General features: G+C 38.9%; 6 protein-coding genes and 1 long non-coding RNA gene across 13 annotated transcripts; 4 read left to right on the top strand and 3 right to left on the bottom strand.

The window, feature by feature from the left end:
- Positions 1 to 52,566: 52,566 nt before the first annotated feature.
- On the bottom strand, positions 52,567 to 87,067 carry DYNC2I1 (dynein 2 intermediate chain 1). Of its 2 annotated transcripts, XM_055709218.1 has the most exons (25): positions 86,939 to 86,954; positions 84,486 to 84,582; positions 82,570 to 82,623; positions 80,561 to 80,993; positions 79,971 to 80,023; positions 79,052 to 79,378; positions 77,291 to 77,349; positions 75,462 to 75,519; positions 72,265 to 72,342; positions 70,911 to 71,106; positions 69,302 to 69,404; positions 66,396 to 66,525; positions 65,716 to 65,827; positions 65,258 to 65,352; positions 64,803 to 64,932; positions 63,751 to 63,923; positions 63,043 to 63,205; positions 60,209 to 60,322; positions 59,085 to 59,146; positions 57,957 to 58,008; positions 56,607 to 56,667; positions 56,258 to 56,354; positions 55,871 to 56,002; positions 54,150 to 54,373; positions 52,567 to 53,022 (listed from the first exon to the last, which is right to left on the bottom strand). In XM_055709218.1, the coding sequence occupies exons 2-25, from the start codon at positions 84,513 to 84,515 to the stop codon at positions 52,851 to 52,853; spliced, it is 3,108 nt and encodes a 1,035-aa protein (XP_055565193.1). In that variant the 5' UTR covers positions 84,516 to 84,582; positions 86,939 to 86,954; the 3' UTR covers positions 52,567 to 52,850. The 2 variants fall into 2 exon arrangements, with proteins under 2 accessions (XP_055565193.1, XP_055565194.1); XM_055709219.1 differs by lacking the exon at positions 84,486 to 84,582 and having other exon boundaries at positions 86,939 to 87,067.
- Positions 87,068 to 93,633: 6,566 nt separating this feature from the next.
- Positions 93,634 to 178,053, top strand: ESYT2 (extended synaptotagmin 2). 2 transcript variants are annotated; one of them, XM_055707746.1, is made up of 23 exons: positions 93,634 to 94,168; positions 122,944 to 122,985; positions 123,934 to 124,068; positions 125,908 to 125,984; positions 131,782 to 131,854; positions 132,675 to 132,764; positions 146,370 to 146,425; positions 151,257 to 151,377; positions 151,983 to 152,159; positions 152,570 to 152,652; positions 154,003 to 154,051; positions 154,713 to 154,802; positions 155,337 to 155,432; positions 162,843 to 162,905; positions 164,901 to 164,975; positions 166,371 to 166,457; positions 167,239 to 167,388; positions 168,203 to 168,591; positions 170,806 to 170,904; positions 171,511 to 171,642; positions 173,618 to 173,723; positions 174,696 to 174,745; positions 174,873 to 178,053. In XM_055707746.1, the coding sequence occupies exons 1-23, from the start codon at positions 93,812 to 93,814 to the stop codon at positions 174,916 to 174,918; spliced, it is 2,643 nt and encodes an 880-aa protein (XP_055563721.1). In that variant the 5' UTR covers positions 93,634 to 93,811; the 3' UTR covers positions 174,919 to 178,053. The 2 variants fall into 2 exon arrangements, with proteins under 2 accessions (XP_055563721.1, XP_055563722.1); XM_055707747.1 differs by lacking the exon at positions 162,843 to 162,905.
- A 10,249-nt stretch (positions 178,054 to 188,302) lies between these two features.
- On the top strand, positions 188,303 to 236,777 carry NCAPG2 (non-SMC condensin II complex subunit G2). Of its 3 annotated transcripts, none has more exons than XM_055708732.1 (28): positions 188,303 to 188,447; positions 189,089 to 189,183; positions 192,442 to 192,633; positions 193,614 to 193,728; positions 194,200 to 194,357; positions 195,201 to 195,335; positions 201,038 to 201,132; positions 201,957 to 202,026; positions 202,721 to 202,807; positions 205,304 to 205,399; positions 210,232 to 210,357; positions 211,319 to 211,498; positions 212,563 to 212,715; positions 216,953 to 217,175; positions 218,392 to 218,501; positions 218,978 to 219,151; positions 220,942 to 221,012; positions 221,286 to 221,439; positions 221,616 to 221,789; positions 222,317 to 222,433; positions 222,557 to 222,700; positions 225,339 to 225,438; positions 225,922 to 226,106; positions 226,854 to 226,997; positions 228,916 to 229,019; positions 232,128 to 232,225; positions 232,576 to 232,678; positions 236,549 to 236,777. In XM_055708732.1, exons 2-28 carry the CDS (start codon positions 189,109 to 189,111, stop codon positions 236,598 to 236,600), a joined length of 3,435 nt encoding a protein of 1,144 aa, XP_055564707.1. In that variant the 5' UTR covers positions 188,303 to 188,447; positions 189,089 to 189,108; the 3' UTR covers positions 236,601 to 236,777. The 3 variants fall into 3 exon arrangements, 2 of the variants coding, with proteins under 2 accessions (XP_055564707.1, XP_014137912.1); XR_003561324.2 differs by lacking the exon at positions 236,549 to 236,777 and adding an exon at positions 230,568 to 230,640 and having other exon boundaries at positions 188,317 to 188,762; positions 232,576 to 232,598; XM_014282437.3 differs by having other exon boundaries at positions 188,319 to 188,762.
- A 792-nt stretch (positions 236,778 to 237,569) lies between these two features.
- On the top strand, positions 237,570 to 241,319 carry LOC114016733 (uncharacterized). Its single transcript, XR_003561384.2, has 2 exons — positions 237,570 to 238,903; positions 240,059 to 241,319. It is a non-coding gene; the product is annotated as an uncharacterized LOC114016733 (long non-coding RNA).
- Positions 241,320 to 253,394: 12,075 nt separating this feature from the next.
- Positions 253,395 to 916,970, top strand: PTPRN2 (protein tyrosine phosphatase receptor type N2). The gene is made up of 23 exons (XM_055709440.1): positions 253,395 to 253,658; positions 324,152 to 324,202; positions 425,095 to 425,208; positions 489,001 to 489,118; positions 493,941 to 494,103; positions 507,717 to 508,191; positions 514,340 to 514,591; positions 515,923 to 515,963; positions 517,780 to 518,153; positions 539,054 to 539,140; positions 554,776 to 554,855; positions 676,945 to 677,009; positions 809,006 to 809,218; positions 829,831 to 830,025; positions 853,236 to 853,383; positions 860,836 to 860,909; positions 869,127 to 869,204; positions 881,393 to 881,512; positions 882,669 to 882,835; positions 888,424 to 888,477; positions 890,559 to 890,623; positions 906,792 to 906,865; positions 912,246 to 916,970. The coding sequence occupies exons 1-23, from the start codon at positions 253,541 to 253,543 to the stop codon at positions 912,315 to 912,317; spliced, it is 3,198 nt and encodes a 1,065-aa protein (XP_055565415.1). The 5' UTR covers positions 253,395 to 253,540; the 3' UTR covers positions 912,318 to 916,970.
- A 96,668-nt stretch (positions 916,971 to 1,013,638) lies between these two features.
- On the bottom strand, positions 1,013,639 to 1,073,061 carry DNAJB6 (DnaJ heat shock protein family (Hsp40) member B6). Of its 3 annotated transcripts, XM_055707292.1 has the most exons (10): positions 1,072,861 to 1,072,967; positions 1,062,702 to 1,062,809; positions 1,061,624 to 1,061,733; positions 1,058,924 to 1,058,983; positions 1,058,452 to 1,058,562; positions 1,049,846 to 1,049,977; positions 1,048,802 to 1,048,943; positions 1,046,614 to 1,046,684; positions 1,023,156 to 1,023,362; positions 1,013,639 to 1,015,239 (listed from the first exon to the last, which is right to left on the bottom strand). In XM_055707292.1, exons 2-10 carry the CDS (start codon positions 1,062,764 to 1,062,766, stop codon positions 1,015,157 to 1,015,159), a joined length of 981 nt encoding a protein of 326 aa, XP_055563267.1. In that variant the 5' UTR covers positions 1,062,767 to 1,062,809; positions 1,072,861 to 1,072,967; the 3' UTR covers positions 1,013,639 to 1,015,156. The 3 variants fall into 3 exon arrangements, with proteins under 3 accessions (XP_055563267.1, XP_055563266.1, XP_055563265.1); XM_055707291.1 differs by having other exon boundaries at positions 1,013,639 to 1,023,362; positions 1,072,938 to 1,073,061; XM_055707290.1 differs by having other exon boundaries at positions 1,013,639 to 1,023,362; positions 1,072,861 to 1,072,968.
- Positions 1,072,974 to 1,079,582, bottom strand: LOC129735864 (uncharacterized). Its single transcript, XM_055707293.1, has 2 exons — positions 1,079,345 to 1,079,582; positions 1,072,974 to 1,073,361 (listed from the first exon to the last, which is right to left on the bottom strand). Exons 1-2 carry the CDS (start codon positions 1,079,374 to 1,079,376, stop codon positions 1,072,974 to 1,072,976), a joined length of 420 nt encoding a protein of 139 aa, XP_055563268.1. The 5' UTR covers positions 1,079,377 to 1,079,582.
- Positions 1,079,583 to 1,080,541: the final 959 nt, after the last annotated feature.

Raw genomic sequence — 1,080,541 nt, 5'->3', positions numbered from 1 at the left:
CCCAGAATAAAAGCATTAGGGATGGGAGATTGTAAGGGAGCCCGCACTGAAGAAGCGGCTTCAAGAAGCAAACGCTTCTATAACTTCTGCATCATTGTGCTAGGTGTAGCATAGGCTGCAGGAGTCTCAGCTCTGTACTTGTAACCACTGGCCCACAGGCAGGCTTGACCACAGCAAAGCTGCCGGTTTTCTCTAATTGTACCAAGAAGCCTCCGAGACATTTGAAAAGGTAAATGAGATCAGCGACTGGGATGGCTAGAGTCAGAAAGACTGGCTGCCTTCCCCTCCTCTCTGTCAGAGAGCTGAACCAAAGAACTACAGCAGACAGCAAAAGAAAATGTATTGCAAACTGTGTGCGTGTGTTTATATATGTGTGCACGCAAGTTTGGGTGTGGGCTGTAGAACGAGGCTGCTGTTATAGGACATCTTGTTTTCCCTTGGCAGTGCGTACAGACCAGGAGGACAAACTGGGCTCCCAGTGGGAGGCCTAAGAGCCTGCCATAGGGAAAAGCAGCAGCCTACACCACAAACTGCAGCCTGCTGGATAAAGGCAGGGTCTGTGTGTACCCTCCCCACAACACTGCCTTGTCCGTGGAGTTTGAGGGGGTGACTTCTGCTGTGGAGGCTCCGTGTCAGGATAAAGATTGTTCCAGTTTGCAAGGGGGATTCCTTGGACTGCACGATGCTATTGAGTTAATACAAAGTTCCAAATAATCAGATCCTTTGTGTCCAACTGAATAAAATAAAATGCTTTCTATTAATTAAGTTCTATTATTTATGATTGACTATATTTGAATATCTCATCTTTCCTTAACAACATAGGTTGTGATATATTGTGAACTAGCTGACATGCAATTTAGATTGATCTATTGCTTCAAACCATTAAGTAAATGTATGTTGCATCAAACCATTTGATAAGCATATGTTGCATCAAACTAGTCACAGATTTTTCACATAGGGAAAATAAATATTTTTTTTCTAGTGATATCCTACAGGATATGGTCAGTGCCCTAGGGTATTCAATTAAATATGAGTATCAAATTTGGAAGAAAAAAGAAATCAAAATTAAGAGCTGTGCTTTATGTTGAAGCCCGTCTTTATTTCTGAGCTGGTGCCTTTGTAATTGAGACTGCTTCTCAACACAATCCTGTTAAGCTGTGAAATCCTCTGTTTGGAAAGGCTTTATTTAGCAATAGCCCTCAGCCACTGCTTATCCCTGGTTTCCTGCTTACATTCTTCACCTGCTCTTAATTAATGCCTCAGGCTTTGGCTGCCTCTCTTTGTAGGATATGAAAAAAATACTCTGCAAATAATGAGGGAATCAGTAAGCAAGTTTATAACAATATAATTAATAACGGATCCTGACTACTAGGGGACATTTTGTTATACAGAGCTGTATTTGTGAGAAGCAATTTGAAAATTAAAATATAATCTGAGTAATACATAAAATTGTGCTGTAAAGGATGGTTGTGTCTTAGCCAGGTGACAAATTGGACAATGTAATCATTGCTGCATATTTTAGCTTGTTATTTAGATAAGTACCCAAACCATATAGCCTGATTTTAAAAACACTTAACTTGACCTTATTACTCAACAGTAAAAACATGAAGAAAAACAGTTTTTCCTCAAACACACAACATCTTTAAAGAATCATCTTAATTTTGCCTGTGAAGACCACAACATCCTGTTTCTTGCATTAGGATAATGATTTATCAATTTAGATGCTTGAAAGTACCATTTTGTCTTGTAACATATGGAATTAAAACTGTTACTAAGTTTTTTAAAAATCCTTTAAAATCCCAGCATATCCCTTGCTTCGGTTATAGCTCTGGTTACTTGTCCTGGTGCCCCAAATATGAGCTGACTCAAGCTTGGAAGTTACAGGCAATACTGGGGTTTTGTCATTTAGACCTTTTTTACTTCTATCTAACTTTAAACATCTCAGTGAATTGTTCTATTTATAAATCCCCTTTTTGGCTGAATGCAAAGCCAAAAATCCAGCCCAAGCACAGATTCTGCCTCTGGGATCTCTCACATCCTGCCCCAGCCGAGGCTCCAGTAAGGACCTGCCTGAAGCCTGCGAGGGGCTGCAGGGGGGTGGCCCGTGTCCCTGCAGTGGGGTCAGCAGCCCTGACAGTGCTGCTGCTCCTCACGCACACATTTCGCTCACGTTGGCAGTCTGACAGGGCTGTGCTACAGATACGTTGGGGTTTTCCCATTCTTTCAGCTGCTTATGAAATCTGAATCTTAATTTAAACAGGGTTATCATTATTATTATTGTCCCACTCCCACGACATTCAGTAGGAAGACATTTACTCTACAACCTTCTCTAGCTTCAGTGCAGTGAAATACCAAATTTATAGCTTTGAAACAGCCTAATGAGGGGGAGGGTTTTATTTAAAAGGATTAATGTTGAGTAGCAACTGTCCTTGGATGCACAAATGTTAGCAGAAGGAGTTTTTTATGGTTCTGCTACCTATGCAAATTTCCATACCAAAATCAAATATTGACTGGTATCACAAACTGAGGCTGGAAGCTACAAAGTTGTTTGTAATCACCAGAGGAGTGAGGTTTTGAAAAAGCCTCATGGCATCTAGGGAGAAATCCACTTTTAGATTCCTGTTTACATGGCTTAGAGGGAGCAATATGGTATGAGTCTAAAAGAGCAGAAGGTCAGACCTCCTGACCATGTGCTTATACTTCCTACACTCCCATAAAACTAAGGGATCTTGGGGGGAGGCAGGGTATTAACTGCATTAATATTCCCAAAGTTTTGGGAAGAAATAGGAAAAGATGAAAAAAAATTGATAAACTTTTCCAAATCTGAGAGTCTAAACACGTAAATGAATCACAGAAATCATTAGGTTTTGATCTGTTGTCAATTGCTATCATAAAACTCCCTATTAATGCTATTTCAGTCATTTGTTTCAGCTGTAGATTCAGTCTGAATTTGTTTCAGCTATAGATTTAGTCTGACACAGCTCCATTGTGCCTGGATGAACAGCAACTGCTGTTGACGTAGATACTTTGGAAGAAAATGTGAGTACTATAAAGAGATTTTTAGTCTAAGTTCATCTTCTCCCTCTATTGTGCTGTGTATTCATTCCTAGCCTAGAAAAGTTCTTCCAATTACCTATTCAAATACCAATCCATGAATAGTACAACTGTACTTCTATATATGTTCTCCAAATGTCTGGGCTGAATAGTTTATTTTCTGAGTTGTAATTATTCATCTCAGCATTTGGCAATGCTTTTGAGTAGTTTTAACTTTCCTCACACAATGTGCCATCAGGTTTAAAAAATAGTGGGTTTTTTGGACAATTGGGATACTGAAGTATTAGATTGCCTTATGGGTGGAAAGGGGCTTCTGACCTTCACAACTAGCTTGCAGTTGACTGCTTTAGTACATTTTAAAAATTCAGATTAATCACAAATGTTAAATTACAGAAAAAGGATGTGAGATTGGGGAAGAAAATGGGATCAAAGCAAGAATCTTACTTTGAAGAAATAATATACTCTGGGAAGATGTAGGGGCAAAGGGATGCTTGTTTTTTTGGGGGGGCACATGTAGTATGAGGTGGGTGGAAAAAGGGTTGTCACAGAAAAATCAAGAGCTTTGCTGAATATCCCATTTGGGTCAATCACTACTTGGGGACCATATACATCAGGAAATGCAAATAGTCCTCCAAAAAATTCCCAGCGTGTATGAATGAAACTAAACTAGAAACATGCACTGCATATAAAACCTGAGCAGTTTTTCTCCAGTTCACAGCTAAGTTACACAGGCTGAAAAGTTTAGGTGAATGTACCTATCAGCTGGTGGTCTACATTTCTGTCCTCCTAAACAGAAGCCTTACATATTTTTGGTGACATGAAGGCCTTTTTTTTTTGCTCTCTACATGCAGCAAAACGAAAACTTCTGAGTAAAGAATAGGATTGGGAAACACCGATTCATCTGCAAAGACAGAAAAGCCAAAAGTCTCTCACACCAGACCAAGACAGCATTTTTACACCAATAAGCATATAAGGTAATACATTTCAGAGGCGTTTAATATAAATCATGATTCTTGGTCTCATTACCAAACTTAGTTACTGTGGCGTTAACTATGCCAGCTGATGGATTGTTTGCTGTGATTCCCAAAGCCAAAATCAATAACAGAAAAATAAAATTCTTTAGACTTCCATATGGCTTGAAGTATTTCCACTGTTTCAGAGATTATTTTCTGGACCCGGCATGACATTCTTCCATTTTCCCAAACCAAAACACAGTGATCTTGGCTTTCACTATGTCCATTTTGTACCCATTTAATTGCAAATGGTTCAGTAATGGTACAATCCCAGTAGCCAGCAGGCTGTTAACCATTGTCGCAGCACTCTCCAGACTATCAAGCTGCAACAAGGTCTTTCACCACCTCATACCAGCACACTCTTCATACAGTCCCTCTGCTGCCTTCTCCTTGTCTCACCTCATCCAGGGCACGTGTTCTCTCTCCTCCTGCTTCTTCCTCCAGAAGTCAGACCACACTGCCACCACTCCTCCTCCATCTGACACACACACCACCCCCTCTCCCACTGCCTCATTGCTATTTAACCACTTAGCAGGAACGAGCTACAGCTGCACATCATCCATGTCAATCAACCCACTGCCTCTGAGGCAAGGCCACAGCTGCATGTTATCGATGCTGATCAACCCACTGCCTTCATCCCTCTACAAATCATCAAAGTATAGATCAAAACCAGCTAAACAGAATACCAGTTTTTGATGATTCATTAATTTGCCCTTCAGTTTTCTACTTGCAAATAGTTAACATTTTGTTTCTTCATTAATACAGCATGAAGTTTGTCATTTACCTCTGAAAAGCCATACATTTCAGGCAGGCAGAATCAAATTCCTGCAATGTAATTTATTGCCCATCCCAACCTCAACTATGTCTCTGCTGTTCCTGACATTCATTCAATCTGTTCTTCATGTCCCTCTGCAGCAGGGACTAAACATCCTTCCCAGGGCAGAAATCCCATCAGGGAATATTTTTGTCATAAGCTGTGGCTGGTGAAGGACCTATGCTTTGCGTACAGCCTTTCTTCAAGTGGGATCCACAGATGTTCTCATATCATGTTAGTTCTTTGGAGAAAAATAGTTGCTGCTCTAAAATAAGACTTCTGCAATGTGTTTTACTTCAGCTTCTACAATGAACAAAACAACAAAACCTAAAAGCAACAAAAAACATCCGGTTATCTGTTGACCATAAAGTTTTATTGCTTTAGGTATTCATATTTTCAGCTACTGCTCTACTGTATCTGCTGGGGGTGTACAAGTGATGGTATGGTAACAGCTAGCAATATGTGCCCATCTCCTTCAAATGAACATTCTCTCACGCCCATTCAAATACCTAACGGAGTACATTTAGACCTTTAAACCTATATTTAAGTCCTAAAATATCAGTGGATCTTAAGGAGATGTTCTGGCGTTTTACTGATCATAAACACAGTTTAAAGGAACAGTGCTTGTTCTTCCCCTGCTTATGCTTCATGGTTTCAACATAAATTATACATGATCTTGAGAATCCCTTACCAACATTTACCCATCTTACAGCATCAGTTAGTAAGTCATCTTCTGCATTTCCTCAGGATGCAGTTTCTTCTTTTGCAATACTGTGAATACTTCATGATGTTTTACATATTTCCCTTTGATCTATATAGACACTTCTTCTCTGGGTTGGTCCGCACCTTATTATTGTCTCTGGATACATTTTTAGAATCGTTACGGCAGGGGGAAAACAAGATCAGAGATACAGCTGGGATGAGACCAACATGAGACCCCTCAGGGCAGGAAACTGAAACTGGTACATTAAACTAAAAGGGCAAGTGCCAAGGCAGGGAGCTGGAAGACCAGAACACGTCAACATGCTGCAGGAAAGGGCCTTGAGCACCCACACTGCCATGGGCAGAGCCAAGGAGATACAACCAGAGCCTCCCACGGAGGGCTCTGAAACCTTTTCCTAGTGATCTCAGTGTTGACATAAATTGACACCCTAATAAAAGAGCATGAGGGGAGGGCTTGGATCAGCTGCAGCAGTGCTTAGGGGGCTCTTTTGAAGGCTTTAGTTTACATATTTTAGTAGGGACAGCAATCTTATCTAGGGCCATTGGACAGCAGGGCAGATAACTCCAGACTTGCAGTATGACCTCCCAGCTGTGGGTTCCAGCAGGATCTCTGGCTTATACATCAGAAAGTCTTGCTATCGTTGCTCTAGATTTCTGTTTATTATTTCAGATATCTTCTTGTAAATATCAGTTTTAACTCCTGACATGGTGTTTCAAGTACTGAGGTGACTGTTAATTATGGATCTGATGTATGGCTTGAGAATATCATGGGAGTTACTTAAATCAAGATGGCTTTTATCATAGTTAATTACTAAGACTTGAGTGACCTGATGTAGCGCTACATGGAATGGATTCTAGCAGGCCTATAACTATAACAGTGGAAGGAGAGAGCTTGAGTAAATTAAAAACAGTTTCAGATTTTGAAGATAGAGGATACACTGTGCTGTTCACAAGACATAAGAATGACCAGCCAAGATGCAGAGGGCCATTAGGCCACATTTTGTTTCTTCTTTTCTTGGTGAATAATAACTCAGAGATAGCTTCTAAGTGAATTTCAACTGACATTAAACAAGTAAACACATATACAAGTCCATCTAGGTCCCAGTATCACTTAATATTCTTTAAAAATCAGCCATTGTAATGTAGATGAGGAATCCAAACAAGTAGAGAGATGAACCCACTTATTTTCCTTCTAACCTTCAATGCAATCCTATTTTTAAAACTGTGGAATGTTATGGTAGCATAATAAGAGTAGTAGTCTGTATCACTACCTGTACAGCTGAATAATTCTGCATGATGTTTACAGTAATTCCTGCTTCTTCCTATAGCCTTGTTTCTCATATATAGTTCCTTTCGTCTTTTCTCCCCCACATAGTGATACTGTTTGTGATTTATCAGATGCTGGTTTAGTACCCAATTAACACACCACAGAGCTGATCACTGGACACTGAAAAAAATAAGATATAAATCACTGAAACAGGACACAATAGGTGCAGAAGTTACTGTGCCATGAATGATTGTAGTTGAGAATGGTACAGTGTATTTAAAGTACTTCAGGTTCTCCAGTAAGTCTCACACCATCCAAATTAGATAATTGTCGTTAAAGTAATGTCTTTATGACATGATGGGGAAGAGTAAGTAAGCTAGAACTTGTGACTTTCCCAGGTCATCAATTATTGAAAAACAGAGATTTGCCTACAGATAAAATTAGTGTTCCAGGAATAGACAACTATGTGGACTTAGAAGTGAGGGCTGACTTTCTGTCTTCATAGTGTCAGAGTCTCATAAATTTATTTCAAATACCATCTTACTCCAAGAGTCATTCAACAGAATTCTATGTTCCTGCAAAGGGAAATAATTGCAGTAAATCAATGATAAAGACTGCAACTATCTGTTATAAACTGAATACTGTGTATATGTCTGCTAGTTTGCAAGAGGTGGGTTTTTTTTGTTTACCTATTTAGAAACATTTCTGAATGCATTGCTATATCATAGATAGTACAGCTTAGCATACTAGATAAATCAATGATCTTACAGTCACCTATACCAAATGCTTCAGGAAAAACACATCTAAACATTGTTACTGAACAACCTCTGCTTGGTTCCTTACCAACCCAGAGATCATGGTTTTCACGAAGACACATGCCAACACTCGGCTCCCCCTATTGCATTTTAACTATTCCATAACACTCCCTCCGGACTGATCTTTTTTTTCCACTCCTACCCCACTGCAGACTGTCCTTTCTAAAGGGTAACTTTCTTTTCAGCTATGGCTGTTGAGCTGATGAGTCCATTTTCAAAGTGCAATGTTTCTCTGCTATGTAATACAATACTTGCATAGTCAAAAGTTTCCAAACTAAGACGTTGCATTTTCTTATTAACTTCTAGCCTCTGGGCTCAAGCATTGCTCTGTGTTTCTCCATTCTGCTTTGCTGCACACCAAGAGGTTTTCATGTTATTCCTGGTGACTGGAAGATGTTCCTTCCCCTTCCCCAGCCCTCAAGTTAGCAATTTCCAAGCTGCTTATGCAGACGAAAACACTGGGATGTACCAATGATTTTTTTCAGGATTTCCACTTGCAAAAGAATGGAAAGCTTCATCACACGTGAAATTTCTCAGACTCTACTGCTTCATAAACCTTGCAGGTTTACAAGAACAGACAAAATTGCAAAACATCAGTAGACTGCCTTTAATAATAAAAACCTTCCTAGGTTGCTTTCATCCTAGTTTCAGTGAAGGTGGGATTAAATCTGTGATGTTAAGATGGAGTTTTAAGATTGTCCAAAGCAGCAACTTATTCCTGCCTTCCCTTGCTTTTCTCCCTCTGTAAGGACAGCACCCAAAAGCCAGAATTTTCATGTGCTCATGTAAGCTAGAAAGCCTTGTTGTGCCCATTTGTCTGTTATCAAACTTGGCTGCTTTGTTTCTTGCTCTTGCAAGAGAACACCTTATGAGACTTCTTTTTCCAATAAAGAAATTTTTCTCCTTGAAATTGTGTAATATTACCCATTTTATAATTTTATTCACATATCTCTGCTTTCATCCGTCATGTCCTTTTGAAAATGCTCTAGTAAAATCTTTTGTATCACCATATGAATAATTTTCAAAGCATATTTTTTGCCAGATTCAAAGCTATTTTCTCCCTGTGAGACTGTAAAAAGATCTAAAGATGATACCACAGGTGGTAAAACTGGAACAAAGCTACTTAATTTGACTAATATCCCTTTCCCTAATACATAGTGTTTAGGACCACACTGCATTCATATCCTATTCCATTCATGAATAAATCATGGGCCTACTGGCAGTGTTTGTGGGTTTCAGCTCACAGTATTTATTTCTGAGAGTGACATCCAGATTTAAATAATGCAGCATACCCCATGTACTGCCAGCCCTGAGTGGTTTTGTGGAAGGAACAGCTTCCTTCTGTATGGAGCTGGAAAGGGCAATTGAACTGGTTTTGCTGGAAAGGAGCAAGGCTGTGATCAGGCAGTTAATTAAGCAATCAAACTGTTTTGTTTATGATACTGCAGGGGCTGTCAACGCAAATTATTTGTTAGATTCGTTTCACTGGAGATGAGTTGAGACCTAAGGGTTGGTTTCTGTTTCTCTCCTGGAAATCAGCAGCAGATAGCTGGTGCAGAGCAGTCTTCTTTTCAGGCTCCTGGTCCAGAAGGCAAGGGAAGGGAATTGCAGTGTTTTAGCACTGACGCAAGGTGTGCTGCTCATCAGTCTAAGCTTTTCTCTCTCTGATACCTTGGCAAAGGCATGGTTCTGTTTCTGTGCATATCTATCCCAAAAGAACCGCCCCCTGCAAAATGTGATTATTTTTAGCTTAGAGCAGTTCCCAGCTCTGTTCCACCATACTGCCCTGGCAAATGGTTAATTTGGCACACTGAGAGTTGGTGTAGATAAAGGAATGGGGGTGAGAAAAAGGGGTCAGAGGCTGCTTAAACCAGCAAGAAAGACTTGTCACTCTGTGCCCATGTGTGGGGATAATATAAAATCCTACCTGTGGCCTTTTAGAGGAACTACAAGTTGAGTTTTCTTAGAACAGGAGCAATCTCTGAAGTATGAGATACAGAAATTTTAGTAGCTTCAAGAGAAAGGACCGAAGAATGAGTGAAGAGAGAAATAAAAGAAAATTAATTTTAAAAAGTGAAAGATAAGATTATACCGATATTTCATGTTAAAAATCTGCAGTGCATGAATAATTTAGATTCCTACCAAGTAATAGAATAAGTTTTAGGTGCAGAGACACCCTGCTATGAAGAGTGATGAAATATAATCTACATTAATCTTTTGCAGCACTATACTGTCTCTCAAACAAGCTTGTCACAGTGCTTGAAAAATATCAGTTAATAAATTCTCCCAGTTTATTAGCCTGATAGAACTAATCACATTTTTCCTAGGAGGAAAACTGAATATTTCAGATATGCTTAGGTCATACAGGAAGTCTGTGGCAGTACAGGATACAAACCAGACCTTCTGAATCCCAGCCCTGCTATTTAGCTATGAATTCAGCTTTCCTATGACTTGACTTGGTCTCAGTCACCCATACTCACCCCACCACCAAAAGAAAAAAAATATTTGTAATTCAAAAAAGGATTAAGGGTATGATTTTTTGTGGATTTAGGAGCTTTTGGTGAAAATATGCATGGAGGCAAGCCTCAAATTTACCAGCAGACCAGCTGGCTTGGCGTTGATAAAGGAAGAGAGAAACAGAAACTTCAAGAAAAGACATTTTTGAAAGTTTTAAATTGCATGTGAAGTGTACTAAGATGAAGCATGCTGTCATTAACACCGTCTGTTCCCTTTCTGGATGACAACAAGGTCAAATTAGCCATTTGTCTGCCAATTTTCTCCTTTTCAAGAAATATGTACAAGTTTACTAGAACCTTTGGAGACAGCCCTGGTCTATTCTTGTGAAATCATTCTGGAGGGAATAATCTGCAACATGATTTTCTTGAGAGATGAAAATTCTTAATCTCCATTCCTTCCTTAACTGCTATCAGAGTATCAGCATGATGAAGTCTCTCAAATCGTACATTACTCAGACCTCTGGAAAAAACATAAGACCATAACATTGCACTGTATCCTTCAGTACAGATGGCAGCAATCCCAGAATCTCCTCTACATTAGATTTCTTGATCTTTTACTTCTCATCTATCTTACTTATTTTTTTAAATGTTAATTGATCTAGATTATTTTCCACTAAAGCTTGATTTTGTTTAAAAACCTCACAAATGTTTTGTATTTTATGGCACACTTAAAATTAAAAGGTCTAGGCAGATGCATCCCAATTCCTGTCTGACTCAGAGTCCTATCCAGCTCTTTCAGCATCTCTTTAAGTCAAAATTAATCTTTCCTGAGCACAGGCTACCACAGCTATACAAAGTGTCCCATTTGGAAACCCACATTTTCTCAAATAGCTTCTTATTTCTACAGGAAATACCTTACCAAACACCTTCTGGGACCACAAGTTCTTCCTCATAGTAGCAATGGCAGTTCATAGTCAGTGATGTGACTAATAAACGACCCTCATTCTTTCATTCATTCTCATAGAAACATAGAAATGTGGTTGGAAAAGATCTCTGGATCCCTGGTCCAGTCCTTTCAGAGGGAAACTGTTGCCACCCTGGTTGATGACAGCTCTAGCTTTGTCTAGCCAAGCCTTGGAACCTCCAAAGATGTCACTTTGGTTCACAGCCAAAGTTTATAGTAGCAGCCCTTTGCTCAATGGGCTTCCATCTCATGTTATGTTTAATCCCATTTCTAATAGCTTGATCCTCAAATGCCATGTAACTATATTTTCTTTAAACAACAGAACCCTCTATAAGGGTAATTTTTCGTGACTTTGTGTCATCAGCAGTTTTCATAAATAAACTCCTACATTTCTGGACTAAGGCCTTATGAATTTAGTTCATGATTACTGTTAAATAAGATTAGTCTCAAGACTCAAGGATTCCTGAGAATTCCTCTGATATCTCCCCCACCCTGAATAGGATTGCCTGCCATTTCAGCTTTTTTCTACACTGCTTATACTAAGCCTCATTTTCACTGCCTAACACATTTTTAGGCAGTCACATACCAAACATTTTGCACTAATTCAGGTACATGTAGCACTCTCTTTGCCTAAGGGATCAGCTGTTATCAAACATGGATATTGGATTTTTCAGCACAGATAGCTTCTTTTTGATTTCCTCCTGTATTCTATTTATTCTATCCCTTAAGTTACTTCTTCCTTTAAAATAATAATAAAAAGGGTGTTTTAAAGCTTTGCACCCTATTCAAGTCACACTACTCCTGTAGCTGTCTGATATCCTTTCCTTCCATATATATAGTTACTAAGTCTGCTGTTCTCTAGATGTGATGTAAGTTTGGTGCTTTGGACTATAAACTTTTTACTAGAGGACTTACAGTTTTGTGTGACAGCTTGTGATACGAGTTTGTAGTCGGCACTGTCAATGGCAAGTGACACTGACCTTGGGCTGAGTCCTGTGTTGATGAACTAGTTCAGTCAATTTAATGCAGTTATTCAAATCTGTTTCCCAGAAACATCTATGGCTACATACTGGTAACTATTTAAATTACTAGAAATGCATTTGTGCTTCTTTTCTGGCCATAAAAGGGTCATTTTTTAAGTCTCTAGCTCCATATTCTTTTTTATAGAAACCAATGGAGATTTCCCTGAAATGTGTACTATTGTAAATGAGGAGAGTTGGTTTACCAGTTCCTATGCAGCTATGGCAATGGGAGCATTTTGCTGGAATACTTGAAGTGTGGCAATGCTTCTGGCCCTTTCATGTGGTCAAGAGCCATGAGTAACATTCCACATACTCTAGATAACTAAAAATAAGGAGGTCTCAAAGACGATGTGAATGGGTGACATAGTTTCCATGGCTTCCCCTGTTTCCATCCAGTCTGAGGCTTTTCAGGGTCCTATGACAACATCATGGCTGGTCCCACTGGCTGTGACTGGCTCATTTCCACTCAAAACCCACTCAGTTTATCTGCCAGGCCTCCTGGCAGTACCATGGGGCTGTCCTGCCATGCCAGCACACTCAAATGATTTGCTGGCTATAGGCAGCTTGAAAACAAACCTCATCATTTTTGAAAGTTCCGGTTAGAATTTTAAAAGTTAATTGAAATAGTATTTGAATGTCAACTTGTCCTCCTTTTCTGCTTGCTTCAGCTGGAAAATATACAGAGCTCTACCTGTCTCCAAAAGAAGCAAAGTCAAAGGCATGTATGACTGGTATGCACCTAGCACAATTCTCCATGACAGTGCAGCCCTGCAAAGCAAAGTGGGGGAAACTGCAGGGCATCACAACATCAGCTAGTGGCTGAGCTCATCAGGGTACCTTTCCTGCATCTTTCAGAACCTCCTTGACTTCTACTCTCAGTGGCTTTTCTCTGCTGGTCATAGTTGACCTTCACAATTATGCTGGACCGGAGGCACGGTGTGGCTGACTTGGCAAGCTGTCTGTGAAAGGGACACATTCCAGCCTGGAGAAAGCAGGAGTTCATTATTGAAGGCTTGATAAATAATGACTTCCTCATAAATAACAAAAATGGAAGTAGAATAGCTTGGAAATTTATGAGCATTTTGAAATGGCAGGAGCCATGTTACCCAGCACCTAAAATACATTTAAATTACTATAAATGTTGCAGATCAATGATTACTAAACTGCATATTGGAAGGAAACTAGTGTTGTAGAAGGGAATGAGAAAAGCCAGAACTGAACATTAGTAATTTTCTTCATAAAAAGCAGTTTTCCATGACTCATCATATACATGAATTACATGTGTTTAGAGGCTGAATTTTAAGATTAAAATAGTCAACTAAATTTAACTGTGCCATTATCTTTAAGTTCTTGCAGAATTGTTTTGCCTTGGCAATTGCAGAGAACAGCAAGGTATTCTGTGAGCATCAGTTATGGTAGCATCTGCCCATAAACTGCATTTACTGCTTATAAAAATGTGTGGATAACATTGAGGGGTTTTTCCATTCTTCTAAATATTTGCTTGCCAAGGTGACACTGTTTAATTCCCATCTCCAAAGAGTTTTATTTTTACACATGCATTATTAGTCTTTTCATAAAGATGTTAGTTATGTGCCAAGCAAACTGAACCTCCTAATGTCCTGGACTGTGATGTTTAGAGATGGCTGCAGCCAGGTCGGCTCATGCTAGGCATCATGGTTTTCACTTCCTCAGTCTTGGTTCATGTTCACCTATGAAGAACTTCTTGGAGAATAAGAACATAAATGCTGTACTATATCAACTCAGAGATCAGGTGATCAATCTGTCTCTGGCACAAATTTGTAACGGATGAAGGGGGGAAAGTGATGGGAAGAAAACAATGGATAAAATTATTCTTTCCGCTGTGTTTTCTCCTAGTTTTCAGATGGGATATTAGGAAAAACGTCTTCACCAAAAGGGCTGTCAAGCACTGGAACAGGATACTCAAGGAAGTGATTGAGTCACGATCCCTGGTGGTATTTAAATATGGCACTCAGGGACATGGTTTAGCAGTGGTCTTGGCAGTCATAAGTTTACAGTTGGACTTGATTTTAAAGATCTTTTCCAATCTAAACAATTCTATGATTCTATGAGTCAAAGTTGCATCCAGCAGCTGCTTACTACTTAATACTCACTCTTAAATTTGCTCTCCCTAAATTAGATTGGACACAATTACACCTTTTTGACTGCCACAGCATCCTCAAAGTCCGAGTACTACAATTTCACTATGCATTTTATGAAAAAGTAGTATTATGAGAAGGTGTGAATAATGTTTCCCTTATTCCCCATTTGTGAGTTGACTCTAGGGTACCTCTCTGTGGTCATCATCCTTCAAAACCAGAAAGCACTAGGATATTGTCCTGGATTTGGCAGAGGTAGAGGTAATTTTCTTCATAGCAGCCTGTAGAGTGCTGGTTTGGATTTGTGACTGAAACAGTGTAGATAATACAGGAATGTTTTCGCTATCGCTGAGCAGTGCTTACACAGTATCAAGGCCTGTTCTCCTCACCCTGCCCTGCCAGTGAGTAGGCTGGGGTGCACAAGAAGCTGGGAGGGGACACAGCTGGGATAACTGACCCCAACTGACTAAAAGGATATCCCACACCATATGGCATCATGCTCAGCGATAACAGCTGGGGGAAGAAGGAGTAAGGGGGGATGTTCAGAGTTACGACATTTGTCTTCCCAAGTCACCGTTACGTGTGATGGAGCCCTGCCTTCCTGGAGGTGGCTGAACACCTGCCTGCTAGTGGAGAGCAGTGAATCAATTCCTTGTTTTGCTTTGCGTGTGCATGCAGCTTTGGCTTTACCTATGAAACTGTCTTTATCTGAACCCATGAGTTTTCTCACTTCCACACTTCTGTTTCTCTCCCCCTTCCCACTGAGGGAGAGTAAGCAAGCAGCTGTGTGGGTTGGGTCTGAGCTGCCTGTCGGGGTTAACCCACAACAGCTATTTAATCTGTCTCAATATGGTAGATGCTCTGTCCCTCTGATCGTGTTCTTCTTCCCTCTTTGTATCATCTCTAGCTTTGCTACATCCCTTTTACAATAGGAATCAGAGCTGTACAGCGTGATAAAAAAAAGTGGGTGTACCATTGATTTGAACAACTTGGTGATGATTTCTGTTTGTTAAGAAATACATATTAAAGGATCTTAACTAATGATGATTATTTAATATTCTCTTTGACTTTTGATCACCCCTGAGCACCAAGACAGAATTTTCATGAGATTATCTAAAGGCAGCTTCCTGAGTGGCTATGTCTCATGTATGTGTGGCTATAGCCATATATACATGCAGTTAAGGGTTTGATTCCCCATCCTCAGTCTTCTCTCAGTGGCAGTATCCAGAATAAAAAAGAATGAAAGCAAAACAAACCTCAGAAAAGAATACATCAGAAATCTGTGAACCCTGTCGATAAAATTCAGTTTCTTCTTCTTAGAACGCCCTACCTTGAAAGCCTTACAGCACAGAAGTCCTATGGATTTACATGAAATATTTGAGCAAATAAGAATTGTTGAACATGAATCTGAACCCTGCTATCAATCAGCACTATATTCTCTTCTGAAACATTTGGTCTCTCTTTTCATTACATGGCATAGCAAGAGTATTTTCAGTTGATTGAAAAGTAATTTATAATCAGTGGAAAACAGAACATAAAAAGCTGAATATCCATTTCTTTTCACATTCATCTCCCGATGAGCTCTCACTTTTTTCTCACATGATTTTGCTCCATCTTAGGAAATACTGCAATTACTGTCAAGTAAAATCAGTGCAGCCCTTAATTAGAATAAGTTGATTCCTAAGGAAATGGGGGAAAAAAATACCACCAATGCCAATAAGTGAAACCAGTTACTCCTGCTACGGATTTTTGGTATGGCTGTATTTGGACAGCTTGTAACAGAACGCCTTTTCCTTCAATAGAAATTGTTTTATCTAAATAAATTAAAAAAACCCAAAAATCCTAATTTTCAAATATTATCCATTAGTCCTTTTACTAACGGTCATGCTCAGAAATGGCTGAGAGATGGTGAGAGGAATTTCAGTTGAAAGGAAGTAATTTCTGTTAGTTTATCATGGATTATCAGAACAGTTGATAAAATGGGAAAATATGAACAGGTGAATAATCACATGGAATTTATTTTAATTAAACAAGGTGAATAAAAATAACCTAATGAAGGACTTCTCTGGACACACATAGGGTAAATGGTGTTAGGTCTTTTAAACCTAACAGAAATCCTACTGATTTTCTCTTTACAAATATGTAGCCATTTACAGTAAATAATAAGGCTATGCCTTATCTTCAGGAACATCTGAGAGCCTAAAGTAAGGCTTTCTAAGCTCAGTTTGACTGAATGACATGATCAGCTTGTAAAATATTATGGTACATGAGTGTCTGTGGTTGCTTCCTTTCTCTGCCAAGTCCTGATGCGTCAGGAGCAACAGATACCTTTGGAGACACTGAACTGCAAAAGCCAGCACTGACGTGGATGAGGAGATACCTCTTTAATCATTTTTATTTTGACTAGCCAGGATCCATCTTGCCAAGTCCTCCCAAAGACTGGTTTAATAATGAAAATAGTGGGTTTCCCATTCTGTTTCTGTCTTCCCCTTTTCTTCCACATTACAAATTCTTTCCTTGCTCTTTCTTTTTTCCTTTATCTAGTACTGATTTGATGATCATTCCAAGATGAAATTCCTATAGCTATTCTGACTTCGGCTTTTTCATAATTGCCATGCATGTACAATTATGATACTTCATAATTTCAGAACTTGTGAAGAACAAACCCACAATGATGGAAAGGTCATTTTCTGCAGGAGCACTGAGGGGGATGAATACAGACTTTATTTTCACCTCTTTATATAGTTGTTTTGACAGTTCAGGTAATATTATTTGGGGACACTTCAGTCATTTGTGGCTGTTATTTCACTGTTTGTTGCGTATTTTGCCATTGTACCTACAATTCAACTTCTAACAAGACAAGATTTTAGTACCATATACCCAAGTGACTCTAAATTCTCTGGTTGTGATTTTCCCCACACCAGATGATTTTATACTGTCTTTGGCATTGTGATAAAAATCCTCAAAGCAACTTTATACTGGCAGTTTTGATTTATCTTTTAGTCACTTGACTCTCTGTGGTACTTCTTTTGTTTCTCTGGGGTTTAGCAGTGGCTGTGGTATTTGTGGAACAAATCTGAATGCTATACTGATGCCTTAAATAAAATGGAATTCCTCTGGTGTACTTAAGTCTTTTTCATGCCTAATTATTAAATAAAGTCTTTAAACCTCGAAAAAACATAACCAAAAAACCACTGTTTCTTCCAACATGTCCCTGCAGGCCTGGTCTGCAGGCAGAGGGTCAGGGCCCTGCAGTTTGGCAGCTCCCTGTGGAGGGCATTTGGGGGCCACAGGGCAGGCAGGGCCTTGCAGGGCCCACGGGGCAGGCAGGGCCTGACAGGCAGAGCAGGCAGGGCTAGCAGGGCAGGCAGGGCTCATCCAGCAGAGCTGGGCAGCACCCATGGGCAGCCCCAGCCCCAGGCATCAGGCACCTCCCTGAGGCCAGGGACAGCCAAGACCCCACCCCCCCCACCCCCCCGAAAGCCCAGGGACAGGGACACTGGCAGCCCCAGGCAGCAGCAGCAAAACCCCTAACACAGGGCCCCTTTCAGAGCCATGACAGCTCATTTTTTTCTGGATTTAAGTAAGGATTATTCTTGAACAATGCCAGATAATAAATTTCTCTCTTAATATAAATTATTTGTAACATTCTTCATTAAGAACCACTCACAGCATTCAAGGCCCATTCTCAGTTGCCCATTAATCATGTATTACGCACATAGCAAGAGTTCCCCTGTGTGGGTTTGCTTGATGAAGATTTCCATCAAAATGCAACGTGTTTGTGAACGTATTCTCAGCAGACATTTATCTATGAATATTAGCAGGTCGTTACTCCAAAAGTAATCTATGAAATATCTCATCTGCTGAGTACTTCAATGAACTAAGTCAAGGCATAAATTGTCAAAGTAAATAAATCCATTCAGATAAATCCAAATCTGCCTGCTCTGATAGTTTTGAAACAAAGCCTGTATTTGCAGTGTCTTGCTGTCTGCAGTTGTGTTTGTTGCATGCCATTTGCAGAGCAAGTAATTAAATTGCTTCATGGATAGTCTCAAAATTTGCTCAGTGAGTTTAAAACAAAGCTTGGGCTTATGATCATTTCATACCTCAGCATTAATAAGATTACTGTGAGATCAAACACCAAGGGAAGAAAAACCATGCATAATTTTTTTTAAATTTATTTAATTAGCTGCCCAAAGCAAGCAGAATATATGGATTGTTAATTTCACATTCAGTAGCTCATATGTAAACTGATGCATCCCAGCAATAAAAGTCCTAGTAAAACACACTAGTTTGTAGGGACACCAGGGATAACTGACGATGAAGACCTATGCAATGCCAGCTTAGCTGCTGCTGGGTTGCTACAAAGCTATTTAAGTTAATTTAATGGCACAATATCCCTGGTTTAGTGTATTCGGTGAATTAGTATTGAATTAGTTCAAGTTACAAGGAAGTGCCTCAGAAGCCAAGCAGCATAAGATAATTACCATTATGTGCTGACAGGATAATCTCTGTTTTTTCATAGACCTTGACTGAGCAAATCACTCATGTGCCTGCTTGCCTGGCAAAACATTTATAGTTGATTAAGAATCCCATATACATGAAGCATGTTCCTGAGATACAGTATTGACCAGTCATCACCTGTTTTTCAAGAGATTTAAATAGACTTTGGATCAAGTCCCAGACTGCAGTGGTCTAGCTCCTTACAACACTCTATTAACTGATAGAAACCTCAAAAGGTCCTGAAATTTTCTTTTATAAGAGCAACATAACTCAACAGAGTGAAGAGAGGGCATACAACACTCCATAAGGTTAAGCATTAACATGCTACTTCCTGGTCCTGCAAATTATTATTATGTATTGCTAAAAATATTATCTTCCATCGGTTCTGTTTTCCAATTCTTTGTGCTCATGGTTTGGTACTAAAAGTAATACTCAAGAAGAGGCTTAAGTGTTCTTTGGGCACAAATATTCAGCAGTGTATGTGTCACTCAAGCTGGGATGTTTTCAGGCTGACCAGGGAAGTCAGTTCATAGTTATAATACATGTTTTTGTGTGTGCTACTGCACAGTTTACATGTGCAAATAGCCACTTGCATAGTTTACATGACTCAAGGTTGAAGGTCTTTGAAACTGACCTTCATAGAGCCTAAAATGAAAGAAAAATCAGAGTCGCAGAATGGCATCAAGAGGTTTTCACTAATAAGAACTGTGGTATCGGCTTTCTACTACAGTGAAATAGCAAATGCAAGAGTTATTTCCTTTGTTATCCTTCATTTGAGATATATTGCTAACACAATACTGAGGATATGTGTGAAACAAATCATTTCACACACAGCAGTCACTGAAGTGTCCATTTATTTTATCTTGGTAAGAAGTACAACCCATATCCTTATGCTGTTGAATTAAATTAATTTTGTTTGTCTCTTCATCTTGCTGCTTTTATGTTTGAGATTTTTGACATCCACAGGGGTGGATATCTTTAGGCAAGATGCATCATTTAGTGTTCTATAATGAAACAGCACTGACCGACATACATGCCATCAATAGCATAAGGAACGCTATACAAAGTGTATCAGAAGTTAATTTCCTCCAAATATTACTTAATGAGTTGTTTGAAAATGTTTGATATATTGTTGGTAGAGGCTTATATGTATGTGAAATGTTTCATAATTTACAGGGAGAACAGACCTTTGACATTTGTTTCTGCAGAATGTACTATAACCAAATAAGAGGGGCAGTACTGCTTAATGCAATATAGTTATACTCAGTATTAAATGCCTTTTGGTTAATATACTAACAAGCACTCCACACAGCCTTAGAACAGTGACAGAGATAAGAAATTTGTATCCGTAGCAGCAATTCACAGTAACCAGTCTGTTTCTACTTACTGTCTCTTGTAAGGAAACTGCATAAAATGTTCTGCTCAGCAGGGAGGAAAGAAACTAGCATCCCACTTGCTGATTTTGTTAATAGGAACATGGAGTGATTAATCATTAGAGAACAAAATGTAATATATTTTGTGGGAACAATGATGCTATCAGTAAGAGCAACACAAAGGGCACGTACACAAGTAACAAATCCATGCTAAACAATGCTGGGGGTTTTGGCATTTGGGATAAAAATCAAGACTGAATTCCTAACCATTTTCAAATCTGTTAACGTTTTCCATTTTTTTAAGTTCTGTGAAAGTGCCTTGAGGTACAAAGAACATCTTCTACCACCTCTGAAACCAAACTCTCAAACATGTTTTGTGATATTGATTCCCTCTTTAGAAGAGAGGTTTTACCCTGCAAAGTAATAATGTTCAAATGATCTTATTCAGCTCGCCACTTTACTCAGCTGTTCAGTCCAAGAAGAATATTTCAATTCCATACTGTTAATGTGTCTTTTGGTTTTGTCTTTTCATTACTTCTTTCAATTAGATAGAGTGTTCTATGATTATTCCTGCAACAGCAGACCAAACAGACAAAACCCACAGGCACTTAGAGAAGAAGTGGAAGATATACCAAGACAGTAACTTTTAGTGCAAGTACCCAGGTTGTTAAATTAGTTTTTTAGGTTGGAATCATGAAGATAGACCAATGGTCCCTTTTTCTTTAACCTAAACTAGAGACTGGGATGTGAATCACTTTCTGAAAAGCTGCTTTCAAATATCCATGTAGAGAGAGGGAGAGGCTTTTTTTCTCGTTCTCTGCAAGAGAATTCTCTCATTCCCTTTTGCAAGGCACAAAGAAAGGCTAATAGAGAAAATAAGATGGAGACATATGTTTTAGAAGTTATCAGGGCTCCAGTCCTGACTCCCACTGCTGCTCATGTCTTTTGTGCTGAAGATCATTGACTAAAAGACATAGGTGATTAAGTGTCACCATACCCCAAGTCTCTTCTCCCAGAAAGACTACTCATCCACAAGCAGCACTTTGGTTCCTGTTTTGTGACTCTCCCTTTCCATTTCAGTCTAATGGCTTAGCTTCACTAGTAGGGATGAAGGGCTGACACATTTTATAATCTGATGTTAGTCTTAAGAGAATGATAGCACTTATGCATGTGACTGAATTGTCTAAATGATTGTTTAATTAAAATCGAGACAGTGCTGTACAAAACAGCTTCCAAGTGTTGCACAGTTATAGCTCCTTCTGTAGCTGGCCTGGGACAGAAATGACAGGAAGACTGTGACTCTAGGACTATCTCCTTTCTGTTGTCCTCACGAAACCAGGAATCCATGGGCCCCTCTTTTTCTTCATGGGACATTACAGATCTTCAAAGAAAGTCTGTGTTTATTAACATGCATTGCACTCATTTCCATCCTCCAATTATACTGAATTCTTTTGCACCCAGGACCACCATTTCCTTGAGCAATGACATCTACAGTTGGATAGAACAAGTCACAGGGTTTAAAGCAAGTACTAGCTTGACACGTTTTCTTCCTTTCCTAGAAAACTTTGGCTTTGGAGTCTCCAAAGCATGGGAAGACATCAGGGATACCTATTCACTATACTGATCTGGTGCATGCTTAAGAGACTTGTTTAAATTCTAGCAGCCTGGGAACTGGTTGTGCTATGTATCTGAAAAGATAGAGTAGGGTCATTAAGTTTACAATGGAACAGACGTATCTTAGTTGTAATATTCTCTGGAAAAGCGCTTCAAAGAGCTAATTCCTGGAAAAAGTGCATGAAGTCACAGGCGATAAATACAGCTAATGTTTATAAAATCTGTAGAGTTTTGAAACTACTGAATAAAATATGCTCACAGAAAATCAGACAGAAAGAAGACCTTTTGTTCTTGGCCTTACAGTTTGTTTGGAAGTTCAAATGAAATGTGAGGTGAGGGACACTCCCACTGTGCCAAGGGCAGGAGGTAAAAAATTCACTACTGTAGGCGTGGGCTGTCCAGCGTCATGTCTAGGGCATAGAGTAAGAAGATGAGGGAGTTAATAATTGTTTTTTTCTGAGGCCCATAGCCCTTCTCATTGGTCTCAAGTAGTTCATTCTGTTCCAGGTCCTTTCTGAAGAGGTACAAATTCCTGAAGTTTTTCTGTTAATGAAAGGTCAGAGAAAAATTTTGCTCATTGTGTCCTTCTGAGGTCTGAGAGGTCACTCTCTGCCCATACTCAATTTCAGCAGACTGAGACATGGCAGGTCCAAAAGGAGTGAGAGATCACCAAAAAGTGCTGCCCAATGAGCCAAGGCTTACTGTAGACCAGAGGAATGGCAAAACAGGGTTTTCTCCATTTTGTCTAGAACAGTCCTGTACTGGATGTATGGGACCAAAACCACTGTGGCCATAACTGTAAGATACTGGCCATGGGAATGTTTTTCATTTCAGCCTTTCATAGGGATCTTCTTTTTGAAGGACTTTTAGCTGTTCCTGACCCTGAGGTTGTCTAGCAATGGTCAGCTTTTGAAATCGCTGTTTCATTGTGGTCTTTCGGTGTGTTTTTGTTGTCTTTTAACTATAAAAATCTTTTTTCTTCTTAATAACCTGAAAATAAAAAATTATTTTGGTCACTACCAGGCAAGTCCTGTCTCCTGGTGCGAAGTTGTGGCTTCTTAGCAACTTTGTTGATCGAGCCATTTGGCATGAACCTGTAGAGACATAAATATGTTATCAGATGCCAGTAGATGACTGGGACCACAGAGAAAAGACTCATCCTTCCAGATACATAGGTACCACTGAGGACAGGAAGATGCTTTAGAGAAAACTGCAGCTTCAAATCACAAAAATAGTTCTGATGGAATGTTAAAATTGCAACATATCATCAATGAACACATTGCAGGGGACTCCAACCTGATCCACGTCAAACCCTGCCATCTCTTTTCCCCAGAACACCCAACAGTTAAGCCTTGTACTCTACCTGAATCAGGACACCCCACACTTAGCAAGGACATTGTAGTACATACCCCATGGGGACAAGATAAAGTCTATTATCCATCAAGACCATGCAAATTTCTGTGCATTTAAATAAAATATTATTATCTCAAATATAATTTCCATAGACAGCTACAGAAACACCATCCTTTAAGCTCCTGATGAAAAGTACTCTTCTACTTCTATTTATACATACATATATATTACTGTGTATTCACATTGTGCACACATACATGGAAAAACACCACCTACATGCAACAGATGGTTTCTTAATTCCTTTTTGTTTAGTAAAATGTCTATTCAAATAAATAGTAAAGCCTATTGAGTCATAATCTCCAAGACTTAAAAAAGGTGGCATCATAGTCTCTATTAATTAATAGAAATCTTAATAAAATAATGCAGCATCTTTAACAGCAGAAAAAGAATTGAACCTAATAATCAGTTGTAATTAAATTGAGGGCCACATAGGAGATTTTGATTTGGAAATAACTTTTATATAGAAAACAGAGTAAGTCAAGAAATCAAAAGAAAGAGAAACTTAGTACATAGCTCACAGTTCAAGAATGTTTTCTGCAGTGATCAGTGGTAAATGTTTGTTCAGAGATATATCTCTCTGCAGGAGGGAAAAACATCTAATGGAATATATGCTGCTGTACAGAAAATTAGCAAGTAAGTAACATGACATATATAAAAATTAATCAGCATATTGATACATCAACACCATGATATTAGCATTAGCATATATATGTAAGAAAAGAAAGAAAATTTCTTAATTATATTCACACTGAACTCTAAAAAAAAATCCCAGAAAGATTATTAGAAAATTTGTTCTAGTCCTAGAGAGTTCTACCTTGTAATTTTTAATTCTTAACTTTTCCTGCTTAATTCGACTGGTTTTTTAAATAGATCATAGAATCATGGAACCCCCAACTTTTTGTAAGAAACCAAGAAATCAATTTGCAACTTCTGTTGTCAAGGATCAGCTGAGTCTAAACCATTACTTCAGCATCATTGTGGCATCAAGATTGACCAGGACCTGTCCTGATAAACCTTGCTAAACAATTTCTGAAGCACATTGTCTCATCTGTACTCAAACTTTTCCATTAACAGAAATTCAGAGCCACAGGGTAACTGCTAAGCAGCCTTTTTCTTTTTATTCTGAAGTGTTCGATATCTTTCAGGCTATCAGTCTCCTTATAAACTATTTTCTGCTGTAATAGACATAGCAGTTTACAGACATGACTTTACAATTAAATTACATTTAGGGAGTCCAGTGTACAGCTCATTTATACTTCATTCTGATTTTTTACAGAAATACCATGTGGCAACTGCAATAGAGGAGATGGAAACCCCTTCTTAAACGATGCCATATTGTCACCCCATAATATTTCCCAGGACTTCATAGTCCTGCTTGCTTTAAAAAGCTCAATAGAAGAGGGAAAAAAGGAACAAATGATATCTTAAATTCTCACTGCTTAATTACTTTCACTGACATTTACATGGCAGTACTTTTCATATATTTCAGTTTCCTAAATAGAGGACTTTGAGAAAATCACTTAAATAATCATTAGATCGTTATTACCATTCAGAGAGAAAGCATTCAAAATGTCATTGCACCGCTTATCCCATAAATAAAGCACTCAAAAGCTGAGTACAGTTTTATGAGGCCCAAGCAGTATTTTGCAGTTAGCATGCTTTCCTGACAATGAAATATAAGAGGACAGCCCTATTACAATCAGAGGTAGCCTCATTTTTTATAGGAATATGTTCTGTATCACTGCCATAGCTTGACTATTCTCTAATTTAAACTCAACTCAACAGTGCTTTCTTAATGACTGTTCTCTATTTGTTATACTTTACAGTTTGCTCTTGGATGTAACAAACATGCCATATATCTTGCACAGCACTTGAAGAAATACTACACTTCCCATGCCGTCTTCCAGACTACACAGCTCTGTAGCCATGAGCTGAATACGTTTTGTCTTTCTGCTTGCTTCACTTAGTTTTGAAGTTTTCCCTTCAGAGTTAGAGCTCAGCTAGTCAGTACCACCAATTCACCCACTCGCTTGTCCTCTGTGCCAGAGATGCTCCATCCATTTGCTGTCTCATGCTCATGTAGAGGTTGTTTGCATTTCACAGTTATTAGCAAGTCAGCAGGTTGTGCTGTGAAAAATTGCTCCATTGGGTATCATTTACTATCATTTCAAGTAATATCAAATACTAATTTCTGCCTTGTGCTCTGCCTCTGTTTTTCTGTCACATACTTATTTAAAGACGTGATACAAGAAATAAAACTCATGTTGGAGATGACAGCTTCCAACATTTTTCATGGCTGATAGTAGTAGAAAGCAAAGAGAAATTTACATTTATGTATTTTGCCTACCAGAAAGAGCACAAAGATGCCTCTTCATCACTGGTGAGAGCAGAGCTGATTTCAGCTGGCTCTGCCTCCAGCTCCTGACTGCCCATGCTGCTGTTGTCTCTGACACAGGGTCTGGGCTGGGGTTACCGTGCCCCATGCTCAGGGTCACTCTCTGTGGTTGGGGTAAACTCAGCTGTGGGTATTTCCTTCCAGCTTTGAGTGCAAAAGCCCAAGCCCAACCGGACAACCTTAGCACATGCAGAAGTATCCCTGTGAGTGCCCCTAGTCTCAAACTAAATCTGGACCTGAGTGCATTTGCACGTTAATGGTGTGGATGGTAAAGGAGGCTGGGCTTTAGACCAGGCTTGGACATTCGTTTAATGAATGGTGTAAGTATATGGGAGAGGAAGATGAGCAGAGAGTCTGGTCTAAGAAAGTTTGAACATGAGGTCAATAAGATAAGTGCAGTTTGGAACAAAGAAACAGTAAAGAAATCTTTTCCAGAGATGGAGTTATCCTCATTTTCCCCACAAGTTTGAAATTTTATTTCCCCTTCACCTACTGAGGTGATAATTACTTGGGATGGCTATCAGAAGTTGAGCACTGATTTTTCTAGATAGTGCTCCTTTCTCAGGAAAGTAGCTGCACCCATTCTGACAGCACGCTCCAGTGTCATTAAGGACAATCAGCTCAGCAAGAAATAACTGTTCTGCCTAGTAACAAATCTTCCATTTCCTTTGTTATCCAGACAGCTTCTTTCCACTGTGGCCAAGGACTGTGTGTTCAGCCATGAACAGAGAGCACAGGCCTGCAGGAAGGGGAAGATGCATAATTTACGCTGCAAGCCAGCAGTGTCTCACACACTTTAAAACAAGCACTTCCTATTTCATGACTTCAGCCAACTCCACAGCTGGAGAGGGTTTCTGTCCCATTGCACGTAAGCCTCTGTTCCATATTTCAGTGTCTTAGTCCTACAGCAGAATTTCTTTACTTAAAAGGAAACGAAAATTTTCTTCATTCTGCCAGCAGTCTCAAGATAAATGTCTTGTCTTTTTCAGGCAGCTGCAGAGAATGAGCGCTAGCCCAGAAAGGGAAGGATATACCTCTGTTATGGGCACAAATTCTAGTAACTGGAGAAATTATGCCCTCATCTTTGACAGCAATTAATCTGTGGGAGGACATAAGTGTTTTATTTTCCTCATTGTTCTGTTATATCGGACGTCATTTCAGCCCCCAGCCGTGGTACATGTAACCCCTCTTGCTGCCCAGTGAAGCCAGTAAAGATGTGAGCCTGGTCAGTCATTCAGATACTGAAATGCAGACATGTTGCATTTCAATCTGCCTTTGCAAGTCTATGCTACTTGAAAGACGCTGTCAGTACTTAGGGAAGAAAACAAACCAGGATTAAATGGTAGCCAGCATACCTGAAAGACTGGTCCTTTTTCCTCAACAGGATCCAAATAACACCACACAGACTGATGCCATGGAAGGTTCTTGCTGGACAGGAACAGTAAGAAGGCAAAGAAAACCCAGGATAATTATTTTATGAATTGTCTTTTCATTAATAATATATTAAGTGGTGCTATATTACTGGCAGTGGATCAGTCCATGACAGATTTCCTTTGCTCTGTACTCAGTGAGAATTGTGATGGGAATAGTTAACAGCATTTTGAAATAATTTTATTTTCAGTGCAAGTCATTCCACATTTTCATTCCCTTTATACAGCTTAATTTATTTAATGGAGAGTTGTTGCTGTAGTACAGCATTTTGCTTTGGACATTTCACTTAATGTTCTAGACAAATGAGAAAATTTAGAGGAGAGAAAAAAAAAACCAAAACTTCTAAAACCTTCAGCCTCTTAGAAAAATTTGGAAGAATTATCTTTATTCATTTTAGACCAAAGAAGTGTCACAGAAACGTAATAGTCTTCATACATATGCAACATTGTTACAGAGTAAGATAACCCATGTTTTTCCATCTCCACCAACGCAAAATAAGATTGAATCAACTACATTTGCAGTCAGAGGAGTCCGGGTTATGAAAGCATTTGTGCTGTAAGAACTGATAGATCTTACTGTAGATCACCAAGGGGGATGAAAGAATCTCCAACATGTAAATATACACTAAGATTGATGGATTATACGTTGTGTGTGCATGTCTTAGACATATACCTGCTAAAGATGTCCTGGTCTTACAGATGCAGAATGGGGTAATGAAATTACAGGCCTTTCCCAGTCCTCCTTTCCTAATCTATTTGAATTTATAACAGGGAAACTCAAAACAGAATCCAGCCCACTCAGCAGTTAGAAAGGCACATAAATTACAATAAATCTTCTAGAGGAGATTTAGAGCTTTCACTCTTTAACCTATCAATGCCTAGACAGATACTGAGTGATCAAGAAATCAGCTTGCTGATTTTTTAAGCAACATAAAGACATGAAAAGGTTGTCTGTGCTGCAGCTCCTACAACATTTACTCTAATCTGATTACTCTACTTAGGGCTGATGGAAAGGTTGAGAAGGGTGGGTTGCTTTTCCTAAGCTGAAGGGACTGACTCATGCCTTGGTTTCCCATCTATCAACTGCAACAGCAATGGGCATGTCATAGAGTAGAAGATGAGCCCCTGAGTAACACCTTCTCTCTAAACTGTTCCAGGTTATCTCAGAAAGTTCAAATTGAAATCTTATGACCATTGAATTTGATGGGAAGTTTTCCATTAACTTCACCAGAATCAAAGTTTTCCTCTCACATCTGGGTTGAATACCTTCCAGAACAGAGGATGTTTAGCTGTGAACTGTCTCCAATAACTCCATCACTTTCAGCTGTGGGAACACAATCTTGCTTTAAACTAAATGAATAATCTGAATCTGTGGAGTCTGTAAAGGCTCATCAGATCAGACACGACAGCTGTGAAGTACTTTCACTGCTCGAGATAGGGAATACCAAGCCTGTACACTGTACCATCAGGTTCTTGTTTTGAATGTAACCAAGCTGCCAACTTTTGTAGGTAGTGGCTGCATTTGGAATAACTTCAGAAAGTCAGCGGGAACTAAAAATCCCTGGAGATCCTCCTTAGCTCCCTTACTGGCCTCTAACATGCTCATTATATAACACAGCAGCTCCATGCAGGTTTATATACTTCTTTCATCCCCTCTCAGTTCCTGGTACCTGCAGCTCTCCACTATGGGATCACCTCTGCCAAATGACCCGGCCTGGGTTTCATCCGCCCCATATACAGCAACGATGCAACTACTAAAACAGCAATGCAATGTACTACACCTACCACTAAAAGACATCTATCTTCCTTATATGTGTGAACTAATGATTCATGCATGAGACAATGGTACTTTCCTTCACTGGATATAAATTTACTCGCTTAATCTTCAATGCAAAACGTGCTGCCTGGCACTAAGTATGCCACTGGCCTTTAATTCCTTGCCTGGCATTCTTTTCAGGATTTCACCCAGCATTTTCTTTTCTTATCAATTCCAGATATCCCAGAGCTTGGAAACAAGTGTGATTGCCAAAATGTGCAGTTTAATCAAACCGCTTTTGAAGCTAGAGCTATACCATGGTATTCACCTCACTGACTTTCTGACTTTCTTAAACGTTCCTAAGAATCTGCTAACAGAATATATGTATTCCCTTCAGCTGCATTCAGTCAGTCAGTAATTGGTGTCAGACCCAGTAGGTACCTACGAACAATTCTTCTACAGTCCTCCCAGCATGTTATAGAAGGGAACATTTGAAAAGATTATTCCTTACTTTAAGACTCCCCAAGATGCTGTGAGGTGCTCAGAAAGCAGACTAACATTGTAGTTTGTTTATGAGTTTCTCAGGAATATTTTACTGACTCATTTTCACATGTAAGCTTTCTATGGAGTATACCTATCCTAATCATAATCTCCTCTATGTTGTTTGAGCTCTTGACTTCTGCCTAAACTGGTATGCCTGCATGCAGTGATGTAAACTTTAATCACCCTTTCCTTTTCCATTACTTACCATTGTGTATTGAGATGTTCATAGCCATTGCATTATTCTCTTGAGTAACTCTCCTTAAAGTCTACCTGCACTATGATTACTAAAGACAGTTTAACAAGAGTTTCATAGATGGAGTCACCATATGTTATTTATAAATTGCTGTTCTAATAACTTCAGGTACTGACATTGTTTATGAGGTATGAGATACTATTTTTATAATGAAATATAATAAATCTTCAAAGGTCAGCTCGGCAAAATAGTGTCTCAACAATGGAAATCACTAAAAAGAAATACATGAAATCAAGCGAAGCAAGATAAAACTGTAAACAGCATTTTGACAAATAAAAATAACCATCCAGGGCTCTAGTAGATATGCCAGTGGTAGAACAAAGTAGGAGGAGCAGAAACCAAGCCACGTTAATAGGAGAGTATTGCTGCTGATACTGGTTAGCAACAATGGATGTAAGAAACCTTCATAAAGGTATTTTGAAAATAGCCAGACGCAATAGAATAGTATAGAACAGATTTTTCATTTTAAAAGTTGTTACTGCACTTTTGACTTATAAAAGAATGAAAAAGAAGTCCTAAAGAAGTATCTTGCAGGACACATATGAGTTATGAGTTCACTTGGTTCCTATTCAAAAACTGAGAAGCCCAGAAAAGCTGCAAACCCACACAACAAAATTTAAGCTAGCCTTCCCATCCCTTTGCTGTAACAAGAAAAAAAGAATTGCATCAGTAAGAGGAAAGAATTTGCACACCCCACTGTTTCATATTTCTTTGTTTGACCTTACTGCATTTTCCTCTGGGATGTCCTGTCATCATCAGAAACTGAGCTACTATTCCCCGGTGCTGCACTTGCTTTTTGCTTACCTTAACTGCAAAGTTAGCTTAAACCACCCGACTTCTCTCAGCACCTTTGGGACAGTCCAAAAGTCAGTAAACAATCAGTTACAGCAGCTGAAATCTGCTTTGCTGCTTGCAGCTGAGGGTGTAATGTGAATAGTTCTTCTGATGCAAGGACTGTCCAGATGCTCAGCATTTATGACTTCTCATACTTGTTTGAAAAAAGGCATATGCTTAGACTATTTTTCGTATGTGAGCTCCCTTGTTTTTAACCCTGAGTACAGCCCATCTACGAGAGTTGAGCAGTGTTGTTTCTCCTGCGAACAGTCCACACAAACTGCCACCATGGCTACCAACAATAAGTAACAAGAGGAAGCTTATCATAACACTTTAGCATGGGCACAATTACACAGAGTTAACTGCTTTGTTCCATCATGCTGAAAGACAACCAGCTTTGCACCAAAACCGTGGCCTCTTTGCTGTCCATGTATATGCTGGTTCACACTCAGGCTCTTCTCTGACACAGGTCAGATAGCTTGAGGCAAGGAAATACAGCTGGGACTGGAGGCTGGACCTTTCAGAGATTTCTGCTCTACATGTAGCATGGGTGTGACCAGTGACCAGTGTACAAAATCAGCTATACTCAAGGAAAGGACCAAAGCCACCTGGCACAGATTCAAAGATCTAGCAGAGATTTAGTTCTTAAATAGTGGAGAACAAGCAATGCTTCAGCCACGCACTGCAGCACATACTTGCTTTCAAGTGAATGCTTAAAGCCAACCTTAGCCAAAAAAAGTTTAAGTTTACCTATGGTTTGGTGAATCTTTACCTGAATCAATGTCAAAGAAAGCCAACTCGCCTCTAAGGTCTCAGAAGGAGTTGGAGAAAAATGTGTTCTCCCTTCCTTCTATCCAAACCAATTTTTGTGCACACTAATAATGCACTGCACTTTAAAAAAGTGATTGATGTGTTACACAGAGCAATCCTATCCAGGCATTGATTGTGACAATCTAACACTAATATGCAGACATTCAGATTTAGCTATTTTTCAATTTGTAACAATGATCAATAACTGTTACCAACCACTGAAACCCCCACGTCTGAAGGGGTATTTATGCCCTGCTGGGCATTTACACAATGAACATCACTGTGTATATGTGTGTGTGTGTTGTGTGCAAACTCCACAGAACTGACAGCCAAATCAAACAGAGCTTAACTTCACTCCCTGACTCTGCAATGATTTCATCCTTAATAGCTCGTGCTGAGCTTTTTTAGTTTTTCATTCTGCTCTGATATCATCAGCCTCCAGAGGCAGCTGATGGGACTATGAACTTTGTTTGTGTATTTGGGTTATTTCTGTTCTGCCACAGGAGCACCCAACATTGCATGCCAGTTACCTGCTCCTGGGAGTGTGTGGGCTGGAGGAAGAAGACGGACAGAAGTTCAGACACCAGCAAGAATCAGGAGCACCATGCTGTGCTCTTAATAGCAAGTGTCAAAAGACATTTCAAAGGATACTTCATTCCAGCTTGTACCGTGAGGTGGTGAAAAGCACTGAGCTGAAAATGAGTGGGATGACCTATGTGTTGTTTTTTGCAGAGGAAAGAATTTCAGCACTCAGCGGCATGTCATGCAGTGGTTCTGCATGATCGGTGGGTACAGCACAATCAAGGCCAAGAGGGATGGTGATGACATGGGCAAAATAATTTCATTTATTACTTCAGTATATCAGCAAGTGCTGTTCCCAGAGATGAGCAAACGGCACACTCGCTAGCAGCAAATCATGTACACGCAAGCAGAAGTTACTAATTCCACTTAACCCCACTTCCCCAAAGGAAAAAACATTTCTGAGTTTCATTGGACCTGAAATCAGAGCCACACATGAGTAGCCTGGATGACTAGGGTTTGGATGAGAAGTGAGATTAGCTGAGTGTAGCCACCACACTCCAATGGTGACTTCCTTTGCTGTGCTCAGCTCCAGAGTTACTCCCCCATGACCAGTCATCAAGTCAGGTCCTGCCTCTCATCATCCTCTGTCCCTTGGGCAGAAGTTTCAGAGAAATAAATCAAATCACAGTCTCGCTGATGGAAATCTTAGACGCTGATGGAAATCTCTGGAATTGGCTTCAGATTGTACCTACAGATTTCAGAGGTCTTTCCAACACTGCTTACCATCACCTGGCTTGCTGCATTTGTAGAAAAACTGAAAAAAAGAATCCTCTCTTTCTGGCCATTTCTCAGAAATCGTTTGCCCAAATTGGTCTGAATTTTGGGTGACTCCTACTTGCTGTAAGCTTTGTGAAATAGAGGGTACATTAACCTCAGTACAATAACCGCGCATTAGCCCTAACCTTTAGTTTTTATCCATGTTGATGTTCACTTAGTGAGACTATTATCTGCTCCATTTTCCAGCCTGTCCAAAGCTGTTAAGTAGCATTCTAGCAATTTAGGGTCACATCTTCATTCTTGTTTGTGTTATCTTGGCATTTTGGTTTCCATGAAGGTATTGAAAAATGAAATAAATGCAATTTGTAATTAAAAGGTTGCCCATACTTAGAGCTTCACAAATGCAACCTGGCCTGTGGAGGGGGGACTCTGATCTTACACATCTGAGACAGAAGGTGAACAAGCTTTTGATTGTCAGTGGGGAGATGTGAGAGGACAGTTTGTCCCGTCTTAAAAGAATTATTGAAGATAGCCCCTCCCTTCCTCACTCCACTTAATAGGATCCGTATTTGTGTGCTGTTAAGGGTTTTTTTGCAGCGCTTTGTTCCACCTGACAGTGGAGTTGCTCCAAGTGGCATGGTTCCACCCACACACAAGTGAGACAAATCAAGGAAATTGTGTTATGTGACTCTGATATTACCAAAAAATAAGCTGCCTGCAGACAGATGAGGTTAGATGACAGCAGTTGTCTTCTCTGTAGCTGTATTTTTTAAAGGGAGAGTTCTGTAGAACTAGTAACACAACACTTCAAATTTTATTGCATATATATAAGAATTTACTTTACTCTCTTGTAAAATTTAGGAAAACTGTGAGCTGATTTTGGCCTTGCAAGTGGCCAAGGTGAAAGAATAGCAGAATAACTTTCTCCTGTGTGCACAAAGATGAGCTGCAGCCCCAGCACAGTGCTATCCCTTGGGCCCAGGAGCCTTGGGCTGCTCTCCTGATCACTCACTCCAAAATGAGCCCTTCACTTCCCAAATCCAACAGAGACACCAGAGACTACAAGGATCATAAGCTAAAAAAGACTATTTCAGACAATCTAAGTATAGCTGCTACTGCCTTTCACCCTGCAGACCCATCTGGAAATCTGCACATAGCCGTAAATAATGCCTTTGCTGCTGGAGAGTCAGTGCTGGAGAAATCACCATCACTCAGGCACAATATGCAGTAGCCTGGCAGACGTCCAGAACCCTCATCTGGGACTCACACCTTACACAAACTGAGAACAAGGCAGTTTTCTGGCTTACACATGGCATGGTTCGCATGAACACATTTATTTTTAGAAACAGCCATAAAAAGACTGGCTCGTTATTAAAAATAAAATAAATAAATAATGAATAGCTAGAGCATTTCAATTTCAAAAATAATTGAAATAGCATTTTCCAAACAGCTAAAATTCTCCTTCTAAGTCCTGACCCCTTCCTGTTCTATCCTAGGTGTCAGACAAATGGTATTTAATTTGCTCTATTTGTTTATTTGGAGGAGCAGTGCATTACAAAGTGTATGATTTATAAGTGAATGGCAATTTTTTACTTATCAAAATATGAGTAACATATATTTTTGAATATTATTATTTATTCAAGACTATTACCACTTATGTATGCCTTTTTCTCCCTTATTTATAGTGATATCTTCAGACATAGCACATATAATAGGCATTAATCTCTGGGATTGAGTTCAACCTTGTCATACTATGTCCCCTCTGGTTATGGTGCTCAGAGGAAAGTCCTGTACACCTCACCCTTTGCCATATAAGTACAAAGGTCTGGTGCAGGGATGATGTAGGTAAAGATCTCAAAATTCAGCTTTCCTAAATGATACCATAAATCAAATATCTTTTTTTCATATTTTAGCACTGCTTGTGTTTGCAGGAGGGTGAGGAATGTGTGATGTCCCCCACCACACATTGGCTTTGGGCCAACATGACTGCAGCCACTGGTGTTTTGCTGATGCCAGTGGACACCACAATTGCTGTGATTCCTTCTCTTAGCAAACCTCAAGCTATAAACTCCTTGTTTCAAATGCCAGACAACTTTCATCGTGAGATAGGTGCAGCCAAGACATGACACAGCAGCATTCTAGGTGCAAAACTAAGTTTAAAAGTTTTGAAAGTGACACTTGAAGAGAGAGTGGTTTGTACAGGTGCAGTAGAACATACTGTTAGGTGACTGTTGGTATCTTGACAGGTCTGCACACATCTTGCAATTTTCTGAGCACCAGTGGCACTTTTAAAATGGCACAAAAATCACTGCAATGTTTTTGAAATTTCTACCTACTTTCCCCTGCCCACCTCTTGTGATTTCCTGTGCTCAATGAAAATGCTTTCGTTGCCTCTCTCCAATTTATCTTTTTTTTTTTTTCCCAGTCCCAAGGTCATTAAATGATAGTTGTCCTAAATATTGAATTATAAACCTGTTCTGCTGACTCTGTTGTCAGCTGCTACTCCAGAGTGGCACTCAGTGCTCTTGCTAAAACAGAAATAGATGGCAATAACCCAACTGCAGGCACCGCAGGAGGCACTGCAGGAGCTGGCACCCACCCCCTCCCAGGGCATGGCCTGCCAGCAGGCATCACGGTGGCCTCTCCACCCCCTGGAAACACCTCCATTCTCAAGCATTTGAAAAATACGTAAGAAGCGTTATTGTGTACTGTTCACCAGCTTCCTTCTTCCTCCAAATCAGCTTGTATTTTTGAGGTAATTTCATCACAACAACACATTTAATTATTTCAGCCATTTTGGTGTGTCACTTTCAGCACAATTAATTGCTCTCCATTATTCGTTATTCATGACAGTGACACAATTTTTGGAGATAAAAGGTTTTCAATCACAGTTTATTAGGTAGGCAAGTGCAATCAAAGAGCAGCTGTCATCAGAAAAAATGAAGCACAAAGGCCGCCCGGCTGGGAATGCAAATGAAGCAAGCCACACGTATGAAATGCAGGCGCCATCATATCAGACCACGAAACAGCCCCTCCCCACCCACACGTGCTGCTTCTCCCTCAGTGCTCAGCCCGCAGAGGCTGGGAGGAGGAAGACACCCATCCATCCGAGGGGAGTTTTCCTGCACGTGGCTCTTTCCCTCTGCGTGGCTCTTTCCCTCTGCGTTCGCTGACGACGGAACCATTGCTGGCCCCAGAAGCTCAGGACGGGTTTGCTGGGAGAGCAGATAAGGGATAAAAGCATTCTGTAATGATTTTGAAGTTAAAAGCAGGTCGTGACTACCAGGATAATCCAGACCTGAAGCACAGCATAGATCATGTCCATGTCTTTGCTGAACTCTCCCTCCTGACCCTGCCATGTGTGTGCAGGGAAGCACTGCTCTTCAGCATCCCCTGAGCTGCCTCCCGTTGTCCCTTGTCTCCTTCCTAGGCACCCGCTGGGCACAGACTGTCCCTGACACCTTTGCAATAGCTGAGCCTGGGAAACTGCCCTCCCCCCTTAAGGACACACTTACACACCATGGTACACGCTTTTCCCACAACTCCAGCTTTCCCCACACCGCACACTTACAATTCATCTTCCCGGGAACCTTAATAGCTGGGACATACAAGCACAAACTTCTTTTGTGAAGGACTTTTAATTAGTCTTTCTTTACTTTTGATATCACAAGAAATGAATTGGATCCAAGCACACACCCATGCGCCAGTTTTGATTTTAATTTATTTAGTGCCTGATAGGACCCGTGTTTTCCTGTGGAGTTTAACGTTCTCCCCCCACCCCATCCCCACCCCACTGAACTTGTTTCTTGTGTTTTTTACTGGAATATTTATCTTCCCCAACTCATGTCAGTTTTCTTTGGCTGGGCCTATCATCGACAAGTGTCCATCTCCTCCTAAAGGCTGTGCATTTGAGATTATAACTTTTCCCCTTTCTTACAGATGGAAAGCTGAAGTGATTACCTCATTTGGGCTGCTTTCTTTCTCCAAATAAACCTTGTCAAGGAAAATGAAATGAAAATGCCTGTGACTGACTTTTGTCCCTGAAAATCCTGCAGGGTTGGTGTATTAGGAAGCGTGGCATGATGTAAATGGTATAGAATAAGGGATGGATGCCATCCTGGTTTCAGCTGGGATAGAGTTAGTTTTCTTCTTAGTGGATAGCTGGGGTTAAACCAGACAAGAAGAAAGGCTGGCAATGGAAATGGGGTGTAGTTACATACAAAAGGTATTCCCATCCGCTCCTCAGAAAGGGCACAACCCCGCAAAGCCTCACATCCTTTCCAGCAGCACAGACGTGCGGGCAAAGCTAGCGTGGTCCGTCATCCAAGGATGCCCAGGTGGGTATTGCAATCCCAGCAGGTACTTCTATGTAAATTGAGTGGAAAAAGGTCAGTAATATCTGCAATACTGATAAGCCATTGGATTGTGGCACTTCATTACACTTTCACAGCTATCCCAAAGCCTTTAATATTTTATTAGCATTTTAATAAATGGAAATGATGCAAACACAGGCAAATTCACAGGTGTTAGGCAGGAGGGTTTTTTTTCTGCACACTTTTATAGAACTAGCCCTTAATCATGATGATATATATGTGATATCCATGATGTGCTTATCTCCTGAGGTTGTAAGGCTGAGCTGGCAATAGCCAGTTTTTTGCATGAGGTACCTATCACTTACTATTTCCATTCAAGCTCAAAGTGTCACAGCAGGAGCTTTCCTGTGGCAGAGCAAGCAGCAGTCCTTGCCAGCCTTCACTCAGTGCTGCTGGGCATTATTTCTGAGAAAATTACCAGGAGTATATTGTGAACTTCAAACAAAAGTCGTGTTCAAGCTTTCTTCAATGGCCCAGATGCAAAAGACTACTGCCATTGCTAGCTGAAGTTTCAGGCATAAGGCACAGCTAAATCATAGCAGATCTGAGGTGGGACATAGATTTCACTCCAGAGCTGGGTGTTGTGAGCTTGTGTGGATGCCTAAATGTTAGCTACCTGTAACCTCAAGGCAAAGCAAAAAGGTACTCAGGGACCTTTTTAGGTCAGCAGGGACTATGTGATATCAAGCCCCAGGTGGGATGAAGGTGGGACTCACATTCCAAACCTTTTTTCTCTTAACATTTAGTAGGACTGACTGTCTCTGGTTCCTAATTCATTGCAAAGTAAATCAGTGTGACAGATAAAACTCAGAGAAATGAAACACCATGTGTGCTTTGCACAGCAAAAAAAGCTCCCAGTTTCTGCTCCAACCTGCCTGCTTTCCACACCAGCCCGCTACATGAGGATTGCACCATTATCCTTCCATCGTCACCACTTATTTCAAGATAAACAAGTGCCACTTTGGTGAATGACACAATCCCTATCCTCATTACTTTTCTAATCAGATAGACTGTCACCATGCTATCATTTATGGTATTATTACTCTCAGACTTTTTTTCAGCACCCTCATCATAAATCTTTGTAGCCAACGCTTTTGGACAGCTCTAATAAAATGCTGGAGATTTCCGGGTTTTGCAAACACTGCCTCTGCCAGAGGTTTGGGTTCTTTTAGGAAATTATTCTCTTTAGGAATAAAAATGTATTTTACCACCTAATTTCAGGCAGATGTGAGCATCTACCACCCTCTTCTTACTGGAATAAAGGCTGTTGTGCTAGAGCGTGTCTTGTAGTAATTGCTAATGTCTCCATGACTGCATGTATTTTATCAGTGCTAACAAGATTGCGAGATACTGTGTTTGGGGATGAGAAAGTGGCAGAAAACTGAAAATCTCGAAGACTTATTAGGCATCAACACTCTAACATTTAGAAAATTCTGGGTTTCCTAGTGATTCATAGTGAGGCGTGGATGTTTTATCTTTACAGTTGTGTATTGAAAAATACTGATTCCCTGTTACGCATTTCAGCAGCAGGATGAAAGCACCGGCTTTTCATCGGGGTGAAAAAAACAGAAATTGTGCATATGCCATTTGCAAATCAGAATGGCAAGTTCAGAAAGGGATTGCTTTATTTCTCCCTTTTTATAACGTCAGAAAGTATTTACCTCACAAATGCTGCATCATCCAGCACTCAGGAACACTTTTCCTTTTTGCCCTATTTAATTTACTCATCCATTTGTTGTTATTGAGGTCAAAGTAATGGGAATTGAAATAACCAAGATCCAAAACAGTGGGAGGATATTGTCACTGTAGGTGTATGGAAGAAGAGGACAGACCATATCTTAGAGGACTGTAGCCCTCATTTAGACAGACTGATTGTGAGGATGCTTGGAGGATGCTGTGGAAAGATGACTGCCAGGTCTGGGGCCAGCCAGACAGGTGGGACAGCGGTACATAACATGCTGCTGTAAGGAGGTGGCCAAGGAGAGTGAAAGGTGGGAAGCTTAAAAGGAAGGCAAATTAATGAGTGTGAACACAAAAAAAAGTGCTGTCCAGTTGAAAAAATAATAGGTTCCAGCCCATAACGATATACTGAGGAATTAGACAGAAGAGCTGAATCCTGCCAAGCCCAGCACCCAGCCCCTCTCAGGGCTCGTGTCCTTCCAAGGCCACCAACAATAGGTCCCAATCTGTCAGCTCCTCACACCTTGTCTGGTTCCTTTGAATGCATGCAGAACTAGAGGAAGAGAGGCTGCTAGAATTTTATGCTTATTTTCTTATTTCTTATTTGTAGGTATTTATAGGTAGATATTTATTATTATATCTTACTTACAGGTATATATGTTCTTATTTGTAGGTATTTTATGTTCATTTTCCATGGTGCAATACTTAAATTTCTGCTGTACATCATTGCAGCAGCATAGCAGTATTGCTCTAACACCTGTGCTGAATTGTTTTCACAGGGTAACAACTGGATGGTCATCCTGGGAAACTGGATTAAATCAGCAAGGATGACTGCACTGTTCTATATAAAGTCTTTTAAGGCAGTAGTTTCCATGGTGTTTAAGCATTTAATGCAGCAAGTGAGATTCCCACAGCTCCTTGCAAGGCTGCTGGGCCGTCACTGCAGTTAAAGGTTGAAAACACATAAAGACTTTCATTCACATGGTGCTCAAAACTTGATAAGGCAAATGGAAAACAAATGGTAGTAAATCCGTGATGTTTTTATGCGTGATCCAGCATGACAGTCTGTTCAGTCTATGAATGTGTCAAGACATATTTCACTAAACTTCAAAATTCCCTGTGGGCATCTTTTTACTTTTGGATATATCTACCTACCCTTTAAGCAAGCTGCGTATAGTATCTCCCCTTTCTTTCCTTCCTTCTGTTGATGATTTTATTCTATCTTAGAAGCATTTTTTAACAAAATGTGAAGTGATGTTGTTGCTACTATTGCAAATTGATATATGTGCTATAATGCCAACAGCCCATGGGACAGTCACTGCTCTTTTGACTACATTTTGAAGGCATCACAGTGATTGTTAAGTAGGCCATTATGGATGTTTGTCTTTTTAAAATGTATTGATTTAATTTATGTATGTTAATGCACCTATCAACATTATAAATGTAGTTTGAAGCAACCTACTTATAATATATGAATGATAAGCCATAAATAATAACTATGGCTGTAAATTAAATTACGTGGTTATGCTGCAAAGATGCACTCTAATTTGGAATGGAGAATTACTTTGAAGTGATTTCGGCAGCTGATAATGCTTTTAGAGCAGCAGAGCTATAAGCCTCAGTCTTCAAGTCAAGTATCAAACTTTCGGATGGTTGTTGCCTACTAACCTGGTTTGTTGGGTATTGTCATGCCCTGAATGCAATGGATGTGACAGACTGACAGACTGATGAGTGAAGGCATTTATTAGCCAATGGAAGTGCTTTAAATCAAAAACATGAATGCTTTTCTGTTAGAAAGCAAACAACCCTGGGTCAGGTATCAGTGAGAGCTACCCTCTGAGAAGGGCCTTAATTTTGAGAGGCAACAGAGACCCATTGTCTCTAAAGGAGTTACAGATACCTTGGAATTTTTGAATATGCACAAAGAAATAATAGTATTATAAAAAAAACGATAGCAGAATTTAATATGAGGCTCTGAAACACAAGCTGAGCAGAAATGCAACGCTTCAGCACTGCTTCACTACCTCTATCATGTTTTACAGATTCTGGATGAATTTCAATAGATAGAATAACCAAAATTAACTTACCAAACATGGACCTCTGTACTCAAAAGCTGCTTTGGTAGTTTGCATGTACCTAAATGGAAAGGGATGAGGTAGCAGGAAAGTACTGGAAAGCTTGTAGTCAAGGAGCAGCAAGCCTCTTCTGTATATCCCAGGTGAAGTACTGCAGCTGCCTTAAAATCAGAGGGGAAAAACCTGGGATTATTAAGGCACATGGTAACTGCTCAGAGTTTATGTGGAGTTCAGGACAGTGGTAGAACTGCTCTACACCCATAAGGACACTCCTTTTCAAACCTTCTTGGTACTAAGGACTCCCTAGACACTTGCTGGGGCACATATCTACGTGCCTTGGGGATTGATACGCAGTGTGATAGTGGGTTTTGTGATTTGTGAGCTTCTCCTTCGGAGTCACCACTAAGACGCATTAGGCAAGGGCAAAACAGCAATGATTCATCTGTGCTGGACGAGCAACCAGATTTCTCGTTACAAAGTGACAACAACTAATAAACAGAATACAAAACAATTCCACTTTAAGCCTAAGAATTGTGGGTATCTCTAGTTGTTTAGTGCATATATTTTTTTTCTAATCCAGTATCTCTGAATGTCCCAGCTATTAAAATTAGGGTTTGGGGTCCACATCTTCCTTCTGAAATCTGCCACTACATCTGAACCTGGACACCTTTTACTCTGAAGCCAATTACTAAGCACTTTGGGTGCGGGTTGGTTTTTTCCCCTTTAATAAATGCAAATGCTGGAAGATGGTGTGATCATACATCACAAGATGTTGAAGCATTCAACAGTGTTTAAAGTAAATGGGAGTCATTTGTTTGATCTCTCAGCCTGATGTTATAAGACATTCAACAGCAAGATTTGGTTTTTTAATTATATTTTGATTTCTCCTCTGCATGATCTGGTTGAGCAACATCGGTTCTACAAAGGAACAAATCAGAAATTTGGAAAGCTTCATCAGTTAACCATTTGTGGGTTCTAGTTTGGGCAGTTAAGAGCATATGGGCAAGATGTGGAAACGTCTGGTGTGAGAGAAGAGAATGTGCAGCACAAATATATCCTCTCCATATAGCACTGGCTTGCCTTCCTGCCCCTTCCTCCTCACCAGCTCCCCAGCTTCATGCCGTTCTTCATCAGTAGCAGCTCCCCAGGGTTCCTCTATCCCATGGAGAGGGTAAGGAGGAGAAAGTCCCTATGATCCTGATCCCCTTTGACAGCAACAGGGGCACCTTTCCTCTCACTACCTCCTGCCATGCCATGTGGAAGCTTTGGCCTTCATCTTTACCATGGGATGAAAGAAGTTAAGGAGGCAGAACAGATGCTTTAGGCTACACCCTCTAGATGCACCCCTGTCACACCCTTGGGCCTTCAGCCGCTTTCTCAGCAGCCACTGCAACTGTATCACTGACACCGGTGGCCCCAGCAGCCAACCCCGCATCCTGAGATTCCCCTCAACAAGCAGCAGTACTTCAGGCAGCACTTTCAGAGGACCACTTTGCCAGCTGTCTGAACAGAGGTGCTCAGTCTCAGAGCTCCCAAGGCGCAGTCCACAGGTCACTGGCTGAAGTGTTTTCCAGTGGGATTCTAATGCAAATGCCCTGAATCTGTGCTCATGTTTTATTCCACTTCTGGGACACAGTAGCACCACTTCCCTCCTCTGTCATGCCCTGCAAAACCCATGTTTTTTAATGCAGCCTGTTAGACTAGTCATGGGGGTGATGAAAATACAGATTTCAAATCCAAATTCACACAAAGGAAGACATTTATGAAATGTACGTACCTAATTTTGACTCACTGTTTCATTTAATTTGAATCATGTCACTTTTACTAGAAATTTTTCACGACCATTCTTGGAGATCAGACATTGAGATCCCCTGGGAGGGTGTGTTCCAGGTCTCACTCAGCTGCTGAATGATGCAAGTTATAGAAATGTTGCAAATTAATACCAACAGCCAGATCTGCATAAGCCTGACGTGGCAGATTTTCCTTTTGTTAGCTGTCAGCCTTTTAGATGCCCTCCAGCCTATTTGCTATATGTACCTAGAGTCCCTGCCCATGGGGACAGTATCAGCTTCAGCCCAAGCTGGCTAAAAGGCAGAGCAGCGAGCAGCTGCGTAGCGCTTTTTAAGGCAGTGTCCATTGCTCTGCACCTCAGTATTATGTGTTTTATCTCTATGAAATGTGTTACAGAGAAACTACAAAAATCATGTTTCAGAAACTGGTTTCAGCACCTTTCCGTGATTGAATTTTTATTGTGGAACTGCTGTCTTGTCTCTGTTGTTTGAGATCTGGAGGTAAATTATATCGTTATAATGAATTCCCTACTCTGTCAGACTGACAATGGGTTGGGGAGAGTAGATTCCAGATCCGCACTGACATTGATAGAGACATTTATAAGATTTACAGTGACTGATATTGCCTCAGTCTCTCCTCATTTCGTTTGAATCATGTCAATTGTACCGTGCCACTAAAAGCTCCAAGAAATGTCACAGAGTAACATTTTTCTCCCTTTTTGAAATATATCACCCAAAAGTCCATTACCTTGGGAGATTCCAGGAACATAAGAGACGGGTAAATCCTAAATCTGGCTTGTTTTGCTGGTATTATTTTGCATAAGTGGCACCTCTTGCCTGGCAGAGACACCAGTAGTGCCTGTCCCTAACTCGGAGCTGAGGTCCCTTGAGTAAGGAGAAGCTTGACCGTGACCGAAGGTAATGGCCATACAGCATGTGATGCCTGTGTTTACAAAGCATTTTTTAAATTTGAATCTAAGCAGGTTTATAATCTAATCTAGATATCAGGTGTCTAAGTTTTTCATACAGAAAAATGTATACATATACATATATATATTATTTAATTAGCATTCATATTTAAAACTTCCATTGATTGATTTTTCCCATGTTCCTTTCTCATGTCAATATTCTACTAGTGTATTTGAAATTGTGTTTTAAAACCAAGATGAGTATACTTTGTCTTTGGTTCTTTCTTAGGAATTGAATGATGCCTGTGTTCTCCATGACCTTTTGACTTCAAAGACCAATATTGATCAATACAGACCAACAAATTGTGGGGTTTTTTCCTACAATTTCCTACAAACTGTTTAAGAGCCAAGAAAAGGAGAATTGCTGTCTTCTATAAAGTCAAAGATAATCTGTTTCTTTCTAAATAATCACAGCTTTTCCAGTGCATTATGCAGAGGACTCCTTCTCCCCACAGACTCTAGCAAGCCTCCTATAACTAGCTCAGTCTTGGATATCCATTTAGTTTTATTTTTGCACTTTGAAATGGAATGTCTCTCTCGAGACATTGAAAACCAAAACGCTATAAGTACACACACATTTATAGTTGTCAAAATAAATCTTTCTAACAGTCAGTCAAGCAGTCGGCACCTGAGACAAAGTTAGTCCATCCTTTAACAGATGAGCCCTACTGGATACACGTACAGCTATGCCGACAGACCATCAGGAGTCACAAGAACCTGGAGTTTGTCTGTCCCTGAGGTGTGTGCAGATTTGGATCCTGCCACTTAAGAGTTCACAAGCCCAAAGTTTCCACTGGATCACAGGGCATTTGTTCTTTGCCAGGTTCTTTGTCTAAGGATGGTAACCTCTCCACTCACTTCAGCGGTCACTTGTCCTGCCCCAGCTGCGATGTTCCCTCCCTTCTGCTCTGCTTTGGAAATCTTCAATCTCTAAATGAAAGCTAGCTTTCTCGTTTCTCTGGGGGGATCAAATGGTTGACCTACCACATCACTAGCCTTACTCAATGCCAAAATATGGATTCCTTATTTTAAAAAGTGACCACTTTTAAAATAATGACGTATTCTGTTACTGACCTTTACTGGAGTCAAATAAGCTACATCTACATTGTGCACAGGCTGAAGCTCCCAGGCTTCGCTTGTGGCTGGTTTCAACACACACCTACTTTCCTTATCTAAACAAGTGTCTTTGAAGCAGGGTCTGACACAATTTACTGGTATATCCAAGTGTTACTGTTACTAAAAACACCTTTGTATTTGAAAGTGAGAGAACATTTGAGCCTAAATTGTGCTTTAAATGCAACCCACCTCAACACAGAGATGAATGATGAATATTTGGAAGAGTTTCTCTATGTGGAGTCATTAATAGAGATAGTATGGGAAATAACAATTTCCCTATTTATATCCGAGCTAAAGTTTCCCTTTTCAGATAATACAAGATCTAGGGCGTAGTTAATGAACTGATCAGCTGGTAGGCTTAAACCAGAAGCATTTATTTACACAATGTAATTATTTGGTGGAGTATATTGCTACACAATTTTTGGAGGCCAAAATAAAAATAGTTTTTAAAAGCTATTGGATGAATTAATGGGAAAAAATGCCTGTCTTTCTCTTAAGCGCTGTGATCTGCTACCATCTGAGTCAGAAAATTCCTATGCCATAGATTGCCAGAAGCCTGGAAGACAGACCATACTTGGAAGCAAAGTGTCATTGCATGCTTCCTGTGTTATTATCTATTTCTTTCTTCAGCATTTGCTGTTGGCCTATGTGGATGGGATGAGATTGGCCTGCTGTCTGAATATGGGTATTTTCATGTATGGAGAGATTATTTTAGACAGACCTTAAACTTCAGGGATCAGTAAAGACACTAAAGTGCAGGTTTTTGTTTTTGAAGACATGGGTGTAAGGACATGTAATGTCGTATATGGTGAAATCCTTATCTTTGTAAAATATGAAAAGAATGCAAACTGGAGTTTAGACAAATGTAAACTACTCAATGTCTTTGAAGATTGTGGAGAGGTAGTTTTCAGATGTATCTGTACAGCATGGACCCCATGCAGCCACAACATAATTTGTAGTATATTTGCTTAATTAATTGACCTTGCTGAACTGCCAGAATGCCAAGTATTGAGCAAGTCAACTAAAAGCCTAGGAAACTTAGGGAATCTACAGTAATGGACAGTCTTTATGTAACCTAGGTCCTGCATTCCAACCCCAACAACCCCAGCAAAGGAAATTCATTATACTCACTGTGAATTTCATCATTTTGGATAAATTAATCTTTAAATGAGGCCCTTTGACACGGTCTTATAATGTGAAAAATAGTTGGATATCTAAAGTAACCTCAGTATTCATTAATTTTCTAAATGAAGGTTAGAAAGGCAGTTTCAGATCCATTTTTTCTTGATCCTACTTTTCAGTATTAGTCTGTTCTTTGACTCAACTGCATAGGCATTAAGAGTATTGTCTTATCATTGCAAATAAATGCAGCAATCAAAAAAAAATATCTTTTCCGCCTATATCATATATGCTCTGTGAGACAAATACTCTTTTCTTGGTCACCTCAGTATAATAGAACTTGACTCCCAAATGGTTGTCAAAACTTTTGTAGATGAAGGAAATTTATTAAAATTTTCTCTGAATTCTTTGGTCAGAAAATACAGCATTTGAAATCTGCAGTACTGAGTGCAGCCATGGTAATTCACATCTATATGTAACTCATTGTAAGGGTTCACTGTTTGACTCTTCTATTTCAAAATGACAGCAAATATCTGATTATGGACTATCCATCCTCTAAGCCTCTAGAGGATGTCTCTAAACAACTCTATTTTACACAGCTCTCTGTTTCTCCGTCTCCAGAAGAACCAACTGAATTAAAAATGTGGCTTTTAAATTATGTGTCTAACCAGCTTCTGTGCTATGTCTTTTTTCTACAATAGAGAGAAAAAACATTTCAGTTTGAGATAAGAGGCAAGTTATGAAATCCCTAATGTGCCATAAATGCGGTCTAGATGAGTTGACCAGTTGCCTGGTCACAAGACAGACAACATAAAAGAGGAATAGCAGTGAAATTATCGGCTGGTAAAGCAGAACTTCTGGCTAAGAGGAAAGACTTCTTAAAGAACACTGTAGCTGCCTCAAGGCTTGACTAAAAAACCTAATAATATATTCCAACTGCTTTTTATTTATTGTATTAAATCTACTCAGCAGCAACAGATTGACTGACCTGTGCATGGGATTAGTTTCCAATGAAGCTGTCATATTTCAGATTCCTAAAAGCAAAAACCACTTGACATTGGGAGAAAAGGGCAACAAATATATTAAAAAATGTAATGAATCCAGTAGAAGCAAGGGTTCAACTAAAGGTGAAAAATAATCATGTTATAAATATCAATGGGTAGTATAGGCTATTACAGTATTACTTTACTCCTGCTTTTACTAGGGTATCATCGCTGTTTTCAATTGGGTTGCACCAGCGTAAAACTGAAAAACTGAGTGTGGTTTTTTTTTAATTTATTTTTTTTATGTATTTTAATTTATAATAGGAGATAAATTATCTGGAGCTGAAATTCCATCAGTTTAATGGCACAGTGTCGAAAAGTTTAAGTCACATCCATGAAAAATAGAGATTTTTCTAACTATGTTAAAGCATTACTTCTTTTATTTATGTCTGACACAGTGTCAATAACCGATACAAAGAAAAAAAGCCATGTGCTCAAAATCAAGCTCCTCAATGCGAACGCAGTCGGGCTGTAGTCTATATCCCTAGTCTGGTCTGATGCCCTCAGGCAGTCTGAGGCCAGTTTAACTAACTCAGGCCCACACTGCACCAAGCCACTGAGACTGATAACCCGTATTTTGTGAAGAAGGTGTGTTTCTGATTAGAAATGGCAAATGCGTACACAACACGGCTCCTGGAGTGCCTGAACTAGCATTGTCACAGAAGACACAATTAAACCTGTATTTTGCATGTTCTCGTCCCCAAAGCAGATTGGAAGGAAAGCAGGATGCTCTCAGCTGGCCTTGTGCTGCGAGTGCTCAGGGGCACCAGGGTCACACTGCAGGGCAGCGGGGCAGGAGCAGCGGGGGACAACCTCTGCCTGCCTGACCAGGGGCAGCCTGTGCTCCCGGTAGCACGGGCACCTTTGAGAGGGATGGAAACTGAATTCAGATCTCATAGACCACTAGACTTCCTCATGCCTCATACTAAGTATCCTAACAGCACGGGTAGGCGACAGTTTTCAGGACTCGGTGTAAATCACCATTGCATCCAGGAGAGAGAAGGACCTCGAGTGCAGAGCTGGCACCTCAGGAAGGCGGCAGGGTGGCCAGGGCTGGCTGCTGTTAGCAGCTGGAAATCGATTACACACACACACCTGAATTCTCCTCATTACATGCCACTCAGTTCGTTCTGAGCACTTTACCGGGTTTACAAATTACTTTCTTCAACACTTACTTCAGATAATTTTTTTCCACTTAAACCACCTTAAACCACTGACAACAGATTTGAGTACCTTTACCTCTCTCAAAAGGCAGTTGTGGGCATCAAACCAATATTAATGTTGATCATCCAAAATAAAACAATAGTTTCTGAAAGCAAACTGAAAAGTGTGTGTGTTTGGGGGGTGGGGGCAGCAGGGGACGATCAGTGCCTATAAATACATGCATGTAAATACAGGAAAAATAAAGACCCACAGCAAGAAATTTACTTTCTCTTCCTTTTCAGGGTCTGTATAGGAGAAACAGGATATACATGGAAACGTTTCAGTTTATTTCAGTTGGCTTCAATTTGGTCCACGAGGTATAAAGAAATTACTTCATTATGGACTGGTTCACTACTGAAAGCTGTCAGAGACAGAGGAAGCCTGCATCGCTACTGCCAATGCAGGATCTGCTGTGGATGTAAACTTCCCCAGCTTCCAATGCCAGCCATCAACGCACTCTAAACTGCTCAAAAGCTCAAGGGATCTGATTAAGGGACATCTTTTCATCCCCAGTATAGTGGGCTTGGTACCAGTGGCTGCAGAACATAAAAAGGAAAGGCTGAATGAATCACTGAGCTTGAAGGGAAAGGCTAAGGAAAATACTGCAGGGAGCGAAGAAAGCACCTCCTTCCTCCCAGCCATAGTTAACAGCTACCTGCATAACCGCTTTTGCTGACTTCTTCAAAAATAGCTAATGCTGGGCATGGCTGATCTAAATAAGAAAATATTTTTACCACTAAGAGTATATGTAAACACTTCCCCTTTCATGCTAAGCTTTTGCAAAACATAATCAGAAGTATAATTCTGATAATTTATATGATTGTATTTTGCTTGGATTGGTTTGTTGGCACTCTTACTTCCACCTGTAAAACACTGTGGGATCTAACAATAACCATGTTAAGTGAACTTCGCTTTCGTTTTAACAGCTTAAAGAATGGCAGATGCTGTGAACTACACTGCAAATGCTGAGGCATCAGACATCAACCATGTATCTTTCCCTTCATAAAGGGGATGTGGTTGGTAACTGCAAGGACTGGGTAACCCTGTAAGAGTGAGTGTCTTCAGTTTCCCTCCACAGCAGCAAGCAGACACCTTCTGTATTCATTTCAGTACAGTCTGAACATCCAGCTTCCAGCACGGGACAGCCCACACCTCTTCTTCACTATTCATGAGTATCACGAGAGGCGAGCGGTAAAACTCCGTCATCATGCTAAGAGGCTCTGGGTAAAACAAGAGTCTAAAATACAATCTGTATTTAAATAATTCCAGTGGGATATTTCATGTAGCGTTAAAAAAAAGAAAAGGATAACTATTTCCACATGCTGCTCAGTTTTCACAGAGCAGCGCCTAAATCACCACTTCCTACATTGTAGCATCAAGACATAGCCCCCCTATAGCAGTTTGAACAATGCAAGAAGAGGCCTACACCAGGAATTAGAGTAAGAGATTTTATATCAATATACGTTCTGAAATCTTCAGGAACTGCTAGTAAAAGATAAGTTAGCTGATTTTTTTAAGGGGAGCTGTAAATATAATCACTGTCTTCCTTCTCACAGGTGAGGAGGCTCAGAAACACATGGACAAATGAGCATTTGTCTATAAATATAATTCTGGTAATCCTGATTGAAAATTAAGCTAGCAATGAAAATACGGCTCATTAACCATGTTCCTGTCCCAGTATCTTCACACCTTTTCCTGGTTTGCATGCCACCAAGCATGCCACTGATGGCCAAATTCTGGTTACTTCCTAAGTAATTTTACATAGGCCTATTCCAACAGCCGGTGTAATTCAATGGCATTTCAGTATTTGCTTTAATCCAACCAACTTCTACACCTAGAACAGACCTAGATGGACTTTCCAACTCATCAGGGAAAAAAAAAAAAAGCCTGCCTCTAAAAAGAATAACTATTTTTATGCTTTATACGTGTTCAGCTAAAAATATTGCAGCTAGTAGAATATTCCCTCATTGCTATGGAAGCTACAATGCTTCTGTATCCTTCAACACGTCTTAACTACATGACAGTGATGATTAATTAAGGCAAAGTTGCATTGGGTAGGACGGTCACCTTCAGTACAATTAAAAAGAAATGTTCTGGTACGAAAGAAGAGTCATGCTATTCCTATGCTCCCAAGCTCTACTGCAAATATAGGCTGACAGGTTGATAAAAGCATTTCTTAACAGTTGTAAGAAATCAGCCATCTGATTCAAGAATTCTGTTCCTCAGTTAACTTATTATCCAGCTACTGAAAACTTCATTTTCACATCTGTGATGACAAAGTCCAATGAAAACAATATTAATATTTATGTTCTAAATAGAAAAAGCTTTCAAAGCATGTTCAGAAAGTGGAAAATAAAAGCAGTAGTTTATCCAAAACCTTCTGGCATTTTGCATATTTAAAATTTTTAAGCCTTGCTGCCAGGATTTGCTGGCTTAAGAGCAAGCGCTTATATTTTATAATAGTTACTAATATGGGTGGACAGTGAATCAAATTTACCATTTGAATGGTAAGTCTCTGTTTTATGGGTCAGTTAATTTTAACTACAGTTCATATTGTTAAGAATATGTGTTCCAAAATTTCCCAGAAGTGGGAAAAAATGTATTTATTTGGGCTATTTTAAATGTTTCATGAGGGCATTTATGTTCTATACAAAGATCATTCAATAGAACGTGTGTGTGTATGCACACATATCAGAGCTACCGGTAGAAATTATATGGATATGAAAATCATTTGGAATTAACAGTGAACTTTTTTTCTTTCATATACAGGGTCTGATTTTTAATAAATCATGTTGTTGCTTTCTTATGAAATGTGTAAAATCCAATACCTTAAGTTAACAATATAAAGTTGACAATTATTAGAAGTAGCTGATGGAAAATCAGCTATGTTGTTTGAAACAATCTGTAAGTCCTTACGCACGGAATGCTTTCGTTGTATTGCAGCCTACCAATACTTCTCACTTCTCTGGTCAGATACATGCTCAAAAATACACCCAACTGCTAAGCTTATATGGAGCATCACTCTTAATGGTCTGCATTTACCCAGTAATGCAAAAGAGCAGCAACTTCCACACGTCTTTGCCTCACATTCTCGTAACAGCAACCGTCAGCACAGGATACATTTATATTATTACATTAGTTCGCAGTTCAAGAGAGAAAACTCATCGTTTAGGCAAGAAACATAGGCCCAGTGCAGGAACTGGGAACACTCAGGTCTCCAGGAAGTATAAGCAGAACTGGCATAAAATATTTGAATCTTTGAATTCAATCATACCTACCAACAGCAGCTCAAAATTAGCAGATACTTCTGTGTGCAGGTTGACACCATTTTTTCCTTTTTGCATACTGGAAAAGCCCCACCACCACTGAAGACGGCGCAAGGCAGAAAAACCCCCAACCCTCTGCTTCCATGCACAGAAGTGGGTGCAGAAAGAAAATTCAGGATGGTAAATTGTGAAAGTGATGACATGTTAATAAGAGAGAGATTTCTTCCAGAAGACTACTATAATTGCAAAGCTTAATTTTGATATTAAACTAGGGGGAGGGAGTGGTAGAGCGTGTGTCTCTGAGAAGGAAAGAGAGAGAGATTTGCATTTGGTTTTTTACTATGGGTTTCAGTAGCGATACTCTGCCAACTCACTGCAAAAAGTACCTGTCATTTCTAACCTGATTACTAAAGCTACTCTAATTTACCTTACAGTGTACATTATTACCATATATACCCAACAATGAATATAAGAACAGTCATTTGTGTTTATGCACGTAAAAAAAAAACCAATATATGGCTGACCAGGGAACTAGGATAGTAAAAATTGTCTCTGAAATATGCACCCCTCTGACAGTTCATCGGGCTCTCTCGATTGCAGCCGCTGGTTTTGAGGAAAGGGGAATGTGCAATGGACTACAACAGGTTCACTCTCAAAGTGGTTTACATTGTTTACATCAGGCACTCATTTTTTACTGCTGTGACTTGGCACCATCATGTGGCGACTCTGAGTTTGCTCAATTTCAGTAACAATTTACAAAGAAAAACGTCTGCAATGACTTAATTAGAATTTATAAATTATTTCAGTCTATTTTAGAAAGAGATGGTACATATCTTAAATATAGGTTCACTAAATTCTGAACACAGTCTTCCAGTTGCTTTTTTTCCCCCTGAATCTGTGCTTGTTTCAGGATGGTTTTCCTCATGATCTTTAAATCAGAAGTTGTTAAGCCATGAAAGTTAAAGACGTTTTCAGTGCTTGGTCTTGGTCCAAACTTTACGAAGAATGTACAAAAATTAGTATCATATTATAGACAACTATCCTCTTCCTCACTACAAGAGCTTTAGAAATTATTTGCAGAATTAAACAGGTGAGTATTTACTGTTTTTCATGAGAAATCTCAAAGGATCCAGAATTTCAGTAAATCTCACGAGCATATTGTTTACATAGTTTGATGCAAACAGGTAGTGTACATATCAGGACAACTGGAGTTAGTTAGGTATTCCTTTTACAACGTTTAAGAGTCAAAATCAGAAATGATGTAATTTTCACGTGATGTAAATTTGTATTCTGGTATGTTTGCATAATATTTTTAGGTAGATATAAGAAAGTTTTACCAAGAGTGTGTAAAAGGCCCAGTGCCAGAAATCTCCATATATTCAGGCTGCTTATACAGAGACACGACTTTATGCTCACCAAAGGACTGCTATCATTTACTTCAGAGCAGAATAATGAGAAACAGCAGTGTAATTGATAGGAATATATTTTCAGTATTTTTTAAAAAAATCTATACATCTAGAGTACTTTCAATAACAAAAACAGTTCATCATATTCTTTAATACAATAATGCTAAATTTGGTTCTGTCATTTTTACAATAAAATATATCATTTCAGCTGAAATACTGTATTGATTTTCTTTAAAATATATACAAGTTACATACAAATAGAAAATTACAAATCTTTTAATTGCAGTCAAAAATAACCTAAATATTTTGCAATAATTTGTACACCCAAATAGGTGTACTGTTTCTAAAAAGACTGCGATAAAATCAAATGTAGTTTTTCAGATTCCTGAGGCTGAGGTAATGCCCACTTCTTCTTTACAAACTGAATGTCTATCTGTCCAGATTCTTTAGCCAGTGCAATGCCCAACAATCCATTTGTTTTTTCTGGTTCTCCCAGAAGAGCCATAGTTACAACACTGAAATCAAAAGAACAGGGGAGGTTTTTTTAATGGAAGCATAATTAATATAACAAAAATAATATAAATTGGTGTTTCCAAATGTGTTTTTAGCAGGTTACTTATAGTTAACTAAATTATTCCTTTTTTCTGCTCATCACAGTGTAGTATTCCTCACTATTTCAAGTCCCAGCATGTTCAGCTTTTCACCAGTTGCAATCATTTAATGCAAATGTAACAGGCAATTCTTCCCCTGTTCATAGATTCCATCATCAATTTCTAATCATGACTAAAAGATAGTTTCAAGCCTGTAAAAATGAACTAAGTTTCCTGGCATTTTCCAGTACAGTATAACAACTTTAAAAATTATATTACTTTCTCCCCAAACTAGCAACACTTTGCTATTGTTTACAAGGCTACAAGGAAAACTTTTAGTTAGAGGGATAATCACCAAGACTAACTTAAGCCTAGGGAAGACAGAGTTTCCCGGTAGGACTCCCACATGAGAGGAAAGGGAATCCTCAAGACTATAATTCAGAAAAGCTAAATTAAACTGCACTGCTGCATCAATCTGCAGGATTCACAGGTCTCTCCTGACTACAGGAACAGTATCGTGAGACCCTGATGTTAGTCTTGGTGATATGTGCTAGCCAAAAATACCCTTCTTTACTTTGTGACAATGAACACGATCTATTTCTTTATATTGGTAACAATACTTTATACAGGCATTTTAAAATGTTGTCCAACACCTTGACTATTTTAGGGGTCAATCCTGATCCAGCAGAGCGAACTTTGAACTTAAACAGTCCAAATGATTTCAGGGGGAACAAAAATTTTTCTCTTCATATAAACAGCAACTGCTCCATGTACAAATATCTGCCCCACGTGATAACATTATTATCAGATTTTGACTTATACTTCTTGATTATTTGATTATTACTTCTCCTTTATCAGACTGTATAAATAAGTAAATAAGGATAAATTATAGTCTCTTTCCACACCTCCAACAGTTTATAAAATACAGTGAGAAAAGCAAATTCTAATGAACAGTTAATGCCAAGCAAAAAAACCCCACCCAAACTCTAATCAAAGTGTAGAACGATAATAATATCAATATTTTGTTAAGAAGAGTAATGTAATGTACTTACTTCTCTGTTGGAATAGTCTGCTTTGCAACAGGCAACAAATCACTTTCCAGAAGATCCCAAATGTAAATATTAGATGATGCATCCAGGACAAAAAACACAGCGGGTCTTGTTAAAGCCCACTGCAGAGCAATAACTGGCCGGCCGTTTGTGCTGTCATTCCACTGCATGAGGGGATACTCTGATGTCATTTGGTGTAACCTAATGCTTCCATCTGAACAGCCAACCTATATCATAGTCAAAAAGAAAATATTTCCTGGGAATAAAATAAACTAGGCAAGATAAAAACTGCAATTCAATTCTTCAGAATATCAAGCATATAAAGTAAGTTCTCTGACTGAAATGGCACAGATCTCTCATATCTCACTCTGTGGACTACCTGGATTTTCACTTTTAGTGCAATTTTGAGTTCAAAGCAGTAACTCGGTACTAATGCATACTAGATAATCTAATCTGCTAATCCTGCGTTGAAGTCCTAATTTCCCATTTTACAAAAACTCTCAGACCATCACCTTCACTAATATTATGATCCAGCACAACTTTGAACTGGGGTGAGGCCAGAGCCTGGAGACCAATTCAGACGGCTACTTAGGGACATGTGATCTGTAAAAGCAAGAGTAGCTTTTGATAGCACAGGCTGCGCCTAAGATTATAACAAATTAAACTGATTCATAATGAACAACTAAATCCAAAGACAGGCAGGTATCACTCCTTCCAGGTATTTTCTTAGAACTTCTGTCCTGCCTAGCGTAACATTTACTAGTTTCCTCTAGTCCAGATAAAAAAAGAAACTTTTCTATGAAAACAGAAAATAACTTACTACCCTGCGCCGCTCCACATCAGGAAGACTTCCTAGAATTTTCAAATTATGATAACTTTTTACAGTGCCTCTGCAAATTGTGCTTACATGTAAAGACGTTATACAGACACAATCATATAGAAGTTTGTATCGCTCTAAATAAATGCATTTGGGGAAAAGGTAAGAACACGCACACTGGTAAAAGTTCTGACTGTGCAGAGGCAACACAAAATACATACACTGTAGCCAAACACGTTTGTTTTATACCTTAGGCAATCCCAATGAAGTTATGTAAATCATGGCGAATTTAGGAAAACAGCATTTTAAAGAAAGGATCAAGCACAAATATATGCAAAGATAAGCAGATGGAAAATCCTACCAAAGTTAGATTCAACTTCCTTTGAATAAACTTTCACAAGGAAGACAGGTAAAAACAGCGGGTGTGCCAATATGAACTGCGGAGGGCAGATCTGAACACACCTGACTACAGGGCACACTGCCACGCATCCCCCAGGGGTACGCCTGACGTGGAGAGGAAAGCAGAGAATACCCAGAGCTGCTCCACAGACCTTTATTTCACAGCAATACAGACATTTTGTCTCCAAAATGACTGTGTCACTGTATGGTAAGAATGAGAAACAACCGCGGCTTCATTAACAGCAGAAGACCTGCTCTCAATGCTGAATTTCAGTAACAAAGAGAAAGTTACAACGCTGAAGTGAGATTGCCCTTTGTTTCTGTGAGCCAGATGGTCCACCTTTCACATAAGCAAAGCCTGAACACCAGGACACAGGATTTGTTGTCACCCTTCACGGCAGATTTGAATTAGCGAGGAAATCAACCATCACATCTAGTTAAATAAATCAAATTAGAAATCCTTCTTCAGCAAGTAATTAAAAAATGAAGCTTGTATTATATTACATACCAAAAATAGCTGCTTTCCAAAAGGGAAGAAATCAATTGCATTAATGCTTATAGCTCTCAGTCCACTCTCCCGGGGTCTGAATAACTTTGGAAAAACTTTTAAATCATGTCTTGTACCATGACCTACCAGCCCCTAGGAACAAAATAAACTAATTAAACAAAAAAACCCAAAATTTGTATTCTCAGTATTACAAGAAAAAGTTAAAAAAATTCACAGAACTGCTACCTTACAAGATCTTTAATAGATAAAAAGTTTAATAGCTAAAAGATATTAATTACAGTCTCAAATTATAGATTTTATACACAGTCTACTGGTAAAATTCCAAGTAAATGGAGCAGCTTTCAAAACAAAAACTAACAATGACATGAATTTCAGCACATTACTCACAATGTTTGTTCCAACAATGAAATGATTAGGATTAGAAGACAGATATTTAATAGTCAGTGTCTGGGGTATTCTCTGGCGCACATCCTTTGGGAAAAGGCTAGGAAAAATGTAAAGGTAAAAGATGACATAAACACAGGAAGTTATCTCCTAAACTACTCAAGCACATACAGAAACTCTTGATCTAAAATGTCTATGACTAGCTCCAGGAAGAAGTGTATATTAAAAGAAACCCAAACGACTAATGAAAATATTGTTAAATATATCTTACATAACAGCAAATTAATAAAATATAGGAAAAATTAGCTTTGTGAGATACACGTGTAAAATCTAAATGCCCCTGTTTTCTCACCTGTTATTCAATTCCATAGTGGAGCTATGTACTAACTTCACTTTCCCTCCAGGTATTAAACCTAAAATTATATAAAATAATTATATAGACTGATTTAAGCACTTTACATTAAGAAAGGGCTATTTTCAAAGTACAATCTAAGCTAGTAAGTAAAAGGATATTTCATAAATAAATTGTCTATAGTAGATATGGCTTTTGATATGTAAGAATCTTACATCACTGAGAAGTATTTACTTCAGAATTCAAATCTGAAGAGTTGTAATCTGACAGAAATCAAAGAAAAAGGACAAAGGGAAGAGTGATCATACATTTCTTATATATATATAAGAATATATATATATATATGTATATATACAGTATGCATATAACGTCCTGTAATATCACTCCATAAACTCCAAATCTGTCAATGGTGAAAATGCACACTTAATTGTCAAAGATCGAAGTGACATAAATGTAATAATGAGAGACTGTAATAATGCTTCCTTAAAGCTGGCTTATGTTACTTGTTAGTAGAGAATCAAATCCTTCAAACACAAGAATTTTTTGAAGAGGAGAGAAATGAATGCTGCTGGCAGTCAAAATGTGTCAACACAGGACTGTAGCTTTAAAATGTACCTCTCCACAGATATGTTAAGCTTCTAAAGCTGTGTATTATAGACAGACATTACACACAACATTATAAATTTGAAAATTGATCAAAAATTCTGGTTTGTTAGCATTACTTCATTTTTTATATATGTGTTTTAAAATGTACCAGGATTTTAATCACAGTCTTATCCAGTTAGGTAAGTATGTAAGTCTACATTTGTTTAAAGAACAAAAAAATTAATTTTCTTCACTCACATAACTCAGTAAGGGCTGAATGAACTTTGTTCTTTTATTTTTTTCATAGAAACTTTTTTTCTCACACTAAATTAAGTACCGTACCCAAATGAGAAATTTCAGGACAATTATCAAAATGAAGATACAGGCAGCAACAAAAGCATTATAACAGATTTTGTTAGAACTAAAGGAAGGAGGAACAAGGACATAGAACCTCATACTCTTTGAAAAAAAGCTGTTGAAGACACAGAAACCTGCCTTGACATTATAAGAAATGTGTCTGTCCGGTGGCAATTGCCAATACAGAACTAGCAGATGAGACTCAGATAGCAATGAAAATAATTCTCATGATACCTAACCAATAACCCCAAATATCAGATATATGTCCTATTCAGAATGAATTTTTTCCTTGGTAATTTTTCTGCCTTCTCAGCTATTTTTTTGTCATCATTGACTCTTCCTCTCTCTTCTAACTTCATAATCTCAAAACTCAAGCACTTTATTCTACCTCTAATGTACAGTACTCACCTAAATCAGTTTGTGAACCAGCTAAATCCACTTTTTGTAATTCAACAACTACCTGAAAAGTCAATATTTAACATTAATAAGCAATATTTACCAGACTTTAAAGGTTTTTTTAACTAGCTCTAACAATGTATGACATATCTCTAAAGGAACATTTAGATAGGCAGATCTAACATTACAACGATTAAGGTAGATCTCTACCCTGTCAATGTCTGCAGGGCTAAAAAAAGCTTCACATGGCTGCTGGGTGTTCCCTGCTGGAAAACAAGGTGTGGAAAAATACATTCTACACTTACTAGCCAGTTGGCATCTTGTTGGTTTGGTGGGTCACAAAAAAACACCCTAAAACCCCCACATAAGGAATTGTAACACATTCTCTGTGCTTTTCACTATTCATGAGATAGAAGGGTTAGATCATTTGGCCTGAATCCGTTGCTACTAAAGTTAATTAGAGCTTTAAGGGACTTAGCTAGCAATACAGAAGGGAAATAATGCTTTTATCCCCTTATTATTCACTGAGCCATTCAGTTCCTCAAGCAAGACCAATTCAGATGCAGACCACAGGTTCAGCAGCTGGGCTAAAGCTGCATCAGAAAAAGACAGAACACCTGACAGAAAAAGAGTTCCAAGGACAGTAATTAAAAGAAACAGACATGGTGTTTATCTGACTGTCATATTTTAGGCAGGGTGGTAGCATTATCCACAGATTTTCACATTTTGACTCTCGAACATTTATTTTATATAAATTATGAATGTCACTTCTCACATACATTCAGTACAGTTTCTGACACCACTATGATACAAATAAAATAAAGTAGGAGGGTGAAAGAGGACCAAGTTGTAATATTCAATTAATATAAATATGTGAGCATATTCCTATGAAGCAGAACTACTGATTGCCTGTTTTCATTAATTCATGTACCTGTTTATAGTTTTGCCTAATGGTAACATCATGGCACTAGGGATCAGGTCAAAAATTTTGAAGAGAATTTTAACAGAATGGCTAGTGTTGCTGTACTTTTCAGGGAGGAAATTCTCATCAGAAATCCTGGATTTAGGTTGCTATATTTGAAGAAGTATTTTCTTATTCCAAGACACAAAACTCTTGCTTTTCATACATGTAATACTCACCCACATATTGAGGATTCCATTTTCATCCATTGAAGCTATGTGGAATGGAGGGCTTGACATGTCTATGGAAAAAATAGTAACAATTTATATTCATACACTGATCATCATCCTGAACAATATCAAAAGGATTTGAAACATTGCCTAGGTTAACATTCTCCAAAACTTCTATGATCCTCTCAGCTGCATAAAAAGGGAAACTGCTCTAATTCTACCGAAGAAGAAAAAGGCATGAAACTTTCTTTACCAAGAGGGTGGTCAAACAGTGGAACAGGCTTCCTAGAGAAGTGCTCAATGCTCCAAGCCTGTCAGTGTTTGAGAGACATTTGGACAATGCCCTTAACAACATGCTTTAACTTTTGGTCAGCCCTGAACAGGTCAGGTGGTTGGACTAGATATTGTTGTAGGTCCCTTACAAGCAAAATACCTTATTCTATATCTCTGTCTATTCTAGTGTGTTTAGTTTGTCCTACCAAAGAGGCAGATGATCTCTGCATCTTTTAAAATGTCTGGATTCTGCATGGACTTTGGAATAGAACATAAAGTGCAACAGATGAAATCTCATAAAGTCTGCGATATGCAGCACATTTCTTTGGACTATTATGAATTCCAAACTGAAAAGCTGCAATGGAATAATGTCTCCTCTAGCACACTGCCTGAGAATTTGGGGGCACAAGATTAAGGTTCCTTTGCAAATGTTGGTCAAAAAAATTATGCAAAAGGCACAGAAAGAGCCATCAAAGTACAGTCACACATTTTAAGTGTTTTCAGACATAAGTAAGTTGTTCCACCGATTTAGACAGGGCTTTTCGGACAGTTTAGAAGCAATAAGACTTCTCTAAAGGCAGTTTTTGAGTGGTAATTTAAATCATCACAGAAGAACGAAATATTGTCTTGAAAACACATTATAACAAGCATGCACCCACATCCAACGTGAAGCTGCACTGAATGAATACATAAAAATGACAGCAAAAAATAAACATGAATGTTGCATGCAATTGATACTACAGACAATTAGAGAGGAAGAATAGAATTATAAACCGGATTTTGACTAAGATATATTTGTTTCACTATATACGTAAAGAAAGACTCAGATGTATTGATGCTTTGAAGAGCAGTTTACATACCCTCCTGATAAGGGAGGCTTGAGAACCCATAATTCTGATCAGTGTAGAGAGAGGTTGAGACGGGTTCCACTGCTAGTATAGGAGAGGTATGGTTGACTGAGTTTAGAATGCCATCTGTAATTAAGGATAATGAAAGTTAAACACTCTTGTTATTTTGAACAAAAACAACAACAGAACCCTAATCACTTTTCAGCTTATGGGAGAATGATGATGACAAAGAATGAATGTCAAATAATGAACTTGATGAAGAATTACTAAGTCTCAAATACAATACTGCAAACTGTTTCCTAATTTAACAAAATACTATTAGAAAAATTGGTGTTTCACTATTTGTATTTACTTCTCATTTTCCAAATGACTGCTGCACCATTTATGACACTGTACCAGACACTTCATTAAAATCTGCCATTCCAGGGTTACCATGAAAAGAATTATGTTGAGTTCAGGCTCCATAAACAAGAGAGATAGAAATAAATCACTGCTTATGACACAAAAGACAAAACTGGAGAAAAATTACTATCAACAGAAAGTAACTACCTTGAAACAAAAAATTCACCACAATATGTATTTACCCTTTAATAACAGTTTAAAACAAAAGTATATTTAGAACAATTTCAATATGCATTCTTTGTCAGATACTCTTGATTTCTGGACTTGCCCTGTGCACTGAACTTAATCTCATTTAAGACTAAAGACATAAAGCTTCCTAAGTATACAGCATTAAAACCTGCTTGCTCCATGAAACCGTATACATACATTTGAGTACTAGCCCATTGTGCAACACGAGACCAAGCATCTGATCTACTAAAGAAATTAAAGCCTATCAACAATCAATTAATGTTTACTTTTACGTGGCTACTGCAATCAGACACACTTGTGAACAAAACAGGATTCTGTGCATGCGTGTGGTGGATTTCTGTAGAAAAATAGTATGTCAATATAAGTTAAATGGTAGCACCCAGACACAAAAAAAAAGGAAAAATACATAAAGGAGGACTTATTTTGCAATAATAAAATTATTTATAAAAATACCGCTATGTGTTGTTTTTCACTTCAGGGTACAATACAGTGCCAAGAAAAATGGCACCAATTTATAACTAAAATTGAGAAAATGGTGGTATGTAGACCTTGTTCCCAGTTTCTCAGCATACAACTACATACAATCAAAGCTTTAATGACTTGTTCCTCTACAACCCTATTTAGATTTGCAATGACAAACATCAGTTATGGGCATAAAGATCTATTCATTTCCATCAGATTCATAAAATGTTAAGGCTCTTGTACACCAATTCAAATGCAGAGTGCAGTACTTCAGATTGTGTCTTCCAGCATGTCAGTTAGATGCCTTAAATAAACTTTAACTGTTAAATTTGTCATACACGAGTTTTAAGAAAATTTACAAATTTACAAAAAACTGTTGATCATACATCACGATCAAAAGAGATCTTTTGATCTCTTTTGAGAAAAAAGAGAAATCCAATGACAAGAAAATGTGAGAGGATGAAAGCAGGTCACCCACAAGCACTTCTGAAAAGTAAACTTTCTTCTGGCTTCCCAGTATATATGCAACACTATCTAAATATCTAAACAAGGCAACAAATTAATTCCACGTTATTTTTTGTTGCTGTGCTTCTCCGTGTGGAAGGACCATGCTATAGCTCCCACCTGGCCCCAATGCCAGTGATTTTGCTCATGTGACAAGCTAGATGACAGAAAAATGTATGTCCAGTTTTTGCTCCAAGATGCAATTGATACATTTCTAGAGATACCCAGCCAGAGAGCTTTTGGGACCCAAAGTTCAGTCACAGCTTCCCAATTTCTTCAACAAAAGGCTAAAAGTAACTGACCGATGACTGTGAGTTAGCATTCAACTTAATTTTATATAGATCGCCTCTGACATTTAACTTTCATACACTACTTGTTTCCAATGATGTGATCCCCATATATGCTGTACCAATAGTATCATAAAAAGGCAGGTGTATATGTAATGAAAATATGAGAATTTCCTAGATCTTAATTTGCTACAATAATTGATAAACTGGCAATAAAAAAACCCACAATCCTGACTCAACTTTCAGTGTATCTAGATAGAATCCAGAAGTGATAAAGTTACATAAGTGGATAAATGCATAAGGTAAGATTCAGACCAAAGATGAAGACACTTAAAATGGTATCTACATGTAAGACAGCTGTACAATATCCGTAAATGAACTAAAGCAAACCAATACGATCAGTCCAGCTAACCATATACAGATATTAGGATGAGAAGAATAGCTCTCTAGATCCCATGGAGTAGCACTGCACTAACAGAGGTTATACATGTATACTCATGGATACATATCTTGCATGCAACCTTATAAAAACATCAAGACTTAGGTGACAATTTGTACAGACTACAACCTCTAAACGACATCTGAAACCCTGTTTTTTACAGTCTTAAATGACTTTGATTTTTTTAAAAAATACATCTTAATATATGTGTTCAGATGTAGATAAAAAAGAAATGTAGGTTACATTAAGGGAGATAACATGATTAAAATTGACTAACCGAATGATTTCAGGTTAGGTAGCAGCTGAGTAGTCTGGTTTAATATTACAATTACCCTTAGGTTCTACATCTGGTCCACCTCTATTCTCATCACTTCATGCATACTGAGCTGGCATACATTTCTTTACAGATACTACTAACTGGCAATTTTTACTAGACTAAATATCATCTCTGAACTGGCTAAACTAGGCTACTGAGAAAGCATGTTCTAAGTAAGAAAGAAGAGTTAGTAGTGGAATTGTTTCACTGCCCTCAAAATGGCTAATCAGAATGCATAGTTACTAACCAGTGGAAAATGTTGGAACTCTTAATGTCCAGTCAGTTTCACCGATCATCATACAAGGGTGCATTCTTGAGTCTTCTCGAAGATCCCACACCAACAATGAACCATCTATTGTTCCAGCAAAAACTAATGTTGTTTTATTGGGACTAAAGCAGCAACATAACACCTGTTAAGCAGTAAAAATATGCATGGTTGATATTATGATAAAGGCCAATGATTCAATAAGCCTGAAATATGTTTGTTTTTCCTAGGCATGCAAATCCAGAATAAGACTGATTACAGTGTTTGTGGCAGAAGGCCAGCTTATTTAAAAGAGAAGTAAGACACAAGACTTTCAGTAGGCCTTCCCTTTTCAAGACAATTGTTGTGTAAGCTGCATCTACTACCACAAAGCTGAAGGGGGTGATTCAGCTGCAGCATAGTGACGGGTAGAGAGAAGCCCTGACAACATCTGAACCAGCTGTTTTACTTCCATTCATTCTTTAATCATGAAACAGAGTCAAAATATAAAAAAAAAAACCAAACCAAAACACCATGACCATCCCTTCATCCTAGTACTGGAACACAAAACAGAAGAGAATAGTGTTCTGCTCACTAGGCTTAAATGTGTTTTTCAAAAGATGACATACCTTGCAACAAGACAAGAAAACACAATACACATAATAAAGCCTTTTATTCCATGGGCAAATATACAATGTTATTAAAACATACCTCTGAGTCACATATTAAAACTTTCTGCGGACTGGAGGGCTGCCAGATGTTCCAAACACATATGAGGCTCTTTCTGTTCAGTAAACCAACACCTGCCTTTTCAGGTAATCCATGAGCAGAAAGTAGTATCTGCCTCTGAACTTGAGAGACATATAGGCAGGATATTTTTCGGTCTAAGCCATTTAACAAAAAATCAAGAAAGAAAAATAAATAAAAAAGTAAACTCACTGCAGATGAAAAAACATATTTAGCTGCTATAGCAACAACCAAAGAAGCTAAGACGTAATTATGAAGAATATTTCTATTAACAGCGAGTTGCTTTTGACGTTACACAAGAAAAAAGGAGGGAGTAGAGAAAGAATACAAAAAAATAGAAGTAAGTAGAAAGCAAAAAGGAAGAAAGCCAGGAAGTTAGTACAATAATTACTCTGGGCATAAGCAAGCCAATCTGATCTGACGTCAGTATATATACTGAAAATTAGGCTGTCTCAAGAGGAAACAGCACAGGCCAGGCTTTTTCTGGTTCATCACATGTTCATGTTAGAATACGTATGGTTTTGTGTTATAATAGATCTTCCTAACATAATTACAAATGCTTTGTTTTTCTTTTCATCTGAACATCCAGTGTTTATATGGGGAATATACAATGCAGTTCAGTTATATCAGGCTATATTCTCCCTGTTCAACAACCTGGCTTTATCTGCAACTTCAGCCCTACCTGTCAGCATAAAGAGCCTATATAAAATTACACCCCTTGGGATGGCCCTTCAACAACAGGGGCAAGAAAATACATCCAGGGCACCCCTATATCATGCTAATTGCTGGCTATATTTCTCGTTTCACAGCAGCTAGGATGCTCTGATGTTCCCTGTGCAAAACCAATCTGCACAGAGTTACAGCAAAAATAGCACAGTTAAAAAGCAGGCTTTACATCACCTATATGTCCTGATATGTGCTGTTTGCACTTCAGTCATGACAAAGAACATGGTATTCTGCATAAGGAAGAAGAGTTCACACTGTATACTAAAAGGTGTAGAATAATGTTCCCTTACCATGGAGGAATGGTTGGTTAGTATTTAACTGGAAACAGCTATCACTAATAGACAGACTGGTTTGTCGAGATCTTAGTTTCCACCCAGGTTGTGTTGCGACTTGATCTTCCTCTAGCAAAACAGCAATCACCTTTCAAACATAATTACATTTATAGAAATAAAAGGGTCGTCTTATCTTTCAGCTTTGCTATTTGCAGCTTTATAAAGTATATGGATTAATTTAATAAATCTTTATCAACTCTCTTTTTAGTTTTATATCTTTGCAAGTACAGCTTTACAGACATAAAAATGTTGCACAGCTCTGGTTCCATTCCTTTGCAGAGAGATGAATCTCAATGATAATGCATATTATTTAAGTAATTTACTTAAATTAGTCAGAACAAGTACTGTAAGTGATCTATCACACTGTATATTTATGCACACAACTCATAAGGGATACTAAGTACTTAAGTTACCTGGCAAGCAGACCGGAGGAAATTTGCTAATCTTTGTGAATCAACTTTAGGTGTTACAGCTCCATTCACTGACATATCATGGCTGTTTATGGGACCTAAGAAAAAACAAAAACCAGACCCAAACTTGACACTTCAAAAGGGAAACAATCAAGAAAACCGTAAGAACAATGTAATTATTAAGCATAAAGAAAGTGGTAGGAATCAGCTTCTCTTCAGCAGAAATAAAAGTACCGAACAAGAAGATCTGTGGGAGAATCATATCTGCTGCCAACAGAACCAGCAATCCAGAAAGAAGAAACTATTTCTGCCACTTATTCTCCCTCTCCGCAAGGGGATTCAGGATGCATACAGCAGTTTGCTACCAATCCAGCCTGCCACAATCCTGACAATTAACGGGTACAAAAGAGAAAGTTTACATGCATACATCCATATATGGATAAGATCAGAATGTTCTTCACCTCCAGATACAAGGGCACTTTCTCCTGGATGTTGTGTCCATTTCTCCAGTGTCTCAACTTCCTCAGTCTGAACGTCTCTCTCAAGATTGTCCTCGTTACACTGAACATATGCCTTAAGTAGAAAGATAAAGTGGTCAATATATGGGTGACACAGCTAAGAATGACAGCACATAACTGAATAAAACGTAGTCATTTTAAAATTGATGTTCCCTATGTGAAACCAATCTGCACAGAGCTGCAGCAAGAATAGCACAATTGAAAGAAAAGTGGGCTTTACATTTTGTAGATTTTTGAATTTTGTAAAAATTCAGACCTAAGCATGCTTACACAGGGTCATTATTTTGTACATGCATGTTTTACTACATTTCACACAAAAGTGCTAAACCTACTGCAAAACTATGGAATGTCTTACATGCCGTGAACACTAAACCCAGCATACTCGGGACAGTGAGCCACAGAGAGTGTTCTCTTCTAAAATGGAAGGCCATGGAAATGGCCTTTCTGGCCAAAAATTTTTATATCATTGCTTTATGGTAATTAAGGCTTAGAGATGAAAATTATTAATTTATTACTTCAGTGCCCTATCAGCTTTAGTAACTTTCTTTTATAAGAAAAACTATTTTCCAGAACAAGAATCAGCACTTCGAGGACTTCAACATTATCTTGTATTTGTTACCCACCTGCTTAGTGTTCATTTTGCCAAAATTCCTGATATACATGTCGTACTCATTTACAGGAGGCAAGTCCAATAAAGAAAAACTAACTGAGAAGTCCAGATCAATTAGTCGGAGAAGTTCTGAACTCCGTTTTCTTTAGAATGAATTACAAGAGAGAAACAAAAAATAGTTAAGACCAAGTATTTGGTATTCCAAAAGAAACACAACCTTATTTTGTACAATACCAGAGATCTAACAGTCCATTGATCTATGTGAATTGAGGCTGTACCAAAATTAATTGGCAAATAAAAATAGAAAATACATAGTTATGTGTTCTCATTTAATGTTATGCTGAGATAATTACCATATTTAAAAATAGAATACAGATTGCAAATGGAAAACTTATCTCGTTTATTATTAAACCAAAACTGTCAAAGTCTGGCACGATCATCTTTCCTAAGTATTTAAAAGCTGTTCTGAGGTAACAGATGAATGCCTCTTCCTATAGTTAGGATGGTGGGTAATTCTCCTAAACTAGTTTTATTAACCTTTATCACCTATATGTGCCCATGCTTTTATGAAGATCATCTAGATTACCCTGGGTTTGTTAGACTTATGCAAATGTATTTTGAATGACCTCCACTGGTAACAGGCTGACTGAATTGGTACCTCTCCACATCACTAGGGAAACAAATAACAATAGCAGTAATCCTAAAATATATTCTAACTAATATACATGAAATTAATTTATTGCTGATTCATAACCTGTGGACATGAATACTGGCCTCTTCCCCAAAAAGAAGGCCTCCAAACCCCATCAGTTACTGGACTACTGGAGTTGATTCACATTTTATGAAAACAATTACTTGAGATTGAGGTAGAGTATGTATTCTTCCACTTGTATTTTTTGTTCTGTGTAAGATTAGCACATTGTACAGTATTTGAGATACCTGGATCTCTTTGTCCTATGAAATGCCAAATCTTTCCATCTTCCAAAAACCCCTTGCTGGAATGATAAAAAATACCCTCAACTTCCTTATCCAGCTCAATTCTTTTACCTTCTGCCTATTTAAATTCTTAATTTTTTCATCTTTGCTCACAAATAAAATGATCCTTTGATTACTAATTCAAAAACAAATCTACCTTCATATACTGTACCTTTCTCTGGCAGGTAAGAAACATTTATGTGATACTACTAATTATCACCAACTACAAAGACATTCCTACCACTCCACTTGTATGGATGTGTGGATAATGAAAAGTCAGTCAGTCTTTGTCACAATTCACAGAACTATCTATCTACTTAATGTCATAAACCCGTTAAGATATTTTAAGAGTTAACCACTTGAATTATATGCAGATGTCTGTTTACAAGTTAATTTCACACTCTTGCTATAGTACAGATTCCCTGACAAGGAGAAATTTTTTGTAGTTTCCCTTTCTCTCTCTTGCCGTTTCAGATTTTTAAAATATATTTAATATAAATACAACCCAGGTACAATTATGGGTCTGTATCAATTCCATATCTAAATAGTCTTACGGATGCATATTATAGTTGCAGTTTCTTCTCCAGTAAGATAGTGTTTGAAAAGGGTGAAGACCAGAGCAACATGAGCTGGAATTTCTCCTCTGATATTTTAGGCTGGATTTTTCTTCATGCATAGGGACAATTTTCACACCTCCTTTTTGCTATTTTATATTATTATTGCATTTTCTTGCCCACATTTTATTTGTACTTCTATTTTCTAATACACCACCTCTTCACAAACATTGTGGGCACAGATTGCTGAGATCTAATTCAAATATATGAAAGTTGCTTCCTAGTTACAAATCTTAATGATACATGCAGACAGATCCTTAAAATTATAACTAATAAGACTCATACTAATACAGCTCCAAAGTACCACAGCTCATTTATGGGATGCTTTCAGACTATTTATTGGTAGCCTGTATTACCACAGCATTAAATTCCACAAACCCTTTCTCTAGCCATGAAAATGCTAGTTATCTCCACAGGCTACATATGTTAGCATGTACACAATGTCATATACACAGTCATAGTCAGTCATGGTACAAAATCAGGAGAGGCCGACAAACATTTCAGAAGGCAATTCTTCAGGGATGCCTTCCTGAATTTCCTCATCTGTCTCCACTGTCTAGAGAGGAAGCCTCGACAATGAACTCACATAAAATTTGGGCAAATTAAATTTAGGCAAGGTGAGTTAGCCTAGACAATAAACATTTCCCATATGTGATGATTAGCCACTTATGTAGAGTCACAAAGCACTGCAAATCCAGTATTATCAATAATATTTAATATTCTTGCTTTATGTGTCCAATTGATGCAACAAAACATAGGAGATATATACACTGTTTCAGATAAATCTGGATCTCCTTGCAAGTTTCACAAGAAACAGGCATCAATTTGTTTCTTTAATACAGAGTTGTCCTAGATATCTCAAATCTAGATCAATTTCAGATCAGTAATAACATGTTTTTACACCAACTGGTGTTATCCCTGAAAGGGAACATGCTATTTTGGCAACAGTATGTAACATATAGAGTCTTGATTATTTCAAGAAAGTACAGTTCAGCAGAGCCCTGAGAGCAGCTAAAAGGCTTGCTCCTCAGTACTATAAGTCAATATCTAATTAAGTGACTGAATAATCATACAAAGAAATTACAATCCTCGCAACTCATTCTGTAATGATACACACAAACTGGTATATATATAAATTTGCTTCAAAATGACATGTAGTAAAGCCTGTAAATTATATTTACTTAAGAACTAATTAGTGTTAGATTACAAAAATAATATTTGACTCTAAAAAGCATCAAGTTTATAAACTTCATATATTTCAAATATAATGAAAAAAATACAGTCACACAGTGGGTTGCCATTTTGTGTGGGTTATTTAAAATACACTTACTTCTGCTTACTAGCCATACTTCGGCTAGTTTGTCGTTGGTTTGCCATTTGAAAATCCATGAATATTCCACAAAAAGAGTTTCTGACAGAAGGGTATTGCTTTTCTGTGATATTATAAAACATTGTTAGTGTTATAATTCACACCTTACGGTGCATTTAAATGTAAAGCAGTAAGTCTAAAAGCAACAGATTTATTATGACACAGCTATTAGAAGTCACTGGTCTGCACATAACACAACATGCTCTAGCACAGTTATCAGTACAATAAGCTTCTTAACTTCAGCAGCAGGCCAGCATTTTTCCCTTACTGTGGTCCTTCACCAATAAATTCAAAATTACTGATCATTGTTAATTTTTATTTTAGAAGACTATGATCAGAAAGTATCTCTTTCTTTCTGCTGCCATTGGCAGCTCCCTTGTTCCCCTGGGTACAGTAAAATGCTCTATGAGCAATTATAAAAATCATATCAAATTCACACAGACTACGCCACATGCATGCTACACCACTGAATCAGAATTCACCACTACATCTAGTGGAGAAGCTCATCAACACAAGCTTAACTGATGCCTTTGGATGGATAAGCAAAACATTGAAAACTGTTGCTTTAAAAATCACAGTTAATGGAACAGCTATAATATCTGATGTCATGTCAATGTTACTCCCTTTTACCAAACGATCAAGAACATTTTTAATCAAATGAGATCAAAACTTCTTCAAAATAGTGTTGTGTAATTTACCATAAAGCACTAAGTGCTACAATTTGGAATTTAAAAATCGGATTCTATATTAGAATTCTATCCTGTTCATTAGATCTATACTATTAATGGAATTCTTTTATTGATTCCATATTGTTTATCAGGAATACAATAATAAATGCATAAATCTTTTGCAAGAAGAAATTCATATTACAGCATACTGGTTCTGACTTGCAATGACTCTTAATCAAAAATTTGTTGGTACTGTAAGGACTTACAGAAACTCTATGCTATTCTCCCGTGACTGTACTAACTTTGCATGAACCAGAGTAAAAAGCTGTTTAAGGTTCTTTTGCACAATTATTCTACACTGCTATTCACATGAGTGAAGAGTGCAAAGAGGAATCACAACTGTAGTTACTTAAATAAGTAGACCTGACACAGGTATCAGGTCAACTGGACAGTCACATTTCAGAAAAAAACGCATTTTAAAAGTGATACAGAACGGTATATTTAAGTAGTATCTGTATTTCTCACCTTCCCACCCAGAGCAGTGGCTTCAACTTTGTTTAAAAGAAAAAGGCAAATGAATGTCACCAGAAACCTCAAACTGTTCTAGCACTTCTCCAGGTTTCAAAACCCAGACTCTCATATCCTCCTCTTACCCAAATTAAGACATATTAAATGTCAGTCTGTAAATTTTTATACTTCACATTTTAAACGATTAGTAATGACTCTGAATCATGCTTTAGCAACGTGAAAGTTACAGTACTTACCCACAAACCTAAGTGATTCATCCAGAGGACCAGATTTCTGCCTTTAGGCAGACTTCTAGAAAAAGTGGCTTGTTTACTTGTACGTTGTATGTGTTATTCATACATTTAATAAAAAGAGACTGATATCTAGTCACATACCCATGATCAGTTCCTTTTGTTCAGTTTCAATTTTCTTTGGCAGTAAAGTACAAATTCTATCATTTTCTGCACTAATTGCTCTTTGAATTTCTTCAATTTCTGATGTTCTGGAAAATGGAATCTCTCCTGGGTCTTCTTTTGCATCTCTTTCTTCACTACTTTTGTCTTCATCATCATCAAAATCATCTTCATAATCCTTTAAAAGTAATAGGACTTTCAATAACTAGTAAACATGGATTATAGAAGTATTTTTCAAGATCTTTTTAAGAAGTTATAAAATGCTATCAAAAATAAAAATTCTCATACAGACGTCTACAAATCCTCTGACTGAAAGAAATTTTAAAATAAAGAAAATGGCATGTCTTGATTGTGATGTAATTCTAATCCAGAAAAGACAACCCTACATTGTTCTCCAGTGTCCAAAATAGATATCTTCTTTTTTTTTTAATATCCTAAAGTAGAAACTAATGTTTAGGTGAATTATGTGTTCTTTAAAGAAGTAACATGACAGTGTTCAGTGGCATAAATGCTTCATAAATGTATGAAGTTGTTTATTTGGTAGTTTTAATCAAAGATGTCCTTCAACAGCAGGCTCAAATTTACTAAACTACCATACTACCTGTTTGCAAGTCCATGCATGAGGCTCATACTTTAGCAGTTCTCTTAACTAAGATAATTCATCTCATGCTAAAATAATGACCCTAACACAAATGATATGAACAAGTCTTAAAAGCGCCCGTTTCTCTCCACTGAATGGCAAGGACTACTATAGCGAACAGCTCAACAACGGACATCACTCCTAACGTTAAGTGGAGGTGAATTTGTGCTTTGCTGAACAAAGGTGTAGCTGGCTCAGCCAGCAATGAAAGTCCATTCAACACACTCTTCTATCTTAACTTCAAAGCGAACAAAAGAGAGCTAAAAGACAGTTCAATTAAACAAATTAATAAAGGGACTGCTGTGTGTCAATTCTTTTTTCCTACAGCATTTTTGTAATTAAAAACAATAAGGCTTTTTTTTTTCTCCTGAAATTGATTATTCACTCCCATTATTTAAAAAAATCAGCATTTTTCACAGAAAATCATTAAAATAATTGAAATCCAGGAAGACAGAAGGAGCATCTCGTGAAGATTTCAACTCAAACCCAAAAGTTGGTTCCCAACCCCTGATGAAAACTGATTAAATATACAGTAGAGTTTCTAAATAACATTTTAACTTATTATTATCTACTGTTAGCCAAGTTAAGGTCACTGTCACCAAAAAAAAAAAAAAAAAAAAGAGTAGGTAAAAACCATGTAACATCCTTTGATACTTCAGAATTACTTCAAATGGACAATTGTATGTTTTTACTTACTTCAAAATCATCTTCGTAATTTGCTGAAAAGTTATCAAATCCCATGTCTGAATTATAGATGTGTGTATCTTTCATTTCCTAAATAAGAAAACAAATGAAATTGTTAAATAATCTTACAAAATATCTTTATCTGCCAAATCTCAGCATAAAGATAGGTGAATAGCTGTCCTCCAATATTTCTACATTTTCAAGCAAACATACTACAAATTCAGTTTAGAAATATAAATAAAAGTGTATTAACAAGTGATAATTATTGACTTAAAATAATAATACAGGAAGGCAGAACAGAACTCAACCCTACCTTGGGACGACAACTGTTTTCCCACCAGTCTGTTACTGCGAAAGACAAAAACTTCTGTGCTGCCTATAATTTCAATAGCTCTTACAATGGTGTAACAACAAAATAAGACTGTTCTACTTTTTTGAGGATTAGACAAAACTACCCCTATACCTAAGGCATACTGGGGGACTCAATCTGTTAATGAAATACTGCACATGTTGAAAATCCTGCACATGTTGGAACCAGGAAAACAGAGGCATGGATACAACAGGAAAATAAGGTATTTTTATACATAAATAATTTTGTTAACATTGCATCTTCTACTGTATTAACATGGAATAAGATTTACGGCATTCCTGAAATATTCAGAAAGAAACTACCTTTCTCTAGCTTATTGAACTTGATTAAAATAATGCCATTTAATTGCCCCAACATGTACCCTGAACAAACATTAAGCTTAAAATGACACACACCAATCTACTCAGTCTTTAGCCAGCCTTTTCCCTCAACAGACTCCTCAGAGTCACACACTAAATTATACACGTGCAAGGGATTTCAACAGATTTCAAAATGGAAATAAATGTTAGGTTTTATGAAAAATATCCAGCGTAACAGCGCACCTATTAACTGCTTCTACCTTTACAAGCTGGTTGTCGAACACCAAGTGAGACACACTTTTGATCCTTTCACAACTTGTTAAGAGCTAGAGCCACTTAGTTTTCACAGAATGTAGTACTGTCAAAAGTATTACAGACATTATATAGCAGTTAACAGCTTCTACAGATACCTCACTTTTCAGTCATCAGACTCCTAGAACTAGGACTATAGTACTTCAGTCTTTCCGGCCGCTGCTTTTTGTCACTCCTCAGATCAATCTTTGGATCAAGAATATATTATATTAGTCAGGTTGTCATCTGAGCAAAACTGGCCAAAATTGGGCAAAATTTCCCCAATTTGTTCTTCCTGCAAGGTTGCAGGTACCCAGCAGTAACTAATTCATAGAGAATTTTTTAAAATCCTTATTCCATTTAGTCAAAGACACATGTAGCAATACACCCGTGAAGATGGTTATAGTCCTTATTAGCTTACTGTAATCATCTCTGAATACACTTAAAGATCTGCCATTTTTATTAATAACACACAAATGTTTTTAACATTACATCTGTTACACATGTAGTTTTTACACACTAAACCCCTCCACTTGTCAGTAGTTGTCAAAATCATACCATCCTTGTAAGAACCTCCTACATTCCCACAGGAAATCAGAATCACCCTATCACTGGTATTTTCCTACTTTAAAGGTTATATGGAAAATATATTGTCCATACAAAGCAGGATTAGAAGTCATGTTGGAATATCTGGATAACTGTGGCATTTGGAGTAACAAATCGATGATGAAATCCAACAGCATAAAGTGCAAACCCATGGAATTTGATTTAATTAGTCCTGTTGAGTCAGGTCTTAAGTGGGGATCTCACCTTCCTTGGTTGCTGCCTATAGCTAACGAAGACAGAGAAGATACTGGAAAAGGAGGTCAAATATAAAAGGACTGAACTGCCTACTTCTCTCCAAAATCTACAAAGGAAATTTAGGTCCTCACCACAGACAATTCACACCTACAGGTGGGCTCAATCTGGGCTTTACAGATTAGCATCAATGCCAGCTGCTACCTGGAACCTCAGCTGTTAGAAACAATAGAGGAAGAGAACAGTTTGAACATGTTAATTGATCCAGGATGACTGCTGGCCACAGTGGTAAGAGCTGTGCAGACTAAATCTAAGAGTATGTCAGGAAGCTACTTCGCTCAGGAACATATAAATATTTATGTCATGAGGTGCTGATGAAAATTCGCATTCAGTACTGTGTTCAACTCTGGTCATCCATATAAAAAAAATAAAAATTAATGCCAATTGAAACAGAGAAAGAGAGAGCTGCTAGAATGATGACAGGAATAAAGAATGTGGCTTGTATAGGTCAGCAAAACTAAGCCAGAGAAGAGACAAACGTGCTTTGCATAAGCTCATTAGGGGAAGAAAACCCTAAAAAAGTATTTGAGCTAAATGCTAGCACTAAAGCAAGAATAATGGAAGCATACTGGAAATTAAAATTAAAAGTTGAAAGAGAAGTACTTCTGGTATGAAAACAGCCAGGTTTTAAAAGAAGTTAGTATGGTTTTGAAAGATACATATGTGAAAGGTATGTGGCTGCTCATAACATGAGGCTATGGAAAAGGATGTCTTCGTAGGTATTACTGCTTTTTCCTAGATCAGGACCATAATCCTACAACATTCCAAAACAGAATTTGGATTTTGGGGGATGGTTATGAACAGCTGAAAATATGACAAAATATTTTAAAAGTTTTTATGGTAAAGTTAGACTGTATCTGCACCGACTGGTCCACATCAACCCAAGTCTATATAGCCTGCACTTCAGACTTGCTGAAAACTTGGTTCTGTCTGCATCTGTCCATTTAAACATACTACAATACTTCCCTCTTTCTTACAGCAGCTGTTTTAAGAGACATATATGAACTACATTGCTAGCTGCATTTACTCAGCTTACACTACATATTATTTGCCTATATCAGATGTTTATATAAAGAAATAATATACTTTAGGTATGTGTAGTTTATTTGCATTACATTTATAAACTCTTCCCACTTACTGAGAATTATTTTTTCAAGCACAGACAATATTGAAGTACAGTTGAATAGATGGCTACCTTCAATTCTTAGCGAATTTATAGAGAATAAATCCATTTTCTAATGCTGTATCCAGAAAAAGAGGTCAGGAGATACCTGAAGACCAATACACGTACATCTTATTTTATCTTAGAATGCATTATATTGAAATACATATTGTAATTAATCCCAAGAAATTAACACAACATTCCAAGTTCCAAAACCAAATAGTTTTACCTCTTGTTTTGTGTCCCTTTCCTCTTTTTCAATGAGTTTTCCTTTATCTTTTGCAGTCCTGTTGAAGAAGAGAACATCAACTTTATTGGTTAACTCAGAAGGAAGCATTAGTTTTGGTTTGGTTTTGTTTTCTGGGGGGGTTGTTTGTTTTTTTTAAAAAAACAGCTCTTTTTTCCTGAAAAGGAAAAAATAGTTGAAAATTTCCAATAAACAGAAATATTTCTACAAATACTTTTATAGATCTACATTTATGATACAAAATGATAATGAAACAGCCAAGTGATTAATCAGCTAAGAACTGCAAAAAAACTTGTCCAAATTTAATGCCTATAATTGCATCAAAACAGAAGAAAAAGGAAAATGGAAAAAAAAACTATTTAACCCACATACCCATTAGTTGTATTAATATCTACAGCAAACTGGAGGTCAAGATCAGGCTGGTGTAATGCGCTCTAAAGCTATAAATCACAGACTGACATTCAAACCTGTTTTTTCATTCAGGGGTTTTATTTATGAGGACAATAAATCAGGGTCAGACAGCAGGAGAAAATAAAAAACCTCTGCTCCTTAACAATCTACTTAATTATTTTCTAAGTAGAGTATCAGACTTCAAGAAGAGAATGTTCTACTTTTCAGGTAAGAGGGTATTCATTTATACTGCCGTTGGGACTGATGAACATAAGAAAAGGCAACAATAAAAGCAAAAATATGGCTGCATCCTCTCATAACAAATCAGAATGATTCAACATTGACAGTGCTTGATGCTGAACCAGTTTTGTGATATCCCAATAACCCATATTGCCTTCCTTGCCATTGAGAAATGGCTAATTCCTTTTTCCCAGCTATGTACAAGCAATGACTCCCCCACAACACCCCATCAACAACAGCTTCAAAATATAACCTGTGTATTTGGCACTGCTTGACACAGTTAAATGCAGCTGCTAGAAAGAATCTCAACATACATATTCTGAAATATTTTTTTTCCTTTGTACAGAAATACACTTCCACGAAGACCAAATCACTATGACTAAAGTGATCTGTCCCATGCTTAAGAAACAGTAGTAATATTTCGCCAATAGTGGTAGTGACTTTATCTCTGCCAGTGTGCCCAGTAGCCAGCATGCCAGTCTTCTATTTAGCTTTAGCTAGGAAGCTAAATGAGGGTTTACAAATAAGAATCATGACTGACAACATACTCTGAGAGTTACACTTCAGAAAGCTGCATAGGAATTTCACATAGCTAAAGCACTGAAGAATGGAAAAAGAACTATAATATATGGAGATCTTCTGTAAGATTTTATATTTGCTAGTAATAAAACTTAGAAATATAATCCTTAAATTTTACTGATCCTACTGAGAATTAGCTGGACCTTTCACTTTGACATATAACAGTAAACTTGCTATATATATCTAATGTTTTAAAGACCATCCAGGGTAGAAACTAAGTAGAGGTACTAAAATTAAAATAAGCAATATAAGAGAGTCCTATGTAGCTCATCATGAACCTTACGTGTGTCCACATGACTGCTTAGTGAATTTCCAGGTGGTACATACAGCATTTCTGCATCCCAAACTATATATCCAGATTAATATATATGTAGTTTGCAAGGACTGCAAAGTATCTTATTATCCTGACATAGAAAAACAAATGAATACCAACACATAATTTTCATATGAATCCTCTTAGAGACAAAACACAAAGGGCCTATGAAAAAAAACATATTCACCCTAGATATTTGAGATCAACAATTCATGCTTATTGTTTTGGTGGTGACTGAATCTTAGTAACTACCATACAGTATATACTTATTTTAAAGCTCTGAATTTACCTTACATGCTGATGGCTCACTACTTCTTGAATCCCCTCCTCTTTTTTGTATTCACTGTTCTGTAAAAGAAGTCATGACAGTCATGTGTCAGAAATTCTGGGAGGAAATATGTATATGAACCTGTATTAGCAGCAATATTAAACAGTAAGAAAGGTTTCTAATCAATTATTTCAATGACATACTATTTTTGTATCAGTCATTCCTTGTAAGAAGTTCTCTGTATGAACTAAAATGAGAATAATCTCCTCCTTACAAATATAATAAGCAAAGAAAATAAACACCCATAAAAGATACATAGTGTATCTTTTATGGGTGTTTATTTTCTTCTGAAAATATTAAATACCCGGGAGTGAAGTTTGGCTACAATCCCCTTCTGCAGTGCATTTCAGAAAGGAAACAAGAAGGGATCTTGAGACTTCTCCTTTGCTCACAAAATCTTACAATGCTTTACCAGAGTAAATTCCAGCTTTTTTATAGGATACCTTCACATTACCATATTAGTAAAAAAGGTTAAAAAATGCTTTGGGCCCAGTGTATACTGCATAAATTGTGAGCACAGAGTACTTTCCTAAAAAAACCCTAGGTATGGCTGAAAAAATGATTGTAACTAAGGGCTGACCTCAGTAGGCTGTGGCCAGCCTGTTTCAAAGAATGGTATTTTCACAGTATGGACTGTAACAGTTTATACCAGTTGGACCTAGGGAGAGAGAACATTGTCAGGTGCTTTTAGTCTCCAGTATAGGGACTTGACTCTTAAATTCTGTAGTATGAAGGTTTGGCTAAGTCTGGAAATGTATTCAATAGATTGTTTAAGAAAAAGGTGCTTTTCTTTATCCATGAACATCAGAAAAACAAACGTAACTCTGAGACAGAAGTATCAGCATCAGTGCGTATGCTCTGTAACAGCTACTTCAGTTAATTTCCAAGGAAGTCAAACCTTGAGTAAGCTCCTGAAAGACTTTTGAATTCTGCTGCACAAAATCAGTTACAGCAATCACTTGCAGTGGACTTCTACACTGAAGGTGCCCAGTATTTTCACTGAAAAAGTATTTCTGAACTTTTATTTGAGAAACATGTAGATCTTCACTCCTTAGGCAGCAGAAGAAACTACCCCAGACCATCTGAATGGCTCTATGTTCCATAAAACTTACCTGATTTTAAGAGTTACAAATTACATTTCTTCTCTCATTCTGGTAGAATGAGTACTTGCATTATAAAAACCAGTTAAAAATTCAAAGTTCTAATCAAGTCTCTAGGATGGAACATCATGCTCTGTGTTAGGAACATGGCTTCAGAAGTACAGCCAAAACCCATAAATATAAGGGAACTACACTCACATGCCTGCTTCTCAGTTAGATATCCATGCTCTCTTTGTAGGCGACACCCAAACCAGCTTCTATTAAAATAATATTTTTTTCCAATAAAGGCAACCAATACATTTTAATAGACCTCCAGCCTAATGTCATCTCCACTTCAAAGTGTTAGTCAAAATTTCAAAAGTCATAGCAATAAAGAATTGTATGAATAAAAGACATTTCTAACATATAGACAAGTTTCTAGTTTAAATTTCACGGAAGGAATCAGCTGTGGGTTACGATACTTAAATGCAGGTGTAGTATTTTAATCTACCACTTTACCCTCAAATTTAAGAAAGTGTTGTCTTAAAATCCTAGTATTTTTATTATTCACCTTATTAATGACTATGTATCAATAAATAAAGTAAGTTATAAGGTAATGTTTTGAAGACTTAACAAAACTAACCATTAGATCACGCTTCTTTCTTTCATTTTCTCTACTTTTTACTCTTTCATTAGCTTCTGCTGGTTGCCCTTCTCTGTCTCCAAGGGAAGATCGCTCTTTAGATCTCTTTGTTATTAGTTTTTCTTCCTCTTCCTTTTCGTAACGTTTATGACTTCTGTCTTTTGAAAGCCTCTCTTTTCCTGGTCTAACAGAATGTTCTTTTTTTTCTCTGTGTCTTCTTTCTCCCTCTTTATCCAACTCTCGATCTTTCTGTAACTTGTGTACACGTTCAGCTTCTTCAGCTTTGTAGGCTAAAATTTTGTCAATGCTCTTTTTGGTATCATTATCCTAGAAAGAGAAAAATAACATTAAAGAGTTAAAGAGTTCTCCAAGACTGTTTTATCTTCACAGATTTATCCATTGTTGGCCATAAGTACCTAATCTCTTTCTGCCACGTGGATCTTTCAGGTATTTTTTAAAAACTCTCCTACAATGGCAACTTTCAAATTATCCTATCAGTTGAGATTCTGATATTTCTTCTGGGACATCGCATACTTTGCTAGAGAAAAGTCTTTGGATCATGTATTCTTCACACAAAAATTTAGTTCTTTGTTTACCAGGTGGTCTAACATAAAATAGGACGTATACTTGCCAATATCCTTGTAATAATGGCATAAATGGAAAACTTTTATGTAGCTGTACAAAAATAAAGCACTATATGTTATGTAAATATGATTTTACCTCTTACTTTAAAAAAAAAAATGAAGTATCTCCTTAAAATAGAATGGTTGGATATATTTTGTTGTGTTTTGTATACTTGTTATGACCTTACTATATACGCATCTTGTTTTCTTGGGAATAGGAGACTGATCCAGTTTCTTCATTACACAATTTTATCTTATTCCATTATGAAACACTTCCTTCCTTGCCCTTCCTTTACCTTCTTTTCTGTATGTCTTCTTTCTTGATCTTCACTTCTTGTTTTCTCTTCCTCTAGAAAACATACGTATAAATTAATGAACAAGTTTTATTATACTCAAACTCTGTACATAATTAACACTAGCATGTAGAAAATACGGGTTTTCTAAAATAAGAGCTTTCTAAAAAGAACTTAATATTCTGTTGAAATTCTCTCTCCAACGCTGGTTGCACCTTTTTCTTTCCTAATGAATCCCTCTGTTCTCAATTGTTTGTGTAATGGTAAGAGTAATGACACATGCTAAGTTCAGCCATTACCCTACAACTTGGAAATTCAAGTGCATCGCGCAGTAGAGAATGTCTAGGCAGGAAGGTATTTACTCTCTTCAAGATGACTGACCAGCAAAACCAGTGACATTCACCCTCTCTTCAGAGGAACGGAAACAAGCACCAAAGCAAAACTAGGTTACCAGAAGATTTCATGAAGATATATATTTCAGTAGTTACTCACACCTGCCTGTCTTTATTTTCTCTGTACAGATGGGGTATGGTTTCAGAGTATTTCTAAATATCAAATATATCAAAGTACAACAGCAACCCAAAGTAACCTACCCAAATGATGCCTGCTTTCTCTTCTTCTGTGATGTTCTTTACCTCTTCCTTCAAATGATTTTAGATTATTTTGTGTATCTAGTTGCTTTATCTCATGTCTTTTATGCTTTTTGTCTCGTTCTCTATCCCTTTCCCTGTCTTTGTCTTTTGATACGCTGTATCTTTCCTTCTCCAAACTTGACTCTTGAAGCTTATCTTTGTACCCCTCTTGGTCTCCTCCTCTCTGGTGCTCTTTCCCCCTTTGTCTCTCTCTCATTTTGTCCCTGTCTCTTTCACCAGATTTAAATACATCTCTCTCTCGCTTTCTTTCCTTGCTCTTCCCTCTGTCTTTGTGCTCGTGTTTATGAGTGTCTGTGCCATGAATAGAGTTCTCTTTCTGTAGTTTCTTTTCTCTGTGTTTTTGGTCTTCATTTTGACTATCTGGTTGTGATGCCTGAAATAAACATTTAAAAAAAATTAACACCTTATAATTCAGCAATCTATTTTGATACAGTATATTCATATAAAAAAAAAGTTAATGGCTTGCTAACTGTGAATTTAATTTCCCAAACTGTATTAAAATGCTTATATATTTCTAGGCTTACTTTGTAAAATTATGAACATTATGTCTGTACTTATTTTTTAAAAAAATAATAAATGAAATAAATAACAAAGTGTATTTTCTATGTATTTGAAGATAATTTGGTAAAAAAAGAAAATTTACTGTGGAACTGTGCATTCTGCTTAGAGCTATGTTGAAAAATTAACTAAGCATCTTAAAGATGTTAACTCATGTAGACAGAAACTTTGCCATCTTGTAAAATACATTGCAGATATAAACAACATGATAGATAACTGGGCATCCTGCAGCTGCCTTTAGAATAGAAGATGAGCTTTTACTTCAACAGAAAGTAGCATATAAAAACTGTGCAAGAAAGTTTTTGGCCTAGATCCCTCAACAATGCAACTATTGATATATTTTTCTAAAGTCATAAAAATTCATATTTTAACCTTCCTGAAGCAAGTAGCACAACTCCCACTGATTTCACTACATCCATGATTTCAGCTATTTTCTCAATGCAGAACAAACAGAACTTGTTTTGATTAGTCAGTGAGTAAAGTGAATTAAACTTTATCCATCTGTTTCACTGCCACAGAAATGAAAGTCCAACTTCACCAGTTCTGTTGGAACTAAAGCATTTCAACTCAAATTTGTTTGCTTTAGTCTACATGGAAGTAGTGGAAATGTTACTGAATGTCTACAAAATACAAAGTACTTATACTGGCACTGAAATAATGGGGAGCTTTGAAATGTAATTGATAGAAAGCCATGTAACAGATTAACAAGTAGGATGTTTCAGCTTACCAAAGGACTAATGAAGATCTGCACAATACATAGAAAAGAAGATATGTATTGGAAAACAGCATTTTAAAAAATATAGCACAAAACTAGTATGAATATCAATGGTGTAACTGACTGGAGCCTGAACGTCTATTTGACCAGCAGATAAAGTAATTAACCAGTAGAAAAGCACATGACAATCATGATAAGATGATGATAACAAATACAATACATAATATTCATGTAGGAAAGTGGGTAAGCATAGATAAAGCAAAGCTGCAACTTGGATTTGGGCAGCCAGCAAATCAGACCCCATTGCGTGCTGTGTTATTACCATAACAATGGCATTTTTTTCATTTACCTAACTAAGAAATCTGTTGAGTAATCTTATATGATTTGTATAGCTAGGAACAGTTGAGCAGGCCAGCCTCTCAACACCTTTGGACTAGACAGATTCCAGAGCTGTGGCAACAAAGTTAGCAGGTAGACATTAAAGATCTGTACTGTTTATATTCAACGATGCAGATTTAAAGTGTCTGGTGTACCAAAAAGCCTTAAAGAGCTACTGTAGATCCCACAAGGCAGAGTTGCTAGTAGAACAAACAGCCCTGTATGTCTAGACCATCAATAAATACCACTGCTATAATGTAACTTAACATTAAAACTAGCAGAAATAACGTAAAGTCACCCTAAGATGTTTCCTAAGTTCTTCTGACTTCCAAGTATCTTCTTTGGTTCTTCTCTAGAACAGAAAAAAACAGAGTAATCAATTTGCAGAGAAGCAAATAATTTAAAAACAAATAGTTTTCCAAAGGAAAGCATCAAGGTGTGTATATATGGCAAGTACCACTGGATTTTGCAATGTAAACATGAATTTGATTTTGCCCTAATATGCTTACAGCATACCTGATCTGACTGGACCTGAAGGAGGCCTGAAGCTCAGACTTCTGCTGGGTTATCCAGCTCTGTACACACATGGCAAGCAATTTTGAGGTCAGTGCCTCCGGTAGATAACAATGTGTTCCTTCAAGAAAGACTTAAAATTGGTCTTCCAGTGACAGAACAAATGGGTACACAGAGTCAGGCCACTTTTGGAAAGTAATCAATGTATCAATGTCATTAGGTTCAGCCTCCTGGCTCTATTAGATTCAGCTCCAAAGTTCTGGTCCAAGACTTACATAGGTGAGGTTTTTAGTATCTCTGAGGTTGGAGGTTTTCTGGCCAACCTGGTTCCTGGGTTTGACCACTCCCAATGAATTAAAAACACTTTCCTTATACTAACTCATCATCTCACTTGCTGATAGGGCCGCTACCTTCTGTACTTTCACTGTACTTCTCAAGGAGTGTGGCTCCACCTTTTCCACACGTCCTCTTTAGATGCTGGAAGTCAGCAGTTCGATCCCCTCTGTTTTCTCTAGCCTGAACAGCTCCTTAGCCTTCCTCCCAATACATCAGGGCACCAGCCCCACAGCCATCTCAGGGCCTCAATCCAGAATCTTTTTAGTACTTGGGGGCCTTAACACCAGACATAGTACTGCAGACAAGGCCTCACAAGTGCTGAGGAAAGGAGAACAGTCTTCCCTACGCCTGCAGCTACGGTCTTCATGATACATGTAAGCGGTATGTGGTTAGCCATAACCACCTGAAGAGCACACTGATGTTTCTGTCCACCAGGACCCCTAGATCCTTTTTCTGCAGAACCACTCCCAGAACCCATCCACACGGCAAACAGGAAATACAGTATTTTCCCCGTAGACACGTCATTTGAGTCACATCAGACTCATCCGTAAGAACAATTTCAAGGGATAAATAACACTGGCAGTGAATCTAAAAATACCATGACAAATGTAGTATTTTTTTTTTAAGCAGTACGGATCTGACATAGCCACAGCACAATTTTGTTAGGCTACAGCACAATTCTGTTAGGGTTTTAAACACTAAAAGTTAAAAATAGATTACTGTGCATTTCAAGTGAACTAAGGAAGCTTCTGGCTTAGTAATTGCATGCATCTCAAAAGATGCTGGCACTATTTTTCAATCAGCTGTCAGTTAATATTCTACAATGGTTCAGACAACATGTGTAAGCTGACTGCTATATGAAATATTTGTATGTAGCACTGAAGAAAAAAGTTAAAAGATAATGAAAATATCTTTTTGGGTATGAAAAAATGGAGATTGTTTCACTAGACTTCTCCCTAGTTAAATAGGTTATATTTCTGCTTTCGCATGTGCAGAGTTATTGCCCTTAACTGCTTGGCTGCTGCCAAAAGATTAGACTAAAAAAAATTGTATTTTTTGAGATCACTAAAGTAAATGAGGAATTTTAATCTATGGAACATTTTTAACTAGTTCACTGAAGGATGATGACTATATTCAAAGTGACATGACCAGGCTATACTTATTTGCAAATTTAGACTTGATGACTAAAGATTAACAACATAATCACCCATAAATAATTGAACGATGAGCTGCACTGGTGGAAGAAAATAAAACATATGGTGCCCATATTTTTTTTTTAATTCATTCTATGGAAGCAGCATTTTAGCAGCATATTTTCTTAATTATTCTACATGAAAAAATTGTCTTTTCAAAATTAGATCTTACAGAAGATTGTAGTGGACTGGTAAACTTCATCCAAAGTCAATCAGAAGTACCAAGAAGGCAGCTTTTGCAACAAAAATGAAGTGCCCTTTCTTCTCATCTTTAAGTAAGACAAAAAAGCACAAATATTTACTGCTGTAGAATGCCAGATGAGAAAGTAAAATCAAAGATCATTTTCTTGCGTAAAGCTTTAACACAGCCTAAGAAACTCAGCAGAACTTGTGTGAGGGTAAGATGGAAGGATAGATACGGATGGGAAAAGAACAGAATGCTGTATTATAGTCTCAAATAGAAACCTATTTAATATTCCTAATAGATATATGATTATGTTTTGGTTTTAGACAGTATTTAGGTACATATCAGCAAAGACAGACAGAATATTAATTATATTAATAGCCTAAATCCAGCATAACCAATAGACAGTACTAGCTACGGTAGTCTGAGATCTATTTCAAAACTGAGGCAAAAAGCATGCAGCCAACATGTAGAGATGATTCTCTGGTGCCCAAAAAGGTGCACCTGCCAGTTTTCTGGGGTCTGCGGTTTTCACCTCACTAGAATCTGCTGGTTTTATACATGATGTTTTTCCACTTAAGTCTCTGCTTTTGCAGGAGATTAACAAACTAACAAATTAAAAAAAGAGAGATCTTTTATAAAGCTTAAACAAACTCAATACCTTAAGACCACCGTCCCTCTGTAAGAAATCACTGTCCACACAAAAAATGCTTAAACAAACTTAAAAAATTTTATTGAAGTTTCTCACCTGTCTGCTAATTTAGAACTCCTAACAAATTTATTGAAGTTTCTCACCTGTCTGCTAATTTAGAAGTCCTTACATACTCACTTAAATCCAGATTAAGATTAGTTATTTAAACCACACTGGGGTTTAACTTAATTCATCCACTCAAGAGCATGGGGAGCTTATCAGCTGACACAAAATGCCACAGATTTACTAAACTCAAAAAGTGCTATGAAAATTTTTAACATTTAGGAATCTGTCCTTTAAACTAAACAGTAAGTATGCTGTTTTATTAAGTTAGTGGAACAAAAGATCTTCAGATAAACTCTTCATGACAGATCAAAAGGGGTTTATTCACTCACAACTAGAAAGATTGGAGGTTTTCAGAACTTAATGTTTTGGGTTTAACCAAGTTAAGAACTTGGTTAACTATGATTCTAAAGAAACAGATGTAGAAAAACAGTAAGAGAAGTTTCTGTAGTTTTTAAGCCAAAGTACTTTATTGTTTACATATAAATATTTGTCTTTTTTTATTTCCAGTAAGAGTTGCCTGTTTGGAAGCCCTCAAACAGGTAAGCAGCACAAGTGATAGACTTGGTTTAAGAGAATTAGAAACAGCAAAAGGAGGCCTCTCATACAGTGTGGCTGTTAGTATGACTGCCTTTGGGTCTTTGGCAGTCTTATATCAACGCACCTGAAAAATTTTAGATCAAAGCCCCATCACAATTCACTAACTCACCTCTTTTCAGTGAAGAGTTTATTCATGTACCACAGTTAGTGAAATGGTATCTGAATTAAAAATTTTTAGAGTGGTCCTAACATACTCCTTCACATATCCTGCCCAACCACTCTATTTCCTACTCCATGTTCTATTCAACAAGACCACAAATTGATTAGCTGTGAAAACCAGATCCACACAACAGTAATAAAAGTGATCCAATACTTCTGCTTGTCCAAATGAATATGTAACACAATAATTGATGTTAGCATGTCTATGTGGTTCCGTTTCCTTTATTTTGGAGCTCTAGAAGCTTTAGGTCTTTAGGAACCCACGTAACTATTGTGTAATGGTTCTTTTTCATAATTTAAAACCATTACACAATAGTTACGTGGGTTCCCAAAGACCTAAAGCCCAACAATTAGCGGTTACAGGAGTATCAATTAGTAAATATATTTCACCTACAGTCTGAAATATTAACAGCTTTGGCTATTTTCATAAATCACCTATCATCTTCTGCAGAAAGACCTGTGGCTGGTGCAGCCTCATCCTTCTGCTGTAGAGACATGAGGACTGACTTCCTTACAGCCGCTACTCGGTGGGTTTCACCGGCGCCCTGACAGAACAAGGGGCCTGGGATTGCCCAGGGGGGCCCCCGGGCCGGCAGAAGGCACCCCCGGGCCGGCAGAAGGAACCCCGGGCCGCTCCCCGCCTTGCCCCCGCATATGGGCTGGGTAAACGCCAAGGAACACGGGCGGCGGGCGGGTGAGGGGACGGCTCTGGCAGGCGCCCAGGAACCCAGGGCGTCAGGGGAGGCCTCGCAGAGCAGCCCGGGCCGGGCGGCGGTCGTGCCCCACTGCCACCGCCCCCCGTGCCGCCTCAGGGCCCTCCCGACGCGGCGGGGCAGGGACGCGGCCCCCGGCGCGATGTCCGCAGGCGTCAGGCCCGGGCGGCGCTGCCAAGCTCGCCCGGTTCCCCTTCAGCGCAGCGGCCCCTCACCTTGTCACCCTCCATGGCGGGGACGGGCAGGATGCCGCGTCCCGCCGCCACCGGCCGCCTCCAAGCGGGCAGGAAACCACGGCAGCAGCGTGCGGGCCCGCCTAGCAACAGGCGGCGAGGGGGAAGCAGCCGAGCGGCCGAGCGATGGATGAGCGGGGGGGCCCGCCGGGCCGGCAGGCGGCTGCTGCCGCGCGGGGTTGTGGGAAGGGGAGAGGCTGCCCGCGGTGGCGGGGGGGGTTGTATCGTGGCGCAGCGGCATGGACCCCGGCCAGCTCCAGTGGGTGCCCGTATGGCAGCGGGAGGGTTTTCCTCCTCGAGGTGGTGTCCGGCTGAGTTTCCTCAGGTGGCGGGGCGCTGGGGAGGGCCCGCGGCCGCCGGGCGCCATCCTGTGAGGCGCGGACAGGGCGCTCCCCAGGCTTCCCTTAGAGCAGTGTTGTCTCCTGAGCACTGCTGACCTTTGTAGGTTTAACTGTGTCATGAAACCATTCTTAATCATAGTTGGTTCCCTTCTAGTGAAGGCATGCACAATTACTCTGGGGAAAAAAATGGTAAGGATAAAGATGATGATGCGTAACCTAGTCTGCCAGATTACCCAGATGCGAGGAAGGTATGAAGAGTAGCTGTGGAAATAAAAACGTTAATAATATTACCGCAGTAACAAATACCGGAGCTGTTAACACCCGTGAAACGACGTAAGCGATGATTGCCTGCAGGAAAGGTGTGTGCTGTTTTCACAACAAAAACAACCTATTAACGTGCAATTTAAAAGACTGGGTGAAGATTCCTCTTGGCAGTTTTAACTTTGTTGCCTATTTTTTCAAGAGTTGTTTGGGTTTTTTTGTTTGTTTTTTTTTAAAGTATGTAACTGTTACTACTAATGTTTTGGTAAAACGCAGAGGCATTTTTGCATTTGAGGAACGTTCCTCCTGCCTTAGTTCAACGGGAATTTGTGCCACTGACTTCAAAGAGATAAAGTTTAACCCCTTACACTTAGCCTTAAATAGTCAGTTGCCAAATACATACAAAGCCTTCATACAGTTGCTTCTTACTCAAGTTTCCAGAATAAACTAAAAATGCTGTGAAGTTGCTTCACTGTCTGGACTGTGAAGTATTTCCCTTCTTAACAGAGCAGAAAAGCAAAGGCAAATTAAGCATGCAATCAGGAGGGAAAAAGAAACCCTCGATATTTTGTTTTGAAAAACCAATATACTGACAAACCAGCCTTAACTGTAAGTATGACCTTTAAGGACTAAATTGCATCCACTAAATACAAGCATCTATGAATATTTATTTATAAGTATTCTTATGAATTATTTAGCTGCCTTTGGCAGAGCAATAATAATCTATAAGCATTTTATATCTTCTTCCCTGAAGAAATAAAAATGCACTTACAAGCCATCACGGATTAACTCAAAGAGCTCTTTAGGCAAGGGGATGATGGCATTATAAACACATGGAACTAGGCATCTGCTTAGTAAAGGATACTCTGCAGAAATGCTGTCCTACATATAGAGGCGGAAGGACAAAAACTACCTTCAAGTACTCTAATCCAATTTTGGTTTTAATGACAATATAGCAAATGCATATAACTAAAACTAGCAAATGTGACAGTGATACCAAAGATCAGACAGGAGAGAAAGGTTTTTTTCAAGTGCTGGCCCTACCATCTACTCTTTAGAACATGCGTATGTATTAGTTACCAAAAATCCCGCAAAACCAATTTTGGCTGCCAATAGCTTTTTCTTACACCTATGAAGAGTCAGGTAGCCTTATGGCAAGAGGAAGTATTACAGATCTGGGAAGGCACCACTAGAGGGTCTGGAAAGAATTTTTCAAACCTTAAAGCCAGGGATCAAACTGAAGTTTAACTGCTGCATGAGAACACAAGCTGGAATAACACCTTTGGAATAGCAGAACTGAAATTTGTGCATGTTTAAGTATTCCCACCATGTATTAAAATAAACTACCGTTTCTCACCAATGTAGGGGAAAAAGATCATCAGTTTTACTGTTTTTCTAAAAATGGGTGTTAGAATCATATGAACATAGACAATAAAATGGCACATATCTGTTGTATTACTAGCATAAAAGGATGCCCTAGCTTTTCTTGTAAAGAAAAGTATTGTAAACAAGGCTTTTGGTAGCCCTGGGAATTTTAATACCATTTTAGCTTCTACATGCTTTTCTCTTCTCTGGCTTGGTATACGTACCTTCTTCTTCTTCACCTGTACTGTTATCTGAAAAACAAGAATATAAAATCACTCAGCTTTTTACATTCTGTAGTAATAAGCTATTTTTTGTCTTTGGATGTTCCTCTAAACCCTGTGAAGCAATACTGCGTTTTTCTTCGCCCCTGTATGGAATGACTCACCACAGCATTACACCAAAAAATTACTGGAAAATATCAGCCCTCATAGGGACAATATGACAACCCTCCACTATACTTAAAAATTATGATTCTTTTATTATTATTAAAAAAAAAAAAGAAAATAATGCTTTTCTTGTATGAAGGAAGAGGCTTGTTAGGATCTACACTTTGTAGCTATATTCCCTTTTTTTAACCAATTCCTGCTGAGGCCTTATGAAGATGAGATGCATAAATGACCACTTGCAAAGTGTTCAAAATCCTTATGTTGGTCAGTCCTCCAGGTTCGTAAATAGAAACTGCAAAACTGTGGATCTCAAGTAAACTATGCCTTTAGTTTTGAACTATAACTTGTAAGAATCTCATTAGGGGGGAAAAAAGGAGATGATTATGATTATTGTGAAAACTTACTGAGAAACACATTTTAGTGGAAAGTATTTCAGGAACAATAAATATTTGAGGATCTTGTCATTTGAGTACAATTTATGCATTCAGTGAAGCTGAACCCAGATTGGGTGATACCAAGGATAAGACACATACGGTTTTGTTCCAAGCAACAGAAGCTCTGTATACTGAACAGGTATGGTAGTCTTCTGACTCCTCTTTTGCTATATATTAGATAGTTTGAAGCAGGCAGAAAATATTTGTGCTATATAGTAGACAATCTGAAGTGGGTCAAGACAGCTGGATAAAATCAAACACAGAAATAGTGAGTATTCCATCATGAGGATTTACTAGAATGAAACTTGATGTAAACTATGTTTCCATTAATAATTCAAACATTTTTAGGAAAAAAATCCTGAGTAAACATTCTCAGACTTGTGTTCAATAAAGATTTCTATTCAGTAGTTAAAAACCTGTAGAGAGAAGCATCAGTCTGAAATAGTGCTGTTGGGTAAAAATAAGGTATATTATCAAATACTGTTCTTCAGGAAGATTAATTGTTACTGAAAATGGTCAAGAAGCGACAATTGAAATTTCTTCCAAAATATGTTTTCTTGTGTGAAACCCAAAGAAGTTGTAGAAACTTTAGATTTTCTGCTTCACCGTGTAAACTGAATTTTGTGAATTTTTCTCATCCTTAAAACACAAGATGTATAAGTAAGATCTTTTGGGAAGTTATTCTGAAGAATAGTAATGATACTGGAAAGAAATCATCATGGCAAACTGTTGTGATGCAAAGATAAACATAGGACAGCACTATGATTCCAGTGGAAGCTATTGATTTTGAAAAAACAAAAAATGAATCCAATAAAAAGGAGGAACAAACACATACGGCTAAGAATGGATATAAAGCAATACTGCAAACAACAAGTATTAATTAAAATTCTAAGAAGGCAACAGACCTACAAAGCAAGATATGAAAAGAATAATTATTGTGTAAATGAGATAAATATTATCAGCTCTGTAGTTGATACAATTCACTACAGGATATTTAAGGAAAAGCCAGAGTAATCTCAGTGCCATAAGTGACTTTCCAAGACTTCCTGATGCATTGAAGACTGCTATCTTAAGTATTGAAAAATAGGATCAGGGAACACATGAATTAACAATTCCAAGATTCTTGAGCAAATTGTTAAACAATTTATCAGTACCAATAAGTTTAGAATAAACAAATTACTTGTGTTTATCTAGAACATTTTATGAAAACCTTTATAATACAGAAACTGACCGTAGTTTATCCCCTAGCAGCAGAGTTTATGTCTTGACACTTTAACAACTCTTTTATCCCTATTATAATAATGGATATGATAACTTCATACCACCCAGTTTCTTTATCAAAATACTGTGTGGGGCCAAGTCAGTTATCTACAGAAGTTCTAAGAAGTCAGTGGTAACATTATTATCAGAACTTTCTATTGATGTTACGGATAAATGTTACTGAATTAATGCTACAAGATCTTGCTTCTCTTCTCCTGTTTGATTGGCACAGTACTACTGACCTTTAGTTCTGATTCATCAAACTTCTTTATGAACTAATAAATTACTTTGCCCAGGATCAATGCTAGGCTGTCAGGCCTACAATTACATGTTTGTCATCCTAAATGCTACTACAAGATTAATTTTTTTCTCATGTGCTTCTCCAGTGTATTAATACTGACTGTATTGGGTACTCCTCTACAAATTCTATATCCAGTTCATTTGCAGAATACACACTGAGACATAAAGGAGAATAAGGTGCAGCATATGGTAAAGTGTTGGTTGGCAAACATCATGTTAATTCAATCACTTTGTTTTTGTGGGGTTTTTTGTCTTCTTGTTTTGAATTTTCATTTTGGTTTGTGATACAGTTGTATTCTGCTTCAGATACTGTGAAGACAGGTAGGGAATTAAGATGGGAATAATGGAGTCCGACACTGAGGATATCAGGCTGAATTCAAAAAATGAGAAAATGTTAATAGCATTGGTTGTAATAGAGGGAGCCAATGTACAATATGGCCATTTGTGCATCCTGAAACTCAGGAGTGAATTCACGAGGCAGTCTATATAAGCAAACAAAGTAATTAGGAGTACAATAAATACAAAAAACCACCCACATCTACTGTAGTTTGATATTATTGGTATCCAAAGGGGTCACAGTCACACTTGACGGTCCTTGTTTAACGGAAGAAGTGTATATAGGGTCTTATGCTGCCCTTCAGTCCCCTCACTGTTACAGCCTGTATATGTTGTGAGTTCTCTAGAAGTAAAGACCCTAAGTAAACTGGCATTTCAAAGGTTGGATTACCATGCAGTTGTCAATTGTTGATTGTTACTTCTATTTGGTCATTCTGAATTTTCAGCCTAACTAACCTAATTATACAGGTGCAGAATGCACACTGTCAGTAGTAAACGGGGAGTAAAGAAAAGCAGCATGAGCCTATGGCCAGAAATTGGTTTTGTTTAGAGTGGTTCATTTGATTGCACGCTTGGAGGGGATCTGGAAAGATGATAAAACAGAACATGACAGTCAGTTGTCAAAATACAGATTCTTTTTCCAATTCTGCTGTGCAGCACTGAGCACACAGTTTCCTTTTGTGCTGTTGTCTTTCAGATCCTTCCATTTCTCTGGATAATCGAGGTGAGCTTGCTCTCACTCCTCAAGTAAATAAAGCTTATGCAGGTTTCCCATTTGTCTGTTTATATGCATTTTCATAACTTTTCAGCCTATTGGCTAAAACCATTCTCCCCTCTTCCCTGCCTGCAAATACTAGTCTGACACAGTCCCACAAATTGACAGCTGAAAAAGAGGAGAATGGACTCTCACTCCCACTAAGCAAAAGGTTAGCTATTTAAAGCCAGGAGAAAAAAAGAACTGGTAAATGCTGAGTTTAATCAGAAAGCACATACCAGCAAAGTGATTAGCATGGAGCCAAGGACAAGCAACAGCTGCCCCTTACAAAACTGGTGGTTCCGTTAAAGTTATTGAAAAGAGAAAGGAATGGTTGGAGGAATGATGTAGGAACCAGGTGTTAATCTAGTAAAGGGATACAGGACACAAAGCCTGTAGAAAATCAACTTTTTTAGTTCCACAGATGAGGGCTCATGTAATTCCAAGAGCATGGGTGCCACCCTAGGTACTCCTGTGTGCCAGCAAAATGAGAAGCCAGCTGTATCTGAGGATGTGTGAGCAAAGCTTCAGGAAACACCTGTTGTAACTAAGGAGTAGCATGACCAGCCTCGGGTTCCTCTGAGCTGCTGATGAGCTGCTCCTTTAATAATATCCCTCAATGGAGAACAAAGAAAATACGAAGCTTGTGACCGAAGGACGTAACAGGCAGAAACCATTCAGCCGCGCACAGGCCTGAAGAGCCTGGGGAGATGGTGTGGTTCGCCCGTGAGGGGAGCGCAGGCCAGCACGGTCGCGGTCCGTGGCACCTTGGCAAGCAGGTTCTGCTCCGGGCCACCACCAGCAGCCGCTTCCTCGCCACAGCCCCGGCCCCGCACTCCCGCCTCTCCCCGCCTCGTCGCTGCCAGGCCAAGCAGCCATGGCCGGCGGGCGGCTGGGCGGGATGGGGTGCTGAGGCGACGGAGGTCCCAGCGGCTGCGAAGGGAGCCTGGCGAGAAGCGACGACGATCTTCTCTTGGCCCGGATCCCGTCGTGCAGAGCGAACCGGCGGTTCCTCGAGCAGGCCTGGAACGGAAGGCTGAGCGACACTAACGGCGGCGCAGCCGGTGCTGGTGGCTGCCCGGGGCGGGGGCAGAGCGCGGCGGGCGGGCGCGTGGCGCGGCGGGCGCCAATGGCACTGCTGGGGCCGAGGCGCCTCCTCGCGGCAGCACAACCGCGCCCCACCCGCCCCGCGGCGGCGGTTTGGGCCGGGCCGCCCCGATCCCGGAAGCGGGCGGCGGTTGGTGTCGGTGCGCGGTGAGCGGGGCCGGGCGCAGGATGCGAGGCGCTGCCGCCCTGCCCCCCTGCCCGCTCGCAGCTAGAGCCCGAGGAGGAGGAGCAGCAGCAGCAGCAGCAGCAGCGGGAGGAGCCGCAGCAATAGTAGGAGCCGCAGCAATAGTAGGAGCCGCCGCTGCGAGAGCATGAGCGGGGCCGCGGCTCGGCAGTCCCCCGGCGCGGGGGCCGCCACGGATCCCGCCGCCGCGGAGAAGGCCGCGGCTGGGGACTCGGTACCGGAGCCCCCGCCGCCGCTGCTGAGCGTGGACGTGACGGGTCTGGTGTCACAGTTTGCGAGGAGCTTCGTGCTGATCTTCCCCGTGTATGTGCTGGGCTACCTGGGGCTGAGCTTCAGCTGGGTCCTCATCGCTCTCTGCGGGCTCTTCTGGATCCGCAGGCACCGCGGCGGCAAAACCTCCCGCCTGGGCCGGGCGCTCGCCTTCCTGGAGGACGAGGAGGAGGCGGTGCGGCTCAGCGTCTCCTCCGCGGATCTGCCCGCGTGGGTGAGTAGCCAACACCCTTCGGCGCTGCCGACGGAGCACCCGCGCCCGGCGGGCAGCGGGCTGGGGGCCTGTCACCTCGCCGGGACCTGCGCGACGCCCGCACCCGGGGCGGCCCCCTCCTCCCCGGGTGCGGGAGAAGAGGCTCGCTACAGGCCGGAGGCCGGAGCCCCGGAGGCGGCCTGGTGGGAGGGAGCGGGTGAGGAGATGGCATCTCCCGCGCCCCAGGCTACTCGTCGCGCTGTGCCGGCCTCTTTCGAGACTCGGTGTCCAGTGGCGGGAGCGGCGTTGCCGAACGCGGGCAGGCGGTGTGACCCTCCCTCCGCCGGGGTGGCCTGTCCCCGCGTCCCGCCCGCCCGCCCCGGCGCGGCCACCTGGCTGGGTGGCACCCGCGGCCGCCGTGTGGTGACAGCCCCGCGGCGCTGCGAACCTGTCATGGCCGGGGTTTCCCTCAGAAATAAACTTTACCTCAGACTTTGGGTTTTCTTTCCCCTCGGATGCTGGTGACGCACACCTCTGGGATGTAGCGAGGTCTCCATGGCGCGCAGATCTCACGACTTGGGCGCGAACCTTTTCTTAAAAAGTTGAGATCAGAGGCAGACAAAATCGCTCTCTGAATGGTTTTACGGTTTTCAGTAAAGCATTACTTAATACGGAGCGACATAAAAATGAGGTAGTGTCCTGGCTGGTTTCAGGGCTGTGGTGTGAGGGCTGAGGTAAAGGGGCAGTGGTGGCTTGATTTGTGCATTGCTGTTGGTTTTAAAGGCTTTCTTTGCAAGTGGAGTCTTCCTTTGAAAGTTTTAAATAAGTCTTTAGAACTACCTTTTTTATTTCTGAAACTCAGTTTCAAAGTTGAATGCTGTTTCTTCCTTATTTTTATTTTGGAAGGTTAACAATTTTTTAAACACAGCTGATAGCGAGCCACCCGACAGGGTCAGTGCTCATCCAAGCCTCCCTATGTCCTGCTCTGCCCTGGTGACCTGCTGTGCAGAGCTCACTGCTCTCTTAGTCTCCATACGTGAAGTCCTGCGGGTTTCATGCTACACCTTTCCATGTCATTTCTTTGTTCACTACTCTGCTTCTCGGTAACAGCCACCCACATCTCTGCTAGGTAGGCATTGCAGTGGCCCTGCGTTGGGCAGTGTTGTAAAGTATTCAAGTAGCTGTTTTCATGTGATCAAATTGCAGTACCTGATGTGACCTGTCCTATCTCTGCTAAGGAAGTTATAGGAGTTCCAGACATCTGGAGAGAATATAGTCTGTAGGTGTGGGATGGGAGTCTTTTTTACTCCTGGTTTTTCATGTCTTTTACCCAAGTTCTAGTGGAAGATCAGGGTAATAATGAGGACAGTATTTTAAAAGAGATGAAGTGGTTTTACTGCTTAAACAGGTGTGACTCTTAAATGATGCGGTTAATAGCTCTTATGTTAGTTCTCCATTGGGTTTGGTTTTTTTCTTGTAATCGTGCAGCAATATGATGGAAGTTTTCTGATTTGATGCATTTGAAATTAATTAATTGGAGCTAGGTTTGTTGTGGAGGGTTGTGTATAGTAACCATCTGCTGTTAACTAAGCAGTAGATAATCAATCTTAGTGCTGTGTGTAAATTTTATTTTAAATCACAATTTGTTTACCATTGATGAAATGGCAGTTAATATCTGAGTGGAGTTCTCCAATAACAGAAGGTTTAGAAAGGGGCCTCTTGACCCAAGTTGTGGCGCGAAATAACTGCTGGCTGCAGGCACCTGCATATCCTATAGTATTATGAGAAAACAACTGATCAATATGCAGGGTTTCCCCAAAAGCGTGACCTTCTGATACTCTGGTTGACAGAAGTATTGTAAATTGCTGTTGGGTTTTTTTGTGGGTTTGAAAACAAACATTGTTTGTTTTCCCTTATAATAATGTTTTCAAATTTTGACGGTCTTGGCTCTTTCTCCTGAAATATGTTATATTCTGGGAGTATCATTTTTCCAAATGAATGTAAATATAAGCTTTATATTGGTCTTCTTGCTGCTTCCATAGTGTTTCTTGGAAAACTGCTATTCTTCCTTTTGCTTTATGTGTGTTGTCTTAGAGATTAATGGATTGCAATCATATTTCAAATAAGAGCTACTGGATGGTATGTGGAGTCTGACGTGTCTTTAATAGGTATCAAGTTTAACCATCTTATTGTGAACTTCACACTGGAGTATGTTCCCTTGGTTTCTGGTCAGGGAAATAAACTTTAAATCACTTGAGTAGGACAGTGCCATGTTTTAAATGTAGGAAACCTTTACTCTTTTGGGACTGAAACTGAGGTGTAATAAACCATTTTTCAATTAAAATTATGTAAACATTTACTTGGCATGTTGTATCTTTCTGGGCTCTTGATTGGAAAAGAATTTCAGCTGTGTATGCAAGGTGTGATTTCCTTCCCCACCACCACCTACCTTGGACTGATAGCTGCTTTAGCAATTCATTTTAAGTATTCAGTAGTACTGCCCTGAGTTATATATGTTTTAGAAAGTGGCTATTGCAGGAGAAGATTTTTCTGCTGGCAATATGCTCAGTTATGATTTGAAAGTGATACTGTTGTGCTACCACACTAGAGTTCATAATGTTAATTATTAGTTTCCTAAATTACCTCTTCCGTAAGTAGTTATACAATAGGAATATTCTGTGCTGTGCATGAAAAATGAATTAATTCAACATGGATACAAGTTATGTTATTTAGAATATCAACACTGAATTATTTAAAAGAAATACGTATGTGCTAAACAATATTTCATTTACTGTCTGAAAAGAATAAGATCTGTACTTACAGAGTTGGTAACATGTCGTTATAGCTCTGCTGGGTGTTTGGAAGATGTCACTGATTATATGGGGTGGGAGGGAGCAGAGGTGGGTGCTTTTCCAAGTAATTTAGAACTGTGCAGCAGAATTTACAATGAGAAAGGATTGGAGATCAAAATGGTCTTCAAATAAAATCGACGTTTCCCCTTTGTTAGCAACATTTTTATACACTATATGTATTTTTATGCTGGAATTAATGCAGTTAAATTGCAAACATATATAAGGAAAGTGGTAATTTTAAGTATCACTGCTTAGAAGACAGAAAGTATGAACCTAGCTAGGACTTTCAATTTTTAAAGGCCAGGTATCATGTTGCCTTTTATTTTTAAAACAGTAATGGGATTTCATAATCGTAAGTGGCATAACAAATATACTTCTTTCTCAGAACAACCAAAAAAGTTAATCTAATTTTGCCATTGTAGGGGTTTTTGGTTGTTTAATGTGATTTTTATAACATGCCAACATACCATGTACAGCATCTTTTTTGATAAGTGAAACTGTGACTCCTGTTTTCTTCAACATAGAGATAAAAAGCCATGCTGATATTTTTTCTCTGGATTAGTTGTAAACTTGGTCTGTTACCAGGAGCTGTATCTGCATGAAGTCTGTCAGCCATCAGCAGGAGACCGAAATAGGAACAAATCTTGGCATTTTAAAATAATTGATTCTTTGTATCCCTAACTGTGTATTATACAGAAACTGAAATACTGCACATAATTGTCATATAAGTAGTGCCGTATGAAAACATTAATTACAAATCTGCTGTAGCATTTGGGGTCCTGCAGACTTGCTTGAGTTTTTGGTCTAGTTTAGAGTGACTTTTAGGGTTTTGTTGTTGTCTCATCTACTCAAGGTCAAAGGAAGAACCTGCCTGAACCTGCTGTCTAGCCACCTTTTTAACTAAACTGATTTACAGTCCTATTATAAAGAAATCTGGTAGATCTTCTTTCCTTGGGAAGCTGTATGAAATTCTTGCAGACTGTGAATTACCTATACCACCACTACATCCTATAGGGAGGAGATAATGTCAGCATGTACCCGTTTTGCTAGATGTAGTATATGTATGTGTAGTAGATGTGGTATAGCTACAATAATCAATAAAATAGTTATCAGCCCGTGTTCAGTTGAGTGTTTTTGCAGTGGTGATGTTCAGAAAAGCTTGATTTCAGTGGTAGTTGCATATTTCTTAATTGAACGTTATGATGAATGTTGAACAAACTGCTAGTGTTTAACGGATGAAGAACCGTTCTGAGTAAAAGCAGAGTTCAGAACACATGTCTGAAAAAGGACATTGTGATTCATAACTATGAAATTATTTGTATTTAGTCTCCTGTGTTAGAATAAAACATGCATACATGCTTCCCCCTGCGCCCTTTCCTCCCAAGCCCTTGCATGAGCTTGTCAAATACTTCAGTTATATGGCTAGAGCAGCAAAGACTTTGGTTTTGACTGATATTGGGAGGGCAGACCCAGTGTTTGTGGAAGAAGAACGGTTATGTAAGTCTAACGACAGGGTCATATCCTGTACTGAGTGGCATCTGTAGAGAAGGTTGAGGGGGGTTACACTCTTTGGGGTATTTGGTACAAGGACTTCTTCATGGTGAACAAACTTGCTAGCTGGGTCTTAGATTGGTAGTTCAGGACAGGAATCTCCAAAGAATCCCTGCTGATGGGTGTTAAGTATGTACTCAGTAAACCTAATGAATAAGTGGTCTTCTGCAATACAGTGTATGTTTTTAATTGCCACAAAACAAAAAGCTTTTTCTCTTTAACTTATACCTTTGGTTAATACTGTTATTACTGTAGCTGTAGGAATCGTGGGTGAAGGTTTTATACAACATATTAAAATATGAAAAGGAAGATTGTGAGGCATTGTGACACATTCTTCTGATCCTTTCTCCAAATGTTAGTTGAGCATGTTAGATTGAATTTACCGAGTGACTTATAAGAAAAATTACTTCCGTATATGGCTACTTAATGCTAAACTGGATCTAATCAGTTTATACGGCCATACTGCAGATGGCCATATACTCTAGGCTGCCAGCCTGCATCTGGAAAGCATGAAGAGGTGTGAGTAAGAATAGAATAATAACTTGCAAGTATTTAACAACTGATGTCCACATCCTTCTTCTGCCTACTCTTTTAAAAAACTGCCTTCTGTTCTAGGAGCCTCTAGTGTATGTGTACATACATACGTTTATTGAGGGTTGTGTGTTGTCTTGTGGTTAGGTTTTCTTTTTTAAAGAAGAAATCTAGTTTGGTTCAGTATTACTTATCGTAGTTAAGGTGACCTGGGTGACTTTATGAGTACCCCATAGCTCAGACACATGTGAATAATGGTTTTAGAGTTGGAGAACCAATTAATCATATCTTCCTGTTTCTGAAAGTTTTCAAATTTAGTAAGTTAAAACTATGCTGAGATGATGTCTGTCCAATAACATATTCTCTCACATAGTAACGTGGTAACTGTCACTATGGAAAAGGATCTTTACATATGAATCCCAGAATATTTATGGTAGAAAGCCATGTGATGAACTGATGTTTATGAACATGATACCAAACTGCTGAAGAAAAAATACTGAACTGAAAGTATTAGTATGACAGGCCTTCTTAATATGTATGTGTAGTACTTTTTTTTGTTTGTTTTTTTTTCTTCCATATAATGAATGATATTACATAACGGTTATTACTGACTTCTGGGACTACTGCAAATGTGTTCTTGAAATATGCTGTTTTTTTGAATAAGGAAGATATGTACAAAATTTTTTTTCTTCCTTTTTTTTTTTTTTTCATTTACATTTCAGTTTGCTAGTGTTGTTTCCATGCCTAAATAGTTTTGCATATAAGGGCTGGCCCAGCTTTAGCCATATCTGAAAATTTGGGAGTCATAAAGACCTTGTCAGCGAAGAATGAAGTTTTATGGAAGGAAAAAAAAGTCTAGAGCAGCAGTCGACCTTTCCTGCCTCTTTTACAAGATCCTTCTCACTTTAAATTACTGTTTGAGATTGTTGGCACATCAGAGTATATTTGGAGATGCATTCTATATATATATTTTTTTTAATATGACAGCCTGCTGGGAAATAGGAAGATGAATGAAGGTTATTGTCAAAACATTTTCATTGTAGCTTATAGTAATGAAAGCCTTTTTTAGGAATTGTAAGTATTCAAAACAATTCTTTGGAGTCCTGTGCTTGTTTTTTAAAATGAAAGAAGAGGCAGCATTTTGTTTCTGGTAAGATAAAAATCTTTGACTTAAACTGCAATATAAATAAAATTTTTTATCACCCGTTTATCAAATAATCACTGATTATAGTACTGAAAAGATTCTCTGATCGCTGAAATTGCCTTTAGCATAATTTCTTTTGACCTTTGCAACAATTTTATGCTGACCATATGCCTGTAGTGAATCTAAGGTATGGATTTGTGGAAGCCGTTTTTAAAACTTATTTTAAAATACGAAGTTTTAAAAGAATGCTAATTTTTAAATATACTCTGTAGTGCCTGAAATTAACATATGCCATGGATTTGGTATGTTTCAACATGTAGATAGAAGGGCATCAATAAAAGAGTATGGTCATTCTGGAAGGTTTATAGAAATAAGAGGTTTAGATAGATTTTTTTGACCTGTGAAATCTCATCTTTCTCTTTGTTTTTCCTAATCGTTGGACAATATAAAATAAACCTGATACTACGCTTGCCTAAGGAAGTTTAGGATGGACACCCCACCAGCAGCTTTGGAGATTTCCTGTGGCCTAGCAGGGGTCAGCTTCTAAGTTTTTTGTATCAAGCTTGAAAGGCCAGCAGAATTTCACATGCAGTATATGTAGAGCTGCTTTTGCATATTCAGGAAAAATACTGTACCACTTCAACGAGGAAAATTAAGTCCTTATCTTTGGCTGGTATTTGTGAGCACTTAATAAAAATAAAGGATATACAGAGATGGAGTATTCAGTGTAGAATCAAATGTGAATAAGAACAGTGGGGAAGCAGTATTTTTATAAGAGGGGAGAGTGTTTTTGTTCTAAACAGTTGTTAGAATTAAATTATGAAACAATTATTTAGAGAGATCTGGCATTTTATCATTTGTATAACTTCTGGATCATGTGGTACTTTTTTGTTTCTGAGTAAGATTTGTTTCAGTTGAATGAGAGAGTTGTGTAAAGTTTAGAAAGAAAATGTTGGATGGGGAATAAGAGGGAAGAATCAAATCAAGAATTTGCTAAAAGTGACCGTGTGTGAAATGGTGGAAGCCAGTTGCCAGTTTGATGTGAGTTTGTAGTTGGCCAAGACGTTGAGGACCCTTCTTCAGTCGCATCTGCCATGCACTAAATGCTTTTCTCATTTTGCGCCAGAAGAAAGAGGATCTGGACGGCACTTGCATTTCTTAGACAGTCTTAATATGTTTGTTGAGGAAGGCTTAACTTCTCACTGGATGAGACCAAGGTTCTGTTGGGGCAAATAGGAAAAGACCGTAGTGTAATTAAAGATGTGCGTGTCTTTTTTGAAAATGAAGAACCAACTTAGATTTGTTTTCTTTCTGGTACTTGCCACCTACTCTGTGTTTTGATTTAACAGATGTTGTTCATTCCATTATGTTTTTAATATAAGTTTTGTGACTTTTCTTATCTGGCAATAATGGATCATTGTAAAGCCTGGAAAGTTAGGTTATACAAACTTGCCAAGTCAGCTAGTGGAGTATTTAATGAGTTTCTTCTCTATTGACAAATTTAGGCCAGATTAAACTTGTTTTATAAGGAAGTTTGATTACAGAAGTGAGGTTTGAAAATCCTGAAGCCTTTCCTGACTTTGAGGGCATGTGTTCAACAAGTATGCTGGCCTTGCTAAGTCCATTCCCTTTACCTCAGCTTCTCAAGACACTTTGTTTTGATCCCTTTTTCCTTAACATAGTCCTGTATAGTCTCTGTCTTTATGTCAGGGTTCAGGTGAGGAGCTGTGTCCCATCCATCCCATTGCCTCTTGAATCCCATTGATATGGTGCCTGGGACAGGGAGGAAGAGAGGTGTTCCTCATCCTTCTTGCAGAGTCATTTGATCCTCATCCCCAGCCTACTTCTAGGTTTTTTTATTCCCAGTAGCTTCTACCAAGCTTCACGTACCAGTCTTCGTTAGACTGGTTCAGTTCTTATTTTCATTGCAGTTTAGATGATGCAGCCCTTTTTTTGCTTTTTGGTTTGATTTTGTACCCTCTATGTGCTTCCTCTGATACTGTTAAAGTTATTAGAGGAACAGTTAGAATTTTAAAGGTTCTTCCTACTAACGGCTCCTTAATCATGAGAATATATATACATTTTGTTTCTAGGCTTTTCTCTGCATTCAAATACGCTTATTGCAGAGAGGATCAGGGGGTTTTGTAGTTAGAGACTGATTCTGCAGTTTCAAAACAAAGTAAATGTGCACTCCTGACAAAATGAATGTTTTGCATCCAGTTGCATTTTCCCACTGCTTTCTTGTGCCAGCTTAGAATTTACTTGGCCATCTAATTCTAAGTTTTTTGCCAGGTTTGGTGTTCAGCTGGATCAGTTCCTTGAGTTAGTTTACTGTACAACCACAGAAGTGCTAGTGCCTACAAAAAGGAGGTTATGAAAGCCTGCGGACAGGTTTAAAGTGATATGAAACAATAGCTTGCATGAAGAGGACTTTAGAAAGATGTGGCAAATAACACTGCTGAGGTGTCTTTTTGGGGAAAGCAGAGCTTGAACTTGAACAGTTTATAATGTCAAGTTGCACATGTAACTTAATTTATACTGTTTCAACCTGTGTTAACATACTTAATCGTCAAACATACAAACACTCAGTACTTTGATCCAGCTTAAAAGGTGGCCCTGTTTTTAGTGTGTGTTGGATCAGAGGTCCCTTTCAACCTGAGTTATTCTATTGGTTTTGTTTTGAGCTGTCATTTAAACTAGGTTTCAGTCTCCAGTTTTGGCTTACAAATGGTAAGAAGCCTTTTCTGCATAAAATACCAGTATTTGCTTGACTATTAAGTCTACTAGCAAAAAAAAGGGGGGGGGGGGGGGGAATTGATGGCTATCTTTAGAGAGGTGTTTTGTGGGAGGTAGTGAGACTTCTTAACACATTCAGATGCCTGTCGGCTATATAGCTAGTATTAAAATTTTGTGCAGCACGTTGCTAAAACATACAGTTTTTCAAATGGAACTCCTGTTACATAAATAACCTTTGGAAGACGCATTCCCATATAATGAGTCATTGCACAAAGTTTTGTCTGCTACACCCTGATGTGACTGTAAAATTCTCCTTAGGAGTTGAACATCTGAAACGGGGCTAATGGTTTTCAGCCAAAGCAGTCTAGAATTATGTACCCTGAAGTTGTTACTAGAAATACGAAACTAGTTTTACTTGGCTGAAAATAACTGTCATATGACAGACAAGCATTACATTGTCATCTGGCTGTCCTTATCATATAGCAGCATGGGTCAAGTTTACATTAGTTCAATTGCAAGCACTTTCACCTGAGGGATTTATATTTGCAATGTAAATTGCATATCTTTTTGCATCTGTTTTAATGAAGACTTTAATTGAGAGAGTCTAAGTACAGACTGTGGCACTGTTGTTTTTATAACCTTTGTTTGCATTCCTTTGGTTAGATACTGGCGCATATGGATTATCCAAACCAGCTGAAATAATTTCCTTCAGGAAAATTTTGCAAGATGTAACACAATATGCAAAATTAAATGTATTGATAGTCCATTGTCTGGTATTCTATCACTGTCTACCTTAAAAGGAAGGTGGGAAGAAAGCAGGTGAATCTCTAAAATTGCAGTGTCGTCTTCATATTTAAAAGTAACCACGAGATATGTTGAAGCATGAAGGTAGCTATAAAACCTTAATTGTTCTGCTTTGAATGAATTGTGCAGTGTTATGATCCACACATCTGCTCTTAAAGTTTGTGTTCATTTTTAAAATAGTGTGGGGAGGAAAACATTGGGGGGCAGGAACTCAAGTGGAACTTAAAAGCTCTGGAAGCTTGTAGTTTGCTTTATATTTAAGCATGATTACTGCTTTTTTGTAATATATGGTTCTTCATGCCTTATTTCAGGTTAGCATAGCTTGATATAAAAACCGTGTACCTATAGTTTCTCAGATGCCCTTCTTCACATAGCATATTCCATAGACTGTTAACTTAATCAGCTTTGGAAAACAATAGTGAATAAGTTTACAACTTTATATCAAAAAACTCTACAAGAACTCTTGTGGCATTCTTCTGCAGGGAAGAATATTATTATAAGACATGCTGTGAGTTTTTGTGCAGGCTTATAGAGTAAGCTCTCAGGACTTGTTGATAGTTAGCAAGTTTGATCTGTCTGCATGTTTCAAGCAGACTGTTAATGTAATGAATGTATGATACCTCAAATGAGGAAATGTCTTTTCTTAAATTGTTAATATTTCCTATTACAGTAAACTCGCTGGTCTAGAATTTTGAAAAATTGTAATTTGTGTTGAGGCAAGTCTCTTCTCTCCTCCCCCAGTTGATTGATTCATCTTGTTAATTGTTAGACTAGAGTGCTAAATTCTCTTGTATGTGTGGCTAGGAAGTTGTCTTAGTCTAGTAATCAATATGATGCAGACAAAATTTATATTTTAAACTGCTGTGTTCCTCACCCGATGACTTTCTCCTAAAATACGTGAACTAGAAAAAGAATGCTTTTGCACCCACCCACCCTCTGCCAGTTAAATGTTAAATAGCAGCCAGGAAATAAGAGAATGGGGAACAAAAAACTCAGTGTACAGTCATTGTACTTGTATGTGTTTTAAGAATATTCAACAGTGATTGATACATTAGCTTAAATAGTAGTAATTTCTTGTTCTCTAGTTGTTCATGGTAGTCTTTATTTTTGTTTATATTTTAGGGAAAATATTTGAGCTTTTGAATGTGTGTGGGGTGGGGTTTTTTTGGTTGGTTTGTTTTTTTTTTTTTTGGGTGTGTTAGGTATGAGTACTGTGTTGATATAAATGTGCCTAAACTGTTCATGTTCCTTCGATAAAATAAGTTTCTTATTTCTGTCTTGGTCATGTCTACTAAATTTGGATATGTAGAAAGCTTTTTAAACAGTTGCATTAAATACTGCATGTTTTATTTTCTGGTCTTAACATAGATGTATGATAACAGAAAACATACTTGCCAAGAATTTTTTATTTCAGTTCCTTTGTGTTCTGAAAGTTTTGCAATTATGCTGTGAAGTTTCTGTTCCATTTGTGTCCTATCCTTCATGAGCTCTCTAAAGTGAGTATCAAAAGCATTACCAATCCATTCACTTTGTTACTTTGATTTACCAAAAAAAAATCCGATGAAGTTTGGGTCGTTTTTTTCCATTTTAGTTCATTAGAGTTATCAATTACACATAGAGCCATAGTAACAACCTGAAAATAGATTTGATTTGGAAATCGCTTTTTTTACAAATCAATTTCTCAAGAGAATAAAAGCTTTAATTCTACTATATGAGAGATGAAGAACTACAAAAGTGTTCTTTTAAAACAGTAATTCAAGGTTAAGTGGTTTTCTTCCAGCACGCACATGGTGTTACTGGTGTACCTGGTCCTTTATGCTGAATTTTTTGGTTTTTCTGGCACAGCTAGGAAGGAAGTCCGTTGTACTGGTACGGCCATAACAATGCCTCTGACAAAGCTGTCAATGGAAGTACAAGTGTGTATATGTGAAATCAGGTATTTTTCCTCTTGTGTTAAAATTTGTTGGTTGGGTTTTTTGTTTTTGTTTTGGTTTTTTTAATTTGTTTTTTGTTTTTGCTAGTGTTTGAAACTGTTGGGTTTGGGGAGAGGGTCTACATAGTGTTGTTCTGGATATTATGCAGAGGAGTGGTAGGCAATTGTAGTTGGCAGTTCCTGTCTCAGAGTGCAGACAAGGACCATTAAGGCTTGATGAACAATTTTTGCAGTTGTTCAAACATTTACTTGAGAAATGGGTAATAGAAGAACTCTATGAGATACCAAGAGACAAGGAGTATTGGTTCTGGCTGAAGGCATCTGAACTTTCATCTTCACTTCAAGTGTGTTTGGTATTTGGGGTGTGGAGTATTTGGTAGATATTTTGTAAAACTTCTTTTGGGTAAGAAGTTGAGGTGTTTGTGCTTGATGTGCAACTCTGCTAAAGGGGTAAAAGTGATTGTAGCTTTGATTCCAGTTGTTTCAAAGCATTTATGCTTGGCTGTAATAATGTTGATTCACATCTGTGTCCTTGGGGCGCAAGCTGAAATACTGTAGAGTATCATTTAAGTTTCATTCTATTGAAAAGTAATAGAAATGTATCCGCTTGCCAGAGAGAGCAGACAAGTTCATCAGGGTTCCTAGAATTAATGGGTTTTAAGCTCTGACAAATCACTTTGGAATTTCTTCTACTGTAAAGTTCTGATTCTTAATTCCCATGAAACACATAAGCTTCTAGTTTAGATGTAACCTGTAAGAACTTACAAGGTCATTTACTTTCTTGCTTGAGACTTGCAGTGCTTGGGGAAATGGTTTTTCTTTTTATCAACCCCAGTTGTTCTGTGGGTTTTCATTTGTTCTAGTTTTTTCTTTCAACCATCAGAGTGATGAACTCCAGCTCTGCTTTCTGCTGCTGTGATTGTTTGCATTGCCAGGCACATGGAAATAACATTCTGTCTGTCATACTGTAGTGCAGAACACAATGTATAAGTAAAGCTGTTACATTGCGAACTCCCACTAAGTGGAAGAAAGCCTCTGATTTGGAGCAGGTCAGATTAGGCAATGACGTGGGATTTGAGATGTCACTATTTTAACAGAAAGTAACTATATGATCTCCTGAGGAGAAAAGAGAACATTGAGAATAAGCCATTGAAATTCATATCTCAAAGAATGTTCTAATTTTTTCCAACATAGTTTACAAGTTACTTTTTGATTGCAGACATCTCCATAGGCAAACAGATCTTCAACTGTTTAGTTAAAACAAAAGTGTTCAGTTTATTTGATTAAAAAAGTGTTGTAGATGAATGTTAAACCTGCTGAATATTTGATGTCTTAAAAATTTTTCAAATACATGGAGCAGTCAGGACTGTATCAGATGCAGCAAATCATAGATGGCAACAAGAGTGGTGGATTTGATTTTAACATCCCTTTGATGTTGGAAAAAAATAAGTCTTCTGTGGTTTTTTTTTTTCTTTAGAGGCTAGTTGTACGTGGAAAAGCCTTTATCAAATTCTTGAAAGTACTTCAGCTGGAATGATGCAGTTGCAGATTAACTGCTATTTATGCAGATCTCTGAAAATAACTGTGGCATTTTACTCAAGGGGTTTGATTTTGCTTTAACTGTCATCACTGCATTCTTCTAAACTCAAGTGACATTTTTTGCAAGAAAGCTGTTACATGTGATTAAAAGCTGTGTACAGATCTTAGACTGCTGAAAATATCTGGTAGTTGTACTGGGCTGGGATTCAGGCCTAAAACAACACAACAGTAAAAGCCATAAAAAAATCTATTGCCAATTAGCGCACACAATGAAGTTTGCTGTAGCAAACTGAAATGTAGATACATCCTACTCAGCTTGGGCACCTCATTTCAGAGATGTCTCTGCCATCTGTCTTTAGTCAGTGGGAAGGAATGAGCCGAATTTTTTGCAGGAGATCCCTTTTCTCTGTATTATAGGAACATAGAGTAATGAGGTCATAACTTCATTGCTACTTTTTACATGCTAAATTTAGCAAGGAATAAGGGGGCCATAGCTGTTAGATTTTAATTAATACATGTAGTAAATATTCTATTGTAGAACTTGTAAAACAATTATTAGCACCGTGCAGCAGCATTTGCTGTAATATCTGCTGAGAGTTTAGGGGCTAACAGTGACTTGGCTGCATATGGTACTCCCTGCATGTGCACAGACATTAACCTTTCCTTCAGGAGAAGTGAAAGCCAAGGAAGGTTCTGCTTAGGAGCAATCAAAAAAAGTGGCATAGTTATTCTGGCATGGCCTTGGGCAAAATTTATTGAAGCTGGATTTTAGGGAACTGAGCAATGAGGTGATTGACTATTCACAGTTCAGGCAGTAGTCTTATAATTGACAGAAATTTCTTCTCACTCATAGCAGATTGGTTTCAGGCACAAGATGTTTGTTTTCCATTCAGAGCTAGAATTTGCTGAACTAAATAGAGACATAGAAGTCCAAATTCATTGGAGATTTTCTTTATGATCAAATATGGGCATCTCCAGAGGACTGTATCTGGCCATAGAAGAAATATTTCAAGATGTCAGATGTATCTCTCCAGAGGCCCTTATTTCTCTCTACTAACAATAAAGCAGGTGTAGAGTGACTACATTATTCTTGGACATGTAAAAGATAGAAGTTTAAAAATTAAAGAAGAATAATTCAGCAATTGCAATTGCCTACTGATCATCAATATTTGAATCTTTAAAATTGGAAACTTTTGAAATTGCTGTGAAGCCATATGTAGGTAAAAACCATTGCTGACATGCAAAAAGAGTCGTCTTGTTGTTATTAACTGCAACCAGGATCTAGTGGGTATGATCTGATTGTCTCTGTTCCAGCTATACACTGTGCAAATATCCAGAGTGGCACAGTAGGTGTGGATTAAAATGCAGAAATGGTGGGCTTACATGTCAGTTACAAGCAACTTCGTCTTTTAAGACTCTATTGTGTGCCTTATGTTAGGATTCAATTGTAGGCAGTATGTTTATAAAGTGACTTACTACTTGTCATTAATTAAAGTAGCATTGATTTATGATGGCTGTTTTTACTGCTATGTTGGGAAGTGGAAAAACATAACTTGTTTGTAATGGTTGAGTTTGGTGTAAAGAATATTCAAGACATCCCTGAATGCTACTTGGGTTATCTTCAACATTGATGGTAATCAGTAATAAGAGAGGAGAGGTGACAATTCTTGCTACATTTATAGAAGCAAAAGTGTTATCCAACTTTTCTTTCTTCACTCTTGCTGCCTCTCCATCCTGTCTATCAAACACTCAACAATTCCAGCAGTCTAATGCTGGAGGAGGAGGAACTGGAGGAACATGCCCCCTCTGTGTCCAAGAAAATACTGAATCTTGATCACTCAGCTACTTGCTATCCATCATTTGTTTGAAGGGCAGTAACTGCCTTTATACAAGGGCTAGTTTCAATTGGGGGTAAATATCTTCGTGCAGGCACTTGTTGAGCGTAAGTAATGGCTGTGTAAATAGAAATAAATTGTTGTCCTTCCGTCAGCAACTATGTACACTTGGGCATGCTACTAGAAGTAAATTGACGGTATTACTGAAAATCTTTAGATATACTTGATAGCAGTTTTCCCTACAGTTTATAGTTCCACTGAAGAGCTGGTTTTCTAGCTGTTTGTGTAAAACCTGGTGTATATTCTTTCGAAAAAATACAGGAACTCCTCTCTGAAGATATGCAAATAAGTGAATTTACATTAAAGGCAGAGAAATTAATTTAAGATGCATATGGCCATCACCAAACATTAAACTTCCCAAAAAAGAGGAACGCAGATGCTTTAGTTTCCAGTATTGCTTTAAAACATAGTTTAGCTTAGAAAGTGATCAATGGAATCAGTGATGGTTTGCGGTCATAACATGAGAGAAAGTGTCTCTGTCTGCATGAAGCTGGAATCTCAGGGGATGTTTCCTGGAACCAGGACCTGCAGGAATTTTGGTAGGGTGAAGGGGAGCATTGCAAGCTGATAACTGGGCTTTTTATTTCCATTTAGTCATTTGTATTTTTGTATTTACTACTGGTATCTTAAAAGACATCATCTTCTTGAAACCTGGTCGCCAATTTAAAGCAAACAACTCTAAATGTTGGTTTTAAATTCCAGATTTCCTACTTCCTCTTTGCTTTGCTGATTTGTAGATACTTGCATGGAAGGACAAGTGTCTGAACAAATGTTGTTGTGTACACGAGTGAGAGGATCAGCAGGACTGTCAAATATCCAGGTGTTTTTTAACTAAAATGTACAGAACGTAGTAGTAAGTTAGAGAAAAGGTACTGCAGGCCCATTGGTAGTAATTTACTCATTTGCTTCAATTGCACTTGAGGGGCTTCATCTTACTTTGTGCTAAGTGTGGACTTAATGTTGCAAACTTGGAGGTGCCTGCCAGGCAGTATTCATGTGTTTGTGGATGATTGTGAATCTTGTAGTTCTGTAGATGGTGTATTTTGGTATAGATTCACTTTCTGATGAAGATTATTGTGCAGTTCAAGAGAGATGCTGCAAGCACAGTGTGTCCTCCTACTTGTTCTGTGTGTAGTTTAGAACAGCAGATTCTGTAAGGGTGAAATTCTGTTTACTTCAAATTTTAATATTTTTAATAAAAATTGAGTTCATCAGTGTCAATGTTAAGTCTCAGTGCTGGGATGTCAATCGGTTTTTAATGTTGTATTTGTATTAGGCACTGTATCCATGTTCCAGAGCAAAATTGTGTATGTTGTACCCACTTGCTTAAGGATTATTCCTCTGAGCCTACTGAAGTCATAGGAGTTTGGGAGCTGACTTTACTTGGACCAGGATTTTACCCACTTTTCGAATTCCAGAATGAAAAATTATAACTCTGCATTTGTATGTGAAAAGCTACTGCTTCTGACTGTCACAGAAGATTTTTCTGTTGGTGACTGGCTGGCTGACAGAAAGTATTGGGCTTATAGAAGATCAGTGCCTTGCTGGATGTTACACTGTACAAATGTGTCAATCCAGTAGCATAAGCATGCATGGTTTCCTCAGAGGATACAGTTACAGTAGTATCTGTTCCTTCTGTAGGTTTGATATAAGTACGCTTCCTCTGCTTTTTCTAAAATAGCTTCTTGGATAAGAGGTCCTAAGCTCAGTCATTGGACAGATGTTCCAGCTGAAATGACAATTTGTATGAATACAGGAATTACAAGCTCTGGGCGCAGGTTGAAAACATGCTTGTAAAACCTTTTCGATATATAATGAAAATACCTTTTCTACTTCAAAACCAAGTGATACTACTGGTTGGGGATTCGGTGTTTTTTTTTTATTTATGTTGAACATTATGTTCTGTCATTTGGTGAAGACTTTTTCCGTTAAAGTATCCTTTGTTGATGACATGTAGAGTCAAAATAGTAAGACTGGTATTTAAGGATGAGTATAATAGTTAATTTAGTTGGGAGTCTGTCTGGGTTTTGGTTCCACCTTATAACTCAAACATATGATGTAGCATACCCAAGTTTAGAAATGTGGTTTAGCAGGGAGTGCTTCAGTGTCTTTCCTTAGCAACCCAGCCTACCAAAAACACACTAGAGCTGCCCTTCCTGGGCTGCACTGAGGAATGGTAGGAAACTGCATGGTTTTAAGGTGGAGTTTATAAACAGAAATAGGATAACGATGCCTGCAGTCACAGGGATTGGAGTTCAGTGGTCAGAGTGTTTTCCAGTTATGTATTTCATTTGTCTTGCATTTTCAGGATAGTCGTGCATGAGGATAAGGGCTGCCCTAAAAATCTAGAGCATCAACTTTGCCTTAAGTAAACTTATCTGATACAAGGGAATTTGTAAAATGGAACTGGGTTTTTTGTTTGTTTTGGTTTGATTTTGGTTTGTTTGTTTTTTTGCAAGGGGCTGAGCATTTTTGAGTTAGAAAGAGTGATGGAGGATAACAACAGCTGCTAAGGGGTTAGAGCCAGCCTTTGCAGAAGCTGAGAGGATATTCAGGGAAGGATAACTCCATAGTACTACTTTGTTTTTTCTTTTTCCTTAGACATCGCTTCTGGTTGCTGTGTTAGTTGGACCTTTGATCTTGCCTAGTGCAGAAGTTCCTATATTATGTGTTGCTGATGAAATATGTGATATATTTTGCATATCATTTTCTAATAACACCATACTGTATTCTGTGCTGAAGTACAGTCCGTCCGGGGGGATGACGGAGACGTTTTAGAGAAAATAGAGAAAAAATGTTATAAATACTAGAAATTTTAGTGTGCACATGATTATTAGAAATACTGAGCTTTGTATAAGAACCTGGTGTAGGAATCTGGTTAAATGCTTGAATGGAAGAACCAGGAAGGGTTACACATATACGCTGTTTGTCATCAGATATCTGATGCTATCAGGTGAACTAGGGCTTTCCTCCCCACCGTTCCTTGTCACTATGTTAACTGAGACCCAAATTAAACATTACCACTCTTTTTGGTTTCACATCATTAGGATGTTCTGCATTCTGTTACTTTCTTAGCAGAGTTTTATAGTTTCAGAGAGAGTATATCGCTGAATATTTACAGGTTCACCAAAACTGCCAGTCTGTCTATACCCTTTATAGTCTCTGGATTTTATATAATAAATTTCCAGTGTTTCAGCTAGAAATGATACAGGGGGATTTTAAAATTTTAAACTCAATGATTTCTGATTGAGTTTAAAAAATGTTTTAATATTAAGAATAAACTCTGGCTGGATGGTACTGGATGCAGTGCAGTTTGTAGAAGTTACACACTTTTGCTGTTGTTGGGAGTCAGATTCAGTTGAAACATCAATGTGCATATATTTTCTTTTTGTGCAGAACTAAATAATAAGCATATAAGAGCTAACTAATGAGCATATTCTACAGACTTGTTTGACGACTTAGGATGCAGATTAACCCAGCTTGAGTTTGCATGCTCTGATACTGTATTTTAGCTTGAATACCAGCTTGGATTGGAGAATAAAAGGGTAAAGTTGATAACATGTCAAAAAGTAGTACTGTATGGGATTTTTTTCAAGTGTTAAAATTCAGTGAGTCCATGCAGCTGTGGTTCATGCTATGTCTTTCAGCAGTTTAAACATTTACAATCTGGTTCTCTGATTTCAGTAATGATTACAATGCTTGTGGGAATTTGGAGATGTGCTAATATGGGCAGTCATTTAAACTTTGGTTACACCATGTCTAAAACCTGGTGTGACAGCAAGACTGTAATCAGTATAAATCCAGATCTTGATATTTTGCTTGTGTAGAGTGTTACACTGTTCAGTTTTTGATTATTTTTTTTTAACTCTACTTGTCCTTGCCTTTCATTGGACATCAGCATTTAAAATGTAATTGTTATTGATGTGAATACCCACTGAAGGTGAGATTGGAAAAGGGCATCCTGCTGTCATAACAGTTGATAATGAATTCTGGCCTTCTGAATAAGGATGTTGTGTAGATGAAATCACCATGTAAACGTGGGTAGTAACCTATCCAAATGTTAAGCCTAAGTTCTTATGTTGCCTCGCTTTAAGAAGCTCTCAATATCACTTCTGTTCCAGTTCCAGCTGACAATTGAGGAGAATGGGAAACCATTAGATGAAGAATGCCTTGAAGTATTTTTGTTAGGAGTCTTCCACTCCCTGTAAACTTGAAGATTGCTGTCTTTCAGTGAGTGTTTATTTTTGATGGGTTCTGAATGATGGATATGAACTTCAGTGGTGTAGTTGAAGGACTGGCTTTTGCCAAGTCTGCCAGGCAGCAGACACTAGTCAGATGTTGGGAACATGTTCATATAGGTGACTTGTTAGGTCTTGGTGGACCTGCATGCTGAACATAATCGTGGTTTTAGTCCTTGCATTGCTAGTATATCAGTGATTTCATGAGTGCTTTTAAATTTAAATCCCTTTATAGGAAATATATAGGTTATTTTATTATTAAAGAGGTTGTCAAAATTAAAATGAAAAGCCTAGCTATCAAATTGTGAGAAACATAACTTCATTTCCTCAGCCTATGCATCTATCATGATTTTTTTTTTCTTGTAGAGAAAGATTAAGGCAAGATTAATCCTTTTATCTAACTAAATTAGGTTCTAAAGTCTCTGTTGGTTGTTTGCAATAACTTGTTTTGAGTCTTGGGAACACTTCCTGCCAAAATTGACATGCTGTGCCACATTGCTCAAGTTACTTGTTGGAAGTCTCCCACCCTGGGAAGCAAAGGTATTCTTTTAGACATGATCCAGAGACCTTCATTATATTCTAGAGGAAAAATACTGGCTAGGTGTGAAAAAGATGTCTCTTTATGTGTCAGGATATCAAACTTATGTCAGAGGTTCTTCATGTGGATCCTTCAGAAAGTGGAAACCATTAAAAGGTTCCTGCAACTTAAGGCCCTGTATACCTTCTATATTTTTCTTTTTTTTTTTTTTACGGTCCTGTCCCAGTCCTGATCACTGAAAATTTACAATACTTTTCCAGCAGGAAAGTGGAAGTGTGAACAGAGTGATTCAGGAAAAATTACAAGATCTTCTTACACTGCAGTGAAAATGAAGCTGTTTGGTTAGAGTTGACTTTATCTCTAGATAGAAGCCTGAATTACGGTATTTAGTACTAGTATACTAGTACTTGAAGATAATTTTAGGCTGCACTAGAAGATGAAGCTGGTGGTAGGGGACTGAAGGCTAAAAGTTTTGTGTTTAGAAAGAAGCAACAGATGAGCAAAGGAAAGCTATGTGGTTCCCTCCAGCAGACACAGTGGGGCTAAATTAGGGTGGATTCTGCATCCAGATATGACAGAAATCCATGCCAGTGTATTTCCAGATGTTTGGAAGGAAATTGTGTAATCCCTAGTGTTAAAGCAAGGAATTTTCGTTTTATGTGGTGCCTCAGATGATTAAGCCAGGATGCTTCTGGAAGTTAATGATGCTTAGTGTTTAATTTCTAGGCTGAACAGCTTTCCTCGACTTGGGGTTGCAAAGGCTGAATGTCAAGCTAGAAGCAGGATTTCCCCATTCCTTTACTAGCAGACTACTGTTCTGTCATTCTTCCAGAGCAGCTGCTTATAATGTGTATCCCGGAGGATTTTATTACAGCAAGCTGCAGCTAAGTAGGAGGTTTCTGGGTAACTTCGTATTGCAGCATGCTTGCTCTATCTCTGCAAAAATAGCAGCACTTAGGCAAATTTTTATTTAGTTTTTGTACTGGTGAGTCAAATTGCTGAAAAGGAATGTAGTCTTGACAAGCCTCGCTGCCATTATGAGTGAAGCCTATTTAATAGATGTTGAAGTGAAAGGCATGCATGGAGAAAATGAAAGTGTTGTGCTTTGTAAGGTCTCGGGATCCTTCAGTTCTGAATTGCATGACTCGCTTCTGGGCTGCCCTTTCAGTCGCAGAGCTCTGAAGCCTCTTTAGCCAGGGCTTTTCTGTTGCAAATAAGCGTGTTTTGCATTGCCAAAGACATTGTTTGCCTTTGAAGTTGGGGGTGTGTGTCCAGGTGAGAATGTTCTGGTGGTATTGCAGGGTTGCAGAGGGATGGATTCTGAGCAGACAGCTGTCAAAACTTGAAGCTGATGAGGTTTTTTGCTAGGCTGCTAGCAAAAACTGGAGTATTGTTAATTTTCCAAATGCTGTTACAGTGAATTCTGCAATGAGACGGAAAACAGAGGGACAACTTTTGAAGTCTCTTTTTATAATATATATATCTTTGTATTATTTAAATGAGAAGCATAAAGACAATTATGGTCATTGGTAAAATGAAGTATTAAAGAAGTATTAAATATTTTTAATTTAGTTCTATGTTTTAATTCTGGCACAGCAGAAAGGGTGGATGTGAGATCCTTCTTGTGTAGTTTGAGCTTTAGTTGAGTTCAACAGTGTGTCTATGGATAGTTGTGGCTCTTTTTACAGTGCTGCTACCATTTGCAGCATTTTATGAAGACCTAATTTATGCTAGTTTTGCCTGACTTTACAAAAAACGGCCTATGTGCTGCTAGTCATTTTCTTGTCTTCCAGATATATTGTCTGTGGCCTTTAGGGCATACCAGAATGCTGAAGTATCCTGAGTATGTGAGCTACTGTTTATTCGAAGTTTGAACTGGTCAGTATATTAGACCTTTCTTTAGACCTTTAGGAAGAAGAGAGGAACAGAGGTAACAGAAGGCTGCAATGAAATAAAACTTTGTGTCATATAAAGAATCTCAGTTTTATTACTTGAGGTATATTAATTTTATTATAGATGCTTTCCTGTGTTCGTATTGAAACCCAGAGGTGTTGAAAAGCCATTTGTTTCAGACTTGCTACAAGTGCCAACTTGTTTTGTGTTTAATTGCTGTGTTGTTGAAAGAATTATTTTTCACCTTGATGCTCACAGTGACTGAAGCACATAGCTTGTGGGGCAGTAGAAAATACATAGAGATCACATTGGAAAACGTGTGCCGAATAGCTGTCTATAATTTGTTGTGGCAGCTCTTAGGACTTGCTGAACTGATAATGGTGGTTCACGTGGGATGACAGTGTTTGTGCTGGTGGAATGTTTTTAGGAACATTTGGTGGGATACCAAGTATGTGTTTCTAATACCACTCTTGTCTCATAGGTGCAAATCTGACTCAAAGGGCATGTAATTACTTTTTTTTTTTAAAAGGCTTATTTTGTTTTCCAGTGTGTTGTCCAAGTGGCTTATGTTCCAGTTTATAAATACATACAGTCCTTAACCTTGCTTGGCATTACAGCTGCTTCTTCCACTTAGATATATTTCCACTTTTTCCAATATTTCCGTTTTACTTTCGGGTTATATAGTGATGGGAGAGCTATGGCAATAGCTCTAGGGCCCTTCCCCACCTCCTTTCTCTCTGTATCTTACTCTGTGTGTGTGTGTGTGTGTGTATGTGTATGGGTTTAGGGTTGTTTGTTTTGTTTTGTTCTTTGCCCTGGCCTTAATTTTCTAATGTTTGATTTATTTATTTATCTATTTTTATGTGTTTATGGGCATTTATTATCAAAGCCTGTATAGCTTATTTTATATAGCTTTTAATTTTAGGTTAATCATACTGATATATGTGGGTCCTTCTAACTGCCATTTTGTGAAGTACTTTGTGGGCTTTCATAGTGTGTTTGACAAAAGTGATTATCTGTATTCAGCCTTGCTTCTGGATCTTCCAGATGTTTCTGTTGAAAGACATTACATACATAACACGCCCCGATGATTCTCAGTGAAACTGTTTCAAGAGTGCTTGCTTAATCCCCATACTGAAAACATACAGCATTTGTAATACTGAATACAAATTTTGCTGTGCAAATCATTTAAATATATTTAAGACTGCAAACACAACATGCATGCCAAAGTGTGCTAAACAGAAACAGATTACCAAAGAATAATGGAAATAGCAGTTGTTTGCTAATTTAGTGGCAAGGGCGTGCGGTTAATTGCAGCATTTTTGAGGAACCCTCATTAACAATGTAATGTTCTCTTTCAGGAATACTGAACCCTGCAGTTCTGCAACGGTAGATATGTACTGTGTTTTCCCTTGTAATCCAGAAGATATGGGAGCTACGGTATTTCTGGGGTTGGTAGTTGGGAAGATTGCTAGGATAACCCTGGGGGTAGATTATTGGAGTAACAGAAGACAGCCTGGCTGCTTTGCTTTCCCTTCCATCCCCTTTCCTTCCTGTTAGGAACAGTTGTTCCCCCAGTCTGTGTTTGAGGTTAAGGCTCTTTCAGGTTGTGTTGAGTAGCAGAAGAGTGCGCCGATTCCTTTGTGGAAAGGAACAAATACTTGACCTACTGCTGCCCCTTGTTTCTCCAGGGAGAAGGCATTGTTGGCTGGAATACATGGGATCAAGCCATGAGCCCTGCTTGCCTCTGTTTTACTTAATATGTTGTTAGGCCAGCCTGCTTTACTGACTGGAAAACACTGAAGTGAATAGCTTGAATATCACTGCACAACACTCTTTAGTCATGCTAGGATTCCTCCTTAATTCTTCTACTAAATTTCTCTGGCCTTTTTGAGTTACAAGTGCAGTGAGTTTAGAGTGGGTTTTTTTTTTGCCACACCACCTAGCTTTAGGTTTAGTAGTTAAATAACTGCTTATGCATTGTGCTAAATCACAGAAGGTGATTTAAAGCACCCAAGTTGGGCTTCTGTTCTGAATTCCTTCTATGGGATGCTGTCACTCTCCACTGATGAGACTATGGAGACTAATTGCACTACCCTTTTATATTTTTACATTTAAGGTAGGCAAATATGATTTTGGTAGAGAGGAGAATTTTGTATGTAACTAGCTTTCCAAAGTAAGCAGAAGGGATCAATATCCAATACGAGATATTTGGGAAATAATTGGAAAACTGTTCTCCAAGAATGCTTAATTATATTGTAACTACACCAAGAAACTTAGTTATATTGTGTGACCTTATAATTAATCAAGAAGTTACTGATATAGTGTAAGATTTCTATCTAGAGCAACAAGTAAACAGTGCAAATGGAAGGGACTAGACATAAGCTAAGTAATGCTGACTCAAGTATCTGTTAAACATAACTATTGTAACACATTATTTTTAATGTAGTCTGAAATTGTATTCTTACCTTTAATCCTTGGAGGGGGATAGATGGGGAAAAAAAGCCCATACATAGTGGTGGTGGTGGTGAGGGTGGTTGGTTTTTTTAAGCTAACTGCTTTTATTGCTTCCTTTACTGTAATACACAACTAATGAGAAAGTGATTAGTTTGCAGCGAAAAAAGTTTTCACTTCATGGAATACTCTGGTCAATAGCAGTAGTTGTGTACTTTGAATATAGGTGCGATTTTTGATGTTTCAGTTTATGTAAATGATGATTAGGACCTATGTATTAATCATAATCATTAAACAGAAGTTAAATATAACAAGGGCTGACTGATAAATAGCTTTGAGGGTGGAGAAGGCTACAAAGATAAGTGTTTTAAAGTGAGGGGATCAGTGAATAACAACTGCAATTTATATTTTGTAGTAGATTATTAACACCTGTAACTTGTGATGAAAGCAATTCACTTATTTCCAGAAGGGTGTTGTAACTTCATTCTTTCTGATTTTCTTGTCAATACTTGCTTTTAGTGACATTTTGTATATATGTAAAACCTCCCTTGTGTGAACAAAAAATTATATTTAAGGCAGCAATTTTATTATTATTACTTACACTTTGAAAATCCTTTGATATCATTTGCTGATTACTGTTTGACTTTTCAAAATTTCCCACCAATCCTTAGTCCCTGGGGTTTGAGTTTGAGGATTATTACATTTTGTCTAGCCTTGTCCTTAGAAAGATGCAGATAATCATCTGGGCAGAGAACTGACTTAATTTAGCCAATATGAAGAGCGTATATAGAGAAGCTGAATAATAAAATCATTCTGGGTAAGAAACATTCTGCTGTTACTACAAAAATAGGAGCTTGTTAGTGGCTTTCTCTTTTTTTCCTTTTTTTTTTTTTTTCTTTTTCTTTTTTTCTGGGTTTTTTTATTGTCTTCCAGGACAGAACAAGGAACTGCATTCCTTGGGCTCTTTTGGGTATCTTATTGATCATTACAAAACATATGTTCTGAATTGAGGTTTTGACAGTGCAGGATATAAGCACACCAGAAATAGAAAGTAAACGTGAGAGCTGTTTAGGGCTGAGCACAAGCAGTTGTGTGAGAAAGCTAAATTATGTATTTTTAATGTGCATAAATGCATCTTTTGAGTACTTCCAAGTATTTTGCAATGTAATGTTTAATACTAGAGTATTCCTGAAACATGTAATATTATAATGTTTTTGGTGTTGAACATGTTTGTTAGGGTATTTCTTGCAGTAGTTCTCTCTAGTTGTACTTTCCTTTGAATAATAAATAACTACACCAAGCAGTCGAAATGAGACAGTACTTGCCAAACCTGCATGAGCAATTTAATAACAGAAGCAAAGTGGAAAATGCTTTAGTCTTTCGCTGTCTTTGCTGAAGTCTTGACTCTTTGTCTTTTTCTGTCATACTTGTCTAATACATTTTGTACAGGAATTAACAGATACTACACATCGGTTGGTCTGATTTCAACTTCTGTTTCTGGCCATAAAATGTTTGTGCAGTTGCCTCAGTGCTCTTATGTCTGTCCTGACTGATTTAGAGTACCAGCTTCCATCCTTCAGGCTTTCCCCAGTTTTTTTTGTGTAAGACTGTGTTTGATATCAAGAATTCTTAAAGCAAAATACGATTTTGCCATTAATATCGCAGTCTCATGCAGCAGGCTAAAAATGTATGGAATTGGTAGATTGATACATGTGTATGTCTTGTTTTCAGCCTGTCTGGTTGTGGAGCATCTGAAGTTTAAATAAAGCTCAACTTTTGATTCAAGATTAACTGGATTAAAAATTTCAGAGTCTTGAAGATGGAAGGTTGTGTTCTGTCTGTTTGAGGTATCAGAATAGATGCTGAATGCAATGGAATTATGTTACAAGTGGACGGGGTGGAAAAGCAAGGATGGAAAAGGGATGAGGAACAGGAATGCAATATGTAATTAATTGTATTATTTTTTTTGCCTATTAATGTGTGCAGCTGTAGAAGTAAACTAGGCTGATATAACTAAGGAGTTGCTCTAGTACTAACTCAGGTAATGGTAGGTGTGGCACACGGAAGGACAAGTAATTATTAAATCTGTGGGAAAATTAAGAACCATGTCCTGTTAGGCAAGGTCTTAATAAAGACTGTATAGTAGATAAAACTAAAAATCAATAAATTAGTGTATATGAGTAGATATTAGTGTATGGTAACCTCTTGCAAATTGCCCAGCCTATCTCAAGTGATTCTGCATAATTTGGGACGAATGGGTACATAATTTGGGTGCTAAATGGGTACAAGAGACATGCTACCTGTTTTATTTGGGAAACGTATTGAATGTCAGGCATGTGCATAGTGTAGGGAATGTGGCCTGTGCCTTGGGGAGTTTATACCCTGGGTCTGGGAAGTCCGATCATGCAGTGGAGGAAGATGAATTTCATCTCGACTGAGGCTGTATTTAGAATGGGAAGTCTTTCTCAGTCTAGTGTGGCTCTTCAGTTGATGTCAACTGCATACTTATACAAAAGACTAAAAATCAATTGTGAACATAACTGCTACATCTTGCATGACTTGCAGCAGACAGGTTTGCTTTTGGTATTTCCGTGAATTTTCTTTTCCTTTCCTCATCTATGTATTTAATTTGTTGTTTCTTTTCAATGTATTTTGTTGCCATTCATTACAATAGCTGTAGTTCGTATTCTTCCTTGTGTGGAACAGCTCTTGAGTTCCCACCCTGTGAACATCACTGACCACTCTCCTAAGCAAATGACAATATTCATGTTGATCCATCATCATGCTTAAGAGATAATTAATTATTGAAAATTGGCACATGGTCCGCCTGCAGATTCAGAAGTCAAGTATTTTATGAGAAAGATTAAAATATTCCTTATTATAATTAGGGTTAACATAGTGTTCATTCTTTTTGTTTCTTTAACTTTTTACCAGTGGAAGCAACTTGAGAACCCTGCAAGGCAAAAATTGAGTGTAAGCTCTGTTCAGCTATGTAAATTCATAGCATACAGTAATTGCCTGTATTGCAAATGCAAAAAAAAAAAAAAAAAAAAAAAGTATTTTTGTTTCTAAGAAAGAAAAAAAACCACTCACCCAACCCTCTAAATACAGACCTCAGACATTCTACCCACCATAATTTTCTAGGAAATTAGTTATAAATAAATATAATATGGTTCAAAAACTGCTCCATCTATTATTAATAATTCTATTGTTTGAACTCACAAAGTAAAATAAATGCCATTGAATGTTTTTGTTACAGTCAAGCAGATCACTGGTCATTTTTGTGCCACTTGTAATGGGTTTGATAGATGTGTGATATATATTTAAAAAGTATTTTAAAAAGGCTTCTAAAAGCCTCTCTTGACAGTGGAAGATGGCAGTGTTTTTAATTCTTTAAGAATCTGTAAAAATGTGTAGTTTACTTTAGTTTTGAACCCTGGAATATTGAGGAAGAAATAGACCAGAGAAATAACTAACAATACAGATTTTGCTGTAGGGGCCAATCCTCCAGCATAGCTAAAACATGGATGCTCAAATGAAATTTTTAAGGACTTCTCTGAATCTAACTTGAGCATATTCAAGGATATATTAGTGCTGATTGTTAATGCATAACTTTAATAAAAAATAAATAAAGAAATCATTAGTGGAGTTTGCTTTCAAATCCAACCTGTTGAAAGTAAAGTTTTAAAGTACATATTTAACTGACTTTTCACATTTAGGATATGTGTAGAATAAAAATAACCAGTGGGCACTGTTGTTAAAACCAGTGGTACAATCTGTTATGCTATGAAGAGATTAAGACTTCGCAATTCAGTTGAGACATTGCTTCATGAAAGTCAGTATATGTAGGTCACAGTTTTTTAGTGTGTTCCAAAGCTCTTTGTGTTTCAGAAGTGTGATCTGCATCTTGTTGTAGAAGCTGTTAGTTTCTAAAGAAATGTTTAACTCTGCTTCTGCTGCAGTGCTTCAGGTTTTTATCTTTTTGTGTGTGTAAGATGTAAAGCTACTAACTGTGTTCTCCTTCTGTGTCTGGAAAACTGCATCTGTTCTTCCAGCATTTGATTGGTGTTTTCCTGCTGTGATAGGTACTTCCCATACCATGTATATACCATTAAACTTCTGTCTCATTGATTTCTGCAGTTGCCTGAGAAAAGGAATCGCTAAAAATGTTAAGGACTTTTGTCAGAAGTTAAATCCGTATTCCTGAGTTCAGCTTCACTGATTAAATATTTCTAGCCATGATTTGTTGATATTGCAGAAGTTCTGACGTGAATGAAAGGAAGTAAAAGTACAGTCAGGACTCTGGCAGTCACGTGTATCATGTTAAAAGCCCCAGAAACACAAGAGTTAAATTCAGTTGACATTAGCTGTGTCAGCTATGCTTTTTTTTTTTTTTTTAATGGTGTTAAAGCAATACTTTATTTCAGGTGCCACTATTAAATCTATTAAATGTATGCTTGGATTTACGTATTTATGTAATTTAGAAATGATTTCATATTTTACCTGCTTGAATTCTAATATTCTTGTCAAGAATGTTAACTGCTTAGTATGTTGTTCACTGTATGCATTGCTTGTAGGGCAATCCTTAAGCTTTCCTGTTTCAGCAATGACTGGACATGATTAAGTAAAAAGCATTTTGTATTTCTATTAATTTTTTTGTTTGGGTTTTTTGTTTGGTTTTTTTTTAGGTTCACTTTCCAGACACAGAGAGGGCAGAATGGCTGAACAAGGTAAGAGTAGTGATTAACATTGCTCCTAAATGTGAAGGGAGGGGAGGGTGATCTGAGGTGAAAAAAAGAAAAAATGGTGAGGCAGGAATCTGAGATCAGAGGAGTTTCAACTTTCTTTGCACTTTATACACTTGAACTTCTGGTCGTTGATCCATTTAGTCATAAGAAAGATTAAATCTGTTTTCATGGTCTTGAAATTGTGAGTTTTGAAGAATGACTTGAAGTGACATTAAAATAAGGACAGCTGTAATTGTGTGGAAGTCATAGCAGCTCTAAACACAGTCTTTTATGTTCTGCTTGTCTGGGATACTTTCCGGTTACTGTAGGTTCCTGACCTACAATCTAAAAATAAATAAATTTTGCAGTTTTGATTTGTATGTGTGATAATCTAAGGTATAGATCTAAGTAGCCTGGGATTTTTTAAAGTATCTTGTATTCAAAGAGCATAGAAGAACATGAGTTAATTAAAGAATAGTGAGAAAAAAAAATAGAATATAGAATTTTCAGATATGACAGTAAAATACTGTATTTTTTACTTTTATAAACTTTATGTATGTATTTAAGAAATGCCTTTGAGCCATTTTTTCTTACCTCTCTTTACATGCAAATAAACTTAACCCTCTTCACCCTTGTCCCCAACATTCAGCATCAGTGCTGAATGCATGGGCATTTGTGGGATAAAAGAAAATTCTTCATACTGTTTTTGTCCTCCTCCAGTGCTTTAAATCTATGCAAATGTGCAAAACACACAAATTGAGAATTCCAGAAAGCTTTCCTGTATGTAAAAAGGGGAGCCGGTCCTTCTTATGTCTGTAATGAAATGTATAGAAAACTTGTATGTTTAAAATTTTGTACAAAAAAATCTTACGTATGCCTTAAAGAATGGGTTTTAGTTGTGTGCAAAGTTGTGTTCCAAGTAGATTGATTATTTATTTATTTTTTCCTTAGACTGTAAAACAGATGTGGCCTTTTATTTGCCAATTTATTGAGAAACTCTTCCGAGAGACCATAGAACCAGCAGTAAGAGGAGCAAACAACCACCTCAGTACCTTCAGTTTTACAAAGATTGATATTGGTCATCAGGTCAGTGTCTGGTGAGGGTTTTCTAAGAGCCTCTGTCTTACTTGCCATTCTCATGTAGCCTGTTTAAATCTACACAAAAACATTTCTCCGCGACACTTGATGGTAAGCCTTATTCTGGTTTCTGTTGTAACATTAAAATAAAAATGTGTGGCTTTTTTAGCAGAGTGTGCATTATTATTTTTTTTTAATGTTTTTCCTGGGGTCTCTGCTTTGGAAATTTGCCTGAGAACTGAGAAGTCTCAAAGTATTGTAACTCTAGTCATGTGGAGAGCTCATAGCAATATGATTTTAATACCGTGTATGTAATGCTGTACATTAAGTGAGCAGGGACCATTATACCTTTCTTGCCAGATGATGCAAGTGCAATTACCTTTCTTGTAACAGATGAACTTTTAATCGCCTTATGTACGGAGTCCAATGACAAAGCTGCTGGCTCAGCTTTCCAAAGGACTGCACATAACACAGTATCAAGGAGCAGATAGGTGTCTATCTTCTATTAGGTCCCCTGAAAGAAGGGGTCATAAAGTATAACTCTTTCATAGCTGCAGAAGAGCCTGTTTGACCAGTCCGAGCTAAGCATGTTACCTCTGCTTGCAATAAGTTTGGCACTGATTACTGTTACCAGTATCAGCCAGAACTTGTCTGTTGAGATACGGCTTAACTGTTTTTTTGTAAAGTTGTCTTTTGTGTTCCTCTTGCTTGTCATAAATGAGATTTAAAGTAAGGATTTAAAAATCAGTGCCCCCCACCCCCTTCCCCATATGTTAGAAAAACTGAAATTAAGTTTCGGGTGAGATGAAGGTGAATGATTTTTCTCTTTGTGACTCTTATTTCATGTATATAAGAGTTCATTACACTTTACAGAACCTTTTGTGTGATTGTTTTTTTTGGTTTTGTTTTGTTTTAAAGTTGTAAGTCCTTTTACACAGGGGTCTGCCCTGCCCTAATACACCTAATACACAGGCTGTAGAACTGCATTCCTTTTAAGCCATACTAATTTTAAGTAGGTTTTAAATTAGCTTCCACAGCTCTTTATGCTTCTGCGGGTGAACTGTGTTATCTCAGACATGAGAAATAGCTATTCTTACTTTGTATTGCAGCCTTGATTGAGTTGCATCCTGTGAGGTGCACAGCCACACACACAATGGGAATCTGACAGCAATGAGGTTTCCATTTTACTTAAATTACTACAAGATATAAACAGAAGTATGGCAATTTTTCCAGAAAATAAAACCTCAAAATGTCACAGGAGGTGATGCTAAGTAAGGTCATCCTTCTCCCATCTGGTGTTTGATGAGTGTTTGATTGATATCTGTTGTTTCTGTGTGAGAGGGAGAGGAAAGGAGAGAGAGAGAGAGGGAAAGTACAAGTACAACAGTTTAGATAAAGAGCACAGTGGTTGAAACAACTTTTTGGGGGGATTATGAGTACTTTTCCATCCGTTCTGACTAAATTCCACTTAATTTTTGTGAATTAAATTTAGCTTGTTGTTTTAGTTGTCTGGGGGTATTAGGCATATACTAGTACAGAGAAATGAGATGTTTACATTCATACAGATGGGGGAGAGAGAAAGCTTGATACTAAATTTTTGTAAATCTTGAAATCTAGTGGCCTAAACACAGGGTAATTGTCAGAAGCATGGTTGAGTGAATCCTAGCAAGGTGATTTTTAACTTTGAGCTAAATTGGTAGCCTTGCTTCACACCTTTTAATAATGCTTATAGTAAATTCTTAACTTCAGGCATGAATGTGTGTATTTTCACCTTTATTTCAAAGTTAAGAGTTTAATATGATATAGTTCAGTAGAAAGATGCAACTTTTACTTGCTGCTTTGTTTCAGCCTCTGCGGATAAATGGTGTGAAAGTGTACACCGAAAATGTGGACAAAAGGCAGATCATTTTGGATCTTCAAATCAGGTAAGTTTATTTCTATATTATGATGATGTCCATGCCTTATAATATATGCTTTGCTTGATTCAGCATTATGTTGTCCTGAAAGGAGAATAATTGCTTCATTAATGCAAATGTAGTTAGTTCCAATTGTGTATGAATGGAGGAAGGAACTGCATGCTGTAAATAGCATTTATCTGAGGGAAATAGCATATTGACTCAGTATGACTGCATCATTAATGTTGGTTAATAAAAAAGTACTTTCTAAAGCCTAAAGCACTATTTTTTTCTCATGTATTAAAACTTTTCCTTGCAGTTTAGTCTAAAATTTAAGGTACAGTAAGATGCTTGGGATTTTTTTATTTTTCTCCGTTACTTAAATATTTTTTTGTTTATAAACACAGTGTTAGAAAAAGAGAATGATAGCTACCAAAGGACTTGTGCTCATATGTAACCAAATTAAATTTGTTTTTTATAATGCAAGAGCGACTGCAGTCTGCTGCTTCAGTTTTCTTTGCCCCTTTCATTATGACCCTGTTGGTATAGGTTTATGAATAGATCTACCCAACATTTGCCAAAGTCTGCACAGTCTGCAGTTACAGAGTTTTGAAAGTACAGTCAGTGAACCCAGCAAAGGTTTTGTATTTGGCCTTAATTGATATGTGTTCAAGTGACTACTTTCACTTGTTTGTAGGTTGTGGAAAGGCCAGATTTGTCAGTCACTGATGATCCAGCAAACCACAGCCTTCTGTGTTTCTTGCTGCTACCCTGCTGGTTACTGCCAGGGAAATCAGGCCTCTCAACTTCTCTTTTTCAGAGTTACTTCCAAAGTTTGAACTTGGTTATTCTTAATTTTGAATTATTTATGTAAATCTCAGCTATGTTGAAGACTGCTTTTTTTTTGTCAGAGCTGGGTGCCAGAGTGAGAAGATGCTGCTGCTGCATTCTTTCCTGGGTTTCAGGGGGGCTACACCTGTGAGCAGGGACCAATCTTTATTAAATCAAATCACTTTATTTCTATAGGAAAAAGACAGCTATCCAAACCAGGGATTGGTGTTGCTGGACAGAATACAGCAGCATTGTGTCTTGAAAGTGTGTTTCACTGGGGTGGATGCTGTTAGCCCTAATGGAGAAATTTCCTTCTGTTTTCTCCTTGTTGCTGCTTTGGAGAGCAGCTGTGAGAACAGCCTCACCTTTTCAGACTTAAGCCCTCAGGAAAACAGACTTGTCTGACCGCTATGGACACAGTAAAAGACTTGTTTTTGAGAAGCTGGTTTTTTCAGGCGTTTGAGAGGCCAAGTCTCACAGGACCACTTCTTCTCTTTAAAGCAGGATTACTCCCACAGGAGGAGAGGGTAAATCTAGTGTTTCTTTTTTTTTTGGTTTTTTTTTGTTTTTACTCCTGCTCATTTTCATGAACTGGGTTGGGACAGATAAACGTAAAAAGGACAGAAGATTTGCACAAAAATTTCAGGATTAATGTCCTGTTACTTAGACTGGAAGTAAATCTTGGCCCATATGTCTCAATGCATTACATTGCAACCTACTTGAGAAGTGGTAACAGCTAGAGTCCAGTCTAAAAGACTGAAATAAATTCCTTGAAGTGGTTTAAATAAAGATGATAGTGCTGAGTCAGTTAGGTGCCCATTTACCCCAACAGTCTGCCCCTGCTGTCAGTGGCATAAGCTTGCAGGAGGAGCATGGAAACAAGAGTGCTAGAGAGTGACTGTCATAGCTTCTAGCAATTAAGGCTTAAACAAAACCACCATCAAAAGAAGTCCCATTTCATATTTAAGACTTGTCCTTGACACCTTCTCATTGGGTAAGGGCTCTTTTTCAAAGGCTTTTATTTCTACAAGTTTTAAATAGATGGCACTCCAGTATCATGTGTGACTCTGTGATTATTTTTTTTGTTGTTGTTTTGTTGTTTATGTTCCTGAGGGGTCCATTGCTAGGATATTTTAGTTCAGTTTTGTAAGATTATCAAGAACAGGTCAGTATTAGAGAAAAGTCTGTCCTTTGGAGTATTTACCCCTATAGATTTAAATCTCCAGTTAAATTAGATTGTTTTAATTTTAATTTATTTTTAATTTCAAAGTTAGGAGCTTTCTATAAACCCTTAATTCCCTAAACACATTTGAGAAGGAAAACAGTCTCTCTCTAAGCATTCATAAGAATAGCTGTATGAAGTCAAATCCTTGGGGGGGGTGGCAGGGGGAAAAGAAGGAAAGATTTTATTTTATTTATATTTTCAAATTTTTAGTACATCCATTCTTGTAATAATCTCCTTCTGTCCTGCTGTTTCACTAGTGTGGCATCCTTTAGCCCTTTCTACTGTCAGTTGTTTGTGATTGGGTATATGTATTGGCTTTGGACCTTCCTTACAGTACATTTAAGTAGTTCCAATGTGTCTCCAAAACACTTCTTTAGCATTTCTTATATTTTTTTTTTCTATTTTTTTAGCTTTGGGGGTTTTTTTTAGTATCTCTTCTTTGAGTTTTTTTGGGGGTTTGCTTTTAATTGCAAAAGGAGTGTGTTTTGGTTTAGTTTCTATTGTTTCTGCAGGGGTATCAAGTGCATTCTGATCATTGCTTGAGAGTGTTTTTCAGAACCTTTTGAAACAGGTCCTATGCATTGCTCAGGATACAGTGAGGAACTTTACTCTTGTAAGCCGCTTGACTAGATAATCCACAAAGCATTCATTGGAAAGTGTATTTAAAGATTCAATTTCAGGACCATGTTTGCAAAGGGAACACTTTACCTTTCTCTTACTTACTGTGAACTTTATGTTAAAAAATTGTCAAAACTCATGTTACAATTTAGAAGTTACTTTCTGCTGACAAAGATGTGTGAGGGAAAACTTTTAACTACTTGGGCCAATTAAGATAGTCTAAATAAATTGATAATAAATATAAATCTTACATTTGCTAAAATGCATGAATGTAGTAAACACTTGAGGAAAATTTAAAGTTATGGATCAACAGAAACCAAGATAAACTGTCAAATTAAATGTGAACTGTAGTAAAGAAAGCCAAAAAAGACTGAGAGATTGAGGAAATACTTGTTAATAGCATACAACTGAGTTGTTTTTCACAGTCTCATGACACACAAAAAAAGAAAATTTTAGGCTGCAGATTTAAACTCGTGGAAGTATTTTTTTTTTTTTCATGTGGCATACTTGAATGGAGAAAAATCACTACCATTGTACTGGCAGATGACAGTTGTAAAAATGCAGTCAAAATATCTTGTAAAAATAATGAAGGTAGCCCAGAGTACAGTATCACAGATCGTTGTAATCTGGGAAATGTTTGTCCTATTTTTGTTTGTTTGTTTTGCTTCTGGGCATCTTTTATGGTCGTACAGTGACCCCATCCACAGTATACTGTGCTTTTTATCTGATTGAGTACATCTGCTATTATATTCTTACGGGACTGCCCCCATTAAAATGTAATCTATCTTAGTGTTCTGTACATTACAGGGGTCATAAATATTTCTGGGATATTATGATCTGAATGTACAGAATTTACTTACTAAATGAGCCTTCAAGTTGTATGTTATGTTACAGTGGAATTCTGTAGCACTGACTGTTAATGGACCCAGCCAAATATCTTGGGATAAAACCATGTTTAACTTTATTAAAAGGTTAAAAGCAGTTGACTTGTTACCCTCAAATGCAGTTTGTTACTATTTTTACTTCAGTTTGTCATCATGTTATTACGGATTTTCAAACAAGCATATTGCTTCCCAGTCTTCATAACACAAATAGTTCTGATGCTACGAAGTGCCAAGATTGAGGTTTGAGTTACAGGTTTTAATTGACCTTGCTTCCCTGTGTCATGTTGTTACACAATTACATATGTGTGTGTATATTTATATCTACTATCTCTCTATATATAGTTAGATAGGTAAAAATAGAACTTACATAGTTTGAAATGATGCATTAAAAAAAAATATTCCTATTTTTAAACTGTACAATCACACTACATTCATTCCGGAGAAAGCAGTGGTCGCTTTCCTTTCACATAAACCCTTGTCATGTTGCTGTCTTCCAGTTCCCCAAACTGGTCATTGTACCAAAATGAGTCTGTGTATTGTTATCTTTTGAATAGTTGAAAATACATTCCAGTGTTGGATGTTTACAAGAATGTCTCAGCACTATTGTTCATTCAAGGGATTGATAAGATTTGTGTTTTCTTGAAATCCCATAGGTAGCACTATCACACAGAGTACAGGTGGCTACAAATGATTTGAATAGTGGATATTCTGAATGCAGCAACCATCAGCTTTGCTTTCTTTTGAAAGTACCTTGTGGCCATCAGTTGTCAGAGGAGAGGCGGCAGGAGTCCTGCTGTTCTGCTTTTACTATTACAGTTATTTATTCTACCTTGACTTGATCCTAAAATGGACCTGTGAGGAGAGCCAACTCCATTTTCTCCATAACTTTCCAGACATTTCTGTAATAAAATTCCATCAAACTCCTAAACTTGGCTGAACAGTTTTTCATGGTACAGGTTAGGTCTGAGGAACCTAATCTGAGGAAGCCTGAGCTCTACTGCGGAATTTGGAATGGGATGCCTTGTAAAGGAGAAAATTTCCCCTGCTCGCAGCAGTATCTGGCATAGTCTGAGCTGCCCCTTATCTCCTCCCCACTTAGTTCTTTTTTTTCCATATTTTTTTAATTATTTTTTTTTAGCTGGTAGTTTGTTCAGAAAGCTCTTCAGATTTCATTTGTCCTTTTGTTATAACCTGTATCTTCTCAGCCAGGTTCCTTGTCTAGCCACTCTCTCCCTAGCTGTAGCTTGAAAGTCAGTCTGTTGGTTTTTGGTTTTAGCTCTTACTCTGTAGAATCATTGACCTGTTCCCTTGCTAGTCACAAGCTTTCTTTCTAGATTCCTTTTTGAGTCTCAGAATTAGTTTGTTTTCAGACTTAACGTGGCTTGCAGCAGCAGCAGTTCTTAGAAAAGATCTCTTCAACTCTGCTGGTACATGCTTGACCTGCATGGAGCTTTGGGAAAAGCAGCTGCTAAAATCTGAGTCTTGAGTTGCATTCAAATAATCTTTTAGCCTTGTAGCATGGGCAAAACAAATGGGCCTTTTTTTACAGTCTAGTGCAAATCTCTCTCTGGGATACAGAGCAGCATCTGCAAAATTTCAAGCCCTTGACCTTGCATCCCCCAAAATGGGATGCAAGACCTGTTCAGGGAAAATATTGCATTGTTTTAAATGTATTATTTTCTAATTTACTCACTACCTCCTCTCTCCCTTCCCCTTGGAAGGGGCTTGACTGTTTTTGGCATAACCCTTGGTTAGTGGATCATCCATCTCGGCCCATTCAGCTTACGGAATTTCTAAATATGACTGGCTTTGCAAGTCTCTGAATATTTCAGACAACTTTGATTTCTAGTGAAATAACCATCTCTGTCTAATGCTTCTCATGATTATATTAGATGAACATGGGTTTGGGTTCATGTACTGTCAATGATACCAACGTAGAGCTTTCCTGAAGGTGGGGTATGAATAGTGTCTGTTATTTCCTAATAGTAAGGGTACTTGCATGTTTTATCTCATGTATGCTTCTGGAGATGATAACATACCTATGTATGTATTGGAGTGATTTTAATGACAGTGGTGATGTTTTGAAGTGGATGTAATTTTTTTTAACAATCTTGACTTTGTTATATGCTTCAATGTTTTAACATTCATTTTTTGTTTATAAGCTGTGATGTATGAGTGAAATCACTGTCATGATAGTGGTATATTGTACTAATGGTATATTGTGGTTTAGTCCATAAAATTAAATATATACTTTCCTTTTTTGTCTTAGTTTTGTTGGAAACTGTGAAATTGATTTGGAGATCAAGAGATACTTTTGCAGAGCTGGTGTGAAAAGCATACAGGTGAAATTAATTTTTTTTATTTTGATATTGAGTTATCACTGAGACATTATTTTCTAATGAAATAATTTATAAGAAGGAACCAGTAATGGTGTAGTTTTATTGGTTACTATTTTTTTCTCAGTTGCATTATATTGATACTGCATGATAATTTCAGTAACATGACTTAGCTGAAAGGGTAAATTCCTTTTAGATTTAGAGCTGTTTTAAATATGTATGAAAAAAGATGGAGATAATTGCACATCAGTCCAGTGTTCATGTGGTTTGTAAAGGGACCATGGAGCTTAAAATTTTGTTTTATTGAATATTTTACTGTGAGATGCAATTACTAGTTCAGGTGCAGTTACTATTAGTAGCCTTGCCTTCTGATACTGTCTCTCAAAATTCCTTAATTTTCTGGTAACAGATCTCTCTCTCTCATGAGGAAAAACAGTACGCTTTTTTGTGTGTGTGTGTGGTGTATCTTGACATACCTATAAGCATTTGCCTACTTTTGTTCTAGTGTCTGTGGATGCCATTGCATTGTTTTGTGCCACACTGGTTTACATTGAGCTGTATAGATGATCTGCTTCATATTTTGGCAAAATTACCACTAACATGACAGAGCATCATGTAGAAGAATATAATGAATTTTTAAGCCCAGCTGTTTAGTGCCTGTGTTAAATATTTTGGGTTTGGGCGACAGGTAAAGCTATATATGTGAAATTCTTCCATAATCAAAAATTTAATGAACTAGGAAGTGTAAGCATTGCCAGTGAATGTGTATTTATTTAATACTTGAACTAAAGTAAATTAATTGCCTTTTTTTCCTCCCCTTCCACAGATCCATGGCACTATGAGGGTTATTTTGGAACCACTGATTGGAGACATGCCCCTAATTGGAGCACTATCTCTTTTTTTCCTTAGGAAACCTGTAAGTACTTTTATCTCTGTTTCTGCTCTTTCTAGAGTGCTGATGACAGTAGTCAGAAAATGATAGAGGAAGAATTAAGCAGCAAAAGGAAAGAATTTGCGAAATCACTTCCATTTGGTTGAGCTTTCCTGGAAAAATAGTGGACAAATTTTATGAATACTAGAAGAAACCAAGATGAATAATAATTACTTTGGAATTCTGAAGTGTATTTTGTCAAAGCTGTCAAATTTTTCTTGAGTCTTCTGGATAAAGGAAGATCAATAGATACCATCTAGGTTGTTTGTAAACTTGTTACTGATTCTTCATGACAGTCTGTAGGTGAGCATGGTGTAAGTTAAAATTCCACAAGATCTATGCAAAGTTGTTTTGAAAACCATGCTGATGTTACCACAAATTAAAATCAGAATGGGTGTTCTGAGATCACCTGCTAAGATGATTGAAATTTTTATCCTAAACAGCAGGTAGGCGATTTCCATTATATTTACCAATGACCCAAGGATGAAAATGGATGAAGCACAGTGTGAGATGGAATTGGGAGTCAAAATTATCATGACAGTAGCAGAAGTTGGCGGGAGAGAGGGTGTCATGTAATTCAACTGTAATATGTGCTAGGGCAAAGTAGACATTTGGACAGGAATACTAGTGAAACGTAGCTAAGCCAACAAGGCCTTGCTGGGATGAAACTGAAACAGCCAGACTGACATGTGTAAACAAGAAAATAACCCACAAATGCTTTCAGTTTTAGGCACAGCCCTTCAAAAAAGATACTGACCAGCTGGAAAGTGTGCAAAGTAGGGAGATAAGAATAAATTTGACCCTCGAGAACAGACCAAAAGAATGGGAATTGTTTAGTTTAGAGTGAGGAGAAAATGTCTTAAAAAATGTGAGAGGCTCTTGCGGAAGAGAAACATGCAATCTATTCTGTATATCAATGGCAGATAGGATAACAAAGAGTCACAGCAAGGAAGATTCAGGCTAGACAAGAGGGATGAGGGAAAGCCTGTATGGTAGTGGTAGTGAAGCACTGCAATAGGCTGCCTTGAGACACTGAATCTCTGTCTCTGCTGGCTCTTAAGAACAGATTGGACCTGCATCATCTGTTAGTATTGATGTAAGTACAGCTTTTCCAGAACCATTCGCTCAGGTGGGCTCTTGAGATTGTATCCAACCTAGTGAGTCTTGTAGAAGGTGAGATTCTGGGCATGCTCTAACTGGAAAGGTTGATGTTGACTTAATAAGAGTTAAAATACTAATTAATAATTAAAAAATGTTTTAATTTTAAATAATATAACTATGTACAAACTGAAATTAGTTTCAAGGTATTATAGCATTTGTATGGGATTCTGCTGCGTTTTACCACCTTTTTTGTTGAAGTAACTGATTCATTTATCTAAATGAAACTGTGATGTACTTTAGAAGTCTTTCGTAGGGTTCCCCTGTTCTTTACTACCCAAACAACAAGGAAAGTGCCTGGGGATTATTTGGGTTAGCCAATATTAATTTGTATCATGGAGACTGGCACCAAAGTTATGTGCATTTTTGCAGGATTCAATAGTGTTGCAGTTGTTACAGACTTATTTAAGTACTCTTGAATTAGGAGAATGGTTCTTAGCTCACTGAAGAGGAAGAAAACTTCTGCATCTGAGTAATTTGTAGAAAATGAGTTAAGGAAAGTTTTCTAAGGCCAAAAATTTTTCTGAATTCTGGCCTATCACAAATCACCCGATAGTTACTTTTTATGAGCACCTGTTTTATGTGCCTGTCTTGCCTTTTCATGTTGAACTTACTATATTTTAAAAAGTTCATATTTAAGTGCAATGTTTGAAAGTAACACAGGTTTTGAAACCTGGGAACGTGGGTGGTGTAGTGATACAATTTCAGTTCAACCGTTTCCTCTGTGTTAAAATGATAATGTATGTAATTGAAGTTTGCACTATAGATGGTGGATTGTTGCACCTTGGGGTGATTGTTTCACTTCAAAAGCTGTAGTCTGAATCTCGCAGGTAAGATTGGCTGACAAGCACCAGTATGTCTGTTAACTTGGTACAGCACTGATAGAACAGGATAGATAGCAAATGTAATTTTCACTGTCTGAAAATGAGTAATAAATAACCTATTGAACTAAATATTATCAAATATGACAGAAATTCTACTCTAGATTTTACTACTTGCAGGAAATTTCTGGTTTAATCTGCAGATGCATCAGGAAATGCTCACAGATGTTGCAAACAACCTTATTTTAGACAAATATAAAGGAGAACATAATACAAATTGCACACTTCACGTTGGAAAATATTTTGATGTTGTGTGTGTGTAAGGCAGTTTCAGTGATTTGAAGTTTGTTTGTAGTAAGTATCAGTGAGAGAGCTTAAAAAATGAGAACATCATGGAAATCTGTGCTGCACAGACTTCTTTGAAGAAATTGATTCTGTCTCTTACTTGGAAGTATATTTTCCGTTGGAGGCTTTTGTTTCTTGGATATGTTCTAATTAAACAGTAAAACTTGTGATGTTAAGATGTACAGTTTCAGATTATGCTAGATCATAAATTACAAGTGCATGGGTTTAGGCACTTTGAAACAGTCTCAGATTGATCGTTGTGGTTTCCTCAGCAATCTGCTGAGTTGATCTAGTTTTCAAGGTTTGGGAGGTGGGAGTGAATTCTTTACTTCAACAGCTTTAGAAGGTATGTTGTTGTTTTCTTCAATGACATCACATTCTTGTAACAATTCTTTTGAACAAATGTCCTAAGATAAATTTTTGTGAACTTGCTGAAAAGGTAGGTTTGTATGGGTGTTTGTGTGGCCTAGGAAAAACTTAAGGTGTCATTTATGTGTCTTGTTTCATCTCTCTAGAGAAACCATGTGTTTTTGTGTAAAGCAAATGTGAACTTAAATCTTGGTAAAACGTGCAAGAATTTGGAAATGTTTTGTGGATAGTTTAGTCACTTTTTTTCTAAAAGTGAAATAATTCGTGCAAACTGATAAAACATCATTGGTCTTATTTGGGAAGGGTTGGGGAGGTACATTGAGATGAACCAAATTTGGATTTCCACTTACTACTTTGAAGCGAGTCTAAATATTAGGAGATCTCTGGTTGTCTCCTTTTTACCCACTGGCTGAGCAGCATGAGTCTAGGACATAATGTTTGTATTTATACTAACAAATGAAGCAGGGCTGTGACAGGCTGGACACTGCCTTATGGTGGTCTGTGCTATGTAATTGTTAGCTTACTCTGATGTTATTTTGCTATTTAGTGCTCTTCCAAACAATTTCCAGACTCAGTACTGCACCCAGCTCATTACAGGGACCACCTAGTAAACAAGTTAAGTGCAAACACTATTTTAGAGGCGCAGGGAGAAGGGTTTAGTTGTGTGGACACAGGCCTTACTTCTTTCGCCCACCCCCCACCCCCAGGCATGATCTTTGTGTTGTAGATGTGGTTTGTGTTCTGTCTCTCAGTTCTGTTTTGTATTCACTGAGAAAGAAACCTGTGTATTGTCCCTCTGCAGAAGCTATTCTGCTGGAGCTATGACCCAGTGCAGCACATATGGGCTGCTTTCCTGGGGTTCCTCCTGCAGCCACAGCTTCTTTGGTGCTTTCTGAGGGAGAGGTAGGAAAGCTGGTAGGGGATAGCAGGGGAGAGATCAGCAGCAGGCATGCTTGTAAGCTGATCCTGACACGTCCTCTGTTTCCCAGCATTGTGCTCTGGTAGGATTTGTTTGAACCTTTTATTTCTGGTAGTTCCAGATACCTCTCCAGACACCTTTTAGCTCTGGTAGCTGTGGCCAGTCCTTTCTGTCCCAGATCCATGCTAAGTGCCATGCATTTGTGAATTGGTTAACTCAGTCAATCTGCACCTGAGATCGTAAACTGGAAGTATATCAAATGAAACACCTCTCATTTGTGGTCATAGCTTTCTGAACTTTGGGAGAGACTTTGTCCAGAGTAATGTTGTCTTTACTTCTATCCCCATGCCACTTTATTAGGGGTCTGGTTGACTTCGTGGGACAAAAAATGACAGGAAGTAAACTGGAGAATGAAAACTAAAAAGTCAAACCCTTCCCAAAAGTATTCAGTTACAAAAATATTAAAAGTGTTTTTCACCCTCCTTTCATTTAAAAGCTAGTGGTCAAGGTCCAAGCAAACTTAAGGGTTGATTGTCCACAAAATATCTTTGAGTCAAATTATTCCATAATTCCATAATTAATTCATATTTTTTTCCAAGCAGACTTTTCTCCCCACTGCAGTGTGTCTTGGTGTTTTTCTAACCTCTGTAGAAAAATGTAAAATAAAGCTTATTATAGCAATAACCAAATTCTGTCCACTTACTAGAGAGCAAGTGGCTGCAGCCAAGGAAAGCTTTTCTTCAATATTTTTGTTAGAAGGGAAGAGGAATTAGTTGGCAGCTAGCATTAGGTTTTGTTCTCATACTTTCCAGTCCAAAGTAACTGGCAACAATTCCTCTTGCTCTGTATCGTCTGTTTGCTGGCTTTAATGACTATATAAGGCAACGCTGCCTAAATTGATAGTTCTGAACATACTTGTTTAATGAGTTTACCAGTCTCCAGTTTCTGAGTAATGCATGAAGTTTTTGATACTGCAAGAGTTCTTATGTTATATGAAACTTTTTAAATACTGTATTTTGTTGTTACTATTGTGAAGAAGGTGCTGAAAGTTTCATCAGCTTAAAAAATATGTCTGAATATGTAAGAGACTTCAAGGGAGAAATATGTGCGTTCTAATGTTTTGAAGTAGTCTTTTAGATCTCTGAGCTTCAGTGCTGGAAAGGTTAGCACTGTGTAAATAGGATGTGTAGGTTTTTTTGTATTACTTCTCACTATGTTAACATTATGTATATTTACCATATATATTCTGTTTCTCTAAGTGAAGTTATCTTTTCCTTTTAGAACAAAACACCACATAGTTAATGATTTTGATTTTTGATTAGTTACAGAAGTGTATATGGCTTACAGCTGTACTGCAGATTAGTAATTTTCAAAAGCTTGTTTAGTGGCATACTTAATATTGAAGGCGTTTCTTAACCCAACCCTTTTCTCTTGTTTAAAACAAAAACAACAAAATAGACATATGAAAATGCCTATACTATTCTAAAAAAACCATGGCTGGAAAACAGGATGCCTTCCAGGAAAAGTGGGCAACTCTTGCAAAGCTGCAATTTCTATATTCACAGTTTTGTCCTCTACTCACTTTACAGATTTGTTCTGTTCTGTAGTTTTGCTTTATTTGATACTGATTTAGTTTCATTTAATATTGGCTGCCTTTGGAAAATTCAGCGCTGAATGTGACTTTAAAAATTATGAGTACTGATGAAAATTAGACTCAAAAGGAGCACTTGCACCAAGAATGAGTCCTAGTGAAATGGCTGGGGGAAAAAAAAAAGTCATTATGTGGAATGCAGAAGAATGTTGTTTTGGTTTGCTTTTAGTTGGTCAAAAATGCGTCAGAATGTGTGAGACTGTTGCTATGTTTGCTTCAATTTTTTTTAATCTCTTTTAAAGGGGTTTGTGGAACATGTGGATAAATTCTGAATTTACGGTTATGTTTGTTAAGAATTAGTGTTATTGCTTACAAGATGAGTGATTTGCACTGTTACTTTGTGTACTTATAATTTTCTATAACTTAAAATTTTTATAATTTAATTTTGATAGCTTATGGGATGTTTTTAGGGCCATTACAGTTGATGCTTCCACTGTACCATATTCTTCTCTCCCTGTGCCCTCCCATTCAGTGTTATTGTCTCTTTCATACCAGTGTTGAAGCTTCTCCTCCTAAAGGAAACCGGTTTTGGGACCTAAGCTGGCAAAATATTAAACACATCAAGAAGTGACTAATTTCCTGTCCTTCAGATGTATTTCAGCATCTTGGGCTGGCTCGCTAAGGAGGCAGGAGAGTGTCAGTACTCATATGAGGGTGCGAACCAAAATGTGGAACTGGTAGAAGGGTAGAAAGTAGAGAGAATTGGCTTGAAATGAAACTTTGAATAGTTGACACTGTGGAGAATAGTGAGGTGCACAGGATTTTTACAAGACTAACTGTGGTCCTTCTTCTGGTCACCTTAACTCAAAAACTTGCCTGTTCTGTCTCTTACCTCCACAACTATACATCTTCCATCTTCAGCATTTGTCATTTAAATCTTTGGACAGTTACAGCGGAAAAACAGCACTGTTAAACATGGCTCCCATGCAGAGATATGGTGTGTTTCCTTCAGGAATGATGAAAAACAGTGTCATTGCTACCTTCTATGGTATTGTATAGTCAAGCCTTGCTTGAGAAGCTGAGTTTATTATATGTTTACTGGGGAAATACACTCGATAATGTTATTTATTAAATAATTACAGTAATGTTAGCACTTTAGCATTGCAGTGGTAATGGGTTGTGCTCTACTAACAGGTTGTACTGTTTCTGCATGACCGTTCAGGAGTAAGGAGAAGAGGGCATGTTAGTCCCCTTCTTATAAAAAAATTCTGAGAAGAAACACAACTTATCCCATGGAATTGTATCATCATGCCCTGTAGTGGGTCTTGCAGAAGACTCATACTTCCATAACTTGATTAGCAGGAAGTTGTTCGTTAGCATTTTAAAATACTTTGTGGCTTCGCTTCTGAGAATTAGTAGTGTTTATGGCAGCCAAATGAAGCCACAAGACTGGCAGTGTTTAGAGGCTGCCTTTTGTGCTGCTGTGAACTTCAGTTGTGGCCTGTGTGTTCTGTGTCCCAGTACATTCTTTTCCCTTTTGCATCCTAACACATCTAGGGTATGGAGAACACCAAATGCGTAAAAACGCTCATCAGTTTTTAGCCTACCTTTTCTTACAGGCCGCAGGGAGATATATATATATATTTTAAAACTCAGTGTAAGTGTTCATTCGTTCTCAGTACAGAGCCTTGAGAAGACACACATTTCTTGGTTTTCAGGGAGGAAACGTAATCTGTTTTCACTACTGTGAGCAGAGGAAGAATTGAAAGAGCTTTGAGTAACTTGACACACATACTACTTCATTGGAAAGTCTCACTGGTGTCTGAAATCCCGCCCACTCCAGGCCAGTGAGCTGGCTGGTAAGAAGTCTCTGCAAGGCATATCACCTCTCTCAGTTGCACTGTGTTGTATAAAGAGACCACATTGTTTTTGGCTCTTGGCAGAGTTTCACTTGGTGACAAATACTGAACACAATCTTTCCAGTGCCCTGTTAGTTCTGCTGTAGAGAACCAGTTGGCATTCCCTGAATTTAGCTGAACTAAGAGAATTTTGCATTGCTCAAAGCTGTGATGAAGAAGGAAATAATATTGTTAAGCTATTTTGGAGATTTATAGGCCAAAACTTTCCTTAAAGTATGGAAATTTTTTCTATTCAGTACTTCATAAAATGATTCATCAGCTGGCAGTCTTTTGCTTGCTCCCTTTTTCTCCATAGGCCTTTTGAGTTTTTTAGGATGGTGACGTTGCTTTAACTTACTGAGAGAACTACCTGTTGCGGGGGTGGGGTGCTTGCAAATCATGGCATGGTAATGCACAAAATGTAGAATGAAAATCTGTGTTTGGCTGGACTATGAAGAAAAAAAAAAACCCAACATAAAAAGAAAAAAGCATTTGTCATTATATCTGTAGGCTAAGATTAGAGTGTGTATTCCTGCAGTGATACCAATATCAATGCTTCATTACTGTTGGGCTCTTCTGGTAGAACTGGAAAGGAAGCACAATGGTGGGTGAACATAGCAAAACTTGTTATGTGAGGAGAGCTTACCTTCAAAGTGCAAACAGCAAAAGCTTGATTTATGCCAGGAGTATGAAGGCTTGTATTCCTTCCAAAACGTTTCATGGCTTAAGGTTTATTTGCAAAGCTTTTCTAATAATCCGGTAACATGCTTAGCCTTGGTAATGATTTTTAATTTCTTAACTCCAACTTTGAATTGAAAAGGATTTGTCTTTAGCACTTCTGAAATTGACCTCTGTATTTGTGTTTATTCCTGTACAATAAATAGATGAATAAAGTTTCTGATGTTATATGTACTAATTGCATACTAATTGCGTTTCTTGTCTAAATGGGCCACTCTTAGTAACACTATTTTTTTTCAGTAACTTTGTGTGATTATTTTTTACATGCCTCATGGTCTGAGGACTGATGACAGAATGAATCAATGTAGCCTTGTTTTTGAGAAGAGGTGTGTAATAATCAAAGTATTGATAGTGAGTGGTCACAAGCAGTGTATGTGGTCTATATGCTGTGCTGCAACCTTCTGAAATGCTTTTTGGTCACATAAATAGAAAAACCTTGCAGCTCTCTGTGCTATCTCATAGGTTGTTCTTTGTTTTGTTTTGGGTTGTAGCAGTTAATATAGAAACCACTACAATACATGTTTCAGTCTAGTGTAGATGGTGTTTTTTCATGCTGAATTTTAATGTGCATTATGTTGCCCGATTCATTTAATGTGGTTAAATCTATTTAGGAGGCAGTACAGGACTCTGCCATGTTAATTGCTGTATGCAATATACTAAACAACAAAGAATGAAAAAATCAAAAGGAAATGCAAATATTTTCTCATTTTCTGTTTACTCTGAAAACATTAGCATGTAAAAATGTTAAATATGGGATGCAGGTATGAACACCTTAGGATAAGGACCAATTTTTTGAGGTATTTGTGGGGTGTATTTGCCTTCTAATTCACCTATGAATAAGGAAAAAGGGAATAAATCATCCAATAAAATGGATTCTTTGTCTTAAAACACTATAAAATTACTTATTCCAGAGCCTCAGTAGTCTGCATAGATTTTTGAAGTGTCATATAATATAATGCCAAAACTTGTGATTAGAACATGACAACCAGTGTGAAAACACAAGTTGTCATTAATTTTATCAGCTGCTACCAAGCTATTTGTATGTTACATTACTTAAACATTTGTGGGTTTGCAGGATTGAGGAAGTAGTACAAAACTGAAGTTACTTGTGCTAAATTGGACTTTTCATCCTGGTTCAGTTATTTATTTCTTAACTTTTTTTCAGAGTTAAGATGAGCATGAGATTTGAAGAACGTATAATTTGCACCGTTAATTTTCAAAGAAGAATACACTGAAATTACCTTCAGCTTTCTTATATATTTGTTCTGTGTTTTCTAGCTCATCGTTTGTTATTGTAGAACTAAGTGTACAAGTAAAGCTTACATACCAATGTAAAATAACCCATTTTACAACAAATAATTTCTAACAGTTTGCATTTGCTAATTAAAAACCTGATAGCTTTAAATTTACATTCATGTAGAAAAGAAATCATAACACTTTAAAAAAACCCCAAAAATAGGAAGAAGAAAAAGGCTGTTCAGTGTTCAGACTGTATGAGTTTTTAGTAAGATCTCATCCACTTCTGGAAGGTCTTACTGCTACTTAGCCTTGCTAGCATTCCATAAATAGATGTGCCTTAGCAAACTGAGCCTCCCACCTACCTGAAGATCTTTTCCAATCCAGTTGTTAACTGTGCGTTCCTTTGCTGAAAATGCTAATTACAAAACTGTTTTCCTAATGTGTGTTCATCTCTTGTGCACAACTTCTTGTAAGTGCTTGGCTGACAGCCTGATCTATAGTTGATAGAGGCCTTGTATGCTAATGGAAGATAAATTTGAAGGAAGAAAGGCAGAATTTTTGTGTAAACACTGACTAGAGCAAACTAAATGAGTGGGTTTAACCTTCTTTTTGTCCGTTTGAAAATGAGTCTGATAACCTAAGTCTTTCAAAAGCATTTTCTAAAAATTAGTGTTTTCAGAAGTATAGGAAAGTTTCACATGTACTAGTTGAATCTTCAATGTGTTTGTTAGAATCTGAATGCATAGTCAGATAACAGCGTGGTAAGTGATGATGCAAATTCCACAGCTTTTGGTTCCTCCATATGATTTGCTCAAATACATACTTTTTCTTGTGTAAGGTAGGTTAGCCTTTTCTCACTAAAAATAATCCTGCTAGTACTGTAACAGAAAGTGGGCAAAACTAGTTTATAGTGAGATATCTTTAGAAAGACATTGAATACAAGATGGTACTGGACCAACAATATCTTCACACTTTCATGTGAAGAATGATGAAAGTCAGCAGTCTCTGTACTGGGCTCTGTATAGCTGCTAATGATAGGATGTTTCACTTTAGATTCTGATAGTCTGTTTCAGATGTGACTAATGTATATGAACAAGTAGTGGCTTAGGCTGAATTTAGTTACCCTCACATATGCATCTAGTGTGATTCTCTGTAGACGGGACATCTGAAACAGGACCTCTGACCTTCTGGAGACACCACTGGAGCCACAGCAAGTTTACTTGCTTGAAACTGGAAGAAGTGGTTGATGCAGCAGATAGTTGTGCTACTATTCAGAGGGACCTTGACAAGCCGGAAAAATGTGCCAATAGGAATCTCATGAAGTTCAGCAAAGGAATATGTAAAGGAAAATGGGAAGGAAAATATGATTTTGGAAACCTCTTAAAAATCAGCCTGTGTTTTTACAGTAGCGTCAGTTCTGCAGTATCTTGTCAGAAAGCTCTTGTTATTTCTAAAGCTGCAGAATTAAGCTTACAGGAATCATATTACTCATAGTTCAGTGAAGGGTCTAAAGCTTTACATTCCAGTTCTCTGTACTGCTACCGCTTTATTGGGGATACTTTGGGGAAAGTGCTTTTTAAGGGTTAGAGCAGAACAATAAAAATGTTGATTGATTATTTTTTTTTTTTCCCTGCTATCATAATGTCATCATTATTGTATCTGTTGAGATATTGAATATAATTCCTGGACAAAAATGAGTACATGAAATGGATGGATGAAGGAAGTACTCTGTAATTGGCGAGGGGAAAAGTGTGCATGCAAAGGTATAATTAAATATAGTAAAATACATACAACTGGCAGAAATTTGTTTACTGCATTTTAACCCACACAGTATAAAATTATGTGAAGTAAGAAAATGAATTTAACTAAATCATGATGTTTAACTTATTCTGAGAGTTATTGTTGTCTTCCTTATGCTGTAATGACAGAACGAAAAATTGTTTTGACTTTCATTCATTCTTTCAGAGTCTGGGAAACATGAATATCCTGAAGGGTTTAGGAAATTGCATTTAGGAGAAGCAAATGGATAGACTATAATGATCTGTATGAATTTATAATTCTTTTGTTCTAAGTGTGTTGGGGTTTCTTAATGTTGAAACATAGCAGATCTCTGTTGGGCTCCTTTTGGTTGATGGAGTTAGAAAGCAAGCTTCTTTCAGTCGTCCACCAGAGTTTGTTAGATTGCCTTATTAGAGGAGTCTCTGTGTCTGCTGCTCTCCTGACTATACAAAGGCATAGGAGTGTAATACAGTAAAAGGAGGTGAAGAAAAATCCTGTAGCAATTTGCTGAATGGGTATCAGCAGGGAAAGTGCTAAATTTTAAGCATTCTCTTGAAGTCTGTAGGTTTAATCACCCTTCTGAATAGTATAGTTAGGAAGACGCTAATCTTACTCACTGGGTAGGACCAAATGTTTGTTTTCTGTTCCAGTATGTTCACAGACTCATAGAATAGCTGAAGTTGGTAGGGACCTCTGGAAGTCATCTAGTCTAACCCCTTCCTCAAGCAGGCCCATCTAGGGCAGGTTGCCTAGGCCCATATCCAGATGGCTTTTTTAATGTCTCCAAAGGCAGAGACTCCACAACCTCTCTGGGCAGCCTGTGCCAATGCTCTATCATCTTCACAGGAAATAAATGTTTCCTGCTGTTAAGAACCTCCTGTTTTTCAGTTTGTGCCCTTTGCCTCTGGTCTTGTCACTGGGCACCACTGAGAAGAACCCGGCTTAGTTTTCTTTGCACCTTCCCTTCAGGCATTTATGGACATGTATCCCCCCCGAGCCTTCTGTTCTGTGGGGTAAACAGCCCCAGCTCTTTGAGCCTTTCCTCATAGGAGAGATGCTCCTGTCCCTTAGTCATCCTTATGGCCCTTTTTTGGACCTCTGTCCAGTATGTCCATGTACTGAGGAGCCCAAACTGGACAGAGCACTCAGGTGTGGCCTCCCCGCTGGTCAGTGGAGGGAAAGGATCACCTCCCTCATCCCATTGGCAATGGTTTTCTTAATGCAGCCCAGGATAGTGTTAGCCTTCTTTGTGGCAAGGGCCATGTTGCTGGCTTATGTAGATTCTTGCAGTATGTCCCATGATACGTCTTGCCTTTTGTTTTGGAATATTTAGTTATTAAATCTTGCTACCTTTTCCATTGAAAGGATAATGATTTTTTTTTCTGCTTGATTGTTTGTTACAGATAGGCTAGGTGCTTCACAGGTAACGTTGAAATAGTTTGCCACTATTACAAAAGTATATTAAGTAATAGTGCTCCTTATGTAAGTAAATGTAGTGTGTGTTATCTTTAGTCAAAAGTATTCACAAAGGAAATCACTAACTAAACTATTAATAGATCCTTTTAAAAAGAATGGTATTTGCTAGGGTTGTTTCTTTTAATAGCAAATGTATGTAGGGTGATCATTCTTGCCTGTTTGTGGAAAGATGCAACATGGGTTCTTGTAAAGATTTGTTGGTTTGTTTCAGCATTTAACTGAACCACCACGATTAGTTTATTATCTGAGGGATCTCAATATCTCTAACTTTTTCATGCAGCTATTCTTAGGTGGATTAGGTTAGGTGGATTTGGAAGCGTGGTGGTAGTTGGATGGGTTTGAATTTGTTTGCTACTTATATTCAGTTTACTTCTATGCAGTTAATAAAAAGTTTTCAGTGAGAAGGGAGATAAGGAAACTTAGGGTTTTTTTGTTAGTTTTGTTATCTAGAATAATATTATATGATTGAAAAGAATATGGGGAATTAGTTATTAATGCCGGCAGCCCTGAAACAGCACTTGTACATCTAACATTCTGTAAAAAATTTCAGTGAAGGAAGTACATATGATCTAGTAATGAATTATCCCTATTAATTATTTCTGAGGATTTTTCTAACTTTGATACTTAATCCTGTTGATACCTTTCTTCTTTACTGCATCCATGGTGGAGTTAATTTCTCTTTGTCATTAAAAACAGCCTCCTCTGTTTGCAAGCTGTTGTCGTGTCCTCCTTCCACCTTCTTAATCCCAGTCTTTTTTTCTTTCTGTAGTCATGCCTTCTAGATCTCTTATTTTCCTGGTCTCAGATGGGATTCTTCATCAGTTTATTATACTCTGCAAATTCATGTAGGTTAGTTGTCCATCTATAACAGGTCAATGGTGAATATGAATATATTCCTCCAGAAAATAGGATCACATATCATTACTTGATACTGGTTGTATGTAGTAGATACTATGTACACATGTAGATTGGGGCGTGCATGTGTGTATTTGTATGTACATGTGGAAGGGTAGGTAAGAAGATGGTGAGTTGTTTTTATAACTTTAAAAGTTATAATTGGATAAAAATTATTTAGAATGGAAGAAGTTTGGGTTTCTGTTTAAGAAAATCCTGGAAACTGGTTATTAACCCTCCACTGATCAGAATTTATAGTGATCAGGTTTATTTCTTCAGTGTTGTGAATTCTAAGTTGCTTTTCTCTCCCCCCCCCCCCCCCCCCCCCCCTCCCCCCCCCAACCCCTTCTCTGTAATTCACAGCTTTTGGAAATTAACTGGACAGGACTGACCAATCTTCTGGATGTTCCGGGACTGAAGTGAGTATATGTAAAGCAGTGTTTGATATTCTTCCACCCAAGTACACCCCAGAAAATCTGAAGACCATCAGCTAAATAATTTTAGGTTAAATTATTCCGAGTAGTTATCTCATGATTTAGAATTACATTAAATTGCTCAACGTGCAGAAGGTAGTGATTTCACTACAAGTAAAAATGCACAAACTTACAGCTATGGAACTTGTTAAAAACATTTCGAAAAAAAATTTTAATCTGCTTTTTTTAGTGTTCTCAGCCTTTCCAGATTTCCAGAATCTTGTGAATTTCCTATCTGCTATCTCATATGGCAGCAGAAAGACAGAGAGCCTTATTTTTCATGTCAGTGGGTTCACAACATCTTGGCTCATGGCTTTGTATGCTGATATTTCTCTAGTTGCTTGCATAAAGGTAGTTAGAAATACTTAAGACACTAATTAAATTAAACTTCCTAATCTCTTCAAGTACTTACTTTTTAAAGCTTTCAGTTTATTATGTGAAGATCAAATGGAGTAGCAAAAATATTGACCATATATAGCTAGAAAAAATGCTTGGTTTATGCAGAGCTTGTCAAAATAGTACATGATAAAACCCCAAAGAAAAAAGCAGTAGTAGAGGTAAAAACGAAGCTGCTTTGAATCATTGCAATCCTGATGAGGTTAAATCCATTAGTATATTCATAATTATCTAGTTGTAATAGTTACCCAGGGTCTTTTTAATATTGAAACTATGGCTAAGGGAGTAAGGGTGGATCTGATACACACTTGGATTTTGTGACTAGTCCTTTTATTGGATCCCGTACTCTCAAGAGCTGGCTGACTCCAGAATTACTTTTTTATTGTTTAAAAATGAGTTTGAATTTAGGTATTAATCCTTTACTGCTCACTTGCGTGACTGAAACAGATCTTGCTTTGCTTAGACATGTGAAACCATTGCACGGAATCCCAGTTGAACAGTTCAAAATTAGAACTTGCATTAAGTAGGTTAATGGCTGCAAGAATTGCTTATCTTTCAAGCCTGCTTAAGGCTGCCTCCAAGGAAAGAGATTTTCTTGATGAGTGAGAAAAGGGCTTCCAAAATACAAGTACCGAGTAATAATTTGCTTTTTTGACATAACACTAATAAACTCACATTTAGTACCTAAGCTTACTAGGCTCCTGAGATTTATACCACACTACATGTTTGGCTGACTGCAAACACAAAACCTCAGATGTAAACAAATTCTAGCTAAGTATCTCAATTTTATGGTTTCCAGAGCAACCAAGCTTGGCCACACATGCATAAAATCATGCCATCTAGATGTGGTATAGTTTCTATAGAAACTGTAACCGAGGTGACTCATGTTCTGTTTTGCCAAGACATTTCTTCAGTGCTGAATTTGTTTTTCTTATCTATATAGATAGATTGTATGGTTTGGTAGGGTAACTTGACATATTGTAGTAAACAGTGCTGAACAATGAAGAGATTGTTGCTGCCACAGGTACCTTTTTTATCTTACTGCTGTTGCCTGCACGCAAAAATACTTGCTTGTACTCTGTTTGCAAATGCCTTCTATTAAATGAAATTCTGCATTTGCTGCTAGAAGCTTCCCTGTGAGCTGTTAACAACTTCTGTTGCTCTTAGTATATGACTCCACAAGGAGAAGGACATACAAGTAATTCATGTTCCATCATTAGTATAGCTTACAGTGGAGTGGAATTAAAATCTCTGTGTAAGGAGGAGCCAGGCTGTGAGAATACTAAAGTGCTGTCAGGAAGGTATGTGGATGATGGGAAGATGAATTATATTATAGTTGCTTGAGATACAGTAAAAACACTTTATGTAGTCTGAGATGTGCTGTCTCTGCAGTGTAAATAAAGACGATGCAAGAAAAATACATAGCTGCTTATTCTGTCACTAAAAAATAAGTAGAACTAAATAGCAAAGAGTAGGTACCTGACAGTTATTTTCCTACAATGAAATTGAGCTCTTGAAGACATGTAAAATACGTGAAACATTTTGCACTTGTCATTTCTGTGAACTGAGAAAATAATTGTGCTTATCATCAATGACTTAAGAGTTTTACAGTCTTAAGAAACTGTTTATTGGTGATGCATCAATGTAAGGGTTTAAATTGATACATCTTTCTCTGTAGCTTGATCGGTGATTTGTCTCTGTTTTCCATAGATCAGACCTCTTAGTTTAATAACATAATGGCAAAAGGTTGTTACTTTTGCCGCGTATTCCTGAAGAATACTTTCCACCTGGGAGCATCCCAGTTGGCTAATATTTGGTTCGATACATTTTAAACAGCTTGAAAGTGTCATGTTGTTTTTAGAATTAATTTAATTCATCACTTAGCGAGGGAGTATCTGCTGCCTCCTATGAGTCCAGTTTCTTTGTGTGAAATTCCATTAATGCTAGCTCATTCTTCATATTAATTTCTCGGATATTTTAGTGACATTCAAGCATTTATATTGATGTAAAATTGTGAGGCTGACCTTTGGAATCACAGAGTTGGGGTTTCATCTTAACAGAGAGGATTGTGAATCCTCCCAGTGACTGGACTGTGTAGTGCTTCAGGCTCTTTCTTTTATTTAAGGAAATCTGCTCTAGCACCATTTGAACATTAGTCAATCTCTGAACCTTTTGCTACTCCAGGATAGGTTTGTTTATGCCTGTAGCTTATTTCATAATGTATGTGATCTTAACTAAGAGCACGATAACCTTTCTTTCAAGGCAGCTCTGGTACCATTGCCTGTCCTGCATTGCTCATATGCTTTCTCTGACCTAGGTCAGTTAGTTTTTTCCATTAATCATCTGTTCTTAAGGCATGTGCTGTATTGAGCATAACGGCAAAGCTTTCTCTTCTTGCCAGGTAGGGACACTTAACAAAAGCAGGAACAAAGCAAACTTACCTACTGGAGATTTGTTGTCAGATTTGTATTTTGAAAAGTGTGGTTGTTGCTTGTGTAGTTACTATCACCTCAGCTTTTTATTATTTTCCTTGTAATGTTAGACTGGTGGAGACGTTTATTTTAAAATTTTAAGTCAATTCTAACAAAACAATGGGGTCTATTTTCTTGGCTAATTTTAGAGAAACTTTTAGTATACACAAGTTGAAAACTATGATTACCAACGTGGAACTGAAAAAGTTTGAAAAACATGTTACAGTGATGACTAAAGGAAGCTACTTATTTTCAAACAACATGATTATCTTCTTATAGTAGTTGTCTTAATTACTGAAACTACATTTGTAGGGTTCAGTGTTCATTTAGAATGAAAATCTTTGTTAATATGATTGGATGAGCTCTGCAAGCAAGGACGGGGAATGAAGACTCCTCCTTAGGACAGATGTGAATTAATTCACAGAAGTGGAGAGGAAATTTTTCCCCTGAGCAGTATCTTAACATTGTCCACTGTTGCTTCTTTCAGAGAATAGAGGGGTTTGCACAGACCTGTCCATTGATCTTGATGCAGCCTTGAGTTTCTTCTGTTCTATCTTACTGGATGACGTTAAAAAGTCAACCATGTTCTGTCGTGAATTGTAGTTCATCTATATTTTCTGTGGAAGTGGGCAGCCAAGGGGTTGCAGGCTGTACTGGCACGAAATATTGGTGTGAATCAGTGGGCCAGATTGTATTTAATTCTGTTACCCATCTCCACCATAATACCTTCATTGCTCACTGTGAAATTTTCTCCCCAAATGAAAGTGTGTGTGTGTGTGTATATACACATATATATAGTATATATATTTATTACATTTCATTGCAGCTTTTGTGTTTTTATAAATATGCTAACTGCTGAGTCAGAGCTACTTGCAACTACTTATCCAGTCTTAGAAAAACTTCTCAAGGTGATTACACACATGTGCTTCCTCTGAAAAATGTTCTAAGTAATCAAATATTATTTGCATTTTAATTTCATAACTGTAAATGGAGAATCATAAAGTGTATTTAGGAGGAGAAATCGTTCATCCCTGAAGCAGCTCCACCAGCTTTAGCAAGAGTGCACAAGCAGTTCAAGTATTTTTGTAATTTTCTTTCTGAACCTTTGTGCATAACCCTAAAATCTTCCTGGATACTTGTATCCTATAGCGAATTGTATCGCTGCAGCTCAGCCTTTTTGCCAGTGTAGGCAATATGTGTAACTGTTGTATTGGTCTGACAGCGTACTGCTTTGTTGTCAGTTCAGACCCAACTGGGTGAACTCGTTGCTTAGGAAATCTTTCTCTCTTCTGTGTTTCTGGAGGACTGTGGGGTTGGGTTTTTTAAATGATTCATTACCAGTGTGATTGTACTGCCACTCCCTTTTTGCCAGAACAAAACCTGTTTTGCTTCCCTAGGCTATATTTTATTCGGAGCATGTTTTCTTTTGTTTTTCTGTTTTAAATGGTGGTCCTCCCAGCTCAAGAGGACAACTTGTTTCATAACAATACAGGAATGGTTAGCCAGACTTTCAGAGACAGTTAAATCATTATTGAAATACAAAAGTAGATTAACAGTTAACATCTGCTTGGTTATATGCAATGCAGGCAAGAAAACTTATGCAATAGCCTTTTGCCCTGGGTGGCTTTAAAAGGCGAGGGTGAGGGGAGAACTTGGTGGTGGCAAGGAAATGAGAACTTTATAGTCATCTCTGTGGTTTCTGCTATTCTGTGTCAGCTGCTTCCACCTGGTGGCCATTTTGCAAGAATCCGTTATTTTAAAAGAAGTGTTCAAAAAACAGATGTGTCTTTACCCCCCTAAAACGACAAATATATTCTCCATTTAGGTTGTTAAGCAGCAAAAGGAGTATATTAGTGTGATGTAACATGGTTAATTCTTATGAAGTAACTGAGGGTTATTTTCTCCAACAGTGGTTTATCAGATACAATAATATTGGATATAATATCCAACTACTTGGTCCTTCCAAATAGAATTACAGTCCCACTTGTCAGTGAAGTGCAGATTGCTCAACTGCGGTTTCCTATACCAAAGGTAAGCATGTTTCATTTAATACTAAGAATTTCACATTTAGCTTTTTGTGTAGTAGTAACCGCTAAAGATATGTACATCTGTGTGAATTTCTAGAGTTACTGCAGTAGTACAAGTTATCATGAATCCAGTCACTTAAAATAATTAATTTATAAATAATTTCTGTTGAGTTAATGTTTCATAATAACGCCAAGAAGGATTTTTTTTAGTTTGTTAGAATCTTAAACATATTACTTGCTAAAATCTAGTTCAACTGTATAAACTAAAAAATAAGTAGCATAAGTTTTATTTTATCGCTGTAAATCATTGTTAGTGCTTTTCACTTGACAGTTGTTACTATTTATTGTTACTCACTTCGGGTAGCATGGCATTTCTTGATATAACTGGCATGTTTCTGCTTGTTGATGAAATCTTGTTTTCAGGAATATCTTGCATGCTAGGTCTGCTGTGTATGTGGATCATCATTGATATCTCTCCATTTACAGTGTATCCAAACTAATTTTCATGTTAAGGAAATCACAATGGAAATGATAAGACACATATTGCATAAATTGTGATGACACGGAAGCTTTCAAATTGCTACCTAAACTTACCTTTTCCTTTTTCAGGGTGTTCTAAGGATACACTTTATAGAAGCTCAGGACCTGGAGGGGAAAGATACTTACCTAAAAGGGATTGTCAAGGGAAAGTCAGATCCTTATGGAATCATCCGTGTGGGCAACCAGATTTTCCAAAGCAAAGTCATAAAAGAAAATCTGAATCCAAAATGGAATGAAGTTTATGAGGTATAACCAATAAAAATATCTTTTTTTGCATTCTGTAAAGTTGTCTTCTAGAGTTTCTTTTGTTGAAGGTGATACTCTGGGGACTTCCTCGAGGAGCTTCATATTTCCCTCTAAAAGCCCAAAGTTCTGTAACAAAACAGAAATTCTCCATTGATGTATACGCGCTTTTGTCTAGACTAAGCATCAGTAATTCTGAAGAGCAGTCTAGTCTATTAAAGCCAACATTAGCAAATCACATCAAAAAAGCTCTTATGCTTGCTCTACTCATTAATTGCATCTTTTTAAAGCATTTGCTCATTGATAAGTTTTAATACACAAGTACACTGCAGTTCGATGTTTTACTGTTACTATGCCATTTAACAAAGCTGATTAGTTTTACTGTTGACAGTGCCATCTTACTGTACTTCCAGGCCTTAGTATATGAACATCCAGGACAGGAGCTGGAGATTGAGCTCTTTGATGAAGACCCAGATAAAGATGACTTCCTGGGAAGGTAATGGATATTTGTTACATAACATAAAGGAATGTCATGGATAATTTGTTTGTAGGTATTAAAAGAGGTGGAATATTTTCATCTAGTCTTTATTATCGCAGTTGCAGTTCTGCTAAATTACTGTATTATCAAAATTATGGCAGTAAGTAGTTCCCTAATTGCTTCATATATGTAGATAAAAATGTGCTTGTGTGTATATATACACATCTGTATGTTCACATATTTTTTTAAAAATATGGTAAGTATTGTGGGTACCCAGAAAAAAAAAAGATTGTTTTTTTTGTTTTGTTTTGTTTGGGTTTAGGGGGATTTTTTTTTTCGTTAGGGATTGTGCCCTACCTGCTTTGATGTTTGTAAGCTAACACTAAGTCTTAATTATTTCTTCAGGCAGAGTTGTAAATTGTAAAACTGTGTATCTTCCTCATCTTCATAGTTTTTAAATAGCTATCTTGCAGTTTATTTTTCTCTAAAAGCTGATGTTAACTATTAGATTAAAGAAAAAAATTTACTGTAATGCTTTTGCAAACATTACTCACTCTTAAATTCCATAGGCCTACCTTAAAGGTAGTAAACTTAGTTGGTAAACTAAGTGTTTACCCATAAACGTTTCAGGGTTTTAGTCAGCTTCTTTCTCCAGTAATTTGTCACCTTTATTTCTTGCAGAGTTTTGGAGCTTCTCATTGTTGCTTTCCATACAGAGTAGAACTCCCTTATCTTTCCAGCTCCTTCTCTCTTAACAGGAGCAACAGTACCTACTTCTCTTCTCATTAAAATAAAGAAGTAGGTAGTACAAAGGCTTCTTTTCTTTGCACTTCTGTAATCTTACACTGAAGTGGTTGGGGGGAGGAAGTGGCATAGCGTGTACATCAGTACTGATAAAATAAAAAGCCACGACAAATGTTCATGCTGTGGCATGCAGTTGTCTGCCTTGTTTAATTTTTAGCAGATTCCCTGATACATTTTTAGCTTGTGTGAACAAGCTCTCTCCCAGACAATGCCAAGGCATGAATTTGGTCACAGCATACGTCCAGGGGCTATTTCCAGTGGGTAGTTTGGATGTAGTCGCCATTTTGAGAGTTTGGCCAGGTGTATGGGAGCCGTACTGTGCCAGTTGCCCTCGTAGCTACAAAATGTTCTCTAGTATAGGCATATTTTCTGTTACCCTGCATTCATCTTTGTTCAGCCATTTCATTCCCTACTTATTCCTCTCTTAGGAGCTAAAAGAATAGTATTCTGCTCTTTTGATCTCAGTGGAAGCCTGGAGACTCAGCAAGCACAGGGTGGGGTTTGAGTTCTGTGTTAGGTTTTTTGCTTCTTGGCTAAAATACGTATTCTTTTTTTTTTTTCTAGTTTGATGATCGATTTAATTGAAGTTGAAAAGGAGCGTCTTCTAGATGAGGTAAGTGTTCAGTAAGCTTTGGTTTTAAAAAACCCATATGTTGTATATGTAGTTATTGTACTATTTTCCGGGGATAGTTCCTGTATATACGTGAATAACCTTAATGCTATAGAAATAGATTTGCTGATGATCGGTACAGTGGTTTAAGAGATACCTGAATTGGTGAAATCTGAAGAATAATGCCATTATTCTGTCTTCGGATTTTAAGATTACTAGTTGATAAATGCAAAAACCAGTAATCTATGTATTTGGTGAGAGCTCTTTCTTGCAGGAGATAGTTAATTGTTTGGTTTAATTATTATCGGACTTAACAGACTAATTTTCATCCTGTATGTAAGGGAAGAGAGATTTTATAGTAACGTTATGCAGGGTTTGTATTTCCAGAACATGTTTACAGAACTTTAAGAATTCTCTCCATAGTTAAAAAAAAACATTTTACAATATAACATAGAGGTTTGCATGGCAGTTTTTGTTATTCTGTGTTGTTATATTTAGTGTGAAATAGGACAGTTTAAACAATCAGATCTTTTCAGGTTATGCAGACTTCAGCTCTATGCGATTTCTAGTGGAGTTAGCATTTCCTTAAATGTTCTGAGCTGCAATTGCAGTTGTGTATCTGTCTGGTTTCAGTTTATTTCACATTACTTTGCTTAACTTTCAGTGGTTTACTTTGGATGAAGTGTCCAAAGGAAAATTGCACTTAAAACTGGAATGGCTCACATTGATGCCAACTGCTGAAAATCTAGACAAGGTATTAAAGGAACACATTACTTTTATCCTAATCTTAATTGTTGTGGGGTGTTTTTTGTTGTGTGGGGGTTTTGTTTTGTTTGGTGTTGGGTCTTTTTTTGTTATTGTTGTTAACTAGTATAATTCTTTAGTTGTGAATTTGTATAAACCTGTAAATTTATTCCAAGCTATTTATCTTTAGAAATCTCAAACCAGTCATGACTGCCAATGTACTCTTGTGGCCAAGGGATTTTAAAATGCTTTTGTCGTCCTCTTCTCTTAATGTTAGGTTTGAGAGTATTAGCTAATAGCTCATTAGCCTGAGAGATGAAGTGAAATATCATATCATAATCTGTCCAGTCTAAAAAAAATAATTAGGAATTGGGTTTGAAATACATATATATGAATTTTGAAAACTTTGGTTGTATGCTTCATAGTGTGCATTTGTGAATGTTTGCATTTTGGGAGATGTTTTAAAAATATTTTTCAGGAATGGGAAAGAAATAATAACATTATTTGATTTTTCAGAAAGGCTTACAGTATGTTTTTGGTTTAGGTGCTAACAAGCATTAGAGCTGATAAAGACCAAGCCAATGATGGGCTTTCTTCTGCATTGCTTATTCTCTATTTGGACTCAGCAAGAAACCTGCCTGTAAGTTATATTCTGCTAGATACTCTTTTGCCATGGGTCTCTCTTGTGTACTTCCAGCATGTCTTGCTTGGTAGTATGGCACGCTGCTCTACTAACACACATTATGTCATGTTTTTTATACTTTCTCTTATTTCAAAACGTGTAATGTAAGGTCCACATTTTTAGTAGTATAGTATTACAGAGGTATCTTTAATAAAACATTACCCTTTAATCAGTGTGGTTTTTCTTAAAAGAATGCTCCTTTCCTGGACTTGAAAGGCTGCATGGTTTTATTACACAGTGTTTTCCATAAATAGTATGGGACTAGCATGAGCATTTTTAAGGAACTAACTGGGAAAAGGCCCACTTCCTTGAGTTAAGGTAAACCTGCTTGCTTTGGTTTAGGGTATCTGTGGTAGGTAGACTTGAAGGTACTGAAGTTCTCATCATGAAATCAATACTGTGCAGTTGGTGTTATCAGTGGCAGAATACTTGTCAGAGATTTCTGTGAAGTTGTCGTTTGGAGTATTGTTTATTTGCTTGTGCAAAATACAAAACAACAAAAAAAAGATGGTTCTGTCATTATATGGATTCTATTATGGGACTGTGAAATAGCTTGTTTATGACAAGCACAGACTGTTTTGTAGTTTATTTCAGGTTAGTACTGTTCCTGGTTGTAAATGGTAACAGTAATAAATTAAACCCTACCACAAATAGATATTTGAAGCATAACACTGAGTTTTGCTGTTTTTCGGCATTGCTATTAGATGAGAAATTCTGGAAGTGATGACTAAAATACACATCATAGAATAAAGTTTTCAAGCCTCAAATTTTTTTGCATGCATTTTGCAAATTTGTCCCCTCATCTTAAATGTCAGTTAAAACACTGCATCAGAGTGGTAACAAATGAAACTTTAATAGCCTAAACAATTTACATCACTGATTAGTGATTTCATGTCTGTTCCAGGGTGTACAGAACAGTGTTTGAGTGTTTGGAAGTAATATTTATAGGTTATCTTAAAAGCTAAAAAGATGCAGCTCATTTGGAATAGTCCTGCATCATCTTTTTAACTTCACTGTACTGAATTCAGTAGAAGTCTGTAACTTGGCAGAAAAAGAGTAGAATTACTGTAGTACAGAGTAAGCAGATAGAGAATAGAATTATGGTGTGCTTAACATCAGTTTCAGAATACTGCAACACACAGGAAAAGTCTGTCTGCCATCTGTTTTGTGAACTAGATTAATTTGAACCCATTTCTGTATTTTCTTGTTCAACTACTGGATTTTATGCAAACTGTTACAAGTTGAATATATCAGTTAAAATACACTAAAGTATCCTACTTAACATGGATAATTTAAAGTTCTGTCATCCACAGTTTCCAATTTTTTTCCATACAACTCTGCTTCTTTGTATTAGATTAGCTTTTGCAACAAATAGAGGCTTTGTCATAAGAGTAGGTTTTTCCATTCGAGTTTTAAACAAACATTCTGTAACATTGTCTCCCTCCTTCAGAAAGGTTAGGCTGCAAGTCTTGAGTTACGCCTACTTTTGGGGACAGTATTTTAATTTCACTGTCTTAATCAGTACTCTGATCAGTAGATCTCTAAACTCTAGGGCACAGAAAGGGGAAGTTCCTTGCACAAAGCTGACCAGTTAAGAAATTTGGGAACAGGATCCCGAATTTCTTATTGCTGTGTCAGCTGTTCTCTCTACAGTACAAGATTGCCGGAGTGGATTGAAAATAAGGATGGTCATAGTGCAGGACTTATTTAACCCTCTTTTTTTTTTTTTTTTTTTTCCCTCCTTGCTCTAAAAGCCCAGAAAAGCAGTTGCTGCAAATGACTCAGTATTTAACTGCAAGTCATTTTCTTTCCAGAAGCGTGTTGTCAAGAATATGATAGACAGTAACACTGAACAATTGAAAATTCCATTTACAAATTTACAACAGTAAAATAATACAGTACTGTGTTAAATTCAGGTTGTCCAAAACCAGATACAAAAAAGCTTCACAGTTAGGTGGGGGGGGGAAATATCACAGGAAGACTTCTTCATGCAGGAGGACTGAAGAGATTCCTATAGATTCTACAAAGACAACGCTTAGATAATGTCATGGAGCTGCTAGACAAACTGCAGTGAATTATAGCAAGTACAACTTTGTCCATTTGATTCTAATATGGAACAACATTCACAGGACTAAACATGAAAGTCATCTGGCTTCTCATGTTGTGTCATATTCACTGCTGGGGTCATGTAGCATAACAGCAAAAGTAATTGCTCTTCAAGATTGCTTGTGTTTATGGGGAACAAAAAGTTCAAAGAGAATGAAATATTAAAATTACACTGACCTTTATTAATAGTTTTGAAGACTTTTGTCTACAACTTTTAATGTTACAGCTGAAATATTTCCTAGATGAATAAGTACTTTTTATTACCTTCAAAATGGATTTCTTAAGTTAATGCTTATCACTGGTACACTGTAGATCTTGTCATCAGCCTTGTTTTGTTTGAGTTATAGTGGATAATCCCCAGCACAGGGATTTCTTTCGCACAGATGTATCCTATTTGTGGGTTTCTGAGACACTAGGATGATTTATCTGACATGTATTTCAAGTGAAGTAGAAACAGTGTAGAAGGCTGGTCTCTAAATCTGCTTAGTTGGATCTGCCATATAAATCTTAACTACCAAGAGTAAACTTGGAAAGTGGGTAAATATCTTTGAATATAAATAAAAACAAAAAACCCCTTTTCACCTTGCTGCACTACTGAAAGTAATTTAACAGATAAAACTATTTGAAATGGCAAATATTTACTTACTTTTTGTTATCTGCTGTTTTCTCTGGAATCTTTTGACTGTTTTCCTTAACTTTTTTGTGTAGTAAAGCTGCTTATGCATTCATTCTGCCACAATCCCATCACTCTGCTTTCTCCTTCCATTTCCATCTTCCTAAGAGTATCTACGAGGGAAACTTTGGGTGTGGATACTTAAAAGAGAGGAGAGCATCGGGACTAGTCTTTTGTGAAAACACTACCTCACTCTATAGAGCACTATTTGTGAGTTCTCTGGTATTATTTGTATTGTACCTTTTATCTGCCAGAGTGTGGATTAGCGCTACTAAAGCCACTCACTCTAGTGGAATGAGAGCATGCAATTTGTTTTGCTGCATGGTTTCAACAAGTGTGCATTGTTTTTGTGCTATTTTTATTGCATTTTAAAGGCTACTTAAGTTTCATTGATCAGCATATCATTGGGTAAGTAAATAATGATAAATATGATAAAAACCCAAGATGACTTTGTTGCAAAAGCTTTTACATTTAACCTAAATTGCTGATTCATTGAGAAATGAAATGCATACTATCAAATGCATATTATATTAGCACACTGTATGCTGGTGAATTGTTGGCTTTTATTGCAAAGAAATGAAAATAATAAATCTTACAACCAACATCCTTGTAGTTGCTTTAAAAGGTGATGCACTCAATGTTTGTAAGAACTTGCAACCCCTCCACAGTGGTTCAAGTACTGCTTTAAAAATGGGTGTGGTTCTTTGTGCTCCCCAAACTATAAATTCCCTTGTAAATTCTGTTTCACTCCATGGTGCTCCTTGTTTTGCAAATTCCCAAGCTCCTTTTCTTTTTTTCAAATTAGTCTGTAGTTAAGAAAATCCAGGCTAGGCAGAACCATCAATTAATATATTTTGCTTGAATTTAATGTTACAAGATTATTACAAGCTAATGAGCATCTGAATGTCTTCAATCTGTAAACACAACCTTGGTATCCTCAATAAGGATGAGAATTTGTTCAGAATGAGAACTCCTTTGCCACAGAGACATGGGTATGCCGTTGTAGATTGTGCAGATAAATTTGTTGCTGGCTAGCTACTTTTGGCTGATAACATAAACCTGGATTTAAAAAAACCTTCCCCTCTGCCTCCCTCCCAAATCTCTTTTCTGTGGTTCTTTCAGTTGTTTCTGTGTAGAAGTTAAAGTATGGAAAAGTTACATCCATTACCAAAATTTGTTAAAATTTAGTAAATAGTGCAGTTCACAAACTATAGTTCAGTTATCTTGGTATTATACTGATATGTAGTTGCTGTTTCTTTAAGTTGTAAAAATACTAGATACATCCTAAAAATAATAATAATTAAAAAAAATTCTTGTTAAAGAGTGTAGCCCTGATGTTTTTGTTGGTCTTTAGGGTCTTTGCATTAGTGCATGTCATCTGCATATAATAACATCTATTTATACATTGAACAAAACTTTCAAAATCCCTGAAGCGATCTGCGAGTCAGAGTGGAACAGCAACCATTTCAGGATAGCCAGGTAACAGCACTCTTAACTGCCTTGCTCTGCAGTTGCATGGGTGCTAGTCCTGCAACAAGCAAGAGGATGAGATTTGGCTGGAGGCCAGGAGTGAGGAGAGAAGCGTAGTAGCCCAGAGGTAACTTCAGCAGTTATAAAACTCCATCTTGTTTTCAGGGCATCTTTAAACATGAGGTATTAAGCAAACATTCACACCTGCAAGTTCAGATATCTACTGAGACTGTGACATGAGTTACTTGAGGGGGGTGGGAAGTATTTAAAAGAGGGTTCACTTTATATGGAGAGAGGAAAATCCAGTGCCCTGAGTGCTCTCTTCCTTTCTAGACAGTTTTATTGACTCCTGGGAACCTAGGTTCATGACACCTAATTCAGACATTTACCCATCTAAATTGATTTATCTGCAGTTAAGGAGTATGAATAGTGTTCTTAGTATAATTTCTGAAAGTGAGTAGCACTAGTTTTATTATGTGTTATGTTTAATCATACATTTTGATGTATTCATAACATTTTTTCTTCTAATTTGTTGTCTATATAATATATAAATTATCCAAATTTTAAATCAGCTCTTACAGATAAGTGATTGTCTTCTGGTTATCAATTGAGGGCACGCTCACAGATTTAGAAACTTCTAAAGCCCCATTTCAATCCCAAGCAAGACTTAGTGAGTCAACAGAAGTAATGAGTTGTACTCCAAAGCATATTGAATTAGGACCTAGCTTAATAAGGAAACAGCTTGTTTGTTGGTATAATTTATTGGTTTGTTACTAGTGTTCACTGCAAATGTCACTGGCTGTTACAGAATGCTAACCTGAAATCTGGTTTATTCCACTGTGTCAGCTATCAGTGTAGTTCTTGGATACCTATTCCCTTTTCCTGTGACTGTAGACACACACAAAACCATAGGAAGACAATTCTGTCACCCAGGGGAAGACCTTTTCTTGGCTTTTTATATTGAATACTCCCTTTTCTTCTCCTAGTCTCCTCCTGCCCAGCCTTTCAGCCACCATCCTCATGGACCTGAAGCTCCTTCCCTTGAAACCTCAAGTCTGGCTTAAACATATTTGCCCCAGCTGATGTCCCTCTTGGCCTATCCTTGCTATGATTCCAGAGGAACTGAGACATGTTCATTATCCAGGAATCATTGGTTGTCTGCCTTTGTAATTGATCACATAGGTTTGTTTTTGACTTTTAAAATTATTTGAAATAATAATATAGGGGGGGAAAACCGTGTACTGAATATACAGGTGCAGACATGAAGGAAAGATGGCCAGTAAGTTAAGGGGCAGTTTAGGATTCAAAATTATCTTGATGAATTACAGATATGATCTAGAAAAATAAGGTACTTTTCCATAGAGTACAGTCATTGCATCCATATAAATATGGGATGGAAATAGTTGTCCGATGGATAGCCCAACAGCAACAGATCATGCTGTATCATATTGCTATGAAAGACAAACACCCTCCTGTATATAGAAGAGAGGAATGCAGCCTCTAAGATGTATGGACTCATCCTTCTGGTCTACTTAGCCGTTACTAGGCCCCGATTTTGGCTGCAGCAATTTAAGGTATGGCGGACAGCCGTAATGATAGTAAGAAAGCCAGAAAATGTGACTAGCAGAGGAAGAGAATTTAGCATTATGAGGTAACGATGGGGATGGAAATGATACAAGGCTGCTGCAAACAAAGTGGCTTTTTCATGTTTGTCAGAAAACAAGAAACAGTGCTTAAACTCCAGCAAGGAACAAACCCATTGGGCATTAAAAATGTTTCTAATGAGAAGGATATTTAAACATTAGGATTGATCTGTCTAGGGATATTGTCCAGTCTCCATCTTGGAAGGTCTTTAAGTACAATACAGGTAAATAGCTGTGGAATATTCCTTAATTTTATTTTAAGACAAATAATTATTTAAAAAATCCCATAAAACCAGCCAAAACTTATTTCTGATTTTTATCAGTTTCACCATGAAGTATTTGTCCTGAGACAGAAATTTTTAAGCTAAATGCTGGGAATCTTGCCATGTATATTGGACAACTTGAGGATATGGACATTCCAAAAGAAAACATAAAAAAGTATTTCTGCATAAAGGTTACATCTCTCTTCAAATTATAGTCGCTTTTGGATTTGAATTTCAGAAAGGTATTTCTTTTGGCAGAGCACTGATAATACCAGTTCCTGTTCATAAACCAGCATATTTTAAAAGGCCATTATGCAATTTTTTCTGTTGCCACATGCTACAGCTTTTAAAGTAGAATTCTCCCTTGAAACAAAACTTTGTGCTTAAAGAAAAAAACAGCTATAAGTATAGTAACTTGAAATCTGTTTTATTTCAAAATTCTGTTCTCTGAAATTATTTCTTACGACTTGAATGAAAATTTTATGTAACATTTTCGTACTTTATATGTATCACTTGAAGAACAATGTGTTATTCTTAAGCAGTTTTTTCTATTTTATTTTAATGGAAAGTAGTCAGGAGTTCTGTCCTGCTAAATCAGTTCAAATTTCTGTTGTTAGTTTATTTGCTTGTCTTCATTCAAGTAAAGCAGTAGACCTTCATTCTAGTTAGCGTGCTGTTTGTATCACTCATCTGCTGAAGAGGCTCGAATGACTTTGACTTTTATAATGATCTAAGTCCTGTCAGTACTTTCAGCATTGTAATTTCTCCCATAAGAGGACTCCTTCGCATAATTACTTGACTTACCATCAGAGAAGCTTCTATGTTGCGAAAATAGACCAAATTTTATAAAGGTTCATTCAGAGGGCAGTCCATAGGACATCAGGCATTCAATAAAACCAGTTTTGTGAATTTTCTTTATTATGGTTAAAAAAACACTGGTAAGGGAAATATAAGTGGACTGAAAGTGAGTATATGAGTTTTAAAGCAGAATACAAACATTCAGAGATGACGAGGAAGAAAAAGAAAGCTCTGTCAGACTTTTTTTTGTTGTTGTGGTTCCTTCATTGTTTTGTTTTAAAGATTTTTGGGGGTTTTTAGGTTGATTTTTTTTCCTGCTTTGCCCTATATTGTCATGTCATAATTAACCTAGTGAGATTTCTTCATTGCATGACTTATTAACCCTGCCTATGTTCATTCTTTCCTGACTTAAAAGCATAATCCATTAGAATTTAACCCTGATGGCTTGAAGAAGGCTGCTGTTCAGAAAGCCCTGAAGGTAAAACTAATATAGTTGTCCATTTAAGGTCACAAAAGTAATGGAAATGCACAAATGCCTGCAACACTTCTCTTACAACAGTGGATGGAATTTCTGTTGCCAGGTATCTATTTAGTGCAATTCCGTTTTACTTAAATTTGGTTTCAAGAAGCAATCGGGACATTGGTAAAATACTGTGGTGACTTCAGTTGTAGATCAGCTGAGTGGAGTATAGACTGTTTTTGAAGACTGGGGGGAAAAAATAGTCCTGAGAGTTAATTTGAAGTAGTGACTTAAAGAACAAGGCTGACATGAAAGCTAAGACATCTTTACATACTGAGTGATACTTTATTAGTCAACTCTGAATGACTAACCAATAAAATAAATCTTTGACATGTTTTGAAATAATCTTATTTCTGTTAGATGTTTCCAGAAGGATTTACATCTTTTATATAGATGCTAAATAAATTTAGTCCAGCTTTTTGATATGGAAGACGTAGAGTTGGGAGGCAAACTTGGAAGGCATAAGCCAAGTTCTCAGCTGGAAGAACTTGGACAAGAGGCAGTCTCTAATAGACTGTCAACAGCAAATCTGTCAGCAGCAGGTGTTAAGAGGTGCGTTGTGTGTGTAAATATTGCTGCCTATTTAGCATGAATTAGAATTACTTATATTTATGTATCAGCATAGGCAACAGAGTCTTTTTGTCAACTTCTGTGGTTTCATCATTTTATGAAGAAAAGGGAGTTTTGGGCACCTTTTTATGGACAAAATAAAACATATGTCACCTAGCATTTTTAAACACCATCAGCTGGAGTGTAATCTCACTTTCTCTTCCCTAAACGTTTGTATTCTGTTGTCTTTGATGAAAGCTAAATATTTTGGATTAGAAATAATGAAAAAAATGCGGCATTCATCCAAGAAAGGAGTGCTTTCTTAACAGTGTTTTTTCTAAAGTAAATTATGGTTATAAGCAGTGTGTCACATAAAAGTCAGGTAATATTAGTGAAAGTATGATGTCCAAAATATAAGTTCAGATCCAAAACTATCTAAAATATGCACATTCTTAATTTAAAAATGTAAAATATTTGAATCACTTGGTTGTAATTGTGACCTTACATGCATTAAGTAGATTTTAACTAACTTCCTGTTTACATACCTGATCTGTACAATTTCCTACATGGTAGAATTCAAAGTATATTATTAACCATGTATACGATATTTTCTAGGCCTTTTAAACTGCATTAACACTTGCTTGAGATGATTAACTTTCATGTCTATCTTTTCTTTCAGACTTAAATTATTGTTAGGTTAGTTTAACATTTGTGAAAGAAACATGTCGTTGGGAATGTTCCTTTTGTGTATATAATGTGTTTCTAAACTGATGTTTATTTTCACAGTTTGATGTAATGATATACAGTTGGTGAGCAAGGCTCAGATATGGCAGATGGTTGATTCTCTAATAAAGAGAATTTGGTAAACTGTAGAAATACACATCAGGTACATTATAGTGCATCTTCTTTTTCCCCAAACTGAAAAGTGGGGAATATCAATGTTCTGATATTACATGCAGTTTAATAATACTACTGCAATGTAAATAAAGTAAGCTTCCTGAGTTTGTGCTTTCTCCATATCTCCCATCTGCATGCAATATTCATTTTGCACTTTTAACTATGCTTCATTAGCTTTGGGGGTTGTAATGCTCATTGAAGGCTAAGAATTTGCACCTCAGCAATTTAATTCAAAGAAGATGGAAAGGACTCTAAAACTCATGCCTCTTTATAGCATTTTGCTTCAGCATATTTAGGGTAGTTGGATGCCTTCATGTTAAATGTGTTCACCAGTTACTAGCCAGTCTGCTATTGAAGTCTGAATGAAAATGAATAAAATACTGAGGATAATATAAGCACATAGTAGAATGCATATGATTTGTATTTTTAAGATGCAGACACTTAAATTTCAGCAGAGAGAGGTTTTGCTTTATTCTGAAGGCAAAGTTTTTGCTTTTTCTTCATCAGTCAGGAAAGAAAATAAACAGCAATCCCAACCCACTTGTTTTGCTGTCAGTTGGACACAAGGCGCAGGAAAGTAAGGTAAGTTCCTACTCTTTATACTCTGTTTACAAACATTTGGTGGTTCTGTGGCTTGGCATTGGCTTTCAAGCCTTTGAGTGTATACACTGCACTAAAAGTTACCACCAGAACTGAAATTGCCAACAAGAAGCCAAGGATCAAATGGGTGCTTAATCAGTCTAAACTGTGAGTAGAGATCAAGTTTTAACTATTTGTAGATGTTCTGATCTGCAGCTGGGATTCCTACAGTGGTGATTATACAAATAATAGTGTGGGCAAACAGCAGGCTTCAAATCTTGATCAGTATTTTGAAAACTTACAGAATCACAGTGTTAGAGAAATGCCCAGGTTGAAAAGGGCTGCTGAAGATCATCTGCTTGAACCTTCCACTTAAAGCAGGGCATTAGATTAGCCAGTGCTGTATAGCTCTCAGAACTTGAGATCCAAGTTCCTCACAGACTCCTGAATTGCTTGTGCACCGTTGTGCTGCTTTCCTAGAAAACATTAGCGTAGTTGAAGCTCTTGGTGAGAACCTGGTTCTGCAGGCCTGAAAACAGCTTTGAGTTGTCAGTCATCTCTCTCCTAATCGGGTGGTCTGTAACAGATGCTTGTCAGGAGGTCGATCTTGATGGTGTTCCCTCTGATTCTGATGTAAGGCATTCAACATGCCTGTCATCTTGTCCATTACTAGCCTCTGTGCATTCAAACAGCTCTTTAAAATAAAATAGCTATAGTGAAGCGATACCTATATAGGTAGATATATACAATATGGGTGTTTTGTTTGTTTGTTTTTTAAGTAAAAGTGTCAGTGAGCGAAAAGGAGAGGACATCTAATTTTACTTTTTCGTACATTGTCAAAAGTTGTCAAAAAGCCTAAACCAGATGATACAGTCTTAATTTTGATACCTATTAGAGAACGGAGATAGAAATTCAAGTCCTTTGTTCCTGGAGGTAGTGCTTTTCTTCTCTCTCCCCCCACCTTCCCCTCCATTAATGGCTTGCTGAAAGTAGTGAATTTGGCATGGCTATTTGGAGATTAGAGGGGAAAATACGAGTTTCTAGGACTTTTATTGATTTAGTTGAGCCCTTTGGAAAAGTACGAGAAGAGAGAATGTGCCAGTCTGAAGACACTGTGTTTGTTCATAGACTGGTGTGAAGTAACAGTTCTTTAGGAGGCGTTTTACTTTACATACAGCAACTTCAATGCAAAACATACCCTATTACATGTCCTGGGTATAGTTTTATATGTCATATTATATATGCCTCGGGTAGATCCCACTTGGCCTTTGTTTAAATATGTCAGGCTTCAGACATAAATTTTGCAAAGCCAAAATGAAAAATGTACTCAACTTTTGATACTGTCTTTATTAGACAAAACTGTTTTATAATTGTATGCTTCCTGTTTTCAAACTTTAGATTCGATACAAGACCAATGAACCAGTATGGGAGGAAAACTTTACTTTCTTTGTACACAATCCCAAAAGGCAGGATCTGGAAGTTGAGGTATGTTGTCTCACTCTCTTTAGATACCTTTATTTTCTAAGACGCTGCAGTATTAACATTCAAACATTACAGGCTGTTACAAAATGAGACTGAATATGTTGTGAACACCATAAAATTATGCTTAGTGTTTTTTAAGATGAGGCTATGAAATGTTCATTTGCATTGACGTCTAAAAGGAAGAAAGACTATAACCAATCAGTCACCAGAAGAATATAGTTGATTGTTGTCTTAAAAGATAAAAAAAGTATGTTTTGATACCTGTTTCAAACCTTAACAGTCTTAACTGATAGCAGAAAATACTGTTATGTATGGCTGGTTTGTTTCCTTTCTCATCCCAAGGAAGTCTTTGCTTTGCCCAGATACTGTATCCCTTTACACTGATGACATGTATTTACCTAGTTCAGACAGACTGAAGTGTAAATGAGGACTGTTCTAGTTACTATTCCTCTAACAGTTGTGGGAATTCATTTTTAACACAGACCGTTTGGAAACTGTGTAGTTATTTTGATCAAGGGTCAGGTAGATGTAGATGTGATGGTTAGTTTCCTGTCTTGCTTATGCTGTAGAAGATAGGGATGAAGAAACTCGGCATTCCATATACTTACTGTTTCCTTCTTCAACGTAAAGTTGTCTTATGATCAGGGAAATTTTGTTGAAGAACAAACTACAATCAATATTGTTTTGTTTTTTTGTTCTCAAATAAAACTGTAATCTCCTTTTCTTTCTCTGAATTCTTACAAAGCAGATGATATAAAATGACTTAGCTTCTGTGTTCCTTCAGGTGAGGGATGAGCAACACCAGTGTTCTTTGGGGAACTTCAAACTGCCTCTAAGCCAGTTGCTAGAGAGTGAAGATTTAACTATGCATCAACGGTTCCACCTGAGCAACTCCGGTCCGAACAGCACTATAAACATGAAGATTGCACTCAGGGTACTCTAAAGCTTTTCCCATTGTAAATATCTGAAAGCATACTTAAGACTGTTGTGACTCCTGGTCTTCTAGCTTTATGAAAAAGATAGTACATTCCCTTGGGTTCACAAGGCTAGTGATCTGAAATCACCTTTATCTTTTCTAGAAATGGAACTGAGTCCTGATGGTTTAAAAAGAATAAAGTTTATAGGGAAAGAAAGTACCGTCCTAGTAGTAGAAAAATTCGGTCCAACTTTCAAGCAAATTGGAGATTTGAAGACAAAAATTGATACCTGAAAGTTGGTTTGTCTTTTTCCCCAGCAAAATAATTTGGGTTAAGATAGTATATCTCTTTGCAGACACTGTCAAACATATGTTAACTTTGTTATTTGTTCTTTTCTACAGCACTTTCTTGCTTACTTGTTGTTAATAAATCAAAGTAAAGTATAAAAGAGAAAGTAAGGATAATGAGTAAAAACATGTGATGTAAGATTAAATTTCAAAAAATTAGAAGAAAAAGATCATAGCATAGCTTTCCAGGTGGCTAGAGCTGTAAAATAAATAGCACTTGCACCAGAAATGTGTAGAGTGTGGAAAGGGAATAATGAGGAGACTAATTCTGAATGGAGAATTTCACATTTTTTTTATAGTTAACTGCAGTTGCCACAAAAAAGATGGGGCTATGTTTTGCTGTGCAGAAGGTTTCCTGTTATAGAGTGAATGATAGTGTCTGAACTTAATTTGTCACCAACCAGTACTCTTGTAGAAACAATTTTTTTCCTGTTTTATTATACTGGAAAATAGTTAATACTATATGTATTTTTATGGTATCTAGGTCCTTTCTCTTGAAAAGCAAGCAAGATCTCCAGATCATCAACACTCAGCCCAAGTAAAAAGGCCATCTCTTTCCAAAGATGCAAGAAAATCATCTTTTAAGCCTCAGGTTCCTGTCTCACCACCACCTGATTCAAACAAACCTGTTCCAGCTTCCCCAGTGACTGATAGTGACAAAAAGACTGATACAGCTGAAAAAAGTCAGCCTCCCAATGCCAGCCCTCACTGGCCAACAGATCTCAGCCGAAGTTCCTCCAGTCTTCACGCCTCTAACTTTTCTTATTCTCCCAGCCACCTCTCAGTCAAAGAACCCACTCCTAGCATAGCCTCAGACATATCTCTGCCTATCGCCACACAGGAGCTACGGCAAAGACTACGACAGCTTGAAAAGTATGGTGTACATTGCTTCGTTTTGTAATACATCTAAGTTAATTTATAAAAAATGCCATCAGTGCAGCCAAAGAGTGCTTAGTTTGCATTTCAGTAATATTTTTTACTACTGCAGTTTGAGCCTAGCATTTGAAAATCAGTCGTGATTTTCTGTTTCCTCACGGTACCTCAGTTAGATAGATCTTGCAATAAGAAGTTACTTTACCATTGCAATAATCTGCAAGATTTAGTCCACCTTGTTTTCGTAACTAAACTGCTGTAGTGCTAAAAAGAGTGGGATGGTAAGAGGGAAGGATATTTTTCGATACAATATTAATAACTTTCATGGCAATAGTTGCCTGTTTCACCACTGAATCCTGTTAGCATTAATAATAAGCCAATTGAGCTGAATACAGCTGGTCTTTTTAAATTAGAGGTATAGTTGACTATAAAGAATGTTAAATGAAAGTCAGTTACTACTTAATAAGGATTGCTGCAGCTATGCTTTCTTAAATTCTCTATTAATTTTTGGTCTTTACTTGCCTCAGTGGGCAGCTATACTCACCAGTAAAGATAGCTGAGTAGCCAGTCTGCTCTGAATAGGAGAATGGTAACCATTAATTCCCTATTCATGTAGTTCTCTGTGAATCTAAGTAGAAAGATTTCAATTTTTTATTTGTGAGGGACTGAAGTGATTCATCTCTTTCTCTGTCAGAGTTCATAGAATCAATAGTGTCATACAGCTTGGAAGGAACTTCTGGAGGTCAGTCAGCCCTCTGCTCAAAGCAAATCCTACCTCAATGTTAGATCAGGTTTCCTGGGCCTTGTCCATAAAAGTTTTGAATATCTCTAAGGGTACTAGATTCTATAAACTTTCTCAGCAATTCCACTGCTTAACCACTCCACCATGACAATATTTCCTTATTTCCGACTGGAATTTATCTTGCTACAACTTGACTGCAGCCTCTTGTTCTTTTACTGTGCACATACACGAGGTGTCTGTCTCAGTCTTCTCAATAATGTCTGTTTTAAGTAGTGAATCACTGCAACTGAATCTGCTCTTGGCAGTCTCTTCAATTTGTACAAACCCATTTCCTTTACCATCTGCTTATGTGCTCCAATCTCCCATGTCTCTCTTCCAGCCCAAAACTGTGTTAGATTGATAATTTTGATAAACGTTGAAATACTGCTCCTTATTTAAACCACAAAATTTCATACTTTCTCATTTGGTTAGAATGGTAAAGCTACAGCTAAGGAGATCCTTTATTGCAGCCCCATGTTTTTGGGTGCTCTTGATTTTTTTAGATATTTTTATTTTAACCAAGAAAATACTGGACGTGAAGCACTTCATTCTAGTTTTTAAAGTGAATGACTTGAGAATTTTAATGGAGCAATCACTTTTTAGTAGCTGTTCACAAAAGATGCCCACACTCCCTTGAAGTAAAGATATCCTTCAGGTATCTGAGAAATGCTAAACTTCCATATACTGTCTTGTATGGAATGGAAAACACTTGCAGTCAGTATACACAAACTAAAACAAGCATTTCCTAGAGATGAGGGAACTCTGCAAATATTGGCCATTCTTTAAAACAGAAATTCTTAAACACAGTGCTTGCTTTTTATTTAAGCATGGCCTGTATTTATAAGTGTAAATTGATTCTACTCTTCTTTTTGATGTGGCATGCGCTACAGAAAAGTGAAATGGCTGTGTTTATACCGTGATTTGAGCTTTTAAGACAGTAAGTGCGTTTAAATATCACTATTTTAATCCCAAGAATATCTATATTTCTACATTAGGGGATTTAGAAAAGAATGAGCTGGCCTTCTAATTGGTTCCTAGCCATAAGTAAGAGTGGTCCGTGTCTGAGTTTTTCATTGCAGTTTGCATGATTATTCTTTCCAGTCTCCTAGATACTGCTTTAAAGTTTATTTTGGAGTAAGCAAGTTCTTTAATAGTAGTGGTTTTCAAAGTACTGAAGAACAGATGATCTCTAAGCTGATAAGAACACCTAGCTTATTTTGGAGAGTAGAGGTGTTGCACAAGGAACTGAAGTACCAGAAACTGGTGAAGATACGCTCATACACTGATGTGTGCTCTCTTCCATGTTGGTCTAGTAAAAACTTAAATGGATAATACATGATTTCTGGAAAAACTTTTTGGCATGTATTTCAGTTAGGTCTTACTTCAAATCTGCATTGTAAATACTAAGCGTAACATTCTACTTTTTCCTGCAGTGGAACAACTCTGGGGCAGTCTCCACTAGGACAGATTCAGCTAACAATTCGTCATAGTTCACAAAGAAACAAACTGATTGTGGTAGTGCATTCCTGCAGGTAAGCAGAAAATAACAAATTTCATTTCTGTGCATATTTCTTTGTAAACTTTGTGATATCTTGACTTACCTTCCTGAATTCGTTGTCTGGATGATCTTTGTCATTTTTAAAACAACATAGAGATTGTAAGTATGTGTAAATACAAAAATATACAGAGCTATGCTCAGAATCAGTAAAAACTTCATTGAAGATTTTACTGTGATTTTTGTCTGAATACCCTGTCAGATTTTAAATGAAAAAGGCATGTGGATTTTTATCAGTAGTGTCTAAAACATCGTGAACAGGCTGAATTTTTCCTGGGATGACAGCAGAATTTTTGGAAAGCTCAATCTAGATTTGAGTTGGAATTTAAGAAATCATGGGCAGACAGCAGAGCTAGGAATACAACGTTTATTTGATTTTGTACAAGTCACTGCTTGGCACTTTTTCCAATTTTTCTTTTCCACTGCTGTTTATCTGTGTGCTCTGTCCTGTGCATCATACTTTGTGCAGGATATCCCATAATTGATTCGTGTACTAAATTAAATGATAGTAATGTAGACGCTTATATTCAGCGATGTCTCATTCATTTTCTAAGTGGTTCTCCTTGTTTTTTGCTGGTCACAGAAATCTAATAGCGTTTTCAGAAGAAGGATCCGATCCATATGTGCGAATGTATTTATTGCCTGATAAGCGACGATCAGGAAGAAGAAAAACACATGTATCAAAGAAGACATTAAACCCAGTGTTTGATCAAATGTATGTTTTAAACTATGGGTAGTAGGTTTATATTATGTAATTGCAATGCTGCTGAATTAACGCTTCTGTTTACCTGAACGGATGAGCTGTTGAAACCTCTAGTTGTCACCAGACTTGTCATACCTTTCTCTCCTGCTGTAATAGCTCTTCCCATCCTTCTATTCCCTGTTATGACTGTAGACCTTCTCACTCTTTCACCAGTTCTTTCTTCTTTTTTGCCTTATCCTATGTCAGTTGCATCCCCTTTGGGCTGGTAGCTAAAAAGCAGTGTGCACCTTCTGGCAGGTGGTCAGAACATCAGTGCTTGCAGCTGGCGGGTGCCGTTGGTATCCCTTACTGACAGAAAGCATGTTGTCTGACTGGCTGATTGCCTGGCTGATAGATGCTGCCTCCTTGGCAGGACTGGCCAGCCAGTGTCTGTTTGTGATTGAATTGTTCAGTTGATCAACCCAGTAGCACCTCTCAGCACCCAGGGACTCAGGAATTTTCTTTGTAGGTTAGATATAACCTATAGAAATATAACTTGCCCACAGGTTGGAAGTTGTGCAAGATTGTGCTGCATAAAAAATCCTTATCTTTGTAGTCAGCTTTTTCATGGTAGTTTCCCCTCACACTTGTACCCATCACTTTTCAATAAAGGTGACCTTTCTCTACAGACAGTTAAACTGGGGAAAACACGCTTCAGTCCATTCTGTCCAGGGGGAATCTGTAAATCATTGGTTAGAGGCTCTGGGAGGTTTTCCTGATGGTACAGCGCTTTCCTGTTTATTACAGATAATAGACTTGGTTTTGTCATGGTTTAACCCCAGCCAGTAACTTAAGTACCATGCAGCCACTTGCTCACCCCCACGCCCTGCCCAAGGGATGGGGAGGAGAATCGGGGAAGTAATGTAAAACTCAAGGGTTGAGATAAGAACAATTTAATAATTAAAATAGGAAAAAAAACCCCTAATAATAATAGTAACAGTTATAATGAAAAGGAGGGAGAAGGGGAGAGGAATAAAATCCATAGGGAAGGGATTAAAAACCCAGTGATGCACAATGCCATTGCTCACCACCTGCTGAGTAGTGCCCAGCCAGTCCCTGAGCAGCAATAGGCAGGCCCTGCCAGCTCCCCCCAGGTTTTATACTAAGCGTGGCATTCTGTGGCATGGAACAGCCCTTTGGCTAGCTCAGGTCAGCTGTCCTGGCTCTGCTCCTTGCCTGTGCTCCTCCAGCCTTCTCACTGACAGGGCCTGAGACACTGAAAAGTCTTCGACTTAGTATAAACATTAGTTACCAACAACTAAAAATATCTATTATCAGTCTTATTCTCACACCAAATCCAAAACACAGCCCTGCACCAGCTACTAAGAAGAAAATTAACTCTATCCCAGCTGAAAGCCAGTCAGTTTTACTGTGCCTTTCCAAGTAAAATGTACTGCAAAGCAATAAAGCTGCTGGAGAACTGTAATGACAAATAGATGTAGATTGTGGTATGGTCTTGCCCTCACTTTCTGTAAGTTTCTGACCTAGAAACAAAATGCATTCTTCCTTAAAAGCTGATGGGTTTCCTTGGTGTGCCAGGAAAGAAAATGAGCTCTGGTTATCAAGGACTGAGGATCAGTAAGACTAACCAGCCTTTCCATTTTGGAGACTAGCAATACTGAGCTGGCAGTATAGTAGGATTCCTCATTCTGCACTCTGTAGAGTCAGTGGCTGACTCTTTGTTTAGTTTTGTGTTGTTTGCTTTTACCAGTGGCTTCTAGCGACTAAAGGTAACAAAGTCTCAAACATTGGATGTTGGTACTGATCAATATCATTGAAGAAAAATTTTAGTCAAAAACATTGGGATCTTTTTCTCCATTATCTCAGACCTTCTTTTTTGTTTTGGGAGGGGGGTGGTTGGTTATGATTTGAATTGTTATTTAGCTGTAGGAACTGAACTTGCACTTCAGGTACAAAATTTTCTCTAAAGCATCACTTTGCCTGTCAGATTTGATTTCAGTGTTTCCCTGCCTGAAGTACAGAGAAGAACACTAGATGTAGCAGTGAAGAACAGTGGTGGCTTCTTGTCCAAAGATAAAGGGCTGCTTGGCAAAGTAAGTTGACAACAAGCAAATTCTGTTAATGCAGCATGTTATTATTATATTAAGACTAAAACCCTCTTGTGATATGAGCTTGTTAGTGTTGACTGAAGCACCTGATTCACGTGCAAAGCTTTTAAAAATTATAGATTGGTTAGATGTTAAGCTTCAGTAAGAAAGGAACAAACTGCAGAGACAGGTATAAAAACATGAGGCATCTTCCAGAGAACTGTAAGTTCTGAGGCTTGCAGTAACAAAACAAACCTGCATGTCAGACTTAGTAGTCATACAGTCAGAGAAACAAAATAACCAGTAGAAAACAGGTGGTATCTCAGAAAATGTTCAAACAAAACTGGAAAGGCAAGCAAGAGTACTTAGAGAAACACACGGAACAAATGTGTGTTTAGTAGTTGTAATTCCAGATTGTAGAATCCAGGAGAAAGAACTGCTACTAGAGATGTACCCAATGCCAAAACCAGCTATTGAATTCACTTCTCTGCTCTGTAGGCACTCATTAAATCATTCTATTTCCTACACATATGATTTGGAGCATGCAAAAAGGAACAGTAAATTCCTGCATCCTTGCAAATTGATGTGTTTGAGCTCTGTAAAGCATGAGAGATACCAGAATCATGGTCAGTCCATGGTGAGCGGTGTTCTTAATTTTCCTGTTTATTAGGAAGGCTGTTAGCATAAACACATCAGCTGACTGCCATTGCTGAGATAAGCCACGTTCAGAATTTAAGGCTGTGAGGTGCTCTGGGACTGTATCGCTAAAGGGTATATAGATTTTTAGGTCAAAACCAACAACTTGAAACTTTACTACAAGTCAAACAGCAGATAGCTGTGATGTCAAGGATGTAAAATAAATTGTTTACTAAGGGCATTACTTGTACTGTAGTTTACAGGATTGTGAGATTTGATCTTTAAAAGACATAGAATGAAAGACACACACAGTGCATTGATTGCTCATTTAACTTTCCACAGTTATTAATACCTCTGGCATCTGAAGAACTTGCTAAAGGCTGGACCCAGTGGTAAGTATATTATTTCCTTTATTAATAATACTACTGCATACTAATAATAACACATACTGTGTTAATAACAGTTTTAATAATACATGCTAAATGTAAAAAACATTTCCTTTGTTTTTTTCATTTTCAGGTATGATTTAACAGAAGATGGTACAAGGCCACATGGTGCAAGTTAGGCCCATGGATACCAGGAATTCCCCATGCATAATTTTGCCAACCTTTATATATTTTTTGAAGCGTTCTTCTCACAGATGTACCAATATTATTTTTATAGCTTTACTGATTTAGTTCTTAGACACATCCCTAATAAATTTATAACACTTGGTCATTTTATGTAGACATAGCCTTTCCCATTGTCAAACTTTGTATTTTAATTTGCTAAACGATTGTATGTGTTACTGTAATGTGCAATAGTACAGTAAAGTAACTTTTGTGTTTAAATTGATCTTTATGACGACTGTACCTATTAGAAAGTGAAAAGGTTATGTTCTGCTGTTTTCCTGCCTCGTTTTATATCTCACCAAGGTATAGTGTACCATGTAAATATATACTATTTTTTTATAATTCTTTCATGCTGGCTTGAATTCAGAAGAAAATTAGATAAAGGATATAGATATTTTCTTCTTAAATGCATGTTATTTCTTCAGATGAATCTCTTTCGTCTTTGCAGCACAATGGTCTTAATCATGTTGTGATATTCTTCAAAAACAACTGCAGAAAAACATTTTTACTGTATTGTGTTTCTGGCCCAGTGTGGCTAGCTTAAAATGTACAAAACATTAACATTTTAATATTTATATATAAATGTATTATTCAAAAGACAAGCTATAGAATATTATAAATAAAAATGAGAATTCTATACATTCTGTATACATAGAGGATGAGGTCCATGAATCACAGTTTCTAAATCTGAGTTTTCATTTAATGGAATAAACATAACAAACAGTACAGTTTTATTTTACAGATTTTTTTTTTATTCCTGTACTCTATAGTACTAGACATGTGACCTTCTGAAGGTATGAGAACATGGATTTTTCTGTATTATTAAAAAAACCAATAGTATCTATAACCACATAAAACTGTCCTTACTGCCATTTTCACTGATTTATAAGGTATCCAAATCAGCTTGCAATGTAAGTTCATATAGTAGGCATATGTACAAGACATATGTTATTTTTATTATACAATACTGTGCTTAAATAGTGTGATATGCTATACCTTCTGTAATACTAAAATGGAACACCAAATAAGGAAGTGTGGAACTGAGTTGAAACTGACTGTCTTTGCAGTTGCTTCATTGCAACTTGGTGTGCTTGGTGCATGAAAGAAATGCACTGCAGTGGTCCACACAGCTTTCTTGAGAAATAATGGCATTCTACTGAAGCATTGCCATAGTCTACTGCAAGACTACAGCAGTGATACACTTAGCACAAACTGATAAAAGTAGGCAGTTGAGAGCTGAAGGGAGAGTATCAGCCTGAACAGCTGAGCTCGTAACTCTTAATTTTATGAATTTGGAGGAATACTTTTTTGTATTCAGAGCTGATTTTTCCTTTTCTGGTAAGTTTTCTCAGACTGTTATAAAAACGTGCGTTAAGTATCCAAGAGAACAGTTCAGCTCTTTCAGAGCCAACGCCCTCATTCTTGGATAAGTATGCAATTAGACAAAGTATATTATTTAGCTAAGATTCTGGCACGATGTCTCAGCCAAGAAAGAATTTTAAAGCAGAAGAATAAACTCCTAAAATTAGCTTTATTGTAAATTACTGACAGAACCTTAATTCTAGATGTAGAATATGCCTACATTACTAGATGTACCAAAGTGCCTACCATAGATGTAGCTTTTTGTCTTTTTCAAGTTTAAGAATTGACTCATTTCAGTTTGTCTAAATTCAGTTTAACATGAACATTTGTCACGGATGTGTGTGACATGCATGCATACACCTCTGTACAGTGATGGCCTTCTTATTGCCACATTTATTCAAGACAATTTTAACAAACAAACTTTTGCATTGTAAATTTTGCTGCTGTAACTTTCTGATGGACTGGGCAATAGAGAGGTTCTTTGTAAGAAAATATTTCCATTTGAAGGCTTTGCTCTATATTGGAATGTATTAGTATCTATATATATATATACACTCATCTATTCATATAAAATGTAATATATTATGAAATACATATTTCCTTTACTAGTTCTTCATTAAAATGTTAAGAATGGAAAGGCAGAGAATTACTGTTAATGCAATGAAAATGCAGAAGGTGAAAGCTGATATAAATCAAGTCTAAGAGCAGCAGTTTAGCATAATTTTATTTTGCCTTGGTTCAGCCTGAGGTTGAAGGGCTTTTTGCTGTACATCTCAGCTAGTGACTCCCCAGAGTTTGATCTGTAGCTAACAAATGGGCTGTTAAACTGATACGGTGTTTCAAGTCTTAAGATTTTAGAAGACTTTGCACTTAAAAGTGCATATTCTGTCATCTGAAGTCTCAAGGGGGAAAATAATGCTGTGTTTGGGTAAATGTGAGACAATAACATGAAGTGAATAAATGAATAAAGTATATAGGACAGGTTTCCAAAGTAGCTCACAACCTAAAATTAAGGATAGATTCTTAAAAGAGCCTGGTTCCCATCTAGGAATCTAAAATGAAGAAACTGAATTACTATAATTCAGCAACAGTAATTCCTGTTGACTGTAATTGGTCCTGGATGCCAAACTCTTTAGAAACATTCTCCTGAGTTTGGATCAGAATATGACTGCCTAGATGAGACTGATTCTTTTTATAACGGAAACAAACCTCTGTATCATAGTTAACAAATTCTGATTGTTCTGTTCATATGGAAGTAGGAAGGCCGAACATCATTTTTCCTCTGGACAAAAATTGCACCTCATTATGAAGTCAATATATTCAATATCAACTGATAGCTTTTTATGTAGTTCTTGTTTATTCTGTGCCTTAAAATATGAACAAATGTTTAAGAAATGGCTAAACCCAAGCTTTGTTACCTGTATGTACCAACACATGTTCTCTACTGTTGAAACTGTTTTTAGAATTACTCTGCTTCACTGACAAGAAAACCAGCTTTCTTAATTATAGCAGTATTATAACCCAAACTCAAATCCGCATGCATCTCACGTGGATTGGGATTAAAAGAGTTTTAATTTTCTGTCTTGAATCCTTTATCAGAGCTGCAGCAAATGGTGAGAGTTGAAATGAGAACAAAGGGTAATCAATTTTGTACAGATTGCCTTTTTTTGCTCATGTAATTCTACATTATGATGCATGTATTTATTCAATAAATGGTTCATATGGAAGTCAGTGTGTTGCTTCCCTCTACACACACACTCCCTTTTCCTCTCCTTTGCATATCCCTGTCCTAATTGGTAATACGATGAGGTGAATTTTAAAAATAGTCATGTATGTTGACTACTCTAGCCTAGGTAGCCTTGCTGTAAGGTGTGTAGGCAGATTTTTGCATTTTACATGAGAAGTGCAGTCACTTCACTGGGGAGTTCCATGGCTGTGCATCTGTTCCGTCTGGAACAGATTCACGTGTAAGAATGAGTAGGTCCTTTGTTCAACTTAAGTATCTAGGTGGTTTTTTTCCTCTTAAAATGATCAGTTGAACAAATTGCCACCAATCAAGCACTGACTAATCAATTGTCATTAATTATGTTTTCAAAAGGACCTAGAACTGCATGTAATTGCCTTTTAGATTTAGAACCAGTGGATTTCTGCATGTGGCGTTCTTTCCTGTACTTCCACCTGCTTGGCAAGGCAGATACTGATAGAACATACAACTGCGTACTGCGTAAATAAGAAAAGGGGTATTGGGTTCTCTATTACAGAAAAACAGCCATAGAAATTACGCTGTTTGCATTAAACACTAATTTATAATTAATTATAACATAATTAATTATGATACATCTTCCCTTAAACAGCTACAGCTTGTCTGAATTATTAATACTTAGCTTTCATCAGCTATAAATAAAAGCTGCAGAAGTTCATCACCCAGTTGCTATCATGTTTAGAAGGAACCCCACTGGATAATCTTTATTGATGTTAACTACAAAATTATGTTCAGTTGGTTGGTTGTTTTTTTTCCTAGGGGAGATATCTGCCTTTTTTAATGGACTAAAGGGCTTCTGCTAATCAATGGGAAGGCAGCTAAAGCCAAGTAGAACGCGTGCCCGCCTAACTCCCTCATGGCAGGGTGTTTCGGGATGGCACACTTTCTGGCAGTGCCGGTGCTGATCAGGTGTTTGCATTTTTCAGACTTGGATCAAAATCAAACCTCCCATTCAGTCCTGTAAGGCAGGTGGTAACTGGATCAGCACCTGCAAAAAAAATGCTGCTTATATATTCACAAGATCTTGTTAGAGAGCAGGAAGAATTGTGCAAGACACTCCTCCAGATGGATTTGGTATTAATTCCATAGGCTCAGCCAAGCCTAGACTTTCTTAATGTTTGCTGTACTGTTTAAACAGTTTAAACATTTAAACTGTTTAAATGGGCCGTCACTTAGTTCATCCAGTCTCCGCTGAAGAGCAGTTTGCCAACACAGTTACCAGTAGGGTTAATTTAGGTAATTTCTCAGCTAAGAGCTAAATATAAAAATTGGTTTCCTATGAGGTTTCTGGTTTAATCAGTTTATATTTGCCCCCAAACAAACTCCGATTGTTGGACGGTACCTTTGGTATTTGGTAAAATGAACCAAAACTTCAGACAGTCCCAGACCTATTTGTGGCTGTTGCTGCAGGAGTCAGGCGATTTAATCACAAATAGTGGTTTTATATATCTTAACAAAGTGTCTAACTTTGTCATTGCATGCTCTTCTAAGGCCATCAGGCTCAACATTCTCAGCCACCTTTTGAAATACATTATTTGAAAAAGGCAAAGCAGCTAAAGTAAAAAAAATCTGCTTGTATTCCTTTCAGTGTAACGCAGTGTATTTAGCGGCTAGGTAAGGTGGCAGCTCTGGGAGGCAAGTTCTCTAACCTGTGTTCACGTGACGGGGGTGATGCTCTCTGTTCTCGCTGCCTGCAGGGGCTATTGCTTGCCTGTCACCTACAGTAGAATCCATTGAGCTGACTACCCCGTATCTGTTCCCTCAGATGCTACCGAAGCGAAGCCAGCCTGTCTTCCCCTGTTTCTTTGAGTCCTCGGTAGGTGTAAACTTGATTGCAAAGGAATTAAGGGCTAATGGCGATCACTCTTCCCTTTAAGATCCGCACAGGTTCGGGGACAGAGGAAGCTAGGCAAGATTCCAACCTTTCACGCTCAGGCTGTGGTAGGGCTGGTTCGTGGCTTGGGGACCGCGGGGTCTGTTCCTGCCAGGACTGGATAATCCAGCTGCCCTCAGAGCCGGGCATGCAGCATCTCAGCCTCCGTGCAAGGGATGACACGCAGAAAAAAGCTGTGATGTCCCAGCACCCCGACTGGGCTGTGACTTCATCCATCAGCTGTCTGGCAAGAATCCCATGTGTGACTGACGATCGATTTTACTTATTTTCTAAGCAATGTAGTTCCTTTCAGCAGGAGGTTGGACTAGACGACGTGCTGAGGTTCCTTCTTACCGGAATTATTCTGTGAGTCTCAAGTATATTTTTCTAAAGGTTAAAGTAAAATCAGTAAATCTCCTGAAACTCTTGGCCCGTGCAGTAGGTCCTGCTGGGCATTTTGCTGCCTGACCCCAAGCTGTCAGGGCTGGACACGTGGCAGCTCTGGCTGGGCGAAACCAGGGAGGCATAGAGCAGGAAGTTGCAAGCTTTGTTAAGTCAGGATGCAAAAATTGTGTAGCGATTAAAAATACATTAATCTATGCAAAGAACTTGAGTAGCCATGTAGATAATGCTAGCAAAGCAATAATTATCTGTAGGTGCTGAATGAAGGTCATTAATTTCACCAGATCGCTGTGATGAGATCACTAAAACAAAAAACAGTGCACGCATTTAATGGCAGTTCTTTCCAGCATGGAATTTCAAATAAGGTTTTTTAATCCTCAGTTGGATTTGCAAGCCAGTGTGGTGTTCTGCAAACTCTCAGAGACTGCCAAGTGGAGCTTACTGAGCATTTCACAAATATTAATGATTTAATAAAGAGTATTCTGCAAGACAGTTCCAAGCAGACTTCAACATGGGAGAAACACTTCAACTCATAGGCTGAAATCCCTGGCATATTTTGCATGGGGTTTTGTTGCTATCTGGAAGTTCAGTTGAGGTTACTGTGTTGAATTTTTTCAATCCTAGAATTTATAGGAACCTTTATCTGGTTTTGCATGAATCATGGAACGTTCTCAGAGCTAAAGGTAATATGCTAACCACTGAGTAGGTGCTCTGTTAGTAACCTTCAGCTTTGAGCACAGTTGGATAAATTTGACAAACTGTGACAACAGCATCCAAAGAACTGGGATTGTCCCTAGACCTGCCATGCGTACAGGTGATGGAAATGAAATGAAAGCTAATGAAAATGAGTTAATGGAAATGGCTGTTTGGGACTTGTAGAAGGGTGTTTGTAGCAATGCCAGTTCTTTGTGTTTTATTTGGTAAATCATTATTTTGCATGTAAAATAAGTTGGAATTGAAGGTTTAAAATACTAAGATCAGCTTGCTAAAAAGAGGTGTAAATCTTAGTTTTAGTCATTTGTTCTAGGTCATTTTTTTATTTAATATGCTTTTTCAAATTCAGATTATTGGAAGTGTAAAAAAATGCTTCATTTGTAACGTTTTTTTATAAAGTGTTTTTGCTTCTCATATCTTTTGCAATGAGACTTTAAAGTTTTAGCATTTGTATTCATTACTGCACAATTTTTGTTTTCTGAATACACCATTACATGCCACTAGATGGTAGTGCAGACTATTGTGAAGCCTTTTTTGCTGCCTGTGCACATTTTTTTCTTGTACAATAATGAAGCGATCTGGATTCTAGGCATCTTTGGGAGTGGAGCTGGAAGTCATCCTAGCTTAAAAGAAGTGAAAAACAGGCATGGTCCCCCGGGCACTCCACTCTCCCCCTTTGCTCTGAGGCACAGGTGATACTAAAAGAATGGAGTTTCATAATGGAGGTTAAGAATATCTGGATTCAATTTACCAAAATGTTTTTGTGAAAGCATTTAGTCATGAGGCAGCAGGAAATACACAGCTGGTCCATGATTCAAGGAAACATGAAACTTCTGGAAGATTAAGGTTCTAAGTTCATTTGAAACATCATCATGCTTTAAGTATTTATTTCTACTGTTGGCTCAAGCATGAGGCTGGAAACTTGGGATATCTAGCAACAGTGAAATACATCATGGAGCAGCACAATAAACACAGGGTGGGGAAAAGGAGCAAAGATCAAATTCTACTAGAAAAAATACCTCACACAACAATTTCCTTCGTTAAGAACACGATCAGAAATTGTCTGCCAAATCACACTGTTGCAAGGTCTTGTGATAGTCAAACTGATGCACAGAACAGTAATAATTGACAGGTATGTCTAAACTAGTGAATGTGTGAGAACTTTCAAGTGCCTGAGTCCAGATGTATCCCCCCACTCTGACACTGCGCGGAGCAAGCACTGCGCTCGCTCGGTTCCCGATGTGTTAGTTTTGCATGAGGGAAGCTGGACATGCAGCCCTTAAGAAAAGCATGATGGGCTTAGGTTAGGTTCCTGGTCCGGATCGGCAACAGGGGGAACACCCACGTCTCAGCCTTGACAAAGCCAACACTGATGTGAGAAACAAGTAAATGGTGGTACATTCTCCAGGCAATGTAGTTTGTTGTGTGTTTCTGTACAGATGTACATGTACACCCCCACCCCCACCCCCTATATATATAAACTAATATGGATAAGCCAATCATGTCCATTCTGATATTTATACAGTATTTGCATGTTTCATATTAGATGGAACAGAGATGGTGTCATGTCTAGACGATGCATGTCTATCGTAATTAAACCTTTAAGAGCACTTGTAAAATTAATAACAGTATTTTTGTACTTTAGAAACAATTCTTCTCTTTGTCCATAAAGAGTAAGATAGTGTGAGATCTGAGAGGAGGCAGAACACTTACAAGAGCTGTAAATCTCTAATAATTCAGAATGTTAAATTGAACAGGGTTACAGTAATCTGGACATGGCAGATATAACTGGAGTGTTTATGTCTGAAACAAATTAAATTACAAACTAGTACTATAGATCTACTCATTGATACATAGTATTCTAAAAGATGTCAATAACTTTATACTAGAAAATGTTTGCTGTAGTGATGCTTCTTTTATTTACAGTGGGATGGATTTAGCTATGCAAATATTGTTATTGTAATTTCTTTTTGTAGGCATTTTATAGCATTTCAGACATCTTTCAATTTTCATGGTACTACCAGTGAGCAGAGAAAAATTACTGTGATTTATAACAACACTGCCTGTAAGGAAACACCGATAACAGTAAGAGCATAATGATAAAGCAAATAATAGAGTTACAGAATGGTTTGGGTTGGAGGATTCCTTAAAGATCACCTAGTTCCAACCCCCCTGCCATGGGCAGGGACACCTGCCACCAGCCCAGGTTGCCCCAAGCCCCGTCCAGCCTGGCCTTGGGCACTGCCAGGGATGGGGCATCCACAGCTTCCCTGGGCAGCCTGGGCCAGTGTCTCACTGCCCTCAGAGAGAAGAATTTCTTCCTTGTATCTAATCTAAACCTGCCCTCTTTCAGTTTAAAGCCACCCCCACCTTGTCCTATTGCTACTTGTCCTTGTAAAACGTCCCTCTCCAGCTTTCTTGCAGACCCCTTTAGGTACTGGAAGGTCTCCCTGGAGCCTTCTCTCTTCCCCAGGCTGAACAAGCCCAACTCTCTCAGCCTGTCCTCACATGGGAGAGGTGCTTCAGCCCTCTGGTCATCTTCATGATAGAATAAGTGAATATTTTATAATAAAGCATAATAATAAACCAAAATGAATAAAGTTGCACTGTTCCCATGCCTTCCATCAGTGTGCCCAGCATGCGAGGCACCCAGCAGTACTGGTGAGCGCCCACGCAGCGGCACTTCAGGACTTCACCAGCATCCGCAGCCCCTCTGGGCAGTGCCCCTTCAGAAAAGCTTTTGCATTCCCTCTGCACATTTTATTTCCTTATTTTTTTTCCGACTTAACAAGGATAATTTTTTTTCTTCTGTGGTGAATGGGGTTTTTTTCCTACTTAATCTCTTAAACTCTGAAATTGTTTCGTGTTAATATTAATAATTTAAGGGAAATAAGCAGTTTCACAGTCTAATCACACCACCACTGAAAACTGACAGTTGCCTCTGAATAAAGGCTGGCATGATTGGCAGTATTACCTTCAGGCAAGGGGGGATCTGGAGAAGTGGAATAGTGTGAAACTTCATCTTTCTCCCATGCTGTTCGGATTATTTATCAAAGTATGTGAGGATCAAAAAAAAAAAAAAAAATCAAGGGAAATTAATGCATGTAAATTATTAACAGCCTGCCTCAGAGGATGAGCAGATTTCGTGGATCCCGTATTAACTATAACAAATTTTATTACATATTCAAATGAAAAGAAATGGGAGTAACAATTCTAACATGTTGGTAGATAATGCATACAATGATCTCATCAGAAATGATTATCTAGAAAATATCATTGTAAATATGAAAAAAATGTGTCAAGAAAACATCTGATGTTCAGGGAATTACTTGTTTATTTTTTACAGTATTTATAATGTTGTATCATATAGGTTAAAACAGAGGACTTGCCGTTGTCCAAACTACAATATTCTTGTGGGAGACGTTTGCAATTGAGATCTCTTATACAGGCCACCAACAAGAATAAAGACTAGTTTATGAAGCGGTAGCACGAAAGCAAATCTTTATTTGCTGTTGCTCAGCAACCATGTGTGGAAGGCCCATTTTTCATTTTTGCCTTAACGTGACTTGACAGGAAAATGATAATAAATATGAGATTATTATCACAGGGTATAGATTATTTTGAGCAGATGAACAGATATGTCAAAAAGAGGCATGTAATTGGGTACTTTTGAAAGGGAGAACATTGGAGAAACTGAAAATAGAGTTGTAGCTTCATTACTAGCTTGCAGTTCATGCACAATTCCTGAAAAAACCTGCAAAACACTATTCTACCTCTCTGGTTTCTCGATGTGGTCCTTTAAAATGAATCATTTGGCATTATTCAGTCTGTTGTTATCTGTGTCAACTCGTAGTTTCAATACTATGAAAAAATCATTCTGTGGTTGCTATGCAACATAAATCATGAGCTAAAATATGTTTTAGTATGTTTGCTAAATGGGTATGTGCCCGACTAAATAAACAGTAACCAGGTGACTAATGTAGTATCTAATTAAAAGACTAATCAACATATTAATGAAATAGTCCACACAGGACATGAAAAATAAATCCATCAGTTTGGACCTAAAATGTCAAAGATTTTTGATATATGCAGAAAGGGAAGATGTTAGCACAATGTATTAAAGTCAGTTTTCATATTTTTTTCTTTGATTTTACTCTTTTATGAGCGTGATGATTGCTCACACAACTTACTTCAAGCAAACTGTTTCACAGGCTTCTTGCACTTAGCTGATCATCTAACTTTAGAAATTAAAAAGGTCCATGGGATCGGAAACAACCCTAATTCTTCATCCTTCTTTAGTGTAAAGCAGCAAAATGCTCCCTCCTTTGGGCAGTCTGCTTCTGGAAGTCGATGCCTGCCGGCTGTCACAGTGTGGGGGTTAGGGCTGGAGGACAGATGCTGTTTCAAGCGATTGTCCAGGGGTGCATCTCTCCTGGGACCTTCCTCCATGGTTGCTGGTAGGTGGATGCTGGTAACTGCTGGATTACCTGTTTCACGCTTCAGAGGAGACAGGCCTTATTCTAGGTGAAAATACGACGTGAGGTATGTGTGTGTGTGGGGGGGGGGGGGGGGGGGGGGGGCGCGGCTTCAGGTAGGGCCAAGGAGTGACACTGAACTACCGGTACCTCGTTATGTTGCCCAGCAAGATGAGTTTATGGCTTCTGACTCCTGCTATAATGCCCCTGCCTTGGGTATGCGACTATCTCTATTACAACTTGTAAGTAATGGAACCCATTCTCCTGCTGTGCCTGTGGTACTTTCTATGTGGCACATGTTTTAAAATCCAGTTATTTCAGAAGTTTCATGTGGCCTCTGTTGATGATGCAGGAATTGAAAGTTTTTATTTTTGTTTTCAGTAACATTAGTCATCTGTTATGTACATTATTAAAGCAATACAGAATAGCATTATTTATATAGGATAAGCATATAATAAACTATTTTTCATCCTATAGTCTTCAAACCGTGTAAGAAAAGAGGTAAACAGAACAGTTTACTCAAGAACTTCAACAATAAACCAGGAAAAGTCTGTAAGTCAAATATATATCTGGCAGAAAATGAGACAAGTTTTAATTTTGAATATAAACCACCACTGTGAGAGGTCAGGTGATTAGAGTCTATGTTAAAAATTAAAATATTAGCAGAAGACATAAATACTACTTTAAAAAGTAGTGAATTTTTACATATAATATTAAACAAAATCTGAATTACATCGTGTTGTTAAAAATTGCAATCCACAAAAGTCCAATCAGATATGAGAACTTTATGGAAATTATTGTTGGTCTTCTGTTTGTTTGCATAGTAAACTAGCAAATGCTGTACTGCTATCACGGACCGAAAGTAAACTATTTCAGTCAAGCACCTACCTCTTCTGAACAGCCAACAGCGCTGAGAAATACTGAGAAATATGCTACCGCAGATGCAAAATCAAAAGATATAAATAAAGCCCTTCACAAGACATACTGACTGGTTTTGGTTTGCAGAAGAGCTCAGACAAATGGAATGGGGAATAGTACAGAATTTGAAAGCTGATTATGCTTCATTCAAGGAACTGAGTCCAGCTATTTCCGAACACTGCAAATTAAGGATTGAGAAGAAACAGAAAGCAGCATTTCCTGATATATTAAGAAGTCCTTAGTTATCAAAGTGTAAGTATCATCAGGCTCACATAGTCTCCTATTACACAATCTCCTATAAAATCTGGTGAGCAGCCTGTTGAGCTCTCATCATTTTGAATGAAGAGCGCATAACGTAGCATTCACCATGGCTGAGGTTAAATGCGCAGCTGTCAAACGCTAGCAACAAAAGCATTCTTGGAGAAAGAAAGTCACTGGTGTAATGCAATGTATGATGCAGGCTCTGTGAGCTAGCATAAATGCTTTGTAAGAATATGTCCTGGTTTCAGCTGGGATAGAATTCATTTTCTTCTTAGTAGCTGGTGCAGGGCTGTTTTGTATTAGGTGTGAGGGCGAAGTTGATAGCACATTGATGGTTTTAGGTGTTGATAGGTAGTGTTTATACCAAGTCAAGGACTTTTCAGTTTCTCAGGCCCTGCTAGTGAGAAGACTGGAGGGGCACAACAGACTGGAAGAGGACACAACTAGGACAGCTGACCTGAACTATCCAAAGGGATATTCCATACCGTATGACGTCATGCTGAGTATAAAAGCCGGGGGAAGAAGGAAGGGGGGGAACATTCAGCATTATGGCATTTGTCTTCCCAAGTAGCTGTTATGTATGATGGGGCCCAGCTTTCCTGGGATGAACACCTGCCTGCCCATGGGAAGCGGTGAATGAATGCCTGGTTTTGCTTTGCTTGCATGTGTGGCTTTTGCTCCACCTATTAAACTGTCTTTACCTTGACCCACAAGTTTTCTCACTTTTACTCTTCTGACCCTCTTCCCCCATCCTGTGATGGGGGGACTGAGCCAGTGGTTGCGTGGGGCTTGACTGCTGGCCGGGGTCAAACCACAGCAGAAGAGTGTGTCCACCTTCCCCGAGATCCATGGAAGGCAGCACACTGTTCCTTAAGCCTGTACATGAATTTAACTAAAACCGTCTTATCCCTGTTTGAAGTCACCGAGACTTCAGAAGTAGCCACAGAAAGGTAACAGTAACTGGTACGCAGGTTTACTCCCTGTCAGCAGCACCTGGATGCTCCTCCACGGAATGCCGTGCAGGCCAGCCAGCCTTCACTGCTGAGGGGAAGCGGTGGAGAAGCGCTTCAGGGCTCCCAAATCCCAAACAGAGCAGCACAGCCTGCACCGCACTGCACCGCGGCCCACGCCCGGGCTGTGGATGCCCAGGCCTGCCCGCAGCTGGGTCTGCACCCCAGGCAGCCGGCACCCCCGGCAGCCAGGCCCCCCGCAAGGCAGCCGGGCCCCGGCTCCTCAGTCCTTCGGCCGCCTGCCCTGCAGTCCCCCCCGCCAGAGCAGGTGCCCCGCGGGACGGGACCAACGCCGGCCCCGGCGGGAGGCGGCTCCGCAGCTCCCACCCGGGCGGGGGCGGGAAGGCCCGGCCCGTTCCTGGGACGCGGCCCCGGCCCCGCTCTAACGGCCGCGACCGCGCGCGCCCCGCCCTCCCCTCGGTGGCGCCGCAGCCCAGCTCTCGCGAGACGCGCGCTCGACGGATCCCGCCCGCGCCCAACGGCCGCCGCGCGAGGATTTGAAAGCGTCAGCGCGGGCAGCGGCGCGTGGGGTTGGGCGGGCTGCGGCGCGGCCCTGGGTGCACCCGCGGCTCCTCCTGGGCGGGCTACAGCCCTGCCGCGTCCCGTCCGCGCCGCCGCCGCTCGGTGTCCTCCGGTGCGGGCAGCCCCGGCCGCTGAGAAACGGGGCCCGCAGCTCCGCGGGGGTTCCCTCCTGAGGCAGCGCCAGGTAAGCGGCCCGCCCGGCCTCAGCCTCCTGCCGCTTCGGGCGCACCCGGCGGGCTGTGGGGCCCTGCCCGGCGGCGGGGCAGTAGCCAGCGCCCGGCTGCTCCGGGACGGGCCCCCCAGCCGGCCTGTCTCTGCTGCCGCCCCGCACGCAGCGGAGGCCGGGTGCGGCGGGCTCCTGGGTGGCAGGTGCGGGAAGGGCCTGGCTGGAAGGAGTGCTTGGGGACATAGTCAGCGCTCGGTGCCGGAAAGCGGCCTTGCCCGTCTGTCAGAGCCCTCCTTGGCAAGAGGGAAAAGGACCGAGTGTTTTGCTTTTCGTGTAAGTAAATGCTGTCACTGGGAGTGATGGCTAGCTAAATGGGCGGTGTGTGCTGGATACACTGTTAGTTTTAAAAATCGAAGTAACCATTAGAAGTTCTTGTTTTAAGACTTGGAAAGTGAACTAAAACCAAAATGTCCCAGTACTGCAGCCTAGTGCTGTTACAAATCTAAGTGCTGATTCAAAAGTATTTTGGAGGGGAAACATCATTTATTTGTAACCATGTAGATGAATCTAAGCTCATATGCTCTTCATTGAGGCCAATTGTGATCTTGTTTTGAGAGACAGTACTTTCTCTAACATTTTGTCTTATTTCATTCACAAAGCAAGGAAAAACAAGACCACCATGAAACGTGAAGCATTTTTACAAGTTGTGTCTAAAGAGTCAATTGAAGACTTCTTGTGTTATACTCAGAATTCTGTAAGTAAGACAAGATACATGTGTAACTAATGAAATTGTAAGTCTGTTATTAGAGCAGAAATTTTGTGGTGTAGAGACAGAACTATTTCTCTGGTACCTGCAGATGTGCTAGAATAATTGCTGTAGAAAACAAGTTAAGGGAACACAGTCGACAAAGTTGTAGAATCTGAAATGTTGCTATTTATAAACCAACTAATTTTTTAACATTTGGTTGTTGTATATACAGCTTATGTCTTTTAAGAACAAATGGTAGTACCATGGTAATACTGGGGAAAAAAAAGTATTAATGTAATGTCAAAGTATTGGGTTTTTTTTAATATTTCAACTTATGAAAGAGTTATTGCTGTGTAATTGAATACACAAACATAGCAGAAGGATGTTTCACTAGTATTTGTTAATTCTTTTAAATCGTTTAGGCTGTCCACTTATTCTTTAGTCCTTGTGTAATTGTAGTTGATAGTTCTTTTATCACTGAATGTTTTAGGGATGGGGATAGCGTGCTCTCTCTAAATTTAGTGTGGAGAGAAGCAGGAGGAACAAAACAAATCCATCAAAATCTACTAATGCAAAGTTCATTCTCATGTTGTATATATGATATTGCACGGTAATCGGATATAATAATTTAGATTGTTGTTTTTTCTACTAAGTTTCAGTCTATGTGGTATTAAGATATACGCAGTTTCTCCTCAACATCCTCTGATAGCCTCAATAAATGGTATTGTCGGGTTAGTTTCTTAAGCTTTCTAATCAGTATTATCCTAATATTACCTGTATCAGGATAAAAGAAGTGGATCAGTTGACTTCTTATGTCTACAGAGGCATAACTTAATTTTCTAAAGTAACAAAAGTATTAAACCTATAATTTCTGTGACAGGGATCATGTTCTGTGTAGTAAGCTTCGAAATGTTTGTTTCATAAACGTCACTGAATCTCTTTATCCCAATAAATTTGCTAGGTTTTTCGTTTGCACTCCTGTATGTAATTATAGATGACAACTTTATTACCAAATTGCCTTTGCTTGAAGTCTTTGTCCCATTTTCACCCAAATATAAACACTTTAACAAAAAGCTATTCTGTTTAGGATAACATACAGTACTTGCAGCATTTCCTTTTCAATTAATTTGGTCATGTTGTTTCTGCCATCTTCATCTAAGTAGTCTGTTTTAACATATCTTGGTCTATTTGGATTAAAAATGGGGTTTTCATCACCAGTTCACATGACTTGTCTTAAAACAGTTTTCAGCTGTTGCCAATACCTCTGGAAACAGTATGTTACCCGCTATAATGAGTATATTGATTAAAACTGTCTTCATGCCTTCATAGGAAGGGATCTTGAATATCCAAATTACTTTTTGATTGTCTGAGAGACCTGAGTTATTTTATTCATTTCCTTTTAAACCCTCCCTGATAGGTCTTATCTTAGGATGAAGATCCTCATTTTAAGATCTCCTTTGAGTAATTCTTGATTGTTTTTCTGGAGGAGACTGTGGTATTGTATTCCTGTCCTTTAGAAGTAGATACATAAATGTAGAAAGAAGAGGAAAGTGTGGTTACAGCCTCACTGCTTTCCTTAGTTCTCATATTCTATTTATGCCCTACTTTTTCTACCTATTTTGTGCTCTGGCCACAGAATTTTCCATTTTAACTTTTCTTAAAGTTCTGTTCTTAGCTCTGCTACTTCTTTGAATGTCTCTCATTTCCACCTCTCCACGCCCCATTAATTTTCCTTTTCTCTCAATGTTTTGCTTCATTTATATCTAGGGGTTTTGCTAGTTTTCCTTCAAGATTTGCCTTGGACTTTTCACCTTTCTTTGTAATCTTTTAAAAATGTTACAGTATTGTGGTGTTGCTCTTTGAGGTCTTTATCAGGTGGTGTTACATTTTTCCACTAAATCCATTCCAATTCAAGAAAATACATTATTTCATAGGAAAACAGAAATCGCAGATACAACTATCATTCAGTGACATCCTTATCTCTCATAGGTTTTGGAATAATTCTATACCATATCATGCCAAAGGAAGATCAGAAAGCTCTAGTCTTATTATGAATTCATTCTTTTTGTTCAAAACCATACAATCTTAATATCCTGTCTTTTGGGTTTGTTTGAAGTAGAGGTCTGCAGTACTCCCTGTGTGGCCTTTGGTTTATTATATTTGTTTCTAGCTGTAGAATAGGATAGAAGTTCTGTTATAAATATGTAACAGGATCTTTCTTCTCATGCCCTTCTGTGAGCCTTCTAATACTTAGTGCTGCTTCTTTCATTATTTTTCTATTTTTATTTTTCCCTTCAACTTTCTTTTTCTTTTTGGTTCCTGTTTTTGAGTGTATCTGCAAACTAAAAATATTTTTATTTCAAGATCATGGACATTCTCCCTCTTTCCTCCAAAGTGGTTTTGATCAAGTAAGTCTTCAGTATTGCAAATTAAACCTCAAAAATTATCTGTACTTCCTCTTGGCTGTGTCTGTTTTTCCTTCTGTTCTTTTCTCTGCACATTCCCTTTCCTAGCAGGTTGCCAACCCTTCTTTGATGCTAACAGGCTCTTTGTGTCTCTGAGGTAAATTTTTCTGGTAAGGTTCTTCTGAGGAAATGGTTCAGATCTGTCTTTTAGTGAAGTCTGTTACAGAGACTAACAGTGGCTTCCCATTCAGTAAAGCATAAGAGGGAAGCGTGGGCTTAATGTAACCCCCTCATCACACCTAAGTCCGGAGTACAATAGTGCCATATACAGAGCACTGTTCTGTGCAGATTGTATGCCAAAATCTGTAGTGCTGCCCCTAGGGCTGTACTGACTTGCATTTCTAGTCCTTGTGTAAAGATTTTCTTTTAACAGCCGTCATCAATCTATATTTAAGATAGCAAAGATATGATCAGGGACTTTAATTCTGTGCAGTTCTGAACTTCTTAGCTAAGGGTATGGAATTGTCTCTGTTGGGAATGAAGTATTTGGAACACGTGAGAGACAGAAGTTGATGTTATGGGGATGTGATTTATATTCAGTGGTATTGCTGGCAAGGGCTACCGACTTTAGTCTTAAGAGAAGCACTCTTGTTTCACAATGAAGAGTTAAGCAGCAGGATTTTTTCATGCTATTTTTGAAAGAAACACAATTTCCAGAAGGTATTTTATCTCTATCGCTGCAGAGGAATGGAAGTCGATTCTTAATGCAAAAAAAAGCTTTAATCTTGGGAAGTATGATGATGAAATATAAGCTACCTCACTGATGTGGAATTGTGCGATATCTTCTGACCATTCACAGAAAAATAAATTTGATCGTTTTGACTTGAATGAACTACTTCAAGAATTATCAAGAAAGCAAAAAGTAGTGCTATGGGAGAGACTGACGCAGCTGTTGACAGACAGCTTGATGGAGAACCCAGTGGAAAGATGGCAGAAGCGTGAAGATAATGAAAGTGATGATGACATGGAAGTTGAGTTAGTTCCAGAAATGGTAAACATTTTGTAAAATAAAAATGTGATGAGTATTTCATATTTTCTGGGAAGTGGAATGTTTTCATAGCATCTGAAAACATGCAAGGGTTATCAAACAACATCAATTCTAAACTTCACCTCCCTGCACCAGTCTTAACTGACCTTGTAACTGTCCTGCTTGGGTTAAGGTGAACTCATTACTGGTCTATACTATAAAATATTACCTCTGCTGAAATTTTAATTATGAAAGATCAGATTTAGTTTTTTCACTAGTTGAGTGGGCTTCTCATATGTCTTATTTCAGTAAATAAATCTTGATATCTCAGATGTTCCTTAGTTATCTGGCATATACTATAAGAAATTCACTACCTGTTTTATTATATCATTTTATTGAATGAAGATCATGAAGTCTAGATTTGATCGCCCCTCCCACAAATTTAGCTTAACACAGAATTTCTCTGACTCAGACCCTTACATACTGCCTTCTGCACTGTAGTCTACATAGTCTTGAGACTGTTGGGGGAAAAGATTATTTCATTTTGGAAGAAAGAAAGAAATGCAGTGGGGAATTCATTGGGGACACCTAGAGGTTTGTAGAAAATCAGTCATACATACAGAGGCCTATAGTATCACATACCTGGCTCTAAAGTGACCAATCTATGTGTTTTTGAGTTGCACAAACCCTGCTCATTAGGGTCTTTTTGAGTGGTTTTGTTGCGGATGAAGTTTTTAATGGAGGGATGGATACACTTGTACAGTCACAGAGTTAGCTGGAGCTGAAAACCCATTCCAAACCTTTTGAAACAGATGTACTTTAAAAATATATGCTTTTGGCTCTTATTTCATGGGTTTTGGGTGCCTGTATACCCTTTCTTCAGAATGGAAGCGTAATAGCGATTCAGCTTTGGTGTCTGTTGCTAATGTTTATTTCTTGTCATAATTATCTTCTGAACATAAAATAAACTGCAGAATTGTTTCCTAAACATTGCTTTCTTTCAGAAACAAACTGTAGCTGTGATCCAGGGAGTGACAGCTGTAGTTACTGCTTCCATACCTGCAGTGGATGAAACCGTAAACTACGAAGCTCTTCTAGAATGTGTTTTTATATTAAACGGTGTGTATTTACCTCTTGCAGAATATAGAATTATACTGCTTCTTTTTAGCAGATGAGTATACTAGGCTTTTTGTTGACCTGACTGGCCTGTGGAACAGAATCTACAGGAGAGAAGTTGGTATTGATGTGAGTTTTTCTTTATGACACGAAATTAAGGGAGCATTTATTTAAAAATCACTTAATCTAGAAGCTGGATAGATTTCTTTCTCCCAGCTGTTCACCCAATGATAGATAACCTTCCTTATGCTGTGGATTATATTATTTTTAAGGCAAAACTTAAGATTCTGTTATTACTGATCCAAAAACTTGGCTAGACCCTTAGGTATTTAGGTAGCTTTGTTAACTCTATAGTGAGAATAACCTATTAAGATGTGTAAACATTGTGAAGTGTAAATAGTGTACTAGCAGAGTGGTGTTCTATAGGAATAACTTGGTTCATTGCAGTAAATAATTATTTTATTACTGTTATAGGTATTCTTCCTGCATTACCTGAATCTGAAAAAACCCTACAGGGTGCTATCCAACGTGTGTTTGAAATGTGGTGGGAGAAAGGACTGGAAGGGAAGGAGCAGCTAGGGAAGACACTATTTATCATTCTTCTAAGAAAAAGCCTGAATAAAGCAGCTACGGTATGCTGAAGCTATATGAACTTTTAGATTATTACTGAATATTCCAAGATTATCCCTCAAAAATACCTTTTATTTCGAGTTAGCTTGTTTTCAATGTCCTAATGCTTCTCAGTTAATGAAACCTAGCATATGTGTTTACAAAGTCTTTTTTTTGGTGTTATTGTTTGCATAAGCAACATGTTACAATGTTGCCTTCTCTAGAATAAACTAAAGATTTTTGGAGTCAATTTCAGGAGTCAGTTGGGGTTTTTTTTGCCTCTGTTTTCCTTCACCCATTTGAAAAGTTCAGTGACCAATGCTTCAATAGCAACTCTTTTGATTAATTTGGGTTTTAAGCACTATGTTCAGGTACTCATAGAGACTTTTTATGTGGGAAGCTTAATTTTATGTTACTCTGTATCTGTCTACAAATAACTTATGTCTCTATTAATGGACTGAAATTCTTTTCTTAAATGTGTAAGTTAGCTTCTTGCATACTACTTTTGCACTAACCCAATAAATTTCTCCTTTACTTATTGTTTTCTTTTATTTTTCCCTGTTAACTGCTTTCATTGTATAATGTTTCAGGTAATACAGTTTTCATCTATTTTGCATGAATATACTTGAGCATGTCTTCAGATGTTGGAAATTAGTATTTCTGCAGTTACTCATATTTTTGTAATTTTTCCCAATGCTGTGGTGAAAGTAAAATAATGTTCAGAATTTTAAAATCTGAAAATCTTCTGTCTGACAGTGCATTCCAAATTCATTATTTAAAATCTCTTAAATAATGATTTGCATTAAAAGCTATACCTACTTCACTGTAGTGTGGGCTTTTTTTTTTTTTTTTTTTCTTCCTGTCAGGGTGCGGATGTAGTTCGTCTATGGAATTTACATCAGACGTTACTTTGTTTTGATTATGATTCAGAGGAGAGTAATGAAGTCAAGGACTTGTTGCTTCAGTGTTTTATGAGTGTAAAACACATTAAAAAAGAAGAGGTAAGCAAACTTTTACTGTGATTTCATTTGAGTGGTCTTTGTTTATGTTTAATGGTTTTACATTAAGCCTTTTTTTCACAGTATGGTAGGTAGCAATATGAGACAAATCAGCTCTGACTCATGCTATAAATGGCTGATATTCTGTTTCATCTGGAAAACCCTTTATTCCTATTCCAGACTGAAGTGTAAAACTATATGTCAAAATAATCATTCAAGTTCTTGTATCCTGAGGTAATAAGAACTAAGTGCTTTGCTCCATTGCATGTACCTCAATACTTAAAACCATTCCCTGGTATAATTCTATTCTTTTATAGCGGTTTTTCTTTTACTGGAGACAGAAATTTGTAGCAAAATAATTTCCCTTCTAAGTGATTCCATTTAGAAGATTGCATTTCCATAGTCAATTTTAAAAGTAGCATAAGAAGAATGCAACTTTACAGCAAAATAGGAATTATTTTGACTAGCTACATTTCTCAGTGAAGAATTGCTGTATTGTAGCTTCTAATTTGTGCCTCTGCACCAAGATAGTAGTATCCAAGCTTTTTTTTACTGAGTAGTTGACAAGACAACCTGACATTGGCTCTGAAGTTCTAACTTCTTGCCTGTTTAACTATATATATTCTTTTTCTTGTAGTATATGAACTTTTATCATAAAATGAGCTCTGAGATTGCTGTATGCTTATGGTGGCATGGAGATACAGCATTTTAAAAATGGTGGTAGCAAACAAATCAGGTGAAATGTTTCATAGACCAGGCTTTGGATACTTGACACTAAGTTTTGGGGGTTTTTTTTGTTACTTATGCATTGTATCTTAAGATGTTTTAGTTTTGACTAAAATTGGGATGTACTAAGGCAATGTGAGAGTTGGGAAGGGAACTTTTGTTTGTACCTGTGTGCGTTCATTGGTACAGCACTTGAAATGTCTTGCTGTATTTCATTCTGTATTAATTATTTTCTTCTGTTTTATTTGAATCTACTGCATTGCTTTAATATTTCATAATCCTATAGACACAGTAAATATTTGGGAACTATATATGTTAAAGGAAACTGCTGCTAGGCTTCAGAAAAAACTTCTTGTAGTTATCTTTTTCTTCCATGTCTTGTGAGATTTTTAATACATCACATAGTAATTACCCCGCTGATTTTTCTAAAGAGAGTTTGTACTCCTTTGGCTTTTTGTTTCTTTGGTTGGTTTTTTTCCCTTTTTTTGGGGGGGGAAAAAGCAGTAATAATAGGACTTGGTACTGAATCTTTCTCCTGGCATATCAAAACACATCCCCTTTGCCCCACAAGTATATGCAGATTTGGTCACAATTTGCACATTTACTTTTCTGCCTAAGCTTTTGTTCTTCCTTCCTCCCGGTGACTTCTGGTCTCTTGACATTTTGTCACATTTTCAGTTTTGTATGCCTGTCTCTTTCTAGGCAGATACAGAGAGTGCCTTACTACACTCTTTGCTCTGGCATGTGATCATTAGTGGTTTAAATCCTTAATCTTGAATCCTTAGCTTTGTAGCTAGAAGAATTGACTGAAAGTAACAGCTCCTGGCTGGGAGTTGAATTTGCATTCTGTTAGTCCATCCATTCCTTTCTGATAATAGTGAAAGATCTAGACCACTGTTTGTAAGTATAGGCTCTCATTTATTATGTCCAGTCTTATCCATTTTTTACATTTAACTACTGTTCTGGTTTCAGCTGGGGTGGAGTTAATAAAACACCTTCTTGCCACTCCTCCCTTCTGCCCAGGCTCAACTTCACTCAGGGGTTCTCTATCTCCTTCTCCCCTGAGCAGTGCAGGGGATGGGGAATGGGGGTTTATGGTCAGTTTATTACATATTCTCTTCAGTTCCTCCCTCCTCACACTCTTCCACTGCTCCAGTGTGGGGTTCCACCCATGGAAGACAGTCCTTCACAAACTTTTCCAACATGAGTCTTTCCCACGGGCTGCAGTTCTTCACACACTGCTCCAGCGTGTATCCTTTCCACGGGGTGCAGCCCTACAGGAACAGACTGGTCTGGCATGGGTCCTCTGGGGGGCCAAAGGTCCTGCCAGCAAATCTGCTCCACTCAGGGCTCCTCTGTCTCCACAGGTCCTGCCAGGAGCCTGCTCTAGTCCAGGCTTTCTGTGGGGTCATAGCAACCTTGAGGTGCATCCCCCTCCTCCAGGGTGGTGTCTTAAGGTGGATATCTGTTCCACTGTGAACCTCTTTGGGCTGCAGGGGCACAGCCTGCCTCACCATGGGCTTTACCACAGGCTGCTGGCTGCTGGGAATCTCTGCTCCAGTGCCTGGAGCCGAGCTCCTCCTGCACTGGCCTGCATGGCTGCAGAGTTGTCTCACAGGCTCTCGCTTCTCTCTCCAGCTGCTGTTGCACAGCAGTTTTCCCCTTTTCTTAAATACATTACCCCAGAGGCCCAGCCAGCAGCAGGTCTCTCTTGGAGCCAGCTGGCATTGGCTGTCAGACATGGGGGACACTTCTAGCAGCTTCTCACAGAAGCCACCCCTGTAGTTCCCCCCCTACCAAAACCTTCCTACGCAAACTGAATACACAAGTCGCTTTACATCTTTGAGGAAACTAGTTCAAAATAAAAGGGGAACCACAACCCATTCTGGAAAGACCCCAGGATAGGATTCAGTTACATTAGGTGTCTGAAACCAATTTATCCATCTACGCAGGAGCCTAATCAGTACAGGTCCTGGGAAAGCTTTAATTGCTTAAGTATAAGTGAACGACCTAAGTTGCTTCAGACATCCACATGGGGCTGGCACATAAAACACAGGATCTATTGCAATCTCTGCCTTCTGGAAAACATTCTAGGGACTTAAATATCCAAATTTAGATGTCTCAGTTTGTGAGGTGAAATCCAGCTTCGATATGTGAATTGCCAGTACAGATCCAGAATGGTAACTGCCTGGGATGTTTCTAGCTCTGCAGATAGGAGCTTGTGCCTTGAAATTCAAAGTATTCAAACGATTTTCCTGTTGCTATAAGACCATTGCACTTCTGTTGCAAGTCCTGCATGGGATTTTGCATTTTGAGGGAGTTTAGTTTTTGTGACAACCTACCTTGTGTGTTGTCTAGTTTCCCTGCCTGGCTCATTTCACTTATGGTAGATTTCTTGTAGCAATGTGTCTGACATGCCCCCAGTATTTCTGCTGGACCTTTTTTTCACATTCTGTGTCTATTTCTAAAATGCTAATAGCTGTACCAATTGTTAACGTGATGTATGAATTGCCTTGAGATGAAAACAAACTCCTATATATCAGGGCTAATATTCCCTTTAATGCCTGCAGGTTTGTTCTACAGTTCCTAAGAAAAGCATACATAATTATTTTCAGAGTACACATTTCGGAGTGTAGCTCCATAGCAGCTTAAGCTGATGTAACTCCGGGTTGCAGTGATCCTGTGTTGCCAAGGGCTAGCATTCCTATTTTCCTTTCTGCAGTATGAATGCTCAAGCAGCTGTGTCATGGATTGATTAAAGGAGGTAGCTGACCAAGTGTTTTTCATAGTAAGATTATTTTTCAGCCAGATTAACTGCCTGGGCTGGTTCATTGTATACAAGGATGAAGGGAAGGGAGGAATGTGGTTTTCTGGTTCTAGATCAGATTAAACTGGTACAGAATTTCACATTGAAGTCTCATTGCAAGTTCAGGGAGTTCAGGTTTTCTGCCTTCCCAGATGATGCCATTCAACACAGAGTAATATTTCTCAGAGGCTTATTTTCAGGGCGCATTAGCAGAGTGATCCTCTGAATTTATGTGTCTCTGTGATTTATGGAAACATTCTTGTTCAGATGGGGTTTCCAATCAAACAGCTGGAGAGCCCTGCAAAGCATATCTTATTGTGTTTTAGAGGTAAGCCTGTTCTCTCTTCTTCCTTGCTAATGTCAGAGTGTGTGTACAGCTGACAGTCACAGGTCCTATGTCCACAGCACAGCAGTACTGGATAATAAACACTGTTAATGCATTAACCCTAAAGATGACAAGTTTGTAATCTTATTCACTTGTCGCCAGTTTACCTTTCATGATACTGAGAATGTTGATAACTAATCATTTCAGATCCAGTGATTATAAGCAGCTGATTAAATCGGAGGCACTTACTATAATTTTCAGGGTCAATCTGCTGAAATCTAGCTTTCATGAATTCTTTTTTGCCTAAATTTGTGACTTTTCTTCATCTGCCTTGCTGTTGGGACTGTAGAAGAGATGAGTTTGCATTTGTTCTCATCTTTACTTTGCTGAGGGAGGGGCTGTAGTTCAAGACTCCATTGACCTTTTGGTTTGTTAGGGATGTTGATGGAAGAGTGCACCACTGGCACTCCAACGTACATATTATGCCACCAAAGTTGGAGATAACTGACTGCATTCAATTTTTTCTTTCTTGATAGAAGAAGCTCTCATTGACAACAGGAAGGATTCCATCACACCTGTAGACAAGGATCTTGACGTTGTATTTTGCCTTTAGGTCTTGATTTTTTTCAGATCTTCTGAATTTCTTCTTGACATGAAGGCATTAAAGCTATCAGTTCCATTAAAGGGCAGTGTCTACCTGTATATGCTTCCTTCCCTCTACCCCTGCTCTATGATATCCTAGCTCAAAGTGTCTGGTGTTCTTAGCCGTATTTTCTCTATTTTGTCATAGGTGCAGCTCTTGATGGAAGTGCCTTTGAAGCTCTGCTAGTTGTTCAGTGCACCTTTTGAACTTCTGCCAATGTGTTCTTTATTATTGCAGTTCCTTATTAATTTTCCTGACTTATTTTTGGCTAGAAAGCTAACGGGTACAAAGGACCCTTACAATTGACTGACTTATCCTTGTGTGATCAAACTTTTCAAAGTCTCAGAAGGTGGATGCCTTTACTTCATCTGTAAGATGAGCCAGAGTGAGGCTGTCTGTACAGATACTGCGTAAGGCTCTAATTCCATGGGCAGATCTTGCTGATTCCAGAAGAGCAATGGTTTATTTCTTCCATCCACAACCTTCCCCTGCCTTTTCTTGCAAAAAAATCTGTTGCTTATCAGATTTGTCATCTCTATTTCTGGCTTGCTAAAATGGAAGAAAACTGATTCAGGAAAACTTTTTTTTTTTTTTTTTCCTCTGTTTTCATGAACTGGAGCAGCTCCCTCCAGGAGGTTTGCAATATTACCTTTCATAAGGCAGTAGGAAAGGAATTGTCCTTGCTAATCAGAATATTTATTGTACTTGGTGGCCCAGCTGTTTTCTGTGGCTTTGTTCAAAAATGTTTCCATAGCCAATGCTGGCAGAGTTGTCATGCTATTTTATTTGTACCATCACCATTAATACAGTGTCATCCTGGAATGATATTGTACCTTCACAGAGCTCTGATGATGCAGCCTTGATGAGGGTCCTGAGTTGCACAGTCCCATGTCATTATGGAATGCTACTTAAAGTCACACCAAAGCAGAATGGATGTTGAAAAAAATGCAGGCAGATATATAATCCACATGTTCATTTGTTTTGCGTTTTCTCTACAGTATAAATAACAGTAATGCTTGAATTCTGTTTAAAAATTGAGAATCTCTTTTTTTTCTGCAACAATTTTATCTATGCTTTTTAAAATTAAAGGTGTAATTTCTTTTAATCTTTAAGCTCTGTATTTACTGATTTTTGAGGTGGCTTTTAAATTGTGTATTCTACTGGAGTTTGACTTTTTTATTATTCCTTTTTTCCCCTTCTAACAGGGAAGAAGATTCTTGAGCTTTTTATTTAGCTGGAATATAAACTTCATTAAAATGATACATGGAACTGTTAAAAACCAATTACAGTTCTTTCCAAGGTATGCATCATAGCTAAAGTTCTTAATGATCGTTAAGAGCTTGGCTAAAATCTTGTTTATCTCGCACTCTAAAGTACCTAGTATATGATAAAATATATCAGAATCCACAGACCTTCAAATCTGCTGAATGTAACTACTGAATTGTTTCAGCAACTTCATTTAATAGTTGCTCTGCACATGCCTATGTGTACAATTATAGGTGTATCAAAATGCTTATTTAGCATTAACTAAAGCCAATGAATTTCATATGAACTGTGCTGCCTTACTTGCAGTGTTTGTATGAGAATTGCATGTCCATTTCTCCTTCTCTAAGGTGTTGTTATTTTTTCCTATGAGCAACCTCTAATTTAATTCAGTAAGATTCTAGAGACATTCTAAATAACAAGTGACTTGCAGGATCATAGCCTAAGAACTTGACTGACAGATGAAAAATATGCTTATAACAGAAGTAATTCTTCATATTAAAAACAGGTTTTCTAAATGCTTTCAGTTAGAATAATGTATACTTGTACATCATTATAATTATAAAGGCATTCATTATGAGAATAATGATAAAATATCTGTGCTGATATTTTGACTTTCCCACCATAAGAGATATTAACTTTTTTTTTAATAGTGCTTGGGTTCATTAACTAACAGTTAACTTTGTCTATAATAATCAGTGTAGACTTTAAAGATAATTTCTTCTAAAAATAATGTTGACGCACAGAATTAATAATAATAATATTGGTACTTACAAAAAATGTCATGTTGTTAACCCTATCTACATACAATTCATAAAGTTAGGATGCTTGCTTGAAAATGTTTCCCATATGTTAATACAGATACTTGACGGAATACATTTCAGAAGTTTACTTCAGGGCCTGGAAGAAGGTGTCAGGAGAATTCATAGAGGTAATACTGTGCTTGAAATTTCATTTGGATTGTTTTGAATTTCAAGGTGGAGAAGATACATGACTTTTCAACCTCAGAAATGTTCGTAAGCAAGCATCAAGGAATGATTTTCCTAAGAAAGGGCCTCTTCAGTGCCGTCAAAGAATAACAGCATGTCATACTTTGAAAGTTTGCCCACTGTGATCAGCTTTGCTGCATTTAAACACCTCTAATTCTGCTGCTGAAATATTGGTTTGCACAACTATGCATATAAACAATGTTTTTTGTAAACACTAGTTATCTGACTTACTGAAGCTTTCATTCAGTATGTGCAAGTCTATATAATTGATAGCTTATGTATTTATCTAGGTTTTGTGGATTTCCATGGAGGTGATTAAAAGCATAATTACAGCATCATAACAATACTACAGCTAAATTTCAGATACCAAGTAACTCTTATTTATCACACAGAGTTGCTGTTGAATTCCAAACTTGGTTCTGAGAATTGGATTAATTGCGTATTGTGAAACTTTGAAAATAAATTTAAGCAGACAGAGGCCCCTAGCATGGAGAAATTGGGCCAAGCAGAAGCCAAGTAAGAAATAGTATAAAAAACTATTTTCAGTTGTTTGTTTTAGGGAAAAATGTAAGATGTTGCCCAGTCTCCTGTACTTACTATTGTTTTCACAGTAGCATGTGTGTGTTTGTACTGCAGGAACTTGAACATAACTGCATTCAAGATTTCATGCATCATGGTATTCATCTTCCCAAAAGTTCTTCTGTTCATTCTAAAGTTAGAGAGGTAAGCTCCTGTAAAGCATGATGTGAACTAGTAGCATCAAAATCAGATCAGTTACTATAAAGAGGAAAACTTCCATTTCATACTAAAATACTATACTAGATCTGCCTGGAATGGAATTATTTTCTTCAAAGCAGCCTGTATGGTGCAGTGGTTTGGATTTGTTGACTAAAACAGTGTAGGTAGCACACCAATGTTTTGGCTATTGGTCAGCAGTACTTCCATGATTTTCTCTTCTCCACTCTGTTTCCATAGGGAATAGGCTGGGGATGAGCAAGAAGTTGGGAGGGTCGGAGACAGCTGACCCAAACTGACTAAAGGCTTATTACATGCCATATAACATCATGCTCAGCAATAAAAACTGAGAAGTGGATTTTGGGGAGGTAGTCATTGCTTGGAGACTGGCTGGGCATTGGTGTACTTGTCGGAGGTGCGGAGTGATTGCATTTGCATCACTTGTTTTGGTTTTATTTACTTATTAAACTATCCATCCTAAACCCATGAGTTTTCTTGTTTTCTTCAGCTTCTCTCCCCTACTCCACCAGGAGGGGAATTGGTGAGTGGCTGCGTGGTGCTTAGCTGGTGACTAGGGCCAACTCACCACAAATACTGAAAAACAGCATATTCAGAGAAACAGTATTAGAACAAATTTAAGGAGGAACCTGCTTATAGTTTTGCACCAATTTTAGCTTTGGTGCTCAAAAGTAGAAATAAAAGGGGATTTTTCCAGAGTGCTGGAAATAGCTTTTGCAGTCCGTTGCTAAGCTTTTTTTTACCTAGAGAACTGACCTTTCCATAGCTGATCACAGGGATGAAAAGTCTTAAGCTCCTTAAGGCAAATTTAATAGATGGGTCTGGAACTAAACGTGTTTTTTTCTTTTTGTTATATATGGGTGGGTTGTATATATGTTTATAGGGACAAGCTTTGATTCAGTTACGGATTCTAGTTTTCTATCTGTGGCTTTTATTCATGAGCAGAATGTGAAGCAGAGTAAGTGCATAAACCTTTTTTAAGACAAGGCATTTGTATTTGATCTATGCCCCTTCACCTCCGGTGCTTTCTCCCAAATGTAGATGCTGGAGTGTATAGTATATGAAAGGTATACCTCATTATATCAGTATACGATCCGTGATTGGTTTTATTTTAGTTTGGTTTTTTAGGTTTTGGTTTGTTTTTAATCAAATGTAAATAGATTCTCATACCTGTAGTGTTCCCTTGTCATGTGATTCCTGATTGATGGAGTAGGCTTCTGACACAGCATTTCATCTTTTTCAGGTTCAGAAGCTCATGATCTTGAAAGAGGACAGTGATAGAAATAAATCTGTCTTTGAGTTGTGAAGAGAATGACTCTCAGAATAAATTTGAATGATGCATTGTTTTTCAGTATGCAAGAATTTGATTTTAAATGGTCCTTTAGAATTGAGAAGTTCCTATAGCACTTAGAGTAACCAACCCCAGTCACCTGAGCAAAGTTTGAGATATTTTATTGAAAGAGTGGGGAGAGAGGGGAAAGCAACACATATACCTCTCCCTTCTGAATTCAGAGTTCTGATTATAAAACCTTTGTCCATTTTGCCAGTATCTGATACTCGCTGTTCTAATATCATCTATTACAAAACAGTGATGGATCTAACCCGCAGTTAACGACAAATCAGTATTTTCATGTAGAAATAAGAGCTACATAGTCTCTTACAAATAATACAATGTCTTTACTTCAGTATATTTCAAAAAGAGAAAAGGGATTCTTCCACTATAGCATTGCTTCCTTAGATGCTATTCACAGGCTTCCCTGTCTAGCTGTAGTTGTGAATATCTGAAGTATTGATTACTAGAGGGTCAACTTCTTTGCAAAGATCAGTGTTTTGGGTGGAGGAATTACTTCTTAAGAAGTTACATGATGTCCTTTCTTATGGTCTTCTACTTTCCTTTTTCATCTGCTTAATTCAGAAACAAAAGTAAAAGGGACTTTATCTAACTAAGCACGGTTCTGAGTCACAAACAGTGCTGATACTTGCTTTTCATCAATGCATACAAAATATATTAAATTTGTAGATTTTTATTTGGATAACTCCAGTTACCAAATAATGTTTCTTTGTTTGTAACAGAGCAATGGCTTATTTACCTGTAGTTCATAATTACATGGTTTTGAAATATTTCTGCCAGGTACATTGAGTAGGTTTTTACTGTAACAAAAATGAGTGTGTGCTGTGAAACTCACTCTATAGCCATGACTTCATTTCTAAGTTGAAGAACTATATATAGATTTATTGAATCCATAAAGGTATAAAATGTGATATTTATTAGATCTATTTTATGATTTTTGAGAATTAAATAAATTACAGGGTCTATTAATACATCTAGTTTGGGGTTTTTTTTGTGTAGTATGGGAATGGCTTTGGTCTTTTATAAATGATAAAATGATGCAACTATGACATTTCTTGAATGTAGAAAGTACTGTTAAAAACGGGTTTTGAGATTGGTTGGTTTGTTTTTCTCAGATGCTGAGTTATTTTCATAAACAAAGTAAAGTTCGTGAAGGAGTTGAAGAAATGCTCTACAGATTGTATCAACCTATCCTCTGGAGAGCACTGAAGGTAATTATACTTTTCAGAAAATAGGACTGTCTTTCTCAAACTACTACATCTTGAGGTCCTGCCACAAGTTCTGTTTTTAATAATTGCTTTTACAACAAAATGGCTATGGCAAAAAAAATCTGTGTGTTTAGCATCTCGGCTGTAGCAGAGTAACGTCGCAAATTGTAATTAGGCATAGCTTGCAGAAAAATATTCTAATTTGTTAATATAATTTACTTCTGAAATTCAGTTCTGTTTATAGGTACACAGTGTACTTTCCAGGACTGCAGTAGATAGCGGCACTAACACTAAGTCTGGTATTCTGGTCGTCTTCGCAATTCAGGAATTTGGCGTAATATTGTATTCTGTTTTCCAAGATCTTTGGGTCTTGGAAATGGAGTGATGAGTGCTTTACTCCATCAAAGCCAGAAACGTTCAGAGAATGGTTCAGTCTCAACTTCTGGTTAATTACTGGCCTTGGAATACAGCTCAATTAATTTATTAGAGTAGTATTTTAGAAAACATTTTATTCTAGTTTAATAGTATGTACAGACATTCATGCTATGGATGTGCTTTTAATCAAGCATTCAGAATGAAATTTCTGACTTCTAGTACTTTTAAGGTAAGTGTGTATGTCTTCCTGTGGATTGCATGCACAGATGAAAGGGTACCTGCTGCAATTTACCTGCTCAGTTACACTCTGTGATTAAGATAGGCCAAGCTTCTTTCTTTGTGAACAGCTTTTATTTTGTCTGAAGTTATGAAATTCCTTTAGTTAGAACATACACATACATTTTTTTTTTACAGCCAAATTAAGTGCTTTTGAAACATTCATTCAATTTTCTTTGTTTAAAATGAATTTTGAGTTACGGGAAAGAGTTGAGAGCTGTTTGGTTTCAAACAAGTAGAAGTGAGAGGGTGGAAAGACTCATTGGTAGACCAATATCTTGTTTGGCCTTACATTAAAGGTTGGATCCTATCCCTTTAGAATTAATATAAACAACTATCATTCTGGATGAGATATATATATATATATATATACATTCTCAGTGCAAGAGAGTAAGAGCTACAAAGCATGGCTTGTTTTAATTTCTACATTTCTGTCTCTAAAAAGAATATGGTTTTAAACTGATTTTTTGATAGCATAGCAAAATTCCAGACTAGCATCTCAGAAACAATTTCAGGGTGTTTAGCAAAACATGGTATTCCATTCTTAAGGGAGCTGCTATTTGTAAATGAAGGCTAGTTTTCACTTTCCAAAGCCCAGGACTCAACTCAAATACAAGATTAGAGTACTTTGGAGGAACATTCTGTCAAACCTTACTAAATCTGCATAGGCTTGTTTGGAGAGATGTAACAGAATGGTTTGACTTGAGGAAAAAAGATTAATTATTGATTTGCAGCAAGACAGTGGGAGAAATTCCCAGTTCCAGAAGTGGTTCAAGTTTTTAACTGCAGCTATTCATAATTTGCACATCACTAATTGTTACATTGCTAGAACAAATTTGAATTTTAGGGATGTTTTGGTGGTGTTTGGTTGGATGGAGGTTTTTTCTTGGGTTTGGAATTTTTTTGTTTTTTTATCTTGACAGTTTCTACATATGTAGTTAAGCACTTCAAGCTTAGATGTTAACAGGCGTTATCAAATAGGTCATGGAGAATTTGTTTTAATACAGCAAAGCAGTCCAACTGTTGTGAACATAGATTTCAGAATGGTAAAGGAAGAATTGTAAAAAAAAGTAATGCAGCAGTAATATGAATCCTCTAATGATTCAGTGCAAGGAAAGATTCTGAATTCCAAATGATTTAGTACCATATTTGTTATTGATGAAAGGAAATATGTGACTGAACATCAAAATTTGGCAATTTATTTTTGGGTAGGCCACTGTCTTGCTGTGTGGCTTTTGTATAGATAATTTTTCTTTTTCGTAGAGTACTGCTAAGTATCTGGCATTAAGATAACTGTTGCTGTGACTCTGAATCACCAGTAGTTTAAGACACAAAACTAAGAAGGGAAGCTTATAATTGTCCTTAGTGGTATGGATTCTGCTCCAAAGCTTGAAATACCAGTTTAATTTCAGATAACCCGTTTGGTGCTCCTGTTTTAGCCACTGTACAAATCAGTAATTTAATAGTGAAGAATAAATCTTGTTCTAGAACACTGGTTACAAAAGAGAAAGGGAATTCATAGAAGGACCTCTTTAGCCCTCCTTCTTGCAGAAAGGAAAAACACTTCAGTTGTAAGAATACAAAGGATTCCAGAATTGTTCATGTTGAAGCGACTTGATTTCACCTCTGAAATCCTTAAACTAAGAATGCATATTGGTAATGCATAGCTCTCTCTCTCTTCTTAAATTGCTTGTTCTGCAAATACCATGATCACACAAGATTCCTTTGTGGCTTTTACCTACATGTCTTTTATAAGCCTTTATGCAAGTTTAGGTTTTTATAATATAGGCCATTGTATAACTTCTTGATCTTTTTTTCATGTCTTCAGTATGAAAAGTAAGTTTCCTGCAAACATAGCAGAGATATTTGTGCAGCTATTGGTTATTAGTATAAAAAGCTGTATCAAGACAAATATATGGATATTTATTGTGAGATAAATAGTGATTAAGGTATTTCTTTTCAAGCTCAAAAAGTCAAGAACCACTCCTCCAGGAATTCAAGCTGCTGAAGGAAGTGATTCCTTTAAAGTGGTGTGTTTGGTTGGGTTTTTTTTTTAACATCTCCCACTTTTAAACTAACTTTTACTTGGGGGAAAAGTGTTTTAAATAATTGGAGGTGAATTTCAGGATTGTAAGACTAGATAAAACTTCAAAGAAAGCTCTGAAAATTAACTGAACTAAAATAATATTGTTTAAAAAGGTTGTGAAACTTCCTCAGGTTTTTTTTAAGTACAAGTTTAAAGAAACAAAGTCATTTAAATAACTGTAGGCCCCTCTTGCAGGGATAAGTCAATGTGGAATGAAATAGGATATGAATTTGAAGTCTTACGTTCTGCGTCTGTGAAGACATTTACTCTATTACAAGCTTGAATATGCAAATAATTTGGGATAAATTCCAATTAATTAAAGGCAGGAATTTAAACTGTGGGTACTCAGTTCAGAATTATAGTGATCCTAATGGAATTCATATAAGGCACTTAAAGTTTATGAAAATTAACTTTCTGGAATAGCAGTGGTAGGGGGGGTCTAAGTTATTGCAAAAAACCCACACTTGAATTAATTTTCACATGAAGTATTACCACAGAAGCGTTTATTTCACCCTGTATTTACATATTGACTTGTTATGCATTAATTCTTCAATATAAACAAGCTCAAAGTTAAAGGATTTTCTGTAGCTTTATAGGATTGAATTAATAATTATAATCTCTTCACTTTTAGACTTTTTGCATTATCCATGATAAATAAAGTAGAACACAAGTCCCGAACTAAAGAATGGATATATGGGCTGTGTTTGCCTTCATAGCATTAAATTTAGATTTACTATTAATCTTGTTAGCTTGAAGAATTTAGAATTTTTTGGTTGTACTCAGAGATGGGACCCACCGTATGAGGATCAGCCAAAAAGGGAAATACAAAACAAATCGTAAATGAAATAATTGTTGCTCCTTTGCATTTTTCTGGTTTTACTTGCCCTTAGTTTACTTAGTTCTAAATTTTACTTGATTATCCTAACTTTTCTTTTCCCTGCCTTTGATGTGAATGTCTCATGATAAGGGAAGAAGAAAATTGGAATTTGGAAATTAAAATAATCAGGAGATTCCCTGAACTGTCTCTTATCTTGCTGGTAAAATTAAGCCTACTTTACTTGTTTTATTACACTGTACATACACAATCTCATAAACACACACATATATATTTACTTGTTTTAGCTTGGACCCAAAATCTGAACAATTCTTCCTTCCCTGTTCCTTCCAAGAGAAGTCAGCACAGGTTCTTATAATTTCACTGCTGGCTTTGATAGATAAAATGTAGTCTGATGGATAGATTTCAGATTTCTCCCAGAGATACCTTGAATTTCATTTTTTCTTCATTTCGTTGCCTGCTCTCTCTTTCCATCTTTTATGAGTCCACAGGGCCAATCTATTTTTCACTGACCGAGTGTCTAAATATATGCTTCTTTCATTTTTCTTTATATTTCTTTATATTCCTTATATTTGCAAAGAGTATAATGTGTAGTGTAACACACTGAAAACTATTGCAAATGGTAAAATGTCTGAGGGTTATGAGGCTTGCCTTAGATTTTTGATGAGCAGCCTGGAGCTCAGAACATGGTCCTATTACTTATGTGCCTAAATGCAGAACTGAGTATGTTTATGTTGGATAGGTTAGTCTCCAGGCTTGATGGTACTTAGTTTCTAAATACTGTTTTCCTGAAGAAAGAGGCTTGAGCTTTTCATTTAAATCATGTCTCTTGACAGGCAATTTAATTAATTCAATCTCCTTGCATTGAAGATTCATGTATTCTGAAGAGGAGCTTTAAGGTGACCAAGAGAAATCCCAACTGCTTTTGATTTATTCTCCATTACAGAAAGCAGAAGGGCTCTGACTATGACTCTTCAGGGTCATTGAAGTTGCTATGCTTTGAAAGCTGATTGTACTAATAACTTGGGGTTTACTGAATGGGCAGAAATGTAAGGTAAAAAAAAATTAAATCATATGTTACTATAAGTTCTTCCATTATGTTACCGTAAGCTCTTCCAGGCATTTAAAAATCAATGTTTTCAATCTACTTAATCAAAAACACTTGCTAAAAGTGTTTGGAGATTAGCATTTGACAGGTTATGCCTTTTGATATTAACAGTCTGTACTTTACTGAAAAAATATTTTTTTCCTTCATTGGAACAGGCCAGGAACTCGGAAGTTCGATCAAATGCAGCATTTTTGTTTGTTGATGCTTTTCCTGTTCGTAATCCCAGTTTTAACACTGAAGAGATGGACAATGAAATTCAGAAGCAGTTCGAAGAACTCTTTGTAAGTTTTTATGAAACTAAAATGTTAGAAATGAAACTTCCACCAAAGTTAACTCAAAAATAAGCTGTTGATGCAATCAAAATGTATGGAATTTCTGGATAGTACTCATAGGGAAATACAGGGCTGTGATGCAAAAAATATATAAATATAGAAAATATAAAAATAAACTAATATTTTAAATTCCTGTAGTATGTTGACAACAGATGACATGCACCATTTTCAGCTTTGAAAATGAAATATTTGGTATTGTTATCCATTAATCTGTGAATGAAAGAAGCTTTTGAAAGACTAGATGCATAATGAATCTTGGTCCTTACTTAACCTAGGACTGGTGAAGAGAGCTTTACATTTAATGTGTGAGCATTCCATGGAAGTTTAGTATTTAATGTGTAAGCATTCAATGGAAGTTTAGTACCGTATTACTAAATACTTCTGAAATAAAGTATAATGGAGAAAAACTAAAAAAACTCCTTACTGGTCTCTAGATGAGTAAAAATGGGCATAGTATTTTCATTAAGAAAATGTTTGGGAAATCCTGAGTATGGCCTTAAAATGTAAATACTGGGTAATTGAATGAATTTCAAAATTTTTATATTGTTGCATAGGAACAGTGGCCAATGTAAACTCATATGTAAATAGAAGTCTGAATATTTTTAATTAAGCCACAGATGCGGGACTTAATGTGAGCTATTTAAAAAACCCAAACCTTATTTCAAAAGTCCAATTAAAAAAAAATGTCCAGTGTTTTTCTTAATTTTGCTTCTGATTTAACTTTTCTAGTTTGCTTTATAATAAAATGACTTGAGGAACTATTAATATTACAGTTCTTTCATAGTATGATAATTTGCATAATGATTGAAATGTAATGGAATGCTATTTGTTCATGATAGGTTAATGTCAAACAGCAACAGGGCCACAATAATGCATATACTCACATTGTTGTTATTCTGGTTTTTTTTAGAGTCTCTTAGAAGATCCTCACCCAGTTGTCCGCTCTACGGGGGTACTTGGAGTTACTCAGATAACATCCAGATACTGGGAGATGATTCCTGCAGCAATTCTTGCCGATCTTTTAAAAAAACTAACTGGAGAGCTGGCATATGATACAACATCTGCTGATGTCCGATGCTCTGTTTTTAAAGTAAATCCTTTTTTCTAAATTTAAAAATTATTAATGTCATTTTTATATTTTACTGGATGCACAGGTTTCTAGTATAGGCCACTTTAAGTCAAGGAGATGACTTATTCTGCAAAATGACTTAGGCAGTAAATTTCCTAATACACCCGAGTCTTACACATATTTTAGAACAGCCGCACATTTGGAATGAATAAATGCCTTTTAGAATAGTGACTCGCTTTGTGACTCTCAACCACTTTGTATTTCCAGTCTAATATACATTGTTTGGACCTGATGCAAGTTATTTTAGCTGTTAGAAATTATGTTTAGACTTGAAAATGTATGCAGGCAGGTTCCAGGCTGTTTCTATGTCACTGGTTTTAAGCCATGCCAAGACATGCCCATCCCAAGACGGTTATAATATAATGTCGTACCCCACTTTGTGTTTCTGAGGTTTGGGTGAATATAACTACATACTGTTTCTCTGGGATTGTCAGCCTTCCATGCATTGTTCAATATGGTAGGATTAGTTCACCTACATCTTTCTGGCATCTGGTAAATAACTAATAGCTTGGACAGAAAAATGAACTCCCTAAGTAGTATTTTCACTTAAAGATTTTGGGTTTGTGTCAATTCAGCCTTAAACTGGAGCTGTTTTCATGTTAATCCTCACTTGTCCTACTGTAGCTGCATGGGGGTCTATACTGGGTAAGCAGACATTTTAAAAATGTTTTAAATTGCTGGTTTAAAAATAACTTAGCAAAGAAAGACGTATTTTTTTTTAATCTGAAATTAACAGAGTGTAGGGAGCTGGTGGTGTTACCACAAAAAGTACACTGTACCATCAGGTAGAAGGCAAGACCATGGCCTCAGTGTAGATCTGAAGCTGATTAACTGAAAAGAGTTTACTGAATACACTTGACTGGCAATTTGAAATAACAGCAATTTTTACTAAGAGTATTATAAGAAAAATACGCATGCACGGTGTCTGTCCCTACTTAATTTAACCTCAGAGGTTTCATGGTCCATCTTTTTTAAAATCTACTCTTTAATTACATTTTTTTAAGCATAATTTTGTTATTTTGCAGTGCCTACCGATAATTTTGGACAACAAGCTAAGTCATCCATTACTGGAACAGCTCCTGCCAGCAGTCAAACACAGTCTTCATGACACTTCAGAGAAAGTACGAGTGGCATTTGTTGATACACTGCTGAAAATTAAGGCTACCAAGACTGCTAAGGTAGGATGACTGACACCTGATAAGTGACACTATAAATATCAAGAAGGAGATAAAATCAAGGCATTTATTTAAAAAAAAAAAAAGTGCTTTTTGAGACTACTGCAGTATTCCTAAAGGCAAAAATTACATGCTTTGATGTAGTAATACTTGTAATTTCAGTACATTTTCTCTGTACATTTAAGTGTGTAACTGAGTTTATTTCCAAGACTTGTGGATTCTGTTGCTGTTAGTCACTTCTGTCCATTTAAAAGATTTTGATCCAAATGTAGATAGTAGTATAGAAAAATCACTGGAAAAAAAAAGTACTTCATGAATTCTACTGAAATCATGGTATCCATGAAAAACCTTTTGGAATAAATAAATAAATTGTGATCAGTCCTGGTGAGCTTTCAGCCTTTCCTTAGCTGTTCTTCACGGAGAAATTAACCACAGGAGAGAGCACTGTGTCTGGATACTACTACAGCAGTGATTTTATAGGCATGCTGGAAAGTTTGCTTTTTCGTTGAGCCAAGTACACTCTTCTCCTTTTCCACTCTTCCACTTTTGACTAGTTTGGGACTATTGGCAGTCCAGTAGCATCCTGGTGCTTGCCAGCTTTTTTTCTGTGCCTGCTGGTATCAAGCCCTCAGCAGACCTTTTTCCCAGCATGTTTTTGCCTTCTGCTCTCGTGGCCATGTCCAGGCAGAGCAGGACGTACAGCCACACTTCCAGCTGACTAGCTCAACTCTGGCCTCTCTTACCTTCTAAATGCTTAATGCCTTTGCAGAGTTGTTTTTTTACTTTTATTTACCTAATTTTCTAATTTCTATTTGTCTTTTGTTGGCATATCCTTTGGGATTTTGGCATCTTTTCATAGGATTTTGAACACACTTTGTGTTCTGCTGTGGGCTCTTGTTTAGGGGGTGTCACGGTCCACTCAGTGGACTCGTGATGCTTCGTTTACTATGATCTTGAAGCACAAAAATCAAGGTGACCACGCCAAGGGGTTATGCTTTGATAAAACTGCACAATTTTATCGTTTGCCCATAAAGCAGCAAGTGATAGTGACAGGGAGAGAAGGAAAGGTAAAGTAAAAAGAAAAGGAAAGAGGATGATAGCTACCACCATGGGTCCAAGGCATCCCTATGGTCCCAGGTCCAGGCAGCGTCCCGCTCATCTTTCTGATTGTCATGATCCTTGGTGGGGAAGATCTCCAGAGTTCAGTTGCTAAGGAGCCATCTTTTATGCCAGGCAACACACCTTGCTTCTCCTCTGGCCCATGGATTGTCACCAATCTCTGCTTTCTCGAGCAAGGTTACAATGCATGTCCACAAAGGGGTGCCCGAGGCTTGGTTTGCCTTAGGGGTGGGTAGCTTCAGACCAGGAGGTGTGTTTTTGTATTATAATGACATTAAAATGAAGAAAAGTTCACCTGAAGTTCAAGTTTTCTGGTTCGTTGCTATGCCAGTGGTTGTGATCCATCTTCTGGACAGTGGTTATGTGGCCTTAGCGAAATCATTCCTTTCAATCCCAGGTGGCAGGGCATGGCACAGTACTCCTCGTGCCATGCAGTTCTTTCCCAGGGTCTTTGTGTCTTGGTGTCCATGCAGACTGTGTTCCATCTCCAGGTTTCTGTTGGCAATACTGAGACAATATTGTTCTCTTTGGACCGACTCTTACAGGGGGATACTGTCCAGCTTTAGGCATCATAGCATCTTTGAGCTCTTTCTTCGCTTTCTGCTGTTAATTGTTTCCTAATTTCAATTTTATACTTTGTTTTAATCTTGGTTTTGTCTCTTGCTAAGCCTAATTATTAGGACATGCTTATCTTGTGCTAGGCACATATACTGTGTGAAGTCAGAGGTATATATCTCTGTTGTTCAGGAAAGAATTAAATAAATGTTTGATTTCTCAGATGTTTAAGGCTTCATTCCCCAAGGAGCACCTCTAACCCTAACAGGAGAGTTACCTACTTGCCAAATGTGTGCATTCTAGCTTAGATGACAGGACCTCAAAGATATTGGTTGAGATTAGACTAGCTCAGGACCTTCCAAATTCCCCAAAATATGCTCAGAAGACAAGATAAATGGGAGGCAATTTCTGAACTGAGAGCTTTTGGTTTCTTGCACACAGGTTCAGGATAAGAATTACATAAAATCAGGATAATAATACAGCAGCAAATTTAGTGCTTCCATAATACATACCTTAATGTGTTGATTAGGCAAGTCCACAAAAAATGTGAAATGGAGACAAACAATGCAAGTACAAGATATCATTCAGACTGTTGGTACAAAAAGTTTCCAGCAGGGTCCTAGTAGTGTTTGCACATCTCTTTGTTAATTTCAAGTGCAGCTGTACCTTTACTTAGACAATGGGTTCTGGTTGTTAAGATTATTGGAGATAGTTGGAGGAAGCAATTCAGAATTATAAATAAGTGGTAGTACTCTAAAAGGCAGCTTTTTTTTTCCCCTGAAGTTTCTGCTTCAGCGGGTTTTAAAGCCAGGCTTTACCAGGTAAATCTGAGGTAGAATGGCAGAAGCAAAGTATCACTGACACTGGACCTCACACTGATGGTGCCTGTGTGTTAGGAGATGCATCACTTGGTTCACAGAATTAGCAGAAACAACAGAACTATTCTGCAAGTGTTGGAAGCTAGAATCTGAATCATGATTTCTATCGTTTTCTTGTGGTGTTTATTATTTTAAAAATACTCAACAAGCATGTTCTCCTAATAATCAGATTGTGTCACTTTCATAATCTTCCTGTGTATTTTTTAGTATTAATTTCTACATCACTTTGTAACCTCACAGCCACTCAGCACTTCTTGTACTGAGTTCTTACTCTTCATAAGATACAACACCTATACTTTAAAGGATTGGCACCTACAGTCATGATTTGATCTGTCAGTATCAGTTATCTGTATAGTGAAATATAACCCAGGTTTTTTTAGCTTGTATTCAATATCATCAATGCTTCAAATTGATTTTGTAACATTGTTATTTTGTGTACAGTCTTTTAAAAAAAGTATTCATGCTGCTGTTAAATGTATAAAAAATTCTTGTTTGAAAGTTATTTGTTATTCAGTATGAAAGTTCAAGCAAACTATCTTTTCAGCTTTCCTGAATTACTCTGAATTTCTGCCATTAAAGACAGAGGAAAGAGATAATTCTCAACTGCAGGGATTGTTTTTTAGGTATTAATTAATTTTTTAGGCATAATGGGTATCTTCAATCTACTGTGAGCTTTATTTTTATGTAGAAAAAGATTCAGATCTCGCAAACAAAGGATCAGATTTACATAAAAGGAAAAAAAAATACTAAAAGTGTTAAATGTTTTGTCAGTAACTTCTCTTTATTTAAATGTCGCAATATAGATCTCTCTGGTAAGTCCTGGGAATACTTTAATGCTTTGCTCCAAGGACCTTCTTTTTATGATAATTGTAGTAGGAATGCCCATGGTTTGAAATCACAGGATAATTAGCTGCTCCAGCCGTTTCTACTCAATAATGAAATTTTCATATTTTCAAATATATCAATATTCAAATATATAATTCAATATTTTTCAATGCCATGAAACTTTATTTTTTGGTGGTGTGTCTTTTGTGTGTTTTGGTTTTTTATTACCTGAAAGTACACAGTATAATTCAAGATCTCACAAAAATTACAGATGTGAGTATCACTCAGCATACCATAACAAGCTATTTATTCTTTCTGATTTTCTTAGCTTTCAGTAACTGTTATGAATAAGCTAGAGCTCTGCTAATGATGGTATGCACTTATGGTTTGGGATGGTTTTGGAAAGGGTCTTGTTCTATACAGGTTTTTAGGGTGTATATCATACTTGTAGGTAGTTTGGTCCTACTTTGTCCTATCATGAGAATATGAAACATGACACATAATGACAAAAAATTATATTTTGTAGTGATATGCTTATAGAGTAAATAATTTTCCCCTGTACCTATGGAATTGCATTAGCATTGCAGGAATATTGAGCTGGAATTGCTTGAAACAGAATTTTACCAGTCTATCAGAGATACTGGGAGACTTAGAGGTGTGTCAGAACAGTAAAGTAGTATTGTTGCAGGAATATTTGACCTCAAGTGAGTGCTGGTGTTCTGATAAAAATTAAAAATGTGTATTCTTTTTTTAAAATGTTGTTTATATTTATTGACACTTTTGATGTGGACGACACAATAAGGGTGACTTGGTTTTGTTCTGTTTTTTTAACTCCTTTGATATCTTTTTTTCATTCTTAAAAGTTCTGGGAAATCTGTCCCATGGAGCATCTTCTGACTCGTCTTGAAGTTGATTCACAGCCTGTGTCACGACGCTTAGTGAATCTCTTATTCAACTCTTTCTTTCCCATTAACCAACCTGAAGATGTGTGGTGTGAGCGCTGTGTTACTCTAATCCAGATGAATTCAGCAGCAGCTAGAAAGTTCTATCAATATGCTTATGAATATACTGCCCCCACCAATATAGGTAAAGCACAAAACCTTGTAAGTCTTTGGATATACTAATATCATAGCATGTCACTGTTTTTTATACTTTTTCTCTATCATGTTGTTGCTAGATCTGTTGGTTTTAGTATAATAATAGTTTGTAGTTTTTGAAATTCTTGACAGCAGCAATGAACCCTGATGACAACAGACATAAGCTTTTTCAACAATGAAGAGACCAAAGCTTTTCATTTCTGCTCTCAGGTGCTGTACTCTGTAACCAGTGTTGCTATCTGATCTCTTTTCCCCTTTCTCCTCACATGTATGTACCCTAAAAGTATTAGTTATTTATAATGCAGAAATAGTGAAATGAAATACCCTGGTTCCTCAAGTGATTTGAGATCTTTACCTGGAACATTTTATAGCAGGTGAAAAATATTGTAATATTTTTTAAGTTGCTCAGAGAAAATCTAAAAAGCCCTCCTTCCTGTTAAAAACTACAGAAACCTTCAGCAGAAGGGGTATGTACTACACAGAGTATAGCTGCTTTTTGTAAAAGTGCTATTGAACCAGGAAAAATTGGGAAATTTTTTTTCAGAGGCGTTCTGATACTATAAAAACAAAGTAGTCAGGATGGAGTGACCTGGGTAAAACACCCAAGTCCTTGCCCTTTTGCTGATTAACTGGATAAGGTAGTTTTGAAATATGTGCTAGTGTACCTCTAGTCATACCTTCACTAGAGTGGACATAACCCTTTGCCTTTTATCCAGAGATGAGCTCTTCATTACGGACTACGATGGTTAGGCTACTACATCTTTTATAAAAAATTGGAGTTGACATCAGAGGGGATGTATGATTAAACACAGGTCATTAAATTAATAGCTATGCTAGATGAATGTAGGAGTTGAGAGCTCCCTCTGATCCTGGTTTGGTAAGATGGTGGTTGGTTGGTTTTTTTTTAGTAGATTTCTTTTTTAACAATAAAATTATAGGACCTGATTATGATGTTGCCATTTCTTCTTCATGCTTGCTGGGAAAACGTGAAAGTATTTTATATAATTTCCTTTTACTAGGAAATGTTTTCTTTTTTTCTCTATAATTTAATTTTTATAAGTAATAATAATAAAAAAATAAGTGTTTCTGGTTCTATTGCCTGCTTTTTCATACTGACTTTCCAGCATTACACTTAGATGAATTTACTATCAACATTCTTAACAAATAGTGAATGTCTAATTTATTCTTATTATATTTAAATGTAGCTAAATTGATGCTTACTATTCGGCGCTGCTTGAATGCCTGCATCCAGAAAGCAATGAAAGAGAGTCTTCGTGATAGTGATGATGATGATGATGAAAAGGAGAATACAAGCGTAAGAAAGTCCACTTCATGATAAATTCTGGTGACTTTATTCCTGTGGTGCTTGATTTGAGACATGGGCAGTTAATGATATGACAGAAATGTAAAGGAAAAGTCCTTGGGCATCTGTGGAATTAGAAGGGGAGAACTGCCATTATGGTGGTTTCCTGCCCTGCAACAGCAGAAATTTGGTGAAGTAGCTAGAATTAGATATATGAAATTAGTGTGAAGCTTATTTTAAATGAATGCTTCCCAAATTCCAGTACTAATTATAAATTGGTTTGGTTTTGCAATTAAATTAATTAAAAAAAAATAACATATCAAGATGACTCAAGCTATATATATAAGACTGAATTATGGGGTTCATGTTCTACAACAAACATAATACCTTTGTGAAATGAAGTTTCATGTTTTTTTCAAACTTTATTATATTCTCAAATGCAAATTTAGATTAAAATAGGTAGTATCATCTAAATGTTTGTATTTCAGGTGTTGAATAATGTGTTGTCAATAAATGATGTGGCCAGCATGGCAAGTTTATTGGAGGTTACTGTAATTCTCTGGAGAAGTATCCAGAAAGCACTAGATCACAATGAAGGTGCCAAATCTTATGCTGTCAGAAAATTTGCTTCTGTACTTCCTGAATATTTTAAAGTATTTAAGGTAAAGAAAACCTAATTTTTCCTGTAAGTGCTTTGTATTTTCTTCACATGCTTTCATGTATTGTGTCTTTTATCTGTCTTCATGGCATTAGGAATTCTTTTTCATTGTTGCTGTAAGTTATAAACAATAGCAAGTCTTTTGGAATTGGATAGAAGCTATTCTCCAATTGCAGTATCTGACTGATGAACCATTATCTAAATAGTCAACACTGAAATACTTACGCAATAAATTGCTCCCCTTTTAATGTTTTTATAGGATTCTATTCTTTTGAATGTTTTTGAAACTTTTAGGAATCGGTAACTGAAAATTGCGCCATAAATAGCACAATAAATTTAGCAGAATTAATACTCAATGTATATGACAGTCCTCATGTGTTTTCTACTCACTCCCCCCCCAAACTCATCTAGCACCACCACTTACTATGATCTGGCTGCTGGAACAGACAGCTGAAGCAGCTGAGGCTCCTTTTTTGCTTCCTTGTGATTGATTTCCACTAATTTGATTCTACTCCAATGATTTTTTGATGCACGCACTTATTGTTTGGGCTTGATATAAGCAATTAATTAAAGCCAGTCATTTTGTATTTTCAGTCTCCTTGATCTGTTTAGTTTCAGTGTTATTCTTCAGGATGCTATCTTTTAATAGTGGTTAATAGTATCTGCCACACCCTGTAGAGCATTTGGAAGGCTTATCTACTGGACACCATTTATGTTTATGGCTCTTGTACTGAAGTATACTGAGTTACGCTGGCTGTTATACTTAACATTCAAGTTTTCTTTAGATAATCAGGGACTGGAAAGCAATTTGCTACTACATAAGATTCTGCAGCAGATACACCACATACTGTCTCTACCCTGAAAGCATTTGGAAGTTGTCAAAAGACATTCTGAATCTTTTTGGTAGAGGATGTAGCATCCCTCTTGAGAGTTTCTGGTGAGCATATGAGATATTCAGCTTTAGCAAGCAACCTCTTTGACTTTGATATTCTTACAGTGAGTAATCAGCTTGGATCTAAAAAGACCTGTCATCAGAGGCTTAGTTTCTAAAAGCTGCAGACTGAAGCAGCATGTCTCTTTCCTGAAAAGCTGCAAATATATTTTTTTAATGTTCTTCAAAAATCATCTTTAAAAGGTTTTAGATCTTGAAATACCCATGTAGGTAGTAATTTCATTTGATTGTATTTGTGAAGCTTGGACATACAGATACACTATTTTTGGAGTCTTTCACGTAGATTGGTTTCTATATAATCCAAGTGAGACTATGTTGTGGTCCAGACCTTGTATTATGATGTGTTGTAGTGACTTACACTGTATTTTGCATTACCATTGTTATATAAACACCCTTTCCTTCAGAGTATTTTTTATAAATTTCTGATGTGAATGAATATTCATTTAAGGCACTAGTTACTTGAGAGGCGTTAGATGGTGTTGTGATTGTGCAATTGAGTATTAGCCACTACCAGAAAAAATATGAAGCTAGAGCTGTTATTTCTTTTGCAATGGTTATTAATCTAATGGAACCAAAATTAGTCATGGTGGTGTTTCTGACAGTTTGTCAGAAAGCTGAATGATAAGATAATTGATAATTGATCTCTAAGAAAAAGAATCAGAGGCTTCATATTGCAAGCCACATGTTGTTAGGAGCTTCTTTCAGTTCCATTTCTAGGGAAAAAAGGAAGTCCTTAAGGTGAGATAATTTAATCATACTGAAAAAGTACTTTCTTTAGTTTTGTGTGCGTGTGTGTACCTGTATGTGTGCATCATATAGTATACTTTTTTTTTTAATCCTAGGATGAGCGTTGTGTGACTCCATTGGTTGTTCTGGCATCCTTTATGCCCCCTGCTGCTATTCCTACATTCAGGTACTATTCCCAAATCCAAAATACGAATGACAAGAAATTTCTTGTTGACTGTAACTATTAATTTTTCACAGCTTGATGTATTAAATCCCATTTTTATAAATTAATCCACTAAACAAATTTGATAAGTTAGTAAAACTTACGAGCTGCAAGTATGTCTTTGAGCCATTGGTGAATCTTTTGGTACTATGCTAGTTGATTTTTCTTTGAATTATTTCTTCACTTATGGATGTAAAGCTAATGCATCTCTGTTTGTTTGTTTGTTTGATTTTTAAGCTGCGGTGTGATCTCCAGACTCAGAAATATTGACATTGGAGCTGACAAAAGCAAATATTCTACCCTGATAGACTGCATGTGTCGCTGGGGTCAAGTGGGACATGTTATGGAATTAGCCTGTGACTGGTTGTCTGACAGGCTAACCCCAAGAAAGGTGTGCATATACATACATCAAAGAATTAAGGAATTGCTAGATTACATAAAGGCATCATGCTTTTTTGTTTTTTTTCTTTAGTAAAGAAGCCTCTTTAATGCCATATTATTCTGCTTTGGAATTAGTTGTAAGATACTAACAGTGTTCTACTGGTTTTGTGCCTTCTTCTCATTTAGAGTATTAAAACATCTGAACGACGAGTGCGTATCCATGTAACACAGGAATCAAAGCCAGAATTAGCAGTTGATTACATTGAATATTTATTGACTCATCCTGTTAATCGTGGTTACCTGCTCTCTGTTCCTAAAAAGAAACTGAAACAGCTTTTGAAAATTCTCAGTGCTGCAAAGGTAGTATTCTCCTTACCATAAACAGTGCTTATAAAAGAGTGCCTAATATCATATATTGCCTAAGTCAAACTAAAGGCCCACAGGAATAAATATTTAAGATTCATGATCCTAGTTTCTCTTCTATAGAAAGAGATCCTCGTTTCTCTTCTATAGAAGATTTTCTTTTTGAATTGTACTTCAAACCAATATTCTAAACTAGAAGTATATTAGTTCAGAATTGTTTGTAGAAGGTAGATTTTAACCAGCTTGTCATTTTTAGGTGTCTCAAAATTGATGTGATCTAGTGTTGAGAGCATTAAGGGACCTGACTTTATGAACATACATATAAGAAATAGTCTCAAAACCAGTTATGGCATTGCAAAATGAAATGAATTGAAAGTATGCTTATTGGTTTGGGGGGGTTAGGGATTTTTTTGTGGGTTTTTTTTTTGTTTTTGTTTTTTAAAATCTCTTGTTTAAAGCTGCTGAGAAAAGAAACATTTGAAAGGATTTTCTGGGAAATATAAATATAGATTTTGATATTTCAGGAGGTTCTTGGCTCAATTCTGAAAGGAACTGATGCAGGTTCTCGTAGCTGGATTCAAGCAACTGCCCTAAGAGCCTTCAGCCTCTTTTGCAGGTTGAGTATTCATCTTCAGAACAAGGTATGGTTATACCTTTCTGTATAAGCTGGAGTTGCAGCTGAAAGTATAAGGAAATTCCAAAAGAATTGGAAAGACAGTTATTAAACAACTTCTGTTTGTTTGGGTTTTTTTTTCCCCTCACAGTTTTCTGAAGAAGGAAAAGATTACCTCCCACTTCTGAAGGAGACAGGTGCTTGGGTGGAAAGTCAAGTTGTTCCTTTTGTACTAGCAAGGGATCAAGAAGATGGCATTTCAAAACACAGTAACGTTTCTGAATTAATTATCCAGGTTAGAGGTCTCATAACATAAATTAAACAGCTGCCAATCTGAAAAACCACACATATATATATTTATTTATTTATTTATTTATTTATTTCAATCGTATACTGACAGAGTGCACTGGCATTTTTGGAGCCCAGCAAGTGAATGAACTAATGAAACAGGCCTGATTATTCTGAGGTTACAGTTTTGTACTTTTGCTATTCCTTTGATTGCTTAAAGTCACACTTTTTTCTAAATTGCTTTTGATTTTGTTTGAACCTTCATATTTTTTAAATATAAGAATATGTAAGTATAACTGTGTGTACCCTAGCAATTAAATCAAGTATTTGGCATCAACAATACCTTTTTCTTATCTAGACTTTTTCCACCCACCAGTGCATAATATATATTGTCGTCATATCTGTTGAAGTGAGGATGGAATATGTTTAATGTTTCACACTTGTGAAAATGCCCACTCAAGAAACTTGTGGCACAGCAGGTGATGTAACCTGGGTGTCTAAAATCTTAGGCTTCTAACAAGTAATTCTTGTCCTCGTTCTCTCATCCCCCATACTAAATGAAGGTAATACTTAACGCTGTTTTATGAAAAAAGCATTAACATAGAGTTAAGATTGTCACTGAATCTCAATTCTGAAAAGGAGAAGAAAATTAGTGGCTGAAAACAAAGCTATAGTTGCGTGGTATACTAGCACTTAATAGCCTGCTCTTCTGTGGTATAGAAGGTCCTGGAAATGACAGAATCACTGCAGCTGCATACATTGTGTTGAATAACACAACAGAGGATGACTTAAAGGACCAGGAAGGTGGTGTGATTATAAAAGAGGATTTAGATCTAATTGCTTGCTTGCTTCCTTTCTTTCTTTCTTTCTTTCTTTCCTTCCTGCTTTCGCAAAAGAAATGGGTAAAATTATACCCTGGGGAATTTGCTATGGGACTCAGCACTAGAATGAAGCATAGAACATATCTTTGGAAGTCAGCAGAGAGGTAGGGTGTGAATTACCTGGCAATTTAATAATGAGGTCAGTCTTGTACTCTAATTGTGCTGCAGCAGCCAAACGGCTTCTGGAAAAGTATAAAGAGATAGTAAACTCAAACAGGTGTTGCAGCTGTGCCCGGTACAGGTAGCTTGTGTGTTCTATATGCTACTGTCTGTTCTCTATGAATGAAATATTTAGTATGCATACCAAAGCTCTTCTGTTTATCAAAATTTTAGATGCACAGAACTCAACTTTCTATAATAGAAAGACAAGACACAAAACAGGGACACTTTACCAGCATTATCAGAATGTTTATGATCAAGTTCCTATGTTTGAAAATGAAATGAACACAAACTTTATTGATAAGCAATAAGATAGGCAGCTGTCGCCTGTAAACTCATCTGACATATTACTTGGACTTTAAGATCTACTAGTAAAGATCATTGTGTTTCATTATTGGCTATTCATTTTCATCATTATTTCCAGAGGAGAAACTGAGGTGTAAAAGACTGATGTGACTTGTCTGGAAGTCAAGAAGAGAATCCAGGCTTCTTGCATCTCCTGTAATAAGCCACATGCTTGTTAAGCAGCTCCTATTTGTTTCTCACCTTTTATACTGTTTTTTGTTGGAATGAGGTATTGATTGTGCTTTTTAATTGTTTGTAGTGTATATTTGGTAATAATGTTGGCATTAAAAGCAGACCTAGTTTATCTCAAAATATCCATATATCTAAAAATTAGTTGCTTCTTTAATACTGTTGTATATGAAAGGGGACTAGAGTCTCTCTACTTTTTCAACTTACATTTCTCTGTCAGTTTCTCCACGACTTATCCCATTCTTTCCCATTTCACCCTTCCTCTGCTTGGCCTGTTACTCAGTTTAGCGCTTACTGTTACAGGCAGAGCTTTACAGGGGGGCTGTTCTCATTAGGCCACTGCTCTGCTGTGTGAGGCTGATGGGCCCTCTGACACAAACCCCAGTGTCATCACTGACAGTGTCCCTTACCCCTTACCTTCATCTGCTCTTCACAGAAAGCATTTGATTATATAATGTGTTTGGTTGGTTTTTTAAGTGTAGTTCTGAATTGTTTCCTCTTAAGTGTCCCTGACATACCACTTAACCCAGGGGAGATTTTAATGTTGATCTATGGGTCCTTTCAGATTTTGGTCAAGGGAAAGATTTGGCCTAACTTTAGTCACAGTCAGTGCCTTGAACAACCCAGCTCATGTATACATAATAGGATGGTTAAAAATTCTCTACTCTGTCTATACATTAGTACTGTAATCTCTTTAGTATGTAGCATTTGTGTGTCTGTAGCGAAAAGCTCTTTTTGGATGCGGTTTTTAATTTTGCTACTCAAGATAGATAAAGACTTCATATTCTGTTTTGGTAAATGTTAAGTATCAATGCTTCTGATCTGAGCCTGAGTAAAAAAGATGGAGGATTTACTGCCTTTTGAGAAACTGTGTTTGCTGGAGGAAAGAGCTACGGAGAAGTGTTTGGAACTTCTGCTTTTCAAAGGTTGTAAACTGAGTAACTCCAAGTAGATGCATCAGCTTTCAGGACAACTTTGCTAAGATTTCATGGTTTTATTATTTTTAGATTTTACTGAACAGTTCCTTTATATCAATTTTCTTTCTCACATGCTTTTGCATCTGTTTCCTAGGCCTACCTGACAGTGTGTAAAGATGTCATAATGATTGGCCTTGGAAATCTCACGTTTCAAGCACATGTTTTAGGTATCGCTCTTTCAGTTATACAAACAGGTACAATATTTTGCACTAACATAAACATCTCCACGTATACTTAGCTGACTTACACTAGCAGAACTATTGCTCTTAGCATTTTGGAATCTGTTTGTCAAAAAATGTCTACTGCTTATGCTAGCTAATACCAACAATACAGTCAGAAGTCACGGCAGCTTTTCAGAGGATTGAAAACAAGCAGAGAACTGGCCCAGAACCATGTTGTGTTGATAACTAGTGTTTCTTCTTTGCTCTTAGATTCCAGTTATTACTATATAATTCAGGGGGTTATATGTATGTGTATATATGCAAATTGGTTTTAATATATGTATAAAAATATATATATATGAGTTACATGTATATCGGCGTGCCTTGGAAGGCGTCATTGTAGCACTATTTAAATTTGGCTATTTATGGTATATAACTGAGTTCCATTCTAAGCTTGTACCCAAAGAATATCTCATTACAGTTTTTTTATATTGTGGTATTTATCTGTTTCTCTAGAGAGAGGTGACTTTTGTGCCCCAGTGTTACTGATGGCTCTAAAAGAAATTATTGAAGCTTCTTTAACTCAGAATACTGAGACAGATGAAGTGGCAAATCTTTTTCACAATGTACAGGCAGTCTTCCAGAAAGTTTTAGAATGTGTGGCACGCAAACTCAACAAACAGCCAGAAGAAGGGATTCAGGTATCAAATTACAATTGAAATGTCTACCTAATGTGTAGGTCAATCCATACTTTTTATGCAAATGTGTTATAATTAGACACTTTGTGGTGGTAATTTAATCAGATGTTGACTCAAATATTCAGGTAAAATTTCTAAGTTTCCTAGTTACCAATGTTTGGATTTTTTTTTCCATTGTTGGTTTCATCATGACAGAAAAACTGTTAAATTGGCGAACAATGCGTTCTGTTACCAATGATCCTAAGCTATGCTAGTACTCATAGGTTATTAATCTTACCTGCAATTAAATGAACTTTCTCAATCTAGAACAAAAAGTTTGATTATATAAATTATGGTCTTGGGAGGGAGGAGGAATTGTCTTATTTTCTTTGTCTGAATTATATCCAGTTCAAAATAATTAAGATGTACTAAAGTTCTTCAAAACCTCTCTTCACAAAAAAGTTAGCTTCTTTTATAGCGGAGCCTAGATAGTAGTGAGAGGGGTGGATCACTGGAAAATTTTATGGCCTGCTTTTCAGGACTTCTGAAAAACATTCTGTTCTATTTTTCATTACAAGAATTGTTTTTGTTTCTCTCAAATTTGAGTAGACTTCCCAAACATGTTGCTGATTCCCTATCTGATCCCAGGTGGCTTAAATACCTCAATAGCTTTCAGGTGTGATCTGCATTTCTTCACAGAGAAACTTGTTGAAGTATTTAAATTATACTCAAGCAATGTGAAAAAGCTGAACTGTTTTTCTTTGGTTTTAGTTGATTCAGTCTGTTCAAGTGCCTCTTGGAGAATTCATACAGGCAGTCCAGTGCTGGCATTCATCTTGGCCAGCAGTTCACCAGGGTGTGCTTTCTACTCTCCTAGCTGCAATAGTAGCAGAGATAAATCATGTGCTACAGAAGGTAAAGTTAGTTTTTTGGGTGGTTTTTTTATGAGTTTATTTTATGTTATTTTTTACACTTAACTGCTTTTAAAGTTATGTTGGAACAACAGAGCAATGATCAGAAAGTGTGATGTTTGTACTGCAGATGAAGACTTTGTGTGTGTTGGTATGGAACAAACAGGAAATTTTACTTGTAATTTTGTATTATGGTGCATCGCTCAGATTTATGAATACAGCTGTGTAAGAGCAGAGTTATCGCGGTGCCTAGTTCGCTATTTGCCTCTGACAGAAGAATTTAGAAATTAGGCAGTGTTGGAGACTAATGACATTTTTTGAGATCTTCTGTCTATGTGGTTTTGTACTGGGTCTGGCTGGGAAGGAGTTAACGTTCTTCACAGCAGTCTCGATGGTGCCACAGTTTGCATTTGTGGCTAAAATGCTGTTGAGGACACATCACTTAGTTTGGCTGTTGCTGAACAGTACTTGCAGACTGAATGCTTGTATCGTCTCTTCCCTTAACCCCTTGCCCTAAAAAAAAAAAAAAAAAAAAAAAAAGGCAAGCAGGCTGTAGGGGACACAGCTGAGGCAGACAACTCAAGCTGACCAAAGGCATATTCCATCCCATACAATGTTCTGCTCAGCAATAAAAGCTCAGGGAGAGAGGAGGAAGGGAGGTTGTGCTAAACCTACCTCACCTTGTCTCACTCAATGTTAGGGAACTTAGGAAATGAACCACTGATCTCTGACAGATTCCAGTTCCCTATCCTTGGAACTGTCTCTTAGGGTTCTGTAATCCTGTTCCAAAATGGGCTGGTGTCGTGCTTGGCACTGATCACTTACACATTCTCTGCTTCAATACAGATCCATTTCTCGTACTGCATCTTTTTTTGGTTTCTCTGCTTTTTGTCTAGAGGATTTCCAAATAACTGATTTGAGTTTCTTTGTAAAGAAAGAAGCTCTGATTACTGTATATGCTAAAAGCCCCGGCTTGGCTTTTTTTTTTATTGTCCTTGAAGGGGGTAACAGTCCCAATGCATAGTCCTCATGCATGTAGTGTTAGGAGCAAATATGACAGGTAAGACTGGAAGCTTTGAGAACTAACAAGGAGGAGCAGAGTTTCTGTGGCAGAGGCTGTACTTACTGTGGTTGCTAGATATGTCGGAGAAAGAGCAATAAACGGTTGCCAGAAAGTACTGAGTACAACAGAGCTGCTTCTAAGATATTCTGTGTTATGGAAGGAACTGAAACAATACCAGAGATTTGCCTGCAAATATTAGTAATCAGCTGAGGGGCTGTAGAATGACAGCATGCTTTTTACAGATGCTGCGGGGTAAAGGTTTATGGTCTTGAATGATACTGCAGATTCGTACTCACAGATTATGAATGTTCATTACACTAAATCATCTGAGCTGGGGTTTTCCCAGCCCCTAGGTTACTGTACTAGTAAATCCAAATTCGGTTCTAACTAAATACTTGCCATGCTATTCAGAACTTGATACCAAGAAGAACAGATAAAGGGAATCAGGAAATCACTGTCACCTACATTATTTTATTAGAAATTATGCAAGCACACTTAAACTTGGAGACACAAAGGGTACTCATTTGTACTTAATACGCTGTGCCTTTATAAATAGTGACCAACAATGTAGTTTCATGTAACTTCTGTTCAGAACAACAGAGGAGAATATTTGCCTTGATACAAATACTGTTTATTTGGTTTAGTTTTAGCCTTTCTAATTTAAATTTGTTTTGTTTATTTGGATGCAACACAATTGGATTAAGGCTAGTCAAAGAATACATTGTGAATATTTCTTCTCTTTTAATTATTTAAGGGATAGGTTTTGGTTAGTATAATTATTGAAATACAAATTTGCTTTGATATTTTCTGCATAGGTGTATTTCTTGATCTACTACAGTTGTGGACTTCTCTTTTTTAGGCTTCCAATGAGAAAGACTTAACTATACCAAGGACTATTTCAGGCCTTCCTCCTCTTTCAAGCAGTCTAATGGCCATAATTATGAAGTCAGTTAATCTTGTCAGGTAAATGTTTCTACATTAATTTGTCCAAGGTTGTGGTTAATGTAGAAATCTTGTCAAGTGTTTTAATTTCTAAATTCAAATAAATTTTGAGGAGCTAGATACAAAATTTACCTGCACTCCTTCATAATCCCTTTCTCCTGCCGTAATGCATGTCGCTATTGACTGGGGGTGGTGGTGGTTCCATTTTTTTGTACTGCTTTTTAACTGCTTCTAAGAGGGCTGCTTATTTACAGGACTGCTCATCTAAATGAGTTCTTTAATCTTGCATCTTGGCTTGCTTCTTTCAGAAGATACTTAAACATCAGTCCCCTCAATATAGAAATCTTGAAATGAGATAAAATATTTACCAGAAATAGCATTAATCTTTTAATTGAACATCCTCAATGAGGTGACAAATGTACTGTAGCTTTATTAAAATCACAAAATTCAAATTAGCTTTAAAATATCTGAGTTCTAAAAGCCCCCCAAAGTAGGGTTACATCATTATTTTTTGTAAGATTTAAACTTTTTTTTAATTTCCTCTATTTAGTGGCTACTCTGAATATCTTCTAAAATTGTCATAAGTTAATTTCATTTTGCTTAGTTTGTTCATACTCAGTTTTTATTTACATGGCTATACACATCAGACTTATTTTAAATGATCAAGGGTCTAATATGTATTCCTTAGAAGTCCTGTTATTCTCCACGACTTGTCACAAGTAATGCCTATCCTTAACTTCCTCATCTTACAGGCATTGAATATCGCTGTCTCTGCTGTCATAAGGGTTTTTTCTTCTCAATCCTTCTCTACTAGCTGAACTTACACAGCAAAGGAGTCCAGAGAGTCCAGCAATAGGTTTCCTAACCCAGATCTTGTTCTGTGAGGCAGCAGCTGTCCATTGAGGTTCTGTCTTTTAGTGAAAATTATTTTACACACATCTTTTGAGAAGAGATGCAGAAATTCAATGAATTCTTCTGAAACTTTTTCTTACAATGCTCAAGGAGGATCTTGTCCAATCTTGAGAGAGAAAACTGCTAGCTTGGACCAGATTGTTTCTATGAATACTTTAATAAACATGTGTCTTCTAGTATTTATCTTTTTGGTGCAAAGATCTAAGTCAGGAGATGATTTTCATCTGGTTTCACTGGTGCCTCAGGGCTGAGACTGCTTTTAAGGGTGTTTTCTTTTATTAATCTGTAATGATAGGGCCATAATCAGTCCATTAGCAAATCATTCAATATCTCAAATTATCATCATTCCCCACCAATACAAAAGTCTATGGCATTACAGAATCTGATGTGAGCTTCCATGCTGTGAACACACAATCAGCTTGCACCAGGTTCTGCAGCATCTATTATGTTTTGAGTTACTAATTGGTCATTCTCTAGCACCAAGTTTCAGTCCCTATACCACTGATAATGCTGAGTGATTTGGCAATATCTGACCAATTGTGTGAGTATCCTGCCCTTTAGTAGGGAACTATCTGTACAGGAACCAACTAGTTATCTCTTATTTATCTGTATTTGTAAGTAGCTTACTGTTCAGTTCTGTTTTATCTTTGCATGCAGGCTCATGTGACCCTAGTTGAGAGGGAGGTGGGGAAAGGCAGCTGTTTTAAGTCTGCAGTGAGTCTCATTACAGGTTAGTAAAATTACAATATTCCTTCATGGAACTAAAGAGTATGCTTACTAACCTAAGCAGTGGTAAACAATAAAGTCAAAACTCTGAATGGAATACTGTCAGTCAGCAATTTAAGAGCAGTATGAAATGGAATCAACACTTAGTCAGTTGGTCCACAATGATACAACAAAACTAATGCAATGCAAGAGCGACTTCATAATACTTATTTCAGACCCTAAGGAGGTTTCATCTTTCTCAGCACTCTGAAGCAATATTTGAGCTACTACAAAGCTTATTTACTGAGTCGCTAGTGGAGGTTAGTTCTTGTCTTAACAGCGTATTTCATTTTGATGTCTTGCCACCTGAAAAGGCCTGAAGAACAGTTAAAGACAGAACTGGGTATTTATGGTGTTTGGTTTTGGTAACAGATAATATTATTATCAAAGGTATTTTGAAATGTTTTGGAGAAAGTTACTGTAACATCTACTGCTCTGTTTCCCCTTTTACTTTTTACACAGCATTTAGTTTTGTGCTCTGAGTATGTGGGTTACAGATCTTGTCCATCTCCTGCTTTATCCCTCTTGTTCTTTTATTTTTCTCTTGTTTTTGAGAATTGCTTCTGAGATAAATTTGTTATTTTTACCATAAATACTATAATGATCAATTAGTGATTTCATTCTGTAGTATTGCCTTATTCCCTACTGCAGTTTAGTATGGTTGCTAGACCTCTTTCTTCACTCTCGTTTCGTTTTTCTTAACTCAATATATGTCTCAAAACACAGCTAAAGTTTGCTGACAATACTATAATCTCTTGCTAAAAGTGAGTCTCTTAAGGTACATATTGAGTTAGTATTTATCTTAGACTTTAAATGAATAGTTGTTTTGGTTCTGTTAGTCTCTCCATACTTTCAGTATCTACAATTTAGTTTGGAGGTGTTTTGGGGCTATGTTTATTTTATAAACGTTCTTCACTGTTTTGTGGTTGGAAAGCAATCTCTTTTAATTATTGAGATTCTCATTTTAGACCAAAAAGTTAATCAAACTCCAGTTTCTGATCAGGCTACAAGTAGTAATAGTTGTAAGAGCATGAGTAGTTACTAACAAACCGTTGGTGTTGTATAACATATTTCTTTTTAAACTTCAGTAGAAATTTAAATTAGAAATTTCAGTACAAATTATGTGACTTGCATTCCAGTAGAACCAGTATTTTTTTCATGGATTGACTTTCCCGAAATAGTTCACAAGCTATTCATTTCTCTTAACAGCTACTTACTCTGTGTACAAACTTTTTTATTTTCTTCCCAAGCAATTTACCATTCTGCTAACTCAGATATTCTCAGTTCCAGAAGCAGCATGTAGTCTTCAATTACCCAATAACCATTGCTTTGTCATGCATGGTATCTCTGAAGCTATGGTGGCAGGGTAGCATAATCACAAACTTGTTCTGTTCAGTCCTATTTTGAAAAAAACATGGTTCATAATGTATTCTTGCTTTATTTTTTCCTTAGGTCATTTTTAAATGAATTAATGGAATGCATTCTCTCTGAAGAGATTGAAGGGATTTTTAATATAACAGCTGTTGTCTGCATTATGATCATAATTAAAGGTCAGTCAAACTATTTTTTTTCTTTTTTTCATATGCTGTTTTGAAAGTGGAGTTCTTGTGCAATTCAACAAGCACTGTTAAGTTACCATTTTCCTACAGGATTTAAGCTTATATCACTCAAATTATGTTAAGCTTGGACATTCAATCTTTGTATAGTGAGTTCAAAAACACAACTGTCTGCTAATTTGTATGGTTCATCTCTGTATTCTGTTTTTCTGGAATAAAAGGTAATATCTAATATTTCATTAAACTATCTGTTACGTTAAATACTTATGGAAATAGGCAGGAAGTTTTTTTTGATAAATCATTATTTTTTGTCCAGCTTTTCTGCATAATCTTATTTCAAATAGGTAAGCACAAAACTTCACTTCTAAAGGATATTGCACCTGCCATTCAAAGGAAACTGATAACATGCAAGGATGCTGCCACAGAAGAATCTAGCAGCACTGGAAGGTAAATGTGCTGTTGGAAATGAACACTAACCTCTTCTATACCCTCTCTGCAATAAATGGCTGCGTTTTGTATTTACGTAATATGGTTAGAGTGTTCTGAATGATTGCAAGGTTTGAAATAGTGGGTGAACAAAATTGTGAGGTGTTGAGCCCAGCACAGTATTATATTTCCTGCCTGTACATTTGCTGTGATTGCAATCTTTACATATATAGTTTGGTTTTCTGCATTTAATTTGAATGTGTTATGACTTGATGCTGTATATTGCACGATTCAGTTCTGTTCCAGGAGGGGGAAAAAAAAAAAGCCTGATATCCAGAGCAATACAATAGAGTAGCTGTATTGTTGATAACGAAATATGTATTCATTCATTTAAATCTGCTATTATATCAAAGCCAAAACAGTATTGTGTAACTCTCTTTAAAGAGATATATAATCTTAAGATCTAGACCAGAAAGTGTTATGATATATACGTACCACTTCAGTTGTGTACCATGAAAAATTATATTTAAAAAACAAACAAAAAAAAGGGGGGGGGGGGAGGTGGGTAGTCAAAACTAGTGTGCCCTTCACTTCCATTTCCTGTCTGGCACAAGTAAATACAACACAGAAATTTTGCTGTCAAGACTGAGTGGTTTCCACAGAGGACACTGTGGTCATGTAACATAAAATTGAAAAAGAACCAAAAAAAAATCTTATTTTTAAAAATCACTACATAATTGGACTTCTAAAACTAAACTAGGACTCTGCTTCCTAGATAGACTTTTAATTAGTTGCTTGGCTGTGAACAAATTTCTTTTACTTGGGACCTAGCTTAAAAACAAAATCAAACAAAGATTTTTTTTTTTTTTTAATTTGCCATGAAATCATTTAATGTTGGGTTGCTAGGTGTTCTACTAAAACATTTTAAAAAATAATAATAATAATCTGGAAAAGAAGGGTGAGCAGTAGAGTCTCATGGTTTGGTTTGTATTTCTTTTAATCAAGACAGTAGAAAGGCTGAGAAATTAAAGCAAATCTTAACATGATTAAATAAATGGGCACATTAAATTGAATAATTGTTGCCACCTGAGTGCACTACTGACTATAAATTTCAGTAAAGAACACAGGTAATTGCTCTATGAATCCATATGATCATCTCTGCCCAGTGAACAGGGACAAAGCAGCCTAGAAGTTGGGGCAGTGAAGAGCATAAGAACCTATACAGTGTTTTAATTTCATGATACATGAATGGCCACCTTTTGTGTAATACAAAACCAAGAGGTAGTTGCAGATAAAGTTAAAAGATCATGAATATGAGCATGGTGATAGAAAGTTGGTTTTTTCAAACATTAATCAGAATTGTAATATGATAACAAAATTCAGAAGCTCTCTCACAGCTTTGCAGAATTTGGGAGTATTTGTATTTGTACAGGTATGTTGGGGATTTTTTTCTTCCTAGAAGGGTAAAAGAATTCATGCTGAAAAAAAGGTTAGGAGGAAGTTCTTCAGTGATTAAGTTTTGCTTGACTAATTTAAAGTGTGTTTGCATTTTCTCAGATAGACATAGTGTTGGACCAGGCTGAGCCTCTAGTGTCTTCTGACAGGCTGTTTGCTCTGGTACAAGTGTGCGAATATATAACCAATATGTGATTATATACAGTCTAAAATGTACCCTGCTGTTTGTGGACTATTTTATCATCCTATTCTACTTGCCAAACACTGAAATTTTAGTTATGCTATGCTGCAAGCTAGATCTTTGATCATTACTTTGAGCACAACCTTATAATACAGTGCTGCACTGATGCTTGCTAAAATAGATTACTGTTTTTTTAACTCATACTTAATAGTATTATTACTTTTTGCTTCTGAATGCATTATCTTATAACAACTCCGTGATGGATTAATTTATTTAATACCCAGGTATACCAGGAAATAGTGGCATTCTTTAATTTCCCAAGAGGCTTGGCATTCTGTGCCAGCATCTTAAATTTAGACTTAGAAGTAAACTATTACATATTAGCAAAGAAAGAAAAAAATAAAAATGCTGTCTGGTGTAGTAATTAAAGTGCTGCCCTTAAACAAGGAATTATTGCACTAATTCAGAAGCAAAACTTTTCATCGTAATTTAGTCTTCCCTCTTCAGCTGAGTTAGCACTTTAAGATGGCCCTGTGGGTCTATTATTTTTAAAATGCTGTTCAGTGCACTTAAAAATTCTGGACAACATGTTGTATGTAGAGAGAATTTCCTCAAGTGTAATGGCACACACATTAGTTTATAAAATGCAAATATTTATGTCTAGACAAAAAATGCGAATAAAGCTGTCAATGTAGTGATTTGGAGGCTAGAGAAAAATGTTGCATGCTCTATAAAACCAAATGTGCTATAGAATAATACCTTTTACTTAATATTTTGTATTCGATTAGTATTCTGATTCATGAGTATTAGAATTCAGATTTAGCTGATAGCTGTGCGGGAAGATATTTCATTAGTATAATCATCTAGCTTCCCAAACTCTTTATTACACTCTCATTGCCTCTGTAAATAATGATTCTTGAATTGTTTTGTGATCTAACTTTGTGTATGACTTGTCTGCCACCTGTCTAGAAATTCACTAGAAAGGTACCTGGTAAAACTGACTTCAATTTGCCTGTTTGGGGAGGCATGCAGTTGTTCTGAATGACGGTTTGTTGTGTGTGGCAGGTACCTGGTCCAGCATTGCAGATCTATTGGTTTATTAGCCATAAATTGTAACAAAATAAAATTTATAAAAAGTAGCATTGTGTCTAAAACCACAGTGCTTACCTAATTAGACTAATTTTATAGTATAATACTAGCTTATTTTGGGTTCCATCATGGCTTAAAGGATGTAGCTCTATAAAGAGGAGCATGTGACGCAGCCATGGCAGTCTGAATTCAGGGAGCCCTAATGTTCAATGCACTGCTGTGAAATTGCAGCGTTGCCTCTTGTATTTCAGGTCTGGGTGACTCATGATGAATGCCCAAACTTAGCGTCATTAATGGCTGTCTAACCCTGCTTCCTTGGGGCCATCAGTCTAGGACTATAATAATAAAAATATGGAGGAAAAAAATGCTTGAGAAATACAGGTGACAGAATCTGTTACTGAAGTTACATGAAGGATAAAGTTTATAGTGGTTAACAGTGAAATAATGTTTTGACAGAAGACCAAAGTGTCCATTTTTGTCTTCTGAGGATATTTTAGAGCAGTGTTAGAAGTTGTTGCATGAGAATGCAACTAGGAAGGCTGGGTGAGTGACTATGTCAGGGAGTGCAAGAGAATGAAAAGGGCCTGCCAAATGGAAATTTCAGGGCTGACCCTGGAGATTGTTTAGGGAGTAATGTGAGACAAAAGAGAGTCACAAAGGGACTGAGATGGGCATACCTGCAGCTGAAGAAGGCAGCTGCTTAATAAGGATAAGTTAGAAAGCTCGGGCTTGTTAAAAAATTGCCACAGGTAAGGAGACAAATTATGAAGACTGAAGAAAGTGAAAGAATGAAAACTGACCTTTGTATGAATTCTTGGTAAAGGATTTGACTATTTTTTTGAAAAAAAGAGTAAAAATGCTGTGAAGAAAAGTGGCTTCTTTAAATAGGTGATGAAATATTAGAAAATGTGCTTGAATTGACATAGTAATTTAAACTGGCTTGCTGTAGATTATGCTCTAGCTAGAGATGATTAGCAGAAAAATGGAAAAGTTGAAAGAAAAAAATGGCTATTTCAAAACTAATTTGTAAAGGCATATTTAATATTTAAACTAATATGGAATAACGGATCAAAGAAATCATGTGGTAGCTGTACTCTGAGAATCAAATAGTAAATGATTGATTTAGCATATCTAATCCTGTTATGCGTTGTTTTATGCCATTTCAGAATCCTGTATGAATCATCTTTGAAAATTTTGGATGAATTTTTGAAACCTTGACCATGTGGAAGCTTTTGTCATGAAAATTACAGGAAGACATACCGGTTTTAAAAGAAAGATTATATTTTAAACTTATAGCTAAAGTTTATTTTCTTTTATTTGTATATATTTAAAGCAGATAAAATGTATAAAAGTGTGTATAGAAATAATGTAATAGTAAAGATTTTTTCAAACGGATGTGAAGGGGTTATTCTGTATAAAAACACCTTAGGGGCAGGGGGTATGTAAAATCAGTATCTTCGTTTTTATAAAATAATAGTTGTATCTGATACACTTTGAAGTGGCATGTGATCTCAGTCCCTCGAAAGGCTGCATAACCTTTAGGAATACGCTTTGGAAATTTATTTCATTTTGAGACACGTGAAGAACAACATGGAGATTGAGAATAGCTATCACAACTTTACCCAGGGCAAACTACCTAACCAACCTGATTTCCCTCCCTTTTGTGGAAGAAGAGAGAGCAGAGAATGTCATCTTTCTTGTCCTTGGCAAAGAGACAGGCTTATACAGTGTCCTTATAGCCCAACTGGAGAGAGGTGGGCTTAGAAGGTGGGTGGGAAACTGACTGGGCCATCAGGCTTGAAGAATAATGATGCTACACAGTCGCATTGAAAGCCAGTTACTAGCGGCATTCCTCAGGGCAGATACTGTTGCCAATGCTATTTAATATTTTTATTAAAAGTTTGAGTGGTGGGATGAAATAAGTGGTGGGATGATGCCACCCTGGGAGCAGTGGTTGATTGATACACCAAGGGATAGGGGTGTCCCATTCAGTGGCGTCCTGAGAAGCGGCCATAAGGCTCAACTCACAAACCCCACCCCTTCATGGGGCAGGGAAAAAGTGTAAGGGTAAAAGTAAATTTGCCGGTTGAGATAAAAAGTTTAATAATGAAAAAAAAAATATTTAAAAATTATAAGGAAAAAGAGGAAAAAATTTCAGAGAGGAAAATAAAACTCCAGAAAAAACAATTGCTCACCACTGCCCAGCCCGTCCCCAGGCAGCAGCCCTCCACCACCGCCCCCCTTCCCCTAGGTTATATACTAAGTGTGACATCCTATGGTATATAATGGTATGGAATGTCCCTTGGGTCAGTCGGGGTCAGCTGTCCTGGCTGTGCCCCCCCCGTAGCCTCCTCACTGGTGGGGAGGGGTGAGGAGCAGAGGGGGCCGTGACGCTGTGTAAGCACTGCTCAGCGCTAGCTAAAGCATCCCCAAATTATCAACGTTTTCCAGCACTAATCCAAAACACGGCCCCGTGCTAGCTACCATGGAGAAAATGAACTATCCCAGCCAAAACCTGTACCGTTCATAATGACATATTTTTGTCTGTTTTAGGAGATCTAACAGGAATCCCCAGAAAATTATTCAGCCACAGACTAAAGGTAGCATATGGTGACCAGCTAAGACCTGGACATCTAACAGTTGTCTACAATGAGGTGACGTGACTCTCACTATGTGCTTGTGCAAATGGCTTATTGAGGTCCGCAGTGTTACTGAGTGGCACTGAAATGGAAACTAACAAATGAGTGAAATTAGCTCAGACTCTTTGTTCTCGATGAAGATTTCTGCACAGTGCTGTACCCCTATCTATCTAAACAGGCATCTACTGTGCTGGTTTTCTTTCTGTGGTAAGAGATTGTGAGATTTTTTCCCATTATCTGCTCTGTTAAGCGCAATGCACTACCTTCATCCTGCTTTACAGCAAACATACTTGACCTTAGTGTATAAATCTTCCCCACTGGATAAAAGCTTATTTAGCTTGAATGTTTATATTTAAAAGCAATCAAATTCTTTAAATACAACTGTCAGGCTTTGCAACAGGGAAGTCAGTATGTGTATGGATTTGTGAATTCCAGATTTACCTTACCCACAACAGCAGCCTGACCAAAAAGACTAATGCTGCCACAGCAGGTTTCTGTAAGTCTGCCAACTGTTTATCGACATCTTTATAAAAATTGTGTTGTTTGGCCTTCATTCTTCTACATCTGTTAACAGGCAGGTGTTCCAGTAATGACCTTTTAAATCTTCTGGTTATACAAATTACTTAATGAATATGTAAATGACAGTTTCTTTTTCCTGCTTCTCAGTCTTTCAGTATTTGCTGATGTTATTAATTAGAAAAGAATCCAAATTTACTGCCACGTTTTCCCTCTGTGTATAATATTGCTTTTTCAGTTTTCACTTTTCATGGAATACTTGTTGCAGATGTAATATCCCTGAGCCTGAAAGAAATTAAGGTAATACCAACATCAGAAATCTGCAGATTTCTTCAGAAGAACTCAGAGGTGGTGTTGCTAGGAAGGGTAAGAAAATTTAAAGATAAACCTTTGTCCTCCTGGTGGCTGGTACTCAAGTGGTTCTCAAGCATGTTGAAATCATTTTGAGTTAGTTGTGCAGCTGGTATATAGATTTCAGCTCAATTTCTAGTCCAGCTTTACTGAACTGCTTTGACAGATGAAAAAATGTTGGCTTTCTGCAACACAGATAATTATGTTCTTAGGGTTCCTTGAGCCAAGGTCTGTCAGTGCTTTCTTTTTGGGTCTTTGTAACAAATTTCACAAAAATATCATGAGTCCCAGGTTTTATTTGCTGTTTTCATTGCAAACTAAGGTTGCCAAAATGCTAAATCCTAACATTTTCATTCTGTTTTGAAGATAAAGAAATAGAAATTTAGTAGGGCCTGTAGTGATAGAACAAAGGGGAATGGTTTTAAACTGAAAGAAGGTAGATTTAGATTAGATATTAGGAGTAAGTTCTTAACTGTGAGGTTGGTGAGACACTGGCCCAGGCTGCCCAGGGAAGCTGTGGATGCCCCATCCCTGGCAGTGCTCAAGGCCAGGCTGGACGGGGCTTGGGGCAACCTGGGCTGGGGCAGGTGTCCCTGCCCGTGGCAGGGGGGTGGGAACTAGGTGATCTTTACTGTCCCTTCCAACCCAAACCATTCCATGATTCTATGAAATAGTATGTTTCGTAAGCTGAGTTATCTTTTGGAAACCTGTAAAACAGACTTGTTTCATTTTAATAATTGGAAGTGCTGTTAAAGTTCTATTTGGGGAGAGGGGTTAGTCTTCGGGTTTTGTTACAGAATATTCAGTGGAATAATAACTCAGCCAACTGCAGTATCCTAACTGTATATCTGAGAACTTCCCAAAATTTTAAAACAGACCCTTTGAGATCTGTTTCGCTTTTTCAAGAAGTTGAACTTGGCTTTGATTAATAAATTTGCTTGAAATATGAGCAAGGTAACACCATTATAAGATATGCTTTTGAGCAACTTGCACTGGCAGTCACTTAATGTACAACTGCTTCGTAAATAAATTTCTGAGTCACAGTTGTACCTGTAAGCGGCATGTCTATAGCTCTCCCCTTCATGCATATATATTCAGTATAATTATTACTGAAGAAAGCCATAGCTTTGAATTATTTGCAGTAATCTTCTGTTTTAATTTTATTTGTAGGGTCTTGGTCCCTTTTTGATGACAATATTAATTTGCTTTGTTGTCTGGCTGGGAAACAAAGTCCAGCAGTCTTCCATCTATCACAGCTTCAAATTATAAGCTAAAGAAAACCCAGAAGCTCTCAAGTTTCTTCCGTAGCAAATAAATGTCTTCAGGTATGGATTCAAGCACACAAACTTTCAGACCTGCCAAGGAAAAAGCAGCACACTTTGCACCTGCTGTTTACTCCCATGATAGCTGCAACTCACCTTGCATTTAAACTCATGCGTACTGCTGCTGTCAAGTGCTTTGGGGTCTTCTGACTCACAAAAGGAAATCGGCGAGACCAATTTTCATAAAATCTTTCACCCCACTTGATAAATGCTTATTGAAGAATACTTATGATAATGACTGCAATGCGAAATCACGAGACACACCATCTGCCCTGTAGTATTATTTGCTGATTTGCTTTGATGTCTTGTGAACCAAGCCCGTTGTACAGTGTCCTGCTGTGTCTGCATCAGGAGTACCTAGAGTGGGAGCTGCCCATTTCGGACAGAAGCACGTGGCTTAGCACTTACATCTTGACAATTAGCTGACCAAGGGCAGATTTCAGGAACAGCTGCAAAACTTTCTGCAGCCAGCCAGCAGTTCTTCAGTTTCATTAAGCCATTGCAGATGGGCAGAAATCTTGCCTAATCTACTTCAGATAAGACTCTAGTCCTGGGCTCTGTGTAGCCGTACTGCTGCTTGTCTAAGCATGACCCTGGCTTCAAAATGCTATGTAATTTTAGCTTTAATTTACTTGGCAATCGTTGGCATTTTTTTCACTGGGTTAGGTTGCTCAGCATAGATGTGTCCTTAGTCTTCTCTAATAACAGTGGGTCATTTATCTCTGTCCAGTTCCACATCATGGTTCTATAAAAGCTGCAGAAATTATATACGTTAGTACTGAGGAAACTTTAGAAATGGAAATTCACTTTGTTATATCTGTTAGCATTTTTTTAAAACAGTATCATGGTAGGAGATCTGTTACTATTATCTCCTTATTGCTTATGACTCTAGGAAGTAGAGACTCTTACCAACTTTTTTCTCCTGTGTGTTTTTTTTTTTAACCAGAGGACCATCTTGTTTTCAGCAAAATAACTTTCTCCTCAAAAACATGACTTCACACTTCTTTCACGTTTCTTCACATTACTAAATTCTTCCTATGTAAAATTCTACACCTTTGCTTGATACTGCTGTCAACTTTGTCCCAGTTTCAAATATACTTTCAAATTTATTAGTTCATGCTTATTTTTGTACTGTCATTAATGAAAATATTAAATAAGGTGCCATTCCAGAACATCACTAGTAATTCCTTTTCAGCCTAATCTGTTTCCCTCTTCTGTTCAATTAGCTCCTTATCTGTCTAACTATTCCAATAATAATCTTTGCCTTGGGTTAATAATTTTTTTGTATGCTGCAGTAATGGATGCTTTGCTGTAAAACCTTACATTTTAAGTAGGTACCATTTAGCAGTTCTTGCTGGAAAGGTACGTGGATCCTGTACAGCCATTTGCCTGCATCAAAAAATAGAGGCTAGAGCCAGCCCAGCCTCCTCTTGGGTTCTTTGCAATGTGTAATGACACATGCTTCCTGCCTTTTAAGGATAATTATTAAACTGTTTGTGCTAAACTTTCATGGTAATAAAGAATATCCATTTGACATTTTTTTTTCTTTTGTTTCTTAATGTAACAATCCTGACTTAACAACTGCCTCCAATTGTACCTGAGTACCAGCTTAATAGCAAGAAATGTAGGCTTCATGCACTGACCTTTCTGAGATCTTGCCGTGATTATTAAAAAAAGGCAAATATTTGAAACCTTATTTTCTCAGAATATCATCTAATGGAAAAATACAGCATCTATAAGAGGCTACAAACCCAAACAGACCAATCCAAGAGAATCCTTAAAAAACCTCAACCCAAACCAAACAAAAAAGAGTGAATCTAGTTCCTGCTCTAGGCTATTGAGTGACGGTGTGACTGAACGTCTCCCACTGCTCCACTGAAGGAAAAGCTCCTTTCACTGAGGGAGCTCATTTTACTGATCAGAATGGCAAAAGCTGTGTCCTTTCTTACACTGTTCTCTAAGACTGGACACTACTTAATACAAAGAAAAAGATTTTACTCTCAGTGTTTTTTCAGTTCCGCACAAAGAATTTTAAGGCTTGTCCTTTAAGTGTTCTTTTACTAAAAGTGACCATCCTTCATGACAAAAATAGTTACCTTTCTCTCATCCTCTGTGCCCAGATTCCTTCTCATGGACCGCTGCTCTTGATCTGCAGGATGGCTGTTTTCATCTGGCTGTCCACCCACTATGTGTAAAATACCAGTTTTACAGTGAAAGCTGTTTCTATTAAGTGCCTCAGCCAGACACCAGGCTTAGCAGGTGAATTTGCCCATACAGGAGCTGCTAGGGGAATGTGCAGTTTGATTCCACAATAGCCTATATAGTCAAGCTCAAGGACAGTAGCAAAAATGTGAGACTTATACTGCATGGAGACTTACATTACATCTATGACACAAGAATCTGATTTTTAAATTAAAAAAATTAAAGGTGGTGTTACTAACTTGCAGTATTTGTCAGATTATTTTACATTTTGAGGTGTCTGCTATTGTCAGAATTCTAAAAATTAGGACTGAAAAAGAAGAAATGTAAAACTAGTCCATCTGCAATTAAATTAAGAATTGTTTGATGCAAGAAAATGAGAGAACTTATCAAGGGATCTGATTACAGCTTCCTGATTCCCTGATTTGATCTACATTGGAATCGACAGCAGTATTTGGGTCCTGGGCCATCCATCACAGGTCAGCCAGCCTCTGGGGAATTCTTATCTTCCCAATTAAGATCATAGAGCCTTAAACTGCCTGAGCAGCATATATAGATCAGGGAATCTAGCTTGCAGTTTTTAATTTATCCGTGTATCATGATCCATTGATTGAATGCTTAAAAGCAGACTTGTTTCAATGTGATCTAATATTAGAAAGCACTCTGTGCTATCTGGTGAAAGACTCTCCTGTGCAGTTAGCACATCTGAACAGGTGTGATGCTTTTGGCTCTGGAATTACATTGACTTTGTGGAAAAAATTATATATGGAAACAGTTTTATTTTTGTGAAATTATAGGGAGGGGGAAGAGGAGAATTCTTTTTTCATTAATCTGTTGTGAAGACCATCTTTGTCCCTTTAGCTCTCAACCTTCCTGTTGCAGTTCCAGTTTAGGACAGCTCTTTTACCTCTAATTTCATTCAACTGCTAATGAAAGAAAATGCCAGTTACAAGTTTATTTTTGCCTTAGTATTCTTTCTGTGTTTAATGTAATTTTTGCGAGTAGAATTTTGTACCTTTGCCACTTTTTCACTGTGATATTCCTTTTTTCATTGGTAATGTAGGAGAATTAATGATAGAAGACTAAATATCCATCATAAACCTCATAGTAGGAACCCTGTTCATCTATCTTATGAATCACCTGGAGAAATTCCCCTTCAGAAGGTGGAACTTCCACACCTGTCCGTGGATTTCTTTTGATCACAGTGGGGCTTAGGCCAGGTCCAGGCGCTAGATAGTTCCCCAGTGAAGCACACAGGAGGGCTGTGTGGGAACTCACTCACCCTGACAATCCCAGTCTGACTTGCCTCCCCAGCCCTTGCTAAGCCACTTCTTTGTGACGGCTATTGCGCAGCCACCCACATCCCTTCAGTCAGCGGGTGGGACCCCAGCACGGTATCTTTGCTTTCACCTGTTCCCTTTGCTTTATTTTTTACGGGCGAGGGGCTGCCAACCTCTTCTTGATGTTCTCATGCTAAAGAGGTTAGCTGTAGATTAGGATGGCATAAGGAGATACAATTTTTTAAATAGTAAGATTTTGGCAATAGTGGCCTGCTTTTTCAAAGTTGGTAGTCACTTCTTGGCTTTACCAAGAGCAGCGCATTCACGTTTATTAAAGCCATTGCATAAAAAAAATAAATATCTGTATGACTCAACCCACTTAGTCATATACAGTAGAAGCTCTATTATACAAAGCAGAAAAGCTCATGGAACACGTTCAGCCTAGGAGGAATATTCCCTTGAGAAGTCAAGTAACTGTTTTTGTTCGGTCTTTGATGCTCTGTTGGAACACTGTGAACTACAACAGGGAGCAAAGGCAAGGTTTTTTAAAGTAGTGATTCAGAACAGAAAAAGAGCATCCTGTCTCTTCTATTACTCAATTTCTAATACTTTCACCAGAACCTAGGACTATTCTTAGCATAATCTTGTACTTACAAAGACACATAATGTAATTTCAATGTAGTCCAAGCAATGTTCCTTTCCCCAGCTGTCATTACCATGAACTTTCCCTACTTTTTTTTTGTTGTTGTTGTTTTTTGTTTTACGGTCACAGCATGCCCTCAGTGACCTTCCTTTAAAAGAAACACATCATAGGCAGTGGTCCAAGCAGCCTTGTATGCTGAGATATCAGAATGCCTTGAGGAAGATTTTATAATTTTTCACACTAGAAATTATGTACTTAATTTTTTTTTTCCTATTCAAATTAACCCATGTCAATAAGCATTAAGCTGTAAAACTGAAGTGAAAATGATCTGAGCTCAGTGGCTGTTGGTCCATTCTGCATTGCTATCAAACATATTGTTCAATTCTAGTTTTCATCCCAGTATATTTCTCAATGATACTCCAAGTTATAGTCATAAACCAGCTATAGCAAATATTCTAGCCTTGAGGTCACCACCAGGTTTGCTTTTGTCTATTGCAGTAAGCAGAACAGCAGTGTTTTCTGGGCAGAACATACAAAGAGGATGAGCTTAACCCAAAAGCATATTATGTCTTCAGTAGCCAAAGGAAAAGAGATGCTGGAGAAAAAATGGAGAGGAGCACAAGCAGCTTCTTGACTGTTTGCTGTCCTGCACTTCCTCTCACCACCACAGCAGCTGGAAAATGCAAGAGTCTGCACTTTGGGGCTTTGTGAAACCAGACCCTCCCTCATATGTAGCACATGAAACCATGGTGTAAGAACACCGCTAGAGCTGAAAATTAAGGCACTCAAAAGTCAGGGGGTATCAAAATGAAGATGTGTTAAAGAAGCAGTTTTAAACCTCCCCTTTGATTATGTGTCGAGTGACATGATATCTTTAATTACATTAAGAAAAGTTACTTATTCCACACAAACTGTTCCCTACTCAGTGCTGTCTGTATCTGCTCTCTGGATGATTCAAAACCCTTGCTGTTGATGACAGCAAATACTCAGTGCTTTTTCTCCACTTGTTCAATATACAGCTCTACACTTAATCTGCTGCATGCTATTCATACCCAGCTCTGAGGACAAACCTGTTAACTTCCACCATGGCGTTACTATGGTACTATTCTGCAGTCCCAGAATTTCACAGTGAGTCATGTATCTTTCCAACTCCCTGTAGATTTACTTATCACCATTTTACAAATGTACAGTGAGACCAAGTTAAAAAAATTCTCTGAATTTTGGGAACTCGGTGTGAGATGTCACATTGTATAACACTTGTCACCTCAAAGCACCCATCTCCAGCTGCAGTTGTGGGTGCTTAGTACTTGAATTAGACTTCAGGTTCCCAGGTCAGACACAGAAAGTGAGGGACATGTAACCAGAGCTCCCCAGCAGCTTTAATCAACTACAGGCCTATTATTTCAGAATGACAAAATGTGGTAATCTCATTCATCCTTTAATTTAGCACAAGAGGAATGGATATCTCAGGGAATTAGTTATTAGTTGCAAAATCCATTCAGCAAGTATCAAATCTTACAGATTAGCAAAGATGGATAAAAATAGAATGTTGTACCTGTTTCTGAGCTCCCTCCTATTGAAAAAAAGCACCTAATTAATTTAAAAATTTGGTTCCCTATTGGCATTTCAAAACAATTTTTATCAATGGCAACCAAATATAATTATTCATTGCACACCTAGGTGTTTCAACCTGGTTTTTGAAGACCAAGAACCCATTTGCTGAAATCATTTAGTAATGTCTAATTGTTTAATCTGGATATACCATCTTGCTATGCTCAGAAGGTAAGTTTTTCAGCTGTGCTGATATCTCTAAACACTCATGAAAATCAGTAGAAATTCAGGTGGTTTTGATTTTGAAATCTGTCTCCAGTGACTTCAACATAGGCAAGTCACGGTTTAGTCTCTGTTGATCTAAGATGCTGGCAGGCATTAGCAAGAAATCGAGACTTTCTCAGTTAAAAGGGGCCAACTCCAGTGCAGGTCAGTGACCTGTGCTTGTTCTCAAAGAGGCCATCCGTCTCCCAGTGAAGCCCAAATTCCTCTTCACAGCCTGACGCTAGATATAAAGATGTCAGAAGTGGCCTCAGAATTGGGATTCATCAGTTATTGTATCCCCATCTTGAGACACTGAAGATCTGTTCTGCACAGGTTCTGAACATCCATACATTGTTGCTTGCAAGTTGCTTCACGCCACCTTTTCTTTCTCTTCAACCAATTTTAAATCAAACATCAGCACCCTGTTTAATGTAGGTATCACCGTAAGTGGTATTTGAACAAGTTGGTTAGAATTTTAAATGAATCTCAAACTGATTTGGGTTCAAACCAGACCTGCATATGCCTACATTTACAGAAGTTGATCTCTCCAACATCCCTAGCAAACCAGCAGAAGGGATATGGAAATTTCCCCCACAAGCCCCAGCTACCATGCACACTGAAGTGGCTGGTCTGGCACCAAGGGTTTCTACAGCCTTGGAATTCAACTCAAAACATGCTGCCCTAAGCACTTGTATACGCGGATGTTTAGGTCTTCAGTTAAGGTAAGTCACATGTATAGTTTTCAGTTAATCTAAGTCACATCTGCTATTCTCACAGGTAGTTTTCTCTGGCTGCATTTCATCTCTTAGGCCCTGAACACTCCATTTTAGGCTCCTTTCCAACTGCTTTTTTCCAGCAACACGTAAAAACCATTATCATTCAGTTACAGCATAGGGAATAAAAGACCAGCTCACAGCTTACGAGACATAACTAAAATCAACCTACTTTTATTTCCCTTTTTTAAACTCTATCAGTCATGCAGTTGCACAGTTCTCAAGGATTTTTTCTTCTGGCTCCGTGTTGAACTCCTGTTCCTCAGTGATGCAGAAATATCCAGAGTAAAACTTTCAGCATGATCCAGAGTAAAGACATTTTCTAATAGACTTTGGAAACAAGAAGAAAAGCTGTAAAATTGCTGAAATCAACTGTACATTAAAACATTATTCCTAGATACAACACAAACATAAAATTAATCCTACCACAGTCTCCATCAAGTAATGTGACATCTTCTAGACCCTGCAAATGTTTATTTTCATGCTAAACTGAATTCAGCGTGAAATAGTTTTAAAATATCAAAGGCTCTGCTAGTTTTGTAGATATGAAGTAACTAATACTGAAAATCAGTAATTTCTTTATTGAATGCTAGAATGCTTTCAAGTACTTCTAGTTATACTATGAAATGTGCAATAATTGAGAAAGACCACAACCACTGCTGATATGACCTGGAGCTACACTTTTTTACACCAGTTAAATACTTCTCCCATTAGGAACTTTCTATTCCTTTAATAAGTCTAGTCCCTGAATGTAGGCTACAACCACCAAACCAAAATTTAAGTGAGTATTTGTACTGCTATGGAGAGAGTTATATGACTTAGCTCTCCGTAATCCTGGCTTTTCTATAGCTTCACATCCTCTAAACACTCTTGGTGTCGCAGGCACTGGATGGCTTTCTAGACATATTGCTTATCACTATGGCAGGATAAAGTCCTTCATTCTTAACTGCTTTAAAATATTAACTACTTTAATTCTGTATTTTAAAAAATGTGTGCATGGAATAAGTCACGTGTTTTCTCTTAATGAAAGGGTTGAATATACAGAGCTACCTAACTATGCATGTACTTTTTTCAAAATACATAAGTAAAAGAAACTAGTTGTAAGTGCAGTGTAAAATTTCTGTTAACTGTTTTGATCATTTTTCATCCCAGACCTATTGCAGCCTCTGCAATACAGCTGAAATAACCCTGGCCCTGTAATTTAAAAAGAAATGTTGTCACTTTAAACTTTCCATCAACAATAGTGAATAAATAGAATCAAAATATTCCAAAATATGCATGTGTGAACAGTTCTGCAGTCACTGAAGAGTGTCTTTGCCAGATCATCCTGAAGAGGGTCCAGTGCTCATCAGCCTCCTGAAACAGAGTTTATGACTGCTCACAGCAGCAATATACAAAGTGGTAACTGGTACTGTTCCTCTTGTGACCATGGGACTCCAAGATGTGGCTCTAGAGATGGTTTTTCTGGCCTTATTTTTCACAGAAAGAAGTCCTCAGGTCACAAGCAGGGTGCAGGAGGATTACTGCTGCTCAGCCAGCTCTTTCTGCCCTCAGAAAAGCGTGGTGGAGGTTACATGTGCAGTGCTGAGCCTCCAAGAGACTCATTTTCTGTCTGTATATACAACTACAGGCTTTGAATATTTTACCAATGATGTCCTCTAGAGCCAGAAAATGTAAATAATAAAACAGTCTAATTTCTGTCTTGTCTGGGCACAGATATAGCACAAAACTCTCTATCTCTTTCTCTCCTCTTTCGCCCCTACCCCCCCCCAACCCCATACATCTTAAAGCTCTGCCAAGATATCTGGGTTACTGAATCTTAGATAAACTGCCTGATAGATATTGTTCCCTGTGGATTTTGGACCCATTAACAGGACAAATGAACTGCAATTAACATGCTCAGAAGCCATGATTTGGAGAAGGGGGGGGATGAGATGAAGAAAGAAAATGAAGAAGGTAATTTTAATGCTCTTTTTGTTTGTTTTTCTTCATGGTGTATTTGCCTATGCAGGTAGACTGCATTTAGCATAGCTGGAACTGACCTTTTGTTCAGGCTCTTCTTTATACTTGGCTAAAACGACAAATAGGTCTGTGATCCTTAGATGAAACATGCAGTTCTATCCTGTACAAGTAAAGTATACATACATAATTTCTACAGTCACGCAGGTGTACCTATGCTTGTATATATAATTCCCATTTGTAATTAAAAAACAGATCTGCAAAGGCTTATACACATGACCTCAGTAGCAAAGTACACAGTAAAACTCAGATGCTACCTTTGTGTTTTATAGACCTTAATATTTAGCTTTTAACTATCATGTCGTATTTTAATCTTGTTATAAACATTTTAATCATATCACTTATTTACTTATAAGTATATAACTATTAAGAGTATTTTCTCTTTGTGTATTTCCATGCCTAAATTATTCTCTGGCAATGTTCTACTTTAACTGAATCCTGTGTTTATCTTCTTTTTCATCCCCACCCAATTTTTGGTTCATGTAATTTAGGCACCTTTTCTTCTGGCATCTCTGAAAATTCTATCATTAACTCAATTCCCAGCTTATTAATTCATTACTCTTATTATTTCATTCTAAGCAGTATTAAATCAACAAAATAAATCCTATACTCATCTTCTTGCTTCTTCCATGGTGAAGTACTTCTGCCTACCAATGTCTTTTCTAGCAGGGCTGTTTGCTTTTACTATAATCTTGAATGACCCAGTGAAACAGAGAGAGAGAGAGAGAGAGAGGCTGACTTTATTGTCCAATGGCCAGATCTTGTCTTTGAATCAATCAGAGAAAAATTTGAACATTTAAAATCTCAGGCCATGCATGTGTCATGGCTACTGGGCAATCAGCCTTTCTGGAATAATATCTGGCTCTTTCTGGATCTTTTTCTGGTCCTTGCTAATGGATTTTGGATAAAACATGTATGTTTCTCATGAAAAACCTTAGAGAACACAGCATTTTCAAACAGAAAAGCATTTCCTTGAAAAACTCCTTTCAGCTGTCGTTACCATGGATAAGGATGCAAATCTTTCATAGATAAAAAATCATAGATTATCCAGCTCTTCTTTCACTTTGCCTAGCATGTTTTTCACACCTATAAGGCTATCATAAAAAGACTCAACTTCAGCAATTAAGGACAATTAATTACTTTTTACAAGGGCATGTAGTGACAGGACAAGGAATAATGGTTTAAACTAGAAGAGGGTAGATTTAGATTAGATATTAAGATAGAAAATAAGATATTAAGAAGAAATTTACTGTGAGTAAGGCACTGGCACAGCTTGCCCAGAGAAGCTGTGGCCATGGGGGTTGGAGTAGTTGGTCTTTAAGGTCCCTTCCAACCCAAACCATTCTATGATCCTACGATTCTATGACATACTAAACTTGGGTATGTTATTCACTGTGCTGAAATGTTCGGATCTGCATTTTCCAGTGTCATTCTTTCATATAGCCTCACATTCACCACCAGACACATTGACAATGGAGACCTGATACTCTACCCTCTCAGCCACCATTCCGTATTGTTACTAGTTTAGATTCCCTTACCAAAAAGATTTAAATATGCCCTTACAGAAACAACTGATACCCTCTTCTATTCCTTTTTCGAAACTATCAAATCCTACAGTTTTGTTTGAGCCTCACAACATCCCTGACTTCAAAAATGGAGTCATTTTTTCTGATCTTTCTAGTAATTTTCACAAATTACTTATACCCTTTAGGATTTTTTCTCCCGCAGTTCAGAAACCTATTGAAAACTTTATAATAAAACCCACAATCAAAACAACCTCACAAGGCTGGTAGACCTAAAGATGGATGCTTAATTTATTGCAAAAACTATTAAAAACCTTGGCACTGAGAAATGTCTTGAGAAAATGACTGTGAACCAGCAAGTAACCTGCATGTGTCAGAACATGTTATTTACACTGTGATACTGTTATTCATCTAATTTACACACAGACTCAAGTCTTGCAGTTTTTACACGTCATTAACAAAATTCATTATATGCAATACCACTGACTTCAATCTGTCTGTTCCTGGAGCTTTAAGACATATCTGTTTATTTTTGCTAGGTGCAGCCTAATATAAAACTAAAATACGACCAGGTAGGGAATGCTTTATACTTTCCAGTCCTGAGGATTGCTGCTTGAGTTCTTTCCAAATGCCCAATTCACCTACCAATTGACTCTTTACTCTTTCCTTGACACTGTACTCCTGTCTTTACTAACCTTGTGTAGTCAAGGTTCTCTTCCTGTCTTCTGTGAATGCCTTTCTTGATTTTTCACACACATTTGAACAAATGTCATTATTTTGCTAATCCTCTGCATGGAGTGGCTATGAGAATTTTAATTTCCTTTTAAAATCTACATAGTATTTGATCATAAATTCACAGGAGCTATGCAAATCACTCGTTGCAAAGCTGCAATGACTTCCAGTAATATCAGTGCTATTTTGTGTTTTGACGAACAACTTGTTCTCTTGCTGTGCCTGCCATTTGCTCCTTTCTTACCTTCAGTTGTTTTGCAGTTCTCTGCTAATTCAGATGACCTTTTTCCTTGTTCCTACTACTAGCTCTTAAAACCAGATGGTTTGCATAACCCATGAGAATATACTAATTTGTTTCAGCACTTTCATTTCTCATCTTGTCCTTTCCATAGAATGCTTTTCCCTCCTTTTTTTCTTTTCCCGCTTTCAGTGCTTAGATTTCTTTCAGAGTTGTCAAATTGATTTACCTGAGTTAAAGGGACCTTTTGGGTTAGTGAAATCACTCCCCTGCAAGATGTAAAAAAACATGTAACAGAACTCAAGTACAAAAATGCTTGAAAAGACCATCCTACCCTTTTGCAAACCCTGGGCCAACGAACACTTCCCAGTACCTATATTTTTTTTAAAAATTCTGTTTTCTGAATCAAATATTGCCCTTTTTTTTTTGGTATCTGAGTCACCAACCTTAACCACAAAGGAAAGGAAGTGACTTTGCACCAGTTCTAGAAACTAGGACTCCTTTTCCCCAGTGCAGAGGCTGACACTTTTCCCACAGAGCAAAAATGAGAGAGTAAGAGGAGTCTGCAACCGTCTGTCGGGGCACCAGGGGCCATAAGTGCTTGGTGTGCCCCGCACGAGCTCCTGTGCAGCCCCTCTGCCCAGAGCCTGGGACAAAGCTCCAACCCGGGCCCCCAGGCTGGTCTGACCACCCCATGGCAGGTCCCAGCTGGTCCCAACATGGTGGCTGGACATTTTGCATCCACCCTGGTCTGGACGTGTTGCAATTGTATTCTCTGCCACCTTTGAGGTGAGCGAGGAATGGCTGTGCGCTTCCAGGGTTAGTTTGTTCTGTGAACTTTTGTTATTTAGTTTGCTGGCCCGCGGCAAAGCCTCTTCACATATTGCAATTTTTACTCCTTTTAAATACCTTGAATGTGAGCCTGTCATGATTGTACCTGGTTAAAGCCAGGGATGAAGCATGTCAGGGAGTACAGTTATAGCTATATATATTTTATATATTTTTTTTTTTTCAAGTATGAAGAAGATTGGGAGAATCTGAAACTTCAGAGAGGAGTAAAGCAGATGTTGGGGTGACAGAGGGGCAGGTACCAGCCATCACTCGCTGTGGCATGGAGCTGGCTGTCCCAGTTAAAAACGCATCCCATGCTGGGAGGCACAGCAGCTGCGCTGTTTCACCTTGGTGACTGTGACTGCCGAGTTAAAGGCTGATTTACACCGAGTTGTGGGAAAATGAGACCTGTGAACACGGACGGAGTCCATGGGTTGGTGCCTGAGACTCCCGCTCTACCTGGCAGCCCAGGCCAAGGGCTCACGCTTACGGGCAGTGGATCTGGGACAGGAGGTGGAGGGCAGACATGTCACCTTGCGGACGCTTCCCAGGCCAACACCACACCTACGTGAGGTGTTCACCTGAGGGCTTGTAAGATCCTTCAGGACAGCAAGTAATTTTCTGCAGAAAAACTGGCGGGAAATAAACTGCCAGTGAGGAGGCCGCAGGGACAACCCACCGAGCTAGCGCATTTTTCAGGGCAAAACGTTGACAGGCGCTGAATTGGTTTTACACACAGGTGTGTGGAACAAGCACGTTTATTAAGTCCCTTCCCATTCTCAGCCATCTTTACGGGGGATTCCAGCGAACAGGCTCTCTGGCCGGCAGGGTCCCCCCTGCCCCTCGCCCGGCGGCAAAAGGGGTCGGGCCGTGCCCGCAGGCTCGCTGCCCGCCTGAGGCGGAGCCTCGTCAGGGCCGGCGGCGGCGAGGCCGAGGGACATCCCCAGCCCTCACCTTGCGGGAGCGGGGGGCCGCCACCCCGCCATGGGGGGCCGGGCAGGCGGGGCGGGAAGCGCGGCGCGGGAAGCGCGGAGCGGGCGCGGGCTGCCCCCCTGCGGCTGCCGGGCGGGCGGGCCGGGCCGGGCCGGGGCGGGGCGGGGCCGGCTCGGGGGCGGGCAGGCGGCGCTGGTCGCTGTCCTGGGTGTTGAATCTGCTGCGGCTGCCGCTCGCCGGAGCCGGGGAGCGGCTGCGGGGAGCCAGGGGCGGGCGGGCGGTATGGAGTGAGGGCTGGCGGCGGCGGGCAGGGGAGCGGGACAGCCGCCTGCGATGGGCCAGGCATGATGGGGGCGCTCAGCTCCGTCCTCCCGTTGCTGCTGCCGCCGCTGCTGCAGGTCCTCGCCGCCTCCCCGCGCACCCAATCGCCCTCCGCCGGAGCCACCGCCGAGGCGCGGATCGGTGAGTGGGGCGATGGGCGGGGGGCGGGGGGCTGAGGGGAGGGGGAGAGGGGCCGCGCCGTCCCCTCGCTCCCTCCGCTGCTGCCCGAGAGCCTCCTCAGAGGCAGCTCGACAGGCCCCCGGCGGCCGTGCCTGCACGGCTACCGGCGAGGGGCCCGTCCTCCGGTCCCTCACGGCCGGTTCCCGCGGAGCGGCTCCCTTCTCCGGTCCTTCGCGATCAGCTCCCGCTGAGGGGCCCCCTTCTCTGGTCCCTCAAAACCCCGCTGAGGGGCTCCGTCATCCGGCTTCTTATGGGGCGGCTGCCCGCTGAGGGTCCCTGTCCCCGGCCCCTCGCACCTCCCGGGTCCCGCCGGTCCCTCCGATCCCCGGTGAGCCCGAGGCCGGCCCAGGGCCTCAGCGGCGTCTCCCCTGGGGGTCTGTGGGGACGCCTCTGAGGAGCCGATCTCACCGGCTGTCCCCACCTGCTGAAAACTTCCACCGAGACAATCACGAGCCCCCTAAAGCCGAGGTACACCAGCGGCGAGTCACCCAAAATACATCCAGCCCCCGCGTATGCAACCCTCCTCCCAGCTGCATGGATTTAGCCCACTAAGCTGTCCTCATATTTGAAAAACACAGGAAATTCCCAGGCTACGAGCCCCTGGGCGCAGCTGGTGCCCACCCCTAACTCTTTCTGCTGGAGGTGGCAGGCAGCACTGGCTCCTGCAGGGTTAAAGCTGTTCTAGACCTGCAGAAAAATACCCAGTGCTGCCCAGCGAAGACCATTAAGCAGCCTTTCTCTTGAGACATTCTCCAACCAACACCTTCCTCTTTTAGAAGATATCATCTGCAGTAAACATCCCCACCTGCTGAAATGACCCCCGCTAACATGAAGGGATCCTGAAAACAAACTCTGTGTTTAAGATCAATGCCATTCACCTGTGCCGCTGTCCCTGGCAGTCCTTTCCTTGCACGGAGACAGTCATGACTGTGCTCACCAGAAGTACCCCCAACAGTATGTACTAATACAGTCATTCTCATTTCAGTTACAGTATCTTTCTGAAACTCACTTTAAGTCAAGAAGGTCATAACTTGGAGAATTTTGTATTTCCCGCCCCCCCCCAGTGTAATACCTACCTAGACCAGTTCTGGACATCAGAGAGTAAAAGCTAAACTAGCTGTCCCCAAGAAATCCTTTTCTAAGACAAAAAATAAAATGACCTTAAGAAACAAAGGAAGCCTCCCACAGAAGTATCAGTGCAGTATTCCTCATGTACCCTCTGTTTATTAAGGAATTAATATCATCTGACCATGTTTTTAATGGAGCTTCAGTCAAGTGGCAATCAAAATGAGCTATTAAATGCTTGCTACATTGAAGGTAGTGATGCAAGGTTTTAAGGAGAAATGGTTTGGACTGGATATATCCCTCCATCCTCTCTCCTGGTTGCTATAGATATAGACTGTTTCTACTAATCTGCTAAGGAGAAAGCTTGCATAAAAATATTGCAAGTAATAGCTGTAATTTTTACCTTTAATAGTGCATTATACATCGTGCTTTCAAACTAGTCAGATTTTGATTCTTTCTCCCAAAACATAAGCTGCAAATCAGCCTGGCTCACTAAATATTTTTCAGCACTGCTGTAGCTGAAAAAACATGTTTGTGTGTCAGTTTCCTCTGGCTTCACTGTGCCTCTGCCTCGGTGAGGATGTCTGCCTGACAGTTAAATCTGTCCTTGCATGGAAGGGAATGGGGGAAGAGCAGGCTTGATTTTATAAAGCAAATCCACTCGTCTGGGGTGTATAATTCAGAGACATTTCAATAGCGGTATAAGAAGTTGAGCCTTTCTGCTTCTTGCTTGGATAGAGAACTGATATCTCACTGATATCTCACAGATCTCTCTGAAAGGTGGGAAAGAATTTATTGTGTTTGACAAGATGCAGGCAAATGTTTGCATTGCTGGAAGTGAAACAGTTTTAGCTGTCTCTTCCCTTTAGAGTTCCTTTATTTCTTTTGAAACAATGTTTCAGATCTCATTAATCTCGAGCTCAAACTATTATAATAGATAGTGTTCAATTTTAGACTACAATTTTTAGACACAATCAGGAGATGCAACTGTAATTTTACAAGATATCTGAGTTTTGGGATTATTTGTGGTTATAGGTGGAAGATACTCATTTGGTTTCTTCTTGAGCACAGTCTCATCTTCTGTAATTGAAGATTGAACACAAATGCATTATGAAACTTCTATAATATGTGCTAGAAAACTGCCTTAAAAGCCATGTAATTATAGAAACAGGTTTTTGTATTAATTTTTTCCGATTAAGTATTTCAGAAATTCTTCCTAAAAGCTGATTCAGAAGTAGAAGTTCATAACCTTTACCGTTTCATACATGTTTTCATCCAATTTCATTCCTCTTTTTTTGGTCAACTTTTGTCTATGCTTTCCAATATAGTAATGACCTCCAAATGGTGACCTATTTATTTTGTAACATGCTTACAAACTTGTTTAAGAAATTGGAAGTTTTAACGTTACAGTTAAATAAGATGCAAGATTTTGATTTGTGCTTCTCCTGCCTATTTAATTCATAAGGCTTTGTAGATTGTTCCTGTGGGAAGGTGTTTTTGTAAGATGTTATTATCAACGAAGGCACATATTCTTCCATTTCCTGACATTTATAGTAGCATTTAAATGTGAACAATGAAGAAAAGTATAGCTTTTCCCCTCTCTCCACCTTTTGCCCAGATTTAGCCCAGGAGAGAGGCTCTTATCTTTTCCACAGAAAAAAATCAGCTGAGTACATAGTAGGATGCATTAGCTGTTGGTGAAACACTGGGGCTGGGAATTTAGTATGTTAAATAAATCTTTAATTGTTTGTTTATAAGACACAGTCCATTTAAGATTATGGAACTTCATTGCAAGTGTTTTACAAAGTAATCATCTGTGAACAATGTATCCTGATCATGTATGGTAAATTCCACAGATTTGGGTTATACTGCTCCTGTAGTGTAGGTTATATGGAATTTGATTTCAGTGAAACATTTTCTTATTAGAAAATAATTATACTGAGGAAGAAGTTAAACTTAAAAAGCTTTCCAATAACACTAAGCATTTACTTCATTAAAAATTGCAGGTCTAACAAGTAAAGTATTTTCATGCAGTTGAACAGGTTTTTGAGTAGACTAATCATAGAATCATAGAATTATTTAGGTTGGAAAAGACCTTTGAGATCATCAAGTCCAAGTGTTAACCCAGGACTGCCAAGTCCATCACTAAACCATGTCCCTAAGCACTGCGTCTACATGTTTTTTAAACATCTCCAGGGATGGTGATTCCACCACCTACCTGGGCAGCCTGTTCCAATGCTTGACCACCCTTTCAGTGAAGAAATTTTTCCTAACATCCAATCTCAGCCTCCCCTGGCACAACTTGAGGTTATTTCCTCTTGTCCTGTCGCCAGTTATCTGGGAGAAGAGACCGACCCTCACCTTGGTACAATCTCCTTTCAGGTAGTTGTAGAGAGCAGTAAGATCTCCCCTGAGCTTCCTTTTCTCCAGGCTAAACCGCTCCCCCCTCCTGCCCCACCCCCAGTTCCCTCAGCTCAGCTGCTCCTCATAAAACTTGTGCTCCAGATCCTCCACTAGCCTCATTGTCCTTCGCTGGACACCCTCCAGCACCTCTGCGTCCCTCTTGCAGTGAGGGGGCCAAAACTGAACACAGGATTTGAGGTGCAGCCCCACCAGTGCTGAGTGCAGGGGGACAATCACTTCCCCAGTCCTGCTGGCCACACTGTTTCAGGTACAAGCCAGGATGCTACTGGCCTCCTTGGCCACCTGGGCACACTGCTGGCTCATGTTCAGCTGGCTGTCAACCAGCACCCCCAGTTCCTTTTCCACCAGGCAGCTTTCCATCCCTCTTCCCCAAGCCTGTAGCCACTCTTCCCCAAGCATGGGGCTGTTGTGGTCCAAGTGCAGGACCTCGCAATTCTTGTTGAAGCTCATACAGGTGTCCTCAATCAATTGGTCCTGCCTGTCCAGATCCAGCTGGAGAGCCTCCCTACCCTCAAGGAGATCAAAATTCCCTCCCCCAGCTTGGTGTCATCTGCAAATTTACTGAGGGTGCACTCAATGCCATCATCCAGATCATTAATAAAGATATTAAACAGAACAGGCCCCAATACTGAGCCCTGGGGTACACCACCTGTGACCAGTACACCACCTGTGACTGGTAAATCTGTTAAGAAATACTGGTAATCTATTCAGATTATTCTGATTATATTCAGATTATTCTAATTATATTAATATTCTATTGTCTACCAATAATCTATTCATACAGTTGCAGTGGGATTTTATTTTTATGTTAGGTAGTCTGGGGGAGGTAGAGGACTTGGGGACAAAGTAAACTGTGAACATTTTTAATCACATTATTTTATTACTCCTAAAATGCCGATACTTTACAGCAGAAGTAATCCTCATCTCTTTGAAAAGAGTGTGCTTGCTGCAGTGCCTTCACATTGCCCTCTAATGTGTAACCTGATGCTTATAACCTTCAGGGAATATGAGTATAATTTTTGCAATATAATTTGATCTTTTGTGCTTCATGCAATCCCATTCTTCAGTATGCATTTTTTTCTTAAATGGGTACAGTAATATGCTGTGGAAATTTCTAGAAACAGTTGTTCTATACACCATGTAAAAGTTCCTTCAAAGCTGTATTCAAATCATCATATGCAGAATTTTGCAAGTCAAATGACTGTGAATTTAGTATTTAACTAACTAACAAAAAGACAAGTTGGTCACATTTCAGCTTATAAACAATAAATACTCTTCTAAACCTGTAGCTGTGAGTACCTGACACATACGGTGAGCAAAGGTGGTGTCTTACATTTCACTAGGGTTAAAATGTAATTGAGGATAGAAACTTTATTTAAAGACTTTTTAAAAATGTTGCATGTTAATTGTAGGACTTTCATGAAGTATGGTGTGCATATTTAACAGCTTAAAAAATATTTTAGGAGTTTCAAGTGATTAAAGTTGATCAGAAGTAAGAAATTATAAAAGCAGGGACTTCCTTTACCATTGGTGGAAAGCATTTTTCCAGTGTTGATTCTTAAGTTGCAAGAGAATGAAATAAAGGGTAGGACAGATGAAAAAACCCACAAATTTTTTGGCTTTTTGGTCAGTGCTTAAAATACAATCCAAAGGAAGTAGTGACAGAGAGCTTTTGTCTGAGTGTTTCAAGGGGAACAGCAAAAAAAAGTCTGTCTTGGTTTAGTTCTTGTTGGAGATATACTACCATAAAAAAATCAGCATAAGTGTTCTTCTCAGCCTTCATTTTCAATGGCCTTGAAAATCCATGAGGATTGAAATTTTGCTTCTTGCAGCAATTCTGAGCTGAGCTGAAGCTCACTAGAGTCAACGTAACTTTTCCATTGACTTCGGTAGTATTTGGATCAAAATGCTGATTGAGGCTGGTAACAGACTGCCTGAAAAAGTGGGGGAATTACAGTGTTATCGTCTGTTTAGTAGATAATATTGCCTGACTTTCCAGTTACATGATTTTGGAACTTCCCATAGGCACTCGGGTATTTTGATACCTTGTTGATTTGATGTTATTATTGATGATGGAGTGTAATTTATGATATAATGCTAGTAAATAAAAATATCAACACAGTAATTTAATTAAGACAATGCTATGTGGTCAGAACATGAAGGATTCAGTGTAGGAAACTGCATGTTTCCCTTCATCAAAAATATTTTTGTATATTCTAGAAATGTTTCTTAAGTAATTAGTTATGTTAGAAAACAACTTGAAAGTAGCTCAATATCAAGGCATGTCTGTTAGTTCCATTGAATTGAAGGTAAGAATATGCATTAATGTTTTTGGCATCATTGCATGACTGTTCTACAATATTCTTTTACTATCTAGCTTGTTTTTGTTCAAAGTTTCAAATGGACAGGAAGTGAATTATTTCTCTATCAGTAAAAGAAAGCGTGTAGTGTACTCTAAAGGATGTTCATAGGATGGGATTTCTGGGGAGACTTTTTTTTCTATTTGTTTAGTTTACTAATTGAGAGAAAACAGACAAGTTTTTGAAAATATAAGTTTGTTTCTGCTTCCTACCTGAGTGTACCCCAACATTTAACTGTATTTAGTGAAATTTAAAAAAAATATTTCTACTTGTCTTTGAATAATACCAGTCCCCAAAACTTCATCATACCATACCATCATCATAGCATGCTATCAGTCCTATCAGTCAGCCCTCTGAGAGGAAGTTAGGTTGCCCCTGGTCCTTAGATCCTGGAATATTCAGGCAGTTCTGCTAAACTACCAAAGGGTAGTTAATGTTGATACACTAATGTTAAGCAGGCAGTTGCTTGTGTACTTTGTGACAGTGAACAGCAAGGCTTATAAACATCAGTGTGCCATTAGTGAGAAGAGGGCAGCTGCAGTCCCAGGAGGTGCTGGAGCCCAGTGATAAGAGGGAGCCGTTGGTCAGATTTCCATCGGCTGGAAAGAGAGCGTAAGAACACAAGCTCAGCCGTAGGTGATGATTACTGTCGATCATATGTATCCAAATCTGTAAGAAGACCTGTGAAAGACAAACAGCAGTGTATATTCCAGCTTCCTGAAAATAATATATATTTTGTCCTCATCCCACTTACACTGTAGCCTAAAATGTAGATAAAGTCTCTGAAGTTATTCTTACAAAATCAGTATATATAATGTCTTGCTAAGATCTGTGTTGGTGTTTACAGTCTGATTTAGGAGGGCATTCAATAAAGATTGGAGGAAAGATGAATTTGGTTTTGATGATAAAATGGGCAAAGGAGGGAAAATATCCAGAGGCAAAGTCCACTCCTAGTCTCCGTCAAAGACAGGATGCTGAGCTGGATGGATATTCGGTTAGGCTCAGCATGGCCATTATTAATAAATATAGGACGGCAGTAAGTAATATTGTTTCTGATCAAACAATTTTGTGTTTGCAAATGATAAATGAGATGGAGATGCATACAAAGAGCACATTTGCAGGGCAACAATCAGTTGTCAAGGAATAGAGGCATGTTGGGAATGTGGATGTTTGAAAGAGGGATTGAGAAATTAAATGTTTAGACAAGTAAAATTACTGGAATTGGAGATCAGGAGTGGAGATTAGTGAGTTGTATATGATCTGTAAAGATGTAAACTTTGGGTGGAGTTACTTTTTCTCATGGAAGAGACCAGTCAAATGCAGCAGCAAAACTGAGATGTTCAATGGACCAGTTTGAGGCGTGAGAAAATGAGGCAAGTTGACAAGAAGGAAAAGGGGTTCACAAAACAGAAATGTTAATTCATTCATTTAGACCAAAGCTGTGGCAAAAATGGAGTTACAAAATGCATGTAGACTATGAGGAACTGTTCTGGGAGCAGAAAGGATTTATATTTCTCTTAATGTAAGGGGTGGGATTCATCTAACTAAATGTAATTATTTGAGCTAATCACTCAAGGCTCCTTTTAAACTTTATCTAATTTATGAATTTAAATTAATTTTACCCAACTGTACATATCTAACATAGGTCGGGTAAACGTCTCCCTGAATGCAGCTTTTGCTTTCAACTTAGAATTGTCTTAATACATTTCCTGGGCTAGGGTGAGTATCTCGTGGTGGTAGGTACTGCACCTTAGCTATTTAAAAATCAGATGCTCAGGCTAAACCTGGGGATAGGTAAGCACGTTTGGGGAGTGATTCACCTGCCTCGTGAGACTAATGAAGTAGCTTAAACTAAGGTTAGGTTGGCTGAGGATCACCTACTACTTCAAATTACTTCAAAACCACTGGCATGACTTTGAGATATAAAGGTCTTGAAAGTAAACTGTTTAGGAAGGTCCTGTGAGTAGTCAGGCAGGTTTGTCACATGAGGGACTGAAACAAGTGAGATAGCTGAAGGATATTAGCAGTCCTGGAAAGAACTTTCTCTGAGAAAATCACACTCTGGTATTCACAAACAAATGAAGGTGACCTTTGAATGAGACAGAGAAGAAACGGGCACAACGGAATGAGCAAGCAAAGGGGAAAAAGCAGGTAAATTAGCAGGAGGTCTGCAGGAAGGATAGGCAAATGGTAAGGGAGTCTGGTATTGGAAAGCTGAAGGAAGGGAACCATGAAGACTAACTAGTTTTGGACAGTCAAGAGAAAGCATGAAGGGCATGGAGGTTAATGTGTACATAGGATTACTGAGTATTCTTATGTAGTTTTAGGGGCTTTACTTGTGAGGGGGAGCCGAAGTCTCTATTTTTATCTCAACCATTTCATAGCATAAATGCACTATAGCATTCCCAATAACAATATGCCATTGAGGACAGTTGTGCTCATCAAAAGCTAGGGAACTTTTTTTTCAGAAAGTATTAGAGGGCTTAACTTTATAAAATGTATTCCTTTTGAGAAAGATATTTTTTAGAAGTAGCTTAGTAAATTACTGCATCTTACTATGGTGTTTTTTCCTATAATTTCTTTCAGTGAAACACACTTAAATACTAAACGTAGTTTGTTGATGCACAGCCTCTTTGAACAGAGAGTTAGCAATTCACATTGCATACCTATTTTGTTTCAAACTAATGCACTGATAAAACAAGCTATTTCAATGTATAAAATCAGTACTAGAAGTTTTATGGGAAGTACAGCTGGTTGTAGTGGGTGTAAGGTCTTTTCTTTCAGTCATAGCTTAAGAACATGCAATGATGTTACATAAGGTTGAAATCATAGCCAACAGGTATAAGGTAATCTGCAAAGATATATGTACCTCTCAAAATGTAACATACTTCCAGAAGTCCTCATAGAAAACAATGCAACTGAGACCAAATACACACTACATATTATAATAAACTTTATAAGTTCAACAAAAGTCAGGTAATATCTGTACATATGTAAAACCCTTATTCCCCGCCCTCCCCCCACCCCCCATTAATCTTTGATCTCTCAAGTTTGAATCTCAACAAATTCTACAAAATACCTTATGAAAATAAATCTTGCATGCTGAAAATTGGATAGATATTCTGGATTTCTGGCACATAGAAATCTGCTGTCATTATTCTGCAGGAGATAATTACCTGTCTGTCTGTTGCTGTCCTAAAAAGGGTAAAGATATAACCTCTTCTCTTGTTAATATTCTGCTCTACACTAGGAGGGCTATCTTTTTTCTACAACTTTTTTAGTTGGTTAATAAAGTTCAGTTAAACTCAGAGCAGTTGTTTCAGACAACTACTTTACTTCACCTAGAAGGTCATGCCTCATCTTCAGGTTTGAGGAAGTTTTTCTGTTGAAAAACTGTGTTTTTTCAACTAGTATCAGGCTGCACCTTTGCAGTACAGAATGTTTGACAATAACAAAAGTTTATGGTGTTCCTGCCAATGACTGCTTGATCTTGCCTTTGTGGAAAGGGTGTTGGTTTGACTGAAAGAAACAAGATATGGATCTAAATCGCAGCCTTGCTCACAAGCAGTGAAAACAGTGCTGGTATTTGTGTTGGTATCCATGAAACAGCAACAGGGAGATGGGTTTGGGGACAGGAGTAGTTTATGCCACTATTGCCCCTGAGCTTTCCGTGGCATGATACTTTGACTTGTGTCTTTATGAAAGATAGTCTCCTATTAACCTGACCTCTCTTACAGAATTGTTTTGTAAGTTAGACATTAAATTCTATTTACTCATCAGTGCTGAATTAAAAATGTGGCATCAAAGATTACAACCCTTGATTAATGCAGGTAAGTCACCACCAAAGAATGTGAATATCTATTCTATTTTCTAAAGAATGTATACATTATGGTGTACTTTTCTTGGCAAAATGATTTGTTATAATTTTAGTTAAGATTCTGGAATACTTTTTATACTTGCTGTTTATATTTCAGCTTTATTTGATATCTGATATGATAGGTGTTAGCTATCAAATACCTTCAGTGGGCTATTACTCATAAAATCTTTCTTTTCTAGGTTTTAGCACAGCTCAGTATTCTCAGTATGTAGTCAGTGCAATGCCTTACTTATACTAGCAAAACATTATACCAAACTTCTGTGACCTGGTCTCACCTCTCATCTCAGCTTCTTGGCAAAACACTGTTTCCTACTTTCATGGTATCACCCTGTAGATTACAGCAACTTCCATTTGTTGGAGAAGGCTGTAGTCACTGGTGATTATCCCATTTTTTACTTTTTATGTTCTAAAGGAAGAAAAAAGGAGGGGAAAAGAGAAATTTGGGAATTATACATCATGACTTTCTGGAAATAGCTGAATAGTAATGAAAGTGAGAGACAAACGTGAATATCACCAAGCATATAGGTAGGAGAACATATCTTGGAGTTAGCAACACAGCTGGCAGACATTAAGCCCCCCAAAATCGTTTGGCACAGGGTATTACTTTTAATTTTTTTATTTTTGTTTGATATATTTTTAAGAAATGTTTGAGTTGGTTTTTTACCCTTGAAGTCTGGAGTCAGATTCTGTAATATTCCTTTTCTTCAATTATGAAGTGAAATCTCAAAATTGTTAAAATATTCTTGTTAGTACTACCTATCTGGAGGTTTATTTTGGTTAACTAGGTCAGCTCATAATTACAATTTACCAACATACATTACAAGCAGGGGATGTTTTCCAAGGACAAATGGGACCTATAAAAATTGCATAGTCAGATTAAATGCAACAATAATGGAAACAGGAATTTGGAAGGAAAAATTAAACTTAACTGATGCTATCTGGTGAATTTCCATCTTAAGAGCTGCAGAAAAGTAAAGCAATCATGTTCTTTGGGAGCAATCACTCATGCTTTTAGACAGTATAAATTTTATAATGCTGTAATTAAATAGCATTTAAAAAGCAGAATGGGAAGGTTGTTTTAATACTGTATATGTTTGTCTTTATGCCGCCCAACAAGCCAAAGATTTACTGTTGAGGGCTTTTTTTTTTTTTTCCTGTCCATTTGCTTTTGTTTCTCTGAGTAACACCTGCTCTAACAAGTTTGTAATCTGAAAGTAAATAACTGAGAAGGGAGGAGGAAACAGACATAGCACACAGGCTTGTGAATAAACATCTGTCAAATGGCTGACATTTTAGAAAGTAGAACACACAGCTTTTATGAAGGATCTGAATTGGCTTGAACAAGAGAGCTGATCACACCGGGTTGTCAAACTTTCCTAATTGAAGAATTACTTGAGAGCATTTTAGAATAATACTTTATTATCCTCAGATTATGGAACTATTTTCATAGTCTAGCAGACAGGGAAGACCTCTGACATCATCAGCTACCCAGAGACGGAGTGACTTTGCAGGTTGTTAAAAGCAGCACGGTTGTGCTTCTTTCTCTAAACTTGCAGTTTAGGGAGGTTCACGCCAGAGAGACTGAATTAAATAGTTGTGCATGTAAAGGGGGCATAAGCCTCACCTAAGCCTCTGCATGAAGAATCTGAATGTGGGTGTATGTATGTCTGGCCACCTAAGACTCTTTTACCAGTGTGGGCTTGTAAATAATTATCTTTTGCCCAGCTAGTATTAGAATAATACTAACTTGGTTACAAATGAAAGTTCATCAACACACGAGGAGACTCTGCTGTCAACAGAAGTATACAAAATGCAACCTTTCACGAAGAAGTTTACCAGTTTTCCTGAAGTTTTCGTATTCGGTGTAAATAAGAACAGTTCCGGGTTCATTTCCTTCTGATGTGACTGATATCAGCCCAGGGATCCTGGATTTAAGGTGATTTAAGGCATCAAATACTTGAATGGAGCTTGCCTAGAGCTGATTTTATAGAATATTTTCAGGTCTATTTAAGACGGAGTATTAGCATCTAAGTATTTGAACATTTTCTTTCTAGTCAGTTTTCCCTTGTCTCTGTTGCAGTCTGGAAGATAGCCTTGGCTCAGGAGCCCCCACGTTTTCCTGCTATTTGACAAAGATACTCTTCTTAACTCTTCTCAGTTGAGAGAATTCTTTTTGCCAAAGAATGGGTTTTGGTTGTTTCGTGGTGCGTAACTCTGATCCTGTGGAATGGTGTGTGAGTTACTTTATTTGGGACTGCCACTCTCTGGAGAACAGAGGGATAGTGTTCTGTAATTTGCCAGGCACAGCTAAGTCACTTCTCAGTGTCTGACAATGTTCACGTACAAATGAAAAGAAAGCAAGTATTCCACTCTTTGCGGTAAAACTTTTTAAAAAACTATTAAAACACACTTTTTTTCAGTAAAACAACTATTACACCAAGAAAGACGTGGAGAAAAAGATCACATAACATTCTTATACCTGTAATCCTGGTTTGGCTTCACCAGACTGTCAGATTAACCTCATTTTCACAATGCTTGATGAAATTTCCCAGGGACAGATTATTTTTGGTCAGCTTTCATCCTCCAAAATGAGTACTGACTTGAGTTGAAGAATCTACCTTTCTACTGTGGTTTCTGTTGAGTAAAGACTCTTTCATGCCTGGGATTTTTTTCCACCTTTCAGTCCCTTTAGCTTGTCAGCCGTGCTAACAGAACTCTGACCAGCCTGACCATTGCCATGTAACCTTTGGAGAGTCCTTCCCAGTTGTGCAGATGTCAACTAAATACCAGTTTGTAAAAAAAACAACCACCCCACCCCCCAACATTTACGGACTACAAATACAATTCCTGAATACATTAGATAAAATACATAACCTTCTTAAAAAGTAGAGCTTCAGAAATTAATTACAGAAATGTTTATAAATCAAAGCAATGAATACTGATAGAGACCAGACACGATGGGAATACAAAAACAGAAAAAAGGGGGAGAGAGAGTGCTGGGAACAAATAGCCTTTAAATGTGGCAAGATGGAAGCTTGCATACCATAATAATCTCTGTTATGCTGGAGTCAGTATTCATCTTTTTTTCCTAGTCTTTGTAAATAAAAAAAATCAGTGAACTGGCAGCTCTGTTGGAAATAGGTTAATTTCATTATGTAGTTTCTTAACGTTAGTTCATTCCACAGTATCTTACAATATATTTATTCATAATCTATTTTTAGTCACATTTCATTGGGGAATAACGTTATGTCAGCTATTATGATGACTTTGTTTTCATGTCATAAATCACAGGAGAGCTGTTTCTGTAACATTTTATTAGCTGAAAGCTATACTTAAGCCTGTCTGTTTAATTTTGGTTCTGATTACCAATGCAAATACTTAAGCATGAGCTTAACTATAGGTAGGTGCTGTTGTCGCTTAGTAAACGGGACTGTTTACCCTCTTTGCTTTCAGCATGGGGAAAAATAGGTCACAGCAGTTTTGATTATACCTTGAATTTTTGTAGAATCAGGACTTTTATTTCACTCATATCCTTGGTAACTGAGCACTTCAATGACATCAAAATTTCACACAGTAGATAAGTGTGTAATAACTGTATAGTGCTGTCACCTGTGTCTGGTTTTAGGGTTAGTTAAATAATTTGTCACATTTCCAAACAAGATAATTAAAAGAGAGTTTTTAAAAATGAAACTAGATAGGAATTTCTAAAATCACTTTGAATCTGCTATTTTGAGTGCCTTCTGCAATAACAATACTGTGTGTGTTTGCTTTTCAAAAATTTATAGGGCACACCACTCTAGTATGAGTTAAAAGATTTGGTTTTCATTCTTCTCCAGTGAGTAGGTATCTGGTGACATCTGGGAAGGACTGTAAAAACCTGCATTTGAGAAGATGCAAATTAACTGAATATTTCTCTGAAAATGGATTGGTGCCAAAAATCCACTAACTTATTCTTTACAACTGCATGAAAATTGAAAAAGGTTGTTCCTCCTTTTCCAGAGATGATCCTCAGTATGTATATTGCGAACTCTCCCCAAGAATGACTTTAACTTTGGACCTTAAAGATCAGTGAGAGAACACCAAATACTATGTAGTTATAGAGGAAATAAATATAAATTCCTGTTATAATCCCCAGGTGCCTCATGAATGAATTTTGTATTCACTCTGCAGTTTCTCAGTTCATATATTATCTATGTGTAGTTATTCTCCATATGTGACAAATTGGAAATAGCTTTTCATTCTTGGTCCCATCTCAGGAGGTGCAAACATAGCTGCAAATGTATCTTTTTGAAAATCTAAGTTGTTTTTTTTTTTTTTTGTTTGTTTGTTTGTTTGTTTTTTTAATTAAGATGATACTTTTCTATAGGATAAAAAATTATTAGGAGTTTTCCCTTAGAGGCAATTGAAAATTCTCTCTTCAGAAGAGAGACTACTGGGTGGCTAAGGGGAAAGAAAGTAGGACAGACCACAGCAAGTGAGAAGTCATTATGGAAATAACTAAAAACTTTAGTTCACCTTTTCTAATGCATTCTTACCCATGCTGAATATAAACTTGATTCCTCTGAAGAGCTTGTCTGTGCTTTTTAACTTGACCTAGAACTCTCTTAAGACGGTGTGTAAATTTAAAGGGCTTATTAGGAAGATGTTACTGTAGCAACAGTAAAGTAATATTTTTCAATTTGATAAAAAGCTTTAGTGTCCTTCTTGACTGAATCTTTTCCAGATTTCACAGTAATAATTTTTTCCAGAAGTCATATATGGTATTTGTGGAATGTTTTATCAAAAAATAGTCAAGCAGTGCAAAGATGAATAGGATGATTTCAGATAGTGAATTTTATTTTTAAAGATCATACCTACAGTAATATTTTGCCATTCCATTACCTGAGCCTTTAAAAAAAATAGAATGATGATTCCCTTTTTCTGTGTGTCTGCTGAGGGGCCCATCTCTGTTTGGGGATCTGCGCTCCAGGCTGATATGAGGTCTGATGGATCTGAGGGTTGTCTGACAGTGGCAGACAGCTGGCAAATGGGAAGGTCATACCAAGGTGAGTGTCATGGTGTATTGCCCATAAAAATTGCTGTATCAGCTTAGACCAAAACCTGTCTCTTGACACTGATCACTAACAGTTGCTGAGGGAAAAAGGGTAAGAAACTTTTGACTAGGGAAAACAAAGTAAGCACAAATAGCATCCCCCTGAATAATGCTTGTGTTCCCCTGTAGAGCGATGGGGATGAGAGACTTGCAGTGCTAAAGATATTCTGACAAATGATACAACAATTCTGAAGCAGACAAATCTTCTAGATGCAGATACACACGAACTGTCCTTAAAAGAAAAATAATGTATAGTCACAGTAATAGTGAATCAAAAATTATGCTAGTATTTGCTTAGGCCTTCAATAACTAATATTTTGTAAGAAACAAAATTAAGTGGATTTTTGCTAGTAAACTGCTAATACAGTGCTAAGAATTTCTTGCCGGTGTGGGCAGGAAAAAACACTAGGTTAAATGTGTTTTTTTAGAACTGTGTTCCAGCCAGGAGTGTCTATATGAAGTGCTCCTGATGGGTTCCGATAGCTGTGGAAAGTATGTAACTAACTTTGGTAGCAGAAAAATCCCATGCCTGTGCATTATACTTTGGATTTCAGTACAGATGAGAAAGTGTGAATGGAAAGATATTACATCAAAGCAGAAAGCGCATTTCAAGTATTATGGGCTGTTGAGCTGGAACATTCTACCCACCTCTGCACTACTAACACTTCAGCCTTCTGCCTGTTGCAGAAGGCAGTGATTTAAGCCTGCGTGGCAGTTCTGTATGGAAGCATGTGCAAGCTATTGAAATCAAGTTACATGGACTTTTGAGCAAGCGAATGTAAGTGGGATTTGGGTATGCTCTTCAGCTAATTTCTTTGCTCTTAGAATTAGGAAGGAAAAGGATTTGTTTTACTTCTTGTTTTTTTTAAGACTTGTTTTTCAATAATCACTTATTCTTCGGTCTCATTTTGGAACAACAGTCCAGTACTGTTCTAGAAGGATGTGTGTCATTTGTAGAATTATGATTTCTGCAACCTGTGTAATGTGGAGGTTTTATGTGAGTGCTGGTGAGATCCATCCCTATTCAGTTTATGAGAATTGTTGAGCTCCTGATTGAGGGTACTGTATTTTGCCCATAGAGAAATATATATATATGTAATTAAAAGAAGAAAATTATTTTATTTTTTCTTCAAATGGGTGTGAAATAATAAAAGTGCACCTTTGTGCATGGCATGCGCGTGAGAGGGAAGATTAAATTGCAAGCTAGCTGAATTTAAAGAGAAAATAGCTCTATACTGCACTCAGAAAATATGTGATTGAATAAAGTAGAAAGAGGTACAGTAGGTATGTATTTTACTGATTTATCACGATCTTATACCAGATTGGTGGATATTATAATCTCAGCTGAACCCATTTTTTCATTGCCTTGGTTTACTTTTACAAATGAGCAGTCTTAAAAAATAGTCGGGTGTGGAGACAAGCAAAAAAAAGATGATAATATTGATGACAAAGACAATACAGCTTTGGGAAGATTCATTAATATTTTGTAACCTTAAAGTCACACGGTTTAAAGAACCGTAACTTTTGAAGGCTTCTTTAAAGTAAGGTGAGAGATTTTAACTAAAATGAAGCATCTTTGTTCCTTCTATTAGAACTTCTAGTTATCTGAATATGCAGTTTAAAACAGAACAATTCCTTGAATCTTCCAGCTATCAGAATAGGTTTGTTCTTCTAAAATAAGCCTATAACTATATATTTTCACTTTCTTCAAAATAAAGATAATGCAGGAGAATAAATATATTCAAGTCTTCACCAAAAATTACTACAGTGACAAAATGTGGCTGTTGTTTTTCTCATCTTTGGCTGTTGTATTTTTTTTGATTATTTGAGCAATGATTATGAGTTTTTGCTTGAAGAGCAAGAGATATCAAATTGCTCCCAAGTTCTGTATGGCTGTTAGATACCTTATAGCTCCTATTTTTAACTTCTTGAGCCATTAGTTTTGTGTGATCATTGGATTAAAACTCTAAGTGCAGCACAGTACTAAAGCTATGTTTTACAGAAGCCTACAGAACAAGGAAATAAATGATATTTTGGGATGGTTCTGCCTCTATACTTTTTTTTTCTTCATTATTTCACTCCTTAATTGCAGCAGAGAGTGTTCCTTGAATCCTTGTAGAGATTTTAATTATAACTGTTCAACATTTGGAATTTTTTTCTTATGGGAGCTTCTCATATTTCAACATTTGTTTTTGCTTTGTATCAGGACAAAAATGAAAAATTAGGATGTTCTAATGGAATAAAACATTTTTTACAGAAATATATTTGGAGAAGGAAAAATACTGAAACATGAAAAAAAAATAAAAATTAAGGTAACACTGGACTTTATCAGCCTGAACTGCCAGGTGCTTCAGCCTGAGGGCAGAGAGAAAGTTTTGCTACTCCTGGTGCTAGAAATTACATCTTCAGACCCTCATATGCTCATGATGGGCAGGAGGGAAGTCGCTGAGCTCCTGCTGTGTGGCAGAGGCCTCAGTCTTGTCACTGGATCAGGCTTCCTTGTTCAACTCATCCATGAGGCATTGCCACATTTTAGAAGGAGAATTTGAACCACCATTCATATCTGGCATATCAGATACATTGCAGTGTTAAATTGACCTCAAATTAAATATTTTTATTCAATTCACTGGAATATTTTGTTACAGTTTATCCAGTGAAGTGTTTGATTAGAAGCATCCTGTAGAACCTTGATTTTCTGAAAACTACATTTTTAATTGAATGACCCGTTGACAGTGTCCAAACAACTTAAGTTTAAGCAAGGACTGGAATGTTCAGAGAAGTTAGTTTTGGTTTGTTGTTTTTTTTAAAAAAAAAACCCAAAATAAACCAATCTTTTAATATTGCTTACATAAGAGCATAAGTGATATTTCTAAGCTTTTAGTTCTTCTTGAGGTATCAGCTGCCTGGTCTTTTTTCTTATAGCAGGAAAACCCCATTTTCCAACTGTCTTCAAAAGATATGCTGCTTTCAAGAAAATTGGTGTGTTTTTACATACTTTCAAAAGCTAAAGCTTTTTCAAAAGATCACAAAATGTGTAGATTTCGGTCTTCTAGAGGGAACCACAGCCAAAATGGGTTCTGCTCAATTTTTCAATTATTTCCTAATCCCAGACAGACTCGAAATTATACCTATTGACAAACACTATGAGAAACAACAACATGCAACAAATTCGTTTTCAGGTCTAGCAATTTAGGACTTTCTCCAAAATTAGACTGTATTAAATTATATATTTAAAATACTGTCTTGGCTTTCTTTTGTTTAAATATCCTTTGTGTAAGTGTATGGTTAAATGTGGAAGAGTGGTGAGTAGGTAGGTGATGGAGGTCAGTACAGCTATAACCCAGATTCCTCATAATGAAGCCCTTTATGCTTTGTTAAGGCCGTAGGGATCATTATTCTACATTGTGATATATTTTTACTTACGTTGTCCTTGGTTAAGTTTTCCCAAACATGTTAAGTATCAAGCATCTCCCATAGCTAGCCATGCGCTTTTTGCATGATCACTTGCAAGGATGCTTAGGTAATGATATAACACTTAACGCTCATGCAACTCACATAAAAGCTTCAAAACCTCCCACCCATTCTTCTCCACATGGACCGGTGTTCCGTAGCACCAGGGACCTCCCCACTTGCTGCTTACTTTGCTTGGGAAACTACTGGGGACCCCCTGGTGGGATGCTGAGCTAATAAGCACCTTCTGACCATCTTTGCATGTATTGTGTTTGTGTATCTGGCCCTGCCTGAGTCTGGATTGGCATCGCTGCTGATGGAGGCCAGTCCAGTGCTGCCACCTGGACTGAAACAGTAACAAACATTTCAACATTATTTTATTGAGAAAACTTTTGCAGGACAGTTAGTCTTGGGGTGTGGGATTCATCTCACTTCAGAAGTCTGCAGTTGAGTCAGACACACTGTGGCCCATTTATAGTCCTTGAAGAGAAAGAGATACTTACGGGACAGAATTAATCTGACCTATTTTATGTGTCTGCCTCAGGAGGAGAAGAATGGTACTCGAGGAACATTTGGCTAAACTGACCAGATTTCCACCAACTACAGAAGCAGCATGATAGAAACAGAGGCTGCATTTTAGACAGAGGAGTGCAGAGGACTATAAACTCCGGTCCAAACTTTGTAATATATCTCCATGAAATTTTTAAACTTGAGAACTGCATCTTACCTTCAAATGGTATGGTCTGCAAATACTGACTTAAGAGTACTTTTTAATGCTAAAAGTTGTTATCTTTAGCAGTGCCTTTGTTGTACCTAGAAACCATATCGCACAAAAGGCAAATATAATCTCTTGCAAGTTTTTAAATCTTAGAGAATGATAGTAATAGGAACTTTGTAGAATGATAACATGATCTTCCTTCTCTTGAAGTACATTGTAGCTCTACAGCAAAGGAGTATATTATAGTTTGGGATTAATTTTTATTTTTGAAAAAGTAATTATTTTCAATTTTTAAAATAATCTTCTATTTTTGTTTGTAGATTAATTCTTTGTTTGAAATAGGCAATTAAAATGTAAGAATTTCCCAAGTAAATTCTAAGCATTAACTCTAAACCGAAAAGATGCAGTTAAATTCCAGTTTGTTTCTAATCTCAAAAAAATTATTTGCCTTGAAATATAATCGTGCAAAGGTACTAGCACAGATATACTTGGCTGAAAATACATCCCTTCCTTCTTGTTCTACAGTGTAACAGGATCCCTGATTTTTGATGATTAGTTGCTTCATGATGCTTTGCTCATACTCAGCATAGTCTTATTTTCTGAGTACTAACTTGATACTGTGAGAAGTGCAGAGATACTTTTAAGGGATTTTTCTTTCACCTGTGTTCATTAGAAAACAAACCTTGTCATCACATCTGATGTAGACTATATATACAAATACAGCTGTTTTTTCAAATTTCTATAATGAACTATATAGTGCTTATTTATTTTTTGCTGCCACCTAATGCTTTGGGAATTTCAAAGGCCTTTGAAAAGATGCATTTCCAGCCTGAAGGGGTTGATGAATTAGGTAGACAATGTAATAAATATAAGGATTTAGGAGTTGCATAAATGAACAGTAATATAAAAATGGTTAACAATATGCTGTTTACATTAACTTATTTTGACAATGAGTGCTTTTCTGTAGTAAGAAGAAATTGTTTTTAGCTCATTGGAGTGAGAGCAATATGTAGTTTCTGTGTGCTGGCAACCCAATTGCACTAGGCTAGAGGGGGTGGAAAGTTGTCTGTAAATATGGGTAAGGACCAAGAATTGGTTACACACATCTTCTGTGATGGTGCATGACAGCCATGAAGGACTGTGTTTTAAGCTGAGCATTAATAAATACAGGAGAATTTGTGTCTTGGTTCAGAAAGGGAACTCCAAATGTATTAGCAGCATGAAAGGAAACAGTGAAGAAGAATACAAGAAGTTGGAGGACTCAAGTGTTGAAAGAGGAGACGGTGATAGGAGAGGAGAGAAATATTAGGAAGCAAATTATGAAGGGCTTTGAATGTCAAGTGGTCATATAAAAGGATTTGATTTCTGTATTCTGCTATGTGATATTAGGCAAATCCTGACATTTCTCTATTTTTTATGAGCAGAAAATGTGGATAATGCTTGCATACCAAGTAGAGAACTGTGGTGACAGCTCAGGTCTTGGTGCAATGTAAACAAAGTATCTATACTGATTTTAAAAATTCTTGAATAGATATGGTGATGTAAAAGCGTTAGATTTACAGTTAGTTTCCTTGACCTTACACTATATATTTCAGTAGTACTCATTAACATATTTTGCTGCAATCAAGATTTCTGCAGAGCTTCATTTCTGTATACAAAGCTTTTTATTTATGACAAGCATGTTTCTCGAAGGTGATTTTCTTCTAATCTGTAGCCATATTGAATAGTTAATGAGAAAGAGTCCTTCTTTTTGGACTTCGTGATCCTAAGCTTTTACTTAAAATACATAATAAAAGATTATATTGTATCACTAACAAATTTAGTGTCCCTATTCATTACGTAAGAAGAACATGTGAAATAATATTGTCAGCTGCAGGAGCAATCCTTGCATCAATGATTTTATGATCTTGCCACATAAGACATGTTTATAGTGGTACATTTTGTAAAAGCAAAATACAGTACAGAGGAGAAACTACATCATTCTAAAGGGAACACTTAGACCATTTTTATGTCAAATGAGGAATTTGTAATGGTTCAGGTTTGCCAAAGGCAGGAGAAAAATCAACTGTTTTCTTGATAAATTGCATAAACCCAATAGTTTATGTATGGTTGGTCAGCCTCCAGAATACAGCACTGAAAGAGGAAAATATTCAAACAGTTTAGGAAAACAATGAATTCTACTGATGCTTTTGTCTGTTTCTCATGTGCCATTTTGCAGTGCTCTTAAGTATACTTTTTGAATTTATTTGGAAGATATGCTCACAGTTACACAAAATTCTAATTTGTACCACAGATAGAGCTCAGAAATTGAAGATGCATTTAAGAGTTTCAGCAAGAGATTGCTGTTCCTTCTGTTGAAGGTGAAAAATTGCAAAGAATTAAATCTGTCTGAAGTTCAAGAATGGTTGTGAGCTCTGTGATGATTTCACACAGTACTGTCTCTAAGGATTCCTGTTTACCACATCCAGCTGGCTAAAGTACTGTGTCTCATGCTGGGGGATGATGACCAGACCTGGATTTTACACATTTTCACTGCTTCTCATCTGGATTTCAGTGGGGTAATACACTGTGGTTTAAAATTACTGTTTCTTGATAAAGAACATAGCGGTGATGTATTCAGCAACGCAGTCAGAGGTAAATACATTTGACTTGTTTTCTGCTCTGAACACTAGTCATCTACAGATTGAGCTCAAAACCTATACTCTTGTTTACTAGACACTCACTAGCTATATTCCTGATCCTCTAATAGTAAACTACTTGCTGTTAATACTCCTGGCACTTTTATTAAAATGATACTTAATATGATTATAAGCCAAAACCTATTTATGAGATCCAATGCAATAAAAGTTCCCTCTATACTTGCACAAAAAGTAGATTTTGATACATGGAGGTTTCAACAAGGAGAACTTAGAGAGTTTCCTTAATGGCAGCTGATGAATGGTGGAAAATGAAACCTGAAGCTGAACAAATTCATGCTAAAAGATGAGTATTTTTTAATCACTGGGATGATAACCCACTGAACTGATTCAAAGGGGGCATATGATGCAATACTTTTACTCAGGTAGAAATTGTGAACTGATTGCAGTGACCACCTGATGATACTTGATTACATGCTCTAATGTTTTTAATGTAGAATGTGGTCACCATGGTCTTTCCTGACCTTGAAATCTATCAGTCACACTTCTGTTTATCTCATATGTTAGAGTGCATTACATGACTGTGAAATATATTCTGTATAGATTTGTCCTTCTTCACTACTCCTGTACTATTCACGCAATATGAATGGTGGTACCTATTACAGAAAGAAATGATTTTATGGTGGTTTTATGATTAAAACAAAACAACTTTTACTTATTCTAAATAATGGGGATCTAAGAAAATCTAGCCAATCTTACCAGCATACCAAGACAAAAGTGCTTATTAGCTTCAGTTAAGTTAAAATCTTATTTAATTGAAAAATGTTGTTTTATTTTAATGTATTTTGAAATGGGTTCACGGAAGTTGGTGTGGATGGATGACTGTTATGTATTCATAATTTTTATATTGACTCCTTTTAGTCATATAACTAAGCATATCTAAATGTCACTCCCCATTTCTGTACAAATTGCAGAAGAAAAGGATGGGGGTCCTCATTCTATATTAATGAGTGCTAAACAGATTTTTTTTTTATCCCCTTTGTACTAATTTTCAATTAGTGTTTGAGGGCTTCCTCATGGAACACCCAAGTCAATAGGAACAAGATCAAATCTTGAAGTAATAAAACATAGATTTTTATTATTTTTTTTTTTTAATAAACTCATCAGACTACTTCCTCTTTCTTTCTTTTTGTCTGGACAAGTCTTGGAGAAGAGTGGATTCTTCCAAGCACAGCTTTTCTCTTGAGAACAATGTTTTTCATCTTTACCAGGACCTTATACACTTTGCTAAAATATTTCATTGTTCTGTCTTAGTAACATAGGATTTCAAGCAGAGTTTCAACAAAACAAAACCAGTATGAGTTATTTACTACCAAGATAGTACTAAGTTGAGAGCATCTGGCTGGTTTATGTTGAAAACCAGAAAAAATGAACATTACCATGTAGCACTTTCTCACATGTCACTCAGTGCTCAGTCTAAGTTGCTGCATTTTGGGATAGACAGTGAAATTCTCAATGTGTAACAATTTTCCATGTATTTGTGTACATGTATATATGTATATGATATTCATACTGAAATCAAGGCCAGAGTTCTTATGCATTCATGTACTGGTTCAGTAGCAGTCACTGCTACTCACTGTTTTCTTAAATACTCACTGCCTTACAGATACATGCACACTGACCACCGGTATTAGAAAGCATTACAACCACCACCGGGTTCTTCTGCACTTGCCTGTTTAGTTCCCTCTGCAGTGTTTGCAGTCAGATAATCCAAATATGGCTGGGTGATTTTATGCTAACTGGGAATTAAGTTACACATACTAAAACCTGACTAATCTGAATTTAAAATATAGCAATAATAGCTTTTGACCCCAAAGCACTGAATGAATTTTTATTCTTTTGATGGAAAAGGGATCATCATTCTTTTCGGCCTGGTACTTTGCTGCAGTGCAGCTTTCTATGCCTTCTTTTGCAGCTTTTTCTGGTGTGTTCTCACTGAAGAAATCGACTGAATCCTGTGACTTCAGGTCAGTACAGGATCATGCCCCAGTGGGCACTGTATCACTGGCTCATATAGACTTGTAGCCTTCTTATGTATTGCCAAAATCTACATCAAAGAAAAGGAAGCCAGCAGGTGTTCTGCATATAGCGTGGAGAGAAACATATCTGAGCTTCTGTCTCCTAACATTCTGCAACTGCTGCAGAGACTTTTTAGGGAAGAAGCAGAGGCTGAAATACGGTCATCTTTCAAAAATGAACAGAAAGTTTTCTAGACGCTACTTTGTCCATTACCACTCCACTACACTTTATGATTAAACAATAGAAATTTTTTAGTTTTAGAAATGACTTTTAATTGCTCACCACTGCTGTTGTGTTTAAGTTTCATGCAATTGACAGGAAAAGTAACTGGCAGACAATACAGTAATATTAAAAAAAAATAATCTGTGACCATAGAAACATGACAGGATCCCACTTGCCCTTAGTTTTTTTGAATTAAAATCTTAGATGTAAGAACAAAAGTCTACCTGGGAAAAAAAAAATGTGTGTTTTTAAAGATATTTTCCTTGAAACTATCTGTGCTGTCAAGACAAACGGGATATGAGTCATTAGGAGGCGTGGTCTAATTTACATGCCACTCATGTCATGTTTTGCAAGACTAGATTAAATGCTTTTCAGTAGCACTAAACTTTTCTTGTTGACAGCAGGAGCAATTGTGGTTTGCATAATAAAACTGGAAACATAAAATAATTTCACCATATTTCGCTTCCATTTTACAATGCAGGAATTTGTGTAACTGAAAATGTCAATAAGGAGCTAAATTACTGGCTTTCACAGTGAAAAAATAATAGTATGATTTTCTCATGGCAAAAGATACAGCAGGTATCTGTAAAAAAGTAAGACAACAGCTATTTTTGAAGCAGCAGAGGTTTCTTTTATTCTGTGTTCTTGCACATATGTTTTCTAGCTATTGAAATGTTACAAATATTTTTCTAGCTGTTGAGGTAATGAAGCTACTGAAATACTTCTGTCCTTTCCAAATTATTAAGCTGTGATAGTTAGGAGGTACTTCAAAATTGTGTGCTGTTCTAGTGTTTTGTCCTAAGGAAAGGTGTGTCCTTATAGACTGGGAGTCTTAATGTATAGCCAGCTTCAGCTTATGTAAGATAATGGTGCCTGAGTGTCACAGCTGTTTTGCTAAATGACAAAAATGTTGTAAGCGAGCCAGAAAATGTTTAGACAGTGAAAGCAGCAAAGAAACAGTACATTCAATGATCACTGAAGAAGGTTGCTATCTGCTATCTGTAAGTGCTTGACTGAAGCTACAGAGAATGCTATTGTATGTATGTCTGGAGACATATAGTATTGGTGATGACCCACTTTGTCATTCAAGTACTGACCTACCTCTGTTACTCTTGGTCAGACAACTTGCTTGTTCTTTTCTGAGAATTTTTTATTTCAGCTAGTAAGACTGATTCTTTCATTTCTTTTGAAATATTTCTTTCATTAAATTTTACCAGCCGCATAAGAAATGTCAATATTTAGAAATGATTGCATGCCTTTTAGAAGGTCTTCTGTTTTAGGAACTTGATGGACACACCTCAGTGCATCACACACCTGAGTACTTTGTGCGACACAGACTTATGAAGCCAGCTATGTTGATTCTGGATTTGAGAATTACTGAAATAGTGAGGGAATTGTTTTGCTAGGAATGAGGTGATTGAATAGTTGGGAGATTTCCCCTCAGAATAATGGGGTAGTTTTACTGAAATTTTATCTGACACTCTACTGTCACGGCTTAGCAAATGAAAGCTAGAAACATGATATAGGGTAGCTTAGGAAAAAAGAGAGAACATGAATGTTTTTTTAATCTGATATATGGAACACTAAATTATGGATCATATGTGTACAGTTCTATCTGTGTAGTTATGGACATTTGAAAACTTCCCCTATCTAGCAGTTCTAGTCGACACTAGTGAATTAAATCCAAATTCTTACAAGACGTGTTTACCTATATCCAGAATAGAACTGCCCTGGCAGTGCATCTACCTGTGATGGAAAGTTCACATTCTTGGCAGGGGTGCCACTAATTTCTAAAAGGTTTCTGGTTCTGGTAGACAAGAATTGGAGTAACATTCAAGGTTATATCAGTTTATGTAGGACACAAGATCACTGGAGATGCAAAACTAAGATTTAAAGGTGGGACCTTGTTTGACTAGAATCCTCTACATAAATTTGGGATATAGAACTGCTTCATCTGAGCCATAATAAAAGGCAGTGTAGCTAGACTAACGGGAATTATTGGTGATTGAATTGTGACAAATTTATGTTGACCTGAAATAAAATTGTTTGATTTTTAAAGATCCTTTTTTAGATTCATTTTTAGGAATAAACACAAACATTTCATCAGTAAGAACAAAAGAAAGGTAGAAATGAAGAGCTGGACTACAAAGGGCCTTTAAGCATAATGTCTAAAATGGTAGAGATGGTGCCTTCTGCCTCTCTCATCAGGCTACTCAGCTGATCCATTTTATTCTGAGCTCTAAAAATGAGACTGTTGAAGCTGTCCCATTCTGTATAAAAGTAATTAGGTATTAAGCAGGCTGTAGGAACAGTTTGGGTTGTCCATGGAAACTGGGGTGCAGGTCTTTTGTCTCAACGAGACTGCAAGGATATTTTTGCTCAAATTCCTTACATTGTCTTTGATAGACCTAACTGCTAAGGTGCAGCATAGCAGAAAATACCAACCACATTATGCTTTCTCCATCAGGATTATTAGCAAAATTCTGCGCAGATACTGAACTAGGTTTAGATTTATGTAGTCGAGATTGCCTTGAGGTTATATCTTTGGTGAATTAATCTTCAGTCAAACAATTCACTAGATCTAGTATTTAAAAACAACTTTATTGTTGTTTTTGGCTTTATTTTATTTTAAATCAAGTAAGAAACCCATGCTTTTCATACAGATCATATTTCTGCTGTGCAGCACTAGGATGAGAGTCTAGGAGTACTACTCAGATAAGACAGTAACAGTTCATTTTGTCCAGGAGGGAGAATGACAAGCATCTATCATTACTAGAGGCAGATATTTTCATTTTTCACAGTGGTTGTAACTATTTTTAATTGCTGACAGTTAACAATTCCCTGGAAAATGGAAACACCTATAGCCAGTAATTACAGCCTCTTCTTACTCTTCAGCCCTGGAGGATTCTAGCCCCTGCTAACAATTATGAAATCTGGCACTCCTGGACCGTGCTGTGTATTAGGTTAAACCTAAGTAGCTGTCAGGGAAGGGAGATACCATGCCCAAGACAAGCAACCAAAGTAGGGTTACATTTCCAAAAAGTTTGAGAATTGCTGCTTTACACAGTCCTAGAGGCATAGATTGGAATGAGCTGTCAAATACAATTTTTTCACAGACTATTATTGAATTTATATAATGAGGTGGAACCTACCTGCAGAACAGGGTGAAGAAAGAGAAAATTAAAAGAGACATTGAGCTTCACTGGCTGAACTCTACAACAGCAAGAAAAAAGGCGAATGAGATTTTTATACACTTAGCTGAAAACTCTATATCTAGTTATTTTACAGGTAATAATAATAAATGTCTGAGGTTTTGTTTTGTTTTCTCCTTTTTCCAAAGCTTTATATGATAAAGGCAGAAACCCAATAATGGATTATTTGAGGTGGCCTTACAGAACAATTCCATCTTCTGCAGATTACACACAATTCTTTGATGAGCTGGTAGCATGGACATAACTAATTTGAGTGTGATGTCCAAGCCTGATGTCTAAGTAGATTTGCTTTATACTAAAGACCAAGAGTTTAATTGTATGAAAGTAGTACATGCATTTTTTTACCAATAGTTATGGCTCTTTTAGCTTCCAGGCAAGATTTTGTTACTCTTACAGATCTACACTCATAATTTCTTGTGATACTAATAGTGATTTACCATCCTTGGAAAACAGATGTCCGTTTTGCAAGTGTAAAGCACAGAAAGAGATACAAAAGAAAGAGGCAAATAGAGATACAGTGCCTGGCTGGAGGAGTTATATTGGGTTGACCGATTCATGAACATACACTGAACGAATTTAATATGTGGCAGTCTGAACCATTGATTTGTAAGATAACAGATGTAGCAAGAAACACCTTACTGGTTGAGAACTGAACATAGTGTTTCTGACCATCTGAAAGTGTTGTTATAAATGTCTACTACAGAATATGTTTTCCTTTGCTCAGACAGTATGTGCGTGTCAATTATTCTGATTTGGTTAAAATTGCAAGAATCCATGTACAACGTGGCTTCCTCCACCTTCCTCTTCCTGCAGGAAACATGCTCTTCATTCAAATATTTCCTGTCTTCTTGGAGTGAGGGACAGTGAGAAGATGTAGAAAGCCAGAACTAGCAGTTTGGACTATCCATTCTCTTTTGCTCAAGGAAGACATTTATCAGATGGATTTTGATATAGATTTCTGGGGGGTGTTGGTGGGATTTTTTGTTGTTGCTTTTTTAAGAGTAGAAAAAATGCAAAATACAGTCTGTCAAGCTGTGAGAGCTAATACAAAAGAATGTGAGACAGACTGTTTTGCATAGATTTTGGATTCTTACTTGACTGGCTAAAATCCCAAAAAAGTCTCCTGTGATTTAGTTTTAACTAGTTGGCAGATGTTGAATGATCTCAGCAAGTGTCTTTGTTGCTGTTCCATAGTAAATACATAGCAGACTGACTTTATAATCTCTGTAATATGGGATTTGTCAGTCTTTCTTTATTACCTGTAAACCATTTTACAGGATTAGGAAAATAGCAAGATTGCACTGGTTCTCTTAGGAACCTAAGAGAGCTAAATGCCCGTCCTTATAGGGGATTTTAATAAAAAATATGTCTTCAGTGATTATATTAAAAGCATCAAGACTACTGGCTCTGGTTCAGCCTTCTCTATTTTTCCTCATCCAACTAGATCATAGTACTCTCACAGTTCCCACCCTTTCTAAAATTACTAGGAAATTGCATTCATCTTTGGACAGAAAGTGCTGAGCATCTTACTAGAGCCAATTTATGATTTAAAGCCTGTTTTCGGTGATGTAGTAGTAATGAAGATGCAGATCTGGCTGGGCAGATATAAAAGATTTATTTTTCCACAGATTTATGTTTTTCCATCTCTTATCTTCACATGTTTTTTCTTTGCAGGCTTTACTAGAAATGAATTGAAAAGATCAACATTGACACATGTGATGTCTCTCTGATTCTAAACTGGAAACCATTTCTAGCTTCCTTGCTGTGGAAGCACATTACTGTTCAGCTCAAAAAAACCTTCAGATAACTGCAGTCAAATATAAAGCAGTTGCATGAGAAAATGTACATTTTAATGAATTGATTTTAAAACATAACATAGCAACTGGGAAAACCCACACAATTTAAAATGAACAACTAAACCACAAATAGCCATTAGGCATATCTGATCAGTTAAAAGGTACATGTTGTGTTGGACCTAAAGTAAATACATGTAAAAAAAGCGTATACAGGAAAAATAAAGAACCTGGTAGACCAGTCTGGATAAATCACATCGTTAACAGTAAAAGAGACACTCAAGATTCAGGTTTTCATTTCATCAATGTGAACGAATCATCCTGTGGTTCTCCTTTGGAATCTAAAACAGTTTGTCTTTCTTACCCCCTGCTACTAATAAGAAAAAACTGTGCATGAGTTCATTTATATGGTATAGTAAGAGAACAGAAGACAATCAAAATAATTTATTAGAATGAATATAGTCTCCTTTTCTCAGAAAATAGCTCAAAGTGAAACACCAGAGTAAAACCAATGCTAAGACTACCTTGTGAGTAAGGACACTGATTAACTGTTTATCTGAAGAGACAGTCACAGTTTCATCTCCTCCAAAGTAGCAGCTAAATATTATTGCTGATACATTGAATCAGTGTTGTCTGGGCACATAGAAAATGGCTGTCAGCCAGTATGAAGTAGAAAATAACACTGCTTTATTTACTGAGGTAGTAAGCAAACTTCAGCAATCATTGTTAATGCTTTGGATAATATCCAAGGCAGAACACAGGACTCCTGTTGGCTCAGGAGTCCAAGGAAGCTTACTGGAAAACACGAAGGTTAATTAAAAGACTTCTTATCATCCATACCAAGACTTGAGCAAAAGGATAGAACGTCAGATAGAAGTTCAACAGCTTTTTTTTGAGATGTTCTTTTTTTTCAGGGAGGTTCTGACTTCTTTTGGAGTAAGGTGGCATAGGATTTCGCTCATACCTATATATTTATTCTTTAAAAATAGATGAGAACTTTTAAGTATGTTTGAATGGTTGTAAAAAAATCAATTTGAAATATACCTACAAGACAAATATATCACAGTCATATCCTGAACTTGGTCAACATGTTTATAATAGTCCAAGGTAAATAAGACTTGAGGAAAGGCAGATAAAGATTGTATCTGGAATAAAATGTGAGTGCTTGGAGGGTTTTGTTAGTAAGTTTCCACTTAAAAATGCCCAAAAAACCCAACTGCAAAAGTAATCACGTTAGTAACCAAAACTCATGTGAAAATTTGGGAATCCTATACCTTTTCTGGGCAGCCTGGAATGCTTAGAGACTTTGTGGAAAAAGGTAAGATTTATAGCATTTTTAAGCCCTAAAGTTGAACAGGTCATTTAAATGATTTGTGCAAAATGGTTATGTGTGAATGCTGGGTAGAAGGCAGCTCATGAAAACAATTTTATTGCTAGTTGTCTTGATGTATACTTCTCTGAAATGCTTCTGTACCACAGGGAGATATACTACTAATTTAGCTCATAGATGGTTCAAAGGGGATGAAATGAGCCCCATCCCTCCAGTAAAACTTGATTGGTTTAAAGTTTCATTTGGTTTTGCCCAGCTGCCCCAGAAATCCCTGGAATATATTTATATTCCATTTAAATTAGTTGCCATCCACTTCAATCAACAGAACGTTACAAAATTTCTTTAGCTTACAGACGTTCACAACAAATACATGCTACATGGTAAATTCTGAGATATTTACAAAATAAATGTGTGTAAGGATTATACTGGTACCAGCACAGTAATACCAAAACTACAAATTCCCAAAGGAACTTTCATCATACTCCTTTATTATTTTAAAAAGCATTTTTACTTGCTTTCCAGGTGTCATTCTGTTGCTTTATTATATTACATTTTTTTTTCTGTTCAGGATTTTAGCAATGCTATCAGGTGCAGATTTACATGAAGGGCTGAAAGAGTCTATACCCACTACTAAATCCAGCCACCTCCACGTGATACCCATGTGCAGATATGCAGCTTCCTCATGCAGATGGGCTGCATTTGTTCCTGAAGCTGAAAGGAATATTGTTCTCATGTGTTGCTCTATTTCCTTTCAAAGTTTAATTTACACTAAAGGGAAAAAAAAAGTTTTTAGCTGCAGTTCTAATGTGGATATTATCTGTGATTTAGACTAATCTCCATATTTAAAGATAGTAGAAGGTTAACTGGCAACTTTCTGCTAAGTTGCATGATGTAGTTGCATACTATGGGCCGTTGGACTAGATGATCATTGTTGGTCTCTTACAACTGAAACATTCTATCCTATTCTATTTATTCTACTATTATAAATTGCTGAATGTCTATTTCCAATATGCTATCAACTTTAAGTAATGCAAATTTTGGAAGAACTGGTCAGAAAATGACAAGAGAGGGCAAGCTCGGAATAGCAACAATACAATGAGGAGTGTGAATGTAGAGAGAGAATAGAAGGATTGAAAAGAATCTAGTAAAATTGAAAATATGAAGATTGTAACAATATTGGAAAACGAGTAGAAAAATCTACAATTATTTCAGAAGAGAAATGTTTGTGTCATTAAAATTGATAAGGAATATTTTTTAATATATGTTACTTCCTTGAAAAAGTTTTCCTTCTTTTTTAACAGTAATGGTATTACTGACACATTTCCTTCAGCTAAATGAGATGCTGTTTATTCTTAGCTGGAGGACATAGTCATTTATTTTCTTTGACCATACTGCTCTATAGGCAAGCTATCCCCTGAGCAAAATATACTATTCTTAATCCACTAAAAATTAGCTAGGTATTTAATATTAAAACAGTTGTGGAAGTGAAGTAGGTATAAAAACAAGTGCCTTTCTATAACTGCAGAGAGAACAGAGGATCAGCAAATGAGGGTTAGTGGTAATTATCTGCTAATGATGAAATCCTGTGCAAAACCTGCAAGTGAATGGGGTTACAGATTCATCAATACCCATGAAAGGTCTTCTGTAGCTCATTAAATAAAAAACTAAAAATGAACTGAGAAATGGGTTCTCAAATATGCAGCAAAAACATAGTGATTATGGTCTGCACTAATAAACCAAATGTCTGACCCATTGTCTGACCCATAGTGACAGACTATAGACAATTAAAACAGAATTTATTAATTTCTGTATTTCACACAAACTGCCATTCTCATTTTTGAAAGTAGAACAGATTGATCACTGCACTGTGGAACAAATCCAATACAAAATCAAACTCTGAATAATTTATGACAATGCTTGTAAGCCTATATTAAAAAACTCCTCAAATATATAAGTCCTCCAAAGGCCAAGGAAAAATAATGAGTTTATATTTGTCTTATTTCTGCCATGTAGACTGGTTCTTCAGTGTATAGTGAGAGACTATTCATGACTTGAAATCACAGAAATTACTTTTTAAAATAGAAAATTGCTGAAACCCTATCTTTCTTACATCATTCTTTAGAATTTTTTCCTGATTTTATCATAATGCTTGACTAAGACCAATGGTATTCCAGGTGGTTTCCTATTGTTATTGGCATATGTAGATTGAAAAGGACTGTTTAAATGAAAACATCACCAAACCTTAAAAAAAAACCCCAATGTAAGTAGAAGTACCTCCCCCTCCTACTAAATTTAGGGCACTAGATCTCATTCTAGAATGGGGTGTCTAGCTATATGATAAGTTTCTAGTTATCATGCCACCAAAATACAAACAGCGTAATGAAAAAAGGACATAATACCAATTGTACTGGTCAGTTTGGCAGTACAGTTGTGAATCAGGATATATTTCACCTGTGATTTTGCCAGAAATGCATATATGCTATTACACTAATGAAATACATCTATGTGAAGATGGCAGCATAAACCATAATTCCTTTAATGATTGTCACCATCTGGTTTGCAGGTGAGATCTGTGGCTATTTATTTAAGACTTACTGAAAATATCAAAATTTTACCAATAGGTTTTATCATTTTCTCCACCCTTGGAAGGAAATTACTCGTTGTTTTGTCTTCTATTCTCTCCCCCATGCCCCACCCAGAGTCAGTACAATTCTTCCATATTAAAAAAATTGAGACTAATACATATTAGTGATAAGGCCACTAATATTCATTATGAACTTGCTTTGCTGTGAATTATTGACAAAATCAGGGGAAATTAGGAATGCTGCCTAGTTTTGCCCTGCTGAATTCTGAAGAACACAAAAAGCTATAAGAATATTAATAGTAAGCCTGTTCCACTCCCTCAGGCCTGCTCCTGCTAATAAGACCCTCAAATTTTGCCACTGATCTATCAAAATTTCTGCTGGCTCCTTCTCCCTTTATTCTATTTGGAAAACAATATATAATTTCTGCTTGGAGCTGAGAAAGACAAGGAAATCCTTTGGGTAGTGATATTAAGGGTTGCCCTTTCTTGCCTTCTTTTGGCCTATATTTAATATGCAGAACGTGGTACAAAGTTGATATATCAGAAGGAAGAAGGATAGAAGTTGAAAAGAAGATAGTGCATCCTCTGTTACTTTTGCTCATCAAGAAAAACTAATTTATCACCAGGTTTATTCATTACTCTGAGAGATAGATGAAGGCTTTCAATTGACATCCTCTTTTAAACGTAGTAATAATTCTGGTGTTAAAATTCGATTTCTGTGGTCATAAGACTAACTTTTTCTAAACTGGATCCCAACTGACTTTGGAAACTCAAGAAAATTCTCATGTCATGTGTCACCTTATTGTTGAGTTCTGGAAGTTTGCTGCACTGTGCATATATATTTAATGTCTATTTTATGGTAATACATCTTATGAGCCCAAATGTAATATAGATGTCTTAAATCCATTATTCAAAACTTTGATTTCTGTCACTGCAGTAGATTTGTGGTGAGTAATTCCAGTATTTTGGAAAGTAGCCATCAGCTGAATGACTCGGAGCAAAGGGTTTTACACAAACACAGATCATAACAGTATAAATTCTTTCATAAAAAGCTTGAATCATTGACAGTAAATGTTCTCCATAAAGACATATTCCAAGGGCCCAATTAAAAGGGTCTTTTTTTATGCAACCTTTGTGTTGTGAAAGGAAGAACTTGTATTAAAAAACAAAATTACCTGTACTTTCTAATTTAATCTAATTTTTGCAAAAGTATTCTGCATTCTCCGTAATAAACTTATGGAGAAGAATAACGTGTTATTGTACGTGAAAGGACAGGATGTCTTTAGAGAACCATTGAAGCTTTCCAGGTGAAGTAAACTATTAGATGCTTGTATCTGATGTTTCCATTTTATTTGTAACATCTTTGATAAAAAATTAGTTAAGAACAACAGAAAGGTTGACAGTGAAATGAATTTTTGGATTGGAAGACAATGAAATAATTTTTGCAACAAAACAAATTAGTGACTGTACAGTCTTTTGAAGGGATGTTGAAATAGGAGATGTTGAAATAGAGCTGAAACAGCAAAAATATGGAAAAATGTAGATAGTAAGAGACAAAACAGTATTTCTGAAAGTATTAGACTGAGCTGTTCATGAAGTTCAGATCTCAGTATATCTTCACATTTTAATTATGAGGAGTGCAAGTGGATAGAAAGTAACTTGTAAGTAGTAGGAAATAAAGGTGGCAACTGAAGAAGACTAAGATTTTCCTAGTTTATATTTGTGTTCCATTATTTGTCTCCATGGTGTCAATAGAACTAAACCAGGAAGAAGTAGTAAAGATACTGAAGAAAAACTGGAAAGGCATGTTTTCAATTTAAGAATAGAGACTGTCGCTTTGAAGAAAGTCTCTTTAGAAAATGCATGTGAAAGAAGGAAAGCACTAGAAAGTGCTAAAAAGGAAATTGTTAGACTCTTGGGAGATGCTTATTAATAAAGGAAAGCGATTATACTCTCCATATTTCCTGAAAGGTTGCTAAGAGAGAAAAGAGAAAAAAAATATTTGATTGTATGATTACAAAACCCAAACCTGCTTCTATCATAAAAGGTAGGATTGATACACGCTATCTAAATAAAGAAGTTAAGTCAAGGACAATAATGAAAGAAGCAAGAGCTTTGTGAATGTGGTTGTTTCTCAGATGTTAAAAGCCAAGTGCTCCTTCAGCGGAAGTAAAAGTCTGAATGAAAAATGGCTCGAAAAGAACCTGCCAGGGAAGAGCAAAGGAAAGTGAGCCTGAAGCTGAGGATGGAAGTAGCCTCACCAGCAAGGACCTCATCCCACTCTACCTGAGCAAAGCAAGCAAGGCAGATCTGGTGACCTTAGCCAGGTTTAGCTGAGAGTAAAAGGCTCTCAGGAGCAAGGCCATGGAGCAAGCCAATGATGGGAAAGACCTGACATAATGCTGGGATATTAAGTTTGAAAGTCTGGATCAACAAGGCAAATGCCCAAGCATCAATGTGGTGGCAGCACAGCTGCAGTGCAGTTTGACCTGGGGCCTGGGGTCTCAGCTTAACAGCGGCTCCCAGGAGACAGAGGTGGGCAGCCCTACTTCCACCTCTTTTTCCATAACAGCTCCTATCAGCGGGAGGGCCTTAAGCTGCCTTGCTTCTAGGAGGAGAGGAGCCCTGGGAACATCACAGTAAAATGGTGGTTTGCATAAGGAAGAACTCATAAAATACATGATCTGGGTATATGGAAGAGGATTAGGTGAAGGATAAAATCAGAATGTAGGACAACAGGTGATTTTTTTAATGTGTGGCAGAAGAGACAGATAATAGAGCTAAGACAAGGAAGACCTTTCCCCCAGAAAAGTTACAGAAGAAAGAAAAGAGGTGAAAGGGAGGACATGAGATAATGCAGCATGTTGTTTAAGGAACAACTGATGTTTTCAAAATGAGAGAATGGAAACCAGAGAAATATGAAGGGACTGAGAATGAGAATGGCATAGGAGAAGTGGAAATGGTATCTGAATTAGGCAAGAAAAGGTGGCAAAGATGTTGAGGACCAGATCCAAAGAACTTGGTCACTGACCGCTTGTGCCAGCAATGGATATAAATTAAGTGTTTGGCTAAGAAATTTTGGTTTAGGCAACAGAGCTTTCCGAACAAGAAACAGGAAGAGTTAGGCATCTGATAGAAACGGAACTCTTAAGAGCATGCAAGGCACCAGGACTGGAAATACACAGCAGTAACTGGGAATGGAGAAGAAGCAACAGTCTAAACTCTCTCTCGTCTGGATTTGGCACCTGTCTCAAAGTTGTAGTTAAACTTCCATGTAGTTGAGACTGCAGGTCTTCACCTTTTAACTTTGACACTTATACTGAAGGTGAATTGAATAGATACCTCTGAAAACACTTTTTTAGGGGGGTTGTTAAGGTTGTCTTCTGAAACTCACACTGTCAACCCTTGGCAAAGAGAGCCCACCACACTAAAGAGATGACTAAGTGATTTTTGAATTATTTCTCTGTTTTCAGAGAATGTCATCACATCTTCAGGCTAGGAAAGGACAGAGAAAGCTACATCCCCAGGGAAGAATATAACTGCTTTGGGAAAAAAAAAGTCTTCAGTGAAACGTATGTGTCAAGAGATCTATTTCCTCTTACAGTTCCAGACTAAAAAAATCCAACTGACACCCAAACTGCATCATATTTTAGGAGCATGAGGTTATGTCTTTGTTAATAAACTAATAACAGAGAGAATTTGGGCCTAAGCACAGGTAAATGATCATCCAAACTTCTGAACTGCTAGCATGGTCATGACCATGGCAGAGTTTGGAGTGTTAAGCACTTTTCCAGACAATACCCAGGCAAGGTCTGGGGAAATATTATGGGCCAAAGACCACTGCAAAGAGACAGGTAGGGTGCAGCTGTTCTGTTTTGGAGGGCAAGGGGATAGGAGTAAAGTGAGAGAAGTCAGCCAAGTGGATGTGAGCCATGCTGTGCTAATCAATAAAAGGGTCAGAGAACTGTTGCTGGCCCATTTGATTTCTTTTTAGAAGCAGACTGAAAGAACATGTTCCAGCATCCCAGAGTTATCTTGACATTTGAAGTTATGTGGTGAGGAATCCTTAGACTGGCTAGCAAGCTTGTAATGGTACAGACATCAACTTTGGTTATGGTCAGGTAGCTTCTTGATTTAAAAACAGTCCTTTAAACCATGCTTCGTGTCAGTGATTACCTGCTGTCTGTATTGAGTCAGAGTTGCAGAATCTGAAAGCTTATACGAGTAAGATAAGGAGTTTCAAAGAGTTAAAAGCCCAGTTCCTAGTGATTGCTAATGAGAGCTGAGAAGTCTAATCCTTTAGGTCTGTTTGAAAATCCTATCTGAAAATAAAAATTGGATGAAGTGTGGGATTTGTTGGTTCTGACTATAAAAATGAATAGTAGCAGCAAGTTTTCAGACAACCTGCAGACTAGAATAACAGAAGTAATATGAATTTTCTAATAAGATGTGTCAGTTTTCCTGTTCTTATTAAGAAGAACAGAACATCTGCAAATGGGGCAGACATGATCTTGAAAATAAGCCCTATATCAATCAATTCAGCAAAGAACAATCTGTACACATGATTTTGGTTTTGGCAAATCATCAAACACCTATTAACTGGAAAGCTAAATGAGGTCAGCAGTCAAAGCCCGGCTGGAAGATAATAACATCATAAAAGCATTATAATATGCATTACTTAAATATGAATAGTCAAGGCACATTTGAATTAAATGTGGCAGGATTCAACCACAGATTAAGACACCTGTGTTTAGACGTCCCCATGCAGGTGTCTATAGATGAATTAGTTATCTAAGCTCCCATTCTAGTCAGTATAATCTGTCATGTCCAGAGAGTTTTTTAGTTGATCAAATGTAGGTACATTTGTTGTTACAGTGAACAGTATAGCTATTGGGTTTTGTGCCTATGGGTTACCTGTCACAGCTCTTTCATTTTTGTGAAGAACATGCCTTTAGTAAATCAAATGAATCACAGGAAACTTCTGCAATGCTTGCAGAACAAAGAATTTAGGATTATTTCCAAAATATCTTGGTCACCCTACTGCCTATTTCTTCAAATTAGACTATATGTCCCTTCAGTGCAGTGTCTGTATCCAGCTGAACATCCATAACCATATGCTACAGAGAAATAATACCTGGAACTGAATATCACGTGGGACTTCTCTATCTATTTTTGGCTTCTATTTACTTCTGTGTAACCTTGGTCCTACTTTTAACTGTGGAACATCACTGCCTGACAGTGAACCTGATAAGAGTTGTTCTAGGCCACGCTCAGGGTCCATACAGCCCCATACTCTCTCTTTGCCCATTGCCTATAGTCACGTTTCTCTGGTGTACTTTGCCAGCCTTCAGAAATTTTCAGCTCAGGGGGTCCTAAATCAAAGATTACATAACATTCTTGGGCACTAACTTCTAGAGTTTTATAAGAGTAATTATTTTTAAAAAGTGTGCTTATTGTGGTTAAAGGGATGTTGAACTTGGTTCTTCCTATTTACTTTTTTTCATGCTACTTACAAATTTTTAAGCTTTCTGTCTTATCCCCTCCCTCTACTCAGGAAGAAGCTGAATCCTTTCACTGTTTTTTCTGGGTTTATTTATTTGACCATGACTGAGGACAGAGATGATGTTTTCATGGAACCTTGTATGATAGGTCTAAGATCTGTTCCCTAGTCATAATAGTTAGTTAGAAGGAGAAATGAGTCCCTATTCATTTAACCTCTATGGTGGGAAACACCATTTCCACCCCAAGTGCTGTTAATCTAATCTTAGTTTGCACTAATGTCAAATGAACTTAATAGGAAGCAGGTTAATAAAAGCAATTCTTCACAATAGTTGTGGTTCTGCCTTTTGGACTTTGCTAAAATCAAGAACTATTTTGTATTCATACCTTGTCAAGGGGGAAGAAAATTAAAGATAACAAAAGTTTTCAAAATCAATAGGAAACAGATGTGGTTCCCTGGAAAACTCTTGCATTCAAGCTTCTTTACTATTTTGTCTGTAACGTTACAGTGAATCAGCTCAAAAAGGAATAGTACTGTAGGGCAGAGGATACCGATAGACTACTTGAGTTTGGAGGACAGTACTAGTCAAGTATCATTTTGTAGGCAACAGGAGGAGTGGAAAGTTTCAACTTGTTTCAATAGCAGCAAGAAATCTGCGGTTTATTTGTCCTGTAGCAATATATACTCTACCATGTAGTTTCGTTTTTAAAACTATTTATATAACTGGAGAATATTACTTTATAGTTTAGTTTTGGATTTTGCTTAATTTCTCTATTAAAGTAATAACAAAAGAGCAGTCGTTCCTGAGATTACCCATAGATACTAATTGTAACTAAAAAGTGATGAATGTGATACACTTTGAAAAATTAAATTAGAAGTTAATGAAATGAGAAGACACTTGCCTGAACTAGTGTGGTTCTAAATCTCCAAATTATGCTGATAATTGGGAAAGTTAGGAAACAGTAAGTGTGTGCTATTTGCATAGAATTATATTAATTTCTGTAGCTTGGAAAAGCCTGACACAGACAGCACGGTTGAAGTAAAAAAGCTCATATAAGTTGTGAGGCCTTTGGGTGGAAGTGAATGGGAATATAGAGCTGACAAAATTTTCATCACAACTAAGCCAGCTTTGTAAGTGTAAGGAAACAATATCAGCATGACAGTTATATTTACTAATTCTCTTTGTTTAATTGTGCTTATAGTTATGAATAAAAATTGTCAACAATATTAACTGAAACTCAATTAGAATTTTATGCTTCTATTTTTAAAATGTGACAAAATCTAGAAATATTTTAGACAAAAAATGTCAATTTTTTTTTTTTTTTAAAGAATTTTTTACTTCTTTCCATTGTCTGTTAGGCTTAGTTTTTTTGTCTGTGGTTTTTTTTTTGGTTTTTTTTTTTTTTTTGCCTAAGCAGCCAATTTTGCACATAGCCTGGAGAAGGGCTGGCAGCTTTGAAAATAAAAGTTTTAATTGTGGTGATATACACTAGTTGTTTCTGAACTGAGGTCTTCTGGGAATTTTTACCTTTCATTTTGAGCCTTGATGAAGTTTGATCACCCCAGAGAGCATCACTATGGCAGGATACCAGATGCTCTCTGTCCTCCTTACCTGTCCCATCCCATCAGATCCCACTTTCCACCTGTTGCAGCACAAACAAACTAGTAGGCTGCAACAAGGCTTTACCATAGGCCAGATTCTATTGTCTGTGCCATTTCTCCTTCCTCCAGAGGTCAGACCACACTACTCATCTTCCTCATGCCTCATTGCTATTTAACCACTTAGCGGGAACGAGCTACAGCTGCACATTGTCCATGTCAATCAACCCACTGCCTCTGAGGCAAGGCTACAGCTGCATGTTGTACATGTACAATGCTAATCAACCCACTGCCTTCATTCCTCTACAGTTACCCTTCATCATCACAGGGCCTGAGTGACTGCTTTGATTTTCATTCTGCATGAAGTATGTTGTGATAGAATTTGGCCAATAATTTGTTTCCACTGAGAAATAGTAGAACTCTGCATTAGAACTTAAGACAAAAATTGCATTAATTATGAAGTGGTATAAATGTTATATTTAGAGATTTTTTTTTCAAAGTGGAGATGCATCACAGCGGCAAGAGCAGCTGCGATGTAGTGGTGTGGAATAACTGATTACTTATTGGCAGACAGAGCAGTGATTTACTGGTGAGAAAAATTCCTCCTCTGTTCCTCTGACAATCACCGATAAATTACTGTGTCTTTTCCCTAACTTTAAATATTTACATGGAGCCCAGGAGAAAAATGTATTCTTCATTCTTTGTACATATTTCCTGAGTCTTGTATTATCACTTGTTAAAAATATTGTGACATGGTGCTGTTTAGTACCTCTCAGAATCCACAGCTTTAAGACATCTCTGCTTTATGTTCAGCTGTATCATAAATAAGGTGACACGATTATATTTCCTTTTAAATATTTCCTGTGGATGTGTTAAATTTAGTTGTAGTTAATGGAAACCCAGAGTTGAGTTAAACCACTGATCTCCTGCAGCAAGCAGTTACCATTCATCTTGCAGTTTTGTGAATACCATGTTTGGTTACCGAACTGCTTTTAAAGCAAACTGCTCTGGATTTCTGCTATTTACACTCTGGAATTTTAAAGGTTTATAAATTTGCTAATCTGCCACTCTGACTTGATTATTTGAGTTTCTAGATTTGGAATAATGTTTAATTTTGACAGAAACTGTGTGGCCATTTAAAAATTTAATTTAGCATTTTAGTAAAATTTGAGGCCTAGGCTGTAATTCATTCTGTCATTCTGTTTCAAACAATGCTTGTTCCTGTAATCTGAGTCCTTTTTACGTTGCTGCAGTTTTCCCACATCCAGTTACTTTTCCTGTGGCTCATGCATCTTTTAGTCTTTACATTTTAGAATGCCACACAGTTTTTAAAACATTATCTACTTTTCTGTGAAATAATTTTTAATAATAGTTTCCAAAAATAATTGGAGATAGAGACTTGCCATGGTATGTTAGGAATTTAGAAATGTCATTCTAATAAATACAAAAGTAGAAATGTTGCAGAATCTTAGAAGATTTGAATAGGCATAGCAACTCAGTATTGCAAAACCAGAAAATAATGAGATGCTTTCTAAATTCACGATCCACTTTTTTGTACTCTAGATCATGTTTTATAGCTTTCTTCCATAATCTGGAATAGTGCAAGTTGATTGTCAAGTTTGTTTTATTTTCTTAATTTTTATTTATTTCATTGTGAGTAATAAAATCTGATGGGTTGGCTGCACTAGTAACCATTAGTTTGTCTTGATTCAACCTAAACTGCCTTAGATAACTGTGATTTTTGCCTGATTTCTATAATGTATATAGCTGTTTCCAGAAACTGAAAGATGGCATAGATCACATTCTATAGTTTAAGAAAAAAAACACTAGAGAGAAAGCTTTTAATGTTTTGGAACAGATGTCTATTTTACATCAAATTCACATTCATGCAGGAGGGCTACAAGCTAGTTTAACTTTTAAGAATTTTATCTCTCAAAAAGTTTTCTAGAGTGAAACTTTTGACAAGTTACTGTTTGAGCCAGGGAGTGGGCAGGGAGTGCTAGACAATTTTTAAGAAACTGGAGAGCAGATTTGCCCTCAGTTATTTAAAACAGCAAAATTAATATTACTTTCCAGAGTATACATATGTTCCCTTTAAAGTGAATGCCTGTGTTCTTTATATTTAGTAGAAAATTTCAGAGAACTACGCAGAATAATGAAAATTCTCAGGATTAGGATTGTTTGTTGATCCTTTTGGACTGTCACTGTCTTGAAAGAGTAACAATGGCAGCTAAACTTATTCTAGACAAAGATATCTGCTGCAAAGAATGACCTTGATTTGGAAACGATAGTTATTCAGCACTGCACAAGGGCTGGTCTGCAGTAAGGGGTCTTTCCGCGGGAGCCTCTGGCAAGCAGCAGGAAGCCACAGGGCTTTCAGGAGAGATAATTTGGAAGGAATACAGGTGCTGAGTTGTGCTTCAGTTTAGGTTTGACCACAACCTCCAGTCAAGGACTTGGAACACTCTTTCTGCAGAATTCCAAGGTTTTTATAGGAAGCGGACTACAGAACAAAACAGTACTTTTCACTTCTGGCAGCCATATAAGTATTAACAGTGTAGTTCCATGCTCATGTTAAGCTAGCACAAAGTTACCCTGCTGCCAAACAAGCTGTCCTGCTCATCTGCCGTCTACTGAGCTGGCAACCATACCCTGCTCCCTCTATGCTGCCCTCACACTGCCCCTTTCCTCTGCAGGCTGGGAGAACGCATCCTAGCTAGAACCAGCCGGAGGTGAAAGAGGCAGGAATGAATAGTCAGGGCTGTGATCATGCCGCTGTATGCCAGTATTAAGCGTTCATGGAATTGCTATTTTCCAGAGTTTCTTTCCTTCTATCTCAGCAGTTAATTATGTCCTCTTCTTCCCAAGACGGAGCCGCAGTAAAATCTCCTCAAGGCTACTCATCATCAACGAGCTGCTATATTCTAGTGTCATAGCAAGATTTGCTCCAGGACAGGTATTTTTTCTTAGAAAATGAAAGTAGCTGGAGTTGGTAATGGGTTGCAAATGACTCAATTAACTTGTCAGGTGTCAGAAGTTCAGGATGGTTGTCAGGTCTAGTCAGAATGAAATTTCTACCAGCTATAAGGATTTTCTGCCAACGGTGTATTTTTAAAGTTCTTAACAGCATATTTTTATTGTATAAACCTATCAGGATTATTTTTATTTTGCCCTCTGTCCTTTTATCTCTTTTTACTGCTTTATCACGCTTAGGTTGCTGTGGTTTCTCACATCTACAAGGCTGTTTTCAGTTACTTGTCAGATCAACATATTGTCAGGCTTTGTTACAATTAATGCATAAAATTAGTAAAACTAATTTAAATACTGGTTTTAACTACAAGAAGGCAGAATGAAGACAAAAATCAAGCATGCAGCACTAAGATTTTAGCAAAGGCTTATTTACTTTAGCCCAGTGCCTACACCTATGGAATGGGCTTTAACAACGTGCTAGTTGGCTTCAGAAGCAGGGATGCAGGCAAAATGGCAACACTACTCTGACATGAGAAAACTAAGAAAACCATTGTTAAAACAGCCTCCTAGTGAGAAACACTGAGTCAATGAACTTGGGTATCTTCTAAAAGCATTTTTGTGTTGAAAGTGGAGCCGTATACTCCTGATGAATCATGCTGCATCTGTAGTATATGCACGTCTCAATGTGTCACATCAATAGGGGATTCAAAGAGAATGACAAGTAAAAGCGCAGAGTAACAGTGTGATGGAATGTAAGTAATGTTAGAGCGTCTTTTTTTTTTTTTTTTTCTCCCCAACATGCTATTTAAGAGGTCTATGCTTTGATGTATAATACAAAAGGGCACTAGTGGAGTGAAATGTGAAGGATGGGTAGGCGCTAGTGATGTGCAAAATAGCAAACTCACTTTTAAATGGATTGGCAAAGACCTAGTTGTGAAAAATAAGGCACTGTTGACAACTTGGAATCCCCCTAAGTGTGATGTCCCTTCCCTTAATATAGTGATATGCTTTTAGTTATGTGCATTTGCCTTCTTGTTATTGAAAATAAGTTAGGAAAAATTCTATGAACTTATGTAAGGAAAAGCTGAAAGGATGCTTGCAACTTGAAAATTATGTTTCCGTTTTAAAATAATGAAGGTATTTTATTTACATGTATACCCATTTTAAACAATAGAGGACAGCAATTGCAAGAATTTACTGTGATTTTGTTTTATTGTTGCAACGTTTTATGACAAAAATTAGCTGACAAACTCTTGCACTTCTTGGCACATGCCTTTCATGTTGCTTTAGCTTAAATTCTTGTATGTAGCTTATAACTTCAGGTAGAAAATGTTTTTAAGAAATAACATGCAATCATGCTACTCAGTATTTTTTAAAATTAAAGTACTAAACTGATCTGCTGCCCCAATTTGTCCCCCATATTCCAATGTTAGTAATCTAATTAAACTTTTAGAGAGAAGGAAATGTTATATTTTGATCTGAAAGTGTTCTTCACTTTTATCTCCAAACTGGAATAACACAATGAACCACCCAAGTATAACTGCACACCGCCTTTGTAAAAATGACAGTCCTTGCAGAAAAAAAGCCTGAAATCTGTTAAAGCAGTATGAGGGGAAAGAGTGGACTCCTGGAAATAAATTCCCAGTTCAATGTCAGCTTGATACAGTGCCAGTCTCGCAATCTTCTACTGCTTTTAGCAAAAGGTATAGTGCTATAGGTTAAGCAGTAAAGACCTCTTCCACAGAGCAGACAGCTGCTGATGCACAGTTGCAGATAATTAGATTTTTTTCCTTTAAAACAAAAGAGTAAAGAAAACACATCCACAAAATATGAAAATACTGCTTCTTAGAGTTTTCCTGCATATGCACACACAAACAAGATAACCTGAATTATTAAAACTGTGAATTTAAAGGGGATTTGCTGTCCCACCTTTGTTACACACCCACTCTGTGTGGGCACTCAGAAGTAAAGTGATTTTCTTTGAATTCAGCTTAACTGGTGAGTTAGCATTTTTCACAGAATCACAGGATGGTAGAGGTTGGCAGGGACCTCTGGAGGTCATCATGCCCAATCCACCTGCTCAAGCAGGGTCACCTAGAGTCCAGGACCGTGTCCAGATGGCTTTTGAGTCATTGTCACAGTAAAAAAGTGCTTCCTGATGTTCAGAGAAAATCTCCTGTGTTTATGCCCATTGCCTCTGGTCCTGTCACTGGGCACCACTGAGAAGGCCTGGCTCTGTCTCGTTTGCACTCTGCCTACACATATTTGTAAATATTAATGAGATGTCCTCCTGAGCTGTCTCCTTTAGGATAAATGGCCCCAGCTCTTTCAGATTTCCTTATAGGACAGATGTTCCAGTCCCTTAATCATCTTCATGACCCTTTGTTGGACTCTCTGATATGTCCATGAGCTGAGGGGCTTGGCACTGGACCCAGTACTCCAGGTGTGGCTTCAGCAGTGTTGAGTAGAGGGGAAGGATCACCTCTTCAACCTACTGGCAGCACTCCTTGCACGTAGCTCAGGACACCGTTAGCCTTCTTTGTGGCAAGGTTATTATATGTGGCCAAGCCTTTGACTATAGCATTTGCACTTTAAGCATTTGCACTGGAAAACACCTGTTTTAGATTGCTCCCTTTGCACATATGCACTGTGATAGTTTTATAATTATGTACTCAGAGACAATTTTCCCGCAGATCTCTCTCAATCGTTCTCTGTTCAGCAAATAAGTCTGTAAGGTTATGTGGTCACATCCACCACTCTTTAGCTTTCAAAAGTTTGATTTAATGAATACCTGGAACTTAAATTTACAGAAATCCTAATGTATAATTAAGGTATATATTTCTCTGAGGCATGCTTGGAAGGGGCTTACTGTTATTGGGTTCTTCCCTGTATTGGAACTCCTACATGTTACTTTAATGGAAATAATGACATGTTCTTCAAAAGGCTTCCTCGTTCTTTTCTGGCTTGGGGATTAGCCATCTGGTCTTCAGTCAAGTGCTGACTTCAGCCAGCCTGTGAGAACAGTAGGAGAATATGGCATTTGTGTCCGAACCGAAACAATTAAGGTTACCTCCATTGCTGATAATTCAGTGCAATTTACCTCTCTGGCCTTCCCGGGTTGGTGTTCAGTAGTGTAATCTGAGGGCTGAGACCTGTGGGCTCTGTAGGGCCTGTGGTGATCCTTTGGGCTCATTCTGAGAGGAAGCACCATCTCGGGCACTTGTATTTATCCTTGTAACCATTAATGTCTGAGGAGACTACCCTTTCCTGTACAGCAGAGTAGCTCAATGGGATGAGCCTGGATGCATTTTCCTTGTTAGTGCAGCAGCGGAGGTCATTTGTCAGAGCCATGGATGCTGTCTCAGAACTGCCCTGCTCTGAAGCCCGGTGCTTACAGGATTGTGGCAGCTGACTAGGAGACAGCGCTTTTTTTGGTTAATGTCTTAATGACTTGTCTTTTCTGTAAAAGAGTCACTAAAGCTGAGCTGTTGTTCATGAGGTCCTTATTACTGAAGAAAATTGTCCTTACTGATGACTTGTACATATTTATACAAATTTAGATGTTTTCTCTCCTAAAAGAAGAGGGGCTAGTCTGTGCAGAAGACATTGGTATACAGTCTATCATCCTGTTAGCGTCCAAGAAACACAAGCGTAGGAGTTGCAGGTGATTGTTTTGGGTATTTTGAATGGTGCCATGACGACTCTGGGGCTTGCTGGTAGACAAAATGTCTTCCCTAAGGCAACCAGACTGTCTATAATGTGTTCGTATGCCTACTCCATTTCCCTTGTGCTCCATCTTTTGGGGAGTTAACCTTCTGTGGTAATTCAAATATTTTGAATATCATTCTCCACTCTTTGCAGTGAGCAGAGTGGGAACAGGAAATTCAGTTTAAGCATATTGCAGCTGGGGGCTCAGAAGGTCTCTCAAACTCTTGGATGTTCTGTTAGATATGTCTTTCAGATGACATGTTGACTCTTCTCTTTATGGATAAAGAGTACTATAATCAAATGCAGAAATTATTGGCCAGCTTGGGATTTGGGAGCAGTCCACCTACATGCTAACAAAGTGCACGGGCTGAGGTAATTTATCAAGCTTCCAATACACAATCTAGCACCAAAGAACCCGTAAAGACATTCCTGGCAAATTAAGGTGGTTGTGTTAAATGGCATATGGCAAACAGGCCCTCTATATCCTTTTCCCTAGAGGAAAAGATGTGTGCAGCCAGATGCATTGCCACCTGACAATTTAAGAACCTACAAGGGTGACTGGTGAAGGTTTATTTAGGGTGCAAATATTTTAAATACCTTGGATTGATTAAGCATTTCTTTCTCTAGCAGAGCAGAGAACTTATCTCTATATTTAGGTATTAAGTTTCGCTCTTGGCATGAAAAAGTAATTGAATATATGGTATCTAACTTCTTGCACACTAGAAAACTATATAGATTAATTAAATTAAGGTGAGCTTTCAACATTTTGTTTACAAAAAAGTTAACACTAGGAACTTCTTTCAAAAGTCTCCTTTCATGCCAGGACGACTGGAAAATGTATAGTGCATATTCAGTTTAAACATAGAAGCCTACGATAAGACACTTTCTGACTAGTGCTCCAAGTATGTGTATTATTTATCATCCTCAGTGTTTTGTTTCTGCTATTCTTAGCATGTGGCTTTGTTTCATTGAAGTAGTATATTGTCTGAGAGGACTAGTTAGGAGAAAACTGTACAAGGTAATGAAAATATTTAAATTTTTATTTTAGAAATCAACACTTACATGAAAAAAAATATAAGGTGTAAGAATGTCCAGTCCAAAATTTCTGCATTTTGGTTATGTATTTATGAAGAAAAGAAATATGCTAGAAATATGAGTTCATAAAATCTTACATTTTTCTGTTGCCTGTTTGCCTCTGTTTGCATAGATGAGGTGTGCCATGCAATGCAACCAGTGTGCAGGAAAGTGAAGGTAATATAGCTGTAGGATGGAGAAAAGATCTTCAGTACAGCTTTCTAACTAATAGTAAACTGAGTTTTGTCTGTTGGGTTGGTTTCCTTTTCATTCACTAAATATAAAAGCACATTAGTTTTTTAAGCTTTTCTTAAAAACTGTAACTGCTGCAGCACTTAGGATTCTTACACAATGAGTTTGATTATTGGTTTCAAATTTCTGGGTGCTTATGCTTTCTTCCGAAGCACAGAATAATACACTTGCTTAAATTTAACACTCCTCCAGACTCCTTTTTTTTTGATTTGCTAATTTTTACTTCATTACAATCTTATCTACTTTGGCTTCTGATCACTTGTATACAGTTATTACAGGGAAATTAACATCAAAAGTTTGTATTCTGCTCTTTCTGTAAAGCAAGGTCCTCTCATGGTCTGTTTTGTTTTCTGTATTATGGCTGTCACCTTTAGTGGGTTCATGCTGTTTCTCCTGTTCCATTTCTTGTTTGTTGAGTGTCAGGAATTTGGTCTTGTTATCCTAGTGGGGATCTGTGCTGCTGATTAGCACAAGTGGCTAAAAATAGGTGGAGTTCAAGTAGGCTTCATTTGCTGATAATATTGTTTTATGCCTTTTATGCCTTCTGTTCTCAAATGTAATTCTAGTCAGGTCACAAAATGACCACTAATACTCACAAAATGAATGAACTGTTTTATCATTTTCTTAGTCATCCCCTGCAGAATGAAAATTTCTTGTGTAATGGGGAAGACACAAACATGTTAATCAGTTTAAATGTTATCTGCTGGTTTTTTTCTGCCATTGGTGAGAGGCTCCTGCTGAGGGAGGCTGTTGTGAGTGTTGTGGAGAGCACCAGTTGTGAACATCTCTTATTCCTTTTTCAAAGTGTGAGACTTGCCTGCTTGTCTCATAAAATATAATGAGTTTTGGTTTCATTTGCAATTCTGAACTTTATTGAGCAAATGTATGTGTAATGAAGACACCAGTCGTTACTTTGTTGCTTAGCTGGAAATACACTTTCTGATACTTATTTATGTTTTTTCTAAATCCATATGTAAGTTGTAATTATTCTTGCAATGAAGTTTACAGTTATGGTTGTCATTAACCATCATGTGGAAAGCTGAATACATACAACTGCAGGCAGCTATCATATCCCTTGGCATTTTTCTTCAGTACTACTACAGTTAGGTGCACTGTGCGGTTTTGTAGGATAAATTGTCTTTCCAAAAAGTGATAGACCTCTAGCGCACTATTATAAATATTACATATTATGCTTTAGACATAAACTGGAAGTATTAATTAATCCTCGGATGTATTGAAAAGATTCTACTCACATAAAACTTGTGAAGCAATGCAGAAGAAAACTGAGAACTTTTACAGGAGAGCAGGTGGCACAGGTTATGTAGCGAGTATAAAAAGTTTCTGATCTTGCCCCCTTTTATCACATGCTAAAACATTTCCAAAAGTTTCATCTCTAGAGCTTAAATTTGCAAGTCTCATTCTTCCCAGAAGATTCATGTGCTTAGGAAAACTGTGGCAAGTCCTTTCAAATGTTTTAATTAGATGTCTATGTTCATGTATTTGCCCACTAGAAAGGAAAATTCAGAAATTTTACAGTAGCTCAAAGAGCAGTAAAACTCTAATATATGAACCATAGATTTTGTGTTTTCCTTTGGATACACATTACTGCTTGGATAAATGAAACAATAAAATTCTTCTTTTTTTAAACACTCAAGATAAAAATATTGTTTGGTGCATAAACAAAGAAAAATTCATTTGCATGAAAAATGCTCTTAGTTGAATATAATCTCTGCGTGTTTGCATAACTTTCCTCATAAACACAGAATAACATATCCTGCCTAAATCTCCTTGGCATTTAGATCCCAGAAGTCTACCTCTGAATTTATTGAATGTAAAAATTGCTGTTCAAAGGTAGAAAGATTAAATACACTGAAACCTGATTTCCAGCCTAGCCTAAATTCTAGTATTTGAATCTTTTATACCTTAGAACTTATTTTATGACTGAAGAACAGGAAAGTAATATTATCTTCACTTTACTGATGATTTAATTGGACTATAATGAAAATGGTCATGCTTGATGGCCTGTAAATTAGTTTATTTTCTGCTGATGGCTTAAAAAAAATGTTGAACTATTGCATGTGGGAAAGGTAATGTACTGAAAAAGTAAAAAGAAAAACAGGTAAGCATTGTGGTGTAACAGCGTAGTACCAGATATTAGGAACCAGAAAGCCTAATTCATTAAAAAAGAAAAAAAGTCACCCACTCCCATATTTAATAAAAATAATAACCACCACCACAACAACAACTTTACAAAGTGTCAGGCTAGACACTTCTTCTGTTCTGCTGTAGTCTTTTATGCCATCTGTCTAGACTGCAAGATCTTTTAAGGCAAAAACAGATACACAAGTGGCACATAGACCACTGCTAGGACTGTTAATTGCTTACTTTTCACATCTGGCACACATTATATAACACATTTTCTTCTGCCTGTTAAAAGTAGATAATATTTATTTACCTGCCTGTCACTAGGGCTTTGAAGAGCCTCATGGAAGCCAAAAAAAATAAATGAGCTCTGAAGGGAAATTGATACTTCTCAGACATCACAGTTCAGATACAGCCTCTAACTACGTTTTTAAACAGTGTGTTCTCTCTCACTGGAAAGGTTTTCTGATGCTCTCTCCCTGAACATCTGCTGATGGCCACTTTCAGAGCCAGAATCCAGGTCCAGACAGAGCTTCCCTGATGCAAATGGGCAGCCTGATGTTCTTAAAATTTGCATGCTATTGTGGGACGCATTAAGTTTCACGCTGGTGATTTTATTGTGCTATTGGTGCCACCTCAGTTGACCAAATGGCAGCTGTCATAAAAGGGGAAGAACAACATTCCATCTTCTGTTGCCTGTGTTTCCTTCTGCTGAGCTGAGGAGATATAAAAGACCCCTTGGAGTACGGACATTGAAAAGGTCTTGACTGGAAATGGTCGACCGTGCTGCCTTCTATGGAGCAGAAAAACAGGAAACAAAATGGGAGCAAAAAGTTCACTGCGCAGGAATAGCATGTGGAGAGTTGAGCTTCAACTGGGTCATGTAACAGGAATTTATTCTTTTTTCCTTTCTCATTATTTCTCCTGGCTTTGAATTATTTCCATTAAAAATGGAACTTCTTAAGTTAGTCATCATAAATTAGTCATCCACCAGTGTTTCAGGTATTGGCCCCAGGTGAACTAGCCTACTACAGTAAAGGACAATTCAGATCCTGTGTAGCCTTTCTTTGTGAACTGGGCAAATGAGCTTGGATGCAGTCCGTTTCTTTGTGCTTGGATTCCAGCTGCTGTAACTAGTTATGGAGGGCTCACACGTTGCTGTTCTCTCTAAGAACCGTACTGTGGAAAGTAACCTGCTGGTGCTGTTCCTTACATCTTTCTGACTGCATGAAACATCCTGATCCTATCTACCCGTATTTATATGCATGAAGCTACAGAAGCTATAAAGTCATCCCACGGTGTTTTAGCATATGTTGAAAAATGAAATACTGTCAAACTCCTACAGTGCTTGAAATAGACCTGAAATAGCCTTACATTTTTGCTTCTTCACACTTTTTCTGTAGAGATCATTCAGGGTTTCAGATGCAGTGGGGCACAGAAATAGAGAATGAATCTCTCGCTTGTCAAACTAAAAATTAACCTGCTGAACTAAGATAGTTATAGATAACTAGAATCTCTAGTTTCTTGCCTACTTTCTGTGTCACACAGTATTAGAAATTCTTATTGTTCTGTGCAGAATGCATAATTCAGTAAGTGATTCCCAAGTTTATGTTTTGAAAAGAGAAAGGTCTAGAAATCCTGTATGAATGAGATCTCGTAATTTCTTTAAGCTTGATTACTACCAGCATAGATGATGGTCTAAAATTATGCTATTTTCTATTCTATCGTACCTATTCAGTGTGTCCAGCAATGAATTTTTTGCTCTGACCAGTAGTATAGATCTGCAAAATAACATGCTCGGAGCCAGCTGCAACAAGTGGGAGTTTGCCATTAATTTTAAGGTGGCAAAATTTCACTGCTATGTGTGCAGTTAAAACAACTTTAGAGATTGGAGAAATACTGAATATCAATGCCTTATCATAAACAGTTATGAAGCCGTCCATCCTGGCTTGAGGGTGGTGGGTGCTGTCCTGCTTGAATTTTGTAGTTTATCTTGTGTGTGCGCATGTGGTGACGGTCTTCTCTACAGACTGGTTTCATTACTCCATTATTTTACGGTGATGAAATAGTAATGCAAGGAAGATTGAATCGTTAATTTCCTTTATCCTACCGTTCTTTCAGCAGCCAGAATAAAGTTGGGTGAACTCCATTAAAACAATTTCAGCTTTAATATTAACTGCAGAAGTACAGAATGGAGTTTTACCTTACTGTTCAGTTGAAAGGAGAAAAAATACAAGCTGAAGTTTCTAAATCATTGCCTTACTTCCTCGGATGAACATTTTTAACTTGGCAGATGTTTCTAGAAAAATCTTAGTGCTTCTAGAGGTGTTGCATTTTTTTTTTTTTTTAGTTTTCTAAACTGCCTTTTAAATACTGCTTAAGCATACATGACACACACAATTAAAAAATTATAATCACACATAGGCTAGAATGTTCTGGATTTTTTCATGTATGCAATGATTATTTGAAACCATTCCTGGATGTGTCAGTGGATGATTTTTGGGCTGCAGCTGTCTTGCTGAATATTCATTATGAAATGCTTGTATTTAAAAATAAACCCATTAGATTTGTTTTCATCACACAGACTTGTCTTTCACTATGTGCCAGTGACCTGGCATTGTGTCTGCATCTCTGAGCCTTAGGTCTTCATGGAAAATCTTCACGTTTTAGACTTTTTTTCCCCAAAATATTCAACAGTATTTAGACACTTTCAAGTATTTTTAGAAATGGATCCTAAAAATACAATGCAAAGTTACTTAGCTGTTGCTACCTTCTCCTTTAAAAGCCAAGGTGGGCCTACTTTCTCTTGTGCTAGGCCTCCGTCTCCACCATAATACTTCCAGGCAAAATGGTGTGCTTTTCAGTGTGGAGTTATTTCTGATTCAGAGTTGATTATAAATAACAGAAGACATTCTGTGCAACTAAAGCAAAATACAGGGAAGGGGGCGCATATCTCTCCTTATTCAAGTAGAAAGAAAGGTTAATTCACTTTTCTGTTCCTAGTTTAGTGGAGGAACAATATCTCTTCTGTAATGCAGCAAGAGCAATTTTCCAGTCTGCTTTAACTCCTATTCCTGCCTTGAGCATTTAGGTTCCAGACTTGTTATTTCAAAAATCAGTGAAGGCTTGTCAGTGCCTGTACCGGGAACAAGATATTCCCCTGGTGACTGTTGCACTCTATATTGTGGAAAATGACCACCTGCAACACTGGAAAATGAGGCACATAGGAGCGGGCAAGCCAAGGTTACAATGCCAACAGAGCTAGTATCAAGTAGAGATTTTCAACAAACCTTGACACCGCATGAAGAAGTTAAATATAATGTACAGTGCCTCCTTTTCACTTCTTCCTTGCTATTGAGACCTTGTATCCTCTAAATCTGTATCTTTCAAAGGTTTTCAGATGACTGAGTTTCAATACCAGTTTTGAAGAACTAGACTTCTGGTTTTTGACATCTCAAAGGAGACAGTGGAAGAGGGGTCTTATCTCAGGCAATTGTAGTACTTGGAAAGCTGACATTTACCTCTAAGACCACTACAGAGAAACCTGCAAGACAAATCGACAGAAATAGTAATTTTATGGCATGGCTCACCTAAATTATTTTAGAAAGCAAGGCTGAATTCAGTGCCTAAAGAAGGGTGCCTTGTGTTGGTTCAAGTCCTGTGGGTAGTCTGCTAACCTTCCTAACACTCCAGAAAAGACTACATCTCCCACAAGTCCTATACTGTATCTCTCAGTGCTGTGTGGGTATCTTAGTCTGTGGTATCCCAGATGGCACTAGATGCCAATGTTGTGGCAATGAATTTCATCCCTCTTTTAGCATAGTAATAGTAATAGTAAAAAATTTCCTACGTATATATAATATATACATGTTTAAGATATGTATATTCATACATGTGTGGTACAGATTTGTACCTGTAGTTTTCAAGGAGAAACATTGATTCTGTTTTGCAAAGTGCTTGGGACTGACTGAAAGTGGGAGAACTAACAATTAGCAGTTAGTAAGATTAGCAGTCATCTTTGATCTGTAATTGCAGCTGCGTGGTTAGTGTTTTATATCTGCCATGCCCCTGCTGATACAGGTGGTGCACATTCAGCAGCGTCTTACGTAAAGACGCAATGTACATTATTATACTTACAAAAAGAGAAGGTAGAAACTAAGGAAAAAATAATTGGAAACAAAAGCAAAGTACTTTTAGCTTCCCCTCATCATAAAGAAAAAAAATACACAGGAGAAAAATAGCTTCCATATTTTTAGGCAGTTGTGAGTCACCTTAAATCTCTTAGGATATTTTAGTAAAAATTCTATTGAAAAAGCTTCTATGTAGTACTGAACTAATAAGTTTTTCCTTCTGATATATTTCACTTTTTTTTTTTTTTTTTAACTTATTCAGGGTATAGAAGCAGTTATCCATCTGGGAATGCAAATGTTGTGAAATGAGCTGTATGGATTGTAAGAGGAAAGAAGACTGGGTAATCTTTTCTGAGGCTGGCTGTTAGCATTCTATAATTATACACTACACTAGTAGTAGCAATAGAGTTGTCCATACATCTGGAAAGGTAGTGGTTGGAGGGGATAATCTAGGGCCTAAACTCACTGTCCTGACTATAAGGTCCTTATTAGTAAACTGTATGGTCCATGAGATTAGGCAGGCTGTGTGGAGGTGTGGTGGAGATCTCAGAAGAGAACCAATTGAGCAAAGTTATAGTATTGTCAAAGAACAATGACAAGGGAATGACATCCATAGAGAAGGTTATATTGACAGTGCAGGTAAAGGGTTGGGAATTCTGGAGTGACAAAAGGCTTTAGTACCCAGCTGTAATTTTGAAAGTGTGCAGACACTTTCATATCTCTTTGTAAATACAGCATTACAACTAAACGCAAGAGTAAATGTGTAGTAATTATACTTCACATGTGTGTTGTACCTTTAACCCAGAATTACATAAATTGCATGCTATTATATCATCAGATGTCAATGGACAGAGCTGCTGAGTATAAGGAAAGCAAGTTTTTTCTGGGAGGTAGAGAGGATGCAGGTATGTTCACATACTGTCAGACACAAGCAACCTTCTCCTATTCCATCAGAGTTGTGCCCTGTCCTCATAGTCTGTTTAAATTGGGAAGATGAAGAGCTGGGTCACTGATGTAATATTCCAGCAGACTTGGGCCAGTCTGAGGACTGCTTTTTCATTGAACCTACACATGTTAACTACATGTTTTTAGCTATGTGAAATTGTTAAAACTGTTTGTGGAGATTACAATAGAAAGTGGTGCAAAGTATGTTTTGTTTTAGTTGTTTTGACATTACATTAATAGCTAAAGGGAAGTTGAATTGATAGACAAAACCTCCTAGCTGTAAAAATCCCGAGGCTATCCTGAACCAAGTTCCAGCCAAGAGTCTGCCAGTGCATGTTTTTCAACAGAAGAACAACAATGCATCTCATATTCTGTGAACATCATTTTTCTTTCCATGTGCCCCTCAGTGAAAACATTGCAGGAAATAATACAAAAGGAAAAGAACTGTAGATACAGTGATTGTTGTTCTGGTCCTTGACCTGATACTCCTCAACTGCCTGCAGGAAACTGAAGCCACCTTCTTGAAAAGACTAGTACTTGATGTGAATTTGATAGTTAAGTTTTCTTCTCAGCAAAGCTAAATGAAGAGATGTAGCCGTATATTGGTTTCCTTGTACAGAACAGTATGTAATAATAACAACACATCACTCTTCCATGTTTTGCATTTTTTGACATATCTTTAATGAAATAATTTCAGAGCTTTCAGACATTCCTGTCACAATCTCTTGGTTTGAAAGGACACTTCAAATGAGGTTACACTGTAAGAAAATATTAATTTACTCATTTAGGCATATTTTTAATATTCTTGTTCCTATACTTCTGCTGCATAATGTATAATTTGTAGAACAGAGGATAAAGGTCACAGAGCTTTGTGTTGTTTGGGTGATTTATTTGTTGTTTTTTTGGTGGTTTTCCTTGAGTCTTATAATTAGGATTTTTTGTAAACACTATATTGATGTACAAAATATTGCATACACGTTGCTCTTTGCTGTCTGCACTGTATTAAATTCTGAGACAATGGAAGATTAGATTTGTAAGATTTTCATCAAATAGAAACTCTCCAAGTATACTTTTAAAGATCATGGTTTAATGGTTTGGCTGAATTTCAAATCCTGAAAGAAAAAAAAATATTTGAATAATACTGGTTCATTAAAATAATTTAAGAATTCTTAAGAAGGCTCCCATATGAGGTGCCAGACTGACTCTAAACCTCATTGATTATCATGTCTCACAGGATTATGCAAATGCCAGTCAATTTACAGTCAACTGTAGACTGAAGACTCATGTCTGGAACTTCCTGAAATATTATCACCAAGCATTTTTTGAGGGAAAAAAAAAAAAATCCAGTCTTGAATTAATGAAACTTTGTAACAGGCTTGCAAACTATCAATGAGATTATTGTAAACCAAATTCTGTTCTCAGCATGCCTGCAAGAAATGCCTGCAACCCCCTTCTGCTAAACTCTCTGCAATCCTAAGGCAGTACTCCAGTAAAGTTGGTGTAACATACTCAGGAAATCTCAGGTCTGTTCTTATCGCTGCCACTGGCTTATGTCTGTACTTTGGACTTTTTATCACTTTTAACTTATGCATTACAGACATTTCTGTGAAGGTTATTCTCCTTCACTTCCTTTCTCAGACTCATATATTCTCTCATTTCCTCTTTTCTTGTACATTTTCTTTCTCCACTGACTGCATAGCGAAGTGTTTACTACTTCCTCTGTAAAATCATGGTTCTCCAATGTTTTCTTCTAAATTTCTACCTCTTACTGTTTCCAGGTTCCTAAGTTTCCTCATCCATCTTCATTTGCTTTATTAAAAAACAAAACAAAACAAAACACAAAACCAGTCCATTGGTGAATAGTGATGTGAAAATCTCCATTCCCTTCCCTTTTCTGTTATATGCCTTCTACCTGATAACTCCCAGGAACAAAGGACATCCACAGCAGGATAGGGAATGACCACAGAGGAGGCTGTAATGATGGAAGTAGAGACTGCTGTGTAAATGCAAGTAGTAAAAAGTATTTGGCTCTTTATAAGACATGCTGTTATGATGAAATGTGTAGAAATTCAGTGGAGTGTCTACACAGTTTTGTGGGATATATTGCCTTCTATATGGAATTTATTTTCAGCAAACATGATTTAGAGACTTTGAGTGATGCCAAAGAAATGCAAACACCCTTGACTTCAGTCTTCAACTTAAATTTAGATAGGAAAATGAAAAATACACAACACTGGCATTCACTTGTTCTCAGAAGTGGATTGTTGTCCTCAGGTGGAACATGAAACTGTACAATGCAGTGCGCTACACATAATATGCATAGTACAGGTTTTAAGGATTGTAACTGCAGTGTAATCACACTGACTGCAGTTCCTGTTCATCGAAAAGGAGTATGATAAAGGATGGACACAAGATTCAGACATACTTTTTCGTTACTTTATATATATGCCTTACTTTCCCTTTCATTAAAATCAAATGGTTAGGTAAGTCAAACAGTAGAAAGACGTAGTCTGAGCTGAGACTTGAAGAACAATCTGTTACTTCATTAGAAGTCTCTGTATAACAAGTCAGGAAAGAACGACAGATAGTGCTCCTGAATTCATACAGATATTTGTACAACTTTTCACCTGAGGCTTGGAGGTCTCTTTGCCTGTCTGATACTTGGCCACTTCAGGGCCCTAACTAGAATTCATGTCCCCTGCATAATTTTGAGTCCCCTGCCATCACCTTGTCCTGCTTCTCCAGGAATATAAACTCAAAAGCTCATGTACTGTAGAGTTCAGTGACAGGCAAGGAGCTGTTTCACAGTCTCTGTTGAAATCCCTGCAATTTTTGAAAAGTTAGAGGGCATTGGTCTTACTTAAATCACCATTACAAAACATACTGTCAGGAAATGCTTGTTTCCATTGTCCTGATACTTCCCAGTACCTTTATGCAGCTGCTTCTTTTTCTTTAAGGTTGAAAACATTTCTGTGAGATGTGGAGAAGTTAGATAAAGGCATACAAAGGTTATTATTTGTATTACAATGATCATTAGCACTCCACACTTGACCAGATCTCCGTTTTGGCAACCACTTGTAAACACATGATTACAATCATTATGCTTGAGTATTTAACATGACAAGACACACAAAATACAGAGGGAAAATTGTGCTGAAATGATTTCTCCAGGCCAGCAGCAAAAATCAGGGCCAAGTCTGCATTCCAGTCTGCTAATCTTGCTATAGGTCTGGTTTACAAGCAGCTTGGTATCTCCTATGATATTCAGGTATTCAGGGGACATGCAACATCAACGGTTTGTTAGCATCTTTTTCTTATCTGTTCAATAAAAGTTCTAAAACTTTTCTTCCTACTGCACAAGTTTTGGACAGACACTTTGGAGGTTATTATTTACAAAGGAAAAATAACAAAGATAATAAACACAAACAAAAAAAAGTAAGCATTTGGGCCCTAATTCACAAGGCTGTTCAGACACTTCAGTTCCATGTAAATCAATACACATTAGAAGCTAAGCTAATGAGAACTGGTGACTATATGGCTATAATATAGTAATGGATTTTGGCTACTCTTAATGGTGAAACGCACCTACATAAACTCCTGAATGCATCCAGGCCTCAGATTGTTTTTCCTAAAGAAATGGATTTTCTCAAGGGCAGTTTTCCCTCATTGTTCCTCATTGTTTATAGCAGTCTAACAGTTAGATGAACTTTTAGAATCTGGGAGGTTTACTCTTCTAATAATCTTTTTTTTTTTTTTTTTTTTTTTGAGAGAGAGAGAAAAATTGTCTTTTTGTGTACTTTTTAGGAAGGAACCAGAATATGAATTCTGGTGTTACTCTGCATGCATCATATTTGTCATGTTTCAGCATTATCTCTGATTTTCTTGGCTTCCTCCCCGAATTGCTTTAATCATTAGCCTTTTTCTTAACTACTTCTCTGATATGTGTCATTATGGTGGCTGCCTCTCAACAGCTAGCCTGGGGAAAAAAACATCTTATTGATATCACGGGGTAGATAGAGCTACTTCACAGAGACAACAGCATAATGTATTCTGGGACAGCTGGCTCTAATGCCAGCCCCAGATACATCAGGGTGAGTCAGGAGTAATTAGAGCACAATTACTGGTCAAAATCAGGACCATTCTCTGAGTTCCAGATTTTCTTAGAAATTGGTGTAATTTCACAAAAGTAAGTAGAAGCGGATCATTTTACTCTGTGATGAATTTAAACTACTGTCTGGAATGAATTTTGAATCAATACAGGATAGATTTGATTCTTTATCAGCATAACATAGTACTGTCCTAAGTCTACCCCTTGCCATCATGATGACCATGTATGCAGTTACATACGCTACAAGTCCTATAGGACTTGAGCAAACCACAAGGTGCTGCCCATTGATTATATGTCAAGAGTTAATTTGTATTGATTGGAACAGCTGAGTTCTTGGTAGATTTAAAAAAATGTTGAGTACATAAACATTTCTAAGATTCTTTCATTTTTCTGTGGAAAGGGAAAAGTTTTAGGCATCTTCACTAAGTACTGTTAACTTTGATGTGCTACCAGTATCCTTGTATGACCTGTTTCTCATAACTTTGTCCCATACTAGAGAATGCTGCAGCCTCATTTGCAATTCAAATTCTCAGGGTAAATTACATAGATAAATCTTGGTGCCACAGTCCATTGAATTTTACCTAATATTATTCTTTTTCCTTCAAGAACTTTAAGAGACTATGACTTTCAGCATTGACTTTCATTATTTTTCTCCAACACATGAATAATTAATGTGGATTACTGTGGACTGTTTAAACTCTTTATTAAAGAAATTACCAAGTGTATATAATAGTGTCTTTTTCATGAGATGAACTCAGGTGATTTCAGCACTCTAAATAAGCATTATAATGTGATTCAAAATTGCATGGTAAAGGTGTGAAGCTGTTTTTTCAAACACAGACCCAATAATAGCAATTTAAAGTGTTTTCATATCCAGCAGGGCTCAATGTGGATACACAGAAATAGAGAGACTTAGAGTACTGGCTGGGTCCTGTCTCCCTGTTTGGAGCTCATCTGTTAAGCGTAGCTCCAAAACCCATGTGTGCTGTTGTCCAGATTAGAATTACTTTCCTGCAGTAAATGACTGTGGACCTTCCCCTTGCACTTCAGACTCCACTGAGCTATATGATTCCTTTTTTTCCTTCCCAAGTTGTTTTTGCCAAGTTCACATTATAATTTACCCAGCTCAAATTAACTGTGAAATAGAGATGGAACAAAAAGGAGAGTGATTTTCTAAGAAGAATGAGGAAGGGAAAAAGAAGGGATTGTATGTGACAGGCACTGGCCGCACTGCAGCTGTTGATACAGACGTCGTCAATTAAAAGATGCTGCACTCTTTTCTAAATGAAACAGAACACAAAAGCCAATCATTCCAAAGAGGTTCTCTGCAAAAAATTGTTTCTTCCTTTGAAGTCTGCTCAAGACAGTGTTGGGAGAGGCGCATTACCCCTAAGTATCGGGTAATTACTTACTTTTAGAGGCAATATAACTGGGTAAGAATTACTGTGAATTCCACTTATGCTTTTTAAGCACCAAGGAGATACTCATTAAGAATCTTTGACAAATAATGAAAAGAAAATTTTGGTGCTTGTTAGAGGAAAATGATAAACATATCTCTTTTCCTTCCTTTGATTATGCAAATAATGGGAGTTTTCCCAAAACATAAGGCACAACATTAAAGAACTTTTTTTTTAAAAAAAACCAAGCTGTCACAACGTGGCTCTTGGAGACTGATCAGCTTCAGTTGATGGGACATAAGGTTCTTTACCATGTAAGTGTTTTGAAGTATTTTGTCTGAAAGGACTACCTTCCAAAGCACACAACCCCCAGACATAGTTCCTATTTCCTCTAGCTAATGGTTCATTACTTCTCTGACCCAGCTTGTCTTAACCCTGACTGTGGGAGAAGGGTAGAATTAAGTCATGATTAGGACATAGAACTCACTCTTTTTCTGTAGTTTTGTAAAATTAGTATACAGGAATAGATGGACAGTTACTGATGGGTAAATGAGGTTGACAGACATAATGATGACAGTAGTTCTTTCACAGGATATGTATGACAGAGGCCACTGAACTGCAATGCTTGCTGGCCTACGTGCAATAATATTGAGGAAGGCTTTGCTGGTAACATCATACTCTTCTGTAGTAAGCCTCAGTTTAAGTTTTTAATATGGCTATGAATAATACTAGAAGGCTTTGCTGCCCACAGATTTTGTGGGGAACGATACTGTACAGGCAATAGTAGGTAAAAAATTGAGGCTGGCTGTTGATATATTTAAACAGCAATGTGGAATTATTAATTTAGAGTCATGGTATTCATCCCCCAAAGTCTCTGCTAAGTCCAAAAAAAGTTTTGCTGAGTCACAGTTGTGATTTCAGTGGGTGTCAGGTGATTTCAGTTTACTGCTCAGTAAGGAAATTAATTTTAACAACTGTCAACCAGAAGGCGGCATTGAACAGCAGTTACTGAAGGCCTGGTCTGGGTATTTGTGACATTTTGTATACAGCTTGTGAGCATTTCAATTAACATTTTCTAATTTTGAGGGAACAGGTAATTTTGTCCCAAAATGGGCTACTAACATGGCAAAGATTTTTCATTTGGGGCTGCGTTACTTGAGCAAAAGCCCATTTGACCCCTCCTGCAACTGTTAATGGGCGTGGGCAGAAGATTTCAGTTTTGACCCTAAGAAGTAATAATTATAATGTTAGCTTTTAAATGATCTTCTATTTGTTCCCCAATAATGGGTTTATCTGCAAATTTTTTATTTAAATGGAGAGTGGTTTAGTGTTCAATGTAACTGTTAGTAGAGCTAATTGTCAGATTTAATCTGTGCTCCCCATTTACTGTGAGAGCTAGTGGTGGTCTCTGCTAGAGAAACACAGTTGGAAAATCTAGCATTGAGAGAATTGTAATTTTTCTGGGGAGACAATGTGAGTTCTTTTAATATTTACTGTGCAAAAATGACAAAAAAGCACACCAAAACACACTTGTCCTGTATCAGCCACCTTCTTCCTGAGCCCTGGGCAAAGGCAAATGCTGTTCTGGAGCTTTCCCAGTGATAGCCTTTCCCTGTCTTTTCGCCTTGTGGACTATTACTGCTCACATCTTCAATTATTCTTAGTAGTGACCTTTCCTCAGTGCTCCCCAGAAGAAAAGCCCTACATCATCGCAATCATGGCATTAGTAATCAGATAAGTTAATGTAATTTCACCACAAAGCAATTGCTTTCTTCAGTGGTGGACAGACTCAGGACTAATTACATGCAAAACAAAAGATGCAATATTTTTTTTCCCTAAATGAGGAAAGGACAAAGTACAGGTCTTACATAGTGAGAAACAGTATGATACATCACAGCACTTTTGTACTATTTTGCCTATTTGGTGCGTCAGTCCACATATGTTGAAGAGCAAGTGATACAAAGAAGGTAATTGAAGCACTAACATGTACTGTCACTGAGGCTTCGGGGAAAATCTTGCCTATGAATTTAGTACTGACATTTTCCCTTTTTGAATGAAAACTCTATTGCATGGTGAAATATTCTGGCTAGGGTCGTATTGCAATATACAAAATCAGTGTGTATGAAAAATGATTGAAAGAAGGAGTAATTCTGAGATGAGGAAGTGTTAACACCATATGGTAACACTCATGGGAAATCTTTCCTTGCTTTACTCTGGAAACTTTTCATGTAAGAGATTGCACAGTCCTCCAGTTAACCGCTGTAGGGATTTCTTTTGCCATCTTTAGGACTATTAATTTGGATTACAGTAAGGCCTGGATTCCTCACAAGAGATCAGTGCTTCACTGTACTAGGCTTTGTACATGCACACATTTTTATTTCTTTTTTAAATAATCTGCTTTCAAGAGTTTACAGTACTACAAAAACATCAGACACCTATTACACTCAAAAACATAAAAGGCGGAGTAAGGGAGAAAGATCAAAGCTCAGTACTTACTAAGCTGTCTCACTCCCTTGTGAGAAAGAGCCCCTTCAGTGTTATGTGCTCCTTTAACGTTATTTTTGACCACATCGATTTACTTTTCTTTCATAGTTAAGCTACTCCACGTGGTTGTTGATAAACCATCACAGGTTCAGATGTCTTGGTAAAATACCTTTCTCAATGAAGAATATTCTGGATGTCCTAGGAACCTGAGGAGAAAGAGAGAATATGGCTGAACCTACTCCGCTCCTGAAAAGCTCTGAATGGAGGGGAGCAAGAAAAGCAAATTCTGTCCCTCTGTTACCTCCTGTCTCTTTACCTCTCTCCTAATCAACACACCAGAAGGGAGATAGGTGAGGAAGGGCTGAGTGTGCTGGAAGAATGGAAGTGGAGGGCACCCGTGGAAAAGGGTGAGAGTGGAGATCTAGAAACTGCCAGTATTGAGTAGTGATAACAAGGGGACAGACTTGCTGTTTACCTGCATGAGAGAAAGGAGAGGGCACAGGTGGGAAGGGTAATGCCTGAGTATGGCATGCATGTGCCTCGGAGGTACTGAAAGGGGCGACTGCATTCTGGTGGTGGAACAATGCTTTCTTGGAGAGTAGAGGAGAATGGGTAGAGTTCGAAAAGATACTCCTCTGAAAGAGAATGGAGGAGTTTGGAACAGGAAAAAAAGAAGCAAAGAAAAAATGGATAAAAATGAAAATTTAAAAAATAGGGCCAGGGAATATTCAAATTTATTATCAAAGTGAATGCCAAAATAAAACTAATGAAACAGTAGTTGATTTTTCACATGCAATTGATAGGTTTTGAGTAAAAAGTAATGCTTATGTTACACTTGTACATACACCTGTGGTACCTGTATAACCACAGGGTTCGGGAAACCAAGAGGAACTCTGCTTAAAACTCATGATCAGCTTAAAGTACATTTTTCTTAACCATTCTTGCAATTTTGTGTAATTCTAGACTTGCCAGGCATACTTGCATGGCAGACGGATGAGAATGTGTTGGATGGATCACAGCTTTGGCACCCTGAGCAAAGTTTTCTCTCACCTCTATTAGTGAGAGGAATATGTCTCTCTCAGTCAGATGATTTCTCCATTCAGCTTTCTGCACGAAAAACCTGTTGACCCTTCCTACCAGTCAGTTCATGTTATCATTCCTTATTGCTGTGTACTAGCTTGATTTTTTTTTCAGTCAGAGCTATCCCAGTTGTGTGAGCTGAACACTTTTTAAAATATTCTTAACCCCACTATAGGAAAATAAACTTATGCTCTCCACTTAGAATTGCTCACAGTGGGTGTTAAAGACCCAGTGAGGCCCATCAGGCATGCCCAGTTTGGCATACCCAGGTGTTTCCTCTTTTGTTTCATTAGCAGTGTTTAGCAGTACTTACTCTTCAAGGTCTTCTTAGAGGATAGCAACTAAATTTGAAAGAAGCAGGTAAATGTGGAGTGAGCTTGTGTTCTAGACTATTAAAAATCCTATTGAGCATCAGCATATTTTGGTTAATGAAATATACTTGCTAAAACTTTGTGATGAGGTGAGTTTGTTACAGTCTGAGAACGTGAAGAGATGCGAGGTGCTCACATGGAAAAAGGTGAAAGAAAGAGGAGGAGAACCCTCAAAAATGGAAAGGATTTTGGAGGTTTATGTTTTCGCGGTTTCTGATTGATATGTATAGAAGAAAATTAGCTGTTCTTGCCTATTGTTTGTTTTCTTATTTCGATAATTCTAAGACAATTTTTGATGAAGAGGGGCTATGGCTTATCTATTGTTGTAGTTAACAAAAATGCATATAGGTTTTGGGCATTCTTGGAAGAGATTTTTAATGGAAAATCATTGTAAACTGTTGGTTAACTGCGGTAAAGGATAGAGAGATAAATGTAATCTATTTTATCAATGGATTTTTAAAAATAGTTTATCTGATAAATGAATTATTACAGCTTTTTCTTAATGTTTGAGTGATTTCAGCTGGTGCCTTGACTGTTGTTACCTTCAGAGGCACCTCTTATAAATCCGAATAAAAGGTGTGTTCAAGTGTGGTTAAAACTTCCATATTTTGTCTTTAGAGAGGCAGGACTGCTGTTGATGAATGGAGAAAAAGAATAGTTTTATTAGTGTTTCATGAGAAAAAATATCATCACAAAGAGTTTTAAACTTCTAGGTCCTGTACTTGCAGTGGTATTTTGTGACTATGTTGTGCTGACTTTCTGAGAAACAGTATTGGAGATCTAGGGGGGAGGGAAAGAAAGGGAGGCAGAAGATTTTGTGAGGCCCTGTGGAATCTCTTTTCCTGGCTAGTTAACAAAGAATGCACCATGTACATGTATTGTAATACACAGCATAGATCCCTACCCTTGTTTTAAGTAGCCATAAAGTTAAAAAACATTGAGGAAATGTCTGTATATTTAAGTGGGTTCAATACAGATGGTCCTTGTGCCCGATGCAACTTAGTAGAATTGCAGGCTACAAAAATCTGTGTTTGGAATAAAGGATAAAGTTAAGTATTTATTTATTATTCTTGACTTCTTTCTGAGAGATGCTTACCTTGGTGTATGAAAGGTCACTATATTGGCTTATATTACACAGTCAGCCTGGGCTTTTCTGACCTGTATTGAGCTTCACTCATGTAAACTCTTCTGGAATTCACTGTAGTAAACTATCAAGAAGATAGTGTTTATAAATGCATGATTTATGTCAGTAGAAGGGTGGCCATATACCACAGCTTACATTTAAGAATGTGAAAAAAACCATATAGTTAGCCAAGTATACAGGATGATCCTTACTGCTGTGCTAACTGCATTTTAACTAGCTCCAGTGTGTCGGGGAACTACTCTCACGATGTTCGGAGCTGCACAGCACAGACCTGCGGCTTTCGTTACATGGGTGGAGGAAGAGATGAATTTAGATAAAATAATAAAAAAATTATTATGAACTGTTAATAGATGAATTTAGTTTGATGAAGCGAAATGAAGCTGTAGCCTAATACTAGAGGCTAAAACCTGAGAATAATGACTCGGAAAGGAGGCAGTAAAATATAAGAGCTGTTTGAAGCCATACTAGACATATGAAGACAGTGAGTGATTCTTAGTTAAGGTTTCAACAAAAGTTTATTTTTGACAAGACCTGAAGGTTAACTGCTGCCTGAACAGAAACATAATAAATATAAGTTCATAATAAATATGATAAAACAGTTTATCAGTGGAACTGCTTGTGGCCACTGGTGCACCTGTGCGCAAGTTGTTGCTCCAGCCTTCTTTGTCACCAAGATGTGGGGACTGTACAAGTGTTAATAAAGAGGTGAATCTTTCATGCAAGTTAAGAAAGCTGTGTTTAAATTCTAGGTTAAGCAAAGCAATACATGCATACCTGTGCAGTTTTAGTCTGTCAGCTGGTTGAATACTAAATGGAGAATTCATTATTTCAGGGCTGCTGTATGAAGTAAGATTGGGGTTTTGTTCTTTTGAGGTCTCTTTCTGTGGGATTTGAAGGTATTTCAGCAACCGTTCATGTGTTTTAGGAGATGAACTCTGGTAAAGAGATTGTTTCATAGGAAATGAAATGTAATTTTGATCCCATAAGGCCTGAAATGTATTAAGTGCTTTTCGGAGACGATACCACTTCACTCTTCAATGGTGACTTATTACCACCATTACTATTAGTAGGTAGATGGTATTTAAAATGAAATATGATGCTTCTTAATGTCACAGCAAGTAACAACAAAAGATAAATTAGTAGTTAAATTAGCATATTGACTGGTTGGGTGAAATACGCATAACAGTCAACTCTAGCAATAAATAACTTGAAACAAAATATTCTTCAAGGAGTTCTGGAGGTCCTTGTCTGTTTTAAAGTATAGATGCATATACTTTGCCATATATTGACTTTATTAACTTGCTCTCCAAAACATAAGCTTCCAAGGCTAATTGCATCAGATGCCTTGCTGCAGTGAGCATCAAATAACCAACTATTATTAAAAGAGAAACTTAACCATGATAAAATCAGTTTTATTTTGTTTTTTTTATGGAAAATATATTAGGTGACAAAGCAAAATGTATCAGGCAAAATCAGAGTGTGTCTCAGTTCTGTAGAGAGGTAACCTGGCTGTTTGTACCTGAACATATAAATTTTGTTCATTTTGTATCTGGATTTTTCTCCTTCTCAGAATATCTGCATATAATAGAATGGTCTGCCTCTAGCAGGTGGCCATGGGCAGCAGGTGATCCCATCTCCCAGGTGCTTTTGAAACTAGCAGGGTCTTGGTGAACCAGTATCGTGGTTTAACCCCAGCCAGCAACCAAGCCCCATGCAGCCACTCACTCACTCGGCCTCACCCAGAGGGATGGGGAGGAAAATTGGAAAGGAATGTAAAAATTGAGGGCTGAGATAAGAACAATTTAATAGGTAAAGCAAAGCAAGGAATTCATTCCCCACTTCCCATGGGCAGGCAGGTGTCCAGCTATCCCCATGAAAGCCACGCTCTGTCATGTGTAACAGTTACTTGGGAAGACAAGTGCCATAATGCTGGATGTCCCCCCATTCCTTCTTCTTCCCCCAGTTTATGTACTCAGCATGACACCATATGGTATGGAATACCTCTTTGGCTAGCTTGGGTCACCTGTCCTGGCTGTGCCCCCTCCCAGTTTCGCGTGCCCCTCCAGCCCTTCTGCTGGCAGGGCCCAAGAAACCGAAAAGTCCTTGATTCAGTATAAACATCACCCAGCAACAACTGAAACATCGGTGTCCTGTCAACATTGTTCTCACATCAGAGCCAAAACACAGCACTGCACTAAGAAAATTAACTCCATCCCAGCTGAAACCAGGACAACCAGTCACTGTTTTGTTGTGCGACTCCACTAAAGCATTGCTGCTTGAAACATCTTGCCTGGCACCTTTTGGATCTACAGCATAGCTGCTGCACAATGTGAAATCAACTACAAAACTGCTGGCCTTCCCTCCATCACTGGACGCCTTCTGCAGCCCTTCCCTGGATGCACGTATTTCAGGCTTCTGGTTTTAACTCTTTTGTGATGTGTCATGAAAACAAGACAAAGAGATTTGATCAGGGATTTTTCATAACAAGGGAACATTTTCTTTTAGAAGAGATAACTTCAGATTTCTGAAAACAGGCATATTGAACTATACTTTTGTCTAGTTTATATTAGCACTTGAAGTCTTTCACTTTTTTATTATTTTTCCCTGCAAGCATTCTTTTTCTTTTTTTTTTTTTTTTTTAAGTGATCACTGCTATGCTTTTAATTATGGCTCTTCTTGTGCTGTATGTTCTGTGCTGATGTGTTTTGGTCACTGCCTGTCATTGTTCTTATGTTCTTTACAAGTCAATTTATAGTTAAGGCATCCTTCTGCTTTGCTGGGTCAGTACCAAGGCTGCAATCAGATATCCTCGGTGAGTTTTCAGACAATGTTTCAGGTCAAATGGCTGCTAGAGCAGACTTGTCTGGAGCAAAATTATATGCATCTCAAAAATATGCCACAAATCACAGTTTGTGGATCGTGTAGATGCATTTTGTTCTACTATACTCTGCTTGCAGAAGCTTTCCTGGTATGAAACTTCCTCAGCCTTCCAAAATCTTCTGAGTGTATACCTACAGTTTGTTGGTGCATAGGTAAAGGATGAGGGAGCGCTTTTATCGGTGTGCATACTGTAGGCTTTTGTTATCTGCTTAAGGTTATGTATGTGTGGTCTTTGCAGGCAGTTGTGGGCTAGATGTAAGGGATGGTACTTGTTCTTCAATATGGCTCAAATTCGCGTAGATTTGCTTGCCTAGCTGACACCTAGCACTGTGCTAATAAATCCTGCTGAGGGACACAGTGTATTAGTTCAGGCTTAATGATGTGTTAATACAGTTACCTGCTGAAAGGCTATGCAGGCATGCATAAGTCACTCTATCCCCCTGAATTTTTCTTTTAGCAGGGTTAGGGCTCAGGTAATTTATAGGCAGAGAGTCTTGAGCCTTTCAGTCTCTTTTATGAGAACAGCCTACTTAATCCATTTGACAAATACAGATGCTTGTACTCTGTGCTTCTGTGGAGACAGGCACAGCTGGGGGGAGAGGATTTGCTGCTGTATTTAGACATGGTGAGGTTCCTGGCATTTTTTTTGATGCATAGTGTGAAACTGTTCAAGAACTCTTAATGTTTATAACACCCTGTGTCATTTTTAAACTTAAGGTACTTCCTAGAGAAGTTAAAAGGCTTAATTGTAAAAATGTGTTCTCTAGGGCAGTTTCAGTGTTCAAAATACAGCCTCATTCCTTGGATTTTATCCAGTCCTAGCTCTTTATCTTTTTCAGAAAACAAAGAAACTGCTGCTTGGGTTAACAGAGTGCATGCCCTTAACAGTACCCCAACATTCCATACTGCTTCTGTACTTGTTCCTTCTCCCAGTCCCCCAGTGTGGAGTGACCAGAGCAGAGGCACATCTTGCCTGCTTCTTTGCTGTCCTTACAAATATCAGCATAAGTTTTTTGAATTTGAAGATAAAGGGGATAATAACTAGTGTCTCATTACCTGGTTAGGTGATACTAGCAACAGGGAACAGAATACTTAATCTGTGAACAAGTGGATGAGCTGGGATTGCCAGCCTGGATGCAGTTTCTAGAGTGAGGTATGGAGCTGGTGTAACAGGGGCCCATAAGGCAGCATGTTTTGGGACAAATTTCCTGCATTAAGTGGAATAAAACCCTAGGATATTTTTCGTAGACCTGTACTGATTTTCCAGCTGTCTGTGGAGGTATCACAGTGTTGGTATGGATGGTTTAAAAATTAACACTTTCTCCAAAGAGTTGGTGTTCCTGAGGATCTATGGCTGCAGTTACTAAATCCAAGCCTGATTTGAGCAATTTATACCTGATTTCTAGGCTTGTGTCACTGCAGTAAACGTATCTTTAGGAAACTCCTGATTTCTTGATATATGTTTTTGTCGTGTATTGCAATGTTAATGTGCTGTGGTGTAATAACATACTCAAAACTGAGAGAACATAAAGTTCCTCAAATTGCTGAATAAGAGAGATGCATAGCAAAACCTGAACCGTCACTAGTTGAATGATGGGAAAGAAAAACGTCAAAGGTTATTCTGGACATAACCAGGTAGCAAGATGTGCTCTCTAACCAGACCTGTTTCCACATTCTTGATTTTCTGTACTGCCTAGTTTAGACTCCTAAGGCCAACTAAATGCCTGACTCTTGCTGAGCATTTAATAGCCTGAGAGGTCTTCAGCCTGCACTAATTATCCACAGTTTGAAACCTGTATTAATTTTTACTGTTCTATTGTGTTTTTAGGCTGCCTGTTTGAGGATGACCTTTGCAAATCTTTTGAGATCTGTGTAAATGGTAAGTCTTCAATATTTTGTTTGCTGACTACTTTGTCCTCTGCTGTGTAATTGCTATGTGGTCGATTCAATAAGCCAAATCTATATATGAAGGAGAGGAAAGAAAGGACGGTGTGGGGAAGTACCAGGTATGACTATTGTAGTGAACAGTTAGGGGAAATGCAATAGATTAAAAATAATAATAATAAAAAAAATTATCTCAACCTTGAACAACATCATCTCCTTTTATGAGAAATAGATTGCAATTAAATTAAACACAGTGAAATATGCTGACATTTAATTTGTCTTAATACAGGCTGAAAATAATGGGTTTGTTATTTTCAGGTTGTTCATCATTTTAGTGGATGATATTGAGTAATTATCGGTCTCCTTTTCTTCAAAAGGTTGATATTTATTACAGTAAGTAAGAAGCAAGTCTCAAAGCAAGACTTAAATTGATCTTGATTATGCTGCTTCCTTTTTCTGTTATTTTACTTGAACTATGCAGAAGCAGCTTGCTTCTGCTCTCCTTCACAATTTCTTTTCAGTAAGTCAAAAAAGCCAATGCAAATATATGAATGAGTCTCATGAGTCTCATGGAATAACAGGAAAGAATTTTTCTGGCAAGAGTTGAAGATTGGCAATGTGCTACATGAAATCATTTAAGTCCTGATGAAGGGCAGACCATGTTTAAAGAACTTCTAAAGACGTTACTTTTGTGAAAAATATGGATCTGTAATTAGGGATTTTTATTTTTAAAGTATTATATATAAATTTCTCTTTGTGAATGTATGGCACAAGGAAGTAGATTTGTTTTCCATCAAACAGAGGAGTCAATAATATGGGTCTGCTAATAGATGAAGCTTATTAATATCCTAATTTAACAAATATTTAAGATGAAATAAGATTAAATGTCCAGTATTGTTGAATGACAGACAAATGCACGCAGGAGAGGGAATAAAAGACAGAAATATGGTTGAGGAGCTGGGAGGAATTAAAATAGGTAGGTTAGAAACAGTGCATTCATTAACATCTCCAAAGATAATTCTTGTGTAAATGTGTCACTTGAAGTTGTTCCAATAACGTGCAAACATTCTGCATTGACAATTTCCATGATTGACACCAGGAAGGGTAGCACCAGTTTTCTACAGTGGTGCATTTTGCTGACTACCCATGATATTCAGTGCCTAGCTGTAGTCTTTCCTTCCCATCACAAGTATTTTTAATCAGATTGTATGATAGGCCACTGTTATATCTGGCAGACAGTGTATAATGAGGAATTTATGCAACAGATGATAGTAAAGAAATGTACGTACTTTAACTGATAGCAAAAAGTTTTCAATAGAGATGCTCCTGTAAAGGTTACTTCATAGCTTCATGCTGTAGGTGTTGCCTTAATTGAAGATGTGCTTTCTAAAAACTTAACGTGACTTTTATTAGCATGCAGAATTAAACTATGAAAATGGTATCTTAGAATTTAAAATGGATTTATTCTGTAGATCTATTCTTACTTTGGCATAACTAAGTTAAAGGTCACTAATGATTAAGCCAGTTGATCAATGACATTGCCTAATGGCTGATCTTAATTAAAAAAAAAAATACGTTCAGAGATTCTGTCAATGTGTTTAAGGTCACTACATAGTATTTAATTTTTTTTGCCCTAACTGGGCAAATGTTACCCAGAGTAGATATTAAGTGCTATCCTTGATGCAAGTAAAAATACACCATTCTTGAAATTAACAAAACCTTTGGAAGGTCATACTTTGAAGTACTAAAATACCATCAGAATTTACTTTTTATACATAGAAGAAAAGAATAGGGCCACTTGCTTCTGAGTAGTCATTTCCATTTTTCCTGTCCAAACTGCTTCTGGTTCAACAGTATCTCTGAAGTTCTTCAGAAATCCTGATATATTAAAATGTAAGGGCTTTGGTGGACTGATAGCTCAGGAACTTAAGTCTGTGGAGGTCACTATGCTCAGGAGCAGAGCTTTGTGTACTGCAAGGTCATGGAAACGTTTGTCTCCTTTGCTGTCACACAAGTGCATGTTTCTAAAGTACAGTGTGAAAGTGGGTAAGAAACAGCAGCTGCTTTTGGGTAGCATCTTTGAAGCATCTGTGATCTGCAGATCTGAGCCTGACTCCTGCAGGAAGGCTGATAATTTTGATCTTTCTCTCAGCCTCTAGCAAAGTAACTGAACTGACCGCATTTTCAAAAATGAAACTGGGTTTGCCTATTGAAGTCATAAGTCACAGTATTTGCCATCTCATGTCATTACCTGGAAACTTCAAGTACTTTCATGTATCAGACTTGTAAAAGGATAACCAAACCCACCAATAACTGAGCTGTTTCATAACTTTAGAAAAATACTATTCCTTCTCATTTATTTGGAAGAAGAGATTGGCCGAAATATTTTGAGAAACGTTCATTTGTACAAAGAAAAAAAGGTCAGTTAAAAGCAATTTCTTTTATTGTTAAAAGCAGTGTAATCCAGTTGTAAGATCTGATATAACCAGCATAACTGTATCGGTTGCAACGCTTATATTTGTTTAGGTCTGCCATTTTTGCAGGGCAAAGAACCTGCTGTAATAATGATTGAATTTTCTGCCACTTTCCCTCATGATATAAAGGTCTCTTTTGGCTTCAGTGACAGCTTCTCGTTTATGTTTGTTTAATAGCTCCAGCAGCAGTCATGCAATATTAATTTATTTCCATAAACCTTTTATCAGTTTCCTGAGCTGCACTGACTCATCAAGTGGTTAAAAAGGAACATATTGTTTCATGTTTATTTTAGTGGCATAAGGATAAGCCAGGCAAAAAGACTGAGTTAGTTTTCCTGAACTCTTCCTTTACGAAGGTAGACTGTTGCGGTGTGAAGTTGCTTAGGTGTCATTTATTTAACTTCTGGTACACCATTACCTCTATTATACAGTTAGAAGAAATGATATTTTTACCCACCTAAAATGCTTGAAGCTTGAAAGGCTGCAGCTAAAAAACTTGGTACAAAAGGTGGATATGTATATGAGCTGCAGACCTTAATAGAAAATGATCTGGCATGCTATAAGCTTGGCAATGCTTGCTCCCCAATAAGTGCTGATAAGCTGCTATAGACACCAAAGGAAGCAAATAACAATATCTTAATTAAACAAGATATACAGAAGGGAAAAGAATAATATAAGGAATAGGATTTGAAATGAGGGTATGTGTAGTGACATAGCTGTGGGTAAAGAGGGGTATGGCATTCAAATGTTCACGTATGTTTTGCTGCCTGGGTTAGAAGTTTAAGCAAATGAGTTTGCCTGTATGTGTATTTTCTTTTTTTCTTAACTGTTATGCCTAGAAGGTGTTTGTATGAAAAAGAAAGAAAAAGAAGCATCAAGAAGGAATTTTTAGATTGCCTCTGAGGCAGAGATCTACTTACCCTTGAATGGTCCTTGTAATTATATATTAAACCTAGTACAGTTGGATAAGTGGGAATAGGTCACATTTTGCTTTGCATTTTAAGTGATAAGTAAAGCAGTTCAACATCAGCTCACATACCTTCCTCTTTGGAAGGTTTAAACAAAGTAGCTCCTGAAGATAGCAAAGCAAAGACTGGTTCTTATCCTTTCTCATGAAATCATGCTATTGAATTCTGGTAGTGCCACTGGGAAAGACGCCATGTGGTATAGATAAAAGCATTCATTTTGAAATAACCATCCCTTATTATCCTCATTCCTCCCTTTATTAAACTGTTTGAACTGCTCATTTAGAAGGATGGCATTCTTTCCTTTAGGTTTAATCTCCAGATATTTTGCTTCAGAAAGAAGCTTTGTGCTGTGTTTTATCCATGCGTGGATACCATGATATCTTTACTCCTTATCATCGGAGCCTTTATAAATCAGGGCAGTTCTATTTATGAAAGATGTTGCTGCAAGCCCACTTCCTGCATGAAATTGTAACAGGGTTCATGCAGAAAAGATCAGATTGTGGAAAACAGCTCTGTGAGGCCAACTGAAAAAGTTAATTAAATACTGTTGTTGGCGCAGTGTGCATCATTAAGTCAAGCCTCACTGACAAACACTAAACTTCTCTTAGGAAGGCACGGTCTAATGTCTGCAGTACTGTTTGAAGATGCCCGGCTTCTGAAAGGCTGTATAAACAGCTATGCACAGCTGAATCAATATTGCTTTATGTGTGCAAGCTGCACTTGTTAGGAGAGACTTAGGTTAGCATGGTGTGTCAAAGGCGTCCAAGTATTGCAGTACAAAGTCATGAGATTTTCCAAGTTTGGATGTCTCCAGACAGTTCAGAATATTAACGTGCTTTCTTCCTCAGCTACAGAGCTCCTCAAACAGTTGGAATATAAGTGATTGCATGTGCTGGTGATGAACCATAAATGGTAAACATGTGCCACAGACGATAAGGGAGAGGAGTCAGGATCCCTGAAATGGTTTCTTGAACTTAATGTGTTACGCTTTGAGGTTTTCCAGATCATTGCCTAGTAGGATGGAATTAGAGGGAGATGCACCTCAGCATTGTTTAGCTAACAGATGTCTGCAGCTACATCTGCGTTTGCAAGGCACTGCTCTTACAGAAGCTATTGAATTTTTGTGAAATGATGCTATAAATCTCTGCCTAAGCTTCCTGAAGCTTTTCAATAAGCATCCGTGCTTGTTATAACTAAATTCAGCCTTCTAAGGAGTAACGCTAAGTGGTACCTCTACATAATGTTGCTTTATTGGGTGAAGAGAGAATTTATGTGCTTTCCAAGGATGTGGGAATTCTTCACAAATAACTGAAGTCCTAGTACAACCCTATGAGGTAAACCTGGTGTATCATTTCTAATCTGAATTCTGAGGTTAATGGGGATATGTGTATGTTTGGAGTAGAAACCCAACCAATTATTTAAATACAAGGATTAACTTTCAGTGGTCCTTCCATACCAGTTCAAGGAGATCAGAGGGTTAGTTTTTAAAAACATCCTTTGAATAAATATGTCAGATGAATGTAAAAATCCAGTGTGATATTCAAGGAGTAAACTTTAAAATCTACCATTGTATAATGGTATTCTGAAAGCTGACATCTTCAGAAGTATTTACACACTTCATTCAACTGAAATCTAGGGTGAGTTAACACCTAAATATTCCTGAAGATCTGTGGTTATAACGATACTGCCTTAGTTTTTAGGAATATTTTACATTTCTTAAAAAGCTCATACATATCTTTTGAAATAATTATGTGGAAATAAAGATTAAAATTTGCTCTCTTTTTCCCACACTTGTTCTCTATTAGGTTATGTGACACTCCTGTAATAGGAGAAAAAAAATGATACAGAGTTTGGGAGGAAGACTCTGGTTTCCCATTAGTCTGTGTAGTCCCTCGTGTTGGCTTCTCCTTCCCCTTGTCTTATGAAGCTCTAAAGACACGTGTATTAATGAGGGTGTCAGAGCTCCTCAGGATTAATGAGCAGAAGAGACATTGCAACACAACTTCTGCTATGATTAGCGATAACACAACAAAAGGGAGCAGGAGATGATGACTGGAGGAATTTGAGGGTTTCTCAGCTCTGCTCCACCCTGCCATGCTACTGCTTTGCAAAGAAATTGTACCAGCTCAGTTTCCAAACTAGGGGGGTCTTGTTTGCTGCTGAGTATACGCAGTTTTGACCAACAAGAACACTTTCAACATTGATGCTGAGTGTGTATGAGCTAATTGAGGTAAAAGAAATAGTGATCAAAGGTGAAGTTATGATCTCCTCATTAGGAAAAGATGCTTAGCACGATAATGCAACTATGGTTTAACCACTATCCCAGCTTTCATTAAAAGCTTTATTATGGGGATTTTTTTGTAGAGAATCTTAAGTTGTAGCACCTGCAGGGCACAAAACCATCACTCAGCCTTCACTGACAGCCTGCTGTTCAGCACCAAGTGAGAAGAACGTATGTACAACAGTAAATCTACCATCAGCCATAGGTAATCCTCTGTATTCCCGTGGCCTGTGCTAGTAAATAAGTCTTGGAGCTGCTGAGTGTTGCACAGTGTTATTTCATGTGAGCAGACATTTTTCTAACAGCTCAGGCAAGAAAGCTGCTGTGTTGTCATACAGAAACTTTCATTTCTGTCTTAGTGCTGTGACTTGTGGTAGTGTCTTTTCTTGCTCCAAACACCAGCACTGAGTTTCACAGAACCAGGCAAGCACTGCAAGTAGAATTGCTTAACGAGTGTATGTTTGAGTGATTTTGGGGAGATTTTGGTGTTTGGTTAAAAGATTCCACTCCCGACCATAGCGTAGATGGGGGCTGCTGGAGGAGCCTAGATCATTGGAGCGTAATTATATAGTATCTATCTCTCTTAACCAAATTGTATATTTGTGGTGATAAGGTGGATGAGTCTACAAAAAATTAATGTAACAATCTGATATTAAGTAAATTGAAGTTCTGGAATGTTTGGATTAGCTTTTTTGCCCGCCTTTAAATATTGAGTATTTCTCCATGCAATATTTGAGTTGATCCAAAGTCCACACACTTAGAAGATATTTGTGTGTGTTTATTAGAACGAAAAACTAAATCCTATTTGTCTGCTGCTTTTTGGAACTGGTACTAGGTGGTTTACACACATTGTAGAGTAACTTTGACAATGTATGTTACACTAGCATATTAAGTGTTTCATGAAAATATGTTTGGGTATTTGAGAGATTGTACCATGTATCTTATTAGTGTGTTGTGGGCCTCTTCATTAACTCTTTTTGGGTAAAGTATGTAGCAGCTGTTGGCACAGGTGTTGGACAAGTTCAGAGATGTTCGCTATTTCATTATTTTATTACACTCAAAAAAAAAAAAAAGAGTAATTGTAAACAGTTGGGAGGTCATGGAAAAGTACAGTATCTGAAAAAAGGCATTAGGGAGTCTTACTAAAACTTGTGCCTGATGAATCGTGAAACACAGGAGCCTGAAAAGGACAGCATGGTCTGTAAAGGAAAGAACACCAAGGGATATTATTCTGGAAATGAGGTGGAAAGTAAATGAATCCTCGTTTGGAGTAACACTGCAACAGTGTGCCTCCGCTGAAAATCCATCATACTTTGTCCCCTTCTTGTGTCAAGTGGCATTCCGAAGTGTTATGGTTTACTTCATGATTAAGATGTTTTGGTTTTGGCTTTTGAAAAAGTAAAATAATAGGCAGGGTTTTTTCTTTAGATTTTATACCTCTATTAAAAAAAACCCCACACAAACAAACAAACAAAAAATACAACCCCAAACCAGACCCCCCCAAAAAACTGCATAAACATATTTATGAACAGAGTAGTAATAAAATTGCCAAAACTAGGAGAGGTGAAATTGGTGAGTTTTCAGGGCAGTGACAGCTACACAGCCATATTGCAATTATATGGCAACTCCAGATTTGAATGAGAGAGTTTTGGGGTTTTTTTGTGGTGTTAAAAGGGTACTTAGCATGTTGATTACTTACAAATGTGTAACTGCAAAAATGAGGTGCATAACTTTGGATCTACTTGCTTATTTTGGACTTCACCTACTCTGTTAGATATATAACTGTGATATTTGCCTTTGTCTCCCTGAATATCAATAAATGAGTATTGTCTCAGTGCAGCAGTGGTTAATTGGGTCAATCAGATTAATTATTATTGTTAATTATCAAGTTACTTTGATGATTAACAGAGGCATTGACAGGACTGTCTAGAAGAGGATCAGCTAGAAAGGTTTGCTCAAGAAAATTGTATTTTTTTTAATAATCATAATGCTTTTATATTTCTTTTTGAAAAATTCAGTAATCCCATCTAATAGTACATATGCTTAAAATATGGAATCATGAATCGGACTACAAATTTTCAAAATATACCAGTTTTCCAAGGCCGCTATTTACTGTGTATTTTCTTGAAGATGTGGGAGGCAAATCTGTAGACTTCTTAATGAATTTCTCCTGAAAAACATCCTTTTGGATGTTTCTTTATAGTTACAAGTTTCTCTGTGCTTAAGATGCCATACATATATATTTATTTTTTTTTCCTTCAAAAGTTCTGTCAAAAATCCTTTTCCAAGTTTGCTGGCCAGACTGTGCATCAGTTTACTGCTGTTGTATTGCAATGATCACTTAATGAACACCTTTTTGTTGTTGATTTCATAGCATTTGACAAGCACTAAAAGCTTTTTGACTCTTGCCTGCTTTTAGACAGTAAATATAATAGGAAAAAAATAATTTATGGTTGGCAGTGGGGAATGTTGTCATCCTGGGTAAGTAACTTCTCGAAGAATATGAGAGAATTGAGCAGCAAAACCTTATGACCTGGATCACCTGAAAGCGTATCTGCCTCAGCAGAGCAAAACTCTGCCTACTGTTTTTGCAAGACATAGTGACTTTCTTGTCAGAACGTAGCTTGTATGTGAAAATATATTCAATAACATTTAACCTTCACGATGTCATGTAAGAAGGTAAGAAACAGGCAATCACTTTAGAATAATCTAAATATGAGATGCAAGTTCACATGCATATATTAAATATTTTTTTCCATATATGAAAATAACTTTCAGTGACTGTGGTTGTTCTGAGCTAATGAACTACACAGAGACAATTTTTCTTTTCCTTTTTTTTTTTTTTTTTTTTTTTTAATAAAGAATGTAGAAGCTTTATCCCAAGTTGTGTACCTATTTCTAGAAGTCCTTATTTTTGACTGGTGGGGGTCCAAAGTAGAACATTCAGCCAAAGTGAGCTAGAAAAGATATACTTTTTCTTTATTCTAGTGCTTGGAATAAATGCTCTGTAATAAAGAGCAATGGGAGGCTTTTTTTTGTTCTATGTCCTCATTAAATAAATGAGAACAATCTGAAACCGAACTAATCATAGTACTACTGATTAACAGGTAGACCTGTTAATGAACAGTTATTCCCCATTACAAGCCATTTGAATCCTTTAATTGAAACAGAGGGGTTTTTTTGTGCCCTACAACCTCCATGGCAACAGCAACAACAGTTGCTGTAGAGGTAGACAGAACAACAAATATATTTTATTGTCCCAAACTATTGTAATTTAGTCCTTTACTTAAATATCTTTCACTGCTCCTCTGCATAAATTGAGAAACGTTTGGTTGCTTTTGCTGCTGTGTCAGCGTGTTCCTCTATTGGCCCTAAGGTAGGGTCAGCATGATTTAAGAAGGTTGGTAAGAGCACTGGATATTAAGGAAGAGTAAGGAAATACAACATTTAATGCCTGGACTCTAAACTCTTCAAGGAAAGATGTCTTTTAAAAGGAAAAGGTTTTGGTTTTTTAATATAATGCAGCAAATTTTTGTGTTAATGTTGACTTTACAGTATTATGATAAGGCTGAAGAAGTATACCTAATTTATTCTATTTAGTCTTAGCTCTTTAAAAATTGTATTCATCTTTCAACTGAGTTATCTCACTGATTCTTTCAGATATTTGACTATAACACCACATTTTTTTCCTGGAAGTAACAGGACAGGTATAATTGAGCAGTTACACCCTATGCAGTTTTTCAATGGCAAGATTGTCTTTTGTTAGGTTTCTTTATCTGTTATTGAGCTGTAGTTGATTCTTTCTTTATGGTGAACATCTATAATAGATAAGAAAGAGGTGTATTATCTAGCCAGAAACTATATAATGTGCTGGTGGTGGTGGGGGGAAATTGAAGGTAGAGTTGAAAACTAATGAGACCTTCCCTCAGAATTTTTTTTTCCTCTGTCCCGTAGTCCCCTCTCTTGATTATACATCATGCTGCTCTATCTTTATTCCTGTGAAATTCAGATAAAAAGGGTATTAGGAGTAGATTGGCAATAAGATGGATGGAAATTTGTAGGGCATAATTGCCAATAGTTTCATAGTCTATTGGACACTTATAGAAGACAACCTGCGCTGTGCAATCACAGTGGAAGCAGTTTAAATGAATTGTGGCTTTCCAAAATAAAATCAATTCATTTCCTTTGGAGGTGGAGAGGTTTTTGAGGTGGCGGTGGGGTGCTGGTGTTTGGTTTTGTTTTTAAATTTCAATTCATTTTCTAACTTCAAGTAATAAACTTGAATGCTTCTTGTGTTTATTTTAACTTAAATGCCCCCAAAACCTTTCTAAATTATAATAGTCTCCTGGTACTCTTATGATTTAATTTATCTTTTTAGGATGTTGTTTTATTTCCCTTAAATGTTTCACTTCTGAGTTCAAGTTGTAGAAGTCTAGTAAGTCTTTACAATAATTACGAGTTCCTACTTTACTGACAGCCTGCTTTCATTTTAATGGAATTTTGCTGATGGCTTATGCCAGGCAACTTAATGGAACAAACTTTTTTCACTAACAGGAGCTATTAAAAAGTTTCTTCCTGAAATTTTACCTATAATTTTGATTGTTTACAAGTGTTTAGTGAATGATTGTGTTCTGAATATTTGATTCTTCAGTGAGGTAATCTCTCTTTTCTTAAATGTTTTCACTTATTTTTTACTTACGTCAAAAATTCCTGTGCATAATGGTTGCATGCAAATGGACCAGTATGTTCAACAAAACATAAGATAATGTAATGCTGATACACAGTCCTATTCCATGTCCGTTCTCTTTTATTCACTTCAATTTTGTTATGGTAAATCTAACTTTAGATGCCAAAGTTCCACTCAAAGTTTTTGCTAAAAATGTTTGAAATTGAGTCTAATACTAAGATTACCTTTTGTTTTAGTAGGTCAGTCACTGTTTTAAATTGGGTCGCTGCTTTTGCTTTGAAAGCCAAAGGGATAGTCTTTCTGCTCCTCCAGTAGTTAAACTCACCCATACGAACACTTGAGTCAGAAACTGTTATAACTGAGGAAACAGAAACCTCTGAAAGAAGTTTGGGCAGAAAAGATTCCCTGTTTCAGCTCTGTATCAGTAGAGTTCTCGGTGGCAAAGGGTTGATGGACATGTTTAACATTGCAGTACAAATTACAAATCGATGTTCACTACAAAGGTAATCAGCCAGTTAGTGCCCATTTCATCTCTCTAGATCTATGCATTGCCAATTAAAAGTCACATCTTCTTGCTGGGCTTTATTTCAAATTATCTGAAAAGAGATTTATCCTAGCCCCCAAAAATTTTTCTTTGTTTATTCCCCTCGCCCCATCCCCCAAGGAATTAGGTCACTGGGCAAAATTATTTTGTTATTTCATGAAATAGTACCTTCCACAAATTATGCCAAAAAAGATTTACAGGTTTCAATGTATTTTGTTAGCATGTTTTGAAAATAAGTTATGACTGGAATGGAGTTTAATGGCATATTTTAGAATGGAAGACAGCTGAAACTTCAAAAAAGATTATTCCACTTCAAAAATTGGTAGAAAAAAATCAGTCTACCACTAAGCATATTTTTTTCCTTCCTTTCTTTTTTATGTAATCCCTAGGCATCTCTTGTCAAACACATTAACTAAACCTCTTAAGTTCTGGAGATGCCATACTGTGTTGGTTTCAGCTGGGGTGGAATTAATTTTCTCCATGGTAGCTAGCACGGGGCCGTGTTTTGGATTAGTGCTGGAAAACGTTGATAATTTGGGGATGCTTTAGCTAGCGCTGAGCAGTGCTTACACAGCGTCACGGCCCCCTCTGCTCCTCACCCCTCCCCACCAGCGAGGAGGCTACGGGGGGGGGGGGCACAAGGAGTTGGGAGGGGGCACAGCCAGGACAGCTGACCCCGACTGACCCAAGGGACATTCCATACCATTATATACCATAGGATGTCACGCTCAGTATATAACCTAGGGGGAAGGGGGGCGGTGGTGGAGGGCTGCTGCCTGGGGACTGGCTGGGCGCTGGTTGGGTGGTGGTGAGCAATTGTTTGCATTTGCATCACTTTCATTGGGTTTTATTTCTTTCTCTTTGTTAGCATAGAATGGGTTACTTTCCTTTTCATTGCAGTTTATTATTATTTTATTTCAACCATTAAACTGTTTTTATCTCAAGCCATAAGTTTTTTCACTTTCACTCTTCCAATTCTTTTTCCCTCATCCTGCGATGGGGGCTGTGAGTGCGTGGCTGTGTGGTGCTTAGCTGCTGGCTGGGGTTAATCCACGACACGTACTTTCTCAGGGCTGCAGTGGCTTGTGAAGATAATGTAGTGGTTCCTGCTTTGCTTAAACAAATATCCCACAAATGCAGATCAGCTTCCTCAAATAGTACCTTACGATTTCTCCCCAGTTATGGGGAGATGACCATGTTAGTTTATGAAAGGAAAAGAATTCAGAATTCTAGGGCTAAGGGTTTTTCATGGTACACTTCATTCATGTACAGTAGTACATGGGTAAATATTTCCCTATTTTTAATGTGAATGTCTCTACATTCAGTATAAATGGGAAATGGGCGTTTGTTAAATATGCCGCAGTAAGTGCAAATTGCAATGCCATTGCAAGCTGCTTTTTAGGAACCATGACAATGACGTTAAGCATTTGCTAAACAAAATCTGCTCCTGTATGTCATGCCATTTGCATCCTGTTTGCTATTAAGAAGTTGTTGGCACAGTCAGAAGACATTTTGTTAAAAACTATAAACAAACAGAACTTTCTTGGTCTGAAATGAGCAAGTATTTCAGAAGTATAGTTTTAGACTGGAAAAGGAGGCATAAATAGTTTTCTTCCTACTTTTTTGTACCTTTTTTTATGAGCTGGCACTTGTACATCAGGTGCTATAATTTTATAGAGCTGCCACCTTTCTTATTTCTGTGGTTGAAGATACAAGTTCACATAATACTTTCTAACCACATGAAAGTACAAATCTGTTCCATCCTCACAAGGCAGGGTTTACAAGAAGCAATATACAGAGGTCTCCTGCAGGACACTGGGGACCGTGGCTTTGGGTTCCTGTCTGCCTCTGAGGTGGAAATGTTTGCTCTTACCCCCAAAGCAGCGACCTGGGATGATCTCTGCCCTCCCTGTGCAGTAATGTGGGGACATATCATGCAGCCAGGAGAAGAGCTGCAGGGAGTTTAATCCTGTTGCATGGAGTTTGGGATGCTCACCTGGATGTCAGTACATATACTACAGAGAAAGATTTTAGCTTAAAAAAAAAAAAAATCAAGAGATAATACCAAATCCCCTGAGGTGGAAAACTGTACATAAGTTATTGGCTGTGTACTGCCTGTTTTTCCAAAGTGCTGCAAAACTTAGTCCCATCCTCAGTTCATATCTCCTAGACTGTTCTTTATGTTGTTTCAGCTATGGAGGAATTGCTTTGCAGCCTGTGAACTCCAAGCTAACGCTTTTGCTGTAAAAAAAATCACACAGTAATGGCTATAGAATCAATGACATAGTCTAAAACCATTCCATTAAAGGAGAAAAAAATGCAAACAATGTGAGAATGCTCATTTGTCTGTTGTATAGAAAGATGATTATAATGATATGTGAGGTTTTCCTGGTGGAAAATACAAATTAATGCAGGTCATTGATTTTAAAAAGCATTATCCTTTGCTAGACAAGGAGATTTTGTAGGCAGCCTAACATACTTGCAGAGGAGCAGAGCCATATGTCACTGCAGCAGGGTTGTCCTTTGGCTTCAATAAAATGAGAATGTGAAAGATTTTATTGCTTTGGGTGTTAATACTGGTTGTAATCAAGATGAAACAGAGTTATCCACAATATCAGCGTGGGAGATGCTGCAGTTCAAGTGGCAACAATTTTATGGGGGAACAGATTGATTTATTTCTACTTGTTTACTGTCTGTGCCCGTGAACCGTGCTGTCTGCACGGCTGGCTCTGTGCTCTGCAGAGGTCTGTGAGCTCGTGTGCCAAGTGGCTGACTCTTCCCCCTGTGAGCATCTTGGAAACATCTTACACAATTGCGCTTGAAGAAACTCTGAAGAGTATTGATTAGTGGCCAGTTTTACCGAAAGTGGAAGAGAATCTGAGTGGGGCTTTAACAATTCATAATTTTGTCTTTTGCTGTAAACAAGATCTGAATCAATTTCAGACTCAACTGAAGAATGTTGTTGTCAAAGCTGAGAAGATGATGATGATGAGATAGTCTGCCTTCAACTGCTCCTTTCAGCAGCTTTGGTGTGGGGGACAGGGTCAGCAAAAGCAGAGGTTTGCTCTTCTTTCAGCTGGGCCACAATAAACTTTGTTTTCCATAGCTTCTCAGCTCCGTTTTGTTTTTCCATGTCTGGCCATGCTGTCCTTATCATACTGGAGCAGAGTATGGTGGTGACCTGACACCTTTGTTCCTTGCCGTAGCCTGGGATGCCCTATATGAGCAGCATTTGCTGCTTGGGGGAAGGGAAGCTGATGTTTTTTGTTTGTTTGTTTGTTTTGGCAAATCAGGTGTGGGGATGCTGAAATGATGCTGAGTGGTGGGTGAGAGATGCTTCAGGGTGGAGGGAGGCTGGAGGCATGTAAGAGTAGGAGGAAGAAGTGAAGAAATCCCAAAGGTGGTAAAGGGCTTGGGGACACCTTGGTTGTCCCCCAACCCCATCCATGACTGAGGGATCTCCTAAGTAATGGAAGGAGCTGTAGAGTTGGGTGAGCAGAAGGCGTGACTCTGGGTGCTTTTCTGAGAAGGACACCTATGGAGAAAGCATGATTGTGCAAAGCTATGGAGCTAAACCAAATAACTTTTATTTTTGATTTGTCAGGACTGGTATAAAGAAGCCATTTCTGTTGGGCCAGGCTCAAGTTTAACTGGCCTGTTGTCTTCTGCAGCAGACAGCTGGGTCAAAATCACAGAAATTGTTTAGCCTACCAGATCTCTACAGAGAAACCGTGTTTCTGTCAGCACTCCCTTATACCTCCACTTCTATCCCCAAATCTGTTACTAACCCAAATTAATATTAATCTTAAATAATTCTTTAGAATCAAAAGAGTCCTCCACGTATTTCACTGTGCTAGGTCTTTAGTTCCGAGTCAAGTGTCACGGTGTGTTGGTAGCTTAGGGGCTTCAAATAGCATATATGAACCCAGGAGATGCGTAATGTTTTGGTAAAGCTACACCTCATGAGCAATTTTGAAGAGAAACAGTAAAAAATAGTACTTAATGAGGGTTATCGTATATATTCAGAAATAACATGTAAATGCTGTTTGCTGTCGGTATGTTTTGACTTTTATATGTTTGAATCAATCCATAATTCAGTATAGTTTAAAAATACAGTAAATATTTTTTTAAGAATATTTACTTTAAAAATGGAAAACTATCTTTTTTTATTAGGGGGAAACATACAATGCTCTTGGGGAAAAATAATTTATAGAGTTGGTCCCTAATTTTGTTCTATGAGTCACTTGTTCATTTGCTTTAAGAGTCCTTGTGTGAGGAAAGGGCTGAAAGTCATGGTTTGCTTGAGTGCCAGAGGTCTAGAAGATCATAGCCAAGATGGGGACATATAATGATATATGGGGTAGGATTTTGTCTCCCGAGTCTTCCATATCATTTTTCAGTCCTTACTCACAGAAAAGAGAAAGTGGGGGGGGGGGGGGGGGGGAAGTAAATTAAATATTTTGTGTAAAGTGAGAGCTTATGAAAGTACATGTCAGAAAAGGCTGTAAGACGCAGCACTTGTATGGCGATCTCTTTTGTTCTGTAGGTGTTGTGAGAGTTCAGGTTTTTGGGTATTTTTTGTTTGTTTTCCCAAGTCAGACAATAAAGGAAAAACTCTGTGATGGACTGATGTGATTGTTTGTATTTTAATAACTCTTACCTGATATTCCTGAGCAGCCGAGAGTCCATTTGTCACTACTGCTGAATAAAGCCAGTAGGCAGGCATAGCAGGTTAAGATGTCTGGCTGTTTCTATGGAACACTACACCTGACTAAGCAGGTTCAGTCTGTTAATCATTGTCTTGCCCTAACCAACAGTAGGTCGACAGTAACAGGATGAATTAGCTAATCTCTAAAGCCCGTTAATATTTGTTTTGCCTGCTACATTTGCTAGGATGCTGGGTTAGGATGAAATGTGCTAGCAGTGTAGAGCTGTTAGCTGGACAGGCTCGGCTGACAGCCCCACAATATCAGGGTCGTGGTTGAAACTGCTGCAGAAAGAACCATAACTGGAGCAGCGTAATCTGTGATTCTGCAAAAAAAATACCATTACTTAGAGTAGTAATGTGATCTGTCAGGGGTTTGTGCCAGTGTGGTATATGGGGAGTTGTGGATGGGTGCCATAAAGTCAGATCAATGTTACGGAAGATTCTGAATGAATGGATAAAGCCAGATGCCAAGTTCTACTCCAGAATTACCTAATAGACCTCTTTGTGTGTCCGTCATTATTTCAATGGCAGACAATGTGAAACTGGTAAGCAAGGACATTACAGAGATGAATTCACTACTCTAACAGGTTTTAGTCTCTTAAAAATACTTGCTTTCTCTGATGCGAGCTTGAGAAACAATAATGTGGCTTAGAAAGTATGTTTTAGTACCGGATTTCAAATACTTGATGCACGTTCTCTTTTTGTTCCTGTGAGATAATTCAATTATCAGATATAGTGGTATTATGCATCATAGAAAGAAAATCCAAAGAAATTGTTTTGCCTGAGATTAAGTCTGAGAGCTCTAGAAATACTAGTTGATTTGCTGTATATTCATCCACGTACCTTTTCCTGTTAAAATTAGTTGTCAGAGAATGGAAGAGAATCGGTGAAACTGGTGCGCAATAACAGAGAGTAACAACGTCATGGAGTGCAGAAAGCTGATGGATTCAGGACTGGTTTTGGTAATAGGCAGTAAAGGTAGCAAAAAAATCCATAACTGCAGAAGGTTCAGGGAATTTGATAGAGCTGGCAGATACCAAAGAAAAGGAAGAACGAAGATATCAAAGCTTAAAGGAAGTATTTCAAGATAGAAAAGTTTTTCAGTATTGATGTGAGTGCTTGCAACTTTGCAAATCTTTGCTGTTCAGAATGATCCCCCATCAGCCACGAGTGGCAGCAACTGATACTTTATCACTTGTTTAAAAGTTTTAGGGTGCTCTTAGTAAAGCCAGTGTTATGTCAGGAAATAGTTTATAAGTTTTCTGATGTCTTAAAGTAACTTGTTGAAATGTTGTTTGGTTTTTTTCTTTGTGGCATGCAACCTTACAGTAGCGTTTATGTGTACCTGTAAGCAACACAAATATGGTCAAATGTGATGTGCAAAAGGTCTGAAAGAAAATTGATATTGAGATGTTCTCCTACTATACAAAAGTTAATTATTTTTTTTGTATTATCCATACCTGTGATATAGTTTCTACAGGTTTTGAAAACTCACATGCTTAAAAGAAGCTGCCACCTAAATAATAGTAAGGTGTTATGGTCTTGGGCATGGCCTCAGCAGATATGTCTTTCAAGTCTGCCTTGTTTGTGCTGTTGTGACAAGGATGCCCCTTCCAAATCCATTTCAGACTTTCTGGAATTTCTCCCCCTCCACTGGCTCTCTCCAGCTTCCAGATGCTCCTTCCCCATCCTCCCAGCATCTGCACAAACAAAAAGCAGCCAGCCTGGCTGTTCTGAGTTTTTGCCTTTTCCTTTCCCTTCTGTGGTCAGAAATACTGCTAATGTGTCTTTTCTGTTCCCTGACTGTTGTTACTGGATCGTCTGGCTCAGTGTCTGTGGCTGGTGCTGGCAGGGATGATGTGCGTTCCCCTTTCTCTCTGGTATCCCACAAGGGTCATGTCCTGTGTGGGCTCTGTAGTCCAGTGGGCATTAGGATGGAGAGGGTTGCCTGTTGGGCTGGAGTTGTGTGGAGACACAGAATCACGGAGCAGTCAGGGTTGGAAGGGAGCTCTGGAGGCCATCTAGCCCGAGCCCTTGCTAAAGCAGGGTCTCCTAGAGCTGGTTGCACAGAGCCATGTCCAGGTGGGTTTTGAATGTCCCCAGAGGAGACCCCACAGCCTCTCTGGGCAGCCTGTGCCAGGGCTCTGGCACCCTCAAGGTAAAGAATTATTTCCTTACATTCAGACGGAGCTCCCTGTGTTGCAGTTTGTCCCCGTTGCCCGTTGTCCTGTCGCTGGGCACCACTGAGAAGAGCCTGGCCCCAGCATCTTGACATTTGCCCTGAAGATAGTTGCAGACATTGCTAAGATCCCCTCTCAGTCTTCTCTTCTGCAGGCTAAACAGGCCCAGCTCTCTTGGCCTTTCCTCATAAGGGACATGCTCCGGTTCTGTCATCTTCATAGCCTTCTGCTGGACCCTCTCCAGCAGCTCCCTGTTCCTCTTGAACTGGGATCCCAGATCTTATAAAAACCTGTCTGGCCTTTGGCATGTGCATCTTACTTTCATCCCAGGAATACCCTGAGTTCAGCTGAAGAAATGTTTTAGGTGCATTAGGGAAGACATGGGTATATGCCAGAAACAGTGTTCTCTCTGCCACTCTAAACAGGCAGGTGGCAGGAGGGACACAAATGTTCCCCAAGGCTTTCATCCCTTGGTTTGTACAGAGAGAAGGTGGAGAAAGATTGATTATTTAACTGGGTCGTGTCTTCTGCGTGGCCAGAGGCGCGTTAATCTTGGCCAGATGTAGTCTGCATGTGACCTTTGTGCAAACAGAAAGTGGTCTGCCGGAGGCTGTGGTGCAACGCCCTGCATGCTAAGCTCAAAAATCCATAAAGCACAGAGCTAAGGTGATACTGGGATTTAAACCCAGCTTAAGGAGTGTGCCCTGTCCTTCACACAGCTCCATACCCCACTAAGGATCTCTTCCCGGATAATCAGAAAATCCATAAGCAGAAACACAATCCCCATTTTTGCTCTGCGAAAGGTCCTTCTGACCCAGCAAGGACCCAGGCTCAGCCTATCACCGGGCACAGCAGTCTGACTGCTGCGTGGGATAGAATTTGTGCTGGGGGTCTTGTGGCTGGAGGTATGGAATTGGCTGGCCAAGTTCCTCTGGGTTGTGCCAAGGCTGTGCTGCTGGTGGGAGGTGTCTCATGGCCCGGCGTGATCTCTGACGGGCTGGTGATGTGGCTTTGTGAGATCCTTCTGTGTCTGGAGATGAGCCCACAGCATGAGGCCATGATAGCTGCATAGATATTTCTCCAGGCCCTTTCAGTTAAGAACAGAGCAGAAGTGGCAATTTTTATTTATTTATTTAATTTTAAAAAACTGAAGATGAAAACCTCCAAAAAAGACTTTTGCTGAAATTGCTTTGGGAGCGTAATTTGGACCACGACTCTACCTAGTGATAGTCAGTCAGTCATTGTGTCCCTTCTGGGGAACAGTTGGGATCCTTCTTCCCTTCTCCCATATGTACACGGGTTTATTTTTCTGTAATAATCACAGATGCAGAAATCAGGAAAGTTCCATTTTCAGACTGTCCAGGGATAGGCAGTGTTCAAATTCGAGGGTATGGCTGTAACAAACTAATTTATTTTTAAAGGAGAAATAATAGCAGTACTCACTATCTGGAAAACGTACAGCTGAAAAGATGTATTTTATAATGAATATATATATCTCATAATATATATCTTGTATGTGATGAGAATATTGTCTGGGGAATAGTTGCAGCAGCAGAGCTACTGTTTGCTTTGCAGTTCTCTGACCTGCTTATTAGATTTCATTCTTATTAAACATTAATTTATATGAAGGGTGTTTAGGGGGACTGTTGTTGTTATAGGTCAGTCAGCACTTTTGTTTTAAACACTTTATGAATATACACAGATTTTAAACAGCTGCTTATTTTGCAATTTTATATGAGAAATAGCTTCAAATAAAAGTAGGAAAAAACCTTAAAAGTGCTGAAATACATCATTTTTATCTAAAATTAAAAGATTGTACATTTCAATTATGCATTGTTTTGCAGTTTCTAATATTTTTCTGGGTAGTAGTAAAGGGGAAATAAAATGTTCCATTAAAATGAAATGTTTTGCCTTATGACATAAGTATTTAGTGGGGGTTTATTTTATATGTTTTATTATAAGAGGGCTACTTTTGTTGAAAGGGAATAGGTGTTGCAGTACTATTGCATTGGGGGAAAAAATAACAATTAAGGGAAAATTCTCAAAGTCCCATGAAATTTCAGATAGCAGTCTGTTCTTCCCCAGAACGAATCGCTTTCTTCTCCCGTTCCCTTTCATTAGTCCCTCCTCGAGTTCTGACCTTTTATTTTCCTGCATTAATGCAGTTCTCTCTCTTGACTCCTCATCAACCTCTCCTTCTTGTACCCTGCTGAGACAGGCATCCCTCAGAAGCAAGTGCAAGTGTACAGGAGCCATAGCTAAGGATCCAAATATGCCCTGTGAATGTCATTGAAGGGTGCTGACAGGTAGGGCTGATCAGAAAGCAGAATTCATATTCTTGGTCATTGTGGTAAATCCTGAAATTTCACGAGGAAAGCAAATTTTGAAACTCAAGTTTTCAAAACATAATAAATCAGCCCCTTTTCCTCACAACTAATACAGCATCTTGGTTCAGTTTTTCAAGAGAAGACTGACGACAACTCTTTTTTTAATAGAAAGCAACCTGTTTGAAGACTCTGGAGCTGAGTTCTTAAAACTAGGATTGCTGCAGCATAATAACTGTAACTAGCCTAAAATGTTATGCTTCAGTGCCAGCTGGAGCAAATGGTAGCTGGTAAATCCTTTTATTATATGATGTGGTTGGCATTTACACGTGCAGTATAGCTAGGGAAGCCTCTCAGTGATACTTCTACACTTTAGGAAGTCTGTAGATAGTTTCATCTTAGTACTGATGTATTATTTATTGGTAAGTTGGAATGAATAGGTGTAAATTACTTTGATGTAACATTGTGCTGACCCTGCTTATATCATAGATGAGCAGATGGTGCAGAAAACATTTTGTACTTAAGCCAGAGAAAGGCTATGAGACTGAGAAGTAAACCTTAGGCTGAAAGTCTTGGGAATGATGAGCTCACTGTTAACGTCTCTGGACGAGCTGTCTGGAGAACAGTCCGGGCATCGTGACTGTACAGCACCTATCCTCAGGAGCAGCAAATCCTGCAGAAGGCACCAGCCTATGGGCAAGGAACTGCCTTGCCAAAAGAGTTGGAAAAACCATTGGTGAGCTGTGGCTGGTATGTAATAGTGTGAGGAGGCTGTTAATCACCTCCCCATCAGTTAGTCACAAGTGCAAAAGGAGGAGTGGATTCAAGAGGGTTACAGGTCATTTTGGGCTTGCCCTTTTTTCCCACTATTTTTGTTTTGTCTGCATACAGTTGGGTTTGGGAAAGCCAGGGAATGTGCTGCTGAGTGAGGATGGTTTATTCGTCTTGATGCCCTGATGCAGTAATTGGGTTTTCAGGTTTTGAGGTGAAGATTCAAGCTGGTGCTTTTTGTTAGTAGTGTGCAGTGCTAGAGATTGAAATGCAGTTCTCTGACTAGCAGTCAGTTGCTAGGAGAGCACAACTATAATACAGAAATTAGTAATTCAATTCATACTAGCACAAGTGTGTAATGGGACAGGTTTCTGGAGTGCCTGTATATTTTTATAAAAAAATTATTCAGGCGTATGTCAGCAGAAAGTTATACCAAGTATATGTCATATAAATCAGTGCAAATGTAGTGTGTCATAATCATTAGAGACCCAACTCAAATCACATATAGAACCGCAGGAGAATATTTACTGCTAAGGCTATGGGAATTGTAACCCCTGGTTATACATACTCATTTATGGCTGCATCTCACACTTTATCTTAGATGCTATAGCAGAAAACCACAAGGAAACAATACTTTTGAATTCACAACAGTTTTTATTGAACAAGAAATCTTTTCATGCCTTCTATAGCCACAGATCGAGATGGGTAATGATGAGCCTTCAACCATGCTATGAATAGGGAAAGAGTTCTATAGGGGTAAAATACTCTCTGTCATAACACATAGGTACAATGGAATGGCTTAAGGAGTGTAACCTATATAAATTTTATTCTTTTTTATTCTTTGCACATAGAATTTTTAGGCACAATGTTGTGTTTCTGAGAGATGCCTTGAAAAGCAACAGCAGTCATATTACCATCTATACAGTAAATGCTTTAATCTGCAATGCCTGTTCTTTTAGCAGAATAACACTTTTGAACTGAATGTAAATGCCTCACAGGTGTTTGATCTTCCAGCTTCCTGACTTGCTTCATAAATGTCCATACCTCTGAGGATTATAAATCAGTTAATCACCCACATATATGGCTTCTGTGTTCTGGAGAGGATGGGAAAAAACGTATTAATAAATGAAAACAGCTGTGCAGACCTCAAAATTCCTTAGATTGCTGCTGAAAGCACCTGTTGGAAAGGCAATTGCCACAGCTGCATAGTGTGTCTAAAATTGGAGATGTTTTAAATATTAGTTTGATTTGTAGCTGTTATGTTTCACAATAAAAAAGTGATACAGTAGCTGTGGAAATACGACTTTCATGTGTATGAAGTTGTAGATTTGTACTATCCAGTGCCACTGATGATGTAGTTTGAAAGATTTCCATGCAAGTATCTTTCAGGCGATCTCATGTAATGAAATGAAGTGGATCCATGTGCACAAAAATACAACATGACCTGTGGTATGTGGCACAGTCTCCAACAGGTGAACATAGATCTGTATATATTAAATGTTTTACTTTTATTTGGGCTTCCTCATATTCAACTAGTGATACAGTTTCCTTTCTGAAACTCAAATCTCCTTGACAGTATAGGGGCTGTTCTGACATGGATCAAATCTACACTAGTAATTGTAAAAATTAGTCCTCTTCTGCAGTGATTTGGCAATGTCTGTCTTCTCATTGTTCTCTTACCATTTAGACTGTAATGAGAAGTATGATACTTATGATTGCTGAATACTTCTCTGAATGTCCAGAAAGGTTCATAACATGAAGCAAAAACAGCTTCAAAAGCATGTCCTGTTTTAAATTTTTGATGAAAAATAGTGTACAACGTTGGAAGTTGATGTGGCATGGGATTATTGTATTGCATATGAACAAGAAAACTGTAGAGCCAAAGTGAGGATGTGGCTTGCACTTTTAGCATGAATAGCATACATTTATAAAGTCTGGTAAATACCTTAACTGAAATAAATATCTTGGATCGATCCATCTGAATTCATTCTTCTTAATTTGAAATGGAGAAATGAATTGTGCTAAGGATACAGCAGACAAATTTAGATGTTCACTCTTTTTTTTTTTTTTTTTCTTTAATGGGAAAGTGAGAGTAATGATTTCCATAGAAGCATGTAAGTGATTAATTCCCTGTCCATTTTATTTTATAAGTGGCATAAAAATTGACTCGAGGAAATACACAGTGCACATATGAGGACAAAATTCTTTTGTGAAAGAAATTTCAGCAAAGAATCAGATTAAGCACTTTGCCAGAATTCTGGGAATACTGTGCTACATCCACTAATTTCAGACTGTCCTTTAAATTTACTGTTTATCTTTGCAAAGTAAAGACACTAATTTAAGTCTGCAACACACAAAACTTCTTAATTTGTTTTATAACAGAATGAAGCTCACCATACAGGTCTTGAAACCTGTGCAGCTGCATAGTGTTGTACTTGGTCTCAGAGGTGAATTTTGGGGTGCAGTTTGTTATAGTTAAGCCAAACAGATCACCACTGGGGTGATTCCTGTCTCTTCTCCCTCCCTAGCCACAAGAACCTGCTTCTTTCCTTGTGTCAGATCCGGGGGTTTCAGATCCGTTTGGGTTTCAGTAAATCTGGAGGATAAGTAACATGCCTGTACAATTATGTGAGGGAAGGAGATGGGGAGAGAGGACTACTGTGTTTGCTGTTGGCAATTTTGCCTTACCTGTGATGCAAAGCAGCTGCCTTTATTAGCTCAGTTCCAGAACTAGAATTATTTTTTCCATGCTTTGTGGGCACGTCAGTTTGTCTGGCCCTCGCTGCAGGGGTCTCTGTGCCACAGCCTCTACCCCTGTGAATCTGCCACCTAATCTGAAATAATGGAGTTTAATCAACTTGTCATGTCCATTGTGGTTCACCTGTTGCTAGGGGAGGTACGGTTTTTGAAATGGTCTATTTATTATTTTTTTTTTACTTTAGAAACTAAATAGTATAAATGAATAGTGTCAAAATGAAGTTAGTTCTGTGTTTTTTCAGAGGGCGTGATCAAGAGAGACTTGAGCAACAAATCAAATCTTTATGATCTTTTATTAAATGGGTTTGAGCCAGTCACCTGAAACACAGTTTTAGTTGGGAACATGTGGAAGAGCTCACCCTTATCTGTAATAATGATGTATTTTAACTGGATTGCATTCTTCACGGAGTAAGCTTGTCCTTTTAATGATAGCATTAGCTAATAAGTGGTTGTACTTTTAAAAAATATCTAGATATTTCCAGTACAAAGTGACTTCTTCTAAAACTGATTTTATAAATTGAAGCAGAAATCATGCATAAAAATAACCAAGAGCTGAACTTTTTTGTTTAGAAACAAGGTATGGGGTTAAACTTTCTCTATTTTGAGAAGATGTTGTCATTTAATAGTCACTAAAAATAGATTCTTGGTGGTTTGGGTTTTTTTTGTTGGGTGTTTGGTTTTTTTATTTGTTTTGGGGTTTTTAAGATTTGGACTTAGGTATGCAAAATGGAAGATACCTGAAATTCTTTTGAAATTCTTCACCTCATAAATCTTAGTCTTAGAAGACAAACCAATGTGTGCTATCTACATAACAAGTGTTGGAATTGTGGCACTGCTCTGAAGGGCACTATGAGGCTTCCAATCTCTAAAAGCCCATCCTGACCTTAAAGAGATTATCAATGGTGTAATTGAATTAATAAGCATTGTGATGTGGTTGACTCGCTGTAAGGTGTGCTGTGTAGAAGGTATGCAGCTGCTTAGCTGAATACTTTTATCTTGTAACGAATAAGGCTTGTAAAGTTGCAAGTTCTAGTTCAGAATTGGAATTCATGCGAGCTGCAGCATGTCCAGAGTTTGGGCAACAAAATGGCCCTGAAACTTTGGCCACATTTCAAGTAAAACTTCAGTAGTGTTGCAATAGGTAATTAGGTATATATTTTTAAACTGGATTTTATGGCTTCATTTGAATTCCTAAGAATTTTTCCAGGACAGCTGAAAAAGGGTTCAGGCTACTTTGTTGAGTTGGGTTCAGCTGAGTGTCTCATATTGGGAATGAAAAGATAAACGAGTTTCCATCCAGGCTTTTGCTGACCTCACTGCTACCCACCCACAATTCTATCCTAGTTGGGATTTTTACATGCCATATGAGGGGCTCATTGTTTCTGTCCCTTAAAGGCCAGACAGGGCTCATCAGATCACTTTGCCATAAAGGAGAACTCTTAATGTTAAAGCTCTGTAAGTGCCAATACAATGATCTGATCAAAACCTCAAAATCCAGGTGTCTCAGCATTGGGAGTGCCCAGCTGTGCAATTTCTTTAAACTCTTGATGCTTTCAGTAGACTCAATCATTTCACAATAGTACAAGACACCACTGCCAAATATAAATATTAAACCTTGACAAGTATTTACAGGCTGGTAGTCTTTAGGCTTCTTTGGAATTGTGCTTTTCTGAAATTAACCTGTAATAATTTAGTAAATAAATAAAAATCTTGTTTAGTAATGCAGGGGGCAGCAATGCCAAGGCACAACCTTTCTGGAGTAAAGGGTCAGCTTTTCCTCTCCTTGATTTTTTTTTTTTTTTTTTTTTTTTTGAGGGGGGAGATGACTTCTGGCAACAGAAGGAAGTATAGGTGTACAATATCATATTTACATTTAGCAGGTTTTGCATATTGAATGACCAGGTGTGAGAAACAAAAACCCCAAACTCTACCTAAAACTCCAAATCTATGTATAAATACATACATATGTGTATATAAAAAGGAAGAAATTTTCATTATGGTATGGAAACTCAAATTAAAAAAAATCTCCTTAACTTCTTAATTTGTCCTTTCATTTTCAGTGAATTAAGCTTCCATATTGGAGCTTTTTTTTTTTTTTTTCTTCCCAAACATACAGCAAAAAGCTCAGGTTCATGCATAACTCAGAAGGACAGGGATGACACTGAGCCAGAGCTTAGTTCTGCTTTATTGATAATAGAGCTGGCAGTTAAGAACAAATCTACAGAATGTAATTGCAAATCCTTTAACCAAGCAGCGTGCTGAACATCTGCAATGGAATTAGCACCTAAATTAAAGTTAAGCATTAGTTTAAGTTCTCAGAAAGCAAATTAGGAAGCTAACTAGATCTGTAATTGCAACAGAGATTGTAATGAACACAAAGCTGGACTTGGGGATTCATTTGTTTATTTAATTCAACAGTAAGCGATTGTAAACATACTAATTTGCAGGTATGGTATGTGTTTATGTAAATGAATAATCAACATATTTTGTACGTCTTGCACACTTGCATGTTTTCACTGTTTATATAGCTACAGTAGCAAGGAGCTCCAGTCATGTAGTAGCTGCAATACAAGCAGAAGAGAAATGAGCTTCCTTGCCCGCTTCCAATGGACACAGAAACCAAAAAGAGACAGATGGGGACTGTGAGGATGTGGAAAATACAAACAAAACCAAACAGTGATAATCTAATATCCAGAATACTGAATACATTGATCTAAGTGTACAATTGTTAAAACCAGAATGCAGTTATATAGAGATTTTGTTGAATTTTTTTTCTCTTAAGTTCTGCTTCTTTAATATATTAAAATATGTTAATTAAATTAGCTTAAATTAAAATACTAATTACATTAATTAAATATATTAATGAAGTTAAATATATTTTTCCAGTTATGCAGAATGTAATTATCCTCTTGTGCTCTGTGTTCTCTCTTGCCCTCCAAGATCTCTTCTGAAGGGAGAAAAACCCCATCTATAATGTCACTGTTGTTATTAAGGGAATAATAATTCCTTAAGAGATTTAAGGCCATGAATCTGGTATAACTATCAGGGGGAAAATTCTAGCCGTGGTATAGGTTCATTTAACAGGCGCATATGTATATCTATTTTTTTAAATACTGTCAGAAAGCCAAAGGATGTTGAAATAGAGCCAGCAAAGAAAGCAGGAATACAGCATGGTTGATTTGGCCTTGTTCTCAGCCAGAGTCAGACCAATGTCAAACTCGTCATGAACTGGATTTTAAAGTAGGGTTCAGTTTTACAAATTATTAGGGAAAAATGTGTAATTTCTTTCCCAAGATAAATAATTGCAAATGACACAAGGAGTGGGAAGAATATTTTTTGATGAGTGCATGGCTGCTTTTGTGCTTTCAAGCACAAACAGTTTTGGTACACCCAAACATAAAGACGTACTTCTAGAAGGGGTGAATACATGCTCTGCAAAACAGGGGAGGATGGTCTCCCAGACAGTTTCTCAGTAATGAATATAGGTGGAAAGCAACTTGATATAGGTTTTTCCTCTGGTATTACAGCAAAAAAAGTTAATATAATTCATGATGTGATAACATAAAGTAACTTGGGTATGTGGAGGATTGGCTTTGATTTAACCTTCATCAAGTCTAATGGTAAGGCCACTATGAGAATGCTGCAAAAAACTGTCATGCCAGTGTTTAAAATTATTGTCAAAAATTGGAATGGAGACAGAAGAGAATAGCTGAAATGATTTTAGGTCTGAGAAAATATTAAGGCACATGAGACTCAATTTGTTCATTTTCTCAAAGAATATTGTGAGATTGCATGACTGCAGTGTGCTAGTATTTTAATGCTCAGCAAATACCATGCACTAGGAACCTTCAAAGCAAGGAGGCAGTCTTAATATGAACTGGTAGGCAAAACCTGGAAGTAGGTAAATGGATTTGTCACTTCAAATAAGACAGTTTGTGTTTTTTTTAAAATTTATTTTTAGTTGAATTTGTTTTTCTGTAGTAGTGGGTAGTTGATATGAACAGAGGAATGAAGCTGAAGGCTGAGGGGCATGAACAGTTTGGTTAAATGGCCAAATGATCTCTTCTGGCCTGGACTCTGCCTGTTTAACATTCATAAAGCCACAGATCAGTTTAGGTCACTTGCTGTATCAGTGCATAGGAGCACACAGACTACAATTCAGGAATAAGATTTCTGTAAATGCACTAAAAGACATTTGGTTTATAATTTGGGAACCAGACAAATCATGCTTTGCACTGTTTCTGGCTTGTTTCTGAAATTCCTGCTACTGTGGGAACACAGCTTGTCATGATGGAGTTTGAACCATCGCTAAATTTTTAACACTGCCTTAATCGGATCTGACCATCTCAGATCTAAATAACCCAATTCCTAGGGCAGGTACTGCTGCATTAATCATAGCCTTGCCATTACTTGCAGAGCTGCACTTTATAATAATGGCAGTGGAGGAGGATTTTCATTAAAATGCTCTGAGCAGGGAAGGTTTGAGAAAGACAGAGAATTCGATCATGGGTCACTTTCTAAATTAATTCTTAGTTCACTGCTTGCTTTGTAGGGAACATTTCTTTTATGGCCCACAGTTTAGTGCTTCACTTTTGGAGGCATTCTAGTCAGGTTTCTTAATTAATCTTTTCTGTTTTAATTTTGTCTCAGAATAATTTAGGGATTTATTTCAGCTTTCTTAGACCTTTTACCATGTATGTTATCTATGACAGCCATTCCTAGCCTTGTCCATCCAATTATACTTCTTTTTGAAAAGAAATTGGCCCTGAAGAGAATGTTCTTCCAGAACATTGATGGTATCAGCAAGGTACAATCTGACATTTACATTTGAAAAACATCTTCTCAAAGTAGGTGTCTGCATGCTTAATTTCCTTTGCAAAACTAATGATTGGCTTTTGGAAAGTTTTTGTTACATCTGATGGGTGAGCCATGCTCTCTTCCCACCCCACCCCCTTTGGGTAGTAGTTGTGGATTTAAGTTTATGGTTGTACTGAAAATTTGTGATAAGTACTTGGACCCTTCTGATGATGAGTTACTTTAATTTACTATTTAAATGAGTGAGAGTTTAATAGGGACTGAGGTATGGAAAGAGAACCTCTAAGTTCTCATAAGGTTTGATCTAATGCTTACTAAAGTTGAAACCTACCCAAAGCGCTATGAAATAACCGAGTGCGTTCTGGGGATTGGCTGCTCTGCTCCTTTAGCCCAAAGCAGGATCGTGATCAGTATGTTCACGTCAGCATGTGGGAAGCCAAAGGCTGAAGTCAGAGGAAGCTCTGTTTCAGAGACATGTGGAGCGGGATTCATCAGGCTTAACCTTGGGTATTTGCAGTTGGATGTCAGTCTGAGCTGGTTGCCCAAAGTTTGTTCCTCTATGGTTGAGAGTAAACCAGACATTTTTAGGTGATGACTGATCTTACATGCTTTAGATCTTTTCTGTAAGAAGAGATAAATTGCTCCCTTGACTACAGCTCTGCAAAAGCAGTGGATAGGTTGACTACATGTGCTCTATACATGAGGTCGACTCTAACCACGTGAATCCCATCCATGCTGACTTGGATAATGGCCAGTTTCTGGTACTGGCAGGAAAAACAAAAGAACTGGCAGGTACAAGGTACCTAATGCAGTCAGTGCTCCCCAGGATAACCGCTGTCCCCTTTCTTTGATTGTCTGAAAGGGAAATCGAAAACCCACCCCCTGGGAAGGAAGCTTGCTCTAATTAGGTAAAGCAAGTACCAGTCGTGTTGGGCAGGTGAAACACAATGTATCTTTGGCTCAGGAATGTGATGCCACAAGAAGCCAGAGAGGATACAACTTTGCTGGCACTAGTAGCTGTTGTCTTGCACCTTTCCCTTCTAAAACCATGGTTGATTAGACATGTCATCTGTTTAAAAATGTCAGCAGGAACATCCACAAGTACAGCCTAAGATCTTACTAACTCCTAGGGGCAGCATGATAATTGCTAAGCTACAGACTGTGTGGAGCAAAGACAGACTTTCCTTTTTGCTAAAGCCATTGTATAGAAAAGACTACAAGATTTGCAGAGCTGGAAAAGGGGACAGGGGAGCAGGATTGTACCTTTGTGGTTATGCTGTGATTGAGTCCTGTTCCCAAGACTATGTCAAAATTTTCACAGAATAGCTACTTAACGCACAATGCATTAACAATCTTGGGAGCAGAAGCTGGAAATAATAATTGCACTCTCTCCAGTCAAATATCCTATTAGGGTGCAGAGTCATGCTTTTCCTTTTGCTCTTTTTCTGGCTTCATGCAGCTTTTCAATTCTTTGGCATGGCTTCAGAAAAAAAAGAAGAGTTTGTCCCGGCCCCTCTTAAAGACTAATAGCTAGGGACTAGCCTGTGATATGGCAGATAAGGGAGTGAACAATCTTCAGACTGAAGAACTGAGATTTCTCATTTCCTGAGCAGAAGTGCTAGTCAGTAGATTATATATGAGTGTATATTTTTATATATATGCATAAATGTAATTCCTTCACAGTTCCTACTAGCCAAGAGCTGCTTTTTAGAAAGATACTGAGTATACCTTTGAGTACTTGGATCCAGCTGGTGCTCTCAACACACTGAGTACACTGGGGTTCTGGCTTGTTCAGAGGCAGTTCCAGTTTGTTACCAAGAATGACGGGACTGGGGTTCATATTTTTTAAAGCAGAAAAGTACAGGGCTTTACTGGTATCTTCTGGGCATCGGCTGGACTTTCACTTGCAGTCTGGCTCCTGGTGACTTAGTATTGAGGATTAATGCTAGCACACAGAAGCAGAACTGCAAGCACTCATAGACTCTCAGGTCAATCAGGGCGATGCTTGTGCCCCAGCTGCATAAGGATGTATGTTGTGGTTTTGGTTATCTGGTTATTCCTGTGATTCCCTCCCTACCAAGATACAGAAAAGCAATGTTACGCCTTTTTCTGAGTGTGCCCATGGGATGTGAGTGTTTGGTTTGAGCATTGCTTGTACACTGCAACTTACTGTTGTGTTTTGGGATTTTAAGCTTTCTGCAGCCTTTTGCAAGGTTTGGTTTTGTATCATACATTTGGACTGGAATGCATGATTTCAGATCCGTAGTGAGGGTATTGTGAATAGACTGGTAGTCTTATGTGTAATTCTGATTTTTGTACTGAATGCAGGTTAAGAACAATTTAACAATTAAAGTGTTTAAATTAAAATCTAATCAATTAAAATTCCTTTAAGAAGGAATGGCTTAGACTGTGTGGCAGTAGGCTTTATTTATTCTGAGGTTATCAATATCTTTTTGCAATGCATTTTATGTTTTAATATAAATACAGCTAGATTATTATTTTTTTGCTTCTCTGTCCTGCTTCCCACACAAGTACACAACGCACCAGGTGACACTCTTTAAATGAACTATGTAAAGCTAGTAAAGGAAATACATTTTCCTTTTAGTGACAACACACAATGGTTCTGTGATGAAGTTTTCATTTGTGCGCAGGTGACTGTCACTGATCTAAAGTGATTAAGTCTGAGGACATTTGATGATGGAGCAAGGAACTGTCTTCCACATATCATATTAAAATTTATTCCTTAGCAGAGCGGTGCCTTATTTTGGGATTGCTCAGCAGACTGATTTGGATATTGGTGAATGTACATAGCTGATTCAAAAGCCTTCTCTTAGTTTTAAAGAGCAGCAGTTACAACACCTAGTAGCACACTTGTTTATGAATTATTGGACTTTATCATCACTAAATACTCTGGCGTTGCTGTTGTGGGAATTGTAGCTAATGGTAAGTGGGTTTGTTGAAAAAATGTTGTGCAAATACTGAAGCATTTTGTGGAAACCTGATATTTCTGGGTAACCTAAATTATTTTGTATTTTGAAAGTGGCTGGATTTAACCTTAAGTACTGCAACAATTATCTGTAGAACTTGTCATAACTCTCCATAAGATTTTATAACATAGCGTTAACCAAAGCTTCTGTTTAATTTTTGTATTTTCCTTCCCTCAACTACAATCTCCCATCATTTTTCAAAGGCTATAAAGTACTATTTCTGATACTGTTGCCACGGTTCACAAAATGCTACTTTATAAAATATTTCCTTTTGCCTTACCAGCAGTAATTAATAGAACATCAGACTCCATTAAGTTCTGTGTTTATTGATTTAAATGAATGAGATCTACTTTCTATTTTAACGTGTGACTTCCATTTCAGTTTGACTTTTTCACAATACTTTGTACATTAGTAGTGCTCGTCCATCAGTGGTCTGAAAACACCTAAGAAACTGTATTATGTGAAGGTCTGAATTATTGCCAGCCACTCCCATAGAAGTTCAGCAAGCTTTCGGGGGTAACTCCAAGCAGGAGAAGACTGAGCTCTGTCTTCTACCAAGAATCTGCTTCTCTGCCACATAAACACAAGAATTATCCTGCCTATGAGAAGTAAAGCAAAAATAGCCTTCACAATGAGAAAAACCTAAACTCTGTTCTGTTACTGGAACAGTTCCATTAAAACTTGGTTGGCACTGTACTAGGTTCTGTTCAGAAACCTCTGCCATATCATTTTTTTTTTAAAAAAAAATCACTTCCAATGAATCTTTAGGCATTGCATTTCCTTCTTTGTTTGCTGTAGGTGATAATGCTTTGGCTTGTAAACCACTTGAGGGGGTGGCTTCTTTGAAGCCACTGAACACCACATTAGCCTTTTGCTTGGGACTTGAGTACAAGGATGACTGAAGCCACAAAAGCTGGAACTGTACCAAGCTAAGACAGGGCCAGCTTTTGTATCTCAGGGGCTGCAGGTGGCAGTATCCCTATGCCCCTTAGGAAGGTGGGTGTAAGTAGTCATGGGTTATATACATCTCGTAATTGAAGATAAATGGAAATGAAAGCACCTGCAGTTTGGTGACAGTTTTCACCTTAGCCAACATTAGAACTGGGAGCTGGATGTGTGACACCCTGCAGCTGGGATTGCCAAGCCAGCGTATGTGGCTGGCTGTAATAAATTTACATCCTTTTGCAGATATTTTACATAAGAAATTATGGGAATCTTCTTTTAGTTTAATAAATTAGAGTAATGAATTTGTGTGCTCAATAGCAGGTAACATACAAGGCTCTATTTCTATGTACTGTGGGAAGGTCTCAGATCTTGAGCTATATTAATTCAATTTCTTGCTCTTTAAATTTTACATGAGCTTAATGTACTCTATGAGTTAATTGAAAATGTATTGCCAAGTTATATTAAGTTACACTGGGGGCAGTTAAATTACAAGTTCAGTTCTTCTTGTTAAAGTTGATCAGAACATCTTTTCTGACACCCCCTGCTCCCTGTATTTTCAACTAGATTAGTTATATTACAGAGAACCTGTTTTCTACAGAAGGGTGCTCCATTAAAAAAACAACTGGCTAGGTTGTCAGAAAACAGAATAGGTTTCAGTTAAAAGAAAAATAAAGGAAAAAATCCAACCCACCCAGAGGTGGCTGCTGATGATTGATTGATATGCTTGTATTAAAATGATAAATAGGAATATAATACTTCTGATGGAAAAAATGTAGTTAGAAGGTGGTTCAGTATAGTGTGCTTATATTTATGAGAACTTTTATGCAGCTAGCTGAAAAAAAAAAAGTCAAGATCCATGTGAAAGAACAAAAAAAAAATCTAGGCCCACTGATGTAACCTCTCAGATGTGGGACATTTCTTGAAAACGTTTAATTTAGCATCACCTGAATTTAGCATCCTGCAGTCAGGCTTTGCTTAATCTGGTTGTCATCAGAAGAGTAATGGACCACTGCAATTTGGATGCTTCCTGGCTGCAACAGTAGGAACTCTGTTAAGAGCTTTTTTGTTTTGCTATCATTCTTGTTGGCAAGCTGGGCTTTTCTGTTGCGATAACATCTCTCATGCTCAGCACAGCCAGTGTTTCACATGAAGCAGTCTTTTTCATCAGGAACGGATGTCATGGGCACTACTATTCAGGTACCAAAAAGCAGCAATTTGAACATTTGAAGTTTGTGGGTATGTCAGATATCTTTAAGATTCTGTTGGAGAAAAGTACTTATTTACCGATGAATATTACGTATATTTTTTTCTACATATTTCACCTTGGAGAATGAATGGCGTTAAATGTAGTCATTCAAACATTGCTGACCAGGTTACTTCCCTGAGAAAAGGGCTGGTTGCACAGCAGAGCATGTGAAGTACTCTTATCCAAAGAGCCTTTATAAACTCTATATACTTATTTGTAATTAGCTAAACAACCTGATATCAACCAGCAACTAACTTGGCTTGAAAGTCCTAAACCAGAAATATTAAGCTTTTTTCAGATACGGAATTTCTGCACAAAGATTTTATTACTCCTGTTCTGCTGTATGTTGTATTTTATCTTGTATATCAAGCTTTCATTTTATATGTTTACTTCTTAGAACTTGGACTTCTGTTTTGTTTTGGTTTTTTTTCACTTGTGATTTATTTTCCTTAGCTGGAATATCAATAAATGCACAAATGAGTTATTACTTGGTATTATACTTAATATCCCAGAAAGCTTGTATCTATCTTTTGTGATATTATTAACTTGTCAAATGTGCAAGGACTGCCTGATATGATTACTGTTATTAGTAATGACCATAATGTGAAACTGCATGGACAAACACACAAAGTTTCCAAAAGGAAACCATTTAAGTTGACGTTCAACATCCAGTACTTCAGTAACACTATGTATTTGCTGATAGCTAGCTTTTACATGTTGACATACATTTTTATTTAACTTTACCTGGAAATGTAAGAAGAGCTCAGGGAAAACAGAAGAGAGATTTTTAATTAATATTACTCATGGTGGGACACAAGCATTGTTTTGGTTTCAAATTAGAGTGGTGCTCGCTCAGGCGTGTGCTGCTAATATGTTATAATTAAGGAGTTGTAGAGCAAGGAGAAATTAATGGACAGCATCTCTAATAATGATGCCGTACTTCACTCCTGAGTTGCGTTACAGCAGAGGGAATCAATAGTGCCTCGTGGTTCATCTATCATTTGCCTTTGCTTCAGATTCCTCTGTGTGTGTGGGTGTGTGGCTAGTATATATATATGTGCATGATTAAAACTCACCAAAGGCCAGAAGGTATGAAAGGTATAGAGATTTCCTATATATGTATGTTCATTAAATGATCAAAACGTGCTTTTAAAAGTCTAGCTGCATGCTTGCATTTGATATTCTGCAGTAATAGCAAATTTAGCACACTTGTAAAGCTTTTGTCATCTTACATCCCCAGGTTTAATAACAGATTAAAATATTCCCTACAAAATCTTTACTATTCTAAAGAATCCTGTGTGTTTCAATTTTATAGGTAGGCAGCTAGGAGGAATATTGGTTGTGGAAACTACTGATATGAGAGCTAATTTTATCACTTTTGCTACTCTCCTTGGTCTATCATTAAGTCAAGATTAAACTGGTACTTCACAGATACATATGTAAAACTGTAATCATTAGCTGCTATACAGAAACAATAAAAATTTACTGTGGAGAAAATTCCGGTTAAAGGAAGCTTCATGGAAGTCACAGAAATGTATTTATAAGCATGGTAATCGTAACAAGAAGGATCCGATTTGACTTACTTGTCATAAGGAAGATTATTTAAATCTTTGATCTCTTGGGTTGTTAAAAATTTTGAAATAATAGCTAACCAACTGGAAGCATTTCTTCTCATTTAAAAATCTTCTTGCAAGAAGTATGCTCATGTTGTGTTTGTGTTATGGACCTGAAGATGGCATTGCTGCTGTGAAGGTGGGAAACTAAGTTTTGCATTTGGTTTGAGTTATCAACTTAGTATATGAAATTGCTGCGTCCAGATGGCTAGTAGCTTCTTTTCCATCTACTTGTGAAAAGAGATTATCAGACCTTGTTTTGGTGATGATTCATCCCTGACTGATAGTTTTACATAAGTATATGAATCTCTGCCTGACATGAACCTGGTATTTTTCTGTTGTGGAATAAATACATCTTTTGTGAAAAAAATATAGTTATTATAAAATTGCAATTTAATTTCCACCCAAGGATTTCCAAATATTTTGCAAACTTAAACACATTAGGATTTAAAACAATATCTCTTTTAAGGAGAAAAAAAAAAAAAAGACCTTAGATAAGACCTCTAAGGCTGATAAGAGTCTGAATCAACCATACAGACTGAATTTTGAAAACTTGTTGATTCCCGATAATAATTGTACATCAGTTCACAGAAAATGTAGCATTAAAAATCCACCCCACCCCCGAAAACTAATGGTCAAAATAAATTTGCTAAGAAGTGAATTTATAGAACTTTCACTTCTAATGATCAGTTTCATGTATATATATATATATAAAAGAGGGTTAAAAGTTTGTTTGCCTGGCATTCTTACACCAATATAGACTTAAAATAGTAAGTGGACCTACCCGAGTTCCAATTACTAGATTCAACTAGCACATGAGGCCTAAAAGCACATGACACTTTTCTGGAAATAATATGAGCTGTGCATATAGTTATTTTCATTTCAAGATACCAAGTTCTCAGTTATTCTGAGAGAGCTGTCATAGTGCAAACCCAATCCAAGTATCTGCGACATTTACTGTTCCACCTCACCCTCCACAAAAGACACACCATGGTAAAGCTGCCTCTCAAGAACGTGTATTACACAAAACCAGAGTTTTGGCAGTACCTACCAAATCTTAGCACAGAAGTAAATCTGGAGTGAAATCCTCAACTGGCACAAATTAAAATGAACAGAACTTGTACTAAGTATTGTTCAATTCACATACGTGTTGTGGAAACTCAATAGTCTCCTGCGGTTTTAGGCTTCACTTGAAGTGTTCGATCCTGTCTTGCAATTGGAATAAAACTTTGATTCATACCAACTTTGACTTTCATATTTACCTCATTTATTTGTTTATTTCATTGCCCACATAAATGTGATGATGTGAGGCTCGTAGGAGACTTCTAACAATCTTGAATAATATAGTGCACCAGCATTTCCTTGTGCAACTTCTTTGATTCATGAAATATACTCATATTTTTGTTAGCGATCATTTTGAGGTAAGAGAACTCCCAGATGTTTGTATGACTTTAGTAGATAATGCCTATTATCTTCCCAGTAAAAAAAAAAGGTGTGGTTTTAGATGCATAACTTAGTCACCCAAGTTTGCAGACAATTATCCTTAAATCTATTCTAAAGCCCAAGAAGGCCTAAATACAAATGTTGCATTTAATAAGCATTTGCTGGTTCCATTGTCTAAATGACTAATGAAATTATTGAATAGATACTACTAGACCCAGGACAGACCCTCTGCAAAATCCTACTTGATACATCCTTTCCTGACATCGTGTTCTGACAGTTATCCATTGATAGGTCTGAATAGGGTTTTCAAAAGAGTTTTACCCATTTTAAAGAGGGTTCAACTAGAATTGCTAATGAAAATATCACGTGAGTCAGTACCAAAAGCCCTGCTAAGGAGAACGTTAAGATACCTACTGACCTCTGCCTTCACACAAGGACTTTCATCCTGTCATGGAGAAAATCAACTCAATTCATTAGTCAGTTCCCTAAAAATCCATGTTGACAGTACTTATGTAACCTGTCCTGTCTTCTAGGTGATTTTTATTTGCTCCAGTGTTTTTCTGGAACTTCAGTTTAAACAGAGTAATCCACATTTCCTAAACCTTTCAATTTTCTTTCATTCTGAGGATAGGTATTTGGGTTTACTTTTTCTAACCTTCTAGAGCCATGCTTCTTTCCCATGAGTCCTCTTAAGTACTAAGTGCTCTAAATTTCCTCTGGTGTGCTTTCTAAGAATTAATTTCATCAGTTCTGTGATTTAAAAATGTAGAATTTGGTTAAATGCTCACTTATCACATTTTAGCTTCCATTTTCTTCTTTTTCCTAGTGTGTTGTGATTAATTGCCTGATCAGAGTTCTCTTTCTAATGAAAAATGAAGCTAAAGTAATTTGAATGTTTTCTCATGGTCATCTATTGACAATTCTCCCGAGTAACATGCAGTTCTTATTTTCAGCATATACTTATTTTTGTGGGGGAAAAAACCCCAGAGAAATCCATGCACATTGCCTAACATTTTAAAACAATCAATATTTTTTTCATACAATGTAACTGTGATGGGGTTTACTTGTGAACCAGCTGGAGGATTTTACTACCTTTTCTTTACTCCCTTGTTTCCTAATAAGTCCTGCAGAAAGCTGTACAATTGTTTTCAAAGTGTATGTGGGTCTTTTTTGTCAAGAATCACAAAATGGTGTGGGTTGGAAGGGACCTTTAAAGGCCATCTAGTCCACCCCCCCCGTAATGAGCAGGGACATCTTCAACTAGATCAGGTTGCTCAAAGCCCCGTCCAGCCTGGCCTTGAATGTTTCCAGGGATGGGGCATCTATCACCTCTCTGGACAGTCTGTTCTGGTGTTTCACCACACATAAAAATTTTCTTCCTTACGTCTAGTCTAAATCTCCCCTCTCTTAGTTTAAACCGTTACCTCTTGTCACTTTTATCTACTGTTATATTTGAACCATCTTCTGAGACCACAGGTGATCTACCAACCATAGATGGAGAAACTGGGGAGGATTTTACCATCTATTTTCTGACTCTTTTCATACTATTTCGGTGTCTTTATAACATGTCCCTTTTACCTTTTCCTTTATGTTATATACTATACTTTGATCTTTCTGACTGACTTTTGTCCTGCTGTGCTCTTGCTATTTTTATATTCCTACTTACTAACTTGACTTCCAAAGTGGTTTATTTTGAAGAGCTTGTGATTTATCTACCTACCAGATTTCTAGGCACAGTGAACCTGGTCTTTCTGGAATTTAGTCTTCACTTCGTCCTTTTTCTCTTAGGAAGGATCCATGACCATTGCCATTTTACCATCTTTTTGCACCCATGGCTCCTTTGGCAGGTTCTGCTGCATTCTGCTTCCAGTGAGCATTTGGTAGTTCTACTTTGTACTTAGTGCTGTCGTCTTTTTTTTTTGTTTGTGTGTGTGTAGTTGATGATAAAACATATTAGACATCTATAAAATGCTGTTCAGTAGTGTACACAATCATATAAGTATATTCATATACTTATACATATAAGTATATATAGATAAATATATATACTGAAATGTATATGTCTATACAAAGTACAGACAAACTGCAATGAGAATGTTGATTTAGTTTTTGTTTTGCACTCAGAATTGGCAAAGGTTGGTACCTGCTTGGCAACACTAATAGTGTTACTTGAAGACTGTGTTATTTTCATAATGTCTAGCCAAGTTTTATAGAGTTAAACACTAAGCCCCTGTAATTTTAAAAATCTTTTGTGGTACCAAAAGTTGTATGCTGACAGTTTGCCTTCCTCTAAATGTTTTGGGTTGCTTTTTCAATACGATTTCTATACAGCTGAGTGAGGTCTAAACTCATCTTTTCACAGTAAAAACTGAGATTTTGGTCTTGAAATATAACAAGACTTCAGGTTTTGACAGCACCAAAACATTTTGGGAATTTCTGGTAAAAATCACAGTTTTCAAAGAACTTTCTAAACTGGGCAAACTCATGTAACAGTAATTTTATAATGAAAACCAGTAACTCCTCCAGGTCACATTACACAGAAAAATTTTACCTTTGTCTCCAGAATCACCCTGTGCTGCTTCCGTGTTTCTACCCCAACCAGATACAGTAGCAACACTCTTTTTCTTCTATTTTGACATCATCTGTTACTGGCTTTTGTGGCAAGAATAACAGAATTTCAGTTGTTGACTAGTGCAGATAACTGGGGGAAAAAATAATTGAAACCATTAGTATTTAAAAAATCATTAATGTAGGGAAATTGGATAGTTATAACTCTCTTGCAGCTATCATGAAACCTCTAAGAAATAGTGGATTGAATATCAGGCAAAAATGATACTATTGCAAAGAGGATTCCTAGTTGTTGGTTTTCAAAATCTAAGCTTCCAGATGTATGGTCAGCATTTGAAATAGTAAATTATGTCTAAACCTAATGATCTTTAGGAAAGAGATATTTCCCCCCCCAGAAGTCATATGACCTTCCACATGTATACTTTTTAATTTTGGGGGGTTTGTGACCCAAAGTGCATACCCCATCAAGGCTATCAACAGTGGACAAATCAGTTCCGTGCACACAGGGTGTCTGTTAACTTGTAGAGGAATTAGCATTTACTGTGTAGAAATGCTGGAAAGCTCATCCTTAAGTAATTTGCTCTTTTAGACAGATTTATGCCAGAAGATCTTACAGCTTCATGGAAAACACAGCTCAGAGTTTTTTTCCTCTATGCATCCTTCAGGTGGCAAAAAGGGAGGGATTAAGAGAAGCGTAGGAGTTTCCTGGAAGCTGTAAAAAGCCTTCTCCAGTTTGCTTTCTTCCTGCAACATGATCACCACCTTTCTCTATAGATAAGCCCGTTCGCCTGTACCTGTCTTAAGGCTTTTCTTCAAAATAGAATGACACCCTTTTTTAGCACTGCAGTTGTTTAGTTGCTAATTAGAAATTCTACCTATTATGCATATGTTTCTCCAAAGACATCTAGCAAGTGTTGCTGAGGATGTTGAAGTTGCTAAACATTACTACATTTTTTGCTTTTTCTTCTTTACATGAAGGGAAACACCTTAAGTATTCAGTTTTTCTTCCCAGATTTTTAGTGACATACAGAAGACAAAATTAGAAAAAAATCATGTCAGGGACCCAGAATTTATTCTTCTTTCCATTGATACTGCTTACCTACAGTATTTCCATTCAGGTAAACCCTGCGTATTAACATTTGGATTTATGTGTATATCCTCTGCATCAGCTGCCAGTTGTCCTGTTTGTATAGAACAAATGCATTTTTGCTGCAGCAGAGCCTGTTTTGGCTCCCTCATTTTATTTTCTTGCTGTTTTGAAGTTGAACGCATTTCTGAGGTACCAGATGGCCAGGTATTAAATGCATAAAGTACGTTATTTCCTCCTTCCCTCCCCTGCAGCAGTCTGTTTCTGTTTAGCTACACAAATAGGAGTGGTTGAGATTAAAAGCAGGAGTTGCAGCTGATATAAACTCCAATAAAATCAGGTGGTGCTGAATATGTCTGAAAAGTAAGCAACTTTTTAGCATTCTTAAGCTGCTTAGAATAGTGTTAAATAAAATTGTTGGCTGAAGAAACTATTCATTGTGTTTCATGCTGACTGCAGGGAGCGGGGAGTCTGGAGGAAGAGGTCTTCTTATAGTTGGTAATAACACCTGTTACAAACAAGCTGGAGTGGTTCAAAGTCAGTGTGATAGATTGTGTGATAGAAGTCATTTTCGACTGTTAATGAGCTGAGGTGAATTCTAGTGTGACACTGAAGAGCATGCAGGGAGTTCAAATAGTTAACCAAGCTGTTGTGGACTTGGTAAGCCTACAGTAAGAAACTGTTATTCCTTTATGCTGATTTAAAGACCTGGTGAAATGCGAATAAAATTAAACTCCTCACAGCTCATCTTATCTAATATCCAGAGTTAAGCCTTGTATAAATAGGATGTGTCTGAATGATAGGTAGGTATACGTAACATGGGTTTCTGGTGTTCTATAACTTAGTTCTCAAATAGTAGTAGACATTTTTGCAGACACACTTTGATGAAGCTTGTCTCGGTAGGCAAAGTTGCATAATGTTCCAGCTTTGCCAGATAGTCTGTATCCTCAGACCCTTTTGCTTCATTGGGTTACAGCTGTAGACTGCCTTTTAGCTCTTAAGATTTTTGCAAGTAAGACAATGTCACATATAGAGAAAAATGAGTATAATAACTTTAAGATTTTTAAGATATCTCGATCTTTCATAAGAAAATATGAGGTATATATTTTTTTTTAGTATCTGATGTAAATTTCACAACTTTATGTATATTATTACTATTTCCAAAGTATTTTAGCTCATCTCAGGGAAATGCTCCTGTAAAATATGGGGCTTGCTTTTATAGCCACGGAGGCTGTAGTATACAGGACTACTGACATTACTTGTGACCTTGCCCGTTATTTGTTAGTGAATGCAGCAGACGCATTAATCAAAATATACTCATTGGAGAATTTCCATCTATAGCATACTGCTCCCATAACTCTTCCTAGTGTTTTTCCTAGTGTCAGCAAGATCTGATGTTTTTAGAGCAGATGTGTAATTTCTGCAAATATTTGTAATTCCCTTTACAGGACATACATCACATAATAGATGCTATGATATTTAGGCTTTAACATGTACAACATTTTATGGTTCTTGTGAGCTTGACCTCAATTTATTTGCAAAATATTTTTTTCGCATACCAGCACAGAAGTATTATAATACAAGGTACATAAGTCTCCCATACTAAGCTGGGTTAGTGGTCTGCCATAAAATAGCAAACAATACATTTTAATCCGTGAAAATTACTCTGTGGAAGTTCTGGAGCACAGCAATTTGAATCTAATTGATGCATAAATCCTACTAATTTCAATGAAGTCAAAATATCACCTGATATCTTTTTCACCCTAGTGACTGTCATGCTTGGCTGTGAGACCTCAAGTCTTTTGAATCCTGGTTCTGATAATGTGACCAGGCTGATGGGTTTTTGCTTCTCATCCTTTGTGTTTGTTCCAGCACCTCTCCTCTGTACACTGAAGTATGTGACAGCATTTCATTCTTATTTTCTAACAAAAGTAGGTCAAGAGTAGGTACATGTCACCTGCAGTCCACACTGGTGGAAGGAAATCTCTTAGCATCTCTCTAATTAATATCTCGCTATTCTTACTTTTACCTCTTGCTCTCTGTTTGCAAAGAATGAAGTCTTAAATTTCTAATGTAGGGCTGCGTTTAGCAGGAATGTTAAAAATTTGCTTCTTTGGGAGTTTATTCAGGAAAATAGGTGCATTTTCTACTCTACAAGAAATCCTTGTGATGGCAGCCTTGTGATAAGAATGGTAAGAAATGCGAATGGAAAGCTGTCTGGTCCATGCCACTGCCCCTGAGGGATACATCTGTGCAGATGGGAGTGACTGTTGTGGAAACAGTGTGTTTGTAGCTGTTGTGCTGGGTTGTTCTTCCATGTATCCTACCTGTTCCTTGATTGTAAGCCAGATGCCCTGACGTCAGACAGTGCTGAGCATGTTACATCTTGGTGGTCGTACTGCTGGTTAGTTCCTTTGATGAAATGTGAACAAACAAAAATTACCGTAATGCTTAGTTTACTGTTCTCTGCAGTCATGTATGTACATACTGCATCGTACATTGTAAAAAGGGGTTTTAAATTCAAATATTATCTTGCATTCTCTTTTGTAACCTCAATTCTTCTCCCACAAGAGGGAGACATAAAATACGATCGAATCAAAGGAAGAAAGCATCTGGTATGAAGAGACCCTAATTAGCAAGCAACTTTACCATTCCTGAGAGAACGAAACTCACAGAACAAGTAAATATCAATAGTCTGGGAACATTTGGTATGACAGAATGTTTTCTTGTAAAGGAGAGAGAAAGAGACTGTGTAAATGTGATTATAGATTTTGAAGGAAGGCAAAATGTTTCTCAGCTAGATTCTGGCTGTGTTTATGTTCGAACATAATGTGGTGCAATTGGAGCAGACCTACTAAGCAAAACATTTGATTTGAAAACCTGACATCCAGGCTTTCACAGATATCAGGAGGTGTTTTCCCTTGGAAGACCTCTAGTCCCATCCTGGGACTCAAAGGCCACTAGTGCTCATTTCCATCAAGAGTCAACATGTGTGCTCCACTATGGGAACCAAAGGGTGTTCAGTGAGGGCGAAGCAGAGATTTGCTGCAAAAACACATGACTCCTGAAATAAAGCACTACTGTAAATACACCTTCCTCCTTCCATTTTTGTAAGTCTTCATGCCAAAGATGGTGTTTGACATGTGAAATTTCATATGGAAACCCTGTCCAAAATGAAGTTTTGTCTGAAATATGTTTCTTAGTATGAAATCAAAAGATTTTCCTAGAGAAAAAAGCAATGAAGCTGGTAGTGTTATACTAACACCACCTTCTGTTACTGAAAAGCTTACCGAACTCTGAAACATATAAATGAATATAAGACCATTTTGTAGAAAATGAAGGCGGAAGAGATGAAGTCTAGTTTGTTTGTTTGGGTATTATTTTTTTTTGTGATGATACATAGATAGCAATGCTGACAATCTCCCCTAAAAACAAGCAGTCCTATCTATCCATTCACCTGCAGAGGTGCTTTCAAAACCAAGTTATTACTGATGGTCACTGCTACATTCCTTGGTTCCTGGGTTTTTTTTTGTTGTGACCGATATATTTTTCAGCGGTATTCCTCCTTCTCAGGATTATTGATTGGTTCCTGCAATCTGAACAGCACTGCTTTCTGCAGCGCCGTCTTCAGCTTCTGATTCTGACTGCTTTTTTTTTCTGCAGGTTTCTACATGAACAGCCTGATTTCACTTTAACCTTTATGTTCTGTTGTGAACAGCCTGCACAGGCACTGCAGTAGCAGGGACCTGAGATTGTGGTAGATCATCCAGAGCTGCTTTTTTTTTTTTCTTTTTTTTTTTTTCCCCTCCAACTTGCTTAAGGGCACTCTTTCTCATTAGGATTAAAACCAAAACTAAACAAACTCTTAATTGTAATAAAATTATGAATTATATGAGAAAAATGAGATTAAATGAGAATATTTATTTCCTTTTCTTGCTGCATCTATTGCTGCGTGGACTAATGAAAAAGTTGTTTCACTACCCAATGGATAGATAACAATGGACTATTACTGGGAGGGCAAAAGTCTTTTGTGTTTTATTCTCCCTCCTTTGATGCTATGTCTGTAAAAAAGATTAGCTCTGCATAGCTGACACAAGCAGCAGAGGAGTTACAACTGCTGGAACAGGGAAGAAGCAAAATTCACAAACCATTTAAGTGAGGTGGTTTGAGATCACCTCACCCTATTTCCAGCTTCTTTGCATTGAAATTTATTCAATCCAGTCTTAGACCAGCAACCTTAGAGAAGTCATGGAGAGGATCTGTTGTTATGGGAAAAAAGAAGTGTGACATAGAGCTAACTCAAAAAAGGAAGATGCGAGACAGGAAGAGGATGTATTCTCAGTTTAACTTAAATTTCTGGAAAAATGCTTCACATGCCTGTTTACAAACCTCTATCTGCTAAAAAAAAAAACCAAACCCAAAAAACCAAAAGAAGTGGTAAGTAACAAACAAACAACATAGATTTCTCAAAAAAATCACCCCAAAAGGATTTCATATGAACTAATTTAATCCTTTGATGAGGTAACAGGCCACAGGGCTAAGCATACATAGTAAACGTGATTAAATCAGGACTTTAAGGAGGCCTTTGGCACTTGCATTCTCACATGTAAGTTGTATAGACACTATCCATATGAAAGTCCCTAACCTGCTGCATGCATCACTAATGGTGCAGAACCCACTCCAGGATGGGACCTGGTACTGGTGGAGACACCATGGGCAGCAGGTTTGCCTGGTTTTGCCTGCACTGAGTCCTTTCACCCTGTGACTCTGGTAAACACCTCCATGGGGACAGTTCCTGACCATCCACAGCTGCTTGTTTGGGATGCTTATTGGTGCTTTTCAATGTTTTCCCAATGATTTACATGATACAGCTGAGAGCACGCTTATGAAATCTGCTGGTGATATGCAAGCCAGGAGAGCCTGTCATGTTGAAGTACAAGCTTGAAATCAGTAATGACTCAGGAAAGAAAAATAATAGGGAAATGGCCTGAAATAAATGCAGTGCAATCCAGTGAAATGTAAAGTACCACATTTATCCGTAGTGCACCACATGTGGAAGGGGCAAGGACAGCTAAGAAGCAAAAATTGCTCTGGGATATAAAGCACGTTGCAAAGTCTGCTCAAGTCAGTCCCATCACCATATTGCACAAATACCCAAGTATCCTACTGGTATGTTTAAGGGGGAATGTTATGTTATAGGTATGGGAGATAATCCTTCTACTCCTGTTAGCATTTTTGTGAGGCTTGTTATGGTGAAATGCCTAGTTTTGGTGCTGGAAGGGGTCTGTTTGGAGCAATATAAGAATTACATGAAGAACGACTGATGAAAGAATCTATGTTCTCAATAAGAAAAGCATGAGAGCAAAGAAAAAAGGTTTCCCTGTACCGAGAACAAAACCTTATAGTTTAAGCTACATCATGGGATATCAAAACAAAGCGTGAGGAAAAATGTCCAAACCCTATAGACAGTGAATACATAAATAGATTCTTAGCAAGATTTAGCCTATAGGAATGGTTTAGGGATTTTTGCTTCTGCCTGGAGGTGGGTGATGGGCTGTCTGATCTCATAAGGTCTGAATGCACATCCTATTTTTCCTGAGATGCCAGCTTGCCTGGGTGGAGACCTCAGACAATCAAGAGCCAGAGGGACCGTGTGGAAGAGAAAAAAAATGGAAGCAAAATATGTTCAGCTTCCCAGGACTTTAATCTTTGAGTAGAGAAAGACACAGGTGCAACCAAATGATAGGCAGTAACTGAAATGTGCCAGAATACAAGGGTATGCTGCGCTCTACCATCTGTTATATTAGTTACGATTCCCATTGCAGCATCCTTCAGGCCTTGCTCTTGCAAAGGTTTTTGCCTGCCTACACGCTCGTCTCGTATGCCAGCCTCAAGCTTTAAATTGTCTTTAAACTTTGAGACATGAAAGTTTTTTGTCACTTTGGTCTTTTATATTGCAAATCATTTGAGGTATCATATGGCTTGTGGGGGAAGTATTTGGATGGTATAGAAGCCTTCCGGATAAAATGGTGCTTGTTAGGATGCCTGTTGCTGTCGCAGTGTCTTCCTTGTCCGTTCTAAACTGATGTCTCAAGTAAGTACCGTACATCTAATTTTCTAGGCACTGGCATTCTTGTTCGCTAGTCACCACAGATCCTATTCAGTTGGATGCTCCAACTTTAAATATAGGGTTAATTTTGCCTAATTTCAGCAATTTAGAGGCTTAGGTATTTAACCTAAACAACTCTAGGCTTCCCTAGGCGGTGAATGGCAATAGGTACCTTCGGACAGGGATTTAGTGGTTAATGTTGAAGGAAAAGACTTTGTGTATGCAAAGAAAGGGGAGTAAAAGCCTTTATTAAAAAAAAAAATGGGAAAGCATGACTTTTCTTTGATGTGGAAAGTGTCTTATTTTTTTTATTAACTAGTCATTAGGGTGATAAATTTTGTGCTGTATGGGTTTTTTAGTTTTGGAATATGTTTTGTTTAAAAAGACGAAAACCACTAAGGAGCTTTTGTAATATAATTCTGTTTTGACTTAGTCGTACATGTGTTTTAAAGATATTATGACTTAGTAAGACTTAATTAAGTCACTATTACTCCTGTGATGTGAATGCAAATGGGACTGCATTGAACTTGTATTTTGTTGTGGGGTCAGGTATGCAACCTGCAATTGAGTCATTAATGTGTAAATAAGCCAGATGGAGGTTAAAGTGGAGTCAAAAAGTAGCTTTTTAGGTTCTCTTTCCCCCAGGTTTCCTTATGACATCTCTAGTTTAATCTTTTTCTCTGCTACGTGAGAGTCTGGAAGAGCTTTTCTGACTTTGGTAGGTAGGAGTTACAGAACATGAAGTCCATTCACAGTTACGTTTCTATTTGCGTGCAAACATTTTGCATATTATTTAAGGAGGAAAGTAAACTGACTAGACCTTTACTTTGCATAGTCTCAGGTACTCAGCAACGTCAAAAAAACTTTACTGGGGCTTAGTATGACCAGATTTGTAACTGAGATCTGGATTGTAGCTGCTCCCTGTAAATTGCAATATAGCCATACATGTATAAAATCTGGCCATTTATGGGAAGAAACACTTGTTTCATTCATTTTTGCATGGTAAAGATGTGACTGGTTCTTGGGTGATCTCATATATATGTATTGGTAAGTTTTACTTGTAAATCTTGGTTGTGGAATGGTAATCTGCATTTTTGCCTTTGGAAGCAAAGCCTTTTGAGAAGTCTAGATGGAAATATACAAAATATTTCCCACAAGCTCCTTTTAATATGCTTTTCTCTTAATGAAACATGTTTTTAGTTTCATATTTACTTTTTTGCTATTATTCATGATGTCTGTGGTTAATCCATATAAAAAGGTTGGTAAAGTTTGGACTCTTGCAGTCCAAGATTTAATGTGACTATGATAAGGTCCCTAACCGTTGGAGGTGATTTGGGAACTTCCTATTCCCTTTTGGAGGCTGCCATCTTGTGTTCTGAAATCAAAATTTCCATTACTATTCTCTCTCTCACTAGCCACTGCTGTTACAAAAATGGCTTTTAAATTGTGACCACAGTGCAGATAAATGCTTCAGTATTTATCTTGATGTGTAGATAGTTAGCTATATATAATCATTCGTTTCTCTTAAAACTATGTGATCCTAATAATCTTTGAAGGATGTTTACTCTGAAACCATTGCTGGTGGTTGAGATGACAACTGATATGAAGAGCATTGCAGCAGGATGTTGGATTTGTACTAAAAGATTGTTTTCTTGTAGACTTTACATGAGAATGCTAGCAATATTTTTCCTGTAAAGTTCTTAGTTGGAGATAAGCTAAGAGGGCCATATGCAGGTTTTAATATTAAAGAACACGTTTTTGGGCTACCTGTTCCAACTTGCTCCATGAAATTTTCTTTTTTTTTTTTTTTTAATTAAAAGTAAAAATTCAAATGCAGATTTAAATTTCACTAAGCTTCTTCTATTGTATTCTTTTTTTTTTTTTGCTGTTGTTGTTGTTTTAGACTTGCTTCTAGTTTCAGGTTAATTTTGTCTTCTGCAATGTTTTTTGAAAAACTGAATGAGCAAATACAAAAGTTCTCTCATGTTTACTAGTAGATTATCAAATTAGGGTCTTCCAGAGCTTTGGGCATTGGGGGGACCTGAAGTGAGGTCCCACAGGTAAGAATGAAGTAGGTTTGTATCCTCTGCCATTTAGTGGTAAAGGTGATGAGCAACGTTCTGTAATTTATAGCATGAACTGAGTTACATTCGGAACAAATTCAACTCAGGAAAAATGTTTTGGGAAGTTTCAGTGTATCATATACACAAAAATGAAAGCTAGAGCTTGACTTTATTTAAAGTTGAGGTGAATAGGAAAGTTTTGGTTTTCTAGTCACATCAAAATTAATTGGCCTTGTGCTTCTTTGTAATAGTGGTGTATTTTCCCAGTATCTTTACAGAGTGAGTTAACCATTTTTTTTGGTGTGTATATATACACATATATATATATATATATATAAAAATAACTTTGCTGAAATATCTACTGCCTATATTTCTGAAATGAAACTCAAAGGGATATCTGGAAATTCACTTCAAAGTGCTATTTTCCCCACCTGTCAAGATGTAAAGACTCTGAATTATTTTTGATTCACATACAAGGAAAAAAGAAAGTATATATGATACACTCAGCAAAGAGGTGTTGCAATTGATCTTGATTCATCTATGCTCACAATACAGTTATAATTTTAATATAGCTGCTCCAGTGTATGATGTACCCTTATGATGCTTTGCTTATCATGTAAAGCCTTTCATGTTTATTTTTAGCACAAATTTACATTGGGCTGAACATGAAAACATATCTAATATTATGGTCTGTATTCTCAATCATTAAGTAAATTAAACCCCCTTGAAGCAATCAACAGCAGGTAACAGAAACACAAGGCATTTCAATTGTGAAACCATTAGAAAGCATGTAAGACTGCTCGAATGCAAATTTAAACCGATCGCTGGAATATGAATAAAACATAACTAAAAAGCAGTTAGAAAAGATGCTGTTTCTAGAGTTAGTATACAGACTCTACAGCTACTTTTAGGCTAATCTGTGCAATTGCTAAGATTTGCTGAAGGAAAGAAGAAAAAACAGTTCATAGTGCCGGTTAGTGTACATCCCTAATCCAGCAAAGCAGAACAGGCTTGTTGAGAAAGTAAAATGCAGTATCATTTATTAACAACAAGAGGAGGGGGGAAAAAAAAAGCCAAAACAAAAAACCCCAAATAAATAAAACCCAACCCCCCCCCCCCCCCCCCCCCCCCCCCGAGAGATTAATATCCCGTGTGGTTTGTGTCCTAGAAACGACTGGGCCATTGGAGGTCTGCATGTTATTGTGTAGCTGCAGATCCCCAAGGGCCAGCTGAAAGCCAGGATGCATTTGTTTATCCAAATGCAGCAACTTTCAAGCCTAGTTAGATAGGAAAACAAGGGCTCACAGTGTTGAAAATATCAGTAGCTTGTCAATGGTGCTGCATAAAATGAAGACACAACCACAGACACAAATACAGAACAGGTTGAAATTGGGTACTTTCCCACCACACGGTCAAATATTGCTGTATGTGTTAAAGGTGCAAATCTGTTATCAACAAAAGTACCAGCAAAACCAAGAAGTGCCCAGCTTGCTGTTATGCTGGAAGTTCAAGCAGATGGAAGAAAATTGCAATCATGTATCACGCTTAAAGACAATGCTAAAGGAGAAGCTGCCACAAGGTGTCATCTTCAGATGTCAGGGGAAGGGATGGATGACACTGTAATTAATTTAAGACTACTGTTGGGCTGCTTCAAATTGGTTAAGCCTGTACCTTATTAAAACAGAGAGTAATGGATGGTGCTTTTCAAGGAAGAAATGAGTAGTAGTCTGGAAAAAGAAAAGGTGGTCGAGAGGCTGTTGGCTTCCATTGATTCCATTTGGATAAATCCAGAAATGGATTTTCTGCTAGAAAAAATGTTTCTTGCTACCAGCTGAATGTAGCTACCAAGTCTGTTACTAAAGGACTAGAAATATGTTATGTTACCCATACTGCAGAAAGGAAGGACTGGACCAGGGCTATCATTAGCCTATTTTTTTTCTCAAGTTCAGTGGTAGAAACAGCATTTTCATTTCTTTGGATTAGATAAAATACAGGAATTGTTCAAGTGGCTGAGCTCGTTGAACCCTTATCCTTGTCCAAAACCTAGGAAAAAAGCAATTCTTTGTTTTTATCATGATTCTGAAACTAATGCAAGTTCTTTCATTCGGTGAGTAGCAATTTTTTTTCTCAGCCAAAGCAAAGAGATCTTGTCTGCAATATCAGACAGCAGGATAGAGATATAGTAATTTTAATGTGAAAAGTCTTCAGTTTCATAGGTAGAGAACAAGGGAAAAAGGTTGAAATTAAACCAAATTCAGGCTATTAATTGATGCAGCAAGAAAGACGTGTCTCCCCACTGGCCTAATAAAAAAAATAGACTTCATGATTTCAGTGAGGATCAAAAGCATCAAGATGGAGTCTTGTAATATTCCCTTCCTGGGGGAAAGAACCTGTATAAAATCTCTGGTAGGCTCTGCGAAGAAGACTCCTTGTGGTGTTATGCCAGAAAGATTTATGTATGATCCAGTAATCTTTGCTTGAAGAAACAAAGTTGATGACTTTTTCTGAACTTTAGAAGTTCAGAAATTTCCCACATTTTCCCCAAACTTCTGCCCTGTAGTGCCTGTGGCCAGGAGCAAAAGGAAAGGGATGGAGATGCAAGCTGCAGCATCCTGGAGTCTCCCCATCACACTGTTGTAAATAAGCAGAAGGGTGCTATAAGTAACCTGGGTAAAATGGCGATTCGGCTCATTCTGAAGCTGTTGCTAATCCTGTGACTGCAGGAGTAAACACACACAGGAAGGGCTATGGGACCAAAGATGGCAAACATCCATGGAAACAAGCTTTTCTTTTAGGGCCCATGTTGCCTCAGTTCAATTGTTTATCAAGTCACTGTTTCCAAGTTACTCTGTATCTCTTGAATACCTGTTAGCTTGAAAAGAAAAGGAAAAATAAAATACCTCCTGAGATGACTTTCTGCCTGAGGGCAAGAAGTGCTCTTTGATGCAAGTGTGCTGCCGGTTTGTTTCTGGTAGCATCCTGCTTTTCGTTTGCCTTGTGTACAGACAACTTGTTCCTTGAGCAGGAGGCCTGAAGATCTGTCTGACAGAGCTTTCCGTCTGTGGGGTTGTGTGCTTGGAGGCGCATCACGCTGCAATTTTCCTATAAGACTGGCACAGGCAGTGTCCTACCTGCCACGAACTGACTGATGATATGGTTTAAAAATTCAGCCAATTCTTCTTTTCCAACAAGGTATAAACTGCAACTTTTTTTTGGTAGCTCTTAAAGAGATTATAACGTGGAAATGAGTAGCACTAAAGCTACTCATTTTTATAGCGTTTAAGGCTTTTCACAATGTTGTGTAAGCTTCTGCCACTGGGACCCTGCATGTAATTGGCACTTGGTCTGCAAACGCAACAGAATGCTGGCAGCTAAGGATTCAGCTGCTTACAGGCTTCCACCAGCATCTTGGGAATTTTAAAGCCACTGAAATTATCAGGTGTTCTTTCTGCCATCCTGTGGCAGTATTGATATACTGCAAAGGAGCGGTCATGCCAAGTTTTGCTCAAGCATGGCCTATAGTGTGATGCTGGGGCTGTAGTGAATCGTGCCCTGATCCTTGTTTGGAATGGAGTTATTGTTACTCCTGGTGTATATTCATATGATGCGCACTCAAAGGTGTAAGATGAACGATATAGAATTCTTTCCCCCCCTCCGTATACGCAATTTAGCATATACTGCAGCTAGCTGCAATTGTTACTTGCTAGTGAGCAAACATTTACTGTGTTTCTACGAGAAAAATGCAAAGGGCATTTCTTCTGAATACTGCTTTTCAGATAACTATATTCTTGACATATTTCTGAAATAGAAAGGAGTTATATCAACTATATATAAATAAAAACCCACAAGTGATTACTACTTAATAAGCTTAGAAATAATTACTCTTTAGCTTTTACTTTGAAAAGAATAATTTTAATGGAATTTCTGGGAAGAAATTCTCTTTGGTTTTGTGTTCTCAGATAAGCCAGCATTATTGTTATTACAGTGTCTTCATCTTTCTGCCCTGGAATGGCTAATTTCTGTAAATTATCTTAATGACAGCTAGATAAAATTTGAATTTTTAATGGCATTTAACACATAAGGACAATATGACTTAAATCAGAACTTAAATTTCTTAACAATTTGGTGGAATAAAACCAAAATATGTAATGAAATCATGAGATGCAGATGATTTTGTTCCTCAATTACTGTTTTCTTAAACACATTTCTATCAGTTGAAATTGTATGAGTTGGAAGAGTCTGAAGCAGAGAGAAAGTGTTTGTGTCAGTCCCTACTAATACAAATTGAAGTAGATTAGAGGGATTTTTGCATTCAAATAGTTCACTAATATCCATCCTTAAGAACTAATTTTAACTTTTTTAAAAGCTGAAAATTGTACGTCTGTTTATGGATAATGATGTTTTGTTCTGTGGTTATGCATGGGCTTTGGTGCTCTCTTAGGAGAAGTGTTCAGCTTTCTGGGGGAGAGGGAGAGATTGTGCGCACTAAATATTTAAACAGATTTTTGATATAAACTTGGAGAGGTCTTTCCATGTTCTTTGGCACAGACAGTCTGTGACACATGTGCTGCATGGATGCTGCCTCAGGAGTTGATGTACTGCAGGCTGGTCTGGCTTTGTGGCGTGAACAGGTCTTCATTCTGGGGTACTTGGCACAACCGTTTCAGCTTGTTCAAGGTGTGGTCTCCTGAATGCCTTTGGTTTTCCAAGTCTCTTTAGGTAACTTGGATTGCATAATTTCTAAATGAAAACTTTATCTTGAAAGATTTTTCCAGCCCAAAAGAAATGTTAAGCTTCCCAGTCCTGTTAACCACCTTACTATTTGCTATAGAGACATGGTGAAATCGATGCATGATGAAAATGAGAGCCATTTTGGATCAAGACAAATTCTTGGTATATAATAGAAATAGTAAAATACAGTCAGAACAAAACTATGGCTGAATTTGTTCATTCATTCTGTTATCCTTATATTCAGATATTTGTATTTTGACCCGTCTATGCCTCATCTGGGCATTTGACCCTTTATTTTCTAATGTTCACTACAAACCTAAATAATTTAGGATTATTATTGTCTTTGAGGCCTAGGCACCTATATATGTTTGTACCTTAGTGTATACATACTGTTCGTTTGACCTAAGCCACGAGTAACTTTCCGTTTGGTGGATACAAATGATATTTCTATTTTCAGCAAGGCCATTCTGGAAAAGTGAATTATTTCTCTGGTTTATGAAACCTACCTATACCCATGACCTGTTCATAGTTTAAATATGTATATATGTGCATTGGGCTTTATGTAACAGTGTGTATTGTACAGCAGAGGGAGTATTTTGTCAGGATTCGAGAAAGCTATTTGTCACTGTGTACTTGGCACATCACAGCTTTAGCAAGATATAGTTGTTTGGGTTTTTTTAATCAGAAACAATCAGGCATTAGCATGTTAAACAGTTTACAAGTGCAGAGGTTGGATGGGATAAGCTTTGAGTTAGTAAAACCTTTCATTTTGTCGGCTTGTACAGAATAGTTATTGATATTTCTGAAAATGGAGTGGAAAATGGATATGCATATTAAAGATTAAATGTTCAGTTGCTATCAGTATATCTTTTCTATAGGCTGGTATTTTTAAATGTTCTTTATGAATTAATTCATTTTGAACAAGATTTCTCCTCTTTCTGTTCCCTAAAATGGTATTTCCTAATGTCTAAGGTTTTATGCTCTTTATGACTTTTATGCCTCTGTGTGTAAATTTGCAGTAGTCCAATACCTAGTGGGCTTCATGACATTTGCCACTTTTCTGCTGGAGCTAAAATGTGGTATTTTAAGCACTGGTAGGGGGTCCAACCTGTACAGGGAGAGATGTGGGCAATGGTCTGAGTGTTCTTTCTTTCGTGGTTATAAACAAAATTAAAAAATGCTTTGCAATGAACAGGTAGAGCAGCAATAAGGAGTGAGACCAAATTAATCCCGATATTCTCGTGACTTTTATTACCATTTTGCCCAGGATTTAATATTTTGGACTAGTATATTTTGAACAAGGCAGGTAAGAACTCCTCTTTGGCTGTGCTGTTACAGAAGAGGTGTTCATTTACAGCCTAGTAACCACAAAGGTAAATTGACTTTAAATTGATGATGTCTTTCTGCCTTGTCCCTGTGCTCCCCTCATCAAAACTGATTGTTTAATTCTATTGGAATTCTAGGGAACAAGCTGTCATTGCAGCTCTGGTTTTTTTTTTTTTTTCCCTTTCATTTTCATTAGAAGCTATTATGTGTACTTTCAAATCTTTATACTGATAACAACTGCCAGTTAGAAAAGGAAGTGGATACAGTACGCTAATGGCTTAAAATGTTACTCACATTTCTGTTATTTCACATTTCCTATTAGAGTGTCTTTTGAAAACTAGATTTATTGTTACCCAACATCACAACAAGACCTGGACGAAAACACTGTCCTTAATGGAAGGCTCTTGGCAATTCAGTCTTATCACAGAAATGTGTGTCAGCGATGCAGGGCTCAAATCCTGGCGGAGTTTATTAAGTCTTCATTCCTGTGCTTTACTCTGCTTGTTAGAGCTATGTCAAAACAAGATGCATTCAGTTCTGTGGTGATGTGAGAGACCTCGCCTTGCCTTTTAATTTCAAAGATTTTTTTTTTGTTGTGTTTTCATAAGAGGATAGCTGAATTAAAGATACAAAGAAAACTTTCCTACTGGGCAAAGGGGAAGCTTTCTGGCTGCCTCACACAAAAATTTTGTTGACTCCTCTATGTATATTTTATGTAAAAGCACTGGTTTTACTTTTATACTAAATGTCAAGTAGTTTCTTCTTCCCTATCTGATGAAGATCATGCTGTTGCTTGTTTCAACCCTCCTGGTGCACAAGCCTTGTCTGCAATGCAGCCAGACTTGGGACCTAGAGTGCTTCCAGGGCAGCTGGCTCCAGTCCCAGCCAGCTTGTCATTTCTGGTTTGGGCTCTGTAAGGCCTCTCGTTGACACAGATTTGCTATCAGCTTTTGCATCTGAAACAACAAACTCTCCTAAACTTTGAAACTTGCAGTAAGACATCCCAAGGAAGGTTTCTCAGTTAACTGTGCTCCATGCTCCATCGCGGTACCGGTACTCGGGTTTACACTTTCATTGTGAGACCTGCCTGGCCAACAGAATAAGAAACCTTCTGTTTTGCTCTAGCTTTTACTCAAAGCTGGTCTTTTAAGAAAACCAGCAGAAGTCTAGACCTTCTCTCTAGCCTTTACTTACCTTTTTTTGTTTCTTAGGGCCTACTGAGGGTGGCATGCACCTAGTGAGATGATTGTAGCCACTCTGGACACAGTCCTGGGATATTTGTTCCCTTCAGTCCAACTTTTCTCTGTGGCGCAACTGTTGGCCTGGTAGTGGAATTTCCCATTTAAACAAAGATCTCAGTGCATAGACATGTTAATCCTTCATTTTGATATCCTTGATAGATGAAGCGAGACAGTGCAGTGCATCATGCTGCTATCTCAGAACAATACATCCATTTCTCATGATTCTGTTTACAATTTTGAATGCAGCGTGGGGCAGAGATCCCTGAGCTACTGCTGAATAATCTAGCTCCAGAACCTAGAAGCAGCAGAGTGATATCAGTATGGTGCTGTACTGGGAATAATTAGCCTTGCTTGAGAGGCAGGCCTAATTAGCCCATGCACAATGTTGCTCTAACGAGGTTATATTCTCTCTGAGACCTTAGCTAATATCCCTGCATGGTGCTGTATAAATGTGCTAGTTTGGGTAGCTCTGACATGGTGTTGCATTGCGTTGGGTAAATATGCATTTGAAAGGGTAAATGGGAGTCCAGAAAGAACTTTTTATTTTTCTTTCTTTTTTTTTTCTTTTTTTCTTTTGTTGTTGTTGTTGCTTATCATTTGAAGGATATTGTATATATATCTGCAGGGTACTGTTCTGTCATCCTTGCTCACTAGGAGCATCCTACCGAAATCAGTGGAGCCACTTGCTTATAATTCACTTAGAAAAGAGCTGTGTCATTCAAGATCTTAGAGTTGTAGCCTTATGAAAATGTTACTTCTCTTGAAAACATTTATAAAAATGACTGGCTTCTAATCATGCAAGTTATCAGATCTCTATTAACATGCCTCAGTGGCAGCAACAGACTTCTTTTTGTTAATTCTGTCAAAATGTTAGACAGATGTGATTTAGCCAATTAAGAAACTTCCATTAATTTTTCTTGTGCCAAGTTGAAAAGTATTGCTGATGACCTAGTCTCGGTGCAGCCTGTCTTTCATTGTTTTCAGTTTTTAGTCCTGTGGAGTCCTCCTTTCTCCAAAACGTTCTGGCACAGACTTTTAGGAAATAAGTCTTAAATGCTTATTGATTATCAGATTAATTTGTGCTTCTTTTTCAGCATTGTTGAGGCCGATTCGATTTTAACTTTGATTTTGTAATTCTTTTCCCTCTGTTGCTGATACATGTGTCTAAAACATTTAAAACTAGTCCCAAAGCATGTGATATGATGTGCCCTGAAAGATGTGATGACCCAAGAAATCCCCAGATATTTACCTTGTGAATTTCTAAAGCTTTAATTGGACAGTGTGAGACATTTGATACTAGAATGGTGCTGTGTCCTAAGGCTGGAAGCTTCCCGTGCAACGAACAGCACAAGCATGGCACCAGCCTGAGCACTGGGCACCATCCAGGTTGTGGGTGCCCAGCTTTCTACCAAGCTGTCCAACGACTGCTACACAGAGAAGCGACTCTAAGAATAATGTTGGCAAAATTATTTCAGAAAGGTAGGGAGGAAGATAATACTTCTTGGTACTTTTGTCAAGATCTGTGTCCACTTCATGGACAATTTCAGAAGGGTAGGGAGGAAGGTAATACTTCTTCGTACTTTTTTCAAGATCTGTATCCACTTCATGGACAATTTCATAAAACTTATGACTTCCACTGAAGTGCTGATTGCACTGGACCGGTCCTGTCCCCTCCTCTCACCCATGTGGAAGCGATGCTGCTGGTCCTAGCACTAGGAGAACTGGGGGTCTCTTTTGATTCCTCTAAAAAAATATGTCCTTTCACATGTGCACAGAGTGGTTGCAACCTTACAAAAGTTGGTCTTTTATAAAGAATTTAAAAAGAATGAACTTGGATTTTATGGGAGGTGAACAGCTAGGGCCATTAAGAAAAGAGGGTGACAATGCCATAGCATGACAGTGTCTGAGATGTGGGGGCTGACTTTGTTTGTTATAGTAGGAACTGCAAGTGAAATTACGCAGTATTTGCAATGAAGACTTGATGAATGGTGGGAAGGCAAAACACAAACTGGAAGTGATAATGAAATAAGCCTCACCCTAACTTTGTGGCTCTGCTTGGGAACTCTGAGTTTATCAATTTGGAACGTAGTAGTTTGTCAAATGGAATGTTTTTTTCCTCAAATAATGTTTAGTGAGGTCATCTGAGAAGGATGTTCTGAACTAAAGTTTTAGACAGTAAAATGGAAACTCACCATGGCTGCGTATTCCGTGACTGAGATACAAACACTGAAGGCAGACACTCTGTGAGAGTGGTTTTTAAAGAACATAGAACTCTGATATACAGTACTACTTATGCTGCTGAATGCTATGATCTCTTTGGTGATATATGAAAATGTTTACTTACTATTAAACTATTAGTAGAAAAATTGATTCCATGTTTAAACTGTAATTTTTGCTTTAATGTTGAAGGAATTTTATAAAATACCAGTATAAAATATCCTTTCTTTCTAGTTATAATAGAAAGGTATGAAATACCTTATCACATAGTGAGCATAGTTATGATCTTTGGGTTCCTCCTATTGCATTCATTGCATATTTTGATGTTGTTCTTCCAGTGAATATTTGTATAAATTATTACTGGTTTCGCTGGGGATCACTGAAAGGAAGAAACGTGGACTCTGAAGCATAAAAATATTGTGCCTGTTCAATGTTTCTCTCTATTCTTATTCAAGTGTGGTTTTGGGTTTTTCCCCCGCTACATCCAAAGTTGTTTCATATGTCTTTTATCTCAAATACTTAAACCCTTCTGAGATGTTCTTTCATTCTTTTCTTGGTCTATTTGATTATGTTTTATGTCTGTTTTCAAGGATAATTTTAATCTAAAAAAAGCCATGGTGTCTTACTGTGAAACATGATTTATTTATTTTATTGTTGATAATATCATTTGTGAATTCAGTCACACACTGAGTGCACCTTGCCAGAATATTAATTTCCTACAAACATGAGGGCAAATAGTGAGATGTACTGTACATTTTGATCATGAGGTTAAGTGAATTCAGCTTATTACAGAATGGAATATCGCTCCACAATTGTAATTTTGTTTCTTCCTGTCAATTACCATATTTAGATGTAGAAGGAAGCTTTTCACAGGAAAAAAGCTGGAGAAGGTATCAGAGAGAGATTTCAGGGTTGGGGGGAAAGGGGAGAATTGCACAGTAATTTTCTTACACAGGAACTAAGCGTGTTAAATATTTCAATATTCACTTTTTAAAAAAATAGATCAAACAAATGGCTGTACTTTTGATCTGTTTCAAAGGCTTCAGACCCTTTTGTCGTAGTATTTTTGTTGTTTCTGGTGTTGTTGATGCCTCGACTTTTAACAGAAACAAAACAGCCCCCGAAACATTTCTATTTCTAAGCCGGAAGACTTAAACGTAACTCAAGACCATGGCTGTATTGACACCTATCCTATGGAACAAACACATTTACTTTTTAAATAGAAGAAAGCTAATTGATCCACAATGTCACTGCGTCTGCATTGCAAGGTTAATGTAGACTTTTATTCACTGAGTGCCCCATCATGTTCATTGTCCAGATACTAAAACCTTTGTATTGAGTTTGAAGGTTTTAAAATTTAAAATTTATCCTTGCTGGAGGATGCAGGCTAGCGTTCACATGACAGGTAAATGGATTAGGTTGCAGTGTACAATATATAGTGAGTCTGCACATAACCACATTCCCACTGTATCTCCCAGCACCTGAAGAGAAATGTTATATTGCAAATCATTTCAATATCCTACCAGATGATGGAAGGTTTGATGCTGGATTTCCATGACAGCTCAGTGAGAACAGTAACAGGGAATGGCCTGGGTGTGTATCAGTGAACTGGGAAAAGAAATTTACCCAGCAGAGAACCATGCAAGGAACTGTCTTTAGCAAAACAAGGATCTACTGAGCTGTAGAAACATGAGGTGGGTAAGTTCCAGATAAAAACGTAATAACAAATTGTGGGTGACCTGATTGTGCTCATCCGTAACTCTGTCACCAAGAAGCAGGAACAGGCTCCTCATACAAAAACCTGTAGGTCACTTTGCTTACAGAGGTTTTCAATCCACTGCAGGTGGTTGTGCTCCAAAACTTCCAGGCTATACAGGGCGTTATTCTTCTACAGGTCTGCTCTGTCAAATCAGCATGGGTTATTCTTAGCAGAGTATACTGTCCCATCCTCAGAGAGGAAATAACGCTGTGCTATTGCCACATGCTCCTTGTGTCTTGAGCCCTAGAGTGGCAAGGGATGCTTGCATTAACATAATTTTCTGCCATAATATTTATAATTCTTGGTGACGAGGTAAAATTCAGCTTGAGAAACACAGTAGCCAGAGTCTGTTTCTAGACCATTTTAAGGCAGAAGTTGTTAACTGAATTGGTCAGTAAAACTTTCAAATTGTAGTGAAGAAGATGAAAAAGGATTTCCAGTAGCCGAGTTATGTAGCTGGTGCCAGTAGCCTCAGGATAATTCACTGGAGCCTTTGCATATTGGACAGTTGGGTGTGGAACTGGAGTGGATATGAGCTGAGTGTAGATGTGTCTTGGGGGTATTTTCACTAAGCTAAGACTAAACTGGATGTAGCTCTAAAGTTAGCTCTACAATGAAAGCTATACTTAAAAAATCACATACGAATTTAGTAATTGGAAGAGGAAAGAGAGTCAGCAGCATGTCAGAATCAGGGAACTAGATTGAGAACTCGAGGGTCCAACTTTGAAGCTCAACTAAATTATTATAGTTTGATCTCCCCTGCTTTCTCCTTTGTCTTTTCTCATTTTGCTTGTGCTTTTTGCTTTTGGAACAGACTCAAAGGAAAGGTGTCAAACTCATGGCAACACTAGTTTGGAGTTGCCAACTGAAGGGAAGCGGTTCCCCAGAACTCGCATCTTGCTATACATTTTAAACTGCTTCTGTTTTGGACATAGAAAAAAAAAAAAAACTTCAGAAAGCTAGAAAACACCTGCCAGCCACATCTTTTGAGTCTTGCTTAGTGGTTACCCTTTGGTTTTTGAATCGAGCTAATGATTTTTTTACAATGTATGTATCTTTTTACACAGGAAACTTTTGTAAATAAGTAGTAAAAACAGAAGGGTAATCATATGGAGAAAGCCCATTCTATGTGTCAGTCAGTGTATGTTGCAATTTGTTAATAATGAAATTGTAAATGGTAATCTAAGTCAGTCTTCTAGATGTTCAGTAGTTCTAGTATCTAGTCTTAAGCCTCAGCTAAAGTAGTTGAAAAAAACTAGCACAGGCTCTTTCAGGAACACTTGTAGCATTGCATATTCTTATTTTGATTTGTTCTACAGGAATGCTTTGATAAACAATATATGCATTACATAGATCTAAAAATAAATAATTTTATAAAGTATAATAGCTAGGAGGGTGGTCTCATGGTGGGATGAAGGAATGTCTCATAATTCAGCTCAAAGTTGTGACCTGTCATATTAATTAATATCTTAAAAATTTAAAAAGTTCCACAGTCTGGTGTTCTCCATTTTTCAACCAGAATTAATTGAACTGACAAGGTATGAAGAAAGCATTATAAATCTTTTTCTAACGAACTTACGTGTCTGAAGCTTAGACCAAAAGCTATAGGCAGTTTTAATCCAAGTTATGTTTGACTTCATCTTGGCAATGAATTCACTAGTATTCTGCTGCAGCTATTTCTTTTAAATTTGATATTTTGTATGTAGTATCATATACTTTTCACATCACAAGAATAACTATACCATGCCAATCATTGTACTCTGTATAGGAGAACATAAAAAAAGTGCAAGGAGGTACAGTAAATCTTTGGCAGAATGGTTGGCTAGTAGAATTCCAACAAGAGTTAATTTCCTTTCTTCTGCTAATGGTATTTTATGTACAATCAGCACAAATATTCGGTCTTGGTTGTTTTTGGTTTATCCCCCCCACCCCACCCCAGAAACTGGTGGTTCTAGCATTTTTACCTGTGAAGTTTAGAGATGTTTGAAATAAAGCATCCCAGGCAGACATGATCAGTAGGGTTTTTTCTTCTTTTCTGGGAATAGCAGATGCCATAAATTACTGGCCATCCTTGAGTCAGTTGTCATCGGTTTGACTAACACTGTGTAGTTATATGAAAATGTTTGGAGCTGCTGAATGAAACCAGCTCATTTTCTTACTGTAAGGATTTTGAGGAAAACAGAAATGATAACTGTATCACTAGTGAGCTTTTGGCTTTGTATGGAATTAATGACTGTTTTTTAAATATAAAATATGGCACTTTTATGCCAAAGTCCTTTTTATGACAACAGTAAAAAATTTCCATTTATGGTTCAAAACCTATGGTGATTCACTGCTGATGCCTTCAAATCTACTGGAAGCTATATTCCCACTGGAACTTAAGTCGTGAAATGGCAAATTTAATTTGTGCAAAAAAGTAAGTAGATGCATTAGATTTTACACTTGTGTCCTCAAAGTTGTTTTGTTTGCTTTTAATGGCATTATGTGAAATTAATAAAATTATGCTGAATATAGTCTTTTATTTGGGAAAGAGGAGGATGAGAGAAAAGTGGTGGAAATCTATTAGATATTCAGCAACACTATTCAGGTGTATGCTAAATTCTCAGTGAACTCTTGATGGTGGAAATCCATAGCTGTACAGCTGTATTTGGTTTCAGGATTTTTCCTGAACATTTAGTGTCCATAAAGGAATGAGCATCCTGATTTTCATCCTGAATCTTGATACAGATTTAGAGTTTTGGGAGCATATCATGCTCAGTCCTGCTCACATTCCCTCAGTGGAAGTACTCTTCAAGACTGCATAAGGTGCAACTTCACCATGTTGTTTGCTCTGAGTGGCTGAAGAAATGCAGATGTTACCCCATATGCTTTGTGAGTCCATTAACAGCTACGAAGCCCCCAACCTCAACACGCTTTATAAATAGCAATTTAAAGAATAGTCAGAGGGGAATAAAAGAATTAATTCCAGTGAACATTCATATCTAGTATTGCAGAAAATACAGGGTTATTTTCAGGGGGAAAAAGAGGAAATCTCAGTAGTACCACAGCAGTTTACTATCAGTAAAAATAAGTCAAAAGCGAGATGTAACTTTATGGGCAAGAAAAGTCAAGGGCAGAAAAGTCAAGACCAAAATATAAAACTTATGCTCAGATCTTTTCTCTTATGATTTTCATATTTTATTTTTTTTTTTACCTTAGAAAAGTTTTCAGGTCACTGAAGCTATTTCTTCTATTTTTTTCATGATTCCTGAACTGGGTTGTCTCAAGGTAGTCAGGTTGGTGTGATGAGAAGTGCTGCTTCTGTTTGGAAATATTTCATTCTTTTGTGCATGTTAATCTTAAAGTGTCTGTGCATACCATTCCTCACTCTTTTAATTTTTGTTCTGTTTGTCTTCCCATTTATTTTTCCCACCCTAACTGCTCACTGGGGAAAAAAACAGCAATTACAAAACCCTGTGCCCTTGTTTATTTTCTAGCTTATGAAATTATTTAATCATTGGAAATTGACAGTTGCCCAACATTGCCTATTGGAAAGTGAAGCGATTCATTCACCGACAATGTAGTAAACCCTTTCTGAGCAAGAATACACAGGAAAAGAGGTTTGGTAGCATTTAGATTAATTTATGTTGAGTTACAATACTGACACTTTTTTAATAGCTGCCATGCCTTTCATTAAGAGTGGTTTAAATTTAAGAGAACTGTTTTGATTGTCAGAGAGGTCTCCTAATTACCAGAGATTAATTCTGATAATTAGGGTCAAACTTATTAACCAAAAAAAAAAAAATAATCCAAACAACAAAAGCCATGGGGGGGAAAAAATGCAACCGAATACTCTGCGGCTTAAACTCCAAAATCTTGAATTTCCCCAAATCTTCTATTTCATACCTATATGCAATATCATGAAAGTTGATCACACTTCCTCTGTGTTTTCTCCTTGCTGATATAGTTTGGGGTGAACAGGACAATTTCTTTATTCAACTAAGTAAAAAGCCAGTCTCTATCAAAGCGATCTTTGTATGCTGTGCTACTCTGTGACTGTTTAGTGTCAAGACCAAAACCCAGAAGCATTTCAGTACTGAGTATTGTTAGACTCTCACTCGAATCCCACAGTCACATCGAACGTGAACACTACTCTTTTGTGAGTGAGTTTGGTTTGAGGGCTGGTACTATAACTTTTAGTTGTCAAGGTCTAAGATTCTCAGGAGAGGAAATTGCAATAAACAATGTAAAGTCAAATAGATGTGCCCTGGGTGCTTTGCTGTAATGAATATTGAGAAGAAACACAGTTAAACAGTTCCCAAATCCACTTTATGCACTGGTGACCTGCTTTTTTTTTTCCTTGGAGATGTTTACTTACTAGGCATACACCATAGTCTGGATCTATTTCCCTGCCAACATACATAAAGCTGCAATATCTATTTAAATTAAATAGGTAGCAATAATGTTTCTTTGTTTCAAAACCACAGAGGGTTTTATAAATTGAATTTTTATATTTCTGGCTTCCAAACCAGTTTAGTAGATCTATAATTTTAAATTTTAAAACCACTTTTTTTTTTACTTTTTTTTTTTTTTTTTTGGCTTTCAAGTATTTATATGCTGTTGATGAAACCAAGGCATTTGCCCTTTTTTTAAAGATGATCAGGTGTGTAAATCTAGTAACTCAAAACAAATGTTAGCGGATGAGTATGTTGATACTGGTTGGGATGCAAGAAAATATCTTCGAGAGGAAGTTTTTCTGCTAATATTAGTGTTCTGGTTTTCACATGAAGACATTTAACATATTCCCATAGGTCATATTTGTCCTCCATGTCTATTCATATAAATATAAATCGCTTCTTACCCTTTAGGATGATGTCACAAGTGATATTTATGATCTAACATTCAGAAGTGACTTATGTTGGGCATGAGTGGGAGAGAGAATTGCAGTCTTCTGCCCTGTGGCTTCATACCTGAAAGAGGCTGAGAACCAGAGGACCAAATCCCCAAAAGCACTTATTAATGTGACCAGACCTGTGCTTATGCAAGTTCACATTTAAACAGCTATTTGAACATAAGCATCTCAGGGTGTCTCATTGCGCTCAATGAATAGGACCTATTCCATATTTATTTTTATTTTCATCAGTGTGTGTATATTGCACAGCATATCCACACCCTATGCTAAATACATAATTATTAATTTACTCTTAAGTGTTTCAGTGTCAGTCACTACTATACTATTTACATTTCTCAACCAGATTAATGAGTTTACTCAATGGGGAAAAGTGGTATTTCACCAGTTGGGAAATTAGAGACGAGGGAGAATAAGGCTGAAACTGTCAACACTGAGCACGTACAAATGTATTTTTTTTTTCAACTCTGCAGCTTATAGGTACATTACATGAAAGTGGATTTCCACAAAAACAATTCTTGGATTTGCGAATGCTCATCTACTTTATTCTCATCTCTCTCAAAAGTGTAGAATTGTTGTATTTGGGTTTTTAATCTTTTAAAAAGTATTTACATATGAGAAGGCACAGGGAACTGAACTGCTAAATCAGCTGCTTGTGGGACAGTTTCCCAGTGAGGAGCTGAAAATGGACCTGGTAGTACCTGCTGAAGATGACATTGGACTGTGCAGCAATAACGGTGATGTGCCCCAGGGTGCATTCCCCAGCATGTGCTGGACCAGCCACCCTGTCACATCAGAAGGGAGCTCCAGATAGAGGATTTGGCCATCCAGCTCTCAGGATGTCTGCCTAGTGGCTCTGTCGGGGCTGAGGCTGACAATGATGTTGGCCTTACCGGTGAGAGATGTGCTCTGCTTGAGGCACTGAGTTGCATAGCTGCAATGCACAGGAGCTATAGGGGACAGTGTGCAGCCTATGGAGATGAGCAGGGGTTTTGCAGAGACTGTGCAGGGCAAAAGCCCAAACCCTACACTGCAGGGAAGGAGGATTGGCTGCACCTTGATGAGTGGAGGCTGGAGACTCCTGAGATGGGGGAGGCTGGAATTTTTTTATTTCCAGGAGGAGGAACGATCTTTATCTATTTGCAGAGGTACCCTACAGAATAGATACTGGTAACAGGTGAAGGGGAACCAGTTCCCTCTGGAAAGATGTCATGTGAGCCTGAACTGCTTGAAAGCACTGGTAGGAAATGAATCCTTTCTTGTCATCTCCAGGATCTTCAAAGGGTGGTTTGGCGAGTGTGGTGCTCAGACACACAGACAGGCTGTGCACAGTCTGCAGGGGGCTGATGGTGTATCTTCACTTGGGTTCGAAACCTCACCTGCTTGCTCCTGCCTTGCTGGTGAGGACCATGTTAGAGCAGAAATGCTGCTTTAGCAAGGGGAAAAGGTGTGGCCAAGACTCATCCTTGGACAGGTCACTTGGCAGATCTGCTTCATACAGTGTCTCTGTTTGCTCCCTCTCTGTATATAACCTTGACCTCTATGTTATCAGACTTTCGAAAACAAAGTCCACATTTCTTCCTTACTAGTAAACTTTTCAGTTTGAACTGTACATGCTTATGACACAAAATATGTAACAGAAAATTTGAAATGCATGCAACTAACCTTGTGACTGAGCTTTGCAATTATGTTGAGGCCCTTTCTTTCCCTGTTTATTGCTTTTTGAGCTGTCTTTGAGGTATCAAGAGTTTGTTTATCCATTTGCACTGACGTGCATCATCATTTTCATCTTTCTTATCTTATTATTGATACTTATCTGAGATGTTTTCAGGCAAAATAACAGATTCTGTATCCTTTATCCAGAAGAATAGATGGTTTTTTCTCCAATGGTTGCATGTATTCATAAAATATACTATCACTAGAAGACCAAAGGGCATCCTTTTAGACAGTAATTTGTGGCAAATGACTATTTTATTTTTATTATACATGCATGTTTTCTCAGTTTCTGGAAGTTTTGATAATTCCTAGGTCCTGAAAACATTTTCCTTCTGTTTTGTCTTACACATCTATATTTTGCTAGCTCTTCTGACATTAGTTACTGCAAGCACTCTTTCTCATTTTTTGTTGTTGAATAAAATGTCACTGGGTGGTGAATCCATGCTTAATTCAGACTGTTATAACTTAATAGCACTATTATGAACTAAAGCCCAACTCTAAAAGCTTTCTCATTGTGATATTAATTCTTACTAATTTGTTTTTGAGGGCTAACGGTTATATGTCTAGCCATAAACATTGCTGCAATCTGGTTCAACTCAAACATTGAACTTTGGCTTATTTATTGCATCTCCTGTCCTATGTCCAGAAAAAATAGGTTTATTCTGTATAAACATCTATTGGTAATGCTTACAGGGGAGTCAGCATGGCTCCTTCTCAGTAACATGGCCTGGGTGGCAATGGGGAGGAATGCAAAAGCAAACAGTGTGCGTGAATGGAATACCCAAAACTACCTCAGAGAATGTTTACCCAAACCCTGGTAGTGCTAAAGCAAAAATTAAAATGAAAAAAGTTTGCATAACAAGACTGTCAGCTGGTTTAAATGGTAACCAGAGAGTTACCCAGAGACTTTTGGGAGCTTATAAAAAAACCCCAAAAAACAAAACAAAACAAAAAAACCCACACAACAAAAAAAACCCCAAAACAAACAGAAAACCACCAAACAAACAAAAGAAGAAAAAAGAAAGAAGTAGCTTGCAAAGAGCTGCAAAAGAACCATGAAAACTTGCTACAGCAGGGAGAAATGGGAACAGGACAGTACCGAAATGGGGTTTGCCAGTGCTGGAGGCTGCACCACCACCATTACAGCCTGTGTCCAGGATGGTGCATTCTCCCTGCCAGAGGATGGGTTTATCCAGCACTGCTGGGACCCACCTTGGGCATTCGTACCTGGCTCTGGGAGATCTAGTTCACTGCCTGCAAATTATTCAACCAAGGGAAGCAGAATAGGTATGCACAGAGCTGAAGCCCTCGCATTCTACAAAGGAGGTGCTTATAAATGGGAACCTGCACCCCAGAAGAGGGAGATCCTTGTACACGGCCTGTGAGCAGGTTGTGATGTGCAGGTGACTGTGAGAACATGGCCATGGGGATTAGAAGGTTTTGGGGCTAGTGGCAGAAGGCTGTTTAGAAAATTGTAAGCATTTGCTCTCATTTTGTAAATGCCTGGTATTGTGGTTTATCTGTTCTTTTGCTGATATTGATCCTGAATATATAGCTCACTGATTGCCAGTTAATTACATACCATTAATAAATCAATAAACCACTTCAACCCTGATTTCATTTAAACCACGTGACTTGGCCAATTTTTTCCTGTGACAACAATGTATGTAAAATAGAGGTAAAGGAAGAGAATATCTCCAGAAAATACATAAATAAATACTGAATGCTTACTTTATTTCGCACGTCACTTTAGGTCGTGTGGGTTTTTAGCATGGTGGCTCAGGCTAGCATGTTGTGAGAGCCACATGGGCTTTGTTCCTCAACTGATCCTGTTATTTTGGTATATGTGGTTGGCTCCAATAACTCCCTCAGTGTGGCTATTTTCATAAAACCAATATAAAATAGCCATAATCTTTCTTTCCATTTAGTTTTGATCTTTAATCAGAAGTATACTCTTTCATAGTATTTTAGCATTTGTTGTCTTGTGCTTCAATCAAATTCCCATTAAAACTTCAAGTGCCTCTTTGGATTGGAAAGCACACCTGGGAACATGCTATTCTGATCATAGCATAATCACAGCTAGCCATAATCACTTTCTGCAATATCTCAGTCTAAGCCATAGCTCTGGCAATCACTGCCTATGTTTTGTCTGAATGTGGCTGATTTAAAAAAAAAATAATAAAATCTTACTGATATTTATAGTACCTGATGATAGACTTTGCACTTTTACCAGATCAATTGCAGTGCTTCACCCATCATGTCTGTCTCTGTATCTAGCTTGCATAGCGTACGTTAATAAAATTGAAAAGTGTTTCGTCAGTCAAGGTTATATATAAAGGCCAAAGAATGAGGAAAGCATTCAAAAAGTACTTACTCTCTAAGTATATATGCTATTTTCAAATACCCAGATTTAAAATTACAGAATTAATGGCTATTTTCAACTCTTACTGCTGTTACTGGCATTATGCTTTGTGTTTCAGCTATGTAACTCGTTTGTGCTGTGAACTTTTTCTCCAGTGGGGTGATGTTCAGAGATATCTATGAGACAGCATTGTGTAGAGAACTGCTTCATTAAGTTTGTCAGTTCTGGCTCTAAATGAGTGCCTTGCAAATGAATTCCACTCTAGGATAAGAAAATGCTTTTCAGTATATAGTTCATAAGGACTGTTTCGGCAGGTGTGCGAAGCTGAAGTCATCAACACGCATGTTTTGCTGTCTCTAACTAATGACTTGTAAAGGACGTGAATACGGGAATTCTAACTTTCATTGCTAGTGATAAATTATACTCATTAAATAATTTCAATAAAATTTTTCAATTTATGTAAAATCTCTCCCAGAGAATACCAGAATAATTTTTGGTTGACAAAAAGCTCATGTTGCTCATTTGCAGGCTGTGACTTCAAAATAAACTAATAAGTTAGAGGGGCAAGATCTAGAAGGAGAGGCAAGGTTCAAGTCTTGTTAGAAGTATACGTGAAAAAAAACCATGATATGCAGGCTTTGGGATGGTTGTTGAAACATTTTTATAGAAAAAACACCCATTTAGAGTTAAAATATTGCTCAGAGGTAAGTTGGAATTGTACCAATATAGATGCTGTCATTTTGCTTAACATTTGTGTTTTAGCTAGTGGAAGCTAATTTCCTACAAAAGCTGCAGATTATTTTGAAAGTGGAGAACAGTATATGCAGGTGAAATTTTTGTCAGCATGGTGCTTTTGCTGTTGCAAACCTTCAGACTTGATTTAGCAGTACTCTGCCTGGAAAATCAGTGTCACTCTGGATGGTGTAACATTGGCATGTTCTAAGAGAAAAGTCTGCTGTGTTTAATTTTATGACCTCTACAGGCTATTTCTTGTGCATCAGCAGATTAATCTATAATCAGGCGCACTTAGAAGTTCTTTCTGCTGTTGTGTGTTTTGTGACTGCTCCGTTCTTACACCCCACATCACAAATTCAGCACAACCTTGTGCAAATGATTCAGAGCTTCACAGTTTATGGAAGCAGAACTGCCCTTCAGTGACACTGGGAATAAATTCAAGCTTGAGGCAGGCTGTTGATAGTTGTAGAAAGAGGGCTTTCTTCAGCTCTGTGGAAAGCCGAAAGTTTGTAGTCAGGTCTGCCTGATAATTTCTGAAGCACTTCACAAAGCTGCAGCTTGAGCACGCTGCCATGCAGGCTTGGAAGGTGGTTTGTGGGGACTGCGCAGGGAAGTCTGTGTGTTGATAGATGTTGTATTCATCTTGGCAGGAGCTCTTCAAGCTCAGTTATTTGTATAAACTATAAGAATTTTCTACAAAGTTAATAAATGGTTGTTATGGCTCAATGCAGATGGCATCAGTACCTGGTTTTGCACTTATGAAATGCATATATGTATTTCCATAGATAACATTTCTCAGAGTTTAACAAACTATTAGGAAGAGCATTACGGAGGATTTGTATGCCGTGTACGTATTTCTGAGACCTGAATTCTGCCCTTGGGGAATTGACACTGCTACTGCTCAAAGGAGAAGCTATCAAGGGAAAAAATATTGAAAATCCAAACATGAGCAAATAAGAGATGTTTTATTTCCCCTTTTCCATTTGCAAAAGATTGGAAAATAACTGATATTGCAACCCTAGTGGCAGAAGCCACTGAAAAGAAAGAAGGATCTGAGAAAAAGCAAATAATATTAGTGCTTTGCTTTGTATTATATCTTCATCCTAATCTGCTGGAATTACAGTTGTATCATGGCTCTGACAATGCCACGGTTGGTTTTTTCCTAGATTAATGTGATTTTTCTTTCAATTGTTACAAGCTATAAATTGTGTATCTGCAAATTTTCTGTAAGGTGCTGCCAAAATGACTGAAAATGTATTGTTACATTGCATGTAATTGCTGTTACTTTGGATTTCCTCACCCTATAAGATGAGTAGATCCTGGATCCCATATATGAATATTTCTTATTTTTAGAGATTAATTCTCACCATGTCCCTAGAAGATAGAAAAAGAACATGCAAAAGAAGAATCATTTACTCCATATTCAATTAAGTGAGAACTTTGAATTTTCATGAGAATATTTCTCCCCATTTCAAACATTACACCAAAAGGCCTTGGTCCTGCACATTTGTCATTTTGTCAATACAGATTATTTCTTTTTCTGAATCTTTGTGTGTTGAGCAGTCATACCTTTGTGTAACAAAATGCACAGGTTGTTTTGATCATAATTACTTGGTGGTTTGCAATATCTAAGCATTGCAGTCGAGGTATTTATTTTCCTGCTGCAAAAGGTGTACAGTAAATGGATTTTTTGGCAGGACCTTGGCATTTCTTGCCATACGTAGCGATATTCCTTATTGTCAGCCCTTAGTTACGGTTTGCTGCTCACCAATTTGCAATTAGTCAGCGCCTCATCGAAAGCCTTGATTCAGCAATTGCAAATGGGAATCTGTATGATGTTTTGTTGGCTTTAAAGGGCCTTTGCTCAAATACAGGAGTTCAGTAGCACAATTGGATTAGAAGGTTTAGGATGGAAGAAGAAAAGTCAGATGACTGACATAGAAAGGAAATACCCCAAAAAAGGAACTATGGTTGTGGTGATTTTAAGCACAATTCTTACTGGTTTAGTTACTGAAAAGAAAACTTTTTTTTTTTTTTTTTGCCAGCAGCCTTGTCAGCTTCCACGTTAAATAGCCCTCCAGTACCCTGTTCCTGTGGCACCTTGTAGATTGAAACCCATGTGAATAAATAAATGGCAAGTCAGATGGTATCTGGTTTAATCCAGGGTGCTGGAAATAAAGACATGACTTTTAATGCAGGCACAGGCACGGCCCCTGGCCATAAAGGCTATATCAACTCCTGCTGCTTTCTTTTTCTCTCCCTGGCCCTCTTTCCCATGAATAAAGTCATGATGGAAATTGTGCCACAGCTACATCTTCACTTCGGTGATTTGTTCTCTTTTGGCTGCTACTGTAATTCTGGGATGCAGACAGAAAGCTCATCCCAAGTGAATGTTGCTAACCCATGTGTTGCACCACAAGCTCAGAAAATGCGTTACAGAATGTTGCTGAAGAATTCATTATCATTGTGGGCCTTAAAGTTATTAAAAATCTAATGATAAATATTTAGTTACTGTATATTTTACAATCACAGGCTCAGAATCATTAAAATTTTCAAAAGTGCACTTTTAAAAAATATACACTGTAAAGATTTGACATCTGTCATCTACATAGGTCAGTATGTCTTTTAGATTCTGGATATCTGTGGTGTCCAGCTTAGCAGGCCCACTAAGAAACTGATTTAAGTTTTTCATTTTCACATGTAGATAGTAGCTGCTGATGCTGAACTGTTATTTCCAAAAGTGCTATCATTTGAATGTTAGCTTGCATTATGATAAAGGTACATAGAATGGCATAGCTACAAATACTGTATATATGCAATACGTAACGTACGTTTGTATAGACAATATCATATGTCATTAATATGTACATAAAACACTGTATGTGAACATTACTGTGGCAGATGTGTTTGAAAGGTTAAGCCTGCTTATAAGGCTTACATACAAATATTTTGATTCCGAATATATCTCAGTGTTATAGGGAGAGCATACAGGGGATCCAATGAGAGTGGGGACCATGGCAGTATCCTTGCTAAAGTATAAAATTGTTTCTTGAGATTTCTGGAACTGAAATAAACCAGCCAGTATTTCTGAATGCCAAACAACTAGACAGGAAACATCCAGAAGGCCAGACATTACAAAATCCCTTTTATCCAAGAAAGCAACCTTCACTTCTTGTAAGTCTTAGCTCACTGATGTTACTGCTAGTAGAAGCAGAGATGGAGCTAGACAGCTGCTGAAAAACAGATTTAAAGGACTCTAACAAGAAAACAATAACATGCTTATCCTCCGGGGGGTGGGTGGGTGGGGAGGGTGGAGGTTTTTTTCTTTTGCTGTTGCCCCTTTCCATTTCATTTGTAGGTATGGAAATAGATGGTAGCTAAGATGAGTGCATGTCTTGCTGTGCAAGGCACTGACTGTACTTGTGATCTGGCCTTGAGTCACAGCCAGTTTTTCAAGACCTTTCCTTTCCAAGGGCAATGGAGTCGGAATTCCCCACAGCACTGCCATTCCACTTTTGCTGGCAGCAATGCAGCGTACATCATGAATTCAGGGTCAAACTGCAAACGTCTTGTTAAACTTACATTGCACTGCATTGCGAGTAGTTACCTGGAGAAAAAAGTTTTTATGAGTTCTTGCTTTAGTATTTTCCTTTCTTGGTATGAGGTCCAAATCTTCACCCCAACTGCCAGTTTTCAGGTCCCAGTCTTTTTCTGCATTTTGGGATCTAAATCTGAGGAGCACACATAGAAACATATACAGTATATTCATACACGTATCCGATGAAAATAGATTTTTAAGTTAATTAGTAGATGCCTTTTCAGTTTGTCTGGAGTGCCCTGATTTAGCAACTTTGCACTCATGTGAGTGACCTCTTCGACTTCAGTGGGAGTCTATGAAAGCTGTATGGTCAGGAGCCTTTTGCCAGCAGCTGGCATAACTTAGAAGGGAATTTCCTTCAGTCTTCTCTGGCAGAACTTGCAGAACTTAGAAGGAAATTTCCTTCAGTCTTTTCTGGACATATGAGAGTGAAAAACCATCTGTATCTATGAGGCAGTGCCCTGGAAACCTCTACACCTTCCTGAGCTCAGTCTCTCTGTCAGCCTAGTTAATAATAAGGCTGCTGGCATTAGAGAAGCACAAAAAAGCAGCCTCACACTTGTGGGCTCTACTAGTGGTAGACCAGTGAATTTGGGCAGGATATGAATTCTGATATCTGTTTCTTTTTCTTCTTTAGAGGCCTCAGGCCCCCTTTAGGAGCTCTGTCTACATGCTATTAAGCAGTAAAAGTACATGTTAATAGAATCATAGAATTATTTAGGTTGGAAAAGACCTTTGAGAGATCATAGAGTCCAACCGTTAATCCAGGACTGCCAAGTCCATTGCTAAACCATGTCCCAAAGCAGCGCATCTACATGTCTTTTAAACACCTTCAGGGATGGTGACTCCAACACCTCCCTGGGCAGCCTGTTCCAATGCTTGACCACCCTTGCAGTGAAGAAATGTCTGCTAACAGCCAATCTAAACCTCCCCTGGCGCAACTTGAGGCTGTTTCCTCTTGTCCTGTTACTTGTTACTTGGGAGAAGGGACTGATCCCACCTCACTACACTCTCCTTTCAGGTAGTCTTAGGGAGTGGTAAGGTCTTCCCTGAGCCTCCTTTTCTCCAGGCTACGCCCCCTTCCCCCACCCCAGTTCCCTCAGCTGCTTCTCATCAGACTTGTGCCCCAGACCCTTCACCAGCTCCGTTGCCCGTCTCTGGACACGCTCCAGCACCTCTGCGTCCCTCTTGCAGTGAGGGGCCCAGAACTGAACACAGGGTTCAAGGTGCGGCCTCACCAGTGCTGAGTGCAGGGGGACAATCACTTCCCCAGTCCTGCTGGCCACACTGTTTCAGGTACAAGCCAGGATGCTACCGACCTTCTTGTCCACCCGGGCACACTGCTGGCTCATGTTCAGCCACCTGTCGACCTGCCCCCCCAGGGCCTTTTCTACCAGGCAGCTTTCCAGGTACTCTTCCCTAAGCCATCCCTGAAGGCGTTTAAAAGACATGTAGATGCGGTGCTGAGGGACATGGTTTAGTGGTGGACTTGGCAGTGCTGCGTTAATGGTTGCTCATGATCTCAGAAGGTCTTTTCCAACCTAAGTGATTCTATAATTCTGTCTTACTTTTTGATCCTCAGTGAGATTGACAAGTTCCATCTGGCATACGTAGAAGTGCTGTAGTGTGGGAGAAATTAGAAATAAAAAGGGAGGGGTAAGGGAACAACTTCTTTAGAGTTGCAGTCCTTGCATCCCAAGACCTGCCAAAGTGGCCATCTTGTTCTTTGTGGGCTCCAGCCGGAGAAGCGTCTGCCCAAAATTACAGAATCACTCCTCTCTTTCAGCATCACAGATGTGATACTGCCTGTGTCAGAGCCAGAGGCAAACTTAAATAGCTGTAGATATATAAAGGAACAAAGTGAAGGAGTCTTTTGAAGCCCAGAAACCACTTTGAATAATTTAGGGATCTTCCTTATCCTACTGTTTTTGTTGGCAGTTCAGATGTACAGATTCAGTGGCTTAGTTTGTCAGAAAGAAGGCAGAGGTTAGGTGAATGAAAAAGATCAGGTTTGTAGTTCATTATTCCCAGCCTCTTTCTCTCTCTGTTGGAAATAACTAGCTTTTTCTGAAGATTTTAGGTATTTCTGAATTAGGAAGAGCGCTTAACATAAAGGTAGTTTTTTTTTTCCTGAATATCTTTATTGTAATGGTGCTGAGCTATTGGCAAGGAAGTTTATGACTATAGATTTGCATTTTGCAGTTTCATGCAAATGTCTCATTTCTTGGAAAATACCTTTACTTACAGTCTGTATTTTGTACTTAAAATTAATAATTTTTTTTTACCAAAGTGAGAATGCTTTTGGAAAAAAGGTGCATAGAGGTTTGAAACATTCATGAAGGTCAAAAAATTACTACTGACTTTTCTTTACTATGGATTGCATTGTCTTTTGTGGAGACGGGAATTGGCTTTTAAAGAGAAACCCAAATCCCTCGAACATTTTGTTTTGGGAAGGAGGGGGAGAACCGACACTGTCTGATGATTTGTTTTCATGAGATGTCTGCATTAGCTCTCAAATTACAGAGCTGATTCGATGGAAAATTGCAAGAGGCTGCTCATTTGTGACTGACCCTGCCATCTAACAAGAAGATAGACCTTAGGCATAATTGGGTTGATGCTGATTTGATCGCACACAAAAAAAAGCTTAAAATAAGTCTTAGATCTGCAGAAGCAGGCAATGCTCCATCCTTAAATTGCCCCTTTTGTTGGTTGTCACAGGATTTTGCTACACTGGATGACTATTTATTAGAAATCGTATGCTTGTTCAGTGGATTGAGGATAAAGTTATTTTTATTGGTGTTTTGTGCAGCTATATTTTGTGTATATGTTTGGAGAACGATATATTTGCCCAATAACCTAACCCAAGAAATGCTACGCACCTTACACTGTGTAACTTAAGTGGAAGCAATAAATCTAGTAGGTTAGATTCCATGAAAACTTCTTACCCACATGTTTTGAGTAGCCTTGCTTTAAGAACTGGTAAAGTACCAGATTTGGCTAATGAAGGTAATGTGAGTCTTGAATAATTTATGGAGAATTGATATTACTGGTTTATTTCCTTTTTCACTGGAAATCCAAGAAAGCATGAGACCACCCAAAGGGACAGTTTTGTTGGTTTTAAAGGGCCTCTGCTCAAATACAGGAGTTTTGTAGCACAATCTGATTAGAAGATTTAGAGTGGAAGAAGAAAAGTCAGATGACTGACATAGAAAGGAAATATTCCCAAAAAGGAACTATGGTTGGGGTGATTTTAAGCACAATTCTTACTGGTTTAGTTACTGAAAAGAAAACTTTTTTTTTTTTTTTTTTTTCCTGCCAGCAGCCTTGTCAGCTTGCACGTTAAATAGCCCTCCAGTACCCTGTTCCTGTTGCACCTTGCAGATTAAAACCCGTGTGAATAAATAAATGGCAAGTCAGATGGTATCTGTTTTAATCCAGGGTGCTAGAAATAGTGACATGACTTATAATGCACACACAGGGAGTTTGTCTGGGAAGGAAATACAGCGCAGGAAAGACCGTGTGTCTGTATACACCTTGGAAGGTAGATCTGGATATTCTGTGCTACCCTATATACATGAAGGTGGCCAGCATAATCTAGAGTGTCTGGAAAACTTGTGGAGGCAGGGCTGGTTTTATAAAGCAGAGAATAAGTAAGAACTGCGAAATCTGTGAGATGTGTTAATTCGGCACCTCTCCAAGCGAGCCGTACCTGCCCATGCGGAGCACGGCCAGCCAATTAAACTGCCTCCACTTGGCCACCAGGTCTTGCTCAGATGCCCATGTAGATGCAGAGGATTGTAATTTGCAACTGCCTATACAGGTGAAAATTTTATCCAAACACCCTGCTGCTAAAGAACTTAGATTTCAGGCTTCCAAAAAGGTTCTTAGTTATTTAGGAAGCACACTACTTGTGCTTATAATGGGCTTGCAGAAAGATATTTTGCATGAAGCTGAGTATTTTGCTCAGAGATCTGGTTCAAGATATATATATATATAAAAATCCCTCTAAATGTAAAAAATGATATTTTAAATAGCTGTTATTCTGAGGCCTTATATATTGCAATGCAAAGGATTTTTTTAGGCTCATTCTGACATCCCAAACGATGCTGCAAATAAGTTCCAACTATATTTTAGCATAGTTGCAGCAAGTGTTGCTGTGTTTGTGATGGTCTTCTTCCTTTGATAAGGGAGTAAATTTTCATGGCTGAGTTAAGCCCTCTGACAATGAGGGCTTACAATGAATAAAACACCAATGTACTGTACCCCTTTAATTATCATAGTTCTAAGACAGCATAGTTATAACATGTAATTAAATTTCATTGTATAAATGGAACATGGGCTGTAGTAGACACATCTTTCATCTTTTGATGTATAATGACATTCAAAATATTCTCTAGTACTCAGTTGATAAACAACTTGAAGAGTCAGGGTCTACAGAGTAGCTTGTTTGATTTTAAATTTGTAAAATTGGCACGTGGTCTCTTTTGACGATACTGCATTCTGATGTGATCCATTTATCTAATGTCATTAACAGTACATGCTGAATGTACAATTAAGCTTGAAACTGTCAATGTCAGTGGCTGTTAAAAAAGGGTTGATAAAAATGAGAAGAGGAACCGCTGTTTTGTAATAAGCATCTGTGTTGCTTTTAAGTCAAGAAAAAAAATCAATGAATTTCAATATATTGCTGTCTTCATTGCCAATGTAATTCAATAAATATGTTAATTCACTTTTCTGAACACTGAAGAGAGTTGAGAGCTTTTTGTGTTATTTATTTTTGTCAGTTCTGTTTTTCATGGTTTTTTTTTTGTTTTAGTTAGACTTCAAGCTTAAGTCTAGTAATAAAAATGCTATTAAATTGAAGTAGAGGAAATAATCTGTATTTCACGTTTTTAACAAACTGTGGGATTTTTTCTTTATTTGTTTTTTATCTTTGAAATAGCAAGCCGGAAAAGAATGAATGTATGCTTTTATCATTAACAATTCTCTTCCTGCTAGAACAAAAAGGAGCACTTTGAGGTTCAGCAAACAATACAACTGTCAGTGCAGAAATTTGTTCCCAACCACATTGCTGGTCTTTACTATGAAACATGATAGATAGACTTCATATATTTTAATCCTGTTTAGGAATTTACACATTCTGTACTTGCATGAATAAAATCTGAAGCATGTAATTAAGAACTATGTGATGTAATACCATTATTTGGTAGTGAATTATATGAATCAATGTGAGAAATACCTGTATTTATATCTCTCTACAAGTGTTCCCTTGTTTTATACTTGTTACATCTGTTTTCTAAAGAAAGGATTAAAATATTGTGAAGTGCAACTATATAGGAAAGACAAAGAAATCATGCTAAATATTATAATAATTTTTGCCATTGTGGTTTCCAGAAAAGGTTGTATGTGTGCAAATACTGGAAAGGAGATGCCTACTTATGAGTGTGCTGAGCAGCAAACTCCTGTGTATCTTCCTATCAGCTCAGCTGCTGTATCTTGGAAAAGACTGAGAGGTGACTGCTGAATGAGTAGGAAAGAGAGTTTGCATTTCAGAAGCACAGAATGCTCCTAGGGGCATCTATATATTAGTTTTCTTTTAGCATGTCAAATCTGTTGAAAGGCACCGTTGTTACTGCCTCAGACCTCTTCTGATTCTTTTCTCTTAATGCTTTTCTGATTAATGTTCTAAATAAGAGCCAAGAAACTTAATATAATTTAAAAAAACCCCAATCTATATATTTTTATATATATATCTATATCTATCTATCTATATATATCTTTTCTTTTTACCAGTTAACAGCTGTGGATGCTTGAACCATGTGTTACTAAAATACTCATCTGAAAGTAACTGTTCAATATGTGGTCTTGTAAATGTACAGATGATATACAAACAAAGCTTCAGTTCATAGAATTACCCCTCACTGGTTAATATTCCAGGTAATAAAGTAGCAACAGATTAGCCAGCCAAACTGCTTTAATGCCAGTGAAGATTTTCAAAGGAGACAATCCTATGATTTTGTTAATATTTTGCCTTGATTTTTATAAGATTGATGTTAAGTGAGATGAGTAATTATTAACAAAAATGGAAATTACTATAACTAAAGTAAAACCCATTTAAGAAATTTGATGCTGAATAATGTCCATCCCAGTTTCTTGAAAGAACTGGCACATCAAGAGGTGGGTCTGGCAGCAAGTATTGTAAACGCAGCAACAGAGAGTGGAGAAAAGATAGTATTGCTTGTGTTTAAGGCGGCAGAGAGTGCGAAGCAGGCAAATTCAAGCCTGTGAATCTGATCTGAGTTAAACAGAAGACAATAGTATAAATCCACCCAAGATGCATCGTACCAGTGGCCTAAAAAGGTTTGCTTTGCGTTGTCCTGGTTTTATTTTTGAAGGAGAACTAACTTTCTAGACGGGAAATGGAGGCAATAGAGTCAATCAGACATCAGTAAAGCACTTGGTTGGCCTCTTAAATAAAATATTTTTTTTATTTAAATTTCAGAGTAAAAAGTCTATGAAAGCTCTTGTAAAATGAATGCAATGCCTTAATACAGTATGGCAATGGGTAGTATTGGTGAGAGAAGTACTTGGACTGAGCTTTGTAAAAGAATTTATGAAAAATTGATTTTGTAAAATTTCACTTTTTATTTTTATCAGCAACTTTAAGACAAATTTTATGATAGTGCTGACAGAAAACTGAGCTACTTTCTTGATAAAACGAGAAGAGATTTATTATGTTAAAAAGAATGTGCAGATCTGGGACATACAATGATAGAGTCATGTGAATAGTATAAAGTGAAAGGTCAAGGACTAAAAGCTCAACTATTAGAACATTCACAGTTGGAAATGGCAGAGGCAGAGAAGGGCTTGAATGTTTTTTGCAGCTGTGGGATAATTGTGCATCCTTACCATGACGTTACCGTGATAGACCACAGGCAATTTTAGTAGGCATCTATCTAGGACATGGAGGAAGAGATGGACAAGTAGTGGTGTACATAGCCTTTGACAAGTCATTGCCTGGAATACTCATATGGGGATTTGCTTTTAAATGTGTTGAAGAAGGTTTAGTTGAAACTGGAGGGTGTGAGAAAAGGTTGATAATAAGATCAGTGAATGAAGTCTCTCATCAGTGAGGAAACTAGAGGAGGCCATCCTATTTAGCCTTGCAGATTAAACCAGAGAGATGATACCTGATATACATATGATACCTGCTGATGCCACTGATATCTGTAAGTATGTTATTGAGAAAATAACTTGAGGGAGAGAAAAGGGCTATTTAAGTTAAAGGCCAGTATTAGCATGAGAATGGATGGGTACTAATGACTCATGGGTAGGTTCAGAATCAGACTTAGAGGATCCTTCTGAGACTTTGGGCTCTGAAGCTGCTTTCCAGATAGGAACTTTGAAGGAAAAAGTGAGAAATGTCTTGAAGGTAAAGTCTGATGTATTTTTATCAGAGGAATTTTGTGACGTGCAATGCAACACATATTAAAGGAAGTTCCTGTCATTCTTCTCATCCTATACTTGGCTTTAAACTCAATTGCTGTGCTGCCCACTACACAAAATTGCACTTCTGTTAATGGTGTCAGATACTTGTGATATGCAGAGGTGTTTCAAGGAGGAAAATAAAAAAAAGGAGATCATCAATATCCACTGCTGTTTATGCTGTTTTCTTAAAAATATGTGGCTATGTGGGCAGAGCCCACTGTCTGGCCTACACCTGAGCCACATAGAGTGGTCCATCTCTGGGTGACAGCCAGCCAAATGCACACTGCCTCCTGTAAGGGGGCCTTGAAATGTTCTAAGCTCATGAACTATCCATATGGTTATTCTGGAAGCGTATTAGTTGGGACAAAACCACATGCCAAAGACCTTTCTAACATGTTACTTATGCAGCTGATATGCCAGCACCCAGGAGGATTCTGTAGTGTGGCTTAGTTTACCAGTGTGTACGGAGCTGTTGGGCTCTCCCTTAGACTGGTACTGTGGCTTCATAATCACAAGAAATATAAATTGCATTACTTTATGTTTCTCTGATGTAAAGCAATAAATAAAATATTAATTTACTGTAGAATGAAACAAGGAAAAGTTTTTATTCTAAAAAGTCTGGTAAGATGCTACTGAATAATATTGTCTTTGGAATCATAAATTCCTGGAAGGTTTTCACTGTTTGTCTTTGATTCCACTTTACTAAGCAAAAGAAAATAATGTACTGAACAGCAAGGTTGTATAAGAGTTTGCTAATTTGAAAAAATACGATTCTTAAATTTTGAAATTTGGTAAAATACATAGCAAATTCAGAATCTCTGCATTTAGACATGCAATCTGAGAATTTTTCTCATCTTGGATACAGGCTTAGAATGCATTAGGCTTATTTCTTATAAATAATGCAGGTTTTAATTCCTGTTTCTGTTTTACCAGTTACCTCAGGATTTATCTTCTTTGTGTTCATTTTCAGATAAGCACCTTTGCCCTTCTCTCTTATATCCCCATGTTTGACAGAAGCTGTTTGTAACCATTCATAAGCCAACTTAAAGCTGTCCTTCAGATTCCTTCTTGAAATTCTCTTCCATGAAGCATACAAAGTACGTTCAGGGAACTGGACTGTGTTTAGTATTGCTTGTCATTCTGCCTGGTATACCCAAGCTCTTACTTTGCCTATTCATATCTGAATGCCATAAATACTCATTTATAAATATAATCTCCTTGGAGGAGTGTTTTTTAAATATCCAGTTATGTGTATATAATATTAAAATATATGTGTAAATAATATTAAAATAATATATATGCACATACAAAGGATATTTATATGTAAATATATAGAGATGGATTTTTTCGTTGTATGTTTGCATTTCAAACATAATCCCTGAACAATTATTGAGGATGCTAGGCACTGCTATAATAGCAGTAATTAAAACTACTGCTGTAAAAGACATGCTGAAAGTCTTGTGGATCTTGTAGCACGTTCCTTTCCTTTGGTTCTTGGTGCTATTTAAGATGTGCCTACTGCCTTCAAGAACAGTACTGTATGCAAATTTTTGACATTGCATATAGTATTATCTGTCTGTGACTTCTACTTTGTTTTGATTTATTTCAGTTCTGACTTTAACCATCATATTATGACATTTGCCCATCCCCTGTAAGGGATGGACTGACGGCCATTATTAAATAAGTCTTACGTGAAACAAAACTATGAAGCTCCTATTTTTAGCTGTTATTTTTTCTATAACAGATTATAATATTTTTATCATTATTTGAAAGCGGTATGATTATTTGAAGGAGTGTCCTCAATTTCTGTATTTCGTGTTCCCTTATAGTATCAAATGCTCAGACCAATGGATCTTATTAAATCAAGAATAAACACTTGATACACAAGTATAGCGCATCCAACTGATTCAGCTGTAGCACGTACTTCTCTGAAGTGATTTAAAAATTAATGGTTAGAAATCGACTATGATACAAATCACAAAAAAACAGTTCTAGTTTTCTAAAAATAAAAATAAGACTTGAAAATGTATTTAAATACACTTAAATAACTATATTTAAGAACATCCTGCTTAATGCTAGGAAATTAACCGTCGTTTTATTCATTTAGAATAGAAATGCCTTCAACCTTTTAGGGAAAGCAAGAGCAAATTACAGCCAAATTTTCATTTCACAAGTCATCTTCATCCAGGATAAGCCAGGGCCCCAAGGTCAATTCTTCAATTTGGTATCCTATTTCCATAATGTTATTCTGCAGTGTACTTTCATTATTACTGGAGCAGTGCTCGCTTTCCTATTAGTTTTATAAATGGCTATGTTAATGCGTTTTTGCAGACAAAACCACCTTTTGTTAATATCCCAGTGGATTTCTTAGAATTAAAATATATTTTTAAGCAGGCATTGGTTCTATTTATATTTTTTTCATTGATGATTAGCCCTTGTCACCTACCCAAAAGTGGCATTGTTCAAACAGATATCAAAGCAGTTTTTAAGAAGATGTGTTGAATGATTGGCTTGATGGACAGAAAAGAAATAATTAGAAGCTGAAAATTCTAAGAATCTTTGTGAAATTTAGTAATAGCTAAAGCAATGTAACAGTAGGGGGAAGCGGGGGTGGGGAATGTATTCTGGCCAAAGAGTAGCCTTTTGTTAAGATGTGAAGTTTTGCAGATAAAACTGTTTGCTTTGTCTTTCCCGTGCCGTTAGTGGTGAAAAGATAACAGTTCAGCTCAGCTGGGGTACAGCTGTTACCCATAAAAACTTGCCAGTTTTGTTTTAGCTAATTAGATGTTTACTTCTACAGTTGTAATATACACATAAATTATTATATCTAATATCTTATCCACATCATCCACCCATTTCTGTCTGCAGTGTTCAATAGTGTGCATTCTGGCTAGGAGGATTTGTGTCTACTGTGCAGCCAAGTATTGAGTAAGAGCTTCTCCTCAGACCTTAGATACAACGGGAAGTACTGGTTCTTGGGTGCCATATTGACTAAATTTGTTTTTCTGGGGTGTCTTTTGAAAAGGAGATAAGTGATTTATGTACATAAAATATAAATTTATTCAAGAAAGTATGATGAAAAAATCTGTTGATGGGTTACTCTGATTTCCTACATATCTTGTAAATACTGTACAAACATTTTAGTAAATGTACAACAAAATCCTGTTAAAGAAGGATAGTATTCTGTTTTGCTTAAAAGCTGAACCTTAGAATAGTATATTTCTGTTGGAAAGGGACTTGCAATGACCATCTAGTCCAACTGCCTGACCAGTTCAGGACGGACCAAAAGTTAAAGGATGTTGTTAAGGGCATTGTCCAAATACCTCAAACACTGACAGGCTTGGGACATCAACTGCCTCTCAAGCCTGTTCCAGTGTTTGCCCACCCTCTCGGTAAAGAAATGCTTCCTAATGTCCAGCCTAAACCTCCCCTGGTGCAGCTTTGAACCATTCCATGCATCCCATCACTGGATACCAGGGAGAAGAGCTCACTCAGCACCTCACTCCACTTCCCCTCCTCGAGAAGCTGTAGAGAGCAATGGGGTTGCCCCTCAGCCTCCTTCTCTCCAAACTAGACAAGCCCAAAGTCCTTGGCTGCTCCTCGTAGGCCATGCCTTACAGACCTTTCACCAGCTTTGTTGCCCTCCTCCAGATGCATTCAAGGACCTCCATGTCCTTCGTAAGCTGTGGGGCCCAGAACTGCACACAGTGCTCGAGGTGAGGACACACCAATACTGAATACAGTGGGATAATGACCTCTTTTGACAAGCCTGTTATGCTGTGTTAGGTCCAAGTTATTACGTCTTTAAAGTGGGTTTTTGTAACAAAAGATATGTCTTAACAGGAACTTTGTATCCCTAAGAACAGCTATCCAAATGGCTGTGTTTAATTTCTGAAATCAGATTGATAAATGTAAAATGCCTGATCCTGACCTGCTGCAGCTGGAACAAAACCAGTAGGCTTAGTACCATCAAGACAAAGCAGTCCTTGCTTTGTTCAGCATAGCTCCCTCCTGTGTTTTAATCCTTTGGTGTTGGTTTTTTTTTAAAAAAGAGAAAGCTTTCTCAGTGACTTTTTGTACATCCTGACATATTTGTAGGTCTTGAAGTTGTATGGTCTAGTAATTTGTCATGGAGCTGAAGCACCTCTAACATATTGCTTCTGATAAAGTTATTTAGGTTGAAATGTTCAAACTTGAATGTTTAAATATGAGTATATATGACAACTTAATAGCAGTCAGCTGAGTATGGTTTGCTGTTGTGTCAATGGCAACTTGAGATAAGCAGACACTTCAAAAACAATACAAAGACCATTTTTATTTTAGTACCTAACACTGATTCAGGTTTTCAAGGTATGCTGTACTCTGATTTGGAGCAAAGTTCAGAGGTTCTTGAAGTGTTGGAGGCTTGAACATCCTACACTGTACAGATGGGGCCAGTTTAGATCCTAAACATATTTGCATAGTCTCAGAAAGGCTTATTAACACATGTGAAGGAGAACGCTATTCTAGTTAAATTGCTTCAAGACCTCTGCATACACTTAGCAAACTCCAGTGCATCTGTTTTTTTGGATCTCCTCAAGTGTCCTGTTCCTAATTAGGTGCTGGTGTGAGCACCTGCTCTTGGAAATAGGCTCTAGGTTCACCTGACCTCAGTTTAGGCACTCCGCTGAGTGTGAGTGAAAAACTGACAGTCTCTCCAGAGTCAATGTAGAGAGGCACTTCTGCAGAGTGTAATTCATCCTACCCAAAATTTGAAACATCTTCTAAATGTATTCCCCTCTCTCTTTCTCTCCTGGAGAGTGTCCTTTTGGAGGCTTTCCCTGCAGTGTTCTTCATTTCTTCTAAAAATCTCCATAGATCTTTTGGCTTCCAGTATATATGTGCTGTCTATTAAGATACTTTATATTAAAAACTGTCAAAGAAAGGAAGGCAATTTCATACGGTTCCCAAATTAATGACAGTCTGCTCGCACATTGGTTGCTTTCTGTTGGCATCTGGGCCCTAGTACAGACTGCCATTCTTAATCATATTTTAATTTTCAAATAAATTGCTTTCATTATCCTTTCATTTACAATACCATGTGTGCATTACTGCTCATTAATGTTTGTCATCTACTTTGCTGAGACTAGGTTTTCAAATAGCCGTGGTTGCAATGCAGTAATTAAAGATGATCCATGTTGGTTTTGTAGAAATTATTCTGAAGCCTTCTTACAAAAAAAAATTAAACCAACAAAACCACCACCAAAAAATCCAAACAGAAACCCAAACCCAGAGTGCTGTTGAAATCAATTCCCTACATGTATGGAAGAAGCTTAGCGTAAGACTTTGCCCCTAGGTAAAGAGAGGGTACTTCTAATGGTTCTACTAGAATGATGCCTAATGATGGATCTGTATGAAAGCTGTATTTCTCTGTAATTACTGACAGGCCTGTTGTTTTGAGTGTAAGATATTATACTCAATATAAAGTAAGACTTCTTTCATTTTGCTTTGACAATTTTTATTCCAGTGTCTGTTTAGCTTCTATTCAACCAATTCCTTCTTCCTTTTCTCCACTCCAGATATCAAAAACATGAAGGGACAGAAACAACATGAGAGGGACTTTAAAATTACAGTTTTGGAACAGAATCCTCACGGGACAGAAGTCAAAATGAGAGCAGTAACCTCTGCCCTTATTTTGTCCTAGCCATCTTCCATAGGCTGTACATCATAATATGGGAAAGCTTCCTGTGTCTGCACTTGCAGTTAGTAGCTGTTTGCATATGACACAGCCTGTGCCACTGATTTTATGCACATCCAAAATTATGGATCTCCATACCTGAGCCTATCTGATATTTTTATTCCTCTGCTCTTTAAGTGTATGTGCTCAGCTTTGAAAATCTGGCCCTTAGGGATCCCGATGTGAATGTTCAAAAGTAATGTCACTACTGATATGGCACAGGAGTAAAGGAACAATTATAAATTATTCAGAGAAATTTAAATGGATTTTTGAGATATGTTCCTCTTTATGAACTGCCAGAGAATTAGTTGTTTTTCTTGTACTAATATTTTAAGAAGCAACTTCACTTAGTGGATACATCTTAACATAACAGTGCTTGGCCCCAAGAGTTGGTGCACTCTTCTTGATGGGACTTGAAATTTGAGTCCTGCAATCACCTTCAGTTCCCTGTGTTGCACTACATGGATGTGGCTGAAGAGGCCTTGCATTTGTATCAGGCTGCATTGGCTTCTGGGACGAAAAGATGAAATACATTCTGCTTCTTTTAGTCTGTGCCATCAGTTTGATCCTTATGAACCTTGTCACTTCTCCATGACTAAGATCTCAGCACTATTTCCCTGTCTACGAGCAAAAAGCAAAAGTCTTAAGAACCAAAATTATTGATGTTCCCAGTAGTGAAAGCAATATAATTGCAAATACAATTTTTTTTGTGGTGTTTTCGCACTCTGGTGAAAATAATGTTCCATAAATTATTATAATAATAATAATTTCAGATAGATTCAATTAATGATAAATCAATAAATTCAAGTTAGTAATACATTTGTAAAGTTAATTATCTGAGCACTAGAAGAAGACTCAGTATGTTTCTATTTAAACCTTTTCTTCACTTCATTATTGTACTCAAACAAGTTGAAATAGGTGTAATGCCTCCTCTTAAGTGTCCATTAGCTGAAAAGCCAACTTGGGTGAAAATTGATAGTAGCACATCAGCTAGGACTGAATCCACAGATTATTTTACAGTTTGTTCTTTTACTAAGGCTAATCCATTCGTCAAAGCCTTATGACTTTATTTGTATTCAGATACGCATCTGTGCAGTTTAATGACTTAGATTTTAGTTTAGCCAAATCACCTTTAGCATGTGCCCTCTTCGGTAGCTCTGGAGGAAACCTATCACGACTACACTCCTAACTTACCTCTCCAATCTGATACGCATGGTTTGCTGAGCTGAATCAGATCTAAAACCCCTTTTTCCTAAAACTCACGCCATTTAGTATGAAAAGGAAACATTGCCTTTATTTGTTGTTAGAGATTATACTTTCTCTTATTTGAAATTTTTCTGTTCTCATTAATGGTGAAAAATGGAAGGGGATGAGTAGATGGAGAAGTTGATAACCCTGCTCTGGGTCATCTAAATATATTATCTAGATAAAACTGCAGGTTTACTAGTGAGCGTGTGGCGAGCTTTGGGAGCATAGCTCAGAAATTATTTTTCACTGAAAGAAAGAAGACAATTATGCTTTTGTGAAATGAATTAATCAATCCTATTCTAAATGTAAGAGGGCCCATAGCCGTATCACACTGTATCATGATCACATAAGACATTTCAACCAAAATGAAGTGCAGTCATATGAGACTGTCTGAGACACACAGGCATAGGAAACTTCAGTGCCAGAGAAAGGTGTGTTTCTGCTTCAGTAGATGATCATCCTATAGACTCCATATTACAGCTAAGCTTTAAAATTTCCTGAAGGGTATGATACGATACCTGCAGAATTTTGCAACTGCTTTGAATTTTTTCAGCTTTTCCTAAAATCGTGGAAAATCAAGACAGCCCTGGAAGACTGAGGCTGCAGTAAGGACAATTGCTTAAGCAAATAGTTATTTTTAAACATGGAAAAATTCCCAGTAGCATCTGGAGACTTGCAATGAATGTAAATTTAGGCATGTCCTTAACAGTAACTGAATGCATTGGAGTTTGTGCAGAAAGAGACTGGGTAACACGACATCCCTCAGAAGTACTTGCAGCCTCAAATGTGTATAAATTTTTGCCTTAAATCCATACCTGAACTTTGTGTGAAAGACAGAGTTCTATGAGTATAAAATTTGTTGCAGGATATTCCTTCCATTTTCTGAGCATGTGTAAATATATCAAAGACAAAACTTTGATGGGTCGTAGCTTTCTGGATATAGTGGCTTGGGGATGGTTAGTCATTCTTTGGGGTGGAACAAAGGTAAAAACATTTATTTACCAATTTGTGAAGTATATCATTAGGTTCTCTGATACGGTGAATGTGTCTAAGCATGTTCTTTTATTTACTGCTTTTTCTTATGGTAGGTAATGATATAATTCTGTAACAATGGCAGTTACAATTCATCATGATTCTGGATGGCCCCCAGATTTAAATTTTAGTAAATTCAGATATGCAGAAAAGGTGATTATACTAAAAAAATCATAATCAGAAGAGGTGCAATAAGGCTTTGCTCTTCCTGTTCCAGTACACTAACAGTATCAGTATTCAAACTGAAAATCAGAATCTGTGCAGAGACGAAGACAGGAGAGAGAAGTAGTAATACTGTTAAAGATACGTAATGTTATCAGTTTTGCATAGATTGTCTTATTCTGGTCATAGTTATCAAGGTTTGAGGAATATCCTACCTACCGTGAGAAGACATCCCTCAACGCATTAAAGCAGCTGCAATAGCTTTAGAATAAGCAGCAAATGCTTGCTTTTCAGTAATGTGATAAGGATCTATGCAACCCTTGTCTTTCTGTATAAGAGGTATCAGTAATGTCAGTGAATTGCTGAGGACCTGACAACAATGTTTAAAAAAAATCTTGTTTATGTAGATATATTTTTCTGTTTGTTTTGTGATATTAAAATAAGCAGAGCAGAAAATGATAGATGATTTTTTTTTTTTTTTTGAGTAACAGTCACTGTCCAGATAAGGTGAGGGCTAAAAGATTTCTCTTCTTCATACCACATAATATGCCATTTTCATTTTGTGCTGCTTATAACCCTGAGTGTCACAGCTTTCTATTCTAGTCTGAATAGTCAATGAAACATTATGAAGCCGATAAGAAAAGCTGGTCCCTGTTACTTGGCAACGGCTGTTAAGCAGAGCTGAGTGCTGTTGATTGAGGAGATTAGCTGCCATAGATAAACCTCCTCTTTTTGCTGCCCTGCTGCTTATCTTTCCACCCGTAACAAGTTGCACCAAATATGACAGCAGTCAGTGGTCTAGACAGAATATGAACTTTGCAGCAAATGAAGTTTGCGCAAAAGACTTAGGGTGCTGACTTTAGAATCTTGAATGTATTAAAATTTGCAGGTTGTTTTCTGGACTGTCCTTTCTTGACTTTGGGGTGAACATTTTTATTTGAAAGGTTGATGCTCCAGTTGAAGAGGGATGTCCTGTTCCTAAACTGTCCATTCATGAACACTGAAAACAGCAGCAAACAGTTTTAACAGTTGTCTCTGGCTCCTGCTTTTAGTCTCTGGCTAAGAGTCTCTGGCTCCTGAAGAAATAAATGAAACATACTGTAAAATTACTGCAGCTACTATGTATGCAGAAGTTGGATTACAAGATAAAAATTGACTATTTTGATTGATGCCTTTGAGAGAAAATGCTATAGTGGATTAAACAGAAACGTCTGGATGCATCAAAAAAGGTTTATGTCTGTACATGGCTTGGAAATCTATCTAGTTTTGGTATATCCAAATTACTTTTCATCACAGAAGCATTTTATTGACTGGAAAATTAGAGCTGAAATATGGCTAAAGGATAGAAGCTGGTGGCTTTTTCCCTTCTTCAGTTTTCATGTTTCTTTTTCCTCTAACATTTAAACAGTACTGGTTTATCTCTTTGCTTTCATTAGTGAGTGTGCATTTCTGTTTATGGTTTTGTTTCGGAGAGGCCTCCAGTGATGTCCATACCAGCACCCTGGAACTGGTCTCCTTTTGCAAACCTTTCTGTTGGCCAGAACAGGAGTGTAGGCTGGGCTGGTTGAGTATCTGGGGAGTAGCAAAGCACTGGCAAAACAGTGAAACTTTGAGGTGATATGTTTAAGAAAAGTAGTCTTTGTGTAGAGAACCAGGTGATATTATCTGTCTAGTAAGTGTCATAAATTCAGCAATATTATTTAAATGTGTGTTGTTATTTTCAGTAATCCAGAAGAATCTTCAGAATATATTATTTTAAGTAGAGGCATTTTTCTCCACTCAGGATTGAAATCTTTTTTGTTAGTTCTATCAAAACATATTAAGAAAAAATGGTGTCCACCTGTAAGAGCATTCAGCTGGAATATAAGAAGAGATAAGTGTACGTACTATTTTCTGTGTAGTTTTGTTATCCCCAGCAAGAACCTGGCCTTTCATAAGCAATATAGTTTGAGGGAGAAATTTAGAAAGATACAGTATGGTGCTCATTGGTAAACTATTATTTCAGTGGGTATTTTTGCTGATCTTGTAGTCCTGGCTTTCAAGTTTTTTAATTTTGCATCTTTGATGAACTGTTATTTCCTCCTTTTGTGGCATGAATACTTCGTTCAAAATTATTCTTATTTATTCTGTCTTCTTTTAAGAAGTATATATGCTAAGTATACAACTTCTGCACTTAACCACTCAAATTATAGCTTACATTCAGCTCCCAAACTCCTGTTAAATAATGACTTTTAATTGTACACAGTATTTTAAAAAGCAGATTACAATTTATCAGTGTGCTCAAATGTTAAATATTTTCTGTAAGTTGTATCTATTCTGTGAATAAAATAGTAAGCAATTTGGGGCTGCACATTTCACATGCGTTGAGGGGTCTCCGCCCCCATTGCAAAAGCAGAAAAATCTTGCTTTCCAGGACCATTCTTCTCGTAATTTCAGACTTTACAAACCATAAAAGTTGCTATGAACTATAACAGACAAAACCAGGAAGAATTAAATACTTCTGAAACTGCTCCCAGTCCTGTTCCAGATCTCTGTTCCCATATCATTTCATATCTCTGCGTGCTTACTTAGAAAGACACAAGATCATCCTGTATTCTGGACTTCTGTGCTGGAAAAGGCATTTCTCCATAGGGCTTTTTCCAGCCTGTAAATAATCTCTTTTGCTTCTCTCAATGTCCTTTCCAAAATTTATCATTAATTTTAAAATGTGGACACCAGAACGCTATATTCCCATACTGACATCATCAGTGCTGCAAACTGAATGATGTCACCTCCTTATTCAAACTTATTGCTGTCATGTTCCTATATCCACAAACCTTATTAAAGCTTTTGCCCTGCTATTGTCTCAGACTGAATGCTGGGGTCTGAACCAAGCAAGGAGGACTGTAATGTCTCATGCCCTTCACTTATTGCCATTAGCAAAGCTGCGGGCAGTGCTCAGGCTCTGTCACATGGGGGGGATGACAGCTATGTCCAGAACTCTAATTCATTTTGATAGGAAGAAATTTTCTGGATGCAGCTCCTGATGGGTGGTCCCAGGTATGTAACATCATATTTAGCTATTTTAAAGCACAGTTTGCTTGAAAACTGTCAGATTGTTCATGCTTTCCAGACTCTTCAGCAGAAACTGTTAGCATCCCTCTTTCAGTTTGAGGTGAGATTCTTGGCTGTTCCAGTGCCCGTGCGTAAGCTGCCAGAGGCTTGATGTACTGTGGCTTCTATAGGCATGCCTATATTTCATACCTGAGCAAGGTGCAGAGATTTCTGAGATATCTCCAAACAGTCTCAATCAGTCTACAGGGTGCATCACTCTGTGAAGTTATCCTAGTTTATAAGTTTCCGCTCCCCTTCATAATGGAATGCATTTAAAATTTCTGCTGATGTGTTCAGCTTGGCATAACATAATTTTTCATAATTTCTGTAATACTTTGCAGCTAGGGAACGTGATAGAGAACTTTATTACTATAATTTCATGTATGTCTGAAGTAAATTCCATTAGGAATAAATTCAGTAGCTCAGATTACAAAAGTAATCTGCTGTCTCAATATATATTGTCCTGGAAAGATCTAGAAAGCTGCAAGTTTGGCAAAGGTCAGAAATAAACCAAGTTTTCTCTGTTAGACACTGCACCTGATGAATATGAATGGAATGGTCATTAGTCATGTTTTCACAAGAATACTGTCTCCTGCAAACCTGTAATAACTAACTCTTAAAATATAAGCTCTTGACACTTAGCACAAGTTAAAACTTTCATTCCTTTGTTTTTAACACAAAATTAAAATTAATGCAGAAATCCATTTTGCTGAACATGTTTCCTTGTAGAATTATTTTTACCTTGGGAATACAGATGCAGGAGCAGCTACAGCCTGATCACACAGTGAAGACACTGCCAGCACCAGAGTGATTCTTGGCACCAACCGAAAATGTAATGGGGATCCTCGAAGTGACTGAAGTACATCTCGGCGATACTTGGAAAATTAGTGTGCATAAATAAGCATTAGTATATTTGCATCTCATTGCTTCCATAAATAAATTCCTAGTCCCTTCAGTAACCTCTGTTCATAAATGCATATTGAGTAAAAAAAAAAAAAAAAAGAAAAAAAGAATTGTTCATGTTTCATCATTCCTCATTGCTCTGGCTTAATTTTAAACAGTGCAAGCAAATAGGAGCTCCATTACTCTTCCAGGAGGGAGTTGAACAGCTTCAGAATAGTTTCTCCCTGCTTGAAACTTGTTCGGATTCACAGTGTTCATTTTTGTCTTTTCACTCCATTTCTCCCAATAATGTCATAAATAATTAATCAACCAGGTTGCATAAACTTTTCGTCTTCTCCCATAAAGAACCAGAGTTCAATGCTTAAGGATCTATGTGGCTACCTCCTTTCTTTCCCTTTTCTCTAAATTTCTGTAGTTTATTTGTATCTTTCCAGTAATGTTGTGATCAGAATTTGGTGCAGTATTCTGTCTTTTGGAAATATTTTTTTTTTCGGGGTGTGTGTGTGTGTGTGTGGTGTGTGTACATGGCTCAGATTTCTCACTGATGAGATAGCACTGTAAAGTATAAATTTACATGTTAATCTTAAAGTCCAGTGACTAAATGAGCTAAAGAAAAGGAGATAGCTTCATTGTAAGCCTACTAATACTTGACTTACACTTCAATTTAAAGTATTTCTCCTCTTGGAGGAGGATTTATATGTTTAAGCCTTTCCTTCCTTTTCTTTTTAGTAGCAGTATTGACAAAAAAAGGAGCTGCCGTTCAGATGATTTTGATTGCAAGCTCTTTTTTCTTAGAGACATCATAGTTAATATTGAATATGCAGTTTTTCTTAGAAAAGCCCTCTTTAATATATTGCAGTTAGTTTCTGGGGGTTTTTGTCAAAGTTTTTCTCAAGTCTGGATCGGTCTCTGTGACCAGAATTACAGGCAGATGATTTCTGTGTATTACAGACTATAGCAGTCATCTGGATGTGGAAGATGTTGGTTCACTCGTTGCTTTGTCATCCTTTGTTGTCCTCATGATGGAGACAAAAACATAGCCTTCATTCCACATAGTTACCTAGGCTGTGGAAAATTGAAATCTGGTTCTCTGAGAAGTACCAAGTTATTCAAGCATTATTCAACTTGAACATTGGCTCTAGCAGTAAAAATTTGAGACTTGCTTTCTTTTCATCTCTACTTTTTCCTTTCCTTAAACTCCCTCCCGCCCTTTCCTCCCAAGGCATGGCCATTATTTCTGTGGTTGGGAGGCTGACGTACGACCTGTTGAGACTGAGGTTCATTTCTGTGCTCTGAATCGCGGAAAGGAGGCGTTGAAATCTGAACCTCTCATTCGCTCAGCTGAATAACAGGGGCGCTTTGGAAAGTGGGCAGCACTTCTTTTCATGGAGAGCCTGCTCTCCTCTTGCTTTGTTAAGCTGTAGCTAGTTTTTTTCACAGTCCTTTTCTTCCCTCCTTTTGCTGTATTCAAGAGAGAGCAGGACTTTTTAGTTAGTTTCTCTACACTTTGCATATTTCTGCTGTAATGTAAAAAAAACCTCTCAAGTGAAAGTGTGTGTAATATTTTGGGACTGTACAATGCACCACTTAAATTAGCAGGTTAGTACAGAAATAGTTCCTGAAATGATATTTCCCCTCTGTTGAAGGCTGTTATCTTTTTTTTTTTTTTTTTTTTTTTTTTTTTAATGAAGGAAGAAGGCAGTCCTCTAGAACTTGCTCCCAGAATTACTCCTTGAGACAAGGGGACCGTAAATCCCCAGAAGAGCTATTTGCTCTCAGGCATGCCTTGGGATGATACGAAGTTTTGCAAATCCCAGTCCTATCACAATGTTTGCACAACAGCTGACCAATGCTGCTGTTAATGTGAACATTTATCTTTTAATATAAGCACTTTTGTAATTACTAACATGCTATCCAGTTCTTTCAGTCAGCAGAAATATTCTGGTGGTTTAGGTTTTGGGTTTTTTTTGGTTGAAAACAGGCTGTCCATCCACTTTTTTCCTTAAATGTGTTTCCAGATAGGTGAGGAGGGGCATTAAACCTTGTCAGAGGTCTTCTATAGGACTGTGAGGTGGTCTGGCTTTCAGCAGAACTTAAAAAGTTGCCTTTGCCTTCCAGGGAGCAGTTTATTTAGTAGCTGAGGAAGAGTGTATTTACTGCACTGTTAGTAAGAGCGTCCATGGCATGGTATTTTCTTGTGGGATTAATTTTTTCTTCCCCCAAGGTTAGTGTATTTTACATTCTTGCTGTTTTCTTCTTCTGGTGTTTCTACTAAATCTACCACATAAATCGACAAAAAAACGTGTTTTGTGTTTTACTTACGGTTGAGAATGTATTTTTGTTGCATAATGTGCTGTGCCTTACACGCCAGCAGCAGCAAATGCCACCACTGACTCTGTTTCAAGCAATCCACACGCTACTTTGTTCACTTGTAATAACGCATCCCTTCTAAAAACAAACATCCTGGCCTTTTATAAATTTTATTTTCGTGTGGTATTTCTTAATTCTAAACAACTGCCTCACAAACTCCCAGGCACGTAGCAGCCGCCCGGGGCCGGTAAGGGCAGGGTGGCCGGGGGGCCCACGGCAGGGCGCGGCGGCGGTGACCGCTAGGTGGCGTCATTACCGCTCACAGGCGGCTGCCCGGGCGTGGGCGGGAAAAAAAGGCGCCAAAGTGCTGGGAGCTCGCGGCGGAGCGGCCGCGGTGCGTGAGGCTGGTCTGTGAGCGTTTGCTGCCTGAAAGCGCTGAGGTAACGTCTGCAGAACACGGCAGGAGAAACGGCGCTGCGGAAGCCGCAGTTGCACGCTTTCTCTCTCTGTGGTCTCTGTAAAGAGAATTTGAAAGTAGATGCATAAATTATGAACAAATCTTTTTAAATAAATGGAATATGAAAAATATGCTGTTTGCTGAAGAGCTTACTTGTAAATGTTGAATGTGGGTCTGTGGACTGTATCTTTGGAAATAAGCCTGCCGGTATGCAGCTCGATGTCCTCTTCAAGGAACTGCAACACTTAATTTTTAATTTTAAAATTTTTAAAAGGGATTTTGAAAACAAGCACCATACTGGAGGGGAGTAGCAGGGAGAGAAGAGTAAAATACTTCAATAACCTGCTTCGTACTTCTTAAAACATTTAACATCTGTGGACCTTGAAGTCCAGTATCATGAGACTTTTGAGATGCAAATATTGCGTTTCCCATTGGAAAATGATTCAGGCTTCCTGGTAGGCAACTGGGGCTCTAACTGTGGCTTACGAGACCTCAAGTACTGGCCTTTTCATTAGTCCTAAACTACTCTTGGACCTTACAGCACCTTAAACTAGAAGCTGGGGGAAGGAGTGTGAAGCAATGCCCATACTCAGTGAGAAGAAAGAATCCTTTTGTTCCAGGAGGTTAAACTGCTGCAGAATGGTGCCCACTGCAAACTGCAGAAACATGAGAGGAAGCTCCCTGATTAACTGCAGGAGCACAAACGATACAGTCAAAGGTGGCAGCAGGTGCTGTTTGACACACCGCTGGGTCCGTGGACTTTCTGGTTTACAACACAGGAACATAGCACAACACCTGCAGTATGGGGCAAAACTTTATTTTATACAAAGCTCTACTTTATGTTATTTCAACAGTTGTCAGGTTGTTAGGGCAAGGAAGATGAAGTGTTGGTTGACCCACCTATGCGCGTACCACCATCCAGAGAGCCACTGCCTTTCTGGCTGCTGCAGGAAGTTTGAAGAGCAGAACCAGGTGCTTCAAAGCATCTCTTGAAGGCTCCTTTCAAAGGTCACTTGTCAGCGCCATGTGAAAATTTCACTGCATGTAGGTCTAAATAATTAATTACTGCAGAACACAGTCTTTTAATTTACATCTATCAAGTTTTCATCAGCCTGCAGACAAACTCCAGTGTCTCTACCAGTCCTCATAGCTTTGCCCAGTAGCAAAATACTCAACACAAAATCATTCTTTTTTTTTAGCTGGTGTTATCCAAAACACCTTAGTTTCTGTTGTTGGATTAGCCATACTTAGTGATTCCAGGATGGGATATTTTTCTGTAGCCAAGGATAGCTTAGTATACGCTGGGGTGGGGTTTTTTTTGTTTGGTTGGTTGGGTTTGGGGTTTTGGGTTGGTTTTTGGGGTTGGTTTTTTTGTTGTTTTTTTTAATTAGGAAACACTATTTTAAAATAATTGAATATATCAGCTGCCCACAAATAGTCCCTTCAAGGTCCCTTCAGTGCAAATTTCCATAGACTTTTCAGTATCCGTCAAGCATGTGATGTCTGTCTAACTTAGCAAGTGAACCTGCTGGTGCAATCAACTCTTCAAAACTGTTTTAAACTGCAGTTTGTTGTGTTCTCCTTTTAATCAATTCAGTACCTAGATGTCATGAATGCAACATGATGCTTCCTTCCTCAGTAGGTAATAGAGGTCATAAATATCTACTAATTCATGGCAAGTAGGCAAAAATAATGAATGAAGATGGGACTTCTCTGTTTGCTTCTAAACCTCTCTCAAAAATCACCCTTCTAGAACTTGTATTTTGACTTGTTCATGGTTTAATCTATCAGTTGTAATTTTTTCACTAGAAGTTGATAAATATTCAGTGTAAATAGATGTTCTGTGCTCCGGGGTGTTGTCTTTAATAAAAGAGGTTCATCTGCCATTATTTGAGATCTTACTGGGCACCTTGGTTAAGTTAAATTTCTGTCTTTTAATCTTGGCATCTAACTTTGCAATATATATTTGTCAAAATTCAAGATTTTAAATAGCAGCTTGGACAAATTTATGCTTGTATTCTTTCTCTAATATTAAACCTATTAGCAAAACGGCCAAATAGAAGCATCTTGCTGTCTCCTTGGGTATATTATTCTTCTGTTTTAGTCTCTTCTATGGAAACAAATGTAGAAGCCATCTAAAAGTCAACATCACCATGCTGTTAACGCAGATGTTTCCAGGTCTAAGTATAACTTTTAAGATATTACTATGGAAATTTCAGATACTCCTTTTTGCTAACGGTTAGCAAATGATAGCACTTTAATAGCAACCATATGTGTATATTGATCGGTTGTCTCAACCTTCCCTCATTCTGTGCATGTGTAAAGAGCAGATGTCTTTTGCATATTACGTTCCTTCTCCGAATACAATTTTAATCAAAGTTCAGTATGAACACACTCTTAACAGCTATAGGCAGTGGATGGCAGTTATTAAAGCATCACTCATGCTTTGAACTTCCTCTGCCATATGACATTTACTGTAGAATCTGGGTGGCTTTTCCATTTTCCATTTTCCTTTTTGCTTCCTGACAAATTTGGGCAATTTGCTTGTTGGAGGCTATTAGAGATCAAATGGGTGCATGACAGGGTGCTGAGACACCGACTGATACACTGCAACAGCCACACATTGCCCTGTGCTGAAGGTGGGTGCACCTGGTCTGGAAAGGTATGCCGTGTATTTACTCACTGTAAAGATCACAGTGGTTCTGGATAGTTCATGGCAGACTAAGCTGGACAGCTTTTAAACATCAGCTGTACCTTAAGTGAAAATTATGTTTATGCTGGACTAAAGCCATTTCTGAATTAGGGCTACATCTGCTAAATAAATTTATTGGTAAGAAAAACTAGGGGAACTTTTGCAAATGTATTTTTTGTACAATGGCTCCTCCTTGCCTGTTTTTTTTCCATGATCTATGTAACTTGAAGTTTAATTAAAAGGTACTCTGAAAATTGAATGCTTAACCTAAATTTAATTTTTTATGTTTTAAATCTTGCCACAGAAACCTTGCAATAAAAAACAAAACAAAAGAAAACAAAAACCAAAAAAAACCCCCCAAACCAAACCAAAACCCATAACCAAACTAACCAACTCTAACCAAACAAACCCCGGCATCTCCAGAAATAGAAAAACCTAGGAAAATTCCTACTTTTTAAAAAAATGCTACTGAACCGAGCTATGAAATCTACTGTTTGCACAACTCCAGTCCAGCTATAATCCCCACTATAAAGATCCTCTGTACTTTAGAGATGGCATTTGCCAACCACTCCTTGGGGCATACTACTCCTTCTCCACTCTCCTAGTACTGCATTTAGCAAAGCAGAGCACTATTTGTGATTGCAGACTCTTCAAAGCTTATTATGCCCATATTTCAAATACAAAAGCCAAAGTAACTTGCAGTTTCTCCCTAAGCAGTCCCAGTGTTTTTGGATAGATTGTGTAATGCAGCTTGAACTCATGTGCTAATTGTTAATTTTAGGCTTTAAATAGGTTTTGTTCTATTGAAAGGCGGTAGGCTAAAGGTTTCTGTGAACTCTGGTTTTAGAAAAAAAGTTTAGGGCTCTTTTAGAGTTTGTTAGTGAATCAACTTTTGCATCTGTGGTGATATCTTTAAATGATACCTAATACAAAATACTTTAAAGTATGCCAAATGTGTATGCTTTTCTGAACTCTAAATGCAGTATTAGTTGCTTATATAATTTTGTCCTAATTATTTGTAGCCACTAATGGTGGTATTCTGAAATGGATCTGGCGAGTTCAAATTATGCTTCATTTTGAATGGTCTTGCTCTTAAACACTGAAATGTTCTTCTGTTCCTTTCTGAATCAAGACCTTATTTATTCCTGTTATCCATCCATTTACAAGTGACTGCTATTAATATACCTTGCTTGTTTCCAACTGCAACAGGTTTTTAAATGGAGATAAATATTTTAATCTGCTGTTAGGCTGCTTTATACATTATTCGGCAGAAAACCAAACCAATTCTGTGTCTGTGGTTTCTAAATTAAACCTAGTTTCCAATAACAGAATTAGACTCAGAGGTAAGTTTTTAATTTGGATTAATTTAATTTGGCAGTTGTAAGTGACAGGAGGATTGGAAAGCCAAAGAAAGAAAAAGTTGCCTAATTTCAATGAGGTATTTGTGTTTAAGACTGAAGGCTAATAATACCCTTTTTTTCTGCATCCTAGATTGGTTTATTTTCTTTTATGCCATTATTTGTGTTTAGTGAACAGCTGGGCCAGTAGTTCCCATTTGTAATCTTTTAGGTCTGTGAAGTAGCAGAGAAAGTAATGGACATTTGCAAATTAATACGTACTGTTATTTTCTGCTAATCTGATGTAGCTATCCTTTTTGAGCGCAGAGGTAATATCAGAGCAGACGTAATTACCGTGTTAAATCTAGTACTGCAGTAGAATATTTTGCTAATTAAACTTGTTGCATTTAAATTGCTTCCTTTGGATCACTATATAGAAGAGAACTGTTTTGAACAATAAATGAAACCACGTTCTTTCTCAGAGGCCTAGGATTGCAGATGGTCAGATTGCATGTGAAGCACCTAGGCTCTGAATTAGTCTTTTGTATGAAAGAGAGAAAGGTAATTTGAAAGTTTGAACTCCCTGTTCCTCCCACACATACACAGGAAGCTTGTCTCAAAATGAACAATTTTCTAAATAAAGACTAATAAGAAGCTAAATTAATTAGAAGGTGTGATTTGAAAAGACATTGATGAGAAGAGTCTGTCATTTTAGACAAATGGAATGGAGCTAAATAAATTAGGCCACATTAATATCTCATTGTTCTGTGAGCAGCTTTCTTTTATTGCATTCATTAGAGGGTACTTCTTGAAATGAGCTTTTACTAGCCATTACGGATTCAGTTCTCATTTACCAATGCCTAACACACAGTGCCTGCATTAAAAATGTTTCAGCAAATCCTCATAGTTTCTGAAAATTAATATTTATATTTCTGGATGCTGCACTTTTCATCTGCAACATAGTAGGCACCGAACATTAAGACTTTTCCCACTGAATTGTCAGTAAAGAAGTCTTACATTAAAAGACTTGGGAGGCAGAAATCAGAAATTTATAAAATAAACTGTATGCATAACTTGTACAGTAGAATCTTCCTCCAACTAATATTCTTTCCAGTATTTATTTATTTTGATAGAAAATACACTGTCTCATGACTTCAGTAGTCCTTTGATAGCTTTTTAAAATGTCTTTTAAAAGATTCCCTCAGTATATAATTAGCATATATTGGAAATGCGCATCTTATCACGCATTTCTTCCTCTCAAAAAACAAAGTCTATATTTTTCCTTTTCTTCTTCTCTCTCCTGCAGATGGAATATTTGGGCGATGTCAGCGAGTGCCAGTAGTAGACATATATAAATATGACATTTCACCTCCTGTTCTTCAGCGCCTAAGGATCATCCTGGAGAAGCTCTCACACAGAGGTATAGTAAAAACTGGAGTAGGGTTAGTTGTGCTGCGTTACAATTATCTTGTGCTCCCTCTGAGGTGATGTCTTCAGAAGTTTCCAAACACGGTGCCTTTCAGGCCCAGTAGTGCAGACTTTATACAAGTATAAAGCCGCCTGACTCACTGAATCTGCGACAAGGACTTGGTGAAGCAATTTCAGGAGACGTGCTTCTTCCCTTTGTAGTGCATGTCTGTGACTGACACTCTGTACAATGAAAGTTTAGTGTCTATGAATGCTGGTGTCATATAAATAAATCGGCAGGAAAGGAAAATAATTTACCACGTATACTTTTGCACCAGAGCATAGTTTAGGGTGCACGGGCAGAAAACACACAACTTACAGTTAGGTAGAAACAGTTCTTAACTTTCAAATTAATTCAGATAAGCAGAACTGCTCTGATTTCATTACAAGCTGCATCTACTCTGTTTCTTTTAATTTTTATTTGGTTTTCTGAAGTTAATTTTTGTGCTTTTTCTAAAGCCAGAAAGGATGTTAGAGCTTCTGAATGGCATAACTTGAACTAACAAACCAAAACTTGCATAAAGTGAAAGCCAAAAAAGGTGAATGAACTTTCTAGGTACTTACACATGAAATAAAGCTGTTAGAATAGCTGCTGGACCAGGAGATCTTTGTAATCTAAATTGTTCCAAGAGGACTTTTGGAATGGTTAATTTTGCATTTGCGTCATTTGTGTGGAGGTTTGTTCCTAAATATTTTCCACTTCCAATTTCAATTACAAACTAGTAATGTTATATTAGCATGATGCTAGTTTAATTACTAGAAAAAATTGATTACTTGTGAGTTCATGTCTATACTTAGGGGCTGGACTTCTAGTTTGGAAACCACTTATTTAGAGGATCAACAAAATTTTCAGAGATTTATTTCCTTTCCAGCAGCCCATCCACATGAAGCAAACTCATAAAAACTTGATTGTAGTAACTCCTGACTGATTTAGTTACATGTGAATAGTACTTGTGGCTCTTTAACTTGTCATTTTCTAAAGGCTAAGTTATGCAAGCAAATTTATGAAAATACTATTTCATCAGGGTAACATTGTACAAGCAGAAAAGCTAGTATCTGCTTTATGTTTGAATGTAGTAAAGAAGGGGGGCAGATTCATCGCAATAAGACAGCTAAATTGATATCTAAATTGATCATATCATAAATTGATCATGGACGGTCAGCACTCATTTACATTGCCTGAATATCAGTGGTGAGTCCTATACATGTAAAGCTTCCTCCATGGGGATGTCAGAGGTGAGAGACGTGCAGGAGACCCATGCCCTGCTGGAGGGGCACATTCAGAGGCTGGTATGATACCCCAGGTCATCTCAAAAGATGCTTACCTGTCTCCATTTCCCTGACTACCATAAGTTTTTAGTTAATTCCACACAACTGATGTGACTTCCCCCTACTAAATGCTTCTCTGATCAATAAACCAACCCTTCCTAGGATCTGTCATGAGCAACCCACCTCCCTGGATGTGCCTGTTGCAATAAACTGCAGTATTCCGTCTTTGAAGGAAACTTAGGCCTTGAAACTTGGACTTGTCTCCTACTTTTTCATAGCAAGACAATGACAAAGAACACAGAGAATGAAACTGTGGTGGAGAATGAAAACACTTTAGCTTTTATCGTTTCTTAGACATGACATTTAGAGGTGCATACACAAATGTGTATATGCTTTGAACTGATATAAAACTTTTGTAAGCATTTTTTGTGGCCTGTGGGTATCCCAGTGAAGGGAATCCTAAATATGTCTGTAAAAGATAACAGAATGTTTGAATGCTCTCGTTCAAGTGATTGATGTGATAAAATCACTTTTTTTTTTTTTTCCCCTCAGTATCCTTAAATTCTGAACTGTTTAGGGAGGACAGAAATATGGAAGGAGTAGAATCAATACAGTCTATCAGATTAATGGATTACTGACATCAGATTGCTAAAAGAAGACTCTGCTCTTTGCTAGTGCTATCAGATGTAATACACCTAGACCTTAGGTCATGTTTTTTGGCTGTGGTGGTCACTTGCACAGTTTCCTCCTGTAAATTGTGTGCAAACCACTATGACCACTTCTGCAGTGTGGATAAGCAAGATGTCAAGACCACACAAATGTTTCAGGTAACCTCAAGAAAGGGCTTAATTTTTTCAGAAGTCTTATTTCCTTTGTAGTATTCCATTCTTGTCTGCTCCACAAGATACTGACTAACTCCACATGGTGATACTCACCTTCCCTGGAAAGGATAGGGGACAGCATCTCATCTCTCCTTTTTGTAAACTGCAGGACAATTTTCTTTTGAAAGACTATATAGTAGGTCCTATAATAAGCAAAACTTTATTAGTAAAGTCTATATTGAATACTTTCTATTTTTATTAGATGCATATACAGTTAAGGACCAGATATTTTGGAGGTTATTGACTTGTTAACTAGGTTCTTATTTATTTATTTTTCTAATGTGACTTGTTTTTTCTTTTTTGTTTCCTTTCTGATGTTGTCTTGTAGTATTACTAATCACCTCTTTCTTTCTAGCAATAGTCTGTTGACATCTATTTCCACAGAATTAAAAATAATAATCCATAGAAAGCCTCATAAAATTTACATCCTCTTTCTTTCCTGTTTGCTGATCACTTCTAAGTGATGCTTATGTTTGAATCATGGTCTAAATGGAGGTTTGTATGGTCAGGTGCTGTAAAACAAAGGACAACATGATATGTATGGCAAATATAATTTGTGATTCTGCCAGCTTGAAATGTTTACTACAATAGGGAAGCATACGACAGAGGCTTAGATGAGTGACACAACTGATGGTAATCTGTTTAATAAAGGACTTTGACTAAAATTGAATTCAGGTTTCATAATGATATAGTTATTATGTCTTCTTTACACATTGAGTCTATCTTTGTCTACATTATCTACTAGTAGGTGATAGAAATGAATGCCTTGGAACATTAGATAGTTTCCTACAAAGAAATGATCTGTTAGCATTCAAATACCCTTGTTAACGGCATTTTCACTCACACTGTCCTTGAGTCAATCAAATCTTTCTAAATACTCTTCACGAAGATTTTCTGAAGATTCACTTTATAAATGTGACCATATGGGAAAAGCACTTCCCATAGTTGCTGAAACATGATGAATCACTTTCTGAAGTTGGTAGTGCTATAATTCATAATTTATGAGGGCTTGAAACATTTCTCATTGATAAACAGGACAATAAAAAGGATGCTGTTTAGATAGGACTAAATCAGTGGAAAAAGGAAATGAAGTATCAGGATGGAGGGGTGAATAAGCAGTGCCTGAAGGAAATGGAAATACTTATCCCTACGGCTGGTCTTCTACGTCCTCTTGTCCAGCTTGGGAGAAGACACTTCTTGGAATATACCAACAATGATAAATCATCTATGCACTTTCCTGTTTGACCTGAAATGCACAATTATTATTTTTTTTTTACTTAAATGGATTAAATAGATTATAAAATGTTTTCTTTTCTTCTTGTCCCAACAATATTACTGTGAAGACAAAATGATCGCATCACTAAGATTCTTAGCAAGCCTGTGGAAACAGTTTCACACTGATTATTTACCTATAAGACTAGAAGTACAGAAATTGGGATAGAAGGACTAATCATGGTACATTATAACTCAAGCAGTAATGCATAAATGATACTTGAAATAGTAGCATAAGCAATCATAAAAGAGAACAGTAGTATTTCTCAACTTGTTTACTCCAAGAAGGACTTATGTTAGTTTTATAGAATAGTTTCCAACTAGTAATTCAGACTAGGTGATAACATGGTACTAAGTCTGTGAAAGCGCAGCTGCCATAGCAGTGAGCGTTATTGACAAAAGAGCTCAGAGATGGAGCCTGGAGGACACACTTCTTAAAGGTATCAGAAGAAGTGTGTTCGCTCAGAGTCACAAGAAATGCCCATCTGACTTAGAATTCTGCCTCTGGGCGTGGCCACTGTGCCTGTTTAGGGAAAAAATATAAAGAAAGTTCAAGCATACAGAAACATTTTACAGCGTTCATACTTTCTCAGTGTTACGTGCTTGGCGGCATATGGTTGTCTTGAACTGGAAGTCATGTTCTTGTGTTTGCTATATGCCCTGTGGACACTATTTCTAGCACAGTTTGACATAACACTGTGTATTAGAAACAAAGCATGTTAGCTAATAATCAGTAGTTTAGCTTCTGTCTCATGGTTCACTTAAATATTAACAAAGTTGCAGCTGTTGACACTTTACTGCAGGAACCATGCAGCATGAGTATGACAAAAAAAAAATCAGATAGATGTTTTTTTGTTTTTAGTAAGTTGGAGTCATTACTAAAAGATTCTTGAGTATGTTTGTTGCTACTTAATTTTTGCTGTAACACTTTCTTGTTCAAAACTTTACTTTCAAAGAAAGTTTCACATTATTATGAAGAAAGTCCCGCTTAAAGACATTTAAATATCGACAGTGTTATTAAAAGAACCGAAAAGAATAGGATATAGGATAGACTTTTTAAATTCATGTAGCTCAGGTCAGCAAGATGTTCAGGAGAGGCTCATGGGCTGTGAAAATAGGCAACAGATTTACAGACTATTTGAAAAAAAATAGCACCTTTTTCCTCTTGTTTGTTTTCTTTGCAACCCAGGAAGCTCTTGACAGGGAGGAAAAAAATACTTGTGCTAAATTAATTCTAAGCAGTTAAGTGTAAGGTGATTAATATAACTTTGCTAAAAATAATTTTATACTCTTACAGCAAATTTGTTTTAAAAAATAAAATTATTTACAATCAGTTAACTTGAAAATTGAAATGGATGTGACTTGTCACATGCAGCATGAATTACGAAAGGGTTGCTAAATATTTCAGTCAGGACTATTTTTCAAGGAAAAGTATCATTTGTTACTACAACAAAGGTAACGGACTTGAAAGTAAACCTTTATAAGCTCAGTTTTGAAATAAACTTAAAAGGAATAATGCAGTTCTTGCACATATTTGCAAGGTGATTATCACATCATTATGGAAGTATATAGAAAGCTGAAACCAGGAGAGGTGGGAAACAGCAGGTTTTTCTTTGAATTCAAATATTGATATAAAGGAAGGCGAACTCTTTTTTTGGCCTTTAGGAAAAAAAAGTATATTTGAAAAGAGCAGTGCATTTACATCAAATTTCCTGGGTATCAGCTGGGTCCAGACATCTGTGTATGGAGCAAATTCTTCTCCTAGACGGTGCTGAAGCCAGGAATTGAAGCATAAACCCCATGACATGCTACACTGGAGGAACTCAGCCGGGACTGGACATACTTACCTTCTGCTGGTATCACTGTCATGCTGCCTTAACTTTGTGGCTCAATGGACAGTAATGCACTGAAAAGAAATTCTTGCCTGTATTAAGTGCTAAAGCACCACTGAAATTTTTTGGTCCTTAAAGACCTAAATAGAACTTCAGAAAACTAAGAATGAGTTTCAGCAAAACCAAAAAGATTTATTTATAAAGCAGAAAGAATACATTTTGAAATAATTTTTGAACACCTGTGTGTTGCACAGCACAGAACAAAAAAATACAGTTGTTTTTTTTTTCTGTTTGGTTTCTTGTATGGATGCTTTGCTTACCAGACATAATCTGGCATGATGTTGCCTTCCTCTTTGCCATATAAGACATTTGTGAAAAATGTTCTTTTCAGGAAATTGGTATTTATGAAAAATGTGTTTTCATTACAAAAATTTATTATAGGAGCAAAGCAGATCCTATGTATTTGGGGAAAGATATTAGAAATTATAGAAGAAAACTTTTAAAATATATATTTAATTTTATCTGCATCCATAACTGTTGTGTAAAGCTTTTTGATCTTGTATCATTTCAGTATTGCTTTTCTGGAAGATATGTATGTCATCCCAATAGCATCATATTCCTTTTGTTTAAAAAGAATGATCAATCAGAGCTTTTACTTGTGTTTTTGATAAGATAACACATTAACTAGTATGCTTGATAGAAAGCAGAAATGGTCTGCATGTCTCCTTTGTGTCATGTTTCTGTCAAACAGCAGTGACGATTGCTGACTAAGACCAGGAAATATTAAATTCTTTGTGGCCCAGATAACTTTAAAGTTCTTCCAAAGGAAGCGAAGAAAATAGTGATAATATAATGCAAATACCAAAGGCTGTCGATCAATTCCTGCCTTGCCTCCTTTGTTTTGAAGATCTCTGTGGCACCTCATGGATCTTAACCTGTGCATTAATGCTTAGTCTTTTCCATGAAGTTTTCTGTGCTGGTTCTTCCACAGTTTGTTCTTTTTCTTGTCTTTGAAATTTGGAGACTGCCTCTGTTTCCTCCCTCTCTGGAAAAAAACTAAAGAAGTCTTTTCTTGTTCCTGTTGGACAGCACTGAGCAAGGTCACCAGGCTTCCCTGGATGGCCTTGTTCTCAGCATTAAACTGAGCAACAGCTCAACAACAAAAAGTCTTTGGATTTGGGTTATTCATTAACTTGTTGCTCTAATAATGTCACATGTGGCTTGGAACATCATTCTTACTCTCTTAGGTCATTCTTTAAAAAAATTAACACGTTCCACAGGACCTTGGTCTGGGAATACACTAAGCTTCAAGTGGTGTGGGTACACAATATGTTTTTAAAACACACTCGAACACACAACAATCAAATTGCAGTTCATTGACAGTTGTTCCTATACTTGGAATGTCAGCAAATGTCAGCTCAAGCATGAGATTACTTCTTTAGCTGCTGTGTTCTCCAATAATGCTACTCTTGGAAATTGTGAGTAACAGTATAGCATATCCAACCTAATTATGCTGTTTTGTGTCCTTAATTATAATATATTTACATATTCAACATAAGACTATTTTTTTATCATTGCACTACTAGTGTTTTCTTCCTTACTTGTTTATTACTAGGGAATTTGTTTTCCTTTTCTATTTCTGTATTCATTACATTTGTCTGTCTGCAGCTTTTATCTCTATCTACATGGCCTCACATTCTTTTAATATATCAACACTTAATGACACCTAATGCTTGACGTATTTTTAGTTTTATAAAAGGACATTAAATTCTGAAACATTTAGGCTTACTTTTTGAAAATCATGATTTTAATTTTATTCATACAGAACCTCAATAGGGAGATCAGGTCCCTCACAGTACACCATGGTATGATTTGAAGCTTTAATTTGTTTTAGTAATCAGTATGAATTCCTACAATTTTTTTTCTCCTTTGCTCTACAGAATATATACACACACACACACACACACACACGCACACTTTTCGCTTAAGATGTTTTCATTCCTTATCTTATGGCTTTGTCAGAATGCTTCTGATAAATGTAGCAGTTTCTGCCAAAGGCTGGCTGATATTAAATCTCTTTTTCAGTTCCACTTGTGTTTTCTTTCATGCTGATTCTTAGCATATACTCACTGTATTTCACAGGTTCTCCTGTTTTGTTTTGCTTATATATGTGTATGGTCATGGATCAACAGTGCAGTTCATGATAATAAAATCATACCATCCCCCAAACACTTGTCAATTGCTCAGTTTCTCTTTTGAAGCTTCTCATAGTCTTAAAATGGCAAAAAGGACTTTCCCCTAATTTTTAATCTTTTATTCCCATTGCCGTTTGGTTTCTAATTAAGCATTGCACAGCATATTTAACTGAAGTGTCTCAGATCTTTTAGGAAGACTTTAAATAATCTTCCTCTGACTTAGCGTATGTCAAACAGCTATCAAACGACTTTCTTATTCTTGGCCCCATTTTGGGGTTTCTGTGGGGTTTTTTGAATGCAGTATTTTCACATTTCTTTAGCATGGTCAAAAAATTGACATTCTTTTCCTTATTTTACCTGTGAGCTACCCAACAACACAAAATATCTGACTCAGTAAGTATAAGGTTGCTGAGTCTGCAACATTTTAGAAACTGACCTGTTCCTTCCTTTTAGGTTTTTATAGCTCCACTTGCTTTTGTGAAGAGGAAAAATTCCTGTCTGAGCATCCTCTAGTCTGATACATTCCGAGAAAGCTGGTTTATCTTCAGGTGCTCCTTCACGTTTGCTGTTCTATTACTTTTTTCTCGTCTGATAAAAAAATGCTGTTAGAGATGGTAACACTCTCTGTGCATCTATCACTTTCCCTTCTAGTAGTTTTTCATCTGTCCCCAGTTTAAACAGTATTTGACCAGACTTGAGCTTTTCTTGTGTAATAAATATCATGAAATGCTTTTCTAGAAAATCACTAGCTATGTAGAGGAGCAAAAGAGCATTAGTGTCACTGCTGGGCTAAAATCAGCTGTTACCCATTTGTTCAGAAGCAGCTGGCTCTTGCATACACATTACAGCCAATGCGTTATTTTTGTGTTTTGGAGCTGGTCAGACTCAACCTGCATTTTACCCAGCTGATAGGCCAAAAAAGGTATCTAAGATGCATGGAGAGGGGACACAGATACTGCAGAAAAGTGCAGGGAGTGTGATATCAGGCAGGGGGAGAGCATGCAATACAAGGGAATAGCATAGCTGCTCTTCTGAGCTTGAGAGGGTTGGTCCAGAAACTTGGGCTCAGGGTGCTAAGAAACTTTTTTGTAATGAAAGGAGTTGACTAAAAAGGCAATAGGTGGGGGAAGAGGGACTGTAGATTTTTTTTCTCTGTCAGGCTCCAGCTAGCTGACAAGCAGCAACTGATCTGAGTCAGTGTCCCAAATCTGGCCCTTGAGGGAGCTACTTACCCTTAGAGATACCATCACACTGATTGACTTAATTGATGGCACAATGAACATGGTAAAAATATAGAACAATCTACAAATGATAAAGATATGTTAACCTTACCCAAGAATTTAATTCCATAATCACTGAGTTTTATTTAATCATGTTTTGTATTAATTTTTTTCTCACAGTAAGTGCCTGGTTTATAACACATTGGAATGTCTTTGCTGTGCTCAAATGTTAAGAAATAACCATGGTGAAAAAAAGTCTCTGTTAGTTGTAGGAGTAAAGGAATGGAAGGAAGGTCACACTTAGTCACAGATGTGACCCACGGTTGTTTCTGTACAAGCACAATTGCACAACTTGAAACTGACTGCAACTTGTATGATGTCTTGGGTATTAAGCTTTGTGAGTTTCCAGGCAGTTTGCATTTGCTGAGATATTCCAATGAATACATGTTTTGCGAAAAGATCCCCTCCGCGCCTCCCCCCCCCCCCCCCCCCCCAATTTTTCAAGGAGCTATTATGTTGCCATTTATTGCTATATTTGCAAGATGACATCTTTTGATGGAGTATTTTTTGCAAACTTTAAATTCCACATTGGTCCTCATTAGGAGCTGCTGGTTGATTTCCTTCATGGCAAATGACCAATATGCAATATTACATATCTGTCCATAGTGAAAAAGACTTTCTGAGAAATTGTTAGGGTATATTACAAATTTCAAATTTACAATTTCCTTTGGTGTTGTCCTTATGTGAAAAATTTAACAACTACAGGTCAAATAATTAATGTTAAATACATAGAAATGCTTAGAGGAATCATGGAAGTGCTGATTAGGTGGACATCTGGGAGTTATCTAGTTCAGTCTCTGTCTAAAAGCAGGATAACTGGAAACTGTATCAGATTGCCTGCTTGAGTCTTGAAAACTTCCAGGGAATGGAATTTTAAAATCTTTGTGTTTTACCCGAAGTTTGACCTGTTTGGCTAGCCCCTGAGAGAAGGTTCTTGCCATGTGCAACATAATCCTCCCACACTACATCTTGTGGCTTTTGTTCCTTGTTTTATTATCAGTCAAAAGTAAGATGAATTTGACTCTGTTGTGTTTTAAACTACCCTCTATGCTGCTGTAGGCTGCATTGCTGCTGGCTAAGGTCCACTCGTAGTCGCTTCTTCACAACACAAAAGTAGCCCCTGTGCCATCTCTTCTTGCTGGTCGTATGACACAACCAGCTTGGTAACCCTCTGGTGGACTTTCTACAGTGTCAGTTTCTTTACTGAACCCCTGTTCAAGAAATTGTGTCAAAAAATGGACACAGTAATCTAGATGTGCCCACACTGCTGCTGAGTAGAGAAGGGTAATACTCTCCTTTAAGTGCTGTCTATTCTCCTAATGTAGCCCAATATAGGCTAATAAAATCACTTCTATTTTATTATTTTTTAGTATGCCAGGAAAGCAAACCAAAAGGCACTCCTTGGACCACATCACCTCTTTCATAAACTATTCTTTGAATTTAAGTACTGAGTTTGGAGCATTACTTTTCTTCATTGCTCAGAGTTGCTTATGCATTTTGTACAGATGCTTTCTTTCCCACTCTACCCCTTCCTCAGTAGCAGGAGAGTAAGCAAATAAAAAGACTTAAGCATTCCAGCTCAGCTTTTTTGAATAGTTTGATGAGTTTAAGGTCTTTCCAGGTAGACTGTAACCAAGCTATGTTCGCTTCTGATAATGTTACAGTTAGTGACATTCAATAGTGTCAAACATTGAGGTTTTCATTCTGTTTGTAGTTACTAGGTTTTAGCAGCCATCCAGCTAATAGTCACATTCAAGATGTTAGAGGGATTTAATACTAGCTGCAAAACAATGTAAAAAAATCCCTCCTTATTCAAAACTCTACATGATCAAAAGGTCAGTTATTTTGTTCAGTTGCATACCTTTTCTCTTTGCAACTCCCCATGAGATAGGTCTGTTCTCTGTAAAATTCCTAATTTCCCATTTAAGCAGCAGTAGAAATATATAAGCAAGATATAATTCCAAAAGAAAAAGACACTTTCTTTCATCTCCCACTTTTTCTGCCCCCAAAATATTAGCTGGAATTGCTGCATCCCTGCCTCCGTGGGGCCACCCTGCTGTTGCCCACTTGCCCTTGCCTCTCCACAGAAGCAGCTGGCTGTTTGTTCCTGTGGAGACCTCAGCCGGTTACTCAGCACACAGAGACCTGCTGAATCTTTGTTTCACTTTTCTCTGGGGTAGTTGCTAGACAGCAATCCTCACTGTCAGGCCCGTGACCCCACCATCTCCTCCAGGTTGCTTGCAGCTCCTACCGGCTTTTCCATCAACCTCTTCTTATCTGGGAGGAGAGTTAGTGCAAAGTACTTGTGCTAAGTGGCCCCTTGGGCCTCTTCCCCTCAATCTCCTCCTGGTGTCTCTTGTAGGTTTTCTTCTAAAAAAGGCAAAATTTTAAAGGTTTGGACTTTTCCTCTGTAAAGAATAATATTTAGGCTCTTCAAACAATATTTGATATTCATCACCAATAAATTTCTAACCTAAGAGGTTTATGACTTTATAATAAAACTGTACATATACTAACTTTAATGAGTATCACCATGCACTGAAAGTATTTGCTAAGGTCAGTTCTATGTGACTTGGGCCAGTCACTCCAAGTGGAAAAAGAAACAGAGATTAAAAAATTCATTAGGTTTAAAATTGTTCACCTAAACACTTCATAAAATATTTATGAATAATGAATACTTTTACAGAAGTCAGAAATTAATTGGAAACATAGAAGAAGGGTTGAACTCACCATCTAATGAAATCATGATGAATAAGTCAATCAGCCCTACAATAGGAAGAAAGATGCATTATCTTATGTTCTGAGTTATAGCTCCAACATTACCACCAGTCTTCATTGGAAACTCTCTACAAGATCGAGCATTAGCATTTTTTTGCATTTATGTGGGAGAGACAATTTTAGAATATTCTTCCCTTCCATCAAAGTGAACTTTGTTCAGACACTGCCTGTAGGCTTGAGCAGAGGGCAGTGAATGCTTAGAGAGCCATACACTGAATTTAAATTTAAAATTGAAATGTTCATCAACACTGAAAACTTCTTACTACCATCTTATTAACTTGTGAGGTAATTCCACCAGTCAATAAATAAAAAAGGAATGTGGCCCTCAGTGTGGGTTGCTTAAAATGGGAGTATTTTCTTTAAGCTGAGAATAACACTAGAAAGACTGGATACAAAATTCAATTCAGAAATGAGAAAAATACACTTCAATGCATCGCGCTGGAACACAGCTTTTTCTCCCTTGTGGGCAGTGCAAAACCTGTCTGCTTTTAAATTTTAATTAAAACTTAGATTAGTTATGACCATCTAATCCTTCCTTTGCACTGCAGTGTCTGATCACTATGTATAAGTATCCAAAGTTTAATCTACTTCTGGTCCTCCTAGATTTGACAGTCTAATTAAATGCTCAACTTTAGCACTTAGTATATAAGAAATCCCACTTCACGTTTCGGTAAGATTTTAGATAAAATTGGTCACTTAACTGTTCTGCTGGAATCTTTCTGAATAATTTTATTGTTTCATCTTTACTACTGCATTCTTCTGCTTTAGGAACCAACAGATAACCTTCCTGCGTTATGCTAAAAATTTTATTTGAAGGCTTAGCTAAGCATTAATAGTAAAGTGTTACTGACATCTTACTGGGTTGTCTTAAAAACATACCTTCAGTATCAAAATTAGTATATAAAAATCTGTGAACATACAAACACTGGTTCTAAAACTAATGGCTCATTTTTTTTTTTTTTATAAAATCCACCCTATTTTTCTCTGTGGGGAGTGATGACCTAAGGAGATGTACAAATATCTGTCTCAAATATTTCTTGCACATGACCTTGCCCTTCTCTCTGCTGTTCTGTTCACTTTTCTTCTGTCTGGGATTCTGCCCTTCGCCTCATCCCAGGTTCCTTATGACTAATTCCTCTCCTTTGAACTTAAAGAAGAGATGATGTTCATCTCTCATTCTTAGGCCAGCAGCTAATCATTAAAAAAAAAAAAAAGCAGCAAGCTCTAGCACAAGTCTACTGTCTCCTCTTAAGTAGATCTTTTCCCTTATGCAGGTTTGCTCAATGGGTAAGCAGGTGAACCATGTTCTGGTAATGCCAGCACATGTATGGATGGAGATGTTATTTCAGTTGTTCTTAGGAAGTTTGTTGACAGCAGGTTTAAATTTGCTCTATGGGGGGCCATATTGACTAAAAAAATATATTTAAAGGGTTGCAACGTTGCAAAACTATTAATCCCCTCCCCCCCCATTCCCCCCCTCTATTCCATCCCATTCTTAATGACAGTGAGTCCCAAGATGGTGCTTCAAGCGCTTTGCCACCTCGCCTTGACTCTGCTGTTGCTGAACTGAAAACATGTGCTCTGGTTGTGTGGATGGCATCTGTCTCACACAGCTGTGACTCCACAACCTCCATATGCTGGGGCTGTCTTTGTAAATAAAAGACCAACAGGCACTTTTAGGGTGTGATTTATCTGTGTAACTTAGACAACTGTAGGATAAAGTGAATTGTATCCTAGATTTCACTGACCATGTTACTTAGCTCTCCATTGACTAGGGAGTCTGTGGCTGATTGCCTCTGCTCTTCCATTTAGTCACGTGAGTTTTGTCTTTTGTGTCTCACTAAATACAATATTAAGTTCAACCAAGTTCCAGGCCCTGCAGAGAGGTGTTTAGAGGAGTTCAGTTGTACTTTAAGGGTAAGTAAGTAGCTTCTGGTACAGCTTTAATATCATACATACTGAACAGAACCTGAGAAACAATTTCAAATTCCCAGTGCCAAGGTCACTGAAACAAAATAGCCTTTGCTGCAGTTTCTCTGGCCCATACTCTTGCAACATTTTAATTATTTTTCTGATATCCTCTGGGTACCCATCAGCTATCCATGAAGCAGCATAAACTAATCAGTGCTCAAATTCTGACCTTTGTTGAATAGCAAGCACTCAGGCAATTTCTAATCCTGCTGTGTTATTTTGGCATAAACTTTTTAATGTAACTCATACTAGAATAGGTCCTGGTTTTATCTTGAACTTTAGTTTGACAGGTCATGGTACAGGCCCTTGCCTGACAACTGATAGTATGAACTCATCTTCATTGGAAGTTACTCAACCTTTAGCCTTGAGAATATTCTTGTGATCTTAAAGTTTCTGTTGTTTTATACTTCACCACTTCTCTTTAGGGCAAGACAAACCTATTTACATGTCTTTTATTTTCTGGTAACTCCATCATGTAGTATTATTTTCCATTTTCTTTAAACAATAGTTTAAATGCAGTAGATTGACCTGTGTCTTTCAGAACATTTGTCTTTTCGGGGGGGAAGCTATTGTACCTTTATAAATGTCACAAATGCTGTGGTAAGATATCTGTTGAAATAGTCAAACTGCAATATTTTCCCTCTTACAACAGAAGTAGGTCTGGAATGTCCTTATTTGAAACTATTTCATTAATTTCAAAATGCAGCATCCATCTTGATTTCTATGTTAGTCACTCTTTGCTAAAGTTACTGAAAGCATCAATTTTTATAATAAAACCTGCCATTTTAGAGGCTTTCACTTCCCTGCTGTTTTACTGAGCAAGTTACAGTTGAGGGTGGGTGGTGCTGCGAAGGAAATGGGATTGTTTTTTCTACATTTTGTCATACAGGAGTATTCTGAGATGTTTCTTTTTGTTTTCATTTTTCTGTTTCAAGGATTAAGAAAATAGAAGAAAAGTACTCAGAAGTACAAGCCTAGGACTGTGAAATCAAAGCATGCCTGAAAAAAACAAAACCCAAATGTACTGATTTTCTGGAGGATTTGTGCTAACACATTGAAAGGCTTGGGCGAACTAGGTTTTCCAGACTGAATTTTATGATGGTACAACTACCTAGGACTTGAGAGATCAAAGGACGATAATTAAGTCTCTTGTTTTCCCACATGGATGACTGAGCAATAGGCCAACAAACTCTTCCTTTAAAATGAAACTTCTTGCAGAAGTGTAACAATATTCGTTCTGGGAAGCAGCTTATTATTAAATCAATAATGACTGTTTGTTATTGTGCTACTGAGGACTAGTGGTATTAAGGACAGTGTTTGCATTAAGAACAAGGTATAAGTGTAATAGCTTTCCTTTATTTATTTTCACTGATATTATTTTATCTATTTTAAAAGCTTTTTTTAAAATCTGATTTCTTTTTTAAGTGTTTTATCTGCATAAATAATTTGACAAATGTAAAGATCTGATGAGCTGACTACATCCTTGACAGTGTACTTAGGTAAGTTAGTGAGTTGCTTTTACAAGTAATTCTAGGTATGAAAATCAGGCACGATGTCAGAAACCAAGGTGAAACTTTTTATAAGAGTCAGAACATTTATAACCTCTTATAAGAGTTTCCAAAACATCCATCATCACCCTGCACAGATGCTGCAACTTTAGCAATGCAATAAAGACCAAGCAGCAGGTAGAGCATGCATATTGATTTTTGCACTGCAGGACACTGAATCCCACAAAGGAGAATTTAACCAAAATACAGGAACCCTGAGAGTAGTGTCACCAGTTCTGAGATGGGAGAAAACATCCTCAGGCTATTATCCCTGTTATAAATGATAGTGCAAACTTAGAATTTTCTTTGTGGTGGTGCTTGCTGTATTACTCAGTACTCTGACTAATCTTAGATTTTCCATGTGCTCTTTCAATTTTTGGAGGATTCATCAGGTGTCTGTGTCTACTTGTGAAAGAAAAATTATCAGTCTGGGGTTGAATCACAGATACATAGAGAAAAATCAACCATCAGTGTCATTACCTACTTTGCTGGGATGCTGATTAATGGATTTAAGTTCAGTGTTTCTAGGTTTAGTTCTTATATTGAGTACAGTCCATTGTTGCACAAGTGTTGCTTACATTCTTTAAGATTTGTGAAATGCCTACTAGAGCTCCTGTAAGTAAGAGATTTAAGGAACTTTAGATCAAATTAAAGAGGATCCTTCATCTCCAGGCTGCAGAATTGCTCAACTTTCTCTCACCAAGTTAATTAGGCAATAAAAAGTCAATCATTGCAGAGTGTGTATATGTTCATAGGCTGCGGTGTTGGAAGGACGCTAATTTTTATCAGTGGGTTTACTGTAATTGGACCACATACCATGAGTGAACCGTATTCACTCCATCTGGATTGGTCTTATACACCACAAGTTTGGGTTACATGGCTCTTTGTGCTAGTCAATATTTTGTAACTTGTAGCTTTAGAATTGTGAAAATTACATTCTCAACCTCAGTAATAATTGTCATTAATCTCTGTATCTATTTGCTTTGTTTGCAAGTTAAAGATGAAGGGTCATTGGGACTTTGGCTATTTGCTTCAATTGTCCACCATTACATCCAGTGTTTCTCATATTGAGCATTGTGAACTTGAACTGTAGTAGGGCTATTCAAAGAGAGTCTTTGAGCTGTTTGGATGACTCATTTCTCTTTTGCTTCCCTACTTCACATGGGGTGCAAAACAGAATCCCACTTGTTTTCACATATTGGCAAAGTGAGGTGAATACTTTGTCAGGTGATACCTGGAAGACATAAAAAGCACAGTCCCATCATGTAACTAGCTTTTTTGGTTACAAGCTGAGCTTTGTCTAAAGTAAGCTTTTATTTTTATTACACCATGGCAGCAAAACACTGTTTTGACTTTTTACATTTGTTCCTGCCCTTCCCTTCAAGCCATTCGTTTTGCTAGCATATTTCTGCAGACTGAAAGAAAAAAATCCAGAAACAATTGTCTGCTTTAACCAACTAGCAAGTCTGGATAGGTGTAAAAACCCAGTGTTCTGGGCTGATAAATGATGAAGTGCAGTATTAGCTCACTCAGATGATTCATCTAGCTGAACATCCTGCTCTGACAGTGATTGGTAGCAGATGTTTAAGGATATAGGGAAGAAGTGTAAGATACTGAGAAAGTACAATGTAAGTTTTCCCCTTGTACAACTTCTGATTCTGTGGTTTAGGGACTTCACAGTTCTTGTATATAATTAAGGAAAAACTATTTGTAATACATGCAACAAGTAAATACTAATGTTACAGTGAAGAAGCCATGGTCTATGATGAAATAGAAGGGAAGATGAGGAATAATTGCAGCTTTTCAGGGCAGGCATTGCTCCCTTAAAGGTCCTTTGTAGATCAGTAAGATTCAGTCTCTTTCTGAAATTCAGTCCATGAATATTAGAAACTTTTTTTTGGAATATTGTCTTTCCTCAAGCAAAAAATCCTTATTAGTCATAATGACTCAAGTTCTCTCAAGAAAATGATACAGCAGATTTCTGGGATGGCTGTCCTGTTTTTCCTTAAAATAACTTCTGCAATAGTTAATAGTTTCTTCTTTTGGCCAGGGCTTCCAAAGCTGGCTGAGAACACCCCTTGGCATGCTTTAAAGGAGCCTGAGTTATTTTGAAGTAGAGCCACAATTGGAAAAAGTTCTTGCATTTGCAAGGACAAACGTTGCACTGGTGCCAGAGCCCAGGGAGAGCATGCTACTACTTTGCCACCTCCATCAGAGGACACTTTCTCCTTAATTGTAATTCCTGGAGTATGGTATAAATGAAACCTGGATCTAGTATTTTTATCCTAATGGGAGTAGAGATTAGTTTTCTAATAAATGAAGCTAACTGGTTTCTTGATGTCATATTTGTAAGTGACGATATGCACGCTATGATACGTTTTATAGGAGGCCTGCTTTAGGTTTTCACAGTAAAAGGCCATTGGGCTACTGTCCTGTCCTCGCTTTTTGGGATATCGTATAGATACTTCCATCGTATCTTCTGTTTTCTTACTTTGGCTGTATCGCCACCAATTCTCATGATGAATTTTTCATACATCATGCGTTTGTGCCTTTAATGGAAAAGGAAAACATCAGCACCCTCTGGTTTGAGTAGGGAAACAAAAGAAAGGATTTTGCTGAAATGATGTTGCAGAAATGTACAGGAAAGTTTAAGAGCAAAGCCGAATCTGCCATGGATCCATTTAGAATCCTGTCTTGGCACCCCAAGATTAACTGTGATCCAGCTGTGGAAGGGACCCAGTTATTTGCCCCTTAATCTTTTGCAAACTGAGTTCCTGGAAGCTATGTTCCATCTGCCTTGAAATCTGTGTCTTGGCTGATTTTTCACTAAGAAACGCTACAGCTTCTGAAGATGGACAGCTTTGGGATTCAGAGTGACTACGCCATATGATACATCATTTGACTGTTAGACAAGCTGTTTCTTTATGGACAGTATACTTAGTAGATCATCTAATAGGTCCATTTACCCTTTAATTTCTTACATTGCTGTTAATTAGTATCAAATTCTGGCTGCACTGAAACACTGCTGTTGGCCCAATCTCCCTTTTCTATCTGTGGGATCATGTTTCATTTTTAACATTCTATGGTGAATTTTTATTACTATAGAATAAAAAAAAAGGATTTTTTACTACACAAAAAAAGTTGGATTATTTTTTCGTTTTCTGTATGCTTTTTTTTCTTTCTATACAGAAGCAGTGTCAAGGCTGGTGCTCAGCAAGAATTATGTTGAAAGTCTAATATTAACAGAGAAGTAGTGTTGTGATCCTGCCAGAAAAGTGTGCCAGTGTACACGAGATGCTGCCTCAAAACAGTTTAGCAGGATCTGGGCTTGCTGCTTCTTCCTTACATATATTCTGTTTGTGGTCGTTGCTATGGGGTGTTATTTTGGACAAGATGCTTTTTTAAGATACTTTTGGTTATCCAGTAACTCTCTAGAAACCTGGATACATGTAGTATGCATAAATTGTATCAGGTACTTTTGTAGAAGTATTTTCATCTGAGTTTTGCTGTATGAATTTTTGAAGCTGAGCCAGCTAAAGAACAGGACTTGCTGCTGGCATACTCTACCTCAGCTCTGCGGAGAGAAATGATGGAGAAGGTGGCATCAATGCCCTTGATGCTGTCCACAGCAGAGCATACACATCTTGATGGAAGATGCCCGGGTATCTATTTGGCCTGAGGAGGATTGTTAAGCATCTCTCCCTTATTCTCACAGACCTCAAAAACATTCCAGGATCTCCTAAAAACATGTTGCCAGGCAAATAATGCAAAATAGAATTAGGTTGACTGTTTTGCTTCTGTGTTCCTGTTGAAGAAGCAGGTTCATCTAAATGAGGCAGCATAAACATGAAACAGAGTGGTTGGGCTTAATGTTACAATTTATGAAAAAATCATAACTGTCAGAAACTTAAAAGGTTCAGCATCTGCAGTATCATATACTGCCTGCCTCTGCAGGGGGATTCAGGGCAGCATATTCCAGAAATGCAGCAATAAGTTAAAGGCACTATTGAAGTTAGAATCCTTCCTTTGCATCTTCGAAGGTTTACGCTTAAGACTAACACACGAGCACACCACTGAGTCCATCTGTGTTTCCCTCCCTCCTTTGATTTAAGGCTTTCTCCCATTTAAACTTTGGGTTTGTTTGGTTTTCTGTTACAGTGAAATCTGAACACCTTTTCATTGTCGGTATTTGTGTTCTCTATCTTTGGTAGATACAGAATTAATGTTAACCTCATTTTACAGATAGGACATGGAAGGATTAAAGGGTCAGGTTCACAGATATGTAAATGTTTATATATTCATTGATTTCAGTGGCAAGTCTCCTACTTATATAAGATGCTTAAATATATTTTTGGTCATGGACCTTAGTGATTAGCTGAAATTTTACAGGAAACCAGTAGTGACACAGGGATCTGAACACTTTAGTGTTCTTTCAGTTCATCAATTTTGTTGTGTGCTTGCTGAGACTGTGAAGTCTAAGCCTTCCATTTTCACCAAGCTGGTTTTAGCATAATGGCACAGAGGTAGAGAATGCTGCTTTGATAACAGTTTCCCTTGGGCATTATAAAACAGGACTGACTTTAAAAAGGCCTTTACAAATGGCCTAATGCTTGCTGGGAAATGTCCACTGCTGTTGGATCAAAAGCTAGAGGAGATACAGCTTCAGGACAGAAGTAAAATCTCTCTGTACTGTTAAAAGAACCAGTATCAGAAGAATTGGGTGGTGGTCGTGGTGGTGTGAAGCACAGAGTAGGTCAAAGCAATAATTTCTGAATATTTATAAACTCTTTTGTGCTACTGCACAACTGAAAACAAAGGAGGTGGAGCCTGTGTTCATAATTAAACTCTAATTCTCCAGGTCAGAGGGTAAGGTGATCTGTTTGTGCTATCTGCTTTTCCGGACAACATATGGTGTGATTGATATTGGCTCTAAAAAGCAGCTCTCATACAGCTGTAATGTTGGCGATGTGAATATGATATCAGTCCTCTAGGGAAAACTATAAATTTAACATTGGGGTATAAAGTGAATACAGTATCAATAAAAAGATATTGCTGCTATTTTTGTCACTTGTGCGCTGACACTGGCAGTATTGGCAATAACATGCAGGTCAAAACACCTTCCAAAATGTGATGAAGAACTGTTACTCTGTTCCTCAGTTTTACCAACTGGGAGCACAGATCTGATTTAAAAATAAATAAATAAGGTCTCTTGCTTCCACTTTGATGTGAGGGCTGTTGATACGGTAACAAAGGTTACTTGAATTAATTCTGGAGAGGAATGTAAATACCAAAAGTAGGATAACAGGTTAATTATATTGATTGTTACAGTAAGGGTATTTTCTTCCTCTGCATGAAACAGTATAGTCTTTTCTGTGTTAAATATAAAAAGAAAGAATAAAGGAAAGGTTGTTTCAAAAACAGTATAGAAAAAACAAAAAAAGAAATACGAAAAGCTGTCTGGCATCAAATATATGATCTCTGAGTTCAGGAAGGTAATACGTGATGTAGGGCTGCTGATTTAGATTGAGGAAAGCTTGCCTCTAAGAACAACATTTTTATAGTCCTTTTTCTCTTAAAGGATACAGTTAAAGATAGTTACTTATTCAGTATATATATCTTTATAGTACTTCCATTTCTGTGGTGAAAACAATTGTGAAAAATAAAGCAGCTTTCTGTACCTACAGATTAGGCAGATTTTTTATTTTTTATTTTTTTTTTTTTTTTTTTTATGTTAAAGGTGAGCACAAAATGAACAATCAAGTTCCAAAACACTGAATTCTGATTCTTTTAACCAAACTCTACGGTATTAGGCCAGTACTTAGAAGCTCTGCTTGTGGACTTTGTTTTGGTTACTATACTATAGAATCAGTACAGACAGCTTCTAGAGAACCTGTGAGTTAAGAGACAACAGATGGACCCTTAAAGAGCACAGTACAGCATACGGAAACTATGAAACAGTATGAGTCAGTATATAGACAGTAATTTTGCTGTGGCAGGAGCCCTGCGGAACTGAGGGAAGGGTGGTACGTCTTTGCATGAACAATTCACTCTGTCAAGACTTGAGAATACAGCTTTAGGCAAGAATGTTAGATACCTGAAGTCTGATACATATGAAGGCACTTTTCCCAGTTCAGTCACTTCTGTACTTTCCAAATGATTGGTGAAAGGAAATCATTAGGATATACCTGGAGTTTTAGGCTAATTCTTCCCTCCATTGAAAGTCCAGGAGAAAACTGAGGACTTACCTGGGTATTTTAATGGTGAAAATTCAATACTGCAGCCGCATTATCATTCTGTTATGGATTCCCTTCACCCAGTATCTTGATATTATCACTTACAGTAGTAACATTGTTTCAGTTTATTAAGCTAAGTGTTTAATAATGTTGAGTTGGAGAAAATCAAAAGTGCATGCTAATGTCACTGTATTGACAACCCTTCACTGTCACCACTGAACTGCATCTATTTATGTTACCGTTCAATGGGAGGTTCTCTAAATTATTGAGGCCAAAGTGGTAGTGAAGACATTTCTGTCAGGTCACTGCTGTTTAATTAGACAATGTTGCTTTCAACAATTCTGCCCAATAGTTGTACTCTTTAAATAACAGACTTTACAAATGACTTGTGTACATTATGCCTTGTGGAACATGGTCTCCAGTCTGAGTATTTCTAAAAGTTCAGTATATAAATATTCAGAATGATTTGAGAAGTCTCCTTTTCAGTTAGAAAACTGGCAGTATAAAGAGTTTTCATTTGCCTAATTTTGTAACATGTTTGCACATGTTTTTTTAGAAATAAGATTTATATGTTGCTAACTAATTGGCTGAGGATTGATTCACAGACCAAAATATTTTTAGCTGCAAATACTAAATCTAATTTAAATCTCATTTCATCTCTTCTAAAGACTGATTAAAGGCATTTAATTTCATTGCCATGCAATGGAAATGATCTTAGTGCCACCTTTTTTTAGCTGGCTTTTCAAGGCCAGCAGTGGAAGTGAAGCCTGTAGCTCTGAAGAGAGACAGAGAGTTACAGTATTCTGAGTACAAAACTTCAGTGTCTCATCCACAAATATCCATGACTTTAAAAAGTTGAATAAGGCAGCTCTAGTGCTGGTCTCCTTTAAAAATACACCTTGAAACTAACTAAATAAAAGTTATCATCATCATAAGGGTGAGTGTCAAGATAACATCTGTTAGAAGAACAGATGTTTTAGAGTGATGATGGCAAGAATGCAACTCTTTAATCTCTGGACAAAACAGCTTAGATTTACTGCAGGTTATCTGAAGTTACTTATTGTCATATGGTTTGGGCAGTATGAAAGAAGTTAAGTTAATACCAGTTTGAGTGATGCATGCTTCAGAGGGGGAGGTAATCTGATTTTTGTAGTAGCTGATGTACTTGTAGAAAAATGGTTTCTTGTAGAAAAACTAAGTTTCTGATGTGTCAGCCTTTCTTCTAAAGTATAAAGGACAGGGGTTGAACAGGCATAGGAGCTGAACTGATTTGTCCATAGATGGAGGCATTTTGTCAAGGCCTTTAAGGATTTATGCTTTACTATTTCCCATGCATTAATTGTTTTGTGAGTGAGGTCTTAGCCTCTAATGTTGATAGTCTGTTAGAAATCACATGAAACTTTCTATGGAGGAAGGAATGGCTCTGTGAAAGTGTTAGGAAAAAAATTTTCTCTACATGGGATAAGAACGCAGATTGCACATGGAGCAGAGAAATTGACTGGTTTGCATAAATCTGTGTACTTTCATTGTCCAAGAAGGTGGGAAAATTCCTGTTCCTTATCGGTTTATCTAAGTCTGTATCTTATTTCTGTCAGTGCCAGGACAAGATACATGAAGGAGACATTGGACGTTCTGTAGACTCTATAATTAGGACATTTTCCCCCTCCTGTGTTAACTAGTAGTGGAACAGTGCTGCAGGATAGCGCTCTTGTATGTTACAAGGGAAGTCTGTTGCTCCTGTCTGATAGAACTTTGGATATTTTTGTGTTTACTCAATCAAATACCTAATATTAGGCTCCTACCAGGTTCTCCATGAAGTCAGGTGTCAGTGAGTCTCTTTCATTTATTTATTTACCTGATGTGAGTTTTTTGTTGGGCTTTTTAATTTGTTTTTTTTTTGTTGTTGTTGTTGTTTTGTTTTGTTGTTGTTGTGCTTGTTTGTTTGTTTGTTTGTTTTTTAATGAAACATTGTAAGGATGGGCACTGCCTGCCCATTGCATTAATTCAGTTCAGTCTTTCAATAATTTCTGATTTTTTTGGCTAATTTGACGGAAAGGCAAGGTCTCAAATACATTCAGTATCTATGAACTTTGTAGAAATATGTGGCTCGCTCAAGGAGAGATTTCCAAGTGAATACCCCTACAGAGGGAGAGACCATTCAGTGGTTTGGGTGATATGCAGGTATTTTGAAACCAGCCACAAGATGCAGGGAGGCAGCTGAAAGAGGATGAATATAATTTTAAAAGAATGAAAAGAATAAGTAAAAGTGAGAAATATAGATACTGGGGTATTACCTCTGGTGACATAAGGAGAATGGGACAGAATTTCAGGAGAAAGCAGCAAAGAATATTTGAAGAGAGTTGCTATTTCTGTAAAGGTGGGACATGTACCTGAAGGAATGAAGGCTCCAGGCGTAAAGGAATAGATGCTTCCAGTGTGAAGGCATACATGGCTAAGAAAAGCTATTCCAATCTTTCTTCATAAACAAGCTTTCTATTTCTTTAATCATTCTCATTGTCTGGTGTTCTTCCTTTGGTTTTTGACAAGCAGGGCAAAACTGCTCAGAGCATTTCAGTGAGTGCATTCAGACAGTTTAATGTTTTAGGACTAGTAACCGCTTTCCTGTGCTCCTCAGCATTTGTTTTTTGTCTGCAGCTGCATGTAGAGAAGCTTCCCATTTATTTCCTTCCCTAAATGAAGAGAATTAAATTGGTTCCCATCAAAGTATAGACATAGATTATTTTGACCAATCTATACAAATCGGCATTTCTCAGCAGTTGACTTTCTGTTTTCTCAGATTCCAACATGTTGTCAACAACCTGATTCTTCACAATGTTGTCAAATTTTCCCTAATCTGAGGGTATATATTATCGTACGAGTATGTCCATACCACCTGTCACACTTCCTTTATAGACCATTACTGTGTAATCCAAAGATCCTAAGGGACCTTATATGTAAGCAAGAACACTGAAATAGTATCATTATTTATATTGTTGTAATTGCAAGGTGAAAGGGGAATTCTCCTTACTGCTATTTTATGTTAAATATCCACATTTTGCATAATATAAGTGCTTATTGGTAGCAAGTGAAAAAATTGTTGATGGATATGTTTAAGGTAAACAGCAGGGACGAAATGCTTGCATGTGACTAAATGTAATTAGAATATTTTTGGTCAATCATTTCTTGAATTTATTCTCTGAAAATCAGTGTTGTCACTGCCTACAGTCCAAGGAAAAAGAGAGGCGGCAAGTGGGTGGCAGTCATAACTGAGAGCTTGTGAGAGTCAGTGGACACTCCTCCTGCTCCCCAAGCTGCCCAGTTCACCTTTTATTGCCTTTGCTAAAATTGCCCTGCACGAGGAAACCTGCTGGAAATGGATACTGGTAGGAGTTTCCCGACCTGTATGACTGCAGCAGACATATGCTGTGCCAGCAGGAGAGAAGAATTTAACCCCTATTCGTATAGCTCCTTTCTTACTAAATGAAGATGTGCTTTGAGGAATAGAATACATTTGACACTGTATTTACCATTCATGTCTACTATGAACAGAATTATTTTATAGACAGACACATTGTTCTCTCACGTATTAATTTTTTTAAATGCATTTCACTTCTGCTGACAAGCCATTAAAATTCAACATTTAAATGTCACGCTTTGGCATGTAATTTGCTGTCATGAAAACAACTATGGATTTATTTTCTGGTGAGATTCTTGTTAAGTATTGAGCAGTATGTCAAAACCAAAATGTGTTGTGATTTCTTAAAGGGGGGAAAAGAAAAAATCCAAAAATGCTATGGAATATTAAAAATAGCTTGCACTGACAGGAAAAGATTTAACAGCATTGGCTCTTTTTTTCCAATATGGAAAAGGCAACATAATTGTTCTGGTGGGTTGGAGTTTTGATATAATTCTGAATAGGTCAGACCAATAAAAATGTAAAAGTTAATTATTGAAGCTGAGTTCAGTCAATTCTTGAATGGGAGACCATCAGTGATAAACTGAGATGATATACAAAGGAGTTGTTTTGTTGCTGTTGCTTTTTATCTTTTCCTTCTTTCTGAGTCTGTTTAACGTTAAACCAATAATCCAGCATGGCTCTAAAGAGGAGTGCGCTGTTTCAGGCACAGATGTCACTGTGGAGTACAATGCCTTGATCCCCTCTGGATTTTAAAGATGATAGACACCTTTCGCAAGAAGAAGAATATAGATTTCAGTGACTGACACAAACTTAATTTGGACAGTTTTCCTTCCTAAATTCCTCCCACACCCGTATAAAATCCATTATACTTATTTAATCATTGTCCTTATCAGCTGTTCAGTTTGCTTTATGCTATCAGACAGGCACTGTATTCCAGCCCACATAGGGCAACATATTAATCACAGATGAAAAAAAAAAAAAAAAGGCTATAATTTTCCAGTGCTTTCATGATAAAAGTTGTTGCTAGCAGTAATAAAAATTATTTTATGCTTGATACTTTTTGATTTAGTGATATTTTGAAAGTCCATCTAACAGCTTATTTTTCATTCCCACATTATCCATAGAAATTGCTTTATTCCTTTCATTTTCTTAACACTAAAATATACATGAAGTGAAACCGCATAATGTATTTTTTATTTCAAAATATTTTCAATGTAAACTATTTTCCATGATGTGCAATAACATATTTAATAATAGAGAATGTGATTACTTTCTTAGATAAATGTTATATTATCTTCCAGGCTTCTGTAAACTTCCCCCCCCCCCCCCCCCCCAACTGATTTATCTTTTCTTTCTCTTCTGTTTTTCATTTTTACTGGAAGCTATAACAGTATGCGTAGATTCAGTGTGGCTACACAACAGATTTTCACATGAAGAGTACTTTGAAAGATTTTTAGTAACATTTTCTTTCTGTCATGTTACCCTTTCTTTCAAGCAGCCCTTTTAGAAATTCTGTTAAAATGTGCGTGTCTCGTGTCAAGAGCATCAGATACAGGCAGGCAGGGATGGGCAAGCGTTCAAAATGACCTGTCATTGTGAGAGGGAAGTGGTAAAGAACATTATGCTGCTTTGAAGGAAACCTATCTGTGCTAAAGACTATAAGAGCTCCTGTCTGGAAAAACAGGGGGAAAAATTGCACGTCTATAAAATTTGTAAATGCAATTGTGAATTTTATCTTGAATATAGAATAATTTTTAGAAATAAAATTAATACTATGGCCATGGTTGTTACAGAAAGCTCCCAACCTGGATTTTGCTTTTAGAAGTCCTTCCACACTCTGTTACAGAAATCAAATATTAAACAGAGAACAAAACCTGTCTCGTGTAAGGAAAGATGCCTGCATTATACAGGCACGTCAGCTGTCGGTTGAGATGGGGCCCAGGGATTCAGCACCAAGGGCACTAACCTCGTTACAGTAGGCAAAGAGGTAATAATGTAGCTCTACAAAGAAGTTATAATTGTAAATGGATTTAATGAAGAAAGCTTCTTCCCAAGGCCTCAGTGGCATCCTGGTTGCTTTTACAACAAAATTGCTTTGCAGTTCTAGCAAAGCCTATGTTCTTTGAGAGCCAAGACTGGTACTGGCTGAATGGAGACAGAGATCCATGAAGGCGAAAAAGTGTCATACTCTGCTTTTAACAAGGGAAGGCAAATATGATAGACTGAAGATGACAGCTGGAAAGCACCCGATCTCCTTCTTAATTAAAGCTCAGGTTGAGGCAGGCTTACCTGGACAGGATGCTCTGCCTGGAGCGGCAAGTAGGAAGGGCAGGGTGGGAAGCAGCAGCAGGCTGTATGGAATCTCACCATGACTGCAATAGGCTATTGTGCCGCAAGGTTTATGGGATAAATTCTGCTGTTGCACTTACCTGGTTATCCTGCCCACAAAAAGATTAGCGTGCTAGCTTAAATCTGGAACACTTCATGGAAAACTGACTGGAGTGTTGTCCTCCATTTAGAGACTTCAGAGATCAAACCACACTATGACTGGGCTAGCATTGGGTGCTTTCCTGTGAATGCCCTTCAAATGGGAAATGAGGGGTAAATTAGCCTTATATCACCCTTTGCACAAGGAGGAATTTTAACTAGTAGATTTAGGAGGAATTATACTGAGACCAAAAGATAAAGTGGTGTTGGTGTGTGTGTGGGCGGTGTTGGTGTTTTTTTTTTTAGAAAAGTGATGAAAAAGTTTTGCAACTGGTAAGTGTTCTTCTGTCCATATCTCCAAGGATTATAATGTTATTACTAGATAATTGATCCAAGCCTTTGCACTGCCCATAGTGGATCTGAAGTGCTCACCAGGGAGATGCTCTGATTAGAGGCATAGCCCTTTTACTTCTCACAGAACGTTCTGCATCCCAAAACACAACCTCTTTCCTCCCATTTACATGGCATAGACTGATCATTAGTGCTGTCTAAATGCTGCAAATGAGCTTCTTGCTACACTAACAGTTTCTAGGAGTCATAGATTATATTCCCAGGCCTAAAGCTGTTTACTGCATCCATCATCAATACCATTAAATGGTAGCTCATCTAATCTGCCTTAAGGGACACAAGTGAATTTTGTCAAGGTACTCTCAGACAAATGATTGTACAATATACATTATTTCTCCACAGCTATTTATAAATACATTTTAAGGAAAAAAAACCCAACACCTGTGGGAAAACTGACTGGCTTCACAAGAAGTAACAAATGAACATCACATTAGCTGCAAAACATCACATTCATTCAACAACTGTGCAAGCAACAAGTAATCGGGCACTGCCAATGTGGATGTCGCATTCAAATTTTCCTTCTACACCCATGTATGTCTAAGTGCATGCATGATAATATCTAACTGCATGAAAACACAAACATAAGATTTTACTAGTTTACAATCTTAATTCAGAACTAGACATCTATTTCCTCAGCTGAGAAGTTATGGCCAATTCAGATGACTGGAACTGAACAAGACCTTGTTTCTGAAAGGTACAGGGTAACAGAGTGAAGAGTGCCAGCTCCTTTCAGAAGTAGCATGCCATTTTGCAGGAGGGAGCTTCAATGCCTTACACTGAATTATAGAAAACTGTGTCAGGAAAAAAGGTTCTTTTCTCCCACGGGCATAGCAAGAAAGTAAATTTATCTAAACAAGTTCTTTGAAACATTCCACAGACTTTTCTGCAAGATTGTACATTGTTAGATGAAAGAACTGCTCAATGCCAAATTTTTTTCAAAGATTTACTAGTAAGATCAAATTCAAAACAAAATTGCTTTCCATACAAGAGTGCAATGGATCATTCTTATTTCCTATTTTCAGACCTCAATTTTTGTAGCTTTAGTACTGTTCCAAAGAGCAAAGCATGCATATAAAAGTAAAGGTGGGATTTTGAATTTTTCTTGAAATGCCAATTAGGGTACTGAAATTCTTTTTAAGGAAGAAAACCACAATAATCTTAGAACCCTAAACCTAGAAAACATTATTCCAAAAGGAATTGGTATCTTGTGATATGAGGACAGGGTAAAAGCCCAGAATAGAAATTATTATGTAAGAGAAATGGGCCTATATTGTGCTGTTTCCTACTAACTTTTTCTAAATTAGGTGAATTTTTGAGGGTTAAGCACATGGGAAGAAAGGGAAGAAATACAGAGAAATGTAAGAATCTGATAGGGATTTAAGCTTCGCACTGGTCATTGTTTAAAATTGTCTTTGAAAATATTTTCCCTGAAATAGATTGTGTGACAAAATGTGCCACTTTTTTATCTTAACTTGGAATAAATTAAAGAATGTCATAATATAAAAGTATTGGGCCAGAGCCAATAGCAGGACAATAAATTTAGAGTAGAACTATTCAAATATCAGAAATTCTCATCTGTGAGAAATTCTAACATTCGAAAGGTGTTGTCTTGGGGGATATGGATTGATGTATAGAGGGAAATTTTGGTCATTCCTAAATAAATTGTATATAACTCGTTATTTTAGAATTCCCAGAGGCTTAAGAAGCACCATCTACTGGAAGTCCTTGGTTTCAGTTCCTGTGGATTGAATAATTGCTGGGAGGGACTGCTTGGTGCTCTGCTGGCAGTCTGGAGCTCCCAGGGTTTCTCATATAGCTTTTCTTAGGCGAATGGATAGGAAAACAGTTTGCTGTAAAATATTTTCCAGAATGTTTGCTAAGCAGAGCCCCTGTCTCCAAAAAGTTCTAAGGTGACACTAGATTCAAATTATGCTTCCTTTTGAGTAGTCACTGTTGCCCACTCAAAGCTAACAGCAGTACCATAAAGTGTGGGCTTTACTTTTCCAATATTTGGTTTTTTCTCAGTATGTGGAATTGTCTCATTAGGTGTCTTACAGATCTAATGCTGAAATATGCTCCAGTAGCACTGAGGAATTACCCCAGGTATGTTATACCTCTCTGATAGAAAATCACTGCTTCAAATGAGATGGAAAGAAGAGATTGTTGATTGTTGGAGTGGGGACAGAAAGCATTTGGATGAGGGAGCATTAAACTCTAAATTGCATTAATATTGATTAAACTATTGTGTCTGGAAATTGAGCAAAACAGATAATGTCCTGTATGGCTTGGGGATGTCATTAGAAAGAATGATCATACTCTAGTATGGCCAGTGATCACCTGGTGATTGCCCTTGTGATTTTCTGGTAAATTTGATGCAGTACAATTAGATTTTCAGTGACCTGGGTGTGGGTCATGTGGTCATGTGTCTGTGGTTATTTGCATAGTCAGTTACTCTTGCATGGCAGTATTTGACAACAGTTAAACTAGTGAACCACTATGATTACTCTCTGGCTTTGATTAACAGGAGGAATGTCTTCCTGTGACAATATTCAAATATCTACCTGAAGTTTACCATTTTATGGTGATACCATTCACCAGTAAAAAGATTTCATAGTCCCCACTGAAACAATACTGATTTCAAAGTTTTGTTTCAGAATCTAAGATAATTAAAATGAAAAAATGAAAAATCAGTTGTCATTATTCATTATGTAAAGTCATGCAGGCACATGAATGGAAAATAGGTGATTGTGAATATTTTTTTTTTTGAAGTCAAGAGAACAACAAGGCTAAATAAGATTAAAACCCCACCATTATTTACAGTGAATTTTACCACTTTTATCTGTTTTCCTATTGAGATGGATAGGATAATGTTCATAACTTTGCAAAGAATAAGAAAAAATAAGCTTATAAATGCTGGAGGAAATGGTAGGTTACAGTTTTGCTGCTACTGTAAATAGTTAATTTTTGCATGAAGATGGGACCCTCTTGGGTTGAAAATTGTTTAAACACATAACAACAGATTGTTCCTCCCCATTGCCTGAATCTAAGAGAACCGTATAACAAATAATGGTAGAAGGCATAACAGTAAAGTTCCAAAAGCCCACAGATACTCACTGGTGCTATCAGACACACTACCCAGGTCACTAATACCTGGGTATTATTCAGTGAACAGCATTCCCTCCTGTTGGTACCTATTTGAGATCTCAATCAGATGTTTCATAATGAAACAGCCTGATGACAATCCTGGTTTTGTACTTTCTGCAAGGTTATGTTCCCAGCTAATAATAAGATGTTCTTCTGATTCCCCAAAGGATAATTGTCAGGGAGTTCAAGTTGTCAAAACGTATTATTAGTATCATTGGAGGAAGAATATAAAGCTTTGAATAATCATTAGGTGAAGCTGGCAAAGATATGTACATGGAGACACCTGTTCTAGTGCAGAAGGTGAGAGATGATGGAGAACAGTAAGATACAACACTTGAGTAAGGCTGTTTGCTACATGCCCTTTTCTAAGGATGCTCTGAATCATCTTAGCACATAATGACCTGTGATCTTGTAACTCCTCTCAGCTCTTGCTGTGTGCTGTTGGTGACTTCAGTGCAGTGGAGAGCCAGGCTGGATTACTGTGAGCAACTGAGTTATAGAGGGAACTATGTGGTTTGGGCCAAGAATAATAAAAACCATAGGAAGACAAAGCTTCTGACCTGCAACTGGGACTTGGAGAGAAACACTGTTTTTGAATTGTCCAGTTGCAAGAATTAGGATTATGGTGGGTTGAATCACTGTGAGTTTGCCATTTACGTGACTAAGGTGGATTGCATTGTGCTGTTGATGTGCAGAAGATGCTGCTGAATGTGAGGCTGGCTGGGTGTTGTTTGACAGTTTACCTTTTTGCAATCGCTCTGGAATCAATGGACTCTTCAAGTATTGCTACATGAGTTTCAGCCAAACGTTGGTAATTATTACAGCCTCTATTCTAATAATCAGTAGTTTTCTTCTGTTGTCTGTTTCCTTATTGAATGAGCTTCTTTGTAGCCATTGTGCCAATCAATACTGTGGAGACTTAAAAAAGGGGAAGAGGAACTGAACGTAATGCCAGTAATCAGAAGGGTGGCTGTATACAAAGGGGATGAAAACCAGGTCTTTCTCCATGATCCCTGTGACAGAATCCTCCTTTGTGTTCCTGTGCTTTGTTCTTACTATGAACTGGAGAGTTGGAGGTGAGAAGTTAGTGACAAACCAAACATGCCGAGCTACCACACACTGTCTATTACCTTGGTGAGGAAAAAAAAGCCAAAAAGACTTTGACCCCAAACTGTAAGATACATTTTCAGACCTACCAGGCTTTTCTGTTTTGTATTGTTGGGATCATTTCCTACTGAGGCAGATACAGCCAGAGAAAAGAACAAATGTTTTCAAGTATGTTACGCTGTCTTTATTGCTTCTGCTATGCATTGAGGTAAATGCTTGGAGTAAATTGTTGATAAGTTGAGAAACTTCTACTGGTCTCTTGCTGGGACACTGTATTGGGTCTGGCTGAGCCCCACAGCAGCCCTCACAGCGCTGTGCTTGTACTGCTGGCTAGAAGGGTGGTGATCACACAACAGTTTTGGCTGCTACTGAGCAGCGCTCGCGCAGCATCAGGGCTGTCTCTCCAACCTTCCCCCACACACACACCAGTAGGCTGCGGGTGGGCAAGATCCTGGGAGGGGACACAGCCAGGACAGTTGACCCAAACTGACCAAAGGGATATTCCATACCGTATGATGTCTGCTCAGATAGAAAAGCTAAGAGAAAGGCAGAGGAAGAGGGGACATTACCTATTTGTGACGTTTGTTTTCTGGAGCAACTGCTGCATGTACTGAAGCACTTTAGGGAAGTGGCCTAACATTGCCCACTGTTTGGAAGTAGAGGGTAACATCTTTGGTTTTCCTTTACTTGTGTACATGCGACTTTTGCTATTTCTTCATTAACCTGCCTTTATCTTGACCCACAAGTTTGTTCTTACTTTATTTTCTCCAGTACCACCATCAGCTCTGCAGAGGAGGGGAGTGATAGAGTGGCTTGGTGGGCACCTGGCATCCAGCCAAGGTCAACCCACCACAGGCACATAAGATTCAGCTCCCTTGAACTCCCTGGTTCAAGGCAGTCAGGAAAATAATGCAGAAATACAGAGCTATTCAAAGGCACAGAGGAGTGACAGCTTCAGAAAAGTAACTGAATTAAACAAGACTATAGTCTAGATTTCATAGTGATGTCCTTATAGTATAAACAGTTTAGTATGTGCACATGAGGCAGTTACATAAAGGCCATAAGATTCATTCTGCAGGATAAGCACTGTTTATCAAGAGAAAATCTGAGCTACCTAGCACAGAAAAGTCACTGAGAATCAGGGAAATGGAGAAACAAAACAGGATCTAAAAGCTGTAACACTGTGATTTGGAGCAAGACGGCTCTTTTGAGCAGAGTTGCACCATAAGCAGAGAAGCAAGCAGGGTCTGAGGACAGCACTCTCTTGCACATCTATAGGAAGGAGCCTGCAAGATGGGGTGAGGAGAAGACAATAAAATTGCCTTTGACACGTGTATTGTGATAGGCATTTGGGGCTGAAGGTGTGGGGGAAGGGGGAGGACAGAAGTTTATTTCTTGGGAAATGCTTATTTAACTGGGAGTTGAATGGGAGTCTCATACAGAACCAACATCCCAATCAACCAAATTAAAGGCAATCTGTACATTAAAGAAGTCAAGAATATAAACAGGGGGGAGGGAGAGATAAGATATTTCAAACACTTTAACAATTACCCTGAAACTAGATTAGAGTAGAATCCAAAGAGAGATCTTTTATCCTCTGTGGAGCAGTATGAGTAATTCTTGTTTTCATTAAAAGTTTTCATTTTTTTAATGATGTTACATTTGCATTTTTTTCCCCTAAAAGATAAGAGTTGATTAACAGTGCAGTGAGTTCTACTTCTGTCGTCTTGTGAGTTTTTTATGCAAGTTTTATGAACTTGACTCTTCAGCCATGTTTGGCTGTTCCAAAGACCAGGTGCTGTGTTCAGATTGAAACAACAGGGAGAAGGGCAAAGTGCTGAAGGTAGATCCATGTCCTTATGTCTGGGCCAGCTGTGCTGTCTGTGGTGTAGCTTAGAGGATCTTCAGAGCTGCCCTTGTTTGCGTTCAGGAGATGACATTTCCCAAAGAGTCATAATGCAGAAAAGGGTTTGCCAGAGAGTCTTGGGTAGTTTTGCATCAGATTGGATAAACCATCCAGTCTGTGCTTTTATTATTGTGTTAACCTACTATTAATTTACTAAGCTGGGAAGTAAGAAGGAATCAAACAGTTTTGATCTCCACCTTGCTTTCTTTCACCCTTTTTGACCTGATAGAAACCATTTAGATTTTGAGAACACACTGGATAACCTTGCTTGCAGCATTAGCAAGTTGTTGTGACATTATGTACTTTACTGTCCCTTCAGAAAATAAGTTCAAGTGAAACAAATGTTGGAAAAAGACATATGGCTTATGGGGACAGGTTTACTCTCTAGTGAAGAGTAAAGTTATTAAATGAGCAGTGCCTGCCAATTGCAGAAGAGCTGGCAGGGAGATGTTGGCACTGTATTTTTTTATTTATTCTTTAAAAGGCCTCATGCAGGACTTCTGAATATGGCCTTAAAATGCTACGCAGTGTACAAACATACAGGGTCGAAGCACAAATTATGTGTTGTGTTCTGAGCAGGAAGAATATACTAAAAAAAAAGTCTCAGAAAAATGGGTAGATATAGTAATGAAAAGATCTCACCTAGATCTCACCTACAAAACCATTTTTTAAAGTTTCAAATGATGTACTAGGAAAGAACTACTTGTCTAACCTTTTCTGAAGCCAAAGCAGAGAACATTCCTTATTTTCCATGGTAGTTACTGCATAAGTTAGTTGATTAGCAGCAGAAAAAAACCCAAGTCAATTGATTTTTTTAAAATTTCTTAGAAACAGTTGTCCTAAAAATCCAGAATAATTAAGTTAATTTTGGAATAGTTTTAAGAATCTTAGATTGGTAAAGAAATCCATCACACTTCCAAAGTTTGATCTGGTTGCTAATGCAAAGGTATCCTGACATACATTACAGCAGGTACTTCAACTGAGAATTCAGTTTATTTTTAATAAGAGTGGGATTATGCAATTATCCCAGGGAGCTCTTACTTACTAAGATCCAAAACACTTTTGGGCTGACAGACTTAAGTAATGCTTGATTCTTCTGAATCTCTGAATAAATCCAACAGAACCAAATATTCTTTCAAAAAATTAAATGGTTCTGTAGAGATATACTCTCTACAATATTAATGGTATAATAAGTTTAATGTTTTTGACACTGAAACTACTGTGTTTTCCTGGAAAGCAATTTTTAAGCGTGCAACAACTGTAAGTAAAAGCATGTGGAGGCAACTTCGCATAAGGAAGTTGCAACTGGTATCCCATGCAGAAGCTTTCATGGGTTTGTATCTACAAGATCTTAGTCAATGTTCAGTACTGCTGAATGATCAGAAGCTTTGCCTGTGATCAGCTGCATCCAGAATCACTCTGTTGGCATGAGGCCACAGGAGCTGAGGTGATAAATACAGTAATCTGTATATGGCCGTCACCCTCTTTGAAAATGTTGCACTTTGTCTTTTTTTCATTTTGTTGCAAATGCTCAAACCTATATTTTTTTCCCTCATATTCATTTGACTTCATTTTAACCTCAGATAAGCTGTTCCCTGATGGTTTTGTACCTTGTGAAATATTTATTTATCATATTTTTATGCTAAAAGATTTCTGGAAAAAAAATAATTCTAATGCTGAGCTTCTGTGTAAAAATAACACAATAATATCATTTGTAGTTTACTTTTAAACTTTTGGAAAGGGTTGCCTTTGTACAGAGGAAGCTTCAGCTCTTTTGCAAAGCCAGAGCCTTCACTTTCAGTGGAACAAAATGTATCAACATTGGAAAAAACTGAGTCCTATTTAAAGCTGAAAGCCTACTAGATGGGACAAAACCCTGCATTTTTAAAGGGGGAAGGAGGGGGGAGAAAACCATTCATGAGAAGTATAAAATGTAATTTTGTTTTAAAGCTCACTAAAAGCTATATAGGTCATGAGGAAAATCAGTCTTTTATTCTTTGAAATAATTCACATTACAGCCCTATGGATTACCACCCTTATCACAGAAAAGCCTTTAGATTTGTGTTGGCAGATAATTACAAATTGATTTCTGGACCCTCATTTTGACAATGGTTTTGAAAACGTTTTCTTCCCCTCCCCCCCCCCCCCCCCCCAATCCCTTTTTAAAAGCCTCTTATGATATCTACTGCATCATACTAGAGAAGTACTGTCATGATGAGCTGGCCAGGAGTACTAACCATTTATACAAAAGAGCCATAGAGTACAAGACCCAAAATATTCTGGAAATGAACTGTGAAATGCTGCAGGTAACTGCAGTATACTTATGTCTATCTTCATCTTTCATATCATTCAAACTTTAAATAATTTTACAAATAGATGGTAATTTAACAAGTGGCTAACCTAAAATTTTACAATCTGCAGCTTGCTCCTTTCTCAACATCACCTAAATGTGTTTTTCAGCGTTTAGCACTGTCAAAAAGTCTTCAGGAACCAAAAAGCTTAACCCCTTATTGCTCATATTTAACCTTGTCGGGTCAAGTCTGTCTCCAAAGATGCCATTGAGTGATTACTAAAGTCTTAGGCTGGAATTTAGCTTGCAGTCTAAGACCTTTTCCACAGGTAGTAACCAAGTTTAGAGTGATAATACCTGCCTTTAAGAGTCTACAGTGTAAAACTCAACATGTTACAGCTGAAAAACACATTTAGGTAAAGTTGATGAGTAGGAAGGGAGAAGATGAGTAACAAAAATAACTAGATATCTTGGCATAGATTTGCTGTATGCACAATCTGCAGTCAATCGGTGACAGCAAGCACAGTAATCACTACTCACCACCTGCTTAGCTGTGCTATTTTTAAGTATAACTGAATGACAGCAGTAGTGGGTTTTTTTTTAATTGTTTATTATTCCAGAGAATTAAATAGCGTTATCTCAGCATTTGGGATACATCTAAAGGATTCACAGCCCTAAGAATATCCTAGGCAAGCAGGTATGTGAAGTAGTCTGTACAACATGCAGTAAACACTGACATAGAGTAACTGGAGGGTAAACTGAAATTGTTTAGTATTACAGACTTTATTGATTTGGTTTTGAGTTGTTTTCCTTTCTAACTCAGACTTTATGTATTATTAAAATGTTTGCAGAACATCAAATATGATACCATTTTTTTTAGTTTTATTTTTCTTTCAGGGGAAAAAATAATCTTTCAGATATGTGGGAATGGTGGCCATTAGCTTTAGCTAATAACCCACGTGCATGCCTTTGAAGTACAATTTTTATTTCTGCAACTCCCGGAAGGATGTAATTTGTAAACAGTATTAAGAAAAGCATATGGAAGTGCCACTGTCTTCAGTAATCTGTAACTATCAAGGGATGATACATTTTGATCATGCTTCTTTTTGAGCTTGAACCTGAATCTGAATACTATAAAATTTATTTTTCTTTTGCTGTTCTTTATTTTTTCCCTATGTATTTATAAGTCATTTCTTGCATTAACCATTTCACCTTCCTTTTACATTTCCACATTCTGTTTCTCTAGCCTCATTTGGATAAAGAAAGTGTTTCACTTTAAAACAAATTTAAAAAAATAATTATTTAGAATGACCAGTGGAATACATAAAATTATGTGAAATAAAAATAATAGATCACCTAAATTTTTGTGTAATTAAAACAATTCAGGAAAGCAGGATATGAGCAGGCTGAGAGTGGTTTTCATTTCTCAGAAACAAATCCTTAACAGAAATTAATTATCAGAGTTCCATGTATGTCAGTGGGCATTTAACAATTCACACAGCTTGGAATCTCTCTCCTCATTTCCTCCCTTTTTTAAGATTATCTGTCACTTTTGTCTGTTCTCCGTTCTTTCCTGTGCCAGAATGTGTGTGTTCCTGTGTATATTTATATGTGTATGAATGATACTTGCTATAAGCAGTCTTTATTTTTTCTAGACAAGACGGTTTCGGATTCTTTTGGAGTATCTCTAATTTGTCTCCATGACAATGTTGCTGTCCTGTTGCTGACATAAGCTGCTGCTATAGACGTTCCAGCAAAGGGCAAGAATTTATGCCTGCATTTGAAGTATTTTAAATCAGGGGAAAATATATGAGAGAATGATTGAGGAATGAGGGAAAAGGCAATTAGGAGTATATTCTTCCATTATTCCTTCAAATAAGATCAGAAAAGAGATGTTGCAAGTGACATGGCTTTTTTTCAGTCGAAGAATACCATTTGAAATGAACAGGAATCACGTTTTCTGAATTCAATTGTGTGTGTTCTGCTGTGGACATGTATCAATAGAGTAGGGATTGTATATACTGCCTAATCCTGCTCAAGTCTCTCTGTCTCTCAATCAGAGGGAAGAGAGCAGTATAGCTCGGGCTGCGCAGAGTGATATTCTCTTGGACCAGTTTCTGCACTCTGGTAATGCAAATGCAAAGACTCATTTCTTCCCTGAAAAGCCAATGCTCAGACAATATTGCAGAACAAACCTTTCCTTACACAAAGGTTATTTTCTCTCTGGAGCATTCCCTTTTTTACTGAGAGGCATTGTAGACTAGAAATTCTCTGAGAGTTCATGACACCCTGAGAGCTTTCCTTTCAGAGACAAGCTGTATAATAATAATGCAGTGACAGAAAAATCGAGGAGAGGTGGCTTTCTCTGATAGAGAATTTGCCTTTAATTCTACCCTGAAGAGATTGCAATGGAGCACCAACCTTTGTTCTTACTGTAGTGCTTCACTGCTATATCAACCATTTGTTAAATGAGAAGTAATTGAGGTTGAAAAAGAATTGAATGAATAAAGCTTTTGGCAGGGAAGGGGAGGAGGCAAAGTATGGGTTAAAGGTTATTCCTTGCAGAAATTTTGTAAAATGAGAGGTAATGCAGCTTTTGAGCTACAATTGTTTGTGCCTCTGGAGGGGGGTTGTGGAAAAGAGGGAGGAGTGCAGGCTGGGGGGGAGGGAGACCGAACCTGCAGAAGCACAATGAGAATAATAAACTAGCATCAAATATGCAGCTTTGTGGCATCTTACTGATTATATTACAAATTCCACCAAGACGTGCTGCCTTGGCCATCTCTCTTGGTGAGCAAAGAGCAAAGGAGGAGGAACTGAGGAGGAGTCCGGAGTAGTAATGCAGATGTCCCTTTAGAAGCTTTCCTATCCAAGAAATATTTTAGCATTGCTCTAAGTTGTATTTGTTGCTTCCAGAAAGATGAATGGGCTTCACATTTCAGTGTTTTCCTGAATTCTGGTGTTATGGTAATTTAAAAATATTTGAAAAGATACTTATTTTTTTTCTATTATGAACTTGCATCTGCTTTCAGACTTCTTCCTTCACAGCGAAAAAACATTTTTCCTCTGCCTTCCTCCTCACCCTGAAGACAAAAACTCTGTCATGAAAGTTAATCTTATGTTATTTTGGGCCTGGACACTCTGGGGACAGGCAGAAAGGATTTATATCCTTGACAGAGCCCATGTTGAATAAAATATTACCATTATGGAAGTCTTAGTGTAGTTCCATCTAGTGTGCTTTTCATACTGTATTGCAGTTATTTGTTGTTTTTTTTTTTAATTCCTGTCTTTGTGGTCCAAATGTGTATAAACGTGTGCATTCTTTATTTTGTACAGTAGTATTCTGTGTTCTTCTAATGCACATTGAAATCTGCAAAACACAAGGTCTAAGGATTTTTGTTCAAAAGAAAATTATTTTTAAGGACCACTGTTTTTGATAAGTGCATGTTATTTTCATATGTGTCCTTTACATTTCTACATAATAAAGTCCATCATTTGCTATGCCTTGGAAAATCTAGCTTTCCATATCTTTTAATATATGAATACTGCTTCTTATTTGGATGAAAGGGTGCTTTACACTCCCAAAATAATAATAAGATTTAAGTAAGATTGTTCCTAGTGAAATTCCTTAGGGATAGATGCTGGCTCAATTCTTATCCACAACTTTTTGAGTAAGTTAGAGAGACACATTTACTAGCTGCCAGTAACAAAAGTTCCAGATGACTTACAAACTATTGGAACTGTGACCAGTAATTAAGTCCTATCAGGGAATTTAGGATGATTGCCAAGATGGGCCATTAAAAAAAAAAAATTATAAAGAGAATGCAGGCTGGGGGCTGCAGTGAGGATCTCTGTTCTGTTGAGGACTTGTACTTGAGAAAGGTGTTTGGATCATACCAGACAAGCAGCTCACTGGGGCTTTATGTGAGAGCTGGGGCAAAGAAAGCTAATGTAGACCATGGATATACAGATTACAATAGTGACTTGGGAGAGGGAAGTGATTTTCTCTCTATATATATTGCATTAGTCAGGCAGCTACTAGAGTATCTTGTTTAGTTGTGTGTCCGTATTTATTTAAATTATGTTGGCAAATTGAAGAAGGCAAACGAATGGGTCAGAAAAATAATTTTGAGAGAATGCCTTATAGTGAGAAGCTTACAGCTCCATCTGTTCTGCTTTCCTCAAAGACAGACAATTTGTTTACAGTGCAGAAGGGCCTTACTGTGTCAAAAATATTGGTTACCTCTATAATCTAGCAGAGAAAAACAAGATTTGGCTGAAGTAGACTGAATTCAAATGGGAAAGCAGAAACAAACAAATAACAAAAGAAGCAACCTTAATTACGAAGTAATACTTCATAAAAGATGAAAGTCAAGATACTAATTTTTTCCAGTTCAAACAAGGCAGCCCTCGACATGTATCACTACTGCCAGACCAGGTAAATAAATGGAGAACAGTGCAAGGGATTATCCTGTGTTGGCAGAATACCACCACCAGTAAATTGTTGAGTCACCAATCACCAGAAGTTAACTCTGTCCCAGCTGAAACCAGGACAATTGTGAGAAGATCTAGACTCAAATTTTGAATCTCACAGTAATCACTGATAATACCAGACCAGCGGCTGCTAGCACCAATAAATATGATACTTTACCATTTTGAACAAGCAGTATGATAACAACCCAGCTTACTCCATACTATTGGAGCTCTGCTGTTCCCTTAAGCAGGAGATGGCCTTTGGATTTAACTGCTTGGGACTGTTTGGAAAGGCTTGTATTGTCCAGGAAAGGTGTCTGTAATCTTGCAGTGGAGCTAGTGCTCCAGCTTGTATCCAACACTACAGCTTCACCCAGGTAAACAGTTACTGCAGTACCTGCTAGATACTGAATTGAAAGTTACATTAGTGCAACTTGGACTGTCAATTTAATAGGAACATTTCTTAACGTGTAGTGTTCAGGAGTCCCTACATCACGTCACAGTCAGCAGGTCAGGATATGAACCTTAGCATGAGTCCAGATAGCTGGGCTTATGTTAAGTTACGTGCCCACTTGAAAGTGCTCCATGCAGGGGCTTGAGCAGCCAAAGCCTGTCATTGCTTCCTGCTGCTTCTAGGAAGGCTGCACTCAGAGAAACTATTATTAAAAGAAAAACAACTCACGAATCACTTGCAGCCGAAATAACTTTTTAAAAGTGGGGTTAGCAGATAGATACAAAAAGTGTTAATTCTGTAAGTAATGTGTTACAATTAGAAACCATCATTAATTAATCACACTCATTGACAGAATGAGGTATTTTCTTTGTGTCACATCCGGGTGTTCTCTTACTTATATTTTTATAACATGCAATTACAATTTATTACTTTCCATAAAAATTATGATTTTCAGGCATCCTAAGTTAAATGAATGATTCAATAATTTAAAACTGAGTATGTTATCTTTGAGGACTGTGAAAATGAATTGCACATTGTTGAATTTATAATGCCACTCTTGTGGATAACTCGGTCCCTGGGGAAGCTGTGAGCAGCACTGTCGCAAAGAGAGGAGAGGAGAGGTTGCAGGGTACAGGTATTTACTTCTCTTATATTTATGGCCTGATAGTCAGGGAGGCTGAGTGTTTGAAGGTTCAGCTGAAGTGGATCGAGTTGAAGGTGCTTCCCCAAAATCAAATCTTCATATATATGTTCACAGTTGACTAGAGGTAAAGAAAAGTTAAAGCAGAGAAATACGGGCAGGGAAAAGACTCAGGCATGAGAGGAGTCTTGAGTTGTGTGAAGTTAAATGTGGTCTGGCTTTTTGTATCCTGATTGATCAGAGAGATTCCCTTTTTCTCTGAGTGGAAAATTTAATGCAGGTTTTGGAGAGAAATGACCTGCTGTCCTAGACCAAAGTCAATGCCAGGGGGGTACTGTGTGACAGCTTGGATTTAATCTGTTTGTCTGACTTTTACTCCTTATGCAGGAGGTTTAGATGCTTTAGCATCCTTGGGGTGACAGGCAATGTATAGATGTAGGGTACTGTGTTATTAGCAGTAGTATTGCTTCTATTACTCATTTGCAGGGATTGTTCTGCCATTCTTGACCACTTTCTGATGATTTTAGGAGGTGAGTTAAATGGAGTGCATATAGCATATGGAGCAGTTTCACTGAATTTGGCGGAAACAGGACCAGTTTCTGTGTAATTTCTGCAAATTCATTTTGTTGTCCCTGATTTTTTTTCTCAAACCCTTCAACTAACCCAAAACATTAAAAATCAGATGCTTTGTCATTATGCTTCATGTAAAAATCAACAATTATGTGTCAAATAGGCAAGTATGAAGATGTTGTAGCATGATGACACACGAGCTATTAATTTTTGGTGATCGAAACACGTGTGCCCATACATATGTATTTAATCTCCATGTTGTTTCTCAGTTCATGATCACATATTCAGGATTTTTTCTTTGTTCTTTAAGAGAAAGGGAAAGCTGAGGCTTTTGGCAAGGGCTGGGAAGGTAGCAAAACTAATAATTGAGGGGCTTGAATATGAAAACTACCCTTGTGTCTCCTCCTTTGTCTAAAAGAGGAAGTGAGAAGATTTTTATCACACATGGATACTGTCACCTCCTTTGTTGAAAAGAGAATAAATATCCTGCCTAAATTCTTTTTTTTTTTTTAAAAAAAATTACTTCAGCTGAAAAATATACTTTATTCCCTTTTCAAATTAGTAATTTCTGCTACGCATGGCATCTCCTGCTTTTCAGTACCTTAATTGAAACTCTAATAATTGATGCCACCTTTACATATTTATTTCCTGTAGAAATAGTTTACACAGAGTCACTGATTCGGTAGATAAAAATAGCATTCTGGTCATGGGCTTCTCTCCTCGACTCGTTGCGATGATAAAAGTGATTTCCTGTTAAACAGGCAGCCCGGGACTGCAGTCACATGTGCATGAAGCTTCTGATTTACAGGGGTGCTTAGCACCCTGAACTCTGGTTTAATTCAGTGGGAGCTTTAGCACCAATAAATTAAAGTCAAGTATGTGTTTGAACATATTTTATATACTGTATGACAGGTTCTGATTACTTTCATTGTTGGATAAACTCAAGCCTGCATTTTTTTCCCCTTACTAAGTACTTTGTGATGTTTCTCATGCGTATATAAAGTAAGGAAAAAACACAAAAGCAATTCCCCTTCCCTAAAGCTCCTGCCCTTCTTATTCTATATAGGTGATTTAGCCTTTGCTTTAATGCAAACAATAGCATAAGGTACAGAATGTTTTTGATAGGTTCAGCAGTGTTTATCAATGCATTTAACTTAGCGAAGTGGCACTGGTTTACTGAATTGTAACCAAGCACAGAAATTGCTTAGAGAGTTATGCCTATTTTTGATAGTGCAGATCTTGGAGCCACAGAAAATTCTTGAGACATCAGTGTTTGTGATAATTAGGTTAAACAGGGTATGTGAGGCAATCAAATGGTCATATGCATGAGTGAGCTGATATACAGAAGATATAATATCATTAACCACCGGAATATCCATGTCCAAGTAAGAAAAATACCAGGACAATTAATGAGCAGGAGCTGCACACAAGAAGTCTCATTATTACCCAGTACTGTATCATATTCTGTGTGTGTGTTATAGACAATAGTTATGATTAAGAAAAATAATAATAATAATAAAAAAACCTTCTGAGGACTGCAAATCAAACGTTCAGAAGGCAGACAAATGTAATTCTGGCATTTCCTGCACTGCCTTCATTCAGCAGCTTTGTGCTTGTGTGTTACAGTCCAGAGTCTGATTATATGATCGCATACGATTTTTTTTCCACATAATCCCTGCATCGTTTAGTGCACAAGGAGAACCTATTCTTTGGATCACCTGGGATCTGAAATAGCTCCATTTGCAAGCTGATAGTTTAAACTCCTAGCAACCCAGACATGCCTACATAACCACCAAGCTTATCTAAGGTCTTCTGTCTCAGGAAATAAATTAACCCCTTCAATCCGAATAGCTACCCATGAAAAAGAAGAGAAATCAAGTCACACATTATTTTTATTTAAAAACATTGCAGTTATTTACTGTTTTTCTACAATTTGAAGTCTCATTAATCTCTTACATATTTATTGGCAGTAGAGTGTGAGCATGAATGAGTGAGATGTCATAAATGGATTGCTGTCTATTTTGTTTCCTTTGAAAACTGTAGGTTTTATTTATTGTTATGAAAAAGAAGTGATTCCATGTCAAACTTGGACTGCCACATGGAATACATGAGCACAACTGCCTTTCTGGGAACGTGTTAAACCAAAGCAGTGTATATTCCTGAATTGAGATTTTTAATAGGAAATTTAAGTGGTTTTGAAACCCTAGTTACTGTGAATGCTGGAGGGAAGGAATGTGTTACTGTATCTACTTCTGAGCTGGATTTTGAGAGAGAGTCTGCATGAGTCGTCAAAGGTGCCTGTGTAAGATGTGACCTTTTCAGTTCGTATTTATTATGTCTTCCCAAATACACACCGTAGCTGTACAGTGCCTGTCAACATTACATTTGGTGAAACTGGCTCTTTGAAGGGAAAAGTTCTCTTTTAATCCTTAAATACTATCCTTCTGAAGCTGCCCCCCCCCCCAAAAAAAAACCAACAACAACAAAAAAAAACAAAACCCACACCGTGAAGAAAATTGTAAGAAGGAGGGGAAAAATATGTTGGAACCTTCTTTCCCCTCCTTTCTTTTCCAAAATCCTTCCTCCTATTACCTCATACTTCTCCTTGTGATCTATTCTTTTTTATTTCAGTTTGTTCTTTTGAGGGCTTTTTTAATAAATGAAGTGCAAGTATCCCATCTCCAATAAAATACAGTGCATTTATCCAGTGTTGTACCAACACTGTGTAGTGCATCTCCCTTCCCAGAAGTGTCTTAGCTATAGCATCTGGTTGCTGCTGCCCATGCTGATTGTGAAAGAAGGTATCAAAACATTTTCAGTTGTTCAATACTTTTGGTGTCTCCCTCTAACTTCCAAGGCTCTAATTATAGCCCTTAAGCTGTCACTGGGCTTGGGTGTCTACAGCAGGATGAACATAAAGGGATCAGAACCATGGACAAGAAATCATGAAATGTGTATTAAACCCATGGAAAACATGGAAAATAACCTGTGGTATAACCCTAAGTACCTGATCAGCATGCCACCCTATTCCAACTAGTGACATACACTTGTTTGGTGAAGACTTGTCTCAAAGCTGAATTCAATGGCTTTATCCCTTCTGAATTGAATGGGGCATTCCCTTCTCTCTCTGCAATTTAAAAAAGTAAGCAGTAAGTGTAAATACAGGATATGACATTCTGTGAAGTGAGTAGTCAGGATTGGCTAGGTTTCGATTCTGAACAGGAACATTATGGAAACTAGCTTTTAACAAATGCTGGTAGGGAGTGTGAAAACTTACTACATTTATCTGAATGCTTGAAAGGAAATAATATCAGATGGTCTGACTTGTGTCATTGCAGTTTCTCAAATCATTCATTTACATCAGGCTATTGACATCTTCACAACGGTGCAGTTGGTGTTTATGGTAGTGTGTCCTTCCTAAATCCCCACTGCAAAAATAGTTGTCCCCAGGTGGGCTGGATCTCATCTTGTCTTGAGCAACCTCATCTATCTTACTGTCTTGCACTGCTGCAGACAGGGTGGAACAGCTCTGAGCACGACTGGACTCTGATCAAGGCCTTTGGGCAATCCCATAATGTTTCCAATAAATCAAAATAAACTGGCTGGCTGCTCTTTCATGTCCTCTCATTGTGCTGTATGTCCTGCTTGAAATGTGAGAAAATCTTTTATGGATTGAGTATTTTGGCAGGGAAACAAAAATAGCCTCCAGACCCCTCAGGTAGCAAGTCTGAGTGATGGGACAACAGCTGGAAGGGATTAAGCTTGTGGATGGCTAGGGAAGCTACACAAATGCTGGGGGAAGAAGGAACCATAAAGGAACACAAGTTCTTGATCTTGTGACTACAGAGCACATCCTCTAGTGTATGGTTCCAACAGGAGTGCTAGAGCCACCTTTTCTGTTAAAGAACCCTTTTTGCTCTCCACAAACATCACCAGAGAGTGGGGAGACCAATGCGCTGGCTACAGCCTATGTGACTTTGGTCTTCATCTTTTATTCATCTATGAAAGAGTGACAACTGGCCACCTGAAACATCCTCCGTAGTCCTTCTGGGCATACTTCAAATGGGATGTTAGTGCAGATAAGTAAGCAGCAGCATCTGTACATTAAATGCTCTGTGAACCTCATCGTTCTTTGCTTTGCATGGGCTTCACACTGTTGTGGCTATATGGGGTGGAAATTAGACTGCTCTTATTTTCTCATGTATGAATCAGCAGATAGTCCTATTTTTCATCTCTCATGGAGCAACTGGAAAGAATAAATAAGTTCTCAAGTAAACATTCCCAAACTTCTTTTTTGTGTTCTCACTTTCTGCAAAAATTTCTGCAGGTCTAACAGCTGTATAATGTATAAATCATTATAAAAAAAGGCTTGAAAGGAACTTCACTGTTTATACTATAGCTTCCCTGCCCTTTAGCAGTGATGAAAACTGAAAATACCAGTGCATCTTGAATTCAAAGGAGAAAAAAAATAGATGAGAGATCATAAAGGGGTAACGTGGTTCAGCTAGACTCAACGTTTGGAATATTAAGCAGATTTGACCCATGCTGAGAAGGGTCTGAAGAGCAAATTCTTCTCAGCACCATCTCTTATGTCAGGACCCTGATTAACAAAGACATTTAAATAATGTCACCGCACTTCATACAGTTTGAGCCTATTTTCTCTTTTGTATAGCTTGTGAATGTAATTTTTTTTTCTTGCCATATTTGACCCCTGTCTACTAATAGTGGCAGGCAATGATACTTTGAATTATTATGCCGAATATGAATGTAAGCTTCAAACTAACAAAGCTTTTGCTCCTTTCCTGATGAAAGCACAATTTTGCAGTTGCTTTAAATATTATAGTTCTAAGTCTTCCATTGCTACTTCTACTAGGGATTTCTCAGTGAATTCATTAGGAGTGTCTGTTTTCATAGCCTGGCTTGTACAAATAAGAAGCAGGGATTTGAAAGTTCAGGGTATATCTTGCTGTGCTTAAGCTGCAGCAGTGTTACATATGCTGAACCTGTTTTTATGTTACTAGTGAGGAATAATGCAAGCTGAACTCTGAATTTCCTCTTTAGAGGTTTAAGTCTCTAAGGCTAAAACTAAGGCTAAGTTTTGATATTTGTTAACAGAATCCTGTGTGAATTAATATTTTCCAGGGGGCACACAGAATTTTGAAAGAACAATTCTAGAAAGATAAAGGTAAGGAAAAGCCACATGTGTTTTCCAGGCATGTGAAAATAATTTCAAGGGTCAGTGGCTTCACAGTTGGAATTAACGACATGGTAACAGAAAGAGGAAGAGGAGAAAGAGACTACAATTTTTTTGTGTGTAATGCGGAGAACAGTGATGTTGAGGGAATGTCCCTAATGAAATAATGATGTTTCTAGAAACACTGGCTTTTCCTCTTCATTACAGGGTGTTTTGGTATTTGGGGGGTTTTTTGTTTGTTTGTTGGATTTTTTTGTTGTTGTTTTGTTTTTTCCTTGCAAACCTACTTAATTTGATCTGTCTCTAGATGGAGAAGAGGTAGAGGAGAAATGAATGGACTAAACCCGTCAGGTCTATTTCAAACCATATCTAGAGATTCAGGGCACAACAAACTTCCTATGATGATAATTTCATCTTTAAAGTGGTTTTCTACCTCTCTGTTTTTGGAAGAATGGAAATGAAACTACTGTTCATTTGATTGATACATCTGAAAATGGAAGTGATTTTAGCAAGAACTTGTTCTTCCCTTACTGAGTATCTAAATCAGAGTTCGCCCAAAGCCTCTGTGCTACATTTCGAGGTAGTCTGAACTGTAGTGAGTGACTGCCAACTGTCCAGACGGAAACTCTAAATCAGGCAGCAGATGAATGTGGGATTGCCTCTGCAAAAAATAACATTTTTCAATTGTTTTGCAGATTAGGAACCTGTCATACTTCATCTCTGTCACACAGCCCTAAACATGTTGTAAGGAGTTACGGGAAGGAGACTGAAGAATTTAAGATGACTAAACACAATATGTAATAGGAAATTGCTCCTTATTTAGGTTTTGTTGCAATTCATACTACAAACAGGTTGTGGTTTTTCCCTCAAGCCTTATTCTAACCCCTTAATTCATTGCACTTAGGGAACATTAAAAAATTCCCCAAATTATTTCAAATAAAGGCTGTCAGATATAGTTGTATGGAACCAGAGCCACAAAGTCTGAGAAGATGCATACAGAGAATCATTTCTTCTAACAGGTTCTCACTTCATTGTCACCTAGCGAGAGAAAGTGGGTGAAAGGGCAGGTTTCCAGCATCTTGACACCTGCCTTTCAGTAGTTTTCAGACTGGGGGGCTGGAATCTTCCCTTTTATCAGTTGACCTGTCTTCCGAGTTGGTGGATGAAAAGAAAGACTCTTTGCATTACACATTTGGAAACTTTTTTACAATGTGTGATGCTTTTGCCAATATTTAGTGGCTGCCTATAGTCCACCTCTCCTGCAAAGATCCAAAATATCCTGCTATTGTTGCATTAAGATAGCTATTTAACAAAGTGTACAGGAATTAGAGAGAAAGAAGTGGTATGTGTTTAAGTATTTTTTATAAGCTTTCCAAATCACTACTACAAATGCAGACATTAAACCCAAATCTAAATTGTGAGAGTGGTGGGTTTATCCTTTATTTAGAATAAAACAATGCTGTAATGTAACATTCACATTTTCTAAAGTCTCCTAGAGCACAATAAATCTCTTCATACCAACTACAACATACTGTCCCCAGGGATGTTACTAAATAGAGTAAATTTGCTGACTTAGATTATTCATCCTACCTGTATGTCTAACAAATACTGCTATAAAGAATGGGGAAAGCATTAGAACTGCTTTTTGTTTGGGTTTTTTTGTTTGGTTTTTGGTGGGTTTTTTATTCGTTTTGGTGGTGGGTTTTTTGGTTTTTTTTTTTGTTTTTGGGGTTTTTTTGTGAATGTTTTGTTTAACTTGAAAATAAAAAGTAGCAAAGAATCTTATAATCTTTTTGTCCTCCATTTTCCTGGATGTGTGCTTGAGAAGTCCTTTTTTGCTCATCATCACCATTTGGGCTGTGGAGTGGGGGTTTTTTTGCTTTTGAACTATTTCCATTTCAAAGCCAGTTTTCCATTTTGAGACAATTTGGCAGCCATCAATAGACAGAGAGTAATTTTTGTTATTTTTTTTTTACTGTGATGACTTTAGCAATAAGCAGAAGGTCTTGATATGAATCAATTTTTTTTCCATTTCACTTTGTATTTTATCAATGAATATTGCCTCAAGATTTCATCTACCATTAAAATGTCATCTCTGTGACAAACTCTGCCAATTATTTTATGTTTAATTAACATGTTCAGCACCATTTGAGAGTGAAACAAGTGTAGATATTGCTAAAAAGAAAAGAAGTGCTGGTTAGAGAGGGAGGTGCATGGAACATAGGTGTGGATCAAGTCAGGAGAACCACGTGCCCAGTTTCTGCCCAGAAAAGATCCTTATAGAAGTGAGCGGAGGTTGCGGCAACCCTGACTGTCTGTGGCTGGTAGGGTGTAAGGTGCTGTGGGGATTAGAGCTCTGAAGGAGAGACATTCTCCGTTCTCGGTCTCCATGGATTCTCTTTATCTGGTCTTTTTCCTTGCACTGTGCTGACAGCACTTCTCCTTAGGGAAATTCCTCTGACTGAGAAATCCACCATGGGCAAAAAGATGATATACCTGTGGTTCTGCCATAGAAATGTGTCATTGTACTAGGCCAGTTGATATGCTCTTGAAGAATACTGTTCGCTCTATAATTCAGAACACTGAATAGACTACCCCATACTCTTTTAAACCACGGCTGTTACAAAACCAGCTGGAAAATGAGGACATTGCAATGCTTTCCTTGGAAAAGCATTTGAGTCGTGTCATGTCAGGCATGACAGCAAATCTGGACTGTGCTGGTTAGCAGAGCAACTCTGCTCTTTGGAGATGGGCATCCCACTGACACTGAGCAGACTGTTCCACAATTCACTGGTGGCATTCAAGAAGTTAAAGTAGATATAATTTTTTTTACTGTATTGCTCAGTTTTTGTATTTCAGTTCTCTTTGAACTCAAAGATATAATAAAAAAAAAAATCAGAATTATCATCCAGAAAATGAAGAGTGCGTACTTAGGAAACACAAACAAAAACACAGCAGACAGTTTTGCCTGATGTTATGCCAGATTAATGTCTAAAATTTTTTTAATTAGGTATTGTAAATGTATATTTTGATTTTTTAATTTATTTTATATTGATACTTATTTCAAAAGGTGCCTAATGTAATACTGGAACCATGTCAAAATCAACTGACAGCTTTTAGGTAAGATACGGAAGACAACTGCAAAATATTCCAATGCAGAATAGAAGTAAGTTAATGGGCTTTGAAGTACTGTATTTGACACAGCTTACAATCAAAGTCTAAAACAACAATAGACAGGCTTTCCTGTTTGTATTTAGCTTTTGACTTCAGAGTAACTTTTCCTTTCTTTCCTTGGTGCTCCTGGTAGATTGCATGTGTGCTTTACACCACATGTGTTTCTGAACAGGTTTTTAGAATTTGGACTCAGATCTAAACACGTAAATTCTTCAAGGGCAAAGGCAGCATCACTTGTCATTGATTCTGCTGAGCATTTAAGAAGAAGTGACATTTACCAGGGCTTGTTTTGAAGATTTATAAATGCAATATAGATTTGGCAAGAATAGCTGCTTCAATAAATGTTGTGCTGTAGCATGTATGCATGGGCTTTACCACCAGCGGGTTCACTAGCACTTTGTCATCCAAGTAAAAATAAATATTCAATAAACAATTTATTAGGGATGTGAGTTCACTTCTGCTTCATTCCACTTGGAAAGACTTGACATCTGTTGCCTACATAGTGTTATTAAGGACACAATGAAATGAAGACAAATTAATTGTGGAATTGTCAAAACTATGTCAGGGAAACTTTTCCCTGGCTACAAAAATAATGCAAAGAATAATAGAAGAAGGGGTATGTCTACGCTGTATATATATGAGGGTGTTTGGCATAATAGATAGGGGTAACCAAGTCATAATACATGAGTGGAAGGTATTCTTTCATGAGCCTGACTTCTGTTTTGACAAAAGTGCTTTGCATTTCTTAGGTGGCATTTGAAGAACTTACAATAAAAGTAAATAGGATTTACAACCATTACAATCCTCATTTGGACTACCAGATTTGTGTGACATGGCATTAACGTGAATGATAACAGGAGTAATGAAAAAATTATGTACTGCTTCCTATTTCTGTTAGCAGCACAAGTCCAGGTAGTGTGAGGAGAGTGGGAAGGGATCTGTTTTACCTTTGGCAGTGCAACAGTTACTTGAGTTCCCATGCAGGAGTGTTTCCTTCCACCCGTCCATCCAACCACAGCTTGCAAAGCCCCATGCCATCAAAGGCTACACAAAGAACTGGAGCAAAACCTGTTCTGGGCAACTGTCTAGCTAAACTTCAGTGGTACTGATGGAGAGGGAGCTTATTGTAACATGTTTATCTACACAGAATAACCGAACAAAATAAACTGCTCAGTCTCTAGGAGAGCCATGGAAAATAAGGGGCCTTGCTTCTGTGTCGGGTACCCTCATGGGATTCTGGGTGACATTTGAATGTGTAGGAGAGGTGCTTTGGCAGCTGGGATGCCGGGCAACTGCAGCACACCTTGCAGCCTTGCTGCTCGGGCAGCTGAAATCTGGTGTGTTGAGACAATCTTATTTAGCCTCAGCTGTAATGTGGGATCACAGATAAACACACACACACACACCACACCACCCCCCCACACACACCCTCCCACCCCACCCCCAGTCAACAAGACAGATTTTTTCCTAAATACAGAATGGATGTGGAAAGAGAGACTTATTTGGTTTTGATGACATATCAATGTGGTATAGGACTATCTTTGTGGCAACCTTGGAAATCTTGACCAATTCTAATGTACTTTCAAGCAAACAGGGTGATCAAAAACTATCTGAGAAACACCGGATACCTTTAGCTTTTAAAGCTATAAAAGCTTCAGGGGCATACCTTGGTACTGCATATAGCGAAATGAATCAAACCTGACTGACTGCTGAATATAATGTAAAGTGCAAAACTAGTCTTATTTGTCTGTCAGAACAGACGACTTCAGTTTATATGTTTGAACCTTTGGCATTTAGTAAAGAAGTAATTGACGGAAGAAAATACTTTCATGTCTCATATAATGTAAGTAAAGTAAAATCTATATCTATAAACATAGTTTATCTTATATAGAGGCCTAGGAGTAAATGGTTACTAGGAATAGCAAATTAACAATAAATCATTGACTTTTCAATGCCCCATATTTCTGTTTTATTTGTTGTAGTACATAAACCAAGTTAATCCTAGCTTCTACTCTACTCCTTGCAACCAAACCAATAGTCCTGAAGTATAAAATAAAATGATTGTTTTTCTAGAAAAAAGATATAATTTTTTTTTCTATTTGAAAGTGCTAACACTGTGTGAGTTACTATGAATAAGGAATGCCAGATTAAGGTCAGATCTGTAGCATGTAAATGGGTGAAGCAGGCCATTTTCAGTAGTTTATTCTCTCATTCCTTTCCAAGATTTGTGCCTTTTGGGGCCATCAAATCAAACATTTTCTAAATAGATTGCCTTGCTGAGCTACAGATTTGGGGAACTGAACAATGAGAATTTTGGAGTGAGAAAAGTGCAATTCTTCTCATTTTCATTCTGATATTAGGAACATCTAAAGAGGTGTGTATAGAGCTCTTGGATACCTTAGCTGTTGGATACACTTACAGGGACATTTGCTCATAATTTCATGACTAAGAAGCAGAAATCTGGTCAATGGAACAGAGATCTTGCATTAAATAACAACATACTTGTAAAACACATGGATAGCTTGGCTTTTTAAACTCTGTGTCTTTTGTTGAGCATTAGGTTAAACTGCTATGAAAGCAATCAGGTTGGTTGCTGAGATTTCATTTATCATGACTGTTATAAACAGAGGGATAACACTGCTGATAATTAAGGCTGCATTACTTTTACCAGTATTATTTATATGTCTATTAGAGTAGTTTATAGATGAAGAGAATAACCAATGTTCCTTTCTTACTTATGCATCTCTTAAAAAGAATTAATATGCAGGTTTTGTTTTCTTAACATGGGAGAAAAATGCATGTGACATTTAACCAGGATACCCTGAGGAAGTGGAAAATAAGGCACATGAATGTTCCACCACATCAAAAGTATGGTAATAGGTAGCAGTTGATTATCTAGAAATATATCAATATTTCTTAAAGCTGGAAGCCACTGATCAGGAGACTTATCTTCTGTAATAATACTAAGTGAAAGAAATATGAGCTATACCACCAATGTTTTTGAAATGCTTTTTATTGCTGGTTCACTTCAGTGTTTGCTCTAAAGGAGGTTTGCTGCTTTGTATGCTGTTCAGAACTGCTGATGGACAAATTTCTGGAATGAATGGTATTTTTGAAAATATTTTTAGTTCCTTGATATTAGTTGCTGATCCTTAAATAGTAGAAATACACTGAAGTTAAGAAAAAAAGCACCTCCCTGCCACTTAGGTAATGACACATTGCTGTAGCTCTTGGTGAACTCTATTCTTGTCACTGCTTGCTGTTTATGCTGGCCAAATTCTACAACATTCAAATGCTTCACAAAATGCAGTACAACTTTAACCCTTGAAACTGGGTTTTGTTGTGTCTGTGTTGCAGGTAGAGTCAGTTTGTGTCCCATTACAAGTTGAAGGGAAGATTCAAAAGAAGGAAAACATGCTTTTGGTCCTCCCTCCTGGTGCTTGCTCCTCTGTGGCTCAGCCTGCAGGTCCAGGCTACACATCAAACTGTGGTCTTTGCCCCGAGGAAGTTCACTGTGGTTCATATGGAGCACAGTGGGCATAGCAGTTCTGCACAGTTAACGTCAGACCTTGGTGGCACGAAGTTAGTGGAGCTATTTAGTGGAACTATTTCAGAACATTCAGGTTTTAGCTGAACATAGAACATAGAAAGGTAAAGTTGCTCCCAAGAACAGTTGGAAACTTATATTCCCTCTGTATGTTTTATTTCACTGTTATGTCATCATTGCATGTTTTGAGGCATTTTGTTAATGACAGTTTTTAGTAAATGACATTTAAACCTAGCATCTCTTGATGGTGATGAGCAAAAAGTGATGAAGCTTTTTGAAGTGATTTGTTATGAATGGGCATCAGCTGGAACCCTGCTCACAAAGACTCGAATTTTAGGGGCTCTAAGTTCATATCTGATTGTTCCAGATCTTTCAGTGTCAGTATTTTAATTCATCAATGGTCTTGTTCAAAAACTAATTCAGAGATTTTAAAAAAATCTGCTTTTTAGTAGCATTGTGATACATCGTGGTAAAACTGAATCACAGCTCATAGCATGGCATTTTTTAAGTATTCAGAGACATCAACCCCAGAAGGCAGTAAAGAAGCTAGAAAGAACTAGAAATCAGAGTGCATGTAGCTGACAAATCATCAATGTGACTTCGTGAATCAGCATTATATGAATTGTCCAAAGATGTTATTAAAGCTTAGTGAGGTATTATCTCCATGAAACAAGGGAGGGAAATGAACACCAGGTAGGAAATCATTTCAGTCAGAGCTTATCTAACTAAATCATTTCTATTATTGGCTAAAATAAGTTAAATTGCCTCATTTTTACCCACGGACACCAGCTAAGTACATGGGCAGACACTGTACCTTAGCTGACGAGTGGTGCAGTAATTTGTTAATTGTAATCAGCTTGTAAATCAGAGCCCTGAAATGCAAAGACTAAAAATGCTTAAATGAAAAAAATATCTGTCATGCAATGTAAAGTGCCTTGCTGTTGCAGTTGTTGGAAGGTCAAAACTCAAAAAGTTTATGTGCACAAGAGAATAAAAAAAAGATAATTCAAATACTCCTCTGGCTGAAAATGCCTTTCAGGGCTGCACAAATTCACGGTGTATTTTCTGTACATGGGGGGAATTAAAACTGAAACCTGAGGAGCACTAATCAGGTTTTTGGGAGAGAAGTGTGACCTGCAGATTGTTCATCATTGCTTCAGGCAAACAGGCTTGGCTAATGTACTTCCCTGGAAAACTCCTGGCTTTCAGCCACCAAGATCTTTACAAGATTCCAAAGGGAACCCTAACTTCTGCAACTGCTGTGCTTTTATTAATAGTAATAGCAACAATAACAATAATTGTTATTGTTGTTACTGCTTTAGAAAGAGACTGTACAAATGTATGTGATATATGGCCTTTTCCTGGAGGAATTTACAGTCCAAGAGAAGTGGCTTAAAAGTGGAAAATGAAGGCTATGGTTCCAAACAAACTATATAGAGGCTTTCTGCTTATCATCTAAAATAAAAAAGTATTACCTTTTTCCTGCTTTAATTTGTATTGCTTTTCATGCAGAACAGAGCATGGTGAGTAGGAGACCAAAGGCCCTCGCTAGGGAAAGTGTTTCAAGTATGTCAGATTTCCCTGCGTGATACGCTGTGAAAATCCTGCAGAAGGCTTTGCTCTGACTCATTCTAACGTTCCCTCTGTACTGCTGGTACAGTGGTCTGTACATCAGTCTTAAAGACTTATATTCAGAACCAAATGTGGAGATGCATTTGCATCTGCAGCCTTTGCTGTGCTGCCCAGTTTGGCACTCCCCTATATTGACTTCACTTGTGCAATTGAAAGCACTCCTCTGACAGCTGAAAATTGATTTTTCACAAACATCAATGAGAGTTCAGCAGTTACACAAAATGGGGGTGAGAACCAATACGTGGAGCTGAAAGAACACTTCTGCTTGTAGACATTTAAAAATACATGAAGAACTGTAGATCTGAGATGAATTTGCTAGAATATGTGTAACCTGTATATCCACTTAATTTTCTATACTTACTGAAGTGCCAGGACGTTTCTGACCAATTCTACCTTGTTACAGGTGATGTTTTAATTCCCAGACTGAAGGCACTTCAGAATTCCTTTCCCAGAAACTATATTTTTCATGAAAATAAGGCTGTCATCCTACTGTTAGCATGAAATGAAATGGATAAAATAAAATGAGAAGGAAGACCTGCTGATTTTATATGCATTGTTAACTACTATTTGGACAATATCTCCATTCTTAGCATTGTACAGTCTAGCATTACAACCAATTTCTGCATACTAAAGAGATCCTGCATTATGAGATGAATGAATGATAGTTTAGAGTGGTGTACAACATCTCAGAAAGGAATAATAAGGTAGAAAAGGAAGGAGAAGGGAATAGAAAAAAATGAAAGATATTTCAACAGAAAATGAAACCTCACCACTTCTTATTCTAAAAGGAGATTTCAGAGCATTAATGTAGTAAAAAGAGCTGTCTTGCAGTGTAGAACTAACGTCAGGCTTTTGGAGTTAAATCTGAAATAGTCACATGCACTTGGATGTGATTGTCGGCTAACACAGGTGGGTTCAAAGCTCAGTGAAACAAGCAAAGCAGTCTCATCTTTATTTTAGTATCACTATTTTGGGTGCATGTGAATATTTCCTCATGTTCATGAAAACTCCTTGGGCTGAAAGCGCTGAGGAAATGTCTGTGCATAGTCCAGGGTCAGAAGGAAATTGAGAAATAGAAGCTGCACCTTTATTGCTCACCATGTATTACATTTGATTGGGGTTTTTTTATAAATATTTCACAGCCTAGACATCACAGAGAGCCGTTCAAGTTAAAGATGCAACTGAACCTGAGTTAAATTAAAGTTGAACAATAATATAAAGTAACTACTCAAGAAGCCCCCTTTTTGCATATCTTCATTCCTAAAAAGCATTTCTGTGAATGGAACCATCTGCTTTCAGGTTGAGGGTCATCAATTTGTGAAAAGGATTATATAACATGGTGAATAGCATGGGATTTATCTCAATGATTTGGGAAGTATTTTCTGCGTATCCATTCTGTTCTAGTCTTTGGAAAGTAGCCTATTCTAGTTGGTAGTTAGATGATATGTTTTGCATTATCATATTATTCTTTTATTACTATCAGCTCCAGTGGCAGAAAAATCTTATGTAACACTTAGAAAATTTCTCTTGTATAAACCAATTATTTGTAGCTGCCTACAAGAGCTGAAATAAAGGTAAGAAAACATTGCATACTGAGTCCTGTGAGAGCATTTTATAATCTCCTTGGCAAATGAAGCACTCATTTGGCTTTTTCAAATAATAGAAATTCCAAAAAAACTGAAGAGAAAAGCCTTCCCTACACCTTCTGGGATAGTTACTTAGAGTAAATTAAAATCAGAGCTGTAAGCAGATCATGCTGGTAATTTAATTCTATGGAGATTATCACTTTTATGTATAATAAAACAATATATGAAAATTTGAAACTGTAATCCTTAGGCAGCCCTTTCATCTGTTCATTCAAATGGAAGCTATTTGCCTGTGAGTGTGAGTGAATCGCTGCTGAATGCAGCGACTAAAATTCTTGCATATTATAAAAATCTCACTAGAAGCTCCAAAAGATGGCAACAAACTCACCGATGCAAATCTGGTACTCAGAACTGCTGCTGGGGAATGCAGTGGAAAAGGGAAGGAAAAAACAAAAGCTCCTGAGGATTTCCAGGAGAGAGTGACCACAGTTCCTGCTGAAATGGATTGAACAAGAGTGGTGAAGACTGCTTATAATTCTCAGTTGTTCTTCAAATACAGTCTATACCAGATTTTCTTTTCATCTAGAAGACAATACAGTGTTTAACCAGAGCAAACACATTTAATTAGAGTAAGTTTTCGTGTAAGTGTAGTGCAAAACTGTCTTGACAGATTTTTTTCCAATTTTGTAGAAACCATCCTTAGTCTCACTTTTCAGAACAAACGAATATTCCAAGCCAAAGTTCCAGGGGAATAAAAGGTTGTGGTTTAAGAGGTGGGTTTAACTTCTCTCTTACTATTTTTTCCATAACCTGCCATTGCAAATTGTATTGCAAAATTGCTTTGGGAAGAAGTTATGGTTTTCTTTTCTTGTAAGAGGAAATGTCAGGATTTTATCTTTTGGCTGCATTTTTAGGTAGAAAATATAGCAGTTGAAAGAATTAATTTTGTTATACACAGAGCAAACTCAGCATTAAAGCTGCAATTTCTACTTAGCCAGTGCTGAAACATGTGAACCTTATTGGGTATGTCCTTGAGCTCTGAAAATGGAGGTCCGGGATGAGAACAAGTGCAGCTCCTCTGGAGAATGTGGAAAGGCAGCTTGCAGAAAGGCATGTCTGTATGTTGACCTGTCTGTTGTGAAAATAGGGAAGAAAGCAAATCATTCCCAATTCTGCAGCCGTTCTGACAGCTAAAGTAGGCATTAACAATTTGCAACACATGGCATGGGGAATGAAAGTCTCTGAGCTCTACAACTGAGAGTTTCCTAGCTGAAATGAAGTAGCAGTTGAAGGTAGTTCAGTGAAAAAACTATTGTATCATCCACCGTGTAGGGACAAAATAATGTTACCAAAATTGGGGGAAAAAATAATGTCACAACTCAAAAATAGTACATGTTCTGGCTTCAAGTCTGAAAACTTCTGAGGTTTTTTGGCCTTTATACAGTGATTTTCCTGACAAAGGCAGATCAAGTTTTAATATATAGGTTTCTGCCAATATATAATAATCTCCTGCCACTTTGAATGGCCTTGGTACAATAAAATAACTTTGTTGCTAATATATTGATGCAGAAAAATAATGTTGGATTTCAGTCTTATAGTGTTAGCCTGTCAGACACAGGTTTTGCTAGATTTGCCTGCAGAGCCCTATGCAGCCTCAGCCAGGAGAGTCAGGAAAAGGGTCGACAGCACAAGCAGGAAGATTTGCACAGCCAAATATTTGGGCAGTGAGAACTGTTGTTTCTGTAAATTGGGCTCTACTGATTTATACCAGAACTCCTTTGCAGAGTTAAAGAGCTGATGTTTTTCTTGCTTAGCCTTCAGAGGGGGTGAAGATTATTTGTATGAATAATTCCAAACTAAAATAAGTTGAGAGAGAAAAGCAGCAGATTAGTGTTTTCAACAGTTGGTAATACAATTTACATGCATGAAAGATGTGGTCAGGTACATTTGAAGAGACATCGAGTTTCTCTAAGATGAAAAACAGTCAAAATCAAAGGAAAGAATGCCATTACTTAGAAAAATTGAACAGCCAAGAGAAGGAAATACATATTTGAATTCTGATTATCTTTCAATAATTCTGTGTAATTGGTAGAGCAGCAAAGCTAATTAAGCAAGTTAAAAGTGAAATTGTATGATAAATGTGAAAACAATTTTGACTTTCATTTTGGAGAAAGAAACTAATATCACCTTCACCAGTGTGAATCTGTGAAAAATATTTTCTTCACTATTTACACTGCTTGCTTTTGATTTGATATCAATTAATAAAATAATTCCTATAGTCTGTGTTGGCATAGTCATTGCTAAGTGTTGAACATAATGGGGACCTAAACAATAATAATTTCATTATTATTTTTGTAGTCATGGGTAATAATAATAATTAATTTTGCTGTAGAAAGAAAAGATCCCAGGAGATACATGATGATAATAAGGAAAGACTGCGTTGTATCTGGAGCACCTCATTGGTTTTGATGTGCAGGTTGGGTTTACTAAAGGTCTTAACGACTTGTCTTCACTGTCTCTACATCAGTATTCCCTTTCTACATACGTTTAGATTATGGAATATCAATTACAATTAAATTAGAATTAAACCTTGGGCTCTGACACCACTGAAAAGTGCTACTTTTTTTGTGGAAAATTTGTATCAATGGCAATTTTTGTGGAGTCCACTCCTATCAATGCTCTTCAACTGAGAGCAATTTTATATCTGCTGCTGTTGTTGTCGTAGTATTTGCGTCACTCCCATGTCTCCTGGACTCCTCTTTTTCCCTGGAATTGCCTGTCTGTGGGAATTCACGGTTGGGAGACACAGGTCCAGGGCAGACCTGCAGCAGGAGGGATGGTTAATCAGGGGTTGGACATCCCCCCATACCGTTCCCCGTTAGTGACATGGAAGTAATGCGTGTACAGGAGCACTGCTGTGATCCTGCTCAGCCGGTGGAGATAAATTGTAATAATTGGGTCGTGAGCCAGGAGCTGGCGCTAGGTGTGACGGCAGAGACAAAGGGAACAGGAAATCGCCATACGGCGTCATATGCTCCTTCTCAACCTTAATTCTGATTGCAGCTGTCAGTGTGGCATTATGGTTCCTGAATGTGCTGTTTTATTGAGCTCAGTGTGTGGGAGAGATTTTTTTGAAGCTGGAACAATGCTGGAAAATGATTGGCATAAGGTTAGCTTTAGATACATTGTCGTTCCTGAGATAGCTGCTTAAGAAACAGGAATATTAATTTATTGACAAGAGGATTTTTGAATTAGTTAAAATTTGCATTTTTCATCCATGTCTTGTTCTAATTCTTATGTGAGTTAGAAGTGCTAGCAGATACAGTTGAGAGGGCATATTCCCTTAACTCTAGTTTCTTAAGCTCTGTAGCAAGTATTCTGTTTCAATTTCACCTTTTTTACTCTCTTTTAATGCAACAGTTGTGTTCTTTTACAGTATTAAGGATGGTATACTTGCACTGGTTTCAAATACATTAGGAGAAAATGTTAAAGTAGTGCTGCAGGAGACAGAAAATACACCAAAGTTAACAAAAGGTACACCATCATCACGACCATTGAGAACTGGGATTGCAGTGGTTTCTTATGTCTTTTTACCAAAAGCTTTGTTTTGTGGAGGCATGAAAACCTAAGCATTGAACCCTCTGTCTGCAGCCAGTTATATTGCTCAGGACTCAGAGAAGTGAGCATCCTGCCTGTACACAGGTACCTCACATAACTCTTCTTGCTTTAATTTGTACAAAACTATTCAGAGTAATCCTGTGTATTTTTCTTCAAAGTTTATGTTATGTATTGTGTACTTTTTAGCCTTTAATAGTGCTAGCATTGGCTTAGAGTTACAAAGTAAAATGGTAGTGATTTTGGACACATAGTTAATAAATTAGTAGCTTTATGGCTATGCTAATTATTTAAATATATATGTATTTTGGCTGAACATCTTTTGTTGCACATTCTTCTAAACTTGAATGTTATCTTAGTTTCTCCTCCCACATGAATTTATAAAAAAAAAACCAGAAATGTGTAGTGCTAGGCAGCAGAGAAGTAAACTTGAACATAAACTTTCATGTAAAAATAATTTTAATACACTACAACAAAACAGTCATAGGTACATGTTGACTCATTTTTGGGTATTCATGTAAGAACATACTATGAGCATCCTTAGATTAAGATTTGTAAAATTATTTGAATCCATCTACTACATGGGACATTTGAAAAGGTAAAATTTGCATTTGGAAAGGATGAATCCGGTCTAAAAATAGCTTAGATAAAGATTCTTCCACCTCCCTAGGGTCTGAAGTAATTTACTGTAGCCATTAACATCTAGCATGATTTCAGGTGAAGCGTTTCATCAATAAACTTGAGTAACATTTTTATTTAAGAAAAGGAGAAAGGAGGAGCAAAAGCAGAGTGTCAGAGAGGTGTCAGAGGGCTTTTTTGTTTGTTAAAGCCATTCTAGACTGTTTATTAGTAGTATTTTCATTAATTTAAAACAAAAATAATCTGAGATGCAGTCCACCTAAATCCTGCCCAAATGGGAACTTTATTTCCTAAAACTTGTCTAAATCTCAAAGAACAGCACAGTTTGAATTCTTCCTAGGCCTGTCTAAATCTTATACCCAACTTATTTAAGTATCTACTCCTTAGGCTTAAAATTTGGTAAATATTTATTAAATAAAGTTTTATTTCTGCATTCTCAGAACTGTCTGCTTTGGCAGAATGGACAAATGTCATGCTTATAATTCTTTTTTACTTCTGGGATTAAGTAAACAGGCAATAAACTCCACCTCAATAGGGTGAAATAAACTGAACACATTCCTTTTTTTTAATAGCCCACTGAATACAGCACTCATCCAAGGAGCGAGGTGGCCAAGTTCTGGGTTCTGCTGAGACTGACTCATGATGCTTTAGCTGCATCTGAAGAGACTGCTCTATACCAACAGATCTGACGTTGGCTGCCAATGGTGATTAAATTTATAACATATGTATGAAATAGGGACTGAACCAAAAATCCCCTTTCTGAGGCTGATTCTGGCAGTGAGATACATCCCCTTTCATCTGGTGCTAGAGAGGATTTTGCTTTAAGTGGTTTCTTACAGGAAGATAGAGATGGCAGGGTAGCCATCTCTAGAACTTTTACTGAATCGAGTGTTTTTTGGTGTTTTACTGTGCATGGCATAGAAGCAGAATTTCTCTTCAATTATGTAATATTTAGTTTTTCGATAATTACAGATAATTGCATGGGAAAGTTCTATGAACTGAAGTGTTACCGTAACATCTAAAATCTACAAATTGGGTAACAATTATGTTTGGAGTTACACCATTATTTCAAGTATAATTACTATGAGATTGGCAGTGCATGTAATTAATAAGTAATCACTGGAATTTGTCCTCACAGTTGCACTTCCCCCTTGTTGTAAAGTTCTTTGTCACATTATAGTATAAAGATAACATCAGTTGACCTCCACATGTGTTATACTAAAACTCAAAATAGTATTTCCATTGCAGTACTAGCTCCTTAATGTTATAAAAGCATTGTTTCATGGAGAAAACAGAGAAGGTACAGTGTGCTGTGTATGGGGAAGAAGCAAAGCAACCTTTCAACAGATACCAGCTAGTGAGATAACTTTTCCATAGCTATCCAAAGTAACCCTTTTTATCTACTGAAGCTGGTTTGTAACTTGCTAAAATTCTATTGAAAGTTTTTCAGAACCTCCTCACATCATCTACTGCCTGCCTTCCATTGTAGGGAAAGTTTGATTAACATAATTTCACACAGAAGAGAAGAATTTGTAGTTCATTCTTGGGTTCCACTTTGTCCTGATTTCAGCTGGGATGGAGTTAATTATTTTCTTAGGAGCTGGTACAGTGCTGTGTTCTGGCTTTGATGTGAGACTTTTCAGTTCTTCAGGCCTTGCTAGGGAAAAGACTGGAGGGGCACAAGGAGCTGGGAGGGGACACAGCCAGGTCTGCTGACCCAAACTAGCCAAAGAGGTGTTCCACACCATGGGACGCCATGCTGGGTGTATATACCTGGGGGTTGGCCGGGGGGGCAGGTCATGGCTCAGGGACTGGCCGGGCATCGGTGGGTGGGTGCTGAGCAGCTGCCCCGTGCACTACGTGTTCCTTTCTTCCTTTCCCTCTGGATTTTATTCTTTCCCTTCCACTTTTCATTATAACCGTTACTGTCATCAGTACTTTCATCATCAGTACATCAGTACTGTCATCAATTGTTATTATTGTTCTTTCATTTATTTTTCCTTTTTCAATTATTAAATTGTTCTTATCTCAACCCTCAAGTTTTACATTCCTCTCCAACTTTCCTCCCCACCCCTCTGGGTGAGGGGGGAGTGAGCGAGTGGCTGTGTGGTACTAAATTGCCAGCCAGGGTTAAACCACGACACACTTGGACAAAGCTTCTTTTTTCTTTTTTCTTTCTTTTAATATTATTTATATAAGATACATTTTTGCCAAACTTTAATAGTTTTGATTCTGTTTGATTGTTTGTTTCATTATTTATCAGGTTTTACCTGGCGAGACGATTATACGCAGCATGTGATTGGTCAGGAACTCTCAACCATTCACAAAATACACACCAGGCACCCTGATATATTTGCATCTGAAGGCTCTGACATGGGAAGGTAAGTCTTCAATGGTGGTTTTGCCTGGTAGGTTTTTGGGAGGATTTGTGAATGATAAGAAATAGATAGGCACTGAAGCTGAATTAAACACATCACCAAAACCACTATCTATATGAGAAAGGAAAACCAGTTGTACAACAGCACAGAAAACACCAGACAGAATGAATGAAAACCCTCAACCCTGTTCTTCTGATTATCAGCAAATCAGGAAAACACACCTTCTGTTAATTTAGGTGTCAGAATTCAAAATATCAGGTCTTTTATCCCGTTTATGCAGTGTCTAGTGTCAGTTCAGCCTACTTATGAGCTCTACTTATGACTGGCTTAAAAAGGCAGACTTGTATAGTAGCTCGACCACAGGAGACATTTTATTCTGGAAAAAAGCCAACAAAAAGAAACAAGAAGCATTGAATGACATTCTGGGCAAGTAATTATATTTTCAAACTCATAGTCTTCCAAAACATAGCTGTAATTGATTTGAAGTCCATAGACTCTAAGCTTAGTTGCAAAGTTTGTCCAGGAAGGAGAGATTCATGCAAGTTCCCATGACAGAAAACAGTGTTGGGACATTTTTATCTATTCTTTGCATTATAGAAGCTATTTTCCTCATGGCTTGAAAGATATTGAGGCGTGACTTAGCAGTTACTGGTGGCAAGAGGCACGTCTATAATTCTGTAGAATGTTATGGCTATAGGACCTGCAATTATATCAACTTGATACACAGATACACATATGTATTTTGTTATGTCTGGTTTTTCCTGCAGGCTTTTAAGTGCAACTCAATCACACATACCCAGAAGAAAATTTTAAAATGCATAAAATTTTAGGAACATTAAAAATGGTAAATTTTACTTTCTCCTGCATGATTTTAAGAAAAGCAATCTCAAAATTCATGAAATTAAAAGAAAGTGTTTTTTGTTAGAAAACTTTCTTCATAGTGGATCAAAGCTGGAACTTCTGGCTTTGATGGGCAAGATAAATGTTGGACTTTAGATATTCCGATACTGCAGTATGTATTTTGCATATACCGCAAAAAATTTCCTTTTCTAGATTTCTATTCTATGGAAATAAAAATGCTGTTTAATTGATACTTCAGTGGCTTCAGCTGTGTTTGCCTCTTTTGTTTAAATTCATAGAATCTGACGCCATATTTCACATTTTTGCTGATTCAAAAGCATTCCTTAAAATTACAGCACTATACATTTCAGGAGTACAGTAGAATAGAAACTTAACTTCTACAGAAGATACTGATCTATAGATTATCATAAAGGTGACAACAACATGCGGTTGAATCCATAAACATGTTTCTGCTGCTTAGATACACAAAATCTTAGGTACACAAAATGCTGTTACTGTATGGATTACTCTCTGTACATGGTATCAGAAATGATTCTTAATATCTTCTGGGGGATTTTTTTTAGAATAAGTGTATCTGAAACTTTTATTCATGAGAGTAAGATAAAATAGGCCAGATTTCCATGAGATCAAGCCTGTATTCTGCAGTGTTCCAGATTCATAGTTACACAAAAATAAAAAGTACAAGAAGATATAAGAAATAATTTAGTTTTTAGACTGAGAACAAACAGATGATCGCTTTTAGGACTTCCTGTTGTGATCAGGTTTGAGCTGTTTTGCATTTTAGCTAGAACTATATGTTAAAAAAATAACCCATTTTGTTTATTGACACTTTAGGAACATCAGAATTTCAAATGTGTTCCACTTATAGCCATTCCTATTGTGGATAGATTTTCTGAAGTTACCAAGCTGTGCTTCTGAAAGCATTATCTTATGTGCCAACAGTTTAAAGCATTAATTGATTTTTCTTGTTGCCATTTACAATATATTCTGTAGGTCAGGGAACAGTAGGAACTTTTCCTCTGGCACCTTGTAGATTCTCATCAAGTTTGCTATATGCTCGGTGTGCTCAATGCACTTGCTAAAATGTTATCAGATAATAATTAAATAATTAAAAAAAGCAACTTGGTGTAGGTATCTAATTATCAAAGAAACATTATGGCAGGAAGACCTTTTATTAAGGGTAACCGTGTGTAATAAGACAATATGAAGTCATACTAATGAGTCATTAATCCCCACAGAGCTAGTGAGAGCGAGAAAATAGACTCAGACACTTGAAAGGTAAATTGACTTAGGCTAAATTAGTGCGTATGAAATCTGATGAAACAGAAGACATGGATTTCATCTTAACAAAATGCTAAAACTGGGAGCTTGATTTCAAGATGAAAGTTCTTTCTTTGGTGGCTAACTGGAGTGTACACGGTATTTCCTGGGCCCTTATTAAATTTCAAAAAACCCCCACTCTTGAAAGAGGATCCAAGATAAAGGAAAAGAGTCCATTCTGCACACAGGGAATAAATGTCAGTTGTGTTCATTGGTGCAATTAGGCAAAACCACAAATGTTTCCAGCAAACTTCAATGTATGAAATGGTGTATAGCATTATTTCCATAATATAACCATCATTAAGTCAGTAATAAGATTCTCACAGCATTTTAAAGGGAGAAACATTATTCTAAAAAGTTTGGTATTTATTGACAACATTCTAGAAATATCTGAGGTGCAGTGATTTAGATATTTCCGCACAAAAGCTCCTAAAGTATTGGGGTTTTGTAGCAAATATAGAATTATTTCTGTGGCTAAATAATTATATATGTTATTGTCTTTATACCCTAAAGTTCATTGTATGCAAAGTCCTTTTTCAGAACAAATTTAAACTGAAAATGCTTCCAAATAAGTGCACAGGAAGAACTCATTTCTTCTGTTCATTCATTTTCCAATATCACTTTATCAAATTTAAAAGAAATGTTTTAATTTGGTTGCAATAATAGCTCACTTAATGTGTTTTTGTGTTAATAAGGTGAACAACAGTGATATACTAGTGAACTACAAATTTTTTTTACAATCTTTCAGATGTGTTAATAGGATTTCATGAAAGTTGTCATCAAATTAAATGTAATGCTTTGCTAGACTTTTACTTTTTAAATGTCTAAAAGTTTACAGTATAAAATACTACAACTGATGTGGAATTTAGACACAATTTGAGTGTAATTACTGTCTCCATAAGAAAAATGAGAAGTCTTTGACCCCAAACTTTGCTTCTATCACCGGTGTGATTATACACTGTAAATAAGGGCTTGAAAATCTAACCTGAATACTGACTTTTATCTGTGCATTCATTTCCCATTAGCTCCAGTGGAAATCCTCAGGGCAGAATTTGGTCTGGTATTTCCATTCTCCTTTTCTTTTCAAAGTTAGCAAAGAACGGAGAAGATAGGTGTTGGAATTAATTGATGAATGAAAGATGAGGTTTTGAAACTGGGAAACTTTCACCTCTTTGGATTAGTTCATCTCTATTGAAGCAGAAAGCACACTGTCCAGCTCTTTCTAAAACTGTAGAACAGTTTTCCTCTGGCTTTAAGTTGAAAAGGAGGTGAACAGTGTTACCTGCCTGTCCACAGTTCGTCATAAGGCAGAATTTAAAGCTCTGGAATAAGAGTAAAAAGTATGAAGAGCACGAGGACTAAGCAAGACTGATGGTGAATTATATCAAGATCACTATAGTCCTCTTTGCAGTAAACCTTTGTTTTCTTGGCGTTTGGTTACTTGATGGGTTGTTTTACACTGGGGAGAGGTGCAGGTTTTTTCTGGTACGTCAAAGTAAGCAACCCTCTAAGCACTATTGGTTGCAATGCTACCACTGTAAATTAGATTATTAATTACATTTATTGGTATTAAATTAGTCAGGACACGCATTTGATAAATCTGTAAGCATGGAAGGAAGGACATAAGAGCACTCTCAAGCTGTGCCCCTACATAAGCACCATGACATGGGCTGGTAGAATAAAACTTTGCTTACAGTGGCATGGACATGTTGAAAGTCAAATGATGACTTGTGTCCCTGAGCTGGAAGGCTCTTCCACCTGGAGCTGTTCATCACTGAGGAAGTATGTAGGTGTGTGGGTAGGAAACGGTGACACAAAAAAGGTGACTTCCCTCAAAACAATGTGTCACAGGGAAGAAAGCAGACTTGGAACCCTCTCTGCTTTCTTGCACAAGGAATGAAATAGTTACTGGTGTTGACATTCAAATTATCATCATCATTGACATGTTGTTGAGATAGATGAGGAGAGCCAGTAATAATTCAGATTCATTGCAGACACTGCTCTGAATCCCATATAACCATCTCTACACTGCTGTTGTTTAATCACATTTTTAGCTTTTCCTTGCAAACGTCACCAAGATCTGTCTAAACCACTCAGGAAACACTGCCATCCTGTGAATCGAGGGCACCTGAGGAGAGCAAAAGAGATACTTGTTCAATCTCATTATTCCCTTTTTAAGCTGTTTGCTGGAGCTGACTTGCTCAGTTATTTCTGCACATCCAGTATTCTCACTGTATTCCATAAATTGGTGCAGGGCCAAATTGTTGTTGAATCTCATCATCATTCAGCAATTTTTTTAAATCTTAGAACCATCTCATATTTCTTTGGGGTGCAATTTAATGATCCATATTTTCTTTTTACAAGCATTCTCTTTTCTTCTGAATATGGCTTTGCCTTGATGTAAGCATTATATTTGACTTCCTGTTGGATCATTAACTTTGATTCATGGAATAAATTGCTAATAGTGCAAGTTTTTTTTTACTTTTGCTGAAACATTGAATTTTCTATACTTTTGTGGTTGCTAAGCTTTTGAGCGACTGTTGTGTATGGAACTAACTTAAGCGGTTTGCAGTGCCTTTTTAGTTGGGCACTTTGTTATGTTGTACAGGCTGGTAACTTTTTTTTCCTTGCTTTTTCTGTGCAGGACTGTGGGGCTGAATGCAGATAATGGAAGAAATTATGATCTGGAAAATGATGTTGACTTGGCCAATTCTCTTCAGCAATATCTTAAATATCTCGGTATTCTCTCCCAGTCTGCAACTACAAATTTATACCCAAGGAAGACAAATGACAAAGCTTCTATGAAGGTAGTGTTTCTAATGTGGTTACCACATTATGTCATTTTGGCTTCCCTCTCTGAATTCTCCTTATTTTTCAGTTTTCCCTTCTGTCTCAAGAGCAGACATTGTTTCTTACTGCCTCCTCCAACTGATTATCGTAACTGCACTAATCAAGTTCTCTCTGAATGACCTGAGTCATCTTCACCCTTGTAAACAATACAGCTTTTCTGAACTGGAGTATTTAATCTCAATTAGAGATGGATTGTATGTGAGGAAGGAGGAAGAGTGGGATAAAGGTGGTAACATCTTCACTGACTGATCTGAAACCATTCTTGCAGCATCTGAGTGGCTCCTCTCCAAAAAGCTGGCTGAACTACCCTTTGAATTCTTGCTGGAGTTGATGGTGCTCAGAGTACAATTAACATAATCTTTGAGCAGATTTTGAGATGAATTGTGCCTCAACATTTCCTCCTTATTGATTATAAAGAAAGCCTATCATGACCAATTACGGTTCATATGTATACATTAGAAATATGCGGATAGCTAGGAAGATAAATCACAACCATTAAATCTTGAGTATTGGCTATTTTTTAAAAAAACACACAAATGCCTGTTTGAGAACTAAAACACTTTTTTTTCTTTCCTAGAGAAAATCTGTCTTGCTCGAAGATGGAGCTTGATAAATTTATAAAACTGATTGGGTGGAGGGGTTGCTTATGACAGACCGTTACAGGCCTGTATCTTTTGCTCGAAAATTGTGTTTAGCCAAAATACTCTATTAATTTAAAGAAATAAGCTGTTATTATAGCAATCCTTTAAAAAGAAATTGTATGTGCTGTTTGCATGAATAAAGTGCAAATGCAACCACCTTAGCTAAAAAACATACTGAAGTTTTAGGAAAAAATCAGGTAAAGAAAACATAGTGTTAAAGCCAAACTTTTTTTTTCTAGGCGCTAACTCAGAGACACAGAACTACTGCAGTGTATCTGCAACACCAGTTCCCAACAACAGTATCAGTTGTATCAACTATATAGTGATGGCATAACTTGAAATGTTACTATCCTTGTCAGAAGCTGCAGGTTTCCCATTTCACTGATTGGCATATATAGAGCTTATGATTTATGGCGTGTGTCATTAGGTGTTCATCAAGGGTAAGGAACCTATAGGCAGTGGCAAGGCAGCTTTTGGGATGGATGAGTGACCGCTTTCATGGTACTTTTTCTGCACTCTCTATTCATGGGCACTGACTGCAGTGAGGATGCCCGGCTTTGAATCACTGGCTTTCAGAGACAAGAAAACTTGCTCAAGAAGTATTTCAGTGGGTCTGGTGCTGTCATGCAAGTTCATAAATAATCCATATGGTTGAGACCTTCTGTGGGGAAGCCTGCTGTGATAACACCACCCACCAACCTTATCGAGTGTTGCCATGGAGATGGGTACTCTGAAGCCTGGGGGAGTGGGATAAAGAGGAGAAAATCTGGAAATGAAGCATGTATAGGAGCAAACTGTACACTTCTGTTTACTGAAAAGCGTTTTAAAACAACAGACACTGAATCAGATGTGTTACCTGTAATATAAAAAATATATATTTACAAATGAAAATTATTTTAAAAATTAGCACTCAGTCATGAATTTTAAATAATCCTGGAGACATTTCTCTGTCCTCTGCAAATCAAATGCAACTGCTGTTCTTTAAAAAGAAAGAAGACGGCCACTGTATTTGTGCCTTGATTCATTGGATCATTAATGAAATAATATTTAAACAAAAGAGAAAACAGGATTTTTGCTACTCCAGAAAGCAGAAAAAAAATATTAAATTTAACAGTTTGAAAAGAGTAGGAAGGAAAGTAAGTGTAAGAGCTGCATTTGATATGGTCATATCACTTGAAATTGAAAATGGCTCTTTGGCACTTTAATTGCATGCTTCAAAAAATCTTAGTAGCTTTGTTTGTGTTTAGATTAGTTATGACCCTACATTAAATAACTGAAGCAAGATCTTATCTTTTTAACTTTCTTGCACTTTGCTGATTAAAAATAAGGGTAGGATAGAGGTACTTTACCCTACTTAAACCTAAAATTGCAGCTTTAGAGCCTTTGTCCTTCTTAAAAATAATTTTCTTTCAAGTATATGTTTATCTCTGTCACTTCATTTTTGTTATTGGGGAGCAGGAGATGTAACACTGTTGGCTTTGATACCTTACTTGCTATGAAGCACAGCTGAATCTTGCAGAAATTTAGTGCTTCTAGGCAGGCTTCCTGAGTGGATTCTGATTTATTCCAAAACAGTCATCAGAGGACTCTGGCCAAGAATAAAACAAAGGAAGAATAAAGGCAAAGATTTAAAAATATTTGTTATACTCCAAAAGTGTTATTTAGTATCTGAACATGAATATTATTAATCAAAGTGTTTTACAAACTTTTGGTCTTTAGTTTTGGTACTATCTTCCACATGTATTATTGGAATAAAATTACAGAGCTTCAACATTACCAAGTAGACAGAATACATACAGTTATACATAAAGCTGTAAAATAAGACACAGCAAAACCTAAAACAAGTAACTTTTTCCTATTTCCTTTGTTCAAAGAACTATCAGCTTGAGGCTTGATACAACAGTGGCAGAAATAACACTAATTAACTTAAATCATGTGATGGATCAAAATTCCTATAATGCCTACCATTTATTGCAAGAGCTTCTCTGAGTGATTTTTGAAGCACTTGAAGTTCACCACCAACTTAAAAATTTTTCTCGGTATTTAGACGGTATCTACGGCAGGCTGTAATCTAGCCAGTTGATAATGACTCTGCCAGTGGATAAATAGCAGTAAATCAGAAGATTTGGTGGGTCTGTTTCCCGAGGATTACAGCTGTAAAGAGCATTTCACTTTAGTTAAGCTGAAAAGAGTTGTTCAGAAAATGGGCACTTGGGGGCATTTGTTACTTAAGCATTAGCTAGTGGGTTTTTGTTTGGTGTTTTTCCCCTCCACTTGGGCTTAATGAAGGTTTTACCATTCACAAAATGCTGCATTATCAGTCTTTTTGATTCCTTTCTGCCAAACCTGGACTTAGTATGGGAAATGACATATAGCCAGGCACAAACACATAATGAGATAGCTTGGTTTATCTTATCTACTGAGGCAAGAAATGCAGAGGCTTCAAATCATGTGGGAATTCCCCTGCTCTTCTACCCTCTGGTTAGGAAAAACTCCTCTCATAGAAAAATACCCAAACCCAACCCCCTGAAAAAAATACTGTACTATTGACATTCGTACAGAAACTGAGAAGCAGGGTTTTGTTGGGTTTGAAGGGATAGCATGCAAATGGTATTGCTAAAGCTAGTCAGCTGTAAAAGGAGAGCTTGCTTGCTTTGCTGCTGATGGTAGCCCTGCTGGTGAGCTCTGTGTGTTTGCATAGCAGGGGCATGTGGGAAGCCTGGAGGAAATCTTTAAATAAAGGAGATGGAAAAAGGGAAAAATAGCTATGTCCACAGTGGCTGCTAAACAAAGCAAAAAAGAGAGGCAGCAAAAGTGATCAGTATGGCAGCAAATACTCCTTTTGTCTACCATCACCAGCTGTTAGACAAGGCAGTGAAGAATGATCTTATATTTTTTAAAAAAAGTCCAAATGCCTGCAGTTGAATAGTTACAGGAGATTTCAATTATGCTGCCTTCATCTGACCAAGAATAATTTTTTAGCCATCACAGAAAGAGAAGATTTGAAATGTGATACAAATGTACTTAGAAGTCTCAAAATCAGAAGGAGAAAAAAAAAACCCAAACCAAACAAAAAACCCTGTCACCTGGAACTGTTTGTTTTTTCCTTGAACTAGCTATCAGTTTAACATAATCTCTTGCCTTCTGGTAGCCTGACTTGTGAATTTTTTAATGCCTCATGCCGGCAAAAGTGCACTGCTTTGGTTAACAGCGCTGTGCTGGGCTCATTTCAGACACAGGGGCTATAGCACACAGCAATCGTGTCCACCACACTGCATGACCAGTGCCCAGTCACGCTTCTGGTCTCCCAGCTCCACTCTGGGGTTGGATGCTCCTTTGGCTCCTCCAGGAAACCTTCTGGACAGGCTGTAGGAATAAGGAAGTTGCCTGCTGTACTTGTGCTAGTGCTGCATTTCTTGTTGCAGGGGTCTTTTATGGTTTAGGTTTTAGGGCTAGAAGATTCGTGTAACTGCTCTATATACCTTCCTCCTGAGTTAGCCTCTGAGGTCTTCAGACATGGTCCTACCTGCTGCTAAGGTCTTCCTTAGGCTCATGTGCCATTCAGGCCCTTATATGTAGTATAGGGAGGAAGAGAAAATTGCCTCCGAGTCCTCAGGGAGTTTCATCTATTTTCTGCTGTTTCTGTTTCTTTGGTTTTTAATTACTTACGTTCATTTCAAGGTATACTTTATGTATAAATATTGTGATTGCAGAAATCTCCAAGTCTGAGATATTATAAATTTTAAACCAACGAGTCTGGGAAAAAACAGAACGCTTACATCAAAGAAGTAATTAATAAAGGTAAAGCTCTTCATAGATTTCATGAAGGGGAACCGCATGAAGTGACTGGTTAGCGACAGAGAGGTATGGCTGGCTGTTAGACCAGCAGTACAATGGCGCTGAAAGGGAACAAGGTGCAAACAAAAACTGTTGTGGCAGAGTCAGTTTGCTGGAATCTAGAAGGGTACAAAGGTTAGACAAAGCATTTGGTAAAGCTTATATTTTAGTCCTTACTGCAAGAGGGAACCTTCCACCTGTTTTCCTCCTTCACATTCAGGGAAGATGACTCATATCTTTGCTGGGTTGAAAATCAATTGTTTTATGCTTTGTAATTGATCTCCTGAAAGAATTAGGATATGTGGTAATTTTTAAAAAGGATTATTATTTATTTTAGAAAATCTGAGTGCACAGGTGCTCAAAGATGTACTCTGAACTTATCTGCAAATAATAATTACTGTGATTAACTAGTAAGAAATTACGCAGTCATTGCTCATTTTAATCTGGAGCTTTGATGCAAAAAAGCAGGACCTTTATTTAGCTAACACTGATTAAAATACAGTACTGAATGAAGTTCATCAGAAATTGATTTGAAGGCTGACTGCTGAAAAGTCAAAAAACTTTCTGTAAAGTATACATTTAAACTCTGCTTATATAAATGTTAAGTTCATATTTCATTTATGTGGAATTATGTATACATAAGAAAAATATAATTAACCCTATGCATAAACACTTCCATACAAATATCAGGAATAATTGATAAAGGAGTCTCCCTGAAACTACAGAATTGTCCATCTATTGGCATATCTGTACAATGACCATTAGAATAGTATCTGAATGTCTCACAAGTTTTGATATATTTATTTACCTTATGCCATTACAGAGTACGGAAGAACTAATACTCTGACATAGACAGATTGTATAGCTTTTCTGAGGTAGTGCATAATTTTTTGGTACAGTGTACACTAAAAGTTAAGCCTCAAATCCCAGAAAAGTATTTTGTCTTTTGGATCATTCTCCTCTCCATTGTTCTTTTCAGTAAAATGAAAACATGACAGTCCTTTAAAAAAAACCAACAACACAAAAACAAAGAAAAAAAAACCCCAAACCCAGCAAACAAAGAAAACTCTGTAATTACCAGAGTAGAACTCATTTGACCAAATACAGTTTTTTGTATTGGTGTGAGTGAAACTAAACTCTTTATGATCAGTGGAGTGAAAAAAGGAATTTCCAAGTTGTGAATCATCTATTCTAATACATATATATAAAATAAGACATTGTAAAATCTGTCTTGCTGGCCATCCTGCATGAATCTGGTGTAGATAGCAATTTTTTTCTGGGAGGACTAGTACCTCTACGTTTGAAGATCTAGCAGACTCATGGCTACAAAGCCTAGTAAAATTATAGTTGTGGCATAAATACACAGTCTGGTGATCTAATGTGAACTGTGATTTAATTTTTTAATTAATAATTTGGTAAGTGAAGATTCTAGTGCCAATATCATGCTTTTCAAGTCTTAGACCTGACACCTACCTTTACCTACCACCTATCAGTTGTGACAGAATTTCCACATCTAACATAGAAATCATAATTTCCCTTATTGCACAGCTGTCTTCTAAAGATTAATTATTTTAACACTGATTTGAAGATACATGTACTGTAGAAATTATATTATAAATGATGTGTGTCAAGTCTGGAGGCTTATTTAAAAGGGCAGTTAATTAATTGCTGGTAATTCCCAGATGAAACATAGATTGTTTTAAAACCTCAAATACAGACTGAACAATAAGCTTTGCTTTTTTTTTAGATCCCTCCCCACCCCTTCAAAATCAGCTCTTTTTTTTTTGCAAAATACCATGTGTCTTCCAAAATACCGTGTGTTTAGAGGGTTTGCTTCTGTCATTTCTCCTGCAAGTTTGCTATTTGTCTTGCAAATATTTACTCACTGTTCTTTGGTACACTGAGCTCAGTAAATAGAAGACAATGGAGCTGGTACAAATTTTAGCGTATATTCCGTATTTATTTTTAGATCATACTCATCAAATGAGAGGGTAGAGTTCACAAAAATTTAAACTTATTTTATCTAACCTCTGTGTGACTGTGCTGGTGTATACATTTCAGGACAGTGCAACAACAATTATATTTTTTTTTTAATGAGGGGAAAAAACCTCACCTTACCTGAAGCAGTTGTCCAGCAAATAGTTGGTTGCTTTCAATGGAGTTGTAAAACAGTGTTGTAGGTGTGGATCCTGAAGATCTCTAATCGTTTGCATTTCTTTGGGTAAAAGTGTTCTCTAGATTCATATGTTAGAATTATAAGTATATTGAAATGGTGCTAATGTGCTCAACTCTTGGCAGATGAAGATCTTCATGTTTCTATGTAAATCATCTTTAGATAGTGAGATAGCTCAATATACCAGCATATGCCTACAGAAAATGTGTTTAAACATCATTCACTGAAGCCTTAAGTAACAGACTTAACTGACATATGAGCAAACTGTTCTTAAACAAGGGAAGCTGGTACACCCTGGTATATCTATCGGCACTGATTGCCATGCTGCACAATTTCTACCTTTCACTGGGGGCTGACTGTGACTTTTTGGTTCCTACTGGTAATGTTAAAGAGCTTCTGAACGTGGTAGCCTGATAGTCTGTGTCCCCATGTCTAACCAGTAGCCAAGTGGAGCAGGTACTGCCAATAGGCACCATGGGACCCATGGTCTGACTCTGGATATTGGCACTCAGACCACCATACAGACATGCACACATAATAGAGCTTCTCACCCAGAAGAATAGTTAGAAATAGAGTTTATTGAGAAGATGGGATAGACTGTGGTGATCAGAGACAACGTATGGTCAGACTTGTGTACTAGCCAACCTGCTTACATGTTACTGGTTCCCTTTTACTGCCTTTTCCTGCTGTTACACCACAGCTGTTCCCCAACCCGCCCTGATTTCTGGTCCTTTCTCTAAACATCCTATTATATGCTTTGTACAATGACAAGATGTTTTTCCTGGCATCCTGTAAGGAGTCCCACAACCCTGTAGGCAGTAACTCCTTCAATCCGCAGGGTGATCCAGACAAGAGTCCTGGACATCATGGCTGATGGCTTGCTGTGGTGGCCCAGGGAGGAGCTGGGGGAGGGGCCTCTTGGCATTGATCAGGTTATTGGGGTTCATTCACCTGTCATTTTTTTCTCCACACATTTCACCCTTTATATGTAAAGACAAACCAGGTTATTGCATAACCCAATGTGTAAAACTAACATTTTTTGTTTGATGAGCTGATGATGAATGTCAGAGAGACCATCCAGCACTTCTATGCCCAAGGGAACTCTGGTTTAGCCCATAGGATGGAGATTTGTCAGAAACAGAGAGAACAACCAGCAGTTAGTTATGAGAACTAAAGGTAGTGAGTTCCTCAGCAACACAAGAAATGGTGACTAAAGATAAAAATTATTCATGCAAGAGAGTCTGTTGGAGAAGGTTGAAGGGTAGGCATGCAGGTAAGATCATCCCAAAAGAGATCAAGAATGGCTGGGAACATTTGGACTTAAAAGTGAATTTCTTAAATAGTAACATACATGAAAGAAGCCAATGTATTTATCCTCTCTCTTTTTTCATCCAGTTTTGGATGATTTTTTTTTTTTTAAGAGGAGTAGAATATGCTGCTCACAATCAAATCTCTGTCAACTGAAATTACAGCGGTGTAGATTATTGGATGGTATACAGTCAGACTCCAGAAAATCCTGTTAACACTGCAATTTCACATTAGGAAGCAAAGTCATCACTAGTTTTGATCAAAGGAGACTCTGAGGACCCCTTTTGCTTGATCAAGCTTTTGACATTGCAAACTACGGGGTGTTAATTAACAAACTTTGCCATTTTTACTTCTCTGATGTAGTTCTTAAATGGTTTCAAAGCTGTTGTAATTCTCAGAAAGAAAATAGGAGATAGTTACAGAAAATTATTAGTTGAAATAGTAGGTCAGATGAGATGACTGTGATGGTGCCTGTTGCTTTAAGCCTATGAATCTGTCAAAAGACCATGGCCTGATGCTATCTCATCACTGCAGGAGACACTGGTTTGACCTCTTTTTCAGTTTCTGGATTCTTACTTAGTCTTCCAGGTTCTTGGGGTTTATGCAGTGTTTTCTTGCCATGGTATAATGTCATTATACATAGTAAAAAAAGGCTGGTAGAGAAGGTTTTTGCTCCACTATTGCTCAAAAAATTGAATCTTTCTTTGCCTTTACCTATTATTTTCAGACAAACGTAACACTGAATTTGGTGCAGAGTGTGTAACATCATGTCTACAGCACGCAGTGGCTTTTAGGACTTCCCCTCTTTCAGTGAGCTAGAACCTAGCTGTAAACCTGCTAAGATATCCTCCTGACAGTGCAGCACTGTATGAAAGCAGCAGCTCACCAGCTGAAAGAATTGAAACTTTTTTAGCACAGGCCTGGCTACTTTAGTTGTGGTACCCAAAGGACACAGCTCCATCCCAGGGACTTCTGGGCCCTCAGGTTTCAGTGCTGGCTGGATTTCTCTCCAAGTAAAGGTAAATTGAGGTGTACAAATTCACAGCCCAGACTTCGATCTTGCAGTCAGGCAGTGCCACTTGTGCTCCTGTTAAGTTACATGTTCACATGAGTGCATGTGTTTCCCACATCAGGAGTTTATATGAGGCAAGTGCCTGAGTGTCACAAAATATCCAGACTGCTTCTGGTAGAAAAAGTTACGCTTCTTTCACTCCTCACAGTGAGTTAAAGTATGAGATGATTTCATTTTTGGTAGCCTTTGGAAACTTTTATGTTATCACACCATTGTTGAGGGAGAGCCTGGTTCCAGTCTTTGTTGTGATTTTATTTTCTAATTTCAGTAAGCATACTGCCCCTATCTCAAATAAGAACAACAAATGAAGTATTGTAGGTGTAATCATGACCCAACCAAATTTAGGTGGTAGCAAACATAAATTAATCTGTGAAAATGCATCAAACAGAAAAAGCTAAATAAAATTGTGGGAGGAAGATTTCTCCTTTTTGCATTCCTAAGGGATTTTTTGTTAGCTTTATATGACTTCAAGATTTAACAAATGTATCCTCAAGAAAGTAACTATTTTGTCATAAATTTAATTCCATTCTTTCTGCACTTGGGTGAAACATTTACATCAATCTACCCCTTTGTGGATAAATTGAACAGCATTTACCTGTGCCTTGGGTTGCATGCATCTAATCCAGTCCCCTTTTTAATATATTTAAAAAAAAAAAAAAAGAAAAAAAGAAAATGTGTAGTCCGTAGACTATTGCACAGTGCATCTGCACAGTGTAATTTATTGTGCCCTTCTGTGAACTTTCATGCAGAAAATGTCAGTTACTTACACACCTAAACCATACAAGACATTGCCCTAACAATTTCAACTTCAGAAAGGTTAGTGTGTGGGCTTTTTTGATAATGTGTGAATTATTGAGATAGCTTATTTGAAAGGTGGTGAAGAAGAGGAAAATCCTGTGCAGATGGAGAAATAAGATTTTTTTAACTGATTTTTTAAGCAATTTGGAGCATTTTTTAAAAGGTGTTGTATCAGTGACATGAGATAATTGAGCAGTATCTTACCTATTTTTTTTAAAAAAGAAAAAAGTTCCTGATAGTAATAGGGACTTGTATTCTAACCCTATTCAGTATAAATAATCTATAAGGTAGCTATGGTATTCTTTGTTAGTTCTACATATTGCATTAAATGTTTGTCTTTTTTTTTTCTTTTATTATTGTTGGCAGTTCTTTATATTAAACCAGTTTAATCATTTTCTCTTTAAAATTTCCTTACTCCCTGTTTCCTTCTGCTTCTCCGTAATGTTAGCAGCTTCTCCAAAGGCACCAACAAGGAAATTTGCAGATTCTTTTCACTGACCATGGATTATGCCATTTAACTTTGAAGTAAGTCAAACTAGCAATGTCCATGCTCAGGAGGTTTGATTGCAAAACCACTGCAAATAAGATTATCACATTGCTCTACAATTGTTACTAGTAACTTAAGATTTAAATCATCACTGGATTCCAAACTACATATAACAGATCTTTCTCATATCTTTTTCTGTAAAAAATAGATGTTTTTTCCCATGGCACTTAGACAAACCCATAATCTAGTGTTATGTTTATCTGTACTGCAATTTTACTTGGGTTTCACCTTGCATATTTCATTTGGCACATGTACTTCAGGTGCTGTGTTTTGTTTGAGATGGGGGTGGCAAGGTAGGGTTTTTTTCTCCTCCAAGTTGAGGATTGCCATGCAGCTGTGAGATCCCTTTAATTAAGTCAGACTAAGCTACATCAGATGGGCTGGTATCTGAGTGTACTGTGCAGACAGCTGAGCTGTTGGTGCTATACTTTAATTAGAACTTTTAATATTTCATCCCTTACTGCCCAAAGTGTGACCTGTCAAGCTGCTGAGAGGCTGCCCCTTCTTGATAGAGGTGCAGCTCTGAGCTCAGGACTGGCACTTACTTATATCCAATTTGTGAACAATCACCTGGTGGTTTTGTTGTGTTTTCTTTCTTGATGCCTGTTGTCTGCAGGAGCAGGAAATCACAGATCTGTTAATGTTAAAGGGTATTTGGACTTGTTAAATATCTCATCAAAAGCCAGCCCACATCTCCTGAACCTAATCTTTCACACGTGGCTTGATGTCTAGCAGTTTTGCTCCCCCGAAGACTTGATTTATTAGTAAAGCTTCAAAGGCTAAAGAGGCAGCTGGATATGGGACAGAAATCGAAATCGTGGTATAGTCACATAAACTGGATTGAGCTGACAATGTGTTTCCATGGCTGAATGGGGAATGTCCTTTCCCCCCAGTCATGTTACTCCCTTTCCCAACTCCCTGTTCTTCCTTCCCTTGTCCCCAGAAGGTCATCCAAAAGGTGGCAAGGTTGAGAGTACAGGGGCTGGATAGACAGACAGCAGTTTACGTGAATTCTCTATAAACTACTTGGTGTGTCTGGGACTGCTTTGCATCAGCCTCTGCAGTTCCTTCTAGGAATCTAAGTGTCATTAAAGAATTAATTACCCCATGCAAAGATCTGTTGAAATTAAGAAATAAAAACATACAACTAGTAGTTTTCACATCTAGGATTTGCTATTAAGTATGTAAACAGTGTTGAACTTGTATTTTTACAACTGGCTCCCCTCTTGGTGTTGATCAGAGCAGTGCACACCCTGCAGCTGGTGCACCAAACCAGTTATATTGCTGTTGTTTGATACAGTTCCCAGGGGACATCAAAATATTTCATACAAAAAGCGGCTTGATCTCTAGCTCTGTATTCTTTGACACTGTCTTACTCTAGCCCAATTTCTTGACATTAACAAAACATGTTTCTATGTTAAAGACCACCTGCAGAAGTCAAAAGCCTTGCACTGGTGGATCACAAACCAAAGAAGCCAAAGTGCATTTTTTTCTGTAATAAAGTTGCATAAGCCATAAGTCTACAAATCATCATATGGAATCATGGAATGAACCTCTTCAATAATTTCTCAGGGGAGGATGACCCTCTTGGAAAGCAAGGGTTATGAATATATATTATAAAATCAACTGACTTATCAGAAGAAATAAAATTGTTCAGAAGGAGAGCAAAATTATTGTCTATAAAAAAAGAACAGGATAAAATCTAAAGTTTTTTATTCATTTCTGGAATAGTTTATCAGCCTTACTTATTTTGCCTTTACAAATTTCAGTAGAAAATATATAAATAATGATTTTTCTGGCCTAATTCTACTAATTGCTCTCCTCTGGGGTATATAGTCTCTGTGCTTTATGTATTTTGCAGCTCTTTCTGTCCTAAACCATTATGCTATCAGTGCACAGGGACACTAGTGTTCCATTATAATTTATAGCAGTGAGAGTTGAAATAATCCCTGCCCTAAGTTTCCCACATTGTAATGTAGTTTGTTTGACAGTTTAACCAAGAAACCACAGCTGAGAAGCAGGACTCATTCTTCAACATACATACAGTATGGGATGCAACTTAGCAAAGTGTCCTGAAGGATTTAGAAACAAAGAATCTAATTGGAATCATTCTGAATATAAGTAAACGTCTTGGTTTATATTTGTATTTAGCAGAGAATGAAGGAAAATGTTTTTTGAAATTGTTTAGGAGGGTGGAACTGGTTTGTTAAAACCAAAAACCAAAAATGTCTCTACAATTAAATTATAGTAAATGTAATACTAATTAATGAGTCTATTGTTTCATATACTGAGGTAAAGGATTAAAGGACTTAAAGGCAATTTAAAATTTGTCCTCAAATCTAAATTTTGTCATCAACAAAAAGAAAAAAAATCAATGAAAGCTATGGATGTTGTCTTGCAGTTCTAGATTCCCATCTGGTGCATCCTTGAAAATCTGAAACTGAAAATAGAAAACTCTAGTGCCAGCCCACCTTTCCACTTTTTACCCAGCTCTTTTTCAATGAAAACATGGTTTTAGCTTGATTAAAACATTTTTTACATTCTTGCTTAGTTTGCTGAGTTATTTTACCTGAAAAAAACTAAACCAAAACAAAATCAAAACCCAAATGGAAACCCATTTTAAAGGCTGCTTTTATTTTTCTTTATACTGTCAGAGGGCATTTTGGTTAGAGGTTTAATTTAGGGAAAAAGCAAAACTATTTCCTTTAAAAGAGAACAAAGTATTTAATATATACAAAATATTTTTTTTTGCTTCCTTGGTGTTCTTTAAAAAATGACATTGTTTATTTGACTTGCTAGGTTTTGGTAAGTAACCTAACAAAACAAGTTACTCTCTCAAGTCTAGTAAAAACCAAAGGGAAAGTGGCTTTACTAACTTCCCTGTGTCTGACTGAATGCAGATAGTGCATAGATAATTAATATCAAGTTGAAGTTGCATCATTCTCTCTCTGATCTCTTTCTTTTGCTTTTTGATAATTTAATAATCTGGTTTACAAAATTTGTACCTAAGCGATAGTGCCTCTTTAAAGCAAACTTACCGGTTTGAGGTTTGCTACCTACATATGCATTACAGATTCTAATTATTGTTTTCCTGGTCGGTAAAACACTAAGGATTATGTCTGTGATCCTTGTGTAACAATAATCATTACAAAGCAATGATGACCCAGTCCTTTTTTCACCCTTTTACTCTCTAGAGCTACATCTATAATGATCCTATCAGGTACTACATGATGCAAAAACCCAAAGAAAGATCATCTCCTTTGGCCCATACATCAATATCCCATCAACAGCATGCTGAAAATCTCCATGGGAGGTCCTTCAGCCAGCCTCAGCCAGATAAATTCTCGCCAGAGTCAGAAACGGCGCTTGACCAAAAATCTCTGATGGCTGCACTGCATACGTACATCACTCAGAACTTGTCAGCACAAAACAATGATAAAAGCTCTCACAGCAGGACTAAGGGGCCTCACATATATGCTGATAGATTCTACTCTTCGCAAGTCAGTCCTTTTGATGGAACTTTTGCCAAAGGAAAAGCAGAAGATTTTAAACTGAAGAAACTGTTCAAGCCAAGACCTGCATCTGGAGTGCTGGGGCCGACCCCTGAGATGCTGAATCATAAATCCGCTTCCCAAGATGATCCAAAGGACCCTCTGAGTGTAGTGGATGGTAAAGCTGATATTTACTTATTTTAACTTATTGGAAGTTTTCCTTGTATTCACTGAGTATTTTTGCAAAAAAAACGGGGGGAAAAAAAAGTAGACATTCTGATATATCTCCTACTATTGGCATATTTATATCTGCCATAATACAGTAAAAATGTTCATCATCCTAACTACTTTCTCTGCAAACATCTACCCACATTCTTCAACCCACCTTCCATATGCATGCAGAAATATATGGCACTCAATAAGTTGTAGCATTTATGTAACTTGTTATATTTTTCAAAGCATTTTACAAACAACATGTGATTATGGGTATATCTTTCCTATCAAATCTGGTTTTATGTATACATCCCACACTATATATAGGTAATATAGAAATGCCTGGTTTTGTTCCATTTCTCTGTATTTAGCTAGAAATTCAAGGACCATGGATAAAATTCAAAGTTAGACACAGAAGTTAACATTGAGATAAATTCTGGTACAGAACAGAGAGGAGAGGCATCCGTCAATTGTGTGGCTAGGTGGACACAGTATAAATCAAGAAGGTGAGGTTACATCTAGTTTTGGATAGACATTTTATAAGAAACAACCCATTTGCTGGATTTCCATCTTTTTTTGCTAATGCTGTTTAACAGTGGCCAAATTCTGATTTCCTTTGTATGTGATAGTTTGACTAATATTTAAATGAAGATGGAGTGTAACTTCTCATGGGATGCTGTGATACACTTTATGTGCTGCTTTGTGAGACATGATGGGTCTCCACATCATGGCCAGGGATCAGCTACAGTTGAGGAAATAACTCTCATTGACTTTATTGTTTCTTTAAACTCATCTAACTATTGATGTTATTCCAGTGGTTCAGAATGCCTGAAAAATGAAAGAATTGTTCCTCAGCCATCGCCAAACAGTTACATCTGTTAACACCACAGTCACCACTATCCCAATGGATTTTGGTGATATGTAAGAGGGTTCCTTTGAATCCTTTCTGTAGTTACTATAATCCATAAAGTTTTACATTCTTTGATTTATATGGTTGGGTTTTTTTAAAAAACAGAATACACAGAAATGTCAAAGTTGCAACAGAGGAAAGATAATGCTTGCAATCAAGGGATGCTCAGAAGTGAAAGCATTCTTGGTATGGTGCCCAGAGATAACAGGTTTCAAGGAACGAACTATAATGTAAAATCAAATCCAGGTGGCACTGTAAGTCTCTTGCACAGGTTAGACAATTTTGTTACTAGACTCAAAACAAACTAGGCACATGCTGGTTTCATTATCCTCCAGCTGTTCCACTTCACCTTTCCTGGTAGGAGCCAACCGGGAAAAAAAATGCTTAACACTTAGAGGGAATAACATGTTTCACAATTCATTGGGTTGTACTACTATGACTTCACATACATAATGTGCCCTGTGGGAACTTCTTCCATTGCATTAGCTTTTAAATGTTGCATAGACTAAAATTATGAATCATTTAAGTAGGAAATAATATGGTTTCCTTTGTATTTTTGAGCCACTTAATAGTCTCATAAGGAAGTGGTGAAGACAAATCCCAACATATTCGTTGTTTAAAATGATGTCCATTGGAATGATGATGGTTTGGATTCAGATTTTCCAGGCTGACTGCATCATCTCTTTCTGCTTTTAACCTTTCTCCACTCTCTCTGGTGCTTCAGGATTTTTGTACACTTGTGGGTTGTTTCTCTCTTGCACCCTAAAGCACAGAATGTTTGAAAAACTGGAAAGCATGGGGTGCAGTCACATAAGCTCAGTTCTCTACTACATCTTATACAGAATTAGACAAAGGAACTAGACTGGGAGAACAATCGAGAAGGTACTGAGCAGATTAGCACTGAGAATTGCTGCAAAACAGTGGCAGGTAAATTAGCTAACAAGGCACCCTGAGGAAAAAATACAAGAGAAGGAAATGTGGAGCTATTTTCCTATCAGATTTGGAAACTACTACCTCTAGGAGTAGCATGATGTGTGTGGGTACTGCCTTTGTAGTCACTGTGCAATAGCAGAATCATTAATCTGTCTTCTGCACCAGCCATATTTAGAATTTGGCTCAGTTTTAAGTGATTTTTTTCTAGTTACTCATTTTTGGTGTATTAAATATTATAGACTACATCTCTCCCAGTTTTAAGTGATTTTTTTCTAGTTACTCATTTTTGGTGTATTAAATATTATAGAATACATCTCTCTGTTGCTTTGGAAAGGTCACAAAATTGATAATTCAGATATTTTTATTTTATTTTTCCCAAAATAAAACAAACTCCCATGTTTATAGAGCAAAGATATTTTTGTACATCCTTTGTCTGCAAAGCTGTGGTCACCAATCTGTATGGTGCTTAGCTGCTGACTACAGCTAAGTGTGGTCAGTAGGGTGATCATGTAGAAGATGACAGACCACCCTGTGAGAGTGCGAGCAAAGTTCCTGCTGCCATACACCGCGGTCGGTTCTCAGGCAAGCTGGCTTTGGCAGTTGTGTCAGTGGAGTTTGGGGCATGATTTATACGCTGTACAATAAACAGCTGTTTTCCCTTGCTAAGCTGCTATTGTTACCTACTAGGGAATTCTACTGGTGAAGCTGATATTAAAAATTACATGATCTAACATATATGTGCCTTTACTGTTCAGGGCTGCAAGGTAACTATGAAAAGAAATTTGCTGCCTTCATTGCAGAAGCTGGAGCTGAGGGAGAAATCTGGTTTGCAGTACAAGCCCTCTGAAACACGGCTGAGCATTGCCGATTCTATTTAGAAGGCATCAGTGGGAGAGTATAAAAGCTCTGCAGAGGTCCATGCATGTTCGAGTACACATGCTGCTTAAGCGATATGCCATTGCAGTATCCATCTGGGTTTTGGTCTTTCTCCAGCAATATTTTGTGATTTCAATAATTTCATCATAATTTCCTTAAATTACCCAAAGGTGTTTGTAAATAGATGCACTAATATCTATTTGTGTATCAGCCTTATCCAATGACATGCAAATTATATACAAACATGGACAAGTGCCATAACAAGTGGAAACATCCATATTTAACATGGACATTATATTAACATCGTATCAGTAACCTCATGAAGTTAGGAAGACTCTATTTAGACCTTCATTTCACCAGGCTGTTACAGACATTTTGGCGACTGTTCCTCCTAGTATACCGAAAACATGATGTTCCTCATGCTAGCTTTGGTCCTTGACATTTTAAGTGACACTTGTAGCTGTTCAGTAAAAGTAGCATATAATGACTAAGTTGTACTCACATTCACACAAGTGTTTAGGAGTTTGATAAACTGTGCCCAGGTGACACTGACCAGGGCAGGAATAGCAGCGTCAGAGGGGCAGGAGGCAGCTCCGTAACAGGTCTATTAAATGACCTGCAGTGAGCCAGTTAGTGTTATCTGGAATACGGCCTGTGGCCATTCATTTCCTTGTGTGGCTCCCTGCCCTGTTCCCCCATTTCCATTTTGTTTGAGACTGAGACTGCTTTGTTATTGACTATGAGCCTGTGGAAGTGGACTAGAGAGATAAGACTTGGCTAAGGTGATAGGTACAGAGAGAAGTTAGTTAGGAAAAACATAATGGAATAGAGATGACAGGGCTATATTGACTGTGTGTAGTTGAATAGCTCAGTAGTTGGCCTTGACAGCTGGCTGTGAAACAACCGAAATAAACAAAAATCTAGTAGTGCTACATTAATATAGCTCTTTTAATTATATATGTTCTGAAATATAATTCTCTTTTAAGATTTCTTTTCAAATATTGATGTTTTAGTTGAAAAGTTTTAGTTTTGATTTGGAACTGACACATATTCTGTCTTTTCTTTGCTGACTTTATTAGCTCTGCTTCAATAATTTAGATTTTTCTGTCAGGTTTTTGTCCGATAGTTCTATAAAACACAAGAACAAAAATGATACCTAAGCAGACACAAGACTTCTAAGGTAATCTGGCAGTGCTGGTGTTTCCTAGTTTAATTTCCTGCATTGCTGCTATGTGTAACATCTTCTCCAAATGGCCATCTTCCAGGTAGCTGTTGTGCTTCTTGAAAAAGTTTCTTGAACTAAGTTTGCTCAAACCTAGTGAAAACGTTTATTGCAGTTTGGATCAACTTGCTCTTGTAGATTACCTTCCTAAACAAAAATATTTGGTTATTATTTTTTTACTGTATTATTAAATTTGTAACGAGGATGGATACAATACAATGAAATGTGGAAATGAAAATATTCAAAGTTTTCTGTGAAGTGTTGCTCAGCTTCCATCAAATGCCAGTCCTAATTTTGCTGCCTCCAAATATCTTGGCCCAGAGAGTTTGGCATAGATTGTGAGATTAAGTCTTTGATTCTTGTAACTGAACATTGGCTTTCCTGTACAAAGCACCCTGCTGTTTCATTGTGGTACCATAATCTTTGCTGGCTGCTACAGTTTGAACATCATAGATTTAACTATCTTTTTTATTGTTAGTCACACTCAAGTATGTTTAAAACTAAGCTTTTTAAAGTAAATTTCAAAAGTTCACAGCATACACCCTCAGCTGAATTTTATAATGAAATCAGTAGAATTTTGTATTATCATCAGGGTGGATTATTGGAAACATGTATCTTTTTAACCTGGCAAAGAAAGTACATCAACAAACCACCTTCCCCATGTGTCAAAACCCTCTTTGACTCACAGTAAACCTACTATTTAAGCTGCTTAACTTATCTTGGTCTATATTGACTAATTAGTTTGGGGAAAACTGCATTAGTTTATTTGGTCAAGTTAGAGGACATTAATCTCTCTCTTGAGATGGCATTGAGAAGTTGATGGTCAGCTGCAAGCTTTAACCTCTTCAGCTAACACTGTGTGGTCCAAAAAATGACAGATGTTTCTCAGGTCTTGGCCTCTTTTTTCTGATGAGAAATAATCCTTGCTTCTTGTCTCCCTGCAAAACCACAGATGTTCTGCTGCCTTTTCCCAGGAGCAGAAGAGTTTCTACTTCTTCTTTCCTAGTCTCTAACTACTTCTTCCTTTGCTGTGAAAAGTAAAACCTCCTCTTTAGCCCTTTTTCCTGTAGTGTTTTCCCCTTTGCACATCTACTTTTTAATTCACTTTTATGTAACTGACAGCATGGTCCCAAAGTCAGTCTTGTTTACAGATGATGACAAAAATGTCCAACCACAGGCCTTAACAGGGAGAATGTTACTATAAGATAAAAGACTGGATGTTGCTGTCAAACTGCTTATACATAAATTCATACATTCAAAAGAGATTTAAAAGTGGACCATATCTTCCTTTTCTTGCACAATACTACCTATGTGACAGTTTTCTGGCATGCATATGCATATGTATGCTAAATTCCTGATCAGCATGAATAAGCAGAACAGAAGCATGATTGAAAATTACTTTGGTATGCTAGAGTAAGCCCTACATTTAGTGTCTCATACTCCAAGGGACATTAGGCTGAGTTTTGCAGAATAGTACTGAAGGATATATGCAATATATGCAGTCAGTACCTTCCCTGAAGAGCTGTTATGCTATATCTTCTAACTCACCTTGAATTTCCACTGTCCTTGAATTTCCTCATCTTCAAAACTTTTTTCACATCAAGGTTGTTTTGTGGTTTTGTTTGGTTTCTGTTGTTTTGTTTTGGGTTTTTTTTCCCCCTGCTAAATGTAAATCCATTTGCTTTTCCTGGCCTGGAATGTCATCTAAACATGTCTTTACTCAATGTGACTGGTAAAACATTCACAGCTGACAGACCAAAACAGTGAAGTTCATTTTTGACAAAAGATATTTTTGACAAGAGAAATCAATAAGATTTAAGCTACCTTAACACTTGTTTTCAGTATTTTGAGTCATTTTAGACTAGGAAACAATGTTCTTCAGGTAAAGAAAAAGTAACAATTTTATACACCTTTCTCTAGGACAACTTGCAGGGTTGTAGCGGCATACATCCCCCAGCGTCTGATATAGATTCACCTTGACATAAACCCTAACATTCATTTATAATACTGTGGGTTTTGTAAAAATGGCAGCATGAATGTATACACAGTCCTTCGGAAAACAGACATTCTCTATGAAGGAACATATCTTTTAGGGAAAATGAAAGATATTGATATAAGCACATGTACTTTGTGTATGCAGCTAAATCTTGTGCTTGTCATTTTGTGATCTAGAGACACTTATTAAAGATGTATTGAAGGACCTAAAGAAACATCAAGTGAACGTGGAGAATCTCAGCTCAACAGAACTGGATGAGATCGCTGATACTATCGCCAATGCAATTCAAACTGTTGGCATTCAGAAAGAGACAGAAGAGGGTGCTGGAAAAACTAAAAACAAAACAGAAGCGCAAATGAAGAAAGGAGAAGCTCAAGGAAGGGCAGAGGTTCAGACTGGGTTAATGGAAAACAGTGTTAATATACCAGGTATAAAACCTAAAAGTTAAGCACATGAAAAGATAGCTACCCTTCTTTTCCTTTATTGTTTCACATTAGTGCTAGACTTTTCAAATTCAGTTTTAAAGACAGGAGGGGAAGCTTCTGCATTTTTTTGCTGAAGGCTGCAGGATTTTACCTTTGTGACTTTCTTTTACAGCAGATACTTTATTTACCAAAAATGCATCTGTTTGTGAACCCTTGGTCTTCAAGCTTCACAAGCATGATAAACCTACACACCCAATTATGTTGAAATACAAATAGTTGTATGCCGTGGGGTCTTAATTTCCCTTTCTTGAAAATGAGATGTTTAAACAAAATGATAATGAAAAATCATTATATTCCAAGAATTTATTTCAAAATATGTGGGGAAAAAATGTTTTACATATAATCATTCTTTAATGTACCGCAATTACTTGCAGAAGAAAGTCTTAGACAGACAGGTACAGGTAGAAAACTACTTCCCTTTCCTGCTTTGAGAAATAAAAGAGTAATTTGCTTCTATCTGGACACATATTTTCCTGGTGATGCAGATTCAGGAGCTACAGTAATTGCCATTAATAAGTTGACAACACAGTGGGACAGAAGTTACCACTCATCCATTCTCTATTTTAGGAATATTACATTATGTAAGACATTAAAATCATATGCTGTAAGTCATAAGCATAATTTACTGTCCTTTTTCATGGTGAGATACTGAAATCCTTACTAGTTAGGGATATTCTGGTTATTTTAATTGCCAATTCTTTTTTGTAAATTAGAATGAGCAGGCTTGAGGGTTTGTCCTGAATCATGCTGGAAGACATGAATAAAACTCAGTTCATAAATGAAAAAACAAGCATTATTTGACTGAGGTTAATGATGTGACTGCATATCATCACTGTAGTTAAACTGTAACATGGTTTTGGTAGATGATACCTATTGAAATAAGTCATCTTCTTCCAGCAAAACATGTATGTGGGATGTATATGTTTGCTTTTTCTTTAATGTAAATATCTATTCAGCTAGTTAGAGCCATTATATTGGGGGGTTCTTAGATATTGATAAACAGATATGAAGATTGGACACTTAATTAGCAAAATAACACTATTACATTGGCTCTTGAAGTAGTCTGTCCATTGATCTTGCGTTGATTTGCTATTGAAGTTGGGTTAGAATAACCATACTGAATTATACAGTGCTCTTTACTTTGCCCTTTCAGCTTTGATGTCTTAATGTTTAAATTGCATGAAAAGGCCACTCAGCAGCCTATAAGCGGTGTGCGTTTCATGTATGATATTTTCCCTTCCTAACTATGTATTTGTGCTTTTCATATCCTACAGACAATGGAGTGCGCGAAGGCAGTGTGAGAACTGATAAAAAGGTAGAGTACCAGTATTTTAACAAAACAAGTATTCAGTCTCAGAATATCAGGTTTATATGCAGTGAAGGTCAGAGGCACACTTTGAAATATAAGACTTGTTTTGTGTCTTGTGTGAATATAATTCAATATCACAGCATAGGCATGTTGTGTTGATGCATTGAAATGTTAAAGGAACATTTATTTAAACCTTAACCAAAATGAGTTTTGCAGTTCAAAAAACAAAATCAAGTCCTATTTCGCCTTTCATTTGTAAATATGAATTCATATTTACATAACAGAATTCATAACAGATCCCAAACTTCAGACTAATTCAGGCTTTTCCTGAAGTTGGTAAATTTTAAGTATTGAGGTATTCTTGAAAACACCATTCCTTCACCTGTCATTTGGCTCTTAGTTCTGGGGAATGCAAGCATCCTTCCTCAGACAGTATCTAAGTTTCAGAAGCAGATGGGTAAACATATTCCCTCTGAAAGCATGTGTTTGTGAGAAGGTTCAAAATTCCCTTTTCTTCCATGGGATTCGTCATTCTTCACTTTTTTACTTTACCATTAGTTCTTCAAAATCTTTGAATATCAGAGGTATTTCAAAAGCTCTAGGCACTAGGGGATAACATAAAATTTGGGATTTTAATCCAGATTACTTTTACAATATTCCTTATGAGCTTTGAATCACATCCTCTAGACTTTTGTCCAATATTCAGCCATTTTTCAGGTATATCAGTCTTTCTTTTCCTGGGTTACATGGAGCAAAGAAAAAAAATCTCAAAGAAATATTTTTTAAAACTACCGTGAAACTTATCCTACTATATACTCTATCAAAAGCTAACACTACAAGACTCACACATGAGCAACCCTCCTTTTGTTCACAGCAAAATCTCTTTAGTAGCTACCCTTCAGCCAAGCAAAGAAAACACAAAAGTGGGCAATGTGGCAGGAGCTTTAACCACCCACATGAAATTCTTCCAGGAATGAAGCACTGCATTTAAAATAGACTTACAGAGGATACCATGTATAGATTTCTTATTGACAGTTTGAATAGGGGATGTCATAGAAAAGAATATATTGTGGCACAGAGTACAAAGTGCCTATTAGCCATCATTTCCTTCCAAATGCTTGGGTGCAGTAAACTCGTATAATGAAACTAGCTAATGAATTGTTCCAGGCATGTGTTTTGACTTTGGTCATTTGCTTACCGTTTCAACATATGAAACAGATTTTTTTACGTGATCATAGGTTTAGCTTAGTGGATCATTCACAAACAGTTTATCAGAATTTCTGGACATGAAATATAATTCATCACATAATATCTCTTCCCTTTCCTGTGTTATGACTTGTAAGACCCAAGAGGTATGCACGTTTCCAGTCCCAACACTTAGAGTACTGATGAATATTTCTATTCTTTCTCCTTTTCTTTAACTTATTTGATAACAAAATTTTATTCTCACTAATACTTAAACACATAGACACATGAAAATAAACTCCATCAAAATCTCATCACCATTTTCTTCTAGCTTTTCAAAACAGAGATAAGGCTGTCTAGTTTCTGTGATAATTGAAAAAAGAAAGTAATTGTTAACTATAGAATTTCTTTGCCCTTATTTGAAAAATACAGTGGCGTAATTTAATGCTGTTTTATTATTACTGGATGAACATGTTCTTATATAGTCTGGCAGCATATAGAAATTAAGAAAATGACCATGTGACATTTCTATGAATAGGCTTTACCATATCAATAACAGTCTGAAAGATTATATCCAGGTTTGGTTCAGTACAACATTCCTGTGTTTAGTTTTTAAAATAACATTCTTTTAATACAGGAGAGCACTGCAAAGCTAGTAAATTTCTTGAATGAGAATGCATTACCTGAAAATACACCTAAAGACCTTATACCTGAAGAATCTACTAAGACAGAAACCAAGAAATCTGAAGACACTGACTCTTCTTCCTCAGAAGAGATAAATGCTGGTGTGGAAAATGTAAAAAGTGAGACTTTTTCAAGGGAACTGACAGCTGCAAAGAACAGTGAATCTGACTCCAAAGACCCAAGCGAGGCTCACTACGGGATTAAGAATGCTCTAATGCAGGATGGAAACTCCTATGAAGAGCCTCAGAAAAATATGGGACAAGGCTTACAACTTGAAGTGAAGTCTTCCGAGCAGAAAGAATACGGCTATATTGTGACAGTGAAAGAGTAAGTATAGCAGCCAATTTGAATGGTGTTTTTAACTTGAGAAAAGATAAAGTCATTGCACCTTATGAAATATGAATGTACAAGAGGAAAATGCCACAGGCCTGATTTTTAATACATCTGAAACTATTTGGAACCTGTTCAGTACTTTGATGAAAATACACGAAAACAGTTCAATTTTCTCACAGTTGCCTTTCCTCCAGTGCAGAAGATACTTAGTTTGTAGGTCTTTTATGTAGATGTCTCTCTGTCTTCTCATGTTCCAGTGACCTTCCGATATGTCAGTAAGTGTGCTTATGGTTAGAATGTGGGCTTTAAATATTTGACTTGAAAGTAGCCTAAATATCAATGCCTGAGTCATTCTTTAAAAAAATGACACACTGAAAAAGCACAATATTTTCTCTGTGGTTTCATTTTGATCTGAAAATAACACATAGAGGAATCCAAACATCACATATGCAGCTAGTTTAGCAAGAAAGACCTAATGATTTCAGGTCATGTCACTAATGAATTTCACATTTAATACCATATTTTCAAAAGACAGCTTTTTTCCCCTAGTGAAACACAGTTTATTACAGGAACATTTGGGAGTTTAGAACAATGTGGGCAGTTTTACATACTTTCCCCCACTGCAAGAATGAGAACAATTTGGTTAGGAATCCAAACCATTCTTCTGTGATAAATTAGGGATTTCTAAAATGGGCTTACAAATCTCTGCCCAGCACTATAGAGAAACTGAAACTTTTGTAGCACGGATTGATTTTTTTTACTATCTCAAACTTATTAATGGGATCGAAGGCAATAGAATTGTGGAGGATTCTTTTTTTTATCACACTGTGTTGCTTTGAAATGCATGTGGCTGCATTTCAGAGACAGCTTCTTTTTTGCCTTCTCCCAGGGGCCACACTTGAGAAAGATGTGATCATGAAGAAAGGATGCCATTTGGGGGGAAGAGATTTTATACAGTGCATGGAGGGACAGAGAGTGAAAGCTGAGGCTCAGCAGCCTGCAAACACTAGAGAAAGACAGAGACTTCCCAAAAAGTAGGGGACAAGCACCCACTCCTCAGAGATTATGGAAGGAATATATTTCATAAGGACTCAGAGGTTACCCTGCAGAAAACAAAAGTTACTTAGTTACTGGAATGAGAAGCTGAAGGAAAAGGGCTGACTTTATGAGGACATAGCAGGAATAAGAGTTAACAGATCCTTGCATTGCTATCGTGTCCCATCCTAAGTTTTATTTTTACCATTTTAGTGTTACATTTTATTCATTTTCTAAAGAAACCCAGCTCTATAGTTTAGAAAAGACCTTTTGGGAGCTTGGGGGTACTTGCTTTAAGGCAAGTCCCAAATGATTTGAGGTCCTCGTACTTCTGTTAACTTGTCTGTGTATCAATAACAATTAATGTTATTGATATATATAAATATATTGTTAATTAACAATAATGTTAATCATTATTTAATGAATGAGTGCTTTGGATTTGATTAACCAGTTTTAAACTACTTTTGCAATTACACTTTTCATTTGTTTTCCTGTAACGTTCATTTTTGTCGACTGGTTCTTTTAACAGGCTCACTACTCTCAACCAGGAGAAAGCCAGTTATTACAGAGTATCTTACAGTTTTTTTTCTAGATCATACCATAGTCCTTCAAGTAGGTTACATTTCTGTTCATTTTTTTGCCAAGGAACACTCAGGAGTCTCCTCTGTTTTTGAAACCAGTCTACCAAAAACTGGTGGGATAACCTAGCTCAGCCACACCTCTTGGCTTCTTCCTATGAATGCTAGGTGAAACTATAGAAGCTGTTTTTTCCCCAGCTCAGTGCTACTTCCCCAGACTTTTTCAAACATCAGTTTGGAAGGCACCTTTATATCCAACAGTATCTTAATGACGCTATCTCCCTTGACCATCCAGTATTATTTGGCCCATAAATTCTCTAAAAGCTTAGAGCTTTCACAGCTCTGTGTAATGGGAGACATTCTGGCTTTCAGTCTTCAAAGCACATAGATTCTTCACTGTGTCGTCTTACCCAGTTTTCTTCCTAGCTAGTCCTCCACTGATGGGTTTTCCAGGAATTATGCCTATTATTAATAATTCAATGAAACTTGCTGAAGAAGATAATTTGTCCAAAGGTTCTTGGTCCTAGAGGACTCCACATACACAAATATTATTTAGCATAGATTTTTTCATCTTCTTTATCATTTTCAATACCAGAAAGACAAAAAGTACTTTTCTTATATACAAGATTATCACAATTTTAGTAACTTTTGGACAAAATGTTTTTACATAAACATTGGAATGTTGTTAAAAATGCTCAGAAACAATGAGAAAAAATCTGCAATTAGTTAGATGAAACTACTTCAAATGGTTTAAATTAAAAAATATAGTTTTATCAAAAAAATTTTAGTTTTTAATAGTAACCAGCTCATTACAGAAAGCACGTACTGTCAGTATTCAGAAAAGTTAACTGACAACTTCTCACTTAGCACTTCGAGTGCAGCTAGATGTCATCTTCTCCAAAGTCACCACAGAGAAAAAGAGAATAAGCTTTCATGGGGTTTTTTTCGGTTCCTCATCTAGAATGAGTTAATTATTAAAGAGAATTAGCTGATTGAGTTGAACTAAAGAAAAATTCCTTTTGTATCATGATTATGTTGCATTTGATCTTCAGTAAACAGATATTTGTCTCAAGGTTCTTAGCCAGTGACTTATAACTGTTCAGTGATTTGGCCCTCCTCAGCATTTCAACTCCAAAATATACTGGTTTGGTTTTTGTTGTTGTTAAACTTGTTTGTTTTGAATAGGTCTATCTGAAATGTGAGAGTAAAATGAAACCCCTGTATTTCACAAAACAAAATTTGTATATTCTGGAATTCTATAGGAATAACAAAACCTGTTCAGGAAATTCCACATGCTAAAAATGGACTTGTCCACTCTGCAGGAGCGGTGAAATACTTTCTACAGCAGCTGAGGGATCTGTAACATACTAGTATGTCCCACAACCTTTTCTTTAGTACATAAAGTGGCCTTAGAGAGCAATTGCATCAGTGTAGCTGAGTTTCAGTAAGGACTTGTTTTCATGAATTTTGCGCAATTGTATTTTTTCTTGGGGGAAGAAGCATAGACAAAGGAATATTTGTTAACTATCGCTGCACAGAAGGTAAATATTAATGTCCTTTTAAGGAACATATCTTTAGTAAACTTCGTGTATCATTATGGGTTTGTACTGAAGATCTTACTGGCTGTTTGCAGTAAATAAATAGTATTGATAAATGGTTTAGGTATATGCTACATATTGATATATAACTGTACATGCACGATATTTTCATACAGTGAAGGGGCTGGAATTATTCCTAGTCATATCTTTAATCCATGATAGTCTAAAATCACTCCTGTTTGAGAGGTGGTTGTAGTCTCTAATTACTCATGAAATTGATTTCCCAACTGATCTTTGATATTTTACACTTAGACTCGATGATCTTGTAGATCTTTTCCAACCTAAATGATTCTGTGATTTTGTGTTTAAATATTTATTCTTTTCTAAAGTTCTCAATTTGAAATAGGGAGAAAGCTGAAGCTAAAGGTAGGCATGAAATAAACCTTCCTAAGACCTTGAGCATCACACAGATTCATAAGTGAGGTATCTTTCTTGCAGCAATTATCACATTGAAGATTACAAACCAAAAATTATGATCTTGGTGTTTTTTTTCAATCCACCCTTAACTTGTGCACACAAAATGAAATGCCAAAATATAATATGAGAACCACTTATTTATTTTCCAGTACTACATCTTTGTATGGTTTTCTTCTTCCTCCATAAAGCAAAAGGTCATAGTTTCAATCCATCAGTTTTCATTGGCCATGAGCTTTTTGAGCAGTGAAGCTTCATTTCTACAGCTGAAACAGTGGTCTTTTGGTGAGAAAGGGAAGTAGTCCAACATATTTGTACACTGGGGATAATAGCTGGAGTTCTTTTCACCTTCTGATCTGAAAATGGAACTGAAAAGAATGTACCCAGTGGTAAAGTTGACAGATGTCAGGGGTGATCCATTCAATATTAGATTCTCAGGCTTCCATGGCTTTGCAAGTGTGATCCAAGGAGATATTAGGACTGCTTCAGTGAACTCCTAAGATGCCAGCTTTTAATTGTGCCACAAAGCAAAGATAAACATTTCCGTGTAATACTTGAAGAAAAGATTTGTGATAGTTTAAAGACTTGTCAAAATGGCAGTCCGATTGTCAATGGCAAGAACAATAGGTCACTCCTGCTGTGTTTGTTGAGTGACCTTTCAGATGGTTGGAGCAGTGCAATCCATACCAATCCATAATATCCATCAGCACTAAGCTTCGGAATGAATTGACAGTTTCAGTGTAGAAAATTGTCCAGCAAATCCTCCACTGTGCTGCTTCAGCACTTTATTATGCTGAGAAACCAATCAAATTGGGTGATTTGCTTTGTTTACTCTTTTCTCCTTCAAAAAATTGGTATTCTACCACTGTAGGATTTGTGTCAAAGAGGTTTCTTTCGTTCTCAGTGTAACTGCTTTGAACTGTTTCTACTAATTTTAGCTCTGAAATTCTAAAGTAATCTTACAAAACAGTTAACTACAAGATGTTTGGGGTTTTTTTTGTATGCTACTTTGGCCATAGTTATAAAATACCCCTCCATTATAGCGAGGGTACAGCAGTGTGAATTCCCAAATCAGAGAAGTCTTTGACTTTGGACAAAAGAATTCTTCCTATTTTCTTAAATTCTAGCTCTTCATGTACAGAAAACTTTTCCTGAGGGTTGGAAAAAAATGCCAACGCTCCCATTTGTCTAGCAGGATATGCTCAAAGCCGAGGACCAAGATCCCACAATAAAAACATTTAAACAATGTCTAGCCTCTCGTGAGGAAACCCAAAGCCTGACTTTCCAGAACATGTAGTTCTTACCACCTCCAGTAAAACTAAATGCAAGCTGCTGCATGCTCAGCAGTTTAAATAGTCAAGCTGGTGTGCGATTTCTTATATGAGATTGAGAAGACTTAAATGTGTTCAGAAAAATCCCAGTTTGAGAGTAGAAAGTTCATCTCTTTTCACTGCTTATCGCAGTCTTTCAAGCTTCAAAGTCAAGTCATGCTTTTCTGAAGTCCTTGGACGCCCAATGCAGAGAAACCTGTCCTGTTTTGTGATTTTTCAGAATGCATGTGCTTGAAGTTCTTCCTATAAATCCAAGATCACAGACAGCTCATGGCAGCTCTGTTAGCTTGTGAGCCAACATCTGGCATTGTTGTATTAGTCAATTCCTGGGTATCTCATGTTTTGTCATATGTTAACTCTCAATTCAAGACTGTCTATGTAAAACTCTTTAGGCTGTAAATCTGTTCACAACGTTAACTTTATCGGCTCGTACATGCATTTCTGTGCATTTAATTTGAGGTAGCTGGTATTCTGATCAGATGCTGTGGAGAAGCTGAAAATGGATCTTGTGTTCATAATATAAAATTGCTATTGAATATGATTAAGCTGACCCGTTCAACGTGCTGAAGGGTTAGGTTAATTCCAGATGCTTGATATTTTTTCTCCACCTTTACAAAGGTGATAAATGATGCTGCTTTGCGTATAATGATTACTTTCCACAGTAGGGTGTTCAAGTTAGGACCCTGAAGCTGGGTTGTACAGAACTCTTGGTTTATTCCCCAAATTTTCTGTTTTCCTAGACAAGTCATTAAAGAATTGCATTTTTATGATCTTCATCATTTTCCCCTACCAGGTTAAAATATTTAGTGCATTTTAATTACATTAAAAAATGAAATTAAAAATAAACAGGAGAAAATGTATCACAACATCTACAGCAATGAAACAGGGCTGATAGGTTTTATTGTTCTTTCCTTGGAAAGAACCTGGAAGGTCTTGATGTTTCTTAGAAGCTGAGCTTTTCTATTCCATGAGGCTTTTCAGCTCTTTTTTAAGAAATAATAACAAAATATTCTTGTCCATTAATAGACATATACAAACAGAAAAGCTGATTGGACCTTCTCTCCATATCTCAGTGTACTCTTTGAAGTTGTTATTCTACCTGCAAGTGCAGTTTATCAAGGGAAAAAGATTCGTGCGTATTCTTCACTTACCTTCTACAACTAGCTTTAAAAATTATAAGAAATTATAAACTTATATAAAACAGAAAAGCTTTTGTTACTAAGGTCTGTTATATCAGTGAGGGATAGCATTGCTTATATTAAGAAATTAAAGGTAAAATTTTTATCTGCATTTTGTCACTTTCTCTAGCAGTCTTTACCCTTGTATAAATAAGTTCCATAAATGTCCATCACTGGTTTTAAAGCCAAAAGTTTAGCTTCTGATAACATACTTTGACCCCCTACCTAAATAATAAAGATGGAAAATACTTGCCTATGAATTTATCCAGTAGAGACAATTATGTCATTTTGTCTCAGCACCATAACTGGTAGAGAGACATAAATCTAGAATCTTCCTTGGCTAACTCTTCACATGTAATATTTATACTCCCTAGAGTTTTCTAGACATAAAATAATCTTCCTTTCTTTAATCCTCCAGTTTCCTTGTGATACTTAGAAAGTGACAGAGATCATATCCCCCACATTACTGCTTCACTGCCTTAATTCTGATATTGTATATTCCCATAGGAAAATGATAATTCCTCCTTCTTATTCATGCACAAGAAAATAACAGGAAAACAGTAGTTACAGTAGCTTTGCCATAGAGAACAATAAATACTGGCAGGGCTTTTTTTCAGTACAAGAGTTCAGTTTTGAATTTGTCTGTTGTATGTGCAGTGTTAACATGATCATCTGTTCTACTTCTGTTGCCCTTAGCTTTTGTGCTTCCCGATATATTATCCCACAATATGAGTCCCACCTCCTAATGTAGATCACTTTACAAAAGAAGAGCCCTTCCAAGGGTACATCTTTCCCTCCTCTTAGGGCTTCACTTCCCCAGGTGTTTTCCTCTATTTTCTGTTGGGACCAGCTGGGCATTTTTGCCTCTAGAGGAGCATCCAGAACAAAATTTTGAATTGATGTAGCTGGTGACCAGCTGATCATCACAATAGCAACAGTACTGACAAGGAATCACTCTGGTCCCTTGATGAAAGGCAACTGGTAATTGTAAGAACATGCCTGGAGTCCCCAGAAGTGCCACAAGGACTAGCTCACATTTACATCTCTCCACTTAGCTGAACAGATATGGCTGTCAGCCTAGTTTCCTGGAACAGGCATTCCCAGACACTCATTTCTGTCTTTCCATGCCTCTATGTCATGTTAGCATCCTGTGTTCAGGTCTCACACTCCATTTCTTTCAGAAGAGCAGCTGGTGCAAGTACTCCACAACCCCTTTGCGAGCAGGTTCAAGTTACTCTGCTGACTGCAGGCTATAGACCTTTAATCGCTGAGGCTGCACTTTACATCCCCCCAAACCAGGAAAGGGGCTGGTAGCTGTGCTTTGTTTTTGTAAACAGTGATAGTCATTAAAACCCCAAGATGCTGCAATATCTCACAATACCATATGGTCAATACTTTTACTATGTCAGTGTTTTGGGGGTAATTACCATGTAGTTCATTATAAAAGAGTGATGAATCTTAAGCTTTTGAAATGAGAAAGGAGGAGAAAGCCAAAGATTGGGATTCCTGGGAAGGAAGCACACTGGATCATGACACAGTCTATTACCTACCAGTACTTTTTCACCAGTGCTGTTCTGCCCCGTCCTGGGAAGTTCAGGTATTAAAACGTCATAATTTAATTTTCACACCAGAATTTTTTTTTTATTTCCTAACTTGGATAACGTACACAGTGTAAATGCCTGACCACTAAAAATTAGAATGAAGTAATTTTAATCACACTTTAAATAATTTTTATTTCAATCAAATATAATTTCATAAGTAGAAAATCAGTGAGGACTAATTCAGAACACAGAGAATAAATCAGAACAGAGAAAATATTTTAATTTTTATTTCAAGTAGATATTCTGGTTTTCCACTGGCATTTGTTTAAAGAAGGTATGCCACAATCTCAAGACTAGACATATCTACTATAGAAATAAATGTAGAGTTAATTTCTTAATAGTGTGGAGAATGATACAAAAAGTCAGGTTTTAAATCTTTGAAGCTTAGATTTCTTATGGAAATATTTTTTTTCTTTAACTTCTTTTCTTTAACACTAAGTTGTTGGATATTCTTTGTCATTCTTAAATTATACCATTTGCATTATAAATTTTTCTGGGCTTTAAGCTGCCTTGAAGGAAGAAGGAAGATATGAAGGAAGGGAAAGAATGAAAAGTTGGAAGTGGGTATCATCAGTTGTCCTCAATCTCATTTATTACTTCCTTGTATAAAAGAGTAATTTGATACGAAAGAACAATTTTGCATTTTCAAGGCTTTTTTTTCATCAGAGGTTCCGGGTTCACGACAAGAGGACTGCAAGTGCTGTTTCTAACATTCAGTTTAAAACACACGAGCGAGTGCTTTGGTAAGGTCCATTTCAGCCTCAGAAAGGAGGATGTCACAATTGTGGCACTGATTATTGTCACTATTTCTGTGCTTCTGCTTATGACAAAGCATCTGTACGAATTTGTTGCTGTTAACCCAGCTGGAGGTAGTGCATGTTTGAAGTAATGCAAGTACAGGCTGGCACAGTGTCACACTTCCATTATAACTCTGGAGAGCTCTTCCCTCTCGACTTCTCTATCACTCTCATGTTTCCATGATGCCGTTATCTCCTCTGACCTTCATAGCCTGACCACTGCCATTGATTTTTAGGAAGTGTCATTTGTGTTACAGATTGGTCTGGACTTGAATCTGTCTGTATTAAGAGGTTTAAATTCACACTTACTGGTGGTGGGAAAAGAGGGAAAAAAATGACAGAAAGTGGGAATTTGCTGAGCTGTCAAAACAGAAGTAAGCTTAAAAAGGTTTTATGGCTAATAAAGCCTTTGAGAAAACAAGCATAGAAAAATGAAACTGCAGCCCAATGCAATAAAAGTGCTGTGAAGTCAGGCAGCTCTCAAACAATCCGGTGAGCAGCTCTGTGCTCGGAAGCTATTTGGTTGCTTTCATTAATCCATAATAAATGTGAACCATTTACAAAACTGATCATTATTTAACTAAATTTAAGGCACACATGCATTCAAATAAAAATAAATCCATCTAGTGCTGACACACATTCCTCCTCAAAGTCTTTACTGGAGAAGTGTGCTTCAAGGTGTATGAAACTACACTGAAACACGGACAAAAGGCTCAAACTTGGACAGACAAGGCAGGCTGTTGTAACTCCATGGACTTGAAGCATCAGTGCCCAGGACTTTCATTATAGGTTATCGGATGAGTTAATCTCAGGGGCACTTCCAGACAAGAGAAATAAATACAATTTCAGTGTCTAAATGTTTTTTTAGGCTTTGTGGGCTCAGAAAGAATTTAATGGCAACACTATAAATTGCTTTGATGTTAAAATGTTCCCAGTAGTCCTTGCTATTTCACTTACCTCCTTTGTGACCTGGAGAAAACCACTCTAATGTCTCCATTTCTTCTCCATTGTATGGTTAATATGCGCCTTCTGATGAGTAAGAGACATCATTTGTGTCTAGAAAAAGAGAAGTAGGAGCTGAAGAAAACTGGATGCAATAGCTTTGTACTGGTGGTTGCCACCCTGATGAGAATGGAAGAGGCATGTCACTGTGTTGCCATGTCTTCTTTGACATGCCATGTGCTATCTAAGGTGGCAGGATCGCTCACTCCTCCCATGGGCATGCATAGATGACACCATACACCATTTATTCCCTCCTCAGGATGCGACATCTTTCCTCTGGATTGCAGGGCATGTGGCTCAGATGTTGGTAGCTAGCAGCTAAATCAGCCAGGTTTGGTAAGTGACCTTTCAGGTCAGAGAGTAGTGGTGGTGGTGTGCTAGAAAGTGCTATGCAGCCAATTCCCAGAAGACAGGAGTCAGTGGGAAGAGGGGAGTGAAAATCTCTTGAGGAATCTTGGTAAAGCTGTGTCTGTTCTTTATGATGGCATCAGCAGCTCTTCCATATTTCAGTTACTACTGAAATTTGCACACAAAGAGGTTTACAACCTTCTATTTCATACTTCAGTAGCTGAGTTTCCCATTATGTTGCTTGTTAAAATATTTACTAATCTTAGCAGAATAAAAAAGAAAGAAGAATACGAAGAAAAAAGGGAAGAGAAAAACAAAAAAAAAATTAAACTGTGTCCTTAAAATAAAAGCTTTCCTAGTATTGTTTTCAGCTTCCCTGAGGTGGAAAAGTGCTGTGATCACCAACTCCAGGACCACACTCATGATAAGCTACTATTCACATTTTACATCTTGGCTATTTATATCTGAAGGCTACCGAGCCTGGGCCTCCAGGAGGCAGTGCCAGGGACCCTCTCTTCTCCTTTGGGGCAATACCATGCCTGGAAGACCCTCAGGAGTGAAGCAGCTACGGATGAGATACATCATACTCTCCTGGGAGAAAAGCTGCTGTTGCAGCGAAACCACAAGTTGTACCTACCCTTCAAATCAACAGGAGATAAACGGGATGCTCTTCATACTGACTTTAAGGAGAGTGAGTCACAGAGCAAGGGCCAGGGTGTCACTGCGGATTAAGAACTGGTTATGAGATAGGAGAGAAAGATTTGTTATGAACTGATGCTTCTCAGCATGTAGAGAGATTAGTGGTACCCCATGGGCAAATTGTCTCTGTTAGGAAGAACTATGGAGGATTTAGAAAAATTCCAGATGGATTTAAATACATTGAGGGATTAAAGAGCACAATGGTAGATGAAATTCAGCTGCAATAAGTGTGACAGAATAATAGACATTAGCAAAAATAGTCCTTTTTTAAAAAAAGAAAAAAGAAAAGGAAAAGGTATTCTTAGAACTCCTTATAGTCTGGGCTCTGAGGCTGTGGAAAATTTTGAAGAAAAGGTTTGCTGTGTTGATACATGAATCCTGCCCTTGGTATGGTAGCACATATTTCAGAGTTGAAAATTTAAAAGGCATGCAAATCCTGAAGTTGGTGGCCCAGTTCTCTGCCATGTATTTCTAAAACACAAACTAGTCTAATATGTATCACTGAGATCAAGAGTTCAGCAGGGGATTTTTTAAAAAGAATTTTTGTGAGTAATGGCAATATACATAATCACATTAACTGTTTGTAGAATTATACCATAATCTTATTTATTTATTTTCAGAAGGAAGGGGGACTGATTTCTAATCTCTGTCTGTTCTTTGCCTAGGCTGCAGTGCAGTGGGTGCACGTGGAAACAGTGCATGAGAGATTATCATTCCAATCTGGAAACATGAGGTTCATGTGCTTCATGTAAGGATAAAATGGCACCATTCTTCTGTCTGACCACTGGAGCCAGATACTGAATCAGTTGGAATCTGGTCTTCTCATGTATAATATTGTAATTTATTATGGTCTGGTATCCCTAGTACTCCTGGGATAGAATATATGTGGCTTGCTACATTTTGACTGGGCTTTAGGCAACTGCCTGAATACTGGCAATTTCATAACAACCCTCACACCTTTTAAGTTTTTCCTCAGGAAATTGAGGGCAATGTTGAATATTGTTACTGGACAACTTTTTTTAACGTCTGTCTTTCTCGCTTTTCAGCAGCGTGAGCACAGCACTGCCCAAGACAAAAAAATTAAAAGTACCTGTGGTTTCTGTCTGTCACAGCCATGTTTCTCTCAGGGTAGACTCCTCCTTAGGTAGTCCTTACAGAGGTGTATCTCAGCTGACCACTTCTCTCACCCTCCTTCATAACTTTTCCAGAATTATCTTGGACTTCATTTTATTTCTTAGGTCTTATTTTTGGACTCTTCTGTATTTACTGCTGGCTTAAGTAAACCAAAGGTGTTTTAAAATAACCTCCAGTCTTGTGCTGGTGGTTGATGCTGAGAATTGACTCAAGGTGTAGGGTTACTGTGTACTGCTGGGGATGTGCACCCTTCAGCAGTTGCTCTTCTTGCTCCTTCTTGATCCCAGCAGCAGGAAATGGAAATTGCTTTCCCCCTCTTTACCCTTTTCTCTTGACTGCTCTTAGCAGACAAAGCAGCCATAGCTGGTATGCACCAGCCCCTTGCCCATGGTGAGGCAGCTCTCTAGACCTGGTATTCTGGCTCTTCCACTTCTCCTGTCCAAGCAATGCGCTGAGAGTGGAGATATGGTGTGAAAGGAATAAGGCCTGATACTGGCCCATGAAGGTGGGTGGTAAAAAGTGCTGAAGCTACTGTCACCTATTCAAAGAGACCCTCTCTGCTGGGTTAATCTTTTGTATTTGTTAGAACAAATAGTAAGCAGCCAGTCCCTAGCATATTTGTAAGACATTTTAAAGAAGCTCTGAAATACCTCCACACACCTCAGAGTCTCACCGCTCAGCCTGAGCCCTGTGACAAACATACCTGCTCTTTTCCAGGTATGGAGGGAGGCTGGCAGCTTGTGTTGGAGCTGGCCGGGATACCTCTCCCAGCTTCCCGTCAGCAGGCAGTTTGCCTGCAGCCTAGCCAATGTCCATGCTGCTGCCAAATGGTTTTAGCAGCCACAGAAAACTCAACATTAGTCATCTTAAAGGTGGCCTCTTTATTTGACTTTCTGCAGCATTCCTTATGGTATTCCAGACTCACATTTCTGAACTTTGTGGTTTTGGGGTTTTTTAAGTTTAGCTTTTTATCTGTAGTACTAAGGAGACTGTGCTGCATATTAAGAACGTGATGCTGTTATATACTGTTGCCCTGTCAGTGAGAGGAAGCCAATTTGATGTCAATGCACAGAGACATTGTTGAAAAATGGCCAGGTGGATCTTTCTTAAATAATTATTTTAAGCTATGGAATGCATCTTTCTTAAAATTAAGTATTTAAAAAGACGAGAGAAAAAAAATGTATCTAAGATTAGTACTAAAAAGTAAAATCTTCAACATGGAAGAATCTCCTGCATGTGCCTACTAGGTGAATGACGGGTAAAAAAATCTTTGATATAAACACTCAAAATAAATACAGAGGTAGGCAGGACCAAGAAAATTATGTTTGTCAGCTCAAGACTCAGATTAGCTTCTACACTAAAGTACCACCACTAAAAGACACTGATCTTTGATGAACATATCCAGGTGATTGTCAGACTACGTCTTCTGGTAGATTATTCTTGCTAACATGAATGTGTGGGTTAAAGACCCAACTGAGAAAGAAACTTACAGTTCTAACCCAATGCTTTCATCTGCAAGGCATAATCTGCATGTACCTCTCATTGTTTAGTAAAAATTGATTACTGAAATTAAATTCTTCAACAGATTTAGTCAATTCAGCTCCTATTTTCAAGAGCATTGGGTGTCCGTCTTGTTATCCATGTGGTTAATACCTTTTCCCTTTAAGGCATATTTCTAGGTTTAAAGATTATTTCAGAATTTAGAGTGAAAGCCAAACTGCCTCATTTAGGTGCCAAACTTAGAGCTGCTGGACGCTGCACATCTTCCCCAAGGATGACAAGGATGACCCACTTCATTTGACATCGAGCTCCCTGAGAGACAAGTGAAGACATACCCACGCAGGGGAGTTAGGGACCTCCTTTCCTCCATTGATTAGAAGGGACTTTTTGGAGACTCCAGAAGACAGCCCAGACTGCAAGGTATCTCCTTGTTTCACTAAGACATGCCAAACAAGTAGGATATTCTAGGATACAGTGTGTCCAGTGCTTCTCTGCTGAAAGGCACCATGTGTACTGTCCTCTGCTTATTACTGCAGGGGTTAGAAAGTGAAGCAGGAGATGGAAGAGATCTTACCAAAGCTAGTCCAAGACGTGTTGCCTCCCACATCCTAGGAGAGTGCTCTATGTACTGTCCTGAGTGATAGCACGGTTCATCATCCTCTTGATGGCCCAGTAGTTCATCTTCAGGAATAAAAGCAACAGAACATAGAAAACATGCAAGAGTGGCTCTTAATTTGCAGGAGGAAGGAAGACTGCTGGTCCAAAGTTACTTTTTGAGCATCTGTGCGTTTCACATTAGCAAATATTGAAAGTGTTTTTAAAGTAAACAGTCTAAAAAAGGTCTTCTTCCCAAAGGACCTAGGTGGCACGTTCTCAGGTTCTGCCTTCCTCTGGCTGAGATGCAGATTCAGTACTATTCAGGCTGAACACAGGTGTAGCCAAACTTTTGAACCTTCTGCAGGGGAAATAAGTAATAGATAGAGTGGACATGTCACTGTGCTTGAGTTTGGATAACAAAGAAAGCCTGGATGTGAGAGACTGGCATTTACCTCTCCAGAAAATACGCTTTCTGATACTTCTGGGAGGACTGCAGTTAAGCACTCAGGCAACTTTCAGGCTGTAGACAAATGCCTTGCAATTTTAATGCAGTGCTTAGCACTCTTAAAAATGGGCAAACTGGCCTTCATTGCCTTTGGCCCAATTTAAACAAATTTTAGGTGGATTGAACTCTACCTTACTTAAGATTTCACTGAAAATTAGACTGACATTTAGGTTTAAGGAGTGCAATTCCCAATGTCATGCCTATTTCTGTACTGTAGATTATTCTTCATTTTTGCAGAAAATGATTCAATTGAACTAATCTGACAGGGCTGACTGGATGTCCATTATAGTGCTGCATTACAATTGCTAAACAGAGTATTGGAAGGACACTAGGTACAGGCTGGTAAAGACAATACATAATTTGAATGACGGTGCTAAGGGAGTATTTCAGAGTTCAGTAAGTGGGTTTCCGAAGACACTTGGCAACTGGGAGGAGGAAAAGCAAATGAGAGCAACTGCTTACGAGACTGACATAACCTCAGCGTAACATTGAGCTACATGTTGCTCTCCTTGGACTGGGAGCAGGCTTGGCAAAGAGTCGCAATCAAGCCATCTGTATAACTGGATCAGATTTTTCACTGCAAAAATGGATCAATTTATGGGATTGTTTTGACAGGCATGTTGGGAAATACAGAACATATAGTTTTCATAATTGTTTGCTTCTGTTTTTCCTCTTGTTCCCTTTGACATTGCCCACTGGCTTTTATTAGAGTTTAATCTCCATTTAGCTCAGCATGCAGAGCCGGCCATGCTGCCAGTGTCACTCCCTGCAGAACTCCCCCTGTTCCTTCATTTACATCTTTCCTTCTTGTTCTTTAACCAGAAGGGGAAGCTTTGAGCCTTGAATGCATAAATCATTAGGTCCAGGTCAAAAATAGACAGTCCATTATTCAAAGTGGTTGTTCTCACTCATTAGATTTGTAGTTTATCTTGGGAATTTCTTGGAAACGTGGCATCCATTTGTAGCATTGTTTGAATAATTGCAGCATGGAGCTGAGCTGGTCTTGAAATCAGCACTACTCTTTTTTTAGTGGTCTAACTGGCTATTCCTAAGGAACATCTGTTCCATAAGACCCTTGCCTCCTACTCTGTTTGCCCCCAACAGGCATTTAGCAAGGCTACTAAGTGACCAGTGAGGGAGAAGTTACCTTCACCTGGATCTGAGTACACTAAATATGCTCTAAAATCAGACAGATGTGCTCTAAAACCAGTCAGAGCCCCTTTGCTTAAAAAGTTTGAAACAAAAATTTTGGTAGTGGAATGAGGAAAGTTTTTATTATGACTAAAAGATAACACTCGGGTCACATGGTATTCACTACTACAGTTTCTCCATATCCGGTAGGAAGAAATATATCTATATATCTATATCTATCTATCTATCTATAGATATATATATAAAACCTTTAGGGACAGCCAGTAGTGCTGCTTTTTCTATTCTTAGCTCCAGAAGGGAAGCAAGTCAAATAATAACAGTCTTTTATATAACAATACTAGGCATCTGACAAAGAAAGTTGGTATCATTGCCTTCATTTTATGGAGAGTGAAACTGAGGGTCAGGAAGATGTCTTGACCAGGGTAACCTGATAGGCCTCTTCCATATGAAGACATATTCTGTTCCTCATTGGTAATTCATTGAGCAAGAGATACTCTTTCACTTATATATGAAACCATTGAAGGCAGTGGGATCGTATAGGCAGATTAAAAAAATGGCTAGCAAATTCTATACATTTTGTAGCAGTGATTGAAAAGAAAATCACTTAGTGGTATTCTAAGTTGTCCCAACTTTCTGCGACCAGATTTTAGAAATGACTCTTCATAATGGATTTTTCTTGCAAATTGAGTGAGTGAAAAGTGAAATCATTAATAGACGATAGCAGAGGAAGGTTATAATCCAATGTTCTATTTTTTAAATTACCTTTGTAAGTGGATTGTTCCTTAAAATATTTCTGTTTTCAGCTCCTTCACTGAGAGGGATTTACATACTGGAAGGCACAGAATATTATTTTTCACCAGGCAAGCTAATTTTCTTGTATGCAATGTCCAGTACACTTTGTGAAAACGTTTTAACAAACAATTACATAAAGTTGGGTTCCCAAATCCACTCCTGAGGATTTAAATGGATTACACTAATTTCCAGAAGGGCTTAGGAGCTCACATTAAAGTTAAGAGATATTAATTCCTGTATTTTCATTTCAGATTAATCTCTAAATAAAATAGCTTTATAGACTAGATCTGTTTTGGGTTTTTTTTTTAGACAAAATTGATGACTTTATAGGCAGCTGATTGGCTCATGATTATTTCAGCTCAGACAAGTAGATACAGATTGGATTATTTATTTTTACATGGTTAAAATGGGTAGGGAAGTTTTCATGTTGTTAAATCATGGCATCAGAGTCTTGCACTGAGCTGGGGAGCCATTTCATCTGAAAGGATAATGTAGTACTACCATATAACATTGGCTATTTTTAGCAGAGATATAAGCCATATGCTCCAGCAGGTATAACTAGTTTAGTGCAAGAGCTGTGCCCTGAAAAGTGAAATTAAACAAAAGCAGCAGTGAAATATTTTGCAGATGATACTCTGCCAGACTTTAAAACTATATATATATCTACATAAGCCCCAAAGGAAATACAGGTATTTCATTCCCCATTTATTTCTTCATTGTCATTAACCTGTCAAACAAAGTATATTCTACAAATAATATGAGATAGAGATTGGCATCTGAGTGAGACAGAGTTCTGCTTCTGGTTCAGTAGGGCCTGAATCTGTGAAATGAAAAATAATATTTAGGCTAGCACTCACTAGTGAGTGATGAGATGGCATTAGAAGATAAAGCAATAAGTTGGTTATACATGAATTTTCTATACTTTCTGACTCTCTTTTCCTCTTCCAAGTTGTAGAGAACTGGAGATGGAAACCTAAAAAGGACCTAAACCCAATTATTTTTAAACTGTGAGATGCATCACACTTTGTTTTAGCTACAGTTGTGGTATTTTAACACAGGTAGCTTGAAAGAAGATGCAAAAAAAGAAATCTACAGCAAGTGAAATGAGAGCAAAGGTAGGAAACCCAGTGACCACTGTCTCAGGATCTCAGCTGGCAACAGCTATGTCATCTGGAAAAAAGGTGCTGTGCCATCCCACAGTTTCTTCTTCTAACACCAAGATCTGGATCAAAGCTAATCAAAAACCTTCAGGGCAATGAAAAAATGTAGTGATAAAATAAAGAAGGACTGTTAAAGACACTGCAGGAGCCATTAATTTTCTTTGGCATAAGCAGGGTTAGCCAGCCTCAAGAAAATTTGCAAAGCCTAAATAGCACCCATGGGTAGGCATTTTTCTGCTGATGTTTTTTCTAGTACATGCTTTGTATCTTTGAGGCCTATGTAGGCTGTGATTTCTCTTTTAAGGGTTCACCGTTACTGGTGTGCTGCAATGTGTTATCACAGGCTCCTGAAACAGAATGTATATGGGTTGGGTCTGTGTTGTAGCATGGGAACCGAGGGGCCATAGCCCAGTGACTCGCTGTGTGCCGTGCTGCTCTGAGCGCCAGCAAAGCCCATCACAAAGAGACTTCCCTCTCTCCTCCCCCACTATAGGGAACCAAAATGAATGTCTTGGCAGTTCAGACAAAGCAGTGTGAACCTTACCCCCACCCTTAGCTTCCCTCCAAGTCTTTGGCCTTGATAAAATAGTTTCATTGTCAAGATTGTCTGAAGACAATTCATCCTATGATTACAATTTCTGCGTGGAGTATCTCACTATTTGTTCCTTATCTGAACAACTAATTTTTGTCTGTCTTTCCTGGTTTACATAACACTTTAAATTAATTCCATAGTTGTTGAACCCTCACAATCAATAGATGAATCATATTCATAAGAAAAAGCCCGCTCCATAATACAGAAACTTCCCATACAGGACTGAACCCAGCAAGCTGAAAACCAGGCATACTACATGAAAGCTCACAAAGAGCTGTTCCACAAGTACTGTGTGCTTGCAATGGGGACACGTGGGAGGACCACGGGCAGGAGGATAGGTGGTGTTTGCAAGTTGTCTTCTGGCAACAGTCCCTGTGTAAACCTGAAATCAGATGGGTGATGTCAGTGTACGGTGCTGTTGCAAGGCAAGCTACTTTGCTTGACACTGTGCTGGTGGGAGCAGTGTATTCTCTCTGCGTAAACAAAGCTAAAGGCAATCACTGAACAAACCGTACAACACTAAACTAAAGAAAAGCAGAAACAAGGTATGGAGAATGCAAGCTTTTGAATATTCAGCTCCCCTAAAATACACGCATCACAAAACTGCAATGAACAGTAACAGTACGTAACAATGCTACAAAACTGGAAAAAGTGCTTTGGAGAATATCATGATATAAACTAATCATTCTTCATTTAAAACCTCAAATGTGGCAGTGGGATCAATAATAGCACAGGTACCAGAGTACTGGTGCTGCAGCTTTCCTGTGCTGTTATGAATGATCATTTCTTGGTCTAACTGCATCTGAGTTTGTGAATAGCTTGGTATTGGATGAGAGTTACTAAGACTACTCCTGGATGCTCAGGCTTGTAAGAGAATGGTCTTCCAGCACCATTTTCTTTCCCATTTTCTCACCAGCACTCTTGCTGGGGTTTAGCATTTGAATGCTCTGATTATGCCCCATTACTGTTGTTGCATTGACTTGTAGCAGCATACCTTGTTTTTGAAGCTGAGGAATGCTTTTTCAGAGGAGGAGGAGTAAGCAGAGAGTAGGAGGTTGAGCTTTTACAAATGAGACTCCATTGGACACCAATGTATGCAGCAGCCTTTGCCTGCACTGCTGCGTAGACTTGCTATTACACTAAAAGCCCACTTGCTGACACCAATCATTTCCATAAAATTTAAGCCAACATCTTTGGGAGAAAAGATTTAATTAACACATAAGCCCCTGAGTCACTATGACAATCTGCTTTCATAGCAATAGGAATAATCACATTTCTGCCCGTTGTCAGTCCTTGAAATATAGGGGTTTTATGAATAATCTATAGTGCATTTTTTTTCCTTACAGAAACAATCAAATTCTTTTGTTACTTTCACACAAGAATATTTCTGTCAGACATCTAGAAAAACTCCAAATTTATCTGGTGCCTTGAGGGGCTACCTCTGCTTGTGTGACAGGAGGTCTCTTGAGCATTTTGGGTTAGTGGCATGAAGGAAGGCTGAGCAATTCCATCCTAACCGAGATCCACATGAGACATCCCATTATTTAAATAGAGGTGCCCATAGGGCAGTGTATGCAGAAAGCAGCGCAATAAATAAATAAATAAATAAACAAACAGTGCTCATTGCAGACAATAAATAAAATTGCAGCAATGATTACCGTGATATAAAATTAGATTTAAAAACTTTCACTGTGAAGCAGAAGTAATAACCTAGGTACAGAGCTTTGAAAAAAAAAAAAAAATCTTTTTTCCCCTTAATCCAGTTGAAAAGATCATGTCTAATAGTACATAAATTTTTTGACACCTCCTTCTCCTACTTGTTATAAATCTTTGAAGGAAAAAGTACAGAACCTTTTTTCCCCAGGGTTAATCTCATCAAAGTTGTTTCTGATTTGCCATGGCATAAGTTAGATAAGTATCAAGCTTGTAAGGTTTAATTTTATGATCTTTGGGGCTTTAACAATGTTGAGGATTATTTAGAGAGAGAATGTTCTGTTGTTCTCACTGGACACTGTTATATTGTTTCCTTATATTTTTGCTTAATACTTTTGTGTTTGGTTCCACAGTACCAAAGAACAACTAAACAAAGTATAATCTGTTTATTAGGGACAGAATGTTCTTAATGCATCTTGAGAGTCGTAACAGCTCTAATAACCTGAAATTCTTGCAAATACTAATTTTGCATGTAGGTAAGCGCTTTAAAAAATGATAGTGGTTGTCTTCTGTTAGCCTTGATTGCAACCTGTTTTCTAAATTAAAAAATGTAAATGTGGCATTGGCAAAGGTTAAAAAGATTTAAAGCAGGTTCTGTCAGCAGACCATGCACACACCAAACTAAATTCTATGTATCTAATCAGTGTCCTCTGGACTATGTGCCTTGCTCCATTGTTTACTTTCGAATCCATAATAATTTTGTATCCCTTTACTGGGTGAAGATTCATTTTAAAAACTAATGAATTTAAAAGTACGCTTTTCCCTTGTCCATTTGATGCCGAGCCTGCAATTTGACTTTCATTGTTTGTTTCTCCTCCTTGTCTTGTCAATCCTTTTCTCTCTTTCTGTCCTTTTACTTTATTACATTTTTTATTGAGGACTGAGATGAACTGGTTGCTGCATCATGGGCCCATTACACTTCCTAACAATTCCATTTACACCTTATTGTTTGTCTTATTGCTGGAAAATTCAGGTGATTCATCATGCCTGGAGAAGCACCTGATCCCAATTCCCTTGATATCACGATCACTATGTGACAGGAATACAGTTAGTGGTGGCTTTCAGACTCTAAGAGGCCAAGGTGATAACTCTTTTGGGACTTTTAGCCTCTCAAGTATTGATGAGTTCCATTTTCGTAATGTTCTGTTTTCTTGCTCCCTTTCAACAGCCCCCTGAGTGTGGAAAAGGGCTTGGAGTTAATAAAGGAAGTGGCAGATCTCCTGAAGCTGCAGATGAGTGTCTTCGATGATGTCAAGTACGTACCTGGAATTTGCCGCTTTTTATTTTATGGGATATCTCATGGGTTTTGAGTAGTTTGTCTTACAAGGAAATATCTAATTTTTAATGCCAAAATTAACGAGAGTGTGCAAGGCAAAGAATATAGTGATGATCTATATAATGTCCCATATACACAGGAATAAATTATTTTGAGAAAAAAAAGATGATGACTGAAATTTTCCTACCCTTCAGTAGGGAAAAATAGTTTGCTTAAAGTGCTGTAAAAATATTACCAACCTTATTTAGCAGTTTCTAGGTAAGGAAAGTCTTGTGAAGGGTCATTACACCCAGCATTGCTGAAACGGAAAATGATGTCAGAGATGAATAAGAACTTGGGTCCCTGGCATTGAGTCTGGCACGTGGTACACTGGGTCGTGCTGTTTGGTCAGCTACTCATTTAACAAGTCACAGGGAGTTCAGCTATGATGAGGTACTGTTTTTCTTCATATGATTCATACTGATGAATGCTCTTCATATTCATCTCCTGAACTAGGAGGTTACGATTTGCCATATCTGGTAAAAAAAATTAAGTTGGGGATTTTCTGAAATTATTTTGGTAGGAACATTTACTTCACAAAACTTAATTCTTCCTTTATAAAACAGAAAATAAAAATAGTTTGATAGAAAAGTAGTGGAAAAAAAGGGTCAACTGTGGGAGGGTTTTGACAGTTTGCTGTAAAGAAGTCACATCTTGGCACACAGAAAATAGCTGAAGTCTGGGTAGCATCCAGTTCCTGCCTATGTTTCAGAGGGTTTGGGGCTGGTTATTTTGGCCCATGAGTCAGGTTACTGAAGTGCAGCATCTTTCTCTGCCTTGCCTGTGCTGCCGTCAGCTTTTCTTTAACCTTCAGTTCTAGTGAATGCAATTCATCATTTAATACTGTGTTTTAAGCTGTAGTCTGAAAATGTTCCATCTTTAGTGGAAGTATTTATTATTATTTAGAATAAAAAAATCTACCCCTTCCATTACTGTATGTGTAGGGAGAAACAGACTACTGGTGAGAAAATCTTTTTTGGGAAACTGACAGATACCAGTCATATTGGCTTTAGTTTTTTTTAAAATGAAAATATTCCTATATTTTGTTTACTAGAAAATTCTTTGTATTGATGAATGTCTTTTTGGTTGTATTTTACGAAATGCATTTTTTATGAAAACTTGAGTTTTGAAATTTTAAGAAATTTACAATATTACATGGTCTTCCTTGTAAAAAGAATTTGCATCCTTGATTTTGAATACTAGCAGATAAAGTCTGCTGCACACTTAAAGCAGTAATCCCATGGAACAATTTCTCTGCTGGAATCAGCAGGTTGTGCTTCATTAACTGCGTTCATTTACAGTACAAGAGCACTTTCACCTACCTTTCTAATAGTTAGCATAAAGCCTTTTGGTTACTTCTTACCATTTGATAAAACACAACAACGTTGCAATTGGCAGGCTGTAGATTCATTCTGTAATGAAAAGTATCCCTCCAGTGATAAAGCTAACTATGAACAACCTTTTTTTTTAATGTGTGACTTTAGGGAGGCTGGTTATTTTGCATCTATTAATATGCAGTCATATGGCTGTACTGAAAGTACTCATGTGGTCAGTACTTTAAAAGTGTGTTATGAGTTATAGTAACTCCAAACAGGATTGAACATTGTCTAATACAACATTTTTATCAGTCTTTGCCTTTTAAAAAGATGTATAGATCTGTGAAAGGTTAGCCCAAATCTCAAGTTAGTGAAGAATTCATCCAGAATAAATTTTCTTTATTCAAGAAAATGAGATTCTTTCAATCACATTAAACCCATGAAATGCTAAAGAAAGGTAGAGCTGGCCGGTAGATACACCAGTAGTAGAAGCTTTAGAAAGAGGCCTCACCAAGCAAAGAATTAATGGTTTTTACGTTTGTTCTTTTGTCATCACTGCACAATTATCAGCAGAAAGCTATATGAGTTTGAAGGCTCTGGTTAGCTTCTGAATGGCCTCATGGAGAAGAGGTTCAGGAAAAACTTGATGTAATGGTTATTCCTAATCTACTGTTGACATATCAGTGTGAGAGTGAGGCCTCTCAGGAAATATGCTTTTTTACTTGGCCTAAGGCATCTTGGGTAATTGAGATCATTTCACTGGCAACTAAAAGTAGTCTTTTTTCTTAAGAATTCAGGTGGTGTTTTTTTAAAAAAGGGGGAAATTAGATAGAAAAAACTACTCATAAACTGGAGCCCAAGGATTTATATAAGGTGTGGGAATATGACACCCTATTCTACTTCGAACTCTGACCTGAGAATTAGCTTGGTGTAAAATTCTCAATTCTCTCTTTTCCCTCCAAGAATTCTGAGTGGTAAGAAAGTAACAGTGTAGGCCTAAGGGTTTTTTTTTATTATTTTTTGCAAAGATTTCAGAGTAAAGGAATGTTAATGAGACTCACTGGGTTAATTTCACAGTATAGACAAAACCATTGCATTAAATAGGAACAGTGTAAAAACAGAGGAGAGAGGGTGAGTGGTGTGTTCTCCTAAAATTCATAAATTCTCAGTTAAGAGTTTCTTGTCCTTTTCTCTGAAAAAATAATTTTAAAGGGACTGCTTCACAAATATATTGCTACCTTTAGTTAGTTTTGTCTACAAATATATTTTGTTCTTCCCTATATTTTTAGTGTTATTCTTGTACTTTGCCGTTGTGTAAGTGAGCAATTGCTTTTGCTATGGATTCCTACCAATTCGTGACTCCCCTGTTAGTTCTTGATTAGGTGATGCATGGTAGTAATCAGTTTATCTTCTCTCTTTCACAACCCTGCCAACTTTAACAGATAGCCTGCAATTCACAGTGTAGCCTCAGGCTTGGCTCCCAGAGCTTCAGTCCACTTCTACAGTTGGTTTGTTGTCAAGTTTGCATTGACATAAACTTTGCTCACCCTGTGAAGCAGATGAGTGGGAATAGATTTTGGGAATTCGTAATTAGAAATATTTCAACACTGAAGAAAAGATCCAACATGTTAGCTGTCACTTTTGGATACACCCTGAATCTTTATGGAAGTAATAGTTATGCTTAATATGTTTTGTTAATGGTTATGTATCTGTCAAATAAATTCCATTATTTCTTATTACATCATTAGAGACCATTAAAAGGATATTAGCATGCTGATGTAATTATGCAAGCAGACGTAAAATGACTATAGTTATGATTTTATAATCTAATTATGGGTGTCCAATGCCCCTGGTGATTGATTATTGGACTGTTATCATGGATTGAAGTCAGATGTGTGGTAGTGTTAGGAGTGTTTGTATTTATTTTTAAAGAAATAATTTTACCACTCTGCAATCTGCAACATTGGCCGCCTTCATGTAATTACAGTTCTTCACACATTATAGAGTAAAATTGCAAACACAAGATGTTATTAAGAAACATCCAAATATAATAAAAATATGAAAATCTGTAAACTCAGCAGTAACGTCAGTGGAAAGGAGACTCAGAATCCATGGTCAAAACCATTGATTAGAAGATAAATGAGTTATTTGTTTTCTGATGAGAATACAAATGATTTCTGAATTTTTAATGTTCTCATACTTGGGGTATTTACTAAGAACCTTGCTAAGGGAACTTCTCAGGTCTAAGCTTAGCTAAATACCTTTGTATGGAAAGAAAACAGATTATTCTGTTTTCATAGCATTTCAGACTGCATATCCTACCATTCTCAGCCTCCAGTTAAGAGTGAGATTTTCAGCTGAATATTAGATTCTCTGATGGATGCTGCACTAGTGCTGATTTTTTCTCTTCCTTCTTATTTCTTGTGTCTAATTTTTCAATGGAAAATGTGTAGCAGAGCACTCTATATTCATGCTATAAAATAACATTAATCTCTGCTGCTCTTGTTTTGAAGTGTAACAATAATTTCCTATATAAGCATATAATATATACATATATATATATATATAACATTGGGGATGAACAGGATACTCATGCTAAATTTCAAATGCTAATATGAATAGATTTTTTCCAGTTGAAAAAACTGATTCTGGTTGTCTAATATAATGTCCCTCATTGCAAAGCCATAAAATTGAACCAGTATTCCCCTATCATGTATGGTTGCTTGCATCTATATGTTATGTCTAAAGCTAAGTTAAAAGACAAAATCACTGATCTTTCAGAGTCTGAATCTCAAACTTCCAGGCCTCAGGTTGGTTGTTCAGCTTTCACCTGACTGCTCTCCCTACCCACGCTGAGACTAGAGGTGAATTCAGTGTTTTACTTGAATAGTTTATTATACGAAAAACTGAAAATTCAGGATAACTGAAGGTATGTATGGAAATTGTATGGAGGCTGCAGCTGAAAAATGCCTTTCCAAATTTGTAGTAGCCCAGCAGTTGGTTTGACATTTTGAAAATAAAATGCTATAATTTTTAAATTCGAAGTAATAACTATTTTAAAAATTTAACCAAATTTGACTTATAAGGAAAATGCTTTTATTTTGGTGATAATTATAAACAAAAAATATTTTGGACTAAACTCAAGCCATTATTTTTTTTAATTTGTTCAGCTGACCAAAAATATCAATCTTTCAATAAAGGTTAATTATCATATAATCTTGAAATATTTGATCATATCTATGTCTTTTTCTGCATCCCTCTGTCTTATTCCATATGCAGGAAATAAAATGCTCAGTTAATAAGCAGGTCTTCAATGTTTCATTTTATTTTCGTTGTTCAGTGTGTGGCTGCAGGTTTTATTTACTGCACATTATTCAAACCCTGTTTTGAGGTCAGAAACCCCATCTCCTCTTATTTTGGTTTGGGTTTTTGTTTTTGTTTTTCCCTGTGTTGCTCTTCACTGCACTATCAATATGCTTGACAAACTCACATGAGATGTGGCATATTATTAGGATCATACAGAGCTGGAGGTATGCATGAAGAGATTAATGTCAAAGCATTTGCTAGTATGAGGTGTCCAGTCTGATGTCACAGAGTATAGCTTATTCAGCTTCTTCTGTGAAAAACTTCACTTATTGAGACAGATCTTACTGGCTTCAATTACCATTCTGAGTGTTCAACAGTCCCAGAAGTCAGCTCTCAGTGCTACTGGGGGGAAAAAAAAAAAAAGAAAATAAAAGAAAAAGAAAAAGCAAAAAAAATGCCTGAAATGACTTGGCTTCAATCGAGCTGAGTGAATCTGAATCCAAGGCAGAACTGGATGGTACCCGCAGAATTCAAAGTAACGGTAGGACCTTTACATCTTTATAGGTCCATACCTTATTTGCAAGATACTTCCTGAAGTCTAATAAAAATTCAGGCCCCTGAAAATATTAGTCTTCTCTATTACTTGACCATCATTCATCCTTGGATGTCAGGGATCCTACTGAAAAAATATTTTGAAAAGAAAAACTGCGTATCTAGATACAAAGTAAGTCAAGATTGATTTTTCCTACTATACTGTAGTATGTCCTTAGTGTCAACTATGGTATTTTACATATTTTTGTGTAAAGACTGGTCTAACAAAAGCTTGAATTTGGAAGGCTTATCATGAGGACAGCTACAAGGTTACATTCTTACTCTACTTCAAATCTCTGTTTTCAAGCAGTGGGATTAGAGACACTTTCCACCTCCTTTTCAAAGAAAAGGCCGTACACAACAAAGCTATACCTGCAATTATTCTTGTTTTTAGGAAAGGCTGAAACGGTTGGGCTGGAATAAATACAATTTGAAAAGCCAGCCAACCATCCCAGTGAAAAGAACGTGAAGTGAAGAAGATGTCTGAAAATCAAACCAAAGTGGTGAAAGTTTGGAAAAGCTTTAAATGCGTTCAAATCGGAAGTGTCGGGCAGGCACACTGATGAGCGGAGCTCACAGCCTCACCTATTATGAACACGTGCATTGACTGCAGTGTCCTCATCATGCTGTATAGGTTTTATTCATTGTTTGTCATGTTATTTTTCTAACACCTGAAAAACTCAATCAGCCAGTTAATCATTCAGTCATCCAGAACCTAAACACTCGAACAGTACTTGGTATTTTCACTTCATCATGCTGATGGATTATGACATGTGGTATATGTATGCTCTAAATGTGAACATCTCAGGAAATTATCAGTAGCTTGAGAGACAGGATAGTGTGAGGGAGGATTATTTAACCACTGAGCAGTAGTGGGACAGGTAGCACAGTGTCTTGTCAGGTTTGTATCTGCAAACTTCCTTCTGCTGTACAGATTCTCCATGATTCCTTTCTCCTTGATTCGGTGTAATTAATCTTCTCTTGCATTGTATGTTAAACATCTGTGGACTGATATTCTTGCAAAGTTTTTTCTAGGCTGGCAGATTCCAGATTCAGCCATCTATGCCATTTAGATTTACTAAGATAAATATTTTAATATTGTGCTTATGAAAAAACATATAGTCCTCCTCCTCTCCTTAAGGTGCTGTAGTATAAACTAGCAATAGATCGATTTTTTTATTTCCATTCCATTTATTGTCCAGAAATTAAGCAACATTTTTATCCCAGTCTGAACTGTGCTGTGCTTCATCTCAAAAGATACGCCTTTCAGAAAAGTTGAGCAATATTTGTCATCTGTTCTTTGATTTTAAATAGCAAACCAACAGGCTAAGGCTATTTGGCATAATCTTGTTTAAAATGTTATAAAAGCATAACTCAGAAATAATGGAACCACTTTTATTCAAACTTGACTTCTTCCACAGATTTAATGAGTCTGGAAAACAAATTGTCTGAAAAATGTACTGCTGTAACTCATCGCATGCAGGCTTTTATAAGAAATTACACTGTGTTTTCTGGTACATAATGTCTTATTTGACAACTAATTTATAATATAAATATACATCATTTTTTTAAAGGAATGAGGATAAGGAAAACAAAAATAAGGTGGAAGTTTCAACCATGAATTTCTTTACTTAAAAATGAGTGATTTCTCAACCTTAGCATTACATTAGTCTTGTGGCTTTTTCCCCTGAGGTACAATATATTTTGTGTGCTTTTCTTTAATAAATGTGCATATAACCAAGATCATTTTGCCTTCTCCACTGTAACTTTCCTGCTGGAAAAATATAAAAATACATTAAAATAACAAGAAGGATTTTAGCCTGCAGCATTTTATGAATTCTAGGTGACAAAACAGAAAGACCATAAAAATCTAGGGAGAGTCTTATAAATAAAAATGTACAAAGTTTGGCTTTCCATTACAATATTTCATCTCATTAAATCAGAGGATTTGTACCTTTGTAATCAAAAGCAGAATGAAATCCAGTGTTATAGATACATCTCCATGTACTCACAGGTCCCTGCTCAAGAGGTTTATACAGATGTGTGGGCTTCTGAAGTTTATCTATCTTTTTTTAAACTTCATATTTCTCTACTACTCATCCCTCTATATGACTAAGAATGCCATCATATTCCTTTTTAAATAAAATTAAATTTTATAACATTATAAGGTAGGCAGGCTATACTTTGTTTCAAGGAAGTTCTGAATATGTGCCATTGCATTTAATTTATATAACATTGTACATATTATTAACAGGTAATCATTTCCATTCTACAGATGGGTAAATTGAAACTCAAGATGGTTTGCTTGATTTTCCCTAAGATGGTACAGAATTTGGTGACAGATATGAGAATAGAAACAGAGAACTCTGATTACTAGTCTTGAACTAAAGCTTGGTCCACAAATAGAGTAACTAGTGTTAGAAACAGAAAAAGATTATCACATAGAGATTTGTTTAAAAGAATAGTCCCTTATAGGAGTATATCTTACATCTATGTCTTGATGCTCCTGCCCTTGGCTACCTGGTTCTCCTACATACACAAACACACACTTTTTTTTCTCACTTTTTGTCACCTGGATGGATGGGTGGATTCAAGGAACATTACAGACCTGCTGGCCTGGCTGAAAAAGTTAAATAATTATTCTGCACATACTTTTTTACACTCTAGCCAGTAAATACTGCATGTCCAGGCGTATGAGCTGCACCACAGCCTGCCTATGGAAGGGTTTGTATTTCCTTAGGAGCCATAAAGGCAGTCAGAGTAAATTTGCATCTGTAGGTGGGACTGAAAGAGCTCAATGAATTCCACTTGTAGTGACTCCTTTGCAAAGCAAATGCCTCTGCTTCACAGCTGGCAGGGGAAGCTCCAGAACAAATCTTCTGGTTGGTCTCCTGAGAACTAAAGGACAAGGCAACAAGTTCTTAAGAGTGAAAACAGGAGGGCTCTGGCTGTAGCACTCAGAGATTTGCAGCTTTTTTAATTGAGGCTGCAGCAAAGTCTGGGTTTTTTTGGTATTTGGTTGTGCTGCCTAATCTTCATCAAAGAAATCTGTGACCTATCTGGCTCCTATCAAAGGTGTGAGTACTCTGAACCTTTACCTCTGCAAAAGCCCTAACACATGAGTCATGCTCTTCATTAATTATTAAATGATTTGTGCAAATTGAGCATAAGGTGGCTATCATCCCAGTAGACTAATTTTACATGGGATTTCAACAGACTCCATTAACAACACAGGTGTGCAGGGGGTAAATAGACCTGAAGTCAGTAAAATGCATTGAATGCTTACTGGCTAAAATTAAAACTGTCTGTTCTTTATGTACCAAGCAGACTACTACAAGGTATAAAGAACAGAAATGTAAATAGAATACAATTATATATTTTTAATGACATAACTTTTTTATCCTTTACCTTAATCTTTGAGGAGTGAAAGAAAAATCACTGTACATTTAAGCAGAATTTTGAGACCATTTTCCCACTCTCTCAGTGTCCAAGCACTCTTTTGCTGTAAAAAATTATAGCACTTGTAGGGTTTGTTCTTTTAAATACTGTAATTAAGAACCTTATTTTCATGGCAGACAAAGCTGGCAGCTTTCATGTACTCAGCATGGTGAAAATGTCAAGCTCCATGGTTTGTGACAGATTAATAGAAAAATTATTTTAAAACTCTGCAAATTATTCATAGATATTGAGTAATCATCAGAAGTTGCATTTCGTGAAGAATAAAAATAGGACAAACTGAGTGTAGCATCATTCTCTAAATTGAGCGTTGTCTCTTTTTAAAATCATTTAAATTGTAGGCTTAGCAAAATAATCTTTACCTGAGATGAAGCGAGTTGTAAAATCTTTAAAATACTCTTTCATCGTCTTTTGCACGGTAAATTAGTATCAGTGTACTTAGCAAAATTTTGATGCATATAGATTAAATGATTAATAAAAAATTAATGACTAATGTAAAATAATTAAAAGTCCATCATTTAGTATATTGGGTGGTACCAGAGACCCACCAAACATGGACTGCTGTTGTTGGAAAGCTTCTCTTTTTGCACCAGTCCTCCCTTTTCTGTGACTTGGCTCTTGAAATTCTTTCTAACGACAGTAGTGTGTCAGTCAGAATACATTTCATTATTTGCACACCTTGTCGTGCCCTTTTCTTTCCCCCTGAAATGGTGTTCCGTGTAGTCGCTCTGCAGCCCTGATGGTTTCAGGGAGAGAGAAGAGGGCGGTACAAGGTGGCCAAATAATGACCTGATTTATGAAGACTGTAGATGTAGCTTGCAGAGGTTAGTCTGAGCTGCAACCATCAAATCCAGACCTAACTTTTGTTTCCATGTAGTTACATTTGCAAGATGTGATTGCTCTGAAACTGTCAATCTCTCTAATCTTTGTGGTCTATCTGTTACACCTCACCCAGCTGCATGGTGTAAACCACTCTAATGAAATGCGAGTGGTGACAGAAAATCAACCACTAACTGGTGAGCACTGCAATTAACGTCCTTCCCTTAGCAGGGATTTTGCTTTTTCATCTTTATTACTTGGTCATTGTCAGACATAAGGTGTGATGTTAATACAACCAATGTTTGACTTTCTCCGTGCTAGCTCTGTGTTCAGTACAGGACCACATTTCCATAGAGAGTGTTGCAAACAGACAGTTCCTGCTTAGTGTATATAAAGGATATACATATAAATAGATAATGTATTTTTGGCTGTATTGCAGCATGTTGTGGAACGCTGTGTGTCCTTCTGCAGTTTAAGAAGCATGTTAAGGATTTCCAGAGAAGGGCTCAAGAAGCTCAGTTTACTAAAACTGGGAAAGATTTTTAAATTGATCACTGGCTTTAAGTACATACGTGTCAATAGTAATGTGAGAATATATTCAGCTGTACATTGACATTTGTTTTGTTCAGGTGCAAAACAAAGAAAGTCTTTGAAGAGAAAAGAAGTTAGAGAGTAAAATGTGTGCCTTTTTTGTATTAAGTTTGGGAGATAATCAGTATTCTCTACTCACCAGTTCAGGGAAGTTATTTTATAGTAGGTCAGCACAATACATCCTTCTCAGATTTCCTGACTCTTTGAACTTTAGTCAGGTACCTGCTTTTGTAATATAAACAGAGTATGATGCAATGCTTCACAAAATAAATTTTGGTCAAAATTTCTGGTTAAAAATGTTGGTGAAACTTGAACCAAGTGGTCAATGGATTTATACTTGGTCTGAGTAACAGAAGGAGAGCAAAACAGCCAGTGTACACTTCTTAATCCCTTTATGTTATAGGACAATGACCAGCTGCAATTTTCTGCCTTTGCTTTGCTCTGTAAATCACATCATATAAACATACTGTATTACAAAAATGCCTCTTTTCATCATGTGCTTTTCCTTATTAATTTGATTTGACATAAGTATGTTTATATAGCTATGTATATAATGGATAACCCATTTACAGCAGTATGAGCATTTTATTTTTTCCAAAATTGAGGTGAAAAGACTTCAATGCAATATAAACAATGGGCATAAGCTTCAAATTCCTAAACACAGTAAGCACAGAAATGTGTACACATTGCAAGTCATTAGTTCAAGCCCACCAAACATTTCCTGAGACAATTACCTTCACTGCTATAAAATTACTTCGCACAATCCTCTGGAGCGTTACTAATTGCTTTTCTTAACCTCCAGAGATTAAAGGATTTTGAAATGAACATATACGCAAGTGGTGACTCTAATTTCAAATCTAAGCTTTATTAAGGCAAGCTCTGTTTTACAAAATAGGGTCATTAAGAAAACGTTTAATGTTGGAAATATCCAATCCTAACCTCCTCATCTTCCTCAAATCTTGAGAAATTGCACTCTGTCTGTCTGTTTTTTAAAAATGCAGTACAACCTCAACTCATTTCCATCTGGCATCAGCTCTATGTGTCATCTTCAAGAGTACACGTAACCACATTGGCACTTGTTTCTCAAATCCTTTTCCACTAGGGGGTATGATAGACTGTGACTGTATTTCACAGTAAACCTTCTGTATGATACTGTAATACTAAAGTATATACACTTGAGGGAGAAGAACAGGCATGCAAAGCTTGGTACATAATTTATGGAGATTTAAATCCTGTCATTCATAAACATAATTATAACCTACGGCTTGAAAGTGATATGGACCTTGCCATATTGATCATGCTCCAGCTCTGTTTATTCAGATGATTCATTTGTTGACAGGCAAAAAAATAATAAGAATGTTGTTAGTCAGTAAAAGAAAGGAAATACTTATATTTTACACGAAGAATATTGTTTGTTTCTGTGCATGTTGTACACCCTCACACTTTCAGATGGGAAGTATAAACCCAAGGGGAGGGGATATTATTAAATCAGCAATCAACCTTCAAGTCATTTTGGTATAAACACTGTAATTATTTCATCTCTAGTAAACAGAATATAAGACAACAGCACATAAGGGTGACAATTTGCAATATGCTTTGAATGTCTTTGTTAAAAAAAACTATTATGGCTGAAAGCAACATTATTGAAATTAAAAAAAAAGCAGAAGTTGTGACAGCTGACAGAGGGGGTAATTACTCAGTAAATTTTGAGTAATAAATTTAGCAGGTCATTGCAAAAGACATTACATTTTGCATGGGGAGAAGTCACTGTTTATTAGCCTTGAAGCCAGACCTGCTTACCTTTATTCAAAAAAACTGTCATAGCAAAGTATTAGAAAAGAATGATAAGTGCAATTATAATAATATAGTCCAGATGCCTCCTGAAACTCACAATCTTCTCTTATTTGGGTGGAAGTTCATGTCAGAAGAGTCAACTACAAATTTTCAAAGGTATAGCTGTATCGGCATTGATGGGGATGGGGGGGGGAGAGTGGGGAACAGTCAAAAAATCTGATATAAAATACTGTCTTTCTAGATTAAAAGTGTTACTACCTAACATTTTTAATCTCAGGTGCAGCAGATGCATGTCTTAGATGCAGGCTATGTTTCAGCCTGGGTGTTGCGCTTTAAGCATTTTGGTGGGAACATTTCTGATGGTTTTCACCGGCACACCTGGCTGAGTGCTGGTGTGATGTAACCTGCCAGCCAGGAGGGATGCCTCTGCTAACAGGCAGCACCCTCCCTCATCTGTGGGAATGGTTTGTTTGCAATTCATCAGGTCATAAACAATCGCGTGCACTTCAGTGAGCCTCCGTATTTAGAGTGATGTAAAGACAATTGCCATTAATATTAGCTAGGCTTCAGAGGGTTTGACAGCCGCATGAAAAAGCAGTCTCATCTATCTAATTTAAAGTTCCTGGTTAGGTAGTATCAGGGGTGCATTTTATACATCTTAGAACCTTTTCTCAGGCTGGTTGCCCTCTTATTAAAAAGTCTTTTTAAAAAAACTTTGCAGTCATATAATTACTGGTTTTGTTTAAATGCTCTTGTCCAACACATAATGAACAGCGAGGAATTCCCCAAAGGGCATCTATTGTTATTGAAATGTTTATTTATTGAGTGCTTTTGCCAGAAGCCCCCATGAGAAAAATCTCATTTTATGAGCTCCTGAAGCAGTCAGTTCCCAAAACATCAAGCAGAAATGCAATTTTGACCAAGTAATCTCAAGGTCTTTTGTTTGCTTTTAAATAAACAGCAGAATAACAATGTGCATGAAGTTGTGACAAGAGCTGCTTTATTTTCTGTGTTTTGTAAACATTCCTAGTGAAGCTGTGTTTATGTAGTGCTCAGGTGATTCCTTACATTCAAGCACTCAGTTGTTACAGTAGAGAAAAGCAATACCTCTCACAGAAATATATGAGTGGGTATTTTAAACGATTCTGAGATCTCTTCTTTCTTGCAAAAGAATGCTGTTAACCCAATATCGTCCCACTTGCATAGGAACTTCTTTCCCATCCTGCATTTTGCTCTTTATTTCCCTAAATTGTCTCATCAGTGACAAGAAGTGGCAGTGCTTGTGGCGATGCCTACATGGGCACAGCTCAAATCCTGTCCTGTTCCTGGATTATCCAGGTGGAGTCACTAGAGAATAGTGCGATGGTCCCTGCCAGGCTCCACTTTGAAATTCTGGCCTCTCACTGCCTGGGCTGGATCACTGAAGTGATCCAGGTTTAATCTATATGTTTATAATGATGCCATGAAGTGCATAGCTGCATGGAGTGGGGCAGGAGGACAGCTGAGGGGGGAGTGAGCCCTGGGGCAGAGAGAGAAGCAAAAAACCCAGGCAAGGGGAGAAACATTTTATGTCTTTGCTGGTAAAGCAAAAGTATAACTAAGTTGTGCTTGAAAGTGTGTATTGGTTCCAGGTTCTCAGCTATAATGGACTACGCAGTGTAGATTTGTGGGGGAATACCTAAAGTTATTTTCTTCACCCTGTCTTTGTCATGGGACAGCTATATACTGGATTGGTGCCTGCTTTTATTTAAAGCAGACTGCTAATTACACTGTAAAGGTCCCAGCAGCTAGGAAGGAATCATCGTGTCTCTCAGGCTGGCAATGCAGAAAGGACAGTGCAAGATTGGTTATGTTCAGGGTATGGTATGATGAAACTCCCAGGTGACTTTTATGGTTGATTATCTCAGCGTTAGCGACAGAATTGGGGAATGGTGTGAGTTTTTCTAAAGCAGTTATCTCAAATAAAGTACACTTCGCAACTCTTGAGTATGATAACCTAGAATATTATTTAAATGATGCTGATAAATACTTTATAATTACTTAACAATATTAAAATACATTTCTTATACATTAATGACTTGGCATCTGAAGTGTCCTTTAGCAATAAAATATCTCTGTTTTCTTTTTCTCCTCCCCCACTGAAGAGTATTTAGAAAAAAATGATTGATTAATGACAGTTCCTATTAACTCCAGAATAAAATGTGCACAGTGCATACTTTGCTAGTACAAGACTGAAAGGATGCATCTTAGTCTTTCTCTGTTTCCCTTTGTAGAGCTTGAAGCAAAGTCTTATGGTTAATAACATTTTTTTTCTTCCTGAAGTGGAAATAGTGTAAAGGTATTCCTGTCTAGGATATATGTAATGCAATTAAGCACACTTCATTAAGTGATCTTTGTTGTTCGAATGCAAAATATTAACTTGTTAGTAAAAGAATAATTTAATATTTCATTTCAAGCTCTGCAACAAAAATATTTTTCAAGTTATTTCTTTTATGCAGCAATTTTTCAGACTTCATTCTTTCATAAGTCGCAACTGTTACATGTACAGTTCCAGCCAGTGTATTTCACCTTTTAAGTAGGGTTGTTTTAGTATAAATGTAATTCTTTTCACTGATTATATGAATAATGAAAACTAAGGAACTCACATAATACGTAGTATGTAAGTAAACTTTTTTAATAGTGACAACTTTTGTCTTTGCTAACCCTTTGCACTCTTCTTTGTAAATTATTATTTTATAGTTTCTATAGTCTCATGTTACCTGGATATTTATTTATTTTTTCAAAAGGCATTTACTGTATCTGTGTGTGTGTATTTGTTTCATATATGTATGTACTTCAGTATAGTTTTAAGGATATCAGAACAGAAATTTCTTTATTCCTTTCATCAGATGTGTGTGTAAGTTGGATATGATTGGGATGGGTGGAGAATGAATGCAACATTACATATATGGATTTATTTTTCTTTAAAAATGCACAATTAATTTTTTTGGTGAAACCCTGAATAATTTACTCTGTTGTTCTTCATCTGGCTGATCAGTAGCTTTCTCTGTAAATGCCTTACAGATTTTAATGCCATAAAGGACCATGAAGCTACACCCCAAAAGGTCACCACAGAGTCAAATCATTCCCCCTCATAAGTTATTCAAAGAAGTGATTACCTCTCTTGTTAAAAGATAAATACTTTGTGGTATCTTTCTAGTCAAAATCACCCATTGGATCAAATATGTCCAAAATCTTTTCCCCACACATTGTCTTGCAGATCGAGATAAATATAAGGAGGTTCTTCATTGTCCCTCTGGCTTTCAGTTGTACCAGCAGGGCTAAGCTTGTACTGATGTCAATCATATAAAATTTGAAACTACTTGTAATCTTCTTTGGATGCTAAATTCCAGTGATGATCTATGCTGTACTTGTGTGAATAACAATTTTAGTGCCTTCATTTTGCTGTCTCCATAATAAGAATAGTATTTACAGGAGTGCTCTGAAGTTTAGTTAATGTCATCGAAATCCTTTCAGATAGGCAGAAGATACGCACAAGAAACCACAAGAGGTATAAAAATGTATGCAAATGTAGCTAATGAAGCAAAAGGAAGAGGGCTAAATGGTGTCTTAATAGGTTCTCTTTAAAAACCTATTTTGATAAGGAATATTATGCCATGTCTCTTGATTATGAATCTTACATTTTTTAATAATCTCTTCCAGCGTGCTGGGACCAGCTGTGACCTTCAGAGTGCATTCAAACCTCCAAAATATTTCAACTGAAGATGTTGCTGAAGCAGCAGGTAAGTCCTTGTCCTCCATGCCCAAACCATGACTTCCTCCATGCCTGTGCAGTGGGCAGTAACACTGCCAACAGTGCAGAGACACCCTCTTCTCCCAGGAGGATGACATTTAAAGAGGGAGACAATTGAGAGGTGAGTGGCACATATGGGAAATTGAAGTGCAACATCTCTGAGTCAATTGAAACTGCCTGAGAATTCCTTGCTTAAGGATTTCTTAAGGATAAGGGTTAAATAGACACTTGCAGTCAAGGTCTAGCATGGTGAAAAACTCTTCAGTGTTGACATGAACTTGCAAGAACCAATTGGCCATTTGTAAACTTTCACTTTTCTGATACTTTGTTTCAGGGATCAAAAATGTTATTACATCTTTGCCTTAATTTCTGGATCAAAAGATAGTAGAAATATACCTGTGTTGTTGTACTGTTTAGGCAATTTCAACGACAAGTTAATCTTGGGAGTAGATGTATTCCTGGAGCTAAACTGCTTCCAAATAACTACCACTGTTCTAAGGACTTCTGTTGGCTTCTTGTCAATTTGGCTACTAATTGTATTATGGAGCTGTTGACTGCGAGAAATAATCTCTGCAAAGTAACTGAGTTGGTAACTGGTTTGCTTCCAAATTACCCAATTGATAGGTTTTAAAAAATTATGAGTAAACAAGTTGCAATGTTGCTTGAAAATAGAAACAAAAAAAAAAGTTTATTTAAATAAACACTGGGACCCCAAATGTGTTTGCTTCACCGTGGATGAATTTAGTTGTAGAAAGAGCTGGGGTAGTTCCTATGCCAGAACTTTCCTTTGCAGGACCCCTTGGAGAAGGGTCTTGCTAACTGGTGGTGAGAGAGTAGCAGATGGGATACTGTATTTCTTATAAGGGTTTAACATGCCAAAAAGCTGTGGATGTCTACTGTCAAAACTAGGAAATTACAATTAAGTAATTATTGAATTATAGGACACCTGAATGTGCATGATATACCTGTGAAGAATTCACATGGCTTTTTATATCAATGCCCTGCCTTGGAAACCTGTTGAATCCCCCTGAAGGGGCTGACAGATATGATGCAGCTGGCAGAGCCTGCCTGGATTGCCAAAGACTTTTGCCAAGGTCTTTCACTACACATTTCTAAGGAAACTGTTTCTTAGAATGTGGAATACGGAACACACAAATGGTGGATCAGTAATTGGTTAAAAGGCAAGAAAGAGAGATTAGGAATAAATTACTAGTTTTCTAAAAGGCTCGAGATGGCAGAAAAGTGGAAGGATGTCTGCTGGGACTGTTGCATTCAACCTACTTAAAAATGTGTTGGCAAAGAGAGTGAGCAGTGTGATGAGAAATCCTGCTAATAATACTAAATTACTCACGGTATTAAAGGTGAAGGTTTATCTTAGAAATGTATAAAAACCTTACCAGACTCAGTGACTGGACTCAAAATGGCAAATGAAATTCACTGTAAATTAGTGTAAAAGAAAGAGAAATATAAGGAGAAAAAACAGCTTTACATGTGAAGTTATGGGTCTAAATAGACTATGAGTGCTCTGGAGTAAGATCTTAGTGTAGTAATAGGTAATTTAATGAAAATAGCAATTCAGCCTCCGTTATCAGTCAAACAAGGAAAGTGTTTTAAAGAATTATTTTGAAAGGAATAAAAAACAGAATTATATCATTTGTTTTTGCATAAATCTATAACTTGCCTATATTTAAATATGACATACAGTTCTGCTTCTCATACCTCAGAGAGGTTGGAAACTCCAGTTGAAATGGAAAGATTCAGAGAAAGGCAGAAGGTATGACTGTAAGTATGGAATATCTTCCATATAACAAATGGGAAAATGAGGCAGGGGGTTTTATTTTAGAAAAAAAAGATGAATACAGTATGAGAAAGTTCTGTCAAGTCCCGAGTGGCACAGTGAATGTGGACAAGGTTGTGCAGTGGCTTTTGCAATGGAAGAACAGATTAAACTGGTAGAAAGCAGTAAAATAGATCAGAATGCAGTTTGTAGCTTTGCCTGTTGTGAGTAATGAAGCTTACATGTGTTCAAAAATTTACATGTAAACAAGTTCATGGAATAGACATCCCCTGAGAATTAAAAAGTCCACAGAAACCTTTCCAGGTCTGGGAGGTGGCTGATGTGCCTTGGCCTGTTCCTAGCAAGCTACTCTGAAAAGTATAAATGTTGTGACTAGTTTATTTCAGCAAAATTCAAGCAGTAACAGTAGTTTTTTTCTTACCACTAGGATCAAAGTAATTGTTCTCAACTTCCTTGAATATTGCTGACAAAGTTGGGAGGTTTTGGGGACCAAAAAAAGTCACCCCAGAGGAAGTTGTGCAGATTCACCAACTTAAATTATTGTTTTACATAGTCATTTTATCTGATCTATATATTCTTACCCAAAGTATTTCCTACTTTCTGTTTGTTTAGTACATTAAAATTTTCAGGGTCTGATGGTTGCAGAAAGTGGCTTGTAGGAGTTTTACATCAGCTCTTCTCAGTACATCACCAGGTTATAACTAAACCTTGTGTTTGCCTTTAAAAATAAATATGCTCACAATTCTATCCAGCCATCAAATATTTTAAATTTAAAATGTATCTCATTTTTCTTTCCTAAATGATAAATATGGTTGCAGTAGCTTGTCAATGTACTTTGGAATCAGTTCATTTATTTTAAGAAAACTTCTTACCTGCAGATCTCTAAAGCCAAAAATAAATTCAAGTAAAAGATCAACAGCAGCATACACTTACATAAAAGGTTTTCTCAGGCTTTAGTTGTAATTAAAAATTTTAAAAGCCAACAGTTGTCTAGCACAAAAGCATTCCAAAAACTTAATTTACCAAAGGAAACCAAAGCAGAATAAATCAATGCAATCTTCCAGGGTAGGCACAGGTAAGTGCGTTGCTCGAGGCTGTATGCTATTAGGTAACTTGACATCTAGCCAGGAACTTTGAGAGCATATCTCGTTTACAGAAAATAGATAGACAAAAATGACAGAATTTCACTGTCCATCACATCCTTAGAAATGAAAATAATTTAGAACTGGAGGTAATCAGCTGCTGTAATAATTATGGGAATGTAAATTATGCAGATTTGCAAAAAGGAATCTATTTGTGCAGATGTTATGTACATGCACGTCTCACCGATATCCTCAGGAACTGTCTCTGCTGCAGTTTGATCTTATTATTCACGTGGCATATATTTTGTAACCAAAATAGATAAACTTCATATTTTCCTTGCATTATTTAGGTTTAAATATAGGGAACTGTTTAAAGTTTTCCATCCTCTCCTGTGGAATTTGACAAATGTGCAGGTTAGAAAAGGCATGGGACTCTAGCAATTAACTATACAAACAGATGAATGACTTAGAATATCTACTAAAAAATACAGATTTGAAAGTATGACAATAAAAATGGTTTCCTATGTTTTCTTGGAGTTTGAAATCCATTCTTCTTGGTGTACATGAGACCTGGCCTGTGGAAACATAAAATTCTTTGAAATCCTTCAGCCGTGTTCCTGCTGATAAAACTTTTTCCTAGTAATCCAGAGTTCCAATTCTGTGTGAATGTTTTGGTTACTTGTTTTTGCAGTTTCTAGGGCTACATAAGTATATAGGAAAGCTGACAACAGAGTAATTTAAAATTGTGAATAGCTTGCTTTCTCACATTAGCAATACCTTTATTTGTTCTTTGACTGCAGAGCAGGACAGCCAATGTTTTGCCAGCGCCACATACTTTGACATTCATAATATAGAACATATCTTAGATCAAGTAGCTGTCCTCTGGCCTATTTCTGTTTAATAAGTCAGGCTCAATGGTGCAGTGCAATTTCATCTCAATATTTCGAAGAAATAAACTTTCTCTAGACATAGATGCCCTGCTCTAGAAGTAATTACACTTGGCACATGACATCGTTTAGACAAATGAATGTGGATTTCTCTTCTCTTCAGTTTAAAGGTTAGGAGAAGTCTAGCAGAGAACAATTATCAGTAAGATAACTCTATATAAAATTGCAGTATAGTCAGTATGGTAATGAACAATGAGTTTGCTTTATAGGTACTCTTGAATCCCACTGTTTATGCAAATACATGGATAGTAGCAGTGATAATTAGAAAACAGGAATCTTCAGAAGTTTCAAAGCATAGGTTTTTAGCATCAGGTGGCTGTAACAGTCATATATATGCTGCACACATGAAAAAGAGATGTGGGAGAAAGTCTTGTGCACAGATCCTCAGTATTGCCAAAATGAATTAAAAGAATTTACTTATGTGTGGCTACAGGCTTTTACTAGTTAGAATCATGCTTATGTTTTTTTGGTGTTGTATTAAAATGCAACATTTTAGGTGTTATAAAAAATGGAGATTGAAGGGGCAAAGGGATGTATGCATAGTGTAGGCACATTAGTGGTAGGGGACAGATAGCACAGCAAAAGGCAATGCATAACCAAATACTAGGGTGTTGGTCTTGTGTGCAGATCCTCGTGTGTAAAATATATTGTGATATACACCATGATGAAAAGCCAGAAACCTTGATATAACTTTAAATATATATATATATATATAATTTTTTTTTAATTCCCTAAACTTTTAACGAAGCTATTGAATTTGTTTGGGTTTGGGGTTTGGATTTTGTCTGTTGAGAGGGGTTTTTTTACATTTCTGTTGCCCTGCTGGTAAAACCTGCATTTTCACATGTATGGTTTGATACCAACCATTAATCCTGACTTCGGGAGTAGGGTGTTGAATCATATAACTTTCTTGTCTAAAATCTTTTCCTCTGCCAGCTTTCTTCTTCTGAAAAAAATGCACTGCCGAATTAATTCCCCTGAAGAAAAACTACAAATGAAAAAGTACTATCTTATCATTAGAATGTAAGAGTATAAGAAGATAATTTGAGTAAAGATACTGCCTCAAAAGTATTGGAATAGATAAAAAAAATCATCTACAATTTCTTAGCAGTTTTAAACAACTGCAAATGTTTAAATTTCTAAACTTTCAGATTTTGAGATTTGACACCTACAAATTTTGGTCATGTTCCAGCTGTGGTGAAATATCCATGGCAACAAATATTGCAATAGAACTTTTGACATCTAAACTGAGTATTTTTGCTAAAATTGGCAGCTTTAAACAGACAAAACGTGATACTTAGCTTTTGGCATTAAACAGTCCTTTTGAGATTAAAACTATTTCAAAACCCTTAGAGTTAATTTACACTGCCTAGTGATTTAAGCTGATTGTATATTATCGGCGTGGAGTGGTCCAAGATGTCATAGTTTTAATCTTAATTACGATGACTAAATGGCCGGTCATATTAGTGGCCCTGGGTTCAATTGGTGAAGAAGTTATTTATGCTTTATTCTGTCTCCAATATTTTTCATTTGCTTGGTAGGTCTCAGGTGTATTTATAGGCATCAAAACTTAATCTTCTAAATATGTAGGCTTAAGTACATAAATTAGTGGTCTAATTTCAAAGGCTTTTAGTTTCTATCACATCCTACAAACAAAATGTCCTTGGATAGCAGGACTGAAATACAGAATTTTCTGATGATGAAGAAATTTAAAAATTCAAAGCTATGTCAGATAGTGAAGCAGCCCACCTGCACTAAAAGATGATTCCAGATTCCTCTTCAGCTTGAAAATACTGGTGAGGAACCTGCCTTAAACAGTCAATGAAGAAAACCATTATTGCTCCCTTTTCTTAAGCACAGTCAGCAGGATTGCAGTTTTGTCACACATCCAATCTTAGCCCACTTAAAAAGAGCTGAGACTCTGACATGTACACATTTTGATTTCCTGATAAATTCAGTGCTATAGATATATTTTAAAAGACTTAGCTATGAAATTACAAATAATCAGTTAAAGCTATAATGTTTAGATGCATTTTTTTTTGCTGTTTGCAGCAATTGTTTGTATTAACTTTTGGTATAATTGAAATACATTTCAACTTTTAGCAAATCAGATGAAAGTCTAAAATGTTGCAAGTTATTTATATGGCTGCTCTCTTGTATTCGTTCTAGCCATGATATGTCTTCTGTTGGCCAAAGGGGTTATCTTTACACTTTACTGCATAATAAAAATGTAATAAAAACACATTTATGGAATACCTCTGTAAAGGGTGCACACCTCTTAATTTCATGGTTTGCATTTTGACAAAACAAGGCCCAGAGGGAAGATAATTTACTCAGCATTAGAGAGTCAGCTGATGAGGAACTGGTACGCAACTTAAACTGACTGTTTCTAGGAATGCTGCAGAGGCTCACTCTGCTTTCTAGCCAGTAAGTATTGACCATACCAGCACTGTTGACAGAAACATGGTAGTTCTATACTATTATCCATTATTAGGAAGAAAAGTTTTCTAGGAGGTTCTCAGGAGAACAAAAGAGAGAGAACTGTCCTCAGATTTATCTTCATGTAACTTTGGATCTTAATAAAATAAAGCTACTTGTAATATGCATATGTAAAGAATGTATAAATGTAGATAAGGGAGACTAGGAGAAAGAAAGACACAACGAGGAACAAATTGTCAACACAACAGTAAGTTTATTAAAGTTTTATTTAGCTATCCAGGTACTTAGTTAAAAGCATATTTAGAATAGATACTACTGATTCACATCTTAAAAATGTCATAGTCTCACAGAGGAATTGGAACAAAACCTGGAAAATATCATTTAATGCAGTGAGTTTGGAATATTGCGCTTTTATCTCTTTTGGAATATTGTGCGTTTATCTCTCTGGTTATTTCAGCTTGTGGTTAAACTGTCTGGCCTTTGATGCTTTTTAGATCATTGTTGGTTAATTGTTAGAAGTTCTTTGCATAATATATATTTCACTTAACTGAGTGTAATCTAGAAATTTATTATTCTTCATACTGCTTCTGTTGCTGACATAATGAAACTTGGCAATGTCCATTGTATTGTTTCAGGAAAGGCAACATCCATCTTCTTTTTCATGGTGACCGTCAATGCAGGAGATATGAATTGTTTATCATCAAAAGCAGGACACTTCAATTTCTAGATAAAAAGACTTCCTCTTCTCTAAATCCTTGTTCTTTCTAAATGGCTATAACCAGCCTTGGTTGTCTTGTTGATTTTTGTCATAAGCCTTGTGTGTATCCTGAGAAGTCTCAGAAAGATGAACTCTGTTGCTTCAGCCACAAATGTTATTGCCTTGGTTTCCTTTTTCTAACCCCCAACCATGAGCAATAGTGGTTGTTTTGAAAGTATTCATTGGCCAGTCATTCTAAGATTCATAATTCAGATGAAGTGAACAGAGTCTATGGCTGAATTCCTTCCCTCTATCTAGATTTTTGTAGACCACGCGATTAGATGTCTTGCTTTCTGAGATGGTAACAAGGAATGTGTCTATGAATAATTTGAAGTTCATTTTTGAAGTGTACTGACAGCTTCTGTGTCAGAAACTTTGAACAATATAGCCAGGAGGCTCTGAGGTCCATCTGCTTTCACTTGCCATTGCCCTGTTTAAGGAGGATTACAGTTCTTTGGTCTATAATGTGAAATGTAGAAGTTTGACAGCTCTTTTTCTGTTGCTGGCTCTCTTAAGTCTTTTGGTGCGAATCCTGGTTTCTTCTGCTCAAGCCTCCTTAGTTCACATTGTCATTTTTCACTTCTTGAGCCCTCTGTAGTGGATCAATTCCCTTTCACCTACTGTAAAGTCAAGTCTATCTGAAGTATTTTCCTCAAATCCATCCATTGCTGAATAAGGGAATCATTATATTTTTCTAATATTATTCAGAATCTGAACTGTCTCCTGCACTACTGAATGTCTGATACAATGATTAATGAGTTTTTGAGATGGCATTTCCTTCCCACCTTATTTGTCTGTTGAAAATGGAATGAGTTTTAGCAGTTGTGGTGGGTGCTACCATTAGGTAAATGTGCCTCAGTCCTGAAGAATAGCAAGTATCTTTGGTTATGACTCCTCTCTGGTGACTTCTAATTATGATATTAACTGTTGTGGTTAGTAAGGATGGACTTTTTTAACATACACCTCTTTCCCCTGAGAATATCTGTGAGGTATCTAATTTTACAAGAAATCTTTTTGCTTTAAAACCACTTTCTGTTGTAAAGAAAACTTCAGAATTTCCTCCTGTTCACTTTATAAAGTGATGTAATCTATTCCAGCATAAAGCCCTGAATCAAGCTTCTTAATTATTGGGAACTTTGGCTAGTTAATAATTCTGTAGAACTGAGGAGAAAAACAAAAGCTAAGCAGCATTATGTAGCCGATGTACTTTAATTAAAGTAATGATGGTTCATGTCATTACAGTCTGACGCCTCTTATTAAACACCCATTCATAGAAAACCACCAGATTGGTATTAAACTGAAATAAAGTGTAGTATATATAGTAGTATTTTAGAATACAATAGCTGATACCTGAACCAGAAAGTTCTATCAAAGGTTCAATGGAAAGACCCAAACTGAACCTTAGGTTGATTTGCAGCTCCTCTTACATTTCTGTTAGTTCCTTTTTCTGAAATCTATGGGCAGGCCTATGAAGACACATGAAAATAAGTCCTCTATTAAAGTAATTTACGTCATGATTTAATGGTTAATAGTGATTTTAAAATTGACTTTTTAAAAGAGCTTTCTGGTAATATAACCGAATGCATTGTAATAGTGAGGGCAGAATTCATCCAACCTGGTTGCAGCTGCCTAGATGTTAGGCATTTATCCAAAACTAGTTGTCTAGATTGCCTTTACGTTCAAAGTAAAAAAAAAAAACATTGTGTGAACTAGCACTTATGATAGGTGGCTAAAGGTAGGTGAGAGAAAACCATCGCTAATATCCACAGAAATGTATAGATATTGTTGATGATAGGACTGCCATATATAAATACTGCAGATAAATCAAGGGAGATTGACTGAAGTCAGGACTGTAGAATTTAGTACAGTGGAAAAGCTTTCAAGATCTTCCTGTAGTCCCTGCTTGGTATTATGTTCAAAAATATTTTTTATGTTGCTGTATCTCCTAAAATGTTCTGGTGCAAATCCTCATTTCTTCTACTTAAGCCTCCTTCATTCACTTTGTCCTTTGGTAACACATTCAAAGATCTTTAAGAATTCAAAATTAATTTAAGACTGAGTAAATTTACAAAGATTTCAAATTTGATAAATATTACCATGTGTAATATTATTAAACATCCAAATTCGTTCAGTCGGTTTGTTCACAACGGAAGCTGGTAATGCAAGATGAAACTGTCATTTAGTTGAAGTGCAAAGTGTTTTTCTTTCAAGTCCAAGAAATCTCCCAGTACATTTTTGACTATGGACAAGTCTTTATCCATATTAAAATTGCTACATATTTCCTTACATAGATGCTTCAAACTGACTTGTACATTTTAAAAGGACTATTTTCAGTTTATGTAAATAATAAAAAAAAGCTGCACTGAAGTCCCTGCGTGTGACTGGAAGAGAACAGCATTATTTTTTGTATAGCAGCAATACTATGGGGTCCCACTCTGAACATGGTATCAAAATGTCCCTATACTAAAATATTGCAGAACTAAATTTCATTCTAATTTAAAGCAAAGCAAGCAGAAATCCCCTAACCCAAGACAACCTGCTTAATGTCATATTTCATCATATTATTTAGCAAAATTGTTTCTGTTTTGCGTTTTTATGATAAGCAACACATTTTCCAGGATAATGGAAACATAAGCAATATGTTTCCTTTTTCAACAATAATACTTAAAATTCCAGACATATTTAAATGTTATATTCTTTTAATAAATTTTTATGTATTTTTGTGCAGTACACTTAAGAGACTCTGTTTACAGCAGATCCTAAGCATATTAAAGCAAATTATTTAGGAATGCTACAGTTAGAAGAAATCGAGTAAGGCAGTTAATAGAATGCAACTTTTATGTAAATAATAGGTAGGCTGATCTAATATTTTCTGGTGAATGTGTAACTTTTTAGGTCAGCATAAATAAGGGAATTAAAGAAGCCTTAATTTCAGTCCGATAGTATTGTAACCTAACCTTTACCTAGAAAATGTCAGTACATTTTTCTCCACCCGTTAGACAGACTGATTACAACTTTTCCAAAGGCAGCATAGCAAGACAAAACCTAACAATTCCGAACTAAGCATGCAAATAAACACTAGGCACCATGTGGAACAAGGGGTAATGTTTTATTTTAGTTGGTACAAACAGGGAAATGTTCTTTATCTGATGTAAATAAATAACCTATTTTTAATATATTAAATGGGATGATTAGCAATCTTGTGATTTTAAGTGACAGCTTTCATAGACAAATAATAAAAAATTGTGAGGGAGAGAGGTGCTGCTTCAGGGCTCTATGAAAAATAGTTGTTATTTAAAGCACAAGAGAAAACACAAAATCAATTACGCACAGAATCATTTTAGAATCAGGCTGTCATCCCTTTTTGCTGGAGAAAAGTAATAACACGAAAAGGCACTTCTCCAGAAGTGTGGTGTTTTGGTAACAATGTGTAGGGGCAGCTGACCTGAACCGAGTAGCAATCTGTTTACTTGGTAGAACACGATTTATGGGATGACAGCTTGGGAAGGAGGCACAAACATGACCTGGGATGAAAGGGCAGGCGGAGGGTTTCTGGCTGAAAAAGGCTTAGTGAGGAGGTCCGGAGGATTCCTGTATCATCCGTCTTGAGAATAGTCACTTTCATGACCTTTTACTGCTGATGGCTTATGGAGGGATGTATCTGAGAGGGGAAATAATGAGCTCTTGACAGTGGAACAAGGAATTATTTGAGAGCTTTGGGAGACTTTTTGAAGATAAGAGAAGTTTGTTGGCAGTACTCACAAGGACACACTTGTCAGCAGTATGCAGTCCTGTATTTTAACATTGCCTTCATTTTTAGCGGTCTTTCTCCTACGGATTGAAGGCTACTTCAGCAGCTGCTGATGCTGCCTGGTAGCCTGCACAGTTGTTAGGGAATGTTGTGACTACAGGGCAAATGATGTGATTTTCAAAAATTGTTTGTTTTCTGGACTATCTATGGTCAAAGAAGGTTTTTCTGGTTTCTTTTTGGTTTGGTTTGGCTGGGGTTTTTTATCCTGAGCTTTCTCGAACCCCAGATATCCATTCTAACATGCAAAGTAAGATGGAGTCCGGTTTATAGATCTTTGATCTTGTTCCTATTTGGAGATGGTGTTTTCCATTGTCTGACAAAAATTGTATGCAGGATTTAGACATGAATGATCATTGCAATAATCTGCAAATACTTAGTCTTTCTAGTATTATCTAGTCTTCAGGAAAACATATCAAATCCCTTTGTTCTCTTTAGGAAGTATTTTCTATAAATTTGAACATTCCGGATTAAAAGAAATTGTATGGCTTTATGTTGGCTGCAGTCAAAAGACATGCTAGATTTAATCTAGCCATAAATTTTCAAGAAGTACTTGGAAATTATTGGTGCCTCTGTTTTCTTATTTGTAAATCTGAAATATGAATAGGAAAAAGGCTTTTTTATGAAAAGAAAAAAAAAACCAGCTACAACATAATGTTTTTTAAAGATAATACAGAGGATTGACAGTATGGTGTTCTATAGTGTAATTATGACCATTTGTTCCTGTGCTGCTTCTGCTGCTTTTTTTTTTTGTTTTTTTTTCCTGGTTGCATCAGTGCAAGAAAATCAGGATGACAGCAGTCATAAAATCATTTTGCTTGAAAGATCCATCTAGTAGGTTATTTAGCCTGTCCCCTGGAATTGTGATGGGATTGGCTGGCAGGAGATCATATAGCTAATATTTCATAGTCTGTAAAAAAAAAAAAGGCAGATGAGAAAAAAAATGTGTATGCCAAAATCCAGAGGGTGCCTCTTGGCAAAGTTTTATAGACATTTTAGATCAGTAACAAGAAAAGGTAGGTAGCTACACCCCATTACTCCTTCCTAAACAGCAAGGTAATTACTTCTGGCATTTTGACAAGTGTTTGCTGGAGTGAAGGTCAAAGCTGTCAGCAGAGAAGATCTATGCTAATCTGCTCAGCTGGAGAAGACTCAGGTAGCTAATGTTTTGTAATTAGAAGTTGTGGAAACTGGTTTTCACTGTAGTTTTGTGCTGAGCATAAGTGAACTAATAATATGGAGTAATTCCATTTATCATAGTTTACAAAATTGGCTAAACAGACGTTTAGGAGTAAGCATATAATGTGAAATTGGAGAAGTATGGGAAAAATTATATTGTGGTACAAATGAATTATATATTTATATGCACATATATGTAGGTGTTGTATTATACATACATGCATGTATGTTATATGTGTATGTTATGTATGTATTGGGCTGTACATATACACAGAGATGCATAATGTTAATACTTTTAATTTACATTAAAATATTAATCATAAAAAGAAAATAAAAGAAAGAAATAAATGTACTTATTGTATTTGATAAGTCTGCAGAATTTTGCTGGAAATTTCACATGCAAAAATTCAAGGCATTCAAAAAACTCCCATTTTTCTTGTGGGAGTTATCAATATCCCTTCATCCAGCAATAGTCTATGAGTGAATTCCTATAACAGATTTTCAATTGATAAAATACTTTAGCAAAAGATGAGAAAATAAGGAAAAAGCCCAACCAAGTAAATACATGAAAACATGATGAAGATTTTTATAAAAGGTATATTTAAAAAAAAAAATGTTGACTACCTTTTCATGGTATTTATTCCTGTTTTTATCAGACTACACTAAAAATTACTTTTCTCACTTACTGTACTGTTCTTTGTGCTACAGAAAGTGTGTGCTTGTGGATATAGATAAAAGACAGAGACATAAATGGAATTTTTCAGAGGACCTCAAGGTGTTCAGCTATGTTCCTAAACCCCAGCTAGGACCTCAAGTCTGCAGTGGTTTTACACATATGTAACTGTTTGTTCCCTCTGATTTTTCTTCTTGAACTGAAATACCTAATATAGGTATATGGTGACCATGACATTCTTACTGTGCATGGAGAAAGAATGCAGACCTTCAAAAAGTAATGGTTTGGGGTAAACTGGTACATACCATAGAAATGCAGGTTGGGATTTGATGGCCTAACCCTAGACCTAAACCTAATAAGATAAAGTTCAGTGTTTCAGTGGTTGCAGTTGGAGCTGGACTGGAACAGTTAAAAATGACAGGTTTTTTACGGAGTCGTTTTTAACCTTGATCAGCACTGTCAGACAAACTGGTGAACTCCCACCATCAAAAAGCCACAGAGATGCAGCTCTGATGAAAATACTGCTCTAATTCTTTTTGACTTTACATGTAATCTAGAGCATGTATATAAATTGGTGGGGGGAGGGGGGGAGGGAAGAGAGATAAAGCTTTAAATCTAGGTCTAAGGAGCAGAAGGTCTGTCTGAAACAAAGACCTCCACTGAGAAAAAGATGCTTTTTCCTTCTGGATTTCATGATTGTGGTTTTACAGGAGACTGTTAAGTCTTTCTCAATTGTTGTATCCTTTCAGGGAACCCAGAAAACATCTGATTTTGGAAAGAGACCGGGACGTGGTTTGTTTTTTGGGTTTTTTTTTCTTTTTTCCTCCCCATCCTTCCTTCTCTGAATGAATTTTGTGTATTATATTATTCTTTCTGACATTTCTTTCTTTGGCATTTTTCCTCTTCAGGGGAATCACCACATATGCATTCTCTTCTTTCGTTGCCATTTAACAACTTGAGGGTATATTCTCTACCCATGTGCAGCAATATAGCTGTGAAACTCACATTAACATTAATGGGAAATGTGCAGCTAAAATCAACCACACTGGGTGTAGTTACTACCCTTGGCTGTAAAATGGATTTGCATGTTCAAACAGGAATTATTTCCACTTAAAAACTGAGAATTCAACCGGGTTATTACATTATTTTATGTTAAAGTATTTTAACATTAATTTTTTAATGTGTTTCAAATTGAGAAATCCACCTGCTGTGGAACCTGTTATTTTTATGTTACAATATAATGTTTTCAAAGTTAGGTGACATTTTAAGCAAGTAGGCTATCTTTCTCTTGGCAGCTTCCAGTGCTCTGCTTTCTATAAGCCTTAGGAAAATATGTTAACAATTATTATTTGATGGTGAGTTAATATTTTGTTAACTTAACTGTGAAGAACCAGATGCCCCCTCAAGTTTTCTGATTTAAACATGGATGAATTCAAGCATTTGCAATGCCAGTTCTCCAGTGATTCTGCTTTTCCATTCTGGTCCCTTTTCATCTCATACTCTATCCATAGCTCCTTTTTTCTACTGGCAGCGGAGGTCTCATGGCATAATTAAACATCTGAAATCAGCAGAGTGGACAAAATATTGCTGAAAGCTGGGAGATGTGGGGAGCCTAGAATATCAAAGGTACTATCAAAGTAGCTGTTTCCAGAAGTGACGGCATGGATGAGGAAGCTGATCCTCTTCTGTTGTTATTAAACTGGTGATGAGGCAGAGTTTGCATATTCATCACATTTTTTTCTACATATTGCTTCAGTTCTCTGATACTCTTTGCCAGTGTGAATAAGCTTATCCATCTTTCACATTATATTAGTGTCTTGGTACGTTGCTTGTAGGTAAAGAGTGTCAGAGAGTTTAAGAACTCTAAACTTGTGTCTTCTGTTATACTGTTATACTGATAACCTGTTATAAACTGATATCTGTTACAGTGCAAGTGATCATAAATGTTAGAATTGGCATATATTTATGTGTAGAGGCGTATGTATTAAAATGAATTATAACTTGCCCTTAAGCGCTTTAAACAAACTTAGTGGAATATTGCCATACAGTTAAATAACTTTGCTTTAGACAGAAGGCAATAAGTATCTAAGACTCCTCATTCAAAAATATGTTTAAATCTCAGATTTCTTCACACGAAAAAAAAGAAAAAAGTGTAAATGGAAACTCTCAAGACTGGATGGTTAGTAACAAAGTTCACAGTCCACAGCATGTTTGCACTATCACATGTGTACTTTCAAGTTCAAATTCTGGTACCCCTAGGAATAAGTTCAATTTGGTTCTTAGTGTGTGTCTAGTAATGGCTATCAGCTTTTCACAGAATGTACTGTTACTGCTGGTGAGCATCCTTCATCCCCCTAGCTCCTCTTCTGTACAGATGCAATTCACACATGTTCATCTAACCACTGTTAGTGGTGGGTAATCACAAGAGCTAAACCTGAGTTTGAGGTAGCTCCCTGCAGAGATGTGAAAGCTATTGCTGGTCAAGCCCTACCCTTATCCAGGCAGTTACATGGGAGAGGATGTCTGTGTTGATAAACACGCTAAGGCTAGATAGTACATTAATACCTTTTATATTTAAAGATACTCTGGACTCTTTTGACACCTTTATATCATTAAAGAGGTAATACCTAGAAGGCAATGTACATATTTTTTCAAAAAGTGAAGCCAGTTATATCTGATCTCTGTAGTCTTTTCCTTTTGAACACTGATGGAGATACAATACATGACTAAAAGGAACCAGATATGGCCATTCATATAGAAAAAAGCTCCAGGAAAACTTCACCTTCTACAGCTTTTAAATGTACTATGACTTTCTCTGTATAGATCTCACATTCTTTTTCTCATGCCTGAACTTCTGCCATAAGAAAATACAAGGAATTCCATTAGATTTCTATTCTTCACTATTTTATTCAGAGATAGTTGTACCTGATAGAAATCACACTGAAATGGTATGATATTCAATGTTTTTATATTTCTAACAACTTTGTGCATTCTGCACTTTTTATGCATTGTCTATTCAAAAAACTGAAAGAGTTCTTGAAGTGTTCCAAGATGCAGGCGGGTTCTGCTCTTACACTAAGGGGGATGGAGTCACAGGTCTCCACCAGTGTGCCATTGTGCCTAAGCTATTGTAGTGACTCTTTCAGCACTTTTGAGAGGCTGGTATTTGTCATGATAAATCAAAGTATCAATGATTTATGGTGAAATAGTTATTTTTCATTCTGAAAGTTGTCCAAATTGCCTAAAATATTGGCAGACAGGACCTCTAACAGTAAATGGGGTAGCACACAGAGGCAAATCATGCCTGCTTCAAGAATCTTCAATGTTTTATTTCCAAGGATGTTTAAACTTTCAAAATGCCATGTATCTATGGGGCTGGCAGTTATCTTTTCTCTAGGAAGATTTCTGCAAAGTTTATATGAACAAAAAATCACTTTAATATTTTAGATTTCTTAAAAATCCTGAGTGAGTATTACCAAACTTAGATATGACATTTACTTTGATTGTTAGCTTAATTCCTATGACAGGAATTTTGTGTACAGAAGTGAAAGATTTTCTCTGCACTTGACATGTCATAAACCAATCAAACTTCTTATAAGTATGCTTGGCTAGTTCATCTTTTATTCTAACCCTGAAATATTTCTTTTGAAAACATTGCAAGAAAAAACGTGACATTCTAATTTCCTTTTTTCATGTATGGTATAATTTTAGTTTATGAACATCCTTTACTGCTTTCCAACATCTGCTCCATTTTTAATTTTTAGGGCATAATTTCCCACATTTTAATAGAAGATATTTCTTTTTATCTGTAATTAAATCCATAACTTGTTATTCTCAGAAGGTTATTATGGATTGTGACTTGACTGTTACAAAAAATTAATGACTTAAAGAGGCTCCTAATATCAATTTAGTGTAAGGATTTAATTTATTATTCATTAATTTTGTATTCATTGTAATAGCAGTAATCATTATGAACTCATTGGGTAGGTATGGGAATGTCCAACATGCAATTCCATAGGAATTCAGTTTTTAGTCATCTTTAGCAAAACATGAAATGCTGTTCATGCATTAATGCAGTCACTTGTTTCTCTTTACAATTTTATGCCTGTTATTTTACATAAATATCTTCATATGCATAAACTATACTGGAATTTAAAAGTTTCAATACATGTAAAAACTCCCCTGTCTGTCCTTATGGCAACAGAAATGTTGCTGTTTTAAATCAAGATAGCTTCACTCAACTTATGACCGTATACAGGCTAATTTCCACACCTTATTTTAAAGAAATCTTTTCAAATATTGTCAGTTTATTTTGGGAAAATGTGTCAATTTTTTAATTCATACAGTCCTGCTTTTTTAAAAAAACATTCAGTTTAGCAGTGCTGAATTCTCATTTTTATTTCAACACTTAATTCATGTGTTCACCAGAACATATGTAATGTCCCTTTTAAAAATGGGAAATAATATTTTATATTAATTAATACTGCATATTTTAACGTGTCCAGAATAGAATCGCAGGGTTTTTTTCCCCATAAATCCCTCAGGTGCATCATTCTTAACTGTCCTATGTTTCTGAGACTGCATCCTTTGACTGGTAAATGATTCTGCTCATGTTAAAAATGAGTTGACTGAACGCCTTGAAAAAAAACAAGTTGTGTTTAGCACCATGCCGACTAATTACAGTAGCTGCCTTGCAGCTTAGTGTTGAATTGTAGTTGTCCTACTGTGCACAGACCCAATCAGTCATGGTCAGTATTGTGTCAGCTAACTCAATTCTTTGTAATCAAATTTAAACGTAAGAGTGAATTTCATCTCCTCTAACTCAGGTGTCCGTCTTCTAGGTACTTTAAGTGTAAGCTAGTCAACCTCGGCTCCCTCTACAATCAGTTGAATGTAATAAGTGCTTCCAGAGGGTAATTCATTTCATCCCATGAGAGGTGTCTGCCTCATCTGTATCTCCTATCTCTCATCTATCTCATACATGTCTATCACACATATGATTGGTGTCTAAGATAGGTCGAGTATATCTCATTCCCTTGAGGATCCTGTTATTCTCCATTAACTACAACAGGCATCTTGCTTAAATTTAAGGCCAACCAAAATCTCCCAATGAAAGCAAAAACCTTAGATCTCTCTGGAACACCTTTAGAGCACATTTCAGAATGAATATGGACAGAGAGATATCTTGTTGAGGGATAGTCAGCATTTTTTGGAGCAGAGTATTCCCTTGTGCGCAGAAGATGGGATGTAGCTCACTGAACAGCGTGGTCTGGTAGTGGTTTGGGCACTGAGCAGCACTTGGTGTGGCTGCCAAAGGCTGCTTCAGAAAAGTGCTGGTTTCTCATGGCCCTGTGTCACCTCTGTCCACCCCATGCTGATATCTTAGGTGCTTGGATCTTCTCAAAGGGTGTGTGCTGCTGTATTTACTCAACAGAATAAATAAGTGGGGGAAAAGGGGGAAGGATAACATTATTGGCAGTGGCTTTTTTTTAAAGTTATACCTGCTTCACATATCCTTCTGTCTATGCATATGACATGAAGTCAAAGATGACTGTGAGGCAGTGAAAATGTTCTTCAGTAGCTGCGTAGCCCTATCTACGATGTCAAATTCCTTAACATATGGAAGGGCTTGATTTCAGCATGCTTGAATCTGAGGAGACTTCCAGCCCTACAGAGCTGAGCTGTGGCTCTTTCCTTTCAACTAGGATGTTACTGAATTGTTAATGAAGTTCATAACTGCAAATTCCCTGGAAGACATTGACATTCTAAGCACCACAACTGTGACATATATTTTGAATTTTAAACATAGTTTTTATTTATGAAAGCCCATACTCTTTATTAAGAAAATTGTTCCAGTCCTTTAAAAATTAAAGAAAACAGTCTGAGGGTAAAAATTACAGCCATAAGTACACATCTGGAGATGACTGTTGGTGGTTAGGTAGGTCACAGAGTTCATCTGCATACATTTGCTTTTATGTTACATCATTACAGTGTTCCATAGTTTTAATGGCTTTCTAATTCTAAGCACCCTGCATGTTCAATAGGAGATGCAAGTTATTTTGTAATGGTTCATTCTATTTCAGTACATATCTAGCTTCTGCTAACAGCAAACTCCATTCACTTAAAAACAACTGAGTAGCACACTTAACATTCTTCCTATCAGATTCTGAGAACAGCCCAAACGAAAACAAGTTGTCCTTTCCGAAATGATTGCTGCCATTTCAGTCCTCCTGTGGCAGCCATTGGCGTTAACTCTGCTCCAAGGAGGTTGCCATTTTTTGGCAAGAAGTGGCAATGTGTGGTGAAAATAGAGTCACCGGTTTGCACATCAATTCATGAGAAGAGCAGGCCTTTTTGAAAGATGTTTTCTGTTAGGCTGCAATTGATATTGAAATTTATTTCTTTTAAAGGTTAGATTGGCTCTAATATAAACTGTCGCTTCTTTTTACTTTCTCCACCACGCTGTCTTCCTCTCCACCTCTGCATTATTGTGGCCTGGAGCATCTCTGAGTGATCTTCTAGAAGCCACTGGTTTTATAAAATTGTCTAATATAGATAAATAATGCTGTTTCCTACACAAACTGCATATGTATAACTAAATCTCTAGCTTGCTGGCAAGAACAACAAAAAATAGCAATGAAACTCAAAACCAAAACCATATACATTCCTAAAATTTTCCTCTCAACTTGCCCTTGGTTGCTGGTAAAAGCTCCTGTGGTTTTCAAACAGGAAAAATCCTTATCTTGTCCTTTCCTGACAATATTTATATCAATAAGGCAAGGACACCCTTTCAGGGATTAACTAGACTGTGATTTGAGTCTCTGCTCATCATTACATCATAGCCTCCCCATCATGCTTGTTTGCCCTTTTAGGAGAAATTTTAGTTTCCCTATCCCCTATCCTGGATATTGGAGAAAGTCTGGGCACAAGGCGTGCCGCCAAACAAACCTGTTCTTAGTTCATTATGAACCTGCTAGTGTCTACGCCAGCCTTTGTTAGGGAGACCTTCTGGAGGTCTCATTAGGCACATGATGGTTAAAAAACCCCTTGGAGGCATAGGTGCTTCAACATTGCCTGCACACAGCCCGGTCCATTTCATCTTGTCTTATTAGATAGTAGTCAAATGCGTTTTGGCACAAAATGAGGGGAACCATTTGCTGAGGCAACAAAGAAACTTCTAACATGTCTAGATATAACAGAATTGTAGTCTTCATTACAAGAGATTCAGGATGTGTAGCAGTGGAGCTGTTTGAAACAATGATTGTTATTCCCTCGTAATTAATTAATTTATTTATTCCATGGGAAGTGTATATCCCTCCAACATTCATCTCTGTTAAAGGATTACCAACATGTTTTAGCCTTGCCCTGGCTTTTTTTGAAACCATTATCTCACTGCAGTTTGGACTTGGTAAAAAGAAGAAAAAAAAAAAAAAAAAAAAAAAGGAAAGAAAAAAATGTTACATTTGGGGAGTGAGGGATAGTGATGTTCTGCTTGGAAGAGAATACTTCAGCATATGTAATTCTACCAGCAATTAAACTTACACCAATAGCCTCCTCAAGCATGCAATCAATGTCTTCTCCCTTTTATTTGTGCCACTTCCTAATCAAATAACCTACTGTGTTATTAAACAATCTTTTCTTATTTTAAGAATAATTTCAGTTTTAGTTGTGTTATTAATAAAGAATTCAAGAAATCCCATTTTGGACATATCTTAGCAGCTTTAAATGTCATTGCCATATGCTCCTAAATCACAGATACGTTTTTTGTCACTTTTACTCAATGTGATTTTCAATTTTTCAGTATTTTCCTGTGATTTTTCTCAGCTCTAATAGGGAGAATATTACATGCGTTGTTGGTTGAATTGTGACTTAATCGTTTCTCTGTTACAGAGTCTGAAAGTCACCGACTTTTATAGCACTGATGTTAAGAGAAACAAATTATACAGCTTTATTAACAAGTGAAAGATGTTTTTCTCTAATGAAGTGGGTTTTTTTTGGACATTCCCTTTTACATACAGTAAGCTAAGTCTTGATAAGTAGAGAAACTGAAATGATATATTTTAAGGCACAGAATATGCAATTTCACACTACTTTGAAAAAAAATCACTCTAGAAAATTGTCTGTTTGCTTCTTTTTTGTAGCATATCTATACATTCTTTTAGTCTTTATAATAGTGGGGTTTTTTTCTCTCAATAAACCAATGCAAAATCTTTTTTCATGAAGTATAATTGGATTTATTCCACCATTGTTACAATATCTGATGATACAATCTTAGAGAATATCATATAACCTTTCTCTCAAGCAGCTTGCATGGGACAAGTTACTTTATTTCCTCAGAATTTTCCACGTAATCACATATTCTGTAGTTTATCATGTACGTGAATGGTCTCTGAAGCACAATTTGGCTATCATTAGATGAAGGAAGTGTTTAGGTGTAACAGGGTTTTTTTTTGTATGATACAATCTGAATGACTAGTTGTACTCAAAGCAACCGTCAATCAAAATGCTAATGATTTGAGAATGTTCTCCTGCCTTTAGACTTCTGTCTTTTCTTTCCACGGGCTTGATCCTGAAGTATCTTATGGGAAGAGAGGAGGGGGCATTTCACATGATACTTGGCTGAGAAAGATACATATTTAGGTGTGGAGTTTAAGTGCCTCCATTTGACCTATGTGAGTAACCATTCAGTATAGGAATGGTGGGATTAATTTGCCTGATGGAGACATCTGGCACTACTGGAAGTGCTGTAGCTGTCTAAGCTACTTGCCTGGGACCTCACTTATGGGGGGTCCACATCTTTCCGGACTCCAGGCAGGATAACCAACAGCACTGACAAGGGCACTAGACATTTTGACACCTAACTCTTGCTCCAGGTTCCTCATCCATGTGCAGTCAGCAGAGCCAAGGGAGCGGTTTAGGGAGGTCTGAATAACCCTCCTAACTGTATTAGCATTGACCTTTATGAGCTACATTGGGAGCATAGGCAACCAACCGACATGTAGGCATGTCAGTGCAGGCACTTAAGTTTAGGGGTCTTAATCTGAGAGCTGAATTCCACCCATAGATTCCACTGAATTTTATGGCCTAGCAGTCGTAATACTCCTCTAGTTCTAAGTACCAAAAGAGCTATTAAGTATAGGTTTTGCTTGACTTTTCTGCAGAAAAGGTGTGAGACACCCTTCAGATTGCAAGTTGGTCTTAAGCAAAACTTGGGGAAAGAAAATCATTATTTTTGTTAAAAGAAGAACTTGTCTATAGCTTTCTATTAATAATAATTAATAAATATATATTAATATAATAATATTAATAATTAATAAAAATCATAGTTACTTGGTGTTACTAGTGATAGATTTTCATAAAGGGATATGATTCTTTTTTAGGAACAAAAAAGAAGCAAAAAGTTTCCTACAGGTGATTTTTTTCTGTGATTGTCCAGTAACATTTTTTTTGTACTTTTATTAAGCATCTGTACCTGGTTTCCAGCAAAGATAAAATAAATGGGTAGGCAGTCAATTTGAATTCTCTAAAATAACAGTTTTCTCCTTGCTGTAGCATTTGAAAATTTTACATCACTTTTCACTGTCAGTATTACAACGTCATCCCTTTGGCAGCAATTAGAGCTATAACAATAAATTTCTGTTTTCGATTTCTTTTAGAACATTCACAATTCATATTGCTATTAATATAGACTGAAGGTTGTGATGTAGATTCAAGCTTTTTAAAAATATTTCTTCGCTTTTGGGATAAAAATTAAACTGCATTTAATTCTGTCAATAGTAATTCTGGCAAAGAACAATCTAAACTGCTGATTTTAGATACTGGGAAATGCAGAAATCTGTTCTAAACTTTTTATATAGTAAATGAAGTAGCAGTATATGGATTTAATAACAACCACAGACACATATCAATTATTTTAGATTAAATGAGTCCTGTGTTTTTGGTAATGTCAGTAACAAAATGCCATTTCATTGTCCTGATATTTCTATTATTTCATTATTTCAACATCCTAAATTTATTTTTAAATGCCCCTCAATCATTTCTTATTTCAGACTCTTACTTGAGTGGTGTAGTTCATCTTTCTGTACTAGAATATACAGAAGATAGAGGCACCACAATGGTGATGAACATATGCAATCTGATAGATTATCTCATGCTTAGAAGACACAACATTGCTCTGCAGAAAATACCTCCATGCTGTGTATTGTTCCTGCCATTGCTCTTCTGGTTTGTGTGAAATCAGAAGCAGATGATATGGATGTTTATTTACATGTGGGACAACTTTAAAGTCAAGGCTGTGGTGGCCTATTGTTTTTCAGCCATGCTCAGTGGTAACCTAATCCAATTTTTCATTGAAGTCATTCAAAAGATTTGACTTCACCTAGAATTGTTTGCAACTTTCAAACATATCTAGTCATACACAGGGGGTTTTGTCATTTGTTCTATGACTTGCTGCTTTCGTAATGTGTTGATACTCTCTGGTCTGTCCCGTAAATGACAATGCAAATCTGTATAATCAGTCTTGCTGATTAGCTTCCATAGATGAAATCTCAGTCTCCTCTCAGAAATGCCCTTGATAAGGATGAAGATCTGAGTTCACTGTTTTCCTCTGACTTAGGGAGTTTGAACCCATCTCCTTAATCACGATGCTAGTAAAGAATTGGGAGGCGGTTCTCAGCCTTTCCTGCACAAGCTGCTACACTTTGCATGGAATAATTGAATGTTCTCTGACCTAGGGAGCACGAAACCAAAGGGGACAGTGCACTGTCGCCTAGTACATGACTGCTTCTCAGGAGTTTGATGACTCATCTCCAAGTCCTTCCTTCATCGTGTATTTAATGTAAATTATTGAATTATTCACTGGAGAAAGAACTGAAACTGGGGTATTTGTGGTTAAGAACAGTAGCTACAACATCCACTTAGTGAGTACAGTCCTTTATGATTGACCTCAATAATTTTTCCACTTAGGGGGAATTAATTTGATCTATCTGGCAACAGTGTAATTTCTTTTACTGTTTCATGATGTGTGCTTGCATGAATGAGTCTTCAGAGGTTTTGGTTGAAAGCACATCATCCATGCTTCATAGGGGGTGCGTGTCACTTGTTTGTTTTTCAGTTGCAAGGAAGGTCAAAAAGTAATGAATAAATGTCAAGAAAGATCACGGATGAGAACTGGATGCTCTGCATAATAAACATTAGCACGTTTAACAAAAAATTTCCTTCAGTAGAAGTCATTCCCATATTAATTTAATCCTGCTGTCTAAGATAATACAATCTCTTTGAAACAGTCTCGATTCTTAGTGCATAGGGACCTTTTCTGGATCAGAGGCCAAATTTCCATTACCTGATGAGCTAATCTGACGTGACAGCCTCATATGCAGATGGGGAATCTCTTGTCAATAGTTTTCTTCAGAGACAAAGAGAGACAAATGTCTATATTCATTCTCTCACTTCATGCATGAGTAACATTACCTTTCTGTCTCCCTTTCACTCTATTCAGGTAGTCATTGAGAATTTAAATATAAGCTTTTGTGTTTCTGAGTTAGTTTATGCATGCAAAGCTGTTTACAGAAGACTGGCATCCTTGTCTGTTTGTTTAAGTACAGTATGTATTTTGACATGTAAATTTACGTGAGGCATATTTAATCAGTCACAATGATATGCTAATTGGATTCCTGTATGAACTGCATAAAAACAACATTTGAAAAAAAATTATGAAGGGGACTTATTACCAGATGAGACACTTTCTAATCAGTATTATGCGTCATCAAAATGCACAAAGATAAATGTGATAGATTTTCAGGACTTTTGTAACCAATAAAGAAAATATGGACTAATGAAAAAAATATGTCTTTCTCTGAAGGAGCACGCTGAAAGTTAGAAAACAGCAGCTGAAATCCATAAATTAGAATGCCAAAAATCTCTGAAATGCCTCTGCAGGTTTTGGATGTTGTTCAGTGACATAATTCGTGTTCTGATAAGGTTATAGGTTGATCTTGTCTCTAAAAGAGCAGTGACATTTAGACTTCAGCTCTGTCTGCCCTGGGGATTTGCTCAAGTATTTTAAATATAGGTTTTTTTAATACATATATTTTATAGGCAAATCTCTAACTTGTTCAGGTGCAAGTGGCTCACTCTCAAGCAAAAACAAACCATGCCAGTGTAAACCAGCTCCTATATATGCATATGTATAAACCTACAATACTACCCTGTTCATTTTCTGGCCATTTGCCACTGATGCCTGAAGTTCCCTGTTAATGAAAGTTTCAAAACTGTTAGTCCTTATATATTATTTTTTTAAAATGTACTCTGGGATCCATTCTATGGTAATCACGTCAGACTACTTCTCATTCTAACTTCTCTTCTGTGGATGGCTATACTTAGGTATTTTCTATCATACCACAATGCATAAGTTTAGTGTATTTAGGTTCCATGGCTGGTTCACTAATCATTTCAGGGCTTTATTGAAAGTAATATCAGTTTCTAATATTTTACTTAGATTTTGACTGCACAAGAAACAGACAATTGCAAACATAGGTTAAGGCCATAGGATCTCCAAATGAAATTATTTATTCTGAAGGGAAAGGTAAGCCTTTCCCCTAAATTTAGTCAAAGCAGGGAATGGGAAAGCAGTGGAAATGATGAAAAACATTTAAACGGTGAGCTGGAAGGCATCTATAGCTAGCCAATGGGAAAAAATGGACAAACAGAGTATGTCAGTTTTCTTGTCTTGGTAGAGTTTAGTCACCTGGATAGAGCTGAAAATTAGGTTTACCGAGGATCCAGGGATCTGAGGAGGGTACTCGGCATTTACAGGTGAAAAGAAGGGGAAAGGAAAGGGTCTTTCCTATCTCTGCTGTAGAAACCTGCCCCATGTGTCTGAGAGCTGAGCAGCACTGACTGCAGAAGTGACCAGCCTGGTGGCAGCCAGACGCTGGCCTGGTGGTTGGGGCTCTGAGGGTAGAATAGGAAAGACTTCAGAAATTTGATTATATGTCTATTTTTGCACCTTTCAGTGATGATGGAGTGGGAAGGGACCTTTTTTCTCTGTTGTTGGGTGTCCTAACTGATAAACTGGGAGGGAACAGGAGATTTCAATGTACTTGTTCCTCCCACATCCCGTCTTACATTCATATTGCAAGTAATTTATGTATGTGTATGTTTGATCAGAGTTTAATATATATTTTAATCCAGGTGAACGTATGTGCAGCCTTCATAGTAATGACCCAGTTATAATTAGAGGAATGTTTTTACTTTATATACTACTAAGAGAGAAGAAGGAGAAGAGTTGATAATTCTGTCCTTTTGTGGTTCAGAGAACCACACTTAGTGTTTTCTGGCAATACCACTGATATCTTGTGCTGATACAGGAATGAATATTTATGTATACGTTGTAATTGTTCATCATAAAATTTTAATTTTCTTTGGTTGCCTTAATTTACTCTTTATCCATACATTCGTTAGGAGAGTAAAAGCCTGCCTAAAATATGAAATATGGAAGTAATCAGTTTAATTCATATTCATACTAAAATATATATTTGTATATATATTTGTATTAAGTATTTTTAAAGTTACCTAGTTAAGCTGATGTGAATTTCACTGTAGACACTACTAGTTTGTTTACAGTAGCTCATTTGTTTCCTTTTTTTTGACTGAGGTCAGAGGAACTGAGAGGACAGTAAGTGTATAGTGGTCTACTCACAATCTTCTACAGATTAAACTCAATCAGTTTGAAACACACCTATAATTTAACCAATGCCATTTGTGTGACCTTAGTGAAGTCCCTCAGATCTTCTTTTAAGTGGGAAAAAAACCAAAAGGCCTACCACTGAAATTGTTCTGAGCTTTGATAAAGTTTGCAAAGACCTGTGCGATCCTCAGAGGAGAAAAGTTCTGAAGCAGAAACCACCTAACACGTGGGGTGATGAAAAACACCTCTGGTTGCACAGTTGCTTAATATCCACCCACAACTGGCTTTTATTCTACATTCCTTACTGTCTGTGAGCTCTGTTAGTAAATGGTTACCTTTCCTTACTCACAGTAGTCTACATGATGCTCCTGTTCCCTGTGTATCAGCCACCTTAGGAGGCAGTATGCAATTCTTTGCATGCCACAGAGTGTGGGGAAGGTTTACTGCACAATTTAGTGTTTTGAGGTGAAGATTCTGGATCTCCTTCAGCATAGGCAAAAACAGAACATGTGTGCATTCTTTCCCTTGAAATGTGAGGCTACTTAAAGGATGGAAAATTGAACATCCTGTGTGCATATATAATCTATGGGAAATATATTTTACCATTTGGATCTTACTAAGAGTTCCACAGCATGGTAATAGCACAAAATTGCTCAGCCTTCTATGTATTCGACACCTCTGCTTTGGCTTCTGCATATTTGTTGCCTGCCTGCAATCTTATTAAAGTCTCTGTGTATCGCGCTATCGTTCTCTGAACTGTAAATAGTATTTTAAATGTTTCCATTGATGGATTAAGTCTAGATAAATGGCACTGATATGTAACATAATCTTTTAATGATGTTTGATGTTCTTCTCATTCTGTAAATCAAATATTACGTTATCCATAAATGTTTCTCTGTAGAGTCTGCAGTGTCCTTTTACCAAAGGTAATGATTCCCAATAGCTACACCTCCATGCTAGGTCATAGAGTTCACGTAGTATGCTTTGAATTGCAGGCTGCCCCAAAAATGCATCATCAGTTCCCTTCCCTCTTCCTACAGGAGGTCTGTAGTTGGCTTGCGCTCAGGTTCCCTGCAAATTTGTATTTGCCCAGATAAAAAGCTAGGAAAACTTTGGGTCACCTCGTCTGGGCTGTGTGCAAGAGCAATGTGCATAGACGGAATCCCAAGAGTCTTCCTTGATTTAAGTACAAGCCACAGAACCTAACTATTGACATAAGAAATATATTGCATATTTGGAAAGAAAGCACCTGTATCAGGATACAAAATGTGGAAAGGACAGTGTGTGTCCCTTTATGAATCTTATGGAATTTTAGTTTCAAGGTTTTATATGTTAAAGAATGCTGACAGATCAGATTAGCACATCATGCAAAACCACTTTGGTGAGTTATGATTGAAATTCCAGTTCCACACAGGGAAAGGAATACAGAGTACTGAATAAAAACACCACCACCAAAAAAAGAATTCGATACAGTAGGGGGAACATGGTAGACTTACAGTGGATGCAGTGGCATGCTGAGTGAGATTAGAAAGGCCATGTCCTGTCTGGATGAATTGCCACAAACTATGTTTTTTGACCCCGTTAAGACGTGTTTGATGGAACCAGGCAGTCAGGGAAACTGTGGGAAGTAGCACCTTGATCCTGAGCACTGGTGAAAGACTTGACTGAAAATGTTTCTCTCGGTAGACTGCTTTGTAACAGAAACCACATTTTGCTTAGATCCAATGTGCCAGCAAATGCACAAAAATCCACTATTTCTGTGCTTTATTTTAAAAACAGAAAATACATTAAGTGGGAATAAATACAGTTAAAAAAATACAAAAGGGGCTTTGAAAAATGTTATGTATGTTCAATTTTTATGGAGATCATTTAAAGACATCATATTAGGAACTCCATCCAGATTCGTGCCATGTAGTACAAAAACTTGAGGAAGACCAAAATCAAGCCAACATGGCAAAACAGAATAAAAATGGAAGTTACTAGAAGATATGTCAAGATATCTGAGGTATGTTCAAGACAGAAAAATACAAAGAAAGGTAATGGCAAGTAAAGTATAAAAATGTAGTAAAGTAGGCCAAAAAGACTGGACAAGCAACCTGCAAAATTCTTTAAAACTAATAATAAATGATTTTCAAATTAATTGGGGGCAGGAAGCCTTTCGCAAAGTCCATAGAATCAAAGATACTGAAAAATAGCTTTGAGAAAAAGACATAATAAGTGAAAAAAAAAAATTCATAAAGGTATGCTCACTATTCAAGAATTTAGCAAGGTTTCTATGAAAGAATCCTTCATTATGGGAAAATCATCAGATGATATCTGAAATTGAATCTATGGAACAAATACACAAAATTAAGAGTAAGAAGTCAGATGATACTTAGTCAAGATCATTGAAACAACTCTCCAGAATGAAACAGCTGAGGCAGCAGGTGTGATGGGAAAGCCTCATCCTAACAGATCGGAAGATAGTAAATATAAAACTAGTTTGTAGAAAAGGCCACAGTGAAGATTGACAGAAATGAAAAATCACTAAACCTGATGTCTATATTATATAAATTAGTATAAATTATTCTAGGTACAGAATTGGTGGACGCATACTAGGAATGGCTCAACTTTTGAAAGTCCTGCCTCTCAACTTCAGACCCTTGAATTCAGTAACAAGCATGCGTAGGAGGGAGATGCTGTTAATATGGGTCCCATGGAATCCAAAAGACTTTTGACAGCATCTCTCAACAAAGCAGCTAAGTTGCTCTGGGATAATAGGGAGGTCTTCACGTGGATAAATAGTCAGTAAAAAGAAAGGCAGCAGAGGGTAAGAATAACTGTTCCATTTTCACAATGCAGACATGTCGCCAGCTGAATTCCACAGAGGTTTGTGCTCTTCAACAGATTCATAAATGATTTGTAAAAAGGACAGAATAGCTTGCTAAGGGTTTTGAGATATTCAAGATATTCAAGACAAGAGCTGACTGTATAACATTGAAGAAGGACATATGAGTGACTGGGCAATAAATTAGCAGATGAAATTCAATTTTTATAAACGTTATGTGATACTTAAGGGTGAAAAAACCCTGAGTCCTAACATTACATATACAGTGATGGACACTGAGCTAACTGTAAGTACTCAGGAATGACATTTGAGGTTATAATATATAGTTCTGTGAAAATGCCAGTTCAGTGCTCAATAGCAGCAATGAAAGCAAATTAGATGTTAGGGAAGCAAAGAGAGAAAATCCCCAGAAAATACCATTATGTCATTGTTAGAAAACCATGTTGTGCCTGTGTCCCTAAACACGTGAAGCTCTGCTCCCCTCCTCTCTGAAAGGTATATTATTATGGGTAAAGATATAGAGAGGCGTGACAAGGGAGATCAAAGGTAGGGAACATCTGGTGTACAGGGAAAGATTAAATAGAATAAGAGTCTGTTTAAAGTGATATGACTGATGCAAAGATATGATGGAGGTCTGTAAAATCAGACTGGCATGGAGAAGTTGTGTAGGATTTGAATTTTTTCTCTGTCTTCAGAAGAGGAACTAAAGGCCATCAATTTTGTTATGTTTTATGTAACAGTCCTTCTAACACTGCATATAGAATGTTCTCATTGCTGACTACTGGGAAACAAGCTGACAACAAGAAGAAAGAAGTGGCTTTGCAAACAATGCAGTACCAGGCGGACAAAGTCCTTGTCAAAGTTTGTTTTGAACACTAAAGTTTATGGGGATTTAAAAAATCTGATACACAGATTAGTGTAAGAAAAAAAACATTAATTTCTTCAACACAAAATACCACTTCAACCTCAGAAATGTCCTGACTTATTTTGCAGTACTGATCTCTAAAATATTTCTACCAATCTCCCTTTCTGCATAGGCTTCCATGACTATTTAGGATTAGTCATTGTTGGAGACAAGGTTTAAAGTAAATTATTTTTGGCATCAATTGTGCCATCAGGTGGCCTTTTTTTAGCTTTTTACCACTGTATTCTTGCATTTAGGGCTCTGTATTTAAGGGATGTTTGCATTTGCAGCTTGATGTCATAATAACAATTTAGAACTAATTACTAAATTCTTAAGTGCTTCTAACAGAATAATGTGATCTTTAATGCTATTGGTCCAGATTTATCTCTAGTTGAAATTTTCTGAAATCAATGAAGTAACAAAGGTAATAAAGTCTGCTTTAGGAAATTTTTCTCCCTCCATTGGTTTCAAAGACTAAGGTGTTACAGACATGTGAATGTCAAAACTACATCAAACAAAGTAGCCACAAGGCAGTTATATATTTCCAAATCATCTGACAAGCATATGTAGCAGAGAAGGAGTATGTGCAGAGAGCACATCGGAGGATAAACAGCAGTGAGAAATGTAGAGGAAGGAAATTTGGAGCCTCTCAGTTTGTGCTGGCAGATGGGGCAGAACATTTGTCTTAGGAGTCTTAATACAAAAATAGACATTAAAATTATGCTGCTTTTCCTACTTAAGACAAATCATATGCTACCTTTTTTCCAGGGAAAGTATCACATGTTGAAGAAATAGTGGAATAAATTTGGATATATGTTTTTTGTATGTGTGTTTCCTGGGTGTGAAGATTTAATATGCTCTTCTTTAAAAGCATGATAAGGCTTCCTGAGTTCACCAGCCCTGGTCTCCATAAATCAAAACTTCTTTTGGGCTATATGAAATATTCAGTTTAGTTGGACCATCAACCAAGGTATTCAGAGAGATCACAACTGAAAACATTTGGACACTAGTCAAAGGGAGTAATAAAATGCCCAAGAGTGTAGCTAGGGTTCTGTGACTCCAAAACTGTGAATATTAATTGCTGCAATTTTATTTAAAAATAATATTTAAATTTATAATAGATTTATAAATTTATGAACTATAATTATAGTTTTGTTACGGATAGCACTTGATCTAGTCTGTTGTAAATGTGTCAAAATACTTGTTTGATGCATATAGCTACTACAAATGAGAAAATACGGGTGAAAAGCATTTTTTCTAAGGACTTAATCTAAAAAGTATAGAAAGACCACTGAAGGTCCTTTTACACTGGAAATAAAAGGTTTGTCGTGAAATCATTGGTGGAATACTCACTTTTTCTGGACTATGCTCTGTTGTCTGAGTGGTGGACAAAGAGATCACATCTGTCCTTGACACTAAAAATTATAACTTACAAAGAATTTCTGTTCTTTGGCACTGACATAAGGGTGCAGAGCACAGTTGTCACAGGCAGTGAAAAGATTACCTTAAAGCTATTGAAGAAAAGCCACCGAGGCTTCAAGGTAATGCAAAGTTACATGCTATTTTAGCTTACTGAAAGAAGTCACAAACACAGAAAATCTTCCATAAAATAATGAGTGCCAGAGCCCATGTCTTGGGACTTCTTGTAATGAAAAGTGACTACTTCTTTAGACTCTAGAGATGTGTGATTTGTGTTTGCATGAATGAATGTACTAGCCATAATTATTAATAATATTTAGTATTCAGGCTTGAAGTGGAGTACACATGGATGTAAGACAGAGTTTAATTAAGTATGATAAATATTAATTTTAGAGAGAGAAGATAACAGTGAGCATCCTTGTATAGTAAATACTTTAAATCTTAGTTTGGTTTCTGGTTTTAAATGTAGAACATTTAGGTTTTATTAACTTTCAGATGGCTGATTATTTTTTTTTTCTTATCTTTGGTGAAATACAAACTAAATACCCATTTTTTGTGTTTGAGACATAGAAAACATTGCTTTTGGAGGGACAGCGGGAGCAAGGCATCATCCCTCAGCAGTCACATCCATACACGAAGCGACAGCTCTGCAGTGCTGACTAATGCAAGGGGCCAGGCCTGGACTCCCTTGCTCCCCTGAGAAAGGGCAAGCCAAGTCATTGAGGTTTCATTCTTGAGTCTTACCACAAGCAGAATTGTCCTGTCTAACCTGACCTTCACATTTAATTCCTCTGTTGCTTCATTTGGTATGTTGGTTCCTGTCCTGATGGGGATAGGGCTCTTGGGAAGGTGTTCAAGACCCCAGAATTCAGGCCACCTAGTTCATATGGCTAAATAAGGAGGAAAATCTCCTTATGTAGATCTCAGACTGAAGGAAGATTCCCCAGAGGACAATTCAGAGCATCTAAGTTAAGATGCAGCTCTGAATCACCCTGTGTAGGAGGTTCTTTCTTTCCATTCTCTTACAAAGGTCTTTGGAAAATTAGCCTCTTTGTACAGGCACCACAGGTTAGATGCCTAAACTTAAGGAGTTGTCCAGTGGTAAAATGCAGGCTGGTGAGACATGAAGCAGCTGTTACCTTCTTCTTTTGAACGTGCTTTTTACTAATGGACACTCAAAACTGTTAGTATCTGTTGGCTAATTTTATAGAAGAAAATCTGAAGTCTTCGTATTATTTCCAACAGATGTGTCCGCATCCCTGTAGCCGTTAATACAAAGCTGGCACTGCCAGCAAAGTTAGAGCAGTTAACCTCAGTGTGCTTTTTTTGAGCTCATATATGAGGGTTTCAGGAGTACCTCAGCAGGACAACACAGAATTTTGTACTGCCCCTGCCTGGATTTCACCTCTCTGTGGTATTTTGTTCCTAAGTCTTTGTAAAAGCAATCAATGAATAGGCTTGTAAAACTTTTATTTTTTTCCCCCCTTCCTTTTTAGCATAAAGCTTCTCTGACCGCATTAATGCAGTGTTTCCTGAGTGCTAAAACTGGAAGCCTGCACATTCCCAGTGGTATTGTGTTGTGGCTGGGAACCTGACATTCCTTCCTTTCATTTAATACTAAATTAGAGGCAATGTGAGCCAGTTTATGTAAAAATGTTTTAATTAACAGGACTCAGATGAAGCATCAGAACTTCTAGTGGAATTTAAAAAAATATACCTAGGATTTAGTCCTCTAAATGGTAGGTGGTTTAGAGCTATCTAAATTCCTCTAGTGTAATGCAGGCTAGTCCTGTGGTTTCTGCCTTGTTGCCTTTTTTTTTTTTTTACAGTAAGTTATGCTGGGCCATGATAAAAGGATGCCAGCGTTTCAATTTGAAACCATGGAAACTAGAAGTGGTGATTTGCATGTTTGCATGACAATGTGATCGTGTTATCTCTGGAGATAATGCACATAATATACACAGTGGAACTGCTCTACCTAAATCTATGAAGTGGGAATGGAGGAAGGGGAGGAGGATCACCTCTGTTGCTGCAGGAATCATCTGTAAGAAATGAAGTTATTTTTTTTTCCCTTGGGTGATTTTGAAGGTTGAGAAACCTATGAATGTGCGTGAGATCACCTTTTGATTCAATAAATTCAAATACTGAACTCAACAGCAGCTTCCAGGGACACTATCGGGAAGTCAAAATCTCCCCAAACTCTTCTTTTTCTCTGGATTCCTCTTCCCCACACACAAAGAAGGTACCACTAGAAAATGTTTCCTACTATTGATATAACTTTTGCTAAAAGGATTGTCCGAGGCTATCTGGAGAGGAAATCAAGTAATAGGATATGAAACTGAAATTTTTAGTTTCAGTTTTAAGAGCAGATTTGAAACCAGCCCTGACTCCGGCATTGCTGCCTTTGCCTCCATAGTATAACGGAAGCTGAACTAGGTGACTGCTCGATTAATTTATGCTAAAGTCTGGCATATATTTGGCACAACTGACTGCAGGGTAACCTTCAATAGATTAAATCAGCCTTCCCAAATAGGAACCAGAAACTCTCCCAGCATCAGCGAGTCTCTCTGCCATGAATTCTAAAGACGAATAGCAAGAGCAGGGTATGATTATTTTTTTTTTCTCTCATTAATGGTGGAACAAACAGAAAAAGGTCCCTTGAAAGTTAAAGCTTAGCTACTGCAGAGTGTCCTCATGTATTATGAGTGAGAAACAAAGGAAACTGAGAAACTTCAAAGCTTCCTGTGGCATTCAGAGCTTTCCATCTTCAAAGCACCTCTCTCTTTTGTAGTTCTGCTCTGGGTTTAATTAATACATTTTAAATATTGTTACTGTAAACAGCGTCATCTTTGTTTTCTACTCAGTTCTTTTTCAGAGAATTTAAATTATTTTATGAAGCTATCTGTCATCTTTATTTAGTGCCTCTTAACCTCTTTTCTTTTACAAATGAGTAGTCACCTCCAGTTGAGATTAAAACGACACTGGGAAGGGGTGTATGTGCATGTGAAGTAGTCCAGAAAAAAAAAAAAAAAAAAAGCGCCTGCCTTTTATCTACATTCGCTAATGTAAAAATAGACAAAACCCTCTCAGTTCATGTATTAGCAATATTTTAATATTTTAAGATGGAAAACAGATATTTAGAAGTCATAATGTATTTTTTCCCTTTAGAAAGCAAAATCTAGACATCTGCATGAGAAAAAAAAGTGTGAAAATTACACATCTGCATACTTGGAGTCTTACTTTTTTGTTCATGCTGTCATTAAATTTTTTCACATGTGTTTTGGGTATTTGGAGATGGGAGAGAAAGAGAAAAGAGGTAGACTAGAGAAAGCCTAACATTTTGTGTCTTATTAAGCTCTTTTTGTCGGTGGAGAATTTAGAAGTTTTACCTATTAAAATCATATATTTCTTCCCTTACAATATCTTTCTAGTTCTTTCTTTGAAATATTCATTGATGAGAAAAGGTTGAATGTAATATTGAGGAAATGTCATTTTGCCAATTAGTTGAAATACCACCTGGTAGTTGACATTGCTTAGTTGCATCAGTCTAAATGGAAAGATAGTTTTACAGAAGTATCACAATACTAGGCAGTTTAATATTTTTTTCTCTGCTTAGTTCACTAACAATAGAATGAAGAGGGGCAAAAAAAGCTAGCAAGGTAACGAGGAAAAACATAATATTTTTCAAATCTGGTAAGTGATGTGAATGCAATTGTGCTCTTGGGACTGGGAGTCTCAGTTTCCAGCCTTATTCCTACCCCCAGTCACACGACTGAGGCCATGCCACACTTGAGGCCGAGAAGAGGCATTTTTTAATGCCTGTGTAGCATGATTTCAGTCTCTCAGCTTTCCAAAACATAATCCTTCCTGCCTTCCAGAATGTAAAAGAACTCGAGTCAGAGGGCACTGAAGCTAATGAAAGCTTTCCTTTTGACGTCCCTGGCCCTCAGTTCAGGCTTAAAGCACACAATGATTGCTGTTACCCTTAATTCCTTTTTAAGTCCTCTTTTCAAATCATGACTCATCTATTCCATCTCATATCTGAATATCCACCATTATGGCCCCAATGCATGTAAATGGAAGGTTCCCCAGTGCCTGGAAAGGAGTAGGATCAAATTTTAAATGCAATTTAAGGGTCAGTAGTACTCCTGTTGCTGATACAGGCTCACTGTTGCTTCCCCATGGCAATAATTTATGTAATATTAATATTTGTAGAGTTAGAAGGGTTTTGTGTTATACAAAAAAGCAAACATTTTTGCATCTTGGCTGTCTGTGTTTGTATGTGCATGCAGATAGTGAATTTTAACTTTATGTCAGCATTACTGCAAAGAATGGAAGAAACACATACCAAAAATGTAATATATAAATATACAAAATTCAGTCATTGTTTACCAGACTTGTGCAGGCAAGCTTTTATTAGTCCTACCTGCTCCTGCAATGTTTTAGGGAAGATATAAATGAATACTAAAAACTCAACACATGTTTCTATTACTAATGGAAAAAAAAATAACACAAGTATTCTGAGCTGGGCTTGACTGTGAATGTCATTTATTCACAATTTATTCTGTCTTTCTAGTTACATAGCATCTGGTTTGTATTCATCTCTTGTGTGTAACTTGAAGTTTCATGCAGGCTTTATTCAGACCTTCCATTTTAATTCTGCTAAGTTAAGGTTCTTTTTCTTTCTTTTTTTTTTTTTCCTTGTTTTAAGATATTCCGTATTTGTGATGGATGCTCTATTTTCCATTTTCCTTTCTCTTCTCTTAAAAACTTCTTTCCTTTAAATCTTTTTCACCTAATTTCTATTTTTGTCTAATTTTCTGGTTCCCCAACTCACTATTTTGCTGATGTATTCTGATCCTTCCTTTTTCATAGTCCATTTTTCCTTATCTTTCTTTCTACTTCCCTATCTCTTTACGACCCCTATCCTCACTCTTTCCTCTCTTTGGATCTTGTTCTTGTTGTTTTTGCTGTCTGACTGTCATTCAAAATACTGCAGTAACATAACAAGAAGATCCCCTGAGACTCCATGAAAAATCCTGTGAAAGCAGATGTTCTTGTGATGTTTTCAGCAGGGAAAGTGCACAGAAAAGACCGGCTAGACCTGGGCCTCGTATTATGATGCTGGTGAGATGTTCCTCCAGGGTCTAAGGATGGAACGGGATTTTCTTCAGTCCTGACTTGCCCATCTCCCCAGCTGTTACTTAGAGCACTATGTTCAAGATTTTGGCTTGCTATCAGAAACGTTCTCCCAGTAAATTTTTGCAAAGTTCTGATCTGTGTTTATCTGTGTGTGTGTGGCAGGATTGGGAGGGTGTTTGGTTTGGTATTTTTTTAGACAAAACGTGGTTTAAATTATATTTAATAATAAAACATAGCTTATTTAAAATTTTAAATGCCATTTTGAAATTTTGCTTGATATCAATTCATTAATTTAGCTAAGGCCTTCAAGGGATTTCTAAATTAAAAAATGGATAATTGAAAAGAAGCCACTATAGCAACATTTTTTTGCATGCAGTTCCCCAGTAAAATGTATGCTTTCTGTCTATTTGTGCACTTCTATGTTAGGTTATAAATAAAAACATCTCTAATAAAAAGAGAATCCTAACATGCTTTTAACATTCTACTAAACATAGATAATCTTTACATTTTTGCCTGTATATATAGTTGTATATACAACTATAGATATGTAGTTGTTTACATGTTATATCGGTGGTGATGATGCTTGTGACAGGTGTAGTTGATTGTTTTTACTTGAAAGAACTTGTCAGGTGAACCATACCTAATTTTTAAAGTCTACTAAATCCTTACTTAATATTTGGTAGAAAGATTCAACAGGAGACATTTAATTTGTTTTTTTGAAAAGGGCTCATTCTGAGAAGGTTTCAGCTCTCATAGGCTAGTGTACAAGAATCATCCGCTCATGTGTGTTGGACTGGAAGTCGATGTTTCTGCGCTACTAAGTCAAATAAGTGTTTCCATATGAATACATTTATTTGCCAGCTTGTTATCTGACATTGTGCAGTGTTTCAATTTGGTCTGCGAGCTCTTACTCACACAGTAATCCTTTTGATACTAATCCTGTTAATTAAGAATGTTTCTGTACAAACGGCTGGTAGTTCAGAATCAGAAGGAACAGATGAACAGAAGGGTAACGGCTATCTTCTGAAACTTTAGCATTTGTCAGCCGTTTCCACATGGCCTTGTAACATTCCACAGGTTTGGTAAGAATCGCAAAATATGGTACTCTAAACAGCAAACTATATTCAAAATATTTTTCAGTGGCATCTGAAGGTCTCAGCTTTTTCTCATGTTCATTTCTGCACATATGAAGTCACTCATAAAATACTGCATAAATTTTTGTGATTTCATTTTCAAGTTCAAGATCCAGCCCCAAAAGAACATTATCTGTATCATTTATAGTATTTTTCAAAGGAAGTAGGACTATGCAGAACAAATACATTCATTCCAGTTAAGTTTTGAGTCTAGGAACCTCTCTGTCTCTCTCCATTAAAGACATGTTAGGAAAGTGTAGAAATAAAAGCAAAACATTGGGACTTTAATCCAAGCTACTAAAGTAAACATTATGATCTCTTGTGACCTTTCCATTCTTTCCTACCTTTGTGTTCTTCTTTTGCATTTGCCTGCCTTACTCTGTGAATTTTACTGTGTTTGAATATTAGAGAAATTCCCGATTAGTTGTCTCCAATCATTTGACATTCCTAGGTATTAGAATCAGTGGAATTTTTGTGACAGATTTCTCTAGTGTACGTGTTTGGGATCCAAGCATATAAGACTATTTTTCTTTGTTTTTTGCAACATGGTACTTTTTCCAGGTATATTTTTCAAGTTGAAAAAAATAGATCATCACTAAAAACCATTTTCTTGGTAGCTACAAGAACAAATAAGTCGTATCATCTATATCTCTTTGCTTCAGAAGTAATTTGATGTACCTGTACTGAATGCAGTGATACAGATTCTATAATTTTATCTAAATAGGCACTAACTTCAGATGAAACTATGAAAGCTAAATAATGCATACACATCAGAAAGCACACTGTGCCCTTTCTATCTTCCCCAGCCCTCTGTTTCTATCTAAATCAATATCTGTGTACTGCTGTGATGGCTCACAGCACGACGTGCATTTGGCATACTGAAACTGTTACATGCTTTAAAGCAACACAGGATCTTTTGGAAAGGCACTTTTTCCCTTAAAATGCCAGTGCCAATGAAGCCCCATGCAAATGGTCATTTATTTGTAGGGGGGCAACAACCAATTGCCTCTGTTACAAAAGTCACTGAAATGGAGAAGTAACCCATGCAACAGAAAACAAACTGAAAGGAAATTTTTAGTCTGGATCCATAGGAGGTTTTCTTTTTCACTAATCCAGAAAGCTTAACTTTGGTAATATACGCTTCTCTCTTTATTTGCATTTCTTTCCCGTCTTTCCCTTTATAATATGATTTTTTTTTTCCACAGCATACTGCATCTCTACTAGAAATAAATGGATTTGGTCTGCTGAATTATTTTAGTCCTTGGCTTTTGTTTTGGGTTTTTGGGGGGTTTTGTTTGGTTGGTGTTTTTTTCCTTTTCTGGCAATGTATTGAAGAAATACCCATATCCACAGCAGCAATTTAATTTTGAGCCAACATTAAAGGTATAGTTACAGATCTATTCCTTTACCCAACAGCAATCCTGGAAATACAAGTGAGAAAATTTGAATTATGATATTTAATACTAGAAATGAAAACTGGGATATAAAATGTAATGTCTGGTGACAGTCTTACAAGATGCTGCAACAGATTTATTAGCCAGTCTGACATTCAGGGATTGATGAGGGCTTCCTAATTGATAAGTGACTATGTTTATTTCAGCCAGGGCTGAAAATGTATGGGAGACAAAACAAGCTTGAAAATGGCCCCTCTGGCAAAATATGATCATTATATCATATCACCGTGATATGCAGTACTTTCCAGGTAGCAGCTTTGTAAAAGGTGAAATAGGTTAGTTTCCTCTTTTTTAAGTCTTCCTGGGGTAGATTAACCTGGGGTAGCTATTATATCTCGAAGTACTTCTCAAATAATGACTCAACTGTTGTGATATTTCTCTGCTTTTACAGGACTTGTTTTTTGTGTATAACTTCAGGTTCCAAGTACAAACTTGTGAATTAGAACAACTTGTTTTCTGCAATCCAGATTTTGAATAACCTGTCCTGACTATTCAAAAAGTATTCTGTTCTGTGTCAGAGGACATGTTTCATCTTTCAACCTTGAGCACAGCTGATGTGCAGCTCCAGTGCTCTGGGAACATACAATTTTCTTCTGCTCTAATTTCCCCGGGGAGGGCTGTGATCCCCACTTCTACCCAGGCTGGGATATAGTGGAACATGTTGGAGGTGAAAACACTTTTGTCAGTATGTGTTTCTTCCCAAATTCTGGGAAGCCCTAGGAAACATCAAACTTCAGCCAATTTGTGCTTACACTAGAGTAGTGGAACTGTAGCTTAGTCTTTATTATAGTCTTGAAAAGCAAATTGAGGTCTGTGAGTCCAAAGGTAAAAATGCTGCCTTAAACTTTCGTCTGTAATTTGTGCTCACAAAGTGATGGTATTTTTTTGTCATATACAAAGGTCAATCAATACACGAAATGTACCATACACCTCTTTTGTTTCTGCTTCTAAAATCTCAGGACCACTGTTAGAAATGCATTTGCAACTTTTGAGCAACGACTCTGGCAATCATGACTATATACTGTGCTGTTATTTGAGAAGGTATCTTTAAAAAGAATGAGAAAAAAAGGAAAGAAAATTGTGAAAGGGAATTGTTTGTCCTTTTGGCTTTCTTTTTAGCTTCTACATCTATCTGTTTTCTGTATGCTATTTGAACATTATGCATTTCCATTCTTTCATTGCACTGACATTACTCATCTTTCATTAGTAACATTGGGAGACTAGAACAAAAAATATTGGGGTTTTGTATATTTAGCATTACAGATTACTAACTAGAGTAGTTCTGAATCTACACTAAGGATTCCCACTTTATATGTCATACATTTCACTCTTCTAAGTTACGTTATGATACATAAGGTATGTGCAGATTCAATAGCTACAATTCTATTTAACCAATGTATTTTAACTGAATCTATTATAAATTAGTTTAAAATATCTAACAATACTCTCTAAAATTAGGTCAAAGCTTTTCAGTGCAAATGTAAGCCTTCAACACTAACTCCTGAACAAATATGTTTCCAACTTAATTATTGAGGTTATCTGTGGTTTCCATTGTGAAGCTTGGGGGGTTTTGCCTTTGTTTTCTTACCTGGTTGTTTCAGCACAGTGAATCCACACAACCAAATCACCAGGCTTGTCACATGTGCTGGCAGACCCCAGCAGCGACACTCAGGTTGGACTTCGTGTTTCCACTCTTCTCCAAGTTTGTTTGCTCCTAAATCTTCATGTTCGCAGGAATATCTGAGCTAGCTACCCCTCTCCCCTCAGTCAGTCATACCATGACTGCAGGTCAGCGCTGTATCGCTTTGTATATGTTTTTATGTTCCTAGAGTGGGAAATTAACATCACACACTAAAATGTTTCTGCCTTTCAGATTCTTGATAAATGACATAGTCTTCACATATCATGTGCATATCAGCTTATTTTTGACTTGATAACCATAACGTTTGGAGTAATGAAAGGCGTAATAGTAATACAGGTCTAGGAACACAGATTAAGGGATGTTCTTGCATCCTCTTTTCATTTACTTTTAATCATTTTAATCCACAAGTGAAAAATAAAGCTCTTCTATCCAGTGGGTGAATGTTGCAAACTCAGCTTGTGGAAGCATTGCAGGAATAAACCAGGGCTTTATTTTCCTCTGTTACTTCACATCACTATAGATTATTTTGGAAATCAAAAGAATACTTTACTGCTTTGTATTGTAAATTATACTGTTCAGACTCATCCTGGACTTTGATTTTACTCTCTGTGGAGGCCTCAATGTCCCATAGAGAAAGAACTGTTCCATTTCACAGAAGGATTATGAGAACTTTTTAGAGATAGTAGTAGTAGTAGTACTACATGCATATACACAATAACATAGGTCAGACTAAAAATCCAAACTTTCCAATTCAAAAAATATTTTTCAAGGTATACAGTCTTCAGCTCTTCTTTACAATTTGATGTCCAGCAGTTCTTTGAAGGAATTACATACCTTATCAAATGAATTGCTCTGACACATTTTGGACATAATCTTATAATTCAGAAAATGCAAATGTTACTCCATGTAAATCAGAATTCAGGAGAAGCAGAAGCAACATGGCAATGGGATTTGTCTTGGGCCAGCAGAGTGTCTAGGTATTTTACTTACCAGGTTTATCATGATTATATTGTGCTATATTTTGTAACCTTAAGAGACTAGAACCCCTACAGCTACCATAGCGTCTGGACTTTGAGTCCAGAGCAATTATGTCAACTGTGTATAGAAATCTGTTGAAACTGTCTCAGTTAGTAGAAGGACAGGTACGATACTACTGACTCATGCTGATGTGCTCCAGCTCTGTGATACTTGCATTTCAAATGCTTGTTGGCAAAATGACAGTGAGTTTTCTTTCCCTACCATTTCCATCCAAATTTTAGTGATTTTATTGGCTGTGGCTTGCAGAATGCCGTGTTCATATCTTCATTCATCTCTCTGTAGACAGGGCTTATCTTATTTTTAGTGCTGCAGTCGCCATGGTGCCTGGGAGGAAGAAAACATTTCTGTATAATAATAACTTGGAGAAGTTCCCTGTTAACATAGTAAAGATTGTCATCTGTGATATCACATCTTAAAAGTAGCAATGCTGAGAAGAAAATATTAAAAAAAAAAAACAACCACAGATTTCCAGTACACTCAGAATGCTTTTCTACTACCAGTTGTGTGTGAACCTACTTTGTTATGGTGGGATTGCAAATGCTGGAGCAAGATGAAACATCAGAGTTCCAGCAATAGAAAAAAATAGTGTTGATTTATTCATGTCCTAGATATTATTGTAGCCATACCTTTCTCAGACTTCTTTAGGAGGATGGGATGTCTCTTCCTAAGTTGGGTCACTAAGGAGATTTTTTTTTCTGGGTTTGAATCCTTTCTGACACCTGTAAAAGCCTGGCTAACTCATATCAAGAATGAGGAGCAGTACATCTCCAGCCAGGTGGAAAAGCCAAGTGTGTTCAAGGATAGTCAACAGTGTCACAAAACTGCCCAGTTATCCTTTTAATGATTTTTGTGTTTTCAGTCTCACCCTTTTCCTTCTTTCTTGTCTTTTTAATATCAATCAGCCTTCAAGGAAGAGACCATCCATCCTTCTGTGTGTTTGTTGAGCACAAGTATATTCTGAATGTGGTGGTAACTTTATTTTTACATTATAATTTTAAATGGCTGGATTTCTATGGGTCTTGTGTGATGTGCAGAACAGCATTTTCATATTTGAAAAAAAAAAAACAAAACAAAAGCAAAAAGCAACAAAACATGTTTGAAAAAGGAACTCTGAAAGATTATGGTTTTAATCTCAGTGATCTTCTGGCCTATATTGTTTCCTTCAGTTTATTACCCTGAGCATATCAGTTCTTCTCAGCTGATGAATTGAGCCTTGGGAAATGTCCTGCATCTTGCTTATTATAACTGTAAAATGATAATTTGCAATACTTGCTTTATGTTCTAACCCTCATAGTTGCCTTCTGTTGCCAAGTAGTCTTATTCAAAAGTGATGAGTTTCCTTATACCATGATACTGGACTGCTGTTCATGAAATAATTTTAAAATTATATTTCTTTCTCAAGACACAGGGGGTTTGTTGCTCAACTATCTACAACTTCAGGGATACAAGGCAGATCATAATTTTGCTATTCATTGCAAAACTATCTTTTTTCCTAATAGCTCTGCATTTCCAACAATTTCCAGCAATCTGATAGCTTCTTTGCAGAGATAATCAGTCAGATTTTTTAGGGCTTTGTAATCTTCACTAACAATTGTGTTTTGTTATCCTTTGATCGTTATCTCAATTACTTTAATTTTTCTCTTTCTCTTTAAGCCCATGATCCAAGGTCTTCAAATTTGTACTTTGCAACAATTGAAATCGAAATGATTTCTGGTCACTTTTGAATAGCTACTAAGTTCTTGCAAAACAAATTTTACAAATCTGTACCTTTTAACATTACGGACAATGGAAGTGAACAGACCTGCAGTAAATGCCTGATTAGAAGAAAACTCTGAAGAGAATTCTAATCTTTAGCTCTCGGAGGTGTATATGGCAGCGTTGTTGGATGTCTTTAGCATCCTGTGAATCAACCGAAGAATATGAAAAGCCGAAGTAAATAAATACACAAAAGAATGGAGAGAAGCATGTTGTTTAGATGCAGTTCATTTCTGACATGACCCATCTGTCTTCCAAAGTGCATAAAACCTCATCCCTTCTTATAAGCATTTTATCAAGTCTGACAGAGTTTCTCTTGCTGTCTTAATGCAGTACCGATCAGGGCTAAGCACACTCTGGCAGCGGTTGCGATTCAAATTTGTATTTTGTCTTTTGCTGGAAAATAGATGATTGATTGCCAGTGCAGTTCAGAAACACATGGGCCATTCATTCCTGGCTAGTTTTCTTCATGCACTTTCTGCAATTGTCACTGTTTCACTCAGTTCTTATTATAGAGCAAATCATTCCCTTGCCCCTCATCCTGCTGTGCATTCAAGGTTCCCAGCTGTCCTCATTTTCTCTATTCTTTTAGGAAAATCTCTTCAAGAATCTGCTCTTCAATGCCTTTTCCTAATTTTCAGTGGGTTTAGGATCTCTTGTAGTACAAACCCACATGGGATATGGTCATTTGCATTATTCAACCCTATTATCTTGTTACTTGAAGCCATGCCACTTTCAATTGAAGTTGTCTAGTGTATTACTCTAGTTATGGTTATTCTTTGCAGCATTTACTTTGATCATCTTCTCTAAATGCAACATTTGAAAACCCTCTCTGCCTGATGCTTTTCTTCTTTATCTAAGTGTCATGTATATGTGATTGCTGACCACAAAATACATTAGTTTAGCAAATATTTGTGTTCTGCAAATATTTGTGGTGCTGCATAATTTGTCTTCTAAAAGACAAAGGTACTGTCATAGAGATAATTTTATGACAAACTAATTGATGACAGGAGATTTCATATCTCTTTCTAATTCTACATAACTGACACAATTAAGGAGAGGCACAGAAATGATCTACAGAATGGTAAAAAATGTACTTCTTTTTCTCATAAAGATTCAACGAAGAATTGATTAAAGTTTGTAGAGCACTTAGGGACACATGGCCCCTAAAGTACTGTGGTCTTCATCACACCTGAAGACAACTGTACCCACTTACTCAAATGCCTTTAGGACCTTGTTTTGATTTGCCATCACTGTTTAATTTAATTAGTCACAGGAAACAACTAACTAAATACTCAAGGTACTCTGTACTTCCAAGTGGATGAGATAGTGGTAGTGGCAGTGTCTGTGGTTTAGTGACAGTTACTGGCAAAGTTTTTAGGGGTTCTTTCTGTTCAAATATTCTTCAGGCATGTATCAGAAAAGTGATCTCATAGTTTTATGTAACAATTAAACTTCAATGTCTCATTTGCAGGAGAAAAAGGTAGAATATTGATTTATTTTTTCTTTTTCCATACTGAAAAATCTTTAAGGAAAAAATAAAGTTCAAATAAAATTTCTCTCTCACTAGATACTGCAATCAAAATGACATCAAAAACTTAATTGAAGGATTTAATCTATCTACTTTTTTCTAAATATTTCATCGTTAAGTGCTCCCCTAACTGAGTTTTATGCTTGGAGAAATAAGGCTTACATTATGGGGAGGTCTAGATACAAAACCCATTTTCCTGCCCTCTCGTATACAGAATTATAATACCTGAAAATAGATAATATTTTAATTATTTTTTAAAAATGATACTGCATGCTTGGACCAGCTAGATATAACGTCCTACTTATAAGCCTCTCTTCAGGCTAAAGTATTCCCAAATCCTCTCAGCAATCTGCGGTTTTATATATTTGACTGTCCTGCTGTTTGTAAATTATCTAGTAAACCTCTCCATAAATATATATTATCCAATTTTCTTTAGGACTTTTGATCCAAGCATTTTCCATCCTCATCCCTTTGGATCCCTTCCATCCATTCCCTTTGGACTGATTCACTCAGAAAACTTCCTACTCATTAACATCTTTACCAGTCTGTTTTACCGGGACGATTTTCATTCGAATTTAATAGATTGTACTTCTCTTTGTTTTGTAGCAAACGTATATTTTCTTTAAAAAACAAAAAAATCAGGAAAATCACTGTTTGGTTTTTACTAAAATAATGTGATTGCTTTCCTTGTTGCCCATATCTAATTTCCCTGATTCCTTATGTCCCCCAAAATTCAGAAGGGTGTACTAAGATCTGCATTTTCTTTGGCTGTAAAAATTTATGGGCTATTTTAATACAGATTAGTGAAAGTGCAATACCAAAGCACTGTAGGTGGTAAAACCCAGTTATCATTTGTATGATTAGTTTCACCTTGTAGCCGTGTCTCTGAAAAATGCAATTAACAGTTTCATATTCAGCATAGCTGGCTTTTATTCCTGCTGCATGGTGTGCAACATTTGCATCATAAAAAAAACCCTAATTGGTAAACACAGCCTTGCCAGATTCTCTGCAATTCACCCAATTCTCGTAACGTTAATTGGCTCAGCTTCAACACACGTTGGATGGGTTTTCAAAGGCAGCCACAGATTAGAGAGCTTGCAAGCACTTGTGTTTCACAGTACTGACTCCAAGGAGACTGAGGGAGGAAAAAAAAATATTTTAAATTAATGCTGAATGCAGGCGAGCTCTCTTGTCCAATGGTTGCCATGGAAACTGTTTTGTCTGCTAATCTGATAGCAGAGTGTATGTTTATTGGTACACATCTCTAATGACCTTCAGAGACTAAACTCAGCTGGAAAGTAGTATTCTGCCGCTGTGGTCAGAGACAGCAGCTAAGTGATTACATCCTAAACTCTATTACTGTAGATTATACTGTTGTGGGGATTTTTTCCCTTCATTATTGTTGTTCCCTGCTACGCATTGCCCCAAAAATGACAATTTGCAGTGCTAGATGCATATCTTTGGTAACAGATACAGTGTCAGATACAGTATGTTAAGTTTTTATGGTGAGGTCTTTAAACTGCAAATTCTTCTATTGCTGAGCTGAGGGAATTTGTCACTTTCTCTAATAGTGGGTCGATTCAAAATAGCTGTGATTCTTTAAAAAAAGGAAAAAAATAAAGAGAAATTTAATAGGATGTGTTGTCCTGGAAAAATAGAGGTAAACCCAGTATTCTTCTTGACGAACAAACCCATTTATACTCAATCTTTTAAACCTGAGCAATGTTTTTTCTCATACCATTAGAAAAGATAATTCTCAAAATTCAGGAGTTAGGCCTTTAAGTCAGAAACATTAATTATAACTGCTTTGCTAACAGTTTTTAATTTTGTAATAATGGTACACAAACTTATTATTGGAACAATTTCTAGAAGCGTACAAAACCAAATTGTATCCTAATTAACCAAGCAATCTTTCTTTAAATCTGGGGGTGTATGAGTGTTGACTCTGCCTTAATTACCAGCTCTGCATGCATGAATGCCATACGATAGCAAACTAATACAAGAACTGTCAGACTCATACAGGGAAGGATTGTGGGTTTTCAAATCCTACAAACCGAATGGCACCTCGTCCTTCCGCAGATTGTTCGTATCAACCTCCACTAGGTATAATTTTGGCCTTTACAAAATAAGCGTTGACTAGTAAAAAGCCTTGGCTTTCAGGTATAATGAATGGGAAGGTGCTGCGTGGGCATCACCGAGGCAGTGCATCTCCTACCTCCTGGGTGCGAGGGCTGCACAGTGTGGAGGACATGGCACAGTGCGGAATGCAGAAGAGGAGCTGGCTGCTGCCTTGGGCCATTGCTGGTCCTTGAGGTTTGCTGCTTTCTGCCTAGAGGAGAAGTGGAAATGATGCTGCTATGCTTGCCCTCCTGCCCTGCAAGTGGTCCACAGGCAGGAGCTACTCGGAGCTGGCTCCTTGACAGCTCCCAGGCTTCCCATGGTGGGAGACGGAGGGTCCAAAGGTAGAAAGACCTTACAAAGAAACACCTGAGGAGTAAAAGCACAGTAAAAAGTGAGAGTTAAGGGACAGGAAAGAAGATGAAAACAGGCAAGGAAAAGAAGCTGAGCCAGGAAACAAGAAATTACTTTGCCATAATTTGGAAGTGATTTAGCTACCTAGATCCACCTCCAGCATTCAAGTGAGAGAACAGTGAAGGCAACCAAAAAGAATGAAAAAAGATCTTGAAACAGGGGAAAAAGTATAGGAGAGACTAAAAGGGAACTGTTATTAAATAAGGGAACTATCTGAATTATTTTGCCTACCAGGATTTTTGAAATTTTATTTCCTTGCTTTGAAATCTTTGATTTCAAAGTTTTGAACCTCGTCGTTAATGAGGAAACAAGAACATTATCATACTGGGGGCTATGCCCCTGTTACCATGATCCCTTCTGTTCTTTTATTATTGTTGTCAGAGCTTAGGACACATCAGAAACACTATAGATCTGCAAACCTTCCTAGAGGCTAGGTGTTGAAATCTGCAAATCTTACCAAGTGGCACCAGCCTAAGCCTATGGTCCTGCAGGCTCTCGTCTCCTGCTGCACCTCTCCCACAGGGCCACAGCACCAGCTTCCTGGGGAAAAGGGATGAAACTTGTCCACGTGCTAAGATACCAGGTGTCTCCTTAGCTGGGCTGCAGACATGTTTATGTCAGATCTTCAAACTGTGTTAGTGCAGAGAATGTAATTTTAAACCTTTCCAGGAATGAGCTTTCAGTCCCTCCTTGTCATTCCCTTCCTATTCTCCCTTGCCAAAATCTGGTCATTTGGAATTGTGTGAAATCACCTGGTCCTCAGATTTCATTTCGGAACCTTCATTTCTAGGCTTGACCCTCTCTCCGTTCCAAGCTTCGATCTTTAAAATTAAATAAATTGGAGATTAATATAAACCCTTCTTTTATTTTCATCTATATTAGCTGTTATTTTCTTTTGAAAATATCAATCCCTGCATTTTATGAATTTGATTTGAACCGTTGGCTGCAGCTGCTTCAGCCTGACCGAGCGGTGTGCTAACTTAGCAGCGGCTGCAATTCCAAGCTGTTTATTTTTGCAAGGGCTTCAGGAACAGACCCTGTGATGTGTTATTGGAACAAAACAGGCATTTTCATGCAGGAGTTTGATTCTTCTCTTGATGAGATAGAAAAATGCATAAAGTAGAGGGTAGCGTTTTGGGGGGGGTTATCCTTTTGAGGTTCTGCTGATCTTTACAAGAGTTGACTTACGTTCACAAAACCCAAAAATCTTCCAATCACTCTCAGGTACTTCTCTTTCACCAATTAGGTTATTTATCCTCATATATATTTCAAAAAATAATGACAATACTTTCTGTTCTTCTGTGTGAAGAGTATTTGAGACCCTTGGTTTATCCAGAAATTGATTTTCTTTTTTTTTTTTCCTTTTTTCTTTCAACAGGAAGAAAGGCAGTTGCAATCTTATTCCTTCATTTCTGTCATTATTCCTTGTATGCACTCCTCCAGTCTGGTTCTGAAAGGTGCTTGAGAACCCTGATTTTTTTGCCCTAAATTACCAGGTTATTAATGATCAGCTTTGTATCTGAGTAAGAAGTGCAGATAGGGCTACTTACTTAGTAGGCTGTTCAAAGCTAATTTCTACATCTCCTTTAGGGCCCCAATCCCAATGCAAGTAAAGTCAATTGAAAATCTTCAGTGAGGAAGGACAAAGTTCTAAATTGTCCTGTTTCTCTTAGTTATGGTTTGCTCTGAAAAGACTCCTTTTTCAAAAACAATCCATTGGCTGGTTTCTGCTTGAAAAGCATGGTTATGGGAAATGTATTATTTGCACTTTCAAAGAGATAAGGGAGCAGAAATGGAAAGCTGAGTTTTGTCCCCTGAACTAGAAAAGATACATGTGAATTATTAGTGCTTTTTATAGTTTGCAAGTGTATTGTGTCTCAGTAACAAAATCTTTCCTTAATATCTGACTCTAAAATATGTGGGTACTATGTATTGCTGTGCATATTTGTGCTAATGTTAATTGAACAGACCACAACTGAACCATTTTTTAAATATAAGGATGCACCAAAAAATATTGAAGTCTCAGCCTTAGATCTTTATAGAAGATAAAGTAGATCAGAACAAGAGCATAATTAACTCTTTCATTTGATAAAAAGTATTTTATTAAAGTCACTTTACACGGCATTCCAAACATTTTCAGTTTTCAGGCATTAAAAAAAAAAAAAAGCCATGTTTCAAATTTCAGAATTCTTTTTCTTCCTTTTTCATGTCTGATCTACAGAAATAATGAACCATTTTTGTAGAAGAATTTATGTCAAATTTGTCATTTATTATTCTTGTGCACGTATGTGTTGACACAACGGATTTCACTCTTCCAGCAGTCTGGGTTTTTAATAAAATTCCATAATAACTGGGGAGGGAAAGAAAAAAGACTTTTTCTAGTCCGTCTGAATAGTCTGTGCTGGATACTTCTTATCGTCTTAAAGGTATATAAAGAATTTGACCTATTTTTGCTTATGTTTGTAGATTGATACCCATCATTGAAACTGAGTCATCTGTTTGATTTGTCTTTCGCTTTGGTTAGTGATTGTAATTATTTCTAGAAATCTACTTAGTGTAACCTTTCTGTATCTAACTTTCAATCCAGTTTATCTATGGAGACAAAAAAATAATCTGTAAAAGGTCATTTGGTCTTTTTTATATTTTATACATTGTGGGGTTTTTTTCAGAAGACCCAAAATAACATATCTTTTTTTTTATTTTACCCATATTGAGTTAAAAGACATTATGACTTCTTCCTTCCAGGAGTACTTGAATATTGTTTTCATCCCTTGCTATCTTGATAACTATTTCTGTGGTAGTGAATCACTGTGGAGTCATTATTATTGTCAGTTAAAGAGTGCTTTACTGATTTTGTCCAACTAATGCATGGGGGTTCTGCTGCCTTTCTGTGCAAGGGTGAGTTAGCTGATCATTACAACACCCTCAGAGCAGGTAAATACCACAGGTATCAACCTTGTAATTGTTTCAGGAAAAAGTGAGATGTCCTGTAGTGATTTGAGAGACATGCAGAAGTTAAATTGAAGAGAATCTGTCTTAAGAATGTGTCTGACCTCCAGCTGGGTTCTAACATGTCTGTTTAGTCTTCTACATACATACCCAATTTTTTGCAAATACCTTGCCAAAAATAATGGCTTGTGAAATAAATACACTAATAAATAAATAAAAATATTATCTGATTCCAGTATTTTAGGATACTATTCAATGATGTGGAGGGCTAAATTTCCCCAAAATCACATTCTTAAGCATGTGCCTAACTTCAGACCATTGCTAAACACACGTGGGCTTTTGGACAATCCAATTATAGAAAAAAATGGACAAATAATTATCTTATTTCACTTTTTTCAATATTCACTTCTATGCTCGGTACCTTCTCCATTACTCTGTAACAGTTTGTGTCAGACTCTGTCGTGTTGTCCAGTTTGTACTGATTCCTCTTTGCAATAAAAAGAGTAATTAAGGCTGTATCAGTGTAGGATGCCTCTTCCAACAATTAAACTGTATTTTCAGGACTTGAATTGTCTGCTGTAGAGAATTTCCAAATAATTCCTTGTTTTACAAAAAATACTTAAGATAAAAAGAAAATCGTTGTGTTTTCTTCATCTATACAAGGCAAAACTTTTGACGTACACACTGAAATGAACTGAAATTCTATTCTTCTTACTACAGTCCATCTGGAAATAATATCATGTGTGATTTCAACACAAAATTTGTTTGAGAAACAAATTCTGGCTCAAACCTTTGCCTATCTATACATACTTAAAAGTGTAAGCTCAGCATGAGAAAATGGTCCAAATGTTTTAAAAAATTATTTAAATTTTCTTTTATAAAAGATGTCATTCTCTGTAATAGAAAATTGATAAATTAGTAGTATTTATTATTTCCAGTGCAACGTGGGTAATTACGTCCCTTAATTCTGTATTTTAAAAATATGAACAAATGATCACATAAGTCCAGCAGCAAGAGCAACTCCATTGCTTTATGACTTCAGAATTTCTAAAATAGATTAACCTATCCCCTAACAGTAAAAGGTCTGTTTCATGAAAATACTTCCATATTGTCCTTTGCTCAAAACTTATTCTACCAAACAGATCAATTCAACAGTATCACTGTTTGCACAGTTACCTTCAAAGCTGATCCTCCACTCAAACAACAAGCCTATTTTGAACTTAAAGTATAAAATATTCACATTAAAATTCATGGAATTTGGCTTATCTATATGGTTGTGAACATTTGGCATTTTAAATAATACAGTAACATCCACAAAAGGCAAGACAGACAAAGAGTAATGCCAAAATGTCAAGATTATGCTGGTGCTTCCACTTTGTCATCACACAACACAAATACTGTAGGCAAGATACTGTAAAGCTAAAGGGCCACACAACATGAGAAAATCACAGCAAAATAAATATATGCAATGATTCAGAATCTATGACATGCATATTCTGTTGACATATATATGGAAATATCCATATAGAAACACAGTTTCTTACTGATTTTTCTTATTAAATTTTTACCTTTTATTCATGCTATTTCAGATAGCCCCTGACATGCATCTCAGAGTGCATTTCTGGTTCTCTGTCCCCAGCTCTGTGTATTGAAATCAAAATATAAGTTTATCCTTCCCTCAGATCTTCTCCACAGCCTGAGATAGTGGAGACACTGGCAGCAACCAAATAATGACTTGAAAACCATTTAGAATTTGTTTAGGACAAAAGCATGTCAGGGGAAAGAGATATAGTTTTAAATTTAGGCTGTGTCTAAGTTTTCCCCAGCCTGGACCCAAGAATGAGCAGTGCCTTTGGACACACTTTGCAGAGTTCTAGTTCGTTTGTCCCTTTGCAAATTTGCCGATCCAGATTGCCTTCAACAGGGCTTCTGTCCTCTCAAAGTTCCTCTAACTGGAACACTTTCACTATCCAGTGCAAGTTTGTATCCTCCTTGGATAGCACTCAATTGGTAATTTAGTACATCACGCTAGAGTCTCTTCTTGCCATCGAATCGTCACCCTGCTTGCTTTTTCAATCACTTCCAGTATAGGCTTGGTCTACAAAACGCAACATACAGTAGCTTCTTTCACTGATCTGGACAAGTACAATTTTCATAAAATTGTTGCATATAGCATTCATTACAGTACTAGATGTCAGCTCCACTGTCACAGATGTATTCCTCAATGACGTGTTATAGTGCTCCAGCCTTGTACTTTAAAAAGCTTTATTCGGTTTGTAAATATTTATTTAGTGATCAAAGTCTGAAAGTAGCTTTCTTTTCTGAATTTGGGGTTATTTTTTCTCTGTCTAAAGAAGGTTTCACAGTGAAATGCCACTTCTAATCTGATTTTCTGTGTCTAGAGTATATTTTATTAACCCTTTTTTATTTTCTTCAGTGATGGATTAGTAAATTCCAAAGTAGCTTAGAAACATTGCTTAGTGACCTTTTTGTTCTTTGCATTTTTTGAGGAGAAATCAACAAAAGACAACAATAGTAACCTTTCCATATTCATTACCATAAGCTGTGCTGACCTTAAGGAGCAGTCTTACGATTCCACACTTGTATACAGGGTACAGCTGCTGTGCTGATTTCAAGGACTTGACAATTTTTCTCTTCTTAGGGCTGTGAGGGACAAAGAAATTAGGTATGTTATGGAATCATAGAATAGACTTATAGAAACATTTAGGTTGGAAAAGACCTTTAAGATCATCAAGTCTAACCATTAACACAGCACTGCCAGGTCCATCACTAAACCATGTCCCTAAGCACCACATCTACACATCTTTTACATACCTCCAGGGATGGTGACTCCAACACTTCCCAGGGCATCCCATTCCAATGCTTGACAACCCTTCTGGTGAAGAAATTGTTCCTAATATCCAGTCTAAACCTCCCCTGGCACAACTTGAGGCCATTCACTCTTGTCCTGTCGCTTGTTACTTGGAAGAAGGGACTAACCCCTACCTGCCTACAGCCTTGCATGATATCTATGCATCTGCACAGGATGGAATGACAGGCGAATCTCCCAAACCTCACTTTGCAAAGAGTAACCTTTTGTGAATATTTCCTCAAAAATGAACTTCTATAAAAGTGTAAAGGTATCTTAGATATCTCGTAAGAACAGGATCATTTTCATTCTTTGTTTTAATTTATTTAAAAAGAAGCTTATTATTATTTGTATTTAATTTTTGAGAGAATGAAAATTAATTTAAAAAAATACTTTTTTCTGTCTGTTCCCTGGAGAGAAGGATAGGCCAGATGAGGAGTATTGCTATTTAAAAGACAAAAAAAAGATAGAATGTGTAAGATCAGCAGTGATGAACCTACATTATTGGGTTAAGCTTGATTTCTGGAGTTTCTTGATATTTGATCTTATTAGCTTAGAGCTGCTGCTAAACTCCACATTGTTTTCTGGGAGATTTTCCAAAAATAAAAAAAGGAGAACAGAAAATAAAAAATAATATGCTTAACTTGTGGGCTTATCTGGTGAAATCAAAAGAATTTCTAGCTCATAAATAATCACATGATGATAAAACAATTGTATTCTATATTGAGCAGCCCTGTGGTTGTAAGAATATGCTAGTTGGTGATAACTCTAAGACAAAATTGTCAAAAAAAGACAAACCTATATTCTGGCAAAACTGTGAACTCAGTGTTCTCTATGTCCTGAATAGCCTGAAAAATTACTATGTGCCTGTTTTGCTGCCTACCTGCACACCATCCCTTTCTAGATTATTAATGAATCTATTAAATAACCAGTGACCTAGAAAGTAACCACGAGGTGCCCTGTCATTAACCTTTCACCATGATAAAAATGCACCATTTAATCATATTCTTCGGGTTTTTTTCTCTCCTAGCAATTTCTTGGCCTGGGACAGCATTTTCATACTCATCTCCTATAAGGGACCTTGAAAAATCATTTTGGTGATCTGAATAAAGTATGTCAAAAGGTTCTTCTTTATTCACTGTTTTATCAACATATCACAAGGTTTCTTTGATTGTAGCTCTAAGACTTATCTTCTTCAGCACTAAACCAAACTTAAAGAATATCTTGCTTGTTTTTTCTGTTATGCCACTATCGGTGCCTCCTTTGTAGTAAACACTATAGGAACTGGCTTATACAATCTTATTTTTAAATATATTATATAATTCTTAAGCAAATTTATTGTACTTGTAATTTAATGTATAGAATAATTCTCAAACAATTATAGTGGCACAATTATTCTAAGGGAGTTAGAAAATATGCAAGAGGAGAGGTAATCGGGGTTTGGGGGCATTGATGATGGCTTTTCAAGACAATAACACATAGACCTACAGTCTTGAGAGACAAGACATGGTGTTTCTTCACAGAAATAGCACTGATTAGCCCCCTTGTTATCATCATCTTCTTCCAAGTGTTTTGTTTTTCTGATTTGAACTGTCATTTACATCCACTGGTCAGTAATTCCCTGGAGTGATTCTGTAGTTCTGGATTGATTTTAAATACAGCTGCAGTGTGCTGTGCACATCAGAAGCAGCAGTGAATGTGTATTTTATAAACAATTCAGATAACTTGTAGGTGAACTTTTGCAGAAGCTTTGGATGCTTGCTATTTGTTCCAGAAGGCCTGCCACCACCATTTTGATAGTATTTCATCTTAATTAGTGGAAAGGAGCTAATTAGGAGCTAATTCCTTAACTGCTTCATTAACCTTTCATGGTCTTGAGCAAATTTTTCTCATTTTCCTCATTCTGATGTCCTCAAAATATTTCTTATTCGGTTTTCACTTCAAAATAGTTTTAGACTCTCCAATTTTCCTCTTTCAGAGGGAAATGGCTGTGGCTTATACTACCATTGGGCCTCTACCAAACACTTTAGTTCCAAATGTTAATTAATTTCCATCTAAATTAACTGACCTCTTGGATCTTGCCATTAAGAATTTATTCTTGTCTTCCTGTTTTCCTCATCATGCATTTTGATACCATCTTAATTTTTCTCTAAGTAGAACCATTCCTTCCTGGGGATTTAATTTCATTTCTGTTTTTCAAATTCTTATTAGCATTTGGGCTATCATTCCTCCAAATTTTTTCCTTTGAAAGTTTAACACTTCTGGCACTTTTTTTTTTTTTTTTTTTTTTTTGCTAAAAATACCCTACAGATTGTATCTGGCATGGGAATGTCTGTGGTAGGACCATAGGAGCAGCAAAACATTATAATCAGCATCGCTACATCTTCAATTTCTCAGACTTAATGAAATAAACTCTCCTTTGCTTTTTATGGTTTTTGAAGGGTGAAAAGAAAACAAAACTCTGTCAGAGAAGTAATTGCAGTTTTACAAGATTATTTTCTATTAAGAAGCAAAAGGTCAGAACAATAATGCTAAACCTTGGCTTCTGTTTGTTCAAGGAAATCCTGGGTCCTACACCAATTCCACTAAAATGCGATCTCTTCTGCATACTGGAGCAATATAAACAGCCCCTCGTCACCAGAGGGTGTAATAATAGTGTCATCCCTCGAGGTGCAGTTCAACAGAGTGAACTCTAGTTAGAAATTAGCAGTCCCTCTGTAGTCAAAGCAATGAACGTACCTTCAAAGAATAATTAATAAATTCTGCTTTACAATTCATGTATTCTGCTTTAGACATTTATTTTAAGCAGCACTTCTGGAGCTGCCTGTCTGCCTCTGTCAGCTAGATAGAGACTCCAAATGGCAGGCACGTAGGTGGCAAGGTTAGGTGTCATCAGTCCCACCCTTACGGTCATTTTGGGATTGAGTGAAACCTGCAACTTCCAGTACCACCACCGGCCCCCTGGGCAGTTCCTGCTGTGTCCATGGCTTCTGTGGCAGAAGGGAAGAGCGGCAGGATTTTCCCCTTAGATGTTTTATGCTATGTATCTAAAAAGGTCATGGTGTTATATCTGTTTCTTAAATGTTTTTTTCCTAGATATATATATAAAGGTCATCTTTCACCACAGCCTGAGGTGTCTGTCCTAACCAGGAAACTGTGTTAGCCTGTTTCTATTCCCAATCTGTCATTCGATACTTGCTACAGCATAAATTGTGTACTTAGTTATATTAATGTAAACTCTGTTGTTTCAAAAACCTTAATGCATCCAACTGTTTCCAAAATGTTGGTAGGTATTCTGCATTCATAAAGCATGGCTAGTGGCTTTCACTGTTTTGGGTTTTCTCTCTTGAAATCTTGTGACTATGTGATAATTTCAGGGTGGGGTTTTTTTCTGTAAAATGTCTCCAGTCATTGAGGTTGCAATGCAATGCAATGTATTCTGCTTGCATGGATTTTAGATGCTGAGCTATCAGCTATGCCAGGAGTTTTTTCAAGGTTCTGGGTTTAGGAAGGATAAAACTAAAATCTCTAGCTGGGGACTGGGTCTCATTTTTCTGCTTTTCATAAAAACATCTAATGAATCCACATTAATAACACTTTTGGAAAGGCACCTGTAAGGCCTCATGACTGCTCACGTTCTGGTTCTTGAGAGGTCGCCTCATGATATGTCTACACAAGATGTGAGAAAACTGCTATTTTCTTGTTATCATTGCCATTACGGAGATATATGGCTTTTGCTCTATCACAGTTCAAATTTCCCTTCTGTTTGGGTTTCTGTGTATGATGGGAATGGGAATGTAACCATAACTTCTCAGTTATTCAACCTGGCTTCATCTTGAGAGGAAAACCCCCGCTGTAATTACCCCCTAGTAATATTCTATCCCATTTCGTGGCATTGAGAATATACTTGTAAAGCCTGACAAACATTCACTGTAAAGGGCCAGTGCTGTAGTTCCACTAGCTGGATTTTAACAAATGCAAGGAGAATCAGCAGCAAGCTCTGAGAAAGTAATTGCAAACAGTAGATCTTTCCTTTGATTTGATAGTATGGATTGGATAATTTTCCAAATCACTAATTCCTCAGTACAGCATACGGCACAGGTGGCTGCTGATAACTCAAGCCTGCAAAGAGTCACAAAGCTGACTTGTTCGTGGCATTGCTGCTGCTGCATGTCTTGTTATAAAATACACAACAATGCTCCTAAGGAGGAAAAAGAATGAGAAATGATAACATTAAATCAATAATCTTTATTTGACTCCTTTTATCTTTGTTCAGCTCAGTAGCACAAGAAAATGAAAGCAATGGGTTTTGTGAGAAATTTGGATAGCAGAGAGCGCTCAGCCACCATGAAAGTAATTTCATATCTGGAGATGAGCTGTGAAAGCAGCTTTTCTGTTTATTCAAGGGATAGAGCAGAGAGGCCCAATATGACCAGGAGCAGCCTGAAAACAGCAGAAAGGAGTAGCTGCGTGTTTCTAAGTGTCTTAAATCTCTTTCAGATTAGGAAAGCGATCTCATGAGGTGGCAATAAATATGGCACATTTCAACCTGCTAAATGGTGGTAGCACTGCCATCATTAGCTTTGAGTTTATTTTGGTAGCATGCAGAGATCAGATTGTATAATTACTACACTGGCTCTTGCAATATGTTATTGGCTCAAACCTTGGCAGACACACAGTAACTGAGCAGACTGATCAGGTTCAGCCCCAAATAGTCTGATTTTTCAGGATAGGCAAGACATATGACATACAAAAAGCAAGGGGTTTAAAACTTTTTACAAATATCAGATACGAAAGGAAAGACCTTTTTTTCTCTCTCCGCCCACCACAGCATCCTTCTCTTGTTTTTTATTGTAGACCCAATACCTGAGTATCGCCACCCCCAGAACAAGCATATTTCATAATAGAATTTGGAGCTCACAGTCCAGCCATATTATTGTCATTATCTCTGTGGTCATTGTTAAATGGATGACAGCACTTCACAGGCTGGATAGGGAAATATCTGTACATGGATAAGGAATGAATGCCTGTCTTACTTTTTGACCACTACTTCAAATCTTCCTGTTGCAGTACGGTCATGTCTAAAGGGAAGTGGAAAAGGCCAAAGCAAAAAATCCTACCAGCTGAGACTATTTAACCTACCATCTGTTTCTGAACTGCCAACTAGCCTCCAGTTACCGAGAAAGCTGCCATCCAGTTAACCTTACTGAGCAACGCATGCCTGGACTTTGCCTAATGGAGGCAACATAGGAAGAAATGCATAGGGTTTAACTGCTGTGCTTCTTTTCACCAGGAGCTTGTAGTCTGGAGTGCCCTTATGAAAGTAAAATCACAGCAGCAGTATTTCTGAGGTTTTCTCATGGTGCTGCGTATTGCAGCTTCTGTGCAAGTAGTAAATGTGCCATATTACGATGTCACACACGTTGGAGGACTGTACATCCAAAGCAGGCTTGTTCTGAGCTGGGGAGATTATTTCTTATAGCTGTAGTCTTAGTAAATTTTTCAAACATCTCTTTTGTTTAGCAGCTTTGCTCTTACATTACTTTTCGTTCCAGTTAATTTCTTGGCTCTGAGAGCGCTGCAGCTTGGATTTGATCTCACCAGACTGTGCTAACTAAACATCATCATAGATGGTCTACAAATGGAAAGGGGACCTAATGTGTTGAAGTAAATATTCCTAGCAATTCTGTAGGTGGCACTCTTTGCTCTGCATCAATCTTCAATCCAGGCCTTTACACAGTGCTGGTTGTTTTCTATGCAAGACGCTGGGACTGGTATCTTTGTTTACATGCAATTTCAGTAGGCAGACTCTATGCAAATGATACTTTTCGAGTCAACTGTATAATCTCTGTTTGCTGTTCTAGATTATCACATTGTATTTCTGTGTGCTCCTAAACCCTTAATGGCTTGTGGTGGTGGTGATATTTGTTGCTGTGTTGTATCTTTTGTGATAATGGGTACACACACAGTTTTACTGAATGAAAAATTGGAGGGTTAATTATTACTCTTGATGTGATCATTAATAGGAGCTCTGGGTTGAGTTCTGCTATTTTGGCTCACACCAAGTGCTACCTGTAGCTGAAATAATCCCATTGACATCAATGAGGTAATTCAGAAAAGGTGGTTCAGCCTGGTCGGGAGCAAGGATGACTGACTCTGCTCCAGTGCTAGGAGGCTGTCAGCTCAGAGAAGTTAAATCTTGGACTGTTTTCACAGACTTGAGCAGTTTCCGAGGCTGAACAAGGAGTGGGATGTCTTTCCTCACAACCGAGCATTGTTAGACTATATATGACAGAGGAACACTGTATCATGCTTGATGTTTCCAAGAAAGAATAATCTTTAAAAGAAGTCTTACCTTTTCATCAACATCTTGCTCAGATTATAGGTAGAAAGAGGTTGCCATTTCCTCTATTAAGAAAAAAAAAAAAAAAGTAGGTTGGGAAGGAGACAGTTTCTCCCTCTGCTGATGGCTCAGTTCTTGCAACACAAAGCCCCTTGTTTGTGAAGTTCCTGAGGAGTGAATTCTGCCATTGCAGCCCACTTACCACATCTGAGATACAAGACCTTAACTATCTGGCCTTAGTTGAAGGGAATGCCTGAAAAAAGAAACCATGGGTGTGAGTCTTCTTGAACTAGTAACAATTTTATCAACTCACTGACATCAAGAAATATGAGACACTGATGCCACCTTAAAGGCTTCCAGCTTGTTAGCCTTTTAGGTAACCTATAAGGATGCTCCTAGTCTAGCTCATTGGGTAAATTCAGTAATTGTCTTTAAGAGACGTATAGAAATCTGAAAGGTGTCTGTCAGCAGAGCATTAGAAGCTGCAGGCTGGTTAGTAAAAGGAGCAGAGAGAAGCTGAACAAAGTGAAACCTTTACGTGCAGCCACAAACTTTTTAAAATGCCTCCTCTGTTTTGGGCAGTTTTTAAAACATTTACTGCCATAATTATGTATACAAATTAACATAAAAGAACTTTCAGAATAGTTATTTCAACCGTAGATGCAACAGAGATCTTTGGGTGAATATGGTAACTAAAGTTAGATTGTCTATTTCTAAAGAGATAGGTGAGAAAAAACATAAAGGCACCCAAATTATATGTTCATGGCATTGCATTGTGGAGTGAAATAGTCTTATCAAGTGCCTCTCCTGAGGTGAAGCAAATTAATAAGAAAGTAGAGAATTATTTTTTTTTTAAATTAAGCATCCAAATGAGTAGCAAATTTAAAAATTCATAATGAAGATGTAAAAGATACTTGTACAGATCTAACTGGGGGAAATCTGCTTTTCTGGAAGAATTTAGAAGGTAGGAATTTCCTTTTTATCTTCACTAAGTAAAGTTTTCCTTGTTATGTTTTCTGCGAAGATGAAAATTAATGTATCAAAGAGTCTTGTATCTTCTAGTTTGCTGGCTTAAAGCTGTTCTGCAGTTTGTAGGGTTTTATTATATTTCAAATATAATAAAAGCAGAAGGCTTAGAACAATTTTACTTAATTGATTTTCTCTTCCTTAAATAAAGATAAATCAAAAAGCTCTAAAATAAAACACCTGTCATTTTGTAGGTTTTGCTTAATACTGCCTACTGGCCTGATTCAGCTGGTTCCTTCCACTTTTGTTGACATTACGTAGTATATTGCTGCTTAAAGAAATTGTACTGAAATAGCTTCTACATCTAGAACTATTCCTGCAGAGGCAGGTTTTGGCCCCTAGTATTAAGTCTCAGCTAACAGAGGCTGCAGACGTGGATTACTGGCTATATGACATCATTTATTTGATTGCTGATCATAGGTCTACTTGTATAATGCAAATTCAGCTTCTTAAATGAGCCTGAGTATGAGCTACTGAATACAGGCTTCTGAATACACGCACCGAGATCACTGAATGCCCCACTCCTCATCAGTGTGTGTCCACTTTTTGCATGGTGTGGTGTTGCCTTATAACATGAGATAGCTGGTTGCACTCGCAGTGCTGAGAAAATAACGCTCCAGGGAGCATAGAGATAATTTCAGAAAATTTCTCCTGAGGGTCTGGAGAGCCTAGTCTATCTTTTATTCACAGGATTAAAGAGCAAGATTATAGTTAGACCAAATAAAAACTAATGCAAAAGGTTTAGCTTGATATTGCTGGATGATCTTCTCACCCTCTGTTCCCTCTGGACCTTTGCAGGAAGTTTCTGAGTGGAATGTGGGTGACTGTCCTCATCTGTCCCCAGTCTCCTTTGAGCCAGGCTTTGGAGGGAAGGGTGGCCAGGCTGCTTTTCTTCCAGGAGACAGCGGCTCCACATGGCCCCCGCGGGGGAGTTATTGTCAGCCTTCACAGCCGTATGAACCACAGGCAACCTTTTTTCTCAGAATGGTTCTCCTTTTCCCTCCCAAGTGCTCAGGACCCCACCAGTATGCCAGCCAAGACCCACCTGCGTGGGGTTTTGGCTTCACTGTCTGCAACCCAGCTAAGCTGATTAAAATTAAGACTCACAGCAAAAATTCATGCATTCCTCTTCATGCTGACTTCATACCATGATCAGGCATAAAAGCTGTTCCCTTGAGTCTGCAAACTGATTCTGGATATCACATCTCCATCAGTCTTTCTGTCTCCTCAATGCCATTACTAAAAGTATTTTGGGATGAGTCGAGAGGCAGAAGTTTGCTGGACTGTTTTCCCTGGCCAAACAAGGAAACAGTGCAACACATGCAATTTGTTTTCAAGAGGAGTTTAACACTTCTGAACCAAAAGAAAGACCTATTAAAGTCTGGCTGACAACACTCATATCCTTACAGTATTCAAATCAGTTTGTTCATCTGGAGAAAGACATCTGTTAGGACTTGTGCACTGAGAAAATCTGAGCTTATCAGGCATGAAAAATAACATACAATTGGAAGGAAAACCAGATTTATGAAGTTGATAGGTTTTGTTTACCAAACTACCGTGTTACATACAAAGAAAATTTTTTAACTTGGTTCTGTGTGCTGTGTAATATAACATGACATTTCTGTATATGACAGCAGAAGATTCAGTACTCGAACTTCTCACAGCATGACTCAACACCTCCTGACAACTCAGCAAATAACACCAACAAAAAAATCTTTAATCAATTACCCAGTAATCTCAGTTGCAATCAGATAGAATTACCCATTAGTCTCTACTGGGATCACACAAAATCACTCCAAGTCTTTCATGACTTCATATTCAGCTTTTTCCACCAGAACAAAAAATATATGCAGCTAATGAAAAGGTAAACTCCTTGCACACACATTGACATAAATGTCAAATTTTAATGATTACCCTCTTTGAACTTCGGACAACTCATACATACTGTGGGATCCTGCATAGGAAACAGTAAATGTCATCAAGACAGTGCATGGGATGTAATATATTATAATAAAAGGCCAAATGACTTGAAAGTCAGGTTTTCTTGCATTTTTTATGAAAGAAAAATTGACCCATTTTTGTGAAAGATGTCACTAAGTCATAGTATAATTTTTGTTGCAAAATTGAAGTCAGTGACCGAGACTTGTGTTCCTAGAGACAGCTAGACACTTTTGGAAATGCTTCTTCTAATTAAAAGATACTGGCTGATTCAACCAAAAATGCTTTCATCTTTCATCCTGTAGAAATTGGTACATGGCCATGAAAACTGATTTTTTTTCCTTCTCTTTCTCTCTGAGCTTTTCTTCAGCTGCAGTATGGAAACAGACTATATTTTTGGCTGAGCAGAGACCCTTCTGTTGAAAATAGCTTTGATGTCTAGGAAAGGATAGTGGATGCGTCTCCGTGTTTGACATTTTTCTTGAAATTAAATCAAAGAAAATCTTTATTTCACTGCCACTGTGTGTGTGTGTATATATATATATATATAAAGGTATGTATGTACTTGGCAAAGAATGAGGAACTAAAAGACAAAGAGATTCCATTGAATTTTAACTTTTTCCTACCTTAAATGGCTATCATTAATGCTCTCTAGCAAAGCACCTCACTCCAAGAAAATACGTGGTAATACTTAGTGTAAGCCAAGAAACTAATCTAACATGCCATTTATTTTACATTACCAAAAAGATTGAAAAGTTAAAATGAGAATGAGGCATAAATTCTCAATAAATTCAATAAATTCTGCATTAGATAAATCCCTGGACATGACTAAATTCACTAATTGATGTTGTAGTAGTATCAGTTATCCTCCTAAAATAGTATTTTTGTCTTGAAGTCAGCATTTTCATGAAGTCGGAGTTAATTTAATTTATGTAAAAATGCACAAGTAGTAAGATTTTGGAACTTGAAGACACACACACACACACACCCCTTTGTTTCACGTACTGTGAGTACACAAGCATCAGTGGGATACAAGGGAAAAAGGAGGAGGGATCAAATGCAATATTAATACTTTCTGAATTCCTTGTCATGAAATTCACAGCAGAACACAGCAAATTGGCCATGAACATTGGAAAATTGTGTGCAGGATGCTCATTTTTAGAGTTTGCCCTCTGTTTTAGAACATAATATATATGAAATTGCTGTGGAAGGAGAAGAAGAAAGAATGTGACACAAAACAGCAGGGAGCCTGTTTAAAAACACAGTTCAAGCCTCCCACGGTGGTGCAGTTTAGTTGTGCAGGGAGAGGAAGCGTTCCTCGTGAATCCAAGCAACAAAAAGGGCATGACAGAACTGCAGGCTTGATTTCAGTGCCAAGGGCTCAGCAGAAGCAGATCTCTTGGCTTGGCACCCTTCTCCTTGACAGGAGCAAATCGAGTTATCCTGACTTCCCTGCGGGGAAGACAAGCTCCAGAAGCGTACAGGCTGGTCTTGCAGCAGCAGCTGAGCACTTGAAGCAAATTAGGATGTCGAGTCGTACCAGTGACTTCCCAGCCCTGGTGGGGGAGGGTGCCCAAAGGCAGGATGCTGGAAGAGAGAAAGTGGGCACAGAGCTTTTGAGGACCACACGGGCATGAAAGCAAAGTAGGGAAGCCAAGAGTTCCTCAAGGATGTCTTAACATGATATTAATTTCTTCAGTCTCTTGACCCGTTCCTTAAATGTAGTTATTCTTCATCTGCCATTCTTTGACTGTTATTTGCTGCTATTGGTAGCATATGTGGAACCAGCAGTGTATGCGGGACTGGACACGTGGGCAAACCAGAGATAGCTGTGCAGCATATACAATTCTCATAGGCATATACTGATACCCTGTATCATAGGCTCTGCTAATGTGCAAGCCAAACTTCACACTAAATAACAGTAAATGATTTTGACAGGAGTGGGAAAACAGATGCTGGTTTCAGGACAAGCCCCTCTGACTCATTTCTTTATCATTTCATATTGCTGAAAACTTTGCCACAGAAAAAACCAAACTCATGTGGAAAGTAATGCTTGCAAAATTAAGGCAATTCTCATATTTTTGTTTATTAAAGTCCTGTGGTAATAATTGCCTGTCCATATTATCTGGAAGTAAATTATCTATCATCAGGCTTGACAAAGTTCTGTGGATTATCTGTAGGTTCATTCTGTTCATGTTCCTGTTCAGGGTCAGTCCAGTTCAGATGGTCTATACAGATGGTACCGTTTACTTTTTAAGGAACAGCCAACACAAAAGGAGAATGTTAAACAAACTCCAAAATTAAAAATCCTTGCACACTTTTTTGTATGAGACTAGTCTCTTCATATTCAGTTTGATAGTCTTACAGTTCATTTACTGAAATTAAAAGCTTACATTTTGAATAGCTTTTGTTTCAGAAAAACTTTTCCTCCCCAAAATATAAGAAATATACTTAAGCAAACAGAAATGTAGGCAGAGAACTTCCTACAGTGAGGGTAAAACATATTTAGGAAGATACCATTGCCATTCCAGAACAGTTTAGCAGTTTAGGGGATAAATTAGGTGTGCAGAATGCAATTAAACCAAAGTGATTCAGCAGAAATTCAGGGGCCAAGGTCTCCAGTGTTAGCAAAACATACCCAGAGTCACTCATGACTGCATAATGATCGGGAGCTTTCATACCCTGTGTGAAAGATGGCACTTCTATTGATGTGCTCTTCATTAGCATCTTCCTGAGGCATTGACTTCAGGGACAGTTATCTGCTATTTCGAGCAACACTTCATGTTTTTCTTTAAGTTATACCACTCAAGTCCCACTTCAGCACCTCCTTATCGGAAGAAATCTATTTTCAGTTTCTTTTTATAGAGAAGTAAACTGCTTACCTTGGTGTTAATTTCATAGTACTAAAAGTTATTGTACATTTAAGATAAATTGCAAATTAAATCATTCTGCATTTATATTAAAGTTCCATAGTAAGAATTTCTATTTTTTCCTAATATTTTACCACTTTAATTGTAGGTAAATGGCTTGGCCTAATGCATCTCAGTAAAGTATAGCCTTATTTTCAGTTTGGTTAAATATTAATGATTAAAAGTACACAAAAGCTATTACAAAATAATAAATAGAAAATTCTTCCTTTAACTTCACTTTGTAACACTGAGCTTTTAAAAATATTTCAGTACGTTCACACTATCCTCCACATTAAGAATAGCTGCTTAATGTTCCTATGTAAACTTGAAGTAAAAAAAGGAAATCTGCTGTCATTTTGCACTGAGTATCAGCTTTGGTATTAAAAGATGTGAAGAGCTGAACTTTCTGATTGTCATGCAGGCTTAATTCATGCATGAAATGACTGTGCTTACTCATATTGTAGGACGATATTCATACCGAGATCCTCCTAATGCTGTCTACACCTGCACCTTGACACACAACACAACATTGGTTTTTGTATTCCAGTGGACAAGGGCCACAGCCGTGATGGGGCCAAGAGATGCAGGTAACATGGGATGATGGTAGTCCTTGGATTCAGGAGCTTTCACATCTGACTAGAAGAGAGCAACTGGAAGTGGGCAAAGAAAAAAGAAGCCCTCGCTGTGCTGCTAGGACGCAGAGTGTTTTCAGAGGCTGTGCCCAGACTTCAAAGTAGTGCAGGCTGCTCCCGTTCTCCAGTTTTTCATATCTGAGTTGTAGCCTGAACATGCGATAGCTCTTTTCTGCACCGATTTTGTGGGTTACCTTCCCCTGGAAACCAAAGCATCCTTGTGGGCTGATGAATACCCAGGGTTCATTTTATCAAATGAAGTCAGATCTCCCCGGTGCAGTGTTTTTTCTTCACATGTATCTAAAATAATGTGACCGGTTGTGTTAAGGAGCTTGGGCACTTGCACATCAGGACTTTTTATATGTCACTCCAGATGTTTATCAGATTATAACACTATTCTAGGAAACATATCTTAAGAAATTTCTATAGTGAAAACAAAAATTAGTTGCTGTACTGAGGTAGATTTGCTATGTCTGCACGGTTTCACAAGTCAAGAAGTAGCCTAAAAGAATTATACATATACACACACACATCCCTGGAATTTTGTACGTGCTCATTGCAAATACTACCTCATTCCTTGTTGACTGGAGTAGAAGTTTCCCAAATGGTGTCTCTCCTGCTGGTGTTAAGACTGAAGTAACAGGCAGATGTGAGGGCCTTCAGCCTACTCACCTGTGGGGGAATGCCAGTTTCCCCTCCTTCCTCCACAAGAATAGGTAGCTCCTGTTGAAAGCAGTGGTGATGGAAGCAGCAAAAGCAAAGGCTTGGGAGCTCTGGCTCCACCACTGTTACCTATTTGTGTTGCAGCAGTGCACAGGTGTCAAGGCTCCGCTGTGCAATGCATAAACATGACACAGCAATGGCTCTCTTGAGTTGTATGGAAATGCTCTCTCTTTTTTAAAACAAATTCAGTACAGGGTTGTGGATCTTGCCCACACTAAAAGCTGCTCTTTGTCCACAAAGCATTTGGTGGTAGAAGGTGATGTTTTTTTCATGCTATCTTTACCTGCTATATCTGTGATGGACCATACAATATTATTCATCTGCATTAAAACTGCTTTTGCTGTGCATTTATTGCCATAAGTAACCGTAACATTTTCTCAGATTACCCTCTGCTTTATTCCTTTTCTGCCTTGCATTTTCTTAAAATCTTCCTGTTGTGCCATGTGTTTTGTGTTTGCCAAATCATCATCATCATCATTCCTCCCCTACTCTATCAGGTGCTTCAGGAAGAATCCTGGCTGTATTGTGCAAAGAAATCTTGAACTTTTCCATATTCCTACAACAATTACCAAAATGTAATCATAATGCTTGTTGGGGACTGTTGTCACAAACAAGTGACAGAAAACAAAAAAGGATTTAAATAAGTGAGTCTTTTTGGTCTGGTTAGAACAAAAAAAAAATAGGTATTAGAATCCTATATCTAAATATATTTATACTCTGTCCAGGAGTTTAAAATCGCTTTGTTCTATCCCCAGACAAAAATTTTTGGATGAAAGAAGCCTCCTGATGCTTGTATCAAAATCAAAGAAATCTATTTATCTGTATCTCACACTGTTAGTTAAATACCTGGTTAAAATCCTGGAAGGAATTGTAGTTCTTCATGGATCTTTCATTGCTTGCAAGGTGATCGGCCAAATTAGCAAGAATAGCCCATGTGCTTCTGATTTCCTGATACTCAGACAGAATTGAGTGAGGAGGTTCTTTGAAATGTTTATTTGTAATCAAAATATTATTAACTATGTAGTTGCTTTACATATTAACCTGCTGAATATTTAAAAACAGTTGTTTCCAAAATATGTCACTAGGGCTGCAATATAGAAGGTGCCTAGTCGTTGTTCACGTCCCTTACCATGTTTTGCTTTGCTCAAAGATGTGCACGTACGTAAGAAGAGAAAGAGCATTTACTTTTAAAGTGGGAATTGTATTTTCTTCCTAATATTAGTAAGATGCCAGGTGAAATACATACATTATATGTTGAGATACATACTTGGCTGAAAGATTGCAGTTGACTGTTACGCTGTTCACGTGAGTTTGTTGTCATACAGCCTCACTATGAAAACGCTGTTTTCATCGATGCTTGAACATTGAAGGGCTTGGATACGGGTAGCAGAACAAAGACCCATTAAAGTATTTTTTTTCCTCTCAATATTTAATTGATCTATGTAATGTCTTCCTGATACTCTAGGAGTATCATGTCTACATTTACTCACTGCTTATTTAATGTATATCTTTTGGTTTCATGTGATCCAAAATAAGTGCAGTCATAAACTACTATACAGAGTCAAGTAATGTGGGGCTGAATCTTCACATGGTATATACTACCACAACTCAGATGACTTCAGTGAGTCCGTGACAATTCGTGCCATCTGGAGTTTGGAATGAGAAATTTGCACCACTGCTTGGTCCTAAGGTCTAAGGTACAATTTTTATTCTGCTCTGATCGGGAAAGCATAGAATAATGATGTGAAAGATAGGGATGTTTAATTTATTCAGCATGTAGACTTAGGGTTGGTAATTTTTATGAATAAATTCTTAAATATTTTTTCCCTCTTCTGGCTAATCTTCTCTCTGCCAAACAATGGAATTCATCAAGAGAGGATACTTTTAATCTCGTTTGCTTTTCTTTTCTTCTCGTGCTCTAAGTAAAAGTTACTTTTATTTCCCTTAGTGATTGAAATAATTTTCTTCGCTGTACTAAACTGGGTTTGTATTTCATAATTTGCATGCAAATCTAGTGGAAATACTTTGACAAATTATAAACCTCATGAATGAAACTGCTTCAAGCTTTAGAAAGCAGGCATGTTGGTCTGAAATTTTGAAGTTACATATTTGTGTTCTCTCAGGCAATCAAATTTAAAATGTACCTTAAAGCCTATCTTCTCTCCCAGTATAACACCTGAACTTAATGCTGAAATGGACTTGCTCAGTTCATTATAGGAAACTTGCATTTTAACTTGATTCCATTATTTGCTGATATATGATCTTCCATGTGGCCTATAATATATTTTGGCAAAGCGAGTGTCAGCTATAGCAGGTATCAGAAAATAGAAGGCTGCAAACCAGGGTGAACAGTAAAACAAGGAATTCAGCAGTAATCTTTCCCACAACTTAATATGCAGGGTTTATAAGCAGTCATGGCCTAGTCACAATATTAATTTCTTTCATATAATAGCAAAGTTAGTAACAAGATAGGACTTCCCTGTACTGTGATTTCCTTATCACAACACCAAGATGTAGTGAATTGCCAAAGTACCCCCAGTCTCTTTCTTCCTCCAGCTGAATCTGTATTAACAGGAAGGATCGATCCTCCCCCTGGTTTCCAGTCTGTGTGAGTAGAGGTGGACAGCCTCAGTGCAGATACAAGTCAGCCAGGTCCTACCTCAGGTTCACCTGCTCACACCTCCTGCCCTGGACATGGCAGACATGGTGGGGATAAGCAGTGAGGTAAAAGCCAAGCTCCAGGGCAGACCTCAGCCTGCCCAGCCCATCTCATGGACCAGCCAAGGTGTAACAGCCTCTGAGCTTGTGGGCTGAGAAGCAGAGCTACACTGGTGTCCTCGGGCATCGACTGCTCAGCCATGCTCTTCCTGAATGAACGACTGAGGCAATGGGGTCCTGTCCAGATACCAAAGTGGGTATTTTCTCCCCGCAGGAACATCTAGTCTTTATAGAGATAGGTGAGGCAGGTCTGTTTCCGAGGACAAGATTGAACGCAGCCTTTCCAGACAGCCAAACTACATCCATCTGGATGTTCATTCCAAGCCACATCAATCTGGACATCCATTCCCAAATCCAAGACATTAGCCTGTATCAGATTCTACCTCTTCTACACCTGTATAAAACATGGGGTTAGATTCAAACTCCCTTTCATCTGTCTTAGAAATGGGAGAGGTGATAGATGACTGGATTCTTCTCTTCTTCACGTAAAACTACCATATACATTCAAGTGCTTCTTAGAAGCAGATGACGCCAAATCTACATGAAAACAAAACCAAGCCCACATAGAAATTACATAATTCCAGGGCTGAGGTTGCTTCTGCCAAACTTAATTTGGCCCCTCTGGGTGCAGGCACTCTGACATTCTTTTAAAAATGAATACTGGTTTTTTTCCACATGACCCTGCTTCACTGGCAGTTAGCTTGTGTTCCCTTCCATCCTCTTCATGTAGCATGTGGCCCCAGAGCTTTCCTTACCACCACATCATTCAAAACCTGCACTGAATACAAAATTATTTGTTGCTTCATTGTTCTCACGGCTATCATAACTGAATGCTTCACACAGTAATGAAATTACCTGCTTAATACCCTAGCCATCCATGGGTTTGTTATCCCTACTTCACAGGTGATGGACAGAGGCACAGAGAGAAAAAGAACGAAATAGCTGACAATGTATCAGCTAATTTATAAATCTTTTTTTCCATAGCCTCTATAATTTTAACCTATATTTATGTGTATATAAATACAGTTTTAATCTACATCATTTGCAGATATAAGTGTTCAGTAGCTCAGCTCAATTGTCTCATATAGAGGCCAGAAAACAAGGAACATCAAATACTGGTCATCTGTAGGAAATGTGATTTGTCCTACATCACATAGGAACTCTGTGGCAGATCCAGAAATGGAATTCACTTCTTCAGTGGCAGCTGCCTTAACCATTAAATCTTATTTTCACATTCTGTAGTCCCTTGCTGGTTCATTATATACCTTCCAGTTCCTGAAACAAATGAGGCAGAGAGAAATGAAAACCTCATTCACTACATAAACCTGTTTCATTTCAAGACTACCATTCCTCAGAATACCATCCACAGTCCACACAAAAAGAGCTGCAGCTATGCCATGGAAAAATAGTCTGTGATCACATAATTGAAGATGGTTTCTTAGCAGATATGTTCAAGAGGTCTGAATTGAGTTGCATAAGCAATTTTAATCTGGCATTTCCTACCTTTTGAATTCTTCTATTTAAATGGGGTCCTTAGTAATTGTTTCAGATACTTTGAAAAGAAATAGTAAAACAGAATTTCTGCTCTGTTGAACAATACTGACCTTGAGCTTAGATGATCAGAATTTATATCTTCATCTTTATAGAAGAGACAACTAGCACCTGAGCTTGTAAAGTAAACTTTATTCATAGATGGCTACTTAACTGTTATGAGAATCAATCGCTAAAGTGAAAACAAAGTGCACATCCTTTTCACAAAAAAAAACAAAAACAAACCATAAAGTACTATATCTCTTCCTTCACATAGACATCTAGAGGGGACTTTGATGTATGCAAGGAAGATTTACCAATCCCTGTATGTCTAGGCTCTCTTTCCTTCTTCGTGTACCCGTTTGTCCCTTCACATGTTCTACACCTTCTCCTCTTTTGCCATCACACACTTCAGAACAGACTATTTTTCTGCAGCTGGGTGTGTTTATGGGTTAGCAGGCTGAAAGAACTGACAAAGGGAGAGATGGTAAAAGGAATGCCCTGAGTAGACACTACAAGTGATAGCCATGTTTGGAGAAGAGGAAGAGCAGTGACTTGACCTGAAGTGCTTTTAGGCTGTTGAGGACCTTCAGAAGGCTGGAATGCAAAGGGGACGAGATGAAATTGATCAGGTTGTGGCTCCCACTGTTATTTCTGACAAAGGGGTGCAGGGTCCCTTATTTCTTGACCAGAAAATCAAAGATACTCACTAGGAAAATATCCCAGACTACCTCAGTGTATTTTGAAGTTCAATGCAAGGCAGTAGTTGCAGGTGAAATACGCAGCAGCCTGTTGCAAGCCTGCACTCCCCATGGCACAGTGCTTCCTTCCATGCTTTGGCTCTTGGCTTTCTGGGGCCAGATGACATGTACATTTGCAGTTGTTTACCAGTGGGACAGAGCATACTGTTGGGTCAAATTTCTCTATGAATGTGTTGTTCTTAAGTGAATCACACCTAAGTGACGAAGCATACCCTTTCAGACACAGATTTGTCTGTCTTTTTCCACGGTGTTGTATGAGCAGTTCTAATGCTACTATGCAGAGGCTAAAAGTCAACGAGGACTCAGGCTTGGGTATGGATAAAGCTATTACTTTCCTAAAGAATTTTGGCTTAGCTTTCTCACTTCACTTGTTAGTACATTTTTCACCTTCTGCTTTCTTGGTCAGGAGCCAAAATTTCCCCTCCTGTTGTATGCTGCCATAGGGGAAGGGTAATCCCTGCAGCTTTGGTAGGTGCCGATAATTTCTGAAGGGAAGTAGCTTTTGCAAAGATGTATTGTGACAGCAAGCATTGCTCTATAATTCATTCCTATCCCATTTGCCTATCATCATTCAGCTGTGCAGGACCAGTTCATTTGAAAGAGCCTCTCATTTGTTAGCTATTACTGCATGTCAGATGGCAAAAGAAGCCATGGCTTGTTTGCATATTGTATATTTTCCCTCAAACTTACCCAGATTTCTCAATTTGACTACTGCAGCTGTAGCTCCAATGCAAAGAGGATTTCTTTTACATTTTCTGGTAATTCTTAATAACCTTATTGGCTTTTTTAAACAGAATTTCTCCTGATTTATGCTCAGGGATTAAAACCACAGGGGTTTTGATTTCTACTGTGCTTTTGACACCTGTTTCATTGGTTGTAATCCACCCACAATACATTTTTAGAATGTAAATTTTGCAAAAAATTATTTTAAACTTTAGTTTTAAAAAATACCATCACTTCAGACCTCTTTTAGGGCTTGGTTCTGGTCAAATTAGAAATATATCTTTTTTTCATTTTGGGATATGTACTATAAATGCCTTATAAATCATCAGGAAAATGAATGGTTTGCATAGAAATTCCCTGTCCCCAGGGAAGAGGTAGCACAGATATGAGAATAAGCCCCTGGCAAGCCCCCAACACTTGTGTCCCATTAAGTACTATTTTGAAGATGCTGTGAAAAGAGGCAGATGATGTTCTGGTTGATTTTTCAGTAATAAAGTTCATCTTATCTAGGAGTAGGGTTTATCCATTTGAAGTCCACAGATTGCAAAGCACACATTTTCTTACATGTAAGTAAATAAAAAGTTAGAATAACTACAGATTCAGACTTTTACCTATTTTCAGTTTGTTTTTAAATGAAAACCATTGTGATGATTCTGTACAGGGTGAAACAAGATACTTTCTTTAGAAATGGTTTGAATAATTTCTTAATTTACTTGTATTTTAATTTCAAAAGATTATGAAATACAAGACTAGGGACAGCAGTTGGCCAGACAGGTCATGCAGACATGTTATCATTAGATCCGCAGGAGCCCGTGCCGTTGACAACAAAGCCATACAGACAGCCTATTCCCTCCAGATCAGAATCTGGCCCTGAAAGGTCAACCACAGAATTCAGATTCATCAGGTCCAAAATAATGAGTCTTCCCCTGGTTTTGATATTCTGCCTTTGTCCAGCTGTTATCCATGGTAAAAGCTTTCCACCTTTACTGTAATGGTCACCTCAGATCCTGGTTCTTCTGCAAACTTCATGCTAGTGTACTGTGCTCTTTTTTATAAAGCTTGTAATCTTTCCCATTGGATTATTGCAGGTTCTAGCCACTGGTTCTCTGGAGGTTTGGTTAGTTTAGTCTGTCAGCATGTTCAAAGCTGTGGGGAGCACACTGTCATGCAGAAGGTATATTGCTCAAGGCCAAATGCAAATGTTCTGGTTTGCATACATTCCCAAAGGTTTTAATTGCTGGAGCAAGGCCTTGCTCTTAATAAACAAGTATTGGCAAAGCTCACATCTGGAATAGCTAGTTATGTTACTCCTTGTGAAAAGAAAAAAAAGCCAGTTTTTTTGGTTTTATTTTCAAACTCTGTAGGAATTTCTTTGGTTGTTTGGAGCAATATACTTATTTATTTAGTCCCAAAGTAATCATCGCGATTCTCTGTTGTATGCCACACATCTTGAAAGATTTTATAGGATGTTTTGTTTCACATGCCATTAAAAAACTGTGGGAAACATTTCTTATGGACTAAGTTTTTTAAATAATTCAATATTCATGAGGACGAGAGTAAGAAATTTTTATAAAAATTAGTAGTATTCTGGGCTGTCCAAGGCTCTGTGCAGATCCATGCCTGATGCTACCACTGCTTGTCTTGAGCTTGTGTTGTCAAGAGACTGCGGATGAGAATTAATATTATTCAATGTTGCAGGTAGAGATACTGAGCTGTTAGCTCCAGGTTATGTGGTTCAATCTGGGGCAGAGCAGGGAATGAGACTCCTGAGAGCTTCTGAATCCAGGTCCACTTTTTAACCACCACAGCACCCTGATATGATGCCATGTTTGTCTAGATACATTTTGTCCTGCCACCAAAATAAAAGAATAATTGCTCATTTAGAGACTGTTTCCTACAATGACAAACTGAATGAAATCAAAGAGGAGACATACAAAAATCCTTAATCCACATCCTGGGTTTAAGGAACTATTTATTCAAGCCACAATGACTTATGAAAATTAATTGGAAAGCTAATGATTCTTTTTTTTTTTTTAGATGAAAACCCAGAAGTAAATTTTGAGTGTTGCTTAGATGTGGTGTTCTGTTTATAGCCTTGGAAATTTCTTACCAATTAAAGGCGAGCCCAGAAGTGCACAGAGAAGCAAGACCTTCATTCTCAGCATTCCATTAGGTTGTTAATTAGCCATAATGTTTATGGCTTTCTAAAGTAAGTTGCTGGAACGGGCTTATGGTAACATCCACATTCTTTTGTGTCCTGGCAGTTTATAAATTGCAGCTTACTGTAAGGTATATCAAAGTGTAAAACTTCACAGAAGAATGTAATGAATATAATTTGTTAAGGAAAAATTCCTGTTCTAATACATGTATTTCTTCGGTTAAATATACTTGTGCCAAATAAATTTTTCTGCTTGCAATTGAGTGGGAAGTGACGGATTTCTGTTTCAATCTATGCAGGGACAGCTTCAGCCTATTGATGGTATTTATGAAAAGTTTTTATCCTAGCTAACTCTGTATGTTGGGGTATACTTTTTTAACTTCTCTTGAGACGTCTCCATATTTCTTAAATTACCCTTTTTTCTAGTTTAAGAAATACATGTAGGGAGGAGGAGGAGTGTGTGATTTTTTTATGAAGAGCAAAGCAGTTCTTAGTCCCAAATGATTCTGTGATTCTATGATTCTAAAGACACATACAGTTGCAAAAATGATCATAGTAATCTGATAGCTCGGAAGAAATATGTCATTTGGTTCTATGTAATACATTTTAAATTTTTGAAAGTAAATCTAATTTTTAAAATATTGAAGTGAAACAGATTTTTTTATTTGCACAGATTGCTCAAAAATTCTAACTTACAAACATTGTTAAAAATACCTGGTTTAGTTTTTTGCAATGTAAGACTTGGAAAAAACCTCATAGCACAGATTTTATTTAATAAATAAAGCAAGAGCTCCTAGAACAGCTATGTAGCTATTTTTGGTGACGTTTAGTGAAAGGGTGACAGCACTGACCTTTAGAGTGTTTGTTGAGTACGAGTGATGTGCTTGAACCATTCACTCCAGTGATGTAAAGCTGCCAAGAATATAACCTATGAGAATAGGTGCAAGTACAATAATAAATCTTTATAGACCTAAGGTTTTTTCCTAACATTTTAAATACTGTGTGTGGTTTTCCTTTCTTTTCCTATCACACGTCTACCGATGGTAGGGTTAATGTATAAGCTGCATTGTAGTATGTCAAAATAAAAGCTGAACTGCATGGCAGTACACTAATATACAGCATGGAGTTAGTCTCATGTAATTTAAATTACGGCCAGAGGTAATAAAAATTCCTATTTCTAGTTTATAAGGGAACAACATGAACCCTAACAGCTGTAGAACAGTTCACAAGAGACAATTTACCCACAGATGTGCTGAGGATGGTTTATAATGTATGATGAGCTGTCACAGGCTGGACTTCTCATTTTTAGATTGTCCTATTTTTTTTGTTGGGAAAGTTAATAGTTGAATAGGACTGCACTATTTCAGATAGGACTAATAAATGTATTAGATAATAATCTGAAAATATATGGATAAAAAATATACATCTTGAGAAAAAAATAACCTATCAACATTATAGTTGAATGGAATATACCTATTTTCACATTCTGAGGTACTGTTAGCACTGACAGGGATTTTAGTGAAAGGGCAAATTTCTAACATATGAGAAGCTAAAGAGAGATTGTATTTAGACTTGACTGAAAATCAAATACTGGTCCTTCTGAAGGCAAAGATGAAAAAATATTGTCTTAGACTTCAGAAAGAAGGGGTTCACCATAAATGCATTTGTTTCAAGAAAACATGCAACTGGCACAGATGTCTGAATGGCAAAAAGAAGAACTAGAATACTTTCGAGAGAACAAAAAAGCAAAAATTTTAATCACTGTAGGGAGATAGTAACTCAGACTTCCATGGTCCTGCTTCACTATAGAGTGAGTTAGCAAAGTGCAAAGTGCATTGGGAAGAAATTAAGAATCCAACAGGGCATAAGTGGGAAGCATAATCGAAAATAGTTAAATATAGATATGGGGCATGAAATATCAAACTTTTACAAGTGAGCTTTATGTTTGAGTAATTGAGATGAAATTTTTATTTGTTTGTTTTTTTGTTTCCTGGTCGGTCTCATCTGTTTTAACCGTTTCATAAAAACCTTATAAGATCCCCTCTTCCTCCTCCCTCATGTAGGTCAATATAAAAATGAATCATTTTCAGCAGCAAAACAGCTGCAAAAGTCTGTAAAGAAAAAAGGAACAATAACTTCTTTCTTTCATGTAACACCTTTCATCCTGTAGACCCCATATCTTTTTATGTTCAGATAAGCTGTTTGTGATTCTAAGATGTGTTTTGACTCACCAGCTCTCAGGTGGAAAGCTATGGGGTTAAAGTGCATAGTAACAACTGTCCAAAAGTCCAGGCCAGAAAGAGAAACCAAATCCCTTTCTTTTTGCTTAGCAGTGAGAATTTTGGTAAGCAGAGTGTAATTGGCCAGACTAGAATTTTGCCATAACATTTGGGATGATCCCCAATAATTTTGTTCTTATTCTGGGGCACTATTGCAAAATGCATCTTGAGATATTTGACAATGATAAATAGTGAGCACTTGGCTTTAAGGACTTTTTTCTTCACTGAAAGCAAATCAGCTAAGCCTTAGTATGATGCAAAATCTCATTCAAATTACTGTGCTTCAGGAGATGTGTCCTGAAGCTGCTGAAGGACTTTGAGTCTGTGGGGACTCATGGCAGGAGAGTATTTATCAAGGGTAGGAGTGCATCCTTTGGGCAGGAGGTCCCAAAAACTGGATGGACCCAGATCTTTGGTTACCAAGTCTGGAAAAGCTGGGAGTGGGAACTGGCAGTTGGCTGGACAGTTTAATTCCTCTCACTAGGGTCTTTGCCAGCCATGCTTTGCTTCTGGCTAGGAAGATGCCATCTTCTGAATTGCTGGTATCGTTCCTTGCAGCTTCTGGACTTACAAGGAGCTCAGGCTTTTGGCCTGATCTAACCAAAACTTACGTTTGTGCAGAATGAAGCCATGTCTACAGTCAGGCAGTGACAAGAGTCTGCACTGATAAACACACACACACACACAAAAAGCAGTTGTCCAAGTTGGTCTGCTGCGAGTACAGTAAATATCTTTACACAACATGAGGGCATCACTACCAAAAAATCAGTGATATTTTGTGCAAGGTAGCTGGCTGGTAAAGATCAGCCTCTGAAATATTTTTCAAGAAAAGGTGCTGTCCCTTATGAAGAAGAATTAACAAGTAGAGAAAGAATAAAGCCATAAAGGTGGTAGTGACAGATCAGGGGGGCGAATGAATCTGAAACACTATACATATTTCTTCTCCACCAAGGGATTCTTATGGTGTAACAGTATTTTTCATCTCTAATCACTGGTGCTGCGTGTCAGTATCTCTTATTCCTTTCCCGATTTGAGTGACACAGTGTGATATGTCTAATGACAACTAGAACAAATTTCAGTAATGAGGTCACCTTGGGCCTGTATTACTGTCTGACTGCTGTTTTCCATAGAAATTATTTGTGAAAGCAGACCACATGCTCTGCATAACTTCCTCTGCTATACTGAGAGTGACGAAAGGGAGATATGTTAAAACTTGCAAGGTGCAGATGGCTTGCATTGATCTATTCCTGATTTTGAGCTGTAAATTGATATGTAATGAGAAAGCTGCCACTTTGGTCCCTCAAAAAAAAAAGTTTATGCGTTTGGTTGAATTGCTTAACTTTTGTTTATAAATATAAAATCATGCAGATTCTAACTGACGATGGGCAAACATATGCCAGCAAGGGAAATAATGAGTGTTTGAAAGATGAGCCCAAATGAAAATCAAAAGTCAAAATCCTAACTTTGCCTCCAGCTCAAGTTGGACTGAGGTTTTGGAAAACAGTGCAGTAAAGTAAAGATTCTGAGAGACTGTGAAATAACAAGAGTCCAGTTAGAACTTCTCTAATTACATTAAAATTCCACTATTTGCTACAATGCAATTTGAAGCTTATTAAAAAAAAGGAAAGTATTTCTGCTTCTGGTGTGTCGCAGAAAAGGGATCGTTCAGAAATTTTGCTCAGTGTTCCCAAAAGGGAAGAAAGAACTACTGTCAAATCTGCAGAGTCTGTGGTGGTCTCAGGACATTATTATGTTGTCCAGCAGGCAGAAGTGAATCAGGAACACTTGGACAGCAATATCATCTAGTTTAGATTGAATTAATTACAAAGACTACAAGGAATTTGAATTACAGCAATGTAAGGGAAGTCAGACTAAATCCACAGGGTATGCACTAGTTTTCATCTTATAGACATCAGCTGAGGAACTTTATTCACCCTAAAAATAGGATTTCTGTGGGACTAGTCATAAAAATACTCTCTTGTGTGCAAGATCAGACTTTGATTAAGTTTTTTAGCTAGATTCACAGGGAGGTAAGGAATCATGAGTGGATACAAATATGGATTGAGTGCTTCAAAATAGAACTTTATTGAGGACAGGTCTAATGAAGAGAGAATATGTCTTTGAAAATATTTTTTTTGTATTGATAGAATATTTTGGTGTGTACTTAGAGTCCAGTACAAAAGCCCAATTTCAGCTTTCCTTTTGCCTTTGACAGGAATCCCCTCCAACCCTATTTTCTTCCAGAGGTAGTGATAAATAGCAAACTCCTGTCCTTTACAATGCCACTGTTCTCTCATTATTAAATAAGATGGTGCTGAAATAACAGACCATGTAATGTTTGTGCAAGAATCCCCACCAGAAAACTAGCCATTTATCTTTAAAATCTGCACCATTTTTCATGAATTGACTGATCATTGTTTTATTAGTTAATGGATTTCATTACATATTCGTGTGCACTTCACATTCACAGTACACTTACAGAGCTACATAAAGATGATCACCAAGGCAGGAATCAAATTATAACTAAATCAATACATTGATCAGAAAGAACATTTTTAAATTAGCTCAATTAAGGTGTTTTTACTAGTACATGGGCTTATAAAAATCTATGCAAAGCCTATGCTGACGGCTTAGTGCCTTCCACAGAGAGGTATAAAATATTCCCTAGATTGAAAGCTTTTTCCCGACAGCTAATCCTGAGAGTTTTGCTGGCTCCTTGCAACACTTATGCTCATTGAGGCTAATTGGTCCTGATTCTGTTCTCTGGTTTATAGTTAATCAGAAGGTTAAATTAATTGAAATCAATGGAGCTATACCAGTACGAGATGTTCTGATCTCATATTAAATGCTATGAAGGTAAAATCAAGTCTGGTGTTTTCTCATCTGTAATTCCATTAATTCAGAAAAGCAGTGTTATTTGAAATTACTTACTGTTTTTACTAGTAATGAGACATTGAAGGGAAAAGACATGCCATACAGTGTCACTATACTCTTTCACTGTCTGTTTTCTCATTCTTGTATTGTAATGTCAGTCACTGCTTTGATTTGGAAAGATCTGTCAGATCTATTAACTCAGAGCCTCGCCTGGTGTAAACAGTGTCCTGCTGACAGTTGGTATGGCCTTAGATTTCACTTGAACTATGTTATGCACTCTTTCCAAGGGATTCCATCTCAGTATTTGTTGGAAAATTTGTGACTCAATCATCCTATTTAATTTACACAAACTGTATCCCAGAGATGAGTTAATAATTGAATAGCAAAATTAAAAATTTATTGAACTTTTTTTTTCTCTTGGATGTTGGACTGTAACTTGTAGAGACTAAACATATGTAGCTAAGACATATTGCTGAGGACATCTTCCCCATCAGCCTGGGTGCCGTTTTCTTTTCCCTTGTTCTTTTTTCATTGATAGGTTGTGCACAAGTTTTGCTGACTCTCCAACATTCTCCCTTTGCACCTGCTCTCAGTTCTGGCCAACTCAAACATAACTGTGACACATACCAAGCGTAGCTGTTAGGTTTATTTTTGTAGCTTGTGATTTGACCATTTCAATCCTCTCTTTAAGTATCCCTACAGGCTTCCTTTGTTCCATTAGAGATTTATCATTCTTGATCATGTCTTCCCTATTTACCCAATTGTAATATTTTTTCCCGCATATGGTAATGTTATGTCATATTCCTTACAACATTCCTGATGTGGCTTTCTCTGGACTGTAAGCAGTCTTGCTTCTTACTTCTTTACTTTAGTAATCTACCAAGATTTCTAGTCTTTTTACTGTAAAGCTAAATGTCTAAAATTAAGCTTTCAAATCCACATTTAGGTCCACAACTAAAAAAAATCTTTCTTTTCTGAAGAGCTGTGTATTTGTAGTGCCAAAAAGAACCAAGGCTACAGAAGGCAGGTGAACAATTTTCTTTCTTCTTGCTGATTAGAAATAAAATATTTCATTACAGTAAAATTTACTTTCTTGAGAGTTAATTTTGCAGCAGAATGCTAGATTAAGAATTGTTGGCAATATGACTCGTAAACAGTGATTTGACTGCAGTGTTCTCAGAATCCCAGACATTATATGCCGTATAATCTACATTTGGATGGTATAATCATTCTTTCCAGGCTCTAGTTTCTGTGGGAGAGAATTGGTGCAAAGAAATTTCAGCTAAAGCTCTTACACTATGGAAATTGTCATCAGAGTATCTTTAACTTCAGTGACATTAGACTGGATTTCAGACTGCATCCCTTAGTTCATGTATTTTCAGTTCTCTAATGATATATGCAGCCTATCTTGGATCCTCCACCCCTTGCAGAAAGGTATGTGGAATGGAGGTAATGGAAGTAGTTTATGTAGGTTATGTGGGCTCCTTATTTGGGGACTCATGCCATCCTACTCCTATCAAATACTAAAAATCTGATTTAAATGCTCATTGTATTCCTGCTATTGCAGGAATGACTAAACTTCCCTCTGGAGCTGTCTCTCTCACTGACAGAGTCCAGACAGCTCAGACTTAATTCCTCTGCCCAGCCATTGATGGTTTTTGAATTGGTACTTGATACTTGCACATGAATTGTCAGGTGTGACACAGGATATAGAGAAGATCTGTGCCTTTCTGCGGTGACTGCAGCAGGCCAGACAAGGTGCCCAAGGGCATCTCAGATCGCACTAGACATCAATGAATAAGCAATCTAAACTATAGTTTAGACTGGAGATGGGATTCACCCTAGACATGCCTACACATGAGATTGTTATTTGCATTCCTGCTACAGTCCATACAGTCACTTGTATTAGCTGAACATAGTGTGGGCATCTACCTTACATAAATGCAATAGCTCTTTTGCCTCCCTTGGCCTTGTTGGGTGGATCAATGTGTAAGTAAAAGATAGACACCTATTTTTAGTTGTCTTAATCCGAGATTCGACACCTATGCTGAAAGTAAACTTTTAGATTCTATCTTTGATGTTTAGTTACCCAAAGAATTAAATATTTCATTATGAGTTTACTTGCCCTATAGATTATCTAATTTCTAACTGCCTTTACCACACCAGAAACTAATATGTTTATCTGTACTGCCAGGTATATTTTTTTCCTACTAAATAAGACATGGACAGAGAGCAGTCTTGACCAGTGGATTACTGACTATTGGGGTCACTGTATTGTGTATCTGCTAACATGATCCAGAACATAGTTCTGGCCCATCCCAACTAGGAATTTTCCTCCCTGAGGATGGCTCACAGAACAGAGCACTCCAAGGTCCGTTGCCTGCAGGTAACAAGACTGCATGAGATTTTGCTTTATTTATAACACTTCAGCACTTTTCCTGAAGGCTTTATGGCATCAAATACCCTGTATGTGCACTCATTACCTACTCCAGGTGAATCAGCATACATGATTTTCATGCAATAGAAATATTTCTCTAGTGAGCTACAACACACTGTCCAGGAGGCTCCTGCAGAGCATCAGTGATAACTTTCTGACACAGGTCATGAAGGAGCCAGTGGGGTGAAGTGTGCTTCTAGACCTAGACAAATAAAGGACTGTTTGGGGTTGTAAAGGTTGGGGGCAGCCTTGGCTACAGTGATCATGAGATGGTGGAGTTCACGATCCTGCGTGGAGGAGCAGGACAATAAGTAGGACTGCAGCCCTGGCCTTCAGAAGAGCTAAGTTTGGGCCTTCAAGGACCTACATGGAAGAATCCCATGTGTTAGGTTGCTAGAAGGTAGGGGTTCCAGGAGAGCTGGCTAATATTCAAGCATCACTTCCTCCAAGCTCAAGATCAGTGCATCCCTATGAGTAAGAAATCAAGCAAATGGGGCAGGAGACCTGCATGGATGAGCAAGGAGCTTCTGGCAAAACTCAAAGAGAAGAAGTAAGTTTACAAGGTATGGACACTTGGCCACTTGGGAGGAATATAGTGATGTTGTCAGAACATGCAGGGAGGTGATAAGGAAGGCTAGGGTCCGTTTGGAATTAAATCTAGTAAGGGAGGTCAAAGACAACAAGAAGGGCTTCTTCAAGTGCATTAGTAGGAAAAGGATGACCAGGGAAAATGTGGGCCCTCTGCTGAATGAGGTGGGTGCCATGGTGAAAAAGGACACATAGAAGGTGGAGTTACCGAATGTCTTCTTTGCTTCAGTTTTTCCTGCCAAGTGCAGCCCTCAGGTTTCCCAGACCCTGGAAGCAAGAGAGGAAGAAGACTTTCCCCTGGTTGATGAGGATCAAGTTAGAGATCACTTAAGCAAACCTGACACCCACAAATCCATGGGCCCTGATGGCATGCACCCAGGAGTGCTGAGGGAGCTGGCAGATGTTACTGCTAAGCCACTCTCCATCATCTTTGAAAGATCATGGAGGTTCCTGAGGACTGGAGGAAAGCCAGTGTCACTCGAGTCTTCAAAAATGGCAAGAACAAGGACCCAGGACACTACAGACCAGTCAGCCTCACCTCCATCCCTGGAAAGGTGATGGAACAGCTCATCCTGGAGGTCATCTCTAAGCATGGGGAGGAATAGAAGGTTATCAGGAGTAGTCAACATGGATTCAGCAAGGGGAAATCATGCCTGACCAGTCTGGTAGCCTTCTACGATGGAATGACTGGCTGGGTAGACAAGAGGAGAGCAGTGGATGTTGTCTACCTTGACCTCAGCAAGGATTTTGATTGTGTCTGCCATAACACCCTCATAGGCAAGCTCAGGCAGTGTGGTTTAGATGAGCAGACAGTGAAGCAGATTGAGAACTGGCTGAACGGAAAAGCTCAGGGTTGTGATCAACAGTGCAGAGTCTAGCTGGAGACCTGCAGCTAGTGGTGTCCCCAGGGGTCACTCCTGGGTCCAGTCTTGTTCAACTCATCCATCAGTGACTTGGATGAAGTGACAGAGCGTAAATCTGCTGATGATACAGAACTGGGAGGAGTGGCTGATACACCAGAAGACTTCACTGCAATTCATCCAGACCTGGATAGGCTAGAGAGTTGAGTGAAGAAGAACCTCATGAAGTTCAATGAAGGTAAGTTAAGACCCTGCACCCGGTGAGGAACAACCCATGCACCAGTACAGGCAGGGGGATGACCTGCTGGAAGGCAGATCTGTAGAGAAGGTCCTGGGAGTTCTGGTGGACACCAAGTTCCCCACAGGCCAGTAGTGTGCCCTTGTGGCCAAGGAGGTCAATGACACCCTGGGTTGCATTAGGAGGAACATAGCCAGCGGGTCAAAGGAGGTGATCCTTGCCCTCTGCTCTGGCCTGGTGAGGCCACATCTGGAGTGCTGGGTCCAGTTCTGGGCTCCCCAATTCAAGAGAGACAGGGAGCTACTGGAGAGGGTCCAGCAGAGGGCTATGAAGATGATTAGGGGGCTGGAGCATGTCCCTGATGAGGAAAGGCTGAGCGAGCTGGCCCTGTTTAGCCTGGATAAGAGAAGACTCAGAGGGGATCTTAGCAATGTCTGCAACTATCTTCAGGGTGAGTGTCAAGATGCTGGGGCCAGGCTCTTCTCAGTGGTGCCCAGTGCCAGGACAAGGGGCAACAGGGACAAACTGCAATGCAGGAAGTTCCATCTGAATATGAGGAAAAATGTATTTACTCTGACGGTGCCAGAGCCCTGGCACAGGCTGCCCAGAGAGGCTGTGGGGTCTCTTTCTCCGGGGACATTCAAAACCCACCTGGACATGGCTCTGTGCAACCAGCTCTAAGAGAACCTGCTTCAGCAGGAGGTTGGGCTAGATGGTCTCCAGGGCTCCCTTCCAACCCTGACTGCTCCGTGATTCTGTTATTCTGTGAACAGAGCCCTTATTTCAGACACCTTCAATGCCTCCCTGCAAACATTTACTAATTATACCTTATGGTCACAGAGTAGTGCAAAGGGCCAGAGAAAGACCATGGCCAAGTGTGGGATAGAGTAGAAGGGGCAGCAACACTAAACCTGAGCCACTGGCTGTGTTTTATTTATCACTATTGGAGTAGCCATAGATTACAAAAACTGAAGGATCAGGATTCTTAGGATTTATAAGAGTATTGTTGTTTGAAAAGAAATTTGATGAACAAAAGGTGGTAAATAGTAAGTTTGAGTTATAGACCATAGATGTTAAAGTAGTAGATGATACTGGGTGGGGAGCTGGTAAATTACAAATAAATAAATAAAAATTTTAAGTGAGTCCGTGTCAAAAATTGACAAAGTGTGGATTGCAGGACAAAAAAAAAAAAAAAACCATGCAAAGGAGATTTTTTTTACTGCAGAAGATTGGGATAGAAAGCTTTACTTTGTGAAGAAAAAAGTGGGAAGTTATGAACTGTTTTCCCGGCACAGTGAGGGTGGTCAGAACGGTGGCAAATGTTGGCTGTTTTTACATTTTGATCTTGATGGAAGTGGAACAGTTAGGGTCCCAGGAGGTCCATGCTAGTGCTGAAGAGTCCCAGTAAAAATCAGAAGGCTAAAGAACATTGCTGAGTCACTGAATCCCCAAACTTGACTTCCCTTAGTAAAGTTATAGTCACACAGCTGAAGAAGTGAATGATTCTTCTATTTTCTCCTGATCAGTGAATACAACCAAGGAACACAGGGGGCAATTATCTCTGATTTTTTGTCTAAGGCAGTAAAAATGAAAGCTCTCTGTCCTATATATTAAGACAAAAAGCAGACAAGCACAGATCCCTCTATTGGAACATGAAAATTCAGTGTCATTAGGCTATTCCTAGACTATCAAAGAAAATTATGATACAGTTGTTGAGAAATTTGTTCATAGATACCAAAGCCATGAATGATTAAAACCAAATTGGAGCTAAAGGGAACAAACAAAAAAAATTCATTTTATTCCTTAGTGAGAAAAAATGTTACAGACAGTTTGAATAGCCACAAATGTTAAGAAATTATTTGAATATCAAGGGCAATTACAAACACTAACATATAATGCTATGCTGCATTCCTAGTGATCTTAAAATATACTTACTCTCCTTAGGCTCAACGGGAATTTTGCTTGCTGTTGTGTTCACAGGGGCTTATACTGTTCTATAATGATTGAATAATCTTTGCTTGAAGTTCAGGATTGGTTTTGGCTCTTTTTATTTTTCAGTGGAATTCAAAACATTTCTTGAGTTTCTGACTGTTCCTGTATGCAGGGAATAACTGAGGCCACAATATCTGAACCGGCAGCACCCACAGTTTATATTGTTGGGTGTTTCACAATTCACTAATCAACAGTGAAATTCTAAGCTCCTTAGCACACTGATCAGGAGCAGGGGTTGCATGACATGTCCACATCTCATATCCTTCAAACCTAAAAAGGAATGGTCAGGGAGATCTAATTATAAATGTGTCATTCTGTATTTACTTTAAAAGAAAAGCTCATTGAAGGACTCTTAATGTAGATGACAAGTGAACAAACTGAAACGTACACCAAGCTGATTGCTACCAGAGAGATTACAGGATTAAAAGAGCTGTGTTGCTTTTCTCATTGTCTCTTAAAAAAAAAAATAATTAAAAAAATCCACCACGCAGTATATTTCTTTAGCCTTTCACATTGTATTTCTAATCATAGAAAGGTACTTAATATTTAAGGGAAGCATTATAGTTTGGATGAATGAACACAGATAACATAGATCTTCCTCCTTTGCTTTATTATTTTGCTATTGTTATATTGTTAGCATTATTCATTTTGAGGGAAGCATAACTAGGCACTAACTGCAGGATACTTGTTCCCATGCGTAGTGCATCTCCTCTGAGTAGTTCAGTCTGGTGTGAGGAAGTAATTTTTGTCCAGTTACTCTGCAGTGCAGGTCTCTTTTTATTTTCTTAATGTAGGTCCTGGCTTTCTCCCAGGGGGTGAATTCCGAATATTTTTTCCATCCTTGTTAAAGGTCTAAAAATATTACTCCTCCTTTCCCCCTCTGATTTGACCCTTGCACAAAAAAATGATAAGGCTTAATCAAAGACACCATCTTCTTTTCAGCTAGAGGCACTGGCTTGGTTTCTCTCTGGAGCCAGACAGGCTATTTCTGAACTGGCTGAAAGTAGCACTGGGGGGGCACGTGTGGCAGAACAGCCCCTGCGTCGGGCTTTGCCTCTGTTTGTGCATCATACCCCTTCTGCAGCGTTAAACACCCTGTAAGGCCTGAGCTCCTCTGACATGGTTTCCTTCTTTCCGTGCTGCCCTCCGCTGCACATTATCCCTCTGGGAATACTCAAGCCCTGTTTATTTGCATTTTCATGTCCTTGAATACCGGTCAGCAGTGCGGTGTCTCGCACATTGATTCTGGCTTTCATCTTTTCCAGTGTGGGTGTTATTTGTTACATTTCAGATGCCGGTATGAGTGATTGTCATCCACAGACAGATGTGCTTTTGAGGTAGCAAAAAAAAAAAAGATTGACATGACTTCTGACATGATTTTTGTCAAGACTTTAGCATGCCATTTGCTGGAATACCTAGTCTAATGAATACCTTTTACTCCTCCGAGATGTGCAATCTAATGTATGCTATCTTTTTTCCTCTTTGATATCTAAATGTCAATCATCAGTGGGAAAATTATGTTAGTGAATAGGTAGCATGCAATTTATCCCATAGAAATTAAATATCTATCTGGGTTAGTGAAAAGAGTCTTTTCCACACCCAAATGTGATTTCTGCATATAATTTTGTGCTTGCCAGAATCTCATTTGCACATATGGAACATTGTTTTTATAAGTCATCTTGGAGTGAGTGTTTAATACATGTGGTGTTATTTTTAAAATAATTTTGTACATGTGCTGCTAACAAAGGGAAAATTACTGCCAGCAGTGGAATTAAGGCTTCTTGTTTCCCCAGGGAGTGCTCTGACCATTGAGTTAAACTAGTAGCTATTGTAGCTTGAGGCAAGAAAAGCCTTTCTGTTTCACTGTAGACTTTCTTACAATAATGCAGCGCATTTTTTTTTTTAATTCATTTGGGGGTTGTGTCTTAATGCAGTTGTGAAACGTACAGTCTTTCAGCTGATGCTAAAAATTCTGATACTTTACAGTCACTTAATGCTGAACTATGGTGGAAATACTATAGAGGTACTCATAAGGAACTCCTTGTTTACCATAAATGATTTCAGCATCACAAATGCTATCGTAAGAAACTCCAGAGAGCTAATAACAATTTTAACAACTTCAAAGCACTATAAAAAAATAAATATTAATTGTTATTACTTTCTATATATGCTTTAAAAACTCAAGAAACATTTATTCTATGTTATGCAGCATTTTGTCTTTTGAGAGAAAGAGACAGTGAAGCTTTTCAAATTAAATCTCTGCTCAGTTTGGAGAGCTTGAATAGTCACCAGCTTTACCTGAGAAGATAAACTTTTTAGATTCCTGGCTAGATATATGTTGAGGGTGAATGATCCTTCCTTTTTTTTTTTTTTTTTTTAGAGTGGGGGGAAGGGTGTGTGTGCCCTTTTCCTTTTTTGTTTAATTCCTAAGGATAAGAACATGAAATTTGGTTGAATAAAGGCAGAAGAAAAATTGCTGCTCTGAAGGATGGGAGGGTTTGGCTTAATACGTGTGGAGTTTTACGTTTCAAAGGCAAAGAAAATGAGGTGACAGAGCTGTCTCTGTGTGTGTTGTACCAACTGAGCCAGGTCAGTGTGTATGAACCTTGGCAAAAGCATGTGTGAAATGTGCAGCTTTCTCCAAACATTATCGGTGTTTGCTACCTAAAATAAAACAAGAATCTGCTGAGGGATTTAGTATTTCCAGGCAAATGGTGAGGTCTCATCCATTCATCATCTTGCCTGCTCAACAACTTTTCACCTCTTCTGACCAGGGAATCAATCACTTTATAATTAGGCTATTTGACACTGTTATTGCAATATAAGCAGTGCCTAAGACTACCATAACATTGCATATTAATGCAGAGATCACAAGAGACAAACTACCTCTGTTATTCAGTAAATGTAGCTGCTTTAGCTATAGCAGATCAATAATACTGGAAAAAATTTGGCTCCAGCATCTAAAATATTGCTTAGAGAGTCAAACTGGGAGGCTTTCTACAATGGATTTACCCAAAGTTTGCTTAAGGTGTCACACTTCACAACTCATTACAGGAGGTATAAAATTGGGAAGGAAACATTTAGGCTAGCAAGTAAATGTATAGTGAAAACCTCTGTTAACAATAGTGCTTGGGATGGGTGTGACTACAGAGATGTACACACCAATGCAAATATATGTGTGATAGCTATAAAAAATTTATTACAACCAGATACAAATAGTTTCATTAAAAAATCCTTTAAGCAAGAAAACCAGTGTACAGACTGAGGGTAATTCATATTGGAACCTGTGTATGTGGAAGTTTTCATGTGTGTATGCATTTCAGAAGACATTGAACTACCTGTATAGCAAGAGAGACACTATATATAAAACTTTCTACATGAATTTTACTACTTATCTAGTTATTAGACATTTGATCAAAAAAATAATATTTCTTCTTCATGAAAATACCAATATTTTAACTCCCTTTCAATCAGCATTGAATTGAAAAATTTCAATTTAAAGTAGAAATTCTGATAATAAGTTTTTAATTAAATGTATTTCTAAACATCTAGACCATTGTTATGAAAAATTTCATTTCAGCAACGTCAAATCAGTTCAGCCTGACAATCTCAGCACATTAGAATATAATATTGAATTATAGGAAACAATATTACATTATTTAGAAATTAAGTATTAAAACAAGTGCAAAATGAAATAGAACAAGATTGTACCATGGGGACAAAATCAAGTAAGAAAGCCCAATGTTCACTTTTTATTTGAAGCATTTAAATTTTTCTGTCAAATACCATCAAAATCAACATGTTCACTTAAAACTTTCAATTCCAGTGAAACAGTATGACCTGATGGAGGATGGTTCTTTGGAAAAATGCTACCAGCTCTATCAGATAAATGCCTTGAGATAGGCACTCTTCTCTGAAAGGACCATTAATTTTGAAGGTGACAATTTCTGCAGCAAAGGTATAAGGTAGACAAGGATTGACGTTACTTCATCAAGAGGGAATCCAGATAACTTTTTCCTTTTAAAAGAGAAACAGACTATGCATTTGTTTGCTTCACTGAACTGTTTGCTGCCGCTTCATTTTGGGCTGGAGCAAAGAGAAAATTGGATCGAGTGAATGCACGTGAGAGACGGGGGTGGGGGGTGCATAACCATCTCTGTTTGTGTCTCTCAGTGGTCATAACAGTGTTAGGGCAAGAGGGGAGTTGTGTGGTTTTCCACTGTCGTGCTATTGTCTTCATGTTGTATCAAAACAGGGGAGCAGGTTTTGAATGCCCAACGCTTGGAGACACCGCTGCCAGGCAAACGCAGACACCTGGCAACTGCAAACTTGGTCCCTCTCTGAATGAAGCTGATCTCTTGCATATAAATTTTCCATCTCCTGTCCTATCCTGATGAGGTAACTTCTGTAACTTTTCCCTGAACCTAGAAAAGAAAAGCATTCTGCATCTTTGTCTTTTACCTCAGTCACAAAAGGCAAGAAACTCACTGTTCCTCCATTCATAAAAGCCCATACCCCTGTAGCTGGACAGATCTTTTCATTCATGCACACGTGGAAGAGGGGAAAGTACTTTGAAGAGAAAAACTAATATGCATAAAAGTGGTCTCCAGAGTATTTTTTTGAAGAAGTGCTCAAATTCACGCACAACTTTGGTTAATGGAATTTCTGCACCTATCCCCCCTGGAGGGCTTTCGAAATGTATTCCGTTTATGAGCAGCTAATTAAATGTGCTTTCTGGTATGCAGGTAATTAGTTGTTTTTAACAATTATTCAGGTCCTGTAAGTAAAAAGAAACGATGAATTTTAATTTTAAAATGTTGATTCTTTTCCCACACTGAAATATGTTTGCTGTATGCTAAAAGGCAGGTGACACCATCTTTCCAATTTCGCAGTCAAATAACAAAAAAAAAAAAAGAAAAAGAAAAAGAAAAATGCATTTCTATTTTTCGGAACTGTCAACCTTAAGATCATATCCAATCCATAATCCAGTGGATTTAGCAGACCTGGGTTTAGATCAGTAATTTTGTTGTCATAATTGTACACAGTCAATCTAAAAAATATGCATATATACATATAGCGTGTGCATACACGCACACACTCTCGGCTTGAACTTAATCAAGAAAAATGTTCTTTCGTTTATGAGGTCAGATTGCACGATCATAGTAGTCCTGTCTGGCTTTACCATCCATGGGGTTAATTTATTGATACAACTGAAAAATAATGTATAACTGTGCAAAATTAAATTTGATATATGAAGACTGATAGCTGCTAAATAGAAAAGGTAAATGAAATTTCATTAATAGTGACAGGAAGTCAGAGTTGTTTGTTCTTTTAAATTTTATTTTCCTTATCACCAGAAAGAGTGTATTCTCATGGTGATGGTTTGAGGCATTTTTTTGTTTTTTACCTTCTATTTGCTTCATTTTCATAATTGTCGCTCTTGTTACTTCAGCAAAGCAACTCTTCATATTTTTCAGTCTTTACAAGGTCAGCAGGTACTCCAATAATTGTGAGGAATTTTGACAAATAGAGAAAAAAAAATCTTTCGCCTAATTTATGTTGTCATCTCACGTATCTTAAAAAAGAATTAATACCATCTACACTGCATAAATTAACATGTAAAATAAGCATTTGTGTTTCTGTAAGGGCTGCTGCACTACAGTGTTCTGTGGAAGGCAAACTCGGTTTACCTTGTGGCATCAAAAGGCACCAATGGATGCTTTGTTTCACCTTCACAGTGCAAAGTAATCAGCATTTCTTGGTGATTCCATCCTATTACTCCAATTAGTGCTTTATGTCCTGTAATTACTCTCTATTTAGAATAATATTATATAAGCTGATCTGTGTTTGAATGCTTTTCTAATTCTCAAAGAGCAGTGTGGTATCCTCACATTCCATTTCAGACCTAGTAAATCAAAATAGCCAAGACTAGAGGTGGTTAACACAAATGGCTTGTATATACGACCAATACCTTGTTTAGGATGAAGTGAAAATCCTTGAAGGCTATAAATGATTAAAAAATATGTTTCAGACAATCCAAATTAAATTTTGGAAAGTGATGAAGTAAAACCCAAAGTTTTTCCCAGCCCAGGGAAACGGAGTACAGCTGAACACATCCCTAGATCTTCAGAGCTGCTCTTTATCCATAAGCAGAGCGTTGCTGATTTTTATTGGCATTCTGGTGTTATTATGGTGATAGCTTGTGAAGACAAAATTCGGAATTGGCAGCAACACCAGCTAGTTCTTTACCTTATATCTTTTCTCTGTTGGGAACAGAGGAGACAAAATTCCTAAAGATGAGGACTTTTGGTGAAGGAAATGCAGCCCTGGAGAGCTCGTTCAGTTCTGGTGGAAAGGAACAATTGGAGCCCCAACAGTCTAGGGCCATTAACAGTTATGTGGTCAGGTATCTTGGATCTAACCTCTTCAAAGCCTTTGCTAGGAGTGCTGGGTCCTACATTACACTGCTTAACTCAATATAAGAGTTCCTCAACACTAGTGGTTATGAAAGGAAAAATGGAAATAGGATTTTGTGTTTCAGAATGAAGTGTAATTTTGTTCAATAGCATGATACTGCTGACTTACATTCAAGTTTTTGATGCATTTTTTACTACACTTGTGCCATGAAGCAGGGCTTCTTGCTACTGTGTCTCACGGATGCTGAAATTTGAAGGTGTATCGTGGCCAACCATTTGAAGATACCTGTTATTTCCAAGTGTCTTCTCTTTACTGGTGATACTGCACTTAAAAGGGAGAAACACATTTTTACACATCCACAAATCCATTTGTTTTGTAGTAGAGGCAGTGAGGTTGATCAGGCATGTTTTACCTTTGGTGAATTCCTCCTGATTGTTCCCAGTTGTCTTCTTCTCCTTCATATGCCCAAAAAAGTGTTCTAAGAAGACTATTAAAGTGACAGTGTAGTACTTTTCATATCAGAAGACTAACTCCCCTTTACTTAATACAAATATTTTGAGTATTTTTAACTTCCAAAGACTGAATAAACATTTTTACATTGTACTTACCTGTGAGAAATGTCATAAACTTCAGAACATCTCACTCCAACATTGCTGTCTGAACCTTTCATTGCTATTCTCTCCATCTTTCCCGACCTCATTCTGTTAGATCACAAATATTTTTTTTAATTAATCTGATGGCATAAAATTAAAAAACAAACAAAAAAAACCCAAAACAAACAAAAAAAACCCTGACCAAAACTGCTTCCCCAGTTTGGGTTTCCATATTTGTTTGTTTTCTTCTTCTTTTGCATGGCTGGTTGTTGCTATAATGTTTGTTACCTCTGGTTTTGTGGCAGACTTTGCAAAGTGACTGATTCCTCTGATGATTACATATTTTATAGAGCCACTTCCAACAGCCAGAAGTTCTTATTCACTGTTTGGTTAACTAAACCAAATATTTATGGGAGGAGAGCATCCCTGAGAAGGTTTTGCAGGGTATTGGAGAAATGACATATCGTGTTTAATCTGTGAGGTCAGCTGAGCCTTGATGCCTCACACATTTTCAAATTGATCCAAAGCACCTGTAAGTAGATCTGTAAACCTATTCCTTTGAAGTATATTGCCATGAGAAAGAGCTATATTACTGTGACTTTGGGAGCACCTTTACTCCCACTGCAGTGCAAAAGATATCCACATGAATACTAAAGTGGGAGGTTGAAATTGGAATTGTATGGTTCACAGCATTTCAGTTTAGAGGGACTAAAAAGCATCCTTCTCTCTGTACAGTTTTTTTAATTTTCTTCTGCTGAGTATCACTTGGCCTTTAGTTAACTGAAGGCTTTTTAGGCTGCTAGAATTAAAATATCAACTTAGGTTCAAATAGCTGCCTTTTTATCCCAGCAGCTGCAGCTGGCTTCCTCTCACCTGGAACCTCTTTTAACTTGACACTAAGAGGGAAAAATCTCTCCCCCCAGACCTCATATAATAACTTTTTCCACCTTTATCTGCTTTTGTGTTCTGTGAGAGATGTCATCCCTAGGATGTGAGGTCAGGGGATGAAGCATGAACACGTACACCCTATTGGGGAGCGCGGAAAGTGCTGCTCCTCAGCACCGCTCCCTGCAAGCCGCTGAAAAAGAGGTAGATGGCAGCCAGGTGTTGGTGATGGGGGTGTCCCATGGGCCACCAGCAACTGGCAGGGCACAGCCACCGCTGCTGCTTGTGGTCACTGGAAGCGATTCCCACACCACCACTGATCACTGCTCTTCCAGGCTGCTGATTTTGCTCTCTGTCCAGAAAATGCTGAAGAACCTTTTTGTTGTCCTCTCCATTTTGCACAAACATTTTTCCATTCTCAAACAGATGGATTTATCCTCTATCTTTTCTTCAGATTCCACTGGGAGCCAAAAAAGGCTACAAGCCAGTATCTTCCACTTAAAGTGGGTTTAGAGAGTTCGTTCTGAATGTCACTATTTTGGGGTTTGTGCTCTTGTTTTTCTTACATATTAGATTTCTCGCTGAAGTCCCAGCTGATTTCTCTTATCCTTTCTCTATGGTTTTACAATAAAGAAGCTGATGATAAAGCACAATCCTATCAGACATGTGGCAATCAGCGCACAAGAACTGAAGTGCTGGTTCTCCAGCGTGCTTTACTGGCAAAGCCATTTCTTTCGCTTTAATCAGTATTTTTATTGGCTTTTTCATCTGCACTGAAGCTTATTGGACTCTGCAGTTCTAACAAATGCAGGTTGTTACAAGGGCATGCAGAAGTGCATTTTTTCTTGTATCCCATAGGAAGAAATACAGAAGGGATTGCTCAGTTGATTGCAGAGATAGGGAAGTGGTGCATGACTGTTTGGAGTGGATGTTATGATTTGTCTGGTTAACTCTGATGCCAGCTGAGATTGCCATGATGACTAGAGGTGCAACTCCCAGAAGGTCAACCTTCACTTGAGCCATTCCTGTAATGGACTTACAATATATTTTTGTGTTAAGACTTGGCTCAGTTTGAACTCTACACTGATTGAATACTTGATGAGGATCAGCAAACGCAATGATTCCTCATAGGAGTGTGTGTTTGCTAGCACCCTAGTCTCTAATTTACTGTGTGCATGTGCTAGAATGCAAATCATTCTCACAGGGTTGTATAATCACTGTTTATCCTGACCTGTTATTTGAATAAGTACATTATGTAATTACTCTGATTTTATAATATCTTTTTTTCTGAAAATAATAGTTCTTTTCCTTAGCTAAATGGAGACTTGGGGCTTCTAGAACTGACCTGATAGCCAATCTTTTCTTCTTCAAATGACTTTTTAAAACCTGCCTTTGCCATCACACGTCTTCTCTGTGTGGTAATATTCTTATACTTCTCATCCTTAAGGATGTGAGAGAAGGAAGGACTTTAACGATGAAAATACTTTTTTTGGATCTGCTGTTATAGCTGGGAAAAGCAAGTAAAATGTATGATCCATTGAATAGAAGCTCTTGCATTCTTTTACAAATCTTGTCTCATAATATGTATCAACATAAATCACTTACCAGTGGGCAGGTTTGGGACAGATGAATATAGATGGTGTTTACAATTCTTCTTTTATAATAATAAAAAATAATGATGCGTATATTTGATTGTACTCTGCTCCATCCTTCTAAGTCACTTTTTCTTCTCACAGTATGGAGCAGATTTATCTGTCATAACCTAAACATCAAAAGTTAGCCATGTAAGTCTGAGGTAGTCACTTTATATTCCCTTGTAGTCAGTACAGAGAGGCAGATACCTCCGTTTGCCTTGTTTTCAGATAGGTATCCAGGTTATGTCAGCGCTTTTCCTTCTAGATCTACATATGTCTTTATACAGCTTATAAAGCGGGGCTTGAACATCTAACTTTTGAACATTGATTTGTCAGGAAGCCATAATGCAGATTTTCTAGTTAGGGATTTTTTTTTTATTTTTTTTTTTTGTCTTTGCATAACTTAGCACAACAGGGCGTTGAATCTGAATGCAATAGAAATAGATGATGGAGGCAATATTTTTTCTCTGTGAAATAAAACAGTTAGTAGAAAACATTTAAGTAAGTTTAAAATGTCAGCCAGGTGATTATCAATTAGGGCCAGTGTTCACATGTGGTCTTTTTATGTCTTGCTCCTTGGCATGAGACACAACCTGCACATAAATGCGCTTGCCTTGATCACTGCTAGCTTTCCTCTTCTGCCACTCCACATATCCTCTGTTTGGTGCCAGAGTAGTGCCAAACATGCTCATAACTCATGCAAAAGCTTGAATCAAAGGCGATCCATGGAAAGCAAAGAGACAGAACCCTATGCTGTCATGATACAAAGTTTTCTTTGCATCTTCTGAGTTTGGAAAGCACAATACTTTGCTACTAATAAATGTGTGTTCATGGTAATATTAATAAGTGAAAGCATGCAACCTTATTGTTTGAGGTGTAAAGCTTGATCTTTGGGGAAGCATTTAGAAATCCATAGCATTTATATTTTGATACTACAATGCCCTTTGAAGCAAGGAATTACATACTGTGACAGATACAGATTAAATACTACTGTTCCAGTGTTGCACTTTGAGTTGAACTGTAGTAGTAAAATTATAAAAGCATTTAGGAAGTGTTGGACAATCTGTGCATGATATGTTTCATCCACATAACTGAAAAATATGGACAAATAAGCAGACTAGTGAGATCCCTAAAATAATGAACAGATACCAAAATAACCAATAAGAAATAGGTCCAGATTTTGTCATGTGGTGTCACCCTGTTCTGACAAAATGCTCAGCAACCCATTGTTTTGAGCTAATGATTTTCTGTGACTGTGAAAGTGGTTAACATTAATTTAAATCACACAATCTTACAAGCCCCAACACTTTATTAAAGAAATAAATAATGAGTATGCCAAATGCAGAAAGAAAGTGAAGAATTCCTGAGCTAATTTAACATAAGATCAGAACAGGACAACTTTACCACACACAGCTATCTCCAATACTTTGTGTTTCCCTCACACCAGTATCACACAGGATGCTTACATTTTAGATGGCTGTGGTTATGTTCTAGAAACACCCTTTTAGTACCTCTTCCTTTCACCTGTCTCTTTAGAACTAGAGATAGTATTCACTTTATTAACTGTATTTTTTAAGTTTAAGGTGGTATTATTCCGAGCTAATGATATCTTTTCTTTTATGTATGTTCATCATTTACCCCACTGTAACTTCAAAAACATTTACATCCAGCCTATTTTCTTTTAATGCAATTAAATAACATTGCTAGAAGGCGTATTAGCTAAAAGATATTTGAATTTTTTATTCCATTTCTAGAATATTTTTCTCCGTTTGTTGGCCAGCTTTCTGTGTAAATTTGAAAAAGCAGCATCGTAAGCCAAGAAAAACTAACAGTAGTGCTAAGGCCAGAGTCATATACCTGAAAACATAGGACCTATGGCTATTTTTAAAATAACTCTAGTGATTTTCTGGGATAAATAATTTACATGCCCATGAAATGTATTCATAGAGCTTCTTGCACTGCTTTACCTTCATATACCTCTAAGACTTGAAAATAGCTTTGTTCTGTCAAGAGGTTCATCCTCATTTTCTATTCAAAGTGAATGATATTTTTGAAAGACTAAACACAATAGAAAATTAAGTTTCTACTTCGTTCTGTCCATTCCCATTAGCTCACTTCCTTTGCCTTTTGGTCTGTGTGCAGATTACTTGGGATACATCACTAAGTAATATCTCACAATTGCAGCACCTGAACAGATACCTAAGATAGCATTTAGCAAGTCTGCTCAGGTACTAGAAGCAGGTTGGTTACATTATGATGTTTTGAACTGATTTACCCATCTTCTGTGCAGGGCCAATTAGCCCAGGCAAAGTGCCAGGTTAAATGGTTCTGCTACCCAGTGTAGCCTGTTAGAAGATACCTCACGTACCTCTGCCTGCTGCCAGATTTGCTATGAGAAGTCATCTGGGCTACCAGCTCCCACCAAAGTCGTGTTGGGGCCCTTGAGCTGCCACGGGGAGCCAGGCTTACAGAGCGAGCTGAGCTACGCTGAGATGCTTGGCTATAGCACACTCACAGTGGACCAAAAGCCTCTCAGCTACCTCGAGGTTGCATACTGGGTAATGTTACATTCCCTGTTCAAACAGATATGTGCTTTAAAGTGGCTACTGATATTCAGCCCAATTTTACATAAAGTATCCTTTCATATATGGATATAGGCTTTTTTTCCCTTCAAAATTATGCTACTAAAGTGTAGACACCAGTATGCAGCAATGATAAATATCTGTGTTTCTATTTGTGTGTATTTTAGTAGAATAAAAATTGTCTGTATGGGATACTCTTGTGGTTAGTAAAGGATATGAAGTGTTTGAAATACTAGTGCAGCAAAACAGCCATATCGGGGCAAGACACAGCAGTCACAACCCTATAGCAGATCTGTAATTTCTGTTGTCATTAGCAGCAGTTACATATCTGCCATAAGAGGAGAACAGTTCCTTGAGAAATATATTTCCTGCTTATTCTGCACCAAATTACATCTCAGCACTTCAGGTGTTGTCCATTCAGGAAAAATGAAACATACAAATTGCTGAAGACAATTTCATTCTGATCTTTGCTCTCTGAAGGAAGGAAAAAAACTCCAAACTTCTATAACATAAAAACTATGCATTTTCCAATTCTTCTCTTTGCCATCTGTACAAATAACAAAAAAAAAAAAAAAAAAAGCAATAAAACTGTTCCCACTGGTAAGCAAAATAATAAGAAACATAGGGTGGGTGATAAAGCGAATATTATCTTTTGCTTCTCTAAGCGTAGACTGCTTGACACGCACGTATAGCAGCAATTTTTTGAAATGGAAATGCTTGCTGTTGACAGTGTAAATATAATTCCATGTGAAGGGTTTGAATGATATAACCCAAATCATCCTGCTCTCACTACTTCCAGCAGGATACTGTTCAGCAATCTAATAGATCTCACCATTAGAATATTATTTTTTTTCTTGAACTTATCTTAATGCTTCTTATCTGAATTCCACCCCAGTACTATGTAGAAATCCCTATGGACTTCCTGAGATAATTCCTCTTCTTAGTAATTTACATCCCTCAAATTACTCGCAAAGGTTCTCCTTTCCCAAACCTACCTTGTGTTACCTTCATTTGTTGCTTGAGGTAGGACCTTTTGCTTCTTCCCCATCTGGCTTGTCCATTCAGGCACAGATTCAGCTGTCAGGACGGTGCAGTGGAGGCAAGGTCTGAAGGGGACTGGTGTTTGCAAAGTACGGGCAAAGCAGAAGATCAGCATTTAACAGATTTCTATTTAGTCCATGAGAAGGGCTCCGCGTAGTTTCCTCTAGAACCAGCAATGCTTTGCATTCTGGACATATACGGAATTCCCAACTGTTCATTTTATGGGCTTTAAAAAGAAATAATAATAATAAAAGAATTTCTCTTGTCTTACAGGCCCTTTACCTGTGCTTTTTGATTAGCTCCTTATACAACTCTTCTCAAAGTGTTTAGTCCCAACTGTCTAATGAAAGGCTATGGGAACTACTAGAACATCAAGGTTCACATGCTGACAACTTTAATGATAAATTAATTTCTCAGAAATGCTTTAATGACCTCTTGGCAAATTTCAAGTAAAGAAAGACCAAAGGAGTAATACTTTTGCAGTTCCTTGATGTCCTCAGAAGAAAAACATAGTAGTTGCAATAAATAAATAAGCAGATAAAGTTATTCAAAATGAGAAAAAGTCATTTCAGATTCTGACCCTGCATGTTCTAGTAATAAGGTCTATCAGCAGAGGAGTTACCAAATCTAAAGCCTTTAAGATTAAGGAAAGACTTAAAGAGCTGAGATCAAAAAACCTGGAGCTTTGGTTCCTGAAGACCGAATGATTTTTTAGATGGACAGAATACTTACTTGAACACTTTGAAATGCTATGAGATGAGATAATGCTGTAAGACCACAAGAGCTCTGAGGCCTCAGACATCATTGCCTTTGCTTTTTTGGGTTGTTTGCCTGGATTAATTTAGAGTATGCTGCACTTTAAAAAAAATAATCTTAAAATCTCCCCAAGAAATACCTTTAAGTTAGGAAGAATGAAGTCTATGGTGCCCAAAATATGGTGAAAAAAAAATATTTGAAGCTCTTCAGAAAGGCAATATGGAAAAACTCTGTGAAGCAGTGAAACTTAGGGTAGACTCAGCCTCACTAGGTTGAAAGAGATTTTCCAAAATTTAGATACCGGTCATGATAATATTGTGTTTCATTGATTTGATTCTCTCCTGCCTCACATCTAATTTATAGCTGTGCAGCTGATATGATTTAGAAGCAAATATCTTGTGGAAACTGTAAATGACACCATGTGATGCCAAGGTATGGGCTATTGCAATTTATGAGCCAGAACATTGAACCAAAGAGGGACTGCAATCAGAATTAAGGAATATGTTCACAAGGAGGGTGTTTTTAAGGCAAGAGGATATTATCCCAGGCCAATATCCTTGTACAATGCAGATAAGTTACACGAGGAACCTGCTGTTACAGCCTGGTGGTTCTTCCTAAGCACAGGATTCTCTAAAGCAGTCCAAACTTACATATTTTGAATCTAGGAGGAAAACTGAAAATCCAGATGGAAGGAATTAAATTATGTTTCTGTCCTTATATCAACATATATAATTGTACTAAACATATGTTAATTAGTGACCATGAAATAAAGGTGTTCAAGATTTTGAGGGGAATGAGGAGGGCTTGTATGTAGCCCTCAGGACATCAGACTTTGGCTTTTCGGGAAACTGGTAGGCAAGATCCTGTGAGAGGCATTTCTAAAGAAAAAAACAACTCATGACAGCTGTAGGTCTCTAGGGACAGAAAGCACAAAAATACTCTTTCCTGGTACTCAGGAAAATGAGAGGTACCAGGAAACTGGCTTGGCATGCCAGTGCTGAGTTCCAGTGCAAAAAAAGGGATGTATACAGGAAGGACAGGCTGCAAAGGAACAATATAGAAAATACATAGAAACTGGAACAGTGCCAGGAAAGCCAATGTGCACTAGAGTTTGAACTGGCAAGTGACATCAAGGGTAACAAGGAAAGCTTCTACCACTGCATTAGAAGTAAAAGAAAAAGAGAAGAACATGGGCCCCCTTCTGAATGCAGCAGGTGATTTAGTGACAGCAAATGCAGCCAGGCAGAATTGCTCCGTATTTTCTTTGTGACCTGCAGCAAAAAGGTCTCCCCAAGCATATATGTGCAGAGATGTTTTTCAAGGAGAGAAACTATGATCTAGTATAGTAGAAGACAATCGAGTCAAAGATCTCTTAAAAAATCTTGACGCACGGAAGTCCATGGGTCAAGATGGATGTGTACAGGGTAGCTCAGAAAGGTATCTGGTATCGCAGAAAGGGCACTCTTTGAAAGTTGTGAAGATTGGGAGTTAAGGCTGGAGAAAAGCCAGTGTTGCACCCATCTTGAATAAGAACAAGAGTAAATGCACCAGGAAACAAGAGGCTGGTCAGCTTCACTTTGATCCCTGAAAAAATTATGGAGTGCATTCTCTTGGAAGCTATTACTGGGCATGTGAAGGACAAGATGATGACTGGGACTAGCCAGCATGGATTAATCAAGGGATAACCATGCCTGACCAACCTTATTCCCTTCTACAATGAAATGAAAAGCTCTGTGGATAAGCGCAGAACAGTGGTTATCTACTTTGACCTAAACAAGAGTTTTGACATGATCTCCTGCAGCATCTATGAATTCAAGTTCAGACATTTCAGTCTCAATGAGTGGATTAGTACAAGGGTGAAAACCTGCCTGAATTGTTGGAATCAAAGGGAACTAATTAATGGTTTGTACTCTGCCTGGAGGCCTGTTATGAGTGAAATAACACTGTGCAACTGGCAATATTTGCTAGAAAAGCAGAAGATGTCTCAGCCAGGAGACAGTGTTGGAATTCATGATCAAGATGTACCCCTGTGTCAGCACGTTGCCTGGCTGTCTAGATGCTTGCTCATATTTGAGATAACAAATCCGCTTCCTTTAACAAAGAAATAACAAATGAAGGTGGGAGACTTGCTGCAACGTTGAGTTCTTTGCCACATGCAGAGAGAGAAGTAAAGGCATCTTAAATATGCAGGTCTACCTAGTGACTCTGGCAGGAGACTTCAAGCCTGTCCCTGTGAGGATTCCTTAGGGAGCATATTAGAATGAGGATGGTGAGGGAGACCTGTCAGGAATAGGAATAAGTTATGAGGTGATGTGGGGACACAAGGTAGTGCTCCAAGACAGAGCCATCCTGGAGGAGGCTCTGAGGCATAGGAAGTCCCTCAGACCATGGCAGAGTTTCCTCATATCTGATGGTTCCTAGAGTTTAAAAGGAAAAGACAACAAACAGTGCAACATCACCCTAGTTTTTCCTTTTGGTGATGTACTAAGGCTCACTTTAGGATGAATGTTTTAAATATGTATCAATTTCCTCTCAGAAATCTAAATATTCTCTCTCCCACCACTCAACTCCACTATAATGACCTCTGGTATATAGGCTTTCATTACAGCATTATCATCTTTCCTTGCTCAATAGAGCATAATTTGCAGTTCGTTGTAATAGGTCCCGTTTCAGATGATGTATAGCCCACAGCATTCATCTAAACCTGTCACTACTTACAGGAAAGATATTTCTGAATACACTGTTCCTACTGCCCAAGGCACAGAAGTCATGGCTGTAAGTCATGTTCTCAGTCCTTAACATGTCTTCAAATGTAAAAAAAAAAAAAAAAAACAAACACCAAAAAAAACCCCAAACAACAAAACAAAACTAAACGAACCACAGCTAAGTTTTGATCTCAGTCAAGTCCATGGCAACATTTCTGCTCTAAATAATGATGGCAAGATTTTCCCTTCAGATCTGGAAATAAAAGATCCCGCGGATGTCAGTGTTTCAAAGGATTTAAACTACTGGGGGTGCTGCTAGCAGCTTAGCTGTGGCACCTTGGACCAGTGCCTGGCGTTGGCCTCCACACTGCCACGATGGCATGGCAGAGCTGCCAAACTCCCTAGGTTACCCCTGGCTTAGCTGTGTTTGCACCACATGCCAGTTATTTACACTGTCTCTGAAGTTACTGTACCCATAAAGGAATATAAATATTGCATATTTAATAACAAGAATGCTTTTTCAAAAGTGTATTAATGACAGTCTGTAAAGAAAATAAACAGAACTAAGAAAATAGACAGAAAAGAGGCAGATGAAGAATGAGTAAGAAGCTGTTTCCCTTGCTACAAGAGTCTTACTTCTGCCTTGTGCTATGGCACGGCAAGTTGAGAACCTGTAATTGTGCTCGCTGACAGGCTGTCTCGAGAAACAAGCATTTGATTGTGATCATCCTTGACAAAGATATAGGGCACAAGCACCCATGGACACCTAATTTATGGATTTTTATCTTGTTTTATAAACTGTCTGTAGGGTTAAATTGCTGAATAGGAAATGCAAAGTGAGCTGGAGACAAGGTATTTGAAAAGCAGAACTCAAGGAAGACTAATAATAACGATAGACTGAGAAGATCAGAGCACTAAAAGACTACTTCAGGTAAATAAACAAGGAAGCCTCTGACCTCTCTGAAATCCAGCAAGCTGATTATCAGTCTAAGAAATAATGTTGCTTTATCAGCTCATTTTTAAATGGTCCCAAAGTACCAAATACAATGAATTTTTAGATGTATTTATAATGAAGGACCCTTCAGTTAATCTATGCTTTTATTGTTGTGCACTGATTGCTGCTGTTTTCTCAAAGGTGGCTTCTCCTTTTCCCTTTACCTTTCTTCAGAAAAAGGCAGTTAGCTGAGAGTAAAAAAAAGAAAGGGTATTTTCTACTTGTTTCTTTTTAACCTAAACACCACCATGGTAGTGTTTGATTCCAGATTCCAGGCTGGGGTCAACATGTTAAACCATCAGTATTTATAGAAATATTATATTTTTCACTGCTGAGCCATGGGATGAAATGTAGTGTCACTGAGTTTGGCTTCAGGACAGTGAGGAATTTCCATTTCTCGCAGTAGGCTGCTGGGTGACTTGCAGCAAATCACTTTTATCTCACTGTTTTACAACTTTCCCATCTCATATGGAAGACAAAGACTTTCACTGATGCAGGTATTACTGTATAAAGGGGATGTGTATACATATGCAATCTCTTTCCAATCACAAAGCAGAAGTAGCTCCTTGTGACTTTTATGTCTAACTGAAATTGATGCACAGCAGTTATATTTTGAGTGAATTGAACGGAATGCCTATGAAAATGTGACCCTATAAAATCAACAGGGTAAGGTTCTCATTTGACAGCGCCCATATGGAGCACGACAGTGAAATCAGTGAGGCACAGAGCAGTTATGACCTCACACCAAGATTCAACCCTAAATCAAATTCTGAATTATGACCTGAGAATTATGCACAGAAAGCTATCCTTCAAATTAGGTCTAACAAAGCCATAACACCAAGCTGTGTGGAGAGAGCTTAGGAACATGTAAAAGAATTTTGTATAAATTCATATTTATATTTGTATGCTATTATTATAAACACAAATCATTCAGATATCTTTGCTCTCATCAGCCAGGTAACCAGCACTGTGCCTAGTTAGCAAGTGCTCAAACCAAACTGCAAAACAGGAAAAAATGCAAGCTCAGTGGGGAAAATATCCTTTTTTTTTCAGAGCTGAATTCTTAATAAAGTGAGATTAATTGGGCTGTATTTAGATGCAGGGATGTACGGGGGTGGCTTCAGCTATGGGACTCAGGCAGACATGCTCTGATAGCTTTAGCTGCAAGATGTGAAATGTTCTGTACGGCTCCTACTCATTTATTTTGCCAAGGGCTATCATTGCCATGGCAGATCAACAGTTTTGGGCATGTGTCCAGCCATCCCCTGCCACTGCCAGGCCCAGGGAGGGCAGAGCATGCCAAGATGCAGCGTTTCCCCTTGGCAGCTCAGACACAAACACGTATTCTGCTCTACAGTAGTAATTTCTGTGAAAGGAGTACCAGCTGCAACTTTTATTAGCACCACCTTAGGTTCCCCCAAGTATGTGCTCTAGACTTTGCCAGGGAGCTTGCCTGGCCATAGACCAGATGATAATTATATCAACGGTGGCAAGAATTTTATTAATTAGAGAAAAAAGGTATTTTAAAATACATTTGAAGGAAGAGCTAATAATGGAAGAAAGAGATAGTTGTCTACTTATTTAGTTCTCACTTTTCATAAAACCACTTTCTCTGGTTCTCCCAAAAAAAATTTGTTGAGCATATGTGCAATGTTCCTTTCCATACTGGTGCATCTTTATTCAGTTCATGAAAAGAAAGACAATTTTTTACAGTGTCCCAATTTCAGATAAAGACTACTCCAAACAAATTCAGTGAAATTGCCAAATCAAATTATATTTCATTTATTATAAATTTAAACGTGTTTTGGATATTTGGAAAGAGTTGTATGGGGAATTTTTTAGGCAGTATTATGTGGCGGGTGTTTTTTGGGGGGCAGGGGGATAACCAAACCAAATCAAACTTTAATTTGAATTGAGTAAATACCTAAAGAACATTTTTTTTTCCCTCCATCTCCTTGCATTATTTCCATCTAAACTAAGTATTTGGTTTCAGTTGTACTTTAAGCCCTGTTCTGGCCTTTTCAGAAATCCGTTTGAGAAAAATTCAAAGCAAATGACAACCAAAGTAAAAATATAAAATGTTTTTTCAGGTCAAACAACGCATTTTGGTTTGGGGGTTTTGGGGGGATGTTTTATTTCGTTATGTTTAACAAAATTATTAGCTGGACTTAATTTGGGAGGCTTAACCCAGCTCTAATCTGGAACCAAGAGGGCTTGGTGATATAAACGAATATTGGGCTTGTGCAGAGCTGTAGGTTACTGCAGGATGGTAGTTTAGTAACTGTCCCAGTTAATCAGCTTTCCATCTCTGGATCAGTTATGGAGATTGTTCATCACTAAAAAAACTGAGAAATCGTTAGTGGAAAATGTTTTTAAACTATTTATGTTGCCAGATGTGTCTAACCCCACTTCATTTCCCCTGGCTTCATGGTTTTAGGTTTGTTGGCTCTTGCTTGGTTTTGCCCTGACTAGATAGAACATTTGAAATATACATTTATATGGAAAGTGCTGTCCTAATGGCCAACATCCAGATGTCATTTGGAGAAAGAAATCTAAATACTGAATACCACACAGAGAATATTCTTGGTTTTCCTTTTCACTCTCTTCTCATATGTTATTACCTAGCACCTAGGATAAAATGGGATCAGCATCTTGAATATGACAAGAAACTCTTGATTTTACTACAAGTAAAATATTGAACATGGTCCATTTGAAAATCAATATTAATTAATAATTTATGTAAACGGTGAATAAAATTAAAAGCTGCAAGTGTGAAAAAAGACCTAATGCCAGAATTAAATCCAGTAGTCAGTTTAATTGCTTTGTGGCTTGTCTAAGGCTGAAAACATGCTGTACAGTGTTAACAAGTAGAAAAAATAGGTTATTTAAGTATTAAGTATATTATTTTAACATAGATGATGTTAAAAAAGCAACCTCTGCCTACTCTATAACAGATATTTCAAAGTAGTTTCTTTTTCATAGTCTACTCATGGTTGTAAATACAAGTAATATTTGTAGCTTTTATAATCTCTCTGGTACAAAAGCCCAATGTGTCATATATCTGTCCCTGAGTTAGCACCCTGTTTGTTGATAACAAGCATGATAGAATAACTTGTATGTCCTTCTTAAATATTACATGTTAGTTAAAGCAGGATTTAAACTCATTGTGGTCAGTTCAAACTTCCATTGAATCTGCTAAATATTCAAGGTAAAGGAAGACTTTCAAAATATGAAATCAATACATGTGTTTTGTGGCATCAGATGGCTGGTCCTCCTTTGATGCTGCTCTGCTCTTCTATCCCAAGTACTTCATGTTCCACACCAAAGGCAACACTTCACTTTGAACAACTGGAGTTCAAACTGTGAATAGAAAACATATTTAGATACTCTGAGTGCTTTTCCCTCCAGGTGTATTAGTCTTTATAAAAATGCTATTTTTCCTTTAACTCTAACACTACTGCTGCTGAAATAGTAGTTTTTAAATGTGGCATCATTTATTTTAAGTACATCGTAAAATTACACAAGTAATAATATGGTAGTGTAAAAGAATGAGGTAGCTGCAGTACTATGATTGATATGATAATGGAACTGTATTTATATGTTATAATTAACCAAATAAGTGGTATATTTTGATTCCTTTTAATGAATTGTCAGCAGTGCCTGCAGTTTGATTTAGATAGGCTTATATCCTTAAAGTATTCTAACTACTAATATAATTTCCACAGAGTAATACAGTGCTATATTTAAAAGTTAATTTTATATTAATTATTATTTAAGTATTAATATATTTGGGTTTAATTTAAATATTGTAATTGAATGCAAGGTTATAATGCATTATTAATGCCTATTATTTAATGTTATTTATAATATCAAACATCTTGTTGATATTTTTAAATAAGAAAATAGATGGGTAGATCATTATACAGTGTGAAATTAGGAAAATGAAAGAGATGCATCTTCTCCCTGTTATCTCTGTTTCTATTCCTTCTTTTATTGCATTTTACTTCACAAGATATTGAAGATCTAATGAATATTCAGATATATGCAAATCTTATTCCAGCATCATACATCATGCACACAGAACACATACACTTTACATATAATTACATCCTACATATATCTCTATTTTACAAGACCTTGGTGCTTTTATCTATTACAAATGAGTTTTTGTAAGAAATGCGTTCCTAACTTGACCCAAGGAATTGTCCATTTACAAAATCTAGTTAAGTTGGCTATCAAAAACAAAAGATGCAGCAACCTGTTAATTATCTTGCATTCATCTCGTCACCCATCCTACATGTGAAAAACTAGCCTCCTTTCTCCTTCATAGCTTCACTTGCAAGACAGCAGGACGTTCAGATTCTCATTCAACCTTTGGTGAAACTAATTGCTCGAAATTGTTCATTTTTTATATGTGGCACAATGTTACCTGAAGGAGCATCAACTCTTCCTGCTCTGTGACAAGGTAATACAGAGAGCTGTGCTCTTTTGCTGGTGCCTCCATTTATATGAATTCCCACAACAACCAAATCCTTTCAGGATAACCCTGAAGGCACTTGTTCCTCCTAATAATTTGTCAACTTTGTCTGCTCAGCAAACTTTTTTTTGGAGGGAGTTTTTTTATATCTTTCTTGTCAGAAATTAATCAAAATTTATTCCTACAATACACAATTTTTTTTCAAATGAAAATATAAAAGCTGTAACATTTCATTATTTTGAAAAACAGACTACTGAGTACTGAATGAAATAATTCATATATTAAAGTATTTAATATAACATAATTGCAGCACAAAAAAGCAATTTAATGATTCAGAAAAAAAAAAGATGCTATAGTGTGTACCTAGTGAAAACTGCCTTGATATTTTAAGATTAATGAAATATTGTACAAGTATCATTTTACCTCTTGCTTTCTTTTGCTAAATTAAATTATCACTCTATGTCAGTATTACTCACTATTACAATATATCCTAGGTTATGTAAAATAATACAAACATATGGATGGAGAACAAATACTGGATTCAAATTCATTTTTCATTTGAAACTGCAGTCTCAGAATTATGGGAAAATATCACTGTAGAATTTTACCCTTCACGTTACAGCCTGGGTGACAAAGACTGTGGTTAGCAGGGACATCCCATTCTTTCCATCTTGATTTCTTACTCATTAATTTGGTACCCCCCCTTCCCTGTGACATCACCTACCTATTTCTGTATCATGCAAATTAGCTCCTTGAATCTTTGCTGCAAACCCCCAACTGCTTTTGGCATATCATGGCTGTACAACAAATGGGTGGTGAAATTTTATTTACATGTGACTGATGTCTTTCTGAGAGAGGATGAAGTGCTCTCTGGAAATGCCTCTCTATATATCAGCTATAGGGAAAGCAGGCGAGAAGCTTTCACTAAATGCCTGATTTTCAGATGTCTAAAATTGCATTGTGAAACCACCTTTGGAATACAAGTTGTAAAATATAGGGAGTAGCCAAACCTAATCTGAAGTCCTGGGTAGTTTTTCCTTTACCCTCATCCCTTGTTATTTCCATTGTCCGGGTCCATTTCTCTTCCTCCTCTATATTTGTGTCTGTCTGCCTCATGCTTTGGCTGCAGCAAAGCTCAGTTCTGTCGTTTAATCACCTGTCATCTATGCAGTAACATTACACTGCTTTACGAAGAGACCTTTCTTCACACTTGACCAACAAGACTTATTATTCCTTTTCTTCTAATTATCTTTTGCCTTTTCTGATAGTGTTTTTTCTAATAAAACTTTCCTTTTATTTTTCCATTATTCACACAATGTTCCATTTTCTAATCTTTTCAATGTCTCCAGTTTTGCTGACATAACCTAGTTCAGCTCTGTTGTGATGACCATGCAGATTTGTATGCCACAAAAAATAAGCAATAAAACCCAAATGTTAGTTTGGTTTGAATTTTCCCAAACTTCTGTGTTTCCCTTCTTCACCCCATTCCAGTGCTTTTGGGCCATGATTCATCAGCTGAACATGTCTTGAAGTGTTTTGCTGCATAAGAACAAACTGAACCAGAAATAAAAATGCTTTGCTGAACCCGGGTCTGAGAGATGATGGTACTCTTGAGGACAGAAGCCTTTCCTCATAAAAACATGCAGCACCTATTTCAAGAAAGGGTTTATTATAAATATATATATATATATATAAATATATATATATATATAAAATAGGAAAATTTAAGTTGGAAGGGACCTCAGGGGGTCATTGGGTTCAACAACCAGTGTAAAGTAGTGCCAAATCCAAAATTTGGCTTCTTGAGACCCTGCTCCACCTGAATTATGAAAAATCTCAACAAATAAAGATTCTACAGCCTTTCAGAGCAGCTTGTTCCAATGCTCAACCATCACTTACTCAGTAAGAAAATAGTTTTTTTCTTTCTGCCCAACTAGAATTTCCTTTGTAGCAATTTTCCTGGAATCCTTTTGCTATGAGTCTCTGCAAAAGTCTGTCTCCAGCTTTTTTATAATCCTGCCCAAGCCACAGCCAGTAACAGTTAAATCACCAGTCAGACTTCGCTTCCCCGGGCTGAACAAACCCATCGGTCTCAGCCTCTCCTTGAATTCATGCTCCAGTCCCTTTGGTGGCCCTTCTCTGGTCTCTATCCAGTTTGCTGATGTCTTTGTTGTGCTAGAGACCCAGAAGTGGACATAAAGAACCTGAAACTATTACACGAGTCAGCCACCAGGTAAAAAATCAGTAGCTGCAAAACACTGCATCTGGCTATATAAAGCATAATGCTGGTAAAGTTCTGCAAAGACAAAGAACAACAAGAGAGAAATGCCCTCCATCCCCACAGTGTACAGCAAAGCAACAGAAGGGCACCAGGGAAATTCAAATTATGAAACATTCTTGATGAAATATTAATAAAACCATACTATGGTCTTAATTGCTATAATTTAACACCCTGTATGGTATAAATATTTTAGAAACATGGTAAAATGGAACATTAAGAAGGGGTCAAGGGATAATAATATACATTAATCTTGATTGGCGGAGATGTATACCTCATACTTAATTTATGGTTATACTACTGTATTAATTTTTGAAGAATAGTGGGTGGAATAAGCTGTATGTATGTATTCTATATTGAGACATATGTGCTATGTGTTTATGCATAGATTATTGTAGGTATTTATAAAGTAAAGGGTTCAGGCATATGAGATATATATATATAAAGGAATTTTAGAATAATTTCACAACAGCATCCTCTTCTTGAGAAATCAGTCATGGATCCAGCAGTCTACAAAAGCAAGGGGGTCAGGAAATATGCAAACCACTTTCTCACAAAGTTCTTTCCTGAGGAAGTCATTATCTGTACTGCCCTTGTAATAGCCACCTTTCTTTTTCTGTACCAAATATTTCATCTAAGTCTTCTTTCCATGTATTTGCATCAAGGGGAAGCTCTGGAAACAAGCCTGTGCTATGGCCATGCTGTCAGGGAGGGGAAGGTGCTGCAAGGATGACTTCATGCAGAGCCTTGGGTGTACTTACAGCCTGTCTTGGTAGGAGAACGTCTGCCTGCCCAATGGAGCAATCAGATAGAAGTCAGAAAACATTTCACCATGCTTTTAACGCTCCTGTAGATTTTCACCCCATAAGGAAGCTATTGTGCTAATTTTTGCAGAAAACAGCATGCAGAAATTGCTTGAAATTGCTGGCACCCTAATAGTGACCTATGCCCATGTATGCATAAAGTGGATAGGCATTTCATTTACATTTATCGTAAATTGTATGCAGTAATGATTTCTATGTGTTAAATTGCATAATCTACAAGTCTGACAGTCTTATAAAGGCTGTGCTGATGTCCTCTTTTGAATGCATCAGTGCCAATGAATGAGGTTATATATCGTACCCTTGACAGAGGTTACCGCTGTCTTGTACCTGCTGAGGGAACTGCTCCTGTGATCACTCTGAACCACGTCAGTCAAAATTTACCAAGTAAGCTCAAATGGTTTAAATAGCAGATTTTTTGCTAATGATGCACATTTTGCCAAAAAAAAAAAAAAGGATAAGGGACTACTCAAAAGAGTGTGTAGCTGGCATTTTGATAGACAGTAAACTCTTCTACCAGCAGCGCTAGCTCCTGATATGCAGAATTAGTCCACAGACTCAGACTCTGTCAATTCACCCATCTTCTTTAGATCTAATATTTCTCCAGTTGCTTATGATTTCTTTAAAAAAACCCAGTATGACAGAAATACTTCTCATTCTGAATGTAGAATTCTCCCACAAAGTGCAGAGATCTGAGAAACAGAACGGCATTTTGCCCAATGAAATGTTTATAATCGGATTTATAATCCACTTGGATTGAAGTGGCACCACAGGGGGTGGGACAGTCCAGGTATCCTTTTTTACAGTTTGTAGGGATGTCCTAAAAAAATGTTTTCAAAGCATTGCTGGAGGAGAGATGGTGCTGGCAGAAACTCATGCCAGTAAGTACTGGGCTGAGCCTACTGTCCACCACAGCAGGCACGGAAAATGAAAGCCTTGCCTTTGCTTCCAGCAATTCTGGCAGCGCTGACCCGAGTGGTCTTTCCTGCCCTTTCTCTTTATTTCAAACCCTGCCAATAAGCCTCTTCTGCTCCTCTAAATGGGGAAATGGTGAAAGTGCTGCAGCTTTTTAAGGATTTGTAAGGCCTAGCTGATCACATCACTCTCTGTGCAAAAATAAGAGGAAGAATGGTGTGTGGATGGGTGCTGCTTTGGTGTTCAGCTGTCATGTTGCCTAATATAAATTCCTCGTTACTTGTACTCCTCTCCGCAGCCATTCACTGTCTCCAGCGGTTTGGTCCCTTTTGCACAGGAGCTACTTTTCAGTTGTATGTTTGCTCAGTGCCTTTCCCATGATGGTCCTGGCCACAAGAATTTGAAGGTGAGGTAGTAATAATCCTAATATTCTGGGTAACCCTAGGATCTGCAAAGCAGCCATTCTTCACACACTTAGATCTTTCCTGTTAAATCCTTCTCCTCATTCCCATCAAATGTGCAGGCCTGCACACACCCACGTGCATGAAAATTCTGTAAATGCACTTAGGACACAGTTTACACTATAGAAAAGCATTTACCTTGCTTATTTTGCACTTCACCCATCCAAGGATAAACATAATGCTTTTTACTATATGTTTAAAGCTTATACTCTTTAAAAAATATTGGTCCTATATTTCTGAATTACAAGCAGGCTTCACTGATTCTTCCACTTTTGGCTGATTTTAAAGAAATTCTTTTTCAAAGTAACCTTCAAAGTTTTCATTAAGGCAGAATTATGAAAAATTATCGTGAGAAATTATAGGCAAGTTAACATCACCCCAATTCACTCTCACCTGAAAGCTTTATTGTGACTCCTGTTACTATTGGCATCCTCAGTAATAAATATTTTCATTTTATTCTGAGGCAGTGCAAATAAATTTTGTTAGTGAATGACCTTGTGCATTAGCTGTGTTATTCATGATTTAGTGAGCCAGTCAGCTGAAATATTGCTAATGTTTTCCCAACTCAGTCTTGTTACATTTGTGCCATGAGGATGACATTAAGTGTAGTTGTAGATGAATAACAAATAACATGGCTTGAAGTTGTGTTTTGGATCATTAAAGAAATGAACCTACAGGGTACTGTTTTATTAATGAGGAAATGACTGAAAAAAAATGACAGTTCTTGAATGTCTATTTATTAAAAATAACAGTTTGGCATGCTGAGAATTACTGGTAGTTCCCCTTACATTTTTCATATACCAGTGGAAGCACACTGCAGGGTCCATCCCAAATTTTTGGACAGATTTTAAATAAAAGTAAGAATAGTTCATACATTGCAGGCAGTCTTTATGAGAAGACTCGAAGTGGTGTAAGCAGGAGAATGCTTAAAAGTTACAGCATTAAAAAAATGAGGATTAATAATTAGAGGCAAATGTGTGTATTTTTAAATTTTATATATTATATATGACAGAAGGTCAGTGTAGTATCCAGGGAGACTCTCAGATGGAGTGGATCATTTTTTTTATAACTGCAATAACTGTTTTTTTCACCTGCACCCTTTGGTTTATGTTAAAAAATAATAGAAGCTATAGAAAAAGTAGCTGGTAGTCTTCTGAGAGACAGTTTAGTCCTTTCCTTTGCCCCAATAGCACATCATCTCTTCTAAAGAAACCACGAAAGGTCAGTTAAATTCTAGGTAACTGGGGTTCCCGAATTTCTACAAAGCTACAACCATAAGTAGCAACTTCTGGATCACTTCAGTGGTTCTTTCTACTTATAAACCACCCCCTTAATATTGCTAGGAAAGCAAGAATGGGAGAAAAAATTGTATTTTAGATACTACTAGTTCTGGACACCAGGGAGGTAAATATTTTTGTTCCTGTTAGATGGAGATAGCCATAGAAGCTTATAATTTTTCTACTTTTTCTAAAGTATTAAAAGGACAAGGAACAGATCTTACATAAAAGTTTGTGTTTTTAAAGAGGATGGACAGTTCTTATTTAATAATAAAACACAAAAAGGAGATGCAGTGGATATCCTGAGGGATCAAAATGGAGTATATGGAAGGAGAGATATTCAAATAGAAGGAAACAGCAGATAAAAAACCTAGAATACATGGCTACCCTTGAAAAGCTGAGCAACTGCTATTATCTGTTTGATTTTTGGTAGTACTTTCATCACAAGAAAATTAAAGCAATCTGTTGGATTCTTGACTATAAATAAAAAAAAAGGCAGCAAAACTCTTGTTGAATAATGTTCCAAAGCCCTGTCTATTTAAAAGGAAAGAAAAGAAGTTGTGGCCTTAAGCTCATTTTATGGAGTGTTAGTTTCCACAATGTTGTGAAGGTGAGGAAGCAGACTTCCCTGCACCGGAAAGGCTGAGAGAACTCTGGGTTTCCAGCCCATCCCCTGGGACCATTAATCTTGCCTTCTCATTTGTAAATGTTAAGACTGAATAGATGATGGTGAACTTTAATGTTAAGCTAACTGGGACTTTTAAAAATGAAATTTACAATTAAAAGTTGATCTAGACAGTAGTGATCAGCCCAGAAAGAAGCTCACTGAGAAAAATTGCCTGCACTTGCACCGTTAGTCATGCCACTTTGGTCTACTTGAATGTATTCTGCTCTAGCTTCAGCTCAGTGTACTGCAGGTTGTTTTATCTGGATTTTTTTGTACAGAGCTGAAGCTTGTCAAAGAATATTTATGTGAACAAATTTTTATGTGAAAGGTGGAATGACACTTTTTTTCATTTTCTGCTAACACTGGCTGAATTGGTATACCTTTAGCTATAAATAATGGATAAGTGTTTTAAGTATGCAAGCAAATCGTTACACATACATGCGCTGCACTCCATCAGGTAACGTGCAGCATTGAATTGTCACTGGTAAAATCATCAATAGTATTAAAAATTGTCACTGTTAATAATTCATTAAAATAGATTCTGTATTTGTAAAAGATACATAGCCAAAGCATGGTTATTTTTGTTGGTGGTACTCAAACCTCTTCTATTGATGAGCATCAACTTCCTTATATTATTGAGGAGAATATTTTTGATAATGGGTTTCTGAAGCTCTGCAAGAAAGTATGTAGAATAGATAAAGGGTTTTTTCATTTCTACAGTTCTAATTCATATAAACTTGATTTGGTCATACTTTGGGAGCGGAACCATCACATTGACACCACACCTTGAAAATTCCTCTCTGTAGCCATAGGATTGACTATAGGACTGGTTTACTGCTGAAGTATTTTGGAGCTTGTAAGCTTGTATACAGATGTTTCTTACAAGGGTATGCCTGTAGGGAAAAAAAAAAAAAAAAAAAATTGGATTGATTGACCCAACAGGCCTTTCCAGGCCTATATTTATATATGATGAATAAATGAAACCTGTCTCAGGATGGAATAAGTCAATCTCTAGCAATATCTATTTACTTCTCTTGACTAGTGAGGGAACCCTGACTGATTTCTTAGTTGAGACAGCAAAGTTAGAAGAGATGGATCCCACCATTAAGAAAAAATCTCCAGAGAAATACAAAAATGTTATTGCATATATCCCAAACCCCTTTACTACAATTTAAATACCACACTTTAGAATAGCAGTGTGCTTATTTTAAAGGACAGTTAAGGGAGAAGGTACAATTGAGCAGCTATTTATTAAATAACTGAAAATAAATCAATGCAAGCAGTCAGGCAGAAAGAATGTGTTTAAAATACCTAATCTATGCAAACAGACAGCTACATGAGGTCCGGACTGATCAGGTCTTTGCTGCTCTATCCTTGAATATTATCTGACCAATGGACATGAGGGACATGGGAGGTGGATAGTTTAAAGAGGGGAAAGTGATGGTTTTTTTAGTGAATGGGTTTAAAAAAATGGACAGTTCTTGCCAGCTACCCAACTAAGGGGCAATTTTTCTCTTACCGCAGCATGTGGTGCTGTTACTTGCCTGACAAATGGATTTTGTGTGTATTTTTGACCAAAATTAAAGGCAAATAGAGATGGAAAATTCCTTGATGGTGTGCATGGAGATTTGGCTGTCTTACACCAAAAACTCTGAGAATGCAAAGGTGCACTCGGAGTGGTGAGCATGGCCTGGATTTCCATCTGCTGGTTTTCTTGGCTAGAGCAGGTTGTAAAGGATGTGTGCCCTCAAAATCGGTGGAGATGCAAACAATATTTTAAATTACTCCAGGCAGCAAGGTGCTCCATCTGAACAGATTGAATGTTGAAATGTTGATATCAGAAATTAAATTAATGCACATGAGACTGAAACAATATCTAATTAAAATAATTTGAAAAACGACTTGAAAATTGAATATGACATAATATTTATCAGGTTGTCTCAGAACAGGCAAAGCTCTGTGGCTTTGCCTGTTCTGCAACCATTTTCATTCCAGGCCTGGATGCCAGTTAACTAGAAATTACACATGAAGCAACTATCTCATGCTATCACCCAAGAAAGACTGGAAGACAAAATACCTTTTGACCGCAGCCTGTGTACTTCACTAACTGAACTGTAAAATTTAGTAAAGGAACCCTTCTCCTTGTATCTGGCCACTTGAGTTAGTCATTTTTGTTTCAAGCTGGAGCATTTTGAATGCTCATGTTGTGATTTTGACTTTACTTGCAGCCTTATGCTACTCCTGCCCAGGGAGATTCACAGGCTGTAGACCCTGGAAGAAGTGCCCAGGGCTGGGCACAGCATCACACACCACCCTGTAGATACATGCCAAAGACAGGGAGAGTTTATCTCATATTTCAGAAAGTCTATTCTTCTGCACATGGTTATACCGAAGCATCTAATTCAAAGTTAATTAAAGTACTTTTAATTACTTTTCAACAAAGGAAAGTGAGCGAGGTGGGAAAAACCTATGGAACATTGGGTGGCTCTGTAGGGAAAAGACTCAGAGAACGTGGAACCGACTGTGTGGTTTTCCTCTGTCCCATTCTTGTTTAGTGGTGTGAATGCCTCAGCAGTTTCAGGAGGTGCACTGACTATTCAAAGGCATGTTTACTCTGGGACTGTGGTGTTGTCAACAGGGAGAGAGCCCAAGTGTTATGGAAATCCATTTTCATTGAATTGCAATGGACAAAGGTTTTAGTATCTGCTACGTATATGCATGGCATGGTGTGTGGGCCTGTCAAACATAAAGGCAGTCTTTCTGGTCCACCCTGTAAAGAAACTTCCTATATAATCAGGGGATTCTTTGTAGGGGAGGAGAAAGCAAAGACTAACTTGAAGTAAGTAGATCTGCTTGTCTTAGATTTGGGAAACTTGTTAAAGAGTTAAAAGCTGTAATAAATGCTTACCATCTCTCTGGATTTACCCTTTCCTCAAAGAGGGTATAAGAAATGAAATTCTTCTGAATGTGACTCTGTGAAAGGAGTTTTGCAACTAGCTGATGGGAAGAAGATGGTTCTTGTAGAATTCATATGACAGCCTACAGTAAATCTGAATTAATTGCCCTCCATCACTTTATTGACTGGATATCCAGTCAATATAGTTAGTAAGTCTAGGGCATCAATTGGCTTATTCTAAAATGGGCATGTAATAGAGGTCAGGAGAATCATACGTCTGTAAGTACTTTTTTTTTTTTTTTTCTTCATTTAATTACGTACAGCACACCCTTAAAGTCAGATTCACAGCAGAAAAATAAGGTTTCCACCATCTTCCCACAAATGCTTTTTTTATTTGAGGATGATTTCTTCTCTGGAGCAGGTAAATCCTGCAGCAGCACAGGAGGCAGACCGAGGAAGCCTCCTGCACAAACCTCGCTTGCGCAAGGTTTGACACAAACTGTCTTGCTTGTGCCAGCATGCAGTCCCATGAGTAAGTTGGAGGGTGAGGTTGTGCTTGGCAACCTGCTTTATAGCAAACCTTTGTAAACCACTCACTCATTTCTCAGGGCTTCCTTCCTCCAGAAGTGCTGTAATGAGGCTGGAGGTCTCCTTGAAGCCCTGTATAACTTGCTTCACCTAATAACTGACAGGCTCTAAGGTTAAACCTGCCAACGACAAAACTAGACACTCCAAATTCCTGACTGTGCCACTGACAGATAACTTTGCTAAAGAAAATAAATGTTAGCTCTCAGAAAACACATCAGAGCTCCCTCAGGTTAGTGAAGCCTACGAACGGTAACAATCCCTACCCTTAAACACTCAGTAACACCCTCATCATGCCCTGTAATAGAGAAAAGCCATTAAGTTGTCCCCATTGTAATTTAGATCACAGAAGAGACTTCCACAGATTCTTTCAGGTTAAAATAACTGGTATACAGAGAGTAGGCAAAATTATTCCACTGTAGCTACGTGCTTAATTATATGGAATACTGCATAAATTGTCAAGTGCAAAGAATTATTCTGATAAATTAAAATACTAATTAAATAGGCTATTGCAGAATTTTGAGAACATTATAGGGCTCCGCTTCTTCAGGTAATTTGCATATCCTTCATCTAGTGAATTTAATTTAAAGGCCTCCTTTTTTGTGTGTTTGGAAGCTCTTTTTGTTTCAGTGGAAGATTAAAAAAAGGGATTTATATGTTGCTAACTGAGTTAGTCTGGAGATTTTTGCCTTTTTTTGCATAGCTGTTTTTATTATGCCTCTGTGCTGATGAGTTTGTCAGTTCTCCATTAGTATTTCAGGACTTTAAACTGTGGCCATAAAAAATCAACTTTGATGGAATGTGCAATATACCGTGTTACCCAGAATTATCATTTCCAGTTCATAAAATTTGAAACAGAAACATCATCTGCTGTATATTTGTATTGGAATAAAAGCTAGCAGGTTGTAAACTAAAATACTTTTTATAAATGTTGGCCAATTTTCAAAGGATTAGTGCCTTGTTCTTAATATCTGAATTGGTTTTCCCACCACTTTTTCCTCACCTATCTATAGGCTATCGACTCTTGTTTACTGTCTTAAATTCTCAATTACAGTTATGCACAGAAAAATTTAAATAGTTACATTCACTGTTCCCCATCTTGAGGCAGCTGCTTGATATGTAGTTGATGCTTCAGCTTCAGCACCACTGTTTTTGACAGAATTTCTTGACCTTCCTGAGCTGCTTGTGGAGTTCAAGGTTAGCTACAATGCGCTCCTGTACATGCCTGGAGTGAACATGCCGGAGACAGTCTGCTCTGTCTTTCTCTGCAGTCTGACAGTGCCCGAGCTTGACCATTTTCAGGTTATGATTTAATCAATAACATGTCGTTGTCTTCGTGGCTCCTAATTTTGGCAGGCTTTATGTTAGCACGGCTGGTAGAGCTGTCCTTTGTGTTTTAGCCAATATCAGGGTGGGAAGGGGGTGTTAAGTAAACTTTTTTTTTGTTTTTTAATATCAAAGCTTCAGTAATTAAAGTCTGCAGGAAACCTATAAAAAGGAGGTCAAATATGTGATAGTAATTATAAAATCTGGTGATTAAGCAGACCCAATATTTTCCATTAACTGTTCATGTGGTAGGAAGTTACACACTGGGATTTAAGCCTTGTTGCGTACTTATACCCATTCATTTTGCAGCCACTCTGCTGTGTAGTTTTCTTTATCTTAAGCTACCAAAGAATCATTTGTTGGACCACTTGGTTTCTTTGAAGGAGGCTATGGAGGTTTCTACATATTTTCATTCAGTAGAAATCTACCTTTAAGTTGTATGCTGGGTGTGATGTGGTCAGTGTGGTAGCATGGCACAACTTTGCAGCAAAATGGCACATCCAAAAGGGATAATGCTGTTAGACATGGCAGGTCATCAGCCATCAGTGAAGTAACATAGTCCAGAGTCCATTGGAAGGCTGAAAATCAAGCTTGCTGGCAAAGATTTACTTATGTTTTGGAAATCCATACTGCACAACATATACAACACAGTGAAAATGTAAACTCAAATTGCATGGTCCAGGCAACTCTCCTCATGTGGTCCCTGTGACTCTGAGTGGAATAAATGTTTGTAAATATGTAAAGCATGGCATAAGTGTTAAGTATGTGAGTATTGTGTAAGTTTTCTAGGCTGTCATCCAACAAAACATGCATTTCAGCTTTCTTAACTTGGGACTCCATGTTCCTATCTGCTTAATTGGTAGCATATTAAAAAGAAGCAAAAGTGAAGCTGTGCAGGGGCCTAAAATGTGGGCAGGACTTTCCTCTCCATTTGAATCACAGGCAATGTTCATCCCTTGCTGAAGGCAGTCAGAAAAGTTTCTCTGTATTACAGTTTCACTTCTCGAGTCTTTGCACTTAAAAGCACTTACCAAAATCTTTCCATATTTTGGATGTATGAGGTGAGATCGAGCCCTAATAATACACCTCATCTCTGAAATAAATGTGAGTCATTTGTGTTGCACTTTAAACAAACTGAATTCTCAGCTCACAGTAATATTGCTTCTGAGAACCGTCTGCTGCACTCTGATCTGCTATGAATATGTCTCAAATGCCAACAATTAAAGAGCATTTTTTACAAATGAAAGAAAAATATATTAATCTCTGTTGGTATTTTTATGTAAACTTACAGTGTACAATATGTTCTAGCATACTTCTTGTCCTTTCTGGTAGGAATGTTTCTTTTAGGCAACTTAAACTGAAAAGCTGAGTCTGTCCAAACTGTGTCCATAATCAAACGAAAGAGATAGGTGCCTGCAGATGCGTGTAAGATATGTGGGATGACTCATCATATTAAATGTTCATCCCTTTCCATTGACTGCGGAGAGAACCTAGATGACTCACTTGGGTTACACAGTTAATGACTAGACTGCTGAAGGGAGGAGAGTTTAACAAGGCTACAAGGCTTCATTTCTATTCACAAATAAATCAAGCCATCTGCCTGGGTTTTGGCCAAGAGTCCCACTGTCACAATTTGCATCTAGAAGGTTAAAGTCCTCCCATCCAAAACTGGATGACCTTACCTATACCCCTAGGTGGGAATAATCTCATCCTTGGACTGTCCCCAGAGCTGCGGTTGAGCATTGTTTTGTGAGAATGCTGCTAGGCAAAGGCCAAAATCTTGTGAAGACCATAGCAATGACTGAAAAATATGGGCACTGGTAAGATAGTGCTCAGCTTCATGCCCTGGGCATGTTTGGGTTTTCAAGTATAAGTGTAGTCTTAGTGATTACTACCTCTGTTTGTGTTTAGCTGATTTATGCTGGATTGCTTTTTTTTTTTTTTTTTTTTTTTTTAATGCTTTTACTGGTATAGAAGCTCATAAATAGGAAAAAAACTAAATTTCAAAAAAAGAAAACATTTTGAGTTGCATCCCAATGTTGTGAAATAAACTATTTATCTTACCTGCTAGATAAGGGTCTATTTATTGTGAAATGTCCTACACAGTGACAGTGCTGTGGTAATGGCAAGGTGCTGCCCTGCTCTTCACTGCAAGCAAAAGAGTGGGAAGTTTCCACTGAAGAGAATTTCCCAAACATATTGTATATAAGTTTGTGTGGTGCTGTGTATGCAAAGGAACTAGAATCAGTTTGGCTTTCTTTTTCACATAATAATGAACAATTAGTGGCATACCTGTCCATTTATAAAACTGACTAGCAGAGTTGCTATCAGTGAAAGATATTCCATAGGTGGCATAAGAAGGAACCCTCATGAATTTACTGATGGAGGAAAGCAGGTCAGTTACATCATAAATGCTGCAAAAACATGCATATTCCAGCTTTCCTGTAACTCTTTCAATCTCATTTTCCTTACAGCCATAAACAAAGAGAAGCTTGAAAAAACAACTGGACTGAAAATTCTGCAGACTGGTGTGGGGGAGGTAAGTGGCTTGGGGGCTTTTTACACTCTCAAAAACATTTTAATTGTTGGTTTTTTTCAAGAAATCCTGGAGCTCATGAACATTTGTGAGCTACCAGTCTGATAGTGCTAAGGGCCTTTTTATGATACAGTTGCATCTGTCAAAATACAATCTGCTGCACAAATAGAACTGTATCCCACAGAGAAAAAAATACCATCCTTATAAGAAAAGTGCAGCCGGCTTTAAGAAATGCGGGTTTTTGCTTTGTTGTATCACAGAAACAAAATCCCCAAAGATGTGCACAGCAACTGAAGTCATCGTATTATTCCCCTTGGTTTTGATGGAGTGCTATCTCGTCTAGATCAATGAAAGTTTAAATTTGGGGTAAAGAGTCTTCAGATGTTAGAGGGAATCTGACAGTGAATGACTTGCTTATTTTGGATGTAACTTGAAACATAAATAAAACATGTGTCTGTTATTATGGTGATATCACTAAGCAAAAACTCCACTAAGCAGTTCATCATTTATTAATAAAGATGATGCTATCTGCTAAGAACCTTGTATGAACTACAGTTGATTGCTAATTCTCGTGCTAATTTTGTGTACACAGTTATCTTTTTTCTCCTTTTCATTTAAGTAATTTTGATAGTGGTGAATGCTCACAGGGCTAGACAAATGCCTTTTTCTTGTGATTACATTATTCTCGGTGTTAAGAATAATGAATTACTAACTTAATATACTGAAAGAATTTACTTTTTTTCTTTTTTTACTGATTTTCATTTTCTATATTTCTAATTTTTATCAGTTCATGCCTAAGAACTTAACTTGCCAGGATTTCTGAGGTTCTTTGTGTAACTTTATTCACATTATTAAAGTGTAACTTTATTCACATTATTAAAAGACTTTGTCCTGAAGATTTACCAACACTGAGACCTGCTGAGATGCCCAGGGTCAAAGCTATAAGAACTAGAATGTGGAAACACACATAGGTGAAACCATCAGAAAATGCAAACCAGCATCTCTCCTTGACTTGAGCTGATTTAACTAGTCGAGGTTCTTAAAGGTGCATAATTCAAGAGCTGGGAAGTGTATCATGGAGCGTGGCTGTGCACCTCAGGCTGTGTCCTGATTTCAAGCCAGATTGAAGCCTGTTTGTGCTGTCCACAAGCCCTGGCTTCTGCTAAGTGACAGGACGACCAGGACTGTGGCACAGACTGTGGAAGCCACAAGCAGTAAAAGTTTACCTAACAGGATTTCTCATGCTAATGAAATACCTCCATGTGTTTTGTCCAATTCCAGCCATTGAGTGAATTCCAGCTGGCTTCAAAGTCAGCTGGAAAGTGAAAGCCCACTTCACTTCATACACTTACTCTTAAATGAATTGTTGTCTCATATGTGGTCAATGGAGAAAGCAAGCATTTTGGAATACTTGAAATGCAAGAAGTTGTCACCTGCTAAATGCATTATTAATCCACATTGTAGTACTAGCGTTGTTGTAACCGTGGTATTCTAAGGATATACTGGAGACATAGCCTCGAGGACTTTAGCTTTTTTTAAGACCAGCTAATAGAACTGGAGAAAATGAACAAGTTTTTAGGTTAGAGATCTCCCTGATCTGGTTCTTGTGCTTGGTTTAGTAAGCAGAACTCATCTCCCATGCCTTTAGGCTATCATAGCTTTTTAAAAAACTGGTGATACTACTTGGATTAATAAAGACTTTGACAGAAGGTTGTGCTTTATACTCTGCCAAATATTTATTTTTAGAAGGCAAAATTTGAAAATCAATTAACTGAGGGGATTTTGGCCTAAAGATATTCCAGGTTACATCTGATATATGGTGATCAGCAACGAAAGAACCAAGTGGTTTGGAGCATTAAGGTGATGGAAGAACATTTATCAGCTGCTTATATATTTTGTTGCATGTGGATTCTCCCAGCTGTGTACATTCCCCTTTCTAAGACTTATCAGATATGATTGTGTACATAATGAATACATTTCTGCAGTCTCACCTACATGAAAAATAATGGAGTGCTGTAACCAAGCTGTTTCTTTGTTGATGGGGTATCAGATTCAGGCTATGTCAGGTTAAATCTAACTCTGTTAATCCAGTTTTGCAGTTTGTTTTTTATTCACCCTGGTGTTTAACAGTGTTAAAACAATAGAAAGTACATATTTTAACATAATGAAGGAGCCTTTTGTTGAATAAGGATTTTTTTTTTCTTCACAAGTAGGAATAGAATTATATGTAAAGGTAACTGTAAATCAAAGTCAAGATGCTCAAATCAGAAGTACTTAGAAAAAAAATCTTTTTTCAGAATGAGAAATGGCCTTTTTGTTTGAATAGTGGGTCAGATTCATGGCAAAGTTAATGGATATATAATCTTTACTTGCAGGACTGCAAAACAAAAAGGATTAATTTTGCATGGCAACGTTCTTATCTGAAATAGCTCAAGAGAAATATAGCTGAGATACTAGTGGCAAATGGAGCAGCTGTATAAACAAATGCAGGAATTGTTCTAAGCTCAGCAATAATTCCGGTGTTGCTCTGGACAGTAGAATCTGGTTTAGGTGTTGGTCTATGATGACAGGATTTGTGCCTCAGTAAGGAATGTGTAGACACCAATGACTACCCAGGCCTTGGGTGCAGTAGAAGGAAACTGCCTCTTTGTAAAGGTAAATGCTTCTCAGAGCTTCTCAATCTCTCTTTTTCCATCTCAAGAAAAGCATTTCAAAACCAACAACAGATTATAAAATTCATACCAAATTTACTGAGCCATTCAGTGAAGTCCAGGGAGGGGTGATGAACTGCTTTTATGTCACTGCATAAACATGTGCTATGTAGTCATTAACAACACGGGTCTGGAGTCTACCACAGCTACAATACAATTCATCATCTTTATGTCATACAAAAGATTTCCGCAGCTTCAGTGAGTTTTCTGGGATAGAGCTGAGGTTAGCTGCATTGCATCAACATAGGAGAGGCTCTGCTTTAGCAGGATTAAAAATGAGTTCCTGAGCTGCAGTGTCAGAAGCTGCTCATGTGTCAGGATGTTGACTTAAATGTTCTATATGTTTCATGGGAAGGTTTGGATGATATAGTGCAAAGCGTTGTCTGGACTGTGGGTAAGCAGAGCTTCCTTCAGGTCATAGTGGAACAGACCCATACTGGGACTTCCACAGCACATCCACCTCAACATCCAACATTTGCTGACAGAGTATTCAATAGACTTGGACTGGAGCTCAATGTGCTGTGTATCGCTCTTAAAGTGCTAATTATTTTGGCACCTATCTGGTTTGAAAGAAGGCTGTTATACTAGAAAACCAGGAATAACTCCACTGTAGGGAAAACCACTGCCAACATTGAAATCCTAGGGATGTGTGCATTGCTGTAGTGCTGACTGCCTCTGGAATTATATTTCCTAAGATGTTTATCTTCTGTTTGGAGTTTTCCAGCACCTATAACATCTCTAAAACTCCATACAGTAGCCTTCCAAGATTTGAGTCATTGTCATGCATGATGTTTGCACCAGCTAAATTCATCATGAGCTCTTTCACACCTTCTTGGTTATTCAGATACAGTAAAGCTGGTGTCGTCTTTGAGGTATTTTCTTTTGATCTCCCACACATGAAATAAATCTCTGAAGTCCTAAGGTCATCTTTAGAAGTTCAAGAACCTCCTCTAGTTGAGCGTATGTGAGTGTATGAATGTAAGTGTTATCTATGTGTATATTTGCATAATACCGTAAGAGGCATAGTACTGGTAAAAAACCTGAAGAGCTAAACAGCATTTAAGCAGGACCCATAACTCCATTTTCCTATCTTCCAATTTGACGTGGACCATTGCATTTTGCAGAAATACATCTTGAATTTGTTGCTTTGCGTGGCTAAGCACCCCTATGATATCTTTGGGACAGCGTTCGGTCTCACACGGAGCGAAAGCCTCCTTAGAGCAGCACAGCTCCACCTGACTCCCGCTGAGTTCAGGATTCAGCAGGGCTGGGATCCCCAGTCCCAGGCAAACACGATTCCAACTGGACTTGTATCCAGGAGCTGCTCTCCAGCCCAAGGGAGCTCGGTAAGCACCATGAACCACAGCCCCACACAGAGTTCACTGGGTAACCTGGAATTCCTTCCGCATCCTTTAGGAACATAACCACTTCTTCCTCATCACAGAAGACTTTTGAATTACTATAAAAGTGCAGCAGTTTTCTGTTCAATTCCATGCTGAGGTGGCTGTAACTGGAGTTTGTCTGGTTCAAGTCCAGCTCCAGTTTAAGAAAATTTCAAATAATGGTTCAAATGCAGTTGCTGTGGCATGGAAAAATAACTGTTTATCCAGCTGTTGGCTGAAATTTGTTTTCCACACAATTTCAGAGTAACAGGTTAGGCTCTCCAGTGGCTCGAGAAAGTGTAATGATTCAAATCAGGTTTTGGAGGCTAAGAGTCTGTGAATAATAAATGTTCTGAATCAAAGCCTGAAACAAGCTGAGGCAATGGCACTGTTTCTGTCTTGAACTGTTAAAACAGTACCCACTCCAGAAAACATTATTTTAAATTAAGTCTTTCAATTTCCCAGTAGGGCTGCATAAAACAGAATCATCATTGGAATTGTAACTTTGTTTGTAAAATTTGAATCATAGTTCTCATATAGCAGACATAAGAATTAGAATAGTTTTCTAAACCAAATGGAGATAACCCAAAATATATGCAAAATGAACACTGCCATACCTCTAGATGTTCTAAAATAGAGTAGTGATATTTTGACATGCTTCAGGTTGTTCTCATTTATAGATATCTTGATAGTTGTAGAATTACATTGATGTTGCATAAAGTGATGTTACTACAATAAAGAAGTCTGCATTTAAAAACTCTAGAGAAGCTAGAGGACATGATAAGAGTTTCCAGGGTTGTGCAAGCATCTTTGAGGCAGGAGTTGGATTTCTAACTTATCTGCCTTAATGTTGCCAAATTTTGTCATTAATGTCTGTGTATCCACATTTTACCCAGTATGACATTGGAAATCCATAAAAAATGGGAGTGAGTGCAGAACTTGACAAATCATTTGCAGTTCCTGTAGAATAAGGTGTCAGCTTTTTTCTGATCTCTGACTACTAGGTAGAATGCTGAGGGTTGGATTTTGGCTTGTAAAGACCAAACTAACTCCAGCTGCCTTTCTTACAGTGACATCTGGGCACTCAGCAAACACTCCTGATCTGGAGCACCCATCATGCCCAGAGGTAAACTGGGATGGGAAGGGATGCTGTACCCAAGGTCAGTTAGGGTAGCTCTGGTACTGACCGCAGTGTAGGAATAGCAGCAGTGCATGCATAAATATTCCAGTTTTAGCCCGTCACAGCTAAGTTTTTCAACTTTTGTTGAAACCCACCCTCCTCTTGGCAGAACTAATTGGGCTGAAGCTCAACACAGGTGCATATGAGGGAATACACCTCTGCATTACAGTGTAAGCACTCCTGCACCAGGGCACACCAGGGAGGGCTTTTTCCATGAGTCTGCTTTCAGTATTTTTTCCTACAAAACCCATGGCTTTGAGATCAACAAATTAATTTTTTCCTGTAACGTGAGATGTGGGATTGGAGATCCTGCAGACAGCCCTTGCTGCTGGCTCTCGCTGATCACTGTGGCTGTGTTGATTAGCAGTTAACAGAGATTTCCAGGAGGACAGTGTTCTGGAGCAGCACACATTGCTATGGGCAAGGCATGCATCAGGTCACAGAGGGGGTCTTTGCTTTAAGGCATGTAACTTGAAGGCTATATATATATAAAGAAGAAAACATGAAATGAAACACTTTAAGGAGTACAATCCTAGAAATATTCTTGGTGAAGGCACAATGAGGAAGATTCACCTTATCCCACACACACAAATTACAGCATCTAAAGCTGTGTAACCCTTAAAAATTCATAGACTATATTTTACATAGAATGTTACTACTGATATACTACTTTTATGGAGTTTTACTGACAGTGAATAATATCTGACTATTACAGTTCTGTGAGTATACTTGTATAGTAAAGTGATGCTAATCAGAAGTTAGTCATACAGTAACGTTTAGAAGTAATGCTTCACGAGCCTTAAGGAATAAAACTAAACAGAACATTAAATTTCTCCAAAGAGAATGATGGAGCTCTATGGCTCATTTATTTAAGATCTTGTATGTTTTTGCAAAATGCATTTTAGTTAGTATTTAGAGATAATGGTAATGCTATTTATTAACTATTCATTATGGTACACAGCCCACTAAAGGGCTGCTTTTCAAATAAATTGCATCCAGAGTGTTAATAAACAGCAAAATAAAAACAAAAAATATGCAGCATGAATATGTATATAATTTTACCACATTATTTTGTCATATAACTTCTGTGACTGCATGTTATATACGGAACATACTAAAACAACATAAATCATGGCCCCAATTCTGCAAACATTTAGAATATGCTTTATCTTTAAGTATATAGTTAGACTTTCCTTTTAAGCTACTGCTAAGTTTAAAGAGATGCCTGGATGCTACTGAGACTGTCTTCTGTCACATATCACACTGTCTCTGGTTGTGGAGGGGCAAAGTTCCAATGTTTATCCCCTGTATTTGATTTGAATACTGCATAGCAGAGGTATTTTGACATCTGAATGACAGGTCACAGCTTCAGTTTGGAAATCAGGTGTCAGTAGTAATTTCTTTCCTTGTGCTCTGATTGTGACAACGCCCTCCACCTTCTTTACAAATTTTTAAAGATCACGACAAGGAAATGAGGAGATTATAATGTTAAGAAAAATACAACAAACCTGATTTTCAGAGACAACTATCAGTCTATATTGATTTATGTTTTCCTCCTGAAACAGTATAAAAAGCACAAGTATTCAAGTGTCATGTTGTTTCATGAATTCCTTTACAGTAGCACTGTGTGATTTAAAGGAGCAGAAGTGCCAAGTGATGTGGCAGTTGTCATGGCAACTAAAGCAATTCAATTTTTATTCAGAATCATGTAAAATGAAACAAGATACGGTTTGCCTTGTGGCTTCAGGAACTTATGCATCCTACCAGTGTTGTTCCTTTTTGTCTTTGTTAACGTTGTTCTGTTAAAAAAGTAGCATATGATTGTTTTAAGGTTTTGTCTTGATTTTAGGCCGTGTCATACCATTGTTTTTAAAGCAGTTTCCCTTACAAACCATCATGGATATGTAGAGAAAGGAGATTTAGATAGTAGTACTGACTACATAAAGCAAACTGCAGGGTAATTCTGCTTAAAAATCAGTTATCATCTACCCTGTGATTTGGCATCCTGCATTTGTTATATATATAAAGAAGGCATGTAGGATCTTTACATAGGAGAACATGATTGTTTGTACTAGGTATCTCACTGATTCATGAAATTCAGCATCCTCCCTCTACCCGCAGCCAGTTCATTATGACTCAAAGGAAAACAAAATTGTTAGTGGTGTAATGGGTTGGCTGGGTAAACTGTGGATTAAGATTAAATTCTCTTTAACCATCTGAAGTTTGAGTGATAGAACTGGTCAGAAATTGTGACAAGGGAGATTCTTCCACCTCCAGAGGCAAGAGCTTGATCCTGGCAGGAACACAGGGATTTCAAGCTATTTAACTATTTACATAGTTATCTACACAGATTTAACTGTTGGAGAAGAGGAGGAGGTAGCAGATCGCGTCCCCTCAGCCCTCTCTCTAGCAGTCCCTGGGAAGCAAATGCTCCTCTCCAGTTCGACATGGTAAGCCATGTGCCAGGACCTCTGCTCTCGTTCTGTAGGCATTAGGAGGGTAAGTGTCTTGAACTAAGATTCAAGCTGTGAGACATCCAACCTTTGTGTATAAATCCCTGGCATCAGGGGCCTTATATCTATGTCAGCCTTAGCAAAATAAACAAGAACAGGGCACAGAGCCTGTCATGGTCCTACATTCATCTGTACTTGTAATTGTTGGCATGGTCACTCACATCGCGTCCTGTGCCAGCTTGTACTCTAGGCTGTTTTGCTTCTAAATCTAAGCAAGATCTGGGCCAGGGACCGTTCCCAGCAGGCAGTTCCAGAGTGGTCTGCCTTGTAGCACAGGTGTTTAAGGCATGTGTTTCCCTAAGAATTAAAGCTTCAGCTGCAGCTAGTGACTTTTTTTTTCCTATCTACTTACAAGAATTGCTGTGCCATTTATTGCAGGTTTTTTAGAACTAGGCTGCAAAACTTTAGATCAGATGTGCTTTCTGGGAAGGCTGAAGGTTTGGTAGCGCATTCTCCTTTGTCCTGCCCAGAACAGTTTTGCACCTGTACATCACTGAGTTTCCATCCTTAGAGGCAACATTGCTATAGTGCTGCTGCCCGTCCATCACTTCAGCATCCTTCAGAATGCAAGGCTTTATGTGCTGTACACATGACATCATTTCTTAGTCAGAATATTTTTAACAAGGTTCCAAATTCAACCATGAGAATTCCTATTAAATTAGTTTTGTTGCAGCTGGTTTGTTACTTATTTCCATGAATCAGCAATATTTATCCTAATGAGATAGTTTTGATGTTTGGTTAGGTAGATGTTTGAGTTGCTTTGACTAAGCATAGTTTTAGGATTATTTGCACTTTGACTGGTATGAAAGGGAGATGTTGGGGCATTTTTTAGTAGAATTGCAAACCTACTTAACTCAAAGCTTCTGTTGAAACAGCAATGTAATGGTGGCTCATGAATGCCACCCATAGGTCTCTATTTTCACTTTGGTACATATAGGTATCTCTGATTTGCATTGCTGGGAATTAGGCATAAGCATTGAGGAGATAACTGATCCATTATATCTGTATACTGCAGCTCCAGCAAAATACCCATTTCAGTGAAGAATTATATGTGTCTATGTACTGCGTGCCAAGACCTGGATAGGGTGTGAGCACAGCACTTTGGCATGCATGAAAACAGCTCCTGGGTCAGTATGACTGCTTTTACTGTTACTGATAGATTTATGATAGAGGATTTTTTCAATGTGATCTGATTATATCAAGTGTTTGAATATCAGAACCTGTGACAAGGAAAAGGGACATGATTCTGTGCCACAGAAGAATGACAGTCCATTCATGCCCAAAGACCACTGGGGCTGACAGCAGCTCACTGTGCACCTTGCTCTTGCAAAGGGATGCCATTTTGCAAACTGTTTCTCTCTCTGGCTCTTTACCTTTAGCAGGTAGAGTAACGACTTCATTTTACAAACATCAGTGCCATTTTTATGGTATGGTTTTCACTGGATTTTTAAACTGTTAATTTACAGATCTTTACTAAGTGAATGCAAACAAATTCTATTCCTCAAAGCTCTGCTAATGCACAATGTTCGAATTTTAATTTCCAGTCCATCTTAGATTACGGTGATGGAAAACAATATTTAATCCCTCGTTAACACATGAATAAGCGGAAACTGTCATTTCCCATCAAACAATAACGGGATTATCTCAAGAACTGTCAGTTTATGTGAAAACATTATGTTGCCCAAATTTTCATAAAAATTAGCAGTGGGTAATATTCAAGATCAGAGCAATGGAAAGAGGGAAATCTGCATTCATGGTAATAAATATTCATAGTTGTCTGCTCAGGAGATGAAAATCTAATCAAGGGGCTATTGATGCACTGGCTTTTTTTTTTTTTAAACCAAGATGTTTCATCTAAATTGGGTTTGATATGGAAATTAGTCTCACTCCAAGTCCTCCAGGCCATGAGGATGCTGGGATAACACTGGACGTGTCCAGTACATCAGATGTTGCTTCTGGCATCTGCCTCTACAGACAACAAACACAATAAAATAAAATAAAAAATTGACAACATCTCAAGGGTCAAGCTCCCAGTGGCTTAGGCTGTTATGGGGTTTTTTTTCCCCCATAAACATTTTAATTTTATCCCAGTTAAATCCCCAGTACTCCAGGGTTAAAACTGTAGGCATTTTTTGCTTTTGTTGACAATTACCATAAATCAGAAGACACTCTGCATGAAGCTTAATGAAATATGTATGATCTAAAAATGGGAAGAAGATAAGTGCACTATGTTGCTTTAGGGTTTTGCATGTGTATCTATGTATCTGTGTGTGCATATGCACAACCTGAAGAGGTAACTTCTATTTTGTGTACTGTGCACTGAATGGAAGAGTCAGGCAGTTGCCAACTGCAGGTATCATGTGAATAAAATGTACCTTAGTTTATCCAAATGTGAGAGTAGTACGTTTTCTATATCAGTTAATATGTTCAATATACTTGTCTGTTAAAATAGTCAGTTAAAAATATTTCTTAATAACTTTTTTTCTACACTAGTACAAAAATCTGGTTAGTCCTAAAAGAAGTGTTTGCCTTGAAATACTTTTCTTTTAATTATTATTACTGAAGCCAGTAGTTGTACGTAATCTTGTGTCCTTCCTTGTACTTCTTGGGGGGTTTATGACCTTTTTTAAAAAGTAAATATATCATTAAGGTTCTGATTTTACAAGTAACTGCATGTATATATATATAAAAGTATATATGAGCACATCCTTTTTTGGAAGGGTATTGTGTTTTCTGAGATCCACCTAGAAGAGTTGTGAGTGCTGCTGGACACTAGACGGTTTCATCTAGCTGCTGATAGCTGTGCACACACAAGCAATGTGACTTAGTCCTTTTAAAACGCAAAATACCATCAGTGAGTTTATTTAATACTTGGGGAAACTGTCATACAAAAGGTATCTTTTTTAGATTTAGAATGGGACAAAAATCATATCAGCAGCATTCAGCTATATTGCCTGTAGCAGGAGAGAGCAGAGAGGAAAGATAAGCAGCAACTGCTCCGAAAGAAAGGATATTCTCACTGACCAAGAAAAAAGACTAGCTAGAATACAAATATTGCTTGTTGAGGAGGTTGCATCCTTGCGTTATCAAATCTATACCAAATAGAAATATGGAGATATGGCTTGTACTATTTCAGAACTCCAGTAATTTGTGCAATAAATCATTGAGAGGCAAGTATAAGCAGCCTGCAGAGTGTGGTGTGCATGTACTGGCAGACCTGATATCTTTTACTGTACAATCTGTGCTGGCATCTTTGTCCAAAATGTTTTTCAGAGACTTTATCTTCCTAATCAACTCCTTTGCCAAGCTTAAAGAAAAAGAAAAGAAATGCATGTAGCATATATAGCAGATGGGTGTTCAGCAGCGTACAGGTGTCTGGCACACAGGTGCCAGATAATGTAAGGTAGTTAGAAATTTTCTGGGAAACCCCATTATTCCTGTTGCCTGTTCTAGTGCTACCTGCACTACCAAGATGTACACCTGAGAGTACGAATGGCCCCTCTTAACTGTTACCCATATGACCAGGGTGTTCCTTAGAACCAGAGCTGCCTTTTTTCTTTTTGCTTTTTCCCAGAACACTAAATTGACCCTGTGAAGTTCATCACGTTCTACAGCAGAACAGCAGCAGTCTGCGCTGAGGTTAACCAGCACTACTTAATCCAAGTTCTTCTTCATTCACTCACCTTCTTACACATTTTGCTATTAATTTTAACATAAATAATGACTGTTTCATCCTGGAGAGAATTGGGAATTCTTCATATATAACAAGTAACTTTAGCTACAATAGATGAATATTTAGGAAAAAAAGATAAAATCTGTTACAGTAGCTTCCACTGAAATGCTGATTCGAGTTTGTCTTAAGAGGAGAGATGATGATGATGATCTGTTGATTAGAGAAGCATTAATCCATAAGACATCTCAAGATAGTATCTGGAAATAAGCAGTGCATTGCTACTTGTAAGCAATATATCCAATACAGTGTGAGTACTCACACCACTAACCTCTGCAACCTGTTTTAGCTGTTTACGGTACTTTGTATTATATAATGTCCTTGAGCTCTTGCCACAGGTCAGGAAGAGGCTTCAGGTGTTTCATGGCCCTCAGCTGTGGTCCTGGGTCCCATTTCCAATCAACTTCTGCTGCTGCTGGGAGCTTCTGCTTCACACTGCTGAAGTATTACAGGCAGCTTCAGAACACACACTCTGAGTTTCCACCAAAAGTGCCCTGTATACACCTACTAATGTTCAGCAGGATACGGCTCTGTGTGCTGCAGAGCTTTTTGATATTGCGGAGCATCGCTGGTTTCCCGTTTGGATGAAATCCTACTTTTTCATGATAGAAGCCCAAGAGAGACCCAGAACAGAATGGAGGTGTAGGTCCTTATGCAGAAGGAGGAATACCCTGGTTTTCTGCACTGCTTTTCTATGTGGGCTAAACCTCATCAACTACACAGGGTAGTAGCCTCCTGGAATTGTTTCACTTTTTGTAAATATTTTAATATTCCAGTAAGTTTATGAACCTGGGATGGATAGGAATTGTTCAACACAGCTCCTTGTTCATACAAAGATCCTTGTTCTGAGTCAAGCAGGTGAAGTTTCCCATAGGAGTGCTCTGATACTAAACTGTAGATGGTGGTAAAGCTTTCTGTCATCTGAACTTTAACCAAAAATCATGTCTTTTTCAGGAAAAAAAAAAACTATTTAAAGTTTCCTGAAAACTTGTGTGGATCTATGAAAAAAAAAAATCATTCTGCAGGAAATTGATATTTCTTTGCATAAATCATTTGATTGAAAAAAGGCTGAGTAGTTTTGATTAACAGGGGCATTACAGTAATGCTTTCAAGACAGGATTGGGATCTCACTGGGTGCCTGCCCACACTAGACTGATAGGAAAACTGCCTTTGAGTGATTACAGATAATCACTCAAAAAGACAAGATTAGAAAAGAAAAGCAATAAAAATTATCATTTTTCTTATTTTACAAATAAGGATCTGAGTTACGGAGATATTGAATGAAATTGTCCAAATTTGAAAGGAAGCTTGTGAGAAATTTGGGACCAGACCCAAAGCCCAACGTAGTGCTTGAACCAGCCGCTCACCTTTCCTGTCCATTAGTATGCAATTCCAGGAGCATCAGGGTGAAAGCTTATCTTCAGACTTGACTTAACAAAATATTTTAATAATCCTGGCTATGAAATGCTCAGAGCTGATCTTGGATTTTACAATAAGAGACAAAGTGGTTGTGATACAGTATGATATGTAAATTATATGCAAAGTATATTGGCATGCAAATTTGAATGCTAAAAGGAAAATCATTCCTTTCTAAACCAGAGAAGAGAGTTCTTCACCCATAGAAGCCAGAATCTGCCACTAATTTTTTTTTAAACAAATTGACAGTATTTCATTACATTTTAAAACATATTTGTCTTGTCATGCAAAATAATTTTGTCTCTTTTCTAAACAAGCTCAGTTTCTTTACTTTGCTGATACCAAGTAGGCAAAAATGCTAAAAGTCTGTCAAATAACTAAGCTCTTATGAAAATGCCATAACATATTAAAAAAAAAAAATTAATTATCAATGTGTGAAATTTTGAATTGTCATTTTAAGACTTTGGTCTTTTGATTTCAACAGTCAAAGCTTAGAGTAAGTCCAGGTGTTGTCTGTGACCCTGTTGGTCAGTAACATCCACAGTGGCTAATACCATATTGTTATTGCTGGTTTGTATCCATTAGACAAAGAAACTTTGCTCCATCTATGCCATGGTGAACTTTGGAAACACTAATGGGCAGATACAGAGTATTTCAGGAATAGGTAATATTCATAGGGCATGGCAGGATACACCTTGTTGTCTCCCTGGCACACAAGTAACACAATGGTGCTATTAAGCACTTTTTGTTAGCTGTGACAAGAGAAAGCAGAGCAATAGCAGCTGTGTCTGCTGACTTTTCTCTGTTTTATCTTTTTCATTTTGAGCTTGAGTTTTGTGCCAGACTAATAGCCGATGGCAATGGGCTGGGGAAATGAAACTTTCACTAAGATTAGGGAATGTGCAGAAAACAATGTGTGAAATCCTGATTTGACAAGGATGAACAGACTGGTGAGGGCACAGAGACATTTTGTGAAGTGAAACCATATATGTACCCAACGTGTCTAGAAAAAAACCTGTAACAACTGAGATGGCAAGAGATCCCACCCAGGAGACAATAGAATGACATCCTCATTATACCAGTCAAGGAATAAAGAAGGTGCGGAGTTTATTTTGCCCTTTTCAATTACTGGCAGCTTATATTATTTTAGGGTAGTGGAGCAATGTGTGTGTTGTTGTGCTCTGGGGTGAGTATCCTTGTGAGACTGTAAGTTCAACAGTTGTCATGCAATTTGGAGTTGCAGGCTGGCAATTTTCGTAATTGAATCTCAGGAAATAAACAAAATATGGCAACTTGATACATTTCAAGCAATTAAATTTCTACTGAAATTTTTCCTTCATCCTGGGGACTCCCAAATTTGCTCAGCCAAATTCTTTCTCTGATTAGGAATGCAAATAATCTCCAAGAAGGTGGCAGTCATCTTTATTATATACAGTGGCACAACAATATATTGTATTGGCATCTGCCCTTAATTTAAAACATGGTCTTATAAACCTGCCAGCAGCCCACAAGTCAGGAGAGCAGACTTTGAAAAGGTGTGTCAGCTGTGGCTTTTCTGGCTCAGGAGAGGTGGAACCATGGAATTCCTCTGTTGTAAAATTACTTATTTGCAGGATATGAATTCAGTACTCCTACCCAGCCCATTCAGGCTGTAAAGCTGAATGAGGAGCAAGGTCTCCTCCTTGCTGCGTGCCCACAAATACCTTTACTATTAATTACCACAATGTAGCAGGTACAGGGAACCACCAGTCTGGATACCCTCATGCTAAATACCTGAACAGATTAGCAAATACTCGGAGATTTGCTGGGTCATTTTCCTAAGATGAGTGATATGTGCAAGTTACTTCCTTGGTGCAGTCCTCTTCATTTATAGAAATTGTACACCAGCTCTCTTTCGTGGGACACTGGAGGAGCAGCTATTTGCAGGCATGCAGTGTCCAGGCTCCCAGTTCACAAGACTGGCTCTGGCTTTTCCCAGAGCTTTGGTTGACTGGCTTATGGTTCCCAAGACTTCCCTGCACCCTTACCTGCTCCACTGAGATGTAAGCCCACTGATTAGAAAAGTCTATTAGCAACTAACATCATCCACCCCTAACTTAGTTGTACAGGCACTTAACTGAATCATCTGTGATAGGAGTGCAGTCAGCTGAGCTTTATAATCAGCAGAGTCCAGCTATGATTGGAATTGCCTTTTATTTCCCACCACTGATTACAGGGAAAGCCAAAGGCTAGGGCTGCATAGTTAAATGGAATTCTGTTTAAAAGCTGAGATTGAATGGGTTTGATCTCCACTGGACCTGAGGTGTCAAGATGATTGTGTCGTCTAAATGACTAGGTAAATCTGGGATATCACAATCTGCAGTCTTGGCTGAAGATGTGAACAGTGAAAATAATGTTCATTGTACTCCATGTTGGTCTGATAAGCCTGTCCGAGGGATTCCCAAGCGTGATCTTCAACTGTTTGTGTCCATCCCTGACTGTCTGAGCACAGGCTGTGTTCATGGAGTGTGTGAGCACACTGAGCTGGAACAGTCAGATAATCAAAGCCCAGCAGGTGTCCCAGCCCTGGACACTTGCAAGAGGCCATGCAAGGCCATTATTGGGCCTGTCCTACACTCCATGTCCCCAAGAGCAGGTTGAGGTCATTTCCTGAAGTGGGGCTGCAAAGGCTCCTGTTGTTGTATGGATTTCCCTGGAAAGAGACTGAGTGTGAGGGGAGATGAATGTTCGTACCAGGCTGGACCATGTCGTTCTGGGCCTGGCTGGATCCTGATGGCCCAGTGGTTAACCTACCTTCCAGGGCAACCCTTTGGGACCTGATGGCCCATGCAGTGAAGAGTCTGTAGTCTACATTAGTTCCATAGCTGATCCCACCAGAGGAAGAGTCTTTTCCAGTGGCCTGAAGCCCTCTCTTTACAGACAACAAATTCCCTAGTATTAACTTCTGAACAAAAACACAATAAAGATCTCATTCTTTTTCAGCTGATGTTGAAAAGTGGCATGAGGTGGGCCATGCTGACAGGGCACTTTGCAAGGAAAGGAGGTGTCTGCTGTAACTAAAGGATGTTTCCTTATTTTCCTTTCCTTTTTACTTTGTTTTAAAGATGTATGACTTCCCAGTCAGCGCAGCTTGCAGTGCGCCTTTGTTTTCCAAATTAGAAAAACAAAACAAGCTGTTTCTCAATATAGTTGTCGGGCAGTTTGTTGCATCAAGCTGTGAGCAATGTATGCCATGGAAAGAACCCTGGCTGATGCCAGCGGAGGAGGTGTGTGATTGGGATACAAAAATAGTCATTCCGCTTGGAGTGTATGCAAACAACTGTGTTTCTTTTCTGGTAGCGTAGAAACCCCTGGTGTGTCCCCTAATCTCAAAGCTAACTCAGAAAAACTATAATAATGTCATCTCTTATGTTCTTTCTTTCGTTGCTTGCTCACCCCTTCCTAAGGGATGATAGGTAGTCTTATCATGGAGGACAGAGTGCTTACCATGAAAAAAATGTCCCATTGCAAATCTGTACCTGTGCTTGTAGGTACAGATATTGCAGTCTCCATATAAACTCACACAAGGGAAGCTGGCTGGGCTGTGCCAACACCAAACTTCATGAGTTTGAACAGTTGTAGGTTCCTTGGGTTGTCTGGATCAGCCAGAAGAGGGAGACAACCCAAACACACTGTAAAAGTCATAAATTTAGAAGGGTGAAATAGCTTTGAATTTATCTTGATTTCTTTTAAATAATTTGCTTGAGAGTGCCTGATTTTCCAGGGCAAGGAATAATATTAAGACTAATTATTAGAGATATAGCAAGTCTTTTTTCCCTGCAAAACAGAACAGTTTGCAGAGCCCATATACTATACTTAATGCTAGACAGTTGGGTAAAAAAAAATCAAACCTATTATTTTCTGCCAGCGGTTTCTATATAGTTCTTCATTTTGAAGATGTCTTTTGCTTTTCTGTTTTGTTTTTAGTCTTGTTTGTGTTTTTATTTTATTCAGAACAAGTGAGGCAGTATAATATTTCCTCAAAAACTGTTTACTGAATTGGCTTAGCATTCATTTCTATTTAATATTAACTTGGTGAACCAAAATAAAGAAAAAAATGCTCAAATAGAATTGAATTTCAGTTTTCTATCAAAGACATAACTGTGATAGTGTGAAACAGAGAGTAAAAATATTAAAAAATTGTAAAAGGGCAACACCGCTCAAATGTAGGTATCTGTTCCTCATTGATTTTCAGAGTTAGCTTCCAGTCATCTGACTCTTTGCATCTTATGAAATATAATGCAGTACATAAAAATAAATCAGTTGGAGAACTCAGGATTCCAGCATGAAGCGTTGTGATGTCAAGGGTAAATGAACCCATTGAAAAAGTAACAAATGCACTTCAGTGATTGCATTTTTTTAGATTTTATCACCTAGCGTGCAGATTTTGGCTGTCTAAACACAATGTAGTCACCATTTATCTCCTGTAAAATCAGTCAAAACAGAAACTCCTATGTAATCAGTTTAACTCAGAGGTGGTGGTGGTGGTGGTGGTGGTGGAGGGAATCACTTTTCTCTAGTAATTCTCGGGAAGCCAATGCACACATCTTATCAGGAGTTACCTAGCAACTGTATGCTGCCATTAGTTGAAGTATAGCGATTAGTTAATAGCCCGTGACTTCACAGGTTACTTTTTTTTTACAGTTATATAGAAGTATTTAGCATTTGATTTCTTCTGAAAACCCCTTCTCATACAGAAATTAATATCAGGTCAGATTATGACTGGCACTTATCTCTCCGGTATATAGTTAGCAGTAAGTGCTTCCTTCCCTCCACCTTCCCCGTCATATTTCATGTCTGCCAGGCAATTGCTACAACTTAAGCAATTACCAAGAGAAAATTATGAAGTGTCAAAAAGAGATCAGTGCAATTTTCTGGAAGTTTGTTTATATTTTAAATAATACCTGGGGATTGCATGAAGAACAGACTGTTCACATCTCCCATGTCATACTAGGATCAGGCAAGAGGAAAGACCTTTCAGATCTGGCAGTGTCACAAGTGCGCATTCATGACCCACTGTTTCAGGTTTTACAACATAGTATAAAGGGGGGGTAGCTATCACACACTTAGCTCAAGTCTTCAGCAGCACTTAAGTGTTTTGATGCAATCCTTGGCATAGTTATTTTTCCCTGGGCTATTTTTTTACCTTTTTTTTAACCTTATAACTTTCTACTAAAAACATGCTTTTTTTTTTTTTTCGTGACAGAAGTGATCCTGTCTGCAAAGATCAGTTAGCTTTCAGCATAAGGTTTTCATCTAATGCCTAACAAATCCTCCCTGTCTTCTGTACGATGGTTTTATGAAGTTTGAAAAGGTGCATTCCTTAGCTTAGCAGGAAAAGCAGATGTTTTTACTGCCCAGGTGAACCAGACATCCATCAGATGTGCAGGGTTTGGTTCTGTATGAAGCCCATAGGCCAAAAGAAGGACAGGAGTGAACTGTCAGCTGTCCCTCATTCTTCCTGCAGCCCAAATAACCAAGACTGCGATGCCCATCCCTGGTGACCTGCAAGGTTGTTTCTGAGAAGTGTGGTCAAGTTCCCTCATATTACTGTCATATTTCAAAACCTGTTGGCTCCTGGAAGCATCTGGAGGTGATGAAAATGAAAATCATAAAAATATTGGCTGAAAGAACCCTGGAGTTGCCTTTTCCCATCTCCTGCTCAAAGCAGGGTGGGTGCCAACAGTGTATCAGGCAGATTTCCTTTCTGTACTGGCAGTTCCAGCTCCAGTGTTAGAAAATAAGGATGGATTTTTGAAGGCAGAAGGAAAAGTCTGGGACTACTACCTTATCTGTAAGAAAATTTTGTCCTTTGGATGCTCACAGTACTAACTTGACTGGGCAATCTGCCTTTTCCAAGGACTTGTTTTCTATGCTTTTAGTCTTTTGCTGTGTGCTGGAGATCATGGTGTGTCCCTAGGACAACCAGCCTGATCCTGGCATTGCTGCCATCTGGCACATGATAAACAATAATGAGTTCTCTTTGTCTTTCTTCACCTGCTCAAAGTCCATGCTCAAAGCCAGTATATCAAAGGCTCTGCATGTAATAAATATATGTGCCACAGATGTCTTTAGGGTGGCAATCACCAATGATCACAGAGAGCATCCTTTCCATTCCTACAAGGCCAGGGTGGGGATGGCTTTGTACCCCTGTGCAGGGTGAGGAATGCCCTCCTTTTCATGGCTTTCCCTATAGCTTGTGGACTGGCTGGTATGGGCTAGCTTGACCAACAAATTTAAAGTTCCCTGCAGGTATTTTCCCTCTGTGGACCACCAGAAGCTTTGGATGAGTGTGCTGAGTCTTGTTTGGCCCTAGAGAAACTTTTAGAATTGACTGGAATTGTTCTGGGCATAGCTGCTACCAGACCTTATTCCCCTGTGTCTTCTTTCAACACTGAAGCAGCTCAGGACCATGTGCCTGCAACGGTTCTGATTCAAAACACAGTGAAATCAATGGAAGAACTGCATTGATTTAGGTCTCACACAAATGCATTAAGATCGTTAGGATGCAAGGTAAAGCATAGATAGTAGAAAGTCTACTACACCTTACTGTCCCTGCATACAGAAAGACAAGGGAAATGAGGAGATTTTTCAGCCACGCACTTCCTTGGGTTCACTTCCCTGGCCTGATGCCATGCCAAAAACACCACCGGGCAAATTTACCAAAAGGAAGAGCACAGCCTTGCTCACCACCACACTACTCAGCAGAACTGGCCCCTTTGGAGGGCGGTGGTGTAGCTGTCCATGCCATGTTGCATTGCTATGGTCCGTCCTCCGGGGATCCCCCTGGATGGGATGATTTTTCTGGTGTGGACTCACTGAATACAGCCTTAGCCTGACTTTCAAACACCCACCACATAGCCTTTGCTAGTCTTAAAAGCATGGATTATGTTTCATATAACTTGCTACAGATTCAGAACTTCCTGAAAGCTGGAACAAATGTAATTATTATCTTGTGGACCTTCATAAACCATCCTTACAGGCACAGGGAAGAGAAGGCAGAGCATTGTTCTGTTTGTACTTTTAGTGAGAATTGCTTTGCGACTAATAGTGATAAGGACAATGTAAACTGATAAAGAGATAAACATACAAAATAATTTATTTCTACTGTGAACTCAAGATAAAAATATATTGCAAGTTTTATACAAACTTTATGCTCCTACTGTAATTCCTATACCAGGCACTACATATATCTATGCATCACATAAGCCCAATTCATATTGACACATATAAGTTAGTTAAAGAACAATCCATGTATAGTTTTGTAAAATGTGAAGTGCTTTATCAGTGCAAGGTTGAATTTTGGTAATTGTAACGGAACAAGAATTACCATTGACTGGTATCTAGTAATTTTAAGCTTTGATCTCATTAATAGGGTCAGATTTTGTTACTGTTGGGAAGGACATTTTAAAAGACAGCTGCTGTGATTTCTGAATAGAGGTTGGATTAGAATGTCACAATGATTTATGTGACTTCCAAGATATTTTATCGTACAGTATTAAATATAAACTGCAGGTAGAACAGATGGATTTTGCTATACAATCCATCTACGCTTCATTCTGTAATGTGTGGTTATGACTGCATGTAAACAAGATGTTTTGTCTTGCAGAAGTTTTTCTAAAGGATTGCAGCAGGATTTGTGCCGTCATTTATTAAACAGGAACTCCAGACCATAGAATGATGCTATACTGTGGCAGTTGCTGTACTTCACAAGAACAGCATTTTTCACGTGGCTGACTCTCTCTCAGTCGGCTCCACAGCAACTTTAAATCATTCATCTCTTTCTTTGTGTTTTGAGGGGTAAATGTAGCTGGAGATTGACTTAAGGACCATTTTCGTATGCTTGGGCCTCACTTAAGGAAGTACCATGTTCATTTGTAAAGTGGTTGATCAGTTCGGTGAAAGGAGCTGTTGCTACATCCCTGCCTCATTAGCTTTTTAACTGACTGTATTGGATGCCAGCCCTGCTTGAAAGTACAAGGAGGTGGTTTGCTTCTGGTCTCATCAAAAGCGGCTTTCAAGCAGCAGCATGGAGATATGTGAAGTTATTTGTTAAATTAAGCTGATAAGAATGAGACCAAAATTGGGACCAAAGACTCCTGTCCCTCATTCCCATGTTCTGATACCCTTTTTTATACTTTCCTAATAAATGGTTTTCCGATCCTAGCAGGCAGATTTGGAGGTACTAATGACATTTTGAATGGAGCCTCACTGTCCTCCTTAGGAGAGCGCACACAACCCCGGGCAGTGTGCTGGAGGAGCGCTGCCTTCTTATCTAAGTGACAACTTCAGATGCATGGCTCTTTTGGCACTGGTCATATTATTTTTCAATTTGTTGTGAGTATATGATTTAATGCTGACTGCATTAAGGGGTTTTAGCTCCCGGAACAGTATTTTACTGCATGTTTGATTCTCCTTTATTGCGACATTTCACAGACAACAAAACCTTTGAACTGAGAGCCTCTGCATCCGTTGGCATTGGCTTACAGCTGGTTTCATGCCTTTCCTTTAGACACCTGCTTTACCAACCTGAGCACCTAAGTGGGGAATTTTGAGAACAGAGGCTATATATCCAAATCCTTCCAAAATCCAAGCCATCCTAGATAGAAATGACAGCTAAGTAGTGAGTGGTTTATCTGCAGCCTGTATCATGCACTCTGACACAAGCGCTTGGATAGCCGGTGTGGACAGCATCTGCCCCTGACATCTACATCTCACATTCACTGGTGAGCTCTATGTGGTCTCTCTTTTGAAAATTGTATTCCCCGTGAAAGGACTTCTCTCAAGCTAAATTGTCTGTAAGATCACTAACTCTGTCTCCATCCTAGTGTTAAATTCCTAACAGTTTCTATCAACCCTCAGTATCAGCAATGATGTTTAATAAAAATCTTATTAAAACTGCATCATCTCGGCATGTATGATGATGAGTCAGAGGACAGCTCTGGATCATTCCATTAACTATCAAATAAACAATTCCTACTGGAGATGTCCCCAACTGTAGAGTTAGTTTACTTTTGCTTTCTCTTCATTTTTAATCCAAGTAAGTAAATTTAAGGATTTGTCTGAACTGGTATTCCTGTTGCAGTGAAAGATGAGTGACTGCATCCAGGTCTGGCATTTATTTCTGACAGTATGCTTACAGGTCTTACAATAAGGTATTTTAAACTAGGCTTACAGAAATAAATAATCTTATTTTGCAGGTCACAGTACAAATATTTTTCCTACTGTGGCATTTATTCTCCCTTATAGTTTCATTCTGTTGTTGTGTAATTAAATCCATCATTTGCATATGCCCAAGGTGAAAAAGAGAGCTAGATGCAAACGCTACCAGTATTTTAACAGACCGGGTTTTTTGACTAGAGGGAAAATGAATGAATACCCAAAGGTTCAAAATATCCAACAAGTAATTTAGGAAATTTCTGCGAGTAAATGGCCATTGTCCTAAATTTACTTCCATAATTTATGAAGACATGACAGTGGATTCTATGTACCATCTTTTAGGCATCTGCTTTCAGCCTTGCTCTACAGTATGTATTTAAATGCTACATCTTCACCATCAAGGTGCAAAAAACAGTTCAAAATTGACACACAGCCCAGCAAAAGACAGGGTGTCTCTGTTCTCAGCTCGGTGAATGTAACAGGGTGGAAGCTACTGGCTCATCACAGTTGCTCTGCAGAAACAAAGATTGAATTCTGGTCTGCGGAGCAGGTAGAAGACAGACTTTTCAGTGTTTCTGTGTGGAAGGGATGCTGAGCAGCTGGCAAACTGTGCACAAGGGCTTTGTAGTGCAGGTCTGTGAGCAGAAAAGATCAAAATGAAAACTTTTGATGACCAGTGCAAAACAGAGCTAAACAAAGCTGTCTGCAGCCTCAGCAGTGACACTTCCAGAACCTCTAATGATGGGGCACTTCAGCGTGCACTGATTCCAGCTCAGCCTCTGTCTTCACCCAACCTGCTAATGGAAAGAGCATGTTTGATTACTGACTCAGGGAGCAGATATTTGCCCTGCTTCCTGCAGTTTGGTAGTTAACGTTTAAAAACATGCTATTTTAATAATAATAATAATAATAATAACAACAACAACAACAGTATCCATTGGGAATAAACATTATCCCTTAATTTCTAAAAATAATTATGATATGCATCTTAAAATTCAGAAGAGTGTGGCTCATGAATAGGAATGTAATTTCATTATTTAAATGCTGATGGTACAGCTAGAAAGCAACTGAAGTACAGTGTACACCAACCTAAGATTCTCACATTTTTCTGCAATATCAATTCTGCATTAGCAACGCTAAGCCACCTGCTCTTTCCTTAATAGAGCATGAGTTATTAAGACCAATGTTTCAAATTATGTTTATGCTCTAATAGAAAGGATCTGGTTTCTTAATTTAAGAGGTGATTTAGTTTACCTGCTTTACTTGGCATATTAATTATTAAGTCACTGTGTGAGTGTCATTTAAGATTAAATCATGCTGAATTGCTTTGAAAAATACAAACAATCAGGAAAGATGGGTTTAAGGAAAACTCAGATGAAAGAAATTAGCATACACTAAAGTAGATCATGACTTAGGGGGGTAGGAGTAGTCTCATGCCCATGGTTGAGCATTTGTAGTTTGAGGACTCAGAAATTCTTTTGTGCTGTGCTAATAACTTTATTTTCATCTTTTATGAAGACTCTTATAACCAGAGTTTCAAAAGAACGTTTTAATTCTGAATTGTTTAGATTTGGGGCTCAGCATTTAGCATGTGTTACTGTGATTTTCAAAGCTAGTGAATACTCAAAGCTACAATTTGAATCAGGTGAGAGCCAGAATGTCAACCATTTTTAAAAATGAGGCTTTATTTTTGGAACTTTACAGCATAAATTATTTATACAGTAAACTGTGGGTTTAGGGTAGAAAGTTCAGTAATCTGATTTTCCATCTGATGCATTACGTAATCATATTAATCAAAACATTTCTTTTCATGTTTACCATTGAAGAATGAATTCACTTAAATTAATTTGAATTTTATTTTTAAAAAGTTGAATCAAGATGAAATGGTAATTTTTCTGATTTTAAAATATCTAATTGGAAAATCTGAGAATGTAACAAATTTTCTGAAAAGGAAAATTAATTGATCTGACTATTTCTGAGTGTTGTCAATGGCTCTGATGCCTGGAAAATACTTGTGCTGAGGAATTTCCTTTCAGTTCTAGAAGCAGAATTTTCTTGATGTTGCATGTTTGGCAAGGCAAACTCATCAAGATAAGGGAATTCATTTTTGTTGAATTTATAGATGGTCAGAGCAAACCATCTCTCTGTTGGATTCATTGGATACCTTTGCATCATGTTGCAGGATGTGGATAAGGAGACAGACAACCACTGCAGAACTGCCGGAGCGATTGCTTTGGTGGTTCAGCCTTTCCTTACACTGCTCCAGGGAATGTGCAGTTATTATGCTTGGGAGTTAAATATTTAAATCAAGCTCCTCTTGATAAAGCTTAACAACCAAATCTCCACCCATACCATCATTAAAAAATTCAGACCTTCCTGGCCCTTTTACTAGGCAAGATCAAGGCCAAGGCATCATAACTTTCTTTAAATCTTCTTGACATCTTTAGCTTAGATACAGTTAGGGTGGTTGTGCCTAGACTGGAGATTCCCAAGCTTTGGTATATGAAGGCAATTTAAATGGGGTGCCTCTGCAGAGCGAGGTACAGTAATGCACACCCCCACTCTGCTTAGAGGCATGAATAGAGGCACTTGCTCCATGGGATGCCAGAGTGCATTTCACATCAGGTGGCGTCCACAGAAGAGCTCAAGATCCTTCAGCCTCCAACCTAAATCCTGCCACGTTACAGAATGGAGACTGGGAGAGAATCATCACACGGCCAACGTGAGTGCAAGTGTCAGGACCTGCTTCTCCAGCTGTTCTTATACTGTTTTCCATGTGCCCACTAATGGCTGCTGCCACAAGCAGGGTGCTCAGCTACGCGCATTTTTTGGTCTAACTCAAGTATGGTCTCCCCTATACTCAGTATGGTCACCCCTATGTTTTTAAAGAGTGAGAAACTGGCATCTCAATTTCTCTTTGAATTCTCAAATTCACTTTGGTTACTAGAAAATAATAGTTTCCATTGTTGATCTGATCCCATTATTGTAGATAGTTGCTTATGTCATCCTGTGCAAATGTAGGAAAAGACAACACTGATCTTGCAGAATGCAAAATAGAAAACTGCTGGAGATTTAAATGATTTAAACCGCATCTTTCTTGTCTCCAAGTATCACCTCTATCCGTGTCAAGCAGAAGGAGCAACAATAAATTTTATTTATGTGACCCAAACTGTGACGTCAAAGGCCCGCAGAAGTCCAGCTCTGTGTAAAATCAGACAGGGCATGTGTTTGCTCTCAGTGGTGAAGTTCAGTGAAGCCGTTTCTATGCCAAATCAAAACCCGATCCTGTCCAGCCCTCCCGGCAGCCTTGTGCCACTGACTTCGTTGGGATGACAGGGCAGTTGCTGTCTCACACGGTGGGTCACAGACCTGCAGCAACAGCAAAATAGAAAATGAATGATCTAGAAACATCTAAATTATTGTAAGACTCTCTAGCTTCCACCAAAAACAGCCCCAAACTCGTAGAAGGAAGAAAATGCACTGCAAAACATTGCAGTTCTTCCTCTTCTGAAAAAATGTTGGATTCTCTCTGAGGCAAGTGGCAACCCTGGGACTTCGACCCCTAGTATGATGGTCCCATTCACTCTGGTGCCACCCTGTCGGTATATGAAAAAGGCCGCAGCAGCCGGTGGCTGAATCAGGCTGGATTTAGGGACTCCAGGGCTTACTAGATGCAAGTGGCTATTTGATCTAAAGTGGCTACTGCTACCCAGCCTCTCTCCAGTTCTTAACATACAGCTATCTGCAAACACCATTTTCACATGTGATACTAATTCTGTGTGTCTTATAGCCACCGTCACTGCCATGGTGTGAGAGCTCCCAGCCATTAATGAGGGGATGCTGGGAACCCCTCTGAGGCACAGCCAGGTATTATAATGACTCTTATAGCTGGGAGCTGGAGCGTAGAAATGAACTGTGAGTGTCTATAAGCCCACATGGAAAGTCAGCAACTTGCAAATTGGCTTCATTTATTCTCAGTCTCATTTCTGTCCCTTTTCTTTGTCCTGTCTTGGTGGGTTTTTTCCTTCCTTTGCTCCATTCCCCAACTGAGAGTATTGTCTGGGAGCTGAGGGAGGAGTTCAGCTGAGAGCAGAACTACCTGTGAGCAGCTCAAGTCCTGGAGCACCATAGCTCATGGACCTTGTGGGAACCCAGCCTCTGCCAAACTTCTCATAGAAAGAGCTTACATTTCTAACAGTGGCACAATTTACAGGGACTCCTTCATTTTTTAGTTTAAAAATCTCTAATTTGCTAGCTGTGCATTTTTTAAAGCTTCTATCTGTGCTATTCACCTGTCTGCTCTTACTATAATATCCAACTATCTGGCAATGTCTTGAAGGCATTTTATTTTCTAAGAGTCCATCAAGACAGAGAAGTAATGTGCATCCTTCAATTGCAAACGGAGAATCAAGTCATGGAGAGGCTGTGTTAGCCCTGAGGTAGCCCAGGTCTCTCCAGTCCTAAGACAGCTCCCTCACCACTGGGCCATCCTCTTTCTTGAAGGTTATTGAACGATGGGACTCTGCTGTCATAAAAAGATCCAATACTTTCATCCATCCTTTATCTGTCATGCATTGCTATTGCATCTAGCAGCAGATGCACGCATTTGAACCATACAAGAAAAGAAAAAAAAAGGAACAAAGACCACTGTTTACCATAGGCTGGTTTGAAATCTTTGTAGTTGGAAACTAAATCAAAGGGATGCTTATGTTTTGATGTACACCAGTCTTAAATCATTTGTAATTTTCTATCACCTCCTTTTATCAACAAATTAACATCTTGATATATAAGATCATCAGTAAATTAGCAATCATCACCAGAACACAAATTTATTTCTTAATGTGTGTGCAAAACAAAGGACAATTGATAATATGTGGTGTAGCACTTTACATTTTAAAGAGAAAATAAAAATATTTATATACGTTAACATAGTTGTTAATTTATTCCAGCACCTGCAATCGGTGAATTTCTCTGGGCTTTGTGTCATTTTGATGTATGTGCTGTACAAACTCTTTCCCTTGCAAAGTGTCATTTATTTTCATGAACAAGAGAGGAGGATGGGGAGCTATAGGAAGGAAAAGGAAACACATCTGCATCTCTCAAGGAAAATGTTTTAAACGTAATATTAAAAAACCACTAATTTCAAAGATAAATTCTATGAGTAAGGGGAGGACATTTCCTGTAAACAAAGAAAAGTAATAGTTTAGCATGGATTTAAAGCTAATATATAAAATTGCAGATCAAATCCTCCTCCCTCCCAACAATCATTAATTCATTAATCCTTGAAACCATGACTGCATTGTTTTCTGGTAATTATACACACCTCATATGCTGGCTTTTTAAGACATTAATTGCATGATTAGTTTTATGATTTCTTCTGATTACCAATTAAGTTACCTTTTTCTCTCTTTTTTGTATTTCATACATACCATTAGACTTTATAGTGCTTCTTTTTTAATTTCTCACCTAGCAGGGGTTCTCACACATTCGAAGACTGCATTATCCACTCAATAAACAGAGAGAGAGTTTAATTTTCTGTGTAAAGTATTGCTGTGGACTTGGAAGGATGATGTTTCAGATATTATGCTATCAAGAGTGACATTTAATTTTACAGGGAAAAAAATCTTGTTTTTCCCTGTCATAACAATGTTCACAGAGCATGATTTTAAAGATGTGCAGAGACCAAATCAAGTGATTCTGTCTGTTGGCTTAGCTGAAGTTGTCACATCTTCCTTTTTTGCCCAACATGTATTGCCAGCTGGTCTTAGATTCTATTAGTGTGATTTCTTATATAGACTTCTCTGGGTCTGTGCATGTACATAAAAGTAGCACCCCATATATCATCAATCTGATACACATGCATGATGCTCTCAAAGACTGGGAAAAAAGAAAATTGACCAGTGGGACTACATATTTGAATAGCAAATCCCTAGTGTAGCTGCATCCCAGTTATCTTGTAGCCTGTGTCCTCCAGATGCTGAGGAATCTCAACTTTTTTAATACATATATGACTTTCAGCAAATGAGACTCATATCAGCTGCAATGGCAATATATTAATGCTTATCATTAGGTGAAGCTCATGTTGGTGTTTTTAGAGACTTATAGATGAGAATATTGCACAAAACAGAAATTAAAAACTACATGCAAAAACTACATGCATATTGCACATACATGGACAACAGCTGTATGTCTTCGTATGTGTTTCTTTATGTGAACATATTTGTATGCTTGGAATATCAAATATTTGTGTGGGATTCATATACATGTTCTGCATCATCTTTGTAGTGTAAAAGCAATTACATTTAATAATCAACATCAGAGAAGATGCCTAAATGGAAATTATTGAGAAAGGCTTTCATGTAAGGAAAACGTAGAACTGACCCATAGACCTTCTTGAAGAGAAGAATACAGTCTGTAGTATATTGTGTGTGTGTTTTTAAGACAATCTGGTATCGATTTAAATGAGTACACACTTCCAATTTTCTGACAGCTATGTCAGGTCAAAGAATAGAAAGACTCTGGGAGTTCCAGGGTAAGTCTAATTGGACCGCCACAGAAAATAAACTCCCAAGTTTTCTGTTGAGCCTTAAAATGCTCTCTTGCCAAAGCTGTGCTGTGGTTCTTTAGTAGGAAAAAAAATGTCCACACTGTACCATATGCTGTTCTACAAGCACCCTGCAGACAGCAAGTCAGCATGGAGAAATGTGCAAAATTGAAGGTGTACCTGTAATAACAAGTAAGGACACCTCCAGCTCTATGAAAGCTGCAATTTTTATATAAATTATAGGAAAAAAATACCAGGTTCTCTGATTAACCTTTATTTTTCTGTCATGGTTTTCCTTTTTAAGAGATCTTTTAAATCTGTTTCGTTGGGTCCTGCTTTGCCTTGAATAATACATGAGGCAGCAGCAAAGTCTGTCATTCCAGAAAACAGAAGACTCCAGGAGTACGGGCGCAGGCTGTCACTGGCCTGACAAGGTCAGGAATGGATTTGGAGTGCCCAGAGCTTTCCATTTGCTTTAGTTACAATTGATAGTAACTTAAATATTTCACTAACCAGGTGCATTTATCTTTGATCTCTTTAGAGGTATTTTGTAGGCATAATTTGCATATTTCACTCATCTTTTATATTGAATAACCAATATGAATCTTTTGAAATATTTTTTCCAGCACCACAAAAGGTGAATGTGTATTTATGCTGCTTCTGTCTGCTTTCTAGGTTGTGTCAAACTCAGTACTCTAATCAAGGCAGAAATATTTCCTTCTAATAGTCCAATTTTTTTTTGGTAATTGCATTCTTCTGCTTTCAGCCATTCATAAAAAGTTATACACAAAGGAGGTAATGAGGTAACACCAAATGTTGTAGCTAACTTGAAAAAAATAAGAAAAGACATAGCATGGATTTTCCCGTTTCTTTATCTTTGAAAAAAATTACTTGGCTGCTGTTTTTAAAGAAAAATTATGAGAGATTTGGAGGAAAGGCAGAGGGGAGAAAACCCATAATTATGGCTTGCTCTTGTATAAAGCTTTTATTGGCAACAGGATTCTCAACATTTTTCTCAAAAGATATTTAGAATTTGGTTTGTTTATTTTTAATTCTGTTTCTTCTTTCCAAAAGTGTCCAAATCATCATTCATCTTTCCAAAGGCTGAGGCCATGACAAATACGTGCTTTCACTGTATGGAGACAGTGCCTACAGGCTATCCCTCCTTCTCTTCTGGCACTCTGCGAAAAACTTATGCCTTCATTCCTGAATTAAGCTGTTTAGAAGTCAACAGATCTACTTTATTTATAGCATCTTACAGTTTGAATCAAATATTACAAGATCAAATTGTGGTGCCTTTTACAACTTTACAGCACTGTGGGAAGATATGTTCCTAGACATCAAGGACCATTTCCAAATTAAAAAGAAACCACCCAAACCCAATAAATAAATGAATGCAATTAATAAAATAAATCAATAGGTGGTTTGGTTAGTGTAGAAAAAAGATACATTATACATCTTTTCCTGTGGCAAGTATTATCCCCAGTGGTTTTAAAATCAGAGCAACAGTGTATTTTAGAAAGAATAATTATAAAAAAGGATATTATTCTGCATGGTACTGATGTTGGCTGTGTGATGATGGGCCTCAAAGACTGCCCAAAGGCCTGTAACCTGCAGAGCATCTCTGCATCCACATATTTTCTCTTCTTATTATGTGATAAACAAAGTTGTTTGCAGCTTGGATTTAACAGAAGAGTGTTGCCCCACAGCATGGCTGGGATGATGTGGCAACGCAGGAGTCTGCATTGCGCTGCCACCGCTCAGAGCCACTACAGCCCACTCACCCTCCACTTTCTCCTTTACTCATTCCATTGGTAGGTTTATGTGTGCATACAAGCCTCCTGAGCAAATTCCTCGGTCTTTACCACTGACCCAGTATGTGCCCTTGGATAGGTTGCCTAGTACCTCTTCTTCAGTAAACCAGCTGTATATGTGGATACTATCAGGAGGATGATACAGGCTAAGCAATAATAATAGTACTGTGCTGAAAGTGTTTAGTGCTGAGAAAATTAGTTACTGTCCCCAGAGAATGCTATGAGTTTTAGAAGTTTCATTGGTGTATCAGAGAAGGTGCTTTCAGAGCAATATAACACATCCTTGAAACTAGAAAGTACAGACAAGCAGCATGGAAATACTGTCAACACACTCCCTGATAGCCTCCAGCCTTACTTTAATAAAGGATGAATAAATGAACCAGTAACAATTCCAGATACTCCATCTTGCAGACTGATGTATCCCAAAAATTTAACAAAAGTTTAGTAATATTCAAATAGTCATTTGAACAATATGTTTTCATCCTCTTGCACTTCCTGCATCTGTGGGTTTAGTCACTGGATACATGAAGTGCTAAAAGTGTCATGAGAGGCTCTTCTCTTCCTAAGATCGTTTGCAGTTGCGTGTCGTGTAAGCCCAGGAGGTTTGGACAAGCAAATGTGTGGGTCCTTTTCAAACCAAACTGCACCTCCAGAATTCCAGTTTCCCCGTCACTAATGTTCAATCAATTCCATGTTTAAACTGGGAACAAATCTATCCCCAGTTTACAGAAATGTAGCCATCTATAGCAGCCCAAAGGGACTAGGATTGCTGCATCAAAGAAGTTAATTAGTGCAGTGTAACGTACATCTGCAGTATAAGCCATTTCAAAAAGTACATCTGCCTTAGATCAACCTAAAAATATTCTCTTGCTTCTGAAAACACAACATAAAAATGCACAGCAGGCTACAGGCCAGGTATGTCAAGTACATCTTTTCTAAAAGTGGACCTTAACCCATAAGAGTCATCATTCACTATTAAATTTCTGCTATTCTGCTAGTCTTGATACCAGCCCAATATAAAAAGGTGCTGAAGGCCATGATGGACATCTCATCCACTTCTCTCTGTTGAAGCATCCAAGGAGCTTGATACATTCATGCTGGCCTCATGTGTCATGCACTGACCTCCCATCAATGAATTGCATACAAGCAGGACAAGAGCAGGCATCAAATGACAGGAACCATTTGATGGTTGGCAATCCTGGAGTATATTATACAATCGTTACAATGGGGGGGTGCCAGAATTAGAATACTAGTATAAAATTTCTCATTTCTTTAATCATGAGAAGGAGCAAACTAGCCAGTCTGCTTACTCTTGTAACATACTCCTTTCTCTTTGCCTCAGTGTTCTTTCGTTGCAAGGAGGGGGTCCCTGAGGAAGTCACCCCAGCCTGAGTTGCATGGGTCTGCCAAGAAAGGCTGGTTTTCCTCCACGGTTTTCCTCCATTTTTCCCAGTCATCAGGGGATGAGACCCTAACCAGTGCTGAGGAGAAGGGGGGCTGATGGGCAGGATCTAAGGAAGATGTACAGCAGCACCTGGTTTCTACCTGCATTAACATAAAAACCTAAACCTCTTGGTCCATGCCTATTCAAGCATAAATATATTTTTTCTTGCTGGTATCAGTCAGAATGGAAGGACATAACTGCATGGCATAAACCACAGTGGAAGCTGTGAACCCGAGAAGTACTGTTCCCATCAAGTACAGCTCCCATCTGGAGTGGAAAGCAAAGCCGTTCCGTTTTGGAAAATATGGGGCAAGTTTTCAAAGAGGCAGGACTGAAATGCCACACTAAGCTGCCCTAGTCAGGCATCTCCTTTGAGATCCTTTGTCTCCTACCTCCGTTTTGAATAAAGTAATCTTGAAAAGTTCTTTCTGAAGACAGGATCCCCATTTATAGGGAAAGTTGTTGCTTTTTTTATATTTTGCAGGAGCAAACTTTCATATCAAAATTTTTTTGATATGGAAATGCTTGCTGCTTTTAAGCCCACCTACATGCACACCAAGTTTCTGAATTACCAGTAAAAATCTATAGGCTTTTGTGCACAAACAAACTCACCTTTTTAGTATGCACCTGCTTAAGCAATTCCTTTGAAAACAGCATACATGATTTTTGGGTTTTGCCTATAAATAGTCTTGCTTTCTAGAATACAGTTTATTACAGGCTCTTCTAAATACATTTCTAAGGGGAAATAGTAGTTATCCTTATTAAAAATTAATTTTATAAATCAAAATTAAAGTTGTTTGCAATAACGCAACATTCTTTTGCATCTTGTGCTAACATTAGCACAACCAGTGGAAAACATAAAAGGACGTATCCCATACACATTTGAAATTACAATTACAATGTCAGGGAGGGGCTCTGTCAAGTCACAGGGTCTTTTCCTAAGAACAAGGCTGATTTTCTTAAGGACTTGTCTTTCCCACAGACCCCTGGCTCCAGCACGTCCCTCTGAATCAGCTTTGGAGCAGAAGGCTGCAGGAGGAGCAAATCCTGCCTCATGCAGTGGGAGATACCATGAGGCTGCCTAAAATTACATGATATACTAAAAAAAAAAAACAAACCACAAAAAAAACCCAACACAACCACTATAAAATAATAATTATAACATTATCTTTACATCACTTTTGAGACGGAAAATAATTTTTACTACTGGAATTAACTTTCTTAGCTTTTTTTAAAGTGTTTTGCAGATAAAATTGACTTCTGGGGCTATTAAAATAATGCTGTGTGAATATAGTTCATATTTTGCTGCAGTCAATCAGGAATACATGTTCCAGGAGACTGATAGATCCCTGCTACTTTTTTCAATTTCTCACAAAAATGATGTAAAGCTATAGATTGTTGCTTGGATAAGATCTGAAAAAGTTAAGTGATGTGATAATTGGGTTCTATCTTCATAACTCAGTAATTCTCTAGTAATCTTGTAGCAATGATCCAGAATTTTGGTCTCTTAGTCATTCAATTCACATCATTTTCATGATACAAAAAGTAGTTGATAGCTGACAGACTACTTAGCAACACTGGTGTTTAAGGTTCCTCCCTGCCTTTGAATGGGTGTTTGAGGTACACACGGGCATCTCAGAAGGCAAGTTTTATGTAATGCTGTCTTATTGGGACCTTAGTCTTTCTTTTTTCTTTAATGTTTTTCTCATTTCTAGACTGTCATGAAAATATTTCAGCTTCCCAACAGAACTGGATAAGTAAGCCTATGATCTAGTGCTGATAGACACAACAAAGTTAATCACAGCCTTAATTTAAAAGAGACAACCCAGAAAGTATAACCAGTAAGTAGAAAGCAAGGTTTGCACCCATTTTGAAGCAAAAATCATAAGTCCATTATCATATTTGTACTACCAACCAGGCTGGTACCAAGGCCCCACAAAACTGAAGTTTCCTTTTTTTATTTTGGGACTGACATAAGTACAGGTTGATGCTTAGGCGTGCTGTGATCTTCCTTGGAGCTATCTCTCTGCTGTCCTGGGAGCTTAACAGTGAATCATGACAACTGCTTTTCAGAAATGAATTCACTTGAATATGAAACAGTGCCACATATGAGCTTAAAACTGTAGCCTGTGCAGTTATATTGAGTATTTGCTCATTTTTGTAAGGTTTTTTTTTTAAGTTTTTCTGCTTTTGGAAACAGAACAGAGGATACATCTGTATGCTGTGTGTTTTCTCTTTGCGAGATGAAAGGCACTTTTGATGGAGGTACAGTCTGTATTCACTCATGGTAACATTCAAGGTATGGTGAAAAGACGTCCCATATAAGCATACTGAAATTTCTTTCTTAGGTATTTTGTTTACAGCTTATACCTGGTGGCAGGTTGGACAGCATTTCCAACCATTACAGTTTCTTGGCACTCCCTGTGAGAAATTTCAGGGGCAAACTTTAATAATTTGAAAATTTCTAGCATCTACTCTCTGGCTCTGGCAGAATTTTCGTAGGAAAATTACAACACAAACAACTCAGTCATTTCTGAAACTGCACTGCAGAAAATTAACCTTAAGCCAGTGTCAAAAAGTTATGGTGTTTTTTATTTTTCAGCTGTCGCAGTGATCCATCCCTGCTACTTTTGCTTGGTGGTGATGGATAGTACATGACAAGGATTTATCATTTGCTCTTTTTAATGGAAATGCAGGGAATCTTTTCCCAAGTAGTTGTAAACCTGTGTATATGTATGGTTTGCACATGCCCTGAAGAAACTTGCAGCGCTTTAGCATCTGCTAAATCCATCCCCATGGATGGATAGATGGGGATGTATAGAACGGACAAAAAGCTTGCTGAAAGCCTGTAGCCTATGATCTGGAGAGTTTGTTACAAACTGCATGATCAGGGTGAGAAGAAGAAGAGATCTTTTCTAAACAAAATGAAGGAAGAGGCTGTTAACACAGACCTGGTTAACGGCGGGGACTTCAACCTGACTGGCTGCATCAGCAATGCCACAGGACACAGCAGTCAAGAAGATTTGGGGAGGGTGTCAGGGATGATTTCTTGGCACAGGTAACGTCTCCAGAGCCAACCAGGAGTGATACATAGCTCAGTCTGCAGATATGGCTGGGGAAGCTACACCAAGACAACTGTGGAGAGAAACTTCCACACTGGGACTGGGTAAGCGAAGGACACAGGGCTAGGAAAAAGATGGGTTCAGATTTGGAAGACAGTAGTCACAAAAGCTTTGCCTAGAGTACCTTCCTTGACCATGTGGTCTGAAGCGACTGGTTTTCATCTGAGAGCCCCCCTGCCTCGGCACAGGGATGTGGAAGCAATGCTAACACTTCCACTCTCCTTCGCCACTCATACCTAATTCCAGTAACCCAAATGGTAGAGGTCTGGGTGATGGATATTAAGTTATGTGATGAGCTATACTGGGGTCAATATGAAGACATATATTCAAATTACAGCAGGGAAGGCTGGGGTTTTTGTGATTTTTTTTTTTTAATCAAAATCTTGTGGATGTCATTTTTTATTCTGAAAAAATATTTTCACTGCAAAAAATTGCAAAGTTAAGCCCTCAAAATGTAATACCTGACATATTGTTTCTGCACATTTAATTTGGTCCATTTTTCCATGTATATTAAAGTAGAATGTTTTATTACAGAATCCTGTTTCATTCATATGCAGAAAGGGTCAGGTTTGGCAATGAACTAGGACTTTTAGGTAAAACAAATGATTAAGAAGCCCCTATCTGGTTTGTTAAGTCAGAAAATATAGAATGACACAGGATAGCCTCTAGATTAAAAAGGCAAAATTTCTTTTTCTTTTTTTTTTTTTTTTTTTTTTACCAGGGAGTCTTTATATGTAGTTAGGTAATTTTCTTACAAGTTTTGTCAGAGACTTCTATTTCTTTCTCATTTTCTAGATATACAAGACCTTCTGTGTAGTGCTTGACCCATAGGTTTGGCGAGCACTTGCACAACAAAAGTATGAACTGGAGAGTGTGTGAGAACATATGAAATACTACAAAGAGTAGAGCAGAAATGCTACACAAATGGAGACAGCTCAAACTGTGTACCTAAAATTAATGGTAACTTTTTGACGCAAATCTTTCTGTGCCTGAAATCTGCTTTTTACAGAGGGAACAATATCCACTCATGTCCTAGGCAGGATATGAAATTCATTAAAATTTTGTAGGGTTTGTATACTGGAATAATAAATATCGAAGAAGGAAATGAAAATATTGAAAATTATTTGTCTATCCTTACAGCTGATGGCTGTCATCACAGAAGGGTTTGTGTAACGTGAGGTAAATAAGGCAAATGGCCAAATGCAAACGGAGACACAAAAACCATGGGCCACTCTGTGCCCTGCATGACGAGGAGTCTAGGAAAACACAGATGCAAAATATATGTGTGGGGCAAGACTGAGTTGAGCCAGCAACCTTAATCCTGGCTTTTCCTGACACCTAGGGTGCTTGATTTTCCAGCTTCGGTCCAGTAGTTAAAACAGGCTTCCCAGGACCGCTTTGCTCCAGCTGAGAGCAGGAGGTAAGCCCCACCAGACACTAAACACCTGTTCCCTTGAGGCACACAAGTTGACTTAACCAGCACTCCAGACACAGGGTGCAAAGTCAAGTCCCTCCTCCCCACTGCGGCACTTGACCCATGGGCTTGGCTCCTCCAGGCTGCATGCTAAGCTGAATGCTGTCGCATGTTTGTTCCAGTAAATCCTTCACAGGAAACCCTTCATCAGTGCAGAGATGGGAATCTCTCCCTAAGGACTGCCACAACCGCTAAGCTACAGTTGGTGCTCGCTACTCTCTGGCCCGATGAATATTTAATTGGGCCATGCAAAGAGGAAGAGTTTCAGCAGAATGGACTGAGAGGGGCCTCAGTGGGGAACCCCAGCTCTGGTGGCTTCAGCCATCCGGCGGGAAGGAAGAGTCCTGATCCCTTAGGTGCAGGAGCTGTTTGATCAAGGTAGGGGCCCACATCATATAGACAGCTGCTCTAATTACTGAGCTACTGGATGAAAAGGGGCACAACTATCTTGCCCTTGTCCTTTGGAAAGACCAGACCTGCTTTGCTTATCTAAAAAATGCGTTAAGCTACACAAACCCTAAATGCAAATAAGTGCCTCTGTGCAAGTGAGCTCCCGAATGAGGCAGGGCTGAATCCATATCCAAGCATTTGACATCTTCAACTGGGTAGGCTGGGCTGGTCCAGTGGGGTGCTTGCTGGGAACCCTTCCAGTCTGGCCTTTTTCTTACCCCAAAGCACCTACTTCAGATTTGGGAAAAGCTCTCAGCAGCACAGTGCCCGAGAGGTAGTTGTTGCAGTGGCACTACCAAACTCCCTTGGGTTACTCTAGCCCGGGGCGGGGGGGGGAGGGGAAAGTGATATTTAGGGATGGCAAGATGTAGTCCATGTGTTGTTAGGTAGCACCTGCAGGTAGATCTGCATAATCTGAGAGAAAAGCTTTTCATTAAAGTGAAATACAAGTTTGCTCCTGAGAAACCTTTTCTGAAGTATGTTTAAACTATGCACTTCAAAGCATGCTGGTGCTTCTGTGAGCACTGGCTTCACAAGAAACTTTCCCATAGATACAAAGGAGGAGAAAATCTCCGAAGTAATATATGGAAATATGAGGAAAGGCTGTTGGCTTCCTTTGCATGAATGCACCTGACTTTGACACAAGAAAGGAAACAGTAGACAAAAGAAGCGCAAAGCTCCCGGTTGCAGCCCTTTTATAGTAATAATAAAGTATGGGGTTTAGCCAAAATTAAACTTTCCCCATCAATTCAGTCTGCTGTTTTCTTACTCGTGACCTGCCCAGCCTGTATCCCAGAGCATCATACATGTCAGTGCTTTAAAATGCCGCAGACATACCCTTCTCAAGATAACTGAGTGCTAACAGTAGGTGGAGGTACAATCCAATTGTTCTGTAATGTTTCCAAACAATCTGAAGCCAGCTGATTTGCTATTAATTTTAATTAAGCTTTGCAATAAAACCCAACAGAACAGTGAGAGGCATGAGCAAAACTAAATGCATAGGTCACACCTTTAGTTCCCTCTGTGCAGTAATCTGATAGTTTATTCTGGCATCACAGGTGGAATACACAGACCTGAGTTTAATCTCTGTTGTTTTTCTCTCAAAAATCATGTCTTCTGCTTTTCGTTTGCCTCGATGAAAGAAAATTGTAATAAAAGATGGTTCTCAGACCAGTTCAAGCATCAGAATACAAGCTGATTTTAGAAAGGTATCAGCTTATTCAAGGTTCCTAGTTTGTTCATCTTGTTTTTTAAAGGAAAGGCAATAGGAAATGCTGACATTCTTTTAATTAAACTTTTACCATAACTGAATTTGAAAGGATGTCTCTGAACTACACTTCCTCAGAGCTGAAACAAGACAGTGATGGTCTTTCTTTGTGGGTCTAAATTTTGGGGAATGAAGGGCACAACCAGTTTTTTGCTCATGCAGCTACACCCAGTTTGCTCCCCAGGCCATAGGCAGTAAGTGTTGATGGGCACTAACAAGAACTACTAATCATGTTGCTAAAGTGCTCCCAGACATGTAGATCTGTAGAAAGAGCAAAATACCACCCACGGGAAGATTAGCCCTGAAGACTTTATGTCTGTCCATTTTGATCTTACCTGCTGCCCAGGTTTTCAGATCTTTCCAGACTTAATGTGTTAAAATCCACCTTCAGTTTGCGTCCTTTTCACTTGCAATGAGTCTAATCCAGCTAGATATCAGGGAACAATATTTTCTTCTTTAAAAATCAGAATTATATCCTATTTGTGCTATGAGACGGCCTCTCCTTCTGGAAGCCTCCAGAAATGCAAGACCAGGAAATCCAGCCAGCACCAGACTGAGGAGTGGCAGAAAGATTGATGTGGATTAAGGTGCAGGGAAGCACTTTTCTAGGAATAAATCTGTTTGCTGAATATAGCTGCCATTTTGCTTTGTCCTTTTATGCAATTTGTTGTATGCAGCATTTATCCTGCCTTCTTTTTCATGCTTATGAAATACATGATGCTAAATGCAGTGTGGTTTATACCTAGATCTCCAGCGGTGTTATAAAGCAGCTCTAACTAAAGTTAAAGATATAAGGGAAATAGAGAGATGAGGTTACTAGGCACACAGCAGACTGGGGAACATCTTAAGGAGGTACCTATAGGTCCTGAAAATTATTAGCTCCTCTCAGCAGCCTCTCCCAATTCATGATTCTTTATTCCCGTGAAAAATGGTCAGATATGTCACAAAAGGTTATACTAAGATGACAAAAAATGATAGTGAACGGAAAGCTATTTTAAAAAGTCTCTGTCTTTCATATCGTTACTTTGATGAACTTGATTTTCAGAAGAAAACACCAGAACACCAGAAATTCACAGTGAACTTCAGGGAAGATGCAATTACCTCTCACGTGAAAAGTAAGTCACATATGCTTTACCAGTGTTTTTTAAACCTCACATGAGATAATTGCTGCAGCTGGAAAATACCTGTTTTTCAGTGCTGCATATCATATTCATCCTACTTATAGGACTTCTGTCATTAAAAATTACATTAAAACATCACCCCACTCATGTTCTAAAGCAGCACTCAAAACTTAGCAATTACTAGATTTTTAATTACATTATTTTGTTATTTCTTCACTTTCTTTGAGTTCTTTGCCTATGCCCATGAAAGCTGGGGTGGGGTGAGGGGTGGAATTAAGCACGGAATGAAAAAGCACATGGAGCTTGTGTGTAGTTATTACTATGTGCCTGCCTTTCATCTAACAAATTGAATCCTAAATGAACAGAAAGAGAATGTGAAGAGACAGTCACATCTAGCTGACACCAGGCTTCTAGAAAATTATGGTATGGTTCGCCATAACCCAAAATCTTAATAATGAGATGCATTACTTCCAGCAACTGTGTATTGCACCATTTGGTAGCATATTTTGATAGTAGAACCCCACATTTATGCAACCTGCCAGAAGTCCTTAGTGTCCCCGCAAAGCAGAACGAAACCTGGTTTCAAGTGACTTCTGTTGATCCTTGCTGTCTTATGTAATTACCCATTTTCTAGCATCGTGTGTATTACTGTGATGTAGCAGATAATGATAATTCATAGTGCTTCTCGCACATCAATACAAACTCAGCTTACCTTAGGCTTTGTCTCCGTAGGAAAGTAGTTTTATAGTCACATCGATATTTTACATCCATATGCTTGAAACAGCATGAGCCATTTCAGGATCTTTGAGTTCAATTTTACAGGGTCTCAAGTTTTTTTCAACTTGCACGCAGGGAAATTCAGCTAAACCAAGAGATATTTAGAGGATCATAAGGGTGTTCAACACGCAGGTCTTATTAGGTTGATTCCCTTAGTCTAGATCTATGCAATGGACCACAGAGGTTCAGCTAGGTGATGTCCTGTAAAGCAGGGGCTGTGACTCTGCTGGGAATCTGATCCCACAGTCCCATAAGATCCAGTGCAGAGAGCAGTGAGAACTAAACCTTTGTTTGTCACTTTGGTGAGGGCTTTTTTTCTCTCTTTCATTTATTTTGCTGATAGCCATCAATAACAGCTTCAGTGTATGCTGCCACTGTGTGCCTGCCTACCTGTGGCCTGTGCTGCGGATGTGTTTATAAATTGAATCATTTCTGACACGACAGACTGTGTTTTAACAATAATTAGAGCATATGATGATGCTGAGTCGGAACAGAAACAACTCTATTGCAAAGACTTCAGGCTGCCAGTAAAGGAAATCTGACATTTATGCAGGCTTTGTGGTGTTTGAAGCTACTGGACATTATAACTGAATTGCTATGTGGCTCCGCTCAGCCGTTCTGTTTCCCAGAGGTGTTTCAAGAGCATGAAGCCATTTCTTTTCCTCTTTTTGTTTGTTTGTTTGTTTGTAAAGGGCCTTGTGAGTTATGTAGCTTTCGCTGGGAAATAAAAAGACTTGTAAACGTAAAGCTTGCTCCTCCCTGACATTTCAAACCTATGTGTTGGTGCTTAGACATTTAGTTACATGGCTATTTTTGTAATGAACTACCTCACTTAAAAAGGAACTCTAAAATGCCAGTCTGCCTTAACAGCTATATTATGGTCAATTCCCTGGTGAAGTATGTGTAACTTGCTGGCTTCAGTGGGAGCAACATACATCTGAGGGCAAAATTAAGTCTCACGGATTGATTGATTGTCAGATGCTTGGTACTATGTGCCAGATATTCAAAGGCACTTAGCTCCCAGCAGCTCTGGCAATGAGACCTCTGGCTGAATTTTCACAGTCTTTTTGTGAATCTCACATACAATGTGTAAATAAAAATGGGTCTGAGTCGTTACATTCAATGGGAAGTAATTTATTCTCAGGAGCAGTCCCAACGTGTATCTAGATCCTGTTGAGATGATTAAATACTTATTAACATGAGTAAGAGTTACAGATTACAGCATTCTGTTGACTATTTAAAAAATCATGAGGCACAATTTATATTAAAGTCAATGGGCAGAGACAGGAGGAGCAGAAAGCATTCATTAGAGACGTGGGCTGCAGTGGGGACCCCGTGAGCCTGTGCTTGTCGAGCCTGAGGTGTGATTTTTAAATTGCATCTTTGGTTTTGTGGGTGCCACTTTACACTTGCAACTAATTGTGCCCACTGTTCTGAACCGAGAAGGTTTCCCACTTTCTCTCTGCTTCTTCTTGTGGGCGGTAAATCTCACTTGCAGAATCAGAATGCAAGTTAAGAGTAAATTTAAGAACGAATACTGTTTTCCAAGCAGATTCTGTTGTCAAAACTGATTTTCTCTCCAGACTACCCCACTATCAGCAAGATATCTATGTTGTCCTTCCTCGGGTCTAAAGCTTAGGGAACGCACCCCAGGGTACTCAGTACTGGTTTCTAGTTGCCTTTCGGGATCACACTTTCTGCCACATTTCATGAGGGGTCTAACAAGTGAGAGAATCCATGACTGGAAAGCAGCGTTGTGATTCCTCCCCCCCGTGCTGGTGGTGCTCTCCAAGACAGTCCCAAGCCTCAGCTGTCTGCTTTGGATTGAACCTAAGAACAATACTCAGACTCCGAGGTGTCAGCTGCATTTTGAAAATATTTCCACATACATTGAACATGTTTAACAATTGTTTAGAGTAGACCTTTTAAATGACAGTCATCCATCTATCAGACCTACCACCCAAACTGAATAGCAGGGCATTTCTGACATTTTGGGCTTGTAAATTAATTTATTTGCTTGATGATGAACATTCACTATTTTTTGTTGATAGGAAAAACAGCATACATTGATCATCAGTTTCATCTTGTGTCTAGTCATCATCCATTTACCAAATGAGGTGCCGCTTGTATGTTGGTTGAGGGAGTCACGCAGATTTGTGAGCCAGACGGTCTTACACACTGGAAACAGCTTACACCAAAAAGAGGTTTGCTCTACAGAAGTCATTCACACACTCTTATAAACAATCTTACTGATCATCTAAGAAAAACAATCCAGTTCCTTATCTTGAACTAGCGATAATCAAAGCTGTTGAACATGAGATCTTGGAGCTCAAAAGTTTTGGATTTATCTGAAGAATATGTGTGTTTATGCACATATAATTATGCAAGGGTGCATTATAGCCCATGACTTCAAGCAAAATACCTTGAATTTAGAAGGCATCTGACATTTGTGTATCTGTTGTATGTATATGGGGGTGTGTATATATATATATATATATGTTGTAAAGAAATTCAGAGACTTACAAATCTCATACAGCCACAGACTATGTTATATCAGTCCCTTGTGAATATAGCTCAGTTTATGCCAGACATAAAGGCTAGGGCTTTTGAAAATCAAAAGAGTATCATGTGGTTGTTAGAAGACTTAAATTAGCCCCTTCTACACATACGGTCAGGGAGAAAGATGCATAGATCTGGGCAACAGCTGAGTGTATTATTTCAGAGTTTAAGCATAACAAAAGAGGCCATCATGAAACCTTAGAGACCTAACTTCAAAACAAAATTATTAATAGCCAAGAGGGTAAAAGCTTCAGTGAAATTCAGAACCCAGTTCTAAATAGGATCTCCACTTCAAGAATGAATAATAGATGGAGTCCAACTGTTCTGTGGTTGAGCACAAATTAGTGATTCATTGATTGTAATCAAAAGCAGCTGCTTGTAATCAAAGCATAGGTTTTGATAGGTCATTATCAAATGATATGCTAATTTTCTATGTATATAAAGAGCAGAGATGGAGCTTGTCAAGAAAGGTCTTGATGATGCAAAGTACAGATCTTGTGAGTTTACCTCAGTGCTTTCTTTCTTTCTTATCAGTCCTTTTTCCCAGTCAGCGTTTCCTGTCCCCATAATCAGTTTTAGTTTTGTAGCAGCCTGTTGGAAATGTCACCAGCATCTGGATTGGTGCATCACAGCACAATAATGCATTTATAGGAAGAAAGCGGGTCTTAGCCCTTCCTTTTATCATGATTAACTTAAAATGAATGCTCCTTTCTATGGACATAAAATTAGTGAGTCCAAATTTTGTGAAGTGCTTCAGCAGGTATTTTTAGATTCACCTGTTTCAAGTTAAAAGACCTAATTAAATGGCAATAGTTAGCCAGCAGTAGATAGTGAATGAGAGTTACAGCTATCCAGAAACTAAAAATCAGATCACTATTTAAATGCTTAAATTTATACACACATTTGGAAGTACCTTGCCCTTAAGTCTCACAGTCTTGAAGTTACCTGGGACAAAGCTCCATGTAAAATTAGTTCCTCTAGTGATAACAAAGATCTCATATTTAATCACAAAACACCTTTAAAGTCCAAAATCCCCGTGGCATACTTCCATCCTTTGGGAAAAGGAATACTGTCTTGCCTGTTCATTGCTAGGAAGGGATTGTTCATGTCAGGTGAATGTCTGGCTATGTCCTTGCTTGCTCTGAAGCAGCCCTATGAGCCAGAAGGTCATTCACTGGGTTTGAGGTGAGGCTGTGGAACCAAAGAGACAGTTGCAATCCCTACCTAGTCTGAATTCACGACACTGTAGCCAGTTCAGTGGAAATTAGGCCAAGCTCGGCATACTTCAAAAGGAGACTGTAACTACCCCTTTTTACCATACTTTTCAGTTGCCATTGATCCTGGCGTTTGCAATCTGTAGTTATTGTTCCCTCCCTAGCTGCTTTTAGGTGCTCAAGAGGAGTTTTCCATATCAATACAACAAGGATTTTTTCCATCTCAGTATTGGCAGGAAAGTAACTTTTTTTAGCCTCAAACCTCGCTTCTATAAACCATTCCCTATGTCATTGCTAGGTGGTCTGGCTGTGGTTGCTATTTAAATTGATTTGGAAACTAAAACTGCTATACGTCTGTAACAAAACTGTCAAGCTCAGCTAGTGACCACTGGATAAGTATTAGAATAATGTGAATATGGTGGCAAACAGACAGCTCTCAGGTGCCCTGTAGCCTCTCAGTCTGGCTCATAAAGTTTGTAGAAGCACTGGCAACTTGGCACATTAAGTTGGGCTTCTACTTCTGTACCATCAATTTTTGTAACTGGTGGGATTTTTACTTGGAGGATGCTTTTGTTTAATTGTTACTGATATCAAGACATGGCTGCAACATGGCAGCTGCAGTAAAGAGGAAATCCCAGCACCCTTGCACTGACATGTAGCTTCATGGTACGTGTCTGACCTTTGAGCCTAGATTTGCAGAATAAATCATTGAAAGGCTTCAGAGGGAGGTTCTGTCCTTCCAACTGTAGGATTTTGCACCCAGGGTGTTGAAAGACGTGTCCCATAGTGACAAAGTTGACCAGTGATTCAGGCATTGGTACTGTTATGTGAAGATCATACCAACATCCCCCGTTATCTACAGTAATCTGCTGCCCTTTTCCAGCCCCTCTGTGGAAGAATATGATCACAACTGGTCTTCAGCATCTTCCTAGTGGGTAAACACCTCTCTAGTTCTGTAACTAGTCCTAGTAGCGTAACAAGCATTTTTAGCTTATCCTCAGCTTTTCCCCTGAAAACAGCCCAGGTCTTGGAACCATTCTCACCCATCAACATGTTCTTATAAAGCAAACACAATTCTGATTATGCCATGATTTCTGAATGGAAAACCACAGGAAAACAGATTCTTTTCTCACTAATCATCAGTATTGTAAGTAAGACAGCAAATGCAGAGAAAACCACTGACTGTTGCTGTAGGCTAGGTGGGCTGCAGGGTTTTTTTCATTTTCCCTTTTAGAAATTGAGGGATGGTTTTCTTCAGTGAGGCAATTTAAGGTCATTCTTGTTACCAAATTGTGAATGGATTAAAACAATACCTTATATCAGGTTTTAATTTGATCCACAATATTTATAAATGTAGATGGACAGACAACAGCAATGTCACAAAAACAAATAAAAGCTCAGAGAGCTAACTGTCTTTGCTTTTTGTCGAGCAAACTCTCTGTCTTCATCAGAAATATGTCATGATCTAAAGGACAGTAAAATGTTTATATTATTTCTAAGAGCTTAGAGAGATCATTATACTATTAATATTGCATTTTTAGAATGGCTGTTGTGTGTTTTTCAGTTTGGGACAGTATGACTGGGAACAATCTTGGGTTGATTCAATATTTCATTTACACAATGAACCAGTAAACACACAACAATATTTTTTCATTATATTTTTTCAAAGTAGAAAAAAAGTTTAATGCAGTTATTGTCTCTTCTCACACTCATCTCCCAACTATTTCTCACCTTTTACTCTCCTATAGCAAGTTAGGGGTTTGATTATCTAACTCGGTGAAAATTACATGCTCTAGTTTCCCTCTGTCCTGTGCATCAGAGGTTAATATGGAGAAAACAGATCCATTATTTAGTCAAAACTTTAAATTATTTCAATTAAAAAAAAATAAATTTTGCTAGTCCAGAGTCCAGAGGACAGGCAAGGCATATCAGAGGGATGGAGAGAGGGGAAGCCTTTGCTCCTGAGATGTGAGGAACAGATGTGGAGACAGTGGCAATGGTGTACTCCAGCCTTCACCCCAGCAGGAGTCACATCCTAATTTTTTCCCTTCTGGACAGCTGTGGTGGCAGCCAGCTTGGATCATCAGTGCTCTGCCATGGTCAAAGTGGGCAGAGGAACTAGCAGTAGTTGACTTTACTGGCTTTGCCTAGATGTAAGACAAAAATGTGTACTCCCACAAGGGATAAATAAGAAACATAAATTCAACGTAAAAAAAAAAAAAAACCAAAACAAACAAAAAAACCCATTACCTTTCTTTTACAAAGATTTTCTTTGGGAAAAAAAAAAAAAGAGAAGATAAATGATACCATCTCTCTTATTTTTCCAGGCTCAGCCTCAAGACATTATAATTGCTTGAGCGAAGGTGAACAGCAAGCCAAACCAAGCCATGCATTTTGGCTTCCTATTCTGCTGACTGATGTATTGTTATTTGAAGTGTTGCATACCTCATTATGTGCAGTTAATAAACTAGTATTGTGGGCAGGTCTGCAGTGCCCTCAGATCTATGGAGCAGGTTAAAAAGTGGACCAACACTTAAAGGTTGTGAAGCAGAGAAAATGATTGCAAAATTCACAGTGAATAACAATGTGTGCCTTCCATCAGTCAGTGTTGCCCCCCTCTTTTCTGCTCTTAACTACGGCCAAAACAGCCCATTCTCATTTTTCTTCTCCTTATATATTCTTCTTGGTGCATTTCTTCATCTATTTGTGGGATTCTTTCAAATAGTCACACAGTGACTGCAAGGCTAAAATGTCATTTTCATTTTCTAGATGAAAATGTCTTTGTAATAAACAGGACAAGTTAAAATTTGCACCTAACTTTGTAGAAGGAGGAAAACATTTCTTGTGAAACTGGAATTTGATAAAACGTATGCTACAAAACACAACATTTATTTAATTGGTAGAGAGGCTGGGGGTGGAATAAGAAATCAAAATTTTAACAATTTTCACACAAGATTTTAAATAAAGGGATTTCATGTAAAGGTTGATACACAAGATTCTGAGCTTTCCACATTTTAAAAAGAAACATTTTAAGCAAGTAGAACAAACAAATAAACCCAAGAGATTTTTAGTTCATAGGATCCCATGTCTACTGCGATTGTGGACACACCAATTATCAGAAGACTAGTAGCAAGGCTGGGTGTGTTGGAAGATGTTGATTTTGCCTCCTTGGCCAATTCAGTTATAAACTGTCCTCTCTGTACATAATATGCTTTTACGCTTTCTGCATGCGTGAAGGTGCAGAAGGGGACAGGGACATTCCTGCAGCAGATCTCAGAAGCACTTGGATGCTCAAAAGCTCTCCATCCACACACACCACAGCAGCTCTTGCTGTAGGTTTTGACATCTTCTGCCAGTGGAAAGCATGCTCTCACCAGTGCTAATTAGTATGACAGACAAGTTGGAGCTTTGCCTCCATTTTTGCTGTGGTCCCTTTGAGGGGCACCTTTGCCCCTCCTGCACATACTGGCACACTCACCCAGCAGTAAGCTCCAGCAAATCCAGATGCTTTCAGACCTTGTACCACCAAACCATATCTAAAAGGAGCAAGTTCATACATGCTACAAGCAATCCACATCTTTGAAACTTTTAAGGGTTTGTAGTTGACCTAAAATGTTGTAGTGATCCAGGTTGAAAAGTTTGAAGCCACCAGTTGGATCCAGAGACTTAAAACGGGCAAAAGCGATACTGGCAGAAAAGAGGAAGATTTCTGAAACAAATAGGTAAAAAAGCGCTCAGCCATTCCTCTATTTACAGGAATGTGAGCCTTAGCTAGTGATTTTACTTCTTGTTGGTCCTACAGGCCTCCTTTATGGAGCAGAAAAAAGGTAAGGTATGGGCAATCAGTTAAACAGAACTAAATTAAAGTTGTTGACAAAAAACCATAATGTGCATTTGATTATTCAGCTTCACTGAAACAAATATTTCAGGCAGCATTCAAGCTTTCATTGTTTTTATGACCAGTATGTTTGCTGCCATGAACTCAATCATGGCACAATAGGAGGTGAGACTAAATGGTTTGACACATAACAAGTAATCATGATAAAAGAATTGACACTCTATGCAGTGCAGAGGCTGTTACATTTTAAAATGCAAAATTAATTTCAAGATTGATTGAAGTCTTCTCCCTTTCTTCTAGCAGTGGAATTAGCGTATTATTGTGGGCCTTCTGCAGCTCTTTGTCTAGTGTATGGCATCTGCAGTGGGTTCAGAAGCATTTCAAAATGCATTTAGATTTGAGCTTTAGAATAACCTTTGCAAGTACTTTTCCCCCTTGAAGCTTCACAATGAATTTGTATGGGAGGTGGAGGAGGAAAAGGAGGAGGAGTTGGCATTAGAGCTTCAGAGGATACTGAAGGATTCTGTTTATCCACAGCCCAGGTAAATTGCTGGAGATTTAGCACACAGCTCATGCCATTTGTCTGAACATGACCTTGAGAGGACACCTTTCTGGTTTGAGGGGGGTAATTTTGTTTCATGCACTTGTCAATCTTGTGTCTGTTTCTCCAAAAGCAAGCAAGCGTGCTGAAGGAAACATGTGATAGTGCTGAGAGGTGGCCCACAAAAGTGTAAGGGCTGATTATTAATTAAGCTGCGACTGCATCCAAGGCTGCAATGCTACAGTGCAAAATTATTTCTGTTGTTTTGGGGAGGGGTTATGTTTGCTGGGCTAGCACAGTCTTACACACAGGGTTATTCACAAACACAAACAAGCATCTAGATACAGCAGTCCACATATTTTTTTTGCAAGTCTTCTTGCTAAAGGCGCCGATGAATCCATGCTTGCTGGAGGGCTGTGTTGGAACAGATATGAGTTAATCAAGATGAGGTTTTGGCTCTTCGGTATTCCTATGGTCTCAACCAAAGCAGACTTGTAGGGTACTCCTAATTGCTTCACTAGCTTCAATATGCAGCCACAAATGAAAATGGTCTGCCCTAATTCCTACGTTGAATATCAACAAGTTGTGAAGTGTTTGTGTGTGAGAGAGCGAGCTGGCGCTATCTGGATGGTCGGTGCTGGCAGGAGATTAGCTTGAGGCTGCAGGGGCACAGCGACAAGGGAAGTTCTCCTGTCGTTGTCTTCGGTATGCTAATGCTCTTGTTCATTAAATGAACACTAGCACTGCAATTAAAAGCAAGAAGAAAGAGAGTAGCAATAAATAGTGCAATGTTCAAAATACTGAGTTATAATACATCCTGAATGTGCTCACCTTTATCAGTGAAAACTCAGATTAGCCAAAATCTGCTAACATTTACTCATGCTGGGAGAATAATTTCTCTGGATTTCAATCATTTTCCCAAATTGGATAGATTTCTTTGTACTTCAGTTGAACTATAACAGGCCTATGGGGAGAACGGAGATCTTACCACATCAGTGATATGACCAACAGAAGTTATTCTTCAGGGTATGTCCAGCCTGATTTTACCACAAATCTGAAGAAATGAGCACTGGGAAGCCAGGAACTGAGCACTGGGAAGGCATGCTCTGGGCCGCTTAGGAAACCACCAGGTCCCTGTCACCTCCTTCTTAACCACCCATCACAGGATATGACCCACACAGAGGAACTGGCAGGAGATGTCACCATCTCTCCAGTGCCAAGCCACAGGGTTAGTATGAACCACTGCTCCCTAGCATTAGAGCTCTGGATTTAGCCAAGGTGCAGACAACTTTCTGCCACTTCTGTCACAGACAGGTCACCTCAGCAGGAGGACAGAGGAGACCCCTGGCAAGAGCTGCAGCTTCACCCCTTCAACGAAATTTCCGTCACTTTTCTTATCACCCAGTTAAACAGTGAAAAAATGATTGTCAGGAGCTATAACCTTATTGCAAGGAGCACTCCTGCTAGTAACAAAGATTCTTGTAGGGATGATGCACAGTCAGGTGTTGCATCTTCAGTTGACTTCCCAGGAGGCAGGACATGGATGCAGAGGTACCTACTGCAGAACAAGTGCATGGCAGCTTGTCATGTTGGGAAGTGACTGAGGTCCCAGCCAGGCACTTCTAGATGTCTTAGCCAAAATAAATAAAAATTAAAACAAAATAAAATAAATAGCATTATAAAACAGTCAGAAATTTACTCTCCAAGCTTAGTAAAAACCTAGAATTAATACTTAGGTTTAAGCCAAACACATACACTTTATGGGACTAGTAAAAAAATGTCCTTTTAAATTGTTATACAAGATGTTTTTAAAAGATTTATAAAAGGAAATAGTTTCAAAGAATTATTTTAATTTAAGTTTTTTTAAAAGTCAGCTTTGAAATGTTGAGATGCATGCTTGGGCATGTTTTTGTAACTGCGCTATCATTTTTTTCTGAATTTTTAAAAGAAGTCTATTTCAGAACTTAAAAATTGCCAAAATGACAGTGAATCATTTAAAATTATTTAAATAAAGTGTTTACAATGATTTGAGTAATTTATTAAAATGTGCTATAGGGTAAAATTCAGATTGATCCAATGGATACAATTTCTGTTTTTGAAATCCTTTAATTTTTCACAAGGCAAGAATGAGTTTCCAGCTCAGCTTGGTGGTTTTGTGTGTGATATAGCAAAAAATGAAGTACTAAAAAGAGTTGAAGCAATTTAGGGCTCTGTCTTCTTTCTTACTAATGACACCTTACTGCAAATCAAGCCTGAACTCCATGCAAGTCCCCCTACTCCTAAATTTTATTTAGAAATTCAGTAACGCTGAAATGAAATCTCTACCTTTCTAACCGCTTTAATGTGCGCAGTATTTTGCCCTAACTAACCAGGCCAGTGAGGCATTGGCATAATCAGTAGCTTACGCTTAGTTCAGCAATAATAATTTCAATTATGTATGGATAATTCTTTTGTATTCATAAAGACAGCTCTAAGCCTTCAAAATCAAGCAACCTGTATTTACTAGTTTGAACCTATTTCAATTTATCTTTTACTTTCAAATTATTTTTATAAAATTATCTCTCCCCATGAAATTTCTTTTCTGTGTTCACTGAACGTTGAAAAGCAATATGTTTCCATTTGAAAAGTCTTAACGTTCCAGATTAAAATAGATCCATTAATAACGTTTTTTTTCCCAAATTAATTTCATCTAACTGCCTCTATAGGTCTATGCCTGTATCGTACCACTTGGATTTAATTATAGGGAATAAATAAAAACAAAATATTCAAGACATTTAATGCATAGGGAGAAATGGCAGCACCATCTACCATTACCATTGCCTAAAACTTCCAGAATAAGATCATCTTTGCATTTTTCTGTAAATAAACAGTCCTTAACTTCTTCAATCTGAACTCTTCCCTATAAAGAATTTTTCAGGCTGAATTTCATCAATGATTACTTAATCTATTTGGGTGATCATAGAATCACAGAGCAGCCCAGGCTGAAAGGGACCTAGAAAGATCACCTGGTTCGACCTTTCATGAGAAAAGAAGCCTGGATGAGATTTTCTGGCACGCTGTTTGATCACATATTGGAAACCTCTGGCAATGGGGACTCCACAATGTCCCTGGGGAGGTTGTTCCACTGAATGATTGTATTTACTCCAAAACATTTCTTTCTTACATTGAGATGAAACCTCTCCCACTGCAACTTTTACCCATTGCCACTTGTCTTCTCCATGTGGCTCCTTGTGAAAAGAGAGCCTCCATCCTCTTTACATCCACCTATACCTACTGGAATTCTGTGATGAGGTGCCTCCTGAGCCTTCTTTTCTACAGGGAGAAAAGACGTATCTCCTTCAGTCTTTCCTCATAAGGCAGGTTCTCCAGCCCTTTGATCATCTTTCTGGCCCTCCTTTAGACAGTCTCCAGTTTGCCCATGTTCTTTCTTAACTGTGGGGACCAGAACTGGACACAGTTCTCCAGGTGCAGCCTGTCGAGCGCCGAGTGAAGTGGGATGATGACATTTCTATCTCTGTTAAGAATGCCTCTGTGGATGCAGTCCAGGATCTGATTTGCCTTTGTAGCTGTGGTAGTGACCTGCTGACTCCTGTTCAGCTTGTTGTCCACCAGGACCTCCAGGTCCCCATCAGCAAGGCTACTCCCCAGCCATGCAGATCCCAGTCTGTGCTGGGCTCTTCAGTTATTTCACCTCAAGTGCAGGACTTTTGCACTTGTCTTTTTTAAACTTCATGTTGTTCTTGCTTGCCCACTCTTCCAGCCAGCCCAGGTCTCTCTGTAAGATGGGTCACCTTTGTGGCACGTTCATCTTACCACCTGGTTTGGTGTCATCAGCAAACTTAGTGAGGGTGCTTTCAAGCTCATCATCCAGATCATTTATGAAGACGTTGAACAGCCTGGGGCTCAGTATCAAAATCCCTGGCGGACCCCACTTGTGTCAAGCTGATACTTTCCAAGTGCAATTAACTAGGTAGGTAACAGAAAAGTTACCACAACTGAGCAAACAAAGCATGTTCAGCTCCTTCACGGCAGTGGTTCCCATAAGTACTTTGACTGCATGGATAATGCAGGTCACCTTCTCTCATGTTGTCCCCAGGACTTAAGGCAGAAACTAAATAGTGACAATAAAATATTCAGCAGTTCCTCACTGAGGGAGCACCAGCTGAGGACTTTGTGAAAAAGTGGTTTGTGACCATGTAATTAATGACAGTGGCAAAATACATATTCATGAGACAGATAGAGTCTGGTGTTTCCTAATTTTGGGGGTGTTTGTCACTGTAATCTTAATATTTAAAACATTTCTTCTGAGTGTGTAGCACGTCAGTCAGGGTGGGCAACAGAAGGCACAACTGACTCCCAAACCTGCTGCTTCTAAGAAGCTTCCTTGGCTTCTGGGCACCAAGTAACAGCCACAAGTGCCTTTTTGCCTCTCTACCAGGGAAGTCAGTTCATGGGCACTGTCCTTCCTGATGGAAGACAAAGGGAAGAGATTTGTGGGTTTTTTACCCTGTGATCCAATTCACAGGAAGACTTGGGTGTCTTTCCACTTGCATGCAGGTTATCTTACAGATATAGGTGATATTAAGAATTCAGAAATTAGAATTGAAAAAGACCATCTAAAGCATTTCAAAAACAAAAGTGGGCTGGCTGTCACCAGATTTATTTTAATTAATAAGCTGAATGGCTTTATATATCCAATAAAGGTCTTCTCAGATCTTAATCACTCCAGCTCCCTTTATTCAGGTTTGCATATTCACTCCACAATGGTTATTTCAGCTGTAGTAAAGGCAAAGTACTAGAAACAGAAAAGATGCAAATAAAATTCCTGCATGTCCTTCAGACACTGTCTGTGCAGCCTGTAATTTCTAGGGCAAAGGTTTGATGTCTGATACTTCAAGTGAAGTTTGAAACCGAAACAAACCCTGGCTCCTGTGGAGAAGAAAATGTGTCAAGGAAGTTTGTCCTTTTTAATCAAAGCACCTAAGAAAAAGTGTTAGGTCTAAAATATATAGGTTTTGTCAGAACAGGCTTCTATAAAAATTGAAGCCAGAGAAATATTTCTGTGGTTTGTTAATAAGATTTACATTGGAAAATAAGTTTTTAGAGGACTCTTTCTCAGTGCTACCAACCTATACAGTAAAGGAACCAGGAAGGCAAGATCGCTTAGATTTGACTAAATAAAAATATGATAAAAGCTGAAGGTAAGAGAAATGCAGAAACACTGTATGTACCAAAAAATATTTTAAAAGTATTCTTATAAAAGTATTTTGTTATTAAATAGTTTTGTTGCACTTCAGAAACAAAGAGTGCCTTAGTGTCTGGGATAGTTTGTTACAGCACTTTCAACATCTCCATCCCTCTGTAAGACTATAGTAAAGAGGTCCAGGAAAAAATTTCAATAATTCCTAGAGGGAGGTGTCCAAACAGAGCACTCACTATCAAGTTCCTGTTATATCATTGGTTTGTGATGTTGAAATGAACATTGCAAGGGCTTTTTCAGTGGGTTAAATGTTCATAAGCAAGGACTATTTCAAGGTAATATCTTGTAATGTATATTAGGGCTTTCCCATACACATGTGCTTACAAGTGCACGTGCATGTGTGTAAATACATACATAAAGTCTTCTGGGAAGACAGCATCTCATCAACGCTCTTAAATGCTAAAGGCATGATCACATGCCAGAGTTGCAAATTTAAAAGGAGAAAAATTATAGCATTGCATTAATCTCTAAAAAAACCCCACATTATTAAGTCCAGGGGCAGCAGTCATGGAAGAAGAGGTGAACCTTTCCATCAGATTCACTAAATGCTAGCTATGGCTGTCCCTAAGACAATATTATGCATTGATTGCATCATGTAAAAGTATGGAAAACATATGACATTGTATAGAAACACGCAAAAAAAAAATCTTACCTGTGTATGAATATTTGGTCTAAGTCTTTGAGCTTCCTTGACCTCACGGCTGCTGAGAGTTAGTATTTTTGTCAGCCGTTTCATTATTTGATGCCTAGAGGTAGGCAATTACATTTTGTATTTGAGTTTCAAATATCCTCTGAAAATCAAGTGATTTATTTAAGTGCTTCAGTGTGAATTTAGCCTAATTTCTGTTACTCATGCTGGAATATATTGGCTAGCATTCTTCAAAAGTTTGTCTCAGAATTAACAGGCATATGTAAACACATATTTTGATCTGCTCAGGTTTTGTGTTCCTGCTTCTTTTAATAGGTACTCAAACATCACATATAACCTTTTGTCCATCTCCTTCTCCACAGGGCTATATTTATAAATGGTTTCACCTTTAATATGGCCCTGCTTTCCTATTTTAGAGAACAGAAATGACTTATCAGCCTGGTAGCAGATCCTTATTTTGTCTGCCTCCCACAATCCATCAGGAGAGGGTTAAGAAAAGGACCAGTTATCTCATAGCAGTCAAATTCTTTGTACATCATTGAGTTTTACATTGAACATCTCTGTGTGCTGTCAGCTGCAGAGAAAGAAGATTACACTGTGTGTCTGCTACATGAATACCCTGTAAATACTGCTTCAGTGCAAAAGGCAGATTTCTAATCGGCTATGAAATAAACAGAAACTGCTAGTTATTTTAGCATTCAAATAGTCAAATTTGGTTGCTTTAATGCACAACAGCAATTTACTTAATGCATTAACAGACATCTAATAGCACAACAGCCAAAACATCCAAAGCAGTAAAACGAACCCCACAAATGAGAGAGGTTATGAAAATATTTAGCAAGAGCAGTCCTACATACTGGGCTTCTCACCAGTATTTACAGCAAACAGTTCTTTTTGAAGCTATAAATTCTTTTGAATCGCTGATCCCCAAGTTGGTGGGGAATAAGGATAATGGGGATGGGGAGATGAAAGATTGGGGGGTTATGTTTGGGTTTTTTCCAAGACAACCTTATACATGATCTTTCCAGGCTCCACTGAATATAGTTAAAACAAAAGCTTTTACCTAATTTGACAGGAAACAACTGCATACGGGGAAAAATGAAGATATAGTTTTCGTTTGACTTTTTAAAATACCAGGCTGCATCTTTGTAAGCATACACATCTTGCAGGTCAGCTGTTTATGGAGAAGGCAATGGTCGGTGCAATCAGTAACCAGTCTTGAATGTATCTTGTCACCTGAAGCATGTCTGGATACGGGAATACGTAAGGCTCTAGCACATTCTAGAGGAGAAAAAAAATCTGAATTAGAGCAGGGTAGGTTTCTTGTAGGATGCTTTTGTATCTTTGGAGAAATGACAGGGATCTTTATGAAGTGATGCAACACTTGCAAAATCACAGCAAATGTGCAGATTGCTCATTCTGCTGCTGGTGGGGATCGTAATAGTATAGCCTGCATGGGGCTTTGTTTTCACAGTCAGACACAGAAACAAATCCAGACTTCCTAATTAGGGCATAACCCAAATCCCAGGCTTTTAAAAACCTCTGTTTAACTCTGCTGTTCATTAGGTTTCCATAAGGACTCAATACTGACCGATAGCTGAAATCTGAATGCTGGCCATAGGGGGCTTTTACAAAGAATGGCTCTTGTAAAGTCCATAGTGCAAGAACAACCTGGCTATTACATATTTACTGCTTCAGAGATTCCTACATTTAGAAACTCCTTTCTTGTGGCACTTGTAAATATTATTGTTTATAAAGAGGCTGTTTTAAACTTCACAGAGAAAATATCACCTTCTATATGAAATTATCAGGTTTTGCAAGTGATATGATACAGCAGAGAGACAGCCATCGTGATGGTTTTATGTCATCTTCATTTATTATTAAATTAAGAAAATTCTGCATGTCAGTAGCTATTCTTTGACAGTTTTTCATCATTTCTTCCCTTTGCATTTCGGTACAAGGGGAGTCTTCAAACTTTTTAGGTGTTTTAGTTGCCTTCATTTCTTACGCAACACTGGGAGTATTAAAAGGGTCTGCTTACCAACGGGACTGCCCTCCTGCCTAAGGAATGAGATGCTCGGTTGGGCACAGGGATCTTCATTCAATTCCCAGCTCTGTTACTGGCCTGCTTGCCTGTTAGCTCACGTGGCCACATCCTCGGTGGACACAATAGGTCCAGGTCAGTGCCTTTAAATTAAATGAGTGGAAAATGCAGCTTAGGTATTATGGTTTAATTTCTGATCCACATTCTTTAAAAAATGCAAACTTGCAGATGCCAAGGACTGTAAAAAAATAGATATTTTTCTTAGGTATTCAGTCTCTCCTACTGTTGCCAATTTGAATTCTACACGTACTTTAAAAATTATACCTCTTCAAATCTTGGGCATGGTATTTTATTCCAGCCTAGCCTATAAGGGAAAAAAGGGCTTTGAACTCTTAACCAGGTTATTTTAAGAGGGAAAGAGGGAAAAAATCCTTTCATTCTTGAAATCTGGCATCCTTTATTTTTTTTCTGAGCTTTGAATTACTGTTTTGGGGGTATTTTTTTATTTCTCTTTTAATGAAAGTGTTGTGGAGAAGAAAAAAAAAAAAAAAGAGTCCTTTCTAGTATGTGACATAAAACTAATAATAAGTGAAACTGAAAATAGCTGGAAGAAATATAAAGTCTTTTGGTCTTAGCTTTCTCTTGCTTCAGTTTTCCATCTCTAGCCTTGCCTGAGCAAGGGCAGTCACATTAGAATTAACTTTTCCTAAATGCATTTGTGAAAACACTTGTTTCTTCAACTAGTATAGAATTAAACTACCTATTTTCTTCTACAGCTATTAATTTGTTTTCTTCTAGACCTATTTGTTAGAGACTGAGGTCCTAGATTTGCTAATCAAACCTTCTCTCAGACACAGATATACACTGACTGGATCCAATAAAGGTCAGGGTTTTCATGTGAAAATAATTTACAATTTAGACACATTTTCAATTATTTTCATTTTCAGGGTAATAAAACACTTCAAATAATAAGTAACCTCTCATGCAACTGACTTTGCAATGTATGCTGGCTCCAGGCTTGGAGTCAGTTGCAGATCTAGAGCCTTGTTTTTTACTTTCAAAACTGTAAGCATCCCATTTCCCACAGTAGCATATAGGAACACTGGCTGCGGCTTTGGTCTGTTCAACCACAGATAAGCAAGTCATTCCAAGTTTAAACTAATAAGAACTTGAATTGTTGCCAAAAGATGTGTTAAAAGTACAATAGCAAGTCTAAAATTCAAAATACATCATTCATTCCCTCTGGAATGGATTCCTGATGCTCAAAGGCTTCATTTCAATCCCAAAGTAAATATGAGCAACTTTGAATAGCTGTGTACCATCTTTTGAAGTCATTTTTATTAAAAAAAAAAAAAAGAAAAAAGAAAGAAAAGAAAACTTTTCTTACTATGCTGTATCCTCAAATCTTATTAGTCAATAAAGCCTTAAAGTGGCAAGTCAGTCACATCCTCCCGCTAGGGTAAATGATGGTTTAAACCCTTTCTAAAAATTGCTTCCTTTTTTCCTCTCTTCTCCATCACAACATTTGTTTTGTTACAGGCTGCAAATGGGCTTTTCTGGCTGCACTTTGTCACCCACAGTTTCCACAGCACAGTGGGTGGAGAGCTGGGGATTTGTGTTCTGTTTTCATGCAGAGCCATGCATTAAAAAAATGTGCTGCTGCTGTTGTATTGCGAGTGGAACATCTTACCAAAACAGATTAATGATAGTCTTACCAATCTAAATACAGCTAAATAAACCAAACTAATTACTTTCTATTCAGAAAATAAGAATACAAAGAGAAAAGGAAAAGGAAAAAAAAAAAAAAAAGGCAAAAAGCTTAAATCTGTGATGATTCCTATGCATGTATATTTGGTTGTGGTTCCATTTATAATAAATTAAAGTCTAGTCCTTTAATGAGGAGACAAGAGGCATCAGTGGTGCCCCTAATTATTAGTTCAACTTTTCATTATGAGTAATTCTGACCTGTATAATGAAATCAGATTATGTGTGAAAAATGAAGCAACGCTATACTGAAATGCAGTGTGAAGGTCAAATGTGGATTTTGTAGCTGTGGGAGAGTAAGAGACAACTCACATTTTAATAGATCAAGCAAAATATTTCTGATTCTGAAATACAATTCAAGAGGGAGATAAAAGGAACAAGTAAAGAGAGGTGTGGCTTGAACACCAAAAAGAGAACAAGGAACTGGAAAATATCATTTCCTAAGACAACCTCTGACAGAGCTTGATTCCAGTCACTGACTCTCCTTCTTCTGTTTTGTTTTGTGTACACAGGGAATTACAATACTCATCAAGGGTCTGGGTCAGGCCCCTAGTGTTGTGAATGAAAACATATCCACTGCCTGTAGTAGTAGTAACTCACCATTCAGTGCTTCCAGAGATTCATGCTTATTTATAAGCAGATTGCTCCTGGAATAATTTTTATTATTTAGAGGTGAAAAATGTCATATCGATGCTCAGGAAGTGAAGCTGCATGACTATATTGGCTCAGCATTTAAATGTTTAAATCCTGTGCAGTGCACTTTAAGTGAAACATAGACACACTGAGAATGATTATGGCTTTAATCAAATACCATCAATGTGTTTGGTATAGATTTAATACATTTAAAACACAGTTTTGTGAGTTTGGTTTTTCTTTCTCTCCACAACATGAATTTTGCAAAAGTGCAAGAAACATTGAAAAACCTCTGATTTTAATAGTGTTGAATGTAGGTGAAAGTAACAAAGCTGATAAAGAACAAAACATATGTCTAAATAATTATTTCAGGATGGAAATGTTTAAAATACACAAATGTTGTCACAAATTATCTAGCTTGGTGTAGCAAATACTCACCTGTGAAATTGATGCTTCTCAAAAAAAAAAACCCATTCTAAATGCACGTACAATAAAGACTGCGGATCTGTTTAAATTTAGAGAACAGAATTACGCAATTCAGAAATAATTCTAAATGTGTGGAACAAGCAAGATATGAACTGGAAACTCTGGCTCTGGGAACCTGCAGCCTACAGAATATGAGGAACAAGGTTTCAGATACACATCTTTGTCCTGGACCATCCTTTGTTCATAAACCCTGGGAAAGGTCAATTCCCATTTTGATCTTTGAAAGACAAAAATAAGCCACATCCCTCTGGCAGCCCAGGTTTGGCTTCCATTCACCCTCTCTGGCCACAGCTGCCTTCCCTTTGCAGAGGTCTATAAGGCTGCCACTCTCCTTCCAGGTGCTACTTGTTCCATGTGTTGGGGTATCCTGGTCTCAGTGGGAGAAAACAGTCTCCATGTGCATCCCACAAAAGGTGGAAGTTTCATCTATTTTCCACCTAAGTCAAAAGAATATGACTCTTACAAGGGGATGTAAATTCTGGTAAGGCAGCAATGACTGGATTTTTTTATTTTTGCTGGTATTGATGTCTCAATTTATTTCATATTTTTCAACAGACTTTCCTAAGTGCTTGCCTTGTGCTCTAACAAACTCATCTTTTCCTATTCGTTAGCGGTTTATTACCTTTGCAGCAGTAGGTGTGAAAGAACAAGATTATTTCATAGTTACTGTTGTGTGTTGTTAAACCAATGCTGACTTTCAGCAAGGAATTAGTGTTTGTCTCTTTAGTTTGCATATTAGTTTAAGTTTGTGAGAGTCTTTGAGATCTTTTAGATGACAGGCAATATGTAAAAGTGAGTTTTATTATGCAGATAAGCAGAATAGATCCTAAAAATGCTTTCACACAAGCCCACACAATTTCATGTGTTAATATGAAGAACTTGTAAATTGTCAGCACTAACAAAATAATTTGCTGAGCTGCCTCTTTAGGACAGTTATGTATTACTGAGGAATTTGTTTTTGTTCTATAAATACAAGTCTATGTAAAGAAACATCTATGTCACTAGATACCGCTGCAGAAGTGACATTTCTCTATTGAAAGTCTCATTTTATAAAGGTGTTCCAGTTTTTAAGCTTAAATAAGATCAAGATAAAAGAAACACAATAGAGAAATGATTACTACTCATGATCAAGTTTCAGTCTCCAAAGTAAATCACAACACAACAGGGGAAAGATTAATATCGTGGATTGGAGGGTATTGGGGGCTTTGCCAATGTTTTAATTAAAATACGGGGAGTGGCATGTAAAGCTTCAGGAGACAGTGGAAGAAGAGGAGTGCAGGCCACCTCGTTCCATGAACGCTTCTCCATGGAGGAACACTGGTTTCCAGCAAAGATTTTGCTCATGCAAAAGTTTGCCTTTCCTTGACCTGAGCTTGTCAATTTGTTCTGAGATGGAGGACTCTTCATTGGAATGTCTGGATAATTGTATGTTGTACTACATGATCCAGCTGTTGACTTCAGTTAGCTGTCACTTATCCAAGTTTATCCGAAACTGAATGGCAACTCCTCGGCAACTAATCCTTTATTACATTACTTCAAAGAGAAACACTGCTAAAGAAAAGATCTGAAGTTTGTCTCGCTCTGGCAAAGGTATAATTAGCTAGTTTATTTGTTTGCAGGCTGTACATGTTGTATGCTTTAAGAAAAAGAGCTGGATTGCAAGCCAGAAGGCTTCCTCTTGGCTCTAACTTCTTTAAGGAAGAAGGCTGCTTGCCTTTCCTCTGGCAGAACTGAGGACACCAAACCTCAGGAAACCTTTGGGACTGCAAACGGGAGCCTGCACTGTGAGGGTAGGGAAGGAGAGATGCTTGGGAAGAGCAGGAGGCTGCCTGCCGCAGGGGCAGTCGGAGCACGGACACTTTCCCTTGTGCCCAGACGTGAGTGTCAGGCTTGGTTTGATCCAGCAAGGCACTGAAAGTCACCCTTTCCAAAAATCTTAGTTTCACCATTTCTGGGTTTTCACTACATAATAAGTTGTTATTGCATTCACGTTTAGTATTCTGTCCTGTCATAGTAATTAGTCTTGAAAAATGTGAAGACTTTGGTATGTCTGCTCATCTCGGTGAAAAGGTGGTCCCTTTACTCACAGGGCTCCAGCTGCCCAAGTGTCCCATCAAACTTACCTTCAGGGTGAAGTTATAAGTCAAAGTTATGTAGCTCAGAGGGGCAAAAGTGTTCCTTTTGCAGTGAAAGGGCACAAGATCACTCTGGGCTGCCTCATTCACATGTTGTCTTGTTGACCTTGCTTCTGGTTCCATGTCCCAGCTTGGGCTGGTTGTTGAATGGTCGTGTGAGGGAAGCTCCAGTCTGGAAGGACACAGGGATGTCACAGGGCTTTGAAGTCCTGGACTCTATTTCAGGAATGGCAGGTACAGCAAGTTAGATTGATGCCTCGTCTTTGAGAACCAGGTGGTCCACACTGGAGCTGACTCTGGACTTAACATTACCCTAGGCTTTCTCAAGTGTGGTGGAATGTATACATATTTAGTATTCAGATAATTTATTTTACAAGTACAGACTAAGAACCCAGTGAAGACAGGTCGCATTTGTCCGGAAAGTAGCCCAGACTTCTCCATTCTATTGATTCACACTCAACAGTGCACGGTCTACAGCTACTGAGTCTTGGCAGCGCTTGAAAAGCCTGAAGTGCGTTGTCATTTCCATAGCATCGGCTATCCTGGGCAAGGTTTGTGTGGTCCACCTAATCCTGCATTTTTAAGATTACTTAACTTCAGGACTATAGCTCTATGAAAGCTTCTGGGACTGAAGATTGCTAATCTTGCATGACGCGCTGGAGTATAATAGTTCTTTGTGAAGTCCTAATCCAGCGCTACTCGTGCGATGATCATAACAGAGCAGTGCTGGAGGAGGCAGCGGGCTCTGGAGAGAAGGCTGTTTTACTGATACAGAATCCTTACTGCTCCGAATTCATCTATTTCCCGAAGTCGGAAACCAGCAGAACGTTTCTCCAAGTTTTTTATCAGGCATCTGTTGGTGTTTAAACGATTATAAGTGTGTTATGAAAATTGATCCGTGCTTGACTTGCTTTATAGTTGGAACTAAATGATTATTGATTTTATATTTTTCTATTAAATTATATATCATAGCTTTAAAGTGCCAAATGCATGAATAAATAGAATGCATTTTTAAAGTGGGTTGTTACACGTATTCTCCCAGAAGGTGGCAGCTGGGGAGCTCATACTACATATATACACTCAAGCTCTTACAGCGCTAACACTTTGTGTAGGGGAAATAAGATTGTGACAGAGCAGAAAGGGAGAACCACACCTCCACACAACACCATTCGCATCATTGGGCTTGAACTGGGAATTGCATCAGAATATTGTCCTGAACACTTTTAATAATACAACCATTTTTTCCATAGAAAAAAATAAAATCTGAATTTTTAAGATATCTATTTTTATTTCTTATATCTGTGTGTGTATATATATAAAATAAAAAAATAGAAAATAAATATATATGAAGTAAGCAAAAAGTCTCTGCAGAGGGAAGAGTTGAGCAGCCAAAGCAAAGTAGAGCAGGGTAGGTCTAGATGACTGAAATCCAAAGAGGACATTGATGTGGCTGTTAGGTCTGGGTTGAGAGGCTCCAGTGTAAGGCTGTAGGACTTGTGTCAAGGGCAAAAAGACTCCTGGTGATCCAAAATGATCAGAACAAACTGGGAAATAAACATGGGGAGAGTGGGAGTCTGTGATGGTGGTAGATACAGAATTTTTGGAATGAAAATGGGGTTTGGACTGACTTTTGAAACTAAAGGAAAGTTTGCTTGAAGTGATGACATGGTATGTGTTAGAAGGTGGGTGGCAGCTCCCAAAAGCTGAAAAGCTGGGGCTCGCCGGGGTCAGAAAGAAGAGTTTTGCAGCTGTTGAGACTGCAGGCAACTTGGTGATTACATAGTAGGGTAGTCTGGCTTTTCCTTCTTCTGTTCATATTTTGAGTCGGCCATGATACACTTGCAGCTTTACAGGGATGGCTGTTCTTTCCTGGAGTAACACCTGATCACATATTCTTAAGAATGCCTTTTAAAAAATTGAAAATGCAATATTTCAGAATAAGGGATTTTTTTAATTATTAAAAAATAAAACCAGAAAGGTTGTAATTTCTAAAAGTGAACTATATATTTAGGAATTTAGGTTAAGAATTCACTGTATTAGATCAGTTTCTTGAACACTTAAAACTGTGAACAATCAGAAGCATACCCATTTCAGAAATAATTTCAAAAGGTCCAGCAGAATGGTCTGTGCTTTGCATCAAAATGAAAAAAATACATTTTGATGGCCATTTCCAGCCCCCTAATGCGTGTGTTAGCTGGAGATATGAAATACCACATTTTGACAGAAATTTAGTAGTTAAATAAAAATGTCATGCATTTCTGTGCACTGAAAATCAAAAAATAACCTTGCTTGTGATGAGCAGTTTTGGTGTTGCTGGAATATTAGAACGAATTTTAAGAACAGTTTTTATCAACAAAGCTTTATTAAAAGACCTGCTAAATCAGCAGCAATAGTTTCAAATTCTGGTTTCATTTGTGCTCCCTCTTTATTAAGAACAATTATAATTAACAGTTTCTGTGGGAGACTCTCAATTTTAGCTTTAAACCTTCACAGGAATCTCCAGAAGAGCACAACTGTTCTCAGTTCTGTGAAATTTAATTGGCTTTAACACGGTTCCTGCTAATAAAATAGAAAAGTAATATATCAGTAGGTGTCCTCCCTTGTTGCTTTCTCCTATTACAGCAATCCCACATTGGACTGCGAGTGCAATTTGATTCGCAAGTAAATCAGAAACAGTTTCTTAAAGGGCGATTTGTGAGGCGCACCACTGCTGCAGAAAGTAGCTTTGATTAGTGAGTAGCTGACATCCTTCCCTGGAAAACTTCATGTTACAGGGAGCATTCTGCAGTACTTCAGGTGAAGAAATTAAAAGGCTATTGATCTCTTGTTCGTTAACAATCTTACAACACTTTTGCCAGACTGGCTGCCTAATGCCCTGTCAAAATTCACACTTGGCTGCCTGTCATACATCTGCATACTTTCGAGCATCAGCCCTGTAGGATAATATGACGTTTTTTACTTTCTGTCTCAAACTGTTGTACAATCTTGTCCTGTGATATTTACACTTATCTGGAAGCAGTTGCATATCAGTGCTTAGTGAGAGACTCCCTAGACACACTTGATTTGTACAAATGTTAGGGCCCCACACTTACAATAAATATTCTAACACTCATACAGTATTAATAATACAAATTCATAATATTTATAATACATCCCAGGGGAGAGGAAGGGAGGTTTGCTTGAGTGCATTACACATCATTTCAAAAAGATTTGGAAACAGCTGCTTTCTTTCCTAGCTCGTGGCAGCTGATGGATGCTGCTGCTGTTGGAGACGGTGCTGTCTGACATCAGGTAATATATGTGCTGCCAAGGAGCTACAGCATCCCTTGGGATACAAGGAGCCTTGTGGCATGGTCGTTCAGTGTGATCCGACACAAGAGCAAGTCATTAGCACTGTAAGAATAGCAGTTGTAGGAAAGCCAGTACACCCATTGCCAAATCTGATGATGATTTTGTTTCTAAAAGTTCTTTGGAAGAACACAGTTAGTGAGTCACATCTGTTGGAAAATACTATGTCATTCTTATTTCCCTAAGGAAGATAAATTGCGCTTTGATCAATGACAAATCAGAAACATCAGCCACTTTTGAGAGCAAAATCTTTGTGACCAAATGCCGTGGTTTTATTCTGAGTTCTATGATATTAACTCAAACCTCAGCTCTACTGCCTTTGTATTTAAAAAAATAGTAACGATACAGTAACCAGTGAAATGTCCCATCAAATGACTAGGATTAGGGTTTATGGAAAAGATCCTAAATGGGGTTAGGGTTTCAATCCTTTGAAAATCCTAAGTCTACATGAGGTTTCAGCTTCCAAAGAATGACATATGATCATAAGCGTTCAGGGCATCTGCTAGGTGATCCAGGGGAAGACAGCGGTCTGTATAAGCACAAGTACAGAATAAATTCATGCCTTTTACTATTTCAAAATGCCTGTCCTTTTCAGTTTATAGGGAGGGTTTGTGTTCAGGATAGCAATATTCCTTCTGATTTTCTCTAACTTTTCACTAAACAATCTAATTAAAATTGCTTTATTAGGTTCAAAAAGTATTTTAAAATAAAAGGTGTTCTGCTAACTACACTCAAATTGGCTGCATGCTAGTTCTTGTCCGTAGGGCAGGCTGTAACTCAAGGATGTCTTAAGTCCACCTGCAGGCAGTTTTAGACCTTTTAGCTTTTTTTGAGTGCCTCGTGTTCCTCCTAATCCCCCCATTATGCATTAGTGTGTGCTTTCAGAGTACAAAGAGTTGATGCTGCTTTATTTTTAGCTAAACTAATGGTGTCCAGGGTAGGATTTATTTGATAATGGTTACAATGCAGCACCTGAGTCACTTTGTCAAAGAGGTATTTTAAAATCCACCAAAATGCAATGTGTGATATTTAATTACTTGAAAACAATTCTAAACTATAGGCCACCAGCAAAAGTAGCTGTAGCTTCTGAGATATCAATGAAATTGTAACCTAATTAATATACCATTGCATGCAAGCGTCACAGGTAAGAACTAAACCAATGCCTTCATAATATGTGTTATGGACTATGCCCACATGAGTTGCAATGGCTGAGTCTTCTGTATCAAAATTGTAGTTGTGTTTTGGTAAGGATTTAACATGTATTAAATATATTTCTATGTAAGTTGGTTATGTGTGGCTGTTTGTCAGTAACCAGCAGCTAACTCTGAAGCAGAGTAGAACAATTTAGCTGTTGCTGTTGTGGGGAGGTAGATTTCTTTGGGAGACACAATATGCATCGATCTTCCCAAAACATCAGTGAATATGCAGCCTACCAACAGAATTGATTGAAGCTGAGCACAGGGGTTAAGTTTGTTTGATTTTGGTGCAAAGACTCTGCAAATTTCTGTTTGCCCTCCCTTTTAAAAGAGTATAAACATGTATAAATATTGATAAAGTTGATATACTTTTTTTTAAAAGAGAATAAAGCATATAAATATGGGTTTTTTCCATTTTGTGAAGGGACTGATGCACTTATCCAGTTTTTTAGAGAGACTTTGAACAAGGGGAAGGAAAAGGGGGAAATAATTTCCACTGGTGAAGGGAAGTATGCTGATGCTACTTTTGCTGATTTTATTATATTGCAGAGTGGGAATTACGTAGCTAGAAATGATCAAGATACCAAAACAACATCCGTCCTGCAAAATGCCTTAAAAAGCCCCATTGCTGCTGTGTTTGAAGGACAGGTTTCAGAAAAAAAGGTCTGAGCATTCTTTTTACCTAGATCAACATGACACAGTGGTCCGCCACTGTGGAGACTGGGAGCTTCCCATGCAAATCCACTGCCCCAAACCCACAAGCAGGAGTGCAGCAGATGCTCTTGCAAGCAGCAACTTGGTTGTTCTTTTTTTTTTTTTTCCTGTGTTAGTGGGAGATGAGAAGACAAAGGTGATGAGATCATTATTTAAGAAAAAAAAAATCCAAACTGATCTACTGTAGTAAGATGATATTATTTATAGCACCTCCCATATGCATGTGTTGAAAAGGGAAAGCCTGGGTCTGGCTTTCATCATAGCGATAGTCCTGGAAATGCCTTTGTATCTTCTCAGATTTATCACTGGGAAAGTCCCCTTGCTCTCATTTTGTGCTAGTCTCTGGGCTCAGCTCTTAATGCAGCCCTATAAAAACACAAACCTTAATACATGCCTGATTTCAGCTGTAAAAGGCTTTTTGTGGCCTCCCTTTGCTGAAAATCTGCTCTGCGTGAGCTTTCTCAGTGTGTAATTACTTGAGGATCTATAGGTAAGACTTTTCAGTACTTAAATAACCGGTATATGAAAACTCCATGGTGAGGCCTTTCATAAATCAGAGGAGGCTTTGGTGCAATTGATTTGATGATGCAGTTCACTCTAGGGGCTGTGGATGGTGAAGTCTAATGAAGAATATTGAAAAGGTTACAGAACTTTCTCTTGCTTTATGTGTTTTTTGTCTTGAGGCTGATGCCTGAATGGTGAAACAGGCAAGTTATTGAAACCCACAGCTTTCAGTACTATTTAAAACACAAATCTATTTAATTTTGTTTCGAAACACACACTTGCCCATGGTTTTTTTTTTCTTTGGGCAGTGCAAAAATTATTATTTCTGGCTAACCATTACCGTTTTCTCTTTCTCAGACTAACGGCTTCTCTCACGCAATTACTGCAAGAATATGCAAAAATGCGGTTTAGACGTGCACTGTACTAAAGGTGTTCATGAAAGAACATACTCCTCGGAAATACTTTGGTTGCTGTTACGTATTCATAATATTTTCCTTCCATCCTCCTTCCCTTGCAAGGAGTTGCCATGCCTTGCCTGAGCTCTGTGCCGCGTTGTAAGGGCAACGTTTAAGCCCTGTCAAGGATGTGTTGCAGCAAAATAGCCAAGAGTAAACAATTCTCAATATGGCATTTTAGCATGAAATTCTCTGAAGGCCTCTGTTAAGAGAGAGCAAGCACAGTGTGATTCAAGATCAGGCCAGTGTTTCCACAAAGTGTCAGTGAAGCCCTTTCTGTGGAGGACAGGGCGCGTAACTCAGCAAGCCTGCAAGCAGCAAAGCTTTCCTCTAGTGCATGTGTTTGTTTTGTTTGCTTTTTTTTCCCCTGTGTGCCAGTCTTTCTGGAATCATATGCTTGGAATTACGTAAAATATACAGCAACGTTAACTTGGATTTCTTAACTTAGTCAAAAAGATTTGTATTTCTTTCAATCCTTCCTTTGTTGTTTTTTGGTTAGGTTTTTTGTTGGGTGGGTTTTTTTTTTCAAAAGAGCAGAAAAGACTAAGGCTGTCTTATTCTGATTTGGTTAAAGAAATCTTTATTAGAGAGCAGCGTTAAGCTTATGGCATAAAGGCAAATGCCATGGCACTCATACTGCTTTTATATAGCAATCACGTTGTACCAGAAATAATAATCTCTTGGTAAGCTAATTTCAAAATGATGATAATGACATTGATCTCCTTTCTAAAGTGCTTTGAGATTTACTGATGAATGTCTCGATGCAAGAAATAGATATAAATTATCATCAAAAGCATTCATGTACAGAAACTCCAAAGAAAATTATCAGAAAATTTAGGTTCCAAAGTTTAGTACGGCTATGGAAATTCTCTGTTCTGCCATTACCATCAGGAAGGAGTGAAAATGAACATGAAAATATGCCAGACCAAGTAACCCGATGTGTGAGCCCCCCCTGCTGCCTGTCACTGCTGGTACCTCACAAGCCTGTTCCCAAGGTCGCTGCAGAGCTTTTGTGAGCTTCAAGGAGAGGCAAAGAAGCTGTGGGAGACATAGTGGTTGGGATGAGGATTAAAGTCGCTCAAAAGAGGCGTCAAACTGGGAAGGGATCTCTCTCTTTCTTTTTTTTTTTTTTTCCCCCACCCAAAACTCTAAAATACCTTTCTGAGAAAGGAAACATATGGCAAACTTTATTAGAGCTAATAATATTGTTTGCTTTCAAAGGTGTAACTGTTAGTTTCATCAGGCACAAAATAATAATATTCAAAAAAATATATAGGGTCCTTTATATTTATGCAACTTTAATTGAAAATTTTAATCTCGCTGTCTTCAAAAATAACTTCTTCTCTGCTAAGATTTTATATACTATGTTTCCAACAGAAAAGATTTGTTAATGAAAGTGCCAGTGTAAGGATTTCTACTCGGCAGCCTTGCAGCTTCTTTGCTCATTTTCACCTGCTCAGCAGGAGAGGAGAGTGGGAGTGAGTGCTACAACAAGAACTATAGCACATTATACCTTTTGTGCAAAAGTATCGATATCTAGGCAAGGCGGTGAAGGATCAGGTCCCCTGGGAGGTATCCAGGAAAACAGACTGCACCAAAGGTGGTGATCCTTCAGCTGAAGTGGGAGGTGGGTTGCTCGTGAAAATTATCTTTCAGACTACATTTAAAATTTAGGATCTATGGCTGGAAATGAGACCGTGACACATTTTGCAGTTCTTAGATGTGCTGTTTTACAACTAATGCCCATGTGAGCCACAGTATGAGTGTAAATTCTCTGGGTCTGGTAATTCTGCAGTTACCTTTTCTTTATACATTTGCTTTCCTGGTTTAATTCCCAATATATGCTGAAGAAAAAATAATTTCTCATTTTGAGCAAGATATGAAGGACATTGGAAGGAATTCCACATATAAGTACATCTGTGTCCAACATCTGTCCTCTGATTTGGTGTGGATGAACTACTACTGCAGGAATGCTACAAATGAAGACGTAGCTAGGCAGGCAAAGAAATGATAAACCACTTTATCTGAAGAACGGAAAGCTGTGGAGCTGGGCTGCCCGCTGCCACAACTAATGCGCTGCAGTGTTAACACCGTAGAGGTAATGATGGCAGATTTGGGGTAAGAAGATGAAACTGGGAAGGCCATAGGAACTGAACAAACACTGCTGCTGCGTGCCAGCAGACTGAAGGTGCTGTCTTTCCTGGGAAGCCTGTCCTGAACTGCTGTGTCATTCCCTGAAGGCTGGAGACCTTACCTGAAGTTTAGAGACTTTGTGGTGCACTGAGAGCGCTGTGGGAGAGCAAGGTAAAGCTTGTTCAAGGACTAGCTTTAAAATAATTTAAAAATTAGGTCACATAATGTTATATTCTCAGAGGGACTATATAGAGATACAAGGCAAAACGTATGCTGTTAAACTGTGAAAGCAATTTCATTGTACCTACATAAGATAACCCTGGAAATTCTGTTTTAAAGTAGACTTCACATCTTCTGCCAAAGACATGTGGGTTTGCTCTAAATTGCTAAATAGTTGCCCTGTACCAGTTTGAAATCTGCTGAACTTCAATAGTGTATGAATGTGTGGAATGCTCAAATAGCCTTCAAGATGAAAAGGACTTTATGAGTTTTATCTGGAAGTCAATGGTAATATTTGTCAAGACTTTTGTGGGTTTTGGCTTAGACTAAGCTGTTGCTTATAAGTAGTCAAAATAAGGAAAGAAGTGCCGTTGCTTGGCAAAATTTAGCACTCCTGTATGACTTGGGAACCCCTTCACAATGTAACTAACATAGGTACCAAAAAATGAGGTCAAGGTTCTGTAATCTCCTTCAGATGTACCTGCTGTTAGCTGAAACCCTTGAATTTTTTATGCCGTGAAACTTATGGCAATAAAGTGTCAAGCTGTCTTGCGTAAAACTTTCAGCAAATCGGGAATCCATCACAACTGCTTAAGAAAACTCTTTGAAGGCTACTGTTGACCTTGGATTTATAACTGTCATGTTTTTGACATTCCCTTTCTTATTTAAGGTGTATATCCACTTTGCACTGTCTTCATCACAAATACAAGCTGAGATTGATAAGCCCCAGTCATTAATCCCAGCTTTTTTTTTTTTTCATGACACATCTTACACATCTCCTGTCCCATCCCCAGCCTGTGATTTTCATATTAAGTAATAGCCTGAAGTTCTGTAAAAGCAATTGGCTTGCAGAGATACAAGGGGAACTCGGTCTTCCTAGATAATATATCTTAACCTCGTGATTTTTTTTAATGTGATTCCTTTCAGGGGTGCAAAGTGCTGATATTCCTATTTACATGCTGAAAGTCATTTAATCTTGTGCTAAATTTAAGGTGGTGCCTAACCCCTTTGAAGGGCTGAGCTCAGGGTCCTCTGCCTTGCCAGACTGTCTCCAGTAATCTGTGACTTGATTCCTATCCTGTTTTGCACCTAGGTAATTGAGTTCAGAACTGTTATTCCTCTTTTAAACTTGTCTTGGGCATCTGTCTTGAAGCCTCAGCAATTAGATAACTGAGCTGAAACAAGAGTCCTTTTGTTCTACCTGCTGCAGGATGCACTGTAGGGTGTGCCCACATAAGGAAGGTCTGATTACTCCTGAATTTGGAAACAAACAAGGGATCCTATGCAAAGACCATCAAGAAAATAATATAGCAGTCAAAAAGGCAAGCTGTCTACCTTATTTTAGCCAAGTCCTGGGAAGAAAACAAATAATAGTAATTTACTGACATCCTCATCTTAATCACACCACAGAATCTGAAGGATGCTTCTGGAATAGGTTTAGTAAAGGATTGTGGTTACAGTTGCTCTAGTACATTCAATCTGCCATTTTTGCTTTCTGACCTGTCAATAAATACTTTTTTGTGAAAGCTGATGGGAAGCAACCACTGTGCTGTTAGTGAGCTAGACGTGCTAATAGTGGCACAACCTGCTAGGCTGCTGGGCAAATAAAATGCTGGTTTTAGGAACGCGTTCTTTGCCTTTCCCTTAGGTGTAATAAGGAAATCCTGGCTGACCAGAGCATAAAGCAGGCGAGTGTAGGGAAATTGCTTTCATGTCACCTCAGTTCACCTATTTGATATTTTTCTGCAAAGAGTTAAATAAGGCCTTTAGAGGAGGGAAAGGGGAAGTGGAACAAGGGAAATCAAGCACAGCCTGGAAGGGGTCACTGGTGATAACAACAGGGTTGCTATTAATTGGGGAAGCCCTCTAGCCTGGCGTTCTCTAGCCTGGCAAATTGTAATCTCTCCAGTCTGAACCTATAATCATATAAAATACTAAAGCACATGTATGTCTGAGTAATGGCATGAGGCTGGGGGAGCTGCCAGAAGTGGCCAGTCCTTAGTCCCTGAGAGCACATTGAAATTTTGCATCGCACAGATAGAGAATTGTGTGGAAAGTTAGGCAAGGAGAAACATGCATAGAGAGCTTTGTTGTATTTACCCCCTTGACATGCTGTTGGTAAGTACTTGTCTTTTCTCATAAATGTTTTTTGGGGGTTTTTTAATTGTCAAAGAGTTTTTAAAAATGCTAGATAGATTGGTAATTCATAGAAATGTAACATGGAGAGCTGGTAGCTGCTGCTCTGGCACCCAAACTAGCCACCGGTTGTGGAAACCAGGTTGCTAAGTGAGGACACTTAAGGTCCTATGGACACTTAAGTTCTACTTAATTTTAGGGAATCTCACAAGAGTTTTTAAATTTTTTAGAGGAAAAATGGATATAGTTCTCCCTCTGCCTCCGTTGCTAGCTAAACAAAACAAAAAATGTTTTACTTTGCAAATGAATGATTTTTATAGGTGCAATTGATTTTGTTTCTTAAGATATGTTTTCCAGAGGTGTTGGACATCCTTTTGGTACTTTAAAAGGAAGGAAAAGAGATGGGTGGGTGTTAAGGGGAGAATTAAGAGGAAAGTCTATATCCATTAAGGACATAATACCATGGCACTAATCCTGCCATTGGCTATTTGTGTAGGACTCAGGGTCTGTGCCTGTTCAGAGCCACAGGATAACCGTCAAAAAGTATTGTGCTTTGTTGTGTTTGTAGACTGCACCTGAGAGATATATACTTTTTTTTTTTTTGCCTCCCCCTAATTTGGACTCTTTATCTCAGGGCTGTTGTCTTTGGTGAGCCAGCCAGGCTCTGCCTGAGCTGAATGCTGGGTGTTGCATGTGTGCATAAGCACGCAGCAAAAGCTTAGTTATTGTCTATATTATCTCTGTGCACTGGGCTGTGATTTTTCATTTCGTAGCTCTGTCACAAATTGGTGTGCTTGAACTGGTGGCACAAAGGAAAGGATTTGGACACATATTGGCATGGGTTTCATTAGCCACTGCACTGCCCTGGTCTGAGCTGCTTTTACAGATAAATCCTGTATTCTTACCCCAGAAGTAAGCAACAGAATAATTCTTTAGGGGTGTATTTTGTGTAATCCCCATATGGGAACAGTCACATCTTATTTCATTTTACAGCAGGCACTTTGTTCTGCTAAATGCTTTCCTTTCCAGGGAGGTAGGAAGGGGGGAAATAGCTGTTCTTTGGTTTTTAACCTGTGCTGCATGTCTATGTCAAGTTACAGAATCAAAAAATAGATTTGCAGCCTGCAAACCCTGCTTTGGTTTAGCTGCAACTTCAGTGGCCGTTGTTTTGATGCCCTTCGGTTTCCATAATTTCAGTGAAAAAGAAGAAGGGCTCTTCATACCTTGTAGGATTTGGGGGTATGGGCCAAGTGAAAGGTCAATGTCACGAAAGGAGGTTTTCCAGCTCGGGGCAGGTCAGGGAAGCTGAACATCCTGATAGAGGGAGAAGAACATAGAAAAAGCATCATTAAATTACTGAGCTGCCTGCCCGCTATCTGAAATGCTTTGGATGTTCATCTCATCCTTCAGCTATTTTTATTCTCTCTGGTCATTATTATTTATATTTTTTTAGCACAAAGGCCATATTTTCTGTATTTGTGCAGATATTAACATACTTCCAAAGACAGCTCAAACTGGGAGCTCTGAGGCTGCGTTTCTGCGGACATCGCTTTTGGCATCAAAGGCAGCGTGAGCTGTTCCCGCTCTTCTCCTCTTCAACTCCATCTGTTTATTCCATTTATCTCCAACTGTTCACTCCAGGGGTGGCTCCTCAGTTGTGCCATTGCCACTTTTTGCAGGGCTAGAGATGAACTGGTTGAGCTCAGCTGAATTAAAAATATGCTCAGTCGTTTTTCTAATTCTTTAGCAGGATTAGTTGTGCGTTGAGTTTCTGTGGATTGAGTTCATTACAAGGCTGCACAGACAAATGGATCAGAAGGACTGAGGGATGAAGGCAGGAAGAAAGAACCACATTGGCCTGTTCTGCCTCCCAGAAATGCACCCTGAAACTGTGACCTGAAGCACAGTCAAGTGTCATTACAAGCCTTGTGCCCGAGACCTTTGCTTCCCTTATCAGGATGATTAGAGATAAATATGGGACCAAACTGTGCTTTCTGATGCATTCTTAACACCTTCTCAGAACTGCAGAGAAGGTGAATGGGTATTTAAGGATAGAGCTTAGCTTATTGTTAGGTGCGGCTTTTAAATTGCTTTCCACCTTCTGTGCAATATATTCTAATTCTTCTTTATTTATATTGAGTACTTTGTGAGGTTGCCTTTATCATCTGATTGTTATCCCTTTTCCAGCCATGCAGGAACAAATTTTGGCTTTCTTTGCTGGCTCACCTTTTAACTTCTCTTGTTCCTGTGCTTTTTGTCTTTTTCACACTGAATGCTGATGAGGTACTATTTGGTCTGTCTTCAGCAGTCATTTTCTGGGTAATTTCTTTAAGCAGCAAACACTAATTCCTCCCACTCTTTAAAGTGCCATATGGGATCAGATTACCAGATTAAACATGAATCCATTTTTGGATGGCATTTCTGTCCCATGCTAATTCTATTAAAATTATTGACTATCTGGCCAAAAATACTGCCTTCTAAAGAGTGACACGTGGCTATTTTCAGGCCAGAGCAAGAAGGGCAAAGGGCCATTTTCAAATGTTGTTTCTTACATCCTTATCCCAAAGTTTGCACTTACACAAACATATTGCCAACTAGATTCCATTTGTTCATGTTAACAGGCACTCTTACAAACACAAAAATATGTTTTTAGCAGTTATCCCCATAAGAAGCATTTCCAATCCCAGCTGACACATGCAATATTTTTGAAAGATCTTGTGGGGGACCTCAGCAAGAGAATGTGGCCCTAGAGATTCTTATCATCATTCAGACAGTAAAGTTGCACACATTTTAGGAGTAGATGATAATTCACAGGCTGATATTTGATAGCCTTAACGGAGCTAAATGTTTGTTAAAAGAGCTGGTATGAGGAATATGTCCGAAGGAATAACACTGTTCTCCTGGATGGGCATTTCTGATGCATTATTACATTGCAGGTGGACTGGGTTTGATAGTCAGGGAGCAGCAGCCTGGTAGTAACTGGGTACTTTGTGTTATTCTCTCTTCCCAGTTTTATGTTTATTTGGTGGGCTGAGTAATGCATGTCTCAATGGCATGGTTTCCGCTCTAGGAAGGAAGAAGACTGCACTGCATTTAGTCTGTAGCTGGAAGGTAGCTGCCCGATTTCCATACTGAATCCATTGGCTCTCCTCTCCCCTTCCCCGTAGGTGTTATGGTGCAGTGTATGGGAATTCCTTCACCCTGGAGGCTTCTGAGGGACAAGGGACTACTCCATCAGCCGAAAATTGTAAATGAGATTTAAAATCATTAGCGTGGCTTCTGCCATTACGTTCTCAACAGATTTTGTAAACTTGCAGGATTTGATTCATCATTTGCATTGGTGCAAAATTGGCCGTGACTGCCAAAAAACAATTGACTGTTCCTTCACAGCTGTTTTCTAATTACATTAGAATACTGCGGCGTCTAATGCAGCCGCTCAGCCATGGTGTGGACCTGCCTTCTGCCAGAGGGACCCTTCAGAACAGCAACACTTGCTTTGAGATTAAATCTATAGCAGGGATGGCTTGTACACAGGTAGTGGTGACTCTTCAGTCGTGGCAAATTCATTTCTTTCCTGGGAAGCCATCCCGCAGGACAGCCGACTGCAGAGAAGTCAGTGTTTAGAAAAATAATACTGAAAACGTCGAGTCATCTCACATCACACTGGCATGCAGCCCAGAAGCTTGTGAAAATGCAACTTCATCAAACAAAAAGGAGTTACCAGAAAAGGAATAGAACAAGAAAGAAAATGCCTGCCCAGCTCTAACTTGTGACGTTCCTGTGTTTTGTACATTATGTACAGGTCTGACTCCAGCGGGATGTGATAGAGCTGGAGGAGCTGCACAGGTGACAGCCTGAGCAGAGGAATTGAATACTTTATGTAAAGCAGAGACTGAATGCACCACATCCCTTCACTGTGGGGGAAAAAGGAGTCTCATGGTGCACACAATACTGTAAACAACAAAGATGTTCAGAGGTGTACAAAATTATAAATGATCCAGAGGATCCAGAGAGGAGATGATCATCTTCTGTTGCCATAGAACAAGAAGTAGGGGCACCCTGAAATTGCTAGGCAGTGGGAAAGCACTTTTTCTTCATAATGCAAAATAAATTGAGGATTTCATTGCTACAAGATATTTTGGATACCACATGTTTAAAGAGGTTTAAGAAATTATTAGACAAATTCAAGACAGAAAGAATCATCAAAGGTTATTAAATACAGTGGTCTGAATACAACTTCCAGTTCAGGGAAACACAAGTCTTTGACAAAAAGCAGAAGATTACATTAGGGAAATATCATCTTACAGCTTTGGGCTAAATGAGGATGGATATTAGCAAAAGGATCACTTTTCGGGTTTCTTTAGTTATCTGGATATTTTACATGCTCTCTTTCCTGTGAATGGATCACTGAGACTCAAGCTTGGAAAACTGTATTATTATTATTATTTTATTATTATTATATTAATACCTTTTCCAGCTTTCTGCAGCAAAGAGGTTCCCTCCATGCACACCGTTTTTCAGTGTGTGTCCTGCTGGTAAACCTCAAGAAACACAAACTTATTTGCCCTCTCCCCATCTTTCTGACTTCCCAGACAGCTGGTTTGGGTCTTCTTTCTATCGCACTCCCTTGGGCACTTTCTGTTAGGCTGAGGCTTCTTGAAAGACAGCTTGAGGCAGGAATAGGCATATCCTCTGGCAAGAGCTAAAAAGCAATTAAACTGGCTCAAGTAGCAAACACCAACTGGTACAACTCTAGAGTTGGTTATCTGTGAGGGAAAACTTACTGGTCCAGTAGCATGGGTGCCTTTGCCACAGTGCCTTACAGTGTGGTCTGGCTTCCCCCGCCCAGACAAAGACAGACTAAAAACTTCTTAACCTATAGAGTTCTTTGTCTGCAGAGAGTCTTTGGTTATGTCCTGAGTTTCTATTTAAAGTAAAAAAGATGTTGTCATTTTTTTTATGGTTGAAAAGATAACGAGGAGTCAAATTAAAGTGTAAACCAACCAGATGAGACTCTGAGTCAGAAGATGGTCTAAAACAAGACAGAAGCAGACTGCCTTCATTGCAGTGATGAGTTACTCGATGTGCAGTTGCATGATATTGCCTCCTTTACTGCTAAAGGAAGACTTTAAAGCAGAGAGGTAGATAGTATTTATACATAATATTTGATAACATATATAACACAAGTGCCTGCTACCATCCACTGCTGCTGTTTTGGCATAGATGGGAAAGTGCAAAGCAAAAAGTTCCATACATAAATCATTCTCTGGCATTGTTGAAGCTGTTTTAACTTTTATATGTGTTGCATCTCTTGCTATTTACTGAATCATACGAAGACACCAAACAGGGAGCATAAAGATTACTTGTGCATATTGCTTCTTGTCTCTAAATAACATATATAAGAAAAGTCACAACTCTTCTTATTTGAGGAACATGGTTAAAAAGCTTAACAACATTTAAAATAAAAAAAAAAAAACAGAACATTTGACAGAGCATAATTTAAAGAATTCTAGACATGTTTAATGATGTGATGGAAAGAGTAACCTGAGTTAGTTTTTCTAAAGGCTTTCAATATCCTCTGGGTTATGTTGACAAAGATGATTCATGTACCTTCCTAAAAATAATTTGAAATGGAGGGTGGGTGTTTGTTTTTCTTCCTGTCCTACAGAGATTGTTGTAGAGGATGGCACCGTAGATGTCAGGTGAGAAAACTAAATACTAGGGCAGGTAAAATGGCTTGACTTAGTCCATCATTTCAACTGAAGTGATTAAACTGTTTAGAATTAGGGATTTTGGGTGGGTGTTTTTTTTTTTTGCTAAACATGGCTGTCTGCTGACTTTGGGTGCCACAGGCTGGCAGACTCACCAGTGCTTATAAGAAGTAGAAGTCTTATGCAGACCTGGTTTTTGGGACCACACAAACGCAGCTGCAGCTACTGACATCCCAAAAAGTGCTTCTGTAAATACTGAATATTGCCACAGGGATTGGAGGAAGACTGCTGGCATCCTTTTAAAGACTTGCTGTTTGGTACAGAAGGGTTAAAAGGGAAAAGTACTATGCACAAGGGTTTTAGATAAACCAAAACAGTTTGCATCTGGGTTTGTCAGTGCTGCTTTTCCAACTCTGCAGAGGTTTTGTACATCCATCATTGCTGCTAATGATGAAGATGACCCCATTTCTGTTTACAATGGAAGGTCCTTTGATGTTTCTCCTTCTCACTGATGAAAAGTTAAGTGAGGTCCTGACTCTGGAATTTTATCTGGTGAGGTAGAGGTGAGTAACGGATAATTATGCCAGTTTTGAAAGGATCCCAAGAGGACAAACAATTCAATGCGATATTTATATCTTAACTGATAGCTAAAAATGGTGTCACTGAGACATATGGGCTAGTAAAATGAGTGAGCCCTTTGAAGAAATAAAACAATAATTTCCACAGACAGAAAATGGGATGGACTGGCAATCTGCCAATTTTATACCACTTTCAAATTTTTATGTTTTTCAGACCACTGATTTTTTTTACCCACTGTACATATGAGTTGCATCTACATTTTCCAGCCCAGACATCTTACCTACTTGAAATAAGACCTGGATCTGACTGGTAAATTCATGCTACAATTCTTGTTTATTTTTCTTTACAAGAGAACTGCAAATGTGAGTAAGGTCACCTACCTTCTAAAGAAATTACTCAGTGGAAACAGCAGGTGTACACTTAACATTTTTCTAAAACTAGTTAAACTATCAAACAGGAGAAAACCATAATTCAGTTATGTTGGTGGTAGTGTGTTAGAGATAAATAGTAGATTTGTTTCACTTGTAATTTCATCAGGATAAGAGAAGAGTTACAAGCAATCTTTGCTCTTTAATTAGTATTATAGTGATTTATTATATTTAGGATTTCAAAGATATATCAGGCCTCTCGTAAGATAGGGAAAAATTTGATCTCTTGCCCAGGTAACTGCATATAGTACAATGCAGAAACTAGGACTCACAGATGACATTGAGGGGGAGATATATGAGAAGGATATAACCAGATGACCATGACATTTTTAAAATCTTTGATTTCTATTGTTTCTTGCAGATGAGATAGACTCCTTTGGAGAAAATTGCTATAATAAGGAAAGTGTCTGGGAGTAGAAGTAGGATGTTGTGCAAATACTATGGAAGGAACCTGTGAGAAAACACAGTGAGGGCAAACAGGCTGCTTTCAGCAGCAGTGCAGGGAGGATGGGAGCAGTCACAGAGCGGTTAAAGGTCCGCGATAGGAACAAGCACTGATGAAATCTGTTTTGCTGTATGGTGATTCAGAGTCATCTCTTTCAGCAGTAAAATTCTGGAAGGTAGGAGGAGGGAGGTGGTTCTCTGAATCTGGAAGATTATTCACTGAAAACCTCCTGTGTTGATGATTTCTCCCTGTTATCCTGCACGCACTTCATAATTTTATAGACAGCATAAGACATAGTAACAGCATGACACCTAGGGTCTATTGACTAGCAACAAATAAGTTGAGACATTAAACCTCATACGGTACTGTAAGAAAACCAAAGCAGGAGATTAGAAAATCATCATTTTCAAGTAGCAATGATATTATCCTAAAAGTGGCAAAAAGATATAAGGGTCTTTGTAATTTTTAAATCCTAGATTCAGAATGTAGGTGTGAAGTCTGAGAAGCAGTTATTTACCAAATTCATGGTTTGGTGAGTTTTAAGTGAATGATGAATGTTTTGAACCTGTGTATGATCTTGTGCATTTAAGTAATGGCTCCATTAAGCTGTTTTTCGGTAGCAGTGAATATGCTTATCTGCCAGTGCTGTTTCAATAGATATATAGATTCCTGTTTCACTACTGGGGATATTCAAACTGATCACACGTCATCATTTAAAGAGACTCCTGGTCTGTGGTACATCTAGCTTTGCACTGTCAAATGGCATGCCATCAAGGGCACTTGTTTTTAAAAGGTACCTAGCCCAACAGATGAAAATTAGTACCTTTTGTAGTATCTTTTTTTTCTTTTTGAGCACACAGAAGTAAATATTCTGAAGAACAGTTTTGAAGACTAAGGCTGGCAGATTATCCTTTGAATAGTAAAGCAATTAAAACCCAAGAATATGCTTGCTTTTGTTTGCTGTAGTAAGTTTTCAGCTTGCCAGTGGAACTGTATGAGTACAGAATGCTTCCATTTTATGCTCATGACTGCTAAAAGTATATACGGCTCTACAGAACAATGTTTGATATCAGTATTGTATGCCTTTTCACTTTCTGTTACAGAATGGATAATTTAGGTCTAACTTGAAAGAGCACTTGGCTCCAATGATTCTAATAATTGAAATGTATGAGAATTCTGTTTAAATACAAATCTAATCAGGATATCGCTGGTTGCCCAAGTGGAATTCAGAGTGATCTAATACTTTGATCTATGAAGGTCTTTTCTAACAGGAAGGGGAATTAGTCTTGGTTGCTAAACAAACCAAGTTTGCTTTCTTTTATTTTCCTTTGCATCTAAAGTTTGTTTCTGTTTGAAGATCTCTCCAATTTTATTAATTTTGTTTTTTTCTCTTTGTGTTCACTTCAAATGCCCTCTCTTCCAATTCTTCTGTGTGTTTCCTCAGATCCCTTATTTCCACAGCAGGGACCTGCTACTGCTGCCTCACTCCTGTCTTGCAAAAACCTCAGTAGAAACATTATTTTAGAATAATAGAAGGCAGTTGCTTCTAAAAATTGAGCCAGTTCAAACTGTGCAGGAAGTGCAGTCTCAGCAGCACTGGGTCTGACCACTTGGTAGATTATTCTCTGAGAAATTCCTTTTTTGGAGGAAGAGTACCAGGATGCCAGATCCACAGCTAACCAAAACTGATGACCTCCAAATTCCTAAGATGCAGAAGGAAATCAACTCTGATTTCTTGACAGTCTGTTCTTCGATTCACATTGCCTCCATATGACTAATGTGTCCCTGTATTATATTTTAGAAGTCTTTGCTCATCATTGTGTTTCTTTTGTCACAGGGTCTATCATACCACACTTCACTAAAACACCCTAAATTTGTTAATGACATCTTTTGATGCATGTATCACTTTAGTGACAAAAAGGTTTTACACTTGTGCTAGCAATTCCCATTTATAAGAAGAGAAGGATAATTCGATGGCGGTGATACTTTCCATTATTCAGAATGACATAAAATTAGTTCTCTGCTCTATTGCAGGTTTTCAGTGCAACTTGCTCTCTTTGACCCAAATTTACAAGGCCTCAATTTTGCCAAAGTCCCCATGTTTGCTACTTACTCTTGACTGACAGCTTTTTATCTGCCTAGATGTTCTGATGGATATTCAGTAAAACAAGAGAACCAAGCCAGAGCTACAAATGAGTGGATATTTCCTTGCTTTCTATGTTGGGGTGCATTTACATGGACATGTTAGACATGATCAGTTTAGCTCAGAATGGGACAACATAGGGGCTTAAGTGGAATTCAGGTCACTTGGTTCTCATTTTATGGTTGTATATACATTCTTTTATTATTATTACAACAGCATAAATAAGTACTATATCATGTTCCTTCCTTCCTTCCTTCTCTTCTGCCTGTGGTAGTAATAGACCTTGTGGAGTTTTCCAGTGAACCAAATCAGAGAATTTAGCCTTATGTAGAAATGTCAGTTTTATTTACAGGGCTTCCAATCTTCCATGTAGCTATACCACATCAGTTTGGTGGCACCAGATTACATTCTTGCCGTATAGATACATTCTAAGTTAGAAGATAAGGGAAGTGTAGATTTTTCATACGCAATCTGAATTTTGTAGCTCCCTGCTCTACATTTTTACTTTTTTTCCGCTTTACACCAAGATTTCCCAGTTCCTCAGCAGATGAATATCGAGGTCTATTATTGGAGACAAACAAGATCTTAAACCTAGATTTTTCTTCTTTTCTTGTTATCACTTGTGGCTCACGGTTACACCATATTATTGTCATTACTGGCAGGCTGCTAGTTCACTTTACCTGAGCTGTTGTGCACAGGCGGTTTCGCGTAAGGTTTATGGCATAGTCTGACTAGCGCCATTTTAATGTCTGTGTCAATAGGGTCTTAATCACACTGAAATCTCTGGATCTCTTAGATTTACCAGGAGTTCTCAAAGGAAATCAGAATTGCAAAGGCTGGAGAAAGCCCCAGAGGCTTTCCAACTTAATTAGGAGTGAACTCCTTCCCTGTAAATGAAGTGATTCTTTAAAATGACTTGGAGTCTCCATTGGCATCCTCTGACAGTGCTATGATGAAGTACAAAATATTATTAGAATGGTGTTCCCCTCCTGTGACACTCTCTCTCATGTATCTTATGGAAATAGCCATATTTTGTGAGTACCCATAGCATTATTTTTCTTGCACTGAGACAGAGACAAAAATATTAGATAAAATAGGTTTACAAACACTGCACAGCTCTCCATAGTATTACAGTCTGGACTTCTCTGGTTTAAAATATGACATTGTGAATGTGAAACAATCACTGATAGAACAGCTCTTTAATGAATGGATGAGATAAAATGATTCATAATAGACTTAATCCTATAAAGTGTCACTGGTTTGCTATATTACACATTTAAATGACACTGCTGTAAAAAGCAAATGATACATTCTAGTATTTACCATTTTATTAAACACCTTTATCTGCAAAGATGTGATTTTCCACACTGGCCAGGTATTCTTAGGTGTCCACAAAATTCGTAAAAAGCTGGTTTCCTTCAGGTTAACTGAGCAACACCAAATTTGAAGTAATAACAGATAAACTTGAGACAAGCACAAGACAAGTAGTTCACATTCTTCAAAATTGGCTCTAAAACCTCTTATTTATGGCTGATTTCTCTATCATTCTTCCTCTCATGTCATTTAACAAGAAAAATATTGCCAAACCTTCTATTTATCTATCATAAATCACACAGTATGACTGAAACACAGTTTTTCTGCTTAATTCAAAATGGGCAAGAGCCTACTTATGGTTCACCAAAGGAAACATGAAAATGCTGAAATATCTAAGATTTACTTTGATGTTGGGGCTTTTGCTTCTAATAAGGTATTTCATGTTTGGAGAATCATTACAGTGTAAAAGGTTTTGTATGTTAATCAAATCATCACAGTAAAGTTTGGGAAATATTTTTAAATAGAGGTTCTGCTCTGAGGAAGAAAAAGGCCAACAAAAAATTATCTGAAGGAACTTGTAACGCAGCTGAGGGATGTACAGAAAGGCAGATGTGGGGCCCAATTCTTTTTGGTTGTTTTTTTTTCCTGGAGTTACTCCTGGTGTTTGGGCTGTGTGACTGAGAGAAATCAGTCCTGAAGATTTTTTTCTATGCTTTTCTTTGTCTTTTTTTGGCAATAGGAGAGAAGCTCAAGAAAAGGGAGAATGTGCAAGTTGTTGGGTGGTGTTAAATGAGGGCACCAATCATTTTGCAGCGTAGATTGCTATCCACTTTTATAATTAATTCCTTTTACATTAAAGGCCTTTCTGAATATTCTAGCTTCTCTTTCACAGTGCTGTAATTCACTGTGCAATTTGGTGATGCCCAGCTGCAAAAATCAAGGAGGCCTCCATCCCACATTTGGCCCTGGTGTGCCACCATGGAAGTTCTGCAGTTGAGCCAGTGATCTGCTAATGAGTCTTTTCCAATTATTGATTCTTTTCTTGAATCAAAGCTGTTTGGAAACTAACATTAAACTAGAGTTTAAGTGTGAAATATAAAGGAATCTTATGATCTGCTTCTGAAATAACACCAAACTGTACACGAGGTTCGTCTGTTCTCTCAGTGCAGTTGCAGAGAGAAGGAGATATTACTTGTTTATTTCAGGGCAAGGGTGTTTTAATAAAAAGAGAAGAATGAAACAGGACGAGTTTAGCCATTATTGCTTTGATTGCTGCTGGCTCATTAGCATTGGCCACGCTCCTTCAGATTAGCAGTAATTAAACTGTGAAATCAGACCGATTGCCTTAAGCTGAGACACCATACCAGGCTGTCAAGAGAAATCACAGGGGATAAATCAAGGGCCCTGTGCATCTCGGATCACCCTTGGCATGGGTGAGAGTGTGAGAAGCGGAATAATGAGGACATTCAGTTTTTTGTATCTGGTGAACTCTCGGCAGACAAGCTTTGGAAGCGTTGTCATGACGATGACAACAGCAAGGATAAACTCTTACTCCCACTAGCTGTGGTTAATGAAGATGATAATGAAAAATTATGCCAACATTACTGCAATTTTTTTATTCCGACTGGCACTTGTAACCTTACGCCTAATGACACAACACAATAGTGACAGTAATTGTGCTTTGATAAATGGGGTAAAGATGCTGAAAAAATGTCTGACTCAAAGATATACAAGTTTAGTTAGCTGAGTAATTTCTTCCAATAAGCATTTGCTTTGTTCTTTGAACTCTCACTAGGTGGTTTTGGACTGTGCATGCCAAAAAACATCTCTAATCACTTTTCATTGTTTACTAAAGAATAGGCCCAGCAATTAAAGCAAAGAGCGCCTGTGTTTCATTTCTTCTAAGCAGAACAAACGCGATCAAGATAAATAACAGTAATAAAACAACAATACTTTTTACACATTCTGAATGGGTTTACAAATTCAGTGTTTGTTTAACCGCTGGTTTCTGGGACATCCAGTTTGTCCCGCTCAAAATGTAAAGCTTTGATGGATAAATCTCCAATTATATTATGTAATGGCTGTCTCACCCCCACACTGCCCCTGCCGAAATGCCACCATTTATTCAGATTGCATTAACGCTTACGTGTCTTTTTCAACCACAGCTCCTGAAGAGTTGCACATGGGGAAGGAGTTGTTTATAGAGAGATAGATAAACTGAGGGTATGGTTTAGCAATGTAGTTAAACCACTGTAAAACTTTCTTCTGTCCTACCCCAGCCATCTGCTTCCATTTTCTTTCTTGCATTAAGCCATGATCAATCATGGTGAAACAGTTCAAGGTGCTAAATGGGCAAAAAATATTTACTTCATATTTTTTATAGCCTTTTACCAGTTCAGCTCCCTGATCCAGATCAAGAGTGGTGATGGCACAAGAGAAGCAGCAAGAGCGTGTAGGCAGGAATGGCAGTGAAAGCCAGCCTAACCAAAAACTCAAGTCCCACCTTGAAGAATGAAGGGTGCGCTTGACTCTGGGGATCTGCTCTTGAAACTCTTACTACCTGCTGATTAAGCACTACGGGTTCATAATCCTGGAGAGGCTTATGGAAGCTGTTCAAAACATGCTCATAGCAAGACCAGTGGCAGCCACCAGTGTTTTTGCGAACGCATCTCACAATGATTCCCAAAGGGCCGTGCAGCATGTCAGGAATCCCTCCTGCTCCCCAGGCTACCCACTTCCCACTGCTGAAACGCTGGTGTTGTTTCAGCAAACAAGCATGATACGGACAATACAGAATAGAAAACTCTTTCAATTTATGTAGTGGATTCCAACTCTGCTGAAATCCAGCATCCACATTCTCACTTTAGAAGCCACAGCACTTGGCTTTAAAGAATAGCCCAATTGAATGTGAGTGTGCTGCAGCACAATAACCTCTCTGGGATTAGACAAATAAATGCAAATGAATCATTTAATGCAAACAAATCACTTAAAGGAATAAGTGTTGTTTTATTTACTCCAAAACTACCTAAAAGAATAGCTCTTTTGATAGCTTTAGTAAAGTGTTTAGGGGTTTTTCTATGTAAAGTTCTACTGTTGCCCACCAGTGGCCTCATTCCATCAAAGCTTTAGAAATCTGGATTGTTGGATGTGGGATTTTTTTTGTTGTTCAACCAGTGTTTGTATTGTTTTGTTTGTTTTTAAGGAAAAAGATTAATCACAGAGCATTTGGAGGTGTATCAGATATATGAGGGTTTCTCCTTGACTAAGTGGTATTTGTCTCTTCAGTTCCTGAAAGGGAGTATTAAGACAGCACGGCAGTGTTTGTGATTCATGGTTGCAATTCTCTTTTTATTGCTGAACACCAGCAGTGAATAGGAGCTGCAGAAGGACACATTTCCAATTACTCTCAGAGTTCTCCATTGCTTCTTAACAGAGACTTCTCTCTTTCTGAAATTGAGTGCAATGCAAAAGTTTATTTTAAAAAGAGAGAGACACACACATACACCAGAGAAAGATTTCTTTGCTCTTTTGGCTACATTCTGTCTTACAGTTGTCTTGGTCTCTGCTGCCTTGTCGCCACTCTTCTCGCTAGATGAATAAAGACAATTCAACTGTTAGAGAAAGGTATTCCATGAAGCAATGTTCAAAGAATGTTGAAGTGGTTTGGGAAGAGATGACATGACTTTTGAATCTGAAGTGGTGGTCTCCTTGCACAGCGTAACAGAACTGGCTTATCAAAGCAAGATCGTAATTCCTTCCGCATGCAATATGAGGGATGAAGTGGGGCATCCAAGTAGGAAATGGAGAGATTGGTTTCTGATTACTGAAGGGAAACTTTTTACTGGACTATTGTCTTTAGTCCTTGGTGAGTTTGTGCCCTTATTCTGTAGTAGCGTGGACCAAAGTCTGTTCCTGTGCACAGGTGCAGAGCTTGATGCAGCTCAAATGGAATTTCTGGCCCATCAACAGTTACTTGACTATTTCTTCACATATTGGGAAGGGGGCAAGGGGTAGGGGCTGGAGAGGAAGAACAAAAGCCTCAGTTACATTATCCTTGAGTGTCTTTAACCTTTATCAGCAGCAATTTTGAGAGAGATACTTTTTAAAAGCGAGACAGGAAAGCATCAAATTATGCCATCTAAACATTAACACAGGGCACAACTCCCAAACTGACAGAGAAATCTGTGCTGGAGAGAAGTCTGGAATAAAGGATCAAAAGCAGACATGCTCTCTGAAGAAAGGAGGATAACAGTACAGAGCACCAGGTACTGAGCGATTTTGATTTAAAACATTTTAAAAGAAAACTCCATTTACTTTAGAGACTGACAAAAGTTTATACATTCATGAATGAGTTCTTTATGTATTTAAGAGGGATGACAACAGACAAAGGGAATATTTGATGAATGTTCAGGCAAGATTCTGAAAGTCAGAGATTATTGAGAGAGGACATAAGGTTTTGGCTTTTTCTTACACATAGCTGCATCTGTTTCGTACTTTGTGTTTCCATTCTGTGTGCTGGAATTGTGATAGAACCAGAGAAGGTATTTGGGAGCTGACTGAGGAACTTAAAAACTATAAAAGGTTTAGCAAAGCTGTGACTTGCATCCTTTCATAACTTTCTTTTTCATCTTGTCGCGTAATGGAGGACCCTGGTTAAAATTAGTAACTAGCAGAGACAGGACAGTTGTAGAGAAACAAGGCTGTGACTTGAATTCATTGTAAGAACAAGTAGGAGAGAAAACTGAGATAGTTTTGATACATTTTTGTTTTCCCATCCCTTTTTTTTTTAAAGCTTCTGATGAAGATATCTTTTTCAATTTTGCCCTGTATCAGGGTCAACAAAAAAAGACTGGATGCCTGTACTTCAAGGGCATCACTTTGCAGAGTGATATCTCAGCAGTTTGAAGGGGCTGTGTGAGATACAGGCCCACATTTTAGTTTGCTCTTCTGTCCAGGGGCAGTAACTTTGGCAGAAGGATGGGAAAAATAACTGAGAGCAGTAACATCTAAACCACCTCAGCAAAAATTGCTGGAGTTCAGCTGTTACAACCCATCTTTTCTGCTAAATCAACAAATCTTGAGGTTTCAGAGGAAGTTCTTAATTACTTGTGATGGAGTTTAACTTGCAGAAGAATAGAAGACCCTACAACAAATACTGCAAGTAAATTGTTTTATATGATGCCCGGTATTATAATGTGTTCAGATCCTCTCTTGGTTGGCAAAGTATTTATTTCTTAAAATGTTCCTTATGACTTAAAATACACAGAAGGCAGAGTTACTGGTGAATGGATTATGTTAAAGAAGCATAATGGCACTGATGGGACCAGGTAAGAAGACTTCAGATAGCAGGTGTGGAGACCTCTAGGTCTCTACAGTAGCCTAAGAACCAAAGGTTGTAGCTGGATAGTAGCAAAAGGGCTCTTAGTGCTTTGCTGAAAAAGGAGCAACCAGGTGGCACAAATCAGTAATTACCCTATACCACACTGCACCAGTTCAGAATCAGTAACAAGTAAATAGATAATATTCCTGGCTGGACTGATGTCAGCAGACCTTATGCCAGATTAAGTAACATTTGCCCGTGCCAGAGTTTTACCGCATCTGCCACTGTTTCCACACAGGTCTTTCCTTCTGACCCACTTTCTCTTCTCACAATGTAATTGCTGGAGTCACTACGCAAGGATATTCTTGCCCCTCGTTCAATGCAAGTCTGTCCACATAGTGCTACGGCATCCCCTGGATGTTACACTCTTTTTCAGTGGTCTGAATATGTGGGTTTTGTACCCAGTGCAGCAAAGCATCAGCCTTTGGCTTTTTCTATCTTGAGTTGGCAAAAGTAGTTGCACATCAACACATGGGATACCTCCGAAATGAGAAAGACGTGATTATCATGGCCTTCTGCTTCTACTTTCTGTGGTGTGGAGCTGCACCTGTTAACAGGGCAGATAGTCCTTGTGTCTCTTCATGAGCCAGGACAGTGGACGGTAGGCAGAAGTCACAGTGCAGGAAAGGCACTGAGGTTGGAAAGAAGCTACGTGTGGAGGAGGAGCCACATCTGCAAGCTCCTACTAGTAGCCAAACTAGAAATCAGGAATACACCAACATCTTGTACCTTAGGCCTCAGCTGAGAGCATGAAATAACCCCAAGCCACTCTGTGCTTGTCCATGGTATGTCAAGGGGAGGGATGGCAGCAGGGGAGGTGTGCTCTGTGCATGCAGTGATAGGGCTTGAAAAAACACTCTGATCCTCATTGCTGTTATCAGTCAGAGATCATGGGGGTGAGGAGCCTCTCCAGCTACAAAGAGTGACTGTTGTGTTGGCAAATGAAGACCCGTGCTCTTTCTGCTGCAGATGAGGTAGTTCAGGGCTGCTCTGATGGTGCTGAGATGCCATTGCCAACATGGCAGCAACTCATCTCAGACACAGCGGGCAGAAGGGGCTGGGAGCCACTCAAAACAGCTCACGGCTGGCAACCAATGATCTGCAGGGAGGGCAAGCAGTGGCCAAGCTGGCAGGCACTCTAGGATGTCAGCACCATGCCCAAGGCTCATGCCACTGTGTAAAACTCTCCAGCAGATTTCCACATTTGGCAACGGCCGCACAGTGTGTGACTGTGTTACCAAAGCCACGAGATGTCTCTGGCCGTGTCCCATATCAGGCTGCTTGCCCACTGCCAGCACTGACTTTGGACATAAGAGAACAAACAAAACAGTAACTTTCAATGAGATTTAAGCCTTGCTCACATTTCAAGGTTGTTCCTTTTAACGTAAAAAGGCAGCTCCATAGGGCTTAGATGCATCTGCTTTGGTGGAAAGGTTTGGACAGGAATTGCTTACTCCTTCCCTAGTGATTCCAGACTGCTTAGCCTGCATTTCTTTCATCCATATCACTCACTCCATGTTATACCTAGCATTTAGAAATCTAACTCAATGCTTTTCTGATTATATAGTAATTCTTATTATTTAAGGTATATTTGATGTTCAGATTACTCTGTTAGCTTAACTTTCAATGCTCTCCATCATGTGACTTGCATGACCCTTGTGAACTTGTATATCAAAACTTCGGTGTTGAAGGATATGCCCAAACGAACATGTTTGGTAGATGACATGGGAATGACAGGGAAAGCTCCTGTCACCCCACAGAAATTGGACAACTGTGTTATGCTTCTGAAATGTAACTTTGAAGACAAACAAAAAATGACAAATCATGATGAAAATTATAGTTTATTGCTTCTATATTCGTTGAGCCCAATGCCAATGTCTTTAAAAAACTGGTTCCTTGTTTTCGATCTCAGATATTTTCCTCCTTCTAGCAGAAATAGTTTTATAGAGACATTAAAATTATGTATTTTTATTTCATATTCTGGAAACCACCTTAGATTTTTAGTTGTTATAAATGCCAAAGGATTGAAGTTGTGAATTAATTTAAGTCACTGATAGTTTTGCCATTAACTTCACACATATCCGGGTTTTGTCTAGCCATTCCTAATAGATTTGAGTCAGATTTTCTGTATTATTTATGCTGTTACATATTTAGGAATACTGCTCCCCCCTCCCCCCCCCCCCAAAAAAAAAAAAAAAAAAAAAAAGCTAAGTCATAAGTTACCCATGACAAGGAAGTATACCGATATAAAAAGCATGTATTTGTTTTGTTTTCCCCTATTGTCCCTTCCTTCCAGTAGAACTCAGCTGACTTACTGGAGGTTTCCAGCCAGTCCATTGTACTACAGCATACAGACCTTTGCCCACTTATAGCCAACAACTTATTTAAAAAGTCATCTGAATCTACCCCGTAGGACTATTTGTATGGCTAGAATCAAGCAGTTGTACAAATGCATGGAAGGTTAGGCCTTCCTGTTGGGATGGTTTTGTTCAGTTTTAGCTGTTTTGATTGTTGTAATGCTTTTGCAGAGTTCAGCCCTAGAACTAAAAATCTCAGGCTTGGAGGTTGTTTTGGCAAGGATTTCACTACTTTGTAAAGTGGGTGGCATGTTGCATAAAGCAGTCACTTTCTAACACTAACAGTAGTTACCTCTCAGGTGTCAGTGGAAAAAAAATATAATTGCAGCATTGGTCAGTTGGTCCTGTTGGCAGAAAATGATCAAAACTACACATTGCCTTGTAGCTCTGTGCCTCTGAACTAATCACTCCTGCCTTCCTTTACGGTCAGTGGAGAGAAATAGGCACTTTTCAGATGTGATTCTTCTGGCCTATTTTAGATATCTAGTTTAGGACAAGATGAACTGCAGCCTAGAAGTGCCTATTTCTCATTGCTGATTATAAAAGGAGTCTAGACATCTCCCAGAGAAGTAGGCAGCCAGATTGCAGATGTTTTTATTTGGCATTGTGTGTCTTCATGTGGCATGGGTGACTAAAAAGGCTTCTAAGCTCTATTTTGTTAGTATTATTCCAGTACAGTAAATTTAAGCCTCACTACTGAAAATGAGAAATCTTTTTATAGGTTATTATTTTGTAGATAGCAATTAACCACTCAGAAAAGCTTCTAGTTTTGACACGCACACACTCAGACACTTCATGCTTTAATGTTAAATTATATTTGACATTTAATTTAAGCTCATATTGCCTTCATTCAAAAATAAACCCTACTGCATTAGTAGTGAGAAGGTGGAGGGATTATTTTTCTCCCCAAATTCATATTCAGTGAAATCTAAACTGATTCTTCATGCTTAGTTTTTCTAATATATTATGTGCATTCTTCTGAATATAAGTATGTGCAATTGCTTCTCAGATGTGAGGGAAAGAAATCAATGCATCTATCTTAGTAAGGAATTACAACATAAAAATATATTTTTAATAGGTGCTTTGAAGGTTGCACATACCTGTGAGGTTTGTTGCCCCCTTGAACCGATTGTAATCAGAAACGACATATACCATTATTTCCTGGACAAAGCAGCACTGATTTTGTGGTTGTACCAGTGTGTTACATGATCTCGTTAGCTCTTATAAATTAAGCAGGATGAAGGCTTAGCTGCCTGTCATACACGTAATAGCAGGGTACAGGAGGAGGTTCTGCCTGGTGTCCTGCCAGGGATGTTTTTCTTACACGAGTGGGAACAGAGATCTGTCCCACCTGGTCTCTGCTACAAGGCTGGACCTGAAAGGAGGCTGAAGGGACATTGCTTCTTCCTTGGCATGGTCTGGCTAGTGTGAGCCATAATTTCGTGCTTTGCTTTGTAGGCTTTGTTTCAGTCCTTGGGTGCATCCCTCTTGCTCTTAAAAGAGCCAGGCCATATTTTACATCTATCTACCTTTTACTTCATAGCTATGCATGCTGCAAAAAATTATGCTATTCCAGGAAAAGGAGCAGAGTCTTTCCCCTCTGGAGCACTGCAGCACCACTGAATGAAGTTTGAAGTCGGTATCCTGAACACTGGTTTCTGCGAAAGACCATATGGGACGCTTTGGCTCAACAAACCATGCTCCTAATTAAAACTAGGCCACCTACATTGTCTTCATCGTTTAGCTCTTCAGCCTATCTTGGCTGCTTCAGGCTTTCTGTGCACACCATGACCAAGACCTGTTGGGAAAACTGAAGTCTTCAGCAATGGTGGAACTATTACCAGCAAGGTTTGCAGTCATGCGAAGTGGATGGTGATTATTCAAGGGAGCTGGTCATCCCTGGGTATGGCTTTACTCAAACGTTTTCAATGACCATGAGTCTCTGGGTCTTCTAGACAGAAACAAAACAAAAAAAAAAACAAAACAAAAAAAACCAAAAACCACCACCACTAAAACGAGAACCTCCCAACATCAAATAAGCCAGTGTAACTACAGCTCCTTTGCACATTTGTCTTTGCTGTTAAATTGAGCGATTTATCCACCTTGCAAAAGACATTAGCATTAAGGGACATAGTCTTTCTCAGATGTAATTCATTATTAATCTTAATGGGATTATGCTTCAAAGACCACTAAATGCACGTCTTCAAAGTACTTAAATTACTCCCTATTATTACTTCTGACAATAAAATAAATAAAGCTTAGTTAAATTCTACATACTAAACCCAAATTACTTTTTTTCTTTTTAGTGTGCCAGCTAAAGCAAAACAGACCATTCTAAAAAAAAGAAAAAAGCCCCAAAAAATTCCTCCACTCAAAACCTTAAGGTTTTAATGGATTGTGATTAACAAATAATCATAAAACCAGGTTAAAGACATTTGAAAATGCATTTTTTTCATTGTAAATGTATGCAGCATCAGAAGTATGATTACAGCAAGAGAAGAATAAATAAACATCAAGCAAATTTATTAATAAAATTACATAGTGCAAAATGCATTTCCTAATATTGCTTTAAAATAAATTCTAAAAATTCATATTGCACAGCTAGCATTATCAACACCAGAATCTAGATAATAGGTAAATAGCTCTTTGGGTGACATTTCCCTTAAAAACAGTAGCAAAAGCCAAAATTTCCATTTGTCTCTGTTTTCTAATGCAAATTCTCCCAAAGCTTTGCACAGAACAAACATGTTCAAGCTGTGCCCTGGCTATATGGAGTGGTGTGATGGGGAGACATTTCCTGATGTTTGCGCTAATTGCATTGGATCTGGACTTTTCCTAGGGGTCCACTAGGTCACTGCACGGAGTCACACGGAGGGAGAAAAGAGAGTATTTTGGTCAAATGATGTAGAACGTTGCTGCGGATAGACATGCCAGATGCTCAGGTCACCCCCAGACAGCTCCAGGCAGGGGTACGCCTCAGCTGCCTGTGCCGTGGGGTCTCACCTGCAGCCATCACCCCCTGCCTGCTGGCTGTGTCCCTCAGCACACTGCCTTCCTCAGCGCCTGGGGCCTGGACTGGGCAGCGAGCACATGCAGGGCATAAAAGGAATACATCTGCTTCCAGAAATGACAGGATTAGGGCTCAGGTGCCCAGCTCGAGTCCTGCCCGATCTTCTTCTTTACTACAAGCCGAAACAGGCTCCACCACTCCATCAGCACACAGTCCAGTGCACTGTGATACTTTGCAGGTTGTTCAGAAACGGAGCAATCTTCTTTACCCTTTTAGCAAGTCTCCACAACGTGTTATTTGATTCTGCACCCCCTGTTAGAGGGGCTTCAAGGAGTGACATCTCCTGACCCTGGGGAGATATACCATCTATTGGGAGGTTCATCAATCAGGGCATCTGTCACCCAAGCTCACGGCCCAGCTCAGGGGCTGTGCTTTCAGGCCTCCTTTGCTTATGGAGGCCTTAAACCTTCAGCTTTCCCTCCGTGCCTGGGGCGCTGCTTGCTCTGTGGTGTGTCTAACCCACACAGAAGACACATATGCTGTTGGCTGGGGGAGCTCTGTGTGTTTTACTCTGGTTGTCCCCTTTTCTCCCTCCCTCAGTTACTCCAGTGGGCTCTGCAGGTCCCCTCTTGCCTTCCCTCTCACAGGGTGCTTGGCCTTCTGGCCTCTTCCCACCGCCACCATCTTCTCTGACTAGAAGGCAGGTCTTTTGGAAAGGCACTACCTTAAACTTTATGGGGAGACACTCACACCGGGATATTGCTGTTCTGGAAAATGTCTACTGGTGTCATCAGTCAGTTCTCTGGCATTCAGGCCATTGCAGAGGTACTTGAAGCTGTGGCTCTACTAAGCAGATGGTAGGAGTCCTGCCTTCAGTTTTCCAGACTCCCCCCAATAAATACAGTTGATGATAAATGTTGATGATGATTTTCCCCTGGCTACCCGAGAACATAAAAATATCTTTCTTGGACCATGTAAGTCTGCATCCAACTGCAGGCAACAGCAGGGTGGAGTGGGGCCGGTGTGCAGTGACACTTTGCTGATGTATTTCCCCAGCTTTCAGTGATTTGCAGTCCAGAGACTTCCTGAACCACAGATGGTATCTTTGTGTTTAATAGCCTTTGATACATTTTTCTTCCTTCAACTTGCCTCCAACATTCCCCTTTAAATTGTGGAGGAGAGCAGATGTGCCATTCCCAAAATTCATCATGTTACATTCAATAAAAAAAAATGACACCGAGCAGAGTGTAGAGCCTCCCAGTCTCCACAAGTTTCTTTTATGTTTAGAGTAGTCAGGCCTTTCAAACTTGGTGGAAGCAGATGCAGCAAGCTGTAGTCTGACTCAGTTTGTCACGACTGGGATGCGGGTGGCCCTGCCTGTTGGTTAAACTCAGTTGAATCAGAGTGAAGAAGTCATCAAGGCAAACCTTGACAAAGACCAAGAACTGGAGAAATCATGAAAGAGTCAAATGAAGGGGCAAGACAAGAACCTGGTATGAGGTCAGGATTTTAAATACCAGCAAGATAGGATGAGGCCTGGGAACAAATGCAGGCAGTGCAGGAACAAACATGAGGATGGTGGCACAGAAGACAGGACAAGACATAAAAACCAAGGACACATGAACAGGGACACCCACAATAGGAAATGTTAGGGTCTGAAGCTAGTGGTTGAGGCTTCATCCAGCTCCAGAGCTGGACAAAAATTCCTAGGGTAATCTTCATACAGTTACTTGTTTCCTGTTTGTCTGCTAGTTTAAAATTGTGTTTGGGTGATAACCACTCCACCTAACTTGGTAGAGAGTGACTGTTCACCTGGGAAGATGTGCAGGCAGCCCTGGGTAGGCAATAGGTTGCTGCTCACCATCCTTACACACAGCCTTTATGCTTAAGTAAATCCCCGTTGATCTGGAGTGCAGTTTTGTCTTTTGGGCTGTGGCTTTGCCAGGCCTGATCAGTGGGGTTTACAGCTACAAGCCCACATTTGTGACTGTGGCAATCAAGTTAGGCAGCAAGGCTTGTATTGAAGTGTTAAAATAGGTATAGTTCTCCAAGTGCTCATTACCCCATGCCCCAAGTTAGGATGGGTATGAGTTGCATGTGACCACCAGCCCTTTAAATCAGGATGGTTGGGCACGTTTATGTGAGCTTTGGTGCTGAGATCAGACTGCTGAGATTGAACAGTTTAGGTATGGCACATGAGGCTTGTCTCTGTTTACACAGATTTTATCTGAACCGAGTGACTTAAAATGTTTTAGTAAATGTATTAAACTACCCAAGTGCATCTATTAGGAGCTGCTGTGCCAAGGCTGAATGGAAGTATTTAAAATTTTCATGGATGCCTGTGCAGACTTTGGAAGACAGTTGCAGTGGCTGAAGTTGCTGTAGAACAGAATATGTCAAAGTATGCCCAGTATAGAGAACATTTGGGATTTTTTTAAAAAACTTACATTCTTACTTTGTAAAATTTTAAAAAATATTATTTTTATTATACATTTATTTTTTATTTTACAATGTTTTAGCTGAAGTATGAAAAAAAAACCCAAACAATTTTGGTCTCCTGTACCAGTTTTGCCTTTATACTATAAGGGATTCCTAGGAGGGAAGCAGATCCCGATACAAACATCAAAACTGGACTATTTTGTATGAGGTCACCTAAGAATTTTTATTTTACAACATAGAAAGTATAACTGAGGTGACAAAACACAGAGGGAAAAAATTGTTGTTAAAGGGCTTCACTGGAAGTTTTGCATTTATTTTGGGTAAATGGAAATGTGCACAATGACTGCATAGAGCTGAACAGCTCTTCGATAGCTCTTGTTAGCAAGTTTGAAAAAAACTGCATCATTAGGAAGACAGGAAGTAGGAAAGCAGGATCTAGCTTTCTTATTTCTGGATATTTATGGCTTGTATAAATGTCAGAGGCCAGATAACTGGCTTTTATTGGTAATAGCCTGAACTGTGTTACAATGTGTATACGTAGTTGTTACGGCGATATATCAGCAAGTTGCCACACTAGGTCAGACCTGGTTATATGGATTATAATGGGGTAATATACAGGCTCAGGAGTTCTTTTCGGATAGAACCCTTTGTGTCCTTTTCTTATAAAACATTTAGACTATATATATATATATAGTCAAATGTTATATAATAAGGAACCACAAAACATCTAATCCAGCAAGACACTTAGCATCTTCAGTGCCAATGCAATCACTATTCAACAAATAGAAATTGAAAAAGAGACTTTCCTCTTACCAGAATTTTGTTTTCTGATACATGCCTCATCTAAGATCATGTAATGGTAAGCCAACAGTGCAAGAACTTTATGCAGCTTAGTTAAAATCATGCCATATTGTGGTCTGTGCTGTAGTTTTGCTGTTATTTCGAGAGTCAGGGCAATTAAGATTGCTCACTTCTGTGTTTAAAGATTGCTGCTCTCCACTGTTAAAGACAGCCTGCTCCAGTAAAGCAGTCCATACGCTGAGGTTTTTCTATACTGTTTTTTTCCACATTAATATTTTCAGTATGCGCTTAAATGTTTCTCATAAGAAAGTACACATATACTTCTTAATGCTTCAAAACCTATGGTACTGGTGCAGTTATTAGTGTTTTAGTACTGCATAACTTCTTTGATTTGTTATTTCTAAGATCTTCCACTGCATAATGCTGGGGAGCCTTACTCACTGGAAATTGCAGTCTTTTCTTAGACATGCTTTAAGAAACACAGGCTTTCTCTTTGTACCTTAGTGTTTCATACTTTTGGGGTATAGGAGCTGAATACTTTCATTTTAAAAAAGCCTAGGTCTAAATGAGGAAGCTGTCAGATAAATCAGTATAGAAAGCTACATGATCAGAAACACAGTTTCTGCGGTATCTAGCAAAGCAAAAGAAATTCCACAGATGTATGGTAGGAGCAAGACTGTCAGTGCCTTGGACCTATGGGTACAGTCACAAGTAGTTGATGTAACCTTTTGGGCTTAGAGTATGTTGTGGTTTAACCCCAGCCAGCAACTAAGTATCACGCTCAGTCCACCGTGCCACCACCATCCCACTTGCCAGCAGCACCGGGAGGAGAATCAGGAAAAAAGTAAAACTCGTGGGTTGAGATAAGAACAATTTCATAATTTAAATAAAATAAAATAATAACAATAACAATTATGAAAAGGAGAGAGAGGTGTATAAAAAAGCCCAAAGGGAAAAAAAAAAGAAGTGATGCACAATACAATTGCTCACCACTCACTCACCGATGATGCCCAGTCGGTCCCCAAGCAGCGATCGACAGGCCCTGGCCAGCTCGCCCCAGTTTATATACTGAGCATAACATTCTATGCTGTGGAATATGCTTTTGGCTAGTTCGAACTGAGCTGTCCTGGCTCTGCTCCTTCCCAGTTTCTTGTGCACCCGCTCACTGGCAGAGTATGGGAAACTTGAAAAGTTCTTGATTTAGAATATGCATGACTTAACAACAACTAAAACATCAGTGTATTATCAACCTTATTTTCATACTAAATCCAAAACACAGCACTGCACCAACCACTAGGAAGAAAATAATCCCAGCTGAAACCAAGGCAGAGTTCAATACCACATCCTATGCAGGAAGGAAGGCTGTGAGAATAGAGTAGAGGCTAATAAAGGAGGAGGATTCCTCCATCTCTGTTTGTCTAGATATCTACAGAATTGAAGTTAGATCCAGCAGACCCAGCTGATGGATGATCGTACCTGAAAGAATTTGAGAAGCCATTTTATTAGAAAGAAATATTTTGTCTTCAATGGTAAACCACATTCAAGGCAACTGTCAGTTTTAAGGAAAATTTTACAGCTCCTGATCTACAGCAATCTAGACTTCTCATTTCTAATTATATATGCTCTAAGTACAGTACAGTGTATCTATACAGTTTAAAATTAAGATAGATTTTAAATCTAAAAATAAAGATGAGGTTTTGAATAGTCTCAGAAAAGAACAAGTTATTTCCAGAGCTCATTCAACTTTTATGATCGCTTCCATGTAATAAATGAAAGTTCTCCTAAAAATACTGATGTACCATTACCTAATTAAACTATTGCATGCAGTACAAACTCAGAAGCCTGGATGTTTCTAGATTTAATCCCTAGTAAATGTACTTTCCCACAGATAAAGCAGGGAGTCATGAAAATACCTGATTTTAAAAAGAGCTGCAACTGAAATTATACTGTTTCTCATGCTAATACAGATCAGTCAGTACGGACGAAAATACAGAAGTTAACTCAAGAAAGAGGGAATTTGTCTTCTTGCCACGGGCCTTCATTTGCATTCCAGTTGAACCTAGTTTGAAGATTTTTTTTTTGTGGATCTAATGAACTCTTGTATGGACCTGTGTAGAGGCGTGAATTTCAGAAATGTCTGGAGGGATCAGTGGAATAAGAACATCTTCCCTGGGGACAAGTTTCCAGCTTTCTTAAGGACTAGACAGAGGAGACCCAGTATCTGGTTATGTGGCACAAATTCTCATGTTTAACTTGCCCTTTGAATCAGGTTCCCTCTGTGATCCTATGGGCTGTTCACAGAAAGGATGGATATGGGGCAAGAATTCTCCCAGAAAAAAATGAGCTGCACCTTGATGTAAGGGTTACCTGGCCCATTTCTCCTAAACTTTGCTCTCTTTTAGCCACAGACTTGAAAGGAGGTGTAAAGGCATCCAGGGAAGGCATCACTGTTACCACACAGCTGTCAAGGTGCTCACCAGCTCACCTGCAGGTGACACGGCAGAGTGCTGCACCCCAGGTGGGATGTCACCCCGGGTGAGCTACCACATCCAGCCATGCCATGTGGTCCATCCAGCCTCAGGCACTGGTCAGGAGAGAGCAGGTCTGGCCCTTGGCACCTGTACAGCTGAAAGAGAGGGTGCGCCTCCCAATCAAAACCTACAAGGATAGTGCTATCATTCTTTTAATTTTAATTTATATTGTGTTTATAAGTAGTCAATGGCAGGCAAGGATTAATGCTCAAAACAGCATATGCTGGTTGATTGTTAGGAATAATGATATTAAATGCTATGAAAAAGTGATAGTGCTCAAGCTATAAATGGATGCAATCTGATGGATAGTATTAGTAGCAGAGCTGTTCAGCTGAAGCCATGGCTAAAGGGACTCTGGTTTAATAACTTTCTAATTGCATCTGTATAAGCTGGGTCACTTAGCAGTAAACTGACAGGTTTACATTTCCTTATGCTAGGTATTGCTCTGTGTGTTAGATGTACAGTAGAATTGCAAATAGAAAATAATTGGCTTGCTTTTTAGCTTCCCCAAATGGTTTAAATTAATGGCAGTGCAGATCAACACAATGCCTTCATGTGTGCGATTTTAACCTTCATTGATTTTCTCAGTTCCAGGGCAGCCTGACATTGGCTAGAAAACCATGCTGATGTGATGGCTATAAAGCCGAGCGGTGAAAGGAGGTTTACGCAATATTAAATTAGTTCCCGGTATTCACAAGCACACATTATAGAAACCTGAAGGCTGTGTTCTCCAAATTACAAGTGTTCAGTATTATTCCTTGGTGCAGAGAAGTTTAGTATCATTCTGTTTATGAAGGTCTGGCAGTGGCTCTGCACAAAGGTTTGAAATCTCTGAAGACAATCTGATGCCTGGCTGAGATGCATCAGGCAAGTTTTCAGCCGGGATAAGCAGGAAGGCAGGAGTGACTTTAAACAAACAGGCTCGTGGAGGTTTCTACCTAACGTCTTCCACGTATAGCACACTTTGAATTTTATTAATTGCAGTCATGCCTGTTACCATGACAGCTAGGTGCTGCAATTACCTTACACCTCGGGGAATTTCACACTTAGTACAGCATTTGGAGTCTACTTCCTCCTATTTTGTTTTTATTTTGCAACTTTTTTGTACTTTGGGGAAGCATTGTAGGAAGCAGAGATGTGCCATGAAAGAAAAATGCATCTTTATAGTCCCAAGGCACCACAAGCCCTATTTAGCCATGGCCTGAGGAAACAGTAAAATGTAATGATCTCTGTGGGGATTAAATACAGTGACTGTGGCTGGTTTTTTCCTTAACAACTTCCCAGGATGGACGGGACTCACTGAGAAGAGCTCCTCAGTGAGAGCAACATGCTGCACTGTAAAATGACTTTGACAACAAGCTTTACAGGGTGAAAGCCACAACACCCGCATCCAGAGGGATTAGCCTGAGGTCTTGCCATGAGCTTCTGCATAACCTAGGCATTTCAGCTATGGCAGAGGCCACAGCAAAAAAACCCTGTATTTAGGAAGAACGTCCTTTTCATTGGGATGCCTTTGAATTGGAGAGCTGGTTGCCACAAACAGGTGTGCTGGGCACTGGGGGCATCAAAGCAGGGCAGGGACCACAGTGCTGTGAATCCTGAGGCAGAAGTGAAGGAGAAGGAAGGAAGCTCACACACAGTGCTTGAGAAAATACATTTGTTAATCCCTTCTTTAAGGTGTTAAGCAGGCTCAGCTGTCATGCAAGCCTTGTGCTGGTGATCCACTACAGCATACTTTTTCTAGAAGTAGCTGATTTGAAGCTCACTTAAGGTACAATATTAGTTTGAAGAGTATTGTAAACGAAGAAATATAGGCTAGGCAACACCCTCTGGGCAAACTGGAACCCTTTACATTGAAGCTATGGATTCAGACACTTACACCCCTCCAGTAACAGTTCATGGATCAAGTTTCCCACCTGATGTAGCAGCAGTGCCATTTTATTTGAGTCTGTCAGCATTTTCACTTCATAAACCTCAATGTTGCAGTATACCTCAGCTGTTTCTAATCCCTGAGAGCTGAGACTTGGCATATAAATTGCTAACCCATGTATTAATTTGAATAGAAGAGGATAAAGCTATGTCTAAGTTATGCAACAAATTCTGCTGATTTTTATTTCAGTTACAGATGTGCTCTCTGCCAAACTCTTGTAAAACGTTTTTCACTACAAGGAACTGCATGTTCATTATGTTTTACATGAATCGGTATCTTTTATATTGTTTCTAAATGCTTTTGAAATAGTTATTATGTTTACACCAAATAAGCTTTAGCTAATATTCTGTTTTGTACATCATTACTCCCTAACATTAGAATGGTGTCTGTGAACCAAATGCAGGATCTTTGGCTTTTGCGTTGTTCTTAATTTATGTAAAGGTTTCCTAGAACTTTATTTTGAATCCTAAAGCCATGTATTACAGTATTTGCTAACAAAAATGCACATCTCAGAGGCAGAAAGATTATCATTGTTCAAATGTCAAGGCATTCAAATGTTGGAGAGATTTCTAACAGCATTAATAAAAATACGTTTATTTTAATCTTGGGTATTTACAGAGGAATGTTAGTTATGTTTTTGACCTTAATCCCGTTGCTGGTACAAATTTATTTACCTGTGTGCTGGGAGGGGACTTGATTGATTTTTTCTTTTAAAAAGGGGGAAAAAAATAAAATCCCTGGCAGTTAGAAAATAACCTTCTGCAAATCAAAACGATGTACCTAGGATATGCAAAACACAAGTGCACTCCATTCTCTATGTAATACTGCACTCACATGATAGCTTGACAAAATCAAATTTACTTCACCTGCCTTCTAATGAATTCTGAGCATTCTAAAGAGACAGTGCTATTGTAGCTGGAGTGAATCTTTGGCATATTAGTATATAGTGGTCCAGAAGTCATTTTCTCATTACTAAGGAGTTTTTACTGAAATGTTAATCTAAACTTCAAAATTGTGAGACAAGTCAGATTCTGCTGATTTAAATCAACTGGGTGCTTTCTTTTCCCCCCTCAACCCATACTGCCCAAATAGACTATCAAGAAATAGTGATGTTCAGCCAATAAAACACAAGTCAAAGTCTTTGGAGATGAGCTGTTGAGTAATTAGTGATCCTGAGCTCAGGGTACTGTTACTTAGCAACTTCTGAGAATGGATTAACCTTCTGTGAGCATCTCTTGCACTGCATGTATTACAAGACTGCTTCTTACACTCGTTTGTATAGTCAGGTATAAGTCTTCTACAGATCTTTCCCTGAAAGAAATACATGCATTGCATTGCATTGCATGTGCAGTGAGCTGGGTGCACTTGAGATAAACGGAGTGGCACTATCAGCACAACATAGTTGATCTGCCCATCTGCAATAATGCACATGTACATCAAACACTGTTTTCATGGATAGATCAACTATACAGTGCATAATCCAGGGTTTCACTATTGTAATAATTCATAGGTCAATGTGTTTTGATATATGTCGTAATATATTTGGTATAGCACATCAAACAGAATAGGCTGGCAGAAGTGCAGTGACTTTTTCTCTGAGATTTCTAGGCAATGTTGTGGTCAGTCTCACAGCTGTTTAAAAGTCCTCCACAATAAGCCAAATTCCCCTTTCTTCTTCTGCACAAAAGGGAGTAAACATGGGAAAGTCTAAATACTTGGGAAACTTTGTTAGACAAGTGAGTGCAGTGTGGAGATTCCTTTTGAAATAAGACTTATCTGTAGGTGAACATTGACTATTATTTTGTGATTTGTTCTTCTGATGTAAATATAAAATCCCTATGAATATTAATGGTAGTTTCCTGTGAATTTTCTAAACAGGAAAGAACAGACACTATAAAAAACAATTCATTTCACGTGGCTGGTAAAAGACCTTATGCTGTAATAAATTGTCAGAACCATTCTTTAACCCTCTGAACAAAATTATTGCTCGCTGTACTTTTCATTATCTTTTGTGTAAATAGTTATATTCACTGCGTTAACTTTCATACTCAGCATTATATAGGATCAAAAAAATGGTGATTGGAAGGAATATGAGCAGGTCTAGGCCAATCTCCAGCTCAAACTGCAGCAATTGCCAACAGGTCAGTTTTGGTATGGTCCTCCTAAGTCTTGAAAACCACCAGGGGTGGAGATTCCACAGCCTCTTTGGGCTATCTTCATCTCCCAGGCCACAGCTGATGACTGTTGTCCTCAGTATGTCATCTAAAACTGCTGCAAAGAGTTTGGTTCTTCCACCTCTGTAACTATCCTTAGGTAGCTGTGCACTGCTATAGATTGCCCCTTCAAGTCCTCTTTACCAGACGCAGAATTAACTTAGAGTATGAGCATCTGCCTAATATGTTTTTTGTTCATGTGTTATTTCTAGCCTGATTGTCCAAATGCTGTGTATGCTCTACTCCAACCACTGAGGGATAATTTTCTTTTAGTACAGCTGGTTCCCACAGTTTCCTGTGCTACATCTTTTCTGCTGCATGCAGGGAGGAGAAGGCTAAAAGCATCTGTACTATGAAAAAGTTCCTCCACCCTCTGATGACTGATTTCAGTAGGTGGAGATACAAGATTTCAATGATAGCAAAGGGCAAGACTAGGCCCAGGTTGTAAATGATCTGCAAGTTAAGACAACGACCACAGTAATATTTCTCTCATCTGTTTTGGCACAGAAGCAGTCAAGAAAGATTAGGCTCAAAGGCATCATGCATTTATTTTTTTCTCCCACTTTCATTAACCTGGGATGGCCAGCAGGTGATAGCAATTTATGCAAATCCTTCTCTCTATAAGACATTTTACCTTTTGACAATAGGCAACCAAGCAGATGACACAGCTACAGACAAGAGGGTTTTGAAGACCCAATTTAAAATCTGAGCTACCAGATTTTTTTTTGAAAGCTTTTATAAGGATAAGATAAGAGTGTAATCCTTTAGTTTGGTGCAAATGTTTTAAGACTTTGTATTTCTAAAATCCAATTTGAATTAGCCTTGAACTTTAAAGCTGTTTATGTCTACTGAACCAAAAGGCACCATGTGATGCATATAATATAAAGTATTGCACAGTCTTTGTTTTTCTCCTCCCCTTCTGACACTGGTCTATAGTATTTGCCAAGAAAATCATCCAAAGGCAAAATGTCATAACTTTAGAAAAAGAAAATGCTAGTCCCTCTGCAGCGAAGGACTTACTCCTTTTCTTTAGGCTTCTCTAGCCTTATAATTTATTGGGAACTCTTGCCACCAAATATGCCTAGGATGAACGTGACATCGTGTGTGAAATTAGTTCCAATAGCATGTTGTATAAAACGCTTCTTGATACTCATAATGGCTTGGACAAGTATGCTGCATCTCTGGAATCAGCACTTTGGGAATCCGCATGCTGATGTGACTGGTGAGTGGAGGGTCTATCAGATAATGAAGTGTTGAGTTGCTCTGATTTCAAATTTTTTAAGAAATGAGAGGAAGTTTGGGCAAACTGTCATGAATTCCTTCACTCCTAACATCAGCCTGCCTGCCTATACTTTTGCCTGAAATAGGCATCTTTATCAAAGTTTGCATGCTTTCAGAATTTGTCAGTTTTTTTCAAAAGTTCTGATACTTTGGGCCTTGGAGTAGGTTACTTATTTGTGACCTAGATTATTCCTTCAGATACAACCCATTCAAGGTGTATCCTGTTTTAGCCTTAACTCACCAACGTGGTTAGAATAACTGGGACATGATTCATAAGCACTATTTCTGAAAGTAACTTTCTTCTACTTATTATTAGTTAAAAAACTCACTGTCACACTAACTAGCTGATTAACCAAGTCTATATGTGTCAATATGGAATTTCCAAAGGGCAAGGATGGATAGTCCTTTGGTTATGACAGTAGCACAGTAGTCACAAGGCTTGGATTCCAATGTTGCTCTGACTCAGGGAAGACAGTTAAGGCTAACCCTATAAATTGACATAAGCCTCCCATTTTGACAGGTCTAGTACCTGCACTTCTGGGTACTGTTTGGCTGTCCGCTGCCTCAGAGAAGTTCACCATACAGGTTACCCATTCAATGAGCGGGGGGGGGGGTGTATATAAGAGATCCTCCATAAAACTAGCATGCTGACCAGGGAACTGCCTAAGGGGCACAGAGAGGATTAAACCACATACCTATCAGGAAATGCAGAAAATCAGGATATTTGCATGTGAATTAAACCCCTGAACCTTCTACTAGTAGCTTTTTATCCACCATACAGTTTTCAAGAAAAAGAAAACAGCAGTAGTTAGATTAGATAAGACAATGGCCAATATCTTGCCATCTGTCCTGTAGATCACCAAGAACATGCAATAACCAGATTCAGTTTCCATGCTTTGAGAATGATACTGACACAACCAGTCACCTGGTAGACGTTGTAACTCACCAGCACACTCTCAGATGTGTTCTTTCAAGCTGTTCTATTAAATTTGTTGCATTGTACATAGAATAAATAATTGTTGGGCTAGAAGGAAGTAGCATCATAAAATCATAGATTTATGGAATGGTTTAGGTTGTAAGGCATGTTTAAAGATCATCTAGTTCCGACCCTCCTGCCATGGGCAGGGACAGCTTTCACTAGATCAGGTTGCTCAAAGCCCCATCCAACCCGACTGTGAACACTTTCAGGGATGGGACATCCACAGCTTCTCCAGGCAACCTGTTCCAGTGTCTCACCACCCTCATCATAAGGAATTTCTTCCTTCTATCAAATTCAAATCTACCCTCTTTTACTTTAAAACCATTACCTCTTGTCCTATCACTACAGTCTGTGGTAAAAAGTCTTCCTCCATCTTTCTTAAATGCCCTCTTTAAGAATTTAATTAAATTAAATTAAGAATTAATTGAGAAGAGGCCACAACAGAGTCTTCCCAAAGTTTTCTGTTCTTCAGGCTAAACAAACCTAATTCCCTCAGCCTCTCTTCATAGGAGAGGTGTTCCAACCCCCTGATCTGTATGTGTCTGTTACTAAACAAGTATGCAAATGGCTAGACCACTATAAAGTACAAGGAAACTGGCAGCAGTGCCTTTGGTAGCCTCTATAGTGGGATCTGCCTAAGTATTTAGGTTGTTTCAAAGCAAATTTAATTTGTTTTCGCATTAATAACAACGTGGACCCTATCCTAGGTTGCATGAAATCCCTTTTAAAAGGTGCAAAGATCCTCATGGCAGAGTAGAAAGAACAAACCTGCCATCTGCTTCCTACACCTGTAGGTGATGCTTATGTTCAAGGGCTAATACCTGTTACAGCTATTTTGGATTAAACTGCAGAGATGACCTAAAAAAATGGTGGTTTAACAAAAGAGACACTTATAGCAAATGACAAATTGACAAAGGTTTATTTACAGGCTATCAGACCATTATATTAATGTTTTAAATACCTGGGGGTTTGTCTCATTCATCTGTGCCTGAGTGAGAAAAAAATCCATAACAAGTGCAGCTTCCTAATGAAAATAATATGAACAAGAAAAATCTTCTTAGCTTTGAAAGTAAATGTCACAATCTATGTAAAAGTTAGTCTTTTGATACTGTTTGTGAGACCAACATCTTATTGAATTACCTTTGTGCTACTTTTCCACTTTCTAAACCCCACTCTTCAAAGCTTTATGGCTGCACATTGCTGTGTGAATAGGCTTATGAATGCTATGAACTCTTAACAAAAAATCCATTATAATGATACTTTGCTGTTTCAGGGATATTCACTGTATAACAATCCTAATGGTTCTGGTGTAGTAATAGGTATGGAATTGCTGGGTAGAAGGTAGCTTCTCCCTCTTGAGTTGCTATATGAAAGGTTCTGGCTCTAGTTATCGACAATCTGAACCACCTGAAGCACTTAAACTTGTTTTTTATTTTTGTCCCCAGCAGTAGTCCCATTGCATTCAGTAGGACTGCATACATGATTAATCTGATCAAAGTCTAATTAGTGAGAGAAGTGCAGCCGTCAGTGCTGTAGACAGCAGGCTATGCCCTGAGCCTGTGGTCCAGCCCCATTTTTAACCCCTGTTCACTTACCCATGCATCCACGCATTGCTTGGATGTATCTGCACGCAGAATGTTATTCTGAACAAGCATTTAAATCCAGATGTAAATTAGTTTCATATTTTGAGTCCTCTGGAGAACCAGACTAAAACTATCCATTTTGATTCTCGACTAGTTCAGAGGCTTATTGATTCTCGACTAGTTCAGAGGCTTAATCAGGAACATTTGGTGAATGCAGAGATCCCTTTCAAGGGGCAAGTTGCAAGTGAATATTTATTTGTCCTGCTTTTAAAACAACAAGGACATCTTCAGTCAGCAGTTACAGGCTCGATTTCTCCATGAAGTGATTAAAGAGCAAAGCTGCTCTGGCCCTGTGCGTAGTCACTGCAGAAGGAGCAAGATGTGACTCTTCCAAACATTTCAGCCCACATCCAGAATTGCCCTATAGAGCAGACTCGTTACTTTCTGTAGCCCCAATAGCATACAGAAAGTAATTACTAAATTTAACCAGTCAGGAAAGGTGCCCTAGGTGGGATAATCTCAATCTTTCAGGTCTTCTGCTGCTAAGCTCCATTACAAATGCATACTGATGTTAATGATTATTTGATATATTTAGTGATACATGTTTTGCAGAATACATAGATTGAGCTTTGAGGTCTTTTTTTGTTAAGACAGCCAGAGTCTGATGTGTCAAAGATGTCTTTGTTAGATTTTCTAATGTAACAGGGATATAAAAGGCATCAAAGTTCTTGGGAAATTATTGAATGAATACTTTAAAGGTGTATTTTTTTCCTGTAAACACTAGTACTGTTTAAAAAATATGCCCACCCAAGTTTTGACCAATCATCATGCAGACATCAATTAATTGAATTAGGTAAGCACTGGGAGTAAACTGGAGAACTGGCTAAGGGAACAACTGGGAAGTAGGCAAGCTGACAAATGAAGTCACTGAGACTGACTCCATAAATCATATTGTTCATGAAAATGCTGGTGAGTCCTCAAAGCACTAAATTTTTGTGGGCACTGAAAAGTCATACTAAGCGAATATCAATGATTCAGTGTTGACAGTGACTTTCCAACATTTGAAAAATTTCACTCATTCAGTCAGGAGAAAGAAAATAATACTGTGTTAATTAAATGCCAAACTAAATGACACAAATTGTGAGTATGTAATAATTAAAAGGAAAAGTTCACATAATAGTTCAGATAAAATTTTTCAGATTCTGAATATTTGGCAAATATTTATGAATTATAAATGAACAGCTAGAAAATTAATTATTGACTTGTGAATTATTTACTAACCAGAACAGATGTTAAAGTTCTGCATTATTTATTATGAGACATTTATTTCAGTCCTGAATATAATCTATGAAGATAATAGTGATATTATAACTGTATTATTTAAACAGGTTGATCAGTTGTAATTACTATCCCTATTTAACAGGGAAGTCAACTAAAAAACACAGGAAGGGAGATTTTCAGAGGACCCAAGGGGTGGAGTTGCACAAGTCTAATGAAAATTAATGAGACTTGCATTTCTAAATCCCTCTGGTGCTTATGAAAAATCTTTCACAGGGAGGTTAAATTGCATGCCCAAGAGACGTCAAGAGCCAGCAACAGAGCCTGGGATTTCTGGTCCCTACTTAAATTTGCTAGTGATTGTATACAATGTCTCCTCTCTTTTGGGGCTGGTTTTTTTGTCATGATACCGGAATATAAAAGTTTCATTAGACACCAGGTCTTCCTAGCAAAAGCAAGCAGTTCATCCACCTGACCAGCCTGCAGGTAACAAATTCATTGTCCAAGTATTTGGGGGGTGCCAACCAATTCATATCTCTCTGTTTTTCCCTCTTTCTTGCCAAGACTACATTGAAACAAGAGGTTATTGTTGTTGCTTTATGAAACTAACTATACCTTTTCAGCCACCTCATTAAACTCTAGATTTTTCATGTCTTATGGGTGGAGCTGAAATACATTATCTGACTTCGCATATCCATTGCATATTAAAAAATCCTAGGAAGATCGTGAAATTGCACTGTTGGCACTGCAAACGATACAAATGAACTTTGAGCTATTCTGAAGATGAGTTAGAGGGTTTTTCCTCCCCACAAAAACATTTTTTGCCACTTATCATTGTATTTTTGTCATTTTTCACAAAGCCACCTTTGTTTATTCCTGCTTTATGGCACTTGTTACAGGAATCTGTCTGAACATCTGTCTATCAGCTGTGATATTTAAATTAACTGCATTGTGCCCCTCTTTCTTATTTTTAAGCCAGGGCAAAAATACTTCACCATCTTGTTTAATTTCTTTTTATTTTTTCAGTGCCTGGTCTGATTTTTAAATTCTTGTTAGCAGTATTGTATCAAAGTATTGCAGGAGGTCTGACCCCATAGTCAGCGATTTCTTGCTATTTCTGTTAGCTAGAAACCTACATAGTCTGGAGGCAGGTCTCTTTTGGTGGTCCCAAAGGAGAGTCAAACCTTGTTCTAAAAGCCTGTGCCATTTGTGAATACCTACCTATAACTTTTCAGCTTGGGCAATAAACAAAAAGATGGAAATGCCTATGGTACCACAAGGAAACCTGTATACAAGATTTTTTTTTTTTTCTGTTTTGTATTCAGCTGTGTAGGCAAACAGATGTTAGAAGCCTTGCAATTTATACAGCAACTTTTGGCTAAAAACTTGAATGCATCTTATAAATTTTAATGAATTGAACTCTACAACAGCCTTGTGAGGCACTGAAGTTCTGCTATGTCCATTTAACAACTAAGAAAACTTGGGAACTGATAAATGTAATGTCTTGCAAAAGATTGTGCCAGTTGTTGTGGACAGACATGGGAAGAAAACTAGAAACTCTATGCTCACTTATCACTTCACCTTCCCAAGGTCCAAAAATGTATGGAAAACTGCAGAGCAAAATGCTTTGCTGTTGTTGTTAGCTCTGGAGGGCTTTGTATGCTGCTCTGATTAGATCTGGCATGAGTCAGAAGATGGAGATCACCCTGTCCTCTTCCCACTCATCCTCTCATTTCTGCCTGCTCCATTGTATGCCAAAAAATATTTTAGTTTGAAAAGGAGGGTATTATGTACTGAAAATAAATTGTTCAATTTGGCGATGAGCACCTTGGAGGATTCAGAGGTAAGCCCTGTAGTTAGGGAAGTTTTGGTTGTCACACTCACCTGCAGTAGGTGCACTGATACCAAACTCAGCTGTGGGTGTACTGGTCCAGCTTGTGAGGTGGTTTATGTCAGTGTGATTTTCCTTGTGTGGCCAGGCCATGAGAAGATGAACAGGGCTTTCCTTGAAGGTGTCTTGACCTGTCCCCAGACAAGCATCTTGACTTCTCCTCTTAGTGGCCCAATCCTCCCATGAAACCCATAATTCTCCTCCATCCCACCTGCTGCCATCCTCCCAGCTGGCAGCCCTAGCTTATACCTACCATTAAAAGCCTATGATACTGACTGTGTTAAAAATCCTCTAGGCTTTAAAATAAACCTTTTGTAGTTGTTGTTGTGTTTATGATCTTATTAGGCAAATGTAAGGAAATAAATAAAATGTTTGCATCTTTTATTTTTCCAGAGGTCTCTGTAATCCTATTTTACTTCAGCTGTTTGAAAAAAAAAAAAAACCAAAAAAAAACAAACAAAAAAAAAACCACAAAACCTTCTTTCCTTTAGAATCAAATTGAAGTCTATTCTTATTGAAATGAGATGCATAAATCATTCTGCCAGGACAAGTTATCCAGATCTGATCATCAGAAAAAATAATAATAATCATCTGGTATATAGAAATTAGTGTGAGCACACATTTTCTACTGTAAGGGGCAAAAAGTGATCTATAACAAGAAAAAACACTCTGCTGGGATCCTTTTTAATAAAGAAAAGCAGCAAGCCGCTGGAGAGGTGTCAAAGTCAAAGCACATCTTAGTCACAGAGTTTATAGCTGAATTCCAACAAAAAATATGTCAAGGTATGGTTTGGTGTTCCTGTAAGTAAAATCTGCTACACCACACATATTTTATAACCATTTAGAGTTTTGCTGACAAATAGATTCATATTAATATTTTAAATTCATGTATAAGTAAGAGTGCTTGATTTTCTTCAATGATAAATAATCCAGCAGTTCTGTAGATGATGAATGTCCCTGCTCTTAGAAGCTTGAGAGCTGACACCGAGCAAAAATGCATAATGCAGCTGCTGCACCTGAAATCTGGGGCTAAATTCAGTGCAGGGTTTAGGGGCTTGCAGTGAGAAGTGCCTACATCCAAAACTGCAGCCCAACTGTCCTCGTTTCTCCCTCCTTCCATTACTGCCTGTTGTTACACATCTCTATGTGATTATGAAGGTGTTCTAGCACTTGGGTTTGGTTTTGTCAGTGGTCACGTGCAGATCTAGCCTGGTGAAGGCAGACAGGTGCCCGGCTCCAGCCAGCGCCCAGAACATGGGCTTTGCCCAAGGACACAGCGTGTTTTGGGAAAGCTTGTCTGCAGCAGCCAAGAGCATGGCATCTCTGCATCTGTGCATTTATAAGAAAATATCAGCTTGTATAACTCCACCAGCTGCAATTATTTGTGTTATCCGCATCAGGTCTATCTGCAAGTAAGCCTAGCTGGCCAGCTTGCCTCATGACGGTCACGCAATGTTTCTGCAAGGAGGTGGTGATGGGCTCCAGTGCTCAGGCATGGCCACTTCTGTGTGTAACAGCTTGAAGATGTATGTGCTAAGGCACAGGCTGGCTACCAGCTGGACCCAAGCTCTCCCCACTCCACACTTACACAACTTTGCAATGCATGAGCCTTAGCATGTAAAAAATAGTCAATTCTAGGTCTGAGCATGGGCTGAGAGCATCTTTTAGAGGCACACAGGATGGCGCCCAGGTGATCCTTTGCTTGTCTGCTCCAAATGCCTTGATGTGCACGGAGGAGTGGGCAGGAGGCTGCAGACCCTGCCTTTATCCCTGCTTCCTCCAGTGTTCAAAGTCGTGTTAATCTTAGGTGTGCAAGTTCCTCTCCCTCCAAGAGGCATCACATCTGCTTCCAGCAATGCTCTCTCTCTCCTGCAAAAGGGCACAGCTTGAATATCTAAGGAGCCCTCCCTGTCCAGACATTGTAAGGGAGCGGAAAGGAAGGAATGCCCCCCAGCTCTGAGCATGCAGGAGGGAAAGCGCAGCATCACTCTTCATACCTGCAATTAGCAGTGACCAGCTGATGCAGGGGAGTGACAGCAGCTGATGTACTGACACTGTCAGTCTGGGCATGTTTCCTTAGCATGCAGCTGAGGGACATGGTCACTCAGCCTGTTTTCTCCATTCAGGGAGTTCTCCCTCAAAAATTATGATTTGTAATTGTAGCCCTAAACCATACGGTGTAACTGTGAAATAGTAGAGTCACCCGATTTCTTCTCCCATAAAGAGGACTTCAGATTTATTCCCTTTCTCAGTCACTGGAAAACAATTTATAGCATTCTTGTTCTCTAGCCCTTGATTACAATGAGGTCCAGCTCCCTGACAAAATTTAGTTTATTTTGTTTAACATCCATTTTGTTAAATGTGTTAACAAATTGCAATCAAAACTGTATTTTGTTAATACACTCTTAAGAAATTTTCTTCCCTTCCTTACCACATGTCATCAGTGGCACTCACGCAATCGGGACTAAAGCCAAAGTTCTGGATGTCTTCTTTTAGTGTTGTAAAAGGGTATAAAGCAACAGAGCCACCTTAGTCTCAGATCCATGGTCTTCTCCTTAAACTCAGTGCTACACAGCAAAAGAGAGCAAAAGTCAGGGCTCTGGGGGAAGCCCACAGAAAGGAAGCAGCTTAAAAATAATGGTCTTGATGATCTGTTTGTTTGGTTTTCTGCTCATTATCTATCCTTCAGGCAGATGAATTGCCTTTTAAAATCCAAACTGGTATGGAAAGGTTGTTTCAAAGACAGAAGTGGTGAGACAGAATGGGGACTGCAAAGAGAAATTAGAAACTGGTCTGATATTAGGGCAAAGAGACAGAGCTTGTTCCTAAGCATCTCCCCTCTACTGCTCCATCAGCTGAAGTAACCTGGACTGCAGAGTAAACACTTTGGCAGAACCGAAGTGCTACCAAGGAAACAGGATAATATGCTGCATTTTAACCCAAGTGTGCATTTATTGCAGGCAACCAAATGCAACAGGGAAAATTCTTGTAAAATAGAATTTGAATGAGGAGTCCTATTGAAAAAAGTGCCAGATTCAGTGGCTGGGACAAGAAGTAATTTGCAGCCTTATTCCAGCTCTTATTTCCATGTGGATGAATGCTCAAACTTGTAAAGAGTGTACAGGATTCATCGGTTGTCCCACATGGATAGGACAGGACAGCTTTGGTCAAAAGACATTTGCCCTTTTGAGGGACCACTCACCCAGCATCACTCTAATTGAAGTGAATGAGGACCCTCTAAAAAGAAGCTTGATGTTCTTGTTTTAATGCACTCATGTTGTATTCTCATCCTGAAGGAGAGGACTTTCTACAGAGGCTGGGAAGAAACAATCCACAGCCACTGTTCTGCCTGTTTGATGCAGGAGAGTGCTCGGGGACCTGCCTACCCCAGCCCTGCAGCTGCTTGAAAACTGCCAAGTGTCACAAAGCAACTTGAGCAGGCCAGGATCCAACCCTCACCCACGTATGAGACAAACTGATGTAGAAAGTTATCATTTTTCTCTGGCATACATATGATAGTCGTGTTTCCAAACCCTGCAATTTCAAAATTGTTTTAATCTTCATATAATGATAATCATAGTTATTACACTACTCTATGTTATGTCTAGGGGGGAAAAATGAGTGGGAAATTTGTTCTGCATGAAACTACCAGACTGAGGTATACAGCAGACACATGATCTTGTGTCTACATTAATTTAACCACTGACTGCATCTTAAATTTCATATCTGTTCTATCATACTCTTAATTAAGCCCCAAGTAATTTAAAGCTTTGAGGTGGACTACTGTTTTATTTCTAGCTGTGGTGCATGGAAGTGTGATTCATACATGTGAATAAAAATAGATGAGGACAGACCTTCCCCAGTGTAAACTGTTACAGCTCTGGCAACTTGTCTTTTGGAGAGCAAGCCAGCGAAGTGGCATAGATTTTTGTCATGATTTTAGGGCAAGCTGTGTTACTCATATGTGAAAAAGCTACAGGACAATGCAGGAGGGGTTTCAGGGCTGAACCTAGGCTTTTGTGTTGGTCCTCTTTCACAGTTGTTCCTACCTAAAGCCAGATGAATAATGAGGTGAACATGGAGAAATTCTCACAATAAAGTAAGTACATCCTGCTAAAGAAACAAGGTGAGGAGGTCTACTGAAGAAACTAGCACCTCCCTTTAGCAAACTTTACACTTCACATAAAAATAGCCCATGCTCAGATGTGTGGTCAGTGGGGAGCTCTCTGCCAGGGCAGGATCAGCACATTAACCACCTGCCTTTGATATACAGATGCAAAATCCAGCTCTCATGGGCACCCTGTAATGTCATGGCGCCGAGTCCATGGACCGATAAATGTTTTGCTGATCCAGACAACGCTGAACAACTCAGTTTTGAAACAAACAGATCTATTTCTATGTGAAACTCCTTCTATGGCACTGAATATAAACATGATTACAAAAGATTTAAAGTCAGCTTCTAGCTGAAAAATTGCCATGGTATGCCTGTGGTTCATACCGAAGCCTTTCCCTGCACTCCTTGCTGGCAATGGTACGCTTCTGCCTCTTGCTAGATGTCTACGGAGCAAAAACTTTTATCGGTGTGGCTGGGGTGTGATTTGGGCTATGTGTGGGAATACAGACCAGTGTTGGCGAGAACTAATATGTTTCCAAAACCTGCTCTTTCTTTTTAGAAATAGTAGGAAATTAAAGCAGAAGCGAGCTATCAAAGATACCTCAGTTACAGCTGTACTATGTACTGCCCTTCCTGGTTTTAGGAGGAAAAATTCTACTGGTGTTTATCTTTGGCAGGAAATTTATAATCATCTATAAGTTAATTTAAAATGTGTTGTCACATCCAGAATATGTTTTTCTGTTAGAGCCTTCTACACACATCTGTCCTGATACTGCACCTCTCCTCACCTTCACATAGTCTCAGTTTAACTCCTTGGGTTTATTTTTCTTTTTCAACTTCATTGAGTTGAAGTGGGAACAGAAAACACAATTCTGACAGCAAAAAAATTAAAACTATATTTTAACTATCAGAGTATGATGATCATATAAATTAATGTGGCTAAAAATTTTGATAAAATATTGTATTTGAAATTTCTCTTTAATATGGAAAATGTTTGCAGTATTTCTGATAAATCTAAATATGGCATATTATTTATTATTAAATTATTAATAATTTAAATTATTACATAAATCCATTATTAAATAGGGAAATAATTGCTTGGCTTATTTTTTAAAAAGCTGGATTTATTGGTTTTTTTCTATCTGTTCTTCAATGTTTATTTATCTCCATGAATAAGTGACAAACAGGAGGGAAAAATGAAGGAAGAAGGATAAAAAAAAAGGAAAGAAGACTAAGCAGGAATGGGGGGACTTCTACCACTAAAAATTCAGAAGCAAATTTCTAAGGCTTCTTGCATTAAGAAAATGAAAGAAATAAAACATTTATATAAGAGCCTGCAGAACAAAAATTAGTTCAATTTTGTTGTTTTTCTTCATTTTCAGGTTGGCTCTACTACAAAGAAAATGAGAAAACTGTCTTTATTTTCATTAATCTGGTTCCATTCAGCCATGCTATTTATCTACAGCAGAGCCAGTAATGCAAAGGGAAGGCACAATGCCTTTATATTATAATCTCCTCTAAATATGCAAGAGTTTATGAATAAACTATTTATCAGCTTTCTTTGTGACCAGTTCTGAATTTTCTTTAAATTTGCATTATTATTACTTGTGGAGCACCTTCCACTTTGACTCCAGCATATTTGCTTTTGCTTCCGTATGATCAAAGTGTCTTATGCAGATGGACCTTCTTCTGCTCAGCCAAAATCTGTTAGAGTTTGCCAGTTATCCCACAGAAGAAGGGTGGAGTAGAAAAGTATGTGATATTAATGTTATACTACAGATTTTCACAAAGAAATAGAAATTGACTGACATAGCACAGTACCGTAGCCTTGATTAGTTTAAATTAGGAAATTTCTCTATTTAAAATTTTCTTACTTTAAGGTACAATATTAAAATTCTCTCTCTGTGTAGAGAATGTCTCATTTCATTTCTTTCCATTCATCTTGTCTACTACCATGTAAATATGTATTCAAAGTTATTCTTCCTCTCTGACTAGCTTTTGCTGGTATTTCTCACATTCTGTGTGTTTTGTCACTCTTGATTTTTGTTCTTTCCTTCCTCAATCAGGTGTTTGAACAAGAGGCAACAGTGTTCAAGTTTTCTCTGGGGATGTAAAACAGAACAAGATAAAATCAAAAGTTGGGTCATGTCGTGATACATACTTACTGAGACAAAAACATCTCTATCTTTGAAATCTGTATGTTTACGGATATATTTTTAAACTAATGACTCACTGGCTTTGTTGCAGTTTTTAATGGTGCATGAGTAATGCCTGGGAGTCCGTATTTAAATGCGAGGGAAATCTTGACATTTTTAAAGGGAATTCTCCAGTGTTGTTTCTATGGTAACTTTTCTAAAGAGATGATATTTGTTTCAGTTGATTTTAAATTGTGATCAACAGTAGAGTAATGAATATATCGAACATAAAAGAAAAGAAATTACATTTGCTACGAGCCCTTTCAGACCAGTAGGAGACCAAGGGACTGGTGGCACCTGGCTTAAGCCCTTAACTAGGGGCCTAAAGGACCTTCTGTGGTTCATGGACTTGACAGGTTTTTAGAAGCAAGAAAGCAGGGTGAAAGGCACAACAAGCATCTACCAGGGAACAGAGAGAGCGGGGTTACAGCAAAGTAGTCCCCAGTAGTGCCAGGTCAAATGTTTGGGTTAGTGAAACAGAAGACAAGATAATCAATCCCAAGGCTTAACTTAGCTAAAGAAACAAAACTATGAAAAATAGTGAGTTAGAGATAATCATGTAGGAAAATGAAGACCTCAAAGGATGTTATCACACGTTCTTTTCTCAACAGCATCTTCTCCATTTGCTTGGAGAGCTGAACAGCAGAATGTTTCTAGTAATCATAACTCTAAAAACTTTGATACATTTATGTTTTAAACAATGCAATACTTTAAGGCATACTTTTCTTTTTCCTGTGAAGGTCCTAGTGTGCTTTTGTCCTGCAAGCAGGGCTAGGTAGTAGGAAAAGGTGTAAGCTTTGATCGTGGCACTCATTTCCTGGCCTCAGAGGTGCCCGAGGGAAGAGTTACACTTTCATGCACAAAGCGATTGATCCAAGTGCCAAACCTGCAGCCCTTCCCTGGGCATGCTTCAAGTTCACCCTGAGATTCCCACACTGCCTTCAGGAGCTCTGAGGACAGGATCGGTGGGAGGCTGGAAAGACTTCCAGAGGAAGTTTTTCTATAAGTACTGTTTCTCATTAGTTTCCTTAAATTCACAGGGAAATGTAACGCGTAAAACTTAGGAGCAGCTATGTTGGAGAGTATCTAGTTAATTGCAGAAAACTACATTTTATACATAGTTTGAGATGGTGCAAGAACCCCTAAATTTTCCTGAGCTCTGTGTTTGAAAGGGTTGTATCATCAGTATTATTGACAATTTAAAAGTTTATACTGATTTAAGAGAAATCTTTCACATTTATTGGAAAATGTTTTGAACAAATTTATCATATGTAGACTGAGAGACTAAAAGGGGGAGGGAGAGTCAGGAAGGTCTTTTCTTTCAAAAGCCTGAGCAAATCACCAAAAAAAGTAGTAAACAGAAGATCTGTTCAGAAGTTCTGACTTTCCCCCTGCAATTAGCTTTGCATGAGAGGCTTGTCACTGTGCGTCTTATCAAGCTCTTGCGTGACCCCTTAATTCTTTGCCCTTCCAAAACTCTGACAAAGTTATGGGAATCCAGTGATAGGCATGTGGACATAGCTCTCAGTGCCACTTGTAAGACCACTGTTTGAAGGTGAAAGGTCCTGTTTGTATAAATCAGCACACTTGCTTTTCTTCCATTTAAAATATTGAGGCTTCAGTGATAGTTGTTTCAAACACCAAGTGTCTGAGTATAGGTAAAAGCTTACAGCCCATACCTACATTTAGTGTAAATTGACACACATGTGTCTGTAAAGCAGTGTGTCTAAAGTCTTAAATGGACTACTAAAATCTATAGAACATTGTCTTGAAGTTAATTGACAAAATCTATTGAGTGTGTGTGTGCATGCCTCATTACATACAAGACATAGGATAAGTACTTTTTCAACAATCTTTCTGATTTCATATGTAATCTGAAGGCATAAATTTAAGGCATGTATTTTTAAAATGGCTGTGTGATACATTCATTTTAGCATGCTATCACACATTATTATTTATCTAGGTTTTATAGCTTGTGGTTGCATAAACCAGTGTAATCACCTTCCTGCTTCTATAGCCAGAAAAGGCAAAATTTTTCCATGTTCTTGAATGCTTGTATGACTCAGAGAAGAAACGGGACTTTCTGAAAGTTATCTAGCCTCTATCCTCCTTCCTGTAAGTGTCAGGGTCTTCTTTCTCTTATTTTGGTAAGTGTTCATACTTGTAGGAATCTAATTGTATTAAAAATGCCACACACATAGTGCCTATTTGCTTTACTGACCAAGGGTCTGCCTCCACTCCATGGGCATTTTGTCATTTCTTCAGCAGGAGGAGAAAAAGAAGAGGAAAACCCTGGCAAATTGCTTTCTAAAAGAAGGAATTAGGGTGGGAGTGGGGTGGTGTCTTTATTAGATGTAGTGAAAGTATAAGAAGGATTTTACTGGGTGTCTGCCATCTTTGCCAGTTTATCTGTTAGAGCCCAGCTCCAGGACTGGTGATGCTGCTAATGCTGTTCAGACTTCCAGTTTCTATGTTTCTATGTGTCACAACGTAAAGGCAAGACCCTTATCAGGGACCCTAAAGCAATGGTAGCACCATGTTGAAATCTTAAATAATGTGGAGTACTACTGGTGCATGAACTGTAATTGGTTAGTAATTCAGTAATTTAGTGCTCTGTAATTCTGACCTTTGTTAAAATTTTGTGTACCATTTTCAATGCTGTCCTCATTTGTTTTCGTAAGAGGCATCGCCAGTTGTCCACAAAGCCAGTCCTTCTCTGTGGCCAGAAATGGGAGGCTGGTGCAAAAAGAAACTCGATGGGACTACACAAAGCTCATAAGAACTTTGTAAACCACCTGCTTTAGAACTTTAAACTATAAAAACATTTTGTTATTTTAAATTTATAATGCAAACAATTTAAAGCTAATAAAAATGTTCTAACATCAGATTCAGGTAGGCTGGAAGTGCATTTCAATCAATATAATGAAGGACAGTTTTCTAATGTAATCTATGTTTGTCCTGGGGCTACCAGTATTCGAAGATAAGCTAGAAAGAGCAATATTTGTGTCAAAGGCAGAAAAAACACATCTCAATTCCAGATCTCATACAGATTTGCAGCACTGGCTACTACTCTGAAAATACTTTCTCACATGTAAACTGTACTGTTTCTTTTCATCTCAGAAAATGACAATATTAAAATAGCACTTTAACAAAACTAAACTGCTGACGTTACATTAGAGAAAACTGATACCTAACAGTTCTCTGAATTCTTAGCACGTACGGTACTGATGCGTAAAATAAGTCCAGCATTTCAATGATAGCCACATTTTGTTATAACAAGATCACAGTGTAAAATCATGCATTTCTCATAATGTTTTACCATTAAACAGGTTTTGAGTTGGCACTTTTATAGAAGCTTCTTGATCAGGCTTTCATAAAAACAGTATTTAGTCTCATGTTAAAACTTAAATTAACATTTTATCTCTATTCTGTGAATATAAACCTAATCACAATGCAATTAGTTTTAATATTGCACGTATTTTTTGTGAAATATAGATTTACACAAAGCCTGACCCCGAAAACATTTACTATTGTGTTCCAGTTGGTATTCTGATTAGTTCTGTTGATTCATAATGAATTCCTCAGATTGAGGGGAGCAGGATTGGGCCCTAAATTACAAAGAGATTCAAACTGTTCAGAAATGTATAAAGGGCATGTTTCAAAACACCTGCTGTGTCTCCCAAGGTATTTTGAACGTTTTTCTTCAATATTCAGTTTTTCTTTAGCTGCTGCTGCTGCTCAAATATTTGAAGGATAGAATTATTACTGATTTAGGTAGAATGGCACTTTTTTTTGACGCAGCTACTAACAAGACTGCCTCTGTCCTGTGCTTTATCTCAAGAAAGGTTCACCTGCAAATCTAGAACATGTCAGCTTTAATTAAATTGAATATTAAAACACAATTCATCCAGTTGTCTTGTAATACCTTGTCTGTGGATCAGTAAGCATCACAGGCAAGTGGATCAGAAAGATCAAATAGGTTTTTTTGAATTTACCTGTGAAAACGTAATAAAAGAAAATCTTCATTTGTTTAAAAAAAGTCTGTAAAGGCATTCCATCCTATATCACTGATTACCTTTATAAGCAATACATTATCAGAATGCCAATTTTACAGGGCTGTATCAGCCTCCTAGAAGGCTGAGCTGATCTTTTCCGACCGCTGGACCTCATTTCACTAATGGGAACCCCCAAACCTTTCTGCATCTCTTTCCTATTTAAAAGTAAAGAGCCAAAAGGACCGATGTGAACAGAGAACTAATCAATAGAAAAATTTGCATTCAAGTTTGTTTGATTTGATGAAGCATAGAACTATTTTATTTATTGAAACTGTATTAATGTAATTAAAATAAATGGAAAATGCACTCTTTAATTAATATTTTAAGCTGTCTCTGAAGAAATGTATGCAGCTTGAATTTAGTTATCATTTTTAAACCGCAAGACAGATTAATTAGATTCAAATCTTAGCCAGAATGAAATAATTTTCTTAATAAAGCTAAGAGCTCTAGAATTTACTTGGAAGTAGAAAGTGTCTGGTGTTGATCTTCACAGATGAGCTTAAGAAGATAAGATGTACAACTCAGGGAAGTGCAGTGGTTAAAATACTGCTAAATCCATTTTCAAATTATGGTCCTAGGTGTTGGTTTTCTTTATAAGAAAGGTGTGGTGGTTTCAAGACAGGGGGGCTCTGCCTCTTAATACATGTATTCCTAAAGTTAAAGTAATTTGCAAAAACTTGGATAGGAAGTTAATATTTGGAAAATAGTTTTTGTTCATAGGAGTGAAGGAAATTCAACTTTGATCTTAAGATCCTCGCAGACGGAAAATCTGTGGAAAATCCTCTGCAACATACTTAGATTTGTATTTAAGGAGCGGGGCTCCAGAGGATGTGAGATAAAACTTTTAAACAAAACCAACAAATGAGATTAAATGGTGGTTTAGCTTTATCATACATCCTTTAAAAGAATGAAAATCTATTTCATGCTATACATCGTGCACACAGTTGCAGAAAGAAGTGACTAAATCTAAAATTGCAGACAGAGCTGTAGTCAGAAATCAAGGCAAAAAAGTCAGTGTGGTTTTCAGCACCCAGTTATGAGGACAGATTTTTAGGGAGTCCTGACAAACATTGCTGGTTCTCAGACAAGAGTTTTGTTCTGTGCAAAATGGAAATATGTTTCAGCATCATTCTCATTGAAATGGCAAGATTCAGAATATTTTGCATTTAGGCATAGTTCAAATAGAGCTCTTGAATTTGGATGAATGTTAATGCAAATTTTGGAAATACTGGTATTTTAAATGCACTACAACCAGAGAAACTGCCTCAAAGTAATTTTTACTTTTGATTTCAATTGGTATCCAAGAAAAAGACATGAAACACTCTAGCAATTCTATAGCAAAATGCTGCTAGTATCAGGGATGTTTTGTTTTTCCATTCACAAATGCATTGAATCCTATGAGAAAATGTATTTAGATCACCTAAATGTAAGTTATTCAATTGAAAATGAGATTCTATCAAGTACCAGTAAAGCTATTCACTAGTAATGGCTGAGAGTAACAGTGCTATGAAAATTTTGTTCAGAAGGTTTTGAAGTTTTAAATTCGTAAACTATTGGAAATTATTTCTTCCATCTGGCAGCACATCCTATGTTTTTAATGAATAGCACATTAAATAATCTATGTTTAAATAATTTTTCCCTGTGACGTAACCCTCACAGATATTCGCCATGCCTGCAAAGGTTGTGTTTAGCACGTGATAGAAGTAGTGAAAATTACATAAAAATTTTAAAGTATTTTAAATTTCACTACAAATGTCTCAAAATTTCACCGTTAAAAAAAAAATAATGTATTTTAAATTGTATTCTGCTGTGTCTTGACACCTGGACAGTCATTTGCATGTTTAGCACCTGACAGTTCTGAAAAGGTGCAGTATTTGCCCAGGAAATGATGATTAATTTATTTGTAAATAAGAAATACAAACTACAAAGCTAATGGAAGTATTTATCAGTTTCAGACAGTTCATTAGAAGGATCAATATGCAAACACACGTGTCCTTTTAATGAAATCTCTTGGCGGGTTCATTTATCTTTCAACTTAAGTAATACAGGTTAGTGAGCAAATTATGTATGCTATCGCTCTTACCGGAGCAGGATGATATTAGACGGAAAAGAGTGCTATCAGGCTGACAGACTGACAAAGTAATAAGTTCATACCGTGCGCTAAAAATGTAGCTGATTAAATGTTTGGAGAAGCCAAGTTTGTGTTAATCTGTGGGAACGTGAAGGATTTTCCATGAGCAGCAGCCAGGTAGGAGCACGAGGGGTACCTCTTCCCCCTGGAAACCTTGCCAAAACTGGTGTTGGTGTGAACAGCATCTTCCTCAGGGTGACACGGGAGGGGGCAGCGCGGGTGGGGGTGCAGGGGAGCCGGGGGCACAGCCACGGCAGAACGACCCTGCACGGAGGGTGCCGGTGGCACTTTTGGTGCTGTCCTGCAGGTTTAAGTGCAGCGTGGCGCTGGGGCGGGGGAGGAGGGACGCTGGGGGGACACAGGCTGCCCTTGCCCTTCCTTGGCTTCCCGGGCAGGCCCCTGTGCTTGCCAAAGCGCCGGCTGCGGGGGGTGGGGGGGGTGCTGCCGGGGAGCGGGGACCTGCGTGGGGTGGCAGCGGGGCAGCCTCGGGGAGCCCGCCCGCGCCCACCGCGAAGGCGAAGCCCGTCGGGGCCGGCCAGGCTGCAGCGGGCCGAGCCCCCGACGGCTGCCGGCGCGACAGGAGCGGCCCGACCCACCCCATCCCACCCCATCCCGCCGTATGCCACCCCACCCCCGCACGCCGCCCCCCTCCGCACCGTCCCGCCGCGGGTGGGGGGGTCCCCTCGGGGCGGGCGGCGCGGGGGGAGCCGCTCCCCCGCCCGGATTTGCGGCTCTCTCGGCTCAGGAGGGTTTTGCCCCGCGTCCGCGCAGGGACTGCCGCCGCCCGAGCCGGGGGAGTCTGGGGCACAGCGGCGGCGGGGGGGCGGCATGGCTGGGGGCTGCGGAGGGAAAGGGGAAGCGGGGTGCGCCCCCCCGGACGGAGGAGGGCCGGCCACCCCAGCCGTAGTGGCAACGGGAAACAATGGGAAGAGAGAAGCGGGAGGGCGCTTCATCGGGGAGGGGGTCCGAAGGAGCCCCCCAAGGCCCTGTCGCCTGCAACCGGTAGTCCCTCCCACCCCCCACCCCCATTCCCGCTAGCTCTGGTCCCGCTCCCGCAGCCGGGGCACCCGTAGGCAGACGCTTCGGGGGTGCCTCCGCTGCGTGTTTGCCGGCGGCATGCTGCAGGCTGCGGGGACGGGGAAGGCTGCGGGGTCCCTCTGGGTTGGAAGAGTCAGTGCTGCCCCGGGCACCTGCGCGGAAAAGCGGCTCTAACGGGGAGCGCGGGGCGGGCAGCGCCGGGCACAGCACGGCGCCGCTCGGCCCCAGCGGCCCCGCACCCGCTCTCGGCAGCCCCCGCCGTGATTTATTTAACCGGGCTCCGCCACTGTCCTATGGCTGGTGGCAGCATGCTGCTTCTGCCTAATTTCGTGTGTTATTTGGAGAATGAGGACGGAAGGGGGAAAAGTTTGTACCTCCGTTGCTGGGCACTGTGTGTGGGGTTTTTTTTTAACAGAGGAAAGTCTTTTCAGGAAGAAACGTTGTGGACTTCTTTGCTGTATTGTCATGTAAATTATCTTAGGCTCTCCTTGTTTGATTTTATTTTTGGCTTGCCGTCATTGTTCCACCCTTCGCTTCCATCTTGCAAGAGTGGCACAAAAAAAAAAAAAGGGGGGGGGGGAGTAAAAGCAAAAAGATGGGGGGGCGGCGTAAAAAAAAGATCAACAACAACAACAACAAAAAAAAAAACCAACAACCAACCCCACACACACGCATCCACAACAGAAACCCCAAACAGCTTCTGCAAATGAGTGACACAGCCCGTGTCCATTCACCGCCTCACTCCGGCGAAGGGTTTCTGAACAGCCCAGACCTCCTTAGCCAATTGCTGCCAGCAACATGTGGAGGGGAGGCATCGCTATAGCAACCGGTGGATGGGCCATGTGCGGCAGCCGGCAGGGGCTGCGAGCGGCCCGATATAAGGAGGGCAGCGCCGGGGCGCGCCAGCATCGTCCGCCCGCGCCCCGCGGGGCCGCCCGGGCCGCCCGGACCCGCTTCTCCCCCCGCCGCGCCGGGAGCGGCTGCGGGCTGCCGGGAGCGCCTGTGCCTGCCGCCGCCTTTGTCTCCGCTGAGGAGGGGAGGGGTGGGCGGGGGGGGGAAGTTTTGGCCCCGGAGGAGGATTGGTAGAGCCCGCCGAGGTGCGCGGAGCCCTCCCGGCAAGGAGCCCGTCCCGGCACGCCGGCTGCAGCGCCATGGCAGCAGGTAAATGCGGCGGGGGGGAGGGGGGGGCAGCGCCGTCTGTCGAGGCGGCCTGGCCAAGGCTTGCGTGGAGCCGGGTGCGCGGCGGGCGGCGGAGCGTCGGGCGGGACGCGGGGCAGCTGCAGCCACCGCCCGCCCCGTCGGTCGAGGCCGGGGTCTCCGCGGAGGGAGGGCCGCTTCGCCTCCCCCCGGCCCCGCGGTTCCCGAAGCCCCGGGCGCCCCCGGCCCGGCGGTGCCCCGGGGGTGCCCCTGGGGCCGGAGCCGTCGAACATGCGGCGGGCGGGCGGGCGGGGACAGCGGGCCCGGCGGGGTGAGGACGCACTTTCGCCGCTCCCCTCGGGCCGCTGCCGGGTCGGGGCCCCGAGGCCGGGCCCCCCCCGCGGCGGGTTGCGCGGAGGCGGCCGGCGGAGCCCCAGCCCCGGGCGGCGGCGGCGGCGGCCTCGGAGCGGGACACGTCCTGGTTCCCTGCGAGACGGGGCGGCTGCTCCGCTGACGGGGCCTCCGGCTGTGCCAGCGCGTTACCGAGAGGCGGATCGCTTGCTGGCACTCGGTTTGAAGGGCGCTTTATCTAATCCCTAAATTATGTGCCTTCAGCATCAGCATTAGCTCAGCGCTGGCACTACGGCTTGTGTTTGTCTTGCTTGCTGAAGATACTTGATTAAGCTCGGCTATCGCTGACCGTCCTCTTGGCTCGGGCTCTGACACTGTGGGACTTGGACCTGCCGAGTCCCTCTGTTCATCTGGTTCACTCTGGTTCACAAAGCCTGGGCTGAGGAGGAAACCTGCTTCCCGGTGCTCCCATCCTGCTGCTTTCCCCTAATTGCTCCTGAGTCCTTAGAGCTGGGAACTGAAGTTTCCTCACTGCAGTGCCTCCGCACCCTCTTCTTCTTGCTGCCACCCCAGAGGCGTGCTGCGGGCTCCGGGCAGGACAGGCCGCACTCTTCCAGCTCCGACTCGCCTGCCTCCTCCACAGGCATGGATGTGGCTGTCCGTGCTCCTGAGTTGTGCCTTATCCCTACAATGCCTCAGTGATGCTGTAGGCTCTTGGGCTGTATTCTTCAACTAAGCGCTGACTTAAAAAAATACCCAGATCCTCAGGAAAATCTTGAAGCTCTTTAAATTTCCTCTTTCACAACCTGACTCCTTCCACACCACAAACTTCTTTGGGGTTCTTGGACATTTTGCCATTTCAGCATCACCTTGTAGTGGGATTCAGACAAACAGGTATAATTTCTTGTAACTCTAACCAGAAACTTCACTTCTGTTTGCCTTTAGGAAGCCAGCAGAAAATATCTACCATTTATCAAGGGATCTTTGAACTCGCTGAATTCTTGATTGTATTCAGTCATTGTTCGTGGTATTAATCCTACTAAAAGGTATAGAGACGCTCCAGAGTGCTTTGTGGTGTTGAAGGTTGCGGAAAGATCATTGTACCCCTACAGATGAATAGATCTGTGGCTCTTGCAGTGACCTTTCTCAGTGATTTGAATAAGCTGCAGTTCCCAGAAATCCATCTGCCTTTTGTGTTTGTCGATTTGTCTAATCTTTCCAACCCCTAAAAGAAGCAAAAAGTACCTTCCCATCCGATTTCATCCTCCTGAGTAAAAGCATTACATTGACCTCATTTCAGGTGATGAACTGACATCTGCTGAAAGTGATCCTGGCATCAGGCGAGCTTTCCCGGGGAGGAGGGGGGGAGTCAAGAGGGAGGCAGAGAAAAATCTCATACTAACTCTAAAGATAGTACTTTAAAACGCCAACAAGTAGCCCGGACCATACCCTTTGGGAGTGCAGCGCCGAACGCAAGGAACATTATATGAACTGAAGGTGAACATGCCCAGGCCCTGCTGCCCCAGTCTAACCTGACTGGGAGCACAAAGTAGGGGAGGAGAAGCAGGAACCAAAACCAAAGGAGATGCTGTTTTCTCTTCTGTTTGCTTTCGTATTTTACTAAAGGAAAAAATCTTATCTGTAGGTTTCCTGGGGACAGATTAGGGTAGCCAGGCTCCTCCTGATGTGAAGTGTTCCTCTGGTTTTCAATGGTCTATCAAAACTTAACCAGCATAGTGTATCTCAACCTATGTTTCAGATAAACTTACAGAGCAAAATCACTGGAAGTGAATTTAAGTTTAGATTATTTACGCAGGCAGACATACACAGATGTATATATGAATACATATTATATATCTATATATATCTCCATACACACCCACACACATCCCTTTCTTCATGCTTTCTATATTAAGGAAATAATACACATATGTTTTATGGTTTGTTTTAATGTCAGTGGCTGTGATTATTAGCATAGGATCCTCTTAAAAAAAAAAAAGCTAATGAACTAAAACTTATTTTAGTGAAGTTTATTTTTAAGAATAATTATTTTCTTGTAGAATTCTTTTCTTCTGCCTAGGCACTTTTTTCCCTCCTTGAATGGCAGATTTGCAAGTACAATTTCATCTGCACAGAGGAACAATAGCTTTCAGTTGCACAAAGGATTTCTCCCACCCTGAATCCAAACCACAATGCCTCTTGCTCTGATAATAGCTTCTGAAAAGATTTTGTAATGCACAGAATTAATACATGATTATTTCCGCCTCACTTCTCTCATTTATTAGATTCTATAGTGAATTCCAAATTAAAAATAGCACCTCTTGAGTTTTTTAACATTCTAATATTTTGAAACAAATCATATTCTGGAGTTCCTCTTTTTGCCCATGTTTACTAAGAAATCTGCAGTTTTTTATTATTGCTCAGAAACAAAACTGTAATATAAATGTAAAAACCAAGACGTGCAAAAATTGCAAAAAATTATGATGTCTTGTTTTAAAATGAATTGTAGTGTTTTTTCCTTTGCAAACTGGAAGAGAGGTTGGGTGCAGTAACTGGCAAACTGAGTTTTAAATCCAGGAATATCTTTTTACATTTACAAAGCAAAACAAAACCTCAACTTCAGTTAGAGTTTTGTTTCAGCAAGGACCAGAATCAGGCCCTGGGTCCTAAAGGAAATAATAAAGTGTAATTCTACTGAAGCATCTGGAAGGTGAGCTTTTACATGACTGCATGGGGAGCTCCTCTCTGCTCTTACAAAGACTTTCTCCCACACTTGCAGCATAGGTGTGAGAACTTATTTACATGAAAGCATACATTAAATATTTACTGACATTTGCCTGGAATTCGTTTGAAATGTCGGCTGTTCTGCTGCATCATGGGATGACACCGCGGAACGGGACGCTGCTCTGATTAGAACAGTGATTTGTGACTCCAGCGTTATGGCTGCTCTAGTTACTGACTCACTTTTGGGTGTATGTAAAATGTGTTCTGTCGAGGGACCAGGAAAGCCTACATGAGATCAGATCCGAAGCATTTTTTCCTCCCTCTTCAAAAAAACAAACCACCCCATCCCCCCCCAGAAGCGATGCACTTCAAGCAAACACTGTGGAGTGTTAAGTGGTAGGTGTAACGTTCTTCTGAGACAGGGTAAATCTTTGCCTTCTAGTATTTAAATGCAGGCCAGGCCATTTCGAAGCAAGTAAAGACTGGCTGAGCATCTCCAGAGCCGTCGTATTTAGAGTCACATCCTAAGCCATCCGTTCAGGCATTAGTTGTTTCTCCTTCACTGGGGTTCTGTGACACTACACAATTTTCCAAGGAGAAAATCACTCGGAGGAACGTCAGTATATTCTGTTCTATAAAGTTTAGAAAATGCATAGTTATATGTAGCTGAGTTTAATGTTTAATTACGTGTAATTTATGTGGTCTATTTATTTGTGAAGCTGGGGGGTAGGGGGGGTGTGCAGGGAAGAGGTGATTTGTTTTTCTTATTATGCAACAGCCATTGTTCCCCTTCCACCCCGGCCCCCACACCCGGCAGCCCCAGCCAGCACAGGGAGAGGTGCTCTGCTTTAAAAGACATCCGACTGTAAATGTCAAATTCATAAATATTTAAACATTTTTCTTTCAATTTCAAGTCAAGTCTGACAGGACGCCTCTAATTAACCCTGGGCTCGGTTTCAGGCTGGGGCCTTACTGCGGGGAGGAATGAGAGGTTTAGGTGAAGTGGGGAAAGCTGTGCTGCTGCTGGAGGGAGCGGGGGAGGGGGGGGAGCTGGTAATTATCTCGTCAGGTTAATTTTTACCCGTTTGTAATGTGGTGTTTGGTCAGACATGAAGCAGGAGGAAAGGGCAGCCGGTGTCTCCAGCTGACCTGGGGGCAGTGGGGCTGTTTCCTGACCGCCCCCCGACAAGAGACGCCCGGGGCTGCTGGGCCCCGCTGCCCTCCGCGGCACCGGGGGTGCCCAGCCCGCTGCGCCACGCGGGGCCGGGGCTTCGCCGTCGTCTTTGCTCGGTGCTTTACGCGGGGCGGTGCAGCCGGGCAGCAGTCACCGGTGCTGCCCGGGGCGGCCCGCAGCACCGGGTGTCCCCGGAGGCTGGGAGGGGAGAGGGGAACCCCGCGGGCCCCGACGGCAGCGGCTCCGGTGGTGCTTCCCGCGACGTGGGAGCGAGGGAGAGCGGGGAGAGGGCCCGGCGGCCCCGCGGCAGAGCCCCTCTCCCTTCCCCGGCAGCCGCTCCGACGTGGCGGGCACCGCCGGGCGGGCCGCGCAGGCGGAGGGCGGCGGGCAGCAGCCGTGCCCCTCCGGCCCTTCCCGCCCGCGGCGGGGCCGGGGCCGGTTTGCTGCAAGCCTCGCCTGCCTGCAGCCCATCCCTAGGGACCCGGCTACACGGGCTCCCCGCCGAGGGTGCTTACCGAGGTGTAACCGAGGCAGAGCACCCCACGGGGGGGGGAGGGGGGTGGGATCCGACCCGTCCCCGTGTATCACCGTCGCGGGGGACATGCAGGGTGTCTCGGCGAGTGCTTTTGTTAAGGGCAGCCAGCTCTGGGGATGGCAGCCCCGGCTTTGTGGGGACAACTGCCTGGCAAAGTTGGAAGCGACATCGACAGTCACTGTAACTACAAGGGGAGAAAGGCCAGCGCGCCTTCTCTCCCCTGTGTTTGCTCGGGGCATTTGACAGCACTTGGCTCCCATCGTTTTCCTGGTTTCTCTCGTGTAGCCCTTTCCCGGCGTGCTTGTGCGGCTCTCACACGGCAGCCGGAGAAGGAAAATGGTTTAGAGCCGTGGTTGCGAAAGCAAGGAACCGAGCGACTCGGGAGCGGTGCCCGAAACTGCCCGCCCACCTCTCCCTTCCCGGCGGCGGTGCCACTGCCCGCACGCGCGGTCCGAGCCTGGGACCGCGGCGGCCCGAGCCTGGGACCGCGGCGGCCCAGGGGGGTCCGGAGGGGAGGGGGCGCTTGTCCCTACCTCGCCGATGCGAGGCCGAATACCGCGGCGAGGCGGATTAACGTCCCGGGGCGCAGCACTCGGGGCTGGGGGCGGGGGGGGGGGGGGGGGGGGGGGGGGGAGGGGAGAGGGTCGGCACTTTCGCGGGAGCTGCCTATTTAGATGCAGATTGCGACCTCTGGCCCGGGGGGACGGCGGCCTTTCACGGAGATGCTAATGCGGAGCGCAGCGGCCCTTCACCCCCCCGCCCCGGGCCCCCGGGACCGCGGGAGCGGGGCGCAGGCGGCGGCTGCCGTCGGTGCTGCCCCTCCCGGGTTCCCTTCGCAAGCCCCCCCCCTTCCCCCGCCCGGGGCGGGCCGAGGCCGCGCTCCCCCCGGCGCGCCTGGGGCAGGTGCCCGGGTAGGGCTAGGGCTGGGGCGGGGGGGCGGCCCCGGAGCCCCCCGGCGCCGGGGCGGGGGGGGATGCAGCCCCGTCCTCCTGGTGGCTGTTGGGATTTGGAGGAGGGGCCGGCCGCCGCCGAGGGGAGGGGAGGGGAGGGGAGGGGAGGGGAGGCGGCGGTCCGGCGGTGGCTGCGCGGGCGCGGAGGCGGGCGCACATGCCTGGCCCCGGCGCCCGCCCCCCGCCACCCGGGGTTTACAAACCCGGCCGCCCTCCTCCGCGCGGCGCATCCAGGCACGAAAATCCGGGAGTCTTATTGAACCTGCGTTTCCATTAACTCAGCCTCAGCCCCGGCTAATCCGCAGCACTGAAGGCAAGGAGGCTAATTAATGACAAGCATTTACAGTCAAGACCAGCGATAATTGCTTTGGTGGCCTTTATGATTACAAGATAAAAATGGACCGGGTCTGACATAAGAGCCACTGTGTACACTGCAAGACAGGAGGAAATTAAGAGCTGGCTAGCTGAATGCGGAGCAGAAAATTACTAATAGAGGAGAGATAATGAATAGGCCGGCTAGGCATTCATGGGGAAAAATCCATTTTGTTACCACGCGAAATTAGGTGGTGGAAAGGAGTTTGCTAATTGTTCTCATCTTGTAGCAACCAGGACTGAGGCAGGGGCGTGCTTTTCAATTCATTTCCCTGGTAATTGTGAAAGGGGGAATGCAGGCCAAATGAGTCTTGCTGCAATTTGCGCGCCTGGTCTTTTCATTTTCATGTTGCGTTTTTAATTGTTGCTAATATAGCTTATAATGAAGCTAATGAGGGGAAATTATTGTACAACTTTTTAGCACATGGAGACAAGTGAAATGCACTAGAAGGATTCTCTCCTATTGCTGCAAAAATAATAGTAATCTGGAGGAGTTTGGAACTATCGGGCTGCTTTTTATCCTTTTACTTCTACAACAGACAAAAGGAAGGACCGCCACCTACTACTACTACTTCTTCTCCTCCTCTTGGTCGTTCCGTGTTTTATTTTTCACTCCAAGGAAAAAAAAAAAACAAACCACGCTCGGATTTTCCCTTGCTGGCCCTGGACGCGCTGCTGCGGGGGGGCGCGGAGCTGCGGGACGCGCCGCGGTGCTTGCGCGCAGTCAGCGCGCCCGCCTCCGCCTCTCGGTAGTTAAATGCCACCGCCGGGAGGGGAGGGGACGGGACGGAGGGGGACATGCCAGCAGCGCTGTCCCTGCCCCTTCGTTTGCCTTCAGCCTTGGCTGAAAGTTAGCGCTGCCGGGTGTTTTCCTCGACGGGGTGCCCCCCCCCCCCCCCTTTTCCGCGCAGCTCCGCGACCGCGCAACTCAGGCGCTGCCTCTCTCTCCTCCCCTGCAGAAAAGCAACGTCCCGCCGCTCCCGCAGCGCGGGGAAGAGGCAGAGTCCGCCAAATTCCTCCTCCTCACCCTCCTCTCCCTCGCCTGCATCGCCGGCGTCCTGGCGGCATCGGGGGTCGCCTACTGCCTCCGCCACCGTGCCCACCACCGCCTGAAGGAGAAGCTCTCGGCCCTGGGGGGCGACGCCGGCTCCGACGCCCCCGCCGCTTACCAGGTAAGGAGCGATCGTGCCTCTGCCGGGAGCCCGTACCCCCGAGGGGACCCTGCCCGTGCTGGGAGCCGGGGGGGGCGGGTTGTCCCCGCCGCTGCCACCCCCCGCTCGATTCATATTCCCGCGGATTCACTGGACCGGCTTTTTACTGCTGGGTGTTAATCTTGGCTATTCTGGTAGTTGCTGTAAATTCGTGCCTAATTAGAAACATTAAAAAAAAAAAAAAAAAGCCTTTGCCATTGAAATTCTCTGAAAAATAACATTAATATCCATAATCTGTCACCCTTGCCACTATTAATAATGAAAAATCTTTAACATTTATGAGGAATGGATTGCACGGTTATCTGAAGATGTCTCTCTTTTTGAGTAATCGACTTCTTCGGGGTCTGATATGAAAAGAGCCTTTGACCCGATCTGTTGCCACCTTCTGCCATTATTCAGATAAAATGAAATCTAATGCTGATAGATGGGGAGGTAAACCAGGGCTGGTTCTGGGAGAACAATGGTAGCAGATGTGTACCCAGCGATACGGGAGGACTACGCTCAGATTTCCTGAAATAAATCAGAAACCTCGGGCTTTCTCTTTCAGTTTCTGAAGTGTTGGGTGGAGAGACACTCTGCATCTTCCTGAAGTTTGTTTTAGATCGTGGCACTTATTTCTTGGTGTGTTGGCGGTGCGGTATGCATGTGTTATGGTCATATACCACACAGCCCTGGTCTGCTATCCCAAAATATTTGGAGTGTGACCAGGAAAAAGAATTCGAGAATATGTAAACATGGTTGCTGTAGTATCCGGTTCTGCTGTGCGCCCATAGGGTCTCCCTAATGGCACTCTTCGGTCAGGTTTTATTTTACCTTCTTGTTCTGCTGAGGATCAGACATTATGGCCTTTCTGTATTGTGGCGCTGAGACAGAGTCAAATTGGCAGCTGGAAGTCATGCAGGAATAAACTCAGATTTCCTCACAAAGTTTGGGTCTGTCTGTACCTCTTACGTGTTAAAGATGTAATGTATTAAGTATGTCTCCACAGGCAGGGTCCAGGGAGATTTGAGTAGAGAATGATAAATACGAATCTTTCTGTAACGGTTAGTATGTTCAGGGATGGTTTTGGTTTTCAGCTTAAATGGAATGTTTACTTAAAAAAATTACTTTACATCCTTAAATTTAATTACTACCAAAGTAAGAGAGTTGAGAGCAAGAGCATTTCCAGTGCAAGAAAGGAGTGTCCTCCAGGGCAAAGTGTGAACAAAACAGCAGTTTGTCAGATCAGTTTTGCTGGCCAAAGAGACTGTGGCCGTAAATATTTTTGTTTGGTTTTAATAGGGAACTTGCTGTTGGCTTGTTTAAACCACAGAAGTGATAGGTAGCCTTCCTCTTCCGTTAAACGTGCATAGAAGAATTCTTAATTTAAAAAAATAGAAGCCCTTCAGGTTCCAAAATCACACTTGAAACTGAATTTGTGATAATTAACAGGACAATCTTCCTACTGACAGCTCTAATTAATAGTATCTGTAATTAAAATCATGCCCTTCCAGCAGGAAAATTGTTTGAATTTCTTGGAGTGACCTTTTTTGCCGTTTCTCCTGGGAGTATAGTGGTTGATATTGATTTTATAATGAGCTCTGGTTTGTTTAATAAGAATCTGTAATCCAGGCACTAAATGAAATGTATGCTTCATTTCTTCGTCCCAGATTTATATATATTTCAAAATCTTCTTAGTTAGATCCCAGAGTGACATTTTCTGTTTAAAAACAATGACGCTTCGAGGATGCTGCGCAGTTTTGCAATAGCAAGACTGTATTTGTATTCTTTGTTCCTGACCTTTGGGCCCAGTCCTAACCACCTGACTTCTTAAACATTTCCATTGGTTTTTCAGGGGAACTGTAGTCATGAGTGGGAGGAAAAATTTTTTTCCTTAAATACAAAGGTTTCTAAGGGCTTGGCTCTCCTCCCGTGGAAGTAAATGGGAATTTTGCCATTTGTTTCAATGGCAGCAGTAGGAGGCCCCAGTATAGGCAGACAAAATACTCAGGCAGTTTTGATGCTGCTAAGTAACGTTTTACTGAAATGAATCACTGAGCCTGGTTCTGTATATAATAAACTATTCATGTGGATTTGAAGAGAAATAGGATTGAGCCCTATTCCTATCATCAAAATCGCCTTATGTTGAGCTGTGTTAAATGTAATGGATATCTGGTGTGATGCATGTTTTGGATAACATCAATTAGGTCTCAGAAAAGCATCAATTATCTTTTCCCTCATCTTCTCTGATACTCATAGGGGAATAATGTAACCCATATTAATACAGGGGGAGGAAAAAGCAGATAGCTTTCAAAATTGTACCTACTTTGTTCTCTTCTGTTTCCCAAGTATCTACTCAGTTAACTCAGTGTATTTTAAAAATATGAAATATTTCAGCAGCTGCTGCCACTAGACCTTAAAGCACGATACTCCAATATGTTGCTGCTTACAGTTAAGTGATAATTCAGATTTATTTTTTTTAATTTGAAGGGGGAGAAATTGATTTGTATAAAAGGGCCTGGTGGCCCAATGCGATTCAGACAGAACACTGAAATATTACTTCGATTCACATGCTTCTCAAAATGTCAGTGGTTTGTATCTTCACATAAACAAGACTGACCTAAATTTTCAACATTTAGCAGAAGTATTTTTCATCCTAACCCAGTTCAGCTAGTAGAGTTCATCCTGGGTTTTACTCCTTCCTTACTCACCCTGTGAACTTCGAAGTTTTTTCCCCACAGCTTCTAGTTTGTTGTTCCCCCCCACCACCACCACTTCTTGTTTGTGCTGCAACATACTGGCTTGAGAAGCAGAAAACAGGCAAACCACATTGTCAGGGAGATAAGAGGTTGGCTGCTGAGTGTCCCCCTGCACCAGAGGCATAGCGCCTGTCATGCGATGTCACCGTCCCTCGGGCACTCACCTGCCAGCACAAGCAGTTCTGGTGTGAGCACACATCTACTAACACGAGTATTTCTTGTGTAAGTGAGTGCAGAAGTGACCAGTCTTAGGTGGGACAGCCAATACCATGTAAAAGTTGAAGCAGGCAAATGAAATCTCCGTGGTGAGCTGCCAAACAGCCCAATGCCACTTGAGGAGGTATCTTGGCTCTTCAGGTGTTTATAAGGCAAGCAGCTGGCCTGCACAGTGTTAAAGTAAGGTCTGGGAGGCTAAACCCGGCCGAAGGACTGAGTAACACTAGGAACTGGAGAGCACAAGTGCAACTTCACTTATCTTTCAATTGCTAAACAGCAAAATGCTAGGATGGTTTAATTAGTGGCTAAGGAGCTTTTAAAAATTAATGGAAATAGTGTATCTCGTAAGATGTTGCATGTGCATAAACCACATTTTATACATAAAGGCAGACAGTTTTTTGTGTACCTTACAAACACGTCTCCTGTCCTTTCAAATCACACGTGTAATGATTAGATAAGTTAGCGTTAGCATTAAGGGATGACTAAAAAGAGGTTCTTAGTGTCTCCGTGGTGCCCCTGCACATGCGCACACCTGCACCCGTGTTTTTAATTGTTGCTCATGTTGCTTTGATCTTCTTTGAAAAGCAAGTTTAGCATTCTGCAAGCCCACTCTCTGGTCCAGGAGATTAGGGCAGAAGTGTTTTAGGAATTTCCAGCAGACACTCTTTGATTTATTTCACAACACTGAGCAGACTTTCTTCATGCACTTTGAAGCCTTTGGAACATAACCCAGAGAAAAACGGGCAGTCAGATATCAGGGGCGGCCTGCAAACAGGGCCACTAAGTGCACATCTTACTTGTCACTGCTCCCATTAGCGAGCAATTTATTAATGTAATGAGTGTATGTTAGCGACTGCTACTATTTAGGGATGCTCTGTTTGATTCAGGGTGATGTATTTGTGAGTCCAGCTGAACCCTGGCTTTTGACCCCCCTGTGGAGAACGCTGCATTGTGCGAGATGTTAAATCATCAGCATATTTTATACTTTGTGCTGCAGAACTTTCCTATGAGCATAGCCTTCTGCATCACTGGTAATGCTCGGCAAAATGTGGCCCATAATGGAATTTAAAGGCAAAAGTTAAAATGCACTGAGGCTGGCTTCAGAAAGCCTGTCTTTTAATATTTTATGTCAATAATGTTCTTTTTAATTTTCCTTCATCTGAGCCAAAAGAACTTCCTTTAAAAAGCAAGGGGGCAAAGACCAGGCAGTTTACACCGAAGTTCCTTCTTAAACTGCCTTAGTATTCAAGGTTACGTGAGCTGTGCACTGTCAGTGCAGCTGGATTACATCATCGGCTGTTTTAAAAACTTCTTCAAATAATTTGATTTGTCAGGCATATAATTGTAAATTATATGTTAAATTCTACGTTATTACATGTATTATATATAAATTATATATTTCTTTGTTAAATACAGTCTTATTAATTATATGATCTTTCTGGATTCAAAGCCAGTAAGAATTTCTCTGTGCTTTTATAGATTTGATCCTGCTGGTATTTTTTATTAGAGATTTTAAGAACACGGTATTTTCAACAATTACGATAAAAATTTTGCTGCACATATTTTAAAAGGCTCCAAGTGAAAGAATCCCCTGGAAACACATTCTCTATTTAACCATCACCCAGTTTGTGTGTTTAAATATAGGTAATTCATTACCTCTAATATAGCTTCATATTTTACACTTTAGACGTTCATAAGCAAAGTTGTTATTACAGTATTAGACCTTAGTGTTACATTAGTACCGTATATCTGCTCCTTAGAAAATTGATTTTTGTGAACCAAGTGAAGGGGGGGGGGGGGGGGGGGGCGGGGAGGAAAATTTTGCTGTTCTTATTTATCAGCTTCTCAGTAGCCCTCCAATAAACATCAGGATGGGGACCAAGGAAAGCTGGTAAACTGGGGACAGTCAGTACCATAAAGTATTACCTCCTGCCTATGTAAAACCTCGTTTTCAAGGACCCTCCTACACTTAAACAAAAAAGGTAACACTGAAGACTAAATGTATTCAGTACATGAGTATTTAGCAAGCATTTCAGTAAGAAATACATTTAATAAGGATTTTGGATAGATTAAAATGTTGCCATAAGGCTGGATGCCATGAAGGGCTTGTTTGTGTCTTCTTCTAGGAAAACAAAGGATATAACACATTTCTAATCTTTTCCTGTGTCCTTATTAAAAGAGAAAAAAAAAGATAATCTCACGTGACTCCGTAAAGCAACAGGACAAACTATAATGGCTTGTAATAAAGCATACAAGGGGAGGTATATGTATTAGAAGAGTTCTTGTCCATTTAAGTCTGCTTATTGTGTATTATGTGAACAGTTTTCTCTATTTTTAATTAGACTTTCGCCTTAAAAGAAAATTTCAGAAACCCACAAATACATTTGTTGTTACATAAACCACTGTACTTTAAGGTGAGGCAGAGGTAGTTTTCACAATGTGCAAAACATAGTACAGAGTAGTCATGTATAGAAATAATGGGAGAGGAAAAGAAGTGGGGTCTGTTTTAAGGTGATTAGAGGAGAGTTTACCTTGTGCTTAAATACTTTATTGAAGTCAGATAGTGGATGGCCAAAGCAGAATGAGGCAAAACAGGAGGTGTGCAAATATGGATTTAAATTCTAATCTGTTTTTTATCTGATTAGTGTGCAGAACAATCCACAATTCCTGTGGTGCAGTGGACTATTCCCTAACCTTGCTTCCTGTGGTAGCCATAAAATTGAGTTAAATGGTAGTAATATTTCAGAATAGTCTATGAATTATTAAATCAGCAGAAATTTACCAAACATGTCTGATTGATAAGTCGGGATATCAATAAATAAATAGGGGCATGTTTGCTACCATAGCCCTAGCATTTAAAATCCACTTCAAAATACTGCTTAATGAGAAATGCTCATCCTAGGTGCCAAAGCTCGATGGCACAGATTTCAGAGGGTACTTCAGGAAATTATTTGAGACTGTCGTGCCTGTCTGTGAGGAGCAGTGCCTCCCCATCTCCTCCTGCCCTGCTCTGTCTGCCGCTCCAGCACGCGTGGCCCTGGCAGTGGGGCAGCCCTGGGAGAACTGCACCCGCTGGGTGACAGAGGTTTATTGGGCTTGTTACGAATGGCTCTCCTGCAAGCTTTTCCTCTTTAAGAAAATAACTTTTGTAAATTACTCGGTGTTGGAGAAATAGACTGGCCCTGACCACAAGAGGTTTTATCCTCGCAGCCCAGGTCGTGGGCTGCTGCAGCAGTGGCAATGCAGCAACACTTTTGAGTAAAAGAGTCTTTACATTAGAATGGGCAGGTAGAGAGCGAGTTTTTTTGCAGATATGGAAGGAAAATAAGCATAGATGCAACTCCTGGAGTGCTTGGATGAGAAGGTGCCATGTGAGTTTAGGTCTGAGTAATATAAACCATCTTTTTCAAGTAGTTGGCTGTTCATCTGCATAGGATTAGTGCAGAGTGGCAGGGGGAAGGTGATGTTGACCCTCTCTTCTTACTCAGCTTTGTTTATTTTTCCCTGTAGAATATGGTGTTTGAGTTTGGTGTTTTGTGGAACAAGGACAAATGTGCTCCAAGCATCTTGCAGTATAATTTCTGTGTATTTCAGATGTAAGAAAATGCTAAGAAAAAAATAGTAGGAGGGGAAATAAAGTTGGTGACTCATTTTTAATTACTGGGAAATCCAGAGTCCTTACCCAAACAGGCATTATTTTTTTTTTAATATGCTGGAGGTGCTCTGGACTTGCAGGCTGCATCTTGCCTGGTAAATTAAACTAGTAAATTGTTTGAATGGCCCTGGCACCATTTCAGGCCAAGCCACCCAACCTTCTCCCAGACAATTTCTCAGCACAGGACAAGAAAAAGACATACTCATTCACTAGTCAGTTTTCTTACTAACTTGGCCATGGCCACCCGATTTTAGAGGGTGTGAATTACTGTTGCTTCATCTGTTCTAACTGCCCGTCTTGGACCGCCGAGGTCCATGCTTCTGCTCCCAAGCATACCCACTCCCACCTCAGAGCCCCTGTCACCCATCCCTGCCATGCCGCGGGCTGTTTGCCAGCTGAGTGTGGGCTGGTTCTGGCTAAGTACAATGGATTGTCTCCCCCTGGTAAATTGATTATGTCCCAGTGCCTGTACGTTACAAAGAAGCCAAAGATAACCACAGCCTTGCCTAATGGGCTGGAGAGTATTTGATTTGCAGTCTCAGGCTGTACGTCATTTCAAGTGTCCCGATTTCTTTTTTTCCTATACAGTCTTCAGTGGCATTTTTTTTTTCTGATGTAATGTAGAGGATAATCAGGCCTGTCTTTCCTACACATTTCTGCCTTTTTTTCTGTTTTAAGGTTTTCCTTTTTCTTTTGGAGCAGCTCTGTTACCATGTTTTAGATTTGACACATTCTTCTATTGTATATTCACTGAACACTCAGCAGCTAACACTGCAATCTGACTTGCTGAGCCTTTCATATTCCTTCAGAGTGCTGCACTAGAAAAAAAAAATATTTTAAAGTTTTTAACTGGGAAGGTTTTTTCATTTGCAGAATGAATCTTGTACCAGGGTCACATTCCCTGGGAGAGAGTAGAAGTTAATTTTGTGTATGTGAAGAACTGTTGTAGGTAATGTTTGTTAGTTCTTGTAGGACCACGTTGCCTGCGAGCAGGAACAGGTCGCAGTTTATTCTCTGAAGTCTGTAAGGTACTTTAAAAGCACTGTTCTTACAACTTTCTTCTGGGTACATCTGTTCATCCTGCACACCGGTCTCATGCAGTGAAAGGGAGGAAGAGTGGGGGATGCAGCATCGCTTCCATTCCCCTTCTCGGTGCGGGCAGGGAGATGCTGTGCCTGGTGGCGTGCTGGCCGAGCAGCTCCGTGTTGTGCCCAATGCCAGCGAGAGCTCAGCTGCAAATGTCTGGGTCCTTCCTGCACCGTGTGTCTGTGCTTAGCCTCAGTGAAGGATCTGAGGCTGACCACAGCCACCCAAGGTTTTACCCGGGTAAACCCATACGGACTTGGCGGTTTGGTGTGACAGGTGAATAAAAGTAGGTTTCAGTTCGTCAGCTTTCCTCTGCCTGTAGCCCTGTTCTGCAGCTCTTGCAGGAATGTCGCCAAGTGGAATATTCTGAGTGGACTGTGAGGTGTTTGCTCATTTTGTTTTACTGTGGTATAAACTGTAGAAGAAATAGTTTGGGTAGAGCAGATTGGAGCTCTCCTGGGGTCATGCTGCTCAACCACTCCAGTCTCGCCAAAGGCCGGAGTGAGAGGTGCTGTCTCGAGTGGCCTTGGGAGCGTGTGTGACATGCGAGGGCAGGGGGACCCATGGATGACCTCTGAGCAGAGCTACAAAGAGTTAAACATTGAGGATGTGTTTTGTGTTGGCTGGACAAGAGGCCTCATTTCATTCCTCTCAACCAAGGACAAAGCTCCAGCTCCAGTGATGAAGACCTCCTATCCAAGATGTTTTGCTTTTTATGTATTTATGTGCACAACAGAGATCTAAATGCTTTCTAGCAGTTTAAAAAACTGTAAAAGAAAAGTGGAGTGATTTAATGCCACCAGCAAGGTATGGTAAAGGACTGAAACAACTCACCGGACTTCTTTGTACTGAGATTTTTGCTATCACGGGTTCTGAGCTCTCACAGCACCAGTGTGTGTCCCTGCAGTGTAACTCAGCTGGGGCATTCCTGCAGCTCGTCATATTCCAGTCCAGGCTCTCAGCTTTCAGCATGCAGATCCAGTTTTCATCACTCGTATTCTTACCAAACAACCAAACCAAGACTGAAGAAGGTAGACTGTAAAAGGATGCTCCTAGAAGTTAAATCATTCTAAGAACCAGAATTAATGTGGTGGGGAGGGTGGGAGAGAATACCTTTTCAACTGGAGAAAATCATATTTAGTGTAGGTGGCTTATCCAAAGGAGAAAGTGCTTGGGGTCTTCTCTAAGCTTTGCTGACCAGTTTCTACACTTTTTTGTCAAAGACAAATGAGTGACATTTTATTGATGTTTGCTGGGGATGACCACATTCTGAACAAGCACAGATTTTGATCAGGGAAATGGTTTGTTGAATTTTTAATATTTCTGGTAAATCCTATTAATTTTTGGTACAGTTTTTATTTTTCTGTTTTCCTGTCTAGCTAACATAGTTGCAGGCTTCTTGGTGATTCCTTCTTTTTCCATCTACGTAGGACTGCTGCTGTTTTGCAGAACCAGGTTCTGGCAGCATCTCAGAGATCTCCAAAGTGGCTGATCTTGCCCTCCAAAGTGGGAACAGCTAATCATTGTGTGATAAAACTCACTTTTGGTATTGGTTTTGCATGCATACCTTGGCTGATTAAAATCACTCCCTTTCCCCTCCTGGAAGGCTACCTAATTGGAGGTACATGCATTTCACGCAGGTGCAAAGGCTTTGCCTTGGTTGTGCTGTCTGACAACAGCAGTGGTATGTGGTTTGAGGTGGGTTGCAATAGAGCCATAGCTACAAGCCCTACCCATTGTCCTGTACTGCTGGTCTGAACATCCCCCTAATCTTCAAAATTGTATGGAGGGGAATATTCATGTCAGAGAAGTATTGATCTTTCCCACTAACTACTAACAGAAGAACGAGGGAAAGATGAAAAGAAAAAATTCAGTATGCTGCTGCTTTTCTGACAGCTTGGAGGAAAGAAACTTGGATTTTACCTTTTTCCAACTTCTCAACTGGAGTTCATCCTGGCTTCGTGGGAAAGAAAAATGTCTTGTGTGGAGTGATTTGCTGGAAGAGATTTCACTGCAGTGGACCACAGCGAAAGCTGCCAGTGGCTGGCTATCCACGTAAGATAGGAGGAGAAATGTGATGGAGCTGAATTTAGTTTTGGGAGCAAGAACAATTTGCATATGTAAATTTGTGTTGTATAGTGAAATTATGTCATATAGCATCTCCTTCTGTACTCTGGGAAAATAATATGTACAGTAAAATGGGAATGTAAGCATGTACATTCCATATACTGTCACCCACAAGAGTGAAATAAAGAGCTGCAATTCCTAATTAACCACACCGGAAAGCACTTGGATATGAAATTAAAGCATACAGAAGGGTTGCCTAGCAAGCTGGTCCAAACTTCAGCTTCTTTTTGAAGGTCTGGGTTAACCCAGTGGCTCTCCAGGCATTGTTGACTAATAATTTTATTTGCTTGTTTGAGGGCTTTAGAAGTTAATTAAGTATAAATCAATGCTTGAGGTTTCTGTGAGTGCTGGTCCCGCCATTGCTGAAGGAACAATGCCAAAGTGGAGGGAGTGAGGAAAAGGTGACAAGGATAATTAAGGGCATGAAAACTCATATGAGAGAGATTGAAAAGACAGGTTATTTCTTCTAAAACAGTAACAAGTGGCCGTGTAGAAAAGAAGTATATAAAGTGAAGAACTGAAGAAAGAGTGAAACTCTTACTCTGTCTTCTGCCTAGTACCAGGGTAAAGACATTCAGTTAAATATATACCATTAAGGACTAATAGAGGAAAATCTGTCTGCGTAATACAACTGCAACACACAGCACTGTTTCTGCAGCATGTTGTTAGCAGGAATCTCAAAACCCAAAGAAGCAGGTGAGAAAAAATCTCCCAGGTAATAAAACAGCTGATAATGTTTTAGAAGATGTCTGTAACTTCATGCCCTAATTCTTAAAATAGTCCAAAATTAAGATGTGACCGTTTTGGGAATATGCCTACCTTCCTTGTGTTCTCCTGTGGTGTTCCATGGGGCTTCTTGCAGACAAACTAGTGGAGGGGTCCAAAGTGACCCTGTGCTTGCGTGAGTTGGCAGAGGGAAACCCAGGAGCTTCAGTAATGGCCAAGGAAGTTCTTTTCTTTGAAAGAAAACACACACATTATCCTGCTGCAGGATGGATTGGAAGCGATGCTGTGGGGCAGGTCAGGGATAGCAGGGAGGTCTGCAGCTCCGCTCTGGGCCAGCAGTGCCAGGGCAGGACCGCAGTCTTGGTTGAGAGTACGGTTGTACGGAGAGGCAAGGGATAGCCCAAGAGAAATGGGTGTTTTTGCTGGTGTTGCTGTTTTCTCCAAAATACAAAGTCTCCTTCTATCTCTGACCATCAGTACTGGTGGCCCCTCTTAGTTTTGCCAGTATCTTGTGTAACACTAATAAAGTGAATGTGTAGAAATACTGACCAACATTTTTAATCCTTGCAGACTTTTGTGGTGTGTGATAGAAAGAATGTCTGTTCTCAGAGACATGATGGAACTCAGAGATACTATTTTTTCCATAGTTTAGTATAGTTTCCTTATATTACTAAAGATGTGGCTTGCAATAACCTGCTCTGACTTAGTGGCAACTTTGTGCTTTATAGATTCTTTTTTTTACAGTTTCCTTTGTTCACAAAGTTTGTGTTTGTTCCTCCTAGTAGAGTTAAAGAGTGATTTCATTTTTATTTTCAGTGGGGAACAGGTGGAAAGCAATGACTTTAGTTTTCAGATCAGGAGAGGGTAATGACTGGCAGTTTCAAATGTCATGATAGATGATGTTCTGAAAAAAAATATGTTGCTGATGGCCATCCTTGATAAATAGTTCCTTATCCAGCATCACCTCTTACACGTATGGTCATCTTCTGTGAAAAAAAGTATTTGAGGTTTTTAGGACTTATTTTCATATTTCTCTGACTGGTTTTAGTACCTCTCTTACCATGAATGTAGTTACATGGACTTAAGGAGAAGCAATAATAATCTTTGCAATGGGGTAAAGTAACATTTTTAGACATAAACTTGTAGCTATATGTTTGTTTCTTTTCAGGCTGGAAGTGCATGCTGAATTCTGCTGGCAGCTGGGGATTCTTATTTCTAGCAGAAATGATCTCCCATTTTTAATCCTGCAGGGCAATAAAATAGTGGACTACACAGCCTTAATGTATAGCTTTCCTGAGAAACTACAGCTGGCTTGGGACTGCATTTTTTGCCTGCTTTGGGCCCCAGGCAACTATAAACACTGGGAGTGGAAAAGGAAACATTTGTGGCAGTTATCTTTTAAAGCCCTGGCATCTGCTGGAAGCTGGTCAGGCTTTGGGTGGGTTAGCCAAAGTCAAAGTACATGATGAATTTGCACATGGTTCTGCATGGCCTTTCAGGTTAATTCAATCGTTACTACGGTTTATTTGTAACGCATACTGTGCTGTATGGCTCTCACTGTGCTAGCGGTGAATTTACTGTGCAAATTTATATTAAGAAGCAGCTGTGCCCTCATGAGCATCTATTTGAGTTAGTTAAGATGGACAAAGTATGGAAAAGGTGAAGGTTTTTTTACGCCTTGTTTTTCTCTGTCTAGTTACTCCTTAAGAAATCTTTCCTCTCCCATCTTCATACTTACTATATACGCTACATGCAATGCAATTTGGAAACCAGCATTGGTTGAAACCACCAAAAAAATACATGCTTTTTTTCTTTTCTTTTCTTTTTTTTTTTTTTTGGAGGGGGAGTGTGTGTGTGTGTGGCAGGTAGATCAGTCTCATAGCTTGCTGCTTCCAGAATTAGTTGTCTGAATTGCAAGACCAGTAATGCTCAGACACTGTCAGGGACACCCTGAGAAAAAAATGGGTGTTTTTACACAAGTAAATCTCAGCTGACTTCAGGTTTATGGCTTGCAGATCTTTCCTGTTAGAAATAGTCCCTGGTTTCCTTGGAGGCATCCAGATAGTCTCTTTAAATCCTGAGAGAAACACCATGATGTCGTTATGACCATGATGTCATTATGCAGGGAAAATACCAGTTCAAATCTGTTTAAAGAAACATGAACTTTCTTCATGCATCTTCTATCTGTGAAGTCCAGTGCCCTCCAGCCACGTTAAGGCAGGCATTGTTTCATAAAACTCTTGCTTTTAGAAATCAAGAATATCAACTGTTTTATAAACTCATACACAGTTCCAGATAGAGTGGTCTTTATATTTTTGTATGGGAAAAAATTCCTCAGTAGAGTAACCTAAACATGGTCTTCAAATGTCACTGACCCTCTGGAAAGCAGTATTATCCCCAAAAATGCCTGTGCTTTGCTGGCATGGATAGCGGGGAAAACACAGTACCATTATTTCAGGGAAATATCGTTAGACCTATGGTGTCACATCTTCCTTGGTGACATGAGCCACGTAAAGGACCTCTCCCTCCTTCAGGAGCTTCTGGGCTATTTAGATGTCTACCTCATTGATGAGAGGTTACTGAAAGAATTAAAGTTAAAATATTTCCTTAAGCTGTATTGCATAGTCAGTCCTGTGCAAGCCAGAAATTTTCTCGTCTGCTGGACTTACGGAGATGTGTACAAGACCATGATGGCTTTTTGTTTCTTAGATTTAGTAGGATAAGACCGTGCAAATGCTTGAATTTCAAGAGAGGGAATAAAACAAATAAATAGAAATAAAGGAAGAGTCATTTTCCATGTAAAGATGCCCATGTTTTGTTTGCCTCTCCCCTCCTGCGTGACCTCTGCTTTCTTTGTGTACATGAAGAAAGGGGAATCGTAATTACAGGAAACACTTGCAATGCTAAAAATAATTAAAATTTTTAATTTCACAGACCATAATCAAAATTGGGGTTTTTTTAGGAAAATTAGTTTCAAGCCTGTGTTTGACTGCAATGCTCTCAAAGAGAAACTGCAGCCTTGCCTTTTAGGTCATTTAAAAACCAAACAAAGCAAAACCCCAACACCAAGACTCCGAGTTGTATCCAGATGTACAGAGGGTACTGCAGTGCGAGAGGGCAGACGATAAACTGAACTGGACAGACTAAGGCTGTATGGACAATCAAATAAATACATCTTGCTTTGTTCTTTTTTTTTAAATTTTTTTTTTCTCCCAAAGGCTATCACATACAAGTCTAGATAAATACGAATTGTACAGAGCATGGATATGTAACGATATGTTTGATGCTGTGTCTCTCAAAATGTTACTCTCAAACATTTTTCCATTATTTCCCTTTGCTCCTTTTCTGAAGGCACACTGATCTCAGCGGTTGCCTTTTCTGGCAAGGACAGAGAATAGATGTACAGCTGTGCGACCTATGTAAACAGCTCTTTTACTCCTGGACAAAAAGTATGTTAAAATGAAACTAAAGCTTGAAAGTATGTTTCAGTAACTCAAAAATAAATGGTAATAAAGCTGTAATTATCCCCAAAGCTACAAACACAGTAAATAAGTTAAAGTTAAATTTATAACACCTGCAAGCGTATTAAGTATGCAAAAGCAAAACAAAGGCAGCCAAATGACTTTAGCTTCACCCTGTAGTAACACTAAGCAAATTTAGTTAGAGAATAATGATGTTTGTAGTCCTAGATTCATTTGTCTTAAAAAATGAGCTTACCTTATTTTTTCATTTTTTAAATCTCGCTGTGTTATGACTGCATCCATAGCAGAACAGTTGAATCCATGCTGTATGTGCAGACCTCAGCTCATCCTGTGAATAATGCCACCTTAATGTAAAGCGAGGCTACTATTTAATTAAATGTATTAAAGCTGAGAAGAAAAGCACTTTTAAAGATCTCTTGTTCTTTCATACCTAGCATATAAAAGGTTACGTATATTCTTAGTTTTCATTAGATTTTGTTACAGACTACAGCCTTGAATCCTTTCGAATAGTGAGCATTTTTAATTTAAAATTTCTACAAAACAATTTTGTTTTGCATGTAAAGTGAACACAGTGCTATTGTGATCATGCCTGCTTAAGCAGATTTGTTTCTGATAGACTATTGGGCAGGTCAAGTTGAAAGGGCTTGGTGAACACTCAGCTATCACTTTTAATAAACAGTAATTTATTTGTCTATTTGTCTGTCTTTGCCTGCATTTTCTTAATAATTATGCCATGGAAGAGTTTATTCTCTCTTATATTTTGTAAATGCTGAAAATAATTGTGCCACACTTGTTTCTGGACTAGCTCAGGTGATTTCCATTTGAATTTGTTAAGCAAAAGATTTTTAAAAGTGTGGAAATGTTAGTCCTATTTCCTGGAGTTTATTTTTGGAGTTATGTAAATTTGGGGTCAGTTACAAAACCATATTATTTTCATTAATATATAAGAATGAAATTATATTTCTTTTTTTATATAGTAAAGTATACTTTATATAGTAAACTGGAGAGTTGGCATTTCCCTCAGATCCCAGGCTCCTGTTAAGCAGATCTGAGGTAAATGTGACTGGGGAAGAAGAGCAGTATTTTCGATACAAAACTGTTTTCATTTACTTTGGACTAAACAGCTCCATTTGTAATGCACCTGGTGTCAGCTAGATGAGAACTATTCATGGGCCATGGTCAGTAGCTGGACTTGGACTACCTGAAGGCACTGCATAGTGCATTCACATGAAGTAGGTGTATTTTATTAAAGAGCAACATCCTGACCGAAGGCAGCTTTGCGGTGGAGTGGCTCATTTTTAAAGAGTAATGAGTGGAAAGCTGAGGTGCGTGTTGGTCATCTCTTAAGCAGGATGCTCAGATCAGGTCTCCCACTGGTAACTTGCCACCCTGAGGTTTTCAGATCCCATTTTTGCAGCTAAAATGGGAAAAGATTCAATTTTTCAATTGAATTCAATTTCAATTCAATTCAATTTTCAATTCAAGCCTTAGTTCCAGCTGGTTTTAGTTCCATGCTTGCCTATACTCTTAGTCCTTACCAGGGCATATACACAGATTTTTCTCCAAACCCAAACATTTGAGTAAACTATGTGGTCTTGGTGGATTTTCCAGATAGCTACTGTATTAGTTGAACTTGATGGAAGATAAAAATTCCTCTGAATTGTTGTGTGCTGTCTTGCCCTTCCATGACGATGGCTGCTGTGCATCACAAAGCCAAGTGGCAGCAAATGCTGCTGCTGTCACTGACTGGGGGCATCCAGTAGAGGTGGCCTAATGCTTCTGCTGTTGCATCCCTAAACCAGACCTGGGCAGGTATCTGTGGGGTTCATTTCTGAACAGTCTTGATGCGTCCTTGGTTGAGAGGAGAGTTTCTTACTCATCTCTTCAAGTTCAGAAACACATCTAACACAACACAGTGGTAAGGCTGGGTCTCCATCCATGAGGGCTGTTGTCCTTTTGGCACAACACATCCCTTGATGTCCTTCTTTAAACATGGATAAACTCCATCTGTGCTGCAACATGGTTCATTCACAAGCGGACTGTATGGATTTGAGAATCCATTTGTTGTATGTGAGGAATTAATTGTTGATTTGTGCATCTCCCTGTCTCCGTGAGGACAACCAAGTATCAGGAGCACTTTAAAACCTCATTGGAAGAGGTCCAGGGGTTTTCTGAGAATACTGTTTATGGTTTGTTTAAGGTTATCAACTATGTCTCAAATAAAAAGCTTTCTACACATGATCATTGTGCTGTACTTTGAACTCATTTAACTGGACATTATTTACAGAATATTTATCTTGGTTATGGCAGTTTTTGTCACACAGCGATATTACTTTTCCATTATATACTGCATGTGACCACCGCATAAGTTTGATAATAAATGTTGGGAAATAAAAAACAGAGTAAGTGCCTCAGTATGATAGCAATTCTCATGTGATGGGAAATAATGTCATAAACTTCAAATTACCTTTTAAATAAATGTTTATGTCCAACCCATCCATTAGATCATAGCCTGAAGGGTCAAAAGGATCATTTCTTCATATTTCACTGTATGCGTTATGATTGCTTTTTTAGGTGTAAATGATGTTTTTAAATGAAGAATGGCACTCAAACTATACACAAACAACGGCTAGACATTACTGAGTCGCAGTACAGCAGAAATAGCCTCAGCCACTCGGCTAAATATAGAAGCGCAGCATTAAATTGAATTCATTCTTAGAAAATATTTTTAATGGTGTACGTGCCGAGACGATGCAGAAGTACAGCTCGTGTCACACTCACAGCTTTGACATTTTAGTCAAGTTTTGCAGCTTTGACATTTTAGTCAAGTTTAAATTCTAATTGTGGTTTGGTAGATGGCTGATTTGCTAAATGCCTCTGAGAGCAAAGATTTTGGAGAGCGGGGAAAAGCTTACCTGAGCATGCAGAGAAGTGTACAGGTAACAGATATCATATTAATGAGGCTCTTGCCCATCTAGGGCTTTGTGTGCTTGTAGAGTGATGCCATCCCTGCAAGTGCTGGGGGATGGTGTTTCCCTGGGAGCCCCTTGTATGAAACACCCCACCCAGTGAGACCCCGCTATTCCCAGCACCTTTTGCAGGAGGGGGACATCGCTGACCATCTCAAGGATGAAGCAAACCCAGACCCCCCATTTAGACATTTCCCTGCTCTGAGCTGGACCTCCCTAGTCTGTATGTCCTGGAGGAACCCATGTTGCTCCCCAAAACGCCCCACATGGTCAAAGCTTTTGTATGTGATGGTGTTAACTGTGTTATCCCTGGAGTGCTAGGGTAAAAACCCAGCTGGGGGTTGGGATGGTTGGGCTAACAGGGAGGTGGCTTTGCAGAAGCGAAAGCTGTAGGTGTCCTGAGACTGCTGACCTGCACGTGGGGATGGGGCAGGTTCCTCAGGCTGGGCTGGCCTGGCTGGTAGTGGGGGAAGGAAGAACTGTCAAGAGCTGTTAAGACTAATCTGGAAATAAATTCAAGAAAAAGCTTGTGTTTACAGGCAGGGGAAATCCCATTGTCTTGGAGATTTAAAACACCAATCAAGAAATTCCGTAGTGTTTTTGCTGCAGCTATGATCTGACCTTCCTGTTTACATTAAACATTTTTTATGGCAGTGTGCAGTGACGTGGTTGCTTTGTTTAAGGTAGTTGACAGTTACAGCAGTTCTGGGAATAGTTGTTTTGGTTCTATATATGTCAGGAAAGAAATACGTTAATATTTGAGATCAGATTACTTTTTTCTTTTTTAAACGTATATTTATTGTGTTTTTCAACCTTCTTTCATGAGGACCACAAAAGGGTTAAACTTAGTTTTTAAAAAGCATTTCTTTGTAGCGTATTAAGTATTTTATGTCCAAAACGTTGGTTTTAGTTGGAGGTTAATCTACCGAGAACCAGTTGGCTGTAATATTGCTTCTTCTGTCATTATCATTTGCGTAAAAATTGTATATTAATTTCTTAGAGTTCACTTGATCCTGATTCTTTTTTGTTAGCAGAGGTCTATAATCCTTTCCACAGCAACCGCTTGTAAAAGCAGAGGATTATGACTTGAGGCAGGATATGAACAGCAGGAAGAGATCAACTTAAAAACAAAGATCCTGTTTAAGTACAAATGCTATTGTTAGCACAGAGTTGGGGTGAGTCAAGTGGCAGGATGTCTATTAGAATATAATAAATTTGTATCTATGCCACATGGAATGCTAGCCAGAAGACATCCTTTGAGCAGTTATGGGATAGACTACATATTTTTATACCTTTACTTATTATACTTTTCCCTGGTCCGATAAACCATTCCCTCTGAGAATGACTGAGATCTAGACATCTGAACAGCTTTTTGGTTTTCTTTAGATTTATTTTTTCTGTCTAAAAAGTTTCCACACTGTTCTACTTTTCCCAAAAACTGCTAAAAGCAGGGATTTGAAATTACACTTACTGCAAGGTCATTCTGAGGTTAGCAATAGCCATTTTGGACTATTGCTATCTTTTCTTATGACATGTGTGATCCTTCAGAGGAAAGGAGAAGGAGAGATTTTTTTCTTTGCTCCTATATCTAAAACCAAGAAATACAATATTTTTTTTTCCTTTATTAAAAACTCTAGGGTTTAATACTGGGAGTTTAATTGACCTGTTTAACACAATATATGTGACTCAATTTCAAAGTATTTTTGAAGTTTAATTTTTTTGCCTAATATTTTTCCTGTAAAGTCAGTAGGAAGTGATGAAGGTACCAAGTGACAGAAAATATTCTAGTCAAGTGTGGAAAAAACCCTACTTTTTGTAAAACATTGAAAAAATCTTACATGGCTTGGATGAAATTAATAAACATACAAAATGCAGTCATGGAGTCAGATAGCAGCCTTGGGACAGTCTGTAAAGTTATTCCAACAATGGAGACCACATGCAAGGAGTAATCTGTGCTTCCCAAACCTCTGTTGACTTTATTTTTGTAATAAACAACAAAATATATCCTGTTTATATATATATATATAAATTTTGTCTCAGTGATTCTTAATTTGCACGTTTGTGTGTGTGTGTATATTTTTATGTATATATATAAAATGCATTGCACAACACAGAATAGTAAAATTCCACATAAGCATCTCAAATGGCAAGTCAAACAGAAGCTTTGGTAGAAGAAAATGTTTGAAGGGGTCTTTAATCATTGCCATGTGGTGGCAAGAGGAGACCCAGTATAATGGTTTCAGTGGGTTTGTCTGAATGCTTGCTACTGCATGGATTAGGATCCCTCTTCAGTGTCCTAAAGTCTGCAAGGTTCAAAAAGAAAAACATAGTCTTAAAGTTACTTTCCTAACTCCAGTCTGAAAAAAAGATTGTATTGCACTTGATATATGGAGGGTTTCAGATCATCCTACTGATGGCACTTGGGCTGCAACTATGTTATCAACGAATAAGAAAACAGAAGCCATGGCATTTCCACAGTATGAATTCTTTAGACTGTATTATTTTGTTAGCCTGAGGCAAGAGACTGTGCTCTTAGTACTCAGATGAGTAATCTGAGACAAATGTGTAACCACACCGCATGTGCAATATGTCCAGATACTATGGACTAGCTGGTCTTGCTGTGCACCATAGGCAGCTGAGTATTTCTTATGGACAATAGACATATGTTTAAAAATGATAATTTTATAATACTGTCTGGGATTTCACCACACGTAACTGATTCTAAAAGCATTGTATCGATGACAGTGTAACTGGGGGTCTGTTTATCCCATTAGAGTCAGAATTTTATGCTGTAAGGAGCTGGTTTTGCCAGCAAGATTTTCTGTTACCTAACAAGAATTCTGTGGTTTTGCCTGAATTTTTTGCATGGGAACAACTGAAAATACGTATTCCCAGCACGGTCTATTTTGGTGTTTTAACATGGCTTGCATTAGGGTGTGTGATAGCTTGAGTTTTCTTTCTTCGCCGAAGCTGCTTAAACAATACAGCGACAGATTTCTGCTTTTATTCTTCGTTAATGTCATTCTTCATCCTCTCTGCCCCACGTCAGGGAGGAAGTGTTGTGAGTTTGCTATTTTAATGAAGAGAAATGAGGCATCTATCAACTAGGATTTATACTGGAGAGCACATCAATCCAGTTGCCTTGAGCTTGCTGAGTTTGCATACCCAGGGCCAAGCACCGCTCTCAATTACTCCTGTGCAACCCCATTAGCTTCAGGAGGTTGTGCAGTTCAAAAGTGGCTTTGCAGAACGCAGAGTGATGTTAGGGGGAAAAGAGGCCATCTGTTAGAGAAGTCAAGCTCCAAAATACTGTTTTCGGTTATCTAAAAGGAGATGTGTGTGCAGTCATAATTAACACTTTTGAAGGGTTGGGGTAGTCACCGTAGAGCAATTTTCATTGAGTATTTCTTTGTAGACGCGCTTAACAGAACAGACAGCTTCCCAAAAATCACTGCAGTGAAGGGGAAAACACTTACAGCCCTGGAAACATATTGTACATCATATGTCTTTAGTAGACTGTATCCTGTAATTACTCTTAACCGTAGGTTGTTTCTTCCTCTCTCTCTCTCTCCAGGAGCTATGCCGCCAGCGCATGGCAGTGAAAACATCTGATCGCCCGGAGCCCCTGCACGCCTCCCGGATCAACAGCATTTCTTCGCAGTTCAGCGATGGGCCCATTCCCAGCCCCTCGGCCCGGAGCAGCACGTCGTCCTGGTGTGAGGAGCCGGTCCAGTCCAACATGGACATCTCCACCGGTCACATGATCTTGGTAAGGTGGTTTTGTCTTCACGGCATGAGAAATTTCATCATTATTTAAGGTACCTGCTCAGCTTTGGGAGAGGGGTAACTTGTAAGGAAAGGGAAGCTGTCTTTTCACAGGTGAAAAATATTCCTGAGCTTTGCTAGTAATCTTAGTTTTGTTTAATTAAAACTAAGGGGATTTTTATTTCCATTTCTTTTTCATTATGATGCTTTTTTTTTTTTCTCTCTGGGGAACGTTCTTTTATCTTGGACATACGAATTGCTTGTCTGCGTGCTTCAAAAAAGATAAGCCCCATGTTGTCCTTTTGTCCTGTTAATTTGTGTTTACCTCAGCTTGGACAACTGAAGAAAACTGCTAAATTTCTGATCGGCTTGCTGCTTTTTCTCATGTATCTTTGGTGTGCAGAGGTGTCTGAGCTGGGAAGGCAGCAGAATGCTAGTGATTCCAGTAGAAATGAGAAGAAAAAAACCCCTAGAAAACAGAGCAATTTGTTTTCCATTACCTTTATAAAAGGGATCTGAATTTTGAGCCTTGCCTGAATTTTGTTGTCCTTGGCCGAATTTCTTCCAAGCTGGTTCTCTTCTATGTTTGAGATGATCCAAATATATTCTGTTGATGGCCTCTGCATTGGAAGGCTTGGGTTACTTCCAAACACAACTTGCAACAAGTATCCGTGTAGAAGATGGGCACAAGAAGGTCTGTGTCTTGTAATGGAGCCTAGGGGCTGGGGCTGGCTGCAGTGTGTTTCTGTCTCTCTGTTAGTGTCCCGCTGGGAGAGCTGTAGACTGATCCCCCATTTTTTGTACGTTATTTTCCTCCTCCTTTAAATATTTGCTGGTTTTGTAGAATGCATTGAAATGAGCTGAGAAGTTAGGTGATGGTGAAGACGATGGGTCAGGTGTTGTTTTGCTCTCTATAGTTGATCTCTGCTATTTATCAGTATGGTTGGTCATAAGTAAGCACCCTCTCCAGCTGGTAATGTTGCTGTGCTTTTGGAAACTTCCTTCTTGAGTTATTTACGCACCACTGGGAGGACTCACCAGCAGGATCTCTTAGGAGAAAACTTCTCTCCACTGTGCCATGCTTCTGGGTCATAATTTTTCAACTTCTTTCTTTTTCTGGACCTCTATTTGAAAGTACTGTCGTCTTCTCAGATATTTCTCAGGTCCTTACAAGCCACCTCACATAATGGAGAAAGGAATGAAGGCAGGCAAACCCCAAAGAGCTGATTTGACCTCAGCCAAGTTACTGACCTCCTTCAGCCTTGATCAGGTCAGCTATAAAACTGAGCAAAAACAGGGCAGGATTGTAAACCAGATGCTTCATCAGAGTATGTCATCCTGAGTAAATAGTTCTTCCCCTGCCCTTGCCTATTCCTCCCCAATAAGGAGTTACTTAATTATTATGTTAAAATTTAGTTTACAAGTACAGTTTGGAAGGGTTGCTCCCATGACAGAAAATCATTTGTTATAGTTTTTACTGTCCCACTTTTGCCTAACCAGAATTAAAATTCACTTGATTTCCTAAAATTCACTTGATTTCCTTTCATAGTTAATTGAAATGCTTGGGGGAAAAAGGAATGTCTGCAATTGCCCAACCGCAAAATAAGTACCAATTCCCATTGTAAGGTTCTAAGGCAATATATTTATATGGAAATAAGAGCAAAATTTCCTATGTAGATGGAAATATACATTTAACATTTGCAAACAGTTTCAACTACTTAAAATTGAGCAAAATTGTTTTCAGTTATATTATTGGGGAAAATAGAAAATCACAAAATCAAGCTTAAAGGAGAGAAAGTTGCGTATGGGAGCCACTTACTCTGGCTCTGGGAATTTCTGCAAAATTACAAGAAAGAATTGTCTTCATATGGCGATAAATGAACTTTAAAAAATAGTCAGATTGGTCAAGATCACTGTTACGGTGTTGGGTGTCCATAATTCAGTCAATCCTGTTTAACCCTGGATGAACTCATACATATGTTAGCTATCTAACAGCATGTGTTACATCTTACATGGTGAGGGTTCAGAGAAGGGTAGAAAAAATGCTGTAGTGTCTGGAGAGCACAAACCACACAGAGAGCGTAAAAGCAGTTAATTTGTTTAGTCTAAACGGAACAAACAAAAATCAGTGATTCAGGGGAGTCTGCCTATGCGTTTTGAAATACAGGATGGGGAAAAATTGTTCTTAATGGATGCAGATGATACAATTAGGAAGAAAATATGGGTTAGAATCGAAAGGATCTATTTAGCCTGGATATCAGGGCAAGCCTAATAGGAGGGTCAGGCAGGCAGTGGGATGTTTACTTAAGGGAAGTAGTTAAACCATAAATTTAAGATTTGCTGAAGGCAAAGCTGGGTTAGGTTTACATGGGAAGATCAGCATGGCTCAGCACAGCGCTGAAGCAGATGATTGGACTTGATCAGAAATGCTCATGTTTTGTGTCACGGTGGGTCACACTGAAACCGGAGAGCTGACCCAATTTATGTTTTGCTCAAAAATAAATGCACATTATCTGTAATACTTATTTGCCTGAATTTCTCTCCCTCTGGAGATGCTGTGGCTTGTTGGACCTCAGCAACAGAAGAGGCTCACCAGAGGTGAGCTGTTCCTCTCCTTGCCCTGCAGCTACAGGTGGAAGAGGGCGAGGGGCCACTTTGTAACTTTTATACCATTCAGTACAAGAAGTTTTCCAGGTCTTCCCATGTCCTGCTGCCACAGTCCTCTTATCTTTTAAATTTTGTAGATGTTTTCTGCGAAAAATATCTCAGTGCCTAAAAAAGCAACGAGAAATATTAGCAAGGGACCTGGTAAGAATGGCAAATACCATCTGCTTTGCAGGGTAAATGCACTTGCAGGTCTGTAAATGTGTTTTTCAGCTCCACAGTGTGCAGCGAAGTAGCAGTTAGCTGAGCCGGGGCTCCTCAGTCTTTCTTGTTCATAGGTGCCAGGACCTCCCCAGGGAAAATAAAACAATGGATTACTGTATAAAGTGGCAGCAGAAAATATTTTATTTTGATTTATAAACAGGATAAATCTTTAATGAAAGTAGCTTAAAAGAAATGTGTGTGCAATTGCTGAAAGACTTCATGTAATCTTGCTCAGAGGTTGCGTTGGTCAGAAACATTTCTGTAAAGCTGTTTAATTTGTGGCAGGTCATACCTGAAGTGATCTCCAAGCCACCTCAGCTTTGGGTTTATTGGAGCTGGTGGTTGGGCACAGGTAATGTTTTTTTGGAGGACTTGCGACTTCTGGTTAGCACATCTTTTATAGTGCTGGAGGTCTGGAGAAACCAGGAATCTTCCCAACCCTTGTGGCTGTGGGGCGGGCTCCTCGCTTAGACTGAAACCAGCCTTTCAAAGGGAAAAATCCTGCATTTCTGCTGCTTCCCTGTACATCCACAGCAGTGTCTGTGCTGCTGGCGGTAGCATGAGGTGGTTTGTGCTGTTGGCAGGAAGAAGCAGGGAGGACTCAGGAGGCCCAGAAGGACAGCGATAACAACATTCAGAGCTTGCTTTTTTTTTTTTTTTTTTTTTGCTTTTTTTTTTCCTTTTCACGTTCTTTTTCCTCACATTCATAGCAGGAGGATGGCGCATATGGCACTTTTTGCTTCTGTCTTTCTAAAAGATCCAAGCACCTTGGAAAGTGTAATTAGAGGAGCTTGGTTTATGCAGTCGTGTCTGTGGGGCTGGCTGGCTGGCTTCAGCGTGAGCAACAACAAAGAGGTGTCCTCCTTTTGGTCACCCGTGGTTTTGCAAGAAAACAATTGTTTTGCAGAAGGTCACAGCAAGGGAAAGAGTAGGAACCTAGAATTGGATTTCACTGTATTCACATGTGTACATCCGTATTTCAAGTGCCAAGAGAAGTCCTGACAAAGTGTGGCACTTCCTTGGCAGTCCAGCAGGAAAACCAGTGGGGGCTTGAAGGTGTGCAGGAGAGGTTCAGTCTCCCTGACTCGGGCTCCTGACTTACACCCACATTTTAGGCACTTAATGAAGTGGTGGCGTTGACTGGAGTCCATAAATTCCCTGTCTAGCTGGTGAAGTGAGCGGGTGACCGTGAAGGTCTCCAGACAATAAGCCAGAGGGTGGATTTCTCCCTGGAGGTCTCCTGTGGTGCCTGCACCATCCCGTTGACATCTGCGGCGTAGATGAAGGAGCCTCTTTTGTTCGTGCTGAAACACAGGTTCAGCACGTAAGTTAGGTAGATTGGATCCCACATCTGCTTCATATATTACCACGCTTGTTTGCTTAAAATAATTATGATCTTTTATGAAGTTTTGGATGAAGAACAGTACTGCAGGAAGGGAGCGTGTGCTTTTGATGATAATGTTTTGAGGTTGTTACCTGAATACCGTATATGAGAGGGAATTTGCAGAAGCAAAAGTGATTTTCTATGTTTTGGGGTTGGTGGGGTTTTTTTTTTCCTTGTAAAGACAGATGTGCAAAATTTGGAGCATTACATATAAATTAGAGTTTCAGAAAGTGTGAATTTACAAAAGGTCCTCTACAATGCTTGTTTAAACTGGGAGTCTGAGGAGTCTTCTCCTGGAGGGTGTGAAACTGCTGTATATATTGGAAATAAGAACGATCTGTGATAGTTTGTGCATACTGGTCTTTTCAGGAGGAGAGGAAGGTTTTGTAAACTGGGCTGAACGAGGCAGTGGGAGCAAATGAACAAGAGGCTGAAATCTAGGGCTTCACATCTAGGGGGGGTGTAAGTCCTCTTGATCCCCCTGCCCTTGGCGATATGCCTGCAAAACCAAAAGGACTTTCTACACAGAGAAGTGAAGATGGCCTCCTGTGAGAACTTTGTGTCAAAAGAAAGTTCTGGGACGGGTTGTGTCACCTTCTGAACGGGGCAACGTGGGATGGAGACCTGCTACTGGGAAACCAGTCAAACCCAAGATGTTGAATTTTGCATCCACTTCAGTTTTGATGCAGGATCAATGGGAGGATTGCTGTGGGACTGAGAAGGGTAACAAGGAGAGGATAGTTTCCAAGCTTGAACCTGGGTTTTTTTGACAACATTGGTATCCTGTAATTTCTGCGTGGTAACTTTTTGAAGCTTTATAAGCCATTTTCCTTCACTCTCATTTTTTAAAATAAACTCTGTTTGAAATGGACTCTATGGGGTAGCTGCTATAGATTTTCTCTTAATTGAATATGAAAGAGTGTAGGACTCAGTGATAGAAGACACATTCCCACAAGAAAAAGTGTTTGTTAAATCTTGCACCACATTTTGCTGAAATTCCTTGGTTTTATTCTTGAAGCTGCAAAAAAGCAGGAGCAGAAGGAAGCTAAAAGCACTTCTGAATAAAGAAAGAAACTCCAGCATGTGAGGGCCGATAGCACTGTGCTAGACGTAGGTATACTTTCCACCTTGAGCTTAATCCATGTACACACAAAACATTTCCTGAGCGAAGGAACGTGATGCGTGGTATGAGTGCAGTCCGCTGCCTGGGGACACACACCACAGAGGTGATTGATACTAACAAGGACAAAGGTGAGGAGTGCAGGTGTGGAAGACAAGGTCTTTGTCACAATTATGGCATGCTTGATTATTTAGTGGGTTTTGAAATTCTTTTCTTTTTCCACCAATTCCTTCTACCACCATTAATTTCTCTTTAGTTCTTTATGAATTTCGAGAATATGAATACTCTGTCTAAAAAAGCACTTACAGCTGACAAAATGAAGAACAAAGTCCTCCTCCACATGGGAAGGGAAACAAGGCAGTGGCAAAGTTTAGCTGAAAGCATAAAGTCCTTACACATGTGCTAAGTGGATCTAAATCTCAACTTACCTTTCATCTGTGCCAGTATAAATAGTTGTAGGAGTCTCATGAAATGTAAGTCCCAAGAAGGCTTTGGCCCTAAGGCCATTTCATCACCCTCGGTCAGATGAGAGGAGTCACAAGGGAGAAGGCTGCCGTGTATTGCATTTGTCAGTGACAAGATAGCTGATATCCCAAAAAGACATAAATACTGTGGATAGGAAGATCTTTATCCCTCTCTCCCTGAGTTGTCATGCTCTTAAGGGACAAGTGGAGCTGGTTGCCTCCTGAAAGGTATTCTGCTGTTGAAATGGTGTTTATCCCTTCTTTTTAGGTTTTTGTTTCCCTCCCTGAATGTTTAAGTGATTTTTAAACATTTGCCTCTGTTTAAAGCCAGGACTTGAGATACAGGAACAAAGAAAAGCCTCAAATTAAAGTGCAAAAGATCTTGTTGCATATGAAAACAGCTATACTGATAGAGCCATAAATCGCATAAATGGATGTATGTACTACATAGATTTCATCAATAAAACTCAGGAAAAATATTCATGAACAGGTTATCCTTTGATTCTTCCATTTTTATTTGTTTCATGTTCAGTTGCCTCCCTTTTTCTATATTAATCTTGTTGAATGGGCCTTGGGAAATAACGGCAATTACAGAGTCAGTATTAAATCAAGAATAACATTTCTCTTGAATGCAGTATGAAATTAATTTCAAAATCTTCTTTTTCCCCCTAAATTCTTCCCTGTTGGTTGTTTTCCCCAAATGTATTCATGATTAGAAATAACTCACCGAATTTCTGTGACTACGTCTTGGTCTGTCTTTTGACTGTGAAGTGTTTATTCCAGCTTTGTTTAAGCTGCTTTGGTTGAACACTTTCAGCCACCTTATATCATTGCCTAAGGCTTTTAGTAGAGAGATGAACAAAACATTTCTATTAATATTCTGGAGTATTAATTTTTAAAGCATTACATTGGGAGAAATATGTGACTCAAAACTAGCTTATGCAACTGTGTGCACAAAGTAAAAAGAAAAGATCATTGCCATGGCTGAAACTAAAACTTAGTGGCTATCTGAGCTTTTTTGTGTTTCTCCCAGCTTTTTTCCATTTCTAGAGAACATCCAGTTCATGTCAAGGCAAGATAAGTACCAGTTGTAGCAAGCAGCAAGAGATGCTAGGAGGTCGTCTAATGAAAAAGATCTGGGTTTTGGTACTTCAGATTGAAGACGAGGGATGTTACTGGGTCCTCAGCTGCTTCTGAGAGTCTCATTAGTGGCAGAAACCAGATGAATTCTCATGCAGGAGGTTACTGGTTTTGTCTTTTGGCTCCAAATGTATCGTCAATAATGAAGTGCCCTTCACTGTGTTTGTCCTGTTGTGCCTGCTTATATCATGCATTAAGTCATTGATAACTCATTGTAGCAGTTGATCCTGTTGGGCATCTAACAAGTGGAAATGCCTATTTAGAAGGAGAAGGATACTAGAAAGAGGGTGGTTCACGAAGACTTCTCAGGCAGGAGGCCTGAGATGACAATACGTGTTACAGAGTATTTCTCTGAGCTGGTGGCAGAGTTCAGACGTGAGAAGGAGGTGCATTTTGATTCACTGTGGGATAAAGAAATGGTTGCAAGACATGGTGCACCAAGGAGATCAAATGATGTCTGGTAAATGGAACTACAACTTCAGAGCTTCTGAAAACATGAAACAGTTCAGGATGAAGCTGGAACTTGCTTCATGGTACTTACGAAGAAGGGACACCATACTGGCACTGTGGTTTTGCACTGTTGTACCAGTTGCAGTTTAAGACACCCAGGAGAACTCCAGTGCTATTTTGGAAAGCTCCTTTTCTTCATGTGGACTGTGCCAGCAAAAGTTACTGGAAGTGGTCTGGTTAAGATGGTGCTGATAATGAAGACAACTTAATCCCTCCATTGATTCAACAAAATCTGTTTATGCTTATTTTCAGGACAAGATTAAAAAATATTATACCTTGCTTTCTGCAACTCTTTGTGGGATTATGCCTTAACTTGGCAGTGTTTTGTGAGTAAGGTATAAGAATTTGGGTGGTATTTAGAAAATCTAATGTGTAGGACACAGACAAAATGCTCCTGTGATGATCACATTTTGCATATGCACCCACAACGCAGCTGTGGAAACATTTTTAAATAAGGAGATAAACATTAAAATAATCTGTGAAGTTTGCTTGTGGATGACAGTATTTGCTGTTCCATAAGGAGGACTGTGTTATTTCTTGGTCAAAACCAGATGAAGTCTGCTACCCTCAAATATTATATCCCTCCCCCAGTATCTCTTCATGAAATAGATGATTCTACTATGAATTTGTCTCCTTTATGCAACTCTTATTTCAGACTGGAGTAATACCTTTTCTTTCTTTTTTTTAGTTGGTAACTCTCCCTCAATGCTGCCATGTCTCGCTGATTCTCTTGTCCTGAACTCATATGCTAATGGTGCTGTAGGTTGCCCAGCTGGCCAAGAAAACCTCATTCGTAGCAGGGGGAGAATTACTATTTGCCTTGTGTTTCTGGCTGCTTGCTGTACCGTTGCATTGAACTACGAATAGAAGGGAAGGGTGACAAACTGCTCACAAGCATCGCCTCCTCCAAGCATGACCTGTTATTGCTCTGGCAATTATTCTCTGCCTTTTTTTTTTTTTTTTTTTTTTTTTTTTTTATGACTATGAGTGCTAGCATCCAGGTCTTAAAATCTTTCTGTCCTCTGGTTAGTAGTAAATCCATTAACGTCTGTTGAAGATGGTTGGTTTCTGGATTTGACATGTCTTTAAGAAATATTTATCTGACTGCGTGTCACAGCTGCGTTATTTTTAAGATGACTTGGTGAAGGTTTGCCTCCTTCCGATCAGGCTGTTTGTACTAGCTCAGATATGCCCATGAACATCCAGTCACCCTGCTGCACATAGCAGCTAAGCGCTGGTAGCTGTCAGTGTGTAATCAATTGAAGCATGTTTCTGTACTTCTTTTATTAAATATGTGCATATTCAACACATTGCTTTAAAGAAAAAAATGACAATGCCTCCTTATTGGATTCTTTGTATTTATACTCTAAGCATTGAAGAGAGTCTGGTAATTATAAAGTTGTTTAAGCATTTTTGTTTTAAAATTAAAACTGAACTTGATAAAACAAATACGGTCAGTTGTTTAGTACTGACTAGTTCTTACATTCTTTTGATACTCAATTTAAGTGGACTTTAGCTGGGTGCAAATAAAAATATTAAAGGACTAGCAGTGCACACCATGATTTGTGTTCTTGCTGTCATCCAAATTCACAGAAAGAAGGAAACATATTAAAGAAATTTGATAAGACCAGGTGGTCTGAGTAAATAATTTCCCTTTCATTAACATATTCCCCTTATTAACTCTGTAATTAATTGTACGTAGCTAAGGAAAGCTATGGAAATTGCATTTTGAGATGTATCAAAGCTGACTTTATGCTTCAGACTTCCATGCAATTTACTATTAATGAAGCAAGAGATGGAGGCCCCAAATCTATAATTATTACTTACTATTTGAATGACAAGCAAAGAATTTTATCAGCACAGTTTCAAATGAAAGGGGATTAGCAGCTAATGTTGAAATTGTTAATCTTTCTTATTAAAATAATTTTGACGAGAGTGTTTAGCCTGAAAGAGGTTTCTGGAACATCATTTACCATTAAAACAGCTATTTTCTGAAGCTCGGTATGAATTTGTCTAAGTTTGACAGCAGGGTGCAAATATTTTTTAAATGAATGAATATTTTATGGGAGCTAAGGCTGTTCATGTGTGAGCTGATGCTGAGCTGCTTGCTGTGTGCATATTCCTGGAATGTGTAGCAGGATGGGAGTTCAGTATCCATCTTACCAAAGCAAAGATGTCTACTGAGATAACCACAGAAGAATGCTACAGCAGAAACATCTGAGAACTGGAAATCGCACCCAAGGCTTTGCCTGCACATGGCTGGTGAGCAGGTGGGAGCCGGGTCGGAGTGGGGCCCCAGATCTTGTTGATATTTTTGTGACACAGAAATAGCCTGTAATTATATTTGGTAACAATGTTGCTTCATCTTTAAATAGTGGTCAATTTCAAAGTAGGGCTACCTAAACATGAAGCAACATTGTTACCAAATATAATTACAGGCTATTTCTGTGTCACAAAAATATCAACAAGATCTGGGGCCCCACTCCGACCCGGCTCCCACCTGCTCACCAGGTGTTAATAAAATATGCTAAACATATTTTCAGTTTTGTATATTTTTATTAGTGTCATGTGCCTTGAGATGAATATTCAGCGGTGGGTGCTTTGTACCCACATGTATGCTTGTGTACAAATACCATGTACAGCAACAGTATCCTCATAGAAGTTTAGATAAATATTTGTGAGCAGAGATACAATATACGCATCTTTGAAGTGTTAACAAAAAACTGCTTGGCATTTTAAATTTTAAAACTTTTCCTTGCAATATTTGCAATTTTTATTTCTTATAGGAGTGTACAAATGAAGCTGACAAGGCTGTTTTCGCTCCTCGGGCTGAGGAAATTGTGAATATGTAGTGACATGAATGGTGAAAAGCAGAGCAGTGATAATTTACGAAGTTTAATTTGCAGTGGTCTCAGCCACATGAATACTGGAGATGTATGTTAAAGAACATTATTAATTTGCTTGTGTCCCGTTATAGAAAAAAGCTAATGTAAGAGATGTCACGACTTTGCCAGTGACAAATCTTACCAGCAGAACAGAGAAGAGATCATTTAAATGCTTTGATTAAAGCATTATATGCATGAGTAGATGGACTTTGTATCCATGCAACAAACCCCCACGTACCTGCTCTACCATGAGATTACTCCAAGCTTTACCTGTGTGTGGACCATGTCGGAACTTCATTGGGTTTGTGCAGAAGATTATGGGTTACAGAACTAACCTTGTGTCTGCAGTCCTCCAGGCGTTCCTTTGCAACGGTCTTGCAGGCAGGGTGGTGGTGTAGCAGAAGGTGCCACAGGCTGTACATTCACTTCAGTCATCGAGCAGAGCCAAAGGGGTCTTAGCTTAAACATAGCAGTTGTTGAATAGCGTGCAGTAACAACACCTGGAGAAGCAGTTTCATTATAAAATCATGTTTTGTGTGTATTATAATTATTTGTTAGGTCAAAGGCATCAAGGGTCTGTGTTAATCTATAAGAATCATAACAAACCATGTAGACCACAACAGGAAGAGACAACCCCCATGCCAGCATGGTAGGCTGGTGTAGTTAAGAGGTGGAATTTGTCGAGCATGACGCTAATGCAGAATCCAAACCCAAAGCTTTTCAATATGTAGGAGTATTTCTGATGCAGGTATTTATCTACTGCTTTAGTAGAAAGGTGCCCAGAAGAGTTGGTGCCCACAGCGACCACCCAGAAGCAGCAGCATAAAACCCCCAGGCAGTGCTGGCTCGCAGCAGGAGGGATGAGCTGCTGTTGCTCACACGGGCATGTGTGATACCTGAGAACAGTGCTCTCTTCTTTCCTCATTGCCTCCTTTCACCTCTCAGTGTCTTCGCATTAGACCAGTTTGACTGAAAGCATTATAGTAGTGTCTAATTGCTAGTGAATATACTCATGGTGCCTACTACGTTATTTCTTCTGGAAGTCCTATAATTATTTTTGTGTCATTTAAAGTTCTGCTGGAGTCAGGAAAACTCTGCAGTATCTGAGGTTATGCACCAGCCATGGACACACCATATGTGTATCCTCACAACTGAATTTTGAGAAACTTTGTCCTTCAGGTAGGATTCTGGGGCCTGATATAAGAAATTTTGATTAAAGTCACCCAGAGCCTTTCAACTCACTTCAGTAACCAAAATAATAATAAGCCAACTCTTACATAGCACTTTTGATCAGTAGGTTCAAAGCTCTTTTTAAAGGTCAATATCATTATCCTGTCTTTTTAGTCCAGGGAGCTCAGACACAGACAGGGAACTGTCTTGACCAAGACTAACCTTAAGGTCAGAAGCAGAGCCAGTAGACCTCCATTCCCTGGTGTCCCAGTGCTCTGCTTTCACGACTAATCATATTGGCTTTAACAGAAAAAGGATTGTATCGAAGGGTAATATTTTTGCCCTTTTTTGTCCCTCATTAGTCTTTTTTAAAACATGAAAGTATAAAGGAGTTCTGCACCTGGCTTTGTCAGATTTGATTCTGCAGGTTTAGTTTTGGCCTCGTTATCTAGGAGCAACCTATTCCATGTTTGGAGAGCCGGCTGAAAGGTATTAAATACACATTGGAAAAGATTGTGAAAACCAAACTGAGGATGGGCAATCTATGGTCTGCTACCTTCATGATAGAAAAGGATGCCATCTACTCACTTTTTTAGTCTCATCTGAATTGGTAACAGTTTTCTTCAAGAATATATTGCCAACCTGCTAAATCCTTAGCCATTGCACACACACACACATGCTGAATTTTAAGTTCTTTATTTTGCTTTTTCCTTCCATTTAGCAGTAAGCCGTACTTGTACTGTCTCCTGGAAACTGCTGCGGTCGCCCTCTCAATGTTTCCTCCTTGGTCAGCATGTGAAGGGAAGTGTTCCAGGGAAAAGAAACAGCACACGAGGAAATGCTGACAGTTACCAGTTATGACCAACATTTGCTTCTTCCCATAGCTTTTTCTTCATTTGCTGTGTTCTGGTTTTTGTTCTTCTGATTTTCTTTCTTTGCAGTACAGTGTCATCATTTGCCTTCTTTATTGACCTCTACAGTCTGTTCCTGGCTTCTCTTTCTGTCCCCTTTCACATTGTCTTTCTCTGGTTTTTATTTTGCCCTCTGTCACTTCATATGTTCTCGTCTGTGGATTAGACCAATGTTCCTCAAACTTCTTTAAAGTGTTAACCCTTATTAGCTTCCATGGAAACCCAAAAGTCCCAGGAGCAGGTAGGATGTCTTCAGCTTATGCACTTCTAAAGATTTTCTACCATCTCTTCACAATCCCTTTTGAATCCTTTCATGAGAAAAATACTTGAGAATCACTGAGCTAGGCCAACCTCATCTGAGAGTCCCAGGGAGCACAGATAAAAGGTTACCTAAAAAATGGGACGCTTCCCCTAGATTTGGGAGCTGGGTAGATGCCAGCTGCATCTTTCTCATGGCCAGCGTTGCTTGGTCTCCTGCCACACTCACAGCCATGTTGAACCAATGTGCGACGTGGAAGGGATAGGGCAGGAGTCAGGCATGTCTTCTCCCATAGTCGTCTCCATTAAGTCCTGAAAGTACATCTGTGGAAAAAAGTGTTCCTTCACTGCTCACTGTCCTCTTTGGCAGCTACTGTAATGGATTGCTTCTCTGCAGCTTGCAGCATGGAAATATGGAACTTCCTAGGTCAGGTATGTGGTTCCAAAATGGTTTTGAGTGTGAGGATTTGACCATTGAAGATGTTCATGGAGTCTAAAGTTTCCTGTCTCTGACTGTTATGGATGTTTTCTAAGGAAAAGGCTGATTATCCAGTCTGTTCTTTCCCTGCTTTTTCTCACAGGTGACCATATGTTCACTTGTGCTTATGCATATTCTGCTGCTAGGCTGTGGGTATGGCGTGGATTGCAAGAGTTCTTGGATTTCGTCTTGCATATTCTCAATATTCACACAAACCTCTCTGTGTGTTTGTGTACAGACTCTCATTATCAATTTTAATACCTTTTTTTTTCTTTTTCCCCAAAAACCATTGAGAATCAGAGTGGCTTTTCTTTATGAGTCATAATTTGTTCCTAGAGAAGCACCTTTTCACTTTCATTCACATATTTAAGAGTAGTAAGAGTATTACTGCTTATCCCTTTGCTGTGGCAGGGATGTTATGTCTGTAGAAATAATATTTTCCTTTCTGCCCTCAAGATGGCTACTGTCTAGCAGAGGCATAATTTGCCAGACTATCTATAAATCATGTGCTGAATCTCTTTGATGTACTTGGTCATGGTTGCCTGGGTTTTCCTAGTCTCATTATCTCTGAAGAACTTGACCAGGCTTGAAGAGATTATTTTTAAACATGACGTTTTCAGAATTCTATATTTATCTCTTGGTAATTTTTATATATAGTAAATGAAGATGACTGTAGAAGTGCTCTGAAAAGAAACACAGACTTTAATTCATTAGATTTTAAATTTGCAAATACAGTACCCAACCGGGAACCCAAATTTAGATGCTTAATTGAGTTAACGGGGGTTGGAGAGGAAGAAGGCAGGGAATTTGGTTTTGTGTTTTCAGCTAGATAATTAACATGTAGTAATGTATTTTTAAAGTTTTTGTTTCAGGCACACAACATCATTAGCAGGCATATAAATGAATCACAAATATGTCTTGGATTGTGGTACGGTGTTCAAACCATTTGTAAAAAAAAAATGAATTGAGAAGAAGGATCATCTGAAAAATAGGTTTAATGTGTAAGAAGAAAATAGCAGTTTCCTGTGAGAATGGAATTGGGTGTCAGTATTTATGACAAAGAGGCAAAGGACTTGATTTGTATATTTTTTCTGCAGTTTTTCTGCTGGTTTTTATTCAGCTGTGTAGCTTGTGCTTTTACTTTTTAAAAGAGCTACCAGAAGCCCTTACCAAAATGTCTCAGTTGACAAATTCAGCTGACACTGTCCTTGGCATCAGTTTCTATACTGCAGAGTTGTCTTTAATGGGGAGGTTTGGGGTTTCTTGTTTTGGATTTATATTCATTTTTAGGAAATGTCAAGACTTATCCCATGCTGTGAAATAGTAGTATTTGGCTAAGAGGTTTAGTCCTCTGTTTTTTGAAAGAATATTGTTTCTTTATTTAAAGGTTATTTATTATTTAAGATTTTTATTGTGAAATCTGTTGTGAAATTTTGGCTAATCCATCATTTAAATCTTTTTTATTTCATTTGGCATGTCTTTGTATAAATAGAATCTTAACATGTGTGTAAATTAAATTCCTCTACTTCCACTCATCAACCACTTAAACCCTGCATTTCTAAACAAACCCCTCAAACCAAAACCTGTTCTAATTCCATTAGAGTCAGAACATTTGGTGTGGTCTAATTACAAAAATGTTATCAGATAGGGATTCATGAAGGTTGCACGACCTTCAGTCCTGTCTCTAAAAATTGTCATGGGAAAAAGAAAAACCAGCGGTCAAGAAGACTTGAGTTCTGCGTTCCCCTGAAAAATAAGTGGTTTAGGATCATATTCTGTGACCCTGAGAAATTCACTTCGATGTTTCTGCCCTTTCATTTCCCATCTGTAAACGGTGATGATACTTGGCCCCCCTGCCCAGTAATGTGAGTACTTTCAGACAGTGGGACAGAAGGAGCTATAGAAATACAGAGACTGTAAGGGGGCAAATTATATTCGTTTAATGGTAATCATCTTCTCCTTTTTCTTGAGGTTTATTTCAAGCAAAGTAATTGCAGGGGTGAAACTTCATAGGCATAATTTAGATTTCAAGAAAGGGGGTAAGGAGGAGGAGATGGGGGTGGTTGTATTTTAAGACCTAGAAGACACCATTAAGTAGCTGATAATCCTTGAGAAGGAGTTCTTCGTAGAGTGAATTTCTTTATCTTCTGCTAAATTTAGAGAGCCAGGTAGAGTAAATATTTCATAGTTAAGCATTCTAAATTTTTTTAAAGTTTAATTTCTTGGCTACATTTCCTTTCAAAGGCATATCTGCCTTCATCATTCCAATTCTAGCAATGTTTAGCAATCACATGTATTTTCCAAGATTTCCTCCAGAGCTGAAAACCTGCGTCAGTCCACACCAGGTTGTATCCAGTCATTTCATTGGGATTTCATTGAGCACCTTTGGCAGCTGGGAGCTGTAAGAAAAGGGATTAGCGAGTGTTTGTCTGACACACACTGATCCCAGCACCTGCTGATTGGATTGAAGTAATCCTTTTACAAGTTACAAAACTCTATTATCAAAGCATTAAGAGAGGGGGAGGCAGTGTTATACGCTACATCAAGGGTATATTAATTTAGGTAAACAGAACATAGGTTGCCATTTAATGTACTTGTGAATTACAGTCATTCTTGCAAAAGTTGCACAATAGTCTAGTCTGGTAGATAATGCCATACGCTGCTCGTGCAAAGATGACGCTTCTCTAGAAACCCAAGGACAATCACTTAAAATTATTTTAGATGGCATGCTTAAAGCATGACTGCTCTCTGTGCACATGCTTAGTTGTTTACAATAATCTTTACATCTAAAAATATAAAATTGAAACTATGGAATACCATTCTTTATTGTTGGCTGACATCACCATGGAAGTTAATTTATTTCTGGATAATACAACCTATTTGAAACAATCTAGGGATATTATTCTCAACTAGGCTGAATAGCTGCTTTGTCAGAGAATTGCCTCCCTCTGTTTTCTTTAGTTTTCCTTCATCACCTACCATATTATGTATGATATTAGTAGCGTTTTACTGCAAATTACTAGTAAAGTTTCATTGTAGTTTTCAATACTTAATTGAAAAGACTTCGAAACTGCTCTCTCACTGGTGTAATCAGGTACTGAGAAATACGAGAAAAATTAGATGAGAACACATTATGGTAGTAATGTGGCTGCAAACACTGAGGAGGAAAAATAATTTCTCGGTGTTATTTTATAAAGACAAAATAAAAATTCCCAGGTTTTTATTTCCTAGATTTTTTCATTTCTGGTTACCTTAGACAGTTCTTGCTGATAAAATCAGGAGATCCGGGATGGCACAAGTTAGAAAAGAAGAAGGAGCCTTCAGCCTGAAACGACAGACTAACCAGATAATGAAGTCCTGGCCCAGTAAAGTCAGTACCATTGCCATAGGCAGTAGTGGATGCAGAATGCTCCCCAGGAGTGGAAGTATGTGAGGCTTTATAGACAGATGTTAATTTACTGAGTTTTCTTCCAGATAACGAGTTTTGTGAGATAATGACAATGAATTGCCACAACAGAATTTTTATTTTTATACATATATATAAACTTCATGTAACTAGCTCAATAAAATCACTTGACAGTTAGCATTGAAAACTTGAATGGCTGTGTTAGGACCAGAGCTAGTGCTTTTAGCAGCAGTTACGCAGTGACATTTCAGAGATGGGGCGGGTCTTGGTTAACAGCTGTAGGCTCTGCATTACTGCAGGTTGGTTGTGTCAGAGCATCAGAAACAACTGTGGTGCTTCCATAGAACTAGAACTGTTGGAGAAAACTGATTTTCTTAACATGTTAGTTGATCAGAAGACTTAAATTGTTTTGGGATGGTGCATCCTCTCTTTAAATAAAGTATGCTTTGTGAAGGAAGAAAGATAGGAAAGGTATGGGCATAGTTTGGCTCTGCTCCTGTGTTTTCTTCTACGTAGGCCACCGCTGAGAGCATTCTTCTTGGAAACACGGGTGATGAGCTCCCAGCCTTCGGTCTTTGCAAGAACACCACAGCAGCTCAGGGAGAAAGACCAACCTTCTGTAAACAAGGAAGAGCCCAAAGTAACCTCAGTATTGCTATGAGACGGTGTTAGGAGATGTGAGAAATGCTTAGAAGATGTGAAGAAACACTGGGGTGCACTGCATGATCTGGCTGTGGCTCAGGATTCTAATAGTGACTAAAAACTCTAAAAGCTCAGGGACTTTTATTTGAGTACGTCTGGACAAGTGTGGGTGCACCAAAATAGAAGAATAAAGTAATCATAATTTTATAAAAGAGGAGTGGGGAGAAGGAAAGAGGAGAAGAGAAATGAACCTTTCTGTTGCTATTCCCTGAGTCCAGACTCCAGCCCTAGAAGATAATGGAAGTACATATTAAAAAAAGAAATTGCTGATTATCTAGCAAGAGATTTTTCAAGGGCATGAAAGGGAGATAAGTGTGAGGGTCTCATTTAAGAGGATGGGGAAGGCTGGAGTCTTTCCTTTGTGCATTTGCTAATCTCCTCCATCCTTTCCCTTGGATAGCTGCACAATGAGTAAGAATGTGCATAATTTTATGAAGAATAAATCTTGCCTGGACAAACTTGATTGCTTTGTATTTAACTAAAACTACAAAACCAGTAGATGAAGTGAAAACAACAGAGGTGATATATCCAGATTTTAATAAAGCCTTGAAACTGTCTCATGAACACTTAATTGATAAATTAATGTCCGTTTTTTAGTAGACAATTAAGTGAATTGAAATGTGGCTAAAGGATGATATACAAAAAGTAGTGATCAAAAGCTAGGCATGGGAGTGTCTGGCAGAGTACAGGAATTGCTGTTAGATCCAATTATATTTGACTTTTTAAATAATGATCTGGAAGTGAATGCAGTTGACAGTGGCTTTTACATATGGTACCACAGTGTAAAGTTCTGCACAGAAGTGATGACGGAGTAATTAAAAAGTTTGAAAACCTTAGACCTGAAAATACGTACAACAAATAACTTATCTTTATAGAAAAGACTCACAAGAAGAGATGTCTATAGTTTGCATAGATGTATCAATTCATGATTTGTGAAGACACTGAAATATATACAAGCAGAAATTATACAGAGCCGCAATGGTCTGTATAAGCAGACCAGGGATGAAGTAAATGGATTGTTAACAATGGGTAGCAAATTAATTTTGCAATAGAAAAGCAATACTATTGGCATCCCTGTGAAAAAGCCATCTCAAATGAGGACTTATGTTCCTTATTGAAAATATTTAAGTATTTCCAGGAATACAGTGTATAGTTAGAACAGTTTGTATCCCGAGAAGTAGTAATGAATGGTGATTTAGGCTTCTCCATCAGATACAGGACACTTAAATGTTAGAAAGTTTCATAGTGAAGTACAAGAAACCAGACATTACCTGAATCAAATAGGCTGCTTCTGTCTCTAAATTCTATAGCACTGTGAGTACTGTGAGTGAGAACAGAGAAATTTACTGTGAAGCCACTAATGATAAGGTATTAAGCCAGAAAAAGGAAGGAGAAAATCATGTGCTGTGTTGAAAGTAAATTGGATTTATGCAGAAAAGTATTCCTCTTGCATATAGTCAATGCAATATGTGCTGAAGAAGACAAGTTTAAGCAGAATAGCAGAAATGCTTGGGCGTCCTGTGCCAGAGCAGTGTAGCCTACAAGTTAGCAAGGAACAAAGGAGAAAAAACACCCTTTACTTAAGTGAATTGGAGAAAACAGCAAAACAAATTTTCAAGTATGGTCATTTAGCACACAATTTGCTATATAGTAGCTGGGCTAGTTCTCTGCTTTCCAAATTCCTTCTGAGGAGTCCAGTGAAGCACCAGAACACTGCATGGCCCTCTGCATCTCTGGAAGAAGCGGCAGCAGTTTGGCAGCAGTGGCTGTCACACTGTAAGGTGATAGGTGTGGATTGGAGTGGTCACCATTCACCAGGATTAAGGTAATGTCCCATCCACTTCTTCAGATGACATTTGAGATTCGATTAGACCTGTCAAGGTCTGTCAATTTAACAGTTGCTCATCTTTTCATTAAAAGAGACATCCTCAGTCACGAAGAGTGTCTGATCAAGTACTGTATTGGAAACGTTGTCAAAAATAATTGCTTTTTGTGATAGCTGAACATCAGGAAATAAAATAGGTGTTTAAAAAACAAATATCTTGACAGATGCAAACCATACTATCTCTGAAGAAGGTATTTGGAGACCAACCAGACAATTAGAATTTAATTGTTAAATTTGTTAACGTTAATTTAGTCACAGAGCATGCACTGGATGCCACTCCTTGAGTGAAGAAAAAAGTAAAGAAAACCAAAAGTGGTTTGACACCATATTACAACATCAGTTCAGAAAGTTTTTACCAAAGCCAAGCCAGGCTGCTGTGCTGTGTCCTTGTGCCTGTGTTCGGGCATGCTGTCTTAATATTTGCTGCTGGACATGGTTCTCTTGGCCAGAGACTCATTGTCCTTGGAACAGTTTTTCATCCTCTGTCGGAAAGCTCATCTTTTGCCTTATGACTGGCATGATAATTATAGGTTACAATCACACAATAATAATAGATTTTACAACATAACACACACCCCCTCTACGTAATGTCGCTGCATCCTCATCTCCATAACACGTTTGGTAGCAAGAGTGTCTCATCTGTGTGTAGAAGAGTAAGTACGAACTGGGCTGCCAGTTATCTCTGCAGGTGAGGTGCTGTGGAAGGAAAATTAAGACTTAATGAAATTTAAGATACATCAGGAGATTTGTCCAAGCAGACCGTATTTGTTTAAATAGTAGCATATACTTGGGATTACAGGACTTGTCTTGATGTGGGCATATTGGTGAGACCGGACCTCTATCTTTTTCAGCAGTTTTTGAGGAGCATTACAACGGTGGTGACAACCTCTATTTATTTTACCTTCTGCTCTGGGACATGGAAAATCATGTGCATGTTTGACATGTTGGTAATGAATTTCTTTTGTACCAGGCAAATGCTGCAGAATGTCTCATGAAAACATCCTAATTGAGGAGTGGATTTGAGTAGACATACATACTCTAAAATATCAGAAGTTCCACTCAATTTAATGTACATCCAGTGGCTCCCGAGAGAGTGTTTCAAAATCACTAAGCTTCTGTTTAGCAAAATGGGGATGAGCGTAGGGGCTCTGAAGGACTGTAAATGAAAGATTACTTAACTCTGAGGGAATTGTCTGACTCCTGAATGTTTTAAAGTGAGCTTCTTTCTCGGTATCTTTTTTTAAATGTGTGTAAAGCAGATACTTACATTGTGCAGAGCCTTCCATGGGTCTGTTCGTATAGTCGAAACACCTTTTCAAGATCTGTCAGGAAGTGCCCTGTGAATCTGATCCATGCAGCGTAGGTGTTGAAACTGCATGAAAAGTCCTTGTCTGGTTAAAGATTTTAGTGTGTTTTCGTTTGAACATTAATCTTTACGCTCAGGATTCCCTGAAAAAGAAACGTAAAAGTGAAAAGGGTATTCCTTTTTAGAGGAAGATGAGGTTTTGAAAAATTTGTGTGCGCTAAAAGCAATCAAATAACCTTAACTTTGTCACATTTGATGATTTTAAAAGAAAGTATTTTTTTTTAATACAGTCCTTGAAATCATTAAACAGACAAGTTGGAGCCAACAAGAGGCTCCTTGCTACATACAGCCCTGCCTTAGCAATCAAATGTTCATGCCCCTTTTCCTGCAGCTTCATGGATCTCTGAGTATTTTGGAGAGATTCAGTGTTGGCAGATCTGTATATTTGCATAAAATGTCCCTGAAGTCTATGGGACATTGGTGATGGGCATGTCAAAATGAATCAGATTATAAAATTGTGGTTTAAAATGGCAAGATGCTACGGGCTGGTCCTTGACTGCCTGCTCTCTGCCTGCTGCATGCTAAACAGCTTCTCTGAAGCCAGGATTCTTGGCTCAGTGTTATTGTAAGATTTTGCTATTTTTCGCCTTGGCCTCATAAAAATTCTTATATACCAACTAGTCTCTGCTCAGGAAGGATTATCTCTTTTTTTGTTAAATTCAGTATACATATCCAGGCACAGATTTGCTGGGAGAAAAGAATGGGATCTTTAGCCTCCCTCCTTTCCACAGTAAAAAGTCTTTTGGCAAGGACAAGGAAACTATCGGAGGATGGTTTCCTCCCATTACCTCGCAGGTTAAGGCTGGGAACGTGTTGGCTGACCTGCTCCCCTAACACATGACGGGGCCGCCCAGCTCTCCCAGCTCCCCATCCGTCAGGTCACGGCTCTGTCCACCACGATGCTTTTTCCTTCATTATAGAAAAGAAGCAATCACACAGTAGGTGTTTTGATTGTATCTAGGCCACCATTATTTTTTACCTCCTTTAGAAACCTTTCTTCTAACACAATATATTTCTATGTCCTTAAAGATATCCTTTCTGGAAGCGTCACTTCTTGAATTGCTTTTCAGTAACAGGTTTGATTTACAAATCTCGTGTAAAGACGCACACACCCGACAAACCCTGCACAAAACAAAGCTGTGTGTCAGGGGCTCTTTTATAACCGAAAAACCATTCAAGCTGCAAGAGAGAGCAGTATCCTGCTTCGCTGGTGGGGTGGGAAGCGTGGTGGAGCGACAGCTTTAGCAGAGTTCCCATTTGGTGGAAGACAAGCTGCAAGCTTTTTTGCACCTTCTGTTAAACCTGCTGAGAGGGCATGAGAGCCTTTCTTCTTTAAAGCATGTTTGGGAAGAACAATTTGACATAACAGAGATTGTCTGTGAAAAAGGTTTTCTAAGCAATTAAACTGCTTTTTATACTTTTCAGTGAATCCTTTCCAGGAGCTTTTTCTAGACAAGTGTTGCTGCAGATTGGGCTGTATTAGTGAGTGCTCCAGCAGGAACCTCTTTGACGGATGGTTGGGCCAGAGACACCCACAGTGCTGCTCCCGACCCCCATCCAGACCCTGAGCCTGTCCCCCTAAACAGTCTGTTTTGATCTGGTTAAGGCTGTTAACTTCAACCTACCTTGTAAAGGTAGTAGGGATGTTACAAATATGAACTGGATGTAATGTGAGATTATTCTGCTGTTTACTCTAGGAGCAAATGACAGTCTTTGAAAGGAAATTTGGCTGTGTAAGTAGGCTTAGAGCACCAGGTGATCACTTTCTTAATTTTCATGTTAAAGGGAAAGGAAGATTTCTGGTTTTCCTCACCCTTCCTCCTATCTGCTCTCTTCCCCTCACTTACCTGGATGATTTTCAGGTCCGTGGGGTGAAGGAATAGGGTTTTAGTTCACTTTTGGAAAACCTTTGGAACTGAATTCCCAACACAATACTGAATCTCTAGCTTTGGGAGCTCTGCAAAAACTGAAGACCTGCACCAGTGACCTGCACCAGTATACTCCAACAGACAATTCCTGCCACAGCCAGTTAATTTTGCTTTGGTGATGCTTCTCCTAACACTGTTGACTTTACTGAATGCCAGTTACAATCTTTAACAACGTACATTAATATTAATTAACAGCACCTTCTCAGTTCAAGGCACCCTCTGTGCCAGTCCATGTGCAGGACGAGTTCCTAATGACCTGGTACTTGAGCCATGACAGTTCAGCCTGGCAATTTTTTAATTCTCCTCAACAGCTGTATCGTTGTTATGACTTGCATATGTGCTTGAACTTCAGTTTTAAAAGCCTTTGGTTTGACGTGAGCTGTTGTTGTAGTAAGTAGTTTTTATCAATGGGCTCTTGTTTCTTTTTCATTGCCTGATGAAAGAGACATTTGGGCTTACATTTTCTGGGTGCTGAAGAAGAAATAGTTCTCTCCTGAAGCTCGGTAGCTGGGGTTTTCAAGCATTTCTTCTGTGTTAGCACTGGTACATGTTAGCATTCTCATTTTGTATGGCACAAATAAGCTTGAACTCTGTTAAGTGAATGAATTAGCCATAAGACTGAGTGTGTTTTGTCCCCAAAGCTCAGGATTCTCATGCTTTCTATCCTGAGATACATGCCTTTAGCTTAGCTTTGAGTCTGGACAAGTCAGTGCTTAATACAGTATTCTTTTAATTCCAGTCCTACATGGAAGACCATCTGAAAAACAAGAATCGTCTGGAGAAAGAATGGGAAGCTCTGTGTGCTTACCAGGCTGAACCCAATGCCACCACCATTGCACAGCAGGAGGAAAACATCCAGAAGAATCGCTCACAGGCTGTAGTACCATGTATGTATGCTTAATTTGGATGATTGCATTGTAAGTTCTTAATACATTTCTCAATATCTTGTGCGCAGGGGTTTGAAAGCTGCAGATGACAGGCAAACAGAATACAGAGTAGCTTATACGTGTACCAGAAAACTGTAGCTACAGCTGTGGGCTGGGTGCATGTCCTGTTCTAATATCAGATGCTGTTTATCTCCTTGTAAGTTGCATATATGTTACAAACATGCAGAACTATGTCACATAGCACTGCTGCTGCAGCTGTGCTGTCTCAAGAAATTCAGTAGCCAGAGTGCTTTTCAGTGCTGGAATGCACTTTCTGCACAAGAGTGGCATCTGTAGCCATTCAACAGAAAGAAGTTTGGCTTGTGTTTAAAGTTGGTATCATGTCCATCCAACAGTAATACCAGCAGTCTATAATCAGAGCTAGATGATCTGTTTATCAGATACTCAGCTGTACTGAATGAGCCCCTTTAGGCTTCAGTGGATAAGCTTGCAAACTGGCTTCTCTCTCTGCTAGGCTTAGGATAAAAAGAGAAAAAAAAAAAAAAAGGAAAAAAGCAGTCAGTGTTTATATTCCTAGAATCTGCTCTTTCCTGTAAGCAGCCACCTTTCTGAGCTTGAAATAAAAGCAACATATTTTTCCTATGCAAATATATGTATCTCATAGATTACATTGGTAATCTATGGCCACACATTTTATTAAGCAACCAATGAAACAAAACTGGAACTGAGAATATATGCACAGACCACAGCAACAAAGATGCTCTCAATCAGTGTGCCCACAATCCAGCTGGGTAGCTTGGCAAACTTATGTAGCTATTTTAATTTTTAAAGTGCCCTGAAAACATTAATTTTCCCTATGAGAGCCTTGAGTAAGTACTATTCCTCCTTTAGAAATGGGGAGATGACAGGTGACACGTTAAGTAAATGTCAGAGCCAGATTTAGAGTAAAGATTCTTTGGAAGTACATGATAACTTAACTGAGCCCATCGGTCCTTGCATATTACCTTCAGCTGGGTTTTGCTGTCTTGTTTATGTAGTGGCTCTTTTTGCTATACTCTGCTGCTTAGGAGAGGACTGCATTGGTTTGGCAATGCAAATTCTCCTGAGTAAATACGGTGCTGGTTGAAAGCCTTTTGGGGCAACAGCAGCAGTTTGCTGACTTCCATGTGTTTTGGGATCAGGTCTGTAGAAAAGTTCTAGAAGGAGTCACAATGAAAGTTAAAGGAGTGCAAGTTCTGTGATCTTTTCCATCCTGAAAAAATAGCATTTAACTGACATGATAGGAAGTGAAAATTACTCCATGATAATGTGTATTGATCCAAGTTAATCTTCCTGCTTAAAACGTTCTTTTCAATGTGGGCTTACAGTCAGACCATCTTGAGCTATTCCAAGTCCCTGCTCATAAATTAAGCCGGATTGTTTCTGGTTGCTGCCCTGGAGACAGCATGGGAGCCATAGATGTTGCCAGAATTTGATGTTGGTTATTCAGGCGATGTAGGAAATGAGTCTGCATGATACAACGAGCAGTGAGATAGGGACCCTCGGACTAGACAGTTCTAGCTCTGAATCCAGCTGCAGCAGTGCTAAAGAGCAGAGGTTTTTAGCTTGGGTGTCACGGAAGTATTTTCAGAGCTAAGATAGTCTGTTTCTTTTCTTTATATTGTACCATGTGGATGGAACAGCCTACAGTGATCAGCCTTCAGCTGACAAGTCTCTGCCATTGCTTCTTCCATGGCATATTGTTACGCCTGTTCTTCCCGTGGCTGAGCCTAGACTGAATCAGCACTGCCTGGGAAGGTATTTGGACATGGACAGGCTGGCTGCAATTTTTCCTGAAGCTTTACTTAAAAGTATTTTGCCACATTTAAAAACCCATAGTACTTTTCCAAGAGTAAAATGCTGGGGTTTGGCTTTGTTACAATGTGGAAGTTTCTCTTATAGCCATTAGTGGACTGGGAACTTTCCTTTTTGACTGAATTGCACAAAATTACCTGGCCTCACTTTCTGAAGTTGCTGCACACTGGTAAACAGCTGTCATGTTATATCCTTAAAACTACTCAGATATTGGGTGGAAAGTGTGGCATAGAGTTTAAACAATATTACGTTTTGATAAGGTGATGGTTATTGTAGACTTTAAGATTAGATTGAGATCAGGGTCCAGTTCGCCCATTTTTTTTAACTATATTTGACAATAAAACTATGGCAAAAACTCACAGATTTGCTTAATAATAAATTAAGAAGCAAAACTGATATGCTTTTGATACGCTACAAAGTTGTTATGCTACATGCAAAGTATTCTCACAGAGTAATGCCTTGTTAGCATTTCCTTATCCCTTTCATATTCATAATCACCTTGACAAGGTAGAACAAGATTGCCAAGTCATGTGAAAGATTTCGTCTTAGGAAGGCTTCAAAGAAGCTTTAATATCACGTTGTATTTACTTTGCATTTTCCTTTCTTAACCAGTCTTAAAATAATATGACTTTTTTTTTTTACTGATTACATAACTGATATAATTTCTAGATTAACGTTATCTTTAATCTCACAGTTTTATCAGAGTTTACTCTTATACCTATCTTCTCTGTTTACAAATAGCTTTTAAAAAAATTGGTAGCAGAACACCTTCACACTGCACTTAAATGACTAGTTTGAAAAATTCTAACTATTGAAGTAACTTGGACCTTCTAGATTAACAAAACTGCATCCTTTTATCCAACCAACAGGCAGATTGATGCAATTTAGGGAAACGGGATACCTTTTTTTTTTTCATCTGAATGCATGAGCAGCTCAATTTGTTGATGCCCAAGAAAAAGCTTTCCAGACTTTATTTTCTCTTCTTGCATCTCTGCAAAATAAAACCATCTCAATAGAGTCAACACTATATGGTTTTACTTATGTATACCATTAATACCTGTAGGTATTTTAAACATTTGGCAAACAACTGTTTGCAGTGAACATCTGTCAAAAGCTGTCTACCATAGCAGTGTCTGTGGGTCATGGTATACATCACAGCAACACGCTTACCTCTGTGCTTTGGTTGTCCTCTAAAGAAAGGCAGAGCATTTGTGGGCAGAGTGTGAGCCCAGCTCGGAGGCTGGGGTGCAGTTCCAGCAAAGCCAGGGGATGTGCCGAGGATGGGAACACCTGAACAGGGGTGCTTGCTCTGGGTGTGTGCATTATCCGTGTCGGTAACGCATGTACAAATAGTGCTCTGGAATAAATGAACTTGATTTCAGTTCACATCTAAGAAGAAGAGTTCCGTTTTGTGCAAATAACCTATGGGCAAAATAATGATAACCAACAAATATGATTCTTCACAGTCTTCAGACTGCTCCTCTTTTGCTCCTCAGTAGTTCTTCACTTTCTTAGTGTATTTCTGTACCATGCTTTGTATGGGGGAAAAAGAAATCTGTCTAAATCTAGAAGCAATGATGATCTGGGCAGAATGTGCCAGGTTGATTGTTTTGAGATTTGCTCTGCTCTGTGATGCCTGGATTCAGACCACCCAAAGTCACCCATGTGCCTTGTTTCCAGCCTTTGTTAGTTCTGTCCCTTCAGAAGTATCTGACTGAAAGGAGGCAGAAGACAGAGAGAATTAGATGTGAGGAAAAAGATGTGAGTCTTATTTTTCCAAGCCTTCGACCCTCATCTGAAAAACAATACAAGTAATAGATCTTCATTGAGTTGCAGGGCCACTGTGAGACTGTGAGATGGCATACTGCTCTAGTGTTGGTCACTGTTTAAATAATCCAGATAGGTATGGCCTTTTGTGCCCAACTCGGTTGTTTACACACAGGAATCCAGTGCCATTTGAGATGCCTAAAGTACTGAAGGTACCCACGCAGAGCCAGTAGGTATAACACAGACCCTGTGGGAGACCTGTGCCCCCCTAGCTGCTGTCCTGAGAGTCCTTAGGGAACCTCAGATATCACCAGAAACCTACAGATATCACCTCAGAAATACGGAGGCATTGAGTCAAGTTCTCTGGGCATGATTCTGTGAACTTGTAGATTAAGATGCCTAGATGTAAGTGTTTCCATGTAGCTGCCTCCATACGAGCCAGGTGTCAAAGCACTTGTTACAGCCAGTGAAGGGCTAGTCAGTGCAGTGGCATCAGGAGAGCTGTGCAATGGCCAGAAGTTGGTATTTGGTTTACAGGGAAATTAATAGCTCTAGGATGCCCTTGTGTATCCTGTGTGAATTTCAGGTGCTGGTCCAATAGAGTGCAAGCCTTTAGGTCTTGTGTCGTACTCGTTAGCCTTGTGCAGTGCCTCACCTACTCTACAGTTTCTCAAACAGTACAACACGTTCATGTTTGGCCAATTAAATCAAGCTCCATTAAGTCTAACCTGGTCCACATGAAAATACCTGTATGTAGACACCAAAACTTAGGTTTCTCAGTCTAGAAAAAGAGTTTTTATATAATGCTATAAAACTCATTTGTGTTTTATATTCATATAAAAACTCATGTGTGTTTGCTTTATATTTTGTCCTTTACCCTCTGTTCTTTATATTTTATAGTTTATATATATATAAAATATGGTAGTGCTACATTTCTCCTCAGCTATAGGTTAGCACTAGCCTTCTTGTTTAAGAAGCCTCTCTCTGCCGCACATATCCATCTATACGTTTTGCTTTTCTTTCAGCTGTGGCTTGGCTGGAGCAATAGCAAATGCAAAGTACTTCAGCATTCAGCAGTAGCTGTTGTGGGTATTTGAAATAATGTCTAGTTGTAGCTCGGCCAGATTGCAGTAGCTAGTAACATCATTTGTCTTTTCTCTCACTTCCTGATTACCGTCCCTCTCCTCCTATTTCTTCATCCATCTTTCTTTCTCACTTTTTAGATTGATCTTATATATCTTCCTTTTCTGTCACCCCCTTCATTCTTTTTATTTCCTGCTTCTCCTGCTTCTCTTTCCTTGCTTCTAATGTAATCAATATGCAGTTTATAAAAAAAATAATAATGTACATTCGGCATTTTCCCTGTAATTTCTTATTGTTAAAAAACTGGTGTCCGTGGTATTCCTTTTTTGGTTTTTTTTCCCTTCTTTTTCCGCCTGTTTCTGAAGAGCTATTATGCTAGTTCCTAGAAGCTTTGAGGTGATAACAGGCATAGACAAGCACAATCTGTTCATTGTCAATATGAACGCTTGATGTTGCAACTGAAGCACACATGGGTGCAAACTCTTGATATATGCAGAAAACACATCTACAACCCTTTTTTGCACACTTTTTTTTTCCTCCTGAGTGGAAATACAGTCTCACCACCTTTTCACTACCAAAGCCTTAACATGTCTCACCCTCTGCTAAACCCTCCAAGACAGCAGGATAATGACATGGCACACTAAATCAGAGGGTCTGGATAAACCATTGTTTTTTTTAAAAAGGATCCTGAAGTTACTGATCTGACACTTCCATTGGAGAGTCACACTGGCATTTGTTTGCTAAATGTCTGCTCTCTCTCGCTCATCCATTTGAAAAAATTTCACACATTTTCTTTGGTGATTAGTTCAAACACTTTTGCTGTCCAATGAATGAGGCTTATCCTGAGCGGTTACTGAGAGACCACATTTAGTGCACATAGCCAAAAGGTTTCAGAGCTGGAGTTCTTCAAGCACTCTGTGACAATGCTCATTGTAAAGCTTTCTGTAAAAACTCTTGGGTAGCCCCAAGATCTCAGATGTCACAGGTTCATTTTTATGTTTCAGATTTTTTGTGCAGTGGTGCTAAAGTAAAGTGGAAGTGAATAATGTGCATTGAATGTGTTTCCTTTCTCCTCGTCTTCATCCTCCTATTGCATTGAAACCTTATTAGAGGAAATAATTTTATTTTAATAGTAAAGAATGGCTCTTCATTCATTTGAAATTAACTTGTTCACCTCTAATCTTATTCCAGGAGAAGGCTGCTCACATGGGCAAGCTAAGTATTGCTGATGAGATTGAGTGACTATAAACAACCCTTACACAAGCACACCTTTGTCGTGCTCACATACTGAACTGCCATGACATTACTGGGCAATAAAACTAAGCAGGGCCCAAATCCTCTGTCTCTCCTGTGTGGTACTTACAATGTTTGGTGGCTCATTTATTGCTCCTCGTTATTAAAATGATGATCGGTTCTTAGTAGTTTAAAAAAGCCAACTTGTAATTCTGCTGGTGAGGATGGTGCCACAGGCCACTAGACAAGATCCAAAGGGGGACAGGGTGTATTCCTGTGCTCTTATTTTGTCTTTGAGTAATTGGTGGAAAGATCCTCTCAAAGCATTGGTATACATGTTCAGCTGTAGATGGTTACAGAAAGGGCAGCTCCATAATCTCTCACCACTATGTACTGTGCAGGGTAGGTTTCCTGAGAATTGTGCTGATTATGTAATCAGGTACAAGCTGTTTAAGATTCATATGTAAAGACAGACATCTCTCACATAAAGTAGTCTGGTCTTTCTTTAGTCAATGGAAAGAAACAGGCACTTCTCGAGTGCAATTTGGCCCGTTTGAGACAGCTAAATCAGGATGAGATGATTCATGACATAGAAATACTTCTTTTCTCTTAGCGGAAAGTGAGTCTAAATGACTGGAAGAAATGCAGACATCTGTATTGTCACTGTCTAAATACAGACAAATAAAACCCATCCATTACATATGTCCTGAAGTAAAAAAAAAAACAACAAACAACTAGAGTTTGGGGTGTACCAGCTCTAAACACAGATGAGCTAGCACCAGTAAAAATGCAAGTTAAAAAGTGATAAAAGAATCTTGTCAATGGGCGAGAATAATGAGTAAGTCTCCTATGTCTGGAGCTGCTGTTTTCTTTACTAGTTGTGTCTGAACTAGCTACATTACCAGCAGTGTAAGATATATGTGCTGCAGTTGTACTTTTAGATGCAGTTATTCTCAGCATTTTCTCTCTCCCACGATCGTGTACAAGTCATATCATCACCCCACGTCACTAGCACCACACAGCACTGGTCTTTGATCAGGGCAGATTAACTCGCTGTCCAGCTCTCATACTTCAATGTTTCTGCTTTTCATTTTATAGAGAAGCCAGATGGACCAAGTCCATCAGCTTACTTCTTCCCTGACCCTGCAAATACAGGAATGCTTTCCATAATACTGTTTTTTTTCTAGTGATTTGCCTAGTTTAACTCTTAAACTACCTGAGCAGCAGAGATTCCTCCTTTTCCTGTGAGAGGTTCTAGCACATTATGGTGCATCTCATAATGCGTATCTCTCTGATACTCAGCCTCTGAGGTATCTTCGTGTTTCGTTCCTGAGTCAGGCTGTGACACTGTGGCTGTATGAAGGCTATGCGAGGTTGGGAGCCAGAAGGAAGTATCCTCTCTGATATTAACTGTTGCTGTCTTAAAATGCACATTAATCTGACTTTGAATTCTGTAACATAAAATGAGTAGAATACTTGTATAGAAACTTTCTCCTTTTATTTTCTCCTTTGCAGATGATCACTCCAGGATATGTCTAAAAGGTGAAAGTAGCCATGACAATTCAGACTACATCAACGCTAGCCCAATTGTAAGTATGGTAACCTATGAGAAATAATCAAAATAGTCAGTCCCTGTCTCTCCTTGTTGTTAAAAGATGCTAACCTGAAGCACCTCACTGCTCAGGTTGTGCAGCCGCAGACTGTGAGCACCTCACAACTCTGATGTCTCAGGCTTTCCTTCCAAACCGAAGAGAAATGAATCTTCTACATGTACATGCAATACCCTTGAAGTTTATGTACTAGGAGAACAAAGTCAATAGATACTATTATTAGATATTATTAACTTACAGATTATAAAATTCAATGATATACCCTTAGCAGAGCTTTTCCTTCTCTGAGGAGGTAAAACTTGCTTATTCTTTATTGCTTTGTCCTGCCAGCTGCAGTTGTAGGAGGAATGGTTTCTGTAGGCGTGGAGAGCTGAGCTCCACAGGCTTCTGAACTTCTGCATCAGGAACTGAAATTTCCTCTTACCTCTCTTCCTCTGTAGCCCTCCCAATGCATGGCTTGATATTTCTGTAGCTCTCCCAGTTCTCAGAGCTTGCTGTTTTGAAAGCAAGAATGAGGTCCCTTACCACTTGTGTGTTCATTCGAACTGCAAGATAGGTCAATCCAATTTTTGCATCCAAATACTCCAGTGTGGCCCAGCTGCCCTTTCTCACTCTACATAAGCTGTGTATGAATCCTTCCTTGTCTTTGAAAGATGATAGGGAGAAAAGGTCTCTATTTTTAGACACAAAGCAGGTATGGTACAGCCAGAAGCATTGCCCTGTCATAGCGTCTTAATGGCAGTGTCACGATACCCATCTGAAGGGGGAAAAAGGCACCGCGTCCTTGACCTCCATGAGACTGCTAGTATCGGAGTCACTTTTGCTCATGGTTCTTATTCACATTAATTAGGCCCTAAAAAGTTATTACAGGGAAACTATGAGAAAGAACTTAGGATGGAAAATTAGATCTCACTGCAGTGGGCTGTATATGCCATTACTGGCTCATTTTCCTGGGGAGTATCACTCCCCCAGTTAAATCACTTTGTGTGGGCAAGGCAGCTGACAATTTGCAACAGCATGAAATTACAGGCTGCTTCCTTCCAATGTTGTTGACAATACTTTTTTTCTTAAAAAAAAACACCACAACTACACAGAAACTGTTCTCTAAGCTTTGTTTTTGTTACTTTCAGTTCAAAAGCTTTGTTTCCTTCAACATAGAAAAACGTTTTATTCAAAGAGTTAAAAGTACACAGAACCCAAAAATATCTTGGGGATGCTTTTTTCTTTGGCTTAGGGTAGAGGGGAAACCAAAGGACCTGGATGCTTCAGGGCTTGCCAGCTGCCATTTTAGAGGATGGGGTAGATGCGCACAGACTGGAGCAGGTTTTGGACCACTTTTAAGTATGTCTCTGACTGGACCGGGCTCTGGATGGCCCCTGGATCGGGAGATCAGAATACCTTGGTCCTCCAAGGAATATGTGTACTGCTTGTAAAGTCATTCACAGAGGTCCAGCTCCAGGGCTTCAGTGCTCTTGTTTGCCTGTCTTCAGAGCGCATTTGGTGAGTTATGGTTGGTCAAGCCTTAATTTGATAGTAAAAGCTGAGGTTTTGTGACAAGCAAAGGAGTAGGAGGTGTTAAGTGGAAGTGAGATACTGTATTCTTGAAAGAGCTTGGTTGTAATTCACATGACTACAGTATCGTGCAGAAGTGGAATTACAGCATCTGTAGACACGGCTAAGCCAGGTTCAATGCTGGCAGCAATACCAATACTGTGTTTATACCAAATAACCAAGATGGGGTTCTGCAACCTGCACAAAATTTGGTGTAGGCACAGCTTAACTTTTTAGTAAACAAATTTGTTTGGGGAAGGGGTAAATTCTTGCATGTGTGTATATGCCTGTTGCAATTGTAATTCTGGATTATAGTGTATCTATTCCCTTAATTATGCTGAAGTGAGAAGTATTACTTTAAGTAGTGCTGGAGTTGGAGAGACAGGACCAAGATATACCCCACTGACATAACTGGGAAAGATTTGCTTTGTCATGATGCCCAAAGCTAATGCAGGCAGAGGATCTCTGCTTCTGCAGCTTTAATTCTCATGGTTTTACAGGAGATTGTAATCTTGCCTTTCCATCCAGCACTTAATAAGGGTATTTTCTTAATTTCTTAAATTTCTTAATTCTTATTTTCTTAATTAATATTCTTAATTTCTTAAAAAAGAAACTTTCTTTTTTGTAGCTTTCCCAGACTCAAAAGTTTAGTTCAATAAAACAAATCACATTGATGAAGCAAAAAATCTTATGGTTGTCTCTAAATCTTTTACAGAAATATTTCTATGCCCAGAGATAAGTGGGTGCACAAGTCTTTCATTGGATTGGAACAAGCATCCAGTATCTTGCAGAGCCATGAAAAACTGCCCAGAGAAACTCTTGAGTTCCTCTTCTTCATGGTAGTATAGGGACCCTATTGTGTGGGAAGGAGTGCCACAGCCCACATTTGTGTAGATGACCTGCTATTCCAAGGAAAGAGATGCTCCAGATGGTTTTGTGAGTTCATTTCACTAAGTCAATAGTCATTTTGCTATTTTGAAAGCAGTAGATAAAATGTGTGTTTCCTGAAGGTGATGCAGTGGGAGGTTAGTAGGAGGAAATCACTACTTTGCAAGTCCATAGTTTGGAAAGATTCCCTGAAAACTGTTTCCTTTCAAAACAGATTAAATATCTTCAGGTTAGTGTAAACATATTTGTTGATCTGATACAGTTTTGTATAATGAGGTAAAATATAGGAGTGGCAGACACATTCAGTCTCTGTTTCTCCCACCACAGAAGCCTACTGGAATATTATGTTGGGCACTTGATTCTGCAATATTTACTGTGGCTGTACAGCTGTTGCAGCCTGAGCTGGACATACATGCTATTACTACTGTGGTTTATTTGAGATTTTTTTCTGTTAGCAGACACACATTTAATCAACATCTTTGTAAGTGTACGGTGGATGTGGAGTACCAGTAAGTGTGCCTTTATTCGCTCTTGCAAAAATCCTGCCATTTCTTTCCTTCAGACTGCTGCCTTTCAACTTAAATAACTTCAGTAATTATCATGTCAATACAATGATGTTCCTGGTGCATTTGCGCCTTGCAGCGCCTGGGTTAGGAGCGAGCATTGTAGTGAGCTGCAAGATGGGCATTAATAGCACAGGATCAGTATGGTCTGTACTGACTGGAAGAGGCTTTTTCCTCCCTGCGTGTGTGAGCTGTCTGGTGAGGGAAGAGTGTAAAATAAAGTAATTATATTTGAGCTTCGGGAAGGGAGGCTTCCAGTCGTGTACATGTCGCTGGGTATCTCCAGCTTCTGGGTCAGTGGTCCAGTCTCCAGCTGGGGCTCACTCAACCTTAACTTAAGTCTAAATGAGTGCAGCAGTACACCATAAAAAAATCTCCGTGCTAGACAATGAGCTGGCGACCTGCCCACATGTTTCTCCTTTTTAAAAAACGCTACCCCCCTCAAGACCTCCTTTCCCTGCAATGTGCTGTGAAAAGTGGGGTTAGATTGATGGCCTCACCGTGGCTGAGAGTAGGTGAGGAGAATCAGCAAAGATTTAGTCCCGAATTCTTCCCGTAGGTCTTTAATTTCACTGTAGCGTGAGGCCAGGCAAAATGAGTCCTTGCGATAAATTTGCAGGGTAGAAGTGAGGTAGAAATCTGCTTCCATCCTCTCTGAAATAACATAAAGTACTATGATAATAACTCTGCTATCGGCAGCTGAATGAAAGGCTTGCAATTACAGCACGAGAAGACCCTGACTGTGCAGAATAAAACTGTGATAATTACTTCTGTCATATTTGTACTTAGTCCTCATTAAATTTCGGGAAAATCATCCAGTAGTAAATAATGTGCAATCTTTGCTTTTAAATCAGAGGTCATGAAAGTAAATGGGAATTCTGTTTCTCCTCATAGGGTGTCTGAGAGAAAAAATCCCATCAACTACATTTAAAAACTCGGTTTGCTTATTACTGAAGACACCAGACTGAGGAATGTCATTACCATGACAGTTTGTTCAAACACAGCATACAAATTTCATCACCAAGAATAGACTCTGAAATTCATAATGGCATTCACGACCAGATTTACTTTTTTCATTCCATTAGGGGTTTTAAAGGAAGGGTTTAAAAATTGTTTTAAATTTTAATTCAAACATGAAGATGAGGACTGGTCTACCTTTTTAATGTTAATGCTGAGATGAATGTGATTACAAAGTTCATCTGCATTTGCTGGATATGCTTTATTTTACAAAAACAAATACTCTCTTTAGTTTTAGAGACTTCCTTTACTGTGTAGTAAATACATGCTTGAAAGTAGATTTTATCAGTATTACAAACACATTAAACCTGGAAACCACACAGTACCTTGAATCCGTACAAATTTTTCAGGTCTTAATCGGGGTTCAACATTCTTTCTGTCATATTTGGTCTACGCTGGATCTCATTCTGATCTCGTATGATTTAGGAGTATTTCAGCTGGACTCAGAGGATTTAGATCAGGGTAAATATGGTGTGTCAGACCACATCTCACCCAGCATTTTTCTGTGTGGGAAGTAAGGATCTGACAAGCTGAGAATGATGGTGAAGGGCAGGAGTGAATCGGTGTATCATTTACATGAGATTTCAGAATGGTCATTGATGCCTATTGACACTTCTACTGTGTACGGTTTTAGAAGACTACTTAACAAGAATCTGTATGTACCACTCTCAAGTCCAAATACAATAAATTCGAGGATTTGCTGCCAGAATGTATTGATTTTGCTGTATTTCATCAGTGTTATCAGTGAAATCATACAGCAGCACAATCTCTGTAAAAACTCAACACAATTCAGAGTTCTTCAGGGAATCAGTGCAAAGTCCTAGGGTAGGGCAACGGGGCAGTAGAACTCTTGAAGGAAAAACCAAAGGAGTAACTTTTATTCTCTAGTAAAGCAAAGTTGGAATGGTGATCTGATATTAATTCAACAAAGGTGGAACTAATTGTGATACTGTGATCTTTATATATTTTCCTACTGGAAGATACTGTAAGTCAACTTAAGTTACAAGTTGTGCCATTAATGTTTTGTGTAGTTTTTCTTTTCCAACAAGAAATCTGAATGCTCCTCCTTTTTGTTTCCATTTGCTTTTGATATTAGTGATGGAAATTACCACAGTCAATTGCATGATCAGTGATAGTAATCCTTAATCCCTTTCTTTTCCTAATAGAAAATCATGGGGAAAAAAGATTGAAACAATCATCTCCAGACTTGCTTTTGTTGTACTTCAGCAGAAAATGAGAATTTCACCATAGCACAACAGTTGTAATAATTGCAGGTTTTTCTTTCCAGAATGGCTGTTCGATCCAGTTCTGATGTACGCCTTGCGAACCTGGTGCTTTGATGGGGACACAGAGGGGAAAATCTTGGTCTTTTTGAACAACTGCTATTAGGGTGATTTCTGAAGGTTGTTCCAATGTAAAATGTTAGCAAACAGTCGATTTTTATTTTAATACTTGATAGTATGGAGCCTGCTGTTCTCTGTTCTCTGGAGAATACATTTTCTGTTTTATTTTCATGAAGTGAGAAATCTGAGGGATCGTTGAAAGAAGATAATGACTACTGACATTAAAAAAAAGCCTTTTACTTGATCCTTGATTAGTTAGTTTAAAACCCATTACTGACTTTATTTCTTTATTCAAACTTTTGTTAACTTTGATAGATTAAGATGCCCTTGGTGTTCTTGGTAACCTTGAGAGAATAAAAAAGAACATAAAAACATCGTGAACTGTCCCTTGCAGTCACCTACTCGAGTTAAATTGAATGTGACCAGAGTAGTGATTTTTCACACTGTTCTTGAAATATGTGGCCTTTAAAACAGTACATATAATAGAAAATTGATGAAACCAGGAATTTCATTTAATTAGTTTAATCTTTGCGCTTATTTTTGCTCAGTTAAAGATCATTTAATAGTGTGATAGGGCTTTCTGCCATCTTCTATTTGCTTCAAGCAAGAAGAGTTTCTGCTCGTAATTGTTTTCTGTGCAACACAATGTGCTTGAAATGGAATAATTATAATTGTCTTTTGAATTATTGTTAAACTGCTGATACACTTCACTACTCTGTGCTTATTGTAATGTTTGCCACGTTCCAACTGCACCTTTGTGACAGAGGTTGATTAATGCTGAAATGCCGAGATTGGCCTATTCCTGATTTACCAGTTGAATGTTGAGAAGTGTTTCCTCCATGACAGCGCCATTTACATCATCCTTGATTTCTTCTGCCTTTGCTTTCTGTCATGTCTACATACAAAAGAATTTAGTTTAAGAAGAAATTCAAAGTAAATTATTATTTTTCTAAAGTTTGGTGTATTCACGATTGGTTACATTTCCAAATCGGCCTCTCGCCAGTCAGACAACTGACATCATCTTCGAGTGGATGCAGCCTGCAATGCTTTCCGCTGGGAGCAGCAAGTCCTGCTCAGTGCAGGTCGATTCTCCTAAGCTAAGATTTTTCCAGCACAGTAAAACCTTTAAGCACATGATTAAATCCTATAGATCTCTGTGGGATTCAAAACAAAACAACGGAAATTATTTCAACCATAATGGAGCAAAAATAACCCCTTTAAACCTGACTTTGCTTAATCACATTTGCTGTTGTTTTCAGCTGTCTTTGTTTCAGTGTCTGGATTCTTACAAAACCAAGAAAAAGTTACCCATTTTGAAATGGTTCCTAAGATTTTTTTGCTAATACTGCTTTCTGAAGAAAGCTAGTTTTTCCCTGATCTCAAAATACCCACGGTAGTAAACATTCTGCTATCAAAATTGCTTTTATCAAAAGGCAGAGAAAGGCAGGTTGAAATTTGTTGTGAGCAATTGCTTGTTGTGAAGAGTTATTTGCTGATAAGAGAAGCATCTCAATGAAGTTCAGAATAAAATGATGGTATTATAGACATCCTGGTCAAGGTTTTTTATAACCAGGGGTGGTGAATCAGAAGTAAGCTTTTATTCTAAATGGGTTCAGTGACTTCATTTTACCTGTGTTGTGTTGTCATGGAGAATTTTAATATTAAGTCCAGCTTATTATACATCAGAAAATTAGAAACATAAAAGTGTTCTCTTCCTTTTTGCAACATTCATCATATTGTTGTTCTGTTAGAATAACTTACATCTGTTCTTTTATAGTTCTTCCCTCTTTTATGTTGCACATAATTATGAGGTGCCTTCTTTTACACTGACATGTACCATCACTGAAAATTTTGATAGGCTATGAATAAATTCAGTAGATGCCTGTTAATGCAAATGTGACTCACATTCATTCTTATTCAGATCTTATAGAACAGAATCATGTATTGAGACAAATTCTGCCTTCAGCTACACGGGTATAAGTTAACTCTCGCCGACTTCAGTGTCAGTGAGGCACACCCACTCATCTGAGAGCTGAACTGGGTCTCTTTTCTTTATGCTCAGTTTTGTCTTGCCCAGTTCAGGGTTAGAATGAGTTTGTTTGTTTTTTAATCCTATCAGCAGATCTTCTTTTTCAGCAGAATGAGTCCTAAGATTTAGAACCAAGAAAACCACCCATCAGTTCGAAAACATTCATTGTAACACACTAATCCTATTTACTCTTGATGGCTTTGTTTCTTAGCTTCTTTTTTTTTCTGCTCAGTGAATTTTCTGCTCCTTGAATTAAATGTAATAATTAAGGTCTTTAAGCAGAACTTCCTCTATTGAGGCCAAATCCATGCATTTAGATAAATCAGCTAACCAGAAAAAGCCAGAAACTGAATTTGTTCCCTATTTTTGCTGTTTTTTAGTTACATGTGCCCTTGACTGGCACAGTGGAAATGGAGAACATATTTAGATGTGTGGAGCATTCTTAACACTCAGTGTAGAAAAATGTTTCAAATGGCTCCTAGGTTGCTATGAGACCACGAGTACTGATCTCAAATAAATGCCTTTGTCAACCACCGTAAATGATCTTATGCTGCATATTGAGGACATAGGACATTGCTTATCATGTGCGCCGATTATCATCTGGTAGGATCAGTCTTTTGTGGAAAAACTTCTCCTCTGAGCTTATAAATAGAAATAAAATTCTTTGTTTGCCAATAAAGGATGGAGGGCCATGACAGTCCTTTAGGAAGTCCCTTGTTTCTGCTCTCGCATACTTTCTGTCTCTAACACAGCAAGGGATTTTCTTCTAAATAAATCCAGTCTGTGTTCTCTTTCCTTGTTCCAGATGGACCATGACCCTCGAAACCCTGCATATATTGCCACCCAGGGCCCTCTCCCTGCTACTGTTGCTGACTTCTGGCAGGTAAGTTAAATATCTCTTTGAAAATGGAATTTATGTGACAAGTCAAATGTTGTCGTGTGCTTCTAGAAATGTAAGATGTATGAAAATATGTTGTGCTTGAGTCACAACAGGTGGAAAAACCTCCATTCACATGTCTTTTTCAAATCTGGTGCATGGATATTCAAGCCATTTATGTATACGACAAGCCCTGCGAAAGAATACTTGATCTGGAAATTATATTGAAAACCTCAGGCTGAAGTATTCGTATAATAGTGCCAGGTCTCTGTAATTAAGCTACTGCCAAGGACTGGATGATTTTCAGAGGGCCTGACCTTCTTAAGAGTGTAGCCAGAATTCATTGTCACTCTCCAGATCAAAAGGACCTAACACTATGTGCCATGAATTTTTCCATTGAAACCTATTTCTCCCATGTCCCAGTTCCCCAAAATGCTTAAATTCGTACGTATTTTCCCTACCACAGGTAGCTGAGTTAAAGGCCGAGTTAAGACCCTGCTGCATAAAGCTAAGGAGGTGCATAACTTTTTGCAGGACCGGGGCTGAAGGCAAGGATTGCTGATGCAAATATGAGCTTACTTTGCATGGAGGTTTTTTATGTGCTTACGCAGCTCTCAGATTTGGACATACACACACACCGCCGGGCTGGGGTATGCAAATTGTGTGATGGATATGCTGCGTTAAATTCCTTTGTAAGTGTGAAAGTGCACCTGAAAGCTTGCTGAAGCTTACTGAAGGGAAGAGGCCAACTGAGGTTTATTATCAAGACAAACGTATGTTTTTATTTCTTGGTTTGCATTATAAATGTAGAAGCATTTGTTCTGAAGGAAAAGAGTATCTGTGTAAAAATTTCAGAAGTGCCATTGTATTTTAGGGGCTTGCATCAGTTGAAATCATCATGTCTCTTCATCTGCATCATTTGGTCTATGATTAGAAAGTCTTAACTGATCCCTATTGAAGATGCTTTTCATGTCACAATTTTCTACTGTTTCTGATGAGGAATCAGGACATTTTCAAAAAGGTTGTTTGATTTTGGGTGCCTGGATATTCAGATGCTCAGTCTGAGATATTTTGGGACTGGTTTTTAAAAGTGCAAAGCAAATGCTTTCTGCTTCAAGTCAGCTGAGCTGTTGGTCTGGCCTAAATTTTCAAGTAACTTGTGATTTTTATCTTCGTTATTTGGTAATTAGACACAATTGAGAACACTGATCTTTCTTCCCTTGGCAGGAGTATTCCTTATAACAGGCATGATGCTTAAGAATGTGTTTCTTAAGTTAAACGTGCAAAATCAAAGACCATGTTAGCTATTCTGTAATTGTATTTTATGATTCCGAAGGCCCAGGGGTTTTTAATTGTATATTTTTGCATATTTGTATATTTAGATTTTGTGTATTTTCACTTGTTACTGCACCTTTTACATGTTGGAAAAAATGTATGTTCTAATTTTTAAAGGAGGCATTTAAAGAATCATTGCTGCTGATGCAGAAATCAGAATTAATCATACAAACATAGTATGAAGGATATATTTTGTTCTTCTCCCATTCTAATTTGAACAGTTAGGCAACCTGTTCGCATAGACACAGAGGTAGAACATTATTTCTTTCTTCTGTGATCCAACCGTCTTCATTCCAACTTTGTACTCAGAAGGTCTCTTTCTTGACTTTCTTTCTTCATGCTATTTGTGAGTGGAGAGTCTTCACTTTCCTTCACTTGCTTTCTGCTCTTTTTAACTATTCCTCCTCCCCGTTATCCTTCAGTGAAAGTTCACTGCATCTCCCCACCAGATTTGCTGTAAACAGAAACCATTCAGCAACCATGGTTCAGCTTCTGCTCAAGTGTGGCTACATATCCATTTTTTACGTGATATTCTTATGTGGTTTCTTCTATTAGGTTCCATACAAAAGTTTGTTTCTTACATTTATTTTGATGGTGCCTGTCACTTCAACATAACAATCTACCTGTATCAGTTTGGTCCATCACCCACTTTTCTTTAAGTTAAACTTCCTACAGATCACATGTCAATGTGCCAGCTCCTGTCCCAAGCTTTTTACTTGGCCCAGGGTATCAGCCAGGTGTGATGAGCAGGCTGAGAGAGAGATTAACTCCTCACAGAACGCCACATCCATAACCACTGAAATGTAGTAGGTCCATTGTACAAGTCAAAAGCCATGGCTTGAAGTTGTTGCAGTGTATGCCCAGATGCATGAGCAATGTTTATACCTGTTTTTCACCTGGTAGTACCTATATTAAGGTAAAGCATGGGAAACCTGAAATTGCTATGGAAAATGGAGTATTAACTCCTGTCAGGGCGGAATCCTTTGAATACAATTCTTGAATCCTCGAATACAATTTTCTGTAGTTTATACAAGACCATGATGCTTCCACCAGGGATTGTTTAAAGATTCAATTATTCATCCTTGATATGTCTTCTCAGTGGTTCTCCTCCCTCTCCCTCCTCCACTTAATACCAGCTGTTGCTGAGCTGTGTTGTTTTTTTCCCCTTTTGTGTGCTCAGTGAAGCAGTGTTCTGACTGATGGAAGAGTGACTGCCTCCAGAGAGACCTGGGACTATTCTGCTGTTCCTTGTCTAAATGCACAATGTCATGCTTTAGCAAGTCCAACAGAAACTCTTGGAGCTTGGCATCATCTTCTATGGCAATATGTACTAGATTTATTGTTTCTTATTTTTGCAGCAACTTAACTGCTAAGATTCCCAAGAGCCTAGTTGCAGGGTGGACATCAGCCAGGCCATTTTACCTTGGCTGAAAGGCTACCCCAGGAAGAAACTCTTACAAAATGTTTCAACTCCTGTAGGCTTTTCAAACTGATTCCTAGAAAACACTTGTCTACAAAGTATTTGTTTTACTTGAAAGTATAAGATAACTTTCTTGGCATTTACAACACAGCTGGTATCCGCAACAAAATCCAGACTGCTTCTGATTTGTCCTGACTCTCTAGATTCTGTGCTCAGGTTCCAGAGACACTTTCTAAACTTAGTTTCCCTTAAACTTGCATTAGATTCTTCCACCCGTCAGTGACTACATCTACATTAGCGAGCAGCGTGGCCTGCTAGGGATAGATTTATAGTGTGTCACAGTACTTTGTAGGTTTTACTCTCGTTTTAGGATTTACTTTGTTGCGTGGTCCAATGGACCAAATGCCGCTTGGTGGGGGAGAAGGCTACAGACGCATCTGGAGGAAGCTTCTTCCAAAAGGAACCTAGTTCCTGAGCTCTCTAACACTACTCTGCAGTGTCTGCTGCTCTTTATATCTGTCATCTTCATGATCATGTGGTCATATCTATTATCTCTATTTAAGACCAAACAGATGATTTAGTTTTGGATAATCTTTTATTCCTAGTTTTATTGGCAAACCCTTCTAAAACCTGTTATGTTGATCCAGTGCCCAGTGTTTTTGTGCAAGTGTTATTAGACACTTAGCAATCAAATTCCCATTTACTGTTTTCGAGTTGCCCAGATCTGAACAAAGATCATGGTTAGCTCAGTATCTTCTCTTTCCCAAATTGGGTAAAGCATTTTCATAAAGCATTTATGATGCTTTGTTCAATCTCATCTTGTTTAGCATTCTTACTACTTACTGTTGAGCAAACCCATGCCTAATACCACTATGGGACTGGAGAGGGACCAGTTTCAGTCATCTCACTAGTGACCACTTCTTGAAAGATTATGTCCTTTTTGGTAAGGTGAGGAAGAAGAGCAAATACTGCTCTTCAGTACCACCTAAATTGAGCCACTAGAGCTGGCCATTAGACTCAGCATTTTCTGTACACCTTTCTAGTCATTTGGGTTTTCATATTGACTTGAGAGAGATCAGCTTGATGGAAGTTTTTCTTTCAAAGACTTTGAGCTGGCGATAGTCCAAACTCCTATACATTGGTCATTTTCAAATTGTGTTCAAATTTGTATATGTTGTAAAAATAAGAATGATAAAAAAGGCAAGAGTCTTAACTCTGGCTTCTCTAAGGGCGTAAGACCAATTCCAGGCATCAGACTTCCACAGTTGTCTGTGTCCCTCCAGATTACTTCTCCGGCTCCTTATATTTTTGGCATAGCTCCTCTAAGTCAGCAAGTGCCAAGTTAGTTCCAACTTTCCTGGCTTACCTATTTCTTTGAAAACTTTCTAGCCTGCAGGAGTTGTGTTGTCAGTCATCTCATTGATCCGTTTTGCCACAGGGCTTCCTAATCTGCCTGGTTACTCTGTGTTTGCGGCTCAAGCAGAGATTTCATCTCTGCCTGCATGTCATCTCTTAGACCGCTCTGGAAATTCTCCAGCTACTACTTTAATTAATTTTGAAAAGCCTCCAGCTGATTTAAGTCTTCTTTTAATTTCATCTGGTCTTGTTTTCATCTCTTTTTACCAATTACTATTTCTGAGTGATACATCCTTCATTGATTCTATTTTGGTTCAGTGGGAATTCCACCTCACAATTCCCTTTCTTGAAAACTGGATGCTTCTCCTCACATGGTATTAATCCATTTTTACCTGAGTGGTTAAACAATTTGCCAGGTTGTGGGTTGTTTTCTTCTCAGCTGGAAAGAGAATTCATCCTGAGGATAGGGTTTTGCTTTGATATATTTCCATTTTATTTACAAAGAAAATAGAGAGTTTTATTTCTTTGAACAAAGACAGAATCAAATAACAGGGAATAACTTCTTTATTCCAAACCTCATTCACCCAGTGTTTTACCCCCAACCTCTCTTTCAGCTTTTCTTCTAGCAGGATCACAATGCTAGTTTGTTGAACTGTGCTGGTGGTTTCTTTATTCCTTTTACACGTTTTTGCTGCTTATCTGGATTAATCATCTTGCCTTGATTAACGCCTCTCTCTCTGCATTAAGCATATCAGTTTCTAGAGAAACTCATGGGTCCGTATGCTTCACATTTCTCTTGTTTTTGATGCTAACTTCTGTAATTTCAGTTATCAGGCTCCATAAAAGAGTTTGCTTGTTTCTTACATTTATCTTGAATGAAAGGTGATGATTTTGTCCAGCAGCTTCAGTGAGATTTCACTCAGCTCTTCCACATAACGCTATTAAAATTCAACATCTCTTTGAACATAATTCAAAAGAAAGAGGATGTAGAATATTTCTGATCTATAACAAGTTTTCGCAGCAGGAGTTCTATGTTGTGAATAATTCTGGAGGCATAAAATTTTATTATTTTCCGTATGTGCTGGGTAATAATTCTACGAAGTATTTGACATGAAGTACATGTCTTAACTTGCAGAGTATTCTAAGAAGCAAGAGATGATAATATGCAAGAAACTATTCCTTGGAGTTAGGATATTCAGAACCAACTGTCCTTGCAGTGAAAAATTGTTCTTAATTATGCCATTTTATAAATGGCGTGTCTGCTAAGCGCATTGTCTCCAATTGGAGATTTCTGTAGGAGGCCATAATTCTTCCCTCCAGAAAATACCCCAAGATATGTCTTGCTTTCATAAATCTACCGACATCTGCCCTTCTTTCCACTCCCTTTGTGGAAAGTACATTTTTATCTTTTTTTATTTTATCATATTAAGTGAAATAGAGGGAGGGATCAGGGATTTCCTGCCAAGTGACTTAAGAGGATACCCTTTAGTTGCCTTACAAAATGAAATCACATGTGACATATATATTTTTGTATTTGTTGTGTTTCTGTGATGTCCTCCCTACCAACCCATTAATTATGACAACATCATTAATAAGTATATGAGCATTATGTAACCTCTACAGAAGGAGTAGGTAAATACAATTTTCCTCATTTTGCAGATGTTCAGTAAGGTTTAAAGTACCTACAACAGTAAATCATGAGATTAAATACAGTCAACACTTGTAGTTTGGACCAGAAAATTCCCTGGCTTTTGCCTGAATGTATGTGTAGTTCAGGCTAGGTAAGTTCCCAAGTGCCTTAGTCCCTGAGAGGCTCCATTCTGGCAAGGGTGATGAAGCAGATACCAGTCATGAACAGCACTGTGTCTGACACAGGACCAGAAAGACAGACTTCAGATGCTGCCCCTTCATGTTTAGGATGCTCCTCTGGGAAGTGGGAAAGCTTCATCCTGTGTGTTCTGAATCAAACCCATGCTTTCAGTACCCCATCTTCCCTTCACTGTTCACCAATACTTGAAATAGTCTTGAAATTGGGAACACTCTTCACCCTTGTTAAAACTAGGTGTCTATTGCCCACAAACAAAAAGAATGGAGTGGAGGTTTACGCTGTTGTGATTATAGGGCGTCATGTCTGTTCCTTGGATTATTTTCTATTTTTATTGCAAGACTGTTAAATGCAAAGTGCAGAAGGATCCCAAGAGTAAAGACTCGAGCCCTAATGTGAGCCAGGGAGTTCAGTTGACTTTTGCTTTTCATTGTCCTCAGTCCTGCATTTCTTAATCTATAACTGTTTTTAGAATAATTCTTCTCTACCCATATTTAGGAGTGTATTACCAGCATCAGTTCAAAAACTGACTGTTGTTTTCCCCCCAGATCACACCAGCATGTTAAGAACCCCATTTCTGAGTTGCGGTCTTGAGGATGTGGTAAATCTTTGCACGTCTGTTTGGCAACACTTGCTTCTCTCTTGCAGTTTTGGAATTCAGCAAAAGAAATACAAAATACTGTCAGTTGATTGTTTCCTGTGTAAAAAGGGATTAGTCATCAGTGATCTCCAAGGGCAAATCCCAGTGGGCAGGAGACCACGTCCCAGTAGCTGAATTGAGTCTCCCTGCAAAATCAGTGTTCCAAGCCCATGGGCAGAGTAGGAACAACTGTACCAAACCCTCCTCTGCTCTAATTGCTGGTTTCTGTGCTCCCAGTTCAGCATGTTTTGTGAGTGCTGAAATTAATTTACAGACTAAATTATTTTCCTGCATTTTGTTCTGTGCAGAACAGAGTGCTTTCAAGCAGTCTTGATTCCCAAGTTTTATTTTCCTTGCCTGGAATGGGACTTCCTGCATGTCTAATCAGTTCTCACCTTCAGAAAGAGGAGCAGATGAAAAGCGACACAAAGCAATTCAATGTGTAAAATATGCATATTTTAATTTAATAAAAGAAAAACAGCAAGGGAGAGATAGGCACAGAACAGTAGCCCCTAGAGCTCTAGTAACTTGTCAAGCCATGTGAAATAAATATAGCATTAGGAATTCCATAGGCGTTCAGTAAAGGAGTGTGCATTTACCATGCTCACTTCTAATTATGGCTTCTGTTGAGGAAGGTACTTAGGGGTGATCCTTTTTAAATTTCTATCCCTTTATTGTTTAGGTTCCACCTTTCCAATACTAAGGTGAAAACCTAATTACTGGCAATTCTGGTGGACTTTCCCTCCTTAACGTGGTTTTGTCAGCACTGCAATACTAAATAGGGCTCATATTTAAATTATTTAATAATAAGGCTTGAGTTAGGAGTCTACTGAGAAGAATAAGAGCATTTTATATCTCTCTGAGAAAGCAGAAGTTATTGCAGCACATACAGTCATCTTGAGTTTGCCTTTCCCGTTGACTTCCAAACAAGTGTTGCTGCAGCACCAGGGACATAACACATGGAGCCAGTCTTGATGACCACGTATTTATATATGGTCCTTTCTGGAGACGTCTTTTTAAGTGCAAGAGTCAGACTATTTTTTTAATTAAATACAGATTGTTGATAGTCACTTTTTCAACCTACAGATTTGCTTAGCGATCCAGCACAGTAGTGTCTGCAAATGGCAATTCTGACTTTGCCAGATTTGACCCATTTCCTATCAAGATGATAAGTCATTTTCAACCAAAATGTTTTGCAAAAGAGCTTGCTTTTTGACTGGCATGCATAGTGAAGTTCTAGTTAACGACAAACATCTAAATGCCCCTCCAATGTTTTTTTTTGTTGTTAGTTAAAAGATTCCTCCCTCCCCTTTTTTTAACCCATTAAAACATAGGCGTTTGGTTTTAAAATATTCCAGAAAATACCGTTTGCTGACTCTCTCCATTCAGTACAGTGTTTCCTATTTCCAGTGGAGAATGAAAGAAGTCACGGTTGTGTTAATTACTTCCAAGACATGTCATGGGATGAATATTATCTGATCCAGCAAGAGTTAGTACCTTGCTTTGTTGTGGCTTTGGGTGTTGTGTTTATTCATGTTGAGGTTTTATTATCATTAGAAATTATTTGGGTTTTGTTTGCTTGTTTGTCTGCTTTTCCAAGTAGTTGCATTTACCAGTTACTTGGGAAGCCTAAAAGACTGAAAAGGTGAATTCTTTAGTTTGCTGGAGATCTCCCCCAGAAAGCAGCTGGTGTGATTAGCCTGTTATTTTTAGTGAACAGGCTGGATTTAACTGATTATCCCATCTATTTTCTACTTTGAAATCATCACATTTTAGAAACTTCTCCACCAGTCCCCATCAAAAGAAGTGTCTGGTCAGAACATGTATCTTGTCATTTCCCCATCACTAAAATAAAGAAGAAAATGACTGAAAAGAGGGTTCAGGAGAATCATTCATTATAAAAAAGAAGCTTCAAAATGATGAAATGTCTGAAAAAAAAAAAGGGATCCGTATTAACCATTTTATTTACAAGCTAGTAAAAAAGGACATCTTAAAATACAAGCTTTCAAAACCTGGTGCTTTATCAGTTTTGTGGCAGTGTTGCAACACTGTTTCTCCTATTTATGACTTTATTTTTCTCCTTACTTGAAAAACCAATTCTGTGCTCCTTTGCAAGTAATTCCTATTAAATATAATTCATCCCAATGTGGAAGTCCTTTGTATAGGACTGACATGCTGGATAACCACAGCATGAGGTCTCTACACGTGGCGGATTTCATCAACAGGGAATCCTGCAGATGTCAAACGCACTGCTCATCTTTGGGTTGCAGGATTCAGCCTTTCATTTGCAATAAATGGAATGGGATGCTGTTATTCTTGTCTAAGAAATGTTTTGAGAATGATGCATACAGCAGAACCTCATTAAAGATCATTAACATGTTACTCTCTAGGCATATAGGCTGAAGGTAGACGTGTCACACAAAATTATACGCTACCTTCCCTTTTCAGCAAAGCATGTATTGTGAGCTCTGTAGTGAGCTCCTATATGTAACTCAGACTTTATCACTTCCATTCAGGAGACTCCATTCAACATTTCTTCTTCTCCTGAAAGCATTACCATAAATTACAAACATGAAGCTGCCTGGGCTAAATGGTCTAAATAAGTTTAGTTTCATATATTAGAGAGCTATATATGTATATATTATATACTAAACATAATATGTAGAAAAATATATTTAGTTTTTATGGACACATAGAGTTTAAGGCTTAATTTTGCTAGGCTGTACCTAACAAGAAAAACCTCTGCCCTGAGGACCAGATAGTCTCTTTATTCTTATATCACATGCATTGACTCACTTTCTACTGTGCAAGCACACAAATTTCAGAATTACGTGCATTATTGTGGATTTGCAACCGAACTTCCTCCTTTGTTCTCCAAGCCCAGCTGAAACGTGTCTTAGGTTACCAGAGGTGCTTCTCCAAAGGGGTTGTGCAGGCCAGGTCTGTGCTACCTGTTCCTTCATTACAAAGACGTGCTCCTTGGGGCCACTTTCTAGCACGTGGCCATGTCTGACAGTGAGCACAGCAAAGTGTTAGGTGCTGGGAGCAGCGGCTTCTCAAAAACCCATCAGCAGGTTAAAGATGGAGTGGTGAACCGGCAGCAGTATAAAACTTTGTGAACTGCCTTTGACTCATCCCACTTCTATGTTATTTGGGAAGAAATCCAGGTAACAGCCTGATGGTCTAACATTTAAATTATCAAGGAAACAAAGAAAATGCTGTACTCCTCCGGTCACAGGCTGGGAGTTTTAGTGAAAATCGTGTCTCAATGGTAAGCACAGGAGATGCAGTGACAATTGCATGTAACAGGGATGACGGCACTAGATTGTATTGCCTTCTTGATTTAGTAGATTTGACTTCTACATTTTCACACAATGACCTAAAAGAAATATTATACCCCAGAGTAACTTTGAAATTGTTTGTTTAAATTAACTTTCATTTGGATTTATGCTTAATGAAATCTTCAGAGACGCAGACAGCCCCTCTCTAATGAAATGCTGTATCTTTGAACCAATGAACAGGGTTGCCAAACTGTAAGGATTCCTCTCTAAATGAGTGGGCTTTTATAATGTTACACTTGGGTGGCACAAGCAGAGTGCTAGATGATTAGTTTATGGTCTAGATCATTGTATTTTTATTACACTCATAAAAACTGTGTTTCTCCTCATTTTCGTAATGGCTTCAATGAGCTTCTATACCTTCTAGAGGCACATTAAATCGTTATGTGATGAAAGTACTGATTTAGTGGGGCTAGTTTTAAAGTAAGATGCATGTTTTGAATTCTTATCTTAGTCTGATTGCTGACTGAAAAAGGTGAAACTACGTTAGAATGAATGAAATCTCTTATCATCTTCCTTACATACAAAGAAGGTTCCCAGCTGTGGCCTAAAACAAATGCAGGACAAAAAAGATACAAGTGATAAATCTACGTCTGTCTGTAAAATAAGCTATCTATCAGTTTAATTTTGCTGGTTTTGTGGCATTATGAGTTTTTAACAGGAGGATGGGTGGATTATAGATATTTTTATTTTTAAAATGTTTTTAAGGGGAGAAGAGAAAGAAGATAAAGATTATTTTTATTCCATATAGGCAACTGTAATTTTTTTCCCCACTTCTGTTCAAAATTATAAATAACCCTATTCTGTGCAAACCCTAGATTAATTTCTCTAAATAATTCTAAGCTTGTTTTAAAAGTTGTTTTAATTATGTTGCAAAATGGAAAAAAAAAAGGAAGAGAAATGTTATTTGTTTCTCTATATGCAAGCTATTCTTAAAAGAGAAGACAACATCATTATCCATGAATGGGAAACCTTTTTATTTGATATGTAATTAAAAAAAAATAATCCTTGAATTGAATGTATCATCTCATCTTTGCACAGTTTAGACAAAGGCCTTTTTTGTTTACAAAATTTACATGTCAATACAGTTGCTTCTAAATATTTCTGTGAAATAAACATAACCCTTCACAAAAAGCGCAGTTTACTCTTCATTCAGTAATTTTATATGCTAGCAAAAAGACAATGAAAGTTGTATGCAAATATAACATCAATGTACAGCATAATAATAACAGTTTTTAGCGATTATGCTGCTTGGTATTAATTCATAGGAGCCTTTTTGTTCAGCCATGGGCTGTGTTTGGAACAGAGATACGCCAGACCAGAGCATCTCTGCTTGTTTGCTGTTTGTGGGAGGCATCCACAAATCCTTTAGTTGAGGATGCACTGGATTCCTGTATCCTACTTTGTGGCTGGCCTCAATTATTAAGTGATCATGCTGGTGGTGAAGATACGCTGTTTTCTTCTGCTCCTGCTGTACCTGTGCTCTGTGAGTGCACAGTCTGCAGCAGGAGTTGGACTTCTACCTCCAGAGAAAAAAAGGAAAGTAAAAGGGGAAAACAGAGCTAGACAAAGAAAAGGAAAAACAAAAAGGAAAAGAAGAAAAAAAGAAGGAAGGGAACAAAAAAGGAAGAAGGGGAGGAAGAAGAAAGAAAATAATGCACGTTTGCAACAAATCTTTTGTAAATGTGCATTTGAAGGGACGATTCCCCCATCTGAAATGTTTCTGGAAGGACAGATTTGGTTTGGGTTTTTCCTGCTTTTTCCTCATTACTGTTGTTCAGATGCAACTTCTATGATTGTTTCAGCAATGCAGCACTTTAATAGCTTTTGCTACATGGCAAGCTGTAAAAAGACACAGGGTTGAGGACACAAACAGGTTTCAATACATGTGACTTCAGTAGGTCCATGCTGCTTTAGTATTAAATATCAAATCCCAAATATCTGTATGTTCTGCAAGCATAGTTCAGTGTTCCCTTTGTGGATCTAAAAGTTTGACAGAAAAGCAGCTGAACATGGTACCGGGAACGAGGAGAGATTTTGTGGAAGACCCGAATTGAAATAGCAGGATATTCTTTAATATTTCATGGACGCCTGCAAAATACGGTGCCAGTTTATTCAGGGATTTGAAAGCAGCTGCAGAGTAAAAGTGTCTAATGAAAATGAAATAAATTTCCTGTGAATGGAATAAATTTTGATTGTGTGTCTGAGTGCAGTAATTATACATGTCACGCAGTAATTAGGCAGTCACAATGTGGCCACGGTGTCTTTCTTTGTCTGCAGATGGTCTGGGAGAACGGCTGTGTCGTTATTGTCATGCTGACACCCCTCGTGGAAAACGGAGTCAAACAGTGCTACCACTATTGGCCAGACGAAGGGTCAAACCTCTACCACATCTACGAGGTACCTAAACAAAATATCTGGTTCTAAATGTGACACTAAGTGTACGGGTTGATTTTATACAGGGCAAAATGGGGTTCAAGCTGATCTAACCTGGAGGTTGAGCTGAGGGCTCTTAAATACACTTCGTGTGCCTTCGAGTAGTTTTAGGTTTGCAGAAAATCTGAACACAGTTTTAATAGCCATGTAGTTTCTGCTGAATAAGATCTCATAAATAATGAGCCAAGTATTACAATGAAAAAAGGACAATAATTATGTTTTTCAGATGGTTTTGCAAGTGGTTGAAATATGAAAAAGTGTATCTATATTTTATAGGTAAATAGTATTTTTAGAACTAGTGAAATTTGCCTTAGGAAAGCCATATGTATCTCTTTGTAGAAAAGCCTGTATTATCTTTAGTATCTTTATATCTTTAGCAATTAATGCTATCTATTTTTACCTCTTGCCTCAGTCACAACAGCAAATACATATTTTTCTTTTCTGCTTTACATTTCTACTCCAAAATTTGACATCACCAGTTTTGTTGCTATGTAACGTTGACAATGGCTGTTAGATTTTCCCAGTTGTCCAGCTGAGTAGAGGGAGAAAATAATACCACAATACAAAGAATAGGAAAACGTGAGGAAATACTGTTATTTAAAGTAAAATGGGAACAAACTAATTTTCTGAAAAGATGAACTGTGCAAATAAGCTGCATTTTTTAATGCTTATTTTTCTACGTAGCAGAAGAAGCTGACTTTTAACTTCTCATGTGAATTCAACTCAGATTTTTAAGACCTCTGCGAGTGACCTGGGCAATGCATTCTGGGCATTTCCAAGTAGAAAGCGACTGGAAGTCTTAACATATTTTCAGGCAGTGTCTTTTGTATTCACATAATGATATGAAGTTTCAACTCAGTGATTTTTCCTTTTGCATTAAAACTGTCAAGAATTTTTCTTACATTTTCAATAGACTAGCAGGGACAGCTAACCCCTTCCTGACAACTACACTGCTTGCTAAACTAAAAAAAAAATATTTTCCCAGCACTCGCCAATTTGCTAATAAAAATAAAACTTTCATGCAATTCCTTCATCCCAGACATCTTACACTTGCAGTCCTGAAGATGTAGCTAGCAACCAAAATTGCTGATCTCCGTTTGTTTCTTCCTGTGGCGTGTAGGTAAACCTTGTCTCTGAGCATATCTGGTGCGAGGATTTCCTTGTGAGAAGCTTCTATCTGAAGAACCTGCAGACAAACGAGACCCGCACAGTGACACAGTTCCACTTCCTCAGCTGGAACGATCAGAGGGTTCCTGCTTCCACAAGATCACTTCTGGATTTCCGCAGGTAAAGCACAAAGTATGACAGTTTCTTTAAGACAATCCGGATCTGAGGAACTAAACTAGTCCTTTTACTTGTCCTTTAAATATTTCTGGTTTGAAAGGGGGTTCCTCAGCCTGTGATGCCACAATGCTAAACTAACACCAAAATCTGCAGTAGGTTGATGTTGAGTGTTGTCTCACGCGTAAATGTTGCCTGGTTTTAAGACGTATTCATTTCCCATTTAGAGATCGATACCTTTCCTCCCTCTGTACAGCCCTTTGGTGCTTCTGTATCCGTTCTGCAACTTCCAGGCTTTTTTATATGTCTCCCCTATGATCCTTATTGCAGGAATCTCACAAATAAATAGTGTAGTATGAGTACACTTAAAAAGAAAAAACCAACGTGGTGGAGTCATATGGAAGTAACAGCATTCCCATGGGAACGTTTGCTCGTAAGGATGAGACAGTGAGGTCTGTAGACCTTCTGTGGCTGCAGGAAGGTGGAAATTTGAGAAAGCAGATGAAAATGTTGACAAAGCATACCCTCTGGAATTTTAAGGGAAGTCAACGTGGCTTTAAAATACAAATATACAAAGGCAAAACCTGTGAAAGTCCTTGCCACCTTCTCTAATGTTTGCTGTGTCTATCTAAATTTTAATTTGAAAATTAAAGCCATGCATGATAAATACTGGACTGAAATAATCTTCATTTGATTGCAAACCGTGCCCAGTGCATCGTGTGTAGGTGTTAGCGTATGCCAGCTAATCCACAGTGATGTGCTTATGGCTAATGAAAAGAATCTCCAGGAGGTTTGGGGAGTTGGTTCTCAATCCGCAAGCGGCCTGTGGGATCGCGTGTTTTCCCCTCTGTACTACAATATTATATACAACCCCCCAAAGTGATTATACGGGGCTCAGTGCTCAAAGGGTCCAAACTTGTTTCTTTCAATACATGCTAGGAGCTCTGACTGATGCCAGAGTTGTGCATCTGCACCTGAGCGGAGAAGCTGGTTGCCTGTTGGCAGAGTTTTACCCTTAAAAATTTAGGACTAAATGCCACTCTTCATCCATCAGTATTCTCATACGTATTGCAAGGCTTCTCAAAGCAGAGAGTCATCTGACATGGTGCAGGTCAAGTAACGGAGTACAGCTGTGCTGAGTCACTAGGAGCTATGGCTAGGTAAGAATATAAGGATATGCTACAGATTCGCAACGCAAAAGTGATAGCAGGGGAAGGAAGCATGGCCATAGGATGGAGTTGAAATTGTAATTGAATATTCAAGGTTTTCTTCTCTGAGTTCAAACTTTAATGTGATTTTTATAGGTTGATTTCCCTTTGCTTGTGGTACCGAGGAAGTTGCCTGTAGTGAATTTCTGTAGTGAAAATTCTGAATTGGTTCTATCAAGCCATGTGAGGCTGCAGCACGGAGCCAACACAACGTCTGATTTTGCTCATTTTGAAGTTAGTGGGAAAGCTGCTAGCAGTTCTAACTAGACAATAAATGAGCCTGTACAGCCAGGACATCTGAAGTTCGGAGCACCTCAACTCCGACTTGCTACAGTAAGAACTGAGGACCCTGCATGAGCTGCAGGATTAGATCCACAGTAAGTCACAGTTCACATCACCAGGAAAGCACTTCTTAAAGTGACATTGTGTAAGGGTTAGATAGCCATGTTGAAGAACTGTTGCAGATACTTTGAAAAAGAAAATTTATAAGTAGATAGAGAAAAGTAGCGGAGCTGCCATTCTTTGTATTTAAAGCCAGTATGGGAATGAACCTGTTAAGATTTAATTGAATTCTGAGTGTTCATTTCATATGTATTCACAGTCCAGTGTAGGGTACTGTAATCATGTGCTACGTGCAGATTTTGTACAATGAACTCATAATACTGAATGCATAGTAAAATTCCGTCTGAAAAGGAATTTTGGCATGCACAATAGCTGGTCTATGAATCTCAGTTTTCTTGGTCATCTGATGTTGCTGTTTTTTTAATGACAAAAAAACCTAATGCACTATTGCTAAAATAATGTATTTGGAATTCATTTATACAATACATGTTTTGCACCTGAAGCTTTCTATTTAAAGTACAAACTCCGCTGGATTACGACAGCTGAGTCATAAAGCCCCCAGAATAAATGTCTGGCAGCGCTACCATACTCATAGAGGGTGGTGCTAGGAAGGGGCTGCTCTCATTTCTTTTAATCTTATCTATGTTTTTATGTGCATTCAGTGTGTTTGTATATATATATGGATATGTGTGTATATTTATATATTCACATACATATATGAAATTAAGCATATACATAACCAACCCTCTATTTTTTATAATTCATCACCAAGAAAAATTGGATTCCCAAAATTACCTTGCCCAGAGTCTGTGGAAATATGGACCTTAAAATTTTTATTGAAGTAAATTTTGCAAGTCTCTTTGAAAACTTGAAAGCTTACAGTTCTCTTACTATGTATCAGTGTTTTAGATGATTTTGCATCTAGCAGATACATTAAACCTTATGGAATAATCTATCGTACTTTCAGAATGTAGGTATAAATTGCCAAAAAGAGATTATTCTATATATTTTAAAAATCTGTACAAAAGACAGTCCCTGAGAGGTGAGGCTACTACAGAAACGACTGGTCAGTTTTAAATGCTTCTGGAGTCCTAATTTCATTTTGAACAATAGACCAATCATTATTGCTCTGGACTAGCTTGTTAGTCATGCACTGATATGTGTAATTAAATATTTCTTGAGCCCAGAGGGAGCACATTTACACTTTAAAGAGGGACTGCTAAGCTAAAAGATAATTAGCATCACATGTGAGGGCTTTGCTTAAAATATATATCTATTATGCTATCACTTCTCGCTGTGTGCAATGGCATTTACTAACACTGCTCACTTTAAAAATGGACAAATTCTTATTTTGCCAGCTAATTAGCGGTTGCCAGTGTCATTTTTGTGATGTTGCAGCTAGTAATATGAGCCCAGTTGCATAGTCACAAAAGTGATCATTGGAAACTGTGACTCTGCTGCAGGGACAATGTGGGAAACCCCTTTTCTGAGCCTCTAACGACCTCTGACCTTTGCTTGCTGATGGTTTGCATGATGATTTCTTTTTCACTCAATGAGCCAAGGGTTGGTTTGTATTACTAATCATTCTTTCTAAGTTAATTCTTCCTGTATATGTATATATATATATATAAAAATATATATTTTCTTCAACATTCAAGAACTTTGCTTACTGATGAATTTTCAGCTCACTCTCATTAGCCAGAACTAAGAACGAAATGAGATGTTGCTGCACTTCTAAATATTTTCATAAGCTATATATAGACAAAGCTATGAACCAGCTGGATTGAAACCCTTTGTTTTAATGTGTTTCCTGAAATGTGTGATAATGAAAATGTTTGAAACGCCTTCAATAAAACTGACAAACATAAGGTGTCTTTCCCTAACATGTGTCTCTGGCTGTCTGATTTACTGAGAGGTCTGATTTACTGAGAGGTTTAGATCGAGTTTGTCATTGAAATTATATTAGGACTTTGGTAGATGGCTAGTCACAACATGCGAATATCATATTAGTGGTGCCATACAAGGAACAAAGGAACCACACAAGCAGAAAAAGAAATGGTAAATACCCTCCATAGTTACTAGCTTTTATTTAAGATGTTAAATGCAGAAACAACTTTGCTAATGCACATGGTGGGAGGTGGGGGGAGGATGACCAGCTGCACTGCACGTAGGGGAATGCAGACTGACTGTGTCTGATGTTGTTACAGACATTTCAAATATAATTTACTGTACAATACAAAAAATAAATATCAGGGTTTATATTGTGTAGAAGGAGTTGGTCCTCAGATACGACCATCAAGAAATGAATGGTTCATTCATGTAAAAACTCTACTGCAGCTTAAGTCATTGAAATTTTGCTTGGTAGTGCCTGCGTATATATGCATTTATGGACCTACAAGTGGTCCATTTAACTTCTAAAGTCAGGTGCTTCTCGATGACTTACCACTTATTTCATAGAACATTGTTCTACTGCATTAATTACTTATATCCAAGCATTATGAATAAAGACAGAATGTCTCTGTAAGTAGGATTTACATCAGTAAGCAAAAGAGTAAGAATTGTGAAAAATTCCTGAATTCAAATGTTTAAAGAATTCATTACAAGAACTTAATATTGTTATCAAGTCCAGTTAGAATCTTAAATAATAAAAAGCAGAATGTGATAATGCAGTTTCATGGGACATCACCAACATCTCTGTAGCCTGTTTGGGTTGAGTTCCAGGTATCCTGACTCCCTGTCAGATTTAGAAGTTTAGGCATCTTCAGGCTATACTGTAAGCAATGTTTAAAGATATATGCATGTTTTCACAGCACAGATGTTAGTGAATAGATGAACAGCCAAGAACTAAATGATTCAGTAGGTTAGTTATGGTTTAAAATTCATAATAACATTGTACCGCAGTTGCCAAATTCCAGCAGCTCACTTCAGTTTAGCAGTCAGGATCCTGTGTAACACTTGTGCTGAGCTGGGGACTATTAGGGGGTCTGGGCACCCCTTGGAAGCTGCCCTGTGAAATGGTTTCACAGGAGACCTTCTAGCTCTGGTAACCTCAAACATCTTACCAAATAAATGGAATGAAAGGTTTTGATTTCTTGAAGCAATGCTTTCCCATTTTAGCCTTTATTCAGCTTGCCTTGATAACATATGTGTGCATATTTTATGGGTTTTTTTGGGCCTGTAACATACTTGACATGCAAAATATATCCTAGAGCAGAAGACAGGGTTTGGGATTTGGGTTTTTGTAAGGCAATTTAAATAGATTTAAACCAATTTTGTGGGCTCTATTCTTAGACTGAATATCTTGGGGTTTTGTCAGCACTGGTTAATTCCTTCCTTGATTTTACATATCAGCAGACCTGTTTGATAGCTGTACTTTCATTGATTGACTTCGGATATATTCTCTTGCCACTAAGAATGTTTAACCAGGAAGCTGTAGAAGAGAATAATTTGTAAATATTAAATATACAAGACTTCTACACTAGAACCAAAGCAGTAAAGCTTTCTGATGGTTTTAGTTATTTTTATCACAATAGATTACATTTTAGGATTTTGTGAGAAGCTTTTCAGGAGATTTGGTATTTGCCTTTCTGAGGAGAACTGGCTTAACAAATCAGCACACATTGCACAAAGTATAGTGACATAGCCAGTTTTGATTTTGGATTCAGTTTGGTGCCCCTCGATACTTCTTTGAGCAAGCTCATGAACTCAAAGATGGCTGTAAAATTAAAGCATCTCAAGATAATCTTAGTTTTGGAGCTAAGATGAGACATTTGAGAAAAGAGTTCGTTTATTTTGCCTAGCCAACAGTGATAACTGAAAACAGGGATGTTTTTTGGGATTTCTACAGTAGCAAAATTTCTACAGAAGCAAACTTTAAAAACGATCATGTATGTAACAACTGCTTGTTGTACTAGCAAATTATCAACCTGACTGTTTCTTTAAAGACTGTTAATATGTACTTTTTCTTACTGCGTATTTTTGACAGTTGGCTAAAGAAACAATAGTAATATGCTTAATTAATTTTTTGTGTCTGTTTTATTTCAGAAAAGTAAACAAGTGCTACAGGGGTCGCTCTTGTCCAGTAGTTGTTCATTGCAGGCAAGTACAATTTCTAAAATAGCTTTAGAGAGATTTGTATGTGTAAGAATTTAATTTTTTTTTTAATGGGCAAATTAAAGCTTTAGATGAATCACTAAACAGATAGTGAGGTAGGCTGAAGGTATTAAATATAATTCAGTTGTTTTTAATGCTAATTAATACTGAGGATCTATTTTAATAACAAAATTATCTTTTCCTGTGATTTCATAGATGTTGTGCCACAATTTAACAATGTATGGCTGTCTTTTCCAATATAAGTAGCACTTCATTTTCATAAATCTCCTTCAAAATGATAGTGATTCCTTGCATCTCCTCCCAATTCAGTTGTCTTTATTTTATTAACACTCAGTTACGTTTTATTTCTTCTTTGCTTGCTTTCAGTGACCATGGTAAGAAGAGGGCAATGTCAGGGAGTGGAAATCTACCCAGAGATCAAGTGATCCTTTAAGCGTAGATTATGTTTAGGCCTGACAGTCTGATAGATGCACACAAAAGCTATCAGGCAGGTCAATGGAAAACTTTGCCATAATGACACTAATGGTTGGTTTTCTTATTGGATGTTCTGACTTGTAAGGAGAATGTTGCACTTATTTATCAAAAATATTCTTATCGATAAGGAAGACAGAAAAACAACCTTGCTAAGAGGCAGGTTGTTTAACATGGGGTACTCCACTTTGGGTGGGAGTGAGAAGAAAGGGGACATGTTTCACATGTGGCTCAGCAGAATTACCTTCCACTGGATGCTAGGAAGCCCTCTGCAGAGGTGAATGCTCTGGAGCAGGCTTGTTTGCATTGCATTGAGGAAGCCTGGGAAAAGGAACATTTGATGCAGAATGAAGAACCTTCAAGTTTCCTGCATTTTCCTTACTGTGATGGATGGAAGTGCCTGCCATCAGCTCAGTAGTTTTTGTTTTTATTGGGCCTGATCGCTGCTTTGTCTCTTATTATTCAGTTTAACTAATAAGATTGTGTCTTTGTTCCTTTCATGGACGCAGAAAAAAAAATTATTACCATTACCTCCTTTTCTCTAAGCAGTGATCTAGTAACTGAAAGAAAAAAACCTCTGTCCACAGAGACTTAACAAAAATTAAGTTTCAAAGCCTGCCTGTAAACAGAATGTAATAACCCGCTTCACGCTGTTCTATTATTTTTCCTTTCATTAATTCTTGTACACAAATTGAGCTATCAATAAAAATAATGGCTTAATTAATAAAACTACATACCAGTCTAATTGGTCACACATGCACCTTTGTAAAAATTTTAGGGAGGGAAAGAAAAAAAGCTTTTACTTAAAGTCTTAATTATGTTTGCTAACAGCAGCTCTAAAAGAGCATCACGCTGGCAATTACACATTGCTCTCTGAAAGGGACACAAGCTGCATTCAGATTAGGGAGCTTTCCCCCTCCCCAGGCTTGGTCTCACATCTCTGAGGAAGGGCTGATGACACACAACAGTTAAAGCTGTTTCTTGGGAATTACATGATAATATTTTTTCTGGTCATTGCAACTAAGGAAGAATTCAAGGGAAAGGTAAAAAGAATAAACAAACCACTCATGATGTATAGTGAAGGAAGACTGCAGTCCCTCAGTAGTCAAATATTTTGGTTCTCAAATGCGTGTCGGTATGCATTGCCTCTGACCACTGTGTTCAAATGCAACCCATGACATTTTGAGACCATTCTGGATAATGTTCTGCTCTAGCTTATTCTGTGGTTCTTGATGTCACATACAAGTGACTCTAAGCTCATTGTATGTGCACTTCTTGAACAGAAGGGTATCCTGTTTTAGGGTTAATGGCTTTTCCACTGTTGTTTAAAATGCTTTCTTGCAGAAACACAACTTGGCTTAAAAAATCAAAACAAAGCCCTGTTATCCGTGCAGACTAATACTTAATCTTCCACAAACAGCTTGCATTAATTCAGTGCAAGCTTTCTCTCCTCTCTCAGTACCATGCTTTAGCCCCTTGTTCTGTCCTCTCCCCCCCATGTGTAAAAGTATAAACATTGAGGGCAGGTACCTGCATGTTGAGTCTAGATACACATTGATAGGCTTTATTTTTTCTTTTTCCCTTTCTGTTGGCAGCAATGGTGCGGGAAGAAGTGGAACCTACATTCTAATTGACATGGTTCTCAATAAAATGGCCAAAGGTGAGAATCGAAAGGCTTGTTACTTCCTCAGTACTGGAAGATGTGCTTGTGTTGCCATGGCAACGCGGGGAACAATATTCACAGAAAATCTGAGAATAAATTAAAGGCAAATTGTACTCCTTCCTGAATGTTCTTAAGTTTTATTTTCATAGCGATTTCAAACAACAAACCCAAGCACAAATGCTTTGTGAATGAGCAGGTGGATTTGTGCTGCTGAGGAGTATTTGAATTTTTAAATTTGTAATTTAAAATAGTTCTTAGAGTTTTTAGAAGATACCTTGGGACTGTACAATCCTTATTTGACGGTTACATGAGTTAGGTGCTGGACTGCTTCATGGCTGTTGCCTGGTTCTCTGTCACCTGGTCAAACAACCATTAACTCTTCATTTTGTGGCTGCCCATTGCCACTAAATTGCCTAGAAGACCTGGTACCAGACAGGGCCTCCTGCGCTGCACAGGTTTGTCTCTTAGGAGGAAAAAGACTGTAGTGAACAGGACAGAGGACTGAAAATAAATCAGTTAATGCTCTGTTCCCGGTTCTGCTACTGCCTGTTCAATATTGAATAATTTATTTAATTTTTCTGTTCCTTAGTTTCCTTATCTGTGAGATGTAATTTTATGAAGTGGGGAGTTATCTTTCAACATAAATCTATACTGTTGTTTGTTTAAAATGAAGTCTGTAGATTCTTTAGAGATTGGGACCATTCCCTTTGCATTTTATTTATTGTTAAATGGTTCATGGTGGGAAGTACTTGAAATACCCTGAAATAATCTTTGTATGTTAGAACTAAACCAAAATTTTTATACTGTTACTGTGTCTTCAAAAGGAAGAGGGGTAAAAGTGGGCATGTAAACCTGACCAAGGTCAAGACATCATAGTCACTTTATTTGTGGATTATTGTACCCATTCTTTGTGCCTTCGGCCATGTTTGTATCACAGTTTTGTAGAACATTTTAAGAGGAAGAGAAATCTTATGAGGTTGAAAGTAAATAGAAAATAGTCATTTGCCTTTCTTAATTCTTAACCTGTGTTCTTAAGTCACCTTGATCTGGCATTATGCACATATGTGTATTTAAAGAAAGAATTAGTTGTAAAAACATATGTTAATTTATACAGAGAAACAATATTTAGTTCTTTGAGTTCTAACCACTTTACAGTTGTTTAAACTTTTCTAACATAGACATGTTTGTATATTAGTTTAAAAATACACTCCATGCTTTGCAGTCATCTGCTTTTGCATCTTGCATGTCCCAGTCCTGTGGGGCGTAGCAGGGTCCCATCCCTTTAGAAAGAAGAGTTTAGCATTTTTTTTCTCTCCAGATTCTATTAACATGTCTCATCAAACATGGACTCAATTTTCTGCCCGCGAGCACCATGTGGAACTGGCTGCTGATGTTAAAAGAAGTTAGGTGTTTGCCTTCTCCTTAGCACTGTACTGAAAATAAATTTTTCAGTGGGATGAGATTAGTTTTTCATGCTCGTTGGAAAACAGGTTTTCTCTCTGTGAAGGAATATGGAGATATTTCCAATGCTTGTTACGTGCCACGTGACAACCTAGTCTTTAAAAATAGAAGCAATGGTACATCGTAAAATTAATGTAGACCTTTGTTAAGTATTTGTTCGGCTCATTTCAGTCATCAGCAATGAGAAGCCATGATGAAAACTAGATTTAAAGTATATGCAATTTACTCGCATAAAGAAGTAAATGAGAAATATTTTCTAGCTTGGGGCTTTCAGGCACTTAAGGGAGGGTTGACTTTGTTGTAAAAGCACTGAAGAATGCCATTTATTGACTCCATTGTACCATGTAATGTCAAATTCCATTTTAAGTGTGGGCTTAGCGCTTCACAATACCAGACAAGTCATGTGAAACTGGCCAGAGAAAGGCGTCACAGGGCTTTTTGGAGATCGGTCACCCCCATTTTGTTCTTGACCTGCTCCCCTCTGCCCATGGGGGTGTGCGACGCGAAATCCCCTGACCTGGTGCTTTGGCCGGGGTTTAAATGAAAGATCAAAGGGCAGAGCGGGCATCTCAGCCCTGCTGAGGTGGGCCTTTCCCAGGCTGTCACACTGTGCGGCCGCCAAAGGTTTTGTTCGGGCGGGAACCGAGGCCCAGCCTGTGCGGCCGGGGCCCTCTTTGTCTGGCCTGAGAAGCTGGAGGCCCAGGTTGAGGATCCAATGTTCATCAAATGATCAAAGGCCTGAAGCCCTGGACATGAAATCTTTCTTTCCATTTCCTTTTCTTAGAGAATGAATTGCACGAGTGGCAAAGAATGCCCTTTCCAAAGCTTTTATGTGGGGTGCGAGGGCTAACTTCAGAGTCCTTCAGCGCTAAACATAAAAATGTAAGTGCACTTTCAATCTGGGCCCAGCTGCAAGGCCAGCATCTAGTAACATTTCTTTCAAAAAGGCTTTTAAGGATTAAGGCCTTCAGTCTTTCAAAAAAAAAAAAAAAACCCCAAAAAAACGGACTTTTAGGAATAAACTTAGAATAATTTGAGTTTCTTGTTCCACTGTCTGGTTTATTAGAAAGTAGACAATAATGCATTTTTAAATCAAAGTAAATAGAGGAGTACTTAGTTTCGGCAGTGGGAAAGTAGAAAGCAATCAATAAATGCCTTGGCTCTTTAGTGGGGGTTTTAATAGGGTGGGTTGAGAAAAGGAGCTCCTTGTTCATGTAATGATTTACTTCCCTGCATTCTCTTAGACAGTTAACTGTAAATGCCTTTGTCATTTACAATTTCTTCTCCTACTGCTCATTGAATTAATGCTAACACTTAGTCTATTAAACACGTTATAAATTCATATCTTCTACTGTCTTGCCTGTTGCTGTCCCTCGTATTATTTTAGATGCTGAAAAACACCGGCCAGGGCTCTGTTCCTAGAGCATAAAGCAGGGGACATCAAAATGGGGAGGGGGTTGTGCTCGACACCCACCATGTCAGTCTGATGGCCCCAGCCCCTTTGAGAAAGCAGGAATGAAATCTTAAAAAAAACCAAAGCACCCTGTGTCAGTGCACTTTGCAGGATGCTATAAGTTGGTGCCAAGGGTAGAAGTGCCCCCTTGGTGTACTGGGAGGGGTGGGTGTGTGTGTGTGCGGTGAGCTGGCAGGAGGGCACACAAGGGCTGGCAGGAACCCTTGCTCAGCAAACACTTTTCTGGCCCCCAGCTGCCTTTGAGAGCCACACAGCGCCGGCCTGCGGGACTCCCTCCGGCTCTGCGCAGCATCAGGAAGGATCTCCTCTTGGGTTGGGTTTTTAATGAATTTCACTGTCCTCTGTGTAGTAAATGTAATGTCTGTATCTGTGCACATTCACTCCAAGCAGCCACATTAAATAATCTTATTAGTTCCTGGAGCAGTCAGAGAACAACAGTGTCTATTCAGTACTATCATTCTTGTGTTGTGTCAGCAAAAAGTTTTAAATGCAAGTGTATCCTTTTGTTTAGTTGTTCCAGTAACTTCATGCTGCTATTGATCATGTAGTTTATTTCTAGATTTATTTTTCTTGCTAGATTCATATGCAGAGTAGTTACAAAACCCTGATCCTGTGCTCATCAAAGTAATAGCAAAAACTAAGTGGTGTTGAGTATGGCCTTACAGTAAGACATTTAAAAACTGTTTGACATGTTTTAGCTATGATAATGAATTAACTATGATAATGATTTTTACATGGGTGTTACAATTTTAAGGCAGTTACCAAGTCACCTCTCATTTCCCTGACAGCTTAGGACAAGCTTTAGTTTTAAATGAGAAGTTGAGAAGTGATTTATTTCGACTCCATGTGTGCTTCCATGATTTAAATAAATGCAGAAAATGGTATTGGATTGGTTTTGTAGATAACAATGCTTGCTGGATTTTTGACAGACTGTTTTTCTGAGGCTGATTTCTGCTGAGAATTTCAACATTCTTGTATTTACAAGTTTTATCCTTTGTTACTAGGGAAGATAAGCTGATTTAGATTTAGTCTACTTGATATTCCTTCCTCACCCCAAACTCACAGTAACTCTGAGCTGATCAGGTTTTTTTCTTTTTGTGTGAACTAGAGAAAAATTGAGAATTTTCTCATTTCTTGTCTTTCCTGCAGGCTTATTGTAGTGACTAAAAGTTTGATGTATTGCAAGACATTTTTATTGAGTGTTTCTGGCACAAAAAAGAGAAAAAATGGGATTATGAGTCTTCCTACTTTCATTTTTCTGAACTGAGAAGCTAGGATAGGGTAGATAATAGTTTGATTTTTAGATATTAATCCAGCCAGCAGCTGCTTAGGGTTTGCTGACCATCCATTTTCTTGTGTTTGAACTAGCTGGAACGAGATGAGTCAAAGGGAAGGCGAATATGAATTTTAAAATCCTTTTAAAGTATTGATTTCCGAATTCTAAAACCCAGCAAAAAGATTCGATTTAGTAAAGCTGAACCAACGGTTTATTCTCTCGCATTCAAAAGCTGGGATTATAATTGATGAGCACACACTCTGGCCTGGGCTGGCTGCGGAGGTTATCTCCCCAAGTCCTTTCCTTGCCCCTGCTACCCTATTGTCTGAGGGTCTTGTGAGTCAGCTCCTGAGCAGATGCAGTTTATACCGTGACATTTTAAGGCAAAACAAAAGATTCCTTAATTCGCCTTCTGACTCATCGTGATCAAATGATTTTGGCTAATCTGAACCCTTGCTGAGGTTTTGCTTATCTGCTGTGTGGATTTAACAATCATAATGAAGTTGTGAGGTTAGCTCCTCTCTGAAAGGATTTTATGAAAGAAAATGCTGGCCCATATTCATGTTAAAATGGATTCAATCTGCTTATTTTTGAGTCCTTATGCAAAGTCTGAGAAAATTCTGTTGTTCAGTTGTGCTGATACAAGTCTAGACCAGACTATTTCTGACATGCTCTTGGTGAACAAGGGGATATTTCTTTCACTGAGGATCCAGCTTCTCCCATGAAAATAAAACTTAACATACTGTGTGTCATCCAGTGATTGAAAAAATATGTAGTATAAAAGAGACATTACTGGTGGGATTTTTTTTAATGGTTAAGAGAGCAAAAAGTGGGATTAGAAATAGGTGGTATTCTGGAGAAAAAATCAGGACTTACAAATTCAGTTGTTTTCCTGTTTTAAGTTTGAATTGATCATATAGATGGTCTTTGAGATTTGGGTGAGATAGATTATTATCTCTAGGAAAAGGGGGGGGAAATGCAGGCCAGTAAAGCCTAAAAATTAGGGTTTGCTTTGTGCACTGTTTTGCTGTCCACAAGGCTGCCTCAGTTCTCAGCAGCAATAATGCTAACCAAGTAAATCTGAAATGTTGCTATTTCAGTTTCTGATGGAAGCTCTTAGTGTCCATGTAAACATATCATATGTTATAAGGCCGGTTTTTCAAATGAGCTGCATTTATGTATTGTAACTTTTATGTAATGAGTTACCCTGGAAACACAATTAGGCAAATAGTGCTCATTCTTGCAGCCTTTCCCAGCAGATAATTAATCACAGTGAGAGCTGGGCCCCCAGCTACATGCAAAAGTGTATAGGGAATGTGTAAGACAGTTTTTTATGGTCCAGCCTGTGATGCTTAGCGAACTCTCACGATTTAGAACAAGCTGTATAAAACAGTGTTTATTTCCTTCGCAAAACACATTTTTGATTTATAAAGCTTTAAAGCTTTTGACACATTATTGACACTGTGGAGTCATCGATTACTGGTTCATCAAATGAGGATAAAAATGTAGCATGTTCTACAAGCTTCTGTTGTGAAATGAATTAGTGACCACGGGGAAGGTGTTGGTTGCCTGGTGTATGCTGTATGGACTGCATTTTCAGATGGTTTCCTTCATGGCATCTAGAGATTTCAAACAAAAAGAAAACAAGTTATTAATGTAATTTCGTTGGCTTCTTTCTTTTTTATATAGTTTAGTGGTCAGGGATTACTCTAAAAGAGGCATATTTCATGAGTTATTTGCTGTTCTGGGATTTTATTGGAAAAGAATTGGGACTAAGAAAGTGTGGTTGTAAACAATCCTAATTATCCAGGGTTTGGGGCAAATGAATTGTGAAGACAGACTGATCAGACATGGGCTATTCCTTGGGAAAGGGAACACGAAGGGGGGTCCCCATAGAGTATTAGAAGACCTTGAAAGGAATGTATTGATGTCAGTAAGCAGCTTGAGATAGTCACTAATTTGAAAACAAGAAGTCATTGACTGAAACTAAGGAGGAGACAAGCAGATAAGGAATTTGGGCGGCATTTTTTCACACAATGGGTAGGTTAGAATATGGAAAAGTGAAAAAGCTGGTCATAGAAGTACTGTGCTATCGGTTTGAGAAGCAGCTAGACAAATGTTTGGAAAAGGAGGTTTATATACAGAGCAAAGAACTACTTTTTTTGTAGCTAATCTCATGCAGCAGTCCATAGAAGGATTTGAAGTATTTAATTGACCAGATGGTAGTCTTCTGGCTGTAAAGGCTACAATGTATGTATGACCTAACTGAAGTGTAATTATTCCACAGCTTCTATAGCTGGACCAGTTTAATCACTTTTAAGGATAAACTTCATTAAAGAATGAATTCATCTTTTGTTTAGGTCACTGCATGTACTGTCTTGTGAAAGCATTGCCACCTACGTGCAACGTAAAATGAAAGTACTGTAAAATGTAGTTCTTACCATTTAATAGATTCATGTGAGTGAGCTACTTCTGTGTCCCCGCTGAAGAAAATTCACATTTTCCAAAGGGGACTCCAAGAATTTTTAGGGCCAGCTGAGGCACGTTTTCAGAAATGTCATCTTTGCAAGCAGCATCTTAACTTTATTCATGTTTGATTCAGCATGTGGAGATGAACTGCCTTTTAGGTAATTTGCCAGTAGTTTCTGGAAGAGGTAGTAAAAGAAGGAAATTGTGTAGAACTCTTATGGGAGCTGATACTGGGGAACACCTTTAAGTAGGCAGTAGCAGCACATCCACAATTCTTGCTACATGTAGAGTTTGTATGTTGTGTGTATGTGTGTGTGTGCACGCCTGTGTAAGTTGAATTTAGATGTGTGCACTGGTATTTTCTAGAGTGACAACAGGTGATTATGGGGTATCTTAGCCTATATAGAATATAACTCATTAACTTCGATTTCTTGCATGTAGTAATTTAGGCATATTCTTTTTACTTTTAACTTGGGGGAGGATGGAGGAAATCCAGATGTAAAAGAGAAACAGTTTCTATACTGTATGGAATGTGATGTGACATATTCTCATGCACAGTGGAAGTGAGCAAGGACTGGTCCTCAAATTAGCATCCATTTGCATTCAGTTACAGTGAGTGGTTTCTGCATGTTTTTTCTCCATTGACAAAGGATATTAGCTTAAAAGCTGAAATGGCAGTAGTGAATTTCTATCCCTGCAAGACTGTTAAAATTAGTGTAACCTTAGAAGCATTATTTTCCTTTGGAATTTTTTTTTAAATAGGCTGTATTCCATCTTCCATATCACCTTCCTTAGGATTGTGTACTGACAAAGCGGTATCACTTACATTTATAAATCTATGACATGCATTTTTCAAGTATTAATGTAAAATGTGTAAACAATAACACACAATGTATACTCTGTGTGTGTATGACTGTCACAATAATTTTCATTGCTTCACTTTCATTACTGTAAGTACTCCCTTCTTCATAGATATGCTTGCTTTGCCCATTGAGTTCTTTTGTTTTGTTTTAATAAAGTAGTGAATTTTTAATTAGGGTCATTGTTAGGTGTATAAAAGCACTTACGTATTTTGTCTGAAATTACAGACAGTTCACTGATTCAGGTATGCATTGGGTCAGTCCCTAACTGCATACACACATGCACACAAATTTGTTCATCTCAGAGAGACAATAAGCTTTTAATGAAAATGCCAGCCTGAATACATTTCTCTTTTTTGTTATCTTTAAAAGTGTGTCCCTCACTAGGTTTTTGCTGACGCTTCTCTCTTTCCATGAAAAGCATCAAATGATCCTCCTGGCCAATAGCAGAACTCCAGCAGCTAGAGCAGCAGACATCTGGATAACTACAAATGAAAATCGCTTTTATTTTTGTAGGTTTTAGCTGTTGTTGAGCTCCCTTTTTTAACTCTAATATTTACAAGTGTTTTTATTTATTGGGCATTCAGACAATGTAAGTTGAAGGAAGAAAATACTCATTTCTTTGCAGCAGAGCACTGTATAAACAGCGGTTACTCTTACAGCACGTTTTTCACTTCCATGGCCTTCCCTACACAATACTGCAACTGGTTTATCTTTTCACTGTGGTTGCACATAGCTTTTTCTTTTGTCTTTTCCATCAAAATTGGCAAACTGGGCAGGTGAGGGAAGAGGGGAAGGCAACAGACACAAAACACAGACCTCAAACACCATTGGATTTGGCAGATTCTAGCGTTCGTGAGCCCGAAACTGCAGAGCAAAAACTCCGCTTTTTTCAGCCCAGGTTCATTCCAGCTAACTTCAGCCATATAAACCATCTAGCATTGAGCATCTCTCCTAACCTAGTTGTCCAGGTCTCCTCAGTCATCAATGGAGAATGATACGCACCTCTGGAGGGTAATTCTCAGGCAAATGAATTGCCCATCAGAGCTTCCCCTCTCTCTCAGCTGTTGGGAGAGAAGATGACTAACTCCGATTCGAACTTCAAGGATGGCTGGAGTAGATGAGATGAGGCTGGGCCTTTGAGACTGAGCTAGTTAGTAAATATTACCGGTATGCCATTAAAACTAATGGTCAGTGAAGAAGTGGTGTTACACTCCCCCTAGTTATGACCCTTTCTTCTTTAATCAGATTGAGTTTGCCCCTCATATGGTGTGATTAAATGTTTTGCTGCAACATTAAGTACTCAATGGGGCTAACACTTGCTGGAGCAGCTACCCGGGCCGTCCTTTAGAAGTTGCCAGTGGGAAGCTGGAGTCATCTAGGGCTTTAGGAGCACTGCAGATCTAATGGATATCTGTGCTACATCCAGCTAGCTTGGGCACTGGAAGCAGCATAGCTACGACAGCATAATAGTCCATGAGTGCTGATTTACCCTCCTAACTCCCCAGGGAGCCTGCTCCTGTTTCTATAGACTGTCACAGCCAGCAGTATAGGTGGGCCCTTTTTGTGTGTTAAGCTCCTGGCAGACCTGGATCTAGTCATCGCCTGTCCTTCTCCAGCCGGAGCCTTCTGTCCTTGGATCTCCACAGCTCAGTTGTCTACCTCCTTTCTAAGGCAAAGCTGAGCATGGAAAAGGGCCAGAAAATGTTGTACTAAACCCAAGAAAGCTTATTTGTCAGAGGCTTTACATGGGGAGGGAAGAAAGGCAGCATAAAGCCGCTGTGCGGAGTTTGCTTTGACCATGAAGCACTGCTTTTAGGCACGAGTCATGCAGTCATCACCCAAACATGAATAACACTTGTAGTCTTCCTAAACACAGACGCGCTGTGATGAGACAGCTCATTGTCCTTGCTGACACTGTGGTTTATGCCCTTAGTTTTTTTCACATGTATTTTTGCTGGTTCGTAATATTACAAGTGATTCGTCCACAGCACTCCCAACTGCCTGCGAATCCTGCACCATGTATGACTCTGAGACTAAAGGGCTGCCGATCAGCAGCATCTTGCAAATAATAATTGGATCTTTTTCAGCTTGTAGGAACGGGAGTGGAAAGAACTGTATTCGGGACTCTTCCTTCGAGATTTTAACAAGCCAGTTTTTAATCTGACCTAACAAGTCCCTTTGCCCTTCAAGGCCTAATTCAAAAATGTATACAATATAATAAATATAAAAAGATGCATCAAGCAGGTAATATCTGAATGAATAGAATGAAACTGAATACTTACTGCTGCAAAAAGAGGCACTTGACAGGTCACTTCTGTATTCCCCTTAGTACTCCATTTTTTTTCTGTTGGGATAAATGTTATTCCCATATAGATCATCGTCATCTCCTTAAGGAGAAAAGCTAACAGTGCTAATAATCCCACATTTACAACTGCTCGGCATGACTCCTACATCATATATCCAGCTTTGTGATCACTTTATGATCGAGGGGAACAGAAAGAGGGCTAAGGAAGGTGCGAAGGGTACTGGGGAGAAACAAAATAAGAGTATCTATCTAGGTCCTCGCCTCTCTAGTGTCCAAATACCTTGTAATCGTTAGTGGATTTGCCTTCATAACAGCTTACTAGGTAGGAAAAAATGGTGTGTTTTATAAATGACGGTGTGAAACGTAGGGTGAATTTAATGATTTAACCGAAGTGGTGCAGGAAGTCAGAGTCTCAGTCTGAAAGAGAATCTAAATTTGTCTAAACATAGCCCTCTAATGACCAAGCCATCCTTCAGAACTCACAGTAACAAATTCATAGCTGTTCTGCAGAGTTATAATCATATCTTTTTGAGCATATATGTCGGTAGATTTGAAAGTTGTTCCCAACTAGAAAAATCCTTTTTAATTTAATATTTATGAGTGATATGTATTTGTGAAACATTCACAAAGAAAACTCTTCAGTTTGGGTTATTCAAAAAGAAACCCCCCACAAATAACTTCTTTGATGAAGTATTTAAGAATCATTTTATTTTTATAAATATACAGAAAATTCAGAGCATCTAGCATCTAAAATATTCCTTTTAATACAGTGCTTTAATATAAAATTCTATCAGTCTCACAGAATCTACACTGCAATTTTCATTAGTAATGAATAAAATAGGACTTTTGATTTTGCTTTCAATGCAAGTATGTTCAAGCCTATTACATAAAAAATAAAATTTCAGTGCTTACTTTAATTAAGCCAAAATTTTCGTACATTTACGTAACAAATGCTGATTGTTATTATAACTGAAAATAAAAACCCCAGCACGTATTCAGGTGCAGAAGCTCTGTAGTTTGCTGAATCTGAAACCCACTTCTTAATGATATGCCTTCATTTTTTCTTCCCAGCTGATATATTAAAAGATGTTACACCTCTCGACAAACTTTGTCTGTCATATTCCTGTACCATCACAGTGACAGCAGCGCTGCTACAATCTGGAAGGGATTATCCTCCACAGGGTGTTTCTCATGTGTCTTGTGCTTATCAAAATAGGTCCCCTGCCATGTTTAGGGGGATGAGAAGAGACAGAAGTTTCCATTATTATAGTCATAAAACTAACATTAGGTAATTCATGATGGTTTTAAATAGTGCGAGCTGCTGGTCACCTCATGGAGCCTATTGCAGAATTTGGCTAGCTTGTTATTTATTGCAAGAGGAAGAGGGAATTCAACTTTTACCTATGTTTTTATGACATGCTGGATACTCCACTTATGCGACTATCTAAGGGCAAACACTTTAACCCCTTGAGATCTGCTAATCAGGAGCACCAGCTGTTAAGTGCCAGCGTGCATCCTGCATTGGTGCCTGCGGGGAGAGAAAGGGTTGCAAAGGATATGACCCTAAACTTCAGAAACCACTTCTCTCCTTGGGGGCAAAATATAATTCAGCTTGCGTCTTCTCTTGTTTTCTTTTAGTTTATCCAGTTAATGTTCCTGATGTGGGTTGCTGTGCACTTACTGTGAATGCTTCAAGCCTTTAGGAATATGATAGTTAATTACTGAAGTTAAAATCTGGCTTGCAGTGGTGTGGAAGTGCTTTTGGAGGTATTTACTCAGCTAGCTCACTGAGCTGCTGAGGGCAGGGGGAAGGCTAGTAGTATCTAGCTCACAGTGAATTCTGCAAATGCATGTTCTGGTTAAAAAAAACACCACCGCACATTGCACAGTCATTTTTCACAATACTGCTGGTACAACATTAGCTCAGTCTCACACTAGGCTACATTCGTGCATTCATTTAAAACAAGCAATGAAATCCATTGTGAAAAAGGAACCTGTCACAAGCACGAGCCAAATTTATTCCCTGCAGAGTAAAATACAGTCAAAAGGTGAAAAGGCAGTTCTTTATTCTTTAAATGCTTCCTCTTTTATCCCCCTCTTCATTTTCAGTAACCAGTAGCACTGTTAAGCAGACAGATAACGTACGTACTGGTGGGGAGAAAAGATAGAAAATATTGCCTTTTTGACATATTTTGTGTTCTTTTTTCCAATTGTCAGTGTTCTCCAGCCTAGTATTTTTAACGTTTCCCCTAGATTATTTGTTGTATGACAATAAATGTATGTGTCCATCTATTTACTGGACTTCATAGTTTAGTAGCCTGAGCAAAACCACTTCCAATTATGGGATATCCTTAGAATCAGTGGATCAAGTTCTTCCAGCTTTTACTCTAAACCACTGCATCAAATTTAGTTTGTATGTGGGCTTTGCAGATACGCAATGCTTAAAATACCTTAGCAGCATGTGAATATTTTGCAGCCATCTCAGTAAGAGCATGATTTGACCCTAATGTCCTTAGCTGCAATATCCCTCTCTCCCAATGTCATGTAGTATATGCTGTATTTTTTGTCACTTGAAATGGCTCCAAATCATAAATAAAGCATTATTGGGTACTATAGAATGTTATGGCATACTGTTGTATGCTCAGATTAAAGAGAAAGCCTCAGTGTGGTGAAGAACATGTTGAGTTTGTGTCAGATTTCAACCAAATAATTCCAGAGTTGAAAACTCATGCTGCAAGTAGACACTGAGCTCCTCTCACCTGTGAAGGCAGGTTGGGTTCAGACCCCTCTTTGTGCCTTGAGAATCTCTTCCTTTGTCTGTCTGTGTCACCAGAGAACTTTCTACTATCGCACACATCAGTGGAAGTGAGCTGAATTTACATAATATAACAGCAATCTAGCATAAGTTTGAATAGAAAAAAAGCCCTCATCACAAAATGTGATTTAATAGTGGACTAGCAATATATATTTAAACTCATTTGTTTTAGGCACAATAAGGGAGTAGATGCAGAATAAGTAGCAAAAGGGGGTTTGTTTATGTAGAGAGAAAACAAGTCATGCTGGCTTTATCCTGTGCCATTGATTTCATCCTTTTTCCTGTGGATTTTCTTGTTCAAGATACTTTTCTTCCAAAACAGCTGCCTATCTTTGCAGCACTGAGTTTTGTTGGTCAGCCTCTCTAGGCACTTAGGTAGTTCCCATCACCATAGTATCAGAGGCATTCAAAAATGGAAAAAAGGGGGTAGCAAACTAATCTCTGCCTCTGACCCTCTGGCCTCTCAACAAAACACGTGATTTGGGCAAAATCATACTCACTCTCCTTTTCCGTTTAATTACCTATGGCTGTGGACATCAGAAGTGCTTGTGGGTGACATGCTGGGGGTCATGGTTGGGGGACAGCAATCAGTAAGAACTGATGTTTCAAGGACTTCCACTGGCAAAACACTTCAAAACAAGCTTTCCCTTAATCACATTGGCCCACTAGAACTGTTCCTATGTTCCAGGGAAAGCATATGCTTTGGTGTTTCACAAAATCAGGATTTCATAACCAGGCATCGTTCATACTATTAGGCATGTCATTCCATTAATGATGATGAAAAAGCAAGCATCAGTTCACTAGTAAATGCCCGCAATCTGCATCACAGAAATGGAGGAATTAATTCTTTCAAAGGTAAGCTCAGAAGCCTGTCTGGCCATTAAAGTGTTATTAGGTCTTGTCATGAACCTTTTCCCTTTTTGACCTGAGGCTAAAGTGTTTTCAGATAAAGACTGTCCCTCACTGCAGGGGGGATGTACTCATTTGCAACCACAGGGAAGCCCACATGGCACTCAAGCCTGCCAGCTCCACTGGGGGATCTCCAGGTTCATCCTCGCAGCACACCTTGGAGGCCAGCTCAGGACTGTGGTTAACCTCATCCATGGCTGTTGGTGTCTTAAATTTTTCTCGTATCTTAATTTCTGAAGGAGAGAATGCCTCTTACACTGAGCCAGGATGCTACTGGGACATTCAAATTCCTGGTAATCTAATGAGGCCACAAGTAAGGCTGTTAAGTGTATACAGTACTCACACAGCTCTGCTCCCATGGACATCTGTGGTGGAACAGGAAAATTCCACCTAATGGCAAATGCATGTGTGATACTAAGCACTGAAATGAGCTACCATGTTACACAAGTGCTAGGGTTTACAAAGAGTTTACCTTTACTGATGCTTTCCAGATGATCTGCCACTGCAAAACCTGCAACAGACTTAAGGTGTAATTACTGTCCCTGTTAGCAGACTTTACAGCATATATGAGTATGTATTGCTTTACTCTGTTGTAAGATCTGAGGGTTTTTATTTTAAAATAAAACTTTCTATTTTTTCCAAAGCTCATCCCAGTAAATTCCTGTACAGTTCAGGGGGGCAGTGGAGGAAGAAAAAGCCATACAATGCCCCAACCCATGGTAATCATCAAAAATATCTGTCAGATACTTCTTTTAAATTGTCACTGTTATATTTACTGAATGAATTCATTCAATTTCTGATGCAGCTGAAGAACATATTTTCATCGATATGAACAATGTATTGCAAATCAGTTATTCTTGTAGAGCTGATGTTATTCTAAAATATCTTCTCATATCTTATATCAAAGGACACCAAATTAAATCGTTCACTATTAGTTGCTTTTCTGGATTTTTTTATAAGATGATGCTGAGTTATCAAGCTGAGTTGGGTAAATGAGGAGGTGTATGATGTTTACATTGACATAAACGTAATTACAGTTAGACTCAAGCCCTTAAATTGCAAAAGTTGTAGGAAGAGTGGTAAGCATTGGGCCAAATCTTGTCCTGGGAGCTAAACAAGTGTATGTTCTACATGTGTACAAGTTAGCTATTGCAGCAGCAGTGCTTTAGGTGCGTGGCCTACAAGTTAGGAACCAAGACCCGTGTGAATAGTTGGGGAGATTTAAATACCTCAAGAAGGAAGTTCCAAATTGGCACAGGCTGGGCCAGGAGATTCCTAGGGCCAGGCAATGGGAAACAGCTGTCAAAGTTCTTATTGAAGGGCCACGGTTTTCTTTGGAGCACACCATTGTGTATCCTTTAAAACAGAGCAGATTTCAGAATTTTAGCTGATCCCTGTCCTTGATAAACCATCTAATGATGAAAGTGTATGTACAACAAAGGAGGGACCTGAGGTGTGCATCTTTCTAAGCTTCAGAAGCTGTGGACCCACATCTGCCCTCGGAGAACGCATGGACTACCAGGGCAGTAGGGTATAGGGGAACAGAGATGGGGCACTTGCACTTGGGCTGGCATGACCCTCTGCCCATCTGCCCGATGCTTTGGCACTGTGTGATGTTCTTGAAAGATGCAGAAAGGGAAGGATGCGAAGGAGCCAAACTCTGTAGCTGGAGTGTAGCTCCAAGGATTTCCAGTCAGTTTTCTACTCATGAACTTCATACAGGAGGGACCAAAATCCGAATTTCCTCTCAATGCCTTCAAAAACAGGTTTCAAGTTAGGCAGTTGAGGAAAATGAGGAGGGTTGTTTTGAAATGTCTTAAACCGGAGGAAATCGAGCAGGAAACCAGCATCCCTGATTTCCCCTTTGGTTCTCCAGGGTCTGGGCTATTTTAAAAAAGGTGAGAGGCACCAAGGACTTGCTTTGATCTCCACAGATCATGTCTTAAAAGAAAACACTCTCATTTGCACCAAGAAGGGAGCCGGGCCCTGCGGCAGTCAGGCTGTGCATGTCTATTTTCTGCATCCTGGTGCTGCTGATCACTACACAGCAGCGATGTCCAGACAGCCAAAGTATAACCTAAAGAAAATGCCATGGATTTGCTGGCTGAAAGAGTGATCATGCAGCAAGATGGTCTGGCACGTCCTGATCTAGGAAACCACAGACAGGTTTTCTGGATCTCAGCTGCAAATGACAAAAGTTCACCTAAGTCTTGTTTTAACAGCGTAAATCTTTGTGTGGTTCAGGCCCTTGGTTCAGTGCATACTCTTAGAAGTGACAGAAGGGCACTCGGTGGCATTGCCACAACTGGCCCTTAGGTTCTGCAAAATGTATTCTGCTCTAGGTGCAGAGGCATTTTTAAGAATTTGTTTTTCTCTGGCTTTTCTTGAATTAATGTTAATAAAAGCTGCCTCAACCTCTTATTTTTCTATATGAACACAAAAATTGCAGCTGCCTGCCAAGTCTGCTGAGAGATGGATGTAATAATTTTCAATTGTACTGTTAGCCCAAAGGGAACCCGATAGCAAGAGATTGACAGATGCAGCATGGATTATCTTGTGCTCTGAACTCAGCCCAATTTGTGGTTTGTTGCAGGTGCTAAAGAGATTGATATTGCTGCTACCCTGGAGCACTTGAGGGACCAGAGACCAGGCATGGTCCAGACAAAGGTACTGTCAATAAATCCACTGGGATTTTAAATACATTAAAGGTCTTTCACAGTAGTTGTTTTCATGACAGAAGAGAGAGGGTATGACCTAATTTAACGCAGGTCGCTTGCTGATTACTCTGTTTGGCTCCCTACCAACTGAGGTTTATTTATGCTGAAGATTTATCTAGGCTACTTTCTTTGGTGTTTACTGCTCCTTCTTGTAACATCTCCAGCATCTATCTTGATTACCATATATGAAAGGCAGTCAAGACAACAATCTATAGCCTACTAAAGAAAATGTGCATTTGAAAGAATGTTCTTGCTTTCATCCTGAAATATGGATTATTTTCTTAGAGTATCTGTTCATAACTGTGAATGCAGTATTTTTTTAAAAGCTTCAAGTTATTAAAGAGAATGTAACTGCTGATTTGATTTTTTTTGTGGAAAAAAATATTTACAATTAAAGGAAATAGGGTTTTATAGGAAGTTGTGTCATTTTTAGTATCTTTGAACAGAAGAGCTTACATCTTGCATAAATCCATGTCCTTTATGGGTGTAGCATGGTAATTATACTTGTACCCTTTGGTAAGGTGATTATCTTGCTCTATATTTCCGGACAGTTGTAATAGTTTTGACACGATGTAAAACTTTTAAAGATAGCTGATGGTGTGATTGTAGTCCCTTAAATTAGAAATGAAACTTTCTATTATTAACAATTTCAGTGATGTATGGAATTATATTTGGGGCTATTTGCTGCAAGTTAAGAGCTGCAAGCATGACAATAGAGAAAATCGTTCATGGCATGGAGACCAAATAAATCTGTATATGACGATGTAAGTATCGAATGAGAGTTACAGCCCCAAACTGAGTCGCAAGGGCAATGTGGCAGCACTCTGTCTTGGCCAGGCTGAAACTGATAGGAGAGTCTGCAGCGTTTATGGAGTTGAAATTGCTGAGGGACGAAGGTGAAATAAATGTGTGTTGCAGGAATCATTGGTTCATAACTTTTCTTGAATGTCTTCATAATCATTTTATCTTTCCACTAATACTAGGAGAAGTGGTGCTGGAGAACAGTTGGGAGGACATTTAGTTATTATTTCAAATAGACTAAGTGCATGAAAAATAAAGATGAGCCAGTCAAAGCTAACTAATCTTTATCTCTATGCAGGACATAGCACTGCACAAATCTTTCTTCTGCTTTGATTATTCAGACTGGAAGAAAAATGCATATAGCACACAGTACCCAATGTCACATATATTTACTCTGAGGGAACATGCAAGTCCTGTAAATGCATACAAAATACGTGGCAGCTCTGCAAAAATATAGAGCTCAGATTCCAGTTTCCCTCTAAGGGCAGAGAAATTACAGCTTGTTGCCTTCAACAAAGGAAAAAACATAGCTCCAGAACCAAAGAATGAGTTTATGTGAACAACTTTTCTTACTTAACTCAGAAATAGTTACTTAAGTCCCATGAAAATCTCACTCAAGATGTGTTTTTCCCCTTCGGCCATTTATCTGGAAGAGCTCCAGAAAAGAAATGTATCCTGTGTTTTCATCCAGGATGAAAAATTTTCTCAGGATATTGCTTATCTCTCCTCTTGCTCCTTCTTCCATCATTGTCATTTTCTCAAAACCACCCAAATCACTTATTCAAGCTAATGTGTTGCAAATTATAAATATCTGGTTACATGCTAGCAATGCAGAATCCCCAGAGAATTTTTCTGATGGATTTAAACAAACCCCTGTGCTCTCCCAACTGAATACAAATGAGGAATATTAGACTCTTGGAGTAATTTAAAACGATGGATTAAAAGTCAGGTTAGAAATGCCAATTACAGAATATCCCTAGGCAAAATAAACACCAACTTACTTCAGCAATGTTATTGTGTTTCCAGCAGGCAGCGCTCCACATTTTCAATAGGCATGTGAAAGATTTGTTTGCAACATTTTGTCTTCTGGAAGGGATCTTTAATTCAAAGGCACTGTATATAATAAATGGTAATGAAATTATCATAACGACATTCTACATTTCTGAGAAGCATAATAAGAGGGCTTGTGGTTTTGTGGGGTTTTTTTGCAGGGGAATCATAAAATAGAATTGATATGCCACATGTGAGAGGAAAAAGTAATGAAGGCAGAAGTGCATTCTGTGTGATGGGAGGAATATATATTTCCTTTTTTTCTCTCTTCTCCTTTATCTTTCCTCTTGTAATCTGTAATAATTAGCTAAGGTTCTTTCATGTATGCTACGTGTACTCTGTTTGTTTTCTTAGGAATTTTTATTTGTAAACTTAATGAAACATAGCTTATTATTTTTTATTAAATATATTCTTGTCACCTCTGTGTTATATATGGACTGAGTCCACAAAATGCCTGTCCGGCTCTGTTTTCTAGGCAAAGCTAGACGTTAAAATTCATCTCCAGTCAGTCTTGTATAGGCAAATATCATATGTGAATGACAGCGTGGCTGTACAAAACAACAAACTGAGCTCCTTGAAAAATATCTGAAATTAATTTGCTTTAACTGTGGTTGTTCTCATGGAAGAGTGCAGAAGGTGTGTCAAGGCTTTTCTTTGGAGGGTGGTGATACACATCGGTGGAAGCTGCACTATCTGTGTTTCACCTGTGCATATTATGCAGAAGGAAGGAAAGGGAAGAGCTGCACCATCGCAGAAGGACCATGTCCTCACGTATCTCATGTGTCTGCTCTGCTGTCCCCTTTACTGCAGTGTTTGGCAGTCAGTGTTGAGCTTTGGCTGTAAAGATTATGCTTTGTAAGTTGTTTTGCCTCAGTAATTTAAGATCACACCTAACTTTCGCTGGTGGGATCCACCAAACTTGCCTCAAAATCCATACTGAACTTTGGAGTTCATCTTGATCAGTCTTTCAGTCTTCCAGGGGAGACAGACTTTTTCTCAGGCAATGCAGTGATACCCTGTGCTCACAGGAGGGGTACCCCACCGTGAGGGGCAAAAGCACTCGCAGGTCAGAGGGCTGACAGATCTTCACAATAAGGTGAACACATCTCGGAACAACAAGGTCAAAGGGCAGATTTGCTCAATGAATAACTTCAGAGTAATAGGAGTTGTTTTCGCCAATGGGACTAATATCAATGTATTGTAGTCCCTGATCTTACAAACTTTTCCTGACTATGAAAAAATCAGATGAAGAGCACATTAGGTAGCCTCTTTACCATGGGCAGCACCAGTTTCTTCCGAACTGACGCCCACATCTTGGAAGAGGCGTCTGCACATCTCTGAAACTTGGCTGCATCACCATGTCAACCCCATAGTGCTCAGATCAGCCTCTTCTGCTGTTGTGCTCCCCATGCTCCAAGGACTGGCAGCAGTGGGGACCAACTCTCCCACTCATATCTGAACACCAGCGTCCCGGGAGCATCTGCTTCACCCTGCTGCTACCAGCCCCAGCACAAGGGTCTCCAACCTTCCAAAGAAGCCAAGGTTCTTTTTCCTGGAGGCAAGCACTTCTCATGCGTAAGCCCGAATTTCCTTTTTCCTTCTAAATTCCAAATTTCCAAATTTCCTTCCAAATTTCCAAGTTTTTTGAGCTAGTACAAGCACCTGGTTTGGTTCTGGCACAGCATGTCCAGATGAATGCCCTCTCTGCCTCCCCTGCCCTCCAGCTCCTCTCACACATTCAGTGTACTCCAGTTAAAGTACAACCGATGGTCCCGGGTGGCCACCAGCATTTCCAGTCTTTTCTTTAATTGCAGAGACCTTGTGGAGTGTAGGGAGGCATAGGCAGGCATAGACACCATTTTCTGTGCCTAATGAGGATGAGTCCTACTCTTTAGGGTGAATTGATGTCTGATTAAAAGCTATTGGCTGCAGTCCAGGAAATGTACAAGGATGCTACTTTGACAGCACCAAGCAGACAGCAAAATTCTTGAATGTCAGTGTCTCTGAGAAATTATTCTGAGCTTTGTTCTTCTTTTCTGCTCAGGAACTGTGCCCTTCGTTGCTTCTTTCTGAGGCATCTCCACATGAGAGGTGACTGCAGTGGGGTAAGAGAAGGCAGAGGAGACTGGCACTGAATTGCAGGAATTAGAAGTCAGCTGCCTTTCTGAACTCTGAGTTGCACATTTGTAGTTTGTTCTTTCATCCTTCCTGTAGATTTCTGCAGGAAGGTGAGACACTTGGAAAACAAATGCTGTTTAGTCCAGTAACCACCTTTGGGGGCTGGCTGTGTTCGGCAGCCATCCACCGCTGCTGCTTACATGCCTGCAGCCGTCCCACGCAGCCTCTGGCAGTGCAAACTGAGGGGCTTCAGGTACCTACCAGACCACCAGTTTTCTAACTGGAAACACAGACAGTATCCCAGCAGTGATCTCAGGATGCTTTGCAGGGTGTGTCTCTGACCTTCATTCTCAAAGTCAATTCTTCAGCAGCTCTTGAGCCCAGCTGGCTTAACCCACTGGAGTACTTACAGAAAGTCCAGAAACATCTTCACAGTCCTTGTCTGGTATCCTTGATCTGCCGCTATTCTGAGTAAACTGTCCACATATCTTTTTTCATCTGAAAAGTCATAAATGCCAAATCATCCTGTCAGATATTTCAGTAAGCTAAATTTCTGGGAAAAATTACTTGCCTAGAAAATACAACACCTGTTAACCTTGAGGAAGTAAAACTTGTCATCCTTCCATAGGACTATACTGTTCAGGAGCGTGTTAGGGTTGCACTTAGAAGAGGTGGCCATACATGGCTATGTCCTTCCCATTTCTGCCAACCCAGCACAGAAGCCTGTCAGTAATTTTGGTTTTATGCTTACAGTAAATTAATAGCAGGGAGAAGCTATCCCAGGTATTTCTTAAATAGGAGTGGGCTAAAAATCATTAGGCGATTTGTAGGTACAGAAAGGCTGTTAAAAAGGAAGACTGAGCAAGAGCAATAACAGGCAAACCAAAAAGCAGATACTGTTCTATATAATAGATATAAGGTGAGGAGGTATTTATTCTAACTGATTTCACCTAGAAACAGTCCTGAGAAAAGCCAAAGGCTCTGCTTTGCAGCATCTCACCTATTTCATATCTCAATTATGTTAACGACTTTCCATCTCTGTGTCAGAAGGAAGTGGCTGGCGATCAACTACTCCCAAACCCTTCTGACCACGCAATTGCAATACATCATTGTGTCCCAATAGCTTAGTTTCTGCTACCAACATTTTTCTCCATTAAAATGACTCCGGCTTCAAGATGCTGTCAAACATGTTATATGGCATCAATAATCCCAGAACATTTTGTTCCTTTCCGTTGCAGTCTACAGTTCATCCTGCATATTCATATTTTTAACAATGTCTTGAGGATTCTCGGCTGCAGAATAGTGCGCTTTGGAAAGTGTTTTGTTTTATTATTCAGAGTATGTGTTTGTTCTTTCCGCAGGAGCAGTTTGAGTTTGCTTTGACAGCGGTTGCAGAGGAAGTGAATGCAATACTCAAGGCACTTCCCCAGTGAGCAGCTCAGTCTCCCGAAGGTTCCCGCAGGATCCGTCCCTCATTTTCCTCATCCTCAGTCCCTGTGAATGTTCTTGGAAACCGTGACCTGACCTTAACTGTGTATCTTCTGTTGTAACCACATAGTGATAGGGTCCTTAAAAACTCCTTTAGCTGGTAAAAGTTCAACAGTTAAAAATGTGTATTCTGTTTTTTGGGGTTTTAAACAAATTTTTAAAAGTACATCGAAGCCTCGGATTAAGTGACAGAACAATCCATCAAATGCCTTTCACATCCTCAAAGCCCTGAATGTCAGTCACACTTTGAAAGCACACATTCATGTTCTTAATAGCAAATATACAGTATTGTGGGTAATTAGTGCAGTCAATATAGTCTCAGAAAACAGTGTTCTGTTATATTTCGTAACTTCTCAAAGGCTGAATGAGGCGGGGGGAGCTGAAGAGTATGGTGATTGTTCCTATACAATGCCAAGCTAGAGCATGAAACAGTGCTGAGGGTGTGAGTAAACACAGGTCCAGGCTCAGGCAAAGAGAGCTTGCACCTCCTCATGCTGGGCTTCGGCAAGCAAATGTTTTCTTAACTGTTGTTTACTTTTCAGCTTTGTGCCGTGAATGGAAGAAAATCTGAACTATAGGTAAATAGGCCTGCACAGTTGTTGCAACTGGGGATAACAAGTTGGTCACATTAATGGGAAGCCAGGGGATAAGGAGCACAACTCTGACCGTGTACCTACCACTGACAGTGGAAAGGAGAGCATAGACTCACCTCGGGTGATGGGGAAAGGCCCTGGCAGCAGTCAGGTAAATGTCCAGAGCTGTTACGGAAACAGATTGTTGATGTTACAGGATTACTGAGGAAGAAAATGAGACTTTCCTCTTTATATTTTTGCATTTCCCTCTGTAAAACTGTGCTGTGCCATCCTTTGTAGCCGGGAAAATATATTTCTGTAAAAGCCTGGCTGAAGGAGAAATCTCCAATCTGCGTTTTATGATCCTCATCGAGTTTGTCTGATCCAGACGTTCGTTGCACCTTTCTGCAGAGGCTCTGCTCCCTCCTTGTTCTGAATGATACCTATTTTAATTAACCATTAAGGGATAAAGAAGCACACAGGTTGAATTTCAGAGATTCTTGTGTTCACAAAATCCTAATGCCCACTGTTGCAAAGTAATGCTAAAATATGTCCATAAACAGTTTGGTTTTGCAGTCTTGCTTATGTGAATTCACAGGTTTAGTTGTGGTACTCTTGTGAAGGAATTTCCATTATTGATAAAAAGTACACTGATACGTTTGAATGAAGGGTCTGGGAGTAAAATTCTACAAGTTACCTAAGTGATCTAGGCTTTTAATTTCATTTTCAAAACTGAATATGTGGACGCTTTTTTATGCTATCCTACATCTCCATGATGTAAGAATGTGGGGTGCTTTTTTTCCAAAAATCTTAACAGTGTTGCGGGCTTGAAACCATATTAGGTTAATCATTTGAATTCAGCACTGGGAAGTATGTAGTTTAATTTAATTTGGGAAGGGGAAGCTTTTATAAACTTCTAATCAGTGAAATGTTAGAACAGTATCACAGATTTTTGCTGACACAGAGGTAACAGGCATCTATCGAAATCAACCATGTTGCAATTTTGTGTTGTAGGTGTGGATATTGGTGATTTCTTCTTTTTAGCAATTAAAGAGTTATTTAAAAAAAAAAAAAAAAAAAAAGCAGAACTCCTGTTACTTTTTGCCATACGTTTTTGTATGCTTTACTTGGTATGTGCTGTTGCTTAATTCATGCATTCCGTTACTATAGCAGTACAGAGCAGTTACTACAGATGCCATCATCCTCTTAAGTACACATACTGTACATTAAGCCACATGTTTATTTTATGGCCTAAGCATTTTAGAGCTTTCCTAGCAATAACTAAAAAACTAATGGAGTATAAATGAGAAAATTGCCTTTTTCATTTGATAATTTAGGTTTAGCAGGATTCTTTTATTACTTTAGCTAACACAAAATTGCAGATCCGGGCAGATGAGATCAGTTTGAGCAGTATCAGCAAGTGTTTGAAGTAGATTTACTGTGAGCCATGTACTGCAGTTTTCTGAAAATACAGGTAGTTATATCCAAACAAACTGTCCAAAGAATCAAAAATTAGGGCATCCTAAGCCAAGCCCTCTGATTACCAGGTAGAATTATTTCCCTGTGCAAGACGCTGTGCCATTACCTGCTGCCAAACGGCTGATGGGTTTTTAGCACAGATTTCTGCCCTGGGATTCATTAGCGTTCGCCTTGTGACTGTCCCTGTGCATACCACAAACAGGGCTGACGAGCCTCTCGTTCGCACTTCAGGAATATTTTTTAATTGTTCTTTTGCAAATATTTGCATTTCATAATAGCAATTTCAGGGTAATCCCTATTAATTCACAAGCAGCTGAGTGTACGACTTAAATATTGCTCTTCATGCTTCGGAGTTTATTTAGCGTAGATTAGAGGGCATTAATCTTCCCCAAGGCTAATGGGGCAGGGATGTATTGTTTTATTCATACTTGTAGACCAGTTTACACAACAGAAAGATGCAGTCTTACTCAGAGGGTTAGAGTATCTCCCACTGAATGTCATTGACAATCCTGTTATTTCAGCCATTTTTTGTACAGTTCTTCCACAAAGAGGTGCCAGGCTTGTTCTGTTGACTGTAAACTATCACACAGAGTATTTCGTCTGTGCAGGTGGTATACTGTTCACACCTCTCAATAAACGCCCTGCTTCTGGGGGTGATAATCTTCTGCAGGGCCTAATAGGGAAATGCAGGTTTCAGTTGCACCAGGGCAATCCGGAGGGGTTTGACAGGCCGTTTCCTGGGAAGATGCCAAAGCCATGGATGAAGCCACAGAGATGGATTTCTCATGCAGGGCAGGTATTTCTTTACCCTTTTCACTGCAGTTAACTTAATCCTGGTGATTTCATGAAGGACGTTGTTCAGGCCAGCCACGGCCACTTGCACTAGACGTGGGTCCTGCTCCATGTTCACTGACAGGTGGAGTTGAGCTTCTTCCTGGAAGCCAGGATCACCTGAGAGCCCAGAGTCAAATGAGACCTACTGTCTTTCCCTGTCCAATATTCTGCTTGATCTTTAGTAAACTCATTGCGATTGAAGCTTGGGACGGTGCCTGATCCATAGCCATAAACAGCATGTGTTTAAAATTGACCATCCTCATGTTCTTGATGAAGACAAATTGAATCTACAAGTGCTTGTGTGGTTGAATCTTTAAATGTCATTTAAAGGGGGGAGCTGCGGGAGGGTGATTTAACTCCAGTGCTCACAGTTTCCTTCCTTGCTGGTCAAAGCCTGCGGCAGAGGAGAAAACTCTCTTTTTCCACAGGCACGGCAGTGTGCACAGCTGCTGGCCACGAGCAGGGCAGTGAGCTGGCCAGACCCCGCGCTGACATAGTCACAGTGCAGATGTGAGGGACGGGGAGGTGGCTGTCAGCAGCACTGATATAGCTCATGGGACTCTCTCCAGCCTTTGCCCCTCCCATGCCGTGGGCTGGAATTTAGGGGGGTGGAGGGGCAGGACAGCACCATTCCCCAAACCCCAGGTCCTTGAGGTTCAGCCCTAGACACAGTGAAGACAGCGTGGGATTTGCTGTTGGCTTCACGTGTTTCAGGTGTGAGCTCCAACCATTGCTGTTGACCACCATCTGGGGGACCTGGTGCAGCCCAGGGAACATCCAGTGGAAGTCCTTGGCAAGTGCAAAGGCCAAGAATGAATTTCAGCAGAAAATCCCATATCCAGATCTCAATCCAGTAGCAAAACAAGCAAGATTATTTTTATAGATGCTACTAAAATCTGAAGTATTTTAAAATATTTTTAAAATCTATGCCAATGACTAAACCTTGTTCCTGTCTCTAGCGTGCATGCAGAACCAATCTCCATCCATCCCCAGGGGAATGACAGCTATAGTACCTGGAAGGAGTTCATGCTTTATTATTCAAGTGGAACATTAATAAAACCCAGCCCACTTCATAATTTCCAGAATAGTAATTAATTAAAAAAACTGTTTATTGGAATAGAAAACAAGTATTTGATTAGCTTTGTTACAGAACAATAGCTCTCCTAATTTTTATTCTGCATATTTTATTCTTTCTTTAGAAAATTCTCTTAAGAAGCAGTTGAGATAATTCGCTTTTTAAAACTGTACAGTTTCTATGGTTTTGCTTTTTAAATGAGAGTACACTTTGTAGATTTGATTATTATATTTTTCTGTTGAGATTACATTGGGCATTACAAAAGCATTTCCCACCACAGTGAAAAGAAAGCTATCCTGTTGGTTTATTGTAATAGAAAAGAAAAAAAAACTAAAACAAAATTGCAGAGCTGTGGCATACTCAATCCAATTAGAGCATGACTCTTTACTACTCTTCATTTACCACATTAGAAATAAAATGAAGTTACACCAGCAAGATTTCATTTGAAGCTGTTCTTGCATGCTGTTTGTACTGTATTTGATGGCATAATATTGTTTTGTTTACAACCTTTTCTTTCTTGTCATTCTATTATATTCTTTATATGTATATAGTTTAAAAAAAAAAAAAAGATTATACAAAGTATTTTGTTCTACCTCTGTAAAAATCATATTTGTGAATAAAGTCACGTTGTCTGTGGAGTACGGTATTGTGAATACAGCATTAACAGCTGGTGCTTTGCTTTTATTTGGGGGGTGGGAGTGGTACCTCCGTCTGTTGCTGGAGAGCTGGATTGTGACTACCCGAGGTGGGCTCAGGGGGCTGACGGAGAGGGCACAGACACCTGCTGACAGCTTAGAGGTGCACGTTTAATCTGCTCAGAGCAGAAGTCATTGCAGCCGCCCCTGGCTGGGCTGTGTGGCTGCGGTGGTGCAGCTTCCAGGATTCTGATCAAGGCAGACTCTTGGGTTCAGACCAGAATGTGAAGCAGGCAAAAAAATGACTAAATTACAGTGACCCTCCTTGTATAACCGGGAAGTGAAAAAAATTGGCCTGTACTGTGTGTCACAGAGTGTACCAGTTAATAAACGGAGTAAGTGATGCCCTCTTTCAGGAAAAATAAAGGCAGGAAAATGGTTTCGGGGAGGGAAGGCTGGTGGTTCAGCATCACATAATGGGTGGTACAGACTGCCCAAGAATGTATAGTTTTAAAATAGTAGCTGTATTCACAGAAGGATTTGAACGGGTGATGGAAAATACTCACTGTTATATTAAGAGGAATAAAGTCTAAGGTTCCTACAAAAGCACAGCATAAAATAAACATTCTTTTCCCTGGAGGATAGGAAGTAATTTTCCCTTAAGCACTGCCCGTTACGTGAAGGTTTATATTTTTCCATGAAATATCTATTGTTAGCTGTTATCAGAGGCAGTCTTTGGGATTAGACAGCCCTGGTACGGCAATTTTCATGGTCCTATATTGTGTGTTAAAATTTCATTTGTGTTTTGAAGAAGACTTAAAATAGTTTGCTGCTTACCTGGAAATCACTAGAAAAATGTGAATAGAGAGGTAGAAAACGTCCTGGTCCAGCTCACTCCCTTCCCATCAGAAGAATCACATTTTACATTCTTTAACCTTGTTTAAGTAGTTGTGCATTTTAATATCTATGCCTTGCTCAGTGTAAGAAGGTGACTTTCATCTTGGAAGTGGCATATATGCACCATTACCACTATTTTCCTAGTGGTGTAATTTAGGAGGTCTTTCATCTCCAAGATAGCTTTCTGAAGCTTCTGGTAACATCAGATGGAGGACAAAAAGAGAAATGTATTTAACTATGTAACTATTGGAGCATTATGTATCTTCTAGGCCAAACACGAAAGCCATCAGCTGCTCATACGTCGATTCATGCAGCCAGCACTTGCTTTGCTTCATGCTACACAGATACACGCAGCTCTCCAGTGCTCCGACTGCATGACAGCGTCTCAGCTGCTGCTAGGGGCATTACTTTGGTGGCAGTGTTCTTGGTTTGTATTTTTGGCTCTAGCTCATTATCTGGGTACTGGCTTCTGGTAGGGCTTGGGAAGGAGCTGGGTGTATGAGCCTGGAGCATGCCTGGCACACCCGAACATTCCTGTTACACAGCCCGTGCTGTGGTAACACACTTCCTCTGAGCATGAGCTGAGCGTGAGCAGGGAGACAGAACCCAGCAAAGGGGGTGAGGAGGAAAGAGCTGCCCATCTGCTGCTCTGCTTGGTGCCAGCGCGAAAGGGAGAGACTCGTTTCTGCAGCTCCTAACTGAACCACTGCAGCCCCTCACACGGTGTAAAACCCAGTTCAAGTTGCCCAAAGTTCCTCGGGGTTTCATTTTTAAAACTTGTTGTAAAGTTCAGTGTGGATGAGATTGGTGCTTCTGTTTTGCATGGTGGACAAATACAAAGAACCGCGCACCCAGCGGGAGGGGTAACTGGTATGCTGTGTTTATTCTTGGTTTAGTGACAGGACCAGCACACCGTGTGCTTGAAACAACCAAATCCTTGGGGAAATTCTTACTGCAGTGGAGTTAAGCCAAAAATTAATTTCCTCCCTTGAGAATGCACCAGTTATCCCCCACACAGAAGTAAATCAGCAACACCGAAAAAAGGGTCTACATGGACGTCCATCCTGGGAGACACAGACTTAAGCTAAGTTTTGGGCTATATGGCTCATATATTGCCCTGCACCAGATTTTTCCCTGCAGGAGCTTTGGTCACAGTTCTCAAAGATACAGGAATGTGTTAGTCTGTTATTTCCAGCAGATGTTCGAGGTGGGATTCATCTTGACCAACCTCTGAGTAGCTTTTGCATGGACTTCTGCAGACTAGCAACTCATCATAAGGTTCCTTGGTAGTCAGTGAAGGAAAACGAGCATTTTTAGGCTGCGATTTATCTGATCTAGTTTAGATGTCTGCTTTACTATAAGGTGATTCATCCTATTCACCCCATACCTTGAAACGGGGAGTTTCAAAATTTAACTGTTACGTAGAAAAGCATTTCCTTTTGATATTGTAAACCCATTCCCTCATAACTGGGTTGGATCACTTGTGAGAAAAAGGGAAGTGTAGGGGAAGTGTAGAGGAATGAAGGCAGGTTAATTAACATTGATAATGTACAGCTGGGGGCTGGCTTCAGGGGCGGTGGGTTGGCTGACGTGGACAATGTGCAGCTGTGGCCGGTTCCTGCTGAGTAGTTAAATAGCTCTAAGGGGGGGTGGAAGAGGAGCCCTGGAGGAAGAGAGACCTGAAAGAAGGAGAGGGAGGAGAGACAAGAAGAGGCCCCAGGAGGAGCAGGGTGGACTGGCCTGAAGAGGATGGAGAAACTGTGCAGATGGTAGGTGAACTTTTGAACCTTGTGGGGCATTGGTGGCTGTGCTGGGCCTTGTGGGGCATTGGTGGCTGTGCTGGGGCAAGGTGGGGGAACCACTTTTTGAAGTTAACCTGGTATGGGATGGTGAAAGCCTTGTTGCAGCCAGCTAGTTTTGATAGTGCTGCAACAGGGAAGTAATTTCTGATTTTATGGATGTACTTATCCTATTCCTCCTCAGTTCTTCCTGTTCCGCACTGAAGACCTGTTTCTCCTCACAGAAGTTGTCCCCTGCCTTTGGTCACGTTTGCTACCTCTCATCTTATCTTGTCCACTTCTGTTTCTACTGTGTGTGCCCTGAGGTGCACAGGGGCCAGGCTGCAGCCTACTGTCAAGTAGTGTAGTTCTATATTTTTTCCTTTTCTTTGGAATTTCTAACACTCCAGTGCCCTTCTCCACTGCTGAGCACAGAGCTGGCGCTCAAACCACCTTCATCCACAGCAATACCAAATCCTTTTCTTCAGGGCAATAGCTTGCCTGGAGGTCATCTTTCTGTCTTTATTGTTAGGGATGTGTATTTCATGATGTGCATTACTTTGTGTGTCATCAGTGATTCCATCTGCCATCTTCACAGTTCTGCATTATCGCAAGGTTTCTCCATGACACTTCATGGTTAAATTACGCTTGTTTTTATGACCCTACATAACGTGTTATTCACACTCTGCTGCCTTGCTATCACCTCCTCCTTGTTGGGGAACCACTACCACTGCAAAAACTGTCTCTTCCCTCACAACCCGTTTCTTATCTCTTAATCACTCATTAAGCTTCAAAAAACTTCCCCCTAATCCAATGGCAGCTCAGTTTCTGTAAGAATCTTTCATGGAACAGCCTTTGCCAAAAGCTTTTAAAGGAAGCCAAGTACAAAATATCAAGTAAATCACCCACATCAACGTGATCACTGATTCCTTCAAAGCCTCTTAGTAGGCTTTTCAGACATGACCTCCCCCTGCAAAAGCCATGGCCATGTTGCTCATCCCTCTGCTTTATGCCATCAGTTATGTAGGATCTAGACAAGAAGGGGTGGATGCAGCTTACAGAGTAAGATACTTACTAAAATAGCTTTGGTATCCTTTCAAAGTCAGTGGAGAGCTACTGAATGGTCTTTAAAGTGGAGCTCTGCAGCTCAGATAGTGCAAACACACCCCCCCCAATACAGCACACAGCTCAGGGTCATCTCCAGACGAGTTTCAAGTGTCTCCAGAGATGCAGATTCCTCTGCATCCTCTCTGTTAAAAGTATCTTTTCAAGACCTAACTGAAGTTTCCCTTGATGCAGACTGATTACTAATCAGCTTCCCAAAAGGACGCACCTACAATTGGACAGATAAATCCCTCTCTAGGCTGCACCAACAAGGTTGTAATTTGCTGTAGTGGACACTTGGCCATGTAGCGCACATGGAAGCATTTATATTTAAGTGTCTTAATCCATGAGCTGAATCCTATCCTCTGGGCAGGATTCAGTGCTTGTTTGTCACTGCAGAGGCTGTGAGTATCCTGCCTAGCCTCTGGCACTCATGCCACATGGCTGGGACCAGTCTTGTGTTTTCTTTGCCAGCCCTGTGCTGGTGGCTTAAATCTCCTGAGGTGCCTCACATGACTTTGGATACCTATATTCAGGGAACTGACTCCCACATCGTGTGCCTACTAGTTGGATTCTATAGCTTCTACCAAAATTCAAGGTATGGGAGGGAATTTCACAGGGCAGTAGTGTCCCAGGTGTAACCCGCCACTCCCAAACGGGCAGCACCGTTTGAAACCCCTCATTATGCCAGTCTGAACATCTATCGGTACTGGATTCCAGGTAGGGCTATAACTTCAGCAGCAGATAGCATTGCTTGAGCATATGCCAAGCCTGGGCAGGAGGTGCTGCGGTGACCACAGCAGGGCATAACTGGAGAGTAGCCTTGGTGCTGGGTAGTGCTTAGTGGTTTTGTGTGCCTCGCAGCCAGTGACACTATTGTGTGGGAGAATAGGCACTGTTGCCTTCCAGCACAAGAGGGGAAAAAAGGGAAAAGTGGCCAAAAACATGGTATTTAGACTTTTGAGTTCATGTAAAAAAAAAAACCTAGTGAACAGCAGTGTTCTAGTAGCACTTGTTTCTAAATGTGGCATCCATTTCCTTCACGCAGGAAATCTGCTCCATTTTCCAGCAGATTTCATTTGTGTTGTCCAAGTCAGAAATGTTTGTTCCTGCGCACGGATATTACGATAGAGTGAGAATGAGCAAGACCAGTTCTTGCGGTGTTACTGATGCTACACCTAATCTGTTGGGCAGAAGCCAAAGTGGACCCACAGCTTTGCAATCCTGATAAAAGCATTGACGAGGCTGAAAAGAAGCTCTTGTAAGTGGCTGAAGGGGAAAAACAAACCACCACTTTTTCCAGAATTACCTTTTGATTATTTATAGATTTGTTTCCATGAACAGGAATACACATGTCTTTTTGAAAAGGGAGGTTAATTTAACATCTGGTGTGTTTAGCCATGCATGGTTGAAGGAGCTGGGTAAGTGACCTGACTCGGAGATGTTCCTTACAGAGCAGAAGGTCTTTAGCATTGATTTTTTTTTTTTATCTGTTCTACTGCTCATTCTGAGAGCCTGCATTTTTATTTTTTTTAAAAAATAAGGTATTATAGAAGGTGAAGTAACAAGTTGGGATCTATTAAGATTAGTCTGAAATGAATTGCAGTTCTGCCCATTGCATGCACTTCCATTGTAAGGACCCACAAAACAGGCAACCAGACCAAGTTGTGCTCCTAAGCAGTTAGATAGGATCTGGCATTCTGTACAGCTGTAGCACTGAATGCTGAGCCCTTTGGAGAAACCCTTAGGTTATGTCTGTTATGTTAAATCACCTTCTTTCTATTTTTCATGCAGCTGAGGGAGTAAAGACACTATAACAACATGATGAGATAATGAGATGACTTAGGAAAGAAAATATTTTTGATGCACTGCTGGTTTGTACACTTTCAAGTATTTTGTTCTGAAAGATTTGTTACAGCTGTGCTTGCTGAAACAGACTCCATCCCATGTCTTGCCTGGAATCTCAGTTGTGCCAAATTCCTTCCCTGATTGACTTCCACCTCCCTTATCCCCCATGGCCGAGATGCCAAATAGAGACGGACATGGTTTGTAGGCTGGTGCTCCTCTGACATGAGAGTATATGGCATAAGAATAGAAATCTTGAAGATAAGCCTGCTGTTAACACGCTCTCTGCAGGAAAGGTGTGGGTCCTTGCTCTAGAGCAGAGTGGTTACAGCAGTAGCCCTGTATTGTCACATTCACCAAGGAACGGGATGGATGGACACCTTTGTAGTGATGCCAGTATTGTCATCTCACTGCTTGGACATGTTCCAGTCTCTAATAATCTTGTTCTTCTCAGTGAGGAAAAAAAAATCCCGTAATTTTTGTCGGTGTTGTGGGTATTTACCCTGGGAGACCTTCCCAGCATTGCCTTTTCTGCATCCACCCAAACTTGCTTTTCTGAAAGTAGCCAACACAACACCTGATGTGCACAAAACCACATAAATGTTCACAAGGCTTCTTTTTAGCAGCATGCTGGCTTGTAAAAGCGTTTGCAATTTTCCTTGGTGAATTCCAGCCCTGCAAAAGCAGGACTTATGTAAATGGCAGGCACAAACAGCCCTGCCATGCATAACCAGTGCTTCCCCCCGCCCCATCCTAAAGCAGACTCCTGCACCTATATATACAAGTCTAGCTGGGTCTGACCCGTATGTGTCACTGAGACAATTTTAAAGGTTTGTTCTGAATGGCTGGCTGATGCTGCATTTGTTACACTACTTCTAATGTATGTCAATGAATTATCAATTTAGTGCTGGCTGAAAATGCCATTACAGCTTTTACTTTTGGCATCTGTGAAAGCTTATTTAATATTATGAAGTTTAAGTCAGGGGAAAGTAATTTAATTAGTTGTCTGAGTTACCCTTTAATATACAGTGAGATATGAAGGGTTAGGCAAGAGGGAAAGGAAGCACCACGATCTTGATATGCTTCTCCTGCCCGTACCCAGGACCAGGGAATGCCTGATGCCTCAGTGCGGGTTAGACCTCCCAGGAGAGAGCAGATAACAGTGTGGCAGTGTACCACTAACATATTTTGATAAACCCTCTAAGTATTCACTTCTACACACACTTTCCTCTCCTGGTCCCATCTGCTCCCAACTGCTCAGTCTCTAATGTAGGCATAGAGGGTGGGATTTGCTTTCCCTAATCCAACCAGCTAAAAATTAAGTGGAAGTCCCAGCTAATCCTTTCAGCTTCCTCCCAGGTCAGCAGAGAGAAGCAGTGGTACAGTATTTAGCCCAGAATTGTTTGGGGCTGAAAGTGGAAAAATACTGTTTCCAGTGGAAAATACAGGCTGGGTGTTAGGTAGGCAGGACATTACTGAAATAGCATCTCTTGCAGAAAGGGAAGCATCACAAGATTTGGAAGGACTCCCACCTGGCTGTGGGCTTTGGGTCTCCCCTGAAAGTTGCCATTCCCCAGCGTGCCTGGGGCACTGGTCAGGGAAACTGCATCCCTCATGGGAGTGCTGGGCTACTGACAGACAACTGCTAGACCCAGCTCCCACAGACCCTCTGTGATGCACCAGGAGGGCTGCAACACACAGCTGAGAGCGAGGATTGCCCATGCCTAGGCTAAGTTTGTGTGAGGATTATGAAGAACAGACATTCTGAAGTTGCATAGGAAAAAAAAAATACTTTTGTGGGGTTTTTTTAGCCAGAGACTATAAAAACAATACCAGACTGTATTCCAGCTCTTAGAGCTGTCCCACGTGCTGGGGCACAGGTTTACTTCTCTGCTGTATTCAAACTTATGTTTGCCAGATACTCATGATGGGAGTGCAGGTGGTGAGCTGGATGCCCAGGGTCCTGAGCCAGATCTGTGAAGCTGCCCTGGCATGGTGTGAAATGGCTCAGAGAACGGTGGGGATGGAAGGCAGCCTGTCTAATAAAGTTCAAAGCCACCTGACTGATGTTGTGGCCAGGTGGATTAGCTCCCTGTCCACACCAGAGATGCAGAATCACATCCTGGCCCAACAGCAACCGAAGTCCAGCCTTCTTTTGACCATGTTCTGGCCAGAATTTCACCTTTGTTTGACCTTTAGTTGAAGGACTGGGGAGGCCATCCCACTTGGTTTGCGGAGCTTTTTGCACTGTAACGAAGTAACAGCTCTTGATCTGAGAGAGGACAAATGGGGGGGTGGGGGTGGGTGGTGTCATAGCACACTGTGGTCCCTCCTGACCTTAAAGGCTCTGAGACAGGGCAGCAGCCCTCAAGCAGAGCAGTGTCCAAGCTAAGTGATGAACTTCCCGCTTATAGCGCCAAGCACAGGAGGAAGGAGAGACCAGCACCAATGAAGCCGAGCAGGGATTTCTTTCCCTGCCTCTCCTCGGCATGAGATATGATGATAATGGCATCATTTTGTGAATGACAAGATTTTCTCCCTCTAGAGAGAGGGGCATAAATTCATTAGCCAAATGAAGGGCTTGGAGGTGAATCATGGCAGGCCTGGTAATCTGATAAAAAGAAATGTTTCCTTATTAAAATACAAATGGAAAGTTTTATTATTGTTATTTAAAAACCCTGTCTTCTCCAGCGAAAGGCCAGCAGATAAAGGATGTGGTACAGATCACTTCTGTTGGCTATAGGAAAAAGTGAGCTATGGAAAGGAGGGGACAAAACAGGTTTGCACTTTTCACCTGGCTGGTCTGGAGACTTTATTGCTCCTGATCCTTATTGCTCCTATTCCTTATGTCTTTTCTCCTTCCTGTCTGCCAGGCTACTGTAATCTGGTCTCCTTTCCTCCCGTATCTGAGTTAACATCAATAGCTCTGCTGTCTCTGAACACCTTCTGGCACTTGAAGGGCAACAAAATGAGTTTTTAGTGCCTTGTTAACTTTCTTCCTGATATCTTTTTTTTTTAAGCTTTGCTTATTTTTTTAAAAGGCATTTTGCTGGAGCGTTGCAAGTAATAGGACTGAATCTGTGACTTTTGACTGCAAATTTATGTTAACTTCTCTGCTAACACAGTGAGTCTTCCCACTGTGGACCATACCTTGCCTACAGATGTTTATCTGTGCAACTGTCTCTGGAGCTGTGAGATATATCACAGCTCTATATATCTATATATACATAAATAACGACGGGGCAGGGAATAAGAGCACAGCTATGTGGACAGCCAACAGATGGATAAGTGTACCTCCAGACATTTGTACTGGATAAAATAGTGTCACAGCACTCCTACCAGGCACATGTTCGCTTGCTCATGGGTGGGCATCCATAGCTTTCGGTGTAGGAGATGTCCACCCCTTCACTACCATCTTGGCTCTGCTAGGAGCTGGGAGTCATTTTGCTGATACTGGTGTCCCTGCACTTGGTTGGCAGCAGTGCTTCTCCCAGCAGTTCCCTCCACTGACTGCACCAACACAAGGTGGTTCTAACTGGTTGGAAACTGCAAACCTGATAGCCTTCCAGTAAGCTTTCTTTCGTTGTAGCTGTGATTTTTGATGTGTTTAATAAAAGGGAGGTGTTTAGGGACAAATTTCTAAGGAGACAGTCAGATTTGGGTTCCTAATGGAACACCAAGGATAAATACTTTCATTATGCCACCTATAAAATAGGGATGGTGATGTTCATTTTCATTGAGTACGGGAATGTGCATGTAGATAATGGCAGTCTGCAGTTGATGCTTCTCCATCCCTTGTGTGGCTCTATAGAGTGGCTCAGGGTGCAAAATACGTAGTAGAGATACCCGAGTTGCTGTAAGGATGCCCAGAGTTAATTTAAGGTGTAATTGGAAAATTTGAAATTGGATTTTTTGAAAAAAAACCTGAAGATGTCCACCTTCAAACTAGCTTGAGAGTCAGCAGCAAAACTGACAGATTTCTACTAAAAAAAAACAATATTTGGTGGAAAAAGATGGAAAAAATTTCACTGAAAATTTGCTCTTCATGACCCTCTACTTCAAAGGACCCTTTTCTGAGACTTTGTTACCCCAGACTGAGACTTTAGCCCAGTCCCTGCAGCTTCTGGCTTGAATAGGAAACTCTTCATTTTCATTTTCAGTTTTCACTGCATAAAAAAAATCAGGCTGGATTCTGTGCATTTCCCACCTGCTGGGTTCTGAGGGAAAAAAATTTCCATCTACTATGTCCAGAAACATTTAATCATAAAATCACCTCAGCTTTTGAGGAGCTTCATGGCTGCAGGGACAGTCACAAATACTTTGCCTACTATTACCCTTAAAGACAAAAACCAGAAGGTAATTCAGAATCCAAATGGGTGTTCAAAAGGTTGTGATAGGCATCATTTTAATTATCCATATCCTTGGGACTTCAGTCCCAATGGTTCCATGCCTGGGGGCTGACGTATTCCCTGGGTTCCCTGTCCCACATCTGAGGATCTTGTGCCACCTGCCATGTCCTGACAGGACAGCAGTGGGCATTAAGCACACCAGAGATCTGCTCGCATCCACAGCTGGCTGTCGGGAGGACCATACCCCAGGCAGGGTGTGAATTAGTTTTTCTCATAGCATCTGCCGCAGGAGGGTCCCAGGGTGGTTGTCCCTGAAGGGGCTCGTGCCCCCCAGTGCTGTGGCTTCACCATGAATGCAAGAGGGAGGGGGGAGGGGTACTCTCTATGCCATCTTCCTTTTACCAGATTGCCTGTGAGACATGTCTACTGATTATTTCCCTCTTTTTTTCTGAATGTTTAATAGAAGGTTAGGATTCACTGCAGTACGTGCTGCCTCTGGAGCAGGCAGGACGAAGAGCTGCTTTACTCCAGACCCAGTCCTGACACCACCTAGCCCCACGGGAGGGGCGTTAAGTGTTCTACTCATACAGCCACACAGTACAAGAGGGCTGGCCTCTGCCCCCATGCAGGTTTGGGATATCGGACTCTTTTTCCCTTGCCAGCCTTTGCCTGCCCTGGCTGCCTGCCCAAAGCCCACATGCTCGAACCTGGCTGTGTATGTAGGGTCATCCTTCCCCGTGCTCGTGGGCAGCGTGTGCTTGCACATGCTAATGCCTTGCAGTCAACACTTGGAAAGTCGCCCCTGCCAGCTCCAGGGACTGAAGTTCTTCATCTGCAGCACAGGGATGGGAGCATTTTTATTAAGGCTGAAAGGACATCGCCCTGCCTCTGAAGGTGATCCACTCTCCTTCAGCCCTCACCAGGCTAATGCTGCAGGTGCCATGGGAGGTGTTTGCACTGGCTTCTTCATGTGTCTAAATTACAGGCCTGAATTAGCAGCTTGGAGTTATTAGCGCATCAGTGGCTGGAGGTAAATGTGGGAGCCGGGGGCTAAGCAAACCTGCTCCTGTTGCTGCAGTGGGAGCTGAGATTTCACCTGCAGCATTTAACAGAGACACCAAATTTTGTGTGAATGCTGCCCCTCTCTTAGAGAGAGGTGAGCCTTGGCATGTCCCTGCCAGTCCCCTGACCAGGTCACGTTGGCTTCGCTGGCCTCAGTCCCTCCCTGGGGAGTGCAGGGGCAAGGTGAGTGGGAGAATGAATAATTTCCACAGATTCGGTTAGGAGCTTTCAGACAAATTGCTAAGACATATCAAATGTACATGATGGAAGACTAAAAGGTGAAACTCTGAAAACATAAAATTATTCTTGCTTTTAGCTCCCCTGGGCCTTCTCCAGTGAATGCTTGACTTGGCTTTTCCATATACTGCTACTGGTTTCAGGAATGATGTTCACAGCATGTTGTACGGAATTGGGTCCTTATTTTATCCATCTGCATTTCTCCTCTAATTTATTGACTTCTCCAGTTCTGATGATTAGGTCAGGCGGTGTCACATGCTTCAAGTACCAAGGCCAATTAACACTCTTTCTGGGTGACCAGGATTGCTGATCGATTAAGCTGTTCTGTCCCACTGAGATTCCTTGCTGTTGCAAAGACAGACGCATGGTCATATAAAATACATTGAAATAGAATTAATGAAAGGGCAGGCCTGAATGACAGCCAAAATGTTTTGGGTTTTTTTTATTTCTGGAAGGAACCCAAGGAGGGGTTTCTTTGACTTCTCTTCCCAGCACCTGGAAAGAAATAACAGCTGTTATTAAAAAGAAAGCCTTTTGGGGAGGGGGGAGGAACTTGGTTCAGCAAAATGGATAGAACCAGCTAAAATAGCCTCTGAACCAAATATCCCTCTTCCTTCCAGAAAATGTTGAAAGTAGGAAATCATATCAATAATCAAAGTGATGCTTCTTCAAAAAGGTATCCACATTTTGCATACTCCACCTATCCAGAAAAGATGCACTTTTAAACAGTATTCTGAAGCTGTACAGCTCATGCTCCTCAATTTTTCAACACAGAAAATGAAATTAACTGGGTATAAGCATGTACATGACTCTGAAGAGCTGTGCTGCCAACATTTCTTTCTGGAAACCCAACTACAAGATGGACCCCAGCTTGCATGATGCTATGAGGCACAAGAGTCTGCTGGATCCCTTTGTAATGGGGGTTTTGCCTCTGGTGACTCAGCCCACATGGTACTGTCTCTTTCTGAAACTGTACCACACCAGCCTGACCAAGCCCCAGAGATGTCCCTTGGGCATCAATCCAATTTATTGTCACTCACAGCTGGAATAGCCAAAAAGCAATCCATATCACTGCATAAAAAGCAAACTCTCCTCATTTTCCTGACTAAATACAGCTTTAAAAGAGCACTGGGCAGTTGAAAAGCCAACACTTCAATGCAAGTGAAACTTGAGTGAATAGCCCCACTAACTTCTAGTCTGCATCAGAATCACGGAATTGTAGCATAGTTTGGGTTGGAAGGGACTTTTAAAGGCCATCTAGTCCAACCCCCCTGCAATGAGCAGGGACATCTTCAACTAGGTCAGGCTGTTCAGAGACTCGTCCAGCCTGGCCTTGAATGTTTCTGGGGATGAGGCATCTATCACCTCTCTGGGAAACCTGTTTCAGTGTTTCTCCACCTGCACTGTAAAATATTTCTTCCTTATATCTAGTCTAAATCTACCCTCTTTTAGTTTAAAACCGTTACCCCTTATCTTATCACAACAGGTCCTACTAAAAGGTCTGTCCTCATCTTTCTTACAAGACCCCCTTTGAGTACTGAAAGGCTGAGATCAAGTCTCCCCGGAGTCTTCTCTTCTCTAGGATGAACAACCCCAACTTTCTCAGTCTCTTAGGAGAGGCGTTCCACTCCTCTGATAATTTTTGTGGCACTCCTCTGGACCGGTTCCAACAGGTCCTTGTCTTTGCTCTGCTGCGGGCTCCAGAGCTGAACTCTGCACTCCAGGTGGGGTCTTGGAACAGCAAGTAGAGGGGCAGAATCACCTTCCTCGACCTACTGGCCACACTTCTTCTGATGCAGCCCAGGATACATCTGGCCTTCTGGGCTGTGAATGCACATTGCCAGCTCATGTCCAGCTTTTCATCTACCAGTACCCTCAAGTCCTTCTTGTCAGGGCTGCTGTCAAATTCTTCACCTCCCAGCCTGTATTGATATTGGGGGCATGCCCCGATCCAGTTGCAGGACCTTGTGCTTGGCCTTGTTGAACCTCATGAGGTTCCCATGGGCCCGTTTCTCGAGCTTGTCCAGGTGCCTCTGGATGGCATCCTGTCCCTCAGGCTTGCCAGCTGCACCCCTCAGCTTGGTTTCATTTGCAAGCTTGCTGAGTGTACACTTGATCCCACTGTCTATGTCACTGATGAAGATATTGAACAGTACTAGTGTCAACATGGACCCCAGAGGGACAGCACTGTCACTGATATCCATCTCGACATTGAGGTGTTGACTACTATCCTCTAGATGGGACCATCCAACCAATTCCTCATCCACCAAACAGTCTTTCCCTCAAACCCACATCTCTTCAATTTAGAGTGAAGGATGCTGAGGGAGACCGTGTCAAAGGTCTTTACAGAAGTCCAAATAGATGACATCCATAGCTCTTCCCTTGTCCACTGATGTAGTCATTCCACCTTAGAAGTCCACTAAGTTGGTCAGGCAGGATTTGTTCTTGGTGAAACCATGCTGGCTCTGTCGAATCACCTCCCTGTCCTCCATGTGCCCTAGCATAGCTTCTAGGAGGATCTGTTCCATGATCTTCCCAGGCACAGAGGTGAGGCTGTGTCATGGTTTAGTGCTTGTCGGCAGCTAAACCCCACAGAGCCACTTGCTTGCTCCCCCCAGTGGGATGGGGGAGAAAACTGGAAGGGTAGAAGTGAGAGAATTCATGGGTTGAGATAAACACAGTTTAATAGGTAGAGCAAAAGCCACGCATGCAAGCAAAGCAAGGAATTCATTCACCGCTTCCCATGGGCCAGCAGGTGTCCGGCCATCTCCAGGAAAGCCGGGATCCATCACGCGTAACGGTTACTCGGGAAGACAAACACCATAATGCTGAATGTCACCCCTTTCCTTCTTCTTGCCTCAGCTTATATACTCAGCATGACACCATATGGTATGGAATATCCCTTTGGCTGGTCCAGGTCACCTGTCCTGGCTGTGTCCCCTCCCAGTTTCCCGTGCCCCTCCAGCCCTCTTGCTGGCAGGGCCTGAGAAACTGGAAAGTCCTTGACTTAGCAGCAACATTACTGGGCAACAACCAAAAACATCAGTGTGCTATCAACATCGTTCTCACACCAAATCCCAAACACAGCTCTGCACCAGCTACTAAGAAGAAAATTAACTCTTTCCCAGCTGAAACCCGGACAGGTGAGAGGCAGAGGAGGCCGTGACGCTGTGTAAGCACTGCTCAGAAATAACTAAAGCATCCCTGTATTGTCAACACTGTTTTCAGCACAAATCCAAACCATAGCCCCATACTAGCTACCATGAAGAAATTTAACTCTGTCCCAGCCAAAACCAGCATGAGCTGACAGGTCAGTAGTTCCCAGTGTCCTCCTTTCTACCCTTATTAAAAAGGAGTGCAACGTTTCCCTTTTTCCTGTCACCAGGCACTTCACTGCCATGACTTTTCAGATATCACTGTGGCTTGGCAACTGCATCAGCCAGGTCACTCAGGGCTCTGGGGATGCATCTCATCAGGTCCCACAGACATGTATATTCAGGTTCATCAGGTGGTCACAGGCCTGATCTTCTCCAGCAGTGGGAGGGACTTTGTTCCCCCAGTCCCTGCCTTGTGGTCCATCCACTAGAGAGGTGTGGGAAGAAACGTTGCCAGTGAAGACTGAGGCAAAAAAAGCCCAGATTTCTCGTGTGTTGTGAGTCACCCCAGCAGAGCAGGGCCAGAGCCATGGGGGAGAGGGAAGCTGAACCACGGGATGACAGCAGCTTTTATCAGCTTTTTCAGGTAGCTGGAGCCTCAGACCTCTAAGAGAAGCTCAGCATAGGCACTCTACCACATTCACATTAAATAATGCTTGACTTCCTATTTTCTTTTTTGTAAACTGCCAAGAGATACTTCTCTGACACTAATGTGAGCCGAGCTGGTACTGAGGTTTACAGACTCTGAATAAAAACATTCAGTGAGAGTGCAGTCAAAAATGAGGCTTGGGAAAGGCAGAGCAGAGCCAGAGTAAAAGGTGGGCAGAGGCTCCTTCCTCCAGAGCAGGGTTCTGGGAGCACCAGGGTGGAAAAACACAACACACGACATTTGCATTTACCTTTTTGTTGAAAAGTGTTATTTACACTGTTAGCACCACTCGGATGCAACAGCCCCACGCAGCACGTTGTGAAAACAGGATTGCATTGTCTCCAGACTTTCTCTTGGATATGTGGACCGTTTCCCTTGCGATCTATACCTTCTAACTCCTTGGCTTGGATGGTCTCTGCTGCCAGTCAATTCATCAGCTTTCTGCAAAAAGAGAGTAATTTTGGAAAGCTGAAACATGGTCTTAATTAACATCCTATTGTGGTTAATCTGTTTTACCAATCCCTTAATACAGAGAATCAATAGGTAGAGACATCAAAGTTGATGAGTTCCCTCATAGGAAAAGAAAAATCCATAAAACATAGATGGTTACACTTCTCAAAGCTGCAAATTAAAAACAATGAGTTCCACTAAACCTTACCCCAAGGTGAAAATTGCTGGTGTTTTAACCCAGTATACGGCTTGCTCCTGGGCCAGAATTGTTATTCAGCCCTTTGAGCTGCAGGAGGATTGTGACAATTGCCTTCCTAACCGTCCTAGCCTGAATGGCACCTCAGTGCATAACTTGGTGGATTTGCAAAAATAATAATATCTTTCCTACTACAGACCATCCAATTGTAAGTGGCTGTGGTAATTATCTGAATACAGTAATAGAAACATTCAGTCTTTCAGACTTGTTGATAAAATTTACCAGGCATGGTAGACTGGCCTTACCTGACTTTTACTGTAATTGATTAAAGTCAAATGAGAATCATAAGGTACTTACCTTTCAAAAAGTTCTCTGCCATGAAGTATATATTTTTCAGTTTCAAAGCATGCAAGAAATATATATCCCTGCAATAATTTGATGACTTCTTTAAAATTCTACAGACTAAAAAAAGCTGAGACTGGCCACCTTCTGCCTGCCTTGGTGGAGTGGAAACCTGGCCACTGGGGGTAAGAGCTTCAACCATCTTTGCAGGTGGTTGTTATGGTCTATATTAATTAAATAGCTCTCGAGTTGTTCATCTGTATAGGGCTTGCTCCTTTGCCTCTGATAGATGTGTGAGAGAAAATGGCCACATCACTCAGTAAGATGTTCCTATAATCTTATATTATATAAGATTATATGCATGGCTATTCCTGATGTTGCTAATGAGTAGGATAAGTTCAGGAGGGCTAACTCACATGCCGTACTGATAGGATCCATAGAAATATTAGATACAATGGAATGGCCAACCCGTTAGGGAACATCCTTTCAGATAGCGAGCCTAAAACAAATCTTGACTGACACTTCCTTAGATGTTGGTGCAAGGGGTATACATTAGCCTCAAAATAGCATTCAAACAAAAAACACGCTTTGTCATAGCAACCATCTGACTTTGCATCAGAGGAACGACTGACTACCTTGTTGTCATGTGGAGGGTACTATAACGTGACAGACACATGGAGACATGTTGAGCTGCCAAAACTTGTGAGCTCAAGCTGCAAGTCCTTCAGCTCCTCCAGGGAGTAGCTGTACAGTATGTGTCAGTGAGGCACACAGCTGGACACAGTCAACAGCATAGCTTAAGGGAGGAGAATGACTTCTCCCAGCCTGCAGGGAATATGCAGGAATTGAGGCTTACTGCCTATGTCTAATCACATTTAATTTTACACTTACAATTTATTTTATGATACTTTCCTCTACAGGTCTGCTACAAAAGGCTAAAAAAATGCTCACACTTCTCAGACAATCTGAATATTGGGGCATTTACTCAGGGGGAGAGTTGTAGTGCTGACTCTGGGAAGACAAATAGCCATTGACCAGCAACTTGCAGTTTCAGGGCCAAAGTCTTACTTCATTCCTTGTAGCTGCCCTGTGCTAAAATCCATTTCCATTAGATGCTTACCACTCCCAGAAAAGAGAACTTAATCAGGCAATTTCATTTATGGGCCATCCAATGGAACACAAGGAGTCTGATGGTACCTTTCCTTGGACATTGGCATTGGCTTGATCCCTTTGAGTGTGAAACAACCAGAGTACAATTTACCATAAAAGTCTAGGCTGTAGCAAGCACAGTTTCTCCCTTGTGCTTGATACTTATCCTATAGGAATATTGCAATTTTCTAGCCTTTAAGGTACATTTTTTCCTTGAAGCATAAATTTTACAGCGATGCCCAAATGCCACCAAGAATAGAGTAAGGAACACTGGGTCTGTGTAGTAGTCAATCTCTGCTTGGAGGAGCTTTAACAGTCTCAAATACCATTGCTTATGCCTTTATTTACAGCTGTAGCTGCCTGAACACAGTTTTCAGTCAGGAAGCTGAGCAAAGAGGTACCTCCTCTGTAAACAGAAAGCAGTCTTTGAGGTCTCCGGGCCTCTGAGTAAATAGCTACATTCATGGCTGGGATTCTGGCTGCTGCACAAGGGGCATCCAAGTACTGCAGCTTTGGCTGCGCATCTGCCTGCCTGCCTCAGGAGGACACGCGCGGTGGGTAAGGTGCACCACTGTGAAGCCAGTTATCAAAGCAGACCATTTACTGTACATCTCCTGTTATCACAACTTCTGTGTCAGAAAATGTTCTCTTCCAATTTTCTGATAAATCCTGACTGCTGCCGGCCTGAGTTACTGATGTGACTTTTCACCTTTTCAGCAGGTCCTTCCCAAAGTGGTCTGTTTTACCGGACTTGTATAAAGATCCTGGGTTTAGTCAAACCTCAGTACAGTGTGCCTTGATCCACAGTGTTATTTCCTGCGCTTCTACAAAGACTGATGTCATTGTGACAGCATCTGAACAGGGAGTCCCAAGTGGTCTAACTCATGGGACTGTGTTGTCACTGGAGTAATCATAGATGTCCAAAATGAAAAAAAAAAAGAAAAGAAAACAAAAAAGATTTAAATACCATTCCTCCTGGCACTAAGCAACCAAATTCCCAAAGGATTTTTGTAAAGCATCCTCCATAATATCTGTTTCTCCATCTGATTAAAACCTCTTCTTTGTTTAAAAACAAGTCTCCCGTTCTTTCAGTTTTCTAAAAATATTCACACTTCTAGCTGAGATGCTGCTAATTGGTGACATCTTTGTATTCTGAGTCTTTCTCATTCCTCATCAAATAGAAAAGTCAGGCTTCACTGATTCTTTGTGTTGGTGTTAAAAGCTTTACACACTGGACGTACCTTCCCCATCTTATGAAAAACAGAGCTTGTATTTTTTTTTCCCTTAATGTGCATGAAATTTTGAAGGTCATTTCCTGCTAGGGCTCCTGAACTGCTTTATTAGTGCTTTCATATGTTGCTGTTTTCTTTCTATGGCATCCTCTTTGCAACAACTGAGAGAAGCTGCTGCGTATTTTGAAGGTCTGCTGGTGAAACAAAGCCCTGTCCATGAATAACTGAGCCCCAACCCAGCGCTGTAATCTATGTGTGCAGGATGAAGATCCGTTAATTCCGTTAGCAGTCTTTGTGTAGGACAACCCTGCGAATAAACCCAGGGAAATCAATGACTTCTGGTGAGTTAAATTCATTGACAAGAACAGGACTTGCATATGGGTTGGGAGTGACAGCACATACAGGATGAAATCCTGGCCTTGTCCATGTCAGGGATGGGAGTTTTGAGTCAGTACTTTAGATTCCACTCATGTTTGGTGTTTTCCTCCCTCAAAGTTTTAAAGACATGCAATTATTTGCACAAGTAGAACAGGACTGGCAAATTCAATAAGGTATGTTTTTGATAAAGGTCTTTTGCTAATTTAGTACCAGACTTGGAAACAAAATACATAGCCTTAGGTTGCTGAGATTAATAAAGTGAATTTTGGAGGTGTCCTGAACTGGATGCGTTAGCAAATGTATCTAAGCCAAGAAAGCACAGGCAGACAGCACCAGCAGACAGATCAAGCAAGATGCTTGATTTAGGGACTCCAGCAGCTGAAGAGCACACTGAGGAGCCAGAAGTAAAGCCACAGTGCAGTAGGGATGCAACGGGCTGCTAATTGCTGTGAGTTGAGCAGATACAGAGCACCCTACATGGGAAGAGAAAGAAAATGGGAAATCCCTCTAGAAGATGCCAAGCTGACATTGCTTCTGTACAGTAGAGCGTGGATGAGCAAGCCACCTCTCATTATCACTTCCATCTCTCATGCTGGGTGTTGTAGTGTGATAAAGAATTAGGTTTAGCAAATTAGGTAAGGGAAAGGGAATTTGGAAATGACACCCCCAATGATTGATGATACTAATAAGTATTGTGCCAAGGAGATCTCCTTCCCCCATCAAACCGAGCACATGCACACACAGCCTTGCACATGTCTGAACATAAATATCACTGTATACAACATATATTTAGGTATTTAGAGAGGGAAAATAAAAACTAGACACAACAGCCTTTATTCATGCAGTATCTGTACAATGCTGCTAAATATACACACACTATTCATCTAAGTAGAAGCATGCAAAGGAGTACAGAATTTATGTGCACAGAAATATGTATGTTTTAAAAAAAAAACCCTGCACACATATCTCCCTTTACAAAAAGATAATGGAACCAAACCATGACAGATGATTGTTAATCTTGTGCTGCAGGAAACTCTAGCTCAATTCCCTGTTTTTGCTTCATTTGAGGCAAAATTCAAACCTTTTCCCTGGGGGGAAGGTGTTCTGCAGAGGAAATGTTTTTGCTTCAGCCTGTTCATCTAAACAGGGAGAACTGGAAGTAGGGTTACGGTAGGATGTGGGAGAAGGAGGTGTATTTCTCTGTTTCAAATGGTTCTGAGTAAAATATGAACCCGTCTGCAACACATCAGTGATTTAACCAACAAGCTGTACGGGGCTGCCAAGATGGCAACACTGACAGATATAGAAATTAATATATGCCCATACTTGTCCCTAAGCTGTCCACTGGGTGAGCATTCAAGTGTCTCCCCATGGTGTTTCCAAGGCACTGGAGAATCAAGTGGGGAAATTCTCGCTTCGAGGATCTGTCTTCAAGTCCTGTTTTGGCTTTAAGCTGGAGCCCTTAGCAGCTTCTCAGCCATGGGCACCACCTGTATTCAGGCACCTCAGACACACACAGAGGAGTGTGTGGAAGCTTAATAATATTTTTGTGACTGCCATAGCACCCAGTTGGTAGATTTGGGTGCTGAAGGGTACCTAAATACCTTTTGAAGAGCTGGACCTTTGTTGCTATGGTGATGAGAACTGTATAAAAAGCTACATGGAATGGAATAAAATATTGTATTTAAATAGATCTGTGGAGATGTACAAGTTTATTTCTTTTTTAGATTTCATATCCATGCACACTGATGTGTGCCTGCCATAACTTCAATCTGCTGCTTTGGTTCGACACACAGGATTAGGTGAAATGGCAGTGCTTTCTTTGCTCTCCATGCAGCAGCTAGCATATAGGGTCAAAGGCTTGTCTTACAGCAAAAACTGGAAATGCTACTTTTGCCTGCTCACCAGGAATATGTTAATCACATAGGAAGTAACTGGTGAGTGGTGCTAGAAGGTGTTTGAAAGATGGTATAGATACTTATGCGCGCATGCGTGTGTGTGTGTGTTGACAGCAGACTTCTTTGTTGCAGACTAAATTGGTGGCTATTGCTACATGGATGACTGCAAGCCTGAGACTTAGGTATTACTCACTCCCAAACCCAGTAACAGTAAAATTAATGCTGACTTCTTTCCTCAGGGTATTTCCTTCTTTCTTCCTAACATGTTAATCCAGAGCACTACCACTGTCAAGAGTTGGATGGGGCTCCCCACACACAGTAGCTCCTCAGTCTCTATAAGAATCATTTCAGAGCATAAAAGGACTTTGTTCTGCTGTCAGCTGAGAGGCAGCTTTTCACCACTTCAGCATGCAAAGTTTTCTTCCAGCAGGTTCCTTCTGGAGTTATCCCCATCTCTTTGTGCTACGACAGGAGACTCACAGTCAGCCCATTCAATGCCATGGTGAACGCACAGCTCTTCATCTTTTACCAGCATAGGGAAAAAATTCTTCCAGTCGTCTGGTGTACTGGTTTTTAGAGGAAAACTTTTGCTCTGAGACTTTTCATTTATTCTAGTCTCCTGGTCTAACTCAGTCTTATTTCAGAAGCCTGGAACTGCATTTGTGCTATAGATAACAACTACAAAAATTCCCAGAATTTCTGTCTAAATCACAGAATCACAGAAATGTTGGTTGGAATGGACAACTGGAGGTGCCTAGTCTCCATCTTCCTACTCACCTGGACTATGACCCACACGGGACCAGAAATGTTGGTTGGAATGGACAACTGGAGGTGTCTAGTCTCCATCTTCCTACTCACCTGGACTATGACCCACACGGAACCAGGTCCGTGAGTTGTGTAGCTGAGACTCAAATGATGGAGGTTGCATGACAGTTCTGGTGAGTCTTCCTCTGTTATGCCCTCCTGCTGAAACATTTTTTCTTAATGTCCAAACTGAAATTCCAAATTGCATTTTGCGGCCTTTGCCTTTCTTATAGTGCCTGGCACTACCAAGAAAGATTTAGGTCTTCCATCTTTGCATCTGCCCATCAAGCCATTTTTGTTACAAGTGTGTCCCTTAGCCTTCTCTCCACAAAGGCAGAACAGGTCCGACTCCCTCAGCCTCTCCTCGTGAGCCACAAACTCCCAGCCTTGTGCCATTTTGGTAGCTCTCCACTCTCCATTAGACCCGCAGCTGTTTCTTCCTGTCCCTCTTCAGCTGAGGGCCCAAACCAGACACAATATCACAGATGGGATCCCACCAGAGCCCAGTACTCTGCTCGTTGCTGGTCACCTGCTGGCCATCAAGACATTGATTACTCCCCTTTGAGAAGTGTCAGTAAAGCTATTTTCCTGAACTCCAGTAAGGATCCTGTTAAACTCTGCCACTGTCATATCTAGAATCCTCCCACTCTAGCTGAGGAGAGCTTCAGGATGGAGCATAAACACCATGGTCAGCTTTATCATAGAACTGTATCCTGGGCTGCATCAGAAGAAGTGTGGCCAGCAGGTCGAGGGAGGTGATTCTGCCCCTCTACTCACACTGCTGAGACCCCACCTGGAGTGCTGAGTTCAGCTCTGGAGCCCCCAGCATAGGAAGACAAGGACCTGTTGAGCAGGTGCGGAGGACAGCCGAAAAATTATCAGAGGGGTGGTGTAGAGAGCTTTATGGCAAGTGCTGGAGGCCACGATGCCTGTGAAGGACCTTGAAGGCTAAAGAAGAAAGAAAGTAAGATAAGGTTGGCTGAACGCCCAGAAGAGAAACGGGATATGAAGCAAGGCTGGAGCGGATGCACCATGCCACATTGGTGGCTGGCTGAGAACATAAAACTCACAGAGATAAGAAGGAAGAGAGAAAAAAAATGCAAGAAGTTCAGTGTGTTTGTAGCTTAGTAATTAACCAACGAAATATAGCCAAGAAGCCTGTGAACAGTATTGATTAATTGATTATATTTTAGTATGGTGCATTAGGATATATAAACGCAGGTTTTGGGCTAATAGTCTTCTGGTCGGAATCAGGAGTCCCTGTCTTCATCTCCTCAGGGTGAAACACCTCCTCTAAGAGGAAAGGCTGAGAGAGTTGGAGTTGCTCACCCTGGAGAAGAGAAGGCTCCGGGGAGACTTGATCTCAGCCTTTCAGTACTCAAAGGGGGTCTTGTAAGAAAGATGAGGACAGACCTTTTAGTAGGACCTGTTGTGATAAGATAAGGGGTAATGGTTTTAAACTAAAAGAGGGTAGATTTAGACTACATATAAGGAAGAAATATTTTACAGTGCAGGTGGAGAAACACTGGAACAGATTCCCCAGAGAGGTGATAGATGCCCCATCCCTAGAAACATTCAAGGCCAGGCTGGATGGGGCCTTGAGCAACCTGATCTAGTTGAAGATGTCCCTGCTCATTACAGGGGGGTTGGACTAGATGGCCTTTAAAAGTCCCTTCCAACCCAAATTATTCTGTGATTCCATGATTCGGTGACAGCAGAGCAGGAGATGTTGGATTAGGAAAGGTTTTGTGTATCATCACTCAACAAATGAATATATAGGCTGCTGCGGCCACTTTGGAATCAATCACTTCTGTGCCAGCTAAAGAGTAATGCATTTATGCTTTCTGTCAGCGAAAGGGGGTAAAGTGCTTTGCTTCAGTATGGCACTGATGCAGCCTTTGCATCCCAGAACCCTGCCAGATGAAGGAATGCCCCCCCTCAAGTCAGACAACTCGGCTCCTCACACAACACCCAGGAGCCCGAATGCCATACTCCTGTAACCCACCGCTCACCACGACCGGGCAGTGAGCAAAAGTGGGGAGCCGTCACGGTGGAGGTGATTCCCTGTGAGCTGCACAGAAATATTAAGGACTTATAGGCCCACACCACGACTGAATTTTTCTAAGGCTTAAGGCCCCAAAAGGTGTTACCCCCAAAAACATTCCTTCATGAAACCTGGTGGCACCTAAAAATCTGCAGGCATCACAGCCTCGAGCACCAGTGCTTCTGAGGCAATTAATGTTTTATTTTCAGACATGCCCAGAAGTTTCTCAGTTTTAACAGGTCTGAGCAGCTGAACATCTATTTTGGACATGACTCCTGTTGGTATCCACAAATTAGGCATCTGTCTTGCATGCAGGGGAGCTTAAGCTAGTAATTCAGGAGCAAAAGACCAGATGATACGCAGTGAGAAAGACAGCAAATAACCAGCAAAGTCTACTGTGACAACTCACTGCCAGTCCCCTGTCAGTGTCCCTGCAGATCTTCTCTTTTGCAGGATATTGGCTGCCTGTGACATTTTTTCTTCATCCAACATTCAAATTAGAGTGATCAGAGGCTGACCCGCAGAGTCTAGTTCATCATGAATTTTTTCCTACTGATTACATAAATAATCACAGGAAGGAAAGCGCCTTTTACATTAATACACAATTGCACGAGCTTTTGTAAGAACATAAGAAGTGTGTGGAGTGGTAAAGCCATGCTTGAATTGTCTTATTTATCTTGTGAGTCTAAAGACCTGTCTCTGCAAAGTGACAAAGCTGTCTGTTTAACCTAAACTCATCTCCATTTTGTAACCTATTAATGCATTTGGAGTGCATGGGTAAACAACAGCGTTTAGCACTGATGTTCCTTGTGATACTTGTTTCTCTGGGCTCTGGGAGGCTCTGTACATTTTGTACCCTTTTTTTGGTTTGTTTGTTTGGGGTTTTTTTAGGGCTTAATGGCAGAATCATGGGAAAATTCAAGAGATTAGGATGGGATTCTTTGTTAAACAAACTAGATGTGCAGAAGCAAAGGAATAGGCAACCTGCCATGCAAATCAGAACTATGGGGTCAAGTAGAAAATAGATCTGGAATTGCCTAGAGGAATAAGATGAAAAGAGGCCCAGATCTGTGAAAAAATGACAAGGGTAAGGTTATCGGCTTCCTGCATTCAAAAAAATATGGAGACTGTACTGTCAGGTCAGAATGATGGAAAAATCTGCCTTTTGGGTGACATACCTCATCTCTGGTCTTCAAGGAAAGATGGACAAATGCAGCACAGAAGTTTCTTCGTCTCAGTTAGTGAAATTTCTGAAATAAACTCTCCCAATTTCATCCTAATGATGTGACTCTCCAACAGATGATTGAAGGTCATAGGAAAGAAGATTGGAGCCTCTGCATTTGGTTGTGCAGTTGGGGTAGCAAATAAAGAAAATGACTCACAGGTTTTAATATTAAAGATAGTTGTCTTTACATTTCCCATAAATTAGTCTCTGTACCTAGGCAGCCACTCATCCAGCTGGAACAAGAACCCAAGACACCTTTTGAGCACTCTTTCATGTTGTCATGGCAGAAGTTTCCTCTGTTCCCTTCTCTTCTGGCACAGCTTCGAAGCCTGCTTGTGGCTGGCCAGAGTCTCTTCAAGCTTCAGATCTGTGTTCAGCATCACAGCTGGGTCCTGCTGCTACCAGAGCTAATGAGAGTCCTGCAGGTCACTGCCTTCCTGATGATGTTTTTGTTGTTCTGGTACTGAATACCCTGTTCCTTTGCTACTGGCACTTATCCTGCTTCCAGCACAGAGCCCTAAAGTTCCAAGACACCGGTGAAGACAGATTCTCAGTACAATAATTAGGCTCAAACAGAAGGAAAGCATTCCATTTTCTCCTGCCACAACCAGCACCACTTCTTAGGCACTCCCTCCCATCCCAGATTGCTTTGCACTAGGTGCAATGGTAGCATGCTCTAATTAAGGTATTTAGTTTGTTGCATCTATGCTAGACAGGGAGCTCTGCTGGAAGGCTTGAGGGCTGAATCACACAGAGGAATGACATCTATTCACCTCTAAGACTAAAGTTTCACAGGCAGATGGGGCAAGCTCACAGCTCTGGGGGCAACCCCTGTCCCTGCGCATCCTCCCACTGCTGGCAGCACTGCTCCACTGTGTCCCTCGCATTGGCTCAGCTGGGAATACGGAGAGTCAGATCAGTTCACTAACTAAACTTTCATTTCTTCTTTTCTTTCCCCATGTTAATCCTTTTTCTTTTTAATGATACAGACTGGTTGCTAAGAGGTCCAAATAGCAGAGTGAACACAATGGAAACAGACCACAGGATCTGTAGTGAGGACATTCCGTCCGTGCAGACTACGAGCTGTAAGGCTGAGCTGTCTCACAAAACCTTATCCTAAGAAGTACCTGGGCTGTCACTCATTGGGGGTTCACAAAGGAAAACAGACTCTGGTCTTAACATCTTCTTGAGAACATTTAACATTAAAAACCTGCATGCACTAAGCAAAGATCCAGTCCAAAAAGGAGCTGTTGTGCCCTTCCATACAGTATTTGTGGTATTTTATTAAGGATGTTACACTTACCTGCCATATCTTACGTCAAGAAAATGAACATTGACTATTGCACCCTGAGCACAGGTAAAACCAGCCAAAGACTAGCAAGGAAAGAAAAGCTCTCTATCTTCTCTGTGAATTGTGAAGCCTTTAGATCTGCAGTCAATGTCCGAAGAGGAAACATTATGGCAACAGTAAAACAAGAGAGAGACTTTCTTCTGCAGGCATATGGATTAGTCTGATGACAACACTATTACCTGATTAGGTAAGGAACAAATCCCATTCTCAAAGAGGCAAATGTGAAATGCTGTTCTGCTGATTGACTTCAGTGATACTTATCAAGAGTTGTATCAGTGCAGCATCTAGAATTAGGCCCTTCATGCTTAATTCTCAGGGAAGGCAAAAACCTTTTTGAATAATCAAAATATGTGAATATGGATTGAACATTGTGCTGAAGCCTCTGGAACTAGATTGACTGGGGTGCTGGAGATATCTAACTGCCACTCCATGTGCTAACTTCCAAAACAGCTATCCTCCAGACCTCCTCGGTACCTAAATTACATAGATACCAGGGCTCTCCCCTTCTCTACAGAAATCCCCATGGCCCCTGAATTTCAGCTACTGCTGCTCCCTATCTCAGGCTCACAAATCAAACATTCTCCTGCTTGCTGTGCTCATGGGACCTGAGCTATTCCATGCTGCAATAAAGACATAAATATTCATTAAGTCATAGGGAACAAGAAGCTGTACAGATTTGATTCTGCAGCTTTGGGGGTTGGATCCTTACCTGCGCTGGGGGAGAGGCAGGGCTGGGTCCCTTAGTCTGTGAATACTAAATTGCAAATGCAAAGGAAAGGGCTCCTATGAAACTGGAAATAACTTATGGTATTGACTGAGACAGCTACATTTTATCTCATTCAGTACCCCACCGGTGGAGTCTCCAGAAAGAGACAGATCTAGCTGTGAGTTTCTGCCCCAAAACAGACAGAGCAAGGATTTGATCTCAAGGATTATCAGAACCGGTAAAAGGGTGTGTAGCAGGGAGGAGCGTTTGGCTGCATTTTGTGAGAAGATGCAGGGAGGTGGAGGGAAAGCAGGCTCCAGGTGTGGCTGCAGCATCCCCTCCTCTGGGAAAGAGAGAACATTCATCAGTGAAACAGATGCCAAGAAACTCAGAGTCATCAAATTGCAGGTGAAGGTGTATCTGTGCAAGCCCAGTGCCATTGCACCTAACAAACTTCACCAGTGGAAACTTTGGTATTTAAAGAATTAAATGTTTCCCATAAGGGGAGAGGAGAGAGTTAGAAAATTTACATTTGGTCTTAGAACATAAAATGGCTGTTAGTATCCTGAGCTGTCTTTGTAAACACAACCCCAAAACTGTTTCTCATTTTTTCATTCTGTTAGTGTTTTTAACCACTTGCTCCTTCTTTCCAGATTTTTCTAAAAATAGTAAGAATAATAATATCAGGGGAAAAACACAAGATCCAAAGACCCTATCGGGCAGAGCCAGCAGCACACAAATGATCACTCCCTCCCCTGACTGCATGGTAGGCAGTTATCTATGTCAGTCTAATTCCTCGTCTCAGCTCTTGTGATATCAGCTAAACAAAAGGGGCCAAGCAAGTCCCTGGTGTCACTCCAAGGAAGTTGCTTGAGCTACTTCAGGCATGGGTTTGCCCAGTACATGTACCAGTGCAGTGTGTGCTAATGCATGAGCATCGCCCTGGGTGGATCTGCACCTGGTCTGTGGTCTAGACAGAGTAGCTGTCTGTCACTGCATTTCGCTACTTGTCTTTTGGTTTCCTATGAAATATATTCTTGCCTCTTTTTTTTAACCTTTGTCTTCCAGTTTTTGTCTGCCTTGTGAATTCTGCCTAATTAGGAACCTTTCAAATTCCCTTGTGGCCTTGAGTTTTCTCATGCAGAATTTGGAATTAGTGCATTTTTGTGCCTAGTTTCCAGGGGTGGGTTCATGCTTTTAAAGTGCTAAAATAACAATTAACTATACTTTGCACTTCCATACTTTTTTTTTTTTCTTTTTCCTCCTCTGGGGATCTCAAAGCATTTTATAAGTGGCGATTAATTAAGGTTCAATATTGTGAGGGAAGGAATTTATAGGGACACATTTCCTTGCCACTCTAGGAAGGCAGCCATCGCTGAAGTAGATGGTAATAACTGGTTTAAGAGAGTTACTACAACATATTGGATACCAAACAGCAGTTTTTAGGTTGGAAAGTAAAAAAACAATACAATACCCAGCTGAACGTGCAAAAGAGATGTATAGAATCCCAATGAAATGACAGAAATGAATTTTAACTACAATGCTAAGGTAAGTCCTCCTGCCATCCGAGGGTAGAAACGCAGCTTCACCGCTTGTAGAGAAAGAAGCAGCCCTGCTAACAGGCGGAACCGGGGCACTGCGGCCGGACGGCTCCCCGCACACGGCGCTGGGTCGCGGGTTTGGTCCTAAACCAAGAGGAAATAGCGCCACCTACTGAGCCCTGCCCCGCGGCCACCGCTGCTCGGGCCGCTGCTCGGGGCTTCCCAGCCGCGCTCAGCACCGAGACCCGCGCCCAGCATGCAAAATCCAGCGCGCCTTCTGAGCGATGGGTATAAACGCATATACAGAGGCAGACAACGGAAGAGTCAGTATGCCGGGAAAGATGCAAACTTGGCTTTGTGCAATTATAACACGTTTTTCTTACGGTGACTAGAAAAGACCTGAGCGTGGACCGCACCAGCTGGAAGCTGTGTATTTCGAGGCCCCGCGGTAGCTAGCAGTCATGTCTTGCCTTTGCTCCCATAGTCTTCAGAATATTAATGAGGGAAAGACTGTTTATTATTTTCAACACTCCTTCTCCCTACAAAGATAGTATTAATGATGTAAGGAAGTAAACAATTCACTGAGCCACAGAGCTCTAACAGTTATTAATTTCCGAGGAACTATCCTCACACCAATCTAGGAACTGGAACATTGGAGAACAGTGTGAATAAATACGAACACAGACACATTCTGGTTTACAAATATCAGACATTGGTCCAGTCTGTCAAAACTGATCCTTTTCAACTATAGGTGAATCCTCACAGGTTTACCCTGAATCTAGCTGTAAGAGTTGGTCTAAAGAGAACAATATTGTCTCAACATTGCCAACAGAGACCTGGAGATGGAATGCGGTCCTCATGGACACCAAGACACAAAGACCCTGGGAAAGAGAACTGCACGGTACGAGGAGGAGTACTATGCCGCTCCCTGCCACCTGGGATTGAATAAGGCCACATAACAGCTGTCCAGAAGATGGATCGCAACCGTGGTCATAACAACGAACCAGAAAACAAAAAAGAACACGCCTCCTGGTCTGAAGCTACCCGCCTCTGGGGCAAGAAAACCTGGCTCAAGAGGGTGGAGACTGGTGGAAGTCCATGGACCAGAGGCGGAGCAAGGTGTGTTGCTTGGCACAAAAAGATGCCTTCTTAGCAACTGAACTTTGGAGATATTCCCCACCAAGGATCACGACAATCGGAAGGACCGGTAGGACGCTGCCTGGACCTGGGACCATAGGGACACCTTGGACCCGTGGTGGTAGCTATCATCCTCTCTCCTTTTCTTTTTACTTTACCTTTTATTCACTTTCTGTCTTTCCACCTATCGCACACTGCTTTACGGGCAAACAATAAAACTGTGCTGTTTGATTGAAGCATAACCGCTTGGCGTGGTCACCTTGATTTTTGCGCTTCAAGATCATAGTTAACAAACCATCACAAGTCCACTGAGTGGACTGTGACACTTGCCCAGGCTCTTTGCTGCAGCTGCTGGTGCAGGTGACATGGCTGGGGCTACCGATTCTAAAGCAACCCAAGTGTAGGCTAACAGGCACCTACACCCTGCCTCAGTTTCCAGAAGAGTCAGAGCTTCTGATAACCACCAAGGGGGTGCAGTCATTCCCCTATTGCTGTTATGGCTGCAGCATGCTGTGGCATCTCTGTTGTTATAGTTCAGCATCACTGGATGAAAACCAGGAGAAAGCCACAGCAAAACTCAGCTCTGCTCTTGCATGCCCAGTGAATGCCTGGCTGCTGGCTGGTTGCATCCTCCTTGTTGTCTCTTCCATGTGACTCTTGACAGCCTGGCTGTACCATGGCTTGGCTTGAAATGAAGAGCCACACTAAGTCAGTGCTTGCTCTACTGCCACATAGTTCAAAACATAAGCAATGACACCATCCTGTACTACACTCCTGCCTTTAGAAGAGCATGACCAAGCAGATTTCGAAGGCATGAAGACAACTATTTCCAGTGGTTCCCCTTTGCTTTCCTTGCATCTCACAAGTAAGGGAGACAGGAGCAACCTCTGCAAGTCTTTAGGGTTGAGTATGCCTCTGCATTGACTGGCAAAGAAATTTGGGTAGCTGTATCCTTCCCAGGCCCCTAAAATTTCAGCCATGCATGCAGATTAGACAGCCTGGGTTCAGATGCTGGATCAGGTGAGGGAGGGAAGGGACAGAACTGGACTTGCTTCTTTAGTTGTTACTGAGGAGGAGGAAAGGGGGAAGCTGACCCCCCAGAATAGTGATCGTGGTGTCCTACAGTCTCTGCCAGCAGCTGTGCCAGACTGGGGACTGGGGCAGTGCCATGTCACATACCTTGTCCAAGCGAGGCAGTCAGCTGGCCCTTGCTACTGCAGCAAACCACCAGCCATGCCTGTCTGTAAAGGTGGCCCTGGAGGAATGGAGGCAGAGCAGTAAGTTTCTCTCTTGGAGCACGATTTTTCCCAAAAGCTCTGTGTTGGTGCAGAGATTAATCTTGCTGGAGCCTTATGAAGATGTGGGACCTTCCTAAGGAAGCTCCACTGCACACCATGGCAGCTATCCTTCTCAAGCACCACCGTCATTGCTTGCGTTATCGACCTGTTGGGAGGGGAATTCAATTTTTCTGAAAGGGAATGGCTGGTTTCATTTTCTTATATATGAATCCACATTCAATTGCAAGCTGTTTGTACATGGTACTGAGCACAGAGGCCCTAATCCCCACCAAAGCCCCTGGGTGTGCCCTTGCTACAGGAACAAATAAAAATAGTGATTGCATTAGGTATCCGTTCATCAAACACAGGTGCCATCTAAGGATGTTGCTTCTTACTGTCCCTCTGTAGTGCATTATCTTCCAAACAAAAAATAAGTTCAAATAGTAATTTAAGTTTCAGGTTGCTCAAAGCCAGACACTCATATGGGCAGGCTGTCAACTTTCTAGCACCAATTAATGTATTGATAAAGCTTCTGCAATAGTGACATAAACAGCATCTTCTTGCAAAGATACCTGCAGGTAATATCAACCCAATTACTATTGAATCTGAAGTGGGGGAACTGCTGAGCCTGCCTTAACAAAATTACTAAAATACATTGAATTATTTCTATCAATATGGAAACTTCTATAAGAGTGAAGCACTGAGTGAGACATATTTGTCTTTGTTGAGCAAAGTTGAAGCACAGATGTTCCCCAGGCCATTCTGGCCCATGCTGGTGATATATTCAGAGCTCTGGATGTTTCAAGTAAATACATCCTTAGCCACACTCCCTCTGCTGTCCCTACTGATTTTGATTAAAGGAACAGATAATTAAAGAAAGAAAGAGAGAGCCACCAACAGAAAGGTGATTTATATCTGAGACACCACAGCCAGGGAGGAGGTTTAGCACCAAGGTGGAACATTAAAAGACGACACTTTAACCAAGGTATGGCTTGCCACAAGCCAGTCATCCACTTTCAGTCCTGTAGCAAAACCCAGTGGCCAAACCAGTGTTTAATGTCCTTTGGACTTACTCCAGCCACTTCAGAGATGTCAGCTTCAGGGTGAGAGTGGGGAATGTGATCAGACAGGAACAGTCACAGGGCATTCCAGTGTAAACAAAAGGAAAGGATGCTGGATGAGAAAGTTGGAATGTGTCCATGTTAGCCCAGTATGTCACAAATGCTTCTTCTCTTTCAAAATTGGAGTGCACCCTTTAAACAGATCCTTTAAAATCCTAATGTGTCCCAGCCATGTGCAGTCACGTTCTCACTTAATCCATATATATACACATATATGTATCTATGTACATATACAAATGTACATTTGTACACCTAATACATATATATACACTTAATACATACAAATATACACTTAATTTTTAAAGTGTATATTTGTACATTTGTACACTTAATACATATATACACTTAATACATACAAATATAGTGTCTATTTGTATGTATTAAGTGTATATATTATTATACGTATATAATTTTTATTATTAAGTGACCCATTAAAGAAGCACAGCAGCAAACAACACACAAGGGGAACAGTCCTACTCAGAGACATTGCTTTCACTGTTTCATTTGCTTTGGTAGATTGTTATATTGTGCAGTGATGTCTTCTCACTGTTTTCTCTTAATTATCCTTAATTCTATTAAACAGACAAACATCAACTGCAAATATCGCATGCTTAATTATGCAGTGTTGGTGGTTGATACTGTATTAGCATCAGCTTTTCTTTTAATATTTTGGCAGAACACAAATGAAACTGCTACAATATGTTTAAGTAGCCTCTATCAGAGTAAAATGGTCATGAATCCATCGTATGCACAGTAATCTCACCTCAGCCCATAGAAGGCCAGCAAGGATAGTGAAAGGGAGCAGTTCCCATCCCAAATGAGCTTCCAGATGCCCTTGCTTGATATGGATCTGATGGCAGGAGGCTAGCAAATGGTTGCCAGGTGACCCCAGAGATAGGCGGGAAGCGCCCTCATGCAACAGAAGACAATCACTTTCAAAATAAAGCAAAAATTCTCTGGGTTTTGTCATCATTATTATTTGTAATCGCTTCTGAGGATGGAGAAGGCTTGTCAGACCAGATGGGACCAGCATATATAATGAATGACACAGTACACTGCACAGGAACCAGAGGTAGCTGAGAGCAATAGGGCCCCAGGACTGTCACTATTGCATTAGTGACAAAGAGATCCACAGGGAAGTCAGTAAAAGATGCAGCCATTTTCACAAAGACAGTGCAAAGATGCCATACGATGGACAGCATTTTTCACCAACAAACACAAAAAACTTGGCATGCTCTGGTACAGTGACCACTGGAGCCACTCTTTACCTGTGCCATGGTAGACTTGGACTGGTCCTCCAAGGGTCTAGGATCTTCTTGAGTCTGGCTTTGTGTGGCTTATTTGCCACAGAGTCTGTAATTAAAACCAGAATAATTTGTTTTATATTGAAGATTTGCAGGAACAGATCTAGGTGTAAAAAAACACTTGTTCAGAAGGGATTTATTTTGCTAGATGCTTTACTCTGCTCGATTGTCTTTACTGTCTTTTCCACCTACATACTGCCTATGCAAAAGTGGTACATTTTCCTGCTGTTACACAGCAGCTAAAACAGATCCATGAGCCATGTCCCCATTTCAAAGGCCGCAAAACACCTCAGGATGGCCCTGTACTCCAGCCTGTCCCTTGGCAGCCTCCCATCATTTGCCAGTGTCCAGGCAATGAGAAGCACTTGAACCGATTCCTAGGCTGGATGGCAGTGGGCCCAAAGGATGGTAACTAGATAGGGCAAGCCTTTCATAGTGAATTGATCAAACTGTTCCAGGCAGATTTGTCCTTATGCTAATTTACAGGAGTACTGCTTGAAGACGTTGCATTTGCTTGAAGAGACTATGAGAGGATTTGGCCCTTAACCCATTGAGTACACACCATACCAAACGCAACATGCCAGATGATGTTCTCCTTCCAGACGGATCCAAAATATTTCAAATGGGTCTTAAGCCAGTGCTGGCCCTGCTTGAAGTGCGAGTTTGGCCTAGGTGGTCTCCCAAGACCCTTTTCTTTGTGAACAATGCTGGGACGGCACGGTGATGTGGAAGAAACCTGGGCACATGAACCCCATTCAGAGGTCTTGAAACATCCTAAAGCTCATATTGCCAAAAGTGCCAGGAGTGGAGATACCCTTCTTCAGCGTCTTCATCCAGCGGCCACTAACCGAAGCAGTTAAGAACTTAAAACACCCTCATGGAGCAGAAGCAGCTCCCTGTATTAACATGGCTGAGTCACGCAGGCCAGAGACAGCCTTCCGCTAACGTGGGACTGGCACAAAAGCTGAATAATGAAGAGAAGCTTACGCTGCTGCTGCTGCCGCCTTTACTCTGGGACTCATTTTATTCTTGCAAGCTCTCAGGCAGTCACCATTCATACACAGGTGCAACCATAAAGGGGCCAAATGTGGAAGGCAGGGTGTGACTAAGCCCAAAAACAAGCGACACAGATGCATTATTCATGCAGAAAGCTTACAATGCTCCCCGATTTCTTTCTTCAAGCGGATCACTCCGCTATCAACACCAGCTATGCGATTCTTTACTTCTGACACCTGCCTTTGTTTCTTTTCTACCACGGAAGCGAGATGACCTGGGTATTCACACAAAATATTTGTTCAGGCCAAATTTCCCAGCGATGCTGGGTAACTCCCTGGTACTTTAAGGGAGTAGCAGTGGCACAAGTGGCAATGGGGTCCAGCTATCTTATGCCATCAGCCCCTCCGAGCACAGGAGTCAGTGTGTTGTCAGAAACTTTGCTAGAGAAATGTATTAGAGGAAAAGAAGTGTAGAAAAAAAGAGAGAGGAAGAGGAGACTAGACAAAGCAAAAAGGGAAAGTAAGAATGGGAAGAGAGAGGAACTTCCAATCAACATTAAAAAAGCTGGAAGCTTGACTTGGTTGTTGAAAATAATAGGGGTTTTTACAGTTAAAAGGTTTTAAAAGGTCATTATGCATTTAGCAGCAAAAGAGCAATATGAATTTCTAAGCAGCAACATCTGGAAGATCAAAAGAAATCATACTTCAATCAACATGAAAATCTCTGCTCATTACATGCAATCATATTTAGTTATTAATAGACACCGGCTAGACACTGACATTTTACACATTTCATCCCACGATGCGCCAGGGACACTTCTGGCATTTAGTTTATCATTTTCATCAGTGTCATGGAAAGAGTGACCGATATGACCCTAAAAAATCTCACACTGTCAGTCATCGTAAGTGAATTTATCAACACATACGAAATCGGAATCCACATGAGAGTTTTAACTGTTTGCATACTAAATTACTTCATTCTTCACGCTTCAAAAAAAATTCAGTTTTGCATAATAAAAAATGATAAGGGCCAGTGGACAATTATATAGGTGGAAACAGTATGCAAAATACTCAGAATTCAAATTTGTTGTGTGAATATATCTAGAAGTTGCTTAAGTAATCAGCTCAGCGGCTGTATTATCCATTGTTAGAGCTTAATACAAAAGCTCTTCAGATTATATTAAAAGCAGCCCAACTTAAACTGCAGTTGGCACATGTCCTATTAGTATTTTCCTTCTGTTAGATGGCTTCCAACTGATTCAGATGTGCAATTAGGTCAATATTAAAATTAAACGGTCTGTTGTTTTAATTCAGAAATTGAAGAGGTCTTTGGGAGGAGGGAGTCGGTCCAAAAATAATGTTGACTCCAACACGGGCACAAAAGGAGAGTGCTGTAAGGCAGCAGCCCTAGAGCCTAAAGCTCTACATCGCAGTGTGAGGGGGAAGGCTCTTAGCTGAGAATGGTTTGCTAAACTGGCATATTCGATTTCATGACTGATTTTTGTGTATAATAATTGCATTAAAAAAATAATGAGAGTGGGTTTCTTTCTAGTTTTACCAATCACTATGGCAAACATGCTGAGACGCTTCAGACAGAAATGTGATTTTACTTCTAATGACAATTATTTTTGGACTGAATTGTAATTTAGTTCGTTAATTAGATCTGTCACTGCATTTTCTAACTCGGTTATTGCATCCTTTGATGATTTTACCAGAATTATACTTCTATTTCTGCCACTTTGCATTCTATGCTTTAATAATTCTTCAGACAAATATGCTAGGCAGTTGATTACATTTTGTGGCAGCAGTAATGTAAACCCTCTCCTGTGTTACATTGATTCAAAAATCATGTTGATCACTGAACCAACAAGCTAACCCAATACCACACTGAACGAGTGAACTATTTGGAGGAATTCAGCCAAGGACAGATTGTGGACATGCTTTTTTAGTTATTAAATGGATATAAACAGTTACAAGCAATCACAAATAAAAACCAGATTAAAAAACACAAAACAACCTTCAGTGTTCTAAAATTCATTTAGTTATCAACAAAATGAGATCTTATCTATCAAATTATTTCAAGGCAAGTTGGCATGGGATTATTATATATTAATGAGCTGACATATTTTTAAAGATCTTGTCATTTTGACAACTTTAAAAATTAGATTGTTTATATGTGAGTTGTGGCTTTTTGCTGACCCAGAACTGTGGGTGTAATTAGGAATTCACTTTTGGAATAAAGACAATATGATCAAAAAAGTAACGTCCACACAATCCCCAGCACTTCCAAGCTACCGATTCCTCCAAGCCTTGCTGTGTATCCAGACATCTGCCAGTCAGGTGCTGTGTGACATGGATTACAACACAAAATCCTGATTCTGAAAATAGCCACCACTAAACATAGCTGTTATGGCAGTGAGCAAGCCCACTAGGCTATGCTAGGTTTTCACTGTCTGCCTGGAACAGGCGATGGCTTGTAGCTGCCCCACAGCAGAGGCAGGACAGGGAATGATCACAGTTTCCCTCCTCTCTTTGCTTACTCAAAGGAGAAACATTTGCTGTGCCTCTTTTCCTGGAATTAAACTGCTTCTTTTCTCTCTCTCTTATAAGAGAGGGATCATGGAGCCAGAACTCCACAAATTACCTAATTTTGCCTGCCACCTTCTTATTCAGTTTAGTACCATCCCTAATAAAATATATCTGATAGAAGATTTTCATTGAACATATTGAGTGAGATTTTTAATGCCAATTTAAGAGCATTTTCATGTTTATTGTAGTGTTGGATTTTTTCAGAGTAACTGTGCGGTGTCCAAGGAAGATACCCTGTGATCCAACATCCAGCTATTGGGCTTTGGGACGCTATGAATTTCCTAGTAGTGCACTACAGGACTTCCGGGACACAAGGACCAGCTAATCACTTCCCAATAGCCTTCCTCCTGCCTTTGATTTAATTCATCCAAGTAGGCTCAATTTTCAATCCACTAACCAACAGCACAGGGTAAAAATATTTTTAATTGTAGTAGTTAATTTGTAATTATTTCTTAACTTCCATGGATTTCTTTTCCGTAAGTGGATGCTTTCTTGAAATGTTGGGCTGCAAAACAGAAATGGATATTGCATTGAAAGGCTCTATAAGACCTGGAAAACAGAACAATGCTCATGTACCATGCTGGGGCTCAGAAAGGCAGTACTGGGGTAGGAAGGAAACACTGAATGAACGCAGCCCCATGAGGAGGCTGTGTATTATTCCATAATCCAGGCACTGAAACTGAGCACTAATTCTCTGTGTTTAAATCCTCTCCCATAGGTTTATGCATCATAAAAGTGCACTCCCAAATAACTGGACTTTATAATAAATAATTATAATAATATAATTGCATTTCAATTGTTAAAAATTCCAAGAATCTCAGTAAAAATAGCCAAGAATTCCTTATAATGGTGCTTTCTAGACTGAGGAATGCACCCCAAGCAGGAAATGTTGGTGGGGATGAGCTCATGGGCTTGGAAATGGAGTTGCAAAAGAGGACGTCTGGGAATTTCTGCCTTATCATTTTCACGGATTTTTGTAATGTTGTCATGGTTTGATTTTGGCAATTTACCTCCTCTACTATAAATGTAGTTAAAAACCTAAGACAGTGGTCACTCATGGGTTTTTTGAGCCAGGATTTTTCTACGCTGGTAAACATGCCATGCAAAATACCGATACTTTAATGTCTACTGTGCTCTGTGGAGCGGGGAGAGAGGGTAAGAGGAGAAGAGTGGTTAAGTATGAAAAAAGGAGAAAGTTAAAGCCCATGGTCATGTGGAAAAGGTGGGACATTTGGCCAGTTATTGCAAAATTAGACACTTTGAACAAAACACAGCTGTTAAAAGTATAAAGCTGTAGGAACACCATATGAGCAGGCCAGGATGGGGGTGGGTTTGAAGGGAAACAGTTAAAAAAAAGAATCACTGATCTTATAATGATGGCTATTTATACCTACTTAAAAGTTTGCAAAAGCAGATGCAGAGCTTTAGGTAGAGGGAACAGCAAGAGGGTACCGTTGTATTGCAGTAATGCCACCCATGTTCCTTGGATGTAGTAAGGTGCTGGCCCTTGTCCCCACAAGTGCTTTCCTCCCACATACGCTGCCCCAGACACTGATAGGTCACAGCAAAGCACTGATTAATTCAGCGAGGACTGGACATGCTCTTCTGGGAGAGAAAAAAGCCCTGATAAATCCTGGGCCATGGCATCCTCACTGGGTCAGTAACTGAGTGGGAGAAGGGAGCAAGGGGAAAGGAGCAAGAGGGGTGTCATGCAAGCAGAAAAGCAAAGGAGCCAAAGCGATTGCCTCTTGGCATGAAAACTGCCCTGTGACATCTGGTCAGGATGCTTGTAGAGCAGTAGAGTTCATGCAGGTTAAAAAACCCCAGACTGATGGAGGCCTGAAGCAAGGCAAGGTGGGCTAGCTGTGGGAGGACTGTCAGAAGGGATGTAGTCACTCTGAAATAAAGATGCCTCCGCACAAAACTTGTACTAGTGCAATTCATTCCAAAACAGAGTCATGCTGCTTCCAAAGTGGTTTAATTAAAGCAGAATCAAAATGTCAGCTTAAAAAAGGGAAAGAAAAAGAAAAGAAAAGAACTTTTGTATGAGGACACATGGCAGCTGATGCCAAAAAACAAAAGTTACAGATGAGGGAATAAAAAAATCCCAACATTTCCTTGTTGCCAAAGACCTTTCTCACTGAAGGGAACTTCAGTTGAATAGTTGCCACTGCCAGCAGCTGGAGTTGCAAACTGAGCAGGGGAGCAGCAGGGTTCTCATTCTCTCACCTTGCTGACCAAGGGCTCTGACAATCCAGCTCATTATTTTCAAAGGCACAGCTCAAAGCAGAAGGCCAGCGCTTGCTGGGTCCACATTAGTCCATTTACAGCATTTGTACCTGCCAGTGACCAGGATTCTGGCAAGGACCAAGATAAAAACCATCTCAGAAAAGAGGTTTGGTGAACGGGAGCATTGAAAAACACTTCTGTTTTCACTGGAGAGGGGGGAAAAGGGTGAGAAATTTGACAAGAAATCCAGCACAAGGCTGCACCCAGCTTTGGTTGGGGTAGGCGCCACTGCAGGGGGTGGAAGGAGAGAGTTTTACCCAGAGAGGAGAAGCCATAGGTGCCCTTCTTCCACTGAAGGTTAGCGGCAGGTTTATGGACATCCACATGCACTTTGCAAGGGGGAGGTGAGGAAACTGAACTTGTGATTGCTGCTTTTGCCCCAGACTGGCTTGGACATCTGAGCAGCCCCTTAGCTGCTAGTAAACATGCCATGCAAAAAAACAATACTTTAATGTCTACTGTGCTCTGTGGAGCAGGGAGAGAGGGTAAGAGGAGAAGAGTGGTTAAGTATGAAAAAAGGAGAAAGTTAAAGCCCATGGTCATGTGGAAAAGGCGGGACATTTGGCCAATTATTGCAAAATTAGACACTTTGAACAAAACACAGCTGTTAAAAGTATAAAGCTGTAGGAACACCATATGAGCAGGCCAGGACAGGGGTGGGTTTGAAGGGAAACAGTAAAAAAAAGGAAGAATCACTGATCTTATAATGATGGCTATTTATTCCTACTTAAAAGTTTGCAAAAGCAGATGCAGAGCTTTAGGTAGTGGGAGCAGCAAGAGGGTACCATTGTATTGCAGTAATGCCACGCATGTTCCTTGGATGTAGTAGGGTGCTGGCCCTTGTCCCCACAAGTGCAGCAGCACCCACAGCTTTCACCCACCTCCATACACACTGCAGACAGAAGTCCAGGCAGCACCTCGGGAAATGGCTTTGGAAACAGCACCTCAATGACAGACCGGGCCAAGCTGTCTTATGACAAGAAACTCAGAAAACCTGCAACAAAGGTGATTATTTTTGTTAGACATTGTTACAGCTTTTCAGTCTAAAAACCAACAGTAAATAAAACCTAGCAAAAATTCCTCTAACTAAGAAATTCCACCACGTACCAAATCCTCATGCCTGAGTTATAAACCCAATGAATTAACAACACTACAACAGAAATGATAATAAAATCCATAATACAATACTGCTATTGGAAATGCCTAATTCTGGTGGATGTTCTTCTCTTTGTCTTGTTGCGGTTCCTTTCTTTTGAAGCTAGAAGTAAGTGTATAAGTTGAACAGAATAAAAATGCCCACCTAATTGTGCAGATGCATAGTTAATTAATCACTTAATTTAACCCACTTAGCTTCAATAGGAAAGAAATGTAATCTGACAGTCAAGGCAGCAATATTTTTCCATTCACTGTAGTGTTTGAAAACATCTACATTTTTTAAATAGCGCCTGCATTCAATGGATTGATGCTAATGTTTTTGCTTAATTTGGTTTTAGAAAGGTTGTATAACATTTAATAGGTAAAGCATGAACCCTGGATAAAAATAACAGTGCCCATTATGTGTCTGGTAAATATTATCACATGTTATTAAAAACAAATATATATATTTGTGGATAGATAGATTAGAGAGCTGCTTAGCTGAGAATATTTGCTTTGGGCTGAAACTTGATCAAAAAAATTACATGCTTATGACTCCAGAGTATACAGTGCTACAGAACATTGAATTGTGTGGTTCATTATATTTTAAATCTAAGATTCCCATGTTAATGGCTCTCCGGTATGCATTAACATAATGCAGCATTAAACAAGCTATGCTACACTGCCTCCACAACGCATTTCTGTCCATCAGTGGGGAGCTGGCCACCGGGGACCTGATCTGTAGCTCTGTGCAGCCAAAGGCTGATCTGCTTGTTTTCACTTGCTTTCCAGTCACCTGCAGACGGAGGTGGCACCTGAGCCCCGATGGAGCGCTCACATTAGGCACTGCTGAGCAGGCTGTGCTGGCCTTGCTGCGCCCCTTGCTTGACACACACTATACATATATAAAGGCAAAGATGGCTCAGTCTGACTTAGGGGGCAGGCAAAACTGAAATTTGGCCTTGAGGATGAAGGATCAGGGCTAGGTTGCTGCATCCATGCCCACCGTAGAAGGCTTGGAGCTGAATTTACCGAGGGCAAGTACACCTCCTCCAAGCTTGAAGAGCTGTGTGTTTCACCTCAAATAGTAACTACTGCGCTCAACACCGTTAGCACAGCGGTAGGTCTTTTCTCTGAGGCATCTGGAGCATGACTCTTACACAGCACACTACAGCCCTGCTTCTTTTGTCTGCTCCTAGAAGTGGTCCTGTTTGGGGGAACCAAAGAAACTGGGATCCAAACACTAGCACATCCAGCACACGAGCCTAAGCTGCATACACACACGTCATGTCATGGTGGTTTCCAAAACAGAAGAAAATGAGAGATACTGGGGACTGTTAAAAGGGTTAGCAACAAAATTCCACACCGTATATTCATTGACGACTTTTGGGAAAGACTTAAGGAAAACTTTCAAGCAAAGCTCAGTGCAATTACTGATATACTCGAACATAAGTATGTGCTTAAATCTTGGACTGGATCCAAGCTGTTAAGAAATAATATCCGTAACAATGCAGACCGCATGCCTCTCCATAAGCTATATTGAGCTACTATCTTTGAGGGCAAAACTGCTACAGCAAAATGTACTTGTTTACAGATATACACTCACACATTCATATATGTGTGTGTATATATAAACACACACACATGTATATATATATATATTATCTATATATATAAGTGCACAGCATCTAACATCAAAAGATCATAAGATGCTTTCAACATAATATTCATGACTTAGACTGTCTACTCTGAGCTTTACAGATAATGGATTTTTGTCTCACTAGTAGCTCTAGGAAAATGTCATTGAAATAACTGTGTGTCATTCCAAACTGGTTTGTTAGCTATCAGCAAACAGAAATATTTTTAAAATCACTGTGTCAGGTAGAACAAAATGTTTCACGTACCAAAATAGTTTATTTTCCTTTTGATGTTAAGGATCTAAATCTTTTTTTAAATAAATTTTCACGTCATTTCTAGCTGAAGTTTCCAATAACAAATAGAATATAACACCCTGACAGTATTAAAAAGAAGCATACTTCCCATGAAATTTAAAAAAAAATATTCTCAGTGAGATAAAATTTGTTCTGAAGTAAATGTTTAGTATGATGGAACCTTCCTGGTTCACCAGAAATTTTACATAGAATAGTTCATCTAGTTCTGTCTTTTGGGCCCAGCACCTGGTCCCAGTTGTAATTTTGCAGTGGTAGACAGACTAGAGGTTTAAGGTATGTCCCTAGTCCCCCAGTCTTTATTGTGCAATTATATATTTTGTGCTGTTGGGGTAGGAGACAATAAGGGAGGGAATGCATATGTAATGTATGGCACTTGGGCTGCATTAGCACTGGAAAATCAAATATTTATTTTGGCAATTAATATATTGATAGGAAAAAAGTGAAAGGAAAGTTGTTACTTGTCCACAGGGTAGCAAATTATTTTGCCAAACATGCTTCTGACATGCATCATGGCCAACAAGTTCCCGCAGGTTTTCTCCATGCAGTTTTGCCTTTGTCCAGAAGACAACTCTGCAAACCCAGCCGGGGAGCACGTCCTCCTGCCTCTGTCCATGGCAGTGGCAAAAAGGCTGCTACCCGCACGCTGCCACACCACTGCAAGGAGGGGAGGCATAACCAGATGTGGCCCAGCTCCCCCTGGGATGCTGCCCCTGCCTCTGGCTCTTATTCTTCCACCTTCACTGAGCAGCAAGGTGAAAGGGAAGGGTAGAAAAGAGAGAAGCAGCTCAAAACAAAGATCCACTTCTGTGGCTACTGTGACCTACAAAAAGCTGTTTATCTCCCGCCTCACACATACTGATGTCTCGTTTGTCAGAGGCATCCCTCTCCTAAGATAAAAATTGGGGTCCATGGTTAGTCCTAGCACTGCTGGAGTCTCCCACTGCCTGCAGTCAGCAGGGCCTGACAGTCCCATGTCTAGGGAACTGAGAAGGAAACCAGCCTTCAGGAGCTGGAGACAGGTGGAGGAAATCAAAGAAAGCCTAAAAATTGTTATTGTCTATATGCATAGCAATAGAATTTAATGACTATCCAGCTGAAAAGATAAGCATGAGCATGTGAAAGAAACCCTGGGCAGTAAATAATGAGAAAGGCCAGGCTACGGTATGATTTGTTTAATCAGAACTGTAACGGATGATGGTGAAGGAAAAAGTCTTGCCAGTAATGCAGTATAGCTGGATCCTTAGTGAGACATAAACTTTACTCTCAAAATGTCTTTCTTGAAAAATAAATTCATATTGGCTTGAATACGGACATTGTCACACAGAGTGACAACTGCCTGAGTGGCTGTAAACAAAAGGTAATGATAAATGACACTGCATCAGGTCGGTGTGTCTGCGTGCAAGTGACGGCCAACGAGATACCATCAAGAAGAGGCTGGGGCTGTCAGAGAGCTAGCCTGGTTTTACTTAACATCTTTGCTAATGATCTGGAAAAGGAAGGAGAAATGTACAGTATTTACTTCATTTGATTTTCAAGAAAAGAGGCAAGACTCTCACCTGCTCCTGGGAGACCCCTAATATCAAAGCACTGTTATCCTACTGTCTGCAGAGAGATGGATTGCTCCGAGGCTGCGCAGGCGATTGTTTGAGAAAGCGCCCGATGGTGGAGGTGGTAGCAGCAATACAAAAGAGTATGTAGCAATTATCTGCCTGGCAAGGGGGCTGTACAGGAGCAATCCAGCTCTTGACATAAGCAAAATGCAGCAAAGCAGATAAATAAATCTGTATATTGGGGGCTGGCAGGGTAGGGGGTGTTTTCAATAAACCCGCAGGGATTTTTGCTCCAAATTATTTTCAGTATCTGCAATATTTCCATGGGGGATTTCTTATCTCCTCCTTCCATTGTCAGTGGGTTCATTCACCTCACAGAAATATGAGTAAAGAGAAAGAGGTGAGATGGCATTCATTACCTGGATGTGGAGGTTTTACGTGACAAGGGGGGCGGGGGGGGGGGGGGGGGGGGGGGGGGCGGGAAGAGTAGCAAGAGGAATGTTTGAGTGGGCAGACCAAAGGAGGAGCTAAGGCAGAGGAAGTGAATGGTGCAGGTCAGGCAGAGATCCCACAAAATATGCTAAAGCCAAAGGGAAAAAGGCTGTTTTCTTTCTGTCTTTCATTTGAGGTCAGGCCTGGCTCTTCTGTGTCCTGAACAACTTTCTGCCAAAAAAGAGAGCAACACTGTTTAAACGAGAGAGGGAACACCTCAAGACAGGGAAAATAGAGTAAATGGCAGAGAAAAAGAAGACACAAACAGCCTTTCATGTTGGGGGAAGAGATAATCCCTCCACGTACCAGGGTCAGGGGATTGAGATTGCTTTGGTCCACTCCTGTGGCTAGAGGAAAGAGGAGAAAAAAAGCAAGCAAACTCTGCTGGATTTCTCTGATGCTGCGTCTGACTTTTCTCATTCATACAGAAGATGGCTCTTAGCAGGCTGCTCAAGAAGCAGATCACCTAACCACTCCCCTTATTTCTTGATCATTTCTGGTGTATTGCGTAGGTGGTGCTATTGTCAGATGCTGAAGGCCATTAGGATTTGAGGAAGAAAGACAGAGCAAGGCAAGGAAAATGAATACAAACTATTCGTAATATCTTCAGGAATTCTGCAAGTGACTTTAGAAAATAGTGCAGGTCTGCGGTTCTGTCCAGGTTTTGGCAAACAGTGTACTGTTGCCTCTTCTCAATTTTGTTGTATTTTCCTAAAGGCAGTTTAAAAGTACTTTTTCCTTTACTGCTGCACTATAAGCCAGGGACTAATATGCCCATACACAGGGAAGTGCTGGCATTTCACTGTAAAGTGCAAGGAGAAGGTATGTCACAGGTAAAGATCAGTATGCTTGCAATACCTTGAATGCTGAAGCTAAGAGGTGGAGGGATGTTCGCAGCAACCTGAGTCACATCCTCAGGTTGCACGAGTAGAGCAATGGCTGAGGTGAACGGACACTGTTCCCTGGAAGTCAGTCTTGTTGTTCCCACATCTGCCCTTAAGGCTGGAAATGACAAACTTGCAAGTAATGTCACCCTTTATGTTTGGACAGGATACATGAATCCATAGGTGCTGTTGGAGTACAAATTATTAATAAAGATGATCAAGACTGCGTCTAGTAACTGCTTCAGCCAAGGAACATCAAGCATCAGTATGCAACAGCATTTTTTAAACAAATCTTTTCACATTGCCATGATAAACTAAACTTGGCCCTTGACTCTTTAAATTATTTCCCTCAGCTCTGAGGGGTATAAATACAATATGATTTCCTTACTTTAGACGTGTGGTACTGTCCAGAGCAGGCTGTTCTGCATCACAGAGATGCTAAAATTTGGCTAGCAGAAGTGGAAACACAGCAGGTAACAACCCAGCAGAGGCAGGCTGATGAAACTATTTCATTCTGCTCTGCGCTGTGACCCACGTTACACCAGAAAAATATATCAGATTGCTGTTGTCCCCTTGCAAGCCAAAAAAGAAAGGAGAGTTGTCGCGCCTCCTTGAGACATAGTCATGATCCCAGGTCAAGAATTACTGACATGATGGTCTAATAAAACTCTTCTCTTTGACTACAGCAATCAGATCATGCTGGGAAACTTCCACCTCTCTTGTCATAAGAGATTCAATAGTCAGAATTCAATCCTATTCCTATTCAAGGGCAAAGATGCCACTGGCATCAATAGGAGCAGCACTGGTATGAAAGAGTTCAAAAGTCAAGTGTGTATTTGCAGAAACTGATTCCACTGAAGACTATGCAGATATAATTATGCTGCTCTCTTCCCCATTGCTCTCCTTTTATATTATCTAAGGCAAAGTGCCCACAGAGGACACAGATGCACTCTATTAGATGTAGAGTGAGTATTGTTAAAAATACCCTCTCTAATACCAACTACATATTTACTCCTTTGTAACCTCATCAACTGTGACACTATGTAATTACAGATTGTTCAAGAGTCTTGTCTGCCCACTCAGTGCCAGAATGAAAAACAACTACAAAAAACAAAAAAAGCAAAACAGACAACTGAGCATGAGCCTTCCACCATGTTTCCAAGAGGCTCAGTAACCGAATATACACTTCACATCTCAGGGGAGATAATGCCCATCTACAGCATTCTCCTCAATGAGATGCTTTTACTACACTTAAGTTGCTGACAGAAGAAAACAGCAACATGTGGGAAAGTAAAGGTTAGACAGAATCAACATGAATGAGTCACTTTTGACTTCTTATTCCTTTTGCCCAAGCTTTCAAAAAAAGTCTTTTTCTTTTTTTCCTCTGAGTAATGATCTCTTCTCTCATGCTCTGTTGGTGCACGCCATGCTATGCCAGAAGTCAACCTAAATGCCCTGAGAAGTGCTGTCCCTGTTGCACAAACCTCAGGCCTCGTCCTGTAATCAGCCCTGCATGGGCAGAGCATCAGTACATGCAGAGCTCTGCATGGATGAGACAATCTTCCCACACAGATCAAGGATCCAGAGCAAGGCTTAAGAGAAAATAACAAACAAAAGGATAAAACCCACTGTGAAATACTGGGTAATTTTTTGAAATGTAATTTAGCAGGTGTTTAGTTATTACCCTGAAAATAAGGCACGAATATTTTCATGTATCATATTTATGCTTTAGTTAAATTCTCTCTTCCACGCTATAGCTGTAATTTAAAACACTGGCTTCATCCTGAGAAAAAAAAATGAAGATGTTTGAAATAAATCACTGCTGTAGTGATAATAAACTTACCTCCATAGGGTGCACACAGAAACTGCACCACTGGAAAATGTTGAATTCTGATCATGGCTCCTCCTTGGGGAGGATCTGTACTCACCTTCTTGTTTAGGATCCCTTGTTCCTTCTACACTAAATGCTTTGATCTGGTCAGCTATAAATAGCTTATGTTACAGTCCCACAGGTTTACTGGGATGGGGACTGCATTACATTTTTGTCCTGACCTAGTGATGTCCTAGACTGGCATCTATCTTGATGTTTTCATAACATAAGTGGTAATTAAATATATGAATAACTGGACAAGTAGGGCAAGAAACTAGACTTCTCAACAGAAGATTGCTAGTGAAGTTTTTACTGTTCCTTTATGTTTAACATGGACTTGCTACATCGAGTGGTTTCACCAAGATTTCACCATGACTCCACTCTCCACCCAAGGTTTGAAGGGCCCTGTATTTTTACTGCAGGTAGGAGAATTAAGGGCACTGAGCACCTACAGGATGCTAGAGGTTATCACTGCTTTGGCTAGTGTTCCTTAACATCCACATGCCTCTTTGTAAAGTGCTTTCTACACCCTCAAATGATATAAAGAGCGACAGCCCCACTGGCAGGAACTGACCTCCCAGGAGGTTGGCTGATTTACATCAGGCATGGTCAAGTACAGGGCACTGCTCTGCAAACTTCTAGTATCAGTATTGTAGAACTGAGCTGATGGCCTGTTTGGGGGCAGGCTGGGAATGTTTAGCAGAGTTTTGCTTTTCAAGAGAAAATACCTCTTCCAAATATACAAACAGAACAATCACCAAGGAATTCCTTTTGAACCTCTCCTCTTAGATATTTCTTCCTCTTTCCTCATGACTTGCTAGAATACAGTACTGGTTTCTGACCGTGCAGCATATAGAAGAAAGGAACCTCTGTCAGGGAGATGTGGGGAAAGCAAGAGTTGGGAAGTGCTTTTTAGAGGCAGAATTTCAGGTAAGTTATAGAATGACTCTATCAGTTTATATAGGTATTTCCTGGTGGAAAAGATACCTAATAAAGGGCTTTCAATCTTGTTGACAAAAGCTTGAACAAGATTGAATGGCTGAAAGTTGAAGTTAGACAAATTCAACCTTGAAACAAGATGTAATTTTCTTCCAGACAAGGTAATTAAACACTAAAAGATTATCAGTGAAGGTGAAGGTCTCACTATTGGCTGGAGGTTTCAAGGCAATACCACCTATCTTCCTAAAAGATGTGGTTTAATACAACCTCACAGCAAGGCAGGGTAGGAAGGTTTCCCTCTCATGCACAACTGGCCAGGTAGAGATGTCTGGGGGTTTGGAGACAGGGATTTTTTGTTTCTGTACTTGTTTGATGGTTTGGGTGGGGTTTTTTCTTTTATTTTATTGGGTTTTCCCTTTACTTACAGACTTACCATAACTGACAAAAAGGCACCAAACTAGATCTGAATTCTGAGCAGATAGAGACAAATATTCCTAGATAGTACAACTTGATTTCTAGCCTACATGCACAGAATCATATTGATCAGCAGATTTAAAATTGGGAATAATTTCTCAGGTCAAATTGGAAAGAAATTAGTTAAAAGATGGGAGAAGGTATTACTTTCACTAATTGCAATCAATTAGGCATGACCTATTTAATAAACTCTCCATCATCGCTGGGGCCTCACCCATACTTGGCACTGTAGCTTGTTCTTTCCGTTCCATGCCTGTGGCATGCAACTGCTACTCCTAAAGACATTAATCTAATTAAAATCATCATGCTGAAAATGCACGTGAATCATGGAACTGAATAGACAGTGTTATACAGGTGATCAAACTAGATGACCTTACTAGGTGCTTTCTTAGTGGAAATTACTCTTAAGAAATCAAGGCTCAATGCTGTTCCCATTGATCACAATATGAGTTTTGATATCAATGCCAACAACATCCATATAAATTCAAAGCTAGCATAGGCAGATACAAACTTGCCAACTTTGTTAATAGCTGTGAGCTCAAGACCTTCTTGAAAAGCTCAAACAATATACAACACAGCAGCCCACTGTGTTACACAGGGTTTGCTGAAGGGGAATTGGAGCTTTTACTGCAAATAAACTGAGTAATATTAACTATTACATGCCAATTAACCATGCTACTTTTATTCACACACCTAGCTACGTATCAACTTCTCTTCAACATGGGTGATTACTCCTTATGAAACATCCACAATTCTGACATCATGATTCTTTCTCCAGAAAAAGTCCTACCCGTCATGGTACCTTTTCTTCCCAGGTTGTACATAATAGAAGCTATTTTTAAACCAGTAGAACTATGGCATCCATATGGGATCCACATACAAAGTCCCATTATTCCTCTTATGTCATCGTTTTATCTGTTTTGGATAAATGGCAACATTTTGATTGTTTCTATTTGACCACAGAACATGGACAAAACAGAGTGGTGTGTCACTATGGTAATCACTGCAAATACAGAGGCTTCTGGAGATGTATTAGACATCTCACTGTCGGCTGGCTTCAGCTTCCCAAGTCAGCTGCCAGCTGACTTGGAAAGCTGAAGCAGCTACCAAGCTGCTTTTAAGCAATTTCTGTGGCTACACTTGCAATGATCCTACCAACAGCTGCTATATGAGGAGTGAGAAGGGAAGGCCAGTAACGAGTTGCTTTAGATTTGCTGTTCTTGGCTCATTCACAAAAAGGCCCTTTCCAGGCTCAGAAACAAGTTCTGTGTAGAAGAGGATTGTGCGGCAGACAGCAAAGACCAGCATGACTGATACATTTCACAGAATCATAGTATCCTTTACGCTGGAAAAGATCTTAAAGATCATTGAGTCCAGCCGCTAACCTCACACTGTCAAGTCCACCACTAAACCCTGTCCCTCAGTGCCACATCCACACGCCTTCTAAATACCTCCAGGGATGGTGACTCAACCACTTCCCTGGGCAGCCTGTTCCAATGCTTGACAACCGTTTTGGTGAAGAAATTTTTCCTAATATCCAATCTAAACCTCCCCTGGTGCAACCCATTTCCTCTTGTCCTATTGCTTGTTACTTCGGAGAAGAGACTGACACCCAGCTCGCTACACCCTCCTTTCAAGTAGTTGTAGGGAGCAGTAAGGTCTCTCCTGAGCCTCCTTTTCTCCAGGCTAATCCCCCGCCCCCAGCCCAGTTTCCCAAGCTGCTCCTCATAGGACTTGTGCTCCAGACCCTTTACCAGCTTTGTTGCCCTTCTCTGGACACGCTCCAGCACCTCTACATCCCTCTTGAAGTGAGGGGCCCAAAACGGAACACAGTATTCAAGATGCAGCCTCACCAGTGCTAAGCATGGTTGATCAACACCCCCAGGTCCTTTTCCACCATGCAGCTTTCCAGTTACTCTTAACCAAGCCTGTAGCCTTGAATGGGGTTGTTGTGATCCAAGTGCAGTACCCCACACTTGGCCTTCTTGAACGTCATACAACTGGCCTTGGCGCATGGGTCCAGCCCATTCAGATCCCTCTGTAGAGCCTTTCTACCCTCCAGCAGATCAACACTCCCCCCAACTTGGTGTGCCAGATCCCCTTGTCCAGATAACAGGACTGGCCCCAATACTGAGCCCTGGGGAACACCACTTGTGATTAACCACTAACTGGATTTAGCTCCATTCACCACCACTCTTTGGGCCCAGCCATCCAGCCAGTTTGTTACCCAGGGAAGCATAAGCCCATCCAAGCCAGGAGCAGCCAGTTTCTCCAGGAGAATGCTGTAAGAAACAATGTCAAAGGCTTTACTAAAGTCTGGGTAGACAGCATCCAAATCCTTTCCCTCATCCACTAAGTGGGTCACCTAGTCATGGAAGGAGATCAGGTTAGTCAAGCAGGACTTGCCTTTTATAAACCCACACTGACTGGGCCTGATCACCTGGTTGTCCGGTACAGAACTCTTTTGAAGGAGACATGAAGTGAGTTTCCTGAAGAGCCTGTGTCACCACAATCCATCATGACAGCATATTATTTTGGGCTTTGTGATCCCAGCACACATACTTCCAGGACATGTGTTTGTTTCAACCTAAGGAAGACAGAACTAAATAGATCAAATTAGTTATATGCAAAAGGACCTTTTTATCTCCAATGCCTGGGCTAGATCTACTATAGATGTCTATTCTGTAAGTATCTAACATATGAGATAAATCCCATCAACATGAAGAGCAAGGTTTGGATCCATAGTAGACGACACCACATTGCTGTTCTTTCTCCATCCTGTTGCCAAGACACAGGACAATTACTCTGCAAACTGGACCAAATCTGAAACACTGCCTTGCTCTAATAACTGAAAAGCTCTGCGGCACCAGCAGGGTCTGAGTCACTCATCTCTCTCTTCCCAGTCTGTATCTCACAATATCCACTATTCAGACAACACAAATGTGACAACATACTTGTATATTATGACAATATACTGTAATGATGGATTGTGGTGACATAGGCTCTTCAGGAAACTCACTATGTCTCCTTCAAAAGAGCTCTGTACCAGACAACTGGTAGGCCTCACCAGTTTGACCCATTCCCTGGCTGAGTGTACAGACTTTGCACTGAATAAATTTGTTTCCTAGCGCTGTATCATAAAAATGTATAAGCCACATCCCACAGCATGTTAATAGCACACATGTTAGGAAGTACATTGCACAGTGTTATATTAGGCTTTTTCCTCTGGTATAAAACATAGCATTCAAGGACTAAACATGCATTTAGGGGATCCCTGGAAATTCAGAGATGTTAAAACCATCAGTAAGGAAAGAGTTAAACCATGCTGTTAAGCTGCAAAATTCTGAACAATCATTGCAAAATTACTTGTACTTCACAGCAGACTTGGTGCACACCTACAGGAAATTAAAATACAGAAAGTGCCTATTATGGCTCTGAAGTTACAGGGCCAAACTCCCTTGCTGTTCATACCTGAGTGGAAGTCAACACTCTTCCAATTTTGCAGCACCTTGCTGGGGACATTTATCAAGCAGTATCAGCATGTATCATGTTAGTTCTCCCAAACCAGATCCTCTACTTCCTAGTTACATGAAATAGTGCCCCATTCTCCATGAAAGAGCTACCTATATAAAGGTTGCTCAAGCTATTCACCTGCCTACACCCTGGTCCTATTTCTTCAGGTTTCACCTGTCAATTTAGCATTGTAGCAAGTAACTCCCTTAATTGGTGATAAACAAGGTAAACTCACCACCCACCATCTAAACACTTCAGAAAAGTACTCAAAAGCAAAGGTGTGCAAAATGGAAATGAGCTTGGCACAGGTACTATTAAGTGCTGTGGTGGAAAAACAAGGGGTGAAGAAAGAACCTTGCTGTCACGGAAAGTTAAAAAAAGAGCAGCTGTCCACTGTTTTCTGCACTTTCAAGGCCTGGCAGTGCGCCCACGTCTCCTAGGAGCAGGATTTTCACTGAAATCCTGGCCTTTAGCAAACCTGATGGAGAACATTAGAAAGACCAAAGAAAGTATTTTTTAAAACTCCCAGCAATCCCACAGAGGTGAACCCAAATGGGATGGATTCGTGTCTGGAAAGCTAGAAGGAGGCCCAGGGATAGATTAAAAAGGACTCGCCATATCCTTGCACATACTAATAACAAGAGCTGCCTCTCTTAGGGTTTGCTAACAGAGTGTTCCCAGTGCCCTTGACCTGAAACTCACTTTACTTTTGACATTTCCTGAGCATCTGGCATTAAACAGTGGGTTTCTTTATCTGGGCTGCGATACTCTACTTTATCCTTTGTTGATTCTCATCAGCTTCATCACACTATACAACGTTTGTGGATTTAATGTAAACTCTATGAAGATTACCGATAGCATAAACCAGTGGAAACTACTTCAACAGAAAATGTTTCAAATTATAGAAGGATCTTTGTGAATAATATGTTTGTGCTAAAGCCCAATTTTAAAACTATTTTTGTTAAAAATGCAAAGCTTTTTTTGTTTATACAGTCCCTAATAGAAAAGGACCCTTAGAAAATTTTCATTCGTTCTAAGCAAACTGAAAGAAGCCCTTTGTTTCTAAAAGAAAGAAACTTCTACTGAAACAATAACACTGAAAACTTGGGGGGGGGCGGGGAACCCAAAACTTTGATATTTTCTGTGGAAACAGATGTGATTTTTTTTTTCACTCAGATGCTACTGATATAAAGACAAAAAAAAATACAATTTCCTTCCTCTCCTTCCTTTCTCATAACCACTCCTGCTTTCTGAAGATTGCCTCCTGCTCCACCCTGACCACACACCAACCTCCGACTCATCAGGCACCAAAAAGTTCCCTTTCCTCATTCAGCGATCTCCTTAAGAGCCGCTTCTTTTGTAAAAGCTTCCTGAATCATTTTTCTCCCTGTTAGATGACTCCAGACCTTCTCACACTTGAGCTATTGTCCAGTATGTATTGTATCCATTTGAGTCAGGTGGTGCAGTCCATACCATAAAGGCCTCTAGCCCCTCCTTTGCCCCTCAGCACACAAACACAGCAAAGGGAATTATAAAATCTTAATCAGGAAAACTCAGCAAGGTTCCTCCTGAGGAGTTACCTACAAAATGTCCTCAGATGCAAGGCTCACTGGAGTTGAAGCCTCTCTGTCCTGTAGCTTCAAGCACTCTTTTAGTGAAGTTGAGACCAATGCACAAAGACAGAAGCTGTGCTGCAGACGTTGTCAGGATGCCCAGCTCTGGGAGTTTTCCACAATGTGACAGCGTAGCTACAGAAAGAGCTTGGCTGCTGCTGTTTGAATTTCATGTGCCTCCTCAATATAAAGCATAGAGAGCTACTAACTCTGTACTATTATACATTTATAGCACTAGAAATATGTATTTGCTTAAATTGCATATGTGCTTAAGAAGTCATTTGCTGCCTCTTTGCTGACTATTTAAGCTGTCCCAAATATCATGGTGTATGCTGTATTTATATAGGTGCAGGAATAATCATCTTCCAATGGGTTAGACACAGACTATTATATATAAAAATAAAGATCACTAAATGAAAAGTTGAAAACACAATTTAGTTCACAAAAACATGACCTACATTTCCTGCAAGTACAAACTATTAACATATTTTTCATTTTAATGTATGTTGCACAGAACCACTGTCAGGAAAATACCCAAATTTAACACATCCATATAAACAAATGTTAATACTGTGTTTTCAGCAAACTGCATCTCAGACATTTCTGAGCTATAAGCATCATTGGGTCTCTAATGACACATCTATAGTCTGAATATTTTTTTTTAATGGAGTTTGATGAATGCTCTGTCAGGAATGGGTGGGATAGGCAATACAGTTTTGCCTTAACCATGTTCTTCAATAGAAAGCGTTTTAATAACAGGAAATAATAAAACATATGGGCCATTGCAGCTGAAGCTCTTAGGGACTGCCTGATGGCCAGAGCTGAGCCTGTTTTTTCTACTCTTGAATGCAGTGTTTCAGACTTTCTTAAATTATTTTTTTTTCAGTGCTCATTGGTTTTTACACAACAGAACATTTTGTTTAATAATCCTAGAAATAAGGTATCATTCTCTGAATCACAGGAGGTTGGATATATTTCATCTTCATCTCAGAGCTCTTGCTTAAGCCATTTACTTCTCCCCGAGAAAGAACTATGAACTGGTCAGGATTTGAGGTGTAAAAAGTGTAAATTCCACCATACAAAATCTATAGGAATCAATCTAATTACCCAGTCATTTCCTTGCTGAGTAAATTGCTTAGTGTGCAGTTGTCTGAAAAACAGAGGTTTGAGGAGGAGCAAGCCTGCGCTGTCCCTCACATCAGTCATGAACCTTCAAGGTACCAAGAGACCTCCACTGAGGTCATCACTTGGACAGCTGAGGATGTCCAGCTTGGCTGAGTCTGGCCAAAATCACGCAATCTGACTCAAAATAAGGATCAGGCTCATTATTTTCTCTAAAATTCATAATTTTTCAATTCACATTTGTCCACAGAGGCTTGACTCAGAAAGGATTGAAATAATTTGTCACCAGTATGAAAAAAAAAAATTAGAACTAAATTCTGCATGAGCACAAGAGAGGTGTCTCTTTTGGCATTGGTATTCATTAGGAATAGGAAAATATTAAAACTTCTGTAGCATAACATCCACCATACTTCTTAATAGATGAAGATTAGGGAAATTAAATGAATTGTAGCATCCTGTTTATTCAGGTATGAAGCATCAGAGGCTTTGCTCCTGGGGGAGTCCAGCTGGGGAGTTATCCGTGGGTAACAACATCCCATTTTGCACTTGTGTGAAGCGGGGATCTTATTGATGTGGCACTCACAGGGAACCTCTCTTCAGCCAAAGGCTATTGAGACCATTAATGAAGGCCCGAGCAGCACAAACTGTGCCGACAGAAGGTCTTAGGTCATATTTGGGAAAAAATATCTTTTACGAGGTGAGAAAAGCTAGTGTGCTGGCCAGCCTGGCTGCTGGATTCCTACAGCTCCATCGTGCTCCAAGGGGACAATTTCCTCTCCAACTGTTAGAAAATACCACTTCTGGTGTTTGTATCCTATTTTATCTCTGAACCAAATAGGGGCAAAAAAATAATACCCCAACAGGTCACAGAGTTCAGTGAAAATCCTACAAGCTTTTCCTGAACAAATAACAGACAGTGACCTCTAGCCCTGTCTTTGCATAAGAATTAACATCAGTATTCAGGAGTCACTGCTGTGACTGGGGACAACGCAAATGCCAGATTCTGATTTAAAACTCAGATTATTTTTTTTCTTTTTTTTTTTTAATATATTTTTTTAATTATTTTTTTTTTAAGAACCCAGAAGAAAAGGGGGGGCATGCAGCTAATCTGCATTACAGATCAGGCCTCTTTGAGAAAATCAACCATCCATAATTCATTACATGTTTCCTGCAGGGCCTGGAGACGGCCGAGGCCCTAGCAACAAAGTCATAGCAACAGCAGCCGGCCCCAGCCAATCGGCGGCCACCTTTCCGAAGCCGCTTAGCCAATCCGGCGGGGCGGCACATACGAGGCGCCGGCGGCGCTTCCCGGCGTGCGGCCGGCTGCGAGCCTGCGCGAGGCGGCGCCGTTAACGGCTGGTCCGGCGGCGGGAGGGCGGGCGGCGGCGGCGGCGGGTCGGGGCCGTGCCGTGCCGTGCCGTGCCGTGCCGTGCCGTGCCGTGCCGTGCCGTGCCGTGCCGTGCCGTGCCCGCGCCGTGCCGTGCCGTGCCGTGCCGCGCCGGGGCGGGCGGCCGAGCTGGTTTGAGGGGAATTGGGTAATTCTGAAAGCCTGTCCAGCCAGACCTTAACAGTGCGTGTTGGCGCGGAAAGACGGGCTGGTTTGTAAGCAGCAGGAAGTGGGAATATGATTTATTTATTTTTTTCGCGGCAGGCAAGCGCACTTGTACCTTGAGAAGGGCTTTTGTGAGAAAAAATGCCTTGTACCTGCCTAGCACAAAACCTGCATACATTTTTTTAATTTATTTATACCTAATAAAGATCGTGAACTGCAAATAGCATCATTTGAAAAATGTTTATATTCTGGTGGTCTTTACTAAGCAGAAATACTCGGCAACAGCTCGCTGTAAATGGCAGATCACTTCTTAAAGAATCGGCACAAATATCAGATATTTTTCCCTCCCTCAGTTGCACCCTACAACAATAATTACTGTTTTGTGACTGTGCCCCTTCATGCCAATAGCTTGTCTTACCTCATACAACACAGTCATTGTTCTCAAATGACATAGGAGAGAACAAAGCAAAAATGCAGTAAGTGTGGAAACCGAATAGTTGCAAAAACTGAAAAATCCCTGTAGTAGAAGCCAGACTTGGAAACAAAATTGCGGAAAGCATTGACCCTTCCCGTTCAATTCTTTTGTGAAGTTTTGTTAACTCTTAATGTCATAGTACTGCTACGAACAAAAATGTGTAATTTCCTTGCTTTGAGGGGCAGCAAAGGTACTGAGCTTTGTTTAGACTAAATAAGTACAGTGAAGCCAGAAAAGCTTGTTGATGACTAAAGGCAGATGATGGTGGTTTACTGCAACCATCGTGTTCTGTAAAATAGTGTCATTTTTCTCAGAATGGCATAAGAAACTACTTGCTTCTGCAAGATTTGTATTTAATGTACATTTTAAAACAAATACTTGACGTCCATGTATATGTGGATACAGAGGTCTATAAATCCTCGTATAAAACTATATCTTTTATCATTTATCTTTGGAGAAAATGAAAAGCAATCATTTATCCGAACCTGAACATTACACTTGAAGCCAAGATACTGTAGGTTATCTCAGTAAGCGTTTCACCCCTCAACCTAAAAGCCGATCCCAAATTCCACTCTAATGCATATGTTGCTCAGATAGTGAAAATGGAGATTAGAAGATTTGCTATGGATGCTTCAAAGTACATTTTGGGACCCAGTGCCCCATATTGAACTTTAACAGATGAAGCATAAATTGACTAAAGCCATGAAGGCTGCCAGGGGAAGATTGAAAAATACAATGCAATCTCCCCTCATATATTTTATAAAATGTTGCAAACGACCTGCTTTGTCAAGGCCATGCCTTCTGAGATTCCATGGATGAAAAAATGCCCTATCGCTAACTTTTTTGATCAGACAAATGGCTGAGAACTCTGCTTCATCATTCATTTCTTTCAACAAATTGGTAGGACTAATTAATATGTTTCTGTTTATCAGTGGCAGTTTTTCCCTTGTTTGAAGAGAAGCCATGTTAAGATTTTTACAGCAGTATTTTGCAGCAGTCAAACCTGAAATCAAAATGCTTATTTTACCTTAAAAAAAAAATATTAGTCAAAATTAATTTGAAAACATAATTACGGACCATGAATTAAAATCTGTATTTTTTTCCTTGGCAAGAAAGATCAATTTAGCAATTTCATATTTTGCTTGCAATTAGACAAAAAATGAAGATTTGAATGTCAGGCCTATGACTGTTCATTAAAATAACGTCATGAACCCTGTGGTCTGCATAGTTAAAAATAAGGAATTGCTTTCCAAGATGGTTAAGTTGTCCCATACCTTTATCCTGAACTTTGATAGATTTTTTGATAGATTCCACACAGGGCTGGAGGCATGCTTACTCTGAAAAGCACAGTGCTCTCTAATGAGCTGTTACAGTCACACAACTTAAGCTAATGAATTTCTTATCCTCTTACGCGGATAAAAGTTTCTGTTAGAAGTCAAAAGATCTCCACTTTTCAAGTGGATTTGTATTTTGCATTTAGGGAAGGAGGAGAGGAAGGGATACTACACTGACTTGCATTCATTGTGTTCTTAACAAGCAGCACTGTGTGGCAATAACAGAATCATCACAATTAATAAAGAATCCTCGTATGCTCCGTTGGAAGTGTGGAACACTCCAAGGCAGAGCCGTGGATCCGTGGGCACCGTTGGAAATAGGAGCTCACGCTTGAGCGAGTCATGCCTCTGTGCAGGGGAGTGGACCCTGTTCCTCCTCAGTCAGGGATAACTCTGGGTGTGGGCAGAAAGGCTCAGTGCTGTGCAGGGCGCCGGTGTGCTACCCAGGGTGTAGAATATGTCACTGCTACTTGCAAAGGCTAAATACTTCATTTGCAAGCGGGGTCATCTGAAGCACTGATGAACGGCATCAGTCCTGAACTCCACAGTGGTGAGGTGCTGTAGAATAAGCATATTGCACGCTTACACGGGGATCTCAAAGCATTTTGTAGCCATTTACTGCCTCACAGTGCATGTTTTTCACCTAGGGCCTAAAAATGACGTTGTTCCCCATTTAAGTGCTACTGCTTCTATAGAAACAATGCATTATCTCAAGAGCTGGATGGGAAAGTCTTGAGCTATTCCAGCATGCTGAAATGCGCAAACTGCACAGTACCAGGGGTCAACATCTGCCTTGAGAGAAGTCATTCTGACTTTGCAGAGGGAGGGGGGAGAAGGAGAAAAGAAAGCAAGCAAGCAGTCTTAGCTACGGTTTGTTCTCCTGTAAATGGTCTTGCAGTGTGTCAAAAGGAGCTTTGCATCTTGCTGAGGAGTTCACACGGAGGTTCTGGGTACAGGTTAATTTATGCTGCCGAATTAGTTTCTCTACTCAGTCTTATGAGTATGTAGAAAGTCTGCACATCTTTTTTGAGCAGCTTGGTGTGCCTGTCATTTACAATAGCAAGGCTGAAATAGTAGGATGCCTTAATGTAAGTGTTCTACTTTAATCTTAGGGCCAGATTCTTGTTCCAAGGTAAGCAGCCACACAATGCTTATTTCCCTTGGCTCTGTTTTGGAGGTGTTGAAGACCAGCTCATTGACTTCAGTGGGAGCTGCAAACTCTTATCTCAGAACAAAGTTTTCCCCCCAAGACTTGAGAGAATCAGAAAACCATCTGTGAAAAGGTAGCTTTTGACAAGAACTCTTAATTCCATATTAGCGCCTTAAAGATTTTTCCAGAGACTAATGTGAAGAGGAAGCCTGATCATGGCTTGACCCATGTGAAATTCAAAAACAGAAACAGAAAAGCCAGAACACTTGCATTATTTCAAAGGATCTCGCTCAGGCCCTAAAGGAGTGACCTGTGATAATTCAAACTCCAACAATAAGCAGGATAGGTGGTTTTATTTATTGTGCCTAATCTGATAACAGAGACCTGAATTTTCCAGTGTATGTCACATGATCCTTGCTTTCTTACAGTGCCTCACAGGATCTTAGTGTGTTCCCCAAATTTAAGGCTGGCGTGTTACCCAGAGGTCAGTAGAAATTTTGCTGTGGATTTGCAGCTGCACTGGGCAGCATCACCAAAACCTCCAAGTGGCTCAAAACCAATACTTCAGCATTTCCCTTTTAATCTGGATTGTAAAGCTTTGCTCAGCTAATTCTACTATGCCCCAGCAGCCTGAAAAATCCTCAGAAAAAAAAACCCAAACCCTAGGAACTGGCTTTTTGTTATTGTCTCTTTCCAAAAGGGGCCCAGGTAGTGACTTGTGAGTTCTCCCCTATACAAAGCGGAGAGAGGAAAAAAGAACTAATCTCCCCTGCCCCCCGTGTGCGAGAGAAAGCAAGCGTGTGCGTCTGCGGCGAGAGCAGGGCTGGGGCAGGGGATGACCTCCGGCTGCCTATCCACCACAAAGGGACCGTGGCATTGACACAGCCTAAGTGCTCGCCTTCGGAGGGGACAGATTGAGAGGAAGTGACCCTTGGTGCCCCCCTTCTGCGGGGGACCTTGTGAAATAACTGTTGCTCTTCTCTTCCTTCCTCAGGCAGCTCAAAGAAATTAACGATGAGGAATCTCTTTTACTTCGGCATTCGGAAAGCAAGGGAAAAAAAGAGTCTTTTTCCTTGGAAGGGATGAGGAGGAAGTGTAAAGGTGCTAACCTGAACTATTTGCTTCTGTCTTGGGCAAGTCCAAAACCGGTCCAGAGGGTTCGTGGATGACAGGGCAGCAGGCAGCAGCGGCAGCAGCTCCTGTGTGAGGCTGTCTGGGTTTGTTTTCCAAGGAGACTCATAAAATGATACCTGCAGCTCCATTCCCAAGAACCAGGAACACTGAGAGGTTCAGAGCTGTTCAGCACCACTCCCTAATGGCATCTGGTTAATTCCTAGTGAAACCCAGATCTGGGAGAAGGTGAATCCCAGGACTCTGGGAAGGAGAAGGCTGATTTCAGAGATAGAAAAGGAAGCAGAAACGGTTAGGCCCGCTTTACAGCTGTGTGAGCAATTTCTGCCCATCCCTGATGAAGTTCACAGAGCACCAAACCTTGAATTTGAGGCAAGGCCTGAGTAGATTTGAGAGTCAAGGTAAATGGGGAGCAGCTGGGAGAACTGGGGGTGTTTAGCCTGGAGTAAAGGAGGCTCAGGGAAGACCGTGTTCCTTACAGCTACCTGAAAGGAGGGTGTGTTGTGGTGGCTGTCAGTCTCTTCTCCCAAGTAACAAGCAATAGGACAAGAGGAAATGGGTTGCACCAGGGGAGGTTTAGATTGGATATTAGGAAAAATTTCTTCACCAAAACGGTTGTCAAGCATTGGAACAGGCTGCCCAGGGAAGTGGTTGAGTCACCATCCCTGGAGGTATTTAGAAGGCGTGTGGATGTGGCACTGAGGGACAGGGTTTAGTGGTGGACTTGACAGTGCTACGTTAAAGGTTGGACTCAAATATCTTCAAGGCCTTTTTCCAATCTAAAGATTCTATGATAAACATTTCATGCACAGCCCTGGTTCACATCTCCTGGCTGTTGAGGGGTAGTAGGTAAAGCACATGGCCTTGGTCTCTCCCCTCCCTCTTCAAAGCTGTTTTAAATGTCTCTCAGATGCACTTGGGGTGAGTTGGGGTGGGAGGGAATGACCTTTGGATTCTCCCTCCAGAGGGAACCTGAGAAAATGACCTTTTGGCCCTTAGCTCTGCGGGGGCTTGGGGGAGGTCGGGAGAGATAACTCTTGGTCCAATCTTGCTCTCCACAGGAGCTAGGGGGGTAAAAAAAAAGAGAAAGAACTCAAAGAATATGGGATCACGAGAATTTTTGTCTTCTTCTGAAAAAGGGGCATGTTTACTTCATAGCCCCTGTAAGAAAAATAACCTGCCACTGAGAAACAAGCAAGTCCATTTAAAGCAAGAAAGAGCCTCAGCTCAGTGACCTAGAAATCAAGGCAGAAAGTAAAAGCTAATAAATAAATAAATTAAATAGATAAATAAATAAATAAATAAATAAAATAATCAGGGATGTCGCGCAAAATCAAGGGGTGCCCTCTGAAGAGGTGTAATCAAGGCTCTGAGCCATCAGTTATAATGGTTTTGATTAAAGAAAGCTGTGCAGAAGTAATCTATTTTATTTTTAAATGGCCTGATTTTCCCTCGCTACTCTCTTGGAGGCTGAACCTAGAACAACTTGAAAGAGGACATGGAATGTTCAGTGAAAAAAGGCAAGTGGAAAAGTAGGCATTTAATAAAAAAGAAAACCCGCATCTATTTAAGTTACTTTGGGGTTTTGATGGCACACATTAAAATTGGCTGAAAATAGCAATGCTTCAGTGAAATAAAAACATGAAAGACCTTCCAAATCATGGCTGATCAAGCCACAGTTCTGTGCTTCTTCCACAAAGCCTGCAATATAATTACAGGAGCAGTTGCCACATTGAGCTGGGAATGGGGCTCGTCATATGCTGTGTACCTAGAAACACAAGGGGTTTTATTTATTCTGTGTATTCTTCACAGTGTAAAAAACTTAAAAACTTCTTCCTACAAACTTTGTATTTATTCACAATTTTGAACTTCTTCACTTGTTTCCATTATAGCTGAAAGCTTCTTTTAAATCTGGAAGTCGTCTGTTTTTATGTAGGGTCAAACATATTGTCTTTGCTTGGTAAATAAAGACAAATAGTAGAAGAGAACCTCAAAAGAATCACAGCTGGGGTGGGAGGGGAGGGAGGTTTACATTTTCTTCCTCAAGAAGGTCAGATGTTTATTCAAGCCTATCCAAGCCTTTTGAACAGAGCGTGGACTGTGCTGGAAATCTCATGAGAACAGTGTGTCCTGGAGAATGGAAGGGATAGCTGGCTTCAGAACAGCTGGCCACAGAGTGCTCTGCTGGTTATGGAGTCGGACAATGCCAAAGGTGCCCAGAAACACAAGGTGCAGAAACTTAGCCTATTTTCAAAATGGTGATTTGAATAAAGCAAGCTGAGTTCTTGTAATAACCTGCATCATGACAGTGAGAATACAGTGTGCAGTATTTCCTGCCAGCTATGCTCTGTGCAGCACTGGGGCTGCCTCCCAAACGATTTACGTGCTGGAAATGGAGGAGGCTGTGCCCTTACCTAGGGTTTTGCAAGGCAACAGTTTCAGTCACGGTGGTTTTTAGGAGAACTTTGAAACATACAAATGCTTACTTTTCCCCATTTTTTTCAGTTGTTTAAATTAAGCCGCATAAAACATTAAAGCCTGGAAAAGCAAAGGGAAGCCAAAACTTTTGCTAAGTGTGCAACTTTGGTTTGGTAAGTTGCATGTTTGAGAGGATCCGATCACTGCTGTAAGCCAGGCTTCATCTGCACTTGTCTCTGGTCAAATTTTTGGGAAGATAAAGCAACTCTTTGCAGTTGGTTTTGTTCGATGTCTTGATGCTTCAGGCTTATAACTGCATTATTTTCACATTCCAAGTTTGACATACAGGCTAATATACACAGAAAGAAGTATGTTTTCATTAAAAAAAAAAAAAAAAACCAAAACAAAGCAAACAAAAAAACCACCAAAAACAAAAGCTGTCATGTAATTTGGCCTATAAAAGTGTTAACAGTACATTTACAACATTTACAACATGGCAGGGCTGTGTAAAGCTGAACAACTTAACACTTATTCATAGAGAATGGCTGTGAACATGAGCACAGGCAAGATGCTGATGTCCTCTTTGCAAAGTTAGGCAACAACGTTAGACAATGCCTTCAGCCACAGCTTCCTCTGCAAGGACTAGGAGCTGGAAATGCTGCTTTCCTGATAAAATACAAGAATCCCAACAGACCTGAAAAGTATGATTTTTGTAGAGGCTTGGAAATTGTCTTTGGCCACAATGAATGGGCAAAAGCTTATTGTGTTCTCCAATCCCGACTCATAATTAACATTTGATTTCCAAAAGCGTGGCAATCTTGTATGTTCTTTTCAGTAACAGCATGTGTTCTCTATTCATAAGAAATCAAAGTTGTATGATGTTTACATTTTAGCAGCGTGCTTCAGAGAATGAATTTAGCCATTCAAAGCAGAGCTACTTTTAACTAATATTAAGATAACAAGAAAGTTATGGAACAGAGGACCAAATGAAGTCACATTCCTCACCTGCTAAAATTACATTCTTAATATACCATCTGTTGCCTTACCTTCTAAGGTCTTAGAGGTAAAAGAAGTAGTGGTCTAAAAGAAAGCTGCTTAACCCATTTGTGGGGAATAAAGTAAAGGCACCCTGTGGCCTTGCCTGTATCTGGACCATCCCTTTCCCAAAGTGAGACTCCCCCTCCCCCCCCCTATCTGGCAGCATCCTAACCAGCAGCCATGTGGCACTTTTTCTGCTGGGAGAAAACTTTAGGTCCTTTCAAAAAACATTTTACGGGATACTCATGCATTGATATGCTGCCCATTCTGAGTGACAGTTCTGGGAAAACACCCCAGAGGTTATTAATAAGGCCTGTGGTACCCTAAAGTACCTTGGTTATCTCTGCATAATACTGAACTGTTCTGTGTAGGTACACTTTTGTGTTGCTCTTTAGGAGAAAATCCACCCCTTTAACCATAAGGAGAATCTGGACAAAATTTGATTTATCCAGAAATAATGCTTTTTTTTTTTTTTTTTTTTTTTTGTCCTCTTCAGGTAGCAGTTTATGTAGCAGCAAGAAAACTCTTTTGCAAGGTGTACAAAGAAGGAAAAAACAGTCAGTTCTAAGATACACAGTCACTTTAAACAAACTGGAATTCACCACCTAATTTCTCACATCAGCGTGGTATACAAATGCACTGCACAAATCCCTGTGTTTATTAACACAGAGAGGTTGGTTGTTGTGTCACCTACAAAGCTAGGACCTGGCTCCAGCTAATGGTTCTTCTCTTGGTTTGTGTCCCAGCCTTAGTTCATGCAAACTTTTTACAAGTTACGCAGGGATCCCTGGATCTCACATCACATGTAGATGAAATGCAAGTCCACTTAGTTTCTGCCATTGATGATTGAAAGCTGTGTTTTGTACATTGTTATTAAGTGAGAAAAGGCAATGCATGCCAGGAATCCATGCCTCTGGAATCAGTGAAGTTCTTACTGTTAATGTTGATGGGCCATGGTTGTAAGTATATATGCATTTGTGTGAACAAGGTAGAAAATAATCAGAAAGGTGACTGGAATCACAGTAGTGTAGGGATACAACTACAACTGTTGTACAAGGATTAGTTGTATTGGCATGTGATTTTTTGTCAAAACACCACTAAGCAGTGCATGTTTGCTGGGTATATATTATAGCACATGCTAACACGAGAAGGGGAGGGGGTGTTCAGTGACACAGTCTGATTAATTGGTTAACAGGAGCTTCCTCATACTCATTACAGCTATTCAGCCATATCACTTTCTAAATCTGAAGACACAATTTTATCTGAGAGTCCATATGGCTTATCAGGAAACTGCATATAGAAAACTACCACAATCCTGAACCAAGATAATATTTATCTAATAGACCATAACAGCTCGGAAAGAGTCAATATGGTCTCTCATTTGAGCGTGCATTTTGATATGCATTCTACCTATCCAAACACAAGTCATTTACATTGCAGGCTATCTGCCTGGTAAATCCATGTTTAGGTAATTCTTATAACGGTGGATTTTTTTTACAAGATAGAGTATAAAGATCACTTGAATGTATTGTAGTCCATGGACTAATTTGGAAATTACTGAGTATTTGACTGATAGATTGTAATGGATTCTGATGGAGCTGTTGGCTTGTATCAGCTAAACCCATATTTTGGTATGTAAGCAAATTCAAAAAAGCAAAATATTTGCAGAATAATCATCCAGGCTGCTCTGTCTGACTTGCAGCATCCTGCCTGCTTTGAGTCACCAGGTTGATGAAAGGAGCGGGCTATCTGCTACCAGGGCCCAGATCTGGCAGAAATGAGCCATTACCGTAAATTCTGTCTTATCCCTTCAACTCAGAGAAGCCCAGGAGCATGAAGAGCAAATTTGTGGGGGTTAATGGCTGAGTAGAAAGTGAAGAGGTAACCCTGCTCACCTAATCCCATACAGCTCTGCAGAGAATATCCTATGGTGAAGCCATACTTGCCCTGAGAGTCCTGAGCAGGTCCCTGGCTGTGTGTTCAGAACACCTTTAACAGTGTAGTTAAACAGGCTTAATTTTCCTCTCTCTCTGTATTTTCTGTTCTGTTTTCCCTCTGTTGGAAAAGCAAAGGAAAATAAAAAGAATGGAGAGAAAGCATGGAGCACTGGAACATGGAGAAAGAAAATTAGCAACAAGACATTGTTTATTTCAGTGTTTGGATACTGTTCAAAGTGAAGGATCAGCAAAATTTCAAAGAACACAGGGGTTTGTGAAAAAGACACTTAAAGAGGAAATTTTTGTCACTATTTTCTTTTTCTAAGGCAACATTTTTGGGAAACCACAGCCAAAGAAAAGTAAGTCTTCCTGAGGAGGGGCTGTCTGAAATCACAGTGGTCCCTCAACATAAACTGGGAGAGCCCACAACAGGAGGGATGAAAGTGTCTCTCCACTGAATGCAGAGGGACCCCACGTGGCTGGTGTACACTATGTGCCTGCTTCCTAAATGACTCAAGTCAGAGAGATGAAACATACTCAAATTCTGCTTTTTCACCAGATCCTGTCATTGAAGAAAAATGCAAAAGCAGCCAGGCAGTACCGGCCTTTCCAGCAATTTTCCATAATTTATCAAAGCAGATCTCCCCATATGTCAAGGTTTGCAATGCTTTTAATTAAATTGATTTCAATGATGTGTTTACACCATCTTCGAGTCATTTGGTGGCATTTCCAGAAGAGGCAGGAGGTGCTGACACTGAGTGGAATAGAGAGAGAGAGAGAGTTACTCTGTGTTGGCACCACACAGAGAGCAAGTGGCCTTGTGTGCTAGAGTTTTGGTAGGTCTGTGCATAGAGTTGCAGTTACTATCATTGTGAGGCATTTATGAAGTCATGCACAGAATACTAGAACTAAAATTCTGATACATAATGTAAACTGAAATGCAAATTTTTATCAGATCTCACTTTTTTGGGAGTAGTACAAGTAAAACAGCAGCTGACACAGTGCCAATAAGATAGTATAATGAAAGGTAGTATTTAATTTCCTTAAAATGCATTTAGATTTGTTTATTGAGGATCTGTCATCAGCTATTAAGCTGCTAGAACAGCCATCAAGACCTAATAGAATGACTGCATTACCCAAACCCTTCCTACAAGCTAAATAAATATATAAAATCCGTACTCCATTTAAGTTATTGAAGAAACAAGTTGCTGTGTGGCAGAAATGAAGGTGGCATGAAGAAATGAAGATTCTGGTCATTGAGCTTGCACTAATCACTGCAGCTCTGACTTAGATTTTAAGAGGATTAGAAAGGAATATACTGAAAACTGGGCTGATTTCTACCCCACTGTGTCTTGCCCATCTTGCAGAGTGAATGAGGGGAGAAAGTGAGCCTTTCCCCAGTATCCCCCACTTATGTTGATGCAGTATAAGGGTATCTAGGAAGCCCCAAGCTTGTTACCACGTATTCTGCATGCTAAGTAAAAGTGCTATATTTAGTTTCCATTGAAACAGCAACACAGATTCAACAACGCATCTTATTTGAGGCTTCCTACATACCTTCGCATCTTGTCCCTCACCTACGAGCCTCAGCCCTTGCTCATCCTCACTTATTACTGCCATCAAACAAGTGATAGCTGTGCTGATATTCTTGACAGTACTCCTATCCCAAGCCCATCTCTGACCAACTCCTGTTGTGGTCTTCAGCCATATGCATAGCTTTTATCTCAGCAAAGTAAGCATATGCATGTTTCTAACCATAGAATAATTCTGAGTGTAGTCATCACATTGCCCCTGTTTTGATTTGATTTGAGGAAGGATTTAAGACAGTTACTAAGTTCAGGAAAGCACTGTTTGCTGTCAGTGAGAATGGGCCATGTTTGAAGCATGTATTCAAGTGCTTTGCAGAATCAGAGCCCAAATCACCTGTGTGCCTCAGTTTCCCTATTATCACTGGGGGAGGTGCCATTTACTCACATTACATTTGCGTGGTGACTTCCCACTGATCGTATGCTCGTGATGCACTTGGGGAAATGCCATTAGCTTTTCCAAAGGTCTGAATTGCCTCTCTAATTTTAACTGGTTTCATTCATAACCTCCAATGTTCTTCCCCTGTAGATTGTGTCTGTGCATGATTCCTTTATCGGTAAAATTAAAATGCATCAGGAAAGTTTGAATAACAAAATGCAGCACTCCAGCCTCTTGCAGTTTAATTTTATTTGTATGCCCACTCCTGCTTCATTGACTCTTTCAGAGGTTCCCACTCACAACTGCAGCTTAGTGGGCACATCTTAAGGTGACAGATTGAGAATATGCGTTCAAGTACATATATAAACTGTATATCCAGATTTCCATTCCTTTGTTTCTCCCTCCCACTCACCAATGTTAAAACCACACACTTGCAATTTAAACCCAGATACACACATCCCTCACCTTTCACAGAACTTCACACATTATTTCTCTGCTTGCTCACCCTCGTTCCTGGTTTGACAAGGGGCTCCAATAAAGGGAGTGATCCTCTTCTTTGACCATCTCCTTGTCATCCCAGCAGAAGTATTTCCCACACCACAGCATTCCCATCTAGGTCTAAGCTGACAGTTGACTAGGAAAGCTTCAGATCCAAATCAGACTTTGTGACACAACTGATACATTCCAAATAGGACTCTCTGGAATCTTATGGCTCATATCACATTATATTTACCTGAAAAACCCAGAATCTGGTCAATACTGTAAAGCTGTCAAAGTTTAAGGCACTCCCACTGGCAGGGCAGGGGGAAACCCTGATTCTGGGCTTATATTTTTACATCTGTTTGCTTCAGCCACACTTGTGCTGCTTTTGTGTTCACTTTCTTTGAATATTCATGCAATTGAATTCTGTGTCCATTAACATTCACAGAAAGTGAACCTCAGAGCTGCACATATATTTGCAGAAGCAGCAGTTTACATTTGCACACTTAGGTATTCATAGCTAAAAGCACTCACTTGAACAAAATCGCTACCATTTAGCCAGCCAGTCTCATGCAAAACTGTTTATTACCCACAAAGAACTGATTTTTGATCCTGCTATAGAAAATTTTTTGGCTTGCTCATAGAAAAAAAAAAAGTTTATTTAAATAATCCAAGGAAAACGCCACTTTCCATAGATTTGTGCAAGTAGAAGAAAAGCTTAGAAAGATTATGCATTATAAAGTATTTGTTCAGAATTTGGATCCTCCTGCCACAAAAGCATGACCGCTTGTAGGTATTACCAGTATAGAAACTATGACACACAGCTGAGCAGATACAGGCTTTTCAGCAGAGATGTTACACATCCACCTGACACAGTTAATTAAAATGTCACTTCTATAGGAGTAAAGGGAGATGAATGTGAGCCAAACAGCTGAGCAGAGAATTTTGTTTTGCCTTTGAGCAATTCACTGTAATTTTGTTTAAACACAGGGTGGTTTTTTTCCCATTGTATTGATCAATATAAAGCTACAAAATCTACGCTAAGAACCGCTGGAATATTCAAACCATTTTGGTCACAGCTTACACTTATTGATCTTAAACTTCCCAGCCTATTCGGTGTGGTGGCCTCGCGCACTAACATCAGTGCAAAGACACCTTTTGATTTCAGTGGGAGTTATAACAATCTTGCCAGGAGGATGTTTAGCATCAAATGCTGTACTAAGTGACAACGTGGGGTTAAGTCATCCTCCATCAGGGTACGTGAAGTAGCATGTGGTTTGTTGAAAAGGTAGCCTAAGTGCAAATGCTAAATTGGCACAAATGTCAGAAGCATGTTGATGATGTGTGTTGATGGCACAAAGCTGGGAGGTATTCCCAAACGGAGAAGAACTGGTACGTTCTACAGAAGGAATTGCATGGCACTTTGGATTGAAATAATGGAAAGAGGGTGAAATTCATTCAAGGTGTGAAATACTAATGGATACGTCTGGAACTAACACCCAAAACACCTTCTGGAAGATGGGAGCTCATCATTGGGAAATGACTGAAAGGTCATGAGTTGATTGTAGGGCAGCTGTGAGCCACCAGCCTGGGGCACTTGTGAGAAGGCTGTCTTCAGTTATACCAGAAGTAATATATCTAGGAGAGCTAAGGATGTTTTAAGCTAAGTACCATGATTTGGTGGGCTGATCTAATGGCTTGCTATTGCCTTACAAATGGAGATAGGAGTCTTGTGCCCTTTCCCTACACTCGGTCGCATGCTCCCACTGTCTCCTGTGCACCATCTCTAGCTTCCTCACACCCTTCTCATGGTCTTCTGCTGCCTGTCAGTCCAGTTTCGTGTAATTTTTGGTAACTGAGGAAAAAAAAAATTATTTTCTGAGTTAATGAGCTGCATCCATTTGCAGAGGGATCCAGAGAGACCCAGACCTGCCACATGGTAAATGACAAAAGTGTGTAGCAGAGAGCAGAGACGGGGGAAAGGGAAAGGAGTAGGTCCTTCTACAGGGGAGTGACTGTTAGGTCAGTGCCTCCCATTTTGGGAAAACTGCTGCCATAGTTTCTTTTGAGTAAGGCTTTGAGTAGCAGCTCATCTGAAGCATTGTGTACACTGTGTTGATCACACAGGGATAGATCTTTTGGTGGTATCTTTGCAGAGCAGCCAGAGAAACAGTGTTCAGGTCATCTCACTGCTCTCCAGAGATGCTCCTGGAGAAGTCAGAATTGAGACTTCCTTGCTGGTTGAAAAATGTATACTGCCAGGTGGCAGCCACTGTGAGAGACTTATTCCTAGATCTCTAGTCTGTGATAGCAACTTGCTGACAAGAAGCAGACAGTGCCCTACCTCCAGGAAAGACTCGGACTCCCTGGAGTCTGGCATGCCAGCACACAAGTACTGCAAACACCATTATATGAACCTTTTTGTAAACCTATTAGGGTTGTGGGTTTTCGCCTCTACTGAAAACCAGGTCCAGAAACCGATTCCTTTACATGGAAGAGGAAAATCCACCAATTTTCAGCTAAGTGTATTTAAGACCAGTGTACACAGGGAATCAAGTAAACTCAGTGGCAAAACAAGAGGCAATTAGCAAGATATATGGCCAGGCTCTTAGTTACCGAATTGAAATCAAATAGTCATGAAGAAACAAATTCAAAAGGCAATTCTGCTTGGGGATGGCAACCAACCTCCAGCACCTCCCCAAGAGCCTTTTCAGTTGCCACACGTGGGAATCAAGAGCTCCCGGAGACACCCTGCCTTCCAAATGACTCCCCCATTTCCATTTCTACTTGTATTCCTGGTGTTTTACCAGCTTGAGGAGCTGGTGACCTGTTTTTCCTCCAATAATCCCTTCCTGGGCATCCCTTCAGCATCAAGAATTGTCACCATACAGCCGCTTACCTATCTTTGTCAGAGGCGCTTTGGCAGGTGTTACACTCTTGGGACCCAAATCTGGAGTAGTGGAGGGATCCATTCATCCTTTCCCATGTAATCACTGTGTAGTAGCCATGCCATGCACCGCTGTCTTCCTCTGCAAATACTCCTTTACTGCTGTGCCCAAGTCTGCAGGTCTCAGCATCCTTTAAGTGATGCCTGAAGGGATACAGCACAGTGATGGGGTGTGCTGGGAACCAGGTCTGACCAGTGCAGGGCTCAGGAGAGCAGGAACATGAGGAGGCTGGGCAGAACATGAAGGACGAGGGAGTTTTTTGTCTTTCAAAAAAGGAACAGGGAAATACGTCTGGAAAATACAGCGGGAGGTGTAACAGGAGACATGTGAGAACTGGATGATTTATGTGTATGTACACATGAGAGAATGAGAAGCAAAGTTTCAAACTGGCAATTGGTTTGGGGTTTTTATTGATTATAAATTGAAAATCCAAGCTATAATTAATAACCTGAGCCTGGACTGTACGTGTCATACAGAGTTGCTAACACATCTCTGTGAAATATCTTGCAAGGCAGTAGCTAGACATAAATTCTGTGAAGCTTATGATTTCCAGCATGTTACCAACTTTCTATAAAGATGGTCCATTGTTATAAAACATTGCAGCAGACGTGGCCATGAAATGCTGCTTGGAAACATCTTTTCCAGCAGCTGCTTTCCCTTTTTTTGTTACCTTTTTAAGGTTTCTGTGGCCCATTTCCCCCACCTTCCCCTTTGTTCTTGAGTAAAATAAATGCAATAGTCATATGTGAAAGTATGTTCAAAGGCCATTAATGTTATTTTAATTTCACTTTTTATGTCATAATTCACACTTTTTGCTTTGGAGACAGTGATTTATACCCATGGCTGAAAATTCAGATTTGGGCTTGGGGCTGTGTGATTTGGGTTGAGTTGGCATTGCCATGTTTTGACTTTGTGGATGGTGGGGGTTATATAAAGTCTTTTCAACCTGACAGGCCTAAAAAAGGGGCAAAAGCGCCCAAATGCTTTTATCTCTTCTCTTACACATGACTTCAAAAATAATATAATAATTTTCATTTTAAAGTGCACTAATGCCATTTTCATCATTCATTGAGCAGCTAACATAATACAAAGGAAAGGATAAAATAGAATATTTGTGGTTGCAGAGACAGATATCATTATTCAAGGGTAGAAGCATGTGAAAGGGTAAAGGGGGTTTAAAGAGATACTCTTTTGTTGTACTTAATACTGATAAATGACATACAAGTCAGGATAACAGGGCAGAGCTCCTGTCAGGGAGACAATGATAAATGTGGAGGCTGGGACAGAAAGGTCCACTAAACAGAAATCTGTATATGACACGTTGTACATTTGATAGACTTGTCTGCATGGTCTGACTAAGACACAAAGCGTTCCTCTTGCCTCAAGTTGTGGCCCTCGAGCACATCTTATACAATCACTGAGCTCATGTTTGTTTTCCCATTTTCATATGGCAGCAAAGATCAATTCCCCTTAATCAGTGCAACACACAGGGCTGAAAACAGTGAGGAAAAATATTCTTAGACAAATATAATTGATACCTCTTTCAGGCTAATCACTGTATAATATGAAACAAAAAGCAGGCAGACCTTTTTATTATTACTGCTGTCTCAAAAAAACCTGCACTTCTTTAAAAAAAATGCCTAGCATCAGCCTGTTAATCAAAAGATTCATTTAAGAGAAAACAAAATCCCCAATTATTTCTTCTTTATGAATAGAACAGAACGTCTGTGATTTGTGCATTAAGCTTCCTACATCCCATGCTCCCATGCAACATGACCTGTACTTCTCAAATGTCCTCAGTGTCAAAGACGAAGACGGAGGAGTGGAGACAGCCAGAAAAGGCATTCATGTCCTCAAGAAGCAATTTCAACGGTTCACAAAGAAAAAAAATTCCAAGAATACACTCACATAACATTCACTGTACCCTCTTAACAGATCACTAAGGCATGTGCTTTCAATAGGAGGAACGTGCATGAAGGGATAAGTGTGATATCGGGTAAGAACACAAAGGAAGATTGAATGAAAGTAACTCAGCAAGATTGGGGGAAGATTAGAGGCTGATGGTCAGTCCCTTGTGGATTCCTTTAAGCACACTCGCATATACTGCCAGTCTCGCTGAGCATTTCTAGTCTGATGGCATAGTGGAGAATTGCCAAGTTCTAGATGGAAACACTTTCTCTGTTACAGCAGGTTATGAACATAGCAAGTATCATCTCATATGTTAGGTGAAGCTACCGTACATATGCCTGGGGGTGCCAGTATGTGCTGACAGTCTAACAAAGACGAGTCACAAGAGTAGCGCTGAAATCTGAATTTCAACGTTATCTGGCTCCACATCTAAAAGCTCTGGCACCACAGCGTCGGTTCAGAGCCACCTTCGGTACCCTGGCTGCATTTGTCCCTTCCCATCTCCAGTACAGTCCTGGGGAGTGATGTACCAAGTGCAGAGGCACATCTGCACTCCAAGCCTCTTGCATACTGAATTTAGGACTGGGAAAACAGATGGGACACAGCCTAGTTCTCTGCCCCAGCACTGTGCAAAAGAAACAGAGGCAGCACCATAGGAATCTGTGTTCACTTTTCTGCTGAAAACTCCTATCTTCCAAAGTCTGCTGGGACTGTGGGAGGAACCATTGATGGCACTGTTAAAAATGTTTTATAGGGAAAAATATGAGTCCTTCCACATAGGTGGCTTCGCTTTCCAAGCACTCAGTAAGTTCAGGAATGGGTTCTCCAGCCTGTTCTGTAAGAGGAGGTGGGGCAGGGACAATCTCTATCATCCTACATCTGAGGAGAGATCCCAGAGGAGGGTCCCGACAAGGATGGCCAACCCCAAGACCCTCTTATCACTTAACGGTGTGGGAAGTGTCAGGAAGAGCCACAGTTTTGACCACAGTGAGGCCAGGCAGCTGGGTGCCCACAGAAGAGCTGCAGATCTTGGGGGGATCTTAAGTAGAAACACGTCCCTTAAATTCTGGCGTGTTGGGGACCACTGCTTTATAGAAGCTGTATTTAACAATAGTATAATATGGCCTCAGCACTGTTCTGATGTACTAACTGCCTTTGCTGCTATCTACTCACGTCCTTTGCCTCTGGATCTGATACATCCTCTGTACACTAGAAGCAGTGGCTGGAAAGAGCGTACTTGTTTTTAATGTGACTTTCCTCCTCACTGCAGCTCAGCAGCACTAGCTTTTGCAGGGAGAAAGGCTTGTTTAGGGTGCATGTTTGCACATGTATGCTGGCTTGTTCTGCATCATGTCAGTACTGCGCAGTCAGTAAGCAACAAGGGTCTGTATCTACCCAAAACAGCTTAAAAATACCCCGGCAAACGGATGGGAGCCCCTTCAAAGCAACCCTTTCCGTAATGTGATGCCTTGATGCTGCAGCTAAAACTGGTTCAGTCTAAACATTGATTTGGGGAGGAAAGAGAGAGAAGGGAGGAAAATAGTATGCTATCCCCCACATGCTGCTTTCTGTCTTAATTTGTTACCTCTTGTAGTGCAGGGAAGAGTTAGCATCCTCATACAGAAATCTCCTGTGAGTCCTTGGAATCAAATACTGCATTGAAATAACAGACCTCACAGCCATGATTTTAAAACTCTATTACAAGAGTTTCTCCAACTAAAATGTATTTCTACTACTGAGTCTAAATATTGATTTCAGGCAAGAAATGCTGGCACTTCAGGATGGAAAGAGGGAAATATATTGCATTTTCCCTTTTTTCACTATTACAGTACTTTTTTTGGTATTAAAGTAGTAAAAAGGGAAGAATTTATTAAATGTTAGCTGTTCATTATGTGTCTTGTTTTTTCCATTTTATTCCTGTAAATTTCAGAAAAGAACTGAAATAAACTCTAGGGAGATTTTTGGAAGAAGAAAAGTCTATTTAATAGTAATGAAAAATGCAAATTAAATATTTGTTCAGTGTTTAGTCATTCCTCAGAGACTAAAAGAAATGCTTCATCATGACCTCTGTGCTGACCTTCAGATCAAATTAGAAAGTTTTTTTGTTTATGTAGAACCACATACATTGTTCCTATAAGCAATTGTAAAGAAGAAATTAATATATTTTAGAGCAACTGCAATTTTTTTCAAGGATCACTTTGTGAGATATTTGCTTGCTGAAGACTACAATTTACCTTTTTACAATTTCATTTAATGATCTGACATTTGAGACACTTCCTAATTAATTCTGTCTCTGCCTAAGCCAGCTGTGATAAATATAACCTGTGCATACAGCATTACATTGTTGCTTTTAGAAAATGCATACAACAAGAAAAGGTGAAGCTTCCATAATAGGACGTTTATATCAACCATATTGTAAACTATGAAAATCTTATTGTTAATCTGGAGTAGCTACTGTACTAAATAGCTAGTGTGAAAGATTGTACCGAGCAAGGGTGGGAGCATATACTGCTTAATATTTTACAGAACATTTTTCATGGTGAAAGTTGCATTTTTAGCACATGAAAACAGTTATTTCAGAGTTTGGCATTTATAGGATGCTTGTTAATAAAAAGTTTACTCACCAAAATAGTTCCAATATTGAGCGCATCCGCATGGCAATGGTCAATGCAAGTCAATCCAGCAGGAACATGGTGTGTGTAATCCCCTTCGTAAACCAGAGGGAATGGTCCCAGGCAAGGACGGGGGGACGCTGTAGTTAAAGAAGACACACTACAATAATGGTGTCCTGCAAATCAGTGGTGGGTTCATTTTTTAAATGGCTTTATAGTAGTAGCTGTGACAACTGTTGACATGATTTTACGATTTTAGAGAGACCACTGCACCACCAGGCAGAGCAGACTCTGTGTTAACTGTATACAGATAGCCTGGATCCTGCTTATTAATCAACACATTAAAAAGCATTTTTAAATCTGACAAACAGCCCTGGATACTGCCCTAAAATTATGCGCTGCAAGTTCAAACTTCTTCCTTGCATCTTTACTTCCAGGGAAATATTCTGAGGTTTTTTTCTCTTTTTGTTCAGTAAATGAAAGCGGGGATGTGAAAGGGCAGTTTTACATGCCACAGAAACTGGGAGTTTTTCCAGCAAAGAGAAAAAATCTCTAGAGGAAGATCATAAGAGATCTTAAGTTGTTCATTATTTGCTGTATAACAGAACATGCTGTGGAGGAAATAGTAATTGTAACAACTGGAATAAGTCTAACACCTCTAAATTTCTGTTTCTATGGTGATGTTAATAAATATTCTTTTCAAGATAAATTCAGATACTCAGGAACATAAATGTTTCCTGCCTTCTGTTTCAGATAAAAATAAAATTGTTTTTGCACAGAGGTATGCCTTAGACACATTTGGCATGTCTTCCCCAGATTGCCGTTTTCTTGGTGATCATTATTTTTTTACAGAAAAGTAGCCGATAGCCATGAATATTAGTTTATGTAGCTTAGAAAAAATGGTGGTTTGGCAAGAGTCAGCTGGCAATGACAGTAGGCTTGCTGTGGAAAAGGGTAATTCCGCAGCTCCTGGGGACCCAGGTATGAGACAATTTCCGCTTTGCTGTGGCCATCGCTCCCCCAAATCCACAGCAGCCAGAGGAACAGGCCTGCCATCGGGGATGACTTGGCTGCCTAAGCGTGTCTGGCGGCTGCAGGCTTGTGCTATGGCTGTTTCTGGCCCAGTCTTGCAGCCTTTGCTTGTGTGAGCCAGCCCCACTTCATCTGCAAGCTGGGCTTTGCAGGACAGGCTGCCTGGCGTGTCCCCCGTGGAGTTCTGAGCCTTAACGCTGGTCCAAAGTGACAGTAGCATTTTTTTTCCATTCTTTCTTTTCCTCCTGCGTCTATAGAACGAATAACTTCAGGTCATGTTAGGTCTTTGATTAAACCAGAAATAATTTGTAGCCAGCAAAATAATGTCTGTTTGGACTCTTCCACCCAAGAGGCAGCAGGAGCGGAGGAGGCTGGAAGCGCTGGAGCAGGTTGCGGTGGGTTTAGTTTTGTAGCGGCGGTGTCCCTCCAGTGGCTTCTCCAAAAAATGCAGCATCGAACAAGCAGCTGGTGGTTTCTACTGCTGACTGAAATGAGGTGCTTACACGTCTCCCAAAGCTAACAACATGCCATAGTGCCTTCGAAAAACTGGCATTAAATTAGGCAAAGTGATGTCACCACTCATGGCTCCTAATGGCGTCCACAACATCTGACCGACAAGAAATTAAGGCACGTCCTTCTCTTGAATGAAGAAGAGTTACTACCCTCCTTTATTTATCCTTATGATGTATGTATGTCTTCTCTAATAACAAACCCCTGAATGTGATTCTTACCCCAAAGAGCTCATAATCAAAGTATAAGAAAAAATAATACAGGACATATGGGAAATCAAGAACAAATATATCATTTAGTCTAATATACTCTTGCAGTTTGTGTAATGTTAAAAGTAGCTGTTTTATTCTTAAGCCTTATGTCAAGGGAGAATTTAAATAAGAGATTTGAAAGCAGATACTGATGTAGCTTTGTGGCTGTTTGCGAGAGGTCTCTCCCAAGTCCGAGGGCCTGCTGGAAGAAAGTATACAGGTTCTTGTTGGAAAAGTTAACAAGGGAACGATGGCACCCAGCAGGGAGCAACTGCCTTGAGAGGCAATGAAAGCTGATGCAGATAGTAAGGAACTGGCCAGGCTGCACCAGGGAGCCAAGGCAAGAAGCTTATGTTCAATGTATTTGAGAAAAAGGTGTCAGCATGGGAAAAGAAGGGTAAGCGATCCAGGCCAGAGATGACCTCTGATAGCCCATGGGTAGGAGCAGAGTAGGATTGAGTTTCTCAAGGGCAAGGGAAAGGAACCTGCAAGGATCTAGGTATGAAACACTGGGTGTCTGGAGGAGAGGTTTACCTGTGTGCATTGCTGGGAAGGAGTGGCTGTTAGAGAAAGAACCATGAGATTTCAGTAATCACAGCTCGGCTAAATCCCAGCTAATATGATGGCCAGGTTGGGAGTCTGAGTGACAGGTGGAAAAGCTTTATCACCTGCCATGATTAGGAAAGGATGCGGAAAGGAGGAAAGATTAGAAACTGAAGCAAAACCAACTGGGGACTCACAAAGACATGCCAGGATTTTAGTCTGGACAGCAAAGGTAGGATTTAGCTCCTGCTTAGGACACAGAAGCCAAGGTGTCTGCCAGGGTAGCTGGTATGTAGTGCCCCATTACAGTGGTCAGTCTGACCACTGGAGCCCAGAGGGCAAGTCATCTGGCCAAAAGTAGGTCAGTGCTTTAGGATGAGCTCAAATATTCCTGGGAATCAATGGTTTGCATTAACTGGAGCTGCACTGTCTGCAATAGGTGATTAGACAGCAGGCTCCATCGAGACTGCTCCCTGCAGGTGCTTGCTACCCAAGGGATCCAGTAATTCAGAGAGTTGTCAGGTCTGGGGATCAAGACCAATGATGCCCCAGAGAGGGATGGGAAGAGAGCTGAGAAAGGAAGAAATGGACATATAAGAGAAGAATCAGTAGAGGACAATGTCTTGCATAGAGTGGGACCAATTTCATATTTAAAAATATGGTTCTAGGTCAGCAGAGCTTTGGCTATCAAAGGTATTGAATATTTGTTTACTTTTATAATTTTTATGTAGTCTGAGTAAGAGTTTTTGGAGTCCTATGTGGACTTCTTTGAATTGTAGCTTTCTTCTTTGTTTATCTATGTATTAAACTGAAAATATACACTTTAAGCCAGAGGCACTGTGTTCTCATCATGGCATGGCCCCATCACTAGCCATGTGAAAGAAATTTTGTCCACAGTTCAGCAAAGCACATTGTATGCAACTGAAAGATTAGTCCATCCTAAAGCCAGGAAACAACTCACACACTTACATGTACCTAAACACTTAATTTGGTTTTAACCAGAAATCACAGAAAATTATTCATTTAAATACTACCAGGGATCATAAATCTCTTCCCCAGTCTCACTGACTTTTACAGCACTCGAATGTTTATCATTTAATATTAAAATATAAGTGTTACGATCTTTATTTTTGGATGTGGTTTTATTTTGCTATAGAGCTGCTTAATTCTCTGCCATATCTGGAATGACATTTGCCGTGGATGTCGGCCAATAAGTTTGTGAAAGTTTTTCTGGTTCCCTGGAAACCTTCCCTAACATCCCACCCTGCCCAAAGTTTAGACAATGACACATCTCAGCGTTACATACTTCCCATGCCTCAGTTCTGAAAGGATTTTTCCCCTCTGCATATGAAGAAGAGCTGACATAGCCTAGATCGGCTTTTGAGACATTCTTGGAATAGTCAAGATGCTCTGTGTTTAAAAGAAATATTTATTCTACGGTTCACAGCCAAGGGCAGCTGGCCTGGCTCAGAACCCATGCACTCCATTGGGAATTGGGTCAGGCTGATAGGAACTGCTCTCAGCCAGCCAACACATACATGACCGACCAAAAGTGTAAACCTGAGAAGTGGAGGAATCGTGCTACCAGCTAATAAAAAAAAAATAAATAAAATGAGCTTATATATATATCACACAAAGTGAACAATGTTTGGTGTGCGATTTTAGGAGGATTTACCTTCGCCCAAGCCTTAAACAGTTTAGAGAACTACTGAAATGCAGATCTGGGCCCCAGTCCAGTGCTCCGTGGGAACAGAAGAAGAGGTGCATCTCAGTATCATCAAGTACCAGGCTCCAACCTAAGAGACCCAAGCAGCAGATAAGCAGCCCCATGGCAACACTTCCAAAGGGAGAGCACTCAAAATGAATTAAAATCAGAATACAAGTTGGTTTACTGTAAAAAATAACAACCTGCAGTCTAATAACTACTCCGTAATAATATTCTTCAGGCTCTTTTCTCCATATAGACAAGTCCTCCAGCACTTCCTCAGCTATCAGATTGCCAGCAGATTTCCCAATTTCCAGGCATTTTGTACTGTCTTCTATTTGCAGAGCATCTGTTTCTTCCAAAATAAGCAGGACTTACTCCTGCTGACATTATCCCTTTTAAACATAAAATAACATGGGTAGAACAATAACAAACAGATGTGATATATGATATATCATAAACTATAACAGCAACATCTCTCTCCAACCCAGGAGGATTATTTAATTCATCAGGTTTAACGAGTGTTCAAGCAGTTTATGGCACGTACTGATTCATGCAATCTAAATGCAGCTATGTCATTAATATCAGATAAATCTTTCAAGCAAGAATCTGTGCTTTCACACAAAAAGATGGTAGCTGTGCTACACCAAGGGCTCATGTTTCGGCAAATAAATTCAATTGGGATTTAGGCTAGTGGTTTTAAATAAAATTATATTACACTAGCAGTGAGTTTAGTGCTGTCTAATATTAGTTCTGCTCCTGTGCTGGGTCAGTAGGAAGGTGCTGAGATCATGCCAAGAGTAACTAGGTCCCATGAGAAACCTAGCAGACAGATTGGTATTTGGGGGTGTCATGCTAACAGTGTGATTTTATTCCCAGTTTGTGAAATCTGTAACCCATACTTTGTAATAAAGCCTGTACAGAACATGTATTACAAGTAAAGAGGAGAGACAACATGAGACTTGAATTAATAACATAGTGGTTTTCCAGCCAGGGGTGAAGGTCAAAGAGCACACTGATAGCAAAATCAGCAGCCGTTATTTTCATGCGCCTATTTCGTGTCCACAGCCATACATTATGCTGAAAGAGCCATGTATACATCATGAGCAGACTGATGAGAGCGTCTGGCAACACTCCAAAAGTAGGCTATAAGGAGCAAATGACAGTTGGGAACTGGCAGATTTCTGGTTTTCTTCTAAGTTTTTAAAATATGAATGGATTTTTTGGGAGCTGAGGAAGGTACCAGTAAAATATTTCCCCGATATCAGAATTATTCATCTGAAATAATTCAAGGAAAGCAGTACTGGTCTGCAAAATCCTGATTAGAAGAGTTTTTAAAACAGGAAAACTAGACAGAGGAGGGGTTATGGTCACTTTACTAACAATATAGAACAATACATGTGTGTTTATTTTGAAAGCTTATCATTAGCACCAGTCATAATGAAATGCCTGAAGATAAATGTATAAACTTGCAAAGATATGGAATCCATTTTAACCACATATTGAGCAATGAATTCTGTACTACAGCTAGCCTTGATACAGCCATGTGTAGATTAACAGCATCTTTCAATACCATTTGATAACATAATGTTCATACACTGCGGCAATTGTATTTAGAAGTCTTGAGATTAAAAAGGGTTGATGTAAATTCAAACTGGATTGATACTTTAGCTTCAGGATAAATTACCTATTTTAACTTGAGTGAGTGAGATTTATAAGCAGAACTTGGGCACTCTAATACCTAAAAAGAGCACTGTTGCAAGTCAGACACCTCAGGAACAGCATCCAGATAAGGTAAACTGACCTCACAAAATATTGTAGGGGAAAGGGCTGAGAAAATTCACTTCCATATGAAGCTGTCCTACAGAGAGGACTCTACTGATGGTAGACATTAAGGTCAAGTGTACCATTTTTACAAAACGTGACATCTGTAAGGCAAGGTTACTGCTGCAGACCTGTGGGGCCCATTACATGGTGCCCACAGTGCTCACGGAGTCTTACTCACCAGGTCTGGAATCAGGTATATTGTTGTGCTGAAGTTTTCCTACACTGTATGAAATCCGTGGATAGCTGTTTTAAAGATGCCTAGTTATTCTCCTCCCTCCAAGAGGAGAGCCTTGTGAGCAGGAGATAATGCTGTGAAGCCTTCGGGTAGCTGAGGGCTGTGAACCTGTAACTACTCAAGAAGGCAACAGGAGGCAAGAGGAGGAGGATGAGAATAAGATGGGAAATGAGGACCAGGGGGAGAACACAAGAAGGCGAAAGATAAGGAAAAGAATGAGGATGAACAAAATCAGAAAGAAGTGTTTAACAAAAAAATAGAAGAAATAAAAGCTGGAAGAAAAAGAGGAAGAGGAGGAGAGGGAGCAGGAGGAAGAACAGGAAGACTGGGAGAAGTGGTTGGGCTTGATGATTTTAACGGTCTTTTCCAGCCTAAATGGTTCTGTGATACTATACTCCATCCCAGCAGAAGGTGTCATCTGCTAAGCACAAATTGAGACCATCCTTAGGCACATGGCCCTTTTCAGGGTAGGCTCTGAAGGTGAAAATGGGCACAGAGCACCTTGTTAGTGACTACCAGCAGGAACACAGGTTGCTGCCTGGACTTGGTGGTTGTGTCTCTCAATGCAGAAAACGTAGGGGTTTTTATAGAAATCTCCAAGGAGAACCTGAGGAGGCTCCAAGCTTGACACAGTCAGGTTTAGCCAAGGAAGGGTGGTGGCTGAAGGCTGGCTAGGTAGACTTTGAGCTTTGGCATTGGAATTTAATTTTTATCGCTTCACATCCTGCCTGTAGGAAGGAGATAACAGTTTTTCTCCAGCTGGCAATAGACTGGCAAGGAAAATAAAAAAAAAATAAATAAAAAGAAAGGGAGACAGTTATTCAGTGGCAAAGGCTTTATAACTAAAAGCTAGACAGAGAGACACATTACCTCAACAGTATCAGAATCTGAGGCTGGGGGGAAAAAAAAAAAAAGAGAGAGAGAGAAAATTGTGTCTGTCCTGACTTAAAAACTTTTAGAAGAGTGAGTTGAAAGCCCAGAAGTAGACTCCAAATTAAAACTGTATCTGTTCTCTCTTTAGGGGAAAACTGGTTAAAGACAAGAAGTGGGAGCAGAGCCAAATCACAGCATGACAGTGAAGGACCAGTCACTGAACACAGTGCACCAGCAAGTCTGAAGATTGGTAAGTGAAGATGCCCAGTTACCCTGCCCTGGCATACTTTACTATAAAATGACTGTAGGACTCATGTAGTAAAAAAGGCAAGGCACACACCAAATGGAGATGAGCTTCTCTGTACCCCCTGAAAGCTGCCACCAGCCCAACCTGAGAAGCTGCAGTGTCACAGCACTATCAAAACTAGCTGGCTGCAACAAGGCTTTCACCATCCCATACCAGGTTAACTTCAGTAAGTGGTTCCCCCACCTTGCCCCAGCACAGCCACCAATGCCCCACAAGGTTTCAAAAGTTCATCTACTGTTTGTGCTGTTTCTTCACCCTCTTCAGACCAGTCCACCCTGCTTCTTGCCTCTGCTGCATCCATGTTCTTCTTCCTCTGGGCTCCTCTTCCAGCTGGCCTCTCCTCATCTAGGCCCCCTCCTTGTCTCTCCTCCACCCAGGGCACTCCCTCTCCTTCTTCTGGGTCTCTCTTCCTCCAGGGCTCCTCTTCCATCCCCCTTAGAGCTATTTAACTACTCAGCAGGAACCGGCCACGGCTGCACATTGTCCACATCAGCCAACCCACCGCCCCTGAAGCCAGCCCCCAGCTGTACATTATCAATGTTAATTAACTTGCCTTAATTCCTCTGTAATTCCTCTACACTGCAGGACTGAAGAAGAGAGGACTGGGGCTGGACTGACCTTAGAGGGGACAGTGTGTGGTAGGACCTTGTAAAGAGGAAGAGAACCAGTGCAATGAGATGACGTGCCGGAGCTGAGGACTATACAGCAATCAATCCCCTCCCCTCAATGCTTAGTCAACTACACGCACGAGCAAAGGCACACTTTGAAAAGCTGAAGACTCAGTGAAAAAAAAAAAATGAGTTTTAATAAAGAATTATTTGTTCACACTCCAGCAATAATTTTCCATCTTCTGCTACTTGTAAATACAGTCACATTGTCTTGCAGCAGCAGGGAGACGGTGCAGAGGGCGAGCACAGGGCTCCTAGCACGGAGCAAACAAGCTTGTACCATGTTCTCATGGTGGAGGCTGCACTAATGTGAGTATGCTCAGGGCATGCATGGTATTTTTGGAACACTGAGCAGATTCAAAATAGCTGAGTGCTGATGTGTCTGGGATCAGGAGCTCAGGTCAGAGGGGATTAAGAGGCAGGATTTGTCGTAGCATAGCTGCTTCCAGCTCTCCTGCATCAGACAGCACCCAAGACCCTTCGTCACCAACTACATCCTTTCCTTCTCACAGCCAGGCCAGCTCACTCTTGTGTTGAGAGCTGTGGGACATGGGTCTTCATGGATGTAACCAAAAGTATAAATGTTTCACACTGCCTTTGGGGTCAGTGTGCAAAACGGAGCAGTATTGTAATTGCTAAAGTTGATGGACCTGGGAGGAGGACGTAGGCACTGGTTCCACTGGAAAGGCACTACTTTACGGACTGTATTGTGTGCATTTTTTCTTCCAATCTTTGCCACAGCTGGAAATGGAAAAAAATCAAAGCCCAAACCCCACCACTTTCTGTTTAAGTTGCTGTAAAAATCCAGTCCATGCATGCTTTGATAGGAGATAGCCTAATCCTTTCCTTGCTTGAGTGGTCTCTCCAATTTCTGCCGTAAAGCTGACAAGTCCCTTCAGGTTTATGGTGAGGGATTTTTTTTTTTTTACTTCTTTTTTTTTTCTTTTGCTCTACTGATTTTACCTCAGGGGAAATCACTGAGATTTTTTTTTTTCCACGAGCAATAGCTTCTTATTTATATAGCTAAACTATCTAATTCCATTAAAGGTAGCTGGTTTGGGGGCCTTTTAAACATTTCTCCTTTTGCTCTGGATTCTTGAGATCTTAAAGCATCTTTTTACTACACTAGTTGGCTTGGATAGTTACGGTTACATTAAGTTTGTCTAATAAGCGGGCAAATATATTTAAACTCCTCACAGAGGACAGTTACAGGGTCTGTTCCACGCCAGTGGGACCCAGGTCCAGCGTGCTGGTGGCAGAGCTAAAGGAGATCCAGGAGAACTGGTTACATTGCCCCTGCGCTAACCTGTGCCCCCAAAATATGAGTACCTACAAAAGAGCAGGTTACAAAGGCGGAAGGCAAATAACTGAAGGAGTTTAATAACTTTTCCTGTGACAGACATGCTGAAATTTTCCTCCAAAGCAAGAAAGTATCTTCCTATAGCCCTGCTCTGTCTCATATCCCAGAGTGGTGGACAACATAGCACACCAACAGCTGGATAAAGAATTATAGGCTGAATTATGCCAAAGGGCAGGAATGCGTCATTCTTCCAAATACCATTTACGCTATTCAGTTTTGTTTTTTCTTGACAAACATAGGATAAACTAATTACATTATTTTGCAGATAGCTGTGGATGGAAGTGTAATAAACCCCCTTATCTCTGGGAAAGCCCTCAGGTATGGCTGTGTTTGTACAAATACTTGCACTGTAAATACAATTAGGCAGAATGAGAGGGGATACAAGGAGAGTCACCATCAGAGGGGTGGAGCGGGGCACTTAGCCGACCTCACCCATCTCCATCTCTGGTATGTCTAGATTTCAGGGAGAGGGAGAAATGTGTCATCTTGGTATTGGTAGTAAGGGGGAGTACTCTGTAGGGTTGAATTTCATTTTTATAAGCTACAGGACTGTTTAAATCTGCATTGCTCCACTTTATTTCTCTCTGTGCTTGCCTTGTGAAACAGCATGATTGAGTTCCTGGTCTGAAGAATTAATGAGCTAAACAGATTGAATGAAGTGCAGGAGAAGAGGATTGAATTAACTTGTTTTATTTTATAGACGGGGAACAGAGAGATTGTCTGGCTGGTAATCATTTTAAGATTGACTCAAAAAGGCAGGAGCAGAGTCAAGAACTGCATGCAGATCCTCTAGGTCCCAGGCTACTCTCTTAATGATGAAAGCCACCTTCTCAAGTACAAAGCTATGTTTGTAAAGTGGCCATGCATCATACATCAAACCATTTTCTGCCTCCAGCCCACCCTCACTCCAGCAAATTTCCAACTTCATATCTGTAAGGGCTGATTCCTCCAGCAAAAGTTGTGCTTCTGGATTAATACTCTTTGCAGCCCCAAATGCTTAGGAATTGCAGAAAACCGGGACTCTGAAGAGGAAATGGTAACAGATTTTTTATAAAGCTAATGTGCTAGGAAATTCAGCTGTATCAAAAATGAGGATGAGCTATCTTGCAAAACAGAAAGCTCTGGGCTGATACCAAAATCTGGTTTAGTAACGGTTTCAATTTGATGAGAGAGTCAGGAACACAACAGGGGAAAAACAAAGAACTGCTTTATTTATGAAGTCAGGAACCTGATGGAAGTACATTAAGCTTTGTGGAGCACAGCTCCTTCTAGGCTCACAAATGGTAGAAGGATCTGGGGGTTTACTGTGTAAGTATTGGAGTTAACTCATCACAGTAAAGTGCTCCACGTTTGGAGCAACACAAATTAGTTGGCGAAGGCTACTTTAGCATAATGTGGGTTGATGGGATTTCTTCACCACTGCCCCTTGGAAGGGTGCATCATGATTTACTTCACTGAATATCAGTATATATTAATGCAAATAGCACAGTAACTGCCAGGGCTAAATTAAGGAATGGCTAGTTCCATTCAGAAAAGCAGTGTGCAGTCCACAAGGTTTACTTTAAATAGGAAGACCTTTTCAGGATCTTTTATAGAGGATGCATCCTGATAATATCCTCAAATTATGACCAGATTCTGAAGTAGCAACATGGTACTAGTGTTAGTCAGTTTCCTGATGAAAATAAAATGTCCTTGAAGAGTGAGATTCAGTGTAATGATACACATAGCAATAGGTTATTTACGTTACCTATGTGAAGCCGTAAATAAGTCCAGAATTTTACCTCAGATTATCTATGTTGGTATAATTAACGTCTAACACCTCTTCAAGTTCATGTGTAATTATCCCAGTGAATGTACTTACCACTAGAAATACAGTGCTAAAACACACAGTGCTGAATCCTGCACCAACAGCCAGGTAAACACACACAAATATGTTCTCTACAACGTGGGACAGCAGGAGAAGCTGCATCTGCAGTAAGTACATCCATGGGACACAAATCCCAGACAGAAGGAAAGAGTCTGATACAAAAAGTATGGTATTTATTTTAAATTAATCTTCAAAGTACAAGAATACGGCTGTGTCTTGGGGCTCTGATTTCAGATAAGGAAACAAAACCATGGACTCCCTTTGACAGCTGTTTATCTCTGTACAACTCTTGCAAGTCAAAGAAATAAACTGCACCAAAGTCCCTTTAACAACAGTGTAATTATCTTTACCATCATCTGTATAGTTTTAGCTACCCTGGCAGCTGTATTTATGCTATTTTACCCGCTGAAACCCATTATTCCTTGGAGCTAACTCGGCACAAACTCAATGTTTAGTCCTGGCCAGAGATGGTCCTACCTGTGTAAAGACATTGCAGCCAGCCAGGCAGTTGCTTGGAAGAAGCTGCTGTTTGAAGAATTGAGTAAATGGAAGTACTTTCTGCAAGGAATGATGCCTAAAAGAGATAATTATTCCAGTTGTGGCTGGGTGTTTCTCTATGAGATACACTCTGGGTTTGCCGTGAGATCGTAACTTCAATGCAGGCACCATTAAGTGAAATTATGTGGCCCCATGTAATGTAGCAGATCCGATTTTCATAATGTTTTCCTCCTGACCATAAAACAAAGGAGTTCCACTGAGCAGACCCAAATCAGGCTTAGATCACCGCAGTGTTTGGCCCTGCCTGAACATACACTCAGAGGCCTGAAAAATAAAGGCTCTGCACAAAGGTTTTCAGAAAACTGCTGATTACGTTGGTTTAAGACTGATAAAGGTAATTACAGTTTGCTTCAGCTTCCTAGCTAGTACAGTATCCATCCTCTTGGCCTAAGAAAAGTAGCTAAAAATATCCAGAAGGGTGCTAAAGGTACATACACATACATATATGTATGCATGCATATTTATTTCTATGGAGAAATAAAAAACTTTCAGGTGTTCACTTCAGCTTGACCAGAAATCAGCCCCAAAGCAGAGCAAGGCGGCTGGCAGGCAGGGATGGTAAACCATCTCCAAAATACAACTTTTACCTGACAGAAAATTGACTTTTTAAAATTAACGATCAGCCTCTTCCCATCTGATGTACCTGCTTCCTAAGGGAACATTTGTCTTTGTCAAAATACCTTAACGAAAATCTCTCGCTTCACTATTTTTCCAAGCAGCTCAGTTCTATGCAGAGAAATGATTTGGGCACTGTGGTTTTGGCCATTTGTGCAGTAGGAATAGGTATATATTCAGCGGTCATCCTTTCGTGTGCAAACGTGCAGATGTACATATTTTGGATGTACTTTTTGGACACAGGGCCTCTTTTACCAGTGATTGCACAAAAAGCGTGGCCCCTTACGCAGCATGTTGTGGGGCAGAATCATTTGCTGAGGTTAAATTTGATTCCCAGAGGTGAAAATTTCCACTCCGGACTGGAATTACTTGGGTGGCTTTCCAGCATCTGGGTGTTTGGGGCATCGCAGCTCTCCCAAAGGATCTCTCTGTGGAGATTTGGGGTCCCCGTGCCTAGCTGAGGAGACCCATAGCTCTGCTACCCTGGGGGCTGTGCCCACTCTTCCTTGGCATGGGAGATGCAATTACATGGAAGAGCTCAGCATTTGGCTTCAACTGCAGTTGCTTGCAGAGGTGCTGATATATGCACTCAGCCAAACATCCTCTCTCTGTGTAAATATACCATAAGTGTAGCTTAAATCACTGTTAAGCCTGGAATAAACCAAAGAGTTGAGGGGACTGGACTTGGAGACCACATGTATTTTTAATTTAAAAAAAAAAAAATCCAAAGCGATGAGGACTTCCCTTAGTTCCTTTGCCCTAAGAGAGGCACAAAATATGTCCCCAAATAGGTAAGTTCTTTATTTGCTAGTCCTTCAAGAAGCAGAAGCCATATTCGGCACAGGCATTAGAGGAAGAGGGCCCACAGCCGTGCTGTCCAGGAGCAGAGCTGGCCCACCACAGCTGAGGCCAACTGGAAGGCAGCAGAGAGTTTGCTGCGAAAGAGCAAGAACGAGCAGAAAAGACAGGAACAGCCTCACAGGCCCCCCCAGATGTCCCTAGGCAATGTCTTGCACAGCTATCAGGTGAAGCGGTTCTGCTTCCCTGCAGTTCAAGTGGTCCATTTTTAGCTACCATTATTGTGGGATTTTAATAATAAATCCTCCGTGCTGACCATCGTCCCTTCAGTGAGTGAAGGGAAATGACAGCAGGTGGTCAATGGCCAGCTTTCCCCTTCCTCCTCCTCCCTCCATCACCTCCACCACCCACAACATGTCCTTCCCTGCCAGCATGCTTAACTCCAGCACCTACGCAACTGCTTTCCACATGGGCATCAAACCATTAAAAAGACCACAGATGTTTTCTTTATCATCATCTTTAAAAAAAATCTGAATCAAAACTGAGTTAAAAAATTTATATTATAAATTGCTCCACAGCGCTAGACAAACAGCCTTCACACTCCAAAGGTGCCTTATTTCAAGAAAGCAAGCACTCTGACGGCAAGACACAGACCACTATCAATTTCTGCTCCCATAAATCACATTTATTTTCCAAATAATAGGAAGATTCATTGTTTTCTGCCAAGCAGTGTCATCCGGTAATAGCAACCAGTCAAAGCAACAGTAATTTTTGCACCATAAAAACAGTATCAAGCCTGTTCACTGAGTAGGATGAATGCTATTGATCAGGGGGAAAAAACCCTATAAAAACAAGAGACAGAAGCAAAGAAATTAAGTAATGATGTATCGGGTGTGTAATGAAAGGTCTGTTAACATTTCCATTATTCAGCTTTCCTCCCCAGATGCCTTTTCTGAAGCATTTACAACCCCGCTAGGAAACCTCCTCCTCCTCAAACCAGGGCTGCAAGGGGTTAATGGTGCGAGACCGAGGAGTTCAAACCCTAGTATAAAAATGAAGGGAAAGGTCCTACCCTGGCCTCTGTGTATTGACACAGCAAAAGCCCCAGGGCATTTCACTGAATTGACTTTTTCTGTGGCAGAGAGACATAGAGCTGAAGGGACGGGGACTGCCGAAGGGTCACAGTCAGGAGAAGGCACAGAGCAGGGGAGAGGAGTCACATATACCTGCCCCAAATCTGCCCCCTGGGTGAGGGCTCCCCCAATGAGTCCGCTCATACTCAAAATAATAGCACAAGAAAAGCTGGACTTATAAATCCTTATTCTCAAAATTTACCTAAGCTTTTACAAAAGCAGCTCCTCATCCAGCATCACCATAGCAGATGGTGTACACCAGGTACTTCCAGGCTGCCCAGCTGTGTGGCTCTTGGCTTGTGCAGCCTTGGCAAGCCCATGGGCATTGCAGCAGGAGGCAAAGTCATCAGCTGAAGGTCTCACCAGACCAGTGGTGGAGAGGGACTGAGACCATTGGTCTCCACCAATTCCATCACCCGCATCCCACAGACACAACTTCATACCCAGGGCTGCTGCAATGTCCTGAAGGGTCCTGCGTGCTTCTTCTTAATGACCGCCAGCAATGCAGCCAGCAGGAATGGAAATGACAAGTCTAACTTGAAAATCCTTTTGAGTTTTTCTGCCTGTGTCAAGGCATCTGTCACTCTCTGGATTAAATTGCGAAGTATAGGGCCACTCTCTAACCTGCAGATTTTCCAAATCACACCTTCGTATTCTCAGTTCTACAGCAGCAGCAGGCGGTGGCACCATTACCCCCTTCTAGTCAACGCCAGCGGAAAGTAGCCCTCAAATAAGGGCAATCTCACAGGCTTTCCCCTCTGCCAACAGAGACAGTCTGGTCCTGATGACTGGAGTTTTTGAGCAAGGTTAGCTATTGCTAATGAGACTGATGACTTTTCTGGGTGGAAAATAGATTCTGAGGCAGCCTATTGTTAGCAACTTAAACAAAACATTGCTAAACAGCAGACCTAAACCTAAACTAGCCTAGGAAAAACTTAGTAATCTCTGCATGAACCAGCGGTTGTTTCATAATTGGGTTGGTAGGAACACCTATAGCTCTTTAGCTTTCTCAGCTGACACATCACAATAAAGCATGATACGAAGTGACTCATTTTCATCGTGTTCTATCACATCCCATCTCCTAACGCAACCTGAGACTCACATTACACATGAACTGAATAATATTTTCCTAAGTATTCGTGGTAGAAAAATCTGTGGTTCCGAGGGAAGTCATTTTGTTGACTAGAAAACTGCCCCCACCAAACCTGAATCCCGCTGAGAAAGAAGAGGCCACAGGCTCAGGCGCACCCAAATGGAAAAGCCTTCCCGCAGGCGCGGCACGGCTTCTGCTGGGGCAGGGGCACCGCGGGCAGGGGTTACCTGTCCCCCAGGCCTGTGTCTGCGCTCAGGTCGAAAATCCGTTGGGCAAAATCGTATTTAACATGGAGCTGGATGGGTACCAGAACTGCGGAGCCAGACACGCTCTGAGCTTTGACAGGTCCTGACACAACGTTCTGGGGGGTCGGATCAATGGGCCGGTTTTGAATTCTCACTGTCAGTGTTCGATGCCGTACGCCCGCCCGTCTGTCTGGATCCTCCTTGCCACCACTGTTGTTTCCTCATAACTAACTCCCCAGACGTTTAAGATTTCCCAAATGACGCTGGTGAGTGAACACTTGCATGCAGCTGCCCCTGCACAAAAGATGCTGAGGGGAATAGGGAAAGTCACAGCCCAGATCGCTACAGGTGGGAAATACCATCTGCATACTGGACATACTGGGGGTGGCAGTGAAACCACTGCAGTGCTGCAGGAATCAGGGACACACGTTGTCGCGCTGCCCCCATCTCCAGGCAGTGCCCACAGGGATGCGTCACACCGTGAGCAAGGTGTCTTCCCAAGGTTACTGGACCTGTCTCCCTGGTCGGCAGGGATCATACAGCCAATGCCAGTTTTCCATGGGAGCAGGCAAACTGGCAGCAGGAACACCAGGCACCTCTTAGAATAAAGCACCTACTCCACTGACTCCACCGTCCGCGTGCTGCCAGCCAAGCAGAGTTACAGAGTTAGCGCTTGCAGCCCGAGGGACGAGCGGTGGCAGGAGCTGTGCCTGAGTCAGGAGGTGCACGTCCTGTCAGCTGCCAAGGAATGCCCCGTGACGCGGTCTCGGCTGAGGGGGTGGGAAGGAGGGTGAAGGTGTGTGGGACCACGACGCTCTGGAGATACCATCACTGCCGTGAGCTCATGCGTTCTCATTCCAGAGCCCGTGAGAGCCTGGTGAGACTGAGGGCATCGGAGGCGGGTCTCAAGCGCTGCTCTGCTCTTCCTGCATCCTGGGCTTGGCGCGGCCGCCTTCTCTTCCTGTCAGACTGAGAGCGGGGTATTACAAGTTGGTAAAATGCTAGTCATGCTCGTCCGGGCAGTCATCACAGTTTATGGAGCTGAGCGACAGCTGCTGTTTAATGAGCTTTCCTGACCCGAGAGGGCCATCAGAGGTAGGAAGAGGCTTTTCTGCAAGGTATAGTCCAAGATGCTCTTGAGCCATAAAAGAGTTAACCAAAAGCTGGCATGAGCAAAATCTGTAAAATCACGAGTGGCATGGAAAAGGTGAATGAGGCTGTGGTGTTCAGTGTCTCTTCCAATGTCAGGATGGAGGAGGGGAGGAAACCAAAGGAAGCTGTAGGAGAGAGGTTTAAAACACAGGGGCTATCTCATTACCCAACAGAGCCAGGCGAGGAATCTTGCCGTAAGGCACTGGGTATTGAGCAGGCAATTGAACGAGTTGATGGGAAAAAAATACTGGGCAAGAGAAAGCCCATTTCTGGATCCAGGAGCCTCTGGGCCATGGAGCCGCAGCTGGGAAAACATTTTGGTGAGGTATAATTACATGCTTAGCCTGTTGCTGTGCTCTCCCCTAGGCATCCACTGTTAGTCACTATCAAAGACAGGACAGCGGGCCAGGCAGCTGACAAATCATTTTTATGGGTATAAAGCGTGACTCACAGCACTGGGAAGGCTCTAGTGCTGGTTACCTCCTCGCCTTGAATCCCAAAGCGGTGAAACCCACCTTGTCACAACACTACCAGTATGGCAGGTTGTAGCTTGCATCTGCTGCCAGGATCAAGTCATGCACCTTTGGTGCGTGTCCCTTCCAGGTGCTGTGGGAAGTGTTTGCTTAGTGCTCCCTAATGTCTCCTTACAGCTCGTTCCCTTCCCTGGCTCTGAGCATGCAGTCTATTAAAGAAGCTTCAAACTATCCCTTGGTCTCACGTAGCAATATGCAACCAGCGCGCTGCTCAACGTATTAAACCATCCACAGATGTCACACACTGGGACTCCAAAAAGCAGGCAGAAAGATATATTTCCTAAGTTTTAACCTATTTCATAAGTTTTAACCTAACACATTTAAGCGGTGTATTTGCGTACTAGCTTTGGCATGATCTACCATTTTGCACCGTTAGCTCATATCTTAAAACCTGGAAGTAAATTTTGCTTTTCAAGTTCAAGAAATTTTCCCAACCGCAACTCTCTAATATTGAGATAATGCAAAAATAACCCCCGCCATACTATAAGACTTCATTAAATTGCAACAACCGGCAGCCTAAAGAACAAGCAAGCCGCCCTGCATTGACCAAAGGATGAGCACTTCCTAAACAAGGGATGGAAAAAATTATGTATGCTGTTTAAGTAGAAAGATGCATGTGCATGCCAACGGAAACAGACATTGAAGAGACGCAATTAAACATCCAGGCAGTGCTCTGAGGTCCAGTTCCCTCCTTGGAAACATCCAAGAAAATATGTGATCACTTCCAGGCAGACATGGAGGCATCTTCCTAAAATCAAAGCATTCAGGCTCGTTAAAAGAGTGTGTGTTTTGATCTTCCTCTCGCGCTCACTTCTTGCTTTTTGGGATGATTTTGTAGTGACAACATGAGGCCTCCTGGAAGAGGCAGAAGGAAGGTCTGGGATACTCGATGACATAGTTCAAGATGTGCCGAATGACATGAGCAGTCTCTGCTTGTTGTGATGAGAGCAGCAAGGTAACCTACTTGGTTACCTTGGAAATGTCATCTCAGGTCAGCTCAGCCACTTTGGAAGTGCTTCTCCTCCTGTTAGTAGATATCAGTTGGTGGCTAAGAAGGGCACCAACACAGTACTTAACAAACATGACACTTCCCAACACCCCGCCTAATCCTTTTTGGCTAGAAAAACATGTGAGAAGTCAGTGTGCCGGCACAGGGCAGCTGTATTAATCATGGTTTCAATTATGAACATTCGTTAAAATTTAGATCTGTATGTGGCTTTAAGTGGCCTCTTTTAATTCTCATCAGTGGAGAGGAAAATTGCCTTGCCTTGTCTAGTTTTCAGTGCTGCAGGTAGCAATGAGTGAAGATTTGCAAATAGTGATAAAAAGTCTCTTAAGACCAGATTCCACCTTGCTCATTAGGAAGAGAAGAATTAAATATACCTAATCACAGGCAACTCTACCCCTCCCCTCCACCAATATGTGAGTTACAGGGGAGTAAGGTGCTCCCCAGGCAAGATGGTGTGAAAGCACTAAAATGCAAGCAAAGTTTGGACATAAAATGAGCAGAACTGCACACGAAGAAAGATAACTGAGATCTGAAATGCAGGAAGGACTAACCTGTGCATCCCAGGAATAAACAGTCCTGTGCAGCTGGCACACCAAGCAAAGGGGAAAAAATGGAAATTATTACATTTCTGTATAGGCTGAATTAAACAATGACATTCAATATAGTAACAAGCTAATCCCACCACTTGATAGGCACCTGTTCAGTGGCACAAGTCTAGGAACATTCCTGAAGAACAAGTGGGTATGAGTCACACATTTCAGATGGCGTTGGGAAAACAGGCAGTTTAGCGCTTCCACAGCATTTACTGCACATTTTCTGGGTATCTGGCTCTCTTCTTTTCAAAAGCGGCATCTTTTTAGTGTGTTATTTCAATAAATACATACAAAGGCTCATGAGATAGTTCCAAAATTTGGGGGAAAAGCAAGACTCTGTAAAGGCAGCTAAGCTGACAGAGGAAAACAGAGCCTTGTGTTACCTCTACAGTAGCTGCTACAGGTCTGCAAGCTGCCCATGAAGGTGGGCAGCAGCACGGAGCAGAGACTGGGCAAAAACTTGAAAAATACATTTTATCATTTTGACACCTACGTGCTCTGAGATTTTATTTAAGATCAAAGTCTTGCCAAACCTTAGTTCAAAGAGCAGACTGTGCACATCTCTAAAAGGTGTGGAAAAACAACTGAATTTAAACCATTTTCATAGTGGCAGCATCCAAGTGAGGAGCAGGAACCCTTATCTGACAGTATTTTGTTTGTGATTGTCCCCCTATCTCAAGATAAAATTGTTTTGTTTTCAGTGTATCGTTTTAATTATGCTGTTACTCAACTGCTCTCTACCCTAATAATTTAATTTTCTCACGGGATACGTTGTGGGTCTGTGAGCCCAGGTTATCTGCTCTGTAAAGAATCATTTTGCAATCCGTTTTATAAATCATGTAAGGTCTCTATTCAGACTAGCTCTGTTTCTGTCCTCAGCTCTTCCACAGAAGTGTTGGACAGTCAGGAATCTTTTCCCAGTTTTCACAATACATTTATTCACAGCCACTCTTGGGCCAGCATCATCTGTCATCAGTTGTGGTGCCTCACACCCACCTGCATGTTTCCTGCCCCAACACATACTTTAACCAACCCTATCATCATGCAGCCTTCACCTGTGGCAGATGGATGCGCTGGGATACCAGACCCCACGTACGTGGCTGCTCGTACATCCGTGGCAGCTGTGGCCCCGCATCCAGGCTGCCCAGCAAGCAGCACAGCCACGGGAGCACGGTGCTGCACCCAGGCTGACAACCTTACCTCGTGGTGCTCAGTTAAGCAGTTACCCTGTGGTTACAATCCAGAAATAATCAGGCTGAGAACAAAGGAATGAGGCTTAATGGCCACCGGCCCACATTTCTTAATTTCTAGGCAAGCTTGGGCAGATTCTAGGTAGTTACAGGAAAAATTATGCCTGTAAAGAGACCCCTCTGGGGACTCTTTTTCCCAGGAGTTTCTCCCCACGGGAGGCACAGGGTGTAGGAGCCCAGCTGCCAGCACGCCCGCACCTTTCCAGTGGGATAAGGATGCCCTTGGTGAGCCAGGCTTCCCAACTATTTTAGAGCCTGCCTTCAGGTCTTCTAACTAATTAATGCTCTATCCTCCTCCTTCAAAGCTAACACAGGGACCAGAGTCAAGAAGATATTTATGTTCCAAACCCCAGTCTGCTCGAACTCTTCAAGGCACGTTCCTGATCCAGAGCCACTCTGTCCTATGACATGGGGCTGCTCACACCACAGGGACAGCCTGGGGAGACCAGCCCTACGCTGGTGTCACCCCTCCCTCTACCTCTCCGGCTTTTCCAAAGCATGCTCCATTTTCCCAACAAATGAGGACCACTAATAGCTTCAAATTAGCGTATGTGCTGAGGGGGACTTCTCCCAGAGTATGGAAAGCATACTAATTGGGATGCAATTCAAAGTGTTGTGTATTGTCCAGGATGGATGTTCCTTGCACGGCAAATGTGCAATCTCCGTTTGAGGTATACACTCCTTACAGTGAATGTTTCCAGCCAGAAAGAACCCTCACCAGGTTTCCAGGATCAGCCATTCGACACAGGGACTGGATTGGCTTGCTCATGGATTTAGCAAAAGGAAAAACTTGGTACACTGTGGGTGTCTGCGAATATGGACTCTCCCCCTTGTGCTTCCAGCCTACACTTTAATTAAAACTACACAAGAACAACTGATGCCAGCTGTAGTCTACAGTACAGTGCAAGAGGACAAAGTATAAAGGATAATTTTCTTTATTTTTAAATATTAGTAACACTGCACAAAACAAAATAAAAAGTGGTACTTAAGTGACAGAAAATGGTACTCAGTCTTATTTCGTATTAACCATAATTTAAATACCCTAACAGAGTTCATGTATGGTTATATGTTTGCATAGGGTTACACTGGGTAACGTAAGCATTTGAAGCTAAACCGTTCAGATACCAGAGACATCAGAATTTGTTACACCAAACCATGCTAGAATGCAGCCTTGATGTTTCTGTTTGGCTTCTTCCTGACACCAATGCGTGCATTCCTTGATCTTTTAAATGTTAGCATGAGTGAGTTTCTCCAGGAACTGTGGACTTTCAATATTGCCAGGTTTAAGTCTGTTACATCAACAACGTATTGATTGGCAAGAGGAAGACAAAACGAAACAAACCCATAAGCTGCTAACTCCTACCCGGAGGTTAAAAAGAGGAGGCAACATACTGACAAGAAACATGCAGGTAAACACTTAAGGCAACAGAAGGGCTCTGTACAAATAAAAGGTTAAGAGAAGCGATGTGTCATGCACATGAGACAAGTATGGGAAGCAAGGAAGTAATCTTGCCAGAAAATATATATTTCTTTTAAACTGAAGACATGTTTTCAAGCTAAAAAAATTAGTTCTGCAATAAAACCAATGCAAAATGCTTTCGTACGTAAAGGTGTAAGTTCCTTGTAGACTCGCTGAAGTCATATATGGATGTTGAAAAAATGTTTTGTTATCTCAAACCTACTCAGCAGAAACAAAAAGCAGTTTCAAAGTAGCACTTAGATCATTTGTCTCTAGGTTCTGAAAATAAACTTTTAAAATAAGGAATGATTTCACCAAATGATTCATCGGGAGTCAACTAAGCTTAAGGAAATCAGTAGGAGTGCTTACAGGAGACCATCATTACACTTAGCTTCTTAAAATCAGAGGATATAACTTCATGATACAATTTAAAAATGAAGGAACATCTTAAAAGCAGGGACAAACCTTCACTGCCCAGCTTGGAGAAAAAAAACAACCATAAAAGTCACTTGCATAAATTGCACTATAAGAGCTCATGTCTCCATCCCATTCCCAATGACATGAACGAATAGCACTCTTCTTCCAGCATGCCTGATGTTGATGCTAGAGTGACCAAACAAACAGGCATTTGCACAACCCTTTATATCCTGCAAGACAAATAAACAAACACTAGACTAGAGTCATTTTAGTCCCAGGGAAGGAAGAGGTAAGAAATTCTGCAACATTTTCCAATCTTCAAACGTAACACACTTCCAACAAAGATCAGCCTCACTCAAATTCCCTAACCTGGCTGGCAAGAAAGCCACTCTGTGAAACTAAAAAGAATAACATAGTGCAATTTTAGTACAGTTTTAAACATGAGTCACTTCCTTGCTAGCAGTGTGAACAATCAAAAAATATACACAAGAAGAGGTGTGCTCAAATGTAACATTAAATCGTCATTATTATAAAGGTATTGGCATAGCAGAGAAGTCCATTTTAGTAACTCCCTTTGGTTGACTTCTTCTTCTTCTGTTCCTCTCTCTGCTTCTGCTTCCTCCTCTTGCTGCCTTCCTTGTATCCTGAGGAAACATGGCTTGTAAAACACTATTCACAGCATTCATGGACTATTCCTTCTAGCAAAAGCACGTTCTCTGAATGGTTTAAGGAATCTTAAAGAAAAGGTCTGGCTTTCTAAGGTGGTTTTTAAATTATCATTTCTACTATATCCCCAGTTCTACTATATCCCTTACATAGGACAGAAAGAAAACACTATCAATCTCCGAAGTCTGAAAAGATCTGGAGAACTTTCAAAAGATTTCAAAGCCATTCAGGAAAAGCTTCAATATTAGAGCACATGCAAAACCAGAACAATTTTCAGAATGGAAGCAATAAATAAGACTTACACAGCAGGAACTATTTAACTACTGGCATTTCCTGCTCACAGTAGTAGTCACAAGTTACCACGATATTTACATTTCCACTTTAAGACTAGGGAATGCCAAGAGTCCTGAGTAAATAAGAAGATGCTCGGTGTTTACCACTCCACATTTTATATATGGGTCATCAGCCTACTCATGCTTTACTATGCACCATAGGTTATATTCTACTGCAACTGCAACGGTGCATGGAAGCATCGAGTTCAAGTAATAATTATTTGCTACATGTTCAGTAGGCACAAGCTTCCAGCCATGTGATCACCATCCTCATGTGTTTTTCCCCGCCCCCCCCACAAAGATGTGTGAAAATCAGTTTGTGCTCTGCATCATGCCCTTTCCTCCAAACCTGCAGTAAAACACAACTTACTAGCAGACCTGCATGGCCAGCAAACGGTGCAGAACCCACGCATCTACCCAAGTGCACTTACAAATCTCAACTCAAAGCTAGCAAACATTTCCCTCAGATAATCATTCTGTGATGCTTTGAAATAGCTGGAAGGATCTTTTAGCTCAGCGGTGCTCTGCCACTAGGAATTGGCACAGTCCGGTGAACGGGGCCAGCACAGAGCGGAGGACCCCTGCAAGCTGGGAGCAAGGACCTCGCATCACAGGAACGGCCCAGGAAGGGCACAGCTCGGCCTGTCTGGAAATCTCTTACTTTCCTCCATTCTCCCTGCAGGCAGGCAAAACGACCCTGAGGAAGCTGTGTCACCATCGCACCTGGTTCTCCACCAATTTAGCACCAATAGCGAAATAAAGACGGGAAAAGTGGGAAGAGGAAGGGGCGGGAGGTCAGAGGAGTATGAAGCCACGTGGTGGCTGAAGTTGGCTCCTAATAGAGCTCCTCCCGGGCGCGATCAGGGCTGTTGTGCCCGCAGCAGAACTGCAGGTCTTCGGTTTAAGACTTGGGGAGAACCACAAGATGGTCTTTGGGCTAAAATCACTTTAAGACATTATCAAAAGCCTGTGCACTGGAGGAAATACACTCCCTTGTAGCAAGGAAAACTGTTCCTAGGTTATCATTCTAGCTCCTATGCTGTATCAACAGCATGACTTCATCTTTCGCAATCATCTGAGTCAAGAAGCAGGATATTTATTTAGAAGTTCTGCCATGAGCAATTAGCCTGCGCAAAGTTAGAGTGGAAACCTGTTTTATTGTTTAAGGAAGAGAAAAACAGGCACTGCTTTGCAGAATTGCAGATGACGCTGTTTTCCCTGCACCCTGCCACCCTCCTGAGCTACAACCCCCTCCCTAGGGTCACCGCATGAACATCTCCTAACTAAGAACCCCATCCATGAAGTTTACTTCAGTGTCAGCCCCTCGGTCACCTATACATTGTCAAAAAGAGGATCCCTTGGCATTTAATTTGCTGCTGTTAAGGCACAAATCCTGGAAGGGGTCAGACATCTCTTTGCTTTCCCACAAAGGCCCACGGAGGCGGAAGAGACGTGCTGACTCTTGAGAATCAGTCATCCAAGGGCTGTTATTCAAAGGATTCTTCCCTTTACTTGAGGGGAAAAACAGCATCATATCAGCTGATCAGAACTACTTCATGTAACAACTATGAAACATTAACACAGATATTTGGGAAAGGATCATTAAACCCTAACAGGTTATTAGTTTCATGATTTTATCATTTTTCATTCTCAAAACACCATCAGTATTTCTAAAAGGCTTCCACATACACGTATGATAGCATTTGATACTGCTGTTTTATATCATAATACTTTCTTGTTTTCAACAGTCCATTTTCCTCAAATGTAACTCTTCCCTAAAAATACTGTGAGTTGATGTAAATTATGACTTGAAATTAATGCCACATAATTCATTGTCTTAAAAATCAAATAACTCAAATATTAAAATATGTGGTATGAAGATATTTAGGCATTTGACAACACCGTCTCCTACTAGCCTCCAGAATGATAAGGGGAAAAAGTGGAAATCTTTCAAGTGTTATCACTGACACACAGAAACAGATTTGCCAGAGGAGGAGATAACACACAAATACAGAGTATTCCTCAAGAGAAAACTGCCATGTCTTTTCTGTTTTGAGCCTGCTGTGATATATAATTTCACTCTCAACCGTTTCCTTTTCTACCCCAGCTAAGAAGAAAGGACAGGTCAAATTTTGTCTGTCTGCTAGCTCCAGCGATGCTACGCTGGGTGATAACAGCCAAAAACCTGATCCAAACAAGCGAAGCAGCTCCTAACAAAAATAAAAATTGCACACTAAAGACGTAACCCTTTGGTGTGTATTTCACTTGAATACTCCAACCAACACTAATTAAAAGCATATTTACCTGCCTTGATTACAAGGCTAGCCGCAAAGTCAGGAGAGAACAAAATCTGAATTAGAAAGCAGAAGCCCCATTACTATTTGACTCATTTGCAGCGAACCTGCGTCCTGACGAGCCGTCAGCGTCACAAAGCAGTCACAGAAACTTCCCACAGTTGGTGCCTGGCTCAACTGGCTTCAGCCAAACAATTCTGACCTCAGAGAAGGGCTTGTTCAAATTTCCACCCTCAGAAGCATGGTTAGCCACCTAAACCCTAGAAACACACTACAGGGTGGAGGGAGAACAGGCTGCTGAGAGCTTCCCCAAGCTTTGACATTGGGAAAACAGAATCACTCAAATACAGATGGTTATCACCCTAACTTGGTATGTCCTTGCTTTTGTCAGTTGCCAGGAGCAGAGACAGATGAAGCAAGAAGCCACAGCATTTGGAGTTACACCTGGTTTATGACCTGGAAAATTCTTGTCTAAAACAAACAGCATTAGCTGACCCACTCCATCCGTTTCATCCCCTTCTCTTCTACTTCCAGAAGAACCATAAAGAGCACAAAAGCTATTCCAGCTTTCGTAAAGCTGCTGATGACTGAAACCAACTTCCAGCAACACTCAGTAGCAACTCCCTCAAGCACTCAGCAAGGACCAAAACAAATTGGGAAGCCTCCCTGCTGCGTCTCTGACTTTATTTCTGTGTTTCTAGTTCTCTGCCATCTGCACCTCCCAAAGTCACAGGTTTGTTCAGCCACTGACTACAAAACTCGTCATGTTCTTGGGCAGCAACTGTAAGGGAGGTGTGCACATTGAGTGACTGATCCAAAGGGACAAGTGTCCTGGGCAAAACACTCCCACCCAACCCATCTGTGGTATCCCACTTCTTCCTGCCCTGTCTGACATCTGCCTGCTCTACCAGGATGCTGAGAGCAGCCGCGGCTCTGCTCCACCTTCTCCTGCCAGCACAGGAGAGCACAGGACTCAGCAGAAGGAAACAAGGTCAGTCATGACCGACGATTAATGTGCAGCACTGCTGCTTCTTGACCCACTTTAATCGCTAATAAAGGCCGTGGCCTGATTTTTGTGGATCTCCTGCAAGGGTGAAGACTTTGGAGGAACCTCCTTTCAGGCTGTGAAGCGCTGAGGTAGAGGGTGGGAGGGATTCATGCTTTGTGCTCAAGTTCCAGAGAAAATGGTTTTCAAGACCTACTAACTTTTTGCTAAGATTGCAGCCAGTCTTTTGCCCTCCTTGAAGCCATGGAAGCCGTCACGGCTCCAGCATCCACACAGAGCTCTAACAGGGCAGCGGGGCATGCACAGCCTGGGTTCTGTAGTGCGCTTTGTAATTTTCTGCTCTTAGAAATAGCTCTCTTCAAAGGTAGCTAGCTTACTTCTGAGTTGCAGCCACCATCTGTTATTTTAGACTGAACACGCTTGCATATACCATTATTAAAATTCACCCAGGATCACAGCTTCAGTATAATTTCACGTGTGTGACTCAATTTCCAATTACAGCTTTACGCTACACTTTCACATTCCCTCCTTTCAGCCCAAGCCACTGCCCAACACACCACAACCTGACCTACTAATTCTCTCACCACATCCACAGCTCCTGCCCATGCCACAGAGCATCACAGGGAGAGAACCTGCCTTTACGTAAAGACCTGAGGTGACAAAACATCCCACCCTGTCTAGGTATGCCAATCTGCTATTTAATTATCCGCACTGTTAAATCCAAGGGGCGAGTTCTCCAGTTTCACTGGCCAACCCAGTGATGTAATTCCAACTTTGATGTTTTAGGGGACTGAAAAGCTTTACCAACTTACCGGGGCTTTCCTTCATGCTTGCTCATCATACTATTTTCATTACCAATTCTGCCTAGAATTGCTACAAGAACATACCAAGCCAGATACAACCTGCTTGCCTGCTATTAATTAAGGTAATACTGTTACTGAATAGAGTCCAAGGTTTTACTCCCACATGGCAAGCAAAAGCTTGCAAGGCAATGCAGCCTTGGAAGCCCTTCCATGTGCAACCCAGCTACCTTCTATGGGAAGCAAATGGGTAGCGGGATGCTCTTAGACTAGCAGCCAAAAACCCATGTGTGAAGGCAGCTCTGGCTAAGCCAGGGAGCAACCAGCCAGCCTCCAAATCCACCAGCCAATCTTCCCACCCTCTGCCTGCAGAAGAGTATGGCTTTCCCCCCACCCCACTCACATGCCGTTACAGCCGGGGGATGCGGAGCAAAGGGAGAGCAAACTCCCTCCCATCTCCACACCTCCAGCATTCCTTACATATTAGATTTCCACAGAAAACAGTGGCTTTGCTTTCCTTTCTCTTTCCATTACATGCCCAAATACATGTGAGGGAATTATAAAGTAATTAGTTTGGACAACCAAGCATATCGATTTTACTAGTTAGTAAAGCGTAATTCAGGAAACCATATGGTGGTAAAAAGAACAGAGACTGCATTAAAGATGAAATAACACACAAATAGCTCAACTTTCCAGCAGCAGAATCCATGCCAGGAAAGGATCCAGATTAGTTAAGCTAGTTCTTTTAAAGTGGTTTCCTCTTCAGGGATGCCAGTGGATGAAAATGCAGCAAAAATGAATTATTAATGTTGTAAGTTTTAGGTGAATGCAAGCTATTTCATTCAAAAGGAAAAGCAAACCTTGCAATATTCTCTTCCAAATAACGATCTTTTGTATCGTGTATTTTTCAGTATTTTAACAATTAAACATTTCAACCATCCTTGCTAGGTAAAGGTCAAAAACTCGAATCTGGAGCAGCTGTTTTTTAGGGGTAGTTACCATGGCCTCTACCATGAATGGCTGCAACTCCCAGGTCTCTGCTGGCATTAACACCACTTTGACACAGCTTGGATACCACCAGGCAGCCATACATCATCCTATCAGGGAGCACATTACTTGCAGTATCTGAAATCTTATTAAAAAATAACTTGTTTGGAGCTAGAGAACTGTTTGAGATATGCAGTGACTTCAGAGCACAAGAGGTGACATTTTATTCTAAAAGGCCATTACGAAACCGAGAACAGCAGGAAACACAGAGCAATTTATACTAAAACACAAAGTGTCAATATGGAGAATCAAATTAAACTCCAATTTTTTTATTAAATGCCCACTGTAATGACTGGAAATCCTGGCTAAGGAGAGGATTCATCTCACCTCTGGGTATTGGTTGCCTTGGGCACTAGAGAGAGATGGCCACTTCCAGAGGGATTCCAACCACACAGTCAAGATGAAACCTATCCCTTCTCCTTCATTTCAGTTTGCTACAGACTTACAAATTAAAACATTCCCACTCTTAGAGCTGGGAAAAGAAAAACATATCGCTGCAGGTGAATCATTAATGACTTGAGGATTTGCTTGAGATGCTCTACCCAGGACAACATCTCAAACTGCCACGCGGTCTCGCTGCCCAGGGCCACATGCCAACGGTGGCAAAAGGGTCTGATTCGAGGTGGAACGGCGCCCAGCTTAAGGCCATTGAACTTCACTATTTTCCACTGAATTGAGTGGGCTTTGGACCAAGGCAAAAAAAGATGCTGCGCTTTCCCAATGCTGGCCCATGGAAGCACAGCAGCTGTTGCAGTGATCAATGAGAAGCCAAACGGGAGCAAGTAAGCGTTCTGTGTAATCACAGAGCTGCGCCGGTGAAGCTGCTTGCTGGGCAAGGCAGTTGGCAGAGGTGAACACCCAAGAAGAGCGGCATCACTGACAGGGGCTCGCGCACAAGCTTCCCAGGGAGAGATTAAGACACTCACGTAGGTTTGTATGACTGACTCGACCTGTCCTTCAGCAGCCTTGTCCATCAGAGGAAAAGTAGGCAAAATATTTAAAGCAACAGTAAAACCTTAGTCTTACTGCAATCAAGTTTTCACCCTGAATCTTTTATGGCAACTCACAATCTACTGGTAGGAGACAGGATTTTGTGATTGTGCAAATAACTCTGGAAATTCATTTCTCTGGAAACTCATTTTAATTGCAAACCTGTGCACCTTGGAGCATAAATAGTTTCACAGCAAAAAGTCTTAAGCAATCTTAAAAATTGCTCCAAAAATTGCAAGGTGCCTGTCAAACTCAGATGCTCTTTGGAAACCATTACCAAAGGATTGTTATGACTGTAGAGGACCTCATGTCTCCAAATGCGGAGCCAAGGTTTTGTTTTGCCAGCTGCGGACACCAGAGACAAAACCTCCATCCCCTGCATAGGAGATATCAGGACATCAGTCCCGAGGTTACATTCAGGCTTCTGTAGAGAAATATTAAACTTTTTAAAGAAAAGATCCAATTTAGCCATCCCTAAAGAAACAAAACTTCCAACAACTGATCAGGAAGACATTTATCTGAGTGTTTCTATTTTTTCAAGCTGTCATCCTACATGATCTCTTTAGGTCTTCCGTACAGAAGAGTGTTAGATTTAAAGGCTCATAAACACAGCAGAAGTTGGTACAGCACTGGGAGCATTCGAGCGCATGTTTTGGGGTAGGATGCATGTTTTTCATGCACTGTGTTTACCCCGAGGAGCCTCATGCGCTCACACTTCCCAGCACCTCACCTAATTCAGCACTACTGAGAAGAGCCCTTGGTTTGGGCATCCACGTAGAAAGGCATCCTCACGTTTCAGAAAAACCTGTCCCGGCAGTCCTGGATGACCTTTTGACCACAGGTTCCAATTAAATCAAGTAGTTATGAGGACTCTGTTGTCCAAGATAGCCTCTGGACTATAGTGCCGAAACATTACAGACAGGAAATATATCAAAGGACTAATTACTTCCAAAAATAACCAGGACAATTGCCACTCTTCTGCATTAGCCTGAACAGTCTCAGCCTTCTCCTCTATTAGGATTTAGGCACCTAAAATAGCAGCTTCCAGAAATAGTATCAAGTTGCCGAACTTCTCCTTCAACAAGGAAGCCGCGTACAATTTAAATAAATGAATGTTCCAAGTACTGTGATGAGTTAATCTCTAAAAGGCCTTCACTTTTAAGAACAAAGATCACAGGCACTCCAGCAGCGTAACAGTATTTGCCCTGGATCCTTGAATATCCCAGGGCATTTGTGAATCTACACTAAATTGAAGAGCAGAGCAAACGCAGGACTAAGGCACACAAGCTGCTACTGATTATTTACCAGGGAGCTAACATTAAGTCAACACACAGCAACAACCTCTTGCTTGGCTCTTTGGTTTTGGCTTTTGACTAGCTGACGGATCCTTTTCTGCGCATTTCTCATCAACATGCTTGTGCACACCTGATAAATAAAAAGGGGTCTCCAAGCTGCTTGTAACCCGGCTTCTATCTTGTTCTTCCACCTCATCGCTATTATAATGATAGGCATATCTGGGGGAACTGGCAGGCTTGTGAGGCTTCAGCAGGCGCGGGTTGGTGGGCTGGAAAGGCAGGGCGTGTTGTCCTCTCCGTCTGCACTCCTCAGCAAAGGCTTCTTCATCTGCCTCACCTGAAACAGCAAAGAGTGCAAGAGAAGTGAGCTGCACCCAAAATGCTTACACGTCGCCTGAACAAAACTCAAAACTAGGCTGGAAACGGGGAGTCACAGAACTACTGCCTCGGCTGTGGTTAGCTCAGACAGTCCTGTCTACCTGCCCACCCGGGGAGCGGCTGGAGCAGAAAGCTCCATCAGTGGCTTCTCACCACACTGAAGCCACCCAAAAAAGTCAGCTAGATATGACAGCTCAGGGGCCACCGTCTCCTTTTTCCCAAAGGCAGGGTGAGCAAGCTGAGCCCACGGCCCTGGATGATATTTCTGTCCTGTGCAGAGCACGTCATCTCATCCCACCTCAGCCAGACTATCTTGCCTAGGAAGGGTTGGCCCAGCTCAAGGAACAGCTATCGGGAAAGAAGGGAGAAATATCTAAGCTGGCTACAAGGATGGTGGGAGAAAACCAAAGCCAACGTGGGTTCAGAGGGGCTGGATGCTGGACATCCACAGCTGGAAGAATGGTACAGAAGTGTGAAGGATCACATGGAGATGGGAAATTGGGCTGAAGATGTAAGAGGTAAGCACAGTCCAGGGGGCAAGGCAGGCACACGCAGCAAAGGCGAATGAACGCAATGGAAACAAAACCCCAATGTTTGCAAAAATTAACATGAACAATGAGGTACCCCAGTCATACTCATGCTGTTTTGCAGATGACACTTTCCTTTGCTGCACGAAACTGTAACAGTACCAATGCTGCAAAGTAGAGAAATCAGCTACCGTAACACAAAAAAACCAAGCAAAAACCACACATCAAAAAGCAAACAGTAAGGTAACAAATAAAGAGGTCAACCAAAGACAATCAACAGGGAAAATAAGAAAGAAAATAAAAGAAAAAAAAAAAGAGAGAGAAGAAAGGTGTGTACAACATTTGTGTCTTGAAGGCTTTTTAAAGTTTCATTAATTCAATTACTTAAGTACTTTTAATAGAGCTGATGAAATACAGCGTCATTTTATTTGCATCAAAAGTGGTGTGTCACATTCTGGAAGTTTTTCCTGGGATGTGCCCGGCATCAGCTGCTTAGGGAGGGGTGCGTGCTCCCAGCTAATGCGTGTGCTCTTAGTTCATGGCTGGAAAATGCTTTGAAGATGGAAAAAGCACCAACGTATGCAGTAAGGAGCAAGAACAGTAATACCCACTTTGTTGTGTGCACCAAGCCACTGACACTTTCAAACAGAACAGGCTGCATTGTCTTTACCTTGTAATCGTACATGGGGAGATGCTTCTGAGGGCATAAGGAAAAGGAGGCAAGGTTTGTTTAAAAAGTCATTTCACAGCATGATGCGGCACCTGAGGCCTCGCAGAAGAGGACTCCAAGATGTGCCTCGCGTCACACCACCGCACGTCAGAGCACCTGATGTGCATGGGCAGCACGCAGAGGACCCTTATTCCTGGGTGGTTAAACGCCCATTCCCACCCTCCAAACACTCACACTGTTTTACCCCGGAGTCTCCTGCGTTTCCAAAGGCACAAGCAAACAAGACAAAAACCCAAGTGATGGTACCACCAAGGATTTCTGCAATAAGACACCACCTGACTGCATCATACCAGTGTAAACTCTGGATGTGTGGTTCTTCTTGCAGTAGGAGGGGGCTGGCAGGACAGCTTCCCCTCCCACACACACAGGGTACAGTGCTTCAGCTATGGGAGGTGGTAGGCAAGGAAAAGCTCGGAAAACACCACATACAAAATAGCTGTCATTTCCCATAAGAGGCTACGGGATTCTACACACTATACAAACAGCACTGAAGCATGTATCAGCCTGGTGGTATTATCATATCAACCGGGTCTATGGAGATAAGCCTATAAAGTGCCTGGAGTTTAAAAAAAAACAAAAACAAAAACAAAACCAAAAAAAAAAAAAACAAAACAGAACAAAAAAAACCATAGGAAACACACATACACCAGTTGCACATACAAAAACCAGTCAAGAGAGTTCACTTCCTAACAAATTATAGCACACCAGAAACAGGCGATCCCTCCCCTCCATGGAAACACAAACCGCATGGCTTTCTTTTTGATGTGCAAAGTCTGGCTTGATGCAGATTTAGAATCTATATTGGCCACCAGATGCAGGAATAAGGAATGTTCTGAGGCCATTCTCAAAGCTCTGTGTCTGTGTGTGCGCATCGCGGAGACAACCTGATCAGACGCACTAACACAATACAGTGAAGTATCAAACCAGATGCTCTACGCACACCCCAATAAATTACTCCTAACTACATTAGCAATCAATCTTGACAATTTTAGTCTAATTCAGCCAGTGTGAAAGGAACTGTTTAAGACTGGAAGAAATCACAATAACCCTGCTCCTGCCTAGTGATGTACCCACCGCATCGCTGGGTGCTGGCCCTCTTGCACCCTAATGCCTCCTCGATCTGCTGCTTGCAGCGCACGGTGCTGCAGAGCTCCCTGGCTCTGGCAGCTGAGCAGTGCCACCAGCCCCACACCACTGAGCACATAACGAAGCCGCAGAAAGACCTTCCAGCAAGCACTCACTGCTTGAGTCCAGCTTAAAATAAAATACAAAACCATTAAAGACATTCCATACTCCAGACTTCCCAATTAAATCAACTGCAGTCTAAAGATGAGGCAGGAGAGCCTGTTCTGCTTTATCAAATCCCATGAACGCTGCTCTCTAGAGCTGGTTTTAGCCTTCAGCTCCTGACGGTATGAGCACAGCTCTGACTTTGGAAAATGATGATACCTGCCTGTTACACACCTCCTGCAAGTTTTGGGACAAAGTCCTTACAACTATGCTGCTTTTAGTCCATGAAAAGTTGAAAAGTCACGATACGTCTTCTCCAGGGCTTTGTCTGGGGTATCCCACACCTGCAGCTCTTCCGCAAACAGCTCAAAGCAAGAACTGTCCCCTCTTCCAGCAGGGTTCATAGTTCAATTGCTCCATCAAGGACAATACATCGGGGAGCGGGCGGGAACAAAACAAAAAAACAAACCAACATAGAGACAATTCCTGTAATACCTGTTTCTCTTCCCCTCAAAACCAATCCAAAACCAACCCCCACAGATGGGCCTCGCACTGCACCATCGCACTGGCTGCAGGTGCTGCACCAGCCCAAGGCAGCCAGGAGAGCCCTGGCTGTGCTCGGTGCCGCTGGCTCGCCCGTGCCCGCCACCTGCTCCGCCAGCACCGCCTGAGACTGGACCAGCAGCTCCTGCTCGGGGTTTATCTCTGCAACACAGCTGTGGCTGCAGTGCAGGAGGAGGCAGGTGACTAAGGGAATCAGTATGGAACGTCCAGTGATACACAAATGGTGAAAGGGCTGTTTGCAAACTTGTTCAAACCCACCGCCTGCCCCAAAAGTGGTGACAACCTGTGCTAAAACCTCGAGCACAGCTCCTCGGTATTGGACCTGGGGAACCAGCATCCCTTTGGAAGTTTGTCTTCAGCCCTTCCTCAGAAGCTCCCTAACTTTGTCACTAAGGATTTGAAAGCAGCGTTTTTGCTAAGCGGAGCTGACCTGTGTTGTATGGCAAGAAAATTCCCTATCCGGCTGCCACTGGCATCACTCTGCTGTTTGGGGCGAAAGCACCAGCACACCGGAGGGGCCCACAAAACACAATACAGTGGCAACTAAGTCAAATGCTTTATTTACTTTGATTAAACTATGAAGTTACACAGTTTATCTCCAGAAGAACAATTTATGTTTTCTACTTCTGGGCAGCCCATGCCTGCCTCCATCTGTCCTTCACTCCACAGCAGAGCCCTAGGGGGGATGCAGAGCTGCTCCCCGCCACTACACAGGCAGCACATTTTGCAGCTATACCATAGATTCATAGCATGGTTTGGGTTGGAAGGGACCTTCAAATGTTGTCTAGCCCAACCCCTCTGCAGTGAATAGGGACATCTTCAAATAGATCAGGTTGCTCAACGCCCCATCAGCCTGGACCTCGAACATTTCCAGGGATGGGACATCAACAACCTCTCCCGGCAACCTGTTTCAGTGTGTCACCACTCTCATCGTAAAAAATTTCTTCCTTGTATCTAGTCTGAATCTATCCTCTTTTAGTTTTAAACCAATCCACCTTCTTTCAGTTGAAACCCATTACCCCTTGTCCTATTGCTACTAAAAAGTCTGTCCCCATCTTTCTTATAAGCCCCACTTAAATACTGAAAGGATTAAATCCACCTCGATCACCCAACAGTCACTCCATTTTCCACCTCCCCCAAAGAAAAGACAATGTTTAGTTCAACAAATAGACCCCAACAAATCATCCAAACTTCTTCCCCTTTATGAGTTGCAGGAGAGCAGGATGGCACCACAAATTAGTTAAATGTTGTAACATCACATCAGCTGTGATTCAATGTTGAAACTACGACAGTGCTATGCATGGTATGAGCCATCAGATCGTTCCTCTGATCATCTTATCTTTAGCACACCTTGCAAAGCACCACAAATGTGTAATGTGCATCAACTCTTTTCTCATGTTCCTCTTATTTTAACATATTTTAAACGTTCGAGTCAGACTCTGAATAAAACTAGCTGTACCAATTGCAAACTGTGAGAATTTGCAAAGAATTTACTCCGGGAAAGGCCAGCCACACAGGGCATCACCACCCAGTGCCTGAACATTGCTGGGGCTTTATCAGCGGTGACATTTGTCCTGGAAATGGCTTTCAGGAAGACAGCTGGTGTGGAGGGGGGGGGTCCATAGCCGAGTTCAGAGCTGGAATATCCACTGGAGAAGCAACTTTCAGGGGTACTCCAGCCCTTGGTTCTCCCCCATGGCTCCTTCTTGCCGCCTCCCACACCTCCAAGCCAGCACACCCATGTGAGAGCCTGAGCAGCCGTGCTGCGAACCCAGGCAGGGGGCTGACCCAGGTTAAAAATAACACTCCCTTTTGCAAGCTTATTTTTAACCCAGCTCAGTGCCTGGATCCAGGTCATCGTGCAGCTGCCCCAGCTGGGGCAGGGAAGGGGACAATTATTGGGGCTGTTGGAATCTGCATCCAGATTACAGTGTTAAGCAAAAGGTCTTATGGTGCTAATGCAAATAATAATTAAAAACCTTGCAGTTATTTCACTTGCAAAACTAGTTCAGAGAAGTTACATTTCTAAGGGCTAATGCTGAAAATGAGGATTCAGCATTACTAGTAACATTTAAAAACAGTAATTTAAAGTCTGGTTTTCTGGTGCACCAGGTTCTCCCAAACGAAAAGCAGCTTCTGGGGAAAAAGAAATCCAACGTGAGCTGTAGCATCCTACAGAGTTGCATTAGGATAAAAACCTGCGTTCTGTTGCAAGCAAGAAGGGCTGAAAAACAGTTTCTCACAGCAAAGCGCTGCTGTGGGAAAGGGGAAAATCTGGCTCCTTTAACCTGTAATGAGCCAGCAGAGGGCAACATTGCCTGGCGCGAGGGGCACGAGGCGCCCCAGCCGCTTCAGCCGGCGATACAGCGATTTTGCACGTCCAAGGCAAACCGCGAGTACAATGCTTGGACTAGCCGGGTGCTTTAGGGGAGCCGCCAGCTACACCGAGGGGTCCGTGTGTGCTCCTGGAAAACGGAGATAACACACAGGAATTAAACCGCTAAGAGGGAGGATATTCCGGGCCAGGTGGGACAGGTGAGTCCCAGAGCACTTCGCACAAAAGCAGCCCTGCACAGGCTAGCATTATTATTGTGTTACATGTAAGTAACATCCCTGTACATCCTGGAATCGAACCGAAATCATACCAGGAATCAGCAGTAATTAATGGCAGGATAGTAATTAACAGAAACATGCTGAACCAACCGGGGCAAACATCCTGAGAACGTCAAACCACTGATTTACACTTGCCGTGTCACTTCCCGCACAAAAGGAAGCGGAGCCTTTGTGGTTCCCACACAGAGCCCTGCTGCTTGCATGGTATTTTCTTGCACACCCAACCAAAAAAAAAGAAAAAATATATATATATACATACACATATATAATCAGGACTTGCCCTGTATTAAGAAACAGCAAGTAGGCACACCGGTTTGCTCAGTCCAAAGGAAGACTTCCCCAAGGCTGCAACCACCACACAGCCCTCCCTGCAACCAGCACCAGCAGATCCAGCCAGTGGGGGATGTCTGGCTTTATCTAATGGCACGAGAGTGCTCCCAGCTAAGCTCCAGCCAGCCAGTTGTGGAAGGACAGCTTGCAGGAAACTTACTCCATTCAAATCTTTCTTGCATGATGGCCAGCAAAGCGTCCTTCTAATATTTTAAGACTTTAAAGTTAAGAGGTTATGTATTTTCTGACGCTTAGCGCAGGACACTATTGCTGCTTCTAGAGAAGACTCAACTGGAAGTCTGATGTTAGTCTGAACTGCTACCAATGCTGACTGACAACTGAACAAGAGTGCAAAAGAAAAAAAAAAAAAAAAAAAAAAGCTTTGCTTGACTTTTTTCCCCCCTTCTATTACAAGGGCTTGGAATTTCCCCTGCGCCTACAGAGGGCACCGGAGTTTCTGATGACTCAACTACACCCGCTGCTGCACTGGAGTGCTGAGCTGTGACTGCAGGAGCAACCCCAAGAGAAAGAACAAACATCCCCATTTAAATACATTCATCTGAAGCAGGCAGCGCTACAATCTTCATAACCTATTGATAAGGCTTCGGTACGAATAAACTTTTCTGCTGTTACAGCAGCTCCAGTACTGATGTTTACCTTAGCAGAAGATACCAGGGTTCTTCTGGTATCCAACATCCAACATTTGCTGGGAAATCTCGTACTTCAGAGAAGCCCACTGGATGCACGAATTTATTTCATGGAAATGACCCATCTACAGGCCAGGATTACCCTGGGCTGAAAAATTCTGGAGATTAACTGGTTCTTTTGTTTCTTCTCTTAAAAGCTCCGTACCCAATATATTATAGCACAGAGAAGACATCAGGAGACCAAGTAACTCTACTAAAACATATAAGAAGAGGTCTAATTCACGGGATGAACTTGAAAGTTGTGTTCAGAAAGTTGTCGAACCATCACAGTTTCTTTTAATTTCTGTTGGGAACGAGGGATGCTCATTATAAGATACCAAGCCCAGGGTATTTTCCAAAACCACATGCGCACACGCACACCCCCCTCCTGAAATTGTAGGCAAGACACTTAGCCAAGAAAATACTCCCTCACCATTACTGGAGGCTATGTTGAGCAAGTTCTTCTGATTAATTGTTCTTAAACTTGTTTCCAAATACCAGGAAACACGAATACTGCAGCGCTTAACAGCAGGAGCTATAAAACCCACTTTCAGCCTGTGCTCTCTTGGGTTTGTCAGACTCGACAGAAACCGAAATTTGCATCAGGTCCTCTTTGAAAAATGTCGCTGAGTTTGACAGTGACAGCCTTACAAAAAAGAAAAAAAAGAATCTCCCTCTTGCTGTTTGATGTGATACTTATGAGAAAAAGCAGCCATTTTAAAGTCTACTGAGAAAAAAAATGCAAGTAGTCTTGAAAGCCGAAAGAGCCTGAAATCACTCAGAAACTATCCAGGGAATGCCGGAGCAGCTGCCCCATCTGCACCACCGCTTCTGGGGCAGAGCTTGTGAAAACCATAACGGGAATTTATTTCAACACTGAAGTTTATCAGCTAAAGCACAGGATGAAGGACAACATTTTGAGCCATCTCACAAAAATTAGTGGCTTTCACCAATTACTAGCAATTATTTTTCTTCTGGAACAACTGATACTGAGAACATGAGGAGATTCAGGGTTTCCTCTGGCACAGCGAACCCAATCTGTGCCCGAGACATCCCTCCTGCAAAATGCTCGGAAAGACTTGGCCGAAGTGGTGCCCGGAGCGCTCAGCTGGTCAGAGCCTGAAGGCTCGAGCCGTGCCCTCCGCAGGACCGCTGCCGTGTCCCCCCTCACCCCTGCCCATCCCACACCCTGCGCGGGCTCCCACCGCCTGCCCTGCCGTCACCCCCGCACCGTGGTGGTCAAGTCCAGGGAACTGACGGAAAACAAAGGGGGTGGGATTTGGGAGAAAGGAGCAAGTCTGATGGAGCAGCTCTGGCAGTGCTATTTCTGGCCCAGGACAGCCGCGGCTGCAGCACATCCAGTATCCAGGACAGGGCTGGGCTCATACATTTTGCTGAACACACCTCTGCCCTTCTGGCTTTAAAAGCTGGCAATGGACTTGCTCCTTTTTGCCCTCATATCCAGCGGCTCCTGTTCCCACCCAGCCCGCAGCCCTGTGGCACAGGGCAGGGGAGGGAAGGACCCCCAAGTGGGTCACTCACCCTCCCCACCCCACAGCAGGCTCCATCAGAAAGCTCAGCCTTTTGATGATTTTCTTTTTTTTCTAGCCATCTGGGTTTTACCTACCACCCCCACACATGCCCAAGAACCCCATTATATCCTGCATTCATGCCCAGCGTGTACCAACACGAATCCTGTATTCCCAGCGCATCAAGCTACTCAAAGCACCAGTATTTTGCCACGAAGATACCCCAATCTGCAACCAACTGGGAAAATTATCGGAGTCCACACCATATGCTAACTACAGCAGTGCTGCAAACAGGTACTTTAAAGGGGACGCCATCATGCTGTTCTGAGCGGCTAACGGGGACTGATGGCTAAAGCCATTCCTGTCTGACCATATGGGGTGGCTCAGAGCTCTGCAGCCTGATGTATGGACAGGGCAGTTGCCGAGAGCCTGGATTTACCTCCTCGCTGCCAACTTACTCATTGGAAGATCTTTTAAAGCCCAATGAATGGTCCCACATTAACTGTGAGGCCAGAGAGAAGTGATGGCTGAGCGCATCCAGACTTCTGCAGTTACATTTTGTTTCTGTTGAAGCACGCCAGGGCATCCGTACCGATGACGCCAACGGCTCTCATCTTAAAGATCTGGGATGTGGGAAATGCAAGTGACAGGAGGTAACGTGAATCCCCACGTTTCCAGCAAGCAGAGAGATAACCCCATTTGCATGCTGCTGCCGCTCAAAATGAATTTTATTAATTTTAAAAGACTTTCCCACACAGGGATCTTTTATTCATTTCTGCATGAATTTTGAAAGGAAGCAAAGAACGAGGAACAAGCTTCACAGCTTGAGATATATAAATACAAATTAGCAAGATTTCAAGCTCAGTTTGAAAAAATGGACCAAATTTTTCAACAGCAATTGAGGTTACTTAAAAGATGAGGCTTTCTACACTTTTCAGGGTCATGTCAGATCTCTGTCACAGCTTCCTGTAGGCCCCGTGGTGAGGCACCATGCTGCAGTGCTGCCCACCAGACCCCCTTACAAAGTCACACCAGGGGCTCACGCTCCTGGGGCTTCTCTCCCCAGCACACTCCCTACACAACATATAGGTGAGAAGGGGCTCAGATCACTGTAACTGTCTCCCTCTTTTACATGGCCCTTCTTCCTCCAGAACCGGTTTTACTAAGATCAAAATACTTGATTTGGTCCAATATTCAGAGGTTTTTCTTGTCTCACCTGTATTTCAACCTCAGGCAAAAATCCCTGCAGGTTTCACCTCCACCATGAGGAAGCCTTACAGCTCATTTCTGCCTTTGAAATTGGTTTTGAAGTGCAAACCAAAATTCTATTGAGAAAAAAAAAAAAAAGACAACCACCAGCTCCTCACAACACAACTCAACATACTCAACACTAGAGGAAAATAAGTAAATAAAAAATCCACAGCACAACTACATGCAGCCCGGCCAGGTCCTCCACTGCGCGCCCAGGCACAAGCTGCCTTCCACTGGGGTTTCCTCTCGTGCCCGAGCAAAGCCCCACGGACCTTCCCACCTCTCACACTCGTGCTCCAGAACCTCCCAGTGCCAGACAAAACAGCCCCTTCACTGCCCCTGAAGTCAAAATTTGCTTCTTGCCTTCAACTCTCGTCGGCGTCGCCACCACCAGATCAAGCAAAATTGGGCTACTCATTAGAAAACTCCTCAGACAGCGAGCAGAGGGAATGTGCTCTTCCACAACGAACAGATCTTATCGCTGCTAAAAACCGAGTGAAAGCATCAAGATGTCATCTTACATTTCCATTAGTGGCCCTCACTAAAAAGAGCATCTCCAGAGCAGTTATGAGCAAGCCCTATTTTGCAAATTCTACAGCTTTGTTACACATTTTGTCATTATTATCAGCTTTAAATCAATCTTCAAAACCTTAATGTACGGCAAACCCAGATTACCATAAGAGAAAAAAAGTTATATATATATATTATTTTTTTATATATATATATATATAAAAAAAGCAAAAAGCCATGCAGTTAAATTTAAAAAGAAAAGAATCCCATGAGTGACTTCAGAAAAATGTGATGAATGACTTCCCCAGCTGTTTTGTCAACACTACCATAGTAATTTGGCAAAAGCACAAAATCACCAAGTTTATATTTTCACCAAATGGCTATTAGCGCTGTTGAAAACTCACAGACACAAGGCAGGAAGAGCAAGCTCCATGTTTATATTGCATCGTCCACGCTGTTTGTAAGCTCTCATCTTTTCTGGTTAATCGTTCGGAAAATATTCTCCTTCTACTCTGAGCCTTAAATATGACACTGTTTCACATACTAATTACCAAAAAAAGGATACGTGCCCTCTCCAATTATACCCCAAAACGTGTAATTCATTCCTCATCCATCCCTGCATTACCAGGACTGGGGTGGGCAGATTCCAGCTCCCACTGCCTGCACACATCCCTGATTTACAGAGCTCCAAAGACCTTAATCTTTTAATTGCCCCAAAAATGACACGGGCTCATAGTAACAGGACAACTCCCTCTTCTCACAGCTCAGTAGGTTTCAAAGTGCTTTATGAACCTGCACCACAAAACCTAATCCTATTTTTGACATCTTCCCCACAAGAACAATAAGCTGTTAGCTGGCATTCGGTTCCATAATATTGACACGCTAATGACAAGTCTGAATTTTAAAAAGTAGCGTTTCAAGCTGACATTCAGTATTAATTTTGACTAAATACTGTATTTCGTTAGGAACCTGTACAATGGCCTTACAGGGGCCATACCTCCCAAGCTGCTCCACTTTTTGTTGTTTGGCACCTCCAATCCATCAGGGAACTCTCAGTTTCCACACACACTCTTTCCCACCCACAGTCAAGCTCATCAGCCTGTGTCTTAAAACCCACCATAGCTTAGGAACACAGGTGATTTCTCAAATCCAAGACATATCAATAACTAAATATTTATACATGCAAACATGCACACACGTATACGTACATACATATATTTATACACACAGAAAGAAATTGCTCCATGTATTCTGCTCAAATTGAGGTTCTGACTAAACTAACCAATGGAGAGCACAGAAATTTAAATGTTCTCAATTAAAAAAAAACAAAACACCAAACCAGACACATGACTAGCATCCAACAATAACAATACTTACAATTATCTTTTGTGCCTGGGAACAGTATCGTCAGTTTATACGTTCCTTCTGCAGAGATCCACTGGGAACAGGGAATGTTTTACCCAGAGAGCTTTGTGAGTTTTGGAAATAGAACGAGAGTTTGAAGAGCAGCATTAGTACCTGCTTGGTGTACCCAGTGTGGCCATGCATCCCCTGGGAAGGCCACCCCAGAGCTGCCCATGCCCGGAGCGATGGCTGTTCCCATCCTATGTTGCTGCACTGGCACCACCCCACCTTCTCCTCTTGTAACACACCTCCGAGGTGGGATGAAGCACTAAGGACAACAACCACCATTTCCAACCACAATTTCTGGGGCCAAAGCAAAAAAAGGGGAGACCAGTATTTAAGAGCTACCACAAAGGCAGAGAAACTGGAGAACACCAGAAGGGAGTAAAAAGCACCCAAATGCCCACCAGCTCTGGCTGGAGAGGTGGATGCACCTGTGGAAGGGATGGGCCCACCAAAACTACACAACAGGACAACTCAACACCTGAAGTTGCCGTAACGAGCTTCTGCTCAAAATCACCCGGCGTACAGACATCCCCGCACCTCCTGTAATTCTGCAACGGCAGCCAAAAGCTTTTCCAAATATTCAAGTGACCATTTGTCAACAGACTCATTATACCATGGTACAAATATTTGAAACACTTCAAAAACAAATCATCAAAACTGCAGAGGTTTGAACTGTTTAACTACAAAGACAATTCTGTACTACCAGCAGCCCGAAGTGCAGGAGCCAGCAAAGCTACTCCACCTCCCCCTGGAACACCAGCAAACTCAAAATCTTCTCAGAAACACTTGCCAAGAGGTTTTACTAAGTTTGAAGATGTCAAACTTCATTTACCCTACAGCATTCCTCCTCGGCCTTCTAAGATCATTTATTGCTCCCTTCGCAGGGTTGAGAGTGTCCTGCAGTCAGCACTGTGAAATCGAAAGGAAACCTAGAACAGACGCACAATGAGTAAAACTGATGTTCACTTCACGTTTGTTATCATGCAAGTCAGCAACTGCCATAAAAAGGCCCAGACTTTGCACTTTTGAGAGCATTTCTTCACTTTCCAAATAAAATTCTGACCTTGCCTGAACTCCCGGTATTGGATACAGCCTGGTACCTCCTGCAGGAAAAAAAGATCTCGTTACAGTAACTCTTAAAAATACTAAATTAAAGAATTAACAACTGTTATTCTAAAGACATTTGCTTACTCAAACTGAACAGTAGACTGGAAATAAAATTACAGCAGGCAAGGCAATCAGGTCACCTTCCAGGAGGTGGAATCCGTTTGCAAAAGCCTTCAAAACACTAAAACCACGCTGGTGTGACACTGACACACCGGACACAGTTCAGCCAGGACCTCGGAGTGCCCATCTCCATCCCAACTTCAGCCGAAAATCTCAAAGGCCTATATTTTAAAGGAAGATTAGCCAAAACTGTCACAAAAAGAAGAAAACTGGAGAGGCTTTGACCTCTGCTAGCAACGTACCGTCTAACCCACATCACAAGTTGCTCGCTTGGCTCCGTGCCACTTACAGGTCCACACTCACGACGAGAGACACCGATAAATTGGGAAATTCTGCTGCCACACACAGAGAACACAACAATGAGCTGAACCTGGAGCCCGGCATGAACAAAGTATTGACTTTTTGTTTCAGGAGAAGCCAGGAGGCATTACGGTAAGATCTCCCTGTCAAACAGCTCTCATAGAAAAAGGCTTTCCACTGCTGGAAACTGTTCTGTCCAGAGAAAGAAGCACCTCCCCTGCAACACGGCACAAAGCACTGGCATGCACGTGGCTTCGTGATTTGTTCTACAAAAAGGGTTACCAGGGATGCAGTCGTCGTCTCTATAAACATTTCGGGAGCAAAGCGCACAGAGCAAGTGCTAGAGGAGAGCGAAGACTGGAAACCACATCAGAGCAATCAATTAATCTTACGTTCTTGATTTTGTTCATCAAGAAGAGCAGGGAGCTTAAACACCTGTGTCTTCTTAGAAAAACGTTTTATTTCCTTGAGTTGAGCTTCTTGTTTTAAGGAGTGATTACAAGAATCATCATCTTGATTATTCACTGCATTAGAAAGCACTTAAAATTCACCTTCTGTTCTACAATCTTCAAGACAGTTATATTTGTTAATAAAGTATTAATGGCTACAGAACTGCTGTGACTAGGATTCAGGAAAGATCACTCAACTTTCTCTAAATCTTTCACACACGACTATCTTCCAGTTCTTCTGGGCTAGTACTTTCAAGATGGATCAAAACGAAGACAACACCAACGTTTCAGAAATACTTTGGACGTTACTCAGACAGCCCCCCTGGCAACAGGCACTGCCAGTTCCATACCGTGTAGTAGTAGCTAGCAATGATATAACACATCAAAAATATGAATATGCATAGTAAAGTACGCATAATTTTTTTTTTACTTAACAGCAGCAAAACCAATCATCTGCTTTGTCTTTTTACCCGATTCTCTAGAGAAATCGTCCGTGTTTTGCCTAAGAACACCTGGTGATGTCTCTTCCAGCAATGTAAGATGACTCGAGCCGTACAGCGAATGGAATTGCATTTCCTAACTCTGAAACAGGTTTCACGCGGGATGCAACTCAAAAACGTTGAATCTATTTGGAAAATACGGATAAAAGGGATGCAATTCTTTTGCTTTGACAAGTTACAGCTCTGATACATTTAAAAGCAAGTAGTTCAGAAGTGGTTTACTGCTAACGAGCAGTCACCACACACAAGGTGTACACTGGCTGTCACACTCTGCCAACCACAGAAAGATTGATGCCCGAGACTTCTTTGAAGGCAGAGAAGGGCAGAGCAGTACAGCACACACACTTCTCTGCTCTTCCATTAACAAGTTTCCTTGTCCCTGCAGCTGGCTGTGTCTATACTGGTGGAGGTGTCCTCCCCGACTCTGCTCTCAGTTTTTACCGTTTGTACAGAAAGGAGACTTCTCCACAACAGCTATTTTAAGGGCTGAATATTTAGATCTCATAATATGGTTAACTTTGACCACAGGAGAACTAAGACTTAGTTCTTCTGGAGTTCCAGCAATCTCCAAGCAGGATACCTTCCTCAGAAAATGAGGAAGGACCGCAGAGGTATCAGAACTTTGCCATAGAAGAGTTTACATTTTGGTTTTGTTCCAAACTATGTTTGATGGTTATATGGCCCAAATGCTACTGAATTATGATTCCAGGAATTTGCCTTTCCTCAAGCTTCTCTTCAAAAAAAACTGATTAACAAATGCAGCTCTGGGTATATACCAAACCCAAGTAAGTGTCCACGGAGTGTATTTTTCATGCACATAAGCCCCGTAGGAGATGCTTCTCTGCCTGTTCCCTGTAGAAGTACTTTTCTGACATATTGCAGTCTTAGGCGCTCAGCACACTACCACAGACGACCCAAATAACAAAAAGCCAGCTTTCTTCATCATAGTCACTCAAAATTCAAAACATGCATATTGCTATCCACATAAGATTTAACATGCACTAAAACCAAAAACTTCCCATTGTTAAAATGTTTAAGAAAATCAATAGTTCCCTCTGCCAAATGAATCATTGTCACAACATTACATTTTAACAAGAGACCTCCTAATCTTCATCTCAGGAGCTGAAATTAGGCGCTCTCGAGCTCTGCAATCTGTTGTTGGTGAGAAGACAAGAGATGTACAAGGGCTCACCATAATGCACATTTCAAATCAAATTCCCTGGAGACAGTCATCATGGCCCTCAGCCTGGCTCCTCATCATCACTAAACACCCGGTTTGTCCACTACCCTAAAGCAACTACTTACCTTAACAGATCCAGAATGTCTTCTGCCACATGGAGTCCCCTCTCGGCACCTACACATCCCAAACTGGACACTTCAGGGCGATAGTCATCAGGCAACAGTATCTGTGCCCTAGATGCATGCGTTGCCTCCTCTCTTCCCAGCTCCCCAGCTTCCCCAGAACCTCCCGACAGGCAAGACGGCCCCTGCACGCAGCCTCAACCATCCCCCAAACTCCTTCATCGTGAAAGCACCCCCCAGTCTCACAACCACAGCAAGAGAACGTGTCATGCGCGTTAACGTTAACACGTTAGGAGAGGGAGGGAAGAAGCCAAGATACAAACTATGAGAAAAGCCTGAAGGCACACGGCACCCTATGCTGCATCCCGATCTGCGCCCCAGGCTCCCAAGTTTCCGCTACTTCTTTGTAAAGCTCAAACACTCGCTTCTCACCAAACCGTATTTTTCAGAAAGCTCGTCTTTTAAGACATTTGAAGGCTGGAGAAATGACTTCTCTTGGCAGGTTCTTCCAACAGTGAATCACCCATGTGCTGAACATGTATGTTTATCTTCTCAATTGGAAATGTCTAGCCTTATACAAATGTTTATACCCTTCTTCCAAACAAGGCGACCTTTAATATGCGCAATTTTATCTTACCAGTGTACACATTTGTTTGCAATCAAACTGGAGTTTGGCACACCACCCTCAGGCTGCAGAAGCACCTTCCTTGTTTGCGCTGGGTGAAGAGGCGACACAGGCAAACACCCACTGCTTTTGCACTCATGCAGTAACTGGTGAGCACAATTTCCTGAGAAAGGCCAAGGCCAAACAAGGAAAAAAGTCCTTGAGATTTATGTCAACAGCACAGAACAGGCTGTGTTGGTTTCCTGCTTCTCCCTTACTGGTTTCATGCCCTGCAAATTACACTGAGAAGCAGCACTGTGCCTGTCAAGGATGTTAAGAGTTGCCTTTCTTCTTGGGGCTACAACACCCAGCCCCAGAAAAGATGGAAACAGCGCTAGAGGTATTTAACAAAAAATAAACTTTTGGTGGTTGTCCTCAGAAGGTGAATCTTCCCAAGAGAAAAATCCTCCACCTCTTCGCACTCAGTCAGGAGCTCAAAGACTGAGGGCAGGAGGTCTGTGAATGCTACTCATGCTTGCAGGCAGTGCCAGACACACCCAGAGCAGCTTTAAGGGAATTTCTCCTGAACGTCCCGCTCCCAGTTTGTACTGAAGAGCTGAATAATGCCCTTTCATTACTGAAGTGCAGTACACTTGGTGATAAGGACCTGACCATATTTCCCATAAGCAGCCAGTAGTAAGAAATGTATACATCAAGATTAGCAGACTAATTCTGGGAGGTGTCTGAGTGACTGACTACTTAACAGAGCATGTCCGAGTAAATTAGAAGTACCGGGGTGCCTTCTGATGAGAGGCAGTGTTGTTACGGAAAACCTGGCCAGAGTCCTCTGACCACAAAAGACTTTGTCCTCTGACTCTGGCTAAGAGAGACTGGAGGAAAGGCTGAACCTTGGCTGTCTGAGTCTTCTCCATTTTCCTCCAGAAATACTTTCACAGACAAGTCCAAAGCAGTTCTAAAACACGCACAGTCTAGCTGCGTTTGGGAAAGGAACGAGGGAGACTGACACTACAGAATACAGCCTTTCACAAAAGCAAGACACAGTACTCCGCTGCTGAGCTAGACAAATACCACTGCAGGATGACAAATTCACGTTTAGTTTCTGTAAAAGGCAGCCTCCAACTACATGCCTAGGAAAAATGTTTGCCAGGGGTGCCTATGGTGACAGTTACGCAAACGTGTGATAAATAAGCAAGTTCATCTTAATCTATGTATTGGTTACAAAGATTAACACAGACACGGCGTGTATTCCTGAGAAGAAACCCAAGACTGCTGGAGCTGCCCAGCTTCCCCACCAGATGTGTCAAACCCTCTGCAGGCTCATGATTTGTTTTCCCAGGTAAACTCCCCTCCTGGGCCAAAATTCAATCAAGCCTGTGACTGCAAACAAGAGAGAAGAATCCTAATCCAGAGCTGCTGCTTTGCATCTTTAGCTCTCTTAGTAACTGCTTCAAGCAACTCCGTTACAGACACTGCCAAAATAATTCTCTCTCCCAGCCATCAGGAATAGGTGTTCCACAATGTGAATTCTATGACCACTCACCCAGGCTGGTTGCCTCTCCCATACTAGTAACTCATGCAAATAAATTTACAAATGAGAAACAATCCAGAAGATTTCATATCTGATTTTTATCAGTCAATCAAAGGAGGAATTGAAGCTTTCCAAATGTACTTTGGCATTTGTTACATCAACTACAAGACTAGCATCCTTACTATAGTCTTTACAAACTAGTTGTTAACATAACACTCTGTCTCTCTCAGAATTAACTAACGTTCAGGTGTATGAAAGGATTCAGCTTTATTTTGACCGCTGGTAAACCAGCGGCTACAGGGCTTTTTTTCTCTCTTTATGAAGCTCATTTGAAGTTGGCTGCATTGAAAAGAACAGCTGAAAGAGCTCTCAGTTGTGACTCAGTGTAAAGGATAAGTCCCAGGGCAAACCAAACTTTTAAGTTACTGCCATAAACCTCTAAACGCCTATTTTCTTGATTGTCAAGCTCAAAAATGATTAGTTTTAGTGACTTTAAAATGAACTCACTATGCTGCAAAAGCTAGCATTATTTAAAAAGCTAAAGATCTAAAGAAACAATTCTACTTAATAGCATCTTTTAATAAAACTTTTCACTTCTGAATTAAATTTACTTTAATCCCCACCATTACAATTCAAAGCTGACATCTTCTCAGGCGGAAGTCTTCAACCTCCTTTATTTGGAAGATAATTAGCACTCGGGCCACCAGCGCAATCTACCTCACACCAGGACTTCATAGCTTTCAGATCTGGGTACTATCACATCCAAACTACTGCATCTATTTTAGACGTGGTAAGCATGACAGGGCATATAGTATTCACGTGGGTTTTCAATTAACTTTCTACCAGCTGTTTTAAGTAAGATAACACCTAACCCAGCGCTAAGTCTGCCAGAACATAGTTTTTCAGAGAAGTTTCAATGAGTTTGAATCAGCAGTCAGCTTGCATAGGGTCAGGGTTACAGCTTAGACAGTCACAGCATTTTAATTTATTTTTTTTTAACCTAACAGCAGCATCTCAGAAGTGAAACTTACTGTTTTGTGAATGTATGGCCTATGCAGCAAGAGTATAAAGCAACTATCTTGTGCTCTACCTTTTCAGTAGTGCACCTCACCACCAACTCCAGTCGAGGTATGCTTTTCCGAAACCAAAGCAGATCAAGCAGTAAACCCACCAAAATTATAAATTCAACAGGTACAGTTTGTAACACCGACAAAGAAAATATGCTTGATTCCAACTATGGCAACGTAAGGACCATTTCAGCATTTCTGGTGGAATATAAAAAACTTTTTACTTAAGACAACCACTTGAAGACTAGCAGTAACAACCAGAAAACCCAAACTATGCTGGGTACTACCTAAAGCAAGTCTGTGTCACAATTCAGTCCCAAAGTAAACAAGACCAGAGGAAGCAGGCAGTGCGAACAAGCTTCCCCTTCTTACCTTAAAAATAGTAAAGTTTCGAAGTTCAGATAACTGCTGGCTGGTAGACTAGTGGTGTCTGTATTGCAGCTACCTTGTATGAGAACACCATGCCAAAAAATAAACCTGAATACTAAGACATCCAAAAATCACGACCAAAGACACAGGTCTTCCAGAAGTACCAAGAAATGTTTCCACAGAAAGGTTAACAAGTATTCCACTACTAAATTAAAGCACTGCACTAACACTGAGCACCTTTCAAAAGGTCCCTGACCTTAAGCATCACCCAGCTGTAGCACTCACTTTGCAAAGCCATCATCTTTAGAAGCAAGTGCTATTCTGTTGCCATCACAGCTTAAACTAAGACAAAGTACGAAACAAGCTCACTTCTCAAACAAAGCAGAAACACGATTCAGGAACAGAACTCAAGTTTCCAAAAATAAAAAGTAAAATCTAACTTCCTTTATCAGTAGACCATCCCAGAGATGGTCTGAAACGCAGAAGCACAGCTAAATACAGAAGACAAACCTCCACTTACACTTAACACCAATATACTGAAGGAGGCAAGCAAACAGGACAGCTGAACACAAACACTGACACAGACACCTAAACTTGGGCTTAAGGGACAATGGGGGCTCCAAGTCTTTTACAATCTTGTTTTCAGCAATCTAAGACTCAGTCCATCAATTAATCACAAGTTGAAACAGTATGCATCTTCCCATTGCAATGTACACCCCTGAATGAAATTCACTTTTTCTGACAGCTTTGTCACTTCCACCACAAAACAGTGTCTGTGATTCTCAGAGAAGGTATTGTGAGAACTGAGAACTCCAGTAGCTGCAGCCATGTTAAGATGTGAAGCATTCTAAGGCAAAATCCCAAAGTTCTCCAGTAAAGCCAAGCGGAAGGGGCAGATGCCATGCAATGTGTTACAGTGTACTGCATTGAAATCACGGCCATGCGCCAGAGACCCAAAGGCTGCTCCCAGAAAAAGCATTACAAAGTTACTGCCTTCTACAACGAACTCTGAAGCAGAGCATGAAAGAGTAAGTGACTTAGCAGGTTCAAAAACTCCATCTTAGTTTTTTCCAGACCACTGGGAGAGCTTAATTTAAATGGGATGGTGTCCCTAAAGATTCAGCATTAATCCCTCCTGTATGAAGAAATGGTACTTTTAATCAAACAGCACCTGGTATTGAAAGCTACCTCAGCCCACTGCACATATGATGCCTAGCATTTCCTAGAATTTAGAACCTTTTCTGGTTTTGAGTATTTTATGCTATTTTGGCCAAAACTGAAGTTTGGGGAAATTTGCTGCCCTTGATGATACATTACTTCTAGTGAGTAGGTTTGGCTCATCCATGCAAATTACGTATTAGTAAGGAACAACATAAAATTTCTCAGAGCAACATACTAAGTGGGTTTTCAACAGAGAAGAAATTCCTTTCAACAGCCCAAATAAGAGGAAATTCTGAATATATAATATATAATGTGAAGAATTTAAATTGGATCCACAGTAAACACAGAATAAGGATTTGTGTATTAAAAATGAAGCTGGATGCAAGAAGTTGCATTAGAAAAGAATGCTGGATGCAGTGTTATTTAAGAAAAAAAAAACCAAAACAAAACTGTGTTCTACATATTGAAACAGGTGGAGACTACCAGGTTTTGGTCAAGTGTAAGGCGATGACCGTTTTGGTGGTTTTGTTTTGGTTTGGTTTTTTACATCTGGACCTGGAACTTCCAGTGCAATTATATACCTGGACCAAGACCGTGTATCCACCCAGTACAACCAGCAGCCTATTCAAACACTGGTGTATGGGTATCTGCTTACTACTAGAGAAACTTTTACTGATGGGTTTTGCCTTCTGCTGGCTCATTTCTTCTTCTCTGTTTCACCAGTTTCTACACCAAGAAGGTGCAGCGCTGCCATTTAATGCTGCATTTTGTCCAGTTCTGACAAGAAGCAGCTTCAGGGATCTGAAGGAAAAAGGCAAGACTATCCAAAACACTGGATCTTCAGCAAATTGACAGCGTTACAAGATTTTGTTAACAGAACCCCAGAGTGAACTGTTTGTACGTAACACTATGAGAAGGACCGCACTTTTCTAGGTAAGAATAGCTAAGGCAAGCATGTGGGTACAGATCTACCACTAGCAGTTATGCTATCATAATTATGTTCCTAACTTGAGCTAGGCAATTTAAATGTTAAAAGATTACCTGGGATTAAAATAGAAGGTGAAGTCTGGCAGCTCAATGTAAAACCTATGGGTATCCACAGGAAGGAATTCAAACTCAAGTCCAGATTGTCCTGATTTTATTTGACTTGGTTAACCAATTTTGAATCACTTTTTACAGTTTACATAAACTTAAAGGAGCACACCGTGTCCTATAAATATAAATTAACATTTTTAATAATCAAGACATCACAACAGAGCCAGATTTTGAAATAAATTGTCTGTTTAGTTATCTGGATCAAGAAGGAACATACATGGGGAAGGAAAAAACAGCATTAACAAGAAAACACTGTTTAATTCTAAATTGAGTTTGTGCTTCTACACCAAAACCACAACACTGAAATAACAAGAACTCTGCAAAGAACTGGAAAAGGTACATAACTTCTATAGTCCCAAAACCAAATTACGTATTTATTTATTCTTCTACCTGTTATTTTGTTTGGTTCTATGAAATTAGCATTAATGGTAGAGGGACGAATGTAAGATACACTAAGTCTGCTGCAAATACGAACTCTGTTGTAGCAGTTTGTTAGATTGTTGGTTTGGGTTAAGTTGAATCCGTTATCCTGCATGAAAAACAAGAGCAAATCTTTTCGATGTATTTAACAATCAATGCATTTGTTAGTATAAAGCAGTTGGTGTTCAGCAAGAAGGCATTAAGTGATCATTTTAAAACACCATGCCTTTTTTTTAAAAAAAAAAAAAAAACCACAACCCACTAAGCCACCCTAAAGATTTCCATGAAGGCCAGATGTTCAAAGCTGGTGCACAGATAAAAACCGCACATCCATGATTTACGCATGAAATTACCCAGAGACTGGCAGGTGTTAACATATGCCAATAGTTATTTGCATGCTTTCTCTATGACACACAGAAATCAAGTCATCTTTCACTAAACTTTGAAAATCTGGTCTTAGCTACAAACTAACACTTTGCTTCACTCAATTTAACAAAAGGCATTTGTCAATCTTTCCGTTTTTGGTTGATCACTAAATATAAGAGCGAGATACTTTATCGCTACTAATTATGTACAAATCTTTTTCGAAGCAATTATGTTTCTCAAAATAAGCAAAAAAAATCCTATCTTTTAAAAAGCCTTTTTAATTATTAAACGTTTTCCTGTGCATCTATGTTCACTACAGATTATTCTTTGAAGCCATCTCAGAACTTAAAACTTTAGAAAACTTCTTCTATTTTTTAGGGTTTTTTCTGGTTTAGTTACTTTAGGCCTAGACCAGAAAAAAAAATATGTACTAGGGCTAAAGATGGAGTTAAGACAGCCTCTGAATGCTTCTTAAAAACAGGTGCTTCAAATACAGGTTTAAAAAAAAAATAAATATCATGTTTCAGTCACACTGAAGAAAACACGTGCAAAGAAAAAAGGCCCTCAACCTTGAGATTGAAGAAAAAGGGGGGGGGGGGGGGGGGGGGAGGGGGAGGAGGAAAAAAAAACAAAAAGCAGTGCACAGTTTTCCCAAGTTGCCCAAATCACACACAGACACAAGGTTACAAATGCCATTCATGAAAGAATGCACCACAAACATCAGCATTTATTCATTTTGAATATTTTTTATCTTTTTTTTTTCTTTTTTTTTTTTAGCAAATGACAAAAGACTCTGCTCACTGGCTTCACTTTTGTTTACCTTTGCTTACATTACACATTTAAACATTTGTCAAAACTTACTAAGTTGTCTGCATTCATGCACAACTAGAAAACATCCTTAATTTATTTAAACCAGAAATGCATTACCAGAAATGTATTAACATTGTTCACTACTAAACATTAAAAAAAAAAAAAAAGTTGAAATTATTAAAAAGGTTATCCTGGAAATGTTAACTTCACAGCAGACTTCAAACTACTAATTGGCTCACATTTCAAATTGGAAAAAGCAAGATTCATGCTAGTGTTAGTGTACATCTTGCCCTAGCACTACTGAAGGATCATGGTCACCTTGATCATATATAATAAAAATAAAAGTGCATACAGAAATTTACAACAATTTTAAGGACAAAAAATGGTCCAATTGAGGTGGTCCCAACAATTAACTCAAAAGTCTATGACAAATACGAGTTTCGGTGAGCTATTTATACTACTTAAGTATGGATATACAGAAAGTTGAGTTCATCTGAAATCTTCAAAAAATGTTCCTGTCAATCCTCAAATGGTGGCTGTTATAGCTTAAAATTTCTGTTAAATGCGTGCGTTGAATTACTTGTTATCCAAGCGCAGCAGCTGCTCCTTACCATTTATTGTTAGCGACCTTAACTGGCCATCTTCTTCAACTTCTACTCTCTCTTGTCCGTTCTCAACAATTCTGTAGATAAAAAACACAGCCATTTCAAAGCTCTGTAAGCAGCTGAGAATGCACACCAGACCTAGGTTTTCATATAATGAACTATAGCTGAGCACTGCCTGCTTAATGCAACTGTAGTTGGCAAACTTTTGTATTTAACAGCACAGAAGCTCTAACTAGTAACCATCTGCATTCCCCCACTGATATTGCTTATTTATAGCAGGAAAATTGCTTTCTGGAGGTTTGAATCCTCCCATTTGCAGAGTTCACAGTTACAGCTGTCACCTCATACATTGTCACAGTTGTACTGACACTACACCCTGTAATCTAGAACTAAATGTCTTTTGACAGATGAACTGTACAAATTGACACTGCATTTAGTACCTACCCATTTGTTAAATGCATAATATTCTAGATCAAATCACAATTTTGCACGATGTATGGCATGCAAGACAGTTTGTAATCCACTTTTAATTTGATCAGAGCAATTAATTTAGAGACCTACCATATAGCAAGTTTATGACCAGCACATATGTTGCAAAATTTAAGTATCCTTGTATTAAAGAGCTCTGTGGGTTTGGGCTTTTGTTTGTTTTAAGAATGGAATATAAGGAATGTTTAAGTTATTTTTAAAACATTTAATTTATGCCTAAATTTTTAACTGTCTGGGGTTTCTCCCCTCATGGTTCAAATGAGGAAACCACAAGGATGAATACAAATTTTTCTGGAGATCAGACTTAGTGAAGAGAACACACCCGTATTAAAGACTTCTTGCCCAAATCAAAATATTACTCAGAGAAGATTTTCTTCAGGTATGCTGAAATATGAATCTTCCTTAGACTCAGCTACCATATGGGCAGACATTCTACAAAGGAACACACTTCTCGAAGATAGTGCATCTTCCTAGATGTGGCTAACAGCATTTCTTGCTTCTCTCCCCTCTTTCTAAATATGGTAACAAGAGAGATGACAACAGCACACCTGATTTAACCTATATTTTTAATATTAAAACAAACATGGTGCCTTATCTTCTTTTGCATAAACACTTTCTACTTTCTTTGGTCTCTCTCCCCAGATACAATCCCCTCAAAAGTGGGCAGATTTCCGATTTTTCTAGAATACACTCACAGAAAAATATGACCAAAGTAGTGTGTGATGACAAAGGCTGCAATTAAGTGGTCAAGATGACAAGATCTCTCCAGTACAACAGGACACAGAAGAACCTTGCACTTTGGTATGGGACACAAGTTACCAAACAAAACAAAAAAAAAAAACGGTTCTCCCTTGTTTTCCCATAAGCTTTTATTAAGTACTGAAATTGTTTAACTACTTGTTCAGTACTCTTAAGTTACTGATCATAACATTCCACATAGGTTACCTCCATAGCTAACTAATCTGAGTTTCCCAAATGCAGTGATTTCACCATCAAAAGCATGAAATAGTGAGAAGGTACACTATGTATAGTACTTGAAAATTCACTTTGTAACAAACAGGAAGAGTTTTCCCCAAAGCAGGTTGCATTTGTTTGTGTCACTTAACAGATAAAAGAAAATTCCTTTTTACACAAGAGCTTCACTCAAACACTGTCTAGGAAAGCAAACTAGAGCAGATGTTAGGGAAAAGTGTTTCATAAAGTCTGCAAAATGAAAAGTCTCCCAGTCCCCAATTAAAAGCTTCACAATCAACAGAAACCAAGAGCACTTTTCCCTTCCAGAAGCTCAAGCTGACTTGGCAGACAGTAGTCAAGGGCTATAAGGTTCTGAAGGTCTGGAAGAGCTCCACTGTCAGCAAAGCAGCTGCAACCTACATTTTTCATCAGCGCAGTTCTAAAACCATGGCTTACACATCTGAACCCTCCCCAAATATCAAGAGTTTAGACAAAAACACCATCTTCGCCATTTCACATGCTACAGCTTTAAGTAACTCAGCAATGCCAAGAAGTCAGAGTCCAATAAAACTTTACAATTTTTTTTAAGCATTCAGAGAAATCCAAGTAATGTGATAACCATAACAAAAGTAAAAATATATATACATACACGTGCCACTGTATTTACGGGTGTGTATATATATTTATATGCCTGTATTTATAGCTATGCATGGCATATGTCAAGACATACAAATATATTTGTATCACTTACCTCTTTGTAGTAATTTTTCTGCCATTAACTATTTTAGTTGAGGTTGAAACTGATTTGAAGTTACCCATCCCACTGCCACCAAATGACGTAGAGGAGAATGAAGTAAGCCCTCCGTGTCCCAGCGAACCAAATGAAGTAAAACCTGTTGGGAAATAACATGTATTTTTGCATGACTGTGGGATCCAAATTTATCACCCATTCAGACTACATCCTAGCTCCAGGATGCCCTTAGCTGGTTGCATCAACGCAACATCAGTGACTAAATGGCATAAAACACCAGTGTGAGAACAAAAACATGGCTCCAACCCCATCAATTTCTCCCATAGGGACCCATAGTTCAAATTCCAAATGCACGGCACTGTCCAGAAACCATTTGTCAACTCCACCCCTGAAGAAAAGACATTCAAGCCTGTCAGCTGAAGTCAACCATTGTACCATTCTTTCCACTCAAGGTAAAGCTAGTAAGTTTAATTAATCCAATTTTTTGCTTTAATGCACGATTCCAATGCACAGAGTTAGCAGAAAAAAAAAAAAACCCAAGTTTTGTATCGCCTAATACCCCGACTCTTAACACTTGAAAGGATGGTGACTACCAGCAACTCTCAGCAACCTTATAGATACAGCCATCAGCATTCAAAACTGACTGCCCCAGAACCAATGCTATGTAGTACCCTGGGTTCTAGGCACACATTTTCCCAGTGTATTTTCAGGACTTTAAAATCCATTACACCCCAACACCTAAAAGCAAATGCAACAAAGCCAATTCTAAAGCTATAAAAAAACTGTAGCACCAAAATTAAGAACACGAAGTTCTATCTCTTAGAGGTCTGTTTACTTTTCATGAACTTTAAAGCAGAGGAAATATTGTAATTATAGCATTATTTACATTCAGACTTGGTAAGAGCCGCCAAATTTTAAAAATCAGTGTCAAAATTTCCTACATGAAAAAGGCAACTTTTTTTAAAAAAGGTATGTATCAGCTTTTATATTGAGATCCCTTGTGAACCAAAACTGCATTCCTTGTTAAATGTTGTGAAAATTTACCTGTGTCAAATGAAGAAAAGCCACTTCCAAAAGCAGGGAATCCACCAAAGGCAGAGAAAAATGATCCACCGCCTCTGCTTCTGCTTCCCCTTGGACCCCGTCTGCCCCCAAAGAAGTCCTCAAAAGGGTCTTCTACAAAACAGAAGACAACATTACTGAGCAATTCTGTAGTTAATCATCACGGATTCTTCACTGAAAAAAGAAATTTCCTGTTACAGATAAGATTCTTCCTTTGAAATATTTGATGCTACTGAACTGTTCAAAGGCAATTCCTATGCTCCTTCTGGACTAAATTCTCACTTTTGGATCAAAAAAAAGTAATTACAAGTAGTATTCTATTTCCTTATTTTAGCTGTTTAGTATTAAAAACCAGTATACCTAATGTAAACGCTCTTGTATTTTTTAGTATAACAGAAATGGCAGGAGCTATAGAAATAGTATAATTTCCACCACATGCTCATATAGCATAATACACCGTAGGTATGATAAAAAGTGAAATCAGTACTTATTTGAGGCTAACTATGTCCAGTCACTTCACATTTGACAGATTTAACACTCTTCAGATGCATAATCATGATCTCCCTACATCAAGTCACCACAAGGCAAACCCTTCAGCTGTTCTACAGAACTCCCTGTTGTCAGACTAAGTTTTTCCAAGGTGTAGACCACCACAGACAGACAATTTAAACTCTCAGAATTTGAATTTAACAAGTCTTAAAATACTGTATACAGGTACCTGAACTTCCTAGCTTATTTAAGATTTATTGTGGATCACCATGATGAGGTCTCTGAAAAGTAACTTCCAGATTGTGTCCATTATTGAAATATAAAAACAGCAGCCAGGGACTGATGACTCATAACCTCAAAGTGTTCAAAGTGTTTATTTTAGCACTTGCCACATTAGGTACTTCAAACATGTATTCTGATGCACATTTAGGCACCAAAGTATGGAGGTTTACAAACAGTGTCCTAAAGAAACATTCGGTCCCTACCAAGCAGGAGGAAGAGGGGAGAGAAAGAGAAAGGGGGTCATGGATAGAATGCTATTTCAAATTCAAGTACAACTGTTATGTCATTCAGAACAGCTATTGTTCCATCCCCATCAAGATGACAATACTCTTTCAAAAAAAAAAAAACACCAACAAAAACACACCACACAACAAAACCACACAAGCGGGGACCAGACACCTATAAAAGCAAGCCTTACTCACTTTATCACATTTTCCCAAAAAATAATTACTAGAATTATGTGAAAGCTGCTTTTTACTAGTGCTCTTAAAACAAAGAGCAACATATAAAACTGCAACCATGTAACAGATACTCAATAAACATAATACATTAAAATCAGAAAAGTTTAAGAACTTCAACCACTCTCTTCATCAACCAGACCTCTCCCAGAATGAGTACTGTACAGTACCAACAATTTTACCCAAGTTTTACAACTGGGGACTCAATATTGAAAGACAACAGCCTGACACACTGCTCAGAACAAGCTCTTACTGGAAAATCAGAAACTGATGATAGCAGCCATAAAAGTATGAAAGCAAGCAAAGAGTTTTGTAACTGCAACACTGTTCAAAACTACAAACTGACAAACTGAAGGTCAGACCTGCAGTCCTTATACCACCTGTGGTACCCCCACAGAAATCCAAGCCAATTTATGATAAATCACCAAGTTAATGCAATAGTGACAATAGTAAAACAATCAGTATGATGATAAAAAGATATTAATTTCCATCTGGTTTATGTGCAAATACTTAACAAAAGTGAAACGTCACATGTATTTATGCTGAACAAAGGCAGCCACTGAGGGGTTCAGACATACATGCCCATCAGCAAAGACATGAAATGCCAAGAACATAATAATAACCTTATCCTTCCACCAGCTTCCACAATTATGGAATAAAACAAGGCAGGACTAAACTATCTTATACACACTAGAGAAGCAAGTGGTTAGAATGTTGGTTTTTTTTTCTACTCAGGTGGTTTCTTGTTTGTGATTTCCCCAACCCCCCCCCCCCCCCCATGCAGAACAAGTATTCTTTAATACAAAAATGAATTGTTGTTACCTTTTCAACCACATAAAAAAAATAAACAAATGCTTGGGCATGGAAATATGGGAACCTACCACCAAAATGACCATCTCCAAAACAGGCAGCATGTCCCTTTAAAAAATGAGGGGATATTTTTTGTCAACTAGCATATTAACTAGCAAGTAAGATCACTGCAGTTAATTGTTTTGTAGTCCAATTTATTCTCACTAGAATGACTCATAAGTTAGTTATGAAGGTCATTCACTCACGTGTACAAATGATCTATATTATATTACTCCCACTGTTAATCTTTCTATTTATAGTCCAATTTTTCTTGTTACCTGGTGTTCAAATAAAAACAAAACAACCTACCATGTAAGCTTTGAGGTTTTAATCTCCCACTGTGTCAGCCTATTCTGCAAGTTAATCTCTCCTCCTCAGCACAACAGCAGCAGCAACATAAAGATTTTTAAAGGAGGACCACAGAATGTCCCAGAGATCCCTACTATCAACTCAGCTTCTAAATGGATTATTGCCTACTCCTAGTCACACAAAAACCTAACCGAGACTCGGACATGCCTTATTAGCCTTTAGCAAGCCTTTGGTGTTTTTATTTGAACACCAAAGAAAGAGGTCAGCACTCTGTACTAGCAAATATTCTAACCTCAGGCGAATTCTGTTAGCAGCTCTGCTAATAACCCTCCAGCGCTCCTCTACCAAGTCTCTCCAGTAAGATACTCAAACCACTCTTCCACAGTGTTCCACAATGGACTGTGGAATTCTCAGCAAAAATGGATTATGCAGACACAGGAAAATGTGTAGGACTTCCCTGAGGGAGTCTTAGATTCCTGACAGCCATCCAGGTACACATGAAGAAAAAAATAAATTGCCAAAAACACCAAGGAAAGAAGGCAGCAAGAGGCTCCTGCATTATAATTTGTTATATCCACCACCAAATACACATGAACCTAGCAGCCCCACAACCACTCAGGCTCTGTTTATGCTTCTAGTCCCTAACTCAGGATGATTAATAGTACCACTCAGCAAAGTAATAACATTTCAGCCTGGTAGTCTATTTTTGTGATTTAGCAGACCCTTTCCATGAACAATAACCTTTTCACATAGATGTTTTTTTCCAAACAGTTCAAATGCAGTGGACAGCACAATATCAGGGTGTTATATTTTTTTTAATGACTCCTCTTATGGTAAGTCATTTTGGTGCTTATAATCCATGTAATTTTCCTACTGAATGTTAGAAGCATATCAGATCAACAAAACTAAGCAGGAAAAAAAAAAAATAAACCCCAAAACCACACCACCACACAAAATGAAGGCCTTTCTAAAAAGTGAAAATAGCATATAAATACTATATAACTTAAAAGCTTCAGAAAACTGAAATGCTGGACTAGAGTATTACTAAATACTGCTTGGAGATAAATTCAAAGTTTATTCTAATCTGCGTATTACCAGAAGCTTATGGGAGGACAAAGGATCAGATTCAGTTTCATGTTTGCCACGTAAGAAAATATACCAGCAGAAGCATTTGCAAGTCTTTCTAATGATACAAAGCAGAGAACCTGGGACTAGTAATTTTTTAGAAAAAGGAGACTTAAAACATTACCTTTGAATGCCATCTACAGCAAGACTACAAAGGTGCTAGTAAGTCCAACTCTAATCAGCATTTCATATTTATCAAATTAACATCCTAACGTTCAGGCAGACCTTAAAAATGGAGGAATCTTCTACTACCACTGTATGACCCGCTCTCCTGATGTCTCTCTTGCATTTGTCCTCTGACCAATTTAACCAGCTAGCCATCCAAGAACACGAAACAAAACAAAAGCATTTTCCTGGGAACTAACAACCTGAACTGGCTTGGAATGCCCAAGAAGCTTCCTCTTTGGCCAATGTACTATCACACAGCTTCTCAATGTGTCTAATGGGTCATTAATCAAAGATTAAAGTTTTAAGGCAGACACGAGAATTTGGAGCAGGACCTCCTCCCATTCAGCAGAAGCTGTATGTTAGTTGAGCTAACCTTGGAGCCACAGCATTACCTATTTCTGTTTTACAATGCTGTCTGTGTGAGAATTCCTGCATTTCAAAACTCTTCTTCAAACCTATAAAGTTACTTCTGAAAAAATTACAGGAGTGAGATTTTGGCCATTCGGTAGATAATTATGTTTTAAGATTGGTGCTTGGAAAATACAACTGTGCACATTCGTACCAAAGCAATGAATGTGCATGCAAATCTCTGAGCACTTCATTTGCACCAAAACCTGCAAATTTATGTCAACAAAAGACTAATTACAAAGAGTACAACATTGTGCAAGATAGCTTTAACTGAAAGCCACCTCCATTTTCAGTTTTAAGAACCTATTTGACTAACAAATACATTCTGCATTAGAACATCTACACATCATAATTATCAGAAATGGGATTACACGGTGATCTGACCCTTAGGCAAACCTTTTGTCCCAGTAAGACAACTGTCTGTCCTTGAGACTAAAAGGTTGATGAAGTTACCCCATCCCTGAACAACACCCTAAAACACAGATCATGTAAAATAGAGTTTGCAATGATTACTGCACATAGATATTCCCCTTTCTTGTCAGGTGAAAACTCTTTAGCCTGGATGCTTGAAGTAATTCACTATACTTCTGCAGAACACTCATGCTTCATTGTATGTAATCAATACCACAGTAGTCAATGTGCAACAACTCTGTTGTTTGATGGAATCAAACCAAATACCATGTAACTAGCTAGCTGATGTTCTCTGTGACAAATATTTGTATCTAGCTAGTCATATAAAGGTGTTAAGTTCAATTTTACCTTTGGTTTCCAAGAGTATAGATTTTTAAAATACCACATAAAGCAGGCAACCAGAATTCTCAAAGGAAACTCCACAGAATGTGTATGGCTTTGTATGTATCACCTGATATTAAATTTAAATTAAAACACATCATGAATTCTATTTCCCAAGGTAAGAAAAACATTTAAGACATTTATTAAAAAATGTCTCAGAATGCATGCTGAGAACACTGCAGTGTTTAGAACTACAGCAAAGCCGTCACAATTATGATCTCTGTTGAGACTCCACAAACAGACACCTCTCTGACATCAACGTCTAGAGAGGGCTTCCATCTGGAGCAATTTATCATGGCACATTATTAACACATTCTACCACAGAGAAAAGCATGGTACCTTGTGGGATTAATTTAACTAGACATACAGGCACCTAAAGCTGTTTGAAATGCCCTGAAACATCCTGTTGAGCTTCTAGATATCACTGCTGGAAGATACTAATCTGCTGTAGGTCCACAATTGTATTTTCTAGCCCATACAGAAATTACTTGGATATCTCAGATACAACTGGTGACATCTGAGATGGTTTAGAGTCTATGTGAAGTTCAATTTACATAAAAGATTACTTAATTCCTTAAGGAGTTGTCTGAACTACTAAATTGCCTGTTGGGTAATGTTATGCTCTTGTGATATATACTGCATTTTTCAATATAATTCCTCGCTGATAATCCCTTCCAACATATACCCTATTCTTGAAGTGAGAATCTGAAAGTTATCTAAACCAAAACGAAGTCAATTATTGAACAGCCCAGAAACACAGTCAACACAGTCAAGCTGTTTGACCTACAGCAAAACACATCAGTTTCTGTTCCTCACAATGCCTGCAGCAACAGTCTTTAATGAATGCACCTCCATCACCAGTGGTAACAATAAGATCCTTCCCTCACTATGAACTGTTAAAATACAGCAGAAAAAAAATTCCTTGAAAAGTTTACGAATGAAATATGAGCAAAACACTACATGGAGCACAAATAAACCAATTCAAGGGAAGCATCATATATAAACTTTAAACAGAAAAACTTACTGAAAGGAGAAATCAATCCCTGTATTAAGAGTAAACACTCAGTTCTAATGTCAAAGGACAGTCAAAGAACAGGAGTGGTATATAGTACAGTGTGCTGAATACCAGTTAACCAGACGCTGATATTGCAAGGCAGTCCTTTGCAAGGCAGACAGCAGTACTACACAGGAAGCATCACCTTTTCTTCCTGCTATAAAGGATTACCGTCGTTCTATATGTCAAAGAGACTGAACACTATGATTGCAAGAGCCCACTAGGAAAAAGCAGATTCTGCTGTAACCAGATGTCACAGAAGGCAAGCCCACAAGTCTCAAGAGTTAACAATCTGTTGTATTATCAGATCGAGTTCTAAAAAATCCTTATTTTTACAAAGAATTTGCCTGAAAAATCAGTAAGAGAAATAGTGACTGGCTGAGTTAATTCAAGCGGAACATAGAGCACATAACATTAACTTTGCCCCATTTAGAAGCATTCAGAGCTGTCTTTAACCGTATTAAAATTGTCGTATGAAAAGTCTGAAGGGACTCATTTAAAAACCACCACAGAAGTCTTCACACATTTCTCCCCTTTTCTACAGAGGAATAAAGATGCCTCTGTTTATTAAGAAAACTTTCTGAAACTCCAATAGCAGTGCAACATAGCTCAGTGGAGTTTAACAGACTCAATTCATAGCACAATTTTAGAAATTCTTCATATTCACAGATATCCAGGGATTATGCATCTGAATGCTGCTCTTTACATATTCAATGGCAATCAGGACTCAGAGTCCCACCTACATTCTGTGGGCTTCACTACATGACACTTCAAACTGGATAAAAGGTGGAAACATTTCAAAGTAATTATTCAATTTCATCTTCGATTCCACCAGTGTACATTTTCAGAAAGCATGACCTCAGTCCTTATTCAATTGCTTATAAAACCAATTATAACGTGAGTATCTCCTTAAAGAGTTTCCAGTTCCACAGAAAATTCATTAACAAATTGAAAACTTCTCATTTTTAGAAGACAAAAAAATTCCCTTATTCTTCAGGAAAGCTTCTGTCCTACCAGTGTTTTCAATATTACAAATGCTCTAGTTCACCAATACAAATATTCAAGTTATACACACAATTCTACTGCTTGCTTTTGGCATTATTTAATGCACTACATTCAGCTGAAAGCACCTGTATTTTCATGTTCTGCTACCTTCAACATTCAGATTGCTGCAAACAAGAGATTGCTGAATAGAAATTGTGGAATAATAGTTCTGAGTTACACATTCCCATATTAGAGAATGTCTTAAGCATCTTAAAGCAAAAAAAAAAAAAAAAAAAAAAAAAGATGCTCACTTTGAAGCCTTCTGATGAGAAAAATTACAAGAGTTTTTAGTCAGAATTCAAAGCTCAACACAGGTTTTAGGACTCTGGTCACCAACACTGCAACTACCCACATAAGGTGGAGGCAGCTTTATGTTTTCATCAAACTGAGTATACGCAACATTGCTGACAGTGTCAGAACCTTACTCTGCAAGAAGTGTGCCTGTGCCACATTACTCGCATCTTAAACCTGACAATGACAGTCATCAATACATGAAGTAGATGGCCTGCTTCTGAATAAATAAATAAATTTGGGTGTTAAGCAGGTGGAAAATGTTTTTGGAAGCACGCCTCAATGTCACCAGTGCAGAGGTATATTGTTAAGTCCTCTGTTTCCGCAGGGCAAGATGTAACACTTTTCCTCGACAGAGGAGAGGCTAAAGTAGCTGCAATAGCCCAGGAAAATTTTGGCAGTAGTGGTACCTCTGTTTGATAAACTACACAGCTCTATGCACTATGTTGTACAGCCTTCCTTCTAAGGAATCCAAAAGGTAAATCCTCAGGTTCTTTTGAAGCTTACAGCTATTAACATGGAGAACCTGACTTCATGGCTTTAAAGGTCAGTCAGGAACACTGACATTTTTAGAGACAGCAAGTTAAAATCTTTTGCTAGTGCTGATGAAGTAAATACAGTCAAAATCAAACAAAGCCTATGTCAGTCTCCCTGTAGCTAGAACATGCCTTACCCTTACTATGCAGATATATGATTTGAGAACCAACTATTTAAAGTATCTTAGATTAAAAAAACAAAAGAGCTAAACATTCTCTCTCAGTTCCTCCTCACTATCTATCCTACTCAACATCTTGCTCAGATTTTTCTAGGTTTTCTACCACTCAATCGCAAAATGGCTGAGGTTGGCAGGGACCTCTAGAGTTCATCTGATCCAACCCCCTGCAGTGAAGAAGTTGCATCTTCCCAGTTCAGCCAGTTTCACTCATTAGCATTCTGCTGGACACTTCTTCTAATCTGTCCTTTACTATTACTGCTAATTTCTCACTGGATCTAGTTGCTCAAACTCTGCTGCTTATCCTCTACCAGATTCTTCCTCTAGGTACTCATCTAATTCATCAACTAACGTTCTACTTAATTCAACCACTAGCCCTTCAATCCCTTTTCTAATCCTTCATTAGAGTCATCTAACAACTGATGACTCCAGAATAGCAAACGAGAGAAAGATGTAATTAAAATCTAAGCTGAATTAGCCCCTTTTTGCTGCCAAAGATAAAAAATTACTTTTAAAAACATTAAAACTTCTACATACATTATTATAGAGATTAAGCAATATGAAGACACTGAAGAGGAAGAGCTCTTTTTTCAAGTGGATTACTTACCAAAGAAGTCAAATGAAAAGGGGTCCCTTCCACCAAAAAACTCCCTAAAGACATCTTCTGGGTTACGGAATGTAAATCCAAATTCAAATGGATTATCGTGATGATTTCCACCTACAAAGAGAAATTAAATTTCAACCCTCACACATTCTTACTAATAAGAAAATTCAGGCCTACATTGTATTTGAATAATTTAGAAATACAAACACATTTCTAAAAATTTTCTCTCCCAGGTTAACTCAAGTGAAGTACACACAATACCCTTTTTGTAATTAATTCTCTTCACTATTTCCAGACATCATTAATACCTTTCACAACAACTAGAAAAATTGTGAAAACAACTGTAACTTCAATTTTCAGAAGACTACGTTTTAGGCCTTAGTATAGGCATTTCCAGATTCCCATCTTAAAAGAAATCTGCAGCAAACTGCTTCCCATCAGAATAGAGAAAGCACAGAACTGCTAGTTAACATACCTCCACCTCCATTTATTAAGCCTTCTTTTCCGTATCTGTCATAGATGTCACGTTTTTTAGCTACAAGGAGAAGTTGTACATGTCAGTAAATAGACACATCGAATTTGGAATAAAAACAAGACCACTTAACTGGTATTCTCAGCTAAACTTCATCACAAAGCTAGATTACTTAAAAGTTCTGGCATATAACAAGGGAACATTTTTAACAAGGATTGCCAAAGCAATTAGATTCAAAAAGAACAGGTACTGAACTTTACACTTCCTATCATTAGTCATGGAAGCTCCAGTCCTGTTGTATCAGAAAAAATTCTGGTACAAGGACAAATTTCACAAGGAAGTTTGCCTTCAAAAAGAATACTGCAGTCTTCACCTTTACACAGGTACCATGGAAACCTTCAGGTTGTAAAGGACTGTTGGAATTCAAGCTTCTCCTCCGAACAAGTCTAACCTCAAAGTTGGTCAAAACTTGCCTGGATAAGGCCCTGATCTCATCAATATCCAAGAAAAGAAGATTCCACAGTCTCTCTGAAAAAGTCCCAGTGCTCAAGCATTCTTACCGTAAGCATTCCCACCCCTTCCTTCTATCCAACTAGAATTTCCCTTGTTGCAGACCTTGACCATTGCCTCTCTTCCTTTTATTGCACCAGACCAAGCCCAGTGTGACAGACTTATCAAAATGGAAAGTGTTTAAGTGACTGCAAAACCCTTCAAATCAATTCTATCCATTCAATCAATTCTAGTTAAAGGGAAATGAAGAGATGTTAAAAAAGATACCATGGAAGGATTTGACACTAACTGCTTGCTCTTCACTATTCTAGAAAGCATGGAATGGCTCACTTAATTTCACTACAGCCCAGCTTTCCCATATTCATGAGAAACGGAAGAAAAATTAACTCTACATTACTGCACAAGATCAGACTGCACTGTGGTACTGGAAGGGAACCTGAAGAGCTTAAACGGGCAGAGAGTTAGCTTATTTTGCTTGCACTGGTGTGGATGCATCAGCTAAAAACCAGTCAGGGCACTTGATTTTAGACCCAATATTAACATGCTATTCCCACGGGGATCTCTCCAGTGAAAGATGTTTTTGAAATTTAAGTAGCGTCACTGAAAGAACATGCAGTTACCTCAAATGGCTGCTGAAAAGTAAAATACTTCCAACAGAAATTTCAATTTTATGTATTGGTCATCATCTCCAAATAATGGAAACTTGTAATAGGTTGACACACACGCACACTCCCAAGGAAAGCTTGGTTCATTACCTGTATCACATGTCTAGGAAGTGACTTTTAAAGAAAGGAGGTTAACCTACCCACCAGTGTAAAAAGATCAAAGCATTAATGGAGACAAACTGTCAGAAAGAGCAGGAAACAGCAAGGAAAACCTGAGGGCTCACAAAGCCTGAAGTTCATCTTGAAAAATGTAATGTTGTTGAAACCACAAGGGAAGTGTGTTCTGTGATCATCCAATTTCAGTATTCTTTGCTTATGTAACCCCTTACGAAACTATTATTCTGCCAAAATCTGTCTTCATTCAAGCCTGTAATGGTGTCAGAAAATTTCGTTAAGTCTGCAGAACAGTTCATTGCCTCTCAACCATGGGGCGCAGGAGTCAAGATACCCCTGCTGCACAAATGATTAAGACACCAGTAACTTAAGATTTGGTCTAGATCCAAAAACAGGCAGCATTTTCAGAAGATGTTTCCAAAGAACTAAAGATTTGTGTAACAACCAGACCAGTATCCTATTTTTATCTTGCTCAAAAGATTTGCTTAAGAAGGTTAAACTACTCTAGAAGACGAGTATACGATGAACTGACCATAAAGTAAACTTTCTCCCATGTCAATTATGTATCAAAACAGGGTGTATAAGACTGCATCTTGATAAACCAGGCAAAATCCAGAAGGGTAATCTAGATGCTGGTGGTGTTTTAAATATAGCTTTCCCATGCTCACTGGTCTCAGGTGAAATCAAGGACACTTCAGAAATAGCATAGACAGCTGCAGTCAATTACACAGGAAAATAAAGTACTTTGTTATGATTCAGACTGCTCTTGCCAGAACACTAGCAAAAATTAATGATACTTTTCAAGCAAAACGACATGGTGAACTATAAGCTGAATTCCTGCACCACATGGATCATGCTAAGCAACTGTGTCAGAACAATTCAAAATAAACACTCCCCTCAGTATCACAGTTGACTGAATTGAAGGAATTCACCCAAACACAATCCAAATTCTCAGCAAGGTTTACAGTATGCTTGGCCTTTGTCAAGAATAGTTTACTGTTACAAGAACTAGAAGCAGCAGGCCCAGCAGTAGATACTTCAGTTTGTCTAGCCTGATTTTTATTAGATAAACACAGTAATTACTCTGTACCAATGGTAACACTGGATTTACCCCCTAAGATAAAATCTCTTCAGAAATTTCGGAAGAGGGCCTGGCAAACAAAGCATTTCAATTTCTAGAAGGAAACTGGTTTGGTTACTCATCTAGAAAGAACCTGAAATTTCTGTTTCAAAATTTCTGTTTACTCTGTCTTACCTGTAAGCTTTTTTTCTCTCCCTTATTTTGAAAAGGAAGTAGTTGAGTTGGGCAGTAAACCAAAGTTACAATATTCCTTTAAAGCATCACACATCAGCATTTTCAGTCTGACACCCAGACTAGGGGCAGGCAGTCCAAGAGCCCTTTTAAAATACCTACCATCTGACAAAACTTCATAGGCCTCAGCCACTTGTTTAAATTGCCGTTCTGCCTCTTCTTTATTGTCTGGGTTTTTGTCAGGGTGCCATTTTAGTGCCAATTTACGGTACCTAAATGGAAGGAAAACAAAGGATATTTTACTCTGAAATGAAGGGGTATGCTATACAGGTAAAGACAAAATGTTTCAAACAAGTTATCAGGGATTAAAGTATTTAGAAATTCCCCAGTGCTTTGTACCTTGCATCTAAAACAGTATAAATAGATTCTTCAGGTACACGAAGATTTGCTTAAAAAAAAAAAAAAAAAAAAGGTGGGTTTGGGGTTCTTTAGTTATTTTGAGATTGTGTCTGATGATCAACATCTGGCACGTCTCAACAAAATAATTCTGTAACATTTCTGCTATGGGCTGCTTCTTAGAGCTCCATAATTTTTCAATACTACAGCCAACCTGGAAGCATCAAAACTATTCTTCTCGTACAAAGACAATAAAGCTCCAAGAGTACTCTGAAACCAAACTGCAGCAGCATCCTAACATCAGTGGCTTCTTTGATTGCTACACCTGCACACAATTCCTACCCTCAAATGAAGTATTTTAGGCAGCATTCATAACTATTGTAAAGGGGCAGAGCTAAGCTTGCACTTAGGTTGGAGTGTTTTACTCAGTCATACAAGATCACAGTTCAAACATTGGTGTTGACAAAGTAGTATGCGCAGGAATTGGCAAAAGAACAAGGGAGGAAAAAAACATAAATCAAACTTCCACACACTAGTGCTGTTTGATTAATTAAGCTCAGGCACCCAGGAGCAAGAGAGAAACACAGTATTTCCAGGTCACTTGAAACTGCAATTTATTATCAAATGGTTTTGGTATACTAGAAATGGGTACTTCACAAACGTCTCCTCCCAACTGTTTGTAGAAAAGTGAACCATATCTTTTGAAAATGTTACATACATCCATTTTAAAACAGTACATAAACGCTAAATCTAAACAAAGAACTGTTTGTTTAGTGAGAATCCAGAAACCATGTGATTGTATGTTTGTCAAAATACATAACATATGTGTTAGAGTCATACTTACGCTTTTTTAATATCTTCTGCTGAGGCATGCTTTTGCACTCCCAGAACTTCATAGTAATCCACCATGTTTCAGCAGTTATCTTCTTAACAACAGCCAAGTCCTTCAGTCCTGTAACAACAAGAACTTGTACATAAAGCTCGTCCACTAATGCTACTTCACAGAAATCAGGTAGGAGCCTAGTACCTTCCAGTACCAAACCTGACTTGAGCACAATGTTTGTTTTTTAGGAATCTGAATGTTCCAAACTCCCCCAAAATAAAAGCACTTTACGTTAACAGATCAAACAAGTACCTTGATTCTGATTTTTGTTTATGTTCTTTAATCCCACTAAAACACAGTGTACAGAGACATAGGTAAAGAGCAGGGTCCTGAAACAAATCAGACTGAAAAGCTTGATTTAACTGGCACATTAAGAAGAGTATGTACAGTATGTCACCATTCTGTTATACACATTAATAACTGAATGCAAAAGAAACTATGTATCACGTTCACTTTATGCCATCTCTGACAACTATGTCATGTCTTAAGCACATACAAGCATAAACGAAGGGCCACATCTTCCATATCTACTGTCTAGAATATTACTTCCACCGAGATGCTCCCTCCAAAAAAGCAACGTATGTACAGGTCTTGAAAATCTAGAGTTCCACCTATAGTTTCCAAGGTACTTAAACCTTGACAGAAAACTCCCATATTGCCAAAGCTACTGAATTCCATTTATTTCCTTTATGTTTACCAACATTAAGTACAGAGCCAGGCAAGATTGCTCAAATGGCCAGGTTAACCAACCAACTCAAGTACAGAGGCACCTTGTGTTTCTTGGTATAGAGAACAAAGTTTTTCCAAAAGAGCCTTAAGAAATTTAAAAGAAAATTTGCACTACTCAAATACTGACAGTTTCTTGTCAGTATCAGACAAAAGTTCCAAGGAGCAGTTATACTAAACATCGCTTCAACTAAATGACCACTAAGGTGAAAGAATCTTTCTAAAAATTTCAAGAACATTTCATGTCTCCATGCAAAGGCTTCTTCTCCCCACCACTGTAACAAGTCTCTATTCTGGCAAAACTTCCAACCACCTTTTCATCCTACCACTACAGCTGGATCATTTCAAGTTTTACAAACAAGGCAACACTGACCTTTTCAATGAGCTACCAACTCATTGTGGGCAAAGTCACCCAGATACACTTAGAACACAACAACACAATTTATTAGTCACGTTTTCTTATCCCATGCATCAAGAACATAATCAAGAACAAAAATTCACTGAAATCACTTCCTTCTTCAAGTCAGACAGTATTTTTAATTTCACCCGAGGCAAAGTCTCATTTTCATGTTCTTTCACATAAATGCTAAAAGAATCAAGCATGATACAGCCCAGTAAAATATTCTTAAACTGATTTATTTTACTAGTATTACATGTATCTTTCAACATCCTGAAATATAAACATTAAAGAGAGCCTTCCTTTTAAAACAAACTGATACATCTTCAAAATACACTGCTGTTGTAGGTTAAAGCCTAATTTACTTTAATTAGGGATGTGGTTACACACACATTTCCTCAAATGGCAAAACCAGTTTAAGAAATACCCTCCCATGCTACCTCCCCCCTCCAAGCTACTTACAGAAGCAAACATATTGGAGAAGGTATGTGTTTTTAAAACTTAGGTGGTTTTAGCAATCTAGTTAACCACACAGTCCCACAAACACTTGCAAAATTAAAGTGTAGCAGGTAAACAGACCTCTAATTGACTTTGCCCTTTGAAGAAACTTCCCTACTGAAAAAAATAGTAAGTGTATAGAATATTGTGACCAACACCAAGGGAAGCTGGGAGACATGCATTAAAACGTACATTAAGAATGCTGATACTAATGTGGTAATGGCAGGGTTCAATATGTAAGCATACAGATTATCCAAAAATATCCCAGAATATTTGCTATCAACTAGCCTCACTAGTTTTGCTGTTTCCCAAACAACTATTAGAAAAACAGCTCTATGAATATACCAGCAAGGACAAAGGTTAGGACGGGTTAAGTATGTTATCAAATCCTGTAGCAAATCCTTATGGGTAATGGCATATATGAAAAGTTTACAGAAAGAAATGGGGGGCGGAGGGGGATTTCTAGTTTGAGTCAAGCAAAAAAAGAGGTCAGAGCCCCTCCAAACAAGGGATACTATGATTTTTCTACATTCTTTCCTTTTTTTTTAAAAAAAAAAAAAAAAAAAAAAAACAACAACCGAAAAAAACCTGCATTGGCATTCCTGTCAATTTAGGCAGATACCTGAAAGGAAAAATTCAAAACTCAAGCTTCTAGCTAGAATAAGCAGGTAGGAAAAGCAACTTTGATTTAAAAAATAAATCACATTTTCCTAGAGAAATCTGCACACTGGCAGTCATATTTATTTCAACATATATTTCTTTAAACATGTAGACTGCTTGTTTAAAAACAGTGCTGCAGTACTTTTTAAATTCAGACTCAATATATACACCAATATATCCTAAATAACAGAAGCCTGAAGCTGGTACCAAAAGAGTGCTGCAGCAACATGGCCAGCTCTTAAGAGATTACTCTGACCCTAAAAAGCAACTCCTCCTCGAACAAAGGAATTACTTGTTTCAGAGATGTCTGGGGGTTGCATATTCTATTCTTTGTGAGCGTGTTATTGTCCAGCTTTCACTTGCTACTAATATAAAGTCTGGAATTAGGACATGCCAGCAGCTCTCTAAAGAAAATAAACTGTTTATATTCTTCCCTTAATCAAACATTCGGGTGACAAGAAGAGTTCATTAAGTTCCAATTAATCATTATTTCTACCTGCTAGTTACCATAAAGCACAAACTGCACTGCTACAATTTTTGGTATCACAGAAACATCTTTCTTGTGCACAAAAACACTTTAGCAATATTGACATGAAGAAAATTCATCTGCAGCCTTTTTTGTCAGCTTAAGCAAGACATGCAAAAACACGAACCAGTGCCAGCTAATATTTAGCCGCTTGGAAATACTTAACACCCAGTAAGACAAAAAGCAAAAAAAACCAACTAAGAAAAAAACTCAGAAAATCCCAACCCAACACTCACAAACTAGAAAAGACCTCTGTCTCTAATCTTTCCAGGTGTCCTGGTTTCGGCTGAGATAGAGTTAATTTTTTTCTTAGTAGTTGGTGCACCATTGTGTTTTGGATTTGGTATGAGAATATGTTGATAACATACTGATGTTTCCAGTTCTTGCCAAGTAATGTTTATACTAAGTCAAGGAACTCTGCATTCCTGGAGATGGCTGAACACCTACCTGCCTGCAGATGGCAAGTAGCGAATTAATTGCTTGTTTCACATTGTTTGCAGACACAGGTTTTGCTTTATCTATTAAGTTATCTTTATCCCAGCCCATGAGTTTTCTCTCTACCCTTCAGATTCTCCCTTCTCAAAGCAGGGGGGAGTGAGCAAGCAGCTGTGTGGTGCTTAGTTGCCAGCTGGGGTTAAACCATGACACTAGGAACAAAATACTTTAAATACTGACTCAAGAAAACAACCACCATCAACTTGTAACAAAACAGAAAACTGCTGATCAAAAAGAAAATAACAGCAGTTTTAAGGCTAGTAGGAATCTGCACAGTGAAAATACCTAGATGTTTCAAAGAAGCAAACCGTACGCCTTCCTGCAAAATGAAAAGCAAAAATATTCAACTGTCCCAACCAAAATGACATGACAAAAATCATCTTTCAACCCCGAATCTGTCAAACAACTTGTGTCTGAATACACAAGCAAGGCTCATTAACTAGGCAGGTTTTTTCCAAAACCACAAAGAAGGCAGCCCAAATTTGTTAGTTTCCTGCCTCCAGCCACAGAAAATCTTCAAAGTCTCAGAAGAAAAAACAAGCAAAAAAACTCCAGATGAAAAAAAAGTTGTTTCATGGCCTTCATGTTTGCTTTCAAAAATCTACAGTTACTTGTGTTCATAACTGAACTGTGTTTATAGGATGCTATCAGCTACTCTAACTCTTCCTTTAAAGCATGAACAATTCAAACATCCAATGTTTATGCATTTTGCAGGAGTTTCCATAGCTTACAGATTTCTCAGTCATCACAGAAGTCAGCTTTGTTCCGGCTTACCGAGCAGAAACCCTGAATGCTCAACTGACAGGAGCACATGACCAGACTTGAGATCTCCCTCTCACAGCAGGGCCCAAAGCTAGATCAGTTTAGAGCTATCCTGAAAACTCGCTCGTAAACTCTTTTTACAGCAAAGTCTTCAGCTACATAAAAGGCATGAGAAGAATTACAGTAGATAAGTATGTACAGAGATACAAACTTTTATAAGATCAGGTGGCAAAGAAAAAAGAAATTAGATGCACAACCTGCAAGGACGACAAAGCAGCACCCATAACCAAATACGGACGGGAGGAAGGTATCCAAACAAGACATTCTTAAAGCAGCCAGGAGGGAATTCAGACAGCAAGGGGCATGTAACCTTTGCAGTCAGCCTATCAGAAAAAGTTATCTATTTCTGGCCATGAAGCAATTGGACAGCATAGAGAGTCCTGAAATACGCCAGAACAGCTCAAGCTTAGTGACTAGAGCAGTCACCTCAACAGAAGGAGATGGGAGTTCCAAATTCCTGATTCAGGCAATTCAAAGCAGCAGCCACTCATCAACACGCTGTGCAAGCTGCAGGGCCATCCAACTCCTAGTACCTGCCTGCTTTCTACGAACATACCCAAAGGTTTGCACCTTGCTGGCAGCACAGGAAGAGCAAGCACCCTGTTCTGAATCCCAGTTCAGCCTGAGCTTGCACCTGACCTCCTCAACAGCAACTGAGCAACTTAGAGATGTCTTTGGTATGTTAACAGATGATGCACACACTCAAGGACCTTTGGGAACTGCAACCTATGATTAAAAAAAATATGATTTTCCACATTCCAAGAGTTTTATTAGAAAACAGTATGTCAGCTGGACCTGATGAAATTTTACACTCCTTCAAAGCATGAACTAACCCACAGTAGCATTAATACTGTTGTAGATCCAGAGCCACAAAAATACCAAGCAACATACACACACTTTCAAAGTTTTATAGTATTTGTTCATTCAATTTTTATATAGCTAAGACACCTTTGCTAAGCTTTTTATTATTTACAGTCTCGTAAATTCAGAGACATGCAAATATTTTCAGTCTTAAAGTAACAAACCTCAGATCAAGTTCAGCCACTTCATCTGCTCACAAGCTAGAGATTTCAAATGAAATCCATGAATTGTGATTACTTGCCTATATCTCCCCAAGCTACCTGTCTAAAAGGATAAATAAAATCAGCCATAAAGCACTGTTTGCCAAGGCTTCCAAAACACATTTGTAGCAGTGGCTCAGGAGTTCTCACTGGCTTGAAGAGGCCACTGCCTTTAACACACAGATAACCGGTTATAGAAACTGCCTTCTGGCGTCATCCTGCGCCTTAACCAAAAAAAGACAAAACTCACATCACAACTCTTCAGAGCAGACCACCACCTTGGGCAACAGTAACATGCATTTTACCTAGTACAACTCAGCAAAGAAGTCACAGAAGTCCCAAAACCTTGGCCAAATCCCAAATACAGAGATCTTTGTCCGTTCTAACAACAGTATCTGGGATGAGCCATATGAGCTAAGACCATGAGCAGTCTCTTGGCTGTACTAGCAAAGGTCCACCACCCTAGCACTGTGTTTTCAGAGGAAGTCCAAGAATATTAAGGAATCAAAAGAAAGTTACTTTCATTTTGATGAGTGCAATAATACAGAGCAAGAAACCCTGTACAAAGTTTGTGATTAATTAAGCTGACATAATTTACACAATGCAGCAACACTGAATTTTTCTTCCCACTGATATATGCATGGTGGGGTACAGACTAAGATATATTAAAAAACTCAGTACTTTTAAATTCTACTTTGCTAAGCTTAGAAAAGCTGTCACAATTTAATTTCACAGGTTCCCAAAATGGACTGCAAGGAAAAAAGTAAATTTACCATATAATTAAAGTTAATAAAATGTACTTAAATAGCAATGTTTATATTCATTACATTAAGACTGCCACAGCATCCCCATGAGATGAATCTTAACAAAATCAACATTCCAAAAAGCTTAGTTTAATCTCATGTTTACACTAAACATCCTGTTTTCATGTCAGAAAACAGAACAGACTTTAAGACAGCGATTATTATACAAGAGGATGCAGTTCATACAGTGGAAAAGGTAGCTAGGCCGACTGCTTTACCTTGCAGTTCAAGTTCTATTTTTTTAACAAAACACCAAGACCCCACCACCACAACCAAATAAAGACCCTCCTGTATAAGGCTCCCTCACCCCTCAAGGCAAGAAGTTACAAAAAGTAACTGTCCCTGCCTCTCCTCCCCAACGGGAGCAAGACACAACTGTCACAAGAAATACAGAACTTTCAAGTCTGTATTACTGCTTGGCACATGGAAAGCCTGTAAAGGGCAGCAAGTAAAAAAACTTAAATTAAAAAACAATTAGCCTACCAAAAACAGAAAAAAATTAAAATCTTCATCTGTGAAAGAAATGTAAACTAGCTAATAAAAACTGGAAAAGGAAGTAGATCTGTGAATAGGCTACCCTCACATTCTTGCCTTAAACGCTACAGCTTAGCTGTCTGATCTATTAGCATGCCTTAAATCAAGGGGTACTTACTCAAAGTTTCTTCAAAAAGTAAAGGGGCATTTTTCCAAAACACAACAACTCAGGTGCCCAAATTTGGAACTGTGTCATACAAATATCTGGAACACTGGCACCCTCCTAAAACTAACCATAAAAGGCTATTTTATACAAAGTAAAAATATTCCTAACTCATTTTAAAAAATGTATGATCTGTATTTGATTAAGCGATTAAAAACAGTAAAAGGCTCAACTGGCAAAGATCAAGTCCAGAAAGTTTCAGTCAAACAATCACATGCAACCAGATGATTCTTCAGGGGAAAGAAAATAGTTTACAGTTTCTACACACTTCCCCTGAAGTAGTTTTTGGAGTCACAATAGTTTTATTTACGCCAACCAGAAAAAAAAAAAGTTACATTAAAGCAAACACTTGTTTCTTTTTCAGAAAAACAATGACAAATTATCACAGACTCAGGCTACATTTTAAGACAAAATAATTTCTTCTAATCAAAAGAATTAAAGTTTAAACAAAATCTGGCTGCAATGTAACTATGAATGACTTCAGCCATTATATGAGCTTTAAGATCCTTGTGAAGTGCTGAGTCCTCACTCAGTGGGATTTCAGAATTTATTTAGAACAAATAAAAAACATAAATGAAACCTACAACTGTAGGAGTGAAATTCATATGCATTATTTATTTTCCAGCAGTTAAATAAACAGAATCAAAATAATGTTTTAAGTCTAAGCTTAAAAAACATCTAACATCCATTCAAATATAGTAGCACTTCATTGAAAAGCAAGGAAAATACAATTTAAACCTACTGATATCATCAACTACAGTTTTAATTTAAATCTATCTTGAAATAAACGATCATATCTAAGACAAAAAGTTTTGACAAATTAAGTAATTTCTCACTAATCCTTCCGTTACTTCAATAAATCAAGACAAAGGAAAAGCTGTTGACAGAAAATGTTTTCAGGACACAGCTGACAAGGTTCTTCACAAATGCTATTAGAGAAATTGATTACTTCCTACTTAAAGAGCAAAATACTAGAACATCAACTCACACAACTAACCTGAAAATTAAGACAAAACATTCCCTTCAAAACATCACTATTTATATGGTAAGAAACAGTCTGCTAAAGTCTGGAAGTCCAATATATTGACATGATAAGAGATGTACCATCCTCTATAGCCAGCAGCACAAAAGCAGAACACAGTTAACATGGGTGGCTGCACTCCATTCAACCTGGTGTGAAATTTCAGTCAATTCCAGGCTAGAACTTCCAATGCCTCTGGATTTACAGTAAAACACAATCATCACCCTCATCCCACACAACCTCAGCTCAAAGAATTAAGTACAGATGAAGGAGTCCTGAAAGTTCTACAATAAAAAAAAAAAAAAACCAACCACCCACACCCAGCTATTTCTTTCCTCAATACAGTCCAAATGCTATTAGGAATTCATATACATTTGCAACTACGATCATGATTTAATGCAGATTGTTTCCTCTCTCCATGTAAATTGCAACACTCCTAGTGGATGAAAGAATATAGTAGGTTGAAAAATGTATATATCTATTAAAAAAAATAAACAGCAAAACACATTATCCCCCCAACTGAAAGTTGTGTGTTACACAAAAGTGAAGCCCTGCATGCTTTCTCCCAAAGTCCAGCCAAGACAAATTAGCAAACTGCATCCATCTAGGAAAGACAGAAAAAAACACCAGAGAGAAAAGCTGTTTTGGTAAGAACATGCGGTAGTCAGAAAGCACAAGTGCTAAAAAGACAAATCTGATGGGTAAGGAGAGGAACTTCACAGTTTACAGACAGAAATTAACACTGCAGTTTAAACAGTACTGCCAGTACAAGTAGCAATTTAAATTTCTCCCCCAATGTCTGAGACTATTTAAGAGAATTTAATCCTAATTTAACTTCCATTTTGAATGGTCTCTTGTTCTCCACTGAAAAGCCAGCACGAGAGCCAAGAGAGAGAAACAAATTTAGACCAGTATTGTGCAACAGTTAACATTCTGGTTGTTTAAAATAAAAAAAAAATTACAAAAAAAAATAATCACAGAGACAAAATCTGGACATACATTTACTCACTGATTCAAATAAATCCTCTTTGACAACGTAATCCAGCAAACCAAATGACACTTCAACCACCAGACGCTTGATCATCAACATGACATAAAATCCCTCCTAACTAGAGTACAAGGATCCCCGAAGAGTAAACAAAAATTAAGGTCAGCAGTAACTGCAACCGCAGAGGACCGGAGAGGAAGAGCCTAATTTCATTCCAGCTGTTCTGTGTCAACACCTTGTTCTTAACACTTTTTGATGCTTTATATCCTAAAAACTCAAGACTTGATCACTGATTGACTATGCAATATCACAAGCTTGACAATTTTGCACATCAGCACTGTTACAAATTTAGCTTCTATAATGCTGCCGTATGCAAATGCAAAGCAAACAAGCAGCCTTATTATTATCAGGATTCAAGACAAATCTGCTCAGGATTTTGAATTTTTTCTAATGCCTTCATTAGAATAGCTCAACCCTGCAGCACAGGTTTTTGGCAGCCAACGAGAGCTCTGACAGTAGAACTCTAACAGGACAGAGTGTTGCTACAAACAGAAACACCGTTCATAAATAACTGCATTTCCTAACTCACTGCCTTCTCAGAAGTCCAGCAAACACTGACAACAAACTATGTTCCTTTACCCGCCTGTGACCATTTTCAACTCACGTTGGAACTCGGCCAACAGCGAATTCAAAACACCTGGCGACTACCGTCTTCACCCACAACAAACCTTACGACTGACCCTACTCTGAGTTAAGAAACAATGCAGAACAGAATTTCATTAAACCACTTCTACCGGCGGAAGTGGGGGGGAGCGCCACGTTTAATTTGCAAGCACGCCAAAAAAGTACGCTGCGAAGAAAAGGTCTCCGAGGAAAAGGTCTGTCCAACACGTTCAGGAGCAAAGGGTGAACTGCAGCTCTCCCTCACCTTTCCGTGACTGAAACCACCGCAAGCAGAAATGGAAGCGCGGGTATTTTTTTCCCCTCCAGGCCTTCTCTGCTTGCGGCAAACAGGAGGCAAACCCGAGCCGGGCTCGCACGGCCCGGTGATCCCCCCCGGACCCCTCCGCCGTGGGTTACGGGCTCAGTCCCAGGCTGCCGTGGCGCCGGGGGCGGCTCCTCACCGCCCGCCCCCAAGTGCCGCCGGTCCCCGCGCCCGCCCCGCACCCGCCGCCGCGGGGCCGCCCCGCGCAGCGCCCCGCCACCTGGGGAGAAACGCCGAGGCAGGCGGCACCCCGGCTCCCCACGGGGGACACTCCGGCCCAGGCCGCGCCGGGAGGCCCCGTTACCACCAACACTGTTGCTAAGAGCTGAGGCCCGGCCCAGAAACCGGCGCCCCCTCCCGCTCGCTCTCCCCCGTCCCTTCCCCTCACACGGCCCAGTGCAGCAAGGCCCGCCGCTGAGCACCCTCGCCCCCCGCACTCACCCGCCCCGGTGCCTCCGCAGCGCGGCCGCCACCCTCCCCGCCAGCAGCCCGGGACAACGGCAACGGCGGCAGCTCACCTCAGCCGCAAACAGGATGCTCCGTCACCGCGGCCCTCACGTCACTGCCGGCCGGCTGTTTCCGGAAGTTTCTCGAACGGCGCGCGGCCCCGCGCCGCCCGCCGCGCAGGCAGAGGCCGCCCCCTGGCGGCGGCCGGCGGCGCTGCAGTGGGGACGGGGCTTCCGGCCGGGTGGCTCCGGCGCCATCCGTGTCCGCACGGCCGGCGCCGGGGCCGCGTACCCAGGCGGCCCCCGGGCAGGGACAGTCCCGGCAGGGACAGCCGCCGCCACCGGCCCCGGCCGTAGGGCAGGACCAGGCAGGGGCCTCCCCCAGCGCTCGCTCTCCCCCGAAGGGGGGCGGGGTTTAAGCCCCCCGAAGCGGGCGGCTCGCCTCTGAGGGGAACAGACGGGCGGGGGATGGGCGGAGCGATGTCCAGCTGTGCTGCTGAGGGAAAAAAAGAGAAAAAAACCATTAATTATTCTAAAAAACGCTCTTTGAATAGGTGAGTTTGGCTGCTAGAAGCGAGAAGACAAAATTTCTTCCCCTGTGTGTGTCTTCATTTTAGTCTCAAAATGGGAACGCTCGCACACAATTCCCCTGAGGCCAGATTCCCCGTTTTCCAGCTGGCACCTACGCAGATGAATATATTTAAGCATCCCCAGGGTTACACTTCAGCATGTGGTTTTCTGAGTGTCGTGGCTGAGAGCAAAGTATAAGCAGCCAAGTTATTATTCTATTTTAAAAATTTGGACTTTATCCACGGCTGTAAAATTCTTTTTTTTTCTTGCCCTTTATTTTAAAAGCTGGAGGAGGCATTGATTTATAGACGACCAAGGTGAAATGAATTTCCACACCTACAATGCGTGCTCCCCAAATATCGTCAAATAAAAGGCTACTCCTTATTCTCGAGGTGTGTATGTGGGAGTGGGATCAGTTGAAAAACAAAAAAGCAAGCTTGGAATAAAACACGGATCAGCAAGGCAAGTAGTAGGACAATCGCAAGAAAAGTATAGGCTTGGTGCTTTGGGGGAAATACAAGCTTCAAAAGAAGTACTGTTCCATGAGATGTGATGCTAAATTGTGGTCGTGGAAACGAGTCTTTAGAATTAGATCAAAGAGACACCTTGCACCACTATTAGCTGCCCATCAACAAGTAGCTGTGAAGTCCAAGTTGTTTTATCCACAGGGGCTGAGGGGGAGGAAGAACACCAGTAGTTTAGACTGGCTCTTTCTAAAAGTTAAAACTGCAAAACTCGGAAACAGAGCAAGGTCTTAATATTAGTCAGGATGAGTTTGGTACAATGCTCTGGGTGATGCTTTGTTTGTGTTGAGAAAGGAATGTAGTCTGAATAATTAGAAAAGGTTCCACTGATGATGTTAAAGTAAAGGAACAAAGTACTCTGAATAATTAGAAAAGATATGGTGGGCACTTGAAGGAGATAAGGAGACCATGAGTCAGGAAATCGCTGAACAGAGAAGTTGAAAGGTTTACTCCACCTAGATCCCACCTATTAAGAATAGAATGATTAGGTGTTGAAATCAAATGAATATGTATATAAAGATGTTGTTACCTCTCACAAAAATTGTATAAATTACCTGACTTTTCACTGAAAACTTGGGAGCTACTATGTCCGGTGCGAATCGGCTAGCTCCCAACGTTGCATGAAATAAGTATCTTTGCTGCTTAAAGACAAAATTCGTCTCTGAGCAGTTACTCTGTGCCGTTTTGGCATCATCTCTGAAGATTCCCAGCGTAGCAAGTGCAAACACAAGCAGCAGGTCAGCACTGTGCAGTTCAGGAGGGGATCATAACAAATTTTGATTTAATGCTTTAAACATTTCTCGATGTGGAAATAAAGAGGTTTTCCCTCAACCTTTCATGACAGATGACAAGTGAGAACAAAGTATGAAAAGTCTTCGGTCTTTAAAAAAAAATCTCACCTGCGGTAAATAAGCCAGAAGTTGTGCATGAGGCAGTTGCTTTGCTCTAATTGTTTACAGAGTAGATTTTATGTTAAAGTTACGGTTTACAGAGTAGATTTTATGTTAAAGTTATGGTACGATGGATGCCAACCATATAATTTTCTATTTATCCACACAAGCAGAATAGTGGCAAAGCAGCATAATTCTGTATGCAACTTCAACCCTGAAATTGCATTTTAGGGTTGAAATTGCAACGCTGCCTACATCAATGCAACCAGGACCACTGCTGCTTTACCACAGTTGTTGTATGGGTGATAGAATTACATTAATTTGCCCACAGATTTTCTAACACTGTTCTGATATCAGTTATCAGGTAACAGAAGTGTTAGCACTCTTCAGGTGTCAGAGTAATGTTTGGGAAGGCTTAGAGCCCAGTTCTGCACTCTGAGAAAGGGAGGTATGAGAAGGTAAAGTGTGTTGCTCTCAGCTGAGGGCCCAGCTAGCAGTGTGAGATCCAGTTGAGAATTTTCTACAGCAGGACACAGAGAATGTAAATAAACGTTTCCAAACAAAATTATAAAAAAAACCCCAACAGATTATGCATTTATAAAAAAATCCAAAATATATTTTAATTGGTCTATGCTTGTCTTTGAAGTGGGATAGGAACACATTTCCTGAGACTTTGCAGAACAGGTGGTTTGCACAGCCAGCAATTACAAGTAGCATTTATTGGGGCACTTTTTATTTTTTTTATAAACTTACTATCTTTGATATCTCAGATTATCTAACACTGGACGATAACAAGAAGTATTGTATTTTTTTTGAAGTTTGTTTATATTGCAAACTTGGTATTCAATTTTCTGTTCTCTGGGTTACAGGGAAGGCATATAAAATACATAAATACAGCACGTGCCAAAGTCAGCTGGAAGGGGTACTGTGGGGTGTACCAAGATCACACAGCAGAGATCCAGGTGACTGTGCAAAGTCAGTATCCTCAAAACTCCTGCAGTACAATGTGACCCCAGCTTGTCCTCACCAGACCCGAGCCAGCTTCTGTAGAGCTGCTTATGTGATTGTCCCCAGTGCTCCAGTTCTGAAAGATTTCACTACTACCCTATGCTTGTAAGCACAAGGTTTGGTCAGCTCTGGAACTGTACCCTGGCAGAAGCCAATCTCACCAGCTCTGCAGGAGGCAGCTCAGCCTGGCCGGCTGGCATCGAATACTACTGGACCTCCACGAACTTGGTGACGGGATAGTGGTAGCAGCCAAGGGATTTCTGATTATATCTCAAGGTCTAAGGTGTGGGGACAAGTAACTCTGGAGACTCCAAGCTGAGGCTGCCTCTAGCACAGAGTCCATCAAACTGCTCAGCTCCTGCCAAAGGAAGAAGTCTCTACCTCCCACCTGTGGTTGTAGCTCCCCCACTGGCACATGACCAAGCATTCCACCTGATGTCATCTTGACAATGCTTAACCCTCTGCATTTTTTCATGCACAGCAGTGGGTTACAGGTTAACAGTAATTTGGGGAGTGCAAGACTAACAGCATGAATCTATAAAAACGTTAAGAGTGACAGATTTGTATCCCTTTTGATCAGCATCCTGTAGAATTTGACAGAGAAACATAAACTAAAGAGTAGTTTCAAAACCAGTCACTCATGGTCTTGTTTTCCTGGCTTCTGTTTGTTTTCTGATCAGAAGAACACTGTGGCTGGTAAGCAGCGCAGGAAGGGCTGCCTTCGTGCTGCTCTGCCAGTGCACTTGCTGCCTTAGCCCAGTCTGGCAGCGCCTCCACCTCCTACCCTTTCAGATCTTCAGTAGGTCAGCTCAGCATCCAAGATTTTTCAGGCTAATGTGATCTTGATCTTATCAGTATGTGTCCAGGCAAAGTCTGCTTCTCCCAAAGCTCAAAGTACATATTGTGGCTGTGATTACTTTGCTTTAAAGAGCAGCACTCTGATAAGCAACGTTCGTTAACTATAGCCAGGTACTGCGGAACCACCTTTTTACCACCATTTCTCTCATTTCAGTTACATAGTTCAAGTACTACAGAACAGCACTGACTAGTTCCCCAAGAATTAATTAAAAATTATCTGACCCCATAGTTCAATTTGATCTGTATATTCAGTCACACTCATTTAAGATTTCTCAATTCTTTTTAAACTGTAGCATTAATCATACATAAATCTTAGAATAGTTTGAAGTCCTTAAATGAGACCTATCCATATCAGTGTTTTCCATGCAACAGGAGGACCCTGCAGTCTCTGTGTAAAAAATAAACACAGAGGGGGAACTGCATAAGGTAAAGAGCCAAAATCACCTTCCTCCTCATCAGAGGTAATGTCATGGGAAAGATGTTAGAGGCAGGACTCATAGAAATGGGTAACATGTTTAATTAGATCTACTTACAGGGCTCATAAAACAGAAAAGCTTTTAGATTCAGAAAACCTTCTTCAAAGGTATTTGCAAAAGTGTTCTATTTTTTTACAGCTAGCTGCTTGCAGCAAAAGCCTGGAGTATTGTGTTAAGGAGCATTAAATCTGATGCTGCTGGCAGAGGATCAACATTCCAGTTAACAAAAGCTGATAAAGTCTGGTGGATCTGTGGAAGCTGGTATCAGAGATCCAAGCAGACCTGGGCTGGTGTCCAAGTGCTGCGTCATAAGTCAGAATAAATTCTGTTATCAAAGGATCTTCATTGTTCAAGAATTTTCAGCTCTCACCTGGGAACGTGAGGGAAAGGTCTGGTTCACTTCAACTGCCTAAAAGTTAAGCATCCCGTTTAAGGCTTCCAACTACAAAGAGAGAGAGAGAAAAGAGGGGGCATCTCCAGGGCACAATTTATTCCATCCACTTCGGAGATGTATTTTAGTAAAGAACGAACCACCCTCTGGAGCTCTGTCTCTGGGTTCCCTCTTGCATCGGAAGTGCCTTGACAGCCACCTTACAGATGGCTGAAGTTAAGTGAGATGAATTCAGGCCTAACTGGTAGCTATAACCTCATGATGGAAATAATGTGGCAGCATTCCAGGAGGTTTTAGCAATTCACATAGTTCCCAGTTTCTTTTTTTTTAATCATTTTTTATGACTTATGGAGGTCAATTATGAAAAGCCCATCAGAACACAAGAAATGCTTACAAATGCTGCATTAGAGAGATATTAATGTTAGTCCCTCTGATGTGGTAATGGCTGCAGCCTTCTTAGCCTGCTGCTCTGGCCTGCTGCTTAATGCATCCAGTTTTTCTATTTACAGATTTACAGATTCTATTTTTGGTATTAACAACGAATATGAGCATATGTGTCAAAGACTGTTCTCACATCATTTAATTATAGTACTACTGGCAAAGTAATTCTGGAAAGTGCCACTTAATTAAATGTAAGCATTAACTTTTTGCTGATAGCTTATCAGAAACAATTAGACTTGAAATATGGGCAATACACCTAAAGTTTAAAACTTTAAGTAGAAGCATTAAAAGCACAAAATAACCAATTTTCATTAGCATTCTCCAGAGCATTTCTGCTGAGGACAACTCAATTTTCATCGGTACGATGCTTCTTAGGTAATCAAGAGGCTGCAAGTTTATCAGGACTCTTTCTAACCAAAGGCTTGAGCTTAGTGGATGCTTTTGAGAGTGGTTAAAACATTTCAGGATAGCTGGTGCTTTTGCCAATTCCTCTGAAGCGTTAGATGTATTCTACGGATTATTTGGGGTGTGCAGACAACAACCTAAGAACTGTTGCAGGCAGTCAGAAGAGCTCACAGCTTATGGCAAGTGCTTATTCCTTGCAAGGACAGCTTGATCAGCATTTATGTTCATTAACTGGATCAGGAATATGCTTTCTTATCCATATGCCAATGCCAAATATTAGTTAATTCTATGCAATTTTTCATCAATAGCCAGATGGATCTAACAGATAATTAGACCTAAAAATATCTCTCCAGAACTTTGAGCTTGGCTGCTGTTTGCCTGAAAGCGCAGAGGGGAAAAACAGCAAGCAGAGCTGTAATGAAAAGAATTATTCTTAATTAAAGCTACAAGGGCTAGAAGGAACTAATTTCTTCAGAAGGTATGTTTAACAACACAGAGCAAAACTACATAGCAACTGATGAGAGATGTTTTTCCTAGATCTAACATTTGGGTAAGCAGAAGTAGCAAGATGATCTGAAATAACACCATCTGGTGAATGCCTGTTTCCTTCTTCAGCGATCAAGAACTATGTGTAACTATAAACAGAGAATAAAATAGAAATAATGCAAAACTAATTTTCAGTCAAATGTTACACAGTATGAACTAACAGCTGCTCTGGGAATGCAGAAAAGAATGATCTTAAATATAGTAGGACATTTGAGCAAGCTGTTCCTATAAATACATTAACAAACACTGCAAACAGACATATGTTTCCTACAGAGCTGTAGACAGGTAAACTTAGTCCCAGACTGGAGAGCAACTATTCTGGCAAAGAAACATAGCAATGATTTAACCATCGCACAGGAAAAGTTCATACCTTGACAGCATGCAATCAGGCCTGCAGGACATCCGTGCGTGCCTTTATGTACAAGCGGTTCCGCTGGTGCCAGTCAGAATTCCCATGTTTCTCCTGTCGGACTGTCAGACACACTTTGCTGGACTGCACCTAGCGCTGGCCTACACAACCTCTGTCTTCTAGACAGTCAAGTTACAGGAGTCTGTCAAAGCTGTTGCACTTCCAGATGTTTGATACTGTTGGTGGCGGAAGAAGTGAATATATATTTAGGTGATATAACATTTAGCATTAGTCTGATGGTTTTTTGCATCCATGTCTAGCATCATATCTATAAAAAGTTGTGAAAATAATTGAGACCTCAGTTTTTACTGAGTCTCTTATTTTGCAGTTGATAACCAATTTCCAAAATCCTTGAAAACACAAAGCAGCACTGGAAGCAAAGCTACAACATTTTAAATCCATCCTTACCGGGTAAGTGCCACTTATTAACAACTACAGACATCTACAGGCATCTGACAAGGAAGAGAATTACATAATTACAGTATCGGTTAGGTTGGAAAAGACCTTTGAGATCATCAAGTCCAACTGTTAACCCAGCACTGTCAACCCCATCACTAAACCATGTCCCTAAGCACTGCATCTTTTTTTAAACACCTCCAGAGATGGTGATTCCACCACCTCCCTGGGCAGCTTGTTCTAACACTTGACCACCCTTGCAGTGAAGAAATTGTTCCTAATATCCAATCTAAACCTCCCCTGGCACAACTTGAGGCCATTTCCTCTTGTCCTGTTGCTTGTTATCTGGGAGAAGAGACTGACCCCACCTGCCTACAGCCTCCTGTCAGGTAGTTGCAGGGAGCAATAATGTCCCCCCTGAGCCTCCTCTTCTCCAAACCACGCCAGCTCCCTCAGCTGCTTCTCATAGGACTTGTGCTCCAGACCCTTCACCAGCTCCATTGCCCATCTCTGGACACGCTCCAGCACCCCTACATCCCTCTTGAAGCGAGGGGCCCAGAACTGCACACAGGAGTCAAGGTGCGGCCTCAGCAGTCACATCAAAGTCCACAACATATATTCTGAAGATGCTGCTGTGTTCACTAACAAGCAAGTCAGAGAGAAAGAAGATCAAGGCTTTGGAGCACATGTAATATGAGGAGAGGCTGAGAAAGCTGGTGGTGTTCTGCCTAGAGAAGGTTCACATTCCTCTTAGCACTGCCC

Source organism: Falco cherrug, chromosome 4 (genome assembly GCF_023634085.1).
Source record: "Falco cherrug isolate bFalChe1 chromosome 4, bFalChe1.pri, whole genome shotgun sequence".
Classification (NCBI taxonomy): Eukaryota; Metazoa; Chordata; class Aves; order Falconiformes; family Falconidae; genus Falco; species Falco cherrug.
Note: the sequence above shows the minus strand (reverse complement) of the source record. Positions and strands in the feature narration are given on the sequence as shown.

Coding starts and splice junctions, on each gene's coding strand:
- DNAJB6 (XM_055707291.1), bottom strand. CDS start 1,062,766: ATGGTGGATTACTATGAAGTTCTGGGAGTGCAAAAGCATGCCTCAGCA. Junction 1,061,734..1,062,701: donor GCAGAAGATATTAAAAAAGC/GTAAGTATGACT, acceptor CCTTCCATTTAG/GTACCGTAAATTGGCACTAA. Junction 1,049,978..1,058,451: donor CTTTTCATTTGACTTCTTTG/GTAAGTAATCCA, acceptor TCTGTTTTGTAG/AAGACCCTTTTGAGGACTTC.
- LOC129735864 (XM_055707293.1), bottom strand. CDS start 1,079,376: ATGTCCTGCAGGCCTGATTGCATGCTGTCAAG. Junction 1,073,362..1,079,344: donor CCTGATTGCATGCTGTCAAG/GTATGAACTTTT, acceptor TTTTTCCCTCAG/CAGCACAGCTGGACATCGCT.
- DYNC2I1 (XM_055709218.1), bottom strand. CDS start 84,515: ATGAAGTTTACCAGTCCACTACAATCTTCT. Junction 77,350..79,051: donor GAAAGAAGCGTGATCTAATG/GTTAGTTTTGTT, acceptor CTTCTTTTACAG/AACAGTGAATACAAAAAAGA. Junction 54,374..55,870: donor TTGGAAAGCAGCTATTTTTG/GTATGTAATATA, acceptor ACTATGATATAG/GTTGGCTGTTCAGATGGAAG.
- NCAPG2 (XM_055708732.1), top strand. CDS start 189,109: ATGAAACGTGAAGCATTTTTACAAGTTGTGTCTAAAGAGTCAATTGAA. Junction 194,358..195,200: donor GCCTGAATAAAGCAGCTACG/GTATGCTGAAGC, acceptor TCTTCCTGTCAG/GGTGCGGATGTAGTTCGTCT. Junction 221,013..221,285: donor GCTGCTATTCCTACATTCAG/GTACTATTCCCA, acceptor TTGATTTTTAAG/CTGCGGTGTGATCTCCAGAC.
- PTPRN2 (XM_055709440.1), top strand. CDS start 253,541: ATGATGGGGGCGCTCAGCTCCGTCCTCCCGTTGCTGCTGCCGCCGCTG. Junction 489,119..493,940: donor GAAGGCTCTGACATGGGAAG/GTAAGTCTTCAA, acceptor TTTTCTGTGCAG/GACTGTGGGGCTGAATGCAG. Junction 890,624..906,791: donor TCTCAATAAAATGGCCAAAG/GTGAGAATCGAA, acceptor GGTTTGTTGCAG/GTGCTAAAGAGATTGATATT.
- ESYT2 (XM_055707746.1), top strand. CDS start 93,812: ATGAGCGGGGCCGCGGCTCGGCAGTCCCCCGGCGCGGGGGCCGCCACG. Junction 122,986..123,933: donor GGGCAGAATGGCTGAACAAG/GTAAGAGTAGTG, acceptor TTTTTTCCTTAG/ACTGTAAAACAGATGTGGCC. Junction 173,724..174,695: donor ATAAAGGGCTGCTTGGCAAA/GTAAGTTGACAA, acceptor AACTTTCCACAG/TTATTAATACCTCTGGCATC.